The sequence below is a fragment of the Stenella coeruleoalba genome, assembly GCF_951394435.1.
Source record: "Stenella coeruleoalba genome assembly, chromosome: 7".
NCBI lineage: Eukaryota > Metazoa > Chordata > Mammalia > Artiodactyla > Delphinidae > Stenella > Stenella coeruleoalba.
Genome location: NC_137153.1, coordinates 91,403,519 through 92,556,951, shown reverse-complemented (window position 1 = coordinate 92,556,951; position 1,153,433 = coordinate 91,403,519). Strand labels below are relative to the sequence as shown.

Here is a 1,153,433-nt window from a genome sequence, read left to right as displayed (position 1 = left end):
TAAAAATATTAAATCTTACTTGTAATCAAAGAAACGCTAATTGAGACAGTAATGAAATGATGTTTTTACCTATCAAAATAGGCGTCTTCTATTGATAGTTCTAAATCTTGATGGAAGCACATTAAGACTAGCACCAGCATACACTGCTATTGTAAGTTGTTACAATATGTTCATAAATCAATTTGGCCATTTATATATCAAGAGCCTTAAAAGGGTTCATGCCCTTTCACCCTTGACTTCCACTTCTAGGAATCTGTCCAAAGAAAATAACTTGATAGATAACAGGTTATTGCAAAGATTCACTGCAGCCTTTCTCAAAATAGCAAAAACTTGGAAACCACGTAAATGTCCAGCAACAGCACAGTTAATGCATTACAATGTTCCTACGTGCTATAAAAATGCATCCAGTAGAGATGATTTTGAAGAGCTTTTAAAATGTCAAAAAATCAAAATATAATGTTAAGTGAGAAGTTGGGATACAAAACCATATATATCCAATTTTATAACATGCATATGTACAGGAAATATAACATGCATAGAAGGAAATATAACACAATGTTAACAGTACTGGTATCTGAGCAGTGTAATTACAGAAAATATTTATTTTATTATTTCCACTTCATATTTTCTGCAATGTTCATGTATTATTTATGTTATGAGAAAGTACACAATAAGCCAAGTAAGAATGGGAATAATTCAGACATAACAATAGTCACAACAGCAATATTTGCTACACATGCGCTTCTGCTGTCTGCAGCATTTCAAGTCCAGGTAGAATGAGTTCCTCACTGAGCAGCACTTCCATAGTAAAATCTTTACATCCTTAAGATGCTATGCTTTCACAGAGACTTGCGGAAGCATATTTTCATTGCCATCCAGTTTATTTCTTTCATAGGACTTAACACAAACTGAAATTGTCATGTTATCTATTTGTTTAGTTGTTTATTGTCCCACTGTGTCTTGCTCATCACTGGATCCTCACAGTGTTGGGGAAACAGTAAATATTTTACAAATGTTCTTCAATTAATAAATGAATGAAAAATGGCAGCATCATAGGAATAGGGCTATAGCATTATGCAGGGATTATTTTTTAATCGATCAATCAATCAAATGCTTTTGATAAGACCATACAAAAACGTTCTCATACTAGATGCTATGGAATGAATAAAGCCCCCCAGTAAGGGACAATGTACTGTGATACAAAGACCAAAATCCTGGTGTTGAACAAATCTAAATTTGATATATGTTTGTGTGGAGTTTGGCAGGTTACTTGCCATGGCCTCTGTATCCTCATTTGAGAGGATTACAGGAGATAATGGATGTAAAATATCTGTCTGAAGTTCTTATTCCATCCACCACTAGATTATAAACTCCATGACAGTAGAAATCAGATCTATCTTACGCACCTGTATTCCTAGAGCCTAAGCATATGTCAACCACTCATTCAGATAATGGACTTGGCCAAGAGCCCAAGCAGAGGTGACCAGCATGTGTCCAGCAGCAAAGAGGTAGGGGGCAGGAGCACCTCTCACTTGCAGCTGGAGAGTATACCCAAATGAGTTTCAAATCCAAGAGTGACCCATAGTGTTTGAGCCATGAGATTGACATAAGCAGATTATCAAAGCAAAGAAAACCTAAGACCATGATGCCCATAGTGGAGCCAGGGGTCAGAGATATAGGATCCTTGAATGGGGACATGAGACAGATTAATGCTGCCACAGCCTAGGTGGTTCTGGGTCCCTGGCAGCAGATTGTGGAGTTAGGTCAGAAATATTTAATGGTCCAGTAAGGATCAGATACACAGTACATGACATTTAGTAGGAGTTTTGAAAAATGGATATTTCTCTTCCTTTCCTGAATATTCTTTAATCGAAGGAACTTTAAAAAAAAAAAAGACTTTGCTAATCCAGGCTGATAAATGGAAAACTGAACAAATGAGCATGCAATCTGTTTATTTCCTTACCTACTACCAAAATAATTTTGAGACGGCACCTTTATAGAATTTTTTAAGTAACTGCAGCTTTATTACTTTCAAATACAGTAATTCATACTAACAGCAGCAAAATGTTTTCAATTAGACACCCTGCTGGGTTTTCTTTAATGAATGTCAAACATCACTTCCTTCATTTGAATACAAACAGAAAACATGCCAAATTTTTGCAAACCCTTCCCTTAAATTAGGGGAAAATTGGCCTATAACTTTGTTTACATTATTAATCTACTTAGCAAGCACTGTCTTTATACATAGATACTTTCTAAATCAATGAATACGTCCTAGGATATCTGTAAATATTCACATATATATTTTGTAGTTATAAACAGTTATCCATATACATGTCTATGGACTGTATGTATGTTCACACACATACATTTGTATTATATAAAAATTAAAACAGTTTAAATGGACACACACATTTGTAATTAGAAAGAACAATTACTCCAGGTCACTGCTGGACATAATGTGGAAATCACCTGGCTACACCCTTCAACTGCAGGTAAGAGGTGCTCCCACCCTCTGTCTCCATCCTACTGGACCCATCTTGACCACACCTCACTGCTTGGTCTCATAATCATTCAAAGCATTCAGACCGTTCCATACTCAATGTTATGGAATGGATAGATGGAGAGCCCTGGTAGGGGGTGAGGTACTGTGATACAAAAGGCAAAGTCCTGATATTGAATAGATAGATGTTTGATGCTAAGTTTGATGGTTTGCCCTGTGGAAAATCTCATTTTCATCCTCAATAAATATCTATGTGGCAAAGTCCCAAAGGGACTCCTTTTATGTCTAAAATACATATTTTAGTTCCATTAATAATGTGAATTAAGGTGAATGTTGGATTTTTATGATTTAGTCTCAACTTGACATTTTGGTTCTTTATCAAATCAGAAGCTATGTGATCTAACCACCAGTGTATCCAGTGGCAAGTCAGGAGGCTTAACTGTGAGTTCACTCCTATTATGAACTCAGTCTGGGATATTCAGCCAGTTGGGGCTCATTTTTCCCAGTTGCAACTGCATATAAGCCTGCTCTAGCCAATTTGATTGCATTGTGTGTGTGTGTGCGTGTGTGTGTATATATATATAATATAGATTCAATTGCACTATATATATAATATTATATAATAATATATTATTATATAATATAGATTCAGTTGCACTATATATATCATATATATACACATATAATATAGATGATGTTATGCATAGCTGAAGTTCAGACAGACATTTTGTCAGAATCCATTCATATTTTTCAAACTTGGAAGTGCACTTACCATCACATTTTATCAAAAAGCTGCTGCCTAAAAAATGCCAAAAGACAGTAAAACTTTAACAGTGCCAACCAAAACAGAACCTATCAATGTTTATTTAAGTTATATTTGAACTAGGCTTTTTTCTCATGCATGATCTAAAGACGTAGAATTAATGGAAGTGAATCTTACTGTAAATAAGAATGTGAAAGTAGGTACATAAATATGTGCATTTCCTGTGGTTTATGTGTTTAAAATGATGATCAATCAGCATCCTGAGGGTCATATATGAACTACTTAGCTTCATAATAAGACCACAGACATAACGTCAGGAATAGGAACTGAAAATATCATCATTAAATAATATAATATTTATTGGACTCCCGCTATGTTCCAGGGACTATGCTAATTGCTTTACATGGATTTTTCTCATTTAAACTTTACTGCATCCATACAAATGAGGAAACAGGGCTAAAAGAAATTAGGTAAGTTATCCAAGGTCATATAGCTAATAAATGGTAGAGGCAGGATTCATTTCCAACAATATCTGACTGTGAATTATTCCCACTCAGTGTTTCATTTATACATGCAGTAAGAATGTCCTCCCCAACCTGATTTACTCCAACCAGCCCTTTCCCCACCCCTGGACTTAGTCTGGGAAAGCTGTTCATGTGCAACGACAATTCAAGGGCAGAGACAGCTGCTGAGGCTGTGACATTTGAATTTGTGCACACACAGTATAGTATGTGACTCAGTATGTGATGACGAAGTAAGAGAGACACAGATCCAGGAAGGATTAACTCCCATCCCACCCTCACAATCAGCATCATTACAACCCTACCCAGGGAAGTGTTGCAGCAAGACTATGCCCTCCTGGGTACTTCATACACTAAGAAGAAGCAGCTATTTATCTGCAGAGTGTCTTCCATCTACCACCACTGTGGCATAAGGTCACAGTCTCAGATGCTGCCCTGCTCCCCTGCCTCCGCTTCCTGTGAAATGATCACTTAAGTTCTCCTCTTAGCCTGCAGTTGGAAAGCTCCAAATGAAGCTGTAGTGTCTGATTATGAACTCTGGTGCTAATTAATCTTCCCCCTGTTAAATCCCTCAAACTGGTACTCCACTCCACCTTCAGCACTGCTCAGGTCACATAAATTTTGTTCAAAGAGACTAAATCAGTCTCTATTCATCAAGCTATTGTTTATACTATTAAAGGCTAGACATAATTCATAGTCATTAAGAGGAGGCTGATACATAATGATGCTGTTAACAAAAAAAATGAACTAGATATATTAAATATCATCAAGTAAAAAAAGCAGATTATACAAAATATGTATATAAAATAAGACAGTAAAAACATTCTACTAACATTTTTAGTTTTACTGAATTGACACTCATGTAAAAGGGTTGCTCACCCCTAGAAAGAATAATATCAGAGACACCTCAAATCTTTCTTCCTGCCACAGGTCCTGAAATTCTCCCATCAGCCATTTCTTCGTATTAAGAAAATTTCCTCCAAAAGGCCCCTATATATTCTGCATATATTTTGAGAAAAGACCTGTTCCCTGAAGGAGGGGAGAGACTTCTCTTGGTTTTTTATATGGGTTAATTTAGACTAGATAATTCTGCTTACATAGAGCAAGGAACATATGTACCACTGCACAGTTAGATGAATTTTAGGGAGAAGACACCAACCATCAGGTTTGTGGAACAGACCAAAGGAAAAGGCAGCCAGCATAGCTTCCTGCCAAGATCAGTTCCCTCTATCTCTACTTCTTATAGCTGAGGTCATTTCTCCCTCACGTTCAGGCACAGCCCTCTTTCTTATCTTCCCCCCAACCAGGTTCACGAACTAATCCCAATTTCATTCAGGGAGAATTTAAGTTGTGCTATCTAAATCATTTCTCCCCAGAAGTGTGGTCCAAGTACCAACAGTTTTGGCATCTCCAGGAGCTTGTTAGAAAGGCAGAATCTCAGCCTTACTCCATACCTACTAAATCAAAATCTGCATTTTTAACGAGATCCCTAGGTGTTTCATTTGTACAATAAAATTGGAGAAGGATTTAATGTTGTATCTCCATGAGATGATGGATGTTCACTAAACTTATTGTGGTAATCATTTCATGATATACGTAAGTCAAATCATCATGCTATACACCTTAAACTTATACAGTACTGTCTGTCAATTATATCTTAATAAAACTGGAAGAAAAAATTGGATAAATAGATAAATTTCTTAAAAAAAGATTGAAGAACCATCTCTGTAGGTCAGTTCTCACATGAGCGAGCAGCAGGTCACTTTGCTCCTGGCCCTTTACCCTTGAATCATGACATGTTCCAGAACTAAACTTTACCTCCATCTTATAAGTGGTGCCTTGCCTATTAACAAGTTTAAGGCTCCAGTCACTTTCATACTGTGATCCTGTTTAGCTCTGGTCCTCTGCCAGCATTGGGGCAATGATTTGACTCAGAGCCCCAGCCTTAATTTTAGCCCAGCTGGTAGACATCTTGGATAATGGACCTATAACAGTTTTGTTCTTCATGGTCCACCCAGAATTCTCCCTTCCCCACTGTCAAACTGACCTATGCTGCTTCTGCACCTTCCAGCCAAACCAGTAGCACAAAAGTCCATCTTCTAACGAGTTTCGGAAAAGAACCCCTCATCTCTGTCACTGGTTGACCCTCACTGCCAAGAAGCTCTTCCTTGTGTTGCTTTGTGAGCCTTTTCCCGCTTGTTCTTTCCTCTGTGGAGATAGCAACCGGCTTATCAGCTTCTTCTTTGAACCATTATTAACTCATTTCTCACCCTGCTCTTCACATCTTGTAAATCACTGGACAAATCATTGTTTCCAGCTAGCCTAGAGGAATGAAAGGAGATGCCCGTGTACTCACATAAGGTTGCCATCGGCACAGGCCCGCACTAGTTCTTATCTACAATTGAGTGCTGAAAGAAGAGAAAGTATTACATATAGGAAATACAAGCTTTTAGCCTGATCCAGTGATTTTCTTTTCATTTTTACATGGTTTTAGAAAATGACTATTTTGCTTCACTACTATGACAAATAATAATGATACGAATGATTTTTAAACCTCTCCATTGCTTCCCAAATGCTTTCACTCCAGCACCTCAATTTATCCCTTATGTCTTTGGGAGGCAGAAAAGACATTTAATAACAGAGAAGACTGAGGCTCGGAGAAGTTAAGTGATTTTTTGAAAGTTCAAGCTGCTACCTGAACCAAAGTTTCCTCATTTCAGATCCATCACAATTTTCAGCACAACGTTCTGCCTCCGATTAAGCTACGTTCAAAAACTTCTTAAGGGCTTCCCTGGTGGCGTAGTGGTTGAGAATCCACCTGCCAGTGCAGGGGACACAGATTCGAGCCCTGGTCCGGGAAGATCCCACATGCCACTGAACAACTAAGCCCGTGCTCCACAGCTACTGAAGCTCACGCGCCTAGAGCCCGTGCCCCGCAACAAGAGAAGCCACCGCAGTGAGAAGCCCGCGCACCGCAACGAACAGTAACCCGCACTCGCCACAGCTAGAGGAAGCCCACACGCAGCAATGAAGACCCAACACAGCCAAAAATTAGTTAATTTTTCCAAAAAAACTTCTTAAGCATGCAAGGGTAGTAATGCTCGCAGCTCCCAAAGCTCTGCTCAGCATTTCAGGAATGTAATTTGAGAAAAATAATTATCAGAACAAATAAGAAATTCATAATATGTTCACTTAATTACCGCTTGAGGTGCATCTAGTACTTGCAAATTACCTTAGATTTTTTAGATGGATTATGCTTTCAGGGAGCTGAATATTTTGCAGGTCAAATATAAAATCGAGCAGGCAATATACTAAGAGCCAAACTGAAGTCTGAGAAGGCAGAATATATTTTGCTTTGTGTCATGTACCAAATGACTAATAGGCAGCAAGAGCTTTCAGGGTTATAATTTTACCCCAAGGTTCTGGTAACTACATGAAATCCTTGAGTGGTTTATGATATCATAAGGTGAAATTATAGTTCCCCATGGGCAAAAGTTGTTGAAATGCTTTCAGCCATTGAGTACCATAACTAGCCTGTCCTCTATAGCAATTATAGGAAAAACTATATTAAATGCCTAGTCATACTGACTAATGACTTTAAATATAGAAATTATTTTTTTAAATGAGAATGGCAGGCAGGCGATTCATTCATCCATCCATTCCATAAATATGTATGTTACCCTAAGTCTGCCACTAAGATAAGGCCTGGGGTTACAACAGCAGACAAGTCAAATCCCAAAGCCTCCCCTTGGAGAACTTTCATTCTAGCAGGGGAATCAGACATTAAATGGCCATAATTATGAGATAAGCGTTATGATGATGAAGAGAGAGTGCTATGCCAGTATATTACAGGAAGCTTACCAACTTGGGGGCGGGGGGAGCAGGAGACACAATCAGAGAAGCCCTCCTTGAGGAAGTAAACATAGAGCTAAATGAACTCTGAATGATGAAACAGAACTATGAAGGATAAGAGGAGAGGAGAGCTCATTCTTAAGCAGATAATGAGAGTAAGAGAGAAAAAAGAGACCTTGAAAGGAGAATACAGAAATCTAACCTCCTCCCAGATGATGAGAACAGCTGTGTGGATATGCTACAGGAAAAAGGGGGAAAGAATCAGAAAATAATGTAGCCTAGACATTAGCAAGAAATAAGCATTTTATATTATATATATAATACACATATACATAAGAAATAGGTATACACATATATAACATAATGATATATAACATATATAATATATATGTGTATACCTATTTCTTATGTATATTCCATATGCTAATATATATATGTCTTGTTATATATACATTTATAATATATATGTTATATGCTTATATATTGTGTGTATAGGTCATAATATATTGTGTATAATATTTGCATATTATATATGTGTATATAATGAGAAACACAGTATATATAGTACAGTCTATGACATATGTATATTTCATATATGTGTGTATGGATGCATATATGTGCGTGTGTATGTACCAGAACAGAATTTGCAATGAGAAAACACCTAGCCATTTTCTATAAAATGCCTGATCTCCAGTCACAAAAGAAAAGAAAAAGATTTAAAGACTATAGAGATAATATTCAAAGGGTAACTAATCAGGATGATAAGCTCATAAAATATTGCACTGAATAGAATAAAGGTACAAAATTCTAAAAGAGAACAAGAGGTTATTCAATGTGAAATATTTACCTAATGAAGATGTCATTCATTTTGGACAAGAATGTAAAGATTGTCACCAAGTGGAAAAGCTGAGAAAGAGCTACTGACCATACAAGACGGTTCTCAACAATATTTCAATATCATTGCAAACAATTAATTGTATTATTATTTTAAGTGATAATACAATTTTCATTTGTATCAAACTTTACAATATACCTAATATTTTCTCAGCTTAGTGACTAGGTACATTGGCAGTATTTTAGCATAGGTAAAACATAAATAAATTATCTAAAGTCATACACATAAAACAAAAAATAGCCACAAAAAAGATTATGTTTCAGAATATCAAACTATACCAATAATAGGTGGAAGGGAAAAACAAGTTAGAAACACAAACCAATAGAACAAAACACTACTATGTACGTGTCCCAAGTTCTAAATAGATATTCTCAGATATGGGAAGAATTGGTTTTGGTTTTATGATAATTATTAGTAATTCTGATCCCCAAAAGTTGGTTTCTTATTTTTTGTCTCAATACTGTGTTATTTACAAGAGACACACTTAAAACAGATCTAAGCTAAAGAATTAAAACCACAATTAATATAGTTCAAAAAGTATAGAAATTATTTTTAAATGTATTTTGTCACTTTAGAGTTCATTATAAATTTGAAAGTAGTCAAAGTAACCTAAATATTTATTTCCACTGTGAAAAGCTGTGTGCTAACCAAGCACTACAGTGAAACTCTGAAAATAATGAAATATTTTAACCATTTTGCACTAAATGCTATAATATGGTTATACAGAGAATCTAGCCTTTGGGGATTATAATTCTTTTACAGTTGTACTCAGATGTCTTTCCTGAGACAAGTGGCATGTGATGACTGCAGTTTTAATAGCCATTCATACTTGGAATATTTTATGCATTAATACTTGGAGTAAAAATGAACAGCATTTTCCAAATACAGTAACTCAAGAAATAAATGGAGGCATCTGTGCAAATGTTTCATTTTTGAAAATCACCTTGGGCTGAGTCAAACCATGGAAAATTTTAGCTCAAAGGACAGTTCTGCCTCCCCTTAATCCCCCCTAAAAAATCATAAGGATGTGAAAACAGGATTATAATGGAAGCTGTCTTGCAACATTAACTGCAATGTTCATTCCGCTAAAAGCCATAATTCATGCCTGTTCTACAGCCTTTTTCTTTCAGCAATTATGCATATTAGAGGAAAGTCTGAATACATATAAACTAAATGCTGAGAGAAAACCAACCCTCATAAAAGAAAAATTTACTTGACCAGTTTGCTTTGAAGGAAAATATGAAAGCCAGTTTGTCCCAGGTGTCCCCTGGTCCAAGGAGGTTGGAAAAAGCACGTAAACTACAGTCACGGGGCATGACGCAAGGCTTACTGCCTGGGATGCCTGATCAACCCATTGGCGGTCAGTTCCATCCCTAGGGGACTGTGTCTTCGGTGGGAACAGAATATTGGGAACTGCTGGCTCTCCAGGGAATTCAATGCAAAAATTGCTCTTCTAAATTGACAAACTGCTACACAGAACCCCTCAAACCCACTCTTTCCTTTTCTCTTCTCCCTCTCTTATTCGGAGGTTTATGGGGTGACATAAAATCATCTCACGGGAATTTCCCCATGCCATTTTGATCATTTTTGTATACAGAGCCTGGTACTTGATAAACATTTCCTGACAAAAATGAAAGACCTCTAAATCCTGTTTCAAGTCAGAAAACTTGTATTTGAATCTTGTCTCTGGGAAATAACTGGGCTTTGTGATCCTGGGCAAGTTACTTAAACTCCAAGCCTCAGATTCCTCACCTAAGAAATAGACTTGAAAATAGCACCTACTCATAGCCCTGTCTTTATACAATTATGAGATAATGTGTGTAAAATTTCTGAACACAGTGGCTGGCCAGTATCAGTGCTCTGTAATTATTTGTTAAATCTAAATTCTCCAGAGTTGTAGATGACCATAATCCCAGATGACCAGATGAATGAAGAAGAACAGATTATATCTAATATAAGGGCTGAGGATCCACTCTACTTTTCTCATACCTCTAACATTAGGCGAAGAACAACTGCATCCTTGACTTCTCCAGGAAGAATTACAGCCAAGAATTACAGTCATGGCATTCAGGATTTATGCTTTGAAATACATCTTCAAAATAAAGCCTATGACCATTTCCAAATGGGAAATCTCAGAAGAAGCCCAGAAGTATTACCAAGGAATATGAAATTTATTCGTAGAATTTACAGACTTACAATAACCCTCCAAGCAAATAGCATAAATTTCAAAATCTGAATGGAAGACACCATACAAACACACACACACACACACACACAAACACACGCACACACACATACACACAATGAATTTAATAAATCAGCCAGCAAGCTATTCTCTGTGCCTAGAGTTTATGTAAGATGTAAAGAACATTACACCCAATTTTTGTTCTCAGAAAATGTATAATCAAGTTAAGATTAAACCCTGCAGTAAAACCAGGAAAGGAGGCGTGTTCACCATTAAGTACCAAGTGAGGATGTCAATATCCCTGACCACCTCACCTGAATTTCTATCTCATCATACCATTTTTTTTCTTTCCTTCTTTAATGTGTCACTATCTGTAATTATCTAGTTTGCCTTTTGTTAATCTTTTTTTCCAGTGGAGTAGAGACCTGTCCTATGTTACTCATGGTAATGGTACACAGTATATATAATATATATGTGCTGAATTAATGGATTCTTTGTTCTTGAACCTTCACCTGACCTAGGGATCCTAACTTAGATAGCAGGCAAAACCAAATCAGAAATATGCTTAAAATCATTCAGCAAGAAATTATTCCTTTCTTCTATCATGTTCTTCTATCAATTACTATAATTCTAAAAAGATTAATGAGGGCAATATGATGATTTCTAAAAGAGTTCAAATAAAATCATATTCCCTTCAGAAATACACACAAATAAACAACTAATTGCTCTGCAATGAGATTAATGAAATAATAAAAATATGCAAAAGGGAGAGGTGGCACCCACAAGGATAGTTAACTCTTTCTTGGGAAGATCAGAGAAGGCTTCTGAAAAGAGATGGTACCTAATCTGGATTTTAAAGGAAGAATAGGAGGAACAGAAATAGGAATTCCACGCAAAGGTAATAGCATGTGTAAATGCAAAAAGGCAAGATTGGGCCAAATGACATGAGCACCAGGCTTAGAGGCAGAGTCTTAGTTAAACTTCTGGATTCTCATTTATAGTTATTACCACTGTATCAATTTCCTGTTACTACAGTAATACCACATAACAAGCAGCCATAAACATCAGTGGCATACAACAAAAAAATTTATATAGCTCACAAGTTTGCAAGGTTTGGCTGACCTAGTACAGGCTTACTTATGTATCTGGGGGCAGGTAGCTGTTGACTGGTCTGGGGTGGCTTTAATATTTGCTGGGGTGACCTGGCTCTACTCCACATGTCTCATCATCCAGCAGGTAAACCAGGCATGTCCTTCTCGTGGTGACAGCAGAGGGTTATAGCACAAGCAGAAAGGTACAAGCACTTTTCTGAGACTGTTCTAACACCATGTCTGCTAACATTCCAATGACCAAAGTAAGTCACCTGCTCAGGACCAGAGTCCAAGAGGGAGGGCACTCATGGTGAAATGGCAAAGGAAGTGAATCAAAGAGGGGAGAAGAATTGGAGCCATTAATACAATCAATAGACTGCACCCATTTAATCTCTCCAGAGTTTGGTTTCCTATTCTATAATGGAGAACACAACAATTCCTTCCTCCTGACACCCAGGATTGTTGGGAGGAAATGTATGGAAGGCTTTTTTGAAGTTCTTTAGCTGAAAATAAATAGACAAATACAAAAAAAACTTACTATAGAAATCTAAGAGATTGAGGTCACTCTGTTTGTGGCTTGCATGCCAGCTAACTCCGTACTTAGGCTTAAACTCCTATTTCATGTTCGTTAAAACAGTAGTCTCAAACAAGTTAGAACATTTTCCAGGCTGTAATCAGAAAAGGACATCTGAATACCAAATTCTGCCCCTTAGAGAGTGAGGTAAGCTCAAGAATATGCATGATGACAACTAAAATATCATCAACGGCTACTTCTGGAGGAGGCTGTAGAATCAGGAAGGAAAAAGAGCTACTATAATGTTCTATACTATAAAACTTCTGTTTGCATTTTACAGTGAGAATAGATTCATGTTCTGTTGTGGCATTAAGTAAATGAATGTTTTTTTCATAAAGTGAAACTAGTTAAGTTTTTCCATAATTTCCATTTCAACAGCTTAAACATTGATCTGGATATTCAAGGTTGTTTCTGTTCAATTTTCATCCTTAAATATTACTATTTAGTCATGCTTTATTTTTATAAATATGACTCATGTTATCTCAAAAGTCCAGGAAACTAGGTTCTGGTCCCAACTTTGCCATAATCAAGTCTTTGACCTTGGGCAAGTCATTTAACCCTGATCAACTCTATTTCTTCATCTGCAAATTAAGGATTATGAATTAAATGGTTCTAAGATCACCTTGGGTCTAACATTCTATAGTTCTCAGAAGAAATGGTCTATATTTTTAGATAAGCCCACTTATCTGAAAATTATGCTTCCGAATATGAACCCAAAAAAAGAGGAAGAGTTAATTCAGAGTTCAATAAGTGACCAAATTTTATAAATCAATATTTGTAGTTAAAAATATCTTACTACTTTTTAATGTACACTGATGTTAACAGATGATCTTAAAACAATCAAATAGCTTCCACTTACAATTACTTCTAAACTGATGAGATACATTTAACTTATCTTTTTAAACTCAGTGTAGATAATTAACACCATGAATTTTTGGTTCTGAGCAAACTGTTTTTTCTTTCCACTCTGGGCATAATCATTCATCAAACACTTAAAAGCATTTACTGCTACTATGTAGACACTAGAAAAAGTTCCTGGACCTGCTTTTTCAGTTTGCATCAAGCCAGTTTCTGCATATGAATTGTAAACTCCTCAATTCATGCTCCTAGTTTGTTTGTGAGAATTACTCAAGATAGTGGAATTAAGAACTTGCATTCAGGTTAAATTCTAGAGGCAGCACACAAGTTCAATTTGTTAAATGTGTATATGACATAGTTCCACTTAGCTATCTAATCTTGGTCAAATTGCTTAATCTTGCTGATCCTCATTTTTCTCAACCGCAAACTAAATGAATCATTGCATGTCATTTTTATTGCTGCATGAAAATTTTCTGAAATTTGCAAAAGGAGGAGAAAGAAAATGCCTGTTTAACTCAGCTGACTGCTACCCGCTGGTGCTTGGCTCACAAAGCAAAAACGCTACTTTAGTTGTGCTGCTCTTGTGATTCATTTAACAGGAGCAAGTGTGCTGAACAGAAGAGAAAGATAAGCAAACACCAGCTCACTCATAAACTGGGAGATGGTCTGAATGGAAAAGCTGGCAGCAAGGCTACAGGCAGGCTGCCCCGGAGGAGGGGGAGTGAGGAGATATCTTCTCCTGGATGCACATATTCAGGATAGATGCTTGAATCTTTGCGGGCCCCTCCATCATAATGGCTCAATCACTGATTCCCTGAGCACTCTAGAGCAAAGACAGATTGACTCTTCAGCCATGGCAAACAAAATTATTAAATACAGCCCAAGTCACCACCAAGGGCTAGCCTAAGGGAAAGTTAAAGCAAGAGGAAAGCATTTCTCTTCTTTCTGTTATTCAGTAGTTTGTCTTTCTGCTTGTTTGATGCTTTGCTTTAGCGGATCTCTAAGAGGCTGGTTTCCTGGGGTCGATGCTGTGGGATTACTGACCTTTAGGCTAAACCTCCTACTGGAGCTTTGCATCCAGCCCACCCTGAATGAAGGCCCAATTGGACATACTTTAATATTTAATTATTCTGTTATATAATTAAATAAAAACTGGCATTAAAACAAGTCCCTGTGCCATAAGGATTTGGGTAGAGTTGTGCCAAAAAGCTTACATCGCTAGACTGCAGGTAAATTTATAGCTGTTTTCATTCATTTGCATTTAATCAGCCCCGAATTGCTGAGTCTAGGTTCAGCAAGCACCTTACTGCCTGCTCAGTCTGCAGGGTACAGTACTGCTGGTGATGCGCAATGACTCAAGTGAGAAGTTTGAGTTCCACAGTCCACAGGTCATTTTTCACCTTGAAGTTTGGCTGGATAGCAAGTCAATTATATAAACAAAAAGACAGGGCTGTTCTGATGCCATGAGCTAAATGGAATCCTCCCATTTTCTATAAGAGGTGTCGGTTCTGGCCTCAGCTGACCTGGTTCAAACTTCAATTCTGTCACAGTGGAATTACATCTTTAGAGGAATTATGGTTCTAAAGTAATTGCACTGTGATCATAATTACCTTTGAAAAAACCATTAAGACAATTTTACCTGTATCTGGGTTCTAGAGTCAGCTGATAAGTGGGTATAGCAACAGCATGGGCTGAAGAGCCTGCGGAAAGTTATTTCAACTTTCTGAGCTTGCCCACAACCATGAACTAGAGCTATTAACAGAACCTATCTCATAGGGATATAGGAAGGCTGAAATGAGATTATGAGTATGGAGGGCCATGCATGTAATCAAAGCAACAGATAGCTACTAGTATTAAGAAGTTGTTAGGGACTAATTAAGCTCCCCCATTGGCCGTTGGGCTACATGTACAATGGCTGAACTCTTTCAGTTAGCCGCTTTACATATAAGGGAACTGAGTCTCACAGCAATTAAGGGAATAGCTGGTAAAGCCAAAAACTTTGTGCTATGTATAATGGTAGTCAAGAGCATAAGTAATGGAGCCACACAGACTGCCCAGTTCTGTCATTTACTGGCTCCATAAGCTTAGACAAGTTAGTTAGTTGCTCTGAGCCTCAGGCTGCTCACCTATAAAATGGATATAATGATAGAATCAACCTCATATGATTGTTGTAAGGACTATAAAAGTTAATATGTCCAAAGTATTTAAACAATGCCTGGCACAGGGTGAGCTACATCATCATCATCATTACCACCAATGCAATTATTATTATTCTATGTCTCTGTATTTGGAAACACCAGTAGTGTTACAGTACCCGTAGTGAAATAATTAATCTGGCATATAAGGGAGAAATGGACATAGCTCCAAAAGATCACACAGCATAAAATGGGATTTGAAGGGGATTTTGAATAAATTGGAATGGTCTCAGTGAACTGAAAAGGGTAGCCTGCTCCAGATGAATAGAATGACACATTAGACCAGGGTCAGAGAAGAAGCAAAACAAAGTGAATTTCGTCAAAGAAAGGGAACAGTCAACAAAGACAGAGATTGAACATTTGTAGCAGAATAGCGATAATTACCCTCTAGAAATCCTATAATATCTAGCTTTTAGACACTACAGAGACCATGATAATAGACCCTACCCTTGCATGACTACACATGAGACAGAGAAATACCAAGGACTTCCAAAGGCCTAGTAAATGAGTACCATAGTGCCATTTATGGATGTTGCTGAGCAAATTTAACTCAGGAAATTATTTTTTAGAGAGGGACATAAAGACTGGAAACTTGTGGTTTCATAAATAGTAGATGGGAAAGTGTTGTTGAACATAGCTTACTATAAAGAAGAAACAAAGAACAATTTTTCTTATCAGCCATACTCATTTGGGGAGGGGATTATACATTCAACAGGATTCTACTTGGGCCTGAGTTCAGGTTTTTCAAGCTCACCTTTGCATTATTTGTGTGACCTGGAGCAAGTCTCTTGTTCACCTTTTTCATCAGAGTGTAAGTCTCCTTATCGTATAGATCAGGAAGTAGTACAGTGGAATGTTTACATACAAAGTCTCTGCAGTCCGACTAAGTTCAGAAACTTCCTATATTGGCTGAGCAATCTTGGGCAAGTTATTTAAACACATACCTTACTTCTTATGTGAAAATTGGAGATGATAATAAATACCTCATAGGGTTGCTATGAGGCTTAAAATATACAATCCATGTAAAAGTTTTAGCACAATGCTGGACACATGGAAAGTTCTTAATAAATGCAAGATATATATATAAATGAATGGACTAAATGATCTCTAGCATTTCCTGCAGCTACTCATCTTTCCTGTAGTCTGGACTCCTTATTTTTACAGCCTCCCTGACTTTGATACCTCTCTTCAAGTTCAGTCCCTAGCCCCCACCTGTAACCCAAGCGAAGTGGAAAAAAGAAGCATTAAGATGGCCAGTGTGGCAGCAGAGATGTATGTGAAGATGTGGTGATGCCAGCAAGGGGAGGAAGGAGTGGGGAGGGCTCAGTCCTCCTATGGCCACTCCCAAGACAGCTAGGTATTGAACACAAGTATTGGACCCCCAGGGAGTCAAGGATGAATGTGCTTGTTTTGGGGAGCTTGGCCGATCCATCAAGCTTGTTTTAACCTTTTATGAACAGAACACCCACAATAACCAAAAATGATATTAGCTGTTATTTTTTTATTATTATCATTATTATTACATATTCAAATAGATAGATTTGTTGGGTGGAACACAAAGGCATCCTTCCTATACAGAAGATATTCTTCAAGAGAAGTGATTTCCTTGTCACTGGAGACATTCAAGTGGAGACTTAACAGGCAAATAATAGTGACATTATAAGTAAAGCCTTGCTACTTAACATCTGGTCCATGAACCACCTGGGAGCTTATTACAAATGCAGATTCTCAAGCTCCAACCTAGACCTAATGAGTCAGAATCTACATTTTGAAGAAATTCCAAGTAATATATTTAGCTTTGCTATCAAAGATTCAAGCATCAGTGAACAGAGTAGATGACTTTTAAAGCCCCTCCGAACTCTGAGACCACCCTCCATTATACAGTCCATAGGTTTTAACTGGACATTATATTGGCACGGGGATGAACTATGGTCCCAATACCTAGTATATCCCATTCCACTGATGAAATTAAGAATGGCCTTTTCCACCCACCTCCAAAGGACATTTTATCAGATCGAGTGACTACATTCCACTCATACTTAAGTAACAATCTCAGATAAATACAAATGTAGAGCTTAAATGAAAATACTCAATATTGAGATTGTTTTTGAATCTAAATCATCATATCTACCATGGACAGAGCAGCTTATTTCTTGAGTTTGCTTCCATCTTGTTTTGAGCCACTTCTCTGCTTTCTGCAAAATGTCTATCTGATTATTCTCCACACAGGTGCTCTGGGTAGAGTTCAGTATTCCATTAATACCGAACAATTCACATACAAATACGTGGTTTAACCTTAGATATTTCCGCAAGGCCTGAAGAGGCTGACACAAATATAAACAGAATTGGAAGAGCTGGTGAAATATTTAGCTGAAACTTTAAAGAAATTTTTCTCTCTCTGGAACTTCCTGGTGATGCTTGTATTGCAGCTCAACTGCTTTAGCTCTTTGTATACTTTTATCCTCCCTCCTGGATGCAGGCTTTCTGACATCCTTGGCTCTTTGAATTACACACCACATGGACACAAAGGGCAGACTATGCTAGTCCATCCAATTGTATCAATAGCTTCTTAGATCCCTTTTCGGACTCTATTATTCTGTGACTGCTCAGTAGCTCATGCTTTTTTTTGTACTGGAACTCACACATAGAAATAAAAAAGAACATACTGTTTTGAAAGAATTAAGATAAGAACTAAAGGAAAAAATTTAATGTTTAAAAGGAAAGAAAGACAACATGAAGTGCGACAAAAGTAGCTAATTTGTAATGTATCTAACCTAAGAGAATTTGTGTTAATAATGAAGACTTATTACACCAATACTTATCAAACATCTGCTCTGTACCAAGCACTGTGTTTGCTGCATGATGATGATGATGATGATGATGAGAATAATAGCAGCTAACATTTGTTGAGGACTTATGACTACACGAATGAGACAGGCATAGGCCCAACCCTCATGGAAGCTTATAAGCTCACAGGAAAAGTAGGCATTGAACAAATAATCCCAAATGTTAGTAACACAATATGAAATTGCAGGGTACAATGGGAGGGTGCTGCAGGTGGCCTAATCTAGTTTAGGGGTCAGTGAAGTATTCTCTGAGCAAGTGACACTTTATTTTTTTTAACTTTTTATTTTATACTGGAGTATAGTCAATTAACAATGTTGTGATAGTTTCAGGTGCACAGCAAAGTGACTCAGTTATACATACACATGTATCCATGCTCCCCCAGACTCCCCTCCCATCCAGGTTGCCATATAACATTAAGCTGAGTTCCCTGTGCTATACAGTAGGTCCTTGTTGGTTATCCTTATTACGTATAGCAGTGAGTACATGTCAATCCCAAACTCCTTAACTATCCCTTCCCTCTACCCTTCTCCAGGAAGTGACATTTTAGAGTTAGCTACACAAAGGGAAGTTAGGGTTGAGGAGATAGAGCATCCCAGGCAGAATGAAGGCTATGGGCAAGAGCTCTGATCAAGTAAAAAGTATATGTTGGAAGAACTGAGAGAACTGGCTAAAGCTTAGAGGCCAGGGGGAGAGTGCGGAGAAGAGGCTGGAGAGAAGAAGGCAGGAGAAGGATCATGCTGAGGCCACGTGAGGAATTTCGAGTTCATCCCAAGGTCTATGGGGAGCCATTGATAGGTATTAAGCAAGTGAGTGACATCATCAGTTTGGGGCTCTAAGAAGGTTACCCTGACTGAATTGGAGGGGAAGAGAGGGAATGTGCAGAGGGCAGAAACGATGGTGGCTTGGACTGCAGAAGTGGCAGTGTTTGTAATACATCTCCAGGTTAGAGTGGGGTTCCTGTCAGACTAACAAAATTCTTCCTCCCATAGAACCTAGTTATTTATGTTAATGTTGAAGGAACTTTCCATTCTCAAAACTGCTCCTTCACAGGCATGAGAGCCATGTCAGGGAGATGTGGGAGCCCATGGGCAAAAGGCAGCGGGAAAACATGAAAAGGAGATAACACAAAGGGCTAGGTAGTCCTCCTCTGGAATTCCGAGCTTTGATCTGCTGGTTCACAACTCCCTCCAGTGTCTTGGGAAGGAGTGCTGTATTGATGCACTCAGCAAAGAAAAGAGGTCCAGAGTTTGCCTAGAAATAGTTCATGGGCCATAAAGATAGTGTCACAGCATAATGTGAGAAAATGGACTTCTAAAAAGGATGATTTTCATGTGTAAGACAAAAGTATTCTAACTACTGACCTAAGACCCTTTTACCTTAAAAGGAGGGTTCGTTTCAAAAGCTTGAGTTGTAAGCTATATCATTAGTCCCTTTTGTGCTTAGTGGGATGACAAAGCTCTCATCTCCCTGTGGTTCAAAGAATCTGTCAGTCATTCATCAAGCATATTATTGAGCAACTACGTGGTAAAAGGCATTGGAATACAACAGTTAATTAAATGGTTTACATAGACTTCCAGTCCAGTGAAGAAGCTGAAAGTCTAGACATTAAACTATTACACAATTAAATTTTTAAAGTGCAACTGTAATAAGTTCTACAAAAGAAAGGTATGTGTGCTATGAGGGCTTAGGAAAGGAGCATCTGGCCTAGACAGCAAGTTAGGGACGTGATTACTGAGCTGAGAATAGAAGGATGAATAGAAGTTAAATGGGTGAAGAGAGGATAGAAGAATAGTGGTAAAATTAATTGATTTGACAAACATGTATAGAGCCCTTATCAAGGTGCCAAGCGTCATAATAGGTAACTGTGGTCCACAGATGAATGAAACCTGGTCTGCATGTTAGGGAAAAGAATAAGCTGAATCTTGCTAATGGCTAGCTATGAGAATTTGATTATTAATTTGCCCAAACCTCAGCATCTTAATATGTAAAATAAGAAAATAACATCTATCTTGCAGGATTATTGTGAGAATTCAAAATGTGCAAAGCCCTTAGCTCACTGCCTGTCACATAAGTAGCAAGTTTTGTAATGACCAGACCCAGTCAGTATGACATAGTGTCAGAAGCTCTGTTCATGGTGTTCAGAGCTCACTATTTTCCATCAGACTATCTGGGTTCAAATTCCAGATCCAACATTTACTAGCTCTATGACCTTGGGCAAATAACAAACTTTCTAGTCTTTAGTTTCTTTATCTGTAAAAGGAAGATAATAGAAATACCTCATAAGTTTCTTGGAAGGCTCAAAGGAGGTAGGCATGAAAAGTGTGAAAGATGGCTAAATAAGTACCTAGCCTACATATTCTGTATGTTCAAGGTGCTGTATCAGCACAGATAAATAAGCAGTAAATTATTTTTGGTTTTGTTCTTCCTGGATAGGAGGGTGAAGCTAGATAAGGCCAAAGACTTCATACAGAGAGTCTTGTTCTAGGCCTTAAAAAATGAATAGGTGTTGAACAAACAGAATGCTGATAAATTTGCCTTGCTCAAGCCATAGGGCTGCAGTTTGCTATTGTGAGAGCAGCCTAGGCCTAAGGCTTAAGGAGAATATTTTAAAAGACTAGTGAGTTCATTCTAATAAACATCTTCTCTCCATTTGCTGCCATGAGCTGGAAGGCAGGGTGATGTGGTCGGTAACAGCGTGGGCTTTGAAGTCAAACAGACATGGGTTCTAATCCAGTCCCTTCTACTTATAGCTGTGTGATCTTATTACTTTTATTACTTACTCTTACTTATTACTTACTATATTTCTCTGAGCTTCAGTTGATTAATCTTTAAAAAGGAAGTATTAATAGAGCCCTCTTCATAAAATTTTTATGAGGATTAATCAAGATTATGCAGGTAAACATATTTGGCACATAATATTCAATAAATGTTAGCTATTATTATTATTGATGCCTCATTAAGGTTATGCTGGCATAAAACATTAGAATTTGTTCAGTGTATGGAACACAAGGGTTTGCCATATCACCTGCTCAACAGTGGGATATCCAAAGAAATACCACAAACCAAGTGGTGAGTCCCTTTGTGGCAATGATTGCAGGTATTTACCTTTGTGGGCCCAGTAACTTTGAAAATTATACAAAGTTGCCCCCAAAAATTATTGAATAAATTAATGAGTTACTTATTTCACTGGTTGTAAAATAAAGGGTTTTTTTAACTTACAAACATGAGGCATGCTTCTATAAACAATCTATAAGTAAATAAATACACCTGTAGTTTCACCATCAATGGAACAACCATTGTTAATATCTTGATATATTTTTTCCAAGACGTGTGTGTGTGTGTGTGTGTGTGTGTGTGTACATATATGATACCTGTGGGGGGGTTCATAGCATTTAAAATAATTATATACATATTTAATTTTGATCAGACCATAACAAAGCTTTTTCTCAATTTGTCATATGAGCGTTTGCTTTGTTTTATTAAATAGGCTTCACAAACATGATTTATACATTAGATAACATTCTATAAGGATGTGGCATATAATTTATTTAACTACTGCCATATTGTTAGACCTTTGGTGTGTGTCAAAACTAATTAATCTTCAAATATAAGTTATTTGTTACCAAATTCAGTGATTTCTTAACCTGTAGGGGCTATAAACAACTTGAAAACCTAATTATTTAAAAAAATATGAAACTCTGTACTATCTTCCTTATAGAAGAAAATTACAAACACATATTTACATAAAATGTTGCCTAGAATTTCAGGAGACTTATAAACTCCATGAAGCCCATCAGTGAATTCCTGTCCCCAAGGCTTCAGTCAGAACCAATGATATCAAATATGTTAACACGAAGCAGAACAAAAAAGTTAAAGAACTTTAACATAACAATTGTGGAGAAGTATAATCTCTAATATACTGCTTACTACAGTACATTCGACTATTTTCATAATACAGCTCAATCCCAGTTCATTCTTATATTTTAAATAAGTCTAGATTCTATATTAACACTTCTGTACAACTTCCATGAACTATACTGCCTCATGTGCTGTATTCTTATTATCCTTAGTGACAGAAAGCTTCTACAGGACTCCCAGTACACTGCCTCTCCTCACTGTGAGGTCTTACATTCTAGAGAACTGTGCCATTACTGGATCTATTCCTGCTCCCCTCCTCCTCTGTTGCTCCTAATTGTCTTACATACCATTCCATTTGAGCAAATATACAGCATGACTGGTAACACAGTTATTTAAAGGAAAGAGATCATTTTGTAATTACACCAAAAACAAACTCAACAAACTTAAAATATACTGCAGCATAAAGACCAATAAACATAAAAGAGATGTATTCACTCTTTGGGGTCATGTATATTTCAATCTCAGGATGCAAGGTTTTTTGGTTTTTTTTGTTTTTTTTGTTTTTTTTTGCGGTATGTGGACCTCTCACTGTTGTGGCCTCTCCCGCTGCGGAGCACAGGCTCCGGATGCGCAGGCTCAGCGGCCATGGCTCACAGGCCCAGCCGCTCCGCGGCATGTGGGATCCTCCCGGACCAAGGGCACGAACCCGCGTCCCCTGCATCGGCAGGCGGACTCTCAACCACTGCGCCACCAGGGAAGCCCAGGATGCAAGCTTTTAACTTGGCCTTTGTGTAGTTCTAACTAAGGAAAGGCACAATCTTTAATTTATTATCTTAACTTTATGCTTTGTCTGATAAGCAATTTTTAATACCAAGTTTGATTCTATACACCGTTTTATAGTTTCTAAAGAATTCTGACAGGTTCTCAATATAAAGGAGAAAGCTGTTTTGTACTTTGTGTTTGTTGTTTCCATCTGTTTGCTTCTGAAGATAGAACAATTATTTATGTGAAGATAGAACAGTTACTTATGTGAAAGCTTGTATGAAAGAGCATGTACACATGGCACATGGAAATTTGTTTATGACTGTGTGCATTTGAAAAATCCTAAGTCATTATTAGAATCCAAAGAATGATGGAAAAGAAAATTTTGAAAACAACTCTAAGAATTTACATTAAAGACACTTCTTTTTCTGCCTCATAGCTACATCATCCCTCTCAAGGTTTCCGCTTTGGAACTGTCCGGGAAAGCAGTGCTGAAGATTATGTGAGGCAAAGCTTCCCAGAGATGCATGAGTATATGAGAAGATACAATGTACCAGCCACACCCGATGGAGTGGAGTATCTGAAGTGAGCGTCAACCTCTTGCATCCAAAAAGTTCTCAATGAAAAAGAAGTCTTGCTATTGATGTAGTGTTTGTCGGTTTTTTAAAATGATAGCTAAATATATCCATTGTGTGCGCAGTAATATCTCACACCATGTGAGATCCAGGAGGCAGTATGGAATAAGTGTGCATTTAATTATGTGACCTAGTTTACTAGTTCCTGCACAGTCCCAAGTTGGCTGTAGCTTTGATCAAAGTGCCAGTGCAGTCATTAGAGTAGCAGATGGTGGGGGAAGTAAATGTTGGTTCGACATCACTTGGGAAAACAATGGTGCTGAAATGATCAAACACTCAGGGAATGTGGCCAGAGGACAAAGTGCCCCAAAGCAACCCTTTCCTTCACAGTGAATCTCTAAGCATGTGGACTGTCTCCTCTTATCACAAGGAAGTGGACTTTATCTTAGAGCTTTCCTGTAGAAAGAAAATAAGATAAAAGGCAATGATTCCCATGCCTGCATCCTTCTCATTGGCATTTATGAGAAGCAATCAAGAGCAATCACATTACCATGGCAGATTATCAGAGCCTGTAATTCAGTGAAGCTGAATGCAAAAGAGGTTGGTGCAGTTATGGGTCTGCTCATCTAGTCTGCCTGGGAGAAGGGGATGAATGGCTCCTGATAAGCACCACAGCATGCAGGCAAGCAGTCCTCTCTCTCCTGCCTGATGGTCTCAGGACAATGACATACATTCAAACTCCAGTCCCTAGAATTGTGCAGCACCAGGAAACTGTTTTCTCTATTGTCAAACACAATAATATCCCCAAAGGACAACAAGACTTGGCACCTCAAACTTTTTTTTTTTTAACATCTTTATTGGGGTATAATTGCTTTACAATGGTGTGTTAGTTTCTGCTTTATAACAAAGTGAATCAGTTATACATATACATTATGTTCCCATATGTCTTCCCTCTTGCGTCTCCCTCCCTCCCACCCTCGCCATCCCACCCCTCCAGGCGGTCACAAAGCACCGAGCCAATATCCCTGTGCCATGCGGCTGCTTCCCACTAGCTATCTACCTTACTACGTTTGTTAGTGTGTATATGTCCATGACTCTCTCTCGCCCTGTCACAGCTCACCCTTCCCCCTCCCCATAATCTCAAGTCCGTTCTCCAGTAGGTCTGTGTCTTTATTCCTGTCTTACCCCTAGGTTCTTCATGACATTTCTTTTTCTTAAATTCCATATATATGTGTTAGCATACGGTATTTGTCTTTTTCTTTCTGACTTACTTCACTCTGTATGACAGACTCTAGGTCTATCCACCTCATTACAAATAGCTCAATTTCGTTTCTTTTATGGCTGAGTAATATTCCATTGTATATATGTGCCACATCTTCTTTATCCATTCATCCGATGATGGGCACTTAGGTTGTTTCCATCTCCGGGCTATTGTAAATAGAGCTGCAATGAACATTTTGGTACATGACTCTTTTTGAATTTTGGTTTTCTCAGGGTATATGCCCAGTAGTGGGATTGCTGGGTCATATGGTAGTTCTATTTGTAGTTTTTTAAGGAACCTCCATACTGTTCTCCATAGTGGCTGAACCAATTCACATTCCCACCAGCAGTGCAAGAGCGTTCCCTTTTCTCCACACCCTCTCCAGCATTTATTGTTTCTAGATTTTTTGATGATGGCCATTCTGACTGGTGTGAGATGATATCTCATTGTAGTTTTGATTTGCATTTCTCTAATGATTAATGATGTTGAGCATTCTTTCATGTGTTTGTTGGCAGTCTGTATATCTTCTTTGGAGAAATGTCTATTTAGGTCTTCGGCCCATTTTTGGATTGGGTTGTTTGTTTTTTTGTTATTGAGCTCCATGAGCTGCTTATAAATTTTGGAGATTAATCCTTTGTCAGTTGCTTCATTTGCAAATATTTTCTCCCATTCTGAGGGTTGTCTTTTGGTCTTGTTTATGGTTTCCTTTGCTGTGCAAAAGCTTTGAAGTTTCATTAGGTCCCATTTGTTTATTTTTGTTTTTATTTCCATTACTCTAGGAGGTGGGTCAGAAAGGATCTTGCTGTGATTTGTGTCATAGAGTGTTCTGCCTATGTTTTCCTCTAAGAGTTTGATAGTGTCTGGCCTTACATTTAGGTCTTTAATCCATTTTGAGCTTATTTTTGTGTATGGTGTTAGGGAGTGATCTAATCTCATACTTTTACATGTACCTGTCCAGTTTTCCCAGCACCACTTATTGAAGAGGCTGTCCTTTCTCCACTGTACATTCCTGCCACCTTTATCAAAGATAAGGTGTCCATATGTGCGTGGGTTTATCTCTAGGCTTTCTATCCTGTTCCATTGATCTATCTTTCTGTTTTTGTGCCAGTACCATACTGTCTTGATTACTGTAGCTTTGTAGTATAGTCTGAAGTCAGGGAGCCTGATTCCTCCAGCTCCTTTTTTCGTTCTCAGGATTGCTTTGGCTATTCGGGCTCTTTTGTGTTTCCATACAAATTGCGAAATTTTTTGTTCTAGTTCTGTGAAAAAGGCCAGTGGTAGTTTGATAGGGATTGCATTGAATCTGTAGATTGCTTTGGGTAGTAGAGTCATTTTCACAATGTTGATTCTTCCAATCCAAGAACATGGTATATCTCTCCATCTATGTGTATCATCTTTAATTTCTTTCATCAGTGTCTTATAATTTTCTGCATACAGGTCTTTTGTCTCCTTGGGTAGGTTTATTCCTAGATATTTTATTCTTTTTGTTGCAATGGTAAATGGGAGTGTTTTCTTGATTTCACTTTCAGATTTTTCATCATTAGTATATAGGAATGCCAGAGATTTCTGTTCATTAATTTTGTATCCTGCTACTTTACCAAATTCATTGATTAGCTCTAGTAGTTTTCTGGTAGCATCTCCTCAAACTTTTTTTTTAAGAAAGGGAAATAAATAATTTTATGGGACATAGGGGCTCAGTGTTTCTCAAGAGCTGTAGTAATCAGCCCCTAAAACAATTTTATGGACTAAGCTAGAGTCTAGAAAGGAAGCCTTGTGTTCTCAGATTTGCAGAGTTATATATAGTGTTGAAGCGCTATGAAATGGCACTTTCAATTTTGCAAGAACATTAAAACATTAGAGTCCCTCTCTGACACAGAGTTTAGCGTTCCTTTGCCTCCCAGCTCCTCCTCTTTATCCTCTCCTTTAGGGAAATTCATGGCTGAGAAAAAGAATAAGATGTCAGGGAGACAGCAATGGCTCCCCGCTAGATAGTAATGGCTGACAAACTGGGCACTTATGGCAGTGTGAAAGGGTGAGATAAGCCACTGCTGCAGTCTCCAGTTGCATTCCACTCAGGGTATTCACTTATTCTGGAGGCTTCATCTAGAAGGCCCAAGTGCTCAGAGTTGGCCCTTCTCTAGCCTGGGGAGAAATTGTTAGGTAGGAAAACAGGCACAGATGAAGGAGCTGAGTTCCAAAAGAAGCAACTTGTTCATGGAAATACAGCTAGCAAGTGGCAGGGTCAGGACTAGAACCAGGTCTCTAGAATCCAACCACTGCTGCAGGCTAGTCTGGAAACCAAAACCGGAAAGTAGGTCCTTGGTGTTCAGAAAACAGTCCATGTTTCAGCAGCATCCGTGTACCAGATAGCATTTGGGTGCATGTGAGAAATGCAAACTCTCAGGCCCTGTCCCAGAATCTGCATTTTAAAAAGCTCCCCAGGTGACTCATAGATTGAGGTGAAATTGGAACAGAGCTTATCATCAATGCCCTCTGCCTTCTTCTCTCTGGGCTTCTCTCAGATAAAGACTATGCTCTTAGCCACCACTCCAAACAACCAGTCTTCAAGTTACCCCCTGACATTCCAGTGCCCTGACCTGCAAGCACAACCCTTGGAGTCGCCTATAAAGACAGGTTCCTGTGTTAAACCTGTCCCTCCCCTCTCCCATCAGAATTCCCCTGGGCTTCATCCTACTCACTTAGGGCCCTGCTTTCGGAGGTAACAGTATTCCAATAAATTAATCCCTAATAAAGTATTAATTACTTTTAGTATGTTTATATGGTTTTTGTGGTATATGTGTTATTAAATGAATGCTCAAAAAGACAGCATGATTTTATAATGGGAGAAACAACTGTAGGCCATGGCCGTGCCAACTATAAGGATGATTCAACCAGTCTAGAAGGTCCTTATACCTGGATCAAACACTGCCACTTCCTCACCAGTGACTCAGGGCCCCATGGGAGTCTGTGAGCTAATTGCTTCTTGCCTTACTATGCAATAGAGACCTGCCATAGATAACTTCACTTTGCAATTCGAAATCATGAGGAGTTATTTAGGGATACCACTGAGATGGACCTCAGGAAATACTGGTTAGAAAAACTGAGCCCTAATTTTTTGTATTGTTATTGCTGCCACAAATATTTGCAGAGTATTAGTAAATGGTAACTTGTTCCTGTGTAGCTCACAAGGTACATTCTGGTCCTGTGAGAGTCAAGATTTGACTGGAGAAGCATCTTTCAGCTTGACTTTTATCTTACTGCCAGGATTCCGTTAAGGTTCCTCATCTTCAGCTTCCAGGAGACAGTTCTTATCCCCAGCCCTTTTAGAAGCTTCCCACAGCTCTGGACCTGGGAGGTGTTTTTCATTTTGGCTATAGTTAAACATAGGCCTCACTGTAACTTAAATTCAATAACCCTGGAAAAGGGATTTATTTTGAAGTGCCTATTTTACCTCCTAAAAGAGTAGAGAGAGGAAGCAATGGTCATTGGCACTAAGAAGGGATGTTGACCTACTTAATGTGTGTCCATGTGTGGCTCAGAAAAAGCCATCAAAAAGGTACTTGCTGCTCAATGATGAATCTTAGAGATGTCTAAAGGTGTCTTTCTCTTTTAGATTTTTGATGGGTCCTAGCCATGTTCTCCTCTGAGTTTAGAAGCTACTGCTATGTATTGAATTCCAACAGCCTCATTTTTGGCTCTAAGAGAGGAATGACTGGACCCAGATGGGATAGAGAAGAGTTGTTCTCTTTGCTAAGCTGTTTGGACAGCACTGAGGGTCAGAAAGCCTTTATTAAATGGATATATGTCCTATATCTTTCCAAAAAAAGTTTGAGGTAGCTGAAAACAAGAGTCATTGCATACACCTTAAACATTTCCCTTTGAAACTCATCTTCCCTTGCCACCTTTGTAAGTGGAGCTGAGCCAGTGCTGACTGCCTTCCTTGGGACCATCTCTGTGCCTATGTCCAAACACTGGGGAGAACACATGAAGGATGCACAAGGATGTCTGCTGGTACCTTGAGCCCAGCCTACAGCCGACTCACTGATATAGTCCAGAAACAACTGCCTTTAAATGATTTTTGCCTGAACTGCCTCCTGGGATGGGAGTGAAACATGAATCTCTGGAGATATATTAATAAATCAGATTACAAAGATCTATTACATATGCTTCCCATTCCATTTACTGAACACCAGTCTATGGACTTTAAAGAGACCTGAACTCCCTTTTCCCCAAGAGTGCTGGATCTCTTATTTGCACTTCCTTAATACGTACTCCCAAATATGAAATAACGCCTGATCTCTGAAGAATATGATAGTGATCATGACAGAAAGAATTAAAAATGTTCACACAATGATTAATGAGACCCCCAGCTCCAACACTTACTGGCTATGTAGACTGGATTAAGTTACTTTGACTCTTTGAGCCTGAATTTTTCCATCTGTTAAAATGGGATACTACCACCCCCCTCAAGGTTATTATAAGGGGTAAAATGTATGGAGAACAATAAATACAATGCTTACACAAAGAAGTCATTCAGTTATTGTAAGAGAAATGAACCTTGACTATTTACCTTCCCATTCAATTCATAGTCGCTCTGGTTTTGTTGTTGGATTTAGAAGTAATGAAAGAAACTGGTAGATGAATCCACTGGAAAGATGTCATGCTCTCTTATAAGAGTGTCTGCTTCCCCTGGTCTATTCTCTGCAGGTCAGTGAGATGTCAGCAAGGCAGAGCCAGCAGCTGCCCAGCTTGTACTGCCCTTATTGTCCAGGTTTCTGTTCCCTAAACAAAAGCTAGCTGTCAGCCTTAGTGTTTCCTGTCTATTAATGAATCATTTTTCACTTTTCTTCTCTTCGTCTTAAACATAGGAATGATCCAGAGAAACTAGATGCCTTCATCATGGACAAAGCCCTTCTGGATTATGAAGTGTCAGTAGATGCTGACTGCAAACTTCTAACTGTGGGGAAGCCATTTGCCATGGAAGGTATTAATCAGTCATTCTTGATTCACTTTTACTCAGAATGTGCTCAGTTTGCCAACCTAGCAAGTCACAAATGCCAATGTCAGAGGCAAAGAGCTATTCATCTTCCCTTGTTTTCATTTTCAGCTCTTAAGCACTCAGCTATTAAGTTGCTGAAGTTAGGTATTTATTTTCTACCTACTCCACAAACATATTGTTATCCAATTGTTAGAAAAACAAAAACCAAAATGCCATTGTTATCCAAACAATGTTGCTTTAGATATCTGGGAGTGGTGACAGTATAATAAATAGGGAGTCCAGTTTTAATTTAATCTGTATTTTCTAATGTCCAAATCCTGTAATGAATCTGATGCTAAAACTAGAATGATTGCATTACAACTGGAAGGACCCCAGTGTTGATTTAATCCAGTCTACTCAGTTTTATCCACAAGAAAACCCAGAGACATTTTACCACTTTCTCATAATCACACAATTAGATGTTAATATTGGAATTAGAATCCAAATCTCATGGTCCTTAAATAAATGTTTCCACTAGTTTAAAAATAAGTAGAAAAAAATCAACGTTTGTGGTTTAGTAACCTCTAAGAGTCCTAAAAAAAACCTTGTTTGGGACCTTGAGTTTGTCTTTCTTCCCACTGGCAGCAAATTTTTGCTTTCAATTTGGTCAACCAATCAATCAAACTTCAGGACCAAAGAAAGACTGCTTTGTCAGTAGCTCCTTGCATCCTGGACAACAGTTGATATATGGAGCTGGTAGTTTGAACCAGCAAATTTCACATCTCCCAGTTCCCAGCTTCCCTCCTCTGACAGTACATGCTGGTTCCCAAAACAAGCCATACTCACTTGTCAGAAAGCACTTTGACTTGAAACAATCCCACGGGGGTGCCCAAGTTCTATTTCCAGAAAACTATACTTTCCTATATGTAAATTAGTATATCGAGACTATTCAGATTCCAATTCCCCAACCACAGTTGGTCCCTGTCTCCCCTAAACACAACAGCAAATTTTTTACTTCAGTCTTCGTTTTTGTGATGAATGAGAATGTAACAGCTGATGCTGTTTCTTCAAGCCTTCTCCTAAGAGAAATCAATCCCCTCTCCAGGCAAAGCTACCTCCACCTGAACCAGGAATTGAACTCAGGAAGAGAGAGATTTAGTGGTAGGGATCTTCTATTAAGATGACAGTCTGACACAAGAGAGAGGAGATATGGGGATATATGTATACGTATAGCTGATTCACTATGTTATAAAGCAGAAACTAATACACCATTGTAAAGCAATTATACTCCAATAAAGATGTTTAAAAAAACATTACCATCGACCCAGCAATCCCACTACTGGGCATATACCCTGAGAAAACCATAATTCAAAAAGAGTCATGTGGGCTTCCCTGGTGGCACAGTGGTTGAGAGTCCGCCTGCCGATGCAGGGGACACGGGTTCGTGCCCCAGTCCGGGAAGATCCCACATGCCGCGGAGTGGCTGGGCCCATGAGCCATGGCCGCTGAGCCTGCGCATCCGGAACCTGTGCTCCGCAGTGGGAGAGGCCACAACAGTGAGAGGCCCACATTATCGCAAAAAAAAAACCCCAAAAAAACAAACAAAAAAAATGAGTCATGTACCAAAATGTTCATTGCAGCTCTATTTACAATAGCCAGGACATGGAAGCAACCTAAGTGTCCATCAACAGATAAAGAAGATGTGGCACATATATACAATGGAATATTACTCAGCCATAAAAAGAAACGAAATTGAGTTATTTGTAGTGAGGTGGTTGGACCTAGAGTCTGTCATACAGAGTGAAGTAAGTCAGAAAGAGAAAAACAAATACCGTATGCTAACACATATATATGGAATCTAAAAAAAAAAAAAGGTCATGAAGAACCTAGGAGTAAGATGGGAATAAAGACACAGACCTACTAGAGAATGGACTTGAGGATATGGGGAGGGGTAGGGTAAGCTGTGACAAAAGTGAGAGAGTGGCATGGACATATATACACTACCAAACATAAAACAGATAGCTAGTGGGGAGCAGCCGCATAGCACAGGGAGATCAGCTCTGTGCTTTGTGACCACCTAGAGGGGTGGGATAGGGAGGGTGGGGGGGAGGGAGATGCAAGAGGGAAGAGATATGGGAATATATGTATATGTATAACTGATTCACTTTGTTATAAAGCAGAAACTAACACACCATTGTAAAGCAATTATACTCCAATAAAGATGTTAAAAAAAAAAAAAGGATGACAGTCTGATGTAGCAGGCCACAAAAAGAAAAGCCAAAGAAGAACTAGAAAACCAAAGAACATTCATTATATAACCTCATTTTGATGTAACAATGGGAAAATTCCCATTTTTTGTGGCATCTAGGGATATGGAAGAGATGTTACTTTTTTTTTTCTGTCCTAGATGCACTGGGTAATTGAGGTCCCTTTTGCCAATAGCAGCTGTTAACAATGAATTATTTGTAGTGGGCAAAAGAATGAAGGACTCTAGTTTCCACCTTTGTCTTAGGGGCCAACTCTATCTTGTCAAAAGGCAGTGGTGAGATGGCTTGTTTGCCTCTGCTAGACCCCAGTGCCAGATGCCACACAATTAAATCCCCACTGGTTTCCTGTTTACATTTCCATCTGTGCTCCTGAGACTTGGTGTCTTGCAGTTCCCATCATCTCCAGATACCACATTGTTTTCAAAGGGGACAAATACAAAATGGTGCAAGGAAGTGCTCTCTCTGCAAGAGAGCAGAGAGACTACAGATTTGAATACAGAGAATGGTCTCATCATTGTTGGCTTATTCTAAAAAAACCATTGCAGGTTTATTCTGGGTGAGGTGCAAATCAGAAATTTTAATTCAATACTGCCTCTGTGAACAAGTTTACAACCTAAAAGCAGAACTTTGTAAAACACAAAGGGAGGACACGTATATTAAAAACAACATGATAGAGATACTAGTAAAAGTCTTGATTGCTGCTTTTAACAAAAAAGTTAATCTCATAGATTTTTATGGAATATTTCTCTCTTCATGAAATTTTTAAAAAATATTATATGCTTTCCTTTAGCAACATTTAGAATTTGTGAACTTATGAAAATGTGGACTTTATTATTAATTAATTAGACTTCATAGGCATAAATATATCATAAAAGCAATTTATGAACAATTTTTACCCATTTAGCTTACAGGAATGTTTCATATGTCTATCTGTATCCTGTCATAGGACCTAGTATAATGCAAAGCATATAACAGTTATGTAATAAATGATGTATTACGTATTATATAATCATTAGGTTGTATTTGAAATAAGTACCTAATTCACTTATTGTAGGTAATCAAAAGCACCCTGAAGGTCTGCATACACTTTCCAAAATGCTTAAATGACTTTGGGAACTTAGGAAAGAAAACGGAGTCCATTGATTCCTTCATGCTGAATATACATTCGCTCTCTGTAGTAACGACATTATATCAACTCGGTGTGACTACTGAATACCCCTCCCAACTTCACCATCCTGCATTTATTTAAGGCTTAAAGGTCAAGTGGGACAAATGAAAGATAATAGTCCACACTGAGTTTGAAACCTTTTTGTAAGTCTTCAGTGCAGCAAACCAAAACTATTAAGAATTCAAGAGCATGTGGAAAGTCTCTGGTCATATTAAAAACCATACACCAGGGACAAGAAGACATATTGTGTGCTCTGGAAAAAAAGAAAGTGTTGAGATAAATGAATACATGTCCCAAATTTATGCATTGGAGTTAGCTGACAGTAAAGGTCAAATGAGAAGAAAGAGTAATGGAACTGCACAGTACTGATTTGTGACCTTTCTGCTGAAGACTCTGCGTGTTTTTGAGTTTGTTCTGTTACTTGCTTTCCACTAATTATTTAATACAGTGTTTGGAGCACTAGCTCTGGAGTCTGAGTACTTGGGTTAGAATAGAGTTTCTGTTACTAACTGTGCTACACTGGGCAAGTCACTTAATCTGTTCTTTAGCTTCTTCATCTGCATAATGGGTTTGTGAATAGTACATCTATGACAGAGTTGTCGTGAAGAGTAAGTAAAATAATGTATGTTAAGCATGTACAAGCACACAGTAAGTGCCCAATAAATTATTATTATTATTCATTATATTGAATTAATAGATTGAGACCAAGTCATTATAAATTATCCTAGGATAGATAGCGTTCGTATATCTCAGCTTCTCACACATACTTCTCTCTCCACTTTGATGTGCTGGGGGTAAGGGAAACCCATTTTTAAAGTCTCCTTTAAGGTTAGGACTATTCCAATATGTTCTCAACCATTGCCCAGCAGTAGCTAAATACGGTATTCCAAGGCCAGACCGTAAAACGAAATTAATTTTTCTTCCTGAAGTCTTTTTAACCCTATCTAAGATCTTATTTTAAAAATATCTATTTTCCAACCACATTTCAGGAAGATTTTTGAAATCTATGAATTTCTAACTATACATTTGCTAGCCAAAATATATTTCCACCACTCTTAGCTGAGTAAAGCTGATTTACCCATGGGGAAAAGATCAGAATTCTATTCTGAAAATTGTTCTCTTGGGCTATTAAGCTGCATCCAATTTCAAGGGTGCCTGAAGCCTTCATCTCTAGGGTTGAAGGATTCCATTTTGCTTCATCTATCAATCACAAAATAGTCAACCTCGTCTTTATTGCAAAGCCACGTTTCTAATGATAATGAAAGCAACTCAGGCTGCTAAGTTGAGTCAGCAATTTAAAAATAAGAATTCTTTGACCAATGAACACAATCAAATTTGAAAAGCAGCTGATAAAGAGGACAAAAATGGTTTTACTATTTTATGTTTCTGAATAAAATTGATTTTTATGTCTTTTAACACGTACCTCTTCTAATTGCCACATAACTTTGTTTTTCTGTTTCTCCCCTTGTTCCATGTGCATAGTTTGTTTTAGTTAGATAATAATAATAATAATTTATGCCAATAATTATTAAAATATCAAGATTTAATATATGCATTAACATAGAAAATTTTAAAGAACAGGAATCTATTTTTAGTGGTCAATTACAAATTAACCTTGACATGATGGAATGGAGTGATTTAATATTTATTATCTCCTATGTAGCAATTTTTTATAAATGTCTCTGCAACTTCAACATAGCTTTTTCCCTATGGCAATTTTTATACTTTTGTTGTAGTGCCAAAATTCTATTCTTAGAATATTTAAATTTATCGTAAATATTAATTTCCAATTTAAACTTTCTTATCATGCATTTTGGTCTCATCTATCCAAAATACCACTATCAAGAATCACTCCAAGATGCCTTCTCTCATCCTTTCATCTGGTAGCAAACTCTCTCCTCATAACAACCGTTTTCTTCATCCTCTTCATTGCATCTTTGTCATTATATTTTATGTTTATTGAATTTATGACTCACCTCTCTTTTCTTCTCAAGCAAAGTTCTATAACATCCTACCATGCTGTGTAGTTATTTATGTATGCCTCATCTCCCCCGTGCCACCATGAGCTTCATATGGATAGACTTCGTGTCTAATTTAACTTGGTAAATTCCATAGCACTTGGCAGAGTGTCTGGGACAGAATAGCATTCAACCCCTATCTGTGGAATTAATGAATAGATGAATGCAATAAATGCTTATCAAATGAAAACAATTCTGCCATGATTACAGTAACCTGTGCTGGAATTACTGGCTTTAAGGGGATTTTTAGGAGAAACAATATAGTCAGGGAGGGTCCTTGCTAGTTAATTTCCTCATTTATGTACAATCATATACCAATTGGGGCTGTACTTACACTATATTTATACAACTTATTGAAAAGTTTATGACAAAATCTGCCCGTGAATAATATATATTTGTGTCTGTTGAATTCAAACCACCAGTTTAGATGATTGTAGTTTTTTACTGCATTGCCTGGTTTAGGGAGATTATATCAATATGATTGTAGTGATAGGGCCTGTTTGAAGGGGAGGAATAGGTCAAGTACTCCTTTGCCTTGGTCACATGCTATAGTGGATACAGTGGAGGGAGCATTGGTTTTAGACTCAAACAGACCTAATTTCAAATGCTAGCTTTGCCATCTATGAGCTGTGTGAACTTCGGCTGTATATTTATTCAATCTTTAAGTTTCTATTCTGCATGGGTTCACATAGGGGTTAGACACATGTGAAATGGTATCTGGCACACAGAAGGGCTCAGTATGTTCTAGTTCTCATTATTAGAATCCCAGAGTGATTTAACTGACCTACATGCCACACTCCAGTATGCAATCTTAGACTAGTGCATGATCTACAAAGTGGGGTAAGATAAGTAAAAAGTTTATTATAGAGCAGTACTTGGTGTATAGTAAGCCCTCTGTAAGTACTAGGAATTGTTGTTGTTGAAAATTATTGCCTCCAGGGGAAAATATATAAAATATTCAGCAAACCTGGCCTAATGATCCTGACCATCAACCCATACCCACCAGATAGTTCCAAGATCTTCTACTATTTGTTTGCATAAGTCCCAGTTCTTCTCCCTCAAGCTGGTACAAGCTGGGATGTCTCAGTTGTAATGAAATAATCATTATGCAGTGCATTGTTTAATATCTGTCTCCCTAAGAGAGTGTACACTCCGTGACAGCAGGGACCATATTTACCTTGCTCACTGCTAAATCCCAACCACTTAACACAGTGCCTATTCACTCATAAATATTCGTTGAATGGATGAATGAGTGAATGAATAAATGTGTGAATTAGTCAGTGAATATTATCATACACATGACTAGTATTGTGCCTGACATGTAAATAGGTACTGAATGAAAATCTGTGCAACTGAATTTGTCAATAGCATTCATTATAATAAAAGTTTCTAAAGAAAATCGGTTACTTCCTTATAGTTACCCATTACTTTAAAAAAATATTATTTCATGGTAGAATCAGCAGAAGAACAGACTGCCTGTGTAAAGTCTTTTATTGTCAGTCTTGCCTTTCAAACCAAAACTACTAGGCACAAAATAGGCACTCAAACTAGCTCTTTGAATGGAAAATTCTAATAATGCTCTTGACACTGTAATCATTTCCTTGACTTGCCATTGTTAAGGAACAAACAAAATTACCAGGGGGAGAAAAACATATAGCTCTTTAAAATGCAAAAATTTTTTCTGTATTACTTATTTCCTCTCTTTTATTAGTTATACACAAATCTCAAGCCCTATATTTTTTAAAAAAGGATTTGTGTACCTGTAATTTAAAAAAAGAACAAAAACTAATGTCCTTGGAAATAAATTGTAAGATGGAATCATTATAGCAAGTATTTGTTTCCATGAAGTATCTTTGGATTCTTGACAGCCTTTTGGTCTTTATATGTGAAAAAAGGAGCTAGCTATAGTTTCAGTTTGTCTTCCTCAGTCATCTTGAGGGCAATACATCTTTTTTCAACTATGCTATCCAATAGCTACAGACAAAATGTAGGTAATTAGCTCTTTCACGTGGCTCTTCAAAGAGATTAACAGTTTGGAAAGCAAGTAAAGCCCCATACTAAGTAAGGATACAGAGTCCAAGCTAATTAATAAAACTCTGACAACAATTACATCTTCTTTATGCTCCTCCTTCATCCTTTCCCCTTCCTCTCTTGCCTTGAATAACCATTGTCACAGATATTTGGTTTATCAATTCCTTGATTTTTTTCTGAATATACTTTTATCAAATACATATGAATTCTTAAAAATACAGTGTTTTGTTTTGAATGTTTTTACATTTACACAATGGATTCAGGCTATAATCTTCTGGGATTGATCTTTTTCATTCAGTGTTGCTAAGAGTCATCCATATTATTCCATGTTATTCTAGTTCATATGTTTCACACTATACAATATTCCATTGTGTAAACATTCCATGATTTATTTACCCATTCTCTTGTCAACATTTGGGTTGTTTCCAATTTTTGCTATTATGAACAATGCCTCTAAGAACATTCTTGTACATATGTCTTGGTGTGGTTATGGAGGAGTTCTTTAGGAATGTATTTAAAGTTGCTTGTCTTAGAGCTTATAAATCTTCAACTATACAAAGTAATAGCAAACGGTTTTCCAAAGTGGGTACATCAATTTTCATTCCCACAAGCAACGAGTAAGTGATCTTATTGATCTACATTTGTACCAACACTTGGTTTTATCAGACTCCCTTTTTTTGACAAGTTTTTGTTGATGTTTTAGTACTTATGCTATATTGTACATTCACATGGTCTCATTCTATTATTGAAAAATAAAAGTAAAAAAGTGTCATGCATGACCAGTGATAAGAGTATTTCATAAACCAGGGATTGTAATTCATCTAATTGTGTGTATTTAAGGTCCAGGGGAGGGGTTCTGGGAGAAGTAGATAGGGAATCCTAGCCCTGGTAAAGACCTCAAAGATGGCTTCAAAAGAATATCTTGAAGGGAAGGGCAGAAAGCCTTGGAATACAATGTGCCCCAGTACACAGTACACAGCTCATTCCTCTCCTTTCCAGACTCATCTCTTTTACTCAGAGAGGTAGCAGATACAAGGTAATCATACCTTGGACATTTTTTTAACATCTTTTTTGGAGTATAATTACTTTACAATGGTGTATTAGTTTCTGCTGTATCATAAAATGACTCAGCTATACGTATATATATCCCCATATCCCCTCCCTCTTGCGTCTCCCAACCACGCTCCCTATCTCACCCCTCTAGGTGGTCCCTAAGCACTGAGTTGATCTCCCTGTGCTATGTGGCTGCTTCCCACTAGCTATCTATTTTACGTTTGGTAGTGTATATGTGTCCATGCCACCCTCTCACTTCGTCCCAGCTTACCCTTCCCCCTTCCCATATACCTTGGACATTCTTGAGTCCTTTGAAGGAAAGATGGTGAAAGCTCACTATGCCCTTGTTACCAGGCCTGACAGCAATATCACGCAAGCGTGGTGGCAACATCTCAGGAACCTCTCAGGTGAAACACTCATCTGAGATTATATTTTCTCCTAGGATACGGCATTGGTCTCCCTCCCAACTCTCCTTTGACCTCCAATATATCCGAGCTAATCAGTCAATACAAGTCACATGGGTTTATGGATGTGCTACATGAGAAGTGGTACAAGGTGGTTCCCTGTGGCAAGAGAAGTTTCGCTGTCACTGAGGTAAGGGAAAAACTGCTGATAATGTTGATGCTTTGTACAGATTTACCTTGAAAAATATGAGGAAATGCTGTCATATGTGGCCAATAATCCAGGCTATTACATCTCCTAAGACTCACCATGGTATTTAGATTACTCCTAATTTCACTTGAAGGATGGCTATTCAATAGGAATTTTCCGTAAGACAGATTTGTCTTGGATTTAACTGTGATGCTATTTTGATGAGTAAATGTCTGAATTTCTATTTTTTGCCTATATGTTATATCCACAAGTGCAGAAGAAATGCTGTTCTGCATTACAGTAATAGTATCTGAGATTGACATTAACAGTGTTTGGTTTAACTGTTAATTGCTGGTCACAATGTGGACTTCAAAATATTCCCAGGATCTAACTTCCCAGTGGTCCAGTGATGAATCCCGCTTAGAGCAATAGATATTAACTTATAACTGGTAATTCTTAGATAATCCTAGATTTTTTAAACTGAAAACAACCAATTCCCTTCTTTTAGTGATGGAAAATTAATATCTAGAGATCCTGAGTGATTTGCCCAAGGCACACAAATAGTCAGAATCTACATCTTTTTATTGCAATGCTCTGCCTTTATGATGTAATTAGAAGGAAACCTGCAAAGTGAGCCAGAAATTGGCTGATTAAGATAGGAGACTAAAAGGTGTAACAAGAGCCACAGGCTCCAGTATTTAAAAGAGAAGCCAAATAAAGCAGTATGAGGTCTGCCTGACATTTAAAAAAAAAATCTAAAGCCAACAATAATGACTCCAAATAGCCTCTCTTCGCCAACAACTTTCACATTTGTATTTCAACACCAACTCTTCTTCTGGGCTCCAGAACCATATATCTACCTTCCTATTTGACATTTCCACTTGAATATCTTACAGGCATCTGACATTTAACTTGTCAGAACTGAACCCTGCTCTTCTCTCCTAAATCTGCTTTTCTCTCTGTGCATCACATCTTGGATAATGGCACCTCTGTCCATCGAGTATCTCATTCCAGAAACTGGCAGGGATCCTTAATGCCTCCCACATCTCACCTTCTGCATCCATCAACAAGCCATATCTTTTCCTCTACAAAATATGTCTCAAATATGCCCATTGTCATCTCCACTGTCATCACTCTAGTCCAAGCCATCATCCCTCACCTGGACCACTGCAAAAGTCTCCTAACTGGTCTCTCTGTTTTCATGCCTGCCGTTCTCCAATTTGTTTTCCATGTGGCAGATCACTCTCCTACTTAGAAGCCTGCGATGGCTTCCCATGTTAATTAGGGAACAATCTGAAATGCTGAACATGGCCTGCAATGCCCTGAGGGACTTGACCCTGCCTATTTCTTCAGCCTCATCTCATGCAACTTTCCTCCTGGCTCATTACACCCCACCACAATGGTCATTCCAGATGGAGATACACCAGTGGCTTTCCTGCCTTGAGGTCTTGGCACATGCTGTTGCATCCTCCTTCCCAGATACTCTTCCTCTTCCCACCCCCCCGACATTTACCTAGCTAATGCCTTCTCATTATAAACTCCCAGCTGAAATCTCCCTTCTTCAGAGCCTGCCCATAGTCCCTGATGCAACCTGAATCATATCTCCCTTTATAATCTCATATTATATCTTATTTAGAAGATGGTCATTGAGCAAAGATTTAAAGGAAGCAAAGAGGAAAATAAGAAATTAGGGAACTAGCATGCTCTGTTTCTTATCACATGACAAAAACTGTGTTAGGGTCATTAACTCATTGGTTCTCACTACAACCCTGTAAGGCAAGCATTTTTATATTTTTTTGGAGATATTTGCATGGCTTTTCCTAAAAGAAATAAAATTGGGCTTACACTGGTCAGCTGAATTAATTCAGCCAAGAAAATAAACAAACCAATTGCTTAAACTGTGCAAAGAAAGCAACAATCATTTCATGTGTCCTACCATTTGTTGTGACCATGGTTAACTCCAGCCAAAATCTCCAAGTGATTCAAAGTTGACAGCAAGACATTAGACAAGGCGAAGGGAGCCTCCTCGTCATGCCCCCAAAGCCAGCAATACAGAATAACTGGCACCTCCCTGATCACAAGCATACCTCTAGGCTGTGCCATTTCAGAGGACCATCAGACCAAGACATCAGCTGGATGGACTGACTCCCAGGGCAAGACTCTGAGGGTGCAGGGCTCTTCAGCTTCAGAACCTAACTCCACCTGGGCACATACAGGGGAACATACTTTTGGAGACTAACAAGCACTAACATAAATCTATTGATTCTAGTGTGAAAATATCTAACAGAAAGCATGATAAATTTGAAGACATACATTTCTGGACTTGCATCCTGGCTCTACCAATTAACAACTGAGTGACTTAACTGCTCTTAAGTCTGAATTTCTTCATCCATGAATGGATATGATAAAACCTGCCTTGTCATTTTGTTCTGAGAATAAGAGATCATTTATGGAGAGACCAAGTAAAAAACCTGACATAGTAAATAATAGAAATATTAATACTTCCTCTCCTTCCATCAGGAGAACTTCCTGGGGTTCACAGATATCTTCAGGTATCTTTCTGCAGCTTTATTTAGAAGGAAACCTTCCCAGAAATTCTCCAGTAGATTTCCTCATATTCATTGGTCAAAATTACATCATCTGTCCATGTCTAAAGCCAATCAGTGGTGAGGGGAATGAGATCACCATGACAGATTAGCCAGTCATGACTCATCCTCCAGAACTTATTAGCTGCTCCAGGGGCAGCTTCCCTTGAAATACATGGCCCCGTAGAGAATGGGGTTCTCTAAACGAAATGAAACGAAAGCAGGGTTCCCTTAGGAAGGAGACAGGAGAATGAATGCTAAATAGGCAACCAACCACCTCTTCTACACTCTCTCCCACCCCACCCACTTCTAGTCATCATTACAATGAGGTATTTGGATTTAATCACATGCAAGAGCCCTCCCACCTTTGATACAGTGATTACAGTCTTTCCTTTACATCATCCTGAGATTAGAATATTTAATATATTGACAGTATAGCATAATGGTTGAAAGCATGGGCTTTGGAAACAGTTCTAGGTTTGAACGCCACCACCCGTGTGATACAAGACATGTTACTTGTCCATTCTGAGCCTCAGCTTCTGCAAATTGGGGTGATAATGTCTACTTCATAGGATTGGGGTGAAAATTAAGGCAGATAATTAATGTTTATAAAATACTCAGCCTATATCCAAATATGATAACCACGAAGTAGCTCATATCCTTAAGGATGATGAGGTTTCAACTGTTCCAGGGCTGTATGGATTTATCAGTAATTTCAAACAAAACCAAATTAAGTGTGGACAAAAAAGAAGGCAGATTTTGAAAAACAAACAAATAATCAGCAAAAGCCACAAACTGTTCAGATGATATGTGCAAAACACACCACATATTTTTTCAACCATGGTTTTTAACGGGACAATTCAGGGGAGAGGCATTTGGGAAATTCTGGTTGTAGTGAGCTGGAAGCAACTGGATAAGAGGCTGATATCAGGATCAAGTTATGGTTGTTAAGACAACCCTGGCCCCATTTTCCAGGTCAGCTGAATTTGGAAGGGGGCAAGAGGTAGGAATGAGGAGAATGGAAGAGAGGTGTACCCTTAATTGGAACTTCAGAGACAAAAATAAAAATTATGATAACATCCATGTGTGTGTAGAGCTGGTGCCACCCCCAGCTTCAGGGAATGTTAAGAACATGTATGGAGCACTTCTCAGCAATGGTGGCCTGCACTACTGCATATTCTGGTCTGTGCAGTAACAATCTGCTTTGCAATGTTGCTCACCTGTGTGCATTTAAACGGAGTGCATATCCTTGTGCACTGACCGGCATGTTTGTCTTGAACAACCTAAGACAGAATTTCAGGATGTCACCCTCACAGAACCTAAAGATACAATGTAATTAAATGAAACCCATCTTCAGCTCATTGGCTGAGCTTAGTCTCCTCTGTAAAGGCCCTGTGCCTGCTGGATTTTCTATCATTCAGTCCATGAGTCTCTACCTGCTGTTTGGGTGGGGGGTTTAGCTTTCTCCCAGAAAAGGTCAGAAGAAGGAAGCATGCTTGTCAGTACTTTGCTTGCCATCCCTTTTGCCTCAAATGTCATACGTTGCTGGGCTATTAGTGTGAAGAAAGTAGGACTCGATTTGAAATCAGAGAAGCCATATTTGAAGCCTGCCTCTACCATCCACATGACTTGGGAAAAATCACTAACCCACCTCAGTCTCAGCTTCTTCATCTCTTCAGTAAGTTCTTGTGAAGAGTTAATAAAATGGTAGTTTAATGAACACATCCCTCCTCCTTCGTTCTCCCCAGGGGGAGGGGTGCAGAGCACAGCACAGCAGAAGCAGGTATGTTCTGGAGGGTACCTCTCCCAACAGGTGCTCTTGAGAAAGACACTCCTCTGACCTCCCATTTTCCAGGTACAGTCCTAGTCCATGTATGTTGTCACAAAGCAATTAAACAATTTCACTCTGAAAAAAATATCCTCATTTGCCTAATGAATAATACATGGTCACCTAGTAACATGACATGAAAGATGCTTTTTTCCACCTGTTTCTCACAGTTAGACATTAATACTTGGTCCCCTGTCAGAACCTTGATCTATTCACCTCCCATCTCTTGGCAACACCAGAGCTGTCTAGCTGCAATCTCTCTAGAGGATAAACTCATTTTTTTAAATTTTAGGGCTTTATCTGCTCCCAGAGTCACCTAGGATATTGCAGGTCCAATTCTGCAGGCCAGACTCCAGCAATTTTCAGAGAGGAATTTTAAACTGACCTCAGATGTTTCTTCACGATCCTCCTAGCATAGCTGTGCCTCTTCCCACAGTGGACTCGTGGATCGATTCCACAGGGGAACACATATGGCAGGCTTTAAATTGCCTTCATTTCCCTCTGACTCAGCAAAAAAAATGTAATTTTTTTTTTTTGAGTCACTGACTGAATTTAAGAGTTCCAGGGCAACAGTTTTGTGAAATCTGTTATTTACAAACCAGGAGAAGGAAGGCAGCAGATCACAGCTTAGGAAACTCCCAAAATTCTTCAAGGAATTATTAAGATATGTGATGATACCTCTTTTTGAAAGTCTCCTTTAAATACCGGGTTGAATAATGTGCCTTTTAACCAACTGGGAATAGTCAAGAAGGAAGAGGAAACAGTTTGGGCAGGGAATGGATAGCATACTCATACAGTCTAAGGAGAGTTTTCAAGAAACTCTTGGCAGAGGTATGGTTTAAGGAAACCAACAGAAATAGTGCAATCTCTCAGGGCAGGTAAAGTGAAGGAGCCATTACCACACCTTAGCTCAAAGGGAAAAATGGAGAAAGCCACTCCTAGAACCAGTACCCAGGGAGGCACAGGAGAGGGCATTCTAATAGGAGCTGCAGCCTTTGGTTAGGGACATAGCCATGCCACAGTGACCTGGCTGAGAGCCAGGAAGTAAATACCTGACCTTAGTCTCCTCTGGCCCTCCAATCTTCCACCACTGCCTTAAGCAAAGGAAGCCTGTCAATGGGGTCCATACAGGACCTCCCTAGGGCACAAAGCAGGATGGGAAGAGGTGAAAAGTGGATCTGGAAGGGCAAAAGAATGTCCAGAACAGCCCCTCATGGCAGATGAAGGTGGGGATGGGGCCAGCTGAAGGAAAGCACTGGCAGCCTGCCATCTATGAATGTGCAGCTTCTACAACTGCAGAGGTCCAACCGGCAGGGAGGGAGATCATGCCTTGCACTGATCAGGAAGAAGGGAGAAGGACAACCAGGCCACTGGAATGACCTTGGTCTTGGGAGTCACCCTTGCTCCATCATTACTGTGAGGAGGCAGTTTTATGTCCTCGGGAAAGTTACTGAATCTCTGTGAGCCTCAGTTGAGTCCATATCTTCCTGGGTTTTTACAAGGTTTTCTGCCTCTGAATCCATGGGTCTCCTTGTGTTGTCACTGCGTATTTAGGGAAACAAATACATACTAAGCAAGAAGTGGAACACCGTACTGGAGAGAGCTCTATTTCAGGAATCCAGAGACCTCGATTACATAGGGTAGGGAAAAGGAAAAGGAAATGTTGAAATAGTCTAAAAATAAATCACTAATCTTTTCAGTGTTCTTTTATTACTAAGGAAAGTGCACATTAAGAAACTGCCCCATTCCACCCATGACCTCACCTTCAACTTGACCCTCACCCCATCCCTGAACTTACTCAGTCCTTGATCTCACCCCATTCCTGGCACCTAACCCCAACCTGACCTTTAATTAATTCTTAATCTTACCCATCCTTGGCATTCCCCATTCCTGAACTCCATCCAGTAAGGGATGAGGCCATGGAACAGGGGTGGAGTGAAGATGTCTGTGAAGCTCATTATTAGGTCATTTTTTTAAGCTGAAGTGTAAATGGTCTGTTTTTAGGACCACGGTAGAGTTACAAATGCAAAAACAACCACGGTGTCAAAATACCCACATGTAAAAGGTACATCAAAACATCATGAACACAAATTACTTAACCTCTCTGAGTTTCCTCCTATGCAAAATGGAGAGAATATTTGATGATTCGCCTTGGTGTAAGGAACAGAGATAATGTACATAAAAGTGTCTGACATGTGGCAGGTGCTGAATGAATGTTAGTTACCATATTTGTCCTGACTCTGCCATGAACCAACTGAGTGACCTTCAGCACATCACTTAAGTTCTCTGAAGCCTGTTTCCTGCCCTTAAGATTGAGCCGAGCATCATGTCCAGCTTAAGAGAATGCTGTGGTTCTCAAGCAGGTGCGTTTAGAGGGATCCCAACCTAACCAGCTGAAGATCTGGATCCTGGGACACAGAGGAAGACAATGAACTGACTGGCCTCCAGTGTAAGCTCTCCATCCCTGACCACTGCCCCAGAGCACCAAAACGTGCATCTAGTGTGAAACCTATTAACATCTATTCACTGAGAAAATGGAACTTTCTCACAGCAGACCCATTCTTCCCTCTGTTAATTTTTTGCGGGAAGGAGTAATGGGTTAGTCAACTATACCCTGAATTCTGAAGAGATCACACAGTCCCATCAAGAAGCTTCAATGCCTGTCAATTTTCTTTGCAGTTTATTTTTAAAGACCCAAATGGAATGGTATGCGAGTGGGGGAGGGGGGAGTCTTAATGCAGTCCTTTTTTGCTCTTGACAACTAGGTCACATCTCAACAGCCTCCTGCACCTCTCTCATCCCTACTCCTTCCTTTTTCAATTTAAAACGTCACTGTCTGCTCTTCAACCTGATGAAAGTTATGGTGAGGCAGGGAGAGTTAATGACTGTAGATTGCTTTAAATTGAAAACCTGAGTAAGTCAAGAACCACCTTGACAGCTGAGTGCTTCCCTTGGACAAGCCTAAGTAATTAAGTTTAGTATTTAAGCCAAGCATAAGGTCAGATGGAACCTATCCAGGTAGCGCTTTCTGGAAACCTGAAGAAACACAAAGCTGTACCTATGTCCTTTTATGATGTGGAGTGGAATTGTGCATGAAGAAAGGGAGCCCAGTCTCAGAAAGGCCTCACCTTCTCTTACTCTGCTACCAGGACAAATTCACTCACTCATTCAGTCATTCATTCATTCATCTGTCAGCAAACATGTCTTGAATCCCTGTGTGCCAGCTCCAAGTCAGGTGCAGCCAATGCAGAGATGAATACAGAGCTCACAGGCAGGTAGAGACAGACTTGTGAAGAAAGCCCCTGGACCAGCGGTCCTTTCTGTCACCAGAGACCGGTTTCGTGGAAGACAGTTTTTCCACGGACTGGGGTGAGGGGGATGGTTCTGGCGATAATGTGAGCAATGGGGAGCGATGGGGAGCGGCAGATGAAGCTTCGCTGGCTCGCCTGCCGCTCACCACCTGCTATGCATCCTGGTTCCTAACAGGCCGCAGACCAGTACCAGTACCAGTCTGTGGCCTGGGGGTTGGGGACCCCTGCCCTAGACCACACCCCACAGGGGCAGCAGTAGAAGAAGAAGCAAGGTGGAACAGTGACACAGGCAAGCCCATGGTTCACTCACAGAAGAGCAAGTAGGAGTCAGAGAAGGCTTTCTGGAAGAGGAAAGCCCCTGTAGAGTGAAGAGCCCTCTGGTCAGAGCATGAGCAAGACACCAAGGCATGAAATTAAAAGCAATGCAATTTGGCCCCACCCTCCAGAGACACCGCACCAAACCACGCTGGATGCACAGGACTCCACATGCTTTTAGTGGTGCCTTCCTCAGGGATTCTAAAATTACAGGTGGCCACCTTCCCTGGCCCACTTGTTATGCAGCCACAGCTAGACCCAGGAATAAGTTATAGGTCTTTGACTTTTCCTGTGTTCTACCTTGGAGCCCACCATTATCTCCACGAGGGCAGGGACATCCTTTCTAGTATGGAAGGCAGTCTGGAATAATGGAAAGAATTTCAGTTTTGGAAGTGGACATCCTAGGGTTTGACTCCTGGCTCCATCACTGTGTCTGTGCAAGCCGTGAAACTTCTAAAACTTCACATCCTCACCCCAAAACTGGGGATAATAATAGTCTGCTTGTAAGTAATAAAATGTATTTAATGAGATAGTTTATGGAGAATACCTAGCTTAGCAAATGTTCCCCCCTCCTTCCCTGAGTATAGAGCTATGCACATAGAAGAAAAAATATTTGATAAATAATAAACACATGCAAAAAATTACTCCTGGACCCATCTCCAAAAAATCAGAAACACCTTATAATTCCAACATAAATGTTCTTTTATATTATATTACTTACATGTTCTAGAACTGAAGACTTTTGGGGGGAGGACTTGTGAAATACATGATTCTGGAATTTTCTGTTTTGCAATGGGCTAGATTAGCCAGCATGTACAGTATCATGTTATTCCTTTTGTCCAACTCAGCTTCTAGGTTGAGTGGGAAAACAGGAAGGTGGCTTATACAAACCATTAGCCTGAACTTAAAACAGATCTTTAAAGAAACAACAGTAACTACTTTCTTTAAATGTGGTCAATGGTATTTCAAAGTCCGGTGGCTGGGTGCACAAGCTGGAGACCTACAATTCTCTAGTCTTGTTTTCTCGTCACCCCATATCATCACAAAGCTAGGGCTGCTTCTCTGTTCCTCTCTGGTTACTATAAATGACAAAAGTTTTAATTCTGATACAGTGAAAACTAATTCTAGCAAGTGTCCTGCTTTACCCATGCTAATGAGCAATTAAACAGATAACATGGAATAAGGGTCTCCTCTTTTATATACCAGAGATGCTTGAGCATCCGTTATACCCATGATCGCATACTGTTAACAGTCCTTATTTTTCCCCTGGTTGAATTCAATGAACTCGTGAATATTTATGAAATATTATTTACTATGCAACTAAAAGGTGTGAACAGTGCTCAGACTGATTAGGACTATTGTGAGAGACAGTCTTCCTTCCACTTTTTTAGATTTCCATACACTGAAATCTGTGGGGGAATCACATGAAACGGGACTCCTCCCTAATTATTCCCAGTGCTAAACAATTAACTCTCCAGGCTCTGAAGAGTCCAGCTTGAAAAAAAAAAAAAAAAAAAGGAAGGAAATGTGTGAAGATCATCACCTAGTGGCTATAATGTGAAGTGTCACAAAATATCAGAAAACCATCTTTTTTATATCTCACAGATGGTATTAACCAAGTCTAAGAATATGAGAAATTGCCCCGACATTTCCTCCGAAGACACTTCCTCCCACGTGGCTGTGGGAGTTGGATAAGAAGCCAGTATCGTCAGGGGGTGCAGGGCGGGGAGCCCAGGAGCCCTTACACACACCATGTGAGCCCTTCATCACACAGTAGAGGTGGCTTCCTGCAACATCCAAGCACAGGGCTGGTCAGCCTGGGAAGCCAGTGCAGTCACATTTGGAGTCTCACCTTTGCTTCCTCCGTCTGTCCTTCTGTCCAGTAAGACACCGGGCCTAGTGTTATGGGTCTAATTGTACCCCCCAAAAAGATAGGTTTAAGTCCTAAGGAGCTAACCCCTTGATACCTCAGAATAGGGCCCGGTTTGAAAATAGGGTCATCAAAGATGAGATTAAACAGTCACACTGTAGTAGAGAGAGTCCCTAATCTAATGACTGCTGTCCCTATAGGAAGACAACTAGCATACAAAGACAGACACACAGGGAGAACACCATGTGACCACGAAGGCAGAGGGTGGATTTATGCAGCTTCAAGCCAAGGAATACCAAAGATTGCTGGCAAAGTATCAGAAACTAAGAATAAGCAAGGAAGGATTCCTCTACAGGTTTCAGAGGGAACATGGCCCTGCCAACATCCTGATTTCAAATTTCTAGTTTCCAGAACTGGGAGACAATAAATTTCTGTTGAAAGCACCATCCAATTTCTGCTACTTGTCATGGCAGCCCTAGCAAATGAATACACCTCACCTTTCACCTCTAGTGCCTCTTTCATCCTAGCTCAGGCTCTCATATTCGAGATAAACATGCATAGTTGTCATTGTTTGCTGGCCGCTCTCCCAACTGCCAGGCACTTACCCTGTTCAGCTCACCCTTAACAATGCCAGATTGATCTTTTTAGAATAAAATTCTGATTTGGTCACTCATCTGTGCTTTCCCTGTCATATGGAAAACAAGTGTCTTCAGCCAAACATTCAAAACTCCCCTTGATCTATTTCCTTCCAGCTAACCTCATATTTTGCTCAAGTATTTCAGCCGCATTAAACTAGTTGCTGGTATCTACGCCTACTCCCTTTCCTACTTCTATGATTATGGTATTTGTCACCCTTGTCTTCATCAGGATCAAACAATACTTCTTGGGGAAAAAAATCTTCCTCCATTTGTCCCCAGCAATAATTCTAGGAAGTTCTCAACAAGTTCTCAGTTCTCTGAATTCTTATAGCTCTTTGCCCTTACCTCTCTGATGACATCTTTCTTTTTCCATCTTGTGCTGTAATTAATCACAATCTCTAATGCCTCAGTTCACTCAGCAGTAGGTAAGCTTTCTGAGTAGGGACCATCTCTGAATGCCCTCAATGCTTTATATGTCAAAACATAATTGGATAAATGATGCCCTGTAAAGGAATGATTGAATAAATGTTGCCCTTTCTTCAGTGTCTAAGGCACGGTCAGATCATCTCTTCACTTCATCTAATACCATGCTCTCCCTTGACCTCCCTGTTCTGGCCACACTGGCCTTTAAGTTTGTCCTACTTGATATGCTCTTCCTGCCCCAGTGCCTCTGCACGTGGAAGTCCTTCTTCCTGGAACACGCATCCCTGCCTAAACATCCAGTTAACTTCTCCCTGAGATTTCAGCTCAATCATCACTTCCCCAATTAAAGTTCTGTTAATCTTTCTGACTGGATTAAGATTAAATTCCTATTGTGTTACTTCTCATCTCTGACACTCACCAAAGGTGCCCCTGTACATTTATGGGCATGATAATTTGGTTCATGTGCATCTTCCCTACAAACGGTAAGCTCCATGAGGACAGAGACAGCTGGGAAAGTATCTGCCTTAGGTCACTACCATATGCCTCTCATATTGCAGATGCTCAATAGATATTTGTGTAGAAAACAAATAAGTACTTAAGTATATTTGCATGTGTATATATACAAACAATCTACTAGAATTAGAATTTTCTAGACAAGTCTCCAATAGGCAATAATTGTTATATCTACCATATTTGTACCTACTATGTGCTACGCACTGAGTCTAATACTTTATGCATTTTATCTCATTTAATTCTGAAAACGATGCTATAAGTTAGCAATTGTATCCTTGTTTTACACATGAGCAAACAGTGGCTCAGACAAGTAACTCTGCCCAAGATCACGGAGTTGTTAAATAGCAAAACTATGATTGAAAAACCATATATTCCAAAGCTCATATTAAACACCATCCCAGAATTACAAAAGAAAATCAAGCATATTACTCTTGATTCTTTTGAATATACATGATAAACATAAAAGACTGAGCAAATAGTGATAACAACCTTAAAGCCATACCACTTACTAAACTGTAGACTTCTCAAGGGACTGTGTCTTGTTCACCACAGAAAATTCCATTACCTGGCAGAGGGCCTGGCACATAGTAGGTGCTCAATATATATGTGTTAAATGGATTGTTTTATTATTGAAGTAGAGTTGACTTATAACATTAGTCTCAGGTGTACAATATAGGGATTCAGTATTTTTATAGATCATACTCTGTATAAAGATATTATAAAATATTGCCCATATTTTCCCTGTGCTGTACATTACATCCTTAAATCTTACTCATTTTATACCTAGTAGTACCTCTAAATACCCTTATCTTCCCTTGACCCTCCCCCCACCTCTCTCCTCAATGGGAGCCAACTAGTTTGTTCTCTGTATCTGTGAGTCGGTTTCTGTATTATAATATTCATTCATTTTATTTTTTAGATTCCACATATAAGTGAAAACTGTATTTGTCTTTCTCACTCTGACTTATTTCGCTTAGCATAATACCCTTTAGGTCCATCCATGTTGTTGAAATATTTGTTAAATGGATTTAAACTTCAAACAAGGTTTGTCACATCCAAGGAAGATAAAACACATAGAGCCAAAGTCAAATTTCTGCTTTGGAGAAAGCAAATAAAGGAGTAGGAAAGGGAAAAGTAAGGAGACAAGGTGTAAAATCTCTTGAGCCCCTAATGTGCGCTGGTGTGCTCTTTTAGTTGTGTTGTTGTTTTTTTTTAAGTTTTAGATGTTATCCCACTTAAACCTATAATAACATTATATGACACTATTATAGTATTTTTGAGTTGCAGGTGAGAACTCTGATGCTCATGAATGCTTTTAAACTCACGGCAATGTGGTTCCACAGTCTACACAGGGGCTACCTCAGTACAAACAGATGTTAAAGATGGTGCCCAGCAAATCACAGAAAGGTGAGGGCTTCCAACTGTAAAGCTCCCAGAGTGTGTGAATTACTCAGAAACTTGTTCTGCTGAATAACTTGGAAGATGAAGCTTTATATGAGCCTCAATTCTCATTACTTCTGTTTCTATTTTATTTTCCAGTGTCAGTTGTATTTGCATGTAACCCCTCACAGTCCTTTTCCTGAAAACTCTTGAGGAAAAAAAAAAATGGCTTACTGAAATGGAAGTGGTGTCAGGATCCTGATTTCTTCCAAAACAATCAGCCAGTCCTTTTAATGTGCTTCCTGCAGTGAATGTCCAGCAATCCAAATCCCCCCACAGTGATTAATGGAAAGAGTGACAAATAGTGTTTTCCATGGAAATGACTAAGAATAATGGCTGGAGAAAACTGAAACAATGGCATTGAGTCCCATAATAATGCTGAACTACAAAGTTTATAAAATGTGGAACAATGGGGAACTCGACTTCACACTGACTAAAATTTCAGATCCAGCATCACATTACCTCCTCTACAAGGCAGGAGTAAAGCAATTCTGATTGTGCACCGTTTTATTTCAAAGAAGTGGTACCATCTTCCTGGTAATGTCTGTTTCACCATTAAATTAGCTAACTCTTGGGATGATATTTCTCCTTCTACATAATATTTCTATATGCAATCCCTCATCTCACTCTTAGAATATATAAAGCAGGTGATTATTATCACCACTTTACAGATGAGGACACTGAGGCTGGGACAGTAACAGCTCCTCTAAGAGCTCACAGCTCATGGGGCAGAGCAGGGACTGGAACCTGGTCTATTTAATTCCTATGCTCTCACCACTGCCCCTCGCTACCTCCTAATACCACACCGTATAGAGGAAGACACTTACTTAAGAGTTTCCACACTGATGACTCCTTCCTAAAGGACAACCATCAAGGCATTACTCAGGAGAAAACCAAGAGGACTCCATAAGAGTACGAGTGAGGTCCGTCACTGCATTCCTCAAGCCTGCGATGGAAAATCTGCCATCAGCCCTCAAAGAACAGTGCCCTGGAGGAGCTGAAGTTAATGCTGGCTAAGGGCTTAGAGCAGCGATTGGCATATTGTACACGGTACACAAGGAGTGTTCATTAAATGAATGCACATACACTTAAGTGCCCAGGCTGCCAAGTATTCTTTCTTTAAGCCTTCATCTCCACCAGCAGGGTAAATAGTAATAAAATTAGTAATAATAACAACAATAATAATGATTTATCATATTGGTTAGTAACAGTTTAATCCTCATACAACTGTTTAAAATATATTATTAGCCCTATTTTACAGATGGGGAAAACTGACATTAAGCAAATTCTCCAAGCTGTTTACTGCTATTAAGTGGACAGTTAAGATTTGATTGCCCTATTGTTACAGAACGCAAGTCCGTGTGCCCCATGCGCAGTGAGGCCAAACAATCCCAAAACACTGGAATTTGGAACAGAGAAAGGTTGATTACAGGGCCATGCAAGGAGACGGATGGCTCATACCTTGAAAACACCGAACTCCCAGAAAGCTTTCAGCAAAGCCCTTTTACAGGAAAGGTGAGGGAGGGGCGTGGTTAGTTGATGCAGACTTCTTGGTGTCAGATCCTTTGTTCTTGAGGTCATGATGTTCCCGTAAACCTCACCAAAACAAAGGTTATTCTCTGTTCTGACAAGAAAGGGAAGGGTAGGCATTTAGTTCTGTCTCCATGCCTCCTTGCGGCTTTTAACACTTAACAAATTCTGTAAGCAAAGCAACATCATTACCCCTCATTTTACAAGGTCCCAAGGCTCGACTTTCGCCCTCTGAGGCCCAGGCCCTGGCTAAGAGGAAGGGCTCCCTGCAGGGGCCGGTTACCCTGCCCGGGAGCGTTAGTCCAGCACTCAGTCTGGGTCCTCCCGCCAGTGCCCAGCCCGACTGAAGAGGCAGAGCTCAGCTGGCAGCATCCTCAGGGCCAGGTCCCCAGATCCTGCGCAGCCGTCATCACTGAGGGAGCCAAGCGCCCTGGACCAAGCCGGCCCTCAGGCTCCTCAGACCCCCCAGACGAGGGCCGGGTCCCACGGACGGTGACCCACGGTGACTGCCGCCGCCACTAGGTGGCGGAGGTGGGGATGGGGCAGAGGTTCGCTGCTGCCTCAAGGCCTGGGCCCGGCCAGTAGGGGGCCATGGCGAGGGCTCTGGAGCGCTGCAGGACACAGCCCTCAGCTTGTCCGCGGGGCCCCCGGCTCACCCACCAGCTCGAGGCCAGAGGGCCTGGAAGGGAGGGCCCCTGAGAGAAGACCGCGATTCGCCTCTCACCGCACTCTCTACCATGGGGACCACAGCGCGGCTGACTGTCTGCAAAGCAAGACCTCTAATCGCCAAAAGCTAACGGTCTCGCGGTCTCGAGGTCTCGCGGTCTCGAGGTCTCGCGCTAACCATCTCGGTCTCGCGCTAACAGCCGCCGCCCCGCCCCTATTATACTATTCTAAATTCTTTCCACGCTACCATGCTTCTTTAAGACCTAGTTAATTCAGTCAGGAATTAACTGTGTAGATCTAATGGTAAGGTATTCCATGGCTTTGTTGTGCCAGTTTCAGCATGGTTACCTATAGGCTGATATTTTGGCTGAACTAAAGCACAGAAAAGGTGGCCACCTTTTTTTAAATGAGAGAGGGTTTGGCCCCTTCAGTTTGATTTAGTGTCCTGGGAGTCCCCCAAGTCCCTCAGAGCTGCATTGTTCTTGAACCAAATGTATTTCGTATGCATTTGGAGTAACTGATGTCTTCCTAAAGGAAGAAGGAATATGGGAGGCAGGGGTGAGATTCATCTTCAACAAAAAAGGACAAATCCACTTTAAGCAACGAGGGAAAGACTGAGACAGCCTAGGGACCACTTTTACTCTGAAAATATGGCAGAGGCTTCTCAGGACACATTACAGCCATTCCCCAAATTGGTCTGCAGGACAGCCGCCAGGCACTAGCCCAACAAAGATAAAGACTGGGTATGAGAGGATGGATTTGAAGTATTGTAATAGGGTGACAGAGGCTATGGTCTTGGGACCTGTATCTTCTTGAAAAGGGCCCTGAATTCAGCATTGTGTATATTCCTCAAGAATGTGTTACTGCCTGTAGATGATCCATGTGAGAAATTTTGTGTAATATCTGGGTGGTCTCTTACAAAGACCCTGAACCCCATGTTCTGAAAAAGGTCATTGGCCACTGTACCAGAAGGATGTCAATCCTGGCTTTCCCTCCCAGAGAATTTAGGAAAAACAGTTGACCCTTGAACAATGCCAAGGGCTTAGGGGTGCCAACCCTCTGCTCAGTGGAAAATCCTTGTATAGTCAGCCCTGGGTATCCTTTCTCAGTATCCCCGGTTCTGTCTCAGAGCATTCAACTATCTGCTGACCTTGTAGTACTGTAGTATTTACTATTGAAAAGTATCTGCATATAAGTGGACCCACACAGTTGAAACCCATGTTGTTCAAGGGTCAGCTATTGATGTATACATGACATCAATGCTTTGATGTATTATCTCATCTAGTCCTTACACCAGGCCTGCAAATAAGCATCAAGAGCCCCTGCTTGCAGTTTACACAGTCATTCAACATATGTTAAGCACATACTGCATTTCAGACACTATGCTGGGGATACCGCGGTGATTAATACAGCTGCGGCCCCGCCCCCTTGGAGTTTAATTTCCAAGGGAAGAAGGAAAAGTGACACGAGAAGGTTTTTAAAAATGGCAGGAGAGATAAGGGTTAAGGTACCGAGAGAAGGAAGAAAGCAGGTATCCCTGCCCTTAGCCTGTCCCGGGCATTCCCCCTAGCTCCCCTCTCCTACTTATCTTCCTATCTTACCCCCCACCCCCGCAAACTCCCCCCTCCCACCCCCTCTTCTCCCCCTGCTCACCCACTCCCCCGCCTGGCTCCCAGAGCTGCCCATTTTCTTGCCTGGCCGTGCGAACGGGTAGGGAAGGGTGAGAGGAGACGGTGCGGGGGGGGGGGGGGGGGTCCCACGAGCCCGCCCCCCCTAGCCCCCCCACCCCACCTGGCGGCGTAACAGTCCTTCTCCAGCCCTGCGTGCGCCCACCGCCCCTGCTCCCTCCCCCGACCCAATGTCCAGACTGGCTCCACAATGGAAATGAGTCCAGTTACCCAGTAGAAATGTGCTGCCACTTTGACCAAGACGAAATTAAACGGCTGGGCAAGCGGTTTAAGAAGCTGGACTCGGACAGTTCGGGCGCTCTGAGCGTGGAGTTCATGTCCCTGCCGGAGCTACAGGAGAACCCATTGGCGCAGCGAGTGACAGTCGTCTTCGACACAGACGGCAATAGAGAGGTGGTGAAGAACCTAGGGGTAAGACGGGAATAAAGACATAGACCTACTAGAGAATGGACTTGAGGACACGGGGAGGAGGAAGGGTAAGCTGGGACGAAGTGAGAGAGTGGCATGGACATATATACACTACCAAACGTAAAATAGATAGCAGTGGGAAGCAGCCGCATAGCACAGGGAGATCAGCTCAGTGCTTTGTGACCACCTAGAGGGGTGGGACAGGGAGGGTGGGAGGGAGGGAGACGCAAGAGGGAAGAGATATGGGAACATATGTATATGTATAACTGATTCACTTTGTTATAAAGCAGAAACTAACACACCATTGTAAAGCAATTATACCCCAATAAAAATGTTAAATAAATAAATAAAAATAGAGAGGTGGACTTCGGGGAATTCATCCTGGGGACCTCCCAGTTCAGTGTCAAGGGAGACAAGGAGCAGAAGCTGAGGTTTGCTTTCAGCATCTACGACATGGACAAGACGGCTACACTTCCAGCAGGGAGCCCTTCCAGGTGCTGACGATGATGGTGGGGGACAACCTGAAAGACTGGCAGTTACAGCAGCTCGTGGACAAAACCATCATCGTCCTGGGCAAGGATCACGGTGGGAAAATATCCTTCCAGGAATTCAGTGCTGCGGTCGGAAGCCTGGAGAGCCACAAGAAGTTGCTGACAATTGTGAGAGCTTTTATAAGAGCACCACCCAACAACGACTTTTTCTTTCTTCTCAAAGATCAGCTCAAGAGGCCCAGCACCCGTCCCTCTGGCCTGCTGGGAAGTATTTCTCTTTGTGAAGCAACATTTTCTAACACCAACCTCTTGCCCACCTCAGTGTTATGTATTCTCCTGGGAATGCCCTAAGTCAGGGAGAACATAATGAAGGAGCATGGGGGGGGGGGGGAAGAAAAGGAAATGGCTTTTATGAACGTATTTTCTTCTTTGTTTTGATTCAGAGGCCAAACTATAAAGAGTGAAGAATAACTTTTAAAGTTCAAAAATAAGAAAATATACATCTTTTCCTTTACTTCTCATGGTTTCATATGTGGGGAAAAATTCCGAAAAGGTGTTAGGTGAACTGTTTTCATTTACTTGTGGTGTTCAGGCATCTTTTGACGGGTCGTTATCTACTTATTGTAGCAACAGGGATGAATATATTCCTCTTGGCTGAGCCTCTTTTAATCACCTCTCTCTGGGCAACAAAAACCCATCTTTCGCTTTTGAAAGCCACAGCCCACTCCCCATGGTACATCCAGAAATCCCCGAGCATGTCTTGAGGGTCAGGAATCCAGCTAGGCTCCTCCTATCTCATCGCTCCAGCTCCTGAACAGTTTCTTTTCAGAGCAGAAACTCAGGGCTCTTGTAAGAAATGCTAAGACTGGACTAAATGCCCAGTCTAACGATCAGTCTCCGTGAAGGTGGGTTTTAAGGGTTGGCTGCCCACTCCAGTGTTAAGTTCAGTTCATGGGGCTTCCGCTCAAACAGGGCAGAGAACTTCGTAGGAAGCTCTCTCACCTCCAATACTCAGCCCCGCTCCAGTTGGAGAGAATAGGCCACATTCAGAGTCATTCTTCCCACAAGCAGAGGCAGTGAAGATTCCAGCTGCAGTGGACTCTCCCTAGGATGCTGAAGCGGCGTTGCTCCTGGCACTCAAAAGATGCAGAGATGAGCAGGTACACCTCTGCAGCAGGGGTGGACGCTCTGTACACTAACAAAGCTTACTTCTTAAAATCAGACCTGGGCCTGGCAGGGAAGGCAAGAGCTCTCTCGTGGTGGGAAGCCTTTTCTCTAATGTAACAGTCAGCCCAGAGTCCCTCACACCCTAATAAACCTGCAGCCAAGGGGTGTGCTGGAGCCTGGTCATACTGGGTGAGAATCAAAGTGTGCACGTCCCTCCCCAACCCTGTGTTCAGTGATGTCATGTCGATCGCTTGAAATCAGCCATAGTGAGAGTAGTAAGTACCTCACAGAAAAAAGCAGAAAGTTTTAGTTGTTTTGCTTCTGCTTGTTTTGGAGAGCCAGTATACCAGTAAGTACACTGCTGCCTGCACCCTAGATGTTACCAGCTCTCTGTGGTCCCACTTACTACTGTCAGATCCTGGAGAACAAGCTGTCCTCAGAAGAGCTGGGACAGGACTGGTCCCAATGTCTGCCACTTTACATCAGGCCTGTTTCTCACAGTGGTCCAATCCCCGTAGAAGGTGCTTAAGGCTCTCAGAATACCAGGACAATGAGACGTACTCTCCCTACATGTACTAAGACAAGCGACAAAACCCAGGTGATTTTTCTCAGGACAAGAAAGATCTGTTTCAAGATTAATTATCCTTATATTTCGAAGAGGCTGGTAGCTAGTCTTCCCTGCCCCCATCCCCCCGCAAAAATAAAACCCAAAAGTGGGACAAGTAAATCCACAAATTGAATTACTGTCCGAGCACCCATCTACCAAGGCACCCTGCCATACTTTTTATTTAATAAATTACTTATGAACCACAAAGAATAGGTATCCAACCCCTTAACTTCCTGCGCAGTCCTAAAAAAAATGTATGAATGATCAGTAAATGCTCCCAATCCTGTAGTTATACGAGTCTTACCCCCATTTCAGGGTAACGTAGTTCAAAGACTCAGACTGGGTTTGGATGCAGTTACAACTGGGTTTTTATCACAGTCACTTCTTATTAGTTGTGCGAGCGCAAGCATGTTACTTAACCTCTTTGTGTCATTTCTCCTGATTAAAATGAAGATCCATCCCCAGGTTATTTTGAGGAATCAAGAAGATTAAACATGTAAAGTGCTAGAGCACAAAACTTTCATGCTACCCATGGCCTTCCCTTCCCCCTTTCGTCCTCTTCTACTAGATCAATATATAAGGGAGAAGGAGGCCTCTTGGTTCCTTTCCAACGCTTACTTAGTATTTAGCCACACCCACTCTCAGATTAGCTGGACATTTGTGTGATCCTACTCCAGAAAGGAAACAATGGAAATAATGTCAAGATCTTCCCCACCCCTGCATTTGCAGAGGGGATAACAGATGTCTTGACTGGAGAAAGTTTAAAAGAGTGAGACTCTCATTCTAGCCCAACCTATTTGACTTTGTGAAGGAAACCTTGCATGAGAAAAGTGAGCTTGTGTAATGCCAGGGAAGAGGATTTCTGAAAGAGAGACATTATTTGTATGCTCTGCAATGTGCACGTTAAAATATGGAAATTAAAAATTAGGACCGAGAGTTTGAAACATGTTGGATTACATGTTCAAATTTAACAAGAGGAGGAAAACTATTTCAGCTCCTAGAGTGGCTGGAATTCACAAGCTAATTGCTTGATCAGTCTACCTAATATAGTTACCCAAGTCTTTGTGGCAGTGACCTGGAACTGTGAGCCTGTTTCTAGCTTCAGCAACTAGAAAGATCTGACTGTATGAATATTTGGGAAGAGAGATCACATTTACTTCCAAATTAGAATGCTTTGATTCTTCTCTTTGTTAATTGCCAGTTGCCAACAAATCTAGTTCTGTACAGGTCCTCGGGGTAATAATAGTAGTTAACGCATATTGAACAGCTGTTCCAGGTCCTGTTACATTTGTTATATCATTTAATCATCATAACAACACTGTGGGGTGGGTGCTATCATCTCAGTTTTACAGATGATGCTATGGAGAGATCTAGAATCTTCTCCAAGTTATCCCAGCTGGTAAGTGGCAAAGTGAGGACTTGAACCAGGCTCTGTGACCCCAAATGCTGAGCTTTTTTCACCTCACTCCATTGCTTCCTATTTTTATGGTTTTTGTATTTACCTGCCTCAAATTATTCCTGATAGTCTTATTAATATAATCAAACCAAGCCTCAGGTTTTACAAAGAGGTGAATTTCTTGTCAAGGAGCAAGCAGCTTCTACCTCTTTGGTTCTATACAGTGCAAAAAATTAAAAATTAAAATTAAAAGTATTAGGCAAGGCAGTCTTACATCATCATCCACCTCCATCTCATCTTGAGAAATAAGTGACAGTATTTAGATTAAGCTGGTAACAGCAACCAATATGTTTTGAGGCTGTAGACATCAGTAACACTACGTTGTTGTGAATCATATATTAATGGATTGTGTCTGCTCTCTACCATATGTTGCAATCCCCAAACCACTAGACACTTCCTTTTTTTTTGAAACGTAGGAAAAAATATGGCCTTAGCATAGTTGGTTTATTCTCTAAATCTATCTTGCTTCGGAGGAATTCTCAAGGAAAAACCTTCAGGAATTTTTTTTATTACAAATTCCATTCTTCACTTATGCTTATTGATTCTCTCTGTTAGGATTTAAAGTGGTTCGTGAGTCTGGCTACTATGTTTTATCTATTTTGCATGCCTTGAAAAGGGAGAGGCTTAGATGTTTTTTAAGACAAGGTGGCACCATGATAAAGGAGTCAGGTCGCTAGACTGAGAATCGGAACTGGACCTCTCTCCTTTCGTACTGGCTGCCCTAGCTCTTCCACTGGCTGGTGACTGTGTAAATAGTGACAAACCATGTGTCAGCTTTAAAGCACTAGCTGATTCATAGTGAAAAACCATAACACTGAAGCGACATGAGCAGCAATAAAAGCTGTGTAGATAAAGGATACAATCTGACAGCTCTTAGACTAAATCTGACACACAAATAAGTTGTTTTGTTGTTAATTTTACATGGTGTTTGTTCTCACAATGTTTTGTGTATGTGTGTGTGCATGTGGCCAACATTTTTTTTAAAAATAGGATTTTAAGTAAAAATCAAAATTAGCATAAAGGAATGCAGACCACCCCGGGATGGGAGTGGTCTTTTACTAGCTAAGGTACCTCTGCAGCATGGGGCTGAAATCAAAAGTCTCAATAAAGACAAAGCAATATGTTCCACTCTTGTTAAAAAAGCTCAAGATGGACTGAAGTGTTCATTATTTTTCAGAAATAAAGCAATTGGTCATAAAACATCCCAACAACTGCTATTTCTAATGACTGAACAACAGAAGAGTTTCCAATAATCAAAACAAATAGAGCCATATAGAATTCAAACACCTGTATAATAAAATCTAACAAAACAAGGTAACAGGAAAACTTAAAAATTGAGACACATATGTAATGTGTTAGGAAAGGCGTTAATAGCTTTTTTCAGTAAAAATCCATGCCTTTTCTGAAATGCATAATTGGGCAAATCATATAAATATATAATACATACCTGGGGCAACAGGAAAAACAAACATGAAAAAGTAGCCAGAAAATTTGAATAAATACAAATCAGAATACCTAAAACAGGAAAAAATGATTAGTTGCAAAACAGGGTTGGAGAGGATGTGAGCATCCTGTGCAATGGGGCATCTTGGGAATCACTGGGAATGGTTTTCACACTCTTGAGGACCATTTCACACATCACAAGGCATCAGAACGGTTATATGATCTTACCTGGTAATCCCACCCATTGCAATATATATCTCAAAGAAAGGATCAAAAATGATTTTTTAAATGCTATATGCAAAAGATTTTTTATTGTGGCAATATTTATTATATATATAATAAGTAATATTAAATACCTGACAGTTTGGGAGTAAAGTCAATTACGATAAAATAATAGTTACTGATAATATAAAGCTATTAAAGTTAATAAATAAAATAACTGTATAAATCCATAAATTTTTAGATTAAGTTTTTTAAAAAGAATATTTGTTATATTAACATATAACAGAGTTTACAACTCTGGAAAATATATGTGCATATGGTTGTAGTTCAGAGGAGAAAATGAAGAATTGAAAGTATATAGTAAAAGGATAATGGTAATCACCTCAAATTTAATTTTTAGAAATATTTTTCTGAGTTATTTTATTAATAAATTAAGACTTTTCAAAAGACCGCACAGTGGAGATAATGTAGCACATTCAGCACCAGGTCCAAGGCTAAAAGATGGTTTCCCAAACCTAGAAGGGGCGGGGGCTCTGGGAGCACAAGGAACAGAAAGGGGGCATCTCCTCAGCAACCTGGGCTGTGCCATATTGAGGAGCTGTTAAGCAGATTCCAGGTTAGAAGAGACAGAGGTGCCACAGCCCCCAGGACCAGGGATGTGATGGGAAGTTCCTGCGGACCCTAATTTTACTGTCCATCTAGATTATTTTCTTATCCAAATGTGTGAGCACTGTTAACTTCACTCATGCAGTGTCTCCCTGGATTTTGCAAATCATTTTTTGTTTCTTTTGTTGAATGTAATCTTTCAGTCTTTCAGTCTTCATTGATGAGAAAGTTTCAGATTCTATGAGTGAATATTTTCTTTATCCCTTTTCATGATTGTTGTTACAATTTTTTAGAAATCCCACATGATTACATCGCACAATCTTACCCCATTGTCTCCACCCAGGCAAACTCTCTCCCGCGATAGCTGTCCTTGGTACCTCTGGAGCCCACACCTCATGCAGGTGGAGGTCTCCTTCTTCTGTGCCCGTCCTCCCACCCAGACAAAGGGCTATATGTACAGACACAATGAGTCTGCCAAATTTTATTGAGCTACTTTCTCTTCTGGGCAAAATAGTGGGGTGTTAAAAAAAAAAGGAAATCATGTCTTCAAAATTAGAAACAGCATTTGCTTGCTCCTCATCCTGCTTCCCAGTATCTAGGAGAGGAATTGAAAGCAACGATTACAGACTCTTTAGAGGATCAGAGAAAATGGGTAGCTGCTGTGGAGTGGGTGATGTGGAGTGGGGGCTAGGGAGGCTTAGATCATAAGATTTAACCAGTAACATCTGAGGCAAATGATGACTGAAATACTTTAACTGCATTCCTTGCTGGAGTTTCAGAACCTAGTCAGTTATCTAACCAGCTGTCAGATGTTTCAAGGGTCCACATCTGAGCAAGGTGCAAAGGAGGGTTTAGCAGCAACAAAATTGGCGGTCTTGGCCTCTACATGTCACTGATGATCTAGGCAGAGACCAATCAGAACCTTTGATAGTACAGGCATCACCCTTTATCTGAATCTAGTCTGTTCCTGGAAATATGTTGGCTGGTAAATTTCCAGATGGTAGGAGTCCTTTCTGTTATCTTGTATGAGATGAACAATAAAGCCTTCCCACCTCATCCAAAAAGCCCAAACAGTTTCCCTAAATATCACTAAAACATTCTTAGACATTTATTAGTGTTTAATATCTAATGCACAATGCATGGACTGTTATATATGACAATCCACCAATGATTTCTGCATAATATGAAGCATTTAAAACACCAGTTCTTCAATGCTTAATCAGTGGTTATTCATGTGTGCATAATACAGAGTATGCTTTCCCACCACAGTACAGTGGATATATATTAATGTAAATGAACAATAAAATAAAATGTTAAAGAAATATAACAAGTATAAATAACATTTAGCAAAATAAAATAAGCAAGCAAGACAATTTTTTGAGTGGTTACGTATTGATTAAAGAGTTAATGGAGTGAGATTGGATGGGCTAGAGTGAGCCTGTGAAGGACTAAGTGAAGCCATAAATGCCTGAGATTTGCCTGTGGCTAAATCCTGGGACAGTCTTCTCTCCTTGGCTCTTGAGACTCTAGACGTGTGTGGCTGTGAGCTATCAAATGGGATAAAGTAATGGGATGAAGAAAATAAAAAACTTAGGTCTGTTTGCATTTCTTTGCTTCCATTGATACAGCTCTTGACAACATGAGACTGGGCTGTGATTGCATTTCTGAATGTGATGTTTCTGCTCCTGTCACTTGCACCTGCAGTCATTATTTTGTCTGCATCACTTAAATTTATTTTAAAGATTGACATTGAATATTCATTGCTCCTCTTCTTCCTCTGACAAGTGATAAATGTCAAGTTGAGCAAGTTCCACTCTATCAGACAAAAAGTTTTCACTTGATAACGTGGGGCTGATGCACATATGTAATGCATAACACATTGAAGTAGTGTGGTCCTAGGGGAAGGACAGCCGAATTACAACTGCAGTGGTACATCTTATCACTGAGACCCAGACACAGTATAAACATTTTCATTGGTGCCCAAAGGCAGATTATAGTGTTTTCTATTCAGATGGTGAGTTCTGAATAAAATTTTTTGCAAGTTGTAACAGGGAATAGTCAGAGTTCAGACAGCAAGGGGCACCTGTGAATGGTGTTTGCTTGAAGGCAGTGCGGGCTTTGGCATCAGACAATCCTGGATCCATAGCCTGGCTTCCCCATTTATTAGCTTGTATCATCTTGGGTATGGTAGTTAATGAGCCTCAGTTTCCTCAAATGTAAAATAGGGATAATAATACTGAACTTACAATGTTATTATAAGATCATAATATGCATATATGGTGTCTGGCACACAGATGTCCAATTAAAAAAAACACAGCAACTACTTCTATTAGTCTGTTAGCATGTGGATGTAAACAACAGAAATTTAAAGAAAGAAATGTATAAAATAAACTGAATACAGCCTCTTTGTTATTGGGATAATAAGAGGAAAATGAGACTAATTACTGTTATGCACAAAAAAACAGAGGGAACATCATGCTTTTAAAAGCAGGACGATTCACTGTAAGTTAAATTTTTCTTCTTCATCTTGGCAGCACCTTATAAGAAAGCAACACCAGTCTGTTTAGTGTTTTGCTGAGTGTTTGATGCTGTTAGTGTTAAAGTCCAAAATTAATTTCCCCAGTGCATTCTTCGTCCACAGCAGTAGTAATTGAATCCTTCTGTAATAGCCGTACCCTGTACACATTACAACAGGCCCAGGCCAAGGGAGGTTTTCAAACACATTTGTGTATACTTTCTGGAGGTCAGGTTGGTCACCACTTGTACAGAGATGTCCCAGGAAAAGCCCTCGTACCCGAGTAGCCTTCAGGGTCTGATACACTTCTCACATTTCCTAGACCAGCATTTCTTGTTCCCTAAAGCTGGGCTTCCTCCCTCATTCTCAGGTGTCTGCTAGTTTTCCTGCCTGTGTCCCAGTCTCCTAAACCTGGTGCATATTCTGTGCCCCTGCTCACCTTTAGTCTTTTCTTCTTCAGGGATCCTAGCACCCATCTTTGGTCCAGAGCCACTGCCAGAAGTAGTGTCATGGAGGAAAAGAGATTCCATGACCCAGGCTCCCCCAAAGACTGAAATCTCCAAACTCTGCCTCTGAGTCTGGGCCCCCAGATAGACTTTCTGGCATACCACGGAGGTCTAGCCATGTCTGAGCCATCCCAAATGGCTGCTTCTCCAGGACTGGGGGTAGAGGTGGGGAGAATGAAAGAAAGGAAGACCCATCAAGAGGATGGGAGGATCACTCATGTCAGTCAAATGAGGTGGTTAAGAGTGTAGGCTCTGGAGCCAGACTACCTGGGTGTGAACTCCAGCTCTGACCTTTACTAGTTATGGGACCTTGGACAAGTCACTTCATTCTTTTGTTCCTAAGTTTCCTCACCTGTAAAATGGAGGTAGTAACAGTACCTCTCTCATAGGTCCTTAGGAAGATTAAGAAAATTGCTACATTGATAAAGAGCTCAGAACTGTGCCTTCCACATGTTAAGTGCTAAATAATTGTCGATGATGATGGTGACCAAAAGCCTCCAGCAAAGGAATGACACCTAGGCTCCTTAGCATTGGTTTGTGTGATCTTGGGTGAGGTGCTTAATCTAGGCTTGCCTAGTGCGGGCCTGTTTCTCCCTCAGGACACAGGCCTCCTGCACCCTACCCCTGAACACAGCTCTCTATTTCACAAGCCCCCAGATCACTGTGCTGGAAGTTCATGTCTTTGTTACATTCTTTGTTTCTGCTTCCCTCAGCTTCGAGTGCCACTTTCCCACCCGAGCCTCCACATTCTACCTCCCTTACTTTAAGTCTTATCTCATGAGCCAGCTTCTCTGCAAAACCCAGGAGGCGTGGATCAATTTATCATGGGGTATAAATGTTTGCTTCCTCCCCAGATTCAAGCTGATTGAAGGCAGGGAAACAACCCTCCTAACTTCACCCCCCAGTACTTGGGAGAGTGCCTGGCACATAGTAGGCACTCAAGGTATCAAATGTCTTTCTTTCTGCAGGACTGACTGGTCATCGATGTCGTAGACTGGATGATACGTATTTCATAAGGACTTCGTGTAAATCATTTAGCAAAGTGCCTGTCACAGGTGTTAAAGTTATTATATTTATGGCTGTTGTTGCTCTTTTGTTGTAGAGTAGAAAGAGCCCAGGCTTTGGAGCTACTAAACAAACATTGACTTATAGACCAGCTTTGTCACTTAAATGCTGCAGGAACTTCAGTTTCCTCAACTATAAATTGCAGTTATCATACCTATCTCGGCGCAAAAATAAAAAGTAAGCAATCAACAAATAGGTCCCTTCTCTTTCTCCTCTGTGGCTGTCTAATTTTGTGACCTGGCTCAATTCCCTTCACTTCTCTGGCCCAGGTTACTCATCTTGAAAATGAGGACATTCAACTAGATGATCTCCATGTTCCCTGGCAGATCTAAATGTCAAAATTATTGAACTCATCATCTTTTCCCCTTAAATCTACTCATTCTCTGTCCCTGAGAGAGGTTCTTTCCTTGATAACTATTTAATGTTTTGATATATTAAATTGTTTCAGTTTTCAGTCTCTCTCGATGTCTATCTCTCTGTGTCTCTCTTGAGACCATAGGGTAGTCCAGATGCAGGGCCTCTGCACGACTCCAGAAACCATTCATACAGTAGGACTGTATGTGAGTAGCACCCCGGGAATTGTGCCCTGCAGCAGCCCTCAGTCCTGGATGGATTCCCTTCACAGTGTAGTTTAGTGATGTCTGCGGAGCACGCAGAGGAACAGTCTCCAGCTTTCCTTGGGTCCAGCAAAAAAGAATCTGCATCTAAGAGTGAACAATCGTGGGACCAGATGAAGCATCACATTCATGGCCTTTCCTTTCCTGTTCTGCCACAGACTTTGCAAATGGGCATCAAACACTTCTCTGGACTCTTCGTGCTGCTGTGCGTTGGATTTGGTCTCTCCATCTTGACCACCATTGGTGAGCACATAGTGTACAGGCTGCTGCTCCCACGCATCAAGAACAAATCTAGGCTGCAATACTGGCTCCACACCAGTCAGGTGAGTGCCACAGGCATCTTCCTCCAATATTCCTAAACGTCCGAATTCCCAGTAATGGGAGAATCCGGGGCCCCAAGTCAGACTGACAAATGACAGGTTACCAAGAGAACCAGGGTTGTGTAGACACTCTCAATGTACAAGATGGAGTTCCCTCTATCCCATTAATTCACTTGCCCCTTAAATCAAGCTATCCCATAATGCTCGTGCCTTTCATATAACTGTCCACTGTTGCTCACAGTGGAAGGAATAGCATCCCTTTTAACCTGGCTTCTCTTAGTGACAGTCTGAAGAGATGGTGTGAAAGATTTGTTTCCTATAGACTCTTTTCTTGCCAAAATTGAAACCCATTAAATGAACTCGAAGTCCATTTCCCTTTAGATGAACCTACCAGCCCCTGTTCTCACTGCATTTCAATGGTCCAGAGCTTTGAAGTCCACTGGTGCCAAGGCCAAGCTCATAGGATCAAAGTTCCTTCATGTAATCCAGACACCTACACACTCACTTACAGACAGAACTGAAAATGTCAGGCAGACCACCATTCAAGCGTATTCCTTTGCACATCTCACCCTGATGGAAACTGGCACTGAGAGACAAAATGTACTCTGAAGGCTTCTTACCGATGAAGGAGCTCTAGCAAAGGCAGCAGTTCCCCCCGGCCCCCGCCCCCCAGCGCGTTGTCCAGCGAGGCCGGAGGAGCCATCCTGACCTCCCAACGACTCCCTCCTACTTCCCAGTGCACTATCTCAGCTCCTCAGTAGTGAGGCTGCCAGTTCTGCCACCTTTGCCCCCTGCATTGTTATGCGGACTCACTGCTTTGTTAACACAGTACTTTTTTTCTAGATAGGTCACTATCATTGGTTTGGTTACATGTGAACCCTGTTGTTCCTACTTTCATCCTAGGACCTAATTGGTCTCCTAAGGAGGACTCTGCAGACAACTGATCCTCTCCATTGTATGTTAGCATGATTAATTTAATTAATCAGGAGTTCTTACCTTCTTTGTTTTGGCTGTTAAGAAGTCAGACTTAAGTTTTTGACTCACCTTTAGCAATTGTGCCAGGCCCTTTGCCACGTGTTGGTTATGATAACTCTTCTTTATATCACATACCTTTTTACAACTCAGAGTATTTCTAAGCTTCCCATCAAATTACTTTTCTTTCCTCCAGGTAGAATAATAACTTATAATTAGAATTTTTGCTTTCTTGAGATTTGGGACTGAATATTGATCTTTTTTCCGTCATCATTGTTAAGTTGTTTAAAGAGGCCTAGGTTTGTAGTGAAGAGATTAAATCTCAGGGGGTACTTTGTCCCCTGGTTGCGTGTTTCTAACAGTCTCTGTGTGTGCATCTGTTCTTTCTGCCAGAGATTACATAGAGCACTAAACACATCATTCGTGGAGGAAAAGCGGCAGCGTTTCAAGACTAAGCGTGTGGAAAAGAGGTAAGAAGAGGCCGGTTCCAGGTGTCATTTATGTTTGTTAAAAGTTTAGAGATGTAACTGAGACTTCATGCTCAAAAGGGAAATTATGTATAATGAATCAAATCGGGACCAAGTTGTTGATAAACACCATCAGTAAAAATACGTGGTCTCAAATAGAAGTAGCACAGACAAAATAAAAAACATATCTGTACATAGATGGACACTGAAATGCAGTAGAGGCAATATATGTTGTGGTTTAAGTGCTGGTGTGATCTCTAAGGTCAAGCATCCGGATCCAAATACTGACTCTGACACTTACAATATGTGTGGTCTTGGGCGAGTCGCTATGCCCCAATTTCCTCACTCGTGAAAATTAGATAGAGTACCTACTTTCTAGAGATGCTATAAGAATTCAATGAGATAACACATCTAAAGCCCTGAAAACAAAGCTATTTTAGCTATTATTGTGTACAAAATACAAGTTAGACTTAATTCATAAGTACCACAGGCAGTTTCATGCAATATTGCCCCCTTTGGCATGTTTCCACTCCCCACTCCTTTCCAGCACTTCTAGGAATATTTGAAATATGCAACAGACGTGTTCTGTTTAACCCATTTCCCGGCACTGTTACTACAAACTCCCCAGAAAAGAGCATCTCATTAATAGGAAGCAACAAGCATTAAATGCATAGTTGACATTTGAAAATTGAAACTCTGCATCTTCCCCACATCCAGCCTGTGGAAGACTGTTGCCTCATTCATGGTGGCTAGAGATGTTAGAAGTATTTGGGTCTAGTACCTGGCTGGCCTCTGTTTCATGCTGCCTAAGACAGCCTCCTGGTTCTTTCTTATGTCCAGAGGCCTCGGTTTACAGCATTTCCTCCAAGCAACTCTGTCATCTATGGCAGATCCTCAGCTCCAAGCTTGGCTTTCTGGGTAATTTTAAAACCTGACACTCACACTTCTTATTCACAATAGAGGACAAGGAAAAGGGGGTGGAAAACATGATTCTTTTTCATTGTTTTTACCTCCTTGGGGACTGCTGCAGTCCCCTTCTCTGCAATTTGCATCAAGCTTGTCAGAATCATTTCCGTTATCTCTTAAAGCCTCTCTTTCCAGGCAGGGAGCACACCCCCCTCTCCCTCAGGGTCTGTGGTGCTCCTGTATCACACTGCGGCCCCATCAGCAACAAGCTGCCGACCAATCAGGTCACAGCTGTTCTATGTCGTGTTACATATTTTTGCTATAATTATTTTTAACATAAATTTTTAATGAGAGAGGAACACAAGAAGACATAGCAGCAAAGACACCATCTCATAATAACAAAGCATTTGTTTTCCAGCCATAATAGAAACAGGGAGCTTCCAGTGATCGCATTTCCAACTGTGAGATGACTCCTATTCGCATTTCTCTCACCTAAATTCAGAACCAAATGCATCTTTCACTCAGCTTATCCATTTTTGTTGGCAGATTCCCTTCTGAAATCCCTTATTTTGAGAAGGAGCTAAGGCAACACACCCTCATGGCTTATTGGGCCCATGTTTCCTGTGGTACCTCCCTACAACCCAACACCCACCTATAACCTTTCAAACGCAGTGAGTGTTTGAGGGCTCACAGCTGTCACAACTCTTCTGCATGGTCTAGTGGAGTATTGAACCTCAGCGTTACAAAATTGTCCTGTGAAAGCTTTTTAGTGTTAAATTCAGTTAACTCACTGGTTGCCTTACACTCTAAGGCTGAGGAAAGCTTGCAAACCACAATCAAAACACTCTAGAGGCCAACAATATAACACGTTCATTTCCTCCAATTAGACACCATATCTGCCATTCAACACCTATCACCTTGCATTCATAGGTGGCTCAGAGCCACATGTCAATCATCAGAGCACTTGAGATGCTGCCACCTAGAGTATGTCATGGAAGCCAGCTTTTGCTTATTCTTCTATATTATATTCCCAGATATATGTACAAAGCTCTGGAGAAAACCAGATTGGCTAATTCTATTTGCCTGATTTCTGAGGTTGCCTGGACATTCTAGGAAAATGTGTTGATGCCTAACTCCCAGGTTTTCCCCACTATGAATCATTCCATGATCCTAGAGTTAGGTCCGTTGGCTCAAAAACTCTCTCCCTCTTTTTTTCTTTGGAAGAATATCTATGCAAATACCTTAATCTGCCACAACTTGACATCCCTCCCCTATGTTTCTTATTTATTGAGTGAATAAAATAATAGATAAATGAATGAATTACTAACATATGGGTTTGAGGAAAGGCCTGGGGAAATTATGGGCCATGGTATGAAAAGATTTTGCTCTTTTCTTTAAATCAGAGGAAAAAGGTAGATATTGCAAAAGACTATATATATAGTCCTTAGTTTATTCAACATGTGATTTCATGTAAATTTTGGTCTGTCCTTCACTCCACTGGGTTGCCAATACACCTCCTCTTTTCTCTTTCCTCTCACCTCAAGATATACAAAAATTGTAAACCATATATATATATATATATATACAAATAACACATGCCACAAACAAGATTGTTTTGAAATTATTCAAACTCAATAGTAAAAGATTTGAAGGAAGAATTAAAGGGAAATGTAAGGCTAGAAGGAAAATTATATCCACATCTTTGACCCAGTGTAAAGACAATGGAGCTGTAAGTGAGCTCATTATAGAACTTTTACCCAGCCCAGGGCACAGGAAAGCTGGGCTGTGGTACTCCCTGCTCATTTATATGGGCCTTAAACCATGAGAAATGTTAAAGAACTGCAGAGTGGTTTGGAATGTGTTTGTGTGTTTTAATGGCTCGGAGCACGTATCAATCAGTTTTTGCTGTGTGAGAAATCATCTCAGTTCATAATGTTTTAAACAACAGCTAGTTGCTTATGAATCTATGTGTCAGCTGTGCAGGCTACTGATTTGGGCCAAACTTGGCTGATCGTGGTCACATTTGCTCCTGTGTCTACAACCAGCTTGGAGAAAGGAGGGAGAAGCAGAGGGCTGGCTGGTCTAGGATGGCCTCAGCTGGTCAACCAGGAAGACTGGGGACTCTCTCCGATGGTCTGTTATCAACCACCCGACTAGTCTGGACTGGTTCCACTGTAGCAGTAGGGTTCTGAGAGAGGCAGTGGAAGTGTGCAAGACTTGGAACCACCACCTGCCACTTCTGCCACTTCCTATTGGCCAGAACAAGTCATGAGACCCGGCCAAATTCAAGGGGGAGGGAAAGAAGACTTTCCCCTGGAATCCCCCTTGATAAGGGTGAGTTGCTAAGTCACACTGCAGAGGGATATGGATGAAAGGAAGAACGAAGGATTAGGACCACTTTTGCAATGCACACAGGGCAAAATGAAACAGGATCACCCTAGTTAAGTCCTTGTGTTTTTGTTCTTATCCATGTAACTGAATCGACACTTAATTATCTCTCCCTTTTCCCCTCCCCTGCAGGTCCTTCCCTTCTCCTCCTGGTTAGTAAGAGTCCAGGAATAAATTCTTGATTCAGTTACATGGATGGGAACAAAGACACAAGGACTTAATAGAGTGTTTCTATTTTGTTTTGCCCTGTGGTAGATTGCAAAAGTGGTCATAATCCTCCTCTGCCTCCTCTTCCTCCTTCTCCTTCAACAAGGCTAGAAGAAATTAGCAGCCATGTGCTTAGGGCTCTAATCTGTTCTTATAGCAAGAAGCTCTTCTCATTGCATCTGTCAAAGTGTATTTCAGAAACCAGACCCCCTCTTCCTGTGCCTGGTCAGCAATAACTCTTTTGCTGTCTACAGCCATCTCAAGGATGGTGGTAGGTGGCTCGACACGAGCCTGAAAGAGGATCTATTTCGATTTGACTTTCATTATTCCAGCAAGAACTTGAGGCTCTCTTGGGTCTTTTTTTTTTTTTTTAAGCTTCAGACCTCAACTGTCATTCTCAACTCACAAAGTCATCCCTATACTGGGACACTTTGGGCTGAAACCTGCAGCTTGTATGCTTTTATTCTCCTCAAACTCAACTAGTAAACATCAGGGTTGTCCTGCGGGGCTAAGGATGAGTCATATTAGAGTACCTACCAGCAGGACCATGCTTAGAGTCCAGCAGCTGAATAAACAGAATCTCATTTCTACTGAAGCATCATCTTCATAGCCGTGAACTGTTTCAAGTCAGTGCGGCTTTCTGAGCCTCACTGGCAGGAAGAGAATAGAAAAGCATCTAAGGTTCTTCATAAAAGAACGTGCCATACCCTGGCCCATCAGCCCTCCAGGTGCAACACCCATTCCGGTTTCAGGACAGCATGAGACTTGATGAATCACTGAACATCAGTTGAAAAGAATTGCATTGGCTCCTTTTATTCCCCTGACACTCCAGCAGGCAGCCTGTCCATGGTTTTGTGACTCCATCTCTATCTGCGTACCCAGTTCCATATTACTCACAAGGAAGTAGCTAAAAGATGGGGAGAGCTGCAGAGTAGAAAGTCAATCTAAAGTGTCTCTTGGTTTCCTAGGTCCAATGTGGGACCCTGTCAGCTCACTGTGTGGAATACGTCCAATCTGAGTCATGACAATCGACGAAAATACATCTTCAGTGATGAGGGGGGACAAAACCAGCTGAGCCTCCGGACCCACCAAGACATCCCTCTCCCACCAAGAAGAAGAGAGCTTCCTGCCTCGCTGACCACCAATGGGAAAGCAGACTCCCTAAATGGGGCTCGGAACTCAGTGATGCAGGAGCTCTCAGAGCTGGAGAAGCAGATTCAGGTGATCCAGCAAGAGCTGCAGCTGGCTGTGAGCAGGAAAACGGAGCTGGAAGAGTACCAAAGGACAAATCGGACTTGTGAGCCCTAAGTGGCCACGCTGCTCTCTTTTCTCAGTTCCTGGCCTTCTTCTGAGCCCTTAAGACACTTTGTAATGCTCTTTTGTAACTACTGACCAAGGTGGGGGGAAGCTGAGGTCTGGGTCTTCTTAGAGGTCAAGTCTGCTCTCCCTAGCCTGCAAAGCAGCAGCCAGCCTTCTCAAGCTCATTCCTAGGTCTCCAGGGTAGGAGTCTTCCTCAGAGCAGGAATCTTACATTAGTCAGAAGTAAACACCGTGTGAGGGATCTGTGAATAACCAGACAACCCCAGCTCCTGTTAATCTTTTCACCTGGTGCCACAGTAACATTTCTGGTTTTTAGTCCTTTCTCTGCACTATCAACAAGAGATAAAATTGTTACTCATACCTGTGTCTTACTGGGTTGTTGGTTTTAATCTTAGTATAGAGCGGGATTATTCAGGGTTGTGACTTTTGCTATAACTCCCCAGTGTAGATTTGTTCCTACAGTCTGAATGGGGAGCCAGGGAAGAGCTAGAGAAACTTAGGACAGGAAGGTGGGTACTTAGAAAACTTAACTGAACTCATTCACATCATAGCAGGCCAAAGATTGATTGGATCAGGCAAGAGCCATGTTTTTGAAAGGGTCCTGGATCTCCAACATCATCCTGACTAACATTTGGTAGGAACATGTTTACACGCCACTATGAAAGGGAACAGGGATGTGGTGAGCAGAAAGAGCACAGGCAGAAGAGGCATTAAAATGTATACCATGGGCTTCCCTGGTGGCGCAGTGGTTGAGAGTCCGTCTGCCGATGCAGGGGACATGGGTTCGTGCCCCGGTCCGGGAAGATCCCACGTGCCGTGGAGCGGCTAGGCCCGTGAGCCATGGCCGCTGAGCCTGTGTGTCTGGAGCCTGTGTGTCCGGAGCCTGTGCTCTGCAACAGGAGAGGCCACAACAGTGAGAGGCCCGCGTACCGCAAAAAAAAAAAAAAAAAAAAAAAAATGTATACCATGCTTTTCAAACGAAAGCTCTGGGCCAGAAAAGCAATTTCGCTAAGGAATGAATAGGCCCGTACTTCTAATCTAATTAAGCATCTCCACTATAGTGTGTGCCTTTCAGAAAGGAAAGTGAGAAAAGCAAGGCAAGGATGTGGCCTTAGGATGAAACTGGGACATTCCTGCTAATTGCCTGCACAGGACATGTGAGCTGGCACTGTGAGTTAAGGGAAGGTGTTCTGCAATCCATATATTTGGCTATTTTCAGATCAGCAGTCACCTGTGTCTTAGCTATAGGAATCCCAGAAGTGAACTTCAAGCCTGTGAACACCACAAGCTTAAACATTCAGGAATGTGCCCTGTGCTTTTCATATCTATATGGATCACTAGCAAGTCAGTCTTGCAGCCTCACACCCCCTCATCTGTGAGAAACTGTGAACAGGCACTGGTCCCTCTGATTCTCCCCCAAACCCCATCTAATGCCCCCAAGAGATTGATATGAGTAAGCCGTTTCCCCTCTGCCTAGGCATCCCTTTTCCAGTGTGCAAAGGCTTGGACACGCAGAAAGGGAAAGGAATACGTGAACTATAGAACTTCAGTTCTCAGTCACCTAGGAACTCATTAGGATGCTGACTGCATGAGATGGGAAAGGGGGTGGATGTGGGCTCAGAAAACTGTTACCAACACTCCCAGGTGACTGACATGCGGCCTAAAAATTACTCTTCAAGAAACATTGTTCTAGAAATTTGTCTGCTCCAGGCATGGGGAGAATTGAGAAGAGCCTTTTTGAGAGTTTCTCAAAAGGCTTCAGCACACACCTGATGATTCACGGTCCACACAGCCACGCCCACCCCAGGACACCATGTAGGACTAGACTTCCTTGTCTATCAATTACTTGCTTTATCTTCTCAGTTGCTTATCATCTTTGCTCCACCCCAGTCAGTTTGAAGGCCTACAGAGTTCTCAGCACCGTGCCAAGCACTGTGCTCTGTAAGCTGCAGATCATTGGGAAGGCTCCTCAATCACAAAATTTCTTCCCCTACTTTTGGATGCAGTCCCTGCATTTCCACCAAGAGCTGCCCAGTCCCCCAAGGAAAGATAACACTTTAAGCTGCAATTAGATAAGACTCCAGCAATTAGCTGTCTGAGAAAACCCTGGGGTGGATACAGGCTTAGAGATTCTGATGAGGGAGGTGGACGGGTTCTAAAGTTAGACTTCATCAACCTCACAGATGAAACAGTTCAATAATGAGGGAACAGTGATCCCTGGAAACAGAAAGGACAGCTCTGCTTTGAAATGCCCATCCTCCCATGTTCTCACCCCAGACAAAAAAGTAGGTTTGCAACTGCCTTTGGAAGATTATGCCCCTTAGCCATCCCCACCCATCTGCAACAACTAAGGATGCTCTAGAGACTCTGCCATCATGCTCTGCACCCCTAACCTCTGCGCAGCCTGGAAGGCTGACGTATAGGTGTACCTCAACTCACGTAACAGCCATGCTCCTAATGCTGTACCTGGACATTTTTTATAACTCAGCTCAGATTCTGACTGTACTTGAGAAGTTGGCTATTTAAAGGAACCCAGAGGTGAATTCTTTTGTAAAGAATCCTTTTGTAATGCAATTAATTATCCCGTAATGTATTTGTTTTGTAAGTTTGGATTTTTGTATATCAGGTTTACCTTAAGCTTCTCTACTGAGGCATTCTGAGCAGTGGTGGTAACATGCCAGATCACCTGCCTATCCACAAACATGTAGATGACCAGGGCATGGCTCCTCGAATATCTTCTGAGGAACTACTTGGCCAAAACTGCGGCCAGGAGGTGGCCAGAAGCAGCAGGAGCTGAAAGCAGGCTTACTGCCGTCAGCATTGCTTGAAATGCCCCCATGTTCTGGACAAAGAAAAACAAAGCATAATCGCTTGTGTTGAAATGATGCAGTCTTCATGTTAAGTAGGAATGGTAATTGAACAGTGTTTTGCAATTTGTGAAACAGTGTGTTGTGTTTTGTAAAAAGATTTCATGAAATGGTGGGTCCTTTGAAAACCTTCTTTCCTGTTCTGCTCCACCTCTGTTCTCTCAACTCCCCTCAGGCTCAAGAAACACAAGGATCAGAGAAGTCTTCAGGTGGAGGGTGGTTTTCTGGTAAAGAAGGAGATAAGCGATACTATCTTGCCTCCTATTGTGGGCTTCTCTTCCATGAGATCAGGAAGACCTCCATTTTTTTTTTTATTATTTTTATTTTTGGCTGTGTTGGGTCTTCATTGCTGTGCGTGGGCTTTCTCTAGTTGCGGCGAGTGGGAGCTACCCTTCGTTGCGGTGCACCGGCTTGTCATTGTGGTGGCTTCTCTTGTTGTGGAGCACGGGCTCTAGGCGCACGGACTTCAGTAGTTGTGGCTCATGGGCTCAGTATTTGTGGCTCGTGGGCTCTAGAGCGCAGGCTCAGTAGTTGTGGCGCACGGGCTTAGTTGCTCCGCGGGATGTGGGATCTTCCTGGACCCGGGCTCGAACCCATGTCCCCTGCATTAGCAGGCGGATTCTTAACCACTGAGCCACAGTGCTGAAAAAAGACCTCCATTTTTTTCCAAGCTCTGATGCTAGGAAATGAGGTGCACGACAAGTCCACTATCACACTCCCCAACCCTGTTTTCCAAGGGGGAATTCCTGGCACAGGAAGCATATAATAAAGTAGGACTGGGCAAGTTGGAACAGATAGGGCTATTGGTTCATGTAAATAATGAAAATAAGGGCCCCAGAGTGTGGATGCCCAAGGTGGAGGAGCAGGGGGATCCCTCCAACAATTGAAGACAAGCTGGAAGAATGACTGGGACAGGCAAGTGAGAAGCCACAATCATTCGAGGTCTTTAAGGTGCCTGGAGGTGACTTTCCATTATCCACGGATCTTGCTGTTGCACAAACCTTATATGGGAGCTGCTGCTTCTGTGCCAACCAGATAAGCCGTAAGTGGAGCAGCTGCTGAGCAGGACAGAGCTATGTCATCTGGGCAGCAGACTTCTCAGTGATGGTGCTGGGTCTGTTAGAGCCTTGGAGCTAGTGACCACTTCCTCGGTATGGATAAAGACTTAAGGGGAAAGAAACCATTAGCCTCTCTTCCTCCCAACTCATATATTTGATAGGCAAACCAGAAAATCCATCCAGTCTTCAGAAGGAACTGCTTTCTAGTCATCAAATCCACTTCACTCTGCAGTGTTCACTTATTCCTTTCTTCACCCACCCACACCCATCTAATCCAGGATTCCCTCATTCTTTAAGTTTAGTTCCTAATCGTTTTATGAAAATAACGTACCTGTAAGTATTTTCTTAAGGTTTGTAAAGTGTTTGCATTGTGTCTTCACTTTAATGTGTTTGCAATTGCTCCGTTCCAGGAAGAACTGAAACGCTGTCTTGTGAGCATGAGGTGAACAGGCTGTTTTGCTCCAGCCACTTTTCTTGTACAACCACGTGATGGACTAGATGTCCTCAGGCCTTTTCCATTTTCAGTTTCTATGACTGTGGAATAAATGTTGAGATAAAAACTTCACTTCCAGGTGTACTGCTGGCATTGTCTTTGGGGACTCAAATGTTGACATGATACCAGCCCCTTCCTAACAGGAGACCCAGTGATGCTGTGACTTATGCTTACTTCTTTGGTATAGTCCAAAAGCGACACAAAACGTGCTGAGCAAACTCAGAGCCCTGGCATCATGCAGTTAAACTGAAATAGCTTCGTCTGAGACATTCTAGGAAAAGCCACACTATTGAGAGATCTCTAAAAAACTCTGCTCCAATCACCTCATTTAGTAATTCAACAAACATTTGTTAAAGAATTTATATTTATGTGCCAAGTGCTGGAGACCATCATAAGATGGGCATGGTCTTTAACCTCAAGGACCTTCTCGTCTGTCCTTTTCACAACCTGTAAACTGATACTACTATATATAATAGCTGACACTTATTGAGCACCTATTTTAGTAACTGTGATCTCATTTAATCTCCATTAAAATTCTGTGAGATTGGTACTCTAGACCTAGTCTAGAGTAGATAAGCTGGACCTCTAGTTTATAGATGGAAAGACTAAGGGTCAGGGAATTATGTGAGCTGCCCACAGTCCCACAGCTAATAAGAGTAGTGGCAGAGATTCATACGCAAGCAGTGCAATTCCAGAACAACCATACTATGTTGTCAGAATACTGATTTCCTTACAACTTCCCCTTTTTCCTCTAACCCTTCCCCTCTCTAGTCTTTCTGCCATACTGCCTCCTGCCCATGCCTCAGCCTGGTCCCCAGCTCCACAGAAAGCTCACGTGGTAACTGCACCTGCCATGGTCCACGGAACTCCACACTGCAGCCCTTGAGTAGCACAGAAATACTGTTTCAGGCATCTTTTTGCTTTCTAGTCCAACCAAGAACTGGTGCAAACACAGCTGCAAATCACTCAGCAGTCCTGCAGTCTCAGGCGTTTTGCAATTAGCTGCGGGAAAATTTGCTGTCATGAATCTGCTAGCTGGATGGATGCATTCTTCCCACACAATCTTTTGGCATATACCCAAATCAAATACTACAAAAATATAGACCTACTGTATAACCTAGTTCAACCACCAACTTACCAAAGTCTGTTGAGCATCATTAAGTCATTCATTTTTTAGATGCTTATTCTGAGCCAGGCATTGGGCTGGCTGCTGGAGATAGAAAGACATAAAGCAGATTCTGATCCCATGGAGCTCAGTCTAGTGGGGAGACACAAGCTGGGAAAAAAATGTGGCGTGTACTCTGATAAAGAAATGCACATCAGGTACTACGGGAGCAAAGAAGACACTTTTTCCTGTGTGTGTGTGTGTGTGTGTGTGTGTGTGTGTGTGTGTGTGTGTGTGTGTGTGTGTGTGTGTGTGTGTGTGTGTAGTGTGCAGTGGAGAAATCGAGTGGAGGGTAATAGGCATCCCAGGTTAAAAAAAAAAAACCAGCACGTGCAGTTCTGGAGTTGGGAAACTATGGCAATCAAGGCACTTAGGAACATCACATAGTACAATATGACAGAAACATAAAGCACAAGGTGGGTAGCAAGCTATCAGGCCTGGAAAGAGAAAAGCAGAGACAAGATCACTGTGCTAAATTGGATTTGTATCCCAAAGACTACAGGAACCATTCAAGGATTTTAAGCTGAAAATGGATTTGTGAAAAGATCGGGATCCTCACCACTAGGTGGACCTGGCTGTCATTCACATGCATTTGTTTGTAGGGCAGTGAGCAAATGAAGTTAACCTTTTGATGTTCTGGAATGACTTGGCTGTGGCATCATTTAACAGGGACAGGTGGACTTAGAGACAGACAGACACAGATAAACACACATGGCCTAGATTCCAAAGAAAATGTCAGTCTTGTTTTTCCTAGAAAGAAAATGTAGAAGAAAGAAAAATTGACCTCTCAATCTCTTTATTTGCAAAATGCTGTCTTGAGCATTTACTAGGTGTAAGCACTGGGCTAAATGTTTTGTTTATATTGTCTCAATTCATCCTCAAAACAATCCTACAAAGTATTTATTATTTTATAGATGAAGAATCTGAAACAGAGAGAGCTGAAGTAACTTGCTAAGCAGCTGGGCCATACTCACCCAAGTCTGACTTCATGAGAAATAGGTTTAGCATAGTGCCTGGAATCACAATAAGCACTCCACAAATGCATAAACGGGTTGGGTGAGCAAGGAGAAATCTAAGATCCTTTTGGTTCAATTCTACGCTAGAACAAAACGCTATGGGAACTCTCATTAAACAAGGGAATAAAACGTAGTCCTAGGGACTTCCCTGGTGGTGCAGTGGATAAGACTCCATGCTTCCAATGCAGGGGACCCGGGTTTGATTCCTGGTCAGGGAACTAGATCCCACATGTATGCCGCAACCAAGAACCCTCATGCCACAACTAAGACCCGACACAGCCAAATAAATAAATAAATAATATTTTTTTAAAAAAAAGAACAAACCAAGAAATCCCACTGTAAATTCATATGAGAATGCAATCGCTAGCAGAAACAGCCAAAGACCTTTGAAAAAGATCCCTAGAGTAGGTAAGAAGGTAAGAGCCGAGCCATGCAGTTAAGATATATGCCTTAGAGCACATCAACCCTGATTGTGGTCCAAATGGCCAAGATAATTTCCAAGGTAACAACTAAAGAAAAAAGAATAAGAGACCATCTCTACAAGACCTGAAATGTTAAAAAAAAAAAAAAAAAGAGAGAGAGACTCTAGTACTTCTACAATAATCTTTGAAACTGGCATTTATAGGCATTACTTTAAAGAAATCCTCAAAAAAATCTCTTATGGATCTAGGGCAGTGATTCTTAACTTTTTTGGTATTTGTTAAGTTTCAAAATTCCTTTAAGAAATTTTGATTCTTTAAGGATCTGAAAAAAGCTATGACCAATGTACACACACACAAACAAAATTTCATATACCATTTGTGGGTATTCCTGAAGCCCATTCATTGACCTCTTCTCTAATGAGAAGCCGGAGTGCACCAAGTCACCACCGTTTTTGGTCGTTATCTAAAAATGACTTTAAGAGCTCCTCCTGTATTGCCTGGACCTGAAGCTAGTTGGGACTAGGGGCTCCCTGCTCTCTCCAGCTAGAGGAACTTCCCCTAAATCCAGCTTCCCATTGGACTCCTGGTTCCTTCCACAACATTCCACAGGCTCCAGGGTCCCCTGATGCTGGGCAGCTGGCTTTCCTAGCCAAGTGTCATAAACAATTAATATCCAAACCCAAACCACTAGCTGCCCAAATAGTCTGTTTGCCCTCACAAGTTTCCTTATAAGACGAGAACAGTAAGGGGAAAGTGCCCTATTAATGAATGCAAAGGCACCGTGTACCCTGAAGCAGGGCCAGACCCCCTTATGGCTGTGTTTGTGTGTTGGGTAGGGGGGTGAGGGGATCGAGAGGCCCGTGACCTCTTTGATGACACTGTAAGGTTTCTCAGTTAGACTCATTTATTAACCCATTCCACATGACTCTGTAGAACCCATCACAAGTCCTTCCAATTACAGGTAGTGACCACAAAAGGACATGCAATTTGTCCTTACCCATTCTTCTAAGGACAGGTAGTGATCAAGAAGGGATCCATTTTACACAACCCCTTACCAGAGATATAGAAAACCTCCGGTTTTCTGGTTACTATAAATCTTATACCTCAAGAACTCTAAAACTAAAGTGCCAGGCAGTCTGATACCCTCTGGAAAACAAATCACAATCTCTTACCCCCATAGCGAACTATGAGAGAGAAATAAATAGTCAAATAAACCATTATATTTTAGGCATAATCACTCCGCAGAACAGATTCAATAAAACAACTGGGAGAAAAGTGCTTCAATTAATCAGAGAAATAAATACTTTAAACAGAGCTAGCCCCTTAATCTAAGTTGATTATTTCTGTTCAAGAGAATTCAATTCTAAAACAGCAGGTATAAAATCAACTAATACTGACAAATAGAAAAATTTCAAAGGAAAACATGAACACAAAAGCAAACTGAATCCTGCTTTAATTGAAGCTTGTGGAGTATAAAGTCCTACAGAAACATTACAGAGAATCTTCTGGAAAACAGGAGTGACGACAACCCCTGTGGAGAGGCATATGAGAGTAATTCATAGTTCACCAAGGCCTCCCTGTATCGAGACCCCAGGGTACCCAGAAGGTCTCTTCACCATCGCAGCCCTGTGCCCCATCCTCTCCAATCTTGATTTCATTATAAGATAAAAGGGGCTATAGTATTTGAAATTATTCTGGCCTCGAGAAATTTAAAGGCATCAATGAGTAGAACATTCAAAACTTAAGTAACTGTAACAAGGAGGCCAGCTGACCTTAACAAATTACTTGGCTAGTGAACAGGAAATGGATTGAATCATCCTGGACATAAATTTCATTAAGGCTTCAAACTATCCAGGAATAAGTAGCATGATGATACCATTTTATAATCCAAGTTTACAAAAAGTTTACTGCCCAAATCAAGTACTGTTTATGCCTGCAGACAGCTTATTTCTAAAAGATCACCGCCCACTGCAAGTAGCCATGTGTCTCTACTCTTGTTTCTTTCTCTGTGTCAAAAATACCAATTTGACTTCTTCAGGAGGAATGGACAATCCAAGATTATACAGTAAAAGCCTGAAGATGTTGAAAAGTCTAAAGGCAGGAAATACACAAAGCTGGTAGGGAAGACAAATAAAAGTTGTTTCTAATTCATTCTAAAACCCAAGACTTGCATTACCAGTCCTTTCCTCCCGAAGTCACCTAGGTATTAGTGAGGAGAACCCGCACGTAAAGTCTGTGAAGGAAAGGGAGTTGACGGACAAACTGCCCTGTGGGTGACAGTCAAGGAGAGAAGAGGTAGAGGTTTGATGGTTAATGACTAAGTGCCCGTCCAGCCTGCCCCTCTTCTTCTCTTGGCTTGGATCAACCAATGTAGATGCGATGGAAATCATTGGCACCAAAAGCAGCATTACACTTGGGACATTTGCGCTGGCGGGTGTCATAGCGGGTCTTCACACACTCAAAGCAGAAAACATGAAAACACTTGGTAAGTACAGCATCCTTTTTACGCATGTTGCAACACGGACAGGTCAGGCGTGCCTAGAAAAAAAAAGAAATCAGAGTCAGAGCAACCATAAAGGTTTAGGACCCAAATGGCTCTGATATATAAGCAAAAAATCCACTAAGCACTAAGACAGTAATAGCACCGCACGCCCCCACCACACACACATGATAAAGCATTCTCTGTTACCTTCAAGTAAAGGAGTTCAGTATTTATTATCCTAATCTGTTAGTAGGCCACTGTAGGCCAAAACAAAAAAACACACACAAATCACTGAGGCAGTTTTTCTAACCTTGTAATCCTTAATCTCCTCCATCAGAATCTCATCACATTTGGGTACATTGTCTGGTTTCTTTGTGGTCTCCAGCTTCCTTCGAAGTCTAGAGATGTCCTCCTGTGGTGGGATAGCATACCCATTACACACTCCCCCAGATCTGTCATTTTTGAGAAAAATTAATTGCTCCAACCTGAACTTTCTGTTGCAGAAAGAAAGGACTTTCTGTCCTTTCATGCCTAACTATATTTTAGGAATGTAGAGAATTGCAAATGACAAGCTATTTTCTTTTTTTTCGGAACAGGCAACCACAATCATATCACCAAACTTCAGTTGCATCTAACTACTGTCAGTTCAGTTCTGCGAAACTCCAGTCTAAGTTTAGAGGGATTAAATTTTAAAAAAAGAAAAAAAGATGAAAACTTGATAGGCCACCTTATTTTAAGGCAATTAGTTTTTAGGCTGAAGATAGATTGGATCAGAATTTACAGACTTATAGATAACTATAGAAAGGCAGCATGAGAAACAGCTGGCATGCAAAAAATAGAAAAAATTGTAGAAGAATTTAAAGAAGAACTTTAAAATTCTCTAGTGTTTTTTTTGCTGCTACTTCTTTACGATTTCACTAACTCATTCATTTAAATAAATAAGTATTTATTTCATGCCCATTAGGTGGCAGGCACCATGATAGGCTTCGGGGATAGTTTTCAGTGAAGAAAACAGACTCCATCTCTTCACTCAAGGAACTTACAGTTAAATAGGAAATGACATATTGATACGATAGACCAATGACTCTTTTGTAACATAGGTCATCTTAGAGCTCAGAAAATACCTAAAAGGCAAAAAGTGAAGAAAAAACAACTGACCTGGGCCCGTTTGAAATTGAACATATCTTTTTCTTTGGTGACACTGTTCTCCACAATCTCATCCTGAAAATCATGTAGCTTCTTCTGAGCCAACTCCAACTGTGCTTTGAGGTCATCTGCAAGCTGGGCTGCCTCCATTGCCTATGAGGGATGTATGAACAACATTAACTTATCACCACTTATTTCCAGTGAGACAAAATGTTACCAAGCCCAAGGAATAAAGTGAACCTGTAATTTTATCAGTGTTAAACTTATCTGTTCCTCTGAAGACTAACTGTCACTTTAGACCACAGAGTAATCGATCATACCTTGCGTTTATTCATCTCTAAGGCTTGGGTCCTAAGACCCAGCTCCTTCTCCCCTGTGCCAATGTTGCTTTGTAACAGATGTTCCTTCTCTTCCAGTTTCCTCACTACCTGTAACTGGGCATCAACCTTAGAAAAAGAAAATCACATTTTAACACAAACAGGAAGGAAAAACACAAAAAATTGACTAGGCTCTGTTAATCCACAGGCCCACAAAAGAGAATCTGTTAGAAAACTCGAACTATTACTGATTTTATCCATGAACCTTTCAAATTACATGCAAGACTATGGTAATTCTCTCATCCCAACGTTCAGATGTAATCAGGTAACCACTCTTACAGCTTCTCATGCAGCCTTACAGAAATTTCTAAGATACACAGCACGTGCACACAAAGACATACACATTTTTAACACAAAAGGGATAAATAGATGAATCCCTTAATGATATATTTAAACATTTTTCCTTATTAGCAGATCCACTTTTGTTTAAACAGCTGCAATGTACTCCTCTGTAGGGATGTATAATTTATTTACCAGTACCCAAATCATGTACCTTAGTTTTGGGGAGTTTTTCCTATTACAAAAAATGCCACAATAATCATTTTCTTTACTTGTATCTTCGTGTAGAAAGCACCCTATTTCAACAGGATTCTGGAAAGCTTTTTTCATTCTAGTTACCTGAGTCTTCAGAGTCAAAACCTGGTCTGCCAGCTCCTCCTTCTCTTCTTTCAGCAGCTTATGGATCTGATTGGACTTGATACGTTCTGACATGAGCTTGAAATTTGCATCATCCTTCTCCCTCAGCTGCTGCATCAAACGGATATTTTGCTCCTGCATGTCTTCAAAGGCCTGGCCTGTGACGTCCATCTCAGAGAGGAGAGCTTCTTCCTCCTAAAATAAGAAAGAAGAACCTTCATTTTAATGGAATCTTCTAACTCCAAAGAAATGCACACAGGAAACTAAACTTTCCTACTGTTGTTATGGAAATAACCTAGTGACAGAGAAGACGGTTTTAAGAAGCTTAGTTTTGTCACTAGGTTAGCCCTAGGAATCTGAAGCCATTGGCATTGATTGTTGGTCTGATGCTCATTAACTGGGCCGTATTTGAGGTCAGCTGAAGCAGACTAAAATTATACACACCATAATCTAGCAAACTGATCAAGTAGGAGTTGGTTAAGAAAATTTCTATCATAAAACCTCACGTTTTCTCATACTTTTCCACAATTATAATACTGACTTGAATCTACAGACTTTTCAACTCTGAAAACATCTGTTTCATAACAATCTGATAGGTGAAAAACTGAACGTAAAAATAGTTTTAATTTACATTTGTCTTATTATAAATTACAGAGCATCTTTTCATACGTTTAAGAGCCATTTGTTTTTCTATGAATTATTAATATCTTTCGTCTGTTCTTCTATTGGGCTTTTGAGTTTTCTTCCCTATCATTTTTTGGGGATTTTTTAATATATATTAGAAAGATAAGCCCTTTCATGATAAGAGTTAGAAATATTTTTTCCAGGTTTCTCATTTACTCTTTGGCTTTGCTGCCATGTAGAAGAGGTTTTGTGTGGTCTTTTGTATAAGTCAAAATTATCTATCTTATCTTTCATATTTTTTAGACTTTTACTAATAGTTAGAAAGGTCTTCTCCACTTCAAATTTAAAAAGAAATTTATCTGTTTTCTTCTGGTTCTTTTATGGATTTCTTTAACATTATATATATGTTCCATTTGGAAATTATCTTAGTGTAGAGTGTTCAAATATATCTCCAACTTTTTTCCAAAATTATTTTGTTTTTGCCCACCACATTTAATCGTCTTCCTTTTACTTGCTGATTTAAAACTATATCTTTTGCACATATTAAATACCCATGTGTACTATGGTTTATTTATGTACCTATATGGTTTTTCCAACCATTTTTGGTATCTTTATTATCGAAAGTTAATAAAATCCATTGGGACTTAAAAATAAAGAAATATAAGTTCCTTATGAGAAGGGGACAAGTCTCTATAGTTCTATGATCCAGAAACCACTACAGTTGACATATTGGTTATTTATTTGTAACCTATTTGCGGAACATGTTTTTCTTGGTTTCATGTATTTATAATCATAATGTGTATAAAATTTTATATCTTTTTATAAAATTTTATATTCATTACATCCCCTGATTGCAGATCAGCAGAGAAACGATACATCCCTCAAGAAACAGTTTTTGAATAACTGGCTATCCATCTGAAAATAGAAGTAAGTTTCCTTCCTCACAAATACACAAAACAAAGTAACTGAAGGATGAGAGACTTCAATGTAAAAACAAACATACAGGAGAAAAAAATATTAACCAAAAAAAAAGACTGGAATGACAGGGCAAATTTCACTGTCAATAACTTACTTATCAAGTAAAATTTACTTAAAAAGCTCATTAAATAAAGAAAGTATGCCCACCTGCTTGGCCATGGCCAGCTTCTTCTGCAGGTATTCTATCTGCTCCTCTACTGCCCGGATCTTCCTCAGGGCATCTTCATCAGCCATTTTCTTGTTCTCTTTTTTCTCCTTATCCTCCAGATCTTTGAGTCTTTGCCTTAAATCTTCCAACTATAGGAGGAAAGCAATCACACAAAAGAAAAACAAAAAAGCTATAATACAATTTCAAAAATCAATTAATACTGTGCACAGATGGAGGGCCCATAACACCAAAAGAACCTTTATAGGATTATGGAAGGAGACAAATGATACACTAGTGCACCACATCACAACCCTGCTTTAACATCACTCCATTCCAACATCACACGCTTCTGCAAGTGGCATTTTTTTTTTTTTTTTTTTTTTCGGAACGCGGGCCTCTCACTGCTGTGGCCTCTCCCTTTGCGGAGCACAGGCTCCGGACGCGCAGGCTCAGTGGCCATGGCTCATGGGCCCAGCCGCTCCACGGCATGTGGGATCTTCCTGGACCGGGGCACGAACCCGTGTCCCCTACATTGGCAGGCAGACTCTCAACCACTGCGCCACCAGGGAAGCCCTGCAAGCGGCATTTTTGAGGAGTGCAAATGTACTTTTCTTTAGAATAGCTCTCACTCTTTTTTTTCCTAGGCTCCCAATTTTAAAAGAATAAGGCATTCTTCCCAAAAGTAACCAGAAAAAGCAAATCAGTATGACAATTTATATGGCACAAAGGGGAACAAGAAGTTTGAAAAGGTTACTCCTATTCCCCGTAATTCTGATATACCTTACCACCTAGTGGAAAATCTGGAAGTCTCTATATTAGATGGTCTTTGAAAGGGAAGAAAATGTTGCTAAGTCTTAAATGCTAACTTTAAAGAAACTACAGCCTTCAGAAGTATGAAAGAGAATCCCACAAATGGAAGATTTTGACCAGAATGACAGGTAATGGCAGATTAGATTACCTCTCCCTTAGACTTCTTTTCAGCTGCCATTAGCTGAACCTTGTCTCTCTGTTCCTTTGGGGCAGAGCGGTACATATCTAGCAATAGTTTCATCTCCTTTTGGCTCTCCTGTGCCTTCCTATGATGAGGGTGGTAGAGGGGAATGGTGTAATGAGAAAACAAAGGGCATCAGAGCAAGGGAATTTTGAATTATGCAAAATATTTTACAACAGTTCTATTTTACACTTTATATAACACATCTAAAAGACAAAACTTTTGCACAGACTATCAAGAGATTTCTGGATACACTCAGAAAGTATAGAAAAGTAAGTTTGCAAAAAAGACTCATTTCTCCCGTCAGACCAAGTCCTCCAACATAGTTATAAAATAAACACTTATGGCACTTGTTAAATAGGCAAAGTTCTGGGGCGCCACTCGTAGAAACTGAGACTCTGTAGGTCTGGGATGGAGTCCAAGAATGTGCTTTAAGTAAGTCACCCAAATAATTCTGATACCGCACTTGGAGGAAAAAAAATTGCCTTAAAGAGAGCAAGAGGAAGAGAGAAAAAAAGGGAGAAAATTCAAAGTTTAAAATATACTGCTATTCCTAGATTTGACAATTGAGTGATTAACCATCGGCTAAAGGCTAAAACTTTATCTTACTAAATTTTCAAACCTCTTAATTATCCTTTTATATACCAAAGAAGTTCAAATGTTTTGAGCTCAGTAGTCCCTTAAATCCAAACACCAATAAAGGCTCAACCATGACAAACGGGGAGCAAAAAGGAACCGGTTCTATCAGAAAAGGTACGGCTGAGCAGGATGAGAAGCAGCGATATGTGAGATTACGGCAGTGTTTCTTGACTTAAAGGTCTGTCTTACCGTTTCAATGCCTGTAGGAGTAAACCTCCTAGAAATCTCTTAAAACGATCTGATATACACACAGACTACTTAATTGTCAGGCAAAGAGATCAATACTGTTCAAGTTATAGCGATACATATTCTACCTACTATAATTTAAATTATAATTAATGCCAACAATTTGCCCAAATCTAGTAAACAGCAGTATTTACTTCCAATAATTCTCATGAGTGTTACCTCAATCATGACATCCTTTTCCTTAATTTGGATTCATGAAGAATAAGGCTACAACAATGGGGTTTACTGAGACCTGATCACTGAACCAGAGTATACAATAGCCACACAGGCCACTGAAGTCGTACACTTGATCAAGAACTGAGACCACACTAATTGTACATTTAGTTACACCTGATACATTACAATTATTGAATAAGCGATGCCATCATTCAAACATTTCATGCACGATGTCCTAACCTTAGCTTTTGAGTCAGAAACAGTTACTCTAAACATTGCTCTTACTTGAGTTCGATCTTCAATTGTTTGATAATTTCTGCTTCCTTCTTCCTTCCATCATCATGTTTCCCTTTCTCTTTATCCTTAGCAGAATCTCTCTCTTTTTCTGACTCTTTTAGTTTCTGTTTCTCTCGTTCTCTCTCCTTTTCTTTCTCCCGCTCTCTTTCTCGCTCTCTCTCTTTTTCCCTCCTTTCTCGTTCTCGCTCTTCCTCATCGCGTTTGGACTTAATTTCGTTGACTTCTTCCTGAGATGCCTTCGATGCGGTGGACTGGGCAGACAAGTCCTCAGGATCTTGTTTTAGCTCTGCAGGCTCGTCCTTAGGGTCCTCAGTACTGGACTGAGACTGCAGGAGGGCACTCCCACTGCGCAGCCGTGTCTGGGAGGGCAGAGAAAGGAAAGCAGCACCCACACTTACGGTGACCACACCACTCTCCTCACCCCAAGACAGCTTTGCAAACTTAACAGAAAATAATACTTATTCTCCTGCTCCTGGTTACCTTGTTCAGGTCAGACTGGGCTTCTCTCAGTTTCCGCTTATACCTCAGGACCTCCCCCTTCAGCTGGTGGTTGTGATTCTGGAGGCTACTGATGAGGTGGCGCATCTCCCGGTTTATGGGGCCTTAAATACAGCAACAGCAATGCCAGGAAGAAGTGTGACAAGGGCAAAGGCACAAGGAGAGAAAGAGTAGAACACATGAGGGAACTCTGAGAAACAGGGAGAATTGACAAAAGGAAGATTCCTTCTCAGAAGATGAAAACAAAACTGGCCAATCTGAGTTAAAAAACAAGCACCCAGGCTGTAAACCAAAATGAATGACAGGATTTGATTTAAGGTTCGTTAGGACTTCTGAGCTCCGTAACAAACCCTGGTGACCACGCTGTGTCTTTCAAGGAATGCATGTGCAGCAGACGAACTACAGGGTGGAGCCAGAGTAACTGTACCTGCTTGTTCATTGGCAGCAAGGGTCTGCTCAAATTCTATCCTCAGCATTTCATACTCCTTGCGGACCTGGGCCAGTGTATCTTCTAGCTGGATCACTTCGGTCCTCAGCTTCTTATGAAGACTAACCTCATCTCGCTACACACAGAAAAAGGAACCAATCAAAAATTCTTATCAAAATGTGGACATGTCATCATATTCTATTACTGTTTCCTAAATTTGATCTATAAGGATCAAGATCCTTATCTACGTATATAGATCTTTGATCTATAAGGATCTAAGAAGAAAAAGAGAAAACATCAAGAAAAGAGGGATTACTCTGAAAAGTTCCAATTCAATCAATACTTAATGAGCACCAGACAGCTACAAAACACTCATCTGAGAACTAGCAGGAGACTCAAGAAATATAGGAAATGGCTCCTAACTGAGAATATTACAATCTGGTTGGAGAACTAAAGAAGAAAACAGTATATAAACAGTAAAGTAAGATATACTCAACTCTTTGGCAGACACACAGTAAAAGACAAACTACTATAAACATAACCTTAAAGGCAATGGAAAATACAGAAATGAACACATGAATGAAAGTTTCTGCCTTAAAAAAATTATTTACATATGCCATTATATGATATAATGGCTTGTAAGCAGTGATACAGCTTCTATACACTATTCTCCCCAATGCACATAAGACTCCAGCCATACTAAACTATTTTTTTTACATCTGCTGTTCTCACTGCTGGGAATGCCCTTCTCCTATTTTTATCTACCAGTAAACTTGTATTTATCCTTAAGAGTCATACTGCACTTTGGCAAGTGGAATCAGGACGGCTCCACAGTCAAATCAGATGTTCTGTCTCCTTTATCACTGCACCTTTTAGATATACTCTATTGCAACACACTGCATTCTACTGGATACTGTTCTCCCCACTAGACTCTAAGATCTCTCATGGCAGGATGCCCACCATCTAGCAGAGTAAAGACCTACAGCCACTCCATAAATGTTTTCTGAATGAATAAAAGATTGAGCATAAGAGAGTAAAATTATAAAATTTATGAGGGAGGAAGCTTATATACAGAAGACAAAGCTAGGCTGTTACCTCAATGAGCTCAACTTGGCGTTGGTGGGTACCCCTGGTGCCATGAAGTAGGGTCCGAGCCTCATCCAAGTGGGCTTTCAACTGCAGGCTCTCGTTGTACAGGACAGAGAACTGTGACTGCATGCAGCGATATTCTGGAGTCTCCTTGACCACTTCCTCCACAGCACTCCGCAATTCCACCTTAGGAGGGCCCAAAGAAAAGAAAAGTCAGAAGCAGAATCTAGGATGCTAGCCTGGAAATAAAATCTTAAACTCTCTGACGTCTTGTGCAACTGAGACAAACTTTATGAAATCTATCTACCTATTCCTCTAGTTACATAAAATCTATCCTAACTTAAATTAGACCCTCCAAGAGGTGGTACCTGGTACCTGTATTCTTCCACCCAAGGATTGTTTTAATTGATACATGTTTTACATTATGTGTCAACCTAGATCCAAGGACACTAGAAAAGCCCTATGAAATCTGTCAGATCTAGGGACAGAGAAGAGCACTAAGAAATTTGTCAGGATACTTATTTTAAGAACATAGTTGAGGACCCTAGCCACTAACTTGTTCTCTTTATTGACAGTCACAGAGAAAAGTATTTTTGTTATTGTATCAAAAATACTTATGGGGCTTCCCTGGTGGTGCAGTGGTTGAGAGTCTGCCTGCCAATGCAGAGGACACGGGTTCATGCCCCGGTCCAGGAAGATCCCACATGCCGCAGAGCGGCTGGGCCCGTGAGCCATGGCCTCTGAGCCTGCGCGTCCAGAGCCTGTGCTCCGCAACGGGAGAGGCCACAACAGTGAGAGGCCCGTGTACCGCAAAAAAAAAAAACAACAAAAAAACTTATGCTTCTCCTAAGTAACTGTTTACTTTAATTACCCAAACACATCAACTGATTCAACTCAGGTTGTTTTTGTTCTTTTTTTTTTTTTTCAGTTCAAACATCTTTATTCATATATTTACCTAGAAACAAATAAAATTATAAAAGATAGGTGGTTGTGACCGAAAGAGGGGTGGGAAGACTTTCGGAATCTACTTTCTTCCCCCCAAGAACCAGGGAGAGAAAATTCTAATGGGCAGGTTTGAAAACCAACAGGATCACTGACCATGTTTCTTTCTCTGCTTTGGCAGTTAGAAGCTGCAGAGGCAGATTCTGTGGCCCACATTTGGCAGTTACTGACATGGGAGTGGCCTACGTACTGTAGCTACATGCTTCTTGCATGTATCTTGTATACAAGCCCCATTTTTAAAACCCACTTTGGATCCTCACCCTAGTTCACCCTACTCCTCATTTTTTCTCAACAATTCTTAAGTTAGTGCCTTTGATTCAGCCAATGTATTTTTGTAGGTTGCTTTAAATTCTTTTCAGAAAAGGCAGGGTACCAATATTAAGTATATATATAACTAAATAAATGGATATAGCAACAAAACTTACATTTTTCTTTCCCGTAATAAATTATGACGGTTCACAACACATATGTGAGTTATCAGCAAAAAGTTTCATTTTACTGCCCCTCAGAGTTGTGTCTCCTACCTTCAGCTTTTCATTTTGCGTAGTGACCTCCTCAAAGTCTTGCCGAAGTTTCTCCAGCTCACAGTGACGGTTCTGAGCCAACTCTTTGTTCTCCTCAAGTTCTGCGTTCATTTCCTCAAACTGGAGAAAAGCAGGAAATAGCAAAATGAGAGTAAAGAAAAGGAATTTCTAAATCATTCCCATTCCTAAGCTTCCAGCTCCACTGATCCACTCTTCTAGCAAAACCCCACGTTGTCACTTGTGTACTTGTGAACACAATCCTAAGTACCTAACACAATACCTGACACCAGGTCAAAAAAACAAACCCTCGGGGAGTCGCGATTTTACCTTCCGGGCATTGATAGTGATTGTGCCGCCATAGAGACTGCTCCCTGCACCGTACACTTTATAACCTTTTGAATTCACCTATGGAGAAGACAAAGATTCTTCAGTGAGAGGCCCTAAAATTTTAGTCTGATAACCAAAGTACTTTCAAAGAAGTCCATTTTTTCTCCAAGTACTACTACCCAAGTCCATCCTTTCTGAGTAGACTCCTTAAAATGAATAGTCTTCAAACTATGAATAAAACAGCACTTGCCCGTTCTAGGACTTCTACTAAGTGTCGATTGAGTCGCTGTTCCCTCTTTCGAATTTTGTCAATATCCCACTGCAGGTCATCAATCATGGACTCCAGGACAGATACTCGTGACTCAGCTGTCTCCACTTTACTCTGCAACTTGGCGAACTACATCCCAAACACAGGTGTTCAGAAAAATACAGCAAAAAAAAGACCAGGTTAGAAAAGGAATGCCTTATATCCCAAATCCCACAAAATTAACCCATGCTTATGTGTCATTAAAGAAAAGGTTTAAGTAAAAGCTATTTCACCCTCTTCCCAACACATGAGTATAAAACTGAAATCACAAGTTTAACAGTTTGGGTAAGTCACAATCACGAAAACTGTAAAAGTCTATAAGAACTCTCACAAAGAAAAGACTACTTAAGATTCAATAATTTTTCTGCCTCTGAGAAGCACCATTTCCCTATATAGACCACAAACCCATCAGAAAATATGTTTTTTAAGAGACAAAAGATAACATCCTTGATTTTACCAGACAAATATTTTAGGAGATAAAAATTCAAATATTTATTTAGAAAAGACAGCTATCTTTACCCTCTACTTTCCCTTCCCATATTCCAACAAATGATAATCCAAAGAGAATGGAAGGAAAACTTCCATTCTCTTTTTCAAGCTGAGCCCAGGGCAATCTAGAATCAGATGCTATAAAGATACAAAAATCTATGTTGTTCTCTACTTATTTAGGAGATGTACATAGCTAATGCTATTTAATACTTTAATTATAAAACTGTTACATGTCCACATTAATCTACACATATCTTTTGTGTTGGTTTTAAAATATGGCCCCCAAATTCTTTGACAGTTCTCCCAAAAAATGGTGAGGTCACTGTCCCCTCCTCTTAAATCTGGGTCAACTTTGGTGACCCAGTGGAAATGATGCTACATAACTTCAAGGCTATGTCTGAAAGGCCATGCAGGTTCTGCCTGATATTCTTGAAACACTCATTCTCTGGAAGAAGTCAGCTGCCATGTAAGAAGTCCAACTACCCTGAAACTTCCATGTTGGAGAGGCGACACTCCAGTGGACAACTAAGATGAGCTCTTAGCTGACAGGCAGCGTCAACAGCCACCCATGAGTTGGGAGTTCCCTAGTGGCCCAGTGGTTAGGATTCAGTGCTTTCACTGCCGTGGCCCAGGTTCAATCCCTGGTCAAGGAACTGAGATCCCACAAGCCACGTGCCACGGCCAAAAAAACCCCAAAAAACAAGAGAAAACAAAAAAGAAAAAACAACCAGCCGTGAGAGCCGTCTTGGATATCAGCTCAGCTGAGCAGAGCAATATGTCTCTCCAACTTAGTAATGCTAAATGAGATTTGGGAAAGGGCTGGTAAAGGAAGACCTTTTCATCTTGGTAGCACCTAGCTTATGCCTTAAAACATGACAGAAAGTTATACTGATTTTTTTACTACACTCCAATTTCTTTATAAGCACCACTATACTCTAACCCCTTTGAAGGTTGATGAGAAGTATTAATAAACTTCCCAAATGATTCCCAGGCAACCAGCCCAGCATGCACCTTGGCACTGGAGTTTAGGAAAGAGGACATAATGAAGAACATAGGCTTTGAAGTTGAACAGACCTACATCCAAATCACAGTTCAATCACTTTCTGGCTACGTGCCCTCAGACCAGTCATCAGTTTCTTTGAATTTGTTTCCTTAGCAGTAAAATGAGAGTTATTTGACCATGAGAGATAATATTCGTAAAGTACTTAAGTGCTAGGCACTAAGTAAACGGTTAACTATTAACTTACCAATAAGCGTAAGAGTTGGGTGGCCAAGCTAAGGTAGGTCAAATTTCAGCAGAAGGCTTATCACCACATTGTCTCAATCATTTTATACAATAAACAAACACCCAAATCTTGACATAGTTTGGTCGTGGCACTATGTGTGTCCAAGTTTGGATTGAAAAGCCACATTCCTCAAGTTCATAGGTCATCATAAATGCAGTATTTCCTACTGCTCCATTCTCAGATAAATTTCTACCAACCTATTCCTCAGTAACACTGTACATGGTCTTTTATATTTGGAGTAATTTAATATTTGGGGGTTTGGTGTGTTGTTTTGCAAATCTCCATGATGGTAATTCTTCCTAAAAACTAAGATCCCAAAATGTCCACTTAAACAGAGGCAGAGTCAAGGAGAAACGTTCAATTATTTCCTTCCCTTAACCTTTACTCGGATTTTGATTTCTCAGAGCTGGTTGCTTTAACCTGCCCTGCATGCTCTTCAGTATAAAAACAGGCTTTCTAGAGTAAGATGATGTTTGAAGCACTTAGTATTCTGAGTCAATGTCTGCCACAGGCCACTGGAAACTGCCATCTCCTTTCCGGTCAAGTACCTCCTGAGACATGGTGCAATGCTTCTCCTGAAGGAGGTCTGTCAATTCTTGCAGCCTCATGTCCTCTTGTGCAAGGAAGGAATTCAGCTCCTGCACTGCTTCCTCCACTATCAGATTATCTGAGGGAGAAGAACTGTACTTTAGTTTAGTTAGCATCTGTGGTGTCAGATTTTACAACTGTGTATCCCACCAAAGCATTAACATGCTATCTCACTTTATTTTCCTGAAAATTTCAAGAAGTAGGCTGGTTTTTATTATCTTCACATGACACATTAAGAACCCAGGCTTGCGTAGAGGACTTAGTCCTTCGTTAAAGCACTTGCTTAAGGAAATTAGTCAACTTTGTGCTTCTGTAGAGGTAGACACAGAGGCAAGGTCACCTAACGCCCATCCCTTTCTATAAAATTAAAATGCCTTGAGAAAAGAAAAGGAGAGGTCCTATAACTTTATTCAGATAAGGCACAATCACCAAAAAAACCTGCATTTTAGAATTGTAGACAAGACAGAAGTATCTCTAATCAATGTCAGACTTAATAGCAATAAAATTCTATTTTCTAAGGCTGTCACAAATTCCTATTAGTCACTAACACCAACGTGAAGCATCTCTCTGTTGGGAAAGAAGGGAAGGGCAGGGCAGGGAGCAGTAATTTCCTTGTTCAAATGAGCACCTATAAAATCATGAAGAATAAAGATAAGAGCATAGAATTACTTATCATATTCTGGTATACTATGCCAGAGGCACTCCTGAGGCTCAAAAACCAAAGTGTGAAAAATAAAAAAATGGTCATGAAGAACCTAGGGGCAAGACGGGAATAAAGACACAGACCTACTAGAGAATGGACTTGAGGATATGGGGAGGGGGAAGGGTAAGCTGGGAAAGAGTGAGAGAGTGGCATGGACATATATACACTACCAAATGTAAAAGAGATAGCTAGTGGGAAGCAGCCACAAGCACAGGGAGATCAGCTCGGTGCTTTGTGACCACCTAGAGGGGTGGGATAGGGAGGGAGGGAGGGAGACGCAAGAGGTAAGAGATATGGGGACATATGTATATGTATAACTGATTCACTTTGTGATAAAGCAGAAACTAACACACCATTGTAAAGCAATTATACTCCAATAAAGATGTTAAAACAAACAAACAAAAAAAACCAAAGTGTGCAGTATTATTTACAAAGAAGGTAGTAAATCTACAGAACTTACCATACCAAATTAGTATGTTTAAAATCAGTCACAGATACTATAGCTGAAATCCAAATGTTAGTAAATGAAACCACATACTCTCGGGTTGTATACTGCCCCTAGAGACAGTTATCAGGAAATAAAATTGGCACCACTCTTAGAAACATAATACACGTTGGTCATGTGGTGGCTTTTATGGTTTTCAACCAAGATTACCCATCAGAATCACTTGTGGAACCTCTAAAATTAGATACCTAGGACCCATCCTATACCTACTAAATAAGAATAAACATGGGCAGGGCCAAAAAAGAGTATTCTCCAAAAACTCTCAAAATGATTCTGATTCATAACCCAAGCTAAGAACTAGGGGCTGAATTTTAGTCCTCTTAATATCTTAAAATATTGAGAATAAGGCCCAGAATACAGTAAGAGCTCAATAAATATTTAGTGAATTAATAAACAAGCTGATAAATGTAACTCTTTTGAATCAAGGACCAAATAAACATGAGGAAAAAAATGAACCGCCAAAAGTTACAGTTGATGCTACAATTCATACTTTATACACCTTTATCTCTTAGAACGTTCAGCTTATCAATGGCAATTGCCTTTTATGTTATAAATAATAGCTTAGCAGTTTGTAACTTGTAATGAATGTTTTTATTTTTTAACTTAAATCCTACCTTAAAATGCATGCCATCAAAAAGAATAATTTTAGGGCTTCCCCGGTGGCGCAGTGGTTGAGAGTCCACCCGCCGATGCAGGGGACACGGGTTTGTGCCCCGGTCCGGGAGGATCCCACATGCCGCGGAGCGGCTGGGCCTATGAGCCATGGCCGCTGAGCCTACACGTCCGGAGCCTGTGCTCCGTAACGGGAGAGGCCACAACAGTGAGAGGCCCGTGTACCACACAAAAAAAAAAAAAAAAAAAAAAAGAATAATTTTAAAGTACTGTTTAATGTGTTACTCATTTTAGTTCCTTTTTAAATACAGCAATTCCTTTACTTGATATTCATTTATAAAATCAAGTTTCATAACGACATAGCCTCTGCATATAGCATATTATCTGGTACACCATGCAGACTGTATAAACCATAATGCGTATGGTATATCCGTGTGGCATATTACTAATGTTTAATAATACCTTCTAACTATTCAAGTGGAGCCAAGGGAGAAAGGAGTAACATACAGCTCGGTTTACATTAGGTGACAGGGAAGATTTATAGCCATTCATTCACCATTATGTAAGCACCCACTAGACACCAGAAACAGTGCTAGAAAATGGAGAAACAAAGAAGAGTGAGGCAAGGCACTGCACCAAGAGACATAGCTGAGCTGGGAACACACAAGTAGATGCAATATATGAACACAAAAGCCTGGGAGGACACGAATAATATTGTTTACAATGGCTGTCTTTGGAAAGTAAGACGGAAGGACTTGTGTAGTGTACTTTATGTGATTTCTGATTTGTATATCTTAAAACAAGTATCTGTTATCCAAATAATAAAATACAGAAATACACAAACACCCTATTGGAAAAGCAAAGGAAACCTTTGCCCACAAAATATTCACAGGTCTTTAATATGCCTCTTCTTTTAATTCTATTGATAATTTAGCCCAAGTATCTTAAAAAACAAAACTACAGAGTAAGAAAATTCTTATTTTCCCAGCCAATGGTTCAACCTCCATTGCATCTGACATATTTCTTTCAGAAATGAAAGGTTAAACATCTTAATGACAATCAGAGAAATTAATATATTACAACTAGACCAGGATTATTATTTAAAGCATGAAATCAGGGCACTTAAGAAGATGCAATCTGGGGCTTCCCTGGTGGCGCAATGGTTGAGAGTCCGCCTGCCGATGCAGGGGACATGGGTTCGTGCCCTGGCCTGGGAGGATCCCACATGCCACGGAGCGGCTGGGCCCGTGAGCCATGGCCGCTGAGCCTGCGCGTCCGGAGCCTGTGCTCCGCCACGGGAGAGGCCACAGCAGTGAGAGGCCCGCGTACCGCAAAAAAAAAAAAAAACAAAAAACAAGAAGATGCAACCTGGACTTCCCTGGTGGTGCAGTGGTTAAGAATCTGCCTGCCAATGCAGGCGACGTGGGTTCGAGCCCTGTTCCGGGAAGATCCCACATGCCACGGAGTAACTAAGCCCGTGCACCACAACAACTGAGCCTGCACTCTAGAGCCCATGCGTCACAACTACTGAGCCTGCGTGCCACAACTACTAAAGCCCGTGCATCCAGGGCTTGTGCTCCGCAACAAGAGAAGCCACCACAATGAGAAGTCCACATACTGCAATGAAGAGTAGCCCCTGCTCGCCGCAACTAGAGAAAGCCCGCGCGCAGCAACGAAGACCCAACACGGCCAAAAATAAATAAATTCGAAAAAGAAGATGCAACCTAACTACACAAATACTTAAATACACTGAACAAATATAAGTTTTTGCATTAAATCTAATTAGTTAACATAAAATAATACTTTTATTTCAAATAGACACTTTTCCATCCCTATAATATTTTGTTTTATCTTTCTAAAATCTAACAATTCTAAAGCCTGAGTCAACTTTTTTGAAAATATTAGAGATAACAGAAAAACAAAAAACAAGGACATATTAAAACTGACTCCAAGAAATTTAATTAAAAATAAATATGTAGGGGCTTCCCTGGTGGCACAGTGGTTGAGAGTCGGCCTGCCGATGCAGGGGACACGGGTTTGTGCCCTGGTCCGGGAGGATCCGACATGCCGCGGAGCGGCTGGGCCCGTGAGCCATGGCCGCTGAGCCTGCGCGTCCGGAGCCTGTGCTCCGCAACGGGAGAGGCTACAACAGTGAGAGGCCCACGTACCGCAAAAAAAATAAATAAATAAATTTTAAAAAAAAAGATAAAAAATAAATAAATAAATAAATATGTAAGTCTGAAAACTACAAACTAGCATACAAAGGTGAGTTCCTATTTCTCCCCCTCTGCTTCCAGTCTCCTGGTTTTTGCCTCACCTCCACTGTTCAGCTTCCGTGATAAGAGCTCCACTTTTTCTTGCAGTTTATCATAGACGGTCACAATCTGCGACACAGCTCGGCGGGAGGACTCCACGCGCTCCTGCAGCTGAGATTCCATCTCTTCACTGGAACTGCTGGCCAAAGTAGCAAGGAAAGAGAAAGCTGGCTCTTGCCCTTCCCCTGAGGACACAGGGGGGAAAAAAGAAGCCCCTAATATTATAAAACTGGAAATATCAAAATCTATTTTTTCCCCTCAAATGGAGAGCCTCAAAGCGAAACTCTACTTCAAACACCCAGAAAGCATGAAGTGGCAAATCCGCCACCAACACTCACCTCTCTCTCGGTCATCTTTCCGTTCCTGATTGCTATCAGAGTCTGGTTCCGGCTCAGGCACAACAAGGGCTTTTCTTTCTGTGAGTAGGTCTCCCAAACCCTGCTCCAGATCATAACGTTTAAGGATGATACGGATGTTTTCATCAAACTGGAGGAGGGAAGGTACAGTTACGAAAATACAAAAGGAAACAACTTTGGAAATAAAGAGTCTGCTAAGGAGAACTACAATGCTCAGATAAAAACAAGCTAGCTACCTGACTCCAGTACCGGTTGACGATCAATAGTGAGGCATCATCGGTGGCCTGTCTTCGTTCCAGTTTTTCAATGTGCTCACGGAGTTCATCTTCAATGGCTTGCCGTTGATCCAGCATTTCTGCCAGTTTGCGATTTTTGGCTTGCAGTGTTCGAATGTCTAACTCCTCCTGCCCCAGGAAACCAGTCTTATTAATCTCCATAAAGAAATTAGACAAATCAGTGGTTAAACTCAACAGGGGCTAATATGTGCATTACTTAGTTCCTATGAAAAAAGATATTTATTAACAAAATCTTACAGCAAATAATGGGATAAGAAGTAGAAGCAGAAGAAATAAATAAAGGTAAAGGTCTGTGATGATGGGAGCAAAGAGTGACACACACATATACACTAGAACCTTGACTTCACCCAGCTCACTGTTCTAGTCACATGTACATCCACAAAATACTGCTACTGTGAGGCTCCACCATCCAGCTAGATCACCCTCTTCCCCAATCAATCAGCTATCTCCTAACCACTGCCCGTCATTTATTCAAGACTTTGACAACCAGGTCCTTCTGTATCCCAGTCCCCGTCAACACATCTGGTGACTTCAATATACATGTGGACATGTACCTGTGTGGACAAACCATCCAATCCTCTAGCATCTACACTGTCAGCATTTTGAATTCCTTAACTCCAATGATTACTTCCTTCACTGTGCTTCAGCCAGACATTTCAAAAGCCACATCCTAGACTTTTGTCATTATCTGGAACTGTGTCACATCTGAAATCTTAAATTCCAACTTTCCATTCTCTGAATAAAACCATCTTTCCAGATAGCTCATGCTCTTATCTCAATATACCAGTCTTCATCTGGATCTCCAAAATTTTGAACTTTCTCCTTTCTCCTCTGTCTCCACTATCTTCCATACCTTGACTATACCCTATAATACATTCCTTCAAACTCCTGCCTATCAGGCTCCTCAAGTTCTCTGCCTTTAATCTTTTTATTCTACCTCTGCGAACAAACCCCAATCTGAATTAATCCACGTATTAGACTATTCCATTCCTATACCCAGTATGCTGAGACTTCTAGATAAGGTCATTAAACCAGGGAGACTGGTGCCTTTATAAAATGAATTCTAACCTGAGCAGATCTTATCATTTGTCCGGAAATGTTTCTTTCTGGATCAAGTGATCTAGCTCCTATTCTACACTGAGGCAACGTCAAACTACCAAACCCTGTCTCCTCTCACATCACACTAAGTAGGTGACTTGGCCTCCGTTTTAAAGAGAAAACAGAAACCATCAGATGGAAAGTTCTTCAATTTCCTATCTCCTAAACCCATCCACACAACTCACCAACTTATGCCCATATTCTTAAAACCTCAACTTGTGCTGAGGATCCCATTCTCTTCTGTTTCTGCAAAAACGTCACTCCATCAGTAATTGTGTACCCCTCTCAGTATCTTTAACCTCTCTCTAAGAAAAGCTAGTGGGGGGATGGGGGGAAGGGAGAACTTCAGACAAAGAAACAGCATGTCGAAATGATTACATTTTTACTTTACTGAGAAATTAATGAATATTTTAAAGTAAGAACCATTTATTAGAGCACCAATTTCTTGTTTCACTTTTACTTTCCTCTCTTCCATTTGGTTAAACAGTCTCGATACACCAAAACTGTCAACAGCTTCCCAACTGTACCAGTTTATGAATACTATTAATAAACTATATCTTTAACCTGTTTTCTGAGCATCACCTTCCCCTTCTTTGCTCCACCTGAAACCTGGATAAGAACACTGTTTCCCTGCAGGCTTCTCCAGTGATGGCTGTTTCTCTCCCACATGCTTTGAAGCCCTGTGCCTGGAGGCAGGTGGGTGTCCTCCTTGCTCTCCACTGCCACTAAGCCATTATCCACTTTGCTCCCTAAAACCTCCTAGCTTTGCAGCTCATGCCATTGGTCTGGACCACCTGCCACCCTGCCTTGCTGCACTCAGCTATAAATGCCCAGGTCACTTCCCCACATTTCCTGAAGATTTAGCACCTGGCTTGTCATCACTCTCTCCAATACTACTCATGTTGTACTTCTTACTGATTTCAATTCCCATATAGATGATCGTTCCTGTATCTCAGATCCTGTATCCTGACCTCCTCTCCTCCAATGATCTTGTCCTTTACCTCCTTCAGTCACCAAACTCCCAGTTATTCCTATTCGTGGTCTTAGCTGTACCTGGATGTTCTCTATAAACTCAATTTCAAACAACCCATTCTCTACAGTTACCACCTGTTTTTCCAGCTCACTCTCTATAGTTTATCAACTCCAACAATTCTTCAACTCCTCCAGGATCTATTATACAATCCACTGGTCCTATACCTTCGTCCTGTACCTATGTCTTTCACTCCTCTCACTTCCTCACTTCCTTATCAAACATAAATTCCACGACCAGTCACACTGTTTTATAACCTTCTCCTCCCTTGCTCCATATTTGCCTGCTGAAAACCCCAATCCTGGTAACATCCAACTCTCCACCTACATCCATGAAGCTAAATGTGACTAGAAAAAATAAAGCACCATGCTGACTGGTCTCACTTTAAACTCATGCTCACAGACTCAGGTAGGTCCTCAGTGCTGCCCAGCAGCCCTACTCCCTCTCTCTAGTCCGTTCTCTCTTCAAGGTGACTACTTCCTACCTTCTCCTGTCTCTTCGCACCTCCAAAACTTCCTCCCCCATCCTCACTCTCAGATGAGTCTTGCTTCTGATTTCACTGAAAAAAAACAGAAGCAATCAGAAGAGCATGTCCACCTCCATCTCCCACAACCCTCACTACTGCCCTGCTTACATCTGAACCCACATCCCTTGCCTTCCTTCTTGTCGATAAACCATCCCTCTCCTAGTTAAGGCCCATTCTCCCACTTGTGCATCGTATTACATTCTTTCTTCTATTCAAGGACATCACACCAGTAACTGTCTTCTTTTTCTGCTACATCATCAACTTTACCCTCTCTAGCAAATCATTTCATCAATAAATAAAAATGCTGTAATATCTCCTACTTTAAAAAACAAATTAAGAAAACCTTCCCTCAACCCCACATTTCCCTCTGGCTAAGGCCCCATTTTCTTGGTTCTACTTTACATCAATACTCCTCCAAAGCAACACCTCTGCCCTCTTTTCCCTCCTCTCATATTCTCTTAAGTTCACTGCAGTCAGGCTGCCATTGCCGCCACTCCACCAACACAGTTCTTGTCAAGTCTCCAGTGAAATTTCTAAGGCTAAATCTAAGTCTCAGTCCTCCCCTTGCTCAACCCATCAGGAGCACCTGATCAACCTCTTCCTGAAACACTTTCTTCTTTTGACTTCCGGGACCCCACTCTCTCTTATTCTCCTCCTACTTCAATGGCCCCTCTTCAATTAGTCTCTTCTCATCTCCTTGACGTGAAGGGTTGCAGTGCTCCAGGGCCCTGTTCTCAGACTTCTTTATCTATGCTCATTCCTTATGGGAGAGCCTATAGTCTCATGGATTTAAATACCATTTAAAAAAATAATGATTATCAAATGTACAGCTTTAGCCCAGATCTCTCCACAGACTGCAGATCACCTCATCCAACTACCTATCCACTCACAGGCCTAATAAATACCTCAAACTTACATGTCCAGTTTCAAACTCATGATTCATCCCCCACAGCTCCCAGAAATCTGCTCCTCTCATACCCTTCCCTAGCTCAGTTAGTGAAAACTGCATACTTCCAAAATCCTGGGGTCATCGTGCCTCCTTCCTCTCATATACTTCACCCAGTCCACAAGCAAATATTGTCGACACCACCTCCACAGTGGCCCAAGCCACCGTGATCCCTCAAGATTACGGCAACAGCCTCCTACATGTAGCAGACACTTTTGCGCCCCATGCCACGATCTGTCAGCCTTCCAGACTTCAGCACACCTCCGGTGAACAGCTCCAGTCACCCTACCAGTGTCCCACTTCAAGCATACCTTGCAGTCTCAAAGTTTTTTGCTCCACAATCTCAGTTTGTTTACTACAGCAACCTCAAAGTGCAAAGGAGGAGTTGTTGCCTTCAAGGGCAACCTTCAGCCAACTGGGGCAGGGATCAGTGGATTCATGCACCAGCTCCCCACCCTTAGAGAGGGAGAGTGGGAGGGAGGAGAGGGAGAAGGAATGAGGAAACAATTTTGCTAACTGAACTCCTGCTTACAACCCTTGCTCCCCTACAGTCTATTCTCCAAACCTAAGTCAGAGTATGTTACTCCCCTGCTTAAAACCTTCCAGTAGCTCCTCACGGCCTTCTGGATAAAGTCCAAAATGGGATGTGTGTTCGGTGCTTCCCTTAGCACATGTAGTTATCCCTGTGAAGAGCACGTTTCCCACTCTATTATGACAGTCTGTTCCCTGCTCAGTGCCAAGCTACAAGCTGAAGTCCAGGGGCTGTCCTTAGGGTAAAGCACAGTGTCTGGCAAAAACAAATTCTCAACAAATATTTATTATTGAATGAATAAATGTCCTTGGGATGCATGACGTGAGACAGTGCCAAGACAAAAATCACCTCCTGGCAACAGGAGGCTGATGAACCCCAGACAACTTCAGAAATAATACTTATCAACAATTTACTCTGAACGTTCCTACTATTCTCTCTGATCCTCAATTTCAAAGAGTAGATGTGGTTTTGTAGGCTATACAAATGTGAAGCATTTTTACACCATATCACCATGGCTGAGCTCCAAAATACAGACTCCTGACCTATTATAGTGAGCTTCTGATGTCTAATGGACATATAACATTACTATAAGCTGTTGGTGTATAACAGTCTAATAAAACTGTCAACTCCATAACAGCAAGGACAATATCTATTTTATTCACCATTATAGCCACAATGTCTAGCCCAATAAAAACTATTAATAGTACATTACCATGTTAAAGGTAATATTCCTTAGCAGGAACTCTTTCATTTCATCCTCTCAAAAACCCAGTGAGTTAGGTACTATAATTACATTTTATAGACAAGAAAATAAGAAGACACTCTCTCGGTGATTTTCTACATTGCTTCTTAGTACCTGGCACCTAAGTTTTCAATGAATGAAAAATCAGTGTATAGCTCCCTCACTAAATACCTATAATGCTAAATACCTCATGCTGTATCAGGGACCAGAATCTTCAGAGAACATAAACGTACCTTTAAAAATAAAGATCAAATGTCAATATATTTCTTCTTCAGAAATGAGCAATGCATCATTTCATCTACTTCTGGCTGTTTCATTTCCCTCTTCTTTTCAAATCAATTTCCCTTACTCCAGAAGGCTTCCGTAAATTATTACTTTCAGGTTGCCACGGACAGAAGAAAAACACACTCTCACAGCATTGTTTCCACATACCGTTGAAGAGACACTCCCGAGCTTAATTGTTTCCACCGTGGTCCCTGAGTCTTCAACAGCTGCCTTCTTCTCCGGAGGCACAGATGTGCCAGGCTCTCCGGCTACTCTTTTATTTCCAATTCCTGACATCTTGGCACAAGATGATAGCTGTTTTCCTGGAGAGAAAAAAAAGACAGAAACTTAGGTAAGTTTTGCAAAGAGAACTAAAGAGGGTCCACCTATGATGTAAAAACTAGCAGTTTTTCTGGCCAGTCCTTTAACCTGGATCCATCAATTCCACACTCAGCAACATGATCCTTAAGTTTCTCTTGGAAAGAGAAAAATTGTGGAGTAAGAGTCACAGCTGAATTTACGGAACTACAAATTTCTAAATAGGATGCTGCTAAGAAATAAGCCAATGGGCAAAGGGTGAAGAGACCAAGAAAAATTTCAGGAATCTCATTTCCTGAAATGTCAACATCTGAAAAGTTCAGTTTGATTAGAAAAGAAGTTAATTCTATAGTGTTGGGAGAATCAGAGAGCTGAAAGAGACCTGGGAGATGTCTACTAAATTATTAATACTGGACAAGTCATTTATCATCTCTGAGCCTCAAGTTCCTAAACCAGAAATAACAACAATATAAGCTTCCTATGCTCCTTATAAGGAATAAGTAAGTACAGAAAGAATTCTGCATAATGCCTAGCATGAAGTATGCACTCAGAAATGCTAGCTCTCCTTTATATATTTGCAGTTTCTTCTCTATATCCAAACGCTCTCCCCACGAGTTTGTGCAACCCTGTGGAAGCTAGACCTGGGTGTGAATCCCAGTTCTAACTTTTAGGGAGCCATGCTGCCTTGGAAGAGTGAGTTCTCTATATGCACAATGCAAGAGAACAGATATTCTGTCTGCCCTACTTGCCTCCCAAGGTTTCGGAGCTCATAGGAGGCGGAATAGATGCTAAAGCACTTTACTACTTCCATCAACGAGACCACACATTACTCTGCTTCCAATTCAAGCTCCAGGAGAAGGGTATCGGTGGCAGCAACCAGAGTGGGACCTCGCCTGGAGAGAGAGGAGCAGGACAAGGGCCTCAATCCTACTCGAGAGGGGCCAAGGACCCCAGCCTCCGGATGGGCCAACTGCAGGCCCCGGAGAGGGAGGCCTGGGATCGGGAGAGGGTGGAGATCCCGGTGCCTGCAGAGTCCCTCCCACCCTTGTCAGAGATCTAACCTGGGTTCTTCCAACTTGCGCTGCCCGGGAGCAGAACTCTGCGCAGTTATTCACCAAGGTCCGCGTAGCACTCCCACCTCTCACCCCTTACCCGCAAGCGAAGACCAAGCGAGGCTCCCGGGAGGCGGGGCCAGGGAGAGGAAGAAGGGAAAGGAAAGAGGAAGTCGCTTCAACCTGGCGCAGTGGACCACAAGACCCAACCGGGCGGAAGTGACGCACTTCCAGGGCGCCCCGGCACAGAAGTAAGCGCCGTCTCTTTAGCAACGCTTGGGGACCCGGCGGCAGCTCAGATTTCCAGGTGTCCCGAGGCCTCGCTGACGCCGGAGAGGGTGCCCCTGCTTTTTTCCGTTTGTTGGCCATTGCTACTAAGACCTGCTTTTTCTACTGAGACGAAGTGCCTGTTTACTTAAAGTGCCTATTTTTTTGTTGCCTATTATTGGTTCTACCGAGACGCAATTGGTTCTCCTTAGACTGCCGATTGGCTGATGGCCCCGTCAATCTCCAGGGGAAAGAACTAGTTTTCAGACACCTGGGGAAAGTATTACTTCTAGCCCCTTCTTGCTGAAATGAAGGGTTCTGGAGAAAACCCAAGAGATTAGGTAGGTTTCGGAGCTTGTAGACTTTTCTTACAGGTAAATGTATAAAAGCTCTGTCTACGCATAAGAGTCACTCGGGGAGTTCTGTACCCTCTAGGGTAGGGCCTGAGCATCCACACTTTTTAAAAAAGCATTTCCCCAGCCCTCCCACACCCGCACGAGATTCTAATGTGCAAACGGGATTGACAGTTGCTTTTGTGCTTCTTTTGAAGCAGAAATTGAGCAGGGAAAAGATAAACGTAAATCAATAAGTAGTTTCTGATCTCAACATTAGCCTATTTTAAGCTAATTAAGCATTGATTTTTATAGTTAATAACAAACTGCTATTTCCCGCTCAATTAAACTAAATGTGTTTTAATGATAGGAAGGTAATCAATCTAATGTATTGATAAAAAGCTGTATGCCTCGCAGAGCTATGAAAAACTACCTAATAACGTCGGAACGTAAACAATGGGATACAAGTGTTCACTGTTCCCCACCTATCACACTTTGCCTAGCCTAGAAGGAAGTAACTGGCTCCAAATGGACTTTACGTTTTGTTAGGTGAAGCAGAAGCCTGAGAACCGTGTTTGGGGACCCACCACGGAAAAACATTGTATGAAATAATGACACTCTCTGACTTACCTCCGTTGGCTGCTCTGCTCTGCTCTTGGCAACCCTTGCTTCCACAGAGCCACTGAATGGCAAGCAATGATTCTAGCCCAACGTTTGTAAACTTGAGGTTCACAGGCTGTATGTGGCCAACAGGTATGCTTTGCTTATTTTGGACGGTATCGGCTGCCTTCTATGGTTAAAAACAAAAACTGACTTAGTTGCCAACATTTAAAATAAGATATTTTACATAAAAATCCAGATTACCAACTTCTCTTGAAAATGTTGAAGATCTAGTAACACTGGGTTTATATTCTTGCATGGCCACATTGCCTAGAATTGGGTTGTTCTTTTATTCCTGTTTGCTGTGATCACCACTATTCATTATCGATTCCCTGACACTAGTTGAATTTCATTTGAACATTATCACCTGTGTGTTGTATTGTGCTAAGTCAATCCCTGATACTAAGTGAACGTTGTTGATTGCCTACTCAGCATCCATTTCCCCTCTCACCTTCTTAATAGAACACAACCAGGATTTTATTCATATGATTAGTTATATCCATTTAGACCCCTTCATTCTATATGTCTTGAAAGAAGCTGACTTCACTTCCATCTCCAAGGATTGTCTTAATTTAAATAGTAAGTCCCATTCCTCAAGCCAAAGTCCTAGTCTAAACAGTGGATAGTTTAATCAGGGTGAATTGCTTGGAATACTAAGGCTGAAGCAGTTTACTTATCTTCTGAATTTCTTGTGAGGCCTGAAACTGTTGGAGCCTTCTTGCTACCTGGCTTGATAATGAAACCAACACAGAGATGAAAGAGAATCTCAGGGATGTTAAATAACAAAACTCTGAGTAAATATTAAAGATCTAATTAGCTTATTGAATGATTCGTGAATTGGGCAGCATCCCACTTAGCAAGTAGAGGGGAGCTCTGAAAGGCTATAGAAAGGGAGAGGTTTTTAAAGGTAAGACAAGGAAGGCAAAAACAAAACAAAACATAAATATTATTTCAGGCTTAGATTATCTATATGGGATGAAGGGGATCTATGTGCCAGGTTACCTCATCTTCCTTTTGGAGAATGGAAAGGATTACCTCCTCCATGGTACTGACTGGAAAATTCCACACTGACCAGTTAAGATTACATTCTTGGAGAAGGTTGTAACTGCAGTAAGGTCAGGTATTAAGTGTTCCTTTTAGCACAGGTGACTCCATTTTGGGCCTGTTATTTCTTTTTTAACAGGGAATAGGCACCAGATCAACTCAGCTAGGACACCCCTACTCCACCCACACTTCAGAGTGCTGGAGAAGATATTGAGAAGAAAGCAGACCTTTGTAGAACCTTTCAATTCTCACCATGTAGATAACCAGATTCTCCAGCTACTGGTGAGATCTATCTTTTCCAAAAGCCACAGTCATCTGACACCTTCCCAATAGCCTGTCCTGATCCAAAGAGATAGCCTAACCCTAGAGATTTGGGAAAATGGAATAGAAGAAATGGAGGATGGCAGAGACCTCTTTCATTGACCATGCTTCCAGTTTCTGATCAGCTACCACATGTTCACGATCGTAATCAAGAGAAAAAAAGAATAACCCTGGAAAAATAATTTTGGCCCTCACTACTAAATGGCAGAACGTTTGCTGTGCTATAAGAATACTTGCTATTTTATACCACTTGTCTTCGAAAGTTCTAATTGCTTGTATCAACAACATTATAATTTAAGTAATATGGTAATAGTCCTTTTTTTAAAGGAGCAAACAGAGTCATAAAGATTGCAAGTGATTTTTCCTAGTTGATGAATATTTCTCAAAGGACCCAAGTCTTAGACTTGCTGCCTGTCTTCGTTAAATATACAGTTCTGCACCAGGTGGCAGCAGGCAACATGCTTCCACCCCCAGTTCCTCTTGTAAAACTTTGCTTGCAGAGAGTACTGTACTTACATCAGGGTGGGGGTACAGAGCATAATTACAAAGGTGAGTTTTGGAATTTTCATTTCCAGCAGCACAGTATTTGTCACACTGGGCAAATATGAACTTAGGTTTTCATGGCCTGGAAGGGCAAGATGGGGCAGGAGACAAAGCCCAGGAACTATCAAGGTTGGGTGCCTATTACAGGCCCCTCCCCAAAAGAGTAAACTAGATATAACTCTTCTAACATCCAAGGGACTGAAAGAAAATTGTCTGTCTCAAACCTTCATATAAAGATTTTTGCTGATTGATCAGGAATTCCAGAAGGCACTCAGAAAGAATTTCAAAGAATGCAGAGGGGTGAAGGAAGGATACATAAAGGCCATGGGCAAAGCCAAATAGGAACAAGAGATTGTTCCTTATCAGAGTCTTCAGGAAATAGACTCTAAGATGGAGATTTGTGTGTGCAAGAGGTTTAATACCTAAGGGAAGTAAAGGAAGCAGGACTGGGGAGAAGGAGAAGTTGGACTGCGTTGCTTTCACAACAAAGGCCTCTACTGGTAGGATGGGTAGCTCTAGAACTGGGAAAGCCTTTCAGAGTTGCCCTGAATTGAGGCAAGGAGGCCAGGGCTTTATACCCCTACATCAGTCAGTCATTGGATGTGGATATTGGGTGGGGGCAGGGGGGAAGGGGGCAGGAGCTTGAATGAGGTGGCTTCCTTCAGCCAAGGGCGAACTCTGGAGGGGAACTCAACTCACTGCTGTCAACGTCCAACATTCCTAGCAGCTGGGGAAAATGAGTTCTTCAGTTCTAAAGAGGGGTGGGGAAGATGTTGGCAGCACACCATGGCATCCACTGGTTGAGCAAAGGATGGGGTAATCAGTGCTGGAGGTCCTAGAGCTGTGAGAGTTGAAAGAATGTCACTTTAGTCTTCTAAGAGACACAGAGGTTGGGGTCTCCCACTTGACTTCTGCAAGTCTTTCTGCAAAAGAAAGTGTGGTGTCTTTGCTGAAAAGTGGTCTAACTCCCAGCATATAGGTACTTCCTTGATCCCAGCAGATGATGCTTTGTGTGGAGATTATTATATTTTACTCTGAAATTATGGCTCTGTTTTTATTCCTGCAGAGATAAAAATGGAAGAAGAGCGCATTTCCCAACACTTCCAATAACCCAGTGCTATGGACTGAATTGTGCACCCCTCAAACTCCTAGTGTGATGGTATGTGTCCCCCAGTGTGATGGTATTTGGAGATGGGGCCTACGGCAGGAGCAGGGAATCAAAACCATCTGTAAACTTTACAAACAAAATTCCATTGAGATTTTGATATAATGCATTACATTTATAGACTAATTTAGGGAGAAATGAACATTTTCTAGTATTTATTCTTCTCAACCAGGAACATATCATATCTCTCCATTTTCTCAAGTCTTCCTTTATGTTTCAGTAAAATTTCATGGTTTTCTTCTTATAACTCTTTCACATTACTTATTAGGTTTATATCTAGGTAGTCCATAGGCTTTGCTACTATTGGGAATAAGACTTTTTAAATTATATTTTCCAATTGTTTATAAGTGCTGTATAGGACAGTGCTATATTACATATGTATACGTGTGTGTGCGTATGCATATATATATATATATACACACACACACACATATATATATGTATATATAGCTTTTGACTTATTATCTTACAAAACTCTCTTGTTGATTCTCTTGGATTCCTTTTCCTTTTTTTGGGTGGAGAACAGCCATATAATCTGCAAATAATAATCGTTGTCTTACTTCCTTTTCAATATGTATACTCCTTTTATCCCTTTTCTTATCTCATTATGTTTTAAAGAGAATGATGATACTGAAGATTCCCTCCCTCATGTTTTTCTTCCCCACCACATATATTTTCCCACCATGTTTGTTTTCAGTCCATGCCAATCACCTTACATACTGTCTTTCAGAAGTTGACAGCTGAATTTGCTTGTGTGATGTGACCCTCATTTATTAATCAACATGCCCCATCTGGGTCACCCATCTAAATCATATCTGTCTTTTAAGGCCCAATTCAAATCTCTGTTCCTTTGATTAAGACTTTCCAGATCATGTCCCAGACTCTTGCTGCCGAAACTCACCAACTCTGACAATGAAGGTAGTGTTAAAACTTGAAATGCAATGCAAGAAGGAGGCATCCCCTAAGGAAGGCTGGCTGGTTAGCATAAAGATATCTCTCCAGGTGGTATGTAGGTGAAGTCACCTTATTTCCTATTCTGGGGCAAACACAAAACTGATTAGAGTTTTAGGACCCCCAAAGGTGATCAGGGAGTAAAGAAAACACTCATCCAAACTTCTATGTAATGTTCTAACAAAAATGCCCTTTTGTTAATTATTTCAACAAGACAAGAATTTTCATTCTCTGGCTATTAATTTCTCTTCTTGTAGCTGGTGTGTGCTTGAAGCCACATTTATAGATAATCAGAAGGCTACTTTGTGAACCTGGAATGAAAACAAGCAGGATTAGATGTATTATTTTTACAGTACATATCAAGAATGGCTGGCTAAATAATGATACAGCTTCACAATGGAAAACATATCTAAATTTATAGTGCTAATATGAAACACCATGACAATATGAATAGTATGCTCTCATTTTCATGAAAAAAAATTAAACCATATTTATAATTAAAATTTAGTAAAAGAGTAGAACTTAAATGTTCTCACCACCCCCAAAAAAAATTTTTTTTATAATGCAATAATCATTATCCCAGCCCAGGGTAATTGTGCTTGCTTGTTCAGTTCAACCCCTCTAAGCACAAATTTGGGGCAGTCAGGTTTCCAGGCACAACTCCCTGTCCCCGCCCTTGGAGTTTATAGGAGGCTCAAGAGAACCCACATGGACAGAGGTCAGGCATCTTCCCCAATGCACAGTCAAGAGTTATGAGATGGATCATTGAACTCCAAAGAATCTATATCATACCATATTCACATTTTGGGTAGGATCTTAATTTCAGCAAAACAACATCATGTGTCACATCAAGTGTTGCTCAGGTGAAGCTTATTTGACTTTATTTATATTGAATTTGTAAACATGTTTTGGTTTTATAGCTTAAGCATAAGGCATTTATACCAAGATTACGTTGATATATTTTTACCAAACATTATAATAAAAATAATTTACGTAAGCACTAGGTGGTCCATGAGAAGCTTATTTTCCTTTAGACAGGAATCTGTACATCACTTAAGTTTGAAAAATACTATTTATTATTTAATTGTATATATACGTCTTGTGTGGTTCATGATTATTACTTATTTCTAGTCTTTTTCATTCTCTATCTTTTAAATTATTCTGAGACCAATAAAGGAGAATTGATATCAATATAACTGGAATAGTATATCAATTTAAATATTCATTGGTTCTAACAAACTACATGTATTAAGATGTTACTCACATTCATTTGGATATATTCAGTTATGAATTTCTGGGGCTTGAAGTCATGTGGCCAAACTTAGCTGAAAGGAGATTTTGTAGTAGTAGTATCAATATATGGCCAGGACCCCATGGATGTTTAGAATCTTGCCTTATTGGCACTCCTTCTCCACCTCAGAGGAAGAATAAGGCTGGCAACACTGATGACTAACTCCGTTACAGTTACTCCAGAGTTGTGAAGTTAGCCAAGACTCCCTCCAGCATCCCAGCGCTTGTAAAGTCCTCAAAGCTGTGTTCCTACTCCCGTCACCTCCGTGATACCTCAGCCAACTCTCTTCTCTCTTCTCCTTCTCAGAACATCAGGAAACACTCTGACCTTGCACATGCACATACTGACTATAGTGAATTTAAGCTGATGTGTTACCTGTCACAAGTGACTCATTCACATTTGCAGTTTGCTTGATCTTTACTGTGGGATGATGATAATATTTCCTGTTGGAGACATTTATAAAGCAGGAGACACATGATCTTATTTGGAGCAGGTGGGAGAGAGTTCAGATGACATCCCTTCCCTATTCTTCCTCCCAAGCATAGTCTGGTAGGTAACCTTTCCCCTTCATATGGATTAAGCTGTTATGCCTTACTTATTGAACTAAAACCTCTGTGAACAAAGAAAGAACAAAGGGTGTCACTTATCATCCAGTTATACAAAGGGTTAAGTCAAAACCCACTGCAGTTGCCCAACAACAGTGCACCCTGAAGGGAATCAAGATGAAAAAACAGGATGAAGCATTTTGTGCTTTGGAATGGGTCCCTAGATAGTTAAGATAGTTAAGATACGTATCTGAGGAAGAATTTCAAGCATCCCAGGTTCTTGCATCTTCCCATACACAGAAAAGCACTAAATTCATTAACTTGAGATATCTTTTCTTTGTGATTAGCAGTAATCTTTTACAAAGATATGTGCTTGACTACATGTATTTCCTAGCCCCCAAAATTTATATATATGCTGGCTCCTCCCCTACCTCTTTGGAGCCGTTCCTCAGAGCTGCTGCCCAGCCTCTCATCCTCAGCAAGTTCCCTCAGTAAAACTGAAACAACTTTTAGATTGTCTGTTTTTCTTTCAGTGGACAGTTTGGGTGATCATGAAGGGAACTGAGCAGATTCTCTCCTTCAACTGAGCTCTATGAGGATCCAGAGCCTTGGTACCAGCAAGGGCCCCTTGTACCCATCTACCTCCTCAGGGAGTCCAGACACCTGGGTATATCTCTCCTGGGTCTCAGACCTCCCATATTGGTTGATAATCCTGAGTTTTATCTGGTGGTTGATAAACTCCTTGCTGTAAGGAGTAGGGTTTCCTTGAACTTTAGGCTGTTCAGGAAAGAGGTACCCTCTTTGGTTTGTTGACCAGTGAGAGAATTCTCTTTGGTCTCTGCCATCTGAAAGGTATGCATATGGTGTACATTTGGCAGCCGATCAAATACACTGGGATTCCAGACAGTCTCTTTGGCCATGCCAGCTCTCAGGAAAATTTGTCATAAGGGGTCCCAGTCCACAAGGGACCCTTTGTCATTTCAGTCTTCATTGCATCCACCTGTACAACAAAGACCTTTTACTTTCCAGACTTTTTTTGAAGGGGAGTAAACTTTCTAGATCTTGTAAGGGCTACATCCTTTGCACTCTCTTGTGGGGACACCTCTTGTGTGTTGTTGATTTGAGTTGCTATTAAGATCCTCTAGATGAGGGATGCTTTAAATTGTAATAAACTTCTAAACTGGAAAATTTTTAGAGAGCTCTCATCATAAATAACTGTTTATTGGTACCTATGTTAAGACCAAATTAAAAGGTGGATACAAAGACAAAATGGCTAACCTTAGGAACTCCCTTATTTTAAACAAACAAAATGGTTTGGGAAGACTTATTGAAATTGTGATCTCACCTTCCCCTCAATGGGTCTTACATATGTTAATAAAAAGATTAAGTTAATGCTAATTAGATTAGTTAACAAGGGAATAAAAAGCTGAGAGGAAAGTCAAGAGACCCTTCCCAACAAAGTGGAAAATTTTAAAAGGACTTGTCCCAGCAGAATGGAAGTCTTTAGATGGCCATTAAGAAGTTGATGGGATTAAAACAAAGGTTGGAATACAGCACTGCCTAAAGTTGGATGAGCCAAAAGGACCCCCTTTGGTCCTCCAACATTAAAGGGCCCCAAACAATTGATGAAATAAAATTCTTATTTTCTGGCAAGACAAGAAAAAATTAAACAAAGAATTTTTCTTTGCCCATTTGGGCCTCCTTCCCCTTTAGTGTGTGTTGTGCATCTGTTTAACCAGACTTCCTGAGGAGATAACATTTCTTCTTAATTTCATCAAAGCTCACAATTCTTTAGGAGATAATTTTCCTTCTTAATCTTGTAAAGGGCTTGATGACCCATGACCCATTCCTTGCTTTGTACTTTCTTTCGATCTGGATTGTGTAAACTGTCAATAATACATCATTTAATGTACAACCCTCTGTCTCAAACACTTATGTAACTATGCTTTGAGCTTTCTGAGAACTGTTCTCAGGTTATAATCACCAATTTGGCTTGAATAAAATTTTCCATTTATTTTCTTAGATCAACTGATTAATTTTGTCGTTGTTGTTGATACAAGTCTACTGTTTCACTTTAGAAAAATTTAAAATGCTGGAAGATAAAATTACACTGAGAAACCTGACCAGCAATTGCTTGGAGCAACAGTTAGGCCAATTAATGAAGTTAAAGATTGACAAATAGGCCTGGGTCCCTTGGCTCCACCTCTCACCAGAGACCGCAGAGCCTTTACACGCAGGCTCAGCGGCCGTGGCTCACGGGCGCAGCCGCTCCGAAGCATGTGGGATCTTCCCGGACCGGGGCACGAACCCGTGTCCCCTGCATCAGCAGGCGGACTCTCAACCACTGCGCCACCAGGGAAGCCCCCCAGAGCCTTTTTATACAGGAATAGATAAAATTGCCAAGGGATGAAAAAGTTTCCGGGGCTCCTTGTGAGACCAAGACTTTGTTAATGGGGTCCTAATGGATGCTAAGGTTAAGGGGGTAAGAGTTAATAGAATTGAGATGAAGTTTATAAGAAAGTTGGTTTATTTGAATGGTTTTATATAAGACGGGTGCATCTCTTTTGGTTGATTATATTGTGGAGATAGACATTATGTCTCAACTGTTGAATGCTCTCCCCACCTGCTATGATAAAACAGGGCATATAAATCTGCCCCCCAGGCAATGTTAATTTAACATAATAAAGGGGAACCAGTAGGGTTACTGGAGCCCACACAGTATGAGGTAAAAACTGGGGCTAATATTCAGGGCTAATAAAAACAGTAATGGAGACTCTTTTGCCTCTAGGGTTAATTGGTCTGGGTTTGACTTGTGTCCCTTGGAAGAGGGCCTTTGTTGAATGCCTTGTGCAAACTTTTGAAAGCATGATACATTGAACCTTAGAGTTCCAGAACATGGAACTCTTTTGATTTCCAGTTTAGTGGGAAATCTTCTCATGGATATAAGGAAGCAAAAATTTTTTAAATATAGTTGTGTAATAGGGAAGAACCTTTGTAATCTATTACAAGTTAATCACTAAAGGGATGTTGCCTATAAGTTAAATTATACATAATGGAACATCTCTGGGAACCCTGCTTCCCAGGTAATGAGCATTAAGCTAAAATACCTTTGTTTAGTTCACAGGAAACATCCTGACCAGGCCCACCTGTGAATGACTGCAGGAAGGAAGAAATTAACACATCCCCTCTGGAAGCTGACCAGAAGCAGGAAATGTTTGACTTTACTGCCTCCCCTTTTAGTGTAAAAGAAGCCTGAATTCTAATTATGGCAAGATGGTTCTTTGGGACATGAGTCTACCATCTTCTTAGTCTACCAGTTTTCCAAATAATGTTGCTATTCTTTGCCTGAACATCTCGTCTCTCAACTGATTGGTCTGTCATGTGGTGAGCAGTATGAGCTTGGACTCGGTAAGATTTGGGCAAGTCAATCTTTTGATATCGTTTAGGCAGCACCCCAGTTCTTTGGGAAATTGAAAGCAACTGTCTTTGTCTTGCAAGTATTTGCAAGATCAGAAATATAAACACAGCCCAAAATGGCCTGAGACTGAGCCTAGTTAACTCAATCAGGTAGAACCTGAAATCTAAAGGGAGGAAAAAAAGGAGGGAAAGAAGCCTTTTTAAAAGTAAAAACTACTGGCACCCAGACATATTGTAATTATTCCATTTGTATGAAATATCCAGAATAGGCATATCCATAGAAAGCTCATTAGCAGTTGCCAGGGACTGAGTGGGAAATGGAAAGCAATTGCTAATGGATACAGGGTTTCTTCTTGGGGTGATAGAACTAGTGGTGATGATTGTACACCTCTGTGAAAAACCACTGAAATGTACACTTTAAAAGGGTGAATTTTATGGCATGTGAGTTATATCTCAATAAAAATTACAGGATTCATGAGAAAAAAGATGTTTTGTGTGTATATATATATATATATATATTTACAATGGAATACTACTCAGCTATAAAAAGATGAGATCTTGCCATCTGCTATGACATGGATAGACCTTGAGGATATTAGGCTAAGTGAAATAAATCAGACAGAGAACAACAAATACCGTATGATTTCACTCATATGTGGAATATTTAAAAAGTAATATAAAACCAAACCAAACAAAAACAAACTCATAGATAACGAGGCCAAAGTACTGGTCACCAGAGGGAGAGTGAAATGGGTAAAGGGGACCAACTGTATGGTGATGGATGGAAAGAAAACTTTTGGTGGTAGGTGCACTGTAAGTGTATACAAAAGTTGAAACATAATGTTGTACACATAAAACTTCTATTATGTTATAAACCAATGTTCAATTTTAAAAAATCTTTCTGAGGTCTTTAAAAAAATAAATTATGTTTGATGACATGTCTATGTAGTTTCTCCAAATCTTTTTGGTAATTTAAAACTTTAGAGTATTTCTAAAGTAAGCTAAATGATGGAAGTTTATTGAATATCCAGATCATTTCCAAATAAGATAGAATAATTAATTGTTGAGCATGTCTAAGTTAAGCATAGTTAATTAATTGTTGAGCATGTCTAAGTTTAACTACTTTTATCTTCTTATAAGATTAAGAAGCCAAAGATGTTTGGGTTTATCCCATAAACCCTTCTTATAAGATTAAGAAGCCAAAGATGTTTGGGTTTATCCCATATCCCTAGAGGTTGTGGAGTATGTTCATAAGTTTTCCAATCAGGAAATGCTAGTATGACAGTTCACAATTGCTTGCTTCTTGGTTTTCTCTAGAGATTAGGGGTTTTAAGAATACAATTAATACATATAATTGGGACTACTAAAATTAATAAGGAAAACATCTTCATATGCAGCAGAAAAAAAGAGTTTAAAGATCGTAAATGCATTTTGTTAAGGGAAAAGAAAGTAATTTTGTCCTAAGAGAAGTTAAAAAATAGAGAAAAGGGGAAAGCATGGGACAAAATCTGAAGGTAAAAAAGGAAGTTACAGGTTTGTGGAACAGAATCCCTGAGAAAAGAGTTTTGTATGTGATCAGGACTGGCTAACACTGGAATAAATTTAATTGAGTGAATAAGTTTTAATATTAAAAGTAAGCTGGTACAAAAGTAGAGTCTGGTTTTCTCTCTGTTAATAGGACAAAGTTTTCTTGCAGTATTGATCTGCTTTTGATAATAGATTGTAAAGTTTCTTTACCTTTTAAGTTCCCTTTCATAACTTTCTGTAGTTTACCTTTGAAATCTTTTAGTGTCACTTTGGTTAAATAATTGAGTATTGTTTCACAGTGACTGTGATTCTGTTTGACCAAGTGTTTCCAAGTGTTTTAAAACCTTTTGATATCTTTGACAAACCCCCCAAATCAATTCTGAATGAAGTCCTTTTGACCTCTAGCTAACTTTGGGGTGTTTCAGAGGTTCCCTGAAACATCTCAAAGAGAGGTATTAAACTAATGAGGCTTATTTTGGTATGTTGAATTATGTCGGAAGCATTGTCAAATGAGTGATGATAAATTTTCTTAGATTATATTGTATGGGCAAATATTATTAATATAAATGTTCTAGAAGTTATATGAAATTCCTAAAAATCAGATATGTGTTGGTATGTTGTCAGTCATAATTCTGGTTATTATCTTAAAATTTTGTATGTCACAGAAATATCAAAATTTCCTTTTCAATTGCGTTGTAGTCATGTCTTTAACCATGCCATTCAAAGTCTTTTGTCATTTACAGACAGTTATTGTTTTACTCTGATGTCTTTACAAAGATGAAACTCTTCAAGAAGATTAATAAAAAGGACTTTTTGACAAGAGCAGGTTTCTGATAACTTTTAGATAATACCACTGAACTGGGTAAGAAATTCCAGAACACTAATAGAAAAACTTTATGACTTCATAAACTGTTAACGGAAATCATGATCAACAAGAATTAGTTACAAAGGGCTGAATGATCATTTTTATGACTTTCTGTCTGAAATACTACTGTCTTTTAATCTTCCTTTTCCAGATATAAGGAAAATTTCCCGCTTAAGCTAACTATAACTTGGAGCAGTTTGGTAAATTACACCTTTGTAAGTAGAATTGAAACATTTGTCTTTTTCTCTGTAACATCTCTCCAGAATTTGAAATTATTAGTGAGTATACTTATTTTTATGGCAGTATAGTTATTTGCATAAGTTCAATAAAAATGTGTTCTTCTTATAACAGGACACAAATGGGAACATTGGTTATATTACCAAGGCTTTGACTGGAATGTCATGTTTGAGAATTACATAGAATCAGATATAACCAGACAGCTTTAAAGAACTAAGATGGACTTTATGGAGCCATTTCCTTAGGAAAAAAACAGTCTGATACCTTGCTTACAGAGTTCCCAGCAACCTTACCAGGTGACTAAGAAAGGTCACTTCCTGGCAGGTGTAAGAACCTAAAGATATTTTGGGGGCCTTGAGAAGAAAGGAATTCACCCAACTCTATAAGTATTACAGTCAAATCTCATGGTGAGTCCTTGGAATGACGTTCCTGGCTTCAGGAGTCTTTCAACAGTCAATCTGATATTCCTTATAAAAAGTTCTATTGAAGTAAATTTACAGAAGCCTACATGATCAATTGCCATTCTTGTTACACTTATGTAAATAATCAGGTCAAACTTACTGAAACCAAACTTATTTTGCAAATAAATTAGTCTTAATTTGTCTATGTTTGGTGGGAATTAAAGTAATTTTAGAGAAAAAAATATGTTTTAGTGGATATTAAGGTCTAGTGCTGTAATTGTATTTCAGGTTAGGTAATTACAGCCTGAACTCACTTCCTAGATGGCTCCTTATCGCTGTATTGCATTATAGCAAAGTTTAACTGAATTATTAAAAGGACATTATAAGTCTGTTTCTGAAGTTTATCAAAGAGAGAAATACCTTTGGATGAAGATCAGATACCCCATAACCTACAACCAGGAGATTATATATACTGGAAAAGACATCATTTAAAGGACTCTCTCCAGCATAGATGGGAAGGCCCTTATCATGTATTCTTTTTTTTTTTTTTTTTTTTTTTTTTTTTGCGGTACGTGGGCCTCTCACTGTTGTGGCCTCTCCTGTTGCGGAGCACAGGCTTCGGACGCGCAGGCCCAGTTGCCATGGCTCACGGGCCTAGCTGCTCCGTGGCACGTGGGATCTTCCCGAACCGGGGCACAAACCCGTGTCCCACTGCATCGGCAGGCGGACTCTCAACCACTGCGCCACCAGGGAAGCCCTCCCCTTCCCTTTTCATCTGTGAATGAGAAGGACATGCCTTGGGCATCCTAGTCCATTAATAGGGGGACCATAGAAGACCAATTGGATACCATAGCCAACTAGACCCTGTTGCTAGAGAACTCTCCCTTTACGAGCTTTCTCTGCTACTGCCCTCCAACTCAAAGCAACCAAAGAAATTGCCATGGGTTCCCCTTTAAGAATCTACGTGCCACATTCAGTAGAAGCACTTTTTAAAATATTGAAGTATAGTTGATTTACAATATTGTGTTAGTTAAAGGTGTACACCAAAGTGATTCAGTTATATATATATATATTTTTTTTCAGATTATTTTCCATTGTAGGTTATTACAAGATACTGAATAAAGTTCCCTGTGCTACACATTAAATGCTTGCCACTTATCAATTTTATGTACAGTAGTCAGTAGAAACACTTTTAAACTTTCACACACTCAACATCTTTCTGCTAGTAGATGCACATCTTAGGAGATTTTGTTACTGACCCCTTTGAGTCAGGTCCCAACAGGTGTTCTCCGGCCGGCAATTGAACAAGACCAAGGAAAGCTTGAATCTGATCAAAGAATGGAGGGTGTGAGCTTGTGCTCTAGAGCACAGACTCTCCCCCATCTCCACAAGCCATGGACAGAGCTGCTTTACTGGGTTCCCAACAGCGGGGCGGAAGTGGAGTCCTCACCTGTCCCGTGAAGCTGCTCTGCTCATGCTCCACTTCACAGCACGAGGAGCATCTCTGCACACCACCTGCCGCCGCCATCTTGAATTGAGTGTCGTGCGCAGCTGCTGCACATGGTCCTGAGCTGAAGTGTTGGGCAGCCATTTCTCACTCGGAACTGTGGTCTGAAGTGCTGGGTGTGAGGCCTCTACACGCAGCACCTTATGAGCAAGGGAAACTAGACTAAGCACAAAGGAAAAGAAAAAAAAGGTTAGATTTTATTTAATTACCCAGATTCTATTTTTACTTCCTGGGAATTGTTAATGGGCTTTGCTGATGACAAATCCTGCCTCCATTGCTAGTTCCGCTCCTCATTCTTGAGGGGCGCTGAGAGGCGCAGGTCTGTCTTCTGTAACTGCTTCCTGTTGAATTGGGATGTAGGTATAACCCCGGGGAGAGGAGCAGGACTTTTCCCCAACCACCTTTAGATGTGTTTGATTGTCGCCAGGGCTCAGCCCTAAGCATTTGTACCCCTGAGCAACCCCCTTTTGTCTAACCTTTTAGAGACAAAGAACACCAGACAATTTAAGATATATGGCCCAAATATTAGCAAGAGAATAATTGTCACATGTCATATTTTCCTAAGCATGAAGGTATCTAGGTCTTTTGCCTGTAGGCAAAAGTGTGCCCTCATGTGCAGGCTCACTGCCGTGGCCTGAATCTCTCTGGTTACACTTTTGTAGTTTTTTGAAAGAGAAGCTTCAGGTCAGAGAGGTTCACTCTCAAATAGTCAAGGGGGTCTGTTGCCCCAGGTTGTCTCTCTGGAGGTTGGGGCTCAGGGACCCTCTACACTTGAGTGTAATGTCCCCACAGAGTGATTCTCTGCTACTTCAGGAGAGAGTGGGTGTTTAGGATCACCAGGTGGGGTCCATTCCCCTTAGGAGTGAACTGACCTTGCAAGCTACCGGTTTCTCAGGTTTTTAGGTGCACCCAGTCTCCTGGCTTCAGCGGGTAGAGGGCCAATTCGGTGGATGTGGGCAGCATTTGGTTACCATGTTCCATGACAGCTTTCATGGGTTCTCCTACCTGGAGGGCATACTTGAGTTGTTCCATTTCAAGAGGGTTAAGGTGTCCCTTCTCTCAGTCTTGGGTCTACCATACATGAGTTCAAATGAACTTAACTTTAACTTATCCCTTGGGGCTGACTGCATGCCGAGCAGGGCAATCGGAAGCAACTTAATCCAATTTTCTTAAGTTTCCTAACATAGCTTGGCTAAGGCCCATCTCAAGGTCTGATTGGATCTCTCTACTTTCACTGGTGATTGGGGTCTCCAGGCTGAGTGCAAGATCCATTTTATGCCCAGGGCACTTGTCATCCCCTTTGTCACTTGAGACACAATTGCTGGACCACTATCACTTTGTAGGGATCCTAGGAGCCCAAACCTGGGGATTATTTCTTTTAGTAATGCCTTAGCCACCTCAGCTGTGGTTCCAGTTCTAGCAGAGAATGCTTCTTTCCACCCGGAAAATGTGTCTTGCTAGCACCAAAAGATAGCTGAAGTTGCCTGGTACTCTTGGCATGACAGTGAAATAAATCTGCCAGTCTTCTCCAGGATATGTCCCTCTGGTCTGAATTGGCCTTATCTAGGGGTCTCTGGGAGGTCTGGTTTTGGGGTTGTTCATTGTGCAGGTGAGGCATGTCTCAACTATCTGCCCGATTGTATTTTTCATGCCAGAAGTTATCATGACCCCAACTAACCAATTATATAAGAATTCCCTTCCATAGTGAGTTTCTTGATGATCCTCCCTGATGGCTTGACAAGCTGCAGTTTGGGGAAAGAAGTATTGCCCATGGTCATTAACTAGCCACCCAGGGCCTCCTAGATCTCTACTGAAGCCCCATTTGGGGGCTGTGTCTAATTCTTCCTTTGTATAGACTGGGGAGTAATTGGATGGATCTGGCCTCTTAGGTATGAGTGGTAATTGCCAAGTTAGTAGTTCTAGGGCCATCCTTTTGGCAGTTGCCTCTGCCTACTGTTTCCCGTTATTACCTCTGCATCCCCTTTTGGTGACCCCTACAGTGAATCACTGTCACTTTTTTAGGAAGCTGCACTGCTCCTAGGAGTCTCAATATGTTTAAGCCATGTTTCACCTGCTTATTCTCCACAATAAGCATAATTCTTTCCTTCCAAATAGCCCCAGGTGCGTGTAGGATGGCATACACATACCAAGAGTCTGTGTAAACTATTTAAAGTCTTCTCTGTCCTGAGCTCTAAGGCTTGGGTGAGGGCTATCAGCTCTGCCTTTTGGACAGAAGTCCCTGGGGGTAGGCTTCTTGCTTCTATGACTTAGGTGTGGGAGGTCACTGCATATCCCCCCAGCCCTTTTCCCTCCCTCATAACACTGCTCCCACCTGTGAACCATTCCTTTTTGGCGTTTGGGAGAGGCTCACTTCCTAGGTCGGGATGAATGGAAAAGATCATCTCTATGATTGCTATACAATCATGCTCCAGGGGCCCCATTTCTGTGCATAGCAGGGTGGAAGCATTTAGTGAGTGACAGATTTTTATGGTAGCCACTGGCTTGTCTAAAAACAGAGCCTGAACTTGAATCGACCTTTTGGGAGATAGGTATTTTGTTTCCTTCGAACTTACTAAGCCCTGAAACTGGTATGAAGTCCACATGGTGATTGGCTGACCAAATGTTAACTTTTCAACCGCCTTTAGCAAGGCTGTAGTAGCTGCTACTGCCTGTAGGCAAGGAGGCCATCCCTTAACATTTTGATCTAATTGTTTAGAGAAATAAGCAACCACCCGAGTAAGGGGTCCCAGTTTTTGAGCTAATACCCCAAGACCGATTCCCCTTCTCTCATTAATGTAGAGGTCAAAAGGTTTAGCTAAATCTGAAAGGGACGTAAGGGCCTGAAGTAATTGCTCTTTCAATTCTTGAAAGACTCTTTTGCGTTCTGAATTCCATTCAAAAAGATCATCATTCTTTCCTTTCAACTTTTCATGTAGAGGCCTAACTATTAGACCATAGTTAGGGATCCAGAATGCAGCAAAACCTGACCATCCCCAGGAAAAACCCCTAAGCTGTCTTCCAGTTTTAGAAAGAGTGAGGCTTCAAATGGCTTCTTTCCTTCCTGCGTAGGCTTCTCTGACCTTCCGTGAGAAAGAAGCCTAGGTGGGTCACCCTAGTTTGTGATATTTGAGCCTTGTTTGGGGGGCACGTTACATCCTTTATTGGCTAGGTGGTTCAGAGTGGTTACAGTATTCTTGTCAGAGGCCTCCTTAGTAGGGCTGGCATTGAGAATGTTGTCTACATACTGGAGGAGGGTAGGGAAGAGATCAAGAAGGTCCTCAGGGGGAGGGTCAAGAACTGGTATTACCTCAGTGGAGGAGAGCCCACATCCCCTTTGAAGGCCTTTGTTCTGATATAAGGCTATTTAAAAACTGGACATAGGGAATTTCATCCCATTTCTTTTTTTTTTTTTTACATTTTTTTGGCCACACCGCATGGCATGCAGAGCTTCCCAGACCAGGGATCAAACCCGTGCCTCCTGCAGTGGAAGCATGGAGGCTTAACCGATGGACCACCAGGGAAGTCCATCCCATTTCTTTTGTCTCTGGCATAGCAGGTGCAACTGTAAAATGGTGTTGTAATATAGGGACCCATTGACGGGCCAACTCTCCCCATCTCCCAGCCAGTATTGGGGCCAGGCTGTATTACATTGGAAGATTAAATGTTTTGCGGTCAGGGGGTGATACCCCAAAAACTTCCAGTTCTGTGGGGTACACCCTAACGGGCTATGGTTTAGTATGGTGGATGTTTTGTTCCTTATACCTTAGATGTTCTGTTTGGATTTGTTTCCAACTACCCACGGTCGGGGGCGGGGGGTTGGGGGGGCGGTTGGAGTGATTTGTTGGCAGACAAATACCACCATATTTGACCCAAATAAGGTTTATGGTTCAGGAAACTTGGAACCAGTACCAAACTGTTCATGGATTCCTCAAAAAACCAAAACAGGAGGTGTCAAATTGGCATGGATTCTGATATAACTGAGGGTCCCCCTTGAATTTATAATGATCCATGCTTGAGATAGTAAGTCCCTCCTCAGTTGGAATATCTCACAGGAGGTAAGACTGCCTCTGGGCCAGAGCAGCTTAGCCGCCTTAGTTCCTGACCGGCTTGGTCTGTTAGGGAGTGGCACGGCTGTCTGAGGCGGGGGTTTCTTTCCTCCTTTCAGCTGAAAAAGGAGGAGTTTTTGGACTTCTGAGTGAGGGCTAAAAGCAGGAGGGATTCCCATGGGGTACTTACCAGACCTCTGGGGCAACTGGCGTTCTGTGCTGGTACTGGGAGGAGAGCCCTAGAATCTTGGTCGATAAGGAATCCAAGGTTCACTTCACAAGCAGTTAGGGGAAGAGAGGTTGGGTGGTGGGTGTTTCCTTTCTCACCAGCAGCTCACAGGGCATCCTGATAGTGGGGTTTCTGGTCTTGCAAACAGCTTACAGGAGAAACTGACACTGACCAGAAGAGGTCAAGTCACTGGTCGAGTACCTACCGCAAGACCTTTTCCCACTCGGGCATCCCTGGTGTCCTTTCCTGAATTCGGATTGAGCATCCTCTTTCTGTTCTGTCAGGTGGTCCTCATTACTGGGCCTTTTACTGGTCTTGCCTCTTGGCACATGGGGCTGACCACTTTCCTTTACCAAACTGAAAGTGACTATGGAGAATGCTACTGTTGACCCCAGGAGGTCAGTGAGGAGGGCAGAAAGCCCTGGTGCAGCCAATATTGCCTAGTATAGGGGTCAAGAGGACAGCACTACAGGTAAGACAGCAGCCAAGACTGCGGTGGTTCCTTCTCATCCACAGGTCCCTTCTGTCCCTGTGTTACCAAACCAAACTTGGGTCCGCTCACTCACATGAAGTAAAGCCAATCTACTGACACCAGATTGTGGTGAAGGAAAGTGCAGCATTTTTTGTAGATACCATACAAGGGGTCCAGGGCAGCCAATACTCAAAACTCCCTGATGGGTTTCAGGTAAGCATTTTTAAAGGCAAGGTGTAGGAGGGAAGTCACAGGGTGTGTGATCAGTTCGTGCAAAATTCTCTGATTGATTGATGGTGAAGTAACAGGGCAGTGTCACAGGGGTTAACATTATCAATCCTTAGGCTCCAATAGGTCTGGGAGCTATGTGCTCATGGTCATCGAGTAGTTAACTTCCTCCATTTGGTGGAGGTTTTAACATCTGTAAAACAACTCAGGAAATGTGCATCAAATACTGTTATCTAGGTACTTCAGGGAGGAACTAAAGACTGCCATATGGCTGATCAACTGTTTACATTCTTACTATTTCTCCTAGCTCAACTGCTATTTTTGTCACTACATGTTCACATCCTTTCAATCATTAATTCTCCTAAATAGCTCCTATGTTATTGCTTTGTTAGATGCCATCTTACTGCCAAAACAATTAGCAATTATTAAGGTGCCTGGTCATTTAAAGTTTGATATTGATGAAGGTCATGGAAACCATCAGACCTATGAGGCAGCTAAAAGAGCTGCTCTCCCAAACTCTTCTTGTTTACTTATGATTTCCCCCATTGTGAATGACACTAGAGATTTGAAGGAGGTAATTAGATATGGGAACAGCATGCTACTGCTAAAGAAAAGCAAAAATGGAAAGATGCTAAATGCATCTATAATCCTGAGTCTAAGTTATGGGATAGGCTAGACATCGTCTGGCCCTATCCAATGTCACACAAGAAACAAATAATATTAAAATTGACACATGAAATGATACATTGAGGTACAGACAAAATGTTAGATTGGGGATGACAACAGTTTTGGAACCCTTCTCCCAGAGTTGCCTCTGAGTTATTTCAAAGGTGTCTTGTTTGCCCAAAACATAATCCAGGCAAGCTTGTACACACATCAGTGAGCCATTTCCCTTTACCCAAAGGCTCTTTCAAGTTATGGCAATTAGATTTTACTCAATTACCTCCTTCACAAGGCTGTAACTGTTTTGGTAATGGTTTGTATGTATTCTCATTGGGTGGAAGCTTTTCTTGTCAAAGGGCTAGTGCTCTTGCCATGGCCAAAATTCTATTGGAAAAAATAATTCCCATGTGAAGAATTCCACTGGAATTACCTAGTGATAGAGGAACCCATTTCGCTGGTCAAATTCTTAGTGCAGTCTGTGATACTTGGCCAATTCCACAACATTTCAGTTGTGCTTATCACCCTCTGTTCTGGGTTGGTTGAGAGGACAAATGGTATTATTAAAACACAATGCTAAATATGTAGAAATTTTTAGCCTCTCTAGATCACAATTTCTGCCCATTGTTTTAATGAATTTGATATCTATCTCAAGTATCTATGTGCTACTAAACATAAGGGTGTTGACCCATGTTTCTCATTTAAAGAAGGCTTCTGTCGCCCAGTGGACAGTGGAACCAACTGGAAATTTTAAACTCAAGTTGACCTGGAATTGAAGAAGATGACATCTGAATGAATAGCTTTCCCAAGACTGGACCAGGTCTGTATTTTTTTTTCAGAACAATTTGTTGATTTGCTATTGCCTTTCTAATTATTCTTCTAGGAGAATTTTCTATATATTATAAACACGTTACCATTTATAACCTGTATTCTTGTATTCTTTCTTATGGACCTCCTTGCACATAGTGAAGGCTTATGCTTGATATTTAATTTAAAGAGCATCTCACAAATGCTTTGGAAAACTGGACATGAAGCATTGTTGGATTGAAGTATTTGGACTGCTGTTTATCTTAATAGGTATTCTAATGGTTTTTGCCTTACTACACACAATAGGAATTCTCAGTTGGTGGTAAAACCCCATGAAATCAGAGGAACTTGCTGCCTTTATGACTTTTTTCCTGGTACTCATATACTGGCCAACATACTGAACCACCCCTCTTTAGATTCTCCTTATAATGACTTTTGTTGTTAGGAATAATTTTAACTCTTGGTTTGGCCTTTTATCTTCTCTTGTGACCCTCATTGCTGATAATGATGCTTTACTGCACTCTTTTGTTTCTACCCTGCAGAAACTTTCTGATTTTGCAAATCTTATTGACTGTTGGATTTGTGCTAGAGCAAACCACACTCATGATGCTCCAGAATTAGTGGATTGACCTCTGTCCTCAGGGGAATGGAAGGCCCTAACAAACAAAAATGTAGGGTTCTGTTTTGGTATCTTTGAAAGCAAGCACTCATCACCTTCCCTCTGGGAGACATGTCCTAGATATTACTACTTTCCATTGGGTTTCCACTGCTCATAAAGGAATACTTCTTACTCGAATCTGGATGTTGACTCATAATACTTCCCTATGTTTTGAAAATATAAATGGTACTGGTAAAACATTATATTACCTTCCATTGCATGTCTGTGCCTATACACTCGTATGATTCAGATGATCCTGAGTTCACTCCTCCTTGGAGTCTACATGACTAAAATGTAACTTCTCACAATGAATCCTTGTGGTAGCACAATGAAATCTATAACAGAACTGGATATTGGGACACGGAGGTACTCCCCCTTAATAGGACAATGTGGGGAATTTATCACAAATCTGTAAAATGGTGGGAAGTTAATTCCACCTACCTCTTCTCTGGAGACTCCCCAAATCTTAGGCAAAATTTTGATCCATAATAAACTCATTTATTACTCCAGGCATATAGAAATATAAGATGTTCTTACAGCCACTTACACAATTCCAGTCAACCAGATTATCATGTACTCAGTGAAGATGAATTTTTTTGACCATGAAATTTCTTCTTTTGAAACTGATAAAAGAATTTCAGTTCAAGAACCTACTTATTCTTTGTCCCTAGAAGGTTCTGGGCATTTTGTATGTGTAGCACAAATATTTACTCAACTTTTCCTACTAAATGGAAAGCGTGTTGTGGAATCATTGCTCTTGCCCTTGACATCACTGTTAGAAAGACCCTTCCCTCTACTGCTCACATACTAAACTTAAGGTCTTTCTCATATCGGTTAAAAAGATCTCGGAGAAGCTGAGAAGTTTATAATTTTGAATATATGCCAACTAATAACCCAATTGTAGACAGAAAGGGTTTGGTCATGCTTTTGCCAGGGCCTTCCTCCCTTGGTTTGGGGTAGAAAAAGCAATACACAATTATCCAAAGTTATGACCAACCCCTTCAATGCTTCTGTCTAAGCATTTGAATATCATGAAACTCAAACTGATAGCCTGGCAGAAGCTGTGCTACGAAATAGAAGGGCACTTAATATCTTGACAGTTCAACAGGAGGCACCTGTATATTACTAGGGGAAGAATGTTGCTTTATATCAGTCAGTCTGGCAAAGTAACACAAGAACTAAAGGTAATAAAAGGTAATATCAATCTGCTGGCTGAAATAGGATACACACCAAAACCTGAGGATTATCTAGATCTCTCTAGTTGGTTACCATCAGGAATAGGGTCATGGTTAAGAACAGTATTACAAACTGGATTATTATTGTTTATCTTAATAATATGCATTGTTATATTAACCAAATGCTTGCTAAAAATTATAACCTCTGTTGTAACTTGCTTAACTACCCAGGCTATGTTTGCACAGTTGACTATGTTAGATGTTCTTCATTGAGACAGACTTTATGAATCAGAAGATTTGGAAGAAATTATTGCTAATGCCTTCACAAGACCCTTCCCCCCCCCACAACTGAGGAACTAGATGGAACCGGAGCAGGTAATCAAACCACTCTGGCCGTGAGCAACTAATGGTGCTCTGTTGACATTTTGTCAGGAAAAATCATGAGCCAAAGGGGGAAATGTGGAAGGAGTTGTCAGTAATAACTCCACTTTGTACTTTAGGACTCCATTTTGTTAGACTGTGAATTGTGTTTACCCTGCTGGGAAAAAAATTATTTGCTCAGAAAGGAATCCCTAAGAATTGTGCAAAAATGTGCCTTAACTAATAACAAATGAGACATCATTGACAAGCCAATAAATTGTAACAGAAAAAAATATATATACATTCCAATCATATCTCTTGGCAAACAAATTATGTAAAACAAATACACTTTTCCATTTCCCTTTAAAATCCCTTGCTTTTTGTTCCCCAGATGGGACACTGTTCTGGTTACTGCTGGAATCTGTGCTACCCAAATTATGATCCTAAGATTCCTGAAACACAGGTTTCTTTGTTTTATAGCCTGCCTCTTTTTTCTCAGATGACACTAACAAACATTCTTCACTCAACAAAACTTTAGTCAGGCTCTTAAATCTTCTCCTAGGTCCATCTGTGCACTTCCCCTTAGGGGAGGAGGGGAGGATATTCTGCAGTGCTCATTTGGATATGGAGTTGGCTTGAGACCTCACTGCTCTTTTAAGAAGTGCCTAGATTTTTGGTCATTTCATTCATGATATGTGAATGAAATAAAAGTTACAAATTATGATAGATCACATCTTCAACTACCATTTAAATTAGCATTTATAATATACTTAGTGAATACTTAATGACTTCACAGTAAACACTAAGTTATCTTGCTCAGCTATCACCTAGTTATGTATAGGATCTTTTATTAAACCACTGTGGCCTATGAAATAAATGATTTTTGAGAGGTGAAGCTCAGCAATGATCTCTCTCAATGCATGAAAGCCCTTCATTAGTAATTACAGACACTTTTCAGGTATTTCCTTTATGATTCTCTTCTACTTTTGCACAGTTTTCTCTCCTACATGTTCTGTGCAATGTGTTAGAATTAAAGGGTAGAACCAGGAGTTTATAATCATTCATTTGTCATTCATTGTGGAGAAGAATTAAGGGAGGAATACAAGGGATGGGAGTGCTGGGGTGGGAATAGGGATATGCGAGATGATCAAGGACAGCAGGGAGCAAGCCACATGGAAATCTAGAGGAAGAATATTCTAAGCAGGGGGAACAGCAAGTGCAAAGGCCTTAAGGTGAGAGTGTGTTTGATGCATTGGAGGAACAGCAGGGCCTGTGTAGCAAGAGGACAGAAGGGGAGGGTGGTTGGATAGGAAGCCAGACAGGAGCCACCAGCCACATCCTGCAGGATCTTGCTGGCCATTGTAAGAACTTTGGCTTTTGTTATGAGTGAAATATACCCAACTCTGATCTGCCCCTAGAAATTATGTCTGGTGCTCTTCAGGAAAAGCATCAGAATCCATAATAGTACAGCCTGGGCCCTATACACAGAAAGCCAGCCACTGACTAACAAATACTTCAATTTATTAAGTGCTGTGCACGTCATCCAGAAGATGCCTTGGCAAATGAGGTCAGTACTAGGCTAGATGCTGTTACTATGTCCTGAGCCTCTGGATAAAAGTTAGGTACTCCACTCCTCTCTGGCAAAATCTAAAAGTAATGGAAGGAGCAAGAAGCTGCATAGTGTAGGGGAAGAATGGTTTTGGAGACTTGAAGCATCCGTAGACAAAAAGACCTAGATTTAAATCCAAACTCTGCCACTTACTAGCTGTGTAACTTATACAAACTCATAATCCCTCTGAGCCTCAGTTTTCTTCACTCGGAATGAAAATAGTAGCTTCCTTATAAGAGTGTTGTGAGCACTAAAATAATGTGAATTATGTGTTTTGCACAGTGCCAGCAAATAACCACTTCATTATTAAGTATTAAGCTAGGCTGACCAGCTCTGGCACTTGAACAAGATCATTCCTTTGGCCAAACCTCAATTTTTCCATCTGTAAGATGAGTATGACTATCTATCTGCCAAAATTAAGTGTTGAGGGTGCTTTGGACTCAAATGAACCACCAAAGCCACTTCTGGGAGAGACTGACAGGTGAGTGGAAAGAGCCACAGACCTACTTCCCATGCGTGGCTAGGTAATTTGATTAGAGCAAACCTTTCTGTTTGTTTGTTTTTAAATTCTGGCTTTTGGAGTGTTGCACTTGGCAAATTACCTTCTCAAATATTTTTTCCTCATTTACAAATTGGGGATGACAGTCTCTAATGTACAGAAGTAAAGTGAGGAATTTTCATACGGTATCTGGCATAATGCGGGGTACAGTGGGGATTAGGGGTGGAAGTGGTGTCCGCTATTATTTTTATTATTGGCAAAAACAAATCTAATGGACCTGAGGACACGGGGAGGCGGAAGGTTTAGCTGGGACGAAGTGAGAGAGTATCGTTGACATATATATACTACCAAGTGGGAAGCAGCCGCATAGCACAGGGAGATCAGCTCGGTGCTTTGTGACCACCTAAAGGGGTGGGATAGGGAGGGTGGGAGGGAGACGCCGAGGGAGGAGATATGGGGATATATGTAAATGTATAGCTGATTCACTTTGTTATACAGCAGAAACTAACACAACATTGTAAAGCAATTATACTCCAATAAAGATGTTAAATAAATAATAATAAAAAATAAGAATGCACATTAAAAAAAAACCCAAATCTCCTCCCACGATTAAGAGAACACGCTTGATGGCCAGCTGGGGCTGTGAACACTGCAGATACCTAATCCTTCCAGCATTTCAACTTCCTTTGCCCTGAGCCTGCTTTTCCCTTTATGCCCATCAGTTGGCGCCTTTTGCCGTCCTTTTTTCCCCAAGCTGGCTTCTGGGGGCTGCAGTCGCTCCCCAGCTCTCAGGTCACATGGCCTGCCAGAGCGAGGGGACTCCGCGCCGGAGCTGCGCCGCAGGAGGTGAGGTTTCCGCGCGCACCCGGCTGCGCCCGCTCTTCGGAGGCCTCAGGGTCCGGCGATGGCTCCTCCATGGGCATGGGCCAGATAGACGAGGCGACACCAGCAGCGGCCTTCAGCGTGCGCAGGGGACGGAGCTGACCGCCCCCACCGGGTAGGTTTCCGCTGCGCACGATCTGCTCAGCCCCCTTGGCATCATGACTGGAGCGCCCACCCCGGAGACGTCTCCAGAGCGAGGGAAAAAGAATTAGGGTTGCTGCAGCTGGCACGCGGAGAGCAATTGCAGGGTCTGGCGCAGCCTGGGAGGGCCTGCGACCCCGGCGGTGTTCTCTGGGCGGGCGGGCTTCGCTGCGGCCCCGCTCGTGGCGGTGGCTGCTTCCTGCCGGAGGACTGCGGGGACCCCAAAAGGGCGTCCCCCGCGCGGCCAGGGCCGGGATCTGCGCAGGGATGACAGTGTTGCAGCGAGCTTGCCTCCCTACCCCTTGTCCGCTTCCGTGGCGCCGCGAGGCCGACAGAAAGGCTGGAGCCGGGCGTGTGCGAGTCCAGGTAAGACCCAGCTCCTGCCCAGCGTGGTCCGGCCGAGCAGCCTAAGGGAGGATCGCCTAATGGCCGCCCGCTCGTGGCTGCCTCTGCCGCGTGTCGGCCCCTCGGGCCAGCCCCACGCACCGACACGCGCGCTGCTGCGGCGTTGGGTTTCTGCGGGCGACCTCGCAGCCCCTAGACCGAGGAAGGGCAACCGGGCAGAGAAGGCGTCCTTCCCATCTCCCGGAAAGACCGGACCGAGGGAGTCAACCCGGCGATTGAGACTGTTAGTTTCTTCCTACGGGTGGGGAAACAGACCCGAGCGCGGTGGGGACACCCCAAGGTCAGTGGCAGACACTAGATCCACTCTGGTCCTCCGCTGACATTCTCGTTCCATGAGGGATAGTTAGGACCACCCCGGCTCGGCTCGCCCTCTTCCTGGCCTCTGGGTGCGGGCGTTGCCAGTGCCGCACTGCGCTCGCAGTATTGGAGAGTGGGTGTAACCCCGGCATCCCCTGCTTGTCCCTTTTTCTACCCTAGGTGAGGGGACACAAGGGCGGATCCAATGATAATCTCACTATGCCGATCATTAGCAAAACCTGCGTGTGTGTGTGTGTGTGCGTGTGTGTGTGTGTGCGCGCGCGCGCGCGTGTGTGCGCGTTTCCCCTGCGTGCGTGTGTGTGTGTGTGTGTGTGTGTGTGTGTGTGTGCGCGCGCGTGTGTGCGCGTTTCCCCTAGAGAACTAAACCTCGTAAGGCGGACTGGCTTTTAGGTATGCATTTCTAGAGTGCACTGCACCAGGTATTTTAGGAGGTGAGAAGAGAAAACCATGTTTGTCTAACATTATTAAAATTAGAATTTTTTAAAAGGATAAGCTTATTACAAAACATTCAGGAAACAGAAAAATGTAAAGGAGAAACTAAAGATAACTTAAAACTTCATCTCCTAGATTGTTGAGATTTCCTAGATATATTAAAATTTTCTCTGCATACACATTTAATCCAGTAACGTGGGCAAAACATATTGTTTCAGTTTGTACGTCTGATTACCCAGGGGGAAGCAAATCTTTTTCCTCTATGTATTGGCCTTTTGCATTTGTGTGTGTGAATTGACTATTAATACTTTTGCCCCTTTTTCAGTTGGAGTGTCTTTCTGTTCCTGATTTTTAAGCGCTCTTTATATATTACACATTAAGTTAGTAATTCTGTTATCTATGTTGCACAGTCTTTACCAATTTACTTAATGTTTTTGTCAGTTTTTCATCTTTGGCCGTTCAGCTCTATTCTTCTTTTTTCTTTATGGTTTCTGCTAGAGTATTTTGCTGAGAAAGGCCTTTACTAACCCAAGTTTGTATATTCTCCTGTATTTTCTTCATGTACTTTTAAGCTTTGGTTTAAAATTTTTAATGTGTAATTTATTCTAGTTTAAGTTGTAAAGTGGAGAGCTAATTACTTTTCCTAAATGGTTAGCCAGTTGCTACAAAGCTATTAAGTTCATTTTTTACCCCTGATTTAGACTGCTACAATTATGGTATATTAAATTATTATATATTTATATCTGTTTGTAGATTTTTGCATGTGTCTATCAGTATATTTTCGTGCCAGTGCCATGTTATTTTAATTACTGAAGTTTTATAACAAGTTTAATATCATATTACCCAGTATCACCTTCCTGGCTTTTTAAAAAATCAGTTTTATTAAGGTATAGTTTCCATGCAGTAAAATGCACCATTTAAATGTATATTTTGATGAATTTTGTCAAATATAACGACCATCACAATAAAAAATTATGGAGCACTACATAAACTTAATGTCATCCTTGCACAGGGGCCATGCTAATCTTCAATATATCATTCCAGTTTTAGTATATGTCCCAGCAAAGCGAGCATTTCCTAGCAGTTTTTATTAGTACTAATTCCAGGTTATCTTTAGAATACTTTGGTCAAATTAACCAGCCTCCTCCTGTTCCACCAAAAGAAACAAATCATGTTTGGATTTCTATAGGATTTTTGATAATTAAGGTCCTGAGAGTAGAACCCCTGTGTGTGTCACGTTCACTATTCCAGTGCCTGGTACAAGACTCAGTATTTGTTGAATTAAACTTTTAACAATGATCATAAAAGTAATATATGCTCTTTGAGAAGTGTAGAGGGCAAAACAGGAAACCTCCATCCTGCATACCTTCATCTCTCCTTCACTAAATTATACTCCATGTTAAAAATAAAATGATCATACTATGTACACTTTTCTACAATTTGTGTTGACATAGTTTGCATTTTTCCCTTAGAGACTTTTTCAAACTGCCTGGTTCGATATAACGAATTACCATAAACTGGGTGCCTTAATCAGCAGAAACATTTATTTCTCACAGTTCTGGAGTCTGGAAGGCTGCGATCAGGGTACCAGCACAGTTGGGTTCTGATAAGGGGCCCTCTTCCTGGTTTATGGATGGCCACCTTCTTGATATGTTCTCACTGGCAGAGGAGAGAGAGGAAGCAAGCTCTCTTCTGTCTCTTATAGGGGCACTAATCCCAGCAAAAGAGTTCCACAAACATGACCTAAATATCTCCTAAATACCCCATCTCCAAATATCATCACCTTGGGGATTCGGATTTTGATATATGAATTTGGGGGGAACACAAACATTCAGTCCACAGCAGAGGTTTAGCTAAGACTTTTTAAATGTCAGTATATTTAAACCTTTCATTTTCCTTTTAATGTCTCCATATCATCTCCATGTGTAATTATCTAAACATCTGTTCCCTATTGCTGGCCATTTCCTTTCCCTGTAGTTTGTCTATCCTTCTCCCTGCCCTGTCCTCTATTCCTCTCCGCCTCTTTCTGCCTCTCTTTCTTACTTACAAACAAAATTGCTGTGAACATTCCTTGTCTATGTTTGGTAGCATGTGTTGGCACTTCTGCAGGGTAGATTCCTAGAAGTAGAATTTCTGTGTCAAAGGAGATGCACATATAAAATTTTTGTAGATACCTTCCCAACTTTCCCTCCAAAGGTTCCACCAATTTATATGAAAGCGCCCATTTACTGTACTGGCCCACTCCCTCTTGAAGTAAATTGGATTGACATTATGTTAAATATAGAGATTAATTTTGGAGAAAGAGACCTCCATCTCTTCTTTCATTAGTGAGACTTCTCAGCTGGGAAAATGTTATTTGTATCCATTTATTACACTTTAGAATGTCCTTCAGTAGAATTTTATAGGTGTGTATATTCTGCATATTTAAAAAATTTATTGTAGATATTTTTGGTTTCTTTATATTTTCATTTTGACTGAGATATTTTATCCCATTGATTAATTTAGTAATTGTCTGATTAGCTGAAGGCAATCAGTGTATATATGTAGTGTGTATAACATTATATATTATTTTTGCATATTAATTCTGTTACTGAACACATTCTGAAAGTCTGTTACCATTTCTAATGGTTTTTCAGCTGATTTTCTTGGCTTCCCAATCCATGCAGAGACAATATTGCGTATTGGTTGAGAACATGAGTTCTGGAAACAGTCTACCTGGATTTCAAGTTTTGCTACCCATTTAAAGCTTTGTTAACCTAGGGTACAAGTTAATTGTGCCTTAATTTTTTTCAGGTATAAAATGGACTTAATAATAGTACTTCTCATAGGCTTCTTATAAGGATGAATGAGATGCTTAGAACAGTGCCCAGCACATAAGAAGTGCTCAGCAAGCACTTCCAAGTAAGTTGATCTCTGCACATTAAATTGGGAGTCTTTGATACTCCCAATTTTATAGCTGAGGAATTGAGACCCATAGAGGTCATTTATTTGCTTAACAAACATGAAACCTTTTCTATGTATAGAATACTGTGCTGGGTCTGTGAGGGGTATCAAAGGTAAATTAGACTGAATCCACTAATGAGGGATTTATAAGGCCAATTGGGTTGTAAATCAAGGGCCATGAAAAAAGCCATGTAAGGCAGCAGGTATCAGGAAAATAGCATAGGCTTTGAAATTTTTCCTGTGTTTGAATTTCCTGCTTTCAACATGGTAGCTTTTTTTTTTTTTCATTGAAATGAGATTAGTTCCATTACTATTTGAGAGTTGCTCTTTTGGTCACAAGAAATATACCTAAGAGTCCAGTACAGAACTTGGTTATGTAGTAGGAGCTTAATAAGTGGTAACTATAAATAGATACAGTCTAAAGTAGAAAGTGACAAATGACTGTCCTTGGATGAAAGTTCATGTAAAGGGCCTTAGCACTTGAGGAAAAAGAGACATTATTTCTGGTTGGGAGTGTTTACCTAAAACAAATAGACTGGCAATTATTTCTCCAGCAAAGATGGGTTTATTTGGGATAGCAGAGAAGTGCAATTCAGGGTCTGCAACCGTGGTGAGTCATGTGCAAGTCCCTGCACAGCAAGGGAAGGCGAGTGCTTTTATGGAGGGGAAAAGAAAGTTGGAGGGCAATAGTAAATAAACAGCCATGGCTTTTTGTTGCCTGAGTCCTTGCCAGGAAAGAAGAATCTTTTTCTTCTTCTTGGGCTCTGCTGTCATCACAGGACAAGAGAGCTCCCCTTTCTGGTCTCCACACTCTATTTAATTGAATTTTCTGTTTAATAATTTTTTACATTTCCTCCTTTTGATGAAGATCTTTCTCTGAAAGCACTGCTGATCAAGTGTCAGGTTTTCTACTTTCAGAGGCTTTTTGTCCCTCAATGTCAGGAAATAGCTTTCCTGGGTACAGTGTCTCATATCGGAGGGAATAGATTAGGAATCTATTGAGGTCACATGTAAGTAACAAGGAGGGGTAGGAGGGAGAACTCTCAGGCACTTTTCATAAAAAGTCTATATGTTATCAAGATCATAGACATTAGAGATTACTTGAAGTGTTGTCATTTTCAGTGATTTGGTAACAAACTTCCAACAGGCCTGGTCTGGATATCTTGAGAAAGCGGTCTCATCAGATGCTTCAGTTCTGGGAAATCTTTACTTTCAGGTCACCAGATGATGTGCAGGTCCATTCAGGGTTTTATGCTCTCTTTAGGTGTGTCACATGTATCCAAGAGTCTGTTCCTTGGAGTTTGGCAGCACAAGGGTCGGTTTACCTGATAGGGACATTTCCAGTGAGGTTGAAGAGAGAGTCTTTCTGGAGGTGACTTTTTCAATAGACAAAATCTCCAGGTTGCAAGACATGATGCTTAAGGTTTTCATCTCCCTAGAGTGCACTGTGAAAAGATTGCTTTACCGCACATGGATATTTTTAATACGAGCAATAGGCCTCTACACTATTGCAGTAGCTCTCCTTTTATCAGTTGTGAGTCAAAGGAAGCAGGAGCCGAGTTCATTGGGTGTCCTGGGACTGTCTCAAAGTGTAAGAGTTTTTGAGTTATAAAAGAAGTGGCTCTTACCCACTGGACCACCAGGGAAGTCCCTCCAATTGAATCTTAATGACCTTAGTGCATTTGACTAAACCAGAGGATTGAGGGTGGTAAGCACAGTGAAAGTGTAAAACTGGCCAAACAGTGCAGAATTGTCAAAGTACCTGACCAGTAAAATAGCTTCCTCAATCATTATGACGTTCAAGAGGAGTTCCCTAAGTAGGGATAATCTTTTCCCAAAAGACATTAGCCAGAGAAGAGGCAGCAGCCCGTCTGCAAGGGAAGGCTTCAGTTCAGTATGAAAATATACAGACCATGTCTCAAACATATTTATATCCACAAAATAGAGGAAGTTGTATGAAATCCATTTGCTAGACATCTAATCATCTGTTAGACAGTTTAAACTGTCCAGGAGCATTACGAACAGACTTCCTAGTACTTCCCACTTGTACTTCAACAAGTGGTACAGTGAGGTGCAGGCACTTTTTGTAGCCTTGTTAATGTTTCCCCACCAATACTGATTCATGAATGTTATCATTTTGTCAGTAGACCTATGGCTTAATGCATGTACAGTAGTGAGGAGTGGGAATTTCAGTGTCTCTGGTAGGATTGGGTTATTCTTTGGTCCTAACCAGAGATTTCTCTTTTTATCAAATCAACAGTTGTTGAATTTCTAAACTTGTTTTTCCTTTTCAGAAGCCAGTTGTTGGACTTCTCTAGCCAGTTTTTCTAAGTTACCATTTGGGGAGCCTTTGGACCATGATAGAGGTTTGGCTGCTGAGGGTTTCTTTAAGGGCAGCCTTTTTTTGTAGAAATGTCAGCAAGGTGATTTCCCTTAGCTTCCAGAGAGTCAAGTTTAGAACGCCTCAGAATCTTAATAGCTAACATGCCAGGTAAACGTATTGCACCCCAAAATTTCTAAACATAGGAGCCATTTTAAATTTTATTTCTGCTTGAAGTAAGGAAGCCACGTTTCTTCCACAACATTGCAAAACCATGAACTACTCTGAAAGTATATCTGCCATCAGTATAAATCTTTGGCAGCTTTGTTCTTGGCTAGAAGTACAAGCCCTTTTAAGAGCATATAATTCAGTTTGTTGGACTGAAGTAGCCATAGGTGAAGATGCTGCCTCAACAACATCAAAAGGAGTTGCAGTAGCATACACAGCACAATATTTGCCATTGTCACTTTTTAAATAAGAACCATCGGTGAACCACAAGACGTCAGTGTTACAAAAAGGATTTTCCTGCAGATCATCATCAGGGGTCAGGAGGTGATTTGTCAGTGGTAAGCGGTCGTGAGGGACTTCATCATTGATGTGGGGGGAGAAGAGTAGCAGGGTTAAGGTTATTACAGTGTAAAAGAGTTACGTGAGAAGCAGTTAACAAAAGGACTTTATAGGAGGTGAGGCGGCTAACTGAGAAATGTTGAGAGTGAGCACCAAGATTGTGGTTCCATTGTCAATTAGGACTGGAAGAGATTCATCCCCAATCTGGAGAAATGTTTCTCCAATTCTATTAAGTGGGAAGATTGGGAAGAGACCCTGTAGTCCTCGCCCCCAGCCCCATTGTTGAGAATTCAGAGGACATTGGAAAGACTGGTTAGAGGGCAGAGGTGCTGAAAATGCTTAAATTTGTAACAATCTCTTTTCTGATGTCCTGGCTGTTTGCAACTAAGCCAGGCCCTCAGGGAGTGGCTTGTAAAGTACTCAGTCAAACAGATAGCTAGTGGGGAGCAGCTGCGTAGCACAGGGAGATCAGCTGGGTGCCATGTGACCGCCTGGAGGGGTGGATAGGGAGGGTGGGAGGGAGGGAGACGCAAGAGGGAAGAGATGTGGGAACATATGTATATGTATAACTGATTCACTGTGTTATAAAGCAGAAACTAACACACCATTGTAAAGCAATTATACCCCAATAAAGATGTAAAAATAAATTAAAAAAAAAAAAACCCTACCGGGGTGGGCGGGTTTTGCCTTTTCCCTCAGCACTGAGCCCTGGGGCTTCAGCAATGGAGAGTGCTCACGTACCCAATAAGAGCAGCTTCCTTGCTAGTCCTGTTGGTCTTATGGATGTATTGCCGCATTGGTTTTCAGAGTTACGTGTTTGGGGGCCTGTCCCTCAGGTGGGAGTCTTAAAAGTTGGGGCTCTGGGTATACCCTTCACTCCTCAGGGAGCAGCTGGTTGTTGGGAGGTTGGTCCCAATTGTCTGGCACTGTGCCAGGGGTGGGGTTTATGGAAAGAGCATGTCTTAGCCTTTCCTGACTGTTTTGACATGGGTATTTTCTCATTTGCCTGATGTCACTCAGCTAGTTTCTGGATTTCTCTCAGAAGGAATTTCTCCTCATGTACATTCGATGTGTCCATGGGAGGAAGGAAGATAAGGAGGCTTCAATGTCACCATCTTGGTCTCTCCCTGAGTTTGCTTACTCTTCGCGCGCGCGCGCGTGTGTGTGTGTGTGTGTGTGTGTGTGTGTGTGTGCGATCTTGCCGCATATTCATACTTGCCTTGGAATAGGAAATAAACATTCAGTAAAAACATATAGGCAAAATACATTTTAACCATGCAACTGTTAACCTACAATCACTATGTATTGGGTTGACCAAAAAGTGCCTTCAGTTTTTAAGTAAAAATAAAAGACACATTTTTTGTTTTCACCAAGAACGTTATTGAACAACGTGTTCACTCTTTTGTTCCACTACCTTCTACCATTTGTCAGGCAACTTCATAATTCCATTTTCCCAAAACCTTTTATCTTTTTGAGCAAAGAACTGTTCTAGGTACCTTTTACAGTCTTCCAGGGAATTGAAATTTTTTCTCTTAAGAGAATTTTGTAGAGACCTAAATAAATGGAAATCCGAAGGTGCAATGTCTGATGAATACGGTGGATGAAACAGAACTTCCCAGCCAAGCTGTAACTGTTTTTGTCTAGCCTTCAAAGAAACATGCAGTCTTGCATTATCCTGATGGAAGATTATGTGTTGTCTGTTGACTAATTCTGGACACTTTTTGTCGAGTGCTGCTTTCAGTTGGTCTAACTGGGAGCAGTACTTGTTGGAATTAATCGTTTGGTTTTCCGGAAGGAGCTCATAATAGAGGACTCCCTTCCAATCCCACCATATACCCAACATCACCTTCTTTGGATGAAGACCAGCCTTTGGTGTGGTTGGTGGTGGTTCATTTCATCTGCCCCACGATCTGTTCCACATTATTGTACAGCATCCACTTTTCATCGCCCATCACAATTTGTTTTAAAAACGGAACGTTTCCCTTACATTTCAGTAGAGAATCACATGCGGAAATACGGTCAAGAAGGTTATTTTCACTTAACTTACATGAAAGCCAAACATCAAAGCGATTAACATAACCAAGCTGGTGCAAATGGTTTTCAACTCTTGATTAGGATATTTTGAGTATGTCGGCTATCACCTGCATGGTATAATGTTGATTGTTCTCAATGAATGTCTTGATTTGATCACTATCAACTTCAACTGGTCTACCCGACCGTGGAGCATCGTCCAGTGAGAAATCTCCAGCATTGAACTTCACAAACCACTTTTGACACGTTCCATCAGTCACAGTACATTCTCCATAAACTGCACTAACCTTTTTTTGCGTTTCAGCTGCGCTTTTACCTTTCTTGAAATAATAAAGCATAATATGCCGAAAATGTAGCTTTTTTTCTTCCACCTTCGGTATTAAAATGGCTACACAAAAATTCACCAATTTTGATAAGTCTTTTTTTAAATGCACACTGATATATGACAGCTGTCACATACAATCTAACATTGTTTCGAATGAAGTTAAAGACAAAATGCTACTAGACCCATCTTATGGAAAAAACCGAACGAACCTTTTGGCCAACCCAATACTTTATATTTTTGCACGTAGACCTAACATTGCAATTAAAAAAAAAAAAGTAAACCAGACTGAGACCCTTAGGAGGATTTTTTGCGGGGGAGGCAGATATATTTCAAAAAACAACATGAATTTTCTACAATTAAATACAGAAAATATACTGGTTTTCCCAAATGAATAATTTGATATGTTAACACTTCACCATAAAGAATGTATACCACCTGGATGGGATCCTAGCGTAGGAAAAGGACATTAGCTAAAAACTAAAGAAATCTAAATAAAGTGTGAACTAGTTAAAAAAAAATAGAATTAGTAGCCTCAAACTATAAGGCAGTTACTTTGTGAGTTTGCTTACTTTTAATGGGTACTTAGTATTCCATTCTTTGGAGGTACCATAGTTTATTTGACTCACTCGCAACTGATGGGCACTTGGCAATATTTTGCTCTTACAAATGATGCTACAAGTCATTTCTCACACATGAGAATATATATCTAGGAAAGAATGCTAGAAATGGAATTGCTGAGCATTAGTGTGTTTTGTTAGATATTTCTAAATTAATTCTACAGAGGTTGTGCCAATTTATACTCCCACTTTGCTAATGCAAAATACTTGAGTCCTTGTTTAGTAGGTCCTAAGATAACACAGGCCAGGGTTGGCCCCTCTAGGAGATTGTATTACAGGATGAGAAAAAGCTATCTATGTGAAGAGACAAGGAAGGTGTGGGAATAAGAATGTTCCAGGGTAAGGGAGTTGCATGAGCAAAGACCAGGAGATGAGCAAGAGCTTAGCATAGTTGATGTTCGAAAAGAAGGTCAGCATGTCTAGAGCTGCCCTGCTCACTGGCCGCATGTGGCTATTAAGCACTTAAAGTGTGGTTTGTCTGAATTGACATATGCTGTAAATGTAAGGTACACGCTGGATTTCAAAGACTTAGTATGGAAAAAAGAATGCAGAATACCTTATTAATATTTTTTATATTGGTTTCACGTTGAAATAATAGTTTTGATGTGTTGTAGTAAAATATATTATTAAAATTCATTTCATCTGTTTCTTTTTACTTTTTTATTGTGGCTGCTAGAAAATGTTAAATTACATATGTGGCTTGCATTATATTTCTATTGGACAGTGCTAGTCTAGAGCAGGGGTTGATAAACTATGGGCTGCAGGCCAGATTTGGTCTACAGCCTGTTTGTTTGTTTGTTTTCCTGCAGCCTGTTTTGATGTGGCTGGAGCACTAAAAAATAGATTTTACATTTTTTGAAAGAGTTAAAAAAAAGAAATAGTCTAAGAGGAATATGTGACAGAGACAGTGTGTAGCCCACAAAGTCTAAAATATTTACTATCTAGCCCTTTGCTAGTCTAGAACATACAGAGAAAAGAGGGCAGTAGAACAAGATGCCAGGGGAAGGCAGCGTCCAGATCATAAAGGGCCTTTTGTATCACGATACGATGTTTAGATTTTATTAAAAGAGCAATGGAAAGGTAAAGAAGGGTTTTAAGCAGGAGAGTGACATGATCAGATTTATATTCTTAAATGATAATTGTCTACGTGTGTGCATGTGTCACATTCTCGCTTTACCAAAAACTCACTAGAATAGGGTATTGAAGGAAGTTGGATGGTAGTTTTACACCAAACACTGAACTCTGCATTTCCACCATAATCGCATTGTCATCTTAGCACTTAATATGTGCCTGGCATTTTCTGAGCTGTGTGCCTTATCTTATTGACTGTATTTTGTTCCTTCTTTAAGTGGTTACAGCTCTCTTGGGTAATAGCAAGGGTAGGGAGAACAGTGTGAGCAGGAAGCCACCTAAATGACTCCATTCCCAAGATCAGCTAAGGTAGAGTGTGAGCTCAACCCAGTTTCAGCCCTTGGCTGCCACTGGAAGTGATGTGGAACTGGCGAGGCCATGGGGATGTGCAGACACATGATTTATTAACTCCATTGGCTTGAACATCACAGGGCGATGCAGCAAGTCTGCAGGTCTTTGGAAGTCCGCATAACAGCAAACCTGGGGTCTCATACTACTCAAACCTCTCCCTGCTTATTTCCCTCTTTAATACTATCCAGATCTCTTACTAGTACTGGGCTAGTCTCACCTCTGGGGTCCCACAATATAATCTGCTGCTGTTGCTGAAATGAGACTTATCTCTCTACTTCCTTAAGTTACTATGTCATCATGCCGTAGAGAGAAGTTTGGTATTCTACACAACTCTAATGGCAAGGTAGGCTAACTGCTGTAATAATAAGCAAGTCAAAAAATCATTAGTGGCTAGAAACAACGGTTTGTGTATTACTCACAACACAGCCCACTCTAGGTTGGGCGGGTGCTGGGAGGTGAGCTGTAGGAGGGACTTCTGTTCCAGGCAGTCATTCAAGGACCCAGGCTCCTGCCTTGTGGTGGCTCCTCCCTCCTCTAGATCCACCAAGGCTGTCCAGCCAGCAGATGGAGAAAGAGAGTCAAGAAGGCACATCTGCTCTCAACCACGTTGTTCCAGAAGTCATAACTGTCATGTTGCTCACATTTTACTGGCAAGCCCTAGTCACATGACCCCACCTGGAAGAAAGCAGGCTAGGAGATGTGGTCTTTCTGTGTGCCCAAGAAGGGGAGAATGTAAGAGAGCACTAGACTGCACCACAACAACCTTGTATGGTACCTGGGCAGTCCTTCTTCAAGATAGCTCACAAGCTAGGCCATTTCCTTCCCAATATGTGCAAACTTTATTATGCTTCTGAGGTAAGAGGTTTACCTTTTATTCTATAGACACCGTTTAGTTTGGCATTGACCTTAGTGGAGTTATACTGGCTTTGTCCTTTTAGTTCTGTTTTTGGGTGCAAGTCTGTTTTCCCTCAGATTATTAGACCTACTTACTCCTAAAATATTACTAAGCTTGTACATATAGGGAGATTTTATATTTTTATATATATATATATATATATATATATACTTTTTTTTTTTGGCTGTGCCGTGTGGCATGTGGGATCTTAATTCCCCAACCAGGGATCGAACCCGCACCCCCTGCAGTGGAAGCGCAGAGTCTTAACCACTGGACTGCCAGGGAAGTCCAGCTATGGATATATTTTAATGGCATTTTTATTCTGTATGATTTTGCTCTGTAACACATTTAATCTTCACAGTAACCCTGTGAGATAGGTATTATTATTACCTCCATTTTAGAGGTAAGGAATGCAAGCTGTGGAGCGGTGAAGTGACCTTTCACCGACTGGCTGAGCTGGTATTCACTCCAGCATGTGCCTCACCTCAGGCTTGTACTCTGAGAGATGATGTCACACTACATTCCTTCCTGGACCAGGCTTGCAGCAACTTTCTGTTTCATCTTCATCTCTGCTACCCTCTCCCTACCTCACTGAAACGCTGCTTATAGATCTTCCTTCAGATATTTCCTCCCCTCCCAAAGTCTGGGGCTCTAGAGTTCTCTTGAATATGGGGGAGAGATCCTTTCTCTCACTGGTTCCCATGGCAATTCTGTAAATTATAAAACGGAAGAACAATCAGGATTAAATTAACATGTAATTTTAAGTATAGTTGCATGAGGATAGAGAGATAGGAATGGAAGATCTTGATAAAGACATTTCAGGGAATCCTAAATAGTCCTTTTCTTGTTTGGGATGTACAAAAAAGTTTTCAGAAACTACTATGCACCGTTAGTCCACAAGTACTTACAATGTACTTACCTTGGAACTTACTTTAAATGCGTCTTTCCTTTGTGCCTTTCTTTTTTGCGTCTGTTTTAAGAACCTGTGGCTATGTAGCTGCTGAATTGAAGTAATGATTTTGCTAGCCTATCTGGTGACGTTCTGGGACACTGTAAACCTTAACTAAGCATCTGTAGGTGTGAAGACTTGGTTGGATGTACCAAGGTTTCATTACTCATAGAAATGATCAAAGAATCCCAGAGATCATTAACAGATACAACCAAAGAAGAGTATACTGGAGAAAATACTTAAGTCTCTAGTAGCTACGGAGCCTAGAATTAGAATTTCTGGTTTGACATGTGCTGAGTTCCATCCCTGGATTTTTTAAAGCCCTGTACCATTCTTTACTTTTCTCTCTTTAGGTTTGCCTTGCACTGATTTTGGCCTGAGGTCCAGGATGGTTTGTTCTTGGGACCAGACCTGACCAGAAGTCGACCTCATGAGCACTTCAAGCTCTCCAGCTGCCATGCTCCTCCGGAGGCTGAGGCGGCTCTCCTGGGGCAGCACTGCTGTCCAGCTCTTCATCTTAACGGTGGTGACCTTTGGTCTGCTGGCCCCCCTGGCCTGTCACCGGCTTCTGCATTCTTACTTCTACCTGCGCCACTGGCATCTGAACCAAATGAGCCAAGAGTTCCTGCAGCAAAGCTTGAAAGAGGGTGAAGCTGCCCTCCACTACTTTGAGGAGCTGCCCTCTGCCAATGGCTCGGTGCCCATTGTCTGGCAGGCCACTCCCCGCCCCTGGCTGGTCATCACCATCATCACTGTGGACAGGCAACCTGGCTTCCACTACGTCCTGCAGGTGGTGTCCCAGTTCCACCGGCTCCTTCAACAATGCGGCCCCCAGTGTGAGGGGCACCAACTCTTCCTGTGCAACGTGGAGCGGAGTGTGAGCCATTTCGATGCCAAGCTGCTGTCCAAGTACGTCCCTGTGGCCAACCGCTATGAGGGCACTGAAGATGACTACGGCGACGACCCTTCGACCAACTCGTTTGAGAAAGAGAAGCAGGACTACGTCTATTGCCTGGAATCCTCCCTGCAGACCTACAACCCAGACTACGTCCTGATGGTGGAAGACGACGCCGTTCCAGAAGAGCAGATCTTCCCAGTCTTGGAGCACCTTCTGCGGGCTCGTTTCTCCGAGCCGCACCTCAGAGATGCCCTTTATCTAAAGCTCTATCACCCCGAGAGGCTCCAGCACTACATCAACCCAGAGCCCATGAGGATCCTGGAGTGGGTCGGTGTCGGCATGTTGCTGGGGCCCTTACTAACCTGGATATACATGCGGTTTGCCAGCCGGCCGGGGTTTAGCTGGCCCGTCATGCTCTTCTTCTCCCTGTATAGCATGGGGCTGGTGGAGCTGGTGGGCCGGCACTATTTCCTGGAGCTGCGGCGGCTGAGTCCTTCCCTGTACAATGTGGTCCCTGCTTCACAGTGTTGCACCCCGGCCATGCTCTTCCCTGCCCCGGCGGCCCGGCGGACCCTCACCTACCTGTCCCAGGTGTACTGCCACAAGGGCTTCGGCAAGGACATGGCACTGTACTCACTGTTGAGGGCCAAGGGGGAGCGGGCCTATGTGGTGGAGCCCAATCTCGTGAAACACATCGGGCTCTTCTCCAGCCTTCGGTACAACTTTCACCCAAGTCTGCTCTAGCCTGCCAAGAAATGCCTTTCTGAAATTGGCCACTTCTTGGAGATTCAACTATTGAGCTCTTTATTTGGACACGGTTGCTTGCCGATATTTCATTGTTTTAGGGTTGCTAGGGATATAGACACTGGGATGGCTGAGGAACATACAAGTCCAGAACCTTGGCTTTGGTAACTCTCTGGCAGGAGCAAGCTGTTCACCGTGGGTCCAGACCTCTCGCCCTCCACACAGCCACACTGCCTCATGCAGTCTGACCCACCCAAAGAAGGGCATTTAAACACCACTTATATTCTCCAGTTGTTTTTCACTCTGCTTCACGACAGAGTTTGTGACTGCCAAAAATATTGTACACAGTGATATGACCAGTTTAGGATTTTAAGCGTAGAATTTGGTGAAAGGTGAGATTCTTTTGCAATGATTTCTTTCTCATTGGGAATAAGAATGGATGTATGTTTAGAATATATGTCCCAAGAGGCAGGACCACGTTGATAGATTCTATTTGTTTCCTTGACCTGGAGTAATAAAAGCCGCGCAGGGCCCGGCATCTTGGAGGCAGGTGACCCGGCTTTTGTTACCTGGCGTTTTCTTTTCCACACATCTGTAGTGCACTGATAATCAATGTTGTCTGTGAGAACTTTAAGGCACAGCAAGATCTGAAATCACCTTCTGGATCCTCAAAGTCAGATTGCTTATGTTTAGTAGTGATTTAATATTGAAGATTTCTATCATAATCTGATTCTTTGAAAGTTGGACATTGCAGAATGATATAGAATGGGTGAGCTTTTTACTAATAGCATATCCTTTTCCCTAACTTCGCTGGCTAATCATTCACCTTCACTTCTTTTTCTTCTATGTAGCATGATGTTATAGAAGAAAAAGCATGGACTGAAGTCAGAAGACCTGAATTTTTATTTCAGATCTCTGTTAGATCCCAGTGGTGTGAACTTGGGCAAGTCATAAGCACTCTGCATCTCAGGTTTGTCACCTGTAAAATGGGGACAGTGATATCTACTTTTTTACGTTGCCTTGAGGATTAAATGACAAAATGTATGTAGAACACTAGCAAGTGCTTATCTCACAGAGGGCACTTGGTGAATATTAGTTCTTCTCTCTCCTATAATAAGCATATGAAACTCAAGTGTATTTTGGATAAAGGTATTAATGATGTTATTTAAAGTATGATATGGGGCATAGGGCTGACACCTATGGAGCAGTTGTTCCAGACCAAACACTGCTAGGATAAAGGCTGACTTTTCCTTGTGACTTCGGAAGGATATGCAGCTCAGGATAAGAATTGTTCATTCAACTGGCAGTGATCTGAGACTCCTCTTGAGCTTATTCCAAGACTAGCATCTGAAAACTACTCTTCTCAAAAGTTACAAGTAAATTTCATTTGACAATACTTATCACACCAGTGGCCAACTGTCCCTTTGTGGGGATGGATGATTATATTAGAGTGCAAGCAGCTGTCCAGTTTGTTTCAGTGCCACATCTTCCCTTTGCTTTTAAGTTTCCACAGTGAGCTAACATCTTGGGATCTGCTCGAGAACACTGAGAGAGTAACAGGGGTTCATCACCACACTTTATAGATGAACAAACAGGCCCCGAAATATTAAAGGATTTCTTCAGGTTCACACAGCTGAACAGCAACAGAGAGGACTGGAATGTAGTAGATTTTCTGACTTCCAGCCCCTGTACTTTTTTCTTAACTGCATTCATTTTATAAATATCTATGTAGTCAAATTCTCTTTTGTGAAATCTGATTGTAACCTGGACTAAATAATGTCTCTGTAAGCTAAGGTGGTAAAACCTCACTGTGGTGTTGGTCTTGGGGAACAAACAGGTATCAATATGTGTTGTGTTATTATAGTGAGCTGTTATGTATCCCCCAGGAATGTACAAAGTGACTAGAGCTACTAGATTACTTATTGAGATGCTCAGATTCCACCCCTCCATCCCTCCTCTCCCAGTAACTGGTTCAGCCCCATGTTTGAGAATTGAACCACCCTCAGCCTAGAATTCATTTGAGTTTGTTGCATTAGTGATTGGATCTCCTCATGAAAAGTTTGTGTCCAATGACAAAACATGTAAACTGGCCAAGCCCTAGATCAGAATCATTGCTGGTTTCCATATCTGCTCTTTCTAATTCAGTTGTCTACCACACGCAGACATTCCTTCCCCTGACTCCTTCATTCTCGATGGCTAAAGTCATCTTTGCCTTGTCTTATTTCTCTACCTACACACTAAGACATCTTCCCCCGTTGATCTTAACTAGAGTCTGCCATCCTTGGACATTTTCTGCAGAAGCAAACATGCTACCACTTTTATCCCTACCCACTTTCTAGATCACCCTTCCTTTTGTCTCTCATTCCTAGAGTCCAAATTGTGTGTGTTGTCCTGGATTAGGACAGCTGACAGCTGTCTCTCATTTAATTAAAGCTGAAGTCTCTCATTTAATCCTAAGCAGAGGGCTAGGGGAGAACTGAAGTCCCCTTCCAATATCAAGGGACATAGTTTACCAGGAGGGTAAAGGCCTCTTAACAGTCCTGCATACTTTTCAGAAGTTAAATTATTGTCAGGCCTAAGAAGCCCTATTGTGACTGACTGTATTTGCATAGACTTATCAGTTCAAATAAATGCACCCATTTCACCAAGTCATCCTGAGAAAACTGGTCGTTCTCTTGTTTCTACAGATGAGTTTTTCTGATGTGGTGAATAGTATCGAACACACACACACACTCACGCTATTGTGGGGTGTGAGCCATTCAAAAGTATGGGCTGTTTGCTTAAAAATTCGTAAGTGAATCTTGTATTTCTTAAATGGAAGCATTTGAATTGTGCTTTCTTTTTTTTACAAAAAAAGTGGTGAGAATACTATAGTGCAACTGGAGAATACAAGTAGGATGAATATAATGATAGGATTAATTTATTTTACCTTGGATACAGTCCTCATTTGGGGGAATTTATTTAATTGGTAACTTAATTTAGGTAAAGAGGCATTCTCTTTGGATTTGATTACTGTGGGATTTTTATATACACTATGATGCATTGTGAATTACTGTAACACAATATAAAATTGGGTAATTTTAAGTCACATGATCCATTTGGATATTTTTATCCCAGCTACAATGAGTTTGCTGAGAAATGCTCATTAACTGGCACTGTTTTTTTTAGGTTGGATTTTGTTTGGAAAAAAACCCTGGAACTACATCAAAGATGATTGGAAATGTAATTTTAAAGTACTTAATATAACTGCAGTGGAGATGTGCTGTGGCTTCCAGGTCATTACAGTGCTTGGATTACAACATTGTTGTGAGTCATCACTCTGCAATGAATGGGGATTTGGGGGTTAAAATTTAACAAATTTTCTTGATCTTTTCCCTAAAAACCTATGCAGAAACATGGATGAGTGATTTAAAAAAAAAAGCATCTATGTTAATAATTTGGGGGTAAAAACAGATGAAAATATAAAGGCAAATGATGAATTTATCAAAAAGAAACAAGGACCAGATGGCATAGTATGTAGGAATGGATAGCTCAGAGAGATGGGGGAAGTAGACAAAGATGTAGAGTGAAGCAGAGAGTCTCACATTTGTCACCTTTTGTGTGTCCCAAACTCCCGTATGTAATAAATCCTTTATGTCTGCCCCACTGTCATGAAATCTTTATAGGACCAGCCTATGGAGAATACAAAGGAATGAAACAATGGATCGTCAGTGTTCTGGATAAATAATTCATCCCTTTGCTAGGACCTGGCTTCCTATTGCATTTAGAATAAAATACAAACCTCTACATTACCTCCCAGGCCAGATGTGACCTGCCCCTGCAAAACTTCATTTCTTAACCACTTCCATCCTTTTTCTCCAAGCTCTAGCCACACCTGCTGTCTTTAACTTCCTCAGACTTGTTACAGCAGTTCTTACTACAAAAGGAATTTTCACTGCTATTCTCTCTGTCTGGAATGCTTTTCTCTTAGCTGAATCTTTCCTGTAATATAGGTATCAATTAAATTTTAATTCCTCTTCCCCCAACAGACTTTCCGTCCCATCTAAAGCAGTCTTTCCCCTTCCCAACCACCAGGTCATCTATCACGTTATGCAGTTTGATTCCCTTCAAAGCTCTTATTACCTGAAATGTATTATTTTTGTTTTTTTCCTCTATTCTACACCTCCCCAGAATATAAGTTCCAGAATATCAGGGGTCTTCTAGGCTTCATTCACTGCTCTATCCCTAGAACCTAGAACAATACCTGAGACATAGTAGGAAATGAATGAGAGAGAGAGATGGTGGTAGTAGAGGGAGAAAGAAAGGAAGAAAGGAAGGGAGAAAAAGAGCAAAGGGATCCACAGTGGAACTGCCTCCAGAAAAAAAGACTACTGGAAGAAAAGAAATGGGACTAGGGAAGAAAATTAGAAAGAGAGGAACAAAGAGGGATCCAGGTAGTGAGGGCTGGTTATGATGTACAATTTTGACACCTGTAAAAAGAAGTTTTTTATGTGTTTTCCAGGCAAAGGGAGTGACAAATGCAAAAAGGAACTTTTTACACCACCACACAGCTACTTTTTTCTCTGTTGTTATTAGGGTTTTGTTTTCAGGTGTGTGTGTCGGGGTTGTGTGTGTTTTTGGTGGGGTGGGGGGGGGTCCCTGTGTGTTAGTCTAAGGGGAGGGCTGGGTTTTCTCCTTCAGGCTTCAACTGCTGCATCTTCTAGTATTACCAACGGGAATCATCTAGACGTGACCACCACTCTTGGTGGCTCCACAGCCTATCCTAGGACTTTTAGTCAAGAGGCTGGAAAGGGAATGAAGGAAAGATCACCACCTGGCACCAATGAACTCTTCTCAAGTTCTATCAGTAAGTGGAGAGATGGTTTAAGTCTTACCATGTAGCTCTGGGTGATAGCGGTGGGCTTTCCAAAACATTATGACTTAACACAAACCAAGAATAGAGAGGTAAACCTTCCCAGAGGATGGGAGGGACAGGAAACTCTTATAAGGATCATTTTTCTGGTGCATTACTTGTGTGTCCTTTAGGTTCTGTTAGCGTAGCTTTGTTTAAATGTGAGCAAGCTGAGTCCTCCGCAAAATTCATGCACTGGCCACATATTAGACAAAGAATGCACCCCCCCACCCCAATTTGTTTTTATCCAGAAAAAATGTAAACCCTGGCATTGCTGTGACTGAGGACCTAAAACTTTGGTTGCTTGTACAGGCCAGCAGCTCATACTTTTGAAACACAAGTCAAACCAGTGTTTGTAGATTTCTTTCTAGCAACATGTTTGGACAATTACTCTTGTCTTCAACCAAACCCCTTTCCAGCCCCAGTACATACAGGTCCAGAATCCATAACTAGCTGGGGTTCAGCAAAAGTAGCTTGGCTTCCATCTAGCTCCCCTCCAATGAGGTTTATGATAAAGGAGAGGTAGGATTACATCTTCTTCCTGCAATGTGCACAGGAAGCAATCATATTTTAAAAGTTATTAAAAAATAGTATGTATCTGTCACATTCCAAATTGTAGTTCATGTATTATTCTGCAAGGAACTACATCAAACAAATTAATCATAAGTAAATCTAAATTTAGCTGTTTATCCCCAACTTAATAAATGCCTAAATCATATTGGCAACATTCAGATAACTCAAGCTTTTTTTCTTTTTTAATCCAGCTGAACTATTAGCTGAAATGCCCCAATCTGCAGAAACACATTCCTGTATTTGAAACAGAAAAGGCTTTGAAGAGGTTAGAATCACATTATTTTTCATTTACCCGTTAACACCAAAGGAAGAAAAGAACTGTTTCAGCCAAATTAACACCTTATTGTCACACTTAAACGTTAGTCCTCACACTAAAGCAGACACACATTAAAACTCTGAATTGCAACTCGGGAGGCCTTTAAGACAAAGAATTTTTGTTTTGTAAAAGGCACCAGGTGTCATGTCTCACATATTAATTTACATTTGAGGTAACAAGGGACAGTGCTGAATGCTGCAGACACAAGGCTGAGTGAATAAGACATGGTTTCTTCCTTTCAGGACCCTGGCATCCAAGGGGGCAGCTAGTACAGGAAGGTGAGTCCTGGGTTGGTGGGTCACAGGATGCGGTCTGTAACTTACCCCAAAGTGCCAGGAGTCTAAGGTACCCCAACTTCCTCAACTCTTCTGCAACCACTTTTGCTGAGGAAAACATGGTCCACCAAAGAAGTCTCCAACTAACAAAAGAAATTTTTTACATAAACATTTATTTACAGGAAAAAATGAGAGGTGTGGGTGAAGGGGAATGAACTTGTCCCAGCTAGAGGAAGATAAGGGGGGTGAGTTAACTCCTGGAGAAGGTGCTGTCGGGAGAAGATATGTATCTTTTGCTGTAAGAGGAAGATCCAGAAAATTATCATTGAAGGGTTATTTCTTTTCCTTGCATTTCCGGAAAAACAAACCTCTTCATATCCTATTTTCTAATCCAAATTCATGTGACATCTTTTTCTGAAAGTGAATAAAATTGACTTCCAAAGAACTTTGCTTGCCCAGGGGTGACACACCTTGTTGCAGCACCTTGCCGTACCTCAAAAAAGAATCAAGAAAACCTCACTCCAAATGTCTTACTGTCCATCTCATCTTGCTGACAAAAGCGTGCTGATCCTCAAATGGAGAGAGGGCTGTGAGGGTCACAGTTGTCCTCACTCCTTTAAGGTGAAAACTGATGCTTTCCTGCCAGGTCATTGCCCTTGCCCAGGCTTGTGGCCTTCGGGTGTCTTGTGTAAAGTCTGTTCTTTCCAAGGCTTGTAGTCTCCACAGCTGACTGCAAGCTAGATCCAGTCTCCTGGAGCTTTCTGATGACTTCCTCAGGCACCACAAGTTGTGAGTGAGCGCCCTTCTTTGAACTATGAAGAATGTTTAACTGAGGGCCACAAATTTCTTCTGCTTGCCTTCATCAGTTTCCATATGGATCTGCAAGCCTGAAGACACTCATTCCTTTTAAAAATTATTATTTTCTATCAATTCACATTGAAACGGTATTGGCCAAAGTTGTCAGTCTGGCTCTAAGGCTAGCTGGTCAAGTTGCTGCTCCACAAACAGTGGAATATTTCTTAATTCACAGCCATTGTTCATAACTCTTCAACTACTCTAATCCTTACCTTCAAGGATTCCCACGTATGAATGAACTAAGCAGAATAACACAAAACAATAAGAGAAAGACCTGTGTTTTCAGCAAATGTAATTCTTAACTAGTTAGGAAGCATTCACTAATCATTTCTAACTATGTGCCAGTAAGTTAGGTTTACCTATGAAAATTCTGATTTCACATGCCAAAGAGCAGACATCTCAAACGAAAAGAAAACTATGCTGTTATCAATCTACTTCTCTAAAAGAGATGTTCAGAGTGCTTTTTTACATACATCAGGAGAGTGTGTTGTGAATTTTGCAGGTTGGTTTCAGCACGGGATGCTTGTAGCATTAGGATGCATTCAGCTGCAAATAACAGAATCCAGTCTCCCAGGGCCTTAGGCAATAATGATGTTTAATTTTCTCACCTAACAAGAAGTCTGGAGAAGGCAGTCTCGGCAGTGCAACGATGTCATCAAGGACCCAGACTCTGTCTGTCCTATTCTGCCATCTTTTGCCGCTTCATGGCTATTGCAGCTTCAAATATCAGGTCCTCACAGGGCTGCATTCAAAACAAGAATGAAAAGGCTGAGTCAAGTCCTTTCTTCTTGTGAAGTTCTGTGGTTTTTTTTCCAGGAAAACAATTTCAGGAAGCCTCCCAACAGACCTCTCCTTTTGTCTCATCTGCCAGATATGGGCCACAGGCCCATTCCTAGACCAATCAGAGGCAAAGGGAAATGGGAAAAGCCCAACCACAACTTATTCCCTTGTGGCTTGCGTGAGAAGCTTAGCTTGTGAGAAGCTTAGCTTCTCAGATTCCTAGAGGCCCATAAGATTGCATTTTCTTTCTGATATGATAGGGCATCTGAGCAACTGAATGTGAAACATCATGGGAACAAAATTGTTGTTGCTAGTTTCAAGGAAGTACAGATATTCAAACTCAAATTAGATATGAGGATTGACCAGTTGACAACGGAAAACTATGCTTTCTACCTATTGTTCAACTGTCCTGAATTATTGATTTGGGGCACATGAAGAGCTTTTTTTTTTCTCCCAAATTCACAGTTTTGTAAAGTGGTCACATGAATTCTGATGCACAGTGTGAACCATGTTGTAAATTTCTGAAATTCTTTGGCAGGCAAACCTTAATATGTCTGCATTTGAAAGTATTTTCCTGTATGTATTCAGTTTCAAGAGAAAACAATGAAATTGAAATCAAATTATGTTCACCCAGAGAACTCATAATCCCTGGAAGTTTAGAGGTGAGTCCAACATCTATCCTAGGGAGATCCCAAAATTTCCAGCGATAGGAAAAGTATCTGGCAGTTTACTCTTCAAGAAAGGAATAAGGATGAAGAGAAGAACTACAATCAGCTCTGCCAACTAGAATTGGAATTGCAAGCTCTCCCCAACAAAAGGTATCCCACAACTCAGTCAATTAATACCTAGGGACACCAGGTCTCACTAGACTGTGGACACAAATGAAGTCATGTTCATATCAAAGAATGCGGGCTTCCCTGGTGGCGCAGTGGTTGGGAGTCTGCCTGCCAGTGCAGGGGACGTGGGTTCGTGCCCCGGTCCGGGAGGATCCCACATGCCGCGGAGCGGTTGGGCCCGTGAGCCATGGCTGCTGAGCCCGCGCATCCGGAGCCTGTGCTCCGCAATGGGAGAGACCGCAACAGTGAGAGGCCTGCGTACCGCAAAAAAAAAAAGAATGCATAGTTTCCTTCATTGACACACTCTTCCCCACCCCCTAAAAGTCTCATTCAAATATTTCTGGGAATCTCCAGAGAGAACGCTTACATCTATGTTCTCTCATAGCAGTTTGCTAGCCACAATCATCACACAGCATCTACCATCTTGTCTTTCCTCTCCGATGGCTCCACATTGCCTAGTTACTCTAAAGTAACTCTAAAGGGCGTCTCTCTTGCCTCTGCTCATGATAATCATTTTGGGAACATCAATGCCTCTGCTAAGGTTACTATTTTTTAATGCATAACAAACTCAGTTCTCCAGGCTAGGCTAAACTAGCACAGCAAGAACAAAAGCCAGTGTCTCAGTCAGTGGCTTGCCATGACAAATGTTTATTTCTCACTGCCACAAAATCTAATAAAGAGTTGGGCACGCTTTAGGGCTATTTCACTTATAAGTGATGCTATACATGAAATAGTTGCCCTAAAGCGTGCCCAGATCTTTATTAGATTCTGTGGCAGTGTCCTGTAGTGGCCCCGTTGGGAGCAGGAAACCTCCCTGGTCAACCAAGCAGGCTTACAGGGATACTCACCAGATAAGGGGCTTAACGGCTCCTCACCAGCTCTTCTCTGCTTTAGACTGCACGTAGCCAGCGCCACGGGCCCACTCAACTGCAAGAGGCCTGAAAAGTGCAGAGAGGTCTTCCATATATATAAAGGCGAAGAGAACAGATTTTGGTGAATGCTAATAATATCTACTTTACAGGTAACTGCTGGGTTCTTGGAAAAAATGGAAACAATAACCCTTCTCCAACTCTGTGCTCTGTTTCGTCACCTGATCCTCAAATCGGTACTGCTTATGCCCAGAGTCCCCCAGACTTGCTCATGAGTAAGCTCTCTTGTTTAGTTCTAATCTCTCTTTCTATAGGAGTTTCAACAAGTCCAAGATTGGGGGAAAATGCTGTGCCATCTCTCATTCTCTCTGATTTTTTTTTTCTTTTTCCTGACAAATTCACATACACCCCCAGTTTTCTCCCATTCCTCCCTCAGACAGTGTCCGATTTGTTCACTACTGTTTCATAAAAGTCACAGCCCAGTGCCTGGAACTCAGAAATGTGTTGATGAGTGGATGAATGGATGGATGAATAGATGGATGGATGAACGATGGTTTCCTCTCTACCCACAGATGAAGCTCAAAGGGAGCCTGTTTCCACTTTCTATTTACCCTCTGAACTTCTCCTGTCACCTTGACCCTAGTTTTGGCCCTTCTATCTTAGATACTACTTTTGCCTCTTTTGGGCTCCATTTGGATTGGGACCTTGTTTAGGATTAATTATGGAAATGTCAGAGTTTCAGTTTAGGGGCTGAAATCCTACCACTCAAACCTCTTCAGTGATTCCTGACTGAGGAATGTGTGCATGAAAACAATAACCAAATGGAAAATAAAATACCTTTTTATTACCTGATAGGCACCCAATTGTCTCCCAGTGCAGAGATCTTTGTCAAGCCAAATCAGATTATGCTGTTTAGGTCTGGAATCCTAAAGAACCTTCCATTGTTTCCATCACTCAGGGATGATGGAAAGGTGTGGAACAGACCAGAGACAGTTTATGCAGAGCACATATGTAGAAGAAAGAATGGTCAGGCCCTGACCCAGTGAACTGAAATAGGGGACTGTAATCGCAAAAGAGGGAACATCAGCTTAGAGACTCCATTCTCTAGTTAAATGTGTTTAGTAATTACCCTGTGCTTTGAGCACTTGAGTAATTCTTCCTCCCTCAGAAAGAAGCTAGTCAGAAGGGTAGACAGAGGGTGTGGGAGCAGCAGAAATGCCCTCTCCCCTACAGGCCAAGGCGGAAATGGAAGGAGAGCTGGCTGAAAGTTGTCTATCTTCTCTTCCTCTCTTACATGACTAGCTCTTCTCTCCTCTTCACTTTAAATGTTATCTTCACTTCTGCCCTTGCCCAGGCCTTTCCGTACTTTACCCTGCTCACACCCATTCCACTCCATGACAAACTGTCTCCGATCTAGATCGGTGTCCTCACTCCACCTGCTTTCTAGAGAGACAAGGTCAAACTCTAGGCTTATTATTGCACTTTTGTATAAAATCATTTTTCAAAATACAAAACTTGCTATACATTAACACTGGCATATGGATAAACTTTCTTCTGTGTACACATGGATTTCTGATCAAGTGGCCCACTATTGAAAATTCTTGGCAATCTTACCACAAAGAATAGCCCATAGCTAGTTTCCTCTGCTGAACTAGGGTTCCCATCTACTTAACATATTTGCTATAAAATAACAAAACGTTCATCCATAATAATGAAAACAAAAATGGGGGAAAACAAGACTATGAAGGGTTGGCCATGATATAGACAGTGTGGGAGGAGAGCTTTGGATGGTGCGAAATCAATATTGCCCTGGCTAGCTTCTTTCTCTCAACTTCTCCCACTGTCTCCCAATTATATGCCATTATTTCCCCACTCACCTTTACTTTTGCAAGCTTGAATGAGTGTGAATAGTCTCTGGCTTTGCCATAAATATCAGCCGATTTGGATAGTTCTCTGTTAACACAGATCTTCTTTGTTTCCAACTAATAATGCTGTTTATCTAATAGTTCTGTCAACAAAATTTTAGAATAGACAAATAGAGTGTAAAATGCCTCAAAGCATTCTCATTACTGCAGAAACTTTACAAGGAAAAAAAACCTAAAGAGTTAAAAGACTTATAAGTAGTGGTACAGACACTCCACCACAGAAGATGGCAAATAAGCACACCAAAAGATGCTCAGCATTATTAGTCATTATGGAAATACAAATTAAAACCACAATGAGATACTGTCACACACCCAGTAGAATGGCTAAAAATTTCTTAAACTGACTATACCAAGTGTTGGTGAGGATGCAGAGCAACTAGACTCTCATATACTCCTGTTGGGAATATAAAATGGTACAGTCACTTTGAAAAACAAGTGGGAAGTTTCCTGAAAATTTAAATATACACATACCATTTGATCAGATCCAGCCATTCCACTCCAAGGTACTTATCCCAAGAAAAATGAAAAGATACATCTACATTAAGACCTGTACATGAATATTTACAGAGCTTTATTTGTCATAGTTAAAAACTGGAAACCACTCAAATGTCCATCAGCAGCAAATGGATAAATACAGTGAAGAATATCCATATCATGGAATACTACTCAGCAATGAAAAGGATGAATATGGGTGAATTTCAAAATACTTATGCTGAGTGAAAGAAGCCAGACCAAAACAAGAGTATATATTGAATGATACCATTTATGTAAAACTCTAGAAAATGCAGACTAATCTCTATAGTGACAGGAAGCAAATCAGTATTGCCTGGAGATGGGGTAGGGTGAGGTAGGGAGGAAAGGTTTATAAAGGTACATAAATAAACTTTTAGGGGTGATGGATATGATCAATATCTTGATTGCAGTGATGGTTTCATGGATGTATAGATATGTCAGGACATCAAATGTTATACTTCACAAATGTGCAGTTTATTATAAGTCAATTATATCTCAATAAAGTTGTTATTTTAAAAAGATGCTTAGTGGTTTGTACCAGCCAAAGATGAAAGAACTGGCTTGCATCTTTTCGTTATGTTTCAAACTGCTCTCTAAATGTTCCTTTTAGAGTGTAGGTCAGCAGAGAGGAGGGGTGGGTATTCTTGGTTACCTATCACCCCACAGTGCTTTTATCTGTTGGTGTGTACATAGTTTCTCTAAAGATTTATTTCAAAAAAGGCCATGTTTAAGAAAAAAATAAAAAAGTCTTTAAAATCTGCTGGATCATCTAATCTTAAATGCCTACTAGCTAAAACATTTTATGAATCTAAAGTTCTGTAAATATACTCTCTCTTTGACTTGAAGATGCCCTCAATTATAAAAGGCACACTAAATCTCTAGCTTTTAATGGCTTTTTAGGGAGAAAAAAAGTAAAAGCAATATATTAAAAGTACACTTATTATAAGATTCACTCCTGTTTCAAAAATATTAAAAGTATGACTTAGAGTACTCATTGTAGCACATGGTCCCCAGGTTGTAGAAAGGGATGTTTTGAGAACTAAAAGTGTTCGCATTAGTCAGGGTACAAAGTGTAACAAAGAGACCCCAAAATACAACAGCTTAAACTGCGTAGAAGTGTGTTTCGATCTCACTTAACACCCAGCAGGTAGGCAGTCCGGGACGGGCTTACTGGGTGTTTGACCTGTGCAGTTCCACGAGCCCCACACTCAGAAGGGCCCAGAGCTTGGTTTAATGTGCTGCTGTTGCAACCTTGAAATTCTTAATAATCTTATGTTTGAACTTGTGTTTTAAAAGCAAAGTCCCTTGGGACAATGGAACATGCATGTGAGCAGAGGAATACACAATACGTGTCTGTCATTCCTGCACTCTATTTGCATATCATGTTGGGAATGCTCCATGAGTGAAGAATTCCAGTGGACCCACAATGCATGGAAGTTCAGAGAAACTCAAAGTGAGTATAAGTGTGTTATGTTGATGACTAAGGAAGGGACTGAGGGAGGGCACTGACAGTCCTGGCAGTCCTGGGAGGCCATGCTCTCCATTTGAACTAGAACTTGCTTCTAATCCAGAAAGAAGACTGATATTCTAAGAAACACGAACAACTAAGGAATCTTATCACATCCTTTCTTACTTGTGTTACTTCCCTGTATTAACAAGCCACTTACACTGCAAATGATAACATAGAAAGAAAGGGAAACCTATAGTCTTTTTTTCCTTTCAATCTTTCCTTACTCAATATGTGTGTATGAAGAAGTGAAACAAAAACATTTGAGTTAGTTTTGTGCTGCATTTAAAATCTTCTGATGAGAATGAAATACATATACATGTAGGAACTACAACACACATCATGTAATTTTGGTGATTCTGCATATGAGTTAAATGCTCTTATATTTGCATTTATAGACTGGCATCGCACAATATAATGAATGGTAAAATTCATGTTAATGATCTAGGTTTTAAGTTTACTTAGAGCAACACTAAATAGCAACAAAAAAATACCATGAAAAATCAAAAGAAAGAGCATGGAGAGAAGAGAAAACTTTAAATTTTACTACCTTTAATGGCAATTTTCCTCTCCTTTTCGAACAAGAGGCCCTGCAGTTTCATTTTGCAATGGGCCTCACAAATTGTAGCTGGCCCTGCTGCTATCTGCAAAATGTGACTTCCACTTGTGGGTTCAATTTGACTGCTTCAGCTTCTGTCATCCTCCAGCCAGTGAAGAGCTGGAGAAAGACCAAGGAATTGAAGAATTCCTTTATGGGCCCCCATCACTAAACTCAAATCCCATCGGCCAAAACTTAGTCACACAGCCACATCTAGCTTTGAGGCCGGCTGGGAACTATCTTTAGCCAAGCAGCTATATACTCAGCTAAAATGCTTTTACTTTAGAAGGGGAAAATAGGTATTGGGAACAACATGCAGTTGGCCACAGTATTCATTCAATTGGATCTAGTATTTCCAGTCCTAGGAATTTAGCTTAAGAAAATAACAGAAATGTAGAAAAAGTTTTAAGTATAAGGATACTCACTGCATCTCTTTTTATAATTACAGAAAATAAATTAGAAACAACCTGCATTTCCAAAACAGAAATTGGTTAAACAAATAAATGCATACCTATATTCTGGAAAATTATAGACCCATTAAGATTATGTTCTCAAAGAATATTCATTGGTATAGGAAAATGCTCAAGACGTAATGGTACATGAGAAAAGCCGAATGTAAAACTCTGCATATAATACCTTTTAGAAGCACTTTTTCAGCTAAATGGGTATGTCTGGGTTTATCACAGGGATCAAGGGAACAAGACTACAGCCCTCAAAGAGTAAATTTCTCAGAGCATATATTTGAACTACAGCCCTGCAGGATCAGAAACTAGATTTTGTTTACAGACTCAGAACAGATTTGTCTCTCAGAATGAGACATTTTAACCAGAATCATAACATAAATACATACATCATGAAGGCAAGTTTATTCATTTATGAGGACATATAATAATGACATGAACTGCATATATATATTATATATATATATATAATGTGTATACTATATGTATATTATATATATGCAGTGCCCCTCCTCAGTCCCATACTAAGTGCCAGTGCCCTCCCTGGGGGCAATATAGTATAAAATACTGTATCATTATATTCAATGATACTACAACACAGCCAAACAAATTTCAGTCCAGTAACAAAGTCAAGTACTTATTCTTAAAGAATTCTCCATGAGGATTTTTCGAGAAAAGCAGCCAGAGTGTGAAAACAACCACATTTTTCAGAGGACTCTAAATGTCTTTCTGTAAAGAATTCTCCATGAGGATTTTTCGAGAAAAGCAGCCAGAGTGTGAAAACAACCACATTTTTCAGAGGACTCTAAATGTCTTTCTGTAAAGGATTACTGAGAAACAGAGGCATAGAGCCCATATGTCCTTCAGCCATTTTCAAGAGTCCTATAGCTGATGATCAGGAACAAAATTTTGACTTCCATTTCCTGTTGGGAAGAAATGTGGAGGGGCACAAGAAACATGAAGGGGGATGGAGAAGATTCTATCTGGAGAGGTGTGTCAGGAGAGCTTTGGACGAGAGTGGAGATGGAGAGTTTGCGATAGTGACTCTGAAACTCATGGGATATAAGATAAAAACAAAAGGAGATTTAAATAAGTGTTGCTGTAGTTATAAGCTTGACTTTCATTAATGTTCCTTGAGAAATATGAATAAATCTGAATTACTTTTTAATTGCTTTTGGTTATGTGACCTTGAAGGGACCCTGGAGTAATATTGCAGGGATACACAAAATACAAAAGTAATTAATGATTTTAAAATCTACATTATATCAACAGGTAAAAAAATCATTTAAAAAAAGACACCAGACTTTGATAATATTCAACATTTGTTTTTATTTTTTGAAAAATGAGAAGATTTAATATATGTATCCATTGAAGAAAAATTCTTAAGTAGGTACTCTTAAGATATTGTCTTCCAACTGTGCCCATGTGTTTCCACAAATATTGAGAAAATTTTGAGGAACTATGTACCTTTGCACTTTAAATTAACATATACAATTTCCAACTAAATTTAAAGAGTTCCAAATGACGTAATATCCAATGTTTTACTATCGGTCACTATTTTAAATACATACAAATATTACAGTGATTAAATATTCACTATCATCCTTTAAAGAAAAACACACATAGTAGTTCAGAACATGTATATTGTCCTTTTCCACTTCCCTCACAGAATTCTATCTAAATAGAATTATATACAATATATTTCTAGGCTTGAAAGTCATATTGATCACTATATCATACTTCTCTGCAACAAACTAAAAAAACTTGCTTAGTTTTCTGTAACCATAAAGCTTAAGTCTACCTGCCCAATACTGTAGCCACTAGTCATATGTGGCACTCGAAATGAGACTAGATTAACTAAAAACCTAACTTTTAATTATATTTAAGTTTTAAAATTTAAATTTAAAAAGTTTTTTTAATTTTCCCATAGAGATCTTACCTATTTGTTAGGCTTATTTCTAACTATTTTATGTGTTTGATGCTTTTGAAAATTATTTTATAAAAGATACATTTTCTGTTTGCAATGTAAGGATAATTGATCTTCATATACTGATTTTGTATCCTATAACTTTGCTAAACTATGATTAATTCTAATAATTATTCCATTCAGGTAGACAATCTTATCACCTACAAATAATGAATAATTTTGTTTCTTCATTTCTAAACTTTATACTTTCTATTCTCTTTCTTGTCTTAATTCATTTAATTCATTGGCTAGGATAATGTTGAACAGAAGTAGTGATATTGGGTACCCTTGTTTTATTCCTTATCCTAAACAATATGCTTCTAATATTTCACCATTAACTAGGATGCTTGCTACAGGTTTTTCATAGATCCTTTTATTAGATTAAGGACAGTTCCTTCTGTTGATAACAAGCCTTGAATCATGAGTTTTTTCTTTTCACTACGAGATGATTATTTTCCCCCTGTAATCTGATAATACCATTACTTATATTATTTTATCTTCTCATGATAAAGTACGTTTGCAACCCTGAGATAAATCCACGTCGTGGTCACTTTTACGATTTATTGTATTCAATTGGCTAAGATATTCTTTAGAATTTTTCCATCTATGTTCACTAAAGAGATTGGCTGTAATTTTTCTCTTTCATACCATCTTTTCAAGTTTTACTTTCAGGTTCTTGTGAGTCTCATAAATATGTTGGGGAGTGTCCCCTTTTTCTGCACGCTGGAATATTATTGAGTAAAATCAGAAGCATTTGTTCTATGGTTAAAACAAACCAATAAAACTGTGGCCATACAATTTTTTCCTTGTGGTAAGAGCAATTCAGGTTTCTATTTCTTTAATGGTTATTCTATTTCTTCTTGAGTCAATTTTGTTAGTTATATTATTCCAGTAATTGTCCATTTTAGTTAGGTTTTCAAATATGTGGGCAACAAATTTCTTGATATCCTTGTTGCCTTTTTAAAGCCCTTTTTAAAATTCTTAACGTTGATGAAGACAAGAAGAAGGCAAAATAAATAATCTTGGCAGAGGGTTTGTCAACTTTTACCTTGTTTCATTTGTTTCTACTCATATCCTATCTTTAGATTTATTCTGTTTTTTGAACTTAAGTAGCATGCATAGCTCAATTTTCAGTCTTTCTGCTATTCTAATAGAAGTACTTAAGGCCAAAAAAAAAAACAAGCGCTACTTTAGCTGCATCCCAAAATCTTTAATACAAATTATTTTCATTATTTAATTCCAAATATTTTCTAATTTCCATTATGATTTTTTTCTTTGGCCTATGGATTAATCAGAAATATGTTTATTTCCATACACATGGATTTTTTTCTAGTTTTTTTTTTTTTTTTTTTTTTTTTTTTTTTTTGCAGTACGCGGGCCTCTCACCGCCGCGGCCCCTCCCGTTGCGGAGCACAGGCTCCGCATGCGCAGGCTCAGCGGCCATGGGTCACGGGCCTAGCCTCTCCGCAGCATGTGGGATCTTCCCGGACCGGGCCACGAACCCGTGTCCCCTGCATCGGCAGGCGGACTCTCAACCACTGCGCCACCAGGGAAGCCCTCTAGTTATTTTTGATACTAATTTATAATTTACTCATATTAAGGTTTATATAACATAGTAAGCCTCTGGAATTTCCTAAGACATGTTTTATGGCCTGGGATGTGGTCCATTTTTGTAAACGTTCTAAACGTCCTTAAAAATAATGTATGTTCTGCAGTTATTAGATGCAGTGCTCTATTAGGTCAAACTTGTTAATTATGCTGTTCAAACTTTTACATCCTTAAAAAACTACTAAGAAAAGTGTAAATAAAATTTCCCCATGGTCCTAGGATTCATCTGTTTGTCCATATAGCTGCTTTTTTCTTGTAGATTGAGGTTCTATTATTAGTTGCATTAATTATAAGATAAAAATTACTTGTTCCTGGTAAATACATCCTTTTATCATTATGTAGTAAGCCTCTCTATTAATGCTTTTTGCCTTAAAGACTACTTCAAACTTAATATAGTTACATCAGTTATTTGCCTGCCATAACTTTTTTCATTCTTTTACTTTGAACTTTTATGACTCTACATTTTAGCTGTGTTGCTTAAACAGAATATATTGATATTTTAAAAAACCTAGTATAAGGATATATTCATCAGAGACCTTAATCTATTTACATTTATCACAATTGAGGTTTTTGTATTTATTTCTACTATGTTATTTTGCACTATCTCTTCCTTTTTTTGTTTCTCTTTCTGTCCTTTCGTACCTTCTTTTGGATAGAATACATCTTTTCCCCTTCATTCTTGAAGCATTTTTTCACTGAGTATTAGCAGTTATTTTCTTTTATCTCGTTGATAACATTTCACTTTCTTCTGGCTTCTGCTGTTGCTGTTGAGATGTCAGCTGTAAGTCTGACTGTGGTTCCTTTGAAAGTTATGTTTTCTCTGGTTGCTTTTAAGATTTTTCTCCTTTTTGTTGTTTTACAGTTTTACTATAAATCATTTAGATGTACTTTCTGAAAAATATTTGTCCTGCTTGGAATTCACTGGGTTTCTTAAATCTGTGAATCGATGGTTCACCAGTTTGGAAATTTTTCAGCCATACTCTTTTCAAATACTACTTCTGCCTCATTTTTTCTCTCCTTCTGCTAATCTATTTATATGTAGGGTAGAACTTCTCACTGATTCCCTATGTCTTTAACACACTCCTATATATTTTTATTCTCTTTCTCTCTCTCTGCTTTGTGCTAGATATCTCTACTGACCATTAAATCCAGTTCATTAATTTCCATTCTCTCCTCATCTATGCCTAACCTGCTATTAAACTTATCCATCAAGTTCCTGATTTCAGTTATGTTTTTCAGTTCACTTGTCTGCTTATATTTTAAGGTGTGTTAGATACTGTATTTGAAAGCTAATGTGTAGAAATAACTTGGGGCCTAAAACAAAGTTATCTTCTTTCAGGAAACGAATTAAAAATTTTTTTTAAATTTAATTTTATTTATTTTTTTATACAGCAGGTTCTTATTAGTTATCAATTTTATACACATCAGTGTATACATGTCAATCCCAATTGCCCAATTCATCACACCACCATCCCCAACCCCCCATGGCTTTCCCCCCTTGGTGTCCATATGTTTGTTCTCTACATCTGTGTCTCAACTTCTGCCCTGCAAACTGGTTCATCTGTACCATTTTCCTAGGTTCCACATACATGCGTTAATATATGATATTTGTTTTTCTCTTTCTGACTTACTTCACCCTGTATGACAGTCTCTAGATCCATCCATGTCTCAACAAATGACCCAATTTCATTCCTTTTTATGCCTGAGTAATATTCCATTGTATATATGTACCACATCTTCTTTATGCATTCGTCTGTCAATGGGCATTTCAGTTGCTTCCATGACCTGGCTATTCTAAATAGTGCTGCAATGAACATTGGGGTGCATGTGTCTTTTTGAAGTATGGTTTTCTGTGGGTATATGCTCAGTAGTGGGATTGCTGGGTCATATGGTAATTCTATTTTTAGTTTTTTAAGGAACCTCCATACCGTTCTCCATAGTGGCTGTATCAATTTACATTCCCACCAACAGTGCAAGAGGGTTCCCTTTTCTCCACACCCTCTCCAGCATTTGTTGTTTGTGGATTTTCTGATGATGCCCATTCTAACTGGTGTGAGGTGATAGCTCATTGTAGTTTTGATTTACATTTCTCTAATAATTAGTGATGTTGAGAAGTTTTTCATGTGCTTCTTGGCCATCTGTATGTGTTCTTTGGAGAAATGTCTGTTTAGGTCTTCTGCCCATTTTTGGATTGGGTTGTTTGTTTCTTTAATATTGAGATGCATGAGCTGTTTATACATTTCGGAGATTAATCCTTTGTCCATTGATTCATTGGAAATATTTTCTCCCATTCTGAGGGTTGTCTTTTCGTCTTGTTTATGGTTTCATTTGCTGTGCAAAAGCTTTTAAGTTTCATTAGGTCCCATTTGTTTATTTTTGTTATGACTTCCATTACTCTAGGAGGTAGATCAAAAAAAGATCTTGCTGTGATGTATGTCAAAGAGTGTTCTTCCTATGTTTTACTCTAAGATTTTTATACTGTCTGGTCTTACATTTAGGTCTCTTATCCATTTTGAGTTTATTTTTGTGTCTAGTGTTAGGGAGTGTTCTAATTTCATTCTTTTACATGTAGCTGTCCAGTTTTCCCAGCACCACTTATTGAAGAGACTGTCTTTTCTCCATTGTATATCCTTGCCTCCTTTGTCATAGATTAGTTGACCATAGGTGCGTGGGTTTATCTCTGGCTTTCTATCTTGTTCCATTGATCTATGTTTCTATTTTTGTGCCAGTACCATATTGTTTGATTACTGTAGCTTTGTAGTATAGTCTGAAGTCAGGGAGTCTGATTCCTCCAGCTCCGTTTCTTTCCCTCAAGACTGCTTGGCTCTTCAGGGTCTTTTGTGTCTCCATACAAATTTTAAGATTTTTTTGTTCTAGTTCCATAAAATATACCATCGGTAATTTGATAGGGATTGCACTGAATCTGTAGATTGCTTTCGGTAGTATAGTCATTTTCACAATATTGATTCTTCCAATCCAAGAACATGGTATATCTCTCCATATGTTGGTATCATCTTTAATTTCTTTCATCAGTGTCTTATAGTTTTCTGCATACAGGTCTTTGGTCTCCCTAGGTAGGTTTATTCCTAGGTATTTTATTCTTTTTGTTGCAGTGGTAAATGGGAGTGTTTCCTTAATTTATCTTTCAGATTTTTTATCATTAGTGTATAGGAATGCAAGAGATTTCTGTGCATTAATTTTGTATCCTTCAACTTTACCAAATTCATTGATTAGCTCTAGTAGTTTTCTGGTGACATCTTTAGGATTCTCTATGTATAGTATCATGTCATCTGCAAACAGTGACAGTTTTACTTCTTCTTTTCCAATTTGAATTCCTTTTATTTCTTTTTCTTCTCTGATTTCCATGGCTAGGACTTCCAAAACTATGTTGAATAATAGTGGTGAGAGTGGACATCCGTGTCTTGTTCCTGATCTTAGAGGAAATGCTTTCAGTTTTTCACCATTGAGAATGATGTTTGCTGTGGGTTTGTCGTATATGGCCTTTATTGTGTTTAGGAAGGTTCCTTCTATGCCCACTTTCTGGAGAGTTTTTATCATAAATGGGTGTTGAATTTTGTCAAAAGCTTTTTCTGCATCTATTGAGATGATCATATGGTTTTTCTCCTTCAAATTGTTAATATGGTGTATCACATTGATTGATTTGCATATATTGAAGAATCCTTGCATCCCTGGGATAAATCCCACTTGATCATGGTGTATGATCCTTTTAATGTGTTGTTGGATTCTTTTTGCTAGTATTTTGTTGAGGAGTTTTTCATCTATTTTCATCAGTGATATTGGTCTGTAATTTTCTTTTTTTGTAGTATCTTTGTCTGGTTTTGGTATCAGGGTGATGGTGGCCTCATAGAATGAGTTTGGGAGTGTTTCTTCCTCTGGAATTTTTTGGAAGAGTTTGAGAAGGATGGGTGTTAGCTCTTCTCTAGATGTTTGATAGAATTCACCTGTGAAGCCATCTGGTCCTGGACTTTTGTTTGTTGGAAGATTTTTAAGTACAGTTTCAATTTCATTACTTGTGATTGGTCTGTTCATATTTTCTATTTCTTCCTGGTTCAGTCTTGGAAGGTTATACCTTTCTAAGAATTTGTCCATTTCTTCCAGGTTGTCCATTTTATTGGCATAGAGTTGCTGGTAGTAATCTCTCAGGATACTTTGTATTTCTGCGGTGTCTGTTGTAACTTCTCCTTTTTCATTTCTAATTTTATTGATTTGAGTCCTCTCCCTCTCCCTCTTTTTCTTTTTTTTTCTTTTTTTTTTCCTGCGGTATGCAGGCCTCTCACTGTTGTGGCCTCTCCCGTTGCGGAGCACAGGCTCCAGATGCACAGGCTCAGCAGCCGTGGCTCACAGGCCCAGCCACTCCGCGGCATGTGGGACCCTCCCGGACCGGGGCATGAACCTGTGTCCCCTGCATCGGCGCCACCAGGGAAGCCCCCCCTCTTTCTCTTGATGAGTCTGGCTAATGGTTTATCAATTTTGTTTATCTTCTTAAAAAACCAGCTTTTAGTTTTATTGATCTTTGCTATTGTTTTCTTTGTTTCTATTTCATTTATTTTTGCTCTGATCTTTATGATTTCTTTGCTTCTACTAACTTTGGGTTTTGTTTGTTTTTCTTTCTGTAGTTCCTTTAGGCATAAGTTTTGAGTGTTTATTTGAGATTTTTCTTGTTTCTTGAGGTAGGCTTGTATAGCTATAAACTTCCCTCTTAGAACTGCTTTTGCTGCATCCCATAGGTTTTGGATCATCGTGTTTTCATTGTCATTTGACTCTAGGTATTTTTTGATTTCCTCTTTGATTCTTTCAGTGATCTCTTGGTTATTTAGTAATGTATGTTTAACCTCCATGTGTTTGTGTTTGTTTCCCTGTGATTGATTTCTAATTTCATAGCATTGTGGTCAGAAAAGATGCTTGATATGATTTCAATTTTCTTAAATTTACTGAGGCTTGATTTGTGACCCAAGACGTGATCTATCCTGGAGAATGTTCTGTGCACACTTGAGAAGAAAGTGTAATCTGTTTTTGGATGGAATGTCCTATAAATATCAAATAAATCTATCTGGTCTATTGTGTCATTTAAAGCTTCTGTTTCCTTATTTATTTTTATTTTGGGTGATCTGTCCATTGGTGTAAGTGAGGTGTTAAAGTCCTCCACTATTACTGTGTTACTGTTGATTTCCTCCTTTGTAGCTGTTAGCAGTTGTCTTATGTATTGTGGTGCTCCTATGTTGGGTGCATATATACTTATAATTGTTATATCTTCTTCTTGGATTGATCCCTTGATCATTACGTAGTGTCCTTCCTTGTCTCTTGTAACATTCTTTATTTTAAAGTCTATTTTATCTGATATGAGTATTGCTACTCCAGCTTTCTTTTGATTTCCATTTGCATGGAATATCTTTTTCCATCCCCTCACTTTCAGTCTATATGTGTCCCTAGGTCTGAAGTGGGTCTCTTGTAGATAGCATATATATGGGTCTTGTTTTTGTATCCATTCAGCAATCCTGTGTGTTTTGGTTGGAGCATATAATCCATTCACGTTTAAGGTAATTATCGATATGTACGTTCCTATGACCATTTTCTTAATTGTTTTGGGTTTGTTTTTGTAGGTCTTTTTCTTCTCTTGTGTTTCCCACTTAGAGAAGTTCCTTTAGCATTTGTTGCAGAGCTGGTTTGGTGGTGCTGAATTCTCTTAGCTTTTGCTTGTCTGTAAAGCTTTTCATTTCTCCACCGAATCTGAATGAGATCCTTGCCAGCTAGAGTAATCTTGGTTGTAGGTTCTTCCCTTTCATCATTTTAAGTATATCATGCCACTCCCTTCTGGCTTGTAGAGTTTCTGCTGAGAAATCAGCTGTTAACCTCATGGGAGTTCCCTTGTATGTTATTTTTCGTTTTTCCCTTTCAATAATTTTTCTTTGTCTTTAACTTTTGCCAATTTGATTACTATGTGTCTCGGCGTGTTTCTCCTTGGATTTATCCTGTATGGGACTCACTACGCTTCCTGGACTTGGGTGGCTATTTCCTTTCCCACGTTAGGGAAGTTTTCAACTATAATCTCTTCAAATATTTTCTCGGGTCCTTTCTCTTTTTCTTCTCCTTCTGGGACCCCTATAACGCGAATGTTGTTGCGGTTAATGTTGTCCCAGAGGTCTCTTAGGCTGTCTTAATTTCTTTTCATTCTTTTTTCTTTATTCTGTTCTGCAGCAGTGAATTCCACCATTCTGTCTTCCAGGTCACTTATCCGTTCTTCTGCCTCAGTTATTCTGGTATTGATTCCTTCTAGTGTAGTTTTCATTTCAGTTATTGGATTGTTCATCTCTGTTTGTTTGTTCTTTAATTTTCTAGGTCTTTGTTAAACATTTCTTGCATCTTCTCGATCTTTGCCTCCATTGTTTTTCCGAGGTCCTGGATCATCTTCACTATCATTATTCTGAATTCTTTTTCTGGAAGGTTGCCTATCTCTACTTCATTTAGTTGTTTTTCTGGGGTTTTATCTTGTTCCTTCATCTGGTATGTAGCCCTCTGCCTTTTCATCTTGTCTATCTTTCTGTGAATGTGGTTTTTGTTTCACAGGCTGCAGGATTGTAGTTCTTCTTGCTTCTGCTGTCTGCCCTCTCCAGGAAAGGATTTTTAATTTCCTTTTATCAGACGGTGTGGGCGGGGTTGCAGAGGCAGTTCAAAGCTATATCTTACTTGTACAAACAGCTTTTCCATTTCCTTTGTTAATGTCTTATTAAGTAATTGATTGCATGTACATTCCATTACTCTCCTATTACTCACAAGTGCTTGCATAGCTTCCTTTTCTTTTGGAAGTGTGAGAAGATGATACATATCTATATCCTTATCTATGTTTATATCTATATCCAGGGAGCTCTCCCAGCTTCTCTTCTTTACTTGCAGTATACTGCTGTGGTCACACATTGTATCATACTTCTAAGGTTAATTCAGCTGACTGTACTGGCACCTAGAATTATGGTTACTGATGAACTATACTTTTTAGTAAGCTGCCTGGATACATGTGGTTTATATGATTACTCATCCTCTTTTCTTGCACATCCATCTGATATTTGATCAGGAAAACAGTTCCTGCTCTGGGAAGGTCACATACGTTAGATTCCAAGGCCAAATACTCAGGTGGTTCTGCTTTCTGATGTCCTGCAAGTGCTGGCGCTTTCGGCCTCTGGACTCTAACTCTGCTTACTGGGCCGCTGCCTGGGCCACGGCATCCTCATGTGCTGTGTAGTGGCCTCTCGGCCTGCTTAGAGCGGGCTCCGGGGACAGGCAAATTGTCAGCACATTCCCTTCAGAATCCCTGGGCACTTCGCTCCTTCTCACTGCTGCTGCGCCCCAGCTCCGCCAGGCCCAGCGACAGCCTCTGCCATCACAAGATTGCAACCTGGCCGGACAGGGTCTCTGCCTCGACCCCGCACCCCATGCCCAGCTGGGGCAGAGTTGCCTCCGACAATCAGACCCAGCACCTCCTGCAGCGCCCCGCGGCCTCTGGCCAGCCAAAGCATCTGCTTCAATGTTTTCTTTTTCTTTCTTTCTTATTTAATGTGAATGAAGATAGATAATTTTCTAAAAGAACAAATATCTCATGTCTCAAACTAAAAAGCAATATTACACTTAAGGAAACCCTGATAACATTATCATGAAAAAAATAAGCACACTATTATCACAAAATTTTAGCCTTTTTTTGTAAGTCACAACCAATGTATAAGTAAGAAGGGATTGAAAAGGATGATAATTGTTCATTATTTCTACCTGATATCATTTGTCTTAGATTAAACTTTTTTTCCAATGGAAGATAATCAACTGAAAAACAATTAGAACTAGTTATGGATGTCAAAAAGGAGGTGAGTTACTAAAGAAAACTTTTCTATAATATATAGATTTCTAACAGCATTTATAAGTTAAAATAGAATGAAAAATGTTCCACTTATCATAGAAACAACAGCATCAACCAAAGTTCCTAGGATAAACTGAACAAGAAATGCAAAGGGCTAATTAGCAAAAGAACTATAAAAATTTAGTGAATTACAAAAATTAAGGTGTAAATGGAGTGGCATATTATTTTTCTTGATGGTAAACTTTAATAACACATCAATTACTTCCTTATTTGTTTATAAGTTTAGTATAATTTCAATCAGAATGCCAGATTGAGAATTTCATGAAACCAGTCTGAAGTTTGTTTGGAAAATTAAAATGTAAGAAGAGCCAAGAAATCTTTGAAGATTGTAGGGACATATTTTTTTAGATATTTAAATGTATCATAAAGCTACAATAAAAGTGTTGGGTAGTACAAGGATAAACAAAAATGCATCAATGGAAAAATAGAAAGCAATACATTTGTGTGTGTGTGTGTTCATGCTATGCATGCATCTACAATTTATGTATTAATCAATATTTTATGGGCAGCATTTCAAAAGAATGCTGAATTGTTTTAGAAGGAGTATTGAGATAACTGATTAATGTAGCAGAACTCTGCATTATGGCTGTGCAACATCTTTTGAATATCCTCCTGACATTCTAATTATGTCTCACTGTGTAAGCAAGTCTTGCTTTCCCAAGAGAATCCATAAACCAGGCATATGACTTAGAGTCTATATCTCCCCCCACCATCGACATCTGATGTGGAAGGGAGCCATGTAGGGGGCATAGTCAGAGAGACTCGTCTGTCAAGTGTGGTGTCAAAAGTGTTTGCTCCTTTGGAGCAGCCATGTCAGATTTGCAAGTGTCCCACTGAATCAGTTTTATTTTTTTTAAGTTTTTTTTTTTTTTTTTTTTTTACTGGAACTATCCTGTGGTGTGGTCAGGTATTTCTTCTGGATATGTAGACCATGCCTGTCTTGTTCTTGGCTGTATAGCCTACGAAGTCTAGTTCTCTGGCTCTCTCAGAAGTCTGTGAATTACCCAAAATCCATATGTTGAAATCCTAACCCTCAGTGTGATGGTCTTAGGAGGTGGGGGCCCTGGGACGTGATTAGGTCATAGGGGTGGAGCCTTCATGAATAGGATTAGTGATCTTATAAGAGACAGGAGAGAGCCTGTTTCCTCTCTCTCCTCCCTGCCATGTCAGAATGCAATGAGAAGATAGTCATCTGCAAACCAGGAAGTGAGTCCTCATCAGAACCTGAACCTGCCTGGATATACCTCGATCTTGGACTTCTCAGCCTCTAGAACTGTGAGAAAAATGTTTGTTGTTGTTTAAGCCACTCAATCTATGCTATTTGTTATAGCAACCCAAGCTAAGACAAGTAGAGTCTGTTATTTGCAATTTAAGAACATGCACGACTTTCAATTTACTATTTGGGGAAAAAACACATTTACATTCCTGCCTCATACCATTCACAAAAATAAAATACATCTGGATTAGACCAAAATATTAAAAACCAAAATAAAATAAAAAACAAACATATACTAAAATGCCAAAAACAAAAGCCCAGAGATAAACCTGAAAAGAAGTAGTCAAACTAATTACAATTAACTAAATAACCACAGTGGTCCACCACTTGGTATGGGTAGATCAAAAATGTGTCTCTGAATGAACCAGCAGGCAAAGAGAAATGGAAACCTGGCCAGTTAGGCAATTTCACAACATTATAAGATAAAATTAAACTGGTTGCTCAGGAGAAGAACTAAGTATTCTTAGTTCTCAGATCAGACAAGAATTTCTGTCTGAGCACTTCATAATGAAAACAGTCTGTGATGGTATTTTATTGGACAATGACCAGGGAGTGAGTTGCACACAACTATTTTTTTTAACATTTTTATTATTCCATGGACTTTATTGACTGATTTCAATCAAGGTAGAAATATCTCTGGTCTGAGTTAGCCTATCCCCACAGGAATGAATTGTTAGAAAAAAGAAGGCAAGAAAAAGCAACAAAAATAATGATATAAACAGTGAATAGAACAGAAAAACTTTTGAATTATGATAATTTAAAGTAAGAAAGGTGACCAAATGCAACAATAATGAACATAAGGTAAGGGATATTTGAGTTGGAAGAAAAATAAAAATCAATATAGGTAAACATTTTGTAGATTATAGGCTTAAAAAAAAGGGAGAATAAGAAAAACCACACCAAAGTGAAAGAGACAAGACATATTAACTGAAGACTATTAGCAAGGAGAGAAAGGAATATAAAGAGTGAAAAATGTTTAAGAAAAAGGAAGAAATCCTGTAATTTGTGACAACATGGATGAACCTGGAGGGCATTATGCTAAGTGAAATAAGCCAGGCAGAAAAAGACAAATACCTCTGGTATCACTTATACGTGGAATCTTTTTTTTTTTTTTTACATCTTTATTGGAGTATAATTGCTTTACAATGGTGTGTTAGTTTCTGCTTTATAACAAAGTGAATCAGTTATACATATACATATGTTCCCATATCTCTTCCCTCTTGTGTCTCCCTCCCTCCCACCCTCCCTATCCCACTCCTCCAGGCGGTCACAAAGCACCGAGCTGATCTCCCTGTGCTATGCGGCTGCTTCCCACTAGCTATCTACCTTACGTTTGGTAGTGTATGTATGTCCATGCCTCTCTCTCGCTTTGTCACAGCTTACCCTTCCCCCTCCCGATATCCTCAAGTCCATTCTCTAGTAGGTCTCTGTCTTTATTCCTGTCTTACCCCTAGGTTCTTCATGACATTTTTTCTTCTTAAATTCCATATATATGTGTTAGCATACGGTATTTGTCTTTCTCTTTCTGACTTACTTCACGCTGTATGACAGACTCTAGGTCTATCCACCTCATTACAAATAGCTCAATTTTGTTTCTTTTTATGGCTGAGTAATATTCCATTGTATATATGTGCTACATCTTCTTTATCCATTCATCCAATGATGGACACTTAGGTTGTTTCCATCTCCGGGCTATTGTAAATAGAGCTGCAATGAACATTTTGGTACATGACTCTTTTTGAATTATGGTTTTCTCAGGGTATATGCCCAGTAGTGGGATTGCTGGGTCATATGGTAGTTCTACTTGTAGTTTTTTAAGGAACCTCCATACTGTTCTCCACAGTGGCTGTATCAATTTACATTCCCACCAACAGTGCAAGAGGGTTCCCTTTTCTCCACACCCTCTCCAGCATTTATTGTTTCTAGATTTTTTGATGATGGCCATTCTGACTGGTGTGAGATGATATCTTATTGTAGTTTTGATTTGCATTTCTCTAATGATTAATGAAGTTGAGCATTCTTTCATTAGTTTGTTAGCAGTCTGTATATCTTCTTTGGAGGAATGTCTATTTAGATCTTCTGCCCATTTTTGGATTGGGTTGTTTGTTTTTTTGTTATTGAGCTGCATGAGCTGCTTATAAATTCTGGAGATTAATCCTTTGTCAGTTGCTTCATTTGAAAATATTTTCTCCCATTCTGAGGGTTGTCTTTTGGTCTTGTTTATGGTTTCCTTTGCTGTGCAAAAGCTTTGAAGTTTCATAAGGTCCCATTTGTTTATTTTTGTTTTTATTTCCATTTCTCTAAGAGGTGGGTCAGAAAGGATCTTGCTGTGATTTATGTCATAGAGCGTTCTGCCTATGTTTTCCTCTAAGAGTTTTATAGTGTTTGGCCTTACATTTAGGTCTTTAATCCATTTTGAGCTTATTTTTGTGTATGGTGTTAGGGAGTGATCTAATCTCATACTTTTACATGTACCTGTCCAGTTTTCCCAGCACCACTTATTGAAAAGGCTGTCCTTTCTCCACTGTACATTCCTGCCTCCTTTATCAAAGATAAGGTGACTATATGTGCGTGGGTTTATCTCTGGGCACACAACTATTTTTGATGATGGCCCTCAAGCAAGTCAGATGGTCTCACACTGAAAGCACACTAGTGCTATTTACCCAGAACAATTCCAGCAGCAAAGATGTAGGACTGGGTATGCAATGTGCCCATTCTCTGTACCTCTGATATCATCAAACTGATGGACTACATATTCTTCAAAGAATCCCTTCCTAATATTTCTTTCAGGTGATCTTTTGATAAATAATCAGGGGACTGGAGCCCAAGTTTATACTCCTTTTTTGTGGGATAAAGATCTCTCTGTATATATAAACAATCAAGGTAGGTGTGGGACACAGCCTCTCAGAGGCCACGAGAGATCCAGGCTACTTCTGTAATTTTAAACTTCCAGTAAATATATTGAAAATGAAGAAATGGCAAAGCCAGAGTTACCAAATCTGTTGTATAATTTGAATGCATACATTTAGTAAATTAATGTTTTGAACACGTACACAAAGAAATAACTGTGTGTCTAACTCATTTGGCAATAACATCTAAAGGGAATCTGAGGTCTTTCTTGAATGTGAAGCTCAGCCCCTCCTGGCCTCTGGCACTGGTCCTGGTGAAAGTTGAGGAATCTGTTGGGATGAGCCTAAATAGGAGACCAGACTTTCCTCAGCAGAGAACCACAGGTGTGGAAGCCAATACAAAAATTGTTTTATTCATGTTAAATGGGTGCCTGAAATGCCAAAAAACGTGCAGTCTGTACGTTAATGGCCACATAGTTCTAACTTTGGCTAGACTCCCTCCTTGGCCAAGAGAAAAATCTCCTTGATACATACCTAAATTAAAACAATGCTATTCCTGGCTTTCACAGGCAAACATGGAGAAAGGTCACTCCTGTGTGGGCTGGATTTTTACAACCCAGTTTAAAGGAGGTGGAAGTCTATAAAAAAATAACCTAAGGGGCTTCCCTGGTGGCGCAGTGGTTGAGAGTCCGCCTGCCGATGCAGGGCACACGGGTTCGTGCCCCGGTCCGGGAAGATCCCACATGCCGCAGAGCAGCTGGGCCCGTGAGCCATGGCCGCTGAGCCTGCGCGTCCGGAGCCTGTGCTCCGCAACGGGAGAGGCCACAGCAGTGAGAGGCCCGCGTACCGCAAAAAAAATAAAAATAAAAAATAACCTAAGGTTCAGAATTGTCCATTTCTTCCCTTGCCTTTCTTCCTGGCAGGATTAGCTAAACAGGGCCACCATCTGTCCTGGTCATGCCTAGCTCAAGAAAATGAAATTACATCATCTGGTATAAAGGAATACTTGTCCTTTGCTAATTCTCCTCTGGTGTTTTCTGGTTCTGTTTCACTCTCAGTCACAAAGAAGAAGGGCGGTGGGCGGGAGGAAACAGGCCCACGGAAGGGTTGCCCGTCCTCGCAGCCTGTCGCCCACCTTGGCTCCGCGCCAACAACACGCACCGGAAGTTCTGTGTCAGAGCGGGAAACTTGCCACAGACCCACCTCCGGTGAGTGCATCCGCATTTCCGGTTTTCCCTCGGAGAGAGTACGTTCGTTTTAACTCGCTGGGTAGAAGCTTGCCGCTCTTGTGGCCCGCGCTGCACAACCTTGGAGTATCCTGAAATGAGAAACGAAAATTGTGACGTAACATCAAAAGCGCCATTTAAGGAAGGGGGAACATGATAGGGGAAGTCTCGGGGTTTCGGAGCGCGCAGTCACTAGCACAGGAGACGGCCCTGTCGATAGCCGAGCAAGTGGATTTGTTTGGAGATACGAAGGTGTCGAGGTGAGCTCGGGGGCGGGGGGGGGGGCGGGGGTGCTGCCTCATCTGGTAGAGTAAGAACAATTCAGACTTCCAAGGGGCGAACTGTAAGGGAAGAAATGAGGGGGAGCAATGCGGGCGGAGAGGAATGGAAACTGCAGCATCTGACCTCTGGTGGGAGTTTCAGAGGACTTGGGATTAGGGGTGACTCATGCTCAATTTAAATTGTCCCGTGGCCGCCGTGTAATTACCCTTCCTCTCTGCAAACCTTTAGGTATGTCTGCTGTTAAATGAGTTAAGCAAGGAGGCCATGAGACAGAGCTGGCTCTAATGCCGTAGCACGTGTGTAAGCAAGCCAGAATCTAAACCTGTAAGTGCCTCAAGGTTAGGAAATCGAAACCTAAGGACAACCAGTCACAACCAACCAACTAGGCTTTAAGCTATAGGCAGTCAATAAATTCCTTACTTGGCTTCCACAGTTTCTCTATAAAAGTTTTCCCCCAGCTCCCTTCTGCAGGGCGCTTCTAACCACCTGGCATTGCTCAGATAAATTCTTAAATTTTTAATCTTCCTCAGTTTATCTTTTAACACTACCGAAGGGCTTTGTGCAAGTGAACTTTTTGCCTGTTTTTGCCTTTTTATGGAAGTCTAATGAAGGAGTGGAGCTCCCCGTCTAGGTCACCAAGGCTTGGACAGGGCTGGTGCACTGGGGCTGGAGGGATGATCCGTATGCTTGACTGAACTGTTAGTGAAAGGAGAAGCTCTGAGCCAGCGTGAGCTTCATAAATTCCCAGAGCCCCCTTGGGAAATTACCTCGAATTGGGGGAAGGCATTGGGCTTTCTGTGGGTTATAGAATGGAGGTTTGAGCCAACTGTATGTGGATCTAAAAAGGCAAGGAGAGCAGAGCTGAGATCTCAGTTATATATACTTATTTGTGGTCTTCCCTACTCTTTCCTACTAGACCCAAAAGGGACCTTCAGTTTTGCAGAACTGCTATAGGCAGCTAACCTCATAGGTCTGGGCTGGATGTGGGAGAAGTTATGAGGGAAAGGACCCTAGAGACATGCCTTTGTGGGTGGGGGAGAGGAGAAGACATGGAAGAAAATGACTGGCAAGTTTACCTGCACACATGGGAGCAAGAGCTCTAGCAAGAGGTAACTCTTGTTTTCTCTGACTGTTGCATTCTAGAATATAATTATTTTTAATAAGTGACTGCCTTTTCTCTTCCCAGTTTTCTAAGTGACAGTTTTTACATTCCTCCCTGGGATGAAAGGTCTCTGTTCTCACTTGGCAAATGGCCAGAGGGGGGCCAAAAAAATGAGAGGGAGAAGAGGGTAGGCCTCGGGCAGGAAGCAGATTAAAAAAGGGTGAATGCTCCCCTTATCCCCCACTACAGGGGAGCCAGGGCATCTGCTGCCTGGTCACGACCATTCGGCATGCAGCCTCCTCTACTGGGGTGCCGGTGATTGGATGAGGACCTCTCTAGGCTCTCTGCCACAGAGATAATTTGTTCCAGCCTATCATTTACACCTCCATCTGGCAGCCCAGCAGGACCTAGCATGCCTAGGAGTCAGCTGTGCCACAGAGGACAGGCGTTCAGTGGCCATGGGGCAGGCCAGTCATGCATCGTGAATGGTACGGCACAGGGGTGCTAATGACGTCAGCTTGTCTGCCTGCCTGGCAGGGTGACGCTTCCTGCCACTCAATCTGCTTCTAACCCCGGAAGCCTGGGTGCATGGCCTTCTCTCTTTATTCATCTCGTCTCCTTCATTCCCCTTTATGTTTTCCACAAATAATGTTGCCATTTTCTTCAGTGTCCTCAAACCTGTTTCAACCTCTCTTCATCTCTTTCGGTGGGTAAGTCATATTTTTCTCTGGTTCACATACTGGGTGAAAAATGCTGTTCCCCATCCACAGCGCTCCACCACCTTCTAAGGGGGAAGGTACCTCTTCTTGGGTATAGGTATGCAACTTTTTTTTTTTTTTTTTTAAAAGAAGATGTTGCGGGTAGGAGTTTATTAATTAATTAATTTATTTTTGCTGTGTTGCGTCTTCGTTTCTGTGCGAGGGCTTCCTCTAGTTGTGGCAAGCGGGGGCCACTCTTCATCGCGGTGCGCGGGCCTCTCACTATGGCGGCCTCTCTTGTTGCGGAGCACAGGCTCCAGACGCGCAGGCTCAGTAGTTGTGGCACACGGGCCCAGTTGCTCCGCGGCATGTGGGATCCTCCCAGACCAGGGCTCGAACCCGTGTCCCCTGCATTAGCAGGCAGATTCTCAACCACTGTGCCACCAGGGAAGCCCGGTATGCAACTTTTGAGATGCACTCAGCATCCAGCTTAATTTTTCTGCATATTAAATGGAGAAAGCTTTTGAGAGTAGGATCCAGGATGAAGGCACAGGAGATGATGAGGTTGGGTGCTGTGGAAGCAAAAATTTTGGAACAACTCCTCTTTGGTAACAGAAAGAGAGAAGGGAATTTGGAGAATGTGGAGAGGAGAAAAGAATGATGATGATGTAGGCAGTACAAGAGTTGCTGTTTATCCAGTACTTTATTTTTGCCAGTCATTATACTTAACTCTTTTTGTTCATTATTCAGTCCAATCCTCCAACAAAATGTTAAGTTTTATTATTATTCTTTTTCTGCTGAGGAAACTGAGGCTCAACAAAGTTAGAGAACTTGCCCAAAGTAACACAGCCAGGAAGCTCTGAGCTGGAATTGGGAGCAAGTTCTAGCTGGCTTCAAAGTCCAAATCCTTTATGACTAAATTGTATTGATTCGCCAAAAAAATTTATGGCTGGACCTTCAGAAAGGCAGAAAGTTGAGCTTGTAGGTGACTGGATTAATTACCTGGGAGGCTGAATGACCCTGTTCCTCCTTTTGTGAGAGGGTAGGTGACACTGAGGTGGTCACTCAGCAATTGACTGGCCTGCCATCTGCTTATACTGGTTGGCTGCCTGCCCCTCAGTGTCTGGGCCTTTAGTCCAGCTTTCCAGGGAAGTGTACTTCTGGATCTGGTCAGCCTGGCACTCTTCATTCCTAAAGAGTGCTGAGGTGTAATAAACCCAAAGAGCAGGGGAATAAGAGACAAGGAGTTAGAACCAACCAGTTTCTTTCATACATTTTGAGTAATTCTAGTCAATAAATAGCCCATTTCAACAGTACTTCCCCAAAGAAAACTTTTTATGGTCTAATTTAAGTTTCTTATATTGTTGTTTAAAACCATTTCCATTGTTTTGGGACAACTGTGTATGTAAAAAACATGCAGTTTGGGGGGAAAAGACCACAGAATATCGCAGCTAGAAGGGACCCCCGCCTTCACTATGCAGATGATGAGTTCAAGGTCCCAGGCTGGCTTCAGAGTCACAGATCTGTATTTCAGTCCCTGCCCTGCTGCTTACTAATGGTGAAATATCTCGTCAGCCAGAGATAGGATCAACTCCCTCCTCTCCAAAACGGTACCTACCCTGGTGATGGATGTAGTGGGGATTAAATGAAGCTTTCTTCCTGAGGTGCCTAGAAAAGGCCCTGTAAGAAGTAACCGCTCAACAAATGGCAGTGCCCTTCCTTGGGCCATGTCATCCAGCTATTCAGGGTAGAGCTAAGGCCAGGACCTTGTTTTCTGATTCTCCAACGTGTGTGTGTGTGTGTGTGTGTGTGTGTGTGTGTGTGTGTGTGTGTGTGTGTGTGTGTGTGTGTGTGTGTGTGTACATGCTGCAGAGCAGTGTAATGTCTGCTTCCATGAAGTAACATGGTTTATTACACTTTGTAATTCTATAGCAATCATTTAGATGATATTGTTCCATCAGAGCAACAACGTGGTAGAGTTAGACAGGAATGGTATCACTAGGTCCACTTTACACATCAGAAAAGGGAGACTGGGAGAAGGCAGTTTCCTTCAGTCCCATGGCTAGTCAGGGGTACAACTAGACCACCAGGCAGTTTCACCAAAGAGATAAGGAAGAGTGAAAGAAATGTTATGCTGGAGGTCATAAATGACATAAGTACCTGACAGTCCTGATTAGATAGTGAGAGAAAAAATGGACTTTGAGATGATTGAGCAAAAGACCAAGAGAAAACACTGACAAAGCAGTAAACAACCCACCATGAGGGACTAGGGGAAAATGACAGTGGTGGCCACAGCTGACAACAGTGTAACTCTTTCCTGTCAGATAAGTACTGCTCTCTCAGCAATTCTGAAATTCTCCAGCCCATTCTTTCCAATTCACTCTGCCTCTGCAGCATCCTAACTGCACATACACATTTCCTCAGGCAAGGAAAACCTCAAGTTCTTTATCACATTTCAAGTTTCAGTTTTCTCTCTAGTCTCAAGGGGGTGGTATTCTAAACCCTAGAGTTTGGATAACTTTAAAGTTACTTACCTGAGATACATAAGCATACACAGGCACTCTAGTCTTCCTAGAATACACGGAATTCAGACTTCACAGTGATATAGAAAAAAATCACCATGAGGCAATGCAGGTGATCCCTGACTCTTCCATCCCCATGTCTGCTGCACCCAGATGGCTCTTGCCCCTGGGCTTCATTCTGATGCTTTAAATTTACACCCTCAGATTCTGAGCTTTTAAAAAACCTACCACATTTCTCTTACAAACTAACATTTAATACTCTGTGAATATACCAAATATCATTGGATTGTACACTTTAAATAGGTGAATTGTATAGTATGTGACTTCTTCTTCAGTCAAGCTGCTAAATTAATAAAGGGACCATAAAAGAATTGAAAGCACAGTCTTGAAGAGATAAGTGTACACCCATGTTTATAGCAGCATTATACACAAGAGCCAAAAGGTGGAAGCAGCCCAAGTGTCCACAGACCAATGAAGAGATAGGCAGAATGTGATATCTATATCTCTATCTCTATATCCTATAAATGTGATATATATATATATGATATGTATACACACACACTGGAATATTATGCAGCCTTTAAAAAGAAGGAAAATCTGACATGTGGTGCAACATGGATGAAACTTGAGGGTATTATGCTAAGTGAATAAGCCAGTCACAGAAATACAAAACTGTATCATTCCACTTACATGAGATACGTAGAGAAGTCAAATTCAGAGAGAAAGTAGAAAGATAGTCTCCAGGGGCTGGTAGAGGGGGAAGTGGAGAGTTGTTGTCTAATGGATATAAGGTGTTAGTTTTGCAATATGGAAAGTGTTCTGGAGATTGGTTGCACAACAGTGTAAATGTAATGAACACTACTGAACACTTAAAAATGGTTAAGGTGGTACATTATATATTATGTGTATTTTACCACAATTTTTTTTAGAAGGGAAGAGGGGGCCGTGGTTCATGTGTACCATTTCAGGGGAGCTGCAGCCTGGATGTCTGTGAAATTCCAAATAAACAGTGATAGAAGAGCTTTCAGAACCTAGTATAGTTTTAGAAAAAAGTAATGGTCATATTCTACCTCTTAATTATTTCAAAGTTCTCTGGGATAAGAATTATAAGACAGTTACTCCAGACTTTTCTGAGATTGATGAGAAAGCATTCATATATTTATTGATTCATTTATTCACAAAAATTGATTGTGTGACTACTGTGCTTTAGGCATGGTGCCGGATGCTGGGGAGACCCCCGTAGGTTCTATAGTCTGATGGGCTGAATCAGTTGATATGGAAGATGACCTAGACTTGTAAAAATCCAGACTATCTAGACTTTTCAGTCATGTATCTCATAGAGTCTTCCATGAACACTGCAATAACAACCACTGCCACAACTGTCTCTTGATACTTTCATGTACATTCTCTTACTTGGTTTGGTTTAATTTGATTCTGACCTCAACCCTCTCCTCCCATCTCTTATAAGTTTCTTGAGAACAGGCCAGTCTTATTCATCTTCTATTCTCTACAAAAGGTCCCTGTAGCTAACAAAGTGCCGTACACACAGAACCTCAATAACAATTTTGTGAAATATGCTGAGATAACAACTAGCCCTACCTCTGTGACCCAGATAGTGACTGCTGGTTTCAGGGTCCTGAAACCATCCCAGCCACCAAAGCAGGTTGCAATACAGTAAGAAAATGTCTGTCCCACAAATTAGAAATGATGTTTTTAAATGTCATGTTGATCCATCCATGGTTCTTCCTTGCATTGTGTAGATGTAGCCCGTTTTTATGAAAGTTCTTTGTCTATAATGTTACTAATACTACAGTGAGTATAACTCTATGAAACATGAGATTTATTTGCAGGTGCAAGTTTGTGGACTCAGACCTCATACTGTGCATGAATACATTTAACTCATGTAAAAATCATATTCAAATTGGAAGTATCTAGAGTGGGGCAGACAGTGGAGAATAAATGAGGCAGTTGTTGGAGGTTTTGAAAGTAATGATCCTGAATGATACCATCTTATTATTGCCTGTGAGAAGAGTCTGCATTCGGAGGCCTCTAAATCAGAATTATACGTTCAGATCCAGTTATTTAATGACATAACTGTACTAAATCCCTAGTCCTGTGTTGTTTCATTCACCTTCTTAATCAATTTCTGATGGAGGCATTACTAGCCCATTTTACAGATGGTGAAACTGAGGACTAAAGAGGTTGGGAGATTCCACAATGTTTCACAGCCTCCAAGTCCACATATCATGATATATCAATTTTGAACATTTTACTGAGTTAAGAGACTTAAAAAACTGCAAGCAGGGCTTCCCTGGTGGCGCAGTGGTTGGGAGTCCGCCTGCCGATGCAGGGGACACGGGTTCATGCCCTGGTCCGGGAGGATCCCACATGCTGCGGAGCGGCTAGGGCCCGTAAGCCGTGGCTGCTGAGCCTGCGCGTCCGGAGCCTGTGCTCCGCAGTGGGATAGGCCACAACAGTGAGAGACCCGCATACCGCAAAAAAAAACAAAAACAAAAAAAAACTGCAAGCACTCTGTGTTCCTCAGGAGTTGCTGTTTCTCTAAGGTCCATTAAGCCTTATCCTTGCTTTACTGAACTTTGATTTTCAGCTGCACATTTGGCCTGGAAGTGGCCAAATGGTGATGCCATGGGAGCAGCAGCAGGCGGCACCACTCAGGGACAGGTGTACTTATGCTCCTCGGACATGCCTGGCCAGTCTGCTGTTCACGTGCAACGATGCTCAGCAGATCAGGGCCCTCTAGGTCTGCTGATGCAAGTCATTCTTCCCTGATTAATATAATTTTAACGTCCAAGGTTATAAGCTGCTGGGAGGTGGAGAGGGAAAGAACTAATCTCTGCAGTCTGAGGTCACCAAAACGTAAGCAGCTCTGCTTTAGACCACTGACCTGCAGTGAAACAGGCACTCCCTCTACCTGTCCTGTGACTCTAGGCGAGTTTACTTGACCTCTCTGAACCAAAGTTTCCTTATCCAGAAAGTGGGGCTAATAAACCTTTCCTCAGAGAGGTGCTAAGATGAGAGATCATATATAAAAAGAACCAGGTGCATCATAGAACTTCAAAGAAGAGCTATTATTATTGTTGTCATTGTTGTAACAAGAATAATTAGTACTAGTAGCCTAAGGAAAATTATTTCTACCATACATTTCTCAGCAGGTAAAATGTTTCAGTTATGGTTCTGACCACCCCAGCTCTGGCCCCCAACAATGATCACTAACCCCAGTCTCCATTCTTTCATCAGCATCCTCCTCTTATTCCTCCTTTCTCCTTTAACAAAAATCAAATTTGATGAGATCTCACATGTCCCCAGATCAATCATCTTGGTCTGATGAATCAAGCACCAGGTGGAGATGGGGAAACCAAAAAGTGTGCCTTGGGGAGGCAGGTGGAGTCAAGAGAGCTGACGGGAACCTCAGCTGGTCTAACGCTCGGTTACGCTTAGGACAGGCCTTGGCCAAACTTCCCCAGACAAATGAGCCTCAGTTTTGTGCTCCAAACATTTCAATTTCCTTCAATAATCACCTTCAATGTCTAACACTCTCCACTTATAGAAGCTGTCTGAGCTTCAGCTCTATTTAGACAACCCAGCTCCCTGCTTCTTTTTCCTTCATTTCATTGATATTTCACTCATTGTAGTGTTACACTTTATACCATAGAGCACTTTGGTTTTTTAGAGTCTTTTCTCCTATTTTATGAGTTATTCCAAAGGAATGTGTTCCTGAGAATGTATACTTTCCTGTGATCATGGTCATTCCATTATTCTTAGATTCCTCCACTACTTTTATTTGATTATTTGCTTCAGGAAGCATACACTATTTTTATTTGCCTTTTCTTGAATTAGATTTTGGTTTAATGCTCAGAGAAAAAACCCTGTAGAATGAACTTGTACCTAGACAGTGCTGTAACTAGGGGAGCTGATGGCTTGCATCAGTCACTTTAAGTTTTATTCTAGTTTTTACCACCTTTAAAGACAAAAATGTACAGGTTGAGAGAGAATGAGAATAGAGTAAAAGATATTGTGTTCTGACATTAAAAACATCAGGGAGCCCAGCTTGGTTTGGGGGAACTGGGAAGGATCTTTGAATGCCTCCTATATGCAGATCTTTGAATGCCTCCTATATGCAGGTACTTTATAAATTCACTTAATGCTCTTGTGAAATTCAGATCCCACTTTAGAGAGGAGGAAACTCAGGCTCAGAGAAGTGAAAAAAACTTGACCAAGGTAATGTGTGTAGTAAGTGCTGGAGCTAAGCTAACGTACTTCCCAGTTCTCCTTGGTGGACTCCAGAGCCCAGTCCCCCACTCACTGCATTACCGATCCTAATCCTCTGTGTCTCCGTTTCCTCACCTGTAAAATGAAGAGTCTGGATTGAGAACTACAAGGTCTCCAGGTGTCCCTTACAGCTTTAACATTCTGTGAGTACAGAGAGTGTGTGAGCATGATTAGAAGGATTGGCTGTTTATGAGCCAATCAGAGTTATTGGTTAAACACCTCTCTACCAGGCCAAGGTGGGAAGGGGAGGGTAAAAGTTAAAAAACAAAACAAACAAAAAAAACCCTTGGGTGAGAAGTCTATAAAAACTGTGTGTTCCTGAAGATTCCTCCTGTTTGGCAGCTGCTGCCTCATCCACAGCTTCTGATAGTTCTAAGAGGACTCTCCTCTCTCAGACTGTAAGTAAAAGAACTTCCTTTGTCTCTCAGGACTGCACCAGGGAGTCAGGGGTTAATGATAGCGCTAAGCCTGGCGAGGGGAAAGTTTGTTTGCTTTTGTTTTCAGGAAAAATGTGATGGTGGCTGAAAACGTGGTGATCTGCTGAAATGATTGTTTTTCTCCCTACCTCCCCTGGCTCTTTGAGTGGTGGCAAATGCTCAGGATTGATGCCAGCTACCAGTGTTACCTGTAGGAGGGCTCTTCTGAGGCTTTGGCGAAGGAAAAACATCTTGAATACTCCTGTTTGGTTGGGTTCTACTCAGTGTTTGAGATTCCTGTCCATTTCTACTCCCTCCATAACAACTGCTTATTCCGATGATTTATTTACTATCTATCGCCTTATGTCATTTTCTTCATTCTCTTCCCACACCTACTAGTACTAGCACTGAAGTTTCTTTGTCACAGAAATGAACTCTTGGCCTGTTTTGCCCTTCGTCTTCACCCACTGCTCAAATGAGAAAATGGAACAGGCATCACAGAGTATAGTCGTCCTTTGATTATGAATTGTCAAAACTTTCCCTTGTTTGATACTTTCTGTAACATTTCCTACTCTGAAGATCCTACAGCTTCAGATATTTGGAATCAAAAGCTGCTGATGTATTTTGGTACATTTGTTCTACTATCTGAAGAATAGGTGAGGATATGTTGCCTTTTAAAATAAACTTCTCTTTACATAGTTACCTAGGGTTCCGTTAGCTAATGTGGATCCAGCAGGGACTCTAGCGCTGCTGCCACCATCACTTTAGCCAAGGCTCATCTGCAGACAACCCAGGCCCAGACTAGACCTGAGGTGCTGGGGCAGGGAATGGAGTGTAGTTGCTGTAAACCTAGGAGTTCCTTTGGCTTAGGTGCCAATTTAGAGGAAAGAGCAACACTCAGGTCTCTTTCTGAGCTGCTCCATGTGTGTTCAAAGGCTCCAAGGATCAGGCTGTTCTGGAGCATCTCACTGTACTTACCACTGTGGCATCAGATATGTAACGAAGCTGTGGGCATCTTCCTGCATCTGTCTATAAAAAAGTGCTGCATGCAGTGCCTGACAATCATGGGCTTTCAGTGAATAAGCCCTTCATGTATGTCTTCTTGAAAATCCATCTGCCTTGTACATGGAGAAGCAAATGGATTTTCTACTCCCTTATATTTCTCCAGGAGTTAAATATTGGTATTTTACAAATTATTATATTTTCACAGAACCTCTTCAAAGAAGGCAGAAAGAATTATACTATAGGATTTCATCTGTTATTCTGCTAAAGAAGGATTAGGAAAAGAATTCCGAGTCATAAGCCAGTAGCATGTGATTTACAGTCCTGAAACATCACAACTTAGACGGGGCATCAGACATATTCTTCCTGGGCCTCAATTTCTTCATCTCTAAAGTTAGCAGGGTTGATACAGATATCTCTGAGATCACTTGTAGCTCTGTTTTTCTGTGGTTGCCCTCTATTCATATATGTTTGTACTCACAACCTTCTCCCAGATTTGCATATATATCAATATTACCTGTTAATATATTATGTAAAGTAAATAATGTAATATATAAACTTACTGATAAATCAAACGTTACAAAAAATCCATAAAGTGAACTGTGAGTCACCCCACCCTGTTTCATTCCCCAGGAGTAACCTCAGTGTGGTTATTATCTGCTTATATAGACCCATGAACAGTATGTGTGTATACCATTTTTTTAATTAGAAAAAGGGTGATATTATGCATTGCATACTTTTCTGAAACTTGCTTTATTTTTTTACTTAATCATATAATGCGAACAACTTCCTGTCACACTTTTTAAAAAGTTGGCTTGAGACCTCAGTAAGCAGAGGCTTAGGGGCACAGAAATCATTCTCTGTCATTGCCCACTTCCAGCTGGCCTCCTCTCTTCCAGTGGTGAACAGTGGCCTGTGACCCTGTTTTATGATTAACAGGAAAGCAGCATTTGTGCTGATGTGGTACAGAACTTTAATCCCTCTGTAGAAGTTTAACTTCTCATAAACAGTATTTGTTCAATTTGACCTTTTCTCTGTTTTTCTTTTCTGGTTGAGTCAGCACACTCAGACTGAAGAAAATAGCTTGGTAGTAAACAGAAATATGGAAGTCCCTTAGGCAATTAATTTTTTAAATTAAAAAAGAGAGAAATACTGATACCTGACATTTTCATAATGCATTATAAAGCCTCTTCATGTTTATCATGTGATTCAATAAATATATTCTGAGCAACTACAATGAGCAGGGTGCTCACAGGTTGCATGTGATCCATTTGGCAGTGAGACAACCAGAGCAGATATTATAGCCATTTAATCCATAGTAAGCTAAGACTCAGAGAAGTTACCACCTTGCCCATGGTCCCGGTGAAGAGGAGGCAGAGCTGGTCCTTGAGCCCAGGTCTGTCTGATCTACTTCCATGTGAACGTGTCAGATATTTATGAATTGGTAATGTGATGTGGGGGTAATGATCCACAGCCCAATGATTTTGGGTACTCTGGGGGTGTCATCAAGGACATTAGAGTCATCCAAAGGCCAATTCCTTTCACCAGTCTCACTCTTTACTTGAAAGAGGGAGTACTAGTACTACCTTTTATCCCAGCTTTGTGCCTTATTAGCTATTTGTCCTTGGGCAAATAATTAAACTGCCTTATATTCTTTCCTTATCTATTATATGGCAGAGGGTGGGAGAAGGGGGAAGTCTGACTACCTTTTGAGATTATTGTGAGGAATAAATTTTATAGTGCATGTAAAGCGATTAGCAGAGTGCTTGGCAATAAATGATCATTTGCTATTATTGGGCTATGTTTTCCTTTTGTTTCATTAAGGAAACATCATTATTTTTTTGGTAGTTGTCAATTCCTTTGTGCAGATATCTAAACTGAGAGAAAATTTGTACTTTGGCCTGAAGGTTACCAACCTCAGGTTGGCTTTTATCTGCCATGAAGATCTGGTAGCCAGGTCCAAAGCTAACAGTCCCTGACTACAATTTAGAAATTAATATATAAACAGAAGAAATACTATCTTCAGTTGGCTGGGATGTGAAGGGCCTTGGAAAATCATCTTTAGAAATCATTGCCCACTAACCTGTCCTGGTGCCCCAATGACAGCATCGTGGTTCCATTCCTTGGGGTTAAGTATTGAAGTGAGAGTAGCCACAGTAAGAGCGCCATTAGTTATACCGTCTCAGGAATTAGTTCAGTAGCCATTGACTTCTCATATCAAGGGACAGAGTTCTGAGAGCCTACCTTGAAGGGATACAGAAAATGTGAAGAAATCAATTTGCCATGAGAAGGAGAACTGGGTGGGGGACTCTGCCTCATCCTAGCTGGGACCTTGGACAAGTCAGTTAACTTCTCGGAATCTTAGCTTGTTCATTAATTAATGAAGATAATACCTGTCCTGGTTACCTCATTGTCGAATGGATCAAAAGAGAACTGAGGTGTCCCTTGGCTTCCAGAAAGTAGAAAGCAGACACAGGGCATCTACCCTGTGTATGAGTGTATGAGGGGAGAGGAGACTGGGGAAAGGAGGAGGCCACAGGGTTGGATAGGAAATCGCTCAAGATAATCTTTACTACCATTTTTATTCTTTGATAATCCAACCTATGCAAAACCATTCTTTCTACATCCAAGATAAGAGTCCTGTGAGCTTGCATCTTCAAGACTAGCCCAAAGTGGCGGCCGAACACGAGCAATGATCCCCTTCAAATGACCACTACTAAGAACTTGCTTGGATAGGGGATCTTTGAGCCAGTCTCTCCTTGCTAAAGCAGTGAAGCTGCGAATTACTGGAGCAGGAATCAACATATGATGTCAGCATCCTTAGAGCTAACGGGAATCTCCAGCCTAGAAATGCTTAGGGAAAATCCTCTGCATCTGCCCCAAACGGTCTCATAGGTGGTTGAATATAAGAAAAAGGAGACACACCCCACCCTCTATGTCTCAAAGTTGAAGGGAGGTTAAATTCAAGGGCAAATAGTGGTTTCTCCTCTCAAGCTTGCTGCCTAGAGAATACTCTGGGGGGACTACAGGCTAACAGAGCAAAGTGAGGAATGGCCGCAGAGGCTGAAAGCCTCACTGTCCTGGCCTCAAGCCATCCAACCCCTGATGGTACCAGGAATCCATAGAATAAAGAGATAGTCAATTACTGCCATGCCCTCTATTTGTCAGATTTAAGTGGATACTCATTAGCTGGTTCGGTCTCAGGATCAGTGATCCCAAAAGTTTCCTGAAAGGCATTCTTTTCAGGATCACCATGAAATTTGTCATCCCACCGTCATCCATTATGGCTAATCGCAGCTACTTAGGCTTAAGGGGGAAAAACCCAAAACAGAACAGACCTCATTTATTTAGCTAGTTGTGGAAATGGACCAGAAATGTCAGAGGGGCCTGTGGAGCTCTTCTGCACACCTGCTGTCTTGGTCATGAGTCCATTTGAGCGACCCACAGTTCTGTTCACAGCTAACTCTCCTGCACTCTTTTCCAGACCTGTCACCATGGCCTACCAATTTCCGGCCCTCACTTCAGAACAGAAGAAGGAGCTCTCAGAAATTGCCCAGTGCATTGTTGCCAGTGGGAAGGGGATCCTGGCTGCAGATGAGTCTGTAGGTGAGTGCAAGAAACATCACACAACAACCATACTCTTGATTCTACACTTAGCAAAGGCAACTTGATAATCATATTCTCTTTCCTCTCAGAGGAAGTAAAGGTTTATATGCACAGGAGTGGGAGCAGAAGACTCAGTAAGCATAGACCTTTTGAGTCTTGTCATTCCAGAAGGCACATTTCTGAACACCAAGCAAACAGGCTCAAGCCCTCCATTTTAAGACCCCCTTGCCAGGGATCATTTGAATCCAAGCTGTAGCGAGGCCAGGAACTCAGTAAGCAGGATGAGACCTCTGCCGCTAATGACAAGTCAGTGTAAAGTCAGCCAAGGAAGGGCACTGAGAGCAGGGAAACGTCCACATCAGGAACAGGGCAGCGCTTGTGACTGAGAGCAGCTCAGGATGGCACATGGGAGAGCTGCGGTGGCCTGCATGGCCCACCATAAAATTATGGAAGCCAGAGAGGTCAACAGCCTGCCCTACCCCTCCTTCCACTGTCTGTATATCCAGTCAGATCAGGGCTGGACCAGAGAGGCCTGAGGGCCGTGCAGCCCCACTTGGACCCTATGGTGGCTTCCACCCTGACCCTGACACGACCAGACCATGCACTTCCTCATCAGCATCCTGACAGCAACAACAGTCTTTCCCTGGGGAGACAGAAAACGAGGCAGGAGCTCTGATGATCTGAATAAAAAAGACAGTGTTGCTGTCCATCCTGGTGAGGGTCACTAGTTGGCATGGAGGAGGACGGCAGGGGAGCCCCTGGCTTGCTCCTTATGCTGCCTTTACTCACCCACATAGGCACCATGGGGAGCCGCCTGCAGAGGATCAAGGTGGAGAACACTGAAGAGAACCGCCGGCAGTTCCGCGAAATCCTCTTCACCGTGGATGATTCTATCAGCCAGAGCATTGGGGGCGTGATCCTTTTCCATGAGACCCTCTACCAGAAGGACAGCCAAGGAAGGCTGTTCAGAGACATCCTCAAGGAAAAAGGGATCGTGGTGGGAATCAAGGTGAATGCATCTCGCTCCCACCTCACCACAGGCCCACTCCCAACACAGTGGCTGAGTCACGGCCAACACGAGGACCACTCTCATCATCTAATTGCTCTTCTCACTCCTTTCCATCATCACCTTCCCACTGAAAACCAGATCCTCTTCTAGACCTTTCCAGTACCCTCTTCCTTCAACCATTTTTCTACGAGGTACTTAATCTCTTTGTGTCTCAATTTTTTCATTTCTAAAGTGGGAATAATAGTACCTTCCTCATCAGGTTCTTATAAGGATGAAATGAGTTTGTAAAACAGTTCCTGTCACACCCTTATTATTTAGTTCATGATAGCTGTTATTGTTAAAACACTTACTGTTCTATTGTAACTGGGTCTTCCAAAACTACGTGAACTTCTCGAGTGATCATTAGTATTTGTCAAGTGCTTACAACTCCAAGCACTCATTTACTCCTCCTCACAACCTCTGGAGGTAAACTCAGTTATTATCCCTATTTTAGAGATGAGGATAGAAAACAGAATTACAACTAGTGTAATTTGCCCACAGCAAGGCAAAATTGGAGCCAGTTCAGGCCCAGACTGTCTACCTCTTGGGCTCATGACCTTAGCCTCTGTTATGCTGAGAGTAGAGGCTGCATCCTTATTCTTCTTATCTCCTGTAATAGCATAGGGCTTGGCATGTGCAGTGCTCAATAAATGTCTCTTGAATAAATGAATGAATAATTTAAAGGAAGTGGCTCTTACATGGCACCTCTGCATCCCAGGTACTAAGAGATTACTTCTTACTTTCCAAGCTCCAGCCCTGTGCTTTCTGTACTTTCCCTCCTCTTAGGGTTGACAGTCTTACATTGTTCTTTCCAGGTAACTTCCCTTCTGCTATGGACTGAGTTGTGTCCCCTGAATGCCTAATATACAATACCTTCCTAATTCAACTCCTTGGTTTGTGAAAGATGAGAATCTAGCACCAGAGGCTCTGCTTGTGTTTTACTGAGATACCTGACACCTGCTAATAACTTGTTAATTATTTATATTCACAGTTAGACCAAGGAGGTGCTCCCCTTGCAGGAACAAACAAGGAAACCACCATTCAAGGTAAGGACATTGCCCACTGATATGAATCATGCCAGTGTATGCCAGAAATGAAGGAAGCAAAGAAGTGATTGAGGGAAAACAAAATATGAATTATCACACTGGTTTTAGAGCCACACACCTGTTCTTCAGCCCCAGCTCCTCTATTTAGTAACTGTGTGCCCTCAGGCTAGTCACTTAAATGTTCTGAGTCTCAGTTAAAATGGGATAACAATATCTACTTTGCAGAATAGTTGTGGGGATTAAATTAGACAATGCACATAGAGTGCTTATCACAGTGTCTTGCACAGAGAAGATATTTTATACTTGGGAATATTATTTTAGAAAAATCTAGCATCAGTAGAGAGGAAAGAGTCCAAGCTGTGGGATCAGACACACTTGGGTTTGAATGCTGCTTCCGTTACTTACTGCTTATATAATTTTGCAAGGTACATCACTGCCCAAGTAGACAAGTATGAACCATAGCATTGGATTATCTAAGCAGAATTTGAATCCCAGCTCTGTCAAACTTGGTGAAGTTACTTTACCTCTCAGAGCCTCAGTTTCCAAATCTGCAAAATGAATATACAACTGTGAAGGTTGTGTAATATGACTATTAGGTCATAACAGTATAACAGCTATTAGGTTTGTTATGATTATTAAATGAGATAAGGTGTGCAAAATGCCTAGAATCATGCCTTGGAGCAAAGTAAGTACTAAATAACTATTAGTTCCCTTTATTCTTCTTATCCAATATGTATTATATATCAAAACCATATTTATTAACCCAGGTCTTTTGGCTCAGTACTGGGATGTTCATTTCTTTGCTGGATGTAATATTTCTTTGCCTGGATGTCTTGGGTCCTCAAGCTGTATGACTGAAAGCTAAGCCAAGGGTGAACTTCACTTTATCAGCAGCCCCAGCGGTCAGGGGTGCAAAGAAGCCTTTCTCTCTCGTGACTTGCAGGGCTTGATGGCCTTTCTCAACGCTGTGCTCAGTATAAGAAAGATGGTGCTAACTTTGGGAAGTGGCGTGCTGTGCTGAAGATTGACAACCAGTGTCCATCCCACCTTGCTATCCAGGAAAATGCCAACACCCTGGCCCGCTATGCCAGCATCTGTCAGCAGGTGCTTTTCCTTCCCTTTGGGCTAAAATACAGGAAGCGAAAGCTTTCTTCAAAGCCCATCTTCCTAATTTTACTGTAACCACGCATGATCCCCCTCCTTTTCTCTCACCAGTATATCCTGATGGCATTTTTCACTGCTTTTACTAGGTGTAGTAGGGTAAGATTTGGTTCCACAAGTCAACTATGAGTCCAAAAGGCAAATACCATCAAGTGTAGCCCTCTACCAAAGCACTGTAAACTGAGTCTTAAAAGCATAGGCTCTTGAGGGCAGGGCATCTGCTTGTCTATGCTCCACCGCGTCCAAGGACATGATCCTCTTAAGTCCCCAGCTCAAGGGTGACAGCTTTGATCTGGTTCCAATTCATATAATTTCTTGGAGGATGGTAGCTTGATGCTAAAGTTTCCAACATATGTTGAAGTGTCTCTGGGATCCAGGTTAAGCCTGATTTGCTTGTGCAGGTGCTATGCTGAGGTTACCTGAGTTCTGGGTACTTGGAGCTTCCCAGTCAGAATTGTAAACTCTGCTTGAATTCCTTAGTTAATTCATACGAGAGGCATCTTTATTGGTGATTTAAGCTTGACAGCCCTAAAAGGGTGACAGCTAGGTTCTGATTTAGCTAGATTAGTCTCTAGAATAAGATATAGAAATTAAGAAAATAAATTGAATTTATTTTACCCCATTTCCAGGAAAACTTTTTTTCCCTCACTGTTCTTTTTTGGCTAAGCCACAAATGCTTACTAGACATCCCATTAAATTTCATTGCCTTTAAGTCACCTATATGTATATCTCCATAAGAGGGTCAACCTTGTACCAATTACAACTGTTAAATATCTTCTTAAAGAAAGGATCCTAGTGAACAGAGCTTCATTCTGTCCGCTCCATTTTCCTTTTTAGAATGGGCTAGTACCCATTGTTGAACCAGAGGTAATTGCTGATGGAGACCATGACATGGAACATTGCCAGTATGTTACTGAGAAGGTAAGTCTTATATATAAAGGTCCCAATGCCAGTTGAAAAATCTGTTTTAAACAACCGTTGTTACTTAACATATATCAGCTGTTATATATGAGGTATTCTACAGTTAGAATCATTGTGTAGCATTGAGAAGGTAAAGAGGTATTATCAAACCTTGTACTTTTTTGGGCACATGGTACACTCCTTATGAAAAAGCACAGGAACTGCATTACCAAGATTAGGGTTTGAGCATCCATGGTCCCGGCTGTGGGACCTGGGGCAAGTCATACTACCTTTTTGGACCTCAGTTCCATTATGTTTAAACTAAGAAACTTTAAAATAAGCTGAGGCTCCCATGAGAAAATATAATTAGAAAGTAATTTTTTCACATGTTACTTTAAATTAGCCACAATATATCTGTAAGAGAGTAAGAGAGTCCTCAGTTTCTCTTCTTGCAAAATGAGGTGGACTGAAATGAGATCTGAAAGCACTTCTGTCTCTAAAATGTTTATTTTTATGATCACTCAGCTTCTATGGGGATGGAGAATGGAGGCCAGTTTACATGTCCCCAACTAACTAAATTAAGGCAGGTTTAACTGACCAAAGGGAGTAATGGGAAGGAAGGAGTGAAGGGCCTCTAGGAAGCAGAGCCATGCTGGTAGTCCATGCGGTGAGCAGTTAGGGGAGGGGCAGCAGGGACAGGCCAACTTGGCTGTGCTCAATGGCTATGGTTTGCAGGCATCACCCTGACTGAGCCTAGGGGCTGGTTGGGAAGCTTTGGCCAAGTAACGTATGGGAATTCCTTCATCCTGCGTCCCTGCAGTGTAGAAGTGTCAAGGTCAGGTAACTCTACGGCTGGTTCTAGGTTTCACCTATTTGGGCCTCTTGTCCTTCAGGTCCTGGCTGCTGTCTACAAGGCCCTGAATGACCATCATGTTTACTTGGAGGGCACCCTGTTGAAGCCCAACATGGTGACTGCTGGACATGCCTCCACCAAGAAGTATACTCCAGAGCAGGTGGCAATGGCCACTGTCACAGCTCTCTACCGTACTGTTCCTGCAGCTGTTCCTGGTAAGGTTTTCTTTCTTCTCTGACTTGAGGTCTTAGTCCTTATTCTTTGAAGGAGTGCCATAAGCATTTGCATTTGTCCAGGAGTAGTCTGCTTCTAGCCATGAAATAGACCTCTGATATCTCACATGCAGCCAGCACTTCCCTCTTGAACTCCGTGATACCGCCTATGCTGAGTCTGTCCAAATGCACACAATCCATTGATTTCCTCAACATTTCACTGCCCTCTTATTTACTAAAGCCCTTCTCTCCTTAGTCCAACTAGCTTCAACAAAGGCAAACTAATTTCTCCAACCTAGTCCCATGCAAATCAATTGGAGGAAAGATTGAGACATTACATTTTTTTCAGGCTCCTTCCTTGCTTTTTCAAGCAGGGTACATACTGGGACTAGTGGAGTGGAATGGCTTCTCTCCTTCCAGGCATCTGCTTTTTGTCTGGTGGCATGAGTGAAGAGGATGCTACTCTCAACCTCAATGCTATCAACCTTTGCCCTCTACCAAAGCCCTGGAAACTAAGTTTCTCTTATGGACGGGCCCTGCAGGCCAGTGCACTGGCTGCCTGGAGTGGCAAGGCTGCAAACAAGAAGGCAACCCAGGAGGCTTTTATGAAGCGGGCCCTGGTAAGATGCTACTACCTCTTATCTACTTGATCAAGTGGATACTTGGGGCCTGCTTGCATTGCTTTCTTCAGGCCATAAAGGTATTTCCAGAGAGTTGTCTACCATGCATTTTCAAATGTGGCATTAGAGCTGAGTAGGACGGTTAAGGCTGCAGAGTTTTGAATTATCTGCACTGGTAGTACAGTTGATGATGGTAGATTGAAGGACAGTTTCCACAGAGACACTTTAGAGGGAAGATGAGAGGGCCAAGGAGTGAACCTGGGGCACGTTTTATTTTGGGAAGATGAAGAGGAGAAGCCACCAAGACAAGCAGCAATAATACATTAAGATGAACCAAGGATTCTGGGAACAAATGAATGAAGTTTCAAGAGGTCAACAACAATGCGCTACAAAGAGATTAAAAATTAAGGCAGAGAAAAGGCTGATACTGTCATTGAGGGGCATATCAGTGACCCTCAACAAAACAGGGTCAGTAAAGGAAAGGTGCCCATTCAAGACGCTTGTCAGGAAAAGACACAGAAAGGTTACCAGGAACAATGAGGACAAAAGATGGTATTATTTAGCTACTAAAATTGCTTTTTGAATACCTACTAGGAGCCAAGCACTGGGGTGAACAAAGCAGACACAGCCACCGCCTTCAGGGAGCTTAGAGTTTAGCCAGATAGGAGAGATTGTCACGTTTAACTGTAAAGCAGAAGGAGTCAGAGGAGAGATTAAAGATTAGAAGAGGACAAGGACTTAGAGGAAACAGTACTGCATGAGACTAAATATTAAATATGGGTGGCAGAGTAGGTCTTAGAAAGGAGGGAGAGATAGGAAAGAAGAGACAGAATGGGTTTGGAATCAGGTCTGTAGAGGTGGAGAGATGCAATGGTTAATCACTGATTACAGGTGAGGCCATCTGTTGAGAATGATAAGGGTATGGAGATTTCAGTCTTTACAGTGGGGAATTTGGAATAGCTGTTGAAGTAGTTGCTAGGAAATTGACCAGAGGTTATGGCCAAGCATCAAGCAAGATGCAGCTGAAATGAGAGTTTGTGGTACATTAACTTAGATCCTGAACGTTCCTAATAGCTCTCTTATGCATGTAGCAAGATTCATATCAACCTAAATGGGAAAGAGCAGGGTTGAAGAATCCAAGTTTAACAGGGAGATGAAACAGTACCAAAATTTGATTGACAGCTTTATTCGGCTTGCTTATGACAGAGGAGACTGGGCAAGGAATCAGGTGTAGCCAGAAGTTTGATGATGAGGCACTAAAGGAAAGGAAGGGTACAGAGAAGCTAAAAAAATCATCTCAGGGGCATAAAGAGGTGTGAGATTTTACAGTAGTGCTTTATCTTGTGATGATGGTGGATATGGATGTGCTGGTGTGTGGCTGATGAGGGGGAAGCTAATATAGCTGATAGGATGGAGGGATTATGAAAGTAAGGCTCAGAAGGGTCATCCACACAGAAGAAGGGATGCTGAGTTTATCATCTAGAGCTGCGGTTCTCAAGCTTGAGCATGCATCCGAATCACCTGAAGGGCGTGTTAAAACGCAGGTGGCTGGACCCAGCGACAGAGTTTCTGATTCAGAAGCTCTGGGGTCAAGCTAGAGAATTTCCATTTCTAACAAGTGCTTAAGTCCATGAAACCTAACTTTGAAAATCACTGTAGATGTAGAAATAAGTCCTGGAGAGATTGGACAATAGCAACAGAGACTTGAAGACGGGGTACTGCTAAGTGGCATTTGAGTATTATTACAGGTTTCATAATTCTTAACTCACCTTCAATTGGAATTTACACAGGGTATCAAATGATATTATGATAACAACTACATAAAAATTATATATCCTTATGGACAAATATAGGTAGAAAATGGAAAATGTATTAAAAAAATTTTTTTTGCTATAGTAAAGCTTTAGCTGCATCTGCTTGATGCTTGACCTTATGTCTGGTCAGTTTTCTAGCAGACTATTTCAACTATTCCAAGGTTCCCAAATTGGGACTGAAATTTCCGTTTCCTTATCACTATATGAGTGAGAAGTTTCTTAACTTGAATTTCTAGTACTGTTGTTGCAATATTGTTAGTACTAAAAAGAAACCTTCTCAGTAACACAAACCTCAGGCTTGCCTGAGAAATGCTCAGAAAACTGGGATAAAAAAAGGAAGTAACATTATAGAAGGAAAGGAATGGTATCAGCAGCAATATTTAGCAAAATCACTGTACAGAGAAAACTCACATGAAGGTGAAGCTGATTTCAAATGAGAAGCAAAGAGGGTCAAGCAGAGGGTTGCTCTAACTCGGTCTCCTCTATCACACTTGTTTTTTAGGCTAACTGCCAGGCAGCCAAAGGACAGTATGTTCACACGGGCTCTTCTGGTGCTGCTTCTACCCAGTCGCTCTTCACAGCCTGCTATACCTACTAGAATCTGAGGCCGACCAGCCAGGCTCTGGCGCTTCTAGGTGTCTTGGTAGGAGGGCAGAAAGGAAACAATGACCTTTCGACTGACCCTGGAAATTAGACAAAATTAGGTTGGAACTACTGGAAACACAATGCATGTTAAGTTCTTAGACACAAGGAAAAAAATCAGTTATTGAAACCTAAGTCTGAATATCAAGGATCTGATGAAATTTCACACAGTGATTTCCTTACAACACTTCCAGCTCCCCATGGCCCACAGTATCCATCTAAGAAAAGAATAAACTTTAAAACAGTATCAACTGTCCATCCACATAACCAAATGAAACACCTCATAAGCTGAGTGCAGAGAATTGTGTCTTATTAAACAGTCCTAGCAGTGGTAGGTTATGAAGGAGACAGCTACAACCAAAAAAGAAATAAAATGTTCTACAAACCTTCAGTGTGTATCAGGTTTTACTTTCTGCTCTTGCTTTCAAAGGGCTCAATATGTTTCATTACCTTAGACTCCACAGACGCGACTGATGTTAGTGGTCAGGATCCTCGACTTTGGCTACTCATTGGAATAACCAAAATTTAAAAACCCAGATACTCAGGCCACGCTCCAGCCAAGTTTGAGAACTACCAAGCTAGATTTCAAGCTTGAGGGTATTTAGAAATGAAAGCTATTCATAATGTGAAGCAAGCTACAATGTCAAATGATTTCAAGCAACATATGGAGTGTAATAAAAGAATCACTGTGACTCTGATGCTTGGAGCATTTCCTCTTCAAGTGGCCCAGGTTGGTGACATAGGACTGCATCTTCCTCTGCATATCCAAGCACACTGCCTAGTTTTGCAGTAAGAAATATTCACATAATTATACCTTATTGACTTCCAGTTTTCAGAATTAACCTATAGAAAAAGCATTAAAGACCACCATAGTTACAAGAGAGAATTTAAACACTATAACTTTGGACAATATAAAAGTAATGATTTTGGTGGAAAAAAAAGTAAATGACAGGAGGTGGGAAATTCAGGGGGAGGAGAAGTGAAGGAAAGCAAAGGGAACACTAATTTACTTAGTGGGGAGTCAGGATACTACTTGAAATTGATGGATTAAGAAATAGTGCTTTGAAAAAAAAAACAGTGCTTTAAGTCTATTAAAGTAACAAGGGAAATGGATATAAATCATTAAAATATTCATACCTATAATTAAGATATAGGAGAAGGTAGTAAATTCTTTGTCTTGAAGAGTACAAAGATAAATGGTATTATTTAGAGTAAATAAATTAGGAAATAGAGGCATAAGCATATGATTTAGATAATAAAGCAGAATTCGTTCAAAAGGACTTCTGAGGAAAAAGACCTGGAAATGGGGCACAGGGAAGATTTTTACATACATGCTCTTACAATGTTTGAGTGTTTTATTTTCACATATCTGTATTGTCTAAAAACAACTACTATATATATATATATATATATATATATATATATATATATATGAGCAATTCAGACCTACCTTAGAGGTCATTTAACCCAAGGCTTTCATTTTACAGATGATAAAACCAAGCATAGAAAAATAAAATTAATTGCTGATGGTCATATATTTAGGGGTTTAGGATAGAGTTGAGAGATTAGTATTCCGGTCTCTTTCTCCTGTAATGGACACATGGCCATGGAGGAAGGTAAGGGCAGGGCAACAGGCAGTGTTCAATACCTCTGCCACCAGTGCTATAGGTCTTTTACATTTCTTTTTGTATTCATCCACTCAGTCAGCAAGTAGTTGATGTGCTAAGCTGTCCTAAATGCTGGTAACACCTGGTGTGACAAAGCTTTTCTGCCAGAAAATTTTTATCTAGAGCTTATTCAGCATCACTGACCCTAAGTTGTAAAGAAACCTTTCAGATTCTCATTTATGGGTTGGGTATGAATTTATAATCAAGGCTGAGCTATTTATGTCTTTTGGTCAAGGCTGAATTACATTTCACTCAGCATGAGGATTTATATAATGCATTTTCCCTGGCTATCATCTGATATATTTTCCTGACTAAAGCACTACAGTTGTCTTTGAAACCTCAACCCCAGTAATTTCCTTCACTCATGGTAATATGAAGACAAGTGTTACAGACTGCAGTTCCTATTAACTGTGTGATCACTGAGTGAATATATTAGTTACGTCCTAGCTTTTGGTACACTGTCAGATTTATTCTAGTAGTTATTGAACACCTACTAAAAATAAAACCTGGTAGTAGGCACTGAAAGTAATTAAAAGAAGTTTCAGCTTTAGGGTAGCCATGGTATTTGCATACCAGACAATTAAGTTTGAGTGGCTAAGCCAGAAACACAAATGCCATTGACTGGGGGTTGGGAAGTGTAGAGGAGAGTCTGTCAGTATGGCTGGCTGCAGAAAGGGAGAAGGTGACATTTAGGTTGGACATCACAGGGTGACAAAAGGGAAGGAACTCTTAGAAAAGGAACTGCCTTCATGTGAGAAAACACTTCGATAATTCACTGGGAGAAGACGATACCTTGAAGGCATAAGGAGCAAAGCCGAGGCCAAGAAAAAATTACTAAATGCTGGGAGAAATAAAAGAGGAATTTGGTTTTGCTCTGCAAAGGAAGAGGGAGAGAAGGGAGGGAAGGGGCAGGAAAATGAGTGAGGAGAAAGGAAGAATTGAGAAAGGAGGGGAAAGAGAAAAGGCAGGGAGAAGCTAGGGCAATGTGGAATTGTGGGGAAGTGACTAAAAGACTTTTGAGAACGGGAGAAATATCAACCGTATAAACATATTTGTCTTCTTGAGAGGGAGAGCTGAGTTCCACATATGAGTCCACATCGTCCTTTACAAAAACAAGATGCTGAGATGACTCATAATGATTCATAATGTGAATTGATTTAGCAGAAGCAGAAGCCAACTGTGACAATGAGAATATAAGCCTCTAAAACTTGCAGAAATCTTGGAGCAGGCTTTAGGCAAATCAGGAATGGAACTTCGAGACTATCTGGTCTAGCTGTCCTGGGGTAAAAGACTCCAGCTGACATCTACATTTCACTCACAGCAGCAATGGAGGAAACTGGCATTCATTGTGCTAGGGCAGTTGTTCAAGGTCACATAAACAGTAGGTGAGACTTAGGCTAGTGTGATTTGCAAAGTCCTCTGGGGAGGCAGTACTCTTGGTGGTGAAAAGCACAGGTTTTGGAGTCAGACAGTCTAGGTTCAAACGCTGGCTCTGCTGCTTCCTAGCCATGTGACCTTGGACACCTTATACAACCTTTCTGTGGTTCAGTTTCTTCAGCTCCAAAATAATAGTATCGCAAGTTATTGAGAGATTAAATGAATCAGTACATTTCAATTACATGTTCAAAATCCCTTGTCCACAATTCTGAAATCCAAAAAGCTGTAAAAACCAAAAATTTTCTCAAAAGTTTGCAGGAAATTATTTGGTGGCAAACCCTGACTCAAGGCTGTCATCTTGATTCCACTTGATGGGAAGCAGAGATGTGTCTGATCTTAGATGCTGACTCAGATCCTATAGAGGGAGTTATACAATGTATAGCATAAACATATATTTGCTCTCTAAAATATGAAAGATACAGATTTCCAAAACACTTATATCCTCAAAGCTCTTGGATAAAGAATTTAAACCACCTGCTATATAAAAAAATAAATTAAAAATTAAAAAAAAATTGTGAACCTGTCCTTAGAACAATATCTGCCATGCTTCTAGAGTAACAGATGAACTATCCATGCTCAGTAGAGCCCTGAGGGCTCATGTAATGCTACCAATTCTCTAAGCCTATTTTCTAGAGAGGATGAATTGAGACAGGAGTAATGGCAAAGCTCGACACAGTCAGTTACAGCTCTTTTTTCATTACTCATATATGGTTTTCTAGCTGTAACATACTCGGTCCTAAGGCTCCTGAAATAGTCTAACACTCAGTACTGGGTGTCAGTATATGTAGACATATATAAAATCAGTCGGCAAGTATTGATTTAGCACTACTGTATGCTTGGTGCTGTAAAGATACTACATGGTCCTTGTATGCTTACCACTGTGTTGAGGAAGGCAAGGATACAGTTAAGAAACAAAATCGTATACAATAATGTGCTAAATTACAGTGGCATAGGCAAGGTGCCGAAATCAAAGGAGGTGGGATGAATTGCAGACAGTTTATTGCTAGTTATATGATCTTGGGATCTTGAGTCTCAGTTTTCCCATCTATAAAATAGCGTTGCTGTGAGGTTAGCAATATTTTATGCAAAGTGCCAGATATATAAGTCATGAATAAATATATTTTTCTCTGTCAGTTGGCTCTTGAAGAATGGCACAGGCATTTGAGTGGAAGTGAAGATGAAAACTGTGTCCTGACTAGAGTTCAGATTGTGTATTTTGGGGAAATTATGGGAAATTAGGTTAAAATGGTGAGGCCAAGTGGAGTGGCACAGTAGAGTGGGAGGGTAGATAGGACAGGGATTTTATGAAAAGTTTTGCCTTGAAGTAATGAGAAATAGGGACCTGTGAATAATTTTGAGCAGGGAATAACATAATAGAGGGTATTGCTGAAAATTAGTTTTTAGAATGTAGAAGATTGGGAGGAAACTGGAAGCCAGCTAAGTGTGCATCATAACAATTCAACATAGGGCCTAGCCTCTTGGTGGTGGAAGCCAGTGAGTGGATGTGACATCTTTAGATTGGGGAAAACAACACCCCTAAACTCTCCTTGCGTAGCATAGCTATTTAGCATTCTAATAAGTCTCTGTTATACTGGAACTTGAGAGGCAAGCACTGAGACAAATGAAAATTCAAAATTCTTTTACATCTAATTCTCAAAAAGAGGCTTACATACATGCATAGACTCAGCCCTTTGAGTATGCTGGCACAGTGAAATATAGAGCATATTCTAACCATAGCACCAATTCTTCCAGCAGTTCACAACAACCAGGGTTAAGCTGTAGCCCGAGGTCTCATGTGTCAGAGAATTCTACCCTTCTCTCTTACGATATCCAAGGTCAAGGCATTCTTATGCAGCCACTTGCAACTTTTCCTTGTCCTGCCCTGGTTTTACCCTGGGGGAATTTACAGGCCAGAGAAGTCAGAGTGCAGTTCTTGGATCCAGGGACACAATGACTGTCAATGTGATATAGAGGTTTATCTTAGTCATTGGACTGACATCAGAAGTATGTTCTTGAGAACATGGCTCCTGGACTGGAAATAGCACAGGCAAAGATATGAACTATGTTTTATTTGTACAAAATGTATCTAAACTATGTGTCTTGGAAAGCTGGGTGATTTTTTTACACCCAGTCTTTATGCTATGGAATACATATGACTTGCTATTTACTCCCCAGTGAAGAGAATAAAGGACTGCTGAATGCCACTATGCAACTAATAATACCTATACTATTAACATAGTGCCTGGCAGATATTTTAAAAAATACATGTTAATTGGACTTGTACCATTTGTGCAGTAAAGTAAATGTATCTGGCCTTTTTCTGTTTGTCCGTGCGTCAAGGTTATAGAGATGGCCTTAATTAAAAAGAAACCTGCAGACTTCCCTGGTGGCACAGTGGTTAACAATCCACCTGCCAGTGCAGGGGACACAGTTTCAATCCCTGGTCCGGGAAGATCCCACATGCCGCAGAGCAACTAAGCCTGTGAGCCACAACTACTGAAGCCCATGTGCCTTGAGCCCGTGCTCCGCAACAAGAGAAGCCACTGCAATGAGAAGCCCGCGCACCACAACGAAGAGTAGCCCCCGCTCGCCGCAACTAGAGAAAGCCCCAATCAGCTCATCCCTACCATACCCAAGGCCACAAAACATTTTTGAAGGAGGTGGAGAAGGAAGGATAACCAATACAAATTAGGAACAGTAACTTCAAAAAATGATTGGAATATCTGAACTAGATTTTTAAGTTGAAATGTACTCTGCAAGAAAATATTCTCAATTGGGTATGCTGTGTATGCCCCTAGATTTGCTGATGACATCCTCCTTTAGGAAGACAGATGAAAGTGAAAGGCCTCACTCATCAAAATTACAGAGAAATGGAGTATTACAGTAATTTCTTTTTTTTGCCACCAAAGACTGCTTTCACTTGTTCATTTTATTTATTTATTTACTTTGGCCATGCTGTGTGGCTTGCAGGATCTTAGTTCCCCAACCAGGGATTGAACCCAGTCCCACAGCAGTAAAAGCACCGAGTCCTAACCACTGGACCACCAGGGAATTCCCTCACCTGCTCATTTTATTTATTTTTCTTTTATTGGAGTATAATTGCTTTACAGTGCTGTGTTAGTTTCTGCCATACAATGAAGTGAATCAGCTATATGTATACCTATATCCCCTCCCTCTTGGACCTCCCTCCCACCCCCCACTCCACATCCCACCCATCTAGGTCGTCACAGAGCACCACGCTGAGCTTCCTGTGCTTTATAGCGTGTTTCCACTAGCTATTTATTTTACGCATGGTAGTGCAGATAGGTCAGTCCTAATCTCCCATTTCATCCCACCCTTCCTTTCCCCCCATGTCCACATGTCCGTTCTCTATGTCTACATCTCTATTCCTGCCCTGCAAATACGTTCATCTGTACAATTTTTCTAGATTCCACATAAATGTGTTAATATATGATATTTGTTTTTCTCTTTCTGGCTTACTTCACTCTGTATGACAGACTCTAGGCCCATCCATATCTCTACAAATGACCCAGTTTCATTCCTTTTTATGGTTGAGTAATGTTACATTGTATATATGTACATCTTCTTTAGCCATTCATCTGTTGTTGGACATTTAGGTTGTTTCCATGTCCTGGCTATTATAAATAGTGCTGCAATGAACATTGGGGTACATGTGTCCTTTTGAATTATGGTTTTCTCAGGGTATATGCCCGGTAGTGGGATTGCTGGGTCATATGGTAGTTCTGTTTTTAGCTTTTTAAGGAACCTCCATACTGTTCTCCACAGTGGCTGTTTCAATTTACATTCCCACCAGCAGTGCAAGAGGGTTCCCTTTTCTCCACACCCTCTCCACCTCATTTTTAACTGTTACCTACTGTGATGGCTAATTTTATGTTTCAACTCTACTAGACTAAGGGATGTCGGTGAAACATTGTCTTTGGGTGTGTCTGTTGAGGGTGTTTCTGAAAGAGATTTGTATTTAAGTCCTTAGACTGAGTAAAGAAGATTGCCCTCAACCATGCTGATTTGCATTATCCAATTTGTTGAGGGCCTGAATCAAAAATGAATGAGGTCAGATTTGTTCTCTGCCCAAGTGGGGTATGCATCTTCTGTCCTTGGACATCAACGCTCCTGGTTCTTAAGCTCCTTTGGACTCAGAGTGAATTACATCATTGGCTTTCAGTTTTCCAGCTTATGAACAGCATACCATGGGACTTCTTGTACTACATAATCACATGAGCCAATTCTTATTATCTATCTGTCTATCTATCCATCCATCCATCCTATTGGTTTATTGGTTCTGCTTCTCTGGAGAATCCCAAAAGATATACTAATTAATATTTTTTTGCTTCATCTACTTTAACCTTAATTTTCTTTCAAAATTGTTCCATGTGTTAATTCACATAAGGAATTTGAGTAATGCCATTAAAAGTTCAGTCTTTTACTTTAGTGGGGCCCTAAACAAAACCCCACAAGCCCTCCTCAAGTTTTTGTTTGGTTCTCTCTTCCATTGTCCCTAATTGCTACTCCAAATTTTACTATTGACAAGGCTCCCAACTCTACCCCTCATGGTGGCCACCCCTCTCCTTCTCTGACTCTCAAAACATGAATTTGACTATTTTTTGGAGTTGGGTCATCTCAGGTGTATTCTATTTCTTCCCCTTCCCCCAGACACTAAATCTGTACTCTTTCCTTTTCTCCCAAATGGGAGGAAGAAAGCCTCCATAGTAAATCCTTCCATTAGTGCTAAAATTCATTTTTGCTTATCTAATAACTCAATTTCCATTTGCTCTCCTTTATCTTCAACTTCTCCCTCAACTGGCTATCTATTCAGAATGGAAAAATACTTTTTTTCTTTAATCTTGATCTATATCCCTCCTCATATTCACAATCTACTTTTTATTCCCTTTTACAGACCAGTAAAATTAAGTAAGACGAATAATCAAAAAAGGATTGCCATTTTTTTTTAACTAAAGACATACATTCAACAGGCCAAAATTACTATTATTTCATGAAAGGACTTTTTTATTTTAAAAGGGGGGCATATTATTTCAGAAAAAGATTAAGTTCTTGAATCAACTTAGCTTTTTTTTTTTTTTTTTGCGGTACGCGGGCCTAGGCTCCAGACGCGCAGGCTCAGCCGCCATGGCTCAGGGGCCTAGCCGCTCCGCGGCATGTGGGATCTTCCCAGACAGGGGCACGAACCCATGTCCCCTGCATTGCCAGGCGGATTCCCAACCACTGGGTCACCAGGGAAGCCCTCAATTTAGCTTTTTTACAAAGCTACTCTATTGTCCTTGTTTTTACCATTTGAATGTAAAATAGTAAACTTTTCACCATGAATTGCTAGTATTTGAGAATTGATGATCTACACTCTTCAGACACTATTTAAGCCTCTGAAAACTGGCCCTTCCCAATTTCAGAAGCTGTTCTTATAGTACTCATTAATGACTTTCTAATAATCCAATCTAAAGGACACTCTTCAACCTTTCTTTGATGTCTCTGCAGCACTCTTCTAGGTCACTTTCCTAGTTATCACTATGTACTGGGTTTTTGATACTTCTGGCTGTTCCTCTCTGTCTCCTTTGAATCTTGCCCATCCACTAAACAAGAGTGGGCCTCAGGATTCCATCTCTGGATTTCTTTTCTTGCTTTATTTTTTCCTTAAATCTTACTTAATTCAGTTCTGTGTCTAAACACGTGAATTCCTAAATCAATTTCTAACCTAGATCTTCCCTGTGCACCATGTCCACATCTCCAATTATTTTCAGACATGTCTGTCTCACAGATAAGCCAAACATTACACGCTCAAAAACTTTAGTAATTAATTCCTTACTCCATACCAGGTGCACTGTCCTCCCCGACCCTTTTAGTAAGAATACCAACCACCCAAACCCACCTTGCATCTTTACTCTTTTTCACCTTCCTCATCCAATTAGCAATCAGGTTTTACTCTGTATTTCTCAAGTTAATCTCCTTTCATTCCCACTGCCTTAAAGACACCACAATCTCTCAGTAGTACTACTCTGAGACTCTTGAAGTTAACACGGAAACCACAGGCCCTTGAATGCTTACTTTGTGCAACTTCCTGAGGATAAGATCCCCAGATCTTAAAAAGGTCAAGAGCCAATTTTTTCCCTCCTATTCACTTCCACATTGTTCCCTGAGTTAAAGTGGAGGCACCACAAGATGTGTGTTGTGTAGTATTTGGAAAGGTACACAAGGGAAGAATCTGGGGTACCAGTAATATTTAAGCTGGGTGCCAGTTATATAGAGGTTTAGTTGTGAAAATCCAGAGCTATATTCTTAAAATGCATCCTTTTCTTATACACACCATACTTACCTACAAGGAAAACATTACCACAGGATTTCAGGAGAAATCAAGTCCTATCTCTTTGGCACTATAACTCTTGTTTATGGGCACCTTACCTCCTGCCACATTCCCATCACCAAGCAATCAGTTCACTCTGTAGCTACCAGATCCTCTCACAACTTTGTCTTCAGACAGTATTCATCTTTCCTGGTACTTGTCTTTTAGCCTCATCTTAGGCATTATTTCCTCTTGAAAGATTTAACTTTCTCCTTCCCTCATCTTCTGGCACTTCATATCCCTCTCTAAAGTCCTCTGCACATTTCTATCTTTTTGTTGTAAAACAGCAGTGTATACTGCAGTGTACTTGCTTTAAAAAAAAAAAATCATCTTTTTTGGCTATGATTTTTACAGCCAATGAATTGTATACATAAGCAAGAACTGTTTCGCTGTTACTGGAGTTTGGAGCTGTCACTCCAGATTCACATTCAAGGATGTTAAAAATTACGTACTTTTAGGAATATCTCAAATGACCATGGCCCCAAATTACAGTGAGGTCAACAGCCAGAACTTCTGCTCAGCAAGACAATCAAATGATACAATGCAATTTCAGCAAAAAGCAGAGAAATGTTTTCGTGTGCATGCAGTGAAAACATACACTTTGTGTTTTTCAGAACACAGGATTCCATCTCTGCATTTCTAAGAACCTCATTATTAGTTGTGACTCTGGGCTGGGGAACCACTGGTGCAGAACAAGTAAAACAGGGAGATTTAAGGCAGGAGGATAATTTTATTGAAAAATTAAGTGCATTATCAGCTACCTTTTGTACTATTCACTGAGTTACAAACTCTGTTTTGAAAAGTTAACTATGGTAACTATGAGTACTTAATTTGAATAAGGAAGTGTACAGAGAGGTGTATTTCTACACATACCGTAACATTCACATTTACGTGTGCATGCACACACACATACGCACATACTCAGAGATGGGAAGATGAAAGTTTGGAGGTGATGTTTAGAATGTCTAGGTTATAGTTGAAAGTGAGGTCTTTTGCTTAAACTATTAGGAAATTAGAATTACCGAGTCCTGGTGATTTGGAATTATATACTCAGGAACTAAAGAACCTGGATTTAACCTTAATTGAACTATCCCAGAAAAGGTAACAAGTCAGAGGTAGAACAAGTGAGAGCAGTTTCCTTTAAATCCTTGATTCTAACTTTTAAATGCTGTAATATATTTGACAGGATAGATTTTACACTAGAGTAACAAATAACTCTTACACAAAGCAAAAAACAAAACAGGTTTAATGATTAGAAGAGATGAATAGGTTTATAATAACCATTAACTAAGGAAGCCCTAGAACCAGAAATAAAGATTTTAAAATTGCATGCAAAGTCTAGTTACCATAAAAATCAAAGCAATACCAAAATATCTCAGCTTCCTAGCATAGACTCCAGGTCTTTTTATTTCCAACTCTTGGTAATCAAAATATTTACACTTTCACATGCTACTGGTAATGGAGGAATAAGATTTAATTTGTCTAGGACTACAAATATCTTTCACAGATTGGAGGGCACAAAAAGAACAGTGTCTTCCTCCACCTTTTTGGGCCCATCTTGGGAAAAAAGAAAAGGCACTCCCAAAGGCTCCTTGGTAACACCTTTGCTAGGTTTGTTAATTACATAATCTGTACATTTACTTTATATGTAAAATTAATGGTCCACTCATTTCACAGATCTGGGAACCACATGGCATTGGAACTGCCTTTAACCCACATGCCAAACAACTGGATTAGACAATGACAAAAGCTTTGGATGCCAGTTTTTTAAAAAATGGGGGGTTTGTTTCCTTGAAAACTTAAGCATATGCTTAATTATTGGACTTGGCATGCATAGCCAAACATGTCATGGAACTGAAAGAACCACCATATATTATGGTGCCAGAGGACTCTGAGCAATTATGCTAGTTTTCTAACATCAGCTGCTTCCAACTCCCTTATGCCAATGTAACTTTGTTCTTCTCCCTTTATTAATTATAACTAAGTGCTCTGAACCTGGGTTTAACCTCTCTGCTGAAAGATTTGTAAAAGAAAGATGCTTAAATTATTGAGTCCTTCTCTATGATCCTCAAAACAAAGAGTAATGGAAATCTTCAACTGCCTGTGGGCAGCTGTCTATTATTCACAGAACCTTTAGAAACCATTTGCCTGAGGCCAAAGGGAACCTGCTTTATCACTAAATCTTGACTCACGTTGAGCCATACTGAAACTGCACTTGGGTAGCTGGTCTCAAGTCAAACCAAGCTTAAGTATTTCTCTATGTTTACTGCATCCATGTAGTGTGCAATTTTTGATGCTGAATAAGAGATATATGGCAATTGAAGGCTTCCCCACAAGCATCACATTCGTGGGTTTCTTGAATTTTCACCTCTGCATGGATCTTCTGATGGTTGACAAGGCTGCGCTGTTGACTGAAACTTTTGTCGCACTTCTCACACTTATAAGGTTTTTCTCCTGTATGTATTCTCTGATGCTGAATAAGGCCTGAGTTCCGGCTAAAGGCCTTCCCACATTCATCACATTTATGGGGTTTATTACCTGTGTGAACACCCTGATGTCGAATAAGATTACAGAGTTGACTAAAACTTTTGCCACACTGTCTGCACAGATAGGGTCTCTCACCAGTGTGGATTCTCTGGTGTTCAATAAGAAATGAGCTCCGACTGAAGCTTTTCCCACATACAGTACATAGGTAGGGCTTTTCACCAGTGTGGATTCTTTGATGTTGTACTAGATGAGCACTGACACTAAAAGTTTTCCCACATTCATCACATTTATAAGATTTTTCCTTAGGGTAGACTTCCTGCTGTATAATAAGATTGCAATTTGGATCAAAACTTTCCTTGGTTTCATTGTATGAATAAGTCTTCTCTCTGGTGTGGATTCTCTGATGCTGAATAAGACCTGAGCTTCTACTAAAGGCTTTTCCACATTCCTCACATTTATGGGGTTTGTCCCCTGTGTGAATTCTCTGATGACGAGTAAGGTTGCAAAGTTGACTGAAGCTTTTCCCACACTCTTTGCACTGATAAGGTCTTTCACCTGTATGGATCCTCTGATGTTCAATAAGGAATGAGCTCCGACTGAAGCTTTTTCCACATTCAATACAAAGAAAAGGCTTCTCACCAGTGTGGATTTTTTGGTGTTGTATAAGGTATGTACTTAATCTAAAGGCTTTCCCACATTCACCACATTTATGGGGTCTTTCCCCAGTGTGAATTCTCTGATGTTCAACAAGTAATGAATTTCGACTAAAGCTTTTCTTACATTTGGTACAGTGATAGGGTTTCTCACCAGTGTGAGTTCTCTGATGTTCAATCAGGTGTGATTTCCAACTGAAGGCTTTCCCACAGTCACTACATTTATGGGGTTTCTCACCTGTGTGAATCCTTTGATGTTTAACAAGGCTTCTTCTCTGGCTGAAGCTCTGTTTACATTGGTTACACTGATAGGGTCTCTCTCCAGTGTGGATTCTCTGATGTCTAATAAGGGTTGAGCTCACACTAAAGGTTTTTCCACAGTAATTACACTCATAGGGCCTTTCCCCAGTGTGGATTCTCTGATGTTCAATAACAAATGAACTGCGACTGAAACTTTTCCCACATTCATTACATTGAAAAGGTTTTTCTCCCGTATGGACCCTTTGATGTTGAATGAAATGAGCCTTGCGGACAAAACCCTTTCCACATTCTTCACATTTATGACATTTCTCTTCTGAATTTGGTCTTTTACGGATAATGCTAGTGTTTCCTCTGAACATTCTTTGTTCCTGGGTCAAAGATTCCCTTGGTATTTCCCATAAGAAGATTCCTCTCTGTTTATCTAACCTACCAACAAGTTCAAAGGTTTCTCTACCCATAGGATCCTGGTCAATTTCACTTTTGATTCTTGTAACTATTACACCCTGTGGTTCCACTTCTTCCTCAATTTCCTCAATTTCTTGTTTCACAGTTGGCTCCTCATCCTTATCTCTGTTCAAAACATCTGGAATGATAAATGGAAAATAGAAACATCAGCCTAGCTCTTGCCAGCAAGGAGAAACTGTCAGAAAAATAAGATAATTAAGATAAATGATCTACTATGTGCATAAAATGTAGTTTACTACATCACAGCATCCTTGTGATGGTTACATTAGTTCATATATATAAAGCATTTAGAACTACCTGGCAAACAGTACAAGCTATATAAATATTTAGTATTAGTTATCTGATGAAATGTTTTTCTTGGAGAAAGCGTATGAAAAGAGTGTTTACGAGGCACAAAATGCATCAGCAGGAGAAAGGAGGAAGGGCTGATAAATCAACAGCGAATTATGCAAGGTAAGATGGGCAAACAAAGAAGTAAAACAAGTAGTGGCAGGATAAGCTAGCCTATCAAGGAAGAAAGGATAACATGGGAAGAAAACAGTCGGTTCAGGAAAATTTAGGATGAGGTAGCGTTATGGGAATGTGAATAAACCAAATAACTGACAGAAAAGAACACATAAAATGATGCTGAGAAGGATAAAAGACAAAAACCAGGGGAAACAACAATTCACTCATTAATAAGAATTTATTTATTGTGATCAAAAGCATTCCAGGCATTGTATAATGAGTTAGGATTTAAAGATAAGGCAAGAAGCCCCCTACCAAATGGAATGGGTGACAAGTACAAATGGGGAAAGAATATAATATGGTAAAGAAAATATTAAGTAAAATAGCTCCTACATCAAGAGACAAATGGCTTTTTAAAAACTGGGTTGAAGTGACATGGACTCTATGATATAGAAAAACAGGAAAAAAAACAAAAGAAACATGGTTAGAGCTAATGGAAGAAACTAAGAAAAAGAACAGTCTGTGGTAGCTTATGACTTCACCTACCACAAATACTACAATCTTCAAGTATACATAATTCTCATGGCTTTAAAGATATAAGGCACAAGTTGGAACCATCTATTTCCAACTGAGAGTCTGCATGACATCTGAGAAATGATAATCTTGCATGCGTTGGAAGAAAGATAACATAATGGTCTATGATATAACAAAGCAGTGTAGAGGACACTTAAGTCTGCCTCTGACTTCTTTCCTGATTTTCTGTCTCTTGCTGCCTGTTGGATAACTCCATGAGAAGATTGTATCACCACCAAATTTATATTTGGCCCTAAACAATTTCCCTTTTTAGACTTCCTCTTTTCTTTCAATTTTCTAGTCTTCTAACTGTGGAGTCATCTTTGAAGTTTCTTTTCACTTACTTCAGTCATTATTTTATTCCAAAAAAACTTATTTCCCTAAGAAACTTTATTTCTGCCTAAGTCTACTTACAGTGCTCTCTCTCAAATTCACTTTCAGTACACTGTGTTTTCTTTCACTCAATGAAAAAGTATGAGAGAACTCCCTCACCATTCTACCTCCTACCTATAAAATTACCTTCAGTGGTACATGAAGATATATCCCATTCTTATCCAAGGCTAATTCATCTACTCTCTCTTGATCCCACTTCCCTCTGGGCACTTGTTCAGTTATTACCATTTCTTCCTCTTTCTTCAATCTGTATTCTCCATTGACACCTTCCTACCAACATACAAATATATACAACTTTATCCTGAAACCTGAAATCCTTTTCTAGGTGAAATCCAAGCTTTGAAAAAAATCTTAACACTGTACCTCTCCGTTTCCTATGTTTTCAATGACCAACCTCTTCCCATTCAATCTATTCTACAACCTACTATAAAATCTGATTTCTGTTTCCAGAATCTAGAGAAACTTCTCATTAAATCACCAATGACTTTCAAATAACAAATACAATGGGCATTTTTTAGTCCTTATTTTACTCAGCAGCATCTGATACTGTGGACTATTCCTGTTTCTTGACACTGTTTTTGTTCCTGTGCTATTATATTCTAGGTCCCTCCCTACTTCTTTTCTTTGTCCTTTTCTAATACATTTCCCTCATGTATTTTTCTTCCTTTGTCAACTGTTTAAGGTTATTGTTACCCATGTTTACATCCTTATCTTGCTCTATATACACATCCTCTGAATACTGCCACTTAAATGTCTCAAAAAGAGCTCACAATTAACATGACCATCATCATTTGCTGTCATGTCTGTCTCCACCTCTAATCATCTTCCCTTGAGAGGCATCACTATCCATCACACTAAAGTCCCAAAGCAGGAAATCATCCTAGATTTCTCCCTTTTTCTTACCATTAATCAATCACCAAAATCAATGATTCTGCTCTTTAGCATTTGCCTTCTCTCTCTGTTTTCCTTGGATTATTGCAAAAGCCATCTAATAATCCTTGGCTCTTGTCTTTAGGCTGTATCTATTTCACTGAATCCAGAGAGATCTTCATAAAATGGAATTCTAATCATGTCACCACCTATAGATTCACTAGCACTCCATTATCTCTAAAATCAAATCAAATCCCTTTACACAATGATGCTCAGCACTTCATGAGGTCTCTTAAGCTTTAATTCACCCTCCTACCCATGCTCTCACACTTCAAGTGGGCAAATTGCTTGTGCTTTAGTCTTTTATGCCATTTCTTGGCATATCTCATTTACGAAATGTCCACTAACATTGTTTACTTGGGAAACTCTTGGTTTCTCTTTAAGATTCAGTGCAAAGCAACTATAAGGCCTTCACTTAGTCCAATAGATGATTTAAGCGCTCTGTTTTTGATCACCAGCCCTTGTCCATGACTGCATTATAGTATTATTACACTGTACTTTTAACTTTGTCTTTTCCATTGGATTGTAAGTTCTTTTTGAGAAGGTAAAGTTTCTTCATAATGCTTACCCAGTGGATATTGTTCCAGGGTTTTACTCAAAGGAATAATACAAAATTACATTATTCACAGATGATATGAATGCCTACCCAAAATTCCTAAAAGAATTAAATGAAATATAATAGTGATAATAGGACTGACATATAAAACAAATACTGGTTCTTACTACCAAGAATAACCAGTTAGTAAATATTATAGAAAAATAAAATATGCTTTTCATGATAATAAAACCCATAAAACCTAGGAATGTATCTACAAGAAGTGCAAGATTCATAAAAATAATCCATACAATTTTTCTAAAGGACATAGACAATTAAATAGAGTCAACCAAATTGCTAAAGAGAGTCAACATTATAAGGATCTTATTTCTTCCCAAACCAACCAACAAACCTAACTGTATTCCAACAAAAATCCCACGAGCCAGTTAAAAAACCCCAAGTAATCTAAATTTCAACCAGAAGAATGCAGAAAACTAGTTAAGTACAGTTGACCCTTGAACAACACGAGGGTTAGGGGCACTGACCCTCCACACTGTTGAAAATCCATATATAACTTTACAGTTGGCCCTCCATATCCATGGTTCTATACCCGCGGATTCAACCAACCACAGACTGTGTAGTACTGTACTACGTATTTAGTGAAAAAAAATAATGTATAAGAGAACTCAAGCATTTCAAATCCATGTTGTTCAAAGGTCAACTGTATACCCTGAAAGAGAGTATGAGTGACTTAATCTTACCAGACATGAAATATAATGTATTGCTGAAGTAAATATAACAGAGAGGCACAAGCATGAAAACAAATAGGTCAAACAGAAAGACAGGTAAAATAAGTGAGTCTAGGCTTCCACACATGGCAGCTTAGAAATGACTAGCCATTAGACCTGGGCTTGGTAGCTATAACCACCTTCTGAGGTATCTGCCATGCTTGTATGTTCCCATCCTCTGGTCATAGCTAATTTTTCTAGAGTACACAGTTGCCTCTCAGTTTTCTAGGTAAAAGAATGAGAGAATGGGGAAGGACTTGCATTCCTAGGCCTAGCACAGTGCTTTATAGTTATTTATCGAATGAATGAGTAGTTGAACAAATAATTGGAAAGAGCCTATAATTAAAGGAGGAAAACAGTGAATTTAAGGTCTTACAGGTACAGCAATTCCCAATTCTGTCAAGGTCCAATCTGGCTCAAGTTGTCTGGAGATAAGTCATTAAAACCAAAGAAGTCTATTTCAGCTGAAAGAATTGAAAGATCAAGAACTAAGAGATCAAGCTGTCAGCTGTATCATCAACATAGTTCCTAAAGTTTTTAAAGAAAAATAGAAAGGATAGGTATGACTGAAGAGGCAAAATTACAAAGCTAGATGAGTTGTGTCAAGTAGAGCAACAGGATGAAGTGGAGGAAAACACTATAATGGAATAGTTTTTAATAATTGTAATCTCTCATCAAGGGAGCACTCATCAAGGGGATGGATATAGAGTTTACAGAGGAGGACGAACAGGCTGTGAGGGGAGAAATAATAACCGATGAAAAGCTGTATTTCAGCTACAATAAAGAAGACAGCCTAAAAGTAGGAGATCACAGATGGGCTCACTGCCATTTTACAGTACTAGGCACAGGCAAGGCTGGGCATTTGCCTGGTATTATCAACCAGGGCACCATATGGGTGGAAAAAGCTGTCAGTGACTCAGAGATACCATAGCTAAATGGAAAAAAATACCTAGCCTGACATGGCTGGAGACTGAAGTGGTATCCTGGAAATAACAGATGAGGCTAGAAAGCTAGGCAGGGGCTGTATAACGAGGTGCTAGTATGTAGGACGAAAAATTAAGATTTTTATCCTTTAAGCTGTCAGAAATCACCAAAAGTCATAAGCAGTTAATAACACAAAATCACTTTGGTGGCAGTAAAGAGAACATATTAGAATAAAGGGAGACTGGAAGCACAGGGCTAGTTTACAGGCTAATGCAATAATTTTGTCAAAAGATATTGAGTCTTAAATTATATTCACTCAGTCACCCAAATATTTAAGAAGCATATAATACATGCCTGGCTCTGTGCTAAATGCTGGAGGAATCAAATGAAAAAAAAATACAGTTACTGTCCTCTTGAAGATCAGTCTGTTTAGAGAAATAACATAATGATTATAGTACACTGAAATAAATTCAACAATGGAAGCGTATACAAGATACCACAGAGAAAGGAGTACTTAATTCTGAAGAGGAGGCCCTTGAGATCTTAGTGGATTATCTGAGTTATTTATGTGGTCTTCAAAAGGAGATGACTAAGAAGTTGGAGTTCAACAGAGAAGATAATGACAATGATGATGAAGATAACAGTTGACATTTATATTGTACTTACTACATGCTGGTCAGTGTCCTAAATGCTTTACATATATTAACTGAGTTAATGCTCATAATAATCCTAAGAGGTAAGTGCTATTATTATTTACATTTTATGTTAAAAAAAAAGAAACAGGCACAGAAAGGTTAAGTCACAAGGCTAGTAAGTGGTGGAATCAGGATTTTTTACTTGGACAGTTAGGCTCCATACTGCCTCTCTTAAGTAGAGATTAAGATTTGGGACATACCATCACATAGCAGTAGCTGATGACCTGAGTGTAAATAAGGTCTGCCAAAGAAGGTATATAGTCTGAGAGGAAGTCTGAGAATGCAAGGCAATAGAAGGAAGCAATAAAAAGTTTCAAATATCTATAGAGAATTAAATACAGTCCAAAAAGAATCTACTGCATTTGATAATTGGATTATTACACACCAATGTTAAACAACTGAGCAAGGTGTAGAGGCACTAAAAGGGGATTAGAGATAATGGGAGGTAAAGAAGTAGAGAACACACCTTAACTACTCTTACAAAAATCTGGCTGTGAAGCAAACAAGTAGTAGGTTACAGGGAGCAGCAAGAGAGACTGTGGCTCAAAGGAGAGTTCTAGAGCCACGAACCTATCTGTCATCAGAATAAAAGTACCAGGGGAGAAAGAATAGAGACTGAAACTATAAGAAAAAAAAAAGACTGATAAATTCTTGGAGAATGTGAGAAGACAGGCAACCTTAAGTGTGCAATGAGGGGCAGAAAACTTGAGAGTTCATGTGTAGTGGCCACTATCTTCTCTGTGAAACAGAAGGTGAGGTCCACCACTGAGTGATGGACCCAAGGAAAACTCAAGTTTTTGGAATAGTCACTAAAAGGAACAGGGGCATGAGCAAATCAATGATAAAAAATTTGCTGAAATGTAAAAACCCAGTGGAGACTAGAAGAAAGAAAAGCCATGTATATATACAGGGCACCAATCCGTTTGGATAAAAAATTTCTCTTGCTGTGTTTAGCAACTCAGGTACGAGAAAAGAAAAGGCAGATTTTATAATCAGTACAGGATTTGAAGTTTGCAGAATGGGTAGAACATAATGACAAGGTGGCAAGAGAGCATGCTGGTGATCATTTTATATATAGGTCCATGGATTAGATAAGGAGGTGAAGTCAGGAGGCAGTCGAGAGCCTGGGGGAAAAAAGAAGTCAAGGAACAGGAAAGATTAAGAATAAATAGGTTTGGACTTCCCTGGTGGCACAGTGGTTAAGACTCCACCTGCCAATGCAGGGGACACGGGTTTGATCCCTGATCCAGGAGGATCCCACATGCCACGGAGCAACTAAGCCCATGTGCCACAACTGCTGAGCCTGTGATCTAGAGCCCACGAGCCACAACTACTGAACCCGTGTGCAACAACGACTGAAGCCCACACACCTAGAGCCCGTGCTCCGCAACAAGAGAAGCCACCGCAATGAGAAGCCCACGCACTGCAACAGAGGAGTCCCTGCTCACCGCAACTAGAGAAAGCCCACCCACAGCAACGAAGACCCAATGCAAACAAAAATAAATAAATAAATTATTAAAGGAAAAAAAAGAATAGGTTTGGTAGGAAAAGTAGACAGGTAAGAATTTACAGTAAGCTCCACGTGGGCAGAGATCATGTCTGTTTTGGTAACCCCTGTTTAGTTATAGTCGATAAACATCTACTGCCTGAATAAAAACAAGATATTGGTCAAAGTATAAGATATTGGGGTTTAAGATTTGCCTGTAATGACAAAATTGAGGGTAGGATCATTGATGTGAGGTGCTGAATAAAAATGGAAAGCAGGGTCCCTGAAGACAATATGGTCAAGATACAGTGAGGCTGAAGTAATGACAGCATGATCGATGGTATGGGTTAGCAAAGAGAAGATTCTGAAATGTGACAAAATCTATGTGAGGAACCAAAAAAAGCTGACAGATGATAGTGAAAAGGAATTGAGAAGGTAGGGCAAGACAGCTGAGACCTCAAAAGAGAGAAACTGTGTTTGAAGGTGGAAGACGAATGCTTTGGGAACAGCACTGAAAAGTTAGGAGAACAATTATTTTTCCCTTTCAGCCTTGAGACAAAGGATGAGAGGAAGGAAGAGGATGTAGGAGAATAAGCAGCCCCTGCCAGAGAAGTGGTGTCCTTGGGAAAGTGCCAGGTTTCAGTTAAGGCCAGGAGGGGTAGGGAACATTATGTGAAGAGGAACAGGGGCTCCAGAAGGCAGAGTGAAAAGGGGTGGGAGGAAAGCAGTGGGAGGATGAGCCAGGAGGGAAAGTACAGAGCAATATGGGAATGAGATTACGAAGATAGGAAGCCAGAAAAGCTTGTATTTTGGTCATTGCAAGAACGGTAGGGATGAGAGTCATGGAAACAATTCATGGCTGAAAGGTTTGAATCAGAACTTTGGAACAAATCAGTTTGGTACGGTGCTAGTTCAAGTGTTCTGATTTCTTATAGTTTCTTAGATATTTTCATCAGAGAAACAGCAGATTCTTACCCAGTGAGACCAGGTTTCCATAATTCTCCATCATGACATCTTTATACAGGCTTCTCTGAGCTGGATCCAGATAATCCCACTCCTCCTGGGTAAAAAACACAGCCACATCCTCAAATGTCAGCAACCCCTGAAACAGTATGATTTCTGTAGTCAGTTCTTGTCTCAAGGACAATTCTACCACTGAAAGTAGCAGAAACAATCACTTGTCAGGGCCCGGTAGGCTAGGAGGAACATGATACTAAGAGTTCCAAATGGGGCCCAATTCTGGGAACCGACAGAATTCAGACAAGCACATCAAATTAGAGGATAACTGAGCTGGATCTTTGTCCTCTGTATTGAGGAACCTAAGGATAAGGCTTTCTGATTTACTCATTATGCCCTAGTATTTGAATTTTAGTAAGCTGCCCCAAGGCCTTCCCAACTTTCCTGCACCTTATTGCCCCACTCGATTCTCTACAAGCACTGCCTTGAGACCCGTTTCAATTCAGATTTCTCCAAGCGTCTACTTTGGGTCCAGGCATCTCGGCAGGTGTAGGAGACACAGGGGAGGATCAAAAAAGATACCTCACCTGGAAACACTCGTAAATGAAAACGATAGTTTGGAGCATTACCAATTTTCTTTAGCTGATTTATCAAGTCACTTTTGAAAAACGGAGCCAGTGGTCAGTTTGATCGCGAACGGCGCCCCAGTGTATCAGGGGGTACTTCACTGCACCGCGCTGGCCCTCAAGACCGCGACCCGAGAGATGGGGGGGCGGTGGCGCGGCCTAGCTCGGGAACGGCGAGAGAACGGGGATACCCGGAGGGGCGACTTACCTTTGGCTCTGGCGGGGGGCTAGGCGAGGCCATCTCTCGGACAGAAAATCAGGGCAGGAATCCGGGGTGGCCGCACGAAAAGGAGCCTCTGGCAAGGCCTACCCGGCCGCTGAAGATTAGGCCCGAAGAAGGCGAGGCCTCCAGGCTGGATCTGGCCAGGTCCTGCCTCGGACCCCGAGCGGTCACGACCCCAGCAGCATGTCAGATGCGCCACTTGGCCGCCCCCACCCCGAAACCCCTCCCCTGCCTGGCTGCGCCGCTTTCAGGCCTCGCTAGAGCCTCCTCCCGGTTGCCAGTTCCTGCTGCTTTCAGCCAAAGAACGCTATGCTCTCCCGCCCCCGGACCAGAAGGCGTCACCCGGAACGTTCCCGGGGCGCCCCTCAACTACAACTCCCGTCATGCTACGAGAGAGCTCCTGGGTCCAGCCTCCCCCGGCAATGGCTACCGAACTACACTTCCCTGAGTGCAAAGGGTGAGGGAGCCGCTCGTGAGTCTTAACCGAGGAAAAAAGGGAACACTTGCCACTAAGCTTACATTTGATTGGCTGATCTTGCGGCGTCACAGCCGGCTGGGGGCGGAGCTCTGTCCTGAAGCTCTCATGGAACATGGCGGGTCTCTGGGTGTGCGGCGTTGCCAGAAGAAGCTTCACGTGGATAGTCTCAGGGGCGCCACGCAGAGGTTTTTGGTCTCGATTCAGGTAGAGTGGAAGGTTAGACCGTGGGTCATGCTAACGGAAAGTAAGGAGAGAAACTGAGAAGGATGAACTAAGACGGGACCCTGGTCCTGCGCCACCAGGGAAGGGGCAGGAAAGTGAGTTAGGGTTCTGAGCTCAGAAGCTTCAGCGCCGGTTTCCGCGAGCGGTGGGGTCCCGTCACTTCTTTCGGCGTCAGTTTACTCATCTTAGAACCGTAAACCGGCGTCAGTTTACTCATCTTAGAACCCCTTACCCTTCCACTTCACTCGTTAATTTATTGAGTAAACCGTACTGCCGTGTGTTCCAGAGTGTAGTGTGGTGTCGGGAAACAAGTGACTCATTTGGGACGAGCAGCCCAGGAACATGAATGTGAAAAGTACTCGATGAACTAAATTCATTTGCGGGGTATATTTCTTCACAAGCAAGATTCAGAGATGAAGTGCAATCTCCTCATTTTGTTCGTTCATTGATTCACTCAGCAAATGGTTTTTAGACAGGTGTCCTGGCCCAGTATTTCTCTAAGTAGGATACAGCAGCGGAAACAGAATCCCTTCTCAAAGCGTAAGTACTCTGGGCAAGAGAAAACTGAGGCCGCACAGAAAGGGAGTATTTTGCTAAAAGTCAGAAAGTAAGTTTATGACAGAGCTGGATCTGGAACCCAGGCCTCTTAACTCCCCATCTACTGCTTTTCCCACAATACCATGTGAAGTTTTGTAAAGGTAAGTCTATTTGACTCAGTGTTAGGACATCAAAATTTGTAGGAACCTTAGGGTTCCGATATATGCCCTCTTAGATTTCAAACAAAAACTCCTTCAATGCAAAAGGGTTTTTATCATCAGCTTATGCATTTATTAGCTTCCCCTCTATTTTGGTTAATATTTATTATTATCTCTCAAATCTCCTTCAAGTTTGTTTCGTTCGCTCATTCAACAAGTATTTCTAGAGTGTCTACTATATGCTGGGCATCTAGGTGTGAGGGATACAGTTGTTAATAAGACAGACTAAATCTTTGTCTTCGTAGAGCATATGTAATGGTGGAGGAAAAAATGCACAAATATAATTTCAGAAAGTGGTAAATTATGAAGAAAACTAGAGCACAGGCGTGTATCTTGGAGGTACTGAGGTTTGTTTTCAGACCACGGTAATAAAGTGAGGCTCTCAAAGCATGTTATACAAATTTTTTGGTTTCCCAGTGCACATAAAGTTATGCTTACACTGTACTGTAGTGTGTTTAATGTGCAATAGCATTATGTCTAAGAAAACAATATACATGCCTTAGTTAAAAAAAATACTTTATTGCTAAAAATGCTAACCATCATCTGAGCCTTCAGAGAGTCATAATCTTCTTGCTGGTGGAGGGTCTTGCCTTGATGTTGATGGCTGATGATAGTTCAGGGTGGTGGTTGCTGAAGGTTGGGGTGTCTTGCAATTTCTTAGTATAAGACAGCAAAGTTGGCGGCATTGATTGACTCTTCCTTGAATGATGATTTTTCTGTAGCATGCAATTCTGTTTGATAGCATCTTACCCACAGTAGAACGTCTTTCAATATTGGAATCAATTCTCTCAAACTCTACGCCTTCTTTATCAACTAAGTTTTTGTAACGTTCTAAATCCTTTGTTGTCTTTTCAACAATCGTCACAGTATCTTTAGCCCGAGTAGATTCCATCCCAAGAAACTATTTTCTTTGCTTATCCATAAGAAGCAACTCTTCGATGATGGGGTTTTATCATGAGATTTCAGCAATTCAGTTACATCTTTAGGGTCCACTTCTAATTCTAGTTCTCTTGCTATTTCTACTGCATTTGCAATTACTTCTTCACTGATGTCTTAAACCCCTGAAAGTCATCTGTGAGGGTTAGAAACTTCCAAACTCCTGTTTATGTTGATATTTTACCTCTTCCCATGAATCACGAATATTCTTTTTTTTTTAACGAATATTCTTAACGGCTTCTAGAATGATGAATTATTTCCAGAAGGTCTTCAAATGACTTTGACCAGATCCATCAGAGGAATCGTTATCTATGGCAGCTGTAGCCTTACAGAATGTATTTCTGAAATAATAAGTCTTGAAAGTAAAAATTACTCCTTGCTCCGTGGACTGCAGAATGGATGTTGTGTTAGCACACATGAAAACAGCATTAATCTCGTACGTCTCCATCAGGGAGCTCTTGGGTGACCAGTTGCATTGTCAGTGAGCAGTAATATTTTGAAAGGAATCTTTTTTTCTGAGCAGTAGGTCTCAACGGTGGGCTTCAAATATACAGTAAACCATGTTGTAAACAGATGTACTGTCTTCCAGGCTTTGTTGTTCCTTTTATAGAGCACAAGCAGAGTAGATTTAGCATAATTCTTAAGGGCCCTAGCATTTTCAGAATGGTAAATGAGCATTGGTTTTAACTTCAGGTCACCAGCTACATGAGTCTCTAGCAAGAGTCAGCCTGTCCTTTGAAGCTTTGAAGCCAGGCATTGACTTCTCCTCTCTAGCTATGAAAGTCCTAGATGACATTTTCTGAAAGAAGGCTGTTTTGTCTACATGGAAAATCAGTCGTTTAGTGTAGCCACCTTCATTATCTTAGCTAGATTTTCTGGATAACTTGCTGCAACTTCTACTTGCTGCTTCACCCTGCACTTTTATGTTATGGGGACAGCTTCTTTCCTTAAGCCTCATGAACCAGACTCTGCTAGTGTCAGACTTTTCTTCTGCAGCTTCCTCACCTTTCTCAGCCTTCATAGAATTGAATAGAGTTGGGGCCTTGCTCTGGATTAGGCTTTGACTTAAGGGACTATTGTGGCTGGTTTGATCTTCTATCCAGACTTCTAAAACTTTCTCCACATCAGCAATAAGGCTGTTTTGCTTTTTTAACATTTGTGTGTTCACTAGAGTAACACTTTTAATTTCCTTCAAGAACTTTTTCATTGCATTCACAATTTGGCTAACTGTTTGGCCAAGAGGCCTAGCTTTCAGCCTATCTTGGCTTTCAACATGCCTTCCTCACTCAGCTTAATCATTCTAGCTTTTGATTTAAAGTAAAAGATGTGCAACTATTCCTTTCACTTGGACACTTATAGGCTGATGAAGCGTTACTAATTGGCGGAATTTCAGTATTGTTGTGACTCAGAATAGGGAGGTCAAGGAGAGGGAGAGAGACCAGGTAACAACCAGCTGGTGGAGCAGTCAGGACACACACAGCATTTATCAATCAAGTTTGTTGTCTGTATCAGCATGGTTTGTGACACCCCAAAACAGTTACAATAGTAAGTCAAAGATCATTGGTCATCACCATAACAAATATAATAATAACAAAAAAGTTTGAAGTATTGCATGAATTCCCAAAATGTGACAGACACGAAGTGAGCAAATACTGTTGGAAAAATGGCGCCTGTAGACTTGATTGATGCAGGGTTGCCACAGACGTTAAGCTTTTAAAAAAACACAATATTTGCGAAGTGCAATAAGATGAGGTATGCGGTATAAGAGATTACTGAGATGAAAGGAATAGATTACGTTTCATTATGATGAGATGTGACTGGAGTAGTTTGAGGAGAAAATGGGAGGTGAGGAAGTAGAGACTATAAGCATAGTCAACTCTTTTGGGAAGTTTTGTTATAAAGGAAGCTGGAGTGGAACATGCAATCTGGGGAGAATTTCCTTTAAAGATGGGAGATCCTACAGCATATTTGTGTGTCATGGGGATACTCTAGTAGATAAGGAGAAATTGGTAAAGAATTGATGCAGAAAGAGGGATAAATAGCTGGAAGAGTCTTTGAGTAGGCACAGAGGAATAGTGTTACAAACGATTTTCTTGACTAGACATTGTTCATTTCTGGTACCCTCCAATTTCTGTAGGGATGATCAATTCCAATCAGATGCCAACTCCATAGAAGACAGGAGTTAGTTTATGAACATATAAGCACTGAAATAATGTGTCAAGACAGATTCCTTCACATTGGCCCATGTACTCAGTACTAGTTACACAGCAGTTTTAAAGGACCCCAAAATCAATAAACAGATCTCTGTTTTCAGGAGTTTATAATCTGGCACAGTGGTTCTTAACTGGGGACAGTTTTGCCCACCAGGGGACATTTGACCATGTCTTTTGGTTATTATGACTGGAGGACAGGAATGCTACTGGCATTTAGTGGGTAGAGGCCAGGGATGCTGCTGAGCAACTGCAGTGAACAGGATAGCTTCCCACAACAAAGAATTGTCCAAAATGTCAATAATGTTTGGGCTGAGAAACCCTGATCTAGTAAGAGAAGTAGAATGTAAATAAAATTAAAACTCAGGTATGATGCAGTATGCTCTGAGAGCAATATATAGTGCTCTGATATATGTGGAATCTTAAAAAAAAAAGGATACAGATGAACTTACTTACAAAGCAGAAATAGACCTACAGACATAGAAAACAAACTTATGGTTACCAAAGGGGAAAGTGAGGGAGAGGGATAAATTAGGAGGTTGGGATTAACATATACACACTACTATATATAAAATAGGTAACTAACAAGGATGTAATGTATAGCACAGGGAATTCTATTTTGTAACAACCTATAAGGAAAAGAATCTGAAAGAGAATATATATATAAAACAATCACTGTACTGTACACTTGAAGCTAACATGATGTTGTAAATCAATCATACTTCAATTTGAAAAAAGTACTATGAGAGACCAGAGAAGCTTACAGTTATACTTGATTGGGGAACTCGAGTAAAGCTTGCGAGAGAAGAGTGTTGTCCCAGGACTTAAAGGATAAATCAGATTTCTGTAAGTGGAGATGAAAGATAGTTATTTCAGATAGGATATAACTTGAGCTAACATGTGGTATCAGGAAAGTGGGAAACAGAAAGTAGTTTAGTTTGGGTAAGGCATAGAATGTATATAGGAGATTAGTGGGAGATGAGGTTAGAGAGGTAGATTGGGTTTGGATCTGGGAGGACCGGAAATCCCAGAGGATTTACCTTCTTCACCCATTCTTGGGAATTCTTATAGCATGTAAAATCTGAAATTAGTTTTTGTTTTCTCTTTGTGGCAGTTTAGTTCAACTATAAACTTCCAAGGGCAGGGGCCTATCTGACTCTTCTCTCAACACTGCCGAGAAGAGTAGTAAGTGTGCAGTATATTGATTTAGATTGATGGGCAAAATTAGGTCTTCTGTTGGTCAGCTTCTTTAATGCAGTGAACTAAAGATTCACGTATTTGTTTTTGATCATTCCAGAAAAGAGAAACAGCCAGTGGTGGCTGAGACAGTAGAAGAGGTGAAGAAAGAACCTATTCTGGTGTGTCCACCCTTACGAAGCCGAACATACATACCACCCGAAGATCTCCACAGTCGTTTGGAATCTCATGTCAAAGAAGTTTTTGGTTCATCTGTTCCTAACAATTGGCAGGACATCTCCCTGGAAGATGTTCATCTGAAGTTCAGCTTCTTGGCACGTTTAGCTGATGACTTGGGCCATGCAGTGCCTAACTCCAGGCTTCACCAGATGTGCAGGGTCAGAGATGTTCTTGATTTCTATAATGTGCCTGTTCAGGATAGATCTAAATTTGACGAACTTATTGCCAGTAATCTGCCTCCCAATTTAAAAATCACTTGGGGTTACTGAGCAGTTTAAAGGAGGAACACGTTGAAATAATTTTTTTTCCACCTGAGAAGGGGGCTGCTTATCAGACATTTTGATACTTTACCAAGTGAAATGCTGTCAGAACTGGTCTGTAAATCCACTTTTTCCTGTGGAAGGATGTATCGTCTCCCTTTTTTTTAATCATCATGAATCGACAAATATTTTCTTTTCACATTTGCTGAAACTTTTTTTAATGGAACCAGGTCATTAATAATTTATGAAAATATATATTACATAACAAATAAGGTAACATTTATAAAAGAAACAAATCTGTGTCGTGTATTATGAAAGTTGTTTCAGTATTCGCTTTACTGTATAAGTAGAAATAGTAGGAAATAATACTGTTCAATCTAGATTAATCTCTTGGAATTAAAGTAGATTTCTTAAAGTGTGTTTGTAATTTTTTAATGTGAAATTTGCTTTTCTGCCTTGTCATTTTCTTAATTTAAGTATTATAAATGAAAAAGTTAGAATATGTGTTATTTTGGTAAAAGATAGAACAGGTTCTATACCTAAATGAATATTCTCTTCAAAGGAGATGGTGTTTATTTCAAACCCTTTTTCTTTTCTGTAACTTTTAAAAAGTGGCCTTGAGTACTTACAAGTATCCACTAGGGTGATAAGTCTGCAGACTTTCATGTACCTAATTTGTGGAAATTACTCAAATAGTGAGCTAACCAGATGATTCTGAATGATAAAAAATGAGAAAGTGATAAAATTAGGGATTATTCTTTTTCAGACTTTAGATATGGCTAGAGAGTAATGACACAAGAAGAAGGAATTGCTTATATTTTATCTTGACTACAGATAATTCTGAAAGAAAAGTGATAGGTTTTAAACAAAGGAAATTGTATTTATTTTCTTTTCTAGGGTGACTCCTTTGAAGAGGGAAGAAATTAGTTGGATATATAAATTCTGGTATGTTTATTAGAAAAATAAGTTACAGTATGGTCATGCCCTATAAATGTCATCAGTGGACAATTAGATTTTCAATAACCTCTACATTGAAGAACTTCAGAAGTACCTGGAATGTCAAAGTGTTTGGAGCCCTGGAACTTAAACATTAGAGCTGTTTATCCCTTCTGCTTCTATGTGAAATGGGTTCAGCGTGGAAACATTTGAATTTTATATACAGGATTTGATTATCTCGTTTCCCACACAACTTTTACTTCTAATCTGGAGACACAGAAAAATGTGCAAAGGGCAAGGTGGAAGTAAGAGATGGTGAGGGCAGTGTGCAAAAGCACTTGGTTTCATGTGGAGAGCTGCAAAGCCAGCATTCATGTAAATGTTAGGGCCAAAGAAATTACTCCTTCATAACCTGGAACAGTTTCTCAAAATTTAATGTGCTTATGAATCACTTGGGATCTTTTTTAAATGCAGATTCTGATTCTGTAGGTCAAAAGTGGGTCCTGAAATTGTCTATAAAGCCCCTAGGTTATTCTGATGATGTTTTGAGTACCATGACCCTAGAAGCTAGTATTGAGGTGGGAGACAAGTACTGCCCCCTGCAACCGCAGTCCTGGAACGTTTAGCTGGTAGGGAAGGTAAACTGCACATTCATCAATAACTCTAGAGGGCATCACTGGTTTACAGCCCAATATAATATATCAGAATAATGACCTATAGTTTTCCTGGAAAGATTAAATTAGGTTTGCTAACTTGTTTCCTGAGATAACTAAAAACATATAAAAGGTTTACTTTTTAAAAAATTAAATGATTACTATATAAAAGTGTTAGCAGTTTTACTCTGTTGGGCCGTTGAACTCAGTGTGTATGCTTACATAAAAACTAATAAAATAGAGATTCAGGTTAGTAGAATGGATGGTCTTACACAAACAGTGCTAAATAACAAAGATTCAACTGATTAATTAGAAGATTCTAATTGGCTTTATTAAATGATTCATGAATCAGGCAGCATCCCCTCCAGCAATAGAGAGCTGCTCTGTTGAGCTTCAGAAAAGGAAAGGTTTTTAAAGGCAGAGAGGAAGCAGAAAAAAGGAAATGACTAGCAAAAATGCATTGTTTTAGGCAAGATCACCCTCTTTAAGGGGAATGGATAGGGTCTATCTGGATTACCTCCTAGTGCTGACCAGGAAATTCCAGATTGGCTGATTAAAGGTCACACTCCTGGGGAAGGTCGAGTCTATGATGAGGTTAGATATTGTCTGGGTTTGCTGCCCTGTGGCTTAGCACAAATGACTTCATTTTGGGTTTGTCTCCTTTTTAACAACAGTATATATTTCAAGCAGCATAAAAGAAACTTCTCCCTCTCTTCTTTTTAATTTTAACGTGTCATTTATAAAAGTAGCACTTTTTTTTAGAAAATTGGGAAAGAGAAAAAATACCTTTTCCATCCACCAGATAATCACCTAACATTCTTGTATATTAACAAGTGAAAAAAACCTTCTTTCCTGTATTTTAAAATTTGCTATGACATCCTGTCCTGTGACCCCTTCACACCATGAGTATTTCTATTCATCTTTAAATAGTCTTAAGAATAATAGATTTGATTAATAGCATATTATTCCATAAATGCATGTTACATAATTATTCAACCAATATTCTATTACTGGATTTTAAATTGTTGCCAGTTTTTTGCTTTTATGTTATTTTTTAATTTGGCTTTTCTAGTTTTTTGAGTGTGTGCCATAAAACGCCTTCCTACTCAGAAGTCATTCCACTTTGTCTTTTTTTAAAAATTAATTTTTTTTCTTGTTACACTTGTTTTTAATTACACACATACAACGTACAAGTTAATTGTAGAAACATTAGAAAACACAGATAACCAGAATTTAAAAAAACTTTCACATGGTGATGATAATTATTGACACCTAAAATATGTATTTTTACAAAAGTGGTTTTGTATAATACAATACATATTGGTTTATTACTTCTCTCTTAAAATATGTATGTGTTTTGTTAATAAGTATATTTCTCCAGAGTCATTTTGAATTACTGCTTGATTCTTCATTGAAAGATACACGCTATTTAATTCATCCTGAACATACAGATTGGTTCTATGTTTTGCACATATAAACAATACTCCAGTGAACCCCACCTTGTACATATACTTTTTTTTTTAACATCTTTATTGGAGTATAGTTGCTTTACAATGGTGTGTTAGTTTCTGCTTTATAACAAAGTGAATCAGTTATATGTATGTTCCCATATCTCTTCCCTCTTCCGTCTCCCTCCCTCCCACCCTCCTTATCCCACCCCTCTAGGTGGTCACAAAGCACTGAGCTGATCTCCTGTGCTATGCAGCTGCTTCCCACTAGCTATCTATTTTACATTTGGTAGTGTATATATGTCCATGACACTCTCTCACTTTGTCACAGCTTACCCTTTCCACTCCCCATATCCTCAAGTACATTCTCCAGTAGATCTGTGTTTTTATTCCCGTCTTGCCTGTAGGTTCTTCATGACTTTTTTTTTTTTTTTTAAGATTCCATATATATGTGTTAGCATACGGTATTTGTTTTTCTCTTTCTGACTTACTTCACTCTGTATGATAGACTCTAGGTCCATCCATCTCACTACAGATAACTCAATTTCATTTCTTTTTATGGCTGAGTAATATTCCATTGTATATATGTGCCACATCTTTATCCATTCATCTGTTGATGGACACTTAGGTTGCTTCCATGTCCTGGCTATTGTAAATAGAGCTGCAGTGAACATTTTGGTACGTGACTTTTTTGAATTACAGTTTTCTCAGAGTATATGCCCAGTAGTGAGATTGCTGTGTCATATGGCAGTTCTATTTTTAGTTTTTTAAGGAACCTCCATACTGTTCTCAGTGGCTGTATCAATTTACATTCCCACTAACAGTGCAAGAGGGTTCCCTTTCCTCCACACCCTCTCCAGCATTTATTGTTTGTAGATTTTTTGATGATGGCTATTCTGACCGGTGTGAGATGATATCTTATTGTAGTTTTGATTTGCATTTCTCTAATGATTAATGATGTTGACCATTCTTTCATGTGTTTGTTGGCAGACTGTATATCTTCTTTGGAGAAATGTCTATTTAGGTCTTCTGCCCATTTTTGAGTTGGGTTCTTTGTTTTCTTGATATTGAGCTTCATGAGCTGCTTGTAAATTTTGGAGATTAATCCTTTGTCACTTGCTTCATTTGCAAATATTTTCTCTCATTCTGAGGGTTGTCTTTTTGTCTTGTTTATGGTTTCCTTTGCTGTGCAAAAGCTTTGAAGTTTCATTAGGTCCCATTTGTTTATTTTTCTTTCCATTTCTCTAGGAGGTGGGTAAAAAAGGATCTTGCTGTGGTTTATGTCACAGAGTGTTCTGCCTATGTTTTCCTCTAAGAGTTTGATAGTGTCTGGCCTTACATATAGGTCTTTAATCCATTTTGAGTTTATTTTTATGTACGGTGTTAGGGAGTGTTCTAATTTCATACTTTTACATGTACCTGTCCAGTTTTAGCAGCACCACTTATTGAAGAGGCTGTCTTTTCTGCACTGTATATTCTTGCCTCCTTTATCAAAGATAAGGGGACCATATATGCGTGGGTTTCTCTCTGGGCTTTCTATCCTGTTCCATTGATCTATATTTCTGTTTTTGTGCCACTACCATACTGTCTTGATTACTGTAGCTTTGTAGTATAGTCTGAAGTCAGGGCGCCTGATTCCTCCAGCTCCATTTTTCTTTCTCAAGATTCCTTTGGCTATTTGGGCGCCTTTTGTGTTTCCGTACAAATGGTGAAATTTTTTGTTCTAGTTCTGTGAAAAATGCCAGTGGTAGTTTTATAGGGATTGCATTGAATCTGTAGATTGCTTTGGATAGTAGAGTCATTTTTACAATGTTGATTATTCCAATTCAAGAACATGGTATATCTCTCCATCTGTTTGTATCATCCTTAATTTCTTTCATCAGTGTCTTATAATTTTCTGCATACAAGTCTTTTGTCTCCTTAGGTAGGTTTATTCCTAGATATTTTATTCTCTTTGATGCAATGGTAAATGGGAGTGTTAATTTCACTTTCAGATTTTTCATCATTAGTGTATAGGAATGCTAGAGATTTCTGTGCATTAATTTTGTATCCTGCTACTTTACCAAATTTATTGATTAGCTCTAGTAGTTTTCTGGTAGCACCTTTAGGATTCTCTATGAATAGTGTCATGTCATGCGCAAACAGTGACACCTTTACTTCTGTTCCAATTTGGATTCCTTTTATTTCTTTTTCTTCTCTGATTGCTGTGGCTAAAACTTCCAAAACTATGTTGAATAATAGTGGTGAGAGTGGGCAGCCTGGTCTTGTTCCTGATCTTAGTGGAAATGGTTTCAGTTTTTCACCATTGAGGATGATGTTGGCTGTGGGTTTGTCATATATGGCCTTTATTATGTTGAGGAAAGTTCCCTCTATGCCTGCTTTCTGGAGGGTTTTAATCATAAATGGGTGTTGAATTTTGTCTAAAGGTTTCTCTGCATCTATTGAGATGATCATATGGTTTTTCTCCTTCAGTTTGTTAATATGGTGTATCACATTGATTGATTTGCGCATATTGAAGAATCCTTGCATTCCTGGCATAAACCCCACTTGATCATGGTGTATGATCCTTTTAATGTGCTGTTGGATTCTGTTTGCTAGTATTTTGTTGAGGATTTTTGCATCTATGTTCATCAGTGATATTGGCCTGTAGTTTTCTTTCTTTGTGACATCTTTGTCTGGTTTTGGTATCAGGGTGATGGTGGCCTCGTAGAATGAGTTTGGGAGTGTTCCTCCCTCTGCTGTATTTTGGAACAATGAGAAGAATAGGTGTTAGCTCTTCTCTAAATGTTTGATAGAATTCGCTTGTGAAGCCATCTGGTCCTGGGCTTTTGTTTGTTGGAAGATTTTTAATCACAGTTTCAATGTGAGTGCTTGTGATTGGTCTGTTCATATTTTCTATTTCTTCCTCGTTTAGTCTCAGAAGATTGTGCATTTCTAAGATTTTCTCCATTTCTTCCAGGTTGTCCATTTTATTGGCATAGAGTTGCTTGTAGTAATCTCTCATGATCCTTTGTATTTTTTTTTTTTTTTGGTACGCGGGCCTCTCACTGTTGCGGCCTCTCCCATTGCGGAGCACAGGCTCCGGACGCGCAGGCTCAGCGGCCATGGCCCACGGGACCAGCCGCTCTGCGGCACGTGGGATCCTCCCCGACCGGGGCACAAACCCGTGTCCCCTGCATCGGCAGGCGGACTCTCAACCACTGCGCCACCAGGGAAGCCCGATCCTTTGTATTTTTGCAGTGTCAGTTGTTACTTCTCCTTCTTCACTTCTACTTCTTTTGATTTGAATCTTCCCCTTTTTTTCTTGATGAGTCTGGCTAGTGGTTTATCAATTTTGTTTATCTTCTCAAAGAACCAGCTTTTAGTTTTATTGATCTTTGCTATTGTTTCCTTCATTTCTTTTTCATTTATTTCTGATCTGATCTTTATCATTTCCTTGTTTCTGCTAACTTTGGGGTTTTTTTGTTCTTCTTTCTCTGATTGCTTTAGGTGTAAGGTTAGATTGTTTATTTGAGATGTTTCTTGTTTCTTAAGGTAGGATTGTATTGCTATAAACTTCCCTCTTAGAACTGCTTTTGCTGCATCTCATAGGTTTTGGGTTATCGTGTTTTCATTGTCATTTGTTTCTAGGTATTTTTTGATTTCCTCTTTGATTTCTTCAGTGATCTGTTAGTTATTAAGTAGTGTATTGTTTAGCCTCCATGTGTTTGTATTTTTTACAGTTTTTTTGCTATAATTGATACCTAGTCTCGTAGTGTTGTGGTCAGAAAAGATACGTGATACGATTTCAGTTTTCTTAAAATTACCAAAGCTTGATTTGTGACCCAAGATATGATCTATCCTGGAGAATGTTCCATGAGCACTTGAGAAGAATGTGTATTCTGTTGTTTTTGGATGGAATGTCATATAAATATCAATTAAGTCCATCTTGTTTAATGTATCATTTAAAGCTTGTGTTTCCTTATTTATTTTCATTTTGGTTGATCTGTCCATTGGTGGAAGTGGGGTGTTAGAGTCCCCTACTATGATTGTGATACTGTCGATTTCCCCTTTTATGGCTTTTAGTATTTGCCATATGTATTGAGGTGCTCCTATGTTGGGTGCATAAATATTTACAATTGTTATCTCTTCTTCTTGGATCGATCTGTTGATCATTATGTAGTGTCCTTGTTTGTCTCTTGTAATAGTCTTTATTTTAAAGTCTATTTTGTCTGATATGAGAATTGCTACTCCAGCTTTCTTTTGATTTCCATTTACATGGAATATCTTTTTCCATCCCCTCACTTTCAGTCTGTGTGTGTCCCTAGGTCTGAAGTTGGTCTCTTGTAGACAGCATATATACGGGTCTTGTTTTGGTATCCTTTCAGCCAGTCTGTCTTTTCGTTGGACCATTTAATTCATTTACATTTAAGGTAATTATTGATATGTATGTTCCTATTCCCATTTTCTTAATTGTAGGTCTTTTCCTTCTCTTGTGTTTCCTTCCTAGAGAAGTTCCTTTAGCATTTGTTGTAAAGCTGGTTTGGTGGTGCTGAATTCTCTTAGCGTTTGCTTGTCTGTAAAGGTTTTAATTTCTCCAACAAATCTGAATGAGATCCTGCTGGGTAGCGTAATCTTGGTTGTAGGTTTTTCCCCTTCATCACTTTAAATATGTCCTGCCACTCCCTTGTGGCTTGCAGAGTTTCTGCTGAAAGATCAGCTTTTAACCTTATGGGGATTCCCTTGTGTGTTATTTGTTGTTTTTCCCTTGCTGCTTTTAATATGTTTTCTTTGTATTTAATTTTTGATAGTTTGATTAATATGTGTCTTGGTTTGTTTCTCCTTGGATTTATCCTGTATGGGACTCTCTGTGCTTCCTGGACTTGATTAACTATTTTCTTTCCCATATTAGGGAAGTTTTCAACTATAATCTCTTCAAATATTTTCTCAGCCCCTTTCTTTTTCTCTTTTTCTTATGGGACCCCTATAATTCGAATGTTGGTGCATTTAATGTAGTCCCAGAGGTCTCTGAGACTGTCCTCAGTTCTTTTCATTCTTTTTTCTTTATTCTGCTCTGCAGTAGTTATTTCCACTATTTTATCTTCCAGGTCACTTCTCCATTCTTCTGCCTCAGTTATTCTGCTATTGATCCCTTCTAGAGAATTTTTAATTTCATTTATTGTGTTATTCATCACTGTTTCCTCTTTAGTTCTTCTAGGTCCTTGTTGAACGTTTCTTGTATTTGTTTTATTCTATTTCCAGGATTTTGGATCATCTATACTATCATTATTCTGAATTCTTTTTCAGGTAGAGTGCCTATTTCCTCTTCATTTGTTAGGTTTGGTGGGTTTTTACCTTGCTCCTTCATCTGCTGTGTGTTTTTCTGTCTTCTCATTTTGCTTAACTTACTGTGTTTGGGGTCTCCTTTTTGCAGGCTGCAGGTTTGTAGTTCCTGTTATTTTTGGTGTCTGTCCCCAGTGGGTAAGGTTGGTTTAGTGTGTTGTGTAGGCTTCCTGGTGCAGGGGACTAGTGCCTGTGTTCTGGTGGATGAGGCTGGATCTTGTTTTTCTGTTGTGCAGGTCCACGTCTGGTGGTGTGTTTTGGGGTGTCTGTGGCCTTATTATGATTTTAGGCAGCCTCTGTGCTAATGGATTGGATTGTGTTCCTGTCTTGCTAGTTGTTTGGCATAGGGTGTCCAGCACTGTAGCTTGCTGGTCATTGAGTGAAGCTGGGTCTTGACGTTGCGATGGAGATCTCTGGGAGATTTTCGCCGTTTGATAGTACATGGAGCTGGGAGGTCTGTTGTGGGTCAGTGTCGTGAGCTTGGCTCTGCCACCTCAGAGGCACAGCCCTGATGCCTGGCTGGAGCACCAAGATCCTTTCATCCACACAGCTCAGAATAAAAGGGAGAAAAGAAAGAAGATAAAATAAAGTAAAATAAAATAAAGTTATTAAAATAAATATTAAGAAAAAATTTTCTTAAAGTAAACAAAACAAAACAAAAAAACGGACAGACAGAACCCTAGGACAAATGGTAAAAGCAAAGCTATACAGACAAAATGACACAGAGAAGCATACAGATACACACTAAGAAAAGGAGAAAAATTGAAAATATATATATATATATCTTTGCTGCCAAAGTCCACCTCCTCAATTTGGGATGGTTCATTGTCTATTCAGGTATGCCACAGATGCAGAGTACATCAAGTTGATTGTGGAGATTTAATCCGCTGCTCCTGAGGGTGCTGGGAGAAATTTCTCTTTCTAATCCGCTGCTCCTGAGGCTGCTGGGAGAGATTTCCCTTTCTCTTCTTTGTTTGCACAGCTCCCGGGGTTCAGCTTTGGACTTGGCCCCGCCTCTGAGTGTAGGTCGCCTACGGGCGTCTGATCTTCGCTCAGACAGGACGGGGTTAAAGGAGCAGCCGATTCGGAGGCTCTGGCTTACTCAGGCCTGGGGAAGGGAGGGGTCCGGATATGGGGCGAGCCTGCGGCGGCAGAGGCTGGCATGATGTTGCACCAGCCTGAGGCGTGCCGTGTGTTCTCCTGGAGAAGTTGTCCCTGGATCACGGGACCCTGGCAGTGGCGGGCTGCATAGGCTCCCGGGAGGGGGGGTCTGGATTGTGATCTGTGCTTGCGCACAGGCTTCTTGGTGGCGGCAGCAGCACCCTTAGCATCTCATGCCCGTCTCTGGTGTCCGCTCTGATAGCCACGGCTCGCGCCTGTCTCTGGAGCTCCTTTAAGCAGTGCTCTGAATCCCGTCTCCTGGTGCATCGGGAAACAAAGAGGCAAGGAAAAGTCTGTTTCCTCTTTGGCAGCACCCGACTTTTTCTGGACTCCCTCCCAGCTAGCTGTGGCGCAGTTGCCTCTTCAGGCTGTGTTCACGCAGCCAACCCCAGTCCTCTCCCTGGGATCTGACCTCCTAAGCCAGAGCCTCAGCTCCCAGCCCCTACCCGTCCCGGCACGTGAGCAGACTAGCCTCTCGGGCTGGTGAGTGCTGGTCGGCACAGATCCTCTGTGCGGGAATCTCTGCACTCTGCCTTTCACACCCCTGTTGCTGTGCTCTCCTCCGTGGCTCCGAAGCTCCCCACTCCGCCACCCGCAGTCTCCGCCCGTGAAGGGGCTTCCTAGTGTGTGGAAACCTTTCCTCCTTCACAGCTCCCTCCCACTGGTGCAGGTCCCGTCGCTATTCCTTTGTCTCTGTTTTTTCTTTATTCTCTTCCCCTACCCAGGTACGTGGGGAGTTTCTTGCCTTTTGGGAGGTCTGAGGTCTTCTGCCAGCGTTCAGTAGGTGTTCTGTAGGAGCTGTTCCACACGTAGATGTATTTCTGATGTTTTTGTGGAGAGGAAGGTGATCTCCGCGTCTTACTCTTCCACCGTCTTGAAGCTCCTCCCACTGTAAATGTCTTGACCCTAAACCTAGGAATGGCCAACTTAGTCCTGCTTCTTTGATTTGTAATCCCATTACTATGTGTTTTGTGCATCCTACAGTATAAAGTGACAGGTACCTTTAACTCAATCATATCTGCATGCATGAAATAAATCTTATCTACAATTACTTTCATTTTAATTAGGTTGTTTCACAGTGCAAAGGTCCTAAAGGTTTTACTTGAATGGTTTATGAATTCAGAAGTAGTCAGTAAAGTTAACTTCTGATTCCATAGAATTCCAGTGTTAATCTTAGTTGTACAGGAGCAGACTGCAGCTGCCATCAAATTTCTGCTTCCTTCTATCATGGAATATCAAGTTCTAAATATTTAACACTGATGCAACACTAATAATACACTATTCATATTCATATTTCAACAATGTCCCAGTAATGAGCTCCATAGCAATTTCACCCCCTGATCCAGGATCTATTCCTGGTTCATGCTTTACATTTTGTTATCATGTCTACTTAATCTTTACTTGAAACAATTTTTCAGTAAATTTTATTTTGTAAGGAATGTATTCATGTCATCTAAGTTGTCAGGTTAGTTGGCATAAAGTTGTTATAATCTCATTTTCCTTTTAATGTCTGCTGTGATCTGCAATGATAAGCCATCTTTCATTTTTGGTATTTGTTATTTGTATTGTCTCTTGTTTTTAATTTGACCAGTCTAGCTTGAAGTTGAACCAATTTTTGTCTTTGTTAATTTTTTTCTATTGTTTATTTCATTGGTATGTGCTGTTATTAGTTCCTTCTACTTACTTTGAGTTTACTTTCTTCTTTTCCTAGCTTCTTAAGGTAAAGCCTTAGGCCATTTAAGACCTGCTTTCCTAATATAACTATTAAAATAATAAACTTCCCTTTTTAGCTTTAACTTTATCCTCAAATTTTTTATATTGTACTTCTATTATTATTCAGTTTGAAGTATTTTCTATTTCTGATGTTGTTTCTTCCTTGACCCACGAATTATTAGAAGTGTGTTTAATTTTCAAACATTTGGGGATTTTCTAGATATCCTATTGTTATTAATTTCTAATTTAATTCCATTGTGGTAAAAGAAAATCTACGATTTCAATATTTTTACATTTACTAAGATTAATTTTATGACACAGTTTATGGCCTGTCTTGCTGAACATACCTTGTGCACTTGAAGTTGTGGGGTTTAGTGTTATACAAATAGCAATTAGGTCAAGGTTACAGATAGTGTTGTTGAAATCTATGACTTTACTGATTTTAGTTAAGTTGTTTTATCCATTGCTGAGAGAGGGATGTTAAAATCTCCAACCATGATTATGGAATTGTCTATTCCTACCTTTAAATATGTCAAATTTTGCTCCATATATTTTGAAATTCTTTATTAGGATTTATGATTTTTATGATCTTGTCTCACTACCTTTTATCTCGGATAGTACTCTTGGTCTTGAAATCTACTTTATTGACATTACTATAGCTACTTTGGGTTTCTTTTGCTTACTGTTTCATGGTATGTTATTTTTCCTCCATTTACTTGCAGTCTGTCAATGTGAACTACACTAATAATTTTTAACCACAATCCTGAAGCTTGGTAATCCCTTCCTTGCTTTTGTTTGAAGAATTACTCTAAAAGTATGCTCTATAGTTTTACGTTAGCACATATAAATTTATAAGATTCATTTATGTATATTTATTTATGTGTATTCATTTATGACTGGCATCTAACACTCAGTATTAAGTTTGTTGAGATTCATCCAGGTTCTTACATGTAGCTGTGACTCATTTATTTTTATTGCTTTATAGTATGCCACTGTATATGCCAAAATTTATTCATTCATTTTATTGTTAATAGATATTTAGTTTCCTTTTTTAATATCTTGAAAAATGCTGCTATAGATATTTTTGTACATATTTCTCGATGCACTTATGCACACATTTCTTTTGGGTATATCCCTAGAAATGAAATTGCAGATTCAAAAGTTATTTGTATTGTCACATTTAGTAGATAGTGCCAAAATGCTTTCTAAAGTGGTTGCACCCATTTACATTCCTCTAGTAGAGTTCGAGTCTTGGTGATCCACTTCCTAACCCACCCTTCTTGTTTTCAGAGTTTTTAATTTTTGCCAATCTTGTAGGTCTAAACATATCCCATGATTTTAATTTGCATTTTTCTGATGACTAATGAGGTTAAGCCTTTTTTTCCACATGCTTATACTGTGTTTCCTCTTCTGTAAAGTTCCTGTGTAAGTCTTTTTCTTACATTCAACTGAGATTTTTATAAATTGATTTTTTAAGGAATTCTTTATGTATTCTCTTTAATAATTCTTCATCAGTTTTATGTGTAGCATAAGTCTATTGCAAGTTAGTGGCTTGAGCTTGAAAGTTTTTTATAGAGTATTTGGCTGATCAGCAGTCCTTAAAACTAAGGAAGTTAAATTTACTAATAGTTTCCTTAAGTTTGTAATTTTGAAATGCTTTGTCCATCACCTCAAATAAATAAGGGCTCATAGTTTTATGGAGATAGTGCTTTTATTTTCTTGTCATGAAAAATCCCACTAATGCTCCATTCTATAGCTAGTTCAAGGACCCCTGTTTATTTGTTGAGAGGGGAAGGGAATTGGTGGGAGATTTGGTGTTGGCCAAATTCTGAAAGTAGAAATTGTGCCCAAGAAAAAGTATTTTGTCGGTTACTGTGACCACATTTGTAGTTCTTGGCTAGTTCAGAACCCTTTGGTAGCAGGTCAAAGCCCTTGACTTCTTCTTTATTTGTAGAGGAAAGATATGCCCAATAGAGGTCAAATTTGTTAATTAAAATAATTAATAAAATATGTGGGCAAATGTAAGGGCTATTCCTAAGAGGGGAAGATTTAGAGAGCATAGAGAAGGAAAAGAGAGAAAAATGGAGGGGACTGGAGTCTATAAGTTTTAAAAGTTAATAGGAAACTAGAGCAAGAAGTGGGCAGTAATCTGTTATTTCACTTATATTAGCTTGGTTAAACTCAAAAGACATATTTGAGATTTTGACCAGGACAGCTCTAGGTAGTGCCATTCTTCCTTTTACTGCTAGAAAAAAGGGCTCAAGAAGAAAAAGTCAGGTACTTTGTCTTGTAATCAGGGCTGTCTCTTCTGGTCTGATTGGAGGTGGGTTAAAATCAGCTCTTGAATGAGAAGTAAATCTGATTTTTAACTCCAATGTTTGAAATTTAGCAGTTCATGAGGACAGATAGTCTTTTTACTCATTTTATAATCTCAGAGAGCTGTGGAGTTCCAAGAGTGTTTAGATAAGGGTATATCTTTTCAGTTGAATTTTGTTTAGAAAGGATATCAGTAGAGACTTGTGATTATGAAGACATCAAGCCAGAAATTATATTTCTGAGGGAAAATGAAAGGCTATCTGAAATTATTAACTTTTCTTTATTCTATATCCCCCATTCCCATTTATATTTCTCTCTTATTTTAAAGACTGTTTCCTAGAATATTACAGAAGAAACTCTCTTAGCTGAATTGTGATCCTATTTTTATCTTGTTTGAAGGATGATTTTCTTTTAATGTGAGACTAATGATACATTAGAATTACATTCTGTGAAAATATTTCTTGAAGGTTGATCACATGTCATATTTATGCAATTCAGGAATGAAGGAAAAAGTGATAACATTTGAAAAGAAGTATAAATTGAACTAAAGTTAATGACTTTTCCATTTCTTTCTGTATGGATACACTGGTTGATTCATGTGATACTTAAAGAGAAGCTTAACTGATAATGTGTGGAAGGAATACTACATCTTTAGATTTATTTAGGGCAAAGACTAATTTCCTAGTGATTATCACATATAGACCCTTGATAAATTCTTGTTGAACTTCTAATCAATTACAACTCAGAGCTGGAGATATGAATTCTGTTCCTGACTCTGCCATGTATTTCTGTGTGACCTTAAGTACTCAATTTCTTGAATATTTTTACAAGTAAAATATTGTACTTTGGGGCTATAAAATCACTTGTTTTTAGGCTTTTCAGAGAACAGTGTCTTATTCACCATCAAATTCCGATTCTCAGTGCTTCTCTCTCTCTAGGCTGATTCTCAGCATGTATTCATGCCTCATCTCATATCTACCTCTCTCTCTCTCTCTCTCTCAATACACACACATGCACACTCATTAAAAACAAAATACAAAGGCATTGCCTTCCCCTACCTGCATTTGTGGTTAGTGCACAGGCCTGACTCACAACATCCGAAACTTGGATTCAGATTCAGCTTTACCTCTCCACGTGGCAGGTTAGAAGTGGTGGGAAATTAACACAACCCTTCCCCTACCACTACCAGGAGAAACCCTCAACCAACCATTTACTGGATATTTCTCATTGCTCTTCTCCACTCCACTTCCTAGAATCGCCTCAAAATAAACTACTTGCTCATGAGTTCTTACCTCAAAGTAGGCTTCTGGAGGAACCCAAAGTAGGACACAAAGCAGACTCCTCCTTGACGCTTCTTTCAGCTACCAGCGTATTGCTCTCCTCATTCTTGAATAATTAAGCTGTCCTATTCATTCCTCAACTGCAGTAGTGCCAGGTTCTGCTGTACCACCAAGTTCTCTCTATAAAAATGCCCAAGGATTAACATGTGGCATATCCAGTAGCAGTTTCAGAACTTAACTTGCTTGAAGTATCAATTAACAATAAATAATCTTTCCTTCAACCTCTCCAGCTCCACTGATGTATAATTCTTAAGACTTTGACCTTACACCATTGTGGGAACTGGTTTAACTGAAGGGTTGTTGTCCTTGCATCTAATGATGGACCTTTAGAACTTGAAGTTTGTAGGGCAGGCAGTTAGGAAGAGCAGGTGGGTGTAGAACAGAGAAAGGATAAGCTGGAGCCCACAAAGCATGAGTTTATAGTTCATTCTGCCCCTGACTTTGATAGTATGAGTGTTGTCCTTGAAGGGTTGTTGTCCTTGCATCTAATGATGGACCTTTAGAACTTGAAGTTTGTAGGGCAGGCAGTTAGGAAGAGCAGGTGGGTGTAGAACAGAGAAAGGATAAGCTGGAGCCCACAAAGCATGAGTTTATAGTTCATTCTGCCCCTGACTTTGATAGTATGAGTGTCTGCAGATGAGGCTGGTAACTGCCCTCAAAAAACTAAATTCACACAAATTTTGGTAATTTGTTTTCAATATCCTCTAATAAAAAATGTCTTCCTGTTTCCTTTATGATTACTTCTTTGACCCATGAATTATTTATTTATTTATTTATTTATTTAGCTGCATCAGGTCTTAGTTGTGGCACAGGGGATCTTCATTGCAGTATGCGGGATCTTTCGTTGCAGCATGCAGGCTCTTTGTTGTGGCACGCGGGCTTCTCTCTAGTTGTGGCATGTGGGCTCAGTTGCCACACAGCATGTGGGATCTTAGTTCCCTGACCAGGGATCAAACCCACGTCCCCTTGCATTGGAAGGCAGATTTAACCTCTGGACCGCCAGGGAAATCCCATGCCGTGAATTATGTAGGGCACTCATTTCAAGTGTTCCCTTGAAATAGCCCCCTGTGACTAGTGTGAACTTTATTGGACAGGTGAGTCTTAGAGAGTCAATTATCAAAGGGAAAAATTTTATATTAGCTTTTATTTTAACCATTTCCAGGGATGTTCATTTCTTTCAAGGTACATCCAATTTTCTATCTAGTGTCATATTATTTCCGCCTGAAGAATTTCCCTTAATACTTTTTTTATAGTTCAGGTCTCCTAGTAATGAATTCTACTAGTTTTAGTATGATAAATGTTTGTTTCTCCCTTATTTTGAAAATCTTTTTATTTTGTTTTATTTAAATTTTTTTTTTAATTTTTTAGGCCATGCCATGTGTCATGTGGGATCTTAGTTCCCTGACCAGGGATTGAAACCATGTCCCCTGCATTGAGAGAGTGGAGTCTTAATCACGGACTGCCAAGGAAGTCTCGAAAATCTTTTTATTTTGAAATAATTATAGGTTCACAGGAAGTTGCAAAACTGTATGCATTCGCCTTCTATTTTTTTTTTTTTTTTTTTTTTTGTGGTACGCGGGCCTCTCACTGTTGTGGCCTCTCCCATTGCGGAGCACAGGCTCTGGACGCGCAGGCTCAGTGGCCATGGCTCACGGGCCCAGCCGCTCTGCAGCATGTGGGATCTTCCCGGACCAGGGCATAAACCCGTGTCCCCTGCATCGGCAGGCGGACTCTCAACCACTGCGCCATGAGGGAAGCCCCTCATTTTTTTTTTAAACATCTTTATTGGAGTATAATAGCTTTACAATGGTGTGTTAGTTTCTGCTTTATAACAAAGTGAATCAGCTATATGTATATATATATCCCCATATCTCCTCCCTCTTGTGTCTCCCTCCCACTCTCCTTCATTTTTGAGAGATATTTTTGCTGCATATAAAATTCTGGTTTTATGTTCTTTAAACCTTTCTTTCTGCAAGATTTGTCGTTCCATTTTCTTCTGACTTGCATAGTTTCTGTTAAGGAGTATACTTAAGCTTTTCTTTGTTCCTCTGTATGTAATGTGGGTTGTGGGGTTTTTTGTTTTTTGTTTTTTTTCTTCCTCCGATTGCCTTAAAATGTAAAAAAAAAAAAAAAATGAGAGCAGCTTGGGCTGCTCTGAGATTCTTTTGTCTGTGATTGATGTCTTTTACAATTTTTAGAAAATTCTTGGCCTTTATCTCTTCAAATATTTCTTCTGGTCCATCATCTCTCTCTTCTGAATTTCCAAGTACATGTATATTAGATGATTTGTTATCATCCCACAATTCTTGTGTGCTCTGTTCCTTTTTTCTTTTTGCTTTTTTTTCTTTCCCTCTTTGTTAGACCTATCTTTAAGTTTGGTGATTTTATCCAAGCTATGTGCTGTGGATGAGACCATTGAAATCATTGTTTATCTCTGTTGCTGTGGGGTTTTTTAGATTTTTTGTTTTTATTTATAGCATTCCCATTTGGTTTCCTTTTTGTTGTTGTTGTTAAAATTATCTATTTATTCATGCATGTTGTCCACCCATTTCACTAGAGCTTTGTCTTAGTTCAGACTGCTATAAAAACTATCATGCACTGTGTGACTTAAACAATAGAAACTTATTTTTCACAGTTATGAAGACTGGAAGTCCGAGATCAGGGTGCTAGCATAGCTGAGTTCTGATGAGGACTCTCTTTCTTGTTTATAGACAGTCCTCTTGCTGTATCCTCACATGGCAGAGAGATAGCAAGCGAGCAAGCTCTGGTTTCCTCATCCTCTTATGAGAACATCAATCCCATCACAGGGGCTCCACCCTCATGACCTCATGTAAACCTCATTACCTCCCCAAAGCCCCACCTCTAAATATCATCACAATATGGATTAAGGCTTCAACATATGGATTTTTGGAGAGATACACACATTCAGTCTATAGCAAGATTTAATATTATTCACAGTTATTTTAAATTCTCTGCTTGTTCTACCTGGGTTTTCTCCAGGTCTAGTTCTGTTGATTGCTTTGTCTTTTGCCATTTTTTTTTTCTTTGCTTTCTTGTGTCTGACAATTTTTTAGTTTTTATTTTTGGCTAGGTTGTGCAGCAACTTTTGTATATAGTCCATTTTTTTTTCCTCCATCAGGCCCTACGTAGCCCCAGCCAGGTTATGCTGTGACTCAATTTTGATTATAGGCCTGGTAGCCAGAATGGGGACAGCTTCCAAAGGCACCTGTTGCCTTATGGGGGAAGACCTGTATATGGTCTTTATTCATGTTAGGGTGGGAGAAAGGGAGAGAGGGTAGTTCTAGCTCTTAGTGGGCAAAGGGTGGGCCTCTTCAGCAAATACAAAATGTTCAGAAACTTCTAGGGAGTGAAAATTGTTTGGGGCATCCATCAGATATCCCCATCTCATCTTCCAGGTTTGGTCTTAAACTTGACATAACATACCTGGCTTGGTTGAACATTTGTTGGCTGTTAGCTACTTTTACCATCAAATCCTGTGCTTGAATTTCAGCATTTTTCTTTTTTATTGAAATATAAATGACATATATCATTATATTAGTTATAGGTGGACAACATAATGATTTGATACATTGCAAAATGATTACCACAATGATATATACATTGCAAAATGATTACCACAATAAGTTAGCCAATATTCATTGCCACCGGTAGGTAAAAAATTTTTTTCTTGCAATGAGAACTTTTAAGATCTACTCTCTTAGTAACTTTCAAATATACAATATAGTATTATTAACTATAGTCACTACACTGTAAATTACATCCCCAGGACTTACTTTATTTTATTACTGAAAGTTTGTACCTTTTGACAACCTTCACCCATTTTTGCCCACCCTCTACCCCCTGCTTCTGGAAACTACCAACCTATTCTCTGTATCTATGAGTTCAGTGGGGGTTTTTTGTTTTTGTATTTTGTTTTGTATTAGATTCCACATATAAGTGAGATCATATAGTATTTGTCTTTCTCTGTCTGATTTATTTAACTTAGCATAATGCCCTCAAGGTCCATCCATGTTGTCACAAATGGCAGGATTTCCTTCATTTTTATGCCTGAATAATACTTCATTTTATATATATATATATATACTATTTATTCATTCATTCATCAGTGGACACTTAAGTTGTTTCCATGTCTTGGGTATTATAAATAATGCTACAATGAACCTGGGGCTGTAGATATCTTTTTGAATTAGTGTTTTCATTTCTTTTGGATAAATACCCAGAAGTGGAATTGCTGAATCATAAGGAAGTTCTGTTTTTAGTTTTTTGAGGAGCCTCCGTATTGTTTTCCATAGTGGCTGCACCAATTTACATTCCTGTCAGTGATGCACAAGTGTTCTCTTTTCTCCACATCCTCACCAACACTTGTTATTTCTTGTCTTTTTGATAATAGCTGTCCTAACAGTTTTGATTTTGATTTGCATTTCCCTGGTGATTAGTGATGTTGAGCACATTTTCATGTATGTGTTGTCCATCTGTTTGCCTTCTTTGAGAAAATATCTATTTAGATCCTCTGCCCATGTTTTAATCAGATTGTTTATTTTTGCAATTGAGTTGTATCTCATAATTTTTAATTGATTGTCAGACATGGTATATAGAACAGTAAAAATCAATATAAATATTTACATCTTGAACTAGAAATACCTCTTCTGCTGGTCTGTTAGTGGGGTCAATCTAGTCAAGAGTTGAGCTCATTTTTTTTTTTGTCATTTTTGCTATGGTTATATTCGCTATAATCACCCACTTCAAAATCTTTTGGTGTTACACTGTGTTTAGAAGGAGGTAGGTTTGCTAGAGGATTTTTCTCAATGTTCACTTTCCACCCTCAACTTTAGGCCTTCCCTGTGTGCCTGCACATTAGAAAGTGTCTCTTTCCGTGTTTTTACACACCCTAAATGGTAGACTGTTGTTGCTTGTTACTTGGTGTTCACTAGCCTGGTGGTGGGGAGGTCATGATAGTTTTCTGTTATCCTAGATGAGCCTCAGTCTTTGACAGGCCCTGTGCCCCACTGTCTGGGGGTGGAGATTTCTCAGTGATCCTGCCCTCTCCAAGTGATGAGAGACCTCTAATTATTTGAGTCCAGGATGGTTTCCTGTCCTTCTCCAGGGGTAAGTGTTTTTTTGTTTGCTTTTTGTTTTTTCCTCATTCATTTTTTCCTGCCTCCAGCAACAGTAGGTCTCCTGTGCCTTGAGAGTGACAGGACTTGGTGTTCTTTCTCCAGTAGGGTGACCAACTCCTCCTGATTTTTCTGGGACTGTCCCGGTTTTAGCTCTGAAAGTCCTGCATCTTGGGAAATGCTTCAGTCCTAAGAAACTGGCTCAGTTGGTCATCCTCTCTCCCAGTGGCTTAAGGATTTTATTCCTCAGGGAAAAAAGGTTCAGGTGGGGCTTTGTGCCTTTCTTGCAGTGGTGGTTGCTACCCTCCTCCAGGACTGCCCAAGTCAGGAAACATTTTTCCAGTTTCTTGTCCTACCCCAATCTTTCTCATAACCATCTGGTGAGGTACATAAAGAAGAGCCTGTTATTGGGTGCAAACTTCTCTTGTGTCTGCAGCTTCTGGGTGTTTTCTGTGTTTATGCTAGCTCACACAGCCTTTAGCAATTCACTGAAAATTTAGCTGAATTCCGGTTATCTGCTTGTATGGAGGCCCCATCTTGTGCTCTGCTGCAGGTTTACCAGGTTGTTTCATCATGAAGGCACCCTTCTTTTCTTACATTTCAGGCTAGTTAGTGGCCCTGCAACCTCACCTTTTTGACAGATTCAATATAAGTTATGATTTTCAAGATTATTCACATTTTCTTGTTATTATTGATGGAACAACACTCTAGCTGCCTACATTCTAAGCAGAAATCAGTACTTGGTTTCTTTAGAAAGAATATATATATTTCAGTTTTGAGGTATAGTGTTTTATAAATGTCAATGAGATCAAGTTGGTTGGGAGTGTTGTCCAAATCTTTGGTATCTTACTGAATTTTTAAAATCGACTTGAACTGTCATTTACTGAGAGACAGTTGCTAAAATTCTCAACTATGATCATGGATTTTTAAAAATTTTTTCAATTTTGCTTCATGTATTTTGAAACTCTGTTATTACAGAGTGTATATACGTTTAAAAATATATTTTCTTGATGACTTGATTTCTTTATTATTATGAAATATTCCCCTTTATCTCTAGTAATACTCTTTGTCTTGACATAAATGGCTATAAATAAATATATATATAAATATATACTTATATATAGTCTTTTAAAAAATATATTTATTTATTTGGCTGTGTTGTGTCTCAGTTGCAGCACACAGGATCTTCGTTGTTTCATGTGGGATCTTCATTGTGGCATGCGGGGTCTTTAGTTGCAGCATGTGAACTTCTTAGTTGCAGCATGTGGGATCTAGTTCCCTGACCAGGGATCAAACCCAGGCCGCCTGCACTGGGAGTGCGGAGTCTTAGCCACTGGACCACCAGGGAAGTCCTGTATATAGTCTTGATATAAGTTGATATAAAGTTGATATACATATAGCCCCACTAGCTTTCTTATGTTCAGTATCTGTGTTGCCTATATTTTTCTTCCCTTTTATTTTCAATCTGTCTGTGTCTTTTATCTTGACAATACCTTTCTAAAAAAAACAGCAATTTGCTTTTTCAATTATTAGTCTGACGATCTGCATCTTAAGTGCATTAAATTTTCTATGGATTTCTCTTTATTTTTCTCTATGGGTTTTTGTTGTTATTGTTGCTTCGTCATAATTGAAAGTCACCACGTAGGAGTGAAAATTTCTTCTCTTCTATGAGGAGCTTGTCACTTGCTAGAGTTTAATTCATTTAGATTCTTTGCATTCTTGGCAATCTAATGAGTTTAACAAAACAAAAACACTTCTGTGTACCTGAAGTGCTTGTCAGTTTCTCCTTTTGCTTAGGACTGGGTAAATCCTAACTACAAAGCTATGAGTATTTTTTTTCCTAGGGAGCAATATGTCAGCCTCCTTGTTCTCCCGAGAGACTTTATTCTCATTCTTTTGAAAGATCATTCTATTTTTTATGCTCTTGTAGGTAAAATTTTAGATTCCAAGGCATTCTATTTGCAGGACTCAGGGAGGGCATTAGTAGTAGAGTCACCTGTTTCTTACATAGAGATGTTCATCAAGTCCCCCTGCTTTCAACCCCACCTCTCACTCCTATTCTCCATTGTACTTGACTTTTCAAAGGCTCTAGATGGCAGATTGTGATGTTTTCCTTGGATGTGTTAATATCATTCATGCATATTTTGACTGCTGCTTCCTCAGCCTTGGATCATTATTGTTGTGAAACTTATCACTTTGCTATATATCTTCTAGAAATTTGTTGAACACTCCTAGGAATCTTGAACTTGAAGATTATATCAGGATATTTGCTAAGTAACTGGAGAGTTAGAGCTGAATCCCAAGCAGCCTGATTCCTGGTCCAGTTTACTTTTCCTTAACCTTATCACTGCCTTATTTCATTCTCCCATATTTCTTTCTGTGTTGAGGTTTACTGAAGGCATTAGTGAAGAATCATCCAAGGAGCCACACTGTAACAAGGATTCAGCTGACAGCTACCCCTGCAAGTGCACTCATGTTGATGAGCCAGCGCATAGCTAAAGACCTAACTCCATTTCAGATAGTGCTTCTTTGGACATCACTGGAAGATGAAAAGGGAATCCTGTTTCATTCTCAAGCCTACTCTAGGGCCAGTGAAGTTGGTGAGGTGGACCTAGAGCATGCATCTTCTCTTGGAGGTGATTATGTAGGAGTCCACCCTATGGGTCTCCTCTGGTCCCTGAAATCTGAGAAGATACTAACTAAACTGCTGAAAAGAGATGTTATGAATAACCCCTTGCAGTTCCAATTAAAACTTTATGATTCAGATGTAATGGTTACCCACACCGCCATCACTACTCCAAAGGTCAGCCTGACTTTGGAGAGGTGGTATGTAGCACCTGGTGTCACCCGAATCCAAGTCAAAGAAAGCCGCCTTCGGGGAGCCCTCCTTCTCCCTCCAGGTGAGTGGAATTACCCTGGTTATTGTCATCTTTTTTTTTTCCTCTTTTAAATCCCTTATCCTCCTAGAAGTTTACTTGGATGTGGATAAAATAGAGAGCATTCCTTTCCTGACTCAGAATCAGAGTTAACTTTGGGTCAGAATAAGAACGTGGTGATAACTTCATTCCAACTCAAGTTTTATCTCAGCAATTCTGGAGCCTAAGGATGTAACAGTAGTTTATGGAGTCCCTGCATTATGAGATTTCCATAGCTTTGGATTTATGTGAAATTCATTCACATTGAAGCCTAGCTATCTGAAGACCCACATCCTGATATGGAACTGTATCCCAGCTTCTTTTGGGGGTTCTGTCATGTCTGAGTTTTAATTTAGGCATAGGTTATTGCATGATTGTCACAATAAGCTGATGATATAATGGATTGAAATATTGCAAGAAATATAGAGGATGCAAAGAAACTTTATACCCTCTAGTTCCATAAATATTGCATATTTATAGGATATTCCATAAATCAGCAGCTAATATAACATGCTCCCTAATGGCTATAAAACTTCTCAGAACATTCAGTTTCTCATAGTGATCTCAACATACCAAAAAGTGGTTCAAAACACTATTGGTACATTTCTCAGAGTTTATTGTGGGGACTGAATAAAGCAAAGTTAATTTCCCAGAAGTAGCCCTCAGTAGGTCCAGGTTTCAGGTGTGTCTGAGGTTGCCTTATTCAGACATGTGCTTTGATTTAGGACACAGCCATCACATCATCAGGATGTATTCCCCCTCTCTCCCTGCCTTTTTTTTTTTTTTTTTAATAGTCACCTTCTAGAACTGAGGTGGGTTAAGGAAACCTGAAGTGTTAGAGGTGGTTTCTGACAACATAGAGTGTTAGATGGCGTAAAAGGAAAAAAAGCTTCCCTTTGCAAATTCACCATGACCCATGCACCTTTTTGGGTAAATCTGAAAATTTTTTACCCACAGTATTTAGCATATAGACCACTTTATTGTGTGTAGGCGTCAGGAAGTAAGTGGCACAAACCTCCTTGACGCTAATATTCAGTTAAGAATCTGAATATTCGGCTCAGTGCTTTGTGATAACCTAGAGGGGTGGGATAGGGAGGATGGGAGGGAGGCTCAAGAGGGAGGGGATATGGGGACATGTGTATGCATATGGCTGATTCACTTTGTTTTACAACAGAAACTAACATAGTATTGTGAAGTAATTATACTCCAATAAAGATCTATTAAAAAAAGAATCTGAATATTAGTTCAGGCCTTTCACCTTGGGATGATGTGCTGGTTTAGGGTGTGCTATTTGCGAACGCTCTTAGACATTGTGTGTGCTGGGTCTCCTGATTTGGGTGCTTATTCTGTTGGGGTACAGAAAAGTGTTGTGTTCTGTGGAGCCAAAAACGGTTGAGTCAGGTCTCAAAGAAGTTCTCAACAACAACATTTTTCCAGAAGAGGCTCAGTACTCTTAAGTACTGTCAATCAGAATATGCAAAAACATCCCTATTCATGTATTCAAGTGGTACTTTTAAACCAAGATGTATTCAGTATCACTTTATTTCTCCTTTTCTCAAGGTGAGAAAATATAGCAATATTTTGTTTTGACAATTCCCAGTACTCCTTTAAATCAAGTCACTCCTTTCAAATATGGATGAGATCAGGCTTTCTTAGCTAAAATCACTTATACAATAGTAGTATATCCCCAATAAGGGTATGATAAATTACTTTCAGTATGTGAGCTCTGCTTTATTTTGGAAGCAAGCTGCCTACACAGTGAGTGTAGAATGATACCCTGACCATCCCTATTTTGGTATAAAATTTCATCACTGTATAGTCAGATGAGTGTAACAGAGCAGTGTTAAGTCAGGATTTTAGCTAACATAATCATTTCAGTACTTTTTTTTTTTTAAAGCCATATACTTCTTTAAGAACCCAATTAAATCTGTGGGTGCTCTCATCAGTAAAATGCACATATAAATGTATAGTCTTGCATGTAATTTCAGGACCTTCGCTGATTTCCTGAAGCCTATTTGTGTAGGTTAAGAAGCCCTTGCCTAATTTCTTTGGCTTTCTTTACTCCAGCGCTATAGATATGACTCATTAAGAGTCCTGAATTCTCTTTGGCTGTAGAGATTAAACATGTCAATGAACATGGTGTCCAGTGAAACTTCTGAATATTATGCTCCATTATATACTCAATCAGCTTTAATTCTGCCCCAGAAATAAAGGCTGAAAATGTGGAAATTCTATTGAAATTTTATACATTAATTCTAAAATTTGTGATGCATTTCTTCATGTTGTCATATTTATCTTCTCTTCTTCTCACCTTCCCTTCATACTCAATTCTGTGGGGTTTTTTGTTTGGTTTTGTTTTCAGGAGAGGGCCGTTTCCCAGTGGTTATTGATTTGTTTGGTGGTATTGGTGGACTGATTGAAATCCGAGCCAGTCTTCTGGCCAGTCATGGCTTTGCTGTCTTGGCCTTGGCTTACTGTGACTATGAAGACCTCCCTTTCCAACTAGAGAAAGGAGATTTGGAATATTTTGAGGAAGATGCAACTTTCTCCTGAGACATCCTAAGGTAAATTTGACCTTTTCAGTCAGTTTCAATCCCTATTTTTCAATAAGCATGATATTCTGTGACTTCTTTTAACTTCCAAGTATGATTCTCCCTCAGTGAACTTGAAATTCTATTACATATTTATATTTTACACATGATTTATTTTGTATCCCGTGTCTTCTGCTCAGAAAGATGAAATGCATAGTTAGCCTGTGTCTGTCATGGAATCAAAGGCATTGGCTTTGGATTCAGACAGAAATGGGTTTCATTTCTGGCTCCATCCCATCTGGTTGTGGGAATCTGGGCAAGTTACTAAGAACCCCTAATCCTCAGTTTCTTCCTTTATTAAATAATATTGTAGTGACATTACTTCATAAGGTTATTGTGAGAATTAAAAGGAATACTAGGGCTTCCCTGATGGCGCAGTGGTTGAGAGTCCGCCTGCCGATGCAGGGGACACGGGTTTGTGCCCCGGTCTGGGAGGATCCCACATGCCGCGGAGCGGCTGGGCCCCGTGAGCCATGGCCGCTGAGCCTGCACGTCCGGAGCCTGTGCTCCGCAACGGGAGAGGCCACAACAGTAAGAGGCCCGCGTACCGCAAAAAAAAAAAAAAAAAAAAAAAAAAAAAAGAAAGGAATACTAGAAGCCAAGTGCTTATTAGAGTAACAGGCAACACTAAATACTCAATAAATCTGATCAGTTATTATTATTACCACTTTCTCTGATAATTATTAAATCACCATACTTAACCAGGTAGATAATCTATTTCTTTGAAGAGTGGGTCAGACTTTTTGGTTACTTGACAGGTCTTAAACATAATGCTATAGTACTTTATAATCCACATACCTTCTTTAAATTTTAAAATGTGCTTTGCTGTTGTAAGAGGGTTGATGCATGTTAGTCCTTATTTATTGCTAATTTTTTTTTCTTAATAAGAAGCAGTCTAAGTAGTTAAGACTCTGTACTGCATCCTTTCTCATATAAGGATCACCAAAGTACTGTGAGAATTGCAATTGTAAGATGAGCAACAATTGCTGACAATCTACTGATGCACTGAATTTTTAAATAGCTATTTTTGATGCATATAATGGAATTGTCCTTGAACTATCAAATAGGCATTGTTATCATTGTGCTAGCCCTCTGCTTGGCTTAGATGAGAAATTAAAATGTTATGTGATTCTGCTTTTCACTCTTTTAGCTTGGGTCGCCTTGTAGGTGCTGCGTGACTTTTCTATCATTCTTTCTACCAATATCACACAGATGGCTAGTTAGTGACTAAGCCAGGCCTGGAAACCTGATTTCTTTCCTAGGCTCTGAGTATTTCCATTAAACCTGCTTCACACTGTCTCTTCTGCAGGAGGATAGACCTCAGATACTTCAATTCCTTGGAAGTCTTATTTCTCCATCTGTTGATTTGAAGTGTCTTCTAAGGACTCTAAATTCCCCAATTGAAAATTTGGTGGCAGAAGTTGTAATAAGAGTTAGTGTTCTGCCAAAGGCCAGCAGTAAATTAGATAAAGCCTGCATATATCTGAGTCACCTTTTTTCTGTTCATCCATGTTATACTGGCTTTTACTTTATCTTCCATGGCCAAATCCATTCTGAGTTCTCACCTCTCCTTGCCATAACTGTGACTATATCTTTTAACTTGATATAGAATTTCAGAGCTTGAAAGTTTCTTTTAACCCAAAGGGCAGGAGGGTGGGTGGTTCAAGCCACTTCTCTTAATATGCAGGATGAAAAATGGAGTGTATATATGACTCAATTTGTTTCATTTTTTTCCCCATTACCATAAGAATTTCTCACATTTGTGTCAGTTAGATACAAGTGGTACATTCATTCATATTTTTCTAAATAGTAAGAAAAAAACCCCAAACATTACTTAATAAAATGTCTTTTTTTCCTAAGAAAATCTAGGGAATCAGTAAGGCTTTAGAAGAGATGGGACTCTCTGAAACTATCCTTGCATGGGGCCAGTGCTCAAGGAGAATGAAAGCTTTATTTTGTACCATAAAAAACATTTCATACCATAAACAACAACAACAACAAAAACTTTAACTCCTTCTTTTCCTTTGCTCTCCTATACCAAATGGGTAACTAGGAGCTGTATATCTGCACTCATAACTAACTCATTGTCTTGTTTCCTTTTTTTCCCTGCTGGTGCTGCTTAGCTCAGGGCACCATTATTTCTTGCCTGTACCATTGCAATAAGCTTGGCTTTTCTGCCTCCAATTTTGCAAGTCAGAGTCATAAGACTGGTTTTTCTAGAGCACAGTTATTTTACTCTCTTGCTTAACCATCTCCCAATTTACTAGGCTTCCTAGTCAGGCTTCCTAGCATGTTAGATAAAATTTTCCATAATCTGACTTCTGCGTACTTCTGCCTTATCTTACGCCTCTCCTTAAAATCTGTCCTGATTCTCCTCTGTAGTTTGGAAAAGAGTAAAGGCTGCTTATTAGCATGTTCTTCAAAGTCATTCCCTGTCAAGCTGCTGTTTTCTTTTCCAGCCTTATTTTGCTACTTCCCATCTGATACTCTAAACTCAAGTAATGAAGAGCTACTATGGTTACCTGAACACACTGCTCCTGAGTTTTAGCACGTGTTCCTCCCATGGTGAATCCATTAGGAATGTTCTGGCTATGTTTCCAGAAAAGTCACTGAGTGTGGCTTAAACAACATCAACATAAGGCATTTTATTCTCTCATGTAACAGATCTGGAGATAGGTGGTTCTAGCTTTAGTTTGGAAACTCAGTGGAGTTTCTTACTGAGGAGACTGGATTGACATTTCTGTAATTTCCTGGCCTTCTCCTCAAGGTCACAAGATGGCTGTGGCAGTTTCAGACATTAAGTCAACATGCCAGCATTATCGGCAATGTTAAATCCATAGTATTCAGTCAGTAGAACCTGACATATTCTTGAAGGAGCATTTTCCTTGGACATTAGTTACATATTCCAAAACTCTAGAACTGGGCGTGTGGGTGGGATTAGTACATGCTTTGTTCCCACTGGCCATTGAAGTTCTTTGGTTGTTTGAGATTGTAGGGTTTTGCTAAATGATGGATAGAATCAACATCTCATTTCTATTATTTTCGGGACTATTGACCTAAAACAAATAGACCTCCAGATATTTCTCTAGCAAAGATGGGTTTATTTGAGATCAGCAGAGAACTGCAATTTGGTGTCTCAACCATGGAGAGCCACGTGCAAGTCCCAACACAGCAAGGGAAAGAGAGCACTTTTATGGAGGGGAAAAGGAAGTGGGCGGGGGAAGAGCTATAGTAAACAAAGACTCTATGACCTTTCATTGGCTGAATCCTTGCCAGGAAAGAAGAGGAGTATTTCTTCTTCTAGTTGGACTTTGTTGTGGGGTGTGAGAGCTCCCCCTTCTAGTCTCCCAACTCTATTTAATTGAGGTTTCTAGTTTATTAATTTTTTACATTTCCCCCTTTAGATCAAGATCTTTCTCTGAAAACATCACTGATCAAGAGTCAGGTTTTCCAGTTTCAGCAGCTTTTTGTCCCTCAATGCCAGGAAGGACCTTTCCTGGGTGTAGTGTCTCACACTGGAGGGCAAGTGCATAGATTGGAAACCAGTTGAGGTACCATGCAAGTAACAGGGAGGGACAACTATCAGGTACTTTTAATCTAAAATCCATATGTTATCAAGATCATCTAAAGCATTATGTCATCATCAAAAGTTGGCAAACTTCCAATAGGCCTGGTCTGAATAGTTGTCTCGTCAGATGTCATCTGCTTCAATTCTGGGAAATCTTTACTTTCAGGTCACTAGATGATGTGCAGGTCTACTCAGAGTTTGATGCTTTCTGTAGATGTGTCACATGAATCCAAGAGTCTATTCCTTGGAGTTTGGTGCATAAGGGCCTTTCCTGTGAGGCTGAAGAGAGCTTTTATGGAAGTGTCTTTTCCAGTAGATGAAATCTCCAGGTTACAGAATGTGAATCATAAGGTCCTTGTCTCCCAAGAGTACACTGTGAAAAGATTGCTCTACCAAAACATAGTTATTTTTAATAGAAGCAATTAGTCCTTTGCAATATTGGAGTATCTCTTCTTTTATCAGTTGTGGGTCAAAAGAAGCAAGAGCCAAAACGTTGGGTGTCATTTGACTGTCACAAAGGGTGAGAGTTTATGGGTTCCAAAAAGTATGGATCTGAGATTTAGAAGGACCAATGGCAATGTTTTTGGTCAAAGTACTTAGAGGGCCTGTACCAATTTTGCTAACTGAGTCTTAATAATGCCACTGGTGTGTTCGACTAAGCCAAAGGTTTGAGGGCAGAAAGTACAGTGAAATGTGTAAAACCAGCCAAACAGCACAGACTTATCAAAGCACCTGGTCAGTAAAAGGGTTCCTTGGTCACTATGAAATTGAAGAGGTACAGATAATCTTTTCCAAAAGGACTTTAGCCACAGAAGAGGCAGTAGCCTGTCTGTAAGGGAAGGCAACAGTCCATTGTGAAAACATACAGACCATGACTAAAACATATTTATATCCATGAGGTGGAGAAAGTTGTATGAAACCCATTTGTCAGACCTCGAATGGTCTATTAGGCAGTTAAAAATGTCTGGGAGCAGTATGAACAGGCTTCCCTGGGTTGTATTTTGGACAAGTGGGACAAGTGAGTTATGTACTTTTCATGGGTTAGTTAGTGTTTCCCCAATATTGATTCATGAATGTTGTCATTTTGTCAGTAGATCAATAGTTTAACGCATGTGCAGTGGTGAGGAGTGGGAATTTTAGAGTCTCTGGTAGGACTGGGTTGTTACTTGGTCTAAACCAGAGCTTTCTCTTTTTATCAAACCAACAATTGTTGAACTTCCAATCTTGTTTTTCCTTTTCTGAGGCCAATTTTTGGACTTCTCTAGCGAGTTTTCTTAAGTTACCACTTGGGGAAATAACTCTTTAGACCATGACAAAGGTTTGGCTGCTGCTGGTCCCTTTAGGCCAGACTTTTTTTGCAGAAATGATTTCTGCAAGGTGATTTCCTTAGCTTGCAGAGAGTCAGGGTTAGAATGCTCCCAAAGTATTAATAATAGCTAAGGCAGCAGGTAAAAATTTCTGAACATAGGGGCCATTTAAATTTTTATTTCTGCTGGAAGTAAAGAAGCCATGTTGCTTCTACAACATTTCAAAATCATAAGTTACTCTGAAAGCATATCTGCTATCAGTATAAATATTGCCAGTTTTCTCCTTGTCTAAAGTACAAGCCCATGTAAGAGTGTATAATTCAGCCTGTTTGGCCAAAGTAGCCATAGGTAAAGATTCATCCTCAACAACATCAAAGGAGTTGAAGTAGCTTACCCAGCACAATATTTGCCACTAGCACCTTTTAAATAAGAACCACCAGTGAACCATGAGAGGTCAGATTTACTCAAAAGATTTTCCTGTAGATCATTATGAGCAGTCAGGAGGTGATCTCTCAACGTTAAGCTGTCAAAAGGGACTTCGTCAGTGATGTAGAGAAGAGTAGCAGGGTTAAGCTTAATACAATATAGAAGAGTTATGTGAGGGGCAGTTAACAGAAGGACTTCATGGGGGTGAAGTGGCTGACTGAGAAATGTTGAGAGTGATGAGAATTCAGGAAAGCTTCTAATGCATGAAGTACAAAAAAGGTTAAAGGGGATCCCACAACGATTTTCTCAGTGTTTTTTTTTTTTAACATCTTTATTGGATTATAATTGCCTTACAATGGTGTGTTAGTTTCTGCTTTATAACAAAGTGAATCAGTTATACGTATACATATGTTCCCATATCTCTTCCCTCTTGCGTCTCCCTCCCTCCCACCCTCCCTATCCCACCCCTCTAGGTGGTCACAAACCACCTAGCTGATCTCCCTGTGCTACGCTGCTACTTCCCACTAGCTATCTATTTTACGTTTGGTAGTGTATATATGTCCATGCCACTCTCACTTTGTCACAGCTTACCCTTCTCCCTCCGCATATCCTCAAGCCCGTGCTCTAGTAGGTCTGTGTCTTTATTCCCGTCTTACCCCTAGGTTCTTCATGACCTTTTTTTCCCCTTAGATTCCACATATATGTGTTAGCATACAGTATTTGTTTTTCTCTTTCTGACTTACTTCACTCTGTATAACAGACTCTAGGTCCATCCACCTCACTACAAATAACTCAGTTTCGTTTCTTTTTATGGCTGAGTAATATTCCATTGTATATATGTGACACATCTTCTTTATCCATTCATCTCTTGATGGACACTTAGGTTGCTTCTATGTCCTGGCTATTGTAAATAGAGCTGCAATGAACATTGTGGTACATGACTCTTTTTGAATTATGGTTTTTTCAGGGTATATGCCCAGTAGTGGGATTACTGGGTCATGTAGTAGTTCTATTTTTAGTTTTTTAAGGAACCTCCATACTGTTCTCCATAGTGGCTGTATCAATTTACATTCCCACCAACAGTGCAAGAGTGTTCCCTTTTCTCCACACCCTCCCCAGCATTTATTGTTTCTAGATTTTTTGATGATGGCGATTCTGACCAGTGTGAGATGATATATCATTGTAGTTTTGATTTGCATTTCTCTAATGATTAATGATGTTGAGCATTCTTTCACTAGTTTGTTGGCAATCTGTATATCTTCTTTGGAGAAATGTCTATTTAGGTCTTCTGCCCATTTTTGGATTGGGTTGTTTGTTTTTTTGTTATTGAGCTGCATGAGCTGCTTGTAAATTTTGGAGATTAATCCTTTGTCAGTTGCTTCATTTGCAAATATATTCTCCCATTCTGAGGGTTGTCTTTTCATCTTCTTTATGGTTTCCTTTGCTATGCAAAAGCTTTGAAGTTTCATTAGGTCCCATTTGTTTATTTTTGTTTTTCTTTCCATTTCTCTAGGAGGTTGGTCAAAAAGGATCTTGCTGTGATTTATGTCATACATTATTCTGCCTATGTTTTCCTCTAAGAGTTTTATAGTGTTTGGCCTTACATTTAGGTCTTTAATCCATTTTGAGTTTATTTTTATGTATGGTGTTAGGGAGTGTTCTAATTTCATACTTTTACATGTACCTGTCTTGTTTTAGCAGCACCACTTATTGAAGAGGCTGTCTTTTCTGCACTGTATATTCTTGCCTCCTTTATCAAAGATAACAGGACCATATATGCGTGGGTTTATCTCTGGGCTTTCTGTCCTGTTCCATTGATCTATATTTCTGTTTTTGTGCCAGTACCATACTGTCTTGATTACTGTAGCTTTGTAGTATAGTCTGAAGTCAGGGAGCCTTATTCCTCCAGCTCCATTTTTTGTTCTCAGGATTGCTTTGGCTATTCAGTGTCTTTTGTGTTTCCATACAAATTGTGAAATTTTTTTGTTCTAGTTCTGTGAAGAATGCCAGTGGTAGTTTGATAGGGATTGCACTGAATCTGTAGATTGCTTTTGGTAGTAGAATCATTTTCACAATGTTGATTCTTCCAATTCAAGAACATGGTATATCTCTCCATCTGTTTGTATCATCTTTAATTTCTTTCATCAGTGTCTTATAATTTTCTGCATAAAGGTCTTTTGTCTCTTTAGGTAGGTTTATTCCTAGATATTTTATTCTTTTTGTTGCAGTGGTAAATAGGAGTGTTTTCTTGATTTCACTTTCAGATTTTTCATCATTAGTGTATAGGAATGCCAGAGATTTCTGTGCATTAATTTTGTATCCTGCTACTTTACCAAATTTATTGATTAGCACTAGTAGTTTTCTGGTAGCATCTTTAGGATTCTCTATGTATAGTATCATGTCATGTGCAAACAGTGACAGCTTTACTTCTTTTCTGATTTGGATTCCTTTTATTTCTTTTTCTTCTCTGATTGCTGTGGCTAAAACTTCCAAAACTATGTTGAATAATAGTGGTGAGAGTGGGCAACCTTGTGTTCTTCCTGACCTTAGTGGAAATGGTTTCAGTTTTTCACCATTGAGGACGATGTTGGCTGTGGGTTTGTCATATATGGCCTTTATTATGTTGAGGAAAGTTCCCTATGCCTACTTTCTGGAGGGTTTTAATCATAAATGGGTGTTGAATTTTGTCGAAAGGTTTCTCTGCATCTATTGAGATGATCATAGGGTTGTATTCCAATTTGTTAATATGGTGTATCACGTTGATTGATTTGTGTATATTGAAGAATCCTTGCATTCCTGGCATAAACCCCACTTGATCATGGTGTATGATCCTTTTAATGTGCTGTTGGATTCTGTTTGCTAGTATTTTGTTGAGGATTTTTGCATCTGTGTTCATCAGTGATATTGGCCTGTAGTTTTCTTTCTTTGTGGCATCTTTGTCTGGTTTGGTATCAGGGTGATGGTGGCCTCATAGAATGAGTTTGTGAGTGTTCCTCCCTCTGCTATATTTTGGAAGAGTTTGAGAAGGATAGGTGTTAGCTCTTCTCTAAGTGTTTGATAGAATTCGCCTGTGAAGCCATCTGGTCCTGGGCTTTTGTTTGTTGGAAGATTTTTAATCACAGTTTCAGTTTGAGTGCTTGTGATTGGTCTGTTCATATTTTCTATTTCTTCCTGGTTCAGTCTCGGCAGGTTGTGCATTTCTAAGAATTTGTCCGTTTCTTCCAGGTTGTCCATTTTATTGGCATAGAGTTGCCTGTAGTAATCTCTCATGATCCTTTGTATTTCTGCAGTGTCAGTTGTTACTTCTCCTCTTTTATTTCTAATTCTATTGATTTGAGTCTTCTCCCTTTTTTTCTTGATGAGTCTGGCTAATGGTTTCTCAATTTTCTTTATCTTCTCAAAGAACCAGCTTTTAGTTTTATTGATCTTTGCTATTGTTTCCTTCATTTCTTTTTCATTTATTTCTGATCTTTATCATTTCCTTGCTTCTGCTAACTTTGGGTTTTTTTTGTTCTTCTTTCTCTAATTGCTTAGGTGCAAGGTTAGGTTGTTTATTTGAGATGTTTCCTATTTCTTAAGGTAGGATTGTATTGCTATAAACATCCCTCTTAGAACTGCTTTTGCTGCATCCCATAGGTTTTGGGTCGTCATATCTCCATTGTCATTTGTTTCTAGGAATTTTTTGATTTCCTCTTTGATTTCTGCAGTGATCACTTCGTTATTAAGCAGTGTATTGTTTAGCATCCATGTGTTTGTATTTTTTACAGATCTTTTCCTGTAATTGATTTCTAGTCTCATAGCTTTGTGGTCGAAAAAGATACTTGATGAGATTTCAGATTTCTTAAATTTGCCAAGGCTTGATTTGTGACCCAAGATATGATCTATCCTGGAGAATGTTCCATGCACACTTGAGAAAAATGTGTATTCTGTTGTTTTTGGATGGAATGTCCTATAAATATAAATTAAGTCCATCTTGTTTAATGTATCATTTAAAGCTTGTGTTTCCTGATTTATTTTCATTTTGGATGATCTGTCCATTGGTGAAAGTGGGGTGTTAAAGTCCCCTACTATGATTGTGTTACTGTCGATTTCCCCTTTTATGGCTGTTAGTATTTGCCTTATGTATTGAGGTGCTCCTGTGTTGGGTGCATAAATATTTACAATTGTTATCTCTTCTTCTTGGATTGATCCCTTGATCATTATGTAGTGTCCTTGTTTGTCTCTTGTAATAGTCTTTATTTTAAAGTCTATTTTGTCTGATATGAGAATTGCTACTCCAGCTTTCTTTAGATTTCCATTTGCATGGAATATCTTTTTCCATCCCCTCACTTTCAGTCTGTATGTGTCCCTAGGTCTGAAATGGGTCTCTTATAGACAGCATATATACGGGTCTTGTTTTTGTATCCATTCAGCCAGTCTGTGTCTTTTGGTGGGAGCATTTAATCCATTTACATTTAAGGTAATTATCGATATGTATGTTCCTATTCCCATTTTCTTAATTGTTTTGGGCTTGTTATTGTAGGTCTTTTCCTTCTCATGTGTTTCTTGCCTAGAGAAGTTCCTTTAGCATTTGTTGTAAAGCTGGTTTGGTGGTGCTGAACTCTCTCAGCTCTTGCTTGTCTGCAATGGTTTTAATTTCTCCATCAAATCTGAATGAGATCCTTGCAGGGTAGAGTTATCTTGGTTGTAGGTTTTTCTCCTTCATCACTTTAAATATGTCCTGCCACTCCCTTGTGGCTTGCAGAGTTTCTGCTGAAAGATCAGCTGTTAAGCTTATGGGGATTCCCTTATGCGTTATTTGTTGTTTTTCCCTTGCTGCTTTTAATATGTTTTCTTTGTATTTAATTTTTGATAGTTTGATTAATATGTGTCTTGGTGTGTTTCTCCTTGGATTTATCCTGTATGGGACTCTCTGTGCTTCCTGGAGTTGATTGACTATTTCCTTTCCCATTTTAGGGAAGTTTTCAACTATAATCTCTTCAAATATTTTCTCAGTCCCTTTCTTTTCCTCTTCTTCTTATGGGACCCCTATAATTTGAATGTTGGTGTGTTTAATTGTCCCAGAGGTCTCTGAGACTGTCCTCAGTTCTTTTCATTCTTTTTTCTTTATTCTGCTCTACAGTAGTTATTTCCACTATTTTATCTTCCAGGTCACTTATCCGTTCTTCTGCCTCAGTTATTCTGCTATTGATCCATTCTAGAGTATTTTAATTTCATTTATTTGTTGTTCATCATTGCTTGTTTCCTCTTTAGTTCTTCTAGGTCCTTGTTAAACATTTCTTGCATTTTGTCTATTCTATTTCCAAGATTTTGGATCATCTTTACTATCATTATTCTGAATTCTTTTTCAGGTAGACTGCCTGCTTCCTCTTCATTTTTTAGGTGTGGTGGGTTTTTGCCTTGCTCCTTCATCTGCTGTGTGTTTTTCTGTGTTTTCATTTTGCTTATCTTACTGTGTTTGGGGTCTGCTTTTCACAGGCTGCAGGTTCGTAGTTCCCATTATTTTTGGTGTCTGTCCTCAGTGGCTAAGGTTGGTTCAGTGAGTTGTGTAGGTTTCCTGGTGGATGGGACTAGTGCCTGTGTTCTGGTGGATGAGGCTGGATCTTGTTTTTCTAGTGGGTAGGTCCACGTCTGGTGGTGTGTTTTGGGGTGTCTAGCCTTACTATGATTTTAGGCAGCCTCTCTGCTAATGGATGGGGCTGTGTTCCTGTCTTGCTAGTTGTTTGTCATAGGGTGTCCAGCACTGGAGCTTGCTGGTTGTTGAGTGAAGCTGGCTGTTGGTGTTGAGATGGAGATCTCTGGGAGATTTTCACCATTTGATATTACGTGGAGCTGGGAGGTCTCTTCTGGACCAGTGTCCTGCGGTTGGCTCTCCCACCTCAGTGGCACAGCCCTGACGCCTGGCTGGAGCACCAAGAGACTGTCCTCCACACGGCTCAGAATAAAAGGGAGAAAAAATAGAAAGGAAGAAAGGAAGAGGATAAACTAAAATAAAGTAAGATAAAATAAAATAAAGTTATTAAAATAAAAAACAATTATTAAGGAAAAAATTTTCTAAATAAAGAGAAAAAAAAAACGGACGGACAATACCCTGGGACAAATGGTGAAAGCAAAGCTATACAGACAAAATATCGCACAGAACCATGCACATATACACTCACCAAAAGAGGAAAAGGGGAAAAAATAATATATCTTGCTCCCAAAGTCCATGTCCTCAATTTGGGATGATTCGTTGTCTATTCAGGTATTCCACAGAGGCAGGGTACATCATGTTGATTGTGGAGCTTTAATCCACTGCTTTGAGGCTGCTGGGAGAAATTTCCCTTTCTCTTCTCTGTGCGAACACCTGCCGGGGTTCAGCTTTGGATTTGGCCCCGCCTCTGCGTGTAGGTCACCTGAGGGCGTCTGATCTTTGCTCAGACAGGACAGGGTTAAAGGAGCTGTTGATTCGGTGGCTCTGGCTCACTCAGGCCAGGGGGAGGGAAGGGTACGGATGTGGGGCGAGCCTGCGGTGGCAGAAGCCGGTGCGCCATGCGTTCTCCCGGAGAAGTTGTCCCTGGATCCTGGGACCCTGGCAGTGGCGGGCTGCGCGGGCTCTCGGGAGGGGAGGTGGGGATAGTGACCTGTGCTCGCACACAGGCTTCTTGGTGGCTGCCACAGCAGCCTTAGCATCTCATGCCCGTCTCTGGAGTCCACGCTGATAGCCGCGGCTCGCGCCTGTCTCTGGAGCTCCTTTAAGCAGCGCTCTTAATCCTCTCTCCTCGCGCACCGGGAAACAAAGAGTCAAGAAAAAGTGTATTGTCTCTTCGGCAGGTCCAGACTTTTTCCCGGACTCTCTCCCAGCTAGCCGTGGCGCACTAGCCCCCTTCAGTCTGTGTTCACGCCGCCAACCTTAGTCCTCTCCCTGGGATCCAAGCTCCAAAGCCCGAGCCTCAGCTTCCAGCCGCTGCCCGTCCCTGCAGGTGAGCAGACTAGCTTCTCGGGATGGTGAGTGCTGGGTGGCACCGATCCTCTGTGCAGGAATCTCTCCGCCTGGCCCTCCACACCCCTGCTGCGCTCTCCTCCGTGGCTCTGAAGCTTCCCTCCTCCATCCCCTTCAGTCTCCACCCGCGAAGGGGCTTCTAGTGTGTGGAAACCTTTCCTCCTTCACAGCTCCCTCCCACTGGTGCAGGTCCAGTCCCTATTCTTTTTTCTGTTTTTTCTTTTGCCCTACCCAGGTACGTGGGGAGTTTCTTGCCTTTTGGGAGGTCTGAGGTCTTCTGCCAGTGTTCATTAGGTGTTCTGTAGGAGCTGTTCCACGTGTAGATGTATTTCTGATGTATCTGTGGGGAGGAAGGTGATCTCCGTGTCCTACTCTTCTGCCATCTTCTCCTGTCTCTCTCAGTGGTTTTAACTGAAAGAGGTGGGGCCTAATGACTCTAAGGCAAGGCAGGTATTCCCATATTACAGCGTCCAGTTGCTGGCTATAATACCCTATGGGTCAATGGTGGTCCCTGTGTTATGGGATGAGTACCCCAAGGGTATTTCCTTTTTCATATACAAAAAGGAAAAAGGAAATCTGATAATTGGGATCCCCCAGGGCAGGTGGGTTCTTCCAACTCTCCTTTAAGGCCTTGAAATCTACGTCGTCTGATTTTTCCCATTAAATTTCACTGGTGTTGTTTTTCTTGAATAAAACATACAGAGGTTTGGCCATAAGAGAGAAATTTGGGATCTCATTTCAGCATAACCAACTAACCCAAGAAATAGTCACAGATAGTGTTTAGTTTGGGGTTTTGGGAAACTTAGGACACTATAAAGTTTATCTGGATATAAGTGTAGTTCTTGTTCTGATATCAGATGCCCTAAACCTGGGTTTGGACAAACTGCAGTTTTTCTTTGGTAATTTTATGTCCCTTTGAGGCTAAAAGCTTTAGCAAGTGGATGCTGTCTTCCTATGAGGAGGCTTGAGAAGTAGAACAAAGAAGCAAATCATCCACATATTGCAACAAAATAGAACCTCTAGGGTAATTCATATCATCCAGATCAGCCTTCAGGATTTGAGAAATAAGGAATCAGTTAAACCTGAGGCATTAGTGTCCAAGTGAATTGTTTTTCTTCCCAAGTGAAGGCAAAAGTTATTGGCTGGCTTGGTCAACTGGAATACTAGCGAATGCACTGCATAAATCAATTACAGTAAAGAATTCACTTCCAGTGAGAATGAATGTTAGTAACATATGAGGGTTAGGAACAACAGGGGGTCGAGGGATAACAGTGTTATTACTTGGAGGTACTGAATGAACCTCCATACTGGGTCCTTAGGTTTTCTCACAGGTTAAATAGAAGTATTAGAAAGATTAGTACAGGGATAATGGTGTCTTGAGACCTGTAATCTTCTATTATGGGCTTCATGCCTTGAAGAGCTTCTTTACTTATAGGGTATTGATTAATTCTGGGAAGAGGTTTTGAGGGACTTATCTGAATCGTGATGGGAGGCATGCTGTAAATTTTGCCGATATCAGGTGGAGATTTGGTCCGTAGGAGGGTGGTAGCTGATTCAATAGGGACAAATAATCAGAGTTTTCAGAATCAGCTCTAGGACTGTCAGAGCTGAAGCAATTAAAGATGTCAAAGGGTGATTTAATTTACATGATTGGTTACTTTGATGACTATTGTCAAATCTAGAATTATTTCCCCCCTTTGGGATAAAGAAACTCTGCCATGCATACTTCTTTAAGAAGTCTTGATCTAATAAATGGATAAGGGCAGAGGAACTAAGGAGAAAAGGGTGTGTATCTCTCAAAGGGCCTAAACAAAAGGGAATAGGTTCAGAGATAGGAAGCTCTTGGGGTTCATTAGAGATCCCACTGTTTGAACTGTTCTAGTACTCCAAGGCAGGGACTGCTTTGTAGTAGTGGCACCAAGATTGTGGTTCCATTGTCAGTTAGGGCTGGAAGAGATTCATCCCCAATCTGGAGAACTGTTTCTCCAATTCTATTAAGTGGGAAGATTAGGAAGAGCCCCTGTAGTCCACCCGAACCCCATTGTTGAGAATTCAGAGGACATTGGAAAGACTGGTTAGAGGGCAGAAGGTGCCTAAAATGCTTAAATTTGTAACAATCTTTTTTCTGACATCCTGGCTCTTTGTGACAATAGCTCTTTGTGGCAAACTGGGGGGGTTTTGGTTTCATTTAGGGAACTTCATTGGCTGGAGTTGAAGATTAAGAATTTCAGTGGTTTTTCATTGAGGTGACTCATTTAGAGTGAGAGACAGCTGGTTTGCCAGATTCACTAGACTCTGGAGTGGAAAACTCTAGTTTCCCATCCCATCCTGGTTCTTTTTACTAGAAGGGAATGGTCCTGGTTCAGCCCATTAATAAATATAAAGTTTAAAGCTATCTGAGTGGAATCAACCTCTAAAAGAAGATCAGAATTTTCTTTAAAAATAATCTGAAGTCGATTGTAATAGTCATGAGCAGATTCATCAGGTTTTCATGTAAAAGCCTGAATTTTGTTCCAATCAACAGGTTTTGAAAAAGTCACCTAGCAATTGCCCAAGCTTGATCATATGTAAGTTATCAGGTTGGTCTCCGTGTTTTACTCTTAGGTGTTGATGGAAATAATCAATAACAATCTGTAATAGGAATAGAAAAGAATTTTATTTGCCAAACTGAGGACTGTAGCCCAGGAGACAGCCTCTCAGATAACTCTAAGAAACTGCTCAGTTGAAGCACGGTTTTTAGCATAGTCATATACCTTATCAGAGCAAAGAACATACATCAAACACGACAGGGGTATATTCTTCAAGTGTCCAAAAGAGACAGGTTTAGTATATAGAGAGTGAGACAACAGGACCCTGGTGTCTGGGAAGTGAACCTTTTCTTTCAGGGAGTGTTAATATGGATGTCGTAAGAAGGGAGTTTTTTTATCCTTATCTTCAAAACAGACATTCTTTACTTTAATGGTTAAAGCAGATGTGTTGTGCCCCCCCCCGCCCCCCCCCCCCCCCCCGGCCTTAGGTTGGCTCGGATGCAACCACTGTCAGCTCCTCCCCCTCCTTCCCCGTCTTCACCCTTGCTTTCACTCCCTTCCCCTCGCTCTTTGGTTACGTCAGACGGACACGCTGATGAGCCAATCACGGCGCTGCGTTTAGAGGCCGGCAAGCGGAACCGGTCGGATTGGACCAATAGAAGCCCTCGGATCCGGCGCGCCCCAACCGGGCAGGGGAGCCGGGTGGGCGGTGCTTCCCCGTCAGCATGTGGGCGGGGACCAGCAACCGCGGAGGCGTCGACGACGGCGTCAGCGACGACTACGTTCCTCAGTCTTCGGGGTAGTCTCGGCGGCGCACGCAGGGCTGCGCGGAGCCGTCGGCGGTGGGCCTAGGGAGGCCGCGGCGCCATGGCGGGGCGGTAGACGTGCTCAGGCCGGCGAGGTGAGAGGCGGCGGTGTTCATCCGGTCCGCAGCGCACTTCGGCAGGGGCCGGGGGTGGGGAGCACCGGGTCGGGGGTCGTCCCGGGCAGCGCGGGGCCGCGGGGCGGGGCTCGCAGGCCGTCGGGGTGCAGGAGGCCTGGGCCGCCGTGAGGAGCCGCCGCAGGCCGCTGGGCCCCGCCGCCGGGCCGGTCGACGACGACGCTCCCGCGGGGGCCCCGCCTGAGCAGGACGCGGCCGCGGCGGCTGCGGGGCCGCGGGAGGCTGTGGAGGATGGAGGAGCGGAAGGAGGAGGGCGAGGCCGAGATCCAGGAGCACGGGCCCGAGCACTGGTTTTCCAAGTGGGAGCGGCAGTGCCTGGCCGAGGTCGAGCAGGACGAGCGGTTGACCCCTGAGCTGCAGGAGGAGGCGGCGGCGGCCGCACAGCCCGAGCACAAGCAGCAGAAGCTGTGGCACCTCTTCCAGAACTCGGCCACCGCCGTGGCCCAGCTCTACAAAGACCGAGTGTGTCAGCAGCCAGGACTTTCTCTTTGGATTCCCTTCCAAAATGCAGCCACTGCCGTCACCAACCTTTACAAAGAAAGCGTGGATACCCATCAGCGAAGTTTTGATATTGGAATTCAGATTGGCTATCAGCGACGCAATAAAGATGTGTTGGCTTGGGTTAAAAAGCGCAGAAGAACTATTCGTAGAGAAGATTTGATCAGCTTCCTGTGTGGAAAAGTTCCTCCACCGCGAAACTCTAGAGCTCCCCCAAGACTGACTGTAGTGTCCCCTAACCGAGCTACTTCAACGGAAACTAGCTCATCTGTAGAGACTGATTTGCAACCCTTCCGGGAAGCCATAGCTCTGCATGGTAAAGCCGTTTAAACATATTTCTTTGGAAAAATGGTTAAGAGTGTGCCTGTGGACCCAATTTCACATTTAGGTTTAGGTCCAGATATATTGTCTGTTTTTTGTCTATTCTAGTTACTACTTGCTCTAGAAATGTTTAAATAGAATGTAAGCTAAGAACTTATATGGGCAATTTTTGAATGTTAGCCAGCCTATCCTAAAAAAAATTTTTTTAGAAAGTTAGTTTGAGCTGATTGGTGTTACAATAACAGCATTTTTTGCAACATTTATTAGAATTTATTGCTTTACACACTTATATTGTACATGTTTCCTTACTCTTCTGAGTCAAAGAGGAAGTTCTTGTGTGTTAAGAATACTATTGCATTTATAATTACCTGGAGAGCCTAGTCAGTTACGGGCAAGTAAGACAGATAACTGTTGGGCTAGTTCTCGTGGGAACTCCCTTTGACACCTTAGGTTATTGAGTGTGCCTGTAGAACCTGAGCGTTGATGACCCAAGAGAGAGTGGACAGATGTAAGAATAATTAACTTGACTTTCCTTATGTCTGTTGTCCCTTAGGGCCTTGCTTTGATAGGACTGTTAGAGAACAGGTCCATCACCATCTCCCCAGGCCAGATCTGCCATAAAAAGACATTCTTGGCTGAGGGGTTTAAGTATTATTGGAGAAGCCTGGGGTATGTAGTCAGTAAGTTTGTTGTTGCTTGTTCTCTAATACTGGCTTCCAGATAGAACTGGGAGAGGTACTTATAGGACATTCAATACTGCTGTAAAAATAAAACGACAAAATTATAAGACTTGATTGAAGCCAAGATGAAAACATGGATTGTTCAAGTGACTAAACAGATAGAAGTAATTAGTGAGTTAGGTCATGAGTCCTGTTAAAAGTTAACATATTTCTGAGCCATAGTGTAGGTCATCTAAAATAAAATAACCTGGTGATAAAAACTGGGATGTATACAAAGGGCTTCTATATCATCGACGCTTTAATGCTTACAGAGATTCTTGTTCTCTTTGGCAAACATTGATTCTTTATCTAAAACCCCATTCAGAACATGGGAGTTGGAAAAAGTGTTGTTTTTTTTTCCCCTCCTGGTTGTGAGTTTGTTTACGATAAGTTAAAAACACAAAAACATTTTATTGCAAGAAAGTCCATGATGTATGGATGCAGTACGTAAGACTGCTTGCTGTTTCTAATATAGTGGAATAGTTGATGCTGTCAGAAAGTTTGAAACTCAGGCAAAATAGAGATTGATCTGTTCCTACTGAATTAGAGTTTCACATCTTTTACCATTGTTTGAAAAAAATTACTAGAAGTGTACATAGTTTGTCAGATTAATTTTAGTGCATGGTAGTATTTGATGTAGTTGTGTTTTCCTTAAGCATTTTGATTTCCTTTGTCATCAAGTGGATTTATGATTCATTCCATATTTCTCTTGTTGAAGTGTCTTTTTTTCTGTATTATACTCCACTATAGAAGGTAGTTTTAAGAAGCATAAATGCCACTCTTGTTATAAAATCTTAATGCAGTTGTACACATTGTAAAAAGGGCAAGCTAGCAGCCCTCCCCCCTCCAACTACTACTATATTCTCCACATCCCATTACATTTTCTTAAATTGAAAAAAAAAAAAAAAAAGCAGATGTGTTGTGTGTGTTTGACAGGCTGTTTTAGTTCACACAAAGTTCAAGCTGAACAATGTATAAGCCGAGATGACTTCTCCATACCTCAATGTGTGAAAATTTTCTCCATCGGGGGGAACTTTCAGGATTTTCCCAATTAGGAGTTTTCATCTAATGCTGGGCCTGGCGTTCACCGACAAACATATGAACTAGTAGATATACGTTAGAACAACCAGGTTTATAAGTTTGAATGACTATATTAAATTACTTACCAAACCTATGAGGATTTTCGGTTACTTTGGGAAAATCTTTGACTATGGCTCACAGTTCAGCTTTAGTTCAGGAAATATAAAAAATAAAGGCTTTGCATCCTCAGAAGGCTTAGTTTTAAAGGGACTGGCTCTGATAAGTTCAGAGAAAAAGGGTATGGGGAGAGTTTCAGAGAAAAAGGGTATTTGGTAAGAGAATTCATATGAATAAATTGAGGGTATAGAGGAGGTGTAGGTAGCTTTGAAGGGAAGGAGGAAAATGGTGCCCGGGGCAGAGTCTGGGCATGAGTGAGGGAGGGAGACAAGACGGCATCAGAGGCAAAGGCTGAGATGAAGCCAAAGAAGAGTTTGAGGCTTCAGGAGCCATTTTATCTTTTTAAATAATTCATTTGCCTCAGTTAATCTTAAAACCTTATTTTGCAGAGAGGCAATTGTAGACTCCTGATAATGTTAGGAAGTCACTATGGATGAAAAATTAATCAACAGTTGATCTTAAGGAGAAATAGAGAATTTTATTCAAGCCAACCTGAGGATTTTAACCCAGGGGACAGTCTTTCAGAAAGGAAAAGGACTGTTCCTTTTGAGGACTGTTCCACTTGTTTAGAAGTCAAAGGCACAGTTATATACATTCTCAAAACAAAAGATCATACATCAAAATGGCACACTGATGTTTTATGTAAAGTTCACCAAAGATATATAGTCCAAAAACTGACACCATTTCCACTAAGATCAGAAACAAGACAAGGTTGCCCACTCTCACCACTATTATTCAACATAGTTTTGGAAGTTTTAGCCACAGCAATCAGAGAAGAAAAAGAAATAAGGGAATCCAAATCGCAAAAAAAGTAAAGCTGTCACTGTTTGCAGATGACATGACACTATTCATAGAGAATCCTAAAGATGCTACCAGAAAACTACTAGAGCTAATCAATGAATTTGGTAAAGTTGCAGGATACAAAATTAATGCACAGAAATCTCTTGCATTCTTATACACTAATGATGAAAAATCTGAAAGAGAAATTAAGGAAACACTCCCATTTACCACTGCAACAAAAAGAATAAAATACCTAGGAATAAACCTGCCTAAGGAGAAAAAAGACCTGTATGCAGAAAACTATAAGACACTGATGAAAGAAATTAAAGATGATACCAACAGATGGAGAGATATACCATGTTCTTGGATTGGAAGAATCAACATTGTGAAAATGATTCTACTACCCAAAGCAATCTACAGATTCAATGCAATCCCTATCAAACTACCAATGGCATTTTTCACAGAACTACAACAAAAAATTTCACAATTTGTATGGAAACACAAAAGACCCCCAAATAGCCAAAGGAATCTTGAGAAAGAGCGAGCTGGAGGAATCAGACTCCCTGACTTCAGACTATACTACAAAGCTACAGTAATCAAGACAGTATGGTACTGGCACAAAAGCAGAAATATAGATCAATGGAACAGGATAGAAAGCCCAGAGATAAACCCACACACATATGGTCACCTTATCTTTGATAAAGGAGGCAAGAATATATAGTGGAGAAAAGACAGCCTCTTCAATAAGTGGTGCTGGGAAAACTGTACAGGTACATGTAAAACTATGAAATTAGAACACTCCCTAACACAAACAAAAATAAACTCAAAATGGATTAAAGACCTAAATATAAGACCATACACTATAAAACTCTTAGAGGAAAACATAGGTAGAACACTCTATGACATAAATCACAGCAAGATCCTTTTTGACCCACCTCTTAGAGAAATGGAAGTAGAAACAAAAATAAATGGGATCTAATGAATCTTAAAAGCTTTTGCACAGCAAAGGAAACCATAAAGAAGATGAAAAGGACCCTCAGAATGGGAGGAAATATTTGCAAATGAAGCAACTGACAAAGGATTAATCTCCAAAATTTACAAGCAGCTCATGAAGCTCAATATCAAGAAACCAAACAACCCAATCCAAAAATGGGTAGAAGACCTAAATAGACATTTTTCCAAAGAAGATATACTGATTGCCAACAAACACATGAAAGGATGCTCAGCATCACTAATCATTAGAGAAATGCAAATCAAAACTACAATGGGGTATCACCTCACACCAGTAGAATGTCCATCATCAAAAAATCTAGAAACAATAAATGCTGGAGAGGATGTGGAGAAAAGGGAACCCTTGCACTGTTGGTGGGAATGTAAATTGATACAGCCACTATGGAGAACAGTATGGAGGTTCCTTAAAAAACTAAAAATAGAGCTACCGTATGACACAGCAATCCCACTACTGGGCATATACCCTGAGAAAACTGTAATTCAAAGAGTCATGTACCACAATGTTTATTGCAGTGCTATTTATAATAGCCAGGACATGGAAGCAACCTAAGTGTCCATCAACAGTTGAATGGATAAAGAAGATGTGTCACATATATACAATGGAATATTACTCAACCATAAAAAGAAACAAAATTCAGCTATATTTAATGAGGTGGATGGACCTAGAGTCTGTCATGCAGAGTGAAGCAAGTCATAAAGAGAAAAACAAATATTGTATGCTAACACATATATGTGGAATCTAAAAAAAAAAAAGTGGTTTTGAAGAACCTAGGGGTGGACAGAAATAAAGACTCAGACATAGAGAATGGACTTGAGGATATGGGGAGGGGGAAGGTAAGCTGGGACGAAGTGAGAGAGTGGCCTGGACTTATATATACTACCAAATGTAAAATAGGTAGCTAGTGGGAAGCCGCTGCATCACATGGGAAGACCAGCTCTGTGCTTTGTGACCAGCTAGAGGGGTGGGATAGGGAGGTTGGGAGGGAGATGCAAGAGGGAGGAGATATGGGGACATATGTATATGTATAGCTGATTCACTTTGTTATAAAGCAGAAACTAACCATTGTAAACCAACTATACTCCAATAAAGATGTTAAAAAAATTAAAAAAAAAAAAGAATGTTATCTTTCAAGGAGTTACATTGCTGGTGTATGAAGAAGGGAAAATGTTGATCTTTATGGTCAAGCAGGCATTCCTGCTTTGAGGCAATTTGGTTAATGTATAATCAGGTGCACATTGCACATAGGGAGGGCCCAGTACAGACAGGGACTATGTTATGCTTAAATTTTCTTGTCTGGACTCAAAATGTAAATTTTATTCCATCACCTCAAAATACCAGTCAGAATGGACATCCCATTCAGTTCTGAAGATTTTTGAGCTCTTGTAATCCAATTTGGTTTTAAGAAAATTAAGTTCAGGGATTTCAAAATTACCCATAATGGCCATTGATATTCTAAATTGCCTGTGGTCAGATCAGTCCATTTAATTAGAAATGTGCATGAGGAAGAACCAAGGTTTTTAAATATAAAATTGGATAGAGTCTCAGTGCAGGGGAGGGGGTGTGCTCTCAAAATATTTATATAACTGGGATCCCTTTTCTCAGAGATTTTTCTCTAGAGTAAAAGAATAATTTTCCAACAGCTTAAACAATTTACAGCTCAATTTAAACAGCTTGCATTCGCAGTGTCTGCAGGCCTAATACCAGCCAGTTCTAAGGGAACAGCTTGGTCCTGGAGGAGGCAGGCCAAAGGCTTCTCAGCTAGTTCCCATGGAACAGCTCCTATTCCAAAGGAAGGGCTGATGGCTGAACTGACTGCGTTTCAGTGAAACAGCCCCTGTACCTGAAGGAACTCAGCTGACAGCTTCTCAGCCAGTTTCAGTTGAAACTGTCTGATCTCAGAATCAGATTGAAGTGTCAAAAGAGTACTTGCATACAGAGCAAGGCTTTAACCAGAAACAATGAAACTTTAAAATAGATCCCGCACACAGCCTGAAGAGCTTCAAATGCAAAGAGGTGTCAACTGAAAAAAAAAAAAATGAAAATAAGAAGAAAAGCACAACCTCAAATTTGAGAATTATGTTTTTGTGACAGACAAACTGAGGGCTTAAGCCCAGGAGCAGTCTCTCAGATAGCTCTGAGGGACTGCTCTGAAGAGGTAAGGGAGAAGCCAGGATATGTAGGAGTTTTGCAACAAAAACCTGGTACATCAAAAGATTACTATTAATTAAATAAAACCAGACATCTCAAGTTAATGAATTTAGTGCTTTTCTATGTACAGGAAGATGCAAGAGTCTGGGCTCACTGAAATCATTCCTTTGATATGCACCTCAGCTATCTAAAGCCAGCATCCTCTTTGTTTCCATCCCAAGTTTCCTCAGGGCTCTCCGTGGGGGGTTGGGGGTGGGCAGGTGCAGCTGTAAATGACTGATGGCTTGATGGCCACAACATCTTTTGTCTACTGATATGGCAGACCGCATTCTCTTTCTACAGACCACAAGGGCTCGAATCCAGGAGAAAGATGTACCCTCAAACTCCAGGGTCAGCAAGAGAAGCAGTGAGCAATAAAGGGCTCAACCATGGATACTGCAACTCTTTGCTCGCCAGCCCTAGAACCTTTGGGGGTCTCCTCTGGTCCTTGTATGAGCCACCAAATGTTGCCCTAAAACAAATAGAATGCCAGATATTTGTCCAGCAAAGATGGAGTTATTCAGGATCAGCTGAGATTGCAGTTTGGGGTCTGAAACCATGGTGAAGCATGTGCAAGTCCCTGCACAGCAAGGGAAGGAGAAGGATTTTCTGGAGGGGAAAAGGAAGATGGGAGGACTTACGGTAAACAAAGAGCCCAAGGCTTTTCACTGGCTGAGTTCTTGCCTGGAAAGAAGAGCAGTCTTTCTACCTTTTGGGCTCTGCTGTTGTTGCAGGGTGTGAGAGCTCCCCCTTCTGGTCTCCGGATTGTATTTAATTGGGGTTTTTGTTTTTTACACGTCCTTAGCCTGGGTATTGGGGTAGTCTCCATGTCCAAAACAGCAGAGACTGGACTCTCCATGGCTATTCACTAAAGCAAGTCACAGCTGCCGCGCTTATTAACGGGCCCAACTTTATTCTTGACATTCCACAGGTATATCGTGGTCACATAAATCAGCTCTGGCCATTCTCTCCTCATTCACTATCCATCAGTACCTTAGGATTAGTAGAGTTACAGCACATTTTTGAGGATACTAGAGCTGAAGCCAGTGAGACATTTTTTCTCCCCATTGAAAAGGCCCAGGGACATTTCCTCTTCATTGTGGGAGAAGAAGATATGAATGTCAATAGCAAAGTATATGCAGAGCAAGCCACAGAACAGCTGAGGAGACATGGGAAGAACGACTGGACCCTGCTGTCTTACCCAGGGGTAGGCCACCTGATAGAGCCCCCCTACTCCCCACTGTGCTGTGCCTGGAGGATCTCCAATCTCCACCTCTTCATGCACTGGGGAGGAGAGGTGATCCCACATGTAGCTGCACAAGAACGTTCTTGGAAGGAGATCCAGAAGTTTCTCAGGAAACACCTTATTCCAGTTGTGACCAGTTGTCTCTGAGAAGAGCAAATATTTCTGGAAATACAGAAGGAATAGGATGCTTTACCAGCCTCCACTTGATTTTCATGGAACAATGCTTTTGACCTCTTCTCGTAAGAAGGAAGTTATGGCAAGAGAAGGCAGGAGGACTGCGAATGGTATGCTTTGACTTTGGAAAGGGAAAAATGGCTTTCTCTTAATCTAATATCATAAACTGAGGCGTTTATGTTTTTAGAAATATAAACTTAGAGCGCTGCCTGCTCTAAAATATTTCAGTTTACAATTACAGCAATTCTTAGGGAAAAAAATTACCAAAATTGAACCATAGAATCCCCTCGCTTGTAAAACAATCATGAATAGAATCAGGTGCTGATGAGTGATTTCTTCTTTATTTTTAAATTTATTTATTTTATTTATTTTTGGCTGCATTGGGTCTTCATTGCTGTGCGCGGGTTTTCTGTAGTTGTGGCGAGCAGGGGCTACTCTTTGTGGTGGTGCGCTGGCCTCTCATTGCGGTGGCTTCTCTCACTGCCAGGCACAGACTCTAAGCACGTGGGCTTCAGTAGTTGTGGCTCGCGACCTCTATAGCACAGGCTCAGTAGTTCTGGCACACAGGCTTAGCTGCTCTGCGGCATGTGGGATCTTCCAGGATTAGTGCTTGAACATGTGTCCCCTGCGTTGGCAGGTGGATTCTTTTTTATTTTTTTTTATGGTTTTCTACTCTTTTTGTGTGTGTGTGTATATTCACTTTTTTTATCATCTTTATTGGAGTATAATTGCTTTACAATGGTGAGTTTCTGCTGTATAACAGTGAATCAGCTATACATATACATGTATCTCCTCCCTCTTGCGTCTCCCTCCCACCCTCCCTATCCCACCCCTCTAGGTGGTCACAAAGCATGGAGCTGGTCTCCCCATGTGAAGCAGCTGCTTCCCACTAGCTATCTATTTTACATTTGGTAGAGTATGTATGTCCATGCCACTCTCTCACTTCGTCCCAGCTTACCCTTCCCCCTCCCCATATCCTCAAGTCCATTCTCTATGTCTGCGTTTTATTTCTGTCCACCCCAGATTCCATATATATGTGTTAGCATACAGTATTTGTTTTTCTCTTTCTGACTTATCTCACTCTGTATGACAGACTCTAGGTCCATCTACCTCACTACAAATAGCTGAATTCCTTAGATAGGATGTAATGAGTGACTGTGTCTGTGTTCCAGTTAAATTTTATTTATGAACACCAATGTTCATAAATAATTTTCTATTTTTTTCCAAGTGTTTACAAATGTAAAAACCATTCTTAGGGGCTTCCCTGGTGGCGCAGTGGTTGAGAGTCCGCCTGCCTATGCAGGGGACAGGGGTTCGTGACCCGGTCCGGGAAGATTCCACATGCCGCGGAGCAGCTGGGCCCGTGAGCCATGGCCGCTGAGCCTGCGCGTCCGGAGCCTGTGCTCCGCAACGGGAGAGGCCACAACAGTGAGAGGACCGCATACCGCAAAACAAAAAAACAAAAATCTTCTTAGTTCTGGGCAGCAGAAAAAAAGGGTTGTAGGCTGGATTTGGTTTGCAGGGCATAGTCTGATGACCATGGGTATGGAGCAATGCCAATTACTTTGTCCAAGGTCAAATTGGAGGTATGTTCTCTAAAGGGCACGTCACAGGCCCGATATTCCTGAGCTACTGAATTGCAATGGATCGAAGTAGAGGAGATTGATGGATAATTAAGGTGAAAATGAAGCAGTACAAAAGTATTTTGAATCATTTTGTAGGTATGATGGGGAGCCAATAAATAGAGTAATAGAAGCAACATGAGGACACTTCAGTTTTATCTGCCTAAACTCTTATTATTTTATCTGCTTTCTGATACCCTCTCTGTTTAGAGTGAAATTATTCCATTCAATATGTGTGAGGCTGTTAGCCTCCCTCCTCTCTCAGTCACAGAAGTTTTCACATTTCTGAGACCTGGCCAATCAGAATACCTCACTCCTTTAATTATAATAATCATGTAATTGCAATGGCTAATACCCCCTATGAGTTTTGCTATGTATTAGTTATATATGTTACATGCTATATATATTAGTTATATATGCAATATGCAATAATAGTTATCGTAATGAGTATAATCAGTATAATTTTTCTTGTTTCCTGTTTTGGACTTTAGGAAGAATGTTGGTGTTTGGCCTCCTATATATCCTTGATTTATATTTTATGTATTTTTCTTTTAAACCAGGAAGGTTTGGGATTTTTTAAGTGTTTTTTCAGCATTGCTAGAAAAAATTATATGGTTTTCTCTGTAGATCTATTAATATGATGAATTATTTTTCTAGTATTGAATCATCTTTACATTTGTAGACTAAAACTCAGTCATGATGTATTGTTAATTAACAATAAATAAAATCAAACTTTTTTTGTGGGGTGTTTTTGGTCAGGTATTATATCAATGTTGTACGTGTTTCATAAAAAGAATTAAAAAGTTTTCCTTTTTTCCTATAGTAGTTTAATTAGGACAGAAATTATCTCTTCTTTAAAAGCTAGTTGCTCTATCCTGGGTATTACATTGTTCCTGGCAATTTTTTTTAAAAGACAACCTGGATTTTTATTGATATTTAGTATATTATATCTTTCTATATTATAGTGGATATTTTCAATCCAAATAAATTCTTTATACATGTATATATACTTTTTTGCATTTTATATAGCAGAAAAATCAGAAACATTTAAGATTTAAATTAAACTATATGATAAAGTCTAAAAAATATAACAAAGTAAAAGAAAAAATCTCAGTTCTGGCATATTAATGTTGCCAGAGTTAAAACAAATGAATTCCACATTAATTTTATTTAATTTTTGAAATTATACAAACAAAACTTTATAGAACATTCTGGCTTTTTTTTTTTTATTGTGGCAAATAGACAAAACATAAAATTGTCACTTTAACCATTTTTAGGTGAATATATGCTGAATTATACAGTGGTTTTAAGTACATTCATATTGTTATGCTACCATCACAATTATCCATCTCCAGAAGTTTTTCCTAATTGAAACTCAAAGCCCATTAAACAATAAGTCCCCATTTCCCATTGCCCCAATCTCTGGTAACCATCTTTCTGTTTCTATGAATTTAACTACTCTTTATATAAGTGGAAACACACAATGTGTGTCCTTTTGTGCCCAGCTTGTTTTACCTTCAAGATTCATTTATACTGTAACCATGTGTCAGAATTTTCTTCCTTTTTAAGACTGAATAATATTCCACTGTATGTATGTATACCAAAATTTTGTTTATCCATTCATCCATCAATGGACATTTGGGTTCATGTGACATTTTGGCTATTGTGAATAATGCTGCTATGAATGTTGGTGTATAAATATGTGAGTCCCTCTTTTCAATTCTTTTGGGTATATAAGTGGAACTGCTAGATCATATTGTAATTCTATGTTTAATTTTTTGAGGAACCATCATACTGTTTTCCACTGTGACTACATCATTTTATGCTTCCACTATCAACGCACAATTGTTTCAACATCTCCACATCCTCACCCACACTTGTTATTTTCTGTTGTTTTGAAAGTACCCGTTGTGGCCGGGTATACCTTGAGTGAGGTGGCTTTATTCAGCTGAGGTAATCCCTGAAGAAGACTGACAGGTAAGATTTATCTCCCAGCAGTACTTCCAGCAGCTGGATTGTAAATCCTTTATTCCCGTAGGAGGATCACAGCATCACTGTGTCCACCGCATTGGCTTTCTGAGTTGTTACATATGGGTTCCCCCTCTCTATTTCTGAAATTTCCCTCTCTGCCTCACCTGGAGTTTAACCTTCTCAAAGCCATCCCTCTTCTAGTGGGGCTGTCTCTTTCTGAGAGTAAATATTCATAATTTGTTAGACTTATATGTCTTTTAGGTCACTGAAAGTGTGTTTGTTTGTTTTTGTTGTTGTTTCCCATTTGTAATTTACTGATTTTCAGGAGAAGGGAAGATTTAGAACTAAGCAGCCACCATATTCTTATTGAAACTGAAAGTTAGGAAAATTCATATAATTATCTTCGGGGTTTTCTTCAAGTCTTTGGGATTATTTAGATGTAGCTGGAAGAAGAAAGAGAAACCTAGCATGATTCCCAGGTTTTGACTCAGGAAACTTGCCGGATGGACAACATTCATTGAGATAAAAAGTTTGTATAAAAGAGAATGTCTCAGAAGGTGAAGAATTTGGTTTTGGATATGTTAAATTGGAGATACTTGTCTTGTGTTCAGGGGGAGATAGAATCTGGTCACAGGAGATATGCCTGAGTTGGAGATATCAATCTGAAGTGCTCAGCAGTTAAATAGGAAATCACCCAGGGAGAACATGCAGTATGAGGAGGGATGAGTATCAAGGAGAGATTGCTGAGAAAACAATAAAATTTAATGGACAGGATAAGAAACAGGAACCTACAGAGAGGGCTAAGGAGGGCTAGTTGGAGAGGGTGAAGACATGCCAGATATGAATCATTTCACAGAAACTAAGAAAGAAAGTCATAAGAAGCTGGATATGACTACTGTACAGTGTAGGAAACCAAATTCAGGAGGAAGTCGTCAAGAGGAAGACTAAAAAGCTTTCATGAGATTTGAAAATTAAAAAATTCTTGGTGAGCTATTTTATTGGGATAGGACAGAAAATAGAGTGCAGCTGGCTGAGTGGATTAGAAAACAGGAGGTAGAGATTATGTGTTGCAAAACTCCCAGGCAAAACAAACTGGCTCATGATTTGTGTTTTGTTTATGGTACATGTTTTGTTTTTGTTATTAATTTTAAGTTAATATTGTCGGCACTGGAGGTATCTTGGAATGGTAACTGAATCACAAATTAATAAAGAAGAGATGGTGTGTTAATGTGTATAAGCTTGAGCCAGAAGCATCTGAAATTTAAAAAGCCTTTCTCACTATTGCAGAGATTGGCACTAGCCTTGAGGTACTGTTCAGAAGAAACCCAGATTCCCCAAAGTACACACTTACTACCTCAAAGTCCTATCCCCTAGTTTCTGATATTTGACCCAAGTCTAAACATCAAGTTCTGTCATTAAAAAATTAACTAAATTGTATTTGTCATTTAGATTTCAATTTCACATGTATATAAATGACATTATATGAAAAACATTCATCCAAATTTTTTCTAATACTTTGGGAAATAACATACTTGTATGTTATTTCAAGTGATCCTTGCCATATTGTCCACTCTATATTTACTAGAGGCTTACGTTTTACTTCTAGAATCAAGAGTCAAAGTTATAATGCCAAGAAAAAGAAACATATCTCCTCTTAGCTTTCAGCAATGGTGGGGTTGTGTGTACATAAAATCATATTGAGCAGATGCTCACTAAACATTTTTCCTTAAACCCCACAATGCAATATTTTAATTTTTGCTTTAAGGAATCTGATGCATTTTAAAGAAAACTAAAGAGAAAAATGGTCTTTTATATTTACCCATATTTTTATTTTTCTAGTGTACTTTATTACTGCCTGAATATTTGACTTTCTGTTTGCTAAGATTTTTCTTCTGCATGAAGAACTTCATTTAACAATTCTGCTGGCAATAAATTCTCAGTTACTTTCATCTGAAAGTGTCTTCATTCTTGAGTGACATTTTCACTAGATAAAGAATTCTGGGTTGACATTACTTTTAAAGATGTAATTCTACTGTCTTTGTCACCTTACTTCCGTTTCTGATTAGAAGTTAGCCATCAGAATGTTGTTCATCCACATGTAATGTGTCATTTTTCTCTGACTGCTTTCAAAATTTTGTTTATCTATGTTTTGGTATTTAGAATATGATCTTCCTAGGTGTGATTTTCTCTGAACCTGCCTTGCTTGGGGTTCACTTCTTGAGATCTATGAATTAGATCTTTCCCCAAATATTGGGGAATTTCAGATATTATTTTTTCAAATAATTTCTCTGCTTTATTCTCTTTTCTTCTTCTAGGAATGTGAATGAACACTTGCACTTTAAACTTTTCTCTGGATATTTCCCAGAAATCCCTAAGACTTTTTTTTACCCGTTTTCTTTTCAATTTTTTTTTTGTCCTTCAGGTTGGTTAATTTCTATTGGTGAGTTCTCAAGTTTTTGACCCTTTTTTTCTAACTCCAGTCTTCTATTAAACCCATCTTACGTTTTTCCCCCAAATATTTAACTTTTTTTTAGTTCTACTATTTCCTTTTTTTGGGTATATTTTATTTTATTCTTTTATATTAAAAAAACTTTAAATATAGTTCATTTACAATATTGTGTTAGTTTCAGGTGTGCAGAGTGATTCAGTGATACATACATATATATATTCTTTTTTTATATTCTCTTCCATTGTAGGTTATTACAAGATATTGAGTATAGTTCCCTGTGCAATACAGTAGGTCATTGTTCATTTTCTATTTTATATATAGTAGTGTGTATATTTTAATCCCAAACTCCTAATTTATCCCTGCTCCCCTCCTCTTTGGTAACCATAAGTTTGTATTCTATGTCTGTGAGTCTGTTTCTGTTTTGCAAATAAGTTCATTTATATCATTTTTTTTTAGATTCTACATATAAGTGATATCATATAATATTTGTCTTTGTCTTCCTTCACTTAGTGTGATAATCTCTAAGTCCATGCATGTTGCTGCAAATGGCATTATTTCATTCTTTTTTATGGCTGAGTAATATTCCAGTGTGTGTGTGTGTGTGTGTGTGTGTGTGTGTGTGTGTGTGTGTGTGTGTTTGTGTGTGTGTGTATCTTATACTAAGTTTATATATATACACACACACATATATATATATATATATATATATATATAATATCTTTATCCATTCATCTGTTGATGGATATTTAGGTTGCTTCCATGTCTTGGCTATTGTAAATAGTGCTGCAATGAACATAGGGGGTACATGTATCTTTTTGAATTATGTTTTTTCTCTGGATATATGCCCAAGAGTGGGATTGCAGGATCATATGGTAGCTCTCTTTTTAGTTTTTTAAGGAACCTCATTACTGTTCTCCATTGTGGCTGTACCAATTTACATTCCCACCAACAGTGTAGGAAGGTTCGTTTTTCTCCACATCCTCTCCAGCATTAATTATTTGTAGACTTTTTGATGTTGGCCATTCTGGCTGGTGTGAGGTGGTGCCTCATTGTAGTTTTGATTTGCATTTCTATAATAACTAGCGATGTTGAGCATCTTTTCATGTGCCTTTTGGCCATCTGTATGTCTTTGGAGTAATGTCTTTAGAAAGCCCTGAAATAAACCCATGCACATATGGTCAGTTAATCTATGACAAAGGAGAGAAGAATATACAATGGAGAAATGACAGCTTCAATAAGTGGTGCTGGGAAAACTGGACAGCTACATGTAAAACCTACACCATACAAAGAAACTCAAAATGAATTAAAGACCTAAATGTAAGACCAGATACTATAACACTCCTAGAGGAAAACATAGGCAGAATATTCTTTGACATAAATTGCAGCAATATCTTTTTCAATCCGTCTCCTAGGATAATGGAAATAAAAACAAAAATAAACAAATAGGACCTAATTAAAAGCTTTTGCCCAGCAAAGGAAATCATAAACAAAACAAAAAGACAACCTACAGAATGGGAGAAAATATTTGCAAACAATGTGACCAACAAGGGATTAGTCTCCAAAATATATAAACAGCTCATACAGCTCAATATCAAAAAAACAAACAACCCAATCAAAAAATGGGCAGAAGATCCATGTGTTCTGTTTTTTGTGCCAGTACCATACTGTTTTGATTATTATAGCCTTGCAATATAGTCTGAAGTCAGGAAGCATGATAACTCCAGCTTTGTTCTTCTTTCTCCAAACTGTTTTGGCTATTTAGAGTCTTTTGTGGTTCCATACAAATTTTAGAATTATTTTTTCTAGATGTGAAAAATGTCACTAATATTTTGATAGGGATTGCCTTGAACCTGTAGATTGCTTTGGATAGTATGGACATTTGAACAATAATAATTCTTTCAATCCATGAACATTGAATATCTTTCCATTTATTTGTATAAATGTTCAATTTCTTTCATCAATGTCTTATAGTTTTCAGAGTAGAGTTCTTTCACCTCTTTGGCTAAATTTATTCCTAAGTATCTTATTATTTTTGATGTAATCATAAATGGGATTGTTTTCTTGATATTACCTTCTTTATAGTTCACTATTAATGTATAGAAATGCAAAGATTTCTGTATATTAATTTTGTATACTGCAACTTTACTGAATTCATCTATTAGTTCTAATAGTTTTTTGGTGGAATCTTTAGGGTTTTCTATATATAGCATCATGTTGTCTGCAAACAAATAGTGATAGTTTTACTTCTTCCCTTACAATTTGGATGACTTTTGTTTCTTTTTCTTGTTTGATTGCTGTGACTAGGACTTCCAATACTATGTTAAATAAAGTGGCAAGAGTGGGCGTACTTATCTTATTCTTGATCTTAGAGGAAAAGCTTTAACTTTTATTTAACTTTTATTTAACTTTTATTAACTGGATTTGTCATGAATGACTTTTATTATGTTGAGGTATGTTTCCTGTACACCAACTTTGTTGAGAGTTTTTATCATGTATGGCTGTTGAATTTAGTCAAATGCTTTTTCTGCATCTATTGAGAAGATAATGTGATTTTTTTTTTTTTTCGGTACGTGGGCCTCTCACTGTTGTGGCCTCTCCCGTTGCGGAGCACAGGCTCCGGACGCGCAGGCTCAGCGGCCATGGCTCGCTCCACGGCATGTGGGATCTTCCCGGACCGGGGCACGAACCTGTGTCCCCTGCATCGGCAGGTGGACTCTCAAACACTGCGCCACCAGGGAAGCCCGATAATGTGATTTTTATCCTTCATTTTTTTTTAACGTGGTGTATCACATTGATTGACTTGCAGAATTTGAACCATCCTTGCATCCCTATAGCAAATCCCACTTGATCATAATATTTAATTCTTTTAAAGTATTGTTGAATTTGGTTTGCTAATATTTTGTTGAGGATTTTTGCATCTATGTTCAGGGATATTGGCCTGTAATTTTATTTTATTTTTTGTAGTGTCTTTGTCTGGTTTTGGTATCAGGGCAATGTTGGCCTTGTAGAATGAATTTGGAAGTGTTCCTTCCTCTTCAATTTTTTGGGAATAGTTTGAGAAGAGAAGGTATTAAGTCTTCTTTAAATGTTTCATAGAATTCCCTTGTGAAGCTGTCTATTCTTAAATTAAAAAAAAATTTTGTTTGTTGGGAGGGTTTTTTTTAAATTTTTATTGGAGTATAGTTGAGGTACAATGTTGTGTTAGTTTCAGGTGTACAGCAAAGTGAATCAATTATACATATACATATATCCACTCTTTTGTCGATTTTTTTCCCATATAGGCTTATTGGGAGTTTTTGAATTACTGATTCAATTTCACTACTGTAGTCAGTATGTTCAGATTTTCTATATCTCCCTCATTCAGACTTGGAAGATTTCATGTTTCTAGGAATTCATTTGTTTCCGCTAGGTTGTCCAATCCATTGCTGTATAACTGTTTATAATATTCTCTTATGATTGTATTTTTGTGATATCAGTTGTAACTTCTCCTCTTTCATTTGTAATTTTATTTATTGGGTGCTCTTTCTCTCTCTTTTCTTTTAATGAGTCTGGCTAAGTTTATCCATTTTGTTTATCCTTTCAAAAAACTAGCTCTTATTTTCATTGATCTTCTCTATTGTTTGTTTTTATCTCTATTTTATTTAGTTCTGCTTTGATAGTTATTATTTCCTTCCTTGTGCTAACTTTGGGCTTTCTTTGTTCTTCTTTTTTTTATTCCTCTAGGTAGAAAGTTAGGTTTATTTGAGATTTTTCTTATTTCCTGAGGTAGGCCTGTATCATTCTTAATTTCCCTTTTAGAACTGCTTTTTGCTATGTTCCATAGATTTTGAAGCATCATGTTTCTATTTGCATTTGTCTCAAGGTATTTTTTTATTTCCTCTTTGATTTCTTCATGGACCCAGTGATTTTTTAGTAACATGTTGTTTAGTCTCCATGTGTTTGTGTTTTTTCCAGTTTTCTTCCTGTAATTGATATGTAGTTTCATACCATTGTGGTCAGAAAAAATGCTTGATATGATTTCAATCTTCTTAAATTTATTTATTTATTTATTATTTTTGACTACGTCGGGTCTTAGTTGCGGCACACAGGATCTTTGTTGAGTCATGCAGGATCTTTCATTGCAGCGTGTGGGCTTCTCTCTAGTTGTGGCATGTGGGTTTTCTCTTCTCTATTTGTGGCACGCAGGCTCCAGGGCACATGGGCTCTGTAGTTGTGGCACATGGGCTCCAGAGCACGTGGGCTCTGTAATTTGTGGTATGCAGGCTCTCTAGTTGAGGCATGCAAGCTCAATAGTTGTGTTGTGCTGTTTTCATTGCTGTATGGCATGTGGGATCTTAGTTCCCTGACCAGGGATCAAACCCACATCCCCTGCATTGTAAGGTGGATTCTTTACCACTGGATCACCAGGGAAATCCTAATCTTTTTAAATGTATTGAGACTTATTTTGCTGCCTAGCATGTGATCTAGCCTAGAGAATGTGCACTTGAAAAGAATGTGTACTCTGCTTTTTTTGGATAGAATGTTTTGTAGATATCTGTTGAGTCCATCTGGTCTAATGTGTCATTTAAGACCATTATTTCCCTTCTGTCTGGATGATCTATCCATTGATGTAAGTGGGGTATTAAAGTCCCCTACTATTATTGTATTATTGTCGGTTTCTCCCTTTATGTCTGTTAATATTTGCTTTATATATTTAGGTGCTCCTATCTTAGATACATCTATGTTTATGAATGTTATATCCTCTTCTTGGATTGACCCTTTTATCATTATATAATGGCCTTTTTTGTCTTTTGTTATATACTTTATTTTAAAGTCTGTTTTGTCTGATAGGAGTATTGCTACTGGAGATTTATTTTCATTTTCATTTGCATGGAGTATTTTTTTCCCATCCTTTAACTTTCAGTCTGTGTGTGCCTTCATCTCTGAAGTGAGTCTCTTATAGACAGCATATAAATGGGTTTATTTTTTTAATCCATTTAGCTACCCTAAGTCTTTTGATTGGAGCATTTAGTCCATTTACATTTAAAGTGATTTTTGATAGGTATGTACTAATTGTCATTTTATTACTTGTTTTATGGTTGTATTTGTAGTTCATTACTTCTAGTCTCTTCCCTTGTGGTTTGATTTTCTTTAGTGTTTTGTTTGTGGTTTCTTTTTGTTTTTGTAACTATTACTGGTTTTTGTTGTGTGGTTACCATGAGACATGTGTGTGTGTGTCTCTGTGTGTGTGTGCGTGTATTAAACTGATAGTCATTAAGTTCAAACACATTCTAAAATCTCTATATGTTTACTCCTCAACACCATGTTTTATGTTTTTGATTTCATATTTTACATATTTATATGAATCCCTTAATTGCTTCTTTTAGTTATAGTTGATTTTACAATTTTGTCTTCTAACCTTTGTCCTAGATCTTTAAAGTGGTTGATCTGATGTCTTTATTCTATATTTACCTTTACCAGAGAGATTTTTTCCTTCATATATTTTCTTATTTCTTGTTATGGCTTTCCCTGTGCGCCCCCCCGGCCCCCCCCCCCCCCCACTTAAGGAAGACCCTTTAACCTTGCTTTTAAGGCTGGTTTAGTGGTGATGAACTCTTAGTTTTTGCTTGTCTGGAAAACTCTATCTCTCCTTCAATTCTGAATGATAACCTTGCCAGGTAGAATATCCTTGGTTTTAAGTTTTTTCATTTCAGCACTTTAAATATATCAGCCACTCCTTTCTGGCCAGCACAGTTTCTGCTGAAAAGTCAGCTGACAGCCTTGGGGATTCTCTTAGTATGTGGCCCTTTGTTTTTCTCTTGCTGCCTTGGGAGTTCTACCTTTATCATTAATTTTTGCTGTTTTGATTGTGATATGCCTTGATGTGGGTCTCTTTGGGCTCATCTTGTTTGGGACTTTCTGTGATCTTGGAACTTGATACCTGTTTCCTTCTTCAAGTTAGAAAAGTTTTTAGCCAATATTTCATAAATTACATTTTCTGCCCTTTGTTTCTTCTTTTTCTGGGATCTCTATAATGCAAACATTAGCATGTTTGATGTTGTCCCAGAGGTCCCTTAATGTATCCTCATTAAAAACATTTTTTCTTTTTTCTTTTCTGATTGGGTGATTTCCATTATTCTGTCTTCCAGGTCACTTTTGCATTCTTCTGTAACACCTAATCTGCTGTTAATTTCCTCTAGTGTATTTTTCATTTCATTTATTGTATTCTTCAGTTCTGGTTGGCTCTTTATAATATTTTCTAGTTCTTTGTTGAAGTTCTCATTGTGTTCTTCTATTCTTTTCTCGAGTTTGGTGAGCATTTTTATGACTATTTTTTTTTTTTTTTTTTTTATGGTACGCGGGCCCCTTTCACTGTTGTGGCCTCTCCCGTTGCGGAGCACACGCTCCATTCGCGCAGGCTCAGCGGCCATGGCTCACGGGCCCAGCCGCTCCGCAGCATGTGGGATCTTCCCGGACTGGGGCACGAACCCGTGTCCCCTGCATCGGCAGGCAGACTCTCAACCACTGCGCCACCAGGGAAGCCCCCTTGACTATTTTTTTGATTTAATCAGGTAAATTACTTTTCTCCGTTTCATTAGGATTTTCTTTTCCCCCCTGGATTTTATTGTGTTCTTTGGTTTGGAACATATTCTTGTGTTTTCTCATTTTGTTTGAATTTCTCTATTTGTCTCTATGAAATTAGGTGAAACAGATACCTCTCTTGGTCTTGAAGGTGTGTTCTTGTGTGGGAGCATCTCTATGCAGTCTGTATGTGCCCAGTGACTTTGGTGGGAGAGCTTGATCTGAAGCAAGCATGGACTAGAGCTTTTTCTGGGGCACACTGAATCCATCACCTTGGTGGGGGTGGGCTGGAGCCTGGGGGATGGGGGGTAGAGCTGGAGCCTGGCATGGGCCAGGGCTTCTCCTGAGTTGCACTGGTGGCTGCCACCTTGGCCAGGGTGGACTGGAGCCAGGAGGCAGCTAGAGCTAGAGCCCAGTGCAAGCTGCAGCATCTCCTGGGGTGTGCTGGTGGCCATCAACTCGACGGGGGGCAGGACAGGAATTGGAGGGGCTGGAGCTGGAGACTGGTGTGTGCTGGGGTGTGTGCTGGGGCTGTCTTGGCAGGCCAGCCAGAGCACCAGGCACTTTTCAATGTGCTGCTTCTGTGCTGGGATTGGGAGCAAGCAAGTCTGTGTACATGCCCTTTAAAAGCAGTCTTGGTTTCCTACAGCCCTTCAAAAAGCCTCACTGGTTTTCAAAACCAGACAAGGAGGATTGCTGTCTCAGTGCTAGACCCCAATGTGGGGCTTGAACCCCTTGCTCCTTAGGCAGGATTCCCAAGTTTGTGGTTTCCCCCTCCTCTTCTGAGTTGCCCACTGGTGGTATGGGTCCTGAGTAGATTGCTTCTCTTCTCCTGCCAGTCTCAGTGTGGTTGTTGTCTTTATATCCTCAGTTGTAGAAGAGCTATTCTACTAGTCTTCAGGTCATTTTTGGAGAGAGTTGTTCTACATGTAGTTGTAGTTTTGTAGGTGAGCTAGGGTTTTCCTATGCCACCACTGATCCTGCCTTCTCTTTAATTTTCTGTAATAGAATCAGGCTTCCTTTCAAACACCTGTTTCCAATGATGATGGAAGGGAAAGAAAACATAAACCAGCTCATTAAAGGTATCTTAATCTTTTCTTGTTTCATACAGCCCATGTTCAGGTAAATAATTAATTTGAAGTTCAGATATTAGCAGAAATGTTTCTATTTCCTTCAAAGATACCCTGTACCCTCTTTTCCAAATCTGGGTGCAAGAGGGCTTGTATAATCTCAGGGCAAGGGTGTGTGGCAGGAACGCTAGATCAAATAACTATTCTTGGCCAGCTTCTCTAACCTGGTGGAAGTGTAACTCATCTGGTCTCCAGGCATTGACCTTTTGTGTGTATGCATTCATAACTCATGGTTGTTCTCTCAGAATGGTCAAGGCCAGGTGGCAAACTCACTCTCACCCTCTGGCTCAGGTGGTGAAACTACTCAAATCCTCTGGGTTTGCCCCACTTGTCCTTCATTGTCCTTCAAAATTCCCTGAGTGTCACCTGTGTCCTTTATAGATCCCTGGTAGAGCTACATACCCCATACCCTGTGCTAAAGAGTCACCTCACACATTGTCATAATGGTCCCCAGGGAGGTTTGCTGGCCTTCAACTCTTAGCTGCTTTCCATGCCCATCATTGTGAGAATATGGGGACTTCCTGAACCCTTTCACACAACAGGAGTGCAAAGAGAAACTTATGTGTGCTGTCTTTGCATCTCTCTCTGCTTAAACACACAACATCCTGTTTTACTCTACTTTCCAGAACTCCAAACAGGAAGCAGGACAAAATCTTCCTCTGGGGTTTCCAGTTTCTTGTAATTCATTCCCACTTTTGGTCAAGGCCTAGACCTTTTTTCTAGGCAGGGATGCCTTCTCCCCTAGCACAACAGGTCCAGGGTCTAGCCTTAATGTAATAAAGCGTCAGAGGAAGAACAAAACAATTACGGAGAATATAAACAAATTGGGAGGTATTAGTAAAGATTTTTCCTTGTAAGTAATAAGTCAGGGTGTACACAGATACAGCTGAACTTATGCAGATGCTACTTAATGACTGAAATATTTTGGAATACATCAGTATTTGGAATGCATCAGTAGTTAGCCTTCTCATGTTACAGCTAAGTAATAGAGTCTTGGAGAAATTTTTACAATGAATTAAGAGCAGTGCTGGGATCAGAACCTGGGGATGTAGCCCTAAATTTTCTCTGTTACACTATGTTGAGATTTTTTTTCCCATAGGCTGTTAAATTCTAAGGAAATTTGAAATATGTTTTGCTGTATTCACTAGCACTGTTTTTGTCTCCGGAGAGCCAGAAACACTTCCATTTCTATATTTACTCCTATTTAGGGAGTACATTTTTTTAGGTTCTAATGATGATTAGAAATACTGTTAGGTCTGTCACTGAAAGGGAGTCACAGTTTTCCACTGATTGTGCTGCAGCTCTGTGGAAGTTCAATGAAATCCCTTAAGTACACCTGGTGACCTTCACCCACCAGAATAGTCTTCATTCCATAATCACTTATTTTTGCTGCTTTTCTTTCCTCTCCTTCTAAGGAGACCAGAATATATCATCCCAAAATAGGCCTCTTTGCCATAAAAATACTAGCACTTTAGAAAAACAGCAGCTGCAAGAGAGCCCCTCTGACCCTCCCCCTTTTCTTCCTAAAAGCAGGAGATAAAACTCCCAGATGGAAGGTGTCCTCCCTACACCAGAAGGAAAGTAACATTCTTATCATCAAGGACAAGAAATTGAGACTGAGATAATTCTATACAAATAGACCTTGTTAAAAACAATTCTTATCTTCCTTTAGGCTCCCCACATAGTATAATTACTTTTCCACAATTGCCTCTCTTTGTTCAATCTAATATAAAACAGGTAGGTTTTGCCATTGCTTTGGGTCTTCCTTGTGAGGGCTCCTGTGTCACATAAAGCTTACACTAAATAAATGTGTATGCTTTTCTCCTGTTAATCTGCCTTATGTCAGTTAAATTCTATCCTAAAATTATATATTGATATAATCGTAGAGACAGAGACAGAGAGGGAGAGAGAGAGAAAGAGAGACAGAGACAGAGGGACAGATATTTTAAGGATTTGACTCATGCGATTGTGGGGACTGGAAATCTGCAGGGTGGGTCAGCAAGCTGGAGACCCAGGGAAGAGTTGATGTTACAGTCTTGGGTCTGAAGGCAGGCTGGAGGTAGATTCCTTCTTCCTCAGAGGAATTCAATCTTTTCTGCATGGTTCACACCTGCTACTGACAACTGCTAATGCCTCCCTTGTACATGGTTAGCACCTTACTGTCCAGTGCTCCCACCAATGTCCCCGCTCTTAATTTGCTACATTCTTTGAGGGTCCATGGAGTGCCAGGTCCCTGGTGTCTTCTGTTCTAGGCAGCAGAGTGAAGAAGGTCTGACTCTGTGCCAGCTTAGCATGCATCTCACTTTATTGCCTGGATGCTGGAGCACCCTTTCCTGTGCTTCTCTTAGAGTCTTAGTAAAAACAACACTATTTCTGCTGCGTTCCTCCCCAGCCCACCTCCCATCCTTGGATCAAGTCCTAGGAATTAGTCGCTAAGCTGGGAGCCTTGCTAGCCTGCCAAGGTACCTCTCATCCTGTGTAAGAGCTGCGTGCTAAAACAGCCTCCTCCTCTCCCAGACATTCCAGTCTGCCCATGACTTCCAATATTGGCCCCTTCTCCTCAAGGCTTATACTTCACTTTTAATACATCTTATTGTACCATTCCCATTTCACAAGTTAGAAAGCAGAAGCCCAAGGAAAGGTAAGTAATTTGCTTGAGGTCAGTCACAATGACAGATGTAAAGGAATCAGGGTTCCAATCTAAGTCTTTCTGATTCCAGAGGCCAGCTACACCCCACTGGCTGCAAGAGATGCAAAAATTAAAAGACATGGTACCTTCCCTCCAGGAGTTCACAACCTGGACGCACAGTCTGCAATTTGTAGCTTGGATCACTTGTATATTTTGACAATGGGCTTGACTGATGGGATTAACAATAGGACAGATTTCAGGGGTTCTGGTCCTGAGGAGGCATTTTTGCATGGGGAGGGCTTTTGCTGTCCCTTTGAAGAGTGGTTTGCAAACTGGGCTATGCTTTAGAATCTGCTTTTAAAAGTACAGATCCCAGAAACTTACCCCAAACTTATCAAGTCAGAATCTCCAGCTGAGGGGCCTGGGAATCTTTATTTAACAGACTTGTCAGATGAGTCTGAAACCCGCACCACTCTGAAGATGGATATTTGGGACTCATCTTAGAAACCACTAAAAAGGCAGCTGCCTAAGAGACCACTGACTTAGAGGAGGAGATAGAGACGGAATTGAAGCAAAGGAGAAGAGAGCCAGGAGTTGAGAGGAGGAGTCCAGGGAAGAGGTGTAGAAACCAGACCTATGTGATGAAATGAAACATTCCTTTATGAAACACCTGGATTTAAAGGCACACCAGCTAAACAGAGCCTCTGCCCAGACCCTGTGGCAGCACGTGCTCGTAGCCCTGTCCCTGGGAACTTAAAAAAAAAAAAAAAAAGGAGCAGCTGATGGTTTCTATGGAGACAATCTCAACTTTGAACAGTAGGCTGGGGTATTTTGAACGATCTAAATTAGCAAGCAATAGGCAAGTGTCCAGTGCTTCTAGCCGGCTCAGTAAGCCATCCCGCTCCAGACTGCTTCCTGCAGCCGAATTCAGGGTGAGTCAGGGCTGTCGTGGCCAAGTAGAAAAGGTCTGCTTTCTGATTTCAGCAGCAGGGAACCGGGGAAGGCTGCTTTGTCTTTCTGTGTATGTTTCGCTCACCTCAGTGGGTAGCACAGTTCTCTGAAGAACCAGAAATTACTATCCCAGGTAGTTTATTGTTCAAACGCTGATTTATGTCAGATGCATAAACCTAACCAGAAGACTGTTTAGAGACTATTTTGGAGGTGAAATGCACACTTGGCTGCAAAAGTCAGGGTCCAGCCTAATGTGACCAATGGAGAGATTGTTTTTTATTTACATTTAATTAATTAATTAATTAATTTTTGGCTGCTTTGGGTCTTCGTTGCTGTGTGCAGGCTTTCTCTAGTTGCGGTGAGCAGGGGCTGCTCTTCGTTGTGGTACGCGGGCTTCTCATTGCAGTGGCTTCTCTTGTTGCGGAGCACGGGCTCTAGGTGCGTGGGCTCAGTAGTGGCTTACGGGCTCTAGAGCGCAGGCTCAGTAGTTATGGCGCATGGGCTTAGTTGCTTTGTGGCATGTGGGATCTTCCCGGACCAGGGCTTGAACCCGTGTCCCCTGCACTGGCAGGCGGATTCTTAACCACTGCGTCACCAGGGAAGTCCCTGGAGAGATGTTTCTTGACTCAAAGAATTTTTCTCTGGGCTTTATTGGGAGGAGGAAGTGCTGTGATGAAGGAAGAAAAGCAACAGGATCCTAAAGGAAATGGAATTTTTGTTTCTTCGTTGGTAATATGGTAATTTTAACTTCCACGGGACCTTTTGCTCTCTTTTATTCTTTGTTTCCTGCCTTCTGATGTGTTGATGTCCCGCCAGTTCTTGACTGCCCTTCCTCTAACAGGTCAAGGTCTCCCAGTGGTGCAGGCGTGATCCCCGTCCTTCCCCCTGGGACTCTGGGGGGGTCTGAAACGTGCTCAGCAATGCAGCTATCAGCTTTCAGACCCTATCAGATTGCTTCCATTTTGCTGAGGGCTCCCTCTCCAGCCACCAGGAGGCTATGCCTGTGAGAGGCAGCTGAGTTCTTGTTTCTTGCCCTCTGGCTGCTTTCTATCTTTGGTTTCACTGACAGTCTGCAGTGTACATTAACTGTTTCATGGACAGTCCTGCCTTCTGCTGCAAAGAAGTGAGGAACCCTGGAAATTGTATGCCATTGGATTTTGAGGAATTTTCCATCTTCAGAAGTAGCCTATAAATATTCAACTGGGCTTCTGTTCTGTCTTCACACTCTCTCTGAGATATGTCACTCAACTTTTTTTTTTGTGCTTTTTTATCTATCATTTATTCTTTCACTTCATTCCTCAAACATTTACTGAGTGATCACTATGTACTGGCACTATTCTAGGAACTGAGAAGTAGAGTGTTGAACAAGGTATAATTCTTGCCCGTGAGGAATGCTTTACAATCCAGAGTAGTGCTGACCAGTAGGATATTCTGTGGTGATGGGAATATTCTATAGCTACATGGTCCAATACAGTAGCCACTAGTAACATGTGGCTACTGAGCAATTAAAATGTGGTTAGTGTGAATGAGAAGCTAACTTTTAAATGTCAATTTCATGCATTTTTAAGTGAATTGAAATTTAAGTAGCTGTACATGGCTAGTGGGTACTATATTGGATAGAGCAGAAAAGGGAGAGACAGATAAAGAAGCAGATTTTGACAATATCCTATGCTAGTTTGTAATGAGATGGTTGCTTAGACTAGTAAATAGATTGGAGGGTGGTGGTGAAAGGCTTTGATTGAATTAGATGATAAAGCGTGTCAAACACAAAGGGAAGTCCAAGTCCAAGACTGACAGGTTCAGCTGGAAAAGAAATAAGGAGCCCCTTTTAGATTCAGACAGTTTATTACTTATATAGGCAGTGAAGGCAAGAGGTGCCAAGGGTGCAGCTCTCTGGGTCCTTGTCTCACCCACCAAAAGGATGGAACTGAAGCAAAAGGAACCAGACGTCTTCAACAGAGTTGTGAGATATTCAGTGGCTGAGGAGCTGATCCTAGACTGCAGCTCAGTGGTCCTAGAGCCTGCAGCTCTGCCCTAAAGGGGTGTAAGTATGAGATGGAGAGTCCCATGCCTCTCTGGAACCAGGGAGGTGGATGGGAAAGCTGCCTCATGGCAGCCTCCCACAGATAGGGAGAGACAGATGGGAAAACTGTCTTGTGAAGCCTCTTGTAAAGACTGCTTCTCATGCCATGCTCCTGGGAGGATCACAAGGCATTCCACCCAGATTTAGGTCATATGGTGGTTCAAGCTGTTCCTGTGGAAACATGGAAGGTCTCGAGGGTGCTATGGTAGAGCCATTCCCCTGCAAAGAGTCTTAAGTGCTAGGACAAAAGATTTAGACTTTATCCTCAAATGAATCTGGCTGCCACTGGAAGTTTAAAGCAGATGAGAAAATTGATTATTTTTGAGTTTTATAAAGATCTGTCTGACAACATTGTCGAGATTAGACTGGGGAGCAAAAGCAACTGTAAAGAGAGAGAAATAATTGGGTAAAAGGATGAGAGTTTATGGGAATGGAGAGGAAAATGCACAATCATTTAATGAATACATGGGATGTGAAGGGCTCCTGTGCAGTGAAAGCGACAAAGACACATAGACAGGATCCTGCCTTCAAGAAATTTACAAAGTAACAGGAGAGAGTACACACAGCATACATTACTCATTAATATTAAGTTCAAGAATTAAGTGCTCTGGGAGACGTGGTAGAGAGAGAGCCCAGAGGAGGGACAGCCCTCTTCATCTGGGTGTCCCCGCACAGTGTAGGTGCTTCATTGATGATGATGACAATTGAGTGTTGAACAGGATAAGTTTTAAGTCTTCTTACAACTTATTTTGAAAATCTGTGAGGGACGGGCCCTGGCAGGCAATAAGCCTTAACAACTAACAAAGATATTAATCCCTATAGCAGTATGTGGATTAGTTGGGATCCAATTAGAATAAGACAATAGAAATGGAATACAGGGAAAGCAGGAAAAAATCGTAAAGATTCAGCATGGTGAGAGGTGACAAGGAGAAGGTTTGAGGGCAGGGTTAACTTGCCATATACCACTGGAAATATGAATGGCTGAGTCCTCACTCCCACTTCCCATCCCCACATTCTTGTATTTTTATTTGACCTTGTTTTCCTTCTTCCTCCAGAGGGAGATCAGTTGATACTTATTGCTTCAGGAAAGAGAAAAACAAAATTTTTTTCCTGGCCTTTATGTTGCAAAAAGCCTAATAGATGATGTGAATTTCAGAAGTCACAAATGGGTGTATTTCATTTGGTGTATTTCGTTTGGTCCATGCCTTGGGTTGTTTTTTCCTTTGGTTGGTTGGTTGTTGTTGTTGGGTAGTTTTGTGTGTGTGCATTTTTTTAATAGAATACATTTGAATGCATTAGATGGGCAGGTAGTCTTAGGTTCACTGCAGTCTTACATTTTGTTCATCTCTGTCCTTTATCTACAAATTTATATTACCTGCCTGGCCCCTATAGGTATCCGAATTTGGAACCACTGGTATCCATCGTAAAACAGGTTTAGAAGAATGCATAGTAACATGAATAGGGTCTCCCAACCCCAAGTCTTTGAGCACTGCCACAGTCACAGGGAGCTTCCTTGAGCTCCCAGGAAAAGCAGGATGCTCTGAATTCTGTGATTATATCTCTGCCATCTGGAGGAACAAGGACTCAAAATAGAAATTACTGTGAATTTAGAAAAATAGAAAAAAAATTACATTTCATGCACGTGTGGGTTTGTGGACTAAAGTTTACTCCTACTATTCCATTACTAGTCCTGCCACCCTGTACACCAGGGTATGTATTTAACTAAAAGCTTCAGAGTTAGGGAAAGGGAAAGATGAAGTTAAGGTCAAAGAAGAAGTAGGAAAGAAAAACAAGAGGGGGAGGCTGGGAAAAGAATGAGCTCTCATATGTCTACCCTCATCTGGGGAAGATAAGTAAGGTTTATATGTAGGGTCAGACGGTACTGGTTAAAATTCTTGCTTCATCATTAACAACATAGGCAAGCTTGGGTAAGTCATTTAACTAGCTGAGCTCAATTTCCTAATTTACAATGTAAGGATAATAATAATTTTTTATTCCCACAGGTTTTTTGCAAGGGTCAAGAGAAATAATGGTCATAAAAGGGTACTGAAAAGTGAAAAGACTTTACTATGTGGATTCATATTACCCAGTGACTAGCCATTAGTAAGTGCTCAATAGTTGTTTGCTGTTACAGAAAAAAGGGAAATGAGGGGAGAGCTGAATTCCAAAGGCCACTTAAAATTACCAGCCCCTTTACTTGTCAAATAATTGTGATATTTTATTTGTCTTTTCCATTTTCCTGGAGCCATTGCTGCATTTTTTAGTTTTTTGTTAAAGACCATACCCAATGCAACAGGACATCTTGTATTACCAGCTGATGTAAATTCCACTGATAAGTAGCTTCACTGTAAAGACAGAGTGTTTCAGTGTGTGGCCTCTTGTTAAATGACTCAGAAAATGGCAGTTCTCCATCACTAATCTTCTGAGTTTTGTCCCTAGTCCTTCAATTCCCTTCTTCCCATTTTAAATTTACCCTCAAATTTATCACTCCATTGGACCATCAGACATATTTGGAATGCTTACTGAAATATAAAAGAGTTTCATAATAAGTAACAAAATGAGAAAAATTCCCTAAAAAAAATTCCGTATGAAAATTCTCTTCTTACACTATCCACACTTCACAATGTTTACAAATAATAACAAAGTGTCAGGGTGCAGCTGACTACAGTGTGTAAAAATTCATTTTTCGGAATGCAACTTCCCTTCCATATTACACCAATAGAGTTTGTTCACTCCTTTAACTCAGTCCACGGAGCATAAGGGGAGTTTGGAGGAGGTAATTCAGGAAGGAGAGGCACACATCAGCCCACCATGCTCTTCTCCACATCGAGCTCGCCACTAGCCATCAACAGCCTCCCCTAATCTTGCATCCCAAACTGAGAATGGTCTCAGCCAATTGTACGTGGTCCTTTCACACACCACCCTATGGGGCTGAACAACATGTAAAGGAACAGCTCAGTGACTGTCTCCCTCCATCATTGCATGCACTATCATCACATCACACTTGAAGTTCAAAAACTGTTTCTCTTTCTTCCAATTAAGAGCTCTTGTGGAAACCCTAGTGACATTTTGCAGAGCCTCGGAGTTCCTCAGAAACCCAGTTGAGAATCCCTGGTGTATAGGTATCAAATCTTCTTTCATGTATGTGTGTGTGTGTACAAGTGTATGTATGTATTATTTATTTTTGGCTGCGTTAGGTCTTAGTTGCAGCAGGTGGGATCTTTTGTTGCAGCGCTCAGGCTTCTCTCTAGTTGTGGTATGCGGGTTTTTCTCTTCTCTAGCTGTGGTGTATAGGCTCTGTAGTTTGCAGCACGCAGGCTCTCTAGTTGAGTCTCCCGGGCTCAGAAGTTGTAGCGTGTGGGCTTAGTTGCCCCGTGGCATGTGGGATCTTAGTTCCCCAACCAGGGATTGAACCCGTGTCCCCTGCATTGGAAGGCGGATTCTTTACCACTAGACCATCAGGGAAGTCCCCATGTGTATGTATTTAAATCCTGGATTTTTCTTGTTTCTTGAATATATAAGGGGGTGTTATATAAAGAACAGATGGCACAAGGCTTGAATAAGTCTGAGGTCTGATAGACTTACAACCAGCTTCTGAAGAGGTAATCTGTCAAACTGTGCCTTGGATCCCTACCAGATCTTCATGTGGGCACACCCTATCTTGTCAGCCTGTGAAAAGTGACTTTGTTTAGCCCATGTTCCAAAGGCAGTGACTGTGGGATTGCTGATCATGTGGCTGCTTCCTAGTCTTTGGTCAGGAAACCTGACACACCATTCACAAGCACACACTGTTGACTTATCAAGTGACCTCTCTCTCTCTTTCTCTCTTTGTTTCACGTGCTCTTGGGAGAACGCCTGCTTCTTATAGGAAGTTTCATTATAATCTAACCCCTTGCATATACTTTGGTGCAAATGGCAAAAATCTAGACATAGAATACTAATGACCATTATGGGGAATTTCTGAGAAGTCAGAATCAATAACTTAACACATTTAACAGGAGCTCCAGAAAAATTAGGAGACAAAACAGTAAGCATAGTCAGCTAAGTGCTGAGACCCCAAAATAAAATTCTAGCTCTAAGATAGATTCCTTTCAAAGACTGAAGTCTTCTGAAACCTATCTTCTTCCATCTCTCTTTTCTCTGACACTTATTTATATAACCACAGACCTTCTAAATGACCTACCCTTTCTTTCTTCAGGGGTTTCTCAGGATAGGAGCAATCTAATTTCTCTTTGTCCCTGTATCTTTCTCTCTTTCCTCAAACTCCCATACTCTACTGCAAGACTGTCTTTCTGTGATTATCTGGTTACAGCTTCTGAATTTTATGGATACAGCCATGTAAAAAGAGTCCAAGGCTAAGACTAGGCTGAGGCAAGAGGGCACCTAGAGTGCAAAGTTTTAGGACTTCAGGGACTTGGTCATGCAAGTAAATTTTGCTACCTAGGTGCCTTCTTGCTACACCTTTAGTCCTTACCTTGATAGAGTGACTGGTGACTCTGGGTCTCCATTCCAAACTGGCAAGGGGGGAACATCCCTGGCACACCTTGAATCAGGTATCCAGTCCTGATCCTGTCAGCAACGGCCCCCCGGGGTGGAGGTCACATGGTATAAACATAGCTGCTGAGGGTCCATCTCTGGGCTTTAGGGAGCAGTTCTCAGATAAAGAGGGACCCTGACTTGGGAAGAGAGTCTAATATTTTATATTACAAAAGCACTATGTAAGTAAAGTATTTTAATTACATTTTTGGTGCTATTTTTTCCTGCCCCTGTTATGAATTTCATAACTCTGAAGCATGCACATTGTATAATTTACTATATGAGTATCAATAGGGTTCCTAAAGTTTTAACACATAGTTGCTGCCCTTGAAGAATTTGCAGTCCACCTGGAAGAATAAGACCAGATGCGGGATGCACGCAGGAATGCAGGAGAGTACTTATGTTAATTAATTCAAATTAATTCAATTTGAAAATCAAATCTATATCGAGTCAATAAATTATATAGAAGTTTTGAGAAGGAAGAAGAATTTGTGGAATAGGGCACGCAAGTACCCCTTCTTAATGGTCTCTTTTTGGGAAGAAGGAAAGAGCAGATACAGAGAGTTATAGGAAGGACCAGATCAGAAAATACCAAGGGAGCACTGAAATGTCACATGGGACGTGGGGTGTTCTTATTCATATTACAGGTCCCATTTCCCTGATACATATGAAAGACCCAGGAAGTTTGAATTGATGCCACCTTCTTCTGCCAAGAACTCTGCTGGTATTGAGGGAAAACATTCACAATCATTCTATTTATTCCAAATTATTCTATTGATCATGAGTTTTGAAATGGTCAGTAATGCTGGTTGTTGATGGGGGTCAGGTGGGAGGGAGTGCGTCCTTTGCAGAAAATCACTTTCTTAAAAGAAGCACAAAATGCATTTTTCCTTGACCCTCTCTTTCCTCCAAAGACCCGCTTTCAACAGTGAAGAACTGGGCATTAAAACCCCTCTTCTGCCCCTGCACTGCCAGAGCCTGTTTATTTTCTCCAGAATCTTTTCTGCTCACAAATCTAAACCCCAAAGCCTTCACTTTGCATTCCTCTGTAAAATAAAATCAAGGATCCCTTGGAGGATCAAGCTTTCTGAGAGAACACCTGTTACTACCATTTGTGTGAAGATATTGTTGGAAAAATGATGCATACCTATGTCAAAGTTTCATATGAGAAATTTCTTTTAGGAAAATACTGGAAAGGCCTCACTTTTTCCTTTCCTTTGAGAAACTGGTAACCCTTTCTATGAGACTAATTAGAACAACACAACTGAGAGATTGCCTTTTTTCCTTTGGCTGTCATTCATTCAGTGTCTCTGATGCTAGTTCATATTTTCCCAGATCCTATTTTATTTTTATTTGTTTATGCCTCCTTTATCTATAAGCAGGTTCAAATCCTTTGTGGAATGAGGTATAGAAGAAAGGAGGGAAAGTAAAGAAAGAAGGAATGTACAGAGGGAGGAAGGAGGGAGAGAGTACCCCAAATTTTGCTCATAAAATGAGGAGAGTATGAAATAGCTGATCAAATGTATATTTCATTCTCTTTGCTACAAACAATATTTTATGTTTATCACTCTGTTGGAAAGCCACAAAAGCAGATCATGAAGTTTTATTTTCCCTTAAAAAGAACAAATAATGGGAACTCTGAAAAGAGCTGGCAGTCCGTCTTACAATGGCAGGGAGGGATTGGAAACTGAAAAAAGAGAAAAGAAAGAAGGAAACAACAGCATAACATGTTTCTTGTTTATGTAGGTATGGGAGTTGAAAAGCAGCACTGATCCTTCCAATAAACCCTTAATCATGCATTACCCCCTCGGATCCTAACAAACACCAGTGAAATAGGTCACCTGGGAATGATCTCAACTGAAGATATGAAGCTCAACTTACTCAAAACCACAAAACTAAGATTTCCTACAGTGTTGTAATGGATAAGACAGGAGGCTGTAGTGTCAGACCTAGCTTGAATTTCAGGTTCTACTATTAATTATTTACAAGACTTTGAGCATGTCACTTAACCTGTTTCCTCATATGTAAAATGAGAATAATGAGTACTGTCTGCAACACCCTATTTTCCCTCCTCCAAATGTCCTGTGTATTTTGCACTAGTATCCAGAAATCTGCCTTGGCCAGACCTAATATAAGCCTTGTCTGGGCCTCTTCCTTGGAACTGAAGTCTCCAACTCAGAGTTTTCTCTTTCACTGCAGGGTAGGAAATACCACTTGGTCCCTTTGCCGGTTGCCAATGTTCCAGCTGACAGCCACCCCAGCAAGTGCCCTCGCGGATGAGCCCGTGCACATCCGAGTGACAGGCCTGCCCCCACTGCAGACGGTGACACTCATGGCATCTATGAAGGATGAGAAGGGGAATCTGTACCAGTCCAGAGCCTTCTACAGGGCCAGCAAGGCTGGTGAGCTGGACCTGAAGCAGGCTCCTGCCTTGGGCGGCCACTACGTGGGGGTCCACCCTATGGGCCTCTTCTGGTCTCTGAAGCCTGAGAAGGCTTTTGAGAGGCAGATTAAGAAAGATGTGATGAACAGCCCCTTTTGGATCACTCTGGAGCTATATGACTCCGTTTATTTACAAAAGTCAGGGGAGGTTCAGCCCAGGGCCAGCCAGGTGGTGCAGCGTTGGTTCTCCAGCCCTCAGATGCAGCGGGTGCAGGTCCAAGAAGGTCGTGTGCGAGGAGCCCTTTTCCTCCCTCCAGGTGAGACTAATCTTTCATGATCTAGAAGACATGGTTCATGGAAATAAAAACAAAAACAAAGGGCATCAAACTGTTGGCAAACTAGTATTTCCCACAATATTTTAAAAGTAATAAGCCGTTTCGTTGTGTGTGTGACGGTGGAACTCATTCTGCTCAGCCTGTACTTTCGCTGGCACCTACTCGACCCTCTTGTTGCTCTTTGTGATCTCATTCTCTTCTCTTTTTTCTTGCTCTTAGGGGCAGGCCCTTTCCCAGGACTCATTGATTTGTTTGGGGGCATCGGGGGTCTAGTTGAGTATCGGGCCAGTCTTCTGGCCGCCCATGGCTTTGCAGTGCTGGCCTTAGCATATTTTGCCTACGCAGACCTGCCCAAGCAGTTGCAGGAGGTGGACCTGGAATATTTTGAGGAAGCTGCCAACTTGCTACTAGCTCATCCCAAGGTATTTAAAATACTTTTCATTTTACCTGGCAACATTATAGCCAAAAAAATCAAAAATCACAAATGTCCGTTCTGCCTATATCACCAGTCTGTTTAGACTTGGGCACACACAGTTGAGTGAAAATGCAGATAATAATACGTACCTCGTAGGATTGTTGAGTTGGTTAGGATCAGCTTAGTGCTTACTGGCACAAAGAAGACAATAAATGGTGGGTATATTATGATTCTCTTCATTTGCTAGTTCAAAAATGTTCAAATATACGGTATTTCTTACAGTTCAACCTGACAGGGTAAAACAACCGTATCACCTAATGTTTATATTAAGTGACTATTTGTTAGACTCTATGCTAAATACTTTATATGCACTATCTCATTTAATGCTCATAATTAGTGTGCGAAGTTAGTACTTTTGACATGGTCCTCATTTTTCAGATGAGAAGGCATACCCATCTCAGTTAAGTAAGAGGCCAACACTCCACGGCCAGTAAGTGACAGAGCCCTTGGGGCAATGTCTTTGCTCCAAACCGTTAAGTCATCCTGACTCCCCAACTTACATCGTTCTCTCCTGGAGCCTTGACTCTTCTCAAGAAGAGATAGGATATGTTTGCTATTGGAGCATCACCGGTATCCTCATCTTCAGTGTTATCATCATCATAATCAAATATACACGTGATTTTCCTAAGCATATTTGGCTCTGTTTAAAGGATTGCCTAGAAGGAATTAAATCCCAGGTAAAATGTTTTCAAGTTAATTTTTTTTTCACTTCAAATTTAACTATTTGTGACATTGTATGAGGAGAAAGGGCAATTGCCAAAATTCAATTTGTAGTCAGATTCCACAGAAGAGGTTCAATTCCCACCTCTGCCCCTTGATACTGTTGTAACCTTGAGCGAGACTTACACTTCCTGAATCCCCGTTTTCTTGTTGGAGGGCCGAGCATATAGTAAACGCTCAATAAAACCACCTTGTCACCTGTGCCCATCTGGTTTCTTCCCTCTTCCTTTCCCCACACCCTCAACCCATCCCAAAGTGTTTTAGGTTCTTTCTCAGTACATCACACCCTCTTCACCCTCCCTGCCGCTGTTTTAGTCCCTCATCATTGCTCAGCTGTTATGCTGCAATAGTGCATTAATCAATTTCCCGTCTCCATTTATAGCCCTCCTCCCTCACTTCCCAATCCACTCCTCACGTGGATGGTTCCCAGATGTGGATGCACACTGGATTTCCTTGGGGATATTTTATAGTATCAGATTCTTGGGCCCACTCAGACCTACTGAAGTAGCTCTCAAAAAACTGGATCTTAGGGGCTTCCGTGGTGGCGCAGTGGTTAAGCATCTGCCTGCCAATGTAGGGGATGCGGGTTCGTGCCCCGCTGGGCCTGCGCGTCCAGAGCCTGTGCTCCGCGACGGGAGAGGCCACAACAGTGAGAGGCCCGCGTACCGCAAAACAAAACAAAACAAAACAAACAAACAAAAAAACTGGATCTCAGAAAGCTCAAGTTTTAAAAGTTTTTTTTTCAGCTGATTCTGATGATAGAAAGGTGCTGGGGATACAACTGTGAGCAAAGTTAACACACAGGGTCACTATGTATTTGCTATTGTTTGTCCAGAATGCCCTTCCTTTCCTCATTCATCCCTGAGACTTCTTCCCTTCCCTCTGCTCCCTGGGCCCACCACAAAGTTAAGGACTCCCTCCTGTGACCTACTACTTTTCCTAGTGGACTGGGAACTGACATTCAGTTTTTTACAGAATCTAAGTCTTTCATCTTTACACTCCCAATCCTTCCAGGATTAGCCTTTGGTTTAACAAATATGCAAATCCTTTGTAGCTGTAAAATGCTGTTTAAGTATGAATTACACTTACCTAATATTTGAAAGAAACTGGGACACCTCTTTTACTAGCTGGAGAGAAGAATTCGATTCTTCAAAAATCTTACCTGCCTCTGCTCTTGTGATGTCTAATGTTGCTGGTGTATTAGACCCTTTTTGCCTTTATAGAGCTCTGCTTTGGGTGAAGAGTTTTAATTTCTATTTTTTCACTTAATCTTCATAACTGTCCTACAAGGCAGGTAATATTATCACCCCCATAAGACAGTAAGGCTTAGGGAGGGTAAGTAGGTAGTATTCTCTCTCAGTCGCAAAGCCGGTAAACCTTAGTGCCAGGACTCCCACCCCACATTTTCAAACTCTTCCCATCATACTAGCTTACTGGCCTGTAGGAGAGCTCCTTCTCAGAGAATGTCCTGTAATGGGTTTCCTTTATTTTCTCCTTCAGATCCAAAAGCCAGGAATTGGAGTGATCTCTGTGAGCAAAGGTGCAGAGATCGGGCTGGCCATGGCCTGCTACCTGAAGGAGGTGGCAGCCACTGTCTGCATCAATGGGTGCAATGCCATCTTTGAATTTCCGCTCAAGTACCGGGATCTGGTTATAACACCCATCCCCTCGTTGCCGGAGCGCATGGAGTTCAACATCATGGGCGCTTTGTGCCTCCGTCACTACAAGGGGAACCCCCGAGATGCACTGAATCAACACAGTGTGCTTCCTATTGAAAAGGCCCAGGGTGCGATCCTCTTCGTTATAGGGGAGGATGACGAATGCTTCAATAGCAGAGAGTACGCTGAGCAAGCCCTGGACCAGCTGCGGAGGCACGGCAGAAGCAACGGAAGGATGCTGCTCTACCCCGGGGCGGGCCACCTCATAGAGCCGCCCTATTTGCCCCTGTGCTATGCGTCCTGGAGCCGCGGCATCTTCTGCCCCCTGCTTTGGGGGGGGGACCCTGTGGGCCACGCGGCAGCCCAGGAGCACGCCTGGGGAGAGATCCAGAAATTCTTCAGGCAACACCTTGTTCAGAGCAGAAGCACACTCTAAGGGTGATGATAGGGGAGGAGAAACAAAAAATTGGATAAGGCAGGGATGTGGGTGGGGGAGGGGACTCTTGATTTCTCTAGATTCACAGTCATCTTGAATCAACTGGAAGGAAATTGGACAAAGTCAAAGAATCAGGTGCATCTGAAATATTTCTGACAAAATTGTATGTGCTTTGAATTTTTGTAAATTGAATCTTGGTTTATATGCACCAGGTACGTTGCTATTTCAAAATTGTGATACCCTTGCAAATTGAATAACCTTTTGTACCCCGGTAAGGGAAACCTTGGATCCAGGTATTGCCAATCTAGATGAATGTTCTGGAACTTTGAAGTCATTTGTGAAATCATTTTCTGTTTAAACCATTGTGGGTTGAATTTGACATTTGATATGAAAAGTTCCTGATGCCACCATCAAGGGTAATCCTTGCTAGAGATTTCCAGTAGATACGTTAATTCTTTTTTAGAATAGTGATGCTTCTTTTTATTCCTAAAATATATTTCTTTTTTATAATTTTAATCAGGAGTGGGGCTAAATGCTCAAGTGCCTTTGGAGCATTTAGTGAAATTAAATGAGCTATATTTAAAGTGATTAGAAGAGAGCCGGGCACATAGCAATTTCTATATCAGAGTTAGCTATTATCATTTTCATGATGCTTTTCTCCTATAATCTGTTAATGTGGTGAATTGCATTCATTAATGGACTAATTTTGCTTATTCATCTAATTCTACTAGATCAGTTTCTCATATTGACTAGTTTGGGCTTTAAAATTTCTTTTGAAGCCAACCTAGTCATTTATATTTTCTCAGAATTTCACCCCTATTTTCTGGAACACATTTTTCTCATAATTTTTTACATATCCCCTATTGTTTATTTGCATGCTTTCTCCTTTTCCTTTCAGTCTGACTTGCTAAATATTTGTCTATTTTATTAACCTTTTCTTAGAATAGCTTTTGGGTTGTTTATTGGTCAAATCTAATTTTCCCTGATTCATCAGTGTATGCTTCTTTGAAATAAGTTCATTCCTTCTGCCATATTTGTGTTTTCCTGGCTTTTTGATATGCAGTGTTCTCATTTTGTTAATGTCTAAGTAGTTTCTGATTTGCTTCCTCCCTCCCCCCACCCTTAAACCCAAGAGTAATTTTACCAAAGTACAAAGTATCATCCTGTAGATAACTTGCTGGTTATAAGGACCTCACTTTGCAATGGAGGGGTCAGATTGTCTCCACCTGAACCCACTGATCAAATTTAGCATCTCTAAAAATGGTCAATTTGACTTGTTGTGGTTCATGACAAGATGTAATGTGGAGCGCCCAGCACTGCTTAGAACTATTTCTAACAACACTGTTCAACTTGAAGCTAATCAAGCCCTTAGATCAAACTTCTTACTAATGTGGTAGTTAGTGAACAACTTAAATGGTGCTACAAGGAGACAAACAGAGATTGTCCATCATTCTATGACCTGGTCTCTTCACAAGTTAATTACCAACTCACCTTGTCTCTTTTCACAAGTTAATTGCATGAAAAAATATGGAATTTTTCACTTTGTGGGATTTTGCTTTCCTTTTTGCATTGGAGTGAGCTGGGGGATTGTTCAAAATTAAAAGGGACTTAAGAGGCATATCAACCAAATGCTATGTGTGGGCCTGGTTTGAACAAAGTAACTGTAAAAAGACATTTGGGGGATAATTAGAGAACTCTGAATATGACTGGATATTAAACGATACTATGAAATTGTTATCTTGTTAGGGGTCAAAATGGTATTGGGGTTATGTAAAAAAGTAACTTTTTAGAGATGCATACTGACATATTTAGAGGTGAAGCGTTGCAGTATCTGGGGATTGTTTTAAAATACTACAGGAATCTGGCAAATGTGAAAAGTTATTATATCCAGATGATCGGTATAGTGAAGTTTGTTTTCTCTACTTTTATGTATGCTTGCAAATTTTTCATAATAAAAAAGTAAGAGATATAATCGGTATATTTACTTTTCTGCCCCAACAGACAAGAACTTTAGCATGCATTACATCTTTTCTCCATGACAACCCCATTAATTTCATATTAATTTTTTTGGAACCAATAATTATTTTTAAATTAATTTTGATTGGAGTATAGTTGCTTTACAATGTTGTGTTAGTTTCTGCTGTGCAGTAAAGTGAATCAGTCATTCGTATACATATATCCACTCTTTTTAAGATTTCCTTCCCATTTAGGTCACCACAGAGCATAGAGTAGAGTTCCCAGTGCTATACATTTGGTTCTCATTAGTCATCTGTTTTATACATAGTAGTGTATAAATGTCAATCCCAATCTCCCAGTTCATCCCACCCTTGGTAACCATAAGTTTGTTCTCTACATCTGTGACTCTATTTCTGCTTTGCAAATAAGTTCATCTGTACCATTTTTCTATATTCCACATATAAGTGATATTATACATTTGTTTTTCTCTTTGACTTGTTTCACTCTGTATGACAATCTCTAGGTCCATCCATGTCTCTGCAAATGGCACTATTTCGTTCCTTTATATGGCTGAGTAATATTCCATTGCATACATGTACCACATCTTCTTTATCCATTCCTCTGTTGATGGACATTTAGGTTGCTTTCAGGTCCTGGCTATTGTGAATAGTGCTGCAATGAACATTGGGGTGCATGCATCCTTTTGAATTATGGTTTTCTCCAGGTATACACCTAGGAGTGGAATTGCTGGGTCATATAGTAGCTCTGTTTTTAGTTTTTTTTTTTTAATTTATTTAATTTATTTATTTTTGGCTGCATTGGGTCTTCGTTGCTGTGCGCGGGCTTTCTCTGGTTGTGGCGAGCAGGGAGTACTCTTCGTTTCAGTGACTGGGCTTCTCATTGCAGTGGCTTCTCTTGTTGCGGAACACAGGCTCTAGGTGCGTGAGCTTCAGTAGTTGTGGCATGCGGGCTCAGTGGTTGTGGCTTGCGGGCTCTAGAGCACAGGATCAGTAGTTGTGGCGCGTGGGCTTAGTCGCTCTGCAGCGTGTGGGATCTTCCCGGACCAGGACTTGAACCCATGTCCCCTGCATTGGCAGGCGGATTTTTAACCACTGCACCACCAGGGAAGTCCCTCTTTGCTTCTTATAAGAGGTTGATGAGGAGTATCCAGTGGTGATATTTTTCGTATCTTCATTTCCAGGTGATGCCATAGACTATCAGTATTCTCCTTACTACTTGAAATAGAGTTATTAGCAACTTTAAATCTAATCAGGTTGAAGAGCCAGTTCCAGAAATGCCAGAACCAATTCAGAAAATTCATCCTTAAAACTGTTTCTTGAGAAACACTCTCAGTACCAAAATCTCAGTCAGGGTTCTCTGGAAAAATAGAAGCAACAAGATAAATATACAGAGAGAGAAAGAAATTTATTATAAGGAATTGGCTCAGGCGGTTATGGAGGCTAAGTCCCCAGATCTGCAACCTGCAATCTGGAGACCCAAGAGAGCTGATGCTGTAATTGTAGTCTGAGTCTGAAGTCCTGAGAACCACAATAGTTAATAGTGTAAATTACAGTCCGAAAGCGGACAGACTCAAGATCCAAGGAGAGCCGATGTTTCAGTATGAGACTGAAGGCAGGAAAAGACAGACATCTTAGCTCAAACAGCTAGGCAGGAGGAGTTCCCTCTTTTTAAAGGAAGGTCGGACTTTTTGTTCTATTCAGCTTTCCATTGATTGGGTGAGGGCCACCCATATTAGGGAGGGCAATCTATTTTACTCAGTCTGTTGAATTTAATGTTAATCTCATCCAAAAACACCCTCACAGACATATGCAGAATAACGTTTGACCAAATAACTGGGATCCCTATGGCTCAGTCAAGTTGATACATAAAATTAACCATCACAGGATAGGTAGCCAGTAAATTAGTTCCATTTTACAGGTGAGTAAACTAAGCCTTGAGGAGTTTTAACATACCTAAGCCCACACAAGTACAGATGACTTTACAATGGGATTGAGTTTATAGTCTTCCTCCAAAACTCATGTAACTATTATTTCACCTGCCTGACAGCAGTATCTACCCAGGTCACAGTAGCTAGGGATGAAATAATCCAGTCTTCTGTTGTCTGTTATATTATGGCTTCCACTAGAATTTAGGTTGGATATGGTGTCTTTATAATTTTTTAGTTTGGTTAGCTCAACACATAATATTAAAAGACAGACTAGTTCAAAGAAAGAGAGCCTTACAATACTTTAACTGATAATACCACACATACAGAAAGAAAAATTCAGACCAACCAGAGGTGTGTTCTGTCCTCAGAGAGAAAGATTTAGTGAATATCCATCATTGCCCTGAATGAGAAAAACTGGGTCAGAGAAGAAAATCCACCAATAGAGGAAATATAGATGGGTCAACAATAGAAAAGTTATCTTAGCCATGGGACCAGGACTGTGCAGCAGGCCTTTCCCATGGCTTATTCAATGATCTGTATACACTATTCACCTTTAAAAGAATTTTTTTTTCATGCTAACCAAGCAATATTTTAACTAATAAAATGGTTTTCTAGACACCCTGATTACAAGATGGGGTATGGGTAGGGGATGTCAAATTCTGGACACAAATTAGTGATGATTCCACCATCAATTAATAAATGTTTTTTTGAGCTTATATGTGGTGTGATAAAGATAATATTCGAAAATGTATTTACATGCTTTTCTCATCACATTTCCTTGCTTTTATTTTTCCGCTAGTTCTATCTGAAACTGAGTAATGATTAGTCAAATCCATTTCACTTGCCTTCATTAATCAAGGTCGTTTTAACACTTGCATGTCCTCCAAGCAGCTCCTAGCCTAAACAAGATGTTTGCCTAAGTTATTTTCCAGGACCTTGGAGTCTCAGCTGTGTATAGTTCAAGTTGAGCTAGTTAAGGGTAGCACCATCGACCCTCCAGCTGGGCAGGTGCTAGTGTCCGCTGGGTGACCTTTTGAACGTACAGAGGCCTGTAGCTTAGCTACACCTGTGCAGGACCACGATTATCGCGCACCCTTTCCCAATCACCTTTCCCCACTCCCCCCACGCCTCAGCCTTCCCTGCTTCTTTATTGGTCATCCCATAAATAACCCAGCCCCTTGTCTTCTGAGAGGTGGATTTGAGGTTCGTTCTCCGGTTTCTTCTCTTGCCTGCCTTGGGAGTAAAACCTCTGCTTCGAGCCTTGGTGACTCAGCGTTTTGGCTTGCTGTGCCTCTTGAAAAATGAACCTGGCTCAGTAACAACTTTGGTGGGTCAACCAGGAGGTAAGTTCAGATGGGAATTTTGCCTGTTGGTTTGTTGGCCTCTTGCTGGTGCTGAGAGCCTGTACACGAATCCAAGCAGCTGCCTGGTCCATTTGTAATAGGACCGTCCTTGGGATTTCTCTGGGGAGGTGCCACCAACCTTCAGCACTTAGTTTCGTTTTGCAGTGAAAAAATGGTTTCGGGGGCTTCCCTGGTGGCGCAGTGGTTGAGAGTCCGCCTGCCGATGCAGGGGACATGGGTTCGTGCCCCGGTCCGGGAAGATCCCACATGCCGCGGAGCGGCTGGGCCCATGAGCCATGGCCGCTGAGCCTGCGCGTCCGGAGCCTGTGCTCCGCAACGGGAGAGGCCACAACAGTGAGAGGCCGGCGTACCGCAAAAAAAAAAAAAAAAAAAAAAAAAAAAAAATGGTTTTGGGTGTTTGGGTTTGGAAGATGTCTTTTGGGTAACCTCGTTAAAGAAACACACCTATGCCCAGGTTGTTTGTGCGATCCTGACCCGGTCGTGGGTTGGAGACCCACCTGGTGGGATGTGGGCAGACAATATAAAAGGTTACAGCCATTGAGTTACCTGGGTTAAAGGCCCGGGATTTTGTTTTTTGATCTTGTCAGGTGGGGCAAAATCCCTTAAGGCAAGTCCCCACTGGAGGTGTGATTGCTGAAATGGGGCAGCCAATGGGATTGACCTGGGCCCATTCTCCTTTTTCAACTTCAGATTTATTTAATTGCAAGAAAAATATGCCAACTTATAGAGATGACCCAAAGACAATGGAAAACTTTCTTTCATCGATTTCTTGCAACCCACAACCTGACCTGGGCCGGTGTTCAAAATTTATTAACCACCCTCCTCATTTCAGGAGCATGTAGAATGGTGCTGGGTAGAGCTGGGGACGAGGCAGGTGAGCTTCATTCAGAAACCCCTGGCGGCCCGATACAGGCTGCTGCCAGCACAGCTGAACCAGCAGTGCATCCTAACTGGGATGTGATGCTGGGGATAGGCCCAAACTTGGACATTATCGAGACTGCATTCTTGCAGGATTGTGAAGAGGGGGCCGAAACAAAGAAGCCTTAATGAAGCACAGGAGGGAATGCAGAAACGGAATGAGGAGCCTTCAGAATTTCTAGAGAGGATCTTTAAAGCCTATGGGCATATACAGATATAGTCCCTAAGGCCCAGAGAATTTAAAGATGGTTAATATGACTTATTGGTCAGAGGGCCTCTAATACACAGAGGAAAATGCAGAAGGTGGAAGGGGCTTTAGGAAGGGGCTTTAGGAATGCCTATGTCTTAGATTGCTGAAATTGCCTTTAAAATTTTTAATGGCAGGGACCATGTTTAGGGAAAAGGAACAATGGAGAATGAAACAACAGGCCACTCTGCTGGCGGCTGCCTTAACACAGAGAAGAGCTGGACCTCCACAAAGGACTCGGCAAAAGGTAGGGGGCCCCAGGCCCTAAACTTCCCCTGGAATGGTACCCGATAGTGGGTGTCACTCTGGCTTTCTTTCAGTTCTTCACATGTGTAAAACTCGTTTTTGCCCCAGGACGTTTGTACATGCTGCTCTCTTGGTTACTTTCTGTCTATTCATCTCCAACTCATTGTAATGTGTATGTCACTTTAAAGAAGACATAACACTTGCCCTATCTAAATTAGGTCTCCCTTCAAAGCACTAAATGTTTTGTGGTCCTCCTTTTCTTCCACTTGACCCAAAATTCCATAAGGGTGAGAAATAGGTCAATTTTGTTGCATATTCCCAGTTCTTGGCATGACTCTTGACACATAATAGATGCTCATTAAATACCTGTTGAATGATTGTATCACTCAATCCTGGGATATTTGGACCAAGAACTAGGATGCAAGCAAGAGATTTGATGTTCATTCCAAAATTCCCGTGATAGTAGAAGGGATGACAGTAAATAACAGACACGTTCTAGTACACATCTTGAGTTCAGCAGGGCAAGAATAGTGTAACAGACTTAAGGCAACCTCCTTACAACGAACTAGGGCAATCTGGTATTTGTGTCTGCCTCCAAGACACTTAAACACCCTCGAAGTTCTGGTAGTTGCATATACTAGGGAAGTCAAGGCAATTTATTGGAAACAAAAATGCTATTCCTGTCTCTTCTGCTCTTTAAATCATACCAATAATGTCTGCTCCTCCTCCTGTATATGGCATTATGCCTGCTTGCATTTCTGATTCACTGGAGCTACATACAGTCCTTCTGTCTATTATAGTCTAATTAGAGAGAGCTCTAGAATTTACCAAGAGAGGCACCCACATCTTCATAACTGCTGAGTGCAGTTTCCTCACCCTTATTTCTGTATCTAAATACACTTATCTTTCATTTACCTTCAGGCCCCATGCAAATTCTCTTTATTTCCAAGTGAGTCACAGTCTCCTTCAGACAAATTAAGTGGAACCCTGGAACCTGTCTATTTGACAAACTTGGCTCTGTCAGATCCTATTCTGGGTACAGAATCAAAGAACTGAAAGATGTCATAAATATCCTCAGGGGCTGATAGTCTCTTGAGGTTGCTTATGTCCACACACTATATCAGCCTTTCTTTTGTTTCTTCCTGCTTCCCTCTCACAGTGAGTCAGACTTCTCAGGCTCCTCTGGGCTTTCTTTAAAAAGAGGAAGAAAAGCTCATTGCAGAGTTCATCCTGAGGTGATAGTGACCACTCCTCCTACTTACACAGAGGGCTTTGTCCTGGGTAAAAGGCCCATGTGGGGGGTCTCTAGCCTTATGAAATGAATCTCAAATGGCAGGCTTCCAAGATCAATGTGAAGCCAGTGAAATGACTTGGGGCTAAATCAGGGGTAACACTAAGGTTGCCTTGTCATAATGGGAGGAATCAGACTGGCTCCGTGATCCCAGGGATGTGAGCCCAGAGATGGTCCTTAGTTCCAAGTGCCCCAGTGTCGTGTCCTGTGGAGCATCCCTCACTGAAGTCATCAATAACATATCAAGGCCAGGAAACTGGAGTCTGTGGCCAGAGATCTCAGAACACTTCTAATTGGTTCTTCCAGATCGAAACCAGAGAAAGGAGGAGAAGGGTAACCCTCACTTGGTCAACTTATGTTCTTGGAAATGCCATATCTGGTAGTCAGATATTTAGATGGTCTCCCATTGTGATAAGAGATGGGCAATGTAAAATCAATAGAGTCTGCCAGTATTTTTCAGAATGTCTTATGAACAATGAAACTGAGCTCTCATTGCCGTTATTAAATAATTATATATTTAGAAGATGAATCACTGTGAAGTTGGGCAACATTATACTTAGGTAGTTTATACGAGATTGGAAGCCTCAGAGCTTACAAGTTATTCCTTCTCATAACTAGAATGCCTCTTTCTCATGATGTGCTTTGGTCAGCTACACCATCTAATTATACTCTAATACCTAAGTAGGTAGATGACATTGAAAAACCTCTGAAAAGATGTGGACTTGGTTTGCAGACATTTTGGTGTAGTGGAAAGAATGGAATTTGGAGTTGGGCGGACCTGGATTCTAATATCAATGCTGACGTGTATAGCACCGCCTTGGGGTCATCACAGCTTCTCTGGGTTCCTTGTTTTGAACAACCAGATTATGGTTGTGACGTAGCATCGGGGATGAGTAGGGCTTTCAACACTTTCCTTTCTTGCCCACTTTCCCAACTTTTAGTCAGACTTCACTCAAAAGATGTGTGTGAGTGTATATACATGTAAGTGCAAATAAGTTTAGGCCTGAATGAGATGGGGGATGAGTTTTAGCTGAGGTAACTTTTCCTAAAAATGATTCTGACTTTTTACTGACACCTTAGGAGTATCTATGGGCAAGCTGAAGACATAGGTGGCTTGCTAGGCATCCAGAATGTGCCTCCGAGTGTCTTAATTTCAAGAATTCTTTTGTCTAAACACACACTCCTTCATGAAAGGACATATCAGTCATGCCTCTATTAGGATTGATCCCATAGGCCTGGAACTGAGGAGGATAAACACTTATTGAGGTCACGTCATTGTGACTCTTCAAATACCTTTGCCCAGTGGATGAAGTTTCAAACAAAGGACACGAGCCAAGATACATTTTGTGATAACTTTTTTCTTTAGAAAAAAAACATGTACAAAAAAAGCTAAGAAGAACCAACGTGGAAGTGTCGAGAAAACATTCTGATAGATACAGACAAGGGAGCTCCCGCTCTCAAGGAAGTTACACATTAGTTATTACCATGCTAGAAAAATGTGATGCAGTTAAAATTCTAGAACAATTAAAAGCCACAAAGTCAAGCTGTTGCTCTGGGGCTCTAGGTTGTAGATGCTCTGATACCCTTTCTGCAAAATAATACTGTGCAAACTGTAAAATATTCATTTTCATATAAAGTCCATACAATATGATCTACAAAACTGAGTTGACAGGGGCGCTGGTACCGGCAGTTTCTTGGGAAAGAAGGCTGCAGTGTCACCTGCCAGCCCAAAGACATAATTGCAAAAAGATCTTGAATTTCTTAACCAGGAGAGGCCATTACCTAAGAATCATACCCAACATTCCTCAAATCCAGGATTTCCTGCCATTGTTTATGTAACTTAGGTGATTTTATTAATATGTTACTTTAACTTAGAATGCAATCACATGTTAAGGAATCAGAAAAAGTTCTTTTTCAAAGCAATACTTCTTTCTACACAATTGATTTTGCGATTTATCATAAACCAACATTGTCTTCCCTGCAACTCAGAAGTTTTTTTTATTTTTAAATTCAAAAATTCTGGAGGAGGCAGCAACTGTGATAATAAAAGATTAAAGTGAATTATTTCATTTCAGTGTCTATAAAACTGAGAAAAGAAGGTTTGTGTACAAATATCACAAAACAACATCAACCATTGAATAAATGTGGTTCTTCAATGCACACCTGAAGAAGAAAATTTTTTTAAAATTCTGGCATAAATATATTAAAGCTGACTAAAAAAAAGAAAAAATCAGGGCAAGCTACATCACTTCCTCATACAAAAAATGTACAAAACATTAGCCTCTAACTAGATGAACATAATACTTGTCTTCACAGTTTGACATCAAGTAACTGTGTGCCTTGAAGTATCGAATTGGAGGGTGATTTAAAAAAAAAAAAAAAGCAGCTTGTGACACGTCAGCCGTTTCAGGTAACTTCGGTCATAGAGGCAGAGTGATTCTGCGAACACAAGCAGACAAAACCTTAGTTGACTCATGCACACATTCTCCCCAGAATATCCTCTTGCTTTTCTGTCTCAAGTTCATTCTGCTCCCGCTCCCTGACATGCTCTTCCCAGGACCCTCGAATTGTTACCTCTTCTATTAAAACTTCCCTGATTTTCAACCCAAATAAGACCATGTCTTATATCATTCTTAACTATATTCTATGAAACATTTGAAGATCTAAAAGTAACTTTAGCTTCATCCCACATCTTTTTTTTAACATTGTGGCTTTAATTTTGAACAGTTCTAATCTTTGAAAAATTTCTATATGATATATTCCGAGTCATGAGTTCCAGAGCAATGAGTTTAATATTTTCGGATGCACAGGGGTTTTTGGTTTAAGGTATCTTTGAATTTCCAGAGAATGTGATCTAGATGCTTTTGAAGTTTCTTGATTTGCTTTATAGCCTTGCATGTGGTCTATTTTAAATGTTTTGTGTGTTTTGAGAAGGATTATGTATGTGCCTTAGATCAACTTTATTAATCATCTGTCTTTTATTATATTTCATTTGCTTATTACTGAGAGAAGTGTTAAAATCTATGATTGCAGCTTCGTCCACTTTTCCTTGTAGTTCCATTAATTTTTGTTTATATGGTTTGTTCATAATAACCCTTATCTCTTTGGTTTTATATAACTTATATATAATCCCACCTTTTTTCAGGCCCAAGTCTTTCTCTTTTGTTTGAACTTAAAACTTCCAGTCCATGGGATTGGTAAATACCTTAAGAAATGGTGGCTTTAGATCTAATTCATTATGGGTTTCCAGATTCCTGTTTGTTTTTAGGACACTAGAGATGTATATTCTTGAGAGTTCAACTATGAATTTTAGAAACTGAATATTCCATATTTTTCAAGGTACTTTTGTCTCCTATATTTGTGAAAATTGAGGTTTTTATATTTCTTGCCATAATGTGAAAAATTTGTTTTTACTTTTATAATATGCTTTCTTTTTTAAACTTTTGGTCAATAATTTGGTCATTTATATGTTTATAAGAGTCCATTTAAAAGTGGGTGGTAAAGATAAAGTAGTTTAACAGCCTAAGATAACTAACTGGGTGACTTCGGGCAGATTTCTTTAACTCTCCGAGTCTTTTCTTTTTTCTATTTATAATTTGAAGTCTATAATATCACTAGTTCTAAATCAAGGGGTGGCGAGTATTAGAATTCCTCTGGGACTATTTTCTTATATGGCTTTGCACCCCAGAATGGCTGAATCAGAATCTTCTGGAATAAGGTCATAGGCATCTGAGTCTTGAGATAGATTGGATCCTTCTTTTTTGTTAAAGAAAAAAATATCATCTCCCCCCTATATGGCCCTGCCCCCATCAGGAGACACGGGAGACTTTATACCACACACAGTGAGTTAACACACTGGCTCATCTCTCATTTCTCTGTTAATATAAACTGTGTTCAACAAAGACACAGTTGCTCAACGCTAAGCTTGATTACGCAGTTGAAAGTGGGTATGAGGCCACAGGACGAGGATAGCTCGGAGCTGGTCTCTCTAGGACACAACAGCTCTGTTGCATCACAAAATAATGCTTTGGAAACTCGACCATTTTTGTTCCGTTTGGATTCTGTAATTTTTTACTTTCTGGTTTCTCTTTACTTTGGGGAAAGATTTTAGAAAATGTACCGTCTCAACTACAGAAGGCAAATACTCAAATTTGAGTTGGTCTTTTGGAGAGGAGGAAAGAACACTGCAGCTCTGGGGCTCCGTGTGGCAAAGGGGAAAGGATGTCTCTGGAAGAAGGGAAGGGAGGGTGAGGGCGTTCCCTCCCCAGCTAGACAGTCTTCTCCTTAAGGCGCTCTAAACAGCTGGATGGACTTCACGTGTGAGAATGTGTGCTTTAAAGACAGGTTCATATCTTCTCTCAGATCCCCCTCCCGGGAAGATGGTTCTATCCCAGAAATTACAAAGGAGCAGCTTCTAGTAGAAGCCATGGCTGCTGCTGTTGCACAGGAAGCCCTCGCCCACAGGGGAAAACACAGGGCATATTTATTTTGGAAGAGGTGTAGCTCAGTGTAAACTCTGCCAGCCCTGTGCAGCTCAGCTCACACACACTGTCCCCTAGAGCGTGTTTCCATATTCAATGCTGAGAGTTGTAGATTTCAAAATGGAATTTTCCTTAAACGTCACGCCGTGTGGTGTACAAGAGCAAGCAGGGTCTTTTTTTTTTTTTTTTTAGGGCCTTTAGAATTAGATGGGCCTGGGTCTTAATCTTGACTGGGTGACCTTCGGCATGTTAGTTAAACTCTTTTTGCCTTACTTCATCTAAAAAGTCGAATGATAATGCAAATTGCAGGATTATTGTAAGGACTGAATGTGAGGGCTTGCAATAAATGCTCATTTTCTCTTCTTGACCCACAAATAAAGGGTATATCCTCCTAACTACCCATGTGGAAAGCAGATGCTTCGTTACTTGAATATTGTACAACTAGTAATGGAAGGCATCACTTAAGAGGCAATACTTTCCATCCGGCTTCCTGTAGCTTTATTTTGACTAGCCTGCAGAAGTCCTGTTCATCATTACTCATAAACTTCTATTTACCATGGAGTTTCAGATATTGACTAGAGCCCAGTTTTAGGTTCTCAGTTTTGACTAGAGGGTCTAGTTCAGGTTTTGGTTCTGGCTTGCATCTGTCCATCTATCACATATTTATTTCACCCCTAGTGAATGCCAGGAAATATAGAGGGTAAGAAAGACCTGGTTCATATACTTAATCTCTCAGTCCTTGTGGGAGGCAGATATGAGGGGATGACTGACATTAATTGTGAGGGGCAGTCACACCTGGGGCCCTGGGGTCTCTTTGACCCAAGCCTGGTATTCACAAAAGGCCTCAAATTGTGCCCAGATGAGGGGATATACATGGAAATAAACATACATGGACAGATTTGAAAAGTTCAACTACTGCCTGTAGTGAATAATAAACTAATGCATATTTTTAAAGAATTTTTAAAATCTATATTGCGAATAGCAGGTTTTGAAATCAGGTTGGCACCTCATTTTTCAATGTAAGTAGAATCCCCCAAAACATGGCCTGGATGTCTCTTGGCCTGGTCAACTACTACTGGTCCTGAGGGAGAAGAGAGAATTCTGGAGAAGGTTTCAGACAGAAGGTGATGCTTGAGCAGTGCTGGGTAAAAGGATGGGGCAGAAACAGGGTGCTCTTTGACCAGGACATTCAGGGTAAAGTCGACAGCATTTACAAGGACAGGTTGATATGTTTGTGGAACTTGGCAAACATCTCAGCTTGCTTTTCGAATTCACCTTTGTCATTAGTTGCTTCATCTCAAAAAATAGAGGGAACCACTCTGACCTCACCAGGTACAAGAACATAATCAGGGAAGAAAAACTAGGGAGAGTCTATTTCACCATTTCATTACAAGGTTTTATTATTTAGTTAATTCGTCATTCAACCTGCATTAACTGGCTATATATAAATAAATCAGTAGTAAAATTTTCACTATGTTATTTCTAATTGGACCAAGTCAAAATTTTCACCTTAATACAGGTGAAGGGAAAACGAACAAAATACCTGGCACTGGGTTTAATGGAGAGCCCTAAATATTTTTCCCAAGGTGGAAATAGCTTTTTTTTTCTGGTTCATTAATAAAATTAGACTTCATTAAATGTGAAAAGAAGTAGGATAGTTTCTCAGATGTCTGATAGTTACTCTTTAAATAGTGAAATATTTTATACTATATTGATAGGAAGTATATGATAATTCCAGTGGGAGGAGATTTGCTTCTCTTGCACTCTGTAAAAATGATTTAGTAAGGAAATGCCAAATACAACAAGATTTCGAGGTAGACTATTACAGAAAATAAACACTTTAGCAGGACTCAGCTACATGAAAAACGTGTCATGATATAAAAACCCTGTTTTATTATTAGTTATCCCCATTCTATCTGCTTAAAGAGCTACTCACCCCAGTTTTCCCACTTGCTGGCTATGTGGCTTGGGGAAGAAATTTACTGTTGCTATTTTCATATTCCTCTCAATCTGTGAAATGGGAATTATCCTACTGATTCAGTAAGTTTTTGTTCAAATAAAAATATATTTGTAAAGCACCTAGCAACTGTCTCAGGCAAAAGTCAGTGCTTTATACCATGTTACAGGGCTCATTTCAGATGGCAAGTCTTCTCCGTGGCTTTCCCTGCCTTAGAATAAATTTCTTCTTCATCTGTGTTCACAAAGTGCTTCGTGTATCTGCTTCAGCATGCCATGTTATGATTACTGATTTATATACACCTTTCCTGATCATCTGTGAGTTCCTTGAGCACAGGACTATGTGGCTAGTTATTCATCTCTGGCATGAAGCAAGGTCCTGGTGTAAATAAGTGATCAGTTAGTACTGTTGCATTGAATTTTTGATCATCATCAAAACAGATCCAAAAGGATACTTAGTTACCTTTCTTAATGTGCTGCCAGTTTACATCTATCACTGGATGTCACAAAGCATTTCTTTCCAAATGTCCTAGTTACTAAATCAAATTGGCCTCCCACAAGGGTTGGTGTAAATTTCACAAGTGTGTTACTACATTGGAGGTCAAGGTATCCTGAAGCAGTTGGGGTTTAAGTTAGACATGACTAAGAACTTCCTGAGGAAGGGCCAAGCCCTGGAAGGAATACAGGATTAATTGAGGGAAGCTGTGAAGTTCTTGAGGGCCTTTATGTCAGATTTTTATTGTTGCTGGGTGGATTCAGTTATGTCCTGTTTTCAGTAGAGAAATGGATTAGTTGACCTCCAAGATAACAGGCCTGGAGCCTCCGGGTTTGGTTTGCTAAAACCACTTTACTGTACCTGTGCACTTAAGGTTTCCAGAGGGCTTTCTATCCTTGGGAAAGCCATTAGGGGTACTCCACGGGGGTCCTCGGGTTTGGGTTTGGAAGGAGATCCTTGTGTTCCTTTAAAGTTATGGACCACACACATTCCCTGCAGGATGAGGGGAAAAAAGATTGGGGTCAGACTGCGGCCGTCAATGCCTGGCCATCTCTGCGGGTGGCAGGCCTTCCCCCTTAGAATGTCGTTGCATAGTGACTTGTGAGCCAGTGGGTAGGGACCATGGAAAGACCTGGGGCATGGTTCAGGCTGGTTGCTGCTGAGCACATTCTAGGTGCTGAGGAAGCATCTGTTTGATCCCCAGATGGCCAGGGATGCTCAGTCTACCCCCACTGAGCTTGTTTCCTCACCTGTAAAAATGGGAATAATACCTACCTCATAGATTTACAACAATTAAAAGACGTGATGAATGTAAAGCACCTCATGATAACAGCTAACATTTACTGAGGGCCACTTATGTGTCTGGTACTGTCCTGAGGGTTTACCTTACTTCATCTAATCCGCTCAGCAATCTTATAAGGGAGGTACTATTATCCTCTCCAACTTAGATAAGGAGGCACAGAGAATTTAGGTAACTTGCCCAAGGTTACACAGATTGAAACTCCATAGCCTCTAAATCACACCACCGCTATAGGATTCTGCCTCTTAACAAGTGCCAGACATACAGCAAAAATGCAACGTTAGCTAGTCTTTAACTCTTACCTAAGATGATTACCCTTAAGTTACTTAGCAAATATTCACATCATTTATTAGTGGCACTTTTATTGCTTCCATTAAAACTCCCTCTCTAAATTGCTACCCACTTGTCTTTATTTCCAACTGAGGCCGCTTCATAACTAAGTCTGTTCTAACCGTCTTTTGTCTCTTTCCATCCTCTCTTCCATTGTGCTGCATCGTTTTTTCTATATCCAGTGCCTCTGAATCTTTCCTGTAGCTCCTCAAACCCCACAGAACGTTCACATGAATATTCTCTACCTGGCTCTCCTCTACCTTACTCTCCAGCTCTGCTTAAACTTCCCCCATTCAGGAAATGGGAGAAGTGGAGGGTGTAGGAGCTCTGGGGTTGGAGAGAGCAGGTCAGATTCCTGGCTTACTGGCTGGGTGGCCATTGGGCAAGTTACTTATCTGCGAGCCTCACTTTCCTCTTTTATAAAAGGAGGATAAGAATACTGTTAGGGCAAGATAAACAAAACAAACACAGAACCGACTGGTAGTTACTAGAGGGGAAGGGGGGTGGGGGGAGGGCAAAATAGGTTAAGGGGGTCAATTATATGGTGGCAGATGAAAAGTAGACTTTTGGGGGCGAGCATCTGTATACAGACGTCAAATTATAATGTACACATGAAACATACATTATAAACCAAAGTTACCTCAATAAAAAGCATTGTAAGGGTTGTCCTGGGAGCACATGATTTGGTGTATATAAAGTGTAGGGCACGTAGTAATTGTTCAACTAACTTCCTTCCCCTTTCCCCCACTTTCATCTTCATAAGAAACACAAAACCATAATGAACACAGGCCACAAATATGCTCCTGTTCAGACTCCCCTTTTTTGGCCTCCTCCAAGTCTCTGCTTTGGAACGCTTCCGTTCTCTTCTACAAGGTCCGCTTCTCCCATTTCCCAGCTTGGCGAGTGTATATGTGAGGTGTGTACATGCAGATACAGTGGCGGACAGTGTGGCCTGCCTCCTACCAGACCCGTTCAACAGCAGGTGTGGGTCTTACATAAAGATCATTTGTGGAAAACAAATTTTGACATTCATCATCAATTGGGAAGGCAATACAAGACTTAACAGTAACCAAGTGGTAGGAAAGAGGGCTGCAAGTTACTGAGAGAACACAAGTTTAATGTTAAAGCAGAATTTGTGTATGGGGCCTCGGCAAACACAAAGTTTTTGGATTTCATCCCATAAAGACCCCATGAAATTGCTTGGAACAGTCAATACCGCTTTTTCTCTTTAGCTGGGGTTGAGCTGGATCCAGGACTGATGGGGATAGCAAAAGTGTTTCTTTGGAGTTCAAGCCTTCACTTATGTACTATTGATCTCTGTTTGTAAAATCCTCTCTTCTCTTGAAGTCACCTGTATTCTCTCCCCCTTTTAAAAATCATCCTCAGGGAAATATCTTCTGAGAGTTCAACATCTCAGGATCATCTCGGCACCACTTTTCCTGCTGCTTCACCCAGAGAATTTGCATTTAAGTCCCTCATCTTTTACTTTAGAAAGAAAGACTGGATCCATTAAAAATAATTTTGAATTCAAATGGAGCTTGCCAGTTAATGTTCTGAGTGAATGCGAGCATTTTCTGTGTGTATCTGAGCAGGTAAAAATATTGGGAAACTCTGAGTTAGAGGTTGGGAGAGGCATATGTGCATTTTGTATGTTGGGGAGGACATACATACAGAATCCCTGTATGGAAGGGGTAGGACAAGGAGAAGTTAGGTCATAGGCCTGTGAAATCTATCTGCGTGTGATGTTAGTCTTAACAGGTGCCTTGGACCAGAAAGGACAGAGGGGAGGAAGGACATCCAGGCTGTCATGGCTTCTGTCTCCTAGGGGAGGCCTGCTGAATGTTATTAGGAGATTGATTTCATGCACAACATCTGCAGGCCTAGTGATTTATTGTAAATCCTTCTGGGTGTATTTTATTTTATTTTATAAATTTATTTTATTTATTTTTGGCTGCATTGGGTCTCCATTGCTGTGCACGGGCTTTCTCTACTTGCAGCGAGTGGGGGGCTACTCTTCATTGCGGTGCGGGGCTTCTCATCGTGGTGGCTTCTCTTGTTGCAGAGCACGGGCTCTAGACACGCGGGCTCAGTAGTTGTGGCATGCGGGCTCAGTAGTTGTGGCATGCAGGCTCAGTAGTTGTGGCTCGTGGGCTCTAGAGCACAGGCTCAGTAGTTGTGGCACACGGGCTTAGTTGCCCCACAGCATGTGGGATCTTCCCGGACCAGGGTTCGAACCCATGTCCCTTACATAGGCAGGCAGATTCTTAAACACTGCACCACCAGGGAGATCCCTTCTGGGTATATTTTAAATCCTTGAAGATAATTTTTAAAACTGAACCTCTATGGTATGACCATGCAATGGAATACTACACAGCAAGAAAAAGGAATTACTGATAACATGCTTACAATATGGATAAATCTCAAAATAATTATGCTGGGTAAAGGATGCCAGGATAAAAAATACATACTGTATGATTCCATTAATATTAAATCTTAGGGTAATCTAATACAGAAGATCAGTGGTTGCTTAGGAATGAAGGGAAAGGAAGGGTGGGAGAGAAGGATGTATCTGTAGGTCAAAACTGGTCAAATTATACACTTTCTATGCCATTTATTGTACGCCTATCATACCTCAAATCTGTAAAAATTTAAAAAAGCAATATAAGTTAACCAGAACCCTTCTCCAGGAAGTATTATGTCGTTGAGAGGCCACTTACGGTGGAAATAAGATGCCTAAGAGGCATGTTCAGATAAGAGTCCCCCTAAAAAGTCTGGGTGTGGTTAGCTGAGGGTTTTCATATCTCTGAGTGGGATATGCAAGTCTGGGCCAGAGTGGAGTTTCTTGAAATGCTGGAGAAGGAGCTGCCTGCTTGCGTCAATATTTCGTTCTCTGTTCTTCCCCAAGCAACACTTAGCTTATGCTCCCAGTACGTTCTGAACAAGTATTTAGAGAATCATGGTTTGAAGGTATGCTAAATTGCTTCTGCCCAGTCCCAAGGCCAGGGTTGAAGCAAGTGGAGCAAGCCGTCCTTCCTGAAGCCATCCTACTCCTGACCCACAGGGGGAATATGCAGTCATATTTCTGAAAGAAAGGGCACAGGATACTTGGCGAGCAACTGCAACTCACAAGGTTGGGGCCAGAGGACCTTGGACTTAGACTGGAGTCTGGGGAGCCTGACTTGCCAGGATCCTGGGCAGCCTTTCAGAGGGCACCAGCGGGGAAAAAAGTAGAGGGAAGCTGACCTACCAGAAACAGGGCTACAGCAGTGCCCAGGATGAAGCCCGCGATCACATCGGAGCAGTGGTTCCGATACTCGGAGACCCGGTTGAGGCCCATCAGGAAGGCTGTGCAGAGGGTCCCGAGGCACAGCACCGGCTTGGCCAGTCGACTGCTTTTCGTCTTGATTGTGCTTGTGATGTACATCTAGGTTAGGACAGAGACCAGGGAGTGACTGGCAGCCTCTGCATACGGTGTATATACACACATGCACGGACATACAACACACACAAACGGGCCTGCACCAAAGCAAGAACGATGAATGAATGTACATGGGTCTCGGTGCTTTGTATTCTGGTGGGCATGGGAACAGAAATTACAGTGACTTGAATGACTGCATAATAATCAGGTTCAGAGCATGCAGTTTTTATGCAACAAACTAAAGAATCACTTGGGGTATTAGGAAACCCAGATAAGAATCTCAGATGCCAAATAAATCTTCTATGAGAATTAATTTTATGGAGAAGACCAGGTAGGTGAGTGGCAATACATTTCACTTTTTGTGTCCCCCATAATCCTAGCGGATTCTTCACACTTTCAATGAATATAAAAGCATTAGTTAATTGACTGAATTAGAACTTCCAAACCAGTGTGTCACATAAATACATTTCAGTTGTGCTGGGAAGTTGATTCTCACAATCCTTGTGATAGCTTGATCAGCCCTATCCATTCATTTACTCCAGCATGTTTTAAAATAAAATTTTCTATGTGGGTCACGACATATAAAAAGTTGGGAAGTCCTGATGTAAGTAAAGGATGATGCAACTTATGACATGTGAGTTGCAGGTTGTTCTTATTCCATTGTGAGGAGCTGGGTAAGACTCCTAAGTATTTCATAGGCTCAGTTACCAAATGTGTCCCTTGTGGCTTAGAGTTAGGAAGATGTGCCTCTTTCAAACAAGTAAATACTTTGTTACACAACCTTTGGTGGTGGTTACAAGAAACCACTAGAGGGCGTAATTGATCTATCATCGCTTCTTAACAAGTGTGCTAAATGAGTTTGCAACCCAGAAAACTAGTATGCCAATGCTTAAATTACAATCTATGGTGTGCTTGTATGGCCTGAGCACATGTAAGTTCACACAGATGCATTTTAAAGTATTATAGTGGAAACTTAATTTCCTAGAATGATCCTTCAGCGCTGGTGTGAATACAGGAAGATGGGATTTTCTTTGTTACATGTAATAGATACCCTATAAAACTGTGGTTAGATCAGAGTTACATAAATTAGAGCATATCATTACACCATTCTGAGGCTGTGTAGGAAATGTCACTTAACATCTATACTAGATATATTTAAATTTAGTTTTTTATGCTTCTATATTGTTTTTTAATTAAAGCCTTTATAAATCTTTCCTATAAGATTACAAACTTTTTTTTTTTTGTGGTACGCGGGCCTCTCACTGCTGTGGCCTCTCCCGTTGTGGAGCACAGGCTCCAGACGCGCAGGCTCAGCGGCCATGGCTCACGGGCCTAGCTGCTCCGCGGCATGTGGGATCTTCCCGGACCGGGGCACGAACCCGTGTCCCCTGCATCGGCAGGCGGACTCTCAACCACTGCGCCACCAGGGAAGCCCAAGATTACAAACTATTAATAACATGGGCCTGTGGTTAGTTAGTATTCTTCACAGCATTAACTAGTACTTAGAAAATCCTTGTTGAGTAATTTCTGAAAGCACACATAATAGGGGCTCGGAAAAATGTTTACACAATTGGAATCTTGTATCAGGGTTTCTGATTATAGTCTGTCTGTGGGGCATGATTTGAATTGGATTATATCTGAATCCTTGAAAACGTGCTATATAAGCATCTATTCTGAGTAAGATAACTTCTTTCTTCCCAAGAGAAAGTTATATCTCACTTGACAAGACAGTATTTTTTGATGAGTAACAGATTTATTTTTATAATGGTGTTGTAAAAATTGATTTCATACAACAATGACTTGAGTTTGATAAAAATACAGAAAAAAGTGCAAGAGTACATTGCTTCATATGACTTAGGTCCTAGATAATCTAAGATACAAAGCGATTATTTTGAAAACTGGAAACTATGCCAAATGCCTGAAAAGACTTTGTTTAAAAAATACCTGGTGTAGATTTTTTTGGGGGGTGGGCAGTAAAGCCAGGAAATCTCACTGAGCTAAACTGGTCTGTTTGTAAATCAGACTTCTGTATTATTTATGTTCATGTTTCCTTAATATGGGGGTAGCTGAAATCACTTTTGATATGTATTCATTAAAGAGTAGATCTAAAAGAAATAATTAGACTTATTTTGGAAAATTGATCCTACAGATGTTATCCTATAAATTGGACAAAAAAGCGCCATTGTTTTAAAGAGAATATTCAGCAATTTCTTTCAAACTCTCCTAAGTGGACCAGACCTGTAGTCAGTCACCTTTACTCCACCCTGAATGTATGTATTTGGGGCGATGGCATGGACACACTTCCATCAGAAGCAGACTCAGTAGGGAGTGCAGTGACTGTCGTTGAATGAGAGGGGACATGCTCCCTGGGGGTGGGGCGAGGGCACACCCAGAGTCTCTGGGAAGACTGCGTAGTTTGAAAAGGGGTCTTTCCTCTGCCTCCTCCTACCTCACCTTTCACTGAGAATCACTAGACTAGTCACACCCTGAATATAAAATAAGTTGAAGGAAAAGGGGTGTTTTCAGCAATAGTCACTCATCCACAGGTAAATACACATGATATCCAGGAGTGGAACCTTTGCACTGATCCCTCTACTTCTGTACGCTTGGTTCTAAGGAAACAGAGGTCAGAAAAAGGTGAAATGAAGTCATTTCCAAAGTGGATGCAATTAAAGAGCAGGAAAAAAAGATGGACACCATCATTTCTTTTATTTTAAGATGTGAGACACACTTTGGGCTTTCTCTGTGATGAGAGCAAAAAGTTTAGAATATTATACCCCAGTGGGGGCAGTCAAAACTTGTGTGACCCAGGGAACAGTGAGAAGTAAACTTGTGGGTGTTCGGGGTCTTTTAGGATCACCCATCTGTCCTGGCAAAGTGATGAAGAGTATTAGGAGGAGCAGAGGAAAGCCATGTCTTTATCCGGGTTTGCTGCACTGCCCGGGCAGGCGTTCACACGAGGCACACACCTGCAAATTTGTAGACAAGTGTGAGAAATGTGTGCTGTTCTAGAAACAACCAAAGCTTTGGCAAAGAGTGCTGTTCTGGGCAGTGAAAGAACCCCATACCCGGTGCCAGGAGCCTGGGCCTCCGCTCTGACTCTGTGTTCTTAGCTATTCTCTGGGCCTCAGTCTCTGCATCTGTAAAATGGGAGGATGTGACTAAGTGATTATCAACAGTCTTGCCAGAATTAACATTCTCTGGCAGGTCTTAACTTGGGATGTTGAGGGTGGGGGCAACAGCATCATATAATAAAGGAGAAACATATTGTAACATGACTTTAAAAGTCACCAGAAGTAATGAAAGAATGGGGGGGAGCATGGCGGAGAGACCCATCACAGCCACAACTCCACGTGGGTCATACTCACCGTGGCGTATAAGGCGGAGTAAATGCTCAGAGCAGCATGTTTGGAGGGAAAGGACCTCCTAGCCTTCTCTATCACTTCCAGGTCCCCAGTACAGATGTTCCCGTTGTTGATGAACTGGTGGTGCGCTCGGCAGTCTGCGCTGGTGTAGTTGGGCTTGCACACTGTCAGGAAGTACGGCGTCAGGTGCCCCGTGACCACTTGTCCGGCGTTTACAAAAATGTCAGTAGCAAAAAGCCCAAAAGCAAATACCCCTATGAGGAGATTTAAAATAATTAGGAAAGGTGACATACCCCTTCGATTGGTTTTGTCCCTGAGAGAAAAACAGCGGTGAGAGTCCACGATAACCTATCAGAAAGGTCCTCCCCAGAGTCAAATTGTCCCCTCACCTTTCTCTTTCCAGGGACTGGTGCCTGCTTCCCAAACCACTGTTTCTTCCAAATTGGTGCAGTCACGCTGCTGTTAGCAGTTCATTATTTTGTATAAGTAAATTAGAAGCAGCGTGTGCTAACGGAAAGAATTTGAATTTTGGAGTCATGCAGAGCTGGGCTCCAGACCCACCTCTGGTGACTCGTTCACAGTGTAAGTTGTTGACCTTCTCTGAATCTTGGTACCCTTATCACAAAGTGGTTGGGGGGAGTGATACCTCAGAAAGGAGTTGGAAAGATGAAATAAAATATGTGCAAAACACCCGCTGCGTGCCTGGCATTAAGTAGTTACTCAACATTAGTTCTCTTTCCTTCTATAGAAAATATCTTCCCCCTGGTCCTGTTGGAAATGCAGATACTCCTTGGAGGAGTTATCATGGCAGGTGAGAGAATGAGGTTGTTAGAGAGTCGTCCCTAAAAGAGAGAAAAAGATCACTCTAGAAACCTTGATTGAATTGGATGTTTCATTTGAGGTTGGAAACAGAAAATGAGGAGGAAGAGTGTTAAAGATGAATGTTGTTGACTGTATCAAATTACCACAAACGGAGTGGCTTAAACCAACACAAATGTATTGTTTTACAGTTCCGGAGGTCAGAAGTCCCAAATAGGTTTCACGGGGCTAAAATCAAAGTGTTGGCAGAGCCGTGTTCTTCCTGGAAGCTCCAGAGTCGAATTCATTCCTTGCTTTTTCCAGCTTCTCGCCTTCATTTCTTGACTTGTGCCCCCGCTCTCCCCCTGCCTCCCCAGCAGTCATATCATACGAGCTCTGCTTCCATTGTCACGTTTCTTTCCGTGACTCACTCTCTTGCTTCTCTCTTATAAGGTTACATTGCCTACCCGAATAATCCAGGATAATCTCAAAATCCTTAATCTAATCACACATATAAATTCCTTTTTGTCATGTAAAGTAACATATCCACAGTTTCTAGGGGTTAGGACATAGACATGTCGGAGCGAGGAAGGAGTTATTTTACCCACCATGCTGACTTGGCCTGCTTGGCCAAGAACCCCGTGGGTAGGCTATATTTCCTGGATTTTATCTGTTCTCTGGTAAATTCCACAGGAATATAGGATTACCCCCAACAAGCTTGAACATGAATAAGCAGAATTCCCTATAGGAAGTTTCACTGTGGACCTTTCAAAGCCTATACATACATCTGTAGATTACCTGTGGACTGTTTTCTGTTAACTATATCAAGAGCAGCTGTGCAGAGCCAAGGTACATACAAGTCATCTGAAGAGAGAAAGAAGACTTTTCAAGTGCGACTCAATTATGGGAGAAGTTGGCAAGTGTGAGAGGCAGCGTTAACCCTTGTAAATGTCAAGGATCTGCTATCTTTTCAATTAAATTTCTATCCAATCTTGACTTCCATATTCAATGTCTTGAATCTGCAAATTGTGCTGACTTCAGCTAAAAGTCAATCCATTAGAGCAGAAGCAAACACAAGTTTGGCTGAAACCTTCATCCGGTTTCCATTTTGACCTGTATTGATTGTTATAATTTTCTTTTTTGTGGCTTTGCCAGCGTGTGCTTTATCCGAATGAGAACTGGCTCTTTTAATACCTTCAGCCGGCTCACACTCATAGCGTCTGACCTCTGAGAGTAGGCATTCGCTGATCATTCGTGGTAATTTTCACCCACAGGTTCTGGAAGTCTGGTTAGAAATTTTTTTTTTTTTTGGCTGTACGCGGGCCTCTCAATGTTGTGGCCTCTCCTATTGTGGAGCACAGGCTCCGGATGCGCAGGCTCAGTGGCCATGGCTCATGGGCCCAGCCGCTCTGCAGCATGTGGGATCCTCCCGGACCGGGGCACGACCCGTGTCCCCTGCGTCGGCAGGCGGACTCTCAAACACTGTGCCACCAGGGAAGCCCCTGGTTAGAAATTTTTTTACATCTTCAAGCAAGATTCTCAAAGACCAGGTCCCTGGCTTTTTCAAGGGGCAGTAAGTCTGTCTAGACATACTTTTCCAGGAAACTAGGGTAATATGTGATTTGAAAAGGGAAAAGTGACAGCATCTTCTTCTGGGATTTTATTTGTCAGAATGCTTCCAATCAGGGTGAATTCTTTCTGAGATAGAGGATTTCTAGGCTCCTTCGATAGGTGTCTGAAGGACCAGGTCCGTGGTCACAGTGAATCTGTGACGGGCAGATTTCCACTTTGCTGCCATGTGGTATTATTGCTGAAAGTTGCTTTCCCCTCTTCTCTTTGCCTCTCCTGGATTTTGTCTGCTTCTCCTGATGGCTTAACAAGCATTTGCTTTCCAAACATTTCATTCTGGTGTATTTGATGTACCTTGAGAAGGGCAGTCCCGGGGATTCCACTTGCCTGGCATGGGCCATGCCAACAAAGTGTAGTGGAAGCTGCAACGGTGATTCACAGACAATGTCAGATCCTACGGGGCTTTTGTAAGAAATTCCAGCTATTCCTCTGTTAATCCTGAGCTCCTTGTGTGGATGTTACAAGCCTCAGAAGCCAAACAGAGCTGCTTTTGTCCTCAGAGTCAGGTAGAACACTGTTTATGGTCTCCTGTACTGCAATATATGATTTGAAGGAGATGCTTTTAAAGTGTCTATATATCCTACCTTGGTGTCTAAAATTCTTTAAGTGAGATAATCTTTTTGAAATTTTAACAGATACATTTTTCATTCCTGTAACCCTCCCTAGCTGGTTCTACTTATCTTATGGCTCTGCTCCCAACGGTGTTCCTTGTTTCAGGGGAGCTGATCGCATTTCGGAATGGACGTATAGCAGACACAAAGTCTAAAAGCAAAGCTCCTTTGGCTTGCCAGAGCTATGTGCTTGAGACACGTACTGCTGTTTTTGTTCGGAATTCTGAAAAGACTTGGACGGGAAAACCAAGAGCCATGGTCTGTAGGATGACCATTGAGTTTCTAAAATAAACCCTAGAATGGGGAAGATGAGGCTGAGGGTGGCTCCCAAGGAGACAGAACCCTGCCTGGTCTGGCTGTGAAGGAGTGAAGGGGCATCCCATGCTCCTTGCCTCATGCTGGCTGTCAAACCCCAGGGGCAGGGCAATAGAAACCTATTAGATTTTTGGAAATCAAGTTGAAGCATGTCCTGTGCCTCCCAGGGATGTAGCTCAGGAGCCCTGGACAACTTTTAGAGAAGTTCCACATCCAGCACAGTATCAGAACTACAGGAGCCTGCACTGGCAATGTTGGAGGGAGGATCAAATTGTTTGAGCCCTAGGGTTCCTCCCAAGACCCATACATTCTGGCATGGAATGGGCTAAGCACCTGTGAATTCCCACATCCCTAAGGGGTGTGGAATGCTGAGAGGACCAGGAGGCTAGAAAAAATGTGGCATTAGGACAGAGACTGGCATCTGTTGATGGTGTTGTCTGCGGTCCCTGTTTTGATGATACAGATCGCTAAGGTAACCTGAGCACGCCTCTTCTTTGTGGCCTCAAAGGATCTGACACCCACCAGGAAAGTCAAAGGATGAAGAAGGAGGAAGATGAAAGTGTTTTTTTTTTTTTTAAAAAAAAAAAGTCCTTTTTCCTCCCTCTGAGGGTTTTACCAGGATCCCTCTGATCTCAGACAGGACGTCTTTGGACAAATTAGGATCTTTGATCACTAGTAAATTAGGACACGTAGGTGAAACTCTGTGATCTGCTTCTTGCCAAGGAATCAGTGCAGAGTTCTATCCTTTTACTCAACCAAGAATGTAGTAGGGGAAAGCAGTGACGTACGCAGGAAATGCGTACGACAAAGATCTTCTCAGCCAAAGGTAACTGGTGTACTGGCAAATGATAATAGGGCTCCTATCGGGATCTCTTTAGGCCTCCCAAACAGAGAACTGGTCAAAATACAGAAGCCAGACTGCTTGTTGCTGAGTCCACACAGGAGGCCTTCATTAGGAAGCCTAGACCCAGGCTGCAGAGTCATAATTAGCAGGGACTGGTGGGGTGAGCAAAGAAAGGAATAAATTCCTTTTAGCCACAAAGAACCTGTGACTTTAGGTGGAGCCTCTGAACTGAAGGCCAATTATTCCATATTAAATTATAAGTGTATAATTTTCCAGTTTAAAATGGCACTTAGCTAACAGCCTCTAATAGAGCACCTCTCAACTGTCCACTAAAACAAACAATGGCAGTGAAAAAAGATGGAAACTCATAGTGCCAACCTGAAGGGATAATCAGTGAGGGATTTCTACCTCACACACACACACACACACACACAGTTTTACCTCATGGAAAACCTGAGCTTCTCCTCTGAAGACAAAGATCATGGGAGAAAACCTAGGGAGATTTCCTTTCTCTCCTGTCTGCCCCCTGAATCAGAGATCCAGGATTTAGACTGCTCAGAAAATAGGGATGCTGTCACTCCACTGGATGAGTTCTGCTCTTTGAATTTGCCTGGGACTGTCTCCTCTCCCCCCTTATTCTTCTAAATGTATTTAGAGACACACTGGGACAACAACTATGCAGGAAGTGGCAGGGGCACCGGCGCTGGTGTCTTGCTCCTGAGAGGAACAGACACGCATGCTGGGCGCCATAGCTTTGCATGCACCGCACTGTCATGGCAGTGGCGGTATGAGGAGATGCCAGTTCACTGGAGCTGAGGCACTCCAGTAGGAAGCCTGCTGATTTGGGACTGGACTTAGCCCTGTGCACACCAACCTGCTCTTAAGCTTAAGCTCTGAAGAGTGGGCCAAGAACTTCTGTTGAGGAAAACTGAGTGTGTATAGATCTTGCCCCACTTAAGACTGAAGAGGGAGAAATAATCACACATCACATGGGGTCTTGGGGAAAAAAAATACTCCTGTTTTATTTTTATTTTTTTACATTGTATGGTCAATTTATATGGAATGTCTAAAGTAGGCAAATCCACAGATAGAAAGTAGAATAGTGGACATCAGGGTCTGGGGAGAAGGGAAAATAGTGAGTGACTGCTAATGGGCATCGGATTTTTTTGGGGGGATGAAGAAATTTTCTGGACTTAAACAGAAGAAAGATGGTTGCTCAACTTTGTGAATGTACTAAAAACCACCAAACTGACCACTTTAAAAGGGTGAATTTTGTGGTATGTGAATTGCAGCTCAGTAAAAATAAAAGAAATGATATGTTTGCATATTTGAGATATAGACTCAAATTCATAACTGCTATATATATAAAGCACTTTTGAGTTTATAAAGTTTTTGTTTTTTATTGAAGTATAGTTGATTTACAATGTGTTAGTTCTAGGTTTACAGCAGAGTGATTCAGTTACACATATATACATTTTCAAATTCTTTTCCCTTATAGGTTATTACAAAATATTGAGGCTAGTTCCCTGTGCTCTATAGTAGGTCCTTGTTGGTTATCTATTTTATATATTAGTAGTATGTATATGTTAATCCCAGACTCCTGATTTATCTCGCCACTTCCCCTTTGGTAACCATAAATTTGTTTTCTATGTCTGTGGGTCTATTTCTGTTTTGTAAATAAGTTCATTGCATCATTTTTTTTTTTTAGATTCTACATATAAGCAATATCATATGATATTTTTCTTTCTCTGTCTGGCTTACTTAGTATGATAGTCTGTAGATCTATCCATGTTGCTGCAAATGGCATTATAGCATTCTTTTTTACAGCTGAGTAATATTCCATTGTATAAATATACCACGTCTTCTTTATCCATTCATCTATTGATGGACATTTAGGTTGCTGCCATATCTTTGTTACTGTAAATAGTGCTGCAATGAACATTGGGGTGCGTGTATCTTTTCAAATTACGGTTTTCTCAGGGTATATGCCCAGTAGTGGGATTGCTGGGTCATATGGTATTTCTATTTTTAGTTTTTTAAGGAACCTCCACACTGTTCTCCGTAGTGGCTGTACCAATTTACATTCCCACAAATAGTGTAGGAGAGTTCCCTTTTCTCCACACCCTCTCCAGCATTTATTATGTGTAGACTTTTTGATGATGGCCATTCTGACCAGTGTGAGGTGATACCTCATTGTAGTTTTTTTTTTTTAACATCTTTATTGGCATATGATTGCTTTACAATGTTGTGTTACTTCCTGCTGTATAACAAAGTGAATCAGCTCTATGTATGTATGTATGTATGTATATATATATATATATATATATATATATATATATATATATATCCCCATATTCCCTCCCTCTTGTGTCTCCCTCCTTCCCACCCTCCCTATCCCACCCCTCTAGGTGGTCACAAAGCACCGAGCTGATCTCCCTGTGCTATGTGGCTGCTTCCCACTAGCTAGCTATTTTACATTTGGTAGTGTATTTAAGTCCATGCCACTCTCTCACTTTGTCACAGCTTCTCCTCCACACCCCACCCTGTCCCCATTCTCAAGTCCATTCTCTACGTCTGCATCTTTATTCCTGTCCTGCCTCTAGTTTCACCAGAACCATTTTTTCCTTAGATTCCATATATATGTGTTAGCATACAGTATTTGTTTTCCTCTTTCTGACTTACTTCACTCTGTATGACAGACTCTAGGTCCATCCACCTCACTACAAATAAATCAATTTTGTTTCTTTTTATGGCTGAGTAGTATCCCATTGTATATATGTGCCACATCTTCTTTATCCATTCATCTGTCGATGGACACTTAGGTTGCTTCCATGTCCTGGCTACTGTAAATAGAGCTGCAGTGAACATTGTGGTACATGTCTCTTTTTGGATTATGGTTTTCTCAGGGTATATGCCCAGTAGTGGGATTCCTAGGTCATGTGGTAGTTCTATTTTTAGTTTAAGGAACCTCCATACTGTTCTCCATAGTGGCTGTATCAATTTACATTCCCACCAACAGTGCAAGGGTTCCCTTTTCTCCACACCCTCTCCAGCATTTATTGTTTGTAGATTTTTTGATGATGGCCATTCTGACCGGTGTGCGGTGACACCTCATTGTAGTTTTGATTTGCATTTCTCTAATAATGAGCAGTTGAGCATCTTTTTATGTGCCTGTTGGCCATCTGTATATCTTCTTAGATCTTCTGCCCATTTTTTAATTTTTATTTTATATTGGAGTATAGTTGATTTACAATATTGTGTTAGTTTCAGGTATACAGCAAAGTGATACAGTTATACATATCTTCTGCCCATTTTTAAAATTTTTTATATTTTATTAACATCTTTATTGGAGTATAATTGCTTTACAATGGTGTGTTACTTTCTGCTTTATAACAAAGTGAATCAGCTATACATATACGTATATCCCCATATCTCCTTCCTCTTGCATCTCCCTCCCACCCTCCCTATCCCACCCCTCTAGGTGTAGTATTACTCTGCCAATTTTTTTAAAAAATTTATTTATTTTTGGCCACGTTTGGTCTTTGTTGCTGGGTGCGGACTTTCTCTAGTTGCAGTGAGCGGGGGCTACTCTTTGTTGCAGTGCACAGGCTTCTCATTACAGTGGCTTCTCTTGTTGTGGATCACGGGCTCTAGGTGCATGGGTTTCAGTAGTTGTGGCACGTGGGCTCAGTAGTTGTGGCTCGCAGGCTCTAGAGTGCAGGCTCAGCAGTTGTGGCACACAGGCTTAGTTGCTCTGCTGCATGTGGGATCTTCCCGGACCAGGGCTCAAACCCATGTCCCCTGCATTGGCAGGTGGATTCTTAACCACTGTGCCACAAGGGAAACCCTCTGCCCATTTTTTTGACTGGGTTGTTTGTTTGTTTTGATATTGAGCTGTATGAGCTCTTTGTATATTTTGGAGATTAATCTCTTGTTGGTCATATCATTTGCAAATATTTTCTCCCATTCTCTAGGTTGTCTTCGTTTTGTTTATGATTTCCTTTGCTGTGCAAAAGCTTTTAAGTTTAATTAGGTCCCATTTGTTTATTTTTGTTTTTATTTCCATTACTCTAGGACACAGATCCAAAAAGATAATGTTGTAATTTATGTCAAAGAGTGTTCTGCCTATGTTTTCCTGTAGGAGTTTTATAGTATCTGGTCTTACACTTAGGTCTTTAATCCATTTTGAGTTTATTTTTGTGTATGGTGTTAGAGAATATTCTAATTTCATTCTTTTACATGTAGCTGTCCAGTTTTCCCAGCACCACTTATTGAAGAGACTGTCTTTTCTCCATTGTATATTCTTGCCTCCTTTGTTGTAGATTAATTGACCATAGGTGCGTAGGAAAAAATACTCCTATTTTAAACTAGTATTGTACTGTTATCCTTCTTTTTTGTACCTCTTATCTCAGTAGGAAATTTATATGTGTGATTATTCAGTAATGTCCATCTCTCCCATTAGGATTGTAGAATATGCAAGCTCCAAAGAGCAGGGAACACATCTATTTTTGTTCAACACTGTATCCAAGCACCTAGAATCAAACCTGGTCCACAGCAAACAAATATTTGTGGAATCATGAATCAATTGCTGAAGAAGCTTCAGAGAAGATTGACAGGAGAAGAGGGTAAAAGAGCATAGGAACTTGTCCAAATTTTCTAACTCATATTGGTGTCTCACATCCCTGATTCTGTTGAACATGGGTTTGACATGAAACCACTTGGCATGTATGATGTAGAGACCATTTTTCTTTTTAATAAGTGTCACAAAATCCTGCAGAGTGCTAGGCGCCTTAGCAAACAGAGGATAATTGAAAACTGGGGCTTTATAAGTGTCTCAGGAGTCAGAAAACTTGTAAATCATAATTTGGAAATCAAAGCACTCTTCATTTTCAATGCAGCAAGAATGAGAAAAGAACCTTAATTTGGAGTCTGAAGATCTATGCTATATACACAGGAAAGACTTCTTACTGTAGACATTTGTGAAGGACAAGAAACTGGAAATCATGATGCACCTGGGTACAGTTTTACATAGACATGCACATCTTTGGGACAAATTGCCCCGTTTTTGATTCCGAGAAGTTGCAATGGTTGTCAGTTTAAATATTAACACATGGGTACATGAAAGCATGGCTTCTACATATTTTTCATGTGGAGAAACAAACACATAGAATTAAAAAAAAAAAGGATAGTGGAAAAGACATAAAAACAAGTTATCTGGGTTAGGTTGGTAATAGTACTCTCTGAAAAGGGGAGGGGAATCTTACTCCTTCCTCAGCATATGTTCTCAACCTCTTATCAAACATTTCTGAAAAAGGACTGCTCTCCTGTCTATGTTAGCAAAACAGTGCAATGAAAGAATTCAAGAACTGTGTTGTGTGAGATTAAGTATGGTTGAACGTTTTCTCATTTTCAGAAGTTAATCAGCTTTGTGAATCTTTTGTGGTAGTTCTTCTACAACGATGTTCAAAAAACATGGAAACACACTCTCAACTCGATTCCTGGCCTTTATTTTAGTGGGAAAATTGATGAAGATCTTATCCCACACAAACAAGTACAAGCAAGTGGCATGTGGTCACCATTTTGACAGCAGAAGGGGAGACATCTAAGGAATTCTTATGTTCACTTTCCTCAAAATACATTCTGATTCAATCACCAGGTCTTAATTCTAGATCACACCTTTGATCCAAGCACCATTGCAAATGGAATAGAAGATACAAAGAAATGAATACAGTTCCTTTTTGCTTTTCTTTTTGCCACATCAAGTTCCCTAGTGGGAAATCTCAGTGGAGAAAGTAATTGTGCTGTTGCAAATGTGCTCTCAATTCAGCTGTGAAGAGCCTTCCTTCAGGAAACAACCATTTCTTTAGAAAAAGAAGACATGGTGAAATGTTTCCTCCATAACATGTTTTATTCAAACTAGAAGTTTCCTAGTGAAGACGTTTTATCTGCAGCTACCATGTTCATCCCATTTCCTAGCAAAGTGTACTGAGCTGATGAGATGTCTAAATAAGATCGCCATGGATACTAGGTAATGATGATAATAATGTAGCCAATACACTGTGTTTAGTATGTATTAGGTATTATTCTAAATGCTTTGAAATATTAGTTCATTTACTTCTCACCACAACTCTTTGAGGTAGACACCGTTATCTCCATTTCACAGATGAGGAAATTGAGGCACAGAGAGGTCAATTAACTTGACCTAGTTCACACAGCTAGTAAGTAGAAGAGCTGGGATTAGACACTAAATAGTTATGGCTCTAAATCCAAACTCTTATTCACAACCCTCTAAGCTTGTATTTTCATGTACTTAAGAAAATATATGGGTAGGTGTCAAGCCATGAAAAAAAGCACTTTAGTTCTCACCCACGCACTGAGAAGAGGCAAGGATTTAGAACATGCTCCCGATGAAATGTTTGCCTTGTCACAACAGAACAAGAATTCCTCAATATTTTAGCCAATAATTTTCCAACAAGAAGATGATAGAATACCTAAGATATGTCATCATTGAATGAGGCACTTTTCTCATCAATTTAGCAATGAATCTGACTTTGTTTCTAGTATAATACAAACACCATCAGTGCAAATTGATCTATAAACATCAAATATTGTGCTTCAAAAGGAAGTTTCTGACAGAACTAAATACATCAGTTCCTTGGATAGTTAATTTCAAGGGTTCACAGAACAAGATTCTTGGGTCTGTCTTTCCTGTGTATGTCACAGAAACACCAAAGGCTGACAGCAGTCTATTGTCTGGATGTCATGGTTTTAATCTGAAGAACAGATTTTATTAAAGTCAATCTGAACCTCAGTTACTTTATCTGTAAAAGAGGTTTTAAATAGACCTAAATCACTGGGTTATTAACGCAAATCGTAGAAAATAGTTGTAAAAAACATTTTGTAAATTGTGAGATCTATGTAGATATTAGGGACTCATTTTTATAACTGAGGGATGTGGATATCCTCAGTAATTCAAATAAGTTGATTATAAAATTATTTTGAAAACAGGAAAGGGATAAGAACCCTATAATTCTAACAACCTCAAACATATATTCAACTCTGTGTGTTATTCATCTTTTGTATTAATAAAGCACCTTTTTTACAGTACAATGGTGTTTAAAGAACACTGTGTCATTACTATAACTACGCATCGTGGTAAGGGAAGAGGAAGAGTTGTTTTTTTTTTTTGCGTTATGCGGGCCTCTCACTGTTGTGGCCTCTCCCGTTGCGGAGCACAGGCTCCGGACGCGCAGGCTCAGCGGCCATGGCTCACGGGCCCAGCCGCTCCGCGGCATGTGGGATCTTCCCGGACCGGGGCACGAACCCGCGTCCCCTGCATCGGCAGGCAGACTCTCAACCACTGCGCCACCAGGGAAGCCCTGAAGTACTTTTTTAAACCTTCACAGCAGTGGATTTCGACGGAGGGTGATCCTGTCCCCAGGGGACATTTTGCAATGTTTGGAGACATTTTTGGTTGCTACTAATGGAGGAGGGGGTGTTACTGGCATCTGGTACGTAAAGGCCAGGAATGCTACTATGCATCCTACACCCTACAATGTAGGATGTCCCCTCCTCCATACAGAAAAGAATTAACTGGCCCAAGATGTCAATAGTGCTGAGGTAGAGAAACTCTGCTTTACAGCAAATAAGTTCACTGAAATGCCGTGAATTTGCACTGGTTAATGTGAAAAGTGCTAGAGAAAGCAGCAATCTTTAGTCCTTTTAGTTAGTCCTTAAGCATCAATCTTTACTTGTCCTTATAGTTAGTCCTACGCAGCTCAGTTAGACCTTTTATTTGAGTCCAGCCTCTAAACACTGGTGCTGGGAAGGGCTCTCAGAAAAGGGTCACTTGAGTTTCATGACTAAATAACTTTCCTCTTGACAATTAGAGTCACTTACAGAGTTCTGGGCCAGGAGTCGTGTTTGGGTCTGTAATGCTCTGGTTCAGTGAGGATGACATTCAAAGAGGAGCAGACTTGTTCTCTGCACTGAGCAGAGCAACCAAGAGCAGCCTCATCACAGCTTCTTGAGACCTGAGCAGAGCTTGACCCCTGGTTGTGCCTTTGAAGTCAGCCGAGGCTCCCAGCCTCAGCATGCCTCCCCTCCCTGCATCCAGAGCCACTCCTGGTCCCTAGTGGGAAGCACCAAACATCTTCGTCTCAAAGTCTGGTGGCTTGGCTGCTCATGGGTCCAGAAACTGAGGTTCCCTTTATCCCCTAAGATCCATCCTGGCTTTCTCCTCCTCATCTATTTACCTAGGCTTCAAATCTGGTTCTTGTTGCTGAGTTCCAGAAATATCTGCATCAACTTATAGGCCCATGCCCTGCCTTGCTTTTGACATTTCTCCTTTAATGTCCAGTCTCTGGACTCGGAACTAAAGTCGGGTGCCTGGGCACTGCCACTGATTTTTAGACTATGCAGCCAAGGTCAACTTCCACAGTCGGCACAGGGAGCTGGCCTAGTTCCCTGGGCGCCCAGTTTCCTGGGATGGTCACTGTCCTGCTATGAAGTCACTGCCAACTCTAGACAATTCTCATTGCAGGGCAGCCTTTCCCTTCCCATTTAAAATTGCATATCTGCCTCCACAACCCCCCTATTTCCTTTTTCTACATTATTTTCCCCCATAACACTTACCTTCTCACAAACACTATGATTTACATATGATTTATGATTTTTAGTTTAATGCCTGGCTTCCCCCACTAGAATATAAATTCAATAAGAGCAAATAAATCTCTGTTTGGTTCAATAATATGTCCTCAACACCTTAATCAGTGTTTTGCATATGGTACATGCCCAAAAAATTACTTGTTGAAGGTTGAAAATACGATCAGTCCCCCCCATTTATAATTATAAATGCTGAATGCAAGTAGAAATGGGCTGACTGAATCAAATGGAGTCTCCTTTCAGATAAAGTACATCTAAATGACTTTCAAAATTGAGAAGGATTTTCTAGTTCTTGAAAAGGCTGAGCTTGTCTCAGGGTATGAATTCTTACAACCATAAAACACTGTGACCTTTGAGGCTGCGTTTAAAATATTCGTGCTTCATTTAGATCACAATTTATGGCAATTAGCGTTACATGAATTAACGTTTACCATGGTACTTTCTATTCTGTCCAGTGCTACCTAATCCTTAGACCTGACCTAAATGGCCTAAGACTTGCTTGGTATTTAATTAAATTTTTATTGGAAGTAATAATGGAGCAACTGTGTGATCCCAAATGAAAAGCCCATAATAAGCAGTTTCTGGATGACAGGCTATTTTAGGTGCCAAAAGACAATCTAATCTTGGTATATCTGGATCAGTTTTTTCTTTAACTCAAAGTTATTCAAGACGGCAAACAAACCAAAAACCCTCATGGAATTCTAATGCTTTTTATTCATGCTTTCAGTATTAAATTAAAAAGTTAATATTTACAAGAATATGATTACTCAAGTATATTTGTGAATGAAAAGAATTTAAATATGACTTCCTTATTTTGTCTTTGTTGCTGAAAAGAGAATGTACAGGTTTATCTCTTTTGAGAACTTAAGTCTGTGTATGGTTGTTGTTCAATTTTATGCATACCAAAGGAACTGATGTAGGAAGGGAAGGAATGGAGAGGGAAAAATGAGGAAAGGGAGAAGCCTTAAATATGTGTCACTAACTTGACCACATTTGTTTTGATAAAACGTTGGTAAAATTTGTTACTTCAGGCAATTTCTTTCCTCCCTTCCCACATCATGTAACACAGTGTGAGAAATTATACAACAGTTTAGAAATGGTTACAGAAGTTAACTATGAGGGTTTATAGCTAAAGCCTGGGAGACCAGGCATTCTCTTTTTGTTTGTTTGTTTATTTGTGGAAGTATAGTTGATTTATAATATTGTGTTAGTTTCAGGTATACAGCAAAGTGATTCAGTTTTATATATATATATTTTTCAGATTCTTTTCCATTATAGGTTATTGTAATAACAAGTTGTTGAATACAGTTCCCTGTGCTATACAGTAAATCCTTGTTGCTTATTTTATATGTAGTGGTGTGTATCTGTTAATCCCAAACTCCTAATTTATCCCCCTTGCCCTTTCCCCTTTGGTAGCCATAAGTTTGTTTTCTATGTCTGTGAGTCTATTTCATCCTCCTTATAATGATGAGAACCTTGGGGAAAAAATTTATTGTTGGATTTGTGAATCAGAGGAATTCAATCCTCTCTGTCAAGGTCAACACAATTAGCATTTGTCTACAGGAAGAGATGGTTTAATTTGCTTGTTTTCCCTTTGACTTGGCTATTGCCATTTTCTCAGTTAAAATTCACTTTGACTCTGTGGGGTGGGGTGAGGGGCTATCTGTTCAAGTCCCTGCCACACAGCCTAGAGAAGACAGGGAATTCGAGAGCCAAGGTGCCACTTTCAGCTCTGCTTTCGACGCCAAACACTGTGTTAAAGGACTTGGCCATCCTTTGGGATAGCCTCTATTTTTGCCACTCCTCCCAAAATGTCTAGCTCTTTTACTGATTTTAAAATTACACATATTTATGATTAAAAAATTGGAAATTACAGAATAAAAAGCAAAAAATAAAATTATTAACCTACAACTCAGGAATAACAACAGTTAACTTCTACATTTCTTCAATCTCTTTTCTATGGGATACATGTACACACACACAAATACTTACACACACAAATACATGTTCAGATACATATACACACATATGTATCATGTTGCATTCTTTTTATTTAGAAATAATCATAGGTTCCTAGTGTCTTGACTTTTTCCACATAGTGTTATATCATGAATAGTTCCCCTTTCATTAAAAATTCTTAAAGAATACCATTTTCTGAGATTGTACCTTATGATGGTTAGCATTATTTGTAAAAATTATATTATTGATATTTCTAATTTATGTTATGACAAAATAATTTTAGTCCATAAAAATTAATTTACATTTCTGATCATTTCCTTAGGAAAGATTATTTGAAGTAGGATTTTGGGTTAAAAAGGAGGCTTATTTTAAGGCTACTGAAATATATTGTCAAATTGCTGTGCAGAAAGGGTATATCAACTTAGTCTCACTAGAATTGTACTAGAATCCCAAGTTTTTTCTCATCCTTGACAGCATAAAGCATTATTTTTTTAAAAAATATTTTGCTAGTCCACTATTTTTGCAATGCGAAGCTGATTGTATTTGTTGAGTAACACTGTTGATAATGGGTTCTAGAATAATTACATAAACTGCAAGAGCAAAGTCATGCCATTTCAGCTTCATTAGAATAGTAAGCTGAAACAGTTGTTATTTTCTAATGCCAACTGCATGGTGTGTATTTTGGTGGCTACTGGGCTAGAATAAAAAGACTGTTAAGACCTTTACAATAACGTTTCTAATGCATTTTATTACCTTATTTTACTTTAATTTTTTCAAAGGAAACATCTCCATATAAAGGATCTTTACTTCAAGTAGTATGTTTTTTCTCTTATGGAAAAATTTAATCCACACATACTAAGTTACCCATCTCAAGATAGACCCCTCCCCCCAACTTCAACGCTCCTATATGAAAAGTCAGAATAGACTTTTGACTTTCTCTTAGAAATTGCCTTATTTATGTACCCTAATCTTTTAGAACTAAGCTGAAGAGAGGTAATAAAGTTAATTAAACAGGAGGCAAATGAATATTTAAGAATCAGCATTTCTGGAAGCAATTTTAGGCAAATCTATGATTTAACAGAGTTTAGTTTTTGCTCTTTACTCCTCCAAAAAAATTATGGAAAACCTACTATGTGCCAGGCATTTTGCAATATGCTGTTGATACAAAGTGAAAAAGATATAGTCCCTGCTCTCCAAGGGATCATAAATTACAGTAGTCCCCCCTTATCCACGGGGGTATGGTCCAAGACCCGCCCCCAGTAGATGCCTGAAACGGTGGATCATACTAAATCCTACATATACTATGTTTTTCTAATACATATATACCTATAATAAGGTTTAATTTAGAAATTAAGTACAGTAAGATATTAACAACAATAACTAATAACAAAATAGAACAATTATAACAATGTACTGTAATTAAAGGTGAATGTAATCTCTCTCTCTCGAAATATCTTATTGCACAAATTTAATGCCTTTTCTATCTTAACTAAGCACTTACCATGGCTGTGGCTGTAATTTTTGCAGTTTGAGGTGTGACAGCAGAACTAGTATGTATTACTTTTTTCTTCTTTACAGTTTCACAAACAGAAGATTTGTTCTTACTGTTCAACCTCAGCATGTGATTTTTTTCTTTCCTTACTGAGAACTTTTACCTTTTCACTTAAAGAAAGTGCTTTACGGCTTCTCTCTGGCATATCCAAATTGCCAGCATCACTACTCTTGTGCTTTGGGGCCATTATTATGTAAACTAAGGATTACTTGGGCATAAGCTCTGCCATATCATGACAGTTGATTTGATAACCAGACGGCCTCTAAGTGACCGATGGGTGGGATAATGTGGACAAAGGGATAATTCACGACAGAGCAGGATGGCACAAGATTTCATCATACTCAGAATGGAGCACGATTTAAAACTTATGAATTGTTTATTTCTGTAATTTTTCATTTAATATTTTTGGCTGACTGTGAGTAACTGAAACCACGGAAAGCAAAATCATGGAATGAAAACTTAAAAGTTAATAATTACCATCATCTATTGAAAACTGGGTGTCAGGCACTTTATCATAGTATTTTTCATGCTTAGAAGATCCCTAATACAGGCATTATTAGCCTTACCCACACACTCACAGTCCTTGGGAACAGTTACTTTATCCCATTTTATATCATATTCTTCATCTGCACAGTTAGAACTATAACCTACCTTATAGGGTGTTGGGTGGATCAAACGAAATTATAAAGTGTCTAGTCCAGTGTTCTGTATAATAAATATTCTCGCCTCTCCTCTTGTCTTCCTTGAAGCCACTCTGGTAGCAGGTGACCAAACTCTGGATGTCTTTGAAAGGCACCATCGTTTGGAATGAGTAGACTAGATAGACGTGACATCATATGGATGAGGGTATACCCAATGAGCCGACTGCAGACGCCCTCAGGTCATTCTGCAAATACCATCAGTAAATGCCGAAGACTATTTTAATGTTAAGGGTTACTTCTTTTAACTTAGGTTTTCCTAGCCTTCCCACTCTACTACTTCCCTAACTCCCATGCCAATGTTAGAAGTTACTGCATATTTTTTAAAATTTTTATTGAAGTATAGTTGATTTACAATGTTGTGTTTAATTTCTGCTGTACAGCAAAGTGATCCAGTTATACATATATATTCTTTTCATATTCTTTTCCATTATGGTTTATCACAGGATATTGAATACAGTTCCTTGCGCTACACAGTAGGACCTTGTTGTTTATCCATCCTATATATACTAGTTTGCATCTGCTAACCCCAAACTCCCAGTCCTTCCCTCCGCCCCCCACCCCACAACCATGAGTCTGTTCTCTATGTCTGTAAGTCTGTTTTTGTTTCATAGATATGTTCATTTGTGTCATATTTTAGATTTCATTTATATGTGATATCATATGGTATTTGTCTTTCTCTTTCTGGCTTAGTAGGATAATCTCTAGGTCCATCCATGTTGCTGCAAATGGCATTATTTCATTCTTTTTAATGGCTGAGTAATATTCCATTGTGTATATGTACCACATCTTTATCCGTTCATCTGTTAATGAACATATAGGTTGTTTTCATGTCTTGGCTATTGTAAATAGTGCTGCTGTGAACATAGGGGTGTGTGAAGTTACTGCATATTTGATTTTGATATGATCATTTGCTCATGACTTGAGGAAATTCGACCCTTTTCTATAACAGGAAGTAAAGGATTAAGGATAAGCAAAGGAGCTGTGTTCTGGCCCTCGCTTTCTCAGTTGTCAGTTCCATATGTTCTAAATGGTATCATGGCTTGTTTTAGCACCATGTTGATACTTTCAGAGTTTTATCCTGGCTCCCATGAACACCTGACCAGTAGGTATTTGCAGGATCTCATTAGAACACTAATAGTTACTGAGTACTCACCATGCAGGAACTCTGAGAGATCTATATTCCTACCTTTACTCACATACACATTCATTCCCATATTTATAATCATTATCCATATACCCTCAGGATTTTTATAAAAGTCCTAGAAGGAGGGTTATAGAAAACGTCTTAATTATTCCTCATCGTGAACACTAATAAAACTATTTGTTTTCCAACTTTGGAAAGGCATTCTTTTTAAGACCTGATGGATTAGATTTTCCATACTTTATTTAAAGTTCCCTGCATAACAAAGTTACTGGGTAGGAAAGTTTTGTCAGGAAAGTTGATTATTTCTAGTCCATTTTACTGGTGCCCCCTGCTGCTGTACCCCCTTGCCTGACTCAGCTTAAGGGTATATGGCAATATTAAAATATATGTCCCAAGGGAATCTCAGGTAAGTATTGTGTAGGAAGAAAAAATCAAAGTTGAAATCATTTGTAAAACAATTTAATAAGTATTGCTTCACTTTAAGGATCAAAAATTTGGCTTGGCACCAGGATCAGGCTCAATTTCTGTACTTCCTGGAAAATCCCCAAAACAACTCTTGCTTTTAAAGTTGATGCTTCCATAGCTTAGGTTATTTTATCAAGTGTGTTCATCTTCAGTAAGTTTAGTAAGTTTTACCTATAAGCGAGGGCTTAGTCCAACATGCCCTTGTACTCACCTATGAATCTTACGATCCTTCGGAGTAAGGGATTCAGGTAACAGCATTCTCCGGTCAGAATTGTTTTCTCCTGGGCAATCAGAGATTCTCTGGTTGACTTTATGAAATACATGGATAGCTCACCAATAAAAATCTGGAAAAGGAATGTTGAAGAATTGTCAAGTTGGATAGCTGTCTGATAAAAGAGACCCACTAGCTTAAGAAAAAACTCAAAACTTCTGAGGCTTCACAATTATATTAGAAGATATCATGTTGGAGGGATGGAGAGTTAAATAGTAATTTGCAGTTAACTCTTCAAAAGAATTAGAGAAAGCAATAATTGATAATTTCAGATAGATTTCAGGCTATAATATTAAATTCTAAAGTCATATGAAACCTAAGTTGAAATAATAAATTGAATAATAGAATCTATGATAGGGCTCACTCAGGCTGGATTTGATTTTTTTTTTTTTTTTTTTTTTTTTTTTGCGGTACGTGGGCCTCTCACTGTTGTGGCCTCTCTCTTTGAGGAGCACAGGCTCCAGACGCGCAAGCTCAGCGGCCATGGCTCACGGGCCCAGCCGCTCCGCGGCATGTGGGCTCCTCCCGGACCGGGGCACGAACCCGTGTCCCCTGCATCGGCAGGCGGACTCTCAACCACTGCGCCACCAGGGAAGCCCTTGAATATTTTTAACTGAATGTGTGCATTGCAATGATGCGGAATGACTGGGACAGCCCAGTAGGGCATTATACGCACCCATCGCGATATTACTTCATTACGTGGCAATACTACCATCTTTATTTGAACACATTTGCCTGATCAATATTCTCCTACTCTGAACTGGTTGACTGTCACACCTTTATGATTGGCACCTCTTGTTATCTTGAACTAATACGTGTATATTACCATTTAAATCATAATGCCTTTGTGTACATTGTAAGCTTCCTGATGACAGGGACCATATCTTATATTTCTTCATTATGCTTATAGCACCCCGTGCACTGTATTCCCATTTAAAATAAGGATCTGGCATGAGGGAAGTTGTCACCAACTTTGACACTGCCGCGGCTGAAGACTGAGAACCTTCAGTGAATAAAAAGTTAATAATTACCATCATCTATCGCAAACTGGATGTCAAGCACTTTATCATAATAGTTTTCATGGTCACAAAATCCCTAGTGTTGGTAGTATTACCTTTGCTTTACTGGTGAAGAATGAAAGTTCAGTGTAGTTAAGTAACTTACCCTCCAGAGCATACAACTGGCATGTGGAGGCACTGGGATTGGTATTCAGTACAACTGGGTTCCAAAGTCCACAGTTCCCACCACATCATATGCCACTTTTATTTTCTGAACCCTCATTTCAATATTTCCCCAGAAGAATGTGATCTTATAATTGTTCTTCTTTGCTATGTGTGTGCTTGTGGTTTTAGATAAACTTCATCAATGTTTTAAGAATTCCTATGCCTTATACTCTTCCTATCATTATAGAATATCTGTTTAGATGGATCAAGATGCCGTCATGAATGGCACATGAGAGATGGAAGTTAAGCTATAGAATAGTAAAACTGGAATCGTCTACAGATGTTTTCCCCTTCCTTTTATGAGGGAGGAACCCAAAAGTCTCAGGGACTTGGCCACACACAGCCAGACAGTGTCTGAAGCAGCTCTAGCAGGTGGTCTATAAATAAATACTGTTATCCCATTGTACAGATAAGACACCTGAGGCGTAGAGGGGTTAAATAATTTGTACAAGGTCGTCACGAATCCTAGCTCTGAAGCCAGGAAAACCTGGCTCCAGAGTCCTTTCTCTTAACTGCTACACTTTTACTCAGCAGTGATGCAGTAAAATATTTGTTGAATTTGTGTTTAACATTGACAACATAGAAAACAAAACAAATGCAATATGCTTTAAACACTAAAAAATGTAGATGATATTAAAGTACAAGATAGAATGGTGTAATGGAAATAGAACTATGGGCAATCCAGAATGGGATGGAAGTTGGCAGGAAATGACTGAGTTCAGGGTCGGACAGACAAATGATGGGCCAGCATGGATCACCTTGGCAGGTGCTGTCTATGTATGTCTAAGAATATTTTGTGCCTGACATCCCTTGGAATTAACAATGAGTTGATGCTCTGTCAGGTGAAAATATTTGAATAGTTTCAAGAACTCAGCCCTCCCTCTCTTCTCGTTAGACCTATCTCTGCCAAAGCAAGGTGCCAAGGGGCTTTGTTTGTCCCCACTGCAATGACGGCACTGCATTACTGTTCTTTATCTCAGTGAACAGATGGGGATAAATTCATGCATAGTCGGGTACAGGAAATAGTATTTCCCTGAGGGAGCTTTCTCTGCTCCCACAGACTAGCTTAGGCATTCATGTTGTACGTGAGTCTCTTACCTTGTGTTTCTCCTTTCCATTTCTATCACAAATTACAATGATAGTACGATTACATGCTATCATGTTCATTCCTTGTTATGGGATATCCCACATGTCTTATTCCGGTTATGTCCCCAGGGCATAGCCCAGTGTAAGGTACATAGTAGTTATTCAATGTTGAATGAATTAAGCGTATCAGATTAATGCAGGTGTTTTGGAATACAGGTTTAACGAGGTAGACTGTAAAGAAACTTTGCCAGGTCCCCTCGGGAAAAGGGAGATCCTGCCTTGTCATTGTTCCCACAACATATTACACAGATCTCTCTCCTGACATCTACCCAATTAATTGCAATTATTGTCTGTATGTCCCTTTTCATTTGACTATGATGTCCTTATGGGAAAGACTTTTGCCCTTCCTTGCATGGTAACTAGAACAGGGACTGGTATATAGTAGATTCAATCAATATTTGTTGAATGAATAAAAGACTGAATCTTTAGAGTACCTATGTATGGGTAGAACCCTCTGATCTTAACTTCTCTGAAGATTTCTCTGCAGGAAATTCCCAATATGGACCAGAAAGCATGCAATTTTTGCTGTATTGCTTAGGAATATAGTAAAAAATTAAGGATTAACGAATACAAAGTAAAGTATCTCTTTTAAACTAAATTTACTCATATACTCATTTTGCATTCAACAATTTTGGAGAGGCAGCACCCATTCTGCCAGGAATTGTTCTAGCATGGGAGACGTAGCTGTGAACAGAGAATAGTGGGGGAGAGCACAAAGAAACCAGTAAGTATATCGTGTAATGTTGTGAAATGACATGATTAAAAAGTAAAGCAGGGAACTGGGATGGAGAGTGGTAAACACGTAGGGATAAGAAAAGAAATGAGCAATTCTTGCCTCAGCCATTTCAGAAGCCCAAAACACCCTTACTCTATAAGAAAGAGAGAAGAAAATTCTAGAAGTTCTCCATTTAGTGAAGGTTGTCACTACTCACACAAGAGGCAAAAAAGCAAGAAAATGTGAGAGAAAATCTACACAAAACATGTTCTTGTTAGAACCTAGGGGTAAGACAGGAATAAAGACACAGACCTACTAGAGAATGGACTTGAGGATATGGGGGGCGGGAAGGGTAAGCTGGGAAAGAGTGAGAGAGTGGCATGGACATATACACACTACCAAACGTAAGGTAGATAGCTAGTGGGAAGCAGCCATGTAGCACAGGGAGATCAGCTCGGTGCTTTGTGACCGCCTGGAGGGGTGGAATAGGGAGGGTAGGGGGGAGGGAGACGCAAGAGGGAAGAGATATGGGAACATATGTATATGTATAGCTGATTCACTTTGTTATAAAGCAGAAACTAACACCATTGTAAAGCAATTATACTCCAATAAAGATGTAAAAAAAGAAAATACACATGTGCACACATACACACAGATCTAAACAAAATCACTCCAAGGCATACCAAACAAAACGTGTCATGTGAAAAGGGTAAGGGGCTCAAATAAATCCGTAGGTAAAATGTCCTAAGACTCTCATGTCAAAGGTGATAAGCAGTATAAGAATTGATACTATTGGGACTTCCCTGGTGGTCCAGTGGTTAAGACTCCATGCTCCCAATGCAGGGGGCCCGGGTTTGATCCCTGGTCAGGGAGCTAGATCCCACACGCCGTAACTAAAAGATCCCCGCAGCCAAATAAAAAAAAACCAAAAATCAACAAACAAACCAAAAACAAGAATTGATACTATTGGTCAACAATATTCAAGTCACAATTGAGGTATGAAATACAAAAGAAAAAAATCAGAGCAAGGATATATGCTAACCTATATATCTAATTACCGACATAATACTTTGAGTATATTAAGTAATAATGTTTACATAAGGAAGGAAGGAAGAAAGGAAGGGGGTCATTTTATAACTTCAAGGTAGGACAGTATTCCTGGTCCATCCAGTTCAGACTGTGATGGACATAAAAGTTGCTGATAAAATAATCCAGCTCTTAGATCTCAGTGAATGGGCTTCATGGATGTTCATTTCACTGTGTTTCTCTGATCACACTCAGGGTGCTATTTCTCCATCCACTGGGTTCCACAGTCTCATACAGGGCCTGATTCTGCTTGGAGAGAGAGGGAGAGAGAGAGGGAAGATTCTGCTTGATAAAGGTAGGGGTCTCTTTTCTTTCCTGCCTGGCCCCAGCCGATGTTGGAAGCCGTCTACCCACTGGCAGATTTATGACTCTGGTTCTGGCAATGGTTGGGTTCCTCCATCTGTATCTTTGCCACACACACTCTGCCTTTATCTACCACTCTTTTCAGAGAGCAGCTGGGACATGTGGGACTCTCCATGTGTTTGGCCCTGGCTGTCCTGCCTATTATGGCCTTTCAAATTGTTGGCTAACAAGCATCCTATCACTCATAGCAAATGAGCATACCCTCTGGTGAGAAATGATCAAGGCCAAACTCTAGACCTGGCCATGAACAAACAGCAAGTGAATTCCATTGGTGCATCTCTCATCCCCCAGCTATGCTGGCTATAATCACAAGTGACATGACCTAAGACACTTAGATAACAGTAAATATACTTTTAGTGAGGATAACTTGATAAATCTGTCTTTCAAATATGGAAACCCAAATGGCAGATAAGCAAATAACCCTGGAATATAATACATCAGTTTGGTGTGTTATCTTGCAGACTTCACTTCTTTACAATCTTTAAAGGAGATCTGATAAGTCATAAATAAGTGATATAAATGTAAAATATTTAGGGGATAGTGTTCAGATTTCAAAATATAAAATCTGCAGAAAAAGTCACTGGAAGATGTATTATAATTTCATATTGTAAGGGGGACTCACTGCATGTTCTATCATGTGGCTGTCATCATAAAGGTGTCTAGAATTCCTGGAATATATGTTTTGGCTTCACACATATGCTAGTTGTAGCGCTGGTACTTGGCAATATCAGAGTCATTGCTGCTTCTTGAATGTGGGCTGTTGAGTTGAAATCTCAGCTCCCTCCCTTCTTGATGTGACTTTGGGCAGGTAACTGAACCTTTCTGAGCTTCTGCTTTTCTTTTGTTCATGACTTTGAACATGAGGGTAGTAACTATATCAGAAAATTATTGAGAGTATTAGGAAATGTATGTCAAAACATCTATAGGTGCTCAAAGAATGTTTGTTGCTGTCACTTACTGGTCGGTCTAGGCAAGAATGTGTATTGAAATTGCTTGAAAAATTGTCCTGGATTAAGAAAACATAGCTCTGCTCTGCCCCTAACCAGATGTTCGATCTTGGACCACTTGCTTGACCTCTCTGGGCCTAGTTTCTCATCTGTCGGTTTCTTATCTGTTGGACTAGGAGAACTTTAAGTTGCTTTTCCAGCTCCAACATCTTTGCCTTTATGATAGGAACTGACAAGAGAGGGCTGATTAAGGGAACTGAAATCATGTAATTGGGCTTTAATTTCTCTCCTGTTGGTTAAGCTCTCCAGGGTCAGTGTAGTTTCTTGCAATGCTTCTTCCTTCAGCCTTCATTCACTTTTAAAATCCCAGGGGGCTTTGCCCTCACCAAGTAATCTTCCCTAAAAGCAAAGTGGACGCAGCCTGCTCCAGAGTCGTCACATTGCCTGATACCTCTGTTACCTGTGTGCCTAAGGACAGCAGAGGCTAGTAGCTCCTCCCTGGATTTCTGTGTGTCATGCTCTGAGGAAGAGGAGAGGGTTCTTTGCATACTTCTCAATATTAATGTCTAAGTAGCTTCAGAGATTTCAGTCCCAGGGATTTTTAGATGCTTCCAATATCCTCCTTGGGAAGATTCTTTACTTGTGAGCGTTTCCAAGAAAGGCAGGCATGGTTTTTGCCGTAGATTTTGTTTAAAAGTGACCCAGGGGATTTTAAATGTCCAGACTATGCTGCCAGTCCTGGCTGCTGACGTCTAAATGCTCTGCTTTCATCTTTCCTGATGAGTGCCGGTGACAACCCAGATGTGCAGAGAGGTTCTGGTCCTCTGACCTGCTGAGCTGTGCTTGGTTCAAGAACTCTTGACTTCTGCTTTATCACAGCTAAGTGTAAATAAAGGAATTCAGCTCTAGACACTTCTGTGCCTTTCAAAGCTGAACGCTTCAATAGAATCAAGCATGTGGATGATGGCATTTTGGAAATCATTCAGCAACTCACATAATAAATGTTTTGTGGATTGCAGCATCATTACTGGTCTTAATCCAGGGGTGGCATCTACCTATTCAAAACGCTCTTAAGTTGACACTTGCTATATAATGCAACACCAAGGTGGGATGCTACATTTCCAAAGCAGGGTATTCTCTTGAGCCCTTTTTTTTTTTTTTTCCTTTCTGGACGGTGGATGCAAGAGAAATGGGAATTTAAAATGAGTTAGCTAAAATACTGCTCTTAGTAAAAACTAAAATGCATTGTGATCACCAAGTAAACTGACCATCACACAATTTTAGGCAAACAGTAGTCTTTTCAAGAAACAAATTCTCAAAGCTCCTAACACTATCATCTATTCACCAATCCTTAAAAGGGGCATCTCAAAGGTGGTAAGCAAGTCTCTCCGTGGGACGATGTTAAGGGAAAAAATAATCTGTAAGGGAATTTGGAGCACTCATCTGCCGCATGGATAGTAAATAGGAAATCCACAACAATTAATGAGGCTATCTATAACCCTTTCCCAGAAAAAAATGTCAATTGTAATGACTAAGTACATTTGCAACGAAGAAAATGTGTTCACGGTAAAAAAAAAAAAAAAAAGTCATGAGATAATGTACAAAAGGGAAAAAGATGTGAATGATGAAGTGTTAAAAAGGGGTTTCAACAGATGAGGCTGTTCAGTACAGGCGCCCACACTGTCTCCTTTGCTCTGGCAGCTGCGTCCCTCGCCAGCCAGGCAGCAGATGTGCATTTACCCGGGGCCCACTCTCTGATCCACGCTGTGCACTGAGCTTCTGTATTCACTGCAGAGCTTATGGCCCAGAAACCCCCAGGTGAAGAGTCGCAGTTTCCTCCAGATTGTGCCTTTCTATCAAATTACGCTTGTCTCTTCCTTTCCCAGCAAATTCTAGATGAGTCTTGTGTGTGTGCGCGTGCACACTTGCACACAAACTGTGAGCTGTGTCAATTCTCTCAGGCTGGGTGTCAAACGTTCTGCTGCTTCAGTTCTAAATACTCCCATCACTTTGTTGTGAGGCCAAAAAAGGTTTACTAGCTATTTTCTCATGCCTGGGGTGCTGGGGCTGAGATAAAATAAGGGTCAATCAGATTCTCCACCGGGTTAAATCCTCTTCTCCAAACAGGCTCTCTGCCTTTGACTCTGAGTCTGAGAGTTTATTCAGGGGGCCGGAGGCAGTTGTTAGCCAGGGTTTCCACATTGGTCAGAATGCACCCTGCGGTTTCTTGGACGTGTGGCCAACACTTTTGGCTAAATCGTTCCGGACACAATAAATCCCCCAAGCTCTAATCTTTCCTAAGTCCCTGTACAGCTTTCCCCTGTGTGGCCTTGCCTCAACATGATGCTGATCCTTTCTGACAGCGAAGCACAAAAGGAGAAATAGGAAATGACAGGTCAAACCCACGGCAGTCTCTTCCCTCATGTCTCTCTTGTGTGTCCCTGCAAGCACCACCCATTCTTGGAGACACACGGCAGTTTAGGGTGGTAGGTTTTTCTGTGGTTAATGTGCTAGAGCAGTGGTCCCCAACATTTCTGGCACCAGGGACCAGTTTTGTGGAAGCCAGTTTTTCCACGGATGAGGGGGGGAAGTTCAGGCGGTAATGTGAGCAATGGGGAGCGGCAGAGGAAGGTTCGCGCGCGCACACACACACACACACACACACACACACACACACACTGCCATTCTGTGAAACGCCTGGCCAGGCACAGATTGAACTCCCGAAAGAAAGTCAAGAGAGCCTAGGGAGTTGGGAATCTGACATTTGGAGTCTTCCAATTAGAAGGTTCTTTTTTCATCTCTCAAGGAATATTAGAACCAAAAAGATCTTGGAGATCATTTAGCCCAACCCCACCTTTTGCGGATGAGAAATCGAACCCAAAGAGGGAACATGCCTTAGCAGAGGTCACACAATTACTGGGGGCAAAGCCACAACTGGGACTCCTCCCTTTCCTGACAGATCAGGCCTGAGACAGGATGACTGCAGTGTGAGGATAATGAAGGATGCACACTCAGGGGCAGGGGGTGTGCTGAGCTCGGCACTTGGGATCCGTGTTCAAGTGGCCCAAGAAAGACTGCTTAGGATACACCATGTCTCTCCAGGAAGGGGCAGAAGTAAACACGGCTCCTTGCTCCCAGGAGACGTCCCTGAGCATCTGGGGAGTTCTGCTCTCTGTCCCGCTGTTGCTCACTTATTTTCAGGTCTTGGGGGGAAGATCAAGCGCCACAGCAGGGTTTCAAGGTCACTCAGCTCTCTGCCATTAACCCATCAGCTGTAATCAGCGCTGGTTCCTAGCAATGCCCCTCATTCGGGAGGAACATAAAAGTAGAACCAAATGGGTGGGTACCTGTCTGATTACATACAGAACTAACTGCGACCTTCAGCAAATCATTTAGTGTAGCTAAGTCTCAAGTTACAAGTAACGTAGCTAACAGCTGGCCCCCTGAACGAACTCAGAGTCAAAAATGAAGGGAATTGGGGGCTTCCCTGGTGGCACAGTGGTTGGGAGTCCGCCTGCCGATGCAGGGGACATAGGTTTGTGCCCCGGTCCGGGAGGATTCCGCGTGCTGCAGAGGGGCTGGGCCCGTAAGCCATGGCCGCTGGGCCTGCGCGTCCAGAACCTGTGCTCCGCAACGGGAGAAGTCACAACAGTGAGAGGCCCACGTACCTCAAAAAAAAAAAGGGAATTGGTCCACAAACTTTCTCTATGTTCTTTGGGATGTCTCTTTTCTATTTCACTGGGATGCTGTGAGGATAAAGTAGGCAAGGACTGCAGAATACAAGTAAATTAAAAGATGTTATTCTTGCCATCATCATTTATGGAATATTCCTCAGCACATATCTTGGAGGGCTGCCATCATTATTGGTCACATTTTTCACCCAGAGAAGCAAAGGAATGGAACGGCTGACTCAGGGTTCCATACTTGAAAACTAGAGTAGAACTGTAGGTCCTTAATACTCAGTTCACTATCCATCGGCCATATCCCCATGGCTTCCCATCAGAGCATTTGACCCCATGTCAGTTTGTGTCCTTTGGGGAAAAGGAACTGGTGGAAGATATGTGATCAAAATTTGTAGGCAGAAGAAGAGTTTTTGCTGAAACTCTTAGAATGAAAGATCTATCATTTTTACCCAAAGAGAAAAGAAAATTCATCATAAAGTTCTGTTTTGTTTTTTGGCCATGTGTGTTTTTGTTTATTAGAATTGCTAGTTTCAAGTCTTATTAAAGATTGGTTATTTCATAATTATGTCAGAAGCACTGGAATGTTTTAAAAATATATCTTTCAATTTGAAAATACTGCATGGATGTAGAATTTAAACATACGTATATATAACACAGAAGAAAAAAGACTGTACCATTAGCACTCAGAGATGACAGCTATACATTTTTAGTTTATTTCTTACTAGTCTTTTATGTGTAATTATAAATTTGGGATTATACTTGTAACACACATGCTGTCTTGTTAGGGTCTATTAAATATTCAGACCCACAGACAACCACATGCTTCATCTGGCACTGGTCCACTTGGGAGGAACAATAGCTTGCCAACAGGGCAGCATCACATGCTGCTCTTTAGCACATGCCCTTGCAGTGGTCCAGTACAGTTCAGCTGCAAGGAGACTGCAGACATATCAGAGGACGCAGGAGCCACCAGCTTAAAAGACTCATCATGTCCCATAGGAGTCAATATATGGTGTAGCAACTCCACAGACATAGCTTCCAAGTTCCCACACTGGACATGCCAAGTGTCCAGAGCCACTGTACTTGGAAGTCACAGCATGGCACCTTTTCAGGTAGTTATAGTTCTGAGTCCAGATGCAGTTCACCAATCAGGGGTTAATTTTGCCTAGTAACATAGCTGATACATATCTTTTTCTAAGGAAACAGAGCTAGAAAACTAAGGGAAGTTCAAATTCTCTTATAAAAGAGAAAAACTTTTATCTGCAATACTATATACAATTTTTTAGCCTTCATAAACATCATTTCACTAAATCACAAGCACGTTTCTTTGCTATTAGAGGTTTTTCAGAAACATGGCTGCCCAAAATGTGTTTAGACAATCCTCTAGTGCTGTGTATTTAGCCAAGTTTTCCTTCCACTCTTAAAACTATCACTGACATGAACATCCCTATATACAAATCTTTGTATTTATATAAAACTCTGGTTATCTCCTTAACATAAATTCAGGGCATGGAATTAATGACTGGGTCTGAAGTTTATAAAACTCTCAGTACATCTCGACTAGCTGCTCTTCAGAAAGAAAATGTCGGTTTACATTTGAATTGTATGAAAGTATCTGCACCTTTAACAACACGGGTTAAACTTTAAAACATTTGCCAAACTTATATTGGAAAAATACTGTATTTAAAGTAATTTTTCTTTGATAATTGATGAGTTTAGAAATGTTTATATGCATACAGTCAATTTATTGTTGTTAATTGTCTATTTTTGTCCTTTCTCATTTTTATTTTGGGAAGCTCATCTTTTTAAGTATTAGAAATATTTACATTGGAGTCTCATGCTGCAAAATTTGTTGCAGTCTTTACTTTTTCTTTTGGTAGAAATGCTTATTTTCAGGTAGACAAATCTATCAATCCTTTTCTATCTGCCTGCAACAACACTCCTAATTGAGGATGCTTTTGTGGGTGTGTATGTAGACTTTCTAAGTGTTTGAAATCCATATTTTTCTCACCTCATAATGTGCATTGAAAAGCTTTCCACTTATTTTAAGGCTCTGGAACCGTTTAAATAGTTATTCTTTTTTTATTATTAATTAATTTATTTTTGGCTGGGTTTTTATATTTGCGTGGGGTCTTCGTTGCTGCGCGCGGGCTTTCTCTAGCTGCGGCGAGCGGGGGCTACTCTTCATTGTGGTGCGCGGGCTTCTCATTGCGGTAGCTTCTCTTGCTGTGGAGCATGGGCTCTAGGCGCGTGGGCTTCAGTAGATGTGGCACAGGGCTCAGTAGTTGCGGGCTCTAGAGTGCAGGCTCAGTAGTTGTGGCACACGGGCTTAGTTGCTCCGCGGCATGTGGGATCTCCCGGACCAGGGTTCGAACCTGTGTCCCCTGCGTTGGCAGGTGGACTCTCAACCACTGCGCCACCAGGGAAGCCCAGCTATGGGTTTTCTATCCCTTGAAAGTTTGAAGGAATTTGTACTATAGTTATGTGTCCCCAGTACTATTTTGTGCAATAAATTTTAGACATGTTTAAAAATTTGTATTCATTTATTCAGCTTTTCTACATTTTTAAAGGCATTGTTGTTAGTAAGTTATCTTTTCATAGAATATTATCAATTTTATTGAGAAGTAAGCATGTATTGGCATAGAATTGAATATACAATTTAAATAAAACTACAGTGTAGACTTTAAAGGTTTATATATTTTTGCTTATATATTCTTTCTTTCTTTTTTTTTAACTTTTGCCTTTCGTATATTAGACTAACCAGGGGGTTGTACATTTTACTTATTTATCCTATTGTTTTCTGATTCACTGATTTTTCATAATTTTTATTGATCTGTTTCCCTTGCTTTCCTTAAGTGTTTTTGTTTTTTTTTTTTAAGGGAAAAAACTATAATTACAAAAAGTAATTGCAAGAGAACCTAGGCAATGATGTTTCCTGGGACTGGGAAGAAGAGAGGAAAATATGTTAGTCAGTCAATGGATCACTCAGGGATTTATGTCTGAGTACATGAGAAAATGATATGTTTATGGGACAGGAAGAAACCAGGACCTGATTCCAGACTAATTCTAGGACTAGGTAGAGCTGCCATTAAACGGTTACAGATAGAACCCAATGTGGCCTCCAGGTTTTTTCTGAGGAGTGAAGTGTGTCACCTTTTAAGGTACTTAGAAGGGTGTCTTTTATGCTTTCTCTTAGTCCTTGGGCTGGTGAGAAAGGAAAAGGGAAGGGTAAGAGGAACACGGAGATCAGCCTTCCTCTGGGAGACGGCACATCCTCCATCACTCTAAAGAGGAGGTGATACCAGGGTTTCAGTGGAATCTCCTTCTCTGCAGGGAGAGGAAGTTGGTCTGTGATCCTGAAGACGGTAAAGATCGGTTTCCAGCCAGGTTCTTTGTTTCCGCGACTTCGAACCATTTAGTCCATGACAGACGCTGTGCCAAGTCATTTGTATGAAGCATCTTATTTAGGTCTTGACAACTCTGTGAAATAGGCGGTCACGTTATTCCCATTTTGGGGGGAGGGAACAGAGTGACTTGCCTGAAGTCATATAGACAGGATGTGAACCCTGGAAGGTCGGACTGCAAAGCATGTGTTCTTAACCACTGTGATAGATCATGTTTTATCACTGCTGACCTTAATTCCTACGGCGTAGCCTTATTATTTGAGGGGGAACTTGTCAAGTCTAGGATCAACGATCAAAATGAACTTAAAGTACTATGACTCATTATGTCCATATTATTTCCTCCTCACAATTCTATTCTACTTCTCATCTTAAAGCAAATAAAACATTTGCATAGAAAACAATACTCGAACTGAATGTCTGAGCAATCAGTACATTCCTCAGCGTGCCAGTCGGTATTTTTATTACTGCTCCAAGGAGAGGGGAGTGGGAGAGGGCAGGGAGGGGAGGAGGGAGAGTTGGGGGGGAGGCAGCTTTGGCAGAGAAAGGGAGGAAATAATAACTGAAATTACGTCCCAAATAATCTGACGTTGTAGCATGTTCAGACACAGAAATGTTTATTTAAAAACACTCACGAAGTCATTTTTTTTAAATCAAATTAAGATGTCTAAATGCGAAATCATTTTACCAGACAATACGGATCTATGAGCTTTACGCTTTTGAAATAGTCTTCCAAGAGGCCTGTCTGCCACTTTTCTTTTTGCCTCTTGAGAGAGAAGAATGCAATCAATGAAGGTAAATTTGCAACTTAATTGAATGTGATGTAATGTGAGCAGAGCCAGAGCCGCCCAGAACAATTCACAGCAAACTTCAGGTCAAGGGGTTTCTTTCATCTCTGGCCTCTCTGGAAGTTCAGTCAGAAGAGCAAGAGATACAGGCCTGGGGGATTCTATTCCAATCTGATTGAGGCTTTGTATCAAGGCCAGCATTTACATTCAAGACCTCTTCTGAATACACACAACACACAGCGTATTTTTTCAAGAGTACAGTAGCTGTTCTTAACCTGGCAGCCACTCAGGCCTGTTCATTTAAAAAATATATACGTATGACATTCAGACATTCTTTTAAAAATATATATGTATATATATTTAAATTCAGGAACCAAAAAGCAAAAGCCACCTATAAAAGACAAGACCTGTTTTAATGAGATTTTATGCACAGCTCTACTCACTCTGTTTGGGCTGAAACAGGGCATGCCTGATAAGGCTGCTGGTGAACGCCCAGGAATAGAGGAAAGAGGAGAAAAAGCAGACAGAAAATGTTGTTTAGGATCCAACAGTAGAGAAGGAAATCCTTTTCTGTACTTACAATAGCAGTTGGGGTGGCAGCCAGCACACAATAGAGCACCAGAGGGGTGATGAAACTTTCTTCCTCTGTCCCCGGGTAAGGCTTCATTAAGTCTCCGTCCTGACAGAAGAATCCTTGGATATGCACCTGAAAAGTGTCAGTGCATTCGAAGTAGTAGGCAAGCAGCACTGTCCCAGCCATGATGACAAGCTGAAAATACAGCATGGCCACACAGAGACATTAGCAGGGCTTCGGAGCAGCGCCCGCCCCTCAGAGCACACTCCCTCCATCACCCAGCAGCTCTCCTTGTATTGGTATCGGCAAGTGTGTGCGTGCCTGGCTCCATGGGCTCCGGGCTCAGGGAGTGTGTGCTTACTTGTCTGCCTTGTAACATCTGTTACATAAACCTCCCAGAAAAGAATGAACAGCTCCCACCTGAGAAGCAGACCACAGCAAGGCTTGTAGAGAGACCCAGGTTCTGCTGCGCCCCTCTCAGGGGATGCATGGGAACTAAGGCAATACTGCCATTCAGGACAGAGGTGAAAAGTCAAAGGATAGTGGCACATGAATTGGCAAGATGTAGGGTGAGATCTGTTCGTGGGCAATTTCATAAAATGTTAGAGATAGACTTACTTTTTTATAAAGTATTAGAGGCAGGTAAATGACGCATGAATGAACAAACAGGAAAGCTGAAGCCTAGAAAGGTTAAGGGAAATCTTCAGAACCTAAATTACCGCTGTGGGTGAAAACACTGTACAGGTATCCTATATCAGTCACAACTTTTATCCTTTTCCAAAAAGATGTTGCCTTTATTCCAAAATGCTTTCTACCAGTAAGTAAAGGACTTTACTGATGATCACGTCTTATTATAGACATATATCCTTTATAAGGTTTGGACACAAAAAGGGACACAATTATCCTTTCACTTGATTCAGAAATGTCCCAGATACTCACCGAGGTTTAGATGTAGCCTTTAATAGGTATGAGGAGTTGGGCGAGTATGGAAATGCCATTATTTTTCTCATTCCCATTAGGAAACACCAAATGGCAAGATGAGACGGTGATAAAGGTAGACAGAAAAGAGGTCTTTGAGGTTACGAAATTACAGAAAGTTAAGCTGGAAAAGATCTTGGAGATCCTCCCATCTAAAATCTTTATTTCATAGATGAGAAAACAGAGGCCCAGCAAGGAGAACCGACGACAGCTGGATTTTCCAACAAGGAAACCAAACATGTCCTTAGACTGACAATCAGCAAAGCAGAGAAACTAAAATGGGGAAAAATATGTTAAAATGTTGATTTGTTTAAAAGTATCAAAGTAATCATTTTGGGAGAAGAATCAGAACTTGGTAGGGCATCTTTGTACATCCTTTATGGCTTAAAAATTGTTTCTATTTGGAAGTACGTAAGGGGCAGGGAGGGGGAAACCATAATCTTTTAGGTTTTAGTCTCAAGTTCTTATTCCAGCCCTGGAATGACTAACATAAGGTCACATAGCTAGATAGTGTTAGACCCAGGACTAGAATCCCACATTTTCTGATCCCCAGGGGGCAAAACACCTGGGTCACAGCATCAAAATCGCATCATACACAAAAGTGTGGAGAGTTACAGGGAGAGGCAAAGTAGCTCAACTCCAATGCAGAGAGGCACCATTTGGCGTCCGTCTTTATCCACGTTCATATCCATTTCTTTAGCCACCACACTGAAGCAGAGCCTTGAACTTTGCCCACTCTCTCACACCTGCTTCTGGTACGTTGGCTCTGCAATTCCTCCTCACTCTAGCAGAAGGCATCATTTTCTTTAAGGGTCATTTGGATTAAGACTCTTCCCTCAGGACTTCCTAGTGGCACAGTGGTTAAGAATCCACCTGCCAATGCAGGGGACATGGGTTCAGTCCTTGGTCCAGGAAGATCCCACGTGCTGCGGAGCAACTAAGCCCGCAAGCCACAACTACCAAGCCCGCATGCTGCAACTACTGAAGCCAGCGCACCTAGAGCCCGTGCTCCGCAACAGGAGAAGCCACCACAATGAGAAGCCCGCGCACTGCAAAGAAGAGTAGCCCCTACTCGCCACAACCAGAGAAAGCCCGCGCACAGCAACGAAGACCCAGTGCGGCAGCCCCCAACCAAAAAAAAAAAATCTTCCCTCAACCTTCCATTTTCTCTAACTCTTTGGTTAGAAGCCTTTCCTCTTTGGTTCAGAAGCCTCGAGTATCTCCAGCGTTAACGTGTCTAAAGTACAAACGCCTCACCATCCTGTTATAAAGGTCTTTACCTTTTGGCTGTATCCATCACCACCTTTATCTCCAGGTAGGCTCCAAATCATACTTTGCAATCACTCTCTCTCACACATGACTTGTTTCTGGCTCTACAAGGACTTTGTTCCATTATCTGACATGTTCTACCCCTTCTCCCCCAGTGGACCTCCTGGCACAACTTCTGACCATCCAGTAATCTCTAGACATTCGCGTGTGTTTCTCTGTGCCTGAAGTTGTTTATTGGCACGTGTAAATTGCCAGTGCTCATGCCCGCCATCTCTACTGTTTCAAGCGTTTTGTTTATTTCTTATCTCTTCAGCAACAGAGAAGAGACTTGGATAAGGATGTTTCCTATAGGAATGAGAGATAGGTGCTCCCAAGCTGCCCCACTGATTGGTGCTCTTGCTAGTAGCTAGTTTATAAAGTCAAGGCCATGACGTTTCTATTTCTTTTGTGCTGCACTAGTCAATTGAGTCGACCCGACAGGAGGGAACCTAGCCAGTTGACCCGGATGTTTTGGAGCTAACGCTAGGATTCCAACAGTTTGGGGGCTCTGCCTCTGGGGCTGTTTCTGTCTCCTGCACAGCCTTGATCTGATTTCTCTGTATCTCATCCATGTGGCAGGAAACATATTTCTCTCTCTCAGCTTCATCAGCCCTTAGGAGAAATAAGCTTGGAGAACAGGCAGGATCGATGGGGGCTTTTTGGATAAAACAAAAACAAAAATGGCATCTAGCTTCCTCTATTGAGGAAGAATATTATATTTTACAGGGGACATTTGTGCTACCACTTCGATTTAAAAGAGAAAAAGGTGAAAATGAAGTAAATGAAAGCAAAATAGTGTGTGTGTGTGTGTGTGTGTATATATATGTATATGTATGATCTCTCTATATACGATCTATATGTATATAATATATATGTATATATGTGTATATATATATGTAAGGCGACTCAGAAAAATGAAGAATAGAAACTTTTAAAACAGAATTGTCTTAACATCAAATACATCATAATCAACAGTAACAATAAAAAAGCCAAGGTCAATATATCTAAATTTGCTATACATAGAAAAAATCTTGAAGAGCTGCTTGGCCGATTTAACTATGGAAACAGCATTCAGAGAGAACTGAATGAATGAATGAATCAAGTGCAGGGCATAAAGAACAGAGAACCTTGGAGACGCAGGGTGGTAGAGGTAGATGGGAACTTCCACAGCCTACGGGACAGAACTGACCCATCAGCATGAGTCACCTTGGCCTTGGTTCCTCCCCTGAGCAGCCAGAAACCCCTTCCTGTCACTTTAAAGCCATCCTCAAGATGCACAGAAGCAAATATAGAACAATTTGGATCTTGATTTCTAGGTTTCTTTTCTATTGAACATTCTCTTGCGACCATATATTAAAAAGAAGCTCATGCATTTACTGCAGGAACAGAAACAGCACGTTGATTCTGCTTCCACAAGCAGAGAGCTCTGCCTTGCAGCACTGATGACACACAATTAGCCGTCGGTGTCCTCCCTTCCTCTGCCCTGTCCTGGGCCATGATTCATCACTGTCTACGTTTGTGTCACTCGTGCCAGCTGGCACACTTGCCGTCTCCGCTGCCTTCTCCAGCCCCATTTAGGGAGGCATGGAGGGAGGCCATAATGTTGGTGTCACATGAGCAGATGGTGAGGCTGTGCTGGACCCAAGTGCTGGTGGAAGGGTTGACGGTATTAGTGTGAAAAAAGCAATTATGGATGTGGGGAGATAATGAGGTAGAAGGAGCTCATGTACCAGGGATTTTCCTCAGCTGTTGCTTTCTAAGAATGACAACCCGATATATGAAAATGCATTAAATCCTGATCATTCCACAAAGATTCAGAAGGTAGAAGCCAGCAATATCTGAAATCCAGCCTCTCAGAGTTGAGAATACTGTGTTTCTACCCAGGTTCTCTGCTGATTGGAGAAAAATGAATGTCACAGAGGGATAAGTGGGGAGGTCACAAAGCTGAGAGAAGAGGCTGAGATGACAAGTACGTTTTTCTTTGGTCGGTAGTCTGAAGCAGTTGTGGACCACTAATTTATATGACAGGATACAAGCTGGGAGAGCAGGGGATAGATAAATGGTGCTATGACTCATGTGAGTATGTATGTGTGTCCAGGGATGTAGGGGCAGACACATGACGTGGAAATGAGAGGACTGGTATCTGGTATGGAGTGTAAAGGGCGTGGTTTGAACTGGGGACTGCTGGAGCTAGGTGACCAACCATCTCAGTTTGCCCAGGACCAAGGGGTTTCCTGGGGCATGGGACTTTTCAGTGCTAAAATGGAGGTAGTCTTGAACAAACTGGGGTGCTAGGTCACTCTACCTGAGACAATGTTTCCCTCCCCAAAGAGCTTTCTTATTCTGGTCTGGCCAGGAGCTATCAAGACCAATGCAAATTAATCAGTCAACCAACAACTGTTTCTGAAAACCGCCTCTGTGTTCAGTTCCGAACTAAGTGCTGTGAAGGCGAGGAATTCTCAGACGTGCTCTCTAACCTCAAGCAATTTGAGATCAAGCTAAGTGGGGAGTGCTCGCCAATACAGGAAACAGACAGTGATCTGTAGGAGGGTGTCAGCTGATCCCAAGCTGGGTTTCATACATGGCTGCATGGGTTTGGTGAGGGATGGGTATTGGCAGAAGGAGAACAAGGGAAGGGGCTCCTGCGTGGAGGAGGAGTGAGGGCAAGGGGATGGAGAGGGCAGCGTGGCGTGTGTTCAGGATATTGGTTTTGACTAAGCCTCAAGGACATATGTTCAATTCCATAGCAAGATGGGATAAAGGAAACTCAGCAGAAGGAACGCTGCATCCGAGAGCTGAGGTGATAAGGTTTGTCATGGTTGTGATGCAGAAGCAAAGTCTGAGGACTCCAGGGGATGGTACACGTTAAAGATTTGCATGTTGTTCAGTATTGAGGAAGCATGTTAGGCACAAGGGTCAGTAGCTGCACAAAAGGGCTGGGCTGGGCAACCCTCAAGTGGCACTGACGGAAGTGGGAAACAAGGTAGTAAGTTAGAGGGGAAACACCTGAGAAAACTGACAGTGGAAACACCTGAGACCTCACTGGGAGCCCTTAGAAGTAAGGATAACACTTTGAGAGGGGCTGAAAGTTCTCCAAAAACAACATGGGCAAGATCCAAGGAGAAGAGGAAGGAGTAGGAGATGGAGGGGGACGTGATGGTGACGGTACAGGTGATGACCTATATTATGCATGTGTCCTAGGAACTTTTGTAAGCACTTGACATAAATTAACTCTTCTTCTGCCCAGCCACCTTCTATGTGGTACATATATTATTTCCATTTTATAGAAGAGGAAACAGGCGCAGAGAGATTACATGAATTGCATTAAGGTCACACAACTTGGGTGAACCTAGGATGATTACTATAATTATGATGTATTTCTCCACACAAACTTGGGCAGCCTGGGAAAAAGCAGCTTACAAATACGTCAGCGTAATATTAAGGGCTAAACTATGTGCTACACACTTGAGTACTTTATGCAAATGTCTCCTAGTATCAATTTCATCTGTATGAAGGTTAATAATAATTCATAAATATGCACTGAGGCATGTTTATGTATTCTCATTTTGTTCCCAAAAGACGTTATACCAACTTCCACCAAATAAAGTAAGCAAGCATCCAAGAGCAGTTGGAACAGAAGAAGAAAGAAATATGGAGACAGGAGTTACATCCTTGAGTATAAGTTGTCTAATAGTCAACACAAGAAGGAAATACTGGTCATTTTCACATTTCACAGTAGCTATATGATAAACACCAACCAGCGGTTGAAGAGTAGAATCTTTCTGATATAGTGACTGGATAGGAATTCATCCTGAGTTCTCATAAGGGACATGATAAACAATGACAATACTGAGTATGTTGGTGCCGTTCTTTATATGGGACCTCATATCAACTCAACATAGGCCAATGACATCACATCAAAGCTAAATGCACAAAAACAATAGTGTGAGATAGAAGGGAGGAGGTCAGCATTATGATTCGGTCTAGGTTGAACTTGAGAGATACAGCACAATGAAAGGTTAAGGCTGCTAGGCTGGAAACCTGCTCTGCTGCTTTTACTAGGTGTGTGACTTAAATTCCCGTGCCTCTGTTTCTTTGTTAGTAAAGTGGGGCTGATAATGCTACAGCACCTACCTCTTCAGGTCATCATGAGGATTGAATGAGGATTGTGTAGTATTTAGAACAGTATCTGACTCATGATAGTAAGCATGTTCTAAAAGAATGGGTAGACTATATATTCTTCACTCCTTCCTAATTATAGTTTCTCTCAGGTTAGGTTTTTAAAAACTACTGGGTAGCAGTGAATTAGATACTGCCTTTTAATAAGTTTCCTGCTAGTGAAACACAGACCTGCATCTTGTTTTAAACATGGATTTCATTGTTTAATAATACTACAATGTTATTATTAGAGTAGACTAGCGGAAGGAACCTTTGCTCAGGCTACTCTCTGTAGGACAAATCTTTTAACCTTTCCTCATCCCGGTTTCTTCTGTGAAAAAAGATTGAGTTACTTTTCAGGGTTGTAATGAGAATTGAGGCTATTACACATAAATATCAATGACACTATTTTGGCACATAGTAGATGCTTAATAAATGACATCCCTAGTTATTATTAGCTTCATTTAGTGTTACTGTGTCTTATATATGTCCCTTATTGTGGTTTTCCAAACTGCAGGTCTCAAACCATTAGTTGATTGTGAAACAAATGTATACAAGGTAGGGTTCAACTAGAATTTTTTTTTTTTCTTTTTTTTTTTTTTACGGTACGCGGGCCTCCCACTGTTGTGGTCTCTCCCGCCGCGGAGCACAGGCTCCGGACGTGCAGGCCCAGCGGCCACGGCTCGCGGGCCCAGCCGCTCCGCGGCACGCGGGATCCTCCCGGACCGGGGCACGAACCCACGTCCCCCGCATCGGCAGGCGGACTGGCGGACTCCCAACAACTGCGCCACCAGGGATGCCCTCAACTAGAATTTTTTAGTGAAAAAGAATGGAATAGAATTGAATATAGTAGAGTTTTATACATAGTAAGGACAAGTGTTTTCTTCTCAATTTTATTGAAGTACAGTTATTTGCAATGTTGTGTTAATGTCTGCTGTACAGTAAAGTGACTCAGTTATACATATATACATATTCTTTTTCATATTCTTTTCCATTTTGGTTTATCACAGGATATTGAATATAGTTCCCTGTGCTATACAGTAGGACCTTGTTGTTTATTCATCCTGTATATACTAGTTTGCATCTGCTAATCCCAAACTCCCAATCCTAAGGACAAGTGTTTTTACGTGAAACTTTTGTTGAGTATGTAACATGTAGGCAGAGGGAGAATGTATAATACAAAGTGAAATATATTTCTTACTATGGGTTGTATTTAAAAATCCTTCAAGGAAATGTGATTTTATTAGATACTTGTCTCATCATAAGCAATTTCTTATACTTTAGTGCCTAAGGCACGTAGGTTCAAATCGCAAATCCACTAATTACTACTGTATGTCTTTGAACTTAACCTGTCTCTGCCTTAGTTTCCTCACCTGTGAAATGAGTTCTCATGAGAGTGGTATGAGAACTATATGATTAAGTATATCAAAACCACTTAGCAGGCACTCAATAACTGTTAGCTGTTATTTTATTAAGACTTAAGTAGAATATATATTTTTTTCTGAATAAGCAAACAATACCACATGCACTAAAATACATAAGAGAATATGAAGTCATCGCATTAGCCAGGACTGAATAATCAACTAGTTCTTCCATCTATAAAATGATGCTTCTTGACAAGCATCTTATTTCCACAAATATGAATTTTCAAGAGTCAAAGTATTCTTAGTCTTGCTATTTGAAAATGATATTACCTCAAGATATGAAGGAATAAAAATAAAATATTAAGCAATCGGTCCTCTTATCAATGTATTTGATCACTGATTGTCTTATATTTTTGTATTTTATGAAAGATTTTAAAAAATTATTTTATTGTGGTAAGAACACTTAAAATGAGATCTATCCTCTTAACAAATATTTTAGTACCATATGTTATTGTTGACTATAGGTCCAATGTACAGCAGATTTCTAGAGCTTCTTCCTTTTGCTTAACTAAAACCTCATGCCTATTGATTAGTAACTCTCCATTTCCCCCTCAGTCCGGGATCTTTTAACTAATAGGCAATTAAAGTGTGGTTAAGAATGACATCCTCCTGTGAAAATTGAAAAACCTACCATGGACCAGTGCATGTATATGAGAATTCATTCCTTCTTTAAGGAGAACCAAAGGTGTACCCATAGGCAAGGATATGTAGATGAAATGAGATTGTTCAGTTATTCAGCCAGTATTTATTGAGTGCCTACTGCTTGCAGACATTGGGGAGTTTCAGTCATTGAATAACAAATAAAACTTACAAAACACATGATTTTGGGGCTCATGGGGATTTCTGTGGGGGAGACAGATATCATAAAAGCAAACCCAAGGGAATGATAATAATGACTCTCATTGACCCCATAACCAACTACATACCTTGAAATGCTCTGTTACACGATCCTCATGCCACCCTGTGAGATGATGAGTCACCCTCATTTAAAGCAGAGTACGTTCATCCAAGCTCACAGAACTAGTGAACGGTGGAGCCAGGATTTGAACCTCTGGTGTCAATTAAGCATTAAGAGATGATGCCTGTAAAATGCTTAGCCTAATGCCTACTTAGTAAGTGCTCAGTCCTTTCTCTTACTCTTTGGTTTCTGTTCACTTGTCCTTTTCAATGCTTCTTGACATGGCTCTGGGGTAGGAGTGGGGGTTGACTGATCGCCACCCCCATCACTTTCCTTTCTTGGTATTTAAGAGCACTACTTTCGCCTGCCTCTGACCATACTGGCTCCTTTCATTTTTCCTTTTCTTCTACCTGGTCTGTAAATGGTAGTGCTCTCCTAGGACCTATCCTTTCCCCTCTTTTCATTTTCTTTCCATGTATTCTTCTTGGGAGATCTCATCTTTCTATGGCTTCCACCCTTATATTGATTCCATTGACCCTCATATTATCATTCTCGGTCCTGTTTACTCTCCTGACCACCAACCTTGTGCTCCACAGACACTCCAAATACCACAAGTCTGAAATGAAATTCAGCATGTCTTCTCCCCTCAATGTGCAACTTCTCTAGAGTTCACTATCCTGGTAAATCCAACCAACATCTTCTCAGTCACCCAGGCTAGAAATCTCAACATCTTAGACACTTCCTCCAGCTTTCTTGTTCTTCCCACCCCATACCTGGTCAGCTCCCATGTCTTTCTTACTGTAGTGCCCATCCTGTGTATCTCATTTTTCCTATGCCAACTACCATGTTCTTATGCAGGCCTCCATATTCTCTCATCTACACTACTGAAATCTTGTCCTACCTGCTCCTGCTGCCTTTGAGATCTCAACCCCTTTATGCCATTAGTTACCCTGCTACTAAAGAGTTATGATTCTAAGGCACAGCTATGATTGTGTCTTTCTACTCCAAAATCTTCAGTGATAAGTATTTCAGATAAATCAAGCAATTTTCTGTCTATTTTAACACACTGGGCTCTGTTCCACTCATGTTTTTGATAATGGAGAGAAGCCTGCCATTTGAATAGAGACCAACCCAGGAAACCCCATCAGGCATTGCTCCTCAGGTAGCAGAAAATACACAGGTCTACCTCTCAGCCTGGGCTGACTACACCTCTCTATTTGGCCACTCCTTAAAGAGCAAATGCAAATACCATAACCTTGTCTTTGCCTGTGTGTGTTTCCATCCTCCAGCATCCTGTTGGTTATTAGTGAATGATATGAAGAAATGTAGAGTGTATGATAATATTTTCAGGTAGATTTACAGCTACACTGAGGAAGGGATTATTATTGGATCTATGTCAAGCTAAACTGGGCCACAAAATTTTCTCTTTGATATTCTGCCGTTAGGGATATGTATATTTTTAATTCATAGACACAGATGAATACATATAAGGAATGTCAAATGTATAGTGACACAAAACTGGCAGGTATAGCTAATATTAGAGAAAGCAGAAAAAAATTCAAAATGATTTTGATGTTTGAGAACATTGCTTGGGGACAAATGTAAAGTCCTACAACAAGGCTTTGCTATTCCTTAACTTCAGAGGCTGGTAGAGCGGAAAGCCTAGAACTCTGACCTGAGAGGCTCACCAGCCTTGGCCTTCACTGACCCTGCCCTTCCTCAGGGATGCTTCAGACTCAGAGACCGGGAAGGTCAGAGCTCAGTAGATGTTACACGTGTGGGAAAATGAGAGTGATGAGATGAGGAGTCAAGAGAAGTCTTTGAAAAGCAAGTCCTGGATGACGTTGATGCACATTTTATTTACTTACTTAGAGAGGTGGACGGAAGCAGTTTTGCAAATGATTCCTATGGTCTAAATGGCTGCAGTCCTACTACCTTTAAAAAAAAAAAATTATCTGGTGCACCAGGTCTTAGTTGCAGCTCCTTAGTTGCAGCATGTGGGCTCCTTAGTTGCGGCATGTGAACTCTTAGTTGCAGCATGCATGCAGGATCTAGTTCCCTGACCAGGGATCGAACCTGGGCCCCCTGCATTGGGAGCGCAGAGCCTTATCCACTGTGCCACCAGGGAAGTCCCACCTACTAGCTTTTTGTTAACAAACTAAGTTGATTTGGGTGATAATCTAAGGTTTCTCAGCAGAATCATTAGAAGTCAGCAAACTACTATGAACACCAACTATGTGCCAAATCCTTCAGCCAGTTGGTAGGAACTTAAAGATGAAGGAGTTCTTAGCTTTTCAAGGATATGAGCAAGTGACCAAATGATCGGTGTTTTAAAAAAAAATTTATTATTTTTTATTTTAATTTTATTGGAGTATAGTTGACTTACAGTGTTGTGTTAGCTTCAGGTGTACAGCACAGTGATTCAGTTATACATATACATATATTCATTCTTTTTCAAATTATTTTCGCATATGTTATCACAGAACACTGAGTAGAGTTCCTTGTGCTATACAGCAGGTCTTTGTTGGTTATCTATCTGATACATAGTAGTGTGCGTATGTTCATTCCAAGCTCCTGATTTATCCCTCCCCAACACATTTCCCCTTTGGTAACCATAAGTTTGTTTTCGATACCTGTAATTCTGTTTCTGTTTTGTAGATAAGTTCATTTGTATCATTTTTAAAAATCAGATTCCACATATGAGTAATATCATATGATATTTGTCTTTCTCTGTCCAACTTATTTCACTTAGTATGATAATCTCTAGGTCCATCCATGTTGCTGCAATGGCATTATCTCATTTTTTTTTATGGCTGAGTAATATTCCATTGTATATATGTACCACATCTTCTTTATCCATTCATCTGTCGATGGCCATTTAGGTTGCTTCTATTGTCTTGGCTATTGTAAATAGTGTTGCAATGAACACTGGGGTGCATGTGTCTTTTCAGATTATGGTCTTCTCCAGATATATGCCCAGGAGTGGGATTACTGGATCATATGGTAGTTCTATTTTTAGTTTTCTCAGGAACCTCCATACTGTTCTCCATAGTGGCTGTACCAATTTACATTCCCACCAACAGTGTTAGGAGGGTTCCCTTTTCTCCACACCCTCTCCAGCATTTATTGTTTGTAGATTTTTTGATGATGGTCATTCTGACTGGTGTAAGGTGATATCTCATTGTAGTTTTGATTTGCATTTCTCTAATAATCAGCAATGTTGAGCATCTTTTTGTGTGCCTCTTGGCCATCTGTATGTCTTCTTTGGAGAAATGTCTATTTAGATCTTCTGCCCATTTTTTGATTGGGTTGTTTGTTTTTTTGACATAGAGCTGCATGAGCTGTTTGTATGTTTTGGAGATTAATCCCTTGTTGGTCGCTTCATTTGCAAATATTTTCTCCCATTCTGTGGGTTGTCTTTCATTTTGTTTATGGTTTCCTTTGCTGTGCAGAAGATTTTAAGTTTAATTAGGTCCCAGTTGTTTGTTTTTGTTTTTATTTTCATTACTCTAGGAGTTGGACCAAAAAAGATACTGCTTCCATTTATGTCTAAAAGTGCTCTGCCTATGTTTTCCTGTAGGAGTTTTATAGTATCCAGTCTTACATTTAGATCTTCAACCCATTTTGAGTTTATTTTTGTGTATGGTATTAGAGAATGTTCTATTTTCATTCTTTTATATGTATTGAGGGCGGTCCAGTTTTTCCAGCACCATTTACTGAAAAGACTGTCTTTTCTCCATTGTATATTCTTGCCTCCTTTGTCATAGACTAATTGACCATAGGTGCATGGGTTTATTTCTGGGCTTTCTATTCTTTCTATTCTATTCTGTTCTATTCTATTCCCCCTGCTCCCACCTCTGGTAGCCACAACTCTGATCTCTTTCTCTGAGTTTGTGAACCTTTTCAAAAATAAAACACTAATACATATTGGTATAAACTGAAAATTTTTATCATTGGAATTAATATGTAGTATGTCTTTATTTTTCTAGACTTTAAAGTACATAAAGTAGAATCACACTGTACATGCTGTTCCACAGCTTGTATTTCTCCTGACATATTTTGACCATCTTTCTATGTTAGTACATAGAGGTCTTTACAGTTATATGAGATAATACGTTCTCATTGACACAGGTGTATTCAGGAACCAGAATAAAAGAGGAGAGGTAGGTGCAAACTCGAAAGAGGAGAGCTCTGCGTGGCAGGCAGAGGAAATCAACCTTTTATTATATACTCAAAAGGAAATAACTGAAGGATTTTGAGCAGAAAAGTGGCACCATCAAACCTGTCATCGAAGAGGGTGACCTTGATAGAAATCTGTATTAGACTGGAGCAGAGACCCTAAGCAGAGAAATCAGAGTTGGTATTGTACAAAGGTTAGTTTACGGGTCAGTTACCAGGTACTCGAGTACCAGTAATAGTGCAGTGCTATCACATTTCCAGAGCAAGCTCACGAAATCCTATTTAGCTTTCTCCCTCACAATGGAGTAGGAGTAAAATATTGTCTGTTGTACATTTAGTTTTCAACTACCATTGTGAAGATATAAAGTAATGCATTCATTAAACTTTTATTGATAAACTACTACATGATAGGCATTAGCAGTGCACAAAATAAAGTCTCTGTCCACATGGGGGAGGCAATAGAAAAGAGTAGATTTGGGGGCTGGGGAAAGTAAGTTTAATTTCGAACATATAAATTTTGAGATGCCTATTGGACATTCAACAGAAATGTCAAGGAGGCAGTGGTGTATGTAAGTTGGAGACGTATTTTGGGAGTCATCAGAGTATGTGATCGCCTAGTTAGCAAGCATACACAGAGGAAAGGGGAGTCCAGGAGATGTGACGAATGAGCAAAGGCGAATGAAGAAGCTGGTGACAAGATTAGGGTTGGTGGGAAAGTAACAGTGAGCCAAGAACAAGAATCTCCAAAGATGGGAGATGGGGTGGTCCAGGACTTCATATAAGGGCACCAAGGAGGCAGAGTGAGTGGTACTGACTGACGGTATGAGCTTTCAAGCTAAGTGACTTTTTTTTTTTAATTGAAGTATAGTTGATTTACAATATTGTGTTAGTTTCTGGTGTACAGCAAAGTGATTTAGTTATGTATACATATATATATACATACACATTATTTTTCATATTTTTTCCATTATGGTTTATCACAGGATATTGAATATAGTTCCTTGTGCTATACAGTAGGATCTTGTTGTTTATCCATTCTACATATGCTAGTTTGCATCTGCTAATCCTAAACTCCCAGTCTTTCCCCCCACCACCTTCCTCCCCCTTGGCAACCACCAGTCTATTCTCTATGTCCCTGATTCTGTTTCTGTTTCATAGATAGGTTCATTTGTGTCACATTTTAGATTCCACATATAAGTGATATCATATGGTATTTGTCTTTCTCTTTCTGAATTACTTTGCTTAGTATGATAATCTCTAGGTCCATTCATGTAGCTGCAAATGGCATTATTTCTTTTTTATGGTTGAATAATATTCCATTTTATATATGTACCACATCTACTTTAACCCTTCATGTGTCGATGGACATTTAGGTTGTTGCCATGCCTTGGCTATCGTAAATAGAGCTGCTGTGAACATAGAGGGGCATGTATCTTTTTGAATTATAGTTTTGTCTGGGTATATGCCCAGTAGTGGGATTGCTGGATCATATTGTAGTTCTAGTTTTAGTTTTTTGAGGAACCTCCATACTGTTCTCGATAGTGGCTGCACCAATTTACATTCCCACCAACAGTGTAGGAGGGTTCCCTTTTCTCCACACCCTCTCCAGCATTTGTTATTTGTAGACTTTATGATGGCCATTCTGACCAGTGCAAGGTGGTACCTCATTGTAGTTCTGATTTGCATTTCTCTTATAACTACAAGCTGAGTGACTTTTTTTTTTTTTTTTTTTTTGCGGTACATGAGCCTCTCACTGTTGTGGCCTCTTCCGTTGTGGAGCACAGGCTCCGGACGCACAGGCTCAGCAGCCATGGCTCACGGGCCCAGCCGCTCTGCGGCATGTGGGATCTTCCCGGACTGGGGCACAAACCTGTGTCCCCTGCATTGGCAGGCGGACTCTCAACCACTGCGCCACCAGGGAAGCCCAAGCTGAGTGACTTTTAAGGAGAGTCTACAAGAGGCAATGAGGAGCAAGGAAAACACCCACCTTGTCTCTAAGTCCAGTAGCACAAGGGGTATAGGAAATAAGACATGGCCAGTTGGGAGGGCTTCAGGGAAGCAATATAATTAAGAAAGCCAAGTTCACGGTAAGAAGAAGAAGGAATTGTTCAGACAAGGTTAAGATAAGGGGCTTTACTGATGACAGACCTGTGAGTTTTGGAGTTTGTAGGGCAGCAATGTAGGGGCTGAGGAAGGTGGGTGATGGGATCAATTAGAGATGCATGGAGCTGTGTGGGCATGAGAGACCACAGGGTGAGAGGTGATGTGGAGTCCTTGTTTTCTAATTGTGGTTAAGACAGACAGGGACGAAGGGCAGGACAGAATTAGCCCTGATGTTCTCTGAGGCAGATTAGTGGGGATGTACTGAGAAGGCAGGAAGAGACAGAGAAAGCTCCTCTGCATTGTGTTGTGAGTTAAAAAAAAAAAAAAAAGCCTGTGTGTGCTAATCCAGGAATGTGACCATTTAAAAAATGTTTCCTAAGTTGTGGCAGTTTCGCACATCTTTAGGCATCTCTAGGCAGCATGGATTCCACCCTTATCTCAACAAATAACATGTTGAATATCCACTATGGTACCAGGCATGGAAAAGGATGGAGAGAAGGGAAAGCAGCCATCTCCAGGAAACGTCAGTCTTCAGATGCAGCTGCGCCTGTTGTCTAGCAGGTGATAAGAAGAGACCTGGCGGTTTCAAAACCTTTTCTTGCTCTTTGGGATTCCAGGAGGTGCATTTCCCTCCCTGTCTCCAGAAGAGAAAGGGCCAGTGGTCCACTTCTCCAAGTACTCCCATGCTGGAGACTGTGGTTCAGAAATGCTTGTACCATTTTATAATAAGCATCTAACAAACTGTCAGAGAATGACACAAATATAGGACCATCTTCATTGTTCAAACTGCAGAGGACCTAAACCCACGCTCCCACCCCCAACCAGGTTTCCTTTCCCCTGTGTTTTTAAAGAAATGAGAAAATGCAAGGAAAAACAGTAGTTTGAAGTCAACAGAACTAGAAATGACAAAATCATGCCACACGCGCCATAATTATGACTGACAGCACCGGCTGTCAGAGAGTTGGGTCTTCAAATCACTCTCCACACGGCACTTCAGACAGTCATTACCAATCGATTAGAAGTAGGCCACCCCTGATGACATAAGGGGTACCACCTTTTCAGATGCATGACATGGGTCCTGAAACAGGTTAGGTTGCCATGAGGTTTTCAGTACATGCTTGAAGGGTTCCTGTGCTCCTTCAAAGTACTCCACATTCCTGAGACAAGAAAACTCTGGTTCCAGAGCTTCCTCTCCAGAGGAGAGGCACACGACAGGCAATCCAGCATGGGGTATTGCCAGACATTTGCTCATCAATGGTTTCTTTCAATTTTGGAGGAAGCCAGTAACTTCAGTAAAGATGGTTACCTCTTGCCCTAGGTAAGAACCCCAATTCTGTCAGCTGAGAATGCTGACTGATGACATCATGTGATTCAATTAAATTCACAGCATTGAATGGGACAAAGATTTTTTCTTCCCTCTAATATTAGGTTAAGTTGTCCCCAAACATATTTCGTTAGGAAGAGCCTATTATACCCCTCTAGCAATCCTAGGACCACTGCTCAATTTGATTCTTAGCCTGAGAGGCTTTCTTCACCGTGTCTTTGGAAAGAATGTCCAGCTATGTTGTCAATCACATAAGCCCGAGCTTTGGGGTTACTTAAATATTTTTTTAAATTAATTAATTAATTTATTTATTTTGGCTGTATTGGATCTTCATTGCTGCGCACAGGCTTTCTCTAGTTGCAGCAAGCGGGGGCTACTCTTCGTTGCAGTGCGCTGGCTTCTCATTGCAGTGGCTTCTCTTGTTGCGGAGCACGGGCTCTAGGCTCATGGGCTTCAGTAGTTGTGGCATGTGGGCTCAGTAGTTGGGGCTCACAGGCTCTAGAGCACAGGCTCAGTAGTTGTGGCGCACGGGCTTAGTTGCTCCACGGCATGTGAGATCTTCGCGGACCAGGGCTCGACCTGTGTCCCTTGCATTGGCAGGCGGATTCTTAACCACTGTGCCACCAGGGAAGTCCCTAAACAATTTCACTTAGAGAAGCAGACACTGAACAGATACATCATTTTTGTCCTTATGTTCTCTCTAAATTGAACTAAGATAAGAACAGGCATTAAGCTGCTTAGAGATTTGAATTAGAGAAACAATTATTTTAATACACGATAGGAGAAAAGCTTTCAGAGCCTTTAATCTCCAGATCCTTATGAAAAACTCATTCTTTGCCTGACTGGAGGTTCTGCACAGCAATCTAAGCCCCCTTTTCTCACTTTTATCCTCTTGGGTTGATTTTTGTTCCTTGAAAATGTTCCATTTTAAAACTTTCTGAACATGGCACAATGCATAATCTGTATCATTTAGCCTCTAAATACTCTGCCATTATACTAGGGTACTTATGACTGAGCATGCCTTTTCAATGGAAATTTGTTCACTGAGATGTGACATTACTTTAGAAGACACATTTAGAGCATTTTTTAAGAGGAGGGAACACTTCTTTTTACTTATTTATTTATTGGTTGCATTGGGTCTTCATTGCTGCGTGCAGGCTTTCTCTAGTTGAGGCGAGCGGGGGCTGCTCTTGGTTGAGGTGTGCGGGCTTCTCACTGCCGTGGCTTCTCTTGCTGTGGAACACGGGCTCTAGGCGCACGGGCTTCAGTAGTTGTGGCATGTGGGCTCAGTAGTTGTGGCTCGCGAACTTTAGAGTGCCGGCTCAGTAGTTGTGGCACATGGGCTTAGTTGCTCCGTGGCATGTGGGATCTTCCAGAGCAGGGATCGAACCCCTGTCCTCTGCATTGGCAGGTGGATTCTTAACCACTGCGCCACCAGGGAAGTCCACATTTAGAGCATTTGATTTGAGCCAGGCATGTTGAGCTGAAAACGTTCAGGAAGTTAGTTATATTCTTACGTAGTTAATAATTGTCCTTCATAAGCTATCTTTTCATTCTTGACTGCTGCCTCTGCTTCTGACCTCACAAAACAGCCAGGAGAAGGTAGGGAATCTGGTATATGAAAGAACATCTCAATGGCATCTTCACATTTTCACATCATCTTTGAGGTCAGAACGGTTATAACTAGAGTGTACAGTCAGGGTGCTGGTTTGAGCCCTACCAACTGACACCTTACACCTCCCCTCACATCATCCGCCTCTTACTGTGTCCAAAAGTAGCTTCTGAAAACTGTCAGTACCACTGTATGAGCTAACTCAGGCTTAGCCCCACCCCTTCCTAGGCACAGGCTCTCTGCTTTCTATGAAGTAGGATAGGATCTCTGTTCTCTAGGGATCAGGAAAAATATTTTTCGCTGGATGTATTGAAGAGGAGGTTATATTCACTCATAAAGACAGAGAGGTGTGGGAGACAGAATAGTAATAATCCTGCTACTTTAATTCCTAAAGGTAGTCCAATGGGCACTCTGGGTCTGGAAGAAACATCCTTCCACCTGGGAGACTGTGAAAAATCAGTGCAGCAGGCTAAGAGGTCCCCAGGGATTGTGAACACAGAACAGCTGTTGTGTTCCCAGAGCCTAGTGTAGGTGCTCCACGCATCCTTGTTCAATAAATGAATGAAAACCAGAGGACAATCGTAAGACCCAGATGCCAGCCAGATGGGTGCCGGTCCACAGATGACTGTACCTACAGTCCATGTTCTCTCAGGTGCCTCAAGGCAACTATTAGCAACAAGCAGTGCCCTGGAAATTGCCACGTAGTAAATCTAAACCCTAGTAGAAACTGAAAACACTTTCCCGCATAAATATCTCTTTAGATTCCCTTCCTCTCCCTGTGACAGCTGTAAAAATCCTCCTCTCAGACGTTACAGTGAAGGACAGGTTGATATAAGTACCCAGTTAGGTCATCTAGAAGCCTGAGAGGGGAGGAATGAGAGGGAGTTGGAGTTGACTTTGTGTTCCTTCTTTGAGTTTTCTCTCTCTTGTTGGAGAATCTTCTCTGGAGGTCAGATTTCTGAAGCCAGTTGTCTGAAGGGCTTGGCTCCAGATGACATGTTGTTGGGACCTCCCTCCTTTTGGGAGCCGCTGCCCATGGCCTCAGGGAAGAACCCTGACACAAGTGGAGAGGCCTTGTCATTGCAGCAAAAGCTTCTTTTTTGGTACCTCTCAGCAGATACTGTGGTAAGTGAATGGCCCCAATTCTTCTCCTCTCCCTGTGTCCACATCCTTTCTTGTTGTTCCTCTTACTGAAGAGCAGTGGCTTACTTTGGCCAAGGGGATGTGTGCAGATGTGACTACAAGCAGAGGTGTGAAAAGCACTGGTATGTCCCCATTTGCTCTTGCACCTCTGCCTCTGCCAGGAGAACATGCCTGGGTTAGGTTGCTGGAGGGATGCCTAAACTACATGGAAGAGGGCCAAGTCACCCCAGATGACAGCCAACTAACCCCAGGATGTGTGAGCCCCTGACAATAGCTGGTCAGCTCTCAGACCTATGAGTGGGCCCAGCCAAGACCAGAACCGCCCAGTAAGGTCTAGGCAGCCATCCCATGAACTCGTAAGCTAAATAATGCCCACTGTTATATACCACGGAATTTTGAAGTAGTTTTTAATGCATCATGCAATAGACATCAGGCACAGCTACTTTTTTTTTTTTTTTTTTTTTTTTTTTTGCTGTTGAGGAGTAGTGTAGTTCAGTGATAAGTGGACCAGACTCTAGAAGCCAAGAGGTCACATTTAAATCCTGCCTCAGCCACTCACTGACCCTGGGGACAGTCGCTTAAACTTTCTATACCTGTTTCTTCACCTGTAAAATGGAGACAATAGTATTTGCCAACAGGGGCTGATGTGAAGATTAAGTGAACTCATTATATATGCTGGCATATAGTAAGTACTATAAATGTGCTATTATCATTTGCTACTATGTTGATTTGCAATGGTGAAAAGAGAACCAAATAGTTTGATCCTGCAGGTCTGAAAGCCTGCTCCTGTCCTAATTAAGGAATGTCAGTGGGATTTTTCCAATTATTTTTATTTTTATTTTGCTTTACACGACGCTGCTGGTTTCTCTGGATGGTCAAGAGGTTTTATAAGTTGGCCGCAGTTTCTCTTCCCTTCTTCTGAGTCAATCTGTACCACATCTGTGGATATGTATTGAGATTTTTGTCATTGAATGTCATTTTCCTCTAGATTTCAGTGTTTATACAAACTTTTCCTTGCTTTTAAAATCTTGAAAGGGATATGGGAAGGGTGACTGGAGGCTTGTGCACAAGTAGCTATTTGATCCGGAGGTAAGACAGTATAGTGTCAAATAATCGAATGCAATCTTGTTTATTTAGTCTTTCCTTGTTTGAATTTTTCATTTATTTATAGTAAGTTAGCAGATTAATATTCTTTGTCCCTTTCCTCATATTTCGAGTCTGTGTCAACGTGTGTAAACTGAAAACTAACTGGGGAAGTTCCTTGGTTTACATACTGTGTTATTTCTCTGGATCACAGGATTAGAGACTGTGGGAATTGGAAGACACTTTGCAGATTAGCCAGTCTCTTTACTGATGAGGGAACTGAGGCTCAGACAAGCTAAGTCCCTTGTTTGAGGTACCAGAATAATTTAGCCAAAGACCCTGGATCAGAATATAGTGCTCTCCCAAGTCCAGTGGGTTGTTATTGTTTTTTATTGTTCAGTATTTGATATGTGTGAAATTAAGAGTTTGGGATTAACATATACACACAACTATATATAAAATACACAGTACTATATAAAACAGATAAACAACAAGGACCTACTGTATAGCATAGGGAACTATATTCAATCTTGTAATAACCTATAATGGAAAAGAATCGGAAAAAAATGTATAATTGAATCACTTTGCTGTATATCTGAAACTAACACAACATTGTAAATTCACTATATATATATCTATATTTATTGAATTATACTTTAAATTAGATACATAATAAGTACCTGAACATATCACCTCATGCCATAGACACTTCCTGTATACAGCTGACCCTTGAACAACCTGGGTTTGAACTAAATACATGGGTCCACTTAAATCCAAATTTTTGTCATTACACAATCCATTGGTTGGTTGAATCCTCAGAATTGGAACTGCAGATAGAGAGGAAGCACTGATGCAGAGTGCCTACTATAATTTATACTATACTTTTATCATTTAGAATTTTCAACCATTTGGAGAGTTGGCACCTCCAACCCCTGCATTGCTCAAGAGTTAACTGCATGTGCTCTAATCTCAACCTACTGGATCCTATAGCAACCCCAACCTAAGGCATCTCCCAAAGAGGCCATCATTTTCCCGAATTTTATATTCTTCATTTCCTTGCACGTTTGTATGTGTCCCTTAAAATAAAGAAATACATGTATGTATGTATGTATGTGTGAGTGTGTGTATATACACACACACACACACACACCCTACTTATGTCTTTTTTGCGCTGTCTTAACTGACTTGAAGTAATTTTTAATAAACTCTGGACACTAATCTTATCAGATACACAGGTAACAAATATACTCACACATTAATTTATCTTTTTACTTTTTTAAAGACATCTTTTGATGAAGACAACTTCTTGGTTTTAGTATTTTCTTTAGTATGGATTTTAACTACATCAAAGGTGTATTCTATTGTATGTCAACATACAAAACAGATTGTCTCCAAATTAGAGGGATTTGATATGTACAAATGTTTGTCCTAGTCAATCATACATCAAAAATAAGCTAAAGCAATTACTTCATCAGTTATAACCTCTTTCTGATAATTAATTCAAGCCACATTGGTAGTTGAGAAATATAATTTTGTGTACCTATTATGCCACATAACTTTTATTTTCCATTTGCCCCACAGTTCACATGCAATATTTATCAAATTTGCAGTTAATTTTGATATTCTTATAAAATAAGGCAGTGGATTATTTATAGGTAACCTATCAGATCAATATGCTCTAATCCATGAAAAATAATTAAATCGAAAATAAATTGCCTGAAGTGGACGTAGTAGGAAAACCCTGCCCATGTAACTTAGGAGTTCAGTGTATCTAAGAAAGGAAAGGTTGAGTTTGGTCAGACTCGTGAACTCATGAAAAAAAAAATTAAAAGATCTCAAGATGAAGCAGACATGGGTCTAAGACATGAGAACCTAAAAGAGAAATCGGTCTATATCATTAAAATTCTCACAAATGAAGTTCTAATGAGAAAGAAAAGGAGAAACAACTGAAAGAAACTCTCTGGGCTGTATGGGGAGCTGTATGATGAGGCCAGACTTGGCAACTGGATGTATATAAGATGAAAGGAAAGAGACAGCCAACTGAGACCAACATAAGACAGGGGTTCTCTTTTATAGTGTGTTCAGGTGTCTAAAATCCAGAGTGTAAACAGTGGTTAACAAAAACGCTACAATTAAATTTGATGTAACAAGACAGAATGATGATGTGATATTGATAGATGATATTGATGGATGGATGAGAAAGATGCATTATTTAATATTTATTTGTCTGTCTTCCCTGTCTAGAGAAAACATCTTTAGATTTAAAAGGTGAGAATGGCATTCGTCCCAAATGTAGGGAGTGATCGAAGAAAGAACAAAGTTGCTTTAAATGAGTTTAAATATGCTTTACAACAGAAATCACATTCAGGACACTGAGAAACTTGCAAATGAGAGTTTTAAGAAATAGCTGAGAGTAAAAGAGAAGCAGGAAGGTTAGATATGGGCAAACATTATTTCCAAATTTCAAAAAATGAAGTATACAGACTTAAAAGGATTGCTAATGATGATGCCTGAATTTTATAGTTATCCGGGGCATGACTGTAGAATGTTACAGGGCAACTTTCTTCGCTCTTAGAGGAAGCACTGATCTCTCTGAGCCAGGATGGGTTCACTAAGTGTGAGTCAGGTCATCTTAGGCTGATCTTATTTCATTCTTTAACAGAACTACTCAATTGGCATAGGAGGGATATGAGTTATTTGTGGTCTATCTTGGCTACGTCCAAGAATCTGGCAAAAGTTGACCTTGAGAAACCTGATGGACAAGATAGGAATGTGAACTGGATGACATGTATATTGACTATTGGATGAACTCAACATGAGTTTATTAATGAGTCAGTAGTAATACTAACGGAAGAATCTAGGTTGTGTGCATTTCTCAGTCTTATGTCAATGAGTTAGAAGTCAGCCTTACCAAATCTGTGAATGATGAATGTGAACTTTGAAGGGTTAGCATCTATACCAAAAGAAAAAAAATCAGAATCCAGAAAGTCCTCAGCAGCCTGGAATGAGAAACTGAAGTTAACTCAAAGAAATTTCATAGTGATAGAAAACAGAAGGCCTAACACTTGGGTCTAAAATAATCTATTGCTGAAATATTGGGTGGTGGATATGACAGGGGCATAAATGTAACTTAACAGAACAGCAATAAAGAAACAAGACTGAGGAAAAAAGCTTTAAAAAACCTTTCCCCTCGGCTGTTAACTCATTTGTCTTTCTTGGAAACAAGAAAGTTTTCTTCTTTCTGCATCTTGAACCTCTCCATCCTCACTGCTTTTGAGCACATCTTAAACATTAAAAACAAAATAAAACATAACACAGAACAAAAAATAAAACTCTCCCTTGATTTTATTACTGCCTTTAGCTACCAGACAGTCTTTTAACTTTTCTACAGGGCAAAGCTACTCAAGGGGTTAACTTCACTTGCTCTGGCTGGTCTTCTCAAATTGGCCTCACTTAAGTCATCAATGACATCCTCATTGAAAAACTCAAAACACTCTTCACTCCTAAGCTTATTTGATTGATGCCTCTGCAGCATTTGACACTCCCGGTCACTTTTTTTATTCTTGAATTTCTCTCTTCCCTTAGTTTCCTTTCTTTTGTGGTTACTTTCCTGGTCTCATAATTCCATTTCAAGTCTTTTTTGCCACCTCTCTTCAAGTGCACACCTCATTCTACCACTGGCTCTGTACTTCCTTCTCATTGTTTGTTGCTGGGGGATCTCGTACTCCCAGGGTTTCAACTGCCTCATATGCTGAGATCTTTATTTCTTACATAACCCCTTTCTTGAGTTCTAGACTTTACTTTCTCCTCAACTTCTCTAATGGCTTCAATCACCACCTATACTTTGATTATTCACAGAAACTCTAACCCAGACCTCTCTCTTGAACTCTAAACCCTTATTTCTATATCCATACTCAACACCTTCCTCTAGATGTTTCTTAGACATCTTACACTCAAGATTTTCAATCTGAATCATATCTGTCCTCCCTCCACCTCCTAAAACCTCTTCTTGCAGTATTTCCTTCTCTAAAAAATCACACCACCCCCCATACAAGCCAGAAAATGAAGCATTGTGCCTGATTCTTCCTTCTTCCTTTTTTTTCCCCTCTACGTTCAGGCAGACTCCAAGTCTGGTCGATTCTATTTCATTAATATCCCACTGCCACTAGAGCACTTTTTCTTAAACTCAAGTCTATTTATTTCCTTTTCTGGAGGATAATAATACCAACTTCTTAGCATGTCACCCAGGATCTGATGAGCTGGGTCCTCTCCCTACCTTTCCAATCCCATCTCATAGTTCTTCCCTGCAAGTATCCAATAGACTAACCATCCATTTCTACTAAAAGTAAGGTTACCTACGTATGTCTTGCTTCTGTTATACTTTTGTGCCTATTCGTATGCTTTTCCCTTTGCTTCAATTGTTCTTTCTTCCATTTTTTTTTTTTTTTTTTTGCCTGATGAAATTCTTTGAGGCATAATTCCTTGTTTTCTCTAGGCAGCGTTTGAAACTTTCTCTTCTGTATTCCCATAGAGCCTCATTTTCCTATTATAGTGCAAAACACTGAGCAGTAATTACTTGTTTTGCATGACAATCTTCACCACTAAACTGTGAGCTCCTCAAGGAAGTGACTATCTTTGTAGCCCCAGCACTTAGCATAGTTCCTGGTACACAGTGAACACTTCATTCATGTTTATGAAATAGATTAACCCAATGTGTGTGAATACTACAGTGTCACTTCCACAAATTTGTTCTCTCCTGGCTGTTAACAGTTCTAGAACTTAGAGACAGTGATAGTGCTGCTTTTCTCTGGCTGCATATTTAGAATATTTTGCTTTGATGTGATGCTGCACTTACATTGAGGCAGCAATAAACTAAAAAACATTAAAGAAGTACAATAAGAAATCTAACCCCATGTCAAAGGGGCAATGATTGAAGAAATGGGAAATATTTGTGTGAGGCACCACAAAAAGAAAATTAACAGTACCTATTGCAATAGTAGGTGATTGAAAGCAAGGCGCTTTTTTTAAAAAAATTGAGGTATAATCGACAGATGACATATTAGTTTCAGGTGTACAGTATAATGATTCAATATTTGTATGCACTGAAACGATCACAGCTGACACTATATGTAGTTACAAATTTTTTTTTCTTGTGATAAGGACTTTTAAGATTTACTCTTTTAGTGACTTTCAAATATTATAATACTTTCAGTATTGTTCACCATGCTGTACATTACATCCCCAGGACATTTTTTTTCTTTTAATATTTATTTTTGGCTGCATTGGGTCTTCGTTGCTCCGCATGGGCTTTTCTCTAGTTGTGGTGAGCGGGGGCTACTCTTCATTGAGGTGCCCGGGCTTTTCATTGCGGTGGCTTCTCTTATTGCGGAGCACAGGCTCTAGGTGCCCAGGCTTCAGTAGTTGTGGCATATGGGCTCAGTAGTTGTGGCTCGTGGGCTCTAGAGAGAAGGCTCAGTGGTTGTGGTGCACAGGCTTAGTGGCTCCGAGGCATGTGGGATCCTCTCAGACCTGGGCCTGAATCCGTGTCTCCTGCATTGGCAGGTGGATTTTTAGCCACTGTGCCACCAGGGAAGTCCCTCCCAGGACTTATTTATTTTACAGCTGCAAGTTGTACTTACTGACCCCCTTCACTCATTTTGCCCACTCCCACCCCCTCAAGCCACTCCTTTTCTAATAAAACACAACTTTGGCAGATTAAATATGATGACAGATTGTTTGCTGCTTTTCTCACTAAGAAATGGAGTCGAATTATCCTACCCTTGAAGGTGGTTTGCTTGACCAACAGAATGAAAGAAAGGGACACAAATGTATTTAATATAAGTTTTATATTAAATACAAATATTAAATACAAATATGAGAGCCTTCATAAGGAAATGGAGACCCAAAGAAACAGATCTGAGTATTTTATGCTAGGCTTGGTGAGGTGCACAGCAGTGGAGGAATCTGATAGATTAAGGAGTGTGAGGAAATTGCAGTAAACTGGGGGAAATTTAGCAAGACATGTTAAGATTCTTAGCATCCCTTTGTCTTCAGAGATAAGGATGTTCGTTTTCTCTGGGTGTAGGGAGAGCACCTCTCACACGAGCATTTCTTGGCCTGTTTTCAGGGAAGAAGCGTGATGAAGGGGAGGTCAGTTAGGTCAGAAGAAACCTTGCAGTTTCTGCCTTGGTCTCTTGTAATGTTTCTTCTTGGGGTGTTTCCACTCCAGAATCAAGACGCCCAAGGCACAAACAGGCCACATGAAGGTGCTGGTGGTGCCAGTAGAACTCCTGGCTGACAGCCGGTGGCGACTGCCATCAGTGAGTGAAGCATGCTGGACACCGACCCAAATGAGCCTTCAGAGAACTGCAGCCTCCACCAACATCTAACTGCAACCACATAAGACACTTAAGCAAGAAAGACCCTTTTCAAATTTCTGATTCACGAATTAAAAAATTTTAAGCACTGAATTTGGAGTTTTAAACCGTTAAAATACGTATTGCTGTACAACAGCCACTCTGTACCTAAAACAACAACTACAGATGTTGACTGACTGGAGAGTGATCTGGTAACAAGCCATAAACCACTGTGGCAAAAATGGAGACGCGTCATTCAGCTCTCCCCCTGCCAGAAGCACGTGCTGCCCAGCCTCGAGGAACGCGACTGGCTGGCAGCCTCCAGCAGTGAGCTCCCTCAGGGCCTACCTCGTATTCTGAGCTGTGGGCGTGCTCTTTTCAGGACCGGCCCCAGCCTGTGACTGGGCAAGGCAGTTGTAGCCAAAGCCGTGTTCTTGGAGTGTTCCCAGTCAATGGCTGAACGAGATGTGGTACAAAGGCCTAGCTGCTTCTGTCCAACTGTGGGGCCTCCTCAAACGAGCAACCTTTGCTCTCGCGCTTCCCCCTGGGCTGGCAGAGACCTCCTCTGGTCTGCCCCGTGGGATGATGCCTCCACCTGCCCAGTACTGCGCCCGCCTTTCCACAGGTCTTATGCCCCCATGAACTTTTCTCATGCCTCTTCCATCTCAGTGTCTGCTTCCTAGAGAATATAACATACACAACCATCTTGCATTCTCTTAGGAAAATGATAACAACAAAGAGCAACTCATTAGGACTCAGTGGCAGAACAAGCCCAGCGATACCAATGTGGCAGTGGTTCTGGGCTTAAGGTCATCGCTCGTTTTATGATTAAGTAAAACATAGCAATACCCTTGATGACTGGCTACCTGGACAGCAAAATTAAGGCTGCAGGTAAAAGGAGGGAAGGAGTGAGTTATACTGAGAGCACCAGGCATCTTGATTATGTATCTGCCTGAAGAGAAGGGGCAGAACTCAGTGGGATGACAAACATCTTGCAAAGATCCAGTGGTCTTGCGAGATATCTGCTACTTAAAAAACCTCAGTCTAAGTTTCAAACCTTGTTGGAAACCCTCGTGTAACACTGCTTACTTAATTTAAGTATATGTGGACTGAGCAGGGACGTCTAACAATTTCCAGGCATTTATGAAGGTAGCCTTGAGATTGGATCTTCTTAGAAACCTTCAAATCACACTATCACAGAAGCCAAATTGTTCTCCTGCTTCCTTTACCAAGTTCAAAGATGACCATTTTTAAAGTATATTATGGTAACCATGAGATGTGTGTGTGTGAGAGAGAGAAAGTAACAATTAGTACAACATTTGAAAACAGGAATTTTATACTCTACTGGCATTCTGTCCTAAATCTTTGCCCCTTTGATCTCACATTTATAGAAATATTTGCCTTTTCTCTAACAGTTGACATTACTCTTCCTGGGGAAAAGAAGAATGTCAGGGGAACAGCGTGATCTTTCTGTTCAAATATTGAAGAATTAAGAGGAATTATAGTTGTTATATAGCAATCAAAGGGTAGAAATTCCCCAATATTTATTTATTTATTTGCGGTACGCAGGCCTCTCACTGTTGTGGCCTCTCCCGTTGCGGAGCACAGGCTCCGGATGCGCAGGCTCAGCGACCATGGCTCACGGGCCTAGCTGCTCCGTGGCACGTGGGATCTTCCCGGACAGGGGCACGAACCCGTGTCCCCTGTATCGGCAGGCGGACTCTCAACCACTATGCCACCAGGGAAGCCCTCCATGAACTTTCTGTCAGAATTGTTCAAAGATGCAACGGGTTGCTTCGATAGGTGGTGTGTTCTCTGTCACTAGGGGAAACCAAGCAGTTACTTGATGGAGATGACATTAGAAGGGATTCCAGTAAATCTGGAACAGTAGGTATTAAAGTCTTTCTATGCCTGAGTTCTATAAATACTGAAGATACAGGAAGACAAATATGAAGCAATTTGGAGTGACTTCCCCAATTAAATATAAACATAATGTAACAGGAATTACATTACCATAATCAAATGTTAGTTCTGGTTTGCATTTTGTCAGGTATAAAGCTCTGCTGATACCTTTAAAATTGTTTTTCTAATAAAGTCAGCCAAGCATGAAATAACTTCTAGCTGCTTTAGTAAAGACTAATTAGAGGAAATTACACTAATGAGAGGCTAAGAAAGCAGACTGAGATGACCCCAGAAGTACTCCTCCTTTTCAGACAAGGCCAGTGAACAGCATGCCTGCTGTAAGAGAGGGGTTTCTGTTCTCATTCTCCAAAGGAAGGTTTTGGGAAATTTACCAGTAGGGGGCACTGGTGTTCTATCAGCAGGAGACCTTGACTCAGAGAATAAGTGCTCTTGGTAATTCTGAGCATTTTATAATGATCACAAATCAAAGCAGAGAGGGAAACTATTTTTCTTAGAAAAATCCACATAGAAATGTCATCTGTTCTAAATGAACAGCATGTACATATTTGGTTTTTCCAATATAAATGAAAGATGCTGGAGGCCTTAAAATTTTTTTTTTTTTTTTTTTTTTGAGAGTGAAAAAAATATCCCAGCAGCTGCAGATTCAGCATTTCCAAGTCCTAGGAATTGGGAAGACAGATGAATTGCCATCATGGTAAACTAGTATCACGAGTGCTTACAGCTCTCATTTAGCTGTAATGAGACTGAAATTAAACAGTTCTTTCTGTGTTAGAAACTTCTCTAATACAACAAATACTGGTCTGTTTTTCTCTCTCCCCTTTTACTGGCACAGGCAAAAGCACGTAATTATGAAAGGAATTGGGGGAAAGGAAAATACTTAGATTTGGAATGCACAGTATATGAGATAAAGAGCTGTCTTTCTTTAACACATACACAAGCCCCACATTTGGTCACGGATAGAAAGATTATTAAACAACAATAAAAATAAATGCAAAATTTCCACATCTACCATAACATAAATGCTAGATGGCAGATATAATTACTTAGGAATTATTACACTTTCTAGAAAATTTTGATATCCCATCTTTCTGGCCCCTCTATCCTCAAAATTCTTTTAGCTTTGTATCTTAGAATTCTGGGACTTCAAATTTGAGATCTTAAGGAATAACACAAAGGAAGGCTACATCAAAATACACATATACATATCTATAGCTTTCTCTAATTCAATTCTATTTCAAGCAGGGGAAGACTGCCTAATTCCCACCCACCCTTAACGCTCATCCAGCATTTTACCTTCATGCAACCCCTTCTAGGTACATGGCAGCACCGGCTAGGTACTCCCCTATAAAACTTGCCTTGATCTCTGGGGCCATACTCTGAACTCCTGGAACATGCGTTTCTAGTTGGGCATATTTTTCTCAATTTAATAAACCCTTCTAGCATTTCTTCCCGATGCTGCCTACAGTAACAGAAAGGAAAACAGCACAACTCTAAAAGAGAGTGGTGTTTTTGCTTCACTTTTGTTTTTGAATCAGCAGCTTTTGTGTTTCGTAAATAGCACCTGTTTTAGCCCTGCAAGTGTTTTGATCAATTAAGAGAGAGAGAAGGTGTCAGATCAAGACAGTCTCTTGTTACTTCTGACGGTTGGGTTAGAGGATGTGGCTTAACTGAATCTCCTAATACTGAGCCACAGCCTTAGGTGGACTGACCTACTCAGTCACAGAGAGCTAGAAAACCACAGTCCTTCCCCACATAGGAGGAACAGACTAGAACGCATGTTTCCTGTGGTACCTGGCTCCCACGGGGAAGGAAGAAGCAACTGAGCTACGCATGCCCAGGTCTTCTTCCAAACCCACCAACAGTGAAACTTCCACCCCAGGGGAGGGGCAATTGAAGGGGGAGAGAGAGAGGGGCCAGACGTTGTACCCTTATAAATATCTCTCCACACAACAGGAAGTACCAGGAGTGGGGAATATGCTTCTGAGAGCATAAATCATCTCAATTCATTCCCGTTTGGCAGGATGAATTGGATTTTACAATAATGAAATTTATTATAAGTAACAGAACTCTGCATCCATATCCTTAATCTTTCAACAGACCACATTTCATCACCCTGATGAATACATCTTGGTTTTATTCTGGAATGGCTTGAAATGAGACATGCTATGTCTGGCTTTTCCTTTCCTTTATTGAACCTTTTAAGGCATTTAATTTCCAGAGATAACTGGATCCTTAGCAGGGGAGGGAGGGGAGAAGTACGCTCGCATCTGTAATGATCTCTGACAGCGTGACACGGAGCACTGATTTTTACAGCAGTCACCAAAATTACAGTAATTAGAGAAAATATCCACATCTTTATAAACAGGGTGTTAACTCATTCAAAAGGAACTTAATGAGAATTTACAAGAGGAAGCTCACTTTTGCTGCTCAATATTAAACATTAATTAAAGTCAGAAGACAATAGTCAAATTGCCTCTCCACTTCAGTCACTTGGCAAGGCACAGAAACTGGAGAGGCTTCAGAATCTGCTGACTTTGCTGGCTGTGACCCTCCAAATAGGTTCTCTAAATTTACATTCAGATTTGATGCTGAATTTTACTTCCTGTTAAAGATTTTGTTAAAATCTTACTGCAGAAACTGAGAGATGAAAACTTTCAAATGCATAGCATTTTAGATTTAGGCATCTTATTTTTAAAAAGCATTTTTAAATGCCCTCTTTCTTATTAAGATAAGTAAATGAAGCCATATATGAAATAGAGTATGATCCCAACTATGAAATAAAATATGCATGGAAAATACTGGAAGGACATACATCACATTATTAGCAGTAGGTTGCTTTGAATGATTGAACAATGGATGATTCTTTTCTCCTTTTTCTTTCCTGTATTTTGTATGCATTGCTTTTATAAATGGAAAAAAATAGCTTTTAATTACTAAAAGTCTGCTTGTTCTCATGGAAGAGCTAAATCAGTGCCCCCAAATTAGCCATAAGATACTTGGGAGAACCAGCTTTTGTTTCTAAGATCTTGGGGGTGGCAAATCTGATGAACTGGAAAATAATAGATTGATTGATTCTTACACTGTACTGTTTTATGACTGAATGATTGCCGATAGACTTTATTTTCATTTCAATAGAAAATTATGTTTAAGAATCAATGTGTAATAGTGGCTTTGATCCAATAACAAACCTCTGACCCAATAGCAAACAAGACAAACTTCTTGAAGCAGACCTAATCATTTTTTCATTCTGTTAAGAACTGGCTGACTTTGACAGGGCGGGTCATGGAAATGGCCTATTTGGTCACATGAATCTCCTTGGAGGCTGCAGCTCAAAACACTTTATACTGATTCCTAGGTAAATAATATAGTGACTTGCGGGGGAAGGAGGGAGTTTTCCTCATTTGATTCTTTCAGCTCACTTATTTTGTACTTCTCCCCTGAAATTTTCCATTAACTTCCTATTTTTCCTCCCCAGCTAACTCACTCTCCCAAAGATTTAGCTGCAACCCTGTCCAATCACCTTCTACCTCTACACTGAATTTACTATTTTATTCTTTTAGATGATGACTTGCCCATTTTCTGGCTGGCATCTATGATAAACTTAATTGGTTCTGCTTTTAAATAATCTCCTGAATATATCGTGTCACCAGTAGTCCCACTGTAATTTAATAAATTTAAATGAGGAATAAATTTAAATTTAATAAGTTTACTGTCAGTAAACTGTCAACCTCTGTCCAGTTTCTCTTCTTTTGTGTTTAAATTTGTTGATTAGGCTTTATTTACCCTTTCTACTTCCTTATAAAACTTTTTTTGGGCTTCCCTGGTGACGCAGTGGTTGAGAGTCCGCCTGCCGATGCAGGGGACACGGGTTCGTGCCCCGGTCCGGGACGATCCCACATGCCGCGGAGCGGCTGGGCCCGTGAGCCATGGCCACTGAGCCTGCGCGTCCGGAGCCTGTGCTCCGCAACGGGAGAGGCCACAACAGTGAGAGGCCCGCGTACCGCAAAAAAACAAACAAAAAAATACTTTTTTTTACACTGCACTTTTAACCATATTGTCACCAAGCCTCTGAGGCAAATACTACATCTACTTACAGATGAAAAAATTGAAGAAACTAAGATCCAAGTAAGGGATTAGAACCTAACTCCTTGCTTTCAAAATCCAGAGGTCGTATGACTGCCCCCTAACTGCGTGCGACTGGCCTGGATTGGCATTTGTACCAGAGCTTCAGTCAGATGGGCTTATGTTAGGCCTGGAAGAGGGTCCTACAGCGGGTATGAAGGAAAGGGAATTAGCAACATGATTTTTTTCCACCAGTTACATTGGTTTTGCCTGCACTCTCCAGTAGGCTGGGAGCTGCAGTGTGTGTGCACACGCGTGTGTGACTTCCTCATGGAACAAAGTGCTCCGAACATACTAGGTACTCCCCTTGAGTTTGTTGAATCGACCCAAGTTGAAACAGCACCAAGACTGAAAAGCTAGAAACCTCACACCTTCTAAATAAATTTGGGCTCTCCTGTTTCCATTCGGTCAAATGAAAAATGCACGGGTTTGGGGTGTTTTGTTTTTAATCTCAAAATGAAAGTATGTGTCGCCTGAGCTACTGACCCATAATTTACTCTGAAACTCTTTTGAGGGAAAACGCTATAGGCAAGCCACAGCTCTGACTGCAGCATAATATAGATTTACTGATGGTCTCTTACATGCCTGCATTTGTGCTGGTTTGAAGGGACACATAGTCCTATACACAAGTAATCGCACACAGAGGGTCAAGTGCAGTTAGAGATGCATTTACAAGATACAGTAGTAGTAGCCCAGAGAAGGGTGTGTCTGGTCAGGAAAGGCTTCACAGGGCAGACAAAACCTCCACCACACCGTAAACCTTTCCAGGGGCAAATCATTACCTTTTTTTTTTTTTTGGTACGCAGGCCTCTCACTGTTGTGGCCTCTCCTGTTGTGGAGCACAGGCTCCGGACACGCAGGCTCAGTGGCCATGGCTCACGGGCCCAGCCGCTCCACGGCACGTGGGATCTTCCCAGACCGGGGCACCAACCCGTGTCCCCTGCATCGGCAGGCGGACTCTCAACCACTGCGCCACCAGGGAAGCCCCAAATCATTACTTTTGAAGTTGGGTCTTTTCACACACTGAAAATAATGTTGCCAGGATTCCAGTTGTTGAGGCAAATGCAATACCCATGCTTTGATAAGATTTTAAATGCAAATGTAGAGGTAAAAATCTTGGCTATAAACTAAGGTGTTAAAAAAAAGAATCCCATCTTTTTTTTTTAAAGTCAATATCTGAGTTTGAGCCACCATCACACTGGGCCACAGGAAATTTATTTGTTGTAACTCCTAGGACTCCCCTACAGGATCTTAGTGTATCAGATAGGCCCTTGGGATGATGGTCTATACTGGGTAGCCCTGAAGCTCATAATATCCAGCTCACATAGTTCCTTTAAGCTCCAGGGGCTCTGCTGCTTCTGTGTCACAGCTGGGGCACAGGCATCTCTGCTGGGCTCGGAACCCCCGGGCCCAAGGTCCAGCCTCCTTTGGTGTCCCAAGTGGTCATCACCTGTGAGGTCTTGCCAACTCACAGAAGTTCTGCCACCCAGCACGATATATGTCCCATTAGTTGAAAGACCCATCCATTTTGTTCCTCTTTTCTAGTCTTGGGGAATATCCTCTTCCTCCCTCTGTCTGCTGGCCCTCAAAGACCCACCTTCTTCCCAGTCCCTCCAGGTCTCCTAGCATAATCGCTTTAAGGAGTATAAGCTTTGATAAAAGATAAGAGAAGTCAGTAAGTTTAAGTAGCTTCAGCTCTTTTTCCCTGGCATATACCTCTGCGATTAACAAAGAACACGGAGCCCCTGGCTGCTCGCTTGGTGTTGGAACAACGCAATGGGGTGAGGAGGGCTATATGTGTGTGTAGGGTAAGCATCCCAATACATTGCTCTACCACGTGAGCAACAATTTTCCCAAGAAATTCACTTTCAGAAAAAGCTACCGTGACACCTGCCCAGTAGTACAAACATTTGACCCATCAGGTCAGAGAGTAAACTTGGGAAGTGAGATTGTAAGAGATGAAAAGCAGCTGTGGTCTCATTGGTCCCGGAGGAAGAACACTAAACTGAGAGTAGGCGCCATGGGCTTTGGGTCTCACTTCTCTCACTAAACTTACTGTGTGACCCTGGACAAGTGTCTTTCTCCCTCTGGGCCTCAGCTTTCCCAGCTACAAAAAATGCGTTGATCCTAAACACCCTCCAAGCCCTGAGATTTGCATCTGGTTTGGTGTAACAGGAGTGGGTCTATCATGTTTATAAAAGCATCTTAATCATCATCGTCTATACTATTTGGCACTTTTAAGTTATGTGGTTTGGCTAGACAGGTACAGGGGACAATGAGGGGACCATGTTAAGTGGGGCTGTATGAAGCGTCCAAAGGTGACTGTAGCATGTGAACAAGCACAGGGTGTGACAGGTCGTGCCAGAAGCATCTCACTCCCACTGATGCTGTGAGCCTTTCTATTACTGCTCACTTCTAGCTGTCTGCATCTCTTTAGGTGCAGCTGCACAGGCAAATTTTGCCATTGGGATGAGACGTTCTGGAAATCTGGGAGTTTGTGGGTGAATCCTTGCGTGGTTGTGGTCTGGCTCTTTCTTTGGGTGGGCTGTGTGGGGTCAGAACGAGCCAATCAGTGCTGCACAGCCAGGTGAGGCGTGGTCCTTGTTACATCTGTCTGCAGGGCCCTCTATTTTTGGGAAGCAGCAATGTGAGCAGTGACAATATTTCACTCCACAAATGGCCCAAAAGAAACATGAAAGATGTCATGTGCTCGAAAGGAACTGACAGTGATTCTTTTCACTTAAGAAGGAATTGCTGGTAAAATTCATTCCTCAAATGACTCCAAAAGACAGATTCTTCAACAGGCACAAATTCAGGCCCAATGTGCTAACACAGTCTTTTACACCCACAGATCTTCTCCACGGTGTCTGTAAACGCCCGCCCTAGGCTGTCTACAGGCCCTTGGAAAGAGCCCACAGTGTATTTTCTCTCCCAAGTAAAACTGCCACCAGAATGCCCTCTTTGTAAAGAAGTAAAACACTCCCTCAAAGACTCAGTGACGGAGGCCTGAACATCAGTAACTCTGGGTTCAGTGAGAAAGGAAAAAAAATTCAGTCATCAAAATGGAAGCTTTTAATTATGTTTCCCTCCACGAACGAAAATAAATGCTCAAAATTCAATAGTGCATTGTATCTTCCTGGATATGGCGCTGGAATCCTCTCTATTTTCCTAGCAGAACACTTTTAACCCTTGTTAGTGTGTAACCGTTAACAATAGCAAAGACATTTCCCACCTGATTTGGAGAGAAAATTCTTTTTGCAGAGTCTTTCTCCTTTATCCAGCCTCTTACGTTTGTCAATTGTCAGAGGCTAAAAGCACAATGGCAACTTTTTATTATTCCTCAAAATAGCTCTTCTAAGGAGGTGAGAGGCTTTGTGATTTCATCCTCATAAGACAGAGGGAGATTTAGACCCAGATACCAAGCTGCAGGTTCCAACACGTTAAGAGGAACAGGAGAGGAATTCGGGGAGGGGTTTCATCTTCTTATGTAAGTTGTTGAAAAAATTTAAAAATACAAACTAAAAACTGACTACCTGTTTTTCTGCAATGATGAAGTACTGGTCTGGTTATATACATTTAGATATTATATGTATATGTTTCACGTACATTCGTATATAATTTTCTTTAAATGGACAGAACTGGGTGTTTCATTTTACACCCAGTAAAATTTAGAATCGTCATGTGATTTCTCAGAGGAGCTGAGGAAATACTGCAGAATTTTCCCACTCTGTGTCTTAAATGCATTTCCCAATACTCCTAGGTGGCAGGTCAGGTGGAAAATAGGCTGTAGCCTCCTTTCACTGCCCCACCAGTTGGGATGGACAATTCAAAGGCTTAAAGCCCTGATGCTTTACTTAGAACTTACTATAGGTTCTTGTTGGGCGAAGGTGAATTAGTAAAAGGATTTAATAATTGGGGAAGGGGGTGTCTCAGACTATGATGGATGATGGCCTTCCCAAATTTCTGGAAATTCTATTTTCTGGATGTCATGCCCAGCACTATTATATACCAACCACTTGTTCCCATGCAAATTCAGGAGACACTTGTCCCCAATAGCTGGCGTCCTCCAGAGCTGTTGACTTCCATATTGTTTTAGGAGCTGCCATTCTGAGAGTAACTCAGACATTTCAGAGGCAGAAATATGGTGTTTCCTTCCAGGACTGTGGCTTGTAAACCTTTGTTAGTTGTGAAACATTCGCAGACACAATCTCACGTAGAGCTCCAATATTAGAAGCAGGTGCAGTGGAGGTGCCCGGGGGAAGGGGTGGAGGGAGGAAGCACACAGGCTTCCGCCTGGTCCCACCCCTTGCCATCTTTGAGACCCTCTCTCAGAGGCCTAGTTCTCCACAGAACCCAATCTGAGGGCCCCTGCTCTAGGCTATCTGCAGCACAAGCCAAGTCATATACAATTGCCCGTGATCTTAAGACACATAATGGAGAAACATGACTATCTGTTTTTGTGTCATCCTGCTGTGTATTACAAATCATGGGCAAAGGAATGAGTTTAACTCACAACCTGTCCAAGTTTTACATGGGTTTAGGATGACAGGTATAAGGTACACAGAGACTGAGTTGGGTAGAAAGTTTGTTGCATTTTGATGCGGCTAAAAGCGATATTCTTGTCAGAGCTGAAAGAAATCCACATAATACCCTATCAGGTGGAGAGTACACACAAATGTTATAGCTACGTTAGCTTTTCAAGCTAAGCCAGGAATGAGCAACTGCTCTTCCTGTTTGTTCTATTCCAGACTGCAGAGTTTGAATTTTAGCAAAACCCATGTTTCCTGCGTAGTGCTGTACCACCTTTCTCTAGCAGGAATTCCCTTAGGGCACACCAATCTAGGGGCAGAGCTGAAAGACTTTATGATGGGACTGGCGTCCATACTGCCCACTTGCCCTCTTTCTCAAATGCTGCTTTGATTGCCACATTGCTGCAGGGCTGCCCCAGCCACTGCTAATTTCTCTGGGGACTCGTGTCACTGCCTAAAGAAGTCTCACCCTGCGCTTCTGCTGAAGAAATTGCCTCACCATTGCTTCAGATGCTCTTGTTATTATACATTGGTTGCTGGTTTTCTAGGCACTGTGTGTACCACTGGGATGGCTAAGGATCTTCTCATTACACAAGGGTTTGATCTTTCCTATTTTCTCTCTTTCCCGCTTCCATTCATTCATTCCTGGGGAAAAGGGGAAATGCTTTATATTTACTCATACGTAAGTAATGTTGAGCATATTTCTTGCTAAACAATAGATTTTAAATAAATACATATTCACTGATTTTCTTGAGGGTTCATGAAAAGCACAGGCTTTGGGATGAAAGACGTATCAGTGAATCCACTTTCTGCCTCTTATAGGGGGTGTGACTTTGGACAAGCTGCTTCACCTCCCCGAGCTTCCGCTTCCTCATCTTTAAAGTGGGATACTAACACCTACCTCACAGGGTGGCTGTAGGAAGACATGATGCAGCATGTGGCACTTGCTTAGTACACAGTTGGCGCTCAAAAACAGTAGGTCCCTTTCCTTTGCTTGAGGAATGAAGTGCTATCCTACTTGCAGTGAGAGCAGTCTTGCCCTGGAGTCCCCATGATCGAGAGAAGCTGTGATTGAATGATATAGGGACTGGCTGGGAGGCCTCGCCAAGAAGCAAGAGCCCTGATCTGGCCCTGTCCTAGGCTAAGACCTGCTCTGTGGGTGTCAGTTCACCAGACTGTAGACTTACGGTGCCTGGGCACTCGTCAAGGAGTTTCCAACAATGCCAGGTAAAGGAAACATGTCTCTGGTAAAAGCTCTGTGATAGAACTGGGTGGGATGGGGGTTGTGAAATAATGAAAACTACTAACTGTAGCAGGCATGTTAACAGAATTGGTGTAGACGCATATCACTTGGTCCTCCCTAGCAACCATTTCCCCATCTTCTGGAAACAAATTCCTAACTTTCCTCGAGGAACCACCGGTTCTCAATTTTGGCTCTATTAATTTAAAGGGAATGGACCCCACAACTAGTCCAGAGTTGAGCCTTGAGGAGCTAAAGCAAATTACACATCCAACCTTCTGGCTGCACCGATTGGTTCGGGGTGGGCATATGACGCAGTGAGAGCCAAATATTTTCTGGGGCTGAGAGAATCCATTCCTTTTTCTCTTTTCTCTTGGGCTACCACGAAAGAATCTCTCTTCTTTTTGGATGGTGTAAAATGAAGCTGTGAAGCCTGAACTACTACCATGAAGGGAGAGCCTTGATCTCCTGTGTAGAAGCTGAGAATGAAGTTGGCATTAAGAAAAGCAGCTGAAAGATGGAGGGGAAAATGTCTTTGGTGAAAGTGTTTGAAACCCGGATCAAGCCTTACCTGAGGTCAGTATAATATCTGGATTTTTCAGTTATGTGAACCAATCAGTTTGAAATCTGTAATGTAAAGCTTCAACTGAGAGACCCAATATGTTGGGAAAAGAAAACTTCTGTGAATCTAATTACCCTCAAAGATAAATTACTTTCCATTTAACTAGAAGGCAGAATTATATGAAAATTATTTACTCTAAAAGATATTTGGCATTTTAATAATGTAATAACAGCTGAACTGATGTAGATCTTTGATGTTTTTCTTTGTTACTTTACTGCTCCATGGGTTATATGTATATTGTTATGAACTGAAGGCTTGTGTCCCTCCCAAATTCATATGTTGAAATCCTAAACCCCACTATGATAGTACTTGGAGGTGGGGTGTTTGGGAGGTGATTAGGTCATGAGGGTGGAGCCCTCATGAACAGGATTAGTGCCCTTGTAAAAGAGACCCCACAGAGCTTTCTTGCTCCTTCTGCCATGTGAGGACAAAGGCAGAATACAAGCTATCTATGAACCAGGAAGTAGGACCCCACCAGACACCAAATCTGCCAGTGCCTTGACTTCCCAACGTCTAGAACTAAGAAAAATAAATTTTTGTTGTTTAAGCCACCCACTCTGTGTGTTGTCAAGGTGGCCCAAACTAAGATATACATATATAGTTAAATAATACTCTGGTTTGCACTGTTAAGTAGTAGAAAGAACATGAGAGTTGTAGTTAGAATTGTTCAAATCCAGATAGTACCACTTATTGGCTGTGTTAATATTTGGCAAATAGAACCTCAATTTCCTCACCTGAAAAATGGGTTTAATAATTCCCTTTTAAATTATAGGTGATGAATAATGATATTTAAATCACTGTGGTCGTTTAAGTGGAATTTGTACATAAGAGTGATCAGGAGGTCATACAGAAGTACCATCTAGAAGAGTGGCTTTTAACTAGGAGCTATTTCACACACACACCCCAGCGGACATTTGCCAAACGCTACAAGCATTTCCGGTTGCCACAGCTGGAGGGGAGCTGCTGGCACTTGGTAGGTAGAGACCGGGGATGCTGCTGAACATCTCACAATTCACAGCACAGACCCCACAACAAAGAACCAGCCAGTCAAAAATGTCACTAGTGCCAAGGTTAAGAAACTCAGATCTAGAAAATAAGGCCTACTGGTGTCAGGGGAGTGCTCAGATCGGGCCCGGATTTGCATTATTTCTGCCAAAACACTTTGGGGAAATGAAGGAGGAAAAAAGAGTGAGTACGTGAGGTAGTAGCACCGGGAGTGAAAACAGAGGGATTCCCTGCCCCTGTGCCAAGGCTGGGGGAGTTCTGCATGTGACTGATGGGTTTCAGAGTAAACGAGGGAGCTCAGGGCCCAGCTGAGGAAACATAGAGGTTATGGGGCACGGGAGAGTGCAAACTGGAGTGCCCAGCCTAGGGCTCATGCCAGTGCCACAGCAAGAGGATGAATGTCGTCCCTGTGGGTAGGGGCATGGCAAAGCTCTAGACCAGAGTGCTCCCTGCATCTGTAAGCGCGGTGAGGTGAAGCACAGTTAAAACGCTGAGAACTTGGAGTTAGGAGGAATAGGCCATCTTACTTTCATTAACCAGCTACCGACCTTCACTAGGTTATGTATTGTTTTATAGTCCTTAAACATATTAGATTACATTATATATGTGTATACACGCTGAGGATGTTTGCAAATCCTGGCATGGTGAGGAAACAGAACACTGCCTGGTTCAGTCTAACAGATATTCCCAGGCATGACAGAGAGATGAAAGGTGGGGAAGTCCTATAAGTCATAACCTGGCCCTTTGGGGCAATGATAATCATCACAAGGTTGAAGAATAAGAAGTCCAGATTTACTGTGTTAAATGCTTCTTTTCTCACGAAGCTTCTTGGCAGCAAGTGGCTAGAGTAAATTCAGTGTCATGCCAACCCCGAGACCTGGGGCAGAGTTGCTGAGAGTAACCCAACTGGGAACTCCCCCAGACCATCCAGCTACATACATGGTGTCTTGAAGCCCCGTTCATCTACAGTGAGAGGTGAGGACAGGGTCACGGACCAGGTGTGAACAGTAAAGCTTCCTGGCAGTAATGTGATGATGTGACTTCCCTTGCTCTCTCACCATGAGGGAGAAGCTGGGTGGAGGAGAGTGTTCATCACATGACTGGTTTAATAATTACCCCTTTCTCTGCTCCTCTGTTGACTTAATCAGCTTCCCTAAAGGACACAGGGATGTGTGTGAGTTTGCATGTGTGTGTGTGTATCTGGTGGCAGCTTTAATTATCGCCACTCGTTATCCTTCCCTGTGCTCATTCCAATTGTCTTTGTGACTTGTCTTACATAAGTTGCTAAGCAGTTTCAGCAATTCTTTTCTCTTTTCTATTGGTGAAATCTTTAAAATAGTCTTTTTATTGTCCCTGCTTTAATAGTTTTAGTTTGCTACCTGCTGAGATTGCTGTAGTCTTAATCATTACATTTTAAAAGACAGCTGTTAGAAGTTCCTTTAACTGCACAAATAACACCATAACAACTGAACTAAAAATGAAATAAACTGTTTTAATTTCCCATGCTTTGCTAATAGTCATAATAGCTAACATTTGAAAGCTTCCCGTGTGCAAAGTACCGTGCTATATACCATATGTATCTTTTCACTTAAGTCTCGCAACATCCTCATGAGATAGTATAATGTTATTACATCTATTTTGAAGAAAAGGAAATTGTCTTAGAGAAGTTAAGTAACTTGTCCACAGTCATGCCAAATGGGGCCCTGCTGAACACCACAGGCCCAGGACTCCAGCTCAGCACTAGCCTGAGTTGGAACTCAAAGACTGTGTTCTAGTTGCTCTCTCGTTGGTTCCTTCCAGAATTTATCATTATCCACGCATAATTTTTACATTTCTGCAAACATAGCATTGACTGACTTTGTCTGCTCTTTTCACTTAGCAGAATACTAAAAGCATTTTCCAAGCAGCTGTCTCATATTGATTGATAGTGCATATATTATTTCAAAAAATCAATACATCATACTTGACCTAAGCATGCTTCCATTGTAGCATATCTATATTGTTTTCAGTTTTTCACCTTTTTACAATAAATCTCTAGTAAACATCTTCATGCATGCAGTATTTTCTAATTTTGACTTATTTCTTGGGATAAATTCCTAGGAGTGAAGGTACTGAGGCAAAGGCTAGGTGCCTTTTTATAATTCTTCAAACATATTCTTCAAAAAGTTTTCTGAGTTATGCCCCTGTGAGTGCTTTTTGAGGCTACCAGGTTTACCGTGATTTCATCAGTATGGAAATTCATCATTATTTTAAGTTTGTATTAATTCAGCAGTTGTCTTTTGTTAATAATCACTTCTTTGAAAATTACTGAAGTAGGACATTCATTTATGCTTCTTTTCATCAATTTCTATATACTTTATGTATAGTATAGACAAGGGCAAACTACGGCTCAGGGGCCAAATCTGGCCCACTGCCTGTTTTTATAAATAAAGTTTTATTCAAGTATGACCACATTCATTCATGTACTGTCTATGACTGCTTTTATGCTACAACTGCAGAGTTGAGTAGTTTCAACAGAGAACATGTGGCCTGCAAATAGAACTGGCTACATAATTTGAAGGGTAAAAAAATGAAAATGTGTGGAGCCCGTTGTTAAGAGACTATTAAGAATTTCAAAATGGCAATGACAGAGCATTAAGTCAAGTGAAGGTCATATGCCCATGAAGCTGGCCCTGCCCACGAAGTCAGAAATATTTATTATCTAGCCCTTTGCTGATCCCTGGTATACATACTAATCTTAAATCTGTTATAATGTGTTTGAATGTTTTTCCGTGTCTGTAATTTTGTTTTTTCTAAATTATGCCACTTGTGTCAAAACACTGATGTTTGTTTTTATATAGGATAGACTTTTTAGATGGTTTCCTTCAACAACCACTGCCCCAGAGATCAGATACATAGTTGATTCTATTCACAATGTTAATTTTAATGTGTAGTATGAAATCTGATTGTGCAAATCTATTTTAAAATTGTTACTCACAATTCCAATCATAAACATTTTTCTTATTCATTGCCTAGTGATGCCTACTTTATCATAAATAAATTTATCTATAATTGGACAATTTTTGAACTTTTAAATCTGTTTCATTAATTTCTGATTGTATTTTTTGTTCTTTAGCTCAGTGGTTCTCGACCAGGAATGATTTTGCCCCCCAGGGGATATCGGTCAGTATCCAGAGATGTTTTTGGTTATCATAACTGAAGGAGGAGGTACTACTCATCTAATGAGTAGAGGCCAGGGGTGCTGCTAACCATCTTAAAATTTCAGGACAGTTCCCATAACAAAGAATTACCTGGCCCAAGTGTCAGTATGATTGAGAAACCCCACTTTAGCTTTGTACTTTATTTACTGATGCTTTATAGTGACATGCAGCCAGGTACCTCCCCCATTTCTGCTTCTTTTCAAAATATCAATTGGTCTTCCTGATTGCTTATTTTTACAAATGAATTTTAGAATAGCCTCTGTCAAGGAAAAAGAAAATTCTTTTCAGATTTTGGCCAGAATTGAACTAGTGCTACAAATTAACTTATATTCCTAACCAATCAGCCTCCTATTATAGCTCTGGTTTGTAAGTAAGTCTTTACCAAGTAAAATTTCCAGTCAAACTTTCTAGCTTTCTTACTTTGTCATAAACATCTCTCAGGTTTATTCCTAAGTATTTTACAAGTTTCTTGCTCTGAAATGGGACCTCTTTGTTATTAAATGGCTATTTCTGGATACTACTTTTTATTTCAAACAATTTTACTAAAACTCATAATTTGAGTACAGTTTGCCTGGTTTGTTTCAATTTTCAAGCCATAAAGTAATATAATTTGTAGATTCTTTCCAATGCTTATTTTTGTTTGGTTCATATAGCATAGGCTTGGACTTCCAAACTAATTTTAATTAATTATGTTGATAGAATTAAAAATGTAAAATTTCAGAAGTAAGTAAATATTCTTGACTTTAACTTAAAATGATAAATGTTTAAACAGCTTATGGGACTTCCCTGGTGGCGCAGTGGTTAAGAATCCTCCTGCCAATGCAGGGGACACAGGTTCGAGCCCTGGTCTGGGAAGATCTCACATGCTGCGGAGCAACTAAGCCCATGTGCCACAACTACGGAGGCCCTCGCGCCTAGAGCCCATGCTCCACAACGAGAAGCCACCGCAATGAGAAGCCCGTGCACCACAACAAAGAGTAGCCCCTGCTCGACGCAACTAGAGAAAGCCCGTGCACAGCAATGAAGACCCAATGCAGCCAAAAATAAACAAACAACTTACAACGATCCTCTATATGAAAAATTTAAGCTACAGATCTGTGTTCGAAAGTAGTTATTACTGGTCTTTTGATTTTATTACATAGTAAGTATATGGGTATGTATGTATGTGTGTGTAGGTGTACATATACACGCATACATATATGCACATATACACACATAATAGACCTCTAAAAATATTAATGTGACACGGCAAAGTACTGCTGTGCTAGCTGGGTCTGGATATGTTGGCAGTTCAATGATGTGCTTAAGCTCCTTGAAGAACAAGGAGCTATTCAGAGGCCATCAAGGGTAAAAGATTCCTCTGCAGCAGGTCAAATTGTAATTTCCCCCAGCACCCCTGCAGAATAAAATGATAGATTCTTGAATGAACTTGAACAAAAATATTTCTGACCTAATCTTTAGTGCTTCAGTGATAGCAATCCCTAAACCCTTCTTTACCAGGATCTGTTTTGTCACCTCATCCATCTCTTCACAGATTTTTCTGGAGGCCTCACAGAATAGTCAAGAGTGACTCAGCTCTACATTCTCTTCACAGGTCAAAACTGTAGACAAACACATCTCTCCAAACCGACCTACATTTGTAATTTTCTCTATGAATATATGGAGTCATAGATGTTTAGAAGAAGAGATACAATACTGAGGAAATGAATTATTTAATTAAATTATCACATACTTTTTTTCTGTCCGTATTTAACCTTCTGTGAATACTATAAAAAGAATAGTACATTTGCATCTGAGGTGCTTATGACTAAACTTTTTCCTTCACTTTTTCACAATATGCTTCCCTTCTTAGGTACAGAGCATTAGACTTAGAATCTGTTTGGCAATAAGGAGGAATGGAAGGATCGTGAAAATGAATTGCAACCCTAGGAACTGATGAACGTTCTACATACAAAATGCTGAGAAATATTTCCCCAAGGCTCAGGAGGTCATAGGTTTTCCCATGATTGCTCCAGAAAACAGACAGAAAAGCATACTATAATCATGTCTAAACCATGACTTTTAATTAATAAAGTTGACATTAAGGGACAGGAAGGTAATATCTGTTTATAAATTTTATGTTGCTGCATATTTACTATTTTAATATTAACCTTAGAATTTCTACAGTGTATCAATGATGTTAAACATGCTTTATTTTGAATATAGTGCTTATTAAAAGTATTTGTAAGGATTATACCTTTTTCTGAGTGCTTACTCAAAATATTTTATGCATTTTTGGATATTCAAATAAGCTCTTGATTTATTACCTAACATTAATAGAAGACTTAAAGGTTTGAAGAGTTGTAAAAATGGCTAAACTATTATAAAAATTCTGACAAGTGGTAGAAGAAATGGTAAGTTAGCATTAAAGGAGTGATCAAGTAAACTATGAGAGTAATAAAATCCCTCATGACTAAGATGGACAGAAAACATAGGAGACTGAAAATAATGGTTGGAAAAAAGAAGAGGTGAAACACCCTACAGCAAATCAAGTAGTACCTCTCAATATAAATACCCAAAAAGCTGCTACCAACAGGGAAACACTGGGAAACACGCATTACAATTGACACCACCGTAATATACCTGTGCTCAGTACTCATGTTACACATTTCTCATTCCTTCTGTCTGTCTTATTCAAAGAAGACAGTTTCCTATATATTTATATCGATTCTTTACAATGACCCTCGATAACACAGAGGAATACACTTTTAACAATATTTGCTCATACATTCTGAAACCTGTAGTTATATATGATGATAGTATCTGACTCTCAAGAATTTGATCACTGGACTCATTAACTATTGTAACTGAGAAGAATGAGGCTGGTAATTACACTTACTATAAAATAAAATATGCCAACATTTTAATAACTATTATTTTTGCCTTCCTAGAATTACATGTTACTCCAGGTAATAGCATTCTGAATTACTACTGTCTAGATTCTGGGAAATAGAGGAGGTATCTCAAAGGCAGTAAAATGTAAAAGTTAAAGCAAAGAGTGGGGAGTTAGACAACTTAAATTTGAACCTTAAAAGTGTAATCTTGGGCAAGTTAATTCACCTGTGTTTCAGTTTGCTCATCTATAAAATGGGGTAATAACAGCATCCACCTCACAGGCTTGTCTCAGGATTAAAACAAGCTAATTTATGTAAAGCACTTAACACAGTTCCTAACATGCAGTAAATATTAGATGTTTAATATAATATGTACCCCATCCATCCATCCAACTGGTTCTGTTTCTCTAGAGAACCCTAATACACATTTTCACTTTAGATTCTAAGGTGACTCTTTCTGTTCAAAGGACTAAAATCTTTTCAGCATATGAACACATTAAGAATGAATCTCCGAAAAGAACTGAAGTCAGAGAAGGACAGAGCTGCTGCATTGGTAAGCCACGCCCAGAGTTAAGGAGGTACAATTCAGATTTATTGTCCAGAATGGACATAAGCAAATAATCAACCAACTTATAGAATATTCTCTGGCCAAAGACTACCAGGAACACACCTGTGGTTGAACAAGTTGGGTTTGTTACTCACTGCAGTGAGAGACTGCACACCATGGGTAATCATGGGTTGTCTCAGAAAGAGGCTGTTACATTTATGATAAAAACGCTCCAGAAAGGGGGCACAGAGGGAAGCTACTTCAACATAATAAAGGCCATATACAACAAGCCCACAGCAAACATCATTCTCAACAGTGAAAAAATGAAAGGATTTCCTCTAAGATCAGGAAAAAAGACAAGGATGTCCACTCCCGCCGCTATTATTCAACAGAGTTTTGGAAGTCCTAGCTATGGCAATCAGAGAAGAAAAAGAAGTAAAAAGAATCCAGATCGGACAAGAAGAAGTAAAACTGTCACTGTTTGCAGATGACATGGTACTATACGTAGAAAATCCTAAAGATGCTACCAGAAAACTACTAGAGCTCATCAATGAATTTGTTAACATTTTAGGATACAAAATTAATACACAGAAATCTCTTGCATTCCTATACACTAACAACAAAAGAAAGAAAGGAAACAATCCCATTTACCACTGCAACAAAAAGAATAAAATACCTAGGAATAAACTCACCTAAGGAGGCAAAAGACCTGTGTTCAGAAAACTATAAGATACCAATGAATGAAATCAAAGATGACACAGGTGGAGAGATATACCATGTTCTTGGATTGGAAGGATCAGCATTGTCAAAATGAGTATACTATGCAAAGTAATCTACAGACTCAGTGCAATTCCTATTAAATTACCAATAGCATTTTTCACAGAATTAGAACAAAAATTTTTACAATTTGTATGGAAACACAAAAGACTCTGATTAGCCAAAGCAATCTTGAGAAAGAAAAACGGAGCTGGAGGAATCAGGTGCCCTGAATTCAGACTATATTACAGAGCTACAGTGATCAAAACAGTATGGTACTGGCACAAAAACAGAAATATAGATCAATGGAACAGGAAAGTCCAGAGATAAACCCACACACCTATGGTCACCTAATCTATGGCAAAGGAGGCAAAAGTATAGAGTGGAGAAAAGACAGTCTCTTCAATAAGTGGTGCTGGGAAGACTGGATAGCTACATGTAAAAGAATGAAATTAGAACATTTTCTTACAACATACACAAAAATACACTCACAATGTGTTAAAGACCTAAATGTAAGACCGGATACTATAAAACTCTTAGAGGAAAACATATGCAGAACACTCTCTGACAAAAATTGCAGCAAGATCTTTCTTGACCTAGCTCCTAGAGTAATGAAAATAAAAAAAAAATAAACAAATGGGACCTACTTAAACTTAAAAGCTTCTTCACATCAAAGGAAACCATAAACAAAAAGACAACCCACAGAATGGGATAAAATATTTGCAAACGAAGCAACTGACAAGGGATTAATCTCCAAATTATACAAACTGCTCATGTAGCTCAATATCAAAAAAACAAACACCCCAATCAAAAAGTGGGCAGAAGATCTAAATAGACATTTCTCCAAAGAAGACATACAGATGGCCAAGAGGCACATGAAAAGATGCTCAACATCACTAATTATTAGAGAAATGCAAATCAAAACTACAATGAGGTACCACCTCACACAAGTTAGAATGGCCATCATCAAAAAATCTACAAACAATAAATGCTGGAGAGGGTGTGGAGAAAAGGGAACCCTCCTACACTGTTGGTGGGAATGTAAACTGGTACAGCCACTATGGGGAACAGTATGGAGGTCCCTTAAACTAAAAATAGAGCTACCATATGATCCAGCAATCCCAACCCTGGGCATATATCTGGAGAAAACCATAATTCGAAAAGATATGTGCACCCCAAAGTTCATTGTAGCATTATTTTCAATAGCCAGCACATGGAAGCAACCTAAAATGTCCATCAGTGGATCAATGGATAAAGAAGATGTGGTACATATATACAACGGAATATTAGCCACAAAAAAGAGCAAAATAATGCCATTTACAGCAACATGGTGGACCTAGAGATTGTCATACTGAGTGAAGTCAGACAGAGAAAGACAAATATCATATGATATCGCTTATACATGAAATCTAAAAAATGGTACAAATGAACTTATTTACAAGACAGAAATAGAGTCACAGACAGAAATAGAGTCAAAACAAACTTGTGGTTACCAAGGGGAAAAGAGGGGGGGAGGGATAAACTGGGAGATTGGGATTGACATATACACACTACTATATATAAAAAAGATGAGCAACTAGGACCTATTGCATAGCACAGGGAACTATATTCAATAATCTCTGTAATAACTTATATGGGAAAACAATCCAAAAAAGGAGTAGATATATGTATATATATAACTGATTCACTTTGCTGGACAGCAGAAACTAACAATATTGTAAATCAACTCTATCTCAATAAAAATTAATTAAAAAAAGAATACTGACTATAGATTTTCTTATATGGTTTATATCTAAGCGGGTCTACTTTAAATCCCCATAGCATAATAGTAATAATAATAATATAAGAATATGAAAAAGAATATGTATAACTGAATCACTGTTGTACAGCAGAAATTAACACATTATAAATCAATTATACTTCAATAAATTTTTTTTTAAACTGTAAAAAAAAAAACAAAAGGGTGTTAGCAAGGTTTAGGATTGGGACTTTGAGAGCTTTGAGGAGGGTCCAAGGAAGTGGGCTTCTATCTCTGTTGGGTACTTTCAGAAAGCAGGGATAAGTTTTTAATTACTTAATGAATCTTATCTGAGGGCAGGGCAGACTAAACCTATAATTGATAGGGAAACAGCAGTCACTCCTACTAGCTGAGAGGGAGGATTGTTGGTGTTTTGTCTGTATTCAGATGTGAATTCAGAGTGGTCTTGTTTTCGTCTTGATCCATCATACTCACAGAATGGCCTTGTCTGATGTTGATGTCCATGAAATTGTCTGTATGCAGGAGGAGAATGCCAAAACCTCACTGAAAGCACTCTGCCAGCTCATGGGTGTCAGGGTTCTTTTCTCTTTCTCACTATCTTAATGAAGCTCATTTCTGACTGGTGTGGATGACCCCTTGTGAAATCTCCAGTCCTGTCTGTTCAATTATTACTTCCAGCAGCAACATCTGAACCCTGAAATTAACCAGGGGCTCATAAAACCATAATTATGATTACAGCATGAATATAAAATTAAATTTAATTAAGGTTAAAAATGGAAGGATGCCCAACTCAATTGTGAAGATAAATAAAGAAGAAAATTGCATTCTTCTTTTTGTTTTGTTTTGTTTTGTTTTTTTGCGGTACGTGGGCCTCTCACTGCTGTGGCCTCTCCCGTTGCGGAGCACAGGCTCCGGACGCGCAGGCCCAGCGGCCATGGCTCATGGGCCCAGCCGCTCCGCGGCACGTGGGATCCTCCCGGACCGGGGCACGAACCCGTGTCCCCTGCATCGGCAGGCAGACTCTCAACCACTGCACCACCAGGGAAGCCCACATTCTTCTTTTAACTTCTAGGTTTTAAATGTCTATTTTTACAAGTAAAACTGGCCAACAGTAATGTGTAAATTTCATCATATTCATAGGATACAAGGCCAAATTTGGGAAAAAATTGATGGGAGACTATGAATTCTCTTATACTCTAAGCCCATTATAAAGAACGAGAGGAAGAAAGATGGCAAGTCAAGTACCCCCTGTAGAGGCCTCCGGAGAAAGGGGTGGGGATGAGTGCACAGACTCCTTCCCTGTCTGTTCCTAACCACTAGTCACTACCCACACGAACCTCACAGGGCCCAGGGAGCCCCTGTGCCCTGGAATTGGAATCTGGAGGCCTCCAAGCTACTTGTGTCATAACCTACACATGTCTTTATCTTCTCCCAGATGACCCTGCAGTGCTCTGAAGAAGTACCACAGGTCACATTAGTTTCTGTGAGGTGCATACAATTCTTATCCCACTACCTCAAAGTCAGCAGTATTTTTGCCTATGAGTGCCATAGTATATGGGATTGCGGCACTAACCATTGTTTGCAGTGTTAGCAAGCACAGGTGATGAATGCAGCTTAAAGCAATTGTCAGGACATAGCAACTGTACATAACATTTGGTTTTATAATTCTAAAAATAATTCTATACCTGATGGAAATGTAAGTGATTATGAAACGAATCCCTATACTTCTAGGAAGTACTGCTCATTTTTCACATCTAAGTCTCCATTATTCCTGAGCTCAAACCCAGATTAACAGTCACTGCACAACCTGCCTGCAAGAATCAGTGTTCACCTTGAGAACAGAACAAATGATTAGATCAGTGAGTCTGTGATGCAGAAGATAGCTGATGTGCTATTTTTAAAACTTGTCACTGGTATAAATCAACTATACCCCAATAAAATTAAAAAACAAAAACTTGGGCTTCCCTGGTGGCGCAGTGGTTGAGAGTCCGCCTGCCGATGCAGGGGACACGGGTTCGTGTCCCGGTCCGGGAAGATCCCACGTGCCGCAGAGCGGCTGGGCCCGTGAGCCACGGCCGCTGAGCCTGTGCGTCCAGAGCCTGTGCTCCGCAACAGGAGAGGCCACAACAGTGAGAGGCCCGCATACCACAAAGAAAACAACAAAAAAAACAACAAAAAAAACTTCTCACTAGTAAAATAATCCACATTTGCAGAAATTCCTTATAAGGAGGGACTATCTCAGTAGCTGAAAAATGGACAAACCTGGAGTGGTCAGATTCCTTCACATTCATTTGATGTGGAAATCAAATACTTTGGCTAGAAAGAAAACTGCACTGTCAAAAACTGCTCAAAATATGTTGCTGATTCTACCCTATGCATCTTCATGGTTTACACCAAACAGAAGTCCCTCTTTGTGAACCTTCGATTCTATGTCTGATCAATAGACAGTGGAAAGGAGACTGTGTAAAGGGAAGAAGCACAGATTATTGGGCTGTGGAGGTACTGGCGGGCTGAAGATGCCCAAGAAATCTGAGAAAGGACCCTAAACAGAGAGACAGACAAGGAGCAGATGATTCATTCACTCCACAATTACCTTAAAGGTTGATCCTGTCTATACCATATCTATGCTGAAATAGCCACACAGCACACAGCTCTACTAGACAGGAAAAACTCACAGAGGAAAAAATTCTGCCTCTTTGGATACCATGGACCTCATGCCTTAGCTTATCTGTTTCGCTTCTGAGGAAGCTTTGTGAAGAAACTTGGAGTATAATTTATGTGAATGGAACACAAGACACTTGGGTTCTCAAAGGTTTATGTATGTCAGAATCACCTTGAGGGCTTGTTAACACATTGATTAGGGGGCCAACTCCTCGACTTTCTGGTTCATTACATCTGGAGTGGGAGTTCTGAATTTGCATTTCTAACAAGTTGCAAGGACGCTGAGGCTACACGTTGGGGCCTGCCCCTTGAGACCCACAGGTCTAATTCTTCACTCGATTATTAGTTTCTGAGTTCTCTGAGGGCAGGCCTCTTTCCTAACCCGAGGTCTTAATGGGTTTGCTCAATAAATGATTGTTAGGGAGTGAATAAGGAAGCACAGAGAGACGAAATGGCAGGCCCAAATTGGATGTTTCTCTCTGTTTAGCCAGGCCAAAGTGGGGAACTATTAAGGAGGATGACAGTGGCCAGAGAGATCTGTCATTGTAAATGTGAAAGGTACCAAATTACAGTTTATGACTAATTAGAATTTGTATGAGTGTTTTACAAAACCGCTCCAAAGGATTCATTAGAAATTTTCTGTATCCTTTTTTCTGACTGCTGTGGCAAAAGTACTTAATGGAATTACCTTTACAAGTGTATTAATTTATTCTACCCTGAGGATATTATATTCAGTGATTTGGCAAAACTAATCTGAATAACAGACACACAGTTACTAAGACTAGGCAAATTTTCCAGTAGAGACATACTTAGCCATTTAGAACAAATGAAGGTTGAGGTATAAAGATTAAAGAATGGCTGTAATGTCCAAAAGAGGTACTAGCAAGTGTTTACAGACAGAGCAGCACAAATTGACTAAAATGCAAAGCTAAAATTTGTGCTGACAAAGAAAACTGTCACAAGGGGGCAGAAAGCCCACCACCACCACTACCAAGAAGTCTTCAACCACCAACAGATGCTCAGGTTCAAGAGATGTTCTCCATACATGTGTCTCCTAAGGATGTATAAGCAAGAAACACACCTGTTCAGGGCCTTTGGTTCTCTCCGGTGGAGTCAGGCAGTGACTGCCATTCACTTCCATTCTGCCAATGAAATATCCAGTGTGTACTGTCCCTTTGAAAATTCTAAAATCTACCCCACAGACCAGAGTTGAAATCTCGCAGCCTACAGGGACCAATATAAATGAGTGAAATTGAGAGAATATAAGGTAATAGGTAGTCATGGGTCTCGGTTAACCAAAAACTCTATGTTCTATTTAAAGGGGATGCTCTTTTCCAGCTCCAGGAGATTGCTGCATTATGGGATGTGATCCCAGTGTTACCAGATCTCCCAATTTTCCAAGAGGGATCAGAACTTGGAATTTCATGTAAAGTTTCCTGTTAAAATACTGTGTGACCCAAACAAAATATGTTTGCAGGTAGGATGAGGCTGCCATCGTTCCATTCAGGACCTCTCCTTAGACTACAGGAAGCCCTGTTTCCCTAGTTATGTCACTGCTTACTTCTGGATATGTATTCTGTCCCCTCCCTGAAGAGCACTCCTTCCATTTTCAAACTCTCTCATAGGCTCAGAATTCTTCCCCTAATTCCTGAAGGACAAGAGGTAGATCATGGTTCCATCAGAAATTCTTTGATCACTTCATATGTTAAGATACTGTCCATTACTGATGTATTCGCCATTGGTGGTGAGTGGGGGTGGCCTGATGTCACATAGCCTGAAGCTGACTTAAGGGGTAGAAGCTTGGGTTCTATTCCCCTTGCTTCCCCTCACTTTCTCCTCACCCCCATCATTCCATCTCAGGCTGCTGGAACAATATTCTGAAAATGCATGTAGGCTCCAAGAAAGAAAGCACTTTACCTAATTACTTAGAGTATGAAGACTATCAAACCACAGCTGGAGAAAACCAGGGTACTGGGGAAAAAAAACAAAACTGAATCAAAGAATTAGAAGGTTTGAAGACAACTCTGCTTAATTCTTCCAGGCCAGGTGCAATTAAAAGATAGACAGCAGCGCTTGTACTAATCCTGCAGGTCAGTGTGGTCTAATGCTTCTAGTTCCTTCTCTATCTCATTCCTCTTCATTTCTCGGAAGAGGAACAAGTGAGGGGAAAGGAAGGGGGTTGGATATATTTTTCTTGAGGGTTTATTTACCTGTCTATTCACTGAACCAATATTTATTACCTTCATTTGTTATGCATGGAGCTTACAGTCTACGGAGTGAGACAGAATAAAAAAGCAAATTTTAAAAATCACACACAAAAAGCAAACAACTTATAGATTGTAAAAAGCGTAATCTAGCAAATAATCAAGATAATGCAAACAATCACATTTAGCTCACAAGTATATTTTGTGTCTCCATACTCCCTACCTAGGGTAGGAGCAGGTAGGTGATGTCCTTTTTTGGAGGGATTCCAACAGGGAGGGGTTATGTTCGCTCTAAGTCCTGGGCAGGCAATGGTGGGGTTACTCTGGTGGTCTACTTTATGCTCTTACAGGGGATGTCAAACCCCAAGGCCCTGTAGACCTAGTGATGCTGGGACCCACTTCTCCGCTGGTGGGTTCCTGGAGCAGCTCTGAGTTCCTGGAGGAAAGAGGGACTCCAGGTACCGGTGGAAGTTCCAGAGAAAATATAATTATCCCACAGAAAGTCATATACTCAGCAGTTTAGCAGGAAAACCTGGGTGTCCTAGCTGGAAGCTGAATCAATGTTCACTTCCAACACCTTTCAAGAAGATAATCTGCTGACAAAGGATCCAAGTTTAAACCTTCCCCCTTCCTGTACCCACCTCTGCCCACCTTGCTGTAGAGCAAGAGAACCCTGTGTGCTTGTAACACAAAAGGACAGAAGAAGAAAGGTTGTTCTGTCCTATGCAGAGAGCTCAGACCCTGGGAGAAAGCGCAGGCTGCAGACTGGAGCGACGGAGTCTCGGGTTGGTATGTCAAAGCAGCGGGCATTTACTAAACATCCCCAGATATACTACCTTGAGAACCACTGGACAATGTCTACACTCAGAGGGGACTTCCAGAAAGTTAATGAGAAGGCTAAGGGTGTGCGCCTGGACGTCGCATGTGTTTGTTGTGTGTGTGGCCAAGTCTGTTCTACTATCTTCCTTTCCAGAGGATGGATTCAGACATTCAGTCTTTCGTTGTACTGACAAAGTCTTAAGTGAAAAAGCCTTCCAGGCAATCATAGTTTTTAAACCTTTTTCAGCCTCACTTTTGAGAAATAGTCTAGCTCCTATAAATCGTGTGGTCGCTGTGACTTTAATTCTCACATCTGCCCAATCCCTGAGGAAATATGTTGGTGTAATTTGTGATCACACTCCAGCCCCCACCCGCATGACCATCTTACCCTCTTCCAACCAACAGCCGAGGTTCTCTATAAGGATACACAGAGCACTCCTCTATGTCTTTCTCACAATTACAGGAAAGGTTATGATTCCTAAACTGAGCAAAACTAAGTAAGCGGCACTAAGTAAGCGTAAACAAAACTTACGTTTGACTGAGCCTGTGTATTGTACACAAGCCCCAGATTTGTAGGACAGTCATATAACATTCACAGGACAGTTCAAATGTGGCCTCACTTCAGCGCCAGCATAGGGCCCAGCACCAAGAAAACTTACAATAAATATGTATGTAATAAATGTTAAGTAAATCATTTGACTGAATATTTTTAAGGTCAGAGACTAGTCCATGATATGAAAGATCTTTTAAGTGGCTATATTTGTCATGTTCAAAGCGAATTTTCAATGAGAACTCAATAAACATCAAAAAATAGGTGAAAATATAAAACAAAATGCTTAAATGCCTATATGCCCCCAATAACAATAATGACTTTGGGGTGTGCATTCATACCTATTGGCTATTTTCCTATAGATGACAAAGCACTACTTACCCATGATTTACTTCTGTTTAGAAACACCCAGTTTCTGGCAATGACAAGACCTCTTCTTGGAAAAGAGAGTTTTCAAAAACACTTATCATATGAGCGTCTCTAAAAGAGTTTTTCTTAAAGTAAGGTCCACCTGCCAATTGCATTTAGCATTATATGGAGTAATTGTTTAAAATGCAGATTCCTAATCAACCATCTTATCTGAATCTAATCTCTGAGGAGTCAGGAATCTACATTTCTAACCCTTCTATTGATTCTCATACATTTTGAAGTTTTAGAACCACTGCACTAAGACCTTGAGGGTAGAGAAAGATAATTTCCAAAAAGAAGCAAAAAAATGCATTGAACTTATGAAGCCTCTTTGTAGATACAGAAGGATTTTGCAAGCATTAATGACTCCATTTTTCTTTCGATGGGCACTGAAACATAACCATTACCCACTCTAAGGTTTGTGCTAGACTAGACTGAACTGGGGTGAGCACGGGCTCCTACATTGTCCCCAGCTGTGAAACGGTTCCAAAGTTGAATTTGACTCAAAGGTCTGTTGGGAACTCAGACATACTGATTAGCCCAGTAAGAAAATATCAGCCCTACTAGAGAAGCTAGAGAATCTCAGAAACCCATCCTGTACTTCCAGGGCTCTGAGGACCCAGCCTGGAGTGGGGTTGGTCTCCAGGGAGATGAACAGGCATGCACAGTGGCAAAGCACTAACAGAAGGGCCTGGCTGTGGCTTTGCTCTCCCAATACACGGGGGCAGCAGCTGCCGAGTGTCCATAAACGCGGCTGGACCTCAAAACCGGAGTGAATCACATTCTGCATCCTCAGCTGATCACCAGCCCAGGCACACTCCCTTAAAGGACCCAAACGGGAAGGTCAGAATCAGGGGTGATTAGCTGTGGTGCTAGCATAGAACGTGAACTTCCTTCTCTTCAACATCTCCATCACGACATAATGTTCATCTTTATCTCGAAATGCTGGATTTCCCTATTCATAGTATGATGTGAAGTCCTCGAAGAGATAGGGGTTGGGGTATGTGAGCTCTACCAGTGGGTTTGAACCGGTTGCTCCCACCCCTTCACACACCACTCTGTATCTCTTGGGAACAAATAGAATAAAACCTTACATGTATTAGGGTACAAAACCAACACTTACGCTAAATTAGCAAAACAAATACAAAAACTGCAAGGTTGGGTTTGTTTTTTTTTAACATCTAGAAATAGGGAATCCTTCTATACTGGTATAATCCTGCTGAGTTTATGAAGACAGATGGGAAATTAAGAGAAACTTACATTACCTGGGGAAGCAACCTAAGGTTATTTTAACACAGTTTGCAACCAACATTCATCTCTGTAGACCACTTAATCATGTCAGTCACAAGAAAACAAAGATAGAATTCTCATTCTCAAATTCCCTTTCTTGTTGTGATCCTACATGGAAAATATATTCTCATTTGTAAGTGGGAGAAGAAACCATTTGCTTTCAGAGGAAAGAATTATTAGAATAGGATATATTCCGAATGCCATAACAATTTGTTCTCTCATTTTTGGAATAAAAATAACTACAGAATAAAGACACACATGTTACAGAAATAAATATGTGTAATCTGCACATATGTGTAAGTCTGTATTTTTGTCTCCCAATCTCTACTTCATCCACATATGTACATATAATATATACAATATATATACACATATAATATATACAAGTCCCATTGCCTTATTTCATAGGGCAATCATACTTGAACCTGGAAGAAACCTTAGTGTTCAATCTATCCATTTCACAGGTCAGCAAATGAGGCTAGAAGGTTCAATGTGATTTCTGCAAGGCTACATGCCTATAAGGTCATGCAAGAAAGAATATAAAAGCTTAAACTCCCCAACTCCTGGCCCAATACTGTTTCCAAAGGACCATAGGGTCTTTCTTCCCTAAGGTCTCTACTGAGATCCCATACTGTACCAGTCAGAATGGCCATCATCAAAAAATCTACAAACAATAAATGCTGGAGAGGGTGTGGAGAAAAGGGAACCCTCTTGCACTGTTGGTAGGAATGTAAATTGATACAGCCACCATGGAGAACAGTAGGGAGGAGTTTCCTTAAAAACTAAAAATAGAACTACCATATGACCCAGCAATCCCACTACTGGGCATACACCCTGAGAAAACCATAATTCAGAGAGAGTCATGTACCACAATGCTCATTGCAGCTCTATTTACAATAGCCAGGACGTGGAAGCAACCTAAGTGTCCATCAACAGATGAATGAATAAAGAAGGTGTGGCACATATATACAATGGAATATTACTCAGCCATAAAAAGAAACGAAATTGAGTTATTTGTAAGTGAGGTGGATGGACCTAGAGTCTGTCATACAGAATGAAGTAAGTCAGAAAGAGAAAAACAAATACTGTATGCTAACACATATATATGTAATCTAAAAAAAAAAAAAAGGATCTGAAGAACACAGGGGCAGGACAGGAATAAAGATGCAGACGTAGAGAATGGACTTGAGGACACAGGGAAGGGTAAGGGTAAGCTGAAACGAAGTGAGAGAGTAGCATTGACTTATATGCACTATCAAATGTAAAATAAATAGCTAGTGGGAAGCAGCCGCATAGCACAGGGAGATCAGCTCAGTGCTTTGTGACCACCTAGAGGGGTGGGATAGGGTGGGTGGGAGGGAGACACAAGAGAGAGGGGATATGGGGATATATGTACACATACAGCTGATCCACTTCGTTATACAGCAGAAACTAACACAACATTGTAAAGCAATTATACTCCAATAAAGATGTTAAAAAAAAGTATATAAGAAAAAGGAATGTAAAAAAGCATAAAAAGTACTTTTATTGCTCCATCTGTAACACAGCCTGGGTATGGAAGACATCCCAATGGTGTGATCGAGTTAGAATAAACACTGCCCTCCTGCTGCTTCTAGAGATGGCACTGCCCCCAAATCATTCAGCCCTGACAAAATTGATACTGTTGAAAACATGCATCTGCAGGAGGTGAGTAAAAATCAATGATTTCAGATCTTAGAGTCATTTGACATTTCTTATAGCTCTTGGCAAATTCCATTCAGTTCTGTACAATAAGAGTTTACTGAGCCTTACATCAGAGGTAGCCGGTGCCCTGCCCACAGTCCCTTGGCACTCACTGTTTTCTCACAGTGATCCTCTGCCTGAGGGCTTCCTGAGATGTGGGAGTGTGCTGGATGCGTGCAGGGCTGGCCAGAGCGCCCAGGAATCAATGTCCCTTGGAGTAAACCTCAAACAATGATGCAGCTACCATATGATAAATACTGCAGCTTCCTCATGCCTCAATTGAGATCACTCTGAGGCGTCTCCTAGGCGGCCTCTTAGGAGTCTCCAGCATGCACTGAGCCCAGTGCTTCACCCTGGGAACCTGCTCTCACCATGTCTTAGCTTTATTCCTTTCCCATTTCTAACAGGTACTTTCAAACTACTTGCACTCAAATCTTTGTTTTAGGGTCTGTTCTGGAGGAATCCAACCTAAGACAAGCATATATGCTCTGTACAAATCACTTTTCTGTAATAGGTATCAGAGGTCTGAAGAGGAAAAATATACCACCCTAGCCCTCAAAAGATAAGACCTCTAGGAATGTAACCACAAAGGTAAGACAAGAGAAGCCAGAGAAGACAGAGTACACAGAGTACACAGAGTACTTTGGGAGAAGACTGGGGATATATATAATACAACAAAAATATGTTCACTAATGAAGGACTCTCACAATAAAAAGTGGAATTTGCCGTTAAGGAATCAGCATGAAATTCTCTACACCAGGAAGGCATCAAACAACCTAAGTAGTAACGTTCCACACATCAAAGAAAAAACCAAGGTGCTGATTTCACTTGGAAATATGTTTTGGAGGATTTGTCATTACTTACAACGCAAGCTTGAATGATCAATCTAAAAGGAAAGATTTTATACAACCCAGGGTTGTTTTTTTTTGTTTGTTTATTTGTTTGCGGTACGCGGGCATCTCACTATTGTGGCCTCTCCCGTTGCAGAGCACAGGCTCCGGACGCGCAGGCTCAGCGGCCATGGCTCACGGGCCCAGCCGCTCCGCGGCGTGTGGGATCTTCCCGGACCGGGGCACGAACCCGTGTCCCTTGCATCGGCAGGCGGACTCCCAACCACTGCGCCACCAGAGAAGCCCCCCAGGGTTGTTTTTTAGTGCCAAGGGCAGGTACATAAAGCCCTAAACTGGCTGGACAAGATCAATTGGCTATTTTGCATCTTGTGCCTGAAGAGTGTCAGAACTGTCTTCTCCTTCAGTTCTGTCAAAATAGACTAATTTCCGTGGAAGGCAAACAGTTAAATTTTGTGTATGTCACTAGGCTGAAAGTCAGCCATTTGGGTTTTCACTTGAGCTAGAGACTATGCCAAGGTCAGCCAAACGTTTGCAGATTGCAGACACCAGCTACACAGCCTCCTATAAATACCTCTCCTTCAGCCCAAGACAGTTACTGAGTAAAAATGACAGAACAGAGCGAGTTGAATAAAAGTAGATAAGAAACCTTAGGGCATTCCTGAGCTGATAAAATGCTGGCTGTTTCATGGTGTGTGGTTCTAGCTGGGCTGTCTTGTGAGCTAATGAGTAGTAAAGCATCTACCTGCCATGTGCCAGGCACCTTAAAAACACTATTTCAGCCTTAAAACAATCTAATGAACCAGGTATTATTAGTATTATTATTATTACCCTTTAACAAATGAGAAAACTGCAACTTGGAGATGCTTAGTAAGGTCTGACAGCTGTTTTGTCAGACCCTCAAATTCAAACTTCTCCCAAATTTCATGCTTTAGGGCTGGAAAGAAAGCACACCAAATTTCAGCTTCACAGTGTCCTGTCTTAGGACATGCCAAAGGTAAGTTTGAACAATTGAGCCCTCAACTGTTTGGTCAAATAACATGTAGTTCCAGTGAAAATGAGTGTTTAAAATTTTTTTTGTTGTTTTTGTTGGCTAAGCATTCTTTTGTCTACTATCAAAAGAAAATTAATTCCTCAGTTATCTAAATTACATGTAGTATACACGGAATTAATATTTATCTCCAGAAAAATCTGAAGCTTTTCAAAAAAAAGCTGCAGGATTTAATATCAAGTGATTAGGATACTTTCGGAAGGATGGTGAGCACATTAAACTTCATAAGGGGATGTACACCCCCACAAAAATAATAGCAAACAGTGTGAAAAATAAAATTGCCTGAATTGACTCAATTTTTTTTTCCCATGGAAAAACCCTCTTGTTTATTTGATTAAACAAAAATAAAATAAGCTGCATAGGAACAATTTTAAAGTCCAAAGAGACACCAACTTTGTTTTAAGGCTGCAGTAGCTGATACAGCATCTCCTTGCTACCTTCTCCAGCCTTCCCTGTGGACCAGAGCGATACATTCAGAAGCCTGTTAGCTAACACAGGAGTTTTTGAACATTTTTCCACTGGTTCTTCACCTGCTCATTGCCTGTCATGCCTGAGGCCTGCAGTATATCACTTAAGATTTAAAAGTAAAAATCCAGAGGGCAGGAGAAAAAAAAAAAAAACCCACCCCAAACAAAAACCCACCTTAAAGGTTTGGGGGAAAAACCTTTGTTTCCCCATTCTCCACTTAATTGACGGGATCCGCACCACCACCGCGATGCCCATTTTTAAAAGTGTCAAGAGGCAGTCAGCACCCAAGTGGGCTTGCAGCATGGTTTCTGCAGCCCGGGCAGTTATTGACTCAATTTTAATTAGGTGGATTTAATTAAATTTCCTTTATCAAATCTCTTAAAAATTTTTTTTCACCCTCCATTCTTCAAATCTTATCCCCTAATTTCGCTGGAATAAAGTTGTCCTACTCCACATACAGTATATTCTCTGCCTTAGTCTGGGATCCGCTTCCCCCCACCCAAGTGGACCTTGAGACAGTGATGTGGGTGCAAGGAGTTTATTTGTGAAGTGACCCAGGAAGCACCTGAAGGAGGGGGAAGGGAGACAAGGAAGGGAGGAGAGCCAGTGAAGGTGCATTAGTGAATAGGTTACCCCTAGGGGTAACTGGCATTCTACTTCGCTGGGAACCTCTCAGAGACTATGTGAAACTCCCTTCAGAACAGTCCTGCTGAGGAGTGAGGAAGGTAGACAGTTTATCCACCATCATGGCCTTCTTCACTGGTCAAGGGGAACTGAAGGTAACCCCCCCAGCAATCATGGCCTCCTTAACTTGTTAGGCCTAGCATGTTTCTACAGCTAGAGAATGGCCTCTAGACAGAGGACAGAGAAACCTGTATGTCTGTTCAGGACTGTTTGCAAGTGCCCTGGGTCAAGGAAAAATGGGCAGGGTGCTGCCCGCATTTGCTGCACTGTGTCTGTCTACAATGAATTGCTTTATTGATCGACTTAGTTTTCAACTTTACTGGACATAATGACCTGAAAGACATAGAAAAATACGTATCTCTAGCCCCCTGCCCCCATTCTGATTAAGATCAGTAGTTGGGTTCAGGAACCTGAATTTTAACAAGCACCCAATTGTTCCAAAGCAAGGGGTCCCTGGGCCACTGTGTGAAAATACTGTGCTAGTGTCGACACAGACCATAAATTCATCCCATGTGTGTTAACCAGTGTCTGGGAGAGAAAAATCTCTAAATTGGCCACAGATGGATCTTACTTCCCTATGTCCCATTTTTTCAAATATAAGCTGTTGCTTGTAAGGGGAATATAATGAGAGTATGTGTATGGTTAGCACTTTGGCAGTCTAATTCTGGAAAATCACTTTAAATATAGATGCAGCCAACTGATCATGGGTCAGGGGCAAAATTACCAGATACCCTTACGGTGGAGTGACCATGCTTTTCCAACAAGATGGTGTGATGAGTAGGAGTGAATATAGGGGGAAAATAAGAAGAGTTGACATTGAAACAGAAAATGAAGTCATTGTACCTATATGTGTTGGTCAGGATTCTTAGGAAAAAAATATCTTCAAGTCTTTGTTACAGGGAGCTTGCATATAAACCAGTGCAGCTTTGGGAAGCATCAAAGCCAGACCAACTGTTGAAACCATCTTTTTCAAAGTTTCCTGGGTTATGATAAAAGGTGACATGGTACTTCTAAATGCAATTGGCTATGCTCAGAATTTTTTTGATGAAGTATTGTTCCTTTCACGTTCTTCTCATCTGTCTGATACATATTATGGAGAGAGGGCAATGAGGGCCCTAGGGCCATGACACTTGTTCGTCTCTCTAAGAATGATGTTCTACAGTCTGGAGAGAGATGGTATCTATTGTAAATAGTGCAGATCTGAGCTCATGTTTCCTCTCCTTGGTTCCAGGTTCTCATCATCACTTCTCTCTGACATTTCCTGTTATCAGATAAGGTATAAACTTAAAATATCCGGAAGTATCCTGGTTTCCCAAAGCCTTTCGGATAAATACATTGCTTAATATGGCCTGCAAGGTACTTCATGACCTGGCCTCTGTCTGCCTTGCCAGTCTCCGCTGTCACTAATCCCTGTCTTATCCTTTAAGCTCCAGCCTTATTAAAACTCTTCCAGCTTTTCAATTCTCTGTAGATCCTTAGTTCTTGGCTCACGCCAAGCTGTCTCTTCCTCCTAGAAGACTCCCCCCTCCTCCTTTTCCTTCAGTTGAGTGAACACTCATTAGTCTTCAGGTATCGCGGTAAATGAACTTTCTCTGGGATGCCTCCCCAGCCCCTTTGGAAGGTGAGTCAGAGCTGTTATAGGAATCTTTGTAGGCCTTGGGATCTAACACTTTTGAAGGCTCCTCCTCACATCACATTGAAGTAGATTCAGATATAATACATTATACATAATTGTTCTTGCTATAAATATTAGGAGATGATTTTTATATTTCTGCTTTTGAAATTATTTGGCTATGAATAATTTAATTTGCTATTGATTATGACAGGGCCAAGAGTTACAGGTTTGGTTGATAACTCAGTTAATAACCAGCTGTGTGACCTTAGACAAGTCACTAAACCTCTCTGAATCTCAATTATCTGATCTGAAACAAGAGAGATTTGCAAAGTGATCTAGGCCCCCATTTAGCACTAAGAGCCTTTATTCTTAACTGTGAGGAGAGATATTTTTGGTGCTGCTAAATGTCTGGGGGTAGGAGTGGGACAAGGATTCTTTACTCCACTGACATAACAGGCAACAAGGAGATACAGCCACTGGTAGGCACTCTGGCCAGAGCTGCCAGTTGAGTAGAAAAAGACAGTTCCACAAATATGTGTAGAAAAGACAGTAGTTCTAAAACTGAAAATAAGAACAATCATTATTTTATATAATGAACAATCTAATATACCACCCTATAACCAGAGAAAAATCCAGGGCACTCAAATATATTTTCCTAAATATGTTTTTCTAAACAAGACTGACAATTGAAGCATGACTATATTTATAGTAATGCCCCCAAGGTTTCTGTTGGTGACAAACATGTAGTACGTGCTGTAAAAAAATAAGCCAGTGTTAGAAAGAGCAACCCTCACTATTGTTTCAATTAATTCTACACTGAGACATGATATGACACTGCAGATTTTTTGTGAATGAGTTGAAGTTACAGAAGAAGTAGCCTGTTTCTATCTTCGTACAAAGGTATTTTCATATTTCGTACTATACACATCAATAACTTAGTGTAATCTTAAAAGGGAGTTATTTTTTCTCTGATAGAAAAAGTAATCAAGTTCTATGCAAAGAATGTACTTCTAATCCCAACACCCAGAGACGAACACTGATTTTTGCACATCCCTTTTCTTTCTAGGCAGCTATATAGCCACATATGCATATTTCCAAAATGGCATCACGTTTTACAGCTGTGCTGCAGAATTTGAATGGAGAGGTTATCTGGCTTGGAGGCTACAATATCTACTGCCATGACCCGAACACACCTGGCATGTCTGAGAAGTCAATGCAGCTGATGGTCCACAAAACAACATTTTCCATGAACTAATCTGCATGGAAAAAGGGGAAGGAAAAACACGAATAGAGGAGACAAGTGTGTCTGCCTTAGGTTTTGGTTCTTCCACGAGTACGTGGATTCAGTCAGGTCTGAGTCCTGTGAACAGAAGGCTGTAGAGACACAGCAGCTCCCCCTGATGTTCAGGTGACCAAGTGAAACATCAAGTTGGGAGCAGGGTTTTCTCCTATCCTCTGTGTACACAAGTACCAGTGGCTGAGATATTAGCATCCCCCATGGGAGCAAAGCCAGCAGTGGTAGGGATGAGGCACCTTTTTTTTTTTTTTCAGATGTTGGGGGTAGGAGATTATTAATTAATTTATTTATTATTTTTGCTGTGTTGGGTCTTCGTTTCTGTGCGAGGGCTTTCTCTAGTTGTGGCAAGCGGGGGCCACTCTTCATCGCGGTGCACGGGCCTCTCACTATCGCGGCCTCTCTTGTTGCAGAGCACAGGCTCCAGACGCGCAGGCTCAGTAAGTAGTTGTGGCTCATGGGCCTAGCTGCTCCGCGGCATGTGGGATCCTCCCAGACCAGGGTTCAAACCCGTGTCCGCTGCATTAGCAGGCAGACTCTCAACCACTGCGCCACCAGGGAAGGCCGGGATGAGGCACCTTTATGTGGCTTCTTTGCTTGAGAAAATGGATATGCATGGCTGGAGCTGATGAACAAAATTCTCTAATTCTCTGGGTAACAAGAGCCCAGAGACTGCTTCATGAGCATTGGTATCAATCCCAGGCTTAACCAGGGAAGACTGGAGAGCTTCTGGAATCCTCCATGAGCAGGTGTGAGCAATAGACAGTAGAGAACAGACTTGCGGTTGCCAAGGGGGAGGGAAGGATTGAGATTTTGGGATTAGCAGATGCGAACTAGTATATATACGATGGATAAACAACAAGGTCCTACTGTATAGTACAGGGAGCGATATTCAATATCCCGTGATAAACCATAATGGAAAAGAACATCAAAAGGAATGTATATATATGTATAACTGAATCACTTTTCTGTACAGCAGAAATTACAGAACATTGTAAATCAACTATGCTTCAATTAAAAAAGTGTGCTTTTGGGGTCAAAAGGGGAGTATAAAGTCTTGAAGATTTTGGGACACAGTGCCAAGCTGCTTCTCCCTACAGATTGCTATTTCAACATTCCTATAAATTATAATTTTTATATGCTATGAGATAGATTTGAATTCGAGGGTTTTTTTTTTTGTTGTTGTTGTTTTAGAATAAATGATCATAACATTGCATTGGTTTAAAAATTAGGCTTGAATCCTAATTCCAAGATTACATCAAGAGAAATACAAAGAGTTTGGCCAGCCACACATATCGGTGACAACGTAGACTGCTTCATATTATATTTAAAGGATGAATTTTATAAGAAAAATGCATCACAATGCAAAGAATGAATTCACCTGCAGCCTGTGCAAAATAATATACTGCAGTAGGGACACGATGTTTTTATAGCTCTTGAAGAATATAACTGTTCAGTCCAGAGTCTGTCATTATTTTGGCATGATTGTCTGGGCTCGTGACCCATAGGGTGGAATGTAAAATTCTATGAGGATCAGAGGATCATGAAGAATGCTTGGTTTAAGGTGCTATGTCAATTATTAGGGAAACTGATAGGAAGCATGCTACCACATTGTGTACAGCATGGGAATAAGGTGGTCTGGAAAACGACACCAAGTAGGTGGCTGAGTTAAGGAAAGCATTCTTGGGTAGAACCTGGGAAACGGCACTTGGGTGTGGATGGTTCTCAACATTGGTATTTTGATAATATGAAAAATAGATACCTAAATATTGGCATCGTCCTTTTGCCCCAGTACTGCAAACAGTAGTCAAAATGATGATTAAATAAGGAAATGCATGGGAAAGTACTTTATAACGTGCATTTGTCATTGCAAGTTTTAAAAGACCACAGATTTTTCATTACTTTGTTTGAAACCTTACCCGATAACATCTCAATATATTCTAAAAACATTATCCCCCTAAGACCAGGAATGTTGCATATCTGAGGATTAATCTGCCAGAGTTCCTCTCTAATTGTCAGGGGTTTGGTGTCCATGTATATGTGTGTGTGAGTACGTGTTTGGTTAGTTTTATTTTTCATCTTTGTTGATTTTGTTTTATATTGGGTAGAATCTGTTATTTTAAATTATTTTTATGCTAACATTTATTAACCACTTATTACTTAACAAGCACTTTCAGGCGCATTACCTCATTTCTCAAAAGTGCTCAGGAAGAAGCTGTTTCTATTTCCACTTCACAGATGAAGCAACTGAGGTTCAAAGAAGGTGCGCAAGTTTCTAGCAGCAGTAAATGGCAGAGCCAGGACTCAAACCCAGTGCTTCTGACATCAAGTTATTTTCTCATTCTACTCTACTATGTATGAGGATAAGATTTTGATACTTTCTCCTTGCAAGAACCAGCAGAGTTTTTTTCTTTTTCTTTTAAAAGGAGAAAAAGATCTCAATGTGACTTAAATATAAATGCAATCTAAGACTCAGAAACAAGGCAATCAGAGCTGCTAAATCTTAGCAGCTGCAAGTAAAGAGCAGAAAGCAAGGCCAAGCAACTCTTCTTTTAAAATTTGAGGCGCATGAAACAAAGATACTGAAATGGCACTCATTGTCCAAAAATGATGAGGCGGAATTCCTTAACTTCTGGCCCTGGAGAAAGACACTCAGAATCACCTAGTTCTTGCAGAACATCGTGAGATTATTTACCTTCAGGCTGGGATTTATAGCAATCACCTTGTAGGTTACAGCTGAGAAAAATGAGTTGTCAAAAAAGGCAACGACAATTGCAAGTACAAGCAACTGTCAAAATGATAAAACTGTCACATCTATACATATCAAGCAACAGTTGCATTCATTATGTACAACTCCTGGTACTTAATACTGTCTGCCAAGGAAGCTAAGCTCCATTTAGAGTTTTGCTGTTAGCACAAATATATTTGAAAGAGACTTGACTGAGTTTTTCATGATTTTACAGAGAATGCAGTGAAATTGTCTTGAGAGGAATCCACTGATATCTGGGGAAGATTTGTCAAAAGGGATATCTCAGCCTTAAGTAGTTTGCAAAAGTACACCAGTATTGATTTTGGGGACATGTGAGATCTCAAACAGCTTGTATTCTTATTTTTAGGGAAAAAAATTATACTTCAATGACCAGTTTGAGTGTGTTTTCCCTCAGGGAAATTCTCCGTTTGTAGATCTTCAAGCATGGGAGGTATTGTTGAAATGACAGAGAAAAGGAGAGAGAGAAGGAAAGCATGGAGAGAGGGAGGGGGATCAGAAATATAGTAAAAGAGAGAGACAGAGGTAGGGAAGGCAGAGGGAGAGAAAGAGAAAAATGGACTAAGGACGAAAACCACAAAGAATATTTGATTATTTTGATCACTTTTTTGAAGATACTTTGTTGTACACGTATCCTCACCCAAAATTAATATTATTGATTTCAAGGAGTAAAAATGAGGATGAGGAAGTTGATGTGCTCATGTTCATTTACAGGTTGGTAACTTTCTACCACTTTACCTACACCCTCTGACTTTTCTAGCTTTTGTCTAGTTCAGCATTTGCTCTTTTTTACTTGCTCTAGTAGAACCAGATCAGTGAAGAGATGAAAGCTGGCCAGAAATATTGTTGTGCGCCATATCGGAATTTTAGTGATTCTGAAGTTCCCTCTCATTAGTGATAGAAAAGTTTATATTCCGGCCCTTAAAGTCATTATTCTCTTGTCAAGGGCCTTCCATTTAAGAGGCTTAAGCCAGCATGGAAAGGTACATTTTTTTTTTTTTTTTTTTTTTTGCGGTACGCGGGCCTCTCACTGTTGTGGCCTGTCCCGTTGCGGAGCACAGGCTCCGGACGCACATGCTCAGCGGCCGTGACTCACGGGCCCAGCCGCTCCGCGGCATGTGGGATCTTCCTGGACCGGGGCACGAACCCGTGTCCCCTGAATCGGCAGGCGGACTCTCAACCACTGCGCCACCAGGGAAGCCCGGAAAGGTACATTTTAAGGATTAGCTGACACTGGGAGATGTATACGAGACGTTTTTCTGAATATCTAACATTCGAGGGCTTGGTTTCTGGAAGCACCTGCATTACCCATTGCATATCATACTTCTCAATCTGTTCTGCTGTCCTCGCACTGTTAATCCCCTCATTTCAGCCCATTACCTTCTGTATGGTTTGTGACATTCAAGGATTACCTAGAGCAATGCTCTCCTGACTTGTTACCGTCATGAGAGCTTTCCTGCTGCATGCTGCTTTGTCAGATAGCCTCTCTAGCACTGTTTCAGCCTTCTAAGTGAAAAATTCACCCAGAAGGCAGGCTTCTGCTTTGTCAGCACATTTGAATTTTAGAGACTGGTTGGCATCTATTCTCCTCACCAATTGCCACAAATAAAACACACACCCCCGGCCCCCAGTCAAAATTTTGTGCTCATATAGTTGAAATCACCAAGAAAATACACATCAGTGCTCCACCTGTGGGCACTTTGTTTCTCTCATCCCCGCCCTCCATCTCCCACACATGTTAAACATGGCCCAACAGCCATGGACCTGCAAAAAACTTGGTGAGATCCAAGTTACAGAAACCTAGTTAGTATGTAAAGTATGCAAAAAGAGCAAAACACTTAATGATTTGAGAGAGAAAAATAAGTTCTAAAAAAGTGAGTGTTGAATGAATGAATGCATTCATGGAACAAAGATGGCATGAAAACATTCTAATGCAAACATCTACAAGCAATGGTTAGCGTTTCTTTCTTTTTAATTCACAGGTGAGCTCAATCAAAAAGCATACCGAAAATAAGAGTGGTAACTGAGTAAACTGATGATAGGTGAACCTAAGTGGGACTAGAGAAAGGGGTACATGTCAATCTTAGTAACAAGGTTTGGGTTTTAATGTCCATGAGTATAGGACATCTTGAGGACTTGAGTTGGAACTGAGACTCCTATGTAAAACCCAGAATTCCTGAAAGCTTGCTTTTCACTTCAGAGAAGAAGTGTTCTATGTAAATCCACCTGCTGGCACAGGAAGACTACAAGGAAGATGAACTTTGATTAATTATACTTTGGGATTGTGCAAATTTGACTTACGAATATAGTAGTGTAAACCCAAGAGACACATGCATGTAAAAACTTTCCAAAGAGATACTCTTAAAACCTAAGGTCCAGAAGAATTCTACGGAGGAAGCAAGCTCTGCCGAAAATGAGCTAAGAATAATTAAAAATAGAAATAAACAATCCACCATGAGCTAGAGACAACGGACACAACATACAGGAGGATCACAATATCAGGAATTTCAGAAAAGAGAATAATCTGAAAGAATAAAAAATAAAAACCATAAGCATAGAAATACTATAAAAACAGATTTTTTAAATGCACATAGAACTTCTAGATATTAAAAGAAGATGGGTTAAGAGACATGGACTATAGAAAGAATGAGAAGATCCAACATACATCAAATAGAAAAAGAGAACAGAGAATGGAGGAAGAGAATATTTGAAGATGTGATGTCTGAGAGTTTTATAGAACTGGTATAAACATGGCTTCATATTCAAGATGTAAAACAAGTCCTAGACAGTATAAATACACACTTAGACATGTTACAGTGAATTTCAGGACACCAAAGAAAAATGTAAAAGCAACTGGAGAGAAAAAGTGGATTACCTATTAAGAACGGTAATAAGAGAAAAGAGTTTTTATAGCAACAATAAAGACATGGGATGGAAGGAGAGTGAAATGGATTAACATTATGAAAGTTCTGAGAGTAGAAAATAAACTAGTCAATCTAGAATTCAATGCCAAGAGAGATCACCATTCCAGATTAATTGTAATGTAAAGATGACTTCAGATAAATATTAAGAAGTTTTACAATTCACTAGATCCTTGCTGAAACAACTACTAAGGGATAAATTTCATGAGGAAATTAAATCCTGAAGGAGAAGAATAAAAGGAGGAATGGTAAGAAAAAAACCTCCAAACTGATGAATATGCGGGTAAATCACTGAAGCCCTGACTGAAAAATTAATGAAAAATTTAAGGAAGATATAAAAATCATGAATGACACTCAAGGTCCTGAAGTGACCTAAAAATAGCATTAAAAGAAGCATAGAGCTATTGATTAACCTCAATTTTTCTTGTTTATATATTTAAAATTTAGGACTAAGCTTTAAAAGAATAGAAATAAAATCTATAATTTGTAACATAAAGGGGGATTCAAACAAGGAATCTAATTTAGAAGGCAGAACAGAAAAAATAAGTCCATGCTTATTTATAAGTTAATATTGAAACACCTGAAGTATTTCCTTTAAAATCAGCAACAAGGTATGGATGTCCTCTACCACTGTCTTTATCCAATATTACACTGGGGGCCTTAGCCAAAGCAATAAGAAAAACAAATTAATTGTAACAATCAGAAAAGAAAAAACAGATCTGCTACTACTTGCAGATTATATAACTGAAAAAAAATCTAAGAAATATACAGATACTAGTAAAACCAATAATCAAGTTTAACAAAGTTTTTTCAAGAAAACTGATTTAAAATATTAATATTGTTTCTATAATGAAGCAACAAACAACTGGAAAATGTAATCATCTCCCCACAATTCCACCACTAGGCAATCCAAGGAAAGCCCTTGCACACATGTGCATAGAGACAGAAATAAGAATATTTCCTGCAAAAAAAGAAAAAATAAAAAAGCTGTAAGAGTATAAAACTTAAAAAAAATAAACAACAAAGAATCAACCAAACCATCCCTCAGTAGGTATAGTCACACAATGGGATAAAATGCAACAATTAAAAAGAATGAATTGCCAATCTGGACAAATCTCAGAAACATAATGTTGAATGAAAAGGTAAGTTGCAAAAAGAAAGTTCATTATGGTATCATTTATGTAAAATCTCCCTAGAATATAATTTATGAATATATGGACATGTAGGGAAAATATGCGTAAGAATCATGCAAGGGAATGAAGCCTCTAACTTCATATACATACAACTGACCCTTGAACGATGCAGGGGTTAATCCACATGTAACTTATAGTCAGAACTCCAGATCCATGGTTCCTCCACATCCACGGATTCAACCAACCATGGACTGCGTAGCACTGTAGTGTTTACTATTGAAAAACATCTCCATATAAGTGGAATCGTGCAGTTCAAATCAACATTGTTCAAGGGTCAACTGTAGTTACTTCTGGGTCTAGGATAATAGGACTTCAGCCACAGCTGTAATATTTTATATTCCTTGAAAAAATATTTGAAGCACATATGGCATAATTTTAAGATTTGGTCTTGATGGTAGGTGCAATGATGTCTGTTGTATTATTTTCTCTGTTTGAATCTTTTCATAATTAAAAAGCAATGTGAAGAGATATTTATTGATCATATTGACATTTTAACCAAGTTATTTTTGATCAAGTTTTCTGATATTCCTGTTATAATGCAGGTAAATAATAAGTATTTTCTTTTGTTTCTTTTGTTTTGTTCCCATTGGATCTTACTCAAAGTTTTGTTGCACAATCTCAGAAGAGACTTTAACAATTTTTTTTTTAACCTTTTGACTCCCTTTACCCACTTCTGTCCTCTTCACTGTACCCCCACCTCTGGCAACCACAAATCTGTTCTCTGTATCTATGAACTTGTTTTTTTTTTCCTTTTCAGATTCCACATATGTATTCCACATATTTACATTTCACAATCATACAGTATTTGTCTTTCTTTGACTGACTTGTTTCACTTAGTGTAATGCCCTTGAGATCCATACATGTCACAAATGGCAGTATTTCACTTCTTTTTGATGGCTGAATAATATTCCACCGTATATATACACCACAATTGCATTATCCATTCATCTATTGTCGGACACCTAGGTTGTTTCTATATCTTGGCTATTGTAAATAGTGCAGCAATGAACATGGGGTATGTATAACAATAAGCATTTGATGAATGAAATGCATGAGAATCATGAAAGCCACTTTGAGAGTCACCTCTTCCCTTCTCAGTTTCTACTTTATTCTACTTCACTGCCTCTCTTTCTTTCTCCTGATTGTTTCAGATAAGTCAGTGATATGTCTTAAACCTCTATGCAAAGTAAGAATGACAATACAGCAAGAAAAAGAATAAGCTATCCTTCCTCTCCAAGATTTTTCTTATATTTATGTCTGTGTCAGGTTAAGGCATACAAAGACTAATTTATGTCTTTTGTTGTTTGCTCTACCCATCAAGCTCATCGTTCACACATTAGAGGGCTGAAAATCTTTAGAGACAGAGCTTCCAGAAATAAATTAAATCTCTTACTTTAAGGTTTGTTTCCTGTTCTATTTTTAAGAAAATTTAAAATAAAATTGCTACCAGGAGGGTAAGGATGATGACAGGTGACTTATTCTAAATTTCCCCTAGTTTACTTTAAAATTTTATTTTTCTTATGACAAAAGAGAAAGGGTTTTAACATTGAAAAATATAGTGTTACAGCCTTCTACCATTTCCCCCATGAGCAGTGGGAGAAAGGACTCCTTTTTCTACATTACAATTTCAATATGAACAATAGTAAGTAGAACCCACAATATATATAATGTATAGTTATTGTCTGAAAGGAGTTATTCTTGGCCTTGTACAGCAAGATAAGAGTATTAAGAATATGTGTTTATGTTGAGAGATGAGTTCTTTGTTTACCCTTTCAGAGATATAGCTTGAGTCTGAGTATCTTAACTGCTATCAACACCTCTGTCCCAACCTAATCTCCTATATTTCCACCTGGTTCTGCAATACAAACAGGTTCACAAATATCACCAGAAAATAAATCATCTAGTAATATTTGTTCATCTAAACTACCAAGGGATATCTATAAGGTGAAACTCAAGGATCGGCCAAACATATATATTTGGCCCCAAAATCGGAATGCTCAAAATTATCCAACTGACTATGTAAACCGCTAAAGTTATTTCAAGAGCTAGAAGATCAACACAAAACAAAACAAAACCCAAACTTGTTTCATTGATTCATAGGCTGTGTTTAAATAACATATGTACTGAAAGTACATTTTTGATAATATCAGTAGTGGTTTAATTCAAGTGTCTGTTTTCACACAGGGAATAAAATGGATCAACGTGCATAGTCCTCCCATACTCAGCCGAAAAGATCCCCTGCCCCATAACATAAGAACAAGCTACAGCTGATCCTTGGGATGGAGAGACTATAGGGGTAGTTACCCAGAAAGGAAACTTAGGACATTTACTTTTTAGCTCTTTATATCGTCATATTTTAAACACAATTTTCAGGATAAAAACCAATCTGTTAGATGCTCTATCTCTTGGAGTAGATGCTCTATCTCTTGGAGAAGGCAGATATAATATCGTCTCTGGCAAATAAACATCTTATTTTGAGATAACCTGGAGTAGCTTTTTTTTTTCATCATATTATTCCAAATTTCCTAAAATTTCCAAGTCTTTGTCTGTTCCATAGCAAACATTATAGAAAGGGAGGTACAGTGGGGAAAGGGTGCAGGAAGTTTAACCCAAAAGATGCTGGAGAAATTGTTTGCGGGTACAAAGTTGGAGCAACTCAACAAAATCATTTATGAACAAAAGAAGTTGCACACTATACAAGTTCTCAATATCCCACTAAAGAAAACTGCCCAGTGGAGAGAGTCAACTCTAAGACTTCTTTTTCTCTATATGGGCTCCAAGGCAAAAGGCCATCAACTAACATCATCTGTAAACCTCATTTATTGAATTCCTAAACCATGATATTGATTTTTTAAAAAATAATTGAATCAAAATGCTGCATTCATAATTAATAATATATTCAAGTCACCACTGAAAATAAAAGAAATCTAATAAAACACAATTATTTTGTACCCCATACATGAACCTTGTTCTATGGCTTCCTATTCAAGAAACACTTGGCATATCTCATTAATCCTTTACCAATATGTGTGCTATCAAAATTTCATTATCATAAGATGAAATAATTTTACAAAATAATCCAAGTTCTCAGCATAAAAACTGCTACAATTATTCCAATTTGTCTGTAAAGGCAAATAAATACACCTACCTCAACAAATATAAAACACGGGATGATGGAATAACTTCGTTGAGTGTTGTTTCCTACAGCCATTTCTTACAACATGTAGCAAGGTTGCACCGTCTTAAACTGTCCAGGCTGAAATAGAAATAGATAGCATGGTGTTAAGAACCATATGTTTAGCAGTCCTTTAGGTATTTACATAAAAATATCAGCTACCCTCTAGATAAGCAAGCTGTGTACAAACAATGCAAAATACTAATCTACAACACAGTCAAGTCAGACTAATAATCAGTCCAGAGAAGAGAAAGTAATGTATACTAGCCATGAACAGTCTTTGAGCCTAAATGACCAGGTAGCGAGCTCCTGTGCACACAGTTATAGTGAACAGAATTCTAATCGCCTGGTGCTGCACAGTGCCTTAACCCAGTAGACTGTGCTCATGCCATGAACGCAGTTTTTGCGACAAAACGTTTGTTATTGTCCATTCTGTATGAATCTCCCCTTTCTGTGCCTGATCCTTGCAGTCTGCCATCTAGGGACGCGTTTATTTCCGCCTTCGCCTCTCCCTTTGGAGCTGACATTTAGCACTGAGGCACTAATCCCTGACTTCTTTCCGTGACCACTCTGCCCTTGCTCCCTTGACTGCAGGGCTATTAACTACTCTGGATTAATACATCACTGATCCCTCTCACTGGGTTCCCTCAGCCGTGTGTGTGTGTGTGTGTGTGTGTGTGTGTGTGTGTGTGTGTGTGTGTGTGTGTGTGTGTGTGTGTGTGTGTGTGTGTGTGTGTGTGTGTTTCCAAACACAAAACATTGACTATAAGAATGGAGTAGCTGGCCTATAGCAGAGTATTTTAAATATTTGTTAGAACTCTTCTGTCCTAACTTTGAACTGAGAATATTCCTGTATTAAAAGATCAGTTAATTTTGGTTCTTCTTAAAACAATAACAACAACAAATAGAGATTTTAGACTTTTCTGAAACTTCCACAGCCCAGTAAAAAGAATTTTCCACTATACCTTTTATTCTCTATCCAAAGCAATACTTGACATGTTTCAGGTATCTGCTTTCGAGAGTCATTATTTTTTGTTTGTTCTGTTTCTGTGTCAGACCTCCCAATAGTTCTTACGGATTGTGATACGAAGACTGGCAATGGGGACTGCTACTCTATGCAACTGGCCAACCGCATTTTTTCTTAAAGGTCATGAATTAATGTTTTTAACTTAATTCTGTCTTTAAGTCCGTCCTTATGTTTTTCCAAAATAAAACTTTAAAATACATTTCCTTCTCTTTTTGAAATGCCAGCTTCTCACGCATTGACTAAAACTTTCCCTGATCAAATGTGACATTATGTGTAGTATTAAGTCCATGCCAATCATAGTGTTTAAATTATTTAATTTTTAGGCAACTTAAGTTTTTCAATTAAAATTGGATATTATCTGTTATAAAATACTCATAATATATCTGTTATTTCACCATCTATTTCATGATTTAGGAATAAATAATATTTTTTTACAATTAGAAAGGAACCCATCCATAGAACACACATTGAGCTGATTTGGCAACCATGTATTGGTTTCATTTTATCCTCACTTAATCCAAGTATCTTAGAATTCACTTATCAGTATTTATGATTTAGATGAGTCCTACTGTTAGCAACAACTAAACACAGAACCACACATCTGAAAAGAAAATTAAATTTTTAATCACCTTGAAGTAGGTAGGGGCACCAGAAAAAACAAAGGCATCAGACATACCTAGTATTTTCGATGACTTCTCCATACAATTAATAAAAAATAGCAATGAAATGGAGAATACAAGACAGGCTTTGGATATCATATAAAATTCTCCTTTCTATTCACTCTTCTGGTTCAAAATACAAACTAGCTTTTTATATGTGTATGGAGGCTACATATATGCATATATATACACATATATGTATCTATGTATGTGTATTATACATAATCAGTAACTATAGTAAGGTATATTTCACATATAATTCACCCATTTCAAGTGTACAATTCAATGATCTTTTAGTAAATTTACCAAGTTGTACAATGATCATAAAACGATTTTAGCACTTTTTCCTTCACCCCCCAAAATGTCATCCCCCCCCATCACCTCCCTCACCACCTCTCCAGCCCAGCTAGTCACTATTCTCTATGTCTCTACAGATTTGCTTCTTTTGGATATTTCTAATAAATATAATCATACAATATGTGGTCTTTTGACCTGGATTCTTAGCATAATGTTTTTGAAGTTTATTCATGTCATAGTGCACATATCAGTAATTTTTCCTTTTTATTACTGAATGTATTTCATCGTATGGCTATAGAACCTTTACCAATTGGTGGCAATGTAGGTAGTTTCTAATTTTTGCTGTATCCAATATTAGGTTGTATCCAGTATTATGGATAATGATGCTAAGAACATCTGTATACTTTTATTGTAGATGTATACCTAAGAGTGGAATTACTGGGCCATATGCTAAATTGTTTAATTTTTTAAAGGAAACTGCAGAAGTGGTCTCCAAAGTGGTTGTGTCATTTTACACTGCCGCCAGCAACAATAAGGGTTCTCCTTTCTCCACATCCTAACATTTTTATTGCCTATCTTTTTTATTATAGTCATTCGAGTGGGTGTGAGATAATATTTCATTGTAGTTTTCATTTTGTAAATAACAAATGATATCGAGCATCCTTTCAGGTGCTTATTGCCCATTATTCTATCTTCTTTTGTGAAATAAATCAAAAAAAAACAAAAGATTTGGATATTTTCAAGATATAAGTGTTCTTTGTATTATTCTGGATAATACAAAGTCCCTTATCAGATGTATATTTTGTCTTTTGACGATTAATGTGCCTTGGTGTGGATTCCTTTAGGTTTATGCTGCTTAGAGATTTCTTACTACTTGAATCTATGGGTTTATGTTTTTTTCCCAAATTTGGGAAAATGTTCAGCCATTATTCCTGGAAAACTTTTTAACCCACTCTCTCATCTCTTTCTGGGACTCCCGTGACATGAATATTAGATCTTCTGTTATAGTCCATCATGTCCCTGACACTCTTAATCACCCCTCCCCAAGTCTATTTTCTCTCTGTTGTTCAGATTGGATATTTTCTATTATTCTATCCTCAAGTTCACTGACTCTTTCCTCTATCATCCCTATTATGGGGTTGAGCCAAGTCCATCCACTGAGTTTATGTTAGTTGTTATATTTCTTAGTTCTAAAATTTATATTTGCTTTTTCTTTATATTTTCTATTTCTTTGCTGAGACTATTTTTTCATGTTTCAAGCATGTCTGTAAGTATTTATTAAAGTACTTTTATGATGACCACTTAAATTATTGTCAGATAATTTTATATCATCTTGGTTTTGGTGTCTGTTGATGGTCTTTTCTTATTCAGTTTGCGATCTTCCTGGTTCTTGGTATGAAGAGTGATTTTCGACTGACCTTGGGTTGTTACAAGACTCAGGATCCTGTTTAAAGCTTATGTTTTATCATACTTCCTCTGACACTCCTCTAGTAGCTATGCGGAATGTCACCTTGTTAGTGCCATGTGAAGGTAGAAGTTCGGGTTCTCCACTTGGCTTCCTATGACAGCTAGTTGGGGAGGGACCCCTTTTGCTGGGCAGCAGTAGAGTTCAGGCTCCTCAATAGGGCCCTATTGATACCACCCTGGCTGGGGAGGGGGTTAGGTACTTCTTTGCGGCTCCCCACATGGCCTCCACTGACACTATGGCCTTGCTATTGTTGTGTAATAATAAAACTGAATTTCCACTAGTCCCCCTCTGATACCACTCCAGGGAGGAGGAAGTAGGGATGCCTCATTACTGCCTAAAGCAGGTAAAAGTCCAGGCTCCCCGCCATGTTTTCCCCTGATACTGTAGAGCAGGGATGGAGGCCTACTCATTACTGCCCAGCATGAACTAAAGTCCTGGTTCCCTACTCGGCCTTCTCTGATATGACCCCAGCAGGTGTCTAGGGGAGCCTCCTTATAGCGTGGCAAGGGTAGAAGTCCAGGGTCCCCACTTGGTCTTTGCTGACAGAGACAGAGATAGGACTGAAGTTTTTCTGTGGTTTTTGGATATAGTCAAAGGGTTATTTTCTAAAAGTTTGCTGCATTGCTAGGCTGCCCTTTTCCAGGCCCTTTGGCTAGAGAGGTGGCAGGCTTTCTTGGGGCTGTTTTGTCTGCAAGTATCAATAACCCAGGTTGCTAGCTTCTCCAATATCCAGTCTGAGATATGAGCTAAAAAGAAATCCTGGGAACTCACTATTGTGTTGGTTGTTACGTGAAGTCCCCAGCCAGTCCACCTTTTCTTTGTCTGAGCTTTGTCTACATGTAACGTCCAAGATTTTTGGGTGATTTAGTGGGAGGGATGGGGAACGTACATCTTACTCCATCCTCTCAGAAGCAAAAGCCTCCAGAAGTCTTTTTAAAAGAGTACCAAATGGCAGTGACCAAGGTTCTCGTATAGGCTAGCCCCGCTGTGTTCTCATGAATTTGAGTCTTTTGGTGCCCAAGGTTTCAAAATACCAGAATAGCATTATTTGTTTGTTCATTTGTGAGTCCCTAATTCATGCCAGGTATCCCATTAGACACAGCTAGAAGCAATGAATTAGCCAAATACCCTGTGTTTAAGGGACTAATAGTCATTAAGAATAGATTGCTATACTTTTTTGTATATTTGTTTTTCAATAGCAGCACAAATGACCAATTCTAACTCTTGAGGTCAGGGATCTCTTATCCAACTGGCATAGTAGATACACTGTCTAGGACCCATAATACTTTTAGGGGCCTTTGAAAACATTTAAAATTTTTTTTTAAATAATAAATTTTTAGGTTAGGTACAAAAATATTTTAATGTATTATTAAATTCAGTTTTACACTAATTCAACTATAAAATATAAATTTTAACTTTAATAGAGAAAAGGGTCCACAAAGGCAAAATTTCTTAAAGTCTACAAAAGTAATAAGACAGTCCTAGCTGGGAGAAAGTTAAGGAAAGGTTTCTTAGAGGAGATAGCTATTTAAGTTGATTAAAATAAAGGTAGCTGCTCCCCTATAAGAGGAGGACAAGAGAAGCATTTCAGCTAAAGGGAACAGCAAGAGCTAAGGTTCCAAAGATATAAGCTGGCCTAACATATGTTTGGGAAACTAAAATCACTACCAGCTCAAATGAAAACATTCGAGGATAAGTACAGATGTTACCAAAATTTATGTATAATACACATAGCGTTTTATACACAAACACAGAAGCAGAACACCTCAAGGATAAGAAATACAAGGTTGGTTCATTTCCGTATCAGATAAGAACATAGGAAAAAAAGAGAATATTGACAGACAGTACTGTTTCCTAGTAATTAACTCAGACAGAGCTCTTCATTTCTAGGCAGGTAAGTATATTATAAATCAGACCTGGCTAATAAAGGAGTCAATGACATCTCATGTATTTCCATTGGATTTTCCATGTAATTCCCTCTTGTTCATAAGAAGTGTAACAATTCCTACTCACCCCAGAACAAATACAAAAATAATTGCTGATTATAAAGTATCTGTTTTAGTGAGACTGCAAATGGATGGTGATGGAGCATGGTCATAGCTAGATGGGGACAAGTTCATTGATTTCTAAGTTATGCAAAGTTGGCTCTAGCTGAGCAGTCAATGAAGTAGCAAGGAACAAAAATGCCCTTGAGAAAGAGTCACCATGTTTCAGTGGACCTTCTGCCCAGCCTGGTGTGAATCTAGTATTTCCAGTGGCCAAAGTCACAGCCTGTGGCCCTCCTCAGGGGCCCAGAGTCTATGATTTTAGGGAAGCTAGAGCTTGCTCTTTCTATAGAATATTTTGAGCTAATTTGGCTAAAAATACCATGGTGATTCCCTTCAAATTTAGAATGATATGAATTAATCGAGTTCACTAAGACAAAAATCTAAAAAACAAATAGGCAACAAGGCCAGCAGAAATGGTGCTTTTCTGAGTAAGCCCAACAATTCTGCATTCTGAGGCCACATTGATTTAGGACAGTGTTTCTCAACCCCATCACTGTAGGTATTGTGGGCTGGAAAATGCTTTATTGTGAGGGGCTGTCCTGAGTACCGTTGGTGTTTAGTTACATCGCTGGCCTCTACCCACAAGACACCAATAGCAGCAACACTCCTCCCCCAATATTGTGACAACTAAAAATGTCTCCAGACATTGCCAGATACTCCCCTGCAAGGTGGGAAGGAGCAGGGGATGGAGATAGCCTTGGGGGAGAACCACTAATTTCAAAGGATTGAAAGCAGAGGCCCTAGGACATGAGAATTTTTGAGCTGGTGAAGAACTTGCTTCACCAGGGATAAAGGCCACAGTTTTGCCCAAGGGGACAAGCCTATTCCTGCCTAGTACCTAACAGAGGAAAATATGGAAATTGTCGAGATGCCTTACTGGCATTTGGGGAAACAAAGGTACTATAAGTGGTAGTTACTACCACTTTGAATCTCAAAAGAAAGCAGGGCTGTTTTGCCCACTGGGGACTATAGGCCCAACTCCTAGGGCCTGTGAGCTATTTAACAACCCATGAAAATATATAAGAAATTAAAAAAAGGCAGCAAAACTATGTAAAGCCAAATGAATACTATGTAAGTGTATACCTAAAAATGTAAAATTCTTGCAATTTCATTACTCAATTTAGTGTTAACAATTAATTTGAAAGTGATTTGTAGGTGAAATTCTTAATTCTAAAAATTCCTTTGCTAAGAAACTTTAAATAATTGTAAATTCATAGTTTCAAAAGAAGAGCCGTAAAAATCTTTTCATGCAAAATAAAAATTTACTGTCAGATCACTCATTATGTGTTTATCTTCATATGGAGTGGGGCCTCAAAAAGTGAGTGTCAAAAACAAGGTTAAACAACCTTAAAATAGCCCTGGAGGGATTTTGCTTTCAGCCAAGTGAAAGTAACTAAGACTGGATTTCATGCCTGGCACAACTAAAAGATACAGACAAAATAAATGAGCCGATGGTACTCAAGGCACTGGATGTGAGGCAATAAAGGGCAGTGATCCCTGAAAGATGGGAACAAACAGAGGAAAGCCCTACAATTGCCTTAGCTTACTGCCTGGAGAGAGTCTCCAGTACACAGCACAGAGAGGGGAACCCAGAAGAATGGCCTGTGACCTCCCTGAGTTGCATAGACAGAGATGGGAATGTGGGGAGGCCCAAGGGACTGGAGTTCACAAGGCAGAGAACCAGAGAGAATTCTGCACAGATGGAGTTGGGTTGCCCTGCAGAGAGTCCCCTCGAGTCTTCAGCAGAGTACTGATGAGCATGGGAGAAACTAGCTAAGGCCGGGAGTGAAACCATCCAAAAGGATTAGAGAAAAATCATCATCAGGGCTCACAGGAGACTAAGAATACCTTCTGTTCCCACCAACCCAAGTTAAAAGACACCTAACTCACCAGATAGCAGGCAGAAGACTTTAGTTTGGGTTAACTAATAACTCCAATATTAAAACATTTCTCATCCAGGGACCAAAAGTATTCCTAGAGAGTTGTTTTTTCTTTGTCTGTCGCAGGATACCGAGTATTTATTGAGATTCTGGGCCACTGAGTGATGTGCTTTTCCCTGGTGTCACGGGGCCCCAGAAGCAAGAATATGTTGCGTAATCCATGACCCAGGGCACATCAAAGGCACCTCTGACATGAGTTCTACAACACGAACTTTCTAGGATTTCCTCAAAATTGGGTTGGTGTAAGATTGAAATGAGATTATGTCTAGCAAGGGGAAAAATAGGGCTTATTTCTATGTGATCTACATCTTAATTGGAGGTAAGGGGGGTGGGGATTGGAGTAGAAAAGGGAAAATTAAAAGGTGAAAAATGAGTTGTGAGAGTTACACTTCATTTTGTTCCCCAGTACTCAGGGTGAGCCGTAATCCCCAAATCCAGCTCATCTTTAACACGTGTTAAATAGGCATTAACTTCCTTGGTGGCACTGACCTACCCCTCACTGTTCTGGATCATTTCTATTCAGTGCATTACCTCCAACCAGGATCACAGTGTGCATTTAATTTCCCAAAGCTGGGAAACCTAACTATGTATTTTTTTTAAAAAAGCAACTAAAACATTAAGAGATAGGAAAAAATCGAAAGAGATTGTCGATGAGTGCAAAAGAGATTTCATCACAAGATGGTGTGGGATTTAGAACAGTACTACTCAGGCTTTCAAGAGAAATGCTTTACTCTGTTCAATTTCCGAGATGCTTTTCAAAGCTTATAAAGATGCTTTTCAAAGCTTGTAAAGAATGACAGTGTGAAAGCCCCACATTATAGGAGAGTAGCATTGACACCCCCCCCCCACCTTTTGGTCCAGTCTCTCCCTTCCACAGTGTCTCACAGCTAGATCCATGGCTCAGCCCTTGAGTCAGCCCAGAATAAGGCAGAGAGATACAAAGAGCGTGAGACCCACGATCCAGGAAAATCTAGAGTTCAGTCAAATCTTTACAAAATAAAGACTCAGGGGCCCTGTGAAGGTACCAGGGCCCCACATTGTTCTTGAGTGGCTTTTCAGACCCAGGGATAGTTCCAGGTTCCCTCTGGGCTCCCATATTACATTGGCCTGGTCTCTATGACCAGCCATTAGCTTTGTTCCTACTGCTTAAATCTGATGACTCACTCTCATACCTCAGTCTCTTTCCAAGCCTGCAGTCCTATGTGGACTGCACTCAGTAACTAGGACTCAGATAGATGCTCATTTATCTAGGTGAGTCCTTTGAACCTACAAGTATGCCTGGTTCATACTTCAGCCCTAAGCCTGAATGGATAGTCTGCAGACAGCCATTTCCCCTTGCATCTAGGATCCCTGTTGCTGGACCTCTCACAGCTAAGGCACAAGATTGCCTGGCTAATGTCTGAGCTTGTTATAACTTTTAGACTGTTCCAGTCCCATTTTACAACCATCTCCACCCCATGCCCATCCCCAGCCTCTTGGCACTCCAGCCACTCACTCAGTTTCTGCAACATGCCAAGCTCTTTCTCACCTCTCATGTACTATATCTTGGAGAACTCTTTCCTCCTCCATTATTTGCTCTTCCTTCAGATCTGCAGTTAAATGGCATTTTCAATGGGTAAGTTTCCTTAATTGCCCTGACTGGTTCAGTTCTATTACACACTATCATGCTCCTTCAGAGTATTTATTGTGTAATTGTTTAATATCTATTCCTTTTCTAGGAATGTTTGTCTGTCTTGCTCGGCACTGCAACTTTTGTACTTTGCACAGTGCCAAGCACATAGTAGGTACACAGTAAATGCTGACACGAACAGTGTGCCTCAGCCATTCAGCTCCATCGTTTGATTTCACATTTGCTCTGGGTCCATTCCTTACTCCTGACGCAGTCCTAATCTAGGTCTTGGTCAATCCTTTCCAGGTCGTGCATGAACTGAACAATATGGTACTAATGTAGGTCTTGGGTCAAGCCCTTCTGCCCACCCCAACCAGTTAAGACCCTCTATACCTTGGACCCAAAGAACAATGAAGAGTGAAGTGTCTGAAAGTCCTAGAAATCAAAATGTAAGCCAGAACACATTTCAAAATGTAAAACTGAAAGGGGAAATTAGTCAGCTGGATTCTACCTCTGGGGTCTTTTGACTGTTAAAAAAAATTGCTTTAGATTGTTACTTTAAAAGGTATATGCCTTAAAGTTAAAAGTTTAAATTGGAAAAAAAGAGTCCAAGTCTACCTAAAAGTAAGCTGTCTCTGTTAGAGACTGATCTTCTATAAACAAAGAGCACAAGGATGATGCAGACTACGAAGCTCAGCAGGTGACCTGAGACAGCTGGAAGAAAGCAGAAAGCATATGAATGTCGAAATGGCTGATGGGAAGGAGTACCTAGGACCATCAGATGGGCCACCACCAGGAGAACTACTTAATAGGAAGACAGCGCCCAAACCAGCAGGTGTTTCCCTAATTTCTTTTTCAATTGTTGATATTGTTGACCCCTAATTTTATACCAGGAAAAAGAAAAAAACAAAGCGGGAAGTAGCAGGCACGAAGAGCTTTTCTTAATTATGAAGCAGTGAGTTAATGTTTCTTTCAATAAAATCAAAGGCTAGAAGGAAATGAGGTTTTGATGCTCCATGAAACTGAAACCTTGAAGCATCGGAGCAAGAACCAGAAGTATGCGTGTGCACGCGCACACACACACACACACACACACACCTCCCCCTCAGAAATGCTTAAAGGTAGTAAACGTTGCCCCTCAGGCAGTGTTGTGCTCAGCTTAAAGTCTGGGGAGGAAATAGGCAGAGAACATGCTGAATTGCTCTTAATTAAAAAGTAGTGAATGTGATCTTAAATATAATTAAGTACAGGTCTTCCTTGCTTTATGGTAGAATTCCATCCTGATAAACCCATCGTAAACTGAAAATATCCTGGTAGAATTCCATCCTGATAAACTGATCATAAACTGAAAATATCCTGTCAAAAATGCATTTAATTCACCTAACCTACTGAACATTGTAGCTTAGCTTAGCCTACCTTAAACATGCTCAGAACACTTACAATTAGCCTACAGTTGGGCAAAGTCACTTAACACAAAGCCTATTTTATAATAAAGTGTTGACTATCTCAGGTAATTTAATACTGTACTGACTGTGAAAAACAGAATGGTTGTATGGGTACAAAATGGTTATAAGTGTATCAGTTGTTTACCCTTGCGATCACGTGGCCCGCTGCGAGCTGCAGCTCAGTACCCTGCCCAGTATCACAAGAGTACTATACCTCATATGTTAGCCCAGGAAAAGATCACAATTCGAAGTACGGTTTCTGCTGAATGGCTTTCACACCACTGTAAAGTCGAAAAATCTTAAGTCCAACCATATTAAGTTGGGGACTGAGTGTTTCTCCTGTATCTGGCTCTGGTTATAAAATTTCAACTATAATTTCAAAAGTAACTGCAGTTAACAAAATTTATAATGATGTTATGATCTGTGTTATAGGACTGACTATATTAAAGGTAAAGATTGTTTTATTATGGTCTTTCACACCGTTCCAATGAAAAATGCCCATTGATAAAATTTAAGGTAAACTTGTACTATGTTAAAGTCTGTTCTAAAATGAGCCACATTTTGGAAACGCTCTGATGTACCTAGTACCGTAATGCCTTTTTACTAAACTATTTTGAAGACAGGCATTGAGAAGAGGTGCCATTTTGTCCATTCACCCATCAATGAGGTTTTATTAAATACTAAGTGCAAAGCCTTAGGCTTTGAGTGATGCAAATACAAGTCAGTCATTGACAGCCGGTAGCTTACAACCTAGTACGAATGCAAATGCAGTCTATTTATAAAATGATATAATTGATGAGAATTCATAGGAAGGAGAGGCTATTTCCATTGATGATATCTGAGGTGGACCACTGAGGACAGGTAAGTGATCAACACGCCCAGGATGGATTTCTAGGCATTAGGACTGGAATGAGCAAAGTATGGAGTAGAACAGCCCCGACCATACCTACGGTCTGGAATTACGGTTAGGCAAGTTTGGCCAGCATGTAGGAGATGAAAATAGCATTGGGTATCGCTAGAGGACTGGGGCTGGGTTGTTGAATGCAAGCTAAGGATTTTGGTTCTCTCCATTTGGTTTGGCTTACAGAATGTGAGATGGGTGTGGGTGGGTGAAACCAGAGTTAGCAAGACTTACGAGGGGCCACCATCATCTAGGTGAGACATAATCAGAACCATGCAAGAACTGGCTTCAATCTAGTTTTTTTTTTAATTTGAGATGAACAGGGAGAAGAGGTAAATAGGAGCACCTGTTTGAATTGGGGCCTCTGTAAAGTGGCCTAGAAGGGAACTTGTTATGTTATGAAGGTCAGAGGGACTAGAGTGTTCTTTCAGACTTCCAAGTCATTGGTTCCTCTATTTCCCTTTGAATTCTGTTCTGATTCGCATCTCCAGGGCCACCGTGGGTTTCTAATGATCTCTTCTAAGAGATGGGGTCACTAATTAAATGGAGAGAAACGAAGCAAAAGTTCAAGTCCAGGGTGAGAAACTGCCGGAGAAGAGAAGATAGGTCCCACAGTCTAGAATTCTAAAGAAGTTGCACAGGAAAGTCCTTTTGGGGACTGGTGGTTCCAGGATGTTAGACAGCCCTTTATGGTCTTGCTGCAGGGGTGTATGTCACAAGCTGTTCTGAGCAGTGGGGAGGCTGTGATACTGTTGTTTGGCCAAGCAAGGCTGCATTTTCCAATTTAAAGCTAAGCTGCCCAGGAGCCAAGCGGTTTGTTTTCCAGAAGACAAGGAGAGGAGAGGAGAGGAGAGGAGAGGGGAGGGGAGGGGAGGGGAGGGGAGGGGAGGGGAGGGGAGGGGAGGGGAGGGGAGGGGAGAGAGTGTGTGTGTGTGTGTGTGTGTGTGTGTGTGTGTGTGTGAGAGAGAGAGGCAGACACAGACAGAAACATCCAAGAGTTGAGATACCAAATCTCTCCTCATATCAACTCTCTGGAACAGAGTGATTCTGTTTTTGTCATTAGATCCTCAATCCTCGGGCGCCCACAGAAATCACAGCCAGGAAGTCCCTATGCCCTCATGACAGGGTAATTAATTAGCTCTGTTGGACCCTGCTAGAGTCTCACAGGAGACAGGAAAAGACAGTGAAAGGAATTCCCTTTCACCACAGGAGATTTCAGAGAAGGATTAGACAACCCTGGCGTTGGCCTTGGTCTGCCTGCTGTGCACCCAAGGGAGGACTGCGTGTATTCTGTGACGGACCCAAACTTAGAATTCTGCATGCGTGTAATAATAATGATAACATTGTCCACTAGTCACCTTGATAAATATGTATTGAGGACTTTCCCATGCCAGGCTTTATACAGGGCTATGGTTTTAGTTTTTACATTTAACACTATAATATTTCTTGAGTTAACCTGCTTATGGTATGGAGATATGCCGACCAGTCTTTTCAGTATTGCAGGCTGCTTCCCTCACCCAGCATTCCTGATCCTCCTTACTCTAGACTACTTTCTCTTTTATCTATACCACTTATCATCCCGCATACTATGATTTATTTATTGTGCTTATTATCTTCCTCCAACGGCCAGAATGTAAGTGTCACGAGCCTTGCCTATTGTGTTCACCAGTTGTACCCCAAGTGTCTCTTGGAAAGATGACATCGAATAATTACAAGTGAGATAAAAATAATGTCTCTCTGGGACCTAATGGGGGACCTAACCTCGTCTAGGGGGCCAGGAAAGTCTTCCCTGAGGAAGCAATCTTTGGCTACATAAAAGAGAGGGGAACTGTATTCGTGTCAAAAGGAAGAGCACATGGGAAGTTCCTGAAATGAGAGAAAGCAGTAACACATATGGCTGCAACATACAGAGCACGGGCAATAGACACATATTGAGGCCTGGGAAGAGAGGGCTTACAATGCAGGGCCAGGTGGGCCACGTTAAAAAGTTTGCGATTAGTTCTAAGAACAATAGTAACCTACTGAAAGGCTTTAAGGAACAAACCTGACACGCCCTGATTTGCTTTTACTAAAGATTGTTCAGGATATAGAGAGTGGTTTGGGAGAGTGGGACAAGAATGAATATGGTGAGGTGGCCAGTTGAAGGGTCTTGCTATCATCTAGGCAAGAGGAGAAGGTGGCTTGGGTTAAGGCTAAGGCAATAGAGACAGACAGGTCAGTGAATTCAAAAGATTAGAAGAGCAAATAATATTCAGTAATTGATTAAAGTAGGAGTGGGGGGAATATTAAAATGTCTTTTCTCATTTATTTAAATCCCTCAAACTAAACCGTGTATCTTACTTGTGCTATCTCCAGTAGTGATGACTAGCTTTCTGTTTACTCTCCTGTTAAATCACTTGCAGCCTCCCCTTTAATCTTTCCTCATGAATCCCAACCATGTCCTCTCATCCTTCAACTGGCCCAGAATTAGGCACAGCATGGAACAGACTATTCTTGAGAATCACCTCACAATATCTCCTTTTGAAATGCTGTGTTTAAAGAAAAACAACAAAACCAGTATCTTATTGTAAATTCATTCCTCAAGTAAGTTGGGATCCTTTAACATACACAAATACCCTTCCTTATTTTCTTTTTTTGCCTTTCCAATTCCTACGTATCCTTCAGAACACAATTCAATTTCTGCCTCTGCCAGGAAACTGCCTTAGTTTAGTCAGTCATTCACAACAATCTGCTTTGATCTGCCCATAGGTGTGTACGCTTACTATCCGAGCCATTGATTTAGTGTTTAGTCACAGGCAACATTAGGACGTGGATGGTAGGATAGGGTAAGGCGATGTCTTAGACCCTTCCCAGCCCACGGTTCCCTTTTGTATTCTCATTTTCATCTTTCAAACTCCAAAGTTCTTAGTTAACTGTCTATGGGCAAATGGGTTACATCGTCCAAACATGTCCAAACAGATTATAATCTGTTATAATCTGTTTATAACGGATTATAAACTACAAGAGTGATCTGACTTTTAAGTCTTTGTATCCCTCACAGCATCTAGCCCAGTGCTAAATGACAATATATGGAAAGTATTTATGTTTATTTCAAAGAGAATTGTGCAGGAGGTGACTACTACTTAGCTCCAGCTATCTCTCCTCTCACATCCCCGACCTCTACAATAATGCCCAGCTGGGCATCGAGTGGGCAGGCAGCACATGCTGGCTGTAATAACACTGTCAGAGCTTCTGTGAGGACTAGATGATTAAAGCAGAGCCAATTCATGAATATTCATATTAGAAGCGAAATGAATGAACTCAAGCTACTGATCTAATTTCAGATCAATAGACTCACCTGTCCTTTTGCTAAAATTACTTAAAAACACAAAACACTAAGTACTTTTAGTTTTCCTTCCTTTTTGCCTTTCTATTTTTAGTGGAAACATTTATGAAGGTGTCAAAAGGCCAGGATCAAAGGGATGAAGGCAATAGCAAAATGTATACAGCATTTACTTAACAGTCATACATCCTATGAAATATTTAGATCCAATTATGCATTGTATTTTGGGGAGAAAACAGACAGAGAATTTAAGCAGAGCGCCCCGGATCCCATAGGTGGTGAGTGTCCAAGCTGGGATTTATAACCTAGGCACCTGACCCTAAAGTTTTTGTACTCAGTCACTGCATCACTTTCTTCTCCAGAAAAATGAAAAAGGAAGCAAAGGGCTTAATCTAAACCCCTGTTCCCAGCCTGCTAGCTAATGGTCAGTTTGCTCTCTGATGCACTGGTCCTTCTTAGCATCCAATAAACATCAAGGATTGTGATTCCCTGATGTGATTCCCTGTGATTCCCAAGTTTTCCCTAATTTTAAATGAACTTCCACAAGTTGTGGACCAAGATACCTTCAATGACTGTACTTAGGAGACCTCTCGTTCTTTTCTGTCTCACTGAAATTCCACACTTCAGAGGATCGTAAAATTATTCCAGGGACTTGGTGTTACTTTGTGGCCCAATCTAAAGTTTCCTAAGAATAAACGTTTGCCCCTCAAAGGCACCTGTTTGCTGATGAAACATTCAGTATCTATAAACAAGCTTTGGGATGAAGTGAACACCTGTTCCAGTGTTCTCACCAAGTGTCCTCCTTTCTCTCTGCACTTTGCTGGCATGTAACCTACAGAGTGAAACCTGGGCAGGTTCATTACCAACCTCCCCAGTAGAATGCCACCAGAACAGGCATTTCCTTCCTGGGACAGCACCAACCATCATCACATGAGTAAAAGGAACTCTGCATCTAGATGAAAAAGCCCCAGTTCCATGGCCTCGAGCACTAGCTTTAGAGTCTGATGGGTGTGGATCTGGACAGAGGTCACAAGGAACCAAAGTAAGTAAATTAGATTAAGTCCCTGTGGCTTGCCGTGTTTTCTATGCCTTGGTACTGCTGTGGTGGCACTGGGGTAATTGTTGTGAGGGGTAATGACATGATGTGTGCAGTGGTTAGCATACGCCAGGTGTTCTGTAACATTGGTTGAATGAAAGCTCGCTACACCCCTCACTCATAGTCACTTTTCTACTCTTGTCCTTCAGTGCCAGACATCACCAATGAGGGAAACACTGCTATACTGTTCCGCTTAATGAGAAAGGACTGTTTGTAGACAATGTTAGCCATACTTATTAAACATTCTCCTTATTCACCAAGATAAAAAGATTATTAATTACCGAGCTTTGGCTAATTCCTAGGACACCTAATTTGTTCACATCTATTTTCAGAAAACCTTCAGATTTGAATGAGTTAATTTCACTATTTTTCTTTGCCCTCAGAGAGAAACCACAGGGCAGGCAAGCAGGTAGCAGTACGCAGGCTACATCTCAGCCAGTGGGGCTTTATAAGGAGGAAATTCATTCTTGAGATTGGAGGAGAAAGGTGGGTAATGAGAGAAGGGAAGCGATGGGAGGAGACCTTCAAGATAGCAGAGGAGTAAGACATGGAGATCACCTTCCTCCCCACAAATACATCAGAAATACATCTACATGTGGAACAACTCCTACAGAACACATACTGAATGCTGGCAGAAGACCTCAGACTTCCCAAAAGGCAAGAAACTCCCCATGTACCTGGGTAGGGCAAAAAAAAAAAAAAAAAAAAAAAAAAAAGAATAGGGACTGGACCTGCACCAGTGGGAGGGAGCTGTGAAGGAGGAAAGGTTTCCACACACTAGGAAGCCCCTTCGCGGGCGGACACTGCGGGTGGCAGAGCGGGGAGCTTCGGAGACATGGAGGAGAGCACAGCAACAGGGGTGCGGTGGGCAAAGCAGAGAGATTCCCGCACGGAGGATGGGTGCAGACCAGCACCCACCAGCCCGAGAGGCTTGTCTGCTCTCCCGCTGGGACAGGCGGGGGCTGGGAGCTGAGGCTCGGGCTTCGGTCGGATCCCAGGGAGAGGACTGGGGTTGGCGGCGTGAACACAGCCTGAAGGGGGCTAGTGCGCCACAGCTAGCCAGGAGGGAGTCTGGGGAAAAGTCTGGAGCTGCCGAAGAGGCAAGAGACCATTGTTTCGGGGTGCGCGAGGAGAGGGGATTCAGAGCACCGCCTAAACAAGCTCCAGAGATGAGAGTGAGCCGCGGCTATCAGCGCGGACCCCAGAGACGGGCATGAGACGCTAAGGCTGCTGCTGCCGCCACCAAGAACCCTATGTTCAAGCACGGGTCACTATCCCCACCTCCCCTCCCAGGAGCCTGTGCAGCCCGCCAGTGCCAGGGTCCCGGGATCCAGGGACAACTTCCCCGGGAGAACACACGGAGCGCCTCAGGATGATACAACATCACGCCGGCCTCTGCCGCCGCAGGTTCGCCCCGCATCTGTACCCCTCCCTCCCCCCTGGCCTGAGTGAGCCAGAGCCCCCGAATCAGCTGCTCCTTTAACCCTGTCCTGTCTGAGCGAAGAACAGACACACTCAGGTGACCTACATGCACAGGCGGGGTCAAATCCAAAGCTGAACCCCGGGATCTGAGCAAACAAAGAAGAGAAAGGGAAATTTCTCCCAGCAGCCTCAGGAGCAGCGGATTAAATCTCCACAATCAACTTGATGTACCCTGCATCTGTGGAATACCTGAACAGACAACCAATCATCCCAAATTGAGGAGGTGGACTTTGGGAGCAAAGATATATATATATATTTCCCTTTTTCTCCTTTTGTGAGTGTGTATGTCTATGCTTCTCTGTGTGATTTTGTCTGTATAGCTTTGCTTTTACCATTTGTCCTAGGGTTCTGTCTGTCCGTTTTTTTTTTTTTTTTTTTACTTTTTAAAAAATTTTTCTTAAGAATTATTTTTTATTTTAATAACTTTATTTTACTTTATTTTATTTTATCTTCTTTCTTTCTTCCTTCCTTCCTTCCTTTCTTTTCTCCCTTTTATTCTGAGCCGTGTGGATGAAAGGCTCTTGGTGCTCCAGCCAGGCATCAGAGCTGTGCCTCTGAGGTGGGAGAGCCAAGCTCAGGACACTGGTCCACAAGAGACCTCCCAGCTCCATGTACTATGAAATGGCGAAAATCTCCCAGAGACCTCCATCTCAACGACAAGACCCAGCTTCACTCTACGACAAGTTACAATGCTGGACACCCTATGCCAAACAACTAGCAAGACAGGAACACAATCCCATCCGTTAGCACAGAGGCTGCCTAAAATCATAATAAGGCCACAGACACCCCAAAACACAACACAAGACGTGGACCTGCCCACCAGGAAGACAACATCCAGCCTCATCCACCAGAACACAGGCACTAGTCCCCTCCGCCAGGAAGCCTACACAAACCCACTGAAACAACCTTACCCACTGGGGACAGACACCAAAAATAATGGGAACTACAAACCTGCAGCCTGTGAAAAGGAGACCCCAAACACAGTAAGTTAAGCAAAATGAGAATACAGAGGAACACACAGCAGATGAAGGAGCAAGGTAAAAACCCACCAGACCAAACAAATGAAGAGGAAATAGGCAGTCTACCTGTATAAGAATTCAGAGTAATGATAGTAAAGATGATCCAAAATTTTAGAAATAGAATGGAGAAAATACAAGAAACGTTTAACAAGGACCTAGAAGAATTAAAGAGCAAAAAAACAATGATGAACAACACAATAAATGAAATTTAAAATTCTCTAGAAGGAACCAATAGCAGAATAACTGACACAGAAGAATGGGAAAGTGACCTGGAAGCTAAAAGAGTGGAAATAACTACCGCAGAGCAGAGAAAACAGAATGGAAGGAATTGAGGACAGTCTCAGAGACCTCTGGGAAAACATTAAGTGCACCAACATTCTAATTATAGGGGTGCCAGAAGAAGAAGAGAAAAAGAAAGGGGCTGAGAAAATATTTGAAGAGATTACAGTTGAAAACTTCCCTAATATGGGAAAGGAAATAGTCAATCAAGTCCAGGAAGTGCAACTGTCCCATACAGGATAAATCCAAGGAAAAACACGCCAAGACACATATTAATCAAACTCTCAAAAATTAAATAGAAGGAAAAAATATTAAAAGCAGCAAGGGAACAACAACAAATAACACACAAGGGAATCCCCATAAGGTGAACAGCTGATACTTCAGCAGAAACTCTGCAAGCCAGAAGGGAGTGGCAGGACATATTTTAAATGATGAAAGGGAAGAATCTAAAACCAGGATTACTCTACCCAGCAAGGATCTCATTCAGATTCGACGGAGAAATTAAAACCTTCACAGACAAGCAAAAGCTAAGAGAATTCAGCACCACCAATCCAGCTTTACAACAAATGCTAAAGGGACTTCTCTAGGCAGGAAACACAAGAGAAGGAAAAGACCTACTATAACAAACCCAAAACAATTAAGAAAATGGGAATAGAAACATACATATCAATAACTACCTTACATGTAAATGGATTAAATGCTCCCACCAAAAGACACAAGCTGGCTGAATGGATACAAAAACAAGACCTGTATATATGCTGTCTACAAGAGACCCACTTCAGACCTAGGGACACATACAGACTGAAAGTGAGGGGATGGAAAAACATATTCCATACAAATGGAAATCAAAAGAAAGCTGTAGTAGCAGTTCTCATATCAGACAAAATAGACTTTAAAATAAAGACTATTACAAGAGACAAAGGAGGATACTACATAATGATCAAGGGATCCATCCAAGAAGAAGATATATCAATTGTAAATATTTATGCACCCTACATAGGAGCACCTCAATACATAAGGCAAATGCTAACAGCCATAAAAGGGGAAATCGACAGTAACACAATCATAGTAGGGAACTTTAACATCTCACTTTCACCAATGGACAGATCATCCAAAAAGAAAATAAATAAGGAAACACAGGCTTTAAATGACACGTTAAACAAGATGGACTTAATTGATATTTATAGGACATTCATTCCAAAAACAACAGAATACACTTTCTCCTCAAGTGCTCATGGAACATTCTGCAGGATAGATCATATCTTGGGTCACAAATCAAGCTTTGGTAAATTTAAGAAAACTGAATTCGTATCAAGTATCTCTTCCAACCACAACGCTATGAGACTAGATATCAATTACAGGAAAAAATCTGTAAAAAATACAAACACATGGAGGCTAAATAATACACTACAAAATAACCAAGAGATCACTGAAGAAATCAAAGAGGAAATCAAAAAATACCTAGAAACAAATGACAATGAAAACACGATGACCCAAAATCTATGGGATACAGCAAAAGCAGTTCTAACAGGGAAGTTTATAGCAATATGATCCTACCTCAAGAAATAAGAAACATCTCAAATAAACAACCTAATGTTACACCTAAAGCAATTAGGGGAAGAACAAAAAAACCCCAAAGTTAGCAGAAGGAAAGAAATCATAAAGATCAGATCAGAAATAAATGCAAAACAAATGAAGGAAACAACAACAAATATCAATAAAACTAAAAGCTGGTTTTTTAAGAAGATAAACAAAATTGATAAACCATTAGCCAGACTCATCAAGAAAAAAAGGGAGAAGACTCAAATCAATAGAATTAGAAATGAAAAAGGAGAAGTAACAACTGACACTGCAGAATTCAAAGGATCATGAGAGAGTACTACAAGCAACTCTATGCCAATAAAATGGACAACCTGGAAGAAATGGACAACTTCTTAGAAAAGCACAACCTTCTGAGACTGAACCAGGAAGAAACAGAAAATATAAACAGACCAATCACAAGCACTGAAATTGAGACTGTGATTAAAAATCTTCCAACAAACAAAAGCCCAGGACCAGATGGCTTCACAGGCGAATTCTATCAAACATTTAGAGAAGAGCTAACACCCATCCTTCTCAAACTCTTCCAAAATATAGCAGAGGGAGGAACACTCCCAAACTCATTATACAAGGCCACCATCACCCTGATACCAAAACCAGAAAAAGATGTCACAAAGAAAGAAAACTACAGGCCAATATCACTGATGAACATAGATGCAAAAATCCTCAACAAAATACTAGTCAACAGAATCCAACAGCACATTAAAAGGATCATACACCATGATCAAGTGGGGTTTATCCCAGGAATGCAAGAATTCTTCAATACACGCAAGTCAATCAATGTGATTCACCATATTAACAAATTGAAGGGGAAAAACCATATGATCATCTCAATAGATGTAGAAAAAGCTTTCAAAAAATTCAGCACCCATTTATGATAAAAAAAACCCTCCAAAAAGTAGGCATAGAGGGAATTTACCTCAACATAATAAAAGCCATATATGACACACCCACAGCCAACATCGTTCACAATGATGAAAAAGTGAAACCATTTCCACTAAGATCAGGAACAAGACAAGGTTGCCCACTCTCACCACTATTATTCAACATAGTTTTGGAAGCTTTAGCCACAGCAATCATAGGTGAAAAATAAATAAAAAGAATCCAAATCGGAAAAGAAGAAGTAAAGCTGTCATTGTTTGCAGATGACATGATATTATACATAGAAAATCCTAAAGAGGCTACCAGAAAACTACTAGAGCTAATCAATGAATTTGGTAAAGTAGCAGGATACAAAATTAATGCACAGAAATCTCTTACATTCCTATATACTAATGATAAAAATCTGTCAGAGAAATTAAGGAAACACTCCCATTTACCATTGCAACAAAAAGAATAAAATACCTAGGAATAAACCTACCTAGGGAGACAAAAGACCTGTATGCAGAAAACTATGAGACACTGATGAAAGAAATTAAAGATGATACAAACAGATGGAGAGATATACCATGTTTTTGGATTGGAAGAATCAACATTGTGAAAATGACTCTACTACCCAAAGCAATCTACAGAATCAACGCAATCCCTATCAAACTACCAATGGTATTTTTCACAGAACTGAAACAAAAAATTTCACAATTTGTATGGAAACACAAAAGACCCCGAATAGCCAAAGCAACCTTGAGAAACAAAAACGGAGCTGGTAGAATCAGGCTCCCAGACTTCAGACTATACTACAAAGCTACAGCAATCAAGACAGTATGGTACAGGCACAAAAACAGAAATACAGATCAATGGAACAGGATAGATAGCCCAGAAATAAACCCACACACCTATGGTCACCTTATTTTTGATAAAGGAGGCATGAATATACAATGGAGAAAAGACAGCCTCTTCAATAAGTGGTGCTGGGAAAACTGGACAACTACATGTAAACAAATGAAATTAGAACACTGCCTAACATCATACAAAAAATAAACTCAAAATGGATTAAAGACCTAAATGTAATACCAGACACTATAAAACTCTCAGAGGAAAACATAGGCAGAACACTCTTTGACATAAATCACAGCAAGATCCTTTTTGACCCACCTCCTAGAGAAATGGAAATAAAAACAAAAATAAACAAATGGGACCTAATGAACCTGAAAAGCTTTTGCACAGCAAAGGAAACCATAAACAAGACAGAAAGACAACCTTCAGAATGGAAGAAAATATTTTCATATGAAGCAAATGACAAAGGATTAATCTCCAAAATATACAAGCAGCTCATGAAGCTCAATATCAAAAAAACAAACAACCCAATCCAAAAATGGGCAGAAGACCTAAATAGACATTCCTCCAAAGAAGATATACAGATTGCCAACAAACACATGAAAGGATGCTCAACATCACTAATCATTAGAGAAATGCAAATCAAAATTACAATGAGGTATCACATCCCACCTGTCAGAATGACCATCATCAAAAAATCTACAAACAATAAATGCTGGAGAGGGTGTGGAGAAAGGGGAACCCTCTTGCACTTGGTGGGAATGTAAATTGATACAGCCACTATGGAGGTTTCTTAAAAAACTAAAAATAGAACTACCATATGACCCAGAGATCCCACTACTGGGCATATACCCTGAGAAAACCATAATTTAAAAAGAGTCGTGTACCACAGTGTTCATGGCAGCTCTATTTACAATAGCCAGGACATGGAAGCAACTTAAGTGTTTATCAACAGATGAATGGATAAAGAAGATGTGGCACATATATACAATGGAATATTACTCAGCCATAAAAAGAAATGAAATTGAGTTATTTTTAGCGAGGTGGATGGACCTAGAGTCTGTCATACAGAGTGAAGTCAGAAAGAGAAAAACAAATACCGTATGCTAACACATATATATGGAATCTAAGAGAAAAAAAAAAGGTCATGAAGAACCTAGGGGCAGGACGGGAATAAAGACACAGACGTAGAGAATGGACTTGAGGACACGGGGAGGGGGAAGGGTAACCTGGGACGAAGTGAGAGAGTGGCATGGACATATATACACTAGCAAATGTAAAATAGATAATTAGTGGGAAGCAGCCACATTGCACAGGGAGATCAGCTCAATGCTTTTTGTCCACCTAGAGGGGTGGAATAGGGAGGGTGGGAGGAAGATGCAAGAGGGAGGAGATATGGAGATATGTGTATATGTATAGCTGATTCACTTTGTTATACAGCAGAAACTAACACACCATTTTAAAGCAATTATACTCCAATAAAGATGTGAAAAAAAAAAAGGAAGCGATGAACCAAACAGCAAGAAAAATTAAAAAGCACCTGCAGGTTGTGCCTGAAGCTCTTAATTAACCACATTCTCCACAACACAGAGCAAACCCATCTGGGCAACCCAGGAAATAAAAACATAGCATGTAGAACTCAGTGACGGGTCAATGCTGGCAAAGTGGTAGGTTAAACCCTGAACATAATAGAAGCCCCCCAAACTCCCAAAGCAAGAGCAGTGGTGAGGCTGAAGCTAGGATGCGCTCAACTTCATGAACTAATACATCCAGTTCTTCAAATTCAGCACATCGTGCTAAGAAAACCTTGCCTCCACAGCTCTACAGAACGGGAAGCGAAAGCCACAGAAACATGTACTTAAGCTGCTGGCAGAAAATTTCACAAGTTCTTCCCTAAGCAAATAAAGCCAGTCACATAATCATCTGCTTTGCCCTTTGGATGCCAGGCACTTTTGTCGCTGGTTTGTGGACGAGCCAAAACTGTTTCTAACCAAAGCATTTTATTTAAGGCCTTTCTATTAACACAAACTGGGTACAATCTCAAAATCTTACATCCTAACATTTGGGCAAGGTAGAAGATATTCCTACTGTTTAGAGAGTGGGAATAAAACACTGTCCGGCTGTGTTCAATCATGCAGGCACACCTGGCTAAAAAGTGAAAATTGTAGTCAGCAGAAAAATCGTTTCCTGGATACCCAGTAGTATACGATATAACATGGACTAATTCATTACATCTTCATTCCAGATATTCTGGATATTATTTTATCCTCATTTTACAGTTGTGGATATTGAGGCTCAGAGAGGTTAAGGAACTTGCCTCAGGTGGTTACCAGCTAACAGGTATTGGAAGCTAGGATTTAAACTAGGTCCGCAGGGCTCCAAAGTCCACTGAATTCCACTCCACCACGCTAGTTCCTCATCCTACACAATGCTTACCCAGGATAGCCAGGCTCTCGATATTTGGCGAAAATAAATATTGAAATGTTTACCCTCAGTGAATACTATGAATCAAATATTCAAAATAACAGAGTCTCAGAGTAGGAAGCTACCTCATGAGTCATCTAGTCCAAGAACCCATCCTATGCTTAGAATTTCAGAAGAGGACTTTTACATAGTTTGAAATAAGGTAGTAACTTTCCAGAGAGATGAGTAGTCTTGGGGTTTGGGAAAATCCCCTTATGAGACACTCTTTTCTCCTCCTTTTAATAAATAATATATTTTGAATGTCTCCCATGTGCTAGGCTGCGCTAAGCTCCAACACTGCCTTCAGAATCCCCACAATGATCTTATAAAGCAGTGTATCATTGATATCCCCATTTTACAGATAAGGAAACAGGTTTAGAACCGTAGCATAACTTGTCGCACAACAAGTAAGCCTTAGTACAAGGATACAAACCTAGCTTATTCACGTGGTCTTCAAGGTATGTGGAGACACACACTGACATACAGAAGTAAACCTAATGACTTGTTACTATTCTCTAGCTTGATATCAGTAGACAGTTGTGCTTATTTGCAAGTTTGTGGACAGGTGGCGAATAACCCAATACTTTCTTCCATCTAAGGCATGTCCAAATACTTCTCTCTGGTTTCCTAGGGTCAAAACATCTTGGGGTAACTGAGCTAACATGTTACCTACCACTTACTGAGCCTGTATTTGAACATCTCCAGTGAACAAAAACACTTATAGCTTGTTCCATCTATGAGCAGCTCTGATGATCAGAAAATCATACTTATATTCAGCTGACAATACAATTCAGTTAGGAACCTCTCACTTGTATCTCTCGTTGGGTCAAGGGCAAAAAATCATGCTGATGAAGTGACATTACCAAAGCAAAGAGGTTTAATACTATTCATTGAAGCACAAGTGATCTTGAAGGAAATTGAGAGAGATTCTTTTTCAAGAACAGCTTTAATAGCTGAAGGGGAATAATGTTTTATATCTAGTCAACCATCCAGCTACAGACAACTTGTCACACCGAAGTGGTTAAATTTTTTTTTTTTTAGTATTTCAATGACATTTTGAATGCACATAAGAGGTTAGAATGAACAAGGAAGTTAAGGACTTTTTTAGAAATCACATTTGCATTTAACTTGAAAATCTCTCCAGTCCTATGATTTTTGCATAAACACTTATGGACTCCTGACAGCTTAATTGGATTATAAGCTTTTTATCTAGGAATTTGTCCAATTTTATGCTCTCCATGAAACCCGAGCTCTTTGCTGATCTTGGTTTTGTCCATGTTAAATAAGCAATTGTTTTTAACATCCTTAAAGGCTATATTTTAAATTCTCACATTTGTTATGCATCCTACATCATGAAATTTATAATCCTTATTTTTAGACAAACATTTGAAGACCCAAATACCATGATAAAATGGATTTCTCATGTGAAAGCATTCATTCTGATCAAAGAGTAATAAAGTACCAACTGCCCCCCCCCAAAAAAGAGCAAAAAGCACAAATCAGCACTTGATATCATCAGCCAGGCAGCCTTTTGCATAGATGACTTCATGTGATTCCCCACAACCACCCTTGGAAGTGGAGTTTACCATTCTATTTTACTATGAAAGAAACAAAGGAGTAGAAAGGCTGAGTAACCTATTCAGTATCATGTAGCAACTAAGCAGAAACAGTTCTCGAGCCAGTCCTCAGATGCAACACCATTGCTTTATAGTTACAGAGAAAGGCAGCTCACAACTACCCAGAAGGGAATAGATGGTTCTGTCCTTGTTCTGCCCATTTCTAGAAGGCTCATGCTCTCCCCAGGCATACACTTTAGGAATCTCTCAACATGTTCTCAGGAGGCCTTTTCATTGATGCTTAGCACCCTCACTCCAACATCCTATCCCTTAAGGGTAATGCTCTCACCGCCACCACATTTTTCTTGGCCCAGAAAAGACTTGCATTTTGTTTGGGTACCATCATGTTACAAGAAGCAAAATAATACCTTTTTGAGGAAGAATCTTAAGTTACAGTCTGAAAAGTGAGATGTAAAGGCTATAATATCAACACACAGCTTGGAACACGAGGCCTGTTCATTTTAACCAGCTCAGTCCCCACCAATGCCCTCTTCCCCTCTGTGGATGTGTTTCACATGATGCTCCTTTGTGCTTGTGTGTGGAAGCGGCCACTTTATCATCCTCACCTCCCAGAACTTTGTTCTTCTGCACTACAGTTCTGGTACACCACCTCTTTCCATTTATCTCTTTTAGCCTCTTTGTTCCACAAAACGTTTTTAAAAGTTTCTATGAAAAAATAAATGTATGTGCCAAGTTTAAAAGGTCAAGTAAAACTAGCAATTTATGACCCCATTAGCAGTCTCCCATTTTGCCTTTCTTCACCCTGATGTCCCATCCTTGAGAGGCAATTACTTTGAAACATTTTAGTTGTTTCTTCTCATATTTAGTGACTAGATTCACACATTAAAGGGAAAATAAAGTGATTAGTATCATTATGTATGGGAAAAATCATTTTCAGTTTGATCAAAATCTAAGAGAAGTCTAGAATAAACATATCACCACAGCCTAAACTACCACTCATATCTTTCACAGCAAGACAACTCAAAATAAAATAAATCTGAGGTCAATGCCTATGTTTGTCTCTATAAGAGAGCCCAAATATTATATGACTTATCTTAAGGTCATGAAGTCTGTGGGGTCCTTTGCACCTTCAATCCTCCTCCTTAAATACCTAGCCCACCTCATTGATGATTTTGAATTTCTATGTACTTAGTCACAAACTTGATTTTTCACAGTAAAATTCCGTTTCCAGGTGCTCTTGCAAGATCAGTTACAATAAATCAAATAACATCTTATATGGATTGAGAATGAAGTCTTACATCAAGATTTTTAATTATCTATATAAGATGGGGGAAAAGGTTTTTACCTTACAGATTACTATTCAAACACAATTTTAACTCTTAAAATTGCTATATGATGAAGATATTAGCTAAATTTAGCATACACACACCAATTACATGAAATGTAATAGAGAATCCACTCAATCCCATGCCTTCATTTACTCAGCAAAGAGTCAATCTTCCAAGCTGTAGGAGAAGCTGTTGTTGCCCAGCACATACCTCCTGAGTATTACTATTTCAGTTGACCTGGCCCAACTCACAACCTGCAGCACCTACAACATCTCTTCAGCTGGGGATATTTTATCAGAAGTAGAAGATAACTGCTCAGCCACCTGCAATGCAGGCTGGAAGCGCCAGGGAATTAAAACTCCTGGAAGCAGCAATTCCTCAACCAATGTCTGATGGTAGTCAGAGTAAAATGCCCAAGATTCCCCCATCATTAGGATGAGAAAACTCTGTGGCACGCACTTCACCCTGTTTCCTAGACTTTCTCCATGGGGTTAAGCTCCAGTCACCCACAGTGGTAGCTGGTTTGAGAGTTTATCCTTTATTGGCTGTCTTCCTTCCCTGTCCCACTTTTCTACCTTCCTACTGTTATTTCCTGAACTCTTGAAGAAACTACTTGCCCTTGCCCTCTTGTCTCAGCATGTTTCTAGAGAGATCCAAACTAAGATGAACGCCAGCTCCTTCACTTGAATTCTGTTCCTATCGTTTCCCATCTTACTCTGTGCTCCATTGACTTCCTCTTCTTCCTAGGAGCCGATTTTCTCTCACTCTATGAAGAAACCCTCTTGCATCCCCTTCTGGTTGTTATCCTAATTTCCACCCCCCTTTCTTTTTCATCCATTCTAAAGAATTCCCTGTATGTTGTAACTTTCTCATCTTCACCAACTGCAATCTGGCTTCTTTATCCATCTCTATTGAAGCTCTTTTCACCAAATGTCAGCAGTGACCTTATAAATGCCAAACCTAACACTTTTATGCCCCTACTTCACTTCCCTACATTACAAAAACCATCTTCTGGACTTCCCTGGTGGCGCAGTGGTTAAGAATCCGCCTGCCAATGCAGGGGACACGGGTTCGAGCCCTGGTCCAGGAAGATCCCACATGCCGTGCAGCAACTAAGCCCGTGAGCCACAACTACTGAGCCCGCGTGCCACAACTACTGAAGCCAGTGTGCCTAGAGCCTGTGTTCTGCGACAAAGAGAAGCCACCACAATGAGAAGCCCATGCACCACATTGAAGAGTAGCCCCTGCTCACCTCGACTAGAGAAAGCCCACGCACAGCAACGAAAACCGAACACAGCCAAAAATAAATAAATTAATTTTTAAAAAAAGAAACCATCTTCTTTAAATTTCATTAACCTTGACTTTTGTGACCTCACTCTCTTGATTTTTCTCTTATATTATATATGACTACTCCTTTGCAGACTGCTTTGGATTCTGTTCTTCCGCAAACTAAATGTTGATGCTCCCCAGGGCTCTCTTCTCAGGTTCTCTTTTTACCACACATGCTCTTTCTGGGTAATTTCATTTATCCCCCTGGTTTTAACCATCATATATGCCAACAATGCTGAAATCCGTAATGTTTACGATTGACAACTCTCTTGAATTTAGATCCATATATCCCTTTGGACATATTTACTGAATGTTCACAGGCATCTAGATTTCATACATCCAACACTGAGTTCATCAGTTTTTTAGCCCAAACCTCCTACAATATGCATCTTACTCAGTAAAACCTCCGTAAGCTCAATCACCGTCTTCTCTCCCAGGGATCATGACCTAAAAATTAACAAGTCCTGTGAATTTTACCTCCTAAATATTTCTCATATGTGTTCTCCCCTTCTCTTCTCCATTATCACACAAAAAGTAAAGTGGAAACAAAAAGTGTAAAATGGATTAGGTATTTGGATTTGGGCATTTCGAATTTGTCATTATAATATTCCTCATTAGCTCCCTCACATGGTATCATAACCTATTTGTGTTCCTTATCTCCAGGCTTTACTTCACCCATCAATCCATCCTCAATACTGCCACGAAATGATCTTTCGGTAACAAGTGGGACCATGTCAATGTCGGTCTAATCAGTACAAAAAACAATAATAAAGTTTAAGCTTCTTTATATGTCATAGAGGGATCTTTATTGTGTTAAAGGCTATCACTTGCCACTCAGAATCACTTATAGCTCTCTGCAAACACTAGGCAGCGGCTCTCCTTTGCTTTCGAATTCTGGCTATTTCCTCCATCTGGCAAGCCTCCCTCTCTGTGTGTACCTGCCCACTGACACCCTATTCAATCCATTACAGCCTCCCTCGGGTATTCCCTATGTGTTCTTCCCTGACTCCACAAAATGGAATTAATCATTCTGTCCTTAGCACGGCTTCTATTCCTTGTACGCAACTATTCTATTGTTCGTGTCACATCAAGTTCTACTTGTTTGCTTCTGAGGCTATTTCTATTACTAGATGGCAAACCCCTTCACCCACGACAAACTCAGAGCCCCCATCAAACACTAAGAGTAGTGCCCTTCTACAACTCTGAGGCACTTTATGTACTTGTAATTAGCTAACCATTATATGTTTTGATTTCCCATCTTCCCTTCTAGACTATGTGTTCCATGAGGGCAAGGTCAGGGTTTGTTTTGTTCACTGCTGTAACCCTAGCACCAGGCATTGCATCTGCCAAAGGAAGCGTTTAATAAATATTTGGACTAACTGGCTAACTTCTTGAAGACAGGGCCTAAATTTTATTCATCTCACCCCAGTTCAAATAGCACCCAGAGTAGGCATCAGTAAGTTTTTGAACTGAATTTCAGTCACCCTATCCAAGCATCATAGAAAACAAGCATATGGAATGTTTTCTGATAGTTAGAAAATCTAATTTTCTTCGCATAATTTCACATTTCTGCCTGCTCGTTATTTTGGGAATACCATCAAATCGAGAAGACCAGTGGTGAGTTAGAGCAGGGGTGGTAGGCAGACTGCTTCTGTCTTGCCATCTTGAATAAATTCATAGTAGATGCTTTTGTGATGGGAAGGATTGATGCCATGTTTGATCTCAGTGTAAGGTGTAAAATGGTAAGCTAGCACTCAGTCAGGGGCTCAGCAAGAGGGGAGCAGCAGCATGTGTGCTATATAGTTGCCGTCTCTTTATAAACCAAAGAAGGGGTAACAATAATACAGCCACACAAAAGGCTTCCCTGTCCATGCTCACGCATTCACCCAGAATGTCAGAGAACTGGACAATTAACTCATTACTTATTAGCATGTTGCTGTGCTATGTGGTCTGATTGAATAATATTTTAAAGCAACAAGTCCTTACCTCTTACTTCTGCAAGAACTGATGCCTTCCCCTGCTTAAAGAACACTGACATAGTTTCCTTTTAAAATAAATACAAATATTTGATGCCAAATCAATAAAAAGGCCTTAGGGTATTCCAACCAGTAAATTTCTTAAAATGACCCAGATTTGTATAAACTCTGTTCTATAATGAATATTACCTTACACTTAAACACTGTCTAATATTTTTAAAGTTGTTTCCCATCCATTATTTCATCTGAGAAGGGTTCCAAAGAATTACACAGCCAACTCGTAATGGCAGCAAACACCCATTACTTTGGTGTTATCTAATTAATAGAATATTTTTTACTAGCCACACATGGCTTTCTTTTCATCTGATTTGGTCTTTAAAGACATTATCTGGACCTTTGCTTAAAGATGTAGAAGTGTTTCCATTTGACTCTATTCTCTCAAATACTACACACACACACACACACACACACACAAGCTATCGAGGAAAAAAATTCCATTTATTTGGAAATGGCAATGCTGTCCCAACTATAAAGCATATCTGACCCAATACTGTGAAATCTGTATGTGTGAGAATGAATACACCTCCTCAAAATGCAAGCGGGAAGTGGATTTCACCAAGAGCAGGAGGCATGGCCATAAAGCCTCCTTGAAAAGTCATTTTGTTGAAGCAATGAGATTTGGGAGCCCAGGCAGGTCAAATCACTGCAGATCTGCAAGGAAGGGAATCTGAAGAGGAACCAAACCTGAGTGGCTCTTTCTACAGTCCACAGTATCACCATCTAGTTGATAGGGACCATCAGAGACGAACAGGGTGGTGGATGGATAAGAGGCAGCAGTCCTCGGATCATGACACTGACAGCCTGTCAAGAGGTTTTGCTAAAAATGACACCAGCTTTCTGAATGACAAAAACTTAGGGCCCTGAGTGTAAGATAAACAAGCATAAAGCATAACAGATGTTGTGAAAAGGTATTTGAGACAAGTCTCAACCAAAATTGTACAATGCTCCAACTTAAAAGCTCTCTTTCACTCCATTCTGAAATATTCTTCTGAAACTAGTAGCCCAAATCAAAGATAATAATCAGAAAGGAGACCTATGCATAAAAGCTACAAAACTAAAGTAAGCAATTAAACACTAAAACCCCACAACAGGAAGAGAGGGAAAAATGAGATTAAGACCATTTTACAGAAAAAGAAACCAACAAAATGTTTAGACCAATGAATCTCAGTGGACACAAAAATATTAGAGAGCTGTAGAAAGAGCTCAAAGAAGAGATACAGGATTTTAAGTAGGCAATTATTATTGAGATTATAGAAGACTTTAAAAGTTGGCAGGGCTTCCCTGGTGGCGCAGTGGTTGAGAGTCCGCCTGCCGATGCAGGGGACACGGGTTCGTGCCCCGGTCCGGGAAGATCCCACATGCCACGGAGCGGCTGGGCCCGTGAGCCATGGCCGCTGAGCCTGCGCGTCCGGAGCCTGTGTTCCGCAACGGGAGAGGCCCCAACAGTGAGAGGCCCGCGTACCGCAAAAAAAAAAAAAAAAAAAAGAGAAAAAAAACGTTGGCAGTGCTCAAGAAAGAAATGCAGGGGACTTCCCTGGTGGCGCAGTGGTTAAGAATCCGCCTGCCAATGCAGGGGACACGGGTTCAATCCCTGCTCTGGGAAGATCCCACATGCCACAAGCAGCTAAGCCCATGCGCCACAGCTACTGAGCCTGCGCTCTAGAGCCCACGAGCCACAACTACTGAGCCTGCGTGCCACAGCTACTGAAGCCCACGTGCCTAGAGCCCGTGCTCTGCAACAAGAGAAGCCACTGCAACGAGAAGCCTGCACACTGCAAGAAAGAGTAGCCCCCGCTCTCCACAACTAGAGAAAGCTGGCGCACAGCAAAGAAGACCCAACACAGCCAAAAATAAATAAATAAAAAATAAAAAAAACAAATGCAAAAGTAAAGTAGAAGCTTGACAAATGAAAGCCTCATTAAAAGAACAAATATAAAATGAACAACTGAAAACAGAGCTAGGGATACAGTGGAGAGGCTTCAAATGACATAAGACAAGAACACAGATATTAACATGATTATAAGGAAAATGATGGATTAGAAGGCAAAGGAAATATGACATCCCTAAAACTGGTGTTCCTGAAAAAGAGTACAGAAAAAAAATGGAATAAAAACAAAGATATTAAAGAAGAAAGCAATCCTGGATTGAAGATTTGAAGCTGCAGATAAAAAGACATACCATTTCCTAAGAAAACCTGATCAAGTACTAGGGAAGCTGCTGAACTCCAAGGATAAAAAAAATTCTATAGATATCCAGCTGTGAAAAACAGCATAAAAAAATTATGTTGCCTCTGACTTCTTTCTAACAACATTAAATATGGAATAGTGAAATGATATGGACAAAATTCTAAAGCAAATGTGACCTAAGAATTTCATAACCAGACAAACTGTTCTTGTTTTCCTAACTGCCTCTAGGACAAGCCATAGGAACTCACTGTGGGTCCAAGACTGTATACACAAAGAGGTCACCCCAGATAACTGGAAGACTGTGTGGCCTTCTAGAATTCTGAGGACTCATAGATAAGCCCAAGAAGTGTATGAAGTGGTAACGGTCACGAGTAGAGTCAGGGTTTTTTCCTACTTAAAAGCTGAGCTTAAGAAATTTTAATTTGCCTATTTTAGCCATTCATTTATCCAACAAATATTCATCAGGTCCCTGTTATACTCCAGTGTCTATACCCTACATGCTTTATTTTAAGTATATGATCAGTAGTCCTTCATAGCAATCACGTCTTTTAACCATAACTCTGGTGAGTGTCTCCCCATTATCTGAGAACTGTGGAGGGAACATGGGAAGCATATGTCAACTGGTCAATTCTATGAAGCAAATTCCTAGAAGGGTACATAACACAGGTACTTATTACCTAAATATTTCTAATACAAAATTTTAAATGTAAAGACCCCTAAAACGGTTTAATGCTCTGTGATGGGAGCTCAGTGATGGGAGATAGTCATCTCAGGCAGAAAGGGGGAGGAGGGCTTTAACAGAAGGTTTTTGTGGTAACTGGTACTTGAACCAGGCTTTAAATTACAGATGGATTTTGACCTTTGGGGATGAGGGAGAATGACTTCCAAGTAGGGGGATTGTGGGAATGAAGGCACAGAAGTGGGAAAAGTTCTGGATGTGTTCTGGAATTGAGAATGTTGGGTGGGGACCCTAGAAAGTAAGGTGGGATGAGTCTCTGTGGGACCCAGTAGAGGGCCATGAAGGCCAGACCATGGCGTTGGAGTTTCATCCTGTGATCAGTGAGGTGCTACTGAGTCCACATAGAGCAAAACCAACATTGCATTTAGGGACGATTAATCTGGCAGAAAATCTATAAAATGAATAGAGAGAACACAGGCGGGGGGCCATTTACAGGGCTAAAGGAGGGTTTAGCAAAAGATTGGGAGGACTTGGCCTGACACAGTGGAAGTAGGAACACAGTGCTGGAGAGAACGTTAGAGATTCATTCTGGGGGTGAAGCAGCAGAGAACCAAGTTGGGCAAAGGGCTGAAAATGAAAATGCCAGATGAGAGAAAGGAGGGGCAGAACCCAAACCTCAAGTGGTTACTTGGGAGCTGATAGCAGTTTCCTCGCGAGGCAAATGAGCCCATGGCAGGGTTTACAGTCAGATCAGGAGCACCTGAGACTCTCCTAATCCAGAGGCAATGAAATACAAGACTGGAGAAAAGACCTGGGCATTTACTCTATGAGGGCCCCTGAGGAGAGAGAATGGAAGACACTACCCGCTTCGCAGTTACACCAAGGGAGGGAGCCTGGGCACCTGGGACTCTGTCAGTCCACTCCAAGCAGAGGTCACCTGGAGACTGTGAGGCAGCTTGGTGCCAGCCCAGCTGCACATGTAGAGGACCCTCTACCAACACCCACTGTCAGGTGAGTGGGCATCCAAATCTGACTGCCTTTATGACCATGGTTTGCAGAGCGCCCTGAGCCAGGAAGAAGATGGTGCCTCAGATTTGGGACCATTAGGAATGGGCTCTGGGGGCAAAACACACCTGGGCTTAAATTCCCTTTCTGCCACTTAGTAACATGAGGCAAGTGATGTAACTTCACTGAGCTAGCTTGGATAGTAACACCTCACAGGGTTCTTATGGGGATGTCACAAGATAATAAAAGTGGACGGCAAAGAGCCTGAGACGTTTCAACACTTAGCAGATGAGCGCCCTGTACCCCTCACCCCATGCTTCCCAGTGTACCTGCCACATCAGCTGCTGGTTTTCTGCAAAGTCACCTCCAGTTCCTGAAGCGGCATCTTCTATCTTCTTCCTGTACGTCCTCCACTCTCCCTCTCCTTCCCTGGGACACTTTTCTCTCTGTCCTGTTTCCTAGGAATTCGGTCTCTCTTCCTCCTCCTAAGTCTTGCTCTTCTTTATTCTTAATTTGAGTATCTGTCTCTTTATGCTTTTTGCTATTCTCCTCCCTCCTAAGAGGTTACAACTGACTCAGGAGGAGCCCCAAAGGCACTTAGTACAAAAACTCATCTCCTTTTTGATTTGCAGAGCAGTTGTGAATATCATACCCTAGTATTAGGAAGAAATGGGCGTCTTTCAGAGACAGAGAGTGACTGTTTTTCAAAAGCCCACCCAAAGACACAAAACTGTGGTAATTCCCACAGAAAGCCTTACTGTGGATGAATACAAGACATTCCTCACAAATTATAAATATGCAGACATGGGAAATATACTAGACCACTAGGCACTGGGTAGGATTCTGCTCTGAGCCGCAGAGCTATGTTTGAGTGAAGTTCACATGAGGCCGTTGAACCAACCAAAAGGTAATTCCAGGCACAGCACCTATTCTGTGGGGTGAGGATGGGAGCCACTCTGAGCCACACACGTGGCTCCTACTTAGTTCTAAAGTTATCAGGTGGCTGGACTGTGACCACACTGTCAGAACTGCTGAAGTGCCCTTTTGCCCAACAACGTGATCTTACAATATCCTAGTCCTTTCCTATTAAGCAAGATAAACCAGAAACAGAAGCCTCTTTCAATTCTTAATGCCGCGTGGAATTGAAACAGGGCTTGAAAATCGCAAAGTATCAGTTTTAACAAATCATCTGTCTCCTCTATGCGCTAATGCCAAGCGTTCTGGGCAGCATTTTAAATTTCTTGAAGGCGCAGACCTTGCCTGCTGGCCCTAGGATAAGGGTCTGTCATCACTGTGAGCTCAGAGCTTACAATGGGTTTTGTCCTAGTTTGGGGGAGGGGAGGTTTAGGAAGAGATCCTTCCTTCCTCTGCTGGGGAGGAAGGGAATTCACTCCTTTGAGGCCTCAGGCTCAGAAACTGTTTCCCCAGGTTATTCAGCGGTACCTTCACGGGTGATGTTTCCCTGGTTTCTGTTGATGTAATGTCTAGGCAATTCAAGCTTGGATTTTCAAACATTTCTTCCTGCATAATCAATAGATCTCTTCACTTTAATTGGCCTGGCTGGCTGGGTGGGCTGACCGGTGGGGGCTTCTGAGGGACCTTCATTTTCTGCCTCACAGGCTCCTGTCCAGCAAGGCTTAACATTGGCACATTATCAGGTATTCTTCTTACTTTTATTCAAGACTGCTCTGAGGGGTCTTCTCTGACCACCGTAAGCATCCACCTACCTAACCAGTCATTTGCCAGCAAATGATTCTTGAGCATCTGCTATGTGCCAGGACCTGTGCTGTCACTGGGGGTACAGAGATAAATAAACTGTGGTTTCTCAAAGCAAGAGACATATAAAGAGTCATGTTATGCTATGAGAAAGAGAGAAAATTGTGGGAAGATGGCAGAAGAGTAAGACGCAGAGATCACCTTCCTCCCCACAGATACATCAGAAATATATCTACACGTGGAACAACTCCTACAGAACACCCACTGAACGCTGGCAGACCTCACACCTCCCAAGAGGCAAGAAACTCCCCACGTACCTGGGTAGGGCACAAGAAAAATGAATAAACAGAGACAAAAGGATAGGGACGGGACCTGCACCAGTGGGAGGGAGCTGTGAAGGAGGAAACGTTCCCACACACGAGAAGCCCCTTCGCGGGCGGAGACTGCGGGTGGCGGAGCAGGGGAGCTTCAGAGCCGCGGAGGAGAGCGCAGCAACAGGGGTGCGGAGGGCAAAGCGGAGAGACTCCCGCACAGAGGATCGGTGCCGACTCGCACTCACCAGCCGGAGAGGCTTGTCTGCTCCCCCGGCGGGGCGGGCGGGGATGGGAGCTGAGGCTCGGGCTTCGGTCGGAGCGCAGGGAGAGGACTGGGGTTGGCGGCGTGAACACAGCCTGAAGGGGGCTAGTGCGCCACAGCTAGCCGGGAGGGAGTCCGGGGAAAAGTCTGGACCTGCCGAAGAGGCAAGAGACTTTTTCTTGCCTCTTTGTTTCCTGGTGCGCGAGGAGAGGGGATTAAGAGCGCTGCTTAATGGAGCTCCAGGGACGGGCGCGAGCCTCGGCTAACAGCGCGGACCCCAGAGACGGGCATGAGACGCTAAGGCTGCTGCTGCCGCCACCAAGAAGCCTGTGTGCGAGCACAGGTCACTCTCCACACCTCCCTTCCGGGGAGCCTGTGCAGCCCGCCACTGCCAGGGTCCCGGGATCCAGGGACAACTTCCCCGGGAGAACGCACGGCGCACCTGAGGCTAGAGTAACGTCACGCCGGCCTCTGCCGCCGCAGGCCCGCCCCGCATCCGTACCCCTCCCTCCCCCCGGCCTGAGTGAGCCAGAGCCCCCGAATCAGCGGCTCCTTTAACCCCGTCCTGTCTGAGCAAAGAACAGACGCCCTCAGGCGACCTACACGCAGAGGCAGGGCCAAATCCAAAGCTGAACCCCGGGAGCTGTGCGAACAAAGAAGAGAAACGGAAATCTCTCCCAGCAGCGGATTAAATCTCCACAATCAACTTGATGTACCTGCATCTCTGGAATACCTGTGTAGACAACGAATCATCCCAAACTGAGGAGGTGGACTTTGAGAGCACGATTTATTTTTTTTCCCCCTTTTCCTCTTTTTATGAGTGTGTACGTGTATGCTTCCGTGTGAGATTTTATCTGTATAGCTTTGCTTTCACCATTTGCCCTAGGGTTCTGTCCGTCCTTTTTTTTTTTTACTTTTTAAAGACATTTTTTTCTGAATAATTTTTTTATTTTTTATTTTAATAACTTTATTTTATTTTATCTTACTTTATTTTATTTTCTCCTCTTCCTTTCTTCCTTCCTTTCTTTCTACTTTTTCTCCCTTTGATTCTGAGCCGTGTGGATGAAAGGCTCTTGGTGCTGCCGCCAGGAGTCAGTGCTGTGCCTCTGAGGTGGGAGAGCCAACTTCAGGACACTGGTCCACAAGAGACCTCCCAGCTCCACATAATATCAAATGGCAAAAATCTCCCAGAGATCTCCATCTCAACACCAGCACCCAGCTTCACTCAACGACCAGCAAGCTATAGTGCTGGACACCCTATGCCAAACAACTAGCAAGACAGGAACACAACCCCACCCATTAGCAGAGAGGCTGCCTAAAATCATAATAAGGCCACAGACACCCCAAAACACACCAGACGTGGACCTTCCCACCAGAAAGACAAGATCCAGCCTCATCCACCAGAACACACGCACTAGTCCCCTCCAACAGGAAGCCTATACAACCCACTGAATGAACTTTAGCCACTGGGGACAGACACCAAAAACAACGGGAACTACGAAGCTGCAGGCTGCAAAAAGGAGACCCCAAACACAGTAAGATAAGCAAAATGAAAAGACAGAAAAACACACAGCAGATGAAGGAGCAAGATAAAAACCCACCAGACCTAACAAATGAAGAGGAAATAGGCAGTCTACCTGAAAAAGAATTCAGAATAATGAGAGTAAAGATGATCCAAATCTTGTAAATAGAAAAGAGAAAATGCAAGAAACATTTAACAAGGACCTAGAAGAACTAAAGAGGAAACAAGCAATGATGAACAACACAATAAATTAAACTGAAAATACTCTAGAAGGGATCAATAGCAGAATAATTGAGGCAGAAGAACGGATAAGTGACCTGGAAGATAAAACAGTGGAAATAACTACTGCAGAGCAGAATAAAGAAAAAAGAATGAGGGCTTCCCTGGTGGCGCAGTGGTTGAGATTCTGCCTACCGATGCAGGGGACACGGGTTCGTGCCCCGGTCCAGGAAGATCCCACATGCCGTGGAGCAGCTGGGCCTGTAAGCCATGGCCGCTGAGCCAGTGCATCTGGAGCCTGTGCTCCGCAACAGGAGAGGGCACAACAGTGAGAGACCTGCGTACCACAAAAAAAGAAAAAAAAAAGAAAAAAGCATGAAAAGAACTGAGGACAGGCTCAGAAACCTCTGGGACAACATTAAATGCACCAAGATTCGAATTATAGGGGTCCCAGAAGAAGAAGAGAAAAAGAAAGGGACTGAGAAAATATTTGAAGAGATTATAGTTGAAAACTCCCCTAATATGGGAAAGGAAATAGTTAATCAAGTCCAGGAAGCACAGAGAGTCCCATACAGGATAAATCCAAGGAGACACACCAAGACACAAATTAATCCAACTGTCAAAAATTAAATACAAAGAAAACATATTAAAAGCAGCAAGGGAACAACAACAAATAACACACAAGGGAATCCCCATAAGGTTAAAAGCTGACCTTTTAGCAGAAACTGTGCAAGCCAGAAGGGAGTGGCAGGACATATTTAAAGTGATGAAGGAGAAAAACCTACAACCAAGATTACTCTACCCAGCGAGGATCTCATTTAGATTTGATGGAGAAAATAAAACCTTTACAGACAAGCAAAAGCTGAGAGAGTTCCGCACCACCAAACCAGTTTTAAAACAAATGCTAAAGGAACTTCTCTAGGCAAGAAACACAAGAGAAGGAAAAGACCTACAATAACAAACCCAAAACAATTAAGAAAATGGAAATAGGAACATACATATCAATAGCTACCTTACATGTAAATGGATTAAATGCTCCAACCAAAACACACAGGCTGGCTGGATGGATACAAAAAAAAGACCTGTATATATGCTGTCTACAAGAGTCCCACTTCAGACCTAGGGACACATCCAGACTGAAAGTGAGGGGATGCAAAAAGATATTCCATGCAAATGGAAACCACAAGAAAGCTGTAGTAGCAATTCTCATATGAGACAAAATAGACTTTAAAATATAAAGAATATTGGAAAAGACAAAGAAGGACACTACATAATGATCAAGGGATCGAACCAAGAAGAAGATATAACAGTTGTAATTATTTATGCACCCTCCATCGGAGCACCTCAATACATAAGGCAAATGCTAACAGCCATAAAAGGGGAAATCAACAGTAACACAATCATAGTAGGGGACTTTAACATCTCACTTTCACCAATGGACAGATCATCCAAAAAGAAAATAAATAAGGAAACACAAGCTTTAAATGACACGTTAAACAAGATGGACTTAATTGATATTTATAGGATATTCATTCCAAAAACAACAGAATACACTTTCTTTTCAAGTGCTCATGGAACATTCTCCAGGATAGATCATATCTTGGGTCACAAATCAAGCTTTGGTAAATTTAAGAAAACTGAATTCGTATCAAGTATCTTTTCCGACCACAACGCTATGAGACTAGATATCAATTACAGGAAAAAATCTGTAAAAAATACAAACACATGGAGACTAGATAATACACTACTAAATAACCAAAAGATCACTGAAAAAATCAAAGAGGAATTCAAAAAATACCTAGAAACAAATGACAATGAAAACACGATGACCCCAAATCTACAGGATACAGCAAAAGCAGTTCTAACAGGGAAGTTTATAGCAATATGATCCTACCTTAAGAAACAGGAAACATCTCAAATAAACAACCTAACCTTGCAACTAAAGCAATTAGAGAAAGAAGAACAAAAAAACCCCAAAGTTAGCAGATGGAAAGAAATCATAACGATCAGATCAGAAATAAATGAAAAAGAAATGACGGAAACGATAGCAAAGATCAATAAAACTAAGAGCTGGTTCTTTGAGAAGATAAACAAAATTGATAAACCATTAGCCAGACTCATCAAGAAAAAAAGGGAGAAGACTCAGATCAATAGAATTAGAAATGAAAAAGGAGAAGTAACAACTGACACTGCAGAAATACAAAAGTTCATGAGAGATTACTACAAGCAACTCTATGCCAATAAAATGGACAACCTGGAAGAAATGGACAAATTCTTAGAAATGCACAACCTGCCAAGACTGAATCAGGAAGAAATAGAAAATATGAACAGACCAATCACAAGCACTGAAATTGAAACTGTGATTAAAAATCTTCCAACAAACAAAAGCCCAGGGCCAGATGGCTTCACAGGCGAATTCTATCAAATATTTAGAGAAGAGCTAACACCTATCCTTCTCAAACTCTTCCAAAATATAGCAGAGGGAGGAACACTCCCAAACTCATTATACAAGGCCACCATCACCCTGAGACCAAAACCAGACAAGGATGTCACAAAGAAAGAAAACTACAGGCCAATATCACTGATGAACATAGTTGCAAAAATCCTCAACAAAATGCTAGTAAACAGAATCCAATAGCATGTTAAAAGGATCATACACCATGATCAAGTGGGGTTTATTCCAGGAATGCAAGGATTCTTCAATATATGCAAATCAATCAACGTGATACACCATATTAACAAATTGAAGGAGAAAAAAAAATATATCAATAGATACAGAGAAAGCTTCCAACAAAATTCAATGCCGATTTGATAAAAACCCTGCAGAAAGTAGGCACAGAGGGAACCTTCCTCAACATAATAAAGGCCATATATGACAAACCCACAGCCAATATCGTCCTCAATGGTGAAAAACTGAAAGCATTTCCACTAAGATCGGGAACAAGACAAGGTTGCCCACTCTCACCACTCTTATTCAATATAGTTTTGGAAGTTTTAGCCACAGCAATCAGAGAAGAAAAGGAAATAAAAGGAATCCAAATCGGAAAAGATGAAGTAAAGCTGTCACTGTTTGCAGATGACATGATACTATACATAGAGAATCCTAAAGATGCAACCAGAAAACTACTAGAGCTAGTTTGGTAGAGTATAGGGATACAAAATTAATGCACAGAAGTCTCTTGCATTCCTATACACTAATGATGAAAAATCTGAAAGTGAAAGTAAGAAAACTCTCCCACTTATCGTTGCAATGAAAAGAATAAAATATCTAGGAATAAACCTACCTAAGGAGACAAAAGACCCGTATGCAGAAAATTATAAGACACTGATGAAAGAAATTAAGATGATACAAATAGATGGAGAGATATACAATGTTCTTGGATTGGAAGAATCAACATTGTGAAAATGACTCTACTACCCAAAGCAATCTACAGATTCAATGCAATCCCTATCAAACTACCACTGGCATTTTTCACAGAACTAGAACAAAAAATTTCACAATTTGTATGGAAACACAAAAGACCCCGAATAGCCAAAGCAAACTTGAGAATGAAAAACGGAGCTGGAGGAATCAGGCTCCCTGACTTCAGACTATACTGCAAAGCTACAGTAATCAAGACTGCATGGTACTGGCACAAGAACAGAAATATAGATCAATGGAACAGGATAGAAAGCCCAGAGAGAAACCCACGCACATATGGTCACCTTATCTTTGATAAAGGAGGCAAGAATGTAGTTGAGAAAGGACAACCTCTTCAATAAGCGGTGCTGGAAAAACTGGACAGGCACATGTAAAAGTATGAGATTAGAACACTCCCTAACACCATTCACAAAAATAAGCTCAAAATGATTAAAGACCTAAATGTAAGGCCAGACACTATCAAACTCTTAGAGGAAAGCATAGGCAGAACACTCTATGACATAAATCACAGCAAGATCCTTTTTGACCCACCTCCTAGAGAAATGGAAATAAAAACAAAAATAAACAAATGGGACCTAATGAATCTTAAAAGCTTTTGCACAGCAAAGGAAACCAGAAACAAGACCAAAAAACAACCCTTGGAATCGGAGAAAATACTTGCAAATGATGCAACTGACAAAGGATTAATCTCCAAAATTTATAAGCAGCTCATGCAGCTCAATAACAAAAAAACAAATCCCAAAATGGGCAGAAGACCTAAGTAGACATTTCTCCAAAGAAGATATACAGATTGCCAACAAACACATGAAAGAATGCTCAACATCATTAATCATTAGAGAAATGCAAATCAAAACTACGATGTGGGGCTTCCCTGGTGGCGCAGTGGTTGAAAGTCTGCCTGCCGATGCAGGGGACATGGGTTCGTGCCCCGGTCCGGGAAGATCCCACATGCCGCAGAGCGGCTGGGTCTGTGAGCCATGGCCGCTGAGCCTGTGTATCTGGAGCCTGTGCTCTGCAACAGGAAAGGCCACAACAGTGAGAGGCCCGCGTACTGCAAAAAAAAAAAGAATACCCCCCAAAAACTACAGTGAGATATCATCTCACACCAGTCAGAATGGCCATCATCAAAAAATCTAGAAACAATAAATGCTGGAGAGGCTGTGGAGAAAAGGGAACACTCTTGCACTGCTGGTGGGAATGTGAATTGGTTCAGCCACTATGGAGAACAGTATGGAGGTTCCCTAAAAAACTACAAATAGAGCTACCATATGACCCAGCAATCCCACTACTGGGCATATACCCTGAGAAAACCAAAATTCAAAAAGAGTCATGTACCAAAATGTTCATTGCGGCTCTATTTACCATAGCCCGGCGATGGAAACAACCTAAGTGCCCATCATCGGATGAATGGATAAAGATGTGGCACATATATACAATGGAATATTACTCAGCCATAAAAAGAAACGAAATTGAGCTATTTGTAATGAGGTGGATAGACCTAGAGTCTGTTATACAGAGTGAAGTAAGTCAGAAAGAGAAAGACAAATACCGCATGCTAACACATATATATGGAAGTTAAGAAAAAAAAATGTCATGAAGAACCTAGGGGTAAGACAGGAATAAAGACACAGACCAACTGGAGAATGGACCTGAGGATATGAGGAGGGGGAAGGATGAGCTGTGACAAAGCGAGAGAGAGGCATGGACATATATACACTAACAAACGTAAGGTAGATAGCTGGTGGGAAGCAGTCGCATAGCACAGGGATATCAGCTCAGTGCTTTGTGACCGCCTGGAGGGGTGGGATAGGGAGGGTGGGAGGGAGGGAGACGCAAGAGGGAAGAGATATGGGAACATGTGTATATGCATAACTGATTCACTTTGTTATAAAGCAGAAACTAACACACCATTTTAAAGCAATTATACCCCAATAAAGATGTTAAAAATAAATAAATAAAATAAAAAATTAAAATGTATCAGATGATAAAAAAAAGAGTCATGTACCAAAATGTTCATTGCAGTTCTATTTACAATAGCCAGGAGATGGAAGCAACGTAAGTGTCCATCATCAGATGAATGGATAAAGTAGATGTGGCACATATGTACAATGGAATATTACTCAGCCATAAAAGAAACGAAAGTGAGTTATTTGTAGTGAGGTGGATGGACCTAGAGTCTGTCATACAGAGTGAAGTAAGTCAGAAAGAGAAAGACAAATACCACATGCTAACACATATATATGGAATCCAAAAAAATATACATCATGAAGAACCTAGGGGTAAGACGGGAATAAAGACACAGACCTAGTAGAGAATGGACTTGAGGATATGGGGAGGGGGGAGGGTAAGCTGTGACAAAGTGAGAGAGTCACATGGACATATATACACTACCAAACGTAAAATAGATTGCTAGTGGGAAGCAGCTGCATAGCACAGGGAGATCAGCTCGGTGCTATGTGACCACCTAGAGGGGTGGGATAGGGAAGGTGGGAGGGAGGGAGACACAAAAGGGAGGAGATATGGGAACATATGTATAACTGATCCAGTTTGTTATAAAGCAGAAACTAACATATCATTGTAAAGCAATAATGCTCCAATAAAGATGTAAAAAAAAAAAAAGAAAGAAAAGAAAGAGATATCATGAACGTGCTATGGAAGCCCAGAGGAAGCAGTCATTAGTTTTACTCAAATGATGGGATAAGGGAAGGATTCCCAGCTGTGGTTGTGTTTAGGCGGGGACTCGAAGGATGAGGATTTCACCAAGGAGAGAAAAGAAAGAGCGTTCAAGGCAAGAGAAAGAGCACGAGCAGAGGTAACAGATGATGAAGCACTTGGCATGTTGAAAGTGCTGCAAACAGTCTGGCTAGAACACTATCTTAATGAATGAGAGAGTGGAGAAGTGAAGTTGGAAATAGGCTGGCTTACTTTATGAAGGAGTTAGCAATCTGTTCTTCAGGCCAGTGGTTTTCAAAGTGTGGTCTCCAGACCATCAGCATAAACTGAAAACTTGTTAGAAATGCAAATTCTCAGACCCCACCCCAGACCTATCTCCAGACCTATGGCATCAGAAACTTTGGTAGGGAGGTGATGAGAGTGAGGGAGGAGACGGCAGTCAGTGTGGTTAACTCTCCAGGTGACTGTCATACATTAAGGATTGAGAATCACTGTTAGGCAGAGGGGGCATCAGAGATCTCTAGTCAGAGCAACAGTATAGCACCCCTATGCTTACAGAGAACATGCTAGCATCAATATGGAGCTGGGGAGAGGTGAGAACTGGAGGTAAGGGGAACCACTCAGCAGGCTTTTGCAGTGACCTGCATAAGAGATGAGGAAGAAGTGAAGAAAGTCATCCATCCACCTTGCCCATGCCTCATCCAAGCAGGCAAGTTACAGGAGAAAAAAAAATACCCAACTGGGATCACTGGTTTCACAATAGATACATGAGCACCAACTTCACAGACGCTTTAGATACCATCAGACCACCCCACTATGCTCTCTACCCCCAAGTTTGATTCTTTTCATTTATCACAATCTGGATTTTGGTTAGAATCTCTTTCCCTACAATGAGAACTTCTTGAGGTTGGAGCCTTGTAAGTCGTGTTCCTCACTGAAATCTTAATGCCAAAAAATGGGCTACATGAAGGAATTAAAGAAGTGACAACAGAAAATGAGAGGAGACAGAGTCAAGAGGTAAAGTTTTAGGAGAGTATGGGAAGGATTCTAGGCTATTCCTGGATTCCATCTGGAAGGCTGTCCTTAAGGGCAACAGGGAATACAGGAGAAGAGCTAGCTGAGGCCATGAGAGAGTCCGTGGAGCAGCCACTCTGGCCACGTAGGATGCTGGGGCAAAGGGGAAACTAAGTCATGGAGGAAGTTCCTGGTAGGAGTGCCTGTGGTCTCGGGGGAAGAACCAGCCCAGTAAAAGCAAGTCCAAAGGCATGTGGAGTCAGGCCACGTTTAGAACAAGCCTAACGTCAAGTGACAAAACTAAAACAAGTCAGGAGTCCGATGTCCTTTATTCAAGAGAAAATACTCCATGGACTGGGGGAGTGCAGTGCCTCAGAAGCAGTGGAGCATTCTTCCCAAGGGATTTTGGGCAAGAGTGAGTTTATAGAGCATTAGAAGAGGCAATGTGGAAACAGGGCATGAGTGGCTAGGAGGTCAGGGATTTCCTTACAAGGCCGGTAGGTCCTATTTTCTAGGGCAAGGTGAGCTAGCTAAAGCCAAGTTGGAGGACTGTGATTGGTGTACGTCAGGTTTCCTTGACAGGCGTTCCCTGTAAGTGCAGGCTGGCTTAGGTTTACTTTTGTGACATGGACCAGGCTACTAAGGTGGCCTCCATTTAGGGGGTCCCAATACAAAAGTTAACCTTATCAGTAAGCTTCAGAAGTACAAGCAGAGATGGTCTGGCTACTATGGGCCAGGAGCAGGCCAAGTTTCAAATTCTGGTCTTGAATCCATCCATTCGTTGATTAATTGACTCATCCAAAATATATGACCAGAGAGGCAATATGGCATAGTGGTTAATAGGGCAAAGTCTATAGCCAGACTGAGAAGGTTTGAAACTGAGAACTGCCATCACTAGCAGTGAGACTTGGGGGCAAGTTACTTAAGCTTCCTGTGCCTTGTTTACTTCTATGTAAGAAACTCTACGAGGTATTTTCTTGGTGAAGGAGGAAGCTTGGATCATCTAGTGAGAGGGATGTTCAGATAGAGTTCGACTGAGAAATGTGGTAAAGGTTTGGAAGAGCCACTGCAGGACAAAGAACAGAACTGCTGACCAATCGGGAGAAACAAGTCGGGGCTGCGAATGATAAATATGCAGTGATGGGGCCAATTAGCAGGTTATGCTTTTTTTCCACCTGTACTGTTAGGTATCAAAGGAACAGGAGCAGAGAAAGTCAGCAATGAAGTTGATCTGACGTGGGGAATCACGGAGTAGGTAGAGGAACTGAAATTCCAGAGCACATAGGGATAAAGGATGTTGGTGATGGACGTTCAAGAACCGGGTAAGGATACGTGTCCTAATGCAGTTTCCCAATTTCAGTTACTTACATACTTATTCATGTCTTTCCCATGTCCATCCTATTGCTAGAAAATTACCTTAAAGTCTACCATTTTTACTTAGTCTCATTCTAAGAACAAGAACAATGAAATCATGGGTTACATTCTTTTAAAATCCTCGTTCAGTAAATATATGTTTTAAAATTGTTCATCCAAATACAACCAAGAATCCTCTTGCTCATTCTGTGCTAGGAAAAATCCATCAAGATATTGTTAAGAACTTGGGCTTTGACCTGAGTTCAATTCCATCTAATACGAGTAGTGAGATTTTCCACGTAAAGTGTGATTTTTTTGGCAATGTACTTAATCTCTCTAATCAAGTTTCTAATCTGAAAACTGGCAAGGACACTATCTACTTCATAAATCATCATGAGAATTAAATAAAGTAATTCACACAAAAGGCTTACCCCCGCTCACCTCCCCCAAGTGATAGGCACAGAGTAGATGCTCAATAAAGTATGGCTATATTTGCTATATCAACTCCCATAGTGCCTAAGCACTTACGATGTTAATGATTAAATAAAATGAGACAGTACAGCTAATACTTTCACCAACTAGAATCTTCCCTGTTGCCAGAGGAGATTCCCATAGGTTCTCCTAGGAGACCCATCTGTCCTCCCAGTGTCTAAGAGGACGCCATGTCCTTTGTGGTTGGAAATTAATGCTTTTTTTCTAGTCAAAGAATCCTTATTCGTTATGACACTCCTACACAGGGATATAGGAGTGCCATTTTCTTCCAGACAGAAACTTCCACAGTTGGATCATTTTCTCATGGGATTCCTACCAGGTGTCATCCCTGTGATACCGCTAAGCAGAATATTACCTACTGACAGGCTCTGAGGTCACTCACCTGTGGAGCACACTCTCCACCTCTTCTCACGTTTGCCTGGGTCTTGTGTTGCTGCTTATTTTATTCTCTCATCCTAGTACTGAGTTATTCCTGCTGTTTGGCTAGCAAGAGGACACACATATCAAATTGTGGGGTTCAGTATGTCTTATTACACAGTCCACCAAGACAATCTTCCCTACAACACTTGGGCCAAATTCTACTGTAGGTAACCGGCTGCTATCTTCTGACCCGTTTTCCCTCACTGTCTCTAAGGGGTATGACAATCTTGTTGGTTTCTTCTGTTATGTCATATGTCATTAAACAGCTGTCATACTGTACCCTCTAGAAGGAGCCATTTATCCCACAGCAGATGAGGTTGGGGAGCTATTTAAATGAGGGGAGGTCCCTGAAGAAAGGGGCTGGTCTGTAAATATATAAGGTACCCTCCTTCTGACTTTTAAGCACTTGCCAATGCACGTAGAATGCAAAGAACATTTTACACACCCAGTGATTTCTGTGCTAACAGGGTCAATGCTGTTTTGTTTTTGCTGGTGTTTAAAACACCTGTTTCTCCTATGTGCAGTACTAAGTGAAGATTCTGGTATACGGTAGACCTCAAACACTTGAATGAATGAAACTTAGCTTTAATCCATATGGGGAATCTATTTCTTTCCTATCTCTTAACCTTGTTTTTGTGTCTCTAGGAAAAGCCAAACCCATTCAGCAAAAGTAATTTTTAGGAGAATGTATACAGTCTTAGCCCTTTAGGGTAAAAAAAGGAGGGGGCAATGACCCCCTTCTAACTCCTTCTGTACTCACATTACCCCTCTCATTTGGGATACCACAACTTCACAGGTTTTGCCTCATTCATTCTATTAAGCAGCCTATGTGTGGCAGATGTTTACTCCATTTGTTAGGGGAGCAGTTGAGGCACACGGCAGGGGAAAGCTCTCCAGCCGATACAGATCTGGATCTAGATTCCAGTTCCTCAGCCCTTGATTCTGGCCTGACACCCACCTATTTTACTTCAAAATAGCCATTTTATTAACCAACCCTAATTATATTATAATCTTTAGTTTACATTTCCATGCCTACAAAAATGAATATAACGATGCCACTTCTAATGCGAGTACAACACACTGTCTTCACTCTGCAGTCACCTCCCGCATGTTCTCCGACTAACCCCTTTGCTGCACTGTTAGCCCTGAGAGGGAAGAAGAACTCATCTTGGAGGAGCTCCCATGCGCGCCAGGCACTCTGCTAGGTCTGCTCCATCTGCGGTCTCCTTTCGTCCTCACGGAGTGCCTGCGAAGCAGGAGTTCTCACCCTCCTGTGAGAGCAAGGCCACGGCTCAGTGAAGATAACACCTCACCTAGGACAAGAAAGCTAGGAAGTGGCAGAGCTAGAATCTGAACCCGTGTATTTATTTTTATTTCAAAGTTCACATTTTGAAGGCTATCTGTAGTGGGGTTTGGTAGGGCTGGAGCTGCCTCTATCAACTGTGACTATATCTGGGTGCCTATTCTATTGCTGGTACCCAGTCACCTGCATTTCATATTAAGCAGGGGTGGCGGGGGCGGGCCTCCAGCAACTCTATTTTTATTAGAACTCACTATAACTATTTACTGTTTTCTAAATATTTTTCCTGTTTCTGAAAGGTGAAGCAATATAGCTTTCACAACAAATAGAGAAAAAACCCCTGCCCACTGCAATATTAATTGCTTTACCATGAGGCCTTTTGGGATGACTACATCATAAAGACAGAACTGTGTTCACCACCATATGGGATGTCAGTCACTTCTGGCTGCTCCTCTACATCCTTGGAAAGAAGCCAGCATCAATGTCTCTCGTGCTGTGAGACCTGTGAGAACATGCATTGCCAGATCTAATAAGGGGTATGTTTGTGTTTTGGTTTTTTTTTTTTGCGGTACGCGGGCCTCTCACCGTTGCGGCCTCTCCCGTTGCGAAGCACAGGCTCCGGACGCGCAGGCTCAGCGGCCACGGCTCACAGGCCCAGCCGCTCCGCGGCATATGGGATCTTCCCGGACTGGGGCACGAACCCGTGTTCCCTGCATCGGCAGGCGGACCCTCAAGCACTGCGCCACCAGGGAAGCCCGAGGGTTATGTTTAAAGGAGAAAAAAATCATCTATTGGTGCCCTAAGAAATTGTCATCACTGAAAGCATGATGGGGGAAAGAAGCTGGCTAGTCAGTCTTCAGAAATTAGGCTTCCAGTTATTTATCAACTGAAACCTTTATATGATATTTATTCTTGAGGCATTTTAAAAGTGGTCATGAATTTTGGATTTACAATTGGAAGAGGAAATTCTCATTGATCAAGCATCTGTGTTACATACTGTGCTAGGTCCAGTACCTACTTTTGTTTAGTCCTTACAACAATTCTTTTTTTTTAATTTAAAAACACTTTTATTGAGGCATATATAATTACATACTGATACCAACTTTTCTATTAACATGAAGAATTAATCAGAATCTGAATCTCTTCTATCTCCCAGAGCAGACAAATCCTTAGCTTACTTTCTCTTTAACAATGCACTGCATCACCAATTTACATTTGAAGATTTTTTGGAATCCTTTTGGATTGATTTGGGTGTATTTGCATCCTCTTCTATCATTGTGTTTCCGATTGCTGATGAATCATTTCTTGGCAATTGAATTAACTTTAGAGTCAATTGTCAATTGCTACTTGAACTTAACTGCAGGCTTTATCTTTTATTTGCTCACAGTTTTTCCTTATATGAGCCTCTTTCTTAAATTCTGTTTTTAGTTATAGTACATTATTTTGCATTTTTTCAGAAAGATTATTGGTGTTCAACTCTTAGACTTTTCATATTATTTTTTGCCCTGCCTTTTAAATGATAGTTTACTTCTTACAACAATTCTAGTAGCTGTGAGCATAAGCTTTAGGATCAGACAATCCTGTGTTTGAATCCCAGCTCGGCTGTGTGACCTCTCATGAGTTACTTCACTCTCTGTGCCTTGATTTCCTCACCTGTAAAATGGATGTCATCACACCCGGCCTGCAGCTCTGTGGTGAGGAATAAGTAATGTTTACAAAGCACTCAGCCCAGCCTAGCACCCAACATTCAGTAAACTGTAAGATCCATTAATTCTTTCAAAAAATATACATTGGACAGCTATTTGTGCCAGGTATTGTTTTTGCCTTTGGAGACACAGTGGTATATGAAACAGACAGAAGCCCTGTCTTGTGGCATTCAACATTCAGAATCGTAATTATGATTCTTAACAACGTAGTGAGTTATGGGGTAGATATTACTGGCCTCAGTTTACATGTGAGGAAACTGAGGCACAGGAATTCATTTCTCCAAGTTACCTTGGTGGCAAGAATCCACCAGCTCTACTGGTACAGACAAGATGCCACAGTTGTCTTAATTACTGCATATGCGTGAGGAGTGGTCATGGTCATTCACAAACGCAGCCTCATTTATTCTGTATGCAGTCAATGTGGGTAGCCTGACACTGCAGCAAAGCTCAGCATTTACAGTCAGAGGGTTTGATTTAAATCATGACTCTGCCACTTACTTGATGTCATGTATCCTCTGTGAGCAACTTGATCTCTTTAAACCTGTCCATCTACACAGTGGGGATAACAGGATACTCAGGGCTATGTGAGGGATCAAATGAGGCAGGGAGATTCAGGAACTTTGTAAATCCTACTACATTATTGAAAGGAATATTAGAATATGACCATTTCAGAGCAGACTGTTTTCTCTTCAGAGGTAATACATACTAAAAGTTGTACCACTGCTTTTTAGAGGATATTCTTGATCTACACTCAGAGTTGCCATGGACAGTATGCAGGCTGTGCCTTGCCCAAGGGCACTGAACCAAGGAGGCAAACAGTGACTAAAATTCAGCCTACTCTCTGTTCGGCAAGCCATGCACCCAAATACTGGACCACCTTTACCCAGAGGAACCAGCACCTTCTTCTAATGTTGCCCCAAGGCAGAGTTATGGGCTAGCAGTGTCCTTGCTTAAACTCTCTTCTCCTTTAACTATCTTCCATCTACTTCTGTCCAAATAATTCTTATTTTCTTATCCCTCCAACTTCCATTCCTTCTGGCCTGTGCTCTTCTCTCTTCTCCCTGGCTTTTTTTCTCACCTGGAAGTCCTTCCAACAGCTTGTTTAAACCAACACAGCACTTCTCCCTGCCAGTCACTTTTCTTGCCTGTATGTATTTACCAAGCCCGATGTGCAGAACATCCCTCCATCCCATCTGCCACCCAGTCTGCCAAAAAAGGTCACCTCTTGGACTGCCCTTCAGGCCTAAAGGAACGGGTGCTATGAGGAGAGCCAGGCACTGTCACTAAGAAACCCAGTAACCACATTCAAATCCTCACCATGCAATTGTGACATAAAAGTAACCACACAACCCATTTTCACACATAGAAGTACATAAAGCTCTTAAAAGCAAATATAACAGAATAAATACAATTCATAAAGAAAGACACGTACACCTAAGTGACTAAAAACTGAGTGGGTGGGGGGGCTTCCATGGTGGCACAGTGGGTAAGAATCTGCCTGCCAATACAGGGCACACGGGTTCGAGCCCTGGTACAGGAAGATCCCATATGCAGCGGAGCAAGTAAGTCCGTGCCCCACAACTACTGAGCCTGTGCTCTAGAGCCCGCGAGCCACAACTTCTGAAGCCCGCACACCTATAGCCCATGCACCGCAACCAAGAGGAGCCCCTGCTTGCCGCAACTAGAGAAAGCCTGCGCGCAGCAACGAAGATGCCACGCAGCCAAAAATAAATAAATATATATATTAAAAAAAAACTGAATAGGGAGGAAGGGATTTATGAGTGAACGATTCAATAGTAATAAGTAAATGTAGAGAAACTGGAACCTTCACTAGAGCAATAAAAGCAGCTTAATGTCAGAGGAAAAGAGAACATCGTCATGCAAAGCACGTGTTGAATGGCGTCAAATACGATCAGCAAAGGAGAACCCAGAAGACTATTTTTGTTCCCAGATTTTAACTCGTCCAGGGAGATAGGCCTCCGATTTGATGTACAGACCTGCACATATTCTCTCAACTCTAATGCTGGCAGTAAAAGCTGTTCCTATAAACATGATGTTTCTTCAGGGCGCTCTGGGTACTTTGCAACCTGCAAGCAGTATCTCAGGTTTTAAAGGGAAGTGGGCTGGTGATAAATGCTGATAGAGAACATAATTATTCCCCCACTAATTCTGATTCACCTGCCACTAAGGGCTGTGAAAGGAAATAGAGGGAAGGGGAAGAGGAGGAGGAGGTGAGGGTGGGAAAAGAACTCTGAAGTAATTTACACCCACTCAGAGGTGAAGGGGAGGAATTGAAGCTGATTAAAAAAATAGCAGAGAAACTTCCCTAAATCCCTGCAACCTCAGTCACAGCACATACTATCTACTTTGTATTTCATGTGCAGAGTTTCTGGCCTGTCTCCTCTTCCCCGAACAGCCATCTGAAATAAACCACGGCTGTGTTAACGTACATGATTGACTTGACTCCCCTGCTGCTCCTTTCCTCATTGACAGCCTGCTGGGCACACAGTGGCAGGAGGGGAAAAATGGGAAGGTGAAAACAACTGCACCAGACGTAGAGAATGGCCTTGAGGACACGGGGAGGGGAAAGGGTAAGCTGGGACGAAGTGAGAGAGTGGCATGGACATATATACACTACCAAATGTAAAATAGATAGCTAGTGGGAAGCAGCCGCATGGCACAGGGAGATCAGCTCGGTGCTTTGTGACCACCTAGAGAGATGGGATAGGGAGGGTGGTAGGGAGACAGAAGAAGGAGGAGATATGGGGATAGATGTATATGTATAGCTGATTCACCTTGTTATACAGCAGAAACTAACACACCATTGTAAAGCAATTATACTCCAATAAAGATGTTAAGAAAAAAAAAAACCAACAACTGCACCAGCATATAATGGCAAACAGGGATCTCCCGAGAATGTATGTGTTGGTTTTTATCAAGAAAGGACTCCCGCAGCAATAGGACCTGCAACCTTCAAGCCAGAGATAACTCAGAGGAGGAGGAAAACATCATTCTAATCTAATGACCTACAAGATTCAGGAACACAATGACGGAATATAGACTCCAGCTCAGCAGATCTCAGGAGCAACAGGCAGAGCAATCCTAGAGGCTCCATTTAGGCAGATGACAACACTTCATTGATCTTAAGGGGGTTGGTAAAAGTGAGAAAATGAATCACACTCTGTAGAGGAAAAGAACAAAAACAAAAACCTGAGTCATTTAGCCTGGCAGGGATCGAAATAAGGAGATCCTTAAGAGAAGGGTTTGAAATCATAGTAAATGAGTACAAGTGGTGGGATACAGCGGAAAGCACTCTGCCCTGGGAATCGGATCTGGCTTCTAAGACAACGCTTCCATAATCAAATTACCTATTTAGGGTGGGTGTTCAAGTGGAAACTGATGAAGCCCTCGTTTCGGTGGCCTGTGAATTAATATTTGCTTTTTTCACTCTAGGAAAAATGGACAGAAAAAAGGGCATCAATTAATCTACAAAATTAGAATTGTGACCATGTGGGAAGCATCTAGGGAATTTTTCAGTCCTTTTAAGGATCTCTGTCATCTGACCCTGCAGAGTGATGCAGGTGCAAGTTCACTAGCCAAGGAGTCAGGGCTGATGGGGTCTCATACCAACTAGTAAGCATAACTTGGTGTTCTTTATACCTCAGTCACCTCATCTATAAAACGAGGGGTGCAAGTTAAACCATAAACTTGACTCTTCAGAGGTCTTGTTACCCGGTGTGCCATGCTCAGTTCTCACTATTTGCTCATAGACACCCTCTGGGGTTTTCATTCCTCTGCTTCTCCCCTCCACAAATGCCATGCCCAGTCCCACCACCTCCCCTTTGCTTTTGCTGTTCTCTTGAACTAGAACTTGAATCCATCCCTACTCCCTTCCAAACTCTACCATAAGAATAAGTTATTCCCAGCTCCTCTGATACCTGTCATTCTTTGCAATTTTCCTCTTCTTACAGACCACAACATATCACTTAGCGCTTGATTACATTATCTGATGCTGTCCTCAAATTATTTTCTATGACTTAGGCTTGTCTCTTTAACAATATATCAAATTCCTTAATTCTTCAACTTCTATATTCCTTATGGTACAAAACTAGTCAATAAGGCTTAATAGAGAGATATTGTCTACCTAGCTTGACACAAGTAGAAACTCTGAATGGATACCAACCTCATTTTCATAGAGTAGGACAAAACTGCACATTTCCTAGAACTCCAGACCTAAAATTGACTTTCGTTGTTGTTTACACTCCGCAGTTTCCTTGACTATTCTTGAATATTAGTAATTCAAATATTTTGAACGTTTTCTATATTCTAAATGCCTTATATTATCATCTCACTTAATTCTCACAGCCACCCAGTAAAGTAGTATATTATTGATCCAGTTTTGTAGATGGAGAAAATGAAGCACCAGCAAGGTTAAGCAGCTTGCCCAAACCCACAGAGAAATAAAGGGTAGAGCTGGGGCTTGAGCCCAGCTTGTCTAAATTCAGAGCCTGGTTTATAACCACCATACAATACTACTGTATGGCTTCAGTATGATTTTGCTTTGCTGTAGTTTCCTTCACTTCCTTACAGGGATAAACGAGAATAGTAGGCATAAAATAGTCATCCTTCTTCGAGTATGAAACTTTCCTATTATTTAAGCTGAAAACATTGAATAACAGTGGTTATTTACAAATTTACAATTTGCTGCTCACTCAGTGCCAGACACCAGTACAAGCATTCACATATGGCATATTATTTAATCCTGATTGCCTAAGGCTAATATGTAAATATCATGTATAGTAGATACAAAGGATTCCTTTTTAAAAAAACAGATAAAATAATTGAAGCTTAAGTTCAACAATTTATCCAAAGTCAAAAGTTTTTAGATGGTAAAATTAGAATTCAAACTCAGTCCCTTTTGATACTAGAGGCCAAACTCAACCTGTAAACTATCCTGCTTTCTTGTATTATCCATTATAGTGCTTCTATGATTTAACACAAGTGTTCCTTTTTAATGAACATAAAATCAGAGGAAAAGAGTTAAATCCATTCCACCTGGCAGTAAACCCTACACTTCTTAAAGGTAATGGTATAAAGTATAAGCTAGTTTTCAAAAGCATGTGTTACATAAGGAGACAGGTGCCATGTGCAGTAAAGGGTATTGGTGGAGACAATCCATATAGATGAAAATAAAGGAACACTTTTGTTATTTCTAAGACTGTTACTCAAGCTTATCTTTCTGTAAGCTTCCTAACTGAAGCTTGATCCCAAGGGATTTATACCACAGCTAAACACTAGTTCAGTTACATGCTTTTGTAGCATGATTGCATCTATCCAGTGGTCAAACTTAGACGTGAAATAACACGAACCACAATTCTTGGTTAATCATTCAAGACAAGAAAACGTTCCAGAGACTGATGGAAAAAGAGTGAAAAGAAGCCACCTAAGTGCTAGAATTCCCCATTGCATTTTTCATTCTTTAGGGCCTGTGCCCCGCTCATTGCTAGGGATTTAGTGGTGCTGATGGATCTTAATCTCTTCTTAAGACTTTCAGGAGTTGTCTGTGTACAGCCCCCTCAGTTTCCAAACTATCTCTGTTTTCAAAACTCTGTTTAAAAAGCTGCAGTGTCTTAAGATGCTACTGGCCAAACAGTCTAGGAGGAATAGAGTATCGAAAGCCAGAACAATCCCACTACACCAAATCTTTTCTTATGAAACCGACTAAGTAATGGTTCAAAAAACAATAATCAACATCGATGCAGCACTTCCTATAAGCCAGGTACTGCTCTGAGCACTTTGCTTTGACTCATTCTATCAACAACCCTATGAAGTAGGTACTATTACTATTCATTTTACACATAGGGAAACCAAGACAACGTGAGGTTAAGTAACGTGTCCCAGATCACACAGCTAGTAAGTAGCCGAGATAAAAGTTAAGCCCAGGTAACCTGAGTACAGAGTCTATAGTTTTAATCTCTTGGCTAAAAATTTCTTTCGAAGCAAAGTTCTTCACTACTTGTTTCTCTAGGACTTGGCTCCCCATTTGCAAAATTAGATTAAAATGTGTACCTTTCTCAAACTTTCAAGACCCCATGGAAAGTGAGCTAAGAAACAGAAGGTAAGTGGTGATGAACCTTTCATACCCAGGAGCAGACGCTGGTGTCTGAGGGAGAACACTCACAGAGTAGGTCACAGGGCTTCCCGCCCGAGGAGAGTCCACACCCCTGCTCCTCCGGTCTCCCTTCTGCTTCCACCTTCCCAACTGAGCTTCTGAGGGCTGCTCCTTCTCAGGTGGTCCCTTTAAACCTGATGGCGCCATGCAGATACACCTGGGCCACGGAACGTGGGCAAGCCTTCGGAATTAGAGGCTTGGCGTGGGCACCTGCCTTCACTGCTTTGAACCAAAAATCCTGCTTTAGTTGCCTTCCTGCACTTAGACGGTTTTAATGTGATAAAATTTTCTCCTTAAAAGAAATATTAATGGAAGGATTCAAGTGATCAGGTAATCACATTTACACACACACAATTATCCCAGAATGAGTTTACAAAGGACTTTTAATAGGTATTGTTTTTAAAATACCATTAAGGCCAGGTTATATCACTTGTTTATCATTAGTACACACAGTTGGCCTTATCCAGAATGAGAAGGGGAATAGGGACCATCACACATATATTTATTCCTGAAGTTATTTCTGATTATCAGTATAAATATTGTCACTACAAATTTGTGATGTGTGAACTGTTTATCTACATTTTGCAAATGAATAAACTGAGGATCACAGAAGTTTAGTGACCTATCCACGGCTTCACATATAAACAGTAAGTGGCTGAGCTCACATTTAAAGTCAGACTGTGTAAACCAAACCCACAGTCTTTCAAGTACCTCTCCATGCTGTTCAGTTTATCAATTCCTACTTTGCCCCTGATACACATTTTCTGAATTATCCTATTCTCCACTTAGAACATCTGAACACACTTACACATGTGCTGGTAATTCAGCTTAGCACAAATGATGGAGGATTAAGTAGACAGGTGCCCAGAAGTGATTCTGTATTATTTATATTTTCAAGCATAATCTGCTCTCTGTCAGTTGCTTTATTCTTAGTAATTGGTTAGGCATCAACAAGAATTAAATCAAGCTGAGAAAGGTCTCAATAAATGTGTGCCAGTCTTGTAAAAAAAAAATGTTCTTAACAATATATAATAAATAGTAGCTACCACTTATGAAGTGCCAGGCCTTTTATCTATTTTAATTTTTATAACATTCCTCTGAGGTTGGTATATTATTCGTTCCATTTTCTAGAAGAGGAAGAAAATGAGGTCTAAGGACACTGAGTAGCTTGCCCAGGGTTATACGGCTGGTAAGAGGCACACCTTGGATCACACCAGCTCTGTCTGACCTAAATGCCCCGATCTGCTTCATGTCATCTTGCCTGCTGGTCTCAAAGAGGAAGCTTCCTGCCATGGAAACACAGCAGCGAGATACTGAAGGGAAAATGATGCATGTAGAATAATTTTGGTAATTTCAGTACTTTTTTAGCTTCCTGAGGCATAACTGACAATAAACCAGGCCTATTTAGAATGTAAATTTGATGACTTTTGACATATGTATATATCTATTAAACCATCACCATAATCAAGATAATGAGTATATTCATCACACCCAAAAGTTTCCTCATTGCCTTTATAATCTCCACACCCTGCTCTCCCATCCCCAGGCAACAACATGATATGCTGTCATTATACATTACTTTGCACTTCCTAGAATTTTATATAAGTGGAATCATACAGTATGTACTCTTTTTTTGGTGAGGCTTTTTGCATTCAGTATAATTATTTTCAAATTTAGCCATGTTGTATATATCAATAGTTTGTTCCTTTTTATTGCTAAGTAGTACTCCATTGTGTGGATATACCACAATTTGCTTTTCCATTGCATTTTTCATCTAATGGACATACATTTTGGTTGTTTCAAGTCTGGGGCTATTACAAATAAAGCTGCTATGAGTATTTTTGTACAAATTTTTGTGTGGATGTATGCTTTCATTTCTCTTGAATAAATAATTAGGAATGGAATGGTTAGGTGATATGGTAGATGTATGTTTAACTTAAAAAAAAGCCTTCCAGACTCTCTTCTAAAGTGGTTGTACTACCTTATATTCTCACCAGTAGTGAATGAGAGTTACAGTTGCTCCATACCTTTGCCAACATTTGGTATAGTCAGTCTTCTATATTTTCAACAAGGAATTATTGGGTCCCTAGAGTGTTTTCTGCACTGTGCAAGAGGGCATGGGGGGTTGAGGAATTAGAGGACTAGCGACTCTATCTCATAGAGCTCAAAGTCTATCTGGGGAGACAATGAAGTAGTTAGAGCACGATTACTATAATTGCATATCTAGGTAGCTAGCTAGCTAGCTAGCTAATAAGAAGGATTAATATGATAGGATAGGATATCTAAACATGATTAAAAGTATTCAAACGGGAATATAAAATAAGAGCATAACATTATTACGTATAGTTGGTCAGGTGTTGCTTCTGGTAAAAGATAACTTTTGTATCAACCTTGAGAGAACCACAGGACTTATACTGTTAGAAGAAAAAGATGGTGTTTCAGAATCCTCTACTGACAGGCTAACATGGGTCACTTATTTAACTTCTCTGTTCCTCATAACAGGGGGTTATCATGCAAAAGACCCAAATTAAACCACAAGACAAAGGACTATGAAATCATCTCCTTCCAAAGTTCTCATCAAAGAAGTGTGTCAACCCTGCACATTACATGGGCTCAGGCAAAGAAATGAATAATTACCTACATATTTTGAGAGAGAGCACTGATTAACTTGGGCACGTCAACAGAAAAAAATGCCACCCTCCCATCACATTAAACTTGTGCTGTACTGCGTGCCAAAAACTATCCAGTCACTGCTTTGAAGGGAGTGTGGGTTTTCCATGGAAACTGAATTTGGCACTCAGTAAACTGTCTACCACAGACTGACTCAAATAATATAAAGATTTGGCAGGAGTAAATAAGATCATCATCACATCTCAAAGGAAAAATGATTTCTTCACATAGAAAAAAAAAGCATTCATTCTTTTAAGGAAACAACTTCTCAGAATTTAAACAAAAGGCTATAATGGTAGGTTGGGATGAATCATGATTCCAGTGGGGATTTTCTTCCTTGGAATTTCTTTACAACTGGATGTTTTGATGGTTGTACCATGTGAGCTGCAGACCTCTTGGTTCTTCAATAATAGAGGTCCCAGGTTTTCCTTTAAGGTATCTCCAGACATAGCACCCAGGTTCTCAAAGAAACTTCCCACTATCCCAAAGTACCTATTCTTTTCTAGATTCTCTGAACTACTCTTTCTAGGAATTCTGTCAACCTTTATCTCCACTCACATCCCAGCCCAATATCCCCTACATTGCCTGATGTGATTTAATTCTTCCTCCTCTCCCTCCCTAAGTGATTCTCTTGAAATGATACTCCAACTACCTACTTGGTCTCACTCCACTTATACCCCACCCCGCCCCTCACGTGCACCAGCCATCACCAGACACGTTACATTTATGGTACCCGCATTTGCCCTTACTGGTGGGACCAGACCCAAGCTGTCTGATTTCAAAACTTGGAGGCCTCACTGTGAAGATGCTCTATTTCTTAGTGTCTCAAAAGCCTTGTGATGGACTTAAAGGTAGAGCTATTCAACATTTCTAATTTGGGGGACTTTCAGATTTATAATGTTTGGTCTCCATTTTAGAGTCTGGACCCCTAATTTAGGGATTTAGAAATATATAGATACATTGATTTGCTTACAGGGAACCATCCACAACAAATTCTTGGAGGAACTTCAGGAACACCAGTTATTGGGCATAAGCCCAGGTGAATCTACCGTACTGAAACTAAATTCAGGTCTAAGGGAAAGAATGCTGTTATGAGGCCCTTAACCATTGCACTTAAGATAAAGCCATTTATATTCAATGTTACTTTGCAATTGTGGAAACAGATATAGAAGAATTCTGACCTAACTTCTACGGACAGACCTGAAAGCCAGCAGTCTCTGAGAGTAACCAGGTGCTGCCTAGGTACTAGAAGGAATACGGTTTAGGGGTTGGCAGCGATGGAAGTAGTATACAAAAGGCAACAACTCCAATTCAGAGTTTACCCTGGGTCTGTTTTCAAAAAGGCTGTTTTTTCACAGGGATACCAACTGTCTCAAATATATTTAATTAAGTAGAGCTATTGACTCTTATTAACTACAGAAATTATTAAACAAGATTGAACAGTAAAAAATATGACTCTACAAATAACTTCTAGAATACACATCTTTGAAATTGATTGTGTTTTGTTTAGTTTTAAATTGAATATCTACTTTAAAGCTAGCAGGGATTCTTATTTCAACTTTTTATTTTTTTCCTAGTCTATTAAGGAAAAAAAAAGCTGGATGTAGTTTCTATCTCTGTAAGATGAGAATCATCACAAAGTTGCTGTAAGATAAAAAGCTCTTAAAACAGTGCTGGGCACATAGCGAGTGCAATTAAGTGTTTGCTAGTAGTATTATGAAAACCAACAGTTGTCGACAATGGCAGTGTTTGTACACCAATGGGAAGATGAGCAAGTTTTTAAATGCCTGGAAAAGGGTATATATCTTTATGATGTATGACAGTGTTCCTATAGTGAGATTAGCTTTCAGTGACAGATCAGGGAAGACTGCCAGATAAGATTCCTTGTTATGGTTCAGATGCTACCTCTGAAAAATCCCTCTCTGCACATTCGAAGAGAATTGCAAGAGCAAACCCGGAAAACAAATGAATACGAAGCAAGTTCAATGTCTGTTTTTATATGAAGGAAATAAATACCAAAAGGCTGACTGTGTGGATGGCTCCAGCCTTCCAGAGCATTGGGAAATGCTCCAGCCATGTTCCTGGGGGTGACTCTGGTCTTAGTTCTGCAAACCACGAATTAATGGACTCAACCGTACTGTCATGGTCACATTTGTGATCAGCCCTCAAGCAGCTAGCTGAGTGCACGTCCTATAGCTAAAAAAGAGGAGATGGACTCAGCCGGTATAACAGCAAGGGGAAAAGCTGCTACCCTCTGGAAGAATTCACTGTTCTCACCTGCCCACACTCACAATTCTCACAGCATAACCAGTTATAAAAATCTTGCGACTCCTGTCAATCTAAGGCCTTCAATCATTTTTCACCTTCCTTGAGCGCCACATCCCCTGCACTTGCTGACATGAAATGTGAGAACAAACGGACTGTGTACATGTTGTGAGGTGAATGTAGAATGAAGCTGAGCTATGTTTACCCTGCAGTCACTTATAAAAAATTACAAACTGCTCCTTGATCATAAATTACTGTTGTAAATGTTGTTACTTGTGACTAAAATGCATGGTAGACTCAGAAGGACAGAGCCTTGGCAAGCGTAGCTTTCAATTCTTTATTAAAGGTGGCCTGGTGTACTGAAAAGACAGACCTTCAGACAGACCTGGCTCCAGATCTGGGCTCTGCTATGATGTGAACTTGATCAAGTGACTTAAACCCTCTGAGTCTCAGTTTCCTTACCTGTGGAATGAAAAGAATAAAAAGAAAAGTGCTTGACACAGTATATAGTAACTCAATGAATGCAAATGTATTGTCCGTCTGCTAAAAAGAAGCTAGATACTGTTTCTAAGATGCACTGCACTGTTCCACTGGTTAAGATTCAGGTATCAATAGGAACCTGTAAGAAACCCATTCTAGAAGGCCATGATCATTATGTGTCCTGAAGGCTATAAACAATCTGAACATGAGAAAGAACCGGTGTTAACAAGTGGCCTTCCACCCTCTGCCTAAAACGCCAGTGACTGGTGTTCATCCCCTTGTGAATCAGCTTCATTTGTCTTTGGGAGATTCAACTGTTAGAAAATGCTTATTTAAATTGAGCCCATATTTGTTTATCTGCAATAATCACCCAGTGATGGATTCTGATTCTGTCTTCTAAGCCATCAAGAATAATTCCAGTAACTCCAATGCCAGGGATGTGATTGTGGTGATGAGAGGGAAGGGCCACTAAATCCTGGAACTAAGAGAGTGGGAAAGGCCTCACAGGGTCATATTCTTTCCCAAGGTACAGAGATTCTGAAGCCAAGAGAGATTGGTGGCTGAGCTAACTGATTCTCAAACTTTTCCTTTGGTGATGACCCTACACATATCTATTTAAAGAGGGAAGAATATGACCGTAAGTAACTATTTCCTTTGTTCAGTTTAAAAAACAGAATGGGCCTAGGATAAAATTAGGGGATGGTACTTAGCATATAATAGGCACTCACCCAACCATTCATTCAGTAGCACCTATTGCTAACTGAATAGCACGTGTTAACTGACTATGTAAAGAAGAGCATGAGTAAGTCACTTAGAAAGATACCAGGCAATGAATGAAGTTCGAGCCAGTAAGGATATTTATGATGCTTCTTTGAGGAACAATAAATTTAGATGATAAAAACACAAAGACAGGGCTTCCCTGGTGGCGCAGTGGTTGAGAGTCCGCCTGCCGATGCAGGGGACACGGGTTCGTGCCCTGGTCCGGGAAGATCCCATATGCCGCGGAGCGGCTGGGCCCATGAGCCGTGGCCGCTGGGCCTGCACGTCCGGAGCCTGTGCTCCGCAACGGGAGAGGCCACAGCAGTGAGAGGCCCACGTACCAAAAAACACAAAAACAAAAAACCCCACAAAGACATTGATAAGATACATTGGCCAATAAACTTGGAAAAAAGTAAATGGAACATTCAAACATTATCTCTTCTAAATAAGTCACAAAGCCTACAGTCAGTAATTCTCACCATCAAAACTAACAAAAGGAATTCACAATTGGTTCCATTGGCTGTTAGGTGGGTAGGGTAAAAGAAAAAAAAAGGAAAAGAGGAATTTCGAGAGAGTGAGTACACCTCATTCCGTATCTCTTTTCTCACACTTTGTGGATGATTATTTTTATTCTTGTGTGTGTAAAGACATTTTTTCTCCTGGGAAGCCTTAGGAGGAGGAGGCTGGAACACTACGTTAGGTGTGAAAATGTGGGTAAATCAGCCACCAGAAAGAACCCAGAGATCTTGCCTAGCCAGTAAGCAGAAGCTCAGTAAAGCACAGGCTAAAAGAAGGGCAGAACATCTCCTAAATTCTGCTAGTCATGGTAGTAAACTGAGGCAGACTGCCCCTAGTGAGGCTGTAGAGATGCCAAGGAAAACCCAGGTTTTCCCTTCAGTGTAGGACCAGCCTCCTCGGCCAGCTAAAGAAGAAACACACGAGACAGAAATGAGTGGTTTAGGTGGGAGGGATGTGGAAAAGAGTATTGGGAGGGAATTTTTCCAGAGCCACTGCATTCTCCAAGGAAGTAAAGGGCCTAGAGGTCATCTGCGGTTCTCTTTGAGGTCCTCTGGAAAATGTGTCTCATCCAGCTCACCAAGGACTCTGGTGGTGTGCAGAACACAAAGGGATTGTACAGTGGTGCTACCTGTGCCTTTCTCCACGTGCTCAGCTAAGGTTTTTAGTTTCCCATTGGTAGTCCCCAGCCTAGCTCAAGGCTTTCAAGGGGCAGCTTCTCAGTTTCCCTACAGCCCAACCTTGCTCCCAAGGTGCTATTGACTTCCTCTTGGTTGTGTATGAGCCCTTCCCTGTCATCTGTGCACTCTCAGTTCCCCTGCCCAAAGACATCTGGTGGTTCAGTGGACTCTAGAGGGAAGTTCCCTTGGGAAGCGCCCTCCACCGGCCACACTTGAAGGCCAGGGTTTGTGCCTCAGCTCCGGGCAGTACAATGTGAAGTGGTTTTACCCCAAGCATCTGCCAGGAGACCAGGAGGGCTGCCACATTGCCAAAGCAGCACACCACCAAGGATACCATAACACTGGGGAAAGCACCACTCTGAAGTCCCCATCTGTGGCTATCCTTCAAAGAAGAGGTACCAGTCTTTCACCTATTAAACACATGTTGAGGGCTGTGTGCTGAGCGTATGGTAAGACCGAGAAGACACGAAAAAGAGAAAAAAGGACTCTCAGGAAGCTTCCAGTGCTACAGGCCCAATTACAGCTTGCGCATTCCCAGGGGCCCAATTCTAGTGCAGGAAGTGGTAACTTACTACTTGAGCCCCAAGCCCAAGGCCTTCAGGAGTTTCTGGAAACAAACTTCTCATGGGATGTCATCCAGATCTGCACTTTATCCTTGTGTCCTCGTCCCTTTTTATTTTTGAAGGGATCAAAATCTAAGACACAGGTCTTCAAGGAATTTCACAACTGGGAGGAAGACAGTCATGGAAAAAAATAACTATAACATAAATCATGATGTGGCAAAAGCCAAGCTGCGTGGGAGTGAGGAGGAAGCGGCAATTAGGACTGTGGGTATAAGAAGACCGTGGCCTTCCTAAAACAGAAACCTCATCACTCCACTTGCTTGTTTAAAAAGCAAGAGAAAATAAGAAAGGAATTTGATGACTCTCCATTGTCCATAGGCTCAGATTGAACTCCCTGGGAATGTCTAGAGTAGGCTTCCTAATCTTCCCCCTACCTGCCCAAGAGCCTCTCTCATCACTCTCTAACATCTGCTGCTCCAGCTGAAGTCGCATCTTTACCTCAAACCGCTCGAAGCTGGAATCCAGAGAGAGTGCCAGGCGTCCCCTTGCAGTTCATGGGACAAGTCCTAGATCCTCTGTGCTTCACTCCTCCTCAACTTCACTTCGTCTCATGTTCCATTCAGCTCTCTCTTTTAGACCCTGTTTCCCAGAAAGCAAATTTAGTCTCTAACATGTGAGTCCAGACACATTCACTCTTGGGCAGTAATGTTCTTTGTCTCCCTCATATATTCCCCAGAACCCCAGCGAGCAGCACCTGTGTCCTGTCTGTGAGGTGAAATTTAAGATTCTTGACTATTACTGCCCAGGGCAGGTCATGCTCGCTTCTATTGGCTTCTTGCCCATCCATGTCCTAGGATGTTAGTAATGAATCAAAACTGATACAGCTGCACTGTCTTAGGTAATTTCTCTGGACTCAGCCTCTAACTTCTCCTCTGAACACTTCATCTTATCTGTTTTTTTCCTCCATTGGCTGCCCTCTGGATTGTTCCTTTATGCTTTCCCCCTTGAAAGCACTGCTGATAGAAAATTTGTCTCTGTTGATGGCATCTGACAAAGCAGCCCTTGGGTAGGAAATCCCCAATATCCTGGAGCCCTACTTATTTAAGAAGAGGGAATCAGATATAACGAAAGTAATGATGAGAATACTGGTAGGATTAGGTGATGTCTACTGAGTGCTCACCTGTGCTAGGCGCCACACAAGGTATGTCATTTCATCCTCACAACTAAATTTTGAAGATGTTCTTATTATCTCCATTTAAAGAGAAGGAAACTGAGACTTCGGAGATTAAATAACCTCCCTAAGGTTTTGACACATCTGATTTCAGAGCCTGCACTCTTAACCACATGTTTTTTCCCTGGTTCCCTGCCTTACAGATAGTAAGCACTCCATAGCTGTTTATTAGATTGTCTAGATGATATTGGCATTTGGCCACAGAGCCACAATGAGATTTGTGGTCATTCCTAGAGAATCTTCAAAGTTTTGTGTTTCTACAGAAGCTTCCTTTTCATTTTCTGGAAAACTGGGAGGACTTGAGTAAATTCCAAGAGCCACTGCTAGGTAATGAGAATGATGCGAAACTCAGCAAAAAGTGATTGTCCTTAATGAGGTGACTTACTGTTGCTATTATTAGCTCTCCTAGCTAAACCTGAGGGAATTCTATGAGTACAAAGAAAGCAAGAAATCCCTCTCATTAAGATGGGATACAGCTAAGTGTACATTCAAGTTGTAGGATAAAAAACGTAATGCACACATGCCATATGGAATATATGCATATCTTACCATCAGGTTTTATGTAATGGTTGTTTAAAAGGCTATTATGCAATATGGTTTTTTATGTCTCTCACATCTATGATTTTTTAAGCTCTATTCTTTGCCGTCTCTTATATTCCCTAAGGGAGGGAAAGACACATCCTTCAATCTCAACTGGTAATTTGTATTTTTAAAAGTGAAATTCTGAAAGTACGATGACACCATGTCTGTTTTGTTTATCATAGTAGCCCCAAGTGTTTGTCCCCTGGTAAGCACTTGATAAATAATTGCATAATTGAGATCAGTCACCGTTCATTCCCACAACTATCACAGCTGCCCTCGTCGGCTAAATTTATGCAGGTTGCTGATCCTCTATGTGAATCAGCCTTGGAGCACAGATATATGCAAATGTTTACGCTGCCTCTTTTCCCATATGTTCCTGAAGCTCCCTTTGGAAGGAAGAAAAAGACCTTCTAGGAGTGAACTGGGCACTTTTTCTCACTGGGGTTCTGTTGGGAGAATGGAATGAGGTCTCCTAAATGAATGTCCTTCCTGTTCTGCGGGGATTGGACAGAACGTGATGAGGCAGCAGAATCAAAAACAGGCTGGCCCCAGAGTGTGATGCTGAAATTACCTGGAGAGTCATCTCCAGCAGCTGCAAGACTCAGACTATTCTAAGAAACATAATTAACTACAAGAGGTAGCAAAATAAAAAGGAGACGTCTCCTCCACCTCTGAAAAGCACTAGGTTAATTAATAAATGGTCCTTAGCTCTCCCCTATAGAGAAGGATGTTCAGCAACATCTACCTACTCTGCTTTTCAATGAGTGCAGGAAAAACAGCAACCTCTCGCTGATCCTTCAGGTCTTCATTACATCAGGACCAGCCCGGATTAAGCACTATGTACCAGAGACACAAACATGTGTCATTGTTAAGAGCATCTGTTACAGAACCAGATTAAGTTCAAATCCCTGTTCCATTGCTGCTTGCCTCCACATGGACCTTTCTTATCCTGTTCTGTGTCCCTAAGGGCTGATCTATGCGGATCACATCACTGGCTCCCTTGCCTTCCTGCTTCCCAGCAGGGAGCACTATAGCAGGAGATAAGGGAGAAAGGAGAGTCTGGTATGGTTTCCTCCCCTCCTGCCTCCCTCTCTGCTACATTCCCCACCTATGTCTCAGTCTTTTACAGATGATCCCTTCCACACAGCCCTATCTATTTCCTGGATCTTTAAGTTTAAGGGCTCCTTAAATCAGGCAAATCCAAGTGTACTGTCTCTCCCTTGCTGGGATCCTGGCTGATATACCCTTTGCTAGTATGTGTCGATAGTTTGGGCAACTTACTCGACCTCTCTGGGCCTCAGGTAGCCATTTATGTTGGGGAGGACGGTAGGACCTCGGTCACACAGGTGACAGGTAGAGGGCTCCAGACATGGTGTAACTGGCAAGGGTCCTATAAATTAGAAAGTCAGGAAAGACCTCTCTGAAGGAGGTTACACTGAAGCAGAAACTTGAAGAAATAGGAGTCAGCCAAGTTGAGGACAGTGGATGGGAAGTATGGGGGCAAACAGGATTCCAGGCAGAGGAAAGAGCATGTGGAGAGGCCCTGAGTAGGGAAAAAGCTTGAAATGTTGGAAGAACCACAGGCAGGTGAATTTGCTGGAGCACAGCAAGCAACAGGGGAGTGGAGAGAAAGATGGGGCTTGAGGGGAAGTGAGAGCCGGATTTTGTAGGACTTTTCAGGCCTGGTAAAGACTGGATTTTTTTTCCCATGGGCAATGGGAAGCCATTGCTAGACGCTCAACCCTTGCTCTTGATGCTGCTGTTTGCTTTGCTGATTTTGTCAACAGTACTGATTTCAGGCTCCTGTCCACTTTTCAGGACACGTCCATGACGCCTTACTCGATCTCCTGTGGTGCCGCCCAAACTGCCCCTATTGTCTGTCATCTTACTCCCTCCCCTGCTGCCCACCCCCCTCAGAACCCTCAGTATTGGTTCTGATTTACTCAAATCAAAACTATGCTAAGGGCTTCCCTGGTGGCGCAGTGGTTGAGAGTCCGCCTGCCGATGCAGGGGACACGGGTTTGTGCCCCGGTCCGGGAAGATCCCACATGCCGCAGAGCGGCTGGGCCCGTGAGCCATGGCCGCTGAGCCTGCGCGTCCGGAGCCTGTGCTCCGCAACGGGAGAGGCCACAACAGTGAGAGGCCCGCGTACCGCAAAATAATAATAATAATAATAATAAAATAAAGCACCTTATGAAGTTGGGAGGGAGGAGCTAAGGTTGAAGCAAAGCTGTATGTATTTTAAAAGATTACTTGAGAGAATAAATTCTATTCATTTCTTCTACTACAAAGACTTTCTAATATTTAGGTGCACTTTAAATGTATCTTTATCAGTGGTGGGTTGGGTTGGCAGATGCCTTAAAATGATACAGTTCAGTTCAGCCAAGCAGAGAGCAGCTCATGCACTGGCAATACTCTGTGGTCAGGGAGACTCAGAAAGTCATAAGGTACAGTTTTTTAACTGTGCGATTAAGGTTTTACCACCTAGTATCTGAATTTTCACAAAGTAAATGACAGTGCTTCATAGTTTTTCTATCTAACCAAAAAAAATAAAATAAAATCTATTTATAAAATGCCAGAGTATCATCAACAGAATATTGACAAACCATATCGAATCTCATTGCTCATTTAATATAGCTTAGGTATACAAATACAGGTACAACAGGAAAATACTGTCCCTCAAATATTTCACTACACAAACTCCAACATACTTTTATGAAAGGAACCGACTGCTGAATAGACAGGTCTTATAAATGCATCAGTTATATGGGAATTCCACTGCATGTAAGCCAAGCAGTAAGTAGCATTACTAAACTAAGAAAATAGTTGGGTTATGAAAATATGGAATCACATGTTCTAACAATGCTAAGAGGAGATTAATTTACTCTTGGCAGGAATATCTAAATGTCTTAGCCTTTATTTTTATTTTCTTAAAATGACCTGGGTTGTGTTTTTTTTAAGCACTTAGAAAATACAGATTTCTTTTTTAAGAAAAGAAAATAAAAATCAATCATTATTCCACCACTAGTCATGTTTTGATACATCTCACCCCAGATATCTGAGTTATACTGCACATGCTTTAAGGGGCCCCATCTAACAATATAGTATAAATATTCTCTCACAATATCATTTTTAGTAACACATTATAATTCATGTAACCCATTTTCTGTGACTGGTCACATATTGCTTCGAATCCTTTACTTATTAACAATGCCAAAAGACCATCTTAGGACCTGGGCTCTGCATACATACATAATTATTTCTATAAGATTAATTCCTTAAATTTGTATTGCTGGATCAAAAAAGATAAGAATTTTAAGGCTTTTTATTAAAATGTTTTTAATTGTAGAAGTAACACTTGAACGTAATCTATCAAAAAGCAAAAGTCTCTTTTACCTTCTTCCCTGACCCCAACCTACAGTCCACCCTTCAGATGTAACTACTGCAAACAATTTCTTATTTATTCTCCCAGAAATTTTATATTCATACACAGAGATATACGCAATTTATACATACTACACAAATGCACCATTACACAAATGGAAGCATGCTATATCTTAGCAAGATATCTCGGAGATCAGTGTCTATATCTCTACCTCAGTCCTTTTAATGATTTCATTAGATTTGGTTGCCTGAATATATCAGAACTTACTAAAAAAATGGTCCCCATTGATGCATATTTCCATCATTTAATTTTTGCTATTACAAACAATGATATACCATCCTTGTACGTGTATTTTGCAAACTTACATAGATGTTTCGGTATAGAGGGAATTTGTTAAGTAAACGGATATATGTCTTTTAATTTTTCTAGACATCATCATATTGCCTTTTCTAAATGGTTATTTTATTTACATTTCTTAGCAACACTATAATGCAATCTTTTAATCCTTGCTACCCTGAAAGATAAGACCCTGCATTATTTATGTTGTATTTTCATTTGTATTTCTTTAATTATGAGTGAGATCAATCACTTATTCAATCTGGACCTCAAATTCTAAATTCCAAGTGAATCATCATATGGATTCTGAAGACTGGGGAAAATCTTGCCCCTGCCGTTCTTCAACTAACTAATTCACTAGCTAAAAAACTGTATTGTGATTTATATCCTTCACTTCACATTCATATTCTCCTGCTTTTATATATGATAACTTAAAACAATAACAAAAACTATTGTGTCTTGGCACTGTTAACAATGGCCAAACCATTTACATGTTTGGGATACTTTGCTGGGAGAATCATTTAACACAGTCTTCCCACTTTTCCCACCCCAAAGCAGAGTCACTCAGCTCCACATAATGGCCTTTTGCGTGTGCCAAGACTTCAAAGTAACTTTGAAAGTGCTGTCACGAATAAACCACCATATATATTATATATGGCTAGTTAATTATGATTAAAACTCATTAAAATATAGGGTAGTAGTCAAATTCTCAAAACCACACCTAAAAAAATAAGAATTACTCAAAAATGTTCACAGTGATTATGCCTGGGCAGTAGGATTGCAGATTACTAACTTAATCTTTCTGTGGAAATGCTAAAACATCAACACCAAGTGCTCTGGGTAGGAACCTCCTACCTATACCCCTTGTAGAACATACTAGAAGGATTTCTAAAAGTTCATAATAACCATTGATTCAATGAGTATATCTGAATACTTTCTGTGAAGCTATAATTGTGCTCCAGACCAGAAGTACATATGGCAGTGCCACAGATACATATCTGCAAGAGAAATGATTAGCAATGTCGAAAGAGAGATGAGAAAAAATGCTGATTTAAATGCAACAACTACACCCTTGAGGAAGTCTAGGTCTCCATTTCTTTACTGCGAAATGATGGCATTAAGCTAAAGTAGATGAAAGTTTCTTCCTTTTTTTTTTTGTCTCAGGATCCCACTACACTCTTAAAAATTATTAAGGACCCAAAAGAGCTTTTGTTCTGTGGGTTATTTCAATCAATTTTACTATGTTGGTAATTAAAACTGAGAAAATTTTAAACTATTTATTAATTCAAGGGTAACATTAATAAACCCAATGCAGGTTAACATAAAAACATATTATTGAAAAATAACTAGATTTTCCAAAACAGAAAACAACTATAAGAGCAGCTCTCCTACAATGCTGCAAATCTTCTTTATGTTTAGTAAGTGGGAGACAGCTAGATTCTCTTGTCTATGTCTACATTCCATCTGTTGTGATAACACATACCATGTAGCCTCTGGGAAACTCACTTTACACTAGTGAGAGTGAAGATGCAGGTAGCATCTTGGTATTATTACGAAAATAATTTTTACCTTGTGGACCCCTTGCAAAGGTCTTGTGGATCCACGAATTATACTTTGAGGATCTCTGAATGAGAAGATTTCTAAGGTCTCATTCAGTTCTGACATGTTATGACTGTATGATTCTCCCCATTTAAAAAATGCCAGAATGAAAAATATAGGAAAAAACTGCAGCAAACTAAGATCTAACAGGAAAAACATACCAAAAACAGGAAATTTTTCTCTAAGCTTTTGTCTTCTGGAATTTGCTCTCTCCCAAAATTCAACTGACCTTCCTGAAAAGGAAGGTTATACATATATTACAAATCTCCAATTTAATGGCCAATGAAGATTTTATTTTATTCTATATGTTTTTGTGGGTGGGGTAAGGTGTATAAAAGGTACAAAAAATGTTACTTAGCCATGATAACTTAACCAGAGGCAGGAATTCTCTCTGTGTGTGTGTGTGTGTGTGTGTGTGTGTGTGTGCACACAAGTATACGAACATTCAGATTTTATTAATAGGGCACACTTTAGTCATTTCATAAACAGATGAGATCTCTCTAAATAGAAAACAATTCTAGTGATCAGGCATTTCCTCTACAGGGGGAATTTCTATAATAAAGGAATTCTGGTGTCCAGTGAGGTTTTTAGACATATGTTACATTGAATATACCAGCCTTAGGTTGAAATGAATACATTAAATACATTTTTAATCATCACCTATGTTAAAAATAATAGTAAAGCCCTATAGAGCTGACTGGATCACCTGATTGCAGGCATTAAGAAGCACATTCATTTAATGTAAATGTGATTAATAATAAATAATTTTTCTTCATTCCTTACATGAATTTACATTAGAGAATGGTCTGTTTGCACAGTTGAATGAATGCATTAACCCTTATAAAAGGAGTAGGTTCTGGCAAAATACTCCATAAAAAGCTTTTTGAGATGGCATGGCAGGAGCAGAGGTGAGCTGGAAGTGTGCTTATCATCATTTTCCCAACTGTATTTGAAATAAAATTTAAAGCTTCAAAAAGGCATTTTAAAAACTCAGGGTTTTTGTTTTTCTTTTTGGAGTATAGTTGCTTTACAATATTGTGTTAGTTTATACTGTACAGCAAAGTGAATCATCTATACGTATACATATATCCGCTCTTTTTTGGATTTCCTTCTCATTTAGGTCACCACAGAGCACTGAGTAGAGTTGCCTGCACTATACAGTAGGTCTCAATAGATAACAAATGAAAACTCAGGGTTTTAAGGATACATTCTGGTTTCTCAAACCAAAATGGTGCCTTGCAAAATAAACAAGTCTTTAATATAGGTTCATTGCTAGTCTCTACTCCTTAGCAGGAAAAGCTGATTACTTAATTTATATAATTCATGTATGATATTCAGTTTACTCATCAGTAAAATGGGGATAAAACGAATAGTGCCCACCAATAGCAACAGGATTATTTGAAGGGCAAAGAAAACAATGCATATAAACAGCTTTTAGCAGAGTTGCTAGCCCAAACTAAGCTCTCAGTAAATGAGAGCTTCAATGAGGATGATTCTGTTTCTCTTTTTAAAATGCTACTTGGAAATACAGACCCACAGATACATGGAAATCTGAGCCTGCACTGAAAATCTATAGAAAAGAATGGCCTTTCCATAAAACAGGCATTTGGACTAGTTATCCATAGGAAAAATTAAATTAAATTTGTCCCATCTCATATCATACACCATAATTAATTCCAAGTAGATTTAAGACTTAAATGCAAAAGGCAAAATTCTACAGCTTTTAGAGGACAATACAGGAGAATATTTTATGAGCCAAGGCAGTATATGTTTTCTTAAATATGACACAAATGGGTTGACAATTAAAAGAAATAGTTAACTCTGATCACACGGAGGGGAAAAAAAAACTTCTTCCAACATAAAAATTTTTTAAAAATGCACTGAAACTCAAACCACAAGTTGAGAGAAGATATTTGCCACACATATAACTAACAATTCATTAGTGCCCCCAATATATAAAGAATACCAACAAATCAATAACAAAAAGACAATCAAGTAGAAAAATAGGCAGAAGATGTGACTAGGTACTTCAGAGTAGGGAATCCAAATAGTGGATAAATGTATTAAATAATAATTACACTCTTTGTAATCAGGAAAATATAAATTGAAACCATAATACAGTACCATTTATAACCACCAGATTAGCAAATATTTAAAAGCTGAACAATATCAATTGTTGGCTAGGATATGTAGGAATTAGAAAATTCACATGCTCTTAGTGGTATTTCAGTTTATTTTACCCATGAAGAAAATAATTAGACATAACCTAGTAAAACTAAAGATGTGAATTATTTATAACTCAAAATTTTCCCTTAAATTCTTGCACTTTCACACAAGGACACAAGTAAAAGAATGTTCATAGGACTACTGTGTGTAATAACAATAACAAAAAAGAAAACAAAGCCACGAAATACTTAATAGTATGAAGATGGGTGAATTTTGGCCATACAGAGCAATATGAAATATAATTAAATTACAGGAATATTACAGTAAGAAGAAATAAAATCCAAGAATATGTACAATATAATTTCATTAATGTCAAGTTAAAAAATAGGCAAAATTAACTTATCGGACTTCACTGACATTATTAACTGTTTTCTAAAGAGAAGGACAAACAGTAGTGTAGAACCTGGCAGCATCCTAATGTTATCACTGATGATGTCCAGAGCAGCTACAAGATGTTTATCTGTTTAGGCCTTCACAGTTTCTGTACTGTCCCTTACAGTTTATAAAGCACCTTCACATTAAGGTTCCCTTAATATTGTAACCTTCACAACATAACCTCTTTTCATATGAGTAAAAAGTGGCTCAGAAAGGTTACATGAATTCCTCAGGTTCACACAGACATCTGAAGAGCAGAGTATGACTTTAGCCCACAGCCTTTTCTTCTAACTCTAAAGTCACTCTTTCACGCTGCCTGAAAGTTAGTTTGACCAGAGGATTCTGCAATCCACAAACAGGAGATGAAGCCCATAAATGCAATTGTAGCCCCAGTTCATTCCCAACACCACAGGCTCTGGAGACTAGCTAGTTCTAGCCTGAGCTACCTAAATGGATCTAATCTAAAGTGGATAGAAGTGAAGGCTGCTCTACGATCCAGAGATGCCTTAGGAAGAAACTTCAGACCAAAGCAGGCTGGGAACATTTGCGGTAAGCAAGAGGGTTAGGAGAGCAGTATTCCCAGGGAAATGTTTATTCTCTTTCCATAGGTTAAAAAAGCAAAAATGCAAATCGTTACAACAATTTACCCCTCCAGCCGGCAGGCAAATGCCCAATTGCTCTCTGGGATGTTTTGAGCCTGCCCTCCAGTTTTTAGGACCTCTTGGAGTTAGGAAGGATCTTGGGACTTCCAAAGTAAATAATGTGTGTAGCTTAATTATTTAGAGTTAATTTATGGCGTGGGGTGGTATTTAAAAAATGTTCAGGGGAACTGCATTGCAATGAATTGGCTTTTATTTTCCCTAAACAAAAATCTACTTTGTTCGTATCATCTTGATCCATAGGGTGACCAAATTTCCCAGTGTGTCTGGGGAGTTCTGGTCTATGCCTGATATCCTGGCATAACTACAAATGGTGCCCGCCTTCAGGAACGAAGAGTCCCAAGTTGGACAATAAATTATCGAATCACACTACTTATCCAAGACTGTCATTTATGCATGTGTTTATTTCATTCAACAAGCATCTATCGAACACTTACTCTGTGCCAGATTCTATGGTATAGGTCAGGAATACAAAATGGAATAAACCTTTGCAAGATGTTTACAATCTAAGCAAACCCATGGTTCATGGACGGATCAACTGGTTGATTTAATCATCCATTCATTGATGCAATAAGTCTCCCTCAACAAATATTTATTATCTCCATCTAAAACCTGGAAATACAATGGTATACAGATAAAAGTGGTTCCTACCCTCATCAAGTTTATAAGCTTATAGTCTATGGAAAAGATAGAATAACTAGAAATGTGATAAGTGGGAAAGAGTGGTATTCTATAAACAGCATTAAAGAGGTGATGGCAGAATTCTCTTTGGGAGGAATAATGCTCTTGTATTTGGAAATATTCTTTTAAGGGCTTCTAGCCTGGTTTTAAAGGAAGAAGTTTAAAAAAGAGGAGCTAATCTTCTCTTTAGTGTACCGGTGTATGTGGGTTCGTGAATTTATTCTATTAATATATTTAACAAATAGTTTTTGAGCATCAGTTTATGGGTATAAAGTGGCGAAGAATGTAGAAAAAATCTTTGCCCTTAAGGACCTTACAGTCTTGTGTAAGGGTTTGTTGGAACTACCCAGTTCATTAACATCTAAAGGGTCTATAGATTTATTCTTTCATTCATCCATTTATACTGTTTACTCAACAAGATGGCCATATATCAGGTAAAGGATCCAATAAGAAATTTGAGGAAGAGTTGTGTCTGATGCCCAACTATTAGTTTTCCCTTTTTATCCCTTCTTAAATTACCTCAAGCTATCCTCAGGTCCTTACTAAGCGTGTCCACCATTCTCCAAAGCTGGTTCTGGAGCTTCATGCAGCTGGACCCAGAGGTGACATATGACAACAAAAACTCAGAAGCATTTACAGCAAACACTCAGATGTTTTCAGAAGGGGACTAGATAACCTTTATGAAGTATTTAGTATTGAGATACTAAATAAAGGAGTGATCTCATAGGTCTGGAAAATCTAAGAACATTCAAATTCTATTTTGATGGGGGAAATATATAATGTTACATAAGTAATCACTAGAGCATTAACCCAGTCTAAATGCACACACATTTCACTTGAGAGAGTTCCTAACGTTGATAAGTCCTCAAAGGGGTTCATGACTGCCACTACCATCTCTTACCGCACAAGAAAAGTCAAGAACCACCAGTAAAGAATGAAAGAAACATAAACTAATTATAATATAAAGCAATAAGTATTATAATAAAGGAATGTACAAAGTGGCTGCAGCAAGCTAAGCAAAACACAAGCAGCAATGGGTAAAAGAATGTACATTTCTTAAGGTTTAATTTACTTGCATATGCTTTTGTGTAAACACAAGTACTGTGCAGTGGCTCAAAGAGTGGGTTTGGGAATCAGGCAGACCTGTGTTCAAATCCTACTCCACCGCTATCTAGCTCTGTGACTTTGGGTGAATAACTTTGCATCACTAACCTCAGTTCTCTCAACTACAGAATGGGGGAAATAATTGTCCTAATTGTGGGCTCTAACATTACCCAAGGAGTCTTAAGAATGGGGTCCTACGTAGAGAATGGACTTGAGGACACGGGGGCAGGGGAAGGGTAAGCTGGGACAAAGTGAGAGAGTGGCATGGACACATATACACTACCAAACATAAAATAGATAGCTAGTGGGAAGCAGCCGCATAGCACAGGGCGATCAGCTCGGTGCTTTGTGACCACCTAAGAACTAGGGTGGGATAGGAAGGGTGGGAGGGAGGTGCAAGAGGGAGGGGATATGGGGATATATGTACACATACGGCTGATTCACTTTGTTATACAGCAGAAACTAACACAACATTATAAAGCAATTATACTCCAATAAAGATGTAAAAAAAAAAGTGGGTCCTAACTGTGAGGATTAAATGATAAAGAACTTGGAAAAGCACCGGGATTCAAAATGCTCAATAAATGTGAACTATGATCAAAACTAAACGCAGACACACACACACACAGACACACACAGACACACACACACATACACACACACACACACACACACACACACAGAACAAAGAGTAAATTACCTCTGACAAACTGTCTTTAAGTCTATCCCATATATTATCAGACTATAGTTCCTTAAAATTTCCTAAATGCTAGCATATAAAAATGTGTGTTCTAAAATACATTTACATAATAATTATAGTGTTTTCAGGGTTTGAGAGCAATGAGGTTGTATTTCAAGCAGGTAAGCAGGGCAAAGTGTGAGGAATTAGGGTGGAGGACATATACAGAGGCAAGCAACTCAAATAATACCTTGAAATGAAATTCTAGGTTTTTTTACAAATAAAAATAAAATGAGCAGAAGGTAAAACCCAACTCTTACTTCTTTCCTGGGTGCAGCCTTTAATCCACTTGGTCACTTTAGCCTCCCTTTTCATGGAGGTGAGAATGGTTTTGCATTGCAAAATAGACACTGTCACCACAAAGGTGAGATCTCATCTTCTCAATTTCCCTGCGCCACAGACTTTGAGTCAGACTTCTTTATCTTTCCACCTTGCTGGGTCCTAAATTTAGTCGGGGATCCATGTTAATAACCCATTTTTTGTCCATCTCACATTTTTCTAGATAATGTACATACGAAAAAATGCCAACCATGTGACTCTCATAAAGGAAGTAATGAGACACTCTGACCAGGTGTGATAAAAGGAAGAGGAATACAACACAATACTAGCAAACAGAATCCAACAGCACATTAAAAGTATCATACATGATCAAGTGGGGCTTATCCCAGGAATGCAAGGATTCTTCAATATATGCAAATCAATCAATGTGATACACAATATTAACAAATTGAAGAATAAAAACCATATGATCATCTCAATAGATGCAGAAAAAGCTTTCAACAAAATTCAACACCGATTTATGATAAAAAACCTCCAGAAAGTAGGCATAGAGGGGACCTACCTCAACATAATAAAGACCATATATGACAAAGCCACAGCCAACATCATTCTTAATGGTGAAAAACTGAAAAATTTCCTCTAAAATCAGGAACAAGACAAGGATGACTATTCTCACCACTATTATTCAACATAGTTTTGGAATTTTTAGCCACAGAAATCAGAGAAGAAAAGGAAATAAAAGGAATCCAAAATGGAAAAGAAGAAGTAAAGCTGTCACTGTTTGCAGATGACATGATACTATTCATAGAGAATCCTAAAGATGCTACCAGAAAAATACTAGAGTTAGTCAATGAATTTGGTAAAATAGCAGGATACAAAATTAATGCACAGACATCTCTTGCATTCCTATACACTAATGATGAAAATCCTGAAAGAGAAATTGAGGAAACACTCCCATTTAGCACTGCAACAAAAAGAATAAAACACCTAGGAATAAACCTACCTAAGGAGATAAAAGACCTGTACTCAAAAAACTATAAGACACTGATGAAAGAAATTAAAGATGATACAAACAGATGGAGAGATATACCATGTTCTTGGATTGGAAGAATCAACATTGTGAAAATGACTCTACTACCCAAAGCAATCTACAGATTCAATGCAATCCCTATCAAAATACCAATGGCATTTTTCACATAAGTAGAACAAAAAATTTCACAATTTGTATGGAAACATTAAAAACTCCAAATAGCCAAAGCAACCTTGAGAAAGAAAAACGGAGCTGGAGGAATAAAGCTCCTGGACTTCAGACTGTACTACAAAGCTACAGTAATCAAGACAGTACGGTACTGGTACAAAAACAGAAATATAGATCAATGGAACAGGATAGAAAGTCCAGAGATAAACCAACGCACATATGGTTACCTTATCTTTGATAAAGGAGGCAAGAATATACAATGGAGAAAAGATAGCCTGTTCAATAAGTGGTGCTGGGAAAACTGGACAGCTACATGGAAAAGAATGAAATTAGAACACTTCCTAACACCATACACTAAAATAATTCAAAATGGATTAAAGACCTAAATGTAAGACCGGACACTATAAAACTCTCAGAGGAAAACATAGTCAGAACACTCTTTGACATAAATCACAGCAAGATCCTTTTTGACCCACATCCTAGAGAAATGGAAATAAAAACAAATAAATGGGACCTAATGAAACTTAGAAGCTTTTGCACAGCAAAGGAAACCATACACAAGATGAAAAGACAACCCTCAGAATGGGAGAAAACATTTGCAAATGAAGCAACTGACAGAGGATTAATCTTCAAAATTTACAAGCAGCTCGTGCAGCTTAATATCAAGAAAACAAGCAACCCGATCCAAAAATGGGCAGAAGACCTAAATAGACATTTCTCCAAAGAAGATATACAGATTGCCAACAAACACAGGAAAGGATGCTCAACATCACTAATTATTAGAGAAATGCAAGTCAAAACTACAATGAGGTACCACTTCACACGGGTCAGAATGGCCATCATCAAAAAATCTACAAACAATAAATGCTGGAGAGGGTGTGGAGAAAAGGGAACCCTCTTGCACTGTTGGTGGGAATGTAAATTGATACAGCCACTATGGAGAACAGTATGGAGGTTCCTTAAAAAACTAAAAATAGAACTACCATATGACCCAGCAATCCCACTACTGGGCATACAGCCTGAGAAAACCATAATTCAAAGAGTCATGTACCACAATGTTCACTGCAGCACTATTTACAATAGCCAGGACATGGAAGCAACCTAGATGTCCATCCACAGATGAATGGATAAAGAAGATGTGGCACATATACACAATGGAATATTACTCAGCCATAAGAAGAAACGAAATTGAGTTATTTGTAGTGAGGTGGATGGACCTAGAGTCTTGTCATACAGAGTGAAGTAAGTCAGAAAGAGAAAAATAAAAACACATATATATGGAATCTAATTTTAAAAAATGGTTCTGATGAACCTAGGGGCAGGACAGGAATAAAGACGCAGATGTAGAGAATGGACTTGAGGACACGGCGAGGGGGAAGGGTTAGCTGGGACGAAGTGAGATAGTGGCATGGACTTATATACACTACCAAATGTAAAATAGATAGCTAGTGGGAAGCAGCTGCATAGTACAGGGAGATCAGCTAGGTGCTTTGTGACCACCTAGAGGGGTGGGATAGGGAGAGTGAGAGGGAGACACAAGAGGGTGGGGATATGGGGATATATGTATACATACAGCTGATTCACTTTGTTATACAGCACAAACTAACACAACAATGTAAAGCAATTATACTCCAATAAAGATGTTAAAAAAAAAAAAGGAAGAGGATAAATTAGCCACCACATTTTCCCCAAGCCCATGACTCCTTCTTATTTTACTGCTATATTTTGAGAAACAAATAATCACCCGTCCCAGTGAATGCATCAAGGAAACAATTTATTACGGGTCATTAGTGGAAGATGCTCTTTGGACTCAGTGTAGCACAGGATCCTCAGATCTCTGATGGGGAGAGGAGGAGGGGCACTGTCTGGTAAGCCATTTTTTTTTTTTTTTAGTGTATTTGCATTTTATGTTAGTTTTTTTTCCATCGGAATTATTTTTTCTTGACTGTGTAATATATGTCAGAAATCAGAAACCAAATCCTTCTTCCTAGTCAATATTTAGGTCATAAATGTCTACTGAGTGTCTCACCCCAGGATCACAGACAAAAAGAGAAACAAGCACAAAGAGTGTTGGGCTGGAAAAGACTTCAGGATGATCTAATTTAACTTCCTCCATCATCATGAATTCGTGGGTTTTGTTGCTGCTGTTGATGGGTTTGTTTGTTTGATCACTCACTCTGTACCAGGCATTGTGCTAAGCAGTTTATGTGGCTTGTCTCTTTAAATACTCACACAAAAACAACCCACTACTGTTTGACTTATTGTATAGGAAATTGAGGCTTAGAGGGATTAAGTAATTTACCCAGGGTCAAAGAACTGGGAAATGAATGCCTTCAGGATTTTAACCCAGGACTGAACAACTCCAGAACTTGCCCTTGTTAACAAGAGTTCCAAGGACAGTCTTTAAACTCTCGTTCACAGGCAAAACAGAAACTACCAAGCTCTTGTTCTCTCACAGTCAAGATTGCCTTATCATTTTTCATATTTTAAAACTGAGGCCCAGAGACTCAAATTAATGAACCAAGGCCACAAAAGTACCTAGTAGCACAGCCAGGGTGGAACGCGGGACTCCCTCTTGAACCGCCAACTCTCAATCCAGAACCATCTGCAAATCATTTAAATGAAATGGATTTCCCCCAACTTTTAAAGGAACTCAATGTTTCACGAGGTCACATGATTCTGCATGCCTCTATCTTTCTAACATTCCACCTAATTTCCTTTTACTTGAGTCTTCATTTGCCTACCCCTCAAATGTTGATGATCCTAGGTTTCCCCATCTTTGGCCTCTTTGCTCTTTACTCTTCTCACCAACGTCTGGCCATTCCCATGAGTGTAGTTATCACTAACTAATCATTTCCAAATTTCTGTCTTTGGCCTGGACTGTCCCCTGAGCTCCAGACCCAAGTGTACAACATCCCTTTCTGAATGTCAAAGAAGCACCTAAATTGACGGTATCTAATACTAAATATATGATTCTCTCCAATCCATTCTCCCATATTCCCTGTCTCTCCCATTCTTTCCACCTGAGACTCATGACCCACCAGGTCCACAAGTCCTGTGGACTTTTACCTCCTAAAATAGATCCTAATTTTGTGACCCACCAGGTCCACAAGTCCTGTGGACTTTTATCTCCTAAAATAGATCCTAATTTTGTCCCTTATTTTCCACTGCATTTTTTATAGCTTAAGACCTCATCATCTGTCATAAATATAACAGATGTTGCAGTAGACTTCCTGCTCCATTCCCAATCTATCTTCCATTCACACTCCAGAGTGATATTTCTGAACATAAACCCATCACATTAATCCCCTGCCTAAAACCAATTCATTGATTTTGTATCATTTACTGGGGGGAAAAACACCATATTCTATATCATGGCTCACAAGGATCTCCATGATCTGATCCACTGGGAACCCTCTAGCCTCAGCCCCTGCTCCCACATCATATTTTATTCTCAAAATCCCAAGCCACTTTTGGTTCCCCAAACACACCAAGCTATTCTGTGTTATGCCTTTGCTTATGCTGTGCTCTCTTACAGAAAGACTTTCCCCACCTACCTCCTCCTGTCATTCTAGAGAATTCCTAACCAGCTTTAAAAAAAAAAAAAAAAAAGCTTACAGCACTGGGTATTCCCAGTTGGTCTCCTATCCAAATACTAGCCAAGCCCGACCCTGCTTAGCTTCTAAGATCAGATGAGAAGCAGCACATTCAGGGTGGTATAGCTATAGACCTAATCAGCGTTTAAAACAGACCTCACAGGTCATCTTCCACCTCCATTCTCCTCTAGTAGCTTCTGCTCCTAGTGTAGCTATTGTTTCTTGCGCATCTTTATTCCCTGGACACTCATTGCTGCATTTTCCAGGATGCATGGTAATTATTTGTACAGATGTCTGTCTAGTCATATAGACAATGAGTGCCTTCAGATGTAAAACACATACACACCGTCTAGATATATCTACTCTGATGGTACTCAAACTCATTCAGATATTCCATGTGTCCTCATATTTATACATGCTTATTCAGATGTTTTTGCAAACATACGGAGGTTCACTTATGTTCCTCACACATCATTCCACTGTTACATGGGCTTGTATAGCTGTCACAGTGTTTGCTCAGGTGACACATATGTCCCTTAAATGTTACCTGTGTTCACTTAGATCTGCCATGTGCCCATGTAGCTGTTAATCAGCTCACTGAAATGCCACACATAGGTATCACTCATACTTGAAACAGTAGTTCTCAAAATGTGGTTCCCAGACCAGCAGCACCAGGATCATCTGAACGCATATTCTTGGGCCCAACCCCAGACCTTCTGATTCAGAAACTCTGGGGAAGAGGTCCCAGCAATGTGTGCTTAACAAGTCCTGTGGGTGATTCCGGCACACGCTCAAGTTTGAGACCCACCAACTGAGATGTTACACATCCCCATTCATAGGTTCTACTAACACAGGTGACACACACGTTCACTAAAATGTTACACATGTTAGTTGTTTTAAAAACAGATTCATTTAGATAGTAAATAGCTCAAACATTACACACTGATATTCAGATCGTGCTCACGCTTATTCAGAAAGTCACACCTGAGACATCACAAACCCTCATCAGACACTACACATGCTCACTGAGATGATACACATGTTTGCTGTGTTGTTAAAAATGCTTACCTAAATCTTACATATGTTAAACTATTCACTTTGATCTTCCACACTCACGTGTTTATCTAGATGCCACCTACCCTTTTTCAGATAATACATCAATACATGTTCACTCAGACCTTACACATGTTCATACATGTTTCACAACGCACACAGATGTTTCACAAGCCCATTCTGATATTAAAGGTGCTTATTCAGATCACACGTGCTCACTTTCACGTCCATGGGACCATTCAGTTGTATGCTCACTCATTCAGAAACTGCCTTGCCCACCCCGTATGCACTGCTAACCAACCCCGGCTACAGATGAAGGGTTATATTCTGCTCTGGCCATTTCCCATCTTGAGGATGGTATCTTCTTTAGAAAGGTTCCCCTTGCCTTGGTCTCCTGTGGCACCTGCCCCCTCTCCTGACACTGTTGCTGTGTCTCTCCCTTTGTAGGCTCTCCTGGCTCATCAGCTTCCTCACAGTTTCTGTGATCTCAGGGTAGCTCAAGCTCACCATTGCTAACACGGAATTCATACCTGTTCCCCACACTCAAATACCCTCACCTACTTGGGGAAAGTTGCTCCAGCAACTGTCAGCCTTTCACTGGGTTTGAATGTGCTTTTAACCACATCTTCTGTCACCTTTGGCAACCCCCAGTTATTTACCTACAAGGCTTTCCGAGTTCAGAGAAGCTTTTGATTGGTTCCACTTCATAATTTTATCATTGCCTTGGCCGCAATCAATAAGAGAGGCTTATGCAGTGACACTAGATCAACATCCAAAACAGGGAGTATTCATTGAGCACTTAGCATGAGCTCAACCTCCTTTAGTGGCCCAGAAACACTTCTGTGCTTGTCCCAAGTGTTTCTTCCTCCAATTTACAGAGAAAACGCTATTTTATGTTTGGAATCAGAATGTTACTAATTTGAATCTTGGTTCTACCACTTACTGGCTATGTGATCTTGAGAAAGTCATTTAATGACGAAGTCCCTTGGCATAGTGACTAAGTCAGAAGTTTAGTCCCACTGATTGAGGCACCTGAGGAATAGAGGACGAGGGAATATTGAAGTTAGAAAACTGGGTACAAGGGGACAATTCTAGGATGGACAGTTTCAAGGTCTGAGAAAGGAATAGAGAGCTTGATAAACACGGATTATAGGGTCACTGTTCAGATACCACACTCTGAGTCAGATGAGCTGCAAAGCCACTGACAGCATGGCTTGGAACTTGTAGTCACTGCTTGGGCCTGACACTACCACTCGTTGGGGAGGAGGACTGGGGCTTCTTGAAGCTTCCTGCCTTAAGAGCAGATTGTTTCTAGAACTGAGATAGACTGAAGCATGCAGGGATGTCACTAGTGAGCTGAGAAAAGTAGAAGCAAGGAAATGGGGGTCCAAATTGGTGACAGAAGGGCTGCTAGCGTGGGTTTCACATTTCTGTGACATTTAAGTCATAAGGCAGTGCATATGAACCAAAAAGGCCGCCAGGCTGTACACATTCACTCCTTAAATAGGTAACATGTACAGAGTGCTTAGAACAGTGCCTGATCCAGAATAAGGACCACGTAAGTGTTTTCTAGTGTGATGGTATTTATGAATTAACTCAACAAATATATAGTATGCACCTGCTATGTTTCAGTTGTTAGGGATAGACAAAATAAAACCATAACCCCTTACCTCAAGAGAGAAATAATCTGTTAATAACCTAATTTAAAGAAACATAGAAACAAAAGGAAGGAATGTCCAATTCTGCCTGGGTCTGGTGAGGCAGGGGTGTCGCAGGGAGCATCTCTGATGTGTTTGCATGGACTCTTGGGTAGTCAGCAAGAAGACGGAGAAAGTAGGGTATTCAGACAGAACACCAGCAAGTGCAAAGGTAATACATTCAAGGAAATGGAGGGAGCCAAAGGAACTATACAGAGAATGGGGAAAGGTCAGGCAACAGAGGAAGGTTAGAACCAAATCACAAATGGCCTTGAATGTCTTGATAAGAGATTAGGCCTAAATCTGTAGGCAGTAGGGAGCTACTGAAGGTTTTTTTTTTTTTTTTTTTTTTTTTTGCGGTATGCGGGCCTCTCACTGTTGTGGCCTCTCCCGTTGCGGAGCACAGGCTCCGAACGCGCAGGCTCAGCGGCCATGGCTCACGGGCCCAGCCGCTCCGCGGCATGTGGGATCTTCCGGGACCGGGGCACGAACCCGTGTCCCCTGCATCGTTAGGCGGACTCTCAACCACTGCGCCACCGGGGAGGCCCCTGAAGGTTTTTGAGCAGGAGAATGACTTGAGTTGATTTATGTTTTAGAAACATCGCTCTTGCTACAGTGTGAACGATATCAGGAGGAAGGCAAGGCAGGAAGAAGGGAGCCCTGCTAGAATATTCTGGCTGCAATTCAGATGGAAGATGATGATGATCTGGATAAAGTAGTAGCAAGAAGGATGGAGATGGGAGGACAAACACCAAAGAGAGTTAAGAGGTAGGAAAAAAAATGACAAGATTTGATGATCACTTGAACAGGGGGCTGGAAAGAAAGGAAATATGTCCTTATCACACTTACGGAAAAACCGTAGTTTTAAGTAAAGTATCCCAGTGCAGCTGGGAACTGATCTGCGCTGATATCTGGCACTTGTTCAGGGCCACCCCCTCGGTAAAAGATCTAGGAACCCTGACAATGATTCACAGATTCCAATCATTCATGCACTCTAGAGCCCTGACTGCTTCTTCTGGGATGCTAAAGCGGCATAGCTGACCTAATGAAAAGAGACAGTCACAAGACCCATTTCAGTTAGCCAAGAAGATGGAAGCACCCACCACAGCAATGCACGTACATGTCAGATGAGTCGATGAATGGAAATTCTAAAGTTAAAGCAGAAGGACCCAGGATCAAATACAAAATTGATCAGTGACTATGGTATATTTTCTGAATGTATCCAAACAGACAAGAAACTCATTACATGACTTCTGGGTGGACAGAAGCTTGACATTCTGAAATTTCAAAGCTCTATTATAGCTGCCATTACCAAAATATTCAGTTTAAAATGTCAGGGCTACATATGAAGTGGGCACTCAATTGAGTGAATAAATGAATGAATGGATTTCTCTGACATATTAAATCTAGCTTTCAAGATTTCCTGGTGATTACATTATCAGTCACATTTTCCACATGGCTTTGGTGACAGCATATTAATAACTGAGAGTGTTAATTAATGGATCAGGATTAACTTGAAGGGAAGTTTTAGTAGGATTCCCAGGTTTCTGTACATAGCTCAATCCTGTTCAACATTTTCATCCACAGTTTGGATGAAAGCACAACTGTCACTCTTATCAAAATAACCCACAGCTGGGGATGTCCCTCTCTCCTTCCTTCCCTGTCCACTGTGATGATCAGGGTAGGTCTGATCTTTAAGAGAAAAATGAGAACTAGAGATCACCTTGTTGCTTTATATTATTTGGGAAATGAAGTAGGGAAAGGGAGGAGGGAAGGGAAGTGCAGAGGGAAACAAAAGGACAAGGGGAAGAGGAAACAGGAGAAAGGAAGGAAAGAAAGAAAATAGAAAAGGAGAGGAGGGAATGGGGAGCAAGGGAAGAGGAAAGGAAAAATGGGAAGAAGGAAGTAAGGGTGGGAGAAGGAAGGAGGTAGGGAAAGAAGTAAGAGAAGAGCCACCAAACACAAACAGAATGGCAATGGTTGAAAGGAACAGAGCCTAGACAAGAGTCTTGGGCAACGGAAGACAGTCCCTAATACCTGCCTTTAAAAATATGAAGGGAGTCACGTAGAAGAGAGAATAACTTTATCATTTATTGCTGCAGAGGGCTGAAATGGGATAAATGGGAGGAATTTAAGAAGATGGTTGTTGGTTTGGTAAATGGAGAGTTTTCAAACAATCAGAACTGTTGAAAAATATAACAAATTGAAATGTCATGAGCTGCCAGCAACGGAGAAAGTTCATAAGTTATCAGCCCAAGCCTCAGGCTGGGGGAATGAACTTCTGCCTGGTATGGAGATTGGTCCAGACAACCTCACGAGTCTTATATAGCTATTCTAATGTAGACAAAGAAACACTTTGTGCTCACGTGTTTATGATAAGTTGCCCTAGCTAGCACAGTGAAGAGTAGAGAAAAGGAGTAAGGGAGAGAAAAAGGGAGAAACTCAGAGGATAAAAGGATTCATTCATTGCTTTTTTTTTATCCAACAAATATTTATTGGTGGCTGAATGGGAATAAAATGATAAGTCAAAATAGATAGTTCCTGTTCTTATGGAACCTAGTCTGTTAGTGAGACGAACATTAATTAAATATCCCCTCTAATGAATGCATAAATACTGAGATAATGGCTCTAACATAAGTGTTTTTGAAGACTATATAACAAGAGAGCTTGACTGGGAAAGGGGATGGGGTGTGTCTTAGTCAGCTCAGACTGCTGTAAACCATAACAAAATACCATAGACTGTGGGGCTTAATACCATAGACAACAGACATTTTCTCACAGTTCTGGAGGCTGGGAGTCCAAGATCAAAATACCAGCCAATTCAGCGTCTGATGAAGACCCTCTTCCTGGGTGCAGATGGCTGCCTTCTCACTGTGTCTTCATATGAAGAGAGAAAGACAGCTCTAGTCTCTTCCTCTTCTCATAAGGACACTAATCCCATCATGGGGCCCACGCTTATGACCTCATCAAAATCTAATTACCGCCCAAAGGCCCGATCTCCACAGTTTAATGTTTCAACATACGAATGGGGAGGCTGCACAAACATTTAGTCTATAAAAGGGGACAGTCAAGAAAAATTTCCCTGAAGAAGTGATCCCTGGGCTGAGATCTGCAGGAGAGGTATGGGCACAGGAATTCATTCCACGGAGAAGGTACAACATAGGCAATGTTCCTACAGCATGATGGAGCAGGGGCCCTTGGCAGCACTGAGAGGCCAGTGTGCATGGATCACAGAAAGGAAGAGTGAGAGACAGGCAGGATGAATTTCAAGAGGTAGGCAGGGCTGAACCAAGCAAGGCCACTTTATTTGATAAAGGACCATACTGATTTTTTTCTCTAACTCAACAAATTTATATTGAGAATTTAATATATGTCAGGCACCAGCTAGGCACTAAAAATACACCAGGGATGATAAGCAAGACAGATATGATGCTTACAATGCAAAAATAGTAAGTGCTGATATAGGGAAGTAGGGACACATAACTTCCGGAGGATGGGGAATAGCAAAAGACTTCCTAAAGGAAGGGATATTTTAAGTGAGTCCTGAAAGAGAAATAAAGTAGACTTTAGCAAAGTGAAAACTGAAACACAACTTATTGCAGTTTTAAGGATTAGCAGGTATGCAGGCCTGGAGGTAAGAGAGAGTACCTTGCGTTGGAAGAACATGACAGAAGTTCAGAAGTAGCTAAAATAAAAGGTACAAGGAGATACTAGCAAGAGATGGTGGTGAGGTTGTAAGCAAGGGATATATCGTGAAGGGACCCATACTCCATGTTAAGAAGTATAGCCCACATCCTGAGGGAAAGGGTCGTGTAGAATGGATTGGGAAAGAGAAAGCCAAACACTGGGAGGCCAGTTAGGAAACTATTAGCATAATTGAGGTGACAGTTGATGAGATCTGAATTATTTTGGAGACAAATGAGGAAAAGGGAATTGGATGGGATTGAGACATATTTAGGAGGCAGAAGTTATTAGACCTAGTGTTTGATTATCTAAGTAAGGTGTGGTAGGCAGTATCACAGCCCCCCAAAGATGTCCCTGGAACCTATGAATAGGTTAGGCTATATGGCAAAGGGGAATTGAGGTTGCAGATAGAATGAGGCTGCTAATCAGATGACCTTAAACTTGGAGATTATCCTAGATTATCCTGGTAGGTCCAGTGGAATCACAAGGGTCCTTAAAGTGGAAGAGGGGGCAGAAGAAAGAGAACCAGAGATGGCAGTGTGAGGACTGACCTTGCTGGCTTTGAAGATGGAGGAAGGAGGCCACGAGCCAAAAAATAGTGGTAGCCTCTAGATGCTGGAAAAAGCAAGGAAATAGATTCTCCCACAGTCTTCAGAAGAAATGCTGGCCTGCCGACATCTTGATTTTAGCTCAGTGAGAGTCATTTTGGTCTTCTGACCTCCAGAACTGTAAGATACTAAATTTGTATGATTTAAGCACTAAATTTGTGGTAATTTATTATAGCAGCAATATGAAACTAACACAGTGACAGAGAGGAAAGATCCAGGATGATGCCAAGATTCTGTCTTTACAACATTGTGGAATGGTGCTTCCACTAGGGAACATAGGAAGAGGAGGAAGAGGTTAAGGAGATAAATGTTGATTCACTTTTGAACACACTGATTGTGGGGTTTCTGCAATACTGATGCCAGGTAAATGTGTCAGTCTGGAGAATCAAAAAAGAGTTCTAGATTAGAGATACAGATTTTAGAGTCATTAACATATGTGGTAACTTACCTGCCAAGTACAGGTGATCATCTAGGGAGAGAGAGCAAACTTTTTTTAAAAAAGGAAGAGGAAGAAGAAATGGACCTGTATGCAGAAAATTATAACACACTAATGAAAGAAATTAAAGATGATACAAATAGATGGAGAGATATACCATGTTCTTGGATTGGAAGAATCAATGTTGTGAAAATGACTCTACTACCCAAAGCAATCTACGGATTCAATGCAATCCCTATCAAACTACCAATGGCATTTTTCACGGAACTAGAACAAAAATTTCACAATTTGTATGGAAACACAAAAGACCCTGAATAGCCAAAGCAATCTTGAGAAAGAAAAACGGAGCTGGAGGAATCAGGCTCCCTGACTTCAGACTATACTACAAAGCTACAGTAATCAAGACAGTATGGTACTGGCACAAAAACAGAAATATAGATCAATGGAACAGGATAGAAAGCCCAGAGATAAACCCACGCACATATGGTCACCTTATTTTTGATAAAGGAGGCAAGAATATACAATGGAGAAAAGACAGCCTCTTCAATAAGTGGTGCTGGGAAAACTGGATAGCTACATGTAAGACTATGAAATTAGAAAACTCCCTAAACACCATACACAAAAATAAACTCAAAATGGATTAAAGACCTAAATGTAAGGCCAGACACTATAAAACTCTCAGAGGAAAACATAGTCAGAACACTCTTTGACATAAATCACAGCAAGATCCTTTTTGACCCACCTCCTAGAGAAATGGAAATAAAAACAATAATAAACAAATGGGACCTAATGAAACTTCAAAGCTTTTGCACAGCAAAGGAAACCATAAACAAGACAAAAAGCTAGCCCTCAGAATGGGAGAAAATAGTTTCAAATGAAGCAACTGACAAAGGATTAATCTCCAAAATTTACAAGCAGCTCATGCAGCTCAATAACAAAAAAACAAACAACCCAATCCAAACATGGGCAGAAGACCTAAGTAGACATTTCTCCAAAGAAGATATACAGATTGCTAACAAACACATGAAAGAATGCTCAACATCATTAATCATTAGAGAAATGCAAATCAAAACTACAATGAGGTATCATCTCACACCAGTCAGAATGGCCATCATCAAAAAATCTAGAAACAATAAATGCTGGAGAGGGTGTGGAGAAAAGAGAACACTCTTGCACTGCTGGTGGGAATGTGAATTGGTACAGCCACTATGGAGAACAGTATGGAGGTTCCTTAAATAACTAAAAATAGAACAACCATATGACCCAGCAATCCCACTACTGGGCATATACCCTGAGAAAACCATAATTCAAAAAGAGTCACGTACCACAATGTTCATTGCAGCTCTACTGACAATAGGCAGGACACGGAAGCAACCTAAGTGTCCATCGACAGATGAATGGATAAAGAAGATGTGGCACATATATACAATGGAATATTACTCAGCCATAAAAAGAAAGGAATTTGAGTTATTTGTAGTGAGGTGGATGGACCTAGAGTCTGGCATACAGAGTAAAGTAAGTCAGAAAGAGAAAAACAAATGCCATATGCTAACACATATATATGGAATCTAAAAAAAAAAGGTTCTGATGAACCTAGGAGCAGGACAGGAATAAAGACACAGATGTAGAGAATGGACTTGAGGACATGGGGAGTGGGAAGGGTAAGCTGGGACGAAGTGAGAGAGTGGCATGGATATATATACACTACCAACTGTTAACTAGATAGCTAGTGGGAAGCAGCTGCATAGCACAGGGAGATCAGCTCCTCGGTGCTTTGTGACCACCTAGAGGGGTGGCATAGGGAGGGTGGGAGGGAGACGCAAGAGGGAGGAGATATGGGGATAAGTATATGTATTGCTGATTCACTTTGTTATATAGCAGAAACTAACACACCATTGTAAAGCAATTATACTCCAATAAAGATGTTTAAAAAAAAGTGGACAGGGCTTCCCTGGTGGTGCAGTGGTTGAGAGTCCGCCTGCCGATGCAGGGGACACGGGTTTGTGCCCCGGTCCGGGGAGATCCCACATGCCGCGGAGTGGTTGGGCCCGTGAGCCATGGCCGCTGAGCCTACGCGTCCAGAGCCTGTGCTCTGCAACGGGAGAGGCCACAACACTGAGAGGCCCCCGTATTGGAAAAAAAAATGGACAAAGAATCTAAATAGATATCTTTACAAAGAAGATATATAAATGGCCAATAAGCACATAAAAAGACGCTCAATGTTATTAGCCATGAGGGAAATACAAATAAAAACCACAATGAGATATATCTTCATAACCATTAGGATATGTACAGTCAAAAAACATTTAATAAAACAAGTGTTCGTGAGGATACAGCAAAACTGGAACCTTTATACTTTGCCAGTGGGAATGTAATATGGTGTGGCTACTTTGTATAACAGTTTGCATTTCCCCAACATGTTAAATATAAAGTTTCCACATGACCCAACAATTCCATTCTTAGGTATATATGCAAGAGAAATGAAAACATACATCTACACAAAAAGTTGTACATGAATGTTCACAGCACTGTTATTCATAAAATAGCCAAAAAGTGGAAACAATTCAAATGTCCATCAGCTGATGAATGGAAAAATAAAATGTGGTATATCCCTACAATGGGCTATTATTTGGCAATAAAGACACGAATTATTCATATATCTACAACATAGATGGTCCTTGAAAACACTATGCCAAGTGGAAGAAGCCAATCACAAAAGGCACATATTATATGAATCCATTTATGTGCAATGTCCAGAATAGGCAAATCTAATGAGACAGAAACCAGATTAGTGGTTTCCTAGGGCTGGGAGCGGGACCGTTGAGAGAGAAATGAGGAGTAACTGCTAATGGGGACAGGATTTCTTTTGGGGTTGGAGATAATGTTCTACAATATATTGTCATTGTGGCTGCACAACTCTGTGAATACACTAGAAGCCATTGAATTATATACCTTCAATGGTGAATTGTTTAACACATGAATTACATCTCAATAAAGCTGTTTTGTTTGTTTGTTTTTTTAAACATAGCTGGAGAGAAAGCATGGAAGATGTTCACAGAATATGTTCAGGATGTGTTATATGTTCCCTGATACTAAGAAGGTAGCAATACCCTTAGAGTTCAGATCCAGATGAAGATGAAGCCAGTATAGCCATCCTGGTCCACCTCCAATGAGAGCAGAGGTCCCCTAAGAGGCCAGGGTAAGTTCTGAGACAATCTAAAGAAGTGAGTCCACTGTACAGACTGCCCCAGTACCTCCAGCTTCACCTCCTCCTTCTGAAAACTAGTCCCAGCTTCCCCTCCTTTAAGAGCCCTGTCTTTGACCTACTGAGAAACACCAGAATCCATTTTCCAACAGCTTTCAGGCAAAAGCTCATTCATTATGGCTTCGGCTTCAGTTCCAAATAGGAACTGAATTTTTTTTCTTATCAAAATTTTTCCCCCAATTCCCTTAGTATCCTTTTGTCTTCTAATTTTGACTCCAGCTGTTTGGTCTTGAGTACCCGTGTCTCTATGTTTAGGCTGATGAGTATAGATGGCCCCAGCTGGCTGTGCGCTCTCTGGATGGATGCAATACTCTCATCTTTGACTTTCTACCTCCTTCGTCTCCCTTACTGGGTTCACAGGCAGCCCTGTGAATTAATCAAGTCACTTTTAGTTCCAAGTGGCAGAAACCCCTTAAACTAGGTCTGGCTAAAAGAGAAAGAGGAATATCTTGGAAGGATATTCTAGAGTATCATTTTCTATAACTGAAGAAATCATTGAACAAATCACAGGAAAGGTACCACTGGGCCTTAGGGTAACTGGAACTGGGGATACGAATGCCATCTGGACCTTCCATTATCTCATCTCTTGTCTCTGCTTCTCTCTGCAAGCCTACTCCATTCTCGCTACAGTGGCATCCTTCAAAGCACAGCATGGCCGTCAGTAGTTCCTAAACCTCCATATCAAAATTTCCATATCACAGAGGTAAAGGTCTTATGTTTTAATTTTAATATGAAAAATCACAGAGAAAATATGCTATTGGTCAAGAAATTAGAATACAGCTAGTCCATGAGTTGCAAAATAATGCCAGACTTAACCCAGCCCAGAGAGGGGTTCTGGTCACATGGCAGGAATTTTTGTTGTTAATGTCGTCTAATTGCAACATCTCCAGTTGGCCTCAGTCCTTGCCATACTCATTGGTGTCATGCTGCATGGCTGCCCCTGAAAGAATTTGAGTTTGTAGCCGAGTTTGGGCTGAACTTCTTAAGGACAAACATTGTGCCATTTTCATTTCCCTATGCTCAGTCCCCAGCCCAAACCCTGCACACAGTATCCCAAAGAAATCCTCAAATCAAAAATTGAGTTGAATTGTATAGAGGAGCGTTGCAAAGTGAACTGCCATCTTTTGCATCAGGAAAAAATGACTCCCTCAGGGAGATAATCAAGATGGCAGAGTAAGAAAATGTATAGCTCATGTCCTCCCGTGAACACATCAAAAATACATCTACATGTGGAACAATTCTCACTGAAAACTAACTGGACCGTATGGAAGCAACCCAAGGATCCAACAACAGACAAATGGCCAAAGAAGATGTGGTATACGTGTCAATGGAACATTACTCGGCCATAGAAAAGAATGAACTTCTGCCATCTGCAGCAAGGTGGATGGACCTAGAGAATATTATGCTTAGTGAAGTAAGTCAGACAGAAAAAGATAAGTGCCATATGGTATCACTTATATGTGGAATCTAAAAAACAAAACAAATGAATGTAGATAGCAAAAAAGAAACAGATATAGGAAACAAACTAGTGGTTACCAGTGGGGAGAGGGAAGGGGGGAGGGGGGAGATGGGGTATGGGAAAGAGATACAAACTACTATGTATAAGATAGATAAGCAACAAGGATATATTGGACAGCACAGGGAATTACAGCCATCATGTTGTAATAACTTTCAATGGCATATAACCTGTAAAAATACTGAATCGCCATGCTGTACACCTGAAACTAATACAATATTGTAAATCAACTATATTTCAATTCAAAAAAATGACTCCTGTGAAGCTCTGATTTTCCACATTTTTCTTTATTAACAGAAGTCAGACACTTTATTTTCTTCCCTGTAAACTTGGTGTGATAATAATACCAACCTCATAGAGTATTGTGTTGATTAAAGAAAATAAAGTAAGTAGAATATTTGGTTCTGGGCCTGCACAGGGTAGCATTTAATAAAATAAGTCATTAACACTGTCCTTATTTTCATCATCGTCATCATTACAGCCATTCTGCTTTCACTGTTTCACTGCCCCATCCACGTGTATCAAGTGACATATGACAGCGTTTTAATCCTTCTCTCCCATGGTAGGAATTGTCACTGTGTACTTTACTGCACACAGCATCCCAACCCACCCAGATCCCAAAATTTAGGAAAGAGAAGAGGCCCTAGTAAGTCCCAAAGGCATAGCACAGACTGCGTTGCTCGAAGAACTGGAACCACCTGAACATTTCTAACAGATTTTCGCTGTTTCAACAGTCTCCAGGCATCCCATACAGGAAGCTCTGAGTCAAAGTCCCCTTGTGTACAAAGCTTAGAATGGGCTTCATTATTGGCACTGTAGAGACTCCTTTAAAACCGCTATTCAGGGCAAATACAATTTATCTTCTATGTTCCACAGTTATTAGATCTACAGATTGAGGGACAGTAAAACTGCATCCTCCTTACGGACCAACTGTAAAGATTAATTAGGTGATATCAGCCAAGCGGAGTTCTCCTGAGAAGTACAAATAAATGTACTCCCTCTTGCTATTATGAGGCTTGGAGATATTTTTTCTCTCTGTTATTTAAGATAATGAATCTGATCATTAATAAGTAAACAGACGAAGGGCTAAAGCTTATATTCAATATGGCAAGGACTAGACATTGTATTCAATAGGGCATTCCTCAATCAAACCATCTCCTTTAAAAAAGACAACAGAATCTGTATTAAGATGCTGCCTGGTGGGCAATCAGCCGTCTTAAGGGGCCACTTCTTCAGAATGTGGACACAGCTTCCAATACCGTTTTGATTCCATCTTTTATTAAAGATCTAACTTGAGGAGGCAATTGATTTTTGTTAGTCCCTAGAGTGAATGCTTAAAGGAGGCTTCACTGTATTTATTTTAAGAGGTTCCTGCTCCTTTATGAAATGCATTTGATTTGATACACAGGAAAAAGAAAAGTCTTCATTTACTAAGTGTTATTCTTTCCACAGTCAATTTTGCATAACTTTAAGTATTTTAATGCAGGAAACCCAGTTCTGAATCACGGATCCTTTGAATCCTGTTTATTTTTCAAGCTCACTTTTTTTTTTTTAATATTCTCTCCAACTCCGAAAATGTATCAGCTAGAAGGTTCGGATAATTTTCCACATTTACTACTTTGTACAACTACTCATATGAATATTTGGACATTTTAAAATATTTTAGTTAGGGACTTCCCTGGTGGCGCAGCGGTTAAGAATCCACCTGCCAGGGCTTCCCTGGTGGCGCAGTGGTTGAGAGTCCGCCTGCCGATGCAGGGGACACGGGTTCGTGCCCTGGTCAGGGAGGATCCCACATGCCGCGGAGAGGCTGGGCATGTGAGCCATGGCCGCTGAGCCTGCGCGTCCGGAGCCTGTGCTCCACAACGGGAGAGGCCACAACAGTGAGAGGCCCGCGTACCGCAAAAAAAAAAAGAATCCACCTGCCAGCTCAGGGCACACGGGTTCGAGCCCTGGTCGGGGAAGATCACACATGCCATGGAGCAACTAAGCCCGTGTGCCACAGCTACTGAGCCTGCACTCTAGAGCCTACAAGCCACAACTACTGAGCCTGCGTGCCATAACTACTAAAGCCCGCGTGCCTAGAGCCCGTGCTCCACAACAAGAGTAGCCACCGCAATGAGAAGCCTGCGCACCACAATGAAGAGTGGCCCCCACTCCCCGCAACTAGAGAAAGCCCGCGCGCAGCAACAAAGACCCAACGCAGCCAAAAATAAATAAATTAATTAATTTAAAAAATTTTTAGTTAAAAACAATATATTTAAGCCTTTTTATTGCTCTACTGGGATTCTCTCAACAGTATCAATGTTCACTGCCTGTTGAAGTTGGACACAGGTAAGGAAGAAGTGTTCTTGTAAATGGGACTTTGAAATAGTATGATTTACTGAGCTTTTTCCTGGGGCCTAACAAGGATGTCTGGTGTGTGATAAGATAAATTCTAGGTAGAACTAGTGGACATTCGATAAAGCAAGACTGATTTTCTAGTCTGTGCTGTGGAACCACATTTATGCAGATCTTCCACCAGATTCTGCAGGAGGAGTAGGCTGAGCTCACTGGCCTTTGCTCACCCCCAAGTCACTTCTAAAATGCCTTTTCCCACTTTTCCCCTAATGATGATTCCAGTCTTTCTCTGAATAGTAATAACAGCAATAATAATCATGGCAATGACAGGAGCTGTTTACTTATATTTGCTCATTTAATCTTCACAGCAGTCCTTGGAAGAGCACAGACATCATTCTTATTTTACAAATAAGGAGGCTGGGGTTTAGAGAGACTAACTAGCTTGGTCAAAGTCACTCACACACATCTGGACCCAGGTCTGTCTCACTCCAAAACCCATACTCTACTCCTGTGCAACACTGCCTTTAGAAATGTGGGATTAGAAAATCCTGGTCAAATAAATAAGCATTGTATCAGTGTTGTCCCGCAAATTCAAAACCCAGAAAAGGCAAGAAGGGGCCAAGCTTCCAGTACAACGTAGTAAATGACACCTTTATTTTCTTTATTTTGACTCTGCAGCCAAACATAAATCCAACCCAATTTCATGGCAGGGCTAGGATAGCTTTCTCCCTACAGCATTGGTTTCACACTATACAGTGACACACGCACCTAAAGGGAACTTCACATGGGTGAACCATGCTCCGTAATCCCTTTCTTGAAAAAACGAAAGCTTTCCTGCTCACGGTAACACCCCAACCCTCAAAGTAAAACAGACAAAAAATCACCAGAAAATATCCCGATGAAATTATGTCTGTAAGTAACATGAAGGATAACAGAAAAGAAAAATAAAAGGCAGAGCAGGTAAACCGAAAGACTCTGCGAAAGTAGAGAGGTAATCAGCTATCACTTCTCAAACAATAAACTGGAGAATATATTATTAATGAGCAGGTCGTATGTGGTATTTTTCATAGCAGCTGCTACATCCCCCTCCTCCCCTCTACCATCCTCACTAAGTCACTGCCCATCTGGCAGCAGCTATGCCCACCACTCTCAAAAATGATGCCCAGGCACTAATTGGATGTAAGTAACTTGATCTCAGGGACAACTCTGCAATATCCAAACATGCATCAATAAGAACATTGTATTTGGTTAAAATTGCAGATATTTCTTAATCCAGACAAAGAGAAGAGCGTGCTTGCTTCTGTGCTAATTGCTGTGCCTCACAAAGGAATGCCAGCCAAGTTAAGATCCATGATTTTGCTCCTAGTTCTTTGTCAACTCAGCTGCTCACAAGCTTCAGAGGATTCCCCTGATAACCGACTTCAACATCCCACACAGTCAGGAGATTTTATTATCTAATCTCCATTCCTCTTTCTGAAATTTAAATACATCCCTGCTCATCTTATCTTAAGCAGAAATAGAATTGGACCATGTCCATAGGTAACATAGAGGGAAAAAAACTTTTTAATCTAAATCCATTGTATCTATTTCTGCTTTCTAACTGGGGAGTGTGGGGATAAAGGTGCCATAATTCATATAACTCTCCACTCCTCCCAATCCAGTTCAGAGACTAGAGGGGAGGAAATAAGTTTGAAAGCACTTCTGATTTTAAATGGTGAATTAAACACATGCATTTAAGTCTGCTCCCTCTCAAATCCCATAAAATCTCAAGTAAAGAATTTATTTATTTATTTATTTTTTTTGCGGTACGCGGGCCTCTCACTGTTGTGGCCTCTCCCGTTGAGGAGCACAGGCTCCGGACGCGCAGGCTCAGCGGCCGTGACTCACGGGCCCAGCCGCTCCGCGGCATGTGGGATCTTCCCGGACCGGGGCACGAACCCGTGTCCCCTGCATCAGCAGGCGGACTCTCAACCACTGCGCCCCCAGGGAAACCCAAGAATTTTTTTAGTGTATGAACTCACAAAGGAAAATGGGAGAGGAGACAATAAAACAAAATGTTAAAGGCTAGAAAGTAGATGAATGGGTAGAAACAGCCTTAGACTCAAAAAAGCAAAGTTCTAAATCAGCAGCAAGGAGAGGCAAGAACAGTCTGCTTTACACTGCAGAACTCCCAATGGGCTCAGGAATCAATGCACCAAATACTTCTGGAAGGGGTAGAGAAGATGAGGCCAGCAACAGGAAGACTTGTTAAAAGAATGTTTAAGAAGCATTTGGCTCCCCAAAGTCTTTTCCAATTCTTTCTCCATCCTGGTAGAAACCTGGAGCTTTGTTCTCGGGAAAGGGAACAGAGTTTCTCTGAACTGGGGGGCACCAGGCCCAGTTGAGACTTGGGCACCGTACTGAAAACAATGCAATGACAGAGCACTGACTTACTGAATGTTCAGACCTCAGCCCTTTTTCACATCTACTCAACTCCCAGAGGTTGGCAGCCAGGCAGGGGATTGGAAGAGTCTTCCCTGGGGATTATAACCAAAGAGAAAACTCTAAAGATATTGACATCGGAAGTTCCCAAAGAAAGGAGTCCATCCAGTTACCCTACAGTGAAGACAAGATTCAGCAAACCTCTTCTAGTGCCCAGAGCTTCCAAACAGCTTCACGTTCAAATCAAATCAAACCACCAGATAGAATGGAGAAAATGGAGGAGAAGAAATCACCAGTGAAATAATTCAAGAAAATTCCCTACATATGAAAGACATGAATCTCAGATTTAAAGTTCTGACCAGCATAATAGGTGAAAATACACCCACACCAAGGCATTTCACAGTGAAATTTCAGAATTCTAGGGGAAAGAGAAGAATCTTGAGAAAAAAAAAGTTTTCATACAAAGAATGAACAATCTGAATGTCACTGGAAATGAGAAGACAATGGTACAATCCCTTCAAAGTGCTAACAAAATGGTGATTTTTAATCTGGAAATCTTCATACGTCCAACTATCACTATCTTGTGTGAGGATAAAAGACAATTTCAGACATGAAAATTCTAAAAAAAACAAAAACTTCACCTCTAGTGCACCCTTTCTTAGGAAGTGAGGGATGTGCTCCTCCAAAACAAAGAAATAAGAAAGAGGAAATCATGAAATTCAGGAAATAGGATCCTATACGGGAAAGCAGAGAAGTGAATGCTGAGGATGACAGTCAAGAGTGATGGCAGTGACGAAAGTGTGCTGCTTGCCTAGAGAGTCACCAGACCAGACTGGGGTAGGTCAGAAGACTCCAGGAAAGATTTCTGCAAGAATGTAAGATGGAAATCTTGCCTAACCAGAAAGGAAGTGCCAGGAGGAAATTTATTCCAAAACACAGAAAGTGGATGCCCTTGGGGAAGTAGAAGTGGCCAGCATTCTGTCTGAGTCCCAAGGAGAGAGGAAACGTAAGCAGGAATGGAAAGAGTGGCTTTCTCTCACAACGCCTGTGAGATCTGGAGACAGCACTTCCTGGGGCTTAGTCTGTCTGACAGTGGCAACAACAGCGTGTGTGAGGTTTGCCCCTTCGACAGAGCAGCTTTAGCACTAGCCTAACTGGGAGGCTGACAGAGCCAAGAGGGCATATTACAAAAGGCAACATCTCTAGTAATGGGAGATGGTATAGATATACCTGTGGTAGTTGCGGTACAAATAACGTCATATGACTTTACTGAGCATATCTCAGAAAGAAAGTAAAGTAGAACAAGAGAGAAGAGACAATGGCAGATTTAAATGGTGGTTGAAAAGATTTGTTCTAGAACAGTCTTGGATCATCCCTTGAAGACTCCATAAATATCTAGAGGGATTTTATGGTATGTAGGTTAAGTTCCCACATAGGAAGCATGTTTTACACACATACACACACACACACATACACACACACACACCCCCTACCAAATCTGGGCTGTTATCCAGAGTAAAACAGACAGCGTATTAATTTACAACTGTCCTAATTATACTTCATTGCAAAAGCCAATTGGTGTTTTCAACTAGAAAATCTGCCCTACTTAAGACATTAGTATCCGAAGACAATTGATAATGGGTTTGCATTTCCACAACTGTGTTTGAATTTCAGTGCCCTGACATCTCACAGTAGGGAATTACTAACTGCATTTTCAGGTACCTGACATCTGGAATTCAGGCATAAGATTGAACACAATTATCCTTCACAATAAAAGTAAACAGAGCTCAGCATGAATCTGCTAATTGTTCTTTCCTGCTGAGCTACAATTTTTAGTCAGAACAGATACTTAAAAGAGTACCAATCTGTCCATTCTTCTCACAAAGGCCAAAGTTATCTACTCAAAGCCTAAATCACATTATTTCCCTCTTCTGCTTAAAACCCTGCAGTGGAGAATAAAACACAAATTCCTTATCCTGGAAAACAATGCTCTTGATCAGCAGGTCCTGGGTTTGAGCACGCATCCCTGGGAGGACTGGTAAAAACTCAGAATGCCAGGCTCTGCCCCCAAGGCTCTGATGCAGTAGGTCTGGGATGGGGCCTGAGAATGTGCATTACTCACAGATTCCTGGCGATGCTGCTGCTGCTGGTCTGGGGACCACACTTTGAGAACTATTGCGCTCCCTGCCCACGTACCTGTCAAATCTCTAGCTCCATCTCTTAATACCACTCTCCTTCTCGGATACTATACTTCAGCCACTCCAGCCTTTCTGACCCTCAACACTTCATGCTGGTTCCAGGTCAAGGTCTCTGCACTTATGGCTCCCTCTGCCTAAATTCGTTCCTCCTTGATCTCTCCGTGATCTTCATCTTCTTAGAAGGGCCTTCTTAACCACCCTAGCTAATGGAACTCTTCACCACTCTCCATCTACACCACTGTCCTATTTCATTTTCTTGTCACTGGCACTTATCTCTATCTGAAGGTATGTGACAATTATTTGCTCATTATCTGTCTTCTCCACACAGAGGAATCTCCATGTGGGCAGGGACCTCTCTGGCTTTCTGGTTTATCTGTAGCACTTGGAGGCAAGCGATAAATAAATGTTTAGATAAACAAGTAAATCTATGGAACAGATAAGATCTGTGGTTTGAGAGTTCTAGTCATAAGAAGACTTTGCTCACTAGCCAGACACCTAACAATGCTCCATCAGTTGGTATCTTTCCATCACTCTCATCCAAGAACCTTTTGTTCCCCCAAGTCATCTGTAATTAGAAAATTTATTCCACATGTCATTTGTAATTAGAAAATTGGACCAGGAGGTATAACTTAGCACAAAGCTGGTGGAATGTCAGTTCTGCTAAGCAGGGATACAACAAAATTAGCCCTAGTCTAACGAAAAAAAAATCAAGCTATTTTATAAAAAGAGGAAAGGTATTAGAAGCAAACTATACATTTTAACATGAAGCAAAACTGAAATTGATTTTGACGTGAAGCTAAATCTGTGATCCCAGGCATATAACCCTTGACAAATCACCAGAACTGCAAATCTGTAAAAGGAAATGATGATTTTCAAGGTTAAAAAAAATTTTTTAGAGCCATTTGAGTAATTCAGTTTTCAAACTGAACAAAAACATAAAACATCACTTCTCTTAGACACTAGATTATTTAACAACTGTCTGTTCCCTCGGCTCTTACAAAAATCTTAATTTTTACATCATTTGAGTGGTTTCTCCCAATTGTTGGCCATGAAAATTTATCTCTAGGAGACGTGTAACGTTTGGTTCAAATTCAGCGGCTCACAGTTAAGTGATCTCCCTTAATATCTTTTCTTTGGGAAGAGAAGTAAAATACTGCACTTTAGAATCAGATCACTGCTGAGGGTTTTTAATGGTACTTCATAAACTTCTATCTGTAATCTTCCACTCTCATAGTCATTGTAACAAGTGCATTTCTATTATGTGGACTTTTTTTCTGGTTAATTACTTGATAATTAGCCCAGTACTTGTCTCCACTCAGCATATAAGCATACTCACTCTTCTCTTGCTGTCCTGCTGAACCTTGCAGAATACCAACCACATGACAATATTCAGTGGCTACTTAATGAATGAATAACCAATATAGCAAACAAAGAGAAAAGGAGCATAAAGTCATACTTAGAGAAAGGAAACCTGTTTTTACCATGATCATGATCTCAGAGAAAATATTTTCTTTAAGAATAGACAGAGCCTTGATGTTTTTTCAAAGAAAGGGACATTTGTGGACACCTGTTACCACCAATGGGCTATCATATGATATGGCAATGTAATCATTAATTTGCTGGGTTATCTTGGGCAAGCTGCTTCATCTCTCTGGACCTCACTTTTCTTTTGGGGAAAATTAGGGAGTTAAGACGATTATGAGATCCAAAATCCAATGTTCAAATACTAGATCCATTTCCAATAACTCCAGGAAAAAGGAAAAATGCTACATCCCAATATCATACTTGATTTCTGTAACAGCTAATCACCTAAACTGAAATATGAGCATTCACAAACCATCAAGCTACTGTCTTGCACTTAATTGATCCACAAAGACACTGGATGCTGTGTTCAGTTTCCCCGATACATCAATACACCACCTAGTACTTCACAACTGAACAGAGACTTGAAGCCTCAGAGCCGTAGTTTGTTCCATGGCAAGGCCCGGAATCATACTTTGTTTACATGCTCTTTCCCAGCTTCATTTCTTTGGGATAGAAATTATACAGGTGACCCCGGGATCATTTCCTTTCATATTTTGAGAATTTTTTATAGTGTATATGTTTAGAATACCATCACACGAAAATAGGATATTAATATTCATGGTCTCATCTTCTTTCTCCATAAATCAGATTATATAGATTAGCACCGTCTGCTTCATACACTGACTGCAGACCCACAAAACATGAACCAGGGCATGGAAATCCGTGTAAGGAACAATTTAGGAGTGAAACAGATCAATCTACTTTTACTCTTCAAGCTGAATACATTGTAAAAATTAAGCAAAACAAAAGTCAAATGTGACAAGGATTTTAACTGGAGACTGGTAGATTTCCATCATCAAAGCCCATAGGAAAAGACAAGGCTAATCTTATTAAGGTTATCTGGGTATGCTGCAACAACCAGCCCCAAGAAACCGACGGTTCTACAATCAATTTCTCCACTAAGGGAACTTAGTTTATTCAGGCTAATGAACTGAGAGGGAAGACACGGGACTGGAAATAACATCTAAGCATTTTTTTTAACCGAAAATGTAAATGATCCAGGTTGCACACAAACCAATAGGTTGGTTCATTCTTAATGAAACAGGCAAATTTTCCTTTGCATGAGGCCCTGTGAAGTTGCCGATTGAAGAGAGCCTTTTCCCTGATTAGTGGCCTTTTGCATAACACCCTTCAAGATAGAGTCATTGAAATGAAAAGCATGCTGTGCACAGCTGCCTCAATTTGTGCAATAGATCGGCTGCAAAGCAAATTTCAGCTGAGACTCCTACACTGGTGAGCTGCTATTGAATTGGAAGTTCCTTTGAGAAATAACCCAGCAAAATTAGACTTGTAAAGTATCACCATGCTGTACGAGCATGCCAGGATTTATTACTTGCTGCCTAGTTCACCTGACCTAGACCCATCCCTCCATAATTGTCTTTTTGTTATATCCACATAATAATCGCAGCTACCTTTTATTTCTAGGAGCTAAACACTGTACTAGGTTCATTACCTATGTTTTCTCTACAATCCTCAGAACAATGTCAAGGTAGAGACATGTAAACAAAAGGTTTTCCCCACTGTGTTTATGCACTGTTTATCCTTCAGTAAACCAGTAAGCATGCCTAAAACTCAGCGATTTGGATGCATGCTTTCTTAAACTTTTAACTCACAGTACACATTCATGGTGAACTTATTTTCTTTAATAAAACAGAGAATAAAAAGCTTTCATACTGAAGCAAGAGCTTCTTCTCTGTGAATCTTCTCATGAGCTGCTACATTGTCTCTTCAAATAGAAAGCATCTGGGACAAGTTAATGTATAATTCAAAGGCCTGCGATGGAAACACCTTTTTACTCGTGGCAATTACATTTGGAGAATGTACCCTTTGCCATCCTGTGCCCAATCAGGAGCAATTTACCATCAATTCTACTTTCCCGGTATCTACTGAATGCGTATCTCCCTCTCTATTCCCTCAGTTAGCCTTTATTATCTCTCACCTTCATTACTGTGGTGGAGCCCTTTTTCTCTGGGCACACAGCTAGCCTACTTCCCAGCCTCTCTCACAGTTAGCTGACGCCATGGGATTGCATTCTGGCTAATGGAAGTGTTGTCTGCTCCTTCTGGATGACCCATAGACTCCTCTCAAGAGTATCTTTCTTTCTCTTTTGCAATCCATGAGTTGAATGGAGGAGACTCCAAAGGCCTAGAGGATGGCGAAACTACAACATATAAGGAGGCTGGGGGCTTGAGTTACAATTTAGAGGAGAGCCATCTGTCTATATGAGCCACCTGACCAGGAACTCCTGCAGTGGACTCTCACAAAAACCAGATACAAACTTTCATTGTGCTGACACTAAAACATGGGGATTATCTGACAGTAAATAGCCTATATCTAATGCACAGCTAAAATAGCCTCGTTTCCCAGCTTCTCCCCTTGTAACCCAACATCTGTGCTGAAATCATGCTTATCTGCCCCAAACAGCACTTTGTAACCATCACCTCCCTTAAAAAAATGATTCATAGATGTACTGAATAGACACACGCTGAGCTCCTATGATGTTTCAGGCTAATTTCTTATAGAATCTTACAGCTGAAAATCTTTCACCTGGCTTTCAGGGATCTCTACCTGTGTTTACAAGTTTGCCTCTCATTATACCACCCCCCAACCCTTGTCTCTAAATTCCTAACAATCTAAACTATTTGCTATTCCTGACATGATTGAGAATTTTTTTTTTTTTTGGCCTCCATGCCTTTGATTCCTTTGTCCTCTCTTTCTAAATGTTACATTTACTTTCAGCTCTAGTGTAAATGCTAACAATCCCAGAAAGTTCAGCTCCTTGAATTCCCAGATCAAAGGAATCTCTCTTTAGGTCTCTCTCTCTCTCCCCTTCTCTTTTACATCCGTCCTCTAACTCCCATACCACTTGATCTATTTCTGTTTATAAATTCCACATCTGCCTTGCTCATCACTGTATCCCCTGGAGCCAGCACCATGCCTGACACACAGTAGGTACTTTTTTGAATGAATATCACTTACACACGGGGGCTTAGCGTAGTGCCAATGTTAAATATATATCACTGTTTAGTGAATGTACAATTCAAATTTCCTCCGAGTTACCAGTCTAGGGTTCAATACTTCGCAATAGCTTTACTCTTTCCCTCCAAATGTCGGTTCTTCCTCAGCACTCTCTGATGGCTTTTCATCCCTCTCCTTGCCTAAACCAGAAACCTAGGATGACTTTTCTCTCTCCTTCACCCCCTTAGCCATCCCTGCTGATGCTACATCCTAAGCCGGCCTGGAATGCATCCCATCTTCTCCAGCCCCTATTCCCTTAGTGCAGGGTGCCACTGTCACCAAACTAGCCTTCCACTTCCCTGTACCCAAAGTTCACTAGCTAAACAGCAGCCGGGTGGTCTTTCTAGAATCAAGTGAAAATCTGCTTTTGTCCTTTGCCCACTTAAAGTCCTGAAAAGGCTCTCGGTGAATTTCACAATGAAGTTCCAGGTAAAGTAAGCACGACCTACTCAGCCCTTCACAGCTTGATTAATGCGTTAACTCCACATATATATAGAAAGCAGCTTTTCTAAGTGCCAGCTACTGTTTTCGGTGCTGAAGGATGCACTGGTAGACACCAAACAAAATCTGGGCACTCACTGAGCTTGCATTCTAGTGTGGAGACAGGCAGTAAATAAAGACAAAAAGTAAGTATATCATTTAGCACGTTAGACAGTTACAAGTTTTATGAAAAAAAATAGAGCAAATAATGGCATCTGGGAGTGTAGATTTGGAAGAAGGATTACAATTTAAATGAGGTGCTCGTGGTAGGCCCTTACTGAGAAGGCCCTTACTGGGATCATTTGAGGTGAAAGAGCCATGCAGATAGAGGAGATGACCAGTGCCAAGCCCTGGGGCAGAAGCCTGTATGAAAAGGGTGATCTTATAACTTACTTCTAGTTCCTGAATGCGCCATTCTCCCTCTTCTGTGCATATGAACCCGTCTGTCTAGAATGCGCTTCCTTTCCTTCTTTATGTAACTCTTCCTCATCCTTTAGCGGTTAGCTGGGCACTGCCACTCTTTTAAACCTCAGTGTGCATACAAATCACCTGATGCGGAGCCTGGCAGTCAGCATTGCTAACAAACTCCCGGGTGGTACTGATGCTGATGGTCCCTGGGCCACAGGAGCAGCCAGTCATGGAGAGTTGGTCTAGGTCAGTGGTTCTCAGCCTTGGATCATATCAGAAGCACCTGGAGAACTCTTCAATCCCTCCCCCTGCACAACAATGCCACATCACACCAATCAGACCAGAGGGTGTGAGACTGGGATTCAGGAACCAGTATGTTTTCAAGTGTCCGGGTGATTCCAATGTGCAGGCAGGTTGAGAACCTGTGGTGTCTCTAAAGTCTCTTCTAACTCAGAAACCTATCACTGGGTTGGCTAGACCTTTCCAGACCGGGCGTCACTGACACTGCTTGGGCAAGACACAGACGTTGCCATTCTAGACACAGGTCTGTAGTACTGTGGTTTTGATCACGAGCTCTAGAAATGACAGGTGTGGGTTCATGTCCCAGCTCTGTTATTTGACCTTGGGCAAGGTGCTTTACCTCTCTCAGCCTCAATGTCTTCATCTCTAAAATGAAAGTCACTATATCTAACGTGTTGGACTAGGGAAGGATTTAAAAAGGTGCTTACACCAGCACTTTGCAGGTGCCAGTAATTTGAGACTGCTGTTGATATTAAACATGAGATTTTGCAGCACTGCAGGTTTTTGTGGGTTTTTTTAAACAAAGATGCTAGTTGTCTTCTTGCTTTTCCTCCTGAAGAGCATCCACGTGGAAAATAACAACAGCCACTAGGGAAGCCGGGATCAGCTTAAGTGTCATCAGGGGAACACTTTTCAGTAGTTAATTTCCTCCTCTGTCCTCAGCTCCCAAAGCTATTCTGAGAGGAAACCACTGTTTTACTTTATGAAACATTGGCCCATGATAACAGAAGGGAATTCTAAGCACGCTTTTGGCACACAGACCCTTTTTTCCTATCCCCTGTCACCCTTGTTGATAGTAAGCAAACATTCACTAGGAATAACGTTCTTGTCTGTTCTCTTCTGCTAGCAGTGGATTACAGTTCTGATTGCCTTACATGAATCAAACACTCTCTTGGTGGAAGCTGCAACAGCAATGAAATCATTACAGTGGTTCCACCTAATCAGTAAGTCGTGAGCACATTTGTCTCGGTTTTTGGGGAAGGGATCATGGAGACAGTGAGGCCAGGTTTCCATTTATTCTAAGCCGTGGGCACCCTGAGAAGTGAGAGCATTTTCCCTCCTTTCTGTTGATAAATCTCATCGGTACCAAATGTCTGAACATAAAGGCAGTCCTCAAATTCTGCCCCTGCCCCCCCCACCAGCCCAGCTAGCAAGTCTTGAGAAAGAAGATATGGAAAAATTTACCATAAATTCAGGTCTGTCAAAACCCTTCAATAATGGTTTAACATCCTGTTCCAATACACCCCTGTTTAAGACACCCACACCCAGACCTGTCTGCTCGGTTCACTTTCCTCAGCTTCCATCCATATACTGACGTACACATATCGACTGTCATGACTTTACTCAGTTGGAATGTTCTCTTTATTCTCTCCCACATCTAAAATGTGAGAAGTGTTTTCCCTAGAAATAATATTATTAAAATGGTTGGACTTAGTAATATTAATAGTACGATTAATTCAGTTGATGTACGTTAAGTGCTTAGAATAGTGACTTGTATATACATGGTATGTGCGCAATACCTGTTTGGCATTAACGTAACTATAACTATTGCCATAAAAACAGGTCAGCTATATTATACTTCGAAAAGGCTTTTGTGGGCTGACCTCTATTTTAGATACGTTTAAAGAGCAATCTCGCACCTTCTAAGCATTGAGCATTATGCTTTGTACGCTTTACCTCAGTGAATTCTCCCAGCAGCCCTAGAAAGATGGTACTATTACTCCTCACTTAAACAGTAAAGAAACTGAAGCTCAGGTAGGTTAAGGAACTTAAAGGCACACAGCTGGTATGTGCCAGGGCTAGGATTCACAGACATGGCTATTCCATCCTTGAGTTTGTTCTCTTAGTCACAATGCTCAACTTCCTAATAGAACAGTGCTTGGTCTTCCTTGTGCATTTTTGCTGTTCTCAACCCAAAACTGTCAAGCTCATCTGAAACAAGGAAAGTGTGGAAAACTGTAACAGTCTAGAAGAGTCTAAGGAGACACGACAAGTAAATGCAATGTGTGATTCTGGCACAGAAAACAGACATTAGGTAAAAACTAAAGAAATCTAAATCAAGAATGGACTTTAGTGAATAATAATGTATCAGTATTGATTCCTCAGTTGTGACAAATGAACCAAAGTAACGTTAACAATAAGGGCAACTGGGTATGAGTTATACAATAACTCTCTATAATATTCTTGCAACTTTTCTGTAAATATAAAATTCTTCTTTAAATAAAACATTTACTTTTTAAAAGTCAATGAACCCTTGTTCAAGGTTATACTTGGAACAATATAATTTTTCTAACTATAAGTAAGTTTTCATAGTAAAAGGATTACGTTGATTAATGTGCACTTTGGAGCTTGGCCCAATCTAGCAGTTTGTGTGTTTTCTAATCCAAATTATCCACCTTCTAAAACATCCCATTAAGTAAGTTTAGAGAGATGGTTATAAAGCAGGATCCTAGAACTCATGGTAATTCCTTCCTCTGGAATTCTGACCAGAGTAAAGAATATTTGACTTACTGTTTAAAAAAAAATTTTTTTTAATGAAAACAGAGAATGTGTTATGTAGGATATGAAGGCTGGGAATCCAAGACCAATTATTGTGAGAAAAGCTCTTTTCCACAAATGTGCCAAAGCAACGTTAAGGATCAATGCAGTCTAATTCCAATGGTATAAAAAGAAGCAGGTACTCAATTCAATGTCAGTGCTCTCATTACATGAGCAGAGAAGGCACTTTTCACATTGGAGGTCCTGAATATATATATATCTTAAAGAGGTCCGTGCAGGAAGAAAATTAAGTGCCATGGAATTCCTTGGTGGCCCGTGTGAAAAATAGGATGAAAGAGAAAGCCTGGTAATAACAATGCCTTAAAATACTCTGCAAAGTTCAAGGATTCTATTCATTGCTTCCTGGTCAGTGTGATAGTTTAAAAATACATCCACAAATTCACTGGCACTCCTCCTATCCAGAGATGGGGTCTATGTCCTCTAAGCTTGAAACTGTATGCTTCCAACAATAGCACACAGCGGAAAGGATGCAATGCTTCCAAAGTTAGATCATAAACACAAAAGTGCTTCTGCTTTGCTCACAGGAACACTTTAACTGGAAACCTTCAGCCTCTAGGTCTGCTCTGGTCCCACTGTCATTCTAGCTTCACCCACTGTTTGACCATAACCATATGAGAAACTTTGAACCAGGATAATTTAGTCAAATATTTCCTGAATTCTTGACCCACAAAAATGTGTGAAAGATGATAAAATGATTGTTGCTGTTTTAATTCTCTAAATTCTGAGCTAATGTATTATGCAGCAATAGCTAACTGGAATCGTTTGTTTATGACTGTTCAAGAAAGAGTTGGGATAACATAAAGTGTCAGTGTAGGGTAATCATGATTCATTGACTGTGTTGTGTGAAACCTGGCCACAGAATCATAAATACATAAATCTATATTAATGATAAGTAATGTGTTTTAGTTCAATATGTAATGATTTACTTATTACCCAGAGCCTCTGCCTTAATTTAGAAAATATTTATTAAGCATATACTATGTGTGAGGCACAATGACAGACATTAGGAATTCAGTGATGTAAAAGACATATACATAGTTTCCTGGAGCTTGCACTCTAGTGGGAGAAACAAACAAAAACAAGTAAAGGAACTAATGGTTACCAATTATGTTAAGTACTATAAAGGAAACCAGCAAGGTGCTTGGGAAAATCCTACTTTTGACAGGCGGTTAAGAAAAGTCTCTCTGTTATTTGTAGTGAGGTGGATGGACCTAGAGTCTGTCACACAGAGTGAAGGAAGTCAGAAAGAGAAAAACAAATACCGTATGCTAACACATATATATGGAATCTAAAAAAAAAATTGGTTATGAAGAACCTAGGGGCAGGACAGGAATAAAGATGCAGATGTAGAAAATGGACTTGAAGACACAGGGAGGGGGAAGGGTAGGCTGGGACGAAGTGGGAGAGTGGCATGGATATATATACACTACCAAATGTAAAATAGATAGCTAGTGGGAAGCAGCCACATAGCACAGGGAGATCAGCTTGGTGCTTTGTGTCCACCTAGAGGGGTGGGATAGGGAGGGTGGGAGGGAGATGCAAGAGGGAGGAGATATATGTAAATGTATAGCTGATTCACTTTGTTATACAGCAGAAACTAACACACCATTGTAAAGCAATTATACTCCAATAAAGATGTTAAAAATAAAAAAAAGAAAGAAAAGTCTCTCTGATGAAATGGCATTGAAGATAAGAACTAAAAGTAAAGAAATAACCAGTCATGTTAAGAGCAGTAAAAATACTCCTAGAAGAGGAACAATATGGGCAAAGGCCCTGGGGTAGAAATATGCCAGGACCAGAGTAAAGTCAGGGTGGCTGGAGCTTAATGTGTAAGAGGAGTGTGGAAGAGACAGCTAGCGTTTCACCAGAGAATGCCCCTCTGTGTTGTAGGGTTGTTTGGAGGGAGTGGCTTTCCAGTAAGATTTTATTTCTCAACCTTACCCCCTTGCACACAAGCATAGCCATGTGACTGATCCCTGGTCAAAAGAATTTAGATGGGACTGCCACAACTAGATGTGGCCCGTACAAACCCTCCACTCTCTTTGCTTAAGTGCCAGTTGGACGTTAATACCCAGAGTGTCAGAGAACCAAATGTAAAGCTGCCATATGCCTGTCAATCTGAGCCCCTGAATGACTGCATGGAGCAAAGGCCCATCCTCTCTTCCTCTTTCTACCCACCGGATTTACACGAGTAAATGCACCTCTGCTGCTATTAAGCTTGAGAGCTCAGGGTTGAGCTTTTAGGGCAGTTAGTATTATCTTAACTGACATAAGGGAGAGTGAGACAAGATTCAGCTGGAAGTCATCATGAGAGGTTGGATCACATGGTGAGGAATTTGATTTTTCCTCTAAGAGCACTGAGAACCCATTATTGTATACAGGGAAATGAGATGACCTGATTTATGTTTTAAGATCATTCTAGTCTCTGTGAACATTGGATTAGAAGGCAAAAGAGTAAAACTACTGTGGTGGCTTATTACAAAGGTTCAACGTGAAGTAAAGACATGGAAGCCCCATGTTCTGTCAACTGAGAACTCTCAGCTCGGTCCAGAAGAATGAGAATTTCTTTTAAATGAAAAGGAATAATCATCCAGTTCAAGAGGGTGATTTGTACATGATCTAGCAGCTTTTAGAGTTTCTGGAACTCTTTTTTTTTTTTTTTTTTTTTTTTTTTTTTTGCGGTATGCGGGCCTCTCACCGCTGTGGCCTCTCCCACCGCGGAGCACAGGCTCCGGATGCGCAGGCTCAGCAGCCATGGCTCATGGGCCCAGCCACTCCGCGGCATATGGGATCTTCTTGGACTGGGGCACGAACCTGTGTCCCCTGCATCGGCAGGCGGACTCTCAACCACTGCGCCACCAGGGAAGCCCGTTCTGGAACTCTTAATAAACATATGTTTTGGAAAACATAGTCTACTCATATACCATCTTTCCTGTTAAGGGAAGTTTACATCAGGCTCCTCACCGCTTGAGATATGTGTAAAACAACTAACTGAGGCCACACAAAGACAGTGTGATCTGTATCAAGCCAAACCATACGTTGCTGCTCCTAAAATCAAACTCTGAGCATGACCTGAGACTCTACAGCAAATTAAGATGCCATCACTATGAGGACTGAAAAAAGCTGGTAGACACGATGATGAATAAATAATTCAAGTAAAGGATACTTCCTAACACAAGCCCAGTGGGAACAGAGAAGACAGAGCACCCTAGTTGGCTGGGAGGGTGTGTAATGGGGGAAGGGGGCAGAGTCAGAGGACCAAGAGTTTGAGTACAAGTTTATCCAGGCAAAGACGCATAATGTCGTATGATAATACAGGATCTATTATTTTTTGCCTGCTCTTACAATTGCTGTCTACTGGATCTTTCATTAGAGTCTTTTCTGAGAATCTCCGGCCAAATACAATGTTCAGATGATTTTAGTTATGTTTCGTGAGTTAATGCTTTCAATGCACTGTTATAATTTGTCAAAAGATATTCTAAACATGTTCCTCCAAATGGAATGGGTTAAATCAGTCTGAAACTATAGTCTAAAATATGTAAAATATACTATGCCTATAATTTAGCAGAGTATTTATTGCTTTTTCATGCTTAAAATTTTTTTAATTAATTTTTTGGCTGTGTTGGGTCTTCGTTGCTGCACGTGGGCTTTCTTTAGTTGTGGTGAGCCGGGGCTACTTTTCGTTGCAGTGCACGGGCTTCTCACTGCGGTGGCTTCTCTTGTTGCGGAGCATGGGCTCTAGGCATGCGGGCTTCAGTAGTTGTGGTGCACGGGCTCAGTAGTCGTGGCTCACAGGCTCTAGAGCACAGGCTCAGTAGTTGTGGCGCACGGGCTTAGTTGCTCTGCAGCATGTGGGATCTTCCCGGACCAGGGCTCGAACACGTGTCCCCTGCCTTGGCAGGTGGATTCTTAACCACTGAGCCACCAGGGAAGCCCCTATGATTAAATTTTAAATGTAAAGTCTATCAAAAGGCTTCTTACTCAGAAAAACTCTCGGCTACCAATATTAAAGGAATTTAAGCCTATATAAGTCCTCAGAAGTATTAAACTGAAATAAATCCAGGCATCAGCGAGTGCAATTTACACATTTATTATCTGAAAATATATATATGTATACTTAAATTATCTTCTTTCAGAGAATATCTATCAGTTTGATGGGACTTTTGTTGTTATATTGTGTGGTTAATGTTTTAATGTGGTCTTTGAGATCTGCATGAAATCCTCAGGTTTCATGAAGGAAACTACACAACACACACACACACATCAAACCTTGTCATAACTGTGTGTGCTCCAGAATTTGATATTTGATTGACAGCTAGAAACTGCATACATTAACAATTTTTGGCTTTTACTCATTCTTTGGCTTTGACCCATGAAATTGCATGAACCTGAAGGACAAATATGCAGCTGTTCACAAATATTCAAAGTGATTCCAAAGTGGCATGACAGTTCTTGTCTCTCCTGATGAGTCTAGACTCAAGCCAGCCATACAGTATTTCTTGATTTTTCTCACCTGAAGATTTCATTCAGATTTGAAAGGAGCTATCATAGCTCAAACTGATTTCCAGAGACCCTGACCAATCATTTGTTCATCCAATCCACAAACATTAATGAGTCTTCACTATGTACTAGTTATGATACTATATATTGAGGACCCTACATAAATATGACATTATCCTTACCCTTGAGAACAGAACAATCTCTAAGATAATGCAATATATGTTTGGGGAACACAGACAAGGGACAATTAACTCTGCCTGAATGACCTCAGGCTTCAGTAGTCAAATGAATTCATCTTAAGATGAATTCTTGTATTTTGCTTGGAGTATGTTCCCTCCGAGACCCCAGTCTTGAGGAAAGCCTTCCCTTAATACTTCACGGAGCCTCTAGGGGGCATTGCATATAATCTTTCCATTTTCCCGCTGGGCCTCTACATCCACTGGTCATCACAGCCTCCCTCACGCTCTGTCGTTGATAGGCAAGGGCACGTCACTGTTGCCGTGACACCGAGCAGAGGACGTGCCACTCTCATATCCAGTGCCATACTTGGTTTTCCAGTCATCTAAGCAGCTTAAAGCTTCTGCCCATGATCTCTTTCTCCATAGGGCTCATTCTCAGCAGCAGTGACCACACTTGACACCCATTGCCTTTACGTTCTCTCCATTTCCTTATGTTTTATTTGAATTCAAATGCTACGTGTATTCTTCTGCAACTTGCTCTTTTCCATTACTAGTATTTTTTTAATGCAGTGTATTGATATATAAACACTAGACCATGCCCTTCAATGCTCTCTGCATTCCTCTGTCTGAGTACACTTCCTACTCTCCAGAGTGGGTACCCAGCTGCTCTCTGGGGGAGCACCAATTTTTCCACAACCTGCCAGCCCTAGAAACGATCAATTTGGCTTCTACCAATCTGACAGGTGAAAAACGGAATCTCATTATTGATTCCCTGATGAGTAGTGAGTCTGAGTATTATACTGGACACACCTTATCTGTGTCCCTCATCTCTTGACCTCGCTGGCTCCCTAGGCTCTTGGTTGCTCACTCTGCTTCTGCTGTAGCAGCAACCGAGGCACCTCACACGCCCGGAGTCACGGCTTTTCCAGAACCCAGCAGTCTGCTCAGGAATACAGGACTCCCTCTTGGCCCACCAACATGTAGTCGGGCCAGCCAGCTCTCTGACTCCTCCCGACACTTGCAGGGCAGTGAAACACTACACCACGGGCAGAGGATCCTTCTGAGTGACTACTGAAAGAGCTGAATGTCACCACACAGAGGAGTTAAGCTTCCTCAGACTAACTATGGACAGCAGAGAACCAGGGGAGGCTGGGGATCCAGGAAGATAAATTTCAGCCACCCCCTCCTTTCCACAGCCTGCTCTGAGGTGTAAGACCTATGAATGAGCTGTTCCAAAGATAACCCGTGCGGCCAAGTAGACAGGCATGCCATTCAACCGGCTATCTCTTCCTGGCTTCTTGTGAGGCAGCGGCCAGAGCATCACACATCTTCTTATACTGCTGCTCCTTCCTCTCTTCCTCATCTCCCTTTTCTCTCATAAGCCTGTAGCAGCCGGTGCCCTTTTTTTGGAGGTAACGGGATTCATTAACAATTTCTGAAGAATGGAATGCTTTGATTGGATCTATGTTTCAGAAAGAGGATGCTGGAGACATAATGGAGACTCAGTAGGAATTTGGGAGACATTAAGATAAGGAGACATATTTTAGGAGTTTTTTCCATTGGGGCAGGTGCCAGAGTTAGGGCAACGATAACAGAAATAAAGAAGAGTCACACTGAAGAGAGTTTGGGGAATTAAATGTTGATTAGATCATTTCTGAGGAGAATGTCGCGGGAGAAAGAGCAAAGCATGGGGTCACAAGGGTTGTTAAAGACTGGAGAAAGAAGAGGAATTGAAAAGACTGAAGGACAGGTTGACAGGTAAGAGAATTTGGAGAAGAGAGAGTTTCAAGGAGAGCTTGACTAATGATGTTCAACAATGCAGAAAGGTGAAACAAACCTAAGACTGAAGGAGGAGCTATGAATCCAGCCATCAGGTATCACCATAGTAACAGCATTAGAGGAGGCACAGAGTCTGGAAGAGACAGTGATTTCAAATAAAGTTACGTTGGTAAAAGAAGATGATTAAACAATGGTCCGAAGTAATCGTGAGAACCCAGGTGGAAATCCAGGTGCAGGAGATCAGAGGGCCTAGGAGCCTCCACTGAGACAGGGCAGGGTTGCAATTTTAACACAGGGCTGGGGCAATGTGTAAATATATCTCAGGCAAGAAGGTAGAAGGAATATTTCTGTGAGAAGATGGAAAATAAATATTTACTGCTAACTGAAAAGAGGTTCCAGAGAATTCAGGAGAATGGGGGTAAAAAAGGAGCAGCGAGGGGAAGTTTTCATTACCAATAAACGTCCCACCTTTAATGATTCAAAGTTTTTTGTAAAGTTAGCCTCCACTATCTAGCTAGCTCTGGGGTTCACAGTCATCAATGTGTTTGGGTTTGTGGTTTTGTGGAAAGTGATTCTGTCCCCAATTACTATATATTATCAGTGCCTGAAATACCACCAACACAAACCTACTGCTTTGAAATTAACTTGTTTATAATTGCTTCTGGCACAATAACCTCTAATGCGGTGGTGAAGATGAGATGAGAACAATGCACTGTGGGAATTAGACTCTTGGAATGTCAGGGGCTCCAGGAGGTAGGAGAGGGTTTCTGTAAGTTTCAAGAGGAAGACATCAATGATGAAATTCACCTCCTTCATTATTTCTATTTAGGATGATGCCTTCTTTCAAAACCCATAAAACAAACTGCTCCTTTACCTAAGTTATTATAGCTACTGCAGTCACACAAAAAGGTACACACACACACACACACACACACAGACACATACACACACAGACACACACACACACACACACTCTCTCTCTCTCTCTCTCTCTCTCTCTCTCTCTTTCTCCCCCTCCTTTTTACTTTTTAGTTGAGAAAATACAAAAAGAAACTTCATACCAGCCTGTGTGAATTACTGCAACTCCAAAAGAGGAACTCAACATAACATGCATCAACTGTTTCAAATGTGACCTGTGCTCCATAATCAAGATGTCTGGCTGAGCTGTTTCTTAATCAGGTGTCAGAAGTATATCCTGCAGCCAAAATCTCCGATGACTGAAAGCCCCCCTCAGAAAAAAAAGTAACATGTGCTGCAAGTTATATCTTAGTTAAAATGTGATTTTTTAAAAGATGTCTTGATTGAAATTTAATAGGATGAAGAGCTCAAAAGAACACCTCACACTGGCTAGAAATCTGCTTCTGGTTTCATTGAAGAATTAAGATACTAGAATGGCAAAATGAGATCACAGAGTTATATATGTGAGGCCACAGAGTAACACTATATTTTTTAAGCGGAGACCTGAATGTGTCCATTCGAAGGCATGTAGGCCCAATCAGGGTACTACCTGTCTTGGGAAGTTACCACATTATTCCCAACATTTTGGGAACTTCCTCCACAGTCCTTTGGATCCTTTCAGTGGTGACCCTGAGACACAGGGCTTGGTTTTGAAAAATAGTCAAAAGCAGTTCAGAGCCCGGTTTGGTAAATCAGATAGATTATAGGATGGAGAATCACCACTTTTTGTTAACGAAGGGAGGGTGGTTATACATTAATGAAAATTACTTTCATACACCTTATAAACTGACTCTGGGGGAAATTTACTCAGGGAAGTTTTCCAAATGTTTTAAGAAATCGCAGTATTATTGGAATAAATATATATAGACTCTAAAATGACTACTTTACAGAGGAGGACACACATTGAGATATGTAAAGTCCCTCCAAGCTTGCTGTAGAGTGGACAGCTTATACTCAATACACAATTTTTAATGCATTTTAAATAAAATAATATGTGATAAGGGTTATCTAAATTCTTGTATATTTTGAATCTTATTACTTTATAGCCATACTGCATATTCCCTCCATGTGATTAGAGGAAGCATTTTATACACACTGAATTCAAGTCTTTTGCAGACAGGTGGCTGATGAATTACCAGATCTTTAATTCATAAATTTAACTTGTTACACTCATTTGGTTTATCGTGTGTAATACACACAAACCCTGAATGACTCACACAAACTATTTTTCACTCATAAAAACATGCCAAAACCTTTTCAGAGAGTTGCTTTTGTCTCTTTTTAGAGTGCTCATTCTTCAGTGTGTATAAACAAGCAAATGCTTTGATATTCAAATTAATGAAAACAGTGGAAATGAGAAATGAATCCATCTGAAAATCTATTTGATGCATGTTAATGAAACGCTCACACACACAAAAAGTTATCTGAGAAGCTATCTGTCTCACATGCAGTGAGAAACTCCCTGCAGGTAAAACAGAACGGTTATTTTACAGTTAATCACATCTGAGTTCTAGTTTTGCCAGTCCCAGAACAGCAAGTGGCTAGAAGCCTGGACTTCTAGGTGGGGAAGATACAGATTTAAACCCTGACTCAGTTGTTTGTTAGCTGTGTGGCCTTGAGCAGGTTAATTAAGGTCTTTTGAGCCTTAATTTATTCATCAGTAATATGGAAATAATAGCAATGTTCATTTCACAAAGTAATTTTAAGAATTAAATAAAAGAGTGCATGTAACTTTCTTAGCATCGTATACCTGAGACCATTAGTTGTTATTAATATGATGATCAAATTGAGTATCTTTTCTTCCTGGGCATCAGTTTTCTCTCCTATAAAACAGGACTGTTAACCTAGTTGATCAGTGAGAAGTAAATGAGATGATGTAGAAAGTTTAAGGGACGTTTCAATGCTAGGCAATGCTGGATATTGTGACATACAAAATGCTATTTTGTCTGCATTACAAAGAAAAATAAAATGCCTTATTCTCCATGCCGTTACAGACCGAACGAGTGCTTGCATCTCCTCTGGTAGCAGTAGGGGTTTGGTAACTTCAATCTGAGGTGGTTGTGTTTCTCCAGGCTTCCCCAGAAGATGGGGTCATGGTTGATAGACTAAATCAAATTTCAGTGGTTCCTGCCCTGTCTCTTCAGGTGGGACTGAAAGCAACCCCACTCCCCATACCCTCAGAGTCTCACTCAGGTATGTGTCTGATGGTCCCCACAAGGTATCTCATGTGTGCTCACCATGTCTCTTTTAGCTCTTGGCATCATGTGGCCCTTGTTGGGTTCTTCCTCTCCTACCCAGCCCTCCTGCAACAATCAGGCTGGTGAGGACAGGGGAAGCCAATACAAATGACCAGGGCTAGTGGTCCAGCAGGGGGTCCAGGGTCCAACTATGCTGGATGTCAACACAATCTCACCCTTGCTGGGGGGACCCCAAAAATGTTTTCACCGAGGCCTGAACCAATTTCTGGCAGCCTTGTGCACCATGGAGGAATTCTGAAATCGAGCTCTTTCCCAGGTTCTAACTAAAAAAAGAGAGGTGAGTCACCTCTGCTCTGTATCCCCAAACCTATCTTTTCTTTATCATGCCCCACCCAGTCTCTGCTTGGGCGAGTAAGGTGCAGAGCCCTTCCTCAGGTCCAATCCTCAGCAAAGCTCTCCTTGCTTCTCTCCGGCTCTCTTCATCACAAAATATTTGTGGAATATTAAACAAAAATGGTGTGGAGAAAGTAAGAAACATTCCCTGCCTTCTCTCCCCCCAGGGCCTGGGGACTCTGGCTAGACGGAGGAGAGGGTTATAACCTGGAGAGGTAAAGTGGTTCAGGCTTTTGTGCTGTAATGTTGATAGGTGGGGCCATTATTGCTCTGCAGTTTCTTTTTAATGTATCTAGAATCTTTCTTCTTTTTCTTATTCTGGCTAAGTAATTCTGCTTCTTCTCTTTCCTTTCTTCCTCAGTTAAATGGGCAACGGTGCATATGGCCCAAAGGAAAACAAAGAAGGAACTTGAGATCTGGGACCTTCAAATTTCTTTCTAGATGTCCTGACAAGTGACCAGGGAGGAAAAGGAAGAAGGGATTAAACTGGACATTTCTCTCTGGGATAATGTGAGCACAAGAGACTAAGTGCAAAAGCCCTTTGACCCTGTCTGGTATAACATTTACCAGAAGCTGTTTCTTCTTAACTGAGCCCAGAAGCAACAGGGGCCACCATTCTGCAGCTCAGCACTGAGTCGTATAACCAAGAGCCGCATGACCCCTCAGAGACGGGATTAAGAGATCTTCAATGACCCTGAGGCTTCTGTCAAAACAAAATTTTACCAGCCTTAGAAATCTTCAAAATCAAAACGAGGCTAGGGTATTATAAGGATCTATCATAGATCTACTTCAGGTAGTCCTTAGGGTCAAGGACAGAAATTCTGACTTGTTAATTTAATCCTAGTTGGGAAGTTCAGGCACATATGGGTGGGTACAAGATCTTGGCTCTACTCGGCAACGAGGGAACCTCATCTCCCAAATCAAACTGGATCCCTTGGCCCTCCAACAAGTTGTCCTGACTCCATAAGTTGACCTCAGAATCTGCAGATGACCTGGGAATGGCTGCAACTTGAAGGTGCCTTTGTCTTAGATACAGAGGATGCTGTGGGTGCAGCCTGGTCCAGATCTGACAGAGACACGTGACCAGAAAGAATTATGGACAGAAATAACCCAAGACAGTGTTTTTGAAATACCAGGATGAAGGAGAGACATTAAAAACAGTCTCTATAAAAAGTTACATGTTTCTGAGGAATGAAAAACTCTTTCATGGGAATATATAACCCTGTGGGTCAAGTGCCCAGTACATACTTCCAGAAAGAATTAGAAATGTTTTGCCTGTTAAAAATAATCCAGAGAGAGAACTGAAAGCCACTTCACCTAGCCAAAATTGTCAAAATAAGACCAGTGAGTAAAAGCTATAGACAGATTTCAGACATTTAAGATAAAATGTTTCAACAACTGAAAAATGGAACAGGTTACCTTTGGAGCATATATAATAATATGATTAAGAGCATAGTTTTGAGGGTCAGAAAACCATGGATTTGAATCCTAATGTACTAGCTGTGTTACTCAACTTTTGGGGGCCTCTCTTTTCTCATCTGAAGGTTATGGATAATAGTGCAGACTTTCCTGGAATACTGAAGGATTAATGAGATAATGTGTATAAGGCACTTACAGAATGACACTGTAGGAGGACTCAATAAATGAAAGCTGTTACTATTACTGCTTTTGTATTAATAACTGGTATAAAGCAGAAGTTGCCAACTACAGATAGAGGACACAGATAGCTTTTACATCGTGTAAACAATGTTTATTTCTAAGCAAATGTATTGCTAGCAAACAATGACTCTGACAGTTCAAAAGAGAGGAAGTAATTGTGGGCACTGGTAAGAGAAGACTCAAAAAGTGTAAGTCTGTTCACTGTACCTCTCCATCCTGCCCATGTGATGTGGAATTGTATAGCCCAGCACAATAAACCAGACAGATCAATAAAGTTTAAACAAGAATTCCCACATGACGTAATGCAGAGGAAAAAAAAACCCATTAAATTGGATTATGACATAAAGGGCCTCTGTGTGCATGTTGAAAGTATCTGTAAGTGATTTTATATGACCTGAAGCAGAAGACCAAGGGCTAGTGATTACATAAATAATGGAGCAGGAAGATAGCAACAATATTTAAGGCTGCTCAAGACAATGAGTAAGCATAAAGCTGCCATTTGAAATGAGAGGATCTAACCCAATTCTATAAGGAATTAATTAGCTAATCTTTTGATTTACTTGAGACACTTGACCAAACTGCTTTCAGAAAGACAAACACAACTGTCTCAACTGGAGAATTAAAGGTAACCCCTGTCTTGAATGAAATAAGAACTTATAACATACTTCAGCCTATTATTTGGTTTCAGAGATTGTCTTTATTAGCTGGGTATCAAAAGGATGCTTCCTGGATTAGCATAAGAGAGGAAGAACTAATAAATTTAGATCTTTTCATTGTCAGCATAAAAACTCAAAAGCAAACTAATGTTAAGATGATCCTGTACAGAATGCAGATCCGTCAAGGAAGAATTGAAATTGATCTTATTCAGAGTGTGAAAAACCCCATTCCAATAATAACCTCTTTATCCAGTTGTTGGTTCCCACTAAAAGGAATTCCCAATCCCAGACTGAACTGATGAGCTCAGGTTAAGCAGTCCACATGGAGCCTTTTGTTTACGAAGTGGCCATGCTGTTTCCCAGGAGCAGAGAAACAAGTGCCCCTGCTCAACTCCTGCCGCAGACTATCCCGCCTTTACACTCACAGCAGGGCCAGGGCCTCTCCTTATCAGGCTCCTGCTGCTTCACCTCCCAGTGGCCTTCCTCAATGCCCATTCTGTCTGCTTCACTTGGAGCTGACACAGCAAATGCACACGAAGAGGTCTGCAGCATAGCAGAAGTCAGAGACTTGAAACAAAGAAGGCTCCTGTTATTTATTTATTGGCTTGTTTGTAATTCTCTCCATCCGTCGATGGTCAAGGATTTCAGTGGCTCGCACCAGGGAAAGGCACTGGAAGAAATCAATTTTCAATAACCTCAGAGATCACAGCGCACTGGATAATAAGCAATAAGTCTTTGTGAAGAACAAATCCTGCCTGAAAGAGGGCTACTGGGTTTGTGCAGAGCACAGCTGAAGACAGGTGGGAAGGCCTAATAGGAATATTACACCTCGACTCCAGTAAACTGAAACCATTTTGGATTCTGTTCCAATTGACTGTGTCATCAACATGCTTCAGAAGTGTTGTTGGGACCATTTTCTAATAGAGGTCAAAGGTTATGTCCAAAGAAATGAATGCATGAAAGGGGCTCCAGAAATTACCTTGTGAATTTGAAGACTTAGTGAAAGTCAGGTCATAGAATTCAGGCTACTTAGGAGGATTAAGTTTCATCAGGAAATTGTGATTCAACATGGACCAGAACGTTCACACTAATCATTTTTGGACGTTGAGATATAATGTAAATAGGGTTCTTCCCTTTCTAGAGGTTATCTGAAGTAGCAGCTGCTATCATATGTTCCTGGTTCCTTCTAGAATTAAATCCTGTCTTCTCAGCCTGATACACAAGGCCATTTATAATCAAGTCCCTGATTACCCTTCAAGCTGCATCTTTTCGCTACAACTTCCAAATCATTTACTCCAGCCAGACAGAAGGACTTCTTTTGCATTCATTGATTCACTTATTGATTCATACATTCATTTATTCAGTATACACACACAGCATTTCCTTTATTTATCTAAACAAGCTTGTAAGACAGGTGAAGTCTTATCATTTCTCCTAGAGCAGGCATGTGAATGCTCTGCTAAGGCATTTGAACTTAATTCCTGAAGGACATGGAGAGTCCACAAAGTACACAAAAATTCTAGGGATTTTTGTCATGGAATTGACTTGGTCTGATTTTTACTTTGGAAAGATAACTCTGGAGGCATTAGAGTGGGTAGGGTGTGGTAGGGGAAGTGATAGTGGACACAGAGGATACTGTAACGATCCAAGTAAGGGATAACAAGAGTATAAATTAACCAATCACCCTATGGTGATGGGAATGGGAAACACGGAATCAATATGAGAGACATATAGGCGGTAAATTAATGGAGGGCTAGGTGACTGATTAAAAAAGTCAGGGAATTGAGGGAGAGGGAGGTTCCAAGAGGAGACCTGGGTCAAGTGATTGGATAATGGTGGTGCCATTAACTGAAATGGGAAGTGTAGGAAAAGCAGGTGTGTGGCAGAAAATAAACCATTTTACGCCGTCCAGTTTAGATACCATGTGACATCCAAGCTGAGGTGCCCCCAGGCTGTTTAACACATGAATCTGGGCTCTTCTGAGCAGAAACATCAAAAATGAATTAATAGAAAGTTTTTATTTTGTTCTGTTTCTATCCTGCCCTTTTACTTTCACCTGAATGATCAAAGACTCCTTAACACCAACTGAGAAGTGTTTGTGAGATAATGAAATATAGACAACTGTTGGGTGAGTAAATTGGTACAGCCTTCCCTCCGCTGAGCTGAATGGGTCTCAGTTAAGTGTGTCCGCCCATGTAGTAGATTTTTTTAAAGCCAGAATGGTTTGCAACTCCTCCCATCAAAAAGTAGTCTGTGTCTCTACCTCTTGAGTCTGGAATTGGCCACAGAACTTGTTTTGGCCAATGGGACTTTAGAAAACATGACACAGAGATTGAAAAGTATTTTCAGTACTCCATTGGGGTTTACCCTCTCACTGCTGGGAAACCTTCCACCACCACGTGAACAAGCTCAGGCTAGTTTCCTGCAGGAAGAACGACAATGTAGAGAGAAGCCTCAGGCACCTGGTCACCTCAGCCATCTCAGCCATGCCAGCTGAGGCCCTGGACACCCTGGGCTGTGGACTCTCCACCTTGCCACTACTGACATCTGGGCTCAGGTCATTCACTGTTGTGCAAGGCTGTCCTGTGTATGCTGCAAGGTGTTCAGCAGGAATTCTAGACTATACTTCCTTATTGTCATATGGATATATTCAAGATATCGTTTCTATAATAACAGCAAGCAACATTTATTATATGCTTATTCTGTCATACATACTAGGGTAAATATTTTACGTGGATTATGACATATAATCCTTCCCATAGGCATAAGAAGTAGGTGTTATTAATATCTATATTTTACAGATTAGGGAATTGAAGTAAAGAAAGGTTAACTATTATGCCTACGTTCACCCAGCTAGTAAGCAGTGAAGCAGGGATTTAACTCAGGCAAGTCTCTTCTTGGTACAACTCCTTAACTACCTTTTGGAGCCAAGCGATTCAATTCTGACTTCTCATTAGATAGTAAAACAGGTTATAAAAGAATATGTGTACTGTGATATTGTTTTACTCTTTAGAATAAGGAGCACTGTATGTAGGCATAAAGAAAGCCTGCAAGGATATACACCAACATGTTAATCATGGTTATCACCGTCTGGGTGTTGGAATTCCTTATACTCTTTCTGTATCTCTAAATTAAAAAATAAACATCTACCTCTCTTCAAGGAGGTGCATAGTGAATGGAAGAGACTAACACATGTATATAATAGCTATAAAGCAAGAACAAAAATGAAACGAGCACTAATAGAAGAACAGACTAAAACATGAACGTTAAGTGGAGAATGATTATTTCTGACTGGGAGCATCTGAGAAGGTGGGGGAAGATTTTAGAAGGTTCTGAAGGATAGCTAAAATTTTGAGTGGTACACATGGGATAAGAAGGTTTAAGACATGGAGGAGGAATATGCAAGGCATGCTTGTGGAAAGGCAGGAAGTCTTATGCAGCTTGAGCAGGTAGGAGACAAGATAAGGAAGACAGTCTGGGGCCTAATATTGAAGGATACTGAGTTCTAAAATGAAGAAGCTGAGTTTCATGGTGAGCTATTGAAAATTGTTGAGGAATGGGGTGATATGACTAGAGATGAATTTTATATAAATAGATCAGACACGAATAGTAGTTACAATGGATTGGAGGGAGTGGAGATAAGAGGCCAATTAAGATATGAGTGAAAACGTATAGGCAAAAATGATGACAGCTCTAATTAGGACAACAGCAAAAACAGAAACAATGCTAAGAGCATTGTGTAAAGCAGAGGACAGAAGTTCATCAACATCAGGAAGACAGAATAAGAAAGCTAGAAAAGCAGACTGAAAATAAGAAGCCATGGAGACAAAAGGAAAAACTAGGAAAGGACCATGTCAAGGAAGCCATGGGAGGAGACAAAGTGAATCTGGAGTGACAGTAGTTTGAGTGAAACCTTCTATTGATAAAGAGAAGGCTAAGGAGTCCAGGAGAAAGGTGACGGATGGATGGACAAGCGCAAAGACAGTGAAATGAAAGGCTGAGGTTGTGGTCACATGGCTGTTTCATAATTTCATGTTTTAGACGTGCAATAGTTCTAGTTTGTCTAGAATCATTAATAAGCGTCAACTTGGACCAATTTTGACTCATAAATATGTTTTTATCGATTTAGCACTACCAATAGAGAGACAAGATCCACTGAGTGATCTCTCTTCATCTTCTGGGATCCTTCTTCTATCCTACTCCACAATACTTCAGAGTATTCTTACAATATCCTCCATCTCTGACGCTATCCCTCCACACTTGTTTCTTCCAGGACTTTCCAGAAAACACAGCACTTAATCATTTAGGATATCTTCCTCATACATATCAGGATATCAAAAATTAAACCCAAGCCTTACTTGGAGAGCTCAAATACACTTAGTTTTCATTGCTTTTCTGTCTTAAAAATTCATGACTATATGTTTAAAATACAACTTGATCTGTAACTTTCCTCCACCTCTCAGAGTAGACATAAATTCTCTCAGTACATAAGTCTTTTGCCAAAAAAGATACTGAGAAGGATTCAAATCAATTTGGAAATCACAGAACTTCTGGAATTTCCTGGAATCTTTAAGGAAGGTTTTATTTTGTTTGTTTGGGTGTGATAAACTCAAAGGCAAACGGATCTCACTATCTTGTTTCTTAAAATAATTAAGCCTCTTATTAGAAGCATCACTTTTAAATGTATATGCATCGATATGTACATATATACATATACATATGGTTATTTCTGTTTCTTTTTTTAATACAAAGATTGGATTTTATAATACCCATCACTTGAGAAAAATTACCCCATGGTCATTAAGACTGCCAACTTTGGAGCCAACTCACAAAAGTTGAAATCTTAGTTCTAACACTGAGTATTTATGTGCCTTGGAAGTCACTTAGCCTCTCTCTGTTTTATTTTCTCAACTGTGAATTGATACTGTGATATTTGAATGAAATAACACATGCAACTCGGAATAATACTTGGCACATGGTAAACAATACATATGTTTTAGCTAATATTATTAATTTTCTTTTTCCACTTGCAAAAGGATAAAGGCTATCACTCCAGGTGAATAAACATAAACACGTATTTTTCAAAATGGCAAAGTGGCATATTCCAATTTATTTAGTGTTCCATAATTTATTCAATGCCCTATTGATAAGTATTCAGATGCGTTTCCATGTTTTAGCTACTAAATGCTGTATTTTTGGATATATATATCCTTAAAAATGCATGCCCTCATTTCCTTAGGATATCTTCTCCAAAGTCAGATTACTGAGTGACAAGGAGTGTGCATTTTCAGTTTTGAGAATATTTACCTATTAAGTCCTAAAACTGTTGTAATCATTCACACAACCATCGGCAGTGTACAAAGTGTTTTCACACATACACACACACACTTGCCACCACTGAATAAAAACAATATTTAAACATTTTACCAGTCTGATGGTTTCAAAATGGCATCTTGGTTTTTACCTGCTTTTCTCCATCTACTAATGAAATTGAACTTCCCTTGATATAGTTATTGGCCATTTGCATTTTACCTTTTATGAGTTTCTTCTTTCACCCTTTGCTCATTTTACTATTGTCTATTTCTTATCATTTTGTAGTGCTCTTTAATTGTATGTCTATTAACCCACTGTATGCCATTTGTGCTCCTAGTATTTTCCTATCCTTCAAGGCTTTATTATCCATGTACTAATGAACAGTGACTCTTTAGACAGTGGCTCTGAATCAAAATCTTTCCTGGCCTCTGAGGATTTGTGGCTATTGATGTATGAGCATTCAGTGCCAATGCATTAGGAGATATGCATGTTTCCTATTATAAAATCAATGCTTCTAAGAATCTCCCTGAAATGAGACAGCACCACATCAATCTTCATTCTTTACCTTAAGAAGAATAAACCTTTTCCTGAAAAGGGATATCTGGTTCACTCACTATCTCATCATGAGTCCCATTTCTCCAGGACAGCCTTGTATCCCAAAGCATTGTGTTCTCTGATACCTTATAGAAATATATTAGACTCAGTAAGAAGTGTGTACCTCAAAGGCTCTAGGATCCCTGTAGTTTTCAATTAGCTCGAGATATGCCAGGTGTATCTTACCTCAAACACTCACTAGATCAAGGACTATGCTATCTCATGTCTATATCTTTTGTCTTTCCAATGAAATGGTAAGCTCAGTTGTCATTTTTCAGTTTGCTTTTCAGGAGCCCCGATGTCTTCCTGGACACAGAACAAGGTTATCTGGCATTTCTCCCTGTGAGTAATGATCTATTTATGGACCTGTTTCTCTGGCACATTTCTCTTGACACAGTTCTCAAGAAACAGAAAAAGAGTGAGTGAAACTGGGCCAAACGGCTTCCCGAGCATGGCAAATAAGATGAAGGGGCAGGTGGTTCACTCAGTTAATCAACAAATACTAACTGAGTCTCCTCTATGGAACAGCCTAGGTGCCTACCTACCCAGATGGTACAATTTGAGGAGAATCACAAGAGTCCCCTAAGCTAAAGGACCTCCCTCAACAATAAAGATTCAGTTCCTAAAGATCTCAGTAACATCTTAGTCAAAATCAGTAGTCTCAGAAAAAGAAACACAGAGTAATCAAAAGCAGTGAGAAGAAAAAGAAGTGGCAGGGCTGCTCCAAGGTACGACAACATTCAAGACAAACTCCAGCATAGATGTATTTGGAGACACGCTTAAGAATGTATACATTGGGTTTTGTAGAAGTAACCAGTGTTGGAAGAGCTATGATTCTCTGTTCGTTTTTAACATGTCTGCCTCTGATGGGCAGTGCTGATACTTTGTCCAAGAGTAAGGAAAAGAGAAGGCAACTGACATTTACTGAGAATAAACAATATGCCAGGAGATTTACAGACAGCGCAGATACTTCTTACAATAATCATACGAAGGAGGTGTTATTAGCCCATTTTCAGAGAAGAAAATCGAAGGTGAGAGAGATTAAGTATTTTGCCCATGTCAAAGCTAGTAGAGCAGAACTGAAAATCATCTGCCGGACCCCAGAGCCCATGCTCAGCTTATTATTCTAGACTACGTCTCTGGGGCAGTACCAGGATATCATATTCTTTAAGCATGAAGTGGCATAATCCTTTGGGGCAAGCCTTTTATCTGACCCTGTCTTGCTAAAATATGCTTCTTAAGAGCAATCATTTGGAATCTCTAACCCAGCACATTTTTGGCTCATCCTCTTGCTTCCAATGTCCAACTAGGTTGCTCCATTAGACAACAGCTTCCAGCTCTCAGCTCAGGGTAATCCCATTCACTCATGACTCTTTTGGTTCACTTACTCATTCACTTACTCTTCCATTTATTCACCCCTTCAACAAATATTTCCTGTATACTGAAACATGTCTAATTATTAAAGAAAAGGAATGTGTCTAGTTTCAGCTGTTGCCTAACAGTCATTAAGACCTCAATCAGCCTGTCCAGGTCTTGCCTATTCATCCAGTTGAATTTTCCTGGTGATTTCCATCAAAATGGTTTTGGTTTCTCTAACTGTACAGAGGTATAAAGGGCATGACACCCTTACTTTGTTATTGAATTTGATGATTTCAAACCACACAGTCCTATCTGGCAAAGCTTCTCCTTCTATTTTAGGTTCATGAGCCGATTCCTTCTGGATCAGCTCAGACCCCTTATTCAGTTGTCCTCTCCATTTTCCTTTTCTGCAAGCAGCCCCTCCCTCTACCCACCTACTTCTTAAAAATCAAGAATGAGAACCTTCTCAACTCCTCTGGATAATCTCAGACACACTACATATTAAAATGGGAACACAGAAAGCATAAAGCTTAATAGCTTTAGGTAAGCAATTTGGGGCAAATGAGGTAAAGTGATTCCCTGTATGAATGCCAAACGTGGACTCTGTTTACAATAGAACACTTCAGAGTCATCCCAAAGAGAAACACATCTGGGTGAATCACATTGGGTGATTTACATCCTCAGCCAGCACGTGTATTTCCATCTGATTGATACTACATGCTTTGTTCTTCAATTGCCAAAGGAATAGTAAAAAATTGAGCCCTGCATCCCTGGAAGAATTACTTCATCTCCCTTCATTTTCTATAAAATGATGGCTGATGGCGCTGAATTAGAAATAATATACTAATAAGACACTTTTGCAGAGTTTTAGAGTTCACCCTCTCACAAATTATCTCAGAACAATTCTTTATGAGTTACCCTTGTCTTCATTTTACAAACAAACAATTAAATCTAGAGAGATTAAGAAAACTCTCAGGTCACACTGTAAGTGATGTAGTCAAGGCTAAAACTCAGACCTTTTGATTGAAATCTCATACTTTCCACTACATTCCACCGTTTCCAAATGATCTTTATGTTCTCTCTCAGGAGCTGGGAGTGGGAATGGGCTGCAAAGTTGTCTGGGGGGGAGGGGGTGGAGTTGGGTAGTAAAGACCGCAGCAAGAACTGTCTAAAATGGGAAAGATGGCAGACAAAGACAACTGCAATGGAAAGGTAGGTCTGGAGAAAAGGGGTTGAAGCCTGGGAAGCTGTCAGAGGAGAAACTCCAAGCTGAAGTCCACATGGAATAACTGTTAAGGGGAAGTTTATGTTTCATCTCCTATAATAATGGAACAATTATTCTTTTTAACCCATGTTTTAACAATATTTAAATCACCTTGATTTATAAAATATTACCCAAGGAACTGTAATTTGATAAAACTTCTTTTTGGTCAAAAGTATAATCACTGAAGTTACAGCCATTTCCTAAACACAAATTGAGAAATAATTCTCGATTTGAAGAAAAAGAAAAGTTCTCATTTCTTCCTTCTGGATGTTCAGGAGCAAGTTTACTTGAAAGCTGAATCTACCTTAAAGGTAACATCATTATTTTTAGGATGGAGGTGGAGTGGATCTAACACCAGGGAGAGAAAAATGAGGAAAACTTGGTGGGTAGATATTTTCTTTGCTATTGAAGGATGTGACAGTGCAGAAAAATTCCTTGACAGAAAGTTTCCCTGGGGTGGCCCTACATGCTTTCCGCGAGAACAAGAGGAAAAATAAGCCCTAGTCTCATGAATCTTCCCCTTGGATCCAGTAAAAAAAGAGAATCTTGAATTCAAGGAAAAGGTAGAGGAACAAAGATTTATAGCAAAAGTGAGATCTGAGAGGAAGAGAGGGGAAAGATCCCCTCTTGGTGAAAGACTACGGGGAATTTTCTCTGCCAGATGCCCTGTTAGAAAAGGTACTAGTGATACGATAAATTCCGATTTATTCTCTAGCGACTTTACCCTTCCTGTAACACCAGACAATCAGTTCACTCAGTTCTGAATGTTTAGATTTCTCTTCTTTCAGTTCTTTTCCTATAAATTCTATTTTCTCCATGTATAAAGGTATAGAGTTTAGGTTGTTATCACTTGCCTCAAGGCTGGCTTGTCCTGAAGACTCACAGAATGACATCCTTTAACTGGCAGACTCTCTTTTACCTAGTTAAACTTTCCAAGAATTTTACATTTCCTTTCAATTAGTTTTGGGAAGTTTCTTCTACATAGTTGATATTTACGTAAGTGAAATTACCTGAGTGAAATTACTTGAGTGAAAACTTCTGCTCAAAGCAAAAGAACTATAAAAAATCCAATAATTGTTCTCCAAGGAAATCCACAGAGATCAAGACCTGGCCTTGGGTGTTCAGGCAATACCGCCACACCTTTTACAGCTTCTCCAGGAGAAACTCCGGGACAACTTCAGGGCAATCCTGTCCTCCACAGAGCTGCCTCTGGCTGCTGTGCCCCAGATCACACAAATGCAACAAACCACACAGAACACTTGTCAGCATTGTACTCAGAACCGAACCTAGTCATCAGAAGTAACTTCACATTTAAAGATCCCAAGATAACAAGATTTCCTATACAAATGTACATTGCTTCAATAGTGGGTCACATATAGAGGTAAGAAGGTGCATATGCTAAATACTCTTAGTTTTCCAATCTTATTTTCCTTATAAGTACACAGTCTGCGTCCAATTTGCTCATTTTGTTGTAGCGCTATACAAATGAGTCTCTATATAAAATGAAGCTAGATTTCTTGGGCATTACTTAATTTCGTCTTCTTCCACATGAGCTGTACCCCTTAGCCTGGCCAACTGGCCCCACATAGCTAAAGAGAGGCAGAATTTAACTCAATCTGTTTAATGTTTCAAGTTGTCTGCAATGAAATGATCTCTTTCCTGCAGAAGTAAGCTCAATGGCATGTGCCCCGCCCACCAGAGCCCCCTGTGTCTGAGAGCCAGTGGTTGCAACTGAGACACCTCTGCCTCGTTCAGAGCAATCTTCTTCGACCACACCCTACCTTGGGCCTCGCTTCCCAGCATACATTCCCAGATCTGCCCAGCTCTGGGTCTCTGGAACTATCTCACATTTTTAGATGTTTTCTCACTCTCCTGTCTTTTGGACTTGATTTGGACTTGATTTCTACTGGTTTCTTAGATCTACCCTCAAGGTGCTAATTATTCTTTACATTTTAATTCATTTATTCAGTAAATTTGAATTAACTTTATAGAGTGTGACAGGCACTCTTCTAAGTCTTGGGGATATAAAAATGGACAAAACATGCAGAATCCCTCATCTTGTGATGCTTCCATTCTAGTAGGAGACAGACTACAAACAGATAAACGAGTAAACATATACTAAAAAGCAAGGTGGTTAAAACCCAGCATGGTGGTAATCAATACTAATGAAGAAATTTAAAGCAGAATAAAGAGTTAAAGATGAATGGGCTGGGTATTTTAGACAAAGCGACCAGGGAAGGCTTATGTGATGACATGTGAGCAGGTGTATGAAGTGGAGAGAAAGAGAGATATGTAGATTTTTGCAAAGCAGGCATTCCAGACTGAGCTAACAGCTGGTGCAAAGGTCCTGAGATGAATGTACATCTGAGTGCTTGATATGCACCAAGGTTACCTTCTCTGCCTCAGCTCTCATGATCCTGGCCAACCACAGCTCAGATCCAATCAGCTTCTATCTTGGGTACATCTATCATGGTCACCAACAAGAGGAAGGAATGGGGCCCTGGTGCTGAAAAGGAGAGGATGGACAGCTTCTTGTTATACGGTGTGAAAGGGGAGACTCCAGCACTGAGTGAGTGACTGGATTCTTGCCATCCACACTTCAGGTTCTATGAGTCTATGCAAGCATACATGTATGTCTACATCTAGATAATCTACAAGTACTGCTGAGGAAAGTGAGACTTAAAGCATGTATTTAACTAGGAGTGATTAATAATGCTGTCTTCATGTTTCAAAAAGGCACACATTTTCATCAATTCCCAAGCATTTCCATGAAAGTAGAATAATGCAAAGAAAGAGGGCTAACACTTATTATTTAAAGCAGGGCTTCAATGTATTGACCAAACCCCTCCATTTTCCCACCTCTTGCTATTCTCCAGAATTCCATGGTTCACCTCTGAAGGTGATATTATGACAAAGACTTGACAAAGTTTGGGAGTTACCGGCATAATGAGTCATATTTTCAGATGTTTGGTTTAAGTCTTATTGTTTAAAAAGAAGGTTAGAGTGTTATGAAAGAAAATGTGACAACCCAGTAAAGCTTGACATCTAAGTGGTTCTGAAGGCTATATCTGTTATACATCTTGTGTATCATAAATAATGAATAATAGTAGCTACAATTTCCTTAGTCCTTATTATGTCCTAAACTCGATGTTAAAGCAAGTAATTCATATATTCCTTACAAAATCTCTTTCGGGGCCGGAGCACTTTTACTATCTCCATTTCACAGATGAGAGATCTGAGACTTAAGAGAGACCAAGGGATTGGCCTGACATCACAATTTAAGTGAACGGCAGAGCTGGAATTAGAACCCAGGTCCATCTGACCCCATAGTCCAAGCTGTTAACCCACCACGTGACCCTGCCACCATAGCAGTGAAGGATAATTAGAGTATTCATGCCCCCATCATGGAGAAAAATCATCAGTTAATATAAGGAAGAGTTCATGCCTTGATTAAACTTGGAAGGTAAAATGCACTTGTTTTGGAACTCATTCCTTAAAGTTCAAGATGGCAAGAAGCAAAACTGAAAATTAAATCTCTGCTAATATGTCTATAGAAGAACACTCTCTTTAGGTAATGTGGCCACCATCCCATCTCAACATGGTCAGATTGTTGCCTAACTTCAAAGTGTTACTGAAATGGGAGATTATCAGGCCATGCAGGAGGCAAAGATGGAGCTCGGGCAGGGGTTAGACAGGCAGGGAGGATGAGGGTGGGGAGGCAGTACCCGCAGCAGCTTGAGGGTGACCATATTTACATAAAGCATGAGTTTCAATTTGCTAGAGAGTCACTGGTCAAGCTAGTGTGTGTGAAGTGAGTTCCCTTGTTCCCTCTTCTGGATGTGAGGGCTGTTTTGTAGTCAGGTGTAATGGAATCAGCACTGGCTTAATAGGTTGGAAACCAGCCTGTCCTCCCAGCCTCTCCAATCACCAGCTATGGGACCTTGGACAAGTCACTTAACCTCGATGGACCTCAATTTTCTCATCTAGAAAAATAAAAACAATTGAAATAGACTAGCCCTTCCAGCAATTCCGTGAATCAAGGAGAATTTACAGCTGTTGCTGTTTATTAAGTTCAAATTAAGTCCCGTCATTATTTTATCTCTTGCTAGATAGACAGTGAGCTCCAGAAAAGCACATGGTATAGTTGGTGGCTCCTAGAAAGAGCTCAGAAAATTCCTCATTGACTGTATCTACAAAATATATATGAGGACAGATGGCCAAAGGACCCTAGGATATGTCAGCTGAGCTCTATTTTAGGATGGAAAGCAGCATTCATCCTATTCATACAACAGTAATATTTACCAAATGCTTATTAATCTAAAGAAATTGTTTTCATTTGAAATTGTAACTAAAAGTAAATGATAAAATAATAGGTAAAGTATAACCCCACCTTTAAAGAAAAAAGAATAGCATATGTAAATGTTAATGGACCAAGAATGGAGGAACATACATTAAACAACTGACAGTGGTTTTCTGGGGAAGAGGCTGGGGCAGAAATATGACTGATTTTTACTTTCTACACCATGCACTTCATTATATCTGCATTTTGTATAACACTGCAGTACAATTATAATTGGTTTGGTTCTTTGATTCCTAAAATACTCTAATTGCTCCAAACTAGCCCAGCTAGGAATTGTGTCACATGTTACAAGTCAGCCCATGTAAAACACTAAACCCAAAAGATTTTCTCAAACCTAGAGATATTGCCTTACATTTACAATGAGGGAAAAAAAAGACAGATAATGTTTTTTTCCAGTTAATACAAGTGTGAATGAAAAGATCTTACATTTTTTTTCAGTTCCTGTGACCCCCAGGAGAGAAGGCTGTGGGCTGATTATTAGGGCATTTGAGTGTGTGGGTTTGCCTGGAAGCGACTGCTAGCAAAGACTGGGAGATGGGAATAATGATAAAGCATGCTCAGCTTGTAGAGCTCTGAGCTGAACAGCATTACTCTCAACCAGATTTTATTTCTTGTTAATTATATCTGATTCCACTTGACTGCTGATTTCATTGAATTTAACATGTTCGGCGTGGGGGTCAGGGCTCCATGCTACTCATCAGAAACGTCAATAAAAAAAGCACCCCAGGGCTTCCCTGGTGGCGCAGTGGTTGAGAGTCCGCCTGCCAATGCAGGGGACGCGGGTTCGTGCCCCGGTCCGGGAGGATCCCATATGCCGTGGAGCGGCTGGGCCCGTGAGCCATGGCCGCTGAGCCTGCGCGTCCGGAGCCTGTGCTCCGCAATGGGAGAGGCCACAACAGTGAGAGGCTGCGTACCGTAAGAAAAAAAAAAAAAAAAAAAAAAAGCACCCCAGGGCTTCCCTGGTGGCGCAGTGGTTAAGAATCCGCCTGCCAACACAGGGAACATGGGTTCGAGCCCGGGTCCGGGAAGATCCCACACGCGGCGGAGCAACTATGCCCCTGCGCCACAACTACTGAGCCTGCACTCTACAGCCCACGAGCCAGGACTACTGGGCCTGCAAGCCACAACTACTGAAGGGAAGCACCGCAATGAGAAGCCCACGCACCGCAACAAAGAGTAGCCCCACTCGCTGCAACTAGAGAAAGCCCACGCGCAGCAACGAAGACCCAATGCAGCCAAAAATAATAAATAAATAAAATAAATAAATTTATTTAAAAAAAAAAACCCCGAAACCCTGTCAGCTGTGCAAATACACTACCCCTCATCATGACAGATTTGCTCCAGCAATTATGATCACCTTTTCATCAGTCTGTGTCTGTGAGCATTTCTGGAGCACCTGATGCCATAATACCCAAAGAAAACGCCTTCTCTAACATAATGAAGGTGATATAAAATACGTGCTTTCATGTCATGTAAACATTTATGATATTCACACAAAGAGGGGTATTTATTTCCTATGCGTATACACCTCTGCTTTCTGTTGTTATTGATGAATAGGAAAAGATAAATGTACCATACAAGGAGGAAATAATAGCAGGAATGGGAGCTAACTGCTGATTTTCCATTCAGCAAACCCAGACAAGCCGCTGAAGCCCTGCACCTAAGGCTTCAGTGATGGCAGGAGGTGACAAGGTGATCTGTCATCCCAAGCCTTGGAGAAGCAGAAGGATGAAGTGGGATGAGCACAGTCTTTGAACTCAGACCTGGGTTTGAATCCAGCTCCAGCTGTGAGAGCTTGGGTAAACTAACTCACCTTTCTGAGACTTGCTTTGCTCAGCTGTCAAATGGAAAGATGAACACCTATTCTAGCATGCTGTAGAAATTAATGAAATAATATATGTAAAGCCCATTCTAGACTTGAGAGCAGTGCCTTGGATGGTACTTAGTAGATATTCCCTCAAAATGTCCTCTCTTTATCTCTTTTTCTCCTTTCCATTAATGTTTCTTTTCCTTCCTTTCTTAGTTTTGGGGCAGAAATGGCCAATTTTTTTTACCGTCTGACTTCAAATCTTCAAAATAGGACAGCAGTGCCACAAGCCAAGACCCACCAAGTTGATGAGTAGAATAATTTTCTCCTTTTTCCATTTTGTGTCTTCAAAAAAATCAAAAATATAGACATATATAAACAACCATATACATAAACTTATAAATGAAGACAATCTCTACATTGTCCCTTGGTCCTGAGGTAGACAGATAGATAGATAGATAGATAGATAGATAGATAGATAGATAGATGATAAAGCTTCTTTCAAGAGCTTCTTTCAACTTTTATTTTCTCCTTTTGGTCTTGCTTTTATGTTGTGAATGTAACATTTACTAATTAGCAGATCAGCCAGGTCATGAAACGTTTCTTAACAGCTCATACCACCATGTTAAATGTTGTTTCCTTTGATATTTTCAGTTAGGGCCCTTGCCTTCCACAGTGTAACTGCATTCTTACACCAATGATGAAGGCTAGGAAGTGGAAATAACGGAGCCAGGACTAAGGTGAGGCCAGAAAGGTACTTACATTGGGCACAAAATTTAAAGGGGTGACCAAAAACTCAGTAATCAAGATAAACAATATTTTAATGCAATATTTTAAAAAATTAAATTAATGCAAAAAATCCATGATGAATAAAACCTCAAAATTTTAAATAAAGACGGAAACCAACCCTGCAATTACATGACTCTGCCTCCCTCAGCTCACCCTGATCTAGGCCCTGGGTAGACGCTGCATCTGAAATCTGGGGTTCTGGTCTTGGTTCTCACACTACTTAGCTCAGGCGAGTCACTGAACCTCTCTGGTTCTCAGTCTCCTCATCTTGTTTCACTTAAAAGTCTGATTAAAAAATTTCCAGTGAACTTCTGAATGAAAATTCTATGATTTTCTATAACGTGAAGCTGCATGACTGGGGCATCAGCAATGACTCGAGAGGACAAGATTCATTCACTGTCAGTCATTCAATCCAAAAATGAATTACAATCAATCCAATCAATTGCTATGTGACAAGCACTATGAAAGGTGCTGAAAATACAAAGTTGAGGACAATAGAAATACATAGAAAGGGAAGCCAACCCTACTTACTGCCCAAAGGTCAGGACTACGTTCCCTAGGAAGTGACTTTGACCTAAAGGACCAAAGGAGTTAGGCAGGGGAAGGCAAGGAGGAAATTCCAGAAAGAGAGAATAGCATGGCCAAAGACCAAAAGGTGAGAAAGAAAAATCTCAGTTGGGGAAATGTAATAAATTTAATCTGGCTGAAACATAAATAGGATGGATGAAACAAGCACACAAAAATCAGTCTTTGATTACAGAGCAATAATAAAAGTATTTGGCAGAGTGTAATGCAAAAAGCGCTGGGTTATGTTCAAACCTAAGCTCTCGTCACTGACCTGTTGCCAACTAGCTAGATGATGGGGCTTCCATATCCACTGGGGATTCTATTTTAGAACACAGTACAAACTTTTCTAAGAAGGAGAAAGGCTTTTAACTCCCAAAGAACGATGCAAACCTCACATTTGAGATATTTAGAGTTTACATCCCCCAGTACCAAAGCAGTGCTGTAATTAATACATGTAGTCACTTCCCTGAAAACAACTTGCTAAACAGCTAAGCACCTGTTGTGTGATGAACTGAGGCTGAAGAATGAGAGGACCAGCCTAAGGCAAGCAAACTTTCATCTTCCCAGACAGGCACAAGGAGGAGGCAACTAGGCAAATGTTATAGGCAGACACACCTAGGCTTATGACGGTGGAGTTGGTCTGCCCCTGCCATGTTTGTGTCGGTTGATTTAATTCCTGCACTTAGGAAAACAGGATTAGAGCCAGCTATTTATTAACCAACCAAAATAATTTTTTAAACAAACACTGAGGCACACAATCTCTAGAGTCCTGAAAATAAAGTCAAAATTTTATTTTTAACCTGACTGTTGTCACACATAATACCTACCATTTATTGAGCACTTACTCTGTGCCAAGATTTACAAATGTTAACTCATATAATCCCCACAATTCTATGTGATGTGTTAAGATGGTTATCTCCGTCTTAAGAGCAAGAGAAATTTGAGGCACAGAGAAGTAAACTGTGTGCCCAAAGTTGCATAGTTGATAAGCAGCAGAGCCAAAATTCAAATAGAACCTATCTAGCCCCAGAGTCTGCACCCTTGGCCACTGTGCTACATAAACAAGGTTCATCATCTACACGTCCCAGTGACACCTTAGCGCGCGGCACTCAGAGGCTCCTTATGTTTCCAGGACTCTCAAAGATCTGAACTCTCTGTGCTTTGGTAAGCACCTCCGTCATTTAGTTCTGGGGGAGAAGAGCATGAATCCATCTTTCCATGCTCTTGGAGAGAGGCATCCTTTCTCCTCCATCTCTTCTCTCCTGCTCTCATTTCCCACACGTTTTCTCCTCAGACACCAGCTCTACCCATCTGCTCCCCATTGATAAAAACTGCATTTGAGGCTCGCTGTTCCTTCCCCCTATGGTATCCTAACTCCTTCTCCCACCCGACTTCATAAATGACTGACAGGTACGTCTTGCCTGGATCTTCGTACCTCCCGTTCCCCACTGAATTCCCTAAGATACAGCTTCTGAACATGTGCTGTACTAAAACTGCTTTCTCGATGGTCACCAGGAAACTCCATTTCATTGCCTTTTTTTTTTCCAGTTCCCTACTTTCAATCTTTTCAACCTCTCTGCACTTAAAATCATCCTGGTAATTTATACCTTGGATGCGGAGAAGGAGTTGGTAGGATTATTAAAATGGGCTTGGTGACCTGGTTCTGCCACTTCCTGGTCTGGTAATTTTGGACAAGCTATTGGAATCTCTCTGTCTGGGCTGCCTTGGCTGTCAAATGGAGAAGAGAACTGCAGGTGGTGTGGGGATTAAATGAGATTCCACATGTAGGCACTCACACAAGGCCTGGCACATAGGTAGGACTGCTTCTGTGAAGTCTGACCACTCCTTCTCATGATTCTCTGAGGCCTTTACTTTCACTCCAGTTCCTTCCCATATTGCCTGAGTATTCTACGGTACCTGTTTCTCTCCTTAACCCCTATATTTTGCTAAATGCTGAGACTTAGTCTTTGGCTCTATGGTCCCCTGCTCCCCATCCTCTCCCTTAATCAAAACAGTAGTTGGTATTTACTGTGAAATCAGTACATGCTGGAATCTGTACTATGTGCTTTCCAGGATGTTCCAGTGTTACCCCAAAATCAGTTCCCCACAAAACAGCATTGAGCCTTTCACTTTTCTGAGCTAACCTCTCTCCTCATTCCTCTGCCACCCTTCATCCAGCTACCAAAGTTCAAACCCAAAGTGCTATCTTTGGTACCCCTCTTTCACCCCTGGAGTCAACCTGAAACAAATTCTCATGTTTTATCCATTCTGAAATCTCTTATTGGGATTTTAAGATGGCAACTCAACAAGCTGAAGCTGTACATTTAAGATTTTCCACTTCCAAAAAAATTAAGAAACAACAAAAAATTTATTTTTTGCACGGACAAAAAAAAAAAAAAAAAGATTGGAACTCAATACACTCAGGTTTGGCTCAGTAAGGGACCCAGTTCCTAGGGCTGTGTGTTTGAAGATGGGAACACGGGTGGTCTGGCCCTTATCCCAGGATGCCAAGATGCTACGAGCTCTTTAAATGAGACACTGTGGCTTCCAAACTCCCGGGTCCCAGATTATCTTAAAAGTTTGAGCAAAGCACATAAAATCAGGACATTCTGACAAGTAAAGGGGGAGAAAAAGAGAATTCACATTTACTTCCAGCTTACTATGAATCAGGAACTGTGCTAAATGCTGTTGCTATCAAGATGAGCCAATAATATAATGTTTAGATATAAAAAATGTGATGTCACAAGGTTGCTTTCTTATCGGCACTTCACAGGACAGTTTTTCATAAAGGCAGTTTTCCTGGGTCATTTTGTCACTGATCTGCCAAATGCTGATCACCTTGGAGAAATGGAAGCCATGATTTAGCGTCTACTCTTCTAATGCAGGAATCATTGCTTCATGACTGGGTTTCCTCGTTCATTAATTTAATCATTCATTCCACAAATATTTATTGAGTCCCTATTCTGTACCAAGACTGTAATGAATGCTGGAGATGCAGCTGTGAATGTCTTTCCTTCCAGACACAGGAAAGAGACCTACGCAAGTGAATTCTAGAAAAGCAGAGGGTAGTATGGGAACACACAGAGGAGGCCTCTTAGATTAGCAAGGTTGACTTTCTCACTTGTTTCCCGGACATATCTTCTCCTCTCCACCCCCACTGCCACCATCCTCATCATTTCACGCCTGTATTTCCACAATAAGCTCCTTGCCTCCAGTCTCACCGCCTCCAATCCATCCTCCACACTGTGGTCACAGCTATCTTTCTCTGATGCAAATCTGATTATGTCTCAAACTCTCCCAACCTGCAAACTCTTTCCCAGCCTTTCAGATAAAACTGAAGCTCCTTTGCTTGGGATATTTCCATTCACAGTTGATCTCTGCTTATTTCTCTGGCCTGATGGTTTGCTACTCCACAGAGCTAAGAACTCACATCTCTCACTTCAGCCACACAGAACAACTTCCAGTTCTCAGATAGCTTTTTTTCTGCCTGGAAAGCCCTTCTCTTCTTATCTTTCAAGACTTAGGTCACCTCAACCACCCTAAGAAACCTTCTTGATCTTCTTAATCTCCTTTAGGTGGATGCCCTCCCTTTGTGCTTCCATAGCACATTGGGCATATCCCTATCCAAACACTCCACAGCATTAGTTGTTAATTAGTGTCACCTAGCTGCTGTTCATTTCTGTATCCACACTCTAGTACCCTGTGCTCTAGCCACATGGGACGGCTCATAGTTACCCTAACTCATTAGGCACACTCACGTTTCCTCTGTTGGAATGTCCTTTCTATCCTTCCCTACCTGGTAAAAACTATTCATTTTTCAAAAATATCTCAAAGACCGTCTGGTCAAATCCCATAGGGGAAGAAAAAAAATCACTTGCATGTCTACTATTTGCACTTGATTTACCTTACAACTATAACAGTTAATCAGATTGCATCATAGTTAGCTAAATACCTGTTTCCTCATCCTTGAAAGCTCGGACGATTTTTTACTTCCCCGTGTTTTTCTTTCTCCAGACTCCAGCACATAGTAAGTGCTGATGTGTGTTTTCTGAATGTTGAGAAAAGGCCAGGAGGGAGAATGGAGTATATGCCATGCATGTTAAGAGCTCACAGGACAGTACAAACCTATCTTACTCTCTAGTTATTTCATATGTGTTAATTCTGTATTGACATCTAGATTATAAACACTTTAGGGGCCAGAACGATGTTATACATTATTAGATGAACTTCAATGCTAAATATGGGATAGGTGGTCAATAAAAACTTGAAAATAGACTCTGAATATAATCAAAATGAATTGAACTTGCAGATGTAGGAAGAGGAAATACATCATAAAGAAAGAAAATAGAGCTCTAGTAAAAACCAAAAAAAAAAGAAATCTTAATCTTTTCTTGCCAAGATTTGCATTGAAAATGATGGGAATATTCACCATGCAATAAAAAGGGACATATGCTGACAATTATATTTAAACCCCCACTAGGCCAATTTCAACTTGAAAATATTTCTGGAAAGGTCTTTACTTCACCAGTTGTTTGAAAAAAGAAAAAAAAACGTCAGATTTCCATCTTACTGAATGCTTTTTAAAATTTATAAAAGTGAAGCTGTTTTAATAATATGCAACCCTTTCCAATTCCGCTCTTTTTTTTTTTTTCTTTTCTCAATAACTTCTTCACCTTTGGCAATGTTGACTTACAAGTCAAGGTCTCTCTCATAAGTGAACTTTCTTAATTAACCTCATGTATATCATGCTTTCTCCCACTTAAAAGAAGTTACAAAATGTTTAAAATTAAAAAAGGTCCCCAGAGCAGCAGTGAGATGGACTCTGCAAGTCATCTTAAAGTGAAGAGAATACTCTCTGGCAACCCATAGTCACAAGTACTGGATCTGAGCTTCTAGTGTTTCCTTCTGTCAGCATCAACTTGGCTTCCAGGCTCCCCACACACACGTCTCTTACAAATTCAAGCCTCCTAAGGTACAGAACCCACCCACCCCCCAAATATACCTGTCTGCCTACCCCACCTTCCAGGTGTGAATAAAACGCCAAAACAGAATTGAACATGGTATTTCCTAGACTTACAGAACTAATTTGCTCAAGGTTAGCTCAGGAATAGTCAAGCCTTCTATTCTCCAGATGTGACGTTCCAGAAATCTCCAAATTAGAGTCCCACCCGATGAATAAAAGCCACCAAACACAGGAGAAGTAAGAGAAGGGGTAGAGGAATTCAGTGAAGGTTGCAAGGGTACCTTGCTTCCCGCTCGACCTCTTCTCGCCTCAATTGGCCTCTAGTGGCTCCTCTCCTAAACAGCCATCATCTGGCCCTCTTCCAATCCCCTTTGTCCCAGTCCTGGACTCCTCACACACTGACCAGGCTCTGCTGTTTCAAAGGACCATTAGATTTGAGGCGATTCCCAGGTGCCAGCAGGCGCTCCGCACTCTGAGACCCCACCCCAATGCAACTGGCATTTTACGGAATCCTTTTCTCGGGACCTCTTCCCTGGGACCGAAGAGAGATTCAGAACGGTGCCTGTCCACCAGCTAGATACCATGCTGCAGAGAATCTCTCCCACGAAAGAGGTTAAAAGGGAATACGGTATCCCCACAAAGAAAAATAACCCAGAATCCTCCACATATTCCACATGTTTGTGTCATAAAACCCCGGGGCAAAAATAAAGCCCCAGCCACGCCACAGCAGCCCAGCCCAGCTCCCAAGGCTGCCACCTAGGTGTGCGTGAAGACAGCACCTTCCCGAGGGAGGAGAGAACCCGGCGCCCAGCGTTTCCAGAAGGTGATTATGGCAAAGCCTTTTAGTAACTCATCACTCATCCCCGCACTGGCCCGAGCCTCCCCCCGGCTCCCGTGGCACTGGTGCTGAATGAGAAAGCCAGAGGCTGCCCCTCCAATTCTCCAGGCGACACCCGCCCCCCCCCCCCAAACTACGAGGCGCCTAGGCTGCGGGGTGGGGGAGGAGGAAAGGATGACAGGTGCCCACGCCTGAGGGAAAATCAAAGGCCACGCTTACAGCCAGGGCTGAGAAATCCCTACCCCCGCCAGGGAGGGAGGACTTGGCCCCAGCCACCTGCAGGGCGCCCCCGCCCGCACGCCGGCTCCCGGCGCAGCCTGTAACGCAGCCAGGAGACTGGAACGGGACGGAGGGAGCTTCCACGCCCCCTTTGTCTCCACGTTTCCCAAATGACAGGGGAGGAAAGTTTACGAGCAGGGAGGGTGTAGCTTTCCGCTGGGTCAACCTGACACCTCGCAGGAGACGACCCTTACTGGGATCGCCCTCTTCCCCTGCACCGCCCCTGCGCCGCCTTCATCTGCACCTTAATGCCCGCAAGCTGGGTTTGAGCCACCTGCGCCGCAGCTCCCAGCGGGGAACCTGACCCGGCCGCCCCGGCGTCCCGGAGCTGCCCGCGGTTGCGGGCGCCCCACTCACCTCTCTCGGCGGACCCTCCTCCCGTGCGCCCTACTGGGCCGTCCGGCTCCCGGCAGCGAGGTGCATTCAAGCAGCGGTCGGAGACCCGCTCCCCGGGCTCTGCTGCATTCCGCCTGCGTGGGAGATCCAACCGGCGAGCGCGCGGCGCGGGCGTGTACGCGTGTGTTTGTGCGAGTGTGTGTGTGTGTGTGTGTGTGTGTGTGAGAGAGAGAGAGAGAGAGTGTGTGTGTGTGTGTGCGCGCGCGCGTGGGGCGGGGAGCGCGGGATCACGGATCCCCCTCAGCGCCCATCCCGCTCTCTGCCTCCTCCTCCGCCTCCTCCTTGAGCTGCAGCTAGCACAGGGTCCAGGTTTCAGGATCTCCTGTTTGTTTAATGAAAGGAAGGAGCAAAAGGCTGGCGGGCGAGGGGAGCGGAGGGGGGCGCGAGAGAGGAGGTGGAGGGCGCCGGGCTGCGCATGCTCAGAGGGGGATCCTGAGCGCTCACTCCCGAGCGCAGGCAGAGTGAGGAGAGCTTCGGTTGGAGGCGAGCTAGGCTCTGCCCCCCGGAGCCGCAGGGGGCTCGGCGGGGTTCCCGGAAGGCAGCTGGGAAACCCAACCGCAAAGGTGCGCCCTGCGTGGGGACTCCCTGGCGCCCGCGGTGCCGGAAGCCGGTGGCGGGATCCCGACCCATCCTTGGAGACAGTTTCAGCTCCGAGCCCTCGCAACGCCTGGCTCTCCTTCTCCGTGAATTTTTAGTGCTTGGCCGGGGCTCCCGTGGACCGCTCTGTGGCCTCTGCGCTGCGGGGCACCCAGGTGCGTGTCCCTAGTAGTCCAGGAGGAACCACAGGCAGCAGGTCGAATCTGAACTAAAACCAGTTTCCTGATCCGCGCTTCTTTTTTCCCTCTCCCAACTTCCACTCTGTGAAGAGCAGAAAGAGGCAACTGTCTCCTCGGGTCCCAAAACAGGTTTGCTGGGGCGAGGGGAGGGGCCCACGAAACCCTCTTCCAAGAACAAAGCGGAAGTGGAAGGAAGGTGAGTCTTGGAGGGCTCCAGACTCAGTCTCCTTTGGTGACAGGGTTAGATGGAAGAGACATTTGCTCTAGTCAAGAAGGCCAAAAGAACAATAGAGCCATTGTCCCCCTTGCCTCGAATGCCGAAGCGCCAAAGCAATCGTTCGCAAGTGGGGATTCTGGCTACTTGGTAAAGTGGAAGAACTGTCAACGCGAAGAAAGTCCAGTAAGAGAACCTGAGCCCGCTGTGGCGATGGCGCAGTAACCTGAGGCCAGGGGAGATGCGAGGCTTTGCTGGGTGAGAGGCTTTGCGAGTGAAGTGGAAACTCTGTTTGGTGAGATTGTTCTATGAGCAAAAAACAAGCCAGTGGTTAGGACACATTCAAGAGCTTCCGTTTTCAACCTCCTCCGTGTTTGACCACCCTGTATCCCCCCCCCCCACCCCATTTTCTCTCCTACAGAAGAAAAGCCATCCCAAGCAGGGAACTCCCTGTAAAGATATTATTACCTCCTGTTTGTTCAGTTTTGGTCTCTCCAGAAAAGGACTACCTTTTGGTCACCCCAGCATTGGTGGGATATAAGACAGCCTACTCTGTGCAAATTTTTCCAAGCTTTCATTAAAGTTCACCTCTGAGCATTTCCACTATGTACTGCAGACGAGCAGATGCCTTACTGCTGAACTCTGACTCCTATCCCATTCATCTTCCCAATAATAATGCCAAGTGACACTAGAACAGCAGGACAATTAGATAAAACCCTAGAGCACACCCAGAGGAGAGAAAACAGTGTGTCTAAATACCACCAACAAAAGCAAAGTTTAGTAGAAAAGACATAGAAAAAGGAAGGAAAATAAGGATGAGAAAGGGGAAGGTTTAAAAAGTGCAAGTGCCCTGAGTGTTAGTGGTTGGTTCCTTCTCTCCACAGCTCCTTGAAGGGAGTAGAATTGCAGCATCTCTTTGCTTGAAGAACAGTGAGTCTGAGTGTCTACGAGGCAGGGGAGATCAGGTTCTTCTGAAAAACAGCAGAGTCCCTAGAGTGAAGCCCTCACAGTTCTTGGGGCTCCTACTTCCATGCCTGTTTTTATCTCAGGCCTTCCCTTGGGCACCAAGCTTCTTGGAAGGCATCCAAGACAGATCTGCTTGTTACCACTTTCCCTTCAGAACAGTGAATAGCATTCACTGGAATTTCAGGGTGTTGGTGTAGGCAGGGCCTTGAGGCAGAAAGCCATTCTCCCTGCCCTGGCATTGTGTAAGCCCGAGATGAGCGAGGGCTCTGAATCCAAGAAGTGGTGGACCTGGAACAGAGAGGTGGGGTGGGGGTGAGTGCAGGTCTCAACTCTGTGGCTCTGTCAATAAGACAGTACTGAGGCTCTTCCTCCAACAACGGTAACTGTCCAGGGCTACCTGGCCAAGAAGCACTCTCTCCTCTGTCTGAGCCCGGCCTTGGGTAAGGAGGAAAGGCACGCCACTCCCCTCGATGCCCAGGGACACTATCATCACCAACAAGGTCAAGGAGACTTTATAAATTTCGAATTGCAAATTAGGTGGAATCCCTTTATGGTGCCGCTATAAGAGGGTGAACTACACTTCAGGAAGTGATTTTTACTGCTTGTGGAGAGTGGGGGAAGCACCGGGGACACTAAATAAGATGATGTACATAAAACACTTATCACAGTGCCTATTGCATAGCAACTCTCTGTAACTTTTATTCATTTGGTTGTTAACATTTTCATTATTACGATCTTTTCCCCTTTTTCCTAAGCTTAAACAAATAAAACAGATGAAACCCAGATGCCTTCCAATTTTCCTTGTGGCTTCCTCCATGGCCCCTCACATATCACCCTGATCACTGATGTATTCAAATCCATGAAATGAAAAGCATGCTATAAAGCTGTGTGGCAGTGTGAATGGTGAATAACCCCAACTCTCACCCTCCACACTCAGGACCAGAGGCAAGTGGGAGACGGCAAGTGTTTGCAGTAACACACGCCCCCCCAGCACTTTTTGCCACTCACACCTCACAGGGATTAAGGACCCCTCCTGCCTGGCACTCAGCATCTCTTGCTATAAAGCCCCAGGGACATTGGCTCACCAGGCTGTGTGTTTTCACTTTTTTTTTTTTTTTTTTGCTTTCCTTCTAATTTTAGCCATCTAATGTGTTACTCCTCCTAGGTAATAGAATGCCCGGAGCCAGTTAATATGCACACATCTGCAGATGGTTTTGTTTTGTTTTTAAATTTTATTTATTTATTTTTGGCTGCATTGGGTCTTCGTTGATGCGTGTGGGCTTTCTCTAGTTGTGGTGAGTGGGGGCTACTCTTCGTTGCGGTGCGCGGGCTTCTCATTGTGGTGGCTTCTCTTGTTGCAGAGCATGGGCTCTAGGCATGCAGGCTTCAATAGTTGTGGCACATGGGCTCAGTAGTTGTGGCTCAGATGGTTTTGAAAGAAATTAATGGTAAGAATATCAAAGGCTGCAGGTATTTTCAATGCTCCTTAAGTTCAGATTTCAGACTTAGCATTCATCCCCCTACCTAGTGGACAATTCCTAAACTTTGCACCTCTCTCTACCAACAAACAAACACGTCTAATGGCCTCACCTCCTATATCAGCAAAATAACCTAGTATTGTGGCCTGGCTATGTATGAAATTTTTTAGAGAGCTAGCTATTAAATTTTTAAGAGAACTAGCTGTTCAGAATATAGTATCAATACAAAAAATTCAAAATTAATAAAACCCAGTAATAGATATAATGTTTGAACCTAAAACTCTCCCAAACTATGAATGCTATAGTGATATCTCAGTTCTTAGAACATCATATGAAAGTAATTCCATTAGGGTAGGTATTGCTGAAATAATATAATAACTCTATGGCGATGCAGTATGTGCATAAGTTGTGCTCTGAATATTGTCTCATAATTACAAGACACAGTGTTTGAATTGCATTCTAACTATAATTTTGGTCATTTTCAAATACCACCCTGAGACAAACAGATTTATAATTTTTCTTCTTGTAAAAATTCCATATATGGTTCACTAAAAATGTTAAGCCACAACTGTAAGGGCTAAACTAGTGATTATTATAAGAATCAAAATGTGTCCAGGAATATCAAAAACTGTCATAAAACTATCCCCATAACCCTTTCCAAGTACTCTTATTGTCATTCTTAACACATCAAGTCCTTTTTTATGTCTGACTTGCCACCACCTAGGTTGGTTTGAGCCATTCAAGGGCAGGGGTTTACTCTTTTTTATGCCCCTGATGCCTCAAGAAAGGAAGCAAGTGGTATACCTTCAGTAAATGTTTAAGGAGTGAATGAATAAATACACAGCCCAAAATAAATTTCTGTGCCTAAAATGTTGACTTTGCAAAAAGACTTCCAAGTTCTGTGACACTTGGTACTCTTCATAGATGATGAAGTCAAAAGACACAGTTTTTTAAGGTTTTGTGTATGTGATTATCTAAAACTGGAAGTTGGATGAGAAAGGCAAAACAGCTTTCTGGAGATAGTTTTTATCCCCTTGGAAACATATACATCAAGCCCATCCTAGTTTTTCTGGTTCAGAAAGAGAATGCATTTTGGCTCAAAGTGCATTATTGTTCAAAGGATAGCTTCGTTCTGGCCAACTTAATCCAGTCAGAATAATGTTCTAATTTATTTAACTTTCGCCCTAAGTAGGATGAAATAGTTGAGGCAATAGTGCTTAGAACTCTTTCTCTTCAAAAGAAATCATTCAAAATGTGAAAAGGACCACCCCCAGGATCTCACCCTCAGCACTCCTGTCATTATTGTCTTGAGTGAACGGAACCAATAAGAAGTTGGTTCTGTTTTCACGGATGGGAATCTAGGGACAGGGAGTGGCTGGGGAGGGGGGAGACTAAATTGGAAAAGGTCTCAGCTCTGCTCACAACTCCCTGAGCCAGGTGTAGAAGAATGGGGGCACCAGGTGATTGGTATCAGAGTGATCCTTTCTCTTGTATTCATGAACCCAGTAAGAGTTTCTTGAGAATGTGCTCAGGGAGAGAGAAAGATCCCAAGACATAAGCCGCAGTCCCTTACAACCCTGCCTCAGAAGCAACACACCATCACTTCTGCCGCATTCTATCCGTCACACAGACTAGTCCTGCTACTCTCCTCAGATTATCTTTATTTGAGGGTGCCCTATGTTTCTCGCTGGGACCCTGACTGATACAGATTTCAAGAACTTCCTTTCTTATTTATGGACTCATCTCACCCACATTGAACCTAATGCTTGTTACTACTTCATCAGCTCTGATTTCTGGATTCCCCTATATACCATGATTTGTCTTCTGAGTTACTACCTCATATGGCTCAGCCCCCAGGATCTATGTACCTTTGTTGCCGGAAATTCTACCTAGTTCTCCATGTCCTCACAGGTGGGACTCAGGTACTTATCACTGATCCCCCTACTCTCTGGTTCTACCCCTGGTGCTATCCTTGTTATCTCCCCCACATCAGAAGTTGTTAGAATCATGACTACCTCCCTTGTACTTCACATATTGTAGACATTCCACTGTTGGCAGTTCCTGTCTGCTGACCCTGGCCCAATCCAGGAGAGGTGAGTCTGCCAGAGTCCATCAGTTTCTCTTCTTCAGTCTGTCCTAAGCTGCCAACATGGAATCCTTTGCTTTCAATAATATTAGCGTCTTCATTTTTCTCGTCTTTAAAATGACAGGTCTGAATAAATTACTCAGTCATCACTTATTCATAGTCTAGTTCAGGGGCCAACAAACTTATTCTGTAAAGAACCAGATAGTATATATTTTAGGCTTTGCAGACCATATCTCTGTCGCCACTACTCAACTCTGCAGCCATAGACAGTGCTGAGAATGAGAATGGCTGCATTCCAATTTTTTTCTTTTTTCTACAAAACAGGTGGTGTGCTGATTTGGCCCACAATCTATAGTTTGCCAACCTTGAGGCTAATTCTTCATTTTCTGCCCTTCACAAGCAATGTGTTGGGTAGAAGGAACCTGAAGAATCCTACTTTCTGTTCTGCCGGTAGGAAAATAATAAAAGCCATGAAATTGGTGCAGGAAACCTTAGTCTGCTGGCAATTTAGGGGCTCCTTGTCAGTGTGGCTTTTACGCTATCTTAAGAATACACTAGAAAATTATTTTTTTCCTTTTCTGTAAAGCAGTTGGCTATGTTTTCCACATGGAACAGTGGCAGCAACAGCAACTACTATTTTTAGCCTAAAACTGACTCGTGCAGCCCTAGAAACTTAATGAGAGGAATATTTTAAAGAAAAATGGGGAAAAAAATAATAGTGTGAGCACAATATTCCTGCCTGTGAAAATAGGGCAGGTAAATATATTCTAATTATGACTAGCACCTTAAGAAAACTGCCTCTCCAAGATCAATAAACTCAACCCCAATAAAACAGAATACCTTCTTATGCAGGTCCCCGTATAGGAGCAATGCCTCTACCGAGTTGAACTTATACAAATTTGGCCACTGGCTGAGCATTTTCACACAGTCAGCCCAAACTTATGAAATTCAGCCTAGCTAAAAATTTCACCCCCCCGCCCAAAGCAATGCACAGGTTCAGTGCAATCCCTATCTGTTTGATTGGGCCACAGACTGGGTGGTTAAAACAACAGAAATTTCTTTTCTCACAGTTTTGGAAATCAAGGTGTTGGCAGGGTTTATTTCTTCAGATACCGTTATCCTTGGCTTGTAGATGGCCATCTTCTCCTTGGCTTCACATTGTCTTCCCTCTGTACATGTCTGTGTCCAAATTTCCTCTTCTTATAAGGACAACAGTCGTATTGGGTTAGGGCCCACCCTAATGACCTCATTTTAACTTAATTTCTCCTTTAAGCTCCAGTCTCCAAATACAGTCACATTCTGAGGTACTGGGGGTCAGGATTTCAATATGTGACTTTTTAGGTGACACAACATAGGCCATAACACTATCAAAATCCCAGTGGTCTTTTTGCAGATATAGAAAAATCCATCCTAAAATTCATATGGAGTCTCAAGGGACATGAAATAGCCAAAATAACCTTGAAAAAGAACAAAGTTGTAGGTCCCATACTTACTGATTTCAAAACCTACTACAAGCTATAGTAATCAAAACAGTGTGGTACTGGCATAAAGACAGACATATTGCTAATGGAACAGAATAGTGAGCCCAGAAATCCTCACATGTATGGTCAAATGATTTTCAAAAAGGATACCAAGACTACTTACTCAATGGGGAAGGGGAGTCTTTTCAACAAATAGTGTTGGGAAAGCTGGATAGCCATATGCAAAGGTTGGACCCTTACCTTATACCATGTATAAAATAAATTCAAAATGAATCAAAGACTTAAACATAAGATCTAAAATTATAAAACTCTTAGCAGAAAGCAAAGAGGAAAAGTTTCAAGACACTGGATTTAGCAATGATTTCTTGGATATGACACCAAAAGCACAAGCAACGAAAGAAAAAGTAGATAAACTGCACTACAGCAAACAAAATCTGTACATCAAAGGACACTATCAACAGAATCAAAGGGCAATCCATGAAATGGGAGAAAATATTTACAAATCATATATCTGATAAGAGGTTAATATTCAGGACATATAAAGAACTCCTACAGTTCAACAACAACAACAAAACAACCCAATTCAAAAATGGGCAAAGGACTTGAATAGACATTTCTCCAAGAAAGATATATAACATCCCATGTGCCAATATTTCATATGCCAATATGCACATGAAAAGATGCTCAACATTACTAATTATTTGGGCAATGCAAATCAAAACCACAATGATAAAAATAAGAAGTAACAGATAATAAAATGTGATTTTCATGGAAAAGAAAAAAACAAAACACAATCACACATCACACCCACGAAAATGGCTATTATCAAAAAGAAAAAAAAACAGAAAATAACAACTGTTGGTAAGGATGTGGAGAAATTGGAACTCTTGTGCACTATTGGTGGGAATATAAAATGGTGCAGTCACTATGGAAAACAGTATGACAAGTCCTCATAAAATTAAAAATATCAATTACCATATGGTCCAGCAATTCCATTTTTGGGTATATACCTGGGTATGTCATCCTGGATGTATACCTGGGTAACATACCAGGTAAGAGTCATTTATTCACTCTTACTTTTATTTAACCAATATGAATTAAATATTTGGTGCCAGTGTAATCAGAGAATTTGATGTCAAGAATTCCAGATAGTACTCTGAGGAAATTATACCTAATATTCTGACTGTGTATTTATGTTACTTTTAAATTACAAATGTATTTGTTAAATAACAATTCCATGAAAGGAATAAAGGAAATGCCTTGAGGACTTAGTTCAAAACAATCTTAAGGTGTTACTGGAATAATACAGTACAATCACATGAAAATTTTATTTTAACCATCTAACTTTGATGTAGACATGAGTTACGACATAAAGTCACGTGATGAAACTTTTGAAGAATATGTCTCCTAGTCCTTGGATCATCCTATAGCCCTTATAATTGGTAAACAATACATTAACCCAACAAAGTACCTAAACCACTCTTCTGACTAGGAAAACTCGGGAAGATTACTGAACTATATACCACACTATACAAATATCTTCACAAAATGCCAATGATAATTAACATCACCATCGATAGCATCTGCAGATAATCGTCATCAGAATTAGTCATCTTTAGTCTACATTGCTTAGTAAACCAAAGATTCAAAGAGGTTGGCTATCTGTTATTTTGCCTTGCAGTATGCCCCCTTTGACCAGCAACGCTATCCATATTTCTTCCAAGAAACCACCATTCTTCAATTACTAATCCATGTGGAGTTTGGGGTTGAAAAACCTCTCCCACTTCCAAGCATGGGCATAGAATCCCGACCTAGTTAAATCAGAATCTCCCATTGCCCTAGCCTTGTGGTGTCCATACCAGGAGAATTAGGTTAAAATCCAGGACTTTTGCTGACAGGAAAGAAAATGTCTCGGGACTTCCCTGGTGGTCCAGTGGTTAAGACTCTGTCTTCCAATGCAGGGGGTATGGGTTCGATCCCTGGTTGTAGAGCTAAGATCCCACATGCCTCACGGCCAAAAAGCAAAGCATAAAATAGAAACAATATTGTAACAAATTCCATAAAACTTAAAAAAGGAAAGAAAGAAAATGTCTCCTTTTACTGGGGATTCTAAGCATTTAAAAACTTTTAAGCCTAGGAATGCCAGGAGAGAGACCTTTACACATTTTTGAATCCTTAAACCTAGCCATGCCTTAAAGTATCACTGGACTTTTCAGTTACTTAATCAATAATTCATTTTTGTTTAAGGCATTTTAAATTAGATTTTCATTCCCTGGCCCCACTGAAAATGTCTTTATGGATACAAGAATTATGGCATCTCTTTAAGTAATAATGACAAACAAGAGGGAAAGCAAGCAAAAGATGGGAACAGTGTTTAAAGGATATCTGGCCACACTGTGACTGACTTTTAGCTCTGAACATTTTAGGTAGCCTTCCACCCAGGAACGTATATCTTGTGTGTCCTCTTCCCCTTTTCTGAGTCACCAGATTCCAAGGCTGGCACTCTTCGAGGCTGACATCCACTGTTAGACAGATGGAGCTGAGTGGGGTAAGGCAGAGGCCAGGCAGACTCTGCCAACTCATTTGGCCTCAGGCCCAGCCCTACTCTACAACCACCGCTGCTGTCAATATCTAGCTAAGGCTGCTCTGAGCTCTCCTTACTGTCAGCTTCTCTAGGTTCCAGAAGATGACAGTCGTGTTGGAGCCTCCTCACTCCTCCCAGGTCTGATGGGCACATGTGCCAATCACAGCTTTGCGTGGTCGGACAGGTGTCCCTTGGCACTAAGGCAGGATCAGGATGAAGCTGCCTGCTATCCCAGAGGCTCCTGCACTGCAGGGGTAGTCAGGGAAAGAAGGTGGAACAGCTGTCACCCCTCTGACTGCCAGGCCGATCTGACTGGCTTGGTGGGAGTTCCCTCCTTCCCCACAGCTCCCAAAGTTGTTCAGTTGACAAGCATCAACTTCCCAGAGAAAGAGGAATATTCTTGTTTGTCCCTTGCCCCAGGTTCACCTTTTAATCTGCATCCAGAAGTGATCTAAAAGGCAATCTGACCATGTCCACACTGGTTTAACTCCTCAATGGCTTTCCCTGGCCTGATGTTCAAGGTCCTTCATGATCTTGACAAAGACTTCATACATATCAGCCCCAAATCTTATTACTCACAACACCCCCAAATCTTCCCAGCACCCCACCCTTCCAAGTGTGTCAGGTGTCTCCCCCCCAGTACCTCTTACATACTGTTCTGACTTTCCCCGTCATGGTTGTGTCTGCCTAACTCTAATTTGTCCTTCAAGTGTCAGCTCAGACACTGTCTCATCCAGAAAACTCCTCCGAATCCCCCAGGGTAGGAGGGAGGAAGTAAAATCCTCCTCCTGTGGGTTCTCAGAGCACCCTGACTTCACCTCTAGCCCAGCACTTCTCAAACTATATTGTAATTACACATTCATATTTGTGCCTCCCTTTATAACCTGTGAGCAAACTGAAGACAGGAGTTACGTTTTTTACCTGGTATATATTAGATGCTTAGCTTATGTTTGTTGGGCGAATAAATGGCATATGAATACCTGTGCTTCCCTATTAGATATGGTCATCAAATGTCACAGCAAATGCCTGATTCTTAAGGGGTATCTCATCTCAGGAGAAAAATGTTACTGTCTTCTTCTGCTCATGCATAGGAGTGCCTGAGTCAGAGTAAATGTGGATTGTGCTGGTCTGGACGTAGAAGCAGCAGGAGGACTCTTGCCACTGTTTTCCTCCGCTTGTTACTAGGTCTGATAGAAAAGAACTCTTGCCTCTGGAGCATCCCGTCACCACCTTCACTGAACTAAATCACTTTTAGCTCTGTGCCCACTCCCCAGACAGCAGCACATCATGGCTGTGCACAGAGCACCAGGAAACGTAGCCCTGCTTTGGCACATCCGTGGTCCCAGTTCCCCCCACATGGCAAGTGGCTGCTGTGCCACCTCATGCCTACATTAATGAGTGTCAGCAGCATTGAGGGCAGTGGACTTCCGTGGCACCTGCAGTGTCGGCTCAATGTACCAGTTTTGTCACAGAGATCAGCATCTGTGCCAATGATGGTGGTCAGCAGCAGCAGTTGTGATGTCGAGTCTCCCTCTTCCAGTGTTAATGATTTTCCCTGGCCAGCAGCCGGAATTAAATAGGAAAATGGTTGTCTCTGTGTGGTAGAGAAGAAGGTCTTTTCATTTATACTTGTGACCGCATTTGATGCACCATTACAAACTGAAGAAGTCGAAGGAACACTGTTGGTTTTTTTCAGTGAGACCATTTTCTCTAAGTTAGTATGGCCTAAGATAACATTAGCAAATCTAGGGACTGTGTTGAAATAGAGCCCAAAACCTTGAGTTCAAATTTTGGTTGTGCTCTTTATTTCTCACTGATATTGAGTAATTTCCTTCTCAGCCTCAGGGTCATTGTCTGTAAAACAGGCACAATAAAGACACACCTTATTGGATTAATATATGAATTAGATAAGATCATGCATAGCAGCGCTCTGCAAACGTGCAGCGTGAGCAGCAGCTACTCCGCACAGCACGGTGCTTTATCCATGGAAGGTATTCAATAAATATCTATTGAATCAAAATATAAGAGGAAGATCTCTACCTTCATACACAGAACTGAAATGTTGCCAGGATAAACGGATAAACCCTTATTTTCTCCACATGACTCTCCTCAGTTTGGGGGAAAGGGTTGACATTCACCAAATGGTTTGCAGGTGGGTGGAAAAAAATATACAGGACCTGAGTCTTTATTCTAGCGAAAAAGATGCCTCAAGGTTCTGAAGCAGCAATCACATTTCCTGGTGTCCCCACAGATTCCCACAGTCCCATAAAGTTCTGTGTTATATACACCCTGAGGAAGTTGAGGGGTGAAGAAGCCACAGGGAGTGGTGAGCTGGATTCTGCCTTGACTGCTAGCAGCACAGGGTTTTGCTGGTTGTGAGTGATGGGGGCAGTCACTACTGCCAAGCTACCAATAAAAGTCACTCGCAGCCTCACCACCCAAAAGGAATGGAAAAGGGCTGTTTTAGTTCTCAACAGATGCCTTGCTAGTAGCACCCCAGATGATGGTAGTCATGATTCAAGTGAAGCAGGAATGGGCAAACTCAAAACATCTGTCAGGTAGGCGATGAGAATCATTGAGAATCTATTCTGGGTACAGATGCAGATACAGACCTTTAAGTGAAAGGGTCTGGAGTAGACCAGAGAGTGTGTGCCCTTCCACAGGAGGCAGCTGATGGCTGTCATGCAGGAAAGGGGCAAAATATTATGGTTCTTTATTTTTCAAGAGAAGCTACTAATCAGGTTTCTGCATGGAATCTCTGATTTTTTTTAAGTTGAATAAAACTTTTTTGAAAACGCAAACAAAGAAACACTGTGTTGGCCAAGAAATCACATCTGCAAGCAGGATTCAACCTCTAGGCAGCCTCTTCTAACGTGGAGCTTCTCTGTCACTCCTCAGAGATCTCTAACTTTATGTGGGGTCATAGACCACACAAAGGCACATGCTAGTGCATGTGGATAGCTGGATGATGTTATAGTCACCAGGAAAATATGAGGGGCATTAGGACCTATAAGAAATGAGCAGTAATACCTTGGGATACAGTCTCTTGTGAAGCAGGGGCAGTAAGGTGAATGAGGGGGTGAATGAAGGCTTTCCTACGCAGACCAAAGAGCTTAGAAGCACTTGTACATGTATACACACACACACAAGCCTAAGTGTGGATGGCATTACATAGGTAGAAACAAATGCAGCCAACTCAATAAAGTACTGTAGATGAATGGAAAGAGCATTGTGCTAGAAAACATAGACTCCTTAATAACTGCAATTCACCTAGCTTGGTTTGCTCATCTGTACATGGTGATAAAAACAGTGCTTTCTTTGTAAGACTGTTGAAAGGATACAATAAGCTATGTTTGGCACCTAGCATAGTGTCTAGCAAATAGTATATTCTATTATTACTATTATTGAAGTTAAGCCCCATGCAGGCATAGACCTTCCCTTTCACACACATTTCATAGCATCTAACAGACTCAGTGTTGGATCCTCACGAAAGTCATCTGCGGTGGGTTGGCCCCATGTGTTTGCAGATTGCTAATGAAGAAAGGGCCACTGGTATTAGCTTGAGAGGACTGGTTTGGAAAATTCAGTTGCACTGCTGCCTCCTGCAGCTTCTCTCATTAGAATTCTTCATTGGGGTGGGGGTGAGGGGCAGCAGGGCACCTCCTCAGTAGAGTGCTCTTTGTCAATAAATTGAGTCCTTTCCATAGTGGGAAATTCAGCAGAAAAATGAGACTATCACCACTTTTAAGGTATCTGACATATTTCACTTCCCTACTGCCTGTGCAAGATCTTTATAAAAATGAAGAAACACTTAATGACATTTTGCAAAGGAGTCTGATGTGAGTCTGGAGTCTGATCAGCTCCAGTGGAATAGATGGAGGCTGTATAGGGGCAGTTCTGAATTTGTCAGCCTGTCTGCCTGTCAATTTCAATGTGTGTGTACTCGTACTTCCTGTCAGTCTTCAAGGCCAGTCTACTTGAGTGACTGGTTCATGGATGATCTATCATAAATGTCTGCAAATAAAAGATTAAAACAACAGACAATTCCTTACTGGCCACCAGCCATGTGTATTCTTCAAGGGGAACAAACTAGCCCAACAGGCAACAGTGGATGTGGTGTCCACTTCTTATGGCCTCTCTTCAGACACCTGAATGATTGCGCTACGAACTATAGGAGTTGCCAATGAGAAGACAGGGTATTATTTTGTGAGAAATAATAGATTTCTTCCTACCTATGTTTTAATAAATATTGAAATTTATGCTTTCCATTCTAGAGGCTACAAGCTCCAATTTAACATATTAATGGAATGCTTCTTTTGGAGAATAGGTGGAAACCTATTGTTATGTGTTGAATTGTGTTGCCCAAAATTCATATGTAGAAATCCCAAACCCCAGTGCCTCAGAATGCGACCTTATTTGGAAATAGCATCCTTTCAGGTATAATTAATTAAGATAAGGTCATACTAGAATAGGGTGGGCCCCTAATTAAATATGACTGATGTCCTTATACAAAGGGGAAATTCTGACACAGAGACACTCACACAGAGAGAACACCATGTGTTCTCTTAGGGCAGGAAATGTGCTGCCGTAAGCCAAGGAACTACCAGAGTTAGGAGAGAAGCCTGGAACAGATCCTCCCCTAGTGCCTTCAGAGGTAACGGATTATGGCTGTTCTGAAACCTCGATTTCAGACTTCTGGCCTCAGAACCGTGAGACAATAAATTTCTGTTGTTCTAAGCCATTCAGTTTACGGTACTTTGTTATGGCAGTCCTATAAAATAATAAATTGGGTTTTGGTCAACGGGATATAATGGAGAATCTGGATAAATAAAAGGAATTAGTTGAATCTTATAGTAAATTTTCTCCCATAATGCCACAATTTGTATTATTTTGTTACACATTTATGCATTCATGTTGAGGCACCTTCCAACGAAGAACAGTTATTGTGGACAAAAAAGTTAACAAAATGCGAATGAAAAGAGAACACCAATATCATAGAAGATAGAAGGAAGGACGTATATTAGATACAAGGATTAGTAAAATTTCTGGAACTGAGACTCAAACTTTTCTGAATGTTTCCTGATTGCCTGAGTGAAAAACAAAACATGGAAAGATCACACCATAGAAAAGATAGGAAGCCTACCAGTTTCTCAGAGATACAAAGCTTTGGCTGATACTTTATTATTTTGTAATTTATTACTATTACGTGTATGACTATAGTGGTTAGATGAGCACTAAAATAAAGGGCCAAACAGTAGTTTCTACTTAGAGTGGGAAGCATGGCTCATGCCATCCAACGTGGATTACATATACCCCAGGATGACCTTCTGCTGACTTAGCTATTTCTCAGTAAACTTTTATAACCCATGCCCTGCTAAGTTGGGTAGGTAAGTTGCCTGTTCAGTTTCAACAATATTATATTGATTAATTTAATAAGAAGTATTCTTACAAATGTCTAAAAAATGTAGGCAAAATACATTTTACACACAGTGTTAGTATAGAGCATGATAAATTACTTCGTTTTAAACAAAATATCACTATGATCTCTTTATGTAATAATGTTTTAAAAGTCACCGCTTTGCCTTAGTGTCAATCTGTGGAAAATGGGAAGAATAAGACCTCATCTGAGTATTTATTTGGATGAATGCTTCCTCTCTCTTGTTCCCGCCAAGGTTTATATAACTGTGCCTGGGCCCACATTGCAATCAGCATGTATTTATGCAGGAGAGGGGGCAGGATGGGGTTAATGACCACTTTATGCACAGGTTTTATAGCATAATGGGGAAGTTTCTTAAACATAGTCTGAAAGGAAATGTAAGGGAGAAGACCTTGAATTTTTCACCATATAGGACCATACTTGGTTCCATAGGAATAGTCCCCTCTGTGTAGCTGCTATGTGCATAGACAGGATAATGTAATTCATTTCTAAAACAAACATTACTGCTAAAGAAACCAATAAAAGGACAGTTCAGACTTTCTACTTCTTATTTTGTCAATTTTAGTAAGTTGAATTTTTATAGTGAAATTTCAATTCACTGACATTTCAAATTTATTGACATAAAACTGTCCACACTATCTTATTTAAGGGTTCAAAATCATTTTTCCTAAGAATTTTAAAGGCATTACTCCATTGGCTTCTGGAATCTCAAAAGTATGCTATAGACCCAGTTTCTGTTCCTTTGTAGGAAATATATTTCCCTGCAATTAAAAAGAAATTGGTGGGCTTCCCTGGTGGCGCAGTGGTTGAAAGTCTGCCTGCCAGTGCAGGGGACACGGGTTCAAGCCCTGGTCTGGGAGGATCCCACATGCTGCGGAGCAACTGGGCCTGTGAGCCACAACTACTGAGCCTGCGCATCTGGAGCTTGTGCTCCGCAACAAGAGAGGCCGCGACAGTGAGAGGCCCACGCACCACGATGAAGAGTGGCCCCCACTCGCCGCAACTAGAGAAGGCCCTTGCACGGAAATGAAGACCCAACACAGCCAAAAATAAATAAATTAATTAATTAAATAATAATAATACTTCATAGGTTTTTTTTAAAAAAAAGAAATTGGTATTTTCTTTAAATTGTTGCCCTGGAACTTGCTATGGGTCTATTTTTTTTAATTATTGAAGTGTAGTAGACTTACAATATTGTGTTAGTTTCAGGTGTATAGCAAAGTGATTCAGTTATGTGTATATGTATGTATTTTTTTCAGATTATTTTCCTTTCTAGGTTATTGGAAGATACTGAATGTAGTTCCCTGTGTTATACAGTAAATCCTTGTTGCTTACCTATTTTATGTATAGTAGTTTGTATCGGTTAATCCCATACTCCTAATTTACCCTTCCCCTCTGGTAACCATAAGTTTGTTTTCTATGTCCGTAACTCACAGACATAGAAAACAAGCTATGGTTCCTTTTTTTTTTTTAATACCACTTGTCTCTTGGGGAGACCTTTCTACTTAAAAGTCTGTGTTTTTATTCAGCTATATAAAATGCTCTTTTATCTTTGATTGACTGATCTCATATAAGTACATTTTAGAAATTCTATATAATATTCCATTCTGCTTAAATTTCTTATGCTATTTTTCGTCTTTTGATAATAAATTCTAGAATTTCTCAGCTCTTTCAGTTCTATAATTCACTCTAGCTAAATCCATTCTTCCAGTCAGTCTATTGATTTCACTTTTGATTGATTTAACTTAAAATTTTGATATGTCACTAATTTTTAAGATCTCTCACTGGACTCTTTTCATAATTACTTGTGCCTGTAGCTCTATAAAAATATTAATTATACATATGTAGAAGTATTTTCTCCATTGTTTTTTCTTTGGTATTAGTTCTTCTTTTGGTTGAGTTTAGTGCCTAACTTTCATGGTAATGTTTTTTCCTCAAATGATTGATGATTTTTGATTGTCTTCATATATAATTGATCATCTATTCATTCATTTTCATATATAATTGATCATCTTTATTCATTCATATATAATTGATCATCTTTACTCATTCATCTATGGATACCCTTGGCATATAGTGCCTGCTTCTTGTGATAATGTTAAAGAAGAAGGATATACTTCAGGATGCAGTATGTCAATAACATTCCTTTTGTGTTTCCCTGGCTACTGGGGTGACGCTATGTCTCTCTAGCCCAGCTATCCACATTTCCTGCTTGAGCCCGTGGATAAATACGTCTTACTCAACCTAAGTTGGTGATGGGACAGGAATCAACCTGTTAGGTAGCTCTGAATGCTCTTCCCCAAGCACCCAGAACTCCTCCAATTCTTTTGCCCATTTTTCTAATCTTGGAGTACCCCCAGAAACACGAGTCTTCTTCCTCTTGTGTGTTTTGAGCTGCAGTTTTCTCCATCAATTCAGAGCCATATTTTCTTATCTATTTAATTATCTCTAGTCTAGTGACACATTTTCCTGTTTGCCAGAATTCTATATATTTATTAGTTTTCATATAGTATTTCAATTATTCTATGGATTTGGGTAGGAAATCCATACCTATGTCTGAGCTTAGTCTAGTGTCATGGTCCAGCTCCATATCTTTTAGTGATCCTGACTGTTCTACGCTCACAGTGGAGCGACAATGGAATAATGGCAAATGAAAGTTCCAACATCTAAGAGAAATAAAGCATTCACATTAATTTTAATACATTGTTCTTGAACGGTCCCTTCAAACTACAGCAACATATGCAAAGACTAATTTCTATTATAAAAAGGAAAAGAATTTGTGTGTTTCAATATGTGTTGCTTATTTCACACATTTCTTTGCAGAAGCATAGCAAAGTAGGAATCACTGTATTTCTGTGAGATTTTTAAAAGACTGATGCCAGTAAATATTTGGTTTTTACATTCTTAAGGAGGTATAATTAAAACTAAAATGCACCGATATTAAGGGTTTAGTTCAATGAATTTTGACAGCTGTATACACCCACATAACCATCACCCCAAATCAGATATATGTTTCCGTAATCCTCAGAAAGTTACCTGAGCTCCTTTGCAATCAACCTCAAGCTCCCACCCCACCTTTATAGATTAGTTTCACCCATTCTCAAATCATTGGAATCATTATTTATGACTCTTTTTGCATAATATGATGATTTTGATATTTATCTAAATTATGTGTGTCTTGTAGTTTATTTTTAATTGCTGAATATTATTCAATTGAATGAATATATTGTACTGTGTTTATCCATTTTCTTATTGATGGACAACTGGGTTGTGTCTGGTTTGGAGATATTAAGAAAAAAAGAATTGCTGTGAACAATCTGGTACAAGTCTTTTGTAGACATATATTTTCATTTCTTTTGAGTAAATAACTACGAATGAAGTCGCTGAATCCTAGGATAGATAGATATAAATATAAATATAGATATATGGATAGGTAGATATAGATATAGACGTTTAACTTCATTAGACATTGGCAAACAATTCTCCTAAATTGTTGTATCTGTTTACACTCTTACTAGTAAATATTCCAGTTGCTCCATATTATCACCAACATTCAAAGTTGTCAAGCTTTCTTATTTTAGCCATTCTACTGGGTACTAATGATACCTTATTGTAGTTTTAATTTGCATTTTCCTGGTGACTAATGATATGAAGGTCCTTTCTTCATGTGATTATTGGTCGTTCATGTATCTTCTTTTGTAAAGTATCTGATCAAGGCTATTGCCCATTTTTTTGATTGGGTTGTTCATCTAATTATTGTTGATATATAGGGCTTTTTTACATATGCTTATAAGCCATTTGTTAGATTTATATGCTATATTTTTTCCCACTTAGTGGTTTGTATATTTATGTCCTTAATGGTATCTTTTGGCGAACAGAAATTTTTCATTAGGCTAAATCAAATTTATCAATTTTTTTCTTTTATATAATTGCTTCTGTGTTTTTTCCAAAAAAAAATTTTGCCACCTTGAGAGTAAAGATACTCTCTTGGGCTTTCTTTCAGAAGTTTAAGAGTTTGGGTTTTATTTTTAGGTCTATTATTATTGCAAATTAATTTTTGATATGATGTGAGAGGGACTGAGACTCTTTCTTTCATATGGATATCCAGGTATCCCAGCAACATTTGTTAAAAGAATTTTCTAGCTCCATTGAATTGACCTGGCACCTTGGTCAAAAAGAAATCAATGAAATATTTATATGTAAGTTTATTTTTAGACTCTAAGTCTCCTTACACTAATATCACATTGTCTTAATTACTCACACTTTATAGTAAGTCTTAAAGTAAAATAGTATGTCTCTAGTTTTTCACTTCTGTTATATAAAAATACACCTTTTTTCATACTGACATTGTATTCTGCAACCCTGTTAAATTTTTTAGTTTTAGTTAGTTGTTTTTCTGCAAACAACACTTTAATTTCTTCTTTTTAATATTTATGCCATTCATTTAATTTAATTGCCTTATTGCATTGGATAGGACCTCTAGTACAATGCTGAATAGAAGTGATTAGAGAAGACATCCTTTTCTTATTTCAAATTTTAGAGGAAAGAAGGGTTTAATGTTTCACAATTAAGTACAATATCATCTGTAGATGTTCAAAAGAGCTCTTTATCAGTTTGAGGATTTCTTCTATTTCTAGTTTGCTAAGAATTTTATCATGAAGGGTATTAAATTTTGTCAAATAGTTTTTCTATTGTAACTACTGAGATAATTTTAAGGCTACTTTTTTCTTAAACATCTTTATTGGAGTATAATTGCTTTAAAATGGTGTGTAGTTTCTGCTTTATAACAAAGTGAATCATCTATATGTATACATATATCCCCATATCCCCTCCCTCTTGCATCTCCCTCCCACCCTCCCTATCCCACCCCTCTAGGTGGTCACAAAGCACCAAGCTGATCTCCCTGTGCTATGTGGCTGCTTCCCACTAGCTATCCATTTCACATTTGGTAGTGTATATATGTCCACACCGCTCTCACTTCACCCCAGCTTACCCTTCCCCCTGCCCTTTTTATATATCTTTTAAAAATTTATCTTTTATCTACAAATAACATATGCTGGAGAGGGTGTGGAGAAAATGGAATACTCCTACACTGTTGGTAGGAATGTAAGTTGGTGCAGCCACTATGGAGAACAGTATGGAGGTTCCTTAAAAAACTAAAAACAGAGTTACCATATGATCCAACAACTCCATTCCTGGGCATATATCCAGAGAAATTTATAATTCAAAAAGATACATGCACCCCAGGGAAGCTGAAAGGAGGGCGAATGAAAAAGACCCTGAAGTCATTTGGCTGACAGGGTCTTGGTGCTCCGGCTGGGTGTCAGGCCTGTACCTCTGAGGTGGGAGAGCTGAGCTCAGGACATTGGTCCACCAGGGACCTCCCGGCTCCACATAATATCAAATGGCGAAAACTCTCCCAGATATCTCCATCTCAACGCTAAGACTCAGCTCCACTCAAGGACCAGCAAGCTACAGTGCTGGACACCCTATGCCAAACAACTAGCAAGACAGAAACACAACACCACAAATTAGCAGAGAGGCTGCCTAATATCATAATAAGTTCACAGACACCCCAAAATATACCACTGGACACGGTCCTGCCCACCAGAAAGACAAGATCCAGGCTCATCCACCAGGACACAGGCACTAGTCCCCTCTACCAGGAAGCCTACATGACCCACTGAATCAACCTCAGCCACTGGGGGCAGACACCAAAAACAATGGGAATTATGAACGTACAGCCTGCGAAAAGGAGATGCCAAACACAGTAAGTTAAGCAAAATGAGAAGACAGAGAAACACAAAGCACATGAAGGAGCAAGGTAAAAAACAACCAGACCAGACAAATGAAGAGGAAATAGTCAGTCTACCTAAAGAAGAATTCAGAGTAGTGTTAGTAAAGATGATCCAAAATCTTGGAAATAGAATGGAGAAAATACAAGAAACATTTAACAAGAACCTAGAAGAACTAAAGAGAAAACAAACAATGATGAATAACACAATAAATGAAATTAAAAATTCTCTAGAAGGAATCAATAGCAGAATAACTGAGGCAAGTGACCTGGAAGATAAAATAGTGGAAATAGTGGAAATAACTACTGCAGAACAGAATAAAGAAAAAAGAGTGAAAAGAATTGAGGACAGTCTTAGAGACATCTGGACAACATTAAACACATCAACATTTGAATTATAGGGGTCCCAGAGGAGGAAGAGAAAAAGAAAGGGACTGAGAAAATAGTTGAAGAGATTATAGCTGAAAACTTCCCTAATATGGGAAAGGAAATAATCAACTCCAGGAAGTGCTAGAGTCCCATACAGGATAAATCCAAGGAGAAACATGCCAACACACATAATAATCAAACTATCAAAAATTAAAAACAAAGAAAAAATATTAAAAGCAGCAAGGGAAAAACAACAAATAACATACAAAGGAGTCCCCATAAGGTGAACAATTGATCTTTCAGCAGAACTGCTGCAAGCCAGAAGGGAGTGGCAGTACATATTTAAAGTGATGAAACGGAAAAACCTACAGCCAATTTACTTTACTGGGCAAGGATCTCATTCAGATTCGACAGAGAAATTAAAACCTTTACAGACAAGCAAAAGCTGAGAGAGTTCAGCACCACCAAACCAGCTTTACAACAAATGCTAAAGGAACTTCTCTAGGCAGGAAATAAAGGGAGGGTAAAGACCTACAATAACAAACCCAAAACAATTAAGAAAATGGTAATAGGAACATACATATCAATAACTACCTTAAATGTACATGGATTAAATGCTCCAAACAAAAGACATAGACTGGCTGAATGGACACAAAAACAAGACCTGTATATATGCTGTCTACAAGAGACCGACTTCAGACCTATGGACACATACAGACGGAAAGTGAGGGGATGGAAAAAGATATTCCATGCAAATGGAAATCAAAAGAAAGCTGGAGTAGCAGTTCTCCTATCAGACAAAATAGACTTTAAAATAAAGACTATTACAAGAGACAAAGAAAGACACTGCATAATGATTAAGGGGTCAATCCAAGAAGAAGATATAACAATTGTAAATATTTATGCACCCCACATAAGAGCACCCCAATAAATAAGGCAAATGCTAACAGCCACAAAGGGGAGATCGACAGTAACACAATCATAGTAGGGGATTTTAACACCCCACTTTCACCAATGGACAGATCATCCAAAATGAAAATAAATAAAGAAACAAAGCTTTAAATGATACATTAAATAACATGGACTCAATTGATACTTATAGGACATTCCAACCAAAAACAACAGAATACACTTTCTTCTCAAGTTCTCATGGAACATTCTCCAGGATAGATCATATCTTGGGTCAAAAATCAAGCTTTCATAAATTTAAGAAAACTGAAATCATATCAAGTGTCTTTTCTGACCACAATGTTATGAGACCAGATATCAATTACAGGAAAAAACCTGTAAAAAATACAAACACATGGAGGTTAAACAATACACTACTTAATAACCAAGAGATCACTGAAGAAATCAAAGAGGAAATCAAAAAATACCTAGAAACAAATGCCACTGAAAACACGATGACCCAAAACCTATGGGATGCAGCAAAAGAAGTTCTAAGAGGGAAGGTTATCGCAATACAATCCTTCCTCAAGAAACAAGAAACATCTCAAATAAACAACCTAACCTTACACTTAAAGCAATTAGAGGAAGAAGAACAAAACAGCCCCAAAGTTAGCAGAAGGAAAGAAATCATAAAGATCAGATCAGAAATAAATGAAAAAGAAATGAAGGAAACAATAGCAAAGATCAATAAAACTAAAAGCTGGTTCTTTGAGAAGTTAAACAAAATTGATAAACCATTAGCCAGACTCATCAAGAAAAAAAGGGAGAAGACTCAAATCAATAGAATTAGAAATGAAAAAGGAGAAGTAACAACTGACATTGCAGAAATACAAAGGATCATGAGAGATTACTACAAGCAACTCTATGCCAATAAAATGGACAACCTGGAAGAAATGGACACATTCTTAGAAATGCACAACCTTCTGAGATGGAACAGGAAGAAATAGAAAATATAAACAGAACAATCACAAGCACTGCAATTGAGACTGTGATTAAAAATCTTCCAACAAGAAAAAGCCCAGGACCAGATGCCTTCATAGGTGAATTCTATCAAACATTTAGAAAAGAGTTAACACCTATTCTAATCAAACTCTTCCAAAACATAGCAGAGGGAGGAACACTCCCAAACTCATTCTACAAGGCCACCATCACCATGAAACCAAAACCAGACAAAGGTGTCACAAAGAAAGAAAATTATAGGCCAATATCACTGATGAACATAGATGCAAAAATCCTCAACAAAATACTAGAAAACAGAATCCAACAGCACATTAAAAGGATCATTCACCATGATCAAGTGGGGTTTATCCCAGGATTGCAAGGATTCTTCAATATACACTAATCAATGTGATAAACCCTACTAACAAAGCAAAGGATAAAAACCATATGATCATCTCAATAGATGACGAAAAAGCTTTCAACAAAATTCAACTCCCATTTATGATAAAAACCCTGCAGAAAGTAGGCATAGAGGGAACTTACCTCAATATAATAAGGGCAATACATAACAAACTCACAGCCAACATCGTTCTCAATGGTGAACAACTGAAACCATTTCATCTAAGATGAGGAAGAAGACAAGGTGTCCACTCTCACCACTAGTATTCAATATAGTTTTGCAAATTTTAGCCACAGCAATCAGAGAAGAAAAGGAAATAAAAGAAATCCAAAACAGAAATGAAGAAGTAAAGCTGTCAGTGCTTGCAGATGACATGATACTATACATAGAGAATCCTAAAGATGTTAACAGAAAACTACTAGAGCTAATCAATGAATCTGGTAAAGTAGCAGGATACAAAATTAATGCACAGAAATCTCTTGCATTCTTATACACTAATGATGAAAAATCTGAGAGAAAAATTAAGGACACACTCCCATTTATCATTGCAACAAGCAGAATAAAATACCTAGGAAGAAGCCTACCTAAGGAGACAAAAGACCTGTACTCGGAAAACTATAAGACACTGATGAAAGAAATTAAAGATGATACAAACAGTAGGAGAGCTATACCGTGTTCTTGGATTGGAAGAATCAACACTGTGAAAATGACAATACTATCCAAAGCAATCTACAGATTCAATGCAATCCCTATCAAAATACCAATGGCATTTTTCACAGAACTAGAACAAAAAATTTCACAATTTGTATGGAAATACAAAAAACCCTGAATAGCCAAAGCAATCTTGAGAAAGAAAAACGGAGCTCGAGGAATCAGGCTTCCAGACATCAGACTATACTACAAAGTTACAGGAATGAAGACACTATGGTACTGGCACAAAAACAGAAATATAGATCAATGGAACAGAGATAAACCCGTGCACCTATGGTCACCTTATTTTTGATAAAGGAGGCAAGAACATACAATGGAGAAAGACAGCCTCTTCAATAAGTGGTGATGGGAAAACTGGACCGCTACATGTAAAAGAATGAAATTAGAAATTCCCTAACACCATACACAAAAATAAAATGGATTAAAGACCTAAATGTAAGGCCAGGCACTATAAAACTCTTAGAGGAAAACATAGGCAGAAGACTCTTTGAAATAAATCACAGTAAGATCCTTTTAGACCCATATCCTAGAGAAATGGAAATAAAAACAAATATAAACAAATGGGACCTAATGAAACTTAAAAGCTTTTGCACAACAAAGTAAACCATAAGCAAGATGAAAAGACAACCCTCAGAAATGGAGAAAATATTCACAAATGAAGCAACTGGCAAAGGATTAATCTCCAAAATTTACAAGCAGCTCATGCAGCTCAGTATCAAGAAAACAAACAACCCAATCCAAAAATGGGCAGAAGACCTAAATAGACATTTCCTCAAAGAAGATATACAGATTGCCAACAAACACATGAAAGGATGCTCAACATCACTAATCATTAGAGAAATGCAAGTCAAAACTACAATGAGAGGGCTTCCCTGGTGGCGCAGTGGTTGAGAGTCTGCCTGCCGATGCAGGGGACACGGTTTCGTGCCCCGGTCCGGGAAGATCCCACATGCCGCGCAGCAGCTGGGCCCGTGAGCCATGGCCGCTGAGCCTGCGCGTCCAGAGCCTGTGCTCCGCAACGGGAGAGGCCACAACAGTGAGAGGCCCGCGTACCGAGAAAAAAAAAAAAAACAAACTACAATGAGGTATCACCTCACACCAGTCAGAATGGCTATCACCAAAAAATCTGCAAACAATAAATGTTGGAGAGGGTGTGGAGAAAGGGGAACCCTCTTGCACTGCTGGTGGGAATGTAAATTGATACAGACACTATGGAGAACAGAATGGAGGTTCCTTCTAAAAACTAAAAATAGAACTACCATACAACCCATCAATCCCACTACTGGGCAAATACCCTGAGAAAACCATAGTTCAAAAACAGTCATGTACCACAATGTTCATTTCAGGTCTATTTACAATAGTCAGGACATGGAAGCAACCTACGTGTCCATCAACAGATGAATGGATAAAGAAGATGTGGCACATATATACAATGGAATATTACTCAGCCATAATAAGAAAAGAAATTGAGTTATTTTTAGCAAGGTGGATGGACCTAGAGTCTGTCATACAGAGTGAAGTCAGAAAGAGAAAAACAAATACCTTATGCTAACACATATATATGGAATCTAAAAAAAAAGAAAAAAAAGGGTTCTGAAGAAACTAGGGGCAGAACAGGAATAAAGATGCAGACGTAGAGAATGGACTTGAGGACATGGGGAGGGGGAAGGGTAAGCTGGGACGAAGTGAGAGAGTGGCATGGACTTATGGATACTACCAAATGTAAAATAGATAGCTAGTGGGAAGCCGCCACATAGCACAGAAAGATCAGTTTGATGCTTTGTGACCACCTAGAGGGGTGGGATAGGGAGGGTGGGAGGCAGATGCAAGAGGGAGGAGATATGGGGATATATGCATATGTATAGCTGATTCACTTTGTTATAAAGCAGAAACTAACATACCATTGTGAAGCAATTATACTCCAATAAAGAAGTAAAAAATAAATGATAAGAAAATGAAAATTAAAGAAAATAAGATACATGCACCCCAGTGTTCACAACAGCACTATTTAAAATAGCCAAGACATGGGAGCAACCTAAATGTCCACCAACAGATGAAAGAAGATGTGGTATATATACATGGTGGAATAATACTTAGCCATAAAAAATGAAATAATGCCATTTGCCTCAACATGGATGCACCTAGAGATTATCATGCTAAGTGAAGTAAGTCAGAAAGAGAAAGACAAATACTATATGATATCACTTATATGTGGAATCTAAAATATGACACAAATTAACCTTCTCACGAAATAGATACAGACTCACAGACATAGAAAACAAACTTACGGTTACCATAGGGGAAAGGGGGTACGGGAGGGATAAATTAGTAGCTTGAGACTAGCAGATATAAACTAGTATATAAAAAATAGATAAACAACAAGGTCCTACTGCATAGCACAGTAAACTGTATTCAATATCCTATAATAAACCATAATGGAAAATAATATGAAAAAGAATATGTATATATGTATAACCAAATCACTTTGCTATAGAGCAGAAACTAACACAAATTGTAAATCAATTATACCTCAATAGAAAGAAAGAAAGAAAGGAGGGAGGGAGGGAGGAAGAAGGTAGGAAGGAAGATGAAAAAAGAAAGAATGAGAGAGACAGAGACAGAAAGAAAGAAAGGGAGGAAGAAAGAAAGAAAGAAAATTTATCTTTTTTTCTTTTAATTTGGTATATTACATTGGTTGAATTTTTAATATAAAACCAATTCTGTATTACTGGAAAAAGCACCACAATCTCATGATGTATTATTATTTTTTTAATATTTCTTGACTGAATTTGCTATTATTTTGTTTACAATTTTTTCATCTATATTCTTGAGAAATGTTAATTTAGCAAACTCAAAATCATCTAAATAGGGATTCAGAAAAGTCATTCCTTATTAATTTTCTTTTTATGCCTTTTCCTATAACTTTTTTCTTAGACCTATAACAGAGCAAGGTAACTTTATTACTTTCTATATTTTTCTGCATATCCCTTAGGCTCTTAATCTTTTTCTTATTATTAGCATTTACTGAATGTTTAGCATGTGCCAACTGTTGTGCCAAGTACTTTACATTATTATTGCATTATCTCATTTAATTATGCAAACAATTCTATTTAGTAGATATTATCAACCTCCCAAATTCATTGATTAGCTCTAGTAATTTTCTGGTAGCATCTTTAGGATTCTCTATGAATAGTGTCATGTCATCTGCAAACAGTGACAGCTTTACTTTTTCTTTTCTGATTTGGATTCCCTTTATTTCTTTTTCTTCTCTGATGGCTGTGGCTAAAACTTCCAAAACTATATTGAATACTAGTGGTGAGAGTGGACAACCTTGTCTTGCTTCTGATCTTAGTGGAAATGCTTTCAGTTTTTCACCATTGAGGATGATGTTGGCTGTGGGTTTGTCATATATGGCCTTTATTATGTTGAGGTAAGTTCCCTCTATGCCTACTTCTGCAGTGTTTTTATCATAAATGGGTGTTGAATTTTGTCAAAAGGTTTCTCTGCATCTATTGAGATGATCATATAGATTTTCTCCTTCAATTTGTTAATATGGTGTATCACATTGATTGATTTGTGTATATTGAAGAATCCTTGCATCCCTGGGATAAATCTCACTTGATCATGGTGTATGATCCCTTTAATGTGCTGTTGGATTCTGTTTGCTAGTATTTTGTTGACGATTTTTGCATCTATATTCATCAGTGATAGTGGTCTGTAATTTTCTTTTCTTGTAGAATCTTTGTGTGGCTTTTGTATCAGGGTGATGGTGGCCTTGTAGAATGAGTTTGGGAGTGTTCATTCCTCTGCAATTTTTTGGAAGAGTTTGAGAAGGATGGGTGTTAACTCTTCTCTAAATGTTGAGTAGAATTCACCTGTGAAGCCAGCTGGTCCTGGGCTTTTGTTTGTTGGAAGATTTTTAATCACAGTCTCAATTTCATTACTTGTGATTGGTCTGTTTGTATTTTCTGTTTCTTCCCGCTTCAGTCTTGGAAGGTTATACCTTCCTAAGAACTTGTCCATTTCTTCCAGGCTGTCCATTCTATTGGCATAGAGTTGCTTGTAGTAGTCTCTTCTGATGCCTTGTATTTCTGTGGTGTCCACTGTAACTTCTCCTTTTTCATTTCTAATTTTATTGATTTGAGTCCTCTCCCTCTTTTTCTTGATGAGTCTGGCTAAAGTTTCATCAATTTTGTTTATCATTTCAAAGAATCAGCTTTTAGTTTTACTGATCTTTGCTATTGTTTTCTTTTTTTCTATTTCATTTATTTCTACTCTGATTTTTATGATTTCTTTCCTTCTACTAACTTTGGGTTTTGTTTGTTTTTCTTTCTCTAGTTCGTTTAGGTGTAGGGTTAGGTTGTTTATTTGAGATTTTTCTTGTTTCTTCAGGTAGGACTATATTGCTATAAACTTGCCTCTTAGAACTGCTTTTGCTGCAACCCATAGGTTTTCCATTGTCATGTTTTCATTGTCATTTGTCTCTAGGTATATTTTTGATTTCCTCTTTGATTTCTTCAGTGAAGTCTTGGTTATTTAGTAACATATTGTTCAGCTTCCATGTGTTTGACTTTTTAATGTTTTTTTTTCCCTGTAATTGATTTCTAATCTCATAGCGTTGTGATCAGAAAAGATGCTTGATACGATTTCAATTTTCTTAAATTTACCGAGGCTTGATTTGTGACCCAAGATGTGATCTATCCTGGAGAATGTTCCATGTGAACTTGAGAAGAAAGTATAATCTGCTGTTTTCATATGGAATGTCCTATAAATATCAATTAAATATATCTGGTCTATTGTGTAATTTAAAGCTTGTGTTTCCTTATTAATCTTCTGTCTGAATGATCTGTCCATTGGTGTTAAAGTCCCCCACTATTATTGTGTTACTGTCAATTTCCTCTTTTATAGCTCTTAGGATTTGCCTTATGTATTGAGATACTCCTATATTGTGTGCATATATATTTACAATTGTTGTATCTTCTTCTTGGATTAATTCCTTGATCATTATGTAGTGTCCTTCCTTGTCTCTTATAACATTCTTTATTTTAAAGTCTATTTTATCTGATATGAGTATTGCTACTCCAGGTTTCTTTTGATTTCCATTTGCATGGAATATCGTTTTCCATCCCCTCACTTTCAGTCTGTATGTGTCTCTAGGTCTGAAGTGGGTCTCTTGTAGACAGCGTATATATGGGTCTTGTTTTTGTTTCCATTCAGCGAGCCTTTGTCTTTTGGTTGGAGCATTTAATCCACTCATATTTAAGGTAATTATCAATATTTATGTTCCTATTACCATTTTCTTAATTGTTTTGGGTTTGTTTTTGTAGGTCCTTTTCTTGTCTTGTGTTTCCCACTTAGAGAAGTTCCTTTAGCATTTGTTGTAGAGCTGGTTTGGTCGTGCTGAATTCTCTCAGCTTTTGCTTGTCTGTAAAGCTTTTGATTTCTCCATTGAATCTGAATGAGATCCTTGCTGGGTAGAGTAATCTTCATTGGAGGTTCTTCCCTTTCATCACTTTAAGTATATCGTGCCTCTCCCTTCTGGCTTGTAGAGTTTCTGCTGAGAAATCAACTGTTCACCTTATGGGAGTTCCCTTGTATGTTACTGTTGTTTTTCCCTTGTTGTATTTAATAAATTTCTTTGTCTTTAATTTTTGTCAGTTTGATTACTATGTGTCTCGGCATGTTTCTCCTTGGGTTTATCCTTCCTGGGACTCTCAGTAATTCCTGGACCTGGGTGGCTATTTCCTTTCCCATGTTAGGGAAGTTTTCAACTATGATCTCTTCAAATATTTTCTCGGCTCCTTTCTCTCTCTCTTCTCCTTCTGGGACCCCTATAATGTGAATGTTGATGTGCTTAATGTTGTCCCAGAGGTCTCTTAGGCTGTCTTCATTTCTTTTCACTCTTTTTTCTTTATTATGTTCTGCGGCAAGAATTCCACCATTCTGTCTTCCACATCACTTATCTGTTTTTCTTCCTCAGTTATGGTTACAAAATTAATGCACAGAAACCTCTTGCATTCCTATACACTAACAATGAAACACCAGAAAGAGAAATTAAGGAAACATCCCATTCACCATTGCAACAAAGAGAACAAAATACCTAGGAATAAACCTACCTAAGGAGGTAAAAGACCTGTACTCAGAAAACTATAAGACACTGATGAAAGAAATCAAAGATGACACAAACAGATGGATAGATATACCATCTTCTTGGACTGGAAGAATCAATACTGTGAAAATGACTCTACTACCCAAAGCAGTCTGCAGATTCAATGCAATCCCTATCAAATTATCAGTGGCATTTTTTACAAAACTAGAACAAAAAATCTTCAAATTTGTATGCAGACACAAAAGACCCCAAACAGCCAAAGCAATCTTGAGGGAAAAATGTGGAGCTGGAGGAATCAGGCTCCCAGACTTCAGACTATACTACAAGGTCCAGTAATCAAGACAATATGGTACTGGCACAACAACAGAAATACAGACCAATGGAAAAGGATAGAAAGCCCAGAGATAAACCCACACACCTATGGTCAACTAATCTATGACAAAGGAGGCAAGGATATACAACGGAGAAAAGACAGTCTCTTCGATAAGTGGTTCTGGGAAAACTGGATAGCCACATGTGAAAGCATGAAATTAGAACACTCCCTAACACCATACACAAAAATAAACTCAAACTGGATTAAAGACATAAATGTAATACTAGATACTATAAAACTCTTAGAGGAAAACATGGGCAGAAGACTCTTTGACATAAATCACAGCAAGATCTTTTTTGACCCACTTCCTAGAGAAATGGAAATAAAAACAAAAATAAACAAATGGGACCTAATGAAACTTAAGAGCTTTTGCACAGCAAAGGAGACTATAAACAAGGCAAAAAGACAACCCTCAGAATGGGAGAAAATATTTGCAAATGAATCAGTGTACAAAGGATTAATCTCCAAAATATAAAAATAGCTCATGCAGCTCAGTATCAAAAAAACAAACAACCCAATCAAAAAATGGGCAGAAGACCTAAATAGACATCTCTCCAAAGAAGACATACAGATGGCCAAGAAGCACATGAAAAGCTGCTCAACATCATTAATTATTAGAGATGCAAATCAAAACTACAATGGGGTATCACCTCACGCTGGTCAGAATGGGCATCATCAGAAAATCTACAAACAACAAATGCTGGAGAGGGTGTGGAGAAAAGGGTACCCTCTTGCACTGTTGGTGGGAATGTAAATTGATACAGCCACTATGGAGAACAGTATGGAGGTTCCTTAAATAACTAAAAATAGAACTACCATATGACCCAGCAATCCCACTACTGGGCACATACCCTGAGAAAACCATAATTCAAAAATACACATGCACCGCAATGTTCATTGCAGCACTATTTACAATAGCCAGGTCACGGAAGCAACCTAAATATCCATCAACAGATGAATAGATAAAGAAGATGTGGCACATATATACAATGAATATTACTCAGCCATAAAATGAAATTGAGTTATTTGTAATGAGGCAGATGGATCTAGAGTCTTGCCATACAGAGTGAAGTAAGTCAGAAAGAGAAAAACAAATGCTAACACACATATATGGAATCTAAAAAAGCGGTACTGCTGAACCCAGTGGCAGGACAGGAATAAAGATGCAGATGTAGAGAACGGACTTGAGGACACAAGGGGGGAAGGGGAAGCTGGGACAAAGTGAGAGAGTAGCACTGACATATATACACTCCCAAATGTAAAATGGATGGCTAGTGGGAAGCTGCTGCATAGCACAGGGAAATCAGGTCGATGCTTTGTAATGACCTAGAGGGGTGGAATATGGAGGGTGGGAGGGACGCTCAAGAGGGAGGGGATATGGGGATATATGTATACCTATAGCTGATTCACTTTGTGGTACAGCAGAAACTAACACAACATTGTAAAGCAATTATACTCCAATAAAGATATTTTTAAAAAGTGGAAGGAAATTTAGATTAGATAATCACCATTTTGTTATTTAACAATAAAATAAAATCGTTCAATCAAAAAAAATTTTAATAAAATAAGATCCATTGACTCATTGGATTCCCTATGCTGGCTCTTATGCTTAGTTCTACAAAAGCTCAGTCTGTAAAATCAGCATCACATCATTAATTCTTGCCTACTTCATGGGTATGTGGAGAAATAAAATGAGATATGACATATAAAGCACTTTCAGAATGTTATCATGGAAAGAATACAGGGCCTAATTCTACACTCTAAGGTCTGGAATCAGACACTGGGCTCATATCCTGAGCCCTGCCACTGATTAACTTAGGGATATTGGTCTTTGCATTTATTAAAAAAAAAAAAAAAAAAGGTACGATACCTATTTTACAAGTTTGTGGTCATAATTAAATGAGATAATGTACGTGAAAATGACTGGCATGCTGCCCAGCCCATAGTAACATTCACCCTCCTCTTTCTTCTCTGCTAAAAACGATCCCATACACACTCTCAGTATTACTACAAGATGTTATGTGGATAAGCTTAGATCAGCAGTTTTCACTTCAAAGAAGGACAAACACAGATAATAACTATTTAAATAATTAACAGGCTGGAACAAATCATCCACTGATGCTATGCATGGGAAATAAGAATTCTCTGCCATGACCTAATTTGTGTCCTTGGCCAATACATTTTCCCTTCTTTGTTCCAGGGAAGATTAACAACATTGTGCAAAAAAGGCCTAGTTGGGGCCTGGAAAAGCGTAGCCCAGTAAATCGTAGTTATTGCTACAAAAGTTATTATCATTTCCTTGCAATCTAGAAGACACTTCTAGCAGTATTACTATTCATATATAAGAGCAAATATGAGTGTGATTAAAGGTCTAATAAATAACCCTAAGTTCATTTCATAGTAGCTCTATTCCCCTTTACATCTCTGACTAAATGGCTCCATTGATTAGTTCTACAGACTGAACAAACATCAAGCTTACAGATTTAATTCCTAGGTGACCTTTTACCCACGACCTCTTATATCACAGACAGAAGCCTTGATGTCAGGAAGAGGTGTCATAAATGGGGGCCTTTGACCAAAAGGGCTTGATGAGGAGCTGTTCTTAGTATTTAAAACAATCCCCTCTACTTCCCACCATTTAATTGGTGGTGTTTCTCACAGATTCATTCTCCATATTCCTATTTTGAGGGGAGGGAGAAGGTTCCCTGGGGAATCTTGCACAGTCCCATGCACTCAGCTATGTCCCATGACCTTCAAATGTACAGCTCCAACTCCGGGCTAGACTTTTATCCTCTCCCTTTCCCTCTATTCTGCTTCAGGCCAGTAACCATAGCCTCTAGCCATATCGGGCTCTCTGAGCGTCCCTCTGAAGACTCTCTCACCAGATTGAAGGGGCAGCTACTACTCCTTTCCTGGCCCTCTGAGTTCAGAGCAGTGAGAGGCAAAAGAAGCAGTCAGGGGGTGATGTGTGGGGGACACAAAGCCTTCACTGGAGCTGGCAGATGTTCAAAAATGACTCCAGCTCTTGGAGTGCTTTTCTGATCTGTTGATGACTTCCTGCTGGACCTTCCTGACCACAATTCTCTTGACCTGGCAGGGGCTCTCCATCAGCTGGCCATCACAAATACCCTTCAACTTCTGTACCCAGTGGTTCAGCCTCAACTTCTATCTGCGGAGATCCATCTTGTATTCTGGCAGACACGCTTTTGGGCAGAATGTCTTTTTAAATGATCCCAGGCCAACATTCTTTTGATGGACATGAGTCCTTCCTTTTCCTCAGGATCTCGGTACCTTTGGCCTACTACTGAAGGGAAATGCATTGCTTTCCAGATGCAGCCTCTATTATGCCTCCCACTACAAGAAAGTAGCTTCAGACATCATCTTTCTTTGGTATTCTCACGCATGGATCAGACGTCAGTCCACAGTGTCAAAATGCAGGAACGAATCTTCCCCTTCATTAGACCTGAGGCAAGGGAAATACAGTCCTCCCATGCATCCCCACCCCTTCGGTTGAGTTAAGTATCAGGTCTATACAAAGAAATTTCAACAAAATTTTCTGCAGCCTTCAATAACATTCCCCTCTTATAGTCTCAATATGTGTGAGTTGTTTAGTTCTATAAAACTAGTCACCTTGGAACGTACTATCTACTGTCTTTATGCCTTGATCAAAAGCTAGAGAGGATGCATCCCATGTTAATATCCTTTTTTCTTAATTGAAGGAGTCTTACAAGGTAACCTTCATGTTTCTCCCTCTTGTCCTTCAGTCACCATCTGGTGCCTACAAAGGTAAAATCCTGCCACTATTGCCCCTTTATGAACTTATATGTAATAATACTTATCCAGCTTCAGGTCACACATACAGACTTTTTTATAGAAGCAATACTGATTTGTGAATTTTATAAGTCACAATCTCATCAGTTGTGTTCTAATCAAACAAACAGCAGGGTGGAAATAACTGGAGCTAGATAAATAAATGAGTTAATTATGGACTTGCTCACTTTAAAGAAACATTAAATTATGAAGGATTATGAATAGCTGAGTAATTCTCCTGATCTTAATTCCTAGAATATAGAGCTTGGAGAACGGACACCTTGTTAGTTTGCATAATTCAGTTGCAAAGGAAGTGAGCTATGCTGGTCTCAGCCTCCTTCTCCATCTCTGCATTCCTCCTTCTCCTGATACATGGGACTCCTTGCACCCAACTTGCATTGTCAGCCCGACTCCCAGGTATGAGAAGTGTATTCATTTCTTATTGTTGCTGTAACAAATTGCCACAAACTTAGTGGCTTAAAACAACACACATATGTTCTTTCATAAATCTGGAGGTCAGAAATCTGAAATGGGTAAATCTCACTGGGTAAAATCAAGGCCGCATTCCTTTTGGGAGGACCTAAGAGAGGATCCATTTTCTTGCGTCTTCCAACTTCTGGAGGCTGCCAGCATTCCTTGCCTTGTGGCCCCCTTCCATATTCAAAGCTAGAACGGTCAATCAAGTCTTTCTCACATTGCACAATCCCAATTTCTGCTTCCATAGTCACATCTCCTTCTCTGACTTTGACTGACTCTTCTGCCTTCCTTTTCTACTTTGAAAGACCCTTGTGATTACACCGGACCCATCTGACTGATTCAAGGTACTCTCCTTATCTTCAGGTCAGCTGGTGAGCAATCTCAGTTCCATCTGCAAACTTAATTCCCCTTTGCCAGTAAAAAGGCATATTCATAGGTTCTGAGGATTAGATCCAGGACCTCTTTGGTCAGGGCATTATTCTGCCTACTACACAAGGAGTAATCCCACACTGCTACAGCGGTTACCTGAATCCTCCCTTGTCTTCTCCTCCCACTCAGGAAGCAGGTGTCCAACTCCAGCTGCTTGTTTGATCCTGGCATCGTGGCCAGTATTTACTCCATGATTCCAGGTGTTAATGAAGAACAGAGTTCTATGCCTGTTTTTGTAAATATAATGTTATTGGAACACAGTCATGCCCATTCATTTACATATTGTTTCTGTTTGCTTTCATGCTACAACAGCAGAGTTGAGCAGTTACAGCAGAGACTGTATGGCCCCCAAAGTCTAAAATATTTATCATCTGGCCCTGAGAAAAAAACGTTCGCTGATCCCAATATAGAAGACTGCCCTCTTTCTCTCTCTGATTTATTCTTGCTCCTAGATTGTAGCCTTTCATGATCCTTCCTGAAAGCCAAGTATGTGGACCAGGTCCTCCCGGCTTGGGTGGACTCTGAACTTCATTTTCCATACCACCAGCCCTGTTAATCTGCCATAAACTCTGATCAATTTCTCAACCTCTAGACTAACACTTTCAGAATCAGCAAGTTTCTTGATGAGAAAAGCAATTTGCTTCTTGCCCAGATCTTGTTTCCTGAAAATACCTATTTCGGTAGCTCTCTAATGCCTTCAAACAAATACTGTTTATATTTCATCTAGCTTTTCCAGTTGTTCTCAGCAAGAAGACTGATCCAAGCAATCTGGTCCACTAGGACCAGAAGCATATTTTTAGTGCTGTTATTGAATTTTTGTTGCCTCCAAATTCTTATTATCCATATTCCTTTATATCCTGTTCTGTCTTCTTTTGTGTTGACCTTATGATTTCCTTATCACTCATAGCTTCTTTACAGCTTTCTTTATAGTACTCTGTCTCTTAGGGACTATGCTCTCTTGCTTTCTAATGAAGAAGATGGGTTTTATGAAATATTCTTCTGAATCCTACAGTTAAGTATAGCCTCAGACAAACTTATCCTTGACCCCTCAGAATAAAATTTCTTTCCCCTTGTTTTCTATTAATTTACTACAACCCCTATTTATTTAGTTTTGTTTCTGTCTCTTTATCTTCCAACTAGGTAAAGTCTATCCAGACTTGATAAACTGGTTGTTTTTAGCCCCGCTTCTCAAAAATACAACAAACCTGCTAACCAGATTTATCCTCAACTAGATGGCCCAATGTGGCATAGGTTGCATTCCAAGTCAAATTTTCCAGCGGTTTCTTCCATCTTCTGGTGCATCTTTGCTCTACTTATATGAAATATCCTATCCCAACTGCTTCATTCTTTCTGATTCTGAACTGAAAGAATTTAAAATTTAGAATTTAAAAATCCCTTTCAAAGCACTTACTGCAATTAAAGTTCTTACATCTCTCACTTTTTACTTTTTCTAAGTAAATATACAACAGTGAGGTATAGTATTTTAGCCATCTCACAGAGAAGCACCTATAATCAGGGACAATGGTAAGTTTTCTGACTCATTGGCCTAGCTGCTGGTTCCCTAGTTCAGGAGACAGAAGGAAGAAGTACAAAGTTTCTTCTTAACTTCTTAGATTGGGTCTCTTTCAAAAGGTGAAGACTGAATAGGTTGTTTCTCAATCCTGCTCTGTCTTGGTGGAAATTTCTCTCATATTCTTGTATTATATTCTCCCATTAATCTAGTTTTCTATAGTACCTTGGAACTTATTTTTTATATTTATATTCCCATTTGGGGACTCTATTTAGGAACAGTGAATTAAAGGTCAGCGTCTACTACCAGTAACAGTTCTGTAGAATTGAATCCTGCAGTTATCCAGGGACTGGGTCATTCCCTTGATTCCATGCAGCTAAATGTCTTTCATAAATATTCTTCTTAGGCTTTCCAGATTCAAAGGGATGACATGGTTTGTGAAATGAGTCACAAAAATGCAAATTGGCATCAATATAAATACTTGGCATAAATTAAGCTTTTTCTTAAAAATTACTGATTTGTGATGTGGTATCCAGGGATTTTGTACAGTCAAGGATTTCTTCTTCTTCTACAAGAAGTATTAGTGAGTCACAAAAGGAGCCACAGTGGATATTTTCTACCTGGGCAATTACATTTGGATGTTTTGGTGTCCAATAAATAAACAATGTTGTACAGTGGAAAGCGTCAGAAGGCCTGGATTTGAATACTTTCTTGTAGGTTTCAACTATGTGACTTTGAGCAACGCAATGAACCTCTCTTTTCTCTTCCATAAAATGAGAATGATGATCATGATACAACTTTACCTACGTCAATTGTTCAGTAAGAAAATGAATTGATATGACATGTGGAAGAAATTTGTAAATTATTAAGTCTTGTTTTAAATTATATTCATTTTTTAAACTATTTCAGAATGAAAACTGAGAACTACTCTTTGACAAGGTTAAATTTGAATGATAAATATTCATATTAATCTCTAATTATCCATTCATTCCAGAAATGACATAGAGAATCTATAATATTTATTCTCTATATGATGACAAGAGTGTTCCAGGGTAAAGAGAACTGCCTATGAGTGGTGAAGCTAGTTTAAACTTTAAAGGTAAATGCATCCTCCCATCTCCTAGAGACATGTCAGAAATCAAATACGAGCACATTTCTCAGCTTCAGGTGCCTCAGATCCATTCCCTGAATCTTCGAGCAACTTGGGGAAAGCTCAGACCAAGACATTAGGGTTAAAAACAAAAACAAAACACAAACAAAAAATACTAAGAGCTATACCATAAGAAATCAATTTCAGATTTTTGCCTTCAATTGCATTCAAAGGAATTTCATGCTAGGCATCATGATATGTTAGGGATTCCTCCTTCCCTCCCTCCCTCCTTCCCTCCCTCCCTCCTCCCCTCCTTCTTTTCCTCCCTTTCCTTCCCTTTCCTTCCCTTCCCTTCCTTCTTTTTTTTTCCTACAGAAGATTACAAATATACATTCTTACTGCTAATGGAAAAGACTCAACCCTGAAAATGCAGTTCCTTGTTAAAACAGCAGAAGAAAAGACTGCAGTGGAAGACTACTCACTAGAATTAAGGATTTTTCTGTCTGTGTTTCAGAAGGAAATATCACTAACCCAGGAGCAAGACTTCGATAATTTACATACACAGAAAAAGGAGGGAGGGTAATCCTGAAAGAACTTCTGTTGTACTGATAGCATCAAAACTGAAGGGCATTGTATCGATTTCTTGTAATAACATTGTGAAATTCATAGTAAGCTGGTTGGTATTTTTAAATATGAATTCATTTATAATATGCTTTTTGAAAATCTGGCATAACCCCATTCTGTCAAAAAAATTTGAGAAATTGTCTTTAGAAAAAGGTTTGTAAATATTTACTCAGTTTTTATTAGCATTTGTGGTTGTAAACTTGCTTAGCTGAAGTGTTATGGTTAATAAAATTAGCAATAAAAACTTCTGATTCCTCTATTTCCTCTTAAATTTCATCATGTACACATGGAATATTCATTTGAGCCTACAAATAAAATGACTACTGTTGCAAAATCTTTATTGTTATCCATTCTTCTTTTTAATGTTATTTGTTACTGGATGACTTGCCTGAACATCAAAAAATACATGATAAAGACGTAAATAATTAGAAAGTACAGAAGAATATAACAAAGAAAAAATATTCATAATCTTATTATCTGGAAATAATCGTTGTTTAATTAATATTTTTCTTATGCACGCCTTATATCTATATCCATACACACACACACTATGTTTTTTCAAAATCTGGTGATATTGTATACTGCTTTATCTTCCTTCATACTTAAAATTTCATGAATGTTATTCATGTAATTATTATTCAAAAATACATTTAATTTATGAGAAACACTTCTCATATAAATATAGTACCTAATCAATCCTCTATTGTTGCACATTTTAGTTGTTTTCAAGCTTTTCTGGTTATAAATAATGCTATAACTAGCATCCATGTACCTAAATCATTGTTACCATCTTTGATTAACTTATTCTAAGTTTTCTAGAACTGTAATTATTAAACCAAAAGATATGAACTTTTAAAAAAATCTTAATTCATATGACCAAATTATGTTGCAGAAAGGTCATACTAATTTTCATTTCTACAACAGGATATTAGAATACTTTTTAAATTATATCTGCTACTGCATTTAGTTTAAACCTTTAAAAAGTATGCATTTATTAATTGATAAGTGAAAAGGGCATGTTATTATTTTAATATGTACTCCTGAATTATTAATAATGATAAGCTTTTTCTGGGTATGTAGTATCTTTTAGAATGTCTGTTCATCTTCCTTGCCCATTTTGTCTATTGCTTGCTATCGTCCTGTTCTTTTTCTGGGCTTCACAGATGTAGGGATTTTAAAAATATATCTGTATTATTTCCTAAAAATCTTTTCCCAATTTGCCAAGAGTATTTTATATTTGTTTACTTTAAGCACATAACTTTATATAGTTAATATTTTCTACTGTTTTTGTACATAATATGTAGTTTTATATCTCAATATCAGCTCAATACTTATATATAAAAACATCTAATTGTTTTGGGTTTTATTTTTAGATACTTAAATCTATATAGTATGAAGTTAAAATCAAACTGTTTTCAATACCTTTTGTTGAATAATTTGTTCTTCATTGTTTTGTAATATTTACCATAAAATATATTACATTTTTATCTACAGTGAGATTTCTTTCAGGACTAACTCTATTGATGACACAGGTATTTCTCACACAAACCCCACACTATTGTAACCTCTATAATTTTATAATACACTTTAATAATGGGTAGAGTAAGTTCTTCCCTTTTTACCCATATTTTTAATCTTGATTTTTGAATTATTTTTCATGTTATAAACAATTACATTTAATTAGAATGACTGTAAGTCTATAAATTAATTAGGGAAGAAATGATACACTTAAGATACTTTGTCTTCTCTTCTGAAATAGGTATAACTCCCCACTAATTCAAGTATTCTGTATACCTTCATGTAAAGATTTATAGTTTTCTTCATATACACTTTTTTTTAAAATTAATTACTAAATATTTTCTGATTTGTATCACTATTGATAATGAGAAACTTTATTCCCATTAATCTTCTAATTGCTTATTTGTTGTATATAGGAAAGCCAGTTTTTTTCAAAAAGCTTATTTTATGTCTGATTACTTCACTGAATTATACTTATTGATGCTAATAATTAGGTAATTTTCTTCCTATATCTGTGCATATATAGCCATATTATCTACAAGTAATAACAATTTTATCTCTTCCTTTAAAGGGTTGTAACTTTTAAATCTATTTCTCCCCTTAAATTCAAGAGCTATGGTTAATGGCCATCATAAAAAAAAATAGTAAATAGACCTGCTTTCCCATCCTTCCAATCTTAGTGTAAATGTAACCTCTTCAGCGAGAATCTCCGACTAGATCTCTATGTAGCATCCTACACACCTCCCATTAAGTTTATCCTATCATCCTGCTAATTTTGTTTATAGTACTTCTCATAATGAAAATGGTACATATGCAAAATGAAAATTGTATAATTCCCTACTTCTTGTATATGCTCTACTGGAGTGCTGTACTGTGATATGGAGAAGGGCTGATGTCTGTTTTGCTCCCCTCTGTAAACCCAAGCATGTTATATAGTTTCTTGTATGGTCTTCAGTGTTTCATATAAAGTAAAATTTTGATTATCGGTTTCATATATATCTTTATTATATTAATAAATACTCCTAGTTTCGGGACTGTTTTATGAGAATGGATGCTGTGTGTTATCAAACGCATTTTTGGATTGCATTAAAATTATAATATATATAGTCTCAAATTTATTTATTCTAATTGAACCTATTTATTTAAATTATTATATAAATAGATTGCCTGATACTAAATCATTCTTGAAATTATCACATGAATCCTATTAATTATGGATGGACTTCAAATACACTGCTGAATTCAACCTTCTAGTATTTTATTAAGAATTTTTGTCTCAAATAAAAATAAAAAAAAAAGGATTTTTGTCTCTGCAGTCAGAGAAGTTTAATCTATAATTTTTTTCATTGTTGCAATCTGCTTTGTTTTTGTAATATTGTTATGGATTAAATAAAATTTTCCATCTATTTCACATATGAAACAGTTTATATATGATGGGAATTATTTGTTGCTTCATAATTTGAGAGAACTCGTAAGTTAAACAGTCTATAAATACTTTTTTAGAAGTATATCATGTACATTTTAGAATTTTTTCCTTAAGTATAGAAGTTTTTCTTCAATTTCTTTCCTTAAGCAATTAAATTTATGTGTGGTCTTATTTTCTTGAATATCTATAAATATTATTTGTTATTATCTTGTCAGATTTCAATATTTCATTGTACATGTTGAGGATAGAAAGAATGAGGGTGAAAAGGAGAGACAATGGCAATGGTGTGGTTGATCATTGGTTGAATTAGGGGATGCCAGGAGAAGGCTGTGCAAAAGAAGCTTAAAACAAAAAGTAGAAATGTTTGAACGAACAAATCATGGGTGAGTCTGCCTTCTTTTTTTTCTCTTTAATATTGTTCATCCTGGGGAACTTGACTTAATGGCTGATATAACAGCTATTATGATGTTGCCCTTGAATCCCAGAATGGTGTGAAGCAGAAAGAGAATAATTAGAAGTAGATTCTTGAGTCTTGAAGAAGCTTTGATCTAGCAAGGGAAACTAACCCTGAGAAGCCTCATTCCTAGTGTCTCCAAGGATTGGTAATGCATGAAATTTCTACCTCCTAATCAAGAAGAGCCAACAGGATATGATAAGATGGATCTGTGAAAAGGTTGCACCTTGCCACACTCATCCTCATTTCCTCACCAACCCCAAGACACTGAACCACTGAACTCACTTTCAAAATGTTGAGCTTCAGAAAGTTGTTTTTTTAAATATATGTGTGTGTGTATATATATATATATACATATATATGTGTATATATATGTGTATATATATATATATATATATATATATATATATATGCATGTATATAATTTTAGTCTCTCTTCAGGGTTCCATGGAAATTGTCCCCTCTTCGGGACTATTTGAAACTTTGCCCTAAATAAGTTGCTGGTCCTTTCATCTTTGGTCATGTTTTGAGAATTAAGGTCCTGACCTAGCATCTAATTCCCCACACTGGATCCATGATAAAGTCTGAAAGGTAATGCTGTCCCTATCTGAGACAGTTATTTTTCTACCACAAACACAGAGAAAATGAAGAATGAAGCAGGCAGTGGAGGGGGGTAGGGTGCGGAGGGATTTGGGAGGGGAGAATGAGAGAGACAGAGAGAAAGAGAGAGAGAGAGAGAATCCAGTAGATAAAGTTCCTTTTGAAGACCAGCTATACTTTTCTGCCCTTAAATTCCATGAGAAAACATACGAATACCCCTTCACATAAATTAGTTCTGAAAAGTCTCCACTACTTGCAATCAAAACATTGACAAAAACACTAGCCAGAGATAATTTATCTCATACCTACCCACTGGACTTCAGCTATGACTCAAACAGCCCTTTGTGAACATTAGATCTCTGAATATTCTGGCTTCCCTCATGCTCCAGCATTACTTCACTTTCTTTGCTAAACAAACAAGCAAGCAAAAAACACCAATAAACAACTTCCTATTACCTTTATACAATGTTCAAAGTTACAGTTGTTTTTTATAAGAGGTAATGTGGTCTTATTGAGCTATTACACGTTAAAGTGTAAATGCTCTATAGCTTAAGCCTCTTAGATATTAGGGATATTTCTCTTAGAAATACAGCTCTAATTTCTAGTTGTTGAATTTTATGCAGCAGGAAAGGCTGATAATGATATTGTGATCTCTTTCAAATTTAACTCAACATAACAGATATATGAAATTACTATTTTGGACCATATTTGGCTTCAACACTAAACATTACTGAATCTCCCTGTATTTTAATTTCCTCAGACACAAAATAAAGACAAATATCTACCTTCCACCAGATTTGTAGGGACAACTAAGCATTTGTAAAGCACAGAGCAAAGTTATGGCATTCAAGTCATATCTATGACTGGTTATTTTAATTAATGTATTCAGGAAGGTGCTGGGTTTGCTTTATATTTAAAGTCATCTGCTCTGCCTTCTATTAAGGACAGTCCTCAAGGCATCAGGGAATCTCTTGGCTTGGGGTGGTATCACAGCAGTGTGGGGAAACGAAAGCTTGTAGTAGGGAATGACAAATAATACTTGGCACAAGTGCCACCAATCCTGGCTTCTGTGTCAATAGCAGACATTGCTAATTGAGCTCAGCACTCTTTCTCATTGATCAGTGACATAATCTCGGAGTTTTCAACAACACAGTAGTCCAGGCAATAACTCCTAACTAATTAGAGCTGGCATCAAGATTAAAGCATTTTGCCATTAATAGTCCAGGACAAAGATCAGAAAACATTTTCTGTAAAGAGCTAGAGAGTAAATATTTTTTATTTTGTGTGCCATATGGTCTCTGTTGCAGCTACTCAACTCTGCATTTGTAGTACAGAAGCAACCACAGACAATGTGCAAACAAATGGGGGTGATCGTGTTCCAATAAAACTGCATTTACAATGGTAGGCAGCGGGCTAGATATGGCCCATGGCCCAGTGTTTGCCAACTTCAGGTTTAGAGTCTCTCCTAAAATCCAGGGGAGTCACTATAATGGCAAATGCGGCAGAAATCTTTTCAGTAGAGTTTGCAAAAGAAGTGCTTTGGCAGCTCAGGTAGGTGAGGGACGTAAAATGAACCAAAGACCTGAGGACTTCCTTTGCTTAATTCTGCCTGAAATCCTGCTGAGTCCATTTTTCTCTCACATCTCAGAGATTGCTGAGGTAAGTGAGCCCCATTTCTCTTGGACCTCAGCTGATTCAGTGTGTCTGTTCCAGGTGTTTGTGCTGATGTTAAAATGCACCAGCTGAGTTCTCCTTCCCAGGCCATTTACTGTTAAGGTTAGATTACAACAGTGGTCTTTAACCTTGAGTTTGAGGTTCCTTCCTACTTACAATCCAAAAGATCACTGGAGACTCCATTGCCTCAGCAAGTAAAGTAAGCCTCAAGTGTTGCCTCCCCCATAATCATGCAATGAAACTGAGTTACAGGTAAGTATTACCAAAACCTTCTACTATCTCTTCGGGAATTCTCAGAATCCAATGTTATATTTTCTGCAACGGGGGGACATATGGATGGTTGAGTATATGGCATTGAGCAAGTCATTTTACCTTCCTGAGCCAGTTTCTTCATTCATAAAATAGAGATAATAATACCTTCCTTACCTTTTCCATAGATTTTGATGAGGTGCAATGGGTGCTTTTTTTTAAAAAAAAACTTAGCCTTATATGTGTCAAAAACCCCACATCAGCCATTAAAATCCTTTTCAGTCTAGTTTTCACACTGCCATTGACCTCTACCAACATCACCGTAATTACACCCTGTGATAAACAGCAGGGTTAATATTGGAGGAATGAATCTACCAACGAAAACTATCACTCCCAAATCAGAGATGTTTGTCCTGACAAGTGTCCTACCTTCTTCATTCATCAGTCTCTTGTGGCAGAGAGTATGCAAAGGTCTCCAGAGGGATTCTGGCTTTCGTTGCCTTTTGGCACCAGCATCCTTCCAAGTATCCCCCATTTGCAAATCAGACAAATAGAAAGTTAATTAAATCCTACGTGTCTATGCCAAGGAAGTTGAAGATAAAATATTCTAAGACATAAAGAATTGATGTAGTGACTACTGCTGGGAAGCATTAGGGAAGAATTATTTACCAAAATAGCTTTGATTTGGTCAGGAAGAGCCCTTCAAATTCCACCTGAAGCCCCTTAAAAAAAATAAGGAACTAACAGTATTATTATAAAATCAAAGCTGCTGTTCTCCTTCCAAAGTCCCTAAATTGCATGGGAACAGTATATACGATTTCCTGGAGAAATTCAGATTCGGCAACGCTCCCGGAAGATTTGAAAACATTCATTTCAGAACAACATACATTTTCTTCATACATGCATTTACCAAATGATTGTCAACACCACCTTGTCGGTGTCAAAAGAGATCCATGGCAATAGCTTTTTCCAAGATCACTCAGCTCCTTTGTTTCTCAATTTCCCTACCCTACAAACCCTACTTTGTTCTTTGTAAAATAGGATTTACTAATATCTGCTTTCCTTCTTCATGAGGGTAAAAAGGAGCAAATGGAACAATACCTATGAAGGTACTTTGAAGCTGAACGATCCATACAGCCAGGTCCAGCAAACTTCCTAAGTAACAGGCTACAAGTTAAATAGGAAGGATGATCTCCTTGCAAGCAGCGTTTGTCTCAAAATGATTTCTGGAATGGAAAATCAAACAACTCACCTTTTATTACCTCTGCTTTTCCTCCCACTGAAGACTCAGCTGCCTCTTATTAAACACAGTCTCTGCTGTTCAATAGTTTTCCTACTATTTACTCATAAACTAACAAAGTGACCAACTTTAATGTGAAAAACAGGACATATATCATTCTTACAAAGTATATTATGTTTATTCTTCACAGAGAGTTATGGCTACAATTTGTATCTATATAAAATAAACTGGCAGTATGTTTGGCTATTTCTCGCATTGCGAAAAATAAAGCCTTTTCTGTTCAACCTCTTAGTTCCAGATGTTGGGGCTTGGGGCCAGCACGCCCAGTGGTAAGTTCAGGACCCCATTCTTTTGTTCAGGGGCTGCTGTTGAGTGTCCTGTGCTGTAAAGTGGAGGACTGGCCACACAGCTTACTCTAGATGGGTCAGGTGAAGTGTCAAGGCAGACAGCATCACTCCTGCCAGTGGGTCGAAGGCCATCTCTGTAGGGAGCCCTCATAGACATAATAAGGGAGCTAACACAGCACCTCAGCAGCAGCCATCAAACTGTGATGGAAAGTCTGCCGGTGAGACTCACGCCCTGCAGCCTCACGGTTCTGGCCGTGCAAAGTCTCACTGGGGCAGAGAATGGGCGATTCGTCAGGTTGACCCCGCCCCTCCATGAGGACGCTCCAAACATGGAGTCCACTGGCCTCCTCCCCAGTCTCTCTCCTCTCTTCACTCTGTGGGCTTCCCCCAGCCCTGCGCTCCCTTTATCCCCCAGGGTGGGGACTTGTGACTGGTCATCTATCCTCTACTTCATGTCTACTGTGGACGGATTAACTTTAGGCACTGCTCCTTCCGGGATTTCCCTTTGGATTTTTGAAATGTTTTTCTCCTTTCAAAGAGCTTGGGTCTTACACATCAATAGCTTCACCTTTCACAACTGTTTCTCTGCATTGGACTGCAAAAGCCAAATTTGGAAGATAAAAATTAAACAGTTTCTCTTTCATAATAATCCAACCATTCTCAAAGTAATGAGTGTCTCAGCAGAACTAGGGAAAGGTGATATATACTGGATATGAGTGCACTGGCATATTCCAATATATTATCTCCTGACATTAGTCAGTGCTCTCTGGAGTCTTTTCTAATAGGCAGGAGGCCCAGAATGAGGTTATAGCCTTCTGATTTTCATCTCTTCTGCTCAAGGACTTGCTCACAGGCTAAGCTGTTTCTTCCCATTCGGAAGGGGACCAGGAGAGAGCCAGGACTCAGTGGCATTTTCTCTATTATACAATGTGTTACATTAAGCAATATATTTCTGTGAGGTACTGTTCTAAGAGTTTTTCTGTAATCATGTCAAGGCATTTATTGGAGGTCATAATAAAACATAAACTATACATGTGTTTCTTCTTGAATTAATGAAAAAGCCTAATTCCAAAGCAGACCCCAAACAAAAAGCTACAGATATAATGACACCTCTCCCCCCCCACACACAGCCTCCAAAGAATGCTTCTCAAAGAGTGTTACTTGAGCATAAAAAGATTTGGGAAACTCTCTAGAATAATAACCATAACTTTATTAAACAGGTACTCTATACCAGTGCTTCATATATGATAACTCATTTATCACAACACTAAAGTAAATATCCTCCCATTTTAGTTATAAGAAAATCGAGACTCCAAAAGATTAAATAACTTGCACAATTTCATATAGCCAGTAAATGTGGAAGTCAGAATTCAAGCCCTAGTTTATTCAACTCAAAAATATACCAATACATCATGATCAGTTATAGAGCTGCTTATCAATACAGATGCCCACCCACCTCCAGTGATTGCCGTTGACTAAGTCCTGGGGTGCAGGTCACCGTGCAGGTTAAGACCCTGTGAGAACTGTAAGACTCGGATTCTAGACTACCTCCAGTTTAGAATTCTGAGCACTGCTCTTGGTAGTTTTGTGACCCTGGGACATTTACTTAACTTCCCTGGGCCCCTCTTTCCTCACCTTTGAAATAGACAGGGAGAGAACTGTGACACTGTCTTCCCCATCAGGTTCTTCTGAGGACTAAATGACTCAGCAGATGTAAGCTACTTAGAGTGGTATCTTGACATGCCGAACACAGTTATTATTACTATTATTATTACTGATCTGATGCATTACTGATCAGATCCTCTATTTCTCAGTGTGTCACATTACTCAGTGTATGTGTGTGAGATACTACTTCAGATCTGAGGATGACTGTGACGCACTCTTCTGACTTCAGGAAAATCCACGGGGGTAAATATCTAATCACATACAAAAATTTCAGGACATTCTTACCTTTTTATGCTGCAAATTTGATATTAAAAAATCTTATGAACTAGCCACAAGACAACTGAAGAACATATTTTCAGTTATGCTATAATATAGAGCAACTTATAGAAAAAATTACTCTTAACTTTAAGAGAAAGCAATAATTTTATTGCATAGGAAGGATATGAACTGAGGGTAATGGGAAGCAGAAAACCAGAACATGGGGATGAGAACAGGAATAAGATTATGGGGCTTCCCTGGTGGCGCAGTGGTTGAGAGTCCGCCTGCCGATGCAGGAGACACGGGTTCGTGCCCCGGTCCGGGAAGATCCCACATGCCGCGGAGCGGCTGGGCCCGTGAGCCATGGCTGCTGAGCCTGCGCGTCCGGAGCCTGTACTCCGCAACGGGAGAGGCCACAACAGTGAGAGGCCCGCGTACCGCAAAAAAAAAAAAAAGATTATGATTTTTTTTTTTACATCTTAACCGGAGTATAATCGCTCCACAACGGTGCACTAGCTTTTTCCCTACAACAAAGTGAATCAGTCACACATACACACATGCCCCCACTATGATTTTTTTAAGACATTATTTTTTAGAGCAGTTTTAGGTTCACAGCAAAATCAAGAGGAAGGTACAAAGATTTCCCTTACACCACCTGGCCCCACACTTCCATAGCTCACCCCCATTGTCAATATCCCCCACCAGAATGGTACATTTGCTACAACTGATGAACCAACATTGACACACCATGATCTCCCAAAGACCATAGTTTACCTTAGGGTTCACTCTTGGTGTTGTGCATTCTATGAGTTTGGACAAATATATAATGACATAAATCCATCATTATAACATCATACAGAGTATTTTCACTGCCCTGAAAGTCTTCTGTGCTCTACCTTTTCATCCCTCCCCAACCCCCAGCCCCTGGAAACCACTGATCTTTTTATTGTCTCCATAGTGTTGCGTTTTCCAGAATATCATAGAGCTGGAACTGCACATTATGTAGCCTTTTCAGATTGGTTTCTTTCACTTAGCAATATACATTTAAGATTCCTCCATGTCTTTTCATGGCATGATAGTTTATTTCTTTTTAGCACTGAATAATATTCCATTGTCTGGATGTACCAGTTTGTTTATACATTTCACCTAATGAAAACCATCTTTGTTGCGTCCAAGTTTTGGCAATTATGAATAAAGTTGCTATAAACATCCATGTGCAGGTTTTTGTGTGGACATAAATTTTCAACTCCTTGGAATAAAAAACAAGGAGCACAATTGCTGGATCGTACAGTAAGAATATTTTTAGTTTTGTAAGAAACCATCCAACTGTCTTCCAAAAAGGCTGCACCATTTTCCATTCCCACAATTAATGAATGAGTTTCCATTGCTCCACATTTTCACCAGCATTTGGTCAGTGTTCCAGATTTTGGCCATTCTAATGGGTGTGTAGTGATATCTTGTTTTAATTTGCATTACTCTGATAACATATAATGTTAAGCATCTTTTCATTTGCTCATTTGCCATCTGTAAATCTTCTTTGGTGTCTGTTAAGATCTTTGGCCCATTTTTTTAGTTTTCTTATTGTGGAGTTTTAAAAGTTCTTTGTATATTTTGGATAACAGTCCTTGATCAGATGTGTCTTTTGCAAATATTTTCTCTCAGGCTGTGGCTTGTCTTCTCATTCTCTTGACATTGTCTTTCACAGAGCAGAAGTTTTTAATTTTAATGAAGTCTAGCTTATTTATCAATTATTTCTTTCATGGACCATGCCTTTGGTGTTGTATCTAAAAAAGTCATCACCATAACCAAGGCCATCTAAGTTTTCTCCTATGCTATCTTTTGGTGGTTTTATAGTTTTGCATTCTACATTTAGGTCTGTGGTCCATTTTGAGTTAATTTTTGTGAAGGGTATAAGGTCTGTGTCTAGATTCATTTGTGTGTGTGTGTGTATGTCCAAATGTTCTAGTACCATTTATTGAAAATACTATCTTTGCTCCATTGTACTGCCTCTTCTACTTTGTCAAAGATCAGTTGGCTATATTTATGTGTCTATTTCTGGGCTCTCTGTTCCACTGATCTATTTATCTAGAACAATTATTTGTTCACTAGACCGTGAGATATAAAGTAACTTTTTAAAACTAATGATCCAAATTTGCTAAATTTGAAGCCTCATACATGTTTAAGGCCAACCAGTAATTTTCTTTTTTCAAATTATTAAATTAGAATACAAGCTGCTGTTTACATGGGAAAACATTAGTACAGTTCAGGCAGCTCAAAATTAATATAGGTTTATGTCCAGCAAATATATTCCTTTTCATATTCCGAGTCCTACTCACAATTACAATTATTATTACATTTTGCCATTAAACTCTACTTAATTTTTTTTATTTATTTTTTTTTGTCTGCGTCAGGTCTTAGCTGTGGCACGTGGGCCTCTCTCTAGTGTGGCATGCGGGCTTTTCTTTCTCTAATTGTGGCGTGTGGGCTCCAGGGCGCATGGGCTCTGTAGTTTGCAGCACGCATGCTCTCTTTGAGGCATGCGAGCTCAGTAGTTGTGGCGTGAGGGCTTAGTTGCCTTGCAGCATGTGGGATCTTAGTTCCCTGAGCAGGGATTGAACCTGTGTCCCCTGCATTAGAAGACAGATTCTCTACCACTGGACTACCAGGGAAGTCCGTCAACTTAATTTTTAAATCCCATTAATTAATGTGTTTTATAAAAGAATGTGATACATTTCTTGATTAATTTTAATTATAGCATGAATATTAAACATTATCAACACAACTTGCTTTCGATTCACATATAGAACATTTATACCTTATCTGAACTATACTTCTAGCTGTTCAATTCTTATTAAATGCATTCTTTTTTTTTTAACATCTTTATTGGAGTATAATTGCTTTACAATGTTAGTTTCTGCTTTATAACAAAGTGAATCAGTTATACATATACATATGTTCCCATATCTCTTCCCTCTTGCGTCTCCCTCCCTCCCACCCTCCCTATCCCACCCCTCTAGGTGGTCACAAAGCACCAAACTGATCTCCCTGTGCTATGCGGCTGCTTCCCACTAGCTATCTATTTTACAGTTGGTAGTGTATATATATCCATGCCACTCTCTCACTTTGTCCCAGCTTACCCTTCCCCCTCCCCGTGTCCTCAAGTCCTTTCTCTAAGTATGCATCTTTTAAATGCATTCTTAAATCGCAACCTAGAATTAATATTTCTATCCCAAACATTTTAAACTAAAGAATTTTTATATTTTTTGGAAACCAAACCCACTCTAGCACTAATTTTTGTTGTGTTCTGTTTTAAGCTTTCAATTCTATTTGTGCTCTATTTCAAGCATTCAACTTTTCAGTGAAAATTTTATAGCTATAAAATGTATACATGCTCCTTCAATGTCTCCATCTTCTGCCTCTGTGGTACCATTAGTCATCAGTAGGGTAGGATTCTGATCAAGTAAAGAAGCATGTAGATAACGGAAATACCAGTGTAAAAATAAGGATTGTGATGCAAAACACCATGCTTATGAATTATTCTCAGCTAACGCTCTGAAAATAATATAGTGCCCTATATGCTGAAGATCTTAGAACTTATCAAAGAACATGGATGTTGGCTGAAATCCTCCCCTTTTGAGGAATGTGTCCTTTCCTTTAGAAACTATATTATATTTTTAAAATTTTGTTTAAGGAACTGGTATATAATTTTATAGATTACGTACCAGGTCATGTACCATATGGTACATGCTGTGTTGGCGTAAGAGCAGAACGAAAAGGAGAGAATTGGTGTAAGAGCAGAACGAAAAGGAGAGAATTCTGAAAAGTTTTCTAGTGGGGGTGAGTTTTGAACTGAGGCAGAAGGATGCATAGAAGTTACCTGGAGAAGAAGGGGAAAGGGCAGGGTGAGAGACTGTGGCCCGAGGCCTCAAAGCAAAGGGAGTAGCACTGCATCACTGAGAAGAGAGAGAACACATTGGCACATTACTTGGTCCACCTACAGCAATTCAGTGTGGCTGGAGTACAGAGTAAAAGGTGAGGAAAAAGAGATGGGCCTGCAAGAGGGATGCTGGAGCCAAGTTGTGCAGGTCCTTGGACTTAATCCACCACGTGTACAATGAGGATATAATGGTACATAAGATAGATGTGACCCCTTGTCGCTGTACAGCCTGGTGACACTAACAGGACACGGTCAGGACTACATTTTAAGATCGCTCTGGGGACTTCCCTGGCGGTGCAGTGGTTAAGAATCCGCCTGCCAATGCAGGGGACACGGGTTTGAGCCCCAGTCTGGGAAGATCCCACATGCCACAGAGCAACGAAGCCTGGGCGCCACAACTACTGAGCCTGCGCTCTAGAGCCCATGAGCCACAACTATTGAGCCCACATGCTGCGGAAGCCCACATGCCTAGAGCCTGTACTCCACAACAAGAGAAGCCACCGCAATGAGAAGCCTGCACACCGCAAAAAAGAGTAGCCCCCACTTGCAGCAACTAGAGAAAGCCTGCACACAGCAACGAAGACCCAACACAGTCAAAAATAAATACATAAAATAAATAAATTTTTAAAAAAAGAAGATGGCTCTGGATCTCTGTGGAACTTGTGGAGAATAAACCAGATTGAGGAAAGGGAGATAAAAAGCCAGAAGCAGAGAGACCATTTCTCTTCAACGGCTTTCTTCCCAACAGCCAGCACAGGGCCTGGCACATAGTCAGTGTTCAATAAATACAAGCATGGCGTGAGGGGTCAAAGCAGCCCCTGATTATTGGCTCTACAACCACCCATTTAGCTGCATTCAAAGAAGCCAACCAGAAGTTTCTAATAAACAGTCTATAAGGTTAAACCTTTGAATGTTTTCTTGAAGCCCTATAAATAACAACGGCTAGTCTCACAGAATATCAATCAAACTAGCTTTTTTCTCTCCTTGGCAATATGCATACTGCACTTACTAATTTATTATTTTATTATTTTATTGCCTAATTCAAAACGTCCTGGAAAAAATCAGCAGGTCTACTTGAATTTAAAGCCTTTTTGCAAAAGAGCCAGTGTGATCTTTAGGAAAAGCACAGGATTTGGGTGCATAAGATCCAAGTTCTACTCTATGACATAAACCACAGCAAGATCCTTTTTGACCCACCTCCTAGAGAAATGGAAATAAAAACAAAAATAAACAAATGGGATCTAATGAAACTTAAAAGCTTTTGCACAGCAAAGGAAACCATAAACAAGGCGAAAAGGCAACCCTCAGAATGGGAGAAAATATTTGCAAATGAAGCAACTGACAAAGGATTAATCTTCAAAATTTACAAGCAGCTCATGCAGCTCAATAACAAAAAAACAAACAACCCAATCCAAAAATGGGCAGAAGACCTAAATAGACATTTCTCCAAAGAAGATATACAGATTGCCAACAAACACATGAAAGGATGCTCAACATCACTAATCATTAGAGAAATGCAAATCAAAACTACAGGAGGTATCACGTCACACTGGTCAGAATGGCCATCATCAAAAAATCTACAAACAAATGCTGGAGAGGGTGTGGAGAAAAGAACCCTCTTGCACTGTTGGTGGGAATGTAAATTGGTACAGCCACTGTGGAGAACAGTATGAAGGTTCCTTAAAAAACTAAAAATAGGGAGGAGCTTCAAGATGGCGGAGGAGTAGGACGTGGAGATCACCTTCCTCCCCACAAATACATCAGAAATACATCTACATGTGGAACAAGCCCTACAGGACACCTACTGAACGCTAGCAGAAGACCTCAGACCTCCCAAAAGGGAAGAGACTCCAAACGTACCTGGGCAGGGCAAAAGAAAAAACAGAGACAAAAGAATAGGGACTGGACCTGAACCAGTGGGAGGGAGCTGTGAAGAAGGAAAGGTTTCCACACACTAGGAAGCCCCTTCACTGGCGGAGACAGGGGCGTGGTAGGGGGTAAGCTTCGGACCCACAGAGGAGAGCACAGCCACAGGGGTGCGGAGGGCAAAGCGGAGAGATTCCCGCACAGAGGACCGGTGCCGACCAGCACTCACCAGCGTGAGAGGCTTGCCTGCTCACCCGCCGGTGCGGGCGGGGGCTGGGAGCTGAGGCTTGGTTTCGGAGGTCCGATCCCAGGGAGAGGACTGGGGTTGGCAGCGTGAACACAGCCTGAAAGGGGCTAGTGCGCCACGGCTAGCCAGAAGGGAGTCCAGGAAAAGGTCTGGAACTGCCGAAGAGGCAAGAGACTTTTTCTTGCCTCTTTGTTTTCTGGTGCAAGAGGAGAGGGGATTAAGAGCGCCGTTTAAAGGAGCTCCAGAGACGGGTGCGAGCCGCGGCTAAAAGCGCGGACCCCAGAGATGGGCATGAGATGCTAAGGCTGCTGCTGCCGCCACCAAGAAGCCTGTGTGCGAGCACAGGTCACTATCCACAGCTCCACTCCCAGGAGCCTGTGCAGCCTGCCACTGCCAGGGTCCCGTGATCCAGGGACAACTTCCCCGGGAAAACACACTCAGGATGCTGCAACGTCATGCTGGCCTCTGCCACCGCAGGCTCGCCCCGCATCCGTGCCCCACCCTCCCCCGGCCTGAGTGAGCCAGAGACCCCGAATCAGCTGCTCCTTTAACCCCGTCCTGTCTGAGCAAAGAACAGACGCCCTCAGGCAACCTACACGCAGAGGTGGGGCCACATCCAAAGCTGAATGCCAGTAGCTGTGTGAACAAAGAAGAGAAACGGAACTTTCTCCCAGCAGCCTCAGGAGCAGCGGATTAAATCTCCACAATCAACTTGATGTACCCTGAATCTGAGGAATACCTGAATAGACAACGAATCATCCCAAATTGAGGAGGTGGTCTTTGGGAGCAACGATATATATATATTTCTTCCCTTTTTCTTTTTTTGTGAGTGTGTATGTCTATGCTTCTGTGTGTGATTTTGTCTGTATAGCGTTGCTTTTACCATTTGTCCTAGGGTTCTGTCTGTCCGTTTTTGTTTTTGTTTTTAGTATAGTTTTTAGCTCTTATTATCGTTGGTGGATTTGTTTTTTGGTGTGGTTGCTTTCTTCTTCCTTTTTTTATATTACTTAAAAAATTTTTTAATAATTATTTTTCTTTTAATAACTTTATTTTATTTTATCTTCTTCTCTTATTCTTTCTTTTTTTATCTCCCTTTTATTCTAGGCCGTGTGGATGACAGGCTCTTGGTGCTCCAGCCACGCATAAGGGCTGTGCCTCTGAGGTAGGAGAGCCAAGCTCAGGACACTGGTCCACAAGAGACCTCCCAACTCCATGTAATATCAAACGGTGAAAATCTCCCAGAGATCTCCATCTCAACGCCAAGACCCAGCTCCACTCAACGACCAGCAAGCTCCAGTGCTGGACACCCTATGCCAAACAACTAGCAAGACAGGAACACAACCCCACCCACTAGCAGAGAGGCTGCCTAAAATCATAATAAGGCCACAAACACCCCAAAACACACCACCAGACGTGGACCTGCCCACCAGAAAGACAAGATCCAGGCGCATTCACCAGAACACAGGAACTAGTCCCCTCCACCAGGAAGCCTACACAGCCCACTGAACCAACCTTAGCCACTGGGGGCAGACAACAAAAGCAATGGAAACTACGAACCTGCAGCCTGCGAAAAGGAGACCCCAAACACAGTAAGTTAAGCAAAATGAGAAGACAGAGAAACACACAGCAGATGAAGGAGCAAGGTAAAAACCCACCAGACCTAACAAATAAATAAGAAATAGGCAGTCTACCTGAAAAAGAATTCAGAATAATGACAGTAAAGATGATCCAAAATCTTGGAAATAGAATGGAGGAAATACAGGAAACGTTTAACAAGGACCTAGAAGAACTAAAGAGCAAACAAACAGTGATGAACAACACAATAAATGAAATTAAAAATTCTCTAGAAGAGATCAATAGCAGAATAACTGAGGCAGAAGAACGGATAAGTGACCTGGAAGATAAAATAGTGGAAATAACTACTGCAGAGCAGAATAAAGAAAAAAAAATGAAAAGAATTGAGGACAGTCTCAGAGACCTCTGGGACAACATTAAACACACCAACATTCAAATTATAGGGGTCCCAGAGAAGAAGAGGAAAAGAAAGGGACTGAGAAAATATTTGAAGAGATTATAGTTGAAAACTTCCCTAACATGGGAAAGGAAATAGTCAACTCCAGGAAGCACAGAGAGTCCCATACAGAATAAATACAAGAAGAAACATGCCAAGACACATATTAATCAAACTATCAAAAATTAAATACAAACAGGGCTTCCCTGGTGGTGCAGTGGTTGAGAGTCCGCCTGCCGATTCAGGGGACACAGGTTTGTGCCCCGGTCCAGGAAGATCCCACATGCCATGGAGCAGCTGGGCCCGTGAGCCATGGCTGCTGAGCCTGTGCGTCTGGAGCCTGTGCTCTGCAACAGGAGAGGCCACAACTGTGACAGGCCCACGTACCGGAAAAAAAAAAAAAATTAAATACAAACAAAAAATATTAAAAGCAGAAAGGGAAAATTAACAAATAACATACAAGTGAATCCCCATAAGGTGAACAGCTGATATTTCAGCAGAAACTCTGCAAGCCAGAAGGGAGTGGCAGGACATATTTAAAGTGATGAAGGGGAAAAACCTACAGCTAAGAATACTTTATCCAGCAAGTATCTCATTCAGATTTGATGGAGAAATTAAAACCTTTACAGACAAGCAAAAGCTAAGACAATTCAGCACCACCAAACCAGCTGTACAACAAATGATAAAGGAACTTCTCTAGGCAGGAAACGCAAGAGAAGGAAAAGATCTACAACAAACCCAAAACAATTAATAAAATGGTAATCAGAACATACATATTGATAATTACCTTAAATGTAAATGGATTAAATGCTACAACCAAAAGACACAGACTGGCTGAATGGATACAAAAACAGACCCGTATATATGCTGTCTACAAGAGACCCATTTCAGACCTAGGGACACTTAAAGACTGAAAGCGAGTGGATGGAAAAAGATACTCCATGCAAATGGAAATCCAAAGAAACTTGCAGTAGCAATTTTCATATCAGACAAAATACACTTTAAAACAAAGACTATTACAAGAGACAAAGAAGGACACTACATAATAATCAACGGATCATTATGAAGATACGATCAAGAATAAGATATAACAATTGTAAATATTTATGCACCCAACATAGGAGCACCTCAATACATAAGGCAAATACTAACAGCCATAAAAGGGGAAATCGACAGTAACACAATCATGCCAGGGGACATTAACAGCTCACTTTCCCCAAAAGACAGATCATCCAAAATGAAAATCAATAAGGAAACACAAGCTTTAAATGACACATTAAACAAAATGGACTTAATTGATATTTATAGGACATTCCATCTAAAAACAACAGAATACACTTTCTTCTCAAGTTCTCATGGAACATTCTCCAGGATAGATCGTATCTGGGGTCAAAAATCAAGCCTTCATAAATTTAAGAAAATTGAAATCGTATCAAGTATCTATTCTGATGACAACACTCTGAGACTACATATCAATTACAGGAAAAGATCTGTAAAAAATACAAACACATGGAGGCTAAACAATACACTACTTAATAACCAAGTGATCACTGAAGAAATCAAAGAGGAAATCAAAAGATACCTAGAAACATATGGCAATGAAAACACGACAACCCAAAACCTATTGGATGCAGCAAAAGAAGTTCTAAGAGGGAAGTTTATAGCAATATGATACTATCTTAAGAAACAAGAAACATCTCAAATAAACAATATAACCTTACACCTAAAGCAATTAGATAAAGAAGAACAAAAAAACCCCAAAGTTAGCAGACGGAAAGAAATCATAAAGATCAGATCAGAAATAAATGAAAAAGAAATGAAGGAAACAAGAGCAAAGATCAATAAAACTAAAAGCTGGTTCTTTGAGAAGATAAATAAAATTGATAAACCATTAGCCAGACTCATCAAGAAAAAAAGGGAGAAGACCCAAATCAATAGAATTAGAAATAAAAAAGGAGAACGAACAACTGACACTGCAGAAATACAAAAGATCATGAGAGATTACTACAAGCAACTCTATGCCAATAAAATGGACAACCTGGAAGAAATGGACAACTTCTTAGAAAAGCACAACCTTCTGAGACTGAACCAGGAAGAAAGAGAAATATGAACAGACCAATCACAAGCACTGAAACTGAAATTGTGATTAAAAATCTTCCAACAAACAAAAGCCCAGGAGCAGATGGCTACACAGGCATATTCTATCAAACATTTAGAGAAGAGCTAACACCTATCCTTCTCAAACTCTTCCAAAACATAGCAGAGGGAGGAACACTACCAAACTCATTCTACGAGGCCACCATCACCCTGATACCAAAACCAGACAAAGATGTCACAAAGAAAGAAAACTACAGGCCAATATCACTGATGAACATAGATGCAAAAATCCTCAACAAAATACTAGCAAACAGAATCCAACAGCACATTAAATGGATCATACACCATGATTAAGTGGGGTTTATCCCAGGAATGCAAGGATTCTTCAATATACGCAAATCAATGTGATACACCATATTAACAAATTGAAGGAGAAAAACCATATAATCGTCTCAAGAGATTCAGAGAAAGCTTTCAACAAAATTCAACACCCATTTATGATAAAAACCCTGCAGAAAGTAGGCATACAGGGAACTTTCCTCAACATAATAAAGGCCATATATGACAAACCCTCAGCCAACATCCTCCTCAATAGTGAACAACTGAAACCATTTCCACTAAGATCAGGAACAAGACAAGGTTGCCCACCTTCACCACTATTATTCAAAATAGTTTTGGAAGTTTTAGCCATGGCAATCAGAGAAGAAAAAGAAATAAAAGGAATCCAAATTGGAAAAGAAGAAGTAAAGCTGTCACTGTTTGCAGATGACATGATACTATACATAGAGAATCCTAAAGATGCTACCAGAAAACTATTAGAGCTATTCAATGAATTTGGTAAAGTAGCAGGATACAAAATTAATGCACAGAAATCTCTTGCATTCGTATACACTAATGATGAAAAACCTGAAAGTGAAATTAAGAAAACACTCCCATTTACCACTGCAACAAAAAGAATAAAATATCAAGGAATAAACATACCTAAGGAGACAAAAGACCTGTATGCAGAAAATTATAAGATACTGATGAAAGACATTAAAGATGATACAAATAGATGGAGAGATATACCATGTTCTTGGATTGGAAGAATCCACATTATGAAAATGACTAAACTACCGAAAGCAATCTACAGATTCAATGCAATCCCTAGCAAACTACCACTGGCATTTTTCACAGAACTAGAACAAAAATTCTCACGATATGTATGGAGACACAAAAGACTGTGAATAGCCAAAATAATCATGAGAAAGAAAAACAGAGCTGGAGGAATCAGGCTCTCTGACTTCTGATTATACTACAAAGTATGGTAGTGGCACAAAAACAGAAATATAGATCAATGGAACAGGAAATAAAGCCCAGAAATAAACCCACCTTATCTTTGATAAAGGAGGCAAGAACATACAGTGGAGAAAAGACAGCCTCTTCAATAAGTGGTGCTGGGAAAATGGACAGCTACATGTAAAACTACGAAATTAGACACACCCTAACACCATACACAAAAGTAAACTCAAAATGGATTAAAGATCTAAATGTAAGATCAGACACTATTAAACTCTTAGAGGAAAACACAGGCAGAACACTCTATGACATAAATCACAGCAAGATCCTTTTTGACCCACCTCCTAGAGAGCCACCTAGAGAAATGGAAATAAAGACAAAAATAAACAACTGGGACCTAATGAAACTTAAAAGCTTTTGTATAGCAAAGGAAACCATCAACAAGACGAAAAGACAACCCTCAGAATGGGAGAAAATATTTGCAAATGAAGCAACCAACAAAGATTTAATCTCCAAAATTTACAAGTAGCTCATGCAGCTCAATATCAAAAAAACAATCAACCCAATCCAATAATGGGCAGAAGACCTAAATAGACATTTCTCCAAAGAAGATATACAGATTGCCACCAAACACATGAAAGGATGCTCAACATCACTAATCATTAGAGAAATGCAAGTCAAAACTACAATGAGGTATCACCTGACACTGGTCAGAATGGCCATCGTCAAAAAATCTACAAACAATAAATGCTGGAGAGGGTGTGGAGAAAAGGGAACCCTCTTGCACTGTTGGGGGGAATGTAAATTATTGCAGCCACTATGGAGAACAGTATGGAGGTTTCTTTAAAAACTAAAAATAGAAGTACCATACGACCCAGCAATCCCACTACTGGGCATATACCCTAAGAAAACCATAATTCAAAAAGAGTCATGTACCATAATATTCACTGCAGCCGTATTTACAATAGGCAGGACGTGGAAGCAACCTAATTGTCCATCAACAGATGAATGGATAAAGAAGATGTGGCACATATATACAATGGAATATTACTCAGCCATATAAAAAAACGAAATTGAGTTATTTGTAGTGAGGTGGATGGACCTAGAATCTGTCATACAGAGTGAAGTAAGTCAGAAAGAGAAAAACAAATACCGTATGCTAACACATATATATGGAATCTAAGAAAAAAAAAAAAAAAGGTCATGAAGAACCTAGGGGCAAGACGGCAATAAAGACGCAGACCTACTAGAGAATGAACTTGAGGATATGGGGAGGGGGAAAGGTAAGCTGGGACAAAGTGAGGCGGTGGCATGGACATATATACACTACCAAATGTAAAATAGATAGCTAGTGGGAAGCAGCCACATAGCACAGGGAGATCAGCTCGGTGCTTTGTGACCACCTAGAGGGGTGGGATAGGGAGGGTGGGAGGGAGACGCAAGAGGGAGGAGATATGGGGATATATGTATATGTGTAGCTGATTCAATTTGTTATAAAGCAGAAACTAACACACCATTGTAAAGCAATTATACTCCAATAAAGATGTTAAAAAAAAAAAGATCGAAGTTGTACTTCTGGCTCTGCCTCTTAATGGTTCTGTGATGACAAATAAATTATAACGTTCGTGAGTTTAAATTTTCTCACTAGCCAAATGAGCATAACAATAACTCATGTGGTGGCAAAGATTAAATGACATCACATATGCAAAAGTATTTTGTACAATCTATGGAACTATAAAAATAGAAGTCATTGAAGTTATAATAAAAATAATTTGGAAAATCATTGTACTTTGTTAATATTAGAATCAACAGGTCCCAGTGTCTTGACAGTGTATATAGTAACTTTTTTCTCACTAGCATGGTTTACCCAGAATCATAGATTTACTTAATTAAGACTCTAAAGGGGTGGTCTAATAGAGTCACAGTGAGACACAAGAACTGTGAATACACTGATTTCACACTCCCAGGGGCTACCCTGGCCTCCCTGGTTAAGCAAAACCCTGAGTACGATCAATAAGACATATGCCTGAGGAAAGAATGTAGCATTGGGGTCACAGAGAACAGAAAATGTAGACTGCGTAGAAGAATTATGCCCCAGAAAACACGAGAGAACCTTTATGGGAGTGAAGTCCCTTAAAATTAGAGGAGATTCTTCACTGTTAAATCTAGCATGACAGAAAAGTGATAAACTATTACTGCTTATCTGAGTCGTGTGCTGTTTATATGGCCCACAAGTATATGTATATACGTATCGATGCTAAATGCTGCCAATATGAGAAAGGAATGGGTGGGAGCCACGATGCTTTGGGGAAACATTAGCCTTAGCTCACAAAAAGAAAAAAACCCACAGAAACAAAGAGAAACCTTCACCTTCATAGCCTAATTCTGCATCATTTTCTAATTCATAAGAATTTACATTTTCATGCAATTTGCACTCATTATTGCCAGATCCATTATGCTTATCACTACAAGTGGACTGAATCTGTATAATTTGCACTCTCTTTCCAACAGCTTTCATTCACTTCTCAGAGCATAACTAGCTAAGTTAAAGAGCAGTTAAATGTTCCTGGAGAAACTGTCAGTGATTCCTTAACACTGTCTTGACAGAGGCATATGCCCCAGTCTCCAATTATACATAAATATACTGTAAAAATATTCATATATATAAAATATTTACAGTGGTATTTTCCATATACATATAAAACACATATATAAAATATTTACAGTGCTATTTTCCATATACATATAAAACACCCATATATATAAATTATTTAAAGTGCTATTTTCCATAATTAAATACTGTTCTTAAGCAAGCCCTCAAGAGACACATTTGATACTTTGTCCCTTGGGAAGATATATTTCTGGCTGAGGAAAGCCCACATTTAACCACCATTGCATGTGCAGTTCTAGGCACAGGGCCTGGTGCAGAGAAAACCCTCAATAAGTGTAAGCTATTATTATCATTATTGTTGCTGTCTGCACTTTTCTTAAAGTGTCAAGTAGAAATCTGCACTTGGGAAGAGTACCTCCTTGCTTCCCAAGAATCTCATAAACGTCACCCTATTAACATTGGACTATCTCTCTGGTGCTGCAGGCCTGTAACTCCCCACAGAACCAGAGGGACCAATTTTATTCTGACAAATTTCCTTTGTATAATGCACTAATTTTCAGATTCCCAAAATGGAAAACAAAGCCCTTTCCCAAAGAGCAAGAATAAATCTTGTGAGAATTCTACTCTATGGGGTAGTAGAGCAAGTTTGGGCTGTAGAAAACTAGATTCAAATTCTAGCACAACCATTTTCTAAAAATAACCTTTGACAAACCTCTATCTCTTCTGTAAAATATGGATGTTAATATATTTTTGATGGTTGCTGTGAAAATTAAAACATTACATATTGACAAATACATATATCATTATATCTTGTCTATGGTAGGTGCTGCTCATCAAATGGTACCCATCAAATCCTAGCCTTCTTCCTCTTAACTTTCTGGAACTATGGGATTGAGGGTGATAAAAACCTTCTTACAGGCCATAGACGAATTTCATTTGCTATACACTAGAAGTGAACCCAGGAGTCGGTGACTTCTAGTTTCCCCTGAAGCTGGGGTTACGTCAAGCTCTGAGTGATAATGAGATTTGCCTCTTAAGTTACCAACTGATATTTCGGCTGACTTTCTGGGGCTTGTGGATCCTGAAAGTCTTACTCTTCCAAGTGGACACTCGATCCAGGGGAACTGTCACAACCCAGCACAAGTAATCTCTGGGTCTCCTCTGTGGATCTTGCCTCCAGAGCCTCTTGTAGATTTTTCAGGACAGCTTCTACGCCCTCTGAGGGTCAATTAGTAATTTGGAAACTGTCAAAAATGATTTTTGAATTTGGACAATTTAGCAGATGATCAAGCTAGAGGGACAAACTCAGGAATGCTTTTGGCAATGACAATAGCATTTGCCCCCCAGAATGATTACTTTAAAAACACACAGCTAGGTGTATTCATGGGAGTGTTTAAAAAACAATCAAAGAAACCAGTCTCTGCACCTTTTCAAGAGTTATTTTCCAGTTGTGGAAATGAACGTATGCCATTATTAGTACATTAGGATGATGCTAAAGTGTTTTTTAAGAATTTAGAAATGAAATTCACACACAATGGATATGAATAATCAACGATGGAAGTGAGCCAGAAGAATGCCTATGAAAGACACAGATGTGACTTGGGAGTAAACACGGGGACGCAGACCTGGACTGTGATACTACGCGGTAAGTGGAAGTCTAATTAATTACATGCGAAGAGGAGGGTCAGCATAATGCATGAAAAGGGAAATGCCAAGAGCCAGAAGTTGCCTGTGTTTTGTTCACCACTGTTCAGGCCGAGGAGCCCAAGCTTCCCTCACTGGGGAGGTGATTTCCGCTGTGGGCAGGGGTGATTTATTGCCTTTCCCTTTAACCATGATAAAATATCTCTCAACTAGCCACCTTCATTTGCTAGCGACCTTCTGATAACACTGGAAGGTGACAGCCTGAGGGGCTGACCCGGGCCAGGCAAACTCTCTAAGACAATGCCCCTCATAAAATCCCAGCCACTGTTCTAGCAAAACCCCCCTTTCTGCCTACAACATATGGCCATGACTAGAGACCTAAAATGATAGAAAATTATTCAGAAAATCGAAATCACCTTAAACTCACAATCCAGAGACAATCACTATTAACACATTGGTGTATTTCATGTGAAATAGTTTTTTACAATTTATTTTTTACATAGCTGAGATCAAACCGTATATTTAGTTTTTCATTTTGGTTTGTTATTAGGCACTACCACCTAGATAGTTTCTGAATTGCCTAAAGTATCCATAAATATAACCATTAAAATTGTATATAGTATCACCAAGTGATTTTTTTTCAGTGTACTTAATCCTCTATTACAGGATGTTTGGGTGGGCTCTAATTGTTTCCTTCTTTTGTAAAGAATACTATACAGGTATACTAATGCAAAAGGCTTATTTTCTTTGGGGGATTATTTCCTTGGTTCGAGTCCTCACTGTTGACTTTTTTTTTTTTTACATCTTTATTGGAGTACAATTGCTTTACAATGGTGTGTTAGTTTCTGCTTTATAACAAAGTGAATCAGTTATACATATACATATGTTCCCATATCTCTTCCCTCTTGCGTCTCCCTCCCTCCCACCCTCCCTATCCCTATCCCCTCTAGGTGGTCACAAACCACCGAGCTGATCTCCCTGTGCTATGCAGCTGCTTCCCACTAGCTATCTATTTTATGTTTGCTAGTGTATATATGTCCATGCCACTCGCTCACTTTGTCCCGGCTTACCCTTCCCCCTCCCCATATCCTCAAGTCCATTCTCTAGTAGGTCTGTGTCTTTATTCCCATCTTACCCCCAGGTTCTTCATGACCTTTTTTTTTTTCTTCTTAGATTCCGTATATATGTGTTAGCATACGGTATTTGTTTTTCTCTTTCTGACTTACTTCACTCTGTATGACAGACTCTAGGTCCATCCACCTCACTACAAATAACTCAATTTCGTTTCTTTTTATGGCTGAGTAATATTCCATTGTATATATGTACATCTTCTTTATCCATTCATCTGTTGATGGACACTTAGGTTGCTTCCATGTCCTGGCTATTGTAAATAGAGCTCCAATGAACATTTTGGTACATGACTCTTTTTGAATTATGGTTTTCTCAGGGTATATGCTGGGTCGTATGCTCCCTGTTTCTAAATCTAACTGCCCAATGGACTCCTCTACTTGGAAATTAACATGACCCCAGCAGAGCAGTGCTAAGGGTGAGCCCGCCCCTGGACTCAGCCTAGGCACTCTGATGCATTTTCTGTTTCAGGAGAAACCTGTCCTCAAGCATGAGCCAATAAGCTGCTGGCGGAGCAAAGTGACAGCGACTGATGGGAGTCGGAATTGGGGAAGAGGGAGAGAGCTGCTCTCACCACCAGCCTTTAAAACCTGGGCCTATGGATCTTGATTATTTAAGCTTCAACACAAGTCAGAGCATTGCTGCACTTCACCCTATTTCAAAAGCTCTCATTTATAACAAAGTGAATCAGCTATACATATACATGTATCCCCATATCGCCTCCCTTTGTTATAAAGCAGAAACTAACACACCATTGTAAAGCAATTATACTCCAATAAAGATGTTAAAATAAATAAATAAATAAATAAAATGTCAACTGTAGAGTAAAAAAAAAAAGTTCTCATTTATAAGCTCCTTCATTATCTTTTCAATCTTCAGAAGAGTCCTGGCTCTGAGGGAACTTCTAATATCAACCCCATTTTACTGAGGCTCAGGAAAGTCAAGTGCCTTGTCTGAAGTCATGCATGTAATAAGTGGTAAAGCCTCATTCAGTCCAGTTCTGTTGACTCTGAGTTTGTAATTTTTCCACTTCACCATGATGATTCCTCTCCAGTAGTTATGGCGGGGTGGATGGGAAAATAAACCAGGCTGCTAGAGCTTTTATTATTCTTTCTGAATGCGTTCGAGAGGCAGTGGTGGCAAGCATCAATCTGTAATTCTAAACAAACACAGTTTAAAATCCCACGTGGACTACCCTGCACACCAACCCACCTGAGACCCCCAGTTTGAGTGATGAAGGAAGCAGCTGGAGATCTGCAGCAGTTATGGGAGATTATATATGGGAGCTCAGGAAGTCCAAGCGCTTCACTATCTATAACTGAAAATATACTGAAGGAAATGGAAGCTGGAGAGCCCATGTGTATTTTATCAGATACTTTGGACATTAAAGGAATTCCTGGGAAATTATAAATTGAAACACTTGTCACATCATTGTAATGGGAAAAAAATCATACTTAGACTCTGGAAAGAAAAGAATAAATTGCCCGTAAAATAATTCATAATAGATTTGCAGCTAGAACTGGTTATGAGAGAGTAGTGTGGTATAAAAGATAAGAAATAGAATTCCAAAAATGCATGGGTACCACTGCTAATTCTTTATACAGGAGCAAGAATAATTGTACAGAGACAGCTAATTGTTCTGCCTGATATGCAAGAAGAAGACAAATATGAGACAGCATTACTCAAGACACATAAGTGAAAAATAGACGAAATACATTTTTTCTTTATTTTTAATCCTATAAGAAGGAAATTCCATTCAAAGCAAAATCAAATTGCTCTCACAATAAAAAGTACTATGGGGCTTCCCTCGTGGCGCAGTGGTTGAGAGTCCGCCTGCCGATGCAGGGGACACGGGTTCGTGCCCCGGTCCGGGAAGATCCCACATACCACGGAGTGGCTGGGCCCATGAGCCATGGCCGCTGAGCCTGTGCGTCTGGAGCCTGTGCTCGGTAACGGGGGGGGCCACAGCAGTGAGAGGCCCGCGTACCGCAAAAAAAAAAAGTACTATGAAAAGATAAAAAGCATGCCCTCATTTTCTCATTTCACGATAAGAGGGATGCTTCAGACAGAGAATCTAAGAATCAGTTTCAGTAAAATGTACAGGTATGTTATTTAATTAAGTGCTGTAAAGATACTTCCAGACAAGATGGTAGCAAGGGCTGCCTTCCCCCAAATTCCCAAGAAGATGTATGAAAAGGATCCACACATAAGAAAATGGGAATGGATCCCTGCGAGAATAGTACTAAATGAACGAGATTAATGGAACCTATTGAAAACTGACATGAGCTGGGTTACTGAGAAGTAGCATACCTGGAAAGCAAATGAGAGAAAGCTCCCAGATTGGAGGGTAAGAGTTTGAGGACAAGGGTAGACTGAGGAGTTGGTGGGAAATGCACCAACAGAAGCATTTTGTGGACTGGCAGCCATGGATCCGATACCGAAGACCACTACAGAGATGTGGACAAGCAGAAATGAATAAAACAAATAGAGAAGTGGGTTTTGCATGTGGTGTGATGTATGTATGGCGTGTGTGTGCACTCATGTGTGTATTGCAGGGAAGATTTCCACTGGAATCTAGTTTGTAACAGTAATAAAAAAAAAACGGAAGTCTACTCTTTCGATAGATGTGATCTATTTCCCCCCACACCCTTTGTTCTTCCTTCCTATCGGCATCTAAAGTTGCATCTGTAAAAAATGTAGACAGAAGCAGAGGAAGATGGCGGAAGAGTAAGACGCGGAGATCACCTTCCTCCCCACAGATACATCAGAAATACATCTACACGTGGAACTGCTCCTATAGAACACCCACTGGATGCTGGCAGAAGACCTCAGACCTCCCAAAAGGCAAGAAACTCCCCACGTACCTGGGTAGGGCAAAAGAAAAAATAACAGGGACAAAAGAATAGGGACGGGGGCTTCCCTGGTGGCGCAGTGGTTGAGAGTCCGCCTGCAAATGCAAGGCACACGGGTTCGTGCCCTGGTACAGGAAGATCCCACATGCCGCGGAGCGGCTGGATCCGTGAGCCATGGCCGCTGAGCCTGCGCGTCCGGAGCCTGTGCTCCGCAGCAGGAGAGGCCACAACAGTGAGGGGTCCGCGTACAGCAAAAAAAAAAAAAAAAAAAAAAAGGTAGGGACGGGACCTTCACCAGTGGGAGGGAGCTGTGAAGGAGGAAAGGTTTCCACACACTAGAAGCCCCTTCGCGGGCTGAGACGGGGGTGTGGCGGAGGGGGAAGCTTCAGAGCCACAGAGGAGAGCACAGCAACAGGGGTGCGGAGGGCAAAGCAGAGAGATTCCTGCACAGAGGATCGGTGCCGACCGGCACTCACCAGCCCGAGAGGCTTGCCTGCTCACCCGCCGGCGCGGGCGGGGGCTGGGAGCTGAGGCTCGGGCTTCGGTGGAGTGCCGGGAGAGGACTGGGGTTGGCGGCGTGAACACAGCCTGAAGGGGGCTAGTGCACCACGGCTAGCCGGGAGGGAGTCCGGGGAAAAGTCTGGAACTGCCAAAGAGGCAAGAGACATTTTCTTCCCTCTTTGTTTCCTGGTGCGCAAGGAGAGGGGATTAAAAGCACCGCTTAAAGGAGCTCCAGAGACAGGCGCGAGCCGCGGATATCAGCGCGGACCCCAGAGACGGGCATGAGACGCTAAGGCTGCTGCTGCCGCCACCAAGAAGCCTGTGTGCGAGCACAGGTCACTCTCCACACCTCCCCTCCCGGGAGCCTGTGCAACCTGCCACTGCCAGGGTCCTGGGATCCAGGGACAACCTCCCCGGGAGAACACACGGCGCGCCTCAGGCTGCTGAAATGTCACGCTGGCCTCTGCCGCCGCAGGCTCGCCCAGCATCCGTACCCCTCCCTCCCCCCGGCCTGAGTGAGTCAGAGCCTCCAAATCAGCTGATCCTTTAACCCCATCCTGTCTGAACAAAGAACAGGCGCCTTCAGGCGACCTACACGCAGAGGCGGGGCCGAATCCAAAGCTGAACCCCAGGAGCTGTGCGAACAAAGAAGAGAAAGGGAAATCTCTCCCAGCAGCCTCAGGAGCAGCAGATTAAATCTTCACAATCAACTTGATGTACACTGCATCTGTGGAATACCTGAATAGACAACGAATCATCCCAAATTGAGGAGGTGGACTTTGGTCGCAAGATATATTATTTTTTTTCACCTTTTCCTCTTTTTGTGAGTGTATATTTGTATGCTTCTGTGGGAGATTTTGTCTGTATATCTTTGCTTTCACCATTTGTCCTAGGGTTCTGTCCGTCCGTTTTTTTTTCTTTTTTTTTTACTTAAAATTTTTTTTCTTAATTATTATTTATTTTAATAACTTTTTAATTTTATCTTTTATTTTATTTTAACCTCTTTCTTTCTTTCTTTCTTTCTTTCTTTTCTTTCTTTCTTTCTTTCTATTTTTTCTCCCTTTTATTCTGAGCCGTGTGGAGGACAGTCTCTTGGTACTCCAGCCAGGAGTCAGTGCGGTGCCTCTGAGGTGAGAGAGCCAACTTCAGGACACTAGTTCACAAGAGACCTCCCGGCTCCACGTAATATCAAATGGCGAAAATCTCCCAGAGATCTCCATCTCAACACCAGCAGCCAGCTTCACTCAATGACCAGCAAGCTACAGTGCTGGACAACATATGCTAAACAACTAGCAAGAGAGGAACACTGCACCATCCATTAGCAGAGAGGCTGGCTAAAATCATAATAACGCCACAGACACCACAAAACACACCACCAGATGTGGACCTGCCCAACAGAAAGACAAGATCCAGCCTCATCCACCAGAACACAGGCACTAGTCCCTTGCACCAGGAAGCCTACACAACCCACTAAACCAACCTTAGCCACTGAGGACACACAACAAAAATAATGGGAACTATGAACCTGCAGCCTGCGAAAAGGAGACCCCAAACACAGTAAGATAAGCAAAATTAGAAGATAGAAAAACATACAGCAGATGAAGGAGCAAGATAAAAACCCACCAGACCTAACAAATGAAGAGGAAATAGGCAGTCTACCTGAAAAAGAATTCAGAATAATGATAGTAAAGATGATCCAAAATCTTGAAAATAGAATAGAGAAAATGCAAGAAACGTTTAACAAGGACCTAGAAGAACTAAAGATGAAACAAGCAATGATGAACAACACAATAAATGTAATTAAAAATACTCTAGAAGAGATGATTAGCAGAAAAACGGAGGCAGAAGAACGGATAAGTGACCTGGAAGGTAAAATAGTGGAAATTACTGCAGAGCAGAAAAAAGAAAAAAGAGTGAAAAGAACTGAGGACAGTCTCAGAGACCTCTGGGACAACAGTAAATGCACCAACATTCGAATAATAGGGGTCCCAGAAGAAGAAGAGGAAAAGAAAGGGACTGAGAAAATATTTGAAGAGATTATAGTTGAAAACTCCCCTAATATGGGAAAGGAAATCGTCAATCAACTCCAGGAAGCACAGAGAGTCCCATACAGGATAAATCCAAGGAGAAACATGCCAAGACACATATTAATCAAACTATCAAAAATTAAATACAAAGAAAACATATTAAAAGCAGCAAGGGAAAAACAACAAATAACACACAAGGGAATCCCCATAAGGTTAACAGCTGGTCTTTCAGCAGAAATTCGGCAAGCCAGAAGGGAGTGGCAGGACATATTTAAAGTGATGAAGGAGAAAAACCTACAACCAAGATTACTCTGCCCAGCAAGGATCTCATTCAGATTTGACGGAGAAATTAAAACCATTACAGATAAGCAAAAGCTGAGAGAGTTCAGCACCACCAAACCAGCTTTACAACAAATGATAAAGGAACTTCTCTAGGCAAGAAACACAAGAGAAGGAAAAGACCTATAATAACAAACCCAAAACAACTAAAAAAATGGGAATAGGAACATACATATCAAGAATTACCTTAAATGTAAGTGGATTAAATGCTGCCACCAAAAGACATAGACTGGCTGAATGGATACAAAAACAAGACCTGTGTATATGCTGTCTACAAGAGACCCACTTCAGACCTAGGGACACATACAGACTGAAAGTAAGGGGATGGAAAAACATATTCCATGCAAATGGAAATCAAAAGAAAGCTGGAGTAGCAATTCTTATATCAGACAAAATAGACTTTGAAATAAAGACTATTACAAGAGACAAAGAAGGACACTACATAATGATCAAGGGATCGATCCAAGAAGAAGATATAACAATTGTAAATACTTAGGCACCCAACATAGGAGCACCTCAATATATAAGACAAATACTAACAGCCATAAAAGGGGAAATCGACAGTAACAAAATCATAGTAGGGGACTTTAACACCCCACTTTCACCAATGGATAGATCATCCAAAATGAAAATAAATAAGGAAACACAAGCTTTAAATGATACATTAAACAAGATGGACTTAATTGATATTTATACGACATTCCATCCAAAAACAACAGAATACACATCTTTCTCAAGTGCTCATGGAAGATTCTCCAGGATAGATCATATCTTGGGCCACAAATCAGCCTTGGTAAATTTAAGAAAATTGAAATCGTATCAAGTATCTTTTCCGACCACACTATGAAACTAGATATCAATTACAGGAAAAGATCTGTAAAAAATACAAACACATAGAGGCTAAACAATACACTACTTAATAACCAAGTGCTCGCTGAAGAAATCAAAGAGGAAATAAAGAAATACCTAGAAACAAATGACAATGGAGACAGAACGACCCAAAACCTATGGGATACAGCAAAAGCAGTTCTAACAGGGAAGTTTATAGCAATACAATCCTACCTTAAGAAACAGGAAACATCTCAAATAAACAACCTAACCTTGCACCTAAAGCAATTAGAGAAAGAAGAACAAGAAAACCCCAAAGTTAGCAGAAGAAAAGAAATCATAAAGATCAGATCAGAAATAAATAAAAAAGAAATGAAGGAAACAAGAGCAAAGATCAATAAAACTAAAAGCTGGTTCTTTAAGAAGATAAACAAAATTGATAAACCATTAGCCAAACTCATCAAGAAAAAAAGGGAGAAGACTCAAATCAATAGAATTAGAAATGGAAAAGCAGAAGTAACAACTGACACTGCAGAAATACAAAGAATCTTGAGAGATTACTACAAGCAACTCTATGCCAATAAAATGGACAACCTGGAAAAAATGGAAAAATTCTTAGAAATGCACAACCTGCTGAGACTGAACCAGGAAGAAAGAGAAAATATGAACAGACCAATCACAAGCACTGAAATTGAAACTGTGATTAAAACTCTTCCAACAAACAAAAGCCCAGGACCAGATGGCTTCACAGGCGAATTCTATCAAACATTTAGAGAAGAGCTAACACCTATCCTTCTCAAACTCTTCCAAAACATAGCAGAGGGTGGAAACTCCCAAACTCATTCTATGAGGCCACCATCACCCTGATACCAAAACCAGACAGAGATATCACAAAGAAAGAAAACTACAGGCCAATATCACTGATAAACATAGATGCAAAAATCCTCAACAAAACACTAGCAAACAGAATCCAACAGCGTATTAAAATGATCATACACCATGACAAGTGGGGTTTATTCCAGGAATGCAAGAATTCTTCAATATATGCAAATCAATCAACGTGATACACCATATTAACAAATTAAAGGAGAAAACCCATATGATCATCTCAATAGATGCAGAGAAACCTTTCGACAAAATTCAACACCCATTTATGATAAAAACCCTGCAGAGAGTAGGCATAGAGGGAACTTTCCTCAACATAATAAAGGCCATATATGACAAACCCACAGCCAACATGGTCCTCAATGATGAAAAACTGAAACCATTTCCACTAAGATCAGGAACAAGACAAGGTTGCCCACTCTCACCACTCTTATTCAACATAGTTTTGGAAGTTTTAGCCACAGCAATCAGAGAAGAAAAAGAAATAAAAGGAATTCAAATCAGAAAAGAAAAGTAAAGCTGTCACTGTTTGCAGATGACATGATACTATACATAGAGAATCCGAAAGATGCTACAAGAAAACTACTAGAGCTAATCAATGAATTTGGTAAAATAGGAGGATACAAAATTAATGCACAGAAGTCTCTAGCATTCCTATATACTAATGATGAAAAATCTGAAAGTGAAATTAAGAAAACACTCCCATTTACCATTGCAACAAAAAGAATAAAATATCTAGGAATAAACCTACCTAAGGAGACAAAAGAGATGTATGCAGAAAATTATAAGACACTGATAAAAGAAATTAAAGATGATACCAACAGATGGAGAGATATACCATGTTCTTGGATTGGAAGAATCGACATTGTGAAAATGACTCTACTACCCAAAGCAATCTACAGATTCAATGCAATCCCTATCAAACTACCACTGGCATTTTTCACAGAACTAGAACAAAAAAATTCACAATTTGTATGGAAACACAAAATACCCCGAATAGCCAAAGGAATCTTGAAAAAAATGGAGATGGAGAAATCAGGCCCCCTGACTTCTGACCATACTACAAAGCTACAGTAATCAAGACAGTATGGTACTGGCACAAAAGCAGAAATATAGATCAATGGAACAGGGTGGAAAACCCCAAGGTAAACCCATGCACCTAATGGTCACCTTTTCTTTGATAAAGGAGGCAAGAATATACAGTGGAGAAAAGACAGCCTCTTTAATAAGTGGTGCTGGGAAAACTGGACAGCTACATGTAAAATTATGAAATTAGAACACTCCCTAACACCACACACAAAAATAAACTCAAAATGGATTAAAGACCTAAATGTAAGGCCAGACTCTATCAACCTCTTAGAGGAAAACATAGGCAGAACACTCTATGACATAAAACACAGCAAGATCCTTTTTGACCCACCTCCTAGAGAAATGGAAATAAAAACAAAAATAAACAAATGGGATCTAACGAAACGTAAAAGCTCTGTCACAGCAAATAAAGCCATAAATAAGACCAAAAGACAGCCCTCAGAATGGCAGAAAATATTTGCAAATCAAGCAACTGACAAAGTATTAATCTCCAAAATTTACAAGCAGCTCATGCAGCTCAATATCAAAAAAACAAACAACCCAATCCAAAAATGGGCAGAAGACCTAAATAGACATTTCTCCAAAGAAGATATACAGATTGCCAACAAACACATGAAAGAATGCTCAACATCATTAATCATTAGAGAAATGCAAATCAAAACTACAATGAGATATCATCTCACACCAGTCAGAATGGCCATCATCAAAAAATCTAGAAACAATAAATGCTGGAGAGGGTGTGGAGAAAAGGGAACACTCTTCCACTGCTGGTGGGAATGTGAATTGGTTCAGCCACTATGGAGAACAGTATGGAGGTTCCTTAAAAAACTACAAATAGAACTACCATATGACCCAGCAATCCCACTACTGGGCATATACCCTGAGAAAACCATAATTCAAAAAGAGTCATGTACCAAAATGTTCATTGCAGCTCTATTTACAATAGCCCGGAGATGGAAACAACCTAAGTGCCCATCATCGGATGAATGGATAAAGAAGATGTGGCACATATATACAATGGAATATTACTCAGCCATAAAAAGAAACGAAATTGAGCTATTTGTAATGAGGTGGATAGACCTAGAGTCTGTCATACAGAGTGAAGTAAGTCAGAAAGAAAAAGACAAATACCGTATGCTAACACATATATATGGAATTTAAGAAAAAAAATGTCATGAAGAACCTAGGGGTAAAGCAGGAATAAAGACGCAGACCTCCTAGAGAACGGACTTGAGGTTATGGGGAGGGGGAAGGGTGAGCTGTGACAGGGCGAGAGAGAGTCATGGGCATATACACACTAACAAACGCAGTAAGGTAGATGAAGCAGCCACATGGCACAGGGATATTGGCTCGGTGCTTTGTGACAGCCTGGAGGGGTGGGATAGGGAGGGTGGGAGGGAGGGAGACGCAACAGGGAAGACATATGGGAACATATGTTTATGTATGACTGATTCACTTTGTTATAAAGCAGAAACTAACACACCATTGTAAAGCAATTATACCCCAATAAAGATGTTAAAAAAAAAAAAATCTAGAAACAGGGGCTTCCCTGGTGGCACAGTGTTTGAGCGTCTGCCTGCCGATGCAGGGGACACGGGTTCGTGCCCGGGTCCGGGACGATCCCACATGCCGCGGAGCGGCTAGGTCCGTGAGCCATGGCTGCTGAGTCTGCGCGTCTGGAGCCTGTGCTCCGCAACGGGAGAGGCCACAACAGTGAGAGGCCCGCGTATTGCAAAAAAAAATCTAGGAACAATAAATGCTGTAGAGGGTGTGGAGGAAAGGGAACCCTCTTGCACTGTTGGTGGGAATGTAAATTGATACAGCCACTATGGAGAACAGTATGGAGGTTCCTAAAAAAACTAAAAATAGAACTACTATATGACCCAGCATTCCCACTACTGCTCATATACCCTGAGAAAACCATAATTCAAAAAGAGTCATGTACCAAAATGTTCATTGCAGCTCTATTTACAATAGCCAGGACATGGAAGCAACCTAAGTTCCATCAACAGATGAATGGATAAAGAAGATGTGGCACATATTTACAATGGAATATTACTCAGCCATAAAAAGAAACGAAATTGAGTTATTTGTAGTGAGGTGGATGGGCCTAGAGTCTGTCTTTCAGAGTGAAGTAAGTCAGAAAGAGAAAAACAAATACCGTATGCTAACACATATATATGGAATCTAAGAGAAAAAAAAAAAAGGTCATGAAGAACCTGGGGGTAAGATGGGAATAAAGACACAGACCTACTAGAGAATGGACTTGAGGATATGGGGAGGGGGAAGGGTAAGCTGTGACAAAGTGAGAGAATGGCATAGACACCTATACACTACCAAACGTAAAGTAGATAGCTGGTGGGAAGCAGCCGCATAGCACAGGGAGATCAGCTCGGTGGTTTGTGACCACCTAGAGGGGTGGGATAGGGAGGGTGGGAGGGAGGGAGACGCAAGAGGGAAGAGTTATGGGAACATATGTATATGTATAACTGATTCACTTTGTTATAAAGCAGAAACTAACTCACCATTGTAAAGCAATTATACTCCAATAAAGACGTTAAAAAAAATGTAGACAGGAACACACAGCATCTCTGAAAGACCCTTCTAAATTTCATTCTCAATGGTGGGCGATCATACAGCAGGACAGTGAAGCTATGAAAAATTTGTGCTGTTCATAAAAAGGGGAAATTGTCAGGTATTTTTCTTTTTTTATGCTGTATTCATCAGGTTTTGATGTCAGAGTTATCCTTTAAAATGGATTGAAGAACACCTTTTTCCATAAACAGAAACAGTTTAACTAGCATAGAAATAACCCATTTAAAAGGTTGGCTAAAACTCAGTTGTAAAAAAAATCTGGGCCCAGAGGAGAGAACTCTTGGACCATCTTTCACGAATTTCCTTCTCTTTATTGTCACTTAATCTTTTATTTTGGGGGTGTCCCTCAAAAATTCAGTCGAAATAGTAACAGAACTGTTTTCAAACTTTTGTTCTGACCCTGAATCCCATCTTTGGAGGCCCCACTGCACAGCACACCACACACTGATTTTTCGGCAGGGGAATGTAAAATAATTGGCAGAAAAGATTTTGGAAAGATTTTAAATTTTCATTAGCGTTAAAAGTAGATAGTATATTCACATAATTCAAAATTCAAAAGATTTGAAAATGTGTACATGAAAAGTCCCCATACTTTTGTCCCCAAGCTACTTGATTCCATTACAACACACCACTGATTTATTGTGTATCTTTAAATGATTTGTAAAATTTTAGTTTTTGACTAAATAATAATAGATTTAGTCTCAGATTTTTAAAAATCACAAGGGCCATTTCTTAAATACCTTAAACTTCTTGCTATTGGCTCAAAGTCCTATCACCTTTACCTCCCCATCTTCCATGGAAGAATGTTGGAAGGTTGTAGAAATGGGCATTTGGGATTGTGTGAGGCTAAAGAGATGGACAGGATTGATAGGACTTACATTCTTCCCAGGGTAAGCACTAGGTAACTGTACAGGAGCTCTCTTGCAGGGCATTCAAAGGAGTGTGCATTTCATGGTTCAATGACACAAAGATTATATGAGTGTGGTTTTATATGTATGTATACTACCAGTCTTAAGATCTTCTTGGATAAAATTCCAGACATTTTTCAATACATTTACAAATATACCATATATTTAGTGGTATGTATATATGTAATAATACATGGGTTCCTTTCCTAGGACCTGGAGCACTGCCTGCTGAAATGAAACCAGAGGTGTCCATTCCTCCTGGGCAAGAAGGGGTCAGGGGAGTCTGTCTAAAATTGGAGCAAAGATTATTGACGTTGATTAGAAGACATGATCATCCCAGCCTAAGGCCAGTCACCTCATGTGTTTTTGCAGCTCAGCTGCACAAGTGCTGCCACACTGAACAGAAATGCGCTCGTTTGTGTTAACAGTCACAATGCGTTCCAAAGGCAGCTGAGATCTGCAGGCACAGTTGTGACTTCTGTATCTCAATGTTCAAAGGCAGCTTCACAGAGGTCCCTGGTCACCTGCTCCCTCGGCCAGGGTGATGAACTGGACAAACTACTGTACCTGGTGCTGTGTCCATTGCCTCTGAATCGGAAGACATCAGTGCTCCCTTGGATGTGCAGCTCTCTCTCCTTCATTCATAAAGCAAGTGTCCTGATAAAGTCTTGGTTATTATAGGGTATTTTGTGACTTTAAAGCACTTTGTAAATATTAAATGAGAAAACCTGTAGTGGTAGAAGAAAATGAACTGAAAGCCAAGCGCCCAGTGCTCAGCCATGGCTCTGATGGCAGTGGGAACACTGGCATGAAAAAGAACTGCCTGACACAAAATTCAATCAAACTTTAAATACAATCATGTTCATGGAAGTTCAACTAGTTTTATATCTGCCCAGAACTATTAATATTCTTACCTAATAACTATAGATGAAAAGTTGACATTTATGTAAGACAAAATAACCTGCTTGTAGAGATAAAGAAGTTTGGGTAGTCTGAAAATGATGATGATTTTTTTGCTTCAACTGTAACTTTAACTAAGAAACACAAAATTATACCAACAATATTAAAAGGAGAAAAATATAGTAGAATCCAAAGCTGAATGAGATCCAGAGAGACATCCTGCTCCTTGAGAAAACCATAAGAAGGAAAACTGTAGGTGACAAGAACCACCAAAGGCTTAGAGAACTGACTGCAGCATTATCAGGGGTCTCAGTAACCACCACTACAAAGCAGTAAACACAGGGGAAAAAGGCCTTGAAAAATCATAAGATTCCTGAGTCAGAAACAAGGACTAAGTCTTCTCGTAGTTTCAGTGTAGTTAGTAATCATTTACATTTAGAATGACTACAAGAGAGGTGATTGTAATGGTGAATATGTATGTGCTACTTAACACCATGCTGGGAACAGAGTAAATATGCAATAAGCAATAGCTGTCATTTAAAAAAAAATTATTATTACATTTGGGCTTCCCTGGTGGTGCAGTGGTTAAGAATCCACCTGCCAATGCAGGGGACATTGGCCGGGCCAGGAAGATCCCACATGCCACGGAGCAACTAAGCCAATGAGCCACAACTACTGAGCCTGCTCTCTAGAGGCCGTGAGCCACAACTACTGAGCCTGCATGTCACAACTACTGAAGCCCGTGTGCCTAGAGCCTGTGCTCCACAACAAGGGAAGCCACTGCAACGAGAAGGCTGCACACCGCAATGAAGAGTAACCCCTGCTCACCACAACTAGAGAAAGCCCACGCACGGCAACGAAGACCCAACACAGCCAATAATAAATAAATAAATATTTTTAAAAATTATTATTACAGCTAATGGCAAAGAAAAGCAGAACCAAAATTGAGGGCAAACTACTGTAGAAATTCAGTACATGACAGGTTCTATTTTTAGTGAGTTTAAGGATAATGGTCATGATGTACTCTAAAATAGAGAAGAGCTAAAAGATGTAAGACAAAAAGAGTAAAAGAAAGATGCAATCCCTCCTACATCAGAATTGAACATTAATTAACTTTAACCATCTTTATTCTGGCAACTATCACGGCAAGAGTTCTTTCCAATTTAAACACACACCAGAAAGCCAAGTACACTCTCCATCCTCAGTTACAATCTGGAGGGTCCAGAGCAACCCACCTTCAGAATCGAGAAGCAGACAGCTCCTAATCACAGACTCTATCTTTGAGTGTCTGCTTTATCAAGAATCTTTATCAAGAATTAAACCTCTGCATCTAAGTGCTGCTCCCAACCAAGAGAATGAAAAAGAAATCTTCTCTGATTAAGGATATTGCAGGTTGTGAAGTATGTTGATGTTTGAAAAGATATTATAATATAATCCAGTTCTTTAAAACTTTATGTAAATATTCCTAAATTAACCTGATTACTTTCTTTGAAAATTAAGAGACAATGATGAGGTTTGTACGAAATGTCTCCTAATCTCCTTTCCTTTTTTTTTTTAAAACATCTTTATTTTTTTAATTTTTATTTATTTAGTTTTTTCAGCACGTGGGCCTGTCACTGCTGTGGCCTCTCCCATCGTGGAGCACAGGCTCCAGACGCGTAGGCTCAGCGGCCATGGTTCACGGGCCCAGCCACTCCGCGGCATGTGGGATCTTCCCAGACTGGGGCAGGAACCCATGTCCCCTGCATCAGCAGGCGGACTCTCAACCACTGCGCCACCAGGGAAGCCCAAACATCTTTATTTTTAAGTATCACCCATTTTCCCATTTTCCATCAGTGATATCACAAATATATGCCTCTCTATTGCACACCTGTTGACTTATAAGAAATCCTTGAACATGGTCACTGCAATCCAAAATTGTACTTCCTCATTTGGGCCAAGTTTTAAATTTATCAAGTTCACATCAAACTAATAATACAGATTTTATCAGGAAAAGTAATAATTACTTTTTCCATTGTTATTTTCATATATCTTTATAAGCCTTTGTAAAACAAAAAAGTTATGGAAAACACTGAAGCTTCCAAAATGCTCCTAGATTTCCCTTGCTGTTACAATATACACACTATTACTAAATAGGAAATATATTCTGGCCCAATAACTATTCTAGATACATAAAATAAATTTGTGTTCTTATTACAAAGAATATTGGACTGATTAAAATATGAAAAATTTTCTCAAAACCTATAATCAAGCTTAAGGAGTCCTAGATATTTAAAAAGTGGCCTAGACGTTGAAGGAAATGGGATATATAAGGCTAACCCTTGATCTCTTTGAACCAATTTATATTAAACATTTACTCTCTGACTTCTAGCAATTCAGGGGTTCAAAATGGGATTAGACACAGGTCCTGGTCTCAAGGAGCTCACAGTATAACACGGAAAGTAAGAGTAATGATAACTTATATACTACTTGGCATTGTCCAAACTGCCATGGTTCCCTTAACAGTTTCGTTATCTACAAAGGGCTGCATCTAGCACTTTCTTGAAAGGCTCCTCCCATGCTGGCGAGTTGCCTGGGGGAATATTTCCAGATATTTCCTCTGGGACACACTCAGTTTGCCTTGCCTAACCACTGTTTCCAAACTTTTGCTTCAATGCATTGCTTTCTCTCCTCAGTCCCACCTTGATCTTGACACTTTGGACCTTCTCTTTCTACTTGAGCTCATCCTTGCCTTGGATTAGAATCAGGTTCCTCTTCATCCCACACCTCACAGATGCCTGCTATTCTCACTCATTCCCTGACTGGAGTGGATCCTTGAAATCCAGCTGGTCCTGAGCCCTGGGCATTCTCTTACTTCTGTTGGGAAAGTCAAGGAATCTTCTCAATGAACTCAATGTAGTGAAATGAAGTTTAGAAAAATTCAGGAACACTTACATTGATCTCATGAAGACACTGAATTGCCAAGTACTTAAGTAACTCAGAGTTAATGGCAATGATGACAGCATCATTTATCCTTAGGTACTCTATCCCTATTTACTGGTGAGGAAACAGGTTAACACAAGTTAAATAATTTGCCCAAGTTCATAAAACTTGTAAATTTGAGGGATGGAGCTAATATTCAATCCCGAAGTTATTGAGATCCAAGGCTGTATACTCCATGTAAGATTACATAGTTTTGTTTTATTTTTAATGACAGCATCATTCAGGATTCAATTAAGATGGCAAATATTATAATGGAGGAGCTATAGGCCACTGCCACTCAAGATAAGAGCTGCTAATATTAACTGCTTACTATATGCCAGGTATGGGGCTATATCATTTACAGAAACCGTAACTCTGCCATTTTGTAAACTTGACAGGCATGAGGGAGTCTGATCTTGCCCCATCTCCATTGCTTAGATGGCATTCCTCCCCTCCCCACCATTCCTATAGCTTCCAACTCAATCTATAAGACCAATCCTTGCTAAAACAAGCTCTTACAAATAAGTATAACTAGTAAAAATAAGTCTCAAAGAAAAGTCTGAGTTAGACTTTCCTTCTCTCTGTAAGGACATAAATCTCTGTATCATAATCTAGGGGTCCTATAATTTGTTCCAAAACCAGAGGACATATAAGTGTTTAAAAGGTATGAACCAGCAAAAGAGGGAAACCCTGGATTAGGAAAGCAATACATTTGACCAGCATAATGGTATATTGTGATGTTTATATAAGTATTACTCAGACTGTTGTCCATTGACTTAACTGCTTTAGAATCATTTAGGATCCTTTTAAATGCAGGTTCCTAGGCCTCCCTATGTCTGTCTCCAGAAACTCTGGAGGGGAAACGGGGCATAGTGATCTTTAACAATTAACAAATCCCCCTAGTGTTTTGGATGTAGACGCACACCAGACCACCACCTCCCTACCCAGTGCTTATGTAATCTTCAGTATAACATAATTTGGTTTTTCAAGTGTAGAGCAGATTAAATCAGGACTTATGTTACTTCAGAGCGCACAGAATAATTTATTACTCCAATCATTATCAGAATACATTATAGGTGTCATAGATACATTCAAATATTTAGAGAATTTACGTATTCTACTGTCATGGAGGCCCAGCACGCGCGCGCACACACACACACACACACACAGTTCTTCTAAAAGTAGCAAACAAAATTCAGTTGAAGCTCTTTTTTTTTCTTATTATATCATACTGATTTATAAATGCATTAGTCCAAGTACTGTAGAGAGAGGCTAATCAGTCCTTTGAGAACTTTTACACTCAAAAAAAAAAAAAAAAAGCTCTGGAAATTGCTTTGCTAAATAAATCCTTCTCCTGAAGATTCACAATACAAACTAAAGATTTGTTGCTCCGGAGTGAAAAAGAAGTTTGTTAACTTTATTGAATATTTAACAAACAAACTTATTTGGGCAGAGGATGATCTTTTTCTTCTTTTCTGCATGTTCCTTGCCGCAATTTGCTTAGCTCTGAATACATTAACTCAACAAATGTATGCTAAATATATGCAGCAACTACAAGCTAGGCAGTGTGTTAGATTCAGGGATAAAACGGGAATAAGCCAGACAGACTATTCAATAGCCACATTCATTACCATTTGAAACTTGTCAAGTCACAAAGGTTCCCCATAGCCCAAGGGGCCCTGATGCAACGCAGTCGGCTATATTGCCTCAGTGCCACCACTGACCTTACTTTAGTTACAGTTTACAAGAGACTTTGAGAATGTCCAAACAGCCTCAGCGCTGCTGCTGAGCAGGGTTTTACAAGCTGAGGGACTCCCCACGTAGCTACATGGCCAAGTAAGTTCTACAACAAGTACATTATTATAAGATCTGTTGTGTCATTCTTGAGAGCACAATGGTTACCTCAAAGCAGGCATTTGAACTAGTTGTTGAATCAAAATTTAATCTACAAATTTTATGCTGGCTGGTAACTTCTTCATATCATGGAACACTGCCAATCATTTGTAAGGCTATTTTAAATGTCCACTGACAAATGAAGTAGATAATTGGGGTAATTATTTGACAGCTCTGGTGGACAATGCTTTGTTATTATACTTTCGTTGTTGCTGGATTACTATTTTTCTCCTAAAAGACACTAAACAATTCACTGAAGGAGCAGGTCTTCCTATTATTTAACCCATAGCTTTGAGAATGATTGAAAGAACGTTAAATCACTGGCTCACGTAAGAATTGATTTGGGGGGGTTTATTTATTTTTGTGACCACGCCAATGCTGGGTACTCCAGGCTGTAAATTCTGTACTGACTACATACATCCTCACATCTGTTACAATTCAGGCAGTTATGATTTTGTCTTTGCAAAAGACACCTTCCAACATGGGGACTCTCTACCCCGTAAGAGGTTTTACGATTGTGAAACATTAGATTCTCCCTTAGTTTTCATGGATGGCAGAGGAGATAGCAGGAGGAATTTAGCAATTGAAGTGAGATCAAACCCTAGGGCATCTACACATACATGTAGCAATTTTTCCACTGTTTCATCTTCTGCTTTGATAGAACAGGCTAGAACATAACCATGTATACCTAAATCTGTGAAAAAAAGAAAACCTTGTGACCTCAGGAAGACTGAGTGACTCACTTTGGCACCCCAATTTCTTGACATCAGCTGGATACGCCCTACTCCTAAACACAGTAAGGCGTATTGCTACCCAATCGTCCACACACCTACATTATGGCTATTAGCTCTGAATACCTGTGCATTGTTCTCCTTTTGTGTGTGTGTGTGTGTGTGTGTGTGTGTGTGTGTGTGTGTGTGTATTTTCTTTTTGGGCCAAATAATGGAATGTTTTGCTTTGGAATGGGAACAAAATTGACAAAATCAGCCACTTAGACTCAATTGAATATGTTCATTTCTTTGAAAATGTTTGTTTCTTGGAGGCAGAAGAATTATCTTTCATCTATTTATTCAAGAACTATTTAGTGAAAGTCTACTATCTGCCAGATACTCTGCTAGGGCCTAGAAATAAAGCAGGAAAAATAAGACAATACCTGGAATTAAAAGTACATGTGAGGTTAGATTCTGAATGTGCAAAATAGAGAGTGTCCTAGTTTTGAAGTTGCCTGATCGGTTTGGGTCTTGTGGGCCTATCAAACTCTCCTAAGCTCACTCTTATCCCCACCCACCTTGGGGATATTGATGGAATCCTAACTCCCAGCTGAAGAATTTTCACAAGGAAGACTATGTAGAAAATATGAAGGAAAAAAACGAGGTTCACTTCGGTGGAAGACTTTTAACAAAAGTTATCTGAAGTGGAGATGGAATGAGGTGACCTAATTCCCTTGTGTAAGAGATTATGGTCACATGTACTGAATGAGAAGTCTCTCCCATAAGAAGGCCATCAGAGGTGTCACTCTGCCAATGTGAAATTTACCATTTAACATAAAAAGGAAAAAAATGCAAGTTGTGCTATGCCTTTATAACCTGAATTTTGAGAAATACCATCTGGTTTAAAGAGGGAAAACATCACGAGTAGGAAATCAACATTCCATTACCAAATGGCTAGATTTCAGCAGAAACTTTTGAAATTTTTATATCCATCATTTGTTTACATCTTAACATGTGGGTTTCTTATTTGTCTGTATTTATTATTTTCCATGGAATAAAATCTATATTGAGTCTTCTAAAGTGCTCTTAGAGAGTATAACTACATGTGGAGTATAAATGCGATACGTGTGTGTGTTTGCACACAAATAAACTTTATAGCACTAAACAATTCATCCTTGGAGCTTGTTTGTGATAGCACTTTATGAGGTGGCTTCAAACAAGAGGTAGAAGAAACTGGAGCTATTTGTGTCTGTCTCAAGAGAATAAAAGCTTTTTCCTTGAGTTCTCTGATGCATGTAATGTCTGAGATTTATGGAAATAGCATCCTTTTCCCCTAAGAATAAAATCACCCCTAGGCAGAAAAATAACCCTGCAACATGTAAGCAGCAGGTAGTCTGTTTCATCAACTACTCAAATGAAAGCTACAGAAATTTGAAAAAAACCATTAAATTATATTGCAAAAGCATCAATTTCCCTAAAAGAGTTGAGCCTATTGTGCTCCACTAAAAAAACAATGACCTAAAAGTATGAAAGTTGACTTTCTGCTTTGCCCCCCTGCTCTCCACAGTCCGTTCCTCTACCCCACAAGAATCCTATAGTTCCCAAGGAGGGTTTGCAGTCAAGGCTAGCCGTTCACAGTCTCGCTAGTCAGTTTTTCCTGCTGTTTACACTGCCGTGAAGCCCACCAAATGCTCCAGGTGTTCAAGAGCATTCTGACAGGTAAGTGGAGAGTGAAATCCTCCCTCCTTTCCAAGACAAAGTTACTTCAACTCCTGAGTTTCCTTCTGACCTTTCTTCAATCCCTGCAACCTGGCTTTCCCCACATAAGGTCCTGTCCAAAGCATGCTTTCCCCTCTCACAGCACTGGGCTCTCAGCCCCTCCCTTCTTCCTGACCTGCACTCCTCCCTCGGCTTCTGCATCACTTCTCAAGCCTGGATTTCCTTCAACGTGTGACTCTCCTTAGCTTGCTTTGCCTTCTTGTCCTTTAAATGTTGGTGTTCCTGATGTTTCACCCCTCTTTCCTGTATACTCTCCTTAATCTAGACTGCCTCTCTGGTCCTCAGTTTACACATACGTGAAGGGAAAAAGATATTGAACTAGATAATTTTTCAGGTTAATTCCCATCCTCAAATTCTGTGATAATAATTCAGAAGCAATAAATGACAGTGGAGATAAAAAGTATATATCCTGGATGAGATAAAGATGGGCTCAGGAGAATGAATCTCAGAAAGGACATCATGAGAGAATCAGGTGCCACAGCTCAGAGAGAGCCCAGGGAGGGCCTCACAGTGGGGCCCCAAATCCTACGGATCCCACCCACTTTGGGCCCCATTGAGATTCTCTAATAAACACCAAAGGCAGCTTGAAAAAAGGAAACAAGTCACAAAAGGGAGGCTTGAGGAATGTCTGGATGAGGAATTGGATGTGTTGACTCCTTCCTTCTTGACTCAGAGAAGCAAGGTAGAAGCAACGCCCTCTAAAAGGCTCTCCCAGCTCACCTAGCTTTGCCCCAACAAGCCTAAGCACTAGATACCTGACTCTAGCATTCAGTTAGGGCTTACCCAGGATTCAAAACTAGCTAATTTACTCTTTGATCAAGGACGATATAAGGAAAACAAGAGGTGTTCTTGATAATGCAGGTGTTCTGGAATAAAAATTCTGCACACATGGTTTATGGGTAACTTCTATTTAAAAATTGTAAAGAATATTTATTTGGAAATTGATATAAATGTTGAACTCTTCCTCATTAGGTACCTGGTAAAAAGGCTTCACCGATTAACTAAAGGCTTCTGCTCTCTTCTGGTTTGGTTCATTTTTTCTCACTGTATATGTGTTGTTGGTTTCTTTCCCCAAATCCAACCCTGCCTGCACTGAGATGTCTCTGTTTGTTTGGGGTCTCTTAAAGTCCTCTTCTATCACTGCTAAAGAAGTTTGCTTATGCCAGTAAGTATACAAAATGCCTGCCACGCGTTACTTTTTACTCAGGTGTAATGGATCTGACCTGTTCTACAGGGCTCATGTTCAAATAATGTCTTTTTCCCATTTTGTCATGTTTATTTAATGATTCTCAACTGAAGAACCCCAAGAGACATTTGGCATTGTCTGGTGATCACAATGGTGGGGTGCGTGCTACTGACATCCCACAGGTAAAGGTCATAGATGTTGTTCAACATTCTGTAATGCACAGAATAGTGCCCACAAAAAGTAATTATCTCATCCAAAATGTCAATAGTTCCAAGGTTAAGTCTGATTTATAACCAACTCAGAGAGTCACCTGTCAAGATTCATGAAAAGTCTGATATTGGTCACCCAGGGACTCTCTCCCCCTTCCCTCTCTTCCCTTTTTACATGAGCCTGAAGAGAGATCCACGAAACTTCCAGTTTGGGGTAGGGAGCCCTGCCTCTCAGTCTGTGGTTACTTGATGTCCCTCCTCGTGGCCACATGGTACCAGTGGTCTGAAACACAACGGGTTTGTCCTTACCTCTTCTTCTCCGATAACAGCCCCTGATTATCGCCAGAAACATCTTGATGTGGCCAGCAGGATTTAGGACTACCTAAAAGCTTTTTTGTCTTTTCTAGAAGTAAGGAGAGCCAGGGCCTTACGCATGCTATGCCTTCATTAACCTCTTAAGGTGGTAATCCACAGGACTTTCAATTCTTGCTGATGAGGCCACAGCAATGAAAAACAAAACACAAGGTAATTTCCCAGTGCGTTCCCCTGCTTGTTAAATTCTCAGTAACCTCCCTGATTCTGGTAATGACTTCTCTCACTCTGCTGCCTGGCACTGTCTGGGACTCTGCCTGTCTTCTCCCATATGAGAACCTCTGAGTCCTGAATTCTGCCCCTGGGCATACTGCACACACTTTTACCAGCCCTACTGGGATGGGAGAGGTGAGAAAAGTAGCTCCTTTGGAGAGAAAAGTAACTCTCTGATAGGACTTAGAGCTACAAATGGGCACAGGCAGCTGAGCCCGGCTCTTCCCATGGTCTGCCTGTCATAACACAACCTCACCAACACTGACGGTTTGAGATTTTTCCCATTTAGCCCTTCCACACACAAAGTGTGCTGACGCCAAGTCCTTATCAAAATTCTTATATCATGGAATTGTAATGATGTGTGCACCCGTTGTGTCCCCCAAGAACCTCTTTCCTCCTTGAGGGAGGAAAAGACTGTCTTATTTATTTCCACAAAGTCAGCATAAAGCACAGTAGTTAGCACACAGGAAGCACTTAGAATTATAAAATGAAAAAAGCAACTGAGTAGAACATTTCCAAGTGAAATATTTGTGAGGATTTATAAAGAAAAATAGGAATGAGAAAAGCTATCCAAAGTACACAAAATGACACTATACAGACAACTTAGAAGATCAGCACACAGTTCTTCTGAAGCTTTTAGCACAATGGAATAAAAATCAGAAACAGATTATATTCTTTTTCTGTTATTTGGAAATTGTGGCAGCAAATATACTTCTCTATCTTTTATTTTTGGAAGACAGTAATAAAATGTGACACGTCACCATATGAATCATTTGTCTCACAAGGTTACTTGAAAAGTTTACCTGCCAGTTAAACAGTAGAGATGCTGGGATGGGGTTTCAGAGGCTGGCTAGCTCCAATCTCAAGGAGAAAACGACCAACATCAGTGTTCTATGGACCTATAAGCAGCTTCTCTCCAAATATCCACTTTGATCTAAAGGCAGCTTAAAAGCTGGCTGCTTTTACAGATGGTTTTCAGTTATATAAATGAGCTTTCTACTGCTCTCGTTTAGCCCAAGGTCAGGGAACTGGCACGCAAATGTATTACATTAAGAGGAATTCCGATTTTACACCATTAGGTATATATATACTTGATTCACAAGAGTGAGAAATGATGAAGTCAAGTTTGCACTTACATTTTTTACTGACTCTTGGTTCAATAAACTGCTGAACCACCTGAATTAAGTCTCTAGATTAAGTCTGAAGTCTTTATTATGTAGCAAATTACAACCTAAGTTTAAATCTCCAGTTACCTCAAAAAGTGGCATAATATTATCAATAAAATTTGTTTTTATTTACCTTATTTTAAAAGACTGCCTTTATTGAGCAAAGAATGCACTCACGTGAAGGCTGTGATATAAAAGTAATATTATAGCCAAGGTAGTTAATAAGTATCTCAGTTTATATCTCAGATGTGAAAATAAATATAACTTTATAATAATTATTAAAAACTTGACCTAATGCCTATTTCCCATTCCACCAAGATGGCAGAAACTTAATCTCAGATAATTTGGGGTTCCCTTCCCCTGCCTTAGAGTTGTGTCTAAGTTTTTTGTGTGTGTGTGTGTCTAAGTTATAAGTGACTTACACAGTGCCATGGCATTTGATGAAAGGGGTGGTACTCTAATCTGGTATTCAATGTCCTATGTCCATGCAGATTTCTTCTGAGGTAGCTATTACCTCTTCTGGTTCTCTGTCATTAATCTGCACAGGTCACCACTGAAATATCACGAGCTTCTCCCCACCTGCCCCCTTCAGGTCTAATGGCTCTCTCTCCTATTTCCCTTCAGTTTACAGGCATAAAATATATTTGAATCTTTCCCTATCACGTTAGGACACCAAAATCTGTACCCAACTGGCCAAGACCCATTCCCCCTAAATTTACCACACCTATTTTCTCTCTGAACCCTAGGCTTCCTCCAGAAAGCAGGATAGAGGGTCCATCTCCCTGAGACAATCCATCTCCCTTCCTGTAGTTGGGGTGGAAAGGTAGACCTCTTTCTCTTTAACCCTAATGTTTCGGCCATGCCTAAAGTCTTCTCCAGTCCCCCTAAGGGCCTAGGCTCTTGGAGACAGAGGTATAATACTCCCTTGTTTCTGTCTTCTGCCCTGTCCCATCCGTGCCCTGAGCAAAGAGCACAGAACTGCCAGCTCCTTGAATGGGGTAGCGGTGGAAGGTACAGGAAAAAGTGAAGTATCAGGGGGAAAAAAAATAGGTTAATATCTCAAAATGTTATTTCACCACACTCACATTTATTGAATATCCATCCCTTGTCAACATTTTTTAAATTGCCTCCTGTAGTTTGTGTGTTTTGTTTTTCTGTTTACTCATCTTTCAATCCAAAACCAATGTTTGTCATGAGACAGCTTTGCCCGATTGTCACTCCTTCCCCTTACTACGCATCCAGACGCAGCCACTTTCCTTCACACATCTAAACAGAGGGCTTGAAGGTTTGCACATAGCCCACAGCTTCATGTATGATTCCTAGCAGATATTCATCTAGTGATGGTCCACTAGGTTGAGGTTGGATCTCTCCTTCCTTAATCTGGTAGTTTCTCTCAGCGCCCTGTATTCACTACTCTGTCTCCACCTCTGTTTTCATTTCTTTGGCTGAAAGAAACATCTACACAAGAGACTACTCTCATAGTGCATCATACAATGCACTTTTCTCCAGGCTTCTCTCCCTCCTGCAATATGGTGCCTTTGGAGTTGTACACACTACGTGGATTAGAGAGGGACTCACCATTTGAAGGCTGACAGGCTGGGAAACTGTCAGAGTGGGAAGAGCCTAGCAGCCTGCTTAGTCTGGCTTAGAAGACATTTCATGCATAACTGTATAATGGCTCTGAGTTTTTCTGACTGTGTGACCCTTCATTATCCAGGAGTAGGTGTATAGAGGGAGAATCGATTCTAGTTTTTCCAATACCTCTGGAGGGACTATTTTAGGTAGAGCACATGGTATGTCTTCTAGGAAAGTGCTTCTCAATCCTTCACCTTCAATGATGCAGTTAAGAAAAGGCAGGCCAGAGTTTGAACAATAGTCTCTTCTTTAATTGTCATTGCTATTGTTAATTTTGCTATTTTTTCATATTCTTTTGGACTTTCAATGGGATTTTGATGGCATATCTGTTAGGCACACCTAATCTGCCACCTGTAAACCCACATGTCCTAAAGCTGGAATTTTTACCCGTGTCTATCTAACTCCAAACGCCCACCCTTTCTGCTACTTCTTGTTGCCATTTCAGGCAGGCTTTAAAAGAAGTGCATTCAATTCTGCTCCCTGAATACTTGAATCTATTTCAAAATAGATTCTAATCCGTTATTACAACTTTGATTTGTATTTCCTGAATCTCCTCGGGGGTTTGGTAGTAAAAAAAAAAAAAAAAAAAGTGCTTTTGTGTGCCCTGTACCTCAAAAGCATTGGTTGTTGGAAGTCGTTCCAGAGAGAAGTCAGAAAAGGCATGTAACACAATGAACACAGAACGTTAATGAAACATCTGCAGGTGATCTGGGATCCATAGTTGGGATATAATATGACAAGAGAGGAAAGAGTCTAGGCTTTTGGTCTCGATGGAGCCAGATCCAAGCCCCTGCTCTGCTACCTTAAGCAACGATCCTGAGTCTTAGCTTTTCTGATTTGTAAAATGGAGCTAATGATGTTCACTTCCCAGGGTGGCATGGAGATTGAGTTTATGTTTAAAGCTTTGGACACACACACAAAGTACATAAAAAATAGTACTTGGCTTTCCAGGTAAGATACTATTGATTCCAAGTAACGGAATACCTAATTCAGATTGGCTTAATTAATAATAAGGGAGGTATATTACGTAGATGAAAAATGGTAAGACAGAGTGGGCTTCACATGCAATTTAACACATCAGTTCTTGATATCGATCAGGGCTCCAATGGTGTGCTGAACTTGCCTTGGTTTTTCTCTCATTTGTGAGTCAGCTCTGGGTTGAAGGCAGCTTCCCTCATGCTGATGAAAATGGTTCATCACACTCTCCAAAGGGAGAGAATGAGCCTTCGTTCCAGAGTTACTCACAGGAGTCTCGAGATTCACTCTGATTTGTCACTGCAGAACCAAGTGGACAAGGAGATGGAAATCACTGAATGTCCCAGCTTCAGGATCTGCCTTGGGAGCAGGATACAAGCCCACTCTCTGCAAACCCTCAACACTTCTACTCTTTCATTTCCACTCCATTACTCCCCCACACCCCCTTCTCTTCTAAAGAAACATTTTCTAGTCTGGTTTGGGAGATGGAGGAAGGGAACCCTCGCTCTCAAAACTCTCAAATATTTTGTCTATGCCTACAGATTTTGTCTAGGCCTCTACAGATTCCTAAAATTTTAGGTTTTTGGAAACAAAAGCCAGAAAGTTCTTTGTTTCTGTGTTTTACAGTAGCGTATCCCTCCTCTGTGACAAGGATCACTTGATACTTAATTTTTCCTTTCCTCAAGTCAAAGGAGTTAGAAAGTCTTGCAATTATTTAAGCCAAACACTTAGGTTTGTCTGTGAAGGTAAGATACACTACACACATAATACTTATTTCAGTAATCATCAGCATTTTCATCTTGATGTGATTTTTTTACAGCTGCCTTGGTACTATTATAGCAATATACTCTAAGGACTACTTCGCTGATACTGTTGAACAAATAAATAAGGACATTTCTAATCCTCAGTCTACAGATTCAAGGACTTGTGCATGCACAAACTCTTGATATACTCTCCAAGGAGTCCTTGTGGGAGCCCCACGAGCTCTTGGTTTGTATTCCTATTAGCAGGTATGGTTGAATCTAGGGATTCTAGTTTTCGTCAGCTCTTCGGGATTTGAGAGCTGAACCCAACAATCTTTATTTGAGATCCTTCTTTTGTTCTTGTAGTTTAAACAGAAAACCAGCAACAACAACAACTGACTGCAAATAAATGCAGCTTTTTCAATTCCTGATCAGTGGAAGCAGAGCTGTATTTAGTTGCATATCTTGAGATATTTGGGCTATTACTTGTCCAAGTACAACATTGCTTCAGTAGACCTATGTGTAACCATCAAACAAATTTATACTCAGAAAGACAAACAAGCACACCTTCCTGGCTTCTAGAATGGCTCTTTTTTTCCTCTCCAAACTTGAAAGATGGACAAGATCGTAATTCACATATGGCACTTAGTATATACTCAGTACATGATATCTTTCCTTGTTACCATTATTACGTAAAGAAAGCTGTATATTCTTCCTAACCTCCTGGTCTGGGCCTTCAGATCTGTTTCTCAATTCAGCCCCAGTGGGTGGTACTAAGGTTTTGTAGCAGAGTCCCTAACTGAAATTAGATACATGGGACTTCTCAGTAAAGCTACAAGTAAGGAGTGTTTGTTAGATTATTTTAAATACTGTTCTGTGTTGTTAAAGTTATACTGCATATGTGTTAATGTTGGATTTGGCTAAAATTCTAAGGTAGGACCCCTTGTCTGAAAACACATTGTTCAAGAAATTTGATAACGATAAACGAAGGGAAAAGGTGGAAAACTTCAAGGAAGAAATCATCTGATAGTTCATAACCATGGTTCTCGTGTACCCTTGAAGATAATGAACCATACCTAGGACTTGCCAAATCCGAGACTGGAAGTCTGGGATCTAGGTATATAACTGAATATCACCTAGGTGGACAACCCATTGGACAATGGACTCATCTTCTACTCTCTGAATAGAAGGCTTCTTCTTTTAATAGTTTGCCTATAACAGTGGTTGTCATAGAATGGGCATATATATATATGTTGAATGAATAAATAAATTAATGAATGAGCTACTTTCAGATTTTGGTATGTTCTGGCACTCCAATCACTTTCAGCCCAAGCAATGGCCTTCAACATTAGAGATTTTTAGATATGCAAAGACCCTAAAATGAAAATAGATCCCCACTGAGTCATATGTTAAAAGAAGCCATCTTTTCTCCCATAACACGTTAACCCAGAGGAGATATAAGCATGAGGACATGCTGCCAAGACCAATCTCAACCCATTTATCCCTTTAGAATACTTCGGGGAGCACAGGTGGTGAAAGAAAGGGTGTCGGGGGGAACAATGCACCTCAAATTTCTCTCCAAAAGTTTTCATTAGATTTTCCACTTTGGGACAGTCAAATGCAAAACTACAAATGGTGAGCAGACCAAATAGGGAAGTGTTCTCTGTCATTCTGTTAATCCAACTTCATCCATCAGCCTGCTGTTGGAAGGCCCTGGAGTAGAAAGACTAGTCAGTCTCCTTCAGCTTTCCAGGCTACATCCAGTTGCCCCACTCTCTGGCCTCTCCCCAGGGACCTGCACCCCTGCACCCCACAGACATGATGAAACTGTAGACCAACAGTTGAGAGTATGAGTAAAAAACTAAGTAGGACATCAGAGTAAACCATTTTCCCAACTGTGTATTAAACCAACCGTGTGTTTCACAAATTAGTTTTTCTAACCAGGGATCAGTAGTTATAAATTCATCAAAATAAACTGATTTAATAAAAGGAACAAAGGAAGAAATGAACGAAGGAAGGGAGAGAGCAAGAGAGGGAAGGAAGAAAGAATTTTTGATTTCTTTTCCATTTTAAAAACATCATGGTTGATACCATTCACCACTTTCTAGAAGGCTGAGTAATGTAACCAACCTTGACTTCTATAGCTATAATTTGGAAATGAAAAAAAAAACCCTTCATTTCTTAAAAACTAAGTAAATAGATCGCTCGTCAAAGTAAATCAAATCCATGAACTGAATTATTTACAAAACTCAAATTGACTATATTTATTTTTAATGTAATTTAATTTTTCAACTTCTGTCATTTATGTCCCCCAAACTCCCTCTTCCTTGATAGCAGTCATTATCTGGCTAGGCCGCAGCCTTGTGAAAACACTGTCAGCCAATTTCTCTGCTAGGGGAAAATCCAGAGCACGACTACCCTAAGAGTTTTCAAGGAAGTAGGTAGACTCATTTATGCAAAGTCTTGTCTTGCATTTCCCTTCAGAATAGTAGTAGATGTAGAATAAATGCATTTATATTATTAAAAAAAGAAAGAGCATAATTTTTCCACCTCTTCTTTATTTATTCAAATATTGTTCAGATTCAAAAGCCTTCCTTTGAAAAATCATTGATTCCCTGGGCTTAAGAGACTATTGCCCATAGGATTTTTAATTACCTTTTGAAGGAAAAAAGACAGTTGGATTCTGGTTTGGGCAGTCAAAGAGCAACTCACTTGATTTTTTTTTTATACTTGATTTTTTAAACAGCAGTTTTAGGTCCTTTTAGTGAGACTAGGCCTCTGTACTGCAAACTTCCCTCTAGTGTTTCTCAGTATTCTCCTCCTCCCTCAGGTGGCGCAGGATGGCTAGAGTGGGCTGGAGTTGGGGATTTCCCTTCCCCTTGGGGGGTTACTCTCTGATAATGCCCCAACAAGTTGGCTCTAGTTAAGTAGTTTCTCCTGAGGGCCGGCCTCCTTAAGAACTGGTGGATTTCAGAATGCTTCCTTTCCCACCCCCTGCTGCAAACAAGAGGGGATTTTCCTCATTTTTACTGTGAGAACCTGGTCAAACTCCCAGAGGTGAATCTCACAAAATGGTCCTCCCGGGCCCTGCGACTGGGTCCTCCCAGAGTTTTTCACTCTCAGAGTTGCTGCACTGAACGGCCAGCATTTCGTCAACTACAGTTCAGGTTTTCCTACCCCAGCAGCACTGGTTCCCCTGGCCATTTCCACTCCTGAGTCTCTGCTGGGGGAAGCCCTAACGACCAGCATTCGCAGGTCTGTCTCTCCAATCTTTGGGGCAGTGGTTAGCCCTGTGTCCTCTCCTCTCTTATGGACTCAAGAAAAGTCGATTTTTTTCAGTCTGTTCAGCTTTTCACTTGTCGTTAGGACAGTGTGGTGACTTCTAAGCTCTTACATGCAGAACCAGAAATGAACAAAACCCAATTTAATTTTTAATTGTGGACATTTTTCTTAAAATCATTACTTCCTATATAATTAATATCTATTAAATTTTGGTTCAAAGGGCACTTTTTTCTACCATGTATAAAATCAGTCACATGAGAGAGTGTAACTTTTCAGACTGTTCTATGCTATATGATAAATACATCTATTACATGAAGAAATAAATGTGTGGCGGCTGAGTGTTGGTTATTGCCTTCTGTGAGTGGCATTGTTTAAGTTTCTGGATTTCAAGCCAAATATGGCAATCCACGTGGCCTGCTCATTCCAACCACCCTTTGTCGCTTGTCAAACAGGCTTTACTGGGCAGGGGCCTACACTGTAATGAGGACTACAGGAACAAATAGATCAGCCTAGAGAAAATCTCACTTGTTTTTCCAAGCATACCTGTATTTATCCTGCTCTTGCCTTCCTATATTCTTTATTTAAATGTTACCATGATTTATTTACACTCTTGTTTTAAGCCTCTCCAGACTCTTAATAAACAAACACCAAACAAACCAACCTCCAAGATATTTAGGTTTCTTAGAGCTCAAAAGACACATTTAAAAGACTAATGTTCTGCAGGTATAACCCCCATCAGCCTTATTAAATGTTACACATGCTTAAAGTTGAAACGAGTCATTATACATCTTTAGCTCATTCACCCTCCTTTGAGGAATGAGGCTGAGGGCTCGTGCGGGTGTGGCTGTCACACATGATTCATCACCACCGCTGAAGACGGCATTTGTTTTGTGAACACCAGAGCTGTTTTCAGAGGCTTCCCTCAGCCTTTGAATTCTCCCAGTCATACTTACACAAAGCGGCCTTGTTTGAAGCTATAACTTAGCTGGTCTTATAAGTTTGTCTTGTCCTTGCTCTTGGGTTAGCCCCATCTGAGCCCATGCAGTACAAACTGGTTTATCACTGCTGCAATCTGTTCTCCACCCATGGCCTCGTTCAACTGTGCTGCATCCTTGCGGTCCTGATAGACTTTCCCAAAACTGCAGTTTAGTTTTGGCCTCTTATTTAGGTTGATGAAACGACTCAAAAGCCCCCAGTGTGGCAACCTGGAGTTGGTCTAAGTTTCCCAATCACCTCATACGTAAGAAATTGCCCCTACTTGACAGACTTGTGTTTGGCGTTGAGTTTGATGCCACATCTACCATACGCTCAGAGAACATTCTTCAATTTTTAATCATTTTCCAAATTCTTTGGTCTTCAACACATTGCTGACAAGAGTGTTACTTACGTAGTAGAATTAACTGATAGCTTTCAGCTGTCTCAACCAATCTAAAGAAGCCTCTGGGTTTTTGTTTTTCCAGTTTGTTTATGTTCATGACACTGTAGTACTAATCTTCTAAAAATTAGCCCTTTGTGTTTTATATTAGCAGTACTGGCAAGGCCTACATTAATAACAATTAATGGAATATTAATGGTTGCACTCTACTTTTTTAATTACTACTTGTATTATTCTCAGATAATGCTTCCTGGACTTAATGATTATGCTGTTGAGAGAATAGCACCCAGTTGTTGGTGACTAAAAACAGCTATCAGGAGAGTTAAACAACTGAAATCAAACTCTTGCCCCTGAGACAAACTCAAAAATATATACATTTATAAATACTTATTTAAAGCACTATACAAAATTCAAAATAAGTAAAAAATTACTTACCACCGGACAGGGTAGAACTTCTTAGTCTGATATAAAATAAAGATGAAAATTCTGCCAATTACTAAATGCTTGTCACCACTGTTGGTATTTTTAAATCAAAATAAGCAGTTTCTAGAAGCTCAGTGGATACCTGTCTGTAGCTGAAGTAATCACACAAAAACCATGCCACACTGAATACCCAGTGTTTTACAGATAAAGCACATAGAGGATTGCAACTTGGAGTGGTATCCACGCTGGGCCAGCAAAGCAGCTCAGCGTAGTGGTTAAGAATATGGACCAAGGGCCTAGGCTGACCAGGCTCACCTGCCACTTTGCCCCTTGGTAGCTGTGTTATCAAGTCACTGTGCCTGTTTCCTCGTGTATAAAATAAGTATGATGATAACAATAAAATTCTTTGGAAATTCAAAGAATATATATGAATAAAATATAAATAAATAAAACTGATAACTACAGCTTATACTTACTACCTTACAATACCTAGACATAGTATCTGGAATGTATTGAGTGTAAGCCATAGTTGTCATTTTTATTCCAGTGCATATCTGGAGTGGTCACTGTGTCTGAGACGGTCGGTCTGTACTGGGATGCTAGTCAGCATGTGTAAAGCAATCAGAATAGCAGTCCTGAGAGTCTGTCAGGAATTCAGATAGTGGCTCTGCAGTGGTCAGGCCATCCAAGCCCCAGTGGACCCAAGGAGGCCAGTCAGTCAAAGGCTGTCAAGTATATGCTGTGCTCGAACACTTCTCCAGCACCCTCCCAGGGGCCTGGGTGAAATCGTGTTTCTCCAGGGGGAGCGGGCCCTTAGGACAGACATAGTCCAGGTGGGGGTGGCTGGTTATTGTTGTCTGATGTACAGCTTTCTTCTTTTTTCCTTCCTCTCTCCAGCCCAGCCACTTAGCCTTTAAACTAGCTCCCCAGACTCCCTACCTCTCTGGTGGGGAGACGGGAAGATCCTCCCCCACTGCAGCTGTTCCACGGTCTATTCCAGGGAGACCTCAGTCCCTACTGAGGACACCAACCTAGGTCCAGGGTGTACTAGAGCTCTTCCTTTCCTCACCCACTCTACTGCACACACACACACACACACACACACCTGTCCAAAAGTTGCCCTCTCCAGCTTCCAGGCCCTTCTGTAGTGAGGTCCTCAAGAGGCACAAGGCCAGCAAGCCACCAGCAGGTATCGGCACTACAGCAGTGCTGTCCAATAGAACTTTTGCAATGGTGGAAATGTTCTATATCTGCTTTGTCCAATACGGCAGCCATTAGTCAAACGTGGCTACTGAGCATTTGCAATGTGGTTAGTGTGACTGAGAAACTGAATTTTTTATTTTTTGTAATTTAATCAACTTAAGTAGTCACATATAGCCAGTGGCTATTGTATTAGCATAGTTTTAGAGACAGTCTGGGTCCAAGTCCCAGCTCTGCATTTCCTGGCCCCATGACATTGGGAAAGTGACTTTAATTCTCCGAGCCTCAGTTTCTCGCTATAAGTAATACATTACTTAGCTCACAGTGCTGCTGAAAAGATAAAATAAACTCTTTCACTGAAGCACCTAGAAGAGGATATGATCTAGATTAAACTTCCAGGAATATCAGCTATTAAATGCATTTAAAAATACTTACTTACGTCTCCTCATGATTTAGAAGGGTTGTTCTCAGGGTACTGATTGGTTGAAATAATCATGCCAAAATCATGCTCAGTTGACCCTTAAAAAAATAGAGAAAAAATATCAACCAGAAGTACCTGATGGAACTATAACAAAAGCTATTCTCACCTCTACCTTGGGGAAATACAGTGACAACCATGCCTAGCTGAGCCTTGGAGAAACATGCCTATGCCTTTTTTATCGAGAGATATATTATGGGGGTTTCAAAGGCTGTCATAAGAAAATTTCTTAAAGCAATGACATATTTTGTTTGGCTGAGTCTGGAAGGTTTCAGCCTTGCCTGAAATATGTGACAGAAATATTTAACAAATAAACTGTTACCAACAATCACCTATCAAAGCAGGAAAATCAATTTAATAAATTTTTTATTGAATTCCTGCTCTGTGATACGTACAATGGAACCCACAAGAATAACGGGACATTATCTCTGCTTTTAAGAATTTCACAGTGTTTTTGGAGATGCAATATTTTCAAAGTCCAAATGGCAGAAATATGAACTAGGTTAAGTGCTGTGGGTGTTTGCATGAGAAAAACTCAATGTTGGCTGAAGTGATTGAGGGGAGCTTTGTAGATACAGGTAGCACCAGATCACAAAGACCAACAAAAGAATGTTGCTCATCTTCCAGGTCTGAAGAGGTTAGTATGGGAGGATTCATTTCTGAAGCACTTGCTTGTGGCAGGTATTGTTTAAATTGTGCAGGCTGGTAAGCAAGTTACGCATGTAAGTTTCCTTTGGATTCAATTCATCCAACAAGTATTTATTGAGCATCTAATATGTACCTGGCAAGGACACATATTAGACGCTTGTGGCATCTAATATGGTTTGTGGTTTTCTCAGATTTATAGACTTGAAATCTGCATGTGGGGTGGGGAATCTGCTTGATATATGGCAACTTCATATCCCCACAGTCATAAGTCAGAATGCCCTAGTACATGACGATGTAAATTTACATGCTCATCATAACAAATTCTTATGGAAATATCACCATTTAGATAACTAGGTGTTCACTTTAGATCATCACACAAAGGGTGGGCTTTATGTTTCGTGTTTTTCAGTCTCAATGCCCTTTATTACTCCTTTTAAAAGAATTTTTTCACAACGATTCCCACTGAGTAGATCAAAATTTTGTCATTTTTAAAACAGTCACAAGTATAAGCCTATCAGAGCTTTCATATCTCATGTTCTAAGCAGTAACTTAATGTAAATTCTAAAATCACAGAATCATATAATTCTCTCCTAAGAGGATAAACCTCTGTTTTTGGCAAGATTATCTAAAATAAGCTAGGAATTTCTTTAATGGGAGGGGCCAGTAAACCACTCACCCCCCAAAAAATGTTTTAAGGATTCATAAGTAAAAATAAATAAAACTAGTTTAAAAAAAGAAAACTAGCTTAACGTTCCCCCCCACCCACTTTTCATATAGAAATACTGACCCTTCCATTTGAGCCAGAGGGGATGTGACACATACCCTCGCACCCACCCCTGCAAAAGTGTGGCTCCTGGACCAGCAGTATCAGCATCATGTGGGAACTTGTTAGGAATGCAGAATCTCAGGCCCTGCCTCAGACTGACTGAATCAGAATTCCCTGAATCTGCTCTTAATAAGATTCCCAGGTGATAGATATGCACATGATAACTTGAGAAGTATTTCTCTAAGGAACATTAAAATACTACTGAATTAACTTGAAATAAGGTGCCAGTTAACTCAACCCTGTGTCCTCAGATCCTTTCACAGATAACCACATGTAAATTGGTCCTGTAGAAGAGACAAGAATAGTGATTTCATGTTGAAACAACAAAGGATTCTTAACAGGTGCTGACATTCCCTCATCCTCAAATTAATATTAAACATGCATTTTTTAAAATATCTATTTAAAGAGATGACAGATTGCTTTCTCACCCAGGTTACCCACATGACTGTACAAGCTGTCTTTCCCATCAACTGTTTCTTTTTTTAAATTAAAGTCAGAGATATAAATGCAACCTAATAAGTACCATGAACGATCAATTAGATCATGATGAAAAGAGACTGGAAAGGTTGAGAAAGAAAGAAATATAGAGGCGGTCGAGAGAAATGGAGGGGACAGCAGTGCCCAGGCCAGCAGTTTCCTGGAACCCCTGCTTCCTTACTTCTTAGGGTGCTCCTCTCAGACAACCTGCCCCCGTACTCCAGGGTGATAGGGCCTCCATGCTCCAGGTGATGAGATGCTCCAGGAGTAGAGATGGAAGCAGGACCCTAAGCTAGGAGCACTCATCTATAAAACACACTCTAGGAAAAAAAAAAAAAAAAAAAAACACACTCTAGGGAAAATGAAATTAAGTCCCTTATTAATATAACTGGAGGTATTCAACCTCTAATTGATATTAAAGCTTAAGTAAAACTGAAATAGAAGTGCATCTTTTAGTTTGGAAAGATTAATGATTAAAAAAAAATCAAAGAGGACCTAGCTTACAGTTGTTGCCTTTTTGTAATTCTTAGCCACAACCAACAATTCCTTATGAAAAAGGTACAAAACCACTGCTTGGATATGCGTTTCTGCTCTTGTATAAAAGCAAATTTATGAAAATTCAAATTCAATATCATTGCTGACTCAACTGCTATAATGAAGGCTGACAGGTTTAATATAAATAACTAAATATAATCATGTAATCACAAGGAAAGAAAGTATAAAAAGGGCCCTAATAATAGTGGTGCTAATAAATGTTTAACAACTGGCTCTCTGGAGGAAAAAAAGCCCCAATTATAGCATTTGCCAATCTGTATGACATAAATGCTCCTAACATGGTCAGTTTCAGGCTACCATTGTGATGTCACTGAATGCAGAGTTCGGAAGAGACCCACACAATTGGTTCTCAGGAATCATAAAAGCTGTTCCAGCACACTCCTAAAAATAAATAAATGTGCAGATTTTTCTACTTATCAATAGATTGAGCAACATGTGCGCTCTGGTCCACAGGTGTGTTTACTTATACCATAAAAAGTCTTGCAGTTCTATGGTTAATCTTAATCAAAGGTGGCCAGGGCTAAAGTTTAAACTTCAGATGAACAAGCACATGAATTCTGAAGTCTGGCTTTCCACTTTTTTGATTTGCAGCATATCAGAAAACGCCTTCAAAAGCTTGCACTTTTATGATATCCTCCTGCTCATCAGTCACTCTTAGGCTGATGTTTTTAACAGCTGATAAAGATGGGGAACGTACTCTGCATGGCTTATATTTTGCTTTCTTGGATCTCTTCCCCTGAGTTTCTGTCACTGTGTTAGATGTAATCATGAATTCTGAGGACAGACATGAAGCAACAGCCATGAATATGTACACTTTGGGGTACCTGGTCATAAGATTTGACAGCAATATTCCTCAAGATTGGCAGATAGATTAAAGTTGTGGTGGCTACCTCAAAAATAATTTTAAGGTAGACATTTATAGGCTATACAAAGCAGGCTTATAGAGATATTTGTCATAGGTGATATTTTAATCCCATCATAGAAAAACAATGTTTCTTATAAGTAACGTTTAAAACACAAGAGTCACAAAGCCTTATTGTTATACATCATGTTCAACTAGTTAGACAAAATCTATTATGCACTTACTGTAACATACATGAAAGTGAGAGTTCTCATTCAAAAAAGTGTCTAGGGCTTCCCTGGTGGTGCGGTGGTTAAGAGTCCGCCTGCCAATGCAGGGAACACGGGTTCGATCCCTGGTGCAGGAGGATCCCACATGCCGCAGAGCAGCTGGGCCCGTGTGCCACAGCTGCTGAGCCTGCGCTCTAGAGCCTGCAAGCCACAACTGCTGAAGCTCGCATGCCTGGAGCCCATGCTACGCAACAAGAGAAGCCACTGCAATAAGAAGCCCGTGTACCGCAGCGAAGAGTAACCCCCCACCTGCTGCAACTAGAGAAAGCCCATGTCCAGCAACAAAGACCCAACTCAGCCAAAAATAAATAAATAAAGCTAATTAAAACTTTAGTTTTAATTAGCAAAATCCTATATACATATGCCAATTAAATGTTTAAAAAACAAAGTGTCTAGCTAATACTTAACCAGTATCTCCCAGTCTTACACAGAAATATTAATGATAACACATTAAAAGAAGATAATTCATAAGGCCATTAGAAATGAAGGCTGTCATACAATCTAATGCCAAGATCTGAGATAAACTAGTAACAATTATATGAAATATGGACATGGCACTAACCAGCTTTGCTTTATGAAAAAGACCACGTAAAATAAGGTAGGAAAAGTCTACTATAACCTCACAATATAACATGCTTCTTAAACAGACATGTAAGGTTTGCTTTGAGAAATCATCCCTCTACAATGCTTAGAACACTGTATGGTGCAGTGTGGAGATCTCTGAACTCCCGAAACTACTCCTTCCCACCTCCACTGGTATTCTGCTATATCCTTGCAGGGTCTGTAACTCCTAGAAAATAACGGGGCAGGAAACAGGGGGAGGGGTTAAGAGTGGGCACAATTAGAAATGGCATGGAGCATCCTAGGAAATTTAATTACGTTTTTTAACACTCCAGAAAATTAGGCAATAAAGGAGAAGCCCTCACTGGATTCATGCTTGCTAGAAAAATAGAAATTTCTCTAGGTCCTGTGGATATGAACCTTCCCTCTTCCAACAGGGATCTGAGAAAGGGATTTGATCTCTGCAAAAAGAAGCACGTAGGCCAAAGTAATCTCCCTATTTGTTGGTAAACACTAAACCTAGATAGATGTCATTTTTACCAAGGTTGAGAATAAAAGTCAATATGAAACAAAACTCAATACAAACTACAGAACAAGAGGGGAAAATAGCACCCAGAAAACCTAGAGGGGAGCATAGCTCTAAATATCATTAAATGTATGATCTAAAAGAAAATTTTAGTAAAGTGTAAAAGTTATGTCACATATGAAACAAAACAAGTCATTTTAAAAGTTGAGATGAGATGAAAGGGGGATATGGACGAGATAATGAGGAACTGGAAAAACACAGAAGCAGAATTTAAGAGCACACTGAGGGAGTAAAGAGCAGAACTTATGCTGCAGAAAATTGAAGGAATGATGTGGTTAACAAATTTGAAAAGCTTTCTTAGAATGCAGGGGATAAGAACAAATATAGGCAAGTAATGAGAAAGACGACTATAGATATGGAAGAAGAAAAAGGAGAAAGAATATCCAGATGTTTAGTGATGTTTAGTGATAGTAGAGGAGTGACCAGAACAAATTGAACTTCATAAAGATTAAATCAGAATAAATTGAAAAAGAAAAAAACATCCAAGCTAGAGCTTAATCAAACCTTTGAGCTGAGGAAAGACCAGTGCCTATACTTTTTAAAGGGCTCCCAGGGACTTCCCGATGGCACAGTGGTTAAGAATCCACCTGCTAATGCAGGGGACATGGGTTTGAGCCCTGGTCCAGGAAGATCCCACGTGCCGCGGAGCAACTAAGCCCATGCGCCACAACTACTGAGCCTGTGCTCTAGAGCCCGCGAGCCACAACTACTGAGCCCACACGCCTAGAGCCTGTGCTCTGCAACAAGAGAAGCCACCGCAATGAGGAGCTTGTGCACCAAAACGAAGAGTAGCCCCCACTCTCCGTAACTAGAGAGAGCCCACTCACAGCAATGAAGACCCAATGCAGCCAAAAAAATAAATAAAATTTTAACAAAGTAAAAAAAAATTTAAAAAGGGCTCCTAAATCCAGGAAAAATGAGTTAAAGGAACACAGCCTCCAAACCTGACAAAATTTTGAGTAACCAAGATAAATACAAATTTAAAAATCTTTTAAACATCTGAACAAGGTTACCCATACCTGAACAAACTCATCTATAAAGATCTGTCTTCCAGTGAGTTCCCCCAAAAGCACATGCTAAAACAGGGGTTTGGTGATCCCAGGAAGCACTTGTAGGGGCATGGAACATGAGACAAGGCAGAGAAAGGAATCCTCAAAGGGATCTTTACTGAGCTGGTTACAGATATGGCCAACAGGGGCTCAGTCCTAATGGAGAAATCTAGGAATATAGAGCACACCTCAGTATTATCCACCTAAGGAGCCAGGAAGCTGGGATAGTTATCCTGAACTGCCATCCATCTTCAGCCCATATGCTGGGCAAAGCCCTCAGACAGAGAGTCACAGATGATTGTAGTAGGACACCATTGGCACAAACTAAAATGGTGAATACTTAGGTGATGTGAGGATGGCACTGAAATCACCTACTAATAATGACCAAAGATATACAATGACAATAACAAAAATGACAGAAGGTAGTGACTTACTGTCAGCAAAGTCTTGAGGAGAAATGAATATGTATCAATACAGTTGGCCCTCCACATGCATGGGTTCTGTATCTGTGGATTCAACCAACTGAAGATAAAAAATATTTGAAAAAAAAATTCCAGCAAGTTCCAAAAAACAAAACTTAAATTTGCCACATGAGAGCAACTATTTACATAGAATTTACATTATATTAGATATTGTAAGTAATCTAGAGATGTTTAAAGTATTACAGGAAGATGTGTGTATGTTATACGCAAATACTATGCCATTTTACATAATGGACTTAGGCATCTGTGGCTTTTGGTAACCGCGAGAGGTCCTGGAACAAATCCCCTGTGGATGCTGAGGGACAGCTGTATTTGATATCCACACAACTCTTTTATGGATAAACGTCAACAGCAAGATATCTTCCCATGCAAGACCTCAAAAACTGTATTGCCCATGCACCTATCTTTTCTTAAAGAATAGTAAAAAATTTCCACATAAAAATAATATTTGGGGCTTCCCTGGTGGCGCAGTGGTTGAGAGTCCGCCTGCCGATACAGGGGACGCGGGTCCGTGCCCCGGTCCGGGAGGATCCCACGTGCCGCGGAGCGGCTGGGGGCCCGTGAGCCATGGCCGCTGGGCCTGTGCGTCTGGAGCCTGGGCTCCACAGCGGGAGAGGCCACAGCGGTAAGAGGCCCGCGTACCACAAAACATAATAATAATAAGAATATTTGATCCCTTTGAAATTTCAAAGCAGAAAAAATTTTCATCCTCAGTGTAACCCAGAAAATAAACCCACTATCAGCCAGATACTTCAAGGAATTTCTACAAGATACAGCAATAATAGGGCCTGGCTTAAGAAAATACTACTCCCAGGGTCCAGTGATTGAATACTTAAAATATGTGGAGTAACTGCTGAAAAAGAAATCCAGTGTGATGGGCAGCATCTGAAATGACTCCCAATAATCCCTGCTTGTTGATAGTCACACCCTTGTGGAATTCCCTCCCATGTATGTATGTGTGCCAGACCTAGTGACTTGCTTCTAATAGAATACAATAAAAATGATGGGATATCACTTCCAAGATTAGGTTATAAAATTGTGATTTCTGTCTTGCTAGTTCTCTCCTTCCCGCTGGTGCTCTTTCTTACCTTCTAACTTGCTTACTCTGCCATGTTGTGAGATGCTCTATGAAGAGGCCCACATGACAAGGAACTGAGGGCAACCTCTGGCCAATAGCCATTGAGGAACTGAGGCCCGAGGTCTTCCAACAACCATGTGAGTGAGCTTGGAAGTAAATGCTTCCCCAGTTGAACCTTGAGATAACACTGCAACCCCTGCCTACACCTTGATCACAGCCTAGTAGTGTGATCTGATTCTATTAACATATTTGGTCTCAGTAACTCATAACTTATCTCCATTTCCTGATAGCCAAGTATGATACTAACAAGGCTCTAACAATTAAGATCCCAGAAAGGCCTGTCACCCACCGAGAGACCCTGAAACAGAAGACCCAGTTAAACTGCCTGGATTCCAAGCACTCAGAAACTCTGAGATAATTAATGTTGTTTTAAGCCATTAAGTTTTAGAGTGATTTGGTACAAAGCAATAGATAATACACCTAGAAACCTCCCCCAACATGGAAATTCAGGACTTGGAAATAAGAATGGGCTATCAGGAAGCAGTGAACAAATTGAACAAATTCAAGATGCATATTAGTGCCCACATTAACCTTCCTTGCAAATGAACAGTGTGTTCAGTAGTAGAGGTGTTACCACAGTGAGCTCCCAATCATTGTGGGCATACAAGCTAGAGGTCAGCTTCAGACCCTCAGCCACCTTTATGCTGCTATCTGTAGTGTACCAAGGGTAGGCCAGTGGGAGTGGTCCACTTCCTGTGAAGGCAATAACAGGGTACTTTTTCTGTAAAAGACTATAAATAAAGCCAACTAAAAGTCAGCTTTCTATTATCACCATGCATTGGCAATTCTAAACAATGTCAGTGATGAAATACCCTCCCCATCAGGGCAAACAGCCTTCCTGCCTCCCCTTGGGGGAACACTGACTGCCACAATAAAGACCTTACAAATGCTTGGCAGGTGAAGCTCCCTGCTGTGCACAGCCTTCCTAATAACGCCATCTGCATTTTTTATGGAAAATTGGATCTTTTATCCAACACAGATGCCCTCACAGATCAGAGTAGCAAGAAAGAGCAAAAGTAAAGGCAAAGGTAAGGGCAGGCTCTGGATCAAAACAACAAATGAGACTCCGACAGTTGGCGTCAGGATCGCGTCAGTGCCCCATGCATAGAGTCACCACCTGTGGTCACCTGTCAGTGGCAGTATTTATTCTCATTCATTTGCAAAATATTTATTGAGTGCCTAATCTGAGTCAGATATGTTCCCAGTCTAGGAAATCAGTAATTAACAGACATGAATAATTGCCTTTGTGGAGCTTACCTTCTAGTGGAAATTGATTGAAATAAATTAAAAAGTAAAATAAATATCAGATGATGATAAATGCTAAGGAGTAAAACTGAAGCAAGGAATGGGGGATAGCATTTTCCAATTTTAAATGAGGTGCTCAGAGAAGATTTCAGTAAGTAGGGGACATCTGAACAAAGACCTGAAAGAGGTGATGGAGAAAGCCATGTGGATATCTTAGGAAAGAACAGTCAGGTGGAAGGATAGTTAAGAGCAAAATCCCTGACAGTGTAGTATTCTTGGAGTTATTTGAGAAACAGCAAAGAGGATGAGAGGGCTAGAGTGGAGTAAATGAGGGGACAGGAAGTAGTAGGAGATGGGATATGAAGTGGGATAATGACTGCTGCTTCTCTTCCTTTCCCAAATCTGCAAATTCCTTTCATCTGTGGAATCTAAAGTAGTAGAACTTTGCTGGCAAAGGATTCTGGGAAATGTAGTTTCAGACTTCCAACCCCTCTGATACCTGGGAGAGAACATAGGTGGGCAGGAAAAATGCTAAATACCAATAGGCAATCTGGCACATTAACTTTCCCCCACCTTCCATCCTAGGATCTGAAAATAATATTGTCAAAAATTCCTTCTAAACTTTAAGACATCGACATAACCTGAAAGAATTAAAGGAACACTTCCCTGAAAGAAGGCCTGATTTCTAGTCCATTTCTCCTGCTTGACCTTTAATGGACCCCCTAACCTCCTGGAATCTCAGTTTCCTAGTCTGTCTAGTGGACATAACAACATATGTCTCTCACACTCATGAAGATATAATGATTTTGTAAAGAGCTCATCCCAGTGTCTAGTACACTAAAAAATAAATAGCAGCTAATATTATAGATGTAAAATTAAGGGTCTTATGGGTCCTAACTCTAGCTCCACTGCCCACTAGTTACATGATATCAAGTAATTTATTTCACTTCTCTGAACATCAATTTCTTCATCTTTAAAATGAAAATAATAAGACCTACCTCCCAGAGTTATTTTGAGGATTAAATGAGATAACAGAATGATGATACTTATGCTGGTATACAGTAAATTCTCAAGGAATGCTAATTATTATGATTACCTAAGAAATCAAGGGGTTGGATTTTCTTCAAATTTCCTTCTCATCCTAACAGTCTTTGGTGCTATCGGGTGGGTCTACAAAGCAGGACTTCCAAGAGCTACCTCTTTCATAACTTGCAGGATTTACAAATTTATTTCCTTTTAAGTATATTTCTTTCTAACACACTGTGGGGAGAACACAAGAAAATTAGAAATGCTTGCCTGTCAATCACCTGTATGTCCACTGCCAAGATTCTTGTGCAAGTGCTGAAACCAAGAAGCAGGAGTTCCCACAGGAGGTGACCCTGACCCTGTGGGTCTCCTGGGTCATTTAAATTAACTCACTCCATCACTTTCTCATTTATCTGCCACTTGGTCTCTTGGTCTAGCCTTTCAGGGCAACTGCACAGTTGAGGCAGGTGGTCCCATTTTTCTGGGGCTGTTTCAGCAGGGAGCAAACCCAGCACCGAGGACTTGGCTGTCCCCAAAAAACTTGAGTGGCAAAAGTCAGTGTCAAGCAGGGAAGGTGAGATGAGATCGGGCAGCAGCCAACCAAGCACCAACCGCACTGCTTCCCAGAGCCCCGTCATGGCCCTGGGAGCAGTGAGAGCACACAGCAGGAACCCATTCCATCCCCTTCAGCCATCATAGCAATTTCATGAATATAGTCAAAAGTGGTGCAGAGAGAAACACTTTTGAAGGAGCAAGGGAGTGAATGAATACGAAGGCCCCAGCTGTGAGTACATACCCTGAACGCCTGGCCAGAACAGAGTCACAACTAAAGGCCACATTGATATATAGCCAGCACAGGAATGTGAAACAGTTCTCCCCATCACCCCTTACAGAAGCAGTGAGGAAACAAGCTCCAGGTTTACTCTACCTAAGCGTGTTCTCAGTAGCAACCTACTAGTTAAGCTACACGTAAACAACGCTTACACTTCCTACCTCTCCACTAACCACTCCTGAACAATTTTTCTGAGACAAAGGGCCCGGAATGTAGAAACCACTTCTTCACTTGCCCCTCTGGAATTACAATGTCTATTTATTTGTTTATTCATTCATTCATTCATTCATTCATCCAACATGTAATTATTGCACACACACTTTGCTTCAGGCACTGGACTAAGGAACTGAAAATATAAAAAGAACATGATGTGATTGGTCCTGGCCCTTTGAGGAGCTTTAGTTCTGGGAAAGGAGACAAATTAATTAACCCACAATTTGCCATAAGCATTGTAGGTAAGAAAGAAGTGGCGAAGGATGCTGGAGGAAGGACATAAAAATCAGAAAGAGAAGTGAGGGAGGCTTCCAGGAAGAACTACATTTGAACTGAGTCTAGAAGAATGTGAAGGAATCAGCAAGTTAGAAAGACAGTATGGTGGGGATGTTGGTGGTGAATGTCCGAGATGGAATGACAGGCAGAGGGCACAGCAAGGGGAAAGGCACCGTGTAAGTCCCACAAGTTCAGTGTCCCTGGGAACGTGGTGGGGGATGAGGTCCGAGTCTGCAGCTCAGAAAAGAGCTACAGGCTAGAGCCAGACCTTTGCAAGTCCTCAGCCTCAAGGACCTTGCTGAAGCCATGGAAGAAAACCACATCCCCTAGGCTGTGTAGTGCAAGAAATACAGTCTTAAAGTAATTAAACAGGGAGGCCATTAGACTGACATGGCACTTGTGGTGGTGGTCTAGGACATGGGGAGGGGGAAGGGTAAGCTGGGACGAAGTGAGAGAGTGGCATGGACATATATACACTACCAAATGTAAAATCGATAGTTAGTGGGAAGCAGCCGCATAGCACAGGGAGATCAGCTCGGTGCTCTGCGACCACCTAGAGGGGTGGGATAGGGTGGGTGGGAGGGAGACCAAGAGGGAGGAGATAAGGGGATATATATATATATGTATAGCTGATTCCCTTTGTTATAAAGCAGAAGCTAACACACCATTGTATAGCAATTATACCTCAATAAAGATATTAAAAAAAATCTAAGCCCATAAATGCCTCAAGGTTACAAAATCAAAACACTGAGGACAACCACTCACACACAGCCAACAGGCTTTAGGCTATAGCCAATCAAATATTTCCTTTCTTTCCCTCCACAATTTCTCTTTATAAACCTTTCTCCTGGCTCCTATCAGCCGCATGCTCCTAACCACTTCTAGTTTGGCACTGCCTGATTCCAACTGACTTTTGCTTAAATGAACTGTTAAAAATTTTAATATGCCTCAGTTTATCTGTTAACAAGTCTACGAACCTGCAATAGACCTGATTATTTCTTAACACCCTATTCAACTCTGGACAAGCTTCATCACACTTTATCTCCCCTAATAACCAGACTCTGACTCAGCTAGCTACAATCTCCGGCCTCTACATTTTCTAGTGCTGTCCCCAACTGTCATTTATATCAAGGTAGAAGAATAAGAACTGTCAACTCTTTACACTTTTTTTTTTTTTCATTACGCGGGCCTCTCACTGTTATGGCCTCTCCCGTTGCGGAGCACAGGCTCCAGACGCGCAGGCTCAGTGGCCATGGCTCACGGGCCTAGCCGCTCCGCGGCATGTGGGATCTTCCCGGACCGGGGCACGAACCCGTGTCCCCTGCATTGGCAGGCGGAATCTCAACCACTGCGCCATCAGGGAAGCCCACAATTCCCTTTTTATTGAAATTCTACTGACTGATGATTCTGCTGCTGATTCTGCTGCTGTATATCGTAGTTCTCTGCCCAGGCTGTCTTCGGAAGGAAATGCTGACTCCCATTTTTCATTTAAAGGCTGGAAACTTTCTTGTCCATGTTGATGGAGGCCTCCCATAACCCAGGTACATATTGTCCCTCCTGAAACTGTCCAGCTCCATCATCACAGGGACTCCATGGGATGGTGGAAAGAAGATGTGGAGGAACCATGTTGACATCCAGGGTTGGTTTCATGGACATATGACCAGTGCAGTCACTCACCCACACTTGGAAGAGCCTCACACTTGCCTTAATGCTCTGCTGTCACTGCCTCAAAATTATTAACAATTTTAACAAAGGGCCCCACCCTTTCACTTTGTACTAGGCCCTGTCAATCAGGTAGCCAGCCCTGCTGACATTATAAACCCTATTGACAACAAGAATGAGCCTCAGTGTTTTATCAGGTCTAGTTTTTCAGTGCAGCAAAGCCAGTTTATCTCTTCCAACCATCACACCTATGACTGCATACGTGGTAAACCGAATTTCAGAGAAGTCCAAGGGACCATTACACTGGGAGGTTATGGTCGGACACACAACCACAGCCAGCTGAATATTACTAGGCACCATGCACAACTCCTTTACTAAACTCCAGTGCATTCAGGATAATAAAGACAGAATTCTCAAGGCACTTGAGAGCTTCCCAAGCTGTGCCCATCCCAGGTGTAACCTCAGTCAGCCTAAGAGAAGTTCCCTGGAGAGCAGTACTTGAATGATCAAAAAAAAAAAATTCACAATTTACAGCAATCTGGGTCTGTTTTCAGTAAGTGTAAAGGGAGATGCCTCTTTGATTAGACCTTTTATTCGTTTAAATAGAGTTAAACTAAAAACCAGGTTAACAGAACAATGCTCTGTCTTCTTTTTTTTTTTTTAGTCTAAGAACACCTGGCTTGTTAGAAAAGCAACCTGAGAAGAAGGCATCTCTCCAATTTTGGAGAGTTTTTATACCTAATATCCTTATTCATTTAGGCTTTATCCAAAGGAGTAAAGCTGTTATGCTGGATTTCACTTGCAGTCACATGATAGCCGGTTGCCAAGGAAATCAAAATGCCTAAAATTCTGGCTACAAAAGAAAAGGAGATTTTGATATTTAGATATATAGAGATATAAAATACATCCTGTATACATATATACATATATATACACATATATATGCACGCCCATATACATATACACACATACATTTATACATATGTATATATAATGTCTTTCAACTAGTGTAGAATAATTTTGGAATACTGATTCATTTTGTTGGTTAAAATATGCTGTTAATTATAGAGGCTGTGGTGTACTGGAGCTGCCTCATTGGCTCTCAAGCCACAAGTGTACACATCTCTTCCCATCTTTACATTCAGTGATGTCATGTCAGCATCTTGAAATCAGCCATGATGGGAGTATTTATATCACGGGGACATTCGCTACAAACCAAGGCATTTCCCCCCAGAGATCCATGTACTGGTGCACTACCGTACAACGCTTACTGTAAAGGATTCTAAATGAAACTTGGAAGTTATGAAAATTAAGGCACTGTAGATTCAACTTATTAAAACCAAATAAAATTCATGAAGAATGATTAGAGTGGAAGCTTTAATTCCACATAAAGGAAGAGAGAGAACTGGGAGAATGACATTAACTCCATCAGCTCTAACCCGTTGCTGTGGACCATCTTCCAGGGAGAGCATATGACAGCCTAAGACACAGGAGTTAAATCCTTCCCTGACCCTGAGCAATATTACACCTGAAAATACGGTTAATGAGTATTAAGGGCTACCTAATGTCATAAATACAAATCACAAAAGTAGATAACTACATAAAATATATGCCTTCATTTTCTCAAACTCAATACTATTAAAAGAAATACAATTTTATAAAGACAGGGAGAATTAAAACCATTAGAACTCTATTTAATTATCCCATTATGCTTAAGTGCATAAAAATAACCTAAGCATTATATATAACACAGAGAGAAACAAACTGATTAAAACCGAATAGGAACATTGTCATTTCTTTTTCACATCAAGTATAATCATGTGAAGGAACCCCTTCCCAACAGGCGGCTATGAGAAATTAAACAAAGAATTTATTGCTCAGATGTCTGTGGCTGCAGAAATTTACGGCCAAAGGGGAAATTACACCAGATGTGTTCTATAGAGGGAAATGGGTCCACTGCATTTCATTAATGCTGGGAAAGTTCTTACAGGAATAATCCAGCCAATTTCACTCCATCATTTTGGCTTTTAGATATATCACTAACCACCCTCCACAGCCCATCAAATACCCAACATTTATTATCTATTGACTGATTTTATTCTGTGATTCCTAATAGAGGACAGCTAGAGAAAGGGGTAGAGAAGGTATATAGGAATCTTAAGGTCAGGTGTGTAATTTAGAAGAGAGTATTCCATATCCTCTTGTTTTATAATACAAATTAAAGAAAGCAAATCTGGACAAAATCTTCTGGACTAGTGAGAATACAGAAAAGATGCAGTGTAACCATGGATTAAAAACACTGCTCTACACTGCTCTTAATGCTCTAGGGGTAACTCTAGGCTAACTATCAATACTTCAGGGCTGTGTACCCGGCACCATTCTGAATGCTTTACAAATACTAGCCCATTTAATCCTCACAACAACCCTATCAGGTAATTATCTGTTATAGACCCCATTTTACAAATGAGGAAACTGAAGCAGGGAGAAGCTAAGTTACTTGCCCATGGTCATGTAACCAGTAAGTGACTGAGCCTGAATTGTAAAACCAGCAAGTCTAGTTCTAGACTACAGTCTGTGTGTCTGTGCTCATAACCTCTACACCCTGCATGAAGGTAGATACCCACCTTGAGAAAGACAAGGAGAAGAAAATATAAAATTACCAAACAAATCATTTGGGGTAGGATTTTATTATTGTTATTTCACAGAAAGTTAGTCTTAAATGAAGTACCATATATGCATAGCACATTTCTCTTTTTTATGAGAAAATTTTCTACCTTCCCAGACTTAACTCTCATTTATCTCCTTGAAAAGACTTCCTCTTCCCCATCTCCTGGTACAGCCATCATCCGGAATACAGTGTTGCTTATGAGACAAGTTTTCAATGAATCAATCAATCAACCAATTAGTCAATGAGCGACATGACAGCCATGGAGTTAACTTGGCCTGGAATTAAACAGTACTTGATGTGGATTATTATTTTAACAATACAAGATGTTCTCAGAGCATCAGGAAAAGCTTTAAAGCTTTACAGACTACAGCTGTGAATCCCCAGTATGAACAAAATGGAGAAATAATATTGGGGAAAAATAAAGGAGTTAGTCCTCAGTGATGTGCCAATGATGTACCAGGTGCAAGACTGTTTGCATCATTTAACTCAGTTTTTAATTCTCACAGCAACCCATTTCGTAGATGAGAAAATGGAGGATCAACAAATAAAGCATTTTGTCCAAAGTCACACTGGCTAATAAGCAGAAAATTGGGAATGTTATCCAAATCTAACTCCAAAGCTCTTTTCACTACCATCCAAAATTGCAGGTAAGTAAAGGAGCAAAGGGTGGGGCTGGGGAGGTAAGGAGGAGAGAGAAAGAATGAAGTGAGAATAAGATGAGACTTAGCCACGAGATCAGCTTATCCATGAACCTCAGTTGCTACTCTAGTTTGCCCTAGAAATATCCATGCAATTATTTTAATCCCGCAATTTCCTTAGCTGGGATTAAAATAAGAATGACCCAGTTATCACAGTCCTCCCGACAGCAAAGTCAGGGCTGACATCCAATGAATTCAGGGCTTCACTGTGTGCTGGCATCCCTTCCCTTAAGGGAGAAAGCCTCAACAGAAGTTCTTTTCACCTCTGAGTTGGAGGTAATTGCCCCTGCAGAGGAAATCCTAGATCTCCACACCCTCAGGCAGCAATCTGGCCATTCATTTGCAGAATCTTGCCACTGACCTGGCAGCTGCAGAGGCCCCCTCAGCAGTTACAGCTGTCTGTTGGGACACCTGTTCTCCCTAATTGAAGGTGATAGGCAAGGGGTTGGTGGAGGAATACTGGCAGCAGCTCTGCTAATGCCTTGTGAGTGGACAGAATCTCCCAAGGAGCTGTAGTGTGAAAGAAGTTCTGCCTGTAGTTGCATTTCTCCAGAGAAGAACCACCCTGAGTGCATACAGTAAGTTAGAAATACCCAACAATCTGATGATGGGCAGTAAAGAAACACTTCAGGAAAGAATTCCTCAGAAGGAACCATGAAGAAGTGAATGGTGCAAAGCCCTCTCCTCACTGCTGGTACGATACATTTAAAAATCTGCAGCATTCACATCCTCTTTCTCCACCCATCCCCCTCCCACTTTTTAGTAATTGGTTAATGGATGCTAAAAGCATGATGAGGAATGTAGTGTACCCAATTTATTACTACAGTTCATTTCACAGAGAGCAAGCCCACGCCCTGCCCGCTGCATTGAAGATACACTCAGAGATCGATATCACTTGGCTGCAATTTGATAAGTGCTTCTAATTTAATTTCTAGTGATGGCATTTACTTAATCAAAACTTTGGCAATGAAAACCAATTCAAACACAATATGCACTAAGCAGATTTGGAAAAGTGTGAGAAGAAACCACAGTGTGAATAGTCAGTCTTTAAATGCATGATTTCAGTTCAGTATAACTTGAATAAAAACTATCAGTCTTTTAACAAACATTAACTGTCCCAGCACTAGAGGAAAACATAATGATGACAAGATATTCTACATGGAGGGACCTTGGGTAGAAGATATGATCAAATCTATTTAGGCATCTACTGTAAGTTATTCAAGCCCTCAAGTAGTACTATTTTGTTATGCACAACCAAAAATTATTTCTGTCCCATTGGAACTCCCGAATACAGCACGACTTTCCTCATTTTATTTAAAGGCATTGTGTCTTCACAGTAAGAGTTACACAACCACACATGAAGTCGTTTAACAGCAGCGCTTTTGTTTGAAACATTGGGCCTTTAGGAGAATATAGTTAAAATAAGAAGAGAGAAAACAACTTTCATGTCAATGATGAGAGATGAAAGACCAACAGTGAATGTACCAAATTTCAACTCAAATCTTTCAAAGAAATGTCCCCATCACCTAAAAGACAGAAAAAGCACACAGTTTTGCCTCGCCAAGTAAAAGAGATTCAGGTGGCTTTCCTGGCGTTCCTTCTCTTGGAGCTGTCTTCGTTCTCCTGCCCCTTTCTCCAACATCTCAGGGCATTAGCAACTCTCAGAAGAGAAGTTCCTGAGCTCAAAACTGCAGTGTAGGGCAGACAGTTTGGGCACCCTGGAACTCCTTCCTTGGGATTCAGGAAAGGGACACATGTCCCCTGCCCCCCACCCCACACACACATGGGTAGGTGAGGAGAGAGCTTCTCGGTGAACACAATACTCGCCAAGAGGCCACCTCCCCCTCGCACATCTCTTCTTATATCCAGTTGGGCGAGGCAAGCCCTGCAGAGGGGGAGGCGGCACCTGTGACTGACAGTTCTGTCCACATAGAATATGGAGGACTTAGTTCCTTTTGTCCTTAGCTTTAGACCGTTACTGATTTCTGCATTTCTGAGCCAACTGGAAACACCCAGCTCAACACCTATCACCAAGCTGTTATATTAGTATTGGAAACAGCATAAATGCCCATCCATGGGGGAATAGAAAACTAAGATTGACCCATCCGAATTCTGTAATACTGTGCCAAGAAGAATTAATTAGATTTATGTATGTCAACATGGAGAAATCTCAGAAACATAATGATGAACATGAAATGAAGCAGAAAGATAGTATTCTCTAACTTCAGTTTTCTCATCAGTAAAACAGGGATTCCTTCATTTAAGAAATATTGAGTGCCTACTGTGTACCAGGATCTTAGGCAATAGGGATATAGCAATGGAAAATGAAGAAACTCTTCCTTCATAGAGGTTATGTTCTAGTTGTACAAAACAGGAAGATATACAATAAAATTTAAAAGCTAAATTTATAGTATGGCAGGTGATTATTTTAAGCTATGGAGAAAAATAAAACAGAGAAGAAAAAATGTAGCATCAGAGGAAGAGGGCTATGAAAATTTGCATATATGATCTCACTGGAAAGGTAATATTCAAATAAAGATGTGAAAAGAGGAGGATTGAGGAATAAACCTTTGCTATAACAGACATTCAGACAAGCATGAGAGAAACCTTCTCAAACTTATTCTGATTATCACACATTCTTTCCTGTTTCCCAGGGTAGATATAAAATGTTCTCTATTTTTATATCTTTTTGGGCATTTCAGTGGGAATCTATTGGCTGGGGCTGAGAGGAGGAGGATTTAATACTACCATTCGAGCCACTTTTTAACCTGGACCTAATTTTATTTGCAATCAATATATACCTTTTAAGGGATTAGGTAGAAAGTTTTTTGATTGTTATTGAGTTATTCAGAAATAATTATGTCTAATATACCCAGTGCTTAAGCAAAAGAGTCAATAGTCAAAACTCTGATGCTGAGAATTTTTTGTAGGCTGAACAAAAGGATTTGGCTTATCTCCTGAAGAACAATCCAATATAAGTCAAAATCTCACAAGCTTGCCTCTGAAATTTATTGTTTAACCTAATGTTAGCTACAAAGCGAACCATAAAGTTAATGGCAGAAGAGATTCTGTGGCAAATGGGAGGATATCAAAATTAATGTCTAGAAAGAACTGGGTATGAAACTCCCCTTCTTAACTTAATGGAACTGCAATATTAAGCAAGATGGATCACATCTCTGAGCCTCAGTTTCCACATTTATAAATGGAAATACATTCCTGCTTCTCAGGAGTTGAAGAAGAGAATAAATAAATGTTTGATCTACATCTTTCCCTCTGCTGGACTGTAAGCTCCATGAGGGCAAGGAGCATGTCTGCCGTATTAACCTCAGAGCCCCAGGAAGTATCATGTGCCTCCCTGACACATAAAAAGTGCTCATTAAAATTTTATAAACTGATTTCTTGAATATATGACAATGTATGGAATAGTGGCTGGCACAGAAGAGATCCTCATATAATAAAATATTAGTTTCATCCTTTCTTTTCTTTCCTCTAGCACTCTAGGGATCTTTCTCTGCCTAAACCACCTAACCTGGTCCTACATTAATAATTATGAATCTCAAGAGTTTTTTTCCTGTTTGGGAATTGACTAGTTAGGTGTATAATAGAGATCTTCAAGCCAGAAACATGACCTATGCACTGAAAAGGACTCTCTTCACCAGAGGATGATCCTTAGGTGGGCACCGGGTCTCTCAGCCAGTTCTAGCATCCTAAAGTACAGGTTGCACCTCTTTAGAAGTCTTTCCTGTGATATGAAAATAATGCAATGATCTGCTTCCCTCAATGAGGGTCTCAATCCAGCATCTTACTCCCGAGAGACTTACACTTTCTGCCCAAACGAGGCATTTTCACTCAAAGTGTTCAGAGTACAAGAGGGATCAGCAGATGGCAATCACAGCTTCCTGGCCAGGAGTCAAGATGAAGTGGCTAGAGGCACACACAGAGCCACCTGCTCCCTCTCCATGGCTTCCATGGCATCTCAGAGTAGAGGCAGCTACTAATGGTCCTGGAGGTCTCAGCTATTCCTTAAAGGAAAGAGATTGAGGAGGGACTGTGGGTATAAATGGTATGAAGAGAAGCTGCATAGCGTAATGTTTACGTGCATTCTGAAGTCAGATTTGTTCAAACTCCAACTTCACTAACAGTTACAGCACATTGACAATAGCTTAATCTGTCTGTGCCTTAATCTGTCTGTGTCTCCTTCTGTATGATATGATACTAACAGCCAACGTCTACTGAACATGCTTTGTAGGCTAGGCACTCTTAATATGTGTCTGCATTAAATCCTTACAGTAACTCAGTAAGGTAGGTGTTAGTATTATCCTCATTCTACAGATGAGGAAGCACACACATGGTGCAGTTCCATTACCTGCCCAAGTTCATACAATGGATTATATTACCTGCCCAAGTTCAAGGCCCAATGCAACCAACCAGCACTCTTGTTCACTATACATTTGTGAGAACTGAATTAGATGGTATGTGAAAAGTGCTTAAAATAGTGCCTGGGAAATCATTATGCTTTGGGAAAACCATGAATGAAACTGCCTGGCTAGAAGTTTCTATGATCCCTATGGGATCCCTATGGGATCATGAACTCCCATAGGCAGTAGGGTTAGTTTCTATGATCCCTATGGGATCCCTATGGGATCCCTATGGGATCATGAAGTCCCATAGGCAGTAGGGTTAGTTAATGAAAATTAGAGTTTGGGATCATCTACTAGAAGCCATGAGAAGCAGTGAAGGTTGGAACAGATGAGGGGAACTCAACTAAGAGACCGTGGCAGTGATTTATGTGTGAAGTGAGAATGGCCTGAAAGAGCATGATGGCTTAGAGAATGGGAAGGCAAAAGCTCATGAGAGTACAATGGCTATTAAGAAGGGTGATGATTTGGAGAGGCAATCTCACAGAGAAGGGGACTTCAAGATGGCTTCTTGAATTGCATGAGGATAAGACCATTCCTTTACTAAGTGCCCATCATCGGATGAATGGATAAAGAAGATGTGGGACATATATACAATGGAATATTACTCAGCCATAGAAAGAAATGAAATTGAGCTATTTGTAATGAGGTGGATAGACCTAGAGTCTGTCATACAGAGTGAAGTAAGTCAGAAAGAAAAAGACAAATACCGTATGCTAACACATATATATGGAATTTAAGAAGAAAAAAAAATGTCATGAAGAACTTAGGGGTAAGACAGGAATAAAGACACAGACCTACTGGAGAACGGACTTGAGGATATGGGGGGGGGGAAGGGTGAGCTGTGACAGGGCGAGAGAGAGTCATGGACATATACACACTAACAAACGTAGTAAGATAGATAGCTAGTGGGAAGCAGTCGCATAGCACAGGGATATCAGCTCGGTGCTTTGTGACCGCCTGGAGGGGTGGGATAGGGAGGGTGGGAGGGAGGGAGACGCAAGAGGGAAGATATATGGGAACATATGTATATGTATAACTGATTCACTTTGTTATAAAGCAGAAACTAACACACCATTGTAAAGCAATTATACCCCAATAAAGATGTTTAAAAAAAAAAAAGACCATTCCTTTAAAAATAGGTGGGGGGTCATGAGTTAAAGTGGGCTTTCAGATAAGGTAGATGCAGTCCACTTCAGTCATGTTAAATTTTAAAAGAAAGCAAAACATGGCGGACAGACAGCAGATAAGGAGAAAGGCTTCTCTTGAATACATGCGAATAGACATGAAAAACAATGCCACTAAAAAAGAGAGCTCTGAAATGGAACCACCTGGAGAAAACCTCTGCTTTTATATTTTTCTCTCAACAACCATAATTTGTTGGGCTCTAACTCTTTATTATTTCATTTTAATACTTCCTTTTTTACGGAAGTAGGAGAGCTTTGTGAAAGATTAAGAAATATTCACATGTGCTTCTTTTCTGAATAAATCGTTATGTGAAATAATTTATTTTGGTGGATTTTGGGGGCTTGAGTCTTATCTTGAAAAGAGAAAAGAAAGGTCTTTCTCTTAAAGTGGCTTCTCAACAGTAATAACTAAAAGACAACGGGGGTAAAAAAGTTTTCACAACCTTTCATCTGAACATTCTGTTGAACCATTAAAATTATAAAAATTTGTGTGTGAGTTCTTAAATTTAAAAAGTGCACAAAATAAACTTTCTGCTCTCCTCAGAAATGATGTGATATTATCTCTGCAGGAGAAGAGACTGGAAAGGTTTAGAACATTCTTTAGGCTTTTCAATTGATGTCAAATCAAATAGGATGCCTTCATATGCCAAGAGGCTCATTTGCTGCACTCTATGCCTGCCGAAGTCCAATATGCTGAAATTCTCACTCCGTTGTTCATCTCCATGGGATGCTTTATGCCACCAGGCATTAACTGTTGAATTGCCTGTCTCAACTACCACTGTTAAACCTTCATGGTCTTAGCCACCCAGAAGAGTTATATGAGAAATGGCTCCCTTTGCAGGAAGTTGTCTTGTGCCTGAAATAGTTTAATACAGAATGAGTACTTCTACAAAAGTGGAAACAGATGGCAGCAAAGGGTGCAAATTCATCTAAAGAGTAAAACTGTTCTCTTCCTGAGAGCCCTCGCCACACCACATATGAAAAGGGTGATGCCAGCAGGTATGCAAATGACAATCTTTAATATTCAGTACTTTCTTGGCTGTGCAGCACTGGTCAAGCTACTAAAACCTTCTGGGTTCTCAGTTTCCTCATATGTAAAATGAAAAGATAATGCCTACTTTACAATATTGCTACTGGGAAAATTACATATATAAAACACCTAGAATAGTACTTAGGCATTCAATAAATGTTAGTACCTCCCTCCTGGTTCTGACTCATGATCTCCTCCTGTAAACCCTGCCCCAACAATTACCAGAATCCACTTCTCTGTGTATCCATGCTCCTTGAGGGGTCATGGGATCATATACAAAACTATAAATGGTCCACACTATTGGGCTGGGAAAATCTTAGGAAGTTTTTTTGATACCCGCTGTACCTTACACTAGAGGAGTTAAGGAATGCCCCTGTACTAGCTTAACTCAAAGTAAAAGATTTTCACATGAATTTTGCAATCAAACCCTCCAAGACAACATGAAGGTCAGACAAAAGGAGACAGCAAGGGGAAGAGGAGGGACTACGGAGGGAATATATTAGAGAGAGAAGAGATGGACCCTTATCCTTTGTCTTAAGAGATCTGTGTCCATATTTTTCCATTATTTATTGGCCTTTCATGGTCTTTAGCATCTGTTCACAAAGACATTTACTAGAGCATGTTGGTTGTGGGTCCTTCTCTCTTGTCCAGCATCTTTGGATCAACAGGAAAATACCCTAATTTCATATATCCTACATATCAACGTAGGGAAAGGCAGAGAAGCAGGAGGTATCATCAGAGAACATTGCATATTAGATAAGGAAATTCAAGACGGTAGGCTTTACCCAATTCTAGAGCTTCTATAATTCCAGACCCATAATGCTTATCTAAATAATATAAAATACCTTCCCAACCCCACTGAAGCCTTCTTAAATTTCTATCCTCCAGATCCATCACATAAACCCATTTGAATTGCTACTGTTCTAACAATGCCATGCTTTGTCCTTAGATTAGCTATGGATTCCTAGTAAGTCAGGCATCCCAGAAGACTGCACACAACACAAAGGATTTTATGGTAACACCACCTGGAGATGCACTGATCATTTTCACCAATTTGTCCCAAAGAAACTAGATTAAAATAGTTAAATCCTTCAAGCTTATTTTACCTTAAGTTAAATGCCTTAAGGTATTAAAACATCTTAGCATTAAACCATCATGCTCAAGAGGACCCAAAGCAAACACAGAACTGAACTGGTCCAATTCATTCCTTAAACAACTTTATGGAGCATCACATAGGTGACAGGCACTATTCTAAATGCAAGAAGTACACAGAAAAATAAGACAATCTTCTGTCCTCAAGGAGATTACAGTCTGTTAAGGGAAACAGGTCCACCATTACATATATACAAAACAGCATGACACGTGCTTTAGCAGTAGTAGAGGTGCCAGGTACCCTGGGAGCACAGAGATGTCGGCCACTGAACCGGATCTTTAAGAATAACAGAGAGTGGAGGAACACTCCAAGCAGATTATGCACAAAACATGGAAATGTGGAAGAGCGTGGTGGATTGAGGAATGATAGTGTTTTAGCCTGGGTCCCCTAGCAAGTAGAACCTAAAACGAGAATTAAGGAGTTAATACTTCATTTGGGAAGTACAAGCCCAAGACCATAAAAGTAACACACAAAAAAAGAAAGGAGACAAGGGATGATACAATACAAGGGGACGTTATGAGTTACAATAGCTACAGCAAAGACACGGAGCATGTCACTCAGCAAACGTGTTCCCTCAGTACCTCTCCAGATGAACCACACCTGGGAGTAGTTCACAAATAAGGGAAAGGAAAAAAATTTATCTGTCAGTTTTCCCAACAGTCGAGGTCCCCTCACAGTGGGTCAGCTGGCCCCTTGACAGCTGATCAAGAATCCAGATCCCACACTGGGGTGTGATGTTCATCCAAGTTTGAAAGTAAGGGGATGACCTGTTGCAGGTGGTGTGACAACCAAGAAAGAGAAAGCAGGAGGCAGCTGGGGACTCTGAGAAGTCATTGTGACTAGAAAGTAGAAAGCATGGAGAGAAGAGGAGGGAATATGGCACAGAAACAGCACAGATTAATCTGTGAATGCCTTTATGTACACCGTTGAGGAGCTTCGATGTTATTCTGTGGGTCAAGAATATTTTGGGGGCTTCCCTGGTGGCGCAGTGGTTGAGAGTCCGCCTGCCGATGCAGGGGACACGGGTTCGTGCCCCGGTCTGGGAAGATCCCACATGCCATGGAGCGGCTGGGCCCGTGAGCCATGGCCGCTGAGACTGCGTGTCCGGAGCCTGTGCTCCGCAACGGGAGAGGCCACAACAGTGAGAGGCCCGCGTACCGCAAAAAAATAAAAATAAAAAATAATATTTTGGGAAGGTGAAGGTCAGGCAGATATAATACAAGGTTACTTGAGTGTCTAGGTAAAAGTAGATCTGCATTTTCTATTAACTCCTTCAATATATGGCCAAGGTTAAAGAAATTCATTTCGGGCTATTCCAAGCTGAGATTTAGAGACAATCAACTGAGATGTTATAATCATACAGGGAGCAGACAAACTGTCAATGAATAAGCAATGGTAGATGCTCTGGTCTATTTTGTTTAACTGCAAATAGAAATTAGATGATCATCTGAGATGATGATTCTCAAACAACAGATGGATACCAGGTCCACATGGTATCTTGAGTTGGTCTAGAATTACGTGAGCTGGCTGGTATGACTATTGAAACTCTGTAGTAAAGTGCCTCCTTTTCACACCTGGCTTACAAAGCAATCACCCAAGGATGCAATCACATTTGGTGCTCTTTGAAACACAACCAAGAATAACATCTGGCATTTTTTGGAAGAATGATTTTTTTCACTGTATAGTAATAGCTGTTTACAGCCAACCTTTTCATAATCTAAAATCTCATTTAATCAGTATAGCAAGTTTATGAGAAAGTAATTATTCCCTTATACAAATGTAGAAATTAAAACAGACTCAGAAACATTAATGTGCTCAATACCTAAAAATAATTAGGTATTGAGTGCTATTGAAATTTGGACCTCAGTCCATTTGTCTCCAAGGTTCACATTTTTTCTGGTGTACCTTACTGACTCACAGAGAATTTTGTGAGAGGACAAAGCCTTTTTTTCACTCCCGAGAACACAAAGCCTTAGAAGTTGGAAATGAATCCAAACATCTATAATTTTCCTATGGCAAATTTCTGAAAATCTTTCTTGAACAGATTGATCTTCTTAGATAATATTATGTCTAGAGGAAATGAGTTCCACATATATGATTTGAAGTTGTTCTTCCCATTAAGGGATTTTGTTCACACCCTTAAAGCTTACAGAGTTCCCATGATTTTACTCTTTCAGAATTCCTCTCAATGATTTCAAAGATTTTTAAAAATCACACACCATCCTTCATGGTCAATGGACCTGAATTTAAATCATTATATGTATTAACTTGAACAAACAATTTAACTTCTCTGAACATCCGTTTCCTTGGTTGTAAATGAGGCCCATGATAGCTCTCTCATGGGATTTCTAGTTAATTAGATGAGATATTAATACAGAGGAAGAAACAGGCAACAGTTTTGCCCAAGAGCTGCAAAAGCATCAAGTATCAGTTACCCCAGTGGAGCTCACACCTCCACCTAATCCTGACTGGACATTTGACCCTCCCAAGCCCATGCCCCTTATTTCCTTGGAGGTCAAAACAATGAAACTTTGCCTTCAGAAATAAAGACACTGTAGAGATGAGGAGTGAGTGATTAGAGTATTTGCACTTTAATCTACACAGAGAAAGAGAGGGACAGTTTGTCTCTCGTACTCTCTTCTTGCAGTTAATGTCAAATAGGACAGAATTAAAAAAAAGATGTAGGATCCTCAGACTCCCTTTTCTATCTGGGATCTCCCTCTCTGGCCCTGCCTGTTCCGACCTATGGGTCTCACCTTTCTTCCTGCTTCTGATTCCACTGTTTCTCACATTAGCCAAATTGACCCCCCCCATCTCCCCCTCTATTCCTAGCTTTCATGTGGCAGCCAGATTCTGGTTCCTTCTCATTCTCAATTCATTTGTTCAAAAGCTGTTATGGAAGATTTCTGAATGAGATGGTGCTAGGATAATACATGTCTTATACCTTTTCCCCCAACTTCCACTGAAGCAACCAATGAACATAAAAATTAAGCTGCAGAAACATTTTTAAAATTTCAACTTGCAGGTATGTAACAATATCTGTAAGATACTTCCTTTAATATATTTTCACACAGAAAAAAGGGCTGAAATAAAGTATAAAATAACAGAATGTCACTGGTCATCATCACTGGGTAATGAGCTTATGAGAGATTTTCATTTACTTTGTTTTGTTCTTATTTGCTTTCAAAGTGTTAAGTAATTAGCCTACATTACTTCTCTAAACAGAAACAAGATAGATGTTGTTTCTTTTAAAAGAGAAGAAAAAATAGAAATAAAAAGTACCTTACAACATTATCTAAATTTTACAAATAGCAGAGACTGTAGTTCATTTTTATTTTGTCTCCTTTGGATGATAAATAGTAGTACTAAGTACTCTGAAACATGCCCCCAGGCTAATAAGTAAGAAGTGGTATATAATTCCCACAGGGGAAGAACAATGTACATTCTAATGATCTTGTAGTTATGGTAAAATGTAGATATTTGAAATATTTTATAATGAGTTTAGTACTAAAATTTTAAATATGCTATTAAAACGTCACAAAACACTTGAACGGCATGACTATTAAGCTGGTTTTAATTTTCCATTTAATCATAAAGAATGCACAGATTAAATTCAGACTTCTTTTCAGCATCTTTGTATAGTCATATCTCTTTTCAGCATTATTATTATATCCCTAGAAACATTCTTCAACACACTCTGGCAAAGAGAATTTAACATCTCTCTTTATCTTCTCAAATTTCTATTTTCCAAGGAACACTGTGACCAACATTCTGTGTGTAAGAAATTAACCCAATTATGGTGCTCCAACCTTGAGGCATGACATAAAAGTTGCTTAGGGAAATAGCAAATATGGAAGGAGTTGGAAAGGAGAAGTAATGGGAAGAAATTAGAAAGTTTTATTGAGAACTTAAGAAATTATTAGAGTATTAATACTGAAGCTTCAAAAACTCCTCCAGTTTAGTCTCTAACAGCTGTAACATGATTTATAAATTTATGTTGTCTGAAATTTTCTGAATGTTCGTATCTGCCTTCTGTTCTATCAAAATTCTTGTGGGCTTCCCTGGTGGCGCAGTGGTTGAGAGTCCGCCTGCCGATGCAGGGGCCACGGGTTCGGGCCCCGGTCCGGGAAGATCCCACATGCCATGGAGCGGCTGGGCCCGTGAGCCATGGCCGCTGAGCCTGAGGGCCCGGAGCCTGTGCTCTGCAACGGTTCTTGAAACTGGAGGCTGCTTTCAATCACACTTTTAAAACAGCCTCAAAAATACCATCTAATTCTCTCCAAATTTCTTTCTTCCTTTCTTCCTTTTTTTTCCCTCCCTACAAACTGAGCACCTACTATGTTCCCAGACACTGAAAGAAGCCAGATGTGCAAATGAAATGAGACACAGACCTTGCCCTCAAAAGAGTTCATAGTCTAAAATCGAGCTGAACTTGTAAATAAAGAATCATTTCATAACAAGTTTTTGCAGTGTCTCTAGCAACAGAGAAAAAAGTGAGAAATTGTTGCTTGAGACAGTTGACAGGGAAGACCCTGGGTAAAGGGAGATTAGTTAAGAGGTTTCTGCAATTTTCCTCCAAAGACAGACTGAGTTCTTCAACTATGTTTTGTCCAAGAGATAATGTGAACAGGAGATAACCTAATGGAATAGGAAGCTAGGGGCAGGGAGTGCTAGGACCAGGCTGCTCCCAAGGGTGATCCAATCTATGGATGGAGGAATACACAAGTACCTTTGAGAACCATAGCACAGTGTGATAAAGATTATAACTAAGTTAAATTTTAATTTAAAAAATAATAAATGTCAGAACCCAAAGGCAACAACTAATTTGCCTATTGATAGTGGCTAATATTTATTATGGCAGGTTTTAGGCTAAGCTCTTTTAGGCTAAGCTCCACCCCAAATAAAGCTGGGACCTCTAAGAGCTGTGTTGTATGTAAAATAGTGAATGAAAAGTAAATCCACCTTCCAAAATGGCATGATAAAGAAATCAAATTGTCTTGGCTTTGGTGCTGGGTAAAGGAAAAAAAGATACCCTCCCTAAGAATACATAAACACAAATTACCTCTCATGCTACCAGTGTAGTATGAAAAACCTCAATCAAATAATTTAATATAAAATGGTTGGCTAGGCTCCATGCAGAAGTAAACATGAATCCTCTCTAAAGGAATTCACCTTCAATCCAGGTTTCAAAGAATTCCCACAGATAACATTCAAAAAATATATGAGCTCACCGTCTAAAATACCAAAACATACAAGAGCACAAAGAACAATCACTGAGAGACACCAAAAACAATAAGACATCAGAATCAGATCTGTACAGATTCCAGATAATGGTATTACTAGGCACAAGATATAAAATGACTGTGTCTGATATGTTTAAAGAATAAAAAAAAAAAAGCTTGAGAATGTGAGTAGGAAACCAAGAGATTTAGAAATAACCAAAGGGACTGGGGAAAGAACCAAATAATCCTTCCAGATATTAAAAATATCTTCCACCTAGGATACAGAAATTAAGCAGAGAAAGTAGCTCCTGCCCTAACAATGGGAACAGGTCAGATCGCCTATAAAAGTCATGTCTGAGCCCCTCACAGAGCTGAGGTCACAATGTGAGCTACTGAACTAAAACCCAAAACGATGGCAATGCTCTCCAAGGAGAAATGAATCCCACGATTGTTTTGTCTTTGGCAGAGCAGTAGAGATAGTAGGAAGCCACGACACAAATGGGCAAGAAAACGTCTGAGATTTTAATTAAATGTTAAGGGACAGGTTTGGGCTGGTGAGATGGTTTAGAATGTCTGGGAGTCCCAGATGAGAGGGAAGTCTGCATTCACCCACAAACTCGTTTCCCCTGATCTCCATGGAATGTTTATGAAAAAGATTAGAGGCAGGAGAGGAGAGTTCAAAGAGATCACCTCTGTGGTAAAGACATACCTAAGTGTGAGGGTAAAGAGAATGAGAGCAAATCTCCATTGATCCAGAAGCTTCATGAGTAAGAGGCAGAGTCTTCTGCTGCTGCGAGAGAGCAGGAAAGCTTACTGTGCTCGACTGAGCAGAGTCCCCATCTCTCAATCTAAAGTCACTGCTCTTTTTAAGTTGTAAGAAACCAGCTTTGGTCTAAAGTTGTCTTGATCACTTTCACAAGATTCTCAAATATGGGGAAAGGTAAATTATATTATCTAACAATCTCAAAGCTACTTTTTAGGTAAATGTATAGAATAACTCTATAAAACATGAAAGTAGTTCACTGATTCTTGCAATTGAGTTGAGATACCTGGTTACCCAAAATTCTTTGGGAAAAACTGAGAATCTTTTTCTAAGGTAAGTATCAGCACTCCATACAGAAGTGTGGTAGACAAATGTAAAACAGATAGCTAGTGGGAAGCAGCCGCATAGCACAGGGAGATCAGCTCGGTGCTTTGTGTCCACCTAGAGGGCTGGGATAGGGGTGGGAGGGAGACGTAAGAGGGAGGAGATATGGGGATGTATGTATATGTATAGCTGATTCACTTTGTTATACAGCAGAAACTAACACACCATTGTAAAGCAATTCTACTCCAATAAAGATGTTAAAAAAAAAAAAAAGAAGCAGCGTGGTGGAAAACTGAGCCATTTCACCTTGAGGCAGAAGAGGCAGTTCTTAGTTATGCCACAATCATGGTCCTTCCTTGACTACTACCAAAAAATATATCTCCTCCAACTTTCAGAGACTTTCTAGACATCTGGAACTAACCCAGCTCTCTTAATTAAATCAATAAATGAGAGAAACAGAAATTTAAAATGTAAAATGCCTATATGAGATTTAAATATATTGAGAGGATTTTATTCCAGATGTGAGTGAATGATCTATCAGAGTAGGTTAGAACTACAACTGTATATGGAAGGAGATAAGAGAAGTGGGTGCCAGAAGAAGGAGGGGGGATAATTTAATTTCATAACCTAAGAAATTTGTTACAAATTAAATCCAAAAAGTAACCATGAAAAGTATAGTTTTCTTATGGGTTTTCTGCTTCTGGTTCAGTAAAAACTAACACCCATTATATGTCTTCGCTGAGACCCACACCTCTTAAGTCACCTTAATTTTATTTAACAAATATTTATTGAGCTACTGCTATGTGCCAACAAGCACTGTTCTCGTCATTTAGGATACATCACAACAGAACAAAGATCCCTGTCCTCAGGGAACTCAATACCAGTGAGCAGGGAGATAGACAAAAAAAAATGGAGGGTGACAGACAAAAAATAGTAAACATAGTAAATGAGTAAATTATTTAATATGTTAGGAGGTAAGTGCTTTGGCCAAAAGAAGGACAGGAGGGACGAGAGATCACAGATGCAGAGGGTTGCCGTTACAGTATTAAACAGGATGGTCAGGGTAGACATCACTGAGAAGGCCCAACAAGAGGAAAGACAGGAGTGAAGAAGCCAAGCGGTTAGCTTATGTGCAAAACAGCATTCCTGCAGAGGAAACAGATGGTGTACCGGGTGTGTTCAAGGAGCAGGAAGGAGGTCAAGGTGGCTGGAATGGAGCAAGTGAGAGATCAAGCAGTAGGAGAGAAGGTCATCTCCTCATTCTTATTCATTTTCATTCTCACTCCCAAGCTATTAAATCCCAGTGAAAGAAATCATATAAATTGATGGTCTCTACTCAGAGATAAATTATCGAATCTCAGCTGCTTTAATCCACCTAGTTATTTTCTTCCTTTCTTAAGTCATTTCCCACAGCCGAACTTCCAATTCTCTACTCTTATCAAGGTGACGGACCTGCTCCCACATCCTTCACGCTCCACAGATGCTTTGACTCCTACTTTGTTCAGAGAGGAGAGAGGACAATGTTTGTACTCCCATGTAATTCCGCTCCTTCCCACCTGGCTCAAAGGCAGACTGCCTCCTCCTACTCACCTGGCCTGGCCCCTTGCCCCTTCGATTGTCTCTCTCTTAGTGATTCCTTCTGTCTCCTTCTTGAATGTAGGTGTCTCCTCTCAATCTACACTCTCCTTCAGCTGTTTTGTTCATGCCACTGCCTTAAACTTCCATCTATATTTTGATGATTTTCTAATCTACATCTCTAGTTCTGACGTGCTCCTGAGGTCTAAGCAGTAATTTCCAATCTTCTACTAGACATGTTATGTTCTAATGATATCTCAAATGCAATGGGTCAAAAATCAAATGTAACTCCACCCCCAAATATTGCACTGGCCAAAAAGTTCTTTCCATAACATCTTATGGAAAAACCCAAACAAACCTTTTGGCCAACCCAACATATTCTTCCTCTGCTTCCTGTCCCAATAACGTGAGACAGCATTATTATTATAATATATAACTATAAATAAGTATTATAATAATGGCATCATTATTCTTAGTCACCTGAACCTTACAATTATCTTACTTCCCTCTTTTTCTAACCTCTTATTTATAATCAAATTCTATGAATTCCTTTGTTTTTGAGCATCTATCACCAATGCCCACCCAACGACTTTCACCAAATACCTGCATTCACAACTCTCACCAGCTGTATCAATTTAAAGAAGGATATCAGATCAGGAACATCTTATATGCTGAGACTAGCCTAAGTAACATTTGCCATTTCCATTCTTTTTCATAAAAGAGGTTTTGAATTTTTTGTTGTTTTGTTTTTGTTTTTCATTTACTGGTACCTAGTAAGGTAAGTGCTTGATCCCATTGACCCATTCATGTGAGCAAGGGAGAATTAATTGACTTCTATGTAAATTAATCTTTTTTGTTTTAATTTTATTTATTTTTTTCTGTGTTGGGTTTTCGTTTCTGGGCATGGGCTTTCTCTAGTTGCAGCGAGTGGGGGCCACTCTTCACCACGGTGCGCGGACCTCTCACTGTCGCGGCCTCTCTTGTTGCGCAGCATAAGCTCCAGACGCGCAGGCTCAGTAGTTGTGGCTCACGAGCCTAGTTGCTCCGCGGCATGTGGGATCTTCCCAGACCAGGGCTCGAACCCGTGTCCCCTGCATTGGCAGGCAGATTCTCAACCACTGCGCCACCAGGGAAGCCCTACGTAAATTAATCTTAAGAGCACATCATAACAGAAAATTTTACAAGGGGAAGCACTTGAGCTGAGATGGAAAAAAAGTAAAAAATTGAAAGGCAAATAAGAGAGTTGGGAGAAAATTTCAGAGAGAGAGAGAGAATAGCATTGGAGAGCATAGAATTTTCAGACAAAGCCTGAAGTTTAAGGTGCTATGGGAAAGAGAGTGAGAAATGAAGCTAAAAAGTAAGCAAGGGCCAAATTCTATATCCACCAGAGAGCCATTGAAGAGGTTTTAGTGAGGGAGTAACCTAAGATATATAAATGTTAGGAAGATGACACTGTATGTGGGTGGAAAGACTTAGCTTAAGTCATTTTTTTTATCCCCCCAGAACCTAGTACAGTGCTTTCAAAGAATGTGTAAGAGTCAAAAATGAATTGCATTAGATTGAAGTAAATGATGGACACTCAATAGAGAGCAATGAATGGCTGTGTTGTGTGCAAAGCACAATTCTGAGCTGTCTAATTTGAAAGGGGACATATCAGGCTGTTGTGAAGTTGAGACCAGCCTTGTGAGCCCCACTCTCCCCATTTGAAGGCTGGTGGTTGCCATGGTTACAATTGCATGGGTAGGCTTATTTATAGTTATATACTATCTTTAGTGAATTCCACAACAGATGAGAGAAAAATTCAACTGTGAAGCCATCTAAGTGCATTGGAAGCACTTAGGAAGAGCAGTAAATTAAATATACACCAGAGAACCTCAAAAACACTATGGAGAGCCCCATTTTAAACAACTGCTTTGTGAATAGTGTTCTGAGTAAATTGAAAAAATTAACCCAGGCTTTGGATGCCGTCTGCTAGTTCCACCTTTACAATCTACAAGCATATCAATTCCAGGATAGATTTTAGAGATTAATTAATTAAATATTTTTACCACTTATCATACACAAGACACTTACAGGCATTGTAAGACTTACAATAATAACATAAGGTCGGTAATATTTTTATCTCCGCTTTGCACATTAGGAAACTGAGATACAACAAGGTTAATAGTTTCCCAATGCCACAAAGACCAGAGCTGGGCAAGAGCCCAGGGAGTCTGCTTCCAGTGATCTTAATCACTATGATATACTGACTTGTTTTGATATGTACAACGAAAGGTCTGGGGACCAGAATTCACTGGAGGCCAAGAAGCCAAATTTATTTCAATCTACAGTGAATACAAATCTAAAAGGATTATTTGCTAGTGGAGAACACTGAGAATTTATGCTGTAAAACTATTTATACCCAAACTTGAAATCTCAAACAAAACCAACTAGGGGCATCCTACTCCCATTTCAAAAGGTGTTGCAGCAGGATACTTTTATAAGGAAAATTTCTCTGTTTCCCAACAAATTAAATACAATTCCCAGAAAACTGATTGGGTACACACGGCAATTTTTGGAACACATCCATTAGGTACTACAAAGTAAAACAGTAGGCTTATTTAAAAAGGAATGGATATTAATGCTATTGTTTTCTTTCATGTACCTTGACAAGTCAATGAAGCAAGTACTGCTGATCCCTAGTTAACAGATGAAAAAACTAAGGCTCACACTGGACAATAAATTCCTGAAACACACATCCCTAGCAGGCAGAAGAAATGAATCTGAAACCGTAGTCCTTCTAATGCTAAAGTCCGGGAATTTTCTGCTTTTATCTTTCTGTGTCATCTTGACTTAAGGGACCAAAATTTGGCTAGCTTCTAACAGAGGCTCTCCCCAAGACCAAGGAAATTGTCTTTGAGCAACTATATAGCTTGCTGTAGGAGGTGGAATTTGCCTAGACAAGGTAAAATTTAATGCTCACTTTGTGGACAAACATGTATTATAATACCATGGCTTGTGTGGGAATAATACAATGACTTGAGTGGAAATACATGTATATCTTGTTGCAGATGTCCTTCACTGAGAGATGTTTGAATAAAAGTAATATGATAAAGTTTTGGGATTCATATTGTTGTTAGTGATAATTTAATCTAAGAATTCTATGATATTTTTTCATGCTTTTATCAAATAAATATTTACCAAGTACCTACACTCTCATTGTGGTAGATTCTGGGGATACAGTGGTGAATAAGATAAGTATATACATATTATAATTTTGAATGCTAGTGAAAACACAATCTTAGACTCACAAAACATTCATTCAATAGACCTCATCAAGTGCCTACTATGCACCAGACAGCATAGGAGGTACTGGGGACCTCAAGGTGAACAATTCACATCACTAGAGGCAACTTTAGTGATCAACCATATGACAGATGATAAACTGAAAGAACCAAGACTCCAACCACTGGGCCAACATCACACAGCAAAACTGGAGTTAAAACCAAGGTTTGGTATCTTTGACCCCTGTGCTTTCCCTATGGGTTCGAAGCACTGTGACGGCTCCTGTCATCTCTGACACTTATTCATATGACATAATCAGTGAATGCACCTTTCCTCGTAAAATGGGGGAGATGCTAGAAAAAGATAGGATCACATCTGCCATTAAAGTGTTGGAGCCACAGCCCTAACAACAAAGACTTCTCTGGCCCAATCTGTCAAGAATGCGGAGGTTGAGAAACCCTGATCTAGCCTATATTTTTTTGTAAAAAGGGCTATCAAATATATATTATGAAATAAAGATACTCTACTGAAATAAAATAGGAGCTCACATAAGGCACTTGGGGCACATAAGGCTCACCTAATGACAGAGGGAGTCATTTGATGTCACTCAGGAAAAACAGAGATTACTTTCAAATACTGAGAACTGGGGAGAGAATCTTAGAAGGTATGCCATCAATACAAGCAAGAATGAAAGGACTGTGTCCAGCTGCACCATTACTATAGACTTATACAGGTCTCAACCTGCACATTTAATTCATTTCACAGTCTGTACTTACCAAGTAATTAACAGACCTCTGTTTGGTTTCATACACAATATTATTTCACAGAGAAAAGGCTCCATTTGCTGAGCATCAAAAACCATGGGATGGGTGGTCTATTTGGCTTTCAGGTAATAAGAGAATGAAAGTACTCCCATTTGGTCTCAAACCAAATGTAGGTAATCCCCAAACTCTGGTCAGTGAGGTCCCAGGTCTGTAGAATATTATAGTCCAGACACATAATTATAGAATCTACACCAGCCCTCACCTTCTTCCTACTGCAGTCACTGTCAACTTCTCACCTCACCATTTCCGTCTCCTATTTTAAATATCTAAATTAAAATACTGATGTCCTGGCTTTGAAGATTTAGAAGATTTTTAATTATGGTGTGAACTGAATTAACTCCCTAGAAGGACCTGAAGTTAGGCATGAACACAATAAGTAACTCTAGTGGTAACAAAATATTCAATTAAAATAAGATATTAATTATTAAGTTGACTCTCTGCCTCAAAGATTCTTGTGAACAAAAATAAGAAAAGCAAAAGGATTAAAGGCAAGCAAATTGGCAAAGTTCAAAACATTTCTCAGGCAATTTCAGAAAGGAAAGAAGGAAAGAGGGAAGGGTTGTAATACTAGCATAAGACAAAAATGCAATTAAAAGCCCTGAAGGGCAAAAATGGCTATCTTGTATTGATAAAAAGATTCAAGCTATGTTAAACATTTATGTATTAAGTAACATAGCATGGAATAAATAATAGCTGTATGGAGGTTCCTTAAAAAAGTAAAAATAGGGGCTTCCCTGGTGGCGCAGTGGTTGAGAGTCCACCTGCCGATGCAGGGGACGCGGGTTCGTGCGCCGGTCCGGGAAGATCCCCCATGCCGCGGAGCGGCTTGGCCCGTGAGCCATGGCCACTGAGCCTGCGCGTCTGGAGCCTGTGCTCCGCAACGGGAGAGGCCACAACAGTGAGAGGCCCACGTACCACCAAACAAACAAACAAACTAAAAATAGAACTACCATATGACCCAGCAATCTCACTACTGGGCATATTACCCAGAGAAAACCGTAATTCAAAAAGATGCATGCACGCCAATGTTCACTGCTGCACTATTTACAATAGCCAGGACATGGAAGCAACCTAAATGCCCATCAACAGAGGAATGGATAAAGAAGATGTGGTACATATATACAATGGAATATTACTCAGCCATAAAAAGAACGAAGCTGTGCCATTTTCACAGACATGGATGGACCTAGAGACTGTCATACGGAGTGAAATAAGTCAGAAAGAGAAAAACAAATATTGTATATTAACACATATATGTGGAATCTAGAAAAATGGTATAGATGATCTTATTTGCAAAGCAGAAATAGAGACACAGATGTAGAGAACAAACATATAGATACCAAGGGGGAAGGGGAGGGGTGGGATGAATTGGGAGATTGGGATTGACATATATACACTACTGTGTATAAAATAGACAACTAATGAGAACCTGCTGTATAGCACAGGGAACTTGGTGCTCTGTGGTGACCTAAATGGGAAGGAAATGCAAAAAAGAGGGGATATATGTATATGTATGGCTGATTCACTTTGCTGTACAGCAGAAACTGATATAGCAGTGTAAAGCAACTATACCCCAATTAAAAAAAAATAATAGCTAATACTTGAGTGTTTACTACTTTCACTTTAACCTCCACAATAACCCAATGAGTTAAGGTAAGTATTATTAAAGGGTGAGATCATGACTCAATACCTGAAATAAAAATCACAAAGCTGATTTCACTACTTATCTAAATAAAGAAGAGCTATGCTGGTCAGGTACAAATTCTCCAAGCTGCTGATATCAGGAGAAAATTATATATCCATAATAAAACTTTATGTGCCAAACAGTGCTGCCTCAAAATATTTTTAAAGGAAAATCTGTTGGAAATGTATTGAAAATTGACAAAAAAGACACTAGTGAAAGCTTTCTATAGATCAAGTGAATAAAAAATAAGTAAAGATATAAAGGAGCTGAATATTTTAATTAATAAGGTTTATCTAGATGCCCTGATACATTTTGTCTAGAGCTTGCAACTCCTTTTTTATTTAGCATTTGGTCCCTTTTCTTCCTTCCCAGGCACTCCCCACTTGAGTGCTGAGATTTGGGCCTAGCCATGGGTCCGGTGGCCAGGAGGGGGAGTAGAGGATATGTCCTTATAGGGACATGTACTGACCTGCCAAGCAGAGGCCTCTACTTTTTTTTGTTGTTTTTTGCTGTACGCGGGCCTCTCACTGTTGTGGCCTCTCCCGTTGCGGAGCACAGGCTCCGGACGCGCAGGCCCAGCGGCCATGGCTCACGGGCCCAGCCGCTCCGCGGCATGTGGGATCTTCCCGGACCGGGGCACGAACCCGTGTCCCCTGCATCGGCAGGCGGACTCCCAACCACTGTGCCACCAGGGAAGCCCAGAGGTCTCTACTTTGTCTTTAAGCAAGAATGATTATCGCCATTAACAGAAAGGAGGGGTCGCTTATGCAGGCCCACAAGGTGCAGTGGGATCTGAGGTTTCAAATTTACGGAGTACAGTAATCCATATGTCCTCATTCCAAATCTCAGAGTCCCACAACTTTTCGATCAGATCCCTGACTTTGGCATAGCCAACTTGTTAGAGTAGATAATTCAAATCTCTCTGGAGTCCTGCTACTCTCATAATTAAGTCTTAGATCTGATTCCCAGAATTCTCTGCCCTTCCAGCTACAAGAAAAAGAGTCTCTTTATATACTGCCAGGGAGGTCCTCTGATATTCTTATTTTGTCTAAATCAACCTACAGCTTTTCATTGTCTTCTCTAATGCATCAATATTACCCAGCAATAGACATTCAATTTCATAATTCCTTTAATAATTATTTCTCCCACAACTCTCAATGCCTGACATATTGCACCAGCTAATGCATTCCCTTCCCATATTATCTCATCCCATTTTACCACCAGTGAAAATTTTAACAATGGCAGGATTCCAGCCTGCCAGAGGTTACTGGTACTCTACCCATCATGGGTTACGAGTCATCCATCTCCAGAACTGCATTATACAGAGAGCTCCCTAAAACCATTTCTTATACCACCATAGGTTTGGTTACCTGACACTCTGGAGTGAAGAACTGCATGTAGGAGGTTTATTGGAGAGCGATTTCCTGAATGACACCTGCGAGGACTAGGTAGCAGGAGAAGCTGAACTGTGATGCAAAATGCAGTTGTAGCAGAGACCTCCACTAACCCCACAGGGAACTCTGGAGAGAGGATGGCCCTTCAAAGTTGTCTGAAAATGAGGCAAGGGGCAGGCCTTGTAACTCCACATGACCTTTTATTGGATGTGGGCTGCCCCAGTGAGGGCATAACCTTAGGAAAGATAGCTCTCTTTGACTGAAGCAGCTCCCGGGGAGGAATAGCCGTGTGCCATCAGCTCAGTACACTCCCGGAAGCTGGGAGAACACATGGCAGGGTGATCTCAGAAGCTGGTGCTCCACAAACAGGAAACAACCCTTTTCCATGTCATATTGTAATTTCCATATATATTTTACCCTATAAACAGAGAAGACAACTTAGTATCTCTGGTAGTATGAGTTTCTTTTGACCACATTTTCTAGAATGTTCTGACCCCCTGAATTTTGAAACTAGCTAAGGATTTGTTTTAAATTGGTATAAACCTGCTTCAGATTACCCTTTAACACTTTTTACCTTATATATCTGTTTTCCAGAAGTTTTTAAACTTGTCATACAGACACAGATATCCAACTTATTTGAGGTTTTTTCCCAAAATTAGACTTGATTGACCCTTGGTGAGTAACCACTTATGGTTAAGAAATAAAAAATCATCAATAATATATATGAAGCCAGAAGGGAGTACAGGACCCATTTAAAGTGATGCAAGGAAAAACCTACCACCAAGATTCCTCTACCCCGCAAGGATCTCATTCAGAGATATTAAACGTTTACAGACAAGCAAAAGCTAAGAGAATTCAGTACGAAAAAACTAGCTCTACAACAAATGGTAAAGGAACTTCTCTAGGCAAGAAACACAAGAGAAGGAAAAGACCTATAATAACAAACGAAAAACAATTAAGAAAATGGTAATAGGAACATACATATTGATAACTACCTTAAATGTAAACGGATTAAATGCTCCAACTAAAAGACACAGACTGGCTGAATGGATACAAAAACAAGACCCATACATATGCTGTCTACAACAGATCCACTTCAGACCTAGGGATACATACAGACTGAAAGTGAGGAGATGGAAAAAGATATTCCAGGCAAATGGAAATCAAAAGAAAGCTGGAGTAGCAATTCTCATACCAGAGAAAATAGACTTTAAAATAAAGACTATTGCAAGAGACAAAGAAAGACACTACATAATGATCAAGGGATCAATCCAAGAAGAAGATATAACAATTGTAAATATTTATGCACCCAACATAGGAGCACCTCAGTACATAAGGCAAATGCTAACAGCCATAAAAGGGGAAATCGACAGTAACAAAATCATAGTAGGGGATGTTAACATCCCACTTTCACCAATGGACAAATCATACAAAATGAAAATAAATAAGGAAACACAAGCTTTAAATGACACATTAAACATGACGAACTTAATTGATATTTATAGGATATTCCATCCAAAAACAACAGAATACACTTTCTTCTCAAGTTCTCATGGAACATTCTCCAGGATAGATCGTCTCTTGGGTCACAAATCAAGCCTTCATAAATTTAAGAAAATTGAAATTGTATCAAGTATTTTTTCCAACTACAATGCTATGAGAGTACATATCAATTACAGGAAAAAATCTGTAAAAAATACAAACACATGGAGGCTAAACAATACACTACTTAATAACCAACAGATCACTGAAGAAATCAAAGAAGAAATCAAAAAAATACCTAGAAACAAATGACAATGAAAACACAACGACCCAAAGCCTATGGGATGCAGCAAAAGCAGTTCTAAGAGAGAAGTTTACAGCAATACAATCTTACCTCAAGAAACAAGAGGGCTTCCCTGGTGGCGCAGTGGTTGAGAGTCCACCTGCCGATGCAGGGAACATGAGTTCATGCACCGGTCGGGAAGATCACACATGCCACGGAGTGGCTAGGCCCGTGAGCCATGACTGCTGAGCCTGCGCATCTGGACCCTGTGCTCCACAACGGGAGAGGCCACAACAGTGAGAGGCCCGCATACCACACACACACACACACACAAAAGAAACAAGAAAAATTTCAAATGAACAACCTAACCTTACACCTAAAGCAATTAGAGAACGAAGAACAAAAAACCCCCAAAGTTAGCAGATGGAAAGAAATCATAACGATCAGATCAGAAATAAATGAAAAAGAAATTAAGGAAACGACAGCAAAGACCAATAAAACTAAAAGCTGGTTTTTTGAGAAGATAAACAAAGTTGAGAAACCATTAGCCAGACTCATCAAGAAAAAAAAGGGAGAAGACTCAAATCAATAGAATTAGAAATGAAAAAGGAGAATAACAACTGACACTGCAGAAATACAAAGGATCATGAGAGATTACTACAAGCAACTATAGGCCAATTAAATGGACAACCTGGAAGAAATGGACACATTCTTAGGAAAGCACAACCTTCCGAGACTGAACCAGGAAGAAATACAAAATATAAACAGACCAATCACAAGCACTGGAATTGAGACTGTGATTAAAAATCTTCTAACAAACAAAACCTCAAGACCAGATGACTTCACAGGCAAATTCTATCAAACATTTAGAAAGGAGCTAATACCTATCCTTCTCAAACTCTTCCAAAATACAGCAGAGGCAGGAACACTCCCATACACATTCTACAAGGCCACCGTCACTCTGATACCAAAACCAAAAATGTCACAAAGAAAGAAAACTACAGGCCAGTATCACTGATGAACATAGATGAAAAAAATCCTCAACAAAATACTAGCAAACAGAATCCAACAGCATATTACAAGGATTATACACCATGATCAAGTGGGGTTTATCCCAGAAATGCAAGCACTCTTCAATATATGCAAATCAATCAATGTGATACACCATATTAACAAATTGAAGGAGAAAAAGCATATGATCATCTCAATAGACACAGAAAAAGCTTTCAACAAAATTCAACACCATTTATGATAAAAAACACTCCAGAAAGTACGCACAGAGGAAACTTACCTAACATAATAAAGCCCATATGTGACAAACGCACAGCCAACATCGTTCTCAAGTGAAAAACTGAAAACATTTCCTCTTAGATCAGGAATAAGACAAGGTTGTCCATTCTCACCATTACTTTTCAACATAGTTTTGGAGGTTTCAACCACAGCAATAATAGAAGAAAAAGAAATAAAAAGAATCCAAATGAGAAAAGACAAAATAAAGCTGTCGCTGTTTGCAGATGACATGATACTATACATAGAGAATCCTAAAGATGCTACCAGAAATCTACTAGAGCTAATCAATGAATTTGGTAAAGTAGCAGGATATAAAATTAATGCACAGAAATCTCTTGCATTCCTATACACTAATGATGAAAAATCTGAAAGAGAAATTAAGCAAACACTCCAATTTACCATTGCAACAAAAAGAATAAAATACCTAGGAACAAACCTACATAGAGACAAAAGACCTGTACACAGAAAACTGTAAGACACTGATGAAAGAAATTAAAGATGATACAAACAGATGGAGATATACCATATTCTTGGATTGGAAGAGTCAACATTGTGAAAATGACTATACTACCCAGGGCAATCTACAGATTCAACACAATCCATATCAAACTACCAATGGCATTTTTCGCAGAACTAGAACAAAAAATTTCAAAATTTATATGGAAACACAAAAGACCCTGAATAGCCAAAGCAATCTTGAGAAAGAAAAATGGAGCTGGAGGAATCAGACTCCCAGACTTCAGACTATACTACAAAGCTACAGTAATCAAGACAGTATGGTACTGGCACAAAAACAGAAATATAGATCAATGGAACAGGATAGAAAGCCCAGAGATAAACCCATGCACATACAGTCACCTTATCTTTGATAAAGGAGGCAAGAATATACAATGGAGAAAAGACAGCCTCTTCAATAAGTGGTGCTGGGAAAACTGGACAGTTACATGTAAAACTATGAAATTAGAACACTCCCTAACACCATACACAAAAATAAGCTCAAAATGGATTAAAGACATAAATGTAAGGCCAGACACTCTTAAATTCTTAGAGGAAAACATAGGCAGAACACTCTATGACATAAATCACAGCAAGATCCTTTTGACCCACCTCCTAGAGAAATGGCAATAAAAACAAAAATAAACAAATGGGACCTAATGAAGCTTAAAAGCTTTTGCACAGCAAAGGAAATCATAAACAGACCAAAAGACAACCCTTAGAATGGGAAAAAATATTTGCAAACGAAGCAACTGACAATGGATTAATCTCCAAAATATACAAGCAGCTCATGCAGCTCAATATCAAAAAAACAAACAACCCAATCCAAAAATGGGCAGAAGACCTAAGTAGACATTCCTCCAAAGAAGATACACAGATTGCCAACAAACACATGAAAGGATGCTCAACATCACTAATCATTAGAGAAATGCAAATCAAAACTACAATGAGGTATCACCTCACACCAGTCAGAGTGACCGTCATCAAAAAATCTACAAACAATAAATGCTGGAGAGGGTGTGGAGAAAAGGGAACCCTCTTGCACTGTTGGTGGGAATGTAAATTGATTCAGCCACTATGGAGAACAGTATGGAGGTTCCTTAAAAAACTAAAAATAGAACTACCATATGACCCAGCAATTCCAGTATTGGGCATATACCCTGAGAAAACCATAATTCAAAGAGAGTCATGTACCAAAATATTAATTGCAGCTTTATTTATAATAGCCAGGACATGGAAGAAACCTAAGTGTCCATCAACAGATGAATGGATAAAGAAGATGTGGCACACATATACAACGGAATATTACTCAGTCATAAAAGAAACAAAATTGAGTTATTTGTAGTGAGGTGGATGGACATAGAGCCTGTCATACAGAGTGAAGTAAGTCAGAAAGAGAAAAACAAATACCGTATACTAACACATATATACGGAATGTAAAAAAAAAAAAAAAGAAAAAAGAAAAAAAGGTTCTGAAGAACCTAGAGGCCGGACAGGAATAAAGACACAAACATAGAGAATGGACTTGAGGACATGGGGAGGGGGAAGGGTAAGCTGTGACGAAGTGAGAGAGTAGCATGGACATATATACACTACCAAATGTAAAATAGATAGCTAGTGGGAAGCAGCCGCATAGCATAGGGAGATCAGCCCGGTGCTTTATGTCCACCTAGAGGAGTGTGATAGGGAGGGTGGGAGGGAGATGCAAGAGGGAGGAGATATGGGGATGTATGCATATGTATAGCTGACTCACTTTGTTATACAGCAGAAACTAACATACCATTGTAAAGCAATTCTACTCCAATAAAGATGTTTTTAAAAAAAGTATATATATTTGAAGTACCAATAATGGTCTCAGTGCCTCTACAAAATATAGTATTTTTAATGTAACTGATTACATGGCCAAGGGTTCTGATTTTCTAGTTACCTTACAATGGAAAGAGATGGGGCTAGGGAACCTGTATTGTTCAAAACAAAAATTACTTTATTAATTAACATTTTAAATTTAGTAGGATTTATAAATTTTCACATTTTTTCCAGAAATGAAGCTTACATGTGATAGTTCAGCAAAATATCTTTGATGCTAGGGCAATTCTCACTGTCTTCCAGTCACTCCTTACAGTGATACTCATCTTTAAGGCAGCTCAGATATGCAAGACTATTTCCTAGGAAACTAAAGACCCATGACCTGATAACACGTGAAAAGATGACAAGCTCAACAAAGGGTCTGGTTCTCTCCTTCACTTTTTTTTCTTTAGCACAAACATGAAAGCGGTGATAGACTCAGTATGTGGTCAATGGTACAATGATGCTGGATGACGTTTTTTTAAAAAAATCAGAACTTCTTAGCTCCTATATTCCATTTGTCTTCTTGGGCCAATTTTTAACATGAATAAAATCAGATAAATTAACCATAAGGAAACATCAATTGCATTATATTACTCTATGTCTCCTAGCCTGGATATACTATATTCATGGATACTGAATTAGATAATCAGGTAATTTCAGTAATCTTTGATGAGTCACAGAATGAAAACGTTCCAGGACATAGGAGGTGGAACAAATATAATTCCAATATTCAATGAAGAACATCACAATGTAAAACTGATAACTGTGATCACTAGGGACAAACATCAGTTCTCCAGAAAAAATGTCATCCTGACCAGTAAATAGGTTGGGTAGGTTAGGGAAATGTGAGGCATAAACTATCTGGAGATAAGCAGAGCATTTGATGAAGCCTCTCCTAATATCCCTGCAAACAGAACAGAGAAATATTACTTGGTTTCCATTGCAACTGGATGCATTAGTTGCTGGCTGAATTATCACACTGTCAAAGAACACCTACTCACTCTCTTGAGAGGTGAGGGCAGAAAGGGCTGCACCACATGTGGATGCAATGCAGATTTTAAAAACATGTGGGATGAAGTCCTAGTTCCAACACTAACCTGGCTGGCTCTCTGAGCAAGTCCATCCAGACTCTGATGGCCTGTGGCACCAGTCCAATGGGATCCCCATCACATTTGTTCTGCTAATTCCTGACATCAGCTTTCAGCACAGCTTGCTAATTGAACTGCCCTCTCAGATTCTGCCCATGCCGCCAGAGTCTCCATAGAATTAATACTTCTCTGACTGTAAAACCTGGTTTGTGATGCAAACTTCCTCTCCTTCCACTGCCCCTTCATTTCTTATCAGCTCTTGATTTTGAGTTTTTAGTATCTCTAGATTTTGCCCCTTGATCTCTCTGCCTTCGACTAGCCTTAGAATAGCCTTAAGATGAAAATAGTTAATACCCAAAGTTGTTAATAAACTTCAAAGACTGCTGTCTACCAAGGACAGTTTTAGTGGCATGCCACAAGGCACTGAAAAGAATGAAGAGAATGGAATCAGAGAGGCAACTGTGCAATTAGATCCAAGGGCTGATGGAGCTGAAAGTGAAAAACAGGCCAAAAGGCTAGTGGCTGAATCAGCTCATAGAGCAGCTAGAAAGGAGCAGAGGCAGGAACCAAGGAGGCATTCCAGAGCATTCCCCATGTAAAGAACTGGGAGGCCCTGACTGGTTTTTTGAGATTTTCTATATACAAGTGTGATGACAGCCTAGGGTCAAGGTAGACAGGATACTGTTGACAGCCTTTGGAGGTGCCTAAATAAAATAGTCATGTGGTGCTCCTATGGAATGCTGCCTGAGGGGAAAAATATAATCCACCTTCTGGAAGATACCCCTACTTTATCAGCTTACTTACCATTTGGGATACCAAATTTTACACACTAGCAACTTCATCTCACTATACATCATAGGATAATTTGAGGAGAACAGCATTCAAAAGCAATAAATAGAAAGGGGTGCAGAAGGCCATAGTGGTATGATCTTTTAATAGGGATAGTTACAAACAAATTTTAAAAAACACAATTCTATGGCTGTGCACTCTGAAACTCTAGCTATTTTCTTTAATTAAAAAATAGTATATTTAAGAGAAGTGAACATTATTTCATTCCAATTCAATAATCCAAATCACAGAATAATATGAATTTTCTTTTCCAATGAGCCATCGTTCTGGATGCTGTTGATTTCTGAAATAAGATCCTATATTGAAAATCTCTCAACGTTTTATGATTGCCATTTGAAAGAAACATGTTACAGAATAAAGCTGTAGTAGCTCCTAAAATCACATCAAAATTCACATTTCAAGCATAATTAGCATGAAATTTTATGGATTTAATTTGAAGAATGCCGCAAAATAATTCCTTGTTCAAAGAAAATTAGACATCTTGATCACCATCAGTTACCTTTGCTCATATTTTATGATTAAGTGAATCCTAATTCTATCCACCAAGAATTCTTTTCTTGTTTGGAAAAGCAGTCTTTCTTCTCATGAGCTCAACAACCGAAAAACGATGGAGTCAAATAAAATAAACAGTATCTAGTGATCATTAGCCTAGTTTTATTTCACACTGGCAAACATCTGGAATATTTTACAAAATAAATCAAATTCTTTTCTTTTTTTAATATATATGGCCTTTATTATGTTGACATAGATTCCCTCTATACCCACTTTCTGGAGAGTTTTTATCACAAATGGGTGTTGAACTTTGTCAAAAGCTTTTTCTGCGTCTATTGAGATGATCATATGGTTTTTATTTTTCAATTTGTTAATATGGTGTATCACATTGATTAATTTACGTATATTGAAGAATCCTTGCATCTCTGGGATAAACCCCACTTGATCACAGTGTATGATCCTTTTAATGTGTTGCTGGATTCTGTTTGCTAGTATTTTGTTGAGGAGTTTTGCATCGATATTCATCAGTGATATTGGTCTGTAATTTTCTTTTTTTGTAGTATCTTTGGTTTTGGTATCAGTGTGATGGTGGTTTCATAGAACGAGTTTGGGATTTTTCCTTCCTCTGCAATTTTTTGGAAGAGTCTGAGAAGGATGGGTGTTACCTCTTCTCTAAATGTTTGACAGAATTCACCTGTGAAGCCATCTGGTCCTGGACTTTGTTAGATTTTTAAGCACAGTTTCATTTTCATCACTTGTGATTGGTCTGTTCATATTTTCTATTTCTTCCTGGTTCAGTCTTTCTATTTCTTCCTGGTTCAGTTCAGACCAGACCAGTCCATCTGGTCCTGGACTTTGTTAGATTTTTAAGCACAGTTTCATTTTCATCACTTGTGATTGGTCTGTTCATATTTTCTATTTCTTCCTGGTTCAGTCTTGGAAGATTATACTTTTCCAAGAATTTGTCCGATTCTTCCAGGTTGTCCATTTTATTCGCATAGAGTTGCTTGTAGTAGTCTCTTAGGATGCTTTGTATTTCTGCTGTGTCTGTTGTAACTTTTCCTTTTTCATTTTTATTGATTTGAGTCCTCTCCCTCTTTTTCTTGATGAGTCTGGCTAATGGTTTCTCAATTTTGTTTATCTTCTCAAAGGACCAGCTTTCAGTTTTGTTGATCTTTGCTACTGTTTCCTTCATTTCGTTTTCATTTATTTCTGATCTGATCTTTATGATTTCTTTCCTTCTGCTAACTTTGGGTTTTGCTTGTTCTTCTTTCTCTAGTTCTTTCTTTAGGTGTATTTGAGATTTTTCTTGTTTCTTCAGGTAGGCTTGTATAGCTATAAACTTCCCTCTTAGAACTGCTTTTGCTGCATCCCATAGGTTTTGGATCATTGTGTTTTCATTGTCATTTGTCTCTAGGTATTCTTTGATTTCCTTTTTGATTTCTTTCATGATCTCTTGGTTATTTAGTAACATATTGTTTAGCCTCCATGTGTTTGTGTTTTTTACATTTTTTTCCCCTGTAATTCATTTCTAATCTCATAGCATTCTGGTCAGAAAAGATGCTTGATATGATTCTAATTTTCTTAAATTTACTGAGGCTTGATTTGTGACCCAAGACATGATCTATCCTGGAGAATGTTCCATGCACACTTGAGAAGAAAGTGTAATCTGCTGTTTTGGGATGGAATGTCCTATAAATATCAATTAAATTTATCTGGTCTATTGTGTTATTTAAAGCTTGTGTTTCCTTATTAATTTTTTGTTTGGATGATCTGTCTGTTGATGTAAGTGAGGTGTTAAAGTCCCCTACTGTTATTGTGTTACTGTCGACTTCCTCTTTTAGAGATGTTAGCAGTTGCCTTATGTACTGAGGTGCTCCTATGTTGGGTGCATATATATTTATAATTGTTGTATCTTCTTCTTGGACTGATCCCTTGATCATTACATAATGGCCTTCCTTGTCTCTTGTAACATTCTTTATTTTAAAGTCTATTTTACCTGATATGAGTATTGCTACTCCAGCTTTCTTTTGATTTCCATTTTCATGGAATATGTTTTTCCACCCCTCACTTTCAGTCTGTATGTGCCCCTAGGTCTGAAGTGGGTCTCTTGTAGACAGCATATGTATGGGTCTTGTTTTTGTATCCATTCAGTGAGCCTGTATCTTTTGGTTGGAGCATTTAATCCATTCACATTTAAGGTAATTATCAATATGTATGTTCCTATTACCAGTTTCCTAATTGTTTTGGGTTTGTTTTTGTAGGTCCTTTCCTTTTCTTGTGTTTCCCACTTAGAGAAGTACCTTTAGCATTTGTTGTAGAGCTGGTTTGGTGGTGCTGAATTCTCTTAACTTTTGCTTGTCTGTAAAGCTTTTCATTTCTCCATCGAATCTGAATGAGATCCTTTTCAGGTAGGGTAATCTTGGTTGTAGGTTCTTCCCTTTCATCACTTTAAGTATATCATGCCACTCCCTTCTGGTTTGTAGAATTTCTGCTGAGAAATCAGCTGTTAACCTTATGGGAGTTCCCTTGTATGTTATTTTTCGTTTTTTCCTTGCTGCTTTCAATAATTTTTCTTTGTCTTTAATTTTTGTCAATTTGATTACTATGTGTCTCTATGTGTTTCTCCTTGGGTTTATCCTGTATGGGACTCTCTGTGCTTCATGGACTTGGGTGGCTATTTCCTTTTCCGTGTTAGGGAAGTTTTCGCCTATAATCTCTTCAAATATTTTCTCAGGTCCTTTCTCTCTCTCTTCTCCTTCTGGGACCGCTATAACTTGAATGTTGTCGTGTTTAATTTTGTCCCAGAGGTCTCTTAGACTGTCTTCATTTCTTTTCATTCTTTTTTCTTTATTCAGTTCTGCTGCAGTGAATTCCACTATTCTGTCTTCCAGGTCACTTATCCGTTCTTCTGCCTCAGTTATTTTGCTATTGATTCCTTCTAGTGTAGTTTTCATTTCTGTTATTGTATTGTTCATCTCTGTTGGTTCTTAATTCTTCTAGGTCTTTGTGAAACATTTCTTGCATCTTCTCGATCTTTGCCTCCATTCTTTTTCCGAGGTCCTGTATCATCTTCACTATCATTACTCTGAGGTCTTTTTCTGGAAGATTGCCTATCTCCATTTCATTTAGTTGTTTTTCTGGGGTTTTATCTTGTTCCTTCATCTGGTATATAGCCCTCTGCGTTTTCATCTTGTCTATCTTACTGTGAATGTGGTATTTGTTCCACAGGCTGCAGGATTGTAGTTCTTCTTCCTTCTGCTGTCTGCCCTCTGGTTTCAAATTCTTTTAAGAGCATGAGACAATAGAGAAAAACTAACTAGGATTTTGTTTATGTGTTCATTCAGAAGTCAACAAATATTTATTGAAATATACTGAACATCTAAACGTTATGTTAATATTACCAAAGTTAACTATTTTATTATACTTTAAGTTATCTGTATAAAAAAGTGAATAATTTACTTGAATACTAGCTGGTATATATGAATTCAAAATGACATTTGAATTTCATTTCTAGCACTTCTTAGCAGCAATCCAAGATCAGTCACTCATCTCTTACATTGGAATTGTAGCTAAGCATAAACTTTCTAAACTAACAAACGATTACAAAGTTATAAATGGTATTTGAATCGAATCTCATAATGTCACTGATGAACTTTGGCTAGAGCTTGGCCTTAAACAACACAACACAACAAACACACTGACACACACACAGGTAGTGACCATCTGTTTAGTTAGCTGCTATCAGAAACACATTTTTCATTTTACGAAACACCTCTCCCATACTCTCAGTCTATGTGGTTTGAGGAGGGTGGCCTCTACCGTCTCTTTTCAGAGGTGAGCACGTGACGGAGGCTAGTCAATCTCAGCGTCCATCCTTCCAGTTTACTTCAAAGATGGGTTCCTGGAAGATGGCGGAACAGTAAGACACAGAGATCACCTTCCTCCCCACAGATACACCAGAAATACATCTACACCTGGAACAACTCCTACAGAACACCTACTGAACACTGGCAGAAGACCTCAGACCTCCCAAAAGGCAAGAGACGTCCCATGTACCTGGGTAGGGCAAAAGAAAAAACAATAAACAGAGACAAAAGGATAGGGACGGGACCTGCACCAGTGGGAGGGAGCTGTGAAGGAGGAAACGTTCCCACACACTAGAAGCCCCTTCGTGGGAGGAGACTGCGTGTGGCGGAGGGGGGAAGCTTCAGAGCCGCAGAGGAGAGCACAGCTACAGGGGTGCGGAGGGCAAAGCGGAGAGATTCCCGCACAGAGGATCAGTGCCGACCCGGCACTCACCAGCCTGACAGGCTTGTCTGCTCACCCGCTGGGGCGGCCGGGGCTGGGAGCTGAGGCTCGGGCTTTGGTCCGAGCAGGGAGAGGACTGGGGTTGGCAGTGTGAACACAGCCTGAAGGGGTTAGTGCACCACGGCTAGCCAGGAGGGAGTCCGGGGAAAAGTTTGGACCTGCCGAAGAGGCAAGAGACTTTTTCTTGCCTCTTTTTTTCCTGGTGTGCGAGGAGAGAGGATTAAGAGCGCTGCTTAAAGGAGCTCCAGAGATGGGCACAAACCGCGGCTATAAGCTCGGACCCGAGAGATGGGCATGAGACGCTAAGGCTGTTGCGGCCACCAACAAGAAGCCTGGGTGCGAGCACTGGTCACTATCCACACCCCCTTCCGGGGAGCCTGTGCAGCCCGCCACTGCCAGGGTCCCGGGATCCAGGGACAACTTCCCCGGGAGAATGCACGGCGCGCCTCAGGCTGGTGCAACGTCCCGCTGGCCTCTGCCGCTGCAAGCTCGCCCTGCACTCCGTGCCCCTCCCTCCCCCCCAGCCTAAGTGAGCAGCTGCTCCTTTAACCCCGTCCTGCCTGAGCGAAGAACAGATGCCCCCCTGGCGACGTACATGCAAAGGTGGGGCCAAATCCAAAGCTGAGCCCCAGGAGCTGTGAGAACAAAGAAGAGAAAGAGAAATCCCTCCCAGCAGCATCAGAAGCAGCGGATTGAAGCTCCACAATCAAATTGATGTACCCTGCATCTGTAGAATACGTGAATAAACAAATCATCCCAAATTGAGGAGGTGGACTTTGAGAGCAAGATTTATGATTTTTTATGATTTTCCCCCCTTTTCCTCTTTTTGTTAGTGTGTATGTGTATGCTTCTGTGTGAGATTTTTGTCTGTATAGCTTTGCTTCCACCATTTGTCCTAGGGTTCTATCTGTCCATTTTTTTTGGTTGTTGGTTTTTTTAGTTTTTTTCTTAATAATTAGTTTTTATTTTAATAACTTTATTTTATCTTACTTTATTTTATTTTACTTTACCTTCTTTCTTTTTTCCTTCCTTCCCTCCTTCCTTCCTCCCTCTCTCCCTCCCTCCTTTCTTTCTTTCTTTCTACTTCTACTAATTCTTTCTTTCTACTTTTTCTCCCTTTTCTTCTGAGCCGTGTAGATGAAAAGCTCTTGGTGCTCCAGCCAGGAGTCAATGCTGTGCCTCTGAGGTGGGAGAGCCAACTTCAGGAAACTGGTCCACAAGAGACCTCCCAGCTCCACATAATATGAAACAGCAAAAATCTCCCAGAGATCTCCATCTCAACACCAGCAGCCAGCTTCACTCAACGACCAGCAATCTACAGTGCTGGACACCCTACGCCAAACAACTAGAAAGACCTATTAGCAGAGAGGCTGCCTAAAATCATAATAAGTCCACAGACACCCCAAAACACACCAACAGACGTGGACTTGCATACCAGAAAGAAAAGATCCAGCCTCATCCACCAGAACACAGGCACTAGTACCCTCCACCAGGAAGCCTACACAACCCACTGAACCAACCTTAGCCACTGAGGACACACAACAAAAACAACAGGAACTACGAACCTTCAGCCTGCAAAAAGGAGACCCCAAACACAGTAAGATAAGCAAAATGAGAAGACAGAAAAACAAACAGCAGTTGAAGGAGCAAGATAAAAACACACCAGACCTAACAAATGAAGAGGAAATAGGCAGTCTACCTGAAAAAGAATTCAGAATAATGATAGTAAAGATGATCCAAAATCTTGGAAATAGAATAGACAAAATGCAAGAAACATTTAACAAGGACCTAGAAGAACTAAAGATAAAACAAGCAACGATGAACAACAAAATAAATGAAATTAAAAATACTCTAGATTGGCTCAATAGCAGAATAACTGAGGCAGAAGGATGGATAAGTGACTTCGAAGATAAATTAGTGGAAATAACTACTACAGAGCAGAATAAAGAAAAAAGAATGAAAAGAACTGAGGACAGTCTCAGAGACCTCTGGGACAACATTAAATGCACCAACATTCGAATTATAGGGGTTCCAAAAGAAGAAGAAAAAAAGAAAGGGACCGAGAAAATATTTTAAGAGATTATAGTTGAAAACTTCCCTAATATGGGAAAGGAAATAGTTGATCAAGTCCAGGAAGCACAGAGAGTCCCATACAGGAAAAATCCAAGGAGAAACACGCCAGGACACATATTAATCAAACTGTCAAAAATTAAATACAAAGAAAACATATTAAAAGCAGCAAGGGACAAACAACAAATAACACACAAGGGAATCCCCATAAGGTTAACAGCTGATCTTTCAGCAGAAACTCTACAAGCCAGAATGGAGTGGTAGGACATATATAAAGTGATGAAGGAGAAAAACCTACAACCAAGATTACATAAGGCAAATACTAACAGCCATAAAAGGAGAAATCGACAGTAACACACTCATAGTAGGGGACTTTAACACCCCACTTTCACCAATGGACACATCATCCAAAATGAAAATAAATAAGGAAACACAAGCTTTAAATGATACATTAAACAAGATGGACTTAGTTGATATTTATAGGACACTCCATCCAAAAACAACAGAATACACATTTTTCTCAAGTGCTCATGGAACATTCTCCAGGATACATTATATCTTGGGTCACAAATCAAGCCTTGGTTAAGAAAATTGAAATCGTATCAAGTATCTTTTCTGACCACAATGCCATGAGACTAGATATCAATTACAGGAAAAGATCTATAAAAAATACAAACACAAGGAGGCTAAACAATACACTACTTAATAACGAAGTGATCACTGAAGAAATCAAAGAGGAAATCAAAAAATACCTAGAAACAAATGAGAATGGAGACACAACAACCCAAAACCTACTGGATGCAGCAAAAGCAGTTCTAAGAGGGAAGTTTATAGCAATACAAGCCCACCTTAAGAAACAGGATTAACAACCTAACCCTGCACCTAAAGCAATTAGAGGAAGAAGAACAAAGAAACCCCAAAGTTAGCAGAAGGAAAGAAATCATAAAAATCAGATCAGAAAAAAATGAAAAAGAAATGAAGGAAACAAGAGCAAAGATCAATAAAACTAAGAGCTGGTTCTTTGAGAAGATAAACAAAATTGAGAAACCATTAGCCAGACTCATCAAGAAAAAAAGGGAGAAGACTCAAATCAATAGAATTAGAAATGAAAAAGAAGAAGTAACAACTGACACCGCAGAAATACAAAAGATCATGAGAGATTACTACAAGCAACTCTATGCCAATAAAATGGACAACCTGGAAGAAATGAACAAATTCTTAGAAATGCACAACCTGCCAAGACTGAATCAGGAAGAAATAGAAAATATGAACAGACCAATCACAAGCACTGAAATTGAAACTGTGATTAAAAATCTTCCAACAAACAAAAGCCCAGGACCAGATGGCTTCACAGGCAAATTCTATCAAACATTTAGAGAAGAGCTAACACCTATCCTTCTCAAACTCTTCCAAAATATAGCAGAGGGAGGAACACGCCCAAACTCATTCTACGAGGCCACCATCACCCTGATACCAAAATCAGACAAGGATGTCACAAAGAAAGAAAACTACAGGCCAATATCACTGATGAACATAGATGCAAAAATAATCAACAAAATACTAGCAAACAGAATCCAACAGCACATTAAAAGGATCATACACCATGATCAAGTGGGGTTTATTCCAGGAATGCAAGGATTCTTCAATATACACAAATCAATCAATGTGATAAACCATATTAACAAATTGAAGGAAAAAAAACATATGATCATTACAATAGATGCAGAGAAAGCTTTTGACAAAATTCAATACCCATTTATGATAAAAACCCTGCAGAAAGTAGGCATAGAGGGAACTTTCCTCAACATAATAAAGGCCATATATGACAAACCCACAGCCAACATCGTCCTCAATGGTGAAAAACTGAAAGCATTTCCACTAAGATCAGGAACAATACAAGGTTGCCCACTCTCACCGCTCTTATTCAACATAGTTTTGGAAGTTTTAGCCACAGCAATCAGAGAAGAAAAGGAAATAAAAGGAATCCAAATCGGAAAAGAAGAAATAAAGCTGTCACTGTTTCCAGATGACATGATACTATATATAGAGAATCCTAAAGATGCTACCAGAAAACTACTAGAGCTAATCAATGAATTTGGTAAAGTAGCAGGATACAAAATTAATGCACAGAAATCTCTGGCATTCCTATACACTAATGATGAAAAATCTGAAAGTGAAATCAAGAAAACACTCCCATTTACCATTCCAACAAAAAGAATAAAATATCAAGGAATAAACCTACCTAAGGAGACAAAAGACCTGTATGCAGAAAACTATAAGACACTGATGAAAGAAATTAAAGATGATATAAATAGATGGAGAGATATACCATGTTCTTGGATTGGAAGAGTCAACATTGTGAAAATGACTCTACTACCCAAAGCAATCTACAGATTCAATGCAATCCCTATCAAACTACCACTGGCATTTTTCACAGAACTAGAACAAAAAATTTTGCAATTTGTATGAAAACACAAAAGACCCCGAATAGCCAAAGCAATCTTGAGAATGAAAAACGGAGCTGGAGGAATCAGGCTCCCTGACTTCAGACTATAGTACTACAGTAATCAAGACAGTATGGTACTGGCACAAAAACAGAAAGATAGATCAGTGGAACAGGATAGAAAGCCCAGAGATAAACCCACGCACATATTGTCACCTTATCTTTGATAAAGGAGGCAGGAATGTACAGTGGAGAAAGGACAGCCTCTTCAATAAGTGGTGCTGGGAAAACTGGACAGGTACATGTAAAAGTATGAGATTAGAGCACTCCCTAACACCATACACAAAAATAAGCTCAAAATGGATTAAAGACCTAAATGTAAGGCCAGAAACTATCAAACTCTTACAGGAAAACACAGGCAGGACACTCTATGACATAAATCACAGCAAGATCCTTTTTGACCCACCTCCTAGAGAAATGGAAATAAAAACAAAAATAAACAAATGGGACCTAATGAAATGTCAAAGCTTTTGCGCAGCAAAGGAAACCATAAACAAAACCAAAAGACAACGCTCAGAATGGGAGAAAATATTTGCAAATGAAGCAACTGACAAAGGATTAATCTCTAAACTTTACAAGCAGCTCAATAACAAAAAACAAACAACCCAATCCAAAAATGGGCAGAAGACCTAAATAGACATTTCTCCAAAGAAGATATACAGACTGCCAACAAGCACATGAAAGAATGCTCAACATCATTAATCATTAGAGAAATGCAAATAAAAACTACAATGAGATATCATCTCACACCAGTCATAATGGCCGTCATCAAAAAATCTAGAAACAATAAATGCTGGAGAGGGCGTGGAGAAAAGGGAACACTCTTGCACTGCTGGTGGGAATGTGAATTGGTTCAGCCACTATGGAGAACAGTATGGAGGGTTCCTTAAAAAACTACAAATAGAACTACCATACTACCCAGCAATCCCACTACTGGGCATATACCCTGAGAAAACCAAAATTCAAAAGGAGTCATGTACCAAAATGTTTATTGCAGCTCTATTTACAACAGCCCAGAGATGGAAACAACCTAAGTGTCCATCATCGGATGAATGGATAAAGAAGATGTGGCACATATATACAATGGAATATTACTCAGTCATAAAAAGAAACGAAATTGAGCTATCTGTAATGAGGTGGATAGACCTAGAGTCTGTCATACAGAGTGAAGTAAGTCAGAAAGAGAAAGACAAATACCGTATGCTAACACATATATATGGAATTTAAGGAAAAAAAATGTCATGAAGAACCTAGGGCTAAGACAGGAATAAAGACACAGACCTACTAGAGAATGGACTTGAGGATTTGGGGAGCGGGAAGGGTAGCTGTGACAAAGCAAGAGAGAGGCATGGACATATATACACTACCAAACGTAAGGTAGATAGCTAGTGGGAAACATCCGCATAGCACAGGGAGATCAGCTCGGTGCTTTGTGACCGCCTGGAGGGGTGGGATATGGAGGGTGGGAGGGAGGGACACGCAAGAGGGAAGAGATATGGGAACATATGTATATGTATAACTGATTCACTTTGTTATGAAGCAGAAAGTAACACACTATTGTAAAGCAATTATACTCCAATAAAGATGTAAAAAAAAAAAAAAAAAGATGGTTCAGAGATGATCAGATGACCCACGTCAGACTAATCAGAGCCCTCCATGGAACTTCTTCTGAACTACTGGTAAAGAAGTAGTCCCTTTTATAGGATTATAGAGGCTAAGAACCATTTAAGATGATGTGGTTAAGGACAGCTTTGTGGCCATATGAAGAGAGCCTTCCTGAGAATGAATTCAAATTCAAAAATAGTATATTTTTCAATTTGTAAGACACAAAAAAAGAGAAAGCTTCTTAATGATATTAATCTAACCTCATAATTCAGCCATTTCTAAATATAGCTTGATCCCTTGAAAATATCAGTTACATGAGCCAATGGATTCCATTTTGTGTTTCTTTATTTAAACCAGCCTGAATTGAGTTTGACTTTTGCAACTGAGAGATTACAGCCAATATACATATATACCCACAGACTTACTATCTTCTGTTTGTGAAATCTCTTTTTCTCTCCCTCTCTCCCTCTCTCTCTCTCTCTTCCTCTCCCTCCCTCCCTCTCTCTCTCTCTCTCTTCCTCTCCCTCCCTCCCTCTCTCTCTCCCTCTCACATACACACAGACACACAGTGCTTAAGAAGCCTAGTATTTGTCCTATAGATGACAAAAAGCTCTGACAATATGGTTTTCACCTTCATGGCCAGCAGAATTTTACTGAAACTCAGCAATTTTTTATCTAATTGATGTGCAGCAACATGTTCTGACTGCTTGCAGAAACTTTTTCAGCCATTGACACAAACGTGACAATACTTCAAATTCTGCATCAGCCCTCCATCTGTACACCTTCATTTCTGCCCAAGCCCTGAGACTCAGAAAACTTAACTCACATTTGTCACAGAGCTGGAGTCACATGAAGTACCTGAAAATGTTGGGCAGAAAATGATGTAAACACCTGGAGGTCCTCACCCATGACTACAGAGGCATCTCAATGCCAAGTTGAGACTGGCTTAATTGTGAGATTTCTAGGTTTTTGGCTGACAGTATATTGTCAGTCTTCTCTATTGTAGCAGAAACTCATAATTGTTTCCAGCTGCAAACAAATGTAAGGCTGACTCTAAAGAGGCACGTGTCCTTTTTTCCTTTGATCAATAGCTTCATTCTGTCCCATCAAGATGCCATCAGTACACAGCATCTCAAGGTTGGCTACATTCAATATAATGTATATTGTGGGATTATCTGACACAATACTAGTTGCTAAATTTTCTTTCTTTACAAGATGGTTGAATTGGGACCACCAAGTTACCAAGTGGGCTCATGTTTTGGATCTCAAAGGCCAAAGCTAGAGAAGAGGAAAAGCCAGAGTATGAATCTAACCCAACATACAAGCATAGAAGACTACCTGAGTTCAAATCCCAGACTTTTGAGCAAGTGCCCTAACTCCCCCAAGCCCTAGTTTCCTCATGTGTAAAATAGGAAAATGTAAAAGTAGTACCTAATCAGAGGTTTCTGATAATTAAATTACATAATTCATTGAGGGGCCAAGAAACATTATCTATTGATATCAATAGCTAATAATATTAACTGTCAATAGACATTAGCTATTAAGAACCATTTAAAATTTATGATCAAAAACCTCTGTTAATATTATTGCTGTTATCATCTAGAAAAGTCCATTCACTTCCCTGAATTTCAGACTTCTCAACTGTAAAATGGGAGTAATAATCACTGCCAACTTCCTGAAACTGTTTTTAAACTCAAATGAGAACATTTACACAAAAGCACTTCATACAACATAAAGTGTATCAAAATATATGGTGACATTGTTCCTTCTGCTGTTGTTGTCTTTTTTTTTTTTTTTTTTTACGAAGCATTTGAACTGGTTTTTATTATATACTAAGTTCTGGTAAATACTGGGTTTGTTTCTAGCCTCCCTTCTGGTCCATCCTGTGCCAGGGCTGCACTGCAAGTGGAGGGTGGAACCATGACCCCCCACCACCACCTTCGTGAAGGCAGGCTTTTCACACTGTATGGGATTGGTAACAACCTGGGTGAGGGAAGTGTGTCCACAGGTCAGTCCTCCGAGTCGCTGGGGCCCACGTACTGGCAGATGGCATCATAGTGAAGCTCCACCACCCGATTCTCTCTCTGCAGCTGCACAAGAGCCCGGCTCTGCTCTCTGTCGCGGTCCAGCAGACGGCCCACCCTTCCAGCCCATGGCCCCAGCACCACCATCACCCGGTTGCCCTGGACCTTGGGGACTAGGGTCTCCAGCATGCCCTCCCTCAGGCCTTCCAGGACCTGGCCTTCATCTGTCAGACACACACAGGTATCTGGGCTCAGGACATCTTCGATTGTCATCCTGGTGTTGTAATACTGGCCACCCTTGTGCAGCTTGTCCACAAACCGCACACGCAGGTCCCTGTGCAGCCAGTGCTGACTCCTGGGAGCTGCTTTCTCAATCTTGGCTGCAGGCCCATCCTGTCTCCATCTGAGATGCTCAGGGTCCCACCGGTCTGGATGGTGTTTCCGCTTCCTCGCTGAGTCCTCCTGCCAGACGTGGAGGTCCTGATCCTGAAGGGCCTTCCATGACGAGGTTGCTCCATTCTGTTGCCTTGGGGAAGTTTTGCTCACCTGGCTCAGATCCAAGGAGTTCTTGTCAAACTCCTGCTGGGAGACAGGCCGCAGGCAGTACTCACTAACAGTTACCATGCGGCTCCCCACAGCCAGACGGACCATGGCCCGAGCATTGTCAGGGTCGAGGCCTTCCATCTTCCCATAGAGGCCTCGGTGAGGGCCAGAAAGAACCACCACAGCTCCTCCAGGCACCAGTCCCTGAGGCTGGTCTTCCTTATCCTTCTCTTGCTCCTCATCTGGCCTCAGCAGGTGGTGGGGGCCGGTGGGGGCCAGGGCCTGGACCTCAGTCAGGTTGGTGCCCAGCCCTAACCCCTTGGGCCTCAGTGAGCTGACACGGGGATTCACCACTTGATTGAAGGTACGGCCGATGCCCTCGCCAGGTTTCCAGCCCATGCCCCGCAGCATGGCCAGCCCATAGGCCTTTACAGGGACTGCCTCATAATCAGCCTCCTCCGGCACTGTCTCAGCCCGGGGTTCGCTGTCTGCCCCTTCCCCGTCGCGGGTGCATCCTTTCCGGATCATGGGGATAGCAAGCGTGGGGTCGACACCCGCATTCTCTCTCTCCTCCAGAGACTTCATGGATTCCTCAATGAGCTCCTTCACAGCCTGGGACAGCATCCCATCCACCAAGACCTCAGTATGTGCGGATGGCCCAGGGGCCTGGGTCGGTGGCTGCCTAAGATGGCCATTCTGGATCAAAGGGATGACAAGTTCCTTGGGGGCTTCTGAGGGCTGCACACTCTGCAGCTCCCCCCGTTTCTCGGTCTTCAAGAAATCCTTCTCCGGAGACTCGTCTCCCGCCAGCCATCTCTGGGCAGACGTGTGATTGAAGCTGAATGAAATTGGGGCACGGGAGGCTCCCGCAGGCCACAAAACACCATCTTTGGCGTCCGCCATCTTCCCCTCTTCCTAGGCCGGCGCACTGCTTGCTGGGAAGTTTAGTTTGCGCTCTCTTTGCTGGGACTTGACCACCAACGCTACAACTACCTTTCCCAGGAAACACTGTGGCACCGCCAGGCGAAGGCGGATAGGGGCAGTAGGAAGTAATTGCCTCTCTTTATACTTCACAAGAGCACGTGGCGCCAAGCGTACTGGGAAATGTAGTTCTTGGGGAAGGCAGGCGTGGTAGAAGGTGGCTTCCTTCTTGCTAAGTCGTCACTCCTTCGTGTAGGCGTTTATTGGTCGCCTACTGTGTGCACGTCACTGTGCCCTACTGCTAGTGTTGGAGGGTCTCCTGTAGAGGCGGGCGGTGGCTGTGGCTCACTGCCTGTTGTTGTCTTCATTATTGGTACTGGGATAAAATAAGTGTATTTGTATGTATTTAGCGTCCAGCATGGACCAGTCCTGGTTAGGCATAAATTCTACTCTCTAAATACTTATAATCATGGAAAAGACATTAGCAAGAATAACTTTAACACATAAAGCAGCCTTTCCTACTATTTTAACTAACAAATCCCTTTCACAATAATATAGATCGACACTGTCAGATAGAATTTTCTATGAACAATGATGCAAATGTCATACAACTGCACCATCCAATATAATAGCCACCAGTCACATGCACTATTTGAGCAATTGGGATGTGGCTAGTGTAAATAGGAAACTAAATTTTATTTCATTTTAATTAATTTAAATTGTAATAGCTGCATGCAGCTGGTTGCTACCACATTGAACAGTACAGAGAATGTCTTCAATCCCTTAGATATTTGTTAATGGGTCTGCCATTTTTTTATACTGCATGTTATAATGACATGATTTTAGGTTGAAAATGTATTATAAATTCCATTTAAATGCAATCTTCAACAATTGTACATTTACATATAATGTACAAAACTATGTACACTATGTACACTATGTACAAAAACAAGTTTTGACTTTTTACATGCCAGTTAATGTAGACTAATTATGTAAGAAAAAGTATCATTTTTAAAGTATACTATATTGATACTTGGGAGCCAAGAGTATAATTAAATTTAACTATGAATTACAGCATAAAATAAAAACTATTTTATTATGGATGTCTGATATTCTTATATTTTACATGCAAAAAGATACAATTAGTATTTTCATATTTTGTTTCATTTGTCTGCTTATGCACACTCTCCTAATTGTAACACATGTGGTTAAAAAGTCTTTATTCCCACACATGAAAAGTCTTCTAACATTCTCCATTTAAATAATAATTTTTAAATTATTCTTATATCTCCTAATGTGCTACATGAGAATTTTGATCTAATGGATGCAGCTTACAGATTTGGTGATGTTCATATTGAAGAAAATCTGAGAATTATTAATATTTTATATTCTTCATTAACTTGATATATAGCAGTTTCTGTGTTCCTTATGTCATGGTCTTAAATAATTGTCTAGTCTTAATAATAATTTTATAATTATGAATAAAAATAATTTACAGCTGTGTGATGGCCAAGTCCAGCAATGGCTGGTGGTTGATATTCAATTCACCGTGTCTGGCTAAGTGACTGAGTCACAAGCACATTCATTTCATCTCCACGTTGTGCACTAACTACATATTGAAGAACTATATGTCCACTTTTAAAGGGATATTTTTTAAACAATTATTTTATCTGCTGATCTTTAATATAAATGTAAGCAGGCACCATTATTGCTTTTGATACCATGAACTCCTTGGGACATTTTCTCTAGATCTCAGAATTTCTCAAACCACTTGTTGAGTAAGACTGTCAAAGAATACTGGAAAACTGCTTAACCTTCATGGAATGTTTAGACACCTTAAAGAGGTCCCTTGCTCTTTGGACCCACAGAAAACAACTGAAACTCTGTCTAAAATTGGGCATCAGATATGTAGACATAAATGAGAGGATCTGTGAGGAGAGAAGACCTGAGAAAAGCCAGGCCAGACTCAACATAGGAAAGAACGTGGAGGTCCAAAGAATATATCAACATGAAAGAGGAAATCTGGCACCTTGCACCAGAAGTAGCAGCAGGTCCTAGGAATTAGAAGGGGCAAGGGAAGGAAGGGCAGAAGGACCTGACCTCACTCCCATTAGTTTCCCCAGCCTTCCCCCAAGCCCAGAGAGCCCAAAACCCCTAGAAAGGAAAGGGCTGTGGTAGAAATAAAAGCTATGTACTGGACATCTAAACAACTCTGCTATGGGGATGCCACTCTGAAAAGAGTTGAACACAAGAAAAGAAGGTGAAGGCATTGTCCTCCTGGCTGGTGAGAGAGGTGAGCAATGAAAATCAAGGGACAACAGGTTTGGTGAAGCAAGAGAGACTGGTACCAGCTAGAGAAGGACAACAATGAGGACAGCAATCCATGGCAGCCCAGATTCACAAGATTGGAGGAGGTGGCACAATGCTAACAACCCAAGGTGGCAAGGCAGTCAGGGGTCAGAGGTCTGGTGAGAGGCATTCAGTGAGGCAAATAATCCAAGAGCAGAAGAGCAACAGCAGGTTTCTGGGCACTGCTTAGGGACAAATGAGACCAATGAACATGGTAATAAAAGGAAAGCAAAGAGCTCACATCAGAAGCTTTGATGTTCTATAAGAAAACATTTTCCTTCTGTCAGAGAATCCCAGAAGGTAAGTGACACAGTTGAGAAACAGCTATTTTACATGTGTAAGTAATCTTGGGGATTCTTAGAAATGTTTAGGGAGAGAAATCACTTCATATATAGGCAGATAAGGGGCAGGACTTAGAGCCACTGAAATCTGAAAATCATTTTAAATATGACCAAATACATACCATCTTTTAATAAAGCTTAGAATATAAATATACACCATAACTTTTTCTAGGTACAGGATTATGGGTGCTTTTATTTTCTTAATTTCATCTCTTATCTGAATTTTCTAGGGTTTCTTTGAAGAACATGTAACATTTGGGTATAAAAAGCATAAGATTGGGACTTCCCTGGTGACACAGTGGTTAAGAATCCTCCTGCCAGTGCAGGGGACACGGGTTTGAGCCCTGGTCTGGGAAGATCCTGCATGCCGCAGAGCAACTAAACCTGTGCGCCACAACTACTGACCCTGCGCTCTAGAGCCCACGAGCCATGACGACTGAGCCCGTGTGCCACAGCTACTGAAGCCTGGGCGCCTAGAGCCCGTGCCCCACAACAAGATAAGTCACCGCAATGAGAAGCCCGTGCACCACAACGAAAAGTAGCTCCCGCTTACCGCAACTAGAGAAAGCCCATGCACAGCAACAAAAACCCAACACAGCCAAAAATTAATTAATTTTTAAAAATTTATTTTAAAAATTAAATGCCACTTTTCACATGTTAAATTGCAAAGACTGAAAAAAAATCTAATACTCAGTATTGGCAAATGGGTACTAAAAATCTAATACTCAGTATTGGCAAATGGGTAGGGAAGTAGGCACTCATACTCTGTTCACAAGATAATTATGCTATTTCTGGATTATGTTATTTCTGGAGGACAATTTGAGAACAAAATCAAAATTCTTAAAAATTTATTTTTATTTAAATAATTTATTAAATAATTTAAATTATTATAAATTTATAATTTATTTATATAATTATATTATAATTATATTATAAATTTATTTATAATAATTTACAATTTATAAATTTTTAAATAATTTATTATAAATTTAAATAATTTATTATAATTTATTATTATTAAAATAATAATTTGTTTTATTTATTTAAAAATTTATTTTTTAAATTTATTTTTTAAAATTCTTAAAAATCTAATACTCAGTATTGGCAAATGGGTAGGGAAGTAGGCACTCATACTCTGCTCACAAGATAATTATGTTATTTCTGGATTTCTGGATTATGTTATTTCTGGAGGACAATTTGAGAACAAAATCAAAATTCTTAAAAATTTTTATGTAATTTTATCCAGGAATTCTGCTTCTAGAAATATACATAATGTAGAGAATTATCCTCTTTTTATAAAAACTACAATGTATCGATAGATAAGTATGGAGATAGACAGGTAGCAAATTATACCTGCAATAACATAATAGTAATAATAACAGTAATAATACAGTTATTACTGATAGGATTATGAGTGATTTTAAGTATTCTTTTCCACATATTTCTGCCATGAAAACTATTACTTAAACAGGATAAATAAATGCTATGTTAAATAAAAGAAATTGAAAAGTTAGCACAGCATTAAGTTTCTCATCTCATTCTCTTATATTTTGTATCTTCTTATCTGTGGTTACAACCTATTCCAATTCCTGGTATCATTTGATTTCTTCAGTATTTGGGCAGCAATTTATTTTATAGTTTCCTCAATAAATATTTTTGGGATTTATTAACCAAATCTTCTTGTTCCTATTTTCTAATCTACTAAAATCTGCTTTTACCTTTATTAGTTTCTTCCTCCTGGTCTCCTTTGACTTATTTCATCATTCTCTTTACAACTGCTTGAATTGAAAGCTTAGGTACATTTCTTTTTATTATTTCTAATTTACCAATTTAAAAATACAATACATAAACTCTGATTTTGAATCCAGTTCCTTATTTCAAATGATTAATATTATTTATTTTAATATCTTTTTTGCAAGAATTATCACTCTGAGTATGATACTGCAACCAAATTTGTAACTAGTATTTAGACTTAATTCTATGTGTAAATCTTTTCATTACTCCCCACCACTTTTTTATTTACATACGGTAAAATTCACTTTTGGTGTACAGTTTTGTGCATTTTGACACATGTAAACAGTTTTGTAACTACCATCACAATTAAGATATTGATTATTTCTATCAAAGTGTTCCCTCATGCCCTTTTGCAGTAAATTTAAATTCCTGCCCTCTGCCCCCAGTGCCTAACAACTATTGATGTAATTTGTCTCTATAGTTTTACTTTTTCCTGTATGTCTTATTGTTGCATGTATCAGCACTTCATTTCTTTTTATTAATGAGCACTGTTCCATTGTATAGGTGTTTTGATTATCTATTTACCAACTGATGGGCATTTGGGTTGCTATAAATATAGGCATACAGGTCTTTGTGTAGACATATGTTTTCATTTCTCTTATGTAAATACCAAGGAATGGGATTTCTGGCCCTATAGTAATTATTTGTTTATAAGAAATGGCCAAACTGTTTTCCAAAATGGCTCTTTTATTTTATATTCCCCCCAGCAGTGTATAAAAATCCCAGGTGTTCCATATCCTCATATAATCACCAACACTTGGAATTGTCAGATTGGGGCTGGGGTGGGGGAAGAGTTAGGGGCAGGGTTCTTTCTTTTCTCCTTTTTGTTATTCTGCTAAATATATGTAGTATCTCATTGCTTCAGTTTGCGTTTCCACAGTAACTTTCCACAGTAACTAATGATGTTAAATATATTTTAATGTGCTTATTTGCAATCAGCCATCAGAACCTCCTCTTTGGTGAAGTATCTGTTCAAATATCTTGCTCATTTTTTAAATTGGATTTTGTTATTTTACTATTGAGTTTTGAAAGTTCTTTATACATTCTGAATATAAATCCTGATATGTGTTTTGCAAATATTTTCTCTCAGTCTATGACTTTACTTACATTTTTAATAGTATCTTTCAAAGAACAGACATTTTAAATTTTGATGAAGTCCAATTTATTAATCTTTTTCTTTTATGTATATTTCTTTTGTGTTTTATGTTTCATGTGTCCCAGCTAAGAAATTTTTGTTTAACCAAGGTCACAACGATTTTCTTCTAGGTTTACTTCTAGAAATTTCATAGTTTCCGATTTTACATTTAATAGCCTATGATCCATTTTGCATTCACTGTTAAATATGGTATGATACATGGGTCATTTCATTTTTCGAATGTGGATGTATACTTGTTTCAGCACTCTCTGTTAAAAAGTCTGTTCTTCCTCTATTGAATTACCTTGGCACTTTTGTTGAAAATCAGTTGACCATATTCGTGAGGGACTATTTCTGGATTCATGTCTATTGATCTTTATCACTCTCCGTTCACCAATACTACCCTGTCTTGACTGCTATGGTTTTATAATAAGTCTCGAGTAGTCATCCAGTTTTGTTCTTTAATTACAAAATTGAGGTCCTTTGTATTTCCATAACATTTTTAAATCAACCTGTCAATTTTAACAAAAAAAGCTTCTTGGGATATCAATGAATATTGTATTGAATTTATAGATTAATTTGATGAGAATAGACATGTTTATCATGCTGAGTCTCCCAATCCATGGAAATAGCATCCCTCTCTATTTGTTTAGGTCTTTTAAAATTTTTCTCATCACTGTTTTTTGGTTTTCAACATTCAAATATTATACATATTTTGTTATATTTATTCCTAAGTATTTTATATTTTGAAGGGCTATTGCAAGTGGTGTCTTTTTACTTTAATATTTCACCAACATTATTATAAAATACAGGGTTTCTTTTCGTAAGTGGCGCAGACCCCGGGGGGCAGGAGGCAGGGGAGGTGCGTGGAGCCTAGGAACCAAGTTACTCATGGAGGTGGAGAGAAACCACAGAGGAAAAAGCAGGCTGGATCACAGCGCTGGTCTCACTTTCACTGCCCATACTTTGTAAATTACTGTACAGTTAGAGAAGGTCTTAAAATCTGATGCTGGCAGAGGACGTGAAACCCCTTGGTCAGAGACAAAAGACTTGTATTACTCATGGCACAACCACCAGTGTGAACAATTACTCCAGGCAGAATCTACTGCTACCACCAGCTCAGGTGACTAATAAAAGAGAAGTATACTGGAGAGATCCCATTCAAGATAGCAAAGTAGGAGGACAAGGAACTCACCTCCCCCAGAGATACATCAAAAATACATCTATATGTGGAACAATTCTCACTAAAAAGTAACTGGAAACTGGCAGAAAGACTCCTGTACAATGAAGGCTGTAAGAAAGATCTACATATAATCTAGTAGGAAGAGAAGAAAAGCGAACAGGGAAGGACCTGTGCCCCTAGAAGGGCACTCAAAGGAAAAGGGAGAAAACATGGGTGGAGACGTGCCCTGGGGAGAGAGCAGTAAGAGCCACAGGTCGGGCATCCCAGTCCCCGGGTCCATCCCGCACAGGGGAGACAAGCTGCCTTGGCAGGTTGGAGGACCACTGGGACTAACAGGAAGGCTGTGGGAAGTCTGGACTCCATGAGGAATGTGTACACATGCTGGCTTGCCCCCAAGGCAGGGTGGAGAGGGCAGCTAGAAGACTGCTCTAGTGGCTGCCGGTTTCCCCGCTCCGGTGAGCGCCCCAGCCAGATCCAAGCAAACACTCCAGCTCCACTTACTCCACATCACAATGTGGCACAGGATCTAGGGCTGCCATGACCAAGGAGGAAATTCAGCCATGGGATGCAGAGATGACCTGGTTCCAGGGTGGAGCCCGGTGGGCCAGTGGCAGCCATTGTTGGCGCTTACTTAAGCAGCACATCAAAAGCAGCCCAGAACTCTAACAGCAGGTGCTCTAGCACAGGTCATGCCACAGTACACACCGAGAGTCCACACAGGCCCCACCTGCCCTGTGGAGCCATTCCACGACAGGGCAGGAGTGGTGGAGGCTGGGGCCAAGGATTGGCTGTGAGGGACAAAGGGGACTTTCACCCAAGGATGCACCTGCACGGAGAAAGGGAAACAGTTGAAGGCACCTGCACAGGCAGCATATGGGAGACAGCTCAAACCTCCATCTATGATCAGCACAAGCCAAGAGCCCACACAGGCCCGCCTTGCTTCATCACTCCTGCTCTCTGAGGCAGGGTTCCAATGCTGGGAGACGGGAGAGTACACACAGAGCCATCTCAGGCCTGATGCTTGGGGCTTCTGCTCCAGCATCTTGGGATCAGACCCGGCCCCTGATAGGATGGTGACAGCCACTGAGCATAAGGGAAGTCTTGCCTCATACCTGGCTCCAATTCTAGCCACTCCATCTCCAGCCCCACCCCCTACCAAGGTGATAGCTGCCAGCACACCCTGAGGAAAGACGTGACTTGCATTCATGTCACATCCAGCTCTCCCACCAAAAGATTTGAACAGATACTTCACCAAGAAATCATCCAATCTGAACAGCAAAAGGAATAACAATTTTTTTAAAAAAAAGAAAAGAGTTTAAGAGATCTCTAGAATAATATTAAGCATACCAACACTTGCAGCACAGGGGTCCCGGAAGGAGAAGATAGAGAGAAGGGGATAAAAAATATATTTGAGGAAATTATGGCCAAAAACTTCCCACACCTGAAGAAAGAAACAGATATCCAGGTACAGGAAGCACAGAGGGTCCCAAACAAGATGAACGCAAGTGGACCAACATCAAGACATATAATTAATATTACAAAAGTTAGAGAGAGAATTCTAAAGGCAGCAAGGGAAAAACAGCATTATATACAAGAGAATCCTCATAAAATTATCAGCTGATTTCTCTGCAGAAACTTTTCAGGCAAGAAGGGACTGGCATGATATATTCAAAGTACTTAAAGGGAAAACCCTGCATCTTAGGATACTCTTCTCAGCAAGATTATCATTTAGAATCAAAGTGGACATAAATAATTGTTCAGACAAGCAAAACTAAAAGAGTTCATCAGTATTAAGCCTACCCTAAAAGAAATGTTAAAGAGTCTTCTCTAAGCAGAAAAAAAGAATCTACAGGATAGGGAAAATCCCACTAGGAAAGGCAAATATATAATAAGGACTAAGGATCAACCACTTAAGCTAGCATGCAGATTAAAAGACAAAAAACTATCAAACCAACTATAACTACAATAAACAGTTAAGTGATAAACAGGAAAATGTAAAATATAACATCAAAAACACTGAATGTGAGGAAAGGGAGTAAAACATTTTTAGAATGTGTTTGAACTTAAATGACTACCAGTTTAAAACACGTAGATATACTTATAGCTCAACATATATGAACCCCATGGTAAACACAAATCAAGAACCTACAACAGAGTCAAAAAGCCTAAAAAGAAAGAAACAAAAGCATACTACTAAAGAAAATCATCAAACCACAAGGGAAGAAACAAAAAGGAGATGAAATGAACAGAGAACTACAAAAACAACCAGAAAACAAGTAATAAAATGGCATTAAGTACATACCTATCAATAATTACTTTAAATGTCAATGGACTAAATGCTCCAATAAAAAGGCATAGAGTAGCTGATTGAATTTTTTTTTTAAAGACCCTTGTATATGCTGCCTACAAGAGACTCACTTCACAGCTAAAGAAACACAGATTAAAGTGAGGGGATGGAAAAAGACATGTCATGCAGACAGAAATGACAAGAAAGAGGGGTAGCAATACTCATACCAGACAAAGTAGACTTTAAACCAAAGGCTACAAAAAAAGGCAAAGGGCATTATATAATAATAAAGGGATCAGTACAAGAATAGACTATCACACCATTAACATATATGTACCCAATACAGGAGCACCTAAATATAAACATTTAAAAAATTTTATTTATTTGGGGCTGTGTTGGGTCTTTGTTGCTGTTCACGGGCTTTCTCTAGTTGCTGCGAGCCAGGGGTACTCTTTGTTGCGGTGCGCGGGCTTCTCATCGCGGTGGCTTCTCTTGTTGCAGAGCATGGGCTCCAGGTGCGTGGGCTTCAGTAGTTGTGGCACGCAGGCTCAGTAGTTGTGGCTCTCGGGCTCTAGAGTGCAGGCTCTGTAGTTGTGGAGCACAGGCTTAGTTGCTCCGCGGCATGTGGGATCTTCCTGGACCAGGGCTTGAACCCGTGTCCCCTGCACTGGCAGGCGGATTCTTAACCACTGCATCACCAGGGAAGTCCAGGAGCACCTAAATATAAAAAGCAAATACTGGGCTTCCCTGGTGGCACAGTGGTTAAGAATCTGCCTGCCAATGCAGGGGACACGGGTTCAAGCCCTTGTCCAGGAAGATCCCACATGCCGTGGAGCAACTAAGCCCGTGCTCCACAACTACTGAGCCTGCACTCTACAGCCCGAGAGCCACAACTACTGAGCCTGTGTGCCACAACTACTGAAGCCCACACACCTGGAGCCCATGCTCTACAACAAGAGAAGCCACCACGATGAGAAGCCCATGCACCGCAATGAAGAGTAGCTCCTGCTCGCTGCAACTAGAGAAAGCCCGCACACAGCAACAAAGACCCAAGACAGCCAAAAATAAAATAACAAATAAATAATAAATTTATTTTTTTAAAAAAGAGCAAATACCAAAGAACATAAAGGGAGAACTTTGCAATAATATAATAATAATAGGAGACTTTAACACCCCACTGTTTTCATTAGACAAATCATCTAGATAGAAAATCAGTAAGGCCACAGTGGTCTTAAATGCTACAATAGACAAGGTGAACTTAATAAATATCTACAGGACATTACATTCAAAAGCAGCAGAATACAGAAAACAAGCCTCAACAAATTTAAGAGGATCGAAATTTTATCAAGCATTTTTTTCTAACCACAATAGTATGAAACTAGAAATCAATTATAGAAAGAAAAAATGGGAAAAGAGAAAACATGTGGAGACTAAACAAGACACTACTAAAAGACCAATCTATCAATGAAGAAACCAAAGAGGAAATGAGAAAATAACTCAAGACAAATGAAAATGGAAGCACAACTCCAAAATCTATGGGATGCAGCAAAAGCCATTCTAAGAGGGAAGTTCACAGCAATACAGGCCTCCCTCAAGATAGAAGAAAAGTCTCAAATAAACAACCTATCACCTGAAGAAATTAAAAACATAAGAATAAACAAAGCCCAAAGTCAGCAGAGGAAGGAAATAATAAATACCAAAGAGGAAATAAAGAATACAGAGACCAAAAAAAAAAAAAAAAAAACCCAGAAAAGATCAATGAACCAAGAGCTAGTGTTTTGAAAAGATAAACAAAATTGATAAACCTTTAGCCAGGCTCACAAAGAAAAGAGAGAGAACCCAAATAAACAAAATAAGAAATGAAAGAGAAGACACAACAACAAATACCACAGAGATACAAACAATCATAAGAGAATTCTAGGAACAGTTATATGTCAACAAATTAGACAGCCTAAAAAAAAAGACAAATTTCTAGAAACATATAACCTGCCCAGACTGAATCAAGAAGAAGGAGATAATTTGAACAAATCAATTGAAAGGAAGGGGGAAAAAAATCACATGATCATTTCAACAGACACAGAAAAAGCCTTTGACAAAATTCAACATCCATTAATGATAAAAACTCTCACCAAAGTTGGTATAGAGAGAGCATATCTCAACACAATAAAGGCCATTTATGTCAAACCCACAGCTAACATCATACTCAATGGTGAAAAGCTCAAGGCATTTTCTTTAAATTCAAGAAGAAGACAAGGATGCCCACTCTTTCCACTTCTATTTAACATAATATTGGAAGTCATAAACCACTGCAATCAGACAAGAAAAAGGACTAAAAGGCTTCAAAACTGGAAGGGAAGAAGTAAAACTGTCACTATTTGCAGATGACATGATACGTTATATAGAAAGCCCTGAAGTTTCCACCAAAAATCTATTAGAACTAATGAATGAATTCAGTAAAGTCACAGAATACAAGATTAATACACAGAAATCTGTTGCTTTTCTCTACATTGAGATATCAGAAATAAAAAGTTAAAAATACTCTGTAATGGCCTAAATGGGAAAAGAATCTAAAAAAGAGTGGATATATGTATATGTATAACAGATTCACTTTGCTGGACAGCTGAAACTAACACAACATTGTAAATCAATTATACACCAATAAAAAATTTTAAATAAAATAAAAAATAGAGAGTTAAAAAATAATCCAGTTTAAAATCACATCAAAAAGAGTGAAATATCAAGGAATAAATTTAACCAAGGAGATGAAAGACCCATACTCTGAAAACTCTAATACACTGATGAAGGGAAGTGAAGATGGTACATAGAAATGGAAAGATATGCTGTACTCTTGGATTGGAAGAATTGCTATTGTTAAAATGGCCATACTCTTGGACTGGAAGAATTAGTATTGTTAAAATGGCCATACTATCCAAAGCAATCTACAGATTTAATAAAAAACCCTATCAAAATACCCATGACATTTTTCACAAAACTAGAACAAATAATCCTAAAATTTATATGGAACCACAAAAGACCCTGAATTGCTTAAGCAATCTTCAGAAAAAAGAACAAAGCTGGAGGTACCACCCTCCCTGACCTCAGACTACACTACAAAGCTACAGTAATCATAACAGCATGGTACTGATACATAGATCAATGCAACAGAATAAAGAGCCCAGAAATAAACACATGCACTTAAGGTCAATTAATCTACAACAAAGGAGGCAAGAATATACAATGGAGAAAAGACAGTCTCTTCAATAACTGGTGCTGGGAAAACTGGACAGCCACATGTAAAACAATGAGATTAGATTATTTCCTCATACCATATACAAAAATGAACTAAAAATGAATTAAAGACCTACATGTAAGACCTGAAACCATAAAATGGGAAGAGAACATAAGCAGAACACTCTTTGACATAAACCATAGCAATATGTTTTGCATCTATTTCCTAAGGCAAAAGAAATAAAAGCAATAGTAAACAAATAGGACCTAATTAAATTTAAAAGCTTCTGCACAGCAAAGGAAACCATCAACAAAACAAAAAGACAACCTACTGAATGGGAAAAAATATTTTCAAATGATATGACCAACAAGACTTTAATATCCGAAATACATAAACAACCCATACAATTCAATATCAAAAAACAAACAACCCAATCAAAAAATGAATAGACATTTTTCCAAAGAAGGCATACAGATGGCTAACAGGCACACTAAAAGATGCTCAACATCGCTAATTATTAGAGGAATGCAAATGAGAACAACAAAGATATATCACTTAACACACGTCACAATGGCTATCATCAAAAAGTCTACAAATAGCACATGTTGGCAAGGATGCAGAGAAAAGGGAACCCTTGTACACTGTTGCTGGGAATGTAAATTGGGGCAGCCACTATGGGAAACAATATGGAGGTCCCTCAAAGAACTAAAATTATAACTACCATAGGATCCAGCAATTCCACTCTTGGTATATACCTGGAAAAAAAAGAAAACACTAATTTGATAAGGGACATGCACCCCAATGTTCACAGCAACCCTATTTACAATAACCAAGACATGGAAGCAACACAAGTGCCTATCAACAGATGACTGGAATGGTGTTGGGAAAGCTGGACAGCCGTATGTAAATCAATGAAGTTAGAACACTCTCTCACACCATACACAAAAATAAACTCAAAATAGCTTAAAAACTTAAATATAAGACATGACACCATAAAATTCCTAGAAGAGAACATAGGCAAAACATTCTCTGACATAAATTGTAGCAATGTTTTCTTAAGTCAGTCTCCCAAGGCAATAGAAAAAAAACAAAAATAAACAAAGGGGACCTAATAAAACTTATAAGTTTCTGCACAGCAAAGGAACCCATAAACAAAATGAAAAGACAACCTACTGACTGGAAGAAAATATTTGCAAATGAGGCAACCAACAAAGGCTTAATTTCCAAAACATACAAACAACTCACACAATTCAATAACAAAAACCCAAAAGAACCAATCAAAAAATGGGCAGAAGACGTAAATGGACATTTCTCCAAAGAAGACATACAGATGGCCAAAAAACACATGAAAATATGCTCAATATCTCTAATTATTAGAGAAATGCAAATCACATCTACAATGAGGTATCACCTCATACTGGTCAGAATGGCCATCATTAAAAAGTCTACAAATAGTAAATACTGGAGAGGGTGTGGAGAAAAGGGAACTCTCCTACATTGTTGGTGGGAACGTAAATTGGTGCAACCACTATGGAAAACAGTACGGAGGTCCTTAAAAAACTGAAAATAGAGTTGCCATATGATCCAGCAATCCCACTCCTGGGCATGTATCCAGAAAAGACAAACACTTTAGTTCAAAAAGATACATGCACTCCAGTGTTCATAGCAGTACAATTTATAATAGCCAAGACATGGAAGCAACCTAAGTGTCCATCAGCAGATGAAAGGATGAAGAAGATGTGGTGTATATATATAAAATGGAATACTACCCAGTCATAAAAAAGAATGAAATAATGTCATTTGCAGCAACATGGATGCACCTAAAGATTATTATAATAAGTGAAGTAAGTCAGAAAAAGACAAATACCATATGATATCACTTATATGTGGAAAATAAAATATGATAGAAATTAACTTATTTACAAAACAGAAACACTAACAGACATAGAAAACAAACTTATGGTTATCAAAGGGGAAAGTGGTGGGGGGGGTGAGGAAGGGATAAATTAGGAGTTTGAGATTAGAAGATATGAACTACTATATATAAAATAGATAAACAACAAGGTCCTATGTATAGCACAGGGAACTATATTCAATAACTTGTAATAAGCTATAATGGAAAAAATATCTAAAATTATATATATATATATATTATATATATTATATATATGTAACTGAATCACTTTGCTGTACACCAGAAACTAACACAACATTGTAAATACTTCAATTTTTTTAAAAAAGATGATTGGATTAAAAACATGTAGCATGTAACATGTACACAATGGAAAATTACTCATCCATTAAAAAAAAATAAAATTCTGCCATTTGCAGCAATGTGGATGGACCTAGAAAATATTATGCTTAGTGAAGTAAGTCAGAGGAAGACAAATACTGTATGATATTGCTTCTACCTGGAATCTAAAAAATAAAACAAATGAACAAATATAGCAAAACAGAAACAGAATCACAGATATAGAAAATAAAGTAATGGTTACCAGTGGGGAGAGGGAAGTAGGCAGGGGCAAATATAGGGGCATGGGATTAAGAGATACAATCTAATACGTATAAAATAGATAAGTAATGAGGATATATTATATAGCACAAGGAATTATAGCCACTTTATAATAACTTTGAATGGAATATAATTTATAAAAATTCTGAATCACTATGCTGTACACCTGAAACTAATATAACATTGTAAATCAACTATACTTCAATAAAAATAGTTCTAGTAGCTTTTTTTTTTTTTTGTTAAGATTTTGAGGGATTGTCTACACTGACAATCAGGTTGTAAAATAAAGACATTTTAATTTTCTTCTTTCCAATCTGCATGCTTTTTATTTGTCTTACTGTATTAAACTGACTGGAACCCAGAGTACAATACTGACTAGGAGTGGTAAGAATTAACATCCTTTCTCTTTTTCCATTCTTAGGGGGTATGCATCAAGTCTTTCACCATTAAATATTTTTGCTGTATCTATACCAATGCCAACCTCTTTTGATTACTATAGCTTTGTAATATAATTGGAAATCAGGATATGTGATGTCTCCAGCTTTGTTTTTCTTGCTCAAGACTTCTTTAGCTAGTCAGGGTTTTTTGTGGTTCTATACGAATTTTAGGATTGTTTTTTCTATTTCTGTGGAAAATGCCGTTGGAATTTTTATAGGAATTGAACTGAATCTGTAGATCACTTTGGGTATACTGGACAATTTAACAATATTAATTCTTCCAATCCATGAACATAGGATATCTCTCCATTTTTTGTATCTTCTTCAGTTTCTTTCATCAATATTTTATTGTTTTCAGTGAGTAGAAATAGTGGTTACCAGAGGCTGGGCATGAGAGAAAGGGGAAATATTGATCAAAGGATACAAACTTTCAGTTATGAAATAAATAAGTTTTGGAAACCTAATGTTCAGCATGGTCACTATAGTTAATGTATACTTGAAATCTGCTAAAAAAAAATAGATCTCAAGTGCTCTCATCACACCAAAAAAGAAAAAGGGGGGGGTAATTATGTGAGGTGATGGATATGTTAATTAGTTTGATTGTGGTCATTTCACAGTGTATATGTATATCAAAATATCAATTTTTATTTGTTAGTTATACCTAATAAAGCTGGGGAAAAAATAACACACACACACACACACACACACACACACACACACGCGCGCGTTAGAAAAATCAGAAAGCTAAAATTACCTCCCAGACTTCCTTAGAGCTACATTTCTGTATATAAATGCGTTTCTGATGATTAGAAACACTTGTTTGAGACTTGGAAGGCATGAGTAAAGCAGAATCTATTTTCCTATATGTTATTTGGCTGTTTCAGCTAGCAAGCACAGTCATGGGAATATGAGTTTTCTCTGCAGCAGTGTCCATTCTCCAGTTCCCTTGTTAATGAGTAGTTGTAGAGGTGGTTGAAGTGGCAGCACTGATGTTATGCTTTGGTTAGCTGACCCATGGTCAAGGCTACAATGTCCACGTTCTAGTTCCCTGTGCTCCCAAAGACCTTTTCAGTAATCAATGGCAGCAGTTGGCTCTGAATTCCGCCATAGCTCCAGTAGTGATATCTGAGGTAGCAGCTCTCCTGGTGAGTCATTTCTTTATTTTTCTGATGGTCATTCCTAAACGTTCAACCTAGAATCTTCTCTCTCAATGCTTGCAACAATTTTTAAAGCAATAATTCCCTATATTAAACACGTTACTGCTCAAAATAATTAATGTGGCTACCTTTGCTGAAACTTGGCTTATAGAAGATCCAGGTATTGCCAGATGCCTAGGTATCAAAAAAGTAAGCTATCAGCCATGCATTTGCCCTCTGCATGGGAATTACAGGGGAGAAATTTCTTGCAGTAGGGGAAGATAAGCCATGAAAGAAGCCATGAAGGTGCCCATGAGAGTTAAGAGTCAACTTCAGGCCCATATTATGTGATGCAGATGCTAGATCACCAGGACAGTGCCATTCAGTTAGTTAAAAACTTTACTGCTTCTCCGATCTCACGTCGCTCCTCGTGGTCCAATCTGCAGCGCTCAGAAACTAAGGTTAGCAAAATAGAAGCACATGTGCTAGGTGGGGAAAGAAAGAAACAGCACAAGATTCTCTTCTCCAACTACAGTTTTTCTGCTTTAAAAATACCTAATTGTGGAGGAAGAAAAGTCTCAACTTTAAATCAAGGTTGAAGTATGACATTTTACTACTTCAGGATTAAAGTATGAGGTTTTTAGCATGATAGCAGACTAGATATTTTAATTGTTGAACTGTGTTTTATGTCTTAAACTGACCTTAGGATTATGTTATTACCGAAGGGTAACTAGAAAAGCAATGGGTCCTACGAGGGTTTTCACCCAGTGAGAATTCTCTTCATAAGACACACTAGGACTCTAAAATACAGCTGATTTATTATTATATGCCATGCACTGTGCTTGTTTAATATCACAGTTACACTGTTTTTACATTCCATTAGTAACTTCAGTTACATTGGCAAGAGCTAACTAGGAAGCCCTTACACAGTCTGATATCTTTTCCCATAATCCCTACTTATTACTACCTTCTCTTATTCTCCAAAATATATGTTTAGAAATTTCCCAATCCTATAGATACCGCTTGTAATATTCATAATATTTAAGGACTGTTTTTAGTATCAGGTCATCACTTTTCTTAATCTTTTTTACCCATTTTGACAAAGTATCAATAAGTACCAGTTATGTGGTTCTTAAATGAGAAATTCCACATGATCATGGGACTTAGGAAAATGCTGTTGCTGAATACTGCGATAAAATGATTATATATTATAAACGTATTCGAGATCAACTATTATATTCAATTGTAAAATTGGGATCAATAACCTCTTCTCATAAGAGTGTTGTATGGATTAAGTCGAATAATACCTGGAAGATGGATGAGATCAAGGCACAGAGAAATCACTTAATGGTTGACTCTAAATCTGATTTAAACTTCACTCAGTGCAATTCTATTTCCATATCCTGAACTACAAAAGTCAAAGATCCTTAGGCTCCAATGGCACAAAGCACAATCTCACCACTGAGTTTCAAAACTCATTTGGATTAACTAGAATTTATATGGCAAATAGGAAGAACAGAGGCTAGAAGGGAGACACATTTTTGAGGAAAGTTAAACCATATTGCTAATCCATAATAGTCATGTCCCATGAAAGAAATTTATCTTTGACTGAAAATGAGTAAGTTTTAGATCATGGAAAGATCTACCACTGTATTAATATAACTTCAGTGAAATGCCATTAACTTTGTCTGTCTCACTTCCTCTATCTTTTTTTTTTTCTTTTTTTGCGGTACGCAGGCCCCTCACTGTTGTGGCCTCTCCCGTTGCCGAGCACAGGCTCCGGACGCGCAGGCTCAGCGGCCATGGCTCACGGGCCCAGCCGCTCCGCGGCATGTGGGACCTTCCCGGACCGGGGCACGAACCCGTGTCCCCTGCATCTGCAGGCAGACTCTCAACCACTGCGCCACCAGGGAAGCCCTCACTTCCTCTATCTTTAAAATGGTGGTTATGGTTATAGTTGATGACTTTTATGAGTGTCAAATTAAAAGTTATGTTCACGGTGGGAGAGATGAATTTGTGGATTTTAGTAACATCTTCCCCTCCATGCAGCACTGCCAGCAACAGGAAGTCACTGGAACATGAACACTGGTATAAATGTGTACTCATATAATCAAGGTTATATATATGAGTTTGTAAAGTAACATTAATTATGTCCTTGTCTGCCATATTATCCCAAAATGTTCTCCTTCCACAGCTGGTAAGAGGAAAATCAGTCTTATAACTTTGTGAACAACCTTCAAAACAAATTTCAATGGGAGCAGGCTTGCAAAGATAATAATGAACCTCTAAGGAGTGCTTTAGAAAATCAGATCTGTGGTTTCCCAGTTCTGAATATCAGGAAAAGTCCCAAGTACGACCAGATCATTTGCTCAAGGAGATCTCACCCATGTGAAGCAGAATGTGCCTGGAGTCCCCAAGAAGGTTGTTTTCCTTAATGCCTGGTTTCAAAGCGAGAAATACAACGCATGAAATAGACCTTCAGTCCAGTAAGCACACGTGGGCTAATTTTTCTTCCTAATTTTGCTTTTGTTTGGGGCTTCCCTCATGTGCTATTGAATTAATTGATCCTATGCCTAGAAAAGCAGAAACTCATTTGAATTCAGGGTGCGCTGTCAAGAGGTTGTATTCTCGGAACTGAAAATACATAATTGCTATTCTCAGACGGCTTATGTAGTGATGTTCAGAAATGCTCTCAGAAATGTATACTGGAGAAGGTGACTAGGAGTCATATTTTTATGAATGCTCAAGGGGCTTCCTGGAAAGGCTATGGAAAGGGCATTGTAAATGATGGTTTGTGCCCAAGACACTGGAACATAAACTCCCAGTGAGAAGCTCAAGTGGACATTGCTGGTGCTCTACCCTGATCCTCCCAGACCCCTCTGCTCTCTCTGCGTGCCCCTTTCCCAAAAAGCTCTGGTGTGCTTTTGCTTCCAACAGCCCAGACTTGCAATGTTAATTTGGAGAACTTCCCTGGGACTGCTGGAGCCACTCTGCCCAAGCACACAGAAAGCCAGAAGCGCCTGGGAGTTTACATCCCCAAAGAGGATGACCGAGGGTATAGGAGTATGAAACTCAGGGCTCTTGTTTTGAGTAAAAGCACCAAAGCATACTTTACATTCCAAAAGTTCTCCTGGGGGATCGAGCTGATGCTACCTTCTGTGGGACTCCCTAAAATTGCACACAGGGATGGCTTTGTCCTCTTCCCAGTTTTACTTCCCCCAGTGCCTTATTAAGTCTCCTGGGAGTACTTCCTTAATCAATCACTTACATACAAATCCTCTTCTGAGTCTTACTGACAGAGATAGAAATAGAATAAATCCAGTCTCTTAGGAAATGCCATGGATAAAAAAGAAACAAACCTAAAATAAGAGAGAATGTAAGGATATACCATATTCATAGCAGCATTATTCACAATAGCTGAAACATGGAAGTAACCCACTTGTCCACTGATGGATGACTGGATAAACCAAATATGGTATATACATACAATGGAATATCACTCGGCCTTAAAAAGAAAGGAAATTCCGACACATGCTACAACATGGATAAACTTCAAGGACATTGTGCTAAGTGAAATAAACCAGTCATAAGAAGATAAACACTATATGATTCCATTTATGTGTTTATAGTAATCAAATACATAGAGACAGAAAGTAGAATGGTGGTTGTCAGAGGCTAGCGAGGGTGGGGGAATAGGGAGTTTTTGTTTAACAGGTACAGTGTTTCAGTTTTGCAAGATGAAAAGAGTTCTGGAGATGGATGGTCATGATAGTTGAATATGAACATATTTAATACCAGTGAACTGTACACCCAAAATGGTTCAGATGATCGATTTTAAATTATGTATATTTTATCACAATTAAGAAAAAACTGAAAAAAAAAAAATAGGAGAATGCAAGACACTTATCTGGAAATCATTCATGGGACATGGGATACCAGACTTGGAAAGAACTACTGGAGGTAAGGTACTGTGGAGGACTATAGAATACCTTCCCAGCTGGCTCAAGGATACAAGCCTTATATTCCAAACATCCAGAGGGTTATAAAAGGCAGAGAGAGTATAATGGCCCTCTTTGGAATCAACAGGCCTACTAGGAGTAGCTGGGTCAGAGCAAGAGAAGTAGGATACCAAGATTTCCAGGTGGTGGAATGGAGATCAGACACCAGAAGCTACAGAGAAGACTTTAATAATAGCCAATGGGAATTTATGAGCCACTCAGAGACAGGCTCCCAGGAACTCATCAGGAATCTCTGTGGGCTCAGAGTCTGACAGTTATTACATCTTCTAGGGGAAAAGGTATGCATACAAATTGCCTCCATCACAAAAGGCAAGACATGATGTACACTGTAAGGAATATACAAGTTGAATACCATGAAAATGCAGAGTAAAAAGAAATTGCTTCCAGATGAGATTGGCAGCAGCTGGGACCATGTGAACAAAAGCATGGAAGTGGTGTGTTACAGGACATAATCACCTAGAGATTTAGGAGGAATTACAGTACTAGTTATAAATGCCACGGCATATTGATTAAAGCATTTATTGACCCCAGCTAACTCTGAGACTTACTCAAGTGTTCCTCACATTTAAATGTCACACACAGACACTCAAGCATTCCAAATGTTTCCAAGATGTACAAAGTCATTTGTTACACATGCTCACAGGTCACACACCAATTCAAAAGTTTCTATTCACTGCCTGCTTAGCCAGACTGCTGAAGGGAGAATTTCAGCAGCTCACTCAGATTTATTCTCTCATGGAATCTTCCTTCCTCATAAGATTCTGTCTGAAGTCTTTTGATTTCAAAGGGAGGGCCCACTCCAACTTTGGTCTTTCACATTTACCCTCATCAAGTACAGGCTAATCTGCTAGATAGGCCTCCAGAAACTCACAAAGTGGTGAAAGCTTCTCCAGAAAGAGCAGGTTTTGCTGGCTTTTATAGCACTAATAACGACACTTATGGTCACTTTCTATCACATGCAAACTCAGGACATTAACAAATTCATAAGGTTTTAATTGAACAAAATCCCTAACAGAGACTTGTTTAATAAGGTGAAAATAAAAGCTGCACAGAGAGAAACTTTACACTCATAGTCTAGTCTTCGCAATCAAACTTAACCCTTCCCTGGTGTTTCTTATCTCAGTGAGCGGCACCACAGTCCACCCAAATGTCCCAGCAACTGGCTGGATGTCGTCCTTGTCTCTTCTCTACCTCTGTTCCCCCACATCCAATTAATTGCTTTACCCTGATATACCTGCCTTACTTATATTTCTCAGTTCCCCCACCACCACCCTCTCCCTCTTCATTCCCATTGCCTTAGTGCAGGCATGACGACACCTTATTGGCTACTCTGACAGCTTTCTGTCTCCCTGCATTCACCCTAACCTCCTTCATTTGGTTCTCCATATTACAGCCAGAGTAGTCTTTCTAAAGTGAAGAAGTTAAGGATAAATGCCAAATACCTTACATGTCAAACACGGCTTTATCAGGGTCCCAGCAGGAAACTCATGATACACTCAAACTGGAAAATTGAGAATATAATGAAAAAAAATCATTTTCAAAGGAGTGGGCAGGATTTAGTGTCTACTAAAAGTAGGGCAGCCGACTGCCCCAGTGGGAAACTGAGAGTTTCCCAGGATTCAGGACTTTTAGTGCTAAAACCTGGAAAGTACCAGGCAAACCCAGGATGAGTTGTTCACACTCAGCTATAACCAGGAACCATTAGTATCCTAGGCCTGAAGGGACATGAGAAGAGAGTGGTTACCAGAACCCAGAGAGGAAAGCAGTATGGAGATGGCCACATCACAAGAGCTGGCATTTGGAAGAGGAGTGACACCCAATCCACAGATACCCAGTAGGAAGGAAGAGAGAAAAATAAAGACCCAAAGCTCACCATTGCATCTCCTCTTGGAGCCTCCCCTTAACCTAACCTGGAGGAAAGGGTAAGTGAGATTACTTGATGTCAGCATATGAGTCAGCCTGGAGGAAGCAGAAGAAGGAAAACCAGCGAGATGGTAACACGAGAAGGACTTAGTCTGATATTTCTGGCTTTGAAGATAGAGAAAGGAACCACAATTCAAGGAATGCAGGTGGCCTCTAAAAGCTAGAAAAGTCAAGAAAATGGATTTTCCCCTGGAAACTTCAGAAGAAATGTAGCCCTGCCACCACCTTGATTTTGGCCCAATGAAACCATTTCAAACTTCTGACCTCCAGAACTATAAGAAAATAAATGTGTGTTGTTTTAAGCCACCATGTTTGTGGTAATTTGTTACAGCAGGAATAGGAAACTAATACAGAAGGAAACTCAGAGGGCATCTGATCCAACAACTCAGTCAATACATAAGTTGATCCAGGGCTTTGACTGGTGTGGGAAGTGATTCTACTCTGCTGACAGTGGGGAGTTTGTGAAGATCTTTGACCTGGGAAGTGAGATCCGGAAGAATATTCAGCCCCTTCCGACCTCCAGTATAGGTGAGATGGGAAAGAGAAATGATTGAATGAAGGGGAATTGATTTGAAGGCTACTATGAAAGTCTGGCTAAGAGGTATGGGCTTGAAATAGGGTGGAGCCAGTTGGGAGAGGTAAAAAGACAAATATGGCAGAGATGTCATTATATAAAGAATGGGACTCAGTGACTGACTAGAAGGAGAGTTGATGCCAAGGTTTTAAGACTGACTGACCACAGCGATGATGACATCATCAACAGAGCCAAGGCAGCCTTTCCTCTTGGCATGGCACCTGCCATCTTTAACAGCATCCCGAATGGCTTAGAACACATCAGAACTCAGCTTCTAAATAAGTTGAAGAGTGAGAAATGAATTATTTGCTTAAATAAAGCCCAAATCTAAAGTAACGACAAATATGTGAAATTCAACCAAGTAAACTAGAGGTATGCATAACTGCAGAAATGTTTACTCTTAAAATACATTAGTTATTCTTCCACTTCTGCTTTCCTTAATTTGCTCCATTTCAGGGAAAATTAAGAAAATGTATTTGAGGTATATAATGAATACGATCAATTTTTCATACACATTTAAATATATTTTTTCATTTAATGGAAACCAAATAAAGAAAAGAAAACCACTTTGAATATGTCATAACTGACTCAGACAGTGTTTGAGCACCATGGTTTTTGTTTCACAGTGAGGCTGGACAATGATAGACCCGGTTGATGTTCAGTTAAGTTATGTTCTCCAGAGGGAGACCATGAGATGAGGATATGTGGGTAAGTATTTTATTAGGGAATTTCTCAAGGAAAACTGGTAGAAGAGTGGAGAAGTGGGATCAGAGAGCAAAGGAAGCCGAGCAAGGCTACCATATCGAGGAAAGTCCTGCAGTGAGCTCCAGCTATGGGGGAATTCTAGAGACAGTGTAGTCATCCCAATTCAAAGAAATAGAGATGGAATATTTATAGTTCCGCATGGCTTAATTATTGGTTAAGGCTGCCCCCATCTGACCCCTGAAGGCCCTCCCTGCTCTCCATCTGGGCAGGCAAAGCAGGTTCCAGCAGCCTTAGGGCAGCCCTCCAACAAATGGATCCAAGTGCTGGCTGTTGGGAGGGAAAGTACACTGGGGCCATTATACTCAAAAACCATAAAGGGATCCAAGAGAATATGGGTGAAGGGTTAACAGTGTCTGTGACAAAATATTACTGAAAATTTCAAGATTTTGTTTGACCATTTGAATTGGTATCTTCACTGCTTAATCAGTATCTTCACTTGAATATTTTTTAAGCCATCTCCATTTTAAAGTACCAAAATTAGAAATCTTAACTCCCCACCACACTCAAAAAAAGCTCTGTTCCTCTGCCAATCTTCTCATCCTATGCTCTGCCCCCAGAAGATCAAGCCAGAGCTTGGGACTCAACCTAATGTTTTTCTAAATTCTTGTATTCAATCCCACAGCATCCCACTTGAGTATACTTCCAAAATATATCCTGCATCTATCCACTTCTCTCCATCTCCACTGCTAATACTATGGTCCAACCCTAGCCTTTCTTCTGGATGACTACAGTAGTCTCCTGACTAGTCCTCCTGCTTTTAGTTCTGTCCCTTTAAAACTCAATCTCCTCGTAATAGCAAGAATGATCATTTAAAATTGGATTCTGTCATTTCCCCATTAAAATACTTTATTGGCTTCCTATGGTATTTTAAATCCTGTCACTTCCCTGATTAAAATACTTTAGTGGCTTCCTATGGTATTTAAAATTAAAAACTACAATATCCAATGTGACCTGGCCTCTATCTATGTTTCCAACTTCATCTCACGTTTCGACTGCTCACTTTGCTTGATCATGCAGGATTCTGACATTTCCTAGGCATATCTGAACTGGGAATGAACACCTTTTGGCTTTTCACGTAGCAAACTCCTTTTCATCCTTTTAGGTCCCAGCCTAAATGTCATCTCCTTGAAGAAGTCTTCCCTATCTCTATATCTGTCTATTGCTCCTTACCCTTTTATTATTCATGGAACTATTGCTCCTCCAAAACTTATCACAATTGGTATCTATGTGGTTTACTTGTGTTCCCTCCACTAGAAGGTAAGCTCCTTGAGGACAAGTATCATATGTCTTACTATCACATTCCCAATACCCAACAGTGCTTGATTCATATTAGGTGCTGAATAAAGATTTCACGAGTGAATAAATGAAACACAGGGCTGCTATATCTTGCTTTACTTTTGCTCCTAACAACTTGACCATTTGAGGTCATTTAAAGTATAATCACTTTATATAAAAAAACCCGACCAAGTCTCACTCATGGCCAAAAAAATTTGCATTCTGGAGGAAAAAAAACTGGTGCTTTTTTCCCCATGTTAAACTGATCAGTTTAAACAATGTTAATAAATGACAAAGAATTGCTCAGAATGGGTAAAAGACTATAACAGACCTTTCCAGAGTCATAGTATCTCTGCAGATGGCAACGTAGATAGTTCCACTGTGCTATTTTTCAAACTGTTTTATATTCAGGTCTTTTCCTCAACTGCCCTTTTTAATGTCTGGTAGATTCAGGGAGACTAAACCCCTGACAATTATTTTTTGAAACTAGGAAGTGGTACTTGTTTTTTTTTTAATTATTTTTCTTCTTATTTAAAGAGTTTTATTTTAGAATCTTAAAAGAAGATCCAATTTGGATGGTACTTTTTGGCATGATTTCCTCATTATTCAGTTATGCTAACTGGATGTGTTAAATGTGTGAATACTTTAAGAGGATGCAAGCTGACACTTTTGTTTCTAGGAAATTTGTTCTTTATAGTCTGCATAGTTTATCATCTTTTGTCAATGTTAATGGAGATTAATGATCTAACACTATAGCTGCTATTGTTTAATAAAATATGACTTCTATTAAATACTATTTAGTTATAATTCTGACAATCAAAGTAATGCACACTCATTTTAGAAAATTTGGGAAAGACAGAAAAGTTAAAAAAAAGAAAAAATTAATCATCTACAAAATTCTACCTAAAAATAACCCCGTTACTGTATTTTGTTACATATCCTTCCAATCTTTTTATCTACATATAGACATTTTTATCTACATATAGAAGTCTAGCTGCTGCTGACCAAGACAGATGAGACCCAGACATTCACGCAGCTTGCATTCTAGAGGACAACAAATGAGAACACTAACAAATAAGATGATTTCCATCAGTGATGACAGCTATGAAGAACACGAAACAAGTAATGTGACAGAGTCAAGGTCATAAAGGGTGAGACAATGAGGGCTAGTTACTTTACAGAAGGTTAACAGGGAAGACCTTTCTAAGAAGAGAATATTTGACCTAGACCTAAAGAATTAGGAAGCACCAGTCACGGGAGGATGTTCAGGAAGAGCATTCCATGCAGAAGGAACGACACATGCAAAGGTGTCTGACTGTTTCTAGTAACTGCCACAAGGTAAGTGTGACTGGAACTAGAGAATAAAAAAGCAGGGGGCTTCCCTGGTGGCACAGTGGTTAAGAGTCCACCTGCCGATGCAGGGGACACGGGTTCGTGCTGCGGTCCGGGAAGACCCCACATGCCGCTGAGCGGCTGGGCCCGTGAGCCATGGCCGCTGAGCCAGCGCATCCAGAGCCTGTGCTCCACAACAGGAGAGGCCACAACAGTGAGAGGCCCGCGTACAGCCAAAAAAAAAAAAAAAAAAAAGCAGGGATCTCTCATATTCATTATGCATTCTGACCAGCTTCGTGCATATCTTTTCATTTATATTTTTGACCTAGAGAATTAAAATTTTTATGTTGTCAAGTCAATCATTTTTTTTCTCTGTGGTTTCTCCCATTAGTCTCTTACCTATCCTTCAATCAGAAAAGTATTCACCTATATCTTCTTCGAGTGCTTTTATTATTTCATTAATATATCCATACTTTATTATGACATATGATGAGGATTTAAGTAGTGGTTTTCCCTAAATAATAACTCACGCCTGAGCTCAACTTTTTGAATAATCCTTTTTTCTCTAATTGTGATGACATCATTATCATATATTTATTTCTTATATTGAAGAAAAGAGTGATATGAGCATACTGATCTAAATAGCCTTTAGGACATTTATTCTTGCAACAGTTTGAAAAAAGAATTAAATGGTCAAGAGCTTAACAGATGTAAGACCAGTTAGAAAACTATAGTAGTCATCCAGACAAAAGAGGCTAATAAGGTCCTGAATGAGGGTCATGACCCTAAGAATGGAAGAGAGTTGTAAGAAAAACACTGAAGACATCAAGTAAGCAGAACTCGTCAAATGACTGGATGTGTGGCTGAAAAGAAGCAAGGAGAAAGAATCAAAGATGATTCTGAGTGCAGCCCAAAGTGCAATGCCTGCATATCTTGACTCATGTTGTTTTTCATACTCATATGCCCACTTATTATTCAAAACTTGAATTAAATACTGGAGCAAGGCAAAATCAACCAGTCTTTCTTCGTAGCACATTAGAAGCAGAAACTAAGGAATCCAATCTACAAATTGAGTCCCACAATGATTTTAAAGGTTACTAATCCCATCTATCCCATCTCCCTTCCCTAAAACCTTGCTTATCTAGAATTTAGCTCAATGGGCTGAATCATACTTGTTTCACCTCCAGCTTCCCAAATCTTTACTTCTTTTTCCTTCAGGGCAACAAATGTGGCTTCTCTCTCTCCCTCATGCTAGATTAGCCTCCAACAGGAGGAATTCAATTGACCCTTAGGGTTGTGATAAATGCTAAGACAGTTAGGTAATTCTTGGCTATAAGTCACTCTTCAACAAACTTGATCCAAGCCTTTCTTTTCCTCCAAACTAACCTCTTTAATATCCTGGTGAATGTCTCTCTGTAGAAGTTCTTCCAACCCAACCAATTAGGTGGAACAAGTCCTCTCCAGGTATTCTCCCTGGTGGTTTCAGAGGTGAGGGAGGCTATCTAACCTCTCTTCTGTCAAGTCAGTTTTCTTTTTTTCTAGAAAGTCAAAATTATAGAAGACAAACATAAATATGAAAACAGTATGCTGTCACCCACTTCTACCTGTGGCATTATAATGCATAGGGTTATAAAAGTGTTTATCATGCTTACTATAGGAATGTTGTTAAGACAGACAGGAGATTGGTGGTTGCCAAGGGACTACTCAGTGGGTATGGGGTTTTCATCTTATGAAAAATTCTGGAACTAGATAGTTGTGATGGCTGCACAACAATGTGAACGTACTTAATGTCACTGAATTGTACACTTTAAAATGGTTAAAATGATAAATTCTATGTTATGTGTATTTTGTCACAATTTTTTAAATTGTGTTTTCTTATCTTGTTGCTGAGGATGTTGTTAACTAGATTTCAAAGTGCCCTCTCTATAAATATCCATGGGAGGAATGTCTCACTATATTACTAATATTGTGAACTGCAAGGTAGATCACATTTCCCTTTAACACTGGCCAACAGGAAGCTTTAAGCCAACTTTCGGGGCCTTCCCTGGCAAGTAGGATTTCACAGCTTGTCTTTTTGTACTAAGGTAATTCCAGGCTCCACTGTACCTTCCTATCTTTAGTTTTTCCTTTGCTTCATTTTTCATTTTCAATTTATTTTATCTTTGCTACCATACATGGATCTTTGTAAGATACCTTAAGTCATTTTAAGAACCTGGCAGGATATAAATAACCTAAACATCAAAGAATGACCAGATAACATGTTTCCTTATTTTGTCTCTCTCTCATAATGTGGTCTCTTTTCCTGATATAAACTCCAAAATGGTCCTTGCATTGAGATTGCCAAGAAATCCTATTAGACGTGAAACACATTTTTGTTAAATAATTAGCTTCCTCATAGTGAATATCTTCTTTTTACTGACTTTATTCACACCTGGTATTTTCCGTTGTTAACTGAACACCAACCGTCACGCACCGTATTACAAATGCAGTGATTATGATGAAATGTCATTAACTCTGAGTAACAGCCACTGTTGAGAAAACAAATCCTATTTACTCTCTGTAAGGTTTTTACTGCTTTCCATGGAAAAAGAAGTTTAGCAATGCCTCTTTGTCCAAAGTGCAAAAAAATACTGCTACATTTTGGGAAAAAGGAATGATAGATAATTATGCTGTACATTTTTCTTATTTTGTGGAAAATTGGGGAGAACATAAATAATTCCTCAAAGCACCAATGCAAGCTTTGGGGAGGGGGTTGTGTCCCAGAAAACAGAAGCTGGTTTCAATGACAGAGAATATTTTAAAATAAAAGTCCCCGTAGTTGGTCAGGAACAAAGACTGAATATGGATACTTGGAATATGTCTTGGAGATTAGATGGGTCATCAAGGCTTTATTGTTGACTGATAGTACAGTGGCAATATTAATGAATTTATCTACTCAACAAATGCAGGGTCCATCTGAAAGTCTCCAATGTCAGTCACTGAGGCCCACTGCAGACCCCAAGAATTTTAGAAGGCAGAAAAAAGAGAGGACCAGAACCACATACATACAATTTAAACCCTACCTTTAAGATATTTAACTGAGCTCTTCTGAATTCTCTCTTGAACCAGAAAGGTAGTGATTAGAGATTAATGTCAGATGTATTACCAGGTATAATCTTATGTCAAAAGAGCATCAAGATTCATAATTGTCAGAAGACAAGTTGTCACCACGCTTGTTGGTTTTCTGGTACAGACAGGTTCTCACTTAAAGCTCACAATAGCCATATTCAAGCAAATGAGAAAACACTAAGAAGCAATTTCTCTACACTCACACAGAGTAAATGGCAAGACCAGGATTCAAAACAGGATCTGTTTGCATCCAGCACCAGTGAACCTAACCATTGCACCACAGTGCCTCGTGGGCTCACCCAGCAACCATGACAAAGCACTCTCACACACCTCTGAGGAACCAAAGGAAAAGCTGCTGTTGCAAAATTTAAAAGTTCAAAGAGTAGTGGTTTTCACTAAGTCATCTGGATTGTGAGTGCAGAAAGCAAAAATAAAAACTGGGTGTCCTAACACTCAGTCCAGAACTTTTGCACTATAGCCCATGCATGCGTGCGCACACACACAGTAACAGGAATTCAATCTTACAATTGCAGGCTGCTGCTGATGCCAGGCAAAACATGCATCATCTTACACTGAAGAAGCTGTGAAAGCAGAAAAATCAATCTACCATTTTAATAAAAAATGTGAGAAACTGAGAAGATGAGCTATGGTGCAATCACTTTGGGCGTATCTGGCTGTTTTGCTATTAATCATTTCTTTACTGGGCAGTCAGCAAAACTTTATTTAAGTCTATTCAGTGCTTTGTCAGGTCCACTGTAGAGGTCCTGTGACCAAGTGGGATGAGATTACAAGACCATCATTGTATCCTAAGGACCAGGAATTGTGCTCATAACAGCAGTCTTCAAGTGGAAAAGATTAAACCTGGGGAAAGACAATCTTTTCTCCCAAGACTGGAATATTGAAATTTCCTGACATGACAACTTCTAGCAATTACAAATCTTGGATTTAAGATCTTAAACTGCATTTGTAATCAATCTTCAATCACTACCTTTCTGTTTTAAGACACAATATTTTTTAACATTTTTATTGGAGTATAATTGCTTTACAATGGTGTCTTAGTCTCTGCTTTATAACAAAGTGAATCAGTTATACATATACATATGTTCCCATATCTCTTCCCTCTTGCATCTCCCTCCCTCCCACCCTCCCTATCCCACCCCTCTAGCTGGTCACAAACCACCGAGCTGATCTCCCTGTGCTATGCAGCTGCTTCCCACTAGCTATCTATTTTATGTTTGCTAGTGTATATATGTCCATGCCACTCGCTCACTTTGTCCCAGCTTACCCTTCCCCCTCCCCGTATCCTCAAGTCCATTCTCTAGTAGGTCTGCATCTTTATTCCCGTCTTTCCCCTAGGTTCTTCATGACCACTTTTTTTTTTTTTAAGATTCCATATATATGTGTTAGCATACGGTATTTGTTTTTCTCTTTCTGACTTACTTCACTCTGTATGACAGACTCTAGGTCCATCCACCTCACTACAAATAACTCAATTTCATTTCTTTTTATGGCTGAGTAATATTCCATTGTATCTATGTGCCACATCTTCTTTATCCATTCATCTGTTGATGGACACTTAGGTTGCTTTCATGTCCTGCCTATTGTAAACAGAGCTGCAGTGAACATTGTGGTACATGTCTCTTTGTGAATTATGGCTTTCTCAGGGTATATGCACAGTAGTGGGATTGCTAGGTCGTATGGTAGTTCTATTTTAAGTTTTTTAAGGAACCTCCATATTGTTCTCCATAGTGGCTGTTTCAATTTACATTCCCACCAACAGTGCAAGAGGGTTCCCTTTTCTCCACACCCTCTCCAGCATTTATTGTTTGTAGATTTTTTGATGATGGCCATTCTGACTGGTGTGAGATGATACCTCATTGTAGTTTTGATTTGCATTTCTCTAATGATTAGTGATGTTGAGCATCCTTTCATGTGTTTGTTGGCAATCTGTATATCTTCTTTGGAGGAATGTCTATTTAGGTCTTCTGCCCATTTTTGGATTGGGTTGTTTGTTTTTTTGATATTGAGCTGCATGAGCTGCTTGTATATTCGGGAGATTATCCTTTGTCAGTTGCTTCATTTGCAAATATTTTCTCCCATTCTGAGGGTTGTCTTTTCGTCTCGTTTATGGTTTCCTTTGCTGTGCAAAAGCTTTGAAGTTTCATTGGTCCCATTTGTTTATTATTGTTTTTATTTCCATTTCTCTAGGAGGTGGGTCAAAAAGGATCTTGCTGTGATTTATGTCATAGAGTGTTCTGCCTATGTCTTCCTCGAAGAGTTTGATAGTGTCTGGCCTTACATTTAGGTCTTTAATCCATTTTGAGTTTATTTTTGTGTACGGTGTTAGGGAGTGTTCTAATTTCATTCTTTTACATGTAGCTATCCAGTTTTCCCAGCACCTCATATTGAAGAGGTGTCTTTTCTCCACTGTATATTCTTGCCTCCTTTATCAAAGATAAGGTGACCATATGTGCGTGGGTTTATCTCTGGGCTTTCTCTCCTGTTCCATTGATCTATATTTCTGTTTTTGTGCCAGTACCATACTGTCTTGATTACTGTAGCTTTGTAGTACAGTCTGAAGTCAGGGAGCCTTATTCCTCCAGCTCCGTTTTTCTTTCTCAAGATTGCTTTGGCTATTTGGGGTCTTTGTGTTTTCATAAAAATTGTGAAATTTTTTGTTCCAGTTCTGTGAAAAATGCCAATGGTAGTTTGATAGGGATTGCACTGAATCTGTAGGTTGCTTTGGGTATTAGAGTCATTTTCACTATGTTGATTCTTCCAATCCAAGAACATGGTATATCTCTCTATCTATTTGTATCATCTTTAATTTCTTTTAAGAAAGAATTTGAATAAGATTAGATTAATACTTTATAATTAGGGTCTTAAGTTTTCTTACAGATCTGCTTCTTTTTCCTTACCTATGTCTTCTGCTCCCAAACTAATTTAGGGATGTCAGTGATTGCCTCAGAGGCCTTCAGACTATTCCTTCCTAGTGTCTGATGCTTAGAATCATTCTTCTGGTTATTGAGTTACCTAGAGGGAATGGGAGCATCTTCTATCACGCCTCTTAAATTGACCCACCTGAGCCAACTGAATACCTAAGACACCCTGGATCTTGAAGCAAAGGCCTATACATTGGAAGACTCTAGTCCAAAAAACAATAATGCCTCCAAGGATCCATCTCCACTAATCCCAGAGCAGTACACTCCCTAGGTCCAAGCATCCTCCCTAGGAATGGACATAAACTGTAGTGCATCTAGTGTTGATGATCCTTCTTGAACCAAGCTCAACTGCCATGAAGTTCCAACTTCAGGAGCTCATCCAAGGTAGGGGTGTCAAGTGTCAGCATCAACCCAGAGAACATGAGTAGAATCCCTTTTCTAAATACCATATTCCCTTCTAAGAAGAGTCACCTGAAGCAGGGGTTTTCTTCATATTACTTCAATTGTTTTCTATTGCTTAGTTAGTGAAGCAAAAACCCAGAACATAAAAACAAAAGATGCATTTGGTGAGGAGCAGAATATTTTACCTTCTTATTTTCATTCCCATCCTAGACAGCTTTACCTTTTTATGACCCATCCCCCTACACTCCATCCTAAGGTTGAGATAATCATAAAACATTCTTTAAGAAATCTTTGCATCATATAAAGAGGGCTCAGAAAGAACAATTTCACAGCATAAATTAAATCTTCTAATTCCTTCCATCAGCACCTTTCAAGACATGAATTGCATACGCTAGACCAAATGATGTTTCCACACAAGCTAATTATCAATTTTATACAGATTAGTAAAACCACATTCATTCAGATCCCATTAATTTGATATTCTCATGAAGTGGGATGGTGATTTAGCTATATTCTGTGAAAAAAGATGACTATCTTAAGCAAATTAAGACAAAGTGATAAGAGGACTACAGAGGACATCAGTCTTCAATCTCTTCTAACTACTTTTTTTCAAGAAGTATTGGTATACCCATATCACAAAAATCTTCCTTCATCAAATCATTGTTGATGTTTTCTTTGTGCCAAACAGGTACACTCAAGGAATTTACAATCTGGTAACTACAAACTAAAAGTTTCCATAGTTAAAAATCATTCTTATGATTGGATTTTTAAATTATCTAATAGGCATACAAAAGGAGGTCACATACACATAAATAGTGAAGCATAAAAATAATTACCTCATGACTTTACCACCTACCCTCAGAACTAGAATATTCCCAACATCCCTGTACTAATCCACATGCCCCTTTCTAATCCCCTCCGCTGCCTCTTCCTACACCCCCACCAGAACTAACCACTATCCTGAAATTGGTATTTATCATTCCTTTGCTTTTCTTATGGTATTACTCCATACATATGTATTCTTAAATAGTAAATTAAGTTTCACTTGTTTATAAACTTTAAAAATGGTATTTAGCTGTGTGGATTCTTTTGTGACCTGCTTTTTTTCACTCAATATTATGTTTTCAAAATTCAGGCATGCTATAGCAGTGTAGCTGTGAGTTCTTCATCTTCACTACATATAATATTCCATTTTATTTATATAGTTATTGTCATGGTGGTGGATATTTGGGGTATTTCCAATAATTTTCTATCACAAATAACATGCTAAACAGCTATGAACATCCTTGCATTTGTGTGGTGTTTATATGCAAGAGTTTCTCTAGAATATACCTAGGAAAGGAAACGCCAGGTTCTGGGGTATGTTCAAGTTTAAAAGATAGTGCTAAAAATCATTTTGAAAGTGGCTGTACCAATATTTACTTCCCTTAGCAAGGTATAATTCTCCATTGATCCATATCTACTCCAATAGTTAATATTGGCAGATTTGTCTTTTTAATTTTGTCAGTTTAATGAATGTGTAATGTCATATCATGATTTTAACTTATAATTCTTAATTACCAGTAAAATGAGCACACTATCATACGTTTACTGGTCATTTGGATTTCTTTTGGGAAATGTCTATCCAGGCCTTTCATTCATTTTATATCAGCTTGTATTTTTCTTATTGATTCGTAGGTATTATTTATTTCTAAATAAAATCATTTATTTGCAGATACTAGTCCTCTGTCAGTTACATGTGTTGCAAATTACATCTCCTGGTTTGTGACCTATCTTTTCATCCTCTTCATGGTGTCTGTCGTTGAATTAAAGTTCTTCATCTTAAGGTAACTGAATTTATCCACCACTTTTATGGGTAATGCTTTTTATGTTTTAAAAAATCTTATCCATCTCTGAAGCAAATCAGATAATAAATCTTTCCTCTGATCTATTAATTATCTGTCCCTGCAAATAGCTTTAATTTCGTTTAAATATTCTATAATTTTAACCAGTAGTTGAATATTCCTAGAACCACCTGAATCAGAATCACCTAAGTATTTCTAAAATGCTAACACATGGTCTTTATTTTTCCCACAACGATTTATTGAGTAACTTTTATATGCCAGGTTCCACTCTAAGCCTGACCATACAGAAGTAAATAAAACAGACAAAATCAAAGAATGCATACAAAAGGCCAACAGGTACATGAAAAGATGCCAAACATCACTAATCATCAGAGAAATGCAAATCAAAACCACAACGAGGTATCACCTCACACCTGTAAGAATGGCTATCACTAAATGGCTATACACACACACACACACACACACACACACACACACACACATCTATATATCTATATATCTATATATAGATATAGATATATCTCACAAGGATATGATCAGGGATTCAAACAAGGCCCTTGCTTTTCCCAAAAAATAAAATAAGTTTTTTTCTTGTTCAAAAAATTGTGTTGCCAGGGAGATCAGCTTGGTGCTTTGTGACCACCTAGAGGGGTGGGATAGGGAGGGAGGGAGATGCAAGAGGGAAGAGATATGGGGATATATGTATGTGTATAGCTGATTCACTTTGTTATAAAGGAGAAACTAACACACCATTGTAAAGCAATTATACTCCAATAAAAATGTTTTAAAAATAAATAAATAAAAGAACACCAGTCACACTGGATTAGGACCCACCTTAATTACTTCTTTTTAACTTGATTATCTCTGTAAACACCTTATCTCCAAATAAGGTCACATTCTGAGGTACTGGGGGTTAGGGCTCCAACGTCATCTTTTAGATGATACCAGCACCCTTCAGAACTGTCTCTCAATAGTGTCCTCAAGGCAAGATCTAGACATCATCAATAGATTACAAGTCACATTCTGAATCTAATAAAATCCTAACAATTAGATGTAAGTGTAGTTTATTCCTTTATGTTCCCATGTGCCACTGTAGTAGAAAGATTGCCGACTCTAGATGACCTTGATGTTTTTTGTTTCATATCTGCATTTAGATCTTTAATTATAAAAACAATATATGATCATAAAAATTCAAGCCATACTTAAGGGAACAAAGCAAAATACCTTCTCCAGCCTCCTCCCCTCCTTGTCTCGAGTCTCATTTCGCAGAGAGGTTCCATGAAGAGTACATTCTTTCAGATCGTTTTAATGCATGCACATATAAAACATTTTCCTTTTTTTTTGGCCAGTTTTCCTCTTGCTTTTAATCTGAATTTTCTAATGTGTCTGAATGAACATACCTTCCCTAAAAATGAAAAAAACAGAAGCTTAAAAAATGAAATGGAAATTTTACTGTAAGATATCTTAAGTGTATCTCTAGAATTTTAAGGGGAAAACAAGACAGAAATGCCCTTAGTGGGGAGAAAGGCAACTTATTTGTTTGCATATTGCAATAGAAATTCCCCTTAAGTTCATTATCAGTTCAATTACTATTCAGTTGGGAAAGAACCAATTAGCGCAGTTCCTGGCACACAATAGCTGCTCAATAAATATTAATTAATTAATTAATTAGGCAATAAAGGAGTCTCCAGGAAACATCTTTTGGAACTGGAGAGTCTGGCTTAGGAATCTGTGGGGGTACAGGTGGTGTTGTCATTGATTCTTCCAACTAACAGTTGGGAGTTTCAAAGAGAAAGGAGGCTATGGGAGGTGAAAGACTAGCTATGCAGATGGTGTCAAAGAAGAAAATTTAGGTTTCTGGACTACAATCTAAAATAGCAAAATGATAAAGCTTTGGGCTAGAAATGCAGCACATGTTAGTAGTACAAGAAAGCATATGTTTGTCCGAAAATGAACTACCCTGATTAAAAGCCATGGGGCAGAGGGGTGGGATAGGGAGGGTGGGAGGGAGACACAAGAGGGAGGAGATATGTGGATATATGTATATGTATAGCTGATTCACTTTGTTATACAGCAGAAAGTAACACACCATTGTAAAGCAATTATACTCCAATAAAGATGTTAAAAAAAAAAAAAAAAGCAGTGGAGCAGGAGGTCTGGACACTGGTTTAAGCTTTGCATCAATTAAGTATAATTAAACCAAATCATAGCACCCATTTCATCCTAGTCACTTTTAAAACGACAATACAATGCCTACGAGCCTTTCCAACCTTTTTTTAATCTTAATATTAAATGTATCCCTAACGGGAGACAAGAAAATGAACAAGTGAGGTATGGATCCACTTACTAAGGAGTCCTAGCAGGCATGACATAGAAGGAATTACAGTAATGCCCAAGGTACCCAGTGGTGTCCACAATACTGTAACTAAGAATAGATTCAGAAATAATACAGTCTCAGATGATTATACACTATTATGGAGAGCGTGGATAGAGAACAAAGAAATCTTGATACTAAAAAAAAATAATAAAAGTCAAATGCAACATTACTGTTGTCCTCAGACTTGGTAGGCAGCTGCACACAAATGGAATATTGTGGTTGATGTAAAGGAAGGAGAGGCCGAATTTTACTGAGTATAAATAAAATATACACCTGCTCAAAGATTCTTAAATGTGAGGGTAAAAATACCCCAAACAATATAGGAGTAAGGATAAAAGAAGAGATCATCTCTGATCATTCATTAATCCATTCATTCATTCAACCTGGTTGATATTCAAAACATTTAATAACTGGTATGGTACAACCAATCAGAAGGTACACTTCAGCCAATCAGAAGAGATACCAGCTATATACAAATGGAACAATAGCAAGGGGCACCTGGTGCATGTGTGCTGACCACCTACCATCCCTGCATTCAGCAACTGAGTACATAAGAACAGTGTGTGTGTGTGTGTGTGTGTGTGTGTGTGTGTATGTGTGTGTGTGTAAAATATGGAATGCTTCTTACCATATACCCCCTCACCTTACGTGACATCTTAGGTCCAAATTATTGTTAATAAAATTGTAAGAGTACATCTTTTCTCTTTCAAGAAAAATTTTCAAATTTGCATTTAATTAAAAAACTCATTTTACTATAAATATTTGGCTTACTCCTGCGTTTGGTTTCAAATAACCACAAGTTCTTTTATACCATGTTTTGCTCATTCTTGGGCCACTGGAGTAAAACATCCAATAACTTTAAGTGTTTCTCAATGCTTTGCATATATGAGAATGTGTTTCTCCTGCCTTTACACATGAAATCTAACAAAGAGGTATTAAATTTGTGAGGTCTCAAGAGTTTCCTCATAGAAATTTTAACCCATTGCTCCACTGTTCTCTAGCATTTATCATTCCTAAGGAGAATTCTGAGCCAGCCAGAGCTTTATTCCTTCACAGGTAAACATTATATGCATTGAGATTTCTCTCTTCATCTAAGTACATTTTGCCAGTAAATATGCAGGTGTGATTCTTTTCATTTTTTAATTCTCTTTTTCATTTTTATAGATTCCTTTCAGGAAACTTTTCCACTTTTATGTCCCCATTATTGCTTCTGTTTCTATTTATGTCTATTCTTTCTTTATGTTATTCTTTTCTCTCTCAAAACAGCTATAAATCTTATTAACAAATAGTTTTCTAAAATGTCTGTGTATATATATAAGTACATATATGTATAATTTTTAGCTTCATAATTTACAGATACACGAAACTTTTAGCCTCAGCCTCCGAGTCAGGCTGCATCCTTTCTTCCTCTCCCAGGCTCTGCTGCAGTTCTTCCATTGGCTTCATGTTGTTGTGGCAGATGTTGCCGAAGTGGCGGTAGTGGTTGTTTTCATCATAAAATGAGAAGCAGTCTGCCCAGACAGCATGTTTGTCAACAGACAGGTTTGGTTTGTTCTTTTTTCTTTATTTCCTTGACTTTGTTCATTGTACATTTGGACGCTGATCACATCCCTTCTCTGGGATCTAAAGTGAAGGGCATGTTGATGTACCCAGTCATGGCCGCTGAATGGTAGATTGGGGATAAGAACACAACTCTTTTGACTCCATACATTTTCCTGATGCTACAGCATAAAAAGAGTCAAATGTACGCAGATATGACATTGTAATAAAGTGGTGATGCTGACATCACAAATGTATTTCTATGTGAGTGCATATGTAAATAAATACATATAATTCATAATGACAGTCTACTCTATGCTCCTACTCTATAACAGAGGAGGATTCAAAATAACACTAAAGCCAAAGATAATAGAGTAAAATATATTGTTACCATGATGGTGTAAGCAGAGGGATCAGTACAGCTTATCTGAAAAGTAATTCAAAGAGCACTATATACTGAAGGAAACTGAAGGACTTCTTTCTTGTTCATAATATATATTTGATAATCCTTATCCCTTTGGCTTTCTTATTTGCCCTAAAAGAGCCTGTAGAGTTATATAATCGCAAAAGGAAATGCAGCATGAAGAATGATTTTCCATTTTATGCCATCCACTGATTAAGTGATCCAGTTTATAGCAATGTCAAGTCATTAACAAAAATAGAGATTAGATACTGTATAAAAACAAACTAGGCAAACGAATAAATAGCGTTGAGAAATTGCTGGTACTTAATAAGGGAATTTTATAATGAAATTAAAAGTTAATTCACCTATAAATAATGATATTAGTAGTACGCGAAACTACAGTATTTCACTGCAGCATTTCCTGAATGCCTGCTCTGGCCCTTCAGTGGTAAGACCTTTATACTATACATATTTATAATCTTAACTCTTTGCAGCATCATTGTCATATAGGATCATTTTGAACTCTTCAACTTTATGGGCAAAAGTCTGAAAGCCACTCATATGATATCACAGCAGGCCTCCTCAGAGTCTTGCTAAATATTTAATAAGCAACAAATTGTTAAAAAGCCAATTAGCATGACCTCACAGTCCCTTTAGAAGTTTAGATGCAAGTTTCTATCATTTAATGGTAGAAAGATTACTGGATTTTTGTATCTGATTCTGTTACCTAACAACCCATCAAAAACTTGCTTCTCAATTCTAAGCAGATTAGTTAGCTTCTGCTTTTTCAGTTTGAATAAACACAAAATAATTCTAAGAAATTCCTCCCAAGATTATGTAGGCAAAAATCACTTGGATTCAAATCCACTGGTTTTTAACTATGTTTTGTTTATTGTTTTTAATATAAAATGTTAATTTAATAATGTAAACTAAAGGAAATGTAGAGACATTTTAAAATTATGAATAAATTATCAGCAGTACTTCCATCACTTAGAAATAATCATGGTTAACAAAGACACTTATTTCGGTTGGTCATTCAGCAAAATTCTACTGTGACTTTACCATATACACAATATTGTGCTAAGTGCTAATAAATACAGCAGTAAACAGGGACCAGCCCTTGCCCTCATGAAGCTAACGGTGCGATAGGAAAGAACGACACTGAACAAGCAGTTGAAACTTTGATCAATAGTTCCAGCGTGGTGGTTCTGGATACTTTGGGTGCGTCAATCAAAGATTTATATAGTCTATGATTTAGAAAAGGGTTCCCCAAAGAACTGACACTCTCTCCTCCCACCGGAAGGTAAGCTCCATATAGGCAAAGATCTGCTCACTACAATTCCTAGCACAAGGGTGGAAAAAGTAGATGCAAGACAACTCTTCAAATAGATGGGAAGGATGAGAGATAAAAGGAAAAGGAAAATTACAGGTTAACAAGCTCACTGAAGGGAGGTTTACAGAAGTCTTATTTGAAAACATCTACTTTCTCTGTGAAGTAGGCAGTAATTTAATCTGCTGCAAATTTAAGGAGAATTGGGAAAAGAAGGTGTCAGAATTGAGGAGAAGGGAAAGTATAAAACAGTTGTGGAGGGCTAGAGTTTGAGCTGTTGAGGAAACTAGTAAGCACAGACCAGTGGAGGTTCGTAACCACAAATTTATATTGACACCAATTTGATCAGATCAGTCCTTTTTTACTCACAGGACTAGAAAGCTGAGTGCAAATAAGGCAAAGGCAGACAGTGGGCTCATCTAGTGTTGGGGTTTTGCCCCTGACAGATACATTCTAAGGACAAGGGACAGGAGAGTATAATGTGCTTCAGGTTCATCTACTATTCTGTGGCATGTATCAGTAGCTTGTTTCCTTTTGTTATTATGAGTGTTATTCCATTGTATGTATATACTATAGTTTGTTTATCCATTCATCAGTTAACAGACATTTGTATTGTTTCTACTTTTGAACTATTACAAATAATGCCACTATGAACATCTGCAAGCATTTCCTTGGATAGGTCTGTAGGAGTGGAACTGTTAGGACATCTGGAAAATATGTTTAAATTTTTACAAATCCATGAAATTGTTTTCCAGAATGGCTACACCACGTTTCATTCCCACCAGTAATTAATTCCCTCATCTTACCAGGATTTTCACTTTAGGCACAGTGAGTCCTTTTGACATACAAATTCAAATGGTTTTCCAGTGAGTAAAAAGAAAAATTTTAATTTTAACTTATTTTCCATTGATATTGTCGGTCTTTTGGATTATAGCCATTCTAGAGGGTGATATCTCATTGTGGTTTTAATTTGTACTTCTCTAATTACAATTTAACAGGTGTTTTGGAACATTTCCCTATACTCTTTGCTTTGCTGGGATGGCTCCATTTTTAATTCAGTTCCTTGTTCTAATATCTCATCAATTAACTCTTGTCTCAAAATCTCATGTTTTCTTTAACTCATAGTTAGTATAGGTACATTCTGTTTCTTGCTAAAACTTGTTCTCAAAAGTATTTTTTTCTCTATCGCTTTCTATTTTCTTTGTTTATCTCTTATAATCATTTCATAATTTCTGTCAGGTTCCAACTGTTTTGTTTTGCTTTATTTTCATCCTTGAATGAGGACAACTTTAACCTGAACTGTCCTTTACCCTAAGATGATCTTGTTAATTTCTCCCTGAGTCCCTTCCCTGGACACCATTAAATTCCTTTTAAATCCCAAAATGAAGGAAAGTTCCATAATCTAGTAGCCTGAGGAAGAGATCTGGGACTGTGGGGGAGTCTCAGCAGTTATCTTTTGGTAATCACTTCTTTGTTGAGAAGCCATAGCCACCTGTCCGTATTGGATTCTCTACTCCTTGTACTCATTCTTCCTCACATTACTGCCCATCATTTTTGGGGTGACCATCTTATTAGTGAGAAGTCATGCCAAGCAAAGGCCTGATACCTGCTGTCTTCCTATTTGGTATGACAATAGTACTGTTGGAGCCCCATCAGAGCCGCTTCCAAATGTTACTGATCTATAGTGAAAAAAAGGAGCTCCAGGTGGCATGGCCCTCACTAGAGAGTCTTCCTTTATCCATAAAATTTATTCATCTTACCAGGATTGTCACTTTAGGCGCAGTGAGTCCTGCAAACTCAGGTGGTTTTCCAGTACGTAAAAAATTCTTAAAGCAACTTATTTTTCATTTGTTCTGATCTCTTTCTATGGCATTTATTCATATTTTAATACCTGCTCTATTTTCCATTCCTCTGATTTTTCTGTCATCTTCACATTTCCATATCCTTTTCTCTATATTCCAAAAAAGCATTTCAAAATTGTCTTCTGCATATCTTATGTAAGTTCCTAAAAATCTCTTTTGCCTTGTGTGTTCCTAATTCTGATTTTAAATCTGAGATTATGTTTTTAATTTAATTAAACTCTAAGCCAGGTCTTTATTTCTGTATGCCTTTCAAGAAGCTCTTTGTTCATCTGAATAGGCTGTCTCATTATATTTTCTTTCACCTTTCATCATAAACTTGATGAAACACTACAAATTTAGTTAATCCCATAAACAGATGCTATCAAAATACTTTATAAATCCCATAGCAAATATTTTTCAAAAAGTTTGTGCTTCCTCTGAATTTATAACATCTTTGTTTTACCATCCTATTTTTTTTTGAAGAATCCCATATTAGTTTTCCTCTATCTGCTCACACTGGAATTAGAAGAGGTCTGCCAAGGCCTAGGTTTTCCCTTACTGCCTATCTGGCTGTGGTTGGAATTTCTTCAAGCTTAAGTATGAATTCTGTTTTACACAGCTTTACATAACAGTTCTGTGAATGAATGGCAGCTGTAGCAAGGAAACTTCGTGTGTCTTTTCTTCCTTGCGTTTGCTTACACATCTGTGACAGAGGCCAGCTTTCTTTTAAAAGCTTTATGCTTAGCCTGGCCTCTGAGCCAATTACATGGTTTGGCCCTCAAAGGCCTCCTTTCTGGACCTTTTGCTGGGTGCAAAAGCCCTGCCGTGCTGCCAGCCTTGTGCTTGATTTAGCTATTGCATGGTTCCTGGGGTTGCTTTCAAGCGTTGTTGCTCCAGGACAGCAAAAGGGAGTCTAGGTGGTTTGTTCCCTTTCTATATCCCAACTCACCCATTCCTCCCCCTCCAAAAATGGCATATAAGTGAATTTCTACTAGTTGCTACTGTCTTAGAAAGTATAGTGGTAAGAGATAAAAGAGTTAATTAAGATCACAATTTATTGTTAACTGGAAAACATTAAAACACTTGATGAATATTTTGACTTTTTTTGATCATTTGAAATAGGGTCCATGCATGTGTGCATGTGTGTGTATGCACATGCATGTGTAGGATGAGACCATCAAAATGTCAACAGTGGTTATCTCTTTGGGTGGTAAGATTTCAAATGCTTGTTTTTTTCCATATCTATATTTTCCAAATTTTCTATTTTGAATGTGAATTGTTTTTATAATAAAAGGTAAGTTTTTAAAATGATGAAATGACATAATGAATGCTAAGGTGCCCAGCTATATTAGTCACTCCTTTCCTAGGAATCTCCTTAGTGAGTATTTAGGAATAGGTTAAGAAATCCATTCTTGAAATTATAATTCATATAAAAATGATTATGTTTTATGATAGCACCTTTAACAAAGCACATCTGAAGAATACATCCCGCCAAACATAAATACAACCTGAAAAACGAAAACAAGAGCAAAGAACTAAAATCCTTCACAAAGACCCTGTAGATTGGTATATAATGAAACTCAGGTTTCAATAACAGAAAACGATTTCAATGCAAAATGTGTATATTAATGTCAAGTTGGGATGAAGTGCAAATAAGACCAGCAGCTCTGGAGAGTATCTCTTCTGTCTTCCAGATTCCCTTTCTCACTTGTCCCTAAATAGCTTGGGAAAACGCCACACATTTCAACACATATTTATGAAGATAAATGGCAAAATAACTTTCCAAGGGTCATTCAGTTATTTTCCAGAAGTTAATACTAGGACAGACACCACCTGGTAGAAAGTGCTCCAAATAAATATTCAACTTTAAGTTCGCAATTATTCATCAGCCTATACCGAGTGCTCTAAGTATTTATACACACCTTAATTTAATTTTATAGCATCCTAAGAGGTAAATATCTTTTTCCCAGGTTAGATATGTCTTTGCTGAACAAGGTCCAAGAGCTATGCTAGATGACATGGACACAGTGCTTTTTACAAGTACAAGCCCTACTTTTGCCTTTGTGATGCTTACAGACTAGCTGGAAAAAATAAGCATTAGGTAGACAATCTCATTACAATTTATTTTAAACAGTGAAAGGGACTACAACAGAAAAGCATAAGTGAAGAGGAGTTGTCCATGTGAAGAGTGTGGGTAAGATCATTCTAGGTAGATAGCACAGCAGATCTGAAGGCTCTGAGATAGGAAAAAGCCAGATAATCCAACAAAATGAACAAAAGCCAGAGGTGTGAGTGGATGGTGATCAAGAGCAGAGAGTGGTAACAGATGAGGCTGGAGGGGCAGGAAAGGCCAGATGGAACTTGTAAGGCATGTTAAGGATTATTTTTATCTTTATCCAAGGAGCAAAGTGGGTTTAAATCATGAAGTGGCACAACACCATTTCTTTTTTTAAAAGACTGTACTGCCTACACTGTGGTAAAAGATTAGAGGGAAGAAAAAGTGAATGTGGTGTCATGGATAACTCATATGTGCTTTACTTTACTTTCCTTCTCAGTTAACAAGTCCCCCAAATTCCTTCAAGTTATTTCCCCTGTGACATTCTTTGCCTTGGAGTTTGAATGGGATTAATCTCCCCTTAACCCTTAGTGTAAGCCTCCAATCAACAAAATCCAACCCTTTGACTATGGTGATTGATTCAGGGAAGGACATGTGACCCATGAGTTGGGGGGGAGGGGGTTAAAGACTACTGGGAAAGAAGTTTTGTCACTCTTCTATGAGAGCTACTGGGGGAAATGTTTTCCCTTCCCAAAGATCATGAACAAAGAAGCATGAGGACCTAGGACCTCCTGGCAGCCCCCTTATTTGACAGCGTGATCCCGTTTGAGCAGGGAGATAACACAGTGGAAGGTAGAAAGAAGAAATGGAAAGAAACCAGGATTTGGGTGACCTTACTGACATTGTCAATCAAGGCTTGCCCAAAGCCAATCCTAACTCTGGCCTTTTTCAATTATATAAGGCAATGAAAGTCCTTTACTGTTTAGGCTGTTTTCTATTACGTGCTACCAAAAGATTCTTTATGGAGTTATCTCTTAGGTGGTGGTTGTAGCAGTAAACGTGGGTAAATGTGACAAATTTGAGATTTATTTAAGAGATATACTCAATAGAATTTGGTAATGAGAGGTTTGAGAGAGAAAACGGTGTGAAGGATGATTGCTAGTTTTCTGGGTGGTGAACAGTGGTGGTATTTCCTGAATTCAGGACCACTGAAGAGGGAGCAGGCTTTGGGTTGGGTTCGGGGATAAGGGAGATAAGCAGAGTTTCGCACACATTGAATGTGAAAATCCTATGAGCTATCCAAGTGGAAACGGCATAGGCAGCTGGACATGCAAGGCACATAAAAAAGAAGTAATAAAATAATACTACATAAGTTTTTTCTACTTCCATTTCTCACTCTCCTTCAAACAGACATAAAAGAGCAAGTCTATATAATCTCCTGCAGTCAGCCTATTCTCAGCCTCTGAAATAATAGGAGTGACAAGAATAAAGGAGCAAGATATTCTCTGTTTTAACAAAAGAGGCAAAGGAGAGTCTTTCCCATTTTGTAGAAAATGATAGAAATGCTAAGGAAAGTGGTAATTGGGTGTGAGCCATAACTCTTCAGAGGACAGATTAGGATCTTTACTAACCTGAGAACGTTAGTAAATTGATGATTCAGAATAGATTCAGCTAGTAACAATGTGAAGAAGTCTTTCTAGTCCATTAAAATATTTTGATGAATGTGAGGTCTGAACATGGCAAGGCAGGGGTAAAAATGTGCTCTGATGAATTCTCCAGAATTCCTGCTTTGACCCTTATTGGTTGTTTGGCTTTGGTGCAAAATAAACTTTCTGAGCTTCAGAGCCATCTACTTTATCTACCGCACAGGATTATTATGAGAATTAAATAAGTAACAAAGACCAATGTGTTTTGTAAACCATAAAGAGATTATAAAATTTAAAGGGATGACTAAAAAATACCCATTGGCAGAGTAAGCAAATAGGAATTTAAGTTCAAAAGTGTCAGGATGATCAACTTTTAACGCAGGCTCAAAGTTCTCAGCAGAGTTTAAGAGTTTAAAACTTGGGATGACAAAGATCGAGGAGCTTATATGAGTGTTTATTTCCCTTTTGAGCCACTGTTTACCAGTAGCTCAACAAGTTCCATTTTGTCACATCAGCATAGGTGGTGGGGACAGTCACTGCCAGGCCTCCTTTTCTCATAGGCAGTACAGCAGAGTGGTGAGAAGCATGGGTTCTGGAATCAGATTAGCTGCGCTGGGCTCCCAGCTATTACTGTGCAAACCTCGGCAAGCTTCTTCCCCTTGCCAAGTCTTCGTCTCCTCATCTGTTAACATGGCAGTCATCCTCTGTATTAGTTTCCTACTGCTGCTGTAATGAATTACTACAAACTTAATGGCTTGAAACAACACAACTTTATGATATTACAATTCTGGAAGTCGGAAGTCTGAAGTGGGTCTCACCGAGCTAAAATCAAGAGGTAGGCAGGGTTAGAGCCTCTGGAGATGTAGGAGAGAATCAATTTCCTTGCCTTTGTCAGCTTCTAGAAGCTCCTTGCATTCCCTTGGCTCATGGCTCCCCTCCCCTCATCTTCAAAGCCAGTAGCATAATCTCTCTCTGACCCTGCTTCTGTCTTCACATATTTTTCTCTGACCACAGCAGGGAAAGGTTTTATCTTTTTAAGGACCTATGTGATTATGTTGGGCCTTCCCAGATAATCCAGGATGATCTCCTCATCTCAAGGTCCTTCATCTAATCACTTCTGCAAAGCCCCTTTGACAGTGTAAGGTACCATATTCACAGGCTCCAGAGATTAGGACATGGACATCTTTGGGGGCCACTTTTCAGCCTACCACAGTCATCCTCAGAGGGTTACAGTAAAGACTAGACAAGTTAGCATAGGCAAGGTATTTAGAACAGTGTCTGGCATATAGAAAACACTGTATTATATGTGTTAGCTCTTGTTGTTGTGACTATTACTGTTATTATTATCATTATCACAATGTTCAGTCCCTTCAAGGCAGTTAGTTAACAGAGGGAATAATAGTACCTCACAGAGTTTTGTTAAGGATTAAATAAGTTAATACATGTAAAGCAATTTGGACAGTGCCTGACATACAATATGCACTCAGTAAATATTAACTATTATTATTATATCTGTATCAAACACACTCTTTAAAAATACATATATATTTTGGGGGACTTCCCTGGTGGTTCAGTGGGTAAGGCTCTGTGCTCCCAATGCAGGGGGCCCAGGTCCCATCCCCGGTTGGGGAAAGATCCTGCATGCATGCCGCACTAAGAAGTCCGCATGCTGCACCTAAAAGATTCTGCATGCCACAACGAAGATCTCTCATGCCGCAACTAAGACCTGGCACAGCCAAAATAAATAAATATTTTTTTAATACATATATATTTTTAACAAAAAGAAAAAAGTCAATTATTTGTTAACCTGGTTCTTTTACTAAGTAATGTATCATAAACATCTCCACACCTCCAAATCTTTTCCTACAACACGATTCCGAATAGTACGGATGTACGTCATTTAACATATTCGAGGACATTTAGGAAAGTTCCAGATATGGATACTATAAAGTGTTGCAATTGGACATGCTTGAACATATCTCTCATTATTTCCTTACAAAGAAATGAAGTTGTTGGGATAAGATGTATATTCACTCTTAAACCTTTTGGTACATTTTAAATCTCAGTACTTACATCACTCAGAGTTCTTTGCAATATTTAACATTTGGCTTATTATGAAAGTGGCCTAGGCGATTGTTTCTTAGCAAAGCAGAATAATTACCTCAAGTGAGGGTAATGTGCTCCTTAGCCACTCTGAAGAGCAACATGATGTTGAAATGAAAGGTGACTTGCTGGGGGACAAGGGCTGGCGACCACACCAGCATCTCCAAGCGCAGGCTACTTGAGGTATCAGCGCTCTTCTGATATAACTAACTCCAGATATGAAAAGCATCATCTGGCCCTGAGTATCAGGAATCCTCAACCTCAAGCTGTGTTGAATTTGGGGAAGTCAGAGCAGCTGCACTGACACGCATTTCACAGGCTTTCTCTCTTAATTTATTCCATTCGTGGAGAATTCCTCTTGGCAAGGTGTTACGGCCTTTGTGTCAGCCATATCACTCTTTTCCTAAAATAGTGAAAGGGCTGAAATGTCTCAGAGGCAGAAAAATTACCTAAAAAAGGATTCCACTGGGAGGAACCTTGCCAGAGAGAGCTAATCACATTGAATCACAGGTGAGGAAGCAACATGACATAGGTGTTTGACCCATTAGCTCAACAATTTATGTTCGCTGTTATTAAAGGGAGAGGCCTTAAAATGGATCATTAATAAATAAGTGTTTTAATATTTAGAGAAGGTGAAAATTGTGGATTCACAGAATCCCAAGATTACAGAGGTCTTCAAGGTCATCTATTCTAACCCGATGGTCAGCTGTTGCTTGAATTCCATTTACAATTGTCCTGACAAGTGATCATTAGCCTCTGCTTGGACATCTCCCATAGCAGGGAACTCGTCACTTCCTGCAAGCCGCTCTCTCCTTAGAACACCTGTTATACCTACAAAGTTCATCCTTATTGAGATCCTGAAATCCATCAGCCTAAATAAGCAAACAAACAAATAAATAGTTGTTTTTCAAAGAAATAAATAGATGTTTTTCAAGCATTGACAAGTGATACAGAGTGTTGAAAACATTATATCAAAAAAACAAACAACCTGATTAAAAAATGGGCAGAAGACCTGATTTGACATTTTTCCAGAGATAAACAGATGGCAAACAGGTACATGAAAACATACTCAATATTGCTAATCACCAGAGAAATGCAAATCAAAACCACAATGAGATCACCTCATACCTGTCAGAATGGCTATCATCAAAAAGTCTACATATAACGTATGTTGGAGAGGATGTGGAGAAAAGGGAACCCTCCTACACTGTTGGTTGGAATGCAAATTGGTGCAGCCACTATGGAAAACAGTATGGAGGTTCCTCAAAAAACTAAAAATAGAACTACCATATGATCCAGCAATTCCGCTGCTGGGTATATATTCGAAGAACACGAAAACACTAATTTGAAAAGATACATGCACCCCAATGTTCACAGCAGCACTGTTCACAAATAGCCAATATATGGAAGCAACCTAAGTGTCCATTAACACACAAATGGATAAAGAAGATGTGGTATATATACACAATGGAATATTATTCAGCCATAAAAAGAACGAAATTCTGCCATTTATAACAACATGAATGGAACTTGAGGGTACTACGTTTAGTGAAATAAGTCAGAGAGAGAAAAACAAATACTGTATGTTTTCACTTATACATGGAATCTAAAAAATAAAACAAATGAATGAATATAACACAACAGATATAGAGAACAAATTAGTGGTTACCAGTGGGGAGAGGGAAGCAGGGAGGAGCAAGATAGGGGTAGGGAATTAAGGTTACAAACTACTATGTATAAAATAAATAAGCTACAAGGATATACTGTACAGCACAGGGAATATAGTCAATATTTTATTATAACTTTAAATGGCTTATAATCTATAAAAATAATGCATCACTATGTTGTACACCCGAAAGTAATATAATATTGTAAATCAACTATACTTCAATTTTTAAAATTTATCTTTACAGCTGACTCCAGAGCCTTTTGTAGGGAGGGAGCTAACTTCGTTTAGAAAAATACTTTGATAAGCCATTTTGGATGACAAAGATGAGGTCCTGAGGGAAAGATGAGGTTCCTGAGAGCTTATAGTGTAAAGAAAAAGCAAAACCAAACTGTTGTGCCTTAGAAATGAATGGAATGTTGAGGTGGGGTGAGTAGTGAAAGGTTGGAAATGGGACTGAAGAAGGAAGCGACGGAGCTGAACAACACAGCCAGATGCTGCCTCCTGTGGGCAAGGCGGCCAGTTAGAAATTACCTGTGCCTGGAAGTCTTTTAAGAACAGTACTCCATCTTAAGTTCATTTCATTTCTATAATACAAAAGATAGATTGGCATAACACTTTTAGAAAGTAATTTGGCAAATATATATCCGATTTATTTTAGCCTGATAATCCGAATTCTTGATATCTACCCTGAAAAATTAAATCAAATGTGGAAATGCCCAAAATTGGAAACAACCTAGATCCTAAGGCAGAGATTGCTAAATAAACTATGGTACAGCCCCTTGATGGAGTACTTCGCAACTATTATATGATTATAAGATACATATATAAGATATATATATATCTCATATGATTATAAGATACATACAAGAAAATATATGACAAATGTTTTATGAAAAAAAATAAGAAAAGTTATAACTCAGTCTTACCCTACTAAGTAAACAAATCAAATGACAAAGAAGTTTATTGAACAGAAAATATTTTAAAAGAAATACACCAGGGGAATTCCCTAGTAGTCCAATGGTTAGGACTCCGAGCTTTTACTGCTGAGGGCTTGGGTTCAATCCTTGGTTGGGGAGCTAAGATCCTGCGGGCCATGTAGCAGAGACAAAAAAAACAAAAAGAAAAAGAAATATACCAAAAATCTTAACAATAGTCTTCTCTAAATGTAATTTTCTCCCTCCATTTTTCTAAGTTTTTGAAATTTTGCATAGCAGACATGTTTAACACTTAGATTGGGAAAATCTTTAAATAATCTATATTTTAAAATCAATTTTAAACCTCATTTAAAATTTCTTTATTGCTGTGGCTCTTCAGCAACTAGATGAGGGAAACAGCTTCATGGATACAGAAAAGTGGCCACCTGTCCTTTCTTCTAGACCCAACTCTGACCTTAGTCAATTCAGATCACCTTTCTGAGTGCCATCTGTGGGACAGGAATAAAGACACCTCCCTGACTCTTTCACAGGATTGTTGGGGGATACAATGCACTGGAGAATATGAAAGCCCTCTGAATTCTACCTCCATATAAAACCATAAAGAACTGTTACTGTTAGATTAGAATCTAGGGGTAGTCAGTTCATTCTTCCACTTCCAATCCATTCTTCATTTGCAAATGGTCACTTAATACAATCCAAGAAAATATATCGTATATAGGTCACATTTCTATATAGCACATAGTGGGATAAAATTCAGTATATTACTTTGGAAACAAAATACACAAAAGATCCTGAAACCAGTGGTAGTATAATTCTCTTTAACAGTGTGTATTCATGTGTGGTATGTGTGTGTATTTGAGTGTGAGTGTGTGTACATGTGCAATGAGTGTGGTGTGAGTTGTGTGTGTGAGTGTGGTATGACTGTTATGTCCACATGTATGATGTGTGGAAGTATGTGTTTGGTTGAGTATGTGTACATTCAGGAGACCTTGGGAGCCAGAGAAGAATTTAGAATTGCTATTGCCTTATGAAGAGTTCTATTTTGTTTTGTTTTGTTTTACCTGACTACCCATGATGAGTCTGAATATTAAACAAACTTTCTGGACCAAAAATTACAGATCCAAGTTCTGGGAATGTGAGCCTATCACATAGTGAGGGAGACTGTTCAGTGGTCTGAATGGACTTGACTGCAATATCTTAATCTTTGAGCAGAATTCAAAGTAAGTCCATCTTGGGTTCCTTCCAAAAGTCGGGCGATGAATCACACACAAAGACCCAAGGCAGTTTCCTCTCCTCCCCCAGACCAAAACCAATACGTGTAGTGGAAAGAACACAAGACTTCAGTCAGAAGCTTGAAGTTATATTCCTACTTTCATTAACTATAAGGCCATCTCTGACCACCAGCTCAGCATGGTGCCACTTCACCCCACGCCACCCTGTTACTTCCCCAAATTCCCAGGGCCCACCTGGATATTCTCTTCCATTGCCAATCCCTCCCAATTCATCACCAGTTCTTATGACCAGATCCCTCTGCCTCTCAATTCTTACAGGTGTATCCTTTCCCACTCTGGCCTGTACCATTCAAATGAGATAAAGTTCATTACCATCTACCTGTGATTATCCTGTACCATTCAAATGAGATAAAGTTCATTACCATCTACCTGTGATTATCCTGTACCATTCAAATGAGCTAAAGTTCATTACCATCTACCTGTGATTATCCGGGCCATGTCAGTGGCTGGACATTAGGGAGCCAAGAGAACATTTTCAAGTTATTTAGCCTCTTCTGACCCAAGTTCCAAGGCTAGTGGACTAAATGATCTCTAGTGCCTTTTCCTGATCTAACATTCCATGATTCTGTCACATGATGATAACAACAACAAATATAACGATACTTACACCTGAAATTTGTATAGTGGGCCAGTTCTCAATGCCTCTTTACTCACATTATCTCCTTGACCCACACGACATGTAAATAAACCAAGTATTATCATCTCCATTCTACAGATCCATTTTGGAGGTTACATGATTTGTTTTTCCAGGATAGCGGGACCCAGACCCATATCTTCTGACTTTGACTTCTAAGTTCTTACCTCCACAGAATAAGGTATAGCAAAACTCTTTTGCTGTTTATTCAGAGGAACAAGGCATTTGTGCAATTACAGTAGTTCCAAAATTCAAATATAATTAATGCAACTTTTTCAGACTAGATTCAGATCTTTTGGGGTATAACAAAACACTTCAATCCTTGTGAAGCAAGCCATGTCTCCTGCCCAGAAGAGAAGTTGGTAGGATTTCAAGGAGACTAGAATTTAGCACATATACTCTAATAGCTTATCCAAATACAGAGCATCATGGGCCTCATCCTTTCTACAGTTGCACAAGTCCTTGACATTCTCTTCAATTATGTGTTAGTGTTCCATCGTTGCTATATAAGAAATTATCACAAACTTAGTGGCTGAAAGCTACACAAACTTATTCTCACAGTTCTATAGGTCAGAAGTCTGACATGGGTCTCACTGGACTGAAGTTAGGTGTTGGGAGGGCTGGTTCCTTCTAGAGTCTCTAGGGGAGAATCTGTTTCCTTGCCTTTTCTAGCTTCTAGAGGCTGCTTGCATTCCTTGGCTTGTGGCCCCCTTTCTTCATCTTCAAATCCAGCAATGTAGCATGCTGCTGACCCTGCTTATGCTGTCACATCTTTTTCTCTGACCACAAAAGGAAAAGCTTCCTTTTAAGGGTTCAAGTGATTAGATTAGACCCACCCAGATGACCCAGGATAACCTCCTCATCTCAAGGTCCTTAATCATATTTGCAAAGTCCTTTTTGCCATGAAAGGTAACATATTCACAGGTTCCAAGGATGAGGATATCTTTGTAAGGTCATTATTCAGCCTACCACAATGATTCTTTTTCATTGGTTTTATTAAAAATAATAGCTAAAATATATTGATGCTCCTTCTATAATGTCAAATACCAACGTAGAAGCTTTATATACAACAAATTTGTATAAAAGTACCACAAGGTTGGTACCACTATCACAATTTTATAGACAGTGAAATTGAGACTCCTGGGCTAAATAACCCTACAAGGTCACCTAGCCAGTCAGAGGCAGAGCAGACCTTTAAACCACTGTAAAACAACCGGGTGCAGCAGAAATAGCCACTTTTCAATGAAATCACTAATTCTCAGGCATAAAGCTGTCATGTAGCTAAGCTCAGCTGGAAGCCTACAAATATCTCTGCATGGGGGACACCCTCCCTATCCACAGACCCCGGTTTGCAGCCTGAGATTCCTTTGCTGCAGCATGTTCCATCCACAGCAAAAGGGAAATCTAGAGATTAAGATGGCAAAAGCTTCGTAGGACAAAAATTCTTCTAAAACCTCTGTAGACTCTTGAGATTTCTGGTAACACATGGCAAATGTGACAGGTTTCCTGAGCGTCTGCTAGTACTTGGCATCGTCACACTCCAGAGTCAATTTCAAAAGGGTTGTTTCTGGCCCACTAAGGCTTTCAATAGCACCTCCTAACAGCCAGAACAGCTTCTGCAGCTTTCACTTTCTATTAAGAGCAGGTCAGGGCTCACAAGCTATAGAAAATAAATGTCACAAAGTAAATGCTTTTATACATTGGGTTTGTTTAAATTGCTTTGAAGACATTGAGAATGAAGACACATGGTTCAAAATGAAGTCTTTCAGAAATAATGATGTCATATCTCAAAGCACACAAAGTTATCTACTGCTACCCAAAACAAGATGCTGGGATGGCAATGCACATGTCACATGAATGTCAGGGCCAAAATGGGAGAGAATAGCAGAAAATAAAATTTCAAAACACTTACGTTTATTGAGCATCTTCTGTTTGCCAGGAGTTTTAGAGAACTAATCTCATTTAATCCATAAAATAGTTTTAAGTAACCCAGTTTTACTGGTGAAGACACAGAGCCTTAGAGAGGTTTAGTAAAGGTCCAAGGTCACCCTGCTCAACAGCAGTGAGACAGGGGCTATCTGGCCAAGAAAAGAATCCACTTCACTATATACCCAACCAAAGAGACCAGGCTCGAGGGTATAAGGCGAGAGTCAGCCCTGGCTCCTTGGAAGGCAGCCTGACTAGGAAAATAATATTTATGTGCTTATAGGCTGTGTGGGAGACCAGAAGCATTAAAGCTGCAGATAAAGATAGGCAAGTGCAACTGATTTAGTTCCAGCCATACAATCTCAACTCACCTAACAGAAATGGTGATAGTAACACCTTGTGATTACGCGGCACCCTTCTCAGGGAAGCGCAGAGGTTTTTACTGTCACATTCACATTCTTCTTCCCATCAGCTCTAGAATAGAGGAGACAGCACAATCACCTTTCTTTTACAGAGGGAGAAGTTAATGCATTTGCCTAAGGTCATTCAGGGACACAGAGGCTTGGAGAGACCATAGCCCTGGAACTCTTGCCCAGACTGCTTACCCACTACTGGATCTGCAAAAACAAATTCAACACCCTGGGCTCAAAGACCCATGGGTGAAACATCCATTTAGTCAGCCTAGCCACGCTCTGTAAAATTGCTGTCAAAATGGCCCATACTACTTAAAACATGTAACAGGAAGGGCCTCTGTATCCTTCACCTCTCCAGATATTCACTTCTGGTGGAGAGGGGATCTTTTTTTGGCTAAACAGCAGATTTGCATTACTGAAAAAGAATCAGTCTTGACCAGAGAAGGGTTTGTTTGTCAAAAGTATGGTCTACCCCACAGAACCTCAAATTCCTGAGCCAGGAAGAGCCTCAATCTTTTCCCAGGATGGAGTTTAGAATTAAAGTTTCTGACCTTGACTACAAGGAGCACCAGCTGAAGAAAGTATGACCCCAGGGGAGGATTTGGAGAAAGAAAAGGAAAAGGGAGAAAGACCCTGCTGAGAAGGGACTCTCGAGTGTAGCATCCACTGTATGGACCATCCCCCAGGTGAACCACACAGATGGGTAAAGTGCTGTTTAGCACAACATCTGTACACCCTTGGTGTTTGCAATTGGCTGCTGGTGTGAGAGTGGTTTTTTGAGGACTGTGCTTATATGTTCTTCCAGATATCTCAGGTCTTAATAGCAAATATACACAAGATTCAGAATGTGTCTCCCAAAGCACAACTGAAGCAAAAAGAAGTCTATTGGTCTTAAGCAAAAGTATGCATCTTATTCCAATTACCAGAGTTAACCAAATGTTCTATTGCACCTACACAAAAGCCTTCACAATTAAAGATACTCCTCAAGGCATAAGGCTTAGCGTACAAGATTTATAACGCCAACATCCTCAGCTTCAATCTTGAGCCAACCACTGAGACACTCGCAAATCCTAGGGAAGTAGTTGAGTGATACTGTCCCCTCCCTGAGGCAGACACTTTACTATTACGAAATTTTGAAAGCTAATACCAGATTTTTAGAAATGCTACAGTCTCAAATGTGAATTGAATGAAAATACTGTGTAATTCTGTTTTGCATATTGCTCTGAGATTTGAAGTACAAGATCAGGGCTTTTGGATTAATAAAATGTGTTTTGCCTACCCCTCACTTTCGCAGTGTCTGATGAATAAAATCCAGAGGAAAACAGAAAAGAAAGGAAAAAGAGAAGCAATCTAAATTAGAGGAAATCAGGAGAGAAGATTCAAGAAAATTCTACTACAAAGACAATAGACAAAGACAAAATAAAGGAAGGATAAGAACATAATCTAGCTGAGAAGAAAGTGACCAGAACCCAAGGGAAAAGTCATAAACAGCCTCCCCACCCCAGCTCAGAACTGCAGGGGTTGGAAGCAAGAAATGGCCAGGGAGTAGTAACTGTGAGGCAAACTCACAGTCTCCTAGGCAATCTCAACTGTTAACTATAAATACATTTATCATTAATAAAACATTAGAAAATCAAATCTGTCAGGATATTAAAAGAATAATACACTATGATAAAGTAGGATTTATTCCAGGAATGAATGCAATTATGGCCAATATTAGGAAATCTATAATTCATCATATTAATAAGTCAAAGGAGAAAAGCCACCTGAGTACCTCAATAGATGTTTCTTATAAAGCAAGTGATAAACTTTTAAATCTATGACCTAGAAATAGAAGGGTATTCTTTCATGTGATATGGAATATCTGTAGTCAGATAAATTGGCAATGTAATATTTAAAAGAAAAACACTATGGACATTTGTATTAATATAAAAAGCGAGACAAAAATGCTCACCATCGCAACTAGTATTTGAACATCCTTCTGGTAGTCCTAAGCAATTGAATAAGACCACTAGGGGGCTTCCCTGGTGGCACAGTGGTTGAGAGTACGCCTGCGGATGCAGGGGACACGGGTTCATGCCCTGGTCCAGGAAGATCCCACATGCCGCGGAGTGGCTGGGCCCGTGAGCCATGGCCGCTGAGCCTGCGCGTCTGGAGCCTGTGCTCCGCAACGGGAGAGGCCACAGCAGTGAGAGGCCCACGTACTGCAAAAAAAACAAAAACAAAAACACTAGAATTAAAAAGAAGTAAAATATTAGGAAAGAGAAGGAAACATTATCCTTATTTGCACATAACAATATATCTACCTGAAAAAAAATCCAAGACAATCAATTGAAATAAATATTGGAATTAAAAGGAGAGTTCAGTAATACAGCTATTTTAAAAACAGTATCTATATTAAATGATAAATTTTGTATATGCCAGTTATATCCATTTTTCCCCAGCTAGAACCCAATCATGTTGAGAAAACCTAAAGGAAAACGAGGGTAAAAGAAAACTAGACACATAAACATTTCAGGAAACATAAAGATATCAAAAGAGCACCAGTTATGTATCTTATGACTCCCCACTACAATGGCAGCGTTCAGAAAAAGTGAGAAACATTTCAAGGATCAATACAAATGGTCGCATACAAGTAAGAGCAAGCAGCATCCCCTTCCCCTTTGTCAGAGTATTCTAAATTTTCATAACAGATTGAGTCTTTACCATCGTGACCCACATCCATGCATCAACCTGCTTTATAAGAGCACGCTTCTATCTAAACATCAAATTCATAGACACCGTGCCTACATCATGCTCCAGACCCCTAGTCACAAGCGGGTAACCTCACTACCAGACCTTCACAGGTTCCTATGTTAGGCTCCTCTAATCTATATAGCAATGGTTGTCTTCCTCTCTTCCTAAAACTCTGGGTTTATTCCTTCATTTACTTTTCAAACCCTGGTCTTTCATCAATTCAATCCATTAACAAGGAAACCTTTGTCTTATTATTTTTACTTGGGCACTGAAATACTCCTACCCACTCAGGGTCTGCTCTATGCAGTTATTCATTCATACATTCATCAAACAAATGTCTAGGAGTCCCAACTATGGGCTAAGCACTGCTGCGGGTGACATAATAATGAAAAAGCTGGATACAGTAGGGGCCCTCTCAGAGGTTATAACCTAGTGGAACATTCAAACAAGTTGAGAAGCAATCACAACACAGTCAATAAATGTGTGCTAAGGGAAGTACACAGTGCTAACAGAACAGAAAGTAGGGACATCTAACCCAGGGTGAGGAGCAGGGTGCAGAGACCTGAAGGATGAGTAAGAGTTGAAAGGCAAAGTATAGGGTGGGATGGGGAGAGGAAACAGCATGGCTCGTTTTATTTGTTTCTGGCATAAAAGACAGCCACACCTTCAACTAACATTCTCAGACCCAACAGGTGAGCTTCTAAGAGTTGTAACCATTTTAGCTGGTACAGATACTATATTACACAAGGTGTTTTATAGCTCCTTGGAGATCTCTGACAGCACTCTAAATAATCCTTGGAACTAACAGAAGTTTCAAGTGAATATGATGAATTCTGGGCAGAGTGTTTTTAAGAGCCTCTTTATCCTCTGGGACTGAAACCCCTTTCAAGGGCTGCTCAAGCAATTCTACTTGTTAGACGACAACCTCCATGGTTACCAAGGATGAAGACTCTCTTGGTCTTCAGTAAATGTTTGAATTCTGCTGAGTCTGACAGCAAAATCCCAAGGACAAAGATGAATTTTATGATTGTAGGCTTTTCCCATCAAGGCTCATGATTAACTAAGTTTTTTTTAGGCTCAAATCAGGCTCTGCTACCATGGTCAGCATTTGAAGTATGTAGCATAGAAAAGAACGGCTTTAAAGATTTGGAAATCTTACTATCTTTTGTCCAGTACAGCCTGAATGTTACAAAGCAAAACTTTCTGCTAATCTCCTAAGAACCAGCACTGCTTATCCAACTCTAGCTGTTCCTCAGCTACTACAAACACCACTTTATTAAGATGTTGCTACTGGTCCCTTCAAACATTGTTTAAATTTTAAATAGGAAAGACATGTTTATTACTGGAAAGTAGTTACTATGACACCTTCCTAATCTTAAATATTTACATGTATTCTGTTAGATCCTGAAAGGGAAGAAACTCCAACATACACTCATATAAATTATAGTAAAATTGGTTTGAAAGCAATTTTTTATTAAACAATATATTTGTTGCTTAAAGTGTGACCTAATTATTGATCTCTAGAAATAAGCAACTTTTTTTATATACAGCATGTTCTTATTAGTCATCAATTTTATACACATCAGTGTATACATGTCAATCCCAATCGCCAAATTCAGCACACCACCAACACCAACACCCGTGGCTTTCCCCCCTTAGTGTCCACACATTTGTTCTCTACATCTGTGTCGCAACTTTTGCCCTGCAAACCGGTTCATCTGTACCATTTTTCTAGGTTCCACATATATGCATTAATATACGATATTTGTTTTTCTCGTTCTGATGTACTTCACTCTGTAGGACAGTCTCTAGATCCATCCACGTCTCAAAAAATGACCCAATTTCGTTCCTTTTTATGGCAGAGTAATATTCCATTGTATATATGTACCACATCTTCTTTATCTATTTGTCTGTTGATGGGCATTTAGTTTGCTTCCATGACCTGGCTATTGTAAATAGTGCTGCAATGAACATTGGGGTGCGTGTGTGTCTTTTTGAATTATGGTTTTCTCTGGGTATATGCCCAGTAGTGGGATTGCTGGATCATAAGGTAATTCTATTTCTGGTTTTTGTTTTGGGGGTTTTTTTTTGCGGTATGCGGGCCTCTCACTGCTGTGGCCTCTCCCGTTGCGGAGCAGAGGCTCCGGACGCGCAGGCTCAGCAACCATGGCTCACGGGCCTAGCCGCTCCGCGGCATGCGGGATCTTCCTGGACCGCGGCACGAACCCGTGTCCCCTGCATCGGCAGGCAGACTCTCAACCACTGCGCCACCAGGGAAGCCTATTTTTAATTTTTTAGGGAACCTCCATACTGTTCTCCATAGTGGCTGTATCAACTTACATTCCCACTGACAGTGCAAGAGGGTTCCCTTTTCTCCACACCCTCTCCAACATTTGTTGTTTGTAGATTTTCTGATGTTGCCCATTCTAACTGGTGTGACGTGATACTTCATTGTAGTTTTGATTTGCATTTCTCTAATAATTAGTGATGCTCAGGAGCTTTTCATGTGATTCTTGGCCATCTGTATGTCTTCTTTGGAGAAATGTCTATATAGGTCTTCTGCCCATTTTTGGATTGGGTTGTTTGTTTTTTTAATATTGAGCTGCATGAGCTGTTTATATATTTTGTAGATTAATCCTTTGTCCATTGATTAGTTTGCAAATATTTTCTCCCATTTTGAGGGTTGTCTTTTCGTCTTGTTTATGGTTTCCTTTGCTGTGCAAAAGATTTGAAGTTTCATTAGGTCCCATTTGTTTATTTTTGTTTTTATTTCCATTACTCTAGGAGGTGGATCAAAAAAAATCTTGCTGTGATTTGTGTCAAAGAGTGTTCTTCCTATGTTTTCCTCTAAGAGTTTTAGAGTGTCCGGCCTTACATTTAGGTCTCTAATCCATTTAGGGTTTATTTTTGTGTATGGTGTGAGGGAGTGTTCTAATTTTATTCTTTTCCATGTAGCTGTCCAGTTTTCCCAGCACCACTTATTGAAGAGACTGTCTTTTCTCCATTGTATATCCTTGCCTCCTTTGTCATAGATTAGTTGACCACAGATGTGTGGATTTATCTCTGGGCTTTCTATCTTGTTCCATTGATCTATATGTCTGTTTTTGTGTCAGTACCATATTGTCTTGATTACTGTAGCTTTGTAGTATAGTCTGAAGTCAGGGAGTCTGATTCCTCCAGCTCCTTTTTTTCCCTCAAGACTGCTTTGGCTATTCAGGGTCTTTTGTGTCTCCATACAAATTTTAAGATTTTTTGTTCTACTTCTGTAAAAAATGCCATTGGTAATTTGATAGGGATTGCAATGAATCTGTAGATTGCTTTGGATAGTACAGTCATTTTCACAATATTGATTCTTCCAATCCAGGAATGTGGTATATCTCTCCATCTGTTGGTATCATCTTTAATTTCTTTCATCAGTGTCATAGTTTTCTGCATACAGGTCTTTTGTCTCCATAGGTAGGTTTATTCCTAGGTATTTTCTTCTTTTTGTTGCAATGGTAAATGGGAGTGTTTCCTTAATTTCTCTTTCACATTTTTCATCATTAGTTTAAAGGAATGCAAGGGATTTCTGTACATTAATTTTGTATCCTCCTACTTTACCAAATTCATTGATTAGCTCTAGTAGTTTTCTGGTGGCATCTTTAGGATTCTCTATGTATAGTATCATGTCATCTGCAAACAGTGACAGCTTTACTTCTTCTTTTCCAATTTGTATTCTTTTTATTTCTTTTCTTCTCTGATTGATGTGGCTACAACTTCCAAAACTGTGTTGAATAATAGTGGTGAGAGGGGACATCCTTCTCTTGTTCCTGACCTTAGAGGAAACGCTTTCAGTTTTCACCATTGAGAATGATAAGTGCTGTGGGTTTGTCATATATGGCCTTTATTATGTTGAGGTAGGTTCCCTCTATGCCCACTTACTGGAGAGGTTTTATCATAAATGGGTGTTGAATTTTGGCAAAAGCTTTTTCTGCATCTATTAAAATGATCATATGGTTTTTATTGCTCAATTTGTTAATATGGTGTATCACATTGATTGATTTGAGTATACTGAAGAATCCTAGCATCCCTGGAATAAATCCCACTTGATCATGGTGTATGATCCTTTTAATGTGTTGTTGGATTCTGTTTGCTATTATTTTCTTGAGGATTTTTGCATCTATATTCATCAGTGATATTGGTCTGTAATTTTCTTTTTTTGTAGTATCTTCATCTGGTTTTGGTATCAGGGTGATGGTGGCCTCATAGAATGAGTTTGGAAGTGTCCCTTCCTCTGCAATTTTTTGGAACAGTTTGAGAAGGATAGGTGTTAGCTCTTCTCTAAATGTTTGATAGAATTCACCTGTGAAGCCATCTGGACCATGACTTTTGTTGTTGGAAGATTTTTAATCACAGTTTCAATTTCATTACTTGTGATTGGTCTGTTCATATTTTCTATTTCTTCCTGGTTCAGTTTTGGACCGTTACACCTTTCTAAGTATTTGTCCATTTCTTCTAGGTTTTCCATTTATTGGCATTAGGGTTGCTTGTAGTTGTCTCTTAGGATGCTTTGTATTTCTGCGGTGTCTCTTCTCCTTTTTCATTTCTAATTTTATTGATTTGAGTCCTCTCCCTCTTTTTCTTGATGAGTCTGGCTAATGGTTTATCAATTTTGTTTATCTTCTCAAAGGACCAGCTTTTAGTTTTATTGATCTTTGCTATTGTTTTCTTTTTTCTCTTTCATTCATTTCTGATCTGATCTTTATGATTTCTTTCCTTGTACTAACTTTGGGTTTTGTTCTTCTTTCTCTAGTTCCTTTAGGTGTAAGGTTAGATTGTTTATTTGAGATTTTTCTTGTTTCTTGAGGTAGGCTTGTATTGCTATAAACGTCCCCCTTAGAACTGCTTTTGCTGCATCCCGTAGGTTTTGGATCATCGTGTTTTTGTTGTCATTTGTCTCTAGGTATTTTTTGATTTTCTCTTTGATTTCTTCAGTTATCTCTTGGTTATTTCATAACATATTGTTTAGCCTCCATGTGTTTGTGTTTTTTACAGTTTTTTCCCCTGTAATTCATTTCTAATCTCATAGAGTTGTGGTCAGAAAAGATGCTTGATATGATTTCAATTTTCTTAAATTTACTGTGGCTAGATTTGTGACCCAAGATGTGATCTCTCCTGGAGAATGTTCTGTGCGCACTTGAGAAGAAAGTGTAATCTGCTGTTTTTGGATGGAATATCCTATAAATATCAATTAAAACTATCAGGTCTATTGTGTCATTTAAAGCTTCTGTTTCCTTATTTATTTTCATTTTGGATGATGTGTCCACTGGTGTAAGTGAGGTGTTAAAGCCCCCCACTATTACTCTGTTACTGTCGATTTCCTCTTTTATAGCAGTTAGCAGTTACCTTATGTATTGAGGTGTTCCTATGTTGGGTGCATATATATTTATAATTATTATATCTTCTTCTTGGAATGATCCCTTGATCATTATGTAGTGTCCTTCCTTGTCTCTTGTAACATTCTTTATTTTTAAGTCTATTTTATCTGATATGAGTATTTGTATTCCAGCCTCTTTTGATTTCCATCTGCATGGAATATGCTTTTCCATCTCCTCACTTTCAGTCTGTATGTGTCCCTAGGTCTGAAGTGGGTCTCTTGTAGACAGCATATATATGGGTCTTGTTTTTGTATCCATTCAGCAAGCCTGTGTCTTTTGGTTGGAGCATTTAATCCATTCACGTTTAAGGTAATTATTGATATGTATGTTCCTATGACCATTTTCTTAATTGTTTTGGGTTTGTTTTGTAGGTCCTTTTCTTCTCTTGTGTTTCCCACTTAGAGAAGTTCCTTTAGCATTCGTTGTAGGGCTGGTTTGATGGTGCTGAATTCTCTTAGCTTTTGCTTGTCTCTAAAGCTTTTCATTTCTCCATCGAATCTGAATGAGATCCTTTTCGGGTAGAGTAATCTTGGTTGTTTGTTCTTCCCTTTCATCACTTTAAGTATATCATGCCACAACCTTCTGGCTTGTAGAGTTTCTGCTGAGAAATCAGCTGTTAACCTTATGAGAGTTCCCTTGTATGTTATTTGCGTTTTTCCCTTGCTGCTTTCAATAAGTTTTCTTTGTCTTTAATTTTTGCCAATTTGATTACTATGTGTCTCTTTGTGTTTCTCCTTGGGTTTATCTTCTATGGGGCTCTCTGAGCTTCCTGGATTTGGGTGGCTATTTCCTTTCCCATGTTAGGGAAAACTTTCCTTTCCCAAGTTTTCAACTATAATCTCTTCAAATATTTTCTCAGGTCCTTTCTCTCTCTCTTCTCCTTCTGGGACCCATATAATGCGAATGTTGTTGCGCTTAATGTTGTCCCAGAGGATCTTAGGCTGTCTTCATTTCTTTTCATTCTTTTTTCTTTATTCTTTTCTGCAGCAGTGACTTCCACAATTCTGTCTTCCAGGTCACTTATCCGTTCTTTTCCCTCAGTTATTCTGCTATTGATTCTTTCTAGTGTAGTTTTCATTTCAGTTATTGTATTGTTCATCTCTGTTTGTTTGTTCTTTAATTCTTCTAGATCTTTGTTAAATATTTCTTGCATCTTGTCGATCTTTACCTCCATTCTTTTTCCGAGGTTCTGGATCATCTTCACTATCTTTATTCTTAATTCTTTTTCTGGAAGGTTGCCTATCTCCACTTCATTTAGTTGTTTTTCTTGGGTTTTATCTTGTTCCTTCATCTGGTACATAGCCCTCTGCATTTTCAGCTTGTCTATCTTTCTGTGAATGTGGTTTTTGTTCAACAGGCTGCAGGATTGTAGTTCCTCTTGCTTCTGCTGTCTGCCCTCTCTTAATTTTATTTTGTGTCTGCTGGTTGCTGTTGGCTCTGGGTTGATTCCCATGTCTTCAACAAGCTAGGAAGTCTTCTTCATATGGTGGAAGAAGAGCTCCCAATAGCCCAAGAGGATTTTCAAGAGTCAGCGTAGGAGAGGACTCCACAAAAGACTGAAACAGACACCTCTGGAGCCTGTAACTGGTAGGAACACACACGAATGATAATGCTGGTGAACTGCTGGATGCCAAATGTGGACTAACTTTAGTGTTAAACACCCTTGGGGCCCAATCTTAGAAAAGCCACCACATTTTCACGGGTTGTACGTCCAGGAATTCCAGGAAGTTCTCCAAAATAAGCAACTTTTGTAAATTCCATGACAAAGGAAACATCATTACTTTCTTCTTAAAACCAGGAATAAAATGAGGATGTCTGCTCTCACCCCCATCTATTAATATTGTACTAGAGGTTCTAACTAAAGTAAAACTGTCTTCATCCAAAGATAACATGATTGTCTATGTAGGAAATCATAATGCATTGAAAGAAAGGAGAGAGAGAAAGAAGGAGGGATGGAAAGGAGGAGGGAGGGAGGGAAGGAAAGGAGGAGGGAGGGAGAGAGGAAGAGAGAGCGAGGGAAGAAGAGGGAGGTACTACTAAGTGAATTTATCAAGATCAATACAGAAACCAACTGTATTTGTATATATATGAAATGATAAATCTGATCAAAGATAGGTAATGAATACTTGGATACTGAAAACTACAAAACACTGTTACTGGAAACGTAAAAAGACATAAGTAAATAGACAGATATGCTGTGTCTATGGATCAGAAGAATCAACATTGTTAAAATGTTAATTCTATCCAAATTGATCCATAGATTTAAGGCAATCCAAATCAAAATTCCAGGACTCTTTTGTAATATCAATACTTGAAAAGCCAAATCATGTAATTTATATGGAAATGCATATGGCCTAGAATAGCCAAAACAACTTTTTAAAAAGAACAAACAAGACTAACACTACCTGACTCCGAGACTTATTATAAAACTACAGTGATCAAGACAGTGTGGTGTGGGCATGAAGAGAAACATATAGGTAAAAAAGAACAGAGTCCAGTAATAAATGCACACATATATGGTTAGTAGATTTTTGACAAAGATGCAAATGAAATCCTGAAAAGAATATATGGAAAAAAGGACCTTCCTTCAATCCGTAACTAAACCACATACAAAAACTAACTCAAAACAGACATAAATGTAAAACCTAACATTGTAAAATTTGTACAACAAAAGCTTTAGGTTAAGTAAAAATAATTCTGATACAGTGCCAAAAGCATGACCCATACAAGAAAAAACTGATAAATTGAACTTCATCAAAGTTAAGGCTTTGGCTCTTCAAAAGACACTGTAAAGAGAATGAAAAGACAAGCCACAGGCTGGGAGAAAATAATTATAAGTCACACAGCTAATAAAGGACTTGTTTCTAGAGTATATAAAGAACTCAAAACTTAGGAAAACAACAACAATAAATCAGCAAAAGATTTGAGCAGACACATCTTCATGAAAAGATGTTCAACATCATTAGTCATGTGGGAAATGCAAATTAAAACCACAATGAAATAAGTACTACATACCTTTCTGAATGACTAAAATTTTTAAAACAACATATTTCGTTTTGGAAAAGATGTGGAGGATTTAGAACACTGAAACACTGCTGGTAGGAATGTAAACGGTACAACCACTTTGCAAAATATTTTGGCAATTTCTTAAAAAGTTAAACATACACCTACTACATGATCCAGCCATTTCTTTCCTAGATATTTAGTCAAGAAAGTAAAAGTATATGTTCACACAAAGACTTCTGCACAAATGTTGACAGCACCTTTATTTGTAATACCCAGACTGCAAGTAATCCAAATGTCCATCAACAGGTAAATGGATAAATAGTGGTAAATCTATACAATGGAATACTATTCGGCAATTAAAAGGAATGAACAATTGATATAGGCCACAACATGGATGAACCCCAAAATATTCATGTTGGTTGAAATAAGCCAGACCAAAAAGAGGCTTCATGTTTGATTTCACTTATATAAAATTCTATAAAATTCAAACCAATCTATTGAGACAGAAATCAATTACTGCCTTTAAAAGATGAGACAGGAGAAAAGAATAATAGAGGGACAAGGAAAGTTTTGGGAGTGATGGATATGTTATCTTGATTGTGTTGATATACATATCATTTGTGGATATATATGCGTATACATCATGATATAAAAAAATCAAAGTTTATGAGACTATACACTTTAAAAATATGTAAATGGACTTATATATACTACCAAACATAAAATAGATAGCTAGTGGGAAGCAGCCTCAGAGCACAGGGAGAACAGTTTGGTGCTTTGTGACCACCTAGAGGAATAGGATAGGGAGGTTGGGAGGGAGATGCAAGAGGCAGGAGATATGGGAATATATGTATATGTATAGCTAATTCACTTTGTTATACAGCAGAAACTAACACCACTGTAAAGCAATTATACTCCAATAAAGATGTTAAAAATATGTACACATTATTATATGAATTATACCTCAATAAAACAGTAACAGAATATATATAAACATATGTATCAAAGTGTTGACAGTGGTTATTTTGGGGTGGTAGAATTAAGACTGGTTTTTATCTTATTCTATATACTTCACTTTATTTCACAACTTTTATAAATAAATATATCACATTTAAAATCAGAAATAAATAGTAACTTTTTCTACTTACTTTATACTATATTAAAAAAATAATAACTTTCTGCTCTTGACCTGTATGCTTTTAATTTGCATAATTTGTAAAATATATAAATATAATTGAATACTCTGGTTTTTTTCATCAAGCACAGTGTTATAATCTTTCTACCATAAAACAGAGATTTTGGTTATATTTTTAAATAAACCCATAATATTCCCTTTGTATTACTACATCACAGGGTACCTAATCATTCTCTTTCATTAGGTGTTTAAATACTCTCCCCTCCTTTTCTTTCCCTCTTGCTATTATAGTTAACTTTAAAAATTACCTTCATGCACATAACTTACAAACTCTTTAAAAATACATGTTATGAGGGCTTTCCTGGTGGCGCAGTGGTTGAGATTCTGCCTGCCGATGCAGGGGACACGGGTTCATGCCCCAGCCTGGGAAGATCCCACATGCTGCGGAGCGCCTGTGCCCATGAGCCATGGCCACTGAGCCTGTGCATACAGAGCCTGTTGCTCCGCAACGGGAGAGGCCACAACAGTGAGAGGCCCACGTACCGCAAAAAAAAAAAAAAAACATGTTATGAGACAGGCTCATCCACCAAAGCGCAGACAGCAGAAGCAAGAACAACAATCCTGCAGCCTGCCAAACAAAAACCACATTCACAGAAAGACAGACAAGATGAAAAGGCAGAGGGCTATGTACCAGATGAAGGAACAAGATAAAACCCCAGAAGAAAACCTAAATGAAGTAGGGATAGGCAACCATCCACAAAAACAATCAGAATAATGAGTGTGAAGATGATCCAGGACCTCGGAAAAAGAATGGAGGCAAAGATCGAGAAGATCCAAGAAATGTTTAACAAAGACCAAGAAGAACTGAAGAACAAACACCTAGAAGAAGTAAACAACAAACAAACAGAGATGAGCAATACAATAACTGAAATGAAAAATACACTATAAGGAATCAATATCAGAATGACTGAGGCAGAAGAATGGATAAGTGACCTGGAAGACAAAATGGTGGAATTCGCTGTCATGGAACAGAATAAAGAACAAAGAATGAAAAGAAATGAACACAGCCTAAGAGACTTCTGGGACAACATTAAACGAAACAACATTCACATTATAGGGGTCCCAAAAGGAGAAGAGAAAGAGAAAGAGAAAGAACCCGAGAAAATATTTGAAGATATTATACTCGAAAACTTCTCTAACATGGGAAAGGAAATAGAGATCCAAGTCCAGGGAGCACAAAGAGTCCCAGGCAGGATAAACCCAAGGAGAAACATGCCAAAACACACAGTAATCAAACTGACAAAAATTAAACACAAAGAAACACAAAGAAAAATTATTGAAAGCAACAAGGGAAAAATGACAAATAACATACAAGGGAACTCCCATAAGGTTAATAGCTGATTTCTCAGCAGAAACTCTACAAACCAGAAGGGAGTGGCAAGATATATTTAAAGTGATGAAAGGGAAGAACCTACAAACAAGATTATACTACCCAGCAAGGATCTCATTCAGATTCAATGGAGAAATCAAATGCTTCACAGACAAGCAAAAGCCAAGAGAATTCAGCACCACCAAACTAGCTCTAAACAAATGCTAAAGGAACTTCTCTAAGTGGGAAACACAAGAAAACATAATATAAAAACAAACCCATAACAATTAAGAAAATACTAATAGGAACATACATATCAATAATTGCCTTAAACGTGAATGGATTAAATGCTCCAACCAAAAGAAACAGACTCACTGAATGGATACAAAAACAAGAACCATATATACATTGTCTACAAGAGACCCACATAGACCTAGGGACCCAGACGGACTGAAAGTGAAGGGATGGAAAAAGATATTCCATGCAAATGGAAATCAAAAGAAAGCTGGAGTAGCAATACTCATATCAAAGAAAATAGACTTTAAAATAAAGAGTGTTACAAGAGACAAGGAAGGACACTACATAATGATCAAGGGATCATTCCAAGAAGAAGATATAACAATTATAAATATATATGCAACCAACATAGGAACACCTCAATACATAAGGTAACTGCTAACTGCTATAAAAGAGGAAATCGACAGTAACAGAGTAATAGTGGGGGGCTTTAACACCTCACTTACACCAATGGACACATCATCCAAAATGAAAATAAATAAGGAAACAGAAGCTTTATATGACACAATAGACCAGATAGTTTTAATTGATATTTATAGGATATTCCATCCAAAAACAGCAGATTACACTTTCTTCTCAAGTGCGCACAGAACATTCTTCAGGATAGATCACATCTTGGGTCACAAATCAGGCAAATTTAAGAAAACTGAAATCATATCAAGCATCTTTTCTGACCACAACTCTATAAGTTTAGAAATGAATTACAGGGGGAAAAAACGTAAAAAACACAAACACATGGAGGCTAAACAATATGTTATGAAATAACCAAGAGATAACTGAAGAAATCAAAGAGAAAATCAAAAAATAGCTAAAGACAAATGACAAAAAAACACAATGATCCAAAACCTACGGGATGCAGCAAAAGCAGTTCTAAGGAGGACGTTTATAGCAATACAAGCCTACCTCAAGAAACAAGAAAAATCTCAAATAAACAATCTAACCTTACACCTAAAGGAATTAGAGAAAGAAGAACAAAACCCAAAGTTAGTAGAAGGAAAGAAATCATAAAGATCAGATCAGAAATGAATGAAAGAGAAAAAAGAAAACAATAGCAAAGATCAATAAAACTAAAAGCTGGTCCTTTGAGAAGATAAACAAAATTGATAAACCATTAGCCAGACTCATCAAGAAAAAGAGGGAGAGGACTCAAATCAATAAAATTAGAAATGAAAAAGGAGAAGAGACACCGCAGAAATACAAAGCATCCTAAGAGACTACTACAAGCAACCCTATGCCAATAAATGGAAAACCTAGAAGAAATGGACAAATACTTAGAAAGGTATAACGGTCCAAAACTGAACCAGGAAGAAATAGAAAATATGAACAGACCAATCACAAGTAATGAAATTGAAACTGTGATTAAAAATCTTCCAACAACAAAAGTCATGGTCCAGATGGCTTTACAGGTGAATTCTATCAAACATTTAGAGAAGAGCTAACACCTTTCCTTCTCAAACTCTTCCAAAAATTTTCAGAGGAAGGGACACTCCCAAACTCATTCTATGAGGCCACCGTCACCCTGATACCAAAACCAGATGAAGATACTACAAAAAAAAGAAACTTACTGACTAATATCACTGATCAATACAGATGCAAAAATCCTCGAGAAAATAATAGCAAACAGAATCCAACAACACATTAAAAGGATCATACACCATGATCAAGTGGGATTTATCCCAGGGATGCAAGGATCCTTCAATATATGCAAATCAATCAATGTGATAAACCATATTAACAAATTGAAGAATAAAAACCATATGATCATTTTAATAGATGCAGAAAAAGCTTTTGCCAAAATTCAACATCCATTTATGATAAAACCTCTCCAGAAAGTGGGCATAGAGGGAACCTACCTCAACATAATAAAGGCCTCATACAACAAACCCACAGCAGACATCATTCTCAATGGTGAAAAACTGAAAGCGTTTCCTCTAAGGTCAGGAACAAGAGAAGGATGTCCACTCTCACCACTATTAGTCAACATAGTTTTGGAAGTACTGGCCACAGCAATCAGAGAAGAAAAGAAATAAAAAGAATACAAATTGGAAAACAAGTAAAAATGTCACTGTTTGCAGATGACATGATACTATACATAGAGAATCCTAAAGATGCCACCAGAAAACTACTAGAGCTAATCAATGTATTTGGTAAAGTAGCAGGATGCAAAGTTAATGCACAGAAATCTCTTGCATTCTTATACACTAACAATGAAAGATCAGAAAGAGAAGTTAAGGAAACAATCCCATTTACCACTGCAACAAAAAGAATAAAGTAACTAGGAATAAACCTACCTAAAGAGACAAAAGATCTGTATGCAGAAAACTATAAGATACTGATGAAAGAAATTAAAGATGATACCAACAGATGGAGAGATATACCATGTTCTTAAATTGGAAGAGTGAACATTGTGAAAACGACGATACTACCCAAAGCAATCTACAGATTCAATGCAATCTCTATTAAGCCATCAATGGCATTTTTCACAGAACTAGAACAAAAAATTTGTATGGAAACACAAAAGACCCAGAATAGCCAAAGCAATCTTGAGAAAGAAAAACGGAGCTGGAGGAATCAGGCTCCCAGACTTCAGACTATACTACAAAGCTACAGTAATCAAGACAGTATGGTACTGACACAAAAACAGAAATACAGATCAATGGAACAGGATAGAAAGCACAGAGAGAAACCCACGCACATATGGGCACCTTATTTTGGATAAAAGAGGCAAGAATATACAGTGGAGAAAAGACAGCCTCATCAATAAGTGGTGCTGGGAAAACTGGACAGCTACATGTAAAAGAATGAAATTAAAACACTCCGTAACACCATACACAAAAATAAACTCAAAATGGATTAAAGACCAAAATGTAAAGCCAGACACCATAAAACTCTTAGAGGAAAATATGGGCAGAACACTCTATGACATAAATCACAGCAAGATCCTTTTTTTTTTTTTTTTTTTTTTTTTTTTGCGGTTCGCGGGCCTCTCACTGTTGTGTCCTCTCCCCTTGCGGGGCACAGGCTCCGGACGCGCAGGCTCAGCGGCCATGGCTCACGGGCCCAGCCGCTCCGCGGCATGTGGGATCCTCCCGGACCAGGGCACGAACCCATGTCTCCTGCATCGGCAGGCGGACTCGCAACCACTGCACCACCAGGGAAGCCCGCAAGATCCTTTTTGACCCACCTCAAAAAAGAAATGGAAATGGAAATAAAAACAAAAATAAACAAATGGGACCTAGTGAAACTTCAAAGCTTTTGCACAGCAAAGGAAACCATAAACAAGACAGAAAGACAACCTTCAGAATGGGAGAAAATATTTTCATATGAAGCAACTGACAAAGGATTAATCTCCAATATATACAAGCAGCTCATGCAGCTCAATATCAAAGAAACAAACAACCCAATCCAAACATGGGCAGAAGCCCTTCTCCAAAGAAGATAAACAGATTGCCAATAAACACATGAAAGGATGCTCAACCTCACTAATCATTAGAGAAATGCAAATCAAAACTACAATGAGGTATTACCTCACATCGGTCAGAATGGCCATCATCAAAAAATCTACAAACAATAAATGCTGGAGAGGGTGTGGAGAAAAGGGAACCCTCTTGCACTGTTGGTGGGAATGTAAATTGAAACAGCCACTATGGAGAACAATATGGAGGTTCCTTAACAAACTTAAAATAGAACTACCATACGACCTAGCAATCCCACTACTGTGCATATACCCTGAGAAAACCATAACTCAAAAAGAGTCATGTACCACAATGTTCACTGTAGCTCTATTTACAATAGTCAGGACATGGAAGCAACCTAAATGTCCACTGACAGATGAATGGATAAAGAAGATGTGGCACATATATACAATGGAATATTACTCAGCCATAAAAGGAAACAGAATTGAATTATTTGTAGTGAGGTGAATGGACCTAGATTCTGTCATACAGAGTGAAGTAAATCAGAAAGAGAAAAACAAATACTGTATGCGTATATATATGGAATGTAAAAAAAAAATGGTTCTGAAGAACCTAGGGGCAGTACAAGAATAAAGATTCAGCCGTAGAGAATGGACTTGAGGACACGCGGAGGGGGAAGGGTAAGCTGGGACAAAGTGAGACAGTGGCATGGACATATATACACTATGAAATGCAAAATCGATAGCTAGTGGGAAACAGCCACATATCACAGGGAGATCAGCTAGGTGCTTTTTGACCACCTAGAGGGGTGGGATAGGGAGGGTGGGAGGGAGACACAAGAGGGAGGGCATATGGGGATATATGTATTCGTATAGCTGATTCACTTTGTTATACAGCAAAAACTAACACACCATTGTAAAGCAATTATACTCCAATAAAGATGTTAAAATTTTTTTAAATTAAAAAAATAAGTGAATGAGGGTGATATGGGAAAAGAATCTAAAAAAGACTGAATATATGTATAACTAATTTATTTTACTGTATAGCAGAAACTAACAACATTGTAAATCAACTATACTCCAATAAAAAATTAATTAAAAAAGGAAAAGAAAAGATATTATATTGGGGGAAAAAATGAGGGAGGAAATGATATATTTTCAGAGAAAAGGGTTACTGATGACATTTTTCAGTAGATAGAAGATAACACAACAAATGTATAACCTGTGGTGAATTTCCTAAATCCAAGAAATACTCTTCTGCAGTGGGGGCAGGTCAAAATCAAGCACTTAAGAGTTATGACTGGAGCCGACTTGGGTACAAATGTAGCAAGCCAGTGAGTGAATGCATTTACTCCTCACACCTAGTCAATTGTTACCATGCAATAATGTACAACCAGATCTTCTGATTTGTTTCAAAGATGTCTGAATTCTTGGTTATAATGTGAACTCTCTCCCATTTAAAAAATAGTACTAATCAAATAAAGAACAAACTTTGTATATTTAAACAAAAGACATCTGGGGACTGTTCTGGACCTGCAGGCTGACGGTTTTCTGGGTTGAGCCTAAGCCTGAACTTCTTTCACTTGAGTTCCAAAACTTTTCATGAGCATCCTTTGCCTTGCTGAATTGTTCCTCCTCAAGAAAGGGATTAAGACTTTCAATGAAGGACATCTGGTTAATCAAGGCAATATTGAATACATGTTCTTACCTCTATTCCTTCCTGGAACTCCACTGATGAGAATAAAGAAATAAAGAGGTAGAATCCCATAAGGACTAAGAGAACAGTAGAGAAAAACACATTAATAAAGACAACAGGAAAGGAGACAACACAGATGACAGGTGCCAATAAACCTTTGGCAGATGGAAAATGAATGGAGGATTTATCATAGCTGAGAAAGTTGAATACAAAAAAGACCTCAAAAAACAAAAAAACCTGCAATGGAGGGTGATAAGGAGAAGAGAAATAAACCAATTCCTACCATAAGCCCCATAAAAACTTAGGGATTGGTGGCACCAAGTATACAAAATTGCAGACGAAGTTTGGGACTGAAAATAGCATTGGCTGAACATCTACACAAGGAGTGGTCAGACTGGGAATTAAATCTGTGAAGAAATTAAACAAGAGATTCTCCAAATCTATACACTAGATACAGTGGAAGGTAGGGAAGAGGTACCATGCTAAAAACAAGGGTAGTAAGTGCAAAGTCTACATTCTGAATAGTGAGGTTCTCATCCAGCCTCCTTGCATGGCTGAGATCCAAGAGTACTGGAAGCCAAGCATATAACCACTAATCTCCAGGCAGAAATGTTGAGGGTCCTGAATAGCCCCAAGAAAAGACATAGGTACTGACACATGGGGATCCCCAACAAAAGAAAGGTCCCAACCAATAATACTTCACAGAAAGTTTATGTGAATTAACCTCAAAGAGAAGATAAATATCTCCAACATAGTGTTTCTCAAGGAACCGTAGGGTTCTACAAAGTGTCTCTAGGGGCTCTGTGAAAGATCATGATTCAAAAAGTAATAATAAACAGCAGTTTTGAACTTCACATGCCTTATGAAAAAATGATGGACAGTGACCCAACAGCTCCATTAGCAATTTAGTAAGAGATCTTTCAGCAGTGCAGTATAGGATCATGTTTATTGATTTAAGCCCATTCTCAGTATTTGACATGAAATAGAGAAGGCTGTTGATAACTGGTAAGTACTACACTGCATGGAGGTGACTATGGTAGGCTGATGACATCAAATTACTTCAACCATCTTTATTTATGGGCTGCTTATGTGAATAAATAAGTTCTGCTTGTGAATAAAATAATTATAGAAAAATTTTCATTCTAAAGAACAAATTTTTATGTACTGTGATTCAATTGCCTCCCTGTCATTTTGCTATTATTTTAAACATGCAAAACGTGGGTTGTAGAGGTTAGAAATAAATTGTACTGTGAAGCTTCCATTTTTCGTGATACTTTGTATAGTTATTTGTTGTCTTTATCCTATACTTTATTAGCATTATATTTAACAAACATATCTGATGGCTCAAAATGGTTATTTTTGAAGATGAGGTATGATTTAGAAAAGAAGAATTTTAACTTGTCAATAGGCAATTCCAATAAATTAGGGATAAAGAATTATAATCTCAAGATTCATTTCACTGCAATGGTGCAATAGGTGATTGAAAAAAAGGCCAGTCACTCAGAGAAAGACAATGAATATGTTGCTCTACTTTTCAACTTTCAACATGTCTGAGCAAACTTTTCTTATTTAGCTATCACCAAGAGATCATTTCATTTTGAGTGAAAATGAAATACATGTGTGCTTATCTTAAATTTGACCCAGACTTCAGTATTCGTGTGGGAAGAAAGAAGCACAGGCTTCAAAGTAATTAGGTAAATTTTATTCTTTATTTTCAGTTTCAAAAATAATACTATTTTATGCCTATATACTCCATAAGAGAGAAACAGAAACCAACACATATTTATAATAATTTGTAATTGCTAAAATTAAAATTAATCCTGGTCATGAATGCAATATGAAAATATTTTTTCAAAGTCTTATATACAGTTGTTTCTTACAATGCATTTCATTCATATTGCTTTTGCTTATGGTTGTAATAGCATCAGTATTCAACACTGTCAATAAATTTTCATGTTGTAAATACCATTATTTAAAATCAATTCATAACCTCTTTTTTTTTTTAAACATCTTTATTGGGGTATAATTGCTTTACAATGGTGTGTTAGTTTCTGCTGTATAAGAGAGTGAATCAGCTATACATATACATAACCTCTTCTTAAATCTACAAACCCATATTTAGAAAAATCAAATCCCACATTGGCTTAAACCAGTTATTGAATAGAATTTATCTCTGCTTCATGCGATTTTTTAATTTATGTTAAAAAGAGAAAAATATTAATTTCAAGAAAGATAAGCTCATCTTTACTACCTAGTTGTTTCAAAAAAATATTGGATAAATAGCCATTTCTAGTTTAAAATAGGAGGAAAACTATTCTTCCATACATGTTATACCACATATCATAACTCATTAGGATTTTATATAGCAGAAATTTGAATAAGACTTTAGGCTACTTGGATAAAGTTTTAAAAATCTAGTAGGAAATGTTTAAAGAAAAAAATCTGAAGTTACCACTATCTATGTTACTGACTTACATAAAGTCGACATCCTATATGGGAAAGGGCACTACACAAAAAGAATTAGCTAATATATTGAACAAAATAAGCAAATTTGCAGGAAAAATATTATCCTCTACTCAAAAGAGCATTGGAAATTATTATTGAATTATTATATCCAAAATTTAGTGGTCATGTTATATATCTTGAGCTGAAGATTTAATAATTTTATGCAGAAGTTCCCTGAGACCTGAAAATTATTTCAAGGATTTTTTCAGAGAAAACAAAATTGAAAAATGCTGTTCTAACACAAAAGGAAGATCATAAACAAACAGATAAAAGGAGCATGGAAGCAACAGAAAAATGTCATGCATCAGAAAAACTTTGGGAAAAAAGTATAACTAATATCCTCAAATATATTAGAAAGGTTAAATTATTACATCCATGAATAAAGAGGAGATGTAACCCAAGAAAAGGAACAAGCAGAGAACAAGAAAGAATTCTAAAAACTTTAAAATACGAAGCAGAAGTGAAAAATGCAATGGAAATTTTGGAAGATGGAGTCAATGAGCTCTCCCAGAGAGTGGGGGGTAGGAGGGATGGGTGGGCAGGTAACACAAAAGAATAATTAAGAAAAGGATTTTTCTAGGAAGTACAACCTCTAACGTTTTTCCAGGAAAATAAAAACAGAAAATTAAGGAGAGGAAGTTATTGAATAAATAAGAATATTTCTAATAGTGAATGAGCCCACCCAAGTTCTCAACACAGTAAATGAAAAAGAACCACACCAAGGCACACCATTCCAAAAGTTTAGAACACTGAATAGAGAAAAAACAGGTCACATGCAAAACCTCAGAAATCAGATTTGTTCTCCAGACCAATACTGTAAACTAGATGTTAACGAAACAGTGCCTTCCAAATTCTGAGGGAAAATTATTTCCAAATGTAAATTCTATACTAGCCAAATTACCAGTTAAGTGTGATGATAGAATATAAGCATTTATAAATATACAAAAATATAAAGTTACCTTCTACACACTTTTTCTCAGGAAGTTACTGGAAAATGTATTCCAGCAAAACAAGGAAGTTAGCCCCAAAATAGGAAAACACAGGATACAGAATATAAGGACTCCAACATGAGAGCAACAAGGAAATGTCCCAGGATGACATTTGTCTACTGCCTAAAGCTTACTGCAGGATTATTGGGGTCTCCAAGTTATATGGATTGCTCCAGCAAAGACATCTTAGAATATCTGATGTGTGTTTATGAAAAATAGTACTAAAAGTAGTTTTACTACAGGAAGGGAGGGAGGGAGAGAGGAAGGAAGGAAGGAAGGGGAGGGGAGGGGAGGGGAGGGGAGGGAAAAGGAAAGGAAAAGGGAAGGAAAGACAGAGAAAAAGGAGGGGAGAGAGAAGGAAAAAAGAAAAGAAGGGAAGGAGGGACAGAGGAGTATAAGACTAGGAAAATTTTGGAAATTCAAGGCAATAATAACCAGTATTTTCTTAAGTAATTTTCTTAGGATAATTTTAAAGACTGAGGCACTTGGCCTTATTATACCCAATACTGAGGCATGTCATGTATTTCCCTCTGAAATGTGTGACTTTCTTTTTTTTAACATTTTTATTAGAGTATAATTGCTTTACAATGGTGTGTTAGTTTCTGCTTTATAACAAAGCGAATCAGTTATACATATACATATGTTCCCATATCTCTTCCCTCATGCGTCTCCCTCCCTCCCACCCTCCCTATCCCACCCTTCTAGCTGGTCACAAAGCACCAAGCTGATCTCCCTGTGATATGCGACTGCTTCCCACCAGCTATCTATTTTACATTTGGTAGTGTATATATGTCCATATATACACTACCACTCTCTCACTTTGTCCCAGCTTACCCTTCCCCCTCCCCGTATCCTCAAGTCCATTCTCTGGTAGGTCTGCATCTTTATTCCTGTCTTGCCCCTAGGTTCTTCATGACCATTTTTTTTTTTTTAGATTCCATATATATGTGTTAGCATATGGTATTTGTTTTTCTCTTTCTGACTTACTTCACTCTGTATGACAGTCTCTAGGTCCATCCACCTCAATACAAATAACTCAATTTCATCTCTTTTTATGGCTGAGTAATATTCCATTGTATATATGTGCCACATCTTCTTTATCCATTCATCTGTCGATGGACACTTAGGTTGCTTCCACATCCTGGGTATTGTAAATAGAGGTGCAATGAACATTTTGGTACATGACTCTTTTTGAATTTTGGTTTTCTCAGGGTATATGCCCAGTAGTGGGATTGCTGGGTCATATGGTAGTTCTATTTTTAGTATTTTAAGGAACCTCCATACTGTTCTCCACAGTGGCTGTATCCATTTACATTCCCACCAACAGTGTATGAGGGTTCCCTTTTCTCCACACCCTCTCCAGCATTTATTGTTTGTAGATTTTTTGATGATGGCCATTCTGACCGGTGTGGGATGATATCGCATTGTAGTTTTGATTTGCAAGAAATGTGTGACTTTTAAAGTGCATAATTAATTGTGTGCTCTCAAGATTTAAGTAAATTATATATTTCAAATATTCCAATAATTTCAATTCAAGTATAATTATCAATGTTTAAGAAAGTAATATAAATAGTTGAGTCATATTTTTTTGTTAAGCAAATCATTTTTCAAGCATTTAAATGTTTCTGGAGATGCCAGTCTTGAAACTGCTGGTTGAATTCAACCCAGACAAAGGGTTGAACCTTGCTCTAATTTTTTTTTAATTTGAATACTAAGTAGAGATGCCAATTAGCCACAAGCCACACAACCACTCTATTACACTCAATTACACAGTCTCAGCCCTTGTAAGCATCTGAATTGTTGAACCTTGATTTAAACAAACCAAACAAAAAATTATGAGGTTACAAGTGCATCCAATCTCTTACAGTGAGTCAGAGGAAACTGAACATAGAGTGTGACTGGATATTGAAACATAACCGAAAGTTACACCCTGTGTAAACCATTCAAAATTTATTCAGCATCACCAATGAATAGTTATACTCAGTGTATCCTGGTTGGGAAGAAGGGAACAAGAAAATTCTAACAGACTGGGCCCAGGTTTAAGATACAGAAAACACTAATCATGCTTGTAGCTCTGTATCTACTCATCTACACTTACTGCTTCAGCATCTCTGTCTGAAACGTAGAGATAAGGCTTACCTTTATCATAGTGGATTTAGAAAAGCTTAGTATGGAAGAGGATGGGAAAGTTCTTTGAGAAGGATACATGAACACTCTTATTATAAATTAGAGTCCTAATACTACTGTATTTAGGAAAATCCAATTTTAGGTATTAAGACTCTGCTACAGAAAATCCATTTCTCTTTTCTTAATCAAAGGACAATTTCCAAAGGAAAATTTCTTTTATCCCTAAGTAATCCTCCCAGGTCCCTCTCTGTCTTGTGAGATGTCAATTCTCACAGCTCTTAATGTGAGCTCCTATAGGGTAAGAGCTTCAGTATTTAGGGGCATTCTGTAGAGCCCCTCAGATGCCATAGGTGACACTGAGAATTCCTAAATAATGCCTTTTTCAAAAATACACTATTGCCAGTAGATCCCCAGGCCCACAAAACAGAAAAAAATTGAATGTAGGAAGGAGTAAAAGAAGTTTGATACTTTGTAACAACCTGCCAACTATTTCCTTTCTCCACTCTCATGTTGCCATGGCAACAAAGAGACTTATCTACCAGTTAATAAATAGGTGAAAAAATACCACTATGCAGCTATTTATTCCATAGATTTATAGGACCTTAGCCCACTGGACATGTTGGCAGCACTGGATACTTCTTGCCACTGATTCTGCTTCAATAAATCCCAAGCAGTTCCAGAATACCAGCATGTCAGGGAGCTAAGCCACTTCCTGTAACATTCATTTTTCATGCCTTTTCCAACTGTCTCAGATGGGGAGACTCTGGGAAAAAGGCAACTGGAAAAGAAGACATTTACCTTGCTCAAAGGCTTTCAACATATATAATTATTGGTCAAGCAATGGCAGAGCCATCAATCCTTCTCAACTCATACTAAGTGTTAACCTAAAGAAATTCATAAAAAAATATTTAAAAACACATAGAAATCAAAATTCTTGGAATTTTTTTTCAATTTCATTCAAATATAGCAATGGATAAGTGCACTGAAAACCCTGGGGCTCGTGTTTTAAAAGCGATCCTAGAGCATAAAAAGGTGGAACTCAATTTGCACATGGAGCAAACTCTATAAAACTGATTCAGGGATATGAGAGAGGATTTCATCTCTGTACAGCAAGTCTTTCAACCACTCTTTCAAAGGGAGAATCTGAAGAGAGGAGTTTAATATCAGAATATCTGGAATTGTAATGAAATATGCTGTGGCTTTCCAGTGTACTAGGGAAGAATCTGGATAAAAACTTAACAGTTGTTTTTCAGAGAGTTCCTTGTTAATTGCTCCATTCTGGAGGGAAAAAAAATATTCTTAAGGACTTTATGAAATTAGCAGCTGAATTTGAAGATACAGATTTTTGTCCTCTTTTTTACTTGCACCAATACAGAATATGAGTTTATGAGTCACATTTACTTGTTAATAGAGCAATGAATTTTCTCTTTAGCTGCAGATCGAGGTACCTTTTATAAGCCCACAGCAAATGGAGTCCTCCCACATAGAGAAATCACAAAGCAGAAGGCTGACAGGCTCGGCTCCGGGTTCCTGAGCAGGGAGCTTTCCAGACAGTATTAAACAATGATGCAAAGTTCATGTCATGCCTGTCTACTCCAGCAACTCCCTGAAAATTCACAAAACACCCAATGCTGGGGACTGCAACACACGTGTCAAGAACGTGCAGGCAACAAAACGAATGCAGGCAATCTTCACAGGTGTGAGAGTGTTTTGAGAAGTCCCACCCCATAGTTTTGGCTAGGAAAGCCTCTTCTGTCAAAAGGGTCTATGCTTCCCTCTGAGCACCAGTTGGTTATAAAAATAGACTGCCAAGGAATAGAATATGGTGGTAGGAGGGAAGCCACTGATCAGTGGTGAGATGTGAGGTAGCAGCCGGTGTGTTCCATCAGGCTCATTGAGCTGGGAAGGGCCTTCAGAGAAGATTCTGGGAGAGGCAGCCTGCCAATAGCAAAGGCATTACATGCTCCATCTAGATCAGTAAATGTTTTTATAAACCAAAGAGATGATGAAGGAAAGTTCTTCATCACAGAAGAATACCTGCTAATAATGCAAAAGAAATAACAGAACTAGAAAAATCACGCTTTATGTAAATAATAATGAATAAAGGGTCTGAACCTCAATTACCAATGGAAGCTAAGACCATTAAGTGACAGGTTGATGGTGAACTTTACAATACACACTCTGGTTTAAATCACCTGAACCCAGTAAGCAACCTTAAAATACTATGAAAAGTAGAAAAAACAGTCATTCTGTGCTTCACCATCTGTGAATTATTCTTGCCGAATAATTGAATCTAAATCTAGTTGCCTCTAGATCAAGTTACCAGTCTACAAAAAACAAGATTGAGGATGATGTTAAATGACGGCATGAGGATGCAATCAGCCAACTTCAAAATAAGAAAAACTGTACAGGAAAAATGTCCCAGTAAAAATGTCCTGGTTTCTAGGGTGTGGAGAAAAGGGAACACTCTTGCACTATTGGTGGGAATGTGAATTGGTTCAGCCACTATGGAGAACAGTATAGAGGTTCCTTAAAAGACTACAAATAGAACTACCATATGACCCAGCAATCCCACTACTGGGCATATACCCTGAGAAAACCAAAATTCAGAAAGAGTCATGTACCAAAATGTTCATTGCAGCTCTATTTACAATAGCCCGGAGATGGAAACAACCTAAGTGCCCATCATTGGATGAATGGATAAAGAAGATGTGGCACATATATACAATGGAATATTACTCAGCCATAAAAAGAAACGAAATTGAGCTATTTGTAATGAGGTGGATAGACCTAGAGTCTGTCATACAGAGTGAAGTAAGTCAGAAAGAAAAAGACAAATACCGTATGCTAACACATATATATGGAATTTAAGAAAAAAAAATGTCATGAAGAACCTAGGGGTAAGACAGGAATAAAGACGCAGACCTACTGGAGAACGGACTTGAGGATATGGGGAGGGGGAAGGGTGAGCTGTGACAGGGAGAGAGAGAGTCATGGACATATACACACTAACAAACGTAGTAAGGTAGATAGCTAGTGGGAAGCAGCCACATGGCACAGGGATATTGGCTTGGTGCTTTGAGACAGCCTGGAGGGGTGGGATAGGGAGGGTGGGAGGGAGGGAGACGCAAGAGGGAAGACATATGGGAACACATGTATATGTATAACTGATTCACTTTGTTATAAAGCAGAAACTAACACACCATTGTAAAGCAATTATACCCCAATAAAGATGTTAAAAAAAAAAATGTCCTGGTTTCTTTAAGAAATAAACAGCATGAAAAAGTGGAGTAGCAGCTTTTAGAGATCAAGAGACTTCAGAAAGATGGCAAACAAATGTAACTTATGAACCTTGTTTGGATCCTAATTCAAATAAAATAACTGTAAAAAGGCACTTTGGAGACAAATATGAAATTTTTCAGAGGTATTGTTTCAGATAATATAAAATTTTGCTACTGTGTAGCAGTGTTTTTAAGTCCTTATCTATTGTAAACATACTGGTGTATTTATGGGTGAAATAATATGGATTTGCTTTAAATATGCTACCAAAAATTAAAGATGTGGGGAGAACAGATGAAATAAGATGAGCAAAGGTTAATGAGTACATGAAGGTGCATTTTACTATTCGATGATGGATGTCTGAAATATTCCATAATAAAAAGATCCAAAAGAGAGAGAGAATTGCTGTGGCAAGTTGGTCCCTTAGTTTAGTCCCCATTAACATAATCCATGGATGGACAGGAAGTTCACAGGGGAAAAGTGGACAAAGCGAACGCAGAAAGAAGCGAAAAGGAGGAAGGAAAACAGAAGAGCTGGTCAAGTAGCTGCAGGTCATCTTGGTCTCTCTAAAGATGACTTGAATTCACCTTTGTGATTGATTCTATCTTTTTTAAGGAAAAATTATCTCAGATGAGCTCTTTGGTTAAATAAATGCTCTCACGCATAATGCTTGGGGGAAATGCTGAAATAACACAAATGTAGATATTTAGTTTGAGAAGATACAATTTCTATTGGTGATATGGATTAATTGTAAAAATGGCTTTGCCAGGATTATGTGTCTAAGGCTTTACTATTTATTTTTAGAGTACTATTTCTTTCCTATACATGGATTTAAATAATATCATTGTTTTTCCCAGGGAAATGGCTGGGTTCAGGGATAGGAAAAGGCAGGTGTACTGAGAATTGCTCATGTAGATAAGGATATGAGACTCCCACAACAGCAGAAAGGCAGCAGGCATGATATTCAACTGCTTTAAAAGCAAATTAAACTGAACTCAGCACGGCTCAATCTGGACACCTTCCTCTGATATGCCATGTTACTTAAACCTGAAAACCCCTATGTGTGGTGATGCTGGACTATTGTAATTTGGTATAATTATCCTGGTGAGAGCCACTGGTCAAGACCACTTGCCTTTGGGATTTCCTTAAAAGGAGTAAATATTTTAGCTACCAATTGTTCACAGAAAGAGCAGATCCTGGGGCAGAAAATGAGGGTTGAGAAGTGAGGCAAAGATAAAATCCTTTATCTATCTGGAAATTAGATCTGGCCTTCAAAGTGTCACCAGCCTTGAGGACACCATCAGGGACCCACCACTCTGCCAGGCCTACAGGAGATAAGAGAATCCTCATCTAGAAGTTGTTTAGGTTACACTTCATGTTGAAAACTTCCCTTCCACTGTTTTTGAAACATCATTAGTTTTGTCAGTGTTGTGGTCTGGCCTCAGCCGTCTCACAGCGACATACTCCAGGAAAGGCTTGTGCCCATACTCATGCAAAGAAGTAAAACAAAAGCTGCCAGTCAGGAATCTTACCGTGACCTAAAGCAGAGCGAGCAAAGGCTTATGTACAGAGCAACAGAGAGGCCAAAACTCCAAAGCCAGATGGCTTGACAAGAGGACAGATTTTTTAGTACGGGATTTAGCATCTGGGTTTCCAAAGAACCTGGTGAAGACTGTATTTATTGCTGGAAGCCAGAGTAGAAGTAATAAAGACTTTGAATATAGGATATAGGATATTCATGCAAATGTGTTCTCACAAACAGATGAGGCACATAACCAGTTAAAAGTATAAAAGGAAATTTTAATTTTAGTTTGGATTAAAAAAACCAAAAAGCAGTGCATTCAATTTCAAAGACAAATGTGCTGCAGCTGAAGCTCTAACAAAAAAGCTCAACAAAAATTAAATTTGTTGGGGCTTCCCTGGTGGCGCAGTGGTTGAGAGTCTGCCTGCCGATGCAGGGGACACAGGTTCGTGCCCCAGCCCGGGAGGACCCCACATGCCGCGGAGCGGCTAGGCCCGTGAGCCATGGCCGCTGAGCCTGCGCGTCCGGAGCCTGTGCTCCACAACGGGAGAGGCCACAACAGTGAGAGGCCCGCGTACCGCAAAAAAAAAAAAAAAAATTAAATTTGTTGGATGTGCATGTACACACACACACGTGTGTGTGTGTGTGTGTGTGTGTGTGTGTGTGTGTGTGTGTGAGAGAGAGAGAGAGAGAGAGAAAGAGAGAGAGAATCATATTAGCCTTCAATATATCCACATCTATTAACACCAAGGAAATGGAAAAGAATTTTGTTAGACGTTAAAATTTGTATCAGATTCTGTTTTTGCTGGTAACCAACTACTCTGAATATGAAAGTCTGATTCAGTTTGCGGTGTCCATCAATTGATGCCTTCAGGCCTCAGGACACGTTAACTTATGATAAATAATAAGAACTGAGCTCTTCCAAAAAAGATGATGGTGTGAGCACAGGGACCAACTTCCCCAGCAGATGCCAACTACAATGACCCCATCCAGATCTGACTCTACCCTTGCAACTGAGATTATATTTTGGGGTACCCTCGGGCACCTGGTCCTGCTCTGCTCTGCATTAGATTCCTTACCCCCTCCTCCACAATGCCAGCTGAGAGGCATTACTGGATAGAATCTAAGATTGAACATTGGTAGGTAGAACTGACTACCTCCCAGCACTTGATTCTCCACCCACCCACCCACCTGTCCTAACCAGGAAGGAAACCCAGTCCTCCTCTCTAGTTCATTCCAACATCCCTTACTCTTATCAAAGCCAAGGATAAATTATCCTTTTTCCTATCACCTTCTGATTAATCCCCACTATGCTTTTTCCTTGGCCCAAATGTTTCTACCAAGTGACTGAAGTCCTGTCTGGTTGACTCCAAACAGATCTCCTAACAGATCTAATTTCTCAGTGAACTTACTACTATATAGATTTATATGAATCTTCAATTGAATAATTTAGCAAAAATTTATTGTCCATTCTGTGTGCCCAACATCATGTCAGACCCTAACTACACTTCCCAAAATATACCAACCTTAGAAGTATTTTTTATTTAGTTAATAATTTCATATTTTACTAACCAGTCACAAACATTGTTTATCACGTCCCAGGAATTGTTCTAAGTGCTGTTACATAGATTAACTCATTTAATCCAATCACCTAATATTTACTGACTGCCTACTGTGTACATAAGTATTAGACACTATAAAGGGAATAAAAAATATATAATTCCCTAACCTTCAAGATCTTGAAATGTAGTCGAGCAGATAAGACTTACACTCAAAAAACCAAAATACATCAATCAGTGCCATATAAGTGGATCAGACAGCACGTTGTATTGGAGCTTAGGAAAGGGAGAAAGATATAACTGACACATAGTAAATGTGTAATCAATGTTTGATTGAATTAAATTGAACAAGGGCATTTAATACTGAAAATAAAGACAGGTGGAGTGACTTGAAAATTTGATAATCTTAAAAATGTGCAGGAAAATGCTGAGATTACATGCATGTTTTCTTTTAAACAAGTTTTTACTTAAAACAATATAAAACATATTAAAGTGACATATTTTATTGGCCAATATCACCACTGCACATGGGAATCCCTACAGGTGACGTATCTGATAATGCGCTAAAAATATGATCATAATTTTAATTCACTCTGTTTTTTGATAGAACATCACTATGGTTGGTGTGTATCCAACAGTTTTTCTTAATTTGAGCCTTCTAAAAAATATGTTGTCATTTCATTAATAAAGTTTTTTCCCTACTGCTAAATTGGTTGTTTATTTCAAATAGAAAAAAAAAGCAGAACATGACTTTATTCTGAAAGTTCACAATGAAAAGTCATGTGTGGGGGAACACTACATAGGAGGTACTATAGACATGAAAAAGTGGTGACTGGAATCTGTCTCACTCCTTTCCTGTGACATCAATTCATAAACCAAGATTAGCATGCCTAAAACATCACTAACAGTTTAGCACACTGGTATGATTTTCAGGGCAGAATCTCAGAACCAAAATATTCATATTAAGACGGTAGCCCCATACAGAATCCAAATGCTCCTATTAACGTGGGAGGCTCATAAATTAAGGCACCAGTATCACAATTTGAATTAGGTCTTGGAATTCCAATTTGCCATCAAGGTATAAAAGAAAAGATCTCCCAAAAGAAGAAGTAAGAGCACCTCCTAAAAGAGAAATGAGTAATAACAAAACAAAGATACTAAAATATACTAAAGCATATTAGACCACCTGGATGAAGTGTGGGCTACTATGAGACGTAGGCAGCATGGAGCAGGGAAATGGACAGAGAGTCAGGGCACCTACTGCTATTGCCTGCAATGAATGGATCAGGGGCCCTGCACAGCTGAGCAGCAGTGAGGAGGGCTGGATGATACTGTCTACAAAGATCCTTACTACACTTCCTGCTGTGGACTGGCCCCCAAGGGGCCCCCAATTTTACTGGACTTCCCCTGAAGTTGCTGCAATGACTCAGCAAATGTGGGTTGTTCTTCCTGGGGCAGGGGTTCTCTTTGAAATAAATAATTTGAAATAAATAAATACAGTGGAGTTCCCACATTTTCTTCTTGAAATCTGGTTACCCTCTGTCCAAGCCTCTGAGATGGAATCACAGTATAACTGACATTGTTGGGCTGTGCACAATGTGGGACTACTTGAATAATAACAATCACAAAAACTAATATGTATGGAGTTTCTACCATATGCCAGACATTGTGGTAACAATGTCTGCCCTTGCCCAGCAGTGAGAAAACAACTGCAGAAGTACCGATTCCAAGCCCCAAGCACAGTCCTAGCATGTGCCAGACGTTCAATTAATATTTGTTGAATAGGGGAACAAAGGAACCTAAACAACCTAGGAAATTCCTAGCCCTGCCTTCTGGGATAAAGGTGTTCACAGGTGGAGAAAGAGTACCGGCTCCTCCCTAGTGCTTTAATTATAACAGGTTAATGACAAACACATGCCTTCATTTCCAGAGAGCATCTCTACCTTGCCTCAAACTTCAACCACCTCCTTGTCCATTAGTTCTAAAATATGAATAAGGAGAGTCTAATTCTTACCTCTTCATGTCTCACATGGAATATTCAGTGTTCCATGCATGACAAAATATGTGTAGAATCGAAGTGCGAGTTAAAAAAAGTTAAAGCAAGAGTCAAGATTCATCACATAAAACAAACTTATAAAACCTAACTGTAAAGGGTCTTAATAATATGACAGCACAGCTCCTTTTTCACCAAGTAAGTGAAGAATTGGCATGTGGTTTCAGTTTTACATGTTGCAAAAGCCAAAACTGAGTATTAATGCAGAGTCAAATGCCAGTTTCCAAGAAATAGGCACAAATCTGAGTTTGAAACCCTCTTTTGGCCAGCAAATCCATACTGAAAATGATAAAGCACTTCTCTAGATTTAGTTTTCTTTAGGGGTCATTCTGAGATAAGGACAAGAGAGAGACAAAAGAAAGACTACAGGAAACCCATTCCCCAAAAAAGTCTAAGCATTCGTATATTCAGTTACTTAATAGGCATTTATTGCATGCCTATTATGTGCATGAAACCTTGCAGAGCAAAGGACCTTGTAATCTAGTGGGAGAGACACTTAGAAATCAGGACTACATGACCCGTGCTTCCTATAGGAAGCTACAGAGCACAAAAGATCACCTAACCCAGCTGGGGCACCACATCCGGACCAGATTACATGCAGAACAAAAGGACCACTCTGCAAATATTTCAGATGGCTCTCCAAGGCAAGGGTAGCATTTGAAATACCTTCTCAAGCAATACCAAAGCCAATGTTGAAGACCTTTGGGTGAAAACCATAGGCAGGTAGAGAAAACCCTCCTCTGGCCTTTCATATCTATCTGGAAGTTTGTGCTAAACTAGCTCAATATATCAGAACAGTAAGATACCCAAACTTTAATATGCTCTTCACTTTATAGTAATGTGCTTAGTGATATAACAATGCTTTTGACCACCTAAGAAAGATGTACTCCTATGAAAAATTAGCTAACCTAATCTTAAAATAACCTGATAGTTTGGAGGAAAAGATCAAATATACCTTCTCCCAGTGTGACCTGAAAAACAGTTCTTGAGGAAAAGAATCTCATCAGCTTACTGTCTTTCTAATCTCCTGTCTTAAACTATCTTTAATATGTTTTTAAATGTAGATAGATAGTATAGCATGAATAAAAATACTGTAAATGTAGGTGTGCACACTTACAGGCACCATTAAGTATTTTACATACTAATAATGCTATAATACAGATTCTCTCCCACTGAGGAAGAAAGAACTGAAGTAGAGTATATAACAAAGAATTTATAATTTAATTCTGTTTTCCCATCAAACCCTACAGATTTTAATAGCTTAACCAGCATAATGTATTGGTTTTCTTTTTTTCACTCAATTAGCCTATGATTGCATTAAGTAGGTTACTAATGCAGTTGATTAAATGAGGTCTTTTGAAGGGAACTGATGATTTTAACGCTCCTGCCTAAATAATAAAAATCGTTACCATTAAAGTATGACTGTGTGGCAGGGAAAACAAAAGTTCATCAAGGATTGAGCTAGTGGAAGATGGATGCTCTCTATCTTTAATTAAAAATCATTTGTTGGGACTTCCCTGGTGGCACAGTGGTTAAGAATCCACCTCCCAATGCAGGGAACATGGGTTCAAGCCCTGGTCCAGGAAGATCCCACATGCTGCGGACCAACTAATCCCGTGCGCCACAACTACTGAGCCTGTGCTCTAGAGCCCACATGCCACAACTACTGAAGCCCGCACGCCTAGAGCCCCTGCTCCGCAACAAGAGAAGCCACCGCAGTGAGAAGCCCATGCACCACAATGAGAAGCCCACGCACCACAATGAAGAGTAGCCCCTGCTCACTGCAACTAGAGAAAGCCCGCACGCAGCAACGAAGACCCAATGCAGCCAAAAATAAATAAATAAAATAGATAAACTTAAAAAAAATCATTTGTTAATACTAAAAAAGAAAGAAAAGAAATTCCACCAAACATGGAAATAAATGAATATTTAGAAGTCAATGTTAAGTTTACCGAGAGAGCTAGGGGCTGGAAACTCATCTATTTTTAAAATATTATCATGGTTCAAAAATAAAGTTATTTCCATAAGTTTCAAATATTCCCATTTAGCATTTAAACACCAGAAAGTCTCACTTTATAGTTGCATTGAAGTTTCTTATTATCAAAGTGAATGTCAAAAATACAGGGAAAAGATTAAAGAGTAAATAAAGATAACTAGAATTTCCATTTATGGCACTATGGTGGATGAGAGTGGATGAACAGCCCTCTCAGGGTTGAAACAGTAACGTGTTGGATAAAATTATGAAATATTTTTTAAATGCAATTCAATGTAAAACTGAGAAGGTAAGAAAGTAAGATACAAAGCCCAAAAATGCAGTGAAAAGAGGCTTAGGCAGATAAGCAGACACCAAAACTGGCTTTTTTTTTTGTATTTCAAACTTAGCTCTTCTTTTTCTTTTATTGAAATAATAGTTGACATACAATATTATGTTAGTTTCAGGTGTACAACATAGTGATTCAACATTTAAATACATTACAAAATGATCACCACTATAAGTATAGTAACAATCTGTTCCCATACAAAGTTATTACAATGTCGTTGACCATATCTCTTATGCTGTATATTTCACCCCCATAACTCTTCTTAATCTTTGGCTCTTCTGTGAGAATTTTAAGATCAGCTTGTGGTATTTCATGAGACTCTCTATTGGGATTTTGATTGGCAAGAGAGAGGAGATATGGGGGCTATATGTATATGTATAGCTGATTCACTTTGTTATAAAGCAGAAACTAACACACCATTGTAAAGCAATTATACTCCAATAAAGATGTTAAAAAAAAAACTGGCTTTTATCTTGAGGTTTCTGCTGAACCGTAGGGACCTTAAGCATCTGCTTTGATGACCACATAGATCTCAATGGAAAGAAGCTCATTCCTAGGGTCTACTGTTTATGCTGTGATATAAGATCTCATTACATTATGGAACGTAACGTATGGAAAACCTATTGTTGCAGCAACCATTTATTGAAAACACCGTGTTTTCCCAATTGATCTGCAATCTATGCCCATTCCGTTGTAAATAAATTATAACTTATTAAAAATGAGTAAACAAATAAAACTACACATAAAGCTGGAACACCTCGGTCTCAGCAAAATGAGCCCCACCGCACAAAAAGGGATGGCCAAATCTTGCCTGTTTTTGCTTTATTACTAGATAGAGGGGGTAAAAAAAGTCCCCTGATAATAACAAGCTAGTTTGCACATGAGTTTATATACAGTCCGAATTCACACCACCTTTGAGAACAAAAATCCTCAAGCAGAGAATTTAACTCAAGGTGGTCCCAATTTGGTAGTTCCACTAAGCAACTGGCAGAAACCAATGCTAATCCTTCCTAGAGGAACCCAGTGTCAATCCAGAGCTCATCTATTTCCCAGAGATAAAATTCCAAAGAAAACGAAGAGACCACAGTAGAAAGAAAAGTTACTAAACACACAAGGAAAATAACGCATTATGAGTGAGAAACATATAACAGACCCAAAAAAGATCTGCAAATGGTATTCTCAAGTACCAAAAATAAAATAACCATATTGAATATAATTTAAATAAATAAAAGAGAGGCTTGAAACTATGAGAAACAAGAGCCCAGAAAGAGTAATTAGGCACACAGAATTGGAACCAAGTAGAATTCTAGAAATAAACATTAAAATAAATGAAATTAAAACTTCAATGAAGGGATAAAATAAAACACAGCTAAAAAGAGAATTAGTGGACAACAAAATAGATACTTAAAATGACCTAAAATGAAATCTAGAGAGATAAGAGATGAAAATAATGAAAACCAGGTTAATGACATCATCAAGATGGTGACATAGGTTGCTCTTAACCTCAGTCCCTGACGCAAGAAGACCATCTAGCATCTATCCATAGATAGCTTGCCATTGTGAAAAACCCAGAACCCTGAGGGTAAGGCTGAAACACACCCCTGGACCACAGAGACCAAGAAAGACCACCTTAGGAGGGTAAGAGGAGAGGTTTCACTTTGAACACATTGCCCCTCCCTCAGGCTGGCACAGCATCACACTAAGAGGGCCTACATTTTCTTCAGTTGTTAAAAGAGATCCCAAAGTGGATATGTGACTTCCCCAGCTTTGCAGGACACTTTCCAGGAGGCCCACTCAGGTCTCACAAAGCAGGGGGAACCTGCTGGACCCACGCACTGGGGATCAGATAGAGACATGGAAGAAGACAGGGTTTATAGCAACCAGTGCTCAGATCTGACACTACAAAAATACAAAAAATCAAAGACACTACTATGAACAATTATATGCCAATAAACTGGACAACCTAGAAGAAACGGAAAACTTCCTAGAAACATACAACCTACTCAATCATACAAAGACTCAATCATGAAGAAACAGGAAATCTGAACAGACCAATAATGAGTAAGGAGCTGAATCAGTAATCAAAAACCTCCCAACAACAACAAGCCTCGGACTAGGACGTTTCATTAATGAATTCCACCAAACATTTGAAGAAGAGTAGATACCAATATTCTTCTCAAACTCTTTCAAAACTATAAAGTGGGGAATACAGTCAAATTCATTTTACGAGGCCAGCATTACCCTGAACGCAAAGCCAGATAAGGACACTACAAGAAAAGAAAACTACAGGCCAATACCCCTGATGAATACAAATACAAAAATTCCCATGAAAATACTAGCAAACTGAATTCAACAGCGCATTAAAAAGATTGTACAATATGATCAAGTGGGACTCACCCTTGGGACACAAGGATTCAATACACACAAATCAATAAATGTGTTACATCACATTAACAGAATGAAAGATAAAAATCAAATGATTATTTCAATAGATGCAGAAAGAGCATTTAATGCAATTCAACATCCTTTCACGATAAAACTCTCAACAAATTGGGTACAGAAGGATGTACCTCAACGTAATAAAGGAGATATATGACAAGCCCACAGCTAATATTATACTAAATGGTGGAAAGCTGAAAGCTTTTCCTCTAAGGTCAGGAACAAGACAAGGGTGCCCACTCTCACCACTCCTATTCAACATAATACTCAAAGTTCTAGCCAGAGTAACCAGGAGAGAAAAATAAATAAAAGGCAACCAAATCACAAAGAAAGATGTAAAATTATCTCTGTCCTCAGATAATATGATCTTACATATAGAAAACCCTAAAGACTCCACCAAAAAACTATTAGAACTAATAAGTGAATTTGGTAGAGTTGCAGGAATCAATATCAACATACAAAAATCAGCTGTGTTTTGTACACTAGCAATGAATTACCTGAAAAAAATAAAGAAAACAATCCAATTTACAATAGCATCAAAACAATAAATTACTTAGGAATAAATTTAACCAAGGAGATGAAAGATCTCTACACTGAAAACTGTAAGACATGAATGGAAGAAACTGAAGAAAGCACCAGAAAAATGGAAAGATATCCCATGCTCATGAATTGGAAGAATTCATATTGCTTAAGTGTCTATACTATCTAAAGCCATCTATAGATTCAATGCAACCCCCTATCAAAATTCCAATGGCATTTTTCACAGAAATAGAAAAACAATCCTAAAATTCTTATGGAAGCTGAAAAGCCTCAAAATGTCTAAAGAAAACTTGAGAAAGAAGAACAAATCTGTAGGCACCACAATTCCTGATTTTAAACTATATTATAAAGTTATAGTAGCCAAAACAATGTGGCAATGGAATGAAAACACACACACACAGATCAGTGGAACAGAATTGGGAACCCAGAAATAAACCACTGCATATACAGTCAACTAATATTGATATTTGACAAGAGAGCCAAGAATACTCAATGGAAAAAAGATATTTTCAATAAATGGTGTTGGGAAAACTGGATAGCCATATGCAAAAGAATGAAACTGGGTCCCTATCTTATAACACTCAAAATAACTTACTCAAAATGGATTAAAGACTTAACTGCAAGACTTGAAACCATAGAGCTCCTAGAGAAAACATACAGAAAAAGCTCCTTGAAGTTAGTCTTAGCAATGATTTTTTTTGGAAATTAACCCAAATGCTCATGCGACAAAAGCAAAAATAAACAAGTGAGACTGCATCTAACTAAAAAGCTTCTACACAGCAAAGGAAATCATCAACAAAATGAAAAGACAACCTATGGAATGGGAGAAAATATTAGCAAACCATATATCTGAAATGGGGTTATTATCCAAAATATATAAGGAACTCATAGAACTCAATAGCAAAAAAAATTTAAAAATAATAATAATCTAATTAAAAATGGGCAAAGGACCTGCATAGATATTCTTCCAAAGAAGATACACAAATGGCCAACAGGTACATAAAAAGGTGCTCAACATCACTAATCATCAGGGAATGAAAATCAAAACCACAATGAGATATCACCTCACACCTCTTAGAATAACTATCACATTATCAAAAAGATAAGAGGTAAGTATTGGCAAGTATGTGAAGAAAAGGGAACCCTAGTTCACTGTTGGTGGGAATGTAAACCAGTACAGCTGCTATGGAAAACAGTATGGAAGTCCCTCAAAAAATTAAAAACAGAACTACCATTTGATCCAGCAATTCCACTTCTGGGTATATATCCAAAGGAATGAAATCACTATCTCTAAGAGATTATCTTCACTCCCATGTTTATTGCACCATTATTACAATAACCAAGACATGGAAATAAACTAAGCATCTGTCAATTGATAATGGATTAAGAAAATGAACACGTATACAATGGAATATTATTCAGCCATTAAAAAGAAGGAAATCCTGCCATTTGGGACAACATAGATGAACCCTGAGGGCATTATGCAGAGTGAAATAAACCAGAGAAAGAAATACTGAATATGTGGAGTCCAAAAATCTGAATTCACAGAAACAGAGAGTAGATTGGTAGTTGCCAGTGACAAGGGGGTTGGTGAAATGGGTGAAGGTAGTCAGAGAATACAAACTTCCAGTTATAAGATGAATAAGTTTTGGAGAGCTAATGTACAACATGATGACTATACTTAACAATACTGTATTGTATACTTGAAATTACTAAGAGAGTAAATCTTCAAAGTTCTTTCCACAAAAAAATAAAAAGAAGGTAACTATGTGAGGTGATAGATGTGTTAACTAACTTTACTGTGGTAATCATTTTGCAATATATATGTATGTGAAATCATCACATTGTACATCTTAAACATACCCAATGTTATATGTCAATTATATAATATCTCATAAAGTTAGGAAAAATATAACAAAGGAATTTTTCCAAGAAAATAAAAATTTTAGAAGGTTGAGTCATGGGGTATACAGTGGGAGGGTCTAATACATGTCCAAGCAAGTTCCATTTTGGACTGGAAATGGCTAATATTTTTCCAAATAAGACTCCACTTCTCAGATCCAAAAAGCTTAGTGTACTCCATGTTCACATACACTCCCAGAATAATACACTCCCAGATACATCACAGTGAAACTACAGAGCATGAAGAGGGAAAATAAATTAAACACAGCCAGAAAGAAAGGACAATGCACCAACAAAGGAACGATAATCAGATTGACAACTGACTTTTCAATAACAACAATGGGTTACAGAACATAATTACAACATGCTAAGAGAAAACAACTGCCAAATTCAAGTAATATAAAACCAGTGGAACTATCTTTCTAAAACAAAGTTCTACATATAACAAAATAAGTAGACTACCTTCAAAGACTGAAAGTTTTTTAAAACTCTAAAAGATGTACTTCATCATAAAGAAGACAATCCCAGGTAGAAAGTCTGAGAAGAAGCGTTGAGAAAATATATTAGGAAGTATATGGTTATACTTAAACACACATTTACTGTAAAACCTAGTTGAGAATATATTAAATGTCATTTCAAATTATGAGGAGAAATGATGTATTATTCAATAAATGATATCAGGAAAACTGGCCAGACACTAATTAAAAATAAATAAGCAGATCTTACATTTTACATTTTTTGAATTCCAGATTTATTAAAACTTAAATATAAAACTAAACTGACAAAATTGTCTAAATGTATCCAAAATTTTGACAATTTTTGATAGCAAAGATATTTCTAACATGATGGCAAAGTCAGAAATCACAAAGGGAAATACTGGTTTAGTGCTAATCAAAAACTGGCAAAGATGTAAGAAAGGTAGTGTAAAATAACACATGTAAAACATATTTGCAATATAAATGATCAGGAGATAATTTAAGAACTCACACAAATCAAAATTAAAAGGACAATGACTCCATTTTTTAAATGAGCAAAGCATAAGATCTGACATCTCACAAAAGAGTGAAAACAAATGCTTAATAACCATGCAAAGCAAGCAACATCCTAATTAATGAAGGCCACCAATATTACAATTATGAGCTATTGATTTTTCTTGTGATGTGGGTTAAGTTTAAACTAAATAATTCCCATTGTCTAAGAGGGTGTTCAGGCACACTTGGCAATATATATCCTATCGTTTGGCTTCATTCCCCAACTTATGGGAATTTAGCCTAATAAACTGGATAAGAATATAACGACATATGTATAAGGATGTTCATTATAGGGCTGTTTAAAAGAGTAAAAACAATTTAAAGGGCAAAACTTGTTTGGGAATGCAAGACTGCTTAAATAAATAAGAGAAAACCTACAGTGGACTACTACACAACCTTTATAAATGCTGATTCATAAACTGGCCTCCATACGTGAAGGGCAAGGAGAGACTGAAGAAAGAGGCAGACCATTCCAGATTGGCTGGTGTTAGTTTTAATAAGCAAGGGAACTTATGAGGCTTACCTTGAGCAGCTGCAAGACAGTAATCTCCATACCTGCCCACCAGAATCTTAAAAGTCTATACAGAGTCCTTAACTGGGTTCAGTGGATGGTCTCAAAGACACCTTATTCTCTCAAGGTTACCTCCTTGAAACAGCTCTGGCTATGGGAATGGTGGATGGGATGTACATTCCAAGGACAAGGAAAGAGGTAAGGAGCCTCCAATTGCCCAGATTTAGCTCGAGGGTCAATTAGTGGTCACATCCTCTCAATAACCTCCTCCAACAATAAATTCTGATGACAAAGAAAGATGCCAATATAATACTGGTAAATTACTACTATCTTGGTAGTGGGAAAAAAAGACTAAAAAACTATAGGTACAGTGTGATGTCAACATGTTTATCTGAAAAATAAATAAATATACATAAAATATATAAATTCATACAATCTGAGTAACAACTGCAGAATATTTTTGTCATTGTAGTTGAACCATCAGAAGATACTCCTGTGAAAAACTTTAACTCCAAACCATATTTTTGACAGTGTAATGATCCAGTTTTGTACATTTTAGAGTTCACTATGTTTGATGGCAACTAAGCTGAAAAAATATGCTAATTTTTCCTTCTTATCACCATCATGTGCAAATTACACATATTCTTGATGAATGCAAATGTTATTAAATCCTGCATGTAAATGATATTTAAGCTTTGATGGTTTCACTGATTCTTTAGCCAGTATACCTCCACAAATTACATACTGCATACCCAGAACCCACGAAATAAAATTCAAAAGTTCTAGGATCCAATCAAAGTTTACCAAGTCTACAAAAAACAGGAAACTATGATCTAAACTGAGGAGAAAAATCTATCAGAGTTGACACAAATGTTAGCATTAATAGACAAGGACATTAAAAGAGTTACAACTGTAATCCATAAATTTAAAAAGTTAAGTAGAAACATAGAAGATATTTTTTAAAACCCAAACTGAATTTCTAAAGATTATAACTACAATGCATAAAATGAAAATACACTGATGGGATTAATGGAAGAAAAGAAATTACAGAATAAAAGATTAGTGAACTTGAAAACATACCAATATGCAAAAAGAAAAACAAAGAGAAAAGAAGAATTTTTTAAATAACATAGCATCAGTGAACTGAAGGATGAATTTGAGTGTCCTTAATATATGTGTTTCTAGGGGCCCTGAAAAAGAGGAAGAATAAAAAGAGGATAAAAAAATGTTTGAAAAACTTGTAGCTGAAATTTTTCCAAGTTTGATTTAAAAAAACAACTATCAACTCAAACATCCAAGAAACTCAATGAACTCCAGATAAAAGAAATGAGAACAAAATTATACCAAAGTACATCAGAATCAAATTGCAAAAAAAGTGAAAAAGACAAAGTTTAAGAGTAGTCAGTAAAAAAAAGACATATTATATTTAAAAGAGAGAGATTTACAAAGGTGCACTAGGCAACTCTTGAGGGCTATAGATATGTTCACTGTCTTGCTTCAAGCTATCACCTCACACGGTATTATATATACATGGCTAGGTGTGGTGGTGTGGTTGGGCATGCAACTCAAAGCTTATCAAACTGTATACCTGAAATATGTGCTGTTTATTGTACGTGAGTGATACCTCAGTAAAGCTGTTTCTAAAAGGGCGGCTGAGACAAAAGCACAGATTTTCATCTTGGTCTTATATCTCAAGATCCCTTTTCATTTTGTTTGGTTTTGCCTTTGCTTCTATGTACATCCTCAAATAATACAGTCTTTGCTCTAACATGGTACAATGAGAAGAGCACTGGGTCAGAAACCAGAAATTTGTATTCTGGTACTAAATATCTGTGTCACCCTTAGATATTTGGTACTAAAATATCTGTTACTCGAACCTTGGACTCTCTTTTTTCATCCCCCAAAATACGGAGGTTTACTGGATAATCTCTTAAATTTCTTTAGCATCTATGATTTCCTGCGAATCAGATTAGAGGTAACAAAAAAAGTTTCCTCACCTCAAAAGTGATTCCAGAGCAGCAGTAGGGCTTGCACCTGGGCACAATTCAAACGGATACAGAGAAGCAAAAACAGAAGAAAGAAATACTTGGTATTCCATAGGTTTCCAGCTGCTGTACATTGGAAGGTTCCCAGGAAAGGAAAAGTACTGATCTGTATATTGTGTATCAACTCAGGGAAGTCATTAAGGCAACAGTAAAAGAGCAGGCATCTCTGTCCTGTTGTCCTGGGTAAGATACAGACATCTTCCCATAGGGCTGGCACAAGGGGGCCCATTTTGAATCACAAACGAGGGCTTTCACAATCAGTGAAGGCCCGCCCACTTGCTCCAACATTCTATGATTTACATTTTTATTGTAGAATGAGAATTAAAATGGAAACAGATGAACATTTTTCACACCCAGTCCCAGTTTCCTGTGAAATGTTTCTGCACAAAAATGTTTAATTGCCTTGCAGAAGTCATGAAGATGATTCAATGCCTCTTTCCTCTCCAAATGTATACAACTATTAACTATGCTTGTACAATATAGAAAACATGGTGTTTTTGGATAATCTGGAAACGAACATGGACAATATTCTCTGAAATAGCTACCACTGGTATCTAAGTCAGCAGATGCTTGTGGAATCTTGCTGTGCCTATTTCCCCTTTTGGCTTTGGCCTTTAAGAATATTTGTATCTTTTTCAAGTGTATTTATACAAAACAAAAAATGGAGCAATTTTTCTCAAAAAAATGTTTCTTACATTTATGGGTGGGTGTAGCAGATAAGCCCAACAGCCATTCTTACCTGCCATTCCTCTTCCACCTGCCTGCCTTCATTTAAGTTTCAGTACATTCCCAGCTTATTCTTGAAGCTAGAAGTGGCCACATGACACAATTCTAGCCACTGGGACATAAAAAGAAGTCAGACAGTGGCTTCTGGGAACTTTTGCTTATTCTGATGAGATTTATACATTCCCCAGGACTTATCCCAAACCCATCCCAACACACCCCATAGCACTTTCTTCCATTCCTGAACACACATATTATGTCTGAACCTTCGATAGCTATAGTGCAACCATGAAATTACCAGTCAACATACCAAGAACAAAGGGGGAAAAGATAGAAAAGGCTGAGGTCCCTAATAACATAGTTGAGTCAAAAAAGATAAATAAACAAACTAATAAACACCTATTGTTTAAGCCTCTGTTACCCAGGCTGTCAGTAGTTGCAGCAGAACATATTCCTTATTGATACAGTAGGTCTGGGGGAAAGGATTAGCTGCCTTTTGGTTTGCGAGTGTATGCATCACTTGCAAAACAAATGAAATTAATTCTTTTTTTAATAAATTTATTTATTTATTTTTGGTTGTGTTGGGTCTTCGCTGCTGTGCACGGGCTTCTCATGGCTGGGGCTTCTCTTGTTACGGAGCACGGGCTCTAGACACGTGTGGGCTTCGGTAGTTGTGGCGCACAGACTTCAGTATTTGTGGGGCACAGGCTTCAGTAGTGTGGCTTGTGGGCTCTAGAGCGCAGGCTCAGTAGTTGAGGCGCACAGGCTTAGTTGCTCCGCGGCATGTGGGATCTTCCCGTTCCAGGGCTCGAACACGTATCCCCTGTATTGGCAGGTGGATTCTTAACCACTGCACCACCAGGGAAGTCCCTGGAAGTAATTCTTAATTGTTTCTTTTTTTAAATATTTTTTAAATTAATTTATTTATTTTGGCTGTGCTGAGTCTTAGTTGAGGCACGTAGGATCTTTTTAGTTGCAGCATATGGACTTCTTAGTTGCGGCATGCATGTGAGATCCAGTTCCCTGACCAGGGATCAAACCCGGGCCCTCTGCACTGGGAGCACGGAGTCTTACCACTGGACCACCAGGGAAGTCCCAGGTCATTTCTTAATATTAAGAACACCACCATTTTTTAACAGGGCTATTACACATTGTCTTGGTTTCCATCACCATTCCAAGGAAGAAATATTAGCATAATATCATCTCCCCAGATAAACAGCATAAGAATATATATATCACGATCCAGGTTCCATTCCCGTTCCTATTACCAAAACCATACTTTAGTATTTAGCATAAGCATGTTATCTGCCTCAAAAGTCATGGTCATTTCATTCATTCAATAATAATAGTTAAAAGACCCACTATGTGTCACATACTGTCATTTCACATTTTCAACTGATAAGTGCAGATACTTGTCAATCATTGTCATCCAATGTACTTCAAACTCTAGGGATCTATATTTTTTATACCTGGGAGACAGTAAAACAGTTATGATTTGTTATGTTATTTTAGCTATACTGAAATCTCTATCAGGGATCAGCAAACCTGTTCTGTAGAGGGCCAGAAAGCAAGTATTTTAGGTTTTACAGGCTATAAGGTCTCTGCTGCAACTGCTCAGCTCTGCCATCGTGGCACAAACATAGCCATAGATGAGGTGAAAATTAATTAATGTGACTGTGTTGCAATAAAACTTTATGGACACTGAAACTTGCATATCATATAATTTTCAGATGTCACAAAATATTCTTCTGATTTTTTTCTCAACCGTATAAAAATGTAAAAGCCATTCTTAGCCCTTGGGTCATACAAAAACAAGCAGCAAGCCAGATTTGGCCCACAAGCCATTAGTAAATGAAACCTGTTGTTTTACCCTGCATGCTTCAGTCACCAGATTAAGTCCATCTTACAGGATAAGCAAATAGAAACTTTCAAAACCTCACTAATGTTTCATGAGTAGTTCTTTCTAACAAAGTGTTCAACAGAATCTCCAATGTGCACTGCTTTAAAAATAAGTGATTCTAAATTTCTTAACCCCTGCTTTCCTTTATATGGGGAAAATCAGCCTTCTTCGTAACAATAGGCAGCATTACCATGAATGCATTATGATCTGAAATCACATTTCCAGTGAAACTGATAATCCCCATGGACACTGCATCTACAACACAGGGGAGCACCCCACTCATTTCTGTGCTCATCCCTGTTATCTTCCCCCAGAGATCACCCCATCATGGCTGTTCTTCTCCTGTCACATAAGCACTCTGGCAGGGTAATAAAGGAAGGCATTCTTTGACCTAATTTTAGACATCTCTAGTGTCTTCCCTGAGTTTAGTCTGGCCACTAGAGATGTACACAGTGTCCTCTTTCATAAAGAAGTTAATGGGACACGAGAATGCTAATAATAGTAATAATAATAGCATTAAATAGAAAAAATTGTTTTATCATTCCTGGCAAAAAGAACAAGACAACATTATATAGAGAGTGTAAAAAATGATGGTTCTTTTCATTCTAAGGCTCAGAAATGTAACTCCAAAGAATGATGTGGCCATTTTTGACAATTATTGTCTTTATTAAGATCATCTCCTATGGAAGCAGTGTGGTTGATAGGAAAGCATGGTGCCTAACCTGCTGTGTGGTTTGGGGGAAGCCACCTCGTCTCTCTTGGCCTCAGTTTCCTTGTTCCTTAAGGGAGGGAGTTGATAACACTGACGTCAAAGGTCCCTTTCGCTGCTCTCATGTTCTAACAATCTCCTGCCCAAGAGAAAGCACTTCTCCCCCTTCCTCTGTTGCTGCCTCAATCTCAGTATGTACTTGCAGATTTCTGGCTTCATATGCATTTCTCCACTTTTTTTTACAGTGAGGTGGAAATATCTCTAGGCATGGGGAGGCAGCTATCCCAGGTGTGCTAATGGGAAATGAGCAGAAAACAGCTCAGCCAGCCTTGTGCCTCTCCTGCCCCAGGCTCTTGGGTGAGGTGCAGTTCCTCGGAGAAAGCAAGATGGGTGCTCTGCTTGTCTCCAAGGGTGGCAGACATGTTCCTTCCCCCACACTTGGGTCAGAACCATCACACAGGGCCACCACCATCACCACCACTAGGGAGATTTCCATCAGCTTGCTCTTCCATCTCAAAAGTTGGATGGTAGTAAGAAAGCCATGTCCATTACTGTAGATACTGTGAAGCCGCCACTGTGCTACATGCTCTGCACACGTTATCTCATTTCATGCCATGACACTCCTAGGAAGTCAGTACTTACTATTATTCCCACGGTATAGAAGAAGAAACTAAGATCCTTCCACAGTTAAGTGACCAAGCCAGTTTCCAAGGCAAGACCATCTGATTCTCAACCCCTTCTTTCTAGCGTTTTCCACAGCCTCACCTCACCATGGTAAATTCTCGAAGGAAACATTTCAACAACGTCATCGTCATTATTATTATTATTCTATTTTTTAAAAAGAAATCTCAAGGGGACTTGCGGATAAAAATGTCTAGATAAGTATTAAAAATTTCCATTCCAAAAAAAAAGATCATCTCCTATGCACATTTGGCATCCATAAATCATATGAATTATCTTTTTATGATCAACTATTTTCTGATTCCTTCATTTTGCTAGCCGGAAACAGAAACCAGCACATTATGAAAGCCTCAGGCAGCTATGGGCCACCCACCTTTGTCCCATTCATTCCGACCTATTACCCTTTCCATGGTGCACACCTGCTTCTAGGACTGGAGCTCTGCCCATATTTCCATTATTTTTGGCTAGAGTCCTATTAAATGAAGGTGACTTTGATTTCCAGGCTCAATAAAAAGACTTGAGGATGGTTAGGTGGTATGGATAGTGAATGATTTACTGAGAGAATCTACTATTAGTAAGGTACTATGCTAAGCTCTTCATATATTTAATACATATGTCATATTATTCCTTTAACTTAGCAACACCACAGATGAGGTGCTATTATCATCATCTTATAGATAACAAAACTGAGGCTTAGGGAGCTGAAGAAATGTACTCAAGTTCACACTACTAGTAAGAAGGTGATACCCTTGCATTGCACCATACTGCCTCCTGGATTCTAGTTCTTTCCAGTCTCTTCCCCTAGAGTCTGAATTTATCTCCAATTTCTTCATATGGATATGGGAAGATTTCCCAAAACACATGGTAGTGGATACTCTGCATTGATTTTGGATTATCTGGAGCTATGCCCAGCTTTTCCTTCCAGAATGAACTTGAGACTATCATGTTTGAGCAGCCCAGGTGTTTGCTCCAGGCCACACCTCTATCACTGGACAACTTCTCCAGCCCCTATCTTGTATCCTGGGGAACAGATCCCACTCCCTCCCTGACAGCCCAGTATTTCTGAATACCTAGTATACCCAAACCATGCCTACTTGAGTCATGTTATTTCACTGTAAATCTTTGAATGCTTAATCATACCAATGAAAAGGAAGAACACTGTCCCACCTTAAACAACTCCTTAATAATAAGTTGCATAATATTAATGTATGCAATTAGATTTGAATTTTTTCTATGAAATTAAAAATTCCAATGAGACTATTATTTTTAATGGTTTTCAAGTACAAGATTCTGGAAGGTGTGATGGTATGTGCAAGGATATACATGGAACTTTTATTATGTATTTAAATAATTAGACCTAGTCCCAATTTCAAAAGTTTGAATAAATTGTCTAGTAAATTTATATCTACCACAGCTGTAAGAGAGTTCTGTTTTGCATTGCATAATGAGGGCATATACAGCTGGAACTCATCCAGGCATACGCCAAATCCTGAAATAGTTGCAGTTGTCTTTGATATCTCTTCACTTCTTCTGTGGTACCTCTCTCTAGATACCCTATTACTGTCATGTATCACCCAGACATGCCCATACAGAAACCCCTAAACTCCAGACCTTTCCCATTCTCATTTTTGTCCCTATCAAAATTATCTGTCCAGGTTCTCATTTTCTCATATTTTTTATTTCCAACAAAAAAATAATCCACAAAATAGTCTAATTATAAGTGCCTTAGCATATCTCCCTTCAAAGGTAACAATTATCATTTTGGCTCCCAAGATTGGAAGCTAGAGGTCACTGGTCAGAACAAGGAGAGTTAGGATAAAGGATTTCAGATGACCTCAAAAGCACAGAAGGTTGGACAGCTTGGCAGATGGCCAAAAGGTATGGCAGGTACAGATGGCAGCAGTCCAGTACCTAGGGATTCAGATGGCAGTTAACTAACAGGAGAAAATAACCAGGCAGGTGGCTTATGGCACAGGCTCAGCTATTTTAAGTTAGGTCAGGCACAGGGTCAGAAAACAAGTAATATTAAGTCTGAGAAATAAGGAATTAATTAAAAACTGAATAATTTTACCTGAAGGGCCTGGATTGCTGAACAATGTCCCTCGCCAAAGTTGGCACAGTTTTGTCCAGGTGTGGTTAACCACATGAGTCTGAGAATGAAAGGGATGTGACATTCAAAGAAGAAGTAACTGGACAGCATCTGAGGGGCTAAGGTTAAGAAGACCACTGACCAAGTTCATGAACAAAGCTCGATTATTCCCCTCCTTTGGGAGAGGGCATATTTATCGTATAGGGAGGACTGCTATGACCAAATCCATTCTAGATGCAACACTCAAGTCCATTATATGGGGGAGGGGTATGCTCAGAGATTAGTTCCACCTGGGAGCAGAAGGCTGCACACGGAATTGAGAAGGAAAAGTCAACAGAAAAGAGATGACATTTGAGCTTGATTACTGACCATATAGGAAGAAAGGCATTCCAAGCAGGCATTACAGCAAAACAAAGGCAAGGAGGCTTAAAAATATACATTGTACTTTAGGACTTGTGGGTTGTCCAGTGTGATTAGCATATAGGCAACATGGTAGGAAATAGCAATACACACATACACACACACACTCACACTCATACACATATACAGTTGTTGTTAAACTTTAGATTGTGAAGGTCTTTGACTATAACCCTTAGGGAACTGAACTTGACCTTAAGGAAACCCATTTAAAGATTTTAATCAAGCAGAGAGGCACAAACAGTTTTGTAAAATCAGTGATAAGAATGCAAAGGATGGGGACTTCCCTGGTGGTCCAGTGGTTGGGAGTCCGCCTTCCAATGCAGGGGACGTGAGTTTGATCCCTGGTCAGGGAACTAAGATCCCACATGCGGCAAGGGAACTAAGCCTGCACGCCACAACTACTGAGCCTGCACACTCTGCAGTCCACACGCTCTGTAGCCCACATGCCACAACTAGAGAGAGAAGCCCATGCACCACAACGAAGAGGCTGAATGCTGCAACGAAGATCCCACATGCCGCAACTAAGACCTGACGCAGCCAAATAAAGAAAGAAATACTAAAACATAAAAAAAAGAATGCAAAGGATGGATTGGAAGGAGAGAACCACAGCACAGAGACCAGGTTCATCAAAGGTCAGTTATGACAATCCATGCAGATGATGAGTGGCTAAAGCAGGGCAGTGGTTATGGGGAGGGAGAGGAAAAGACAGCTTCAGGAGTCTTTGAGGGGCAGAATCAACACAACTTAATAACCTATTTTACATGGAGGAAGAGAAACACTGAGGTTCCTAACTTAAGCAACTGAGGATAAATGAGATGGTAGTGGATAAGTGAGATGAAGACAAAGAAATAAGAGAAGATTTGGGTGAGCCTGAACCAAGATGGCGAAGTAGAAGGACATGCTCTCTCTCCTTCTTGCGAGAACAACAGAATCACAACTGCTGAACAATCACTGACAGGAAGACACTGGAACTCACCAAAAAAGATACCCCACATGCAAAGACAAAGGAGAAGCCACAAGGAGATGGTAGGAGGGGCATAACCACAATAAAATCAAATCCCATAACTGCTGGGTGGGTGACTCACAAACTGGAGAACACTTATACCACAGAAGTCCACCCACTGGAGTGAAGGTTCTCAGCCCCACGTCAGGCTTCCAAATTTAGGGGTCCGGCAATGGGAGGAGGAATTCCTAGAGAATCAGACTTTGAAGGCTAGCAGGATTTGATTGCAGGACTCTGACAGGACTGGGGGAAACAGAGACTCCACTCTTGGAGGGCACACACAAAGTAGTGTGCGCATTGGGACCCAGGGGAAGGAGCAGTGACCTGAGGGGAGACTGAACCAGACCTATCTGCTAGTGTTGGAGCGTCTCCTGCAGAGGCGGGGAGCAGCTGTGGCTCACCATGAGGACAAGGACACTGGCAGCAGAAGTTCTGGGAAGCACTCCTCGGTGTGAGCCCTCCAAGACTCCGCCAATAGCCCCACCAAAGAGCCTGCAGGCTCCAGTGTTGGGTCACCTCAGGCCAAACAATCAAAATGGAGGGAACCCAGCTCCACCCATCAGCAGACAAGCAGATTAAAGTTTTACTGAGCTCTGCCCACCAGAGTAACAGCCAGCTCCAGTCCCACCCATCAGGAAACTTGCACAAGCCTCTTAGATAGCCTCATCCACCAGAGGGCAGACAGCAGAAGCAAGAAGAACTACAATCCTGCAGCCTGTGGAACAAAAACCACATTCACAGAAAGATAGACAAGATGAAAAGGCAGAGGGCTACGTCCCAGATGAAGAAACAAGATAAAACCCCAGAAAAACAACTAAATTAAATGGAGATAGGCAATCTTCCAGAAAAAGACCTCAGAATAATGATAGTGAAGATGATCCAGCACTTCGGAAAAACAATGGAGGCAAAGATCAAGAAGATGCAAGAAATGTTTAACAAAAACCTAGAAGAATTAAAGAACAAACAAACAGAGATGAACAATATAATAACTGAAATGAAAAATACACTAGAAGGAATCAACAGCATAATAACTGAGACAGAAGAATGGATAAGTGACCTGGAAGACAGAATGGTGGAATTCACTGCTGCGGAACAGAATAAAGAAAAAGGAATGAAAAGAAATGAAGACAGCCTAAGAGGCCTCTGGGAAAACATTAAACACAACAACATTCGCATAATAGGTGTCCCAGAAGGAGAAGAGAGAGAGAAAGAACCCGAGGAAATATTTGAAGAGATTACAGTCAAAAATTTCCCTAATATGGGAAAGGAAATAACCACCCAAGTCCAGGAAGCACAGAGAGTCCCATACAGGATAAACCCAAGGAGAAATACTCCAAGACACATAATAATCAAATTGGCAAAAATTAAACACAAACAAAAATTATTGAAAGCAATAAGGGAAAAACAACAAACAACATACAAGGGAACTCTCATAAGGTTAACAGCTGATTTCTCAGCAGAAACTCTACAAACCAGAAGGGAGTGGCATGATGTACTTAAAGTGATGAAAGGGAAGAAACTACAACCAAGATTACTCTACCCAGCAAGGATCTCATTCAGATTCGATGGAGAAATCAAAAGCTTTACAGACAAGCAAAAGCTAAGAGAATTCAGCACCACCAAAATCAGCTTTACAACAAATGCTAAAGGAACATCTCTAAGCAGGAAACACAAGAGAAGAAAAGGACCTGCAAAAACAAACCCAAAACAATTAAGAAAATGGTAATATGAACATACATATCGATAATTACCTTAAACATGAATGGATTAAATGCTCCAACCAAAAGACAGAGGCTTGCTGAATGGATACAAAAACAAGACCCATATATATGCTGTCTACAAGAGACCCACTTCAGACCTAGGAACACATATAGACTGAAAGTGAGGGGGTGGAAAAAGATATTCCATGCAAATGGAAATCAAAAGAAAGCTGGAATAGCAATACACATAACAGATAAAATACACTTTAAAATAAAGAATGTTACAAGAGACAAGGAAAGACACTACATAATGATCAAATGATCAACCAAAGAAGAAGATATGACAATTATAAATATATATGCACCCAACATAGGAGCACCTCAATACATAAGGCAACTGCTAACAGCTATAAAAGAGGAAATCAACAGTAAGAAAATAATAGTTGGGGACGTTAACACCTCACTTACACCAGTGGACAGATCATCCAAAATGAAAATAAATAAGGAAACAGAAGCTTTAAATGACACAATAGACCAGATAGATTTAATTGATATTTATAGGACTTTCCATCCAAAAACAGCAGATTACACTTTCTTCTCAAGTGCGCATGGAACATTCTCCTGGATAGATCACATCTTGGGTCACAAATCAAGCCACGGTAAATTTAAGAAAATTGAAGTCATATCAAGCATCTTTTCTGACCACAACGCTGTGAGATTAGAAATGAATTACAGGGAAGAAAACGTAAAAAACACAAACACATGGAGGCTAAACAATACATTACTAAGTAACCAAGAGATCACTGAAGAAATCAAAGAGGAAATCAAAAAATACCTAGAGATAAATGACAATGAAAACACAATGATCCAAAACCTATAGGATGCAGCAAAAGCAGTTCTAAGAGGGAAGTTTACAGCTATACAAGCCTACCTCAAGAAACAAGAAAACTCTCAAATAAAAAAATCTAACCTTACACCTAAAGAAACTAGAGAAAGAAGAACAAAACCCAAAGTTAGTAGAAGGAAAGAAATCATAAAGATCAGAGCACAAATAAATGAAATAGAAACAAAGAAAACAATAGCAAAGACAATAAAACTAAAAGCTGGTTCTTTGACAAGATAAAGAAAATTCATAAACCATAAGCCAGACTCATCAAGAAAAAGAGGGAGAGGACTCAAATCAATAAAATAAGAAATGAAAAAAGAGAAGTTACAACAGACACTGCAGAAATACAAAGCATCCTAAGAGACTACTACAAGCAACTCTATGCCAATAAAATGGACAACCTGGAAGAAATGGCCAAATTTCAGAAAGGTATAACCTTCTAAGACTGAACCAAGAAGAAATAGAAAATATCAACAGACCAATCACAAATAATGAACTTGAAACTGTCACTAAAAATCTTCCAACAAACAAAAGCCCAGGACCAGATGGCTTCACAGGCGAATTCTATCAAACATTTAGAGAAGAGCTAACACCTATCCTTCTCAAACTCTTCCAAAAAATTCCAGAGGAAGGAACACTCCCAAACTCATTCTATGAGGCCACCACCACGCTGATACCAAAACAGACAAATATGCTACAAAAAAAGAAAATTACAGACCAATATCACTGATGAATATAGATGCAAAAATCCTCAAGAAAATAATAGCAAACAGAATCCAACAACACATTAAAAGGATCATACACCATGATCAAGCGGGATTTATCCAAGGGATACAAGGATTCTTCAATATATGCAAATCAATCAAGTGATATACCATATTAACATGCTGAAAAAGAAAAACCATATGATCATCTCAATAGTTACAGAAAAAGCTTCTGACAAAATTCAACACCCATTTATGATAAAAACGCTCCAGAAAGTGGGCATAGAGGGAACCTACCTCAACATAATAAAGGCCATATATGACAAACCCACAGCCAACATCATTCTCAATGGTGAAAAACTGAAAGCATTTCCTCTAAGATCAGGAACAAGACAAGGATGTCCACTCTCACCACTATCATTCAACATAGTTTTGGAAGTCCTAGCCACTGCAATCGGAGAAGAAACAGAAATAAAAGGAATACAAATTAGAGAAGAAGAAGTAAAACTGTCACTGTTTGCAGATGACATGATACTATACATAGAGAATCCTAAAGATGCTACCAGAAAACTACTAGAGCTAATCAATTAATTTGGTAAAGTTGCAGGATACAAAATTAATGCACATAAATCTCTTGCATTCCTATATACTAATGATGAAAAATCTGAAAGAGAAATTAAGGAAACACTCCCATTTACCACTGCAACAAAAGAATAAAATACCTAGGAATAAACCTACCTAGGGGAAAAAAAAAACCTACCTAGGGAGACAAAGACCTGTATGCAAAAAACTATAAGACACTGATGAATGAAATTAAAGATGATACCAACAGATGGAAGATATATCATGTTCTTGGATTGGAAGAATCAATACTGTGAAAATGACTATACTACCCAAAGCAATCTACAGATTCAATGTAATCCCTATCAAATTACCAATGGCATTTTTTACATAAGTAGAACAAAAAATCTTAAAAATTGTACAGAGACACAAATGATCATGAATAGCCAAAGCAGTCTTGAGGGAAAAAAGCGGAGCTGGAGGAATCAGACTCCCTGACTTCAGACCATACTACAAAGCTACAGTAATCAAGACAATATGGTACTGGCACAAAAGCATAAATATAGATTAATGGAACAAGATAGAAAGCCCAGAGATAAACCCATGCACCTATGGTCAGCTAATCTGATATACAAGGATATACAATGGAGAAAAGACAGTCTTTTCAATAAGTGGTTCTGGGAAAATTGGATAGCTACATGTAAAAGAATGAAATTAAAACACTCCCTAACACCATACACAAAAATAAACTCAAAATGGATTAGAGACCTAAATGTAAGGCCGGACACTATTAAATTCTTAGAGGAAAACATAGGCAGAAGACTCTTTGACATAAATCACAGCAAGATCTTTTTTGATCCACCTCCTAGAGTAATGGAAATAAAAATAATAATAAACAAATGGGGGCTTCCCTGGTGGCGCAGTGGTTGAGAGTCCACCTGCCAATGCAGGGGACACGGGTTCGTGCCCCAGTCCGGGAAGATCTCACATGCCGCGGAGTGGCTAGGCCCGTGAGCCATGGCCACTGAGCCTGCACGTCTGGAGCCTGTGCTCCGCAACGGGAGAGGCCACAACAGTGAGAGGCCCACGTACCGCAAAAAAATTAAAAAAAAAAAAACTAAAAAATGGGACCTAATGAAACTTAAAAGCTTTTGCACAGCAAAGGAAACCATAAATGAGACGAAATGACAACCCTCAGAATGGGAGACAATATTTTCAAATGAGGCAACTGACAAAGGATTAATCTCCTAAATATGTAAACAGCTCATGCAGCTCAATATTAGAAAAATCAAACAACCCAATCCAAAAATGGGCAGAAGACCTAAATAGACATTTCTCCAAAGAAGACATACAGATGGCCAAGAAGCACATGAAAAGCTGCTCAGCATCACTAATTATTAGAGGAATGCAAATCAAAACTACAATGAGGTTATCACCTCACACCAGTTAGAATGGGCATCATCAGAAAATCTACGAACAACCAATGCTGGAGAGGGTGTGGAGAAAAGGGAACCCTCTTGCACTGTTGGTGGGAATTTAAATTGATCCAGCCACTATGGAGAACTGTATGGAGGTTCCTTAAAAAACTAAAAATAGAATAACCATATGATCCAGCAATCCCATTACTGGGCATATACCCAGAGAAAACCATAATTGAAAAAGACACACGCACCCCAATGTTCACTGCAGCACTATTTACAATAGCCAAGTCATGGAAGCAACCTAAATGCCCATTGACAGACGAATGGATAAAGAAGATGTGGTACATATATACAATGGAATATTACTCAGCCATAAAAGGAACGAAATTGGGTCATTTGTTGAGACGTGGATGGATCTGGAGACTGTCATACAGAGAGAAGTAAGTCAGAAAGAGAAAAACAAATATCGTATATTAACGCATATATGTGAAACCTAGAAATATGGTACAGATGAACTGGTGTGCAGGGCAGAAATTGAGACACAGATGTAGAGAACAAACGTATGGACACCAAGGGGGGAAAGCGGCAGGGGGGTGGGGGTGGGGGTGTGATGTATTGGGAGATTGAGATTGACATGTATACACTAATGTGTATAAAACTGATGACGAATAAGAACCTGCTGTATAAAAAAATAAATTTAATTTAATTTAAAAATTTTTTAAAAAAGAAAAGAATAAACTAGTTATACATGCAACAAAGTGGATACATTAAACAAGTGCTGAGTGATAAAAGCCATATGCAAAAGAATACCTTATGTATGTCTCCATTTATATGAAATTAAAAATTATATGAAATTTTTTTAAAAAGGAGAGAAGATTTGGGGGACAAGATTATGAATTGGATTTAAATGAAAAACATTTAAATGAAAAAACAAAAAACCTGGAACATCAGAATGAGGTTGTGCTACAGAATTTGAAATCAACTATATTAGTAATATTTGAATACTTGGGAATTCACAAAATCACCCAGGGAAAATGTCTGGGGGTAGGGGGGTGGTGAGGAGGAAGAGACAGACCTGCAGAAGAGTACATTTATCTAACATGAAAAGAGGTGTCATGACTAGGAAAGTAACTATGCAGACATTTCAGCCGAATGCGTAATATCCAAGAGAGTGATTTGTATATTTGAATAGGTGAGGGTGAGAGAGACAGATCATGCTTAAGGAAGAAGTACTGAAAAGTAGTAAAAGTCCTCTGCACTCAAACGTACCCACATTGACTGCCAGCTACACTCCTTAAGTCTTCTTGAAAGAATGAGAAAGTCATAGTGGTCTGTGGGGTGTTTTCTAGTCTTTGAATCTATAGTCCTATAACGCTCTCCTCTCGGAAGTACCTGTTAACTTGTTATAAGTTAACAAGATAAGTTATATCTTGTTTAAAGAATCCTGGCCTTTCCATGGGCTGGTGCTAGATTGGCAATGTCAGTCGCTACCTAAGGTGCATCTGAGTTCGTAGCAACCAAGCTGACCATTGATATTACGCTGCAGACCTGGATGACAACTTTTTGGAAACACACTACTAGTCCTCCTGTGGCCAAAATACCCCCTTGCAAATTGTCTTTATATTCATCCTTAATTCTGGTAACAATTTAAATGTAACTTTTTAGGTCATTCAGCAACATATAGTAAATGACCTCTTCTATTACACTGATCAGGAACCAACATCCACGTTAATTAATATGATTGTGATAATCATTTCACAAAGGACACATATATCAAAGCATGAGATTGTACACTTTAAATATATTCAATTTTATTTGTCAGTTATACCTCAATAAAACTGGAAAAAGAAACAGGAAAACATCCAGTTGATTACATGCTTAGAAACCTCAGTATTCTCAATAGTAAAGCTGGGATTATAAATGTACCTTACAGGGTTATTGTGAGGGTCAAATATTTGTGGAAGTGTTTTATAAACTTTCAATTGCTATATAACTGTTAGTTGTTATTAGTAGTATCAGACCTCTAGAGTTTAATGTATAGTTCATGATATATAGGAATAAATGGCAATTTCATTTCATTTTTACTACAATTAATAAAAAATGGTAAATGATTATGACATTAACCCAAAGAAATGTGACATTTTAACAAACAAAATTTGTATCCTGATGAGCTAGCTGAAAAATATTCATAAAATTGTTCACGTTCAATTCAGCACCTACATAAATACAAACAGCAACTCACTGTAAATAATGGAATACAGTAAACTAGGTTACCAATGAGAGCCTTAACAGATGTGTTTCATCTAATCAATAACACTCTGAATGGTAAAACTACTGAACATCAGAAAATCAAAAAGACATCAATTTCATTGTTATATTCTTGGAATGGTATTGAATGGGCATTATTTTAGAAGAAAATTCTGTCCCAGAATGATTAATCAAAGCTAGATAAAAATGCAGAAGAGGGGCTTCCCTGGTGGCGCAGTGGTTGGGGGTCCGCCTGCCGGTGCGGGGGGCACGGGTTCGTGCCCTGGTCCGGGGGGGTCCCGCGTGCCGCGGAGCGGCTGGGCCCGTGGGCCATGGCTGCTGGGCCTGCGCGTCCGGAGCCTGTGCTCCGCGGCGGGAGGGGCCACGGCGGTGAGGGGCCCGCGTGCCGCAAAAAAAAAAAAAAAATGCAGAAGAGCATGGTTGTTCCAGATACTAGGTTGAATAAAGAATCAGTTCATCATGAGGGAATACATTCTAGTTCCCACATCTCTCTATGCAATATTTTATATCTGTGCTCAAGATAAACCTAAGGTGAAGAAAAAGATATGACCAAATGGTTGAACATTTTAACAGTAAAACTCTTTAACTCATAGTAGAATGATAATGAGATTAGTTAGTTCAGAAGAAAATCAGAACTACGAAAAGTAAACAAAAATTTATAGTCAGGGTAAGCAAAGTAAATGCAGGATCCCACATTTCACGAGAATATGCACGTTCATAAAGGGCAAAAAATATGTTGACAGTGAAGTCAATTCTCTGTATCTCCCAAGCGTTTGAGGGTGCCAGGGAATGCAGTTTCCTGAAAGAAAATTTACGTTCAAGAAATAAGAATTCTCAGGGCTTCCCTGGTGGCGCAGTGGTTGAGAGTCCGCCTGCTGATGTAGGGGACACGGGTTCGTGCCCCGGTCCGGGAGGGTCCCACATGCCGCGGAGCGGCTGGGCCTGTGAGCCATGGTCGCTGAGCCTGCGGATCCAGAGCCTGTGCTCCGCAATGGGAGAGGCCACAACAGTGAGAGGCCCGCGTACCACCAAAAAAAAAAAAAAAAAGAAATAAGAATTCTCTACAAATGAGGGCTCTGAAAAGACAGAGAGGGAAACAAGAATCACTGTCACTCTAGAAGAAAGCTGCAGGTTCAGACAGTGGTGATCTACTGGGCAGTGGAGGTCTAATTCTACCACTCATAGTGCTTCATGTCTCAAGGAATTTCCAGCCATTTCCTTCCACAGAGGCCCCAGTATGACAGCATATGCTGAGTGAGATGGCCACTAACAAGGAAATGTGGGCCCAGGACTAGAATCAATCCCAGCTGTCTTCTGATGTATCACAAGATAATTTTTAAAGCCCAAATATTTTCCTTGATTTGGCGTTATGGCAATTGAGATCATTTTTCAGTAGCTGAAAATACATGAGTATACATTTACCCTTAGACACTTAAAAGGGAAACAGAAAGCCCTATTTCTCAAGAAAACACACTTGGCTTGCGCAAACACTAGATCAAATTAATTGGGGGCCAGGAAGCAAATGAGCCCAGATTTGGGACAACAAATTCTGTCGATGGATTTGTCTCCATTAGACTTGGGTACAAAGCACACCAAAATAACGGGATTTGGTTCCACGGGAGAACAAAATTATGGAGCTAAAAATGTCCCTTCCTTTTACAATCAACTACTAAAGGATTCTGCAAGGGAAATGCACTCAAACAAATTAGTGTATAACTGTTACTTTTTCATTAAAATGATTTAATAGTTCCACAAATGTCATGGCATTAGCATTTTATACAAAGCTATAAAACAGTAGCAAGTTAAAAAATCAACTGCCTTTAAAAGTCAGCACTTTTAGACTATGTTTATTAGACTACATGGTCACTTTGTGATACAAAATGGCAGCATTGCTAAGATAAATATTGCTTGCTGGCCAGTCTTATTGTGGGCAGGAGGCCATTAAAGGAACAAGGCTGCCAATTTCATCTTTCATTTGGATGGGCTTCAACAAAGCATTCACACTGGCTAACTCATCCTGAGATGTCTCTAAGGAGAACGGCAGCTTTTTGGAGTATTTGCTTAAGAAATTATTTAATTACATATTTTTATTATGTTTAAACTGCTTCTTTGAAGTCAATGTGAAAACATATTTACAGGCAGGTGGCAGACAGAGACATCATGGCAAAAACTTAACAAATGAATACCAGAAAGAAAAAGGGCACATATGTAGAGGCTAACTGCTGACAATCTATCCCCAGTCCATTGGATCTCTAAATAAATATTAGATGTTTTCCATCCTCAATAGAGTATGGAAGGTGATGTTCATATTTTTCACTTGTTATTTCAAAAACTATTCCTTAAACAAGATTTTGATAAAAATTAGCAACACTAAGTGTTGTATCCTAAGTGGCAGGACAGTAATCCACAAAGTTCCATAGGTTTAAATTATTAATTGGACATTAGCCTGTTGCTAAGGTTTAATGGGAACAAGTACCTAGTGATAATAATTAGCATTTAGATTAAAAATAAAGTTTTGAATTGTCGTAAGTCTGAGTGTAAGTGCATAAGATTTAAATGGTTAATACACTCTCAACAATCCTTCAGGAGCTGATGCCACGTGAGAGACTGGTTGACAAAAACAAATGGGGAACAAAGTAAGTCTTCTCTTGTCTGTGGTACTGATCTTATTTGGATCTTACCTAAGCTACTCTTTGATTCACATATTCGGTAACATGTATTGCAAAGGAGGCAGCATGTAGTAGGAGAACACTGAATATGGAATATGAAGGCCTAGGTTAAAATTTTTGACCTTGGGAAATTACACAGTTCATCTCTAAAACAAGGAGGCTGGGGCTTCCCTGGTGGCACAGTGGTTGAGAGTCCGCCTGCCGATGAAGGGGACATGGGTTCGTGCCCCTGTCTGGGAGGATCCCACGTGCCGCGGAGCAGCTGGGCCTGTGAGCCATGGCTGCTGGACCTGCGTGTCCAGAGCCTGTGCTCCACAACGGGAGAGGCCACAGCAGTGAGGGGCCCACGTACCAAAAAAAAAAAAAAAAAAAAACAAGGAGGCTGGATTGGATGATACCTAAGACGGTGGACTGAACGGTGTGGGCAAGGAGAGCGCCTGTCACCACACAGAATCAAGAAGCCTCTAGTGTCTTGCCCAACGACTGTCAGAGGGTGTGGAAAGCTTCTGTGTGGCCCCCAATATCTATCTAATTGAACTGATGTGGAAGTTTTACCACAATGGATTAGAAGAGGGTTTTCCTGGCCCCCATATGTTCTCACTCCAATAATAAGCTAATTTCATTTATTGCCTTGAATTTCTAAATGGTATGTTAGTCTTACCACTTTTAAAATTCTATATTCTGGGGGAGACCTTCAAGATGGCGAAGGAGTAAGATGTGGAGATCACCTTCCTCCCCACAAATAAATCAGTAATACGTCTACATATGGAACAACTCCTACAGAACACCTACTGAACACTGGCAGAAGACCTCAGATTTCAAAAGGCAAGAAACTCCCCATGTACCTGGGTAGGGCAAAAGAAAAAAAGAAAACACAGAGACAAAAGAATAGGGATGGGACCTGCACCAGTGGGAGGGAACTGTGAAGGAGGGAAGGTTTCCACACACTAGGAAGCCCCTTCGCAGGCGGAGATGGGGGATGGCGGAGGGGGGAAGCTTCGGAGCCATGGAGGAGAGCGCAGCAACAGGGGTGCAGAGGACAAAGCGGAGAGATTCCCGCACAGAGGATCGGTGCCGACCAGCACTCACCAGCCCGAGAGGCTTGTCTGCTCACCCGCTTCGACGGGTAGGGGCTGGTAGCTGAGGCTCCAGCTTCGGAGGTCGGATCCCAGGGAGAGGACTGGGGCTGGCTGCGTGAACACAGCCTGAAGGGGGCTAGTGCGCCACGGCTAGCCGGGAGGGAGTCCAGGAAAATGTCTGGAACTGCCGAAGAGGCAAGAGATCACTGTTTCAGGGTGCGCGAGGAGAAGGGATTCAGAGCACCGCCCACACAAGCTCCAGAGACGGGCGCGAGCCGCGGCTATCAGCGCGGACCCCAGAGACGGGCATGAGATGGAAGGCTGCTGCTGCAGCCACCAAGAAGCCTGTGCGCAAACACAGGTCACTCTCCACACCTCCCCTCCGGGGAGACTGTGCAGCCCGCCACTGCCAGGGTCCCGGGATCCAGGGACAACTTTCCCGGGAGAACACACGGCACCTCAGGCTGGTGCAATGTCACGCCGGCCTCTGCCACTGCAGGCTCTCCCCGAACACCGTACCCCTCCCTCTCCCCGGCCTGAGTGAACCAGAGCCCACGAATCAGCTTCTCCTTTAACCCCGTCCTAAGAGAAGAACAGATGCCCTCAGGCGACCTACACACAGAGGAGGGGCCAAATCCAAAACTGAACCCCGGGAGCTGTGCGAACAAAGAAGAGAAAGGGAAATCTCTCCCAGCAGCCTCAGGAGCAGCGGATTAAATCTCCACAGTCAACTTGATGTACCCTGCATCTCTGGAATACCTGAATAGACAACAAATTATCCCAAAATTGAGGTGGTGGACTTTGGGAGCAACTGTAGACTTGGGGTTTGCTGTATACAACTGGCTGGTTTCTGGTTTTGTTTATCTTAGTTTAGTATTTAGAGTTGATTAACATTGGTAGATTTTTTAATTGATTTGGTTGCTCTCTTCCTTTTTTTTTAATATATATATATTTCTTTTTTCCGTTTTCACTTTTTGTGACTGTGTATGTGTATGCTTCTTTGTGTGATTTTGTCTGTATAGCTTTGCTTTTACCATTTGTCCTAGGGTTCTGTCTGTCCATTTTGGGGGTTTTTTTAGTATAGTTTTTAGCCCTTATTACCATTGGTGGATGTGTTTTTTGGTTTGGTTGCTCTCTCTTTCTTTCTTTCTTCTTTTTTTTTTTATTACTTTTAAACTTCTTTATTTTTAATGATTTTTTTATCTTAATAACTTTATTTCTTTTTCATTATTTTCTTTCCTTTTTCTCCCTTTTCTTCTGAGCTGTGTGGCTGACAAGGTCTTGGTGCTCCAGCCAGATGTCAGGCCTGTGCCTCTGAGGTGGGAGGCCGAGATTAGGACTTTGGTCCACCAGAGACCTCCCGGTTCCATGTAATATCAAATGGCAAAAGCTCTCGCAGAGATCTCAATCTCAACGCTAAGACCCAGCTCCACTCAACAACGAGCAAGTGACAGTGCTGCAACCCTATGCCAAACAACTGGCAAGACAGGAACACAACCACACCCATTAGCAGAGAGGCTGCCTAAAATCATAATAAGGTCACACACAAACCAAAACACACCACTGGACGCGGTCCTGCCCACAAGAAAGACAAGATTCAGCCTCATCCACTAGAACACAGGCACCAGTCCCCTACACCAGGAAACCTACGCAACCCACTGAACCAAATTTAGCCACTGGGGGCAGACAACAAAAACAATGGGAACTACCAACCTGCAGCCTGTGAAAAGGAGACCCCAAACACAGTAAGTGAAGTGAAATGAGAAAAGACAGAGAAACACACAGCAGATGAAGGAGCAAGGTAAAAACCCACCAGACCAAACAAATGAAGGGGAAATAGGCAGTCTACCTGTACAAGAATTCAGAATAATGTTAGTAAAGATGATGTAAAATCTTGGAAATAGAATGGAGAAAATACAAGAAACGTTTAACAAGGACCTAGAAGAACTAAACAGCAAACAAACAATGAAGAACAACGTAATAAATGAAATTAAAAATTCTCTAGAAGGAATCAATAGCAGAATAACTGAGAAGAACAGATAAATGACCTGGAAGATAAAATAGTGGAAATAACTACTGCAGAGCAGAATAAAGAAAACAGAATAAAAAGAATTGAGGACAGTCCCAGAGACCTCTGGGACAACACTAAATGCACCAACATTCGAATGATAGGGGTCCCAGAAGAAGAAGAGAGAAAGAAAGGGACTGGGAAAATATTTGAAGAGGTTATAGTTGAAAACTGCCCTAACGTGGGAAAGAAAATAGTCAGTCTAGGCCAGGAAGTGCAGAGAGTCCCATACAGGATAAATAAAAGGAGAAACACACCAAGACACATATTAATCAAACTTTCAAAAATTAAATACAAAGTAAAAATATTAAAAGCAGCAAGGGAAAAACAACAAATAACATACAAGGGAATCCCCATAAGGTTAACAGCTGATCTTTCAGCAGAAACTCTGCAAGCCAGAAGGGAGTGGCAGGACATATTTTAAATGATGAAAGGGAAGAATTTAAAACCAAGATTACTCTACCCAGCAAGGATCTCATTCAGATTCAACAGAGAAACTAAAACCTTTACAGACAAGCAAAAATTAAAAGAATTCAGCACCACCAAACCAGCTTTACAACAAATGCTAAAGGAATGTCTCTAGGCAGGAAACACAAGAGATGGAAAAGATCTACAACAAATACAAAACAATTAAGAAAATGGTAAAAGGAACATACATATCGATAATTACCTTAAATTACCATAAATGGATTAAATGCTCCAACCAAAAGACGTAAACTGGCTGAATGGATACAAAAACAAGACCCATATATATGCTGTCTACAAGAGACCCACTTCAGACCTAGAGACACATTCAGACTGAAAGTGAGGGGATGCAAAAAGATACTCCAGGCAAATGAAAATGAAAAGAAATATGGAATAGCAATTCTCATATCAGACAAAATAGACTTTAAAATAAAGACAATTACAAGAGACAAGGAAGGACACTACATAATGATCAAGGGATCAATCCAAGAAGAAAATACAACAATTGTAAATATTTATGCACCCAACATAGGAGCACCTCAATACATAAAGCAAATGCTAACAGCCATAGAAGGGGAAATGGACAGTAACACAATCATAGTAGGGGACTTTAACACCCCACTTTCACCAATGGAGAGATCATCCAAAATGAAAACATATAAGGAAACACAAGCTTTAAATGATACATTAAACAAGATGGACTTAATTGATATATATAGGATTCCATCCAAAACCAACAGAATACACTTTCTTCTCAATTGTTTATGGAACATTCTCCAGGATAGATCATATCTTGGGTCACAAATCAAGCCTTGGTAAATTTAAGAAAATTGAGATTGTATCAAGTGTCTTTTCCGACCACAATCCTATGAAACTAGATATCAATTACAGGAAAAAAAATCTGTAAAAAATACAAACACATGGAGACTAAACAATACACTACTAAATAACCAAGATCACTGAAGAAATCAAAGAGGAAATCAAAAAAATACCTAGAAACAAATGACAATGAAAACACGATGACCCCAAACCTATGGGATGCAGCAAAAGCAGTTATAATAGGGAAGTTTATAGTATACAATCCTACCTCAAGAAACAAGAAACATCTCAAATAAACAACCCAACCTTACACCTAAAGCAAGGAAAGATATCATAAAGATCACATCAGAAATAAATGAAAAAGAAATGAAGGAAACAATAGCAAAGATCAATAAAACTAAAAGCTGATTCTTTGAGAAGATAAACAAAATTGATAAACCATTAGCCAAACTCATCAAGAAAAAAATGGAGAAGACTCAAATCCACAGAATTAGAAAGGAAAAAGGAGAAGTAACAACTGACACTGCAGAAATACAAAGGATTTGCTTGAGACTACTACAAGCAACTCTATGCCAATAAAATGGACAACCTGGAAGAAATGGACAAATTCTTACAAAAGCACAACCTCCAAGACTGAACCAGGAAGAAATAGAAAATATAAACAAACCAATCACAAGCACTGAAATTGAGACTATGATTAAGAATCTTCCAACAAACAAAAGCCCAGGACCAGGTGGCTTCACAGGTGACTTCTATCAAACATTCAGAGAAGAGCTAACACCTATCCTTCTCAAACTCTTCCAAAGTATAGCAGAGGGAGGAACACTCCCAAATTCATTCTACGAGGCCACCATCACCCTGAGACCAAAACCAGACAAAGATGTCACAAAGAAAGGAAACTACAGGCCAATATCACTGGTGAACATAGATGCAGAAATCCTCAAAAAAATACTAGCAAACAGAATCCAACAGCACAATAAAAGGATCATACACCATGATCAAGTGGGGTTTATCCCAGGAATGCAAGGATTCTTCAATATACGCAAATCAATCAATGTGATAAACCATATCAACAAACTGAAGAGAAAAACCATATGATCATCTCAATAGATGCAGAAAAAGCTTTCAACAAAATTCAACATCCATTTATGATAAAAACCCTCCAGAAAGTAGGCATAGAGGAAACTTACCTCATCATAATAAAGACCATATATGACAAACCCACAGCCAACATCGTTCTCAATGGTGAAAAAATGAAACCATTTCCTCTAAAATCAGGAACAAGACAAGGTTGCCCACTCTCACCACTATTATTCAACATAGTTTTGGAAATTTCAGACAGAAAAATCAGAGAAAAAAAAGAAATAAAAGGAATCCAAATTGGAAAAGAAGAAGTAAAGCTGTCACTGTTTGCAGATGACATGATACTATACACAGAGAATCCTAAAGATGCCACCAGAAAACTGCTAGAGCTAATCAATGAATTTGGTAAAGTTGCAGGATACAAAATTAATGCACAGAAATCTCTTGCATTCCTATACACTAATGATGAAAAATCTGAAAGGGAAATTAAGGAAACAATCCCATTTACCACTGCAACAAAAAGAATAAAATACCTAGGAATAAACCTACCTAAGGAGACAAAAGACCTGTATGCAGAAAACTATAAGACACTGATGAAAGAAATTAAAGATGATACCAACAGATGGAGAGATATACCATGTTCCTGGATTGGAAGAATCAACACTGTGAAAATGACTCTACTACCCAAAGCAATCTACAGATTCAATGCAATCCCTATCACACTACCATGGCATTTTTCACAGAACTAGAACAAAAAACTTCACAATTTGTATGAAAACACAAAAGACCCCGAATAGCCAAAGCAATCTTGAGAAAGAAAAACGGAGCTGGAGGAATCAGGCTCCCAGACTTCACACTATATTACAAAGCTACAGTAATCGAGACAATATGGTACTGGCACAAAAACAGAAATATAGATCAATGGAACAGGATAGGAAGCCCAGAGATAAACCCACACACATATGGTCACCTTATTTTTGATAAAGGAGGCAAGAATATACAATGGAGAAAAGACAGCCTGTTCGATAAGTGGTGCTGGGAAAACTGGACAGCTACATATAAAAGAATGAAATTAGGACACTCCCTAACACCATACACAAAAATAAACTCAGAAATGGATTGAAGACCTAAATGTAAGGCCAGACACTATCAAACTTTTAGAGGAAAACATAGGCAGAACACTCTATGATATAAATCATAGCAAGATTCTTTTGATCCACCTCCTAGAGAAATGGAAATAAAAATAAACAAATGGGACCTAATGAAACTTCAAAGCTTTTGCACAGCAAAGGAAACCATAAACAAGATGAAAAGACAGTCCTCAGAATGGGACAAAATATTTGCAAACAAAGCTACTGACAAAGGATTAATCTCCAAAATTTACAAGCAGCTCAATATCAAAAAAACAACCCAATCCAAAAATGAGCAGAAGCCCTAAATAGACATTTCTCCAAAGAATATATACAGATTGCCAACAAACACATGGAAGGATGCTCAACATCACTAATCATTAGAGAAATGCAAATCAAAACTACAATGAGGTATCACCTTACACCGGTCAGAATGGCCATCATCAAAAAATCTACAAACAATAAATGCTGGAGAGGGTGTGGAGAAAAGGGAACCCTCATACACTGTTGGTGGGAATGTAAATTGATACAGCCACTAAAGAGAACAGTATGGAGGTTCCTCAAAAAACTAAAAATAGAACTACCATACGACCCAGCAATCTCACCACTGGGCATATACCCTGAGAAAACCATAATTCAAAAAGAGTCATGTACCACAATGTTCATGGCAGCTCTATTTACAATAGCCAGGGCATGGAAACAACCTAAGTGTCCATCAACAGACGAATGGATAAAGATGTGGTACATATATACAATGGAATATTACTCAGCCATAAAAAGAAACGAAATTGAGTTATTTGTAGTGAGGTGGATGGACCTAGAATCTGTCATACAGAGTGAAGTAAGTCAGAAAGAGAAAAATAAATGCCATATGCTAACACATATATATGGAATCTAAAAAAAAAAAAGGTTCTGTAGAACCTAGGGACAGGACAGGAATAAAGACACAGACGTACAGAATGGACTTGAGGACGCGGAAGCGGAAGGGTAAGTTGGGACAAAGTCAGAGAGTGGCATGGATTTACATATACTACCAAATGTAAAATCGATAGCTAATGGGAAGCAGCTGCATAGCACAGGAAGATCAGCTCGGTGCTTTGTGACCACCTAGAGGGGTTGGATAGGGAGGGTGGGCAGGAGATGCAAGAGGGAGGAGATATGGGGATGTATGTATATGTATAGCTGGTTCACTTTGTTATAAAGCAGAAACTAACACACAATTGTAAAGCAATTATACTCCAATAAAGATGTTAAAAAATAAAAAAATTCTATATTCTAATTACAATCATTAACTCCCACCAATATCTCTGTCGTTTGTTATTAAAATTGCCTCAATTTTAAAGGCAGGCAAACTGAAGCAGGAAATAAAGATGCAGTGAGTCAGTGTCAGAACCTAGAGAAGTATTCATGAGATTGGGTCCTAATTCTGTGGGGCCTTCAATTATTACCAGATGCTTTAATGGGAAGTTCTATCATATTGAATGTTATACACATACATTTAATTTAGCTGCCTACATCAAAAATGCAAGTACTGAGTAAGCACATAATAAGTGTCTAGATGTCTACTGTAGACTTGGGATTCAGAAGGTAGTAGTTAACATAATCTCTGATCTCAAAAAGTTTACAGTCTGATTATAGAGGTAAATACAAAAATGATAACCCAGCAAAGTGTGCAGTGATTCTCAAAGTACAGTTTGTAAGAATCACTCAGAAAGCTTGTTAACCATTCACATTCCCAGGCTCCACACCTAGACCCATGGATTCTAAGATCTGGGGTGAGTTTAGTAATCTGCATTTTTAATAGCACCCACATAGGTGTTTCTAATCAATGCCCATGGTTAGGAGACCACACACTGAGAAATGCCAGTGGATAAGAGCTCAGACTTGGGAGTTAAACAGTCTAGGTTTGATTCCCAGCTCCACCCCTTCCCAGCTGGGTGACCTTGATTACATTACTAAAGTCCTCTGGGCTTCAATGTTCCCATCTATAAAAATGAAGATAATAATAGTACCTACATGTTAGGTGGTTGTAACACTGGTACCCAGTAAACACTTAGTAAGTTGTTCTTGTTTTTGTCCTCATTAATATTATTAAAACACTAGATATTGACCAAGTGCTAAATCAGTCTGACGTATTGATAGCTCCCAAAATTCAATGAATAAAATAAAGAGTTCTGGATAAGGGTAGGGAAAGCTTTAAGGAGGAAGAGGAAATGAACTAAACATTAAAACCAATGAAAGATTTGTATTGTCAAAGAAAAGAAATCCTGGAGGAAGGGAACATATTGAGCAAATTATCAAGGAAGACGAGAAAGAGCTGTGTGAGAACCAATAAAGGAAGCAGCCCCTGAAGTGGAGGGTCCCGGTGAAAGTGGGAAGATAAGTGGCCAGAAGACTGAAAGCTCAGCAAGTCTGAAGTTCCCCCATCTCGTCACTTGAAACACCTGTTTAGAGGCCACTACATTAGAGATAGGCCCCCACATTAAGAGATAGGCCCCCACATTAAGAGATAGGATATTAAAAGATCAATGTATAATAACTCTTCTTTTTACAAAAATAATCCTTTATTTACAAAATAAGTTATCACTCGGAACCTTAATTCATTGCCATGTTAACAGGTTTAAGACATTTCAATTTACTAAAGATAAATAATTCAGTCTTTAAATAAAGAACTATAAGGTTTTTTGAGAGCAAGGGACTATCTTACTCATTTTGGGGACCTCAGACTCTACCTAGCACAAGGCCAGGAATGTGCTAATAGCTCTAAAAATGAATGGTTGTTCAACTAAATAGTTATATAAATACTGTTATGACATGAATTGGAATATCCATGAAAAAAAGTTTCTTTCCTTTGAGAGCTGCCACATTTATTTATTGTTCATATTCCCAAGTGAGGCTACGGCTTTGAAAATGCAACCAAATTTATTGTTTTCATTTATACTGAGTGTCCATAACTATATAAGCAGCAATAAATTAAATTAAATATGGTACATGCCAATAGTCAAGCTGGATAATTCAATTGAAAAATACACTGAACTCTCATTTGACTTCATAGGTATCTGAGTAACTTCATTAAATTCATAATTTAGCGGATGATGAAAAATACACAGTGCACTGAGGCACTAAAAGCCTGTCTTGTTTCTCTTCTCAGGCCTCTGTTTACATGGATTCTTAAGAGGTTTGCTACTGGTTGCAACTTGATGTCCCAAACACATGCACATCAAACATTTCTAAATGCCCAAAATGCAAATATCCCCAAACTGCTTCCCATTGCCCATGAACTTCTTTTCTGATTTATGATATTTCAACTTCTCTGTCTTTATCTTGAGAAAAATAATATTAAAGGAACAAATGGGATAAGTTGACTTTTCTTCTTTGACTCTTCAAATGATGTCTTGAAAATTAAGTCATGACCATAAGGCACTCAACACATATGGGCCCAAAGTTGATGAGGGCATACACACTTCGCTCTCATAAAGGCTATCCATGTCCTGCAGACAGGGCAGTGTTGCTTATCACCTATACGGCACAAACTGAATGTAGATCATGGGAATCAGTAACCTAAGCAAGGGGATAATGTCTGTGTTGGCTATTAAGATTATCATTACAGTAGAAAAGATATGCCTTAAAAGAACCATGGGAAACCAAGCAGAAAAATGGGACTTTATCTGAAGTGATACTTTTCTACTACTATGCCCACAAAGTAATTACTATAATGAAAATATCATACTAATACAATCTGCAATCTTTGATGAGTTAGAAAATGTGTCTTTGCTCCCACTACCATTCACTTCCTGTTTGTGTGAAGTGGGAATAAAATGACCAACTTAAGCTTCACTTCACTAATCTGATTCCGGTTAATGTCCCAAGGGGAGCTATCAGCATGTCTCTTCCAATTGCCTCCCAGGGAACAAGAGACAAGCATTTGGCCTATTAAAAACAATGGACTCGTTCACTTCTCTGCTGGCCCGATGGGGACCTGGTGCTTCTGTTTACAACAGCCAGTTCATTCAGCTCTTTGATTACCTTCTATCAGGGTGCTCACAACCAACTCAAGCCAATATTGGGAAACAATGAAATCCACTGAAACTGAGCAGTTTTTATAGTCACACCTACCTAATGTCCCCAGTCTATTTTCATGCATGTGTAATTAATTGTGTTCTTTGCCAGTAACTCAAACTTTCGGCAACTGAGAGTTTGGTGGTAAGAGCTCTGGTTATTCCCTTGGAGTGAGCCAGGTCTGGGTTTATGTTCCAGCTTATATATTTGATGGTTGAGTGACCTTTGGCACATTATTTAATCTCTCTGAGACTTGGTTTCTCTAACTATAAACAAAGATAATAATACCTCATAAGAACATTGATATAAAAAGTCTAATACATGGCATGTACTCAACCAGCATTAGTTCATTTATGAACACTGCTCAAAAATATGTTAAAACAACTATTAATATATCATCCCAACTTTGATCATATGGGACTTAAAGAATGGGAATGAAAACCAGACAATGATGGGTTCAGAATTGTTGGGTTTTAGTCTTACCCAGATTAGGCTATCCCATAAGTTCAAACGGTAATTTGTTACAATAAATTAATTCCCATTAAGTACAACTTTGTCCTTATAAAGAAACACTGCGCTTATATGAAGTATCTAAAAATAATCAAACTCATTGAAGTAGAGAGTAGAATGGTGGTTGCCAGGTGTTGGGTGGAGGGGGAAGTGGGAAGTTAATGTTCAAAGGGTATAAAGTTTCAGTTATGCAAGACGAAAAAGTTCTAGAGCTCTGCTGGACAATATAGGGCCAACAGTTAATAACACTGTGTTGTGCACTTGAAAAATCTGCTAACCGCAAATAACAAATGCTGGAGAGGGTGTGGAGAAAGGGAACCCTCCTGCACTGTTGGTGGGAATGCAAACTGGTGCAGCCACTATGGAAAACAGTGTGGAGGTTCCTCAAAAAACTAAAAACAGAGCTGCCATATGACCCAGCAACCCCACTCCTGGGCCTATATCTGGAAAAGACGAAAACTCTAATTTGAAAAGATACAAGCACCCCAATGTTCATAGAACCACTATTTACAATAGCCAAGACATGGAAGCAACCTAAATGTCCATCAACAGATGAATGGATAAAGAAGATGTGGTACATATATACAATGGAATATTACTCAGCCATAAAAAGAATGAAATAATGCCATTTGCAGTAACGTGGATGCACCTAGAGATCATCATACTAAGTGAAGTAAGTCAGACAAATATATGATAACACTTATATGTGGAATCTAAAATATTATTTAAATGAACTTTTTTTGCGGTACGCGGGCCTCTCACTGTCGTGGCCTCTCCCGTCGCAGAGCACAGGCTCCGGACGCGCAGGCTCAGCGGCCATGGCCCACGGGCCCAGCCGCTCCGCGGCATGTGGGATCTTCCCAGACCGGGGCACGAACCCGTGTCCCCTGCATCGGCAGGCGGACTCTCAACCACTGCGCCACCAGTGAAGCCCTAAATGAACTTATTTAAAGAACAGAAACAGACTCAGACATAGAAAGAAAACTTATGGTTACCAAAGGGGAAAGCTAGGAGAGCGATAAATCAGGAGTTTGGGATTAACAGATACGAACTACTATATATAAAATAAACAACAAGGACCTACTATATAGCACATGGGACTATATTCAATATTTTGTTATAAACCATAATGGAAACAAATATGAAAAATTATACACACACACATATATCTGAATCACTTTGCTGTACACCAGAAACTAACACAACATTGTAAATCAATTATACTTCAATTTTTAAAAATTTGTTACGAGGGAAGATAACATATTAAGTATTCTAACTACCAAAAAAATGTTGAGGTGTGGACACAAGGAAACTTTTGGAGGTGATGGAATGTTTATTACCTTGCTTGTGGTGATGGTTTCAGAGTGGATACATAGGTTCAAACTCATCAAATCATACAGTTTTGGGTACAACAATTATACCTCAGTAAAGCTGTTTTTAAGAAAAGAAGGAAGAAAAAAATAGGATCCCTTAGAAAGCCTTTACCATAGCAGGTACTCTCTACCCCAAATATGAAGAAGTGTATCTGGTCACTAGAAAGCTCTGTAGTCACCATTTACTGCTTCAGCTAACCAAAGGAACCTATTTTCTCTCCCTCTACCTGCCTTCCCCAGTTCTTCCTGCCAGAGTCAGCTTAGACGTCTCCTTCTCCAGGAAACAATCCCTCCAGTGCCCTTTCTCACATGCTCCTAACAACACCCTGTTCATATCTCTAAGGTTGCACTTAAACCTTTCTTGTTGTTTAAGTCCCTCACCAGGACCATGCCTTACTTATCCTTGTATCCCCAGCACCTACCAAGCACATGTCTGGTACATGGCAGATGCCCAATAATGACTGTTGATTGACTGACCAGACACTGGCTTTACAGTCAAGGAGATGGAATCAAATTCTGGCTCTACCACTTACCTGTTTGCCTTTTCTGATTCTGTGACTCTTTATATCCTCATTAGTCATGCTATCTTACCGAATACACAGAATTATGGAATAATACCAAGAGAAACAGGGATTGCATTTGCTTTCATATTCATAGTCACTGCATTGAAGCACTGTCACTGCAAGTCAGGCAGAAGCAGTATGGCACCTTGAACTAGACATTTGTTCTTCAAAGAATCATTTGAGTAGTCTCTTATGATGAACCTGCACCTTTGCTCTGGCAGAAGAATATAACATAAACATTTGTGTTTTACCAAGTCAGACCCCTCAAAATATCTGTTGGCAACTAGGGTTGGTTTCTGGGTGGAAAGGTGGACCAATTTGCATATTGCATATTCCAAGAGAGGATGGTCTAATCCCCCAAACCCTGCTCCCTGACTCAAAGTCAGGAAGACCCATGAGGGCAGACCAGGGTAGTCCAGAATAAGGCCCATAGGAAAGAAAGACAAGCCCTCTGGAATGAAATTACCTGTGGGAAGGGGTAGTCTAGGCTAGCGATCTAGGCTTGATAGGCCTGAAATCTGTAAGCCAGGAGGCCTGGTAATGGTACAATGTACACTGATAACGGAAGTCTCTGAGGACCCAGGCATCCTTGTGCACTGCTGTGTTTAGAAGACCTCTGAGTGTAGACTAAGGTAACAGTGATCTTGGAGCCCAGTCATGAACGACCATAGTGTTTTATACCGGTACCTGGAACATTATTATATTGCAAAGGGAAACATCGGCATCCATGGGACACTATAGGACCCAGCTTCACAGCAGTGCCACGAGTTAATATCAAATGAATATCAGACTTCCCACTTCCCTCTGATTCTGGCATTAGAAGGAGAAATAATCCTTTCTCCAATCTGGACAAAGTAAACCTTCAGAGTTCTCATAAACTTTTACATGGGAGTATAGCCCTCAAGGCAAACACTGGACATCCTCCTACTAGAATACCTGAAGTCTTATCCAATAAACTTAACAAAATTAGGATGATATGACCATATTTGTACCCTGAATTAAAAAGTAAGTTATACTGGTTATGCTGATGCAAAGGCAGGATCCACACAGCCCAGCTTGAAGAAGGGGCAACGTTAGCCTATTGAAGAAGCTGCGCTGGCGGGAAACATGCATCTCTCAACACACAGAGTGCCTACCTTCTGAACCCAGACATTTAGTTTATTATCTCCTATGTTAGATTTCCAGATAAGGTGAAAATCTGGGCATGTCTCATTCCTGGTGCCAATTTAGATTATAAAAAAAATATATTTAATAGGGAAAAGTGTGTGACATCATCACACAAAAAACACTGAGATATTTCAAACTACTCTGCTGAGGGAACTAGACGGAAGGAAGGGCTGACCATTCCCATGACTTCTCCCCTGTGTTGGACAAATTTACATAAGAAGTAAGTGGAAGAGAACTCAGTAGAACCCATTGAAAGGGAAAAGCAATTGAGGGAGGCAAAGATGGTTGTGGGCCATCACGTGTCATAATGAATTCCCACTTGAGCCCTTGGGAAAAGCATGGATGCTAGAGACCACATCAGGCAAGGACCTCAGGAGGGGCTTACTCCTAGCTCCCATCTAGGGAAGACTGCCATGCTTGACCACAGACAGGGGCACTGCCATAGTGAGCTCATTTTGAGAGCAACCCTGACACACCAGGAAAAGTGACACTGCCCTTGTGGAAATCTGACTGCCACAACCAACATGGAAATAAACGCTGGTTCTAGCTCCCACTATCTCCCTACTAGGATGCTAGATCTCTACACTAGCTGGCAGCTCAAAGCTTCAGACCACCTAACCTGTTCCTTTCTTCTTTCTTCTTTATCTGTGCCTGAAATATTCAAACATGGATCCATGTTCCATCAGATCCATTTCAACTATCAGTAGAAGACAGGTATTGACATTCCTCTGTAAGATATAGAAACCAGGGGGAAAAAATATCACCAAACATGTAATGCAATAAAGCAAATCAAATGAAAAGGAACAAGCTGGGGAATCAGAACAAGAGCACCCCTTTGAAATATGTGACCACAAAGAACAGGAGAGGATTTTAGACATTTACCAATACATGATCTCAAAAGAAGAGTAGAGGAAAAAAGCACACATAGATGAAACCACAACAGACTATCAAGAAGTCACAGCAGCCTGGCATCAGAAAAAAACAACATGGTAGTGAAAACACTACCATGGATACAGTGAACAGCTGATTGGACCCTTCTAAAAATGTCATCGGGATTATACAGACGTCAAGCTCAAAATATTCTCCCACAAATAGAAAAGAAATTGACTAACAGGCTAATTTAATGAAAGAAAAGATAAGATACATGGGGAGATTAGGACTGTATCTACAGAAGTAATGTCAGATGTAAAAACAAGGAGAGAGAGAAAGAAATAACTCTTTAAAATTAGAAGCAAATGTCTTTAAGATGAAGGATTGATTTTGCAAATCCCAAAGCCTGAAGGAGTACCAGGCAAAATTATTTAGACGTAATCTAGATAAAATTTTGAACTTCAAGATTAGTGGGAAAGGGCTTCCCTGATGGCGCAGTGATTGAGAGTCCGCCTGCCGATGCAGGGGACGCGGGTTCGTGCCCTGGTCTGGGAGGATCCCCCAAGCCGCGGAGCGGCTGGGCCCGTGAGCCAGGGCCGCTGAGCCCTTGCATCTGGAGCCTGTGCTCTGCAGCGGGAGGGGCCACAACAGTGAGAGGCCCGTGTACCGCAAAAAAAAAAAAAGATTAGTGGGAAAATATGCAAGAATACAATCAGAAGTGAAAGTGATGTGCAAAGAACAAATATCAGATTGGTCACAGTCTTTATCAACTGAACTTTGAGGGAAAAAAGTTTATCGTATCTACTCAAGTAGTTATCTTCAAAGGCAAAAAAGGAATTTCAGACATTTAAATATTCTGAAATTAAAACACACATGAACTCTTCATGAAAAAAAATGTCTAGAGTATATACCACTAAAAGATACCAAAAATTCAAGAAAGGGAAAATTGAGATTATGAAAGAAAATGGTTCATGAAATATACTCTAAACAGTTAACATATACACACACAAAATTAATGCATATGTCAAATTATCATTTAGAGGCTATATATTGCCCAACATAAAAATAGTAATTGTCTAACAATCTGAATTTACAACAATTTACAATAAAGAGCAGCAAATGGGGAGAAAAGGGAAGAAGTAAAGGCATACCGAGTTCCTCATTTTCCACAGGCAGGAAAAGGCTCAGAATGTTGCTCCTCTCTCACCAACTCCAAGTTCAAAGTCATATTAGTAGCCTGAAGTCAGCCATGGGGGGGAGCATTCATACCACAGAAATCAGTGAATGCTACAAATAACTTCTATTTTTCAGAGAGTCACTACTGTCCCACAGGATATAGTCAGCAAGGTGCTCTTTTTTTTTTTATTGTGGTAAATCGTACACAACATAAAATTTACCATTTTAACCATTTTTAAGCATGCAATTCAGTGGCATTAAGTACATTTACAATGTTATGCAACCATCATCACCAACATCCATCTCCACAACTTTTCCATTATCCCAAATAGCAACTCTGTACACACTACACAGTAACCTCCCTTCCCCACTCCCCTCAACTCCTAGTAACCACTATTCTATTTTGTCTCCTCTAAACACCTCATGTAAGTGGACTTACACAATATTTGTCCTTAGCATAATGTTTTCAGTGTTCATCCATGTTACAGCATATGCTAGAATTTCCTTCCTTTTTCAGGCTGAATAATATTCCATTATATATGTACCACTTTTTTATCCATTCATCCATTAATGGAAGTGGATACTTTTTAACACTTGTTCATAAATAGAAAAATGTTTAAATAATAAAGATCAGTAGAAACTTTGTACTTCCTGCTAATAGAGCATATGCATTCTTAAGCAGTTACCAGGAAAATAAAAGATGAGAACATACTGTTACCCACTATCAGTGAAATGGGTCATACTCCCTCACTGACATATTCAAGGATCCCAGCACGTTGTGTGGAAGCCATACCCACCAAGACTCTTGGTCCAGAAGTTAATAAACGAATAACACACATGCAACAAGCACCTGTTCAACATCAGACACTGTGCTTGGTACAGTCACATGCATCATCTCATTAATCCTCATGAAATAGAGATTCTCCTTATTAAAATCCTACTTGCAACCTTTAGGCCAACTCAGTGTACGTCAACATTTAAACATTTTATTGAAACAAATGAACTGGCTTCCTTGTTATCTAGTCTAGACTGGACTGACAATAATCAAGGGGGTATGTATACCTAAACTGTTTCTATATTTTCAGAGCAGAAAAACCAGGCCCACAGAGGTCTGTTGATGGGAATGGAAGATGACAGTTTCAAGCAATTTCTGCAAGGATATTTGTACTCATTTTACAACAATACAAGGGAAGAGGCCAATTGTTTCTGCTTTCCAGATAAGGAAAAAGGCTTAAAGTGGTCACATGACTTACCAAGGCAGCCAAAAGGACATGAAGTAGAAGGCAATTTCACCAGGAACTGAAAACCCAGTGTCTAGGGAATCAAACTACCAGATGGATTCAGAGCTGTGGGCACTAAGCAACTCTCACGGAGCTGCATGGTTTCTCACGGCCATGGCCGCCATCAGGGGCTGGGGTGGGATTGTGCCTCAAGGTACCTAACTGCGGAAAGGAGCTGCCCAGGGGAAGATGTGGCCTCAAGGGATTCAGGCAGACATTACACTCCAAATAGTCCCCTAACTTTGCCCTTCTGTCTTTCAAATCAAACAAACCAGAAAGGTGTAAGTCAGTGGTTCTCAACACTGGCTACACAATGGAATCACCTGATCAGTTATTTGAAAGCGCTGACACCCAGGCCACCCAGACAAACTGCAGCAGAATCTATGGGAATATACAGCCAGGATTGTGAGCCCCTAGTGCAAAGTCACAACTTTTAGGAAGGGACCCCAAACTTGGATGCATCTGCATCAACTATGAAGAGGCTCCTACCTCTGCTGTAACTTTTCTAGTGATCATCATTCCAGGGAGTAAAGGCCAGAGAGAGAATGAACAGGAAATGGAAGGATGGTTCATAAACTGAACATCACAATGATGGTTCATAAACTGAACATCACAATGAAAGGAAAGCAATGCAGGCAACTTTAAGAACAATAACCAAGATTAAACCAGGAATTCAAACTTAAAATGGAAATTGGCTAGATCCTCCGCTGGTTTCATTTCCCCCACTCAGTTCTTTCTGCTGTTTTTGATTTTGTTGTCTCTCTAGAGGTGATCCTCATGGATTGTGTCAAACAAGCTTTTTCTGATGGATTCACTGCTGCTAAAATAGTTCCTAAGATTACCCTGCCTCAGTGGGATTATTCAGAGGATTCCCAACCCATTCAGAGGTAGCAAACTATATAAACTTTGGAATATTTGGCTGCTGTAACATTACAGTTAATAATACACTGTCGTCCCACAAATGGGCTATAAGGGCAGACACCCTGAACAGCACAAGATATTACTAAGTTTAATTGGCTGGGTGCCAATGCTGATTAGCATGGGCAATTTTTTTCACCTCCCAAAATAAATGCCCAGTTCACTTTAAGAGTGAAAAATAAGAAACAGGTGCTAGTCTGAGCGCTGTGCTCTCCTTGAGAAGGTAGAAAAGGAAAGCGAGCTAGCAACTATGAGACACTGTGTGAACTGCCTCCTGGAAAAGAGAAGCTGCTATGGGAAGCTTTGGCCAAACCTAGGGTAGCTATGGTGCTATCTACTCTTGAGGTATTAGCAGATGAGGCATCCATTATGGGTGAATTGTGTCTCCAAAAATGACATTGAAGTCCTAACCTCCAGTACCTGTGAATGTGACCTCATGGAAAGTATTGAATAGTTGCAGATGATCAAGTTAAGACAAAGTCATTGAGGGAAGGAAGGGGCTAATACAATATGACGGGTGTCCTTCTAAAAAGGGGAAATTTGGACACAGAGACTAACATTTACAGACGGAAGATGAGGTGAAGACAGAGAAAACACCATCTACAAACTATGGAATGCCTGAGGCTGGAAGCTAGGAGAGTGGCATGGAACACATTCTCCCTCAGAGCCCTCAGAAGGAACCTACCCCACTGAACTTTGATTTCGGACTTCTAGCCTCCAGACTGTGAGATAATAAATTTCTGGTGTTTCAGCCACTGAGTTTGTTGTGCTTTGTTACAGCAGCCTCAGGGAAATAATGCAACATCAAAAGAAAGTATTGGGGGCTTCCCTGGTGGCGCAGTGGTTGAGTCCGCCTGCTGATGCAGGGGACACGGGTTCGTGCCCCAGTCCGGGAAGATCCCACATGCCGCGGAGCGGCTGGGCCCGTAAGCCATGGCCGCTGAGCCTGCGCGTCCGGAGCCTGTGCTCCGCAAAGGGAGAGGCCACAACAGTGAGAGGCCTGCGTACCACAAAAAAAAAAAAAAAAGAAAGAAAAGAAAGTATTGGTTCATAACCTGGTAGACCAGGACTTCCCTGGCAGCACAGTGGTTAAGAATCCACCTGCCAATGCAGGGGACACGGTTCAAGCCCTGGTCCGGGAAGATCCCATATGCCATGGAACAACTAAGTCCGTGTGCCACAATTACTGAGCCCACACGCCACAACTACTGAAGCCTGAGAGCCTAGAGCCCGTGCTCTGCAACAAGAGAAACCACCACAATGAGAAGCCCGCACACCGCAATGAAGAGTAGCCCCTACTTGCTGCAACTAGAGAAAGTCCACATGCAGCAATGAAGAACCAACGCAGCCATAAATAAATAAATAGACAGAAAAATAAATAAATAAAAATCCACTGGACCATTGAAAATCAGACCACTAATCCAGAAGCCTAGGGAAAAAGAGGCTCTCAAGGTATGATGCCAAAGAAGGGAGGCAAGAGAGCTGATTAGAGAAAGTTAAAAGGGTGGTGGGAACAAGACCAGGAGCAAAACCAAAGAGGAGATTAGGTTCACTCCATAAGCATGGACCAGGCACTGTTCCAGGTGCTGGGGACACAAAAGTGAATAAGGAGTCACATGTCATCTGTGCCGCTAGGCTTTGGTGGATGTATAGTGCTGAGACAGTGGTAAGCAAGGTGCTTTGGGATCAGAGAGGTGGGGGATGCTCACAGAGCAACCTGGGATTTGGGGAAGACTTCCTGGAAAACAGGCCACCTAAGCTCAATCTGGAAGGATAAGAAATTGGCAGGATGGACCAAAAGATGTCTGTTTTCATAAAGAATCCAGGGGCCTCTTGGTACCGTGTTGACAATGTGTAATAGGATGTGATTTTTTAAAAAAAAGAATGAGGTACCACTTTCACATACACACTTGAACATAAACACCACAGTATGGCACCTCCAGAGCTGGAGAGCACCCACAGTAATAACCAGCAGCAAGGAGCCATGTCACAGAGCAGAGGGAACTGTGGCCAGTGGGAGTAACTCACCCTGGCATATGGGGATATGAGAGCAGAAGAAAGGGGAATAACACTGCACATGCCATGTGGAAACCAGCTGTAATTGTTCACGGAGCATGTGGGACACCCCACCCCACTACCACCTTGGAGAACTACCAGAAAAACACAGAGGACTTTGCAGGGGCTCCTGACAGCAAGTGGGAGCAAGCCAGAGAAGCCAGAGTAAAAATAAAAATAATAAGGATCTCATGGGGTTGGCATAAGAAATGAAGAAAGAATAAATAACATTTCAAAGCAACTGAGATACAGCACCCCCACTCCATCTATCAATGTTTGGTCCAATCTGTCTTGAATTTACTGTATCATCTTGTGTTAATTTATCATCATTTACCAATATTCTTTTCTTGAAAGCGACCTATTTTGGGAAGGATGCCTCCATATCACAAATGAGGCTAATTTAATGACTCCAATGAGTGGTAATCTACCGGGGAACACAACGGCTATGGGCACGAGCACAGGCATGGCGTGGACCCCCTTTGTGCTGCAGTGCTCTGCTAATTGGGTCAAATGGAGGAGTTGGAGGTATTCTCCTTCTGTTTTCCTAATGATATTAATGTCTTCATGAGGTTAATGAAACTGCTAACACAGGCCAACTGTGAATGGCTTCATGTAGAATATAAAACCATCTATTCTGAGTCCTATGCAAATGCTAGGGATTATGATTGCTGTGGTGGTTTTGTCTATTTATTGTGTATAACAACGGGGCTTTGTTCCTTCTTTTTCCCTCTAAGGGCCAGAATCGAAGACCACTAACTTGATCTGACACAGGGTTGCCTAGACTGCTAGGTGGACACCAGTTGGGGCCTGTTTAAGGCTAGAGCCCTGGTTTGGTCCTATCCTTTATGGTCTCTACTGCCCCCTGCTGGCCTGGAAAGGAAGGAACAGCTCTGCAGCACCCCCTTGGGAGATGGAATACACCAGAAGACAAAATATGGACAGCTATTATTTACTGTCACTTACTATATGCTTTCTAATTTAATACATACAACATTCCTGTGGGGTACCTATTGCTCTTTTACAGATGAAGAAACCTAGGCTCGAGTAGTAAAACAAGTTCCCTGAGAACACAGGGGTTTTGAGTGGCAGATCCAGGACAAGGTATAAATCTGTCTGACTCACAATTACTGTTACACTCCCACTGAAGACATGCTATAGTGAAAAGTACATGTACTTTTTTTTAAAAAACATCTTTATTAGGGTGTAATTGCTTTACAATGTTGTGTTAGTTTCTGCTGTATAACAAAATGAGTAAGCTATATGTATACATATATCCCCATATCCCCTCCCTCCTGCACCTCCCTCCCACCCTCTCTACCCTTCCCCTCTAGGTGGTCACAAAGCACCGAGCTGATCTCCCTGTGCTATGCGGCTGCTTCCCACTAGCTAGCTATCTTACATTTGGTAGTGTATATATGTCCATGCCACTCTCTTTGTCCCAGCTTACCCTTCCCCCTCCCCGTATCCTCAAGTCCATTCTCTACGTCTGCGTCTCTATTCCTGTCCTGTCCCTAGGTTCCTCAGAACCTCTTATTTTTTTTAGATTCCATATATATGTGTTAGCATATGGTATTTGTTTTTCTCTTTCTGACTTACTTAATGCTGTATAACAGACTCTAGGTCCATCCACCTCACTACAAATAAATCAATTTCATTTTTTAAGGCTGAGTAATATTCCACTGTATATATGTGCCACAACTTCTTCATCCATTCATCTGTTGATGGACACTTAGGTTGTTTCCATGCCCTGGCTATTGTAAATAGAGCTGCAATGAATATTGTGGTACATGTCTCTTTTTGAATCATGGTTTTCTCAGGGTATATACCCAGTAGTGGGATTGCTGGGTCATATGGTAGTTCTATTTTTAGCTTTTTAAGGAACCTCCATATGGTTCTCCATAGTGGCTGAATCAATTTACATTCCCACCAACAGTGCAAGAGGGTTCCCTTTTCTCCGCACCCTCTCCAGCATTTATTGTTTGCAGATTTATTGATGATGGCCATTCTGACCGGTATGAGGTGATACCTCATTGCAATTTTGATTTGCATTTCTCTAATGATTAGTGATGTTGAGCATCCTTCCATTGTTTGTTGGCAATCTGTATATCATCTTTGGAGAAATGTCTATTTAGGGTTTCTGCCCATTTTTGGATTGGGTTGTTTGTTTTTTTGATATGGGCTGCATGAGCTGCTTGTATATTTGGGAGATTAATCCTTTGTCACTTAATTGGTTAGCAAATATTTTCTCCCATCTGAGGGCTGTCTTTTTGTCTTGTTTATGTGCAAAAGCTTTTAAGTTTCATCAGATCCCATTTGTTTATTTTTGTTTTGATTTCCATTTCTCTAGGAGGTGGGTCAAAAAGGATCTTGCTGTGATTTGTGTCATAGAGTGTTCTGCCTATGTTTTCCTCTAAAAGTTTTATAGTTTCTGGCCTTACATTTAGGCCTTTAATCCATTTTGAGCTTATTTTTCTATACAGTGTTAGGAAGTGCTCTAATTTCATTCTTTTACATGTAGCTGTCCAGTTTTCCCAGCACCATTTATTTAAAAGGCTATCTTTTCTCCATTGTATATTCTTGCATCCTTTATCAAAGATACGGTGACCATAGGTGCATGGGTTTATCTCTGGGCTTTCTATCCCGTTCCATTGATCTATATTTCTGTTTTTGTGCCAGTACCGCACTGTCTTGATTACTGTAGCTTTGTAGTATAGTCTGAAGTCTGGGAGCCTCATTCCTCCAGCTCTGTTTTTCTTTCTCAAGATTGCTTTGGCTATTTGGGGTCTTTTGTGTTTCCATACAAATTGCGAAAATTTTTTGTTCTAGTTCTGTGAAAAATGCCATTGGTGGCTTAATAGGAATTGCACTGAATCTGTAGATTGCTTTCGGTAGTATAGTCATTTTCACAATGTTGACTCTTCCAATCCAAGAACATGGTATATCTCTCCAACTGTTTGTATTGTCTTTAATTTCTTTCATCAGTATCTTATAGTTTTCTGCGTATAGGTCTTTTGTCTCCTTAGGTAGGTTTATACCTATTTTGTTCTTTTGATTGCAATGGTAAATTGAAGTGTTTCCTTAACTTCTCTTTCAGATTTTTCATCATTAGTGTATAAGAATGCAAGAGATTTCTGTGCATTAATTTTGTATCCTGCTACTTTAGCAGATTCATTGATTGGCTCTAGTTTTCTGGTAGCATCTTTAGGATTCTCTATGTATACTATCATGTCATCTGCAAACAGTGGCAGTTTTACTTTTTCTTTTCCGACTTGGATTTCTTTTTCTTCTCTGATTGCCTTGGCTAAAACTTCCAAAACTATATTAAATAACAGTGGTGAGAGTGGGCAACTTTGTCTTGTTCCTGATCTTAGAGGAAATGGTTTCACTTTTTCACCATTGAGAATGATGTTGGCTGTGGGTCTGTCATATATGGCCTTTATTATGTTGAGGTAAGTTCCCTCTATGCCTACTTTTGGGAGAGTTTTTATCATGAATCGGTGTTGAATTTTGTCAAAAGCTTTTTCTGCATCTATTGAGATGATCATATGGATTTTATCCTTCAATTTGTTAATATGGTGTAACAAATTGATTGATTTCCGTATATTGAAGAATCCTTGCATTCCTGGGATAAACCCCACTTGATCATGGTGTATGATCCTTTTAATGTGCTGCTGGATTCTGTTTGTTAGCATTTTGTTGAAGATTTCTGCATCTATGCTCATCAGTGATACTGGCATGTAGTTTTCTTTCTTTGTGACATCCTTGTCTGGTTTTGGTATCAGGATGATGGTGGCCTCATAGAATAAGTTTGGAAGTGTTCCTCCCTCTGCTATATTTTGGAAGAGTTTGAGAAGAATGGGTGTTAGCTCTTTTCTAAATGTTTGATAGAATTTTCGTGTAAAGCCATCTGGTCCTGGGCTTTTGTTTGTTGGAAGATTTCTAATCACAGTCTCAATTGCAGTGCTTGTGATTGGTCTGTTTACATTTTCTGTTTCTTCCTGGTTCAGTCTCGGAAGGTTGTGCTTTTCTAAGAATTTGTCCATTTCTTCCAGGTTGTCCATTTTATTGGCCTGTAGTTGCTTGTAGTAATCTCTCATGATCCTTTGTATTTCTGCAGTGTCAGTTATTACTTCACCTTTTACATTTCTAGTTCTATTGATTTGAGTCCTCTCCTTTTTTATCATGATGAGTCTGCCTAATGGTTTATCAATTTTGTTTATCTTCTCAAAGAACCTGCTTTTAGTTTTATTGATCTTTGCTATCGTTTCCTTCATTTCTTTCATTTATTCCTGATCTGGTCTTTATGATTTCTTTCCTTCTACTAACTTTGGGGGATTTTTGTTCTTCTTTCTCTAATTGCTTTAGGTGTAGGGTTAGGTTGTTTATTTGAGAAGTTTCTTGTGTCTTGAGGTAGGATTGGATTGCTATAAACCTTAGAACTGCTTTTGCTGCATCCCATAGGTTTCGGGTTGTCGCGTTTTCATTGTCATTTGTTTCTAGGTACTTTTTGATTTCCTCTTTGATTTCTTCCGTGATCTCTTGGTTATTTAGTAGTGTATTGTTTAGTCTCCATGTGTTTGTATTTTTTACAGATTTTTTCCTGTAACTGATATCTAGTCTCAGAGCATTGTGGTCGGAAAAGATACTTGATACTGGGCTTCCCTGGTGGCACAGTGGTTGAGAGTCTGCCTGCCGATGCAGGGGACGTGGGTTTGTGTCCCGGTCCAGGAGGATTCCACATGCCGCACAGCGGCTGGGCCCGTGAGCCATGGCCACTGAGCCTGCAGGTCCAGAGCCTGTGCTCTGCAATGGGAGAGGCCACAACAGTCAAAGGCCCGTGTACCACCAAAAAAAAAAAAAAAAAAAAAAAAAAAAAAAAAAAAAGATACTTGATACAAGTTCAATTTTCTTAAATTACCAAGGCTTGATCTGTGACCCAAGATATAATCTATCCTGCAGAATGTTCCATGAGCACTTGAGAAGAAAGTGTATTCTCGTTTTTGAATGGAATGTCCTATAAATATCAGTTAAGTCCATCTTGTCTAATGTGTCATTTAAAGATTGTGTTTCCTTATTTATTTTCATTTTTGATAATTTGTCCAATGGTGAAAGTGGGGTATTAAAGACCCCTACTATTATTGTGTTAATGTCGATTTCCCCTTTTATGGCTTTTAGCATTCGCCTTATGTATTGAGGTGCTCCTATGTTGGGTGCATAAATATTCACAATTGTTATTTCTTTTCTTGGATTGATCCCTTGATCATTATGTAGTGTCCTTCTTTGTCTTTTGTAATAGTCTTTATTTTAAAGTCCATTGTGTCTGACATGAGAACTGCTATTCCAGCTTTCTTTTGATTTCCATTTGCATGGAATATCTTTTTCCATCCCCTCACTTTCCATCTGTATGTGTCCCTAGATCTGAAGTGGGTCTCTTGTAGACAGCATATATACGGGTCTTATTTTTGTATCCATTCATCCAGTCTATGTCTTTTGTTTGGAGCATTTAATCCATTTACATTTAAGGTAATTATCCATATGTATGTTCCTATTACCATTTTCTTAATTGTTTTGATTTGTTTTTGTAGGTCTTTTCCTTCTCTTGTGTTTCCTGCCTAGAGAAGTTCCTTTACAATTTGTTATAAAGCTGATTTGGTGGTGCTGAATTCTCTTAACTTTTGCTTGTCTGTAAATGTTTTAATTTCTCCGTCGAACCTGAATGAGATTCTTGCCGGGTTGAGTAATCTTGGTTGTAGGTTTTCCCTTTCATCACTTTATGGCCTACCACTCCCTTCTGGCTTGCAGAGTTTCTGCTGAAAGATCAGCTATTCACTTTATGGGGATTCCCTTTTATGTGATTTGTTGCTTTTCCCTTGCTGCTTTTAATATTTTTTCTTTGTATTTAATTTTTGATAGTTTGATTAATATGTGTCTTGGCATGTTTCTCCTTGGATTTATCATGTATGGGACTCTCTGTGCTTCTTGGACTTGAGTATTTCCTTTCCCACGTTAGGGAAGTTTTCAACTATAATCTCTTCAAATATTTTCTCAGTCCCTTTCTTTTTCTCTTCTTCTTCTGGGACCCCCATATTTCGAATGCTGGTGCACTTAATGTTGTCCCAGAGGTCTCTGAGACTGTCCTCAATTATTTTCATTCTTTTTTCTTTATTCTGTTCTGCAGTAGTTATTTCCACTATTTTATTTTCCAGGTCACTTATCCGTTCTTCTGCCTCAGTTATTCTGCTATTGATTCCTTCTAGAAAATTTTTAATTTCATTTATTGTGTTGTTCATCATTGTTTGTTTGCTCTTTAGTTCTTCTAGGTCCTTGTTAAACGTTTCTTGTATTTTCTCCATTCTATTTCCAAGCTTTTGAATCATCTCTACTATCATTATTCTGAATTCTTTTACAGGTAGACTGCCTAGTTCCTCTTTATTTGTTTGATCTGGTGGGATTTTACCTTGCTCCTTCATCTGCTGCATTTTTCTCTGTCTTCTCATTTTATTTAACTTACTGTGTCTGGGGTCTCCTTTTCACAGGCTGCAGGTTCGTAATTCCCATTGTTTCTGGTGTCTGCCTGCAGTGGGTGAGGTTGGTTCAGTGGGTTGTGTAGGCTTCCTGGTGGAGGGGACTGGTGCCTGTGTTCTGGTCAGTGGGGCTGAATCTTGTCTTTCTGGTGGTCAGGGCCGTGTCCAGTGGTGTGTTTTTGGGTGTCTGTGAACTTAGTATGATTTTAGGCAGCTTCTCTGCTAATGGGTGGGGTTGTGTCCCTGTCTTGCTAGTTGTCTGACATGGGGCGTCAAGCACTGGAGCTTTCTGGCCATTGGGTGGAGCTGGATCTTACTGTTAAGACGAAGATCTCTGGGAAAGCCCTCCCTAATTGATATTACATGGGGCTGGGAGGTCTCTGGTGGTCCAGTGTCCTGGATTCAGCTCTCCCACCTCGGAGGCTCAGGCCTGAAACCCAGCCAGAGCACCAAGACCCTATCAGCCACACAGCTCAGAAGAAAAGAAAAAAAAAAAAAGGAAGAAAATAAATAAATAAATAAAAATAAAATAAATTGTAAAAAAATAAAATAAAAAGAAGAGAGAGCAACGAAACCAATAAACAAATCCCCAATGATAACAAGCACTAAAAACTAAACTAAGATAAACATAAAAATCAGGAACAAATAAGTCACAGACAGCAAACCCCAAGTCTACAGTTGCTCTCAAAGTCCACTGCCTCAATTTTGGGAACATTTGTTGTCTATTCATGTATTCCACAGATGCAGTGTTCATTAAGTTGATGGTGGGGATTTAATCCACTGCTCCTGAGGCTGTATGGCGATATTTCCCTTTCTCTTCTTTGTTCACACAGCTCCTGCGGTTCAGCTTTGGTTTTGACCCCACCTCTGCATGTAGGTCACCCTCAGGCATCTGTTTTCTGCCCAGACAGGAGGAGGTTAAAGCAGAGGCTGATTAGGGCTCTCTTGCTCTCTCAGGCCGGGGAGAGGGAGAGGTACGGTAGTCATAATTGGAATGAGGGGCAAGCCTGTGGTGACAAAGGCTGGCGTGACATTGCAACAGCCTGAGGCACACCGTGTGTGTTCTCCAGGGGACGTTGTCCCTGGATCACAGGACCCTGGCAGGGGCGGGCTGCACAGGCTCCCAGGAGGGGAGGTGTGGATAGTGACCTGTGCTTGCACACAGGCTTCTTGGTGGCTGCCGCAGCAGCCTTAGCATTTCATGCCCATCTCCAGGGTCCGCGCTGATAGCCTCGGCTCGCACCCGTCTCTGGAGCTCATTTAGATAGTGCTCTGAATCCCCTCTCCTCACACACCCTGAAACAATGGTCTCTTGCCTCTTAGGAAGTTCCAGACTTTTTCCCGGACTCCCTCCTGGCTAGCTGTGGTGCACTAGCCTCCTTCAGGCTGTGTTCTCACAGCCAACCCCAGTCCTCTCCCTGGGATCCGACCTCCGAAGCCCGAGCCTCAGCTCCCAGGCCCAACCTGCCCAGTGGGTGAGCAGACAAGTGTCTCAGGCTGGTGAGTGCTGGTCAGCACTGATCCTCTGTGCGGGAATCTCTCCACTTTGCCCTCTGCGTCCCTATTGCTGCGCTCTCCTCCACGGCTCCAAAGCTTGCCCCATGCCACCCCCTATCTCCGCCATTGAAGGGGCTTCCTAGTGTGTGGAAACGTTTCCTCCTTCACAACTCCCTCCCAGAGGTGCAGGTCCCATCCCTACTCTTTTGTCTCTGTTTTTTCTTTTTTCTTTTGCCCTACCCAGGTATGTGGGGAGTTTCTTGCCTTTTGCGAAGTCTGAGGTCTTCTGCCAGTGTTCAGTAGGTGTTCTGTAGGGGTTGTCCCACATGTAGATGTATTTCTGATGTATTTGTGGGGAGGAAGGTGATCTCCACATCTTACTCCACAGCCATCTTGAAGGTCCCCCCACCATGTACTTCAAAACAAGATAAACTTGGGTTTTGGGTTTAATTCTCCAAGTTAAGAGCTGTTTAAGACAAACCTTAAAGAAGTTATTATATTTATTTTCTATTATAGAATGTGAATCATCGCACCTACCTTGGAGGATTGTTAGGAGGGTTAATTATAATAGGCGAAGCACAGGACCTGAAATACAGTGACTGAGTAATAGCTGGCAGGTGCTACCTGGGGCCAGAGACAAAAAGTGGATAAGGATTGGCCTTCCTGTGGCTCAGTGGTTACTTCATTCAGGCTCTGGAAGGTTTGTAACTCAAGATCCAGGCTCAAAAAAAATACTAAAATGCTCAAATAATGATGTCAACACATCTGAATAGCTCCTTAACACTTATAAACCACTTTTGTGTGTATTTTATTTGATCTTCACAAATATATACCTATAGATGCATAAATATTCCACAATTAATTGAGAAAACTTACAATATGTCCAGCATTACACTAAGCACAGAAAATACATGATCAACTCTTTGCTGTACACCTGAAACTATCACAACATTGTTAATCAACGATACTCCAATATAAAATTAAAAGTTAAAAATATAAAATAAAAAAAGGAAAAATATATATTAGATTATCGAAGCTATAAGAAAAAAGAAAATACATGATTGAATTCCGTCTTCATAACAACCCCATAGGTTGGTTTTAGTATTTTCCCCATTGTCTAGATGAGGAAACTGAGGCTCGGAAAGGTTAAGTCACTTTCCCATAATAACACTGTACTAAGTAGCAGAGCTGACTTAAACGCCGGTGCATCTGTCCACAGAGCTCATTTCTCTCAATCAGCAGGCTATGCAGTTTTTTCTAAAGTAGGCCGGGCAAGCATTACGTTTTCATGATATACATGAGAATACTGTAACTCATGTAAGGGTAAGCAACCTGCTCAAGGACTCACAAGTTCTATTTGGGGAATATTAAGACTGAATGGTGGTGTCTGCAACGAGGAGTAAGTTCCTTATCTCTGAAGAAGATCAGAGTGAGCTTAGGTGATCACATTCCAGGTACAATACAGGTAACACTTATGAATCAAATAAATTACATGCTTTATTTGCCTCTAAGATTCTTTTCAAACCTTTGATTCTATAACTTCATTCTTAACGTAGAGAGACTCAAAGTCTTAAGGCTAGAAAAAATTTTCCATTAAGATAAAAATACTTTGGCAAGAGAAGGTTCCAGGTGTGTTAGGTCTGCAACATAACAGCTGGAGAAGAACTTTGTGAAGCTAGTCATTGTCCAAAAGCATTAACATCCAAAGATAAATTAATAATAATGGAGAAAATGAATTATTCATTAAAACTAGAATGAGGTTAGGAAAAAAATTATCTCTGCAAATCTGGCCCAGCACTTTCACTATAAATTAAAATCTATGATAAATCACAAATAAATTGGATAGACATCTGCAGCAGAAATTAAATTACCAAAGAAAAACTGCACATTTGGGGAATTTTACGAACATGGAAACCACCAAGAGAGATAGCTTTCCTTGCAGATTGTTTAATGGATTAATTTCTTATTTACAATCTTTTAAAGAACAAACATGATGCCTCCCATTCGTTAGCTCCTTTTGAATATTAAAAATTTTCTAAGAACTGGACTGTGAGGACAGGTATCTCCAGCAGTAAATCCAGAAAACGTCGTTGCCACAGTGTCAGATAAGTAAGGACATTGCAACACAGGGACTAGACTGCATAACTACGATGTCTAAGTACAAATTTATCAAGTTATGGATACAAGTCTGAAACTTGTAACCATGGCATGTAACATATCCGTTTAGTTATAATTATGAAAATCATAAAATCAGAATAGAAAGCCCTTTATAAATATGAATTTTCTCATCTTTAAAGATGGCTTAGGTTTCTATATATCTCAATATCTGTTTTGTATTTAAAATGAACAGTGAGAAGAGTGTAAATAAAATACAAATAAAATAACATTATTTTTTAAAAGTTGTATATAAAGGGAAATGTTTAAAACTTATTGGAGATCTTGCTATTTAAAATAAACCTGTGGGGACTTTCCTGGTGGAGCAGTGGTTAAGAATCTGCCGCCAATGCAAGGGACACAGGTTCGAGCCCTGGTCTGGGAAGATCCCACATGCCGCAGAGCAACTAAGCCCCTGCGCCACAACTACTGAGCCTGCGCTCTAGAGCCCACAAGCCACAACCACTGAGCCCATGTGCCTAGAGCCCATGCTCGGCAACAAGAGAAGCCACCGCAATGAGAAGCCTGCGCACCGCAACAAAGAGTAGCCCCTGCTCGCCGCAACTAGAGAAAGCCCACATGCAGCAACAAAGACCCAATGCAGCCAAAAATAAATAAATAAATAAATCTATTTTTAAAAATAAATAAAATAAACCTATGACTTGGCCCTTCTCTTTTATTAAGTGATAAATAATTTACTGTTCCTCAGTTCCTATTGTTTTATTTTTATTTTACATTTATATTTTTCCTTTTATTGTAAAAATTTATCTTTCTTCAACCAAGACTTTTAAGGTGAGAACGTGTATTAACTGAGGAAAGTTTGCCTTAAATACAGACTTTCCTGCTTTGGAAGAAGAGTTATCACTTCTGTGACCACAGCATGAATGAAGACACACTTGGCCACTCAGCAAAACCAGCCCAGGAAGTTGCCTGCATCTCATAAACCACTATGGGTCACAACAACACAAGAGCAAGACAGAGAAATGGCAAGTGTCCAGGAACTAAGAAGGAAACCTCCCATCTATTGCGAGATGCTTTTAATGTAGGGGGCAAAGGGTTGTCATCTTGACAAACAATGGACATCCCAAACTCCTAGCCTCTCCTCTCCAAACCTATGCCATCTCCTGATCCATTAAGAGGCATGATTTTATCCTACACACCATACCTTTCACAGCTTATTATTTCTGCTCTTTCCCATCCCTGTTGATGGCATGATATGTAAGACTTACCTCTGTCTCCAACAGTGAGTCTCTTGGCAAAGCAGCAAACAAAGCTATTTTTTTAGTTGTCCCTTGAGACGTATAGAAACCCAGAGTTAGGAGAGATCTAGAACAGCCAAAGCAGACGCAGGTACTCTCCATTCCTTAGGTTGGACAATGACCCCTGAAGCAGACAAATGGGCCCAGGGTGTTCATGTGTCAGAATAAAGCCTTACCTTTCTCCTAGCAAGGAAGCTTGCAGAACTCAGCCAGTACAGTAGCTAACAGGGCAGAGGAAACATCCAGCCTCGATCGCATCTATAAAACAAGGTGATTGCAAGAGTTGTGAATTGGCAACCCCTGTGCTGACTGCTCTGTGTTTTTCAAAAAGTGGAATTTAGTCATCTTTAAATGGGGTACATGTTCTCCAGGCAGCCAGGGCCCTGTCATTTTTTTTTGTCTCATACCTGGTCCTCTTCATATATCTGTGATACCAATCCAGCCCTGAAAGCATTCGAGCTTGAAATTAAAGACTCTTAAAGAGCCTTTCCCAGTCTTTAAAAGAATTACAGTGTTTTGACCCAGGCAGCCACAGCTAATGCTCCCCTGTTGCCTCTCTACTTGAGAATCTCAGCTTGAACTTCATTTTGAAAATAAGGCAACAGATAAAGGCAGCCCAGCAGGAGGAAGAAACGCATGTGTTGAAGTGTGGCACTGTGAAGCACCATGCCACATTCTAAAAATACAAGCAGTTGGGCATGACTAGACAAAGGGTGTAGGGGGAGAAGTAGGGGAATAGAAAAATTGAGGTGAGATGTGTAGCATGAGGCAAATATTGAAAAGACTTGTGAGCTAAGCTGAAGATCCTGAACTTTGTCCTGAAAACTGAAGGGAAATGGCAGAAAGGGTGGGGCGGGGGGGGGGGGGGGGGAGTCGTTGAAGGTTTTTAACTCATTGAATTTCTATTTTAAGCCTCTATATTTTGGAGGCCCGCAGGGAAGATGGACAAGTATCAATACTTTCCCCACCAGCAAAAAGTACTTTCCCCATCAGTAAAATCAGCTGGTGTAGATCAAGGGTTCACAATGCTGGTTGCATATTAGAATCACCTGAGACACTTGTAAAAGTGCTGCTAATGTCTTAGCCTCACTGCTAAGAGATTATTTAAATGAGTTGGGGGAGGGAGGCAGGTAAGGTATTTTTTAAAGTATGATAACCTCAAGAATGCTTCTGGTTCTGAAATTCTATCAACTGTGTCAAAGAAGGTTCCTACCATCTGAAGTGAAATGTGGTAAAAGCCATTTCCTTTGCATCTTCAGACCCCAAATCCGGAACGAGGTTTGGAAAGCACCTCTAAACAGTTCACATCATTCTTCAAGTTGGTTTTATTCTTGGGCATATCGAGTTTCTCCCTAAAACAACATAGGATTATATTTTTTAAAATTTCGTGGTGGATAGATTTTTTTATATAAATTTATTTATTTTTGGCTGTGTTGGGTCTTTATTGCTGTGCGCCGGCTTTCTCTAGTTGTGGCGAGCGGGGGCTACTCTTTGTCATGGCACACGCGCTTCTCATTGCGGTGGCTTCTCTTGTTGCAGAGCACGGGCTCTAGGCGCACAAGCTTCAGTAGTCGTGGCGCACGGGCTTAGTTGCTCTGCAGCATGTGGGATCTTCCCGGACCAGGGCTTGAACCCGTGTCCCCTGCATTGGCAAGCAGATTCTCAACAACTGCGCCACCAGGGAAGCCCTACAGGATTACTTTAGAGAACAACTGCAAACATCTATTTTAGAATTTCACACTGTCAAATCATTTAGATGTGAAAGAAAACCAGCACCTCCCAAATAAACAGAAAGCCAATATGAAATAATAGGCAAAACTTATCCACACCTCATTAAGGATTGTTTTTAATCAGTCAGTTAATAGGCATGTATATATAAAACCTTAGTCTTTGTTATACGTTCCAAAATGTGTTATTCCAGCAGGGTAGGTGAGCATTTCCTGTCTCTCTTTTCCCCTACCTGAACCTGAGAACGTCTGTTTGCTTGCTCGCTTCTTTTTAAAGCTATTATTTATTGAGCATGTCCTACGAGCCAGGCATTTTGCCAAAGACTTATTTCAAATAAGTTAGAATTTATCACCTTTTTATTAATGAGTAAACTGCAGAGAGGAAACATAACTGCTCAACGACACAGCTAGTAACAAGCAGCACCAGAATCTGAAGTTCTGTCTCCTAAGGTCGTGAGCTTCACCATCTCCCTACACCGTACCGCCATTCATCCCCACTCTCTAATTAGATCTTGTCTCCCCCACACTCCCCACCTTGACCTGTGGAGCAGGAGTCCACCTGGAGTTCACTGAAGGTACGTGAAGAAGTCAATTAAGAGTAGACACACGCACCTCAGATCACCTGCTCCTCACTTGGGCGATCTCTCAGACTGCTGTCAGTAGGGCGCCCTCTGCTGCTCATGATGCCGAAGTGGGTTAGGAACAGAGGACCGTGAAACTGCAGAGGGCCTCCTTATACAGAGCTGACCTAACCTTGAGACAAATTTGTCCTTTTTAAACAAACAACTGTACCTCCCCACCATAAAGAAAACACTCCTGCTCCATAGGTCAATCCCAAAAGGCTTCAACCCAAACAAGCAAGAAACATCAATCTGTTTTCAAAATTTTGTCCAAAATCAAGCCACAGAATCACTGCAATGTCCTGAAAATAGTCTCCACCCCTCCGGTTCAATGTTAGTTTCCTGTGTTCGCACTGCTCACATTGAACTGAAGCTTTAACCTTGAAAAACTATTGTCTTTTCAAAGTGTGACTGGGGGAAGAAGGAACGTCTCCTATCTGAGACATTATAACAACGCTGAACCAGCTGCTAAGAGCACACAGCCGTGGATGCTTGCTTTCTTTACCCAGAAATTATAAAACATTCAGAGACCCCTGGGGCAAGTTAACCATAAAATATTCAGCAACATCTGTGCCATATTATTTACTGACAGACTAGACCCAGAAAATATGGCCCCTGTATGGCGCAGGCTGCCCGGCACCACGTGGGTCGTTAGGCTGTGGCTGGAAGGTGCTGATTTCCGGTCCTTCACTCCCACCACCCTCGCTCTCACGCAGGCTTTCCCCCCAGCACCTCAGTCATGGAGCTACCAGGACAAGCTTACGAACAGGTTTGTCCTCAGAGTCTCCGCGAGCAAAGCAATTTCTAACAAAGGCTGCCTGGTCCTGTGGGGTTGGGGTTGTGTCCCTCTCAGGAACTTACACAGGTGACTCCCAGGAAGGCAAGGGCACAGCTTGAGGAGGGAACTGCCTCGAGGAAGCTGGGAGCGCCGCTTCCCTCCCTGGAGTCTGCGCAAGCGCACACGCACGCGCACGCGCACACAAAAGCCGCTTTGCTCCCGAAATTGCCCGAACTAGAAACCAAGACACGTGAGTTCTGTCAGTCGGTCAATGCACAATCATAACCTTATTTGTGCCAAGAGCAGTGCTAGCTCTGGGTTCCAGTCCTTCCTTTGCCACCTTGTGACCCGAATACCTCTGTGATCCTCAGTGTGGGTTTCAGGGTGGAGGGGACAAGACAGTCACCTGGAGAGCTGTTGTAAACCACACACCCTTCCTGTCACTGAATTCTGGTAAACAACTGCTCTCTCCACCCCACTCTTCCCCCATTCCCAACTGCATGTTCATTTGGGGAAAAAATTTCTCACAGGCTGTAGCACACCCTCTCCAATGACTACTGGATTAGATCCTTTATAAGCAGAGTGAACACACACCCAGTTTGTCCGGGACAGTCTCAACTTACACCTGTAGTTCTATTTTATTAATAACATTCCCTTTCACTCTCAGAAGTGTCCCAGTTTGGGATATAAAATATACGGTCTCCCTTTATAAAGTCCCCTCCAGATCTAACGTGACTTTAACACACCCTCACCAAAGATTTCAGGACTTGTAGATTCTTCCCCACAAAAGTCTCCCCATGCTATTTTAAGATTCCCGACTGGACTGTCTCATAAGTGTCTCAGCCTGCACACAGCAGTTTCCATTTTTCCTCCTCTCCTGCGCTGCCTCCCCCAGGGTCTCTCTTCACAGTAAGAAGCTGAGAGAAGACCCCTCGCCCCAGCGCCTGCACCTCCCACCACCGAAGGGGCTGCCAGTGGATGACGCCACAGTGGCCCTGGCACAGCAGCAACCCAAACTGCCCCCGATTCTGCATCATGGAGGCAGAGAACCCCACACACCTGCCGGTGCCACACTCACAGAAGGCTGGGGAGCAGCGTGAGGCCAGGCTCGCAGCAACTCCCAGAGGTCTCTCTCGCATAACACCTCCTCTTACTGCTCATGCCCCTGTTACAGACACCACAAAATGACGGCCTGTCAGCCAACCTAGCATACAGGTGTGCTTCTTTCACCAGGTTTTTTGTTTTTTTCATGTTGGGCAACAATTTAAAATGAGAAGATTTTGACTCCTAGAGAAAAAGAGTGCCCAAATCAATAAAGTCAGTAATGAAAAAAATAAAATTAGGAGATTTCACTGAAAATCCCTGTTGTAAAAGAACCGCTTGTAAGAACCGAATGTTAAATTTTCAACAATTTTGTGAGCAATTGTTAAACACAGCTATTATTAATACTTAAATTATATTAACATACACGTAAATAAATTCTATTAAAAACAAAGGCAATAATTAGATTGTGTTGATGGTTGTACAGTTCAGAAAACATACAAAAATTCATTAAACTTAAATGGACACAAAATATACGAAGGGTGAATTTTATGGTATGTAGATTTTACCTCCATAAAGCTATTAAAAAATAAAATATTTGGAATTCCCTGGCAGTCCAGTGGCTAGGACTCCGTGCTTTCCACTGCAGGGGGCATGAGTTCGATCCCTGGTCGGGTAGCTAAGATCCCGCATGGCACACGGTGCAGCCAAAAAAAAAAGAAAGAAAAGAAAATTTTTAAAGGTACTAAATACTCAAAAGTCATTACTTCTTAATTATATTATTACAACTTACTATGATCTATGCTCTTGAAGTTATTTACATCTATTGCATCTGTGGGGTGGAAATGTCATCTAATAGAATGCTCATCTCTTCCCAGCTCCACATTCTGTAACATCCCTTGAAATAAGCCATGATGAAATTATAACACAGTAGAAATAGGCAAATATTTCAACTCAAGCCTTGGTCCATTGTTTGTTGATTGTCTAGACTTAAGAATATAATGGCGAAAAATGTTAATAATGCAGATAAAACTTTAAAGTGTGTTGTGCCTGTAGTCTTTACATTGTGAATAGCACCAAAAATTGAGGAAATGTTCTTCCAGTATTTGAAAACTGTTATCCAATTCAGAAGTCACTCACATCACTGATGAACAAGTGTACTTACGAGTGTTGGTTGATATTTTCATTTACCATAACAAGTCAGACAAAACTGAAACATAGATATATGTCAGAATTAAGCTCATAATCAAGCTTGCATTCATAGTCTTATTTTTTACCCTATTGTTGGTGATAAAATTATAAAAACTGAGAGTGGATGTGGTATTAAAAAATAGCAAGTCACACAGAGTATGTTAAATTTTATGGGTATTTGCAAGTTGCATGCTACTAGATATTCTTTATATCAGTAAAATTTACAATATGTATCATGTATGTATATTTATTTGTATGTGTGTATGTATATGTATATATATATACTTACACACACACACACTTTTTGTTGTTAAACACCAGCACAACATTTTAAAATATCCTCATTTTCAGGCTTCTCTTGAAAAGTCAAATCTGGTAATACTGTACCTATACAGCCACCCAATAACTGGAGTTGGCTGGAGCTGAAGTAATGTCTTGTCCCCTTTAGACAGGCACACAGTCTCCAGTTCATGCACAGTCCTCACCACTCCCTACTGTCTTACCCTCTGTGTCTCACGTTTTCATTACCTGCCTGACTCCTACAGGCTTCTGAGTTTAAGCCCCCTGTTGTAGGCTCTCTCCTTGAGATCCAGACACATGTCCATAACACTGACCAGAGGACTGATAACTGAAACAGATTCAGTACTGACTTCCTGTGGCAGGCTGACTACTGGCTCCCAAAGATGTCCACATTCTAATCCCCAAAACCTGTGACTGTTGCCTCACGTGGTTAAAGGGATTTACAGTTTTGATTAAGTTAAAGATCTCGAGAAGGGGAGATTAGCCTAGATTATCTGTGTGGGCTCAGTGTAATCAATCACAAGGGCCCTTATCAGATGAAGGCAAGAGGATCAGAATCAAAAGAAGGAGATGTGAAGACAGTGCAGTGGTTGAAGATGGAGGAAGGCGCCGTGAGCCAAGGAATGCAGCTGGCATCTAACTGCTGGTAGAAAAGGCAAGAAAACAGATTCTCCTCCAGAGCCTCCAGAAGGAACACAGCCCTACTGACACTTCAATTTTAGCCCCATAAGATTCATTTCAGACTCTGACCTCCAGAACTGTAAGATAATAAATGGGTGTTGTTTTAAGCCACTCAGTTGGTGGTGATTTGTTACAGCAGCAATAAGAAACTAATATACCTTCCAAACTCCTCAGTAACACATATTCTCCCTCTGCCCAAATTCTCCTCTCTTTCCAACCAGCCACATCCCTGCCTAAAGTTATGTAACCAGGCTCTTTAAACCAAAAGCTGTGTTTTCACTTAAAACCTTGACTTCAATTCTATGACGAATGGAGGGTCAAGGCAGAGCAAGCAAGGCATCCACATTTTGGAACAGACTCCTATCCCTCCATCTTATTGTTATATCTGATACTCTTCGAGGCACTCTGCGTTCTCACTCAAAGTGAACGAGGTAGCAGGATAATCAGGGTAGATTATTAAAATAAACTTCAACTTCCCTCTAATCTATCAGTACCTCATCCTGCCTCTGGCTATCCCATTTCCAACTCTCTCCTTTTTGCCAACCCCATTTTCTTTCTCCATCTCCCCTCCCACAGCCCAACTCACTCACCAGTTTGGCCTCTTAGCTCTTGACCCTCTGGCTTAGTTTTCTAAACTCCATCTAGCATGCTCATTCCTGCTATGGTGTCTCCATGGACTGGTAACTCACAACTAAAACTCCCCTTGGTCCAGCCCTAGAACTTCTCCCCATTTCATGGAAACTGCCCTTATTCCACTGCTCTGGACCCTTCTCAGCTCAACTATAAAGGAATTCAAATACTTAAAGAGCATGAAAATGAAGTGCATTGTTGGAATATATCCTCCTTCCTAACAGAATTACTTGGGGATTCAAATTCATATCACATTTTTCTGTAATAATATTATACATAACAGTGTACCAGCTCAGTCCATTTAAAACACATCACTTGCCTATAATATGAGTAAGCATAGAATGCCCCTGTATTCCAGGGCAAAGAGTAAAGAGGAAGAGGTTAACATGCTCAGACATAGGCAAAATTCTGCAGGGAGTTAAGTCGTACTTGGCATCTTTTTCCTTAGTCTTGTCTCGCTATTGCCCTCCTACTCACCTAAGTCTAAAATCCCCCACCACCCCAACTACCAGTTGAACTGTACATTACACTATCTAATTTGGTAGCCACTAGTCACATGTAATAATCGAGCACTTGAATTTCAGACTTAATACCAAGAAAAGAATGTAAAATATCTCGATAGTCTGCACATTAAGTAGATGTTTCAATGGTAATAGTTTGGGTGCATTGGGTTATATAAAATATATTATTAAAATTAGCTTCATTTTAAAAAAAATCTTTTAACATGGTTACCAGAAAATTTTAAATTATATACACAGCTCGCATTTGTGGCTCGCACTGTATTTCTGCTGGACAGCATTGCTTTAGGCTCTTGTTATCCACCGTGTTGTCCACAGACCAGTAACTTGAGGATCACCTGGTAGCAGAAAGCAGAATCTCAGGCCTCATCGCAGGCCCACTGAATTAGAGTTTGCAATTTAACAAGATCCCCAGGTGAGTCATCTGTACAGTAAAATTTGAAAAGCACGGTTCAGGGGTCAGCAAACTTTTTCTTTAAAAAGCCAGATAGTAAATATTTCAGGCTTTGTGGGTCATACAGTCTTCGTCACTACTACTGAACTGTGTCATTGTATTATATATAAGTGAACGAGTGTGGCCATGTTCCTGTAAAATTTTATTTACAAAAACAGGCTACATAGTTTGCCCATCCTGGGTTAGACCAGCATTTTTTTTTTCAGATGTTAACGTTCATCAGCTTCACTTAGGGAGCCTGTTAAAACACTGCTTGCTGGTCCCCACCCTCAAAGTTTCTGATTCAGAAAGTTTAGGAATGGGTCTGGGGATGTATACTTTTCAAACAAGTTTCCAGGTGATAGGAAAGCTGCTGGAGCAGAGACCACACTTTGGGAACCACTATTCTAGAATTAGAGTTTTCAAATCTGGCTGTACATTGGAATTATTTAGGGGTCTTTTTAAAAATACTCAGTCCAGGATAAAGAAGATATGGTACATACATACAATGGAATATTACTCAGCCATAAAAAAGAATTAAATAATCCCATTTGCAGCAACATGGATGGACCTAGAGATTAACATACTAAGTGAAGTAAGTCAGAAAGAGAAAGATGAATATCATATGATATCACTTACATGTTGAAACTAAAAAGATAATACAAGTGAACTTATTTATGAAACAGAAAAAGACTCACAAATTTCAAAAACAAACTTATGGTTACCAAAGGAGAAAGGTCGGGGGGAGGGATAAATTAGGAGTTTGGGATTAACATATACACACTACTATATATAAAACAGATAATCAACAAGGACCTACTGTATAGCACAGGGAACTCTACTCAATATTCTGTAATGACCTATATGGAGAATCTGAAAAAGAATGGATATATGTACATGTAAAACTGAATCACTTTGCTGTATACCTGAAACTCATACAACATTGTAAATCAACTATACTCCAATATAAAAAAAATTTAAATTAAAAAAAAATACTCATTCCTGGCCCTCCCTCCAGACCAATCAAATCACAGTCTCTAAGGGCGGGACCTGGCCACAGTTATATTTTCTAAAAAGCCCCCAAATAATTCTAATGTGCAACCCGGTATCTGTGTATTACAAAATTACCTACTGTTCCCTAAATGAAAAGGGCAAGGTGTTAGCAAGACAGAAATGTTAACGAGCTAATTTCCAATATCTTTGAAAGACCTGGAGCACCTTAACACACAAAAGACCTAAGCATTTTACAAAGGGATTTCTTCTTATGGCTCTCAAATTGATGGAACAGATAGTGTGACTAAGTACAATTTTAAACTTTCAGGTTGTTTGGGGAGGTATTAAGTGAGCAGAAAAAACCATGGGCTATCAGGATTTGCTTTCCTATACTGTTTCTGTTTTCAGTTTCACAAGTAAATAGCTCACCAACAGCAAGTTCCAAGATGTGACTCCTAGCTCTTCTAGGTGTGTGACCTCAGACAAGTCACTTGAGCTTGTCCTTCCTTGACTGTAAAACGAGAGGGCTTGGCTTCTGTCCCTTCCAGCTCTAAAGGTCTTTTCTTTATAATTTGCATTTTACAAATCATGACTTTTTATAAACATTTCAAATATTTTTCTCTTTGGCAGCAGCAGTGGGTATTGTGCTAATGGGATCAGGCCGAAAGTGAAGGCAACTGCTCATACAGAGATGTCCTGTGTGTGATTTTTTTATGTGCAGCAAATCCTCAGCACCATGTAGCCTGCCAGCTTTATGGACCACCATCAGAAATCAGAATTATGGCCAGGGCCAGTATCAGGTGGCCAGGCTACTGCGCCAAGCTCTCAGCTACTTTGAATCGTGACATTGAGCCATGTGAGGAGATGGAGAGTAAATAATCTTAACTATGGACAAAGGAAATAAAAGCAAAGACCTGGGATAGAGAAGGCTTTATCCTGGGACTAAGGAAGAACAGAAGAGACCCAAGAGAAGTCAACAAAGATATCCCAGCATTGGTCTGAGAATATAGGTCCAGTGGAGAAGGACAACTGCTACATACAGTAGGGTAAGGAATAGGGACACTCATATGAACCAAGGAAAGTAGATTAGATGGAAAAGAAGCATATGTAATTGACTCCCTGCATCTATATATCAGGCCTAACTCACTTAAAAGTAGTCCAAATACCCTGAGAAAGATGAATAAATTTATAATAATAAGATCAATTGTGAGTCTTTGGGAGCCCCCAGGGGACAAATGTGCCCCTATTACTGGACAGACAGACTTTGGAAGCTAGGAGTCATAATTTCTATGCAGGTTTACAAAGGTAGACATTTTATTAACTTACTTCACTAGATGTTCTTTTTACCAAATAGTCTTTTTCATATCATGCACCCATGGGGACTATCTTTCCAGGAAGATATTTATCTTTACTACTATAGATAATCTCAATTTAACGAGGAACTAATTTAATTGATATAGTGAAAAAGCAAGTGGAATGATCACTAGCAGCAATCTAGTAATTCTTTTTCAACAAGAGATGAGAATCAGTGTAGGGTGAGCCAGTCTTTTCTTCCCTTGAAGTCCTGTGTCAGTTCATAAAATAGGAACTTTCACCAATACATCCACCCTCTTGAGAAATTTCCATCAACCATGCTTCCTTCTTGATCTTCTGGAAGAGAGGAGGAGCGTCTTATCCGATTGTTGGAATTGGGGTAAAAGGCACAGCTCAGATATATCTTTGGTTGAGTCTTGAGAACCAAAATGAGACTTTAAAAACTGAAAAGTTATGGAATTTGGCTGAATATTATTGCTAGACATTTCTGTTACTCTGCAGGGAGGAATTTGAAAAAGATATGAAAGTGACAATTATTGTAGAAAACAGAAGCATTACATGTTTATGCTCCAATAAGGTGCATATTTGTATTTGCATTTCTTTTTTTTTAATCTGGAATGGGATAATATGCTCGACTTTGGTCTCCAAATTGCTTTTTTCACATAATAATATATCATTGGAATCCCTCTAGGTCAATATATGTAAATCTGATTCACTCTTTTTAATTTTGGTATAACAGTTTTGTAGTAAAGATTATTATAATTTATTCTACCAGTCTCCTATTAACGTTCGTTCAGATTGTTCCCAGCTTGTTTATTTACCACTACAAACAACATTAAATAAACATCCTTATTCATATATCCTTAAGTACTTGTGCTTTTGCTCCATAGTAGAGATTATCAAAAAGGGAGTACAAGATCAAATGATATGATGTATTTTGTCTTGACAGATATTGCCAGATGCTTTCCCAAAAAGTTCCAGCAATTCAAATTCCAACCAGCAATGTATGACTACCCATTTTCCATTTTTACCAACACTTAGTGTTTCCAAAATATCCTGTATTTACTTCACTAATGGTTCAATTTTTATTTCCCTGAGTGCTAGTAAAACAGAGCATCTTTTCATGTATTTACTGGCTATTTGCATTCTTCTTTTTTTAATTTAATTTTATTTTTTATACAGCAGGTTCTTATTAGTTATCCATTTTATACATATTAGTGTATATATGTCAATCCCAATCTCCCAATTCATCCCACCACCACCACCACCACCCCTCCCGCTTTCCCACCTTGGTGTCCATATGTTTGTTCTCTACATCTGTGTCTCAATTTCTGCCTTTATTTGCATCCTTCTGTATGTGAATTTTCTGTGCATATACTTTACCAATTTTTTTCTATTAAGTCATTTGTCTAATTCTTATCCATTTATAGGAAGTCACTGTTTATTAGGGCTGTTAAATTTTGCCCATCACAGATGCTGAAATATTTGTTTCCCTTTCATCTTGTATCTTTTGCTTTCATTTATGTTACATTTAAACATAAACATTTTTAAGTTTTTCAAAGTTTAATATATTAGTCTCTTATTGCAACTGGGTTTCTTGTCTTGCTTAGGAAGTTTACCCTACCCAAGGATATGAAAATATGCTTCTAAATTTCTTTATTTCATATTTCTACATTTAAATCTTTAATATATCAGAAATGCATTTTTATTGAGGTAAAAATACACACACAGAGAAAAACACAGATCTTAAGAGTACAATTCTAGGAGCTTTGACAAATGTATACATCCATATAAACAAAAACCCGGGGCTTCCCTGGTGGTGCAGTGGTTGGGAGTCCACCTGCCAATGCAGGGGACAGGGGTTCGGGAAGCCCTGGTCCGGGAAGATCCCACATGCCGCGGAGCAACTAAGCCTGTGCAGCACAACTACTGAGCCTGTGCTCTAGAGCCCGTGAGCCACAACTACTGAGCCCACATGCCACAACTAATGAAGCCCGCGCGCCTAGAGCCCATGCTCCGCAACAAGAGAAGCCACCGCCATGAGAGGCCCGTGCGCCGCAAGGAAGAGTAGCCCCTGCTCGCTGCAACTAGAAAAAAGAAAGCCCACGTGCAGCAACAAAGACCCAATGCAGCCAAAAATAAATTAATTAAATAAATTTAAAAAACAAACAAACAAACAAAAACCCGTTGAGATACAGAACATTTCCATCACTGCAATGAGTTTTCATGTGGCTCTTGCCATCAATTAGTGGATCTCACTGACAACCACTGTTCTGATTTCTATCACATGTCACTTTTGCCCATCACTGAACTTCCTATTAATGGACTCATACAACGTGAACTCTTTTGTGTCTATTTTATTTCACTCGATAGAATGTTTCTGAGATTTTTTCCATGTTATTGCTAAGCTGTATTTCATTGTATAAACATATAAGAGTTTGTTTACGCATTCTCCTGTTGAGGGACATTTGGGTTGTTTCCAATTTGGAGATCTTATTAATAAAGCTTCCATGAACATTCACATGCACATCTTTGTTTGGACAAATAGGACAGATGTTTCCATTTCTCCCAAGGGAAACACCTAGGAGTAGAAATGACACATCTCAGGGTAGGTGAAGAGTCGAACTTTTTAAGAAACTGCCAAAACTTTCTCCAGGATGACTACACCATTTTCTACACCCACAAGCAAAATATGAAAGTTCCTGTTGCCTTACACCCTTGCCAACATCTGGTGTAGTCTTTGTAATTTTAGCTACATCAGTAGGTTTGAAATGGTTTCTCACTGTGATATAAATTTGCATTTTCCCAATAACTAATGATGCTGAACCTCTTTTCATGTCCTTAATACCATTTAAATTGGGTTGCTTGTCTTTCATTGTTGAGTCATAGAAGTTCTTTATATGTTCTAGATACAGCCCTTTTGTATATGTACAAATACATATACAATACATACAGATATATGTATTGTGAATACACTTTCCCACCTCAGGCTTTTCTTTTCATTTTCTTCACAATGTCTTTTAATAAGAAGGCATATTTAATTTTAATAAAGTCTAACTCAACAATTTTTTATTTATAGTTAGTGATTTTCATAAGAAATCTGTGTCTTCTCTGAGTTTACAAAGATATTCCATGTTTTCTTCTAGAAACTTTATAATTTACCATTTAAATATGTCAATGATTTATTCTTAATTAAGCTTTTTTTATAGTGTGAAGTAGACCTTGATGTTCATTTTTTTCCATGTGTTTAATCGGTTCTCCCAGAACCACTAGAAATCTTTGTGTGGGCAAGACTAGTCCAGTCAGAATGGAAACATAAAAAATAATTGCAATACCTAGAATTGTCAAAGATAAGGAGAATTAGGCATTCTTATATAAGCTGGTATATACATGTAAATCATATATTGATAGTACCTTCTTCAGAGCAGTTTGACAAAGGATCAAGTTCCTTGAAATATATACAAACTTTAAACTAGCAATTTAATTTCTAAGAATTTATGCTAAGGAAACAACTCGGGTCCCCAAAGATTTCTCTACAACAATAGTCACAGGACAGAGGTAATCTAAATGTCAAAATCAGGAAATAGGTAAAATAAATTATGATATTTATAATAGATTTTTTTATTTTTTTTTTGCGGTATGCAGGCCTCTCACTGTTGTGGCCTCTCCCATTGCGGAGCACAGGCTCCGGATGCACAGGCTCAGCGACCATGGCTCACGGGCCCAGCCGCTCTGCGGCATGTGGGATCTTCCCAGACCGGGGCACGAACCCATGTCCCCTGCATTGGCAGCCGGACTCTCAACTACTGCGCCACCAAGGAAGCCCTATAATAGATTTTATAACAGAATTTTATGTGGCTATTAAAATTTGGCTCATAAATGTTTTACAATTCTATTGTTTTATATTTGTAATATATTAAGTGAAAAAGAAGTATAAAACACCAAATATCTTTTGACTATATCTTTGTAAAAAGATGAAGTAAAAGATCAGAGGGATATACACCAAAATATTCTACTCTTAAAAGAGCAGTTTGCTCTTTGTACCCATTCATTCTTTAATCCTCTACAAGATTGGGAGTTGGGATTATAGGTAATGATATTTTTCTTGTCTGTATTTCCTTTCTTTCTCTACAATTATCATATGTTGCTTTTGTACTAAGAAAAGAACACAATAATTTTAAAAGAAAAAAAGGCGGAGCCTCTAAACCCAGTATGTATTTTGGTCATGTTTCTTCTCAATCAACTTCAAAACAGCTGTATTTCAGTTAGTTGCTATTTCTCTTTTCCCTGGTGCAGATATCATGTGACATGGCGCATTTACAATTACTGGCCCTCTCCTCAGCCCATCTATTATTTTCATCACAGCTCTGGTAGGTGTGTGTCATATGGGCAACCATGGAGAAAAAATGAAGCAGCTCATCAACACTGCCACAGAGTCAAACTAAGTTGAGAAAAGGAGTCGTTTGCAGCAGGTATATCCAGAATTTCAGCTTTCACGTAGAGAAGAAAATTAGGGGAAACTGGAATTGCATTTACTGTCCATGTGTGAGAACAAAGAGAACCTGTCTCCTCACCTGCTCCCTCCCACCTCCATACAATTCATGCTGTCATTTTATATATTTGGTTTGCTTATGCAGATAATAAAAGGAAGATACTGATCTCTTGTTCTGTTTCCTCTTTTGTCGTTTAATATAATTTTAGCTCTAACAGCTGGCCACATTTGACCAGTGTCTAGAACTACAGGCTTCTCTTATACCTGGAGCTAAAAGCACAATTTGTTACAATCTGTTACCCTCTTCTGAAGTCAGTTATTCTACTGGGAAAGGAGTAGTTTGCTCCTAGCTCCCATTCACTCTCTAGTCCTCCACAGAATTGCATCATGTTAAAACCAGGAAGGTCTTAGAAAATAAAAGCTATCACTTAGAGTGCTCACTATAGAGCAGGCATTATTCTAAAAGCCATGCATATATATTAACACATTTAATCCTTACAACTTTAGGGTAGGTTCTATCCTCATTATAAAGGTCAGGTAACTGAGGCACATAGTGGTTAGGTTAAATTGTCCAGTGTCACACAGGAAGTATTCCAGGATTGGAACAGAGGTCATCTGGCACCAAAATCCCCTTAACCTCCATGCTCTGCCTCTCAGTCATCACATGTACATCCGGTCCTCTTACAAACCACCAAGCACCATTCTTACTGTAGAAAAATTAGAAAATTTTATACTTTTGTCATCTAAAAAATCATTTATTGAAGAAAAGAAGAACAAACACTGGGTCCCTAAGACAAGGAAGATGGTAACTAGAAGGAATGACAGAATTTTTCTCTTTTTTACCCTTTCTCCAAATAGGGTCTGTTTCATAAGGTCAGGCATGAGTGTGCCAGTACAGGAAGATGAGGTATTTCTTAGTTCACCCTCAGTTAACAAGCTTTTTTCCTTTAATCTTTTAGGTGGGATAATACAGTTTTAGGATTTTTTTGTGCCCTCATAGACATTTTCATGCAAAGTTGGGAAAAGCTATGTCAGACACTGATAACCTAATACCATTTCAAACATTACAGTTTTCTATCATTAGGCCAATGACAGGGTCTGCGAAAGCCAGTGAAATATATGGTGTACACTGACCTTCCCACCCCTCTCCTACCCCTGAGCCTCTTCCGCAAAGGTTATAGACACACTAACCTGGGAATCACAGAGGTCAAATGGGGATAAATTGCTACAAACAGCCACTGTTTTAAAATGCATTAATTTGAGGTTAATTCGAAGGATGAGTTTTGTCATAAGGACAAACACTTCCTCTAACCTGAAGGAAAGATCATTCAGAGCCTATAATTCAAGGTGACAGAGAAGACCTAGTGTCACTCAGTTCTTTTCATGGTTGCTGGTATAATTATCTTTATTTATATGGGCTTTTTACAATTTTCTTCCTGAAAATATCAATTCAATAAAAAGGAATGCTGAGAGCGCAGAATGTGATCTGGGTTATAAATTAACAGCTCATACTAGTAAATGATGAGAATCATTCATTAATGAACTAAATACAATGGACCAAAAAATGCATTTTACTTCTTCCAAGTCATTTGGTGAAATGTTACAGCTTAATTAAGTGTAGCCTGTGAAAGAATATTCTCTAAAAAAAATTTTGACTTGATTCTTCAGTAACTGAAGTGCACTGTTCAGTTTCCAGGGGTCATAAAACCTGTCCTTTATGCTCCTGCTACTAACAGTTTTGTACTTGCAACTACAAGTTACTAAAAATATTGAAGGAATTAGCACAGGGTTACCACAGGCTCTTGGAGCCAAAATCCTATGCCCAGAAATTGCTGTCGGTTTTGAAACAGCCCCGAACGGCTGAGTCAGTTGTTCAGTGCACGTCTGCTGGGGAGCAATGATCGTGCTGTGCCAGATTTGGCAGGTGTTGTCCCCATATTCCAAAAGAGGGAAGGAAGCTCTCTAAAAATATATTTCTTCCTTATTCACACAGGCACTTTACTCTGGAAATGAATGCGTTACTACCAATGGTAGGGTGTGTGAGTATTCGTTTGTCTTTTGCTCCATTCCTTGTTCCAAAAGCAGGTTTGTATTTATGTGATATTTTAGGATGGAGCACCTAACCTGAGGCTTGGAACATAGTACCCAGCAGATGCTGCAGCAATGAATGATTCAGCAAAGCAACTCAGAATCTCTTTCCCAGGAATTATATTGCAAAATACTCAAAGCCCAAAGTCATTCGTTTGTTTTTAAGTACAGGTATATTTCTTGTACCTTTCTATTTGTCTCCCTAATGCTCATCTTTATCTAGATATTGGACAGTTGTTTATGAAAGCACAACTTTCTTTGCCAACATAGCCCTCCCCCCCCCCGCTTCTGTCTTTCTGAGCTTTCTCCTATGTGAATCTCCCTAAGATCCTTCTCACTATCTTTGCTCAAGCCATTACCGCCTTCTCAGATGACCTCCTGAACAATCATTTACAACAATCTGAATCATTTAAGTCCCAGTTCAAAATTCACCTCTTGTGAGACCCTTTTCCCAGCAGCCAGCCATCCCTCCCCACCTATCTTCACCCCTCAACACATACACACTAGGTCTGTGCTCGTCGCCCTGAAATTTCTCGTCTCCCTTCTTTATGGTTGTTCTCCAGCTGCTTAGGGTGCACCTATATTTTATCTCTCCTTAATTATAAATACCTTCAGGAAAGCACCTGTTCCATCTTCCGGACACATTCCCTTCCACTGCCCCATAGGACCAATTTCCCCACGTCATATAAAGTAAGAACTCAGTGAATGCTTCACAGTTCAAAGATCACACACTTCACAACGTATCAGCTAAAGCACAAAGCAGTATTTTGTTATTGGCAGTTCTTTGGGCAATCTATACAGCCCTCTACATCTGGTTTCATAAACACACATCTTACTGCAGTCACAACCCACTCTTTGGTGATATATTCTAAATGTCGATCTTCTATAAGCTCATCCTAACAGGACCTCATGAGTAATTTTATGTCAAAGAAATGTGTGTATGTGTTTTTCTTTCTATGTCTAGAGCTTCCTTCTGCTTGTCCAACCTAACAGTAGACTCTTCAAGAGAAACGTGTCACTTCAAAAAACCATCTTTACTCTGGGGGAAAAACAACTTTTGTATTTTATCATTGTACAGGGTAAAAAATATCAACCACTGTCCTGCTCCAACTTCTCAAATGATAATGCTAAAGGAACTCGGGAAGAGCTCTGTAAGGCAGGGTGGAGTGTTCAGCTTTTCTTCTAGTGCATGGGCAGCCACTGGAGTGCTTTAAGCAGGGTGAGGCTTTCTTAAAGATCACTCAGGCTTCAGGGTGGAGAGCTGCTCACGGGGAAGAGGAGGACTGCAGGAGGAGGCTATAGAGCAGTCCCCCTGAGGGTGGCCTGGACCATATCAATCTTTAAGAGCATACTGCAAAATAACTGTAAAGAAAATAGGTGGATAATTACAAATAGGAAATCAAATGCATCTTTTTGCAGTGCAGTCTTGTGAAAAGACAACAGAAGTTGACTCAATAAGCACAGAACCCTGGGGCATTCCTGGGTTGCTGTGAGGGAGAGCGCTGAGAGATGTGCACAGGCATCTAACAGAGCAGGTACTACTGCTACTGCGCCCTTATGTTTCTCCTATGTCACTGCTTTGCATGGGGCTCAGGAGAGCCCCCCACATATTGGAAGAAGGGCTCTTGGCTGTATGTCAGGACTTCTCCTGGAGCTATACCAAGCTGAGAAGGCTAATTAGAGTCTACCTGAGACACCTGCATCTCATGTACATGCTGATACCACAGGAGCTGAGTGGCTTAGGACAAGTTCATCTGTGGTCATGAAGCCGTGCTTTCAGCACTCTTCAACCTGTTAAGTAAATGATCCAAGATTTGACCCAACATATGTGGGGAAACTATTTTACAAAGGCGAGGGGATGGGAAATAATATTTATTGATGTCCTCTGTGTCAAGCTGTGGTAGTTATTTTATATTTTATGTTCATTGACTCATTTATTTTTTCCATCAGGCTAGCAGAGTAGTTATGACCATCTCCAATTTATAGGAAAGTAAACTGAAGCCCAGAAAAGACAGGGCCATACAGGCAATGAGAGGAGGACTTGAATTTTATTTCAAATCTCATGTTTTAAGAAAGCCATGTACTTAATATAGCTTTGATTTCTCTAAAAGAACAGGGAAAAGTTGACGTTTTAAAAACTGAACAAAAAATAAATAAATAAAAATAAAGAGTGAACAATTGTGCCTTAAAATAGCATAGCTTTATTTTTGGTTTTATAAAAGAAATACATGTTTAATGTAGAATGTTTAAATAATACAAATGTGTTAACTCTCCCTTCCAGGCAATACTCAACTCAGGTGGAAATCCCTGAGCTTTGGATCCACTTACTTGCTTACTACACTTCCTACACTCCCAGCACTCTGTTGTACTTTCGACAAGTTAATTAACCTCTCCATGCTTCAGTTTCCTCACCTGTCAATAACAGCCCCTACCATAGCAAGAACATAAGAATTCAATGAGGCAGTACTTGTAAAGAACTTCAGAGAGCACCTGGCACTAACTAAATATTTGTATAAAAATATTTTTTGAAATGATACAAATGAACTTATTTACAAAACAGAAACAGACTCACAGACTTGGAGAACAAACTTATAGTTACCAAAGGGGAAAGGGGTGGGGAGGGATAAATTAGGAGCTTGGGTTGAATAGATACACACTACTATATATAAAATAAACAACAAGGTCCTACTGTATAGCACAGGGAACTATATTCAATATCTTGTAATAACCTATAATGGAAAAGAATCTGAAAAACAATATATGTGTGTGTATAACTGAATCACTTTGCTGTACACCAGAAACTAACGCAACATTGTAAATCAACTATACTTCAATTTAAAAAATTTGAAAAATAAGTATTATTCAAGCCCTATACTTGTGCCTCATCATTCAACAGATAAGAAAATACAGCTCAAATTCCAACTCTTGAACCTGTTTTTTTTCCTGTAACTGTTTTCACCAAGTATTTGTACAGTCAGTGCCTGTGGACAGTTAACATTGTTCTCTATTCCGAAAACAGGGATTTGGTAGCTGGGGTTGATTTCAGAGATCGCTGAGTTTAAGCTTCTCATTTTATGGGAGAGAGGACTAAGGTGAAGTGGCTTTCAGAGGGCACAAGGCTCATTCATGACAGCACTTCATTTGCCAACCCAGTGCTCTTTCCACACATTCTCAGAAAATACCAGAAAACTTGAGCATTGTTAAAATTACCTGAGGGAAAAAAGGGTCAGCAAAACTGTGTGAGCACAGGGGATGCTGATTAAACCACTGTTCTTATTCAAAACAGACCTTGTTATTTTCTGACCAGAGTTGGATTCTACTCCTTAGAGTGAACTACTGTGCCTTCTCCTTGGATAAAATTACCATGAGTCTCAGAAAAACGCCTCTAATTGCTCAATGAGTGGCAGGAAGAGTTGCAGAATGTTATTGCCTTAGTGTCACCTGGGGAGAGTGTCTTCAATTTTATGTTTCCAGTGGGCGAGTAAGATGATTGTTACTGTTACAACAAACGTGGGGATATCGTGGGATAGACGGAAAATACGCATGCTTCTTTCTAGGGTTAAGTGACATTGCAAAGAAATTTCTCACTTCCGCTGTGGATGCTTCAGGCTACACCTCCACCCTCTGGAGATGAAGTTCACTCTCTTTGCCCTCACGGGTAGTTCAGGAGGATGTTTTGAGATGTGGTGAAACAGTAAAGTCAAGGATATGAACCACTCAGTGGTTCACATTCAAAACCTCAGACATACAGTCTAGTCCTAAAGATACAAACAGATCAAAACCAGCATGATCTTTCTTGGGAGATGATTCCTGCTTTTTTGCCTTCTTCCCTTTGACAAACATGATGTGCGGCTGGGAAGAGCCATTTTCATAAATGTTTCATTCCCCTTGCTTCAGGCATAGCGTCGCTGGAGCAGGAACTATGGCCAGCTTGGCTGACACACATCTTTCCATGAGCATATCCTTTCTCATTTGTAGTCACAGTGGCGCCTCCAGTGGAAATGACTGGGTGAAAAGAGCTCCTATGTCTGCTGACCAAGCCTTTGCCTGCGAGTTTACCAGGCAGTGTATTTATGTTCTCTTCTCAAAGCCAAGATGAACAGGGTTTTCTTTCCTTCCTGCTTGGTTGCAAACATAGGGAAATCCTACTGCTGCTGACTTTGATTCCCATTTAATGATTCCCCTTTCAAGCACTATTTCCATTGCACCATACTTGAAAAATAAATTATGGTTAGTAATTTTTAAAATGGTGAACAACTTTCATGGTTGCTGAGTGATAATATTCATCACTGTTGCTGATCAGGAGAATCTGTTTGTGGGTATTTCCTACTGCCGCTGTAATCACAGCACTGCAGGGGACGAGGAGAAAAGAACGTGCTGTAGCCCCAAACATATACATCCCCTCTGACAGTCCGGTTACTAGATCCTGGAATTCCTCTCCCTTACACATTTCTACTTTGTAACATAAAACCATCCACAGAAGCCCCTACATTTATTGAAAGGCCCTCATAAAATATTTCCGTAATGCTTAGAAATGTAGAAGTCGCTGAAGTGGAAAAATGGAGTCATCCTTAAAAGGAAGCCCTCAATGTGAGATAAGGCAAAAAGCGTCAACCCTGAGAGGATTGCACTTGTGAGGATTCTGCTTCTCCTGAGGCCCCAGCGCACTGGTGGCACCCCTGCCCACCCAGTCACCCAGCTCAAAACCCTCCTCTTCTTCACCTCCCTCCACTTCATCACCAACACAATCAAGTTCTACCTCTTAAAATACTTCCTAAATGCAGCCCCTCATCCCTAACCTGTCACAGTCTGAATTCAAATCATTATTTCATCCCCTCATCCCTAACCTGTCACAGCCTTGATTCAAATCATTAGTTCTCGTGGTTCTCAAAGTGGGGCTCCCAGACCAGTAACATCAGCATCACCTGAGAACTGTTTGGAAATGCAAATTCTCAGGCCCCACCCAGACTCTGGGGTAGCTCTCTTGGACGTTCTGATGGCTTCCAGTCTGAGAACTACTACTTTATTGCAACAGCATCCTAGCTTATCTCCCTGTCCCCCGTCTTGCCTCCCTCCCTGTCAGTGCACCTTCCCTTAATGATCTTCCTAAATGCAAATACGCTTCTGCCAATTCCCCTGCTTAAAACCTGTCGGTGGTTCCCTCTTGCCCTCTGGATGAAATCCCAATTTCCTAGAACAGCATTCAAGGCCCTCCCTAATCAATAAGTCTCCTCCCCTTCTGTTGATACCCCCCACCAAGTGCCCTAGGATCCAGGTATACCAGACAGCTGCCCTGAACTTGCCTATTGAGGTGCACGCTGCCACCTCAGCCGGGGAAGATGTGGAGAGGGGAGGGAAGGTTTCACAGAGGCAGAGTTCCTTGCCTGGGTCTTAAAAGAAAGGAGGTGAAAGCCACTCCAGGTACGATCTTGGTGGGTACAGAGGTCACTGAGGCATTTCTGTGCACATAGGCTTATCTATTGTTGTAGGATCAGTGGCCTCTGGGTTCTAGAATCAGAGATGCTTTTGCAGGGGCAGAAGATCATGTCAACAAATACTGAAGCTGGTGGAACAGGAGCCCTGGCACCAATGGCTTCTTCAGGCTATGGCTTTCATCCACAAACAATTGTTAGCAAAATCCATGTGACAGTAAAAAAGCAAAGATAAAATATATTTTGGAAGACTTTTTGGTGACTAGGAACCACTGCAATGTGTTGTTATTTTTCAGAAGATGTATTAAGGGTCAATCAAAGATGAGAAATAGGAGGTATAGCACTGTTGATAGCTTGTCAACATGAGACAGAGCTGGCTGCAAGCCCACGGGCAATGAGTAACTTCCCTGTGCCTTGGTTTTCTCATTTGTAAAATGGGGATAGTAGTAGGACCTACCTTACAAAATTGCAGTGAATAGGAAATGAAATTTTGAATGTAGAGTACTTAGCATAGCTTGCCACACAGTAAGCACTCAAAAATACGTAACCACTATTATCACCAATATAAATTCTTGATATTTTAAGAGCCTATCAATGCCGCACAGTATGTATTTGGAGAAAAAGCATCTACATGGGACATAACATGTTCTGGAAATCATGAGAGCATAACAAGATTCAAACCACTCATATGGATTCAGTCTTTGCACCTGTCCCCCTGCAATTCATTCCAAATAGTAGATCCATTAGAGGCCCTCATTGGTGAAGGTACCCAAGTCCCAAATAACTTGTTCCAAGAATTTGAGAAGATCATGAGCAGAGATTTCGCCAAGTTTTATACAACTTACCCAAGATGGGGGCACGGGTGGGAATATTATCTGATAAGATCTAGCTCACAAAATGAAACTTCATGCACAGCATTATCTCAATAGCTAGGTTTCCTTTTGAACAATGATAGTATTATTTATCAGTTTTTGATGATAATTCCCATACCTTGTGGACTGGATTGTCACTAGCTGACAAAACTGGGGGTGCTTCAACAAGACAGAAGGATACTGTTCTCACTTCTGCATTCTGTCCAAGTTCCTCTAATGCTTGGTACACGTGCCTAGCTTGACAAGGTATTTATGGCACAATCCAAATCAAAGAACCTCACCCTGGCTTCCCTAGTGGTGCAGTGGTTAAGAATCTGCCTGTCAGTCCAGGGGACACGGGTTTGAGCCCTGGTCCAGGAAGATCCCACATGCCACGGAGCAACTAAGCCCATGAGCCACAACTACTGAGCCTGTGCTCTAGAGCCCTTGAGCCACAACTACTGAAGCCCGTGCACCCAGAGCCCGTGCTCTGCAACAAAAGAAGCCACCACAATGAGAAGCCCGCGCACTGCAACAAAGAGTAGCCCCCGCTCACCGCAACTAGAGAAAGCCTGCACGCAGCAACAAAGACAAAACACAGCCAAAAATAAATAAATAAAATAAATTTAATTTAAAAAAAAAAAAAGAACATCACCCCTCTGCTGTTCTAACAGCATATCTTACAAACAAATTCTTGTAGCAATTTGTCATGGTGGAGATTCTAAGTTTCTTCCAAGCTTTCTAAGTTTACTCCATTCATTTTAGAATATAAGTTTCAAATTTTGGAATCTATAATTTGGTGATTGAGAGACGTAGGTAATGGAAACTGAACTGAAGCCACTAATTCATATAAATGGGGCTATCAACAAGAGAACTCATGATTGTTTTTAGTGAGAATTATAGGAGCTATAATGAAAGTAATGACCTAGAGGCAATTCTGTCCCCATCACCTCAGGAACTGCTTAGGGGTCTTTGCGTGATTAGCAAATGTTTATTACAAATTTCCATCTAGCCCTAATTGGCTCAAATAACACATTTGGCTTCTCAGTAGGATTTGGATTGCCGCAAACAAAAAAGAAAGTTATGGATTTATAGCTAAGTAGCCTGACTTTGAATGAAGGGGTTTCTAACACACTCATGTACCTTCTCTATGTCCATGGTAACAACTACATTTATGGAATGCCAAATCTGTTCTCAATACCATGTTAAATCCTTCTATGGGTCCTCTCTTTTACTCTTTATAGCAAACCTACAAGGAGGCTGCTATTAACATTAGCACTCTATAAATGAGGAAAGTGATGTTTAGAGAGTTTTAACTTGCCCAAGTGCAACAGCTGGTCAGTGTCGGGAAGCAATAGTCAGACTGGGCTGCCTGACCCACGGAGCCCATGCTTTGACTCACAGGGCTCTGCTGACGCCATATTGACTCTGAAAGCCTAGGTTTCTGAGCACTTCTTGGGATATTACAGTTCTTTTCACTGATCATCTTTCTCTCCTTTCTTTAGTTGCTAAGGAAGTCAGGACCACTTTTCAGTGCTTCCTGGGGAAAGGCCATTTAGCACAGAGGAGAACGGCTCAGCTCTGATCACTCAGATACATGCCCATGTCCCAGCTTCTCCACTTAACTGTCATGAACGTAGAGAGTGATTTCAGCTCTCAAAGTCCTGTTTCCTCATCTAGAAAACAGTAACAAGAGTACCTGCTTAGTGTTAATGTGAGGACTAAATTAGATGAATTAATGTGTGTTGTCTTATCAGTAGGCTGGTGGTGGTGATGCTTTTGATGAAAAGATGTCAGTGTTGCACAGTAAGTATAAGCATCGTTTTATAAAAAGCTTGTCTGGTGTTATATGCTTATGTACACCCACACTAGGTCACCATGTAAAATATGTTTCTTACAGTCAGTTGGGGCTGAAGTTTGAAAGTCACTGCACTAACCCCTCCTTCCTCGCACCCTGTCCTCTGAGATCTCTGAGGTCCCTTTCCACCCTTTTTGTTCCTCTTGCAATGACAAGTGGAATGCCCCTTTCCTTGGGATTTTAGCTTCCTGGCAGAGACATTAGGCATATACTCATCACAAGAAAATAAACTCTTCTTCAATGGCCCTTTCTGACTTGGGAAAAAGAAACCTAGAACTTATTCACTTCAAAGTGTTTTAAGTTAAGTGCCAGAAATTTAGTCTGACTCTCAAATGCTGCCCCTGGCAATTCTGAACATAGAAGAAAGCCCAGAACAGTCCTCTGACCAGGTGGTTTGCTAATAACTAAGTATCCACAAAATTTCCTAAGTGAGAGTGTCTGGTGATTGGGATCACTCACCTCAACCTGTTTGTTTATTGGTTTTCCTGTGTTTATTCCATTCTCCCAACCCCTTCTTACTTATTCCTTTACCTCCTCAAACCCTTCTATTCTTCCTTCCAGCCAGATAACTTACTGGAACACAAAATGCTGATTTACAACTCTTCAGCATGTATTTTTAATGACAATTACACAAAACCAACGTCCTTTAATCAATTTAAATTAGCGCAACTCTTCAGTAGTTGAATGGTCATCAAAACAGTAGTTTGGATAACAACTGTTTCCACTTTCAATCTGCCATTAATCCATCATTGGGGCATTAAGCTTGCACTGAATTTCCCAAGCTCAAGCAGCACCTCTACATAGTGACGTACGGGGCTGCCCTTTGATTTGCTAACCATGCAGGCTGACAGTAGAATAGACATAACATTCAGAAGGCATCCTCACAGAAGCAAGCAGCTCTGTTAACAACCTGAAACACTGGCACAGTCATTCCGAGCCAGTAGCACCATTATGTACACAGAACAAGATGAATGGTATAGTATATGAGGCCAAGCAGAATCCCTTTCAATACAGGATGAAAAAGACACCTGATTTACCATGAATGCAGGAGACAACTGTCATCCTGTGATACAGAGTTACTTTTCTTCACTGCAGACTACCAGGAAATGTTTCAATCATGTTATCCGGGTTTTTCACTTTTACCATAATAATTATTATTGACAGATTCATTTGGGGTAAGAAATGGTCTTTCAGAAAAACACTGGGGGATTGCAGCAGAGCCCAGGGTATGGGAGCAGGTGTGCATTATAAAGCAATATGTGTCATAATGAGAAAAGCATTCTTCCCTATCCTATTAATTGTTGTCACTACCTGATAATCAAGAATTACTGACCCCTCCCGCCCTCCAGCTAGCAGTTATTTGTGTATTGTAATGCATCATGGCCCAAACACAAACTCAACTCAATGTAATGTTGAAAGCCAGTGTTTTAGTAATATTAATCTGAACTTTACCTATTTCCTCTACATTGCCTATAACACAACTTGTGAATAAAACATAAATTCCTTCCAACAGGTGAATGGTTGAGTAAATGATACAATGCAATTAATAAATTATTGCACAGAAATTTTCATGGTTAACTATAAAGATGATTTTAAAATATGGAAAATGCTTTAGACATGAGGTTAAATAATAAACGTGGAATACAAAACTGTCAGAACACTAAGATTACAGATATGTAAACATGCAACTGGATGTAGAGAAGGAAAAGGCAAGCTGTTGTATTGACAGGGAGGATGATAAGCAATTTCTTTTTTTTTTGCTTTTGAAAATACCTTTTAATGTTCCTATGATATTCCTATAATAAAAGTTATTTTAAAATCAAAGCCCACCTCTTATGAGAAAGTTAGTTACTCCTTACTGTGAAATCCATAAAATTAAACCTGCATGTGACAAATGCTGAAACGTTTTTTTTTCAGGTTCAAAAATAGTGTTGGAATCTGCCAAGGAATCAGCTCACATTATTCAGTGTCAGACACATTTACACTCAGATGTATTAGTAATTCCTTTGGTTGACTTTTCCTTGCCTTTGTCATGGCAACGGTTTCCACTGTCATTGGTACCTCTAGGGCCCAGCCTCCTTCACATATTTTTGGGCCGTTCCTCTTCTAATAAAGCAATTAATACTGTGGCATATCTGTATCAGAAGCCCCAGTGACCTGTTCTGTCTCTTGGTTTCCATCCTTTCTGCTTTTGTGGTTGCTTCTGTTTCTCTTTGTGGTGCTTCTCTTTACCAATTCTTATAAGCCTCCTTACTGTTTTTAATTATAGCCTATTGAGATTATTTAAAGTTTCTTTTTTTCACACATATTCCATGTGTATCAAATGACCATCTCTCTATCATCAGTAAAATAGCACATTTTCATTAATGATCACTTTGGACCATTGCCATAGAAGAGGATCGATAAGAGAGAAGCAATAATTTAGAGTGATTCTAGACTGATAATCACAGGACTATATAGTCTGAACTTGCACACCTTCAGTCACAGGAGTTCACAGCAGCAAAAGATATGCCCTTGCATTTTCTGACAACTGGAATCATCTAAATGTCTTTTCTAATGAAGAGTAAGGATATTGGCATCCTTTTCTCAAGTCAAAATTAATTTTTTCATAGTAATGACCTATGTAGCGGGGTTGCTATGAAATAGACTTATACTGCTGAATAGAGAATAAATGTATACACTTTCTGTTAAGCAATAACCACTATCAAAAGCCTTATCAACGTTTACTCCCTCTGGCTCTACAGTTCTTATAGGAATCTTTTCTAAGGAAATAATCTAAGATGTAGGAAAAAATAAGGTATATTGTTTATTGCAAAGTTGTTTATAATAGCAAAAACAGTGAAAGCCATCTAAATGTCTAAGAGTAGGAAAAAATACGTGGTAACAACAAGGTAAAATATGTATCTACAGCAATCATGTTTGTCTTATCTACCTTATATCTACATAATCTACCATAATATCTATAAATATCTGTTGTGTATAAGTAGGTGAACAGAGGGACAAACGAATATGTGTACTAAAAACAATGGAAAGTAATGCATTAAATTTTTAAGAATGGCTGTTTTTGAGAGATAACTTTTCATGTTTTCTAAGTTATGCTTAATTGCATTTTCCATCTTATTAACTTTTAAAGACTTTGTGGAGAAAATAAACAAATGGGACCTAATGAAACTTAAAAGCTTTTTTGCATAGCAAAGGAACCCATAAACAAGATGAAAAGACAACCCTCAGAATGGGAGAAAATATTTGCAAATGATGCAATTGACAAAGGATTAATCTCCAAAATATACAAGCAGCTCATGCAGCTCAATATCAAAAAAACAAACAACCCAATCCAAAAATGGGCAGAAGACCTAAATAGACATTGCTCCAAAGAAGATATGCAGATTGCCAACAAACACATGAAAGGATGTTCAACATCACTAATCATTAGAGAAATGCAAATCAAAACTACAACGAGGTATCACCTCACACCAGTCAGAATGGCCATCATCAAAAAATCTACAAACAATAAATGCTGGAGAGGGTGTGGAGAAAAGGGAACCCTCCTGCACTGTTGGTGGGAATGTAAATTGATACAGCCACTATGGAGAATAGTATGGAGGTTCCTCAAAAAACTAAAAATAGAACTACCATATGACCCAGCAATCCCATTACTGGGCATATACCCTGAGAAAACCATAATTCAAAAAGAGTCATGTACCAAAATGTTCATTGCAGCTCTATTTACAATAGGCAGGACGTGGAAGCAGCCTAAGTGTCCATCGACAGATGAATGGGTAAAGAAGATGTGGTACATATATACAATGGAATATTACCCAGCCATAAAAAGAAACAAAATTGAGTTATTTGTAGTGAGGTGGATGGACCTAGAGACTGTCATACAGAGTGAAGTAAGTCAGAAAGAGAAAAACAAATACCATATGCTAACACATACATATGGAATCTAAAAAAAAAATAATTCTGAAGAACCTAGCGGCAGGACAGGAATAAAGATTCAGCCATAGAGAATGGACTTGAGGACACGGGGAGGGGGAAGAGTAAGCTGGGACAAAGTGAGAGAGTGGCATGGACATATATATACTACCAAATGTAAAATAGATAGCTAGTGGGAAGCAGCCGCATAGCACAGGGAGATCAGCTTGGTGCTTTGTGACCACCTAGAGAGGTGGGATAGGGAGGGTGGGAGGGAGCCGCAAGAGGGAGGGGATATGGGGATATATGTATATGTATAGCTGATTCACTCTGTTATAAAGCAGAAACTAACACACCATTGTAAAGCAATTATACTCCAATAAAGATGTTAAAAATAAATAAATAAAGCCTTTGTGGAGAAGTTGAAATAATCTTAGGTTTACACCTTTCCTATGGAGACAATACAGAACAAATCTATACCCTTTATATATAGAACCCTTCAAACAGTGAGGGTCCATTCCACTGATTTCAAACAGACATCATATGACGTGAATTCCCAACCCCACGTACAGCTTTCTTCATGTGCTTCATTCTACAGGATCACATGTTAGATGGAAAAGCTATGTAAACTTCAGAACTCTGTATACCGATGAGAATTCTGTACCCTAAAATTACTTTTATTATTTTATAAGTTATATTCCTAAGGCACAGATCAGATCATTTCCCCATTCAAAAAGTCTCCTTGCCAAAAAAAAAGAAAAAAATCTGACGGATAAAACTCAACCCCAGAGTCTGGCATTCAAGGCCTTCAAAACATGGTTCTGAAGTATATCTCCAACTTCATGTCCCATCACAATATTACCCAAACTACATGCACAAGCCTCGCCAGATTATTTGCCACTTGCTGTGTATACAATGCCGTGTCTTGCTTTTCTGCCCATTCTCACACTGTGCCCTTAGCTTGAAATGCTTTTTCCCTTTCCTCTTATCAAAATCCTTCAACACCAACTCAAATACCACCTTCTCTGGGCCATGAAGTTACAATCAATGATGAAAATCACGTGTGCTGAATACTAAAGATTAAAGCCCTTTTATATTTTCAAATACTCAGGCATTTTAGTTTCTGCTATCAAATCAATCAAAAATCAAAGCATCAGTTACTCACTGGCCTTCTGATTAGGATATACTGTGAGCAAGTCTCATTAACAAGAGACAGCCCTTTACCTGGCAGAGAGATTCACTCAACTCCATCCTAACACAGAACTGTGTGTGTGTGTGTGTGTGTGTGTGTGTGTGTGTGTGTGTGTGTGTGTGTGTGTGTGTGTGTGTATGAGAGAGAGAGAGAGAGAGAGAGAGAGAGAGAGAGAGAGAGAGAGAGAGACATGGGGTTTCGATTCAAGATTAATGTAACCAGCACTCAGCATGTGTGTGTGCATGTGTGTATTGGGGAATGAGGGAGAGTAACACATACTGAAGAGAAGAAATTTCTGGGATTGTGGAACCACTGATAACATTTTTTAAAAGTTCCAGAATTGAAGCTTGGATCACTGGTGGTGAGGGGAGAGAGTAGCAATTTTCTAGCCTGGAAGGTTGGCCAAGAATAGCATGTGAGGGAAAAAAACGAACTTCAAAGCACATTTGTTTCCACCTTTTAAGGCATAATAGGAAAATTCACCAAAAGATGACATTTTAAAATGTTTCTCCTTTCTAATGGTTGCTCATTACTAGCCTTCATCCTGCCAATGAGCACACACAGGAGATAAAACCCACCAAACCAGAAAAACACCAACTGTCAAAAGAGACTGACACATGGCAACTTGAGTTAATTCAGGCACAGAAGCGCCTTCACCGAAGCACCATGTTCTCTTCTCTCCCTTCTCCTGGGGGTGACACTTCAGCACAGCCAACAATTCTCTCTGGCCTTGCAATCAGCTCTCTGCAGTCTTTTAAAGTACTTATTACATTTCCATTTTTAAGTATCCAAATTTCCATCCTCATCAATAAAGACCATATATAACACTCCCCCTCCAATTTGTATGAAAATTCGCTCAACCAGTTCTTTCCCAGTAAAAACAGAGTGTACTTTCCCTCACTTTGTATGTCACTAATTTCCTCAATAAGCTCTAACAGAATTACACCTGTGTTTCACCCCAATGCCTTTTTCCACTAATTCGTTGGAGGACTGCTAGTTCAAACTATTTCAAGGGTCCAGACAATTGATTGATGCTGACTGGTATTACGCCATCTCTCCAGAAGAGTGAACAAAAAGAAATGGGATTAAATCACTTCTGAGAGGAAATTCTGAGACAGAAGGAAAAAGCTTCATGTGTATGAATCAAACGTTACAAGAATTTCTGTGAAGGTTATAGAACAGCAATCATCAAAGTCCTTTAAAAAGGAGTTAAGTCTATTTTTAAAGCCACAACCCCCTTGGAAGAAGTGATTGTGAATGAAAGACCTCTTGATGCCTTTTTCTTCACAAAAATTCTATGATTAACAAATATTATAGCAGCAGACTCTGTAAACTGCCTACCTGATATTCATTCTTCCCCTTTCTGGCCAACAGACTCCTCTCATGCCACTAGAGATGGCCATATAACCTGGCCAATGAGATGTAGGCCGAAGTGACCGGAAGGTGTTTCTGAGAAAGTTTCTCAAAAAGTAACCACACTCGGGACTTCCCTGGTGGTGCAGTGGTTAAGAATCTGCCTGCCAATGCAGGGGACACAGGTTCGAGCCCTGGTCCAGGAGGGTCCCACATGCTGTGAAGCAAATAAGCCCGTGCACCACAACTACTGAGCCTGCACTCTAAAGCCCGCAAGCCACAACTACTGAAGCCCATGCGCCCTAGGGCCCATGTGCTGCAACTACTGAGCCCATGTGCTGCAACTACTGAGCCCACATGCTGCAACTACTGAAGCCCATGCACCTAGAGCCTGTGCTCTGCAACAAGAGAAGCCACCACATTGAGAAGCCTGCACACCGCAACAAAGAGTAGCCCCTGCTCGCCACAACTAGAGAAAGCCCGCACACAGCAACAAAGACCCAAAATAGCCAAAAAAAAAAAAAAAACAAGTAACCACACTCAGCTGAGCTTTTACCCTTTGACCTTTGCTCTTTACCCTTTCACATCTTCTGACTGAAAGGCAAACTCAAAGCCTAGAGATACAGTCACCATCTTGCAAATGTGAAGCCACACACTAAACACAGCAGAGGAGGACAACAGAGGCACCTTGTGCTAGTACTCCAGCCATGGGTGGCCTCTTCTAGACTTACTGTTATAGGACCAAAATAAACCCATTCTTTGGGTAAACCACTGTAATAGGGTTTTCCATTACTTACAGCCAAACTCAAAGCTAACTGATACAATTATACTCCCTCTTTGGTAAAACTGTCTACTTTTGGCTTCTGTGACACATTCTCCTGGTTTTCCTCCTTTCTTACTGGACCTTCCTCTTCTTCTCCTTTTCTGGATCTTCTCTGTTCAGCCTCCTAGGAATACTCCAAGGATCAGTCTTAGCCCCTGCAGTAGCAAAATAATACCTGTAAAGTTGTTCATATCCTAATCCCCAGAATGTGAATATTTCACCTTAGATGACAAAAGGGACTTTGCAGATATGATTAAGGATCTTGAGATGGGAGATTATCCTGGAGTATCCAGATGGGCCCGATAAAATCGCAAGAATCCTTATAAAGGAAAAAGGGAAGCAGGAGACAGAAAAAGTTGTGACAATGTACAAAAGGCCAATAGGCATATGAAAAGATGCTCATCGTTGCTCATTATTAGAGAAATGCAAAGCAAAACTACAGTGAGGTACCACCTCACACCAGTCAGAATAGCCATCATTAAAAAGTCTACAGGGACTTCCCTGGTGGCACAGTGGTTAAGAACCCGCCTGCCAATGCAGGAGACACGGGTTCGATCCCTGGTCCAGGAAGATCCCACATGCCGCAGAGCAACTAAGCCCGTGTGCCACAACTACTGAGCCTGCGCTCTAGAGCCTACGTGCCACAACTACTGAAGCCCGTGCACCTGGAGCCCGTGCTCCGCAACAGGAAAAGCCACCACAATGAGAAGCCCACGCACCACAACGAAGAGTAGCCCCCGCTCACTGCAACTAGAGAAAGGCTGCAGGCAGCAACAAAGACCCAACACAGCCAAAAATAAATAAATAATAAATAAATTTTTTTGAAAAAAAGTCTACAAATAATAAATGCTGGAGAGGGTGTGGAAAAAAGGGAACCCTCCTACACTGTTGGGGGGAATGTAAATTGGTGCAGCCACTCTGGAAAACAGTATAGAGGTTTCTCAAAAAATTAAAAATAAGAGTTGCCATATGATCCAGCAATCCCACTCCTGGGCACATACCCAGACAAAACTATAATTCAAAAAGATACATGCACCCAAACATTCATAGAAGCACTATTTACAATAGCCAAGACATGGAGGCAACCTAAATGTCCATCAACAGATGAATGGATAAAGAAGATGTGGTATACATATACAATGGAATATTGTTCAGCCATTAAAAAGAATGAAATAATGCCATGTGCAGCAACATGGACGGACTTAGAGATTACTCTACTAAGCAAAGTAAGTCAGAAAGAGACAGACATCATATGATATCACTTATATGTGAATCTAAAATACGACACAAATAAACATATCTATGAAACAGAAACAGCCTCACAGACATAGAGAACAGACTTGTGGTTGCCAAGGAAGGGGGGAGGAATGGAGGAGGGAAGGATTGGGAGTTTGGGACTAGTAGATGCAGACTATTATATATAGGATGGATAAACACAAGGTCCTACTGTACTGCACCGGGAACTATATTCAACATCCTGTAATAAACCATAATGGAAAAGAATACATATGTATAACTGAGTCATTTGCTATACAGCAGAAATTAACACAACATTGTAAATCAACTATACTTCAATAAAATTAATTAAAGAAAGAAAGAAAAAAGAAAAAGGTGTGACAATGGAAACAGAGGTTGACTGCACTCTGAATATGAGGAAGGGGCCACAAGCAAATGCAAGCAGGTTACTTTGAGAAGCTAGAAAAGGGAGAAAAACGAATTCTGTCTTAGAGCCTACAGAGAGCGTTCAACCAAAACCTTGATTTGGGTCCTGTAAAACCCAGTTTTGACTTCTGACCTCCAGAACCATAAAATAATAAATCTGTGTTGTTTTAAGCTACTAAGTGTGTAGTAATTTGTTACAGTCACAATAAGACACTAATCCAGGCCCCATTCCTTTATCTATATGCTCTTCCAAAGGAACCCCAAGGCATCCTGTGGCTTTAAAAACCATCTATATTCCAAGACTACCAAATCTTTCTCAGCAAATCTGACCTCTCCCCAGGATTCCAGATTAGTACATCCAAATTACTACCTGTAGGGAGAAGAAACAAGTAGCAGCCCTTTTACAAAATGCAGGCTTATCAAGCCTATTTTTGCCTGAACGTGTTACCTGTTGAATTAGTCTGTAACTTTCTGTGCTCCCTGTGTGTGATGAGGCAGCATCTGAGGATAGCGAGGATGTGACAGAGCAGGATACCATCCACTTCACGCATTCATTCTTTCATCCAAATATCATTATTGACCCAACTTACAATGTGCCAGTTGCTATGTCAGTCCCACAAGTGGATAAGGCATGTTCCATCTTGTAGGATATCTCAAACACCACACTGCCATTTGGGGCCCCCTAATATCCTCCACTTCATCCCACACACCAACATCTGCCCCTCCCCCCCAAAAAATAAACCATGCTGCTCTCCTTTCCCAGGCTTCTTCATCCCAGTCAACTGCACCATCATCAGTTGCTCATGCCAAAAACCTAAGAGCTTACCTTGCATGCATTCCTCTTCTCCTCACTCCACACATCCAGCCTATAAGCAAATCCTATCAACTCTATCTTAAAAACACACCCAAATGCATTTCTATCTCCCCATCTACTGCTTCTTCTGCAATCCAAACCACCACCATCTCTCACATAGAATATCGCAACCACCTCCAATCATTTATTCTCCACACAGCAACCAGAAGTGCATTTTATGATGTAAATTAGTCCATGTCACTCCCCTCCTTAAAGCCCATCAGTGACATCTCTTCGCACTTAGAATGAGAGTCAATCTCCTTTGCTGGCTTTCAGAGACTTTCTTGCCTCTTCCTAGCTCTCCATCCTTTTCCCTACCTGGCTTGCCATGTGCCAGCCATGCTGGCCTTCTTTTGAACATACCAATCTCCATTTTGCATTAGGACATTTCTACTGGCTTTTCTAACTAAAATGCTTTCCCCCTAATCTTCTTTCTCAAACTTTAAGTCTCATCTCAGATGTTACCTCCTCAATGAGTCTTTCCTGACTACCCTATATAAAATAGCCATCCAACTATTCCCCCAAATCATCTCCCTATTTCAATTTTTTGCACAGTATATATTCCTATCTGATATTTTTTCTTTTAGCATGTATCCTGTTTCCCCCAAGGATAATGTAAAAGTTATGCGAGCAGGGACCTTGTCTTTTTCACTGCTATGGGCCCTGATCTTTAAAAATTGTCTGGCAAAACTACCACACAACCCAGCAATCCCACTACTGGGCATATACCCTGAGAAAACCATAATTCAAAAAGAGTCATGTACCACAATGTTCACTGCAGCTCTGTTTACAATAGGCAGGACATGGAAGCAACCTAAGTGTCCATCGACAGATGAATGGATAAAGAAGATGTGGTACATATATACAATGGAATATTACTCAGCCATAAAAAGAAACGAAATTGAGTTATTTGTAGTGAGGTGGATGAACCTAGAGTCTGTCATACAGAGTGAAGTAAGTCAGAAGGAGAAAAACAAATACCGTATGCTAACACATATAATGGAATCTAAAAAAAAAATGGTTCTGAAGAACTTAGGGACAGGACAGGAATAAAGACACAGACATAGAGAATGGACTTGAGGACACGGGGAGGGGGAAGGGTAAGCTGGGACAAAGTGAGACAGTGGCATGGACATATATACACTACCAAATGTAAAATAGATAGCTAGTGGGAAGCAGCCGCATAGCACAGGGAGGTCAGCTCGGTGCTCCCACAGATTCTAGGTATTGCTGTGCTTGGTGCTGGAGCTCCCTGTCCCTCCACACTGTGTACCATGCAGCTGACTCTCTTGGCATGGGTGTTCCCTACCCCATAGCTGAGTTCCAGCAACTGAATTAGCATACTTCAAAGGCCTTTGTCATGAAGAGTATATCTCTCCTTGAAGTGGAAAGTTAAAATGATGCCCTCATTGGACAGAAACACCATTTAAGACCCCACGTAAAATGTTCAATTACTTCACGCCCAATTTTGTATAGATTATTCTAGAATACTATAATAGGGAGCAGGGCTTTTTAATCACATTTAATAGATTCTAAATTGAAAACACTTTAATAAATGAAATCATCAGTTACCTTCATTGCTTCAGAATTTCCACCCTGCAGCTCACAACAAGAGCACCAGTTGCATCTTCTCTCCAGTTCATACTCTCTTGGCACTTGGGTCACACAGTAACACGTGTCTTTTCTATGCTGCTTTTTGCTTCGGCATTTGGCCATTTACCACAAAGGAGGTGAGGACAACCAGGTAAAAGATTGAAAAGTAGTTCTGCTACTTTTTTTTCCTCCCCTGCCTCCCCCCAAAAAATTAAATGTCACATGGTCTCTACATCATATATCTTTGCTTTGGGTTCACAGTATAGGGACATTCAGAACAGCCTGGGTGAATTCTGGCCAAACTTAAAAGGTATCATGATAGTTATCAATCATGCCTTCAAGCAGATATCAGCCTATTGTTTAAATATGGAGTAAAAAGGCATATGAATAAGGAATATGCTGAAAATCTTGAAAAAACGCATCTATGTTTTAACTGCTAAAATCTCCTGCCTCACTAAATGCAATATGAAAACTTCCAAATGTGGGCCATGTAGCTTTAAGAAAACTGAGGCCCTAAACATAGTAGAAACATGCCAATCACTATCCTCAAAAATAATTCATGTCTATGTTGCTTAGTGCACAAGACATCACTTACGCCCCAAAAGAAATATTAGGCTTTGTGGCGTTGCAGCTCCTCACAGCTGTCAGAAGCCAGTTCCCTTATCAGTCAAGCAGGAGTGTAATTAAAGACAATACCTAGGGCAGCTGTGTTGAAAAAACAAGTCGTTTGTCTTCTCCCTTCCCACACTTCTTCTGCTCACTTAGTTAATCTCAACATAGCATCAGCACCATCGTCAAGGCTTCTCAAAAGGCAGAATAATAGGAAACATATCTGTTTCCCACTATGGATTGTGAGGGATGAAGAAATACTTGCTCTTATCTTGCCATTGCATTATATAAAATGCAAGTAATGTAGGTCTGGAAATTCAAAAGCTCCTGAGATAGGAGACTGTTCTTATTAGAGAATAAGAACAATTATCTTCAGGGATAGAGAGAATCTGGGAAAATGGCTTATACTCAGTGGTATTCTGGAAAATGTTTAACAACAGGCTCTCCAGGGGAAAGCCCTGATTTATAGAATTTTCCAGTTTCTATGGTGTAAATATTCCTACCATGACTGATTTCAAGCTACCAATGTGATATCACTGAACATAGAGTTGGAGAGAGATCTACAGTAGGAAGCCATTACACAGTATTTCCACCACACATACAATAGACATAAATAATCTCAAGAACGTAGATAATAGTAAACTAACTAGAAAGTAGTAAATACTGAGTATTTGTTACCTTTGTTTTTAATACAATTTACTGAAATTTTATACAATTTAATTTTTAACAACAGCTATGTTTATTACCTTGCAGAATTCCTGAAAACAATCACCTCTCACAAGTCAGTACAAACTGACTCCAGCCCACCACTATATATACTATCCTCTGGCTGCCCCATTACCAGAAGCAATAAATAGCTCCCCAGTTAGTTATAACAAGTGAAAGAGAATGCATAGTAACAATATTCATCTTTTCAACAATGGAATTTAGTCATTTCTTTAATAGTTTTCCCAAGACCTAGTTTTCCAGAATGATCTCCCTGAAGCCAGAAGAATCATCTAGGAACATGTTTACATGTTGTTACTAAAACAATGAAAACCCAGGTACTTTTTATAATCATGATGGTTGAGAATGTATTTTTGTAACCCTTTCTTCTTCACATGTATATGACTAAATGCTAATAGGAAATTTTAGCTGAGGCACCAAGACAATCTCAAATTCCAAGTGAAGTGCAAAGCTATGCTGAGAAATTGCAGAAGAGGTGATCAAAACACAGTTACATAGACTTCCACTTCTGGGAGGGTGGAGGTGACATCCTTTTCCCTGTCTTCCCCACTAAGTACAACCAAACACCCTGGACATTACATATAAAACGAATGAAAGAAGATGCTGAAAGTTGGAGAAAAGAAGATAGACAAGCTAGGGAATAACACAGTGGTGAGTTTCCTGGCTTTTCTTTTTGCCTCATAAATCCCAGAGTAGGGGCTGAAGAAGCCAGCCACCCAGAAACCCAGGGCACAGACTAAAAAGTTCCCCAAGAGCCTTTTCTCTCTAGCCAAAGGACCTTGTAAGGATGGAACTTTAATGCCTCTTAACTGTACTGAGGTCAGAATCCTGGTTGTGATATTATACTACAGTTTGGGAAGATGCTATCATTGGGGGAAACTGGGTAAAGGGTACATGGGATCTCTCTGGATTATTTCTTACAACTGCATGTAAATTTATAACTGTATCAAATTTAAAATTTAATTTTAAAAGAGTTACATGTCTCCTACCCCCTCAGCTATATCAGGATACAAAAGGGTCAGAAGTCAGAGATTAGGAGATTTTGGAGAAAGCTGTTGGTGTACCAAGAGATCCAACCCTGCTCCCAAGGTAGTAAACTAAGGGGTGTTTCCCACATCCCTGCAAATCAAAATAGAGGGGCTTTAAGGAGAACACTTAGAGAGTTTGATATTGGGCCTCTAGGGATGGGAATATACAGACTGACTCCCACCTGAAATATCTAAAGGGTGAGACCCAGCTGGCTAGAGACTTTGACAGAAAAGCAAGTCTGAAATGGCTGCATGGGGCAGCCTATGTTCCCAGAGTCTGTGGAACAAAGGATATGTGACTATTTCCTGTGGACCAGATGGGACCATGCACAGGAGCTAACATAGGTCTTCTTAGATATTGTCCAAGAGAGTCACCTGGAGTGGGAAGAAAGACCTTGGCAGGAAGAAACCAGCATACTTATGAATTCCTAAGGGATGAGGGAGCTTTCCTAAACCTCCATGCAGAATAGAAATGCCCATGGCAACGAAGCAGTGCCTTTTCTCTTCTGAGGGATCAAAAACAAAGTCAACACTTTTAAATTCAGATGCTGTATTATAAAAGGCCTTGTTCTATGCTGATAAGAAACTTAATTTTATAAGCTTTCAAATTAAACATAACTGGTTAAACAACCAGGGTGAAAGAGTCAAATAATAAATTTAACTGCGTTCTCAAACAAAAGTGACAAATTTCTGTTGGTTTCCTGCTATTCAATATAAAAATAAATAAGTAAAGGTGATTCACTGTTAAATTATTTCATTACTCATTTTAAATGAATACATTAAAGTTTGTCAAGAATCATGAACTGGATTTAGTTAAATAGGAGAAGTGATGAGGCACAGCTAAGTAAAGGAGATAATAATAGTTTAGTCATGATATTTGTGAATCACTTCCAGTAAATCTGATTTTCCAATGAACTCCTGCTTGGTATTCGGATGTTGTTCTTCATAAGCTATAAAAAGCCCAAATGACTTTTAATTATTGAGCTAGGTACCAGAATTCATTGACTCCTTTCTGCAAAAGTTAAAAACAATCTAGACAGGGCTTCCCTGGTGGCGCAGTGGTTGAGAGTCCGCCTGCCGATGCAGGGGACACGGGTTCATGCCCTGTCCGAGAAGATCCCACATGCCGCGGAGCGGCTGGGCCCGTGAGCCATGGCCGCTGAGCCTGCGCGTCCGGAGCCTGTGCTCCGCAACGGGAGAGGCCACAACAGTGAGAGGCCCGCGTACCGGAAAAAAAAAAAAAATCTAGACAATATGACCAAATAGTTGATGGATATTCTCCTTATGGAAGTATTCCAGCTACTAAAGAAAGTATGATAGAATTAGAATCCAACAATATGAAATATTCTCACCAAGAAAATCAAACTTGAATCTGATCAAGCCTCTACATTGAACAACCAGTCTTCAGGGAATAAAGAGAGGCAGAGGAATGGGTTGCACAGCACCACGAGGATGCAAACAGTAAGCGGAGACTGTGGGCATGCTACAGGACAAATGACCAGTTCACTCAACTAAATTGTAAGGGGAAAAGAGAGAGAGAGCCAGGATGAGGATCTAGATTTTAGAAGTCTTAGGGGAACATCAGCAAGTTGCAAAGTATGGTCTGTTATGTTATGTTGAAAAATTTTTCAAGATGACCAGAGAAATATGGACAGGAAATATGAAAAGCTATTTGATGTACTAAGCTTACTATGCTGTATTAGATATTTACTGTTAGTATTGTATATCTTAATGTATAATGTTATTAGTATAAATATTAAGAAATTATTGTTAAACTTATGTTAAGAGAAATATGTCAAGAGAGAAAAAGATAAAGTAAATGTGGTACATCCTTAACATACAGGGAATCTGGGTGAAGCATATATGGGAATTCCTTACAACTTGACTGTAAACAAAAGTTATATTAAAATAAAAAGCTAAAAGAAACAAGCAAAAAAAAAAAAAAAAAACCAAGTCAGCAACACAAGAGAGGATGAACAGAAACCCTAGATTGGAAGGAACACACAGCAGTCAATGCTGTATAACGCTCAAACATGGAGTTTCCTCACATTGCCACAAGCTGGGAAACATTCATTATTATCAGTTCTCAAACTGAGCACTCCTGAGGACTTCTGCAAATGGGGATTATAGATAATTTGATTTTTAATCATCACATAAACAGGTCAGAGTCTTCATTACTGAAACACACTTTGAAACTGTTTTTTAATTAACATGATTACAATATAAACAGCAAGAATAAATTCATTAAAATTAAACAATTCAATGAAATCATTATTTTCCCTAAACACATTCTCTGATATTGTGGTCTTTTATGAGAAGACATACTTTTTTAGGTATCTCTCTTACCTCCTGTACCCTCCTCACACCCCATTCTCGCCAAAGAGGGGAAATTCTAAGTCATAGTCCAAGATACAGATCAGACCACATCTGCTAGTGGGTGAAGCCACCATGCATAAAAGGGTCAGCATATGAGTGCACTTTCTCTCCCCTTTCTCTTGTATATATGATGCTGAAGTGATAAGCTGACCACGTCCTGGCCATGCACTCTCTTAGGAGGAAAAATGATTCTCAGGAGATTTTAAGGGGGGAAGAAGGAGGTTGTAGAAAATTACTATACTATGATCACATCTTGTTTCGTTCTCATGGTCTCTATTCCATCCTTTTTTAAAAAAAGCATCTTAACTTATTTTTAATTTTGTACCCAATAACTATATCATTCAAATTCTTGAAGTTCTAATTCTGCTAATTATTGTTCTGGTGACTCTTACTCCAGGTGAATTGTTTCCATGCATGTTTTGTACTTTTAGATTACAAGCTCACGTTTAGTGGCGTCTATAATTTCCGAGCTAACTAACTAAATAACAAGAACATTCCCATGATTTTACTCATTTAACAAACACAAACTAATATGCCAGGTGGCCCTCTCATAGTCTCTACCCTCAAGAAGCTTTAGAATCACATCCACCAGTGCTAGTTGGAGACAATAGTCAACATCCTAGTCAGAATGATAATAGCTAACACTTACTGAACAATCACTGGGTACCAAGCGTTTGACACGCATTACTTCACTTAATCTTCAACACCCCCCAAAGGGAGGTACTACTATTATCCCCATTTTATAGATGAGAAACGCTGATGCTTGTACAGAGATTGGTAACTTTCCCATGGTCACTCTGCTAGCAAACTCTGTAGAACTGGAATTTAAAATCATGCAATCCTGACTCCAGCACCCAAACTCTTATCCACTAGGATACATAAATTTCAAAACACCCAGGCTCAGGCATGAAGCAAAAATAACAACACAAGACCAACAAGGAGAGAGACTTGACTGAGATCCTGAAGTTTCTTATTCACTTGAACATAAAATACAGGCTGAGAGTAGATAAGCCGCTGCAGAAACCCACCTCGGGGAGGACACATCCAAGGTCTGTTCTGAAGCAAGGTTTAATTCCAAGTTTCACAAAATAGATAAGCTGGGGCGGCTGGTCCCATACCGCCACTGGAATAGGCTCGGGCACTGGAACAATCCTGGGCTTTCAAGAGCCCAGCTGTAGAGCGTTGAGGGAGAAAATAAAGTCAGAGAATCTGTGGTAGTGAAACCGGAGGGAAGGGGGCAGGGCACAACTTTTAAAAGAATGACATACGGGCTTCCCTGTTGGCGCAGTGGCTGAGAGTCCGCCTGCCGATGCAGGGGACACGGCTTCGTGCCCCGGTCTGGGAAGATCCCACATGCCACGGAGCGGCTGGGCCCGTGAGCCATGGCCGCTGAGCCTGCGCGTCCGGAGCCTGTGCTCCGCAACGGGAGAGGCCACAACAGTGAGAGGCCCGCGTACGGCAAAAAAAAACATAAATAAATAAATAAATAATAATAAAAGAATGACACAGCCTTTGAGGATACAACAAAAACTGGTTACAACCGATTAGGTCCAAGATGGCAGAACATTAAACTCCCAGCAGACCTTGAGCCTCATTATGTGCTCATTGTAATATATTAGTATATTTAACTGACACGCCCACAGGCACCATGACAGTTCCGAGACCCACCACAAAAGGCCAAAAAGTGGGCGGTGGCCCAGATCCTGGAAATCCCCGCCAGCTTCCCCAAATAGTTGGAATAATCCTCCCACTCCTTAGCTAGGAAGTTACCCAGCCCATAAAAACTAACCACCCCCATATTTCGGGACCTGTCGCCTTCTGAGATAGCCCACACTCTGTCTATGGAATGTATCTCCCAAGGCCTCTTGCCTTCTGAGATGACCCACACTCTGTCTGTGGAATATGTATCTCTCTCAGTAAATCAGCTTCTTACCTATCACTTTGCCTGTCGCTGAATTCCTTCTGTGCTGAGACAAAAAGAACCTGAACTTCAGCAAGTCCTGAGGCCAGGTGTGCGATCACAATTAAAAGGCAGTGGCTTCAAGTCCCAGTCTGGGTTTTGGCTGGGTTCGAGTCCCATCTAAGTTGTGCGGTTTCAATAGGAGCCGCCAGGGAAGCTCAGAAGCCAGTATGGTTACACAAAGTTCGCTGATACACTGAAGCCCACCATCTAGTGCACAGTTTTCATTAGGATGATGAAATCAGGATTTTCACAGCGTGCCGTGGTATTTGAAAAATGCCACTACATAGGTGTGGAGGACACAGCTCTATAAAATTTATATTTTCTGGATTTTACATAGAAGACAAGTTCAGAAGATCTTTTGAGCTGAAAGCATGACAAGCTAAGGCTAGTTTGGGGAATAAGCTCCTGAGTGGTACTTTTTAAGTTGTTAAGTAGATAGATGGTCAGTGCCCACAAACATCAAGGATGCTTGTGACCACTTACTAGCAGATGCAACCTCTTCTAAAGAAAAGGTATTTTCAAAAACTCAGACTAAAGGGGATATAGTAAAATTCTTTCATCTGAATTGAATGTTATTCAGCCTTGAAAAATCTCATTTTAACTGTTTATATTACTATTTGCCATCTATAAAAGTTCGTCCTAGAACAATTAGGAGAAAAAATTGTATACATTGTTCCATAACCTGTGCTCTTGAGTATTACTGAAATAAGCATTATGTAATTATTGAACTATCGGATTACTGTCTGAGGCTGATTAAGTGCAGGAGAACACCAGACAAGGTACTAATGAAGCTATGGCCAAGGGTCAGTCCTTAGGAAGGCTGTTCAGGGTCACTGGGTTTCATGACTTCCAGCTGGCGCCTCACCCCAGCTGGTGGCAAGGGGGACAAAGTATGATAGAGAGAGGAAATAGCCCTACTGATAGCAGAGGAGTGCCATTGCCTTACACATGAAGAAAAACGTATTAATAGGTCATGGCTGACATTTAACAGGTAATTCCCTCAAATGAGTTACCATTTCATACCGTAATTTGATGTGATTCTCCTTTTAACAGCACTCTGAACAGACGCACATTTCCCATTTACATTCAAGATCACAGTACATTCTCTTTCCACCAGAATGGCTCTTCTGAAGGATGAATCATAATGATAATGTATGCAGTAAAGGGGAGCGTACTAGGGAACCACAAGGACCTCTGGCCTCAGCTGCTTGTCCTATCATCACTCTGCCCTCTCCACCCCTACGAGCCCCTTTCACCTCCATGTCAGGGCTTCGCCTGCTCTCCTTCCCATTTTAGAGCTACTATCACCTGGAGCCCTCCTCAGGGAACCTCTCCCCTTGTGCTGCAGTACAGGACTCTGTTTCCTGGGTCCCTCCCCTTCCCTTGGGTATGATCTCGCAAAGGAAGTCTAAGGAGCGTTCTTGAGGGTCTTGCTGTTCATCACTCTGGGAAAAGAAGCAGGAGTTATCCATAGTAAAAAAAAATAAACGTAAGGTACAAACTGATAAGACTCCTGAGGTCCCCTAGTGAGTGTCCTCTGGGTGGCACTGTTCTGGGGACAGAGAAGACTTAACATATATTTCCAGAAAGAAGAAACACACTACCATTTAGTAGCTTATGGTATAATTTACAAAGTTAACACCTAAGCTGCCTTTAAACAAAAACAGGACGTAAGGGTATGGGGAGGGGACTCGTATATATGAAATGGTCTCCAAATTATATTAAGTGAAAGCTAAGTGTAGAACAGATACATTTTGTACACAAAAGGGAGAAATATCTAGTTAAACGTATTTACTTGTAAATGCCTAAAATACTCTAGAAACAGACAGATTGCCTCCCTGGAAGGGAACTGGGTGGCTGGCGGACTCCTCCTTATAGTCAAGAAGACTTCTTCTTATAGTCCCTTTTACATCTTTTGAGGTTCTATTGTCTCCTCTCTCAGGAAAGAATCTACAAGTGAATGTTCTCACACTCAATAGACAGATACCTGATAGATGGACAGATTGTAATGGTAAGAATCTGAAGAAATCATCCAAGTCTCTGGCAGGAGGAAGGTGACCCTTCTCCCACCTCTCACTCTCAACTCCTGTCTTCACCTGTCCATCCATTAAAGGACTGTTGTGAAGTTCAAGTACATTGTTGAAGTGTAAGAGAAATATACAATAAAATCTAAATAGCTCATTCCCTTCTCTTCCCCATTCCTTTACACAGAGCCTTCCTCTTCTTAAAAATAAATTTTGAAGAAGGCTCTTAAGGGATGGTTAAGACCCTACTGATTGTTAAATTGAGCTTCAAAATATTTTTAAACGACTTCATGAAAACATACCCTTCCTTCCCATGGCTTTTTATCTTTATATGAGTAACACCAGCAATACTAAACCACCTAAAGTTTAAACTTTCTCTAAGGATTAAGTTGAAGGCTTTGCAAGCCTTCTTTCAGAATATAAATGACACAGCCTCTTGCACACAATGTCCCCCTTCCATCAAGCATTTTTTTAATATAAAATAAACATCCTCAAGTTTAGTAAGAACAATCTGATTCAAAGGAAAATCAATTGGTCCTCAAATTCTGTGGCAGCTTTGAAAATATTCTTCCTGAGTAACCAAAAAGTGACCTGCATTGTGAGTCTAATGTGAAAAAATTAGAACGCAGCTCAGCCATAGCAAATGTAGCAAGAGCCAGTATCTTGCGTTTCTCCCAAGTTGGAATTGAGAAGGAATAGTAGACCCAATAAAGGTACCACGTTAAAATAATCATCAATCGTGGGGTAGCTCATATTAATGTTGACAACTACTTCCTCCCTACCCTGCAACATCTTTGTTGTTTGCCATGACTCCTGCCAGAGGAGCACATCTTACTGCATATTGTCAGACTTGGCCTTGGACTTGACTAGTCAATGAATGTCAGCAGAAATGACAGTGTGCTCGCTCCAAGCAGGAGCTTCTTGAAGAGGCCTGCTCTTGCTTTTTCATCTCTAACTGACGAACAGCTTATCGTAGATGGGATGCTCCATTAGCCTGGATTCCAAAATGAAGACTCATGGAAAAGAGCCATATGGAACAGAGCCCCTGCCACAACTGCAACCGCAGGCAACCTATAGCAAAAAGGGGAGCTCTTAAGCCCATCCACAGAGGACATGCAATGAGACAAAGAAAAACTTTGACTGAGATTTGGGGGTTGCTTCTTATCACAGGTTAGATGATTAATGCAACACACAAATCATAATGATCCCAAGAACAGGGAAACTAGGTTTCTGTGTTCTAGGAAAAAAAGAAAAAAAAGAAAATATTTATAGAACATATGCTCTAGGCCAAACTCCAACTGTTCTAGGAATTTTCATGAAATTACCCACCAACCTGATGTCTGAAACAACTCCTTTAGGCTCATCTAGAAAATGAGAGGCTAAGGTTCTATGGCCTCTAAGTAAGTTTCCAAAGCTGGCATTCTGTATGAATTCCTTACTGGAGCCTTTCATAAAAATAAGATTCAATACATAGCTTATAGTCACCGTGTTTTCAAGGGAATAGATATCTGGGCTAGATTAATCCCTATGTTTTTTCATAATATGACTGATATTTTAAATGAACCTAGAATTACTAGTACCATTTTCAGAGAAGACTGTCTTTCAGTTCACTAGTGTTTAAATTTTTTTTATTTCAGAGAAAAAGCCCATTTTTATTTCCTATTTTTACCTACTTAATATTATCTAACTACCAAATTTCTTGGAATTCTTCCATTTTTAAGGGCAATCTTCAGCTAAAGTTTAGCTTCCTCTTACACTGTCATGAATTTCATTTAAGATGCCTATAAATGTACCAATATTAATGTGAATCTATTAATAATTTGGCTTTTTTAAAAGTTTATATGTGATAATAGAGATATCATCAAAAGATTTCAAGTCTTCAGAGTCTAGCATTATTAAAGATCAATACCGTCACCATTAATGACACAAAGCCATTGTTCTGGGAAGGGAAATACATCTGGAGTTTGATAAATGGATTTTAAATAAAGAAGAATGGAAACTAATCTATCCAGGTTGAAAGAAAGCTTTTAAAGGTAGGCAAAGTCAAATGTAATATTCTGAAGCAAAATTCTCCTATGTCTCCTCTGATTTGAAAAGAAAAATATCTGTAGAAAGATAACATATACATCTTCTGGTGATGTTAACCTTTTTAACCATTTTATTTGACATCTTAACTATATACCTAATGGACAGAACAAGAAATCTTTAAATTGCCAATCTTTATAATTCTGGGCAAAGAATGATAAGATGTTAGACCACAATTAGAAATGTGGTATTAGAAAAAATATACAGAGGTTATTTTTTAACAAAGTATATCATTAAAATTCAATGTTTGAACACTCACTTAACATGTGCACTGTTTTATCTGCATATGAAATAAAGGCACAGAGTGGAAAATAAAGGAGGTAAGTTTAGTGAGGGAATTATCTGTGATGTTTTGGTTTATATATCTTTTATTATTGTTACAATAACATTTTTAAACAATTTTAAATTAATGCTGCTACTGGTATCTTATTACATACACTAATTTTAATGTCCTATGGAGAATTTCAGCAAAGAACTGGAAAGCAGAAAATAAATCAAAATGAAAGTCTAGGACTGAAAAACAAAACAATGTAAATTGACAAGAGATGGACTGAATAAGAGATTACATGCAACTGAAGAGACAATTAGCAAGGTAAAACATCGGAGGAAAAGATATAAGCTGGGAGATTGGTTCAAGATGGCAGAGATTGGTTCAAGATGGCAGAGATTGGTTCAGGATGGCGGAGTAGAAGCACGTGCGCTCACTCCCTCTTGCGAGAGCACCAGAATCACAACTAACTGCTGAACAATCATTGACAGGAAGACACTGGAACTCACCAAAAAAGATACCCCACATGCAAAGACAAAGGAGAAGCCACAATGAGACAGTAGGAGGGGCGCAATCACAATAAAATCAAATCCCATAACTATTGGGTGGGTGACTCACAAAATGGAGAACACTTATACCACAGAAGCCCACCCACTGGAGTGAAGGTCCTGAGCCCCACGTCAGGCTTCTCACCTGGGGGTCCAGCAACAGGAGGGAGAATTCCTAGAGAATCAGACTTTGAAGCCTAGCGGGATTTGATTGCAGGACTTCGACACGACTGGAGGAAATGGAGACTCCACTCTTGGAGGGCACACACAAAGTAGTGTGCACATTGGGACCCAGGGGAAAGAGCAGTGACCCCACAGGAGACTGAACCAGACCTACCTGCTAGTGTTGGAGGGTCTCCTTCAGAGGTGGGGGGTGGCTGTGTCTCACCGTGAGGACAAAGACAATGGCAGCAGAAGTTCTGGGAGGTACTCCTTGGCGTGAGCCCTCCCAGACTCTGCCATTAGCCCCACCAAAGAGCCAGGTAGGCTCCAGTGTTGGGTCACCTCAGGCCAAACAACCAACAGGGAGGGCACCCAGCCCCACCCATCAGCAGTCAAGCGGATTAAAGTTTTACTTAGCTCTGCCAACCACAGCAACACGCAGCTCTACCCACCACCAGTCCCTCCCAGCAGGAAACTTGCACAAGTCTCTTAGATAGCCTCATCCACCAGAGGGCAGACAGCAAAAGCAAGAAGAACTACAGTCCTACAGCCTGTGGAACAAAAACCACATTCACAGAAAGATAGACAAGACGAAAAGGCAGAGGACTTTGTACCAGATGAAGGAATAAGATAAAACCCCAGAAAAACAACTAAATGAAGTGGAGATAGGAAACCTTCCAGAAAAAGAATTCAGAATAATGATAGTGAAGATGATCCAGGACCTCAGAAAAAGAATGGAAGCAAAGATCGAGAAGATACAGGACGTGTTTAACAAACACCTAGAAGAATTAAAGAACAAACACCTAGAAGAATTAAAGAATAAACAAACACAGATGAACAATACAATAACTAAAATGAAAAATACACTAGAAGGAATCAATAGCAGAATAACTGAGGCAGAAGAACGGATAAGTGACCTGGAAGACAGAATGGTGGAATTCATTGCTGCGGAACAGAATAGAGAAAAAAGAATGAAAAGAAATGAAGACAGCCTAAGAGACCTTTGGGAAAACATTAAACACAACAACATTCGCATTATAGGGGTCCCAGAAGGAGAAGAGAGAAAGGACCCAAGGAAATATTGGAAGACATTATAGTCGAAAACTTCCCTAACATGGGAAAGGAAATAACGACCCAAGTCCAGGAAGTGCACAGAGTCCTAGGCAGAATAAAACCATGGAGAAACATGCCAAGACAAATAGTAATCAAATTGACAAAAATTAAAGACAAAGAAAAATTATTGAAAGCAACAAGGGAAAAATGATAAATAACATACAAGGGAACTCCCATAAGGTTTACAGCTGATTTCTCAGCAGAAACTCTACAATTCAGAAGGGAGTGGCATGATATATTTAAAGTGATGAAAGAGAAGAACCTACAACCAAGATTACTCTACCCGGCAAGGATCTCATTCAGATTCAACGGAGAAATCAAGAGCTTTACAGACAAGCAAAAGCTAACAGAATTCAGCACCACCAAACCAGCTCTACAACAAATGCTAAAGGAACTTCTCTAAGTGGGAAACATGAGAGAAGAAAAGGACCTACAAACACAAACACATAAAAATTAAGAAAATGGTCATAGGAACATACATATCGATAATTACCTTAAACATGAATGGATTAAATGCTCCAACCAAAAGACACAGGCTTGCTGAATGTATACAAAAACAACACCCATATATATGCTGTCTATAAGAGACCCAATTCAGACCTACGGACACATACAGACTGAAAGTGAGGGGATAGAAAAAGATATTCCATGCAAATGGAAATCAAAAAAAGCAGGAGTAGCAATACTCATATCAGATAAAATAGCATTTAAAATAAAGAATGTTACAAGAGACAAGGAAGGACACTACATAATGATCAAGAGATCAATCCAAGAAGAAGATATAACAATTATAAATATATATGCACCCAACATAGGAGCACCTCAATACATAAGGCAACTGCTAACAGCTATAAAAGAAGAAATTGACAGTATCACAATAACAGTGGGGGACTTTAACACCTCACTTACACCAACAGACAGATCATCCAAACAGAAAATTAATAAGGACACACAAGCTTTAAATGACACAATAGACCAGATAGATTTAATTGATATTTATAGGCCATTCCATCAGAAAATAGCAGATTACACTTTCTTCTCAAGTGCATACTGAATATTCTCCAGGATAGATCACATCTTGGGTCATAAATTAAGCCTCAGTAAATTTAAGAAAATTGAAATCACATCAAGCATCTCTTCTGACCACAACGCTATGGAATTAGAAATCAATTACAGGGAAAAATCTGTAAAAAAAACACAAACACATGCAGGCTAAACAATATGTTAACTAAATAACCAAGAGATCACCAAAGAAATCAAAGAGGAAATCAAAAAATACCTAAATGACAACGAAAACATGATGATCCAAAACCTATGGGATGCAGTAAAAGCAGTTGTAAAAGGGAAGTTTATAGCAATACAAGCCTACCTCAAGAAACAAGAAAAATCTCAAATAAACGATCTAACCTTATACCTAAAGGAACTAGAGAAATAAGAACAAACAAAACCCAAAGTTAGTAGAAGGAAAGAAATCATAAAGATCAGAGCACAAATAAATGAAATAGAAACAAAGAAAACAATAGCAAAGATCAATAAAACTAAAAGTTGGTTCTTTGAGAAGATAAACAAAATTGATGAACCTTTAGCCAGACTCATCAAGAAAAAGAGCGAGAGGACTCAAATCAATAAAATTAGAAATGGAAGAGCAGAAGTTACAACGGACACTGCAGAAATACAAAGCATCATAAGAGACTACAACAAGCAGCTCAATGCCAATAAAATGGACAACCTGGAAGAAATGGACAAATTCTTAGAAAGGTATAACCTTCCAAGACTGAACCAGGAAGAAATAGAAAATATGAACAGATCAATCACAAGTAATGAAATTGAAACTGTGATTAAAAATCTTCCAACAAACAAAAGTCCAGGACCAGATGCTTCACAGGTGAATTCTATCAAACATTTTAGAGAAGAGCTAACACCCATCCTTCTCAAACTCTTCCAAAAAATTGCAGAGGAAGGAACACTCCCAAACTCATTCTACGAGGCCACCATCACCCTGATACCAAAACCAGAAAAAGATACTACAAAAAAGGAAAACTACAGACCACTATCACTGATGAATATAGATGCAAGAATCCTCAAGAAAATAATAGCAAACAGAATCCAACAACACATTAAAAGGATCATACACCATGATCAAGTGGGATTTATCCCAGGGATGCAAGGATTCTTCAATATATGCAAATCAATCAATGTGATACACCATATTAACAAATTGAAGAATAAAAACCATATGATCACCTCAATAGATGCAGAAAAAGCTTTTGACAAAATTCAACACCCATTTATGATAAAACCTCTCCAGAAAGTGGGCATAGAGGGAACCTACCTCAACATAATAAAGGCCATATACAACAAACCCACATCCAACATCATTCTCAATGGTGAAAAACTGAAAGCATTTCCTCTAAGGTCAGGAACAAGACAAGGATATCCACTCTTGCCACTATTATTCAACATAGTTTTGGAAGTCCTAGCAACGGCAATCAGAGAAGAAAAAGAAATAAAAGGAATACAAATTTGAAAAGAAGAAGTAAAACTGTCACTGTTTGCAGATGACATGATACTATACATAGAGAATCCTAAAGATGCTACTAGAGCTAATCTATGAATTTGGTAAAGTTGCAGGAAACAAAATTAATGCACAGAAATCTCTTGCATTCCTATGCGCTAATGATGAAAAATCTGAAAGAGAAATTAAGGAAACACACCCATTTACCATTACAGTAAAAAGAATAAAATACCTAGGAATAAACCTACCTAGGGAGACAAAAGACCTGTATGCAGAAAACTATAAGACACTGATGAAAGAAATTAAAGATGATACAAACAGATGGAGAGATATACCATGTTCTTGGATTGGAACAATCAATATTGTGAAAATGATTATACTACCCAAAGCAATCTACAGATTCAACGCAATCCCTATCAAATTACCAAGGACTATTTTTACAGAACTAGAACAAAAATTCTTAAAATTTGTATGGAGACACAAAAGGCCCTGAATAGCCAAAGCAGTCCTGAGGCAAAAAAAAACAGAGCTGGAGGAATCACATTCCCTGACTTCAGACTATACTACAAAACTACAGTAATCAAGACAATATGGTACTGGCACAAAAACAGAAATATAGATCAATGGAACAGGATAGAAAGCCCAGAGATAAACCCACACACCTATGGTCAACTAATCTATGACAAAGGAGGCAAGGATATACAATGGAGAAAAGACAGCCTCCTCAATAAGTGGTGCTGGGAAAACTGGACAGCTACATGTAAAAGAATGAAATTAGATCACTTCCTAACAGCATACACAAAAATAAACTCAAAATAGATTAGAGACCTAAATGTAAGACCAGACATTATAAAACTCTTAGAGGAAAACATAGGAAGAACACTCTTTGATATAAATCACAGCAAGATCTTTTTTGATCCACCTCCTAGAGTAATGGAAATAAAAACAAAAATAAACAAGTGGGACATAATGAAACTTAAAAGCTTTTGCAAAGCAAACTACAAACAAGATGAAAAGACAACCCTCAGAATGGGAGAAAATATTTGCAAATGAATCAACGGACAGAGGATTAATCTCCAAAATATATAAGCAGCTCATGCAGCTCAATATTAAAAAAACCAACAACCCAATCCAAAAATGGGCAGAAGACCTAAGTAGACATTTCTCCAAAGAAGACATACAGATGGCCAAGAAGCACATGAAAAGCTGCTCAACATCACTAATTATTAGAGAAATGCAAATCAAAACTACAATGAGGTATCACCTCACACCAGTCAGAATGGGCATCATCAGAAAATATACAAACAACAAATGCTGGAGAGGGTGTGGAGAAAAGGGAACCCTCTTGCACTGTTGGTGGGAATGTAAATTGATACAGCCACTATGGAGAACGGTATGGAGGTTCCTTAAAAAACTAAAAATAGAATTACCATATGACCCAGCAATCCCACTACTGGGCATATACTCAGAGCAAGCCATAATTCAAAAAGACACGTGCACCCCAATGCTCATTGCAGCACAATTTACAATAGCCAGGTCATGGAAGCAACCTAAATGCCCATTGACAGACAAATGGATAAAGAAGATGTGGTACATATATACAATGGGATATTACTCAGCCATAAAAAGGAACAAAACTGGGTCATTTGTAGAGACATGGTTGGATCTAGAGACTGTCATACAGAGTGAAGTAAGTCAGAAAGAGAAAAACAAATATGTATATCAACGCATATATGTGGAACCTAGAAAAATGGTACAGATGAACCGGTTTGCAGGGCAGAAATAGAGACACAGATGTAGAGAACAAACGTATGGACACCAAGGGGGGAAAGCGGCAGGGGTGGGGGGGGGGGGGGTGTGATGAATTGGGAGATTGGGATTGACATGTATACACTGATATGTATATAATGGATGACTAATAAGAACCTGCTGTATAAAAAAATAAATAAAAATAAAATTCAAAAAAAATTTTTTTAAAAACATATACGCTGGAACATGGAAAATCAAGAGGAAAAAATACAGAAATGAACATAAAGGACACATGGGACATGGTGAAAAGTCCAAGAATTAGAGAGGAGATTAAAGCAGAAGCAATTTTTGAAGAAACAGTACTGTCAAAAATTTTCCCAAAAATGACCAAAACACCAAGAAGTATGACGAACTCCAAGAAGAATAAATATAAATAAAACCAGCCCTAAACACATTATGGTCAAACTACTGAAAAACGAAGAGAAGACCTTAAAGTCGCCCAGAGGTAAAGAGATATATTACCTTTGAAAGAACAACACAAACCATCAGCTGATTTCTCAACAGGAAAAGAAAAAAAAGCAAGGAGATAACGGAATGATACCTTCAAAATGCTAAAAGAAAATAACTCCCAACACAGACTTCTGTATCCACCAAAAATATACTTCAAAGTTTAAGGCAAAATACACTTAACACAAAAACTGAGAAGATTTGTGATTAGCACAAATGTACTCAAGGAAATACAATTCAAGAGAAAGGAAAATAATCCCCGAAAGAACCACCAAGATACAGAATAGAATGTAGAACAATAAAAAGGGTAAACATGTCAGTATTCTAAGTAAAATCGACTATAAAATAATAGTAACAATGTCACATGGAGTTTAAAATATATCACTAATGCCCTTGACATTCATAGCACATAAGGTAGGAAGGGGCTGGTCTACCATTTTTACACTATTCAGAACTACTAAAAGTATTAAGACATATAATACTTAGATAATTATTTGATTAATCAAAAGGAAGGCAAAAAAAGAAAAAAGCTGTAATACTACATTTAATAAGATTTTCTAAGTTACTAGCGATCAGACAAATCAGATTAAACGATACCATTTTTCACATAACAGAATGCAGACATTCAAATGTTTGGTAATATCAAGTCTTGGTGAGTTTGTTGGGGAATTGAAACTCCTACACACTGCTGTGAGGGGAAATTGGCACAGGGAAATTAAATGGCAATGTGGAGCTGCTATCAAAATACAAAGGGCAGGGAATTCCCTGGGGCTCCAGTGATTAGGACTCAGCGCTTTCACACTGCCGTGGCCTCTGGTTCAATCCCTGGTCGGGGAACTAAGATCCCTCAAGTTGCATAGCACGGCCAAAAAAAAAAAAAAAAATACAAAGTACAAATGCCACATGATCCAGTAATTCTTTGAACCACCTTCCTTAGAAAAGTATTAACGCACTTTTACAAGATGTGAAACAGGATTTTTTTCTTTTCTTTTTTTTGCTGTATGCGGGCCTCTCACTGTTGTGGCCTCTCCCTTTGCGGAGCACAGGCTCCGGACGCACAGGCTCAGCGACCATGGCTCACGGGCCCAGCCGCTCCGCGGCATGTGGGATCTTCCTGACCGGGGCACGAACTCGTGTCCCCTGCATCGGCAGGCGGACTCTCAACCACGGCGCCACCAGGGAAGCCCCTGAAACAGGATTTTTACTGAAGAAATAAAACAAAAACAAAAAAAATTTTTAAGAAGGTAACTGCTAAATTGACATATTTGTACTTTGGAATATTATGTAGTATTTTATAAGTATTTTAGATATAAATCTATTGTTGAATAAAAGAAGCGTGTGAAAAAAAATATGTATACTGAATAATAGTTTATATAATTAAATACAAAGAAAAGAAGTCAAGAAAGGAGAAAAAAAGAACAGAAACTAGTAGGACAAATAAGTATTAAGATAAGTTTAAACCCAAATATATCAATAATACATTGAACGTGAATAGATCAAATACATAGATAAAAGAAAAGGTTGTCAGACTGTCAGATTAAAAACGAGCAACTTAATCCCAAAGAACATGAGGTTGAGAATAAAAGGATAGAAAAATTATAAATGCCATGCAAACACTGACCAACTGAAAGTGGTATGCCTTGACTACTATAAGACAAAGCAGACTTTAAGGCAGGAAGCATTAGTAGACAGACATAAAGAGGGACATTTTATGATGATAAAAGAGTAGATCTAAAGGGAAAATACAAGAGGTCTAAATATGTATGAATCTCAGAACATTACCTTAAAATATATATAAAACAAAAAACTGGCAGAAATAAAAGAAGAAATAGAAAAATTCACATCATGCTTAGAGACTTTAACACATCCTTCTCAGTAACTAATAGAAAAGGCAAATATACCATCAGTAAGGATATAGATTTGAACAAGATGTACAAATGACCCTAATGGACAAATATAGAACAGTGCACTCCTAGTGTCAAATATACATTCTGTTCAAATGCCACACAGAACATTTACCAAACTGTCCCAAATCTGAGTCAAAAACCAAACAAATTTCAAAAGATTTATATAATATAGTTTATGTCCTAGCAAACCACAGTGGAATTAAGTAATAATTAATATCAAAAAGATAACTAAAAAATCCCCATATGTTTAGAAATTAACCAGTACTCTTCTAAATAGTTCATGGGTTAAATAAGATAATGAATATGAGAATATTTGAAGTGAATGACAATAATTTTTTTTAAACTACATATGCATTTTTGCAGATGAAGAACTAGAGCCACACTTAGAAGAACATTTATGGTCTTAAATGTGCATATTTTAAACAAGAAAGACTAAAAATCAATTATCTCAACACTCACCTTAAGAAGACAGAAAGAGAAAAGGATATCAAGTTAAAGCCAAAGAAAACTGAAGAGAGGAAAAAGTAAAGATAAGATCAGAAATGAATTAAATAAAAAAACATCCATATGAGAGAGTCAAGGAAGCAAAAAGTTGGTTCCTTGAAAGCCCTAATAAAATTAACAAACCCCTGCCAAGATCAAGAAAAATGGCAAAAAAGGAAGAGTTACAAAGGACATCAACTACAGTGTCTACAGACATTAAAATATAAGTGGATATTACTAACTTTATGCTGATAAATTTGAAGTGATACATAGTCCTTAGAAAAACATAACTTAGCAAAAGCATCAGAAATCTGCATAGGCCTATATCCATTAGAGAAATTGAATATAGCCTGCTTTTTTTCATAGAGCAATATATTATATAAACATTTCCTTATGTCACTTGTTCAGTTATAGAGGACATTAATTATAGCAGTTAGTTAAGATTGGGGTTTCATTTAAGCTTTATTAATTCTTAACCATGTGACCTTTAATAAATTATTACAACCTTTTTATGCCACAATTTTTTTAAAATACTCACCCCAGCGATGGGATATTTCATTTACTTAGTACAATCTGTGGATCTAAGAAATGTTGATAAGGATAGCAATGAGTATGTTTTAATGACCGCATAGTAGCCTATTGTCCCCTCTTATAAACACTATAAGAAAATCCTGCTTATCTTTATACGTATCCCTAATTACTTCAGGATAAAATCCTGGAAGTGAAATTGATGGACCAAAAGAGATTCATGATGCACAGGGCCCATTGTCCAGAAAACCTAAATCAGCTTACACTTCCAAAAACAGTATAAAAATGCTCATTTCCCTACACTCTTGTCCACTTTGATATTTTCCTTTTATAGTTTTGCCAATTTGGCAGGACAAAGTGGCAGTTCAGTATTATTTGTATTTTGCATTTTATTTACTATTAAACATGTAATTTGGCTTTCATAAACTGCCTTTTCCTGTCTTTCACCAGAGCAGAAGAGAGGGAGGAAAACTGGCAAATCACAAAGTCCTGCTGGTCAAGGGCCCCAAGGCAAATACACATTGGTTTGCAAACTGGCCCCAGCATGCAGAGGGCGAGCAGAGACTGAAGAGACACAGCATTCCAGAGTGGTGGGGGCAGGTTTATACAGCAAGGGGACTTACTCATGAGAGTTCTCTCGGGCGGCCGCATAACTAGTAGACCTCTGTACTGCCCGCCAGAAAGTTTATATGGGATTCCTGGGGTTCGATCACGTACACCACCCAGATGGTCTCAGCAACACATTGCTCTCCCAAGCCTACAGTCTTGAAAACGCTCCCACATGGGAACGGAGGGCGGAACATACATTCCAAGGACAGGGGAGAGATGAGGAGCCTCTGACTGCCCAGGTATAGCTCACAAGTCAACCAGCGGTCACGTCCTCTCTATTACCTTCTCCAAATAATACGACCTGAAAATTTTTTAGCTAGTCTTCCCTTCCTGGGGACCCAAAACTTGTTTGCCCATGGGCCTTCTTCTTGACGGCCCTTCTTTCCTCCATTTTCCTTCTGGGATATTGTATTTTTTCATATTGATTTATAAAAGCTCTTTATAGAGTTTGTGGTTTACCTTTTAATTCTGCTTAGGTTTTACTTACTTTCATTCTCATTTAACAGTGAAAGTATTAAGGCTATGAATTTGTCTCTGACTGCAGTTTCGGTCATATCCTACGGTTCTTACAGGGAGTTTTCTCATCAACATTACCTGCTCAATTTTTGCATCTGCAATTTGTTTTTCATAGTGTCTGGATTTAGTACATAAATATAAGAAAAAACAAAATCAGGACAGCACAATTACCATTCACATTATCTGTGAGGTTTTGATTCTTTAATAATAATAGAATATTAAACAAAGCACATAAAAACCATACTATGAGGATATTCTCAATTAGAGTGGTTGGGCTTCTTCCCAATTCAAAGGTTAAAAAAAAAATACAGGAGCAGGGAGAGAATATAAATTCTAAAAGCAAAAATTATACATATTCACTGGCAGAAGTTGTATGTAGTTGAAATGATATCGCACCCATTATCAAATAATGTTTTAACATACCAGATGTAATCTATAATGCTTAGGTCTCAGGAAGTGAGACAATTCAATGCCAGGCTGTGGACAGACACCAGCTGTAGTTGAGTCTTTAGCAATCTCAAGTGAAAAATATGTCACCACAGCAAACTTCCCTGGGGTCTGTTTTACTGAAACCAGAAATCACTTCCATGATTAACAGTGTATGTAGCATTGTTTATATTGTAGCACTGACAGTTTAAAAACTGTTGACATTTCCAAAAGAGCCATCTGATGAGAGACTTTGAAATTATTTCAGTTGAGGACAGCCACGGCTTCTTGTTAAATTAAGCTCCTGTTAGATGCCTAGAGAGATAGGACATGAGGAAGCCCAGAACAAGGCCCTATCCAATAAGATACAGTATAATGGGCTATGAGAGCTTGGAAAAGCAAAGTAACAAAAGATGGGTAAAATATACAACTGTAAAAGGGAAACTGACTTTAGCCTCTATTTTGGCACATGTGCCCCTGTTCCTGTCAAAGCATAATTATAAGAATCTGGGGCACAGGCTCTCTCTTTGTTTTTTTTTTTATACATTTATTTACTTATTAATTTGGCTGCATTGGGTGTTCGTTGCTACGCACGGGCTTTCTCTAGTTGTGGCGAGCAGGGGCTACTCTTTGTTGCGGTGCACGGGCTTCTCATTGCAGTGGCTTCTCTTGTTGCAGAGCTCGGGCTCTAGGCGCGCGGGCTCAGTAGTTGTGGTGCATGGGCTTGGTTGCTCCGTGGCATGTGGGATTTTCGTGGACCAGAGATCAAGCCCATGTCCCCTGCATTGGCATGTGGATTCTTAACCACTGCGCCACCAGGGAAGTCCCAGACCTTTTTCAAATGCCACACACTTAGAGGATTTCTTGATATCAGCATTTGGCAAACTGATCTCTCATAGAATCCTTATAACCCAAGACACATTTAACGCTAGTCTGGGAAACGATTTGGAATCTATTTGTAAATATGCTTACTGACATGCATACAATATATTGCCAAGTAGTGTGACACTATATATAAGATAGTAACAATTGTGTTATTATGTATTTTATATATTTCTTATTTATATAGGAAATATAAAGATATGTAAAATGCATTTATATAGTATACATTTTATTATATATACAGTTAATCTTCATTATTCTTGGATTTCATATTTGCAATTCTATTTGCCAAAATTTATTTGTAACCCCAAAATCAATCCTCATGGCACCCTTGCAGTCTCATTCATTGACATTTGAAAAGCAGGGAAAATTTTGAGTTGCCCAATGCCCTCTTTCTCAGCTGAAGTTGAACAAGGCAACATTCTACCTTCTTGTTTCAGCTCTCCTACTTAAACAAATGTCCTTTTCATGGTTTATTTAGTGCCACGTTTCTCACATTTTTATGCTTTTAGTTGGTGGTCCTACACGAGCCCCAAGCATAGCACTGAAGTGCCGTCCAGTTTCCTAAGTGCAAGAAGGCTCTGATGTGGCTGACAGAGAAAATACGTGTGTTAGATAAGCTTCGTTCAGGCATGAGTTATAGTGCTGCTAGCTATGAGTTCAATATTAATAAATCAATAATGATATTAAATAAAGTGTCTTTAGGGCTTCCCTGGTGGCGCAGTGGTTGAGAGTCCACCTGCCGATGCAGGGGACACGTGTTCATGCCCCGGTCCGGGAAGATCCCACATGCCGCGGAGCGGCTGGGGCCGTGAGCCATGGCCTCTGAGCCTGCGCGTCCGGAGCCTGTGCTCCGCGACGGGAGAGGCCACAACGGTGAAAGGCCCGCGTACCGCAAAAAAATAAATAAAATAAAATAAAGTGTCTTTAAATAGAAACACACATAAAACAACTGGTTATATATTGACCAGTTAACAAAAATGTTGTGACCAAAGGCTCTCAGGAACCTAACCCTGTACTTCCCTTAGGAGCAATTATGCAGTATTCACTAATTCAGTGTTTGAGGCAAACTTATAGAAGATACAAGAATGGATGATATACATAAATGAGTCAAAGAAACTTTAGGAACTTTAATTTCTTTTAAGCTAGAGAAATAAGCCTGAATAAGGGACATCTCTGGGGACTTTCCTGGTGGTGTGGTGGTCAAGAATCCGCCTGCCAATGCGGGGGACACAGGGTCAAGCCCTGGTCTGGGAAGATCCCACATGCCATGAAGCAACTAAGCCTGTGCACCACAACTACTGAACCCCGCGTGCCTAGAGCCCTGCTCCACAACAGGAGAAGCCACCACAATGAAAGCCTGCACACCGCGACGAAGACCCAACGCAGCCAAAAATTAATTAATTAATTAATTAATTATTTTAAAAAAGAGAGAGACATCTCTGGTAGCCATTTATTTATTCAATCAATGAATGTATACTGAGTTCTTCTATGTGCTGGGCACAAAGTGGTACAGAAAGATATTGTCCTGACTTTCTGGAAGTTTGTGTTCTAGAAAGGGAGGGCCACCACTCATATATGTTGTATAGTGCACAACCTGACTGCGGAATACAGATGTAACCAAATAATCACATTAATAAATTAATGGCCACAAACTTGGATCAGTAAGAACATGGTTCGCTTACAGAAAAGACACCCAACTTAGATGGAAGGTGATGGAGAGAATATTCCAGTCAGAAAACATGGCCTGGGCAAAGGTCTGTAGCAGGAGGGATCGTGACATTCTGTAGAAACTGAGAGAACATTATGCCTGAAGCAAAAGAAAGAAAAGAAAAATGTTCCAAAATAAAGCTAAAGAGAGAGGCAGGGGGTGAACCATCCAAGGCCTTAGAAGCCAAGCTAAAAAAAAAATGTTCGTTTTATTCCGAGTGCAATGGGAAAACTAACGAGAGGTGATTATTTACCTTATAAAGATCACTTTGGCTGCAGTGCAAAGATGGCAGAAGTGGGTGGTCTAAATCAATGTGTGTGGGACTTCCCTGGTGGTCCAGCAGTTAAGACTCCACGCTCCCAACGCAGATGGTCCAGGTCCGATCCCTGGTCAGGGAACTAGATCTCGAATGTCGCAACAAAGATTCTGTGTGCTGCAACTAAGACCTGGCACAGCCAAATAAATAAATACTAAAAAAAAAAAAAAAGAAAGAAAATAATTCTATACACATTACTCTACACCTTCCCTTTTTCTCTTAACACAAAGCATGGACATATCAGCCAGTGATAAAGGTCAAATTTCTTCATTCTAATATTTTTGTGCATATATATATGTATAATTTTATATAGCTGGAATAGTATGCATGTTATTTTTTTCACTTCTGGGTCTTCCATTTTACCACAAGCAAATTAAAACTTCAATGCCTCGGTTTCCTCACCTGTAAAATGAAGTTAATTTTGTGAGCATTTACTGAGTTAGTGTATATAATATATTTATAACTACACCAGACATACTAAATACTATTAATTGTTATTATTGTAAGGAAAAATTGGCAAAGACTCTCTAGGCGTGCAGGCTTTAGTAGTTGTGGCACGTGGGCTCAGTAGTTGTGGCCCATGGGCTTCGTTGCTCTGCAGCATGTGGGATCCTCCCAGACCAGGGATCGAACCGTGTTCCCTGCATTGGCAGGTGGATTCTTAACCACTGAGCCACCAGGAAGTCCCCAATAGACCTTTTTTGAATCTCTTTGTAGATTCATTCCAGCATTCCTTATTTGCCTATATAATATGTGGTTCTTTGAATTTTCCTTTGAACCAACTGTAATATCTTACTGGTTCTCTTATTAACTAATGAGCTAAATAAAATCTTGATACACATTTCATTTTATATTTGTACAGAATCATGATTCCACTTTTTTTTGAAGTACCTTCAACACTATAATTAGTAGTCTTTTTTAAAAAAGAAAAACCATTGTCAAAATGGGTTTTTATGTCAAATGTTTATGCCCACTTTTTCTAAACAACACAAGGATATTCTCACACATGTAAAGGTACAGACACATATAAAAAACATGTAACACACATACTTTCATTATTAAAAGTGCTTGAAGAAATCAGCATACTGAAGCATAAATCAACATTAAGAACTCTAGAAGAGGGACTTCTCTGGTGATGCAGTGGTTGACAATCTGCCTGCCAACGTAGGGGACACGGGTTCGATCTCTGGTCCAGGAAGATCCCACATGCCACAGAGCAACTAAGCCCATGAGCCACAACTACTGAGCCCACGTGCCACAACTACTGAAGCCTGTGCGCCTAGAGCCTGAGCTCCACAACAAGAGAAGCCCCTGCTCGCCGCAACTAGAGAAAGCCCACACGCAGCAACAAAGACCCAACACAGCCAAAATAAATAATAAAAAAAATTTTTAAAGGAACTCTAGAAGAGCAAAGAAGTTTAACACTGAAATTCCTTAAATTTAAATCATAAATAAATACAGCTCTGGGTTTGTAGCAAATGTATTTTACTGTTTAAAACTTGCAAAATGAATTAATGTGATTTTGACTCAGCGTTGTCTGAGCACTAACAAATTCATAAATAAGCCACAACAACCATGCCAAGAATATTTCTTGAATGAAAGGTAAATAGCTACAAGACCTTTGGCTGGTACCATGAAAAATGAAGTACAGGTAATTAGCATAGCAGTGACTTACTAATCCTGCTGTTGGAAAGCATGGTAAGCATTTCCAACATGTACGCCCATATCATGTACGCCCATATTTCCACTTAAAAAAGAAAAGATGTAGCACACTTAAATGTGCAACTCTTGAAATGAATTAATAATTTCCGACTTACATGGGTACCACTATAAGTAACCTCAAGGAATCCATATCATTTCCACCCAGAATGTTTACTTCTTGTAAAGAAAGACAAGTCTTTCCCCCACAAGGTCAAATCACTACTTTTTATGGAATGTCAGCTAAATGCTAACCAGATATCAAGGCTTCTAAAAAGTTTACATGCCTCTAGACCAAATGTCCCCTAATTTTGTCTTAAAGGACCAGACAGTAAATATTTTTGACTTTGCAGACCACAGGGTCTCTGTCAGAGTATTCATAGTTGTACAAAATACTGACAGTATATCAACAAATGGGTATGGCTGGGTTCCAATTAAATTTATTTACCAAAACAGGCAGAGAGCCAGACTTGGCCCTAGGGACACAGTTTGTTGACCCCCTTGCTCTAGACCTTTCCTCTCGAACTCACAGTTAGTGCAAAACAAAGACTGAGGAGAGGGGCATAAATATTCCTGTCGCCTCCGCACGCACTGTCAGGTCCCTATTTTCCCAGATGAATCAGAGCTCAGGGTCCTTGTGTCTCCCTAGAACTGTTCTCTAAATAGCACAGTAGCCCCTCAGGCAAGCAGCGGAGAATCTCTCCTTTGTCTTGCTTATTAGTAACCCAGATTGTTCTTCCGAGTCAGTGAAGAAGTGGAGATGCAGAGAACACTTTCAGAGAAATCTTCTGTAATATGTGACTCAATCTCACTTCAAAGGGATCCTCTTCTGGCTCAGAGAAAGGCCTTCCTTCTAACCTGAAACACCACTTCTTTCTCAAAGGAAATTAAGTACCAGAGTGTCTTAGCCTGCCATCTTGTGGCAAATTGGAGTATTTCCAAAGGGAAATCCTTGGACCAAGACAAGGGCAACAAGATATTGAAAACAGTTCCCTTTAGCTCAGTTTCTGGAAAAGAATCCGAAAAGGAATACATATAAATATATATATACATACATATAACTAAATCACTCCTGTTCTGTACACTAGAAACTAACACAACATTGTAAATCAACTATACTTCAATTAAAAACAAAAAAGACAAGGGCAACGAGGTGACATGCCTGCTTCATAACAGCCACTCTGTAACATGTGCTAGACATGTGGCTATACAGGGAACCAAAAGAGCCACAGTCTCTTGTCCTCAAGGAGCTTACGGTCTGTAAGACAGCAGATAAATACTAATTTTTAAATTGCACAAACATATGTAAAATTACAACCAAGAAAAATGGTCTGAAGGAGCCTTACACAGGTGCTCTGAAAGTAAATAAAAGGGATTCGACCGAGGCAGGGAAGGTGGAGAAGCTTCCCTGAGGATGGGATGATTAACTCAAAGTGAGTAGGGATTTACCAGGCAAAAAAGTGAGGGAAGATGACTTCAGAGAAAGGGAACAGTGTCTGTAAAAGCTCTGTAGCAGGAGGAAAGCAGGGGGGGACTCTGGTCTGAGATAAGGCCAGGGAGGTAAAGAGGGGCCAGCTTGTGCAGGGCCTCCGAAACCATGAAAATGAGGGGGGTAGTTTTTTATCTTATAAGCAGAGTGAAACCATAAAATGGTTTTAAACAAGGAGGCATGACAAAATCAGATTTGCATTTCACAACGATTACACTGTGTTATCAGTCAGGGTCCAATCAGGAGACAGAAACTACACAGTAATTTGAAGAGGGAAAGTTTAATATCAGGAATTATTAACTATTTAACAGGAGGTCAGAGTAATGAGGGACTGGGCTGTAAGACAGGAAGAGAATTCTAAAAAATACAGGTGTAGCAGCTACAAGGAAGAGCCACACCCCAAGGGAGGGCCTCCCACTCCCAGGGCTGAGACCCAGACCTTGTTGGAGAGGGAACCTCTGTGGCTCCCTGGATGGCAGAGAAGCTGCAGAGCTGGAAACCCGTCACCATCCCCCTCTAGGGTGCCAAGGGAAGCCGTTCAAAGGGCAGGAACTCTCTGAAGGCACACTGCTATGAAGCCACCCAACGGGGGCACCACAAGAAGTTTCTGGCTGCTGGGTGCTCCTGGCCACTGTGCACTACAGGAGCTGGGCCCAGGATCCTGGGGCTGGAGAAGCCGTGCACACCGCGGAACCTGCAGAGTGCAGGACATCCCAAGGAGGAAAAAAACTCCTTCCTCCTACAGTGTCTCTCTAGTGCCCTCTACTGACAGAGTTTAGCATCACGCCAGCCCGCAAAGGAAAAATATTTAAAGGACCCAGCAGAGCAGGCAATGCAAGTGGATTTGAAGCTGAGAGGCTATAAATTGATAACCAGAACACATTGGCCTCCATGTGGTGAGCCTTCTAAAAGAGGAGCAAACAGACCAGTTAGGAGGTACTTAAGCAGTCCAGGAGAGAGAAGAGAAAGTGGGAATAATCTATAAGGTGCTGGACAAAATACACTTGCAAGTCCCCCATGGGCTACAGGAAAGACACCAAAAAAGCACAGTTTATGTCCTTGTGCTCAATGGACTTGCAGAAGTGCTGCCTCAGAAATCATGGCTAAGAGAACGAGGAGGGTCAGCTGGCAGGGGTCCCAGGACAAGAGATGGGCAGCACCAGCCATACTGAGGCAACTCTTTCTATACAAAAGGCACAGGAGTAGTATTGCTCCCAAGAGACAGATTTGCCAGGCTTAACAAACAATCAAAGCTGCACGCAATCCATGCAAACACTACCACAGCCGGGCTTGCAAGAGCAGGCCTTTTGGGTCTCATAAGTTACTAGAGAAGAGTGAGCATGACTTGCGACAAACCATCCACTCCCATTTTAAAAAAGCTTTTAAATGAGTGGTCTTTTTTAACAGCCAGCAAGCCTGACTTTCTGGTCTTTCATACAGATCTTGAATCTACCCACTGTATGAAGATCATCAGGGGGGCAGGGTCCGGGTGAGGGGGGTAAAGTGCCGCAGCTTGTCTGTAAGGAGTCACCCCCTCATTTTTCCAAACCATTAACATCGCCAAGGAGTAGAACTTGAGTACCAACTGGGAAGCGAAGGTTGAGGTAAATTTCTCAACAACTAAAGTTTACTAAGCACAAAGATAAACAACTGTGTATAATGGATCCTTCTGGGCGGTGAGACTGAGGATGGGGAGGGGAGTGGGGCAGTGATTTTTAAATAAACCCTTCTACGTGGTTTGATATTTTTTCAACCAGGCGTGAGAGGAAAGTGGAGAGAAGCTTTCCAGTGGATAAGAGAAAGTTGTTAGATTATGACATTGGACTGGAATTGTAATTACTCAAAGATTACTCTTGAGTAATTACTCTTGAGTCTGAAAGTGACCACAGGACTTCTTATCTGAGAGTGGCTAAAGAAGTTATAGGATACGCCTGAGCTAATCAGTGGGGAAAGAACAGTTTCCCTCTGCTGGCTCCCCTTTGATTCCAGCTCTCAACACAACTGCACCCCTAGCGTTGAGAAAGAATTATGTAGAATAAAGCTCTGCTTGTTCAGTGGAACTAGGATTTGGACACGTCTGAATTTAGGGGTAGCCTTGGTTCCTGAGATAGAGATCAGCAAGGTCTTTTATTCCGGGAAAGTTTTGCTTGCTTCTTGCAGTTCAATTTTGATAATGCTGCAGCATCAAACCCAAACTCTTCCTGTTTCGGAGGCGTGAATCGATATATCAGAATATTTTGAAGCATGAATCAGTCATGAAACAGACCATCCTGGTGCGTTTGCAAAGAAGGACTCAGCTAAAAACTTCTTGAATCCATCATCCTGCCCATAAAGAAAATATAAAAGGGCAAGAGTAAAGTTTGTAAGGGAATTGGAGGATTTCTTCAGAGAGCCTTGCTGATCCTCCAGAGGTGGTGGGTGTGAGAGCCCTGCCTTTCTAACTTCAAGCTTAGCAAGGGGACCTCTGCAAGACCACCCAAAGAGCTTACACTTCCGGAGTCCCAGTGGATCGCTGTCTACTCCCACCTGGGAAATCTGGAGAGCAGCGGTGCCTTCCACAGGTGGCTGGTTCTCTTTCTTGTGGTCTTTCAGAGGTTCCTCCTGCAATGCCTCTCCTCCAGCAAATCCCTGACTACACCCCACCACCCTCCGCAACTTCCGCATCTAATAGTACAGCTCTAGGCCCTCTGCTGAGGTCTCCTCACCTCTGAGCAATGCCCTTAAGGAGAGTTCTTTTCCAAGTGACGTCCACGCCAGCTCCCTACCACAGACCCACATGGTGCAGAGAAAACTCACTCATCATTGTCCTTCTCTCATTATAACAACGTGTTCATAATCTAATTCGACCCAGGGAAAGAAAGTGCACTTGTCTCACCCTCAAATCTTTGAATTAACAGCTTGGACACCAGCCATTAATAACAATTCAACGAGAGAATATTGGTACTTCGACTGCAAAGAGACCACACACACACACACACACACACACACAATTTAGATTTCTGGCTTGCATGGGTGGGGCTACAAAATATTCCACCTTATGTACATAACCATATTTTAATTAACAAATTCCCTATTTGTTAGACGGTTCGATTGCTACCAACTTATTTTATTAACGCAATTCCTGGAAACCAAAATGCCGAGTCACGTGGGACTCCAGGCAGGCGCAGAGCTGGGATTCTAACGCACCAGAAGAGAAACGCCATGCCCAGCAGGCCTCGGCGCTTGCGCACTGGAGCCGACCCTTCACTGTCGCGCTTGCCGCGCGCATGTATCACCCAGGCAGTGCTTTTTCACATCCATCTTCCCGGCTCCCGTAGGCCTCCTTCCAGAAATTCAGCTTTCACTCTTCCTGCTTCCTCTCTTCCTGCTTCCTAGAGGATCCCGTTTCCAGACGGTTAGGGGTGGCTTCTGAAACCGCCCAGTCCTGGAGAGCACGCCCCCTACGTCCTCCCCTAATGGAAGCGTGCGCTCACCATCCAATCTGGGGGACCGGGCGGGGCCCCGGGGAGGGAGGAACCCTATCAGAGTCGAGGCCCCGCCCCTTTCGCAGCACCTGTTGGGACAGGGGGCGTGGTATTGTACTGAAAGATTTGTGAGCGTTAAAGGAAGTACTAAAAGTTCCTGACGCTTATAGAGCATAAATAAGTTGTAGCTGTTGTTACTGCCTCCATGGCTACTCATTTTCCTTCCAGCGTCAGTAGTAGTTTATTTCCTCCTCTCCGAAGATTCCTCTTGCGCGCTCGATCATCTTTCACCTTCTCAAGAACTTTTAACCAGCTGTCACTCCTGTGGCCTTCACTTTCTAGTTTTCTAACTGGACCTTCTCCTTCAGCCCGTCTTCCCATCATTTATACACAAATATCCTGTTCTCTTAGCTCCTCACTGCTGTATCTACCTCTCCTTTGTCGCTCTTCCTGTCTATTGAAAACCAAAGTTACCCCGTCTGTCTCTTCTTCGTCCCTCCAAGCCCATCTACTTCACTGGAATCTGGCTGCTTCTACTCACGCCACTAAAACTGTCCTCAGCAAGGTCTTCAGTGGCCATATCATTAAATCCAAAGGACATTTCCGTGCTGCGTTCCCTACAGCACCTGACACATCTGCCTGTATTCGCTGTAAACTCCTTTGCTGCTCCCTCTGCTATCCATAGCGCTCACACTCCTGAGAGGTTTTCCTGCCCCTCTGATCACTCTTTATCTGCCACGGGTTTGTCTTCCTTGCCCTGCCTCCCTCTGCTGCTTCCCAGGTCACACTAGTCCTCTGTGTCACTTTCCACACTCCCATGGGTGAGCTGTCTCATGTCATTGTTTTGCTGTGCCAATGACTCCCAAATCCATACCTCTAGCCCACATCTTTCTTCTGAGCTTCAGACTCTTGGCTATCCCAAAGGAACTTCTGACTTAGCACCTCCAAAACGTATCTTTTCCAGAAAACCTGCTTCAACTTCACATCTTTTCCTGCGTTCCTCATCTCGGTGGATGGCATCATCTGCTGCCTCAAGCCGGGAATCGAGGCGCTACCTAGACTCCTCCCTCTCCTCCACGCCCAGTTGTGGATCAGTTTCCCTAGGAAACAGACGCTGAGACATATGTGCAAGTGGTTTGGGGGTATAGGAGTGCCTTCAGAAACAGCACCTGTGAGGGCTGAGGGAGGGAGGATCCGAGGAGGGAGTTGAACTGTTCACGGTAGCCTCAGCCAATCCTGTGGTGAGCTCTGGACCTGGAATGGCCCTTCAAAACTGTCCCAGACTTAGGCAAGGGGTGGAACACATATCCCCCAATCAACCTGTCACTGGATGTGGTGGGCTGCTCTCAGGAGGCAGTGTGACCTTAGGTGAGGTGGTCTCCTTGCTGAGGGTAATTCCTGTGGAGGGATTAGGCTGACTGCCATCAGCCATCAAAACTCCCAGCACCCTGGAGGAATGAATGCCCAGTCTTAAAGAGGGCACCTGGGCATCACACCACAGTACCCACTAGACCCCTCACACTCGAGTTAGTCATCAACCGTTTTACCTATTTCTGCACTTTAATATTCAAATCAGATCCCACCTCCTTCACACTACTCTCTTTACTATTCAAAAAAATATCTGAGAGTCTAAATGTATCAGGCACTCTGGCAAGGACAGAACGACGGGTCAAGCAGACACCATTCCAGCTTTTAAGATGCTTAAGGTCTAGTTGGGAAGCAAATAAATATATACTTTAAAACTGTAAGTGTTCTGAAGAAAAACTAAAAGTGCAGAATGCTATGATATCTTATAACAAGGGAGGCTTGCCCAGCCTGGGAGTGGGGTGGAGTCCGGGAAAGCTTCCCTGAAGAAGTGTCATTTGAGCTGGAATCGGAAAGATGAGTGGGCATTAATTAGCAGGTGTGTACTTGGTTGTTGGGGTGGGTAGGGTGGGAGAGATGTGGACTGGCTAAGGAGACTGCCTGTGCAAAGGTCCTGAGACAGGTGGAACAAGGTGTTGGAGGACCCACAAAAATGCCAGCACATCTCAGCATGTCTGGTATGCAGAAACTGAGGGGGAGTAGTAGTAAGAGATCATCTGAAGAGGCAGGCAGGAGCCAGGTCCCACAGAGCTAAATATTTGGATCTTTTTCCCTAAAAGTAATGAAAGCCACTGAACAATTTTAATATTTATGTAGTATAATGATATACCTTAGGCAGAATATTCAACTACCCCCAATCAATGCAGATAAAATGGATCATATAGATATACGAAATAGTTAAAATCTAAATTCTGCTAATCTTTTTTAAAATTTTAATTTATATATTTAGTTTTGGCTGCGTTGGGTCTTCGTTGCTGCACGCAGGCTTTCTCTAGTTGCGGCGAGCAGGGGCTAATCTTCGTTGTGGTGCACGGGCTTCTCATTGTGGCGGCTTCTCTTGTTGCAGAGCACAGGCTCTAGGCGCACGGGCTTCAGTAGTTGTGGCACACGGGCTCAGGAGTTGTGGCTCACGGGCTTCAGTAGTTGTGGCTCGTGGGCTCTAGAGCGCAGGCTCAGTAGTTGTGGCACATGGGCTTAGTCGCTCTGCGGCCTGTGGGATCTTCCCCGACCGGGGTTCGAACCCATGTTCCCCTGCGTTGGCAGGCGGATTCTTAACCACTGTGCCACCAGGGAAGCCCAATTCTGCTAATCTTCAGTACTGGGGGAAAAAAAAAAAAGTTTTTTAGTGCGGTACTATTATTACTACAATAGCCTGCTTCTCTACCTCTAATGGCTACTCATGGTTCCTCTGAAAAATAACACCTAGCTGCTACTGACTGCGTACTAAGTGCCAGCATGTTAAGTGCTTTGCATAAATTACCTGACTTAATAAAACACCTTTACAAAGTGGGTACAATTTAGAAACTGAGATACGGAGAGTGCAATTCGCCCAAGTTCTTACAGTCAGTATGTAAATGGCAGCGTAAGACATGAAGCCAGATGTCCAATTATAAAGCTAAAGCTCTTGACTGCTGCACTCAATACCCCATTTAAGCGTTGGGAACCACTTAACTGCACCTGACTTTGAGTATTTCCCCACTGCCCTCAACTCCTCCCATCATGCCCTGCTCGTGACCTCAGACCCCTTTTGTAAATCAGTGTCAACCTGACTCCCGGTCAGGTTTGGAACACACACACCCTTAGATACCACACAACAAACCACAGGCTAGAAGGGCACTCGTAGAACCAGAGCACTTTCTCCCAGTGATTCCACCCAGTGCTGACTTATTCTCCCTCTACCAGCCCATGATTTTCCTACCACAATCTTCTGGCAGCTAAACCTACCAGTTTTAACAAATACTTGTTAGAGGAATGCAAACTCACCAGAATATGATCCAAAGAAAAACAAGGAGGCAAGTCTACTGTAATCTTCTCCTAAGATTATTATGATTGTTTTATCATCCTGTTTGTGATTTTTACGTTAAAGCTCACCTTCTATTTCTAATCAAGAGCTGGAATGTTCCAATTTGCAGGCTTATAAACAATTGTGAAAATATCCACTAGATGTCAGCCTTGAGCTGCAATGGGGTTCCTGGGATGTGGCAAAGGACTAAACTATTAAGGAGAGCATAGAACGGAAAGTGTTTGGAGTTTGGATGATTTTTCCTTTGCACTGTGAACTAAGACAGGAACTCTAGTTAGCTTTTTTTGTTTTTTATTTTTGGCTGCATTGGGTCTTCGTTGCTGCACGCAGGCTTTTCTCTAGTTGTGGCGGGCAGGGGCTACTCTTCATTTCGGTGCACAGGCTTATTGCGGTGGCTTCTCTTGTTGTGGAGCACGTGCTTTAGGCACGCGGGCTTCAGTAGTTGTGGCAGGCGGGCTCAGTAGTTGTGGCTCGCGGGCTCTAGAGCGCAGGCTCAGTAGTTGTGGTGCACGGGCTTAGTTGCTCCGCGGCATGTGGGATCTTCCCGGACCAGTGCTCGAACCCGTGTCCCCTGCATTGGCAGGCGGATCTTAACCACTGCACCACCACCAGGGAAGTCCCTAGTTAGCTTTTTGTATGAACACAATGGTTTGACTTTTCAACAAGTATAAACAGATCAATAAATTACATCTTGTCACTCTGCTCAACAAGCTTAATATGCCCCCTTCTCCTTCAGAGTAAAAATCACACTCCTTACCACAGCCTATGTAACACCCCACTGGTCTCACTCTTCCATCCTCACCCACTTCAGCCACACTGTCCTCTGAACACACCTGAAATTCTTTTCCCAGAAATTCTTGCATTAGATTCAGGACACTGACTGTGGCCACCTTCTCAAGAGAGGCTTTCCTGGACACGCTTTGTAAAACAGCACCCATTGGGCACCACCCCACCCAAAATGTCCCACCTCCTTACCCTGACTTATTTTTTCCTAACACTTTTCACTGCCTAACATATTACATTTACTTACTCATCATTAGTTTCCCTCTGGAATGTTAGTTTAGCTCTCTTTGAAAGCAGGAACTTTTTGTCTTTTTCACTGCTTTTTTTCCCCAGAGCCTAGAAAAGTGCCAGGCTTATAGGAGATGCTCAATAAATACCAAATAAATAAATGACCTTAATTCAAAGATATTAAGAAAAGATGTCATACTTCAAAGAATCATTTGTTTTCATTCAGTAACTACTTAGTAAATACCTAATATAAAGAAAGCACTGAATTATGGGAGGTACAAGATAAGATATTATCTTATTGGTGGGAAATAGTCTCTTGCTCTTAACTCATAAAATCCCAATAAGCAGGCATGAACAATGTTTTAAGAGGCTTTACAAAAAGAATAATACGAATATGACAATCATGGCTGCACATTGTAAGAAACTACGGAACAACAAAAATGTGATGCATGCATTCATCTCTAGGCACTTCATTTACTACCCTACCTTAAAACAGAAGAGGGTTCAATTCTTAAACCCTTTGAAAATGTTTCTGCACAGTAGGGGCCTTTCTTTGTGGAAATCCCCTGCATTTGAAACCCATTTATTTTGCTTTGTCCTCAAGGACAATGGAGACCACCCATTTACCCTTATTCCTCAGCGTGTACTATTTCAAGGTGTTCCTGGCTTTGATCTTTAATTTGTAGCTGAGAGAGTTGTTTTTTTGCCCAGAAGACTCACGACTAAGTTTCATGATTTCCATGTCCATTCTCTGCATTCCTATATCGTCTGCCCCTGGGGAAAAAAATGTAATAATCATTGCCTTTTCGGCACAAAATTTTGAGAGAAAGTCAAGAAACATAATCCACCATATGTATCTGTGGCCTCCATCAAACCACAGGAGTAAATTCAGGCTCCTTTGGTCCCTATAACCAATGATTTAGTCTCTCTCCGGCCCCTCTACCCTCACAGATGCTGTCATTCTGGAGAGGAAAAACAAGGAGAGAGATGTTGAAGTAGATTATCACTGGAAGATGATTATTTAAGAATATGGGAGAATAACTAGTAAATCTTAAGTGATTTTACCCTCCAACACAGGTTTGCCTGTAACGTTGGTGATTTTTTATGTGAGACAGACGTATGAGTTTCAGGTAGAGAACATTTGGGTGCACTATCCTCATGCATCTATAACCTATGGTTTAACAGGATATTTTCTCTCCTCTTGAAGAAAATTTAGTCCTATTTCTTAACAGTTGACAAGCATACGAATGTTTCCCTCTGAAATCTTCTCCGTTGCTTTGAACCAGAGCCAAGCACATCCCGTGCATAATTCTGCTAATTTATTTCTTCTCCTTACAGAAACTTTCCAAATAAATGTGGCCACTTGAAAGGTACTAATACAATTAAAGTGAAAGACTCATTTCAATGGATTTTATTTTACCCTAAAACAACATATCTACATAACCACAGTCTGAGAATTTGAAACTTATTCAGATAAAAGGCCTAATGAGACTGATAAGTTGTGAATATTAGCCCATGAGATTATACGGGTAACTTGGCTGCTTTGTAATACTATGCTGTAGGCAAACTTTAGCCATTAAGTAATACCTTAATGGACTAACAGCAAGAGACTGAAGGAAACCCTCCAGACTGTGGTGCTCATTGTAGTTCTAAATTTAAGGTTAGAACAATATTTAGTGCTTCTCTTATCCTAAAGTGAATTGTATCAGGGAGGTCTGGAAACCAGACAGTGTTTAACAGAGAATTCTTGCCCTTACGAAGATGGTTAATAGACTGACCAGGAGAAAGTTCTTGAAATAAGAGCCCACGAAGAATTGTTCAGAAGAAAAGCTGAATTTACAAGTTAGCCAACTTCTTGACCCATTCCTTTCTTGAAAGATCTTTATCCACTGTTTCTTTCAAAGTCAAACTGCCAGAACTTTCTCATGAAAACCCACAATTTCACTTACCTGTGCTTCGTCTAACAAGTGTTTCTCCAGCCCTCTCCTTTGGTCTGGGACCTGTAGTATCTACTTGCCTGCCCTCCTCGTGGTCCTCAATTTAGTGTGTCCAAAATAGGCCTCAGTGGTAGTGGCTACCTTCCGTGGGCTAGGTTTAACTCTGCACATGAGGCGACAGTACAAGCCAGGCTATGGCTTCAAATCAGACCCTTCGTTCTGGGATGGTGGGTTTTCTGGGTCAGGAGCCCCAGCCTCCCTGCCTCCCATCTCCTTACTACCTGCCCACCTGAGCCAGGGGGCAGAGGGGGTCCCTCCATATCCCCTGCTCCCCCTGGCTGAGTATGTGAGGCTGGCCTGTGGGCTTCATTGCTAGCTGATAAAATGGACCCTGCTTCTGCTCCACAAACCTTGCTCTCTCTACTGCCACACAAAGTATGCAGGTCCCCAGGGACACAGCAGGGAGTCTCTCTCTCTCTCTCTCTCTCTCTCTCTCTCTCTCTCTCTCTCTCTCTCTCTCTCTCTCTCTCTCTCGTCTTAGGTCTAAGCCACATTCTCCAACAGAATCCACCAGATGCTCTGCATTTGGGGGAAGTATTAGACATTTGCCCAGCCAGTAATAAGATGACACCTTGGTCTCCATTTTGCTGGTGATCCTTAAACGAACTCTTCCATCAGCCAGAACCTTGGAAAAGAAGAAAAATGGGTTGCATCAAAGCCTATCTTGAACCCCCAATACATCTGTGATGCCATGACTCAGATCTCATGTGACAGACACCAAGGGATGAGGTTTGAAACCAAAGCACCCATGATGAGATCGAGGCTCTTACTGTAGCCCCAGCAGCCGAGTAGCTACATGAACCTGGGTGACTGGCCTTGGCCAAGGTACCAGGTTACAGCAGCTTTTACTGTAGTGTCAGCTGCAATACCAAGCACAGCTTTGGCTAGAACCCTTGGGAGCCAAACAACAGCTGAGATTATAAAAAGAGAAATAAACAAATCAAAAGCATCCATTCTAAGATCAAGGGCAGCTTTTCTTTGGACCATACAATGAGCAAGCAAAAATCTGGCCTTGAACAAAGATACTGATGGGAGAGAAGCTCTCACAATGGCCTTACATCTGAAAGGCAATGTTGCTTCCCAAGAACTTTGGAGTCCTGGTGGAGAGGGCAAGGCACTTGCTAGAACCAGGAAAGGATCACTCCAAACGAGGCTTTCTTCAAGCATGGGTGAGAGCCACAACGGCTAGATTAGGCAGACCTCAGTGTGGGAGCTTCTGGAGTATACGCATGGCTCCCCTTTGTTTCTCAGGTTATGCAAGGGACCGGCAACAAAGGCTGTCAGAGCAGAGAGTGAGAGGGGCAGCAGGAGAGTACTGTCTAAGAGTCCCCAGACAGGATACCACATTTCCTGTCTCAGTGAATGGCAGGACCACTCACCCAAGTCAGAAACCTGGCTATCATTTGATCCCTGTCACAAGCCACATCTAAGTTTATCCCATGCAGAGCTCTGTTAATGCTTGAGGTCAGGTGCTATTCTCATCTGGAAAAATGTAAGGGGCCTAGTAACTGGTCTCACTGCCCCTGCTGCTAACAGAACATCCTTCCACAAACATCAGTCATGGCACTCCACAGCTTTCGATCTCAAAGGCTCTCTATGGCCTTTGACATAAAACCCAAAACATCTTCATACAACCTCTCCAGCTGCATCCTGCCTTGAATTCTGTTATTTAGCTGACACTTGATTGGTCTTCAAATGCCAAGTGACGCACCATTTTCTCTAGCTTTCCCTGACACCCCCTCCTCAGCTGGTTAGACGCTCTTCCTCTATGCTCCCATCATCCTTTCTTAGACATGAGGCTCCAATCACATTATGCAGTGATGTTGGATTACATGTCTGTCTTCTCCACCAGAGGAAAAGCTCCTTAAGTGCAGGGTCCATATTTTTCATATCATGATACCTAATGATGCCTAGCACTTGGGAGGCTCCCAAGTGCTGGGGACCCAAAGATGAATAGAATAGAGTTCCTGCCCCTGAGCAGCACAGTCTAGTCTAGAAGACAATCACACAAATGAACTAAAATGTAATGATAAGTGGTATGACTGACATATAATCTAAATTCTGTATCAACATCTTCCATCTCTACAGTTCCGTGATATTATACACATCACTAGTCACGTTGCTGAATTTTGGCTTGACGGACTCCTAGAAACAGTGAGTCTGAGATCAGGGCTGGGAAAGGGGAAGGAAGAAAAGGGGAGAGGGGGAAGGGGAAGAAACAAGGACTATGTTCTATTCATCTTTGAATTCTCAGTGCCTCACACAGAATCTGGCAGATCAAAGGTGCCATGTATATTGACTCTATGGAATTAATCACACCCTTCTTAAGGGGTGGGAGGTAACCAAGCAAAGCTAAAAGAAGGAAATGGACATTATCACTGAACTTGAAACTCATCTCCCAAACCACAAGAGAGACCCAACGGCATGAGCAAAGGCATCAAGACGCAGAGCAGTCTAGGACGGCCCCTGACAAGCACAGCTGACTTTAGGAAGATGCCCAGAGTAAATTCAAAGCCTGAGGATGTTCTGCCACTCCAAGCTATTCTCTTGGGGATCCTTGGATGTCCTAAGAGACTCACAGTGAAGAGCTAGTTATCCTAGATCTCCTATCCACCCAAGAAATACACTGAAGGATTCTGACATGCTAAGGACAGCTATAAATCCTCAGAAATCACATAACTCAGAAGTGGTCACAAGAATGACACACAAAACTCAGCACTAATGCTTATTCATTTTTCATTCACTACAGACCAGATACTAGCATGCCCCAAATTCCAACAGAACTGAGGATGAGACCACAGTGGTCATTCTCCCTAGTCTTGACCCAGATATGCCACAGCAATTATTGGGGGATTGTAACCTATAATATTTTTAGTAGGGTTCAATAAAAGCTATAGAAAACATGTCTCAGAAGAAAAACAGGGCCAATAATTTCATGTTTGGGGACTGTAGAGTTAACAGTGATTCTGTGAAATATTTTACATAAATGACCCATGCTCTCTAGCTGATAGAATCACAGTGAACTTCAGACTGTTCTGAACCAAACCCTTATACGTACATGGAAGGTAAACAATAGAGTCAAAATGAAATACTGTAGTTTGGTTTGTATTTTTAATTTATGAAAACCCGTTCAAGGGAGTTTACACACACCACAAATATGCTCTCAACAAGCTGAATTTTCATGCTCCTCTTATCACTATTTACATTGGGCCCTTTTCTCTAACCTATGGCCCAGAACCAGGCCACCATAGACCCTGAGAGGAAAGCCTCTGGATCCATCATGTGCAGGAGACAGAGTTGCACTTTCCTCTTCTCGTCTGTCTATTCTATAGTAGAGCCTGAGAGTGGGCTCCATGCCCTGGGTGTCTATGGATGTCACATTGTTCTGCCTCACAGAAAGAAAAGGGGAGAAATCCTGCTAATGGTTTTATTTCAATAAACTGTTTAAAATCTAACATATAATTTCAAAAACACAGAAGAGTAAAATGAGGAGAAAATCTGTGTCGTCTGAAACTTTAAAAATAGAGAATGTTGACTATATTCCTTGCATTAAGTGAAGATGTATGATTCTGCAGCCTATAATAAAGACATTCTTTATGTCAAGAGAATGGGGTGAAAGGAGAAAAAAATCATGAATGTGGAATTGAGGAACGCTCTAAACATGGGGGGAAATGTTGAGAGACAGAAGTGACACGTAGGGGAAAATCCTAGTACCAAGAAAGCAGTGTAAGTTATAATGAACCTCTGGGAACATGAAATTGTTCAGAGTCTACCATGATGAAGAGCTGGCCAGGCTATAATGCCTTCTAAATCAAAATTCAAACGTACCTATGTGGGAAATGTTCCATAACATATCAAGTCTGCTTATATAATGGGTCAGTAAGCAAATGGACTTTACAAAAATTCCTTGACAGTGATATTTTGCTCAATTGTAGGACTGTGTAGGGCCAGAAAAAAAAAAGCATATAACTTCTTTACATTCTGCTTAACCTAGAAACATATCTATAGGGTTACTATATCAAATACATGCCATACTGTTTGCATTCATTATTAGTAAAAATATTTACAAAAAGGACACTGACATCAAACTTTGTAATAATGTCTTTTTTAAATTCAAATTTATTATGGCTTTAAGGAAATGTGTGATTAGGCATCCAAGCTCTTTCTAAACTCTAACATTTTAAAAATTATTCCTTTTAAAGTATTGTTCAAAGCTGTATACACTTTAGTTTTCAATAAAAAAAGATAATGAGATTAACAATTCATGATTTTATGTATTCACGCAGAGTGAAGAGGAAATGATGCTGAATCAAACTCCCAAACCCAAACAGCTGGGTAACTGAGTTAAATATTTTAAAGCTGATTCTGTGTGTGTGTGTGTGTGTGTGTGTGTGTGTGTGTGTACAATTTTTAATTACTAATTGAGCATCCAAAACTGACTGAAAGCTGACTGCTGTCCAAACTCTTCAAATTCCACAATTCCATCATTTCTTCCCTTTTACAAACCAGAAGATTTAAACATACACAAGTGCAGGACCGTTATGACCATTTCTCTTTCTTTAGCAATAATATCTACTTCTAGATTGGCTAGATCTACAGCTAACAAATAAGTGGAATCTGGTTTCCTCCCAAAGCAGTTATGATGAACACCTACGAATACTGTTTTGGACGGATGGGCCCTGAGGGGTTCACTCTGGAAATCAGAAGCATCTGAGGTCATTTCCAAGCACTGCACAAGGGCTGACTTCAGAAAGGCCTCTGGAAGACACAGCCACAGTTGCAGGCTTCATGCTGCTCGAAACAATGCCGCTCCAGTCCACCAGAGATCTGAATCAGAAGAAAATCAGAAAAGAATTTTCCAGGAAACGTTTTAAGACCCAACTCAAACCCAAGGTCTGGTTTTAGTCTTTGACAAAAAAGATGTCACCCAAACATTGACTTTTGATTCCTGATTCTGTGAAAACGCTTCTGAAGACCAACTTTAGTGTCTGTCCGACCTAGGTCCTCACTGCTTGGAGCTCAGGACTTTTTCAGAAGATGGAATTATTTCGATTCTGCTTTTGAGGAACCAGTGGGGTTTGTTTTCTCTGGAAATAGCTCTTGTTCCCCCAGAATGTATAACATTTCCTTATCTTCACAACAGTCCTCTGAGAAGGGTAGGACAGGCGAACCCTCTCCGTTGTACTGACCAGACCATTAGACGACTTGCCAAGTGGCTCCCTGTAAGCAAAGCTGTGATGCCAGAACTAAACGCTCAAGTCCAGCACTTCAACGTTTTTACGCAAAGGCATCAAAAAGGGGTGTGACTGCTAATTTACTAAAAAATCTATTGATGTGAACATACAGATAAAATACTCATGTGACTTATTCCCCTTTGAGCTTGGCCACAATATTAATCTAGACCAAAATCGAGAGTTCACTTGCAAATAAATCATGGCCATAAATTTGGCCTTCATTTATTGTTGACTACCGAACACCCAACTGGGCCTCACTAGGAAACTATTTTTCTGATGGGCAAGAGAAAGGAACTTAAAAATCCACACAGCTGCCATGAGAGGTGACCTAAGAGAGAAAGCTGATAGAATCATGTAAGTCCTGGGGGAGGGGAAAAAAAAAAAAGAATTCCCCAGGAAGTGTATATTAATTAAGCAAATGTATATTAATAATTGTATTACCTTTAAAATTTTAAACCTAAGAAATGAGACAGCCATACCACTTATGTTTTCCTATATGGCATATACATGTAAATGACTATGCTAATTAAACTAAAACTGTGTGATTAAGGAGACTTACAATTATAATATACTTAATTCCTCTTTATAATTACTGCTTTAAATCTAGCAAAAGAGATTCGTCATCCTCTACTTTCACCTGGGGTTTAAAAGTAACTTTTAAAGGCTCGGGGGTCGAGATTTCCCCACCTTCTCGGGGAGGATGTGAGGCTCTGGCCTCCTTGGGGTCTGTTTCACTGAGCACCTCGGTGTACAGCTCACTGATGGGGCCCAGAGACTCGCTCCTGGCAATGATGTCCACCCTTATCTCCCTGACCTCTTCGGGACCTTCGGCCGCAGCACGGTCTTTAGTTTTCCGAAGGCTATGCATCTTAAAAGCTTCCTTTGAAGGAGCTGCATTAGAAATAGATTTCTTAAACCTTTCCCCTGACTGCTTCAGCCTCTCCCCTGACTGCCTTAACCTCTCCCCTGACTGCCTTAGCCGCTCTCTCCTCTCTGGCGTCACTATTCTAGTCCTAATTCTGTTCACTTTCTTGTCAAAATTCTGCCGTGTCTTCTGCATGTTTTCTTTGGAAAAGGCCTTTTTGATATTATCAATGCGCTTCCTGCCTGACTTTTTAAGCTTGGCAGATCTGCTCTCTTCAACATAATATTCTTCATCCGAAGACAGATCAACTGGGGGATCGAAGATATCATCCTCCTCCTCTGGACCCTCAGCAGTCAAGCTTCTGTCTTTCATGATAGACAGGGACGTTGGACACTGAATATCCTCCTGAAGGAGAGAGAAAGCAAGCGTGTTAGCTATGGGTTCTTTAACCTTCCGGCCACGCCTTTTCAATCTCCTCCACGGGCTGCTTATCCTCCCCCCACTCCCTAAATGCTGGCATTTCTCAGGGTTTCTTTTTCTTCATCTCCCAAGCTCACCCCGAGCAAACTTATCCACTGCTCTACCTTCACATCCAGGCAAGCAGACTCACAAATCTTTTACCTTCACCTCTCCCCTTCCCCTAAGATAAAAACCCATTTCTACATGTCAGAAAGACTTCTCCACCTAGATGTAACACAGGAACCTCTAACTTCACATATCCAAAAATCAAGGCCCAGCCATCATCCTTTCCTGGACCTCTCAGCACCAATACCTCCAGGTGCCACCCAGAAAAACCTCAGAAGCATGGTCCCAAATATTCCCTCTCTTCATCCCATTTCCAACTGGTCACTAAGCGCTGTCGGTAATATTGCTTAATAACTACTAACTCTTCTGTTCCCGCCTCCTTCCTCCTTGCCTCTACCAACGTCTTAGTTCAGGCCCTGTCATCTCAGGCCTGAACTCGTGCAATACTTATACCTCTAAAACATCACCAAAGTACTTCCTGAGAAATGTTTCTAAAACATAGCTCTGATCACATGCTTTCTCTACTTTAAAACATTGGGGAGCTCACCAATACTCAAAGGACAGAGTTCAAATTCTTCAGTATAATTAGAAGGCTCTCCAGTTTGAGCAAAACCTACTTTCCCACTCCTCCAGTCCAGCAACACAACCCCTCTGAGTTCCTTAAACACATACTGTTTTCATCCCTGCATGCCTTTATAAACGTGGTTTTTGCTACCTTTCACCTCTTTCCAGCTTTGTGAATAAAATCTTTCTTCGAGTCAATTCAAATATCCCCAACTTCCCCCAGAGGTCAAACCTGTCTCCAATCTATACCATAATGACACATGCATTCCTCTACTTATAACATTTATCACAGTCTGAATTGAATCAGAACTCTACTCATTTATATATGTCTCCCTGAGGCCTTCACTAAATAATAGCTTCCAGGAAAGCAGAGATGTATCTTATTTATGTCTTATGCCTGGCATCTATCAGAGTGCCTTGTACATAGTAGGTATACTCAACAAATGACGGTTGGAACAAATAAGAAGCATACGCCTTCATTCAACAAATTGTTACTAAGCACCTACCATGCACCAGTCACTAGTCTAGGAACTGAGAACCTCCCTCTTTGAATAAAACAGAGTAAAAGGGCTTCTCTGGTGGCTCAGTGGTTGGCAGTCCGCCTGCCGATGCAGGGGATGCGGGTTCGTGCCCTGGTCCGGGAAGATCCCACATGCCGCGGAGCGGCTGGGCCCGTGAGCCATGGCCGCTGAGCCTGCACATCCGGAGCCTGTGCTCCGCAACGGGAGAGGCCACGGCAGTGAGAGGCCCGTGTACCGCAAAAAAAAAAAAAAAAAAAAAAAGAGTAAAAGAACTTGTATTCTTGACGAGAGAAATAAACAAGTTACTTACATAGTATGTTGGATGGTGATAAGTGCTAAGGTGAAAAATAGAGCAGGGCAGGGGGATACACAGTGACTGGGGAGGACGCTCGGAAAGGCCTCACTAATAAGGTGACATCCAAGCCTAGACCTGAAGGTAATGCATATAACTGGGAGGAAACGAGAAACAGCAAGGAAGGCAGTGTGGCTGAAGCAGAGTGACCAAGGGGCAAGAGGAGAGAGGGTAAGAGAGGTAGTGGGAGGGCCAGCTCACGTAGGGCTCTGTATCCGATCATAAGGACCGTGGCTCTTACTCCGAGTGCGATAGGAAGCCTTCTAAAAAGTTTTGAGGAGGATAGTGATATGACTTGACCTATGTTGTAAAAGGGTCACCCTGCTGAAACGAGGCTATCGAGGGCAAGATGAGAAGCAGGGACAGCAGTTAGAGACCACTGAGCTCAATCAGGTAAGAGATGGATCAGGGTGTGGACAGAGGTGGTGGTGAAAAGTGGCCTGATTCCAGATCCACTTTGAAGGTAGGAGCCAACAGGATCTGCTGCTGCTAGATTGAGATGTGGAGAGTGTCAAGGATGATTCTCTAGTCCAGGGCCTGAGCAGCTGAAGGACAGATTAGCCATTCACTGAGATGGGGAAGGATGGGATCTGAACATGCTGACTTTGAGATGCCCACTGTACATCCAAGCAGAGATGTTGAGTGGACAGCTGAGTACATAAGTCTGGGATTCAGGAGAGAGATCTGGACTAGAGATAAATTTAGGCATCATTAACATAAAGATGAAACTAAAAATCATGAGACCAGATGAAAGAGATCACCAAGAGATTGAATGAATGGGTCTACACTCCATTATTCAAAACTCCTTGGAACCAAGCTACCTTTCAGAAATCAGAATATTTCAGATTTGGGGAAAATAATATATTACATAACATTCCCAGTGAGATCTTGGGAAGAAAACTTTTGTGGCAAAAAAATACAAACATTCACTCTAAGGTGGGACAAAGAGTATAAACAGCCTCATGCTACTTGAGGTTGGGTTTTGGCATCCACTGAGTTCAGGTAAAGCTAGGTCTTGCTGCCAAATAAGTTACGATAAAAATTTTATTTTTACAGATTTTTGAATTTTGGTGTTATTGATACATAAATGGATTTTGGACCTGAAGATAAGAAGGAAGAGATGAGGGACTTCCCTGGTGATACAGTGGCTAAGACTCCACACTCCCAATACAGGAGGGCCCGGGTTCAATTCCTGGTCAGGGAACTAGATCCCACATGCTACAACTAAAAGTTCACATGCCACAACTAAAGACCCTGCATGCTGCAACTAAAGATCCCTCATGCTGCGACAAAGATCTCGCACGGGGCAACTAAGATTCCATGTGCCGCAACTAAGACCCAGCACAGCCAAATAAATAAATAAATAATTCAAAAAAAAAAAGAAGAAGAGGAAGGAAGAGATGAGAAAGAACCAAAAAGGATAAATGTCAGCCAGTGAGGCAGGAGGAAATCCAAGAGCGAGAGGCACCCCCAGAAGCCAAGGGGAAAAAAGTTTCAAGAAGAGAGGGAGGGACCAACTATGACAAATATGTCAAAAAGGTAAAAGGACTCATCAAATTGGATTTGGGAACATGGCAGACACTGGTAACCTTGAGAACCAGGCCAGAAACATGGCTGCTAAAGGACCCCCACTTTCTGTTTCGGGGTTATTTCTAAAACTAAACAGGAAAAACTTTAAAGATCATGGGATTTTTAACTGAATCCACGAGTTGAAATTTCTAAAAGAAACTGTGCTCCTACTTGAGATCCAGATTAAATCTGTTCAACCAAAAAATTTACTGTGTAAGAAATACATTTATACGTATTCCAAAACCTATCATCCTGATAGTCAAGAACGTATCCCCAGAACTTTACTTCTCTGGATACTTATTTAAAATTAAATTCTTTGGCTACAGGATTGGAGAGTCTAGGAACTTAAAAAAAAAAAAAAAAAGGTAGAGTGGGTATCTCATAGCTCTCTGATGAATCAGAAGCAGCAACATTATTCCTCTCCTTTCCTGACACCTACTACAGGGAGTAGCTTCAGCAGCACTGAGTGGGTGGGTATGGACTGAGTAGGTATAATTAGAAAAGGAGCCAAACAATAATTACTGTTTCATATGGAAAAACCCTCACAATCCTGCTGTGAAGTAATCAGTTATGGCTTAACTCAAGAATCACAAACCCTTCTTCAACTGCACAACAAACTCAGGCTTAAAAACAAAACAAAACAGGGGTAGAGACAGAGAAAGTACCTGCTATGTAAATCTATTTGTTGCAACTCCTCTGAGTCAAAGATACCATGAGTTAGTGGTGAATACACTGTAATAATAATTGAAAATTATAGGGCTGAATTATAGTTGATTTCCAAATACAATTATTATACATTTTTTCATGTAAAATTCTAGGTAAAAAGATGATTTTTGTAACAAAATGAGTATTATGAGTCAGAGTATAATGGCCTTGATTATCAAAGTAATACTGCTAAGAGAATTTCGAATATTTAGAAGTCCGGGACTTATCATTAGGGAATGGCCAAATACCTCATTTGGGAGGCACGGGCATGTGGTTAGTAAGCAAAATTGTTAGAAGATATGGGAAGCCTCCTGGCTTTCTTTCATGGTGAGGAGGTTGCTAAGGTGAAAGCATGTTCAAGGAGAAATCATAACTGTATGATAAAGAGCAGATAATTTTTTTCAATGCCAGTGTCCACAATTAGGTGAAAGCTCTGCCGTACACAACGGTGGGAGATAAAATAGCAATAAAGACTTGCCACCAAAAGATATATCTAGGGAAATCTTTTTGAGGAAAAACCCAAATCGAAATGAAAGTATACTAGAGCTGAATTACTCAGCTTCAAGTTAATTTTAGTGGAAGGAGCAATCTCAATATAGCCACTTAAACATATTAACTGTAAGAATGAATTATAAGAATTTTGGGAGTTCCCTGGTGGTCTAGTGGTTAGGATTTGGAGCTTTCACTGCCGTGGCCTGGGTTCAATCCTTGGTTGGGGAACTGAGATCCTACAATGTGCGCAGTTTGGCCAAAAAAAAAAAATATATATATATATATATATATATATATATATATATATATGCACACACATATATATATGACTTTTAACTGTTAAGCATATGACTTCTAACTGTTAACAAACCCATATGAATGCTGTATACAGTGTTCTAATATCTAATGAATCATTGAATCCATTGGTATTTATCTTTTCTTTACATGCTCTCCCATTACAAGAGATAGCCACTGCTTATAGATAAAGTGCTGCTTACTCTGAACAACTTAACTTCACACTCTTCATAGCATTATGTCTCTCACTAGTGCCTCTCGCTTCCTTTTTCATACAATCTTCTATTTATTCAAGTAACTGTAGGTGCTCAAAGAAAAAAAATAGCAACTTTCAGGGAATAAACAGGTGAATATAGAAACAACTTTTAAAAAAAAGAATTATGTCAATAGACAAACAAGGGTCAATTAGAACTTCTCAGAAACTCCTCTGCTTTCTTTAGCCTTTGTAAATCTTGATTGTTAACCTGGTCTACTCTTCACACAAAGGTTCTCAGGAGAAATGCTGGATACCAAGAATGTTTCCTGGCATGCCCCATGCAAGTGGAGGGTGAGTTATACCCATTACTGTTTGTTTGTTTTTTTTAAACATCTTTATTGGAGTATAATTGCTTTACAATGGTGTGTTAGTTTCTGCTTTATAACAAAGTGAATCAGTTATACATATACATATGTTCCCATATCTCTTCCCTCTTGTGTCTCCCTCCCTCCCACCCTCCCTATCCCACCCTTCTAGATGGTCACAAAGCACCGAGCTGATCTCCCTGTGCTATGTGGCTGCTTCCCACTAGCTATCTATTTTACATTTGGTAGTATATATAAGTCCATGCCACTTCGTCCCAGCTTACCCTTCCCCCTCCCCGTGTCCTCAAGTCCATTCTCTACGTCTGCATCTTTATTCCTGTCCTGCCCCTAGGTTCATCAGAACCATTTTTTTTTCTTAGATTCCACATATATGTGTTAGCATATGGTCTTTCTGACTTACTTCACTCTGTATGACAGACTCTAGGTCCAACCACCTCACTACAAATAACTCAATTTCATTTGTTTTTATGGCTGAGTAATATTCCATTGTATATATGTGCCACATCTTCTTTATCCATTCATCTGTTGATGGACACTTAGGTTGCTTCCATGTCCTGGCTATTGTAAATAGAGCTGCAATGAACTGTTAATGCCCGTGGAAAAGTGAATTCAAGAATGGATACTACATTCTCCAGTACTAAATTTAGATCCCCATTACATATACTACAACTGGCTTCTGAGAGTAAGATGACTGATTTTTTTTTTTCAAAAATTTAAGTCTGGAGAAGGACTTCCAGGGACCTGGGAGGAGAGGGAAATGGTAAAGGCCTTCAGATGGCATAGTCGAACTTGACTACCTTTGAAGTAAGCAACCCTCTCTCTCCTCCCATTCTTCCTCCTAAATAACCAACAGGCTCTTAAATACAGATCCAAAATACCACTCTGCCATCCCCGTGTAACCTTATCAGCCAACAGTGGGCTATGGAGAATTGACTAAAGTGTAAAGAATGCCCCGGGAGTTATGGCCCACATCCCTGGTATCTTTCAACTACCTACCAACTGTGTTCCTATTTCAATTTGTTTTTATTCTTCTAGGCCTTTTCCCTATGCATATGGGCATACATTAATTTTAAAAATACAGTGTGATAACACTGCATATATGTACCAGTGAACATGCCCGCACACATTCCTGATTTTATGCTTACAACAAATTCTTTGACATTAAATTTTGGGGCCAAAAGGTTTGCGAATTTTTAAGGTTCTTAACACATAATACCAAAACCGCCCTCCAGAAATGTACCATTTAATATTCTACCAGCAGAATATTTAAGTGCTTATTATTTCCTACTCTTAAACTCTGTGAATGTTTCAGTAACTGCAAATATTTACATAGGTGAAAATGGAATTTTGCTCATTTACTTTGTCTTTTGTGAACCGACTGATAATGACTTTCCAATTTTTCTACCATGAAAGTTCAACTTTTTCCTTTTTAATTTGTAAGAGTTTTAAAATATATTATAGATATTAGGCATTCGCCATGGATGTGTTCCTATTTCAAAAAATATGAGTATCAAGTGCAGAGTAAGATAGGAACTTATTATCTCAACACACAACGCCACACAAAAACTATCATGTAAAATCAGCTAAGTAGGGACTTCCCAGGCGGTCAGTGGTTAGGACTCTGTGCTTCCTCTGCAGAGGGCACAGGTTCGATCCCTGATCAGGGAACTAAGATCCCACAAGCTGTGCAGTGCAGCTAAAAGAATTCAGCTAAGTAAAGACTTGGTAATCAAATATAAGGAATTACTTATGTGACTCCTACATTTATATAACTATAAGAAAAAGAACAACTGTCTGATTGTTCATTAAGAAATAGACCGTTTGTCTTATTATTGTGACTTATACATTATTATAGGTAAAAATTCCAATAGACAAATTATATTCTGAAAAGTTTACATTTTACTGTTTAGGGCTTTCTGGGCTCTCCATAATAAGGGAAAGAACCACTTTGCAGAGCTACAGGTCCTCAGTTTCTTTTTTTCTATAACAAAGAGGTGTTTTAAACTGGAGGCTTCTTAGATATCTTCTAGTCCTAACCTTCTCAAAGGCTTTGAGAGGGCATCATGCTAATACAGCTAATATGCCAAAAGCAGCTTACCAATATTAAGTTTCAAAGGCAAGAAATAGACTCAGCTATGATCCACAGTTCATATTACATGAAACGGCTGAGAAGCTCAAAACACTGACATGATCGTATACCAGTTAACATAGAAATGGTTTTATCCTGAGATCTCTGATGATACAGAACTCCACCACATGCATATACACAATCGTTACCTTGTGACAGGTCTGACAAGACCTGTTGGCCATTAAAGGACGCAAGAGACAGCAGTAATCGAGCTAAACACAGGTGCCAGCTTACCTGGAATATTACCACACGGAATTTGTTCTTCTTCATTATTTCCTCTTGCTTGGATTCAACTTTTTTGACGTGAGTTTGTTGCTTCTCCACTCGGGCCCTCACTTCTTTAATGTGAGCACTGATCTTTCGCGTTTTCTCCATCAGCTTGTTAATGACATAACCTGTGTTGCTGTGTGACTGCGAAAACTTCAGCAGGTCAATCTGGACGGTCTTCATGGCATTTTCCATCGCCCTGTGTCTCTCCTCTATCCTCTTCTGGCTGGCCTGCACGCTGTCCACGATGGCAGCTACTTTGTCCAGCACAGTCACGATGGTAAGAGCAGCGTCTTGGTCTTCATCTTCTGTCACACTCGACAGGCGATTCTGGTGGATTTTATCAGCATTTGAAGCAGACCCATTATGTTCCATTTTATTTATTTCTCAGTGAAAGATGTCTTAGCGCAATCAATTCTGGCACTGAGAGCAAGAAGTTAGCCTGATAACAGGGAACAGGGTTGTTTAAAGGGTTGGAAACCCCACCCCTGGAGACTGGTCAAGTATTTGTAACTACAAATACCCATACGTGACTGTTCTGCAATATGAACCCTTGCAAAAGCACTGGGTGCTGTTCCAAACATGCTTACTGATGACTAAGGGACTCAAATAAGACTGTGTGGGTAGAAGAGGAAAGCTTTTTAAAAAAAAAGTTCCCTAAGGCCACCATGTTACTAATATTAAGCCTCAAAGCCAAATAACCAAAAAGGCAAACTCCAAGCGCTGGGTGAAGCTTCTACCTTTAGACAATTTCAAGCAGTATTTGTAAAAGCAAATGGGAATTTTGAACTGAAATCTGCTTTTTCTATTAATTTCACATATTAAACATACTGATATGTCAATATCAAAGAATGCAGTAAATAAACACACCAAAACAGAGGCCGTATAGTGAAAACATTATATTATAACATGCTTTTCCAAACCAAATATTAAAATTAATATTTTGAACATATTCTTAAATTCTACATGCATACTTCTGAATACCTAAACTACATGTTAAACAGCTGAATACATTCTATTCACACTTCAGATCTTTAAACACCAACAATCTATTAGTATAGCTATTACTACAGGACAAATTTGGAGAGAGGTCTTAGATGATTTTTAAGCTCATGTGAAGAGCACCAATCGTTAACAATCATTTTTGCATTTATTCACAAACACTGATACAATTGGTTTATTTATGTTAAAACAAATATTTCTTTAAAAATGAATGTGTATAGAAGTAGTTTAAATGATAGTGTAAGCTTTATTCCAATCTGTTTGTTAAACAGACTATTTTCACAACACCTAAATCTACTTTTCAGTGATCCGTTCCATCATTGCTACCATATACTTTTAAAAATTCAGAATTATTTTTTCAAGGAGAGAAAGGATCAAATTCCAGTCCATACACCTTATAAATATTTTACATCTAACACACACAGCTTTACAATTCATGCGATAGGCAGTGTCTAAAAAATCGGTTAATAAATCTCAAAAACATTGAAATGTCTAAACACAGAGTCTTCTAGATTTTCTTTTGTAAGAAAAGTAATCTGTAAACATCTTTACCTTCAGTTCATGCTTGGTCATTTGCTGTGGTCATTGTGGAAGAAGTGGGTCTGACTTTATAACCATTTGTGAAGTGGTCCATCTTTGCAAAAATATTACATTCCATGGGTAAAGAACAAGTCTTAGAATTACCATGTGGTACAAATTTGTGAAATCAATTTCTGTATTTAAAAACATAAAACAAAGACTACTAAACAGTCCAAAACTGTTGTAGCTGAATATTCTAAATACAAGCTAACAGTACTACACTAAAAATGTCCAAAAATAAGGCCTCTGAAATAAATATTTCCATTCTTTAAAAAAAGACAAATGTACATCACATGGTCAGTGTACATATAAAAGTCATCAGTTTAAACCATTCTGGATGATGTATCTGAAGTAAAATGACCTAGGTTTTGCTTCTGTCGTCGTCCTCTATTGTTTTTAGGGCATTTTCTGTTGAATTAAGAAAAAAAAAAAGAAAAATGTCATTTTGTTTAGGATATTTCAAATGTTTCCAGAGTAACACACACTTCACATGTAAAGCCATACTGCATGTGACCACATGAAAGGGAAACAGACGCTATTTGATGAGAGACCAACATGTCAGACTGCCATCTTCTCTACAAAGCTGGGAGGTAAGAGGGTTTGATATATGATGCAGGTATGAATACAAATGGAATTCACTCCTGGAGTCTCCCCTGGTGCATGTGCATCCCCGAGAGGAATCCCCACCCTTCTTCTGGCCTGGCAGCTCCCAAGACACAGTGACTGCTAACATATAAACTCGTGACAGTAGAAAGGCTCCTGGCTTATGTACTTTCCCTGAGCATGATGACACCCCCAAAAATGACAAGGACAGCTTAAATGAAGGAGAAATCAGGAAGAAATGTGCTTATTAACCTCAGATCAGAATACACAGGAAACGCCTAGCAATTTCAGACAGTAACTAAGAAGAAGTCGTTCCACACCCTTCTAGGGCACACCACAGAACCCAGAATAGAACTGCCCTCCGGGGCATAAGGGATATTCCTCGACTCTGCTCTCACTGTTCCGTACATGTTCCTCCGCGGGGGTATAAAGCTCATCGTGCCGTCACTGCTCTTGTGCTTGCCCACTAGAATGCAAACATATCAGCTCCTACTGTGCACAAAGTGCTATGCTACACAACATGGAATAAAGGGACTGAGATGAGTTCCAGTAATTCTGAGTTTGGGCTCTGCTAGAAACTAGCTGTGCAACCTCCTCTTCCTATAAGCAAATATTAAAGTTGGACTAACCTCTAAAATCTCTGCCAGCAAGGAACTTATAATCTAATGGAAAGAAAGTCTTGAGAGAATGAGTGCTTCTACTGTAAGGTTCCAGGTTTTTATTCAGTTTCAAAGAGCACTACTTTGTCTTGACTTAAAAGCCTTGATGGTAACGCTTCCATTTTACATAACTGTTTTTCACAGATTTTATCTTACTCATCCTCATAAAAACACTTGGAGGTAGACAGTGATGGAATCATCTCCATTTCATAAATGGGGACACTGGTTGAGAGGGCAAGCAACCCTCTGCAACTGTCACAAACTCACCTTGACATTGGACAAGTTCCAACTTCCCGGGACCACGGTTTTTTCATCTATACAATAAAGGGATCTGGCTAAGGTGATGTTCAACATGAAAGAAGATTACAAGCATAAAAGAAGAAAATTTCACTTATGCAGTCTTGATAAGTGGGTCAGTGAGAACATCCTTTTAAAGGAAGATTCCTCATATGTAACAGCCACCCCAGGATAAGTGAACAGCTGTCCCGTAATGGACTATGTGGGAGAGGCACTCCTTAAAAATGCAATGCAGATAAGTCCAGGCGCATAATTATAATATCCTAAATCCACATGAGCAAGACATTCTAGAGGAGAAAATGCCACAATAAAAAACCCTCAGGGAGAGATCTATGATAAATTCAATGAGTTGACCCTTCAGACATAGAGATGGAGGGCAGTGTAGACACTGTAACACAGTTAAAAATAAATATATGGCAATGCTGACGTGTCTGTGAAGGCAGCAAATGCATTTGGGGTATAAATTGGGGGGGGCGGGGTACTACCTTGAAAACTACTTGCCGGGTATCTTTAATTTAGTCATTGAGGATTACAGCACAGTGAGAATCAAAGCAGAGAGCTGGACAAAAGGCTGGATACGATCTGTAAAAGGGCTGAACTATCTCTGTGATCTTGGCTAAGATACTTCCCATCCCAGGGCTCCAGTTTCCTCACTTCTCTAGAATGAAGGGGTTGAATGCAAAATAACTCCCTGCTGACTTTAACATCCTTTGATCTTAAAGATGGCACTGTCACTGGGTCTCAAAATCTTCCCTTCCCTTTACCTAATTACCTTATTTCTTTCATTCATCTTCAAAATCATCTATTACTCCACTCCTGCTTTACTCTAATGATGTCCTAAATGGTCTCCCCCAACCTCACATTTTCTCTCCTCTGGTGAATTTTTCAGATGACACTCGGATTAATGCTCTGGAAAAAGGGTTCATACCAAGTCCCTCCCCCGTTCAAAAACCCTGAACCACTACAAAATCAAGTTTGAACCTTGCTCCCATGCAATGGTCATACTTGGCAAATATATTTCCCAAGATGACTCAACACAGACCCTCTTCCTCTTGGTGGTTCAGTGGAAAGAGGAATGATTTAGGAAATGGGGCAGCACCAAATCCAAATCCAGACACTTCCACTTGCTAGCTGGATGACCACAGGCAAATTACTCAACCTCTGAGCCTATGTTAAATAGCCACAGGCAGCCCTGCTGTTACATGTAGTTTTTTTTTTTCTATTTTCTCTTTGTGCTGTCATTATTTTTTATAATATTATGTCTCTACTTTAATCTACTGTCCAATTTTATACTCAGTAGTCTTGCCTAAGGGCAGATCATCTGTTCTACAGAATAAAAGTCCACTGGCTTTAGTGCTTAAATTTTATGAAAAATATCTGCTTCTCAGAGAATATTTTTTATCATTTCTAGATTTATCATTTTAGCTCCAGATGGCTGAGACCACTGAAGATCTGCTTCTATCCTGTCTTTGGATAGAAGAGCCATAAATCCATTATGGCCTGCCAATATCTGCACTTGATAAATTCCAACCCTCTGCCCAGAGTAATACAGAAAAGTATAGAGATGATGTTTATGGGACTCTGAACCAAGCCTTAAAGGAGGTAGGACAAAGCAAGCAAGAAGAAAAGACATGAGACTGGGAAGCATAAAGACAAGATGAACTTAATTTGCTTTTACATCTCCCAGGTCCAGTTCAGTTCTGACTTACATATTTCCACTCAGCCTGGAAAACACCCATTTTTAGGCTAATTGCACTCCAAATACGTCCTTTAGTTTGGGGGCTAGTTATGATAAACTCCAACAGTTTTAGTTATGATAGAGAATTTTGAAGTTTAATATTTATGACTGTATTCCAGAAAATGAAGTAATGTTAAGACAACATATAAAAAAGCAGTTTTCTTTAACCTCTGATTTCTTCCCTTATTATATTTACTATGGATAAAGTATATTCTTAGGGCATAAGACCTAGTCAGTTCTGCAGGACTTAAAACGTTTCTGCATGGCTCTTACGTGCATGTGCAGACCATTCTGCTACCATCGCTGTCCCTAAATTCAGTGCTTGAAGCACACACATAGTTCTAAGATCTCGAAATTCCTTTATGCCACTGAATATCCTCACGCTTCCTCTGCTTGCAGCCTGTAACCCTGGGAGTGAGTTCTTGACCAAATTCTAAAGCAGCAAGACACTGAGAGGTCAGACCTACGTGGAAACCTTAGAGAACTGATCCTAGGATTTCTTCCTAATAGGCTGGTGGACATAAAGTCCCTATCATTTTGAGTGTTTCAAGGTTCTTGAACACAGCTACCCACCTCTAATTGAAAGTTGGTGTTTCTTAGGCCATTACCTACCTTGTTATGCACATGACAATTGCTACTATAATGGCAATCTGTACAGCTCCAATAATTGCTGCAATAAGAACATGAGTGAGCTTTTGCCTACTTGGCACTACATAGAGAATACTAAAGTCTGTCTTTTCACAGTGCTGTCCAGTGTAACCAGATTCACATCTGAAAAAGGGAAAAAAAAAGGATTCCTATAAATTTCAATAATTCCAGGTTTTAAAATTAAAACATACAAAAGAATGACAAACTTAAACAAAAACAGCAAATCAGGCACTCTCCCACCATCTAAAAAAAAAAACATTGCCATCATTGTATTTCCTTCTACTCTTTCTAATATGACTATTGTATAAAGTGCTTCTTCCACTTATCATTATATCACATTAATTTTAGAGCTGCTAAGTAGTCTTTATACTACTTTATTACTGCCATTTAAAAATGGATTCACAATATCCCATTCGGTGGCTATAATACAGCTAACTTATCTATTCCTTGCTCTTAGACGTATCAGTTATTTTCCATTTTTCAGAATTATGGATTAGGTGTGGTGGATATTATGATGAATGTGCACTTTTCTATATTTAGTGTTATCCCTTAGGCTAGATACTTGGAAGTGGGATTATTGAATAAATAGATATAAACATTTACAGTTCTCTGAACGTAACACCAAATTATATTCAAGATAACTTTTCAGTACACATAATACAATCACTTAAAATGCAGGGGGGGAGATGAAAATAAGTTATTAATGACAGAAACACAGCCAAGCAGTCAAATAGGTGTGAATCTTAGAAATTATCTGAATTCCAATTAAGAGTAAATAAAAAGGCAACATCAGGTGATGATAGTAGCTTGACAGGGGGAAACATTTAAGATACTTAATAGAAAATTCCCATTTTTTAGTTGACAGAAGCAAAATGTGTAAATTAGCCAGCCTTTGGTTAGAACTGATTAATAAAACATCTGACGTATAAGGATATTTATTAATGACCCACACTTCATTACAAAAAAATAATTTTTAATAAAACACACATAGCAAGAAAGAAACCTGGAAGTAAACAGGGGAAGCCAGGGGTGATGTGAGTCCACAATTCCTACCCTTGAGGTTCCTAGCCGCCTGCCAGAAGGTTGCACACTGGGTTCTAAGCTTCCTAGCAGACAGAAAATAGTAGTACAGTAGATATACAGATCAGAAAACATAATTGAGAGCCCATAAATACACCCATACATCTATGGTCAACTGATTTTCGACAAGGGTGCTAAGGCAACTTGATGGGAAAAGAACGGTCTCTTCAACAAATGGTGCTGGGACAACTGGGCATCCACATACAAAAGAATGAAGCTGGACCTCTTTCTCACAACATACACAAATTAAGTCAAATGGATCACAGATCTAAATGTAAGAGCTAAAACTACAAAACTCTTGGGGGGAAAAAAGGAAAGTAAATATTCATGACCTTAGATGAGGCAATGATTTCTTCATATGACAACAAAAACAACAACAAAAAAGTTAAATTGGGCTAAATCAAAATTAAATCTTTTGTACATAAGGACACTATCAAGAAAGTGAAAAGATAACCCACAGGAGAAAATTTTTGCAAACTATATATCTGATAAGAGACTGTATCTAGAATATATAAAAATACTATTACAATTCATTAACAAAAAGACCAAAAAATACAAAATAGGCAAAATATCTGAATAGACATTTCTCCGAACAAGATAGGTAAATGACAAATAAGCACTAACATCATTAGTCATCATGGAAACACAAATCAAAACCACAGTATGATGAGGTATCTAATATACCCATTAGAAATCAAAAAGTCAGATAATAACAAGTGATGGCAAGGTTACTGTAAAGAACATAAAATGATGCAGCCACTTTTGATAATAGTCCGGCAGTTCCTCAAAAAGTTAAACATAGAGTTAGCATTTAGCCCAGCAATTCCACTCCTAGGCAATTACCCAAGTGAAATTAAAACATATGTCCACACAAAAACTTGCACAAAATTATTCAAGGCAGCATTATTCATAATAGCCAAAAAGTGGAAACAGTCCAACTATTCATCAACTGGTAAGTGGATTAAAAAATGTGGTATTACCCATCCAATGAAATATTATTCAGCCACAAAAAGGAACAACATACCGATATATGCCACAACATGGATAAACCTTGGAAACAGTATGCTAAGTGAAATACACAGAAGACCACATATTATATGAATATAATCCACTTAAATGAAATGACCGGAACAGATAAATCTATAGAGACAAAGTAGATTATTAGTTGTCTAAGGCTGAGGAGGATGGGGAGATTTGGGAATAATAGCTAAAGGGTATAGAGTTTCCTCTTGGGGTAATAAAATGTAAAACTGACTGTGGTGACTACACAACTCTGTGAATACACTAAAAACCATTGGATGAAGGAAAGAAGGGGAGAGGAGAGGAGGGGAGAGGAGAGGAGAGGAGGGGAAGGCAGGGAAAGGGGAGGGGAGGGGAGGGGAGGGAAAGGGGAGGGGAGGGGAGGGAAAGGGGAGGGGTGGGGAGGGGAGGGAAAGGGGAGGGGTGGAGAGGGGAGGGAAAGGGAAGGGGAGGGGAGAGGAGGGGGAGGGGAGGGGAGAGGAGGGGAGGGGAGGGGAGAAGGATAGGGGGAGGGGAGAAGGAAAGGGGGAGGGGAGAAGGAAAGGGGGAGGGGAGAAGGAAAGGGGGAGGGGAGAAGGAAAGGGGGAGGGGAGAAGGAAAGGGGGAGGGGAGAAGGAAAGGGGGAGGGGAGAGGAAAGGGGAGGGGAGAAGGAAAGGGGAGGGGAGAAGGAAAGGGGAGGGGAGAAGGAAAGGGGAGGGGAGAAGGAAAGGGGAGGGGAGAAGGAAAAGGAAATGAAAAAGGAAGAGGAAAAGGAAAAGAGAGAAAATCACTGATACAAAATACAATCTCCACAAAATGAAATCAAGCCAGTTGTTCAAAAGAATCACAGTAACTGGACAACTACATGTAAAAGAATGAGATTAGAACATTTCCTCACACCATATGCAAAAATAAACTCAAAATGGATTAAACCTAAACATAAGACCTGAAAACCATGAAACACCTAGAAGAGAACATAGGCAGAACACTCTGACATAAATCGTAGCGATATTTTTTTGGATATAGCTCCCAAGGCAAAAGAAATAAAAGCAAAACTGAACAAATGGGACCAAATGAAACTTAAAAGCTTTTGCACAGCAAAGGAAACCACAGACAAAACAAAAAGACCACCTAATGAATGGCAGAAAATATTTGCAAATAATACGACTTATAAGGAGTTAATACCCAAAATATATAATCAGCTCATACAACTCAATATCAAAAAAACAAACCAATCAAAAAATGGGCAGAAGGTACTTCCTTGGTGGTCCAGTGGTAAAGAATCCGCCTTACAATGCAGGGGACGCAGGTTCAATCCCTGCTCAGGGAACTAAGATCCCACATGCCATGGGACAACTAAACCCACATGCCACAACTACTGAGCTCACGCGCCTCAACTAGAGAGACTGCATGCCACAAACTACAGAGCCCACATGCCCTGAAGCCTGCGTGCCACAATTAGAGAGAGAATACCCAGACGCCACAGCTATAGAGAAGCCCACGCACTGCAACGAGGAGTCCTCGCGCCACAACTTAAGATCCCGCATGCCTCAATGAAGATCCTGCGTGCCGAAACTAAGACCCAATGCAACCAAAAATAAAAATAAATTTTAAAAATTAAAAAAAAAAATGGGCAGAAGACCTGAATAGACATTTTTCCAAAGAAGACACACAGATGGCTTACACATGAAAAGATGCTCAACATCTCTATTTATTAACAAAATGTAAAACAAAAAAAAAATGAGATATCACCTCACATCTATCAGAATGGCAATCATCAAAAAGTCCACAAATAACAAATGTTGGCAATGATGTGGAGAAAAGGGAACCCTCCTACACTGTTGGTGGGAATGTAAATTGTGCAGCCACTATGGAAAACAGTATGGAGATTCCTCAAAAAACTAAAATAGACCTACCTTATGACACAGAAATTCCACTCCTGGACATATATCCAGAAAAAAACAAAAACACTAACTTGAAAAGATACATACATCCCAATGTTCATAGCAGCACTATTTACAATAGCCACGATACGGAAGCAATCCAAGTGTGCATCAACAGACAAATGGATAAAGAAGATGTGCTATATATATATATATACAATGGAACACTCCTCAGCCATAAAAATGAATGAAATTCTGCCATCTGCAGCAACATGGAAGGACATAGAGTATATTATGCTTAGTGAAATAAGTCAGAGAAAGACAAATACTGTATGATATCACTTATTTGTGGAATCTAAAAAATAAAACAAATAAATGTAGATAGCAAAAAAGAAACACACTCACAGATATAGGAAACAAACTAGTGGTTACCAGAGGGGAGGTGGAAGGGAGGAGGTACAAGATAGGGGTATGGCATTAAGAGATACAAACTACTATGTTTAAAATAGATAAGCAACAAGGATATTGTACAGCACGGGGAATTATAGCCATTATTTTGTAATAACTTTTAATGGACTATAATGTATAAAAATACTGAATCACTATGCTGTATACTTGAAACTAATATAATATTGTAAATCAATTATACTTCAATTTAAAAAAATAAAGAATCACAGTTACTATTTTTAATAAATTTAAGGGAACTTTATCTCATTAGTCCTCACTTAAAGAGGGTATTTTCTGGTAATTCCCTGGCGGTCCAGTAGTTAGGACTAGGTGCTTTCAGTGCCAAGGGCACAGGTTCAATCCCTGGTCGGGGAACTAAGATCACCACAAGCCGTGTGGTGTGACCAAAAAAAAAAAAAAAAAAAGGAGGGTACTTTCTCATACAGGGAACTTCCCTCAATAATACAGCTGCAATAAATTCAATAATGAAGTCTCATAGGATTATTTAAAATAATGCCTTTCATGGTAGGCTAACAGCTAAAACTCAAAGCTCAGTGAAATAAAAATAGTTCCATAGGGAGCTATAACAATGTCCTAGTTATTCAGCTCTCTGACACTTTAGCTTAACCCAAAGATTAAAAATCAGAATATCGGGTTTCCCTGGTGGCGCAGTGGTTGAGAGTCCGCCTGCCGATGCAGAAGACACGGGTTCGCGCCCCGGTCCAGGAAGATCCCACATGCCGCAGAGCGGCTGGACCCGTGAGCCATGGCCACTGAGCCTGCGTGTCCGGAGCCTGTGCTCCGCAACAGGAGAGGCCACAACAGTGAGAGGCCCGCGTACCACCAAAAAAAACAAACAAAAAAAAATGTATAGGCCATATATGATTCAGGCAATCCTCCCTGGACATTATTTTCTGCACCTGACTTTAGGGTTATACTCTCCAAATACCCAGAGTATTAACTTCTAGGTTAGCACTACTTTTTCTGTTGCTGGATAAAGGCAGATCCAGACATTTGGTCCTCTACTGCCTATTCTTTCATCCCCATACCCTCCATAGTAATCTCATTCACTCCCATGGCCTCATGGGCTGACTCATTCACTCATCCATTTAACACATTTATTGAGAACCTGACATGTGCCAAGTACTATAATGGGCATTTAGGTTACATCAGTGAACAAAGATCTCTGGCCTGTTTACCCTCTAGTCAGGGAGGGAGGGTCAAGAAACACGCTAAGCAAATTAAATGGTTATGTTAGAAGGTGACATGTACTACACAAGAGAGAGGAGAGAGAGAACTAAGGGATAACATGAATGCCAGGTATGGGCCAGGAAGGGAGGACTGCAGCTTTAAGTAAGGTGGTCAAGGTAGGCTTCAGTAAGAGACATGTGAGTAAGGATGTGAAAGAGGTCAGGGAGTTTGCCATGTGGACAAGTGGGAGGACAGCATAACAGGCAAAGGAAGAGTCAGCACAAAGGCCCTGAGGTGGGAGCATAAGTGCACGGTGTGTCCAAGAAATAGCAAGTATGGCTGGAGTGGGACAGCCGAAGGGAAGCAGGGGACCAAGACAGAGAGCTAAAGGGGCCCACCTGTGAAGTTCTCCTCATTCAGAAGATGGAGGAGTTGCTGGAAGGGCGTTAGCAGAAGAAGGACATGAACTGACTTTTATTTTAAAAGTCTCACTCTGGCTGCTGTGTTGAATATAGACTATTTAGGATACAATCAGGAAGGCTACTGCATAATGCCAGAGGGGAAAAATGGTGCCTAGACTAGGAATGGCAGTGACAATGATGAGAAGTAATCAAATTCTGGATATATTCTGAAATAGAGCGAACAGGACTCTTCAACTGACTAAATATGGAGTATGACAGAGACAGAAGTCAAAGATGTATCAGAAGTGTTTTGTCTAAACCAATGAAAAGATGGAGTTGGCATCAACTGAGATGGAGAAGTTATAGATGGAACAGGTTTACGGGAGGGTAGACAGATCAGGAGATCAGCTTAGGTCCTGTTAGCTTGGGGTGTCAGACAACCATGTGAAAATGGCAGTGAGGGAGAGAGATCTGTGAGTCCCACACTGAGGAGAGAGGTCTGGGATGGGGGTCATTAGCATATGACATGTAAAGCCCTGAGGCTGGATGGAATCACTAAGGAAAAGGACCAGGGCTGGATCCTGGTGGTACACCAACACTGAGAGACCAGGAAGCAAAAGAGGACCCAGGCAAAAAGGCTGAAAGGAATGGCCAGTGAGGTAGAGAAAACCAAGAGAGTGTCGTCCTGGAAGCCAAGTGAAGAATGTCTATCACACAGGAGGTCAAACGGCACTGATCGTTCAAAAGTAATTTAAGACTGAGAATTGACTAATGAATTTAGTAACAAGAACAGTCTCAGTGAAGTGCTGGGTGGCAAAAGCCTATTGGGATGGATTCATGAGAGATGGGAAGTGAGAAACTGAAGACAGATTATAGACAACTGTTTTGAGTTCTTCTACAAAGGAAAGGACAGAAATGGGACAGTAGCTGGTAGAGGTCTTTCAAGGTAAAAGAAATAAAAATATATTTACAAATATATTAAAAAATATATGTACACAAGAATATATGATAAGAAGAAAAGGGGGGAGCACTGCTGGCAGTGATAGTAGAAAGTCTGTGGGCATTCTCCTCATATTGCTTCAGTTTTCTCAGTGAACTTGGAAACAAGATCATCAGCTGAGAGTGAGGATGAGAGAGGAGTGAGTCTGAAGAGAGGGGTGACGGTATAAAGCAGTCACCTTATCTAGGACAGGAGGATGAATGGACCGCAGTTATAGAGTGACTGCAGGCAGTATACAGGGCCCACTGAGTATAAAGGTCAGTGAGACCAGTCAGTCTGGTGAGTGTAGGTATACAGCAGGCGGGAAGCTGGAATGAACCTGGATTATAGTTTTGTCAAGTGAGTATATGATGAAGCAAGAGACGGACTGCAAGGATTGACCACGAGTTAAGCTGAGTAAGGAGGCGATGAGGACATGCAGGGTGAGAGATCAATTACTTGGAGGCCCAGTGGGGTGGAAGGACTGCTGAGTAGGAATTAGAAGGGATACGCTAGAGATGGAATGATTCCCAAACACACCTTCAATGTGCATCTGTCTCATGAGTTCCAAAACCACAGATACCCAGTAGCCTACTAGGTAAGAGGATAGCCCACAGGCACCTGAGAACAAGCATTACTAAGCTCAGTACATCATGTCCCCGCAAACCTCCTGCCCCCATTCTCCTTCCCCACTCAATTCTGCATCAGCCAGAAACCAGGGAGACTCTTGATTCTTCCTTCCCATGACCCTCCACCAACTCCCACATTCCCATCTTCATACCCAACTGGTCACCAAAACCTATGGATTCAGCCACCTATTTTCTCTCTGCAACTTATCTCCTCATCTCATTCCTACTACAACTTCTTTACTTGGTTCAGGCTCTCACTGTTCACTCATACACAGTCTCCTAACATTCGGTCTTCTAATCCATTTTTCACCAAGCCACCAGGGTGGCTTTCCGATCTGACCACATCGTTCTTATTTAAATCCTTAAATGGCTTCTCACTGCCTTTAAGACAGAGGACAACCTCCTGGGTTGGCACAAATGTCCCTGTAAGACTTGTCCCTCCTCCTGCAATGTCCTCCATGCCCCCTTCAGGTTGAAGTGCTTTTTTGAAGTCCCAAATCACCTCATGCATATCTACGTATGATAGCATTTTTCATATTATATTTTAATTGTGTATTATTTGTCAGTCGCTGCCACCAGACTGTATGTTTTTTTGAAGGCTAGATCCATGTCATATTTGAATTTGAGACCCCAGTGTCAGGTAGGATTTGGTACCAAATAGGCAATAAATAAACAAACTAATGATGGGACAATGCTAAAAGATTTTAACCTAATAATAGGACTGTGCCTAAAGGGTGTTCATCTCTGCCTGTTTCCTGCTACTCAAACACATACACCTACCAGTGGAAATGCACGTGATACTATGGCCTGGTTCTTGTGGACACTATAAATGCTTAGACAAAAAAAAAAAAAAGATCACCTGCTTTTTGGAGTTACAAGAATGCAGAAAAGAGATTCTGTAGCATTTAAGAAACACCTCTGGTCTGAAGAAGAGGGAAAAGTTGGCCATGATCACATGTCATTCAAAAACTATTTACTGAGTAGCTACTGGAAGTGGCCTTATGCTACTAGGCACTAGGGAGAGAGTGGTTGGCAGAGCAGAGTCCCAAACCTAATGGTGTGTACAGTCTAATAACATCAATTGCTATTTCTTAAACACACATTGTGTAACAGGCACTGTGCTCAGCACTCTGCATACACTAGCTCATTTAATTTTAACCACACTAGGAAACAAGTACCATTATTATTTTTTTTACAAATAAGGAAAATGAGGCTTAGAAATTTTAAGTAACTTCCAAAGGGCATAGCCAAAAACTGGCCAATCCGATATACCTGATTCCAAAGCCTTTAACTACTAAACCATTCAGTCTTCTTTTGTTTTTTTTAAACAAATTTGGTCTATTCTTCAGTTCTCTTTTCTGTTTTTGTTTTTTTATTTTATTTTATTTATTTATTTATTTTTATTTTTGGCTGCGTTGGGTCTTCGTTGCTGCGCACGGGACTTCCTCTAGTTGCGGCGAGCGGGGACCACTCTTTGCCGCAGTGCACGGGCTTCTCACTGCGGTGGCTTCTCTTGCTGCAGAGCACGGGCTATAGGCGTGCAGGCTTCAGTAGTTGTGGTGCACGGGCTTAGTTGTTCTGCGGCATGTAGGATCCTCCCGGACCAGGGCTTGAACCCATGTCCCCTGTATTGGCAGGCGGATCCCCAACCACTGCACCACCAGGGAAGCCCCCATTCAGTCTTCTTACTGTCAATGAGTAAAATACTACAAAGTGACCTGGTATCATTTCATTATCAGGACATCATCCTCTCTCATCCCTCAATGTTAGGTATCTTAAAAGACACTCTATCCTAAGAGGACAACACGATCTGATCTTCTTTCAAGGTATGTATGTCACTGTGAGACAAGTATGAGGAATCCACTGTATGATTTTATTTTAAAACTGGCCTGTTCTCCCTTGCATGGCTATATTTTTTTTTAACATCTTTATTGGAGTATAATTGCTTTACAATGGTGTGTTAGTTTCTGCTTTATAACAAAGTGAATCAGTTATTACGTATGTTCCCGTATCTCTTCCCTCTTGTGTCTCCCTCCCTCCCACCCTCCCTATCCCACCCCCCTAGGTGGTCACAAATCACCGAGCTCATCTCCCTGTGCTATGCGGCTGCTTCCCACTAGCTAGCTATTTTACGTTTGGTAGTGTATATATGTCAATACTACTCTCTCACTTCGTCCCAGCTTCCCCTTCCCCCTCCCCGTGTCCTCAAGTCCATTCTCTATGTCTGCATCTTTATTCCTGTCCTGCCCCTAGGTTCATCAGAACCATTTTTTTCCCCCTTAGATTCCATATATATGTGCTAGCATACGGTATTTGTTTTTCTCTTTCTGACTTACTTCACTCTGTATGACAGACTCTAGGTCCATCCACCTCACTACAAATAACTCAATTTCATTTCTTTTTCTGGCTGAGTAATATTCCACTGCATATATGTACCACAGCATGGCTGTATTTTTTTCAATGTTCAGGAAAAGAGGTGGGGTGGGGGGGAGGCTGGTGCTAGCTCCTTCAAAGACAAGAAAACCTTTCAATCAGGAAGAAGCAGAAAGTTTAACAAAGAATTCTTAGTAACCATTAAAACAGTTTATAGTGTTTTGTTTTATTTTTTAAGTAGGAGGAGAGTGGGGCAGGGGGGTAAAGAGTCAGGAGAATGGAGCTAAAGGAATAGAGGAACCAGGAGACCTGGTTTCACACAGCTTTCTTTTACTTCTTGAGAGAAAGATTCACTGGCCAAACTGCAGGGGGGCAGGAGTGAGCAGAATGAGAGCAATCTCCCCCAGTCTGGAAACATTGCCTGGCCCACTAGACCATCCTGAGGTGGAGGACAAGCTCCCAGAAGCAGCGGCAAGAAGTGTTATCAGTACAGACACAGAAAAGCAAAAAGCACAAAGATCATCAGGTTGAGTATCAGGAAATTTGAGACCTAGTTTTGTCTCAGCTCTATTTCTAACTTGCTGCTGAGTTTCAACAAGTCGCATAACCTCTCTGGAATCGCACAGTTAAAGATTCACACCCTTTCTGCTTCCATCTCTCATATCACACCTGATTCTACATCCACATTCCCTCATTTTTAGAAATCTATTTTACTATAAATTTTATTTGAGTTACATGTCCTCGGTTCTTAACACATTCTCTAGTCCCTCAAACCACTCTGTGATAGACTGCTTAAAAAACAGAATAATGTTGGTTTATGGCATATTTTTATATTAAAAAATACATAGCATAATATTAAAAATGTTAAGTCCATCTCAAAACCCTAAGAGAACATTTGTTTTTGTTTTTGCATATTACTTGCCAGTTTTTTCCAAATGATGCTGCTAATTTATTTTTTAACTCAATTGTAAATAAATACTACCTTTTAGTAATATTTTTAATCCACATTTCATTGCCTTCTATAGAGCAGTGACCAATGATGGAAAAAATGTCTCACCTCTGATCTGGAGGTACTCTGACTTACCTACAAGAAGCCTTCTGAGTAGAATAAATGAATTCACATTTTCCATGGATGCAGTAACCATTGAGGTTTTCAGGGCAAGGCATGTGGTTTCCAATATAAACATCTTCCCTTTGATCACTAGCATCTTACAAGAACATAAAACAGGTCAATAAACAGTGAAAAGCAAACTGAAAAATATGGACTTTTCAAAGGTTCTAAGGCAACAAATAAATTCACCCCTTGCTGGGTAATTTGGAAAGGAAATGTATCAGATAGGAGGCTGGACAAGAACCAAGGTCTCATTATGCCACAAACACAGCAGGTAGGGTCTTTAGACTCAAAGCATTTAAAAGTATTTGCAGGATGTGACCACTGTGAGCTACTGCTGTTTAAAAACAATCTGCCAAAAAAAAAAAAGAACCAACAAACCTTCAACATCTTTGCTATAAAAATAAATGTTACTTCTAAAAGAAATCTCACTTCCCTGACAGAGGGATGGCGTATATAGCATTGGCTTTTGGAAAGCTGACTTACTGTAACCATTCACCTTGAGGCTATGAAACTGAGGCCAAAGAACACTGGTATGGCAGAGAACAAGTATGAGATTCTGAAATTTTAGGATAAAAGGTTTATTTTGGTATGAAAACTATCCAGCATACTGATTTTTTCCCAAATGAAAATAGTTTTGCTGTTCTTTTTATATAGTTTTTCTTCATATATGTTACTATAAAAAAAATTCAAATAATACAGAGAACAAATAAAAAAGAAATTTAAAATCACCTGAAATCCCTCTAACCAAAGAGAACCATTGTAAACGTGTTAATGAACATCTGTTTGGACTTAGGCATACTGATTTGAACTGAACTGTGTTGAACTGAAGAAAATAAGAAGGGTGGTGAGTAATTCCACTATCAGAAATGGGAAGAGAGTCAGGAAGGAAAGATAGAAAAGGGCAGGAAAGATGAAGGCATGGAGACCCAGTCTTCTAAATCAATGATATTCATTCATTCATTCATTTCTCTCTCTATCCTTATTTGTCTCTTTCTCTCATATAGTTACATACGCATGTACTCATTCACATACACAATCTGGAATCGATTTTTTTTTTTTACTTTTTTTTCTGGCATATACTTAATACTTTAGTCCTCAGCTCTATGGACCCAGAGTTCCCCAATGTTTACAGGCCTGTCCATGTGTAGCAAAAATTCCCAGGCTTCCTGCCATTTCGTACAGTTCCAGCTTACAGATTCTGTGCATAATTAGCTGTGTGACGTTGAACATACCACCCTCTCTAAGCCTGAGATTTCACAACTGTAAAGTCGGGACCACAACAGGACTATACTTCATGCAGTTTTGAGAGGATTATGTGAGATAATTAATGTACGTACAAGACCACTAAACCAACCAGCTCTCCATGTACCAGATCATGCAACAGCAAAGGCTTATCTCCCCAAAATACAAAAAGTGTTAATATAATCTGAAGAAAGTTAATGGAGACAAATTAAGAAGGAATAAATAGGAGGCTATGTGTATATCTGTTTATACAAGTGTGGGGAGAGGAAAAGCAAGGGAGAAATGGGAATAGAAGTACCAAGTGTGAAAAAACTGAGAACTGAACATGCAGATTTCTCTGGAGATCAAAATTTACATACAAAAGGAAAAACATTTAATGACTATTAAGCTCAAAGATATGATAACTACAGCAGAGAGTATCACATCATCCTTAACAAGACCAAACTTACGTCATTTTACCTCAAATTTTATATATTTACATTATACTAATTTATGCCTAGAAGAGCACTAAACTAGGAGAAATCCAACACGTAAAGTCTCAATTTTAAGGGTATCTCTGCTATTTTGTAACCTTAGTCAAATCATTTCTAAGAGAGTTGAATGAGATCAGCAAAGTCTATCAGAAGTATAATACAAGACATGTACATAATTTTTTATTTTCTAGTAGTCATATTTTTAAAAAGAAATAGATAAATTAATTTTAATCATATATTTTATTTAACCTAATATATCAAATAAATAGCATTTCAACATATATAATCAACACATAAAATTTTGATAGTTTACATTCTTTTTTCTCAAATAGGTCTTCAAAATCTGATGAGCACTCCACACTCACAGCACATCTCAATTCCGACTAGCCACATTTCAAATACTCAATAGTGTCACATGTGGCTAGTAGCTACCGTGTTGGACAGCACAGAATAGATTACTTATACATTTATCATCATTCATCACCTTCCATATGTCAGGGACTCTGCCAGGTGCCAGGGATAGAAAAACGGGTAAGATATATCCTGTCCTCAAAGGGCGTATAGGGTCTCCTCCAGCTCCCAAACTGTAATTCTGTTGTGGCAAAAGAAATCAATCCCTCCTTTGGGCTGCTATAACTCTAGCACCCACTTCTGTACTACAATACTCACGATATTGTCTTATAACTATTTAGGTTTTTTAAATCAGTCTCTACCATAAGACTGTGAGCTCCTTGAGAATCTAGATGCTTGTATTACTCATTTCTGTATAACTCCTGACACCTAGCATGTAGTACTTTCTTGCTATGGTATCAAGCCAAAAGTACTATTCTACCTTCGCAATCAAGCCATTAAGTGACTCGAGAAATGCAACTGTCTCCCATAGTGCTTATCACCACCCTGCAACTTCTCAGAACATGATATTTTCATGGTATGATACACCAGGAAGTATATAATAATAGGATTATAGAGACTGGGGTTATGTACTAACCTGTAATAACAAAGTCCTATAAAGTGTATAACAAAAAGACCATATTGGTCTATAGAGACTGTGGTAATGTACTGATCTACCATAAGAGAGTCCTAGAAACAGCAGGAAATTTCAAGAATAATGCTGAGCTGAAAGCGATCAGAGAATTCATATGCACGATAGCAATAAGAAAAAGTTAACTAAATTAATAATGGGTTTTGAGAAATTAATAGACAAAGTATGACACCAATAGCATTTACTGAATGAATTAATAAAGAATGTGGTATCAAGCTCTAGACAAAGCAAAGCCATATAAAACATGGACACGTCTATTAAGACTTTGAAATCTGTGCCTATTCCAGAGTCCAAATTCAGCATCCTGCTCAGGGCCGGCACTATTCATTCCTTTATACTTACATACTATTTCTGTGCACATCCATATGCTCAGCTAAGCTGCAGAAGGTATAAAGAAAAAGCGGTCACAGTCCCTACCCTTATGAAGCTTATAATCAATTTAGGGAATCACACAAAAAGCTGAACAACAAAAGGGAAGGGGTCCCACATGAGAGTGTACAGCAAAATACCAAAAGAAGGTTTTATAATACTAGGTGCTATGGAAGTTCACATGCAAAGGAGAACTCATTTTAGGCAAGATAACCCAGGAAAGGATTCATAGAAAAGGTAGGACTCAAGTTAGGTCTCAAAGCATAGACAGATTTAGATAGAGGAATGGTGGAAACTGAAAGACAGGTATAACGCACCTGTTCTCACTCTCAAGAACGAGAGTTAAATGACCTAGGAAGAGCAGTACATTCAGACTGGAGAGAGGTGTAAGTCAAAGTTGGAAAAATAAGCTGAAATCAGAGTACGGAAAAATCTGAACCTCAGGTGAGAAATGTTTTCTTAATCATATGGACAGGGAGGACCCTGAACTCCTCCTAGCTGGAAAGCAACACAATGAAAGCCACGTTTTACAAAAGAAGTTAACTGAGAGTGGTTACCTAGGGCTGGTGATTCGGAGGCAATGAGGAGTGACTAATGGGTGTGAGGTTTCTTTTGAGGGTGATGAGAAATGATCTAAAATTAGATTATGATGTGATGCTAGTACAACTCTGCAAATATACTAAAAAAAAAACCACTGCATTGCACTCTCTAAACAGGTGAACTTAATAGTATGTAAATTATATCTCAAAAAGCTGTTAAGAATTAATTGGAAGATAAAGGTAAAACCAGGTGACCAATTAGGAGGTTACTACATAATCCAAACTGTGGCACTGAAAAGCTTGAGCTCAGAAGTTGGAATAGATATTAGAAACACAGAAAAAAATAAATATGGCTGGAAGATGCTTTGGAAAGTAAATGAGCTCAGAAACTCAGATCTGAAAGGGTCCTTGGAGGCCATTTGGTCTGATGAAGGAATTTCTTTAGTTATAGCCTCGAGATCCCATTTCTACTTAAACACTTCCAGAGATAAGGAACTCAACATAATACAGTTAATTCCAATACTATCAAATTCTCCTCATGTTAAGTGAAATCTCTCTCTCATTAACTTTGTGTGGATTTCCCCATGTCTGCTCACCACCTAACCCACTGCCTACCAATTTTTTTTCTTAAGGTCAAACTTCCCCAGTTCCACCCTTTATATAGTCTGCAACAACCAACTCACTAACATTTAAGTGCTTAGTAAAACAGAACTGTCCTCCTTATTGAAGATGCTCCTAATATAGAGTTGTGTAAGACAACTTTGCTTCAGAGAGGATAAACAATTGGTCAATAAACATACAAAAAGATGCTCAACATCACTAATCATTAGGCAAATGGAAGTCAAAACTACAAGATAGCACCTTAACACCCATTAGGATGACTACTACCCCAAAACCAGAAAATAACAAGTATTGGCAAGGATGTAGAGAAATCGTAACCCTTGAGCACTGTTGGTGAAAATATATAGCAGTACAGCCACCAGGGAAAACAGTATGGTGCTTCCCCGAAAAATTGAAAGTAGAAGTACCTTATGATCCAACAATTCCACTTCTGGATATATACCGAAAAGAACTGAATGCACGGTCTGAAAGAGATAGCTATATACCCATATTCATAGTAGCATTATTCACAATAGCTAAAACAGGAAGCAACGCAAGTGTCCATCAATGGATGAGTGGATAAACAAAATGTGGTATATTCATGCAATGGAACATTATTCCGGCCTTAAAAAGGAAGGGAATTCTGACATGTTATAACATGGATGAACCCTGAGGACATTATGTTAACTGAAACAAGCCAGTGACAAAAAGACAAACACTGTATGATTTCTACTTATGTGAGGTACACAGAGTAGTCAAAATCATAGAAACAAAAAGCAGAATGGTGGTTACAAGGGCTGAGGGGAGGGGGGAAATGAAGAGTTGCTGTTTAATGGCTATAGTTCCAGTTTCACAAGATGAAAAGGCTTCTAGAGATGGATGGTGGTGATGGCGGCACCACGGCATAAGTTTATTTAGTACAACTGAACTGAACACTTAAAAGTGGTTAAGATGGTACGAGTTGCTATATATATTTCACCACAATAAAAAAATTGCAAAAATGACTCTAATGTGAGCCTAACGACAGGAGAGAGAATGTAGTAAACTGAGTTCAAATTTAGACCTCCAGTCCTCCGGAAGGTATTTATTAAGCACCTATCATGTTCCAGGCAAGACGGCAGTTCCTGGAGGTTCAGGCAATGGCAGTTCAAACAAAACGTAAGTGCAAAGACCCACTAGGCAGCTGAACGTATGAAACTAGTTCTTAGAGAAAGATTAAAGCTAGAGAACAAGTGTTCGCCAAGGTGATAGCTGAGGGCAGATTAAATATTCTGAAGAAAATTAGAGAAAGTAGGCAAGAGAAAGCAGGCATTTTTTCCACAAATCCCTACAGTTAAGAAATTCAATATACTCTTTCTTGCTTCCCCTATACCACCCTGCACCCCAAGCTTCATCACTAACACATCCTTCCCTAACCCGAGTCTCCTTGGACCCCAACAGAGAATTATTTACCTAGGTAGAAACTCTTACCTACCCTCCAACACCCCCTATGCTCTCGTGTCTAAATCCCACTCTTTTCTTTATCAACCCTAACTCTTTCTTTCCTGGTCTTTCTACTCTGCCCAGTGAAATACCTTTTCTAATGTGCAGAATTCTGGAACAGTTGTGATACAAGAGAAAGAGCACCAGGGCTTAGGGTCAGAAAGTCTGAATTCTGATCTTTGCTCTGCCATTCTACATGAGCCACAAACTCTCACAGTTTCAGCTTCTTCATCTGCAAAATGACAATAATATGGCTGTGATGAGGATTAAATATGCGTAAGCACCTGGCACACAGTAGGGCGGTGCCGATTAAGAATTGTTGAGTGGATGAACACCCTACTGTCACTCATGAACCACATGAAACATGCTATAGACAGGTAGACTCACCAATGGCGAGAACTTTTAACACAGCCAGGCTTCTAACAATGAAATTAGAAAACAAAAATATTTACAATCACCATAATAACATTGATAAGGAATTCAGTGACACAGCATTTAATACTGAAAGTAATCCTAGGTAGTAGATATCACTGCCCCCATTTTATAGAAGTGATCACTGAGGCTCAGAGAAATCAGGCCACACAGTCTTTAAAGTGTAGACCAAGTCTGACTTCAGAGCACAAGCTCTTAACCATCACACTATTACTTCACCAAGCTACGCTGGGAGATGGGTAAGGAATGGACATAAGTGGAATGTCCAAGCACCTGTTCTCTAGGCCAAGTAAATTAGATAACTTCAAAAAGGAAAGATTAAAAGGCATTAAAGATGTAATAAAGCACAGTTTCAGAAACCACAGCAGAGATGGAGCCTCACACAGCAAGAACTGGGCACAGTCCTGAACAAACAATGCCCTCGGGCAAGTGGTGACAGGCTCCATGAACAACAGCTGCAACTGTTAGTCTCTGAACAATTATAAAAAGTGTGCTTGGTCACCCATCGGCTCCTTCCACCCACAGAGGCATGCAGAAACAAATCTGCCACCAGCGGCAATGTTTTCAAATACAAAGGGGAGTATGGTTCTAAGTGATTATATTGTAAGAAAGCCCAGCTCCAGATGGCTTATCTGCAAAGCCATGTTTCACTGGCAACCTGTCCTGGTCCATCCATGCCGCACTCAAATAAAGCATCAGGAGTTGCTATTAACAACGAAGACATGCACCTAGAAGGTGCTGCTGAGGCGGAAACAACATCAATGCTGCCAAGGTAACTCTAGGGCTCATTATTTCCACAAATCCCTACAGTTAAGAAATTCAGTATACTCTTTCTTGCTTCCCCTATACCACCCTGCACCCCAAGCTTCATCACTAACACATCCTTCCCTAACCCGAGTCTCCTTGGACCCCAACAGAGAATTATTTACCTAGGTAGAAACTCTTACCTACCCTCCAACACCCCCTAGTCTCTCATGTCTAAATCCCACTCTTTTCCTTATCAACCCTAACTCTTTCTTTCCTGGTCTTTCTACTCTGCCCAGTGAAACACCTTTTCTAATGCACATAAACTCATCCATCTCCGCAGCTGTTTGCTTAGGAAGTACTCCTTTCATCTCCCTGATATACCAAAATCACATTACTCCTCCATCCCCCTTCCTTTCATCTTCCCCTGCTGTGCTCACCACCTGTCACCTCCAGATCAGCATCCCACTCTCATCTCCCAACGAAGGCCCTCCCGTGGGGGTCTGTACCATCCACCTATGCAGCCTTCTAACCATCCTCATCATGACTCTCCACCACGCTCCACAACACACACTCTCACCTTCCTTCAGTGATTTTAGCAACTGGCTCAGGCTTACCTTTTGATGAGGCAAATTTATCAAGACCATTTTTAAAAGGGCATATCAAACAAGCTGTATTAATACGGTTAGATTTTAGGCTGTATGAAAACATCTTTGGATAAAAATGGCCACATTAAAATGTCATTTGCCACAAAGGAACTTTCTGGGTGGATGGAAACGTTATAGACTACGATAAGGTGTAATGCAGATGGGGTATATCCATTTGTCAAAACTGATAGCTAACATTTGTGCATTTCAGTGTATGTACATTACACCTAAAAAAAAAACCTGTAGGGCTTCCCTGGTGGTGCAGTGGTTGAGAGTCCGCCTGCTGAAGCAGGGGACGCGGGTTCGTGCCCTGGTCCAGGAGGATCCCACATGCCGCGGAGCGGCTGGGCCCGTGAGCCACGGCCGCTGAGCCTGCGCGTCCGGAGCCTGTGCTCCGCAACAGGAGAGGCCACAACAGTGAGAGGCCCATGTACCGCAAAAAAAAACCCTGTAAAATACGAATAATGATAATCCACTGGGTAGAGATATATAGGCAAAACAAGAAAGACAGAATGCTCTTAACCATTGATGGTGGCTGGGTACATGAGGTTTCATCATACTATCCTGTTCGTTCATGTTTGAAATTTTCTACAATCAAGTTTTTAAAATGTCACATACCCAGCTCCCACACACCTCATGCTCTGCCATCATATCCCTTTATGACGTCGACATCTGCAACCAAGCTTCTAACACTGCGATTTCAATATTTACCACAGGTTTTCCAACAGCCCAAGAAAGGCACTGATTCAGCCACCCTGCTGGACATTCAAATACTCCATTCTGGGAGCACCCTTCTCCAAGAGCTCAGCTTTACAACATTCTTACTGAGCACTAGCTTCCAATTTTTCTTTCTGATGCTGTGTCCCTGCTTTTCACTTTGTAGCCTCCATTCCTAGATCCTGCTTACCTAGTCTTGGTTGTGTACTGGGGACACGAATATTTACTAAGGGGCTCCTATAAACGCTTGTGAGAACAACAACAAAAAAAACAAAAGCAAATGGGGTAAACATACAAAATAGAGTTACCTCTGACCTTTATTCCTTACTACTAGCACATGTGTTAACTCTTACAATCTGGATTTCATCTTCACAACTCTATAGAAACTCCTTGGTCCAAGATTACCAATGATCCCCTTGTCTTCAAATTCGATGCTTGTCATCTAAGTCCTTTACGCAGCGTTTTAAACTACTAGCCAACCTTTCTGTTTGACTTCTGTGCCACTGCACTCTTGATTTTTTTCCTCTGGATCCTCTTTCTGCTTCATCCTGGCCTCCTCTCCTTTCTTTTTTCTTTCCTTCTTTTTTTTTTTTTTTTAATATTTATTTATTTTTTTATTTTTATTTTTGGCTGCTCTGGGTCTTAGTTGTGGCATGCGGGATCTTCGTTGTGGCATGTGAGATCTTTAGTTGCGGCATGTGGACTTCTTAGTTGCAGCATGCGGACTTCTCAGTTGCTGCATGCAAACTCTTAGTTGCAGCATGCATGCAGGATCTAGTTCCCTAACCAGGGATCACACCCAGGGCCCCTGCATTGGAAGCATGGAGTCTTACCCACTGGACCATCAGGGAAGTCCCTAGCCTCCTCTCCTTTCTAAATAACAATGTTGTCCAACAGAACTTTCTGCAACTCTTGATATGTTCTATTTCTATGCTGTCCAATATGGTAGCCACGGGTCACATGGAGCTACTGAACATTTGAAATATGGCTAGTATAAATGAGAAACAAAACCTTTAATTTTATTTTATTTTAATAAATTTAAATTTAAATAGCCATGTGCCCAGTGGCTACCCTACTAGACAATACAGCTCTATAATCTCTCTCACTTGTTCTCATGACTTCGGTTATCACCTCGACTGACTCACAAATTTATGCTAATAAGCAAAGTCACCTGGGTGAGTTCCACAAGCAACTCAAACTACAAAATAAATCACCTCCATCGTCAACTCCTCCCTTACCTTACCCCAAACACCTTTCCCCTCCCAACAGTCTTAGTTCTATAAATAGAATCCATCAACTAAGTTATCTGAGCTTGAACTCTTTATCCCCCATATCTAAGCAGGATCCTTCTGAGTTTACTTAACTGATCTCCCTGCCTCTAGTCCAAAGTACATAATAAGCACAATTTCTGCCAGATATAATGCATTCAACTGGTTAACTTTGTTGTCTTGCCTTTTTCAAATATATAATGATTTTGCCACTGCCCACAAATGAAGTTTAAACGCCCTAGGATAACACAGCATTCAAGACTTTACACATGGGAATTCCCTGGCAGTCCAGGGGTTAGGACTCAGCCAAAAAAAAAAAAAAAAAAGACTGTACACAATCTGGCCCCAAGCTACTTTTCCAGTCTTGCCTTCCACTTCTGCCTCTTAAGCCCCCTACTCTCCAGCCAAAAACGGATTCCTTATCATTCTCCAATACATTCTCTATCACAATGTTTGTCTGCATCCATACCTCTACTCATGCTCTTCCATCCTCCTTAAATACCCTTTTGACCTCTGTTCAAATCCTAACCATCCTTCAAGGTTCAGCTCACATTCCGCCTCTTTCATGAGTTTCTCAGATCTTCACCAACCCCCACCAAATAGTAATCTCTTCTTTTCTGAGTTCTCACTGCACTTTTCAACAGCACTACATTTATGACAATAACCCATTTCTACTTTGTTAGAATTAGGTTATATTCATTTCTTATTGTATCACAAGCTATTTAAAGATGGATGTCATGTATTAGATATCTTTCTATCCACCAATAATTCCTAGTAAAATAACCAGTATAAAGTAGGCACTTAGTAAATTATATCTGCTGAGTATGATAACTTCATTTGCATTATAGACAAATTCTTATGTGCAAAGAATGTTCAGTATCTCAGAAATGGCTTAGGCACTAAATTATCCCTGTAATTTTATCAAAGGCAGACAAGTATTTTGGGTATACACAATTCCCCAAATTGCCTTAAGTAAGAGCTTCTAACTACTGAAAAAGAGCCTTCCTATTCTGGTCATGTACTATCAGTATAAAGAATAAAACTAGCACCGATCTATTATGTCTCCTATGAGAATACAGAGACTTCTTATTTTAAATATAGCACTTTGTATCAACAGAGGAAACTGATATGTCAGGGGCTCATGGGATATAACTGATTCAAGTGACAGAAATAACAAATTATTCAAAGATAATAACAGCTACCATTTCTTGCACACTTATGAGTATGTCAGATACTATTCAAAGCACTTGACACGCATTATCTCATTTAACTTTTATGACACTCCATGAAATAGGGCCTGTTATTCTCATTTTATATATTTTTTAGAAATTAGGCATAAAAGGTAGATCACATATCTTTAAAAAATTGTCCATTAGCATAACCAAATGTGTAGAAGATGCACACGTGGAAAAGCAATTATACAGAAGCCTTGGTCTAGGATCCCAAGATGGAGACCTGCTTTGGTTCACTAGCTATAACCTCACTGAGCCTCAATGTTCCCACTGGTCCTTACCCCTCAGAGTAGTTGTAAGAACCAAATGAAATAATGAATATGAAAATGAGGAGTGAAAGAGCACTGGACCTGCAGTCAAAGGACCTGAGAATCTGACCTTTACTATATGTAAGACTTTGTACAAATAAACCCTACAGTTTCTTTGAGCTGCATCCATTCTTTTGACAAGTGTGGAGCATCCATGTAAGTACCAGACATTCTGCTAAGTGTTAGGAATCCCAAAGTGAACATGAGAGATACAGTCTCCTGTCCTCACAGAACTCATAGCCTAGAGGGGGACACAAATGAGTAGAACAGACAGTTATACTTAGAGTAGGTTAAGGGGTTGGAGAGGGGAGTATGCAGGAGAGGCACCTAATCTAGATTTAAGGGTCAAGGGATAGTTCCCAAAAGGAAATGACTTCTACGGTGAGACTGGAAAGATGAATATTAGGCAAAGAAGAGTTCCAGGCAGAAGGAACAAGGTTCAAAGACCCATGCACAGAGGGTAAGTGTTAACAGTAGATTCTAGAGAGGTAAAAAGGATTTTACAAGCAAATATGAGAGAACTTTCTGTATAATTTCTTACAACTGCATGTGAATCTATAATTATCTCAATAAAAATTTCCATTTAGGACTTCCCTGGTAGCACAGTGGTTGAGAGTCCGCCTGCCGATGCAGGGGACATGGGTTCGTGGCCCGGTCTGGGAAGATCCCAAATGCCGTGGAGCAGCTGGGCCCATGAGCCATGGCCGCTGAGCCTGCGCGTCCGGAGCCTGTGCTCCGCAACGGGAGAGGCCACAACAGTGAGAGGCCCGCGTACCGCAAAAAAAACAAAAACAAAAACAAAAATTTCAATTAAAGAAAAGCATATGTGAAAGTACTCTGTAAACTGAAAGGTACCTTTAACTGTTTCAGTATTATTACTAATATTCAACTGTATATTGCTACAGAGAGCAAAGTTAGAAACGTCCTTATAATGGAAATAGAACTACTAAGGACAGCTAGTGACCATATTTCAGTAGTTGGCCAAAATTTGGGAAATTGTGATTCAGTACCTTTCACATCTGGTCGATATTGTAGTCCATCATCTTTCTTTCCCAACAAACTAGTGTCATCTGTGTCTGTAAGAGAAAAGTTTTCAAATTAAGATACATATGATGTTTAAGTCACACCACGAAACTCCTAAACATTCCAAATGCTCCAGGTCCTTCCCAACTCTCTCCACTTATCCTGCTCACATTTTCTACCACTCTCTTGATCTATTGTGCCACTTCTATCTCAGCCTCAAGGCATCCCAGATATAAACGCACTCTGCGTGATGAACAGTCTAACTTCACTCAGACTTCAGCTCAAATATCATCTCCTTAAAAAGTCTTCCCTGAAAAAACAAAAGTCTTCCCTGTGCTAACTGAAATAACACATACCCTGAAGAGAAAGGATTAGTCCTTTCTCCAAGGGACAATGGTCTCAAGATTTACCTTCTCCCACCAGTTTCCCTGGAAAAATATCAGATTAAGATAAACGTGGAACCTCAAATGTGTTATCAGACAAAATTTACTATAAAAATGACCGCTGACTGATTAATTGTAGTAGGACAGGAAGACTGTACATGAACCATAAACACCTGTTGAGAAGCACAAGCTTCAGCTTCCCAGTACTAGCGGGTGTGGGGGTGGGGTTGGGGGGAGGAATACTCAGGTGTAAATGGGTACCAAGACAAAAATTAAGGACCAGTGGGCTTCCCTGGTGGCGCAGTGGTTGAGAGTCCCCCTGCCAATGCAGGGGACACGGGTTCGTGCCCCGGTCCGGGAAGATCCCACATGTCGCATAGCAGCTGGGCCCGTGAGCCATGGCCGCTGAGCCTGCGCGTCCAGAGCCTGTGCTCCGCAACGGGAGAGGCCACAACAGTGAGAGGCCCGCGTACCGCAAAAAAAAAAAAAAAAAAATTAAGTACCAGCTACTCCAAACTCACTTCTAAATCGGCATGAGTTTCAATTAACAAAATCCTCAAACGACCAACTGTTCTGAATTTGAAATTCCAGATAGTACCATTCAATCACGTACCAGTTCCTCAGAAAAGATATTCTCTCTCTAAGCTACTCTTTAACCTACCTACACTCTAAATGCCACCCCATGAAAGAAAAGCAAACCATACTACTTCTTCCACCTATAAGGGGTCCCTATCAGCAGTTTCCTGTACCATGTGCACACCTGACCCCCACGTGGCAACCCTATGATGAGCTTCTTGGGCATTCTTCGGTAGCTTAGACCACAGATATTGCAATCAGTTGTTCAGTATTTCACAAATAGCTTGCTATCAGTATAAAGTAGCAAACTTTGGCTTGCAACTTTCTTCCCTTAGCTCAGATAAAAACATATCCCTTTAATAAGTCCAAAAAAGGGACGGGGCTTAGAGGGAGGGTGGGTTAGACCTCGTAAGCAGGAAAGATGCACAATCCTAGGCCATGAGAATGTGTGGGGCCCTTGTTTGTTACTAGGAAATGATATATTATTTCAGCCCATGTATGTATTACTGAGGAAGAAGGTTGAAAAACTGTGCCTTTAGTGACTGGATACTTCTAGTAGGAAAAGAAACCAAAATTCATTCTTAGTTGGTATCATGGCTTCTAAATGATGGCAAGAAGAGAAAAAGAATTTTAAACTGAAGGTAATAATTTTTCCTTACACTCTATAAATTCACGCCAAAATCTCTAACAGTATATAATATGTAGGAGCAAAAACTACAGAGAAAATGTGAAAACAAAGTAAACTATTATTCTCTAGAAAAAAAGATGAAAAAAAATATGGTTGGGACTTTCCTGGCGGGCCAGTAGTTATGACCCTGTGCTGCCACTGCAAGGAGCACGGGTTTGATCCCTAGTCCAGGAACTAAGATCCCACATGACACATGGTGCAGCCAAAGAAAAAAATATGGTAATACTTATAGTTTTACTATAATTAAAAAAAGCTAATTCTTAAGCAACTAAAATCATTACAAATTTGAGACAACTTTCAAGAACTATAAATATATCTACAAGTCCATGTTAGGATCAGCTTAGTAACTAAATAAGTAAACCAAGACCATTGTTTGTATCTTGAGATAATGAAAATAAGTGGGAAAAAAAAGCTAAGTTAGTAACAGATCAAAGAAATTCTAAAATATATAGTAATAAAAAAATAAAGCATCAAAGATTTCTCATTTTCCGGATTTGGAACACTACCAAAATGTACAAATAAGACTGCAGACATGTGATATTCAATATTAAAGACAGGGCTTCCCTGGTGGCGCAGTGGTTGAGAGTCCACCTGTCGATGCAGGGGACGCGGGTTCGTGCCCCGGTCCGGGAAGATCCCACATGCCGCGGAGCGACTAGGCCCGTGAGCCATGGCCGCTGAGCCCGCGCATCCGGAACCTGTGCTCCGCAAGGGGAGAGGCCACAACAGTGAGAGGCCCGCGTACCGCAAAAAAAAAAAAAAAAAAAAAAAAATTAAAGACAGGTCTCTAGATAAGTAGAATGAATTTTACCTGTGCAATGACCAAGATGCCTTATATCAATTTGTTCTTGTTTTATACAAGATGCTTCTCGAACAAAACAGGGATTGTTATAGGAACTCCCATCAGAAGCACACACAGGATTAAAACTGTATCCACTGCAATCTATATTACATACACACCTGTTGGAAAAAAACAAAAATTACCTATATTTTACAACAAAAGTATTTCACAATGCTGTAACAGCAAAAATGAGCAATTCTTTTTTTTTTTTTTTTTTTACTTTTTAACTTTTTTATTGAGGTATAGTTGGTTTACAGTATTACATTAATTTCAGGTGTACAACAGTGATTCAATATTTTTAGAGATTATTCTCCATTTAAAGTTATTATACAATATTGGCTATATTCCCGGTGCTGTACAATATAACCTTGTAGCTTATTTATCTTATACATAGTAGTTTGTAAGCAATTCTCTTTTTCTGCTTTCTGTAACAGAAGTCAATACATTGTTTTAAGTCACTGATAAAAGTTTAAGCAAAGTGACTGCTCAGCTAACAATTTCTTTCAGGTGAGAATTTAGAGATAATTTCATCCAGATATTATTAATCCAGTAGTTTCTCTAAAATTTTCATATCTAAAGATAATAATCAAGGAATGTCAAATGTCAACAACATTAGTTAGAAAGCAACATGGTATAGCAGAAAGGACACAGAATTATAAGTCAAATGTCATGAATCGGGCCTCCTTGGTGGCGCAGCGGTTAAGAATCCACCTGCCAATGCAGGGGACATGGGTTCAAGCCCTGGTCTCGGAAGATCCCACATGCCACGGAGCAACTAAGCCCATGTGCCACAACTACTGAGCCTGCATTCTAGAGCCCACGAGTCACAACTACTGAAGCCTGCGCACCTAGGGCCCGTGCTCCGCAACAAGAGAAGCCACTGCAATGAGAAGCCCGTGCACTGCAACCAAGAGTAGCCCCCGCTCTCCACAACTAGAGAAAGCCTGCACACAGCAACAAAGACACAATGCAGCCAAAAATAAAAATAAATAAAATAAATAAATTTATTTAAAAAGTCATGAATCTAAATCCTAGCCCAACTAATAACCAGATTTGTGTCCATATTCTCCTTCTAAGTCTTAGTTTACTGATCTGTAAAACAGAGCTAATAATATATGTAACCTTACCAAATAATTGGGAAGATTAAAAAACATAATAGATATAAAACATGTAAAATAGAAGACCCTCAAAATTGTTTCCTAGCTGCACATCCACCTGTAAAACAGACTGTCCACTTAACACTGAGACTGCATTATAGAGAAGGCCAAGAAAGTCCAAGGTATCGTCACTCCTCTCAAGGACAGTAAAATCTAACTGGGAATATAAAAATAAAAAACACAGAGACTCTCCTGCTTCCAGCAACATGGTGAACTCAGAACCTGTACTAATCCTCCTAATGAAAACAACAAAAAATACTGGACGAAATATTTCAAAACGTCCTCAAATGCATTCATAAGTTGTCAGGAAAGCAAGGAATTTTAAGACAAAAGTTATATGAAGACAGGAATAGAGAAAGGTCAGTTAAGTTTACTAAAGCTGATTTTCACCTTGAAGGCATTTACCAAACTAGGTAAATTCAATTATCAATTTTTTGGTTTTGTAGGCCTCTGAGAACAGAAGATGAATAATACTGACCTACCTAAGGTAGACAGTCTAAAGACTCTAGAGAAAAGCATGAGGGTAGAGTATAAATGAGATGTCATATTCCAAGGGGACTGTTTTAAAGGAAAAAAATATTCTGCTGTGGTTTACACAGCATTGAAGAGAGGGGGAAAAAAACATCTCCCCAAGAATTCAAAAGTATAAGCCAGCCCTCACATGAGTAATTACGACTTAAAATACTACTTGGGTGTTCTGAAAAACCTCAAGTCCAGCATTTATTTTAAGAGTCAAAGACTGGAAGGGGCCCTAGACAACTGACAAAAGTAAATGCAATCCTCTCTGTAGAAACCCAACTTTATTATCCTAGACCTCAAACATTTCCAAGATACAGTTCTGAGCAAAACAAGTATATCACACACATGCTCACTCACTCTCATACCCACAAGAGACAAGGAAATAAAACACCATGGGCAGAGCAAGCTGATATGAAAAAGAAACAAAGAGAACTTCTAATAAATAAAGAATGCACTGTTAGAAATAAAAAATTCATGGGCAGATTTAACAGGAGATTAGATAAACTAAAGGTGACTCCATGAACTGGAAGACAGGTCAGAGGAAACTACTCAGACCATGGCAGAGTCAAAGAGACAGAACATATGAAAAAAAAATTAAGAGACATGGAAGACAGAGTCACAAGAGCTAATAAAAATCTGACTGGAGTTCCAGATGAGTTAAAAGAATAAGGTGGGGGCAATATTCTCAGCAATTTCTCAAACTTTCTAAAACTAAAGAAAGATACTAATCTAAATAACCAAGAAGCTTAATAAATTCTAAACAGGATTATTAAAAAGGAATCCAGACAGTGAAATATCACAGTGGAATTTCTGTAACAACAGCAACAAAATAATATTTTTAAAGCAGCCAGAAAGAAGAGAAAGATTACATTCAAAGAAGCAACAAGAGAGACAGGTGTCTTCAAAAGCAATACTGAAGCCAAATTGTTTATTTATAGCCAAAAGACAGTGAAATAATACCTGCAATGTGCTGGGATAAAATAGAATTCTATGTAAAAAGATCTATCTTTCATGGTTAAGTGCAAAATAAAAATAATTTGGAAGAAGTAAAAATTTAGAGTTTGTCACCTGCCAACTGTCAATAAGGGAAATTATAAAGGCAGTAGAAAAATGATCCTACAAGTAAGATCTGAGATGCAAACATAAATGAAGAACAAAAGTGTAAATATATACGTAATATTAACAAAATACTGACAAGATAAAATAATGACAACAATGCTAGGTGCTGCTAAATTTTTTTTAAAACAGTAAATTAAAATATTGATAGCATACAAATTGGGAGGGACTGAAATTACAGTATTTTAAGAAGAGCAAAGATATTGATGAATTTTAGACTGCGATAAGTTGAATAAGCACGTTAATGCTAAGGTTACCACCAAAAGGAGTATGTATAACACTGAAACTAATAGAGAAAAAAAATTCAAAAGAATGCAAGAAAGGAGAAACGAACAGAAAGCAAGACAAAAGTACAAAATAAGATTTTTTAAAAATCAAAGTACATCAGTATTTATTTTATATATATATATTTTTTTTAATTCTTATCCTTTATTTATTTATTTATTTTGGCCATGGCACAGGGCTTGTGGAATCTTAATTCCCCAACCAGTGATTGAACCTGGGCCCAAGGCAGTGAAAGCGCCAAGTTCTAACCACTGGACCACCAGGGAATTCCCTATAATATATTTAAGTGAACTAAACTTTCTAGTTAAAATACAAAGATAGTTAGGCTGGATAAAAATACAAAAGCCAGCTATATGCTGCTTGAAAGGTACATATTCAACTGTAATGATATGGGTAGTTGCCAGGGGCTGGGGGAGGGGGGAATGGGGAGGTTACTGTTTAATAGATATAGTTTCAGTTTTACAAGATTAAAAGAGTTTTGGAGATGGATGGTGGTGATGATAGCACAACATTATGAATATATTTAATACCACTGGACAGCACACTTAAAAATAGTTAAGATGGTTAATTTTATTATGTGTATTGTACCAAAATAAAAGAATTGTGAGAGATATATCATACCTGGAATGGAAGAAACCTAGTATGGCTATATATCTTGGCTATATATCTATATATATGTCAAACATAAGAGACTTCAGGGCAGAAAAGATTTATGAGAAAGAAGATCCCTCAAAATAAAAAATTTTATTCACCAGGAAGATATAATTCTAAATATTTTTAAACAGCCTCAAAATCTATAAAGCAAAAACTGATAAAATCACAATAAAAAACAGCCAAATCTACCATAGTAGATTTGAACGTGCATCTCTCTGTAACTCATGTATCAAGCAGATAAAATATCAGTAAAACTGAAATAACTAGAGATGAAAGGATATAATGCTGGGATTTTCTTTAAAATACTGCCCCCAAAAAAGGTGGAGGGAGGGCTTCCCTGGTGGAGCAGTGGTTGAGAGTCCGCCTGCCGATGCAGGGAACACGGGTTCGTGCCCCGGTCCGGGAGGATCCCAAATGCCGCAGAGCGGCTGGGCCCATGAGCCATGGCCGCTAAGCCTGTGCGTCCAGAGCCTGTGCTCCACAACGGGAGAGGCCACAACAGTGAGAGGCCCGCGTACCACAAAAAGAGAAAAAAAAAAAGTGGAGGGAAAAAGAGATAAAACAAAATTGGATTTTTTACACTAACTGAAACTGAGTGATGGGTATATGGGGAGGGGTCCACTTTATTTTTTTCTCCTCTTCTACATGTTTGAAGATTTCGTTAATTCCTGGTGAATTAAAGACCTAAATGTGAAAGGCAAAACTACAAAAGACTTAGAAGATCAAACATAAGAGACCAATAAATTTAACTTTGAAATAAAGAACACCTCATAAAGAGAATAAAAACGACAATCTGCAAACAAACAAAAAAACTACAGCCCATGTAACCAGCAAATAATCAGTATCCAGAATACATATAAAAATTAATTTAGGGCTTCCCTGGTGGCACGGTGGTTGAGAGTCCGCCTGCCAATGCAGAGAACGCGGGTTCGTGCCCCAGTCCGGGAAGATCCCACATGCCGCAGAGCGGCTGGGCCCATGAGCCATGGCTGCTGAGCCTGCGCGTCTGGAGCCTGTGCTCCGCAACGGGAGAGGCCACAACAGTAAGAGGCCCGCGTACCGCAAAAAAAATAAATAAATGAATAAATAATTTAAAAAATGACATAGAACTTGGAAGCATATAAAAACAATATATGTAAAAAGGTGTTCAATCTGCTCAATAATCAAAAAAATGTAAATTTAAACCACAATGAGATACCATCACATTCACTAAACAGCAAAAATTAAGAGAACAATACCAAGTGTTTACAAGGATGAGGAGCAAAGGGAATTCTTATCCTCTGCTGAAGGGAGAACTTACTGGTACAACCACTTTGGAAAACAGGCATTACCAGGAAAAGCTAGACATGCACATGCCCAATAATTCCACTCCTGAGTAAGGCCCTTGAAAATCTCTTACACATGTGCACCAGAAGACATGCATATGTTCACAGAGCATTATTCATGAGAACAGAAGACTGGAAACAATCCAAATGTCCATCAACATTAAAATGGACTATAAAAGGATGTGGAAACGTTAAGCAACTGAATTCAACTAAGCAACTATGAGCATTAACGTGAATAAATCTTAAAAACATAATGCCGAGCAAAAGAAGATACACATAGTATGATTCCACTTATATAAAACTCAAAATCAAACAAAAGCCAAGTAATATATTATTAGGAGGGTTATCATGTGATAAAACTATAAGGAAAGCAAAGGAATGATTTCCACAAAATGCAATAGAGTGGGTGGATCAAAGAAAGATGCAGTTGGGGAGGGTCACAGGGCTGGGGGCAGCTCTAAAGTATTGACAATACCCTATATTTCTTGGCTTGGAAGGCAGGAGTCACAATTTGTTTCATTTTTGCACATTAAACTAAATGTGTAAGTTTTTCATAAACTTTTCAATATATGCTCTGTTTCACAATTTAAAAATTAAGGCACCATAAAAAAACTTTAAATTCATAAGAATATTTACTAACAAGTCAAAAATGGCTTTTACATTTTTAAAGGGGTGGGGAGAGAGAATATGTGACAGAGACCATATGTGGCCCCCAAAATGTAAAATATTTACCATCTGGTCCTTTATAGAAAAATTTTGCTGACTCCAGGTTTAAGGAATAAATGGTGGCCAATGGAAGAAAGTATTACAGAACAGTTTCAGGGATGAGAAAAGGCTGAGCAACAAAGGCAAGATCCCGAACCAATCTAGTAAGGAGAAACGAGTGACTCAGAAGAGGGCACTACAGCTCAACAGGAACCTCCTTGATCACGTGTAGAAAAGGTCCATGTAAGACCAAGAGCTGTGAGAACAACCATTGCTAATGTTTTCAATAGCACGTGACAAAAGAAAATGAAACCACCATCTCAAGGAACGTCCAGCTCAGTGAAACACTGAGGAGAGGAGGACAGTATTAGACCCTAGAGGCTGCTGACACTACTGATTACAGCGGTTCCCCGTGTCTGCACACTGGCAACGGCAGCAGAGGGCAGGATGCTCAAGCACAGGAGTGTGCACTAAAATGGAAAGAAATCGCTTCAGCAAACACGTCAAATTCAAAACATTTAACAACCATTTACTCTGCACCTACTGTGCAGGGATAGTCACATTTGCCTCTTTAATCATGACAACAAATTATGAAAAGGGAAGCTGAATATGAAAGACATTAAAAACCCTTAGATCACAAATCTAATGAGTGACTGAGATGGTGTTCTCCCCACTCATCACAGTTGTCACATAAAACAGACATCTCAGCAAGGAAAGTGACAGATGAAAGGAGATAAGTAGTTATTTTCCACACTTATATCATGAAAAATCTTTTCACTAAATTGGTCTTGCTTTTCTCTCAAACACACCAGGAACACTCCTGCCTCAGGGCTTCCCCTCTTCCCGGAACACTTTTCCCTCAAACATCCACTCGGTTTGATCCCTCACCTTTTTCAAGTTTTATCTCAAAATATTAAATGAACAGCCAAAAGTTAAATCACTAAGCATCCATTTAAGAAATTAGAAAAAGAGCAATGGAATAAATCCAGTGAAAACAAAAAAAGAAGGGGAAAAATATAGATGACACGGATATGGATACAGATTTATAGATACATCTAAACAGAAATAGAAAACAAAGTTACAACAGAGAAGATCAATAAAGCCAAAAGTTGGTCCTTTGAAAAGACTTTCAAATCAACAAAGCAGGATGAGAGAAAAATCAGTATCTGGACTTAAAAAGACTACAGATTATGGTTTAAAAGATAATAAAAGTTTATTGTAAACAACTTTATGCCAGCAAATTTGAAAACTTTGGTGAAATGAATAGCCTTTAAAAAATATTAACTATTAAATTTGACCAAAAAAGAAATAGAAGCTGAATGGTACTAAAATCATTAAAGAAATCAGTTTAAAAAATGTCCCTCAAAGACAGCATCAGATCCAGGTGTTTTTTTAAAACGAGTTCATGAACACATTCATTCCAGTCATTCAATAAATAGACATTTCTATTCTTACACAAAATCATCCAGAGAATAGAAAGCACACTTACTAATTCATTTTATAAGGCCATATGACCCCCAAAACAAGTTAAAGTAACAGATTAAAACTCACTGAATAAAAATGAATAAAAGAAAACCTCATACTTATAGCAGATAGAATACCAATAATGCAAGCCACAAAAACATACTGCAATCATAAAACAAAAATAGGATGCTATGAAAAAAGAGCACCATGAGAACAAAAACGAGCTCTTAGAAATTGAAAAGTACAGGAGAAATGACAAATTCAAAAAAACAGCAAAAATTTTTCTAAATAGAAAATAGGAGAGAAAAGAAAATTAAAGGACTAGTCCAGAATGTCCAGCATCCAAATAACAGAAATACCAGAAATAGAAAAGAGAGGAAAGGAAGTCATCAAAGAACTAACTGAAGAAAATTTCTCAAATCAGAAGTCAGTAAGATTCTAGCAACTGTGAAATTTCGTTATACTGAGGACCAAAAGGAGATTCTACATGCTTCAATAGAGAGAAAACAAGTCATATACAAAGGACCATGAATCAGAGTGGTTTCAGACTTCAACTGGAAGCTAGAAGCCAACAGAGCAATGCTTTCACAATTCTGAGGGAAAATTATCTGCCACCTAGAATTATGCACTCACCAAGTCATAAGTCAAGTATTAGGTGTAGGATAAAAACACCTTAAATATAAGGTCTCACCTTGTACCCTTTCTCAAGAACCTACTGAAAGATATACTATAATGGAAGAGTAAAACAAAAAAGTTAAAGGTAAAAAAATGCAAGAAACAGGATATCCTATGTAGGAGAGAGGTAAAGGAATTTCTAGGATGATGCTTGTGGTATAACAAAAAATATGTTTAGTCTTTGTCCCCTGCTCCTGGCAGAGCTCCTAAAAGCCTTGGAACTTTGACAAAAGAGTCTTTTGTATGCCAATGAGATGACTCAGCTCTTTCCTTAATTCCAAGTCATTTTAGCAAATTATAGAACCTTAAGGGAGGTCTTAGGAACCTCCAGATTCATAGTATCCTGGGCAGAAGTGCAGGGAACCTCATTTGCAGCTGGTGTCTAAAACGGGGGCAATTTGGGGGTCTAAGCCCTTACCCTGTGGGGTCTGTGCTGACTCCAAGAAGTGCATAAAAGAAATGAATTGTAGGACACCCAGTTGGTGAAGGAGAAATGGAGAACTGATTGTTGTTGGAAAAGACACAACATTGAAGGAAGATTCCAAGATGACAGCTATATTAAGAGGGCAACCAGTCCACATTGCATTTTTTTGTTTTGTTTTAATTTTTGGCTGCGTTGGGTCTTCACTGCTGCGCACGGGCTTTCTCTAGTTGTGGCGAGTGGGGGCTACTCTTCATTGCAGTGCGCGGGCTTCTCATTGCAGTGGCTTCTCTTGTTGCAGAGCACGGGGCTCTAGGCACACGGGCTTCAGTAGTTGCAGCACGGGGGCTCAGTAGTTGCGGCACGCGGGCACTAGAGCACAGGTTCAGTAGTTGTGGCGCACGGGCTTAGTTGCTCCATGGCATGTGGGATCTTCCCGGACCAGAGATCAAACCCGTGTCCTCTGCATTGGCAGGCAGATTCTTAATCACTGAGCCACCAGGGAGTTCCCCACACTGAAATATTGATAATTTCACTCTGTGTACAGTTGTATTGCTAGATGCCATTACCAAGATGCCTACTGCCCTCTTTTTAGCCAGAGAAGAGAATGCCCAGGTAAGCCTGGCTCAGATTCTTAATTGTACTTGCCTTGATGAAGTTCCTGCTCTCCCCTTCATGTCAACTACCTGAACCAAACGAGCACACTCATTTAACTGACGTGCTCCTGAGAGCTGGAGATCAGCTACAGTGAGACTGGAAGTACAAAACACAGAGCAGTCCACTCTCTGACCACATTTCTGCCAATCATCCGTACCTGGTGACATGAGAATCCTACCAGATGTCTCAACTATGAGCCCTATGACATTCCCCATAACACTCAGGGTCTTGCCCACCCACTTCCCCAGAAGGGAATCTTGTAAACCAGGAAGCCAAAAGTCAGACTCTGACACAGACTGTTCAATGTGTCTTTTTCCGTAAGCCTTCATCTAACAGTGCCAGCTAAGTCAACACTCGGTACTGTGAATTTGGCAATATTCTATTTTGTGCCCTAGATGTGAGGTATATAGATGTAGTATTCTCTAAATTGCATGTGTATGTTTTAAACACATCTGTATGCAAAATGTACATTTTACAAAAAAAGTTTTAAATAAAGAGTAGAGCAGTATGTATAGTGCACTGCCATTAGTTTAAAAAAAGGAAAGGAAGAGAATTCGTGTACATACATGCTTGTACATGCAAAAAATACCTCTGGGAGATTAAGAAACAGATCACAGTGACTGCCTCTAGTGAAGACAATTGGGTAGCTGAGGATCAGGGGTGGGGTGGGAAACAGACCTTTTACTGTAAAGCCTTTTAAAGCTTCTGAATTTCTAACACTATGAATTTCAAAGGCATGAATGCATACATACATACATGAATAAATTCAATGACTTCTCTGATTTAGCTCTAGGATTTTGGCAAATCACAACTCTGAGTCTTTAATAATAGTGATAATACCTCAAACACTGGTGACAGAATCAAATAAGCTTTTGTAAAAAGCCCTTTGAAATAATTAAATACTATGTATATCTGAAAGGTATTATTATTGAAAAATATCTATCCTGTCTCTTCCTTTCCCCTTACTGTGCATAGAAAGTGTCATTCCTTCTCCATATGGTAAGTTTTATTTAGCAGTTAGGAAAACACTGGCTTCAACTAATTCATGTGAAGTTAGTTAGATTTCATAAACACCTAACGAAGACTGCAACAAGTTCACCTGCTACAAATTCCTCACAATACTACTAGTCCTTTTCACACATGTTAAACCCTCACAACACACCTTTGTGTGGCTCTAAGTGAACAGGAAAGCCCTGTGTGAACTGCCACGAGTTCAACAAGACCTATAGAGGGACCGTAAGATACCCAACCTTATGGCAAGTTCATCCAACATAGAAACCAGCAAGACAAAGTCCCTGTACTCAGGGAGCCCACAATCTGTTAGTTATCCCAACAGTATAAGTGCTATGTGGAGGTTGTTTTTCTCAAGACCAAGGGAGAAACACAGAGTTAGTCACCTAACTCATAGGGACTGCGGAAACAGCAAGGGAGGCTGCTAGGAAGAGGTGCTGAAGTCATACTTCATCCAAGCTGGAAGGAAGAGTAGGAATTAAACAAGTAGGTATACAGGGGTGGGACTTCAGGCAGACAGAATAACAGAGGCAAATCATCAAAGAGTAACAGAGCATCCAGCAAACTGCAGGAGGCCATGGGGATACTGTGTTCTGCATTTCTGGACAAATGAGCCTGTCATTATTAACATCTGGGTTATACTTGGTATAAAATAACGTTTAATAGTGTTTATTTCCTGTTACCAGAGCCTAATGGACAACATACAATTATTTTCCCATTATAATCTAAGGGGCCTTGGTAGAAATTTATTAAACCTAAATAGTTTTAAAAGTCTAGATTCCAAATATCCAGAGTCAGGCAATGTTAAATGATGAAAATTATTGTCATCTCTGATTAGGAGGAAAGCAGAAGCGCAGAGTAGATAACGGTAGAAAAGTACTCCTTTGGTTGTTCTTTTTTTTTAAAAGTATATGCAACTTCCAGAAAGGAGGACGTTAATGGAGACGACAGATGTACAGCATTACTCTCTCTGTTTAAACAACAACAACAAAACTTCATTCCACGTTCTGAGGGAGAGACTCATCAGACTGTGATAGTGGCCAGCAACTGTGTCCAAGCAGAAAATGGTACCATAAATGACAAAGATATCCAACAGGTGAATTAACTGGTTCTCAACGTTGTCTGTCATACTGCACACCTACATGATTCTTTCTCTGAGCAACTCTGACAGCTTACATCACTCAGGGGAAAAGGGAAACAGCATCTCCAAAATGACTGACATCAAAGAGGTAGAAGAGCAGGGACAATTTCCATAAAGCACATGGCAGACGAAGTTCAAAGGAATAATTGGAGGTTTTTTATAACTCGCCTGTACTGACATCATGCCAGATGATTTTACAGACTATTCAAATCGTTCATGGCAGGGATTTAGGTCAGGTATATAAAAGGTCTACCTGGCTGAAGGAGTTCTATGATTATCTGGTCCCACTGTCCAAACAGCTGAGGGCTATCTTGCAGCAATAACCTCAGCCTTGGACAGGTTAGAAATATTGTTTAGATAAAGAGGGGGTGTGGTTGCTACGATTATGTAGTTTAAGAAATACAATTTTCTGTAAAGCAGGTATTGTTTCCAAGTTTTAAGACTAAGCAGAAAATAAAAAAGACTAAGCAGAAAGTCTAGCCACTGTATGTCACAACGGTCGCAGTGGAATACTGAAACCTCACCCATGTGGGAGTCAAATTTCTTGGAACCTCAACTACCTCGCTCTAGGTATAAATTCAAAAGGTAAGCATCAATGAAGATAGCCATCACAAACCCATGCAAAGCCCCACGATGCCATTAGAGAGACACAGTGTGCTTCGGGAAGAAAGAGGAAAAAAGCCTCTCACAAGCAAAAATAATTTAAATTATAAATAAAATAGCCACTGAGCAGACAAGAGAGACAAAGTTCATGCAATATCTGACGTTCATACACTCCACGAAGAACCTATTTACTCTGATTTTACATTTAGAATGTATTCCTACATTAGATATAGTTTCTATAAGCATACTGTTTCCTATTTCAGGGAAGCAGAGAGGCAATTAATAAGTTGGAGTCATCTACAGTCAGAATCACTGACAAGGCATACTGACAGCCCTCAGATGCAACAGCGAAGAGCCTGACATGGGAGAAGAAAAATCAATTTTATAAAACAATGTAGAACCCAAAACACAAAGCAGAATGGAGCCTTTAGTAGGCGTGAAACAGCTACCACTAAAAACATCAGTGGCCTCTGAGAAGATCATCGTATTACACACGTGTGTGCACAACAGAATGGATAAATCTCTTGTCATGAGACCTGTGTTCTGGTTCTGCTGCTTGATCACAGCCATTCAGCTTCTTCTGAGCTCAGCTCCCCCAGTAAAATCAGGATAATACTTCTTTGCCCTACCCACTGGACAGACTGCCATAAAGAGCTGAAAAAATAATCTATATAACAGCATTTGAAAAATGTAACAAACTATACAATATATGACTCTAAGAATATGTTAGAATATGTTTTGTATACTGTTTAAGACAATACATTTAAATCAATTTCTATTTAAATGGCTAAATAAAAAACTACACTTCTCTTAATAGCAGAAAATTAACTTACATGGTACCATTTATCCCCTCCCCCAAATAGTCAGGTTTTTTTCCTACTATTAGCAAGAAGAAAAGAAAGAGTTGTAAAGCAAGAGAAAGATTTTAGCATCTGAAAAAGGATAGATTATATATATACGTATAACTGAATCACTTTGCCGTACACCTGAAACTAACACAACATTGTACATCAACCATACTTCAATAAAAAAAGAAATTTTAAAAAATAATAATAAATTAATCAACTACAAAAGGAAAAAAAAAGATTAGCTGCCCTTTGGAAACCAGATAGGTTATATATAGCATTTCTTTTGATATGAAAGACATTTCAAAATGAGAAAAGATAAAATATTTTTTAAATGAAAATGAATATCCATACCTAAAAATGTAACATGAAATAAAATATTTATTATAGTTACATTACAGAGCAATTTTTTTTAACTGTAGGTCATAATCAGTATGGAAAATATTAGAATACATTATTTTTAGTAAAGGTTAAGTATTATTTTATAGAATTTTGTTTTACTTAATATCTATTATTACTATGTATATATGTACTTATTTTCTAGGTAAAGGTACAGTTTGCTTCCTTAATGTTCTCCTATTATTGCATCAATTTCCTGGCCTGGTCTTGGCTGCCTGTCCCAATCTATCCACGTGCTCCTTAGGAAGCTCCTCAGCCTGCATGCTCCTTACTATTGGTAAGCCCTTCCCTGGTCTATGCCCACTTTCTTATGCTTAGAGCCTGTACCTGCAAGAACTGCAGTTACAAGTTCTCAAACAGACACACACAAAATGAATTTAGTATATACAACAGAGTTGCTCTGACTGGGCATAGGCTACATATTCCATCAAGAAAAGGGGTACACAGAAAGATGTGTATTTTATCATATAGATGTCATACTTGGGGCCACCTCTGAAACTACACAGAATCCATTCTACTTCCCAGCAAAAGCTCTCTATCTCTTTCAATTAAGGGATGGAAAATGAAAGCAGAGAAATGTAAAAACTAGGACTGAAGAGAGGTACCGTCAAAGGAATAACAACAGATCAACTGATCAAGCCAATCAATCACTGACAGCTCTTCTGAATCTGAACACTATTATAGAACAGTCCTGAGGAAAAGTACTGAAAAGAACCAAATATCTACAAAAATACACATACACACACACACACACAAATGCTGGTGTTTCATCATGCATATCATCAGTACAAAGAGAGAAGAAGAGAACATAATACCTATTACCTGTTCTCTCTGCAAGTCCCCATTGCTATCATTTCTCTCATGTTCTACAGGCCAAAATCTACTTTGGAACACATGTTCTTACAAATCAATCCACTCTGATTGAAACAGAGGGACATGTCAATCCAAGTGACCAATATGCAGAAACAGAGCAAACTCAGGGTTTGCTGAATTCACTTTTTATTGACCGTGTCTTTTGCCAATTCTCACCTACTTTCAAACATATATCAAGTAAATTATCAGACATTTAATTTTACCAAGTGCCAGACAAATAGGTGATTCTGTACCAAAATACTGAAAATGTGGTTATCCTGATTTGTAAAACTCATTCTGGGCATAAATGCTAATTAAACCATACTACCATTGATCAGTAAAAGGCTCAAATAGGCATTTAAGGGCTGAATAAAACATGAGTCTGGAAATTCACAGTGAAAATACATATAAGTAAGAAAGAACATGCAAATCTCTATAAAATAAGTGCTGTAAAATATGCACTAAGGGAAAATTGAGGAAGTGAAGAAGATCCATTTGTGTTACATAAGGTCCTAAAGGCAGCATTAAAGCTTTTAGAATCACCTATGCAAAAAGCAAGCACCACAGAGAATTGAAAGAAGGTTGAGACTGGGAATAAACAAACAGGAACCTGATGAAAGGAGGAAACAAACATAACTGTGTTGATGAGGTCTATATTGTTACTACTCCACCAAACAACACCCTTCTCACAGGGAGTGCGCAGGAAATTGGACAGACAATGCTGTCCAGCTACAAAACCCACCTTAGTGAAGGCTGAACATGAGTGAGAAAATAAAACAAAATGTCAATCAGTGCAGCTGAGATTTCCAGAAATAATTTTTACTTATTATATAATATTTACTTACTATCTCTAAAATTTTGAATGTTTTGAATTTTTCTTAATACACTGAAATATATGAAAAGTTTGTGTATAAAAATGCAAGTTAAGAAAAACTGTTTATCATTGATACTAGTTAAAAATATAATAGTAAGATAATTCCAAATAAGAGCAATTCTGATGAATAAAATTAGCACTTGGTATAAAATATGTAAAACTATCAGTGAAAAAAAGGCAGTGGTAAAATGAAAAAAATTATAAATGGATTTCCATTCTATATAGCTATACTATTAAATATTAATTTATTAAATAGCTATAGTATTATATCAATTTAAAAGCCAGTAGACTAGCATTAAACAAAAAAAACACAGACGGCACACACAAAATACACAGAAGCAAATTAGATGATACCTTTCTATAATAATAATAATGCTGATAATTAACCTCCAAGTAAGTGTATCCCCTTCCCTCAATCAACTCACCCAACATTTTCTGCATCTTCATCACACTCAGCTTTATATTTGCAAGGTCCACACTTGGAGTGTTTTCTGTGAACTTCTGCCCCTGACCCTTCCTCTTCTGTTTAAAAAGAAAAATTAAATTTTCAACCAAAAGTTGGGATCCTTTCCAGATATGCTTCATGTTTTCAGCAGCCATTATCCTATTTCTGGGGAAAATGTACCCAAGCTCTTGAAAAAAATCAGTTCCAAAAATCTATCAATGCTCGAGTCCAAAAATGTTGTCAGTACAAGAGTACAACATATGCTGTGAAAAAAAAAAAGTATTGGGGCTAGAAAAATAATCCCTTAACCTATGTACAACGGAACAGTATGCTAGATTTGGTTGATTCTTTAAAAGAATTACCATAACATTAAATAAGAGAGAGGAAAAAAAAACATGAGCCAATAAATTAGTCCAGTGATTACCCTATTGAAATAGCCTGTGCAATCCAGGTTAGCAAATAAGTGATTAAACAAAGCAGAGTCTAACCACTACCTTTTCCTCACATCAGTTTCACACCTGCCTTAAAAATTATCTCCAAATTTTGAAAAGGAAAGGGGTCTATTTACAAAGGACTTGCCCTTTTCTACTTTACCACCTAGCACAGCCAGCAACACCCAGAATACAGAAGGGTATGCGTCTCCTATGACCCAGCACAAAACAACAGTGCATACCACCAGCCTCCAACTCAGCTCATATCCCACATTTAGGGAACCCTATACTCCTGGGTCTTAACTAGAGTGGATCCTATCCTGATAACCTCAAACTGGGCAGGGAGATCAGTTCTGAAGCCAAATTAGGGATTACAGTTTACTCAAGGGATTTCCCAGTCTGGTTTGGGAAAGCACACCTTACTGAGGGGGTGTCAATCAGCAGAGAAGATGTTGTAAGGAAAGCACACACAAACCTAAGTGCCTGTTTGGTACTATTATCAAACTCGCCATTTTGTGTGTCTGCCTACACTTTAAGTAGAAATCCTCCCCAAATTCTAATGAATACTCCCGAAACAATTCCAGGGAGCATAATCCTAAGTATTTCTAAGGCCTCAGAAACATAATGAGATCTAGAAATCATACAGCCGCCATGAGCTCACTAAAGTTTGTATATTAATCTGAGCAAACCACTTAGCCTTTCTAACTCATACTCCCTAAAAAAAAAGTGCCAACAACCGACATCCTCAGGGCAAGATATCCAGTATTTGTACCATATAAGCAAATCTGGAGATCAACTTCCACTTCTTTAACATAGTAACAATGACAGTTTCCTAACTGAATATCTGACCACAGGGGCTGGACCACATGACCCTTTAAAGTCCTTTCCAGCTCTAAGATCCAGAATTTATGATCTCATCCTTCACACATAATCACGAAGTTTCTGCTTGAACATGTCCATTTAAATTAAATTCTATTGTTGGTCAGTTTAAATCTTTTTTTTTTTTTTTAAGGTCAAACTGTCATCCTTGAAATTCTTTCTCAGAACAGTTCTTCTACTCTCTAGGTGACCTTCAAAGTCCCTTCCAACTCTAAAATGTTAGGATTCTATGAAATGTAGAAGGGTGGAGTAAGGTTTCAGATAGTACTGAAACGATCACAACTGTAGTTTTCATTTACATAAGGGTGAATTTTACCAGAGTATGTTTTTTCTTTTAGTGCATCCCCAGAGCACCTCAAACTTACTTTGCATACAGTGGATACTCATTAAGAATTACAGCCTCATTAGACCATGAAATAGATCAGTCATTCTCAATTCTAATAATTCAGAGTAAACTGAATTACCAAATATTAGTTTTTCAAACTGTTTTTAAATATTGTACCTTGAAAATTCCTTATGAGCAAAAATTTGTAAGCAAGGGATGGGAGAGCGTTACATATACTCTGGTCCAAGCTAAAATCATCTGGGGATGATCCTAAGGGGAGGGCACCTTGGTGTAACTTCAGTTTAACAGGAGCAACATTTCCCCTTTGTCTGACAACAAACCTATAATGAAAAATAAATGCAGGAAAAAAAGAATGCTAAGGGCTAAGGGGGATAGAGGGATTGGAGGTGATAGCTGAGGAGTACAGGGTTTCTTTCCGGGGTAATGAAAATGTTCTAAAGTTGGCTGTGGTGATGAATGTACAATTCTGTGAATATACTAAAAGCCACTGAATTACATACTTTCAATGGGCAAACTGCATGGTATGTGAATTTTATCTCAATAGGGCTGTTTTTAAAAAGTGAAAGAAAAAAAATACTTTTTTAAGGGGTATTTGAAACTTACCTCCCTCTCCAGATCCAGAACCATTATCTGAGAAGAAAAATAAAGAATGAATATGAATACTTTTACTGGAAATCTCATATTATCAAGTAGTAAAATTTCTTATCAAAAATCAAACTGTGGGGCTTCCCTGGTGGCGCAGTGGTTGAGAGTCCGCCTGCCGATGCAGGGGACACGGGTTCGTGCCCTGGTCCAGGAAGATCCCATATGCCGTGGAGTGGCTAGGCCCGTGAGCCACGGCTGCTGAGCCTGTGCGTCCGGAGCCTGTGCTCCGCAACGGGAGAGGCCACAACAGTGAGAGGTCCACGTACCGCAAAAATAAATAAATAAAATCAAACTGTGATATCCATTCTCATGTAGCCCCTTTTCTCATTTTTTCTGGATATCTAACAGTTTATTCTTATATACTTATTTTGTACCTTTCTTCAAATATAAATTACTTGGACACATAATCCATACCTCATACATCTTTGTAGCCCATTCAGGAAATACCCAGGTGCCTTGTACAGAGTAAAAACCAATAAATATTATAAAGTAAATGGCTAAATAGAAATAAATTTAAATAACTCACTTAAAAGGTAGAAGAAATTTTTAATTTTGTTAAAGCTTGAAAGGAATAAAGAATAAACTGCTTTTATTAGAAAGGGAGGAGAAGAGCTTTGGGTCTTGCTCCAAAAATCTTCTTCATTAAATCTGTGGATAACAGCCAAAAGCCAAAAGATATGAAAAGCCCCAAGGTTTAGAAGGAAAGAACCTCAAGGTTGAGGTTTTCATATTACTGATGAAATTAAGTTCCTCTAGGAAACCTCACCAGAAGGAATCTCACCAAGGTGTAGGTGAGAAACTTGTTACTAGTCAAATTAAAGAGCCTCCCTCAAAGTTACCAGCAAGAAGCCAGAGTAAAATGTAATTAATTTAAAATATGTATTTTATAATCCTAAAAGAACCAACATATGGCGCAGAGCATGCTGAAAAGAGGGCAATGGTGTGGTATCATAAGTGTGGAACAGAGATGGCAAGTGATGAACTTAACACTTTACCCAGCACTTTCTAGGGAGGAGGATTTCCTAGAGAATCCATTCCAGTTCTTCAAATAGTTCTCTAGAGTGGGAGACACCCTCAACAATATCGCTCCCTTCCCCCCTTCCCTTCAATCTCCTGCAGACTATAATAAAAGTCCCAAACGTGGTAGAAACAGGAAGAACTGGGAAAAAAATACATATTTTATATAGCATCCACTTCAACTCTTCATGGAATTTTATACAAAGTCTTACATTGTATTCATTTTGATTGATCAACCATAAAATAATTATATCTTCTCTGAGAAAGTAAAGAGGAAAAGAAAGAGTAAAAGAGTAGAAAAAAAGACAAGGAAAAAGGGAACTCAAAAGTATTTTTATTACCAAACTTTGCTTAGGAAAACTCTCTTTTTCCCTTCTATTCCATATACATTGACTGGGTACTTATTATGTGTTAGACAACATACACATAATAAGTAAAAGGTAGATATAAACTGATAAATAAGACAGTTCCAGTGCATGACATACTTACTCCCAATCTTTTTTCCAACTAATGTCCAATTTTAATAAATATAATATCTCACACCTTCCTTAAGGGTCATTTAAAATTCTGAAATAAATTAAATATACTGTGACTATTCTGATAATGAGGTTGAGTTCTTCTTGTCAATCATATTTTCACTGGACACACGCCTTCCCCTGCCCCAACCCTGGGATTATGATATACCTCCCTAGGCAGGATATAGTACTTTCCTGTTGAGAAACAGGATCTGGCCAAAGGCAGATGTGTTGGATAAATGAAAAACAGTACGATATTTACATAGAGATATGCACAAAGTGTGAATAAATTCTGCCAGGAGATACCAGAGAAGAAAGATTTCACAGAGTAGAAAAGGCTTAAGCTCAATCTTAAAGCATAAAAAAGTTCTCAAATAAGCAAAGGAGAATGTTGTTCCTAGCACAGGGAATAGGACCAACACCAGACCAAATGACATGAACAACTCTGGCCCCAGCCAGAAGATAACAAAATCAATACAGCACCTTATAGCTTAGCTCATTCAATTCTCACTTAACCCCAGGAGATGACATCCATCACAATTTAGGTATGTAACTGGGGCTCAAAGCAGCTAAGTGACTTGTGTAAGGTCATACAGTAAACAAGAGCTGGAGTTACTTTAAAGCCAAGTCTTGTAACCCTAGTGCAGTGCTCTTTCCAGCTCTTTCCACTCTGCCTCCCAATGCTTAATATTCACTGCTTATCAAAGCAGTTGGTGTCTTAAACTTCTCATAAAGGATGCATAATTAATTTGGCATTATAAAGAACTCCATATTCCTTTTTAATTACTAAATTAAGTCTGTGAAACATAATGTACTTAGAGAAGTGTATAAGAACCATATCAAATGATAGTCTATTGGCCTAAGAGCATCTAATTATTTAGTGTATGGAAAAGAATTTGGCCTTGCCCAAAGAGAGTTTTGGCCTTCGCCCTCAGCTTCTGGAAGGCAATCGATGTTTAGGAAGGGAGTTGACCACATCAGACCTTAGGGTGGGACAAACCACACTCAGTACTCTTAGGGCAGGGGCTGGCCACACCAGAAATACCAACCACACAGTTCAGAGTGGGGGCTTTGAGTCATGTGGTATTAGTGTACCCAGAGTTTGAGATCAACCACATGGACCATCAATCAATTACACTTACGTAATGGAGCCCCAATAAAAACATAGGCACTGTAATATACAAGGAGAGAAAGGAAATGGAGTAATCGTATAAGAATAGTCTCCACCTTTACTGCTAACCTTCATACAATAATTCTATTACAATACCTCACTCTGCATCCCTGCCCCCAAACGCAAGTAAGATACTAATATTAATGTCTTCCAAAATTAACCATTACCAATTCAGGAAGGAAAAGACAAGGAAGTAAATACAAACAATTGGGGGAGGTGGATGACTAGGGCTAGCAAACAGAAATGAGAAGATATAAAAAGAAAAGAGATTGGACAGAGACACATCCTGGGATGCCACTAATGATTTCCTATGGATACTCCCCACTCCTTCCCCATCCCCCAAGATAAAAATCAACAAAATGGATCCCATAGCATTTCCCACCCCAAATCTTATCCTGTCATATATTCAAACCATAAGGCAAAAGATATGCAAAGTCCCCACCAAAAAAAAGCATTAAGCATTAAAAACGTCCTGAGAAGTAACAGTCAGTACAAGACTACCAGGGGTTAAAAAGCAACGTGAGGGCTTCCCTGGTGGCGCAGTGGTTGAGAGTCCACCCGCCGATGCAGGGGACACGGGTTCGTGCCCCGGTCTGGAAAGATCCCACATGCCGCGGAGCGGCTGGGCCCCTGAGCCATGGCCGCTGATCCTGCGTGTCCGGAGCCTGTGCTCCGCAACGGGAGAGGCCACAACAGTAAGAGGCCTGCGTACCGCAAAAAAAAAAAAAAAAGCGCAACGTGAAATGGAGGCAAAAAAGAGCTCCCCCATTCCCCACATAATCATCACCAAATTCATACAGCAGTTTTGGGAATAAAGCTCTGACTGGAAACTTCCTCTTAAAAGTATGGGAGAACCATTTCTAACATTTTTTCAGAAGAATATCACACATACCAGAGTAGCATGGTCCCCTTGCTACTACTGTTATCTCTTTCTGGTGCTTACAAGCAGCCCTTCTGAGGAAGCATTCATTTTGGTACGTGTCCCCATTTGATCCACAGACAGGAATATAATTTGTATGGCACTGCAAAAGAAACAAAAATAAATTCTCAGACTAGGCATGAATATTAATAGTTCATTTCATATTCATGAATGCAATACCATAGTATTATGACATACTTCTACTACAAAAGAGTTTGTTCTTTTATTTGGTTTTTAAAAAGAAGAGTTATGCTTCTTTCTCATACCTTTTTTCACATTCATAACGAAAATTAACTATCAACTATCCATAAAAATGAGAATGAAAATCCCTATCCTATCTACATCATTTGCTTGTGATCCAGGGAGATAATATAAAAGGAAATGCTTGTCAATGTTTGTCATGAGCACTAATGATGTAATGTCATTTCATTATTATCAAAATTCACTTATTCAATACGTCTAGTACACAAAGTCTCAAGGTAAATGCTATAGAAGAAAAATGAACTCTGTTCTCAGAGACCTTACGATCTTGTTAGCGAACCATATAAATAGGAAATACATATATATGATCATGTACTAAATCAAAAGTGTAGACAATAAGTGTAATATCTAATACCTATTACTGTAAACTGAAGTATTCAAGAAAAGCCTCCTCAGAGAAAGTGAAATGTGAACTGGGCCTTGAAGGATTAGTAGATGAAAAGAAAAAAGATGATTCATGTTTGAGAAATGACACTGAATTGGTATGTTTAAAAAACTTTAACACTTCTAAATGTCAAAAATATCATAAAGAACTAAAGTTTTAAAATCTGGGGAAAATAGTATAATATGATATAACTTATTACTAAAAGAGAGACAGTACAAATTAATACAAAAGATAAATTTACAAAAAATAACAAATGGTCAATTAATATATAAAAAATGCTGAGTTTCACTAGCAATCAGAGTGGTACATGAAAACGCGATGCTGTTTTTAGCTTATAAAGCTGGTCATTAGACAAACAAAAAATTCAATTTGGTGGACATAGCAATATACCTGTTGTGCTAATTTAAACTGGCTCAATCTTTTGAGAACATAATTTAACAATACGTTTCAAGAGTTCTAAAAAAGAAATGTGATTTTTTTATCTAGAATTACACATTTAAGGATATATCTGAAGGAAACTATTGTAGATGAAAATTTATTACAGTCATTTCAAATAGAAATGTATTCATATCTAAAACATAAAAACAACCTAAATATCCAACAAGGCAATATTTATTTAAACCATGCTATATCCGTTCAAGGAGTCACTGAGCATTATCCTTTATAAGAATACTGTGTGACAGAAAAAGATAACGTTAGGTGAAAAGTAGGTGATAATACCATATACGTAACTTCTGAGAATGTTGTGCCCTTTTTCTTTTTTTGGATGCGTTGGGTCTTTGTTGCTGCGTGCGGGCTTTCTCTAGTTGCGGCGAGCAGTGGGGTACTCTTCATTGCAGTGCACAGGCTTCTCACTTTGGTGGCTTCTCTTGTTGTGGAGCACGGGATCTAGAGCACAGGCTCAGCAGTTGTGGCTCACGTGCTCTAGAGCGCAGGCTCAGTAGTTGTGGCTCACACGCTCTAGAGCGCAGGCTCAGTAGTTGTGGCGCACGGCCTTAGTTGCTCTGCGGCATGTGGGATCTTCCCAGACCAGGGATCGAAGCCGTATCCCCTGCATTGGCAGGCAGATTCTTAACCACTGCGCCACCTGGGAAGTCCCTGCCATTTTTAAATGTATTATCTAGTCCACAAAACTGAATGCAAATTTCTTAAATAATTCGATAATATAAAATAAAAATACAGCAAGAAAATAAATTACATATATATACACATATATATCTCATTTAGAAAAAATAAATATTCATAGAGTAAATCCTGGAAGAAAACACCAATAAATTTTTCACGTTACTTGTCACCAAAGTTTTTTATTTCCATGTATATGGTTTTCTGTATTTCTCAATTTTTCTGCAATGAACAAGGCTTATTTTTATCATTTATTTATTTTTTAAAAAGTGGTCAACTTACTTTATGAATCATAAATATGGCATGCTACCCCAGGTCAAACACTGGTAAAAACAATTTCTAATAAAATATTTTGTAACCAAGTTGATTTGCTATACAATATCAGCAGACTCCTACATCAACTTTAGTTCAAATTAAAATTTTACTTTAGGATGCCTTCCTATACTCCTCTAATTCTTCAAGGATCACTTACTTTATTCTCTCCCCTAAAATGTACACAATAACTTGTATGATGTCTGCAGGAATCAATGTTACTCTGTAATTATACAATGTATAATTAGCAAAAAAGACCATAAGCTCCAAGATGTCAAATGCTAAGTCTATGGACTTCTCAAGCCAACTCTTCACTCAACAAACATTTAATAACTTTCTAACGTAGTGCTTGCAAAGGTGCTAATATCGCCCCCTAGGGGTGGGTGCCCCTATGGAGGCATTTTTGGTTGTCATAATGAGAAAGGGACATTACTGTCATTTAGCAGATGGATTCCAATGGTGCTCGATGTACTGCAAAGGAAAGGATAGTTCCACACAACATACATACCATACAATTTCTGAGTGCATCTCTAGCCATTCATGTAGGAACTATGGTAAGGCCATATACAAATAAGACTGTTCTAGCTTCTCCTAATAGCTTTTATTCTAGCATCCACCATACCTCTACTTTTTTGTTTTCAAATACTACTAGTATGAAATTGCTGCTGCTGATCTTTTTAAAAATCCAAATGTTCATTATAAGTAAATATAAGCATCTACTATATTGTCTTCTAGTGTAATCATGCCCAAACATTTACATTTTGAAATACTTATTTTACTATAAATTACTTTCATTTCTCCTTTACATTGCAAGTGTATATTATAGTGATTTCTTTAATTATGTGTTTATGTAGGCTACATTATATACAAATTTCATTTAAGAATAGAAAAGAAATGGAATATAAATTATTGGTTATAAAAAAGGGTTATTAAGTCTGATAGGGCTGAGAATCTATATGGTAATAGCTAAGATTTATTGAGGAGTTTCTATCTAGTAAACACTGGCTACAACTTTAAATGTCCTAAACTAACTTAAATATAACAATCCTGCAAAGCACATGACTTGGTGCTTAGAGCTGGGGCTCTGAAGCAAAATGCTGATTTCAAATCCTGGGTCGACCATCCGTATGACTATGGGCTAGCACCAGTGCCATTTCCCCTATCTATAAAATGGTAATTATAATAGTATCTACCTAATAAAATTGTTGTGAGGATTAAATAAGAGAACTCCATCTTTAGCATTTACATCTAGCCATAGTAAATTCTCAACAAACATCAGCTCGTTCTGCTACTGCTATTATCATTTCTGAGGCTTAAGTCTTGCCCAAGGTCACAGCTAACAAATGGAAGACCCACAACTCCTGACAAGTGATGTTCTCTAACCACTACACACCAGTTTTTCAGCAGGATCTCACTATATGTCACTTGGTGGTAGCGAGTAGGGGGCTTAAAACAGTGTAGGCAATGTCCCTGAAATGCAACCTAACGAGCACATACCAAGGAGTGAGCATGAGATGGGAAAAGCAGACCTACGGTTCTTAGGCCAGCCTGTTTCCAGAAGTGTCTTTTAAAAGCCTCTCATTATGCTATGGAAAAATTAAGGGATTTCGGCAATTTTAACAACATACAACTTCTGACTTGGGCACTGACTCTAACCTAAGGTCTGCCTCCTCTATACTGCCACTCTTGCTGGGGGAAAGAACTCTCCCCTACACCTTCTCTTTAGCTGCAAGAGTGATTTGAAGTAGTTTACAAAGGTGCAGCAGTGTACAACTCTGCAGCCACATCCATTCAAGCATTTATTGTATACCTACTGTGTGTCAGGAACTGTGCTGAATACAATAAATGATATTAACAAAGTTGTGATGGATTAATTTTATGTGTCAACTTGACTGGGCCCCAGGGTGCCTAGATTAAATATTATTTCTGGATGTATCTGTGAGGGTGTCTCTGGATGACATTAGCATTAAATCAGTGGACTGAATAAATGCCCTCTCCAATGTGGGTGGCATCATCCAATCCACTGAGGGTCTAAATAGACCAAGAGGTGAACGAAGGGAGAATTAACTCTCTGCCTGACTGGTGAGCTGGGACCTTGGTCTTCTCCTGGTTCTCAGGCCTTTGGACTCAGATGGGGACTTATATATCAGCTCCCCTGATTCTCAGGCCTTCAGCCTTAGATTGGAATCACACCACCAGCCTTTCTGGGCCTCCAGCTTGCTGACTGCAGATTGTGGAACTTCTCAGTGTCCATAATTGAGTGAGCCAATTCCTTATAATCTCTTTCTCTCCTCTCTCTCTCCCTCTATATATCCTGTTGGTTCTGTTTCTCTGGAGAACTCTGACTAATACAAAGGTCTAATAAGTGGACACAGTACCTAGCAAGAGCAGACACTAAAAAACTCAGGAAAAAAGACATAGGCCCAAGAACTCCAGTCAGAAGAACAAAGAGAAAGAAAGAAGAAAGAAAACAGGGAAAAAGCCATATGTACTCCTCTTTGTATATTACCCAGGTTTTAATGAAAAGATGCAATACTGATCATTTTTCTTTGTTCAACATTAATAAAAGCAGCTTTGTTTATATATGTGGCAAGATACAATAGCTCTTATCAACAGACTGAACAAAACGATTTTAGAATTTTAAATCCTGTTATTATCTGTTAAAATGTGTTTAAATTATGTCCCAGAAAGCTTATATTAACACTGAAAGCATGAGGAATCATAAGCAAGGGGTTTTTTTTTGAATTTTATATTTTATACAGCAGATTCTTATTAATATCTCTTTTATATGTATTACTGTATACATATCAACCCCAATCTCCCAATTCATACCACCACCACCACCCTCCCCCCACTTTCCCCCCTTGCTGTCCATACTTTTGTTCTCTACATCTGTGTCTCTATTTCTGCCTTGCAAACTGGTTCATCTGTACCATTTTTCCAGATTCCACACACATGCGTTAATATACAATATTTGATTTTCTCTTTCTGACTTACTTCATTCTGTATGACAGTCTCTAGGTCCATCCACATATCTGCAAATGGCACAATTTCATTCCCTTTTATGGCTGAGTAATATTCCACGGTATATATACATCTTCTTTATCCATTCGTCTGTTGATGGGCATTTAGGTTGTTTCCATGACCTGGCTACTGTAAATAGTGCTGCAATGAACATTGGGGTGCATGTGTCTTTTTGAATTACGGTTTTCTCTGGGTATATGCCCAGTAGTGGGATTGCTGGATCATATGGTAATTCTATTTTTAGTTTTTTAAGGAACCTCCATACCGTTCTCCATAGTGGCTGGATCAATTTACATTCCCACCAACAGTACAAAAGGTTTCTCTTTTCTCCACATCCTCCTCAGCATTTGTTGTTTGTAGATTTTCTGATGAAGCCCATTCTAACTGGTATGAGGTGATACCTCATTGTAGTTTTGATTTGCATTTCTCTAATAATTAGTGATGTTGAGCAGCTTTTCATATTTCTCTTGGTCATCTGTATGTCTTCTTTGGAGAAATGTCTATTTAGGTCTTCTGCCCATTTTTTGATTGTGTTGTTTGTTTTTTCAATATTGAGCTGTATGAGCTGTTTATATATTTTGGAGATTAATCCTTTGTCCATTGATTCGTTTGCAAATATTTTCTCCCATTCTGAGGGTTGTCTTTTTGTCTGGTTTATACTTTCCTTTGCTGCGCAAAAGCTTCTAAGTTTCATTAGGTCCCATCTGTTTATTTTTGTTTTTATTTCCATTACTCTGGGAGGTGGGTCAAAAAATATCTTGCCACAATTTATGTCAAAGAGTGTTCTTCCTATGTTTTCCTCTAAGAGTTTTATAGTGTCTGGTCTTACATTTAGGTTTTTAATCCACTTTGATTTGATTTTTGTGTATGGTATTAGGGAATGTTCTAATTTCATTCTTTTACATGTAGCTGTCCAGTTTTCCCAGCACCACTTATTGAAGAGACTACCTTTTCTCCATTGTATATCCTTGCCTCCTTTGTCATAGATTAGTTGACCACAGGTGCATGGGTTTATCTCTGGGCTTTCTATCCTGTTCCATTGATCTATATTTCTGTTGTTATACCAGTACCATATTGTCTTGATTACCGTAGCTCTGTAGTCTGAAGTCATGGAGTCTGATTCCTCCAGCTCCATTTTTGTCCCTCAAGATTGCTTGGCTATTAGGGGTCTTTTGTGTCTCCATATAAATTTTAAGATTTTTTTGTTCTAGTTCTATAAAAAATGCCATTGTTAATTTGATAGGGATTGCACTGAATCTGTAGATTATTTTGGGTAGTATAGTCATTTTCACAATGTTGATTCTTCCCATCTAAGAACATGGTATATCTCTCCATCTGTTTGTATCATCTTTCATTTCTTTCATCAGTGTCTTATAGTTTTCTACATACAGGGCTTTTGTCTCCCTAGGTAGGTTTATTCCTAGGGATTTTATTCTTTTTGTTGCAATGGTGAATATGACTGCTTCCCTAATTTCTCTTTCTGATCTTTCATTGTTAGTGTATAGGAATTCAAGAGATTTCTGTGCATTAATTTTGTATCCTGCAACTTTACCAAATGCATTGATTAGCTCTAGTAGTTTTTTTGGTGGCATTTTTAGGATTATCTACGTATAGAATCACATCATCTGCAAACAGTGACAGTTTTACTTCTTCTTTTCCATTTGTATTCCTTTTATTTCTTTTTCTTCTCTGATTGCCCTGGCTAGGACTTCCAAAACTATGTTGAATAATAGTGGCGAGAGTGGACATCCTTGTCTTGTTCCTGATCTTAAAGGAAATGCTTTCAGCTTTTCACCATTGAGAATGATGTTGGCTGTGGATTTGTTGTATATGGGCTTTATTATGTTTTTCTGTCTTGTTTTGTTTTTAATTTTATTTATTTATTTTAATTTTTGGCCGCGTTGGGTCTTTGTTGCTGCGCACAGGCTAAGCGACGAGCAGGGGCTATTCTTCATTGAGGTGCCCAGGCTTCTCATCGGGTGGATTCTCTTCTCACAGAGCACAGGCTCTAGGCGTGCGGGCTTCAGTAGTTGTGGCACTCAGGCTCAGTAGTTGTGGCTCACGGGCTCTAGAGCGCAGGCTCAGTAGTTGTGATACATGGGCTTAGTTGCTCCACGGCATGTGGGACCTTCCCAGAGCACGGCTCAAACCCATGTCCCCTGCATTGGCAGGCAGATTCTTAAACAATGAGCCACCAGGGAAGCCCAGCCTTTATTATGTTGATGTAGATTCCCTCTATGCCCACATTCTGGAGAGTTTTTATCATAAATGGATGTTGAATTTTGTCAAAAGCTTTTCCTGCATTTATTGAGATGATCATATGGTTTTTATTTTTCAATTTGTTAATATGGTGTATCACATGGATTAATTTGCATACATTGAAGAATCCTTGCATCCCTGGGATCAATCCCACTTGATCAGGGCGTATGATCCTTTTTTTTTAAAATAGATCTTTATTGGAGTATAATTGCTTCACAATACCATGTTAGTTTCTGTTGCACAGCAAAGCAAATCAGCCATATACATACACATGTCCCCCTAACCCCTCCCTCTTGAGCCTCCCTCCCATCCTCCCTATCCCACCCCTCTAGGTCATCGCAAAGCACCGAGATGATCGCCCTGTGCTGTGCTGCTGCTTCCCACTAGCTATCTATTTTACATTCAGTAGTGTATATATGTCGATGCTACTCTCACTTCACCCCAGCTTCACCCTCCCACCCCATGTCATCAAATTCATTCTCTATGTCTACCTCTTTATTCCTGCCCTGCAACTAGGTTCACCAGTACCATTTTTTTTTTTAGATTCCATATATATATGTTTGCATACGGTATTTGTTTTTCTCTGACTTACTTCATTCTGTATGACAGATTCTAGGTCCATCCACCTCACTACAAATAACTCAATTTCATTTGTTTTTATGGCTGAGTAAGATTCCATCGTATATATGTGCCACATCTTCTTTATCCATTCATCTGTTGATGGACATTTAGGTTGGTTCCATGCCCTGGCTATTGGAAATAGTGCTGCAATGAACATTGGGGTACATGTCTCTTTTTGAATTAAGGTTTTCTCAGGGTATATGCCCAGTAGTGGGATTGCTGGGTCGTATGGTAGCTCTATTTTTAGATTTTTAAGGAACCTCCATACTGTTTTCCATAGTGGTTGTATCAATTTACATTCCCACCAATAATGTAGGAGGGTCCCCTTTTCACCACACCCTTTCCAGCATTTATTATTTCTAGCTTTTTGATACTGGCCATTCTAACTGGCGTGAGGTGATACCTCATTGTAGTTTTGATTTGCATGTCTCTATTAATAAGTGATGTTGTGCATCTTTTCATGTGCCTCTTGGCCATCTGTATGTCTTCCTTGGTGAAATGTCTATTTAGGTCTTCCGCCCATTTTTTTACTGGATTGTTGATTTTTTTTTTATATTGACCTCCTTTGTCTGTTGTTTCATTAATCCTTTGTCTGTTGTTTCATTTGCAAATATTTTCTCCCATTCTGATGGTTGTCTTTTCATTTTGTTTATAGCTTCCTTTGCTGTGCAAAAGCTTTTAAGTTTCATTTGGTCCCATTTGTTTATTTTGTTTTTATTTCCATTACTCTAGGAGGTGGGTCAAAAAAGATCTTGCTGTGGTTTATGTCAAAGAGTGCTTTTCCTATGTTTTCCTCTAAAAGTTTTAAAGTGCTCATCTTACATTTCAGTCTTTAATCCATTTTCAGTTTATTTTTCTGCATGGTGTTAGGGAGTGTTCTAATTTCATTTTTACATGTAGCTGTCCAGTTTCCCCAGAACACCACTTATTGAAGAGACTACCTTTTCTCCATTGTATATCCTTGCCTCCTTTGTCATGGATTAGTTGACCACAGGTGCATGGGTTTATCTCTGGGCATTCTATCCTGTACCATTGATCTATATTTCTGTTTTTGTGCCAGTACCATACTGTCTTAATTACTGTAGCTTTGTAGTATAGTTTGAAGTCAGGGAGCCTGATTCCTCCACCTCCATTTTTCTTTCTCAAGATTGCTTTGGCTATTCAAGGTCTTTTGTGTTTGCATACGAACTGTAAGGTTTTTTGTTCTAATTCTGTGAAGCATGCCACTGGTAGTTTGATAGGGATTGCACTGAATCTGTAGATTGCTTTGAGTAATATAGTCATTTTCACAATATTGATTCTTCCAATCCAAGAACATGGTATATTTCTCCAACTGTTTATGTCATCTTTAATTTCTTTCATTAGTGTTCTATAGTTTTCTAAGTACAAGTCTTCCACCTCTTTAGACAGGTTTATTCCTAGGTATTTTATTCTTTTTGTTGCAACAGTAAATGGGAGTGTTTCCTTAATTTCTCTTTCTGATTTTTCATTGTTGGTGTATAGGAATGCCAGAGATTTCTGTGCATTAATTTTGCATCCTGCAACCTTATGGTGTATGATCCTTTTAATGTGTCGTTGGATTCTGTTTGCTATTATTTTGTTGAGGATTTTTGCATCTATATTCATCAGTGATAGTGGTCTGTAATTTTCTTTTCTTGTAGTATCTTTGCCTGGTTTTGGTATCAGGGTGATCATGGCCTCATAGAATGGGTTTGGGAGTGTTCCTTCCTCTGAAATTTTTTGGAAGAGTTTGAGAAGGATGGGTGTTAGCTCTTCTCTAAATGTTGGATAGAATTCACCTGTGAAGCCTTCTGGTCCTGGACTTTGGTTTGTTGGAAGATTTTTAATCCCCATTTCAATTTCATTACTTGTGATTGGTCTGTTCATGTTTTCTATTTCCTGCTGGTTCAGTCTTGGAAGGTTATACCTTTCTAAGAATTTGTCCATTTCTTCCAGGTTGTCCATTTTATTGGCATGGAGTTGCCTGTAGTAGTCTCTTATGATGCTTTGTATTTCTGCGGTGTCCGTTGTAACTTCTCCTTTTTCATTTCTAATTTTATTTATTTGAGTCCTCTCCCTCTTTTTCTTGATGAGTCTGGCTAAAGGTTCATCAAATTTGTTTATCTTCTCAAAGAACCAACTTTTAGTTTTATTGATCTTTGCTATTGTTTTCTTTGTTTCTGTTTCATTTATTTCTGCTCTGGTCTTTATGATTTCTTTCTTCTACTAACTTTGGGTTTTGTTTGTTCTTTCTCTAGTTCCTTTAGGTGTAAGGTTAGATCGTTTATTTGAGATTTTTCTTGTTTCTTGAGGTAGGATTGTATTGCTATAAACTTCCCTCTTAGAACTGCTTTTGCTGCATCCCATAGGTTTTGGATCGTCGTATTTTTGTTGTCATTTGTCTTTAGGTATGTTTTTATTTCCTCTTTGATTTCTTCAGTGATTTCTTGGTTATTTAGTAACGTATTGTTTAGCCACTATGTGTTTGTATTTTTTATGCTTTTTTCCCTGTAACTGATTTCTAATCTCAAAGCATGGTGGTCCTAAAATATGCTCAATATGATTTCAATTTTCTTAAATTTACCGAGGCTTGATCTGTGACCCAAGATGTGATCTATCCTGGAGAATGTTCATGTGCACTTGAGAAGAAAGTGTAATCTGCTGTTTTGGGATGGAATGGCCTATAAATATCAATTAAATCTATCTGGTCTATTGTGTCATTTAAAGCTTGTGTTTCCTTATTAATTCTCTGTCTGGATGATCTGTCCATTGGTGTAAGTGAGGTGTTAAACTCCCCCACTATGACCGTGTTACTGTCGATTTCCTCTTTTATAGCTGTTAGCAGTTGCCTTATATACTGAGATTTATAACTGTTATATCTTCTTCTTGGATTGATCCCTACTACAATTATGTAGTGTCCTTCCTTGTCTCTTGTAAAATTCTTTATTTTAAAGTCTATTTTATCTGATATGAATATTGCTACTCCAGCTTTCTTTTGATTTCCATTTGCATGGAACATCTTTTTCCATCCCCTCACTTTCAGTCTGTATATGTCCCTAGGTCTGAAGTGGGTCTCTTGTAGACAGCATATATATGGCTCTTGTTTTGGTAGCCATTCAGCAAGCCTGTGTCTTTTGGTTGGAGCATTTAATCCATTTGTGTTTAAGGTAATTATCAATATGTATGTTCCTATTACTATTTTCTTAATTGTTATGGGTTTGTTTTTGTAGGTCCTTCTCTTCTTTTGTGTTTCCCACTTAGAGAAGTTCCTTTAGCATTTGGTGTAGAGCTGGTTTGGTGGTGCTGAATTCTCTTAGCTTTTGCTTGTCTGTAAAGCTTTTGATTTCTCCATCGAATCTGAATGAGATCCTTGCTAGGTAGAGTAATCTTGGTTGTAGGTTCTTCCCTTTCAGCACATTAAATATATTGTGCCACTCCCTTCTGGCTTGTAGAGTTTCTGCTAAGAAATCACCTGTTAACCTTATGGGAGTCCACTTGTATGTTATTTGTCATTTTTCCCTTGTTGCTTTTAATAATTTTTCTTTGTCTTTAATTTTTGTCAGTTTGATTACTATGTGTCTCGGCATGTTTCTCCTTGGGTTTATCCTGCCTGGGACTCTCTGCGTTTCCTGGACTTGGGTGGCTATTTCCGTGTTAGGGAAGTTTTCCACTGTAATCTCTTCAAATATTTTCTCAGGTCCTTTCTCTCTCTCTTCTCCTTCTGAGACCGCTATAATGTGAATATTGGTGCATTTCATGTTGTCCCAGAGATCTCTTAGGCTGTATTCATTTCTTTTCATTCTTTTCTCTTTATTCTGTTCCATGGCATTGAATTCCACCATTCTGTCTTCCAGGTCATTTATCCATTCTTCTGCTTCAGTTATTCTGCCACTGATTCCTTCTATTTTATTTTTCATTTCAGTTATTGTATGGTTCATCTCGTTTGTTTGTTTGTTCTTTAATTCTCCTAGGTGTTTGTTCTTTAATTCTTCTAGCTCTTTGTTAAACATTTATTGCATCTTCTCGATCTTTGCCTCTATTCTTTTTCCGAGGTCCTGGATCATCTTCACTATCATTATTCTGAATTCTTTTTCTGGAAGGTTGCCTAGCTCCAGTTCATTTAGTTGTTTTTCTGGGGTTTTATCTTGTTCCTTCATCTGGTACATAGTCCTCTGCCTTTCATTTTGTCTGTCTTTCTGTGAATGTGGTTTTCATCCACAGGCAGGATTGTAGTTCTTGTTTCTGCTGTCTGCCCTCTGGTGGATGAGGCTATCTAAGAGGCTTGTGCAAGTTTCCTGATGGGAGGGACTGGTGGTGGGTAGAGCTGGGTGTTGCTCTGGTGGGCAAAGCTCAGTAAAACTTTAATCTGATTGTCTGCTGATGGGTGGGGCTGAGTTCCCTCCCTGTTGGTTGTTTGGCCTGAGGTGACCCAGCACTGGAGGCTACAGGCTCTTTGGTGGGGCAAATGGCCAGCTTTGGGAGGGCTCATGCCAAGGAGTACTTCCCAGAACTTCTGCTGCCAGTGTCCTTGTCCTCACAGTGAGCCACAGCCACCCCCCGCCTCTGCAGGAGACGTTCCAACACTAGCATGTAGGTCTGGTTCAGTCTCCAGTGGGGTCACTGCTCCTTCTCCCTGGGTCCTGATACACACACTACTTTGTGTGTGCCCTCCAAGAGTGGAGTCTGTTTCTCCCAGTCCTGTAGAAGTCCTGCAATCAAATCCCACTAGTCTTCAAAGTCTGATTCTCTGGGAATTCCTCCTCCCGTTGCTAGACCCCCAGGTTGGGAAGCCTGATGTGGGGCTCAGAACCTTCACTCCAGTGGGTGGACTTCTGTGGTATAACTGTTCTCCAGTTTGTGAGTCACCCACTCAGCAGTTATGGGATTTGATTTTATTGTGATTGCGCCCCTCCCACCATCTCATTGTGGCTTCTCCTTTGTCTTTGAACATGGGGTATCTTTTTTGGTGAGTTCCAGTGTCTTCCTATCGATGACTGTTCAGCAGTTAGCTGTGATTCATGTGTTCTCGCAGGAGGGAGTGAGCACATGTCCTTCTACTCCGACATCTTGAACCAATCTCCTCATAAGCAAGGTTTTTAAATGAATCGAAAGATACTGCTAAAGCATTCGGCAGAGTAGTGTTTAATGGGCATGTGAGGTCATTGTTCTTAAACTGGCACAAACCTAAGTCTAACTTGAACAGATTTATAAGCTTGTAAGAAGGCAGAGGAGTCAAAGGAAGGTTCGCTCAGCAGCAGGATCAAATCACACTATAAGCCCTTAGGCAGTTTGCTCCTACAAGGCAAGCAACTTGTCTTGAAACATCCTTATATCCCTAGCACCTAGCCTAGTGCCTAGCACAAAGTAAGCACTGGATAAATGTCTACCGATCTAAACTCCTAACTTTTATTTTCCTTTCTTGCTTTGCCACAAGGTAAGAATACAAGGGATTCCAGACAGATCATGAGAAGATTCTCTAGCTGGTCAAAAGGTCAAAAAGGCTTCATAATCTTAGAGTTGCAGAGAAAGACTTTCAAAGAATGAACAGCAGAATCATAAAGACAAATATAAATATGAAATGAAAATTTTAAACTTCTTTATATCAGAAAATATAAACAAAATGAAAATTAAAATGACACTAGGATAACTTTTTTAAAACACAGAACTCTTTTTATTAATCTATATAAACTAAAAGTAACCATCTCTAAGGTAAATACTATTAAGTGATTTAGTACTTAAAAGAGAAATTAAAACACCTATGTGTTTGTATAACAGAATATTTCTAGAAGGAAGTTTAAGAATTCACAGATGTTGCAACTGGTATTCTAGAATGGAAGGAAGACATTTTTTCATTATATTATATATCTTATAAAATGTTTCAGTTGCTTACTATGGGCATATATCACTCTTCTAAAAAATGTATCAAAATGGAACCTACATCACAGGTTCTCATGAGAGTTTATGAGTTATGTAAACTTATATATATATATATATAAAATATTTAGAATAGTCAATGGATATAAAATGCTCAGCACAGTAAGCAATATTTTAAGGACACAAATAGTATATTATATATAGTGTATACACATGTCTGCCCAAATCAACACAAGGGAAAAAGAAAATACTAAAAATGAACAAAGAATATGAAATATTAATTCACAAAAAATGGTCAATAAGTTTATGGCACATTTCCAATTTCCCTAGTAATCAAATGCAAATAAAAAAGCTTTTTCCCTTTCAGATTTATATAATTTTAAAGGACTGACAAAATCCACTACCAAGAGGTTGAAAGGAGACAAGCAGCCTGATACACTGCTCTTAGTGAGAATGTTAATCTGTACATGAACATCTCATTGGCCCAACAATTCCATGTCAAAGAATTTAACCTAAGGAAATATAAGACAGTTGGAAGAAGGGAACAGCCCCAGTTTTCCCCATACAGGATGCCTGAAACACCAACAAAAACCTGCAATCTTTGTGGCATGAAGAACCAAAGCCACTGGAAAGTGAGAGAGAAAATCCCAGAAAGGAGAGAGGGAGCACAGAGTCCCAGATTCTGTGGCTGACCTCTGAACCAAGCACTCATGAGGCACACTCCAAGTAGCCCAGCTAAGACTAAAAGAAATGATATTTGTGTTTCTACCCCCAACGGGAAAAACAGAGTCTGCAGTGTAAGTTCAGCCAATTTAACTGTTTCAAAAATGACAATACTCAGAGGAACATAATTCAAACACTCGAAAACATATCATTCACAATGTGTAGGATATATTCAAAATAAATATGAATAAAAACACAAGAAAATATAATGTATTCTCAAATGAAAAGGCAATCAACAGAGATGATCCCTAAGATGTCCCAGACATTGAAATTGGCAAAGATTTTTAAAGCAGCAATATCTATGCTCAAGGAAAATATTCTTGTAATGAATGAAAAGACAGGAAATCTCAGATAAATAGAAACTATAAATTCTTAATAAAATATCTGAAATTAAAGACTCACTGGATGGGCAGAATGGAGATGACAGAAGAAAGGATTAGTGACCCTTGAGATAGGTCAATAAAACCTATATAACGTGAAGAATAGGAAGAAGTAAAAGTTCACGAGGGCTTGGTATACACCATGTACACCAACACCTTCTTTTAAGGAAAGAAGCCCACATTAGTTACTATCATTTTTAAGAAGGTTTAGGGAGAAGGAGGGCAGTCAGACACATCACCACCTATTTTTTAACTTAATTTTTATTTTATATTAGAATATAGTTGATGTACAATTTTGTGTCAGTTTCAGGTGTACAGCAAAGTGATTCAGTTATACGTATACATATATCCATTCTTTTTCAGATTCTTCTCCCATGTAGTTATTACCGAATAGAGTTCCCTGTGCTATACAGTAGGTCCATGTTGATTATCTATTTTATATATAGTAGTTACACTGGCCTGACTATTGTTACATGAGCAACCATGGAGGGGTGGGCACAAGGTTAGCTAAGCGACTTCAAAGGTGGCTAGTGTGAATAAATAGTGGATTGTAAAGTCCCTTTTGACCAAGAACAACCTTTTTGGCTGGTCAACAGTACACTCCCCAACACTTCCTCCTTTACTTAAAATTTCTACTTCTTTTAATGAAAATAAACATGATAGTTAATAGTTTTCAAAAAGGCTTCATATTCAAGCTCCCTTTCTGATTTTAATTCTCATTACAATATCGTAAGAAAGGGTGGGAAATACGCCTTCTCTTTTCAGATGGATCATACAAAAACATGCCTGAAGTTATAGGGTTACTAGAAGTAACTGACTATCCTATGCTTTTATTCCTGATCTGTTCCCTTTCCTACCTTTAAAATCCAAAATGTGGGTACAGTTAGAATAAGATTATGAGTTTAAAAAATTCTAGTTCCTTCTTTGTCTCATCTCAAATCCTTAATAAGGGACCATCTTGTGAACAATATTCTGAAGCCAGATTATAACTTAATCACGGAAAATAAACAACAAAAAAGAATTGAGGGAATTCCCTGGTGGTCCAGTGGTTAGGATTGTGCGCTTTCACTGCCTAGGGTGCAGGTTCAATCCCTGGTCAGGGAACTAAGATCCCTTAAGCCAGGTGGTGCAGCCAAAAAAAAAAAAAAAGAAGAAGAAGAATTGAATGTAACACATTTCATTTCCATTCCTTTTGTGTTTTTAAACAACAAAATCACAACTAAAACAGCATTTGAAAAGCAAAGATATTCACACTTGGTTTGAGGTTCCCCTTTCTAGTCCATCACTAACCCTGATCTACCCTGAGGTACCAAATCAGTCATGTTCTTTGGCCTAAAAAGATGAGACAGCAACAAATAAGAATGGAAGGGAGATAGACTAGAAAGAGAAGGAAATGGGAAAAAAAGGCCAACATTTTAAATAAGTGACTCTACTGCAATCTGTACTTTATTTCCTTTCAGTGACAATTATACCTTACATTTGAATAGAACTGTAATATATTTTTCAAGGCATTTTCACATTCTATTAGAGCCAGTCTGCCCCCGTAATTCAAGAAAAGAAGCATGGAAGGTACAAATAAGAGCGCTTCATCTGACAAAAAAGAATCAGTGGGCTGTCAACCCAAATTTCTTGTGGGGTTCAAGGTGTTTTAATAAGCTTTTAATTTGAAAAATGTGGAATTACAAAACATGACAAATGTAAAATTTTGAAAAGAGATTTGATTTCCTTACCTGAAATTGACATGCACATTTCAAACCATCTCCATCTTCTTTACAGACTCCTCCATATTTACACGATGATTCATCACAAACTCTTATATCAGATTCCCTCACATTTAATTCTGTAAAAGAGGAAACATTGTTTCATATATATTTGTCTTTTTTATCCAAAGGTACATATATAAATAAAAGAAAAAGTCTTTACACCTCATTCACAAGTATAATAATAAGACACAACATACAAAAAACAAGTTCTACTGGACACAAAATGTTCAAGATTCTGCAAAGAGAGTCCTACATAATAATATGCCTAAAAGTATATAAAAGCAAAGAAAAATAAAACTCAGGATTTCATATAATTCCCAAAGATAAATCCAAAGAATCTTTATATTTTTCCTGCCAAGAGCTTAAGACAGTCTTCTTACTACTGTCTTAACATTTTAGATTATTTTTCTAGTGTTTAAGTTACTTTTAAGGATAAAAAATAATAACTAAAAAGAATCTTGATTCTTCTGGTACCCAAAATAAGTTTTGGATGATCATTATTCACTCTAGAACAAATAAACAGTTTTAATTACAAAAGAATTATGAAGTAAGCTTGAATCTCATACAACAGGAACATATGGAGCATTTACTTGCAAAGAAAGATTCAAAATCTTTCTCAACTTAAATTTTTTAAATGACTGATTTAATTTTACTACCACAGGAAGCAGAGCCTATCAGTACTACTAGTATTCTGTGGTCATTCTGTGCCTGTTCCAAAACTGTCAGTCTTATTCTGGAACTATCAAAATAATCTCTCTAGGAAACCTAATAAACTGCTTCCAGGTTAATGCTAAGTAAAGCAGCCAATCACATGGAATTGGGTGAAAACCACTACAAAGACAATTTTCATATCCTCCCTACTGGGAATGAGAGCTGTAACAACAAATGCACTTATACAAACAGTAAACAAATGGTTGCTTAAAAATTCATCCCAGTGTAGAGGTGAACTCATGAGTCTGGGAGCAGAGAGGCCTAAGTTAGCTTCTGACCCTGTGGCTCAATAGCTGAGAGACTCTGGAAAGAGCACAAGATCTCATGAAGCTCTAGATGGAGACAAGGTCTTGGCAAACAGATCTCAGCGAGCTTTTCTCCAGCAATCCTTCCTCCCTGGTTGTTTTCTACTTCTAGACTTCAAATCAGGACTCAGTGGACTGAGTCAAGGACGTTCTACTTCTCTATCTAGTGACATCTGTCCTGGTTGACCATCATTTCCTCTCTCTGCCCCACTTATCCTCAGTGCTCTGCAATGTGTCTCAGGTCTCCTCCTCCTAGCTGACCCTCCAACGAGCTGGCAGTCAAGTACCTAAATACACAAGGAGTTGATAGTCACAGTACTTATTTGAGAAGCCACTCTGCACCAAGCACTGCACTAAAGTAAGCATATGTCTATGTAACTATTGGTTACAAAAATTTTTTCTTCTTTTCCTTAAGTGGATATCAGGTGCACAAAATTGGATTGCTCTAAAGTTCAAGCATATGTGTAAAATTTAAAAAAAAAAAAGATGAGTAGAAATGAAAACTACAGGAAACTAATGCAGCTGTTTTGTTGCTCTCTCTGTTTCTCTCACTATTCAAGGCACAAATGACCATCTTTCTATTCTTTCATCCTGGCTCTGGAGGCTTTATGTTCTTGGTTTTCCTCAACTCCCACTTTTTGCTTGTTCTTCTCTTCCCCGCTTAACCTCTTGCATTAGCTCCTGAGGCTCAATCTTAAGTGTGGGTGTTGCTTTTTTCAATCTGCCTACATTCCTACTGGGAACCTGCACAAGGTCCGGGTTCCAATTACTGTCTAATGTACATTGTAAAACCCAAGGAAGATAACTATACATTAATAAAGAACTGCTCTGGAAAAGAAGATAAGAATGCATAATATCTTTGCTCAACCACAGGCTTCATCAATTTAAGGGACCATAGAAATAAAAACAATTGCACAATTTGAGAAATAAAATTTAGTGTATTTCTCTTATTTCTTTTCTTTGTAGCCTTAAAGTTCACACTGGGTTCCAATACAATCACACATACCAAACAAGAACGAAGTTTTTATTTTGTCCATGGGTCAAGATCATGCTCTGAGTTAAGACTTGCTATCCTGGCTTGAGATTCTTTTGAGTTGCAATGTTTTACCTGTTGCATTTTAAAAGTGCAACGAGATTGCAATCTAGAGCCTAAACCCTCCCTGCCACTAAGATTCTCACATCTCTGTGAGAGTTGTTCAAGCATCTGTTTGCATGAGGGACGAAGGAACATTTTTAGAGAATAATCATCCTTACTAGAGTGAGGCAGAAAAGCTCAGCCTGATAAACAAAGCCTTGGTTGGAAAGGAGGAGTGATCCCAAGCACAGGGTGGTATCTCATCCAGACTGCCCCAAAGGGTCATCATGACGAGACCGAGAGGCTAACAATGAGAAACTAAAGAATGCCTTTCACTAAAAACTCTGAAGCACCCAAACAATCCCACTCCTGGGCACATAGCTGGAGAAAACCGTAATTCAAAAAGATACATGCACCCCAATGTTCACTGCAGCACTATTTACAATAGCCAGGACATGGAAGCAACCTAAATGTCCATCAACAGAGGAATGGAAAAAGAAGATGTGGTACATATATACAATGGAATATTACTCAGCCATAAAAAAGAACAGAAATAATGCCATTTGCAGCAACATGGGTGGACCTAGAGATTGTCACACTGAGTGAAGTAAGTCAGACACAGAAAGACAAATATCATATGATATCGCTTATATGTGGAATCTAAAAAAAAAGGGTACAAATGAACTTATTACAAAAAAGAAGTAGAGTCACGAATGTAGAAAACAAACATATGGTTACCAGGGGATGGGGGGGAGGGATAAATTGGGAGATTGGGATTGACATATACACACTACTATGTATAAAATAGACAACTAATAAGAATCTGTTGTATATAGCACAGGGAACTCTACTCAATACTCTCGTAAGGGCCTATATGGGAAAAGAATGTAAAGAAAAAAAAGTGGATACATGTATAACTGATTCACTTTGCTGTACACCTTAAACTAACACAACATTGTAAATCAACTATACTTCAATAAAAGTTAAAAACAAAAACAGGGCTTTCCTGGTGGCGCAGTGGTTGGGGGTTCGCCTGCCGATGCAGGGGACACGAGTTCGTGCCCCGGTCCAGGAAGATCCCACATGCCGCGGAGCGGCTGGGCCCATGAGCCGTGGCCGCTGAGCCTGCGCGTTCGGAGCCTGTGCTCCGCGCGTTCGGAGCCTGTACTCCGCAGCAACGGGCTTAGCTGCTCCGCGGCACGTGGGATCTTCCCGCACCAGGGCTCGAACCCGTGTCCCCTGCATTGGCAGGCAGATTTTTAACCACTGCACCACCAGGGAAGTCCTCCAACAGTGTTTTATGAGAGGCCCGCGTACCACAAAAAAAAAAAAAAAACCAAACAAAGCTCTGAGGCAACAAGACACAAAGAGCTCCACTTTGATACCCACATGACAAGATATAAGAGGGGTAGAAAAGGGGCTAGGACACCTCACCACCCCTGGCGCAGCACACCTGGGCAGGCCAGCACAAAGTCAAGGAGACAGTGGTGTCAGGCTCCAAGGTGCACCTCTGATGTCTAGGGGCAGGTACCAATGCGCAACTTCAGGGGCAGCTAACATCACAAGAAAAACAAGACATGCTGTGTGGCAGCGGCCAGAATACATTAGTGAGCCTACATGGTACACCCCTGGGTAACTCCAAAAATAAACTTGGCAAGGAGGCATTCTGTGGGAGCTAGAGGTCCTACATTAACAGGTAAGGGTGAAAAGTCATGAAATTCTGACTATACTGGTTACTTGTCATGTTTTATTTTACACCTATCTTGCTATCAAATCCATGCTATTTTCATGTGTGTTAATGTGGTAAATGTGATTATGTAGTTAGTTGATCAGGAAGCAATTATGTATCTCCTATGTATCTAATATTATGCTAAGATTTGGGATTATGTAGTTAGTTGATCAGGAAGCAATTATGTATCTCCTATGTATCTAATATTATGCTAAGAATTTGGGATACATAACAGGGAGCTTATGATCTTGCTAATAACATGTGGAACAATAAGTGATTAATTCAATATAAATATAGTCTATAATAAGGGGGAAATTGTGTTGTACAGACTATGTTTGCTCTAGGAGTTTCAAGAAGTAGGAAATAAAAATAGATTTGAAGTATAGGGTGCAGTGTCAAAGATGGCAAGACTTGCACTGACCTTGAAAAATTAGTAACACTTTTTCTGATTATAAAACTAATATAGATAGTATCATTACACAAAATTTAGAAATGGCATTGTTTTAATTGCCCACAATATGTGGTAATATTAAAAGAGAGAGAAAAGAATGTTCTTATCTATGAACAATGTAAGTGAAAGCAGAGACACAAATAATTTAATAGTATGCATAAATATTAATTATCAGTGGTTCCCAAACCATGTTCCTTAGGAAAACTCGTGTCCTAGACTATAATGTACCTTCATTAAAATCAAGTAGAATTTCAGTTTCTCATTTGAAAGGGAAAAGCTTCAATGGAGAGAATTTTCTCATTTTAAGTGAGTTTTTTTTTCACTTAGATTTCTTAAACCCTCACTATCTGAGATACTTCCTTGCTAGCTGTCAACAAAACCAATGTTCAACAAATAGGTAAAGAATATTAATAGAAAAATTCCAACAGTGTTTTATTTTTCTTAATGTATCTTTTTTTTTTTTTTTTTGGCTGCGTTGGGTCTTTGTTGCTGCACACAGGCTTTCTCTAGTTGCGGCGAGCGGGGGTTACCCTTTGTTGCGGTGCGTGGGCTTCTCATTGTGGTGGCTTCTCTTGTTGCAGAGCACGGCATCTAGACCACAGGCTCAGGAGTTGTGGCACACGGGCTTAGCTGCTCCGCGGCACGTGGGATCTTCCCGCACCAGGGCTCGAACCCGTGTCCCCTGCATTGGCAGGCAGATTTTTAACCACTGCACCACCAGGGAAGTCCTCCAACAGTGTTTTATGAGAACACAAGATCATGAATGTCACAAGCTCACAAACATACACTTTAAATTGTTTTGTCATTGTGGCCGTCGTGGCTAATTGCCTACTTTGGATCTATTCTCTCCTTCTTACTTAGTAAGGGAACCCCAATTTTGTTCTGGGAAACAAGGTACTCAGCTAAGTAATCTATTTCCCCAGATCCCTTGTTGTGTACCACAGTTGATATATAAGCACTGTCCATTCTTCCTTCCTTATTCCATTCTTTGTTCTGCTTGGAAAGTAAACCTCTTGCCTAAGGTTGTGGAAACCATCTTACATGCGTGAAGGTGAAAGCTACGAGCTAAAGATGGTAGACCAGACAGACGGAGCAAGAGTGTGGAGAGAATTATGGAATCACCACACCCACCCTGGATTTCATCCCTCCAGACTTACTGTTACGGGAAATGAACACATAAAGTCCTTATCATTTAAGCCACTATTGGTCAGGTCACTGATACATGTAAGTTAAAGACAATCCTGACATAATCATTGCATGTAAATTTAAGATAAACATTTCTAAGGAAAGTCTTAAATAATCTGGTGCTACATCACAGTTTACATGATAAAATTACATTATCAAGAGCGTCACGACTTTCTGGTGCTCTGACCCCTCCCAAATTTGAGAACTACTGCCTTAGCTCAAACTCAGTATAGTAGGAATTCTATATTGGGATCATCTTCTGAATGTTACTTCTTTTCAAGTATTCTGTTCAGTACCAGGCATCAAGAGGGCACTCTACTACCTGTCAGTGATGATGATAATTACACACCTGCCTTCCTGAGCCCAAAATGGAAATTCAGCAAAAAGGATGAGCCATTTCTAAGGCCCTCAAAACTCAGTTCTCCAAATAGAAATATTTTACACAAGGAATCACTCAGCAGAGTGGCTCAAAACAGAAACACTTTGCTCTGGTTACAAATGTGCCAGACATATAATTCTCTAAATGTAAAACTTGTCTCAATTCTCATTAACATTTCAAAGCTGGGGAACAATACACAGTAAGCGAAGGAACCCTACTTACTGTGAGCCTGAACTGCCAGAGTCCCCAACTTTTGGCAGCACTAACTAGGTTCAGGCTGCAGTTCAAAATGAGACCTATTAGCACTCCAGAATGATGTGACTTTCCTACCACCGTTCCAATTAAACAGAAGGTAGTTGGAGGATCTTATGAGTTAGCTAGAAATTACAGGAGCCAAAAGTGAATTCACTTTGGAAATGTTACGACAGAATTGAGGGCTTCTCAGTCTCGGCACTACTGACATTTTGGGTTAGCTACTTCTTTGTTGGGGGCGGGGGCCATCCTGTTCACTGCAGGATGTTCAGCAACATCCCTGACCTCCACTCACTAGACGCCAGTAGGATCAGCTGTAACAACCAAAAATGTCTCAACATTACAAAACGTCCCCTAGGGAACAAAATCACCCCCGGGTTAGATCCACTATAAAAGATAAAATGAAAGGCTTTACATTTAATTCTCTAACACAATCATTACAAAGAAAGTAAGTCAAATAAGCAGCAATCTGCAAGATCTCTGCACATTACTACGGCTGTTTTTCATTTCAATAGGAGGACCTAAATATACTGCCTCCAAGTTTATGTCAAGTCCTGGCTCAGAGTGGGTGCCCCTCCTTTAATAATGTCTTAACCTCTAGAAAGCCTGGCTTCTTCCCCCTTCATATCAAAACTCTATCAAAGGTCAACATGACCTCTACTCTAAAGATCCATACCTTTTTTCTTAGTCTTACAACTCTTTTCTTGACCTTTCTACAGCAATTGACACACCTGGCCTCCCCTTCCAAACGAATCATCTTGATTATCCCCCCAACTCTCTGACCACTTCCCTTTTAATCACTTCTTTTCCCTTCTCCTACTGCTCAGTCCATGTCACTCTTAGAATTTATTCCCAATTTAATCAACTCTCCAGATTAACCAAAGTGTGCCTTTCTCTGTAAAACATACAAACCAATGCCCATGGCTCAATGAATCCTCAAGGCTACTAGGTCACTCTCTAGAACATTCACGAGTACTTTAGCTCCAACCAGGAGAGCAGCTCTTGTGCTTCAAGAGTCAGTTATGTATGTTATACAGCTTGTGTATGCCAACTGTATTTGTTATTGTAATTCTGTGGTTTCAACTCTTCATAAGAGTGAAAATAAATTGTTTCTATGAAAGCAAAATTGAATTCTACAGAAAGACTTAAGATGAGTTGCTTTTTACAAATAGCTATTGCCTTAGGTGTAGGCAAGATAAGAACCTAGATTTTTGTATCCACAAGTCTTTAAGTTCCTTTTTAAAGACGTTAGAACTGGAATGTGTACTCAATGCATTATGAATCTAGTTTATTCAAGAAAGGGGGAATTCCAGCTCTTCTCAAAGAAAAATTCTGGGACCTCTTTCAAAATACTGTTTAATAAATATATATTTTTAAGTTAAAACGCTACATGCATTTATGAATTATTTTGTCACTCCACACTTAAAAAACTTTGATTAACCAACTACCAGAATCTTAAAGCACTGAGACAAGACGGCTCCTACTATATATAAAAATATTCTGCCCTCAGCCATCCCATTGTGATATCTCATTTTACTTCTTCTCTCTCAGCATTCTCATGCACTCCCACCACTCAAGTCTCCAGTTGCTTTTCCCCAACCTTATTAAGCCACTTCCATCTGCTTTTGCCAATGCTATTTCCAGCCTTCAGAGCATTGTTGGGCAAAGTCCTATAAATGAATAAATAATACTTAACAATAAGTATTCTTTAAGTACTTATCAACACGTGGAAATTTTCAGTTCATCGCCAGTTGATTCCTTATTGACTCCCCTCCAGGACATGTTCAAACTCTGTACGTCGTTCTTAAGAAAATGTCAATGGGTTTATTCTCATTCTCTAGATGTTTATAGTATTTGGGAAAACCTGCATACCAATCCAGTCTTACAGGACCCCTGTAGGATGTTTTCACTCCCAAAAACACTCCAGCTTGTTCACGATCCCATATCCAACTGCCTACAAGACAGTTCCATGATCTCTACACTGAAAACAGTGGAAATATTAAGAATATTTAATGTTTAAATATTTAAACATTAAAATATCACCAGGAAATGGTGTGACACAGCCATGGAACATTAAACAGCTGTTTAAAAGGTTGTATATATTATATAGCAATGTGGAAATAGCTGATGAATGTCAAGTGAAAAGGCAGAAGACAAAGCTATACACATACACCAAGCTAATGTATAAAAAACACATATAAGGGGCTTCCCTGGTGGCGCAGTGGTTGAGAGTCTACCTGTCGATGCAGGGGACACGGGTTCGTGCCCTGGTCCGAGAAGATCCCACATGCCGCGGAGTGCCTGGGCCCGTGAGCCATGGCCGCTGAGCCTGCGCGTCCAGAGCCTGTGCTCCGCAACGGGAGAGGCCACAGCAGTGAGAGGCCCACGTACAGCAAAAAAAATAAATAAATAAAACACATATAGGAAAATCCAGCCAGGAAAAAACAAAAGTTGGTTAACAGGGGCTGTGTTTGCACCAGTTGAACATGGATGATTTTTTCTCTTTAGAAGTTTCTATACCAGTTATATTTAATGGGGGGAAAGACTCAATGTGATTTCAAACAACCCCAGAGACAGCTTGCCATACAATGGACAAAGTGTGAGTTTGGGGGTCAATACGGGCCAGGTTCACATGTTGGTGCTTAACATTGTAGAGTATACCACCTTCCCTAGGTATTGTAATGATTAGATGAGATAATGTATTAAAAAGCAACAGTACCTAGAACAAGTAGGTATACAACAAAGATTCACTTCTTCTCTTTCCCCAGACCAGTTTGAGAGATACCTTTAATGACACAAATCATTGAAAATCAAACAACAGATCTATCTAGGAAATGTTGACTTCAGGGACTTCCCTGGTGGTGCAGTGGTTGGGAGCCCGCCTGCCAATGCAGGGGACTCGGGTTCGAGCCCTGGTCCGGGAAGATCCCACATGCCACGGAGCGACTGGGCCCATGCGTCACAGCTACTGAGCCCACGTGCCACAGCTATTGAAGCCTGGGTGCCCTAGAGCCTTAGAGCCTGTGCTCTGTAGCAGTGGAGGCCACTGCAATGAGAAGCCCGTGCACCACAACTAGAGAAAGCCCGTGTGCAGCAACGAACATCAATGCAGCCATAAATAAATAAATTTATTTTTTAAAAAAATGTTGACTTCAGTCTCAGCAAATGAGATGAATTAGGAATTAAATTCTCTTCAACTTGTTTACTAAATTAAGCATATTACATTACTGATTTTCTGCTATAAAGATATGAGGGGGAAAATAAACTACACTCATACTTCATGATATAAAACCAAAAGCAGTTTACATTAATATTAAACAGCATCCGCAGCAGAGATGACTAAAAGTTCTCTAAGCTATATTTAACGAAGGAAATTCACATGTGCCACATAATTATCTGACTCCAATACTTTTCATCCCATTCCGCACACTACTGCCAAACCACCCTTTGTTAAACACCACTTTGATCATGTCAATCCTCTACCCCAACACCTACAATCACTCCCTGCTGCCTACTTCAATTCTAAATTCCTCTATGTCAGTATGCTTCAGGCAAGGTGATGGGGAGGACAGTCTATTGCAGGATCAGAAAGAAATACCTAGATCTTGAGCTGGGTATTAATGGTACCCAGGGTCTTTCTAGCCCTTTCAAAGATCTCGAACTTCAACACTCTCTCCCTTACTATTTCTCACTAGCTTGGCAAACCTGTGTGCTTCACTCTCACAGATATATAAACTGAAGTCCTATATGGTTGCCAGGGGACAGGGACAGAAGAGTATTGGGACTGTTAATAGGTATGGAAATTCTTTTGGGGGGCAATGGAAATGCTTTGTAATTAAATAGTAAATAGTGGTGATGGTTGCATAACTGAATATATTAAAAAAAACACTGAATTGTATAAAATGGCGAGTTTTATGTTATGTGAATTTATATCTCAATAAAAAATTAAAAAGTTTAAGAATCAGAAAAAATAATCACGTTACCTAAATTAAAAAAAAAATGAACAGGCATTATAATTCAGTGTTTAAGAGGCAGACCCTAGAATCAGACCTCCTAGATCAGTATCCTGGCTCTATCACTTATCAGCTATGTGACACCTTAGTAATTTACCACTCTGTGCCTCCGTTCCCTCATCTGTAAAATGGGGACAATAACACTAGGGACAATAACAGTACCCATCTCACAATGTTGATGAAGGATTAAATAAAGATAGGGAAAGCACTGAGAGCAGTGCATGACACGTCATAAGTGCTATGTTAAGTGTTTGCTATTATTTTTTTATTAACACCAGCTCTGGAGAAGGTGTGGAAAATGAGCACTCAAACCAACTATACCAGTATAAATTGGCAGAACCTCTCACAGGATAATATGGCTGTATACATGGAAATTTTAATTGTCTCTATGCCTTAACCCCACAATTCTATTCCTAGGAAATTATGATAGGGATAGAAGACAAAACGTATAAAAACGTAGGTACAAGATTGGTAACATCAGCTTTTTTTTTTATAGCAGCAAAGTGGAAAAAAACCTAAGTGTCCATACGTTGGGAATTAATTAAATAAGTTATTGATGAAATATTATGCAGCCATAAAAGTATGCAGCAGAAACACATACACTGATATGGAAAGACCAAAATCCATTATGAAGTGAAAAAAAGCAGGTTATAAAATTATATAGGGACTTCCCTGGTGGTCCAGTGGTAAAGAATCCGCCTTCTAATTCAGGGGAGGCGGATTGGATCCCTGGTCGGGGAACTAACATCATCCCACATGCCACAGGGCAACTAAGCCAGCACGCCACAACTGCTGAGCCCTCGCGCCTCAACTAGAGCCTGCATGCCTCAAACTACAGAGCCTGTGAGCTCTGGAGCCCGCGCACTACAACTAGAGAGAGAAAACCCACACACCGCAACTAGAAGGAAGCCCACGCACCACAACGAAGAGCCCTTGCCGCAATGAAAGATCCCACATGCTTCAACGAAGATCCTGCATGCCACAGCTAAGACCCAATGCAGCCAAAAAAATAAAGAAAAATAAAGAAACTATATAGTTATAATGCAATTTATATTTTGCAACATATACATGTTTACATAAGTATTTTAAAATTCTGCATGTATATTCAGTGTATTTCCTCCATCAAAAAATTTAAAATATCAATAAATAAATCTAAATACAAAAAAACACCCTCTGGTTCTATTTCTTTTTTCTTTTTTTGGCCGCTCCACATGGCTTGTGGAATCTTAGTTTCCTGACCAGGGATCGAACCTGGGCCCACAGCAGTGAAAGTACTGAGTCCTAACTACTGGACCGCCAGGGAATTCCCATCTCTGGCTCTATTTCAAACCATTATTCCTTAGTGTCTGCAATACCAAATGGAATGGGAGGTAGCCAGAAACCAGAAGTCACCCACAAGGACAGAAATCTACAAAACAACTTGCAAGTTGGCACGGAAGAAACTGATATTAACTATTCTAAAAAAGAACTTTAAAAGGACTTCACAAACTCTGGTGCATTAGAAAGAGTTCCAGATTCAGAGTTTTGATTATTTGATTAAGTAACTATATAATCTTGGCCAACACTAAATCTCTCTGAGAAATCCCAGTTCCCTAGAGTAAAAATGGGTATAATAATCACTCCTCTGAGGGTTGCAAAGATTAAATGACATCTTTACAAAAGACCACTGGAAACTGTAAAGGTTACTTCTCCCCTCTGGGACAGAAACTCTGATACAACCACAACCTTAAACCATGGCAAACTGTTATAAAATAGTGAATAATTTTTTTAAAACTAAGTTTAATTAAATGGTAATTAGGAAGCACTTATGGTCTGAACATGGAGAAGGAAACAATGGTAAACATAATGGCACCACCTAAAAAATATCTCAAACTACTTTAAAGTGAAAAAAACTATGAAAAAATGAACACAAGACACTAAACAAAGACTGAGCTGACTTGTGAACAATAGAGGATCTAAATATACAATAAGGCTAGAAACAACAGAATTGAAATAGAAATAACAGCAGTTTAGATTCACTTGTAAAACAGTATTATACGAAAGCTGACAAGGCAAAATAAGGTAAACTGAAAAATTCCAAAAGATCTGTCCTGTGAACAATAGTGGCTCCAGGTTAAACAGCATATGCCAAAGCAAACACGCATATCAAGGAAAAAGTTCAAACTTTTTCTGGTATAAATTGAAATCGTTTCAGCATAAACATTACGATACTGCAGAGGAGAATGGCAATCATCACAGACTACTTCTTTACATTTTTCCATATTCCTCAAATTTCTTATATCAAACAAATACTGCCTTTATAACAAAGAAAAAAGGTGTGGGGTTTTTTTTTCTTTTATTTTTCTTTTCTTTGCTTTTTTTTTTTAAACCATGGAAAAGAAAGACTCAGAATATTTGCACAAAAATGAGAAAAATGGCGCCATGGCTGAAAAGTTTCTGAAGGCAGAAGAATATGTTAAGAACTTTAGAATTCAAAGACTGATGAAACTACTGAGCCATGAAAAATACATGACACTTGTAAAAAGGAAATAGATTCAAATAGTAACAAAAGATTAACAGTAAATCATCTAATAAACTAAAAGCAAATACTGAGGGAGTTTTAAGATTTAAACATAGAATTTCAAAGTGCATGAGAAGAAAAATATGCAAAATCCTAAATGCTTCGTTTCTCCCATGAGAGAAGCTAATGATGGAATTAATAGTAAGAATAATGAAAATAGTTCTGCTAAAACAATGTTTCTAATAATGTAAAAAAGGGGGGAGAGGGAAGGAGGAGGTAAATGGGTTGACATTATCTCCCAATTCAGCTTTTACAAAATTGAGGGCTTCCCTGGTGGCGCAGTGGTTGAGAGCCCGCCTGCCAATGCAGGGGACACGGGTTCGAGCCCTGGTCTGGGAGGATCCCACATGCCATTGAACAACTAGGCGCGTGAGCCACAACTACTGATCCTGCGCGTCTGAAGCCTGTGCTCCCAACAAGAGAGGCCGCGATAGTGAGAAGCCCATGCACCGCGATGAAGAGTGGCCCCCACTTGCCGCAACTAGAGAAAGCCCTTGCACAGAAACGAAGACCCAACACAGCCAAAAATTAATTAATTTTTTAATTGAAAATTTACACGCCATTAGAGAAATCACATATATAGGAGAAATGAGGGATAACATATATGAACTTAAAAGATGGTTGGTTATAATAAAAAAGACAATAACAAGTATTGGCCAGAATATGGAGAAATTAGAACCCTCAGACATTGCTGGTGAAAATGTAAAACGGTGCAGCCACTTCGGAAAACAGTTTGGCAGTTCCTCAAAATGTTAAACATAGACTTACCATGTGACCCAGCAATTCTGCTCCTAGGTATGTACCCAAGAAAACTGAAAACATATGTGCACACAAAAACGTGTGCATGAATGTTCATAGCGGCATTATTCATAATAGCTCAAAAGTAGAAACAAACCAAATGTCCATCAGGTGATGAATGGATAAACAGAATGTGGTATTATCCATACAATGAACTATTATTTGGTCATAAAGAGGAATGAAATTCTGAAACATGCTATGACATGGATGAACCCTGAAAACATTATGCTAAGTGAAAGAAGCCAATCACCAAAGGCCACATATCGTATGATTCCACTTATATGCAATGTCTAAACTTGGCAAATCTACAGCAAAAGATAGATTAGTGGTTGCCTAGGGCTGTGGGAGTGGGGTTTGGGGAGTGACTGCTAAAGAATATGAGGTCTCTTTTGGGGAGGACAAAAAAGTTCCAAAATTGATTGTGGTGATGGTTGCACAACCTTGCGGCTATACTAAAAACAACTGGATTTTACATTTTAAAAGATAATCATGATCATGTAGGGTAGCACAAATATCATAATTACTTCACTTAATGTAAACGGGCTGAATACCTATGAAAGCAGAATGGTCTACACATACATTGGGAAACAAATCCCAACACTTAAAAACTAAAAAACAAACACAAATCCAAAAAGGAATGGGCAACATTATGACTTCAGGAGATTCTTTAAATCTGCCTTGCACAAAAATAAAAAGTACAACAAAAAATGAAACAAAAACTATACAATGTATATGTCCCTAACAGAATAACAAAAATATAAGAAAAATTGTGAAAAATAAACCCGTATCATAACTGGAGGCTTCAATGTTTCATTAACAATAGACAACTACACAAAGAATTAAAAGTACAGAACTGATATAAAGCATAAATTAAACCATTTCCCTTGGTAGGAGCCAACTTGGCAGAGTCAGGTTCAGAAAAGAAAGATTTAGATACATAGATATAGATATAATATAGATATAGACGTAAGGTAGATAGAGATATACATACATAGAGATAGATAGACTTAGATACAGAAAGAGACTATGATAGAGCAAATGTGGTGAAACCTTAACTGGGAAACCTGGGTATACTACATCAACTTACCTCAAAGTTTAAAATTCAAAAAAAATTTTTAAGTTTAAGTAAAATTAATAGTTATATAATAGGAAGACTTCCCTGGTGGCGCAGTGGTTAACAGTCCGCCTGCCAATGCAGGGGACACGGGTTCAAGCCCTAGTCCGGGAGGATCCCACATGCCACGGAGCAACTAAGCCCATGCACCACAACTACTGAGCCTGCTCTCTAGAGTCCGTGAGCCACGACTGCTGAGCCCACGTGCCACAACTAATGAAGCGCGGACGCCTAGAGCCCGTGCTCCGCAACGGGAGAGGCCACCGCAGTGAGAGGCCCACGCACTGCGGGGAAGAGTGGCCCCCGCTCGCCACAACTAGAAAAAAGAAAGCCCGCGTGCAGCAACGAAGACCCAACGCAGCAAAAAATAACTAAATAAATTAATTAATTTTTTTAAAAAAGTTATATAATAGGAGACTAAGAAGCCAAGGAAATAACACTTTATTTTCTGAGGTATATTTCATAAAATGTGTTCTCATACTAGAACGCAGAGACACAGCCAGTTTTAATGTGAAAACCTAGAAATTCTATGACACATTCTTAGACCATAATGCAAAACCAAAAAACAATCTATCTGTAACATATCTAAATTCATAAATTTTACAACAATGATGAAAGGAATGTTATCAAAAATGCCTGTGGTCTTAAGGGAAAAGAAAAACAATGATCTGTTTCCACCTCAAGAATTTAGAAAGAAAAAAAAGGGAAAGTTGAAAAAGAGGAAGTACTAAAACTAAGATATAAAATTAATAAAGGAAAACTAAATATGATAAAAATATCGTTAGAGAGTGTTTCAAGGAAAATCGTATAGTCAGAGATAGCAGGGTAGCTTTCAAATACGAAGAGGTAGGAGGTGGATTCAAGGCAAAGGTTGAGAAGGAAAAGAACAGAGTGCAGCACTGTGGGTGGAAATGTAAATTGATACAGCCACTATGGAGAACAGTATGAAGGTTCCTTAAAAAACTAAAAATAGAACTACCATTATGACCCAGCAATCCCACTACTGGGCATATACCCTGAGAAAACCATAATTCAACAAGAGTATGTACCACAATGTTCACTGCAGCACTATTTACAATAGCCAAGACATGGAAGCAACCTAAATGTCCATCGACAGATCAATGGATAAAGAAGATGTGGCACATATATACAATGGAATATTACTCAGCCATAAAAAGAAACAAATTTGAGCTATTTGTAGTGAGGTGGATGGACCCAGAGTCTGTCATACAGAGTGAAGTAAGTCAGAAAGAAAAAAACAAATACCGTATGCTAAAACATATATATGGAATCTAACAAAAAAAAATGGTTCTGAAGAACCTAGGGGCAGGACAGGAATAAAGACACAGAAGTAGAGAATGGACTTGAGGACACGGGGAAGGGGAAGGATAAGCTAGGACGAAGTGAGAGAGTGGCATGGACATATATACTACCAAATGTAAAATAGATAGCTAGTGGGAAGCAGCCGCATAGCACAGGGAGATCAGTTTGGTGCTTTGTGACCACCTAGAGGGGTGGGATAGGGAGGGTGGGAGGGAGACGCAAGAGGGAGGAGATATGGGGATGTATGTATACGTATAGCTGATTCACTTTGTTATAAAGCAGAAACTAACACACCATTGTAAAGCAATTATACTCCAACAAAGATGTTAAAAAAAATAAAAGAACAGTGCAGCAGAAGTTGCAAGGAGTACAGGCAGGAGAGGTGCTCAGATGGTAAGGGTTTGAAACTGCAGAAATAAGGATTTGCATTTAAGTTGGTGATGGTGAGTAACAGGAATGAGGGAAGGAATACACACCAATTTGACCCTCCTCCAAACAGGCTCTCCCTCCCAAATCAAGAGCATCACAGTTCATCCCGCCTCCTATGGCAGATGATCCAGAAGCTAAGGGAGAAAAAGGTCAATGAAAGGATGGCTGGGTAGGGACTAACAAAGTGAACAGCTGATGCCCCACTAGACAACTCTGGAGGATTTTTGCCACATGGCAGGAGCCTAATGTTACCAATACCTCCAAGTTTAGAAGGGCAGACCACAATCCAGATTTTTAAGTGACACCTCAAGATTTTTAATGGTTAACAACCAATGCAATTTTTAAAAATACAGTGCAGGCCAAACAAGTCCTCTGAGTTCTCCCCATTTCCACTACTGTTATCTTTCACCATGCTCCCAGTCTCTTCCCTTCTCCCTTTCATCTTCAACAATTCCAGACTTTGTTTTCTAAAACCACAATGTCACTCGAATCCTTTAAGTTTCCCTTTGTCTTCAGAGCAAGTGCCAAACCTTCAGCTCAGCCTTCAAGGCCTTCCTCTAACATGGTGGCAGTTGTGCGACTCACCTCCTGCCTTAATCCCCACATCCCAGTATCCCCAAATATTCCCCTCACTGTCACATCTTTGTACCTTTTCCAACAGCATTCCCATGGCCCAGAGAATACCCCTTCCAACTCTTCTCAGTTTCTACGTTCATTCAGTCATTAATTCCACAAATAAATATGAGATGGGGGGCTTCCCTGGTGGCACAGTGGTTTAGAATCCGCCTGCCAATGCAGGGGACACGGGTTTGAGTCCTGGTCCAGGAAGATCCCACATGCCGCGGAGCAGCTAAGCCCGTGCGCCACAACTACTGAGCCTGTGCTCTAGAGCCCGTGAGCCACAACTACTGAGCCCGCATGCCACAACCACTGAAGCCTGCACGCCCTAGAGCCCATGCTCCGCAACAAGAGAAGCCACCGCAATGAGAAGCCCGCGCACTGCAACGAAGAGTAGACCCCGCTCGCCTCAACTAGAGAAAGTCCGTGCGCAGAAACAAAGACCCAACACAGCCAAAAATTAATTAATTAATTTTAAAAAATGTATGAGATGGGCATCTAATTTTGTGCCAGACACAGTTCTAGGCACAGATAACACAGCAGTGAAAGAAACAGACAAAAATCCCTGCCCTCATGGATCTACACAGAGGAGTCAGAGAATAAGTAACATGTATAACAGGTCACACAGGAAAAGGTGCTTTGGAGCAGGAAGAAAACATAAATGAGGATTCAAGTGGAAGAGGGGCAGAAGGGGTGGAAGGTGGAAAAGCGTGCAATTTTAGGGCATCATTTTGCAAGTGATGTTAAAGACGTGAAGGAGATGAGGGGATAAACAACTGGGACAAGAAGGTTCCAAGCAAAAGGAACATCAACAGCAAAGGCCTCAGGCAAAAGTGGGGCTGGTGTTTCAGGCTAACATTCTGCCTGTAAAACCCAGCTAGAGTGCCACTTATTCAGAGAAAGTGTTGTTTTGATGCCTAGAAATCAGAATTATTCATTCCCTCAACACTGTATCTGTATCTTCCTTAGGGCACCTTGCATAGTGGAAACTCTCACTGATGAATTAATCATAAAAGTCAGGTAGAGCAAGGAATCATTTTTTAAAATGACACATAATTATAGCCATTTTTAACTTTAAACATATAAATGTACATTCATTTCCCCATGTGCCATCAAGACCTCTGGGTCTGTCAAATGCAGCCCCCCCCCTTCCTTGGATAAACCACACTCATAGTCCGTTATCTACAATGTCCGTTTTCCTCTCTTTTACAGTAGAACGGGACTTTAAAATACTTGCAAAGTTTGCTAGGAGCAGAGTCCTTCCAGAGATTTATAAGGTTTCCCCAATCTGTTTCAGCTGTCTTTACCACAATGTAATTCATTGAAAGGCAATTCTTTCAGCTTCATGCCTTTATCAAGTCTTTCCAAAGCAAAGACTTAAAATTGCATAAAAACAATTCCTCGTGCATTCACATTTCATCTATTTGAGTAATATTTACTAATTTATACTCACAACTACCAGTGGTATAAGTAAATCTGAGAACAAACACAACTGATTCTTGGTAAGCAGAGAAATCAAATGATACACAGACAAACCAGAGTTAACCTACCCCTGGAGCATCTGTGTGCTGTGGGATTTGGACAGTATGGTTTACTAAGGGAATGTTTAATACAGAAAGTTAAAATCAAGCCCAGCAAAGGATCTGAATAGACATTCTTCCAAACAAGATATATAAATGGCCGTTACGCATATAAAAATGTGCTCAATGTCATTAGGGAAATGCAAATCGAAACCACATTGATCCACAACTTCAACTAGGACTCCAACTAAGATGACGATAATCAAAAAGACAATAACAAGTGTTGGAGAGGATGTGGAGAAATTGGAACCCTCATACAGTGCTGGGGAAAATCTAAAATGGTTGCAGCTCCTTTAAGAAAGTTTGCTAGTTCCTCAAAATGTTAGAGTTAAACAAGAAAATTGAAAACATATGTCCACACAAAGACTTGTACATGAATGTTCACAGCAGCATTTTTCATAAAGCCAAAAAGAGTAAACAACCCAAATGTCCATCAACTGACAGAAAACCAAAATGTGCCATATACATCCATACTGTGGAATATTACTCAACCATAAAAATGAATAAAGTTCTGATACATGCTACAACATGGATGACTCCTGAAAATGTCAGGCTAAGTGAAAGAAGCCAATCACAAAAGGCCACATACTGTATGATTCCATCTATATGCAACGTCCAAAATAGGCAGATCCATAACGTCAGAAATAAGATTAGTAGTTGCTAAGGGCTGGGGGGAAAGAGGAACATGGAATCACTGTTAATAGGTGTGGGATTTCTTTTTGGGGTGAAATGTCTTGGAATTAGATAGTGGTGATGATTGTACAACTTTGTGACTATACTAAAAATCACTTAACTGTACACCTTTTAAAAATTCCAATGCTACAAAAAAAAAAAAAATTCCAATGCTGTCAGTGTTCAATAAATGCTTACTTTTGAGTGGGGTGGAGGGAAGAGGGAGAAAGCCCAGGTCTAGTAAATAGAAATTTCCTGTGTATATTTATAAGAGGCTAACTAACCACCTCTGTTGGAACATAAGGCCCTTGAAGGCAGAGATGACCTCTCATATATTCCCTTAATATCTAGTATATTAGGTTATACTAGGCAGGTATTCAATCAAGTTTCACTAAATAAGTTAATAAACACCCACATATTACATACCAGGGAGCTAGAAGTGTCCTGATCAAGATTTTATACTAATTAGGAAAAATTCACTTTTTATTCCCCAAAATCCTGAATTGCCACTAACAAGGCACTTCTGTTAGGTCCCATTTGTTTATTTTTGTTTTTATTTCCATTACTCTAGGAGATGGATCCAAAAAAATATTGCTTCAAATTTATGTCAGAGTATTCTGCCTATGTTTTTCTCTATGAGTTTTATAGTATCTGGTCTTACATTTAGGTCTTTAATCCATTTTTAGTTTACTTTTGTACATGGGGTTAGAGAATGTTCTAATTTCATTCTCTTATTTATTTGTTTGTTTGTTTGTTTATTTTTTGCCATGCCACACAGCTTGCAGGATCTTAGTTCCCTGACCAGGTATCAAACTTGGGCCCCGGCAGTGAAAGTGCCAAGTCCTAACTATGACCACCAGGGAATTCCCTCCAATTTCATTCTTTTACACATAGCTGTGCAGTTTTCCCAGCACCACTTATTGAAGAGATTGTCTTTTCTCCATTGTATATTCTTGCCTTTGTCATAGATTATTTGACCATAAGTGCATAGGTTTATTTCTGGGCTTTGTATCCTGTTCCATTGATCTATATGTCTGTTTTTGTGCCAGTACCATACTGTTTTGATTATCGTAGCTTTGTAGTATAGCCTGAAGTCAGGGAGCATAATTCCTCCAGCACCGCTCTTCTTTCTCAACATTGCTTTGGTTATTCAGGGTCTTTTGTGTTTCCATACAGATTTTAAAATTTTTTGTTCTATTTCTATGAAAAATGCCATTGGTAACTTGATAGGGATTGCACTGAATCTGTAGATTGCCTTGGACAGTATGGTCATTTTATTTATTTATTTTTTAATTTATTTATTTTTGGCTGCATTGGGTCTTCGTTGCTGTGTGCAGGCTTTCTCTAGTTGTGGCAAGTGGGGGCTACTCTTCGTTGTGGTGCATGTGCTTCTCATTGCGGTGGCTTCTCTTGCTGCAGAGCACGTGCTCTAGGCACGTGGGCTTCAGTAGTTGTGGCTCACGGGCTCTAGAGTGCAGGCTCAGTAGCTGTGGCGTACGAGCTTAGCTGCTCCACAACATGTGGGATCTTCCCAGACCAGGGATCGAACCCGTGTCTCCTGCATTGGCAGGCGGATTCTTAATCACTGTGCCACCAGGGAAGTCCCAGTATGGTCATTTTAACAACATTGATTCTTCCAGTCCAAGAACACGGTATATCTTTCCATCTGTTGTGTCATTTCAATTTCTTTCATCAGCGTCTTACAGTTTTTGGAATACAGATGTTTTGCCTCCTTAGGTAGGTTTATTCCTAGGTATTTTATTCTTTTTGATGTGATGGTAAATGGGAGTGTTTCCTTAATTTCTCAACGAGGCACTTCTCTTAATCTGAAGTTTATATCATCCATTTATATCATCCTTACCACCACCACAATCCAGAGGATCCACTTCTAATTCCCGTGACATTTTAAAAACCTACTTCAAATTCTCCACCTTACGTCTCTCACCAGTGCAGCTTGTTGGTCTCTCTGAATGTTTTTCTTTCTCTTTAACCCCATTCCCTAAGACATCTATGTCTCACATGTTTAGCCTCATTTTTTCTTCTCTAACACCCTAGAGCCAAAAAAGACTATTATCATTATCTCCACATTATAAATGAAAAGGGGGGGGCATGTCTAAGGTTACCTGGTCTCCTGGGTTCAAGGTTCATTTTTCTTCACATAAATCCTGTATTTCCAGACTTTTTTCTCTTTGGATGAACATGGAGCTTTCTGATAAGTTAGATTTTTAAAAGAATAAGTACAAATAAAAAGATAAAATCAAAACAATAAGTATAAAGTCCACAATGAGTGGAGAACTGAGACAGAGGACAATTTTTTTTTAAGTCTGGTTTAGAACAAGAAGAGATAAACAAAGGGCCCACTGCTTAGGGAAGATGTTGTAATATCAAGAAGTAACAGGGATAATACAGATCCTTTCAGTTTCTTCTTTGTTTACGTAATCTTCTCCAAAGAGCATGATCTTCAAACTAGGAAAGGTAGAACTCTGATAAAACAAAGCTAACATCTAAGGTAAGTGGCATGGAAAGTGGACAGTAATGGAATAGAGATCTTCAAACTAGGAAAGGTAGAACTCTGATAAAACAAAGCTAACATCTAAGGTAAGTGGCATGGAAAGTGGACAGTAATGGAATAGAGAGCTAGTTCAAAAGAATTTGCTTTCTGATCCAAACAAATCATACTCCATGGTACTGAAAAAACTTTAAGATCTGACTGCTGATTATCTAAGCTGTCTTGACAAGGTGCCAGAAGACCAGAAATGAAAGAATGCATTCTCAATTTTCAAAAAAGGAGAAATGGAAATCCAGAAAGAAAATCCATAAGTGAAGTTGCCACATATCCACTGAAAAACTCTAGAATGGGTAAATAAGTTTTTGAACACAATAAAAAGAAAAGGCCACCATGTGCTCTTGATTAAGGCAGACTATATGACATTTGCTTTTTGATATGATTACTAAAATGGAAAATGGATGATACAGACATATATATATACTGATTCAAACAAGACAATCTGACAGAATCTTTTAATGATAGGCTGGCGAACAAAACGGGAAAACGTTGAACAGCAGAAGCTCAAAAATCTGTCAAATGCAACTAGGAGGATGCATAGCTGGCTGAACATCTGGTTGATTAATGTATCAACATCAACCGATTTAGAAGCAAGTCAGCAGTAAAATATCACATAGTTCCATTCTTTTCCACAATCTAGACAACTTCTATTAATTTAATAAAGCCACAGATCTGCTCTTCACATTTACAAGGGCCACAAAGCTGTGAGTGACCCAACTTACACAGCCAGACAGAATCAGGCTTCAGAAAGGTCAGAGTAGGCTGAAATGACGGTCCAAAACCCAAAATGAAAATCAACAGGGAGTCAAGGCCAGCATTTAGATTTTAAAACTCAAACATGTAAAGGAGTAAACTTTGTGGAAAATACCTAGGTAATAAAAGCTACTAAAAAAATCTATGCACAATCTCAACCTGCATTAATAGATGCCTATGTTCAGACTGGAGTATTATAGCTCTCTAATTAATCAACTTAAAAAAATTTATTTTCCGGGGCTTCCCTGGTGGCACAGTGGTTAATAATCCACCTGCCAGTGCAGGGAACACGGGTTCGAGCCCTGGTCCGGGAAGATCCCACGTGCCACAGAGCAACCAAGCCCGTGCACCACAACCACTGAGCCTGTGCTCTAGAACCCGTGAGCCACAACTACTGAGCCCACATGCCACAACTACCGAAGCCCATGCGCCTAGAGCCCGTGCTCCGCAACAAGAGAAGCCACTGCAATGAGAAGCCCGCACACCGCAATGAAGAGCAGCCCCGGGGCTTCCCTGGTGGCGCAGTGGTTAAGAATCCGCCTGCCAATGCAGGGGACACGGGTTCGAGCCTTGGTCCAGGAAGATCCCACATGCCATGGAGCAACTAAGCCCGTGCGCCACAACTACTGAGCCTGCACTCTAGAGCCCGCAAGCCACAACTACTAAGCCCGCGTGCTACAACTACTGAAGCCCATGTGCCTAGAGCCCCCTGCTCTGCAGCAAGAGAAGCCGCTGCAATGAGAAGCCTGCTCACCGCAACGAAGAGTAGCCCCCACTCACTGCAACTAGAGAAAGCCCGCATGCAGCAACGAAGACCCAATGCAGCCAAAAATAAATAAATAAAATAAATTTATTAAAAAAAAAAGAGCAGCCCCCTCTCGCCGCAACTAGAGAAAGCCCACACACAGCACTGAAGACCCAACGCAGCCAAAAATAAATAAATTTATTTTTTAAAATTTTATTTTTCATATGAATCATTCCCAGGTCTTCATCCTAGAAAGAGTTATGACAAGAATCTACAAATATCATTTAGTTAAAACTCTAGCTTTAGACCCAGTTATTCAAGTATATCTTAGCATTAGGAAACATTTTATTTGATGAGCCTAATTTACTGTTATATATATCAAAATATCAATATACCCTTGAAAGAAGACTCAGATATTATTAAATCCAAATCCCTCTTTTAATAAAAGAGGAAACTAAGAAGAATTAAGTAACTTGCTCCGAATCACACAGTTGCTTAGCAAGGGCCAAAATCCCCAAATCAGTCCCTTTTTTCCACACCCTGTGGGTTTCCAGCCCTGTATGTCCTTTCTTAAAACTTGTACTATCCATAAAGAGTTAGAATGCATACACAAAAACATCCGTCAATACACACTTTATTTTGCTAAGGACAAATTATCTCAGCAAGAACAAATAACCACAGCACATTAGCCCATAAAATATGACATGGTGTGATCACTTACTAGTTTGATAACCAGTATTTGTTACAAAAAGGCACTCTAATATACAAATGACTTTTATTTTTAACCATTAAAGTGTGATTAATGGTTAAAATATCATCCCATATTCCACTTAACGTTAGAAAAATAGGGACTTCCCTGGTGGCGCAGTGGTTAAGAATCTGCTTGCCAGTGCAGGGGACATGGGTTCGAGCCCTGGTCGGGGAAGATCCCAGATGCTGTGGAGCAACTAAGCCTGTGCGCCACAACCACTGAGCCTGCGCTCTAGAGCCCGCAAGCCACAACTACTGAGCCCGCGTGCCACTATTACTGAAACCCGTCCACCTAGAGCCAGTGCTCTGCAACAAGAGAAGCCCGTGCGCCCCAACTAGAGAAAGCCCACACGCAGCAACGAAGACCCAACACAGCCAAAAATAAAGTTTTTTTTTATTAGAAAAATAAAGTAAAAGTTATTTCATGGGTGGAAAAGTTTTAATGGACACACTGTTGTTTACTATGCTAACCCCTCCCCGATCATAAAACATGTCATTATGAAAATTATTAAAAGAATTTTAGACCTTCAAACCTTAACAGCAGGCCAAAGGTTTTCTTCATGCAGGGTAGCATAAGCATCTGTGCTGAGGCCCTCTGGCTCCCTCCTCACTCCCCCCAAAAAAATGCCCCTTCAAGAGCCCTTTGGGTACAAAGGTTGTCTGGCAGGCAGACTACCCGGATTCCCTGTGGCCTGTCCACCCTCTCTTTCCCCCTCTCCCCCACCCCCCATGCTGCTTCTCCCACCCTTGGTTCAAAGAAGACAAGTGGAGAATGAGAACTGATAAAAGGGCAAGTTAGCAAGGCTGTGGCTTACGATCACTAGCATCTGCCAGGCCAGCTCCAGGAGGACATACCCACCCCTAAATGAGACCTGGAAGCCTCTCCTTGCCCCAGGGCTCCTCTGGGACCCATTGTGAAAGGAAAAGGGAACTTCACGGCCAGGATACCCTCCTCCACAGTCTCGTCCCCAGCAGGCTCTTTGTTTCCAGCAGCTGCGGGGGTGCAGACGGCCTTGGAGAGAGGGGAGAGGTCACTCCCGTGCTCCCGTGGCTGCCAATCTCCAGGCCCTCCCGCAAAGTAGACAAACGCACGCACACGATCACTCCCTCGGAACCGCTTCCCTCTTTCCACACCACCTTAACCAGGCTCACACCTTGCTACACAGAGGCACTCCCTGAGACCTAACTGCCTCTTTCTGTTAGCCAAATCCTACACAGGATGATTCCCTAGCTACCCTCCCTCTGAATCGACACAAACGAGGTTCACCCCAGGACCCGCACCCTTCCTCTTCAGTGCATACCCCCGGCACATCTCTGAGCTCCTGGCTTCACCCAGCGCAACACACAAAAGCAGAGGGTCACTTCCCGGGCCCCAGGACCTTCCCTGCTCATATCCATAGACCCGGGGTCACTACAAGCTCCGAGCGCCCACCTCTCAACCCAAAAGACACACACATCCACTATCACTCTACTTGGTCAATCTGCGTCCTCTGGGCCACCCGTTCCCTTTACCCACACGACCCCTCTGAGACCCGAGTGCCCGAAGAAGGAATCTCCCCAGCTCACGTTCACTCCCCTGGCCCCTCACCGTCACACATACACACAGAAAATCCCTGCCTGGGGCCGCCCTCCCTCCCCTGAGCCTTCACAACACAAACACGCGCTCCCGCGTGTACACCCACGATCACACCGGGGGCCCCGGCCGCTGCCTCCCCTTCGCCGGCCGGGCCTCACCTCCTCCCAACACTCCCGGCCGCCCGCGCCCAGCCACCTGGCACACACGGACTCACGCACAGCCACTCCCCGGCCCCACGCCGGTCCCCAAGCCCGCACCGCGCGCTTGCGCCCTGCCCCGCGCCCTCGCTCACCCTCGGCCCAGCTCCCGGGACCCCCACGCCCGGGCCTGGCCCAGCCGGGTCGCGGGGACCTGCAGGGAGGCGGCAGCGGGAGCGGAGGGAGGGAGGGGCCGCAGGGGCGCGCTCCGGCCAGTCCTACCTGAGCAGTTGATGCTCTTGCCTTTGCCGCCGGGACAGTCCCCGCCGCCGCCGCCTCCGCCACCCGGGGGCTGGTTGGACGCGCGGCTCCCGGGCAGAGAGAAAGCGAAAAGCAGAAGCACCGACGTGTAGCAGCAGAAGGCGAGCGGGGGCGCGGCCGGCAGCCGGAGCGGCGCCTCAGCGGCCGCGGCGCCCATGACTGGCGCCCCTGGACGGCGGGAAGCGCAGGGAAGCGCAGGCCCCGGGCATCCAGCCGCGCGCCGGGAGCCCCGCCGCTGCCTCGGCGCCAACTACCAGCCGCGCCGCTGCGCCCGGTAGCAGTCCCCCAGCATCCCCGCCCCACCCGCAGCGCCCGCCAGGCCCTGGCCCGCCGCGCTCGGGACGGAGTCGGAGGGTCGGGACGGGTGCGCGCGAGGGTTCGAGCCCGCGCCGGGGAGACCGAGGCCGGGGGACGAGCGGGCGCGCGCGCGGCGGGAGGGGGTCGTGGGGCGGGGGTCGCGGGGCGGGGGCAGGCCCAGCCCCTCGCTCGCCTGCTTGCCTTCCCTTTGTGTCCGCAGCCGTCGCCGCCGCGTCACAAAGACCCCGGCCCGCCCGGTGAGGGGAGCGTGACAGAGCCGCCGGCGGGAGGGGTGGCTACGACCCCGCCCCGCGCACACCCCCAGCGCTCGCTCCGGCAGCTCCGCCCCCGCCCGCGGCCGGCGCCGCCTCCGGGGGAGCTATTGTTCCTGCGGCGGGGCGGGAGCGAGGGGGGTGGGAGGTGCTGTCGCCCTTCGGTCCGGCCACGTGGGGCTGGCGGGCGCCGTGGAGGCTCCGAAAGCATTACCCTAACAGACGTTTTTGCCGCCCTTTGTGAGCATTTTTGAAGCGTTTCTTTGGCCCAGCAAAAGGGCAGGTGGTCTATGATATAGCTATTTTCTAGGTGAAGAAACTGAGCCGCGGAGAAGTGAAGGTGACTTGTACAAGGTCACCTACGAGGAAACGGGCAGGACCCCAGAATTGGAATTCAAGTTCTGACTCCAGCTTTGTAGTTCTTAGAGATGGGGATAAATGGCTAAAGTACTCGGATCCTCATCCCTACCCTATTCCCACAAACACCAAATGAATTTAAAATAGTTTTTTAAATTCTATACCGCCCTCTCCCCCTAATAATAGCTAATATTTAGATAGGATTTGCTACATACAAGACCTGGGCAACGTACTTTACATGAATCCCCTCCAGTTCTTTTTTACAGCCTGCAAGGGAGTTTTCATTCTCATCCCCATTCTACAAAGGAGGAAGTTGAGACCCAGAGAGGTAAAGTGATGACTCCCAATCCAGTGCTCTTCCTACCACATCGTGCAAAATGAGACCCAGCCACAGGCAGTAAGAGTATGGACTGAATTGTTTGAAATTCCTCTACTTTTTTCATTCTATTATGCTGCCTCTCACCTCAGAAGGAATTTTAAAATCTCATTGAAAAACTGATAAATTTGACTCATAAAATTTTTTAATGTGTGGAAAGCCACTACAAGCAAAGCCACATTAGGGATAATGTCTTCAATATAAATAGAAGACAATATGCTTAATATAAATCAGAAGGAAAAAGTTGATACAGTAGAAAAATGGGAAGCTAATGTCTTATTCACATAAAATACAGACAATAAGTATATGAAAAGATACTTAAACCCACTACTAGTAAAAGGCAGATTAAACTTACAAAACTTTTTTTTCCTGTTGATGACTAACGAGTTAAAAGAAATGACAAAACCTAACATTATTAATTTATATGTTTGAGGAGGGCAATTCGACTATGTATCAAAACCTTTAAAATGCTTATCCTTTAATCTAGCAATTACACATATTGGAATTTTGCCTAAAGAAATAACTGGACAAGTACACAAAATGTCTGTGTGGATATCCACCACAGCCTTTTTATAATAGTAAATGTACTCTAAATATCCATCTGTGGGAACTAAAGTATGGTACCTCTTTTTTTTTTTTTTTTTAATTATTTCTTTATTTTTGGCTGCGTTGGGTCTTCGTTGCTACGCGAGGGCTACTCTTCATTGCGGTGCACGGGCTTCTCATTGCGGTGGCTTCTCTTGTGGCAGAGCATGGGCTCTAGGCGCGTGGGCTCAATGGCTGTGGCTCGTGGGCTCCAGAGCGCAGGCTCAGTAGTTGTGGCGCACAGGCTTAGTTGCTCCGCAGCATGTGGGATCTTCCCGGACCAGGGATCGAACTCATGTCCCCTGCATTGGCAGGTGGATTCTTAACCACTGTGCCACCAGGTAAGTCCCAGTATGGTACCTCTTTGTACGATGGAGTATTATGCAGTTTTAACAGTGATGATTGGTTAGTGTTTACTGACATGGAAAAAAATGATACTAATGAGTATGTATAAGAAAATCCTATTTTTCTGAAATAGGCATGTGTGTGTACACATCCATAGGAAAAAAGTTCAGAAGAATACACAGCAATATATTAGCAGTGGTTATCTCTGAAAGGTGGGCTTATGAATAAAAGATTCCTGTTCTGGGGGCTTCCCTGCTGGTGCAGTGGTTGAGAATCTGCCTGCCAATGCAGGGGACACGGGTTCAAGCCCTGGTTTGGGAAGATCTCACATGCCATGGAGCAACTAGGCCCGTGAGCCACAATTACTGAGCCTGTGCGTCTGGAGCCTGTGCTCTGCAACAAGAGAGGCTGCAGTAGTGAGAGGCCCGCGCACAGCGATTTAGAGTGGCCCCCACTTGCCGCAACTAGAGAAGCCCTCGCAGAGAAACGAAGACCCAACACAGCCAAAAATAAATAAATAAAATTAAAAAAACAAACAAAAAAAAACTATAAAAAAAAGATTCCTGTTCTTTATACTTTTCTATATTTTTCGAATTTTTGTCAATGAAAATTTTTATTGTTATAACTTTAAAAAGCTATTTTCTTTTAAATCATACTTTTTTCATGCTTTTTATATAAATTCACATTTGTAACATTTTATTAAGATTGCCTCGAACCTCTAAACTGGGCAGTGGCATGGCAATTATTCAGCTAAACTTCAACTGGCTTCTGCATCAGGTGTGATCTCAGGTTCCTAATTGCTAAGCCACAGCTGAAGGCTCCTCTCAGACCACTCCTTCAGCAGCTTCTCCCCTAAACTTGACCTCACCAGTGATTTTTTTTCCTGCCATGTGTTTTGACTCACCCAGCCCCAGTCTTCTGCTTTTAATTTTCATTTGACTGCTAACCATAGCCCAGGCAGAAATACTAAGAGGAGACAATCCTTAAATAAAAAACAAAACTCCTGGGCTTCCCTGGTGGCGCAGTGGTTGAGAGTCCGCCTGCCGATGCAGGGGACGCGGGTTCGTGCCCCGGTCCGGGAGGATCCCGCGTGCCGCGGAGCGGCTGGGCCCGTGGGCCATGGCTGCTGGGCCTGCGCGTCCGGAGCCTGTGCTCCGCGGCGGGAGGGGCCACGGCGGTGAGAGGCCCGCGTACCGCAAATAAATAAATAAATAAATAAATAAATAAAATAAATAAAAATAAAAAAATAAACAAAACTCCTATGGCCATAAATCACAGCTAATTTACTTCTGCATCTTTCTCCAAATCAGCTAAGAAAAATTCAACACAGATTTCTCAAAAGTTTTCAAACTGGAAAGGATTGTACTTCAGAAACAGGAGTTCTCTGACTTCAATCATCCAGTCTCAGAGACAAAAAAAGATCTTAAGAGGTACAAACTACCATGTATAAAATAAATAAGCTACAAGGATATATTGTACAGCACAGGTAGTATAGCCAACATTTTATAACAACTTTAAATGGAGTATAATCTATAAACATTTTGAATCCATATGTGGTACACCTGAAACTCATATTGTAAATCAACTATAACTCAATAAAATTCTTTTTTTATTGCTTTTTTTATTTGAATTTTATTTTATTTTTTTATAAGCAGGTTCTTAGTTATCTGTTTTATACATATTAGTGTATATATGTCAATCCCAACCTCCCAAATTAAAAAAATCTTAGTGGTTGTTTAATAGAACCCCCATCACATGCTTTAATATTGGTGACCCCAAAATGTCAGATAACAAAAGAGTGGGGGACTCACTACATAAAAACCACCCAGAGAATTTTAAAAGAATATAGATTTCTGAATACCACTCCAGACATTCTGGGGGAAGCTCAAGTATCCCTTATTTATTTTAAAGTTCTCTAAGTAATTCACGTACACTGCCAGTTTGGAACCCCCTGGGCTAACCTTATTAGTTAGTTATTGCTCCATAACAAACAACCACAAAATGTCAGCAATGTACTGTAGTAAACACTCATTGCTCATAGGGCTGGGGGTTGACTATAGGCTTGGCTGGATGGCTCTGCTCTAAACTACAGGTTCAGCTTGTCTAGGCTCCTGTGTACAGGTTGAGTTCTGATCTTCTCCAGGAATATTCACTTTGGGGTCCCAGCTGAAAGGGCAGAAGCTACCTGGGGGAACCTCTTTTTATGGAGGTGGTAGTGGTACAAGGGGCATGCCCAATTGTGCAAGCACTTTTCACACCCCTGTTTGTACATGTCTGCTAACATCCCACTGGCTAAAGCAAGTCTCATAGCTGAGCCCAAAGACAAAGGGGTAGAGGAGTCTATTCTTTGTATGGAGGTAAGAAGGAGTGACTATGTAATGAATATTTTTCAACAATAATCTACCAGAGATCCCATACTTGAACACCATTAGTTATGCTCTATCAGCATGTTTTCAGTTCCAAGTAATAGAAAACAAACACTACCCAAATTAACTTAAACTAAAAGAGATTTATTGGCTCAGGTTTAAAAAAAAAAAAAAGCCATAGGTAGTGCCCTCTCCTGTGAGTTGGTTTTTGTCCCCAGTAAAGCTTCATTCATGGAAAACATTGCATTCCTTCAGGAAATCTTTGTGAGCATCAGCTGCATGCTAGGCATCACAATAGCCTCTGGGAGAAAGAGAGAGTCCTTCCTTGCTGGGGGAGGGGGAGGGCGTACATCTAAAAATTAATCATTACAACTCAGTGTGATAAACACCAAACAGACATAGAGTGGGGGCGGAGAGGAGGAGTAAGTGGCAAATCCTACTTCACACTCCCAACCCAGCCAGAATTCTGGCCTTGCTGGATCTCCTGCTGGAGGGTCTAGCTGCATAATGAAGCCCTGATAAGCAGTAATGAGAACTCTGGGACTGACAAATTGGCCCTGGTAGGAGAGGATCACAGTACTTGAGTTCAGTCCAGAAACACTGGAATGATTTATGGTGCAGCCCCAGTGCAAGCCTGGGACTGACCTCTGACCCAACTCAAGAAATTGGAACCCACTTCCTAGAGAAGGGGGGTCTTTTTAAAAAATGAAAAAAGTGGGAAGTTCCCTAGTGGCCTAATGGTTAGGATTTTGGGCTTTTACTGCCGTGGCCTGGGTTCAGTCCCTGGTGGGGGAACTGAGATCCCACAAGCATCAAAAACAACAGTAACAACCAAAACAAAAAACAAAACAAAACAAAAAAAAAATGGAAAGAGTGGATAAAGTCATTCATTCATTCAGCAAATTTATACCGAAAGTCTACTTCTAGTCCCCGAAAATACAGTGATGGGTACAACAGATCTGGTCCCTGTCCTTATGAAGTTTACTGTCAAATATTAATCAAACAGTTATACGAATAAAAGGAAAATTGCGGGGCTTCCCTGGTGGCGCAGTGGTTGAGAGTCTGCCTGCTGATGCAGGGAACACGGGTTCGTGCCCCGGTCCGGAAGGATCCCACATGCCGCGGAGCGGCTGGGCCCGTGAGCCATGGCCGCTGAGCCTGCGCTTCCAGAGCCTGTGCTCCGCAACAGGAGAGGCCACAACAGTGAGAGGTCCGCGTACCGCAAAAAAAAAAAAAAAAAAGTAAAATTGCAACAATGTTGACAGAGGCTATGAAAGGGAAGGTCAAAATCTGAAAGAGTGATACTTGTGCTAAGATCAGGAGGATGAGTAGGAGTTAACTAGGTGAAGAAGGATTGTTCCAGGCAGAGGGAACATCAGAGCAAAGGGCCTGTGAACAAGAGGGTCTGAATGCTGGCCAGCATAGTGGGGACAGAGAACAAGATCAACCGGCTTTAAACTTCATTCAACAAATATTTACTGAGCACCTACTATGGCCTATGCACTGTTCTAGATGCTGAGAAACAACACTGAACAAAACAAAGTCTCTGCTTCTCACAGAACTTAGTCTAGTCGGAGAGACCCCATAATAATATTGGTGGAAGAGAATAATTGTTGGGTTGAGCCATGACAATAGTAACTATAATTCACTGAAGACCTGCTACATCCCGGGTACTGCCAGGCACTTCCTATTTGTTGTCACTGATTTTCCCACCTACCCTGCTGGTGGGTATTAGTTGCATTTTATAGATGAGGAAACCGAGGCTCATGAGGTTAAGTAACCTACCTAAACAACAAAGCTAGGAAGTTGGAGTCACCTGGCCCCATCTGACTCCAAAGCCCCACCACATCACAAGCATGAGCAGGTGGAGAGGCATCATCACCCGATACAAGATGGAGCAAAGACTGGCACCACTAATAGTACACCCACCAAGGGGTGTGCACAAGTCATCCTGAGCCCCCTGCCAGCGCGTCAGGAGACTTTGGTTGGGGCTTCTTGTGATTACATGCAGGGATTATTGTGATTACATTGCTTGTAATTACAACTCCAGTTGAAGGCACCGTTCTTGTTACCCACATGGCCTTAATGGTCCTCAATTCTGTAGATGGGCAGAAGCCAAGGAGGCCAGGGTTACAGACGTCTGAACAAAAAAGTGCTGTAGGAATTCAAAGAGTAGCCTTACTCTGCCTGAGGAGAAGAGACTTCAGCACTATAATTCTGAAAGGCTTCTCACCCAAACAGTCCCTGTGAGTGGGTAGAGAGACTGAAGAGGTATCTCTGGGTTTTGCCTGCAGGTCTTCTTGTCATTCAGTTGTTCAGTATTGCGCTGAATACAGAATGAAGATTTTCTCCATCTTTCAGCAAATGGAAATTTTCAGATGCAATTCAAAAATTTCTCCAAGGGTTTAACTCATAAAGGATTGTACCAAAGAAATAGCTTCTCTGACAAAGACAATCACACATAAATTGTAGTAAGAGGTATAGCATAGTAATTAAGAGTGTACGCTCTGGAACCAAAGCATCTGGTTTTGCATCTTGACTCTGCCACTTGCTAGTTTAATGACCTTGGATAAGTTACTTCAATTCTCTGGACCTCAGTTTCATAATCTGTAACATGGAAACAGAATTTTTACTTACTTCATAGGGTTGTTGTAAGGATAAAATGGGTTTGCACAGGTAAAGTGCTTTGAACAATGCTTAGTACATTGTAAGTATTCAATAAGTAATTGGCTAGAGGTAGTAGTGGCATAATAAGCAAATAAATGTAAGCTGTTATGAGTGGCAATAGCCATTAACTGCATTTATATACTAGGCTAAGAGCGCCACTTGTATTATCTAATGTAATGCACCCAGAAACCTAATGGGGAGGGTGCTATGATAATATTATCCTCATTCTGTAGATGAGAAAACTGAGGTTTGGAGCATTTAATTATTTGTCCAAGGTTACACAGCTAGTGGGCAGTAGGACTGGGACTCAAATCGAGGTCTGTCTGACTCCAAAGCCTATGGTCACCTTAAGAGTTAAAGTCAGCAGTCAAAGGAGCTCATCTGACCTGGCTGGCTACTAGAGAGACCTGCAGGAGGGCAGCCTGGTGCCTAGCAGGGGCAGCCAAGCTACTGGAGGGGCAAGCTGTGACAGTTAGCCAGGTAGGTCAAAGGGAAGGGACATGAGGTTACAGGCAAGAGCCTGGGAACTTGAGAATGGCATCCATTGGGCTAAGAATCAGGAAGGAGAGATAAAGCAAGGAGTTAAGTACACGCAGGAATTAGAGTGAGTCAAATGGAGCTAAATAATTCTATTTTACCACTGTGTATGTTTAAGTATGTCAGCTTGACTCTGTATGTACACATATGTACTGAGCATATGTCATTTGCCTATGTGTATATATATATGTAATGAGTATATCAGCTTGCCTCTGTACATATGCATAAGTGCCAAGCATATGTCCTTTTACTCTCTGTGTGCATATGTAGGGAATGAGTATATATGAGGTTGCCTCTGGGAGAGTGTGTATGTCTGCATATTTGAGTGTGACAGCTGGACCCTGTATTTGTACATGCAGCACATTTAAATGTGTGTATCCATGCACACATTACTGTATACAGCAACTCGTCAGTACATGTACATGTGAACTTGAATTGAGTCGGTGGTTTTCTAACTCTTCTCCCTTGGCAAACAGTTGAAAATCATTCCCTACAGTCTGATGGCCTTGGGACTCAGCAACAGGGTCAACATAGTTAGACCTGGCACTTAATCTGGGTTCCTAATTAAGAGAGTTGTAAAGGTGAAACAGCAAGACCACATTCTAAAGCTGTTTCTCTCAAAGCAGAACAATAGTGATGAGACTTTGGGCAGCTCTGATAGTGGTGACTTCAACAACAATAGGAGCAGGGGTCAGGGCAGGGCATGGAGAGCAGTGACAGTAGCCGCATTCATCCAACAATATGTAGAGATTGCCCATTATGTGCCAGGCAACCATGTTAGGCAGTGAGGATGCAGATGTGAATCAGATAGACACAGTCCCTGTCCTGTTGTCTAACAGGAAGTCAGACTTTAAACAATCAATTACAGTTATGAAGGGTTTTGCAAAGGAGGTGTAAAAGCAACAGACAGGGACCCCTACCTCCTAGGGGTTGGGTACTAGTATCAAGGAAAGCTTCCCCTAAGACGTGATATTAAGCCAAACCTGGGAGACTGGTGAAGAGTTAGAGGGGGGTAGAGAGGGAACAGTATTCTATGAGGAAAGTTCAACATGTAAGAATGATAAAGAATAGGGCAAGTTTAAGAAACAGGGAAGGGCTTCCCTGGTGGCGCAGTGCTTGGGAGTCCGCCTGCCGATGCAGGGGACATGGCTTTGTGCCCCGTTCCGGGAAGATCCCACATGCCGCGGAGCAGCAGGGCCCGAGGCCACAACAGTGAGAGGCCCCCGGCAGCAGCTGTGGTTGAAGCCTGGAGAGTGAGGAGTCAGATGACACAAAGGATGAAGTTAGAGACCAGACCACACAGGGCCTTTTAAGCCAGAATAAGGATTCAGATTTGATCCAAAGATTATGAATAGGGAATAACCTGCTCAGATTTATGTTTTTAGAAGATTACTTGGTTATGAAACCCTGTAAGTCAACTATACTTCAATTAAAAAAAAAGATTACTTTGTTATATGTATGACCTGTAAGGTATGTTAATTGTATCTCAATGACACTGTTGAAAAATAGCTTGGGCTGTAGTGTGCAGAATGGATTGGAAAGCCAAAATGTACCCAAGAAAACCATGGGAGAGCTATTAGTGGTCTGGGTAAGTGATGATGGTGGCTTGAACTAGGGAAGATGGGGATAAGTAAATGAATTAGACAGGTTAAAGAGGTAAAATCAACAGAATTTGATGACGAACTAGATGTGGGAGCTGAGGGAGAGAACGTATCAAGCCATGGTTATCCCTAGGTTCAAGGGTGTTTACTAAAATAGCCACCTCTGGAGAAAAAGCCAGTTTGGAGAGAGGATGAGAAGCTCAGTTGTAGGCACACTGAGTTTGAGGGGCCACTGAGGCATCTGTAACAAGACATCCAGTAGCAGTTGGATGTATAAGTCTGGTGCTCATAAGAGATTTACAATGGACATGTAAGTGTGGGAGTCATCAGAGAAAAAATTAATTGAAGTCATAGAAGTGGGTGTGACAACTTAAAAGTATATGAGATACAGTTGGCCCTCGAACAACATGGATTTGAACTGCAAGGGTCCACTCAATTTTTTCAATAAATAGGTACTACAGTACTACACCCTATGAGGTTGGTTGACTCCTCCAACGCAGAGCTGTGGATTCAGAGGGCCAACCGTAAAGTTATACTCGGATTTTCAACTGTGAGGAGGGTTGGTCCCCCTAACCCCCGTGTTGTTCAAAGGTCAACTGTCCTATAAAATTAGAAGAGGGTCTAGCCTGAATCCCTGAGGAATTCCAATGGAGGGAAATGTGAAAGAACTGCCAGAAAATTAGGAGGAAAACCAGGGAAAGAACAGGGTCACAGAGACCAAGGAACAAAAATGTTTCAAGAAGGAGGACATGGCTAACTGGTCAAATGCTGCTAAAAGGTCAAGCAAGACGAGTACTGAATAGTGTCCAATGGATAGAGTCACTTGAAGTCATCGTTGATCTTAGCAAGAGCCATTTGGTAAAGTGGTAGAGGCAGGATCCAGATTGGAGCCTCCCAAGACATGAGTAGGAAGTAGGAAGTGGAGACAGAACGTTTGGACAGCTTGGCTGTGAAGAGAAGAAGAGAAACAAAGCTAGAGGTGACTGGGTGGAGGAGGGACTTTTTGAGATGAGACTGTAAAATATTTAAACAATGATGGAAAAGATCCTGGGATGGGGGAATTGACTATACAACACAGGAAAAAGGATAATCAGATGTGTAAGATTCTTGAGAAGACAAGGAGGCGTGGAATTCAAAGCATGGATGGAGGGACTGACTTTTGAGGGAAGACACTTTCTTCTTTGAAACAAGAGGGAAGAGTGGAGGCTGATATGGGGGTAGGGTTGGGGGTTGTATGTATGGTATTGAGACACTGAGGAACATCCTGGATCTTGGCTTCAGGGTCTCTTTCTCCAAAGAGCAAGGAGGGCAGCGTGGAGTGGGGATAGTGGGTGGGGGAGTGGCTGCATCAAAAGGTAGCTGAAGGCAGCTTTGGCCCCCTGTAATCTCCATCAACTCCGTCAGCCTTTCCACCCCAATCTTCATTACCATCTTTGCTGTGAGCAGTTGCAGCCTCTCAATCTTATGTAAAAAGTTACTTCTCTTTAAACTGACTTCTGACATGCAATATATACAACAGATACCACTTCAGATCAAGTACCCTGACCCCTCCCTTTCAATTGGATTACTGCCCCAAGTCCCTACTACACAGCAATTTGAGGTCAGATTTGAGAAGGAAGAGAAAATTGTGAAGTGGTCATTGATGATAAAGGAAGAGAAAGCACATGATTTTCCCCAGTAGCGCTCAGGAGAGATCGACAGCACCAGAGGCAGACACGAGAGGGACCCTGGAGTAGGCGTGCTTAGAAGGAAATCGGGAGCCTTTCCTTTCAGGTGGGCACTTATTAGCATTGGGAAAAGAAAACAACACCTCTTATTACTCACCTCTGGCTCGGGAGTTCTAAGGAAGATGGCCTCTTATGAAAATTGGAGCAAAGTGGACCCTGTGCTTTCCGAGTAGCCAGGCGTGACTTGAGGTGACCTAAATTCAGATTTTCTCCAATCTGGCATACCTTCTTTCTGTATAAATGCTGGCAAATGGCCAAGATTGGTTTAATCACCATTGAAATCCCCATGAAATAATTGATTTGAGTAATGATCATTGATGGATGCTAAAACCATGGGGTGAAATGTGGCTGGGGACAGGATATTCAGAGAGACTTAAACTATCACCCCACATATAACTAATTAACTATGAGTGAAAGGAAGTAACTTTATAATGGAGAGACCTAGCAGATGCTGCCTTCTCCAGGTGATCAAATTTAGCCTCACCAATGGTGGGGCAGCTTTCGACCATGTGGCTCCTGAAACTATGTAAACAGAGGTACGTGAAGTTATCTATAAGATAGTCTTGCCAAAGAAGTTTAACCTGAACCTAATCACGAGGAAGTAATCAAATAAATCCAGAATGTGGGGCACATTGATGAGGCCTGGACTTTAAAAGAAATTTAATGTCATGAAAAACAAAGGAGAGAGATTTCTTCTAGATTAAATTAGACTAAAGACACAAAACAACCAAACGCAATAAACCTTGATTGGATCTGAGAAAATAAACAGCAATAAAAGACATTCTTAAGACAACTGGATAAATTTGAATGTAGACTACATATAGAAGATATTATTGAGTTAATATTAATTTTCTCCAGTGTGATAATGGAGAAACGTGGGATAAGGGGATTGTGGATGTAGGAAAATGTTCTTATTCTTAGTACATGCACGCTGAAGAATTTAGGGGTGAAGTGTCAAAGTCTGCAACTTTCAAGTGGTTCAAAGAGAGGGAAAAGCAAACTTAACAACTGGTGAATCTAGGTGAGGGGTAAAAAAAGGATTTTTAAAAAATTCTATGCAATCTATTTCATTACTTCAAACATTTTTTTTGCCATGACCTTGGATAGCTTCATGCTTCTAAGCATAAACTGTGCTTCCTAATATGCTAAATTAGATTGAAATCTTTAAAAGCGTCATAGAAAGAAAATTGCTCTGCAAAGCTTTTTAGACATAAAAGAACTTCTAATTTGTGTAGGACTATAAGTGAAGATATGGTAAAGTAGGAGAGAGAGCCATGAAATAATAAAAAGAAAACTTTCTGGGAGTTGAAGACCTTTGGGTCTAGCACTTAACCACCGGAGGTGTCCGTTTCCTCATCAGCAAAGTGGGGCTAATTGTATCGCCTTCATTATCCTGCTGTACAGGCACAGGAGAAACAGGATATAAAAAGACTTTATAAACTGGAAATGGGAATGGAAATAAAGTGATTTTTGTTATCATACTATGGTGATGTCCTATTAGCAGTGGTTCTTCAACTTTATTACACCTAACAAGCAACAGGGAAGCTTGTTAGAAGTTTAGATTCCCAGTCTTGCCCTCAGAGATTCTGATTTCAGCAGGTCTGGGCAAGGGCGCAGAACTTGCTTTGGGAAAGCACCCCAGATTCTCTGATGCAAGGGATCTGAAACACTTAGAGAGCCGCCCTGGAAGTTCCTGTGATCTAAAATCCTTGCTACTCTATGTTTGGTCCATAGATCATCAATATCACTGGTACCTGGAAGCTTGTTAGGAATGTAAAATTTGGCCCTAGCCCAGACTCACTGAATCAGAATCTGCATTTTTAACAAGATGCCCAGGTGATTCTTATCCACGTTAACGTTTGAGAAGCACTAAATGGCAAGACTGATGGGCGACCTCTCTTTTTTGCCTTGGTCACTGATTCTCAGCTTGCTGTCAGACAGAATTGGGTACCACCTTTGCCGTTGCTGATACCTTTAACCTCACTTAGCTCTTCTCTCTGTTTCTCTCTGCTAGGGCTGTTCTCATCAGTCCTAGCAGATGATAATCATAACCAGCCATAAGCAGACTAATCGAAGCATACTAACTCGGGATCTAAATCTAGTTAAGCTAGCTATGTGATTTTTTTCTTACTGTGGTGAAATACCATAAAATTTACCCTTCTAACTGTTTTTAAGTGTAAAGTTCAGTGACATTAAGTTTATCCACATTGTTGTACAACCACCTCCAAAACTTTGGGTATGTGATTTTGAATAAGACACTTAACCTCTCCAAGCTTCATTCCATTATCTTTAAAATATGGAATATTACCTACTCCTGCAGAGTATTTTAAGAATAAAATGAACTAATATATGAATGTTCTTAGCACCCATAGAAAATATTCAATAAATGCTAACTTCCTTCCATTTGAAGTAGGTTTTCAGGCAGCCCTGGATGTTTACAACAGATACCATCTACTGAAATCAACTGATAAAGTTTTAAAAACAAATACAAAAATCTACATATTCTGGGCACATTATTGCCTTAGAATAGGGCAATCTGTAAAATAGAATTATTCTATAATCTATAGAAATAGGCAATTTAAAAGAGCCAAAGTAACTAGCAGCCAGTTACAACTTGTTGGGAAAATTACATTTTGGGAAGCAACAACCTTTCTGTGCCCATTATATAGAAATTCTTGTGTTGCCTATATTTAGATTGTTTTAGAAACAGTTTAAGTATAATCACTATGCTAATATCAATAACTTTCACAAATAGCACTTTCAACCTTGGGGCTGATCCACTTGGATGCATGATTAGAATTCCATTTATGTACACATTATCTTTTAAGGAGAATGCTACATTGAAAACTTGTGTTGCATACAGTAAATTGAAAAGATTAGTTTAACTTCAGAATTAGACTAATTAGAACAGGGGAAGGGAATGTAGACATCCTCTCCTCCAACACCCTTAATTTACAAACAAGGAAATTATATTAATCCAGAGAGTGATGAGTTACCAGCAAAGCTGGAACCAGAGCCCAGGTTACAGGAGCGTGTCCTGGTGTCACTTGACCTTGAAGGATGGGTGACACTTCAGCAGCACAGGTGATGGGAAGGGGTTGTAGAGATGCTGAGAGCACTTCAGTTAGAGGGATCAACAGAAGTAATTTCACAGAGCCTGGTTCTGAAACCAAGATGATAAGTGAGTTCAGGGATTGTCACAGAGTGGGGAGGCTGGAGGAAGAGATTAAGGTGAAGTTTTGTAACGGGAGAAGAGCGTCTTGGACTGTCCTGTAACACAGAATATCAGAAGAAAGGTTTAGGGATTTGGGGGGGGGGTGATTTTATAGTTTATGTGGCCCTTTCATATGTATATTCTCATGTAATCGTTATAGCAGTCTTGGAAAGTATTTTACAGATGATGATCTGATATTCAGGAGGCCACATTCTTTGCAAAGCAAAGATGTGAACTCAGGCTCTGAATAGAAACACTGTGCATTCTGATTCTTAAAAGCATGCGCTCCAGAGCCAGGCCACTTGGGTTCAAATATCCCTGGCCCATTTAGAAGCCATATGACCTTAAGAGAAAAAAATAGTGGCTAAAACTTACAGTGTTTGTGTGCCAGGCTCTGTTCTAAATACATATAACTAAATACATATTGCTCATTTAATCCAACATCCCTATGACATATATTCTATTATTATCACTATTTTAAAGCCTCCCCCTCCAAAAAAAGAAAGAGAGGAAGGAACAGGGATGCAGTTCCCCCCTAGATTCTCTGTTCCTCAATTAATAATATAATCTCAACTCCTTGGTATTCCACTCGTTGCCTCCCCACTTGTGACACTGTGGTAAATTAGATTATTGTTCAAATTTTTCCACCCTCCCCTCACCTTCTTAAGAGGAGTCTACTTCCCTCCCCTTGACCTTTGGCTCAGCCACGTGACTTGCCTTGGCCAAGAAGATATTAGCAGATATGACACTGAAACTTGAAATGTGCTTCCACAGGTGGGCTTGCCCTCTTGTACTTCAGCCGTCACCATGAGAAGGGGTTCCCCTGGGCAGTTCCTGCCCCTGCAGCCTTGGGCTCAGTGTGACCACATGAGAACAGATGGGCCCCAGCAGCCTCCCAGATTTCCCAAAGGCTGAGCGGCTAGAGTGACCACCTTCCATTCCTGCAGAAAGTGTAACACCAGCCCATCCAAAAACTCTTTGAGACTCAAGGATAAAAATCTAGAACCACATGCACCTCATCAGCAGAGCACCAGTGTGAGTTTCCTTCTTGGTTACTCTGGAAGCTAAACCAGATGATGAGACAAAAAGGAACCGGGGGGCTTCCCTGGTGGCGCAGTGGTTGAGAGTCCGCCTGTCGATGCAAGGGACACGGGTTCGTGCCCCAGTCCGGGAAGATACCACATGCCGCGGAGCGGCTGGGCCTGTGAGCCATGGCCGCTGAGCCTGTGCGTCGGGAGCCTGTGCTCCGCAACGGGAGAGGCCACAACAGTGAGAGACCCGCGTACCGCAAAAAAAAAAAAAAAAAAAAAAGGAACCGGAACCTTAACTTCTGCTACTATTTACAGTAGTTCCACTGTAACAGGTGTCCTTTTCATTAAAAATAACCGATTTCTTAAATAACAGGGTTTGGAATTTTTTCCCCCCAACAAACCCACAAAAGAGAAAATTCAGACCAGAACCTAATTAAATCTCTTAGCAGTTATCGGGAGTTAAGAAAGGGAGCCCAAGTTTATGCCTAGAGAACCCCCTACTCTGATGAACACACATGGTGAGTCTTTTCCCCCCACACTAGAGGTGCTGTGAGAATATTTTGCAAGTGGAACTGGAGCTGCGATCCCCTCACTCAGAAGTAGCAGGATCCCCATTCTGTCCACTCTAATCAGTGTCAACAGTGAAAAAACCTTCACGCACAATCTGGGCATCTGGATAATGTAGAAATGGAAGTTTTCCACCTAATGTTGACAAACTGCACTGTTAGGTTAATAATCAGCTTGCAAACCCTATTATACTGGGTAATAAAGGTTCAATAGATATGTTCTTTAAAAATCTTACATAAATCACTCTTCTATAATTAAATATCATTCTAAATGAACCAAAGGGCTGTTTAAGGAAATACTATGTTGAAAACTTTCACACACACCAAGAAATCACTCTTGTGTCTGTTATGGACGTTTTCTGTACTGGGTGTTCCTAAACCGTGGTATCCATGGGGTACTTCCCCTACAGAGCAGCATCTCTACAGGGGGGCATCCACATCACAATGACAACAATAATATTAAAATGCTTTACATCACTCTTTATTTCAAAAGTGCTTTACTAACATAGACTAATCTTTACAACATTCAAGGGAGGTAGATAAGTATTACACCACTTTCACAGATGGAAAAACTGAGGCAGAGATTAGTAAGTTGTATTGAAGGGCATAATATACGGCACAATTAGAAAAGAATTTGTCGCAGACATGAATCACTGGTGACCTTTTCCGTGACTTCTGGGTCCCACCAACACAAAAGTAGCGGATGCAGCAGGGAAGCAGATGGTCGATATTTTGTCTAGTCCAAGGCTACACTTCACCTTATTGATACCACATGTTGAATATGCTGGTTTTGGGCAAGTATCTCCCTTACACACATTCTCACATGACTCCAACTGTAAAAGGGGGGACAGTGAAAACTGCTGTGGGTGCAGAAGGAGGGGCTGGAGAAACAGGGCTGGGAAGGCAGAAGATAGAAAAGGGCAAGGAAGAACAAAAGGACCAGCTGGGAAGCAGCCCAACAGAAATGAAAGCCACAGCAGAAAAGAAGTGTCATTCCATTTGAACAGCTCAGACATCCAGAGATACTATTAAAAGGGTAATTCTTAGCAATGACATTACAGAGCCACTCTTCTTGGCTTTGCCAAATATAATTATCAGGTCCTTCTGACATTCCCAGGAGGCAGAACCATTCCTTTCCCCTGGTCCAGACCAAGTGTTGATGTAATTGACCTGACACTGCAGAAGCTGTTGACAACTCAAATGCACTGCCCCACCATACCTCTCTTCTTCTGTTCTCTTTCTTCTTAAAAAAAAAAAAAAAAAAAAAGCCAATGCATTTTAAGATTCTCCCTGAAAAGTTCCTAAAATATTTGCTAATTTTTAATGCATTAATAAGGTAGGATTCTATGTTTGATTTTTGGAAACAGACTGTAATAGGGATACATGGGAATTAACATCCCCTCTCAGCCAGTGTACCTTTACACAACATGGGACACTTAAAAAATACCCTGAAATTTGTGGATGCCAGCTAGAAAAGAATTGAAGCTCAAGATAAAGAAATCCAGTTGAGGGACTTTCCTGGTGGTCCAGTAGGTAAGATTCCACACTCCCAATGCAGGGGCCTGGGTTCGATCCCTCGTCGGGGAAGTAGATCCCACATGCATGCCGCAACTAAGAAGCCCGCGTGCCACAAGTAAAAAAAAAATAAAAATAAAAAATAAGATCCCGCATGTTGCAATTTGCAATTAAGACCTGGCACAGCGCAGCCAAAATAAATAAATAAATATTTAAAAAAATAAAAAAAGACATCCCGTTGACCCTTGAACAACATGGGTTTCAACTGTGCTGGTCCACTTATACTCAGATTTTTTTTTTCAATAAATGGGTACTACAGCACACCATCCGCAGTTGATTGAATCCCCAGATGCAGAACTGCAGATACAGAGGCCTGAATGTAAAGTTATAAGCGGATTTTCCACAGCTGGGGGTGGTGGGCACCCCTAGCCCCCTGGTTGTTAAGCATCAACTATAGTCTTTCCTGCTCTTTCAAGTGTGAAGCCATTATAAGAGATGGTGACTGATGCACCACCAGCTGCACTGGAGGTACTGATGGCAGAGGGAGCACCAAATTGAGTCGAGGGACAAGGACCCAGCAGGGAGGGGTTAAAACGTCAGATGAACAGGTGCAAGAGGCAGCACAGGAGGCTGAAGAGGCAGAAGCCAGAGCAAAGAGGTGACAGCCGAAGAGGAGACGGGAGGAGGTGCTGGTGTTTGAGGCTGAGTGGGTGGGAACAACTGCACTAGTTCATGTCTAGGCCTCTCCTAGGACACGTCAGCCAGAAATGCATCCGTTCTTTATTTCAATCAGCATCATTCTTTCCGGCATCTAGCTTTAAAACTTTACCCATCCCCTCCAACAAAAGCAATGTGCTGCCAAGACTGACTGATTCCACTTCAGCAACGCCCTTCACATTGGTCTCCCTCGTTTTTTACTAGGTGCTCCTATCATCTCATCGTAACCAAACCCTCCTACCTCATCTCCTGAACTCCAGACTTCTCTAAACTCAATTCCATCTTCTAATCTTCCTCCTGGAGCACAGTTTTGATCATGTTACTGCCTAATTTGGATATTCTCCCATGTCCTCCCAATTATGTGTCTCACCATCTTGAACCTTCAACAGGACCTTGCATCTAGTGAAGTTCCTCTCCTTTCTGAATCTGCACCTACCAAAATACCAACTCTAAAGATTTAGCTCAAATGCCACCTCCTCCAGGCTTTCCTTCAAGCTTCTTCACTCTCTGCTAGGCTTCAAATCCTTTAGAAGACGTGCCTGATCAAGTACATGATAGCTGTATACAAGTCTTATGTCCCCTACTGGGCTGTGTCCATTATTTGGCAGGTCAGGGGATGATGAACTGTGTCTTAGTATTTATCGGTCAATTCTCTACAGCATCTACCAAGAAATGATTACTGCATTTCCACCTCAGGTAAGGAACTACTCAAAAGTGGAATGAATTGGGATGTACCTGTTCATGAGTGGAGGCATTACAAGTATCCTGTAGATGTGATCTGGCTCTCGGGGTAAAGCAAATCCACGATATAGCTTTGAGGGATGGGGTGGGGGAAGGCAGGTGGGCCTATTTGTTTTTGAGTCGAGAGACCTAGGACTGAGGTTCTGCTTTGCTGTTCACTAGGTTTCAGCCTGGTGCAGGCGGTTCTTCTCTGAGCATCATTTCCTCACTTCTGCAGGACTTCACAGGACTAAGGACCAGATGAGACACATTTGTGAACTCTACACCAGTGGTTCTCAATCCCAACTGGGCATCATCACTCCCTGGAAAGCTTCCAAAAAATATAGAGAACCAGGCCTCAATCCAGGTAAACTGAATGAGAATCCCCTGGGAGTGGGACCCAGCGGGACTAATTTTTTATAAAATACTGTTTCTAATGCATACTCAAGGTTGAAAACTGTTATAAACTCGTAAATACCATTAACAGTAGAACAAGGTGCTTTAGCCTGCTGGTTTAATTATCCTTTATTTGTTCAGTTAGGAATTAGTTCGATGCTTTTATAGTTCCATTATGTGCGTGAGCATTTTTTGTGCTGTTCTACATTGTTATTTGTGTGATTAGGTGGTAAATTCTGAGAGAGGAATAATATCCGGCACAATGCTGTACACAAAAGTATACCTAACCTAATGGGTTTTTTTTTTTTTTTTTTTTGAGAACAGGTAAAAGGTTCACTGGGTCCTCTAAAACCTTGCTACACAGAATTGTGGTGACCAGACAAGCAGAACTGGCATAACCTGGGAGCTTGTGAGAAATGCACAATCTCAGGCCCCCCCACCAGAATCTGCATATTAAGGAGATTTCCAGATGGCTCAATAGGTGAAGCAAAGGCAAACTTTTCTCAGTCCATATCATCTGTGTTGAGGACCTGCCACTCTCTGCCCTAATGTCTCCCATAAATAGGTTACGCTTGGGACTTTTTCCAGATGCTGCTTCTCTAAAGGGTCCATTTGGTAAAAACTAAATTAAGAACACAAATCCTTACAAAAGCATCCTTCCTTTGAAAGAAGACTAGTTTTCACAGGGTTCCTTCAAATAACCAGTTCCTCTAAGATATTTAAAATATGATCAGTGTGTAAAATAAATTGATATCCACTTAAGTTTTATGCAGTGCATATATTAGTATATTAGTATATACAGACCCCAGGACCCAAATTCCAAAATTATGAAAGGAAGGAAGCTTAGCCACTGCAGTAAACTCTCCCTGTTGACCCGCGTCCTCCGGACAATCATGATGTTAGCGGTACTCATCCAAGACTGTGCAGATCAAATCACAGTCAAGGAGCTGTAGCAGATTCTAACCATCACCTAGACCAACTCTCCTGTTCTACAGACGGGAAACACCAGGGCCAAAGACTAAATGGAGTAACTTAAGGTCACACAGCACTTGAGACAGAGCCAAGCTCAGAATTCAAGCCCTGACTCCTCGTCCTACACTCCCTATATAGCCTCTGTCACACACACTCCTCCTTCCCCACCACATGGCCTTGAACTTTCATTCTCAGAAATTGCTGACCTGCCTTGGCTCTTAACTGTCACTTTGCTTCTTCCAGCTACTGTTATGCCCAACTCCCAAGGCTGTTTTTCACACTAGGCTACAGGAGAAGTTATATCACAGCTCAGTCAAAATATCCGTTTATCAATCCACGTTTCCAAATATATTGGTAATGGATTCTGCAAAAGCTCAATACTAACTGCATACTCTGCAGACTACGTAGCATCACTATTAGCTAGCACCAGGAGCATGGCGAGGGAAGGGCCTTGCCTTAGGTGGCTAAAGATTAAAAACAAGGGCAGCCATTTACTCAGTAGTACAAAGTCGGTAGGAAACTACAGCAGGAAGGCAAAAACTGTAGCACAGTGGGGGCGGGCAGCACCTTTCAAAAACATACACAGTGTGACTATAAAATCACAAGTCTTGTCTTTTAATAAAACAAGCAGGACAGAATGTAGAGCTCTAAGCGAACGTTTCTCCCTCAAGGTAGTCACGTCCTTAGTTCCAACAAAGCTACACCTGCTGGAGACATTATTTGGAACTCCTCTTTGGGGAAAGGAAGGACTTAAAAGGCAGCCTATGAGCCACATTAGAAAAGAGCCTTCCATTATGTTCGGCTGTTTAAAAACAGAAACTCCACACTCCAAAGATGACATTGACAAAATGAAAAGTGTGCTGTAGCTCTTGTGGAGGCTCCGAAAGACCTCTAGCAAATTCTCAGCGACAGCATCACCACTGGAGAAACGTGTGTCCTCCCAGGACAGCCACTTTCAATGGGAGGGCATTCATTTGGATAGACAAGGTCTGACGTCTATTAAAAAAAAAAAAAAAAAAAAACCCACAAAACCCAGCCACACTCCTTTATAGTCACACTTGCATTTGATTAAAAAAATACAACAACAACACTCACACATGGTTCTTGTATGAATTCTAATTAAGAGACATTACATTCAGAATGATAGCACTCATAGTGATAATTTTCAGAAGACTCGAACAGCTTCTTTGCCACTTCAGGGGTACATAGGGTGCAGCTGTTTACCTGAATGTATTCTTAAATAAGTGACTACTACCACTCTCATCTTCCTAGTTGTAGCTCTGTGACAGGCTACCGACCGCAAGTTCGTGTTCCAGGCCTTCTTTGCCAACACAGATTAATTACAAGGGAGCCACACCCCACCGTCTTAGGGTGAATTGGGAAAGGGCCGGTTAAATGAGGAAACAGGCCATTCCTTGGTAAAAGTTTGCAGTTTTCTTTCCCAATACATCTTCTTTTTATTGAGAACTTCCATTCTTATCCTGTGTTCCTCCTCTGCCATCTCACACTCTCGCTCTAGCTGCTGGATTTTGGCCACATGCACCTCATTCATCTGTATCAGCTGCAGTTGTAAGATGGACATTTGTTGATGGTGTTCTTCCTCATGCATCTTTTTTAAAGCACCTTCCTGAGAGGTTTTGCTCCTGTAGTTTTTATTGGCTGTTATTCTGACAGCTGAACACGAGGGTTCAGGTTGGGAGGTCCCCTCACATACTGGGAAATGTATGAACTCTTTCTCATCATCGCACAGTTCTCTATTTGAAACAGCAAATGATTCTGAAAAACAGTAGCAGAAAACATGTTCAAAGATTTTACAGGCAGAGAGTAAATCAATCCTATTTCAAATGACAGGGTCCCCCACGACAGGATGATCTGAAGTAGCATCTGCTCTGGTCTGCATGTTCACAGGTACCCCTGCCCCACCTGACTTCTCAAAAACCCATAAATCGAGAGCAATTTTCCCTGAAGAAGTAACGATAAAGGGTTTCATTATGTCATTTCTGGCACTTCGAACTACGGGAACAGTGGTCAGAGATTGTGCTTATCAAGAATTGGAGACCTGGTTATGTGGATATAAATCCTAACATGACATGTGCATGACTCCCAGTGAGCAGAAGACCACAGTGTGAGGCCAGTAGTGGGTTTTCAGATTAAGTTCTCCCTCAGTCTCTCTCCCTCTCTGACTCTCATTCAGCCACGAACACTGAATTTCAGTCTCACAAGGGCACCTTTGCTGTGGGTCCTGGTCACAGGTCTTAACCCTTACCCAGGATAGCCATCTTAACAAAGGTTCTTCCTTGAAAGATGAGCCTACACTCCCCGGTTTAACTTCCTCAGACTTCTCTTCAGTCTCCTACATCTGGCTGTTGCCTCAAGCACTGCCATCTGGGGGTCAATATTCAGATCCCAAAGACACTTTCCAACGTCCCTCGTATGTAACTTCTCCCTAGCACTTGACAATCCTTCTTGACATTTCTTTCCTCTATTAGCTTCTGAACCATTGGTCTCTCCTAAGTTTTCTACAGCCTCCTCTCTGATTGCTCTTTAAGTCTCCTGTCAGAACTCACACTTAAATGTTCCCCTGGGGTTCCTATCTTCGGCTCTGTTTCCAATCCACCGTAAGTAACCCTCTTAATGTGGTTCCGACCTTCCTTTATCTTCCTTGTCTTACTCTTCAAAATACCCTGTGTACCCTCCAATCCTACCACAATCTTTATTTTCTCCCATAATTCTGTCTCACTGCTCCTTCAGCTAAAGTTGGGCTCACTATTTGTCCCGACTCCCTTACGCAAACACACACTCTTACTCCAGTTTCCCCTTTCACCCTCCCTCCTAACCCCTACTTCATTCAGGATCAATGCCACTTGCTGTGAAACCTCAGCCCTCTTCTTTCTCTGTACATACTCTTCTGTTACAGCACTTAACACATTCTAGTATTATTTGGGGACCATGCCTTAATCATTTCTTTTATCCTTGGGCACCAATTATTTTGCTTGGTACCTAGTGGATGCCTAGTGAATATTTACGGGCTGAAGCTTTGAACAAAAGGGGAAAAGAGCTTCTGGATATAAAAGGATGCCACATTTGGTGGCGCCATGTTTGTACTAGTATTTTTATTGGGCAATGATACAAGTATCAATTAGGAAGTTTCAATAAGGAAACCACTAACCCCACTAACCCATGGAGTCTTCTAGCTGTGACTCCAATGCCTTCTTGGGAAGATTTATATTTCCAAAGATGAGAATCCTCTCCTTGGAGAAAAATAGTATCAATTTATTAACAGAGTTGATTACATTATTACATCCACTCCATTATTGCAGAAGATGGGATGCTGGGAATGTTAATGGCTACTGGGGGAAACCTAACTCATAATAGTCTGTTAATAAAAGGAAAATGGCTACTGTTTATTTAGATTATTTCACTCCAAGGGGTTAGGTAACAACCATAACTAGTCCCTAATTAAGATAAAAGAAAAGGTAAAAACCTTACTTTTGAAAGAGGAGGTTAAAAGGACTTCTCTGTCATCCAGAGATAATGAAAATGTCTCCCTAGGAATCTTTCCCAAATCCAGCGGCTATAGCCTCAATTAGATGTCCTTCCTTCATGCTCCCACTGGTTCCTAAGCCTACCTCTGGCAGAGCACTTGTTAAAACTGGCGGCTTAACTACCTCCCCTTCAGGTCTCTGATTACTTTGAAGACAGAGACTGCCTCTAGTTCATCCTCCTGGAGGACCCAGAACAGGGCCTGACACACTGCTAGGCATATAAGAAACGTGTGCAGGATGAATTGGCTGCAGTAGGTCACATCCCTCTCAACACAGCACAACTGTGTGGAAAGAACAGTGTTCTGAGTGGAGAGCTGAGGCACAGGACAAAGGAACAGGAAAGGCTTGGCACTGAGAATAGGATCCCTCAGATGGGATCAGATGCAAAGAGGATTACCTCATCCGTTTCCTTTCTAGTCTCAGATCTGAAACTTCTTCAAAGAAGACTGGACACATTAGACGTTTTTTGGTACCTTTAGCCTCTTTTCTCTTTGATTTCATTCCAGAGGATAGTTCTGAATACTCCTCTGAGCCTTTAAAGTTCATGCCCTGATGATGCTACTCATCTCTCCCAATTGCCAAATGCTCATTTTTATCTCAGTAATTCTTGGCTTTAGGAGCCTTTTGATGATGGTGATGACGATGACGACAGCAGCTACCATTTTCTGAGTAGCTAGCTAGGCATTAGGCTAGTGCTTTGCAGCATTACTTCATTTAATCCTTACAGCAACCCTCTGAGGGAGGTATTAGTATAGAAAACCAAACACAACATCTAAAGTCATTTGGCTAGTTCAAAGAACCAGGACTCCAGTCCAGGTCTGCACAACTCCAAAATCTAAGCTCAGCTACTACAGCACCTAGCCTCTCACTGTGTCACTTGCTCAGCTGATCACTTGTGTGTCTTAAAAGGCAATCTCCAAGTTGTATCAACTACAAAACCATCTATTATTAAGAATATGGATGTATATCCTAAATTCTGATCTCCAAATTTCTCTCTAGAGTTGTGAACGTGAAGACAGCATGTTTATGTTTTAAACTAATTTTTTTAGTTTTAAAACTAATTTTTTTAGTTTAAATGTGTGCTAACAAATGCATTTTAAATTTAAAAAGCCAGGCCTCTTAAGACTCTGGCAGAAGCTGGGGCTTAAAACTAGAGAAGCTCAATGGAGTAATTAACTTTCACACACATATTAGCTCCAATGAATGGAAGCTAGTGTTCAGATGGGGAGAATCTCCTCTTAATTAGAGAAAGACAATCCTGGGCATGGCAACCTGCTGCAAACACACACCATGTAATCTCTCTCCCAGGTAAAACAAAGCCACCTGAAGTAGAAAACAATTCAATCTTGTGCAAAATGGATAGGAAGGCCTGAAAGCTTTCCTGGGAGCAGAGAACACAGTCGAGGGGGTATTCTTCCACTTGGGCAATTTGAGTACGTTTAAGCTCATCGGGAAAACCTACTAAGGCAGTAAAAGGATGGGAAGGAAACTGTGTACAGGCCAAAGCTCAGCTCTTCTTAGCAGAACAAAGGAAACAGGACGGACTGGGAACACGGATAAATAAGATGTGGGGGATGCATACTACGGAATATTATCCATCAACGAAAAGAAACAAATTAGACTTACACACTGCAATGGGAATAGATATTTAAAACATTCTAAGTGAAAAGCAGCAAAAGGAAAAGGAAGGTATCTACTGCACAATTTTTAATCCATGTAAATTTAAAATATAGGCACACACGACGCCAACGCATGCTTTCAAGAACATGTGAGAGAATACACAAGCACCTTAGAATGATTAAAGTGCAGAAGAAAAGAATGAAAGTGGTGAATGGGGATAAAAAAGTAATAAATGTGTAAGTAACACACAAAAAAAGGGCTTTTCCAGACCAAAGATGCTAGTGTGCCGTGATTGGAAATATGTCAGTCCCCTCTACTGGAGTTCCCACCCCAAAAGAATAGGATTGGTCTAAACAGTGATAATAATGGAAATTATTAAGAAATGTCTGCATTATTTAATATAGCTTTGCATACCTATGTCTGTGTTACTGGATTATAGCTTTATAGTAGAGAAATAATAGCATATGAATTAAGTGTAAGTTCTCTCAAGATATTTGAGTACTACTGAAAGCTTAGTTTTCCTAAGTGTATTTGACATCTGGCCATCCTTCCCTCCCGACCACCCCTAGCAAATTTTGTTGGCCCCCTTAGTTTGTTCTGCAAACCTCTTCCCCAAAGATAATGGAAGATAAGTGTCAAAGGCAAATTATCACAGATCATAAATCTACAGGGTATAAATTGTTTTAATATATTTAAAGGGAAAATACTGTTTTTTTTACAAATACATTCCTAAGTGTTAAATTTTAGGACTACTGTGTTCAACTACAGATGTACATTTCGAGCAAGTCATTGACAAAGCTAAGAATATGCATGCAGGGGATGGTGATCAAGATGACACAGCTGTTTTTGATAATTGGAATTTTGTATTTAGAGGTTACATTTTGTCAGCTTATGAATGGGCAGCTCTTGGAGAGGTCACAGGGTCCCCTTCTGGCCTGTTAATTCAATACCACTGGCCTCAGGAGTCCCTGTTTGTCGTTAGCTTGCTTTTGAATTACTTTGGCCACAAGTTCTGAGACAATGCTGTGTAAAACAGGAAGGGGCCGTCCTGAAGGGTGTTATTTGTGAAAAGAACTTGCTGAGTGCCTTCACCAGAGGCAGTAGAGTCTGCAGGTGAACCACAATAAATGGGGATAATTTTGCACGGCACAGACATTACGGTAGTTGTCTTTATGATAGGAACTGATTCCTTGAACGTATAATTGAACTCTAAAGTGAACTATGCCTCTATGCAGGTTTAATGAAATTTCTGAGGTTGCTGAAATTTGTATATTTGTTTTCCTTTTCCAATGCAAAATCTGCTGGTGAGGGGAAATATCTGACTGGTTTTATTATGGTTTATACATGAATAAATGGGATATTTAGTTCTGTACATAAATCTACAGTGAGTACATACACTGGAATGAGAGACAATCATATTAGACCAAATCATCAGATCAAAAGACAAAGATATACTTTTCAGGCTTGAAAGTTCAAAGCTGACATTGACCTCTTGAAGGCCAGTTTTCCAACCATTTGCTGCCCTGGCTCAACCCTCCACCCCACTCTCAAATCCACATTTGCAGCTGGGTTCCCCTCACTTCCTCACTGCTGGGGATTGTGACAGCAAATTTAGTTCACCCATCCGTGGCATGGTCTGCAAAACTAACTCAAACCCAACTCCTTCGTTTTACAGAAGGGGAAACTGAGGCTCAGAGGGCATTTTAAAATAGTGTTTGTTCACTATCTTGAGACTCAATGTGGAATTTTTAAGCACCTTATTTTAAGTCATTCATTATTGGGAAAATCAAACCCCTGTTACAAAGGAGAGAAGCCAAATAGGTTCAAATGAAGAAGCACTTGGAATTTCTGGATTTTACTGTGTATTTGGCATACATCACGCAACAGGCCCTCTGTTATCACTGGGACATAAGCAGACCCGGATACCTTAAGGTCTAACAGCCTGAAGGGCATAGAACATTAGATTATTGAAGAATCTGGGAAAAAAAAAAAAAAAAGATGACACAGCTGAAGCCATCTCACACAAGAAACAGTTGGAGGGAGGCCTCTAGTGGAATCTGTCAGGCTCCTTCCTGTTTAACAAGCTCCAACAAATCTTTCAGCACCTAATTCTGTCACAGGCATTCTGTAAGGTGTTTGGACAGAGCTGGCCAATAGAAATATAATACGAGATACATATGTAATTAAAAATTTTTCTCATAGGCACATTAAAGAAGTAAAAAGAGGTAAAATTAATTTTAGTAATATATTTTTGATCCAATATATCTAAAGTATTATCATTTCAACATTTAATCAAAATAAACATTATTAGTAAGATATTTTATTGACACTCTTTTTGGTACTAAATCTTTGAGATACAGTGTGTACATTTATAGCACATCTCAATTCAGTCTCCCCACATTTCAAGTGCTTACCAGCCTCATGTGGCTTGTAGCTACTGTACTGGACAGCACAGTAGAGACAGAGAGATAGTAGAGACAAAGTTAGTAGAGATAATAACTGAACACACACACACACACACACACACACACACACACACACACAGAGTCCATGTGTCAAAATACACACAGTGGAATGTGAGCCATAACCCTACAGCAGGTTTTCAACCTCTTCCCCAGAAAGACCCAGAAGGGATGATTAACAATTCCAGCTTTCTTTTTCTTTCTTAAAACTAAGTTGAAATGCAAAATGAGTGAGGTAACCTCAAAGCTGTTTAAATGTATGGAAAGCGTTCCAGTACCTTAACTACTAGAGTTTACAGATACTTTGGACACAGTTCCCAACTGACAAAACAGCATGTTCTCCACCGCCCTCCACATTTGACCTGGAAACAGGAACCAGGCAGCATATGGCTGTACTTTAATTATCACCAACAAAGAGAAGTCTCATGTGTCATATATGTACAAACATCCAATTTAAAATAAATCTCTTTTACAAGTGAGTCTCTAGCAAATGTCACTACAGCAAGGACACTGAGAATCCATATTTATTGCTTTCTTGGAAATTTAGAAATTGTTTTTGAGTAAATGAACTACATTCTTTCCTCTAAAAAGCAAGAGAAATTTAGAAATTGTTTTTATGAGTAAATGAACTACACTCTTTCCTCTAAAAAGCAAGAGAAAAAAAATCTGTGGAATGGACTTTCTAGATCCTACCCTAGAATTTGAAAATGGGGAAATAAGACTGTCCCGTTAAAATAAGTCTATGAAATCAATACACAATCATCCAGATCACAGATTTGCGAAGTAAACTGCATGCAGTCCACACCAGCATCTTCCTCAGCAACATCTCCCAGGGAATATGAGCAATTTGAAAAGCAGCCCTTGCTGATTCACCTCCCTCCCTCCCCTAGCACCATTCCTTCCACTGCCTCACAGACACGCAATCGCTCCAAGGCCAGCATAATGGAGAGGAACAGGCTGAAGCTATAAACATCTCCAAAGCAAGGACACTCAATTAGCAGCGGGCCCTCTCCACCACAGAAGCAGCAACAAGGAGGGGTGAGAGAGAGCTGGCAGTGTCCGTGTCAACACCCTCTTCTGGGAGCTGCCCTGGCTAGGGAGCTCAAGCATCAAAACTCAGACACAGGGTTCCTACCCTGAGAAACAATACATGAGTTTCTTGACATTCACCACTATGGTTGCCCAACTGGCTCCCTAGACTTAACCTTGGCCAAATGATCAGAAAACAAACATTTGATCATAATTTAGCTTCCCAGGATGATCTGCCGACGGGAAAAAAAAAAGTGCGAATCAAAAACATGTATTCTGTTCACTTGGTTATTATATTTTCCACTCTATATGGATAACATTCTTGGTTTTAGACAATTTCTTATGACTTTTAATTAACCAGTCCCTCAGAGCTCAATTTACTCTGGGGACACTAATAAGTGAATTTCTCGTCCTGCAAGCCAAGAACCGGATTTTCCTAGGCAAATGCTTGCTTCCTGGGTCCTTGGAGCACCTTATGAACAGCCCTCTGGCCTTCCCAGAAATCTTCCTCTGCTTCAAGGATATTTTCTGCAAACTGCAATCTTTATATAAACTGGTCATTCCTATCTTAAAAGAGGCAGGAATTACTGGCAATTTATCTATATGCATCCTCACCCTGCCCTTGCCTGGAGACATTTCAATAAGCCCCTTAAATTCCAACTTTTTAAAGCCATGACACACTATCGCTACAGCCTTGATTATATGACACTCTTTTCCTTCCCCAAGAATTATGTATGACATTTTTCTCTTTTCGGTGGAAGTATATTAAAACTAAAATGATTTTTTTCCATTATTTCTCAAGTTTCCTAGAGTGCACAAACCAAAACTACAGATCACAATTTTATAATGCATAGAAATGCTGGTTTTTAATCTGGGTGACTGCTAAATAGGTGTTTGCTATATTAGTCTCTGTACTTTTCCTAAGTTTGAAATAGTTCACTTTCTTAATGTGGCATTTTGAGTAACTTAATGCAGAGCTTTGCACATAATAGGTCCTCAAAAACTATCTTTTGAAAAAAAAATACGATAGTGTGAATGAATATAAATCCTCCAGTTCTCTTTAATATATTTGAGATAGATTGAGATAAGCAACTAAGATATTTCATTAATAACTATATTAATGTAGCCCCTTATTTTTCCTTCTTAAGTAATAACAGAGATAACTGAGATCTCTCTAAGAGAGACATGAGATAAGAGCTTCTGTTTTTATGTACGACTTGAATGTCCTATCTAATTGGGAAATTTTGTATTGAGAAAGTCGTTTGATATGAAAGTTTCTTTTTTATAAATTCCCTCAAAATGAAGGACTTGAAAATCGCAATGTCAAACAGGTACCCAAGGAGAACATGCAAGCGGGTGTCAGGCACCTATACCTTGGGTGGCGGCATCAGCATGGTACTCGGGCTCCTCCTCGGGAGGGCTCTGCAGGAAGTACAGCTGCTCGGGCAGCATGTTGGCGATCTTCTCCTTCCCCAGGACGTGGGTGCTCAGAAGGGGGCTGACGCTCCGTTTCACTTTCTCTCTCCTTTCATGGGCCATAATCTTTTTGGTCCGAGCCTTGATGTTCTCCCAGCACTTCTTCAGCTGTTTGAAATCCCGCAGCGACACGCTAGGCTGCGAGTTGTATTCATGGGCGAGCGCCTGCCAGGTACGCTGCTTGAGGGCAATAGTTCGCGCGTCGCTCTTCTTACACTCCAGCACATACTTGTACTTTTCTACTAAAGCCAGCAGGATGCTCTTTTCCAATTCTGAGAAGTATTTGGCAGGTTTTATGATTTCGTTGTTTTGCATTTTCCACTACGTTTCTCCTGGCTGTTAGCTATCCTGGAACAGGAAGTTTGAAACAATCAGTACCAACTCCAGCAATAAACAAGTCAGCGAATCACTCACGCTCTATCCCTGACTTGATTCCCTGGTCTGAAATACGGTACTTTCTTTTCCACTCATGTTGAATTGTGGTATTCTCAAGAAAACATTCAGAAGAATACAAGGAATGGGGTTTTTACTTAAAAGAAGATTTTCAGGTAGGACCTTTGCTGTAGGTCTTGACCATTTTATGATTATCTGGTAAAGGACAGCAAAAAAAAAGTTGAACATCTATGTGGAACTCTAATGTGTTCATCTATTTCTGCTTAATATTAAGGAACAGATAATTCCCCAAATTCATAATGTTAGGCAGCTTTTAAACTAAACAGGTCTCTCAAAGTTTTGTCACAGCTTAAGACAAGAGAAGCCACTGTGTGATCTAATACAACAGATAAAGTAAATACTACCAAAATTTCAGAATCATCCAGAAATCACCCCAGAAGATCTGACATTTCCATCACTATGTCTGTGACCTTTGTTAGGTCCATGCTCTTAGAAGAACCTCAGTTTCTTTACCTTAAAAATGAGGGCTTGGAGTCTGTGATCCTTAAGGTCTAAGGGCCACTTTTATTTTATTTTATTTATTTTTCTGTTTTTTAAACATCTTTATTGGAGTATAATTGCTTTACAATGGCAGGCCACTTTTAAAAGTGTACAGTTCTGTGTAAATAATTAATATAATTTCAGAAGTGCAAGGGCCTGGACACTTTAGAGCTTGAGTCCAGTGCCTCTCTTTTCTTTTTTTTTTTCTCCTGGACATTTCATATAAATGGAATAATTCAATATGAGGTCTTTTGTGACTTGTTTCTTTCACTTAGCATAAAGTTTTCAAGGTCTGTCTATGTTGTAGCATGTATCAATACTTCATTCCTTGTTATTACCAAATGGTATTCCATTTTATAGATGTAGCACAGTCTATATCCATTTACCAATTAATGGATTTTAAAAATTGAGATATAGTTGACATATAACATTACATTAGTTTCAGGTATACAACATAACGATTTTATTTATTTATATATATACATACACACATATGGAAATGATCACCACAATAAATGTAGTTAACATCCATCACCACACAGTTAAAATTTTTTTTCTTTTAAGATCTATTCTCTTAGCAACTTTCAAATATACAATATAATACTATTAACTATAGTCGCCATGCTGTATATTACATCCCAGGACTTACTTACATTATAACTGGAAATTTGTACCTTTTAACCACCTTCACCCATTTTGCCCCCCCCCCAACTCCCCATCTCTTGCAACTACCAATCTGTTCTGTATCTATGAGTTCTTTTTCTTTTTCCTTCTTCTTCTTCCTTTTTTTTTTTTTTAGATTCCACATACATGTGAGATCATACAGTATTTGTCTTTCTCTGTCTGACTTATTTCACTTAGCATAACACCCTAAGGTCCATCCCTGCTGTCATATATGGCAGGCTATCCTTCTTTTTTGTGGTTTAATAATATTCCTTTGTGTACCTATATACCACATCTTCCTTATCCCTCTTTTCAACTGAGGGAACTAAACTAAGGGCCAGTAAGGTGAAATGGATTGTACAAGATCACAAAGATGGTGACTTCAGAAGTCAAGAACCTGGACTGTCCTGATAGTTTGGTAATCTTTTCTTTAAACACACCAAATAATAGCCATTTTTTAACACATATTCGTTTAAAGTCTTTGTTCACATATTATAGTAAAAGTTACCAATTTTATATTATTTTAAAATTTTGAAATGACATTACATTTTCTCCCTTATCATTATTACAGTCTACATACCTTTTTATATTTTTAATAAAAATTGTATATATTTAACATACATAGTGAAATAATCACTACAAATAAGGTAGTACTACGATTACATATCTCCTCACACAGTTACCTTTTATATGCTTCACGAGAGCGCCTAAAATCTAGTCTCATCATATTTCCAGTATTCAATACAATATTATCAGCTACAGTCATCACTCCTGTACACTAGATCTCTAGACTTATTCATCGTACATAACTGCACTTTGTACCATTTGACCAACATCTCCCCGTTTCCCCCACCCCCCCATCTCCAGCCCCCAGTAAGCACTGTTCTACCCTCTGCTTCTGTGAGTTTGAATAGCCTGGTATTCTTAGTATCATTTCACAACTATCTCTTGAGCTCTCACCTTGGGTGACTCCAAATTACTCAACCATGACTCCCTAGGTCATCTTGCCATCCTCCCCAGTGCTGAGCCAGCATCTTTCACACAATAAATGCTTAATAAATGTCTTATTCCACTGAACCTATGTGTGTTTTATGACTGCACAGTTTTCCACATCTTTTAATCACAGGAAACTTCCTACAAATTAATCTCTCAGTTACATTATGGCAAGAATGTTGCTAAGCAACAGAGAATGCAGCAATAAAGCAAGCGTTGCATGTCCCCTTCGTGGAAAGGGCCGACATGCCCAGTCCTCCTTACATTCTCTAAGCCTCTGATTTTTCAGAATAACAGGCAAGCATCAAGATACTGATGATATAGTCCATTTAAAACTGACCAACCGGGCTTTTCTGGTGGCGCAGTGGTTGGGAATCCGCCTGCCAATGCACGGACACAGGTTTGAGCCCTGGTCTGGAAGGATCCCACATACTGCGGAGCAACTGGGCCCATGCGCCACAACTGCTGGGCCCGCACTCTAGAGCCCGCGAGCCACAACTACTGAGGCCCATGTGCCTGGAGCCCGTGCTCTGCAATGGGAGAGGCCACCGCACCGCAACGAAGAGTAGCCCCTGCTTACCGCAACTGGAGAAGGCCCACACACAGCAACGAAGACCCAACACTGCCAAAAGTAAATAAATTAATTAATTAAAACAAAAGAAAACAAAAAAACCCTGACCAACCTGTATTGAAAGAATTAGAAACTAACTTGAAAGGAGTCCCACTGGCCAAAAATGGGACATTTGAACAAGGGTGATGGGTACACAAAGATTCATTAAATTATTCTCTTGATCTTTGTGTACACTTGAAAAGTTCCACAATACAAAGCTGGCGGGTGGGGGGAGGCTGTGACTTTTAAATTTATGGTACACTGATTTAAAATCACACCATTACAAGTCAGCTCTTCACCTACTATGCCTGGGGAGGGGTTACTATTGTTGTAAATAACTGAAATCTGTTAGATCTGAGGCTGGAGGGGACCCAGCCAGATCAGAGAGCCTTGAAATAGAGGCCAAGGAATGTAGGCTTTACATGGGGGCAACAGAGCCTGTTCAGGGTCCCCCACTATGTACAACCTCCTCCCAAAAGTTAAAGTTAGTGTGATCAGTGTCTCCAGATACAAGGTACCTCACATTCATCATGGACACATCAGTATCAGAAATCGAGAGATTTAGACAAGTCAAAGGTGGTTTGGCCCTCAGGTCTTGGGCAAAGAGAAATGAGGGGGAATTTATCTTTGGAGATGTGTCCCTGTACCCCTAAATTATCAGGCCTACGCTTCAGTCATGTTGCTCTAATGTTCCTACAATGATCCAATCCAGGCCCCTTCTTCCCCAAAAGTCCAAAATTAATTTTTGCCTTCATCAATACTCCTATTTCCTATAAATCAGCGTTCCCAAACTGAAATTTATTAACACACCCTCCCTATAATATATCTCTTCTATATGATCTCTATCTGCCAAGATGACTACGTTCAACTTTATATTCTATAGTTTTTATTATGAAATCAATAGGTATACTAAATGAATGTTCTTAAACTACACAGCCCCCAGAGCAGATTCTGATCTGAAGCCCATCCCAATTCTTCTGCCCCCAGAAGATGTCTACCCGCTCTTTTTAGGAATCACTGCTGGGGCTTCCCTGGTGGCGCAGTGGTTGAGAGTCCGCCTGTCGATGCACGGGACACAGGTTCGTGCCCTGCTCCGGGAAGATCCCATATGCCGCGGAGCAGCTAGGCCCGTGAGCCATGGCAGCTGAGCCTGCGCGTCCGGAGCCTGTGCTCCGCAGCGGGAGAGGCCACAACAGTGAGAGGCCCGCGTACCGCAAAAAAAATAAATAAATAAAAATTAAAAATCACTGTTATAAGGATTGGGACTCTGATTCACAAATGAAAAAGGGATTGTTCCCTGTTTCATTCTGTTAAAGGTAATGCTATTTTATACATTATATATTAATGCTATTTTATACATTATATATTTTTTTCTTTTTAAATAAATATTTTTTATATCCTTGATTATTTCAAGATAAATTCCCAGAAGAGGAATGGTTGCCACAAAATATAAAAACACTCAAGACTTTTGTTCCATCACCATCTGCCCTCCAGAAATGGTGTACTAATTGACATGCCCACTTCATTGACTTCTGTTGTTAACATTTTTTAAATCTATGCCAACTATGGAAGTGAAAAAATGTCCCTTCATTGTTTAGTGATATATGAATTGCAGCTCTCGGCAAATAAGCCATACTCTGCCTGCACAAAGTTCCTTTGATACTTAGTGGAAATGAAACTACATGGAATTAGTTCCAAGCAATTTAATAATTCTTCCTCACAATGTGTGCAGTACCACTAACTGCCACCAGGTGGTGGTGGGCTGGGGGTTGTCTAAATTCATAAGGATCTTAACCTAAGTGTGGCCAGTTAAGTCTCTAATAAGAGCAATAATTACAATAGCAGATTTTTTTTTTTTTTTTTTTTTTTTTTTGCGGTACGCAGGCCCCTCACTGTTGTGGCCTCTCCCGTTGTGGAGCGCAGGCTCCGCGGCCATGGCTCACGGGCCCAGTGGCTCCGCGGCATGTGGGATCTTCCCGGACCGGGGCACAAACCCGTGGCCCCTGCATCGGCAGGCGGACTCTCAACCACTGTGCCACCAGGGAAGCCCCAGCAGATAATTTTTATTGAGCCTTTACTGTGAGTTTGACACAATACTAACTGCTTAATATGCACTATATCATTTAATCTTCCCAAAAATAGCCCCTGAGAGCATCATTTGTTACACTGTTAAAAAAAAACAAAAAACAACAACAAAAAAACCCCACAAAGCTTTATGAAAGTATCAGAAATACCAGAAGAAATTATACAACTGCTCTCAAAAGCAAATACTCAGAATTACCAACACCTGGGGACCATTAATAGCCTATTAATTAAACTATTATTTAATCACTAGCTAAGTAAATCCAAGTTACCAATTTACTTTGCTTAATTTTGTAGAACAGCAGGCCTCCCTCGGCCATGTGGTTGCATCCTTCCGGGCTATAAAGGGATTCTGGTGTGAGACAGTGTACCCCCCCAAAGGTCCCCTGTGGATCCCCAACAGCCTCCTGAAGCAGGCTGTTTATCCCCACTAAACCAATTATTTTTCCTATTTCCTGGATCAGAAAAGTGAGGCTCCGTAACTTGCCGGTGATCACACAAATAGTAGCAGCGCTAGGATTCAAACCCAGGTCTGACTCCAAGCCCAGGCTGCTCTCTGATCTGCTTAGCCCTCTTCTTTCAGACCTAGTGACAGCCTCTAGTGCCCCAGCTCAAATTACATATCAATTAGCAATCTGATTGTCAGCAGGGACAACCTAGGAAGAGCTGTGCCTGCTTCTGTCATCTCTATTTGTTGGCTCCTCCCCTCCCTTCCCCACTCCCATCACCTCCACCCTTCTAGGTCTCAAACCTAGGGTCCACAGCTCCCCACCCCAACCCAGATGCACCCCTCTCACTCTAACTAGGGTTCTGAAATAATTTCCACTGTTGATCTGCTAAGAATGTATGTTTGAAAAGTAACTGTAGCAATAACATGGAGCTTTAAAATGGTCCACACCTCAAGGGGAACTGGATGCTGACATTCTGCTTGAGCACCTGACAGTCCTAAGTAAACAAACACTTCCCAAAGAAAGAGATCTCCAAGAGAAGCTTGTTAATAGAAACTTCGAGGCTAGAAAGCACATTATAGCTTAAAACTGCTTAGGAACGTCCATAACTGGTTATAGATGACAACACAACAAGCCTTCTCTGCTACATTAGCCTTTATTAGAAACTGCCCTTCCCTTGTAGGGAACTCCAACTCCCCTCTGTACGGATCATCTTTTTTGGCTGCTGTTCTGCTAGACAGAGTGCTACCTGTTCTTATGCGTGGTTGTAGAACAACAAGCAGCCCAGAGACCCCACAGTGAGCCTCAGCAAGATTTAATGAATGAATGTATTTTGATTTAGTCATAAAACTGTCTACCATGCACAGAATGAGTATCATACATGGTAAAACAATCAGTACACCAAAAAGCTGCATTAAAGTAAAAATGGTCAAATAAAATAGCAAAATCCAAATGCAATGGAAGTTCCTCTTGGGCTAAGCAAAGACCCATAGACAAGACTAAATAAAATAGCAGGATTCTAATACCATAAAAGAACAAAGAGGAAATAATCAGCACAATTCCCAAAACACTAACATTGACTAAACCATCGGAAGATTGTAATAAGTACATTTAATATGCACCTTAAAAATCCATCAGTTAGGGGACTGAATGTTTGTATCCTCCCCTCCCAAAAAAATTCATTTGCTGCAACCCTAACTCCCAGGGTGACTGTATCTGGAGATTAGGCTTTTAAGGAAGGAAGGAAGATTAAATGTGGTCCTAAGGATGGGGCCCTGGTTCAAGAGGATTAGTGCCCTTAGAAGAAAAGACAACAGAGAGCTTGCCCCTCCCCGCACTAACCCCAGGGCTTACAAAGAGGCCATGTGAGCACACAGAGAGATGGCAGCCACCTACAAGCCAAGAGAAGAGCCCTCAGAATGAAACCTACCTTGCCGGCACCTTGATCTGGACTTCTTAGCTTCCAGAACTGTGAGAAATAAATTTCTGTTGTTTAAGCCTCCCAGTCTGTGGTCTTTTATTATGGCAGGCCAAGCTGACTAACACATCACCTAATGATATTTTAAGTCCACCAAGGGTCAAACTAAGTCCTAAAATCTGAGCAAAGACCAGAGAAAGTTGGCCAGATTTTACTTCTACTGCTATTTGTAGAAAAGGGAGTTCTTTGAAGTCAACACTCAGGATGGGAACCATGACTAAAAATCTGTGACACTGAGATCTCAGACAGATATTAGGATATTAATGCACTACTGCTCTTAAAGTGAAGTGAAATAACCAAGACAGTGGATGCAGAGAACCTGGGCTCAAATCCTGAATTCAGCACTCACCTAGCTGTGTGACTTTGGGCAAGTCAATTAACCTCTAATGCTTCTTCTGTAAAACAGGGTTAATACTCCCTACTCTGCTTTATTCCCTCTACACAACTATCCTGCAATGGGAGTAAAGAAGCACAGACTAGATCTTCAATAAATTTTAGTTCTTTGCACCCCTCTCACCCATACTGAACTGCTTCCAAAAGTAGAACAGTGGTCTAAATACAGCATATACTCAAATACTTATTGGCTCTTTTATTCATAGACATACAATTCAACAAATATGTAATGGACTCCTGCCAAAGGCTCAGTACTGTCCTAGAGTATGTGGGAGATACAAAGACAAGCTGAAGGAGCATTGGCACACAGAAACTGACAACCAAAAGGAGAGGTACAATGAATGGACACCATAACAGAGGACAAAGCACCCTGGGTGCTCAGAGGAGAGAAGAGGCTAATTTGCACTCTTCATGAACAAGAGGACATTTGAGCTAGATCTTTAAGAATGTATAGGATATGAACAGAGAGGGCTGAAGGAGATCATTCAGATAAATAATTGATAAGAAAGGACCTGGATTCTGAGTGGTGGTGATGTTAATGGAAAGGAGGCGGTGCATGCCAGGGACTGTTTCAAAGTGAGAAATGACCAGGACGTGTGTGTGTCCACACTACGGTGGGGGATCAAGAGAAAGTAGAGGCAAAGAGGATACAGGAGGATTAAACAAGCACCTAGAGCACCTACATGCGCAGGTACTGGAGGGAGGGGTATTCCTTAAGATGCAGGAGACCACAGTCCAGCGAAGACATATCACAACACAGTGTACTGTGGATGGGCTGGTGACAAGGCAGTGTGATAAGCACAGTCACAGAGATGTGCCCAGGGATGTTACTCCAGGATTGGGTGGGATTTAGAATAAGGACCTTAATTCCTATCAGAATAGACTGGAAATAGAATTAGCATTAGAACAAAGCAGGGCCACTTTGTAAAGACTGAAAGAAGGGACAAACACAGAATTGGTGAGTAAGCTGCAGGAAATGTGGCAGCCAATCCCTGAAGGGAGGCCTGGCCACAGGCTATGGGTGATCAGTTTGCTCTAAAGAGATGAAAGCCTATTTCCTATCCTGGTCTGTTGACTCTGTCTCCTGACTCCACATCCCCCAAAACAACTTCTTTTGGAAACAACATAGATCCTAACATGTTATAACTAAAACAGGACTTCAGTCCAATCCTCTCATTTTACAGATGAGGAAACTTAGGCTTAGAGCAAACTACGGGGGTTCCTGGGGTCCCAGTAACAGAGGAGGGCCTAAAAGCGAAGCTTCATTATTTGTTTTCAACCCCTCCCCCCTCTCTTCTCTGGAACCCTCCTGTCATCAAGATGCCCTTTTGCTAGGTACCATCAAGCCTTCCCCACTCTCCCAATGGAAAACTCGAGGGCACTGCTCTCAACACTGACACTCACTCTGTGACGTCAGGCAAGTCCCCTTTCCTCCCTGACTGTTGATTCCTCATCTCTAAAAAATAAAGCTGCAATGGGTGTTCTCTAAAGCCCCATCCGGTGCTGGCAGTCCATTACTAGCACTGCTGCTACAATGGTTTTTCTACAACCTGATTTCCACAGTTCTCTGCCAAAGACGCATAGATGGTATTTTCTGATTATTTATGAGGCTAGTGGAGCTACTAGCCAAAGTAAGAGAATATTGCCACAGAATAAAGTGATCTCAGCACTTCAGAGGATTTAAGGCCCATGCCCAGGTTTAACTCTATAGGTTAAGTAGTTCCAAGTGAAACATCTAAAGCAGGTGATGGGATCTCTCTTTCACTACTGTAGCCCCAGCTCCTTGAAGACCACCTGGTACACAGAAGGTACTCCATAAATATTTGTGGAATATACGTTGAAACTAACCTGCTCGCCATTCGCATTTTTTACTAATTATATCTAGATGTTCTACTATCTTAAATTTCTTCCTCTATAAAGGATTTCTCATAACAAAAATCATTTCCTGGCTTCTTCTTGTAAATACTGTTGTATGCCAAATTTTTTACAACATGATACAACAAATTTCTACAGCTATGATGCCTTCATGATTTCATTTGACGCAGAGGTAGGAACAGTCAAACATTACTGTCCCCGTGCACACCTGGCTGTGTACCTGCTCTCACATGTTCAGACCTGTCTACTCAGGATGGCCACTCACCTGCACCCTCTCTGTCTTCTATCTTTCCTTTAGGGGAGCTTCCAGTCTAAACCTAGCACTAAATTTGCTTCCTCCGGTGCTCTCCCTCCCCTTTCCCTTCGCCACCCACTCGAGGCAGCCAAGTAACTGGGAAGTGTTTATTTTTACCATCTGCTTCTGAGGGTGACTGTGAGCAGAACCAGCCTTGTGTTTAAGGCAAGAGCTCCCCCCTCCCTCACAGTTCCCTCTGTGAACCAGAGGCAGGTTCCTAAAGGTCCTGACCCCTTCCTCCCCCTCCCCCACTGCTCCTTCCTAATCCATCTCCCCACTCCCATCCCAGTCTCCCTAAAATTCCCTTGGAGTCATTATTATTATTATTATTTTTATTTTTTGCGATACACGGGCCTCTCACTGTTGTGGCCTCTCCCGTTGAGGAGCACAGGCTCCGGACGCGCAGGCTCAGCGGCCATGGTTCACGGGCCTAGCCGCTCCGCGGCATCTTCCCGGACCGGGGCACGAACCCGCGTCCCCTGCATCGGCAGGTGGACTCTCAACCACTGCGCCACCAGGGAAGCCCCCTTGGAGTCATTATTAAAGTACCCTCCACAGAAAGTGCTTTTACAATACAGAAAGTCCCCTTATGTAGGTGTTCCTGCTCCAGCCTGCTTCTTGTCTGTGAGGACTCTCTCCTCTAGGCCCACCACTTCAGCATCAACGGCTCTCAAGTCTCTGGGCCCGGACTTGTGGCACAGTGGTTAAGAATCCGCCTGCCAATGCGGGGGACACAAGTTCAAGCCCTGGTCTGAGAAGATTCCACATGCCGCGAAGCAACTAAGCCCGCGAGCCACAACTACTGAGCCTGCACGCCACAAATAAAAAATAATTTATTAAAAAAACCCAAAAAATCTCTGGGCCCAGGGTCTCAAGCATTTACCTTTTCCTGCAGCCCTCAGAATTACTCTGTACTGCAATCTATCCATACCCTTGAGGGGCTCCTCTATCTGAGCTCCTGAGGCACGGAACTACATTTTACTTGTATCTTGAGCACACAGTTGACTCTCGGTGTTTGTTCAAAAGAAAGTAGGGGTGTCAGGGAGAACCTCTCTCCAGCCCCATCTTCTCTCCTCAGCACCACACACATTTCCAATTGTCTCCTAGCCACCTCTATCTAGCTGTCCATTATGGGTACCTCAGAAACCTCCAAAAGCAAACGAATTATTCCTCTACCCCCAGACCTCCTGATTTCTGATAATTTCAGCCACACTAACTTGGCTCAAAGCAGAAACCTCAGCGTGCTCTTCAATCACATGGTACCACTCATCACATTTACCACTACTACATATTTTACCTCAATATCTCTTCTCTCTGCTCCCATCCTCATTGCCTATGTCCAAGGTAAGCCCTAGTCTCCCAAAATGATCTCCCAAACTTCCAGCTCCTCTTCCACACAGCCACCAGAGGGATCTTCCTTAAACACAGTGATGATGCCACAGTCCTGCGTGTAAACCTCTGACATTTCCCCCACTGCCTAAGCAATAAAGTCCAAACTGCTCACAAGGCATTCAAGGCCTTTCCAGATTTGGCCCCAATTACAGTGCCCCCTCTACCCCACCCCAAACCACCCTTTCCATGTATGTTTCAACCCGGCCAGACCAAACTCACCTTCGTGCCCTTAAACCTACTGTGTTCTCATGCCTCTAGACATGGGGCCTCCTCTGGCTGGAATTCTTTACCCCAAGATCCACCAAGGGCTCATCTTTAACCCTTAAGTCCAACTCTCATGAAATTTTTGTGAAGCCTTCCTCAACTAATACCCAGGCTATTATGTTTATCTTATTTATAACAGCTTCCTCCTAAAATGAGTTTGAGGCAGTTTACAAACTACGTACACACTGCAACTAGATTTTTTTTTAAGAGAGAGGGTATCAGGGCAAAGACAAGACAGAGGTAAAAAAGATAGAAGTTAGGAATTTGTGTAGCATTCAAAACCTCTATGATAACGTCTCATCTTGTTAAATCTCGTTAAAGAGGTAGATTAGCCCTGAGTATTCTATCCAGAATGAACGAGTTACTCTTCTCTGAGCTCACTGCCAGTTGTATATGATTGTACTTCCCATATTTTCTGTGATTTGCTCATTGTGTCCATCTCCCTCACTAGGCTGGGAAATTCCTAAGGGAAACACATAATTTCTGACTCATCTCTCTCCCAGGCATGAAGCATATGACTCAGCATAAGACTGGTGCTCAGCAGACAAGAATTAAACAACTGTCACCATGGACAGGGAAAAAGGTCCTAGTGCTTGTTGAGCTCCCTACCAGGCATTTGAAAAAACATTCTTTAATCCTCACCAAAAAATTACATGGCGGAGAAATAGCAGACCTAGGATCGAACCTCCCACTGTCTGTCTCTCCAAAGCAGCTACTCTTCTTTACTAGGCACACGGCTCCCTACTTTCACCATCACTATGTGCCCAAACACCCCCTCCTTCAAGTCCTGGTTTTAAAACAACCCTTCTCTAAGAAGCCTTTCCTGCTCACTCAGGAGAAAAGTCAGCCCGAGTTCAGCCCCGACCTTAAACAACACTCAAGTAAGACACGGTCACAGTCGGGAGAGGAAGGGGTGACTTCTGGGTAGCCAAGCACTAGCGGGCCGGGTGGGTGTTCTTCAGATGGTGTTGTGGGTCCTCAGCTCTCCTTCTACCCCCTGCCCCTGGGTGCAATGCCTGGCCCTTCCTGCCTTTCTCTTCCTTGTTCAGGGTCCAAAGCCTTCCAGTTCTCCCCATTTCAAACTGAACCCCAAAATAATCTCCTCAGGCCCATTGCTTCTCTAACCAAGGGAACTGTATTCAAACACACTCCTTCATTACATCAGTTCTCTTTGTACTGATATTTGAAGCACCTTACCAATCTTCAGGGTTGTTGAGCATCCCAATCGCCTCAAACATAGTAAAAGAATTTCAAGAATCATGAGAAGCGACCATGACATTTTAGGAGGCCTGGCTCTCAACCCATCTGAATACTTTTGGGGTGTCCTGGGAATAATAAGAGACAATTCACTGATCTCACCCTGGCTCTCAACCCATCTGAATACTTTTGGGGTGTCCTGGGAATAATAAGAGACAATTCACTGATCTCACCCCAGGATCCCTCCCCCTCTCTCCTCCCAGACAGGATGCCTGGTCTCTAAGGGCAGGATGGAATCCTGGTCCAGAAAACTGCTGGGGTGGTAGACGCTGGTCCCTTCCTCCATATCCTCTTCCAGAGCTTCAGAATCCTCCCTTCTCCTCCCCATCCACCCCTTGTCTCTCTGGCCCCAAACTCCCCTAGCAGTCCTCAGTCCTAACTCAGGAACTATGTTTTTGAATTCAACAATTTCCTTGGTAACACAATTGACTTATCTGACATACTAAAATGCACACGCCTGGCCCTGATATTATCCTACCTCCCGGTTTTAAATGTGTAACAAATATATCCTATAACCACTCTCCTGACACTGCAGGAACATCTGTGATCTTAAATGTTACCATACCTAAGAGTCACCCAATCTCCTGAATCAGAATAAGGAGACTAAATAATCTTCTCTATTTCCTACTCCTAAATAAAAATTACTCATGCAATTTATAGTAGCTACATCACAGCGCCAGTGTGATGACTTAATTAGATAACTCATGCCAACTGTTTGGTACCTAGGGCCTGGTATATAGAAAGTGCTCAATATTTAGCTATGATCATTTACGTACATTATCTCTCACAATAGCACCTGGGGATAGGCATTAAACGACGCACTCCCCTGCCACCATCCCTCCCCCCATCTCACCCCCATTTACAGAAGCAGGAGCCAAGGCTCAGAGCAAAGGAGATTTCCCAAGGTCAGGAGGGCACCGATGTGATGTTCGGCCCTCAGCCTCTGGGTGAGAGACCCCTCCCATTACACCCCTGTAAGGGACACAAGGGGTCTTAAAGGAGACGAGTATGGAAAAGCGCGAGCACAGTGCCCGGCATACAGTGGGGACCCCGGGATGGGGAGACCCCGGCACTGCGAGTCATCTGGATTCCTCCCAAGCGGCTCCTCCACTCCCGGAGTCCAGAGTCCCCCGACCCCGGGTGCGACGCTGAATCTCCCCGAGGTCCGCGCCGTGGGGCTTTGTACGCCGCAGGCCGGCCCCACTCACCGAGTCCCATCGCGGCGCGCGGAGGTGGCAGCCGGGCCTGCGGGGCAGGGGTCGTGGCGCCTGGGCCGGAAGCCCGCCCTGCCGGCCGCGCTGCCCCCGCACGTCTGGCCCGAGCCTCCTGCCTGACCCTCGCCCGCGCCCCCGCGTCGCTGCGGCCCGCCCGGCGGGCCAGCGTCCTACCTGCAGCGGCGGCGCAGCGGCCACGGCGATCGGGGGAGGGGCCGGCGGGATGCGAGCGCGGGCGGCCTCGGCTCCTCTCGCAGGCTGGGCGGCCGGGAGGGCCGCGGGCTCCGGAGCGCCGGGCGGCGGCGGCGCGCCCCCGGCCGGTCAGGCCCCACCACGCGCGCAGCGGCCACAAAGCCCGGGAGCCGCCGCCCCCTCGCGGGCCGCCCGCCGCCTGCGGGTCCGCAGGCGCCGAGGAGGGCGGGAGCGCGGCCCCGCGCAGTCCCCACCTCCCCAAGCCCTGGTGGCCGGCCTCCCCCGAGGTTCGGGGCGGGGCGCAGGGGGTCCTCCGCCTACCCACCCCTCTCCCTCCTGGCTGACATTCTTGTGGTGAGTTCCCTCTTCCCACCTTTGCGGACGAGCTCCTGAAGGACTTGAAAAACTGTTTCATTTCCATGAACAACAAAAGAATGTATTTGTCGCAAGGTATTTGGCGGCCATGGACGCGAAATAGCCCAGTCCAAACCCCCTATCTGAGAAAGGCCCCTTTTCCTTCGGGACACCCTGCTACTTGAGTAGACAACGCTCCTTGGCTGGGTTCATCACGGAGTTGTGTTTTGTTTTGTTTTTTTAATTTGCGGGATGTCTCCCCCTAGGCTGCGCACCTCGAGGGCAGAGACTACCCTCAGCACCCCAGGACCTGGTTCAGACACTGTGCGCTGAGTACGTGGGAATTTGTGCGCGGATGAATGAATGCACGACAGATGCCACTCTAGGACAAGGCACCTTTTATAGTGCCTCCACAAGGATGGGGGCTAGGTGTTTCTTTTGCCCTGTATCCATTGGGAAGATTCCAAGCTCAGAAGGGCACAGAGGGCTGCTGAACTTTCTGTTGTTCTAATCGGAGTGAAATTCACATAACATAAAAATAACCACTTTAAAGTCAACAACCCAGTGGCGTTTATTACATTCACAATGTTAAGCAACCACATCATCTCTACTTGTGAAACATTTATCACCCCAAAAGGAAACCCCCTCCCCATTAAGCAGTCACTCTCTATCCCCGCCCCTCCCCAACCAGGGGTAACCACTAATTTATTTTCTGTCTCTCTGGATTTGGCCATTCTAGACATTTCATATCAATGGAATCATACAATATGTAGTCTTTTGTGTCTGGCTTCTTTCACTTAGCATGATGTTTTCAAGGTTCATCCAGGTTGTAGCATGTCAGTACCTCATTCCTTTTCATGGCTAAATAATTGTATGTATACCACAGTGCGTTTGTACATGTATCCATTGATGGATATTTGTGTTATTTCCACCCTTTGACTACTGTGAATAGTGCTGCGCTGAATATGCCTGTAAACGTATTTGTGTATCTGTTTTCAGTTCTTTGGGGTATATACCTAGGAGTGGGCTTGCTGGGTCATACGGTAATTCTATGTTTAACTTTTCGAGGAACTGCCAAAAAGATTTTCCATAGTGGCTAAATGAATGATTTTACATTCCCATCAGCAATGTATGAGGGTTCCAAATTCTCCACCACCTCACCAACACTCGCTATTTTTTCATTTTGTAAAAATGTCTTGATTATATGTGAGGCTACTGCCACCCTCCCAGCTCCCATGACCCACAGACCCACTTGGCTCAGAGGCTGAGAGGCTGAGCCAGGTCTTTTGACTACAAAGAAACACCCAAACACTTCTAGGGGTCAGAAGCACCAATAAAAATAAAGACCCTTACTATAACCTAGAGTTATACTACTCCTTGTTCATTATTTTAACAATAATTTGTCTGGTGTCCAAGAAGCTTTGAAATTGTCCAGAGAACTCGGAAACTAAGACCATCCCGAGAGAGTTACTATTGGCAAACTTTCTGACACTCATCTCACTGGAACCCAAGGCAGTACACCATTTCCACTTTGAGTCTTCCACCCTAGTCCCATGTTAGATGTCTATGAAGATTTCCTTCTAAAATGAGGATACAGCCAAGGGAAAACTACTGGGGTGTGAAAATAGTCAATTCAGATTGGAAATTTGATTGACAGGTGGTACAGTGAGGGAAAAGAAAGCAATGAATTTAACAGACAGACAGGTGCCTGAATCCTGACTTTACTGATTATAGTTTGTGAACTAAGTTAACCACTTAGAATCTTAGGTTTTTCATTTCTAAGGTGAGAATAATGATACTTACCTGGCAGGGTGATGAAAGCTTCTAGTCTTGACTTTAATACATGATTAACATCATTATTATTACTGCATGTTGTGAGTATTGTTATTATTGTTTAAAATAATAATATTTAAAATAATGATGGTTGACATGAGCCACATGCAGAAATCCTGCTAAGGAAACAGAAACTCCTATCTAATCACGTGTCTCCTCCTCAAATCAAGAGAGTACACTAGTGAGAGGCCCGTGCACCGCGATGAAGAGTGGCCCCCACTTGCTGCAACTAGAGAAAGCCCTCGCACAGAAACGAAGACCCAACACAGCCATAAATAAATAAATAAATAAATAAAAGAGAGTAAACTATCTCCAAAACTAATGTGACAAGGGCATCTCGTAATGTGTGTAATGTGGTCACTGCCCTCCCAGCTCTCTCCTTGTTCCCTTATTTCCCTCCTTGTTCCCTGCCCTTGGACAAGCTTCTTAACCCTCCTGAGTCTTATCTGTAAAGTGACGTAACAATACGTACTTAACAGGGTTGTTTGAGGATTCAGTAAGGTATTTATAAAAGGCTTAGTACAGTGCAAGTTACATAGAAAACACTCAATAAATGTTATCTATTATTATTAATAATAAAGTTGCTATAACTTCTCTGTAGAAAGAGTCAATAGAAGGGTGGAGCCTACACAGAGTCTAATAAAAGGAAGCCTTTCAAGAGAACCCATCTGTGTGACTTGTCCCTTCCTCAAGAGCAGGAGGGCCATTCCAGTGATGGAGGTGAGTGATGCATTGCACCCTGATAGCTTGTTGAGAATAACTCTGAAAACAGTTTCTCCTTTGTTCAGATCCAGTCTCACCAAGCAGACTTGACATAGGAGTTGGTTGTTACATAAGTTTTCTTGAGGGAGAGAAAATGCACTGATCATCCAACCTGAATACTCCACAGTTTTGAGAAAGTACAGTTCTCTTAATACATTGAGGTTTAGTTTATCCAACCATTTTGACTGCTCAGATCCAGAATCCCTAAAATTGAATTAAGTATGGACATTAGAGACAACTTTCATCAGGCTTTCTTAGTGGCAAGGAAGAGATTCATTCTTTACAACTTTTTTTTTTTTTTTTTTTTTTTGCGGTACGCGGGCCTCTCACTGTTGTGACCTCTCCCGTTGCGGAGCACAGGCTCCGGACGCGCAGGCTCAGCGGCCATGGCTCATGGGCCCAGCCGCTCCGCGGCATATGGGATCTTCCCGGACCGGGGCATGAACCCGTGTCCCCTGCATCAGCAGGCGGACTCTCAACCACTGCGCCACCAGGGAAGCCCTGGAAGAGATTCATTCAAACTCGCTAAAGTGAAAGGTGTTTATTGAATTTTAGGTGAATTTGAAATACAGGAACAACCCAAGTTATGTAGGACCTCACAGAAACCTAAGAGCCACTAGGAACCAATTTTTCTCTCTCTCATTTGAGGTCAGTGTGTCTTTCTATGTCTCTGCCTCTGACTTTCTTTGTTTCTCCGTCTCCCTCTTTGTCCTGTTACACCTTTGTCTCTCTCTGGATATATGCTCCTTCTTCCCTACCTCTCAGCGTGCTCCCTCTGCTTACTCACCTGCACCTGGCCATCATGGACTCCCCAGCCTAGGGTAGAAACCTCCTGCTCGCCTCTTGGTTCATATTTACCCACACAAAAAAATGTGATTGGCCCAGCTCATCACTGCAAGATAGGATGCAGGCTGGCAGCCTATGAATTGATTGCTTTTGGACTAGAAGTCCACTTTAACTCAATCAGCTGTTATGAAATGGAAGGGAGGTATCATCTGGTACAAAAATTACCACCCCACACAGCAGAGACTGGGAGTAGGGGTATTCACCAGAAGCTGGCATGGGTGGGTAGATGCACTGAAATCATTCTATTAATATGACCATACTTTCTGAACCAAATGTCAGAATAAATAGTATAAAAAGTATTTGCAAGGACTTCCCTGGCGGTCCAGTGGTTAAGATTCCACTCTTCCACTACAGCGGGCGTGGGTTCCATCCCTGGTCTAGGAACTAAGATCCCTCATGCTGTGTGTTGTGGCCAAAAAAAAAAAAAAAGTATTTGCAATCCACTCTCTAATGGTAGAGACAGTCTGAGGTATAGTTCAAATACTGAAATCTCAGAATTTCTGAAGCATTTGGATAGCTAATGACAACAGATCAAGACTTTTGAAATTGAGACTTTCCTGAAAAATCTTAGTGACCGTAAGATGGTGAATGATCTTATAAAGCAGAATACCTACATCACAGAATTGTTGAGAGGACTGAATGAGTTACATATATAAATCACTTTAGTAGTTCCTATATAAATGTTATTATCACATAACAGAAGACTGGATCGCCCTTAATCTATGGTGACCCCACCAAGATACAGCTATCCTGTTAAGCAAGCTCTGGCTGCTAGACAATCTGTCTCTTTGCACATTTCTCTTCAAACATAACATCAAACACCAGACAAGCAGGAGGATAGTTTTTAGGAAGCTTCAGAGGCTGGCAGTGATGCTTACCACTAAGTACATAGAGTTTATTTTTTTGTTTTTGGGTTTGTTTTTTTTTTGCGGTACGCGGGCCTCTCACTGTTGTGGCCTCTCCCGTTGCGGAGCACAGGCTCCGGACGTGCAGACTCAGCGGCCATGGCTCACGGGCCTAGCCGCTCCGCGGCATGTGGGATCTTCCTGGACCGGGGCACGAACCCGTGTCCCCTGCATCGGCAGGCGGACTCTCAACCACTGCGCCGCCAGGGAAGCCCTAGAGTTGATTTTTTTATCTGAACATCCCCTTCCCTAAATTGGAGAAGGGCAGACTATTATTCACATGGCTAGATAGATCCAAATATCTTTTGTAAGACATGGGCATGGAGAAAAACAAAAATGCCTCAACTTACAGGATCCAGCTGTCCAGGGAAGGAATGAGGGGTGAGGAGCTGGGAGTGCTGAACAAGAGCATACAGGTGGAGTCATTAGGAGACCAAAAGCTACTGCTGAGGGAGCAACCTAGAAGAGTGCCAGGTCAGAAAGTGATGGGCTATCAGGGCCAGAATGAAATCCAGGCTGCTTGAAAATTCCAGAACTCATGGGTTTCAAATGCCTATACTCTACCTTTCCATGAGACCCACCCTGTCTATTTTAAAGTGGCTAGATTTGCAAGCTACTGGCCACTGGTACTGCTGGTGCCACGGCAATTTGATGTTGAGGCGGTTTTGGTGAACACGCTATCAGTATCTAGGTTTATTAGTTACTCGCTGTGGTGTAACCAGTTACCAGAATTGAGAGGCTTAAACCAATGAACATGTATTATCTCACAGTTTCTGTGGGTCAGGAAGCAGCTTATCTAAACAGTTCTGCCTTGGGGTCTCTTACAAGGTCACAGTCACGATGTCAGCTGGGGCAAGAGGCAGGTTCCAGTTTGTCCTCGAGTGTCCCAGTGTTCTTTGTGGGCCCAAATTTGCCCTGGAAGGTTCTAGTTTGTCCTTGATCTTGTCCACATCCAGCTTTCCTTCCCAACTGCCAATCTGGCTGACCTACAGCAACTTCAGGCTAACACTAAACTCGAGGCAACAGCAGCCTACATAGACTGTTCCACCAGCTGCGACAGTTGCATGAGGTCTAACCCCTTTTAAATGTCTGAAGACACTGCTACAAGCCTGTGTTACTTTTCATAGAGCTGCTTGAAACTGTTCTACATTTCTTTTTTTTTTAAGATTTATTTATTTATTATTTATTTATTTATTCTTTGGCTGTGTTGGGTCTTAGTTGTGCCATGTGGGCTCTTTCGTGGCAGCGCGCAGCCTTCTCTCTAGTTGTGGCGGGCGGGTTTTCTCTTCTCTAGTTGTGGCGCGCAAGCTCCAGGGTGCGTGAGCTCTGTAGTTGCAGCACGTGGGTTCCAGAGCACATGGGCTCTGTAGTTTGCGGCATGCAGCCTCTCTAGTTGAGGCACATGGGCTCAGTAGTTGTGGTGCAGGGGCTTAGTTGCCCCGTAGCATGTGGGATCTTAATTCCCTGACCAGGGATCGAACCCGTGTCCCCTGCATTGTAAGGCGTATTCTTTACCACTGGACCACGAGGGAAGTCCCTGTTCTACATTTCTAGACCTACTTTGCTACTACTAATAGGCTGTGAAATCTTGGGGAAGAGGTTTAGTGTCTGAAAAATGAAGAGTCTGGTTTAGATCCCTAATTGTAGCTTCAATATTAGATGCTACTACTCTCTTTTTTTCACTATCAAATTTCTATCTCAACAATTCCACTTCTAGGTCCTCTCCTAGAAAAACATTTGCCTGTGATTACAAAGAGGCATGCATGTTCATTGCAGCTTTGATAATGGAAAACAAAGCAAGGTATAGGGAGGAGACGAAGGAAGAGAGATGGAGAGGAAGAGGGAGAGGGAGAGGGAGAGGGGGAGGGAAAGAAAGAAAGAAAGGAGGGAGGAAAGGAAGGGAGGGAGGGAGGGGAGGAAGGGAGGGAGGGAGGGGACTTCCCCAGTGGTCCAGTGGTTAAGACTGCGCTTCTACTGCAGGGGGTTGGGGCTCGGGGAACTGTGATCCCACATGCTCCGCGGTGCAGCCAAAAATCCAAAAAAAAAAAAAAAGAGGAGGAGGGGCAGGGAGAGAAGGGAAAAATCACTGGAAGCAACCCAAAAGTCCATCAATAGGGAATAATTCAATAAACTATGGTACTTCATAGGACTGACAAAGCAGTGTATGATGTGTTTGTTTGCTTATTTTTCTTTTGTTTTATTTTACGCAGCCATTTTGACTCCACAGTTTTAGACCTGGTCAACATTTTAGCCCTGGGCATATTCTCACCAAGGACATTTTGATCCAACAAAGAGTTAGCTTGCTCTTAACTCTACTGTAAGTATGAGTAGTTAGTATTACTATGGGCAAAGCTAAAAAAGCAATAAGTCAATGAAAGATGACAAGGAAATATTATTCTTCTGGAGTATCTGAAAGGATTTGCTTACAGCATTCTCATAAATTAATCAGTAATTAAGTATAAGATGTCAGTATTTTGTCCAATTCATAATAAATATTTCTGGCAGAAATAATTAATGCAAAATAAAATTGACAAAGGCTAAAACTGCATGTGGCAAATGTCAGATCTGCTAACCTTGACTTGGGAAAACAGGACTTGCTAGAAACACTGTTCACAAACTAGCACTCAAAATGGCAGAAAAGCTAATCAATTAAATTTAAAATAGAAAATTTTCATAGAAAAGAATTGATCCTATTAATTCTATTAATTATAATTTCAGTAAAATAGAAATGTAAAAATTTGGAAATCATTTAACTGTGCTCACTGGCCAAGGAATTAAATGAGTGTAATAGAATTGACTCCAGAATATATATTCTCAACAAAAATTTGTGAATGATTGTATAATTCCGACTGATATTCTTATGTTCTTAAACTTGTGTTCAAAATGTCCTTGAGTCAAATATAGCAGAGTCAAAATCCTGGTGTTAAAAAAGTCCTGTTTCTCTCTACAGGCTCTATGCTCTCACATTTCTTCTTAGTTCTTAGAGTTAATTCTTACAGCCAGTGGTTTGAGAACCACTTCTGTAGCCAGATAAGAAAGGAGGGTCCAGTGCATACCAATTAAAATCCCCAAAGCATTTTCATGGAATTTGACAAGTTGATTCTAAAATTCATCTGCAAGAGAAAATGTTCAAGAATAGTGAAGAAAGTTTTATTTTACTTTTTTGATCAGAGATGGGACTTGTCTTACCAGATAACAAAATATTCTATAAACTCATATAAATTAAACCTGCATGTTGCTATACAGGAATAGATAACTAAATCCAACGACTAAAATAAAGCTCAAACATATTCTTGGACATGTGGGAATATCATATGTATAAACTATATGGAAAGGATTGATTAGTACACAAATGGGGTTGAGATACTTAGCTATCCATTTACAAAGAAATAACATTTCTACTCTACATCATATTTTTAAAATTCCAGATGAATTTTAAAGCTACATGTAAAAGAAAATTGTACAAGTATTAAAATAATATATAGAGGGCTTCCCTGGTGGCGCAGTGGTTAAGAATCCGCCTGCCAATGCAGGGGACACGGGTTCAAGCCCTGGTCCTGGAAGATCCCACATGCCGCGGAGCAACTAAGCCCATGCGCCACAACTACTGAGCCTGTGCTCTAGAGCCCCCGTGCTAAGAGCCCATGCTTGGCAACAAGAGAAGCCACCGAAATAAGAAGCCCGTGCACCGCAATGAAGAGTAGCCCCCACTCACTGCAACTAGAGAAAGCCCGCATGCAGCAATGAAGATCCAACACAGCCAAAAATAAATTTTAAAAAATAATAATAATATACAGATCTCGTTCGTTTCGTCAAAAACGATAATACTTTCCTATATAAGATACAAAAAGCAAAGCTATACAAGGCACGATTGATACATTTAACTAGAGAATTCTACACTCAGAATGCCCAGATCTTAGATTCTAATACCATTCTCCAATAAAAGGAACCAGGGTTCCTTGGAGAAATGGTTGGTTCTATTAATAGGGTAGGAAATATACAAGATGAGTCTGGAAAATTTTGTAGTGCCAGAAGATAAAGAAGAGCTAAACTACATACATACACACTCACACACACACACACACACACACACACACACACACATATACATACACATTCACACACAGTTATGGGGATGTGTCAAAGAGACACAGGAGCCAATTGAAAAATCACCATTGGCCATAGTTGTAACAATTTGAGCAATAATATAAATAAAGTAGTATTGAATTAGAACCCAAAGTATAAAATAAATATCATAAGTCCATACATATATGATTGAATAAATAAGTAAATGAGGGAGAATAGATAAATCTGCCACGCCAAAGAATTCCAGCATAACTCCCCATTCCTTAAGTGTGGGCTGTGCATAGTGACTCTTCCAATGAGTACAGTATGTAAAGGGAGAAAAGGAAGAGCAACTTTATACTGAATAAACCAAACAAACACTACCTCAGCCAGCTGATCAAGATTAATATCAATAGTGATAAGTCATGTTGATAGGTTTGAAATGAGGTGATAAGAAGGGCACTTTACCTCTGTGGTTTTCCTCCCCCAAACCCAAAACTCCAGTCTAATGATGAGAAAAACACCAGGTAAATCCCAACTGGGGGACAGAATACCTAACTAGTACTCCTTAAAATGACAAGGACATCAAAAACAAGGAAAGTCTGGAAACCTTTACAGCCAAGAGGATCATAAGGGGACATGACGACTAAATATAATAATGTGCTATTGTGGATGGGACCCTGCAATAGAAAAAGGACATTAGGCAAAAACTAAAGAAATCTGAATACAGTATAAGCTTTAGTTAATAATAATGTATCAGTGTTGGTTCATTAATTGTGACAAAGGTTCCATACTTAAGTGAGATGTTAACAATACGAGAAACAGAGTGTGGAGGTATATAGCAACGCTGTACTATCTTTAGTTCACTGTGACCTTGACAAATGTTTTTTTAATAAATTTATTTGGCTGTGTTGGGTCTTCATTGTTGAACATGGGCTTTCTCTAGTTGCAGCAAGCAGGGGCTACTCTTCGTTGTGGTGCGCTGGCTTCTCATTGCGGTGTCTTCTCTTGTTGTGGAGCACAGGCTCTAGGTGCATGGGCTTCAGTAGTTGTGGCACGCAGCCTCAGTAGCTGTGGCTCACGGGCTCTAGTGCACAGGCTCAGTGGTTGTGGTGCACAGGCTTAGCTGCTCCGTGGCATGTGGGATCTTCCTGGACCAGGGATCGAACCTGTGTCCCCTGCATTGGCAGGCGGAGTCTCAACCACTGCGTCACCAGGGAAGTCCCAACCTTGACAATTTTGAGGAGTATCAGTCAGGTATCTTATAGGATGCTCCTCAGTTTTTCCCAGTATTAGACTGGAGTTATGGATTTGGGGGGAGGACAGTAGCTATTAGAATTTTTAAATATGAAATTCTAGGAATCTTGAGAAATACTATTTGCACATATGGAAAAAAAGGCATGAAAAGTGGTTTACTGAAGCATTATTGGAAAAAAAAAGTGAAAACTTAACACCTATTGATAAGAAAATGATTAAACTACGGAATAGTCATAGTGTAGTACATCATATTTCATTGACTTCAGGATGTCATAATTATAGACATCATTATTTTATGTATCATTGAAAAAGAAAAATGCTCCTAATAAAACTATGACCCAGGGACTTCCCTGGTGGCACAGTGGTTAAGAATCTACCTGCCAATGCAGGGGACACAGGTTCAAGCCTTGGTCCTCGAAGATCCCACAGCCCGCATAGCAACTAAGCCCGTGTGCCACAACTACTGAGCCTGCGCTCTAGAGCCCGCGAGACACAACTACTGAGCCCAAATGCCACAACTACTGAAGACCGCACGCCTAGAGCCCGTGCTCCACAGCAGAGTAGCCACCATAATGAGAAGCCCGCACACTGCGACGAAGAGTAGCTCCCACTCGCTGCAACTAGAGAAAGCCTGCGCGCAGCAACGAAGCCCCAATGCAGCCAAAAATAAATAAATAAAATAAATTTTAAAAAATAAACAAATAAAGCTTTCTTATCATTTATAATTTTTATTTTATACTTATTCAGAAGGCCACGTGAAACTTAAGACATGGATTTTTAACTCCATATCATCCTCATGCATACATTAAAATGAAAGTATTAATCAAATAAATTGATTCAAGTATATATAAACCTTCTTCTCAGAGTCTGAACCATCTGAATCATGTTTAGACTCAGGATCATCAATATTCCAGGCTGCTAACATCCATTCTGCAAGTTTTGAAGCATCTCCAGCAGGTGATGACAGCTACATCACTACTGCTGCCTAGCTGACAGCAATTGTAAGATGCATACTAATTTTAGAGATAATAACATGTGAATGAAAAAGTGAGCCTTAGAATAATGAAACAAGGGTATTGTGCAGCAGCTAAAGCAACCAAGGAAGTTTCACACAGACCACCGTGGAAAGTTCTAATTCATTCATATCGCCAAGGAAAACTACCAAGTTGCAAAACATATATAGTGTGAGTTCATTTATGGAAACTCTATATTTCTGTGGCAGACACTGAAAATTCGGTTACCCAAAAGATATTTACAACTTGCTTTTACTGTGCCATTCTATAGTTTAGATACTTGAAAAGTAAATTACTTCCCTAGACTCCCTTGTTGATAGAGGGGTCATGTGATACAGTATGGCCAGTGACTTGTAGGCAGACGACGTTCTGGTAGGCTTCCTTTCTTTTCTTTTTTTTTTTTTTTTTTGCGGTAAGCGGGCCTCTCACTGTTGTGGCCTCTCCCGTTGCGGAGCACAGGCTCCGGACACGCAGACTCAGCGGCCATGGCTCACAGGCCTAGCCGCTCCGCGGCATGTGGGATCTTCCCGGACCGGGGCACGAACCCGTGTCCCCTGCATCGGCAGGCGGACTCTCAACCACTGCACCACCAGGGAAGCCCAGTAGGCTTCCTTTCTTGAATTAAAATATAAAACTTCACAAGATGGCTTTTGTCCTTTCCTGCTAATATGTGGACTCACCTTTAGAGAAGCAGCAATCACCTTGTGACCATGAGGACAAACCTGTGGATGGTGAAACCAAGACAGAAAGAGCCTGCTGGCTCTGCACTCCTACCCCTGGGCTTCCTTTCGAATGAGACTAATAAACTGCTTCCTTTTGTTGGGTATTCAGTTGGCAGAATAAGGTCCTAACTGCTACAAGTCAGGGTAGGGCTAGATTTTGAAGTATCTGAACAAAATGCACAGTAAACTGATGAGTGGAGTTGGGAATAGAATTGGGAGGAGATGTTGGGGGAATTTCCCTTCATTTTTAGTTTTTTAATTTTTTACAACGTAAAGGTATTCACATATTACCTATGTAGCTAAAAGAATTATTTTTGTAAGATTTATGTCAGAAATGGAAAGAGACTCGCTGACAAGAAAGGCGCTTACAATGCGGTAGCATCTCAGGCTGAGACCTTTGTTCAAATGACTTAGGTCCAGAAAAGACAAAAAGTTTTTCCACTGAGCTATCAGTTTACTATCCATTCAAAAAGGTTAAGCTGGCTTGCTTTATTTGTTCTTAGAGAGTTTAGACTGCTTCATAGTGCATACTAGTTCCTTTTCTAAAGGCTCTCAAACTACCTTTTTTTGCTTGTTTTTGGCCGCGTGTCTTGTGGGGATCTTATTTCCCCAACCAGGAATCGAACCTGCGTCCTCTGCAGTGAAAGCGCGGCGCCCTAAGCACTGGACCGCCAGGGAATTCCCCTCATAAACTACCTTTGATATGATCCATCCTGGGTTTGATTGGTGCTCAGTAAAAGTCAAGATTACCAGAGTCCATTTTTCAAGATCTACTTTTTTCTCATTTCTAAAATCAGCACATTTTCCAGTCTTTAATTTCCTGTTACTGCTCATGTTCTCTGATATTTCCCAAAGACTACCAGCATAATAGTTGCATACAAAAGATCCTGGCACACACAAAAAAAACACGTTATGATAATTCTTATGCTATTAACGTTCATGATAGTAACGGCACTTACCAGTTACTGGGCATTTCCTTTGTGCAAGGCACTGTGCTAAGCACTTTACACACACTGTCTAATGTCATCTTCACAAAAGTCCCGTGAGCTCCATTTCACAGAGATAGACCCTGAAGCTCGGGCAGGTAACTTGCCCAAAGCCACACAGAGGCACGCGGTGTCCGAACAGACCGCGACCTGCAAAGCACCAGCTCTTGACCAGCAAGCTTAATTGAAAAAAAGGCAAAATCAGTAAAAGTGTAAACTCAGGTCAGTCCCGAAAATGTTCTCTTTGCGTACACTTCAAACACTCACTAAGCTGCCCCACTTAGCCAGAGTTGACTGCCATTCCGATCCTTTCCTTGTTTCCGTTATCACCGCCGCCTGAGCGCCGCAGGCTCCGCCCCCCCACTAGCCCGTACCACCTTCTGCGCAAGCGCACTGTGGCCCGGAACTTGACTAAGGCCCCGCCTGTCCCCGAGTGCTACGGAGCCGAGCCGAGCCGAGGGAGCGCGCCGAGCGGGGCCGCGCCCGGAGGTGGGTGGGGCCTCCGTGGAATGGGCAGAGTGACGCGAGCCTTGGATTTGCGAATGATGGCGGGGTTTATACGGATTATACTTCTTGCCAGGGAGGAGCCACAAGAAGTTTCCATTGCACAAGTATTTCATCTACCCACCCATTTATTCCAGAAATATGTGTTAGTGGCTGCTGAGTGCGGGTACCCACTTGGCTACTGTCCCCCCGGGGCTCCCCCACTTGATAGATACTAGAGAAAGTGAGAGAGCGGGGTTCCTTGAACCTCACGCCCACACTCCAACATCCACACAGGAGAATTCCTAATACTGTAGGAGGAAAAGCCGGCCCAGATCAGGGTTCAGGTCTGCACCTACCTGGGAAATGGCCCCCAGGTTATCTCTAGGCTTGTCATTCCATGCTTGTCTGTTCTCCCAGACACCTGTACTTACCCCACCCGCCCTTATGTCAAGGTTCCGTCAGCCCTGCTTACACTGTAGCAGGGTTAGAACACTCCACCATAATGTAAGATGAGGAAAGGGGGCGCTCAAAAGAGGAGCAAGTAGCTAGGGATGGGTCTGTAGAAGGCAGACGATCTTTAGGATTATCACTGTGGTTCAAAGGAACTAGGTAATGATAGACCCAGTGTTCATAATACTTGGGAAAGTGTGGGCCCTCCCTCAGGAAGCTCACAATGTTTAAAGAAAGAAAAAGTGTATGGGGGGGCGGGGCGGAGCGGACAGTGGAATAAAATAAAGATCCCTCCCTCCCAGGTTTTCCTTTCTATGCCTTCCACCTTCCTCTAATAATTAACATGTGATTAATTATTATTAATCATTTTGTAATTTCCCAGTTCCAAAAATGCCTTTCTTCCATTCAGTCTTACAAGTAATCTAGTACATTCCTTGTCACTGCCATCACCTCTACACTGTTATATCCCATATATATGTCTTGTCAGTTTCATGACCCTAAAATTTCTCAAACTTTTCTTTGTCTCACCATGTCCACCCACTACCTTAATTCAAGCTTTCATATGAATTACTGGTATACCCACCTCCCTTTCATTTTTCCCTTCCTGCTAATCCATTCTCCCCAGAGTAGAGTGATTTGCTTGAGACACAAAATCTAGTCTGTCATTGGATTCTGATCACTGGCTTACCTTTGTTTTAAGGATAAAAACCAAAATCCTTAGTGCGACCTACAATGTGACCCTGTCGAAATCTTTACTCTCTTTGACTCTGTTCTCTCCTTTGTCTTTCTGTTACACCCACTGGCCTTCTTTTAGTTCCTTGAATATGCTTTCACCTCAGGGACTTTGCACATGCTATTCCCTCTGCTTACAGTGTTTTCCTTACTTATAACATTATTTTTTAGTTAAAAATTTTTCCCAGTATTATCAAGGAACAATTGACAAATATATTTGTATATACTTACAGTGTACAATGAGATGATTTGATACATTGTATCAAATGATTAGAATGATTACCAAGATCAAGATAATTAACACATCCATCACCTCACACAATTAACTTTTTTTTCTGGTAAGAATGCTTAAGGCGTACTCTCTCAGCAATTTTCGAGTATATAATACCATATTATTAACTATAGTGAACATTCTCAGAACTTAATCTTCTTATAACCAAAAGTTTGTGCTGTTTGATCTATATCTCCTCATTTCCCCCTCACCCCAACCCCTAGCAACCACCATTCTCTTCTCTGTTTCTATGAAATTGGCTTTTTTTTTTAAGATTCTAGCTATAAATGATACCATACAGTATTTGTCTTTCTCTGGCTTATTTCATTTAGCATAATGACCTCCAGCTTCATCCATGTTGTCACAAATGACAAAATTTTCTTCTGTTTCATACCTGAATATTATTTCATTGTCTACATAGACCACATTTTCTTTACCCATTCATCCATCAATGACACTTAGGTTGTTTCCATATCTTGGCTCTTGTGAATGACGCTGCAATGAAGATGGGTATACATATATCTTTCTGAGATACCGATTTTGTTTCCTTCAGATATATACCAAAGGAGTGGGATTGCTGGATCATATGGTACTTTTATTTTTAACTTTTTGAGGAAATTCCATACTGTTTTCCATAATGGCTATACCAATTTACATTCCCACCAACAGCTTATATTACGTCCACATCCACACCAACAGTTGTTATCTCTTGTCTTTTTGATTATAGCCATCCTAACATGTGTGAGGTGATATCTCATTGTGGTTTTGATTTTCATTTCCCTGATGATTAGTGATGTTGAGCACCTTTCCAGATACCTATTAGCCATTTGAGTGTCTTCTTTGAACTCATCACATTCTAAACACCTGCACATCCTTTAGATCTCAGATTCAACATCACTTCTCAAGAGAAAATTTCTCTGATTCTCAGACCAGGTCATTACAAGGATAAATTCTGGCAAGTAAGCATGATTAAATCAAGAAAGTGCATGTGTTTGGAATTCCATTTGCTCTTCCAGATGCACTCTTCACTTTTCTTTACCTTGCGTTATACCCAAGGGGGCCAACCTGTGTGGGCCACACCAAAGTCTCCCTGGCCCTATGGCTTCTGACAGTCTGAGTGGGGCCCATAGGCAGGAGCTCAGAGCCAGGGGGTGTCTTTGCTTTTATCCCCTTGCCTCTTCCTTCGGGGTCCCTGCAGACTGGCTGCTCCCTTGACCATGTACTTAATAAGCTTCTGTCAGGCAGGGGTTTCCTCTGAGCTTTCTTAGTTTCTAGGTTCCCTTAACTGCCCCTCCTCCCTCCTCTTGCCACTTCAGGCCAATGGGTACCATCAGCAGTGTGGTCACATACTACATTATTACTTGTGGCTTCTTTAATCCCTGCCCACTCTTTTGTAAACAGATCTTGTGTTAAGCACTCCTCAAATTACTCTCTCAAAGTGTGCCATCTGTTTCCCCCAGGGATCCTGTTAGAGACATTGCCCCTGGGGATTTTTCAAGTAACTAAAATTTACATTATTGGTGTCAAAACTTTTCCTCTGGTCAACAGTAAGGGATTATCTAATCTATTATAGTTACAAAATGGAATGCTATTGGTTATTGAAAAATCATGTTTTTAAAAAATAGAAACATGATGCAAAGCATATACTGAATTTGATCTCACTTTTATAAAACCAAAGAAAACAAACTAAAACAAATGTGTGTATATAAAAGATTCAACAGATATGTTCCAAAATGGTAATAGTTGCTTTCAGAGTGACAGGATTTTTTCTTTATGATTTTCTATTTTTTCCCATTGTCTGTAATAATGCTACATTATTATGATGATGAAATATATATGTTATTTTAAAACATCTTACTTGATCCAATACAAATTATAAAATTACTAATTAATTAAAATGAAAGTTAAATAAGACAGAAAGTATATTGCCTAGGATACGTGCCTATTACTTGGCACAGAGTATGTATTCAATATGTCAATTATAACTTATTACAAATCATGTTTTACGTATTTCTCTACCTTATGAAACTAAATACAGAGAATAGAAATTAGCCTTTTCTGAGTGACTGAGAAATATTAATAATTCATTTAGCATATAAGAAAATGTATAAAATGGAATCATCCCCAGAGAGATTAAGTGACTTCCCTGAGGTCATATACAGCTAATTAGTGCTCTCAGCTCACCCTCTCTCTAAAGACTTCCTCCAAGACATCCTTCCTTCCCTCTGGAGAAATACTTCTTTTCCTGTATTTGTCACTACTCACGACTTAGTTAATTCTATTACAGGCTTTGTGTTAAGTAATTAAGTCTATTTCTATCTTTATCATAGTACATCATGTACAATTTTTTCTTCTCTCTCCTTGTCTGAGTTCTATTTTTGTTCTGGAAGTGGAACTAATCGGGTGAAATGAGTCCTAGTGCTAGAACACAGTAAAAGGAAATCAAAAAGTTTCAGAGTAAAATTAAATTTAAAAAAGAATGAATGCTATCAACTTTTAGAGCCCATTAACATGTCTTGTACTCCCCTTCAGAAATCACACAAACATCCATTGTCACCTTTCTCCAACTCTTTATCCTAACAGTGCTTTGGTGAAGCATACTTTATATATGAAAAAATGAACAGGTTTAAGTGTAAAGTTTAATGAATTTTGACAAGCATATATACTTGTGCAACTATTGTCTAGATCAAGATAAAGAAATGTCCTATAAACAAAGAAAGACAGCGTTGCTTATCACCCAGTTCTGCAAAGATTAACTTGCTGCAGTCTGACAGTGCACTCTGCTTCAGACAGAGGAAATTAAAATGATAACGGGACGCTCTATGCTCTGGACAAACAGGCCCTTAGATAGTTAGATGTATCTCAGAAAGAATTTTAGTGAATGAGTCTTCTTGCATCTTCCCATACATAGAAAAGCACCAAAATCATTAACTCGATATATATCTGTTCTGGGTGACTAGCAGTAATCTGTTACCAAGATGTATACTAGACTGCATGCATTCCCCAGCCAAAAATCATATATAAACTGGCCTGCCAGCTATCTCTTCAGAGCAGTTTTTCAGAGCTACTGAAAGACTGTCTCCCAGGCTAACGTTTTCAGTAAGAACCTAAATGAAACGTAGCTCACAACTCTTACGTTGTACAATTTTCTTTCAGTCAATAGTACTTTACCTCAGAAAATTCACTCATGAGCCTTCCTGTCTTTCCATGCCCTGCAACCTCCCTCCCCTGGCCCCCTGCCATGGCACAACACAACCACTCTTCTGATTTCATAGCTTGGTTTTGTCTGTTCTTGAATTTCCCGTAAACGGAATCATATAGTTTATACTGTTATGTATATCCATTTTTCATTCCTTTATATTGCTGTGTAGTATTCTACTTTATGAATATACCACAATTTTTGATAGACAGTTGGGTTGTTTCCAGTTTGGGCTATTATGAATAAAACTGTTATGAACATTCCTGTACAAGTCCTTTTTTGCACTCATTTCTTTCAGGGATATGCCTAGCAGAGGAAATGCTTTATCATAGGAATTTCTCTATTATGCTGCACATTTCACATTGTAGGAAACTACCAAGCAATTTTTCAAAGTGGTTGTTATATTTTAGGCTCTCTTCCACTACCCCACGTCCTCACAAGTACTTAGAATTACCACTCAAATTTTAGCCATTTTGGTGTGTATGGGGTGGTATCTCATTATGATCTCAACTTGTTGAGCATGTTTTTATAAGTTCAGTAGTCATTCAGATATCTTATTTTGGAAAGTCTCTATTCAAATCTCTTGCCCATTTAAAAAATTGTGTTGCATTTTTATAACCGATTTGTGAAAGTTCTTTATGTATTCTACTAACCTGTCCTTTGATGTATTTATTGTGAACATATTCTTCTAGTCTGTAGCTTGCTGTCTCACTTCTTTAAAGTACCATTTAGCATGAAGAAATTTTTAATTTTTATGAAGTCCAAGTCATCAATGATTTCTTGTCCAGTTAGTTAATTGCATTGTAAGAAATATTTATTTGCCTACCCCAGGGTCATGAAGAGGCATTTCCCTATGTTTTCTCCTAGAAACGTTATAGGCTTATTTTCACATTTATGCCCCTATTAAACTTGCCTTTCCTAGAATTCTGTACATGTAATCATAATCTTCAGATAGTATTTAAAGCCTTGGGAATGGATAAAATCACACAGAGAGAGTGTAGAGAGACAGGAGAGGAGGGATCAATATACACCAGTTGAATTTCCAACAGCATTTTACATGCAATTTGACTAGCTGATTCTAATGTTTGTCTGAAAGGAGACTTGCTCAAGAATAGTCCAAAGACTTTTGCAAAGAACAGATTGGTGGAGTTTGCTCTACAAGATGTTTAAGATATGTAATTTAAAATGTACATTTCTGTGAAGAAATGGACAATTTTAACAAAGGAACAAAATGGAGTTCAAGCATAAATAGAAATATTAAGCACCGGGGGGAAAGGCTTTACAAGTCCATAAATGGTATTGAAACAGCTATCTATCCATTTAGAATAGAAATAAAATTCTTACCATACACTAAGACAAAAATGAATTCTGTGTGGATTATAGAGCTTAACAATAAGGATTTATACAAGTACTAAAAGCAAATATAAGAAATTTGTTTATAATCTTGATTAATACTTTATGCAAATGCAAAAGACTGACAATTAACTATGTAAAAATTGTCTTCTGCATGAGATCATAAGCAAAGTTAAAGGACAAACAAATTAAAACAATGAGATACCATTTTTCAGGACGATTAGCAAAAATGTATTAATCAAAAACACCCATCGTGTGACAAAATGGATACCTCAGTACATTGTTAGTGCACGTTTATGTTGATATAACCTTTTTGGAGACCAGTACCTAAGAGTTAGAATTTTAACTATGCAATCCTTTCAATCTAGAAGTTCCACTCCTATGTATCTATTCTAGAGTAATACTTACACTTGTGCACCAAAAGGCACATATGAGGGAGTAACTGGAACATTCATGTTGATAAGTGGTGTTTAAAAAGCTATAAAGTAACCATACTAAGTAATAATGTATTACATTAAATCTACTATAACATCAATTGTAAGACCCAGGGGAGAATTCACATGTTTATGATAGTGAGTCTACTAATCCGTGAATATGACATCTCTCCATTTATTTACATCTTGGTTTCTTTTATCACATTTTGTAGTTTCAGCATACAGATCCTATATAAGTTTTGTTAGATTTATAGCTAAGTATTTATTTTCTTGGAGCTGTTATAAATGGTATTGTCCTTCTAAAAAAAAATCGTAAGACCACCTTTTTAAAAAATTTATTTTATTGAAGTATAGTTGACTTACAATACTGTGTTAATTTCTGCTGTACAGCAACATGATTGAGTTATACATATATATATACATATTCTTTTTCATATTCTTTTCCATTATGGTTTATCATAGGATATTGAATATAGTTCCTTGTTCTATACAGTAGGTCCTTGTTGGTTATCTATTTTACACATAGTAGTGTGTATCAGTTAATCCCAAACTCCTAATTTACCCTTCCCTCCTTTCCCCTTTGGTAATCATAGGTTTGTTTTCTAAGTGTGTGAGTCTATTTCTGTTTCGTTAATAAGTTCATTAGTATCATTTTTTTTAGATTCCACATATAAGTGATATCATATGATATTTATCTTTCTCAGTCTGACTTACTTCACTTAGTATGATCATCTCTATGTCCATCCATGTTGCTGTAAATGGCAATATTTCATTTTTTATGGCTGAGTAGTATTCCTTTGTGTGTATATATATCCCACATCTTCTTTATCCATTCATCTGTTTATGGACACTTAGTTTGCTTCTATATCTTGTCTATTGTAAATAGTGCTACTATGAACATTGGGATGCATGTATCTTTTCAAATTAGAGTTTTCGACGTTTCCAGATATATGCCCAGGAGCGGGATTGCTGGATCATATGGTAACCCTATTTTTTAGCTTTTTAAGAAACTTCCAGACTGTTTTCCACAGTGGCTGCACCAATTTACATTCCCACGAATAGTGTAGGAGAGTTCCCTTTTCTCCACACCCTCTCCAGCATTTATTAAATGTAGACTTTTTGACATTGGCCATTCTGACCAATGTGAGGTAATAGCTCATTGTAGTTTTGATCAGCATTTCTTTAAAAAGTGTTCCTCTAGGGCTTCCCTGGTGGCGCAGTAGTTGAGGGTCCGCCTGCCGATGCAGGGTCACGGGTTCGTGCCCCGGTCTGTGAGGATCCCACGTGCCGCGGAGCGGCTGGGCCCGTGAGCCATGGCCGCAGAGCCTGCGCGTCCGGAGCCTGTGCTCTGCAAAGGGAGAGGCCACAACAGTGAGAGGCCCGTGTACCGCAAAAAAAAAAAAAAAGTGTTCCTCTATTATACTTTCTAGGATTTTCTACCAAGCCACTGACACCCATTCTAAGGTTTTGACACCCGTGTAGAGTCAGTTGTAAGAGGTGTTCACATTAAAATGTGAAAAATTGTATGTTTAAAATTGATGAAATATGTGTGTTATTCAGCAAGATCTCTTCTGGTACCTATTATATGAAAAGAACAATTTACAAAAAATACATAAAATATAATTCCATTTATGGAAAAAAGCCTGTGGTAGACACTATAGATTGGCCCCCAGATCTTCTTTTTAACTTCTAAGAGCTTTATTGAGATACAATTTACAGACCATGCAATCCATCCATTTTAAGTGTATGGTTCGATAAACTTTAGTCATTTTATACTGCTGAGCAACCATCACCACAATCTAAAGTAAAAGGTTTCCATACCCACTAGTGCTAGAGGGAGCTCTCTGGGGAACACGGGGGAGTGCTGGAAAGTGGGCAGAGACTGGCTGAAATTACAGGGTGACTTCGGGTTTGAGGAATGGTGGGGACAAGCTTCCATGTGGAAGGAATGACATAAAGCTTCAGTTCAAAATATTTCTTTTTATTTAATCATTCAAGAAATATGCATTATGGGCTTCCCTGGTGGCGCAGTGGTTGAGAGTCCGCCTGCCGATGCAGGGGACACGGGTTCGTGCCCCGGTCCGGGAAGATCCCACATGCTGCGGAGCGGCTAGGCCCGTGAGACATGGCCGCTGAGCCTGTGCGTCCGGAGCCTGTGCTCCACAACAGGAGAGGCCACAACAGTGAGAGCCCCGCATACCGCAAAAAAAAAAAGAAAAAAAAAAGAAAGATGCATTAGTGTCTACCATATGCAAGCCCCCAGGAAGCAAGAAGGCTGCATTCCCTGTCCCTGTCTGTAGGTGTAGAAGGGATAAGCATTAACAGTGCACTGAAATGAGTACAACGGAGTAAAAACTTGGGTAGGGAGCTTCCCTGGTGGCGCAGTGGTTAAGAATCCTCCTGCCAATGCAGGGGACACGGGTTCAATCCCTGGTCCGGGAAGACCCCACGTGCCGCGGAGCAACTAAGCACATGAGCCACGACTACTGAGCCTGCGCCCTGGAGCCCGCGTGCCACAACTACCAAACCCCGCACGCCTAGAGCCCGTGCTCCGCAACGAGAGAAGCCACCGCAATGGGAAGCCCGCGCACCACAACGAAGAGTAGCCCCCACTCGCCACAACTAGAGAAAGCCCATGCTCAGCAACAAAGTTCCAATGCAGCCAAAAATAAATAAAAATAAAATAAATAAATTAAAAGTCAACAGAAAAGGAGTCATTATAACATTGTTCCACACATCGATTTTTTACTTAATAGTATACCTTGGAGAGCTTTACATATTAGTATATGTAAAGCTATAGTATTCATTTCTTTTTTAAAAAAAAATATATATATATATATTTATTTATTTGACTGTGCCAGGTCTTAGCTGCAGCGTGCAGGATCTTTTTTTTTTCGGTTGCGGCATGCAGGCTCTTAGTTGCAGCACACGGGATCTAGCTTCCTGACGAGGGATCGAACCTGGGCCCCCTGCATTGGCAGCATGGAGTCTTAACCGCTGGACCACCAGGGAAGTCCCAGTATTCTTTTCTTTTTAATGGATTCATAATATTCCATAAAACGTAATGTATTGTACATAATAAGTACAACCATTTACTCTACATGGAATACCTTGTATATAAAATCACTTACATCCTCTAATGTTCCGTTAATATTCTTCTAATGACAACTTTTAGGTGGTTTCCAGCGTTTTGCTTCTACAAGCTTTGCCCACACTAAACATCCTTGTTCATATATCTTTGTGCATATGTGCGAATACTTTTCTTGGACAGATTTCTAGATTTTGAATTGAGTTAAGGTATATAGGCACTTAAAATTTTGATGACCACTGTCCAATTTCCCTCCCAAAAAGCAGCACCAATTTACACTTCCTTTAACAAAGAATCTGAGTGCTTTTTTTCTTCACTTCCCATAAATACTGGGTATTATCAATGAAAAAAAAAAAAACTTCACCTGCATGGATAACTAAAAATGAGATCTCATTATTTTAAATGGCATTTTCCTAATTACTAGTAAGAAGGACAATATTTCATAGCTTAATGATCATTTCAGTTGTCTTTTTCAAGACTATTTTTTGGTTACTTTGTGTGTGTGTGTGTGTGTGTGTGTGTGTGTGTGTGTGTGTATAATCTGATAATTGTCTTTTTTTTTAATCTGTCATGATATCTTTTCACTATACCAAAGCTTGAAATTTTTATAAAATCTAATGATCAATCTTTTTATTATGGATTTAGGGTTTAGTGATTTTCTTAAACATTACATGGCCAAGAAAATATTGTTTTATATTTTCTTTCTAAGGTGTTTTAAAAAAAATTTAGATGTTAGGTTGGGATATAAATAAAATTTTGATTTTCAAATCCATAGCCAATGATCCCAACATTATGTATTGAATCATCTTTTCCTTCATTGACTTGAAATGTCACATTCATCATGTACTAAATTCTGGTATATATACACACATATTTGTGTATATATACAAGTATGCATATATATACATATATGTGTGTATATATATCTGTGTGTGTGTGTGAGTGTAGAGATCTCAGATCTCTTACTGCAGGAGAGTAATTACCAGCAGCTCTGAGGTAGGAGATAGGCCCCAGACTGAGCAGCTGCAGCTGGTCTCACGCTGATGCTTCCAGGTGGGATAGCAGTGGGGGCATTGGGCCCTGACTGGGTGCATTCTTGTGGGTTTCCAGTCCAACACATGTGCAGAGAAGGCCCTAGGTCTAGGGGAAGGACAGAAGGAGGGAGAAGATGCCAATTGGAATCCATCTTGGCTGAGAGATGCCCAGTACCAAATGTGGAGATAATTGGCCAGAAAAAGACCTGGAAAACTGCCCCTATATAAGCAACTTAAGCTGCTCCTATTGCAGGCAACTCTGAGCTCATCTGTGTGCTCTTCCACACATACTTTTCTTCTTCTACAAGTATTTTGCTTCTAATAAACACTTTTGCTTTTTTCACAATCTTAGTCTCTCTCCTGAATTCTTTCTTCAAAAAAGACAAGAACCGAGGTCCTTCTTCCAGCTTCTTACAGCTGGAATCATCTCCACCTCTTACACTCTGAAATCCATCATCTTTTTTGCTCTGAGGCCTCACTTCCCATGGGTTGCTCCTAGTGACTGAGTATCTACTAAGGTAGGTCTATTTCTGGGAGATAAGATGCCTCTGACAAATCACTTTGGCTGGAAGACTCCCTGTCGGCCTGTCAAAACTTTTTCTTTTTCTTCAGCTTTATAGAAGTGTAATTGACAAAATTGTAATATGTTTAAAGTGTACAATAAGATTATCATATAAATAATAATAATTTTATATAAATTATTAATTTATATATTAATTAATAAATAAAAATAATTTATATAATAAATATCTTGTGTATATACCTCCAGCTGAATTTGTTTCATAAAAAATATGCATTATATATATGTATATATGGAAAGAATTCCCACCATTGAGTTAACACATTCATCACCTTACATATTTACTTTTTTTTTTTGACTGGAACACTTAAGTTCTACTCTTTTAGCAAATTTCAGTTATACAGTACAGTATAATCAACTATAGATACCATTTTCTACATTAGATCCTCAGACCTCATTCATCTTATAACTGAAAGTTTATACTCTTTTATCAACTTCTCCCTATTTCCCCCACCCCCGTCAGCCCCTGGTAATCCACAATTCCACTCTCTGAAGCTTTCTTAGAACTGCATTGCAGGCTAAGACCTTCCTCCCTTCCTTCTCTCTTTCCCAGGGCGGGGGGATGGGGGTGGTCTGCATTGTTGTCTGACTGTGCATTCCCGGTCCTCTTCCCTCACTCTTAATTTTTCCTCGCAGATATTTCCCACAGTGGATGGTAGACAGCTCATATTTTGGTTTTCAGAGGATCTGGACTAACACTGTATACATGGGTCTCTTTGTTTCATTGATCTATTTCTTTGTTCTAGGTCTGTTACCACAGTTTTTTTTTTTAATTTATTTTATTTTTGGCTGCTTTGGGTCTTCGTTGCTGCACGCAGGCTTTCTCTAGTTGCGACAAGGGGGGGCTACTCTTCGTTGCGGTGCACGGGCTTCTCATTGTGGTGGCTTCTCTTGTTGCAGAGCAGGGTCTCTAGGCGCGTGGGCTTCAGTAGTTGTGGCATGTGGGCTCAGTAGTTGTGGCTCACGGGCCCTAGAGCACAGGCTCAGTAGTTGTGGTGCACGGGCTTAGTTGCTCCGTAGCATGTGGGATCTTCCCAGAACAGGGCTCGAACCCGTGTCCCCTACATTGACAGGCGGATTCTTAACCACTGCGCCACCAGGGAAGTCCCTCACAGAGTTTTAATTACAAATATACCGTAAAGCTGTAATTACCATAATTACAGCTTTATGGTATATTTTGAAATTCAGTTGAATAAATCCCCTACATTGTCTTCTTTGTCAGAATATTTTTGTCTATTCTTGTGCATATACTTCCAACTGAACTTGTTTCATAAAGATTATTTTCTTTTCTTTTTCTTCTTCTTTTTTTTTTTTTTGCGGTACGCGGGCCTCTCACTGTTGTGGCTTCTCCCGTTGCGGAGCACAGGCTCCGGACGTGCAGGCTCAGCGGCCATGGCTCATGGGCCCATGTGGGATCTTCCCGGACCGGGGCATGAACCCATGTCCCCTGCATCGGCAGGCGGACTCCCAACCACTGCGCCACCAGGGAAACCCAAGATTATTTTCTTTTTAATTAAAGCATGCACATGATGACAAAAGGCTACGTAAAAAGTAAGTTTCCCCTCCCATCTCTGACCCTCACTTCCAGAAATTCCCTTCTTAGAGGAAACTATCTTTATTAGATTCTTCTATATCATTCCAGAAACATCCTAGATATACACAAGCATGTGTGTGTATATGTGTGTGTGTGTATACATATAAATAGGTATCAATTCCTATACATATCCCTTCCTTCTTGGTCCATATTGTAGCGTAGTATGCACTCTGTTCTGTACTTTGCTTTTTTCATTTAACAATAGATCTTGGAAAGCTTTCAATGTCAATATTTATAGTTCTGCCTCATTCTTTTTAATAACTACTTAGCATCCTATTGTTCCCTCCCAATGCACATTTAAGTAGTTCCGAGTCCCTTGCTATAATGAACAATGCTACAGTGAATCAAAGGAACATTATTTTATTTTATAATAATAATTATTATTATTATTTTGGCTGCGTTGATCTTCATTACTGCGTGTGGGCTTTCTCTAGTTGTGGCGAGCGGGGGCTACTCTTCATTGTAGCGCACGGGCTTCTCACTGCAATGGCTTCTCTTGTTGTGGAGCATGGGCTCTAGGCACGCAGGCTTCAGTAGTTGCAGCACATGGGCTCAGTAGTTGCGGTACGCGGGCCCTAGAGCACAGGCTCAGTAGTTGTGGCGCATGGGCTTAGTTGCTCCGTAGCATGTGGGATCTTCCCAGACCAGGTGTCGAACCCGTGTCTCCTGCATTAGCAGGTGGATTCTTAACTACTGTGCCACCAGGGAAGTCCCTCAAAGGAACTTTAAAATCATCTTATCAAGTTCTATTTTGTAAAAATCCAACCAGGATTTTAAGGAGAGTTGCCTTGAAATTTATAGATTTAATTTGGGCAAAAGAAACATCACTATATTTGGGTCTTCCAAAGAAGGTCATGTAGAATGTCTTTCTCTCCATTTAGTTAGAAGGAAAAAAATTTACATCCTTTGGCCAACTTTTGTAGTTTTTGTAAATATAGGTTCTTGCCCTTTTGTTTAGATTTCTTCCTGAGTTTTTGTTTTCTTTGCTTGTTGTTTTTAATGATTACCACAATAATTTTAGTGAACATCCATCGTATCATACAGATACAAAATAAAAGAAAAAAATGTTTTTTCTTTGTAATGAGGACTCTTAGGATTTACTCTGTTTTTTTCTCTTTTTTTGAGGTACGTGGGCCTGTCACTGTTGTGGCCTCTCCCATTGTGGGGCACAGGCTCCAGACATGCAGGCCCAGCGGCCATGGCTCACAGGCCCAGCCGCTCTGTGGCATGTGGGATCTTCCCGGACCGGGGCACAAACCTGTGTCCCCTGCATCGGCAGGCGGACTCTCAACCACTGCCCCACCAGGGGAGCCCCAGGATTTACTCTTTTTAAAAAGTTTTTTAATTTTTATTGAGGTACAGTTGATTTACAATATTTTATTTGTTTCAGGTGTATACCATAGTGGTTCAAATTTTTTATAGATTATACTCCATTTAAAGTTATTATAAAATATTGGCTATATTCCCTGTGCTGTACAATATATTCTTGTAGCTTATTTATTTTATACATAGTAGCTTATACTTCTTAATACCCTACCCCTAATTTGCCCCTCCCCCTTCCTCCTCCTCGTTGGTAACCACTAGTTTGTTCTCTGTATCTGTGAGTCTGTTCTTCTTTTGTTATATTCATTTGTTTGTTTTATTTTTTAGATTCCACAAATAAATGATAACATACAGTATTCATCTTTCTCTATTTGACAAGGATTTACTCTTTTAACAACTTTCATGTGTAACACACCTTAGTGTGAATTATATTAACCATGTTGTACATTACTCCCCTGGTATTTATTTACCTTGTAACTGGAAGTTTGTACCTTTTGACCACCTTTATCCAATTCCCCCTCCCCCTCCCCCTTGCCTCTGGTAACCACAAATCCGATCTCCTTTTCTATGGATTTGTTTGTTTACTTTTTGAAGTATAATTGACCTGCAACACCATGTTATTTCCTGGTGCACAATATAGTGATTTGATATGTCTATACATTTCAAAGTGATCACCGCAATAAGTCTAGTTACCATCTGTCATCATACAAAGATATTACATAATTATTGACTATAATCCCCATAGTGTACATTTCATACCTGTGACTCATATATTTTGTAACTGGAAGTTTGTACCTCTTAATTTCCCTCACTTATTTCACTCATCCCCTCACCTTTCCCCTCTTGCAACCACCTGTCTGTTCTCTGTATCTATGACTCTGCTTCTGTTTTGTTATTTTGTTCATTTGTTTTGCTCTTTTAGATTCAACATATAAGTGAAATCATACAGTATTTATCTTTCTCTCTTTTACTTATTTCACTTAGCATAATAACCTCAAGGTCCATCCGTGTTGTCACAAATTGCAAAATTTCATTCTTTTTTTATGGCTGAGTAAAATTCCATTGAAAAAATATAAATAAATAAATGTATATATCTCACAACTTTTTTGTCCATTCATCTATCCAATGAGTACTTAGCTGGATTCTGTATCTTGCCTATTGTGAGTAACGCTGCAAGGAACATAGAGGTGTATGTATCTTTTCTATTAGTGTTTTTTTTTTTTTTTTTAATTTTATTTATTTATCTATTTATGGCTGTGTTGGGTCTTGGTTGCTGTGCGAGGGCTCTCTCCAGCTGTGGCAAGCGGGGGCCACTCTTCATCGCGGTGCGCGGGCCTCTCACTATCGCGGCCTCTCTTGTTGCGGAGCACAGGCTCCAGACGCGCAGGCTCAGTAATTGTGGCTCACGGGCCTAGTTGCTCCGCGGCATGTGGGATCCTCCCAGACCAGGGCTCGAACCTGTGTCCCCCGCACTGGCGGGCAGACTCTCAACCACTGCGCCACCAGGGAAGCCCCTATTAGTGTTTTTGCTTTCTTAGAATAAATACCCAGGATTGGCAATCCTGGATCATATGGTAGTTTTATTTTTAATTTTTTGAGGAACCTCCATGCTGTTTTCCATAGTGGCTGTACCAATTTACATTCCCATCCACAGTTCACGATCGTTCCCTTTTCTCCACATCCTTGCCAACACTTGTTATTTGTGGTCTTCTTGATAATAGCCATGCTGGTGAGGTGATATTTCATTATGGTTTTGATTTGCATTTCCCTGATGATTAGTGATATTGAGCATTTCTCATGTGCCCGTTGGCCATTTGTGTGTCTTCTTTGGAAAAATGTCTATTCAGATCCTCTGCATGTTTTTTTTAATTGGGTTGATAGTTTTTTTTTTTTTTTTTTTTTGCAGTACACGGGCCTCTCACTGTTGTGGCCTCTCCCGTTGTGCAGCACAGGCTCCGGACGCGCAGGCTCGGTGGCCATGGCTCACGGACCCCCAGCCGCTCCACGGCATGTGAGATCTTCCCGGACCGGGGCACGAACCCGTGTCCCCTGCGTTGGCAGGCGGACTCTCAACCACTGCGCCACCAGGGAAGCCCAGTTTTTTGTTTTTTTGATGTTGAGTTGCATGAGTTCTTTGTATATTTTGGATATTAACCCCTTATCAGATATATCATTTACAAATATCTTCTCCTATTCAGTAGGCAGCCTTTTCATTTGTTGATCATTTTGTCTGCTGTGCAAAAGCTTTTTAGTTTGATGTAGTTCCATTTGTTTGTTTTGCTTTTGTTTCCCTTGCCTGTGGAGATAGATCCAAAACAATATTGCTGTGACTTATGTCAAAGAATGTACTGCCTGTGTTTTCTTCTAGGAGTTTTATGGTGTCTTACATTTAGGTTTTTAATCCATTTTCAGTTTGTTTTTGTATATGGTGTGAGAAAGTAGTCCAGTTTGTTTCTTTTGTATGTAGCTGTCTAGTTTTCCCAACACCATTTACTGAAGAGGCTATCTTTTCCCCCTTGTATATTCTTGCCTCCTTTGTCATAGATGAATTGACCATGTAAGTGTGGGTTCATTTCTGGGCTCTCTATTCTATTCCATTGATCTATGTGTCAGTACCCACCCCACCCACCACTATGTTATACACCTGAAACTTATAAAATATTTGCCTGTTGTTGGGTGGGGTTGGGTCGCAAGGCAGCCAGCTGCAATGCCCTGGGGGTGGTCCCCGGGCTATTGCTGGTCCCCTGGTGGGCAGAGCCAGATCCCAGTATGGCTGGCTGCAAGGTAGGGTGTTTCAGAGCTAGTGTCAGCCTGTTGGTGGGTGAGGCCATGGCCCACAGGTGTCCTGGGGCTGGTGTCGGCCTGCTGGTAGGTGGGGGTGGTTCCTGACACAGCTGGCTGTGGACTCTGAGGTGTCCCCAAACTGGTGTCAGGCCGCTGGTAGGTGGGGCCAGACACTGAGGCAGTTGACTGAGGGGCCGAAGGTCTCCTGAGGCTGGCGTTGGCCTGCTGGTGGGTGAGCCTGGTCTTGAGATGGCTGGCTGAGGGGTTGGGATAGTCCCAGGACTGGTGTTTCCCCAGTGGTGGGTGGAACTGGGTCCTGGGGTCTCTTGCTGCAGGGTTCTGGGGTTCCTGGAGTTGGTGTTGGCCCGCTGGTGGGTGGGGCTTCTTCCCTGAGTGGCTGGGGCCTCAGTGGCAGCTTGTCTGCTGGTAGGTGAGGCTATATCCCTGCCTGGTTAGCTGCTTGGCCTGGGGTGTCCCAGGACTGGTGCTAACTGCCCAATGGGCTATGCCAGGCCGGCACTAGTAGAGGGAGGATTCCAAAATGGCTCTTAATGGCATCAGTATCCTCACGGTGGAACAAGCCCCCAGAACAGTTGCCTCCAGAGTCTGTGTGGCCAGGGGAGTCCCAGTTGCCTCTCTCATTTCTGGGAGGCTCTCCAACAACAGCAGATGGCCCCTTTCAAATTAATGTTTCTACTCTGGGTATAAGAGTGTGTAAAATTTTGCCCATGTGCATATTAACCTATTGGAACCATCATGTGTTCCATATATTAGCAACAAACAATCGGAAAAGCCATATAAATATGGCATCCAGCTCCTCTGTATCAAGATGTTAGAAGGAGAAAGGGTATGGAGAATCACTCGTGGAACATTTTTGTGGGCCGGGCCTGAAAGGAGGTGTACATTACTTCTGCTTACGTAGGATAAATACAAATCTAACACCTGTGCTGGGTTATCTGTTGCCGAGAGAAGACAAGATCTTCAACAGGGACTATGCCCCAAGTTACTCTGTTCCTGAATGCCGTGACTGGATAGAACTTTAGGATTTCTTCATTGGACAAGGGTTGAGAGTGTTCTGTGTTGGGGAACACGTGAATCTCATATTCAGCAGATGCAGAATCTAGCTAGTTGTTTATCAAACTAGAGGAATTAACAGCTCACCAAAGTAGTATGAAAATGGTCTGAAAATTATTTTAAACTGGAAACATCTGAACAATCAGCGGCCACAGAAAGAAATATTATCTGAACTTAAGCAGAACCTCTAGAAAATACAGCTGCCATTGACCCTCCTCTGAGAAAGTTTCCTTCTTGGAAAAAGACTGACCCTTAGCATTAGGAAGCATAAACTCAGCTGTCATTAATATCAAAAAATCCAGTAGAACCTTCCGTTTAGTGGGAAACATACTTTCTCACTGAAGCCCTAAAACAGCCTCCTTTTTAAAGCTGGTATGTAAACATTTATCTCTGACTATTCAGGGAATTACTCACTGCTGAGTACTCTTGAGGCAACATAAACTTTTCTTTGTTAATCTGTCCATTGTTAGTTAATTTAATTTGAAGTCCCACCCCAACCAGTAACCAGTCAGACCTTAATTGGTAGAGAAGTTTTCCTCCCCCGCAAAACCCAGGCGCTTATTTACCTGGGCATACAGTTTAGCTATATTTATATTCCTCCTGTAGCTGTGGCCCTGTGACTGGGTACTAGCCAATGGAACATGAGTGTTGAGGAAATAATTAAAATTAAATTTACTGTCAATCCAGGAAACATCTCACAAAGGTACTTCAGAAAGAAAAAAGTTTTATTATTGAATAAGCATTAAACCATGCTTGTCACAGTAAATGGCCAAATAGATTGCAAAATCAGAAAGAATTCTTGTCTTTTTATATACACATGTTAATTATCCTTATCAAAGGGGAAAATAAAACTTCTCAAATCTTTTCAACAAGTGGGGAGTCACATCTTGTAGCCAAGCAGCTGGGCTAGAACAGGCAGCTAGGAAATCATGCTCGTTGAGGTTCACATTTCAAAAAGTTGGCTCCAAGAAAGAGGTTCCTGAGATGCAAAGCTGGCAAGAAGCTTATAAAAAGATTTACATACATCTCTAGGAGACAGAGAAAGCATTTACAGCTTCAAGTTTTCT

General features: G+C 40.1%; 14 protein-coding genes and 2 long non-coding RNA genes across 35 annotated transcripts in view; 9 read left to right on the top strand and 7 right to left on the bottom strand.

Annotated features, from left to right (window-relative positions):
• The window catches only part of GRIN3A (glutamate ionotropic receptor NMDA type subunit 3A), a gene marked incomplete at both ends in the record, with an annotated part of 149,437 nt that extends 76,113 nt beyond the window's left edge, over window positions 1-73,324 (top strand). The window contains 6 exons of the mRNA XM_079926617.1: window positions 23,344-23,489; window positions 29,609-29,724; window positions 38,698-38,849; window positions 66,915-67,079; window positions 68,442-68,518; window positions 72,985-73,324. Coding sequence (XP_079782743.1) covers window positions 23,344-23,489; window positions 29,609-29,724; window positions 38,698-38,849; window positions 66,915-67,079; window positions 68,442-68,518; window positions 72,985-73,324 — 996 coding nt within the window. The remainder of the gene's footprint in view (window positions 1-23,343; window positions 23,490-29,608; window positions 29,725-38,697; window positions 38,850-66,914; window positions 67,080-68,441; window positions 68,519-72,984) is intronic.
• Window positions 55,852-56,903, top strand: PPP3R2 (protein phosphatase 3 regulatory subunit B, beta; the record flags this gene model as incomplete). The annotated part of the gene is given in 3 exon segments (XM_079927748.1): window positions 55,852-56,046; window positions 56,422-56,518; window positions 56,521-56,903. Coding segments are annotated over 3 exon segments (654 nt in total). The 5' UTR covers window positions 55,852-55,872.
• A 6,106-nt stretch (window positions 73,325-79,430) lies between the features above and the next one.
• On the bottom strand, window positions 79,431-107,046 carry RNF20 (ring finger protein 20). Of its 4 annotated transcripts, none has more exons than XM_079926896.1 (20): window positions 106,919-107,046; window positions 105,708-105,862; window positions 100,342-100,536; window positions 100,088-100,235; window positions 99,752-99,934; window positions 95,575-95,693; window positions 93,195-93,341; window positions 92,945-93,022; window positions 92,618-92,737; window positions 91,098-91,277; window positions 90,003-90,138; window positions 89,558-89,679; window positions 89,066-89,436; window positions 87,707-87,824; window positions 86,748-86,897; window positions 84,981-85,193; window positions 84,306-84,431; window positions 83,998-84,138; window positions 83,150-83,251; window positions 79,431-82,895 (listed from the first exon to the last, which is right to left on the bottom strand). In XM_079926896.1, the coding sequence occupies exons 2-20, from the start codon at window positions 105,834-105,836 to the stop codon at window positions 82,719-82,721; spliced, it is 2,955 nt and encodes a 984-aa protein (XP_079783022.1). In that variant the 5' UTR covers window positions 105,837-105,862; window positions 106,919-107,046; the 3' UTR covers window positions 79,431-82,718. The 4 variants fall into 4 exon arrangements, with proteins under 4 accessions (XP_079783022.1, XP_079783024.1, XP_079783023.1 ...); XM_079926898.1 differs by having other exon boundaries at window positions 100,342-100,509; XM_079926897.1 differs by having other exon boundaries at window positions 107,010-107,036.
• A 117-nt stretch (window positions 107,047-107,163) lies between these two features.
• On the top strand, window positions 107,164-111,271 carry LOC307189456. The gene is made up of 3 exons (XR_013829193.1): window positions 107,164-107,517; window positions 108,058-108,261; window positions 111,143-111,271. It is a non-coding gene; the product is annotated as an uncharacterized lncRNA (long non-coding RNA).
• A 22,259-nt stretch (window positions 111,272-133,530) lies between these two features.
• PGAP4 (post-GPI attachment to proteins GalNAc transferase 4) lies at window positions 133,531-151,324 on the top strand. 2 transcript variants are annotated; one of them, XR_013829151.1, is made up of 3 exons: window positions 133,531-133,722; window positions 147,386-149,066; window positions 149,526-151,324. XR_013829151.1 is itself a non-coding variant. In XM_079927340.1 (2 exons), exon 2 carries the CDS (start codon window positions 147,463-147,465, stop codon window positions 148,672-148,674), a length of 1,212 nt encoding a protein of 403 aa, XP_079783466.1. In that variant the 5' UTR covers window positions 133,531-133,722; window positions 147,386-147,462; the 3' UTR covers window positions 148,675-149,527. The 2 variants fall into 2 exon arrangements, 1 of the variants encoding a protein (XP_079783466.1); XM_079927340.1 differs by having other exon boundaries at window positions 147,386-149,527.
• A 28,611-nt stretch (window positions 151,325-179,935) lies between these two features.
• On the top strand, window positions 179,936-202,677 carry ALDOB (aldolase, fructose-bisphosphate B). Its single transcript, XM_079927415.1, has 9 exons — window positions 179,936-180,179; window positions 193,716-193,837; window positions 194,635-194,846; window positions 195,877-195,931; window positions 196,875-197,035; window positions 197,930-198,013; window positions 198,886-199,060; window positions 199,478-199,677; window positions 201,994-202,677. Exons 1-9 carry the CDS (start codon window positions 180,073-180,075, stop codon window positions 202,087-202,089), a joined length of 1,212 nt encoding a protein of 403 aa, XP_079783541.1. The 5' UTR covers window positions 179,936-180,072; the 3' UTR covers window positions 202,090-202,677.
• An 8,521-nt stretch (window positions 202,678-211,198) lies between these two features.
• Window positions 211,199-224,278, bottom strand: ZNF189 (zinc finger protein 189). Of its 3 annotated transcripts, none has more exons than XM_079927276.1 (3): window positions 224,036-224,278; window positions 223,220-223,346; window positions 211,199-215,591 (listed from the first exon to the last, which is right to left on the bottom strand). In XM_079927276.1, the coding sequence occupies exons 1-3, from the start codon at window positions 224,066-224,068 to the stop codon at window positions 213,871-213,873; spliced, it is 1,881 nt and encodes a 626-aa protein (XP_079783402.1). In that variant the 5' UTR covers window positions 224,069-224,278; the 3' UTR covers window positions 211,199-213,870. The 3 variants fall into 3 exon arrangements, with proteins under 3 accessions (XP_079783402.1, XP_079783403.1, XP_079783404.1); XM_079927277.1 differs by having other exon boundaries at window positions 223,220-223,304; XM_079927278.1 differs by having other exon boundaries at window positions 223,220-223,301.
• A 356-nt stretch (window positions 224,279-224,634) lies between these two features.
• Window positions 224,635-233,153, top strand: MRPL50 (mitochondrial ribosomal protein L50). Of its 3 annotated transcripts, none has more exons than XR_013829172.1 (3): window positions 224,635-224,732; window positions 229,949-230,600; window positions 231,225-231,257. XR_013829172.1 is itself a non-coding variant. In XM_079927419.1 (3 exons), exons 1-3 carry the CDS (start codon window positions 224,641-224,643, stop codon window positions 231,252-231,254), a joined length of 399 nt encoding a protein of 132 aa, XP_079783545.1. In that variant the 5' UTR covers window positions 224,635-224,640; the 3' UTR covers window positions 231,255-233,153. The 3 variants fall into 3 exon arrangements, 2 of the variants coding, with proteins under 2 accessions (XP_079783545.1, XP_079783544.1); XM_079927419.1 differs by having other exon boundaries at window positions 229,949-230,225; window positions 231,225-233,153; XM_079927418.1 differs by lacking the exon at window positions 231,225-231,257 and having other exon boundaries at window positions 229,949-230,678.
• On the top strand, window positions 231,243-279,715 carry BAAT (bile acid-CoA:amino acid N-acyltransferase; the record flags this gene model as incomplete). The annotated part of the gene is given in 6 exon segments (XM_079927416.1): window positions 231,243-231,272; window positions 252,739-253,251; window positions 255,629-255,799; window positions 255,802-255,830; window positions 279,120-279,186; window positions 279,189-279,715. Coding segments are annotated over 5 exon segments (1,221 nt in total). The 5' UTR covers window positions 231,243-231,272; window positions 252,739-252,824.
• On the top strand, window positions 255,715-311,690 carry LOC307189378 (acyl-coenzyme A amino acid N-acyltransferase 2-like). Of its 3 annotated transcripts, none has more exons than XM_079927411.1 (4): window positions 255,715-255,830; window positions 305,874-306,373; window positions 306,611-306,813; window positions 309,087-311,690. In XM_079927411.1, the coding sequence occupies exons 2-4, from the start codon at window positions 305,911-305,913 to the stop codon at window positions 309,678-309,680; spliced, it is 1,260 nt and encodes a 419-aa protein (XP_079783537.1). In that variant the 5' UTR covers window positions 255,715-255,830; window positions 305,874-305,910; the 3' UTR covers window positions 309,681-311,690. The 3 variants fall into 3 exon arrangements, with proteins under 3 accessions (XP_079783537.1, XP_079783536.1, XP_079783535.1); XM_079927410.1 differs by lacking the exon at window positions 255,715-255,830 and adding an exon at window positions 296,509-297,036; XM_079927409.1 differs by lacking the exon at window positions 255,715-255,830 and having other exon boundaries at window positions 305,550-306,373.
• On the top strand, window positions 271,701-275,253 carry LOC307189382 (HUWE1-associated protein modifying stress responses-like). Its single transcript, XM_079927417.1, has one exon. It carries the CDS (start codon window positions 271,840-271,842, stop codon window positions 272,434-272,436), a length of 597 nt encoding a protein of 198 aa, XP_079783543.1. The 5' UTR covers window positions 271,701-271,839; the 3' UTR covers window positions 272,437-275,253.
• Window positions 311,691-319,747: 8,057 nt separating the features above from the next.
• PLPPR1 (phospholipid phosphatase related 1) lies at window positions 319,748-936,105 on the bottom strand. 7 transcript variants are annotated; one of them, XM_079927524.1, is made up of 17 exons: window positions 935,485-936,105; window positions 935,245-935,388; window positions 894,353-894,491; window positions 893,316-893,397; window positions 801,417-801,666; window positions 799,421-799,523; window positions 780,523-780,703; window positions 780,133-780,289; window positions 683,954-684,037; window positions 682,331-682,356; window positions 440,160-440,267; window positions 365,381-365,569; window positions 351,389-351,521; window positions 332,499-332,749; window positions 328,960-329,136; window positions 324,944-325,075; window positions 319,748-320,089 (listed from the first exon to the last, which is right to left on the bottom strand). In XM_079927524.1, the coding sequence occupies exons 11-17, from the start codon at window positions 440,220-440,222 to the stop codon at window positions 320,057-320,059; spliced, it is 978 nt and encodes a 325-aa protein (XP_079783650.1). In that variant the 5' UTR covers window positions 440,223-440,267; window positions 682,331-682,356; window positions 683,954-684,037; window positions 780,133-780,289; window positions 780,523-780,703; window positions 799,421-799,523; window positions 801,417-801,666; window positions 893,316-893,397; window positions 894,353-894,491; window positions 935,245-935,388; window positions 935,485-936,105; the 3' UTR covers window positions 319,748-320,056. The 7 variants fall into 7 exon arrangements, with proteins under 7 accessions (XP_079783650.1, XP_079783652.1, XP_079783654.1 ...); XM_079927526.1 differs by having other exon boundaries at window positions 935,739-935,768; XM_079927528.1 differs by lacking the exons at window positions 935,245-935,388; window positions 935,485-936,105 and adding an exon at window positions 897,343-897,406.
• Window positions 743,232-744,960, bottom strand: LOC307189433 (G-patch domain and KOW motifs-containing protein-like). Its single transcript, XM_079927498.1, has one exon. It carries the CDS (start codon window positions 744,691-744,693, stop codon window positions 743,233-743,235), a length of 1,461 nt encoding a protein of 486 aa, XP_079783624.1. The 5' UTR covers window positions 744,694-744,960; the 3' UTR covers window position 743,232.
• Window positions 936,106-973,398: 37,293 nt separating the features above from the next.
• On the bottom strand, window positions 973,399-982,048 carry CAVIN4 (caveolae associated protein 4; the record flags this gene model as incomplete). The annotated part of the gene is made up of 2 exons (XM_079925999.1): window positions 973,399-974,079; window positions 981,641-982,048. The coding sequence occupies 2 exons, from the start codon at window positions 982,046-982,048 to the stop codon at window positions 973,399-973,401; spliced, it is 1,089 nt and encodes a 362-aa protein (XP_079782125.1).
• A 300-nt stretch (window positions 982,049-982,348) lies between these two features.
• Window positions 982,349-1,121,500, bottom strand: TMEFF1 (transmembrane protein with EGF like and two follistatin like domains 1). Of its 4 annotated transcripts, XM_079925998.1 has the most exons (11): window positions 1,121,204-1,121,500; window positions 1,107,030-1,107,480; window positions 1,050,665-1,050,774; window positions 1,033,947-1,034,076; window positions 1,030,310-1,030,336; window positions 1,028,031-1,028,127; window positions 1,012,873-1,013,021; window positions 1,010,402-1,010,467; window positions 998,267-998,390; window positions 987,164-987,322; window positions 982,349-983,662 (listed from the first exon to the last, which is right to left on the bottom strand). In XM_079925998.1, the coding sequence occupies exons 2-11, from the start codon at window positions 1,107,445-1,107,447 to the stop codon at window positions 983,578-983,580; spliced, it is 1,365 nt and encodes a 454-aa protein (XP_079782124.1). In that variant the 5' UTR covers window positions 1,107,448-1,107,480; window positions 1,121,204-1,121,500; the 3' UTR covers window positions 982,349-983,577. The 4 variants fall into 4 exon arrangements, with proteins under 4 accessions (XP_079782124.1, XP_079782121.1, XP_079782122.1 ...); XM_079925995.1 differs by lacking the exons at window positions 1,107,030-1,107,480; window positions 1,121,204-1,121,500 and adding an exon at window positions 1,076,701-1,077,362; XM_079925996.1 differs by lacking the exons at window positions 982,349-983,662; window positions 987,164-987,322; window positions 998,267-998,390; ... (4 more) ...; window positions 1,033,947-1,034,076; window positions 1,050,665-1,050,774 and adding an exon at window positions 1,093,140-1,098,776.
• Window positions 1,121,501-1,128,689: 7,189 nt separating this feature from the next.
• Window positions 1,128,690-1,134,382, bottom strand: LOC307189135. Its single transcript, XR_013829106.1, has 3 exons — window positions 1,134,232-1,134,382; window positions 1,133,938-1,134,143; window positions 1,128,690-1,129,034 (listed from the first exon to the last, which is right to left on the bottom strand). It is a non-coding gene; the product is annotated as an uncharacterized lncRNA (long non-coding RNA).
• Between the last annotated feature and the right edge of the window lie 19,051 nt (window positions 1,134,383-1,153,433).

Excerpts from the sequence above, each read along its gene's own strand:
- RNF20 (XM_079926896.1), bottom strand. The coding sequence starts at position 105,836 with ATGTCAGGAATTGGAAATAAAAGAGTAGCCGGAGAGCCTGGCACATCT. Across the intron at positions 99,935-100,087 it reads GAAAGATGACCGAGAGAGAG|GGGAAGGGCAAGAGCCAGCT; the intron begins GTGAGTGTTGGT and ends CTGTGTCCTCAG. Across the intron at positions 83,252-83,997 it reads TCAATTTCAAACGGGCCCAG|GAGGACATCTCTAGACTTCG; the intron begins GTCAGTTGTTTT and ends ATCCCACCACAG.
- PGAP4 (XM_079927340.1), top strand. The coding sequence starts at position 147,463 with ATGAGCACTTCAAGCTCTCCAGCTGCCATGCTCCTCCGGAGGCTGAGG.
- ALDOB (XM_079927415.1), top strand. The coding sequence starts at position 180,073 with ATGATAGGGGAAGTCTCGGGGTTTCGGAGCGCGCAGTCACTAGCACAG. Across the intron at positions 199,061-199,477 it reads TGTTCCTGCAGCTGTTCCTG|GCATCTGCTTTTTGTCTGGT; the intron begins GTAAGGTTTTCT and ends CTCTCCTTCCAG. Across the intron at positions 199,678-201,993 it reads CTTTTATGAAGCGGGCCCTG|GCTAACTGCCAGGCAGCCAA; the intron begins GTAAGATGCTAC and ends CTTGTTTTTTAG.
- ZNF189 (XM_079927276.1), bottom strand. The coding sequence starts at position 224,068 with ATGGCCTCGCCTAGCCCCCCGCCAGAGCCAAAG. Across the intron at positions 223,347-224,035 it reads GCCCCCCGCCAGAGCCAAAG|GGGTTGCTGACATTTGAGGA; the intron begins GTAAGTCGCCCC and ends ATACTGTTTCAG. Across the intron at positions 215,592-223,219 it reads TGGAAACCTGGTCTCACTGG|ATGTTTTGAACAGAGATAAG; the intron begins GTAAGAATCTGC and ends TTATCATTCCAG.
- MRPL50 (XM_079927418.1), top strand. The coding sequence starts at position 224,641 with ATGGCGGGTCTCTGGGTGTGCGGCGTTGCCAGAAGAAGCTTCACGTGG. Across the intron at positions 224,733-229,948 it reads GGTTTTTGGTCTCGATTCAG|AAAAGAGAAACAGCCAGTGG; the intron begins GTAGAGTGGAAG and ends TGATCATTCCAG.
- LOC307189382 (XM_079927417.1), top strand. The coding sequence starts at position 271,840 with ATGGAGGAGCGGAAGGAGGAGGGCGAGGCCGAGATCCAGGAGCACGGG.
- LOC307189378 (XM_079927409.1), top strand. The coding sequence starts at position 305,704 with ATGAGAATAATGAGTACTGTCTGCAACACCCTATTTTCCCTCCTCCAA. Across the intron at positions 306,374-306,610 it reads AGCCCTTTTCCTCCCTCCAG|GGGCAGGCCCTTTCCCAGGA; the intron begins GTGAGACTAATC and ends TCTTGCTCTTAG. Across the intron at positions 306,814-309,086 it reads TGCTACTAGCTCATCCCAAG|ATCCAAAAGCCAGGAATTGG; the intron begins GTATTTAAAATA and ends TTTCTCCTTCAG.
- PLPPR1 (XM_079927527.1), bottom strand. The coding sequence starts at position 440,222 with ATGGCTGTAGGAAACAACACTCAACGAAGTTATTCCATCATCCCGTGT. Across the intron at positions 325,076-328,959 it reads CTGCTGTAGCCCTGTTTCTG|GGAATGTGTGTGGTCCATAA; the intron begins GTAGGTCAGCTT and ends CTCATCCTGCAG. Across the intron at positions 320,090-324,943 it reads TGGAAACCTTAAGTGCACAG|AATCACTCTGCCTCTATGAC; the intron begins GTACAGTAAAGT and ends TTGTGTTCGCAG.
- LOC307189433 (XM_079927498.1), bottom strand. The coding sequence starts at position 744,693 with ATGGCGGACGCCAAAGATGGTGTTTTGTGGCCTGCGGGAGCCTCCCGT.
- TMEFF1 (XM_079925998.1), bottom strand. The coding sequence starts at position 1,107,447 with ATGCAAAACAACGAAATCATAAAACCTGCCAAATACTTCTCAGAATTG. Across the intron at positions 1,013,022-1,028,030 it reads GAAGATGCAGAAAATGTTGG|GTGTGTATGTAATATAGATT; the intron begins GTGAGTTGATTG and ends TTTTTCCAACAG. Across the intron at positions 1,010,468-1,012,872 it reads GCATCTTGGTCATTGCACAG|ACACAGATGACACTAGTTTG; the intron begins GTAAAATTCATT and ends TTTCTCTTACAG.